The following is a 1,051,623-nucleotide window of genomic DNA, read 5'->3' on the forward strand; positions in this document are numbered from 1 at the left end:
GAGGGAGCGATTATGGGAAGTTGGTGGGGGTGAGAATCCGAGAGGCTGCGTAGGCATTGCAGGAATTGTCTATGTGGGTATTGCAACCACTGTGAGGGATCCACTGGGCCAGGAGTATTACTGGCTGTTATCCCTGCTTGAGCACTGCAAAAGATCCGAACTCCCCGAACTTTTCATTCAAAGCCCTCACTACAATTTGTGTGTGTCCGGTGATTATTTGGCAGTAAACGAGACTGATAGTCTGTTTTGCTTACTGACTGACATACAGTTGGCGCTCAAAAGCAGGATGAATGAACACTATTCCAGCTATAGAATAAGCGTAATAAATTATGGCACCAACGTGTTTCACGTGAATGGAAAAGCAAAGCTCCACGGGGGCGGGATTTTTTTTTTTTTTTTTTTGTCTATTGTACTCCCCACTGATTTCCTGGTGCTTGGAAAAATTCCAGGGACATATTATGTGCTCAATAAACACTAACTGAGCGACTGCAGGCATGAACGGCCCTCGGTGCCCACCGCGCTTGCGCTGAACGTCCAAAGCTCAGGCGAAACCAGGCGCTCTGCGCCTGCGCAGTGTGTGCCAGAGCTGCGCCCAGACCGGTTCCCGACACTGCTTTGCCGCATTAGATTTGCGCCCTACAGGCCCCCGTAGCAGCGGGGCTGCGGCGCCGTCCCGGCTTTCACCTCGGCGTTCCCACGCCGCCTCAGCCGGGGTCTCCCCGTTCCACGTCAGGGCCCGGACCTTCGAGATGGCGGCTCAGAAGATAAATGAGGGGCTGGAGCACCTCGCCAAAGCAGAGAAATAGTGAGTGGGCGTCTCAGACGGGGGCCGCTAGGTCTGTGCCCGAAGGCGGCCTGGTCCGGGAGGTGGAGGGTGGGCCCAGGAGAACGAGCCGTGAAGGCGGCGGCTTCCCGTGGGCTGCGGCCTGGGGGCTGGGGCGGGGCCTGCTGCACCTCCGGAAGCGGACTGGGTCTCCCCGCCGGAAGTCGTCCCCGCTCTCTCCTGGGGTCTGTGGGCTGGAGGCTCTGCTGCTTTTGGTCTGGGCAGCACTCCCGACTGCATGATCCGTGGCGGAGACTGCCCTGTGCACAGGGAGAAAATCGCCTTGCTGAGAACCAGCGCTCTGAAAGACTCTCGCGTTGGGAAAGGGGATATAGATGTACCCTGAAAATTCCGCGGGGGGCTTTTGTCGCGTCCTAGTATTCGGTTCCTGGGGGTTTGCGCTACCTCAGTCATTTTATGTGTCTCCCAAGCTTCTGATACCGTACGTAGTAGGCGCTCAACAGATATTCGCGGAATTGAACTGATCCTGCCCAGTCAGTCCTTTGAACACTCCCCTCCTCCTCAGTGTCATTACTACAGCGGAATTTTTTATTCGGCTGTTAGAGACCATAAAAAGTCTGTGTGGTGCTGTGTGTTAGATGCTTTACATACCTGATCTGAGATCTTTACAACTTTCGACATACAGAAGAGATGAGGCCTGGACAAGCCTTATGATGACTTGCCCAAGGCCGCACAGTTGAAAGATGGCAGCGCCAGTTTTTGAACAGGGGAAGAAATTCCAGTTCTTTTTGTTATACTGTATTACTTCTTCCAGGCAGTGTGTAAGATCCTGGAGCTCTTCTAGTGCAGGAGATTCCTACAGCAATCTTACTTTTTTTTTTTTTTTTTTTTTTTTAACTGGGAGCAAACATAAAAGTATTAGAATAGTTTGTTTAATAAGGACCATAATAAAGCTGTGTTAACTTTGCTTTGGTAGAATGCACGTGGGGGGAGAAGTTTATTCTGTCTGGTGGAATTGAGGAAGATTTCCCAGAAGTGGTATTTCGGAACAGGGCCTGGAAAATAGGAGATTTTTTTAGACAGAAGGCAAATCCTATGAGACAGAATCTATGGGTAGGACGTCGTATGTACACAGGCCTGAAAGTATGCGGGGAGAATAGTTAATGTAGAGAAGTTGCAGTGTCAGCGGATGAGCTAGAGCGAAGAAGTTGGGGTCCCATCATGAAGGGGCTGCTCCTCAGATGGTCCTGAACCTTAGCTTTCCTAGGGATCATGTAACCAGTGGGACCTGGTTAAGTTTTTTTGTGGTGAAGGAAATGCGGCGGCAAAATGGAGAATGTACAGTGGAAGGGGAAAGTGAGAACTTTGGCATATTCAGTAAGTGTATATTTGACCCAGCCACAGGGGTTATTAAGGTAACAAAAAGTAGTTCTTAACTCAGGAGCTTAGAATTCACAGGCGGGCATACAAGTCCTCAGATGAGTAAAAATAAAATACTCAATGTTAGAATGGAGGTATGCAGTTTCAGTGGGTTTACAAAGTAAGGAAGAATTAATATCCTCAAGGTGGGAGAAATGGAAGAGAAGGGCAGGCAGGAAAGGTGAATTTCCATGAGGGTTTAGTAGGCTCATGATGAGGGTTCGGATTAAAGTAACAGTACAAGGGGCATCTGGGTGGCTCAATGGGTTAAAGCCTCTGCCTTCAGCTCAGGTCATGATCCCAGGGTTCTGGGATGGAGCCTTACATCGGGCTCTCTGCTCAGCGGGGAGCCTGCTTCCCCCTCTCTCTCTGCCTGCCTCTCTATGTACTTGTGATCTCTGTCTGTCAAATAAATAAAATCTTAAAAAAAAAAAATAAAGTAACAATACAAGGGGTGCCTGGGTGCCTCAGTCTGCCTTTGACTCACATCATGATCCCCCAGGTCCTGAGATCGAGAGCATGGTGTCTCTTGGGCTCCCTGTTCAGCAGGGTGTCTGCTTCTCCCTCTGCCTGTTCCCCTGCTCGTGCTCACTCTTTTTCTCTGTTTAAATAAATAAAATCTTAAAAAAAAAATAAGGCAACAATACAAGAGACAAGATTGGATGACGTCTGTCAGATAGAATTGGTAGGCTTTAATGACTTGACTGGATATGGAGGGAAAAACTTGATTCTTAGGTTTCCAATTTAGGAGATGACGTAGAGGGGAGACCTTCAGCTAAGATAGGGGATATTGAAGTGTGGCCATGATGGGCGGGTAGGGATGGGGAAGGTGGGTATTGGGTTCAGGCTTGAGCGTGTTATGTTTGAAGTGCCTCTACACAGAGTTGTCAGTAGATGACAGGAAAAATGGGCCAGGAGCTTAGGAGAGAAGAATGGGTTTTTCTTTGTTTTGTAGTGATAATATGGTTCAATATTTCCAGATAGTTTTGTAATTTTAATCAAGCCCCTAAAGCAAATGGTGGTTTTGTGGGTTTTGGTCCTATGGAAATTGGTCTGTTGGGCTCAACAGAATTTCCTTATTGACTCTTGACCAAAATATCAAAACCACTAAGAGAGCCATTAAATTAACCAGAATGCCTTCTCTCTTTCTTATTAGAGGTGTTTAGTTGACTGGGGATGATTTGCTATATTTTAAAATCTCTAGTTCTTTCCATGTGTAGCATGTTAGACAACTGACTGTATTGTGTTTTGAGTGGGATTTAAGAAATTATGTTAATATATAGACTATAATGAACCCTTAGGGTAGGGGTGGGGGATTAGAATTTTGTTTGTGGATTAGAATTTTGTACCCAGTTTTGTGGGTTAGACTGCTATTTAAGGATTTTATTTTTCTGAGCAATAATGTTCTTGGTAAGCTTAAAAAATTGCTCACACATTTGGATCCTAGTACATATGCAAACACAGATGTTAAATATACTTTTTAAAGAAGATTTTATTTATTTATTTGACAGAGATAGAGAGCACAAGCAGGGGGAGTGAGAGAAGGGGAGGCAGGCTCCCCACTGAGCAGGGAAATCTACCCAGGGCTCTATCCCAGGACACTGGAATCATGACCTGAGCTGAAGGCAGATGCTTGACCGACTGAGCCACCCAGGCGCCCTGTTAAATACGTTTAATTGTCAAAAAAATGTTGCTTAAAAGTTAGAGCTTCTGGGCGGTTCACACATCTGTCACAAACAAAGGTGTACTTTTGAGGGCTCTTGGGGATTCTCCGTCTTTCAATTAAGGTGCTCCTTTGAAGCACCTTATGGCGTTACATGTAAGCAGGCTTTCACTAATTGCATTGAAATTTGGAATTTGAGCTGGCATTTATTTAGCAGTTCTTAGGCACACCTAAGTTTGATGGTCACTGGGTTACTTTACACTGAAAGTTTGAAATTATTTTAAAAAAGAAATAAAATATTAAAGAAAGAGCAAGTAAGATAAGGACTCAAAATTGATTGTCTTTTGCTTTGACATCTGATAAACCAGTAGTGATCCTGGAAAGCAGCTTCTATTGTTTTCATAACATTCTCATCTTTCTGGCTCTGCTTTCTGTTCACTGGTGGCTAATTCTCAACCTGGTTTGCTGACTTCCTGTGTTGTTGTCCTGAATGTTTGTACTCTGTAGTCTTGCAGGTCACTCTCCTAAGATCTCCCTGGTGGATCTTAACTAGGTCCCTGGTGTGCCATATGCCAGTGGCTCTTAAGTTAATACCTCGAGCCTCTCCTGAGCTTCTGTCTCACGAATCTGACTGCTTGCTCAATGCCGTGCTTCAGAGAGTCTCAAGCTTTAATGCACCTCAGGGTTTGTTATACCCTGATGGCTGCTGCCACCCTGGAGTTTGTGGTTCTGTAGGTCTGGGATGGGAGAAGTTTACATTTCTAGCACATTTCCTGGTAATGCTGGTCTGGGGACCATGCACTAAGAATTTCTGCTGTGCTTCGCTATTATGCAGACATTTCAAAAGGAGAAAACCACGTCTGTGATATGGAGAGGGAAAATGGTGAGCCTGTATTTCATTGTAAATGAATTTGGGTGGAGGTGGGCGGGGTGAGGACTTCAGTACAGGTGTCTTTTTAAAATCACCTACAAAGCCATTAAAGCAGGATTCTGACTTAATAAATGTGGTTGGGAACTTCAATTGAATGTGTCTTCTTTTCATTTTAGCCTGAAAACTGGTTTTTTAAAATGGAAACCAGATTATGACAGTGCCGCTTCTGAGTATGGAAAAGCAGGTAAGTGTGATGATAGCCCTGTGACTCCAGTATATAGTCTTAACATAGGCTTACGTCTTGGCATAACTACGTCTTGGCAAAATACTTACACTTCATGCTTTCTGTGAGATTTGAACAGTTAAACAAACCTGCCCAAGCCCTTGCTTTTCTCCCAGTTGTTATTTTCAGCTTGTTGAGGGCTGAGCTAGAGATCGGTGACCTGCAGCTCTCTCGTGAGAGCGGAGGTGGGGAGGGTTAGCAGTACGTAGCTGCAGGTTTTTCTCCGCTGTTTGTGTGTTATTCTTGAACTTTAGTCAGTTGCATACTATTTCCAGGAGTTTTTGCCATAGACCTCTGTTACACTTCCTATAATAGAATAAAGATTTTTCTTTGTTAACTTTTTATTTTTTAATTTAGCCTTATTCTGAGCAGATCTGCAAATTCTTTGTGTGTGTGGCACATGTTTTTTTCAAGAACCGCACTTTTGAGATATGCTGGTAAATGTTTGTGAAGTGTTAAGCTATATAAATATTTGAATAAATTTATCTGTATATAAGACAAAAATGATCTGCAATATGCAACAGAGAAGGACCTTACCAAAAATTTAGCATTTACTCATGGAATGACAGCTTTCAGCATATGCACCATTATTTGGGATACAAAGCATAATGCAGTGTTTGAAGTGCTCTGAACACATTTGCGGTTGTGTTCCAGCTCCGCTCAGATCACGTTTGTTAGCCTAACACAGAGACCACCTACATAGTGAGCTTTTAGTAGACTTTAGTTTCAGTATATTGCCAGAGAATAAAGAAATCAAGTAAATAGAAAGCTAATGAGTCTATAACACTTTAATTTAAATCCTGACTAAATTCTCTCTGTCAAATTGTGCAAATTATTTATGTCCTATTTAAAAGAAAAATTATTAAAAGTTCAAACTTCATGTGGATTCTATGGACACCTTATACAAGAACGCTTTTGTACTGGAGGGCACAACATTTTGCAAATCTCGTGAGGGAAATTTATCACAGGTTTGTTTTACACGCATCTGAGACCATGAGTTGCTTTCATACAAACATATTTCAGGTCATATTTTCCCATTAAATCATCCTTTGTTTATTTTCTTTAAGGGGTTATGCAAAATATATTTAATCATTAAAATCATTTTTTTAAAGCAAAATGTGCAAGTCCAGGGATGAAAATAGTTCAATAGTTTATTTTCAATGTTTTATTAAAGAAAATTTTAAGAGTTTGAATTTTAAAAAAATTTTTTATACAGTATTCTTTTTTACTTATTTGTAAACAACTCTTAGCAAGTTTTCCAAAATCTGGAAGAGCCTATTTTAGGGTCACTCCTTATTGTTTTGCCCTGGTAATGACATTTTTACAACAGTGAGCAGTATATTTTAGCTCTCTGGACACTGGAGATGTCATTTGCATAGAAACCCACTAAACAGCATAAAAGCTTTATGTAAAAGAAATGCATTATTAATGTTTTAGGCATTTATTTAAAGATTGTGCCAAAGGAGTTTTATTTTATAAATGTTGAATGTATTTATTGGTCTTCTGTTTCTAAATAATTTCAAAGATGGAATAGGCTGTAGATAAAGTGCTGTTTTTATGATTAAATGTGAAACTGGTGAAGTAAGGTGCTGTCTTTAGGGACAGGACCTGTTCTTTCAGAGTATTGGTTTGACTGATGCAATCCTAGTTTCTCAAAGCTTAGGTGCTGCTGTTAAAAAGACTTGGTTTTGCATGGAAGCGGCACTGATTTATTGCCAGCAGTCTGCAGTTTGACAGAACAAAACACCAGACTTTTGAAAGTACTTCTAAGTTATTGGTAATCAAAAAGTTGTAAGAAAATTCTTTAGGAAAAAGTAGCATTGTATAACACTTCACACATTTGATTAAAATAAGGGTATTTTCTATTGCTTCCTACATGATGCAGATTTTGGTAACGATTGATTGCAAGTTTTTTTAACAATGGACTAGAAAGTCTGTTTTGTGTTGTTATTGTTCTATTTCAGCTGTTGCTTTTAAAAATGCCAAACAGTTTGAGCAAGCAAAAGATGCCTGCCTGAGAGAAGCTGTTGCCCATGAGAATAACAGGGCGTATCTTTTTCAACCTTTACAAAGAAATTCAACAATTTGATGATTTGGACAGAAGCTCATTGTTTTCTTTTGTTAGAAATTTGCTACAGGGGCGCCTGGGTGGCTCAGTGGGTTAAGCCACTGCCTTCGGCTCGGGTCATGATCTCAGGGTCCTGGGATCGAGTCCCGCATCGGGCTCTCTGCTCGGCAGGAAGCCTGCTTCCCTCTCTCTCTCTCTCTGCCTGCCTCTCCGTCTACTTGTGATCTCTCTCTGTCAAATAAATAAATAAAAAATCTTTAAAAAAAAAAAAAGAAATTTGCTACATATGGACTACAGTGCTATTAAATTAGAAAATGATTAGAAAAATTTTGTATTTAGATTCTGAATGAGCATTTACAGAGACTTTTAATCATAAGGTTCACACTGTTTTGCAGAGCTGTATTTGAGAATTTATTTCTGTTGTTTCTGCATTTGCTTGATGCTGGTTTTCCTTGGGATGAAGTGAGGGAAGTACATAGGTGCTGAAGAATGAAACAGTAGTGGAGGTATTAGAAATATATAAACTGCTCAATAAATATTTTAAAAATATAGTCTTTGTTAGGTATTTGAAGAAAGATTTTTAAATATTTTTAAGCAATAAATTTTCCTGACGTATTTTAAAACTTACTAAGTAAAAAATGTCAATTTTATCTCATTTTCCAATTATGGTTATAATAACTTTGCATTACAGTGACACTTTTCAGATTAATGGGCAGTAGACATAGCTTAAAAATCTATGTGGTGTTTCGTCAGTGTTTTTGTGAATTACGTAGTTGTGGGAGACATCAACAGGTGTGAAATGCTTGGTTCATCTGATTGTAAGATTTGTCTTTTAGAACCAGCAAGGGGAGATGACAGTGTTTTTTAAATAGTAGATCTTTGGAAACTGTTGATTTGGTTTTTTTCCTTAATTTTGACTTTGTTACATCCATTCAGTCTTTTTCATGCTGCCAAGTAAGTAAATATTTTCCATGTTTTCATGTATTTAGAGATAATGTCTTAAATGTTTTTCCATAGGTCAGTAAATTTTTCCCAAGTTATAAATCCATTGATAGTAAATCATTTTGTATCAATTTAAATAAAATCATCATTTCCATTTGTTTTGGTCTTTACCTGACCCTTAGAAACTGACTAAGTCACTCCTAACTAAGTTATACAGTGTTTACATTCAATTCACCAAATATTTTTAGGACTGTTTTCTCCAATAACCTATGAAGAAACAAGTTAGTTAGAATTTTTTTTTCTCCCTCTTTCTTGATAGTTAATAATAGTACTTGCGGAGACGAACAGTCTTTCTCCTGCTTTTGTGGAGGGCATTTACTTGTTTCAAAACTTGGATATAGGTTTGCAGATAGAAAGTCCTTTAACCTTTCTGAGATTTACTCAATTTTGCATCTGCAAAATAAAAATCCCTTTAACTCAGTTGTCTGTTGTTTCCAAGGCATCATTGCTCACAAAAATGAAAAGAAAATAAAATGTGTTATTAAAAACCTAAAGCAATATGTAGTGCCCGAGCCATTTTGAATTGACATAACTTCTCATATCTGTGGTGGAAGATTTCTCCTCCCCCTTATTTCATTAACATCTCATCTGAGAAATTGTATTCTCTTTGCAGAGCTTACGAGCAAGCTGGCATGATGTTGAAGGTCAGTAATGTGCCACAACTGTTCTGTAGGTAAAATGAATTAATAACTACAAGGTGTTAAAGTAAATTTGTGTGGAGGTTGAAAACTCTCCTAGCTGTAAGGCGAGAGTTGCTAAGATTTCTTTTCCAAAGTAATGCTAATCAGACCCAAGGGTACATGGTATGTGTCTTGATAGAGAGTTTTAAAGGTGAAATTTAAGAGAATAATACATTCTTTCATAAGTTTCTAAGCTTTCTAACCTGGGGACTGTTGCTAGACAAAAAACTATGTGAGAGATTTCCCTACTTCTGAGAACTTCAGGACATTTTAATGTAGTAAAAATGTACAAGTATATGTATTTTTTACTACCCTTGGTTATAGAAAGAAGAGATATTTGCTTGTTTTATAAAAGTTGGCATTGAAGAGAAGCTTGGACCTAAGCTATTGCTATTTAATTCTGATTCTTGTTGAGTGAAATAGTTTGGCTCATGTACCTGAGCCACTTTTCATATTTCTGCCTCTTAAAAGCAGGTTGGGAATTGATATCCTGTTGTGGTAAGAAAAAACATGTTACTTTATGGCACTTAATGACATTCATTTTCCCAAGTATGCCAAGTAGCAATTGAAATCGAACATTTCCTTTCCATTTTTATGTTCACTAATGTATTAAAAGCTATTTGAATTATTTATTATAAAGCGTTGTTTTAAGAATTTGCACTTTAGTAAAACTTGTTTTTTTTTTAAATTTCTGTGACTTTTATAATCTTGCTGATATATTTTTTAAGTGGTCATTGTAGAACATGCCAAAAAATGTTAGTAATGTATTTAGTTTTTTTTCCTTCTAGTTATTTTTCTACATACATACATTTTCACATATATACACACATAGATTGAGATAATGCTCTACACACAGTTATCCTGCTCTTTACATTTAACTTTTTAAATGTTGATTTTCTATTGTCATTTAAAAAATTACTTTGATAATGTATATCAACGGCCTTAAGAATTTTCATAGCCAAGAATTCCAATTCTGTGACTCTCTTGTAAAGAAATTGATAGCAAAAATTGATGTGTAAAAATGTTTATTGCATATTGCTTAACAAAAATGTCAGTTTCTAAATTTTTAATAATAGGATATTTAAGTAAATTATGATGCTTCATTATAAGAAACTGTTACATAGCCATTGGAATAAACTTTTTCTGGATAAAATGTACAGCCAGGTGGATATTAAATAATGCACTCCAGGTTATCAGCAGCAGTTTCTCAGCAACTAGCATTTCTTTTATAGCCAAAGGAGCTAGGTATCTGCCCTGACCTTCTGTTGTCCCCATTCCCCCTGAGAACTAGGAAGCTCCCAGATGGCTCTTGTCGTCTTGGTGTACTTTGTGCTTATTATTAGGATACATTCCTTTAAGGTACAAAAATGCTGGAACACTGTAATATATAATCCTCACAGCTTCAGTTTATATTCTAACAGCTGTGCTAAGACTTGAGTCTTCATCAAAAGGTGTTATTTAGACATAATTTCCATTGCTGTAGTATCTGTTTAATTTGAGAATTTGAAGGCACTACTTTGAATGAAGGAGAAATAAACCTAGTGGATAGGGGAGAAGACAAGAGAAAATGCTTTCTGGTATGCTCTTATGTTTACATTAAATGCCTTCGGACAGTCCTCAGCAGCATTAGAGGTCCTGAGCTCCGTGGCCCAGTGTCCATTCTGTGGGTTCAAATTTCCATCAGATTGTCATACAGACCTTCATACTCATCCCCCAGTGAGGCTTAGGAAGTGACAGTATGTAGAAGGAGGCAGGGTGAAGACACTGCTTGGACCAACCTCTGGCTCTGTCATTTTGCAGCTGTTAGATTTTTTTTTTTTAATTTTTTTATTTTTTCAGCATAACAATATTCATTATTTTTGCACCACACCCAGTGCTCCATGCAATCCGTGCCCTCTACAATACCCACCACCTGGTGCCCCCAACCTCCCACCCCCCACCCCTTCAAAATTCTCAGATCGTTTTTCAGAGTCCATAGTCTCTCATGGTTCACCTCCCCTTCCAATTTCCCTCAACTCCCTTCTCCTCTCCATCTCCCCTTGTCCTCTATGCTATTTGTTATGCAACACAAATAAGTGAAACCATATGATAATTGACTCTCTCTGCTTGACTTATTTCACTCAGCATAATCTCTTCCAGTCCCGTCCATGTTGCTACAAAACTTGGGTATTCATCCTTTCTTTTTTCTTTTTTCTTCTTCTTTTTTTTCTTTTTTTTTTTTTTTTTTACAGCTTTATAAACATATATTTTTATCCCCAGGGGTACAGGTCTGCGAATCGCCAGGTTTACACACTTCACAACACTCACCATAGCACATACCCTCCCCAATATCCATAACCCCACCCCCTCTCCCAACCCCTTCCCCCCATCAACCCTCAGTTTGTTTTGTGAGATTAAGAGTCACTTATGGTTTGTCTCCCTCCCAATCCCATCTTGTTTCATTTACTCTTCTCCTACCTCCTCAACCCCCCATGTTGCATCTCCTCTCCCTCATATCAGGGAGATCATATGATAGTTGTCTTTCTCCGATTGACTTATTTCGCTAAGCATGATACCCTCTAGTTCCATCCACGTCGTCGCAAATGGCAAGATTTCATTTCTTTTGATGGCTGCATAGTATTCCATTGTGTATATATACCACATCTTCTTTATCCATTCGTCTGTAGATGGACATCTAGGTTCTTTCCATAGTTTGGCTCTTGTAGACATTGCTGCTATAAACATTCGGGTGCACGTGCCCCTTGGGATCACTACGTTTGTATCTTTAGGGTAAATACCCAGCAGTGCAATTGCAGGGTCATAGGGTAGTTCTATTTTCAACATTTTGAGGAACCTCCATGCTGTTTTCCAGAGTGGTTGCACCAGCTTGCATTCCCACCAACAGTGTAGGAGGGTTCCCCTTTCTCCGCATCCTCGCCAGCATCTGTCATTTCCTGACGTGTTAATTTTAGCCATTCTGACTGGTGTGAGGTGATATCTCATGGTGGTTTTGATTTGTATTTCCCTGATGCCGAGTGATGTGGAGCACTTTTTCATGTGTCTGTTGGCCATCTGGATGTCTTCTTTGCAGAAATGTCTGTTCATGTCCTCTGCCCATTTCTTGATCGGATTATTTGTTCTTTGGCTGTTGAGTTTGCTAAGTTCTTTATAGATTTTGGACACTAGCCCTTTATCTGATATGTCATTTGCAAATATCTTCTCCCATTCTGTCAGTTGTCTTTTGGTTTTGTTCACTGTTTCCTTTGCTGTGCAAAAGCTTTTGATCTTGATAAAATCCCAAAAGTTCATTTTTGCCCTTGCTTCCCTTGCCTTTGGTGATGTTCCTAGGAAGATGTTGCTGAGGTCGAAGAGGTTGCTGCCTGTGTTCTCCTCAAGGATTTTGATGGATTCCTTTCTCACATTGAGATTCTTCATCCATTTTGAGTCTATTTTCGTGTGTGCTGTAAGGAAATGATCCAATTTCATTTTTCTGCATGTGGCTGTCCAATTTTCCCAACACCATTTATTGAAGAGGCTGTCTTTGTTCCATTGGACATTCTTTCCCGCTTTGTCGAAGATGAGTTGACCATAGAGTTGAGGGTCCATTTCTGGGCTCTCTATTCTGTTCCATTGATCTATGTGTCTGTTTTTGTGCCAGTACCATGCTGTCTTGATGATGACAGCTTTGTAATAGAGCTTGAAGTCCGGAATTGTGATGCCACCAACTTTGGCTTTCTTTTTCAATGTTGCTTTGGCTATTCGAGGTCTTTTCTGGTTCCATATAAATTTTAGGATTATTTGTTCCATTTCTTTGAAAAAAATGGATGGTACTTTGATAGGAATTGCATTAAATGTGTAGATTGCTTTAGGTAGCATAGACATTTTCACAATATTTATTCTTCCAATCCAGGAGCATGGAACATTTTTCCATTTCTTTGTGTCTTCCTCAATTTCTTTCATGAGTACTTTATAGTTTTCTGAGTATAGATTCTTAGTCTTTGGTTAGGTTTATTCCTAGGTATCTTATAGTTTTGGGTGCAATTGTAAATGGGATGGACTCCTTAATTTCTCTTTCTTCTGTCTTGTTGTTGGTGTAGAGAAATGCAACTGATTTCTGTGCATTGATTTTATATCCTGACACTTTACTGAATTCCTGTACAAGTTCTAGCAGTTTTGGAGTGGAGTCTTTTGGGTTTTCCACATATAGTATCATATCATCTGCAAAGAGTGATAGTTTGACTTCTTTGCCGATTTGGATGCCTTTAATTTCCTTTAATTGTCTGATTGCTGAGGCTAGGACTTCTAGTACTATGTCGAATAGCAGTGGTGATAACGGACATCCCTGCCGTGTTCCTGACCTTAGCGGAAAAGCTTTCAGTTTTTCTCCATTGAGAATGATATTTGCGGTGGGTTTTTCATAGATGGCTTTGATAATATTGAGGTATGTGCCGTCTATCCCTACACTTTGAAGAGTTTTGATCAGGAAGGGATGCTGTACTTTGTCAAATGCTTTTTCAGCATCTATGGAGAGTATCATATGATTCTTGTTCTTTCTTTTATTAATGTGTTGTATCACATTGATTGATTTGCGGATGTTGAACCAACCTTGCAGCCCTGGAATAAATCCCACTTGGTCGTGGTGAATAATCCTTTTAATGTACTGTTGAATCCTATTGGCTAGTATTTTGGCGAGAATTTTTGCATCTGTGTTCATCAAGGATATTGGTCTGTAGTTCTCTTTTTTGTTGGGATCCTTGTCTGGTTTTGGGATCAAGGTGATGCTGGCCTCATAAAATGAGTTTAGAAGTTTTCCTTCTGTTTCTATTTTTTGGAACAGTTTCAGGAGAATAGGAATTAGTTCTTCTTTAAATGTTTGGTAGAATTCCCCCGGGAAGCCGTCTGGCCCTGGGCTTTTGATTGTTTGGAGATTTTTGATGACTGTTTCAATCTCCTTACTGGTTATGGGTCTGTTCAGGCTTTCTATTTCTTCCTGGTTCAGTTGTGGTAGTTTATATGTCTCTAGGAATGCATCCATTTCTTCCAGATTGTCCAATTTGTTGGCGTAGAGTTGCTCATAGTATGTTCTTATAATTGTCTGCATTTCTTTGGTGTTCGTTGTGATCTCTCCTCTTTCATTCATGATTTTATTTATTTGGGTCCTTTCTCTTTTCTTTTTTTTAGTCTGGCCAGGGGTTTATCAATCTTATTAATTCTTTCAAAGAACCAGCTCCTAGTTTCGTTGATTTGTTCTATTGTTTTTTTGGTTTCTATTTCATTGATTTCTGCTCTGATCTTTACGATTTCTCTTCTCTTGCTGGGTTTAGGGTTTCTTTCTTGTTCTTTCTCCAGCTCCTTTAGGTGTAGGGTTAGGTTGTGTACCTGAGACCTTTCTTGTTTCTTGAGAAAGGTTTGTACCGCTATATATTTTCCTCTCAAGACTGCCTTTGTTGTGTCCCACAGATTCTGAACCGTTGTGTTTTCATTATCATTTGTTTCCATAAATTTTTTCAATTCTTCTTTAATTTCCTGGTTGACCCATTCATTCTTTAGAAGGATGCTGTTTAGTCTCGATATATTTGGGTTCTTTCCAAATTTCCTCCTGTGATTGAGTTCTAGCTTCAGAGCATTGTGGTCTGAAAATATGCAGGGAATGATCCCAATCTTTTGATACCGGTTGAGACTTGATTTAGGACCAAGAATGTGATCTATTCTGGAGAATGTTCCATGTGCACTAGAGAAGAATGTGTATTCTGTTGCTTTGGGATGAAATGTTCTGAATATATCTGTGATGTCCATCTGGTCCAGTGTGTCATTTAAGGCCTTGATTTCCTTGTTGATCTTTTGCTTGGATGATCTGTCCATTTCAGTGAGGGGAGTGTTAAAATCCCCTACTATGATTGTATTCTTGTCGATGTGTTTCTTTGATTTTGTTATTAATTGGTTTATATAGTTGGCTGCTCCCACGTTAGGGGCATAGATATTTAAAATTGTTAGATCTTCTTGTTGGACAGTTCCTTTGAGTATGATATAGTGTCCTTCCTCATCTCTTATTATAGTCTTTGGCTTAAAATCTAATTGATCTGATATAAGGATTGCCACTCCTGCTTTCTTCTGATGTCCATTAGCATGGTAAATTCTTTTCCACCCCCTCATTTTAAACCTGGAGGTGTCTTCGGGTTTAAGATGAGTTTCTTGTAGGCAACATATAGATGGGTTTTGTTTTTTTATCCATTCTGATACCCTGTGTCTTTTGATTGGGGCATTTAGCCCATTAACATTCAGGGTAAGTATTGAGAGATATGAATTTAGTGCCATTGTATTGCCTGTAAGGTGACTGTTATTGTATATTGTCTCTGTTTCTTTCTGATCTACTACTTTGAGGGTCTCTCTTTGCTTAGAGGACCCCTTTCAATATTTCCTGTAGAGCTGGTTTGGTATTTGCAAATTCTTTCAGTTTTTGTTTGTCCTGGAAGCTTTTAATCTCTCCTTCTATTTTCAATGATAGCCTAGCTGGATATAGTATTCTTGGCTGCATGTTTTTCTCATTTAGTACTCTGAATATATCATGCCAGCTCTTTCTGGCCTGCCAGGTCTCTGTGGATAAGTCTGCTGCCAATCTAATATTTTTACCATTGTACGTTACAGACTTCTTTTCCCGGGCTGCTTTCAGGATCTTTTCTTTGTCACTAAGACTTGTCAATTTTACTATTAGGTGACGGGGTGTGGACCTATTCTTATTGATTTTGAGGGGGGTTCTCTGAACCTCCTGAATTTTGATGCTTGTTCCCTTTGCCATATTGGGGAAATTCTCTCCAATAATTCTCTCCAATATACCTTCTGCTCCTCTCTCTGTTTCCTCTTCTTCTGGAATCCCAATTATTCTAATGTTGTTTCGTCTTATGGTGTCACTTATCTCTCGAATTCTCCCCTCGTGGTCCAGTAGCTGTTTGTCCCTCTTTTGCTCAGCTTCTTTATTCTCTGTCATTTGGTCTTCTATATCGCTAATTCTTTCTTCTGCCTCATTTATCCTAGCAGTGAGAGCCTCCATTTTTGATTGCACCTCATTAATAGCTTTTTTTATTTCAACTTGGTTAGATTTTAGTTCTTTTATTTCTCCAGAAAGGGCTTTTATATCTCCCGAGAGGGTTGCTTTAATATCTTCCATGCCTTTTTCAAGCCCGGCTAGAACCTTGAGAATCGTCATTCTGAACTCTATATCTGACATATTACCAATGTCTGTATTGATTAGGTCCCTAGCCTTTGGTACTGCCTCTTGTTCTTTTTTTTGTTGTGAATTTTTCCGCCTTGTCATTTTGTCCAGATAAGAGTTTATGAAGGAGCAAGTAAAATACTAAAAGGGTGGCAACAACCCCAGGAAAATATGCTTTAGCCAAATCAGAAGAGATCCTGAATTGTGAGGGGGGAGAAAGGGGACAAAAAGGGGTTCAGAAAGAAAGAAAGAAAAAAAACTATTAAACTATTAAACTATTAAAACTATTAAAAAACTATTAAACTATTAAAAAAACTATTAAAAACTATTAAAAAACTATTAAAACTATTAAACTATTAAACTATTAAAAAAAAGAAAGCTGATAAAGAAAAAATATAAAAAGAGGAAAAATAAAATATATATTAGATAAACTATTTAAAAAACGTTAAAAAAAGGAAACGGTAAAAGTTAAAAAAAATTTAGCAGAAGAAGAGAAAAAGAAAAAAAAATTGAAAAAAAAAATTAAATTAACTGCAAGGCTAAAAAATCATGGGGAGAAAGCCATGAGTTCCGTGCTTTGCTTTCTTCTCCTCTGTAATTCCGCCGCTCTCCTTGGTAGGTGAACTTGGTCCTGGCTGGGTTTCCCGTTGATCTTCTGGGGGAGGGGCCTGTTGTAGTGATTCTCAAGCGTCTTTGCCCCAGGCGGAGTTGCACCGCCCTTACCCGGGGCCGCGCTGAGTAATCCGCTCGGGTTTGCTGGGTTTGCTTTCGGGAGCTTTTGTTCCCTGAGCGCTTTCCGTAGAGTTCCGGAGGATGGGAATAAAGATGGCGGCCTCCCGGTCTCCGGCCTGGAGGAGCCAAGAGCCCAGGGCCCACTCCTCAGTGCGCCCTCAGAGAACAGCGCCCAATGACTCCCGTCACCCTGGCCACCGGCCGAGTTCTGAGCTAACCGAGCCTGCGACCGGTTCATAGCAACCCCGAGCTGAGAGTCACTCGTCGGCTCTGTCTCTGTAGCCGGCTTCCCCGTTCTAATACCGGTAAGTTCTGCGACACTCAGACACCCCCGATCCTTCTGCGACCCTGCGGGAGCTGAGGCCGCGCTGACCCCGCCTGGGCTTCACCCCAGTTAAGCCTCTGGAGCGATGTCCCTCAGCGGAACAGACTTTTAAAAGTCCCGATTTTGTGCTCCGTTGCTCCGCCGCTCGCCCGGAGCCGGCCCCTCCCCCCGCAGTCTATTGTCCCGTCGCTTTGGATTCACTTTTCCGCCAGTCCTACCTTGCAGAAAGTGGTTGATTTTCTGTTTCTGGAATTGCTGTTCTTCTTCTCTTCAATCTCCCGTTGGATTTGTAGGTGTTTGCAATCTTTAGATAAGCTATTTAGCTGATCTCCCGCTACCCGAAGTAGTCTCAGCCTGCTACTTCTCCGCCATCTTGACTCCTCCCGCAGCTGTTAGATTTTATATCCTGTTTGCTCCACAGAAGTGGTAAGGTGACGAAGGCACACAGACCACAGAAAATAGGCATATTTTTATTGTCTTCTTGATGATTTTGGCATGCTACAAGAACATGGCAAAGAATATAAAATACTGTAACTTTTAAGAAGACAGCCCATCCTTTTTACTCCATAACTAAATAACAAAAAAGTTACATGTGGAAGTCAGTAAGAATGAGACCAGCCAGTTTGGTATTGTAAAGAATTTGTCAACTCAGGGACTGAATAGTCAGACTTGAAAACAACCCTTGAGCTGTCAGCGTGGAGCCTTCTTTAAGATCTAGGATGGCAATTCTAAGTAGATAATGTCTGTAAGCTTTATGTCTAGCTTTTAAATGACTTTTATTCCTTTTTTAAGAAGAGTTTTGATTTGGAGATGATGTAAGGACCACAGGATGTCGAGACCTGTGATTTCATAGTAAGACACAGAGTTGATGTGTTGGTGGCACTCGTCTTGGAAGAGGGCTGCAGGCTCAGATGAGCTCAGGGCATGGGGAGTGGCTGGTGTGCAGGAGGTGGGCCCAGGTGTGGAGGGCAGTTAGGAGTGGGGAGAAATGCGGCCACTTCCAGGAGGCATCATGCCTCCCAGGACAGCTGCTACTCAGCCCCAACCCACAAGCCTACTGATGTCTTAGCTTGTGATCTAAGCCATAGAACAGAACCTTTGTGACTAATTTCAACCTACTGAAGTAGGATGCACTTGGAAATGAGGTACAGCCCTTGAGCTGCCAGTTCAAAGCCATTGCCATGAGCTTTATATGTAGTAGGGACTCAGTAAACTCTCAAAGAATTACAGATCTTAGAAAACAAGTTAAGAGCAAGCATTTTGGGTTCTACCATTTGTATAGTTTTTTCTGAAATTCTAAAGTGATGAACTCAGTGTAGAAATTAACCAATACCTTTTTAGTTTGGCTGAAGGAGGCTTGAATGGGGAACAGTAACCATGTGAAGGCATTTCATCTTAAATATATTTGTTGTTGTATAACATTTTGAATCATCTACTTTCATGAATTAGGAATAAAATGAATTTCAGTTTGTTAATTTTACATTTAAGTTTATGCATTTACTGCTCTGTCCTGTATCCATTGCCTGAAGGAGATGCAGAAACTCCCTGAGGCCGTTCAGCTGATTGAGAAAGCCAGCATGATGTACCTAGAAAATGGCACTCCCGACACAGCAGCCATGGCGTTGGAGCGAGCCGGCAAGTGAGTGTGGACACAGCTCTCTGCATAGGAGCCCTTGGCTGTTTGTCTTAATAAAGTCCTTTGAAAAATAAGTTTTCTATTTCTCATATAAGTTCCATTTTCTTGTCTACTATAGGCTTATAGAAAATGTAGATCCAGAAAAGGCTGTACAGTTATATCAACAGACAGCTAATGTGTTTGAAGTAAGTTTGAATTTGTTTTCCTTTGTATGCTTAGAGTCTTCAGATTCATAGCATGTAGGAAAATAGAGGAATGCCGTGGCTGCTTTGTAAAAATTTTCTGTACTCATAATTGAGCTGTATTTTTTGATTAGTGAATAAAGTGGATTAACAGCTTTGGTACTTCCCCCCCCCCCCCGCCACCTTGATCAAGTGCTGTTACTTGTTTATCAAATAACTATTGGGAGGAAAAAAGATTCCTAGATTAAAGCAGCCAATAGTTTCTTCTCTTTGATTCCTTCAGAATGAGGAACGCTTACGACAGGCGGTCGAATTACTAGGAAAAGCCTCCAGACTGCTGGTACGAGGACGCAGGTGAGATTTCCATAACCGTGTTCCTGTGTGTCCAGGTAACCCTTCGATCCCCATTTGGAACTGTTAAGTGATTTGGGGAAAGGCCTGTTAATCTTTTTGGTGTGAGCCATAGGCACACCAGGCTGCCTAGCAGAAAGAGTGAGGTCTATAAGGTAGAATATTAAATATCAGAAGATTTGCTGTTTTTCTTAATCTGATGCCAAAATGTACATGCATTGTGTTTTTATTGGTTACAACCTGGTTGAGCGGCATGAGAGAGCAGTTTTTTTCATACGTTATTAGGTTAAGTTACAATGTGTTTTTCTTGAGGAGAAATATCTGTATAGGCATAGATAACAAGCTACCCTAAGTGCTCATCCATGAAAACTGACAGGTTCTCGCCAATCAAGTAGTGTTTTTTTTTTTTTTTTTTTTTTTTTTTTTTTTTTTTTTTTAAAGATTTTATTTATTTATTTGACAGAGAGAAATCACAAGTAGGCAGAGAGGCAGGCAGAGAGAGAGAGGAGGAAGCAGGCTCCCTGCTGAGCAGAAAGCCCGATGTGGGGCTCGAACCCAGGACCTGGGATCATGACCTGAGCCGAAGGCAGCGGCTTAACCCACTGAGCCACCCAGGCGCCCCAAGTAGTGTGTTTAAATAGGGTATTTGGTATTTGTTTTTTCGTCCTTTCAGCATATGACTTAAGGCATTAGTAGTTGGACCCCAGAAACCTAGAATCCTATTGGTTTTTCCTTTGTTTTTTACTTTACCTTAATTTAAGCTTAGTAAACATTTTCTGTCATTCATAAAATTCTATTTGCCAAGATGTCGTTTAGTTGTATTTAAGGTAAACACAAGAAAACTATAAGTTTGAAGATAGGTTTTTTTTTTTCATTAACATGTGTCTCTATTTCTCTAGTGACAGAAAAGATGCAAGATAATTCTGTGAAGGAACCAAAAAACAAATGACTAAAGAATCTATTGACCCCTCTCTAAGACTGAATTAAATGTTGTCTTAATGAAGACTACAGATTCTAAAATAAAGTGGCATCAGAATAAATAATAGAATTAATAACTCTTGCATGTTGGTATTTAGATGGACTACTTTTTAAGACTTTGTTATTTGTTACACTGATTTGGTTTTTTTTTTGTTGTTGTTGTTGGTCTAAATGGAATAGTACCTTTATTTTGTTTTTAAATTAGGACTTTTGTATTAAGCCATGAGTCATAATTTAATTTATACATATCAGCCTTGGGTCATTACCTTTATCTGTCTTAATTCTCTTGGCTTCCTAGAAATCCAAACAACTGGAATGCTAACTGTGGCAATTCTCAACTTAAAAATGGTGGTAGAGTAAGTTCAGGTTAGTCCCTGAAAGTGTGTCTTTCATTCTTTCTTTTTTTAAAATTTTATTTATTTATTTGAGAGAGAGACCGAGATAGCGAATGGGAGAATGAGTGAAGAAGAAAGGAAGAAGTAGGTTCTCTGCTGAACAGAGAGCCTGACATGGGGCCCAATCCCAGGACCCTGAGATTATGACCTGAGCCGAAGGCAGACGCTTAACCAACTGAGCCACCCAGGCGCCCCACTGGAAGGGTTTCTTGCAAAACCAGAGCTGTTTGTGGTGATGGTCCCAGGTGTTGCAGAAAAGCTGAACTTTAAGATAGTTCCTAGAGTCTGACCCTTTGAGCAGGGTTTCACACTTGTAGAAACAGGGAATGGTATCCTGGACTTGACTAATTCTAGGGCAGACGGACACATTCTGACATACTTTCATCTCCTTTTCTCGTCCACTCCCCTAATGGTCCTCCCCTGAGTTCCCCAGTGTCTTTTTAGGGCCTGAGGCCCCTTAACTACTGAAGGCCTAAGAAGCATAAGTTGGAGGTAGCGGCAAAAAGTAAGCCTCCCCTCTGTATAGGCAGGGACTCTGCTTCCGCTTTCCTAGGGTCTTTCTGCTTTTGCATCTGCTCCCCTTCTGTTTTCCAGACTGAGATTAACTAAAGCTGGGTTGTAGGGGGAGTAGCAAAGGGGAGGAGGGGGCCAGGATCTCCCCAGGATGGCAGCTGAGCAGTGTTTTCCAGCTACACAGTCATATTTCTCTGGAAAGCTCCACCATGGAGTGGTGGTAGCCACTGTCATTCCCAGGAGTTACTGGTTGGTTGTGATGTGTGTAATGAGAACCATTATTCTAGAACAAATACCAAGTATTCTTCACAGTTGTGGAGAGTGGTATGGAGATGCTGGAAAGGTGGACATTTGTAAATCTAGGGCAACCAGTGCATCTTTTATTTACTTTGTGAATTTATTTTTTGCTTTTTTTTTTTTTTCATTTGTAGTAAAAATGCATTGAAAAATGATAGTATTTCATGCAATGTTTTGAAAAAAAATTATGGAAATAATTCAAGTTGTATAATATAAAAATTGATATAAATTTATTCAGCAGTGTTAAGGAATCTGATATTTGAAAACTACCACTGGGTATGGATAGTATGAAAGAATTATAAGTCAGCTGTCACATGAATTTTTTTTTTTTTTGCTATTTTATTTTATTTATTTTTTTAAATAATTAAAAAAAATTTTTTATAAACATATAATGTATCATTAGCCCCAGGGGTACAGGTCTATGAATCACCAGGTTTGCACACTTCACAGCACTCACCATAGCACATACCCTCCCCAATGTCCATAACCGCACCACCCTTTCCCTACCCGCCTCCCCCCGGCCACCCTCAGTTTGTTTTATGTCACATGAATTTTTGTAGTGCAGAGTGAGAAAGACCTGGAGGATTTTTATTAATAGATAGCTGAGAAAATTTATGTGATATTTGAATATTTTGAATGTATATTATCCTTATAATCTTAATTGGAGTTGCCATTTGTCTAAAAGAAAACAGTAATTTTGTGCTTTCATAGAAATATCTAATAGGGCATAGTATGCAATTTTAAATTTTATGTTTGTTACGTTGAGATAATATCTTATATTTTTATAGTAATATTTAATGCTAACTTAACAGTTGTTTATAACTAGTATAGCAAAATTAAATAACCTATTTAATATGTTTGTGTTAGTCTCCTGCTCTCCCCCATTTTCAGAGATCCATAATTCAGAAGTGAGTCAGAGTTAATTAGGTTGCATCTGTGGGGTCTTAAATCAGTCCCGTACCAGTGCCCTTGTTCCCTCCCTGAAAAGGCCTTTCTGGTTGATCTGACTAAGCAGAGACTACATTCCTATGCCATCCAGAGAAGTTTTGTGGCAGCTGAGCTGGTTGACAACACTGTGTGGTTAGCACTAGGTGAACCGAATCCAGAGCTTTCCAGAGCTTTGTCATGATTCCCAACAAGGAGGAGAGTCTGACTTCTCTGTCATTTAACCTCCCCCCCAACCTCAGCTGACTCCCCACTTCTAAGGCTCTCAGGCTCTTACCAGTTGACTGAGACAGTCATTAGATACTAAACTCAGGGAGGCCTGAGTGTGTGTTATGTGGAGTAGGTACTAGTTTAGTATAATCACTAGGTTTCCATCTTGCTTAATTTTGTCCTGTCCATTGTCATGCCAAGGTTTATTGGGTTTATAAGCTTAGTTGGCAATATGATGTGGGCTGAAAGTTTTGTAGGTAGTTAAACATATGTTCCAGACTTTAGAGGCAGTTGGGGCCAGAGGATGAGTTTTGAGTCATGGTGAGGGAGATATGAAAGCTGGGTTGCATGAAGCCCTGTGACAATTTCCTGTCGTATGCACATGATTTTTGTGGGCTTTACATTTTATTTTTAATTACAGGAAGATAAAAACAATTTATTCTCCTTTTAGCAAAATCAAATGTATTTTATTTTGTTAGGAGTATTAAGAATTACCTCTGGGTTTCATTATAATAACTTATGAATAATTTCCTGGATACAGTTGAAAACAGTTGGCTTTATATGTCAGTTTCATGGACTTTTAGCCAAGCTTGTTGATTTTTTTTTTTATTACACGTAAATATGTAGTATTTCTCTTAGATGGCTGTTTTGCTAGCTAGCTCTTAGCACATGGAAATGCTATTTTTATGCCAAGGAAATAATTAAGTCATGTGGGAAGAATGCAGCCTTTATACTTAAATATGTGAAAAATTCAAAACATTAAGATTTCTACTAGAATGATGTCATCTGGATGTTTATGTCCTGGTGTAATGTTTATAAAATAGTCTGGGATAAGCTCATGGTCATAATTAACAAATGATACAGGTATATATAATCCCTCATATTAATTTCCTTTTCTGTATGACAAATATCCACAAATCTAGCAGCTTAAAACAATATCACCACCATCTCCCAGGTCTGCAGGTTAGAAGTCCAGGCCCGGTATAGCTGGGTCCTGTGCTCAGGGTTTTACCAGGCCGGACCCAGGCATCCAGTCCGGTATGACTGCCATCTTATTCTAGGCTCACTGGTTGTTGGCAGGATTCCTTTCCTTGCAGCCAGAGGACACATACCCATGTTTTCTTGTTAGCTATTGGCTAGGGGCAGTTCTCAGCTCTAGAGGTGCTGTAGCCTGTAGATCCTTGGCCTGTGCCCTCCGGATGGTTTATAAGATGGTAGTTTGCTGCTGCTCCGAGATTAGTGACTCTCTTGACTTTCAATCCCTGATCTTTCAAGACCTCACTGATTAGGTTAGGCCCATCCAAACATTCTCTCTGCTTCGCTTGAGGTCAGTTGAGGATTGTCCTCACAAGAATGAGTTCCATCATATTCAGAGGTTGTGCCCACATTCAAGAGTGTGTATAGGAGTGTATATGAGGAGCAAGAATCTTGGGGAACAATCTTAGAAGTCTGCTACCATGCCCAATTTGTAAACTGGCTTTGTTCCCAGAATTTAGCATGTTGATCTTTGGAAATTCAGAATGCATTTCTCCAGTGAGCCTTATTGTATGAGGTAGTAAGTTACAAGGGCACAGTCCACAAAAATTCAATTTAACTCCTTTGAGTTAAACCAAGCCATACCATGTGTGTGTACATACATGCATGTGCACGGATCTTAATTGTTCACAGAAAAGTGTAGTATAACATTTTTATATTTTAATTTGGATTACAAAAGAGCTTTCCCCCCCGCTGCATCCTAACAGTGCAGACAGCTTGCCATTTTGGCTTTTAGGGTCAGAGAGATGGATGAGGCCTGCACACTTCCTTTAGATACAGGTCAGACACCAGGAAGAGAGTCCCCAGACAGGGACAGCGATACACCTGTACGAAGAGGTGAGGAGCTGCTTAGGGTGTGCTGGGCTTGAGTGGAAGGGGAAGGGCGAGGGCCTTGGAGGATTGGGGGAACAGTGCTAGTGATCCCTTTCCTCTCCATCCTGTCACCTGAGTGGGATGGAAGAAAAAGAAAACGGGTGAGAGGCCAATGTTGGGGATAAAAGGTGGCAGGAAGGACGTTTTCTCTGGGTCACTGAGGCTGTAGTGGAGATTCTGACAGTGAAGACAGAGTGGGAGAGGGAATTCTCTAGCAGGCAGCCAGTGCTCTTGGGGGTCTGGATGGCTTTATCGGAAGGAAAGAACTCTGGGATGATTAAATCAGGGCTTTTCTAATACTTTTCACAAAAGTTTGCAGAGCGGTTTGTTGTTGAGTTGGATAGATGCTCATTAGTGGATGATCTTTACCAGACTTAAACTACTCCATTCGAAGTAACCTGTCCTTGAGTTCTTCTGCTTTTTGTCTGTTTGCTTGATGCATGAACAGGCAAATCAGGAGTTTAAAAGATAAGCCAGATGTGCAGAGCTCATGGAAACTGTGTTGTAGAGCAGTTGCTAAAAATGCCTGATACCTTCTTACTTTTGCCAGAATCTGTAATATCAAATAGAACAGTGATCTCTGTTTTAGATCATTTAGAGCTGCCTTACTTGACATTTCTTCGTTTTTTCTTTAGGTTTGATGAGGCAGCACTTTCTATTCAGAAAGAAAAAAATATTTATAAGGAGATTGAGAATTATCCAACTTGTTATAAGGTATGTTTTGAAAGTGCTTATTTTTGGCTTTATATTTGTTAATTTTTCATATTGGTGTAGCTACGTGTGTATGACTGCAGTCCATGGATATTTTAAAAAATAATTTTGGCCAAGATGGAGTAAGCCCACTATAGCCTATCTTTCCTGCTGATTACAACTAAAACTTCTGGATAAAATACAAAAACTTCTGAACTCTGAAAAATAAAAGCAGGAGGAGTGAGCACTTGGAGAAGCGGCCAGTACGGGAGTGGGTTTCCAGCGTTTTCCCTGTTTTTTCTTGTGGCTTTCCTTGAGAGAAGTCCCCAGTCATGGAGCTGGGCAGCAGAGGCTCCAGCAGCTACAATGCCCAAGGAACCCATCTATCCAAAGTTTCTAACTGGGGGAACCGGGAAAAGCAGCCTCCTTGTCTTCTCTTGTTTCTCCCCTGGCTTTGCTCTGAGGGTGAGCCCTAGTCATGGAGCAGCGGCTGTGACAGTGGTGCGGCAGATGAAACACCCCAGGAGGCCGAGTCTCTTTGGTCAGAGGAGCTAGGACAGTGAGTAAGGAGTAAGGAGAAAGACCCAGGAAGGAGGGGAAGGGAATCCCGAGTGTGGGTATGAGCAGGTGCCCACACAAGTCCTGGGGTTACCCTCCAGCTCTGCATGTGGCAGACGGACCCAGAGCAGCAGAGCATAGGCTTTGAGAGTGGCAGTAAGATTTGATCACTGCCCGGGACTCCTGGCTCCCTGGCAGTACTCTTGCTTGGAGCTGAGCCACAGCTGCCAGCAGAGGCCCTGAAGACTGGAGCGGCCGCCTGCCACGGGGGCGCAGAACCTGCATCTGAGCCTGACTGCTGGCTTACCTGCTGAAAGCGTCCACACTCTCCTGAGAATTGTAGCAGAGTCTATGCAGCAGAACGCGCACAGTGTCTGGGGTGGTATCCCAGAACACCCAGCATGGTTGAGTCAGGAAAATGGCACCATTTCCCAACAGAAGACAACCAGTGCCTACCCAGAGATGACCCAGATGTGGAAATTACCAGGTCACTACTTCAAAGCTCCTATCTTAACTATTCCATGAGATGCGAAAGTAAACAGATGAATGGATGAAAGGACTGTGTTTTTGTTTTATTTTGTTTTAAATAGAAACTAAAAATGAACTAAATGAGAAATTTGGAACTGAAAAAGCAAATGTCTGCAGTAAAATATTGGATGATGGAGATGATAAAAGGTTCAGTGAACTTAAGGACAGATGGATAAAAGTCATCTGAAAATTAAAGAAAAAAAGATGGAAAAACACCTTTTGAAGAGCTGTTTGCCAATAAGATCTTACCAGTCACATCTTTGGTCTTATTAATGCCTTTGTTGGCTTATAAATAGTATTGTTCCTCTTATCTCAAGTTTTTATTTGTTCATTCACCTTTTTCCTATTATTTCTTTAAGAATTCTGTGAAGTGTTGTGGAGTCACAGGTCCTGCTTCAGGATTTTCCTTTTCAAGATTAAACCCATATAGACAGTTAAGAGAGATTTTCTTTACAACATGTGGTGGTTGTGTGCTAAGTTGTGTTAGTCGCTGTGGTCCTCAGACTGGCAGTATCGGGACCACCTGAGAGCAGTCTCAGGCTCGCCTCGGACCCCCCCAGATTACAGTCTGCATTTAACAGGACCCAGGGTGGTTTGTGTGCTCCGTGGAATTGCTGCAGGGTGTTCTCCCTTGCTCGTGTGTCCTGTGGAAGTTCCTAAGAATTTATCAATCTCTGTAGACAAAACAGGACTCTTAAAAGTTAAATTCCAGATGTCAGGATTGACTTTACTAATAAATAGATGTCAGTTTGGACCATAATCCCCTCTTTTGTTTTAGAAAACAATTGCTCAAGTCTTAGTTCATCTCCACAGAAATGACTACGTGGCTGCTGAGAGGTGCGTCAGGGAGAGCTACAGGTAAGATGTTGGCAGCCCTGCCGGACTTCTGCTGTGTTAACATTTCTACTTCTCGGTGTAAGGTCACTGCTCAGACAGCTGTTCTTGGCTATGAAGCTAGTTTTGGTTTTTAATAAATTTCATAGTGGTGGGAGGACTCGCGTACCATTTCAGCAGGATTTTTACAAGTTGGGATCTTTCCTGTGTTTTTCTCCTGGGGATTTCATGGGAGTGAATGACTAGAATGATTTTGTTCCCTTTGCCTTCCGAGAAAAAAAAAAGAAACAAAAAAAGAGTCAAGGAATATTCTCAGATTACATGTAACAGGAAGATCATTTCTTGTTGGAGGTGTGGTCCAGTCGGGGCACTGTTGACATTTCGGGCTGTCTAACTCTTTGCTCTCGGGCCTGTCCTGTGCATTGTGGGATGTCTGGAGCATCGCAGCTGCTAGCCACTTGTTAACAAGACTGTCTCCAGCTATTGGCAAACACCTGCTGGGGGGTGGGAGGCAGAACCCCAGGGGGTGGGAGACAGGCCCTGGGGGGCAGGTGGAGCCCTGTGACCCGTGCTTGCTGTAGCATCCCAGGGTTCAGCGGGAGCGAAGACTGTGCTGCGCTGGAGCAGCTTCTCGAAGGCTATGACCAGCAAGACCAAGATCAAGTCTCCGAAGTCTGTAACTCGCCACTTTTCAAGTACATGGACAATGATGTAAGTGCCTTTTGTCCTTCCTCTTGACAGGTGGAGGCCTCTAGTGAGATGATTTTTCTCCTATGGACTTGTGAGATTTCCCCCTCTATTTTATACCTTCAACCACTGCTTACAAAGGCATGTGGCATCGGCACTGAATTTGACCGCAGGCTTAGACGCGTCAGCCAGGCGCATGTACAGCCATTTCTCTTGCCAACTAATGGTGTTGACTGTATGTGTCTATTTTTTTAAAAAATATTTTATTTATTTATTTGACAGACAGAGATCACAAGTAGGCAGAGAAACAGGCAGAGAGAGAGGAGGAAGCAGGCTCCGCTGAGCAGAGAGCCTGATGCGGGGCTCGATCCCAGGACCCTGGGATCATGACCTGAGCCGAAAGCAGAGGCTTTAACCCACTGAGCCACCCAGGCGCCCCATGTGTCTATTTTTTAACTGGGCTCCATGTCTCAGCCTCTCCTACTACCCCTTGACCTCTGTAGGTTCCTTACTTTAAGTGTATTTTAGGCTTCCCTGTCTGAAAGAGGCTCAGTGGGTAGTGGCCTTTGTAATTCCTTAGACTTGTTGGAGGCCCCCCGCTGTGACAGCTGGTTGTGTGATGCCCCTTAGTAATTAACTCTCTAGACCTCCGCTGCTGGTCCCCCTGTCCTGCCTGCCTGTCCTGCGGATTAGAGTGGTCTGCCTGTGAGAAACGGCCTCACACACTGCTGTCTGCAGAATGTGAGCTGTGACTGGCTTTCCCTTTTCAGTAGACTTCTGAGCCCCTGTTCATTTGATTTGGTATCAGATCAGCTTGAGATCTTCAGTGTTGTTTGGTTGGTTGGTTGGTTGGTTGATTTCGTTTGTTTGTTTTTCTGTAAGGATGTATGTAGAAGGAATCTGTTTTTGTTTTTGTTTTTTTTTCCAGATACAGTCTTACGTAGGCTTTTGTAAGTCTGATTATTTTTAAAGACTTTGTCCCTAGTTTAACTCTTTTCATTTACTCAGCAGATCTTTATTTTGTAGGCACTGCAAGTATTACTTAACTGTGTGTGTCCCGATTATCTCCCATTCCTAAGTGTGGCACGTAACTGAAATTTTTACCAGTTGTGTACCTGTCATGTCATGGTCACAAGCCATCTGATGGCAGTGCAGTAGTGAATTCCGTTGTGGTGGCTTTTCCATCTAAATGGTAGTATTGGTTTTCCTGAGGTAGAAAATGAAGATTTGTCTTTTACAGATAGCTGCTGTTGAAAGGGGACATGTTGAGATTTGGGTGACGGGGCTAGTGAGAACATGCTTTGTCATTGACAGTATGCTAAGCTGGGCCTGAGTTTGGTGGTTCCAGGAGGGGGAATCAAGAAGAAATCTGCAGCACCACAGGCTAAGTCAGAGGGCGCCACCGCTCCCACCGCAGAGGAAGACGAGGACGAGTATGCGGGAGGCCTGTGCTAGGATCCTGCTTTGCCACAGAAAGGAAGAGAAGAATCCTGACACGCCATCCACAGACTTGGACCTTGTCTAAGGGGATCCAGACTTCATTTCAGTCATGCTTTTGAAAATGCTAATAAAGACTCAATGTTTAGTCTTCATTTCCCTGAGTACCCATTATGAAAACACTTTTTTTTCTTTCCATAAGAGCCTTTCTAAGATACCAGCAGGAATTAACAAAAATATACTGTCACATTTTAATACAGTTGATTTTTAAATTTGCAAGCCACCAATTAATGTTCTAAACAAAAGGGACACTAGGGATAGAAATTCTTTTCTCTTGGGCTTTTGTGATTTATTGTTACAGAATTTTCTTTGTGTTTTATTTAATAATTGCTGCTAAAAGTGAAGTTTACTGAGTTAAACAAAGTAGTATTTTAAACTTTTTTGAAAAGGAAGTTTATCCCCAGTGATAGTAGATACATTTAAATTACCAAATCTCGAAATCTCTTCAGAGGTAAGATTGGGACAGGATGCTGTTTTGAACCTTACACTATTGTTTAGCCCAATAAAAGGTACGTTTGAAGTCTTATGTGTAAGCTGAAAGTTTTGAAGCTATATTCAACTCCTTTTTGAAATCCATTTTTTTCCATCTAAAAAAACATGGCGGCTGTCCCCAAATGCATTTGGTTCTTAGCTAAATGGGAACTAATGAGGACTGTTGTGCATTCTAACAAAGGGATAATGTTCCTGTCAATCTAGAATATAGATCTTTCTTCCCTCCAGAATAATTTCTGATTCATCTAGAGCTGCAACAGGACAGTAACGTGATGGCTGTGCTGTGTATACCGCAGACGCGTAGCTGGAAAGGGAAGAACTGTTTCCGAAGTGCTTCTCTTGAGGAGAGTGAGCTGCCAAAATGTCAGTCCTCGTAGGTATTCGTAGAAGGCTGTTCAAGAAGCATTCCTTTTTGCTCATGCGGCTCTGCCCCCTACAGTGGTCCCCCGGTCGCACGCCCGTCTGCCTCTGCCTGGAGCCGGCCTTCAGCCAGTGCCGGTGTGCAGTGTGCTGCTCCCTGAAGACAGCACGGCCCATCGTGAAGCCTGGTTTAGCCCCAGCTGGTTCTGAGGGAGAGGAGGGCTCAGCCAGGATGGCCTCCTCTATGGCAGGTGCGCTGGGCAAAAGTCATTATTGAAGATCTGATTTAAGACACTAACAAACTTAATGCTTTGATTCCTCACATTACTTGCATAGTTCTGCGGGGAGCAGCTCATTTTCAGTAACTGTACGGAGACGAACGTTGACCAGTCCCAGCGAGGCTGCATGTAGACGTGTGCACTGAATGGCATGCTCGTATTTCTGAGAGCCCGCCATTGCTGCTGCGCCTGTTAGATCCCGTCGGAAACTTCGGGAGTCTTGAGGTTATGCTCATGTGAGCTAAGCAACCGTCTGTCTAAACAGATTTGGCAACGCTTAAAAGGTATCTTCGACCATTTGTTTATAGATTGTTTATGGACTAAGGTGTTAAGTTTTACATATTAAAAATGAGGAGTGATTGAGTGAATTCTGTACCAGCAGGGCAGCTGACCCGGAACAACATGAAACGCTCTATTTCTTTCAAGTGCAGCCTCTTCCCGCCTCCCTGCCCACACTTAGGAACTAACGAGCAAGACTTAGGGCTATTTCTTTGACGTCAGGGTTATTCTGTGTGGTGTCCAGGAAAGAGCCCTTGTTCCATCTTCATGCATTTTATTTTTCCATGTACAGAAGTCTTGATCCTGAGAGTGTGGTCAGGAGGGGGATATGTGTGTTTACAGCAGGAAAAACTTTTCCAGAACTCATGTCATCACTTTTACCAAAGTGGAAGCCTGCATGAATATGCTCAGAATCGAATACTTGGTGTTCTGTTATATTATAATTGAAGTCAATCTAGAAATATATTTAATATATTGAATGTATTTGTACATAGGCAGAGTAATATGGTATTTGTGTATGGAGTCTGTGCTTCCTATTTTTTCCAGTTCTTTGATGAGTCAGTATTAAATGTGTTGCTATGAAAATGTAGATTATTGCTTCTATGACAAGATAATTATAAAAATAAAATCTGAAACGATAGAAGTATGATTTATAACTGTTACTCATTTTGCTTTGCTTATTTCCTTTTTTTCCAAGGACACATTCTTAATTATTCATGTGATTCCAGCTGTGTTATACAAGGATGGTGTTTGGTTCTCTGCAATGATATGCTCTGTTCTTTGGGAGTCAGTTAAGTACCTGTAGTAGTTATTTTAAACTCTGAGCTTTAAAGAGACTGATCACCCAGTTACTACAATACTGTGCTATCTGCTACTTGGTGAGATGGGAGATTTTATATATCTTTCAAGAGAATCTTTCATTAAGGGAGGAAATGGAAAGTCAAGTGCCTTGCTTCCAGGATGGACCAGTTATTGTGAAGGGAGACTCTTGAGTTCCCTTTCCCCTGCCACTCAGATCCATAATGGTCCCTCATCCGTCCCTGAGAGTGGGAGCTGTGGAGCCCTCAGTTCCCCTACAATGCACCTGGAGCAGGAATGAGATCAGTTTCAGCTTCCAGAGCATGTATGTAGGGAATGTCCCAGGGTTTGGACATAAGTTGACTATTACTAATTATTCAAGAAATGTCTAATATATTTATAATTTATATTTGTTATATTTAAGAATATAAACCTGGAGTAAGGCACATTTTGCTGTAAAGTGTAATTAGTTGGTCTTTCAGAAGCATGTAGGACCTTACTGTTCAAAGTTGAAGGAAGCCATTTTGTGTGGCGGGGTCCTGGTCCCACCTGCCAGAGGGATCCCAGCTGGCGGTGCTGGATCTTGGGCAAGCTGGTCTCCTCACTTAGCCGCAGGGGCATCATGGCACCCACTTAACAGGGGGCTTTGAGGACTAAATGAGGTCACAAGTGCAAAGCACTTAACTGAGTCATTTTCAAATAGTAGGTTCTCAGTGATGAATGAAATTATGAACTTTGGGAGGGAAAAATTCAGTTAATAGTTCCAATTTTGACAGCCAAATTTTTTTGGGATCTTACACATTTCAGATTATAGTGTAAGTCATTTTATCTAAGACCTCATTTGATTTTCTTCATGGCCCGATTATAACTGAGAACAAGGCTTTTTGTTTTTTTGAAGATTTTATTTATTTGACAGACATAACAAGTAGGCAGAGAGGCAGGCAGTCGGGTGGGTGGATGGGGCGGGGGGAGGGAAGCAGGCTCTCCGCTGAGCAGAGAGCCTGATGCGGGGCTCGATCCCAGGACCCTAAGATCACGACCTGAGCCGAAGGCAGAGGCTTAACCCACTGAGCCACCCAGGCGCCCCGAGAATAAGCCTTTGTTAGGAACTCGTGTCTGTGCCCGTTGGCGCCTCCCAGTTACACCAACTGATGGACTGCTGCTCCCAGGCTCTGCACGTCCAGCGCGCTGCCAGACCTGCCTCTCCCTGACTTTCATTTGGATCCTGCATTGCTCCATGATCTCTTGGAGGCTGACCTCTGCTTGCCTTCCAGCCACGACCAGTGGCTCTGAACCTGGTGTGGAGTGGGGTGACAGCCCGACATCTCCCTCTTTGCTCTGGAAGTTGTGCTGCCATTTGGCCCTGGGGTGGGCCCTCCGGTCATGTTGAAACACCGTGTCCACACCTCCTGGCCACAGTGGTTTGCTCCCAAAGTTGGCTTCTGACTCAAGTGGAGCAAATTCGGGTTCATTCCCTCCCAGAGAGGGTGGGATTTGCTCTCGCTATCCCAATTGCTCTCTCTTCATCCTGTTTCACTTCCTAGAACTTCTCAATGCTTGCCATTATGCTATGTATGTATGAAGTTTATGGTTTACAAATGGTGAGTAAAATGTGAACTCCATGAGAGCACGGTCTTCATCCTCTTCCTCACCTGTGAGTCGTCCAGAATAGTTTTGGGCACATAGTAAGCATTAAATAAATATTAATAGATACATAAACAGAAGCACTCAACAAACGTTACTGTTTGCTTTTATTGAAACTGGCTGGTTTCCAGTCCTGCTCTTTGTCACTCTTAATTTGTATTAGCCAGTATTTACCCAGTGCTTTTCAAACCAAACAAGTGTAATATTACTAAGTTCATGAAAACATTTTTTAATTTATGGGCCTGTTTTCTGCCTCCCTCCATGCCTAATTTAGAGGGATGGGACATACCCTGCTAGATATTCTTAGGCCAAAGCACAAAAGATTTAAAGGTAGGCTCTCAGGGGGCTCCTGGGTGGCTCAATCAGTTTAGTGTCTGCCTTCAGCCCAGATCATGATCCCAGGGTCCTGGGATCGAGCCCCGAATCGGGCTCTCTGTACAGTGGGGAGCCTGCTTCTCCCTCTCCCTCTGCCGCTCCCTCTACTCCTATGTTCTAGCTTGCTTGCTCTCTCAAATAAATAAGAATCTTAAAAATAATAAAAATAATAATGATGTGCTCAGGAACTATGTGAGCACATGGAAATCATGCCTTCCAGGTTATCTTGGGTGATTTTCAGGCTGCAACTTCTCCAGATATCAGAGCCAAATCATAAAGTTGTTTTATTGCTTGAAGCTGAGGTACAGTTTGGCTTTGATTTCCCAGGGGTGATCCACTGGAGGGATGGTGATTGGGAAAGAAATGAAAATCTGAAACAAAAGTGGTCTGAGCCGCACTGTTCAAACCTTAGGACTTGTACACAGAAACCTTGCCTTACCTCTTGAAGCCCTTCACAAGCTCTTTCGAGAACCTGGGCTTCCAAGTTCAGGATTGGGAACATCCCCCAGCTTTATGTTTTTGCACTGAAGACCTTGACCGTGAGAACAGTCAGCATTGCCGTAACTTACTGTGTGAAGCTTGCAGAGGATTTCTGTTCAAAACCAACTAGTGTTTCACCTTGAGTGTGCTTAGGTTCAATCCTGGTGCCAGTAGCTCCTTTTAACTGTAGTGTAGGCCAGTGTTACTTGGAATTTGATAGAAAAAGATTTTAATTAAGGAGGTTTTATAAATGTCCCTGGGCAGAGTGATACCTCCCCAAATCGGGTAGATAAATAATTTTAACTTCAGGGCCAAAGTCAAATGCTAAGTGAACTCAACAACTGAACTGTGATGTTTAGAGCATTGTAGAATTAGCCACATATTTTGGCACATTCCCAGATTTGGGAACTGGTTTCGTAGCCGAGTTGCACTTTCCAACACCTTCAACAGCTTCCTCGGTCTCTGAAAGTTTTCCTCTGCATGTCTTCAACCGGCCCACCCTCACCTCTACAGAAGCCTCCTAGCTCAAGGTCCACCTGCACGACTTATGTGTGCCAGACAATTTTCTGGGCTCTGAGCAAAATGAAAGTATAGGCCCTTATCTTCAAAATAAGGAAAAAAAAAATCTATTTGTTTCCTCTGTGTCTCTGGCTGCCTGTCACAGTGTTTGCATCTGCTGTTCAGTATGGGTCTGTCAGGAGCATGCCCTCCTGGGGGCTGGGAGGCCCTGCTGTGCAACGAGATAGGAGGGCCCAACCCTGACCCTGCCCCCACAAAGGTCACTGTCGCAGTCCAGGCAGCCGTGGCTGGTGGTCAGGGAGCTGGCTGTTGAGAGCCCATCCTGTGAAGGTGGGAGGTGGACCCCCACCTGAGCCGAGGCTCCAAGGCCCTGGCACGTCTCCACTGGCCCATCAGACGTTTCTTATAAAACAGACCCAAAGACAAGATTATTGAGACATTCTCGACAACCCCAGGTGTGGGCCCTGTGAACATGGACCCTGTGCGTTTTCACTGGCCACCTGCCAAAGGCCAAAGGTATCTGAACCAAACCCAGTCATGTGGCCCCTGGGAAGCGGGGGCTTCAGCCCGGGTCCATATTTCTCCCTCCTGGCCTGCAGATGAGCATGTGGGGGGCCCTTTTACCCCAGCCCAGCTGTTACTCCATCCTGGAGGAGTTCCTCAGGGGCCCTGGGGATCTTAGTTCTGGAAGGTGGATGACGATGAATCCATCCAGCCCAGACGTCCTCTGGGTCACTAGCAGAGTGGGCCAGGCCTTCTAGGCTCTTCGCTGCAGAGTAAATAAACACAGATAGCGCTCCTTACGCTAATGTTGATCCCTTCTCATGATCCAGCTTCCTTGAATGATTAAGCTAAGAGACATCCCTGGGGTGAAGCGAGGGCCAGGGAGGTTTAAGGAAACCCAGACTTTTTCAGTTGTACAGTAGCAAAGCCAATAGAAATGCCTGGGAAAGGCTGCTGAAAACAGGATTCTTGTGTTTACCAACCGATCCTCTGGTGCTTCCCTCCCCAGCTGTGATTTTAGCCTGCCTGTGTCCACGGGTTTCCTGATGTTCGTGATTTGTTTCTCCTTCGCTTTCTCAAGTGCAGGGCACACCTCTGGAAATGTTCCCCAGACCCACACAGGAGCCAGAGGCCTCGCTCCTTAGAGATGCAAGGAGAGAAGCAGGGCAGGGAGAGGGCTTGACCAGTCCATCTGGAAGGAGACCTGAGGGTACCCGATGGGGATCTTGGAGAATGGGTGGAGAAGCAGAGTGGAGGAGACCTCAGACCAAGGCCGAGAGAAGCCGCCTGCCCACGTGGGAGGCAGGAAGCCCGTGAAACAAGCCAGAGCAAGCCACAGCTTTTCCGGGATCTAGAGGCGAGCTGGAGTCGAGGCGTGAACTGTGGAAAGCCTGACGCAGGATTAGCGCTCCCATGGAACCCCGGGTCTTAGACCCTCTCCAGATCCCACCTTGGGACAGAGCTCTGAAGACACACCTCATGCTGTTTCCCACCAGAAAACATTTCTGGAAAGGAAACTTTATTTGTCGCGTATTTCTCTCCTCCCTTTTGGGGGCCTGATGATCTAAGTTTTATCAGTACATTTTCTTCGGGGCTGTTAAGAATTTTCCGGCCACCAGGTGGCGCCACAGAGCAAGCCTGGAACTCGCCTGGAGGGAGCCCTCAGGGGCAGGGTGCCTGGGTCTGGCAGAGAGCGCCCCATGCTTAACAGAGACCGACTCCAAAGTTACTAATCAGACAGACTGCAAACAAAGGATAGCATGGATGAACAGGATTCAAAGTCACCAATCAGATAAAAACGTGCAGCTATGTGTCTGTCTCTCTGAATCATGAACGTAAACTTGATCATGCTCTATACGCAATATTTATCTGTTGTTACTCTCTTAGCACCAAGTTATGGCATAAAATTAAGTAGTGGATGTGAACCAGCCTGGACTTTTCTGAAGGCTCGGTCCTGAGCTACTTCCTGCAGAGGAGTGGGTGGATGGGGGAGTGGGGAGAGGGGAGGAGTAAGGGGGTGTTAATAGCATTTGGTCAGGGCAATTCTTGGTCAGAGCAGGTAGGGACCTGCTCCCCTCAACCCAGGTCATTTAGCTTTCCTGGCTCTTGCCCTCTAAATGTTAGTTGTTGGGTGCCTGGGTGGCTCAGTGGGTTAAGCCGCTGCCTTCGGCTCAGGTCATGATCTCGGGGTCCTGGGATCGAGTCCCGCATCGGGCTCTCTGCTCAGCAGGGAGCCTGCTTTCCTCTCTCTCTCTCTCTCTGCCTGCCTCTCCGTCTACTTGTGATCTCTCTGTGTCAAATAAATAAATAAAATCTTTAAAAAAATAAATAAATAAATGTTAGTTGTGTCCCCCAAGCATTGTGATAAACCAACAATGTCCTCACACGTCTGCAGGTGCCCCACCCAGGGTTGGGCTAATGTCCCTTGTAGGGAACCAAGAGAGCTTGAGAATATGTTCTCTCTCTGACCTGCCTTCTAAACACTTACTGACATCGGACCATCAGCAATATAGCTCCAGACCCTGCTGCCCTATATAACACCCACATGGAGCTACCAAAATTCAAATAAGTTAAAATGACGTAAACGTAAAATTCATTTCTTTGGTCACACTGGTCACATCTCAGATGCTTGATAGCCCCATGTATCTAGTGACTGCCATACTAGGCACACAAAATAAAGCATTTCTGTCTTCCTGGAAAGTTTTGCTGGACCCTGCTGCCCTGGACCATTCTTTCAAAGTGCAGCTGAGCACTGTTTTAGCCCCTGTATTAGAGGAGCCAGTGCCGATGACGCGTCCACAGATCAACCCGGGTGACCTGTGACATGAAAGCTGCAGCTGCCAGACTGCCTCCCACCTGTGGAGGTACAGGCACAGGTACAGGTGCAGGTAGAGGTACAGGTGCAGGTACAGGCATAGGAACAGGTACAAGTGATAGGTGCCTGTGGTATACAGGCATAGATGCAGGTACAGGCACAAGCACAGCTGTAGGTGCGGGCACAGGTGCAGGTATAGGTACAGGCACAGGTACAGATGCAGACACAGGCACAGGTGCAGGTATAGGTTAAGGCGCAGGTGCAGGTACAGGCAAAGCTGCAGGTGCAGGCGCAGGTGCAGGCACAGGTACAGGTGCAGGCGCAGGTGGAGCAGATTCTGCAGCTCTGGAGCCAGGTCCTCTGACTGCCTTTCATTTGGCTCCTTCTCTCTGACCCCTTGAGTCTCATGTATGCATGATACAGGGGACATAGTATCCAGGGTCCCAAGACACCTGTTTTCTCTGTCAGACCTCGCTAGGCTTATTCTTTCTCCCAAGAGTCACAAAGTTGCTGAAATGCAAAGTCCTTGGCTCTTTCTCTTTCTCCTTTCAGGCTGGATTGCTGGATTAGAGGAAGGTTTCCCATGTTAGCAACCCGGACACATTTTGAAGGTTTCTGACAAAAATCCCCTCTTCCCAGCAGAGAGCATGGGGGCTGGGTTACACAGGAAGCACCCCGCGGCGCTGGCGGGGAGCAGGAAGCATGGACCCTCCTCCAGGAGCCTGCGCTTCAGAAAACGCGCCACCCAAACGCTGCCTGTGCAGATGGTCCTCTCCGCTGCTCGAGCAAGTGAGGATGATCCACGAACTATTAGAGAGAGAGAGATAGAGAGAGAGAGAGACCTTCTTCATGATAAACACCTCCTCACCCCAGAGAGGAGGGGACGGTCTCAGTAGCATCCTGGAGAAGGTACAAGCCACCCGACACTTTTCTGTCACGACCACGTGTTTCCACAGCCCTTCCAGCCTGAGGCATCTCTCAGCATGTGTCTTAGGCCATGTTCTCCTCAGATGCTCCTTGAAAAAAAACAGTTCTAAGGAAGTAGCTCAAGACTTAAGAACGTTTAAGAAAGTCAGTGTAGGGGCGCCTGGGTGGCTCAGTGGGTTAAGCCGCTGCCTTCGGCTCAGGTTATGATCTCAGGGTCCTGGGATCGAGCCCCGCATCGGGCTCTCTGCTCAGCAGGGAGCCTGCTTCCTCCTCTCTCTCTGCCTGCCTCTCTGTCTACTTGTGATCTCTCTCTCTGTCAAATAAATAAATAAAATCTTTAAAAAAAAAAAAAAAAGAGAGAGTCAGTGTAGTATTTTCTGGTACCTCTCTCCGCACTCTAGCAAATTAAAATTTTGGAGGAGTTCTGGAGAAGAAAATCGTTACGAATCGTATACCTCAGCATCTTCAGGATATATTGGACCCTGATGACCTTCTCCCCTAAGGTGACCCCTCGGAGACACAGCTGTGGGGTGCGAGGCTATCTGCAGGGGGTCGGGCCCAGCCCGAGCCCACAGATATGACTCCATGACAGACTCCTGAGCTCAGGCTTCCCTTTCAGGGTGACGAGGCTGAGTGCCAGCCTGCAGGAGAGACAGAAGCAAGTTTCACCAGAGAGAGAAAGAGTCACTGAAGAGCCTCTATCAGACCAGGCATCTATCTTCCTGCACCTGACGAGAAGGACTGCGACAGCAATGACAGGCCACTTTACGGTCATGTAGGGTTTCTTTGGTGTTTCTTTAATGTCCAACAGTCCCAAGGGGCAGGAAGGACATTTTACAATGAGGGGAAAGGGAGTCCAAAAACATCAAACAGTTTGCCCTAGATCGTTGAGCCAGTGGAGTAGACATTCAAACCCAAATCTTTGGCTTCTAAGTCGTGGCTGTTTTCTTCTTTACCAACTATTGTTTACAGGAATGCCATTTGCTCTACGTTCCCTTCTGCTCCTACGTTCTAGTTCTGCTCTCCAGATGGATGTGGTAAAGTCTGTTTCTGCTGCTGTGGTTAAAAGGATGGGCTTCAGAATTAAAGGGAAAAGAGCTGTGTGATCTCAGAAAAGTTACTAAACCCCTCTGAGCCTCAACTTTCCAATGGAGATTCCTACTTGGGATGGCTATGGTAAGGATGTGGTGAAATGGAAGAAGGTAGGACACAGTCACCCTTCAAGAAGCTTGAAAGCCCACCCGGGAGTGAGGCTAAGTCCCGTCAACAGATGGGATAGCGTGATAGCGTGGTGATTTCCCAAGAGACCCTGGGGCCACTCAGCTGGGGTCAAATTCCAGCTCCACGGGTCAGGGAACTCAACCTCTCCAGGTCTCAATTTCCTCTCTGTATGTGGGGCTCATACAAGTCCCCATTAGGACCGCAGGAGGGATATGCCTGGACCACTTGGGAGGATTCAGCTTATTTCAGTGAGAGGGAGCAGTAGGGGGAGGGGCCAATTAGGGGGAAAGATAAGGACGTGAACAGACCATTGACATTTCCAAATTGGCTGGGGAGGCAGAGCTGGGGGTACGGTTTGGCCAGTACACGACCACAGGAGCCAGAAAGTTTATGGAGAGGCAAAGATTTCTTTCAGTTTCACGTTTCAAATTTCTATTTCCCAAGGAAAACATCTGGCCCCTCAAAGGAACAGACAAGAAAGAAACAGCTGGTGTCAATCCCGGGAGGGTGGCAAGAGCGAACATCTCAGGTCTGATCCATGCTGGTCCTCTGCCCAGGAATCTTAATTTTTCCTTCTGGGCTGAGCGTGGCCTTCCCAGGGGCTGAAGTGTCCCCTTCCCTGCCTGCATGCTTGAGCCAAGCCTCTGGGTTTTAGGGTCGGCTGGGGGAGTGATTGCTTTTCCACAATGAGAAGGAGCTGTGCTTGTCTGGGGTGGCTGGGTGGAGGGGAGCTGAGCGTAGGGAACGCCCTGGGGCCCATCTCAGCAAGAAAGAAGGCTCCACTGTCCCCACCAGAAGGATGGGGGAGGATGCCAGCCCCTTGCTGTGCTCCCTGCCCCCTCACCTCTGCTCAACCCTGCTCACCCCTGCTCCCCACGCCAAAGGGCTTTTCATCTCTTTTCCCTCCAAGGAGCACCTCCTTTCCTGCATGTAATGAAGAGAGCTTTTTTCTGAGCATCCTTGAATCTAGAGCCCCAGGCCAACGACCTTTCTTCTGAGTTCGTCTTTCACACCCAGCTGCCTACTTGGTGCCTCTCATTTCCACATTTCAAACTCCCCATGTCTGTCAGAGAAACCTGGAGTTCCCACCTCCACCCATCCCCCCACCGCCTCATCTGCAAAACAGCGTCCAGTGGCGGCAGAGACCAAAGGATTTAATCTCGGTGAGACACTTTCCCACGCCCAGCCCACCAGCCAGTTCCGTGGACACCGTCTCCAGACCCCATCCACCCACCCTCCTCCTGGTCCAGGCCGGGGTGCACAGCACTAGCTAGTTCTCCTTCCTGAGAGTCGATTGTCAGCACTGATTTCTTTGCAAATTTGTCATCAGTAACTTCCCCTTGGTGGCCGGGGGCAGCCGTGGTGGGAGGAGTTCCATCACAGGGATGGACCAAGGCGAACTCATCAGGGATTTTTCTTCTCTCTTGACTTTTTCTTTTCCCCAAAAAGCTGATGTCACACACTGTCCCAGCACACCGGCAAAAACAGGTTTCTGGAAATGTTAGTGACACACCTTGTTATTCCTTAAAGCCTTTTGGTAACCTCTCCCTGCACTTGGAAGAAAATTCGGTTTCTTAATATGCTTTACAAGGGTCATCCATGTCTCTGGCCTCGTTTTGTGCCAACTGCTCTCAGAAGTCAAGTCCCTCCAGACAGGCTTTGTCAGATGAGCTGAATAAGGCATGTGTTGTGAGTTTGAATTCCACAGGCCTTGCTCCCAGGGTGCAAACACTGACACTTTCTATATTTTATAGAATGTTCTTAACGTTGCTGCCCTCTTCAGCCTGATAAAGAAAACAATCTTGAACAGCACTATCTGATTAAAAAACATAATATGAGTCACATATGTGATTTTCAGTCTTCTAATAGTCATATTAAAAACTAATAAAATAAAATAAAATAAATAGGTGAAATTAACTCAAATAAAATTATTTCTTTAGCCCAATATGTGCTCCTCCAGATCTGACTTGTCCCCACGGTCCTCAGACATGTCCTGGTTTGCTTCCACACTCCCAAGGTGCACGGTTACCCTGGCGGGGACTCAGGCGTTTGCCTTTTGTCCTCTGGTGTCCAGGGAACCTCCAGGTCTCTTCCCTGGACACGGGTCCATAGGTGCGGCCTCCAGGTCCTGACAGCTAGCCCCTCTTCAGAATAAGTGGGATTCCCAGCTCCGAGGCCCCATTCTCGTCCTCCCAGGATGCTGGAGGCTGATACCAGGCTGATACCAGGAATGGCTGTTATCATTCCTTTGTGGCAAAGCTGCAAACTCCAGGGGTCAGTACAAGCCATGCAAAGCCTGACTCGAGAGTCCACTGGTCTCTTGCATCCTCATTTATATGAGAGAGAGACAAGGACAGAGAGCGAGCACGAGCAGTGGGTAGGGGCAGACAGAAAAGCAGACTTCCTGTCGAACAGGGAGCCCGATGTGGGGCTCGATCCCAGGACCCTCGGATCCCAGGCTCATGACCTGAGCTGAAGGCAGTCGCTTAACCAACTGAGCCACCCGGGCACCCCTGCTCAAATCTTCTTATATTTATTCCTTACACAGGTTTTCTGTGTGTGTCTGCAGGTATGTACATACGCTGTGTATATACGTGTATACATCTGTATCTATAGCCATCCACATTTGTCTGAACGGCAACAGTAACAAAATTTAACCAAGTGCAGTTCTGGTTAATTAATTGACTTTACAAACACTCATACAGCCCTTCCTGTGTGCGGGGCGCTGTTCCAAGTTGTTTACAAATATTGCTGCATTTAACTTTCAGAACCATTTTATGAAGTAGAAACTATCACTGCTTCTGATTTGGAGATGGGGAAACTGAGTCATGGTACCATTTCTCTTACCCAATTCCTTCCTTACTGGGTGGTTATTGTTTTAGGAAAAAAACGACCTTGAGCCATATCCTACTTCCTCCAAAACATAAGAAGAACACTTTGTATATATAAATAATGCAGGCTAAGAGCTTCCCTCGGATATGGTTCAAGAAAACCTCATTGATTTTCCTGGGAGAGGATATGATAAGGTCTGTGGCAGAGTTTCATTATGATCACAATTTCCACTAGGAAGTAAATTATATTTCGACACAAGCAATTGGAGTAATTTAAGACTATTTCCATTTTTTCCCGTTGGATTTACGTGTTTACCCTTGCATATCACTGGGAAGGAGTTGTTTTGTTTTGTTTGTGTTTTTTAGAGAGGGAGGGATAGGTCAGGGAGGAGCAGAAGAAGAGGGAGAGAGAGAATTTCAAGAGGCTCCACACCCAGCACAGAGCCCGATGCGGGAGTTTCCGGTTCTCACAGACCTTGAGATCGTGACCTGAGGTCATGACCTGAGCCAAAATGAAGAGTTGGTTGCTTAGCTGACTGAGCCACCCAGGTGCCCTGGACTGGGAAAGAGTTTAACAATCAGCCTAACAAAGGAAAGGTAGGGAACCACGATAAATAACACTGAAGTTATCTAAAGAGTTCAGGAGACCAAAAAGTCGATTTGCTTGGGTCTAGAGGTCACCTTGGACCCGAGACTTTCAGTTTTAAAACCCTGGCTGTTGTAGGCAAATGGAATAGTTGGTCTCTGTGCTCTTGGCATCAGGCTTCTGACAGTAACAGAAACAAAGCAGCAAAATTCGATTATCCGTGGGCTTTATAATCCAGAAACCATATCCCTCAAGTCCTCCCTTGGGACCCTCCAATGAACTCGAGAATGAAGCTGTGTTAAAAATGGATTTCCTGCCTTATGCAAGATTTTCCTGGCCTTTGTGCTCCCTGTGTTAATGTAGCTGCTCTGTATTTTAGACATAACACAGTTAAAAAAAAAAAAAAAAAAAAAAAAAAAAAAAACCTCTTCTTAATTATTTTAAGCCTCTTTACATGATTGCCCTTTGATATGCGACTTTTTTTTTTCAATGTCTGTTTCATTCGATATCTGGCCTGCCTCTTCGTGAGAAGGCAGTTTTCACCAAACACAAGGGTATATACAGCCATTGTGAGAGAATTTCTTTTCATTCTCCTGATTGGAAGCTTTATAATTTGGCCAGCCCTAGAAGAAGCAGCGATTCTCATCTTTCAGGTAAGTCTCAAGAGCCCATTTTTCCACTTTAGATCTGATCACATGCATGAAAGCCTAGATGAAAAGAGGTTAATTCGTTGTTCTGTAAGTAGAGAACAGTTTGGTTGGTTGCTCACAAGGAACCAGGAAAAGTGAGCCCTTGTAATCCAGATAAAGGATCATGTCTGTCCCCCTGATCCTGTCCTCTTCTCACCAATGGCTCTGTATTTCCTCTCTATCAACCTCTCTTCGCTAGGCATCACCTCTCACAAGAAAAAAGGCAGACGCTATGCCAGTGATGGACACGGAGATCTAGGGAAGCTGGCCTCACCAGACAATGGATACCTTCAAGGACCTAGTGTGGGGAGACCATGGTTTGTGAATTTCCTCTGTTTCTGGTGTCCCACCCAAACAACTTCTTAATATGCCTTATAAGGGTTGTCCGGGTCTGTGGCCTCCCTTGGTGTCAGCTGCTTTCAGAAGTCAAGCCCTTCTGGACCTGGGTGGGTGGATATTAGGTATTACCCCACACCGACCCCTGCCCCCCTTGTCCTGACCCCACAGTGAAGCCAAGCCTTCTTGATACTAAAACAAAGTAAAGGCAATGAGTTTGGTCAAATAAGTGCCCAATTTGATGAAAATATTTAGGTTTCGGCTCAATTGGTGAAATGAATATAGCATTCAAATTGTGTTTTCATGGTGTCCGAATAATTGCTTTCAATGAGGAGAGTTCGAATACACTGGTTTGAAATAATTGATTTTCTTTCCTTTTTTTTCCTTTCCCCCACAGGTTCTTGTGTGGATTCGGTTGCCACATTGCTTGATCATGGAGATCAGCTTTAATGTCACCTTTCAAGCTAGTTCACACAAGGTAATTAGGCTCAAAAGGGATTATTTCTCCCCTGGTGAATCATGAGCAGTGAGAGCCACGATTTAGTGTCACAGGGCAGCCTGGGGTGGCGGGAAGGCAGTGGCTTCATGCGGGGCTTGGACCAGAGTGACTGTGACTGTGGCCACGCCACTGCTCTCCTGGGGTTCCTTCCCCTCTGCTGTGAAAAGAAGGGCTGCACCCAGGTGCACGCCACGCTCCTAACTGTGAAAAATCCAGGATTTATGATGAAATGATTGAATGCGCTCTTTCCTTCAGGTTGGCTTTAATTTCTTCCCTCCAGCTCACAGGTAGAAACATTCTGTGTCTTGAGCCTTGTACACACTTACCACACCTGTAAGACCTGCGGAGAGAGAGTCAGGTTGACACTGAGCCTCGTGCCAGACCTTTATGATCTTTTGGTGTCCCTGTCTTCTGCCACTTTTTTCTACAAAGCATCCAGCTTCTACTTGCCATGCCTGCCCTTCTATCCCTGAGCTCTGGGAGCCTCTGGTCATGGACACTTGAGGGCGTTGGTCTGGCCCCGCTCTTCCAGACTCCCAGTTACTTAGGACAGGGGCTACGCTCTTCATGTGAATCGTCCCTTCATTTGCTCACTCACTCGCATACCCTGAACATCTGTGTGTGTGGAGGGCTACTAGAAGGATGTCATGTGAGGTCTGACCACCCCAGGGTCCGACCTGTGAGCCGCACTTTCCACAGATGCTGCTTGGAGACGGGCCCTTGGCTCCCCGGCAGAGGTACCGAGGCTTGGTTCTGGAAGCAGCTTACATCTCAGGGCCTTTTGGGACTGGGAAAGGGGCCGAGCGAGGGGTTCATGTAAGTGTTGGTAAGATATTTCAAATATAATCGGGTAGGACAGTCCTTCACTTCTGGCCTCTCTTCCCCACCGCACGTGAGGAATGAGTGGCCAGGACAGTTCCTGGGGCTGCTGGGACAAAGCGGGTGCTCCAAACAATGGGAATTTATTCTCTCCCATTCCAGAGGCCAGAAGCCCTGGATTGAGTGGTCAGCAGTGCTGCCCTTTTCTGAAGGCTCTCGGGGAGAATTCTCTGTTGCTCCTTCCCAACTTCTGTGGCTCCTGGAGATCCCTGGTATTCTTTGGCTTGTGGCTGCCTTTTGGTTTCTGCCTCCATCCTATGGCTTTCATGTCTCTGGACCTATCTCCTCCCCTCTTCTCAAAGGTCATGCAGTTAGGGACCGCCCCCCGCCCCCAATGCAGTGTGGCCTGATCTTAACCAATAACATCTGCAAAGACCCTATTTCCAAATAAGGCCCATTCTGAGGCTCTGGTTGGACATGAATTTGGGGGGACATATTCAGCCCAGGATAGGTTCGTTCTCTAGAAACCAAGCTCTGAGCTGGGGATTTGTGTGCACGAGGTGGGTTGGGGAAGCTCTGGATGCCAACACCTTCCCGGGCACGAGGGAAGCAGGGGGAGAAGTTAGCAGAGGCAGCCATGAATGAAGAGGCAAGGAGCATGTTAACACATGGGAGAGGGATGAGGGTTTCTTGCTGACTTATCAAAACACTGACATCTTCGACAGGATTTGTCACGTACCATTACAGTGTGAACGGCAGTTACAAACTAGTTACGAGTTTACTATTTTAAAATGGCATTTATGAACATTGGAATTGTCCTGAAATCTTATAGTTAACACGTAGAGGAAACATCATAGAGGTTTCCCCAAATCTGACAAAAAATCAAGGCCACTGTAATACCAATAATGAGCTATTAACATAAAAGAAATTCCCCAAAGTTATCGACACTAGAAGACAAATTTCATTCAATCATAGAAAAGAAAAGCTGAACCATCCTCTTTATCGAAAGATGATCTTATGAAACCATCGTCACCTAGGAACAAGATCAAGGAATATGAAACCCAAGAGTCTTTAGAAAGTTAAGTATTATAAAATTACAACAGAGAGTAAGTTAATTAAAAGTATTTTCCTGCATTTTGTGATATTTATGTATTTGCCAGCTTTCAACATTTTTAGAATGCTATCTATGGTTTCTTTCTCCTTCTAAAGAGGCACTTCAAACCTAATTTTGTATTCTAATTTTTTAAAAATATTTTATTTATTTTTTTGACAGAGAGAGACAGAGTGAGAGGGGGAACACAGCGGGGGAGTGAGAAAGGGAGAAACAGGACCTTCGAGGAGCAGGGAGCCTGATGCGGGGCTCCATCCCAGGACCCTGGGGTCATGACCTGAGCTGAAGGCAGACACTTAATGACTGAGCCACACAGGAGTCCCAGTATTCCAATTTTTCTTAAGGAAGACTCTTCCAAAATATGTAAGCTCCAGGTCCCATGCAGCTCGGATCTGCCCTGGCTGCTGGGACCGGGCCGCCATCCAGCTTGGATGCAGGGCCAAAATATCAGTGTTTAGACCCTGGGAACTCAGGGTTCCTGGAACCCTAGACCATAGAGGCCCATGCTGGTGAGGTGGCACTTGAGCCCCTGGGAGTGGGGCCCAGAGCACAGCTGTAGGTGGAATGGCCCTGAGGTCACCCAAGGACTGGCCCCTCTAGGACTCAGCCCAGCACACCCTGGGAGTGTGAGGTACTGTGTGACCTCTGAGCTTGGCTGAGTTGGGGTTGCAGGTGTGAGGCTGGGGAGCACAGGGGAGGGGATTGCTTTTCTCGAGAGATTTCCCTGGAGAAAGTCTATCACATCCATCATCTCTGCAGAGCAAGACAGAGGCCCCAGAGGTGGGACAAGAAGGCACCTGCTTGTCTGCACACTCATGCCTCCCGGCTGGGACTGGACCTCTCTTTGGCTCCTTTGGGGGCTGTTTTGTTCTTACCCCTTCACCAGGAAAAGAGAAGCCAGACCCGTGACCCAGCTTCTCTGGGTTCAAACTGATGACTTTGTTGAAACCGGCTGGGCTTTGGGGAGCCAGGAGGCACACCACGTCTCTATATCTAGGAGAATGTGAGCATGGAGAGGTGGGTGTGGAGGGGAGCTTCCCCAGCTCTCCCAGGAGAACACAGACCTCCACACAGATTTCCTAGGAAGCCAGCAGGAGGGAAATTTCTGCAGGTTCAGGGAGGCGCCACAGTTCTGTCTCCAGTCCCCACTGGCCACGCTCTTGCACCAACCACTGACCTGTTTCTGCTAGACTCAGAATTAGTCCCTGCTCCTTGAAGGGGAAGCAACGTCTTCTACTGACTCTGTCTGTGGCGGGAGGTGGATTGCAGGTGCGGATGCTCAGGGTGCTGGATCAGGATGTGTGTTGCGGGTAGCACAATGCGAGCCAAGGGCACAGCTCCAGATGCCCAGAGGGCTGGGAAATGAACAATGGCCAAATATAGAGCCTGATGTCCCTGAAGCCACTTCACGCTTTACTCTGCTATTTAGGTAGCTTTTTAAATATAATATTGAGCTTTCTTATCCTCAGTTAGAGGTACAGAGACTCGCTTTGATGCTCATCTCCTTCCTGCTGGGAGTGTTTCAGGACTGCCCCTCTCTGGCGCAGGTTATCTCCTAGGGGCTGCCCCCCACTCACAGGCTGGCTGTGCAGGGACTCGGCTGGAACTAGGAGCCAGGCCTCATATATCTGCATTGCGTGGGTACCACAGTTCACCACAGCCTTTACCCGGGGAATAGCCTTGTCCCCATCTCCTCACCATCTGGGTTAGGAAGGTCGGCGGCAAGGGCAAGGGCAAGGGCCTGGAAGTGGGCGTGCAGTAGCGTTTGGCTTTGGCTTCCCTGGTGGCTGGCAGAGCAGGGTGTTGGCAAGGCAGCTCCTGGAGGCTCCCCATTCTTGCTCCTATCAGGCTGGGAGCTTTGGGGCAGGCTGTGTGCCTTCCTCCCCAACCCACCCCACTCCAGCCCCATTCCTCCCAAGAGTCCTTGTCAGATATTGTCCAGAAAGGCTTCCTTCAACTCACCCAGCAGTTCATTCCACAAACCCCCTAGAAATACTTCCCGTGTTCGGGGCAACGTGCTCTGTGAGGAGAGCCTGGAGATGAATGACACGTGGCCTTCACCTTGGGGGGTAACTGACCACCCCCAGTCCTCTCCGGCTTTGGGGTACAAATGTCCTCGTATGAACAACAATGGCCAAGCACCACGACTTCTTACAGGAGCCTGTGCCACTGCACGGCTTTTCTCCAATCAGTTCTCCCCGCCACTCTCAGAGCTCCCAGAGAAGTTCTGCTTTTCACGGTGGGAACGCAGCCTCCCAGGTGCCTCGCCATGCCCTTGCACTTCGGTACTCACGCCCTTGCACGGTCCCCTCCCACAGGGAAGCTGGGCTGGCCTGGGTGGCCACTGGGGGACCAAGGAAGCCATGCTCTCTGCCTTCTAGGGCAAGGTCAAGAACAGCTACGTGTATGGCTGGGAGCAAAGCAGAGGTGGCCTCCGCAGCACCTGCCAGCAGCCCTTTGGCGCCGGGTCTGTCTTTCTCTCCCAGGTGAAGGGTGGTGATCTGTTGTCAAGGCCCCTCGGTCTGAAAAACGTGGCTTTACACATGTGTAACTTAGCTTAAAAGAAAATGGTCATTCCTCCTCCGATTTGCCGATCTTACAATCTTTACAAAATCTCTATCGAAACTATCCGGTATATCCAGGTTGAATCTCAGGATAACACTTATTCAAATGGGGTTTAGGAATGAAGGACAGGGAGGAGTAGCTTCACAAACCCCAGCATCCGTGCAAGGGTATTTCTCTCTACCCGAGTTAGACAATATGGTAATATCCAGAAAATCTTTTTGTTTTTATTTTCCTTAGGGAGCAAATTTATGGTAAACTCAGATGCAAAAGTAAGGTGTTTTGGTTATGCATTGCTGTAAGGTATTTCTACATCCATTGGGCTATTGATGTCTGTGTGTGGATCATGTGTCCATATTATTTCTCATCTATTATCTCTTTATACTGACCCAATCCCCGTCACCACCACCAAATCTGTCTCTAACCAGACCGCACAGACGGACTCCAGGTACCTTCTCTTTTTTCCACGGTGTTTACGTGTGGCCAGGGTCATACACAAAAGAACTACTGGTCAGTAAATATTTCCTTTTGGGTTTTGTGTTATGGACCTGACATAACTTTTTGTTTATTGAAAAAAAAAATCACAGAAAGCAATCCAAAAAGTACAAGGGCAAAACCAAAACCAAATTCTTTCAACTCTTATCATTCAGAACTAGACATTTTCTTCGTGACGACCACACCAGTCCTCTCTGTACAAATAGGTAAAAGTACAAAAATAGATGCATTATTTTATAGGATGGGATCTTATTTACTATGTTAAAATAAAATTGTAGGGGCGCCTGGGTGGCTCAGTGGGTTAAAGCCTCTGCCTTCAGCTCTGGTCATGATCCCAGGGTTCTGAGATCGAGCCCCACATCGGGCTCTCTGCTCAGCGGGGAACCTGCTTCCTCCTCTCTTTCTCTCTGCCTGCCTCTCTGCCTACTTGTGATCTCTGTCTGTCAAATAAATAAATAAAATCTCTAAAAAAAAATAAAATTGTAACCGTCTTCCTGGAACTTAAAGAGAAGAAAGGGATAGGAATTTTGAAATTCAGATTAATGTTTCTTCATGAGAGAGATTCACTTCTAGAAGCTTCCTCTCAAATTTAAAGTGGACTAGATTATTTAAGCTTTTTTTTACCATTTCAACTATTTCAACATTTTCCGTTGATTCCTTGCATGGGAATATGGGGACAGGGGCACACCTGGGGCCTTGCACCAGTTTTTAAATATGTCTTGATTTTTTTTAAAAGTTATATTATTTATTTTCCATTTTTAAGGTTTAGAATATTTACATTGCATTCTTTAATGACTGTTTCCTCAGTTTTTTAGTCTTTTTTATTTAAATTGGTTCAGAGCTCACCACCCATTTTTAACCACTGCTTTCTGTTTTTATAAGAAATTGTTGTGATTTATCCCTTGCTTGGCTAAATATCATCCTTTTTCTTTCCCCAAGAAAGGCTCATGGGTTTCCTGAATTATTGACTACTTGACAACATCTGCCTTTTTTGTCTTTTTACTTTATGTGTAACCTGGCTAGGGGGAAACTCCTGGGTGACACTTTTCCAATTCAGAACCTGAAAAATACTGCTTCCCTGATTTCTGGCATTGAGTATAGGAATCTGAGCCCAACCCAATCTTTTCCCTTGTATGTAATGTGGATTTTCTGCCTGAATAAGCATGTGAATCCCTCTGTATCTTTGGAGTTCAGTAAGTAGTCTAGATTAAGTTTGGTCTTGATAGTTCTACCCCTCTATCTCTATCTATCATCTATCTCTATCTATCTATCTACAATATTTATAGTACAGGTTGTATTCTTTTATGCGTTATTATCTCAGGGATATTTAATTCTATTAAATGAATTTATTATTTTCATCAAGTAATATATGCGCAAAACTTATGAGTCAAACACACATTGCCCCACACTTCCCCAAGCCCAATCCTATTTTCTAGAGCTGACGGAATTCAAGTTTTGTTTCTTTTTATATGTCCTTCTGTATTTCTAAATAACACCCACACAATGTTTTCTTGATTTTTAGATTTCAGAAGTTAATTACTTCCTTTAGTGAAAGTTGAGATTTTTCCTCTTACCCTCTCCCCCTTTCTCAGCTAGCATAGTTGTACTGATGAATGTCCTATGATTTCATCATTTGCAGTATATAAATAATGTTTATTGCCTATCTGATATTGCCATAACTAACACAGGTTTTCCCTGAACACTGGAAGGCTTTTCTCATCTTCCTTACCCTGAGACTTTTTTCCCCAGAACCTATTCTAGTCCTTCTTCCCCTCAAGAATGCAATACAAGAATTAATGTTTTGTTCCTGCTTCATCCCCAGGGCTTAGAACCAAGCCTGCCTTGCAATTGCTACTCATTAAATCTTTGTTAAGTAAGCAAATGCTGAGAAAATTAAGTGCTGCGATGATACATTCTATTTGGTACATCTTTTGATTTCCCCCCAAATTAATAATTGCCTAGAATTAATCATTTCCTTACATTTTACTTGCTTATATTTTTATGTAATTAAAATTGATCCTTTCTAAAATTTCCAAAGAAATTGTAGCCCCCACGCCCACCCCCAACTACTGTTTATCCATCCCCAACCCCCAAGCTCCCCTGGTATCTAGACCACCAAGGCTGTGTGCCAGGGGGTCCCTTCTGTACCTAGGGTCCCTGGCTTCCTAGTCCTTTTCTTGGTTTGCTCCTTCACTGTAGTGGAGCCTGTCTTCCAGTAACTACCTCCCTCCCCAAATGGGGGCAGAGGTACTGTTTTGAACTAAACATGTTTGAACTGTTTCCCTCTAATATTTGTGTTCTGGCTGAACTACATTCTGGGTTGGAAACCCTTAGAAATTTGAAGACACCCCTCCATTATCTTCTAGTCCCCGTGTTGCTATTGAGAAGATCATTATGGTACCTTTTCCTCATTCTCTTTCTCTGAAATTAATTCGGATGTTCTCTATAACTCTGGGGTTCTGAAACGTCATGATCAAGTGCTTTGAGAGATTCTTTTCATTGATTACACGGCAAAAATCATGACCTTTATTTCTTTTATTTTGGAAAAATAATTTCTAATCATCTGTTTTCTCTTTTTAAATTCCCAGCAGTGCGGTGTTGCACCCTCTGATTTAACTCTGATTTTATTATCTTTTCTCTCTTGTCTTCCTTCTTATAATTGAGGATCTTCTCAATTTCATCTTTCAAATCTTCCATGCGTGTTTCATTTAAACTCCCATATTTTTAAATTTCCACTGAGCCCTCTCTTACCTTGTTTTCTGATGGCTGTTTTCTCCCTCCTAACATAAACTGTTCTTATGTCTAGAGTGCAAGATCATATATTACCTTTTGGAACGTGTTATCGTGCTTTTGAAATTCTGCCCCTGAGTTCCATTTGCGGGTGTTTGGCTTCTGCCCTTAGGGTTGAAGGCCCTCCTCAGTGTCTCAGAGACTCTCAGTGCCAGAGGGAAGCCCTAAGGGCCAGTGGGAGGAGCCACTTGTGGGCGGGCCTTACGGACAAAGGGGCGGTGCCGCAGGGCACTGCGTATGGGTAGGTGGTCACAAGTCTCTTCAGAGCATCCTCAGATCTTTAGGAACCGAAGGTCTCTTCTTCGGATCTATACTGTTTCCCAGAGAAGACACCTCCAGTGTTCTGTGAGCAGGTGTAAGAGGGGCCCGGCGTCCCCCAGCAGCCCGTGGACATTCATCTGGGCTTCCACGACAGCCCTTCTGCCAGACTGCCCTACCTCTGACCCTCTAGGGGTGGAGAGACTCTCATCCAGGGAGCACACAGGTGGGGGACACGGGGAGCTAACTGCTCCTCGGCCAGATTTGGACCCATTTCCGTTTCCAACCCTCACCTCACTTCTTTGGTTGCCGGCCCGTCTCTCTCGCCAGGCTTCCCAAGGGCCTGTGGGGTGGAAGGCTCCCACCTCCCAGCGGCCACCGTGAAACTGTCCTGTTAGGGCCCCGCCCCACCCGCCTTGTCTCTGCGTTCTAAACCACAGCCATCCTTGGTGTGTTTGTTTCTAATGACATCATCGTCCAAAACTCCTGTTTTTGACTTCTCTTTTTTTCCCTTGAGGGGATTGCTATGGACCCCAAAACCTCTTTTCCATCTCACAGCGTGTGTATCTGTGTGATTTCTTTAAGACTATGGAAATCTATTTCTCTAAGCCTGCCTCCTTCTTATGCAGAAACTCTCTTTTTAATGATTAGGTAGTATTTTTTTTTTAAGATTTTATTTATTTATTTGACAGAGAGAGAGATCACAAGTAGGCAGAGAAGCAGGCAGCCAGAGGGGGAAGCAGGCTCCCGCTGAGCACAGAGCCGGATGCCGGGCTCAATCCCAGGACCCTGGGATCATGACTGGAGATGAAGGCAGAGGCCTTAACCCACTGAGCCACCCAGGCGCCTCAATTTTTTTAAAGAGTATTTGAGTGTAATTGACGCACAATGTTACATTGACTTTATGTGTGTAACACAGTGATTTTATAAGTTAATGCATAATGCTCAGCCTACCACAAGTGTAGCTACCAGTGGTCACCATGCAATGCTATTATAATACCAGCAATTAAGTCCTTAGTAGGCAATCTCTAGTGAGACACATTTGTCTTCTGCCTTTCACTTTTATTAATTTCATACTCAAAAATATTTAGATCTAGAGGCACCTGGGTGGCTCAGTCTGTGACGTGTCTCTCTTCAGCTCAGGTCATGATCCCAGGGTCCTGGGATCGAGCCCCACATTGGGCTCCTTGCTCAGTGGGGTGCCTACTTCTTCCTCTCCCTCTTCTTCTCCCCCGCTTGTGCTCTCTCTCTCTCTCTCTGACAAATTAATAAAAATTTTAATAAAAAATATTTAGGTATAGACTCTATGTATGATCCTTTCTGATCACTACTCCTCTTTAAGTATTAGTCAAAACTTCCATGGGGAGGCTAGTGTCACCTTTCAAGACCTACTGTTTGCTCCTAAACAAGGCTGTGGTGTGTGAAGGAGAGAAGCTGGTGTTTCTTCCATGCTTTGAGGTGTGCAAACACCCAGCAACTGTTCTCGGACTTCTGCTGCCAGCCATCTCCTTGAACACTGCAGATGATTTATTCCATTGGCTGGGCATTACTTGGCTGTCAATATTTCCAGAGCTGTCTTGGGGATTTGACTCATCGTCCTTGAACTTTGGTGAGAAAATTGTACAAAATACCATATGTGTAAATGTCAGTGAGAGGAGACAGTGTCATGGAAGTGGATTGGCTGACCTGCCCATGGCCTGGGGCCTGGGGGCCTCACCCCCTCCTTTTTCAGGTACAGTCTGTTCCAGAGAAAGAGAACCTAGAGAATGGCTTCCAGGACAGAGCGAATGTATGAACTCTGCCAAAGGCTGCCCCAGCCGTCCTAGATGACCTTGGGGGGATTCACTCCTGGTGTGGTTTAGCCCCTGTGTGGGTCCCCTGGCTGCAGGCCAGAGTAAGCTAGCTGAGTAACTTCTAATTCAGAATAGAACTAGAAGAGAAGCAAGATTCTCCTACCTGTGAGCCAACAGAAAGGGGGCATTGTGGCAGGAAAAGATCTTTGGTGAGTCAGAATGTGCTCCTGCTGACCCAGCCAGACTCAGTAAGGCCACAGTGCTGGGGGGTGAACTCATGGTTTGATCATCTATCATTGTCTAACACACCGTCCCCAAGCTTAGAAGTGTAAGCCAGCACTTTATTATGTCTCCTGTTCTGCAGGTTGACTGGCTTCAAAGAGGCAGTCTTATTTGGGCCCTGGATTGCTGCTAGAAGGAGGGAGGTTGGAGTCAGATAAAGGCGAAGATGGCTGGCTATCAAATATGGTGCCCTCCCTCTGGGGCCAGTGGTCGATGCTGGCTGTTGGCTTGGACCTTAGCTGCCGTGGTCAGTTGGACCCCCACCACGGGGCTTCTTGTGTGGCTGGGCTTTCTGTATCATAGCAGCTGTGCTCCGGGGGCATCCCAGGCACAGACATTCCAGGGAACCCAAGTGGGAGCTGAAAGGCTTACTATGGCTTAAGATCAGAAGTCTCCACGTGCCATTTCCTACTCATTCTATTGGTCAAACCAATCGCTAGGACTGGCCCAGACTGAACAGAAGGGTAGATAGATCCCACTTTCAGATGGCGGAATGGCAAGGTCAGCTTGCAGAAGAGCATGTGGCAGCCGCAGGGTGAGGTGAGGACACAGTGAGGAAGGCTAAAGTTGGACCCATCTCCTACCTTCCACTCTAGTGGGGAGAGCACAGCCAGCTCACTCCTCACTCTCGTCTTTCATTCTGACACCTGCTGTGCAGAAATCAGCTGGGGATAGATGTGAATATGAGAGTAGCCTCTGGAAGGATTATCATCTCTTCAGTCCTCCTGGATCAATATATGACCCCATGAGTGTCTCTGCCCCATGAACTTGGCCAGGGTCACTCCTCCAGGACTGAGACAGGGGTAGGTCCTGTTCTCTGTCCTGGCTGCAGGAACACTGTTTCAATTCTGCATTGTAGCCTCGGGCCCCAGAATCCACATAGGAATCCATGGATTTTCCATGGACCCCTCCATGTGCCTCCCTGCCCTGTTTTATCCTGTTTCTCCAGCTGTATTGCCCATCGGAGAGCAGTGACCCGGGATGGCCGATTACAATGCCAAGCTTAATTGGGCCTTTTCTCCAGGGAAATCAGACAGCATGAGAATGTAGAATACGCCACAAGGAGACCCTTCCCCGCAAAGGGTACAAATGGACGACGTCTCCAGTCTTATTTTCCCAAACTCGCTTTGGAGGGTTGGCCGAAACATCTAGATATAGAAGCTTCATACTGGCTCTCTCTCCACCCAAACATGAGTTCTCTCACTTTCCTTTAGGAGCTGGATACTGTGTTCATAAAATGACACCTGCTGCCATTTCTGGGAGCATTTTCCCTGGGCAGCAGGATGTCTCCATGGACAGAGACCAGCAAGCTCATGGCTGCCAAGCCTAGAAGAGGGGGACATGGAGCTAAGCCTCTTCCTGGAGCGGGCCCCTGGAGTAGGAACCAAGGCAGAAAGTGGCTCCAGGAATGCAAGAGGCTGGCCCACGGGAGCCACACTGGAGAGAAGGGGCGAGGGCGTTGGGTGAGTGAGCAGCAGGCCTGCGCCAGGCCTCATCAAGGTGACCTTCCCAGAGGTGGCCACAGTGCCCTGGAGGAGCTCGGTGAGCAGCTCTGGGCCCCATCTCCTGGCTGAGCCTCAGAGAGAGGAGACGTCCCAGGGCACATCTAGTTGGTGCGGGCACAGTCCCCAGTGCCAGCCGTAGGAGTCACGCCCAGCAACTTCTTCACCTCAGTTTACCTCCGGAAGGGGCCAATGGGGAGGGAGAGGGAAAAGGAGAAGTGATCATGGTTTTACGACTTTGCCTTGTTTAACACAACTTTCAAAGTAAGAAGCATTGTTTCTATTTTGAGGGATGAGGGAACTGAGGCAAAGCGCGCTCAGTCCACTCAGCCGAGATGTGCTGGTGCTGTGCTAAGAAGGAGGGAGAACTCCTGTCTCCCTCACTCCTCCACAGGGTCTTAACACAGGCCCCATCTGAGGGTGGCCAGCGGGCTGAGGGCCTGGGGTCTCACCTCAGGATTAGTTTGCAGCCCCTGGGGCAGAAGAGGTGAGGAGAACTGGTTGCGGGCTACCGAGGGAAGCAGATGGTGGGGGGACGAGGGTAGGGTGGGCACCCCAAGTGGAACCCAGAGGTAACAGAGAATTCTGTGTCTCAGCACTGCAAGATGGCTCTGTGCGGTCCACCCTGTTTCAGTCTTCATTGGGTGCTGTGTCTCCTCACCAGAAAAGCGTGTGATACAAGGAACCCCGTGATTTTTCTCTTCTCTCTGACCCGAATGCTTCCCTGCCCCTCATGTCATCAGCGTCATCGTGATCCTGTGTGTCTGTGATGAGACCAGACTTATTATGTACAGTGAGACCATCCCAGATCTTCTGTTCTCCACACCTCAAGCCCCGTGAACATTTCCTCCATAGAAAACACCGAGAACTAATTTAGTTTACACCGGACAGTGGTTGGAAATCCAGGAAACCTGCTCTGTAAGTTCTGTCTCATCTGTGATCAGCACTTCAGGACTTACCTGAACATCCCTGGAAAACAAACCATGTGACCAAGGTGTAGACTTCCCTAGCATTTTATCACAGAGAATATCCTTTGGTTAATTTGGACAAACATAATTTTTTTTTTTTTAAAACTCAAGACAAAATAACTTGAGTTGTGCTATCCAGCAAATGCAGTTTGGACTAACACCAAAGCACATTGATACATTTTTCTTTTATGTCTTAAAAGCTTTTTTGATGGCAAATCCTGAGTATGGTATTAAAAAGCATGATTAATAGCTGGGAGAGTGTTGCGAATTATGTATGATCCCACAGACTCCCATAAGGGGAAGTGTATGGAGGTGACAAGGAGAGGACACCACCATCACACTCCAGAACTTTCATTCCCAAGTAGGATCAAAGTCATAGAAGTCTATGGATACCTTGCTGCGTGGTAGAGATAACAATGAGAATCCGGGGTCAGGCAGGATTAGCAGCCAGGGGGCTGTAACCATCAATCAAGCTTTATTTCTTTTCTCTCTCTCTCTGTCCTTCCTTTTTTCCTCTCTCCTTCCATTTACCCTGTTTCCATTCATCCTTTCATCCCTTTGTTCCTACTTTCCTTTTCCTTCCCTCCCTTCTCCTACCTCTCTCTTTTTCTCTCTCTCTCTCTTCCTCTCTGTCTTGGGCAACTAATACTTCGGTTTGTCCGTGGAAAACTGTCTAGTGAACTAATAAAACCAGATCAAAGAGACAGAAATACATAAAATTAATTGTACAACCTCAGACTCAAGGGGTCAAGCATTCTTTACATTTGTTTTTCATCAAAGGGGGGTCATGTGGTCCCCAAATCCTGGAAATACCACTCTACCTCTTAGAATAAAGAATATTCGGTAACTTTAAGTCAACACGCCAGCTCACTGGCATTCTCTCTGGAAATGAAGTCACGTGCATGGTTTAGCAGCAGAGAGGCTGTGCACCAAACTAATTCACTGAAGGCTCGGGTCCTTGGAGCGAGGGTGAGCCGGGCACTGTGGGAAGCCAGAAGTGCAGGGGTTCTGCACGGCCGGAAAAGACAAAGTGTGGAGTCACAAGCTGAGAGGTTTGGTCCTTATTTTGTTTTTCCTTCATGGACCTTACCCCTGCTACCTAGTTAGCATTACAGAGTTACCAGCACAACCTTCAGAGTTCACCCACACAGTCAGGGAAATGGATTCTAAACATGTGTTAAAAAAAGAGTTACGGGGAAAGTTTGATTTCTCTAGAAGGTTCTGTTTTCTTTTTGAAGTTTGCACTGAGTTGCGAGATAGTAGGTTGTCATTTGCCCATCCCTCGTCCATACTGTAAATGTTCCAAGCACTGTACGTTAGAAAAAGAGCCTAAAGTTCAAAAAGACGATAAAACAGCACGATCAGAAAAGGCCTCGTGCCTTAAGTATCATTTGGACTAAGCCTTAAGATTGAAGAAGGTGTGGGATGCCTGGGTGTCTCGGTTAAGTGTCTGCCTTCATCTCAGGTCATGATCTCAGGGCCCTGGGACTGAGCCCCACGTCGGGCTCTGCACTCAGTGGGGAGCCTGCTTCTCCCTCTGCCTCTGTACCTCCCCACCACTTGTGCTCTGTCTCTCAAATAAATAAATCAAGCCTTTAAAAAAAAAATGAAGATGTGAACAGAAAAGGCTCATGGGTAGTAAGGCAGGAAGTAAGGCAAGAAGAGGGGAAATCAAGTGGGAGAAATGGCTTGAGCTGCTGAACCCCCCGATCTCTCCCAGAAGCCTCGTGTGCATATCTGTAACCCTCATGGACCGCCACATGTTACATCTGTTTGTCTGTTCCCTGCTGCCATATTACACTGTGAGCTCATCTAACACGGCACATGGCACACAGCTCTAGAATTTCTCATGAATGGAAGCTCACAGTATGTACTCTTTCACATAAATCAACCCCCCCACACACAGAGCATAATGTTGCTAAGATTCATCTATGTTGCTATGTATATCAGTAATTCCTCATGTTTAATTGCTAAGTAGTATCCATTGTATGATTATCCCACATCTTTTTTTTTTTTTTTTTTTAAGATTTTTATCTAGTTATTTGACAGAGAGAGATCACAAGTAGGCAGAGAGGCAGGCAGGGAGGTTGGCGGGGGAGCAGTCTCCCCACTGAGCAGAGAGCCCGATGCAGGGCTCCATCCCAGGACCCTGAGACCATGTCCTGAGCTGAAGGCAGAGGCTTAACCCACTGAGCCACCCAGGCGTCCCTGATTACCCCACGTCTTTTTCAGCTGACCTTCTACTCATGATCACAAGGTCTGTTAGAGACAGTTTTCCTCTTCCTTTCTGATATTTCTGGCTTTATTTCTTTTTCTTCTCTTACTGCTTTGTTTATACCTCTGGTATGGTGTCGAATAGAAATGCAGAGAAGGCATCTTTACGTTGTTTCCAACTGTAGGTAGAAAGCGCTCAATTGTTTATAATTCAGTACTGTACATTTTTCCTAAATGTTCTTCATCACACCAAGGCAATTCCCTTTTATTACAACTTTGTCAAGAGTCTTTATCACCCTGATAAAAACCTTGACTGCATCTATTGAAGTAGTGATGTTGTTTTTCTCCTTTATTTTTTAAAATTGTTTAGATTACAACAATTGATCTTTGAATGTAATTTCAACCCTGAGATCCTGGAATAAATCTTATTTGGCTTTAATGTATTATCCTTTTAGTATATTACTTGATTCAATTTGGTAATTTTTCTTGGAAATTTTATGTCTATTTCATGAGGATATTGGTCTGCGTTTTTCTTTTCTAGAGATATTTTATTGTATTTTGTTCATAGGGTTATACTTTCCTCATAAAATAAGAAGTTTTACTTCTTTCTCCACTTTTGGAAAGAGTTTGTGTAAGATTAGTGTTATTTCTTCCTTAAATGTTTGATAAATTACCCGGTCAAAATCATCTGTGCCTGGAGCTTCTTCTGTGGAAAAAATGTTATTAAAAAAACTCACTTTCTTTAGCATACATCTGTTTTCCAAATTTTCTCTTTCATTTTGTGCCAGTTTTGCTAAGTTTTATTTTTCAAGGAATTTGTCCATTTTATCTTAATTGCCAAGGTATCTGCATATTCATTTTCTCTCATCTGGAGATTAAATAATTTCCACTAATCTTTCAAGTTCACTGGCTGCTTCATCTGTCATTTCCTTTTAAGCTGATAAATATTTTCATTTTAGGTATGCTACTTTTGAGTTCAGAACTAGGATCTCTATATTTTCTATTCCTCTGCAAAAAATTGCTATCTCTTTATTCATTAAGAGGTTGTCATTTATCGAACAGAGTTGTCATAGTGGCTTCAAAATCCTTGTCTGCTATTTTTGACATCCAGGTCATATCCAAGCGGTCTCCATTGTTTGTCTTTTCTCCTGAGAATGTGTCACACTTTCTAGTTTCTTAAGATGTCAGATGATTGTCGTTTGTGCCCTGATCATTGTGAATGCTCAGCTGTGAAGACTTTAGGTTCAGGCATCTTCCTCTGATGAGCACGTGTGATATTCTGTTTTATCAAAATTAACTTGGTTGGGGGCACCTGGGTGGCTCAGTGGTTTAAGCCTTTGCCTTTGGCTCAGGTCATGATCTCAGGGTCCTGGGATCGGGTCTGGCATCAGGCTCTCTGCTCAGCAGGGAGCCTGCTTCCCCCCCCACCCCCCCCACTGCCTGCCTCTCTGCCTACTTGTGATCTCTGTCAAATAAATAAATAAAATCTTAAAAAATAATTAATTTGGTTGGTTGCAGACATCTAATTCTGTCTCTTGAACAAAGGAATTCTCAGTTTAGTTCTTTGCTTTTTAAAAATTATTTTTCATTTTTTTAAAATTTATTTGGGAGAGAGAATGAGAGTGCATGATCAGGGGAGGGGCAAAGCGAGAAGCAGGCTCCCCACAAAGGAGGGAGCCCAGATAGGGATGTGTGGCTGGATCTCAGGACCCCAGGATCATGACCTGAGCCAAAGGCAGACACTTAACCTACTGAGCCACCCAGGTGCCCCCAGTTCTTTGCTTTTTAACTGGGCAGCTTGTCACCTCTCTGCCCAAGCTTAATTCAGAGTGGCCAGAGAATTCGATGTTCTGAATCTCTCCTTTTCAGGACCATCTCCCTTACTTCCTCTCCCCACCCCACCCCACCCCAGGACTCTGAACCCTGTCCTCCGCTTCTTCAGACCAGAAAGCCCGATGTGAAGTAGCTCAGTAGTCCCTGTGCACCTCTGCCTGTGCTCTGACGTCAGGCTAGGAGTCATTAAAACCAGAGTGCACCCATAGCCTTTCCATGCTTCCAAGAGCCAACCTGCTTTCATTTTCTTTCCATTGTCTCCAGGCTATTTTGTTTTTCTTTTCCTCTTCTTCTTTTCCTCCTCTTCCTCTTCTTTTTACTTGACTCCGTGGTTTCTAGCAGTTACCTGCAGACAGGCTTTCCTGACAGGGGCTTGGTCGGCTCTGTCAAAGATGGAGGGCAGCTCTGTATCTGAGTCCTAGGGAGGAGAGAGACCCAAGCCAACCAGCCAACAGAAAGGAATGAGAAGTCTGCTCTGTGGCTTCTGTGTCTGTTGACACTGGGTCTCAATGTAGCACGTCAGTGGTTCAGACATGACAAAGGAAGACTCCTCAGGCTGAAAGGATATCCACCCAGAAACTGTGGGCCATGTGGGCTTCGAGGGCTCCAAGCAATGCAGGCCACTCCAGCGCTTTGCAGACTGCCTCGAGGAGGAGAGGACGTGCTTGGAGGCCAAGGGAACTCACAGAGAACTGATTCACAAGGGCATGGAGCCCCTTTTATGGGGCTCCTAGAACCGCTTGAGCATGTGCCTATGGTACTACAAGGAGCTCAGGCTCCAATAGCAAGAAAAAGGAGAGACTGTTAATTATGTCATGGTAACCACTTTTCTTAAGTGTGGGAATAAGAAAACTGACTCTGTGAACAGAGTCTCTAGTACAGAACAGGTCCAATAACGAGATGGAATTCCCTTTTTTCACAGGCTCCCAGCCATGACAGCCTCTGAGAGAGCCTCTGTAGACCCATGTCTACACCCTCAATCAGGCTTTCATCATGGTGATTCCAACGTCGTTGGCCAGTCTTGTGACAGCTAGGGAAGTAGCCCATACGAGGCATGTGGCTCATTTTATTGCTATCAGGTTAAAGGGCACATGATCTGAAAGGCGACCGGAAGTGGGGGATGAAGAAAAGACGCTAACCTTACAGTGCATATTCATGCCTATTCCAGGGCACCTGAAATAAGTCCGTAATTTATGAAGCAAATAGGATGTTTCCCTTTTTCTGAGTTTGACCTGTAATGCCTCAGGGAATTAATGTTTGTCTTTGGGAGTGTGTGTGTGTGTGTGTGTGTGTGTGTTCTCAAAAGCCCGTGGAGGTACAAATGGTGATACTTGAAGGAGAAGTTATATTGAGGAGAAGGGACAAGCGGGGACCTGAGAAAGGTTGAGTTCTGCGAAACTTTCCCTCAGACCCTGTGGACGTAAGCAGTCACATGTCTGCTGTCCCAACTTTGCTCTGATTCTCCGTAGATGTCCCCGCCTGGCAGGACAGACCTCTGTACGTGGTGCTGTGGGAGAGGCGCTGGGTAGGCAGGCCACCTTCAGGCGGAGAAGCAGCGCCCCTGGGAGACAGCCTGAGAGGTACTGGAAGGGGTCAGCTCACAGCATCATGGGGCGGGCTGGGCAGGTGTGACCTACCAGGGCGACAGTGAGGAATGGGGTTCAGCTGAAGGTCAGGGTGACGTGGCCGGCCACCCACCGATTTCCCTCTGCTTTGGGACCCATTTGCTCTTCTTGTAGGGTCTTCCCACTGATTGAATGAGGCTAGCCCTCCTTATCCTAACCATTTCTAGTCTTAGCACTGAGGAAATATGGCAAATGAAATCCTTTTCCTCTGACTACCAGGCTTTCCCACCCCTCATCATCAGTTACCGTGTTCTCCTTTCTCCAGCAGCGAGAACATTCCAGTGCTTGTTTCTCCCGCCAGCTTCCCAGCCCTCTCTCCCCGCCGGGTCTCCGATCTTCATCGCCTCTTCCTTCTCACAGCACTGTGGCCCCCAGCTTGGTGTCCACCCAGCAGCCACTCCGTTCTCAGTAATGAACTTCTGAGGTGGCAGCAACAACCAGCCTGGCTTATTAGGCACCCAGACCTGTCCGTACCTGCGACACGCAAGGTGCCATGAGAAATGCAACAGAGCAAAAGGCTTGCCATGCGCTTTCCTCGACCGCCCGGAAACTGGCTTCAGTTAGGTTTTATCTTCCTTGGAGAAAACCCTAGAACGTTCAGGAAGATCCTGCACTTTCTCTGTGAGCCCCTCCTGCATCTGCTGGGCTCACCATGTGTGTAACAGTCGGTTGGTTTCACACCCAACACGCCCACCCTCTCCCAGCATGCTGGTGCTCCTTCCCCAGCTCCGTGTGTGGCCAGCTCCCGACCCCTGCTCAGGAGAGAACCCACTCCGTCATGGTGGATTTTGTTTTTTTCCTTTTAGCACCCTGCTGATTCTATTTGCAAATATTTTGTTAAGAATTTCTGTGGATTGACTGGCTCAGTTGGTTGGGTGTGTGCCTTCAGCTCGGGTCATGATCCTGGTGTCAGTCGTGTTTTATGACTCAATGTATGGTCCATCTTGGTGAACGTCCCACTGGGAAGCAGATGTTTTTTGTCATTGGGTGACGTGTTCTCTACATGTCGATTAGGTTAAGTTGGTGGGGAGTGTTGTTCAGATCTTCCATGTCCTTACAGATGGGTTTCTTCCCTTATTTATTCTGCCGGTTGCTGAGAGAGTATTGAAATACCCAATTAAAATTTATATTTATAGAATATATGTATATTTATAGAAGTATAAACTTTTTTGCCAGAATTGATCAGTGTGTGTGCCTAGCCTGGAGTTTTCTTTGTGAGAAAGTTTCTAATTATGAATTCTATTTTCTTAATTGTCACAGGGTCATTCATTCTGTTTTCTAAAAATTTTATTTTGAGTCCCTCCCTCCCTCCTTCCTCCCTCTTCCCTTCCTTCCTTCTTTCCTTCCTTCCTTCCATCCTGTGGCCTGCCTACAATAAATTCTCTTTATCTGAAAACATTTTTGTCTTCATTTTTGATGGATAGTTTTATTTCACATAAACTTGTTGTTTAACAGTTTTCTTTTTTTATCAATTTGAATAGTCATTCCAAACAGACGTTTTGTTGGACTTTATTGTTTCTACACTTGATCTTAGCCAAAAGGCCAAGAAGTGATTAGCCTCTATTGTTCCTGATACAACATCAACTGCTGACTGTATCATTGTTCCATGTGTATGTTGTCTTTTTCCTTTTTTTTTTTTTTTACTGGTTTTTTAGATGATTTTCTTTTTTCTTTTCAGCTCTAGAAATTTCATTATAATTCAGGTGTGGTTTTCTTTATGTTTATCCTAAATTCTGATTGTTGGATCTTCTTGGATCTGTAAGCTAATGGTTTTCATCACATTTGGTAAGCTTTCAGCCATTATTTCTTCAAAATGTTTGTCTGTCTCTTTCTCTATAGTTTATTCTGGAACTAGGTAGGTTGTTGGAGGTTTGTTCACAGATTTTGTTTTCTCCATCTTTTTTTCATCTTTTTTCCCTCTCTCTCCTTTGGATTCGATATTTTCTTTTCTTTTTTTTTTTTTAAGATTTTATTTATTTATTTGACAGAGAGAGACACAGAGAGAGGGAATACAAGTAGCGGGAGTGGGAGAGAGAGAAGCCGGCTTCCTGCTAAGCAGGGAACCTGACATGGGCTTTGATCCCAGGACCCAGGGATCATGACCTGAGCTGAAGGCAGATGCTTAACAACTGAGCCACCCAGGAACCCCAGCATTAGATATTTTTTACTCAATCTATCTTCAAATTCACTCATTAAAAAATTCTACCTTCACATGTCTATTGTTGACCCTTGGTAATTTAAAAACTAGCATTGATTTTGTAAGAATTGACATGTTTATGATTTTGAGATTGTACATCTATAAACATGATGAACCTCTGTTAGTCAAGTAAATTTTAAATTTTTTTTCTTAGAAACTTTATACTAGGTATTTTAAAGGTTTTCCCCCTCTGCGTGTTATGAATGTTGTCCTTTTTTATCCTGGTACATTTCGTTGTTAGTTATTTCTGCTTGATAGCAACACTGTTGATTTTTGTAGGTCAATATGTTATTCAATAGCCCTGCTAGGGTCTCCTATTAGTTTTATTGATTGTGTGTAGGCTCTCTTGGGTTCTCTAAGTAGACAATCAGGCATTTTTTTTTAACTCTCTTAACATTTTTTATTTATGATTTCTTTTATTATCTATTTTGATGAGTTTAAAAGTTTTGAATTTCATTTTCAGAATTCATGAACTATTTAGGAACTTATTATTTCTGGCCATAATCTAAGAATTATTTTTGTTTAGCTACTTAAAATGTAATTTAGAAAAAAAAATTTAACTTTGTACTGGTTTAAGAAGATGTTAGCCAAGATAGCCTAGATCATACTGCCATAATAAATACCCCCCAAATCCCTGTTTCTTAAAACAATAAAATGTTTATCTCACCTACACTATCTGACCATCAAAGTTTGGCGTAGGATCTGCTCATTGTGATGACTTAGACACTCAGGTTGATGGAATAGCCACCGTTTCAAATGTTGCCAGTTGTTACGTCAAGGTCAGGAGAGAGAGGAAGAAAGAACGCTCTGAAAGTTCTCTTGGGCAATCGAATGCTCTAGGCCAGAAGCGATCCATTTCATTTCCGCTCACAACTCACTGGCCAGAACTCATCCCACAGTCATACCCACTCACAAGAGGTTGGAGACAGGAAATGCGATCCCACTATGTGCCTCAAAGAGGGGAGACCTGCATTGGTTGAACAACACAGGATAATAACATTTGCTAGAAATTTGTTGATACTTTTTCCCCCACCTATTCAACTTCTGTAAGTGTTCCAGGGATCCTTAGAGAGCATATGTATTCTCTGTCTGTAGAGGCTGCATTCCATTAATAACAGACACATCAAACTTCTGAGCTGAGTTGTTCAAATCTTATTTTTATTCAACCTGATCTGTAAGATTCTACAAAAGCTGTATTGTAATCTCCCACTATGGCTGGGATGCTGGTTTTGTCAACTTCTCCTTGCAATTATTTTTGTATGTTTATATATTTTGTGCGTGCGTGTGTGTGTGTGTATATATGATATGTATATATGTGTATATATATACACATATGTATATATATATATGTTTATATATTTTGAAGGGGATATGATTAAGTTGAACTTATTGCTTGTCCTTTTGCTCTGTATCCTTATTTCTATCAAAACGATATAAATATAGATTGATTGAGAAGTTACATAATTTTCCTACATTTGTCCATCTTCACTTATTGACAGGACTTGGCACTAGTAGTTACTTGTAGCAGGTGTACATGATTTCATTTTCTCCCAACAACCATACCGTGTTGTTACTCCTGATTTCCTCCCGAGTCCATGGATCCCACACCAGAACCTCAAAGTCTGGGCTCTTTTCTTGGCCTGTGCTGCTCTCAGAAAACACAAGCCAACCTTTGAGGCCAAAGTAATCATCAAAGACGCATTCTCCCCAGAAGCTGTTTTGGTGGCTCTCTGTGGTGCCAATATTTGTACTAGAAAGTAGCTGTTCATGCTGCACCTTGCCGCTCTGCCAAACGAACATCGTCTTCCTGGTCTTTCATTTCCCTGTACCTCGTTGGCACCTCGCACACAGTGGAGCTCGGCAGCACCAGGGCGACGAGCGAGAAGGGAATACGAGCTGTTTAGCGGAGACGTTCTCCTAGCTTGGAAACCTTCTTCCTCCTAATTTCTTCCTGAAATACGTATTCTCTTTGCTAGAGCACATCTCCTAGGTTATTCTCATGAGGGGTCCCTTACATTAGTCCCAAGTCTGATGATTCATGTTTATACCTCCTCCTTGGGGAAGCTTTTGGCCCAGTCCTGCTTTGGAGTTTCTTTGGGGCCTGCCTGACCGCAGTGAGGGGAGGTGGCCTGGTGGCCTGATTAGGCTCCTTAGGTGACTGCTCTCTGCAAGGGTTCCTGTTCTCCATTCGGCAGACAGGCTGTGCTTTTCATTTACTGACTTACATCAGAGGGTTTTTTTTTTCCTGTCTTCAGGCATTATTGTGTTTTCTGTTTTTTTTTTTTTTTTTTTTTTTTTTTTTAATGTTTTCTCGGTCCCTTGTTCCAAGGGCAATGCAGGACAAAAGCTGCTTGGCTTGTTATGGACCGCCGCAGGCTCAGAGCAGTACTGAACCGTGTGCAATGCAGCCATCTGCAAGATTCATTAATATTTCACTGCCTTGCTTCGGTCTGGGTGCCACAAAGCAGCCTCATTCATAATTTACTGCTATTGCTGGGCCGTTCCCTAATGTGTCATTAGTGTTTTAGGATGGTCTGGCCCATGGAGCACTCTGCATATGTGTCCGCAGCCCCAGAGGTCAGGCTCTGGGCAGCTCCTCTGCACCAGGGCGGGGAGGGTAGGCTGCACAGAGCAACCCAGCTGGGCCGTCAGCTAGCCAGAGGCACCAGGAGTCCAGGAAGGCTACCCCAGAACTTTCCACAGCTCAATCCACCTCTGTTTTTGCACGAAGCCTTCCTGCATGGAGATGGAACAACATTCAAGGACGTAAAATTTTCCCAGAGAGAACTTGGCTGCAATTGAGATTGTACCAAAAATATAAAAAGATGAATGCCTTATGAAAAACATCAAGTTAGATGCAAACTAATTTTATTTAGCTGGATTTTAAGAAGCTATACTTTCACACTCAGAAGTGTATGTCCTTATGATTTTGTTTTGTTTTATACTTGCTAAAAAGCCACCGTGGTCCTTAAGTCTTGTAAATTTGATGGAATGTGCCATTGTGTAGACAGGTCAAGCTGGGACTAAGGGATAGAAGCGTCCCACCCTGGTGCTCTGGGTATTCCTCGAGGTGATGTCCTTCCCTAGGGACTCCAGCCTTTTCCACTCTCACCCCCTCATATTTTCTACTCATCAGCCTTCCATATGTCAAAAGGGACTCTCTGAGATGATCCAACCCTTGGCATAATTTTAAGGCGATATTAAGGTATTCGCTTCCCTGGTGCTGCTTGCGTGTAGGAATTTGCTCTAGCTAAGGGTTGAAAAATTTTTGTTTTCTTTTCAAAATCAACTCTGGTATAATCCAGTGGGAGGGGAATGATTTTATGTGAGGTGCAAGAGTCTTCGTAGTGTTACCGAACCCATCCCAAGTGGGAGACTTGCAGCCTCTTCTAGTTGTCTTTGAGGCTGAACTTGGGGCCACTGATTATACCTTCTGGATTATCATTTATTAATAAGGCTGACCAGACTTTTCCAATTATTGCCTACTTGGTTCCAGGTCTGGAGACTTCCCTTGTCAGCCATCATTTTTATAAGGCTGCAAAAATTCTTCACCCTTCTCAGTAAACTTGACCTAGTTTTTCCAATGGGCATTTGACTAACACCTGAGCAAGTGTGACTGATCAGGAAGCGAATGAAAGGAAATGAAACAGACCCTTACCTTCCATCTCTGGAGTTCTAGTTCTTCAGTTGCTTTAGACATTCCTTTCATGAGGGTGGTGAGGGCAAAACTTTGGGGCCAACTTGGCTGGAAGGATGGCAGAGCCCGCATTTATTGTGAATCTTCTATATGTTATCACGATATATTAGATCTAGAGTCATCTGGCCAGGATCCCCTCCAGGGCAAGATGGGAAGGGAGTGTCTTCAAACCTGGCCATTGTTGAAATCATCTAAAAGGGTTTAAATGCATAAAGATGTATAGAGCCTGGTGTCCTAAGTCAGAGACATAGGGAGTCTAGAATTTGTAGTTTTTAACAAGAGCAAGAGATGAGGAGCGCCTGGGTGCTCAGTGGGTTAAGCCTCTGCCTTCAGCTCAGGTCATGATCTCAGGGTCCTGGGATTGAGCCCCGCATCGGGCTCTCTGCTCAGCAGGGAGCCTGCTTCCCAAACCTCTCTCTCTGCCTGCCTCTCTTCCTACTTGTGATCTCTCTGTTAAATACATAAATAAAATCTTTAAAAAAAAAAGAGTCAAAAATGATTCTAATGATCAACTAGTGGATTAGATGTACTGTCCTTAAACACAGATCCATGACCAATAGTTCAGAATCAGCGGGGTACAGGTTAAAGAAGGTTATTTCTGGGCCCTAGATCTATATGATCTGATAGAGGAGTCTCATAGGCTTCAGAAATCTATAGGTTTCTAAAGCTGTCTAGTGATTCTGATCATCAGAAAGATTTGGAAACTCCTAGACTAGAGAGGATGGATGGAGAGTGGAAGCCTGCAAGCCCACAAGGGGTTGTTGGGGTAAGCAATGAGAAGGGTGAGGCCAGAGCTGCAGGACTAGAAGAGCAGAGGTTTAGGGACTGGACCAGAGAGACATCTGCTGGACTCCCTGGTCTGTGTGAGTCTTAGACTCTTTGAGGTCCTGGCAAGAGTGACTATTCTTAACAGATTTAAGGCAGGGAAGATAGAGAACTGAGATGAAAATCATGATTTTGGTTTTGATCATATTGAATTTGAGCTGCCAAGGGGTTATGAATGTAGAATCCTTCTCGGCAGTTAGGAGAAGCAGAACAGACAGCGAAGAAGTCAGACTAGACATCTAGAACTGTCTGCATGGTGGGCGGTTCCATCTGTGGGCATGGGTGACATTCATCATCTGTGACACCGACTTGGAAGAATCTTCAGAAGAAAATGGACCGGAAGGAGGCTTTTAGTACTGATTTTAAGTACTTTTTAAAGGGTGACTTCATATCTCAGAGTCCTGGGATCAGGATGCATGGGAATCTGTGGGTGCAGTTCTCTTCTTGTTGGATGATGGCCTGTCCTGTCTATGAGCCTGGATCTGGGTCCCTTATGAAGAAGAGCGTGCATAGTTCTCCTCCACTAAGAATCAGGCTCTTGACATTCCTTCTGTGACCCAGATACTCCTGGGCTGTTCTGAACTCTCGTAATGGCCTCTCAGTTCTGGAGACTGGTTGGTAGCCTCTTACCCAAGACAACAATGACGTCCATAAGCCTAGAGCCCAATACCTCTTGAGTAATGGAAAAACATCTTTTAAAAATATAACCCAACTGTATATAAGTAACTTATACAACTCTACATACACAAACACACAAAACCAACAAATAATCTGATTAAAAAATGGGCAGAGGACCTGAATATACGTTTTCCCAAAGAAGACATCCAGATGACCAACAAACACATGAAGAGATTCTCAACATCTCTAGTCATCAGGGAAATGCAAATCAAACCCACATTGAGATCTTGCCTCATATATGTCAGGACAACTAGAATAAAAAAGACAAGAAATAACAAGTGTTGTTGAGAATATGGGGAAAAAGGAACCCTGTTGATAGGAATGCAAACTGGTGCAGCCCCTGTGGCAAACAGCGTGGGGGTCCTTTAAAAAACTAGAAATAGGGGCACCTGAGTGGCTCCGTGGGTTAAAGCCTCTGCCTTCTGCTCAGGTCATGATCCCAGGGTCCTGGGATCGAGCCCCACATCGGGCTCTCTGCTCAGCAGGGAGCCTGCTTCCTCCTCTCTCTCTGCCGGCCTCTCTGTCTACTTGTGATCTCTGTCTGTCAAATAAATAAATAAAATCTTTAAAAAAAAAGTAGAAATAAAACTAGCTTATGATCCTGGAATACTAGATATTTACCCAAAGAAAGTGAAAACACTAGTTTGAAATGCAACCCAGTGTATTCACTGCAGCATTATTTACAATAGCCGAAATATGGGAAGAGCCCATGGCTTTATCTATAAATGAGTAGATAAAGAAAACATGATATACATACAATGTAATATTACTTTAAAAAAAATCGAGATCTCACCATTTGTGACAACATGGTTGGACCTAGAGAGTATTATGCTAAGTAAAATAAGTCAAAGAAAGAAAGACAAATGCCATATGATTTCACTTATATGTGAAATGTAAAAAAAGAAATAAAACAGACAAAAAGCAGAAACAAAGCCATAAATACAGAGAACAGACTGATAGATTGATGGTTGCCAGAAAGGAGGGGGTGGGGCTTGGGCAGAAAGGTGAAGGGCAGTGAGAGGTACAGGCTTCCAGTTATGGATTAAGTCACAGGAACAAAAGGCCCCGCATAGGGAATACAGTCAATGATATCATAATAGTGTTGTACAGTGACAGGTAGCTACACAGGGGGTGAGCACTCCATAAGATAGAGACTTTTGGAATCCAGAGGCCCTACGCCCGAAACCAATGTAACATTCTGTGTCAGCTGTGTGTCAGTTAAAAAATACTTAGCTCAACTGGGAAGGAGACAGACCACCTGGCAGGTACATGGGTCAGAGACCGCACCCCTGCACCAAGCCCAAGGAGATGGGGAATAGACTAGACAGCTTCTCCTCCACAACCCCCTCCTGCCCCCGGGCCTCTGCATACATGACATTACTCGCTGTTGTAATACAATGACTGAAAGCTCCTCCAGCATCCGTGCACTTGCTGGCACAAGGCTGGGCTCCAGCCACAGAGCCTGACGAACTCACTGAAATTAAGCCGCCACTCTGCCAAGCTGGCCTAGAGCACTTTTCCAGAACGAATACCTCTGGATCTTTCCAGAACTCCTGCTCCTGTATGTCAGTGCCAGTTGCCTGGCCTAGGACTCATCTACACTTTTGGCTTCTCCTTCTGCGCCATCACCTCTGTCTCCTGCTCCCTAGTGGCCCCTGGCCACACCGCTCTCCTGTGGGCCATGAGTTGGTGACAGAAACTGTGAGTGAAGGTGTCCTTTCCAAAGCAGTCTGCCAGACCCCAGTGGGGGACAGAGGGCATGGAAACAGGGGCCTGGAGCTCCTTAAATACCACTGGCAGCTTCCTTTCCTCCTACGATGTTACCTGGGGCATTTAGCTTCCGTTCTTTCCTTCCGCTAAAGGTTTTAAACTCACGTTCTGTTTTAGCTCTAAATCTTCACCTGACATCCCCCAGGATGATGAGAACTTGTTCGGAGTCCTAAACCCTAGGGTACAGGGGCGCTGCAGCCAGGGTGGGGGCGGGGGAACAGGGATGGGAGTGGGGAGGCCTGACTTGCGGGTGCTGGATGTGTGGCAGGTGCTTGGCTGAGGGCTGTGCCCCTTCCTGGGGCTGGGGAGCCGTGTCCCCCATGCGTCCCCTTATGTCCTCCTGGCTGGTGTTACTAACCCGTACTGCCTGAAAAATGAGAATTAGAAAAGTGGATTTGTGGAAATAAAGTTAAACAAAGACTTTGGAGAAAGTCTCCATGCAACCGATCAAAAGTTTTCCCTAAATCTGCCAGGTTTCCCTTACCCTAAAAGATGTTTCTTGAGGCATTGCTTTAGACCTGCAAAACAGCTCCATCCTGTGGGCGCCACTGAGTGCTAGCGACACATGTGCATATGGTGGTGGCCCTCTGTCAGCCAGCATCAGCTGCCCCAGCATTGGGTCTGCACTGGCTCCTTGGGCGGGGCTGTGCAGGGGATAACCTCATGTTCACGTAGCGGCTCCGCCTACTGCGGAGTTGACCCCTCCCATCATCTGCATAATTAACCCCCAGGAGGAAGATCCCCAGAGGCATAGGTGGCCAACTTCAGAGGTCTGAATAATTCTACGACAAGGGACAGCGGAAGCAGTTACTCTAACTTAGGATGAACACTGCTGCTTCGTGACTCAATGAAAGTGCACCCAATAACATTCCCATATACTCGCTGCCCCCACATAGGCGCATGCTCCCTCATTATCCACGCCCCCCACCCGCGTGGTGCCTTGGTTAAAATTGACACACTGTCAGTCATCCCGAATCCTTCATTGATCTTAGGGTTCCCTCTTGGTTTTTACATTCTATGGATTTGGACAAATGTTTCATGGCTTGTTTCCATCATGACAGCCTCATAAACTGTTTTCATGCGTGGAAAATCCTCTCTGCTCTACCCGTTGACCCCTCCCCACTCCACCCCACACCCACCTCACCCCAGGCAATACTGATATCTTTACTATCTCCATAATCTTGTCTTTTCCAGAGAGTCACACGGTTGGAATCATACAGTATGTAGCCTTTTTAGACTGGCTTTTTTCACTTAATAATATGCATTTAAGTTTCTTCCATTTTTTTTTTCTTTTTTCATGGCTTGGGTTTTTAAAAATTTATTTTATGTATGTATGTATGTATGTATGTATTTAAAGATTTTTATTTATTTGACAGAGAGTGAGAGAAGGAACACAAGCAGGGGGAGTGGGAGAGAGAGAAGCAGCCTTTTCCCTGAGCAGGGAGCCTGATGCAGGATTCAATCCCAGGACCCTGGGATCATGACCTGAGCTGCAGGCAGATGCTTAATGACTGAGCCACCCAGGTGCCCCACGTGTGCAATATTTAAATAATTAAACTTTTAACTGATAATTTCTGTAAGCTTGGAGCATTTCCACTTCTGATCTGGGAGACCCTGTATATAGCCTCACATTAAGTACTGTCGGACAGAAAAATAAGGATCTCTATACCTAACCCAGGAAATCAGAATAAAGAATAACACACACATAGAAAGAAAGAAAGAAACAAAAGAAAAGAAAGAAAGAAAGAAAGAAAGAAAGAAGAAAAAACAAGAAAGGCAGGAGTCAAGATTTCTAAAGTAAAAAGCACATACGCAATAGAGAAGATTACCAACCATGCCTTGAAAATATGAGTAGGATAGATGGACCAGCAAATTTGGTTAATGAAAATACGTGTGAAAACAACCACAGATATTTACTACTTAAAACAATTAAAATGTTTTTTTTTTTTAAATACCTCTTACTCCAAACAATGTAGGCTCCTGAGAACCAATCATTTGTGCACACTGACTGCTCCAAAGCACCTTTCTGCCAAATAATTTGTGTCAGGAGGCCAATGAGATGTCAGTCTGTTATCTCTAGCTGTGAAAGTAAATGTGTTCTTCCTTGTTAATACTGTGTTGAAAGGCTGTGTTTAGAGGAATTAGGGCAGGTAAAGGCAGGAGCCGCCTGGTGTCTGGTTTTTCCTCAGTCACCCTTGTTTTCCTTCCCTGCTGCCCCCAAAACTGGGCCAACAAGGACAAACCCCACTGACTTCGTGATGTGGAGCAGCCCAGATGCAGAAGGCAGAGGAGAGAAGCAAAGATCGTCTGGCAGAGCCGGAATCTGGAGCCCCTCTTGGCAACACTGATGATGCCCGGGCACCCCGGGAGGGGACTGTGCAAGTCCCCATTCGGGGGTGAAGGTGGGGACTCAGCAGCATGGACTGGAGGAGCAGGGCAGGCTGGACCTGTGAACTCTCAAAAGGAATTCATTGACACTGCCTCCCAGGACCAGGCCCCATGACGTGGGGACGTTGCTGGGAATCGAGCAGATGGAACAGCTACCCCTGGGGACAGAGGCCCATGGAGGGTTGGGTGGGGAGAGCAGCATGGGGGACCTCAGAAAGGAGGGCACATTTGTGATGCTCCAGGACTGTGGGCTCCAGAGTCCAGGAGCTAGAGAAACCATCCCCCTACCCAAAAGTTAGGGAAACTAACGTCACACACACAGAAGCCCCCGAAAAGGGCTGCACTTAAATACGATATCAAATGCTTATCAGTGAGAAAAAATAAGAGGCAGGGTCAGGTCCTTAGAGACAGAAAAAAAAAAAAAAGTTTACCAGAAAGCCATGCCCACAAAGAGGATAAAAACTATAACCCAATATTTCAAGATAAACTAGATTAAGGAAATGATATTAAAGAACAATAGAAATCAGGATTTGAAAAATAATTCTTTTAGAAAGGACAATTAAACTAGAAGGACACTCTCTTTCTCATTCTCTGACAAATAAATAAAATCTTTAAAAGAAAAAAAAAGGGGGGGGGAGAGGCGCCTGGGTGGCTCAGTTGGTTAAGCATCTGCCTTTGACTTGGGTCATGATCCCAGGGTCCTGGGATGGAGCCCCCATTGGGCTACTTGCTCAGCGGGGAGCCTGCTTCTCCCTTTCCTTCTGCCCCTCTCCATACTTATACTCTCTCTCTCTCTCATTCTCTGGCAAATAAATAAATAAAATCTATTTTAAAAAAGTAAAATAAAAACATAAACTGGAAGGACAATAAGACAGTTATGACAAGGGACAGAGTCACCTTATAGATGGGGTCACCTTATGCACAAGGTCACCCTACCGACAGGGGTAACTGACCCAGGCCGCCAGAGAGGGGAGGGCTGTGGCTGTACCGCAGGGGTGGGAGGAATATGTTGGTGCTCCGGGGTCTCTGGGGGACTCAGTGACCCACACCCAGACTGAAGAGTAAAGAGGGAAACACAGCAGCTGTGACCAGAGCTCACCTGCAGCTGTGTGCTGGGACAGCCTGTCCCTCTGCCTGAGCCTGCCTTGCTGACCACTGTAACTCCCGGGTCACTGCCCAAATGTCCTTTGTGGCTCTTCATTTCAGAGGCTATCTCCAGAGAGAGCAATCTAAGGGGCGCCTACGGGGCCAGGGCTTAGAATGTGGCTGGTACAGGAGGGTGATCCCTTCATGTTGTCACATACACGAGGCTGAGAGGGGAAGTGACCTGCTGGCCTGGAGCTTCCCCTCCCCACAGGAGCCGGCAGATCTCTTCACTCTCTGCCATGTCCCCTCTAACCTCCACATGCCTCCCTAAAGGAAGCACATCCCTTCTACATTTCTTTATTTCTAGTTTTTAAATTTCCTTTGACATTTTCCCCTCTGATGCACAGGGAAGGTTTTTCTTGAACCCTGGAAACTGTTCTCTTGAGGAACTTGGGCATTCTGGTGTACTTTGACTTTACACTTTTCTTCTCAGGAACATTGCTTCCTTCTCCTCTTTCCTAAATATGTCATAATGAGCTCTCTGGAAATTCCCTTGAGTTGATATTTTTAAAAGAAAGAATTCACAACCAGAAATATGCACAATTATTCTTGCTGTTGTTGGGGAATCAGAATGTGGTCCAAAGAGTTCCCCTAAGTAGTCGGAGCTTATTGTTACGATGACTGGAGGACTTGATTTCCTCAGGGCGGAAGTATGTTGGCTTTCACATTTGAAGAACAAATATGCACTAATTTTCTAGAAGACACTCAACAGCTCCGGATTCACTGTAACTCTTTGGAAATTAATTTGTTACCGGTTGCATCCTGCTTATATTATTCACATAGAATAATATAATCTCATTATTCACATGAGAAAGACAAATAAAACCAACAAGAAGTGAATTCTTCCCTCAGTTGCTTTTTTTAACACCTTGTTTACATAGGGTTGAAAACAGTCGTTTTTCCTACTTCATGCAAAAGAGGCAGAATGAAGAGTATTCTTGAGCTGACTTTGCAAGATGTGCTTTATTTTAAATCAGTCCTGAACCCAAACTACATAGGATCATTTTTTTTTTGACGTATTCTATTCCATTCAATGATTCCTCACAATACGGAATGAAAACTACATTTCAATCATAAATTTTCATGCTACATTGTTATTTAATGAAGAGGTTGTATTACCAATAATAATAATTTAAGAAAAGGCCATTTTTTTTATTTCCCCAAGCTCAATATACATATTTCTTCCATAATTATGAACTTAAAAAACCCGTCTCAGATGTAAAAATGTGAATTGGAATATGTAAACTCTTTGATATACCTGAAAAACAGGGAGGAAAATGTCACATACTGGAAAACACCATTGCCTTAAATCATCGAAATGGGAAAAAGCGTGTTGGGGGGGGAGGGGGAAAGGTAGAAGAGCGTTCATGACCTCAGTTAGTAAAAGTTACAAAGTCAGAGTATTCATTCCACACCCAGCTGGGCGCCATTTTTATCTTTCTACCTGGAGCCTGTGTCTGACGAGGAGCAGGAACTCTGAAGCAGAACAGCCACCCTCACGGAAGTGGGTCATGAGCCGGGCCTCAACAAAGCCGGTCCACATATTTGTTTTGCTGCTTTTTTTTTTTTTTTTCCTGAGAAGTCACTGGTGTTTAATGGAAAGATTTTTTTTATTAGTCTTCAGTTAAGATAAGGCAGTAAGAGTGTCACTAATGTTAACTTTTTGCTTAGAATGAGGCTTATCCTTCCTCTGGTATCTTCATGGGTCTCTAGCTCCCTTTCTTGTTTTCCCCTAGAAATCCATTCAGGAGTTTCAGCCTCCTATTGCTGTTGCATATTTTTGGGGTGTGCTGAGTCCCATCTGTTCTCCTCACCACAGCTTCCCCACTGGTGACAGAGCGCAGTGTCCGCCATTATAGCATCTCTTCAGGAAGGGTGCTGTCCCTGTGCAGAAAAACACGGGTGTCTTTCCTTCTCCCTTCATCTTCTCTCCTGTTTCTCTGAGAGAGGAGATCCATAAAAGACTCCTTTGCATAGTCAATCAGAACACAAGACACTGTTGACTAAAACATAAAACAAGTAGCCCTGATTTTGGAGAAATGGAATTACAAATAACTTTTTCAACAGCGCCTTCATTTGCAAGGTAGAGCTTAGACTGCAAAAGGAAGTCAGCTCCTTCTGACCACCTGTCAGAAGAGAAACCATTTCCATCCAACTAGAAATGCTTAGCTCTTATGAGAATATTGTGCTTTTTTAAAAAAATTCAAATGTTAACTTGACTTGCAGTCTGTGTCTTAAATGATCAATTTGTTTTTTCTCTAGTCCATTTGATCATGGTTTCTGGTGAACGGTACAGGAATATTAATTTGGCATAGAGATCTTCCTCTAGTTCCAGTTCCCCTGTCTCTCGAACTAAAAAAATATCTGTGCACAACTTCAGGATTCGATCCACATTTGGAAGCTCTTCAAACATGATCGAGTGAGAAATGCCACTGAAGAACTCACGGACAAACTTCCCAATCACAAGGACAACTGAAGCATATAATCCCATGATACTGAAAAAAAAAATCGAGTAGAAATTGTATTTACCAGTTAAATACAGTTAATAGAACATATCTAAAAGAAAAAAAAAAACCACAGTATTTCCCTCCAACTCCACAGAAGATATGATAAACTGATCAAAGTTTAAAGTTTTTCCCTGACAGAACTATAAAACTTGAAAAATGAAAATAAAAAAAAAAAGCCAAATTTTGGAAATAACCGATGTTAAGAGTTTCACAGATGAACTTCAGGTGGTTTTACTGCATATATTAAATAAAGAAATCACATAATACATTTGGTAGAAATGCCACTGTACTATATATAATTTTCTGCACCCAGCACTCTATTTTTATAAATACAATTCTGCATAGACAATGATTTCTTAACAGATGTTCATGTCCTATTGGAGATGTATGTGTCCTAGCATTCAAGGATCAGAACACTGTGAAATGGTAGCTTCAGACCATTCTGGACATCAAACCATATCCCAGACTGTGACGTCTGACTAAGACCATGTCTGCTAAGGTCAGAAGGCAATCTAAATGGAAAAGAGGTAACCCAATATTAATTTCTATGTTTAAACACTGAATGGCCTCAAACATAACAGGAAGGTGTAGAGCGAAGAAACTGGACATATGACTTCTAGACCTGTCCTTAAGGGTGTTACTCACATCAGGCATTTTGACTTCTTTGGGAAGTCAAAGGGCCAATAATCTATGAATTTTAATGTTCATCTATTAAGTTCAAGAATTCTGGGAAGACACAAGGCTTCCCATTCTCAACATTATATGATACAGAAGTAGACTCTTATAAATGTTAACTATGAAATAAGTTCTTACCCGTAGCCAGCCAGGAACCCCAGACTTGGGGGGCTGACTTTGTCATTGAAGACCACCAGTTCCAAGGCCTGGGCATGCTGATTGTATATTCTATTTCCAGTCAGGTTGAGAACCCACCACTCACTGTTAGATTTAGTTGTATTGTCTCTGGACAAAATGATGGTGATATTCATGAAATTATTTTCTGGAAGAAGAGTAAAATGAAATTATGTTAGCATGAGACTATTAGGATTTAGGCTCAGCAGTCCTCAGATGGCAAACCCTGGTTACTACTATCCATAGCATGGTGTATAGTGCCTGGATGAGTAGGACACAGGGACACGGTAACAATGTGAATGGGGAAAGAAAAGTGGGCCCTAGGTGTGCATGTTTTCTCCTTGTCACTAAACAGGTAGCTCCCTGCTGCTGAGTGAGCATGGCAGACACGTCACAGGAGAGAAAGATGACCCATCACCTGAGTGTCTTTGCTGAGAATTCCAGACAACTAATTAGACATTTAAAAATCCAAAATCACCAACTTTTTAGTGAATTGGCTAATTCAATCCTATTACCAGCATTTATTAAGTGTCTTCGAGAAGAAGGCCCTCTGTCAGGTGATGAGGGGTTACAAAATTGCATACAGCATGATTCCATATCTCAACAGGAGCAGGCCATGTATACAAGCGTGACTTATGGGCATGAGGCAACCACTACAGGACCTGCACCCACAAGTTCTGTTAGCATGGGGAGACTACTTCTCCTTGGTAGGATCCAGGAGGGCTTCCCAGAGGAGACGGCTTCTGAGCTGAGTTTTGCAGGGTGAGAACTTCAGTAAGTGGGGATGGTCAGGGAGAGGAAGCTATTTCAGGAGGGCTTGATGGCGTGAAGCTCAGTAAAGTTCTGAAAATCCATGATGCGTGGTTAATGATTGCTTTTGTTGGAGCACAGAGTCAATATGAAAGAATTGTGAAAGGGTGGAAGAAAGCTTGGAGTTCTTTGAGTAGGTCTTTCTAAGAAAATACCACCCCCGTCGATGATAATAGGGCCTCGGCTGAGAATTCTGGTGGTGGACTGTGAGGGTAGGGGCCGCGTCTGCATTATTTCCTGCTAAATTCCTGGATCAGAGGAATCTGGGACAGTGCCTGGTAATGAATGTCTATTTGATGGATGGATTGGATGGATGGATGAATGGATGGATGGACAGATGGATGGAATGATGGAGAGTGAGGTAGGAAGCTCTTAAAGATAAAGAAACCCTTACCCAGCCTGAATGTGAACCATTCAGAATGCTCAGGAACAAAAAGAACTTTGGTTCTGAAGTCTAGAGAGTTCTAAGAGGGGACATCTGGACTAGGTTTGAATCTAGTTTGTTCACATATCAGTTGTATAACCTCTGATGAGTAATTCACACCCTGAGCCTCAGTTTCCTCCTTCATAAATTGTTGATAACCACCAACCTATGCTAAAGATTAGACGTTACTAAGTAAAGCAGCTCATCAGAAAAGCTATTGTGTTGGCAAGACCCAAGAGCACAAGACCGTGTGGTCTGGGGAACAAGGACTTCGTTGGCTGGACCTCAAATGACCCTCAGCCAATGAGCCTATGTTTGGGGAGTACAGAGCATGTGGCTGAGAAAGGGGAAAATAAGGGTGGAGAAGGGCTGGAAATCTGGGCACAAGGTGAGGCTGACCCTGGAGGGAGGAGTCCCATCTTCCTGAAGTTGAAAGGAAGTGGGGGGATTGGTGAACATTTCAGCCCATTGCCAGGGAGAAGGAGGCAGCTGAAGGAGGGCCCTGGCAGGCTTGCGGGATCATTTGATGAGGGGGGGCAGCAGCTATGAAGGGCCCACTGAGGGACAGTAGTATTTCAGAGGGAATGGCTGATCGCTGAGCAATCTATGCCCTTGGACTAAGCATTTCTAGAACTATCTGGGCTGAAATGGAAATATCAAAGTATTCAGTGCATCTCACAATTACCATGTAATACATATGTATTATTTACTGACTGTTGAGGAAGAAGAGCATAGAGATGTGGGGACCCACCCATGCTTGTCTTCTGAACCTCTATCCTGCCTCTACTTCTGGGGGTCTCCATGGGACCTTCCAGCTGTTTGTTTACATCTCCATCTTTCCAGGTAAACATGAGCCTCAAGGAGCCTGGTGTCCAGTGCCTGACACACTGTCTGATGACCATGAGCGGCCCACGTTGGCAAAGGAGTGAACATGACTTGGATAACTGCTTTGTCCTTTTACTTTTACCACATGTACCCATCTGCTCTGATCCAGACAACTGATGAAGTCAAATAATGCTTAGTAATTAATGCTTAAGAATCCCCAAGCATCAACATGCTACCATCACTGTTTTTGGGGGTGCATACAGTCCCTAGAGGCTGACCTTGATACTTAACCACCCTTGGGCTGAATCAAATACATTTCGTGCTCCGTTTTTATTGTTCTTATCATAGAACTTTCATATTTAATATTGTGTTAGGCCGTTTTCTGCCTAAGAGATGGACATTAATAGAAACAAGTGAACAGACTGATGAATCAGTAACAGAAGCTGCTAGAACACAGATTTAAGCCAATCATGTTCTATATCAATGAAAACCATGAGGAATATAGTTCCCGGTGCCTGACTGGCTCCTTCTGGCCAGTGACTGTAGCTGGGAGTCTCCAGCTTCTGTAAGCCGCGTCTCATAGGGAAAGAAAACTGGAAAGCAGCTAGAGAAAGGCTGAAAATGCAAACTGTAGTCACTGATAAAAGAATTAAAAAGAGTTATGAAACAATTCCTTCTCATCCTTACCAGACAAAAGTTGCTTTATAGGTTTTGAGTTCGAGTCACTAGGTGCTTTCACGTAATATGGGTAGATCCTTTCTATAGTCCTGTGTGTTCAGAAAAAAAAAGGGTGGGGGGAGGGTAATGATGTTTTAGTTGTTTTATCCACATAAATTGACTTTTTGTTGCCATCTTTTACCTCAACTCAAACAAATAACAGTGAGTCTTTGTACTTCTATGCAATGTGATGTCATCACAATTTATGGGCCCCATTATAATCAGAAATTTCTGAAGCCAAACAAATTTAGTGGTTTTATTCAAAAACTTAGGTAAACTCTGTACATGAGCTTATTAATGCCTTAAAAACTACCTGCGACTGTTTCTGAAGCAAGGGGCTACCTTTCTTGCTAGGATCTATGTCTGTACTCTATGTAGATACATAATTATATCCATAATCAAGTGGACTGCATGAATCTATCTAGTGACAAGATTGAGGCTCGAGGAGACAGCTGGTGGCCTGGACCTGACCCTCCCTCTGCAGAGGATGAACTGATTAATGTGAGCAGGTCACTCTGTCCTTCTAAGCCTGTTATTTCATGGGGAAATGATGAGGGAAGATTTGACAATCTTTGAGGTTCCTTTAACTGTAGTGATTAAAAAATGCTGTCTTAGGGAAAACAGTGTGAGGACTGCATCATGGCAGCTCTGATGCTCAACACAGCACAGTGGGGCCAGGACAGACTGGAGGTCAGAACTAGACATTGGCCAGTGAATGTGATTTAGCGGTTTTGCACCCATAGCACTTCACCCCGTCCTCCTAGTTCTCGTACTAGAATCTAAACATGCCAACTTGAATTTGTTTGAAGTGGAGTATTTATATGGCAAGACAATATATTAATATAGAGATCCCCCCCAAACCCCTGCCAAATTTCCCTTTATTCCTTGTCTTCCCTGTACCCCCATCCAGTAGCCAGGCATTCAATTAGCCCAGGTCAGGAGTAAGAGTAAAAGAGGGGTTTCCCAGGGGCTCTCCTTGGCTTTTGGTGATTATGGTCAGGTAAGAGCAAGGTCTGCTACCCAGAGACAAGATCAGGGCTCCCAGGGCTAGGTGGTCAGAGAGGGAGAGGGGAAGAACACAGAGCTGTCTTAATGTAACATAATGAGATCTCCAAGTAGAGATTCACTTGGGTTACTGGAGAATGGAGAAAGTTGCATTTCTTGCATATGTGAATTTGCAAATGGAAATTTTGTACCAGACATAGCCATCTATTAAAGCTAATGAACAGGAGCAATCACTTACACGGGCGTTCTTGAACTTTCTGTGTTGTTGCCAGCGATCATTTTAGCTATATTCTTACGTGTAGTATTTTTAAGAGGAAAAGATAGCTTATCGGTTGCTATTTCTGCTTTTGCACCCAGACTCATGTTTCTGTGAAGAAAGATAAAAGGGCCCAATGTCAGTGATTAGTCAGAAGTCTGGAAGAGAGATTCAAAATTCACTTGACTATTTTATTAATCTCACCAAGTCTTCATTGGGTCCACAACTGTCAACCCCAACCTTTTCTGTCCACCTCACCTTTATGTCCAGCTTCGTAGATAACCAAGTTAGTAACCCCAGGGAGGCCACAAATACCTTTAAAACAGACGGCACATGAGGAGGCAGTCTGCTGACTAAAAGAGAAACTGTCTTGATGCTCTGATATGAATTTCTGCAACATTCTTATATTAATCCAATGAGGTTAGTCTCTATGCTGACTAATAGAATCCACGTTTTTAAAAGAACGTTCAATCAAAATCTGATCTTTAATGTTGTTAATTTTTTGGTAGCTCTTCAAAGAAAAGGCTAGAAAATAAATTTTTGGCAGTCCAGAATTTCGTGTGAGGAACTTGGGATGTAAATTCTAAAGGAGAAAATAAGATTCAGGAAGGAGTTCTTCCAATTCTGAACAGCCCCCTTTGAAATCATTTTAGATTGGAGAAGGCTTCCTAGGTACCTATCATGATTTTTTTCTTAATTTCATCCTAGAAACCAGGAATCATGGACCCAAATGCACCTATCACCTGACTTCCCAAACAAGCCGCCAGAGAATCCTGAAATCACAAGACCGTGATAATTAACAAACAAACAAACAAACACTAAGCCTTTCCAACTGGCTTATCTTGTCAAGGTGTCCCAAGTACTTCACTAACACACTGGGTTTTTGAATGCGAGAACTTTTCCTAAGACATGCTCTTAGGAATGGATAAAGAAGATGTGATATATATATCTATATATAGATATCTATATAGATATCTATATAGATAGATAGATAGATATCTATATCTATCTATATCTATCTATATATCCATATATATATATGGATATTACTCAGCCACCAAAAAGAATGAAATCCTGTCATTTGCAAAGCCATGGATAAAGCTAGAGAGTATTATGTTGAGCAAAACAAGTCAGAGAAAGACAAACATCATATGATCTCACTCATGTGTGGAATTTAAGAAACAAAGCAAATGAGCAAAGGGGGGAAAAAAGAGGGAGAAGGAGGCAAACCAAGAAACAGACTCTTAACTATAGAGAGCAAACTGTTGGTTATCAGAGGGGAGGGGGGAAGTAGGTGACGGGATTAAGGAGGGCACTTGTGATGAGCGCTGGGTATTGTATGAAAAGTGCTGAATCACTATACTGTACTTCTGAAACTAATATCACACTGTATGTTCACTGGAATTTAAATAAAAACTTAAAAAAAATGAGCGAAGTAGTGGCCTCATGCTGGCCGTTGGCTCAGGTTAGGTGGGAAGGAGTCTCTCTCAGCTCTCGCCTTCTGGGACTGCCAGGTTGCTCGCACACACTATGTGTGGAGAAAAAAATCTGTTAGGGTTTCCCCATGTTGGGGGGATGGATGCAAGTAAGAACTGGGGTTCCTGAGGCTGCCAGTTCTTAATTCCAAAGAACAAACTTCACCTTTTCAGGGAAATCTTACCACCATCCAGACTATTTCATTTTTATGAGTCCTTACCCATTTCCCTTTCATTTTGCCTCTCTCTCGTTCACTGAACTCATTGCCAGCCTCTCTTTAAAGACTGAAGTTAGCAGGAAAAAGGAAAACTATAAGGTTCTTATTTTTTGCCAAAGATTCTCAGGCAGATCATTATTTAATAAACACAAAAGTTTAGCTGTAGCATCAAATGAATGTTTCCAAAGCATGATGTCAACCAAAACCCACATCAATTGAATTTTTCTGTCCTTCTATCCTCCCACCCCTGCCCTGAGTTTAGATTGGGGGGAAAGGGGGAAATCATACATGGAAAGACAGTAACTACCTCTGAATACTCCATGAAAAAACAACAGAGAAGCTACTATTGGGGTCCATGAGTTCCTCTATCATTTTCTGCTTACTGGGAGGGCTGATGGTCCACAAAGAATTTGAGTTTCCTTCCAGTTCTGCTACTGTTATGTCTTCTTTTTCATAATTTTCCAGAAATTGCATAGCACCCTGTATGCACACAAATACACATGCATAAATATATCATAGACATGGTGATGTATAAATAAAGCAATTGCTCTTCCTTTTAACTGACTGCTGAATGAGGATTTCTTCCTATGGAAGGACAGTTTCTACAGTGGATGGGCTTGGTGCTCCGTGGTACTACTTCCCCTCCGCATGTGGAATGGGCAGCCCCAGTGACACAGAGCAATCTCAGTACAGTACAGGTACAGAATAGTTTCAATTAATCAGTAAAGACAAATCAAAGGATTTGGTGTCGTTTTTCCTCCCCACTAAGCAGGAAACTTATCAACTCTTGGGGTGTTCCCTCTCATGAGACAGTCAAATTTAATCCACCCACAACATCTTGGTCCTACCTTCACAGCTGCACATCCCTTGAGATGAGTGTGGGCAGTGTGCATTAGAGGCTGATAATTTTATAAAGGAGCTAAGCCTCCATCTGCCTAATCATTTTCTTTAAAGAGGGAAGTATTATTTGTAAAGCAAATTTTAATTATGAAAAATCAATTTCTCATATTATTCTGAGTTTACAATGGAGAGAAAAGAATATATCAACCACAACTTTGCCAACAGGACATTATCACTATTATATGCAGTAGGAAATGCAGATTTTTAAACATCACTTAAAAAATAATAGTGTATATTCTTTTTCATTTATGTCTTATCTTGAGACATGTTCATGCCATGTGTGGTCTTTGCAATGATTATTTTGTATTACAAAAGAAGTTGCCTGGAAAATATCCAGACAACACAGCGTGTAACTAAAATGAAAAGCGGTAGCCCCCCTTCTCCCATGCCAACCACCCTAGGGAAGCCAGTGCCCATCAGATCCACTGGACACATTTGCCATAATTTATTCAACAGCCTCTACTTACTGAGCCCTCAGCTGCTTCCAACTTTTGTCAATACTAAGAATACCATCACAAGCAGGTACCTGCATAGAGCTTTTCCAATATTTTGAATTACTCCCTGAAGATAAGTTTCTCAGAACAGACCTAGCCGTCAAAGGGATCAGTATCTACTGCAATTAAAAACATCTAAAAATATAAAAGAGGACCTATATCTGTTGAGCTTACATTAAAATGTCCTGAATTAAAATTATGTTTATTGACACTTCTATCCAATAATACAGATATAATGTCTCAGATTATCCAAGTGGCCAGTGGCCACTGGTAATCCTTGAAGAGTTCTTCCCACCACCGCAGGCCACAGCAGAACAGTGAATAAAGTGACAAGCCGTAAGCTCACCTAGATGAAAGGTCTTCACAGACATCTACAACACGCATTTACTTACAGTGTCCCTAGAGAAAGCTTTCATAAACTTATTAAACTTTGGCTGATCCATAACTTTCAACTGGCTTTGCTGGGCACTCATTGTGAAAATAGGCTGGAAAATAAAGAAATAGTGCTGTCAACACTCCTGAGGCTCGTCTTTGCATCCTGGGTTAAAAGAGAAATATTCATACAGTATATCATCACCCACTCTGTACCCAATGGCAACTGGCCTCAGGGATCTCTTTGTGGAAGTGATTATTCCGGTGCCTCACACCAGAACAGAACTACCCTTTCAATGTCTTCTGTGCCTTATCTCATACGCCACGCATATGCTGACCAGTTAAAATGCAGGGGGAGGGAATCTGGCCGCAAAAGCTAACTGAACATCCTGTGGCTGGTGGTCAGGAAAGACATGGGCAGGGGAGCCAGACCTGGGGGGAGGGACACAGCAGTTACCTGGTACCCTCCCAGGGTAATCGTGACCGAGACGTCCAGGGGCTGGTTGATGACCCCCGCCACAGATTTGATCAAGGACATGAAGAGAAGGGGAAACCAGACGATGCAGATGAGCAGAACGATGATCATGCCTCCCATGCCATACTTCACCACTTTCTTCTTCTTCTGCCCCCGGGGCTGTGGGTATCTCTGCAACAGAGAAGTCACACAGGGCTCAGACTTCCAGTGCTGGAAGCAGGCAGGGGAAGGATGCTTTGCTCTTCTCGCAGTACCTGACTGGGACCTGATTCTGCTTCACTCACCCTGAAGTGGGGAGAGCAACCTTGTCCCCAGTCTATGAAGTTAGTTGGTGATGTGATGAGCTGAAATGAGCTCCCAACACATTTCCACTGTGTTACCATAAGGGACCAATGGGACCTGACAGACTTTCTCCTTAAAATTGTTGTGTGTGTGAGGGGGGAGTGCCTGGGTGGCTCAGTCTGTTAAGTGTCTGCCACCGGCTTAGGTCATTAGGCCGTGATCCCAGGGTCCTGGGATTTAGCCCACATTGGGTTCCCTGCTCAGTGGGAGCCTGCTTCTCCCTCTCCTTCTGCCCCTCCCCCCGCCTGTACTCACGCTCTCTGTCTCTTTTTCTCAAATAAATAAATAAAAAAAGGAAAGTAAACTATGACTAGGACCAAGTGGCCTGCATTTGTGGGTGTTCATATGCCATCACTCTGCCTTTCGGGAAATTGTTCTGGCTTCATAAGCATATTCATATAGCCCCTGGAGCACAGTATATTCAACTCAGAGAAATCCCCAAGAAAAGTCACTGTTAAAAGAAGCTTACTTTTCTGCTTCACACTAGATAAGAGATTGTCCCTGGTAACGCTTCAGTGTCTGATGGGACAGAGTGGAAATGAGTCCCAGGTTTGCTCAGACTCCCTTGATGTTGACCTCTCCAACACATAAGTTCTCAGAAAGTTTTACCAGGTGTGATTTAAAATATTGATACTCTGAAATACCCTTTGACTTAGCATAAGATAGAAGTATATATTTAAGTAGGAGTGATACATTAAACGAGGCTTTTTATTTCTTGAAATAAAATGACAGCAATGATTGTAAACTCTTCATGGGCAGGAATGCCTAGTGTTCCAGGACAGAGCAACACCAGCGTTCACAAGGAGGACGGACAATGGGTGTCACCTCTCACTACGGTATTAAGAAGATTGTCACCTGTTGACTCAAAGACAGTGAAAGACTTGTAAGAGCCAACAAATGGGGCAGAAACAGCTGCTTCCATGCAAAGTGACCCCGTATCAACATGGGACAGTCCTGTGAGCTCTGACGGAGAGACTACCTCATAAGAACTCCCCACCCATTCATCCAGCGGAAGTAGTATCTCACTGTTTCCGGTGCCCCTGGGGTTGGGCCCTGGGTCTTGGGATGTCGTCCTTCCCCCTTGCTGTCAACACATGAACTCATCTATTTCGTGGAGAAGTCGAGCTATGTAGTGTGTTTATTCACTGCTCATCTTTCTCTAGCTTCCTGTAGGATGGCCGGTCCTCTTCCCTACTAACTTGTTCACACAGGGCTCTGATTCCATGCTTTCCAGGCCCAAGAGCCCCCCAAGCCACACCCCCCCTGCCCTGATCCCCACCCGGACCTTCTTCCTTTGGCTTTAATACTAAGAACTTTTGCTTTTCTTTTTTCTACTATTCTTTTCCTTGATACCTATAGATCCTCTCCATTCTAAAATTATCCTCTCAACTTGCCTCTCCCTTGAACTGATTCTCTCTCTGGCCTTTCTCTTGCCTGTGCTCGGTCCCTTTGAAAGGGCAGCCACAGGATGACCTATCGGCAAGTCTGTTCAGTGGCGTCCAGCCCAAACTGCCCACCTGCAGAATTGCGAGCAAAGGAAATGGTTGTTATTTTTCATCCACTGAGTTTGGGGTGCCTGGGTGGCTCAGACAATTAAGCGAGGGACTAGCTCAGGTCATGATCTCAGGGTCATGAGATCAAGCCCCATGTTGGGCTCTGTGTTTGGCGTAGGCCCTGCTTGAGTTTCTCTCTCTCTCACTCTCTGCCCTTACCTGTTCTGCATGCTCTCTCTCTCTCTCTTTAAAAAAAAAAAAAAAATATATATATATATACACACATATATATTTATTATATATAATATTTATTTAATTTATTTATTTTAAAAATATATATTTAGTTAGTTAAATTAAATATATATTAATTTATTATATATTATATATAATAAATATATAATAATAAATAAATATATATATTTTTGGGCCACTATGTTTGAGGCTGTTTGATTGCAGCAATAGACAACTGATATGGTAATTGTTGAATGAATGAATAGCTCCTGGAGCTAGAGATGAACCCGTACCTCCCAGCAGGGAGGGTCCAGGATGTGAGTTCTCCTAGTGTCACCATGTATACATGGATACCTCCTGAGGCAGCCAAGCTGTGATGGGGTAGCTTCAATTATTAGAAAGTTCTTCATATCCCACTGAAACTTACCAGAGCTTTTGCCAACTTGTCTTTTTTTTTTTAAATTTAATTTAAAATTTTTTCAGTGTTCCAAAATTCATTGTTTATGCATCATACCCAGTGCTCCATGTAATATGTACCCTCCCTAACTTGTCTTAAACGCTGTTATCTTGAGCCTTACAAATAAATTCGGACATTTCCTCTATTTCCCAGTATTTCAAATAGTTACAAATGGGTATTGTTTTTGCCTCCTTCCATTTTTTTCTACTTCAGACAGAACAAACTTCGTTCTTTCTACTCTTCTTCATTTGTCATGATTTTCCAGGTCCTTTGTCACCATGATTATTACCCTCCAAGTCCCTTTGGTAGAACATCTCTCATATCTCTCATATTCTGTCATTTTTAAAAAAGATTTTATTTCTTTATTTGACACAGAGAGAGAGCACAAGTAGGCAGAGTGGCAGGCAGAGGGAGAGGGAGAAGCAGATTCTCTGCTGAGCAGGATGCCAATGCTGGGCTCGATCCCAGGACCATGGGATCATGACCTGAGCCAAAGGCAGCCACTTAATTGACTAAGCCACCCAGGCACCCCACCATATTCTGACATTTTAACAGCTTTTCTGCTCCTTAAAAATCAGTACAAGCTCTATGATTTTAAGTTTACTGCCAGCCCTATCTCCTTCACTCCCACGAACCCCATAAACATAGGGCCCACAGGTCAGTGGGCCCCTGCCCTGTGAAGCTGAAATTCCCAGAAGCAGCAACAGAACATACTAGAAAGTATATAGACTAGAGGAAACTTTTCCAAAGAGAGTATTACGGAGAAGAGAAAAAAAGACATTTCATACCACCTCAGCTAATTATCGTTGAGCGGTCCTGTTGCTATTATTCAACAGACTCCTGTTTCAGATGTTAAACTTGTGAAAAAATCCAATAAATAAGAGTAATTCCATCCACATTTAAATCTTAATATTCAATCTAACAGAATAAGCAAATATTTGTAGTTCAATTTCCTCTGTACAAAGAAGTCCTATTGTCCTGTCGCTCATCAAAGAATGAGTCAGAGGGTGAGCCTGAGTCCAAGCCACCTGACCTCACTTTTCTCTACCGTACCACATTCCCTTCTGCTCCCCAATGAGCCATTTAAGAATTATTGGGTCACACAGCAATATATCATTTCTTCTTTTAAAAATAACTACAATATACATTTGCCAAAAGGGGAAGACATCTGGACGCTATTGCTGACTAAAGGCAACAGTGAGTCCAAAATTCCCAAGTCCAGGGGGTGGAAACCAATGGGACACTTAAAGATCCTCACTATTTCTGCCCCCCTGTCCCCCTTTATTTGGCTACAAAACTTGCAGATGTTCACATTAATCTCATAACCAGCCTGGATGGAAGGGAAACAAAAAAGGATCAGGCATTTTTCTGGCTTACTTTTTCGGACTCCCGCCAACATTTCAGGATGAATATGTGAGCATAGATATCCTCCACACAGATCCAACTGGAAAGGCTCAAGGTCGTGTCTGTCCACACCCAGTCCATCACAGCCCTCAGCTCCGTCAGAAATGGAACGAGGCGGAACCTGCCAGAAGCCACATCTTGTTAGATAGTTGTGGGGTGGCCCCCATCAGCCTCTCAACCCCAGGAGCTCTTGTAGTTCTCTGTCATCTTAGCCCTATGACTCAGAAACAATTCTCAGGGCGACCCTTATGGTAAAATGCAACTGGGAATTACAACCTCTTTCCATCATGAGTCAATGTATAAATTAGTATTGCCCATTCATTTTTCTATTTTTTTTTCTTTTTGTTGGTGGTCTTAACAAATTAGGATTCCCTTTTTATTTATTTTTTTTCTTTTTAATTTTTTTTTATTTATTCAAGAAAGAGGGTGAGAGAGAGCACAAGCGGTGGGTGGAGGGGCAGAGGGAGAGGGAGAAGCAGACTGCCCATTGAGCAGGGACTCCATCCCAGGGCTCAATCCCAGGACCCTGGGATTATGACCTGAGCTGAAGGCAGATGCTTAACTGACTGAGTCACCCAGGTGCCCCAGGATTCCCTTTTTAAATACATTTGAAGGTGTCCTCTCCAATTTTTCTCACCAAAGCTTTGTAGGGGTTTAATCTTTTTGATTAAATTTATCTCTGAATACTTCATTATTTTTGGTGATGTTGTGAATGAGATAGTTTTCTTTGTTTTTTGTTTGTTTGTTTTTGTCCCCCCCCACGATATTTTGTTTTTAGCATATGGAAACACCACTGATTTCTGGGTGTTGATTTTAAAGCCTGCAAATTTACACTGAATTTGTTGATTACTTTCAACAGGTCTCTGGTTGAGTCTTTAGGATTTTCTATATTTAAGAACATATCTTCTGCAAAGAAACTCCATAATTTTATTTTTTTAAACATTTGCTTGTTAGAATTTGTTGGTCAGAGGATTATTGAACATTGGAGTTTTGCCGCTGAATGAGCTAGGAAAAGTTAGGTAGCTGGTGCCTGAAAGATGAGGATAAATGACTGCTGCAAGAGGGAGCAGGACAAGTGTTTGGTGGCACACAGTAGAGCCCACACCTGGTGGACTTAGTCGGTGCCCAAATTTAATAAGATTCTGGTTTTGTTTCTTGTATTTAGGAATGGGCTAGCCTGGGCTCCTCTTGGGTCTGGAGGCTGTTCCTTGTTTCTTGACTAACACAGAGCTTCTCTCCAGCTGGAGAACCCAGGTGCACCTCAGGGCCTCTCCCCTAGGCCACTCAGCTCTGCCAAGTGAACACTAATCCAACACCTGGAAGAAATACCAGGCCATCCTCAGACCAACACCAAGTGACTCAGTGAGCATGCTCGACAGCTCTTCTGTGACTACGTCACCATCCCTAGGTCTGGTACAACCGAGAAGCCAGCAGTGCCATGAGCAGCCTGGCCTTTTATGCTGTGGTACAATTTCCAAGGGAACAGAGAGAAGCTACTACCAAAGAAATCTTCAACAAAGAGCCAATATGCTTCATTTGAGTAGCTAACTTACTATCAGGAACAAGCAAGCCATGTGGCATTTAGTTTGACGCTAGGTGGAATAAATGTAATTGCCTTGTCAACGGAGGCACTTATTGTAAACACAAAATCCCAATGGTATTTTGAAAGAGTCCAGATTCCAAATTTCTGTTCTATTGTGCCCAGAAATATATTAATACTTAAAGATCATATATCCCTATTTTCATCCTGAAATATTACCACAGTAATTACTCAGGATACAGCAATAGAAAATTAAGCCATGTGGCTGATTTTAGAATGATATACTGGCCAGATGTGTGTCAATTATCCACAGAAAGGTATTTAAAGAGGCATATCTGTCTTTTGCCGAACATCGTGAAGAGTTCTGGGATGCTCCATATTCCTATATCAGCATTCTGCACCTTCCTGTTTCTTCCTGAGGAAAATGAATGCCTTTTTCTTACCAGCCTCCCCTCCGTGAGTGACTGTGGCAATACAGAGTGTCCTTCCTTACCCTTGAAACAAGAAGAGGTTGACATAATTGTAGCTCTTGGTGAGGAAGTTTCCAAGGACTCGTGTTGGGTAGCCACAACGGATTTGGTAGGCAGACAACCCGAAGTAAACACATTTCACAAAGTACCAAAGCTGAGCAACCAGGTTCTGGCTGAACTTTCTAAAATGTAAAAACACAGGAAAGTGAAATAATGCTACAACATCACATCAGTTTAGTATTTAAAAAAAGAAAAGCCTAATTGACCCTCTGGCGCTTAGAGTCAATTCAGCCAATTGTAAGGAATCCTCTGTACATAGATCACTTCAAAGGCAAAAAGTAAGGTAAGAAAATCTAATAATTAAAAAAAAATATATATATATAGACGGTGCCTCCAATGTATTAGTGCATTATTCAGTTTTTTAGACCATAATTAAATTCATTTATTTTTAAGCAAATTTACTAATATTTTCTCCCAACATGGAAGAAGATGCTACCATGTTCCAAATCAAGCTCATCAAAAAATGCATTTTTTTTTTTACTACAAAGGACCCATAAATGGAAGATGTAGGAGAAAGTATTCTGAGAAGTGAATTACCTCCTCCCCTCATTTTTTTGTTTGTTTGTTTTTGTTTTTGAATGAGCTAGAGATAGGTCATGGATTAACAAAGTTTTAAAACCCAGATGTGGGTTCCAGTTGTGTTTATAAACCATAGCAACTTCTCCTCAAGACATCATGCTCAAGACATCCATGACTTTATTTGAAGATTTTCCCTACCTCTGAAAATCTATGATTCCATGATCTAACATTCTTTTCTTAATGATGTCTCCAACAAGAGAGATCGCAGTCCCTTCTCGTGGGGAATAATTGATGAAGAAACCCATAGTGCTGGACAGTTCATAAATGCTAGGATAAGTTGGAGGAAAAACTTGGTGGAACTAAATTTCACACCAGAAACAAATCTGAAACACTTTTCAAAGGATGGTGAGCCACAGGACCATTTTTAACTTTGGATTAAGGCAGAATTCTACAAGAATATTAAACATGGTCAATACATGTTTAAAAGGAAATGAAACATAAGACTTTTGACTCGGCAAGCACTAGCTAGGTATCATTTTCCCTATGTTTAAAATTAAGAGCAGCACTTAAAGTTTTTTACACCTGTAGTATATTACTCTTTATATTTTGGATTTGTCTTGTTAACTTTTAATTTTGACATGTGTTATTTTTTTTAGCTGAAAATAGCTATTTAGTTGACCAGATCTAAGAACCGTCCAGGAAAGCTTGAATCTTTGTGTCCCAGGGGTCTGGTAAGCTCCATGTAGATCTCAATACGTAGAAATCTCAAAAATATTGCTTGTAAGTGTCTCTGCTGTGAAGAAACCAGCTTTGGTATTTCAGTTCCTAATAAATTAAAAATATTTGACCATGATCTAGCACTTGACAAGTTATTAATAAACACATCAGATACTTTACAGAGACCCCATCTCAACCATCCCTTTCCTCTGCCTTTCTGGGGCTGTATCTATTGATATTGTAGTAGGAAAGAACATTCTTTTAACTCTGCAGGGAAATGCCCTTGGCTTTTACAAATAATTTGTACAATAACTGCATGAGGAGAAACTCTATATTTATCAAAATTATAATCAAAGACTTAAAACTGTATTGTCTTCTAGTCCTTATAAAAGGACCAACCCATATTGTGATGAGCACTGGGTGTTGTATGTTAAGTGCTGAATCACTAAATTGTATACCCCAAACTCATTTTACACTGTATGTTAACTAGCTGGAATTTAAATAAAAACTTAAAAACAAACAAACAAATCTTTCCCTTCCTACAACCTTAAATTAATCAAGTTGGAATAAATTATAGTTAATCTGTAGTTACTGAAGTAGTTGTGTCAGATCTAATTAAGGACATTAAGCTTGTCCCATATTGAAAGACCTATTTCTTTGGTGATCTCTCCATTTTTTATTGCTGGAGGCTGGAATCATGCCTTACTCATCTCTCCATCGCCCAGAGCACCAGCCACACAGGGCTTTGTAGACTGTAGGCACCTAATGAAAGTCCGTGCACTAAATCATATGCATATACACAAGAAATGCCATTTTTTCAGATTAATTATTCAAAACACCAGAGCTTTCTGATGCTCAATATTATAACCAGTAGCCATAATTTTTTTTCTGTATGGTTTAGAGCCATACAGAAATTCCAGTTCCAATGTGTACCTTCCCTTACTCTTTTCCTGTTTTGAAAGGATTTAGACAATATGACTATTAATGAATGTTTTCTTTTGCACAATAATGAATTAAGTTTTCAGTAACAATATCTGGAGAAAAAATGAATTATTTTCATGTTAACAAGTGATGGCAGCATACGGCTTGCAATGTCATGAATGTATGCTGTCACAGACATGCTGGCAATGAAGACTCAAGGCCCACCAATCCTAACATATCTTGAATTAAATATCCAAAAATAAAGATAGGGCAATCCTTTGCATTAGGAATGACCATTGAGGTGAGGTCATGAGATGAGACAGAAATGATCTCTGAGGCCATTCTCAAAAAATGTTTATAGCAGCTTTATCTGTAGTTGCCAAAGAAGTAAAAACAACTCGGGCACCTGGGTGACTTAGTTGGTTAAGTGAACGCCTTTGGCTCAGGTCATGATCCTGGAGTCCCAGGACTGAGTCCCATATGGGGCTCCTTGCTCCAGCAGGGAGTCTGTTTCTCCCTCTGACCCTCCTTCCTCATGTTCTCTGTCTCTCATTCCCTCTCTCTCTCTCTCTCAAATAAATAAATAAAATCTTTAAAAAAGGAAGTAAAAACAACCCAAATGTCCTTAAACTTTTCTATATTTAAACACTCTTTGGAACATTTATATGATAGAATATTACTGAACAACAAAAAATAATTAAGTACTGACACAGGCCACGCCAGGGATGAATATCAAATACACTACGCCAAGTGGAAACAGCCAGCCTTCAAGGCCATGGAATGTGTGATTCCATTCATACGACATTCTGGGAAAGGCAAAATTGTAACAGAACAGAAAATGCATGTCCCAGAAGCTAGATGTGAGGGAGAAGGGTCCTACAATGGACAAGAAGAGTTTCTGGATGATGGAACTGTTTGATAACTTTCTAAGTTTTTATTACTTTAAAAACTGAGATATTATTGTCATACAACATTATATTAGTTTTAGGTGTACAACTGCAGTCAAACTTTTAGTATTTATCATACTGCCTCAATACATGGAAGCCATTGTGTGGTCCTTCCCACAAGGGGCCAGGTCCCTGCTTTAGTCACAGGGATGTCATGCCCCTTTTCGCCTGGTCTATTGCCCTGGACATAGCAGGTGCTCAATAAATGAAAAATTGAATTGATTATGCAATTCAATATGCACAAAAGAAGTTTTCATTCATTCAGTCATTTTAACAAACATTCCAGCTCTGTTTGGTTTGGAAGGTATTATTGCTTAATCCTCAGAACCTATTGATATGTCATGTTTCATGGCAAAGAAGACTTTATACTTGAGATTGGTTAAGGTATTCAAGGTAGAGAGAGTGCTTGGGTTATCCAGGCGGGTTGAATCTAGTTAATAAGCCCTTCAAGGGAGAAATCTTTCTCAGCTGTGCTCAGAAGCAGCCAAGATGGCAGAGGAATGTTCAGAGTAATGCAACAAGAGGAGGATTCCATGCACTGAGGTTGCCTTTGAAGGCTAAGTTGGGGCCATGAGCCAAGGAAAGCATCTCCAGAAACTGGAAAAGGCAAGTAAAGGGATTCTCCCCCAGAGACTTTATTTTTTTGTTATTTTATTTTATTTTATTTTTTAAAGATGTTATTTATTTATTTGAGAGAGAGTGAGTGTGAGCGAGAGAGCAGAAACAGAGGAGAAGCAGGCTCCCAATTGAGCAGGGAGCCCGATGTGGGGCTTGATCCCAGGACCCTGGGCTCATGACCTGAGCTGAAGGTAGTCACTTAACCAGTCGAGCCATCCCGGTGACCCACCCGAGGGCCTTTAGAAAGGAATGCAGCCCTGCCAGCACCTTGATTTTAGTCTAGTGAGACCTGTTTCAGACGTCTGGCCTACACAACTTTAAGGTGATAAATTTATTTTGTTTTAAGCCCTTAGTTGGTGGTAATTTGTTACAGCATCAATAAGAAACTCATGCAAGTGGGAACGACCCAACTATTTGGGGATTTGATCCTGCTAAATGTTTCTCTAGGGCTTCGCCATTGCCATGGTCCTGGAAGCATCAGTCTTTGTTGAGGACTGTCCTATCGAGACAGGGCAAGATCAATGTTCTGGAGCTCTCTTCTGGGGGTGAAAAAATTAAATTCTTTTCATAAGTGCATAATGAATAGTAGGTTATATTATCATAACAAAACTGCTTGGAAGTAAGTATAGGATGCTCCCCATGGGAGAAGAGGTGTAGCATAACAATTGAGTCAGGAGGTCTGTGATTGGGATCTGATCTCACTACTAACTAGTTGAGTGACTTTGGGAGATCCCTCTTCTGTTTGGTTTCACCCACCTTCATCTGTAGAATTAGTAGGGTCTAGAAATATTTTAAAGGTCTCTCTCACTTTGAAATTAAGAGTTTCTAGGAAGGCTGATGGAGAATGTGTGTTGATGTTTTCAAATGTCACAGAAATAATCAACATTCATCATCTAACTACCATGGGTGTTGAATGTGGTTTATTTAGAAAATAACGTTTATTCTGTCTTAAAGACTAACAAATAAGATCCACAATGTTCTCATGAACAAATTCTAGTATTTTTACAAAAAGTTCACCTTAATCTGAATCATTTTATCAGCCAAGCTATGTTCACTCTCTCCATACACGGTGTGGCATGAAAAACTTACTGGGCTGTTGGTAGTCTTCTGGGGGAAAAAAAATCCTTTCTTTACTTAGTTCTACTTCAGACTCATGGAAAATTATCCTAATTCCATTCTCCCTTTTAAAATATTTGCATTGCCACTGAAATCAAAAGGTCAAAGCCTAGCCCACTGGGTGAGAGCAGACATGTAGCTCCAACATTGTCAGAAGAGATCTGAATTTCCTTGTTAGGAATGACAACTGAGTCAAGTTATGAAGCACATAAATGAGAGAACTTTTCATTACTTTCTAGTCACACTTTGGAAAAGCATTAGCCAGCCTGATTGGCTTGTTATTCATGAGGCTTGGCCAGGAATGACCCTTGAGTTATGATAAAAAGATCAATTTTCCTGTTAAACGTGAAGACTTTTAATGATATGTTAATTAAATTGATCATTATTATTACATTATAGGGGTGCTCCCACGTGCTCTAGTGCTGACTCTTTGCTCCCATTACCTCCCATTTATACTAGTCCCCCTTGTTTCTCTTCTATCCACTGACCCACTCATTTGCTCATGCATTAAGCACTGGTTTGGTCCCAAGTTGTGTTTCCAGTGGAGGCAGCCTGGGAAATCTAAAGAGTGAGGAAAAAGAATGGGTTGGTTATGGGTCAGAAGAGCAGCAAGCCTCCTTTGAGGTGCAGGAGAATGTGGTGCCCTCTAGTAACTAAAGAGGTTCAATATGGCTGGAGCTTAGATTTCAAGGAGACAGAGGGCAAGGCAGGAGCCAGCCATTTCCAAGGATCTCACTAGCCCTTTCCCCATCGACCATTAGTTTCCTCTTTTTATGTGCCTCTCCCACTCTGACCTCATCTCTAGTGCATCTTAACCAGCACCAATAGCTTTTTTAACAATGGCAGCATCATGGCGTCATGGAGATGAATGCTTCCCTCTCCTACCCTCTTCCTGTCAGGTGCTTTCCAAACACTGTCACGTTGCTGTTTACAACTACCCTATGTGGCAGACACTACTGTCCTCTGCCACCCACCACCCCTCTATATTTTCTTCTACTAAATGGTGTCCATTTTTTTTCATCCACTATTCATATGACATAGTCTGATATCCTCTCATCCTTTTAGGAATGCCTGTAAGACCATGTCTCAGTTCATCTCTGTCTACTAAGGTATAGAGACAATGACAATGGGAGAACCCTGGTTTACTCAGATCTCTTCTCTCATTCTGAATATCCTATTTCCATGAATACGTACGGACATGCAATAAAATGCTTTTGAGGAATCAGTTCACATTTTGGAGTCACACTGAATTTAATGCTGATGAAGACCTCTCACTTTTCCAACCCATGGTGCTGTTCTGTCATGCTTCCGTCTGTACCTGGTCATTTTGTTGTGGCCATGCCTATGGGATGATAACCTGGAATATATTTGCATTATAGTGGGTGCACGTCTCCAGCTTCCACCTTACCTCTCAGTCACACCAGGCAGGATGAAGAACATCCAGAAATGAATTCCAAACACGAGAATGACCTGAAAAATGACCTTTCCCAGTACAGTCTTCCTCAGGTATAGGGCTCGGTCCACCACCATGGTTCCAAACTGAATGAGGACCATCACCAAAAACGGCCCAGGAACCTGGTCCTCCGACAGTGAAGAGGTGATATCTGCTGCTGCTGAGTGTTTCTGGTAAGGAAACAACAGGTTCACCCATGAGTGGCATTTCACAGGACAGCATCCCTCTTACTCATTGGACATGTGGTGGCCTTTGTCCCCAACCTACCCCGAAGGCCCAAAAGCCAAAGACGATGATGACAAAGTCAACAGTGTCAGCCAGGAACATGAGCACATACACGTCGGTCACAGCACTGTAGTCTGGGTGGATGAGATCATAGAAGAACTGTCTGATGGGCACATATATTTGCAGAGTCCTGCAAAACAGAGACCCCCAGCACTTGCTTCAGGAGGGGCGGATGGGAGGAATGACCAGATACTGCCATCATTCCATTCCTCTGCATCCCTCTTTCCAAGCAGGTCACACCTCCCTCTTAAGGCTTAGCAGAGTCGGCTACAGGGGCCTCCTGCTCTAACAGAGAGCATAGACAAATTCCTTGCCAAGGAAGGCACTCTAGCCCTCTTTGCTGATGAGACCACAGGCCTCTTCTCATGCTTGAAGCATAACAGTGGTCTCAGGTCTCAAGGTGGGGGGTTTGTCACCCGATTCAATGACTCCCTCTCTGGGAGCCCCTAAGCATGCTCCCTAGTTCTCTGTGTTTTATTTCCTCTACTGGAAAACTGGGGTAAGAAGCAGACCTGAGACTCAGGGATGGGGTGAGAATTGTGTGGGGCTACATGGCAGTGCTTAGACCTGGAGTCTGACCCGAACACCAGGGACACATTAGGTAGTCCCTGCTCTTCTCCTGTTTGGGTCCTTGTTCCCAGGTGGTGCCTTGGGCTTTTGACTGCACCTTGTTCTGTCCAGCCTCTGCCTTCAATTCAAGGCCGTGTTCAGTTTGGATGGCCCACCTGGTCTTGGAGCCCACATTCAGGGCTATCCCTCCAGAACCTCCTCCATTCCTGTGGCTCATCTGCTGCCCTATGTCCCTGGCACTTGGACATGGGATGGCGAGCATTTTGTTGGAGACCAGCTGTGTGACATAGGACCTTAGTTTCCACTCTCTTGGTTGAGAGTGTTTCTCTAAGTCCCTTCCAACTTTGACATCATACCCCTATCTGTCTGGTTGGGCTTTAGCATGATGATGCTTGGGAAATCCTGAACCAGGAATCCTGAAATCATTTATTCTTCAAATAGGAAAACTGTGCTTATGAACATAATGGATATAAAAATGAATCACACTGAAAATTGATTTTTAAAAACAACACATCCCCTCACACCTGTTAGAATGGTTATCATCACAAAGATAAGAAATAACAGGTGTTGGTGAGGATGTGGAAAGAAGGGAACCCTTGTGCACTGTTGGTAAGAATGTAAATTGGGGCAGTCATGGTAGAAAACAATACGGAGGCTCCCCCTAAAATTCAAAAACAGAGCTACCATATGAGACAGCAATTCTACTTCTGGGTATGTATCTGAAGGAAACGAAAACTACTAACTCAAAAAGATGTCTGCACCCCAGGTTCAGTGCAGCATTATTTACAATAGCCGAGATAGGGAAGACGCCTAAGTGTCCATTGATGGATAAATGGAAAACAAAAATGTGTATACAGACACACACACAAACAATGGCATACATTGAAATATATATATTATACATGGAACAAGTCAGAGACTATCAGATAACATATGATCTTGCTAATATATGGAATCTAAAGAAAAATCAAAATAAAAAATCCATACTCATAAATATAGAGAACAAGTTGGTTGTTGCCAGAGTGGGGACTGGGCAAATAGGTGAAGGGGGTCAAAGCATACAACCTTCCAGTTATGAAATGAGTTAGTCCTGAGCTGTAATGTGCAGCATGGTGACAACAGTTAATTAATCCTGTACTGTACATTAATCTTAAATAGTCTCATTATAAGAAAAAAATTTTGCGACTATACGTGGTGATGAACGTTAGCTAGACAATTGTGGTGATCATTCCCCAGCATATGCATATATTGAATCATTATGTTGTACACCTGAACTTAACCTGATATTATATGTCAGTTATATCTCCATTAAGAACAATAGGATAACTGGTCATTTCCTTCTGCCTTAAGCAGATGATATCTGCGATATGAGAAGTAACTTCTCTGCCCTTTAGTCCTGGTTTATATCAAGCAATTCATACCAGCTTTCTCGCCCTAAAATAAAACACACCACGCAAGTGTGTTCAGGCACTCACTTCTTTATGGTAAATGCTTTTGCTTTGATTAAATGTTCTTGAAGCTTTTCCATATAAAGTTCCCTTTTGCTTTTCTGCTTGATGCTTAAAACACTGCTTCCTTTTTGACTGCTGTTCCTTGTGCTTGTGCTGCCTAGAAATACAAAGAAACCAAGATGTTCTGAGTTACGGGTTTGTTGACATAAGAACCACAGAAACCCCTGGGACCCCCAGGGCGGAGGGATGGCGTGAAGTAGATTTAGAGTGCGCATACACAGGTGCCTGTAAGAACAGTGACTAAGGATGGGAACCTGCAGTTTCACCTTTGCCTCCCCAGTAAAATGCATCTGTGGACTTCTACACCCAACACTCACTCTTTCTGAGGTTGTTATGGGATATTTATCCCCAGAAGAAAGAGACTGGAAGAAGGGACCCCAGGTTGTGGGGTTTCCAGATCGGGTCAGTGACCCAAGCCTTTTTCATGTCTATATTTCTCTAACTGCAAAGTGGATATCAGACGACTGCCGGTGTCTGCCTGAAAAGTATATTCCGAAGATGGATACGCAGGTGCTTGGAAAGCTTCAGACAGGAGCACTATACATACAAAAACCCATTTTCTCCAAGAGTGGCAACTATCGGGCCTGTCTATCTGCTGGTGATACTCACTAGCTTATAAGAAATGAACGAGAGTATAAATAGATAGTTTTGCTAAAAGTTCCCTTGATTAAATGTAAAAATATTTTCAAAATGAATTCTGCTTTATAGCATTCTGGCCACACCCAGCAGAATTCTCTGGATATGACTTAAAAATTAGCATGTGCCCACATGGGCAGTGTCCTAGCACTTTTGCACAACTACCTGAAGTCTTTGTCCTGGGAAGGAATCAGACATTTTGAAGAATGAAGTGACCGTCCCAGGTCACACAGCTGAGAGAGGATCTGAACTCGGGTCTGTCTGTTTTCAAAGTACTTTCTTTTCGTATCACAATATATCTCTTTGACAGGACCCAGTAAACCCCTTTACTGGAGACCCAGATCACTAGTACCAGAAGAACCAGAAAACTCAGGAGTTACTCTAGCCTAAAGATATCTTGTGACAGATACCTCTTTGGGACCTATTGGAAGAAAAGCTGGATCTGGGGGATATCTGGGAGCTGCTTCCTGATCGCTTCCTCCGGATGGCAGAAGGCTGCTCTGGGAAGGACACGTGTACTGACTCTGCCGACGCAGCCAGGTTGATGGATTTCAGAGAATCGGAGGAGGCTCTCCTGCCACGACTGAGGGAGAGCTCATCATCTGACTCTTCCTTGTCCGTGCCACTGTCGGTGATGTCGTCTTCATCCCACAAGCCATGGCACTGAGAAAGCATAAGGGACAACTCAGGGGGGCGTTCCAAGGGAGGGAGCTACATTCTTCCCTACAGTATTTCATCCCCCATGATTAGAAAGCCAGACGTGAGGTATGGTGACTGTAGTTGGTGACACTGTATTATATAACTGACATGTGCTGAGTTAGAATTTAAATGTTCTCACCAAATAAATAAATAAATAAATAGGGGCGCCTGGGTGGCTCAGTGGGTTAAAGCCTCTGCCTTCGGCTCAGGTCATGGTCCCAGGGTCCTGGGATCAAGCCCTGCATTGGGCTCTCTGCTTGGCGGGGAGCCTGCTTCCCCCTCTTTCCCTGCCTGCCTCTCTGTCTACTTGTGATCTTTGTCAAATAAATAAATAAATCTTTAAATAAATAAATACATAAATAAAGGAAAAGACCAAAGAACACAAATACATATGGGAGGTGATGGGATTCCATGGAAGGGATCCTTTCACAGTGTCTTCGTAAATCACATCACCGCAGGGTACACTTTAAATACACTATAATTTTTTTGTCATTCATACAGTAAAGTGGAGAAAAGATTAGAAAATCAATGGATTCTAAGAAAGCTTTTTATCTAGATGTTTATGATGGTCGCAGTAGAAGGGGAATGAGAGAGTGTAGATCATAAGAGCATGGCTCATTAACTGACATGGAGGTAGATAATGTTTGGCAGATGGAGTAAAGGTGAAATTAGAATCACTTGACATGTTCCTGAGTGAAAGCACTTTCTAGAACATCCTTCTCTGTGCTTACAAGTAGCATTTTAAATATCAGTGGGTGAATTTACTCCCATGGCCGCATGTTCACCAAGTATCTACACTTGAATAATGATGCTTCCCTCTGTCAACATACACAGTAAGATGTGAACCTCTGGCTCACACATGGCTGAGTCAGGAACAGTACTGCAAATGCTTTACCCAAAAAATATTGGTCCTCATATTAGATAGGGATTATGACGCACTCTGCAGAGTCTGGATTTTGCTTCAAAGAATAAGCAAAGGGGCCTGGTAGGACAGATAGGAGGAAGGACAGCAGAAGAGGCTGAGAAAAACCAGGGACCTTGCTGGTGCAAGATGCTACCTGGATAGAAAATTCCCCTTCCAATGAACTTCCTGCTTCAGTTCAAAGCCACCCAGTGAGCCCACGGTCTTCTGGGTTCCCAGACTGCCAAGGTATGCATTTATTCCCTAAGACCTTGCCCAGTCCTCCCTCTGACACAGGCTATAGAGGACAAGAGCTCCAGGCCAATTTGCCAAAATTCAGTTGGTCAAAAAATAACTTGGAAAATGATCAATTCATTAAGAGAAAAAGTCATCTAATTTACAGACTTCTTAAATCTATATAAATACATTATTTCTAAAAGTTATTCAATGGATGCTATTATAAACATAGCAAACATTCTAGATTTTCATAATGGGAATTTTCAACTTCTATTAATTTCTTTTAAATCATTTTAAAAGTTGCTTCTTCTTTTGCCAACATTTGAACATACTTAGATTCTTTTACTACTTTTGTAGTAGCATATTTGTTAGTGAACTCTTCCAATTATTTATAAAATTTCTAGAAACTCATACCAAATAGGATAGTTTTAACTGCTTTTGAAATTTCCATATGGTTGGAGTTGTTTGGTTTCCATAGCATTGCTTAATAGGTTTGCAAAGCTGTAGGGTAGTTTTGTCTTCTTATGAAAAGATTTGTCATTCCAGAAACCATTTTTCATTTCATTAGCCAAAATTTTAGCATAATAGTACTTCAAATACAGTCATCATAAATATGATATATTCTAAGAAGAAATCAGAGTAAGTATATCAATATGAAGCACCAACATTTTGCTTATTGTATGCTTTAAATATACAATTATAACTGTTAAACCATTTAAATATTAGTAAAAAGGCAGCACAAATGTCCAAAGATTTATAAAACTTTTTAATTTTTTTAATTTTTAACTTTAAAAAATTTTTTTAGAGAGAGAGTGAGCAGCAGGGGAGGGGTCCAGGGAGAGGGACAGAATCTTTAGCAGGCTCCATGTTCCACTCAGAGCCAAATACAGGACTCAATCTCACAACCTTGAGATCATGACCTGAGCTCAAATCAAGAGTTGGATGCTTAACCAACTGAGCCACTTGGGTGCTCCCACAAATTTTTAAAATGATGCACAAAAGGATATAGCAAGTTGCAAGGGAGTTCTGAAGTGACCAGATTTATACGGTCATGTCGTTTTTTTTTTTTTTTAATTGAGGTATAATTGACATACAACATAATGCCACCATGTCTTAAATGCAGAAATTTAAGCTTCAATTTCTAGAACTAAAATAATGATGTTACTATATTTGTTAATATATTCAGAACAAGAATTAGTAAACTGTATGAATTCAGATAATTTATCAGAAGAACTGGAAATTTTAGGCAAATTCAATTCTGGCTAACTGGTTTCCTTGGATAATATACCTTTGCAAACCCACCACTCTCCTGTGACCCAGGTAAGGCTCCCCCTGAGTGGAAGGTTAGAGACTAGCACATTTTGCAAGATGGTGAAGACAGAGTTAAGATCCTGACCAAGCAATATGTAGAGGAAGCCCAGTTTGAAATAGCATACTGAGTAGGACAGAAGTCAAACACACTATTACATATGTCTGTATATGTGTGTGTGTGTATTAACTTATGTCTGCTTATTCTAAAAAAGAACTAATAGGGCGCCTGGGTGGTTCAATTGTTAAGCGTCTGCCTTTGGCTCAGGGTCCTGGGATCAAACCCCAAATTGGGCTCTCTCCTCAGCAGGAAGCCTGCTTCTCCCTCTCCTTCTCCCTTGTTTGTGTTCCTTCTCTCGCTGTGTGTCTCCCTGTAAAATAACTAAACAAAATCTTTAATAAACAGGAATGAATAAAGATACTTCTTGATAAGATGAAATTGAAATATTTTATAAAAGGAGACGAGGTTAAAATAAGAGGTGGAAGTAAAGTAGTGACAATTGGCTCATTTATACATAAAATGTATATTATGCAGAAATTTCTAATTTTTAGAGTTGAGCAGTATATTTGAAAGCTTAGCTTATAGTTCACAGTGTACAAGAAGAAAGACCCACATGGTTTTTTCAGGGGGATGACAAGAGTTGCTGACTCTGAGACAGGCCATCTTGTAGATAGGTCTTCCCAGAGTAGTGTAATGAATGGCTTTCTCAATAAGCTTACAAGAAGTACAGCTCTGGGCTTCACTCAACCATTTAATGTATGGCCTCTCACTGAAGCTAATAGTTTCATGGCAAGAAGTATCAAACAAAAGCAATTCTACTAAAAGAAGTTAGGCAGAAGTTAGACTTGAGATGAGAGGCAATATGACACTTCCTAAATTGTAGCTCTCTTGTGTTCTGGCTTAAACATGGAGCAGAATTTAGTGTATTAGGCATGAAGATTTTTCACACCATCCAAGCAATTCCCACAAATATGGATTAAGTAGGATATGTTCATAATAGAAGTAGAAATATGGGGGAATTTTCTCCCAAATTTATAACAAGTTCCATTATTGAGCACATTGCGTTAGAGAAAATGTCCACTAAATGAATACAACTGTTAAAAAAAAGAAAAAGAGCATACAAGTAGATGCACTCATTGGCCCACTGGCCTCATGACCAATCCTAATGTTCAGGTTCTCCAGGAATATCACAGGTGGCTGCAATTATCAACATGTGCTGGTCAGGTGTTCATGGGCCGTACCTTCAAAATTGACCGATGGAAGAAAAGAGCCAAGAGCTGGATGAGATCATAAAGGACATAACCTTCTTTCTTTTCCACTCCTATGATATTAGGTGGGTGGTAAGGTTTATCTTTGTTCAATTCCACATTCTTGTTCCAGGGAAAGAACCCAAATTGGAAAAAATACTTGACCACAATTGCCACCTACACACACATGATGGAAATGAAAAAAAAAAAAAATTACTCCTTTTTAAAAATGGTTATATATGAAAAACAGTGATATAAAAAATTAAAATATCATTTCATAGTTTTGATGATAAGAATGAACAAAATTATGTGGAATAATAACTTTATCATTCTCACATGGACTTTAGACCCAGAGTAGTATTTTACTCTCATTAAGGCTTCTCATTGCACATACATGAAGCCCCATCAGGTTACCCATGACACCTACTCAAATGACTTTCTCTACTTTTGAAGAGTTGGCTAATTCATATTGATTTAATGAGATATTTATATAATTATTCAGTTATTAAAATGGTAATGAGGAAAAGCTTGAACAAAAAGAAGTTCATATTTTACGTATTGCTTTAATTTGTTGTCCTTCTGAGCATCTCAGGTAGTTTTGAGGCCTATTTTCACTTTCCTCTGACCTCTTTCTTCTCACCGTTTTATTGCTCTCTGGAAGTTCTCCTCAAGAAGAAATAAAAGTAAATAAAACAAAAACTTGCCAGTTATGGTGACTGGTTCAGGGTATAAATGTTGTAGCGAGGCTATTTGCAATAAAAACACATGAGAAAATTGATGTGTCTCATTTAAGCATACCTCTAACATTTGTGTCAGCAGAGGTTAATTGCAATATATGCAATTCATCAATAAAAATATTTTAAAAGTCCTCTTTTGACCTAGAGTTTAGTTTTACCTCTTCTCCTGTCTCTCTCCTTCTTACAGTCAAGCTTCTGCAAAAAGCAGAAACGGTCTTATGCTCCTTATTGTGCTGAGCAGCACCGCCATATCCAGGATGCCAGAGCAGAAATCTGAAGATCACATCGCCTTTCCCATTCTCACTCACACCCCAAACTCTTTTAGTCATTTACTAAAACTTCTCATTTACCCACTCATCTTAGCCTTATCGCCGTTGGGTAAGTTCACATCCTATGACCTCTCACCCAGATGGTTAAGACGGATTCCTAGCTGGTCTCCATACCTTCACTTTCATTTTGTGTAAAACCTTGCTAAAGACAAGCATATCTGAGTCATGCCTCTGTTCAAATATTCCCATACCAAGAGGAGAAAGTCCTGAGCATAAACTGTGTTGACATTCCTGAGATCCTGCTACTGTGCTGTTCACTCACAGCCTGCTTACCAGCCCTCACATCCAGCTGTCATTCCTGGCACATGCCAGAATATCTTATGCCTTTGTTTCTTTGCATGGGTTATTCCCAATGACTTGCACCTCCCTTTGCTTTCCATCCTTTGGTGACCTTACATTCATCCCTTAAGACTCAGGTCTAAGATGCCTTCTGCTGATAAATGGCCATGATAGCCTCCTCCCTGTACCCATTAAGCTGCATGAGGCACAGTATCCATCATTTTTTGTATACTCTAATGCAGTTTTGTGTCATATTATAGAGCAGTTATTTGTTTACAACATATTTTGCCACATTGGTCTGTGAGCCATTGAGAAACAGAAAACAACTTAAAAACAAAACAAAACAAAACTTATTGTCCTTTTCTCATGCCTAGCACAGTTCTAGGGTTTTGGCACACAGTCTAAGTTGTAGAGTGAATTAACACCAACTTAATTTTCCACTTCCTCACTCCTCGGTGTGAAGGAGAAAATGGAGAACCCAGTTTAACTTAAAAAAGAAGATTTTATTTTATGATGAAAGCTACATATAATTAGCTCTTGTTCCCTTTTCTAAGTTCTTAGTACCTGCTCTTCTTCCCCTTCTAGGTTAGAAACTCCCTCACTCAGAGGTGTTAGAGAGAACAGACCCATTCCCCAATGGGGAGTCATTTACATCCCAGATCACAAAGTGATGTAGTGGAAATAATACTTACAAGCTATTATTTTGACAAGAGTGTGATGGACAGCCTACTTAAAATAATAGACACAAATTTGGTTTTGCATCTTTTATTTTTATAAGCATTTAAATGTATTTAAATAATTATTATGGAAAAGAGATACATGATAGTTTAAACTGATGCTTTTGAGATGATTTGAACAACTTTGTTTCATTTTATTGAACTACCTATAAACCAACACAATTTCTAGAATCTAAATGTATATCCATCTTGAGTTCTTTCCTTTAAGAAGCAATCATAGCATCATCGTTAGCAAAAACTTTCCCTTATGAGCCAGGTAAGAAAATCAGTCTTCTTCTCAGACTGATTCTGAGACGTTCTCAGAACACAAAGAACTATAATAACCCAAGGCACAAAGTCTATCAAGTCTCCCATTTTATTCCCAGTTTTATTGTTGTTATGGGAATTTGTGATCTTGTATATATTTAATGGGGGAAGGACTGAAAAGCAGGTTTAGACAATTGGGAAGACTGTCTCCTGTCCCTTTACATTTGATGGAAATAAGGTATCTTACCCTTGTGTCATTCAGATTTTTAGGTAGGTGCTTATATGGCTTTGTGTTTAGGTGTGTGGACACTGGCTTTTAGGCTTAAAAATGGGAAATATACCCGTTGTACCAAATGTGCCAAATATACATTATACCAAATATACCCATTGTACCAAACTATATTCACAATGATTACTGTATTGTATAATTCAGTGTCCAGTCACTGGACATCCACCAGCACCAGGCACCACACTTAATTCTGCATAACACATTATCTCAGTGGCTAATATCACAGGATACATGAGCAGATTTCAAAAGCCTACCCCACCGTTTGCCAGCTGGGTAACTCTGGTGAATTATTTAGTCTCACTAAAGCTGTTTCCTTCTCTGTTAAGTGGAATGACAGTAGCACCTATCTTGTGTGAGGTGTGTAATGTGAAAAGATACGCAATTGCTAGCATTAAACAGCTGTGAATAATAATTGAGTGCCTATCTAAGAGCATCCATCTAGCTGAATGTCCTATTTAAACTGTCCTGGAGACAGGGCAGACCAGTCTAGAGTGAGTGCCAAAAGTGATTTCCAGGAAGGTTTTACCCCAAGCTTACCTCTGTGTAGACAATGGCCATCATCCAGAATCGTCTACTGGGTCTGGGGACAGACAGCATGGCCCAGAGGAAGATCAGAATGGGGAGCACAAGGGTGATCATGGAGGCAGAGACCATGTGGTTGAGTATGATCACAAAATAGCACACCATTTCTGAGCGCGCCACAAGAGTGTTGTACATGGCATAGAACAACAGCAAGAACCGGGGCTGGCCAACATAGAACTTCTCAGACTCTTCAAGCTCGTCATCATGGAACATCCTGTTAAAATGAACAACATACGAAATGGGTCTTCATGTCTCCAAATTACTGATTTCCACCTCGCATGATCCCTCCCGAATGACCCACCTTCCCATGTTCCCCAGATTTCCGGTGGAGTCAACCTAATAGTCTATTACAGAAAGAAATGTGTGCACAAGTGTCTACTCTGGGCCGCTTTTGCTAGTTCTATCCTTCTATGATGGAAGCATCCAGCCCTGGGTCTGTGCGCTTGATGGTCTAGGTGGACGGTTTTCCGTGAGTTTCTCTATCTCCAAGCACAGCGGACAGAGAAGCCCTCGCAGGCTCTTACTTGTTCAGCAGCAGCTCGCTGGCCGTCAGCTCATGAGTCAGGGGCGGTAAGATGCTGGACTCCAGCCTGTCTGAGCGGCTGTCGTCGGGGCTCACGGCCATGTGGCTCTGGCCTGCAGAGTCATCCCGCGAGCCGAAGGACAGGCGCTCGAAGCTGACTGCCTTGCTGTAGGACGGCGGGGCCTCCACGTCCCCGTCTTCGGTGGAGTACTGCGGCAGCTCTGCGTCCGGGGTGAGGCCGACTTCTGAGGTCTCCGACACCTCAGAGGCCTCCTCTGGCCCCATGTCCGCTGCGGCCTCCCCGGCCTGGTCGGCGTCTCCGGCCGCCGCCTCGTCGTCCTGCTCGGCCTCCACCTCTGCGATGGTCTCCGTGGTCCCCTGGCGCGAGTACAACATGGTGCACTGCGTGGGCTCGCTGTCCAGAGAGAGGGACGGCACACACCTGGTCTTAGTATCCTCCGGACTCTCAAGACACCTTCTCAGCACTCCCCAATAAAAACATTAAGAGAAAATTAAATACCCCATCTCACCACTCCCACCCCAAGGCTGCATTCCACCTGTTTTATTCCTTCAGGATATCCCAGTCTGGTCCGCAGAGCCTGCAGACTGCAGGCTCTTAAATGCAAAAGCCGACAGGGCTCACACATCATCGTTGAAAACCTGAGCGAGTCCCACGACATGACTCCTCAGTTGCTAAACCCACCTATGCACAGAGGTTGTCTGAATTGGGTCAGGACTCACAGCCATGGGTTCTGGTGTTTATTTCCAAATCAAGACAGAGTTAGCATAGCACACCTAGCATTCTATTAAAGGAGGTGCCCATGGAAACAGGAAGCCTTGCCAGCCTGGGTCTGTGGGTGTTGGTGGGGAGGTACTCTACTCTCAGTTCCACACAACAGGTCAACCCCTACCCATAAGGGGGAGGATAGGAACCATAAAACATTGGCTAAATTAAACAATGACATTCTTTATGGAAAAAAGTGGCATTCTTGTTGCCACTCCCTATTTTGTTCCTCCTCCCTATTTTCCCATCCTTTGCCTTTTTCTTACTGGTGCTTATCACATTTGACTGAAGTTTCACCATCTCTCCAGCTCCCAGCCATCCCACACTGGGTTCCTTGCCTGGTACATGCAAACACCCCTATTTTCTTCTCCCTAGTGCTGTGGACCCTTAGCCCTTCTCCCTTTGAACTGTTCACTTTGACCCAGGGTGTACTCCTGCTCTCGCCACCTCCCCCCGCCAAAGGCTTCAATTTATTTTCTTCTACCTGTTCCCCCCCGGGGGTATTCATTCTCTCTAAGCTTCCCTACATAGCTTCATCTTCTGTTTTTGGCGACCTGTCCATCTCTCTTGTACCTCTCCTTCTTTAGTCCTTAATCTCCTCACTTTCTCTGTCAAGTCCCTGCTGGAGACGTTGGAAATGAAAGAAGAGCAGCCACGCCAGGGAAATTCATGGCATGCCTGTTTTTATTGTCCACCCCAGCCCACCAAAGGGGAGAAGGGTAAAGATGTTCTGGAGTTGTGGAATCTGGCGGATGTAGAGCCATACTGTATTAGACTACGAAATTGTACTGTTATTTGAATGGCATATCATGAGCAGCTAGGGTCCACAAACACTGAGATTCTCAAATACACAGATTGTACTCATTTTTCTTATCATAGACACCAATGTAGACATGTCAATAAGTGAGTGGATGGAGGTATGGATGGGCAGATGGATGGATGGATGACTAGACCTTGGCAGAGCCCTTTGTGACATCCCGAGACCGAAGGACGTTTGTGTGAGCCCTTGGTGCCCACTCATGTGTTTAATGTTCCCAGGACCTTGGCTTTCCATATGGATGCCACATAGAAAGCTCTTAGAATGTCAAGACAAACTGGATTTGTTTTCTAGGACTTACCTTCATTAAACAGCCTCGTAGGAAGGTCATGAAATTGATCCCCCTAGACAGTTTTCAGAGCAGTAGAGCCAACCCCACATCAAGTCTAACTTCCAATTGGACTTTAACCAATTACAAACATGCTTTTTGTGGTTTTGGATCAGGTCTGGCCCGGAAGGGATTCAGCAAGTCCTGGGACCTTCAAGGCTCAATCAAGTGGGGTAGAATAGCATGGGCCTGCCAGGGGACACCTTAAACGGCCAAGGCATTCCCATCAATGCCAGGCTCCAGTATACTGCAGCACTGTATTAAGATATACAGGTGCCAACAAAAATAAGTTAACACCCCTCTGATTTACCACTATGTACAGTCAAAATTGGAATTTGTCTTGGACTGGGTTATTTTGGTGTCAGGATGAACATAATATAGCTGAAGTTTCTGTGCCTCCGTGGGCCATTCTAAAAGGCAATTCCAGAAAGAACTTTTGGACCGCATATACATAATTTCTTTTCTGAATTATTATGCTTTTATGGTAGGATCTAATGAGACAACTCAAGCCCAAAGCAATACAAGTTACTATCTATAAAGTTGATCTATTCTACTGCATCGTAATATTCTTGTCTAAAACCAATGGCAAAATATATTCTAACTTTTACAGAATTATTATTACCAATGAAAATGGACTACTGATGGCATAATTTTTTTTTTCTATTGCAGGTATCTTTCCTGACACATTTCCCCCCATGAGGACTACCTACATGAGCTCTCAATCAAGGAGGAAGCATGCTTATTTCTTTAAAAAGGAAAAGTGCAAAATACTTACAAAATGGAGGACAATGTTTATGGTAAGGATTTTTAAGAAACTCCTAACAGACAAAAACTGAAGAGCGGTTAGTTTCAGAGAATGCTGTCCTGGGACTGAGCAGTTATGTCCCAGAATGAGGGGCAGTGATGCTTTGGTGAGTCATGCAAATTCTTAGCATAAAAGTTAAAAACAAAAACAAACAAACAAAAAACAAACACACATCACAAGAACTTATATTTGCAATGACATGAAAGGGAACAAGTGAGAAAATTCTGGAACAAAGCATGCACGAGTTAAGCACCTTGATGCTAAACTGCCACTGTCAGCTGATGAGGAGGACATATCCATGCTGAACATTTTACGAAGCCTAGGTCGAGCACGCTCACTTGTTTTAGGAACAGTTTCTGGTCCATCTAAATCATCAAGGGTAGACTGCCTTGAGAACAGCATGGTTGCTTCGGTGTAGCAGCTAGCAGCGCAAACAGTCACAGAGACACAGGGTTAAAACACCAGTGGTACATCAGTTTACACACGGATCAGTCGACCAGTACACTGCCATGCAGCAAACCACACGTGACACCAACAGTGCTGACGCAGAGCACCACAGCGGGGCTCACGGAAGGGAGGTCAGGAGGGTCCCGTTTGGCCGGACGATAAGACACAGCGGTTCTTGATTGGTCAAAATGTATGGGCGGGTTGATAAGTCAGGAATGGTCCCCTCTCCGGGTGGGGCGGGGAATGGGAATAATGACAAGTCCCAACATGCCTTGCGCAGAGCAGAATTCACACTTTATAACTTTGTAACTGAGCTTTTTGCTGTTTTCATTAAAGAAGATATGTTTTATTTGGAGCTCCCCATCCTGAGTTCCTTGAAAGCATTTTGTAACCCAATTGCTGAAGCAGAAATATCTGCCCGTGTAAAATGTATACAGAACACTTCGATGTTTTAGAAATACATCTCCAACAAGGAGAGAGGGAAGCTCAGAAATAACCACACGGAACTGAATTGTCCACCCCGTTTTCTGAGTGGTATTCAGTTAAGCCAAACTAGATGCCTTGCGTGGAGAAAGAGATGCTGGTTTGATATGCAACCGGATATAAACCAACATCTGAGGGAAAAAAAAGAAAGAAAGAAAGAAAGAAAATGATACAAAGAAAATAACAGAGGAAGTCTAGCGATGGCAGGGTCATTTTGTCTGTTAACTTCTCATTTTTCCTAATGATTTTTTTTTTTCCTTCTGGATCATGTTTTAGGTCTTGGCAGATGTCACTAGGGCGAGAACCCACTGGCTAAAATCCTCATGATGACCCCATAGAGCAACAATCGGGGAGGGAATGGTGGCAGATTCAGGCCTGAGGACTGCGTGAGCTACAAGAGGAGAAGAAGCAGAGTTACCACGTAGGCATCATCTCAGTGCTGACGTAGAGTTTAACCCAAAGGGGGACACGCACCTCAAAGACCTCTGAAGAAGGCTACTGGAATAAGAATCGCCCAGCCTGAGCACCAGTGGCTGACCCAGGGGAATGGGTCTTTGTGATCCAGGATGGCTGATTTTCTGGCTGAACATCATTGTCATGGGGGCAGACTAGGCCTGCACACACCCAGGTGTGCCCAGCCAGTGACTGGGAGGCAGAACGCAAACCATGCAGGAAGTAACAACCTCCAGGCCTAGCAGGTGAGCAACCAAATGGTCTCTGATGAAGACATAGAGACTGATTTTTAAGAAAGGCCCTAACTCCTTTAGGATTTGATGTTGTCAAATCCTTGACAGAATGAGGCGATGAGGAAAAGGCAAAGCGGAAACTCAATGGCCAAGCACAGGGAGCCCTGGGCTTGGGTCCCTCCCTACACTAATGTTAACTGGCCGTTGACATTTAGATAAATTGTCCTCTCTAAGATCTCATTTTTTTTTTTTTTTTGAGAATCAGAAGAGGTTTTAATATGATGAAAATAACTGCAGATATAATTATTTATTTGATGAAGTAGTTTCAGTAGAAATTGTTGACCTCACGTTTATAGACCTATTAATATTTAACTTGTTCTCTCATTTGTAAGACAGGGGATCTGGACCTTGGAACTTCTATATTTAATTTCCTATTTTTAGAGCTGCACTCGTATGGCCTTTTAGGGATCTGTAGGCAAAAAGATACTGTGTACCCTTCCCTGTGGCCCTGCTCAGATTTTTTGCTTGGGAACCACTGTTGTAATCCTGAAGTGTGACTCATCTTGTTAATGCCGTTGTCCACTGCCGCAGCAGCTGACCCTCACACCCCACACCGTCCCACCCAGTTGGGTTATGTGTATTGTGACCAGTTTGTGGCCCAATCCAGGGCAGTTTTAAAAGAAAAACGGAAGAGGAGTTTTCTGATAACAGGCGCAGTTGACATGCCTGAAGGGACAGTTGGGGTCCCCTCACTGATCAGCCTGCACTTCGAGCCACCCCAGGGCACACAGCAGCCTCTTAGGTGACATTTTTCAAGGGATAAACACTCCCTCCGTATCTAGGAATGCTCCTTAGACTGTCATTTAATGTTTCTTGCACAATTTAAAATAATTTATTTTCGGGAAAAGTAGATGATATCTGATTTCATAAAACAACCATTAAGACAAGTGCCATTTTAGAGCCAGATTTAAAGGAAAGAGTGCTTTTTACAATAAGTCAAAGGGAATATAAAGGCATTTGTTAGGCTCTCACCCCATTTGCAGTATGCCCAAAGGTGAAGATGGGTGACAGGGATGTCAGGCGGGGTCCCCGCACAGGGGGCGGGGCCACACCGAGCATGCGCAGCCGCACTGGGGGAATGGTACTAGACCCTCGATGATGACATAGGTGTCTCCACTGGGAATCCCTTCTTGGGAAGACTCCTGCCTTTCTAGAAATCAGGTGGCTTCCAGTAGACTTTCATGTAAACAGATACTGTCTACTGATTTGATAGCTTCCTAAAGCAAAAAACTAGAAGTGGAGCTCAGCCATTAAGAAAAGGGCAAGTGTGGGGCGCCTGCGTGGCTCAGTGGGTTAAAGCCTCTGTCTTCTGCTCAGGTCATGATCCCAGGGTCCTGGGATTGAGGGCTCTGTCCTCCGCGGGGAGCCTGCTTCCTCCTCTCTTTCTCTGCCTGCCTCTCTGCCTACTTGTGATCTCTGTCAAATAAATAAATAAATAAATAAAATCTTTTTTTTTTTTAAAGGGCAAGTGTGTTAACTCATTTATTAACAACAAAACAAACCCTCTTGTGTCTCCCCTTTCTTTAGGTTGAAATAAAAAGTAAAAGATACATTAGGAACTAATTTTAAAGGTACTGGTTTTCTACTAGTAAATTGATTGATCACTTCTAAATTTGGGAGATAATTCTAATAATCTTTGTTCAAAAACAATCAATAGGTTTCAATAACTCCTACCTCATGGTTTTTGATCATGGGTACGGTTTTATAATTGTAATCTTGGGTCTGATTTAAAGGCAGTTACTTGATTTTATTTGATCAGTCTTCTTCCTTTTTTATCCCTCTTAGGTTATGACTTATAACATTAAGCTAATTTCTTAGCGGGGCATGTTGTCAGTTGTTATGCAGTTAAAAGTTACGAATACAGGAATCAATTGTGTTTATATTATGGACAACTTCTTTTCTTTTCTTTTTTTTTTTTAAGATTTGTTTTTAATGTGTTTATTTGACAGAGAGAGACACAGCAAGAGAGGAAACACAAGCAGGAGGAGTCGGAGAGGGAGAAGGAGGCTTCCCAAGGAGCAGGGAGCCCAGTGCCAGGCTTGATCCCAGGACTCTGGGATCATGACCTGAGCCGAAGGCAGGCCTTAATGATTGAGCCACCCAGCGGCCCCTGGACAATTTATTTTCAATTCACTCTCTAATATTCTCTTTGATTTGGTTCTGAGTTCGGTTCTTGAGCAGCTATTCTTAAGCCTGGTCAGGAGGCCTGTGACACCCTTGAAAATTTGTGGGAAAAACTGGTATTTATTTGCACTTTTTCCCCTTCTGGGAGATAGTATATCTCAGTATTTTTCTCATCTTACCATTCTCCACAAATTTTTTTTTTTTTCCAAAACCAGTTGTTTGGTCATGAATAGGTTATAAAGTGGGTGGATCTGGAAACTCTATGATCCCCCCTGTGGACCCTCATTCACACCTGTAACTAGGAAACAGCATCTGTCAGCATCTTGAATATTGACTACATTCAGGCGATTTTTTTTTTCATTCAGACAAATCTTGTCTTCCCCTGCCTCTGCCAACACAATTGTACATTTTTGCAAACATACTCATGTTTAAGGGAAAAGCTACCATGAAGTATCTTGGTAGAATGTGGATAAAAATGGATTTTCAGTTTTTGCATAAAAATGAATCAAAGAGAAAATAATTCTGTTTAAATTACTGATCTATATAGAGAAAATTGTTGCAACAAGAACAATTTTAAGAAAGTTGGCAGCTTCCAAATGGGAGGGTTATTTATGGTTTGAAAAAAATAAAAATAAAACATAAACCATAATGATTTTTTGTCTCAATGTAGTCTGCTCAAGGAGAATGAAGCTCCTCTTTCAAAAACGCAGATTATGGGGTATTTTCAGGAAGGCACACAAGGGGGCGATGTCTGTCAAGCAAGGGACATGACGCTAAATTTTCACTTTGTAACTTTGCTATTACTAATGGTTGTTTAAATTGCTGATTAAGAAATATGGGGGATGTGCCTGGGTGGCTCAGTGGGTTAAAGCCTCTGCCTTTGGCTCAGGTCATGATCCCAGGATGGAGCCCTGCGTTGGGCTCTCTGCTCAGCAGGGAGCCTGCTTCTGCCTGTCTCTCTGCCTGCCTCTCTGCCTATTTGTGATCTCTGTCAAATAAATAAATAAAATCTTAAAAAAAAAATGTGGGTATGTTTGGGTGGAGAGATAATGAGAAACATTTATTAGCATACCCACTGTTGTAACAATCACTTATTTTATTCTAGAAATTTAAAGCATCTTGAACAGGATCTCACTTAGCAAATAAATGTTTTGACCTTGAAAGTCTTGAGAGTTTCTGGCCTCAGTGTCTCTTCTCACTGAAATCTACAACAGCTGAAACATTTCTGTTTCTTTGGAACTGACAAATGAGCAAAGATTACTCCCAAATTATGGGAATAATGCCTTTTATTATCCCTCAAAGGACTTTAAAAGAATCGCTACCTATTTTGGGGGAGGGGCAGAGGGTAGGAAGGGATATATCTAAGCAGAATTTCATCTGTACAAAAATCATATTTAAATCAATATATGAACACATATTTTTTTCATAAATAAAAATGAGGTTTTTGGCATACATTCTATTTTAAACCCCAATTTTTTGCTCAATGCAGTGAATATCTTTCCATATCAATAAATATAGATTTGCATCAATAGGTAAATTATTGGAGAGCAAGATAACAGTCACAATTGGAGCAGCTCAAATATACCAATTCAGCAGCAGTGAAACAGCTCTTCAAGGTAAACCTTTTTTTTCACCCACCTCTCCCCATTCAGATTGCAATTTCAACTTGTGGTTATCTATTTGGGATTTGGTATCAACAAAATAGTCTCAGCTCCCTCCCCTCTCTTGTGCTGTAATATATTCGTTATTTGTGGAGGACAGATATTCCTCCAGGGCTCTGAGGCCCTGCACAGTGTCTGACGTGGGACTGGAGACATACTGCCAACCATCCAGGACCTTCTACCACAGGAGGCATTGCAGGGCGTGTCTGCCACCCTTTCCCCCGCAGGAGTCCCAACTCAGGGTTTCATGGATAATCCTACCAGTGGGTCTTTCTTCCCAGACTCGAACTACTTAGAGATGATATACCTATATGTGTCTTATCTCAACATCGAGTTCAGGGTCTGGCTTGGAATAGGTGCTTTTAAACCTGTTTGATGAAAGCAACGAATGTCCTTGGTGATAATGCTCCTGACCTATGAAGATGTACACATTGTGTGATTCATGTAGTCTAGCTAATCATCCTAGGCCTGCCGGCCTCCTCCAAAGACAGAACTTCTGCTTCAACTCAGAGGCTAGCTCTGTGCAATCCCCAGCAGCTATCTAGAATGCTGAGGCAGAGAACGGGGGAGGCTCTACCGGGACAGGCGGTAAGAAAGGTCAGTTCTCAAAGTTGGTCTGGAGTGCAGAGGAGGCCACTAGAGGCAGCACATCATGGTGGGTGAGATCCTGGGCTCTGAGCTGAACCATGGGGTTTGGGATGCTGACTCCCTTTTACAGTACCTCCTAGTTGTGTGGCTCTGGGTATGTTAGGTAACCTCTCTGTAACTGAACTTCGTGTTCTGTAAAATGGGGATGATAACATGAATCTTATAGGGTCTTGGAAGGATACAGTGAGGTAACCCATACATAGTGGGTCGTGCTGGCCAGTGGCTAGTGCAGGATCCCTATAGTGAGACAGTGCACGTGATCACAGAAGCCAGGGAGGATGGAAGTGGACAAAATCGCCTCTTAAACTTTTATTATGGATCACAAAGTAACAATTCTGAAAGGAGAAAGATCAAAGATAGCAACAGATGGAAGAAGATTCCAGTATAGAAAATACTCTTTGGGGCAGCATTTTTTTCAGAGGAATCAAAGATGGTGGCCCTTGACACAAAGAGTCATTTTGTGATCAGGAAGGCTCGTTCTTACTTGCCTCTGGCTTGGAAGTCTCTGCCCTGTGCCCATGAGTCATACTGGTATTTCTAATATGGTCTACTTTCTTTTCTTTTCTTTTCTTTTTTTTTAAAGCTCAGCATGGGGCTCAAACTCACAGCCCTGAGACGGAGACGCGTGGTGAGATCAAGAGTCAGACGCTTAAGCGACTGAGCCACCCAGGCGCCCCTCTCATAGCCTATTACTGATACCTGATTTTTTTCTGGCTCAGTCAAGGGGAGGACAGTGTTCCTTTCGCTTTTTTGCACACAGGAGGTTGCCTGAACGGGGCGGGGAATCCATGAACGTTTTTGATTAACTTTCACCTCACACATCCATTTCTCATCTTGCTGAAGCCCAGCTCTTTCACCTTGGTCAAAAGCAAACCCACTGTTTAGAACATGAAGTACCTGGAGATGCTGTCGTGGGAATCTAAGCTATCCATCCTGTGGGCTGTCTGTGCAGCAGAAGTGGCGCCAGCACGGTCGTCTATGGTGTCCAGTCCAGACTCTCTGGAAAGGTTCATGATGTGGTTCTGGTAGTACATGTGGATGCTCTCCCGCGTGGGGACGTTGCCCTGTGGAGGGGAGACATCGCCACAGTTCTTACTTGTCTGTGCAGGCCCCTGGCGCTTCTCAATACCGAGAATTCTCGGTCGACATGCCCACCTTGCGCAAAGATGAAAACAAAGCTAGTCAAGGAGGGCGTTGATGTTAACTCATTGCATTAGTGGCCCCCGATATCACTGGGGAAGGCTCACAAGAAATCCCTTCTTGGTTATGGGTGAAGATAGTCAAAAGACACAACTTCCACCTATAAAATACATAAGTCCCACGGATGTCACGGACAGCACAGTGACTGTACCATATACTTGGAAGTTTCTAAGAGGCTAGAACTTAATAGTTCCCATCACAAGAAAAAAAAAATTGAAACAATGTGTGGTGATGGATGTTAAGTAGATTAACTGTGATCATTTTGGAATATATGCAAATATCGAATCATTGTATTGTACACCTGAAACTAGTATGTTACATTGTCAATTACATCTCAATAAAAATAAGATAAAAACTAGTAAAAATCAAATCCTTTCTTATATGTAGGTAATTTAGCTAAGTGATAGTAACTTTTTCAGAAACAAACTAGTAATTTTAAATACTATCTATAAACAGTATGTGCCTATATTTTGCTGCTCTGCATATATCTTGATTTTTCCCCCCGAGAAGTTTCAGATCAATCTTCCCAGACTAAACAACATAATCCTTCCTGAGACAGCAGAGTCGGTGCACCTGCAAACTGGTGAGGGGAAGGAACAGAGTGAATAAACTGGCCATTGTCCCAGAACTGTGTGTGCACGTGCGTGTGTACATGTGTGTGCTTACAGTGTCTGGTTATTTTAATTCTGAGCGATGGAACAGATTTAAATATACAGAAAAACAGAGGGGTTATATAAAGACTGTCCAGAAGACAGACTATAGATTTTGTGTTATCCTTTTTGGAGTTCTGGACATTGACTTTTAAAAATCTTTATAATGAGGGAAGAAGCAAAAAGAATTGTACCCACAAGTGTTACCTTTTTAATTTCTCTGGTCAGCATACATCTTTCAATTCTCAGAACTGTAGATATATCAATATGTTCCCTTGAAATGGAGTTAAGCCAAGTTGTGAAACTATCCACTGTTGCCAGAAACAGAACCCAGGTAAATTTCAAAATGTTAAATATCCTCTTGATGATATTATCTAGGAAGAAGAAAAGCAACAAGGTTTCAAAGGAGCAAAATGCCCAAATCAGCCATTTTGCTGTTGTGTAACACAGCGATCTCTTACCAAGGACAGACCTGGTTTCAGACCTGCACACCTAGTACGGAGTGATGCCCATGATGCTCAGCGTGATGGGGATGGGGGTGGGAGGTGTGGAGGAGGACAGGCAGTATAGGAAGCTATGGGTGGGTCTTTCTACACATGCACTGGCAGCATCAAAACCAAACTGGGATAGAATTTTTATCCTGTGCTCAAAATATCAGTCAGAATAGGTCCATAGACAGAACACAGGTTTGATGAAGAGTAAGGTTGCATTCAAAGTTATTTCTGTTGTTGACACAGGGATAGAAGCTATCCAGGAAACCGGATCCTTTAATGTTTTTTTTTCTAGAAATTTCTTCTTTTCTTAAGGAATGACTATTTTTGGAAACAATTCTATTGATTCAGTGAGACTTTTGATGCTTGGTAGCTGCTGTTCAGTTCCATCACCTGCCACCTATTCTGTCAAGAGCTTAGTAGGGGTACCAGAAGAATACTGATACTACGAATAGCTTCAACATTCCTATTTCGTTCTACTGAGCTGGGCCCACACAGAATTCTGCACATGAGATTGATCCTGTCCAAACCAACAGATGCTGTGAGATTCCTGATGTTCTCAGGTTGTCTTCCCTCTCTGCAGCTGTGACATGGGGAGCCGGGCCAAGCTGCCTAGCATGATAAGCTCAGCTCAGATTGTCACCGTCTGTGACACCCTCTGGGTGCAGGCACACATGCCTGTCTTGTGCCCTCAGGGAATTCCACAAGGGCTCTCTGATCATTGTTAAGGTTGGAGGAGGTTCCCTGGCTGTGACCTAACTTATTTTAGGTCAGAATCAAAATCAAATAGGGAAGATGGTGTCTTAACTGTCTCTCTGACACCTCCATTCCCAGAAGCCAATGGTTTCTCAGCTGGTATCCAAGAAACCATTCAAGCCACCAAATTTTGATCCATGTGAATTTTTTAATTTGGCATTTAAGACATTTTGTCTTATTAGCGATTTCAAACATTGACTGCAGTAAAACGACTCCTTAGTGAACACCGTAATGAATTAAAAACTGCCTTAGTGTTTATCAACAAAACCCTTAAACACCACCAGCAGCACCACTAAGAAAAACAACTGGTATCCCTCACCCTTTCCTCCAACCAAAAGATGCCAGGCTGACTCTGAATTTAATTTTGTAATAGGGGAAAAAAGAAGTTATTTGTGAACTGGGTTGTCTAGGAGGAAGGCAGAATTTCTCTCAGGGAAAGGTTTGCTCTTTTCAAAAGGAGAAACATCGAAGGGAACTTTAATCTATGGACAGTGTGGCCTCAGGACAGAGTCCAGGTGGGCAAGGTAGAGACAAAGAAGAGTTGAACAGTTCTACCTACTGAAGGAACAGGAATCTTGGAGCTGCCAGCTGGTACCTGGGGAAGAAAGTGGGAATGATCTAATGAGCCGGGCCCCAGAGGCACTAGCTGGGGAGAAACCCACTGAGGCAGGAATAGTGATCACTGACTTTCCCTCTGACGTTGTTGCCTGTCTCTGCCATCACTGCCACCCCACCACCCTGCTATCCCTCAAAGCCTCTATAAAATGCCGTCACACCTAACAGTCTTCCATGAAGCGTACTTTAGGAAGTAAGGCAATGAGGTATCTTCAGCTGAGCAAAGCTCAGGAAGGGACCAGCTGCTACATGAAGCTGAATGGAGAGAGGTCGTGCAGATTCCACAGAAGAGCCATTCTGAGCCAGAGGTGGCCAGGGGCCCTCTATGGGTCTTGCCCCTCCCCCAACCCATTTTGGGTTTAATCTGAGCCAGGTGTGAATTTCCCACAATGCTTTCGATGGAATCTCCAGCTGCGTCGTGTAGACATAAAAAGAAAATCTGAGCCCTGGAGGCTGAAGGACTTGGAGCGGGGGTCACACCTATTAATAAAATTTAGCAGCATCTCCCATTTTGGACAATTTATTTATTTACTTTGTCACAATGATCACCTGCGGTGGTGAGGAGACATGTGATTATGTCACGGTTTTGCCGAGCATGGTCCTAATGGTAAGACTAAACTTGCGGTGATGGGGACACGGAAAACACATACTTTCTTAACTCACGTGATCACAAACTAACATGAGATGTGGCCATTTTAATTTTTATTTATTTCTTAGCCAGAGAGGCAATAAGGCCCACAGTGGGGAAGGGCACATACTTGGGTTCAAATCCCAATTCTACCCCTTAGTGGTTGTGTAGACTTGGAAAAGTTACCTCATCTTTCTCTGCTTCAGTTTCTTATCTGTTAAATGAGGGAGAGGGTTTTTGAGGGAACCAGTGAGGATGCGTAAAGCTCTTGGGAAAGTGCCTGGTAGAGACGTGTGAGCTAAAGTGTTAGCTACTATTACTGTAGGTAGTTTCGCAGCAAGAATCGAACTTCTGGCTCCACATATGCGTGAGTCCAATATTCTGGAAGTGGGGGTTCAGGTTTAAGAACAGGGCCAAAGACGGTTAGACAGCCTTGGGGAAGTCTCATTTTGGGCCAGCAGATGGCATCCTTGGAAGTATCTGTGTCCATAGCAAGAGTGCCTGAAAATCTTGGCCTGCTATAAGTAACGCACACAGGAGTTCTAACCCTATGACATTGAGGTAATGGCATTTTTTATGGAATTACAGAGACATTTAAGTTCATTTCATTTGAAAGCCTTTTTTTTGCCCCCCTTTTTTTTTCCTTCATGGAAAACTCTTCCTCCCAGTCACATCTATGTGAAGCCCAAATGACACCATGACTGAGGAAGGGGTTAGAAGACAGGGATTCGGTCCTTACTCTGTCACTTAGTAACTACAGAGTCCTGAGCAAGCTCACTGGGGATAGACGTTCCCTTTGTCAAGTGAGGACTTTGACCTACGCTTCTAGAGAAACTCTGATTTCCCCCACTGTACTTACCACTCATTTAAATCCTTCTTTCTATGTCCTTTAAAATTAATTGGGAATATGTTTTGTGCTTTTATTTTGGTGGCTTCCATGGGACATTTACAATTTACTCCCCAAAATCCCCTTTCACAAATATTTGGGGAAGATAATTGACAAATGGACTCTAATCCAACATTTAATCCAACAGTGTTAAGTGTCAGATCTACTCTAAGGAGTCCACTTTGAAATGTCACTAGAGATGAGATTTCAAGGGACACTTGATTATTTAGTCAAAGTCCGGAAACAGTATTTGATGAATTATTTTTAGGCAGCCTTCCATGACATATCTTCTGGGAAAGCAACATTTTCAAATTTCCCCCAGCTCACATTTGTCTTTGTTTGGTTACCTGGTCCATCAGATTTCTTTTTGACTGGTTCCTGCTCTCGGTCTTCCCACTCCACAGGACCTGCCAAGTGTGTTCAATAAACATGAGTTAGGTCCTTTTAGATTAAATGTCAAAACTACTCTTCTGGGCTAAAAGGAATTCTGTAATTAAATCTAGAATATTCTGCCTAATGTAAGAGTTCTCAGGGAAAAGTTGTAAGAACTCATAGCTCTCAGATTCTGCTTACTCCAGAGTAAGAATCACTTTTAACTGGGAATGAGTGAACTATGGTGTACTGGCTAAATCCTGCCAGCTTCCTATTGTTAAATGGCCTCTGAGTTCAGAACCAGTTTTTATATTTTTGATAGTTGAAAAAAAATCTTAAAAAACAGCAATATTCTGGCATGTGAAAATGATACGAAATTCAATTTTAATGAACAGAGCTACACCCATTTGTTTACGTGTTGTCTGTGGCTACTTCCACCCCCCATCCTGGCAGAGACTTATGGCCTGCAAAACTCAAACACTGACTATCTGGCCCATTACAGAAAGAGTATGTTGACTCCTGATACATACCATGACATTTTAATTTTGAATATCTAGAGGTAATGTTACATATTTTAGTGTGTCACTCCATAGAATGGTATTATGGGACCCCATTTTATTTTTTAGCCTCTTATTCCAGGCTAAAGATGTCAGATCTAGCAAATGGAAATATGGGACACCCAGTTAAATTTGAATTTACAAAAAACAATAATTTTTTTCTTAGTTTAAGTCCCATACAATATGTCCACATTCTACTTGGACTAAAAAATTATTTGTTGTTTTTCTAAAAACTCCAACTATCACTGGGCCCTGTGTATTTATCTGGTAGTACTAAGACCATTCATGAACTGACTTCAATGAACCTTTCCAAATTTACTTTCCACCATTCTGTTTTCCATCGCATCTTGTCTTTACCAACTAAGCTGACCTGCTCTTTAATTTTCATACACAACCTTTCTTTCTTCTGCCAGAATGTCAGGCTCTACTAAAATACTTTTTCATGAAGTACTTTATTTCTTTATACTCTTGGCTATAAGTCCTCCTTTCTCCCTCTGGTCCCACACTATTTTATCTATGCTTATTTTATAAATGGAACTCTGCAGTTTCTATATCATTAGGGATTTTTCCCCCTATACTTGTGTTCCCCATTTGTCAAGATAGAAAGGTTTGGAGTCAGGATGCCTGCATTAATTCCAGACCCATCTAGATGGCTCTGTGACCTCAGGCCAGTTCTTTCCCTCTCTGGTACTTCATTTCCTCATCTGTAATGCAGGAAGAATAAAATGTCCTGGACTGTTATAAGGATCAAATGAGTTACAGCCTACAAAGTACTTCGAGCAGCACCTGGCGTTTCGGAAGGCTGGAATCCACTTGCTTCATCTCTCTGGAAGTAATCTGGAAAGGACGAGCCCTTCCACCAAAGAAGAAGTGGCTAAATAAATATTAAAGGAATGAATAAACATCTATTTTCATCCCAGTACCTTTTAATTATTGCTGTCTTTGATCTGAGGTAAACATCTGCACATGGAATCATCTTCATGAAACAGAGTAATGAGATATTTGCAAGATGACTAAAAACACATTTTTAGAGCTCAGCAGATAATTTTGTGAGAATGCATGGCTGAGGATAGCAAATACAAGTTGGGTGGGGGGGTGGAGAAAAGGGGATAGTGAGGGGGAATTTGCAACACTAAATATTAAAACTAACTCAATACCCACTGGACTTAAAAATAGATGACACTGGCCCAGAGCTAGACAGTAGGATAATGGATCAGAGTCCAGAGCCCAGAAACAGACCAAAGAATAAATGGGAGCTGAATATCGACCAAAGTAGCATTTAAATTCACTAGAAAAAAGGAGAATAATTTAATAAACAGGGATAACATAATAGCCTATGTAAAAGTAAACAAAGTAGGTCTCTATTTCACAGAACAATAAAAATGCAAAATGTAAATAAAATTGGGAGGAAATAAGAGAAAATAATATCTGGGGGAAAGACTTTCTTAAACAACATGGAAACCCTGAAATTGCAAAAAGAAATTGAGACCTCTTTGATATCAGAAAAAATTAAAAATTGTTTAGATAACATATACCAAAAATTAAATAAAAAGATAAGTACTGGATGTGTAAAAAATACTTGTAACACATGAGAAAAGGTTAATATCCTTAATATATAGATGTTTCCTAAATCAATAAGGACAAACAACCCAATAGGATGATATTATGGAAAATGATAAAAAATGTTTAAATCTCAGATTTGGAAGTACAAACCTGAAAATAGGAAATAAAAAATGCTGTTTCATTAGTTAGGAAAATTCAAATGAAAATAAAAGCCATTTGTCATCCCTATGAAAGACAAATGATAAAAAAGAATAACATTCTGTAGGATAAGACTACAGGGAAATGGACGCTCCTGTACCTTACATGTAGGACTGTATATTTCTAAAACCTCCTGGGAAAATATATATTAAAGTAAAAAATGTCACATCCCTTTAGTCAGAAGTCCCACTTTTGATCTATTCTGTGGAAAGTCTGTGCTCTTCCTGGCTTTTTGCTATGCATTTAAATACACACACATATATGTATGTATGACTATGTGCATTTTTGTGCAATGCTATCTATGATAGCATTATTCATTATGGCAAAAATTTGGAAGCAAACTTAATGTCCATTAGTGATGGGATAGTTGAATAAATTATGCATATCCATATTGTAGACGATTCTGCAGCCATTAAAAAAGGCTGATATAGTTTTATAAATACTTAATTGGAGAAATGTTCGTGTCCCACTGCTAATGAACATACCAGAGGGATCTGTAGAGCATAAACTCATTTTCGAAAATAACAAAGGAATTGGTGCCTGCACACACCTACATCACAGACCAGTAAGAAGTGGACATGAGCACCACACACAGTGAGGACTTGGCCCTTGAGGGGATGGGTTTCCACAGCAGATTATCAAATCTACCTATTGACTCTTTGACTTGAGTCAAAGACTCTTGACTCATTGGCTGTGTCTTCATTTTGTCTTTTGAACCAATAAAGTAAAATAAAATTAAAACTACCAGGAGACAGCTGGGAGCAGAATAGTCAAAGAGGAGAAAGAGTTTGTAGTTAGAATTCCATGAGTAATTATGAGAATTCCATGAGCTTCCTGACTTTTGAAGACATTTTAATTTCACAAAAATCTGTGTCTATTTCCTTTGTAAAGGATCAAAATATAACACATAAGCCTAAAGTTCCCTAAAATCATACCACTTAATCTCAGTCTGTCCACAGAAGAGACTCCTCTCCTACTCCTCCCCCAGAAGTAACCACTGTTATTAATTGCTAAGTATTCTTCCCAATCTTTCTCTTGCATTTATACACATTATATGCGTCCATTAAAAATGCAAAACACTGTCTTGAGGAACTTTGTTGGCTCCCGTTGTTTCCCAAATGGTTTTATAATGTGCATGCCATTTGCAACATAATACTTTTTATTTAACAATATGTCAAATTCAAAGTACTGTTGATCCTTGAACAACACAGGTCTGAACGCTGCAGGTTCACTTATATGAGGGTTATTTTTCGAGGCTTATTGTTCGAATATAGTATATAATGCATATAACATACAAAATATGTATCAATTGACTATGTTATCAGTAAGGCTTCTGGTCAATAGTAGCCTATTAGTAGTTAAGTTTTTGGGGAGGCAAAAGTTATACAAGAGTTTTGATTGTGTGCAGGTCAGTGCCCAAATCCCCACATTGTTCTAGGATCAACTGTAATCCATCTAATTATTTTAACTACTGAATGGGATTCTAAGTTTTTGTTATTAAATAATATTTGATAAATATTTGTAGATACAGGTCTTGTGCACATATGCAAATATTGTTTCAAGTTAAGCCACACCTCTAGAAGTGGGACTGATCATTTAACATTGGAATATTTAACTGTACATTTAACATTTTTTTAAAAATTATTATTTTTTTAGATTTTTAAAGATTTTTATTTATTTGTCAGAGAGAGAGAGTGAGAGAGCACAAGCAGGGGGAGCAGCTGGCAGAGGGAGAGGGAGAAGCAGACTCCCCACTGAGCAGGGAGCCCAACATGGGGCTTGAACCCAGGACCCTGGGATCAGGACCTGAGCATAAGGGAAACGTTTAACCGACTGAGCCACCCAGGAGCCCCCAACATTTTTATACATATCCAAACATTGCTCTCCAAAGTGGATACACTACTCTACTACACCATTTATCGTGTTGTATGGGTTGTAACTCATACAAACACTTATTTTCTAGTTTATATATATATCACTAGCTCCAAACAGTGATATTAACAAATATTTGGGTTTTTGCCAATCTGATAGGTAAAACACACACACAAACAAGGAAAACAGGATGTCAAACTGTTGGTTTTGTTTTTTACATTAGGAGTGAAGCTGGGCTCCTTTTGTCTACTTCTGTTTCCTGATCTGTGAATTATTTTTCAAATCTATTCATCTATTGGGTTGAGCTTTTCTTTTACTGCTCTTTAGGAGTTCTTAGTATATCCAGAATACTCATCTTTAGTCTGATATATATATATATAATGAAAATATTCTTTTCTGAGTGCCCCACTTTCACTTTCACTTTGGTTTTGGTGTATAGTTGTAGCTTGGAATTTTTCCTATCTTCAGAAAAGTGTTCCCATTTTATGTTTTCACATGTAATTTTGAAGATGGCATTGGTAGTTATGTTCCTTTTTTGGCTCCTGATACTGATAGTGTGTTTTTCCTTTTCTTCTTAATACAATTTCCAAAAGTTTATCCATCTTACTAGTTTTTTTCTAAGAACTGCTTTTCACTTAATGATAGATCTTGTCCTGTTATTTCTTTTCTGTGACTCAACATCTGCTTAAAAAATTAATTTTTTCCTTCTACTTTCTTTGGATTTATTTTGCTCTCTCCCTCTTCTCATTTTATAAAATGTATATTCACTTAAATTCATGTTTTTACTTATTCCAAAGGTCTGACATGAGCAATGATGGGCAAGCAGAACTGTATGCACTCCTTAGAATATGAGAATGATGTTCCTCCAAAGCTTCTGTCCTGCTGTAGCCCAAGGCCACAGAAACAGAGAATGCTGGCTGGACCCTGCATTCACACAACACTTACCCTCCCCAGATCCTTTTCTCCTTCTTTTCTGTTCTTCTCTTGCAGACCTTTTTTTCTCTTTGAGTCTCTGTCGGAGTGCGGTTTTAGGGTCAGTGATCCAGGCTTGATAAACAAACTGAAGGGGGAAAGTTCGATTATTTTCTGGCTTTTTCATAATTTGAATGAAAAGAAAAGGGACCAACACCAAGCTTCCAGACTTTGGTCATATATATATCTATATGTAGATATATATACCCACACATATATTTCTTGGTCATACATATTTATATGTTCCTTAGTCATATATGTATGTGTGTGTGTGTGTGTGTGTGTGTGTGTGTGTGTGTGTATATATATATATATATATATATATATATTCCTGCTTTGGTCATATATATATATATATACATATATATATATATACATTTCTTTTTCTCCCAGCACAAAATAAATCTTCTCCCATTTCCCTCAGTATCCTGAGTTGACCTGAGTTCTTTCTATTATCATGAAATGAAATATCAAAACAGACATTGGAGGAAGATATTTCTTCTAGTTTCACAATCCTGAGATACTTTGGGTGACCACCATTCCTCCCAAGTCCCCATGTACCACCACCACTTGTGAGAGTTACTGATTCTTTGTATTACACATGACAGGAATAAGCTGGGCACCTTGCTAAGTGTCACCGGAGTAGTTTTCTCCCCTTGCAAATAAACTTTAAATCAAAAACAAAACTTCTTTTGCTCATTTACTTTGGGAAAATAGCTTTGCACATTTGATACTCTCCCTTGCGAAAAACAGCTATGACCAACAACTTAGGAAAGGGTTTTGTAGATTGATTAGTATTTGGAGAGGAAAAAATAATGTGATAGCAAGGTTAAAGAGTTATTCCAGAATGTTATGGAAGGAAAACTGTGGTGCTTTTGGTTGCCTTTTGTCATTTTTATTCAAGACCTGAAAATGGTTACATTAATATAACAAAACCAATAACCACCATAGAGCAACTTTCAACAGCCCTCCCACCAACAGTCTCCCAAGTCATGCAGAAGGAACTAAAAGAAAGCCTTGATACACAAAGTCAGCCATATGTAATCACGAAGCCAAGCAGACATGCTCCTCATGCACCCAAACACACCTGGGACTCAGGGAAGCTGGGTTTTCTATTACGATGGTAAAGTTAAAGGAATGTTTTGTGGGGTCACTTTGTAAATCCTGACACTTCACTGTATTCTATATTATTTTCAGATTTCTGAAATCTTTGGAAAACACAGTGTAGGCAAACCACTGGCATGATGATGTCAGTAAAAATACAAGGGGATCCAACTTTTCAATGTACAGAAATGTAAAGGTCATAGTGACTAAGGAAGAATATTTCTTTTTTCTCACTGTAGAAATCTGAATATGGGCAATTAACATGATGGAACATCTGTATTATTTCTGAAAAATAAGCCTGGAAGGCAAAAAATATTCCTATTTTATGCCAAAATGTTTTTTGAGAAAAGAGAAAATGAACTGACTCTGGAAGAAGGACCAAATGAAGGAATTTATGGTAGATGTGTACTAAGCATGCTAACCAGGAACTCCATCAAGAATATCTTTGCCAAGTGTGTAAATTACCTTGCTTATTAAACCTGCCACCTACCAAAAAAAAAAATAACTTTGAGGTTTAATACATGAATAAGCAAACTTGCTTCAGAAAAATATTGATTCTTTTATAAAAATCTGAACTGCTAAACACAAGAAATTTTCAGGTTTAAGAGCAAGATCTGATGACAAGTCCTTTAGAGAGTTATGAAAATATTGCTTTTAGATAATGCCAGAATCCCCCAAATGGAAAATTAAAAAGTAACTCAGGATCTGTGAATGTATTAAGTGTATAAGTTGGAGGAGTGCTTTTGTTCTGGAGAAAAATGGAGAGGGAGAGTGAGAAGGAGAGAGAGAAGGGGCATTTAGGACAGAATTGTAGAACTCTTGAAGAAGGGTGAGTGCCATTATTAAAAGGAAATTCCTGGTTCTACCTATGATCCCTAAATGATTAAGCCCATCAGTGCTTTCTCACTGAGATGAGAATTTACATAATTCAAACAAGGGGAAATGAGAGGGGGGAGAAAATCTTATGAGGAGTCCTATTTGTAGGTAAACTATTTTACTCTGTAGAGTGCCAGGAATATTTGACAGAAGCTCAGTCTGACTGTTTCAGGAAATGATGGTAACAAAGTAGGAGGAAAGATCCCACTTCTGAGTCAAGAAATAGCAGTTTTTTTTTACTGGAACTTCTCAGTTCTCACATTGTAACTATAACCACCATCCAAGTCCATGGGTGTACACACCACTAACCAAGTGAAAGAAAATACATGAAAATGTCCATAAATGACCTTTGGTTTCTTCAAATTGCCACTATTAGTCTATATTCTTAAGATAAGATAACTAATGTTAAATTTTATTTATTTATTTATTTATTAACTTCATCTTAAGTTTTATCTTAAGTCTGGTCATGTGATTTTATCTTAAGTTTTATCATATATTTTAGGGGGAAATGAGGTTCACTTTACTGAAAATGTACTATGCAAAAAGCATTTAATTTTTTTAAAAGGATAGAACTTTATTGAAGTGGATGGAGATTTTTCACTGAAATTGCTAAAATTTAATAAACTGTTCTTTAATTCATGTGTGACCCAGGATTTTATGTTGTCTGTAAGAAGTTTTCTTGTTTGTTTGTTTTTTAAATTATATATATATATTTATATATATACATATATATATATATACACACACACATATATATACATGTATATATATAATACCAAAGAAGTATATACACATACGTGTATATATGTGTGTATATATGTGTATATATACACATATGTGTATATATTCTTGTATATATGTATATATATGTGTATATATTCTTGTGTATATATTCTTTCCTTTTTTTTTTTTTAGAAAGGGAGTTGGTGGGGGGCAGAGGGGTAGAGGGAAAGGGGCAGAGAGAATCTTAAGCAAGCTCCATGTCCAGTGTGGAGTCCGATTTGGGGCTTGATCTCACAACCCTGAGATCATGACCTGAGCCTGAGCCAAAGTCAAGAGTCAGAGGCTTAACTGATGTATGCAGGTGCTCGTTTGTTTTTATTTTTAAAGTAAGATGGGGGATAATTTTGTTACAATTGTTCATGTAAATTCTTAAATATGAATGGAGAGACTTGCATGGTAGTCATAAAAGTGAAAAGAAAAAGAATCCCAAGGCAGTGAACACATTGAATATTAAACTAACAATCAGAATCCCAGCATTTTAAAAATGGGAGGAACCTGGAAGTTTAGAATCCCCGGCCCCACCCAAGATGGACCAGCAGCTACATCTGGGCGCTCAAGAGAAACACAGAATTGTAAATGCCATAGGCAGGACCTGCTTTCTTTACATCACCTGCATTTAAATAAGATCCCAGGTGAAATGGGAAAAGTGCTGGTCTCCCTCAATGTCCAAACATCTGTTTAACATGTGAGCATAAAGACCTAAGAGTTTAAATGCCTACCCCAGATTACGTCCACAGAACCAGCTTTCTATAAAGTACATGAATAGGAGTTCACTTTATGATTTTCGGTAAGGAGTGACTAGAGCATGGGTAGCTGGATAATTTCTGCTGTGCGTTGGCTAAATTGACCAACAGCATTCTCACATTTTATTCTGCACTCTCTGGGGTGACGTGGGAGTGAGAAGCCACACAGACCTGATGCGACAGCCCAGCCTTGGGAGGGGTTGAACTAAAGTCAGAAGAGTAAATGGAAGACGATACCCAATTTAGGCAAAATGGAGCCTTGAAAAAGAAGCCAACAAGGAGATGGAGCAAAATGGGTCATTTATTAGGCTCGTTCGTAGTTTTACCAGCTTTCTGAGAATAATAATCACACATTTTACCCATCACGACTGATGCATGCAACTAGATGTGACCTTTTTAAAAATGAGATGTGACTTAGGCAAAACTACAAGAAGGACAAAGTAGAAGTGTATCTGCATTTTCTCGTTCTATGTTTCGACAGGCTCTGGTATCAGCTGAAGAACGAGAATCAAATAATAGGAAATGGGGCTTCTCAAAACTCTACTTGGAAAGGTTTTCCTACAATTGTAAGTTCTCATACTTCCTCCATTGTATGATCTATAGAACAGGGAAAATGCAGATGTAGGGCAACAGGGAATCTGCTTGTCTAAAGTTCTACAGAGCAGAGGGTCACACACCACACGTCAGTGAAACGTCAAATACCTTTGCAGCTCTGATTAAATACTGAAGAATAGTTTTGGGAAGTTTAATGACAGACTTTGGCAAGGCTAAAATGGCCGACGCAAACTTCCCAATAGCTCTCTACAAAGAAGGACAAAGCAAGAGTGATTAGTAGAAAAACACCAATGACTAATAACTTAATACATGATGTCAGTATGAGTTCGTCTCTACAATTACATCAACTAGGTTAAAACATGCCCATCCCTGAAGCTAGAATCAAATGTGCTCTTCTCAGAGGTTAGGAATAAGGAAAAGAGTCGTTGCATGTAATCTGTAAACATGGCGAGCGTGACCATGTTCTCCCCTTTGCTGAATGAGGAGTGATGGTTATAAGAAAAATCGTTAGAGTAAAAATAAATGAGTCATTAGTATTTGACAAGCCAGCCGCACACATGCACACAGACACCGTCTTCAAGACATAAATTCAGGTAGCGATGGGCCAGTGAGAAAGCATCAGAGCAGGGTGTCTCCACAAATAATTTAGTTCTTTAATTTCATTGGGAATACAGTAGCAGATGTAACCCTCCAGTTTGAGAAGACCTGGCCAGCAAAAGAGCCATGACCTTTTCATGGACACATCATGAGGCTTGATGGATATCACCCTATATGTCTCGCAGTATAATAACTGAGAAATAACAGTCCTAACACATGACTCCTTCATAAAAGAAATATATATCAAACTTTTACCCTGCATGTAGCTCTACTGACCAGTCCTCATCTTTAACAAACATTGATTAGACATTCCCTGGATACACCATACTGGGCTGTTAAGCTATGTAACTAAGAATGATCTGGCAGTTTCTGAAAAAGAAAGGCGATTAAGCTGAAAAAAAAAAAAAAAATCAGAACTGTGCTAGCTATTTCCAGGATTTCAATCAATTCTCAAACCTTTGGCAACACAAATGAAATGGATTCTCAAGATTTGAAGTACCATTTAAGTGACCATTTGTTTCCAAAGAAAGCAAGTGCTTCATTTTTATGATCAGCTAGTTCACATATCAAAATATAAGTCCATTCAAGTGGTTCAAAGTGATGACAGACAAGTCTTCTTCACCTCATACTTGTAACAGAAAAATAAAGTTCACCCAGGAAGCTTTATTTTTTTTTTAATAGCATCAGAAGATTTTTTTGATGCAAGTGAATGAAGACCTGGTGGGAACAGTGTTCTTTGCAGTAATTATACTGACGTTGACAGCAAGCAGCATTAGAGTTTAATGAGGAATAAACAATTTCAGGTGGAAATCAAAAACATCTGGAAGCTGTGACACACATGAACACAGTGGCAGAAGTCTAGGCCTGCAATCAAGATCTGCCAGAAAGAAAAGCTCTTCAACTAGCAGAGGAGCTGGTTTTCCCAACCCCATAATTACCTGGAAAGCTGACCTCCTCGGAGGTTCTTCATCTTCCTTTTTTAATTCTTCCTCTTCCTCCTCTTCACTATCCGTTTCAAATAAGTAATAATCTCCACTCCTGACCACTAAGCAAAACAAAATATTTACTTATTTCTTGGAAGAGATATGAGGTCAAAAGGGCTTATTCATGAAATGCCCCCCCCCCCAAAATATACAAACTGTCCACAAAAGACCACAGCAAGAGATGTTGGTATAAAGGAAAAGACAAGAGATGAAGAGAACTCATTCTGGGCTAACACTACTTGGTGTTGGCGTGGTTGGGTCTACAGAGCGTGAGGCCTCATCTATACTGTGTAAGAAAACCGGCCACTACTGGGTTCATCTGATAGTTTCTTCCTTCTTCAGTGTCAATTTTACACAGATGCGTCAGATCAACTCTGCAGCAACCCGTTTTGTTACCAAGATGGCCAAAATAATGGCTAGAAAACTGTTAAAAGAGTTTCACAGTTCAGATGATTTGGCAATTTGGGTCCTTTAGACGAGGCCAAAGTGAAGTGGAAGATTTGGTGTTGCCTGAAGGGGTTGAGTGTGTGGTAGAAATGCCAGTCAGGATGGTTCAGGACCAAGAATCAGCATCACCAACTTCCACTTCACTTTCTACTGTGCAGACCTGGCTCCTCCACACGTGACACAGGGACATGACACATATGGCAAGACATTTGGAAGAGTTAAACAAACAAACAAACAACAACAACAAACACACTGCCATGAGGAGGAAATGGGCAGGTAACATGAAAAAAAGAATATAACCGCAAAAACACCACTACCACACTCTGGCTGTTTCTACACATAGCATGGGACAGACTGAGGCAGGGCAGAGAAGGGTCCGTACGGTTTAGCACTGTAAGGCTTCTGGTCAACCAGGAGGTCCGGTTACCTACTGAAGTGTGAGGAGAACCGTACTGACCATAAGACTCAAAGCACCAACAGTACGGATTGCCCTTGTCTTGCCTGATATTTTCCCTGCAAGAACATATTGCAGTGTTAAAACTTAGGAGCAGAGAAAGTGGAAATGTCCAGAGACTTAAAGAAATTTGAGAATCCAATCTTTTATTAGTTTGAGCATTATTTTAAGTTGATCAGGGAAAAGAGACCCAGCATAGACATTTCTGATGCTACAAGAGCTGTACCATCATCGCAGGAAAAAATATGAATTATTTTCAAGTTATATTCAAGTTTTCGAATGATGAGGTGTCTTTTGGATGACATCACATGATGTTTTTGGTTTTCTTTTGGATTCATATGTTGTAAGGTAATGGAAAACCTTGGCTTGTTTAAAATTAGTTGCTTGAATATCACTAAACATGGTCAAAAGGTAAATAATTTTGCCCATGATTTCAGATGTATCTGAAGCCTCCATCCGTGAAGATGCAGAGTGAATGAATTGGGCCTTATATCCTTGAACAGAAGCACTGTAATCTGTTACTTGTATTTTGAAGAAAGAACCAGGCCCAAAATACTGGGTCCAGGCCCAAGGGAATAAATGCAGTACAACATAAGGTAAGAATAAGCAAGAACAAACCAAAGTTACAGCATCACATTTGACAGTGGGGAAGACCATTAAAGTAATGCCTTCATGTAAGCTCAGACATTTGCAGGAAAGTTACTTGGATTCTATGTCACATGGTCATTTGGTAAAAACAGAGTATCACAAGATTGAGCATTTTACCCTCATTATAGGCTCTAAAATCAACAATAGCTTAAATTGTATTCAATCATACCTTCTATGACTTTTACTCATGTGGACACAGGGGAACCCAAAAAAGTGTTCATCTCAAGCAGTCCCAACACTGATTTGATCCTTTAAAAAAACTACAGGGACGCCTGGGTGGCTCAGTTGGTTGAGCAGCTGCCTTCAGCTCAGGTCATGATCCCAGCGTCCTGGGATCGAGTCCCACGTCGGGCTCCTTGCTCATCAGGGAGCCTGCTTCTCCCTCTGCCTCTGCCTGCCATTCTGTCTGCCTGTGCTCGCTCTCTCTCCCTCTCTCTCTCTGACAAATAAATAAATAAAATCTTTAAAAAAAAAAAAAGAAAGAAAAAAAAACTACAAATTTGTATGCGAGAAGTAGAATTCACACTTTAAAAAAGGCAGCAAGTGTTTACGGAAAGTCTCCTATTCTTTTATAGAATGTTACTGAAATAAAAGTAGGAAAACCACAGAAAATATTTTCTTCAGCGCTAGCTGCTAATAAGAAGTAGAGAAAATCTTGCATCTATATCGATTAGTTCAGAGTCAGCTCCTGCCTGCAGCCTGTGTCCATGAACATATCCTGGATACAGATGTTATTGCTGCTGCACTGAGTGTGGAAATGACTTTTAAAATCCTACCTCTTGTATCCCCAGAAAGCTGGACCTCGATTTCAGATATTTAACAACAGAGTGAGGCATGTCATTGTTTTAGGCAGTACTGAATTGGCACAGAGACACACTATCCTCGAATGGAAGGTATCATTGAACAGCAATAATGCGATCGTATGTATGCACATAGGAATGGAAGTGGACGGTTTGCCACCTACAGACTAGGTTGAGATCTTGACTGCTTGCCGGTAATATGAACAACATAGCGACATTATTGTATCACAGACAGACTCACATGAGGGTGTTCCAAGTACACGCATTCTCATATTCCACACCTGCATGAAATATCTATGTAAAAGCCCAGTGGCTCCAGAGATCAAAATAAGGGCTTTTAATAAAGTGCTTCTGGTTCTAAAGATAAATTTTGGAACTCATCGTGGTCTAAAAAAAATAATCCACATACTCATTCCTTTCCTTTCCTCACAAGCTTGTAAAAGGAAACACAGTTTGTTGGAAAATTTTAACACCACGTCAGAATCTGATTCCAAACTATGAATTGCACACATTCTTGCATTATTGCATCAAGAGGTGTTGTAACAAGGCACGTTTAATTTAATACCGGTCTTTAAGAACTTGCTATAATGAGGGTGAAATGAATCAGAAAACTAAAGTCAATAACCTTCACGAGAAGTTCTTTAAATTATTACCAACTTGGAAGATGATTATCAAAGACCATATCCAATTCCTTCCAAAATGCAATGTTTAGATCAAGAAAAGGAAAGACATCTATGATTGCAATGGGAATTTACCCCAGGTGAAAGAGAAAACTTTCAGTATGAGACAATTATGAAATGGATAGGTCTGTCTAAACTAGCAAAGGGCCCTTTAAAAACAGAAAGATAGGCACAGTTTACTTGTGACTTGATAGAAATAGGCTTATAGTGTACTGCTTGTGACTGGTAGTAGGACGAACATGGCCAATGAACAATACATTGAAGAGTAACACAGAATTTCCACCTGAATCTTTGTCTTTTGACGTGGCAGCAAATGAAAAAAACTCTTTAAAACTCATGGATTTTTTTTTTCCTGCCATAAGGCTAGAAATTCAATATTTGGGATTAAACTTAATGACATCCAGGTATACTGAGCAAATTTTGTACAATACTTTCCGAAATTGGCTTGCTGATTAAAAAATATTAATTTTGGGGTGAGGGAAGCCAATGCCATATCTCAGTGATATGCCAAGAAATTAGGCATGGCAAAAGATTCCAATCAATTTGACTTTCTTGTGATTCTGAAGATCCTGCTAGTAGAGTCTCTCCCACCATCATGCGATGTTGTGGGCCTTGGTGATAATCCCTGTTGGGTCACATCAGCTAGGCATAAAAGCCTGAAAATATTATAAGTAATGTGCAAAATAATTAATAATTATTCTGTAGTCTAACGAATATAAGGAAGGTGAGATCAAAATGGATCATTCTATTCTAAGACCATCCACTGACCAACAGTGAGTGAGATTTTGTACGTTAAGCAGAACAAATACAGCCACTGAGTTCCATAATTCCTCATTCCTTTTATGATCCGGAGGGAAACACAGTAATTCTCTGTGACTGTGACGCTCTGCTTTTCAAAACCTGTTGTCTGCCTTTGCTCTTAATTGGTCATGGCTGTTTGCTGGAGGCTGCTGCCATGCCACATGCTGGGTTTTGGATTGGGAGTGTAATTTGAGAGCCTTTTGAAACTGGGGAAGAGGCAGAGTGAGAAAGTGAATGCATTTTAAGTCATCCTGATCTTTATATTCGATAAATTGCTAAAAAAAGTACATGCAAATAAAATCAAAGCTCTGGGGGGTGAGGGGAGGACAGACTCATTGGTATCCAAGCCCAGTGCCTTACAAAGAGGGTCATAGACTCTTTGAATTTAATGATTATTCTCCCAGGAGGAGCCAAAAATCATTTTTAATAAGGGTTTTCAGCCATAAAATAAATACACATCAGCAGAACTCTAGACCTCAGAATCAGATAAAATGGTAGCAGTTCATCTTCCCTTTCTGAGCCCACAAATGGTGCTCGAGAGTGTGTCAGCCATATGCTGGGCTTTCTTCAGCCAGCATGGTAACCTCAGTGGGTTTCTCGGAAGATTCCATTTCTGGGGCCCAGAGACCCATTCACATCACAATTTTCCTACACTCTGACCCCCTATCAAGTCACAAGGATCAAACCATGCATGGAACACACAGGTCATGGGGACGCCTGAATTCTGGTCAAGGATATAAGGGTTAGAATCGATGAAATCGTAAGAGGATCGAGAAAACCTACTGGAAGCATGATCAACCCAAGGCCGCCACCACTGCTTTTTTTTGCCCTTGGCTTTCTGTTTGTCTGCTTCTCCTAAAATAAAATATGTCCAAATATTAATTCTTAGGAAGTGAGAAAACAAATTTTGAAAACCACGCTTTAACAACTCAATTGTCAAAATCTAGACAAGTCATAAAAGTACATCAGAGGTCAGGGAAAGGAACCATATTGAGTCTGAAATGTTTATACATATGAGCAAGTTGATTTCACAAGGCAAGTACTAAGTGTTCTATGAACATTATGCCACATTTTCACTTTCTTTTTAGTACTGCAGGGCATATAAAGAAACATAAAAAAGAAAGGATTATCTCTCAAAAAGGCATCTCACACTGAATTCCCCATTGAATTAACAGAAAAAAAGCATCACTTAAATTTTATAAGACAATTTAGTGGCAAATAATTTGTAAAAATGCCTATATTTCAATAATCAGAAATATCCTTGTGATTATTTTAAAGCATGGTTGGAAAAATATAAATTTATTGGGGATTAATAGATGTTATGCACTGGAAAATACCATGCACTATTTCTCCATTCCCTTCAAACAGAAAAGCATGCAAACATTTATAAGAAGACCTTTCAAACTTAACGATATAACAAATCTATAATCCGATATAATAAATATATATTTCATTTTCAGTTTCATTGGAACAGACAATAATTAAAGGATATCTTATCTACCATTATTCAGATGCCACATAAAATATGCATACATACTCAATATTTGTTTAGAATTTATAGAAATTAAAGACAATAACAGTAGTCTGTCTCTGAAATACCTTCCCTAAAGGAATAAATTAAGCAAATCCATGCTCATTTTCTTCAAAAAACTCATCTCAGCGAAACAAACACTAGGTGACGGGTTGATTAAAGTGGTTTTGCTGAAGAGGAGTTACTCGTAAAATCATGGAGTCATTAAATATGTCCTTAATGAAACAAATACATGTATCCCATTCACAATCGGAAGATAAAACTTGCTAAGTTCAAAAAAAATTTGATAATTCTGGCAGAATAAGAATAATGTTATGTAACGCCCTCCCCATACTCATGCTATCATTCAACGTTAAGCTACTTGAACAAGAGGGAAATGTCTTGACATACTTTCGTCATCCTCTTCAGAGAGTTTTTGGATGTCTTGGCCTTCCCCCGATTCCTGGGTCAAGCTCAGCATCCTCTCCTTACCCTTTTTGTATTTCTGTTGCCTGGCTTTGATGCGATCCATCCTGGAAAACAGAACAGCCGCAGCAATGCCAAGAACACGCCCAGGGTAATCACATGATTGATTTGTGTTTAAACTTGTATGGATGGGACTTATGAGTTTTTTTTTTTTAATCAGCAACACATATCTGCTTGGGGATGTCTGTATGTGTGTACACAGACACAACCATATTACTGGGCTCTGTGTAGATGCTCATCTCACTAAGATGATCACAATTATGCAAAGGTTTGATATGCAATACTTGATGTCCACTTATGCGTCGTACCATAGCCATTTTGAACACAGTATAGGATGAAATGTATATCCTTTATTCTCCCAGGATTTGCAATTTTAAAAAATTAGGAACTGTCTAGCTCATGCAGTTGTGAAGATCCAATGAAAAGGGGTGAAAGGGTGAGAACTGTTTTGTAAAAAGCAAGTTGCTCCGCGGATATTCATAAATATTCTCTGAGACCGCATGACTCTTCTCTATTTCAAATCTAATCTCTGATCAGTTCTGGAAAAATGGTTTAGTGTGTCTTTGATTACTGAGTCAGCACCTTTTATTTTGTCTGCTTATTTAGGAAGTCCGACTCTTCAGAAACTACAATGTTGACCGGACCCATCCTCTTGCGGTGTTCCATTTCTTAATTTAGCTTCTTAAAATTCTGCTCAGGTTTTTAAGCTAAGTGCCATTTCTGCTTCCTGTGGCTTAAACAACACTTTTAGCTTCTCTTTTGCAATGATTATTACCTTCATTCTTTTACATCCTGACTTTCTATCACCTAAGAGGATGTATTCTTAAATGGAAAAACTCAGTGAAGTAAATGAGAGTAAACAGGTCCTCCTAAAGGGTAAATAGGAACTCATTCTACATGTGGGTCCACATTTGTTGCTTGTCTAAGCCTGATGTGGATAACTAGAAGCAACAATGGCAACAGTTATACCATAACTGCTTATATAATAGTTTATATACCTCATATCTTTGATTCTGGAAATAACCATGCTATGGGATGGTGTAATTTATGCTAGAAAACATTTCTGAGTGGGAAGTGGGGGGAATAGCTGGGAAATGAGGTCAGAATGGAATGACGGGGTCTCAGCAAACCTGGGGAATTTTCCCCAAGTGTAGGGGGGTGGTGATGGAGGACAGAGTTTCTGCTTTTCTGGAGAACGTGTGTAGGTATGGAATTCTGTGGTCATCCGTTCCTAAACCCAGCCCCTAAATGAAGTGCTACCAATCCTTACAAGTTACATTTGCTGCTAGAAATTTCACTCTAAGAAAATTTGTTTCAAGGGCTTTTTAATTTCAAAAAGAAATTCTCAAATCTCCTGTTAAGTCAGTCCATTACTTGATTTATCCAGAACATGACAGTAGAAAAAAAGGTCTTGAACTGAATCCACAGAGACAGGGGCTGTATTTCTAGGACTGCTTCTAGGTTGTTGTGGATTTAAAGTCACTTAATGTCATGCATCATCAGTTTCTTCCCAGAAAGACTGTTATTATAATATCTTTAGACATCCTTCCAATGCCAAGTCTCTGTATGTATTCTCTTAATTCATAGATAGAATAAACATTTACTCCAGCTGAATGGGACCGGGAAAGTCCCTGTCTCATTCATTAGCTCATTTAATCTTTATAAAAACCCAGGCAGAACTGTGAGCCCTAACTTAAAACAGAAGTTCTCTGAAATTCAGAGAATTGGAATGACTTGCTCAGGGTTCCAGAGTAAGCAGCTGAACCAAGACTTGACATTGGTCTTGTCCAACATGGCGCCCCTTTCCACGACATTGTACCTCTCTTTCTTTTCAACTACTTCCATTTTCAGTCCAGTAAGCATAAGCTACTGCCCTGACACTGAGCACATACCCAGAAGCTCCTTAACAGGGTGGGTTTTTTAGGGCTATTGAGGCTCCCTGGGAGGTGAGAGCCAGCTGAACAGGACCAGACAAACCCCAGTCATAAGGAAAGAAGGACAGTAAAACCAAGCTTCCTTACTGCCTCTTCAGCTGATCCATTGACTTTTTCTCTTCCTCAATTCTTGCCTTTACAGCCTTGACAATTGTGGCCTGGAAAAGTTCAGCCCCTCTAGAGAAAAACAGGAAGTAGAGAACAAATTAGTGTTTCTATCCTTGTTACTTACCTTCCCCTGAAAATGATTATCAAGGGTTAGAAAACATTTCTTTCTGGGCCATTGACTAGAGTCTCCTGGCTGGGAGTGGGAGTACCAAGACCCCGTGTTGGAGCCCATTCTCAGTGGATGAAGAAGGCACAGCCTTTCCTGGGAGAGAGTGGGCTGCTCACAACCACAGGAGGTCATCAAAACAAACAAACAAACAAAAAATGGTTTGTGTTTTCTAAGACATTAAAAAGGATGCGCCTCTTCAAACCTGTCCCACAGAACCTTACATCTCAGCAAAGTATTGTTCACCTGACCTTATTATAGTTGTCCCATGAGGGCCATTGGCAAGGAGGAGTGAGTTCGGATTAGTTTTCTACTCAGTGAGCAGAAAAGGATCTGGAGTGAGCTGGGCTTCCCTAAGGAAAAAATGCAAAATTGGAGTTCAAGCTCCATCACTGAGATGTTCAGGTTCCTGCCTCTTTGCTTTTTTTCCTCCTATCCTTCCATTCCCTCCTGTTTGTTCTCACTTTTCAAGCCAATTTTAGAGTCCCCATTGATCTATCTCATCAGCCTCTCTTAATATCTTCAAGTCTGGTCCATTGTCATCTGGTCATATGCGCTTGGTGAATCCCAAGTGGATAGGAACCCAGTGGTGTGCCCACCCTGTGCTGGACTGTGGACTGTGGTCGGGGGTGCAGAAAAGGCGTGACCAACATGTTATCTGCTGACCCTTCGTAGGCTCTGGAAATTCTTCTCTGTACTATTTATTAAATAGTACTATTTTTTTTAAATATTTAATAATTTTTAAAAATATTTAAATATTTAAAATACTATTTAAAACTATTTTTAAATAGTACTAAATTTACTATTTACTAAAACTCCTTACACTTTTCTCAAATCTAGAATTTTGTCAAAGGTTTTTTTACTCCTAATAAATAACCTCGTCTCCCACTTCCTGGAGAGAAAAAAGTCATGAGGCAACAGTTTGCTCAGCCGCCTACCATCTATCCTGTGGACTCCATTTCCTGCAGTGACGGTGGGAGAGGGGATATCCTCATCTAGGCTCTGGCCCCTTCCCCCTGCAGTCTGAGGGGCTCCATCCTGCCCTTTCTTCCTCTCTTTCTGCATTCTCAGCCTTCCCACTGCTACCAAATCCTCCTCCGAAGTATGCAAACATGCTCACATCTTGCTAATCTTAGGAAAAAAAACAACACGTCCACTGCACAGTTTTCTATGTATAGCCTCCATCACTATCCCAGCACGAGTATCTCACAGCCACTGTCTCCAAGACTTTCTGTTTAACCTCAGCTCATTGGTGTTGGGCTCTGATCCCCCAACGTGTTGAGCTCACTGCGTTCAATGCTCAGTTTTCAGTCTTGTGTTTGTATGTCCTGTCTGCTTGACTTCCGCCTTGAAGCAGCCTTCCTCAGGCTCCTAAGGCACCATGCTCTTCCAGCTTTCCTTCTTCCTTGCTGGCTCAGAGTTTCTAGTCTTCTCTGCCCATCTCTTAAAAGTGGATGCTCCCCGGGGTCCTCTGCTCATTCACACTTTCTCTCCAACCTCTCACCTGCTCTAATCTACCTGTGTCATGATGACACTCAAGTCTATTTCCACCTGCAGACCTGTCATCCCGGCCGTCCACTGGACTCACCACGGGTTTAGTTTCATGAGCCCATGGACCCTACAACTCCCTGGTTGTGGTCAGTGTCCTCCGGCCTAGAACTTCTTGGTTTCTTTACATTTGGGATTGGCACCACCATTGGCTTCAACCAAAATCCTTTCCATAATACCTTCTACCCTCCTTTCCTCTCCACCCCCACCTCCTTTCCTTCCAATCAACTTTCCAGTTGTGCCAGTTTTACTCTTAAATGTCTTCCTAGTTTACCTTCTCCTGGTCTGAGCCACTGTCTTGGTCCTGGATCATTAGAGTAGTCACCTAACCTGTCCTGTGTCCTCCACAGTCCAGGCAGGGTGGGCTTCTGAAACATAGCTGTAACCGCATCACTCCCTGGCTTCTTCTTATCTGTGGGATTACTTCTAAAGTCATAAACATGGTTTATAAGGCCCCTGATAAGCAGACTGCTCCCTATCTCTCCAGCTAATTTGTCATCACTCACTATCTTCACCTTCAAATTTCTGTGTTTAGCCACACTGAACTTCTCAGGGTTTCTTCATTAAAACTTCCCCTGGTAATTTCACTTGGGCTGTGTCCCCTGGCTCCTGCCTCCCGCCTCTAATTCCTGTTCATCCCTCAGGCTGCAGCTTAGAACGGAAGGCTGCCTCGGTTCCTGCCCCTTGCAGGTGTTTATGTACCCTTGATATAATTCCCACAGCTTCCTGAAGGTCCCCTACCATCACGGTAGTTACACAGCACGGTGACTGGCTGTTGATATGTCCCTCTTCCCACCAGCTTTCTGAGGGCAGGACCAAGCAGCCACCTTCTTGTTACACAGTAGGCAGAGAGCTTATCATTGAATGAATGAAGGTCTATTCTTTGGAAATTCTGTTTATTTTTAAGACATGGCTTTTCTTTTTTTTTTTTTTAAAGGATTTTATTTATTTATTTGACAGACAGAGATCACAATCAGGCAGAGAAGCGGCGAGAAGGGGGAAGCAGGCTCCCTGCTGAGCAGGGAGCCCGAAGTGGGGCTCGATCTCAGGACCCTGAGATCATGACCTGAGCCAAAGGCAGAGGCTTAAACCACTGAGCCACCCAGGCGCCCCCAACACATGGCTTTTCTTTTGCAGGCATGAGTTGTGCTCTAAACCAAAGCTATTGGTTTCCATAATATGAGGAATATGTTTTCTAAATAACTGTGACAACTCCTAGGAAAGATGCTGGCTTACTACTATGTCCCGGATGTCGAAGGACCAAAAATGCTCAGAAGAAGGCAAAAAGACACATTTATCAGCACAAATATCAGCTGTTCTATGAGTTAATAAAATTACTATTAGGACAAGATAGCATGGACAAATCCCCAAAAAGAAAGAAAAAGAAATAAAAAAGGACAAGACACTGTGCTCTAATGAAACTGATGTCCTGCGTGTTAGAAAAACCATTATAATAGTAAATTCCTGAGTTATTTATTGTACGTAAAATGAAGTCATTGTTCATATGTATAGTGAGGGCCTAGGGTATCCCAAAACTCCTCAGATTAAATGTAGGTCCCCTACTGAAAATTCTTTCTACCGGGCTCCAAGTAAGTTAACAAAGGCCAGGAGTCACTCCTCTATTAATGGACTTCTGCAATAAACATTTTGTTTATCCTGGCAGAGGAAAAGAAGAGTCTCTAGGAACACTGGCAGTATAAACAAAAGTGTGTTAGTCTAAACTACAAATCAAAATGATAGATTTTGGGGGATATTTCATATGATACAAGCTGATGTTTATCAGACTATTTAACACCACAGATCGGATGGGATCTAGTGAGGCCAGTGTTTCTGAGACAGGCAGAGCAGGCTAGGGTACTACAACCTGATCTCAATGGGCAGTTTCTTCCCAGTCTTTCCCCCTAAACCTATAAGATCAGGGCAAAATTGAAAAAGGGGTGGATAGAGATTAAGAAGAAGATGGTAGTAAGGGAACAGAACCAGTGGCCCAGAGAAAAAAATCAGATCATTGGGGAACAAAGATTGAAAGGGTGGGAAAGATAAGAAAAGATAGATCAGGGAGTTTAGAATGAGCCTGGAGTATCACACTCTTCAACCTGAGGTCTGAAAAATAATACATAATTGTGTTTTTCTCTATTTTCTGGAGTATCTTCTAAACACAGAGTCAGAGAAGAAGAGTGTGGACTAATCTCTAGACCAACATGGCTTGTGGTTACTGCTTTGGCTGAGGCCAGAATGACCTGCTTCTAGTGCGCTGAGGGCTCTAGACGACCCATCTGTCTTTGACTTTCCATAGTGTCCCAGATCCTTGTAAGTGTAACTTGGTGCCAAAGACTTTCTTGTTTATTTTAGGTTTTAAAGGCCTTGTGCTAAACCCTTCTTGGACTGGTTTTCCTAGAAGGAACTTATTAATTTCTTAGGAGTTCTCCAGGCAAGCTCAGGCAACAGCACTGCACAATGTTACTTCCAGACAGATTTTTTAAGAGAAACCACTCGATTCCATGGCCCAACCTACCTTGAGGCCAGGATCTGGGAAGCTTTTATATCAGCTACAACATGTAGGAAATAGTAACTCATGAAAACTCTTCTCTGCAGCAGAAGGAAGGCAAAACATATGCTGTCCCAAATAATTCCTGCTTCACCACTGGGTAGTTTGCATGAGGAATCATCATCAGCTGGGGTAAAAAAGTAGGAAAAAAAATTAAAATTAACATCCATTTTCATTGTTATTTTATAATATCTGTGGTATGATCAGGCTTGGGGAATCCCATAGGCATAGGAGCAAATTCCTGATGCATGGGTGCATTTATTTATAAGCAAAGATACAGGTTTCAAATCCAATATCAACCTTGACTTATAAGAATGACCACAAATGACCTTGTGGCACAGGAGGGTCTCTTTGCCAGGGATGGTTCCTGAGTGCTTCTCTCAATGGGAGAGAGCTCTCTTTCTTCCTGAACAAGGGCCATGGAGAAATAGTGTCTGTATGTCCCAACACCAAAGGCAATGCTCCGATATAAACAAACAAACAAAAACAAAAAACAAAAATACCTCTTCTGGGAATGGTGATTCGGGCTAATCAGAAGTATAGTCTATTAGAAGAAAAGGTATCAACAGACATCTTATTCCTAAATCAGAACAAATTCCCAATTACTCTTCATTGTGGGCAAAGCATAGCCTGGATTGGAAGCCACAGTGGGGAGAATGTCATGGTCAAGTTGCCCCCATTCTGGGCACCATGGAGGACCAAGCACGGTATTGTCCCAGGTTGTGGTGCAAGAGGCAGAGGGAGGGAAATGGAACCTTCTGGAACTGCAGAGACCCTGAAGGTCCTCCCAGTTGTTTTTCTGAGTCTGAAGCTCCCCGAGCTTCCTGAGGAGAGAAGGACCTGAAAGCCAGAGGAACTCTGACAACCCAGGATTCCAGTGGCAACCACCACAGGCCTATGGCCTTCTGTAACTCTTCCTAATGTAACTCGAAGAAGTTTGGGGAGTTATACTGGGCCACACACAGTCTCCAGACCAGCCCAGAGTCTGAGAAGTTTTCAGAGGATGATCAAAGTTGTCTGGAGTAGGAGCACTTCATTATAGACAATAGATTTGTAATGAACTACAGTCCTGTTGCCTCCATCTAGAGGTTGAATTCGCTGTCACTGTTTTCTCTTTATGTGCTTTGGCCCAATTTTAAAATTAGAACAATACAACCGTCCTTCCTTCTCTGTCCTTCAACTTTCAGATTTGCTTTGCATACTTACGCATTTTATAGCCTTTGACGGTACAGGCCAGGCTGAAAGCTTGGATCAACCAGCAACTATTTTGAACCAATTGTTCAATGTATCCACATGCTCCTATCTGAAAAACAAATGAGAGTGGCAAATTGTGAAACTCTGTGCCCAGAAAAGGAGGCTGATGCTTTGTGATCCTAGTCTGTGTAAGAATTCACAAAGTCTCCGTGCCAACAGGTCTAGGAGGCACCTGTAGAACCTCAAATCTCAGTCACCTGGGATAGTGCATTTGATGCTTTGGGAGCACCATGATTTCCTGGGGGAAAATAAACCCCATGAGTAAAGGGAGATCTTTAGTGTGATGATTTCAGCACTTAGATGTACCCATCTTTTCATAGAGAAAATCATGGACTCCTGTAGGAACAAGCCAAACTCTGATATCAAATGGGTGAACAATGACCCCACCCCCAGAACTTTGATTTCCATACAGTTATTTTCTTACACAATTGGACAAATTAAACTTATGCTCTTTGCCAGGAGATCATCACAAACACTAGCTGTATGGCGTAGTTCTTAGAATAGGAAAAGAGCTTGCGTTTTGAGGCTCTTTTGGCCAATTCTCTGGCAAAGGAATATTCTTCATTGATTGGCATGTCGTTGTCTCTCCCATAACAATGATTTATGTTAAGTTCACATGCTGAGGGGGAAGAAGTTTAAACAGACAACCATTGCAAGCTAATACATAAAGGTGATGGCTGAACTATGTGTATTTCCTGGGAACATGTGAGGTAGGAGGATATACTTGGAAGTTGTTCCCAAGTTAAAAGTTATTCAGCCTGAGTTCTTGCACCCATTGGAACATGCTCTTCACATGACCATCTCTGCCCTACATGGCCATGCTTTTGTTTGGGTTCTCTATGTTAGGCATGTCCTCCTCTCTTTGTCTCTCTGAACACCCTTGAGTCTGGTTTTCAAGTCTCTGATCAGTTCAAATGGCATCACCTCCAGGAAGTCTATTCCCGGTTTATTCAGGCAAGGTATGAGGCACTCCTTTTTTTGTTTTGGTTTCCTAAAATGTTGTGATAATTAGCTTTTATGGACCACATTATAATTACTAATAAGCAGGCATGTCTTCCCCCTTAGAACATGAGTTCCTTAGGGTAAAACCTGCAGGCAATACTATATCTAGTTCTTGGAGACAAAAATAGTGCCTAGCAAGTCTACGATATAGGCTTACAGGATCAAAGAATGAATGAACGAATGGACTTTGTAGCCATACGTTTCCAGGATTGGTTATAGGAATCAGCCTTTGGCAACAGATCCCTAACCATCAGACTGGCCATTGAATGAAATGGTGTTCTGTTGTTCTCTCTGTCCAAGAACCTTCAATACTACCTTCAATATAAATAAATATTGGGGGGAGGGTAAAATTGCTGCATAAGAATCACTTTTACTATCAACTGATCTTAGACGGAATGTTAATGTCTTAGACTAAATAAATGACTCAAATACATATTCATGGTGACAGACTTGGCTCTTGAGGACCTCTAAACACAGAAATACCCGTGCCAAAAGAAAAAAAAAAATGCCTCCATGGTAGACTTGCTAGGTGAGCTCATCTTTCAGTAACCAGGAAGGTGAGAAGCAGGAAGCTATTAGCTCAGTAATGCACTCTCAGTACCCAGGAGCAGCAGGTCCAAGGATTAACTTTGACTTAGAGCCAGCGAGAGATGTATGAACTCCTTCAGCTCATGACAGGTTGTTCTTTAATTTCCTGAAACAGTCAATAACTTAGAAGGTGTCTCTAGGGTCCAAAAGATTTTACGCAATCCTGGGATGACTAGTGTGAGTTACCTGCTAGGTTATGGGGGAACATGGTGCCCCAGGACGTGGCTATTTAATAGCAGAGCAACTAAATTTTGTAGAGGAAGGACACGTGTTTTACCCTCACCCTCTACTGGCTTATACTTTCATAATTCTTTCCAGGTAAGCCAACATGATATCAGTTTGAAAGAGATTCAATGACTTATTCAGCTCATAAATGGGCCAGGTGGTAGCACAAAGTGTGAATGGTGGCAGATGATCCCTCAGAAGAGATGGGATGTTGACTTGCAAATACATTTTAGAACGTATTCCTACAATTCCCCGTCCTCCTGTCATGTGACTTTGAGATGGCGGAAGTGAGCAAACGGGACTCTGCTTAATGTGGAAGCACGAGAGTAATAATGGTTCTCTGAATCCTGACTTTGCATCATCTTACTTGGGGCTTTTAAGAGAGGAGTGTGACCGGCAAGTGGGCTTTTAATAACCACTGAGTGGGCTGTTTACTCTTGTGCTAAAACCGCAAATGTGTTATGCATTGGGAGGCACTTACTGATAGTATGTTTTTCATCGTAATCACGAACACGTTGTAGGCAATCAGCCAGTCCCAATAGCGCAGGATACTCTTGATGGGTTTCAGCAGCAGATCACCCCCAAAGAGCAGGAAATAGAAACAGGCCACCAAGTAACCCATGCAGAAGATGCTGATCCTGGTTGTCCCCGTGATGAAGATGATGGTGAGGACAAACCAGAAGAGGTAGCTGAAGATGATCACCTTGGACATGTCTAAGTACGATCTGGAAACAAAACCGAACCATCAGAGGACAACACTCATAACCAGACAGACAAAAAATTAAGGCAGGAGATTCCACAGTAAGGAGGGAAAGAGTTTGTACTGTCCATTTTGACTCAATATGGAAGCGCTTTCCAGTCATATTGTGAGCTTTGTACTCATCTTTCACTTAACACTGCCTCCTCTATAGGAAATCCGCACCCAGTTGGTAAGAGACGAATAAGTAAGTGGTGAAAACACTTATTAGTGTCTTATTTGGGCCAGATTTCCCCCACACAGCAGCATCTTCTTCCTACTACTAGAGTATTCAAAATTCCTCGCTGTCTTCTCATAGGAAGCACGAATAATGGTATGGCGGGGGAAGTCTAAGATACAGATGTCTTCCCAAGAAAGAGAATAGAATGAACTAGAAACTGACAGATAAAACAATCTGTGTTACATCGAAGGCCTTACTGGAGATGGAAATCCCTCATTGACGATGAGAACCCATTCTCACAAAGCACACACAGCCACGGTGGGACTTGGAGGCTTTAATCTAACACTCTTGTCTTTGGATGGCCCTGGGGTGAAGTCAAGATGCCTTTTTTGGGGGGAGTGATGTCTCCCTATGACCTTTGTGATGAGAGGTGAGGGAGAACTGAGGTCAGTCACTATGCAACAAGTAGCAGCTTCTGGGAGCTTCTGAGCATGGGTCACTGACAGCCAAGTGTAGTGGTACCTACAAGCCAAGACCCATCTGTGTTGGCTTAATTAGATCTTTATCTTGGAGATTTTCTTTGGTTGTTTCTCCTCACAGGTAAGGAGAGAAGCAAAGCAGAACCAACTGTGGGTCAGTTATTTGATAATGACTTGTTATTTTATAAGAGTTAATAAGCAACATCTTCATACAAATAAATTACACTGCTCAGCCTCATTACAGAAAGCTGTTCCTAAAAGGTACATTGTCGGGTAAGCAAACTTTTTTGAACTTTACTCTTTAGGGAGTAAAATATTCAATCCCTTAAAATGCTTTCATGAAATTTCCCTCTCAAATTTATTTCACCTTTCTTTGATGTCATAGTCGAAGGAGAATGAATACAATGTCAGGATTTCTCAGCATCCCAGGAACATCGCTGGTGAAAGCAGTGATTCATTTGAGATGTAATATCAGAATGCCCATAGGGCCTTATTCTTCCTCTTTTTTTTTTTAAGATTTTACTTATTTATTTGACACAGAGAGACACATCGAGAGAGGGAACACAAGCGGGGGGGTGGTAGAGGGAGAAGCAGGCTTCCTGCTGAGCAGGGAGCCCGATGCAAGGCTCGATCCCAGGACCCTGGGATCATGACCTGAGCCAAAGGCAGACGCTTGATGACTGACCCATCCAGGCACCCCCCCACCAACAGCTTTCTGATGTGTGTGTGTGTGTGTGTGTGTGTGCATGTGTGCACACTTTGGAGGCAGCAGACTCGGCCTGTTGGCATTTTGTGAGTGTGTGTGTAGAAACATGTGTGTTAGTACAACACGTGCTTTCTGTGGATTTCCCTTCCTTGCCCACAGCTGGCAATTCCTACTCCTGGCGCCCCAGCCTCAGGAATCACTTGAGCCGCTTCAGGCTCAGAAATCACAAGATCAAGCTTGAAAGTCACATGAAAAACAGCAATCAAGGGGCCCTGGAGAGGAGCCCCTGCGCACATTGAATGTGTCCTGGGGACACGGAGTGAGGTGAAGAGGCTGCCTTCGAGAGCTGTAGAAGAGTGCGAACCCACAGAGAGGGCGCGGGGGATGCCGTGCCTCCCACGGCAAAGCGGTCACTTGCTTCCCACTCACAGTCGTGCTGTGTGGCAGGTTACTGCCTGAGACGCACTTTTGTGGCAGTCCTCATTGAGACACGGAACTAAAACCTTGAAATAATTCAAGTTTTCAAAGACACCGCTCTAAAAATCAGGGGTACACAGTTTTCGAGTTTTAGGCTTTTCATAAATACACTATACAGTTGCATACTTGTCTTTCTCCAACTTTGCAAACTGATATGATAAAATAATTCATTTTGTTCTAGATTTCCTGTCGCTGTGAATTGTTCAAATTATGTCTGATTCACGGTAAAGTGTAAACATATGTTGTGAACGATTTCTTGGGGATTTTACTGTTTTGCCTTCAGATAAATACTTTTTTGGGCATCTGGGCAGCTCAGTTGGTTAAGTGTCTGCCTTTGGCTCAGGGTGTGATCCCGCAGTCCTGAAATCAAGTTCTACATGACGCTCCCTGCTCGGGGAGGAGTCTGCTTCTCCATCTGCTCTCCTGACCATGTTCTCTCTCTCAAAGAAATAAATAAAATCTTAAAGGAAAAAAAACCCTAATCTTCCTCCCTTTATGATAGGGAAAAAGATCAGCTGCACTGATATTTTCTCTTAGTATTATAGAGAAGAGATAAAAAGTGAAAGTCTTACGTTATATTATTGTTTAGTGTGGTGCCTTAACCCTAAAAGAATGTTTAGTTCTACATAGCTTATCATTTTATTTCTTGTTTTATTTTTAATTTTCATTTGTTTTTAAGATTATACTTATTTGACAGAGAGAGAAAGAGAGAGAGAGAGAGAAAGCACAAGCAGGGGGAAGGGCAGAAGCAGAGGGAGAAGCAGACTCCCCACTGGGCATGGAGCCTGATGTGGGGCTCGATCCTAGGACCCTGAGATCAGGGCCTGAGCCAAGGGCAGATGCTTACACAACTGAGCCACACAGGCACCCCTAACTTACCATTTTATCATTTTTTTATTTTTAAAAGATTTTATTATTTATCTGAGAGAGAAAGTAAGTGATGGAGAGAGAGAAGCAGATACCCCACTGAGCGGGGAGACAGACACAGGGCTTGATCCCTAGACTCTGGGACCATGACCTGAGTGGAAGGTAGGTACTTAACTGACTGAGACACCCAGGCACCCCACCTCACTTTTAAAGCAAATTGTTTTAAAGCAAATTCACTTATTGGTTTGTTCCATACATGCTGAGCTCTTAGGTCACTGAAAGGCACAGAAGGGCCTCAGCACCCAAGTTTTGGAGCTAGGTTGATTGGGTTCAAATCCTTGCTCAGCTTCCTCACCTACAAAATCGTGATAATAATAGCTCATAGGTGATCATTTGGGTAAGAGGGCTTCATCTATGTAAAGCACTTGGAACGGAGGGTGGCACACAGCAACTGTCCAATAACTGTCACTACTAACAGGACCCTAGGTGTTGGGCATGGATGGGGGACAGCCTTTGGCATGGATGGGGGACAAGCATGCGCACAAAAGTAAGGTAGAAATGAACTTTGCCCTAAGTTGCCTATATTTCATGGCAGGGTGAGGGGAAGTGGGGGGATCGAGTTCTTCAAATAACAATCCCCTGCAAACACGATATTCTGGGACTCAGAAGCTGGGGAGCAAATCTCAGGTGAGGAGAGTCACATTGGCTGGCCCAGGACTGATCTCCATGCTGCACACTGACGCGCAGCCTCTCCCAGGTAGGACTGTGGACCTGGAGGGTAGATGCTAACTTGTGAGGATCAGGGAGTCTGGAGGTGCAGGGCTGGTGAGGAGACACAAACAATCCCACCAGCCCTTCTGACCCCGATCGCAGGGGAAAGAGCTGGATTGTGATTGCTAACGGTGGAGGCGGGGGTGTAGGCCATGACTGAGGGGCAGGTGAGAAAAAGCACAAAGACTTGGGAACCCAGAGAACACAGAAGGAACACAGAGTGAGAAATTCAGTCAGGTTTCAACACAAACTCTGCTGAGGGGACAATCGGGCTGCCAAGGTCAGTTGCCACCAGACTGCAGAGGAAAGAAGAGGATGGAGAAGTTGCTGCAAGGGAAACCAGCATGCCTGAGGGGACAGCACACAAAGGGAATGATAGCAAGGGACAGGCTGTGGTTCCCAGGCTGCCACAGTGTCCACTGAATATGGAGGACCAGGAGAAGGACAGGGGAAGGGAAAAAGGGCGAGGAATGGGGATCAGGATGGACAGAGATGAGGAGGTGGAGGAACAGAAGATAAAGATGGAGGGGTCTCTGCTGGGGCACCAAGAGGCAGAATCACATTTGTGAGGGAAGAAGTGGAGGGAAATTGAGGGCAAATGTGTGGTCCATGATGAGAAAGGCAGAACCAGATCTGTAATTCAGAGTCTCAGTCGCTTGACCACCAAACCCTCTGTCTGCCAGTTTCCAAAAAATGGTGGAGAGAAAACCGGAAGTGGAGCTATGTCCCCCCAGGTGACCTGTGCACACAAAGCGGCTTTGGCCCCATGCAGCCATGCTCACCTGCAGTGGATGAAATCCGGCACCGGGTTATGCTGGCTGAAGGAGGCTGCGTCCAGGTTCATGCAGATCTCCACGTTGTCCCCTGCCATGATGCGCACTGCAGCCTTGTTCTCATCCTCGAAAATCTGCCTTTGCAAGGAGGCACACAGGAGCAGCATGAAGTCATCTGGCAGGACAGAGAGATCATGGAGTCACCTTCTTCTCTTCTGGGTTTCCATGATGCAGCAAACAGCCCCCAAAAGGGAGGAGCCGCTCCCTCCCCAGCTCCTTAGTGCATCACATTCCCAAAGTTCCCAACATACAGTTCTCCCTGGATTCCAATCTAGGGGCCAAATCCCACCTTGCCTGCCATGGAAGATGTAAGGTGTGGGGGGGCACAGACGGGGGGAGCACAAGTATTAGGTGATAATTCCTAGCCTCGTGACTTTCTTATGGGATAATGTTTATTTGCATTTATCTCCCACCAAAATTTTGAGGAAGCCAGTTGAATGTACTTCCCCATCTTTATCTTCTTCCTTGTGGTAGAGCCAGGAACTTGTGGCTTTCTTCATCCTCTCCATCCCCCATTGTATTTGTAACGGGACACTTCCCAGAGTGGGCGGGGGAGTGAAGACAAGGAGTGGAGGTGAAGATCATGGCCAGTTATGGTCAGGCAGCCTCCAATACATTAAACCTGAGTGTATGGAGGCAGCATGGTCCCTCTGGAGGTGACCTTCTTGTCTTAGGTGCAGCTGCTCTGACCTTGGGATCATCATCAGCTGCCCTTGGAAGGGCCAGGGGCTACAGCCTCATGCTCGAGCATCTGCAATATGGGTAGCACATTCCTAGCTTCCACAGTCGTAGCATTAGCTTTGGTCTGTCCGCAGTGGCAGCGTGAAAGATATACTTTGCAAAAAACGGGGCCTCCCTCCACAGTTTACCTTCTAGAAGGTGGATAAGTAGAGGTGTGTGTGTGTATGTGTGTGTGTGTTGGGGGGGCAGTTGGAGAGTGTGAGTGAGTGTGTGTGTGTTGAGAGGTAACATTATGGAAGTAGAGATGGTATTTCCAATGTTTACTTATTAATTTTGCAAATGGAATAGGGCCGGTAGAAGCCATTAAGGACTTGTGATATTAATGCATCAAGACAAGATTTTCATGATCACCAAGTACACTGGAGGAAGCAAGGGCACTAAAACAGAGCCCACAAAGAAGGAGCAGCAAAGAGGAAACCAAACCCCAGCGCTCTGCGGCCCTGTGACTCCAACACTTACAGACAAGAAACACGGGGTTGGGCCGCACGATGAAGTCTGGGAAGTACAGCCACTTTATGATGTTGTCGTTGAAGCTAGCCCCCTTGAACCTCCACGGGTAATCTGCAGGGACGGAAGTGACAAAGAGTGAAATCAATACGCTTCTTCCCTGCCCTTGTCCCAACTGTCCATGGCACAAGGGCTGATCACGAGAGCGGCCAGCTCCCGGGAGGGGCCCACGCACCTCTGCAAGGGGCCGCAGGGATGCCAATGCAGATGAAGTACTGGAAGGTGATGATGCAGGCCAGGAAGCAACAGTACTTGGGCCAGATCTCCGCAATGGCCTTTCTTCTGCGCCGGTACAAGACAGCGATCAGCCAGCAGGCGTGAATCATGGCATAGAAATCCATTCGCTGGCCGATTACATTAACTGACATTAGGAAACAGGTCTGTGTAAGGATGAAAAGAGGCAAAGAAAAAATCGGGTTTACAGGGAAGGGGAGTGGTGTCACCTGTTAGCCCTGTGTAGGTGGCTCAGAGACCTACACTGCTGAAGAGTGGGGGCGGGGGGGGTCTGTCTGTGCATGTTCACCAGGTCTTGCCTCGGTGGGGTGTCTTACAGCGTGAAGACTGAAATCTTGTATAAGTTACTTCCAAGGTCATTACTGTGAATAAGAACCTCTTCAAACTGTGGAGAGAATATAGCTACGATCTCTTCATGAAGCCTCACTATTCCAAATTCTTTCTATAAAGAGGCAGGCAGTGCTACAACCATTTCAGGTCAAACCAGTTCATTTTGGCACAAGTTAAACTCTCAGAATGCACAAAACACAGAAAAGATTTGTAATACGTTAAAGAAGACAGTGAGAATGACCAAATGAGGGACGCCTGGGTGGCTCAGTTGGTTAAGCAGCTGCCTTCGGCTCAGGTCATGATCCCAGCGTCCTGGGATCGAGTCCCACGTCGGGCTCCTTGCTCAGCAGGGAGCCTGCTTCTCCCTCTGCCTCTGCCTGCCACTCTGTCTGCTTGTGCTCGCTCTCTCTCCCTCTCTCTCTCTGACAAATAAATAAATAAAATCTTTAAAAAAAAAAAAAGAGAATGACCAAATGATATCCACGCATGTACAAGGCTACAGAGACCTACAGAGGCTAAGTTCACTGGGGCAGAGTAGGGAGCACTGGCCTTGGTCTTAGAAAACTTCCAACAAGGCCAGGTGAACCCTTCAGTAGAATGTCCTCTTGCTGGAATTGTGGGGGGGAACAGTCATCACATCACGGAGATGGACCAGTAAGCTCTAGTGGCCTACTGGCCCAAAAACAGCAACGGGGATTTTCATAGAAAAAAAGAAAACAAAAACAAAAACAAAAAACAACCCACATCAGCAAGGAAACTCACCTCCAAACCAAACTTGTAGAAGAAGTAATTTATGAAATATTTGGCACAATTAATAAGTCCATCATCTAGATGGAGTCTTGTAATGTCGTGAAAGATGGTTTTAGACACAGGGGCTGTGAGGTTGTTTCGACCTCGGTAGTATTCCTGATGGCGGTAAATTGTAACCTCAAAGGCCAGAATGGCCAGCATCAGGAGATGATTCTACAAAGCAAGAAAACACAGTCGTGAAGCCAAACGCTTTAGCTTGGTCACTTTAAGCAACCCCCATAATCAATCCTTTTTTTCTCCATTTTTGGTGTCTAAAAAAACAATGCTTATAAAACCCCACCTCTACAGAAGTATTGCATTCAATGTTCATTTTCCCTATGGCATAGTAACAAGGTGGACAAACTTGCATTGTGCCAATCAGGATAATTTCTGGGATGCTGGGATCTAGAATCTCTAGAGAGAAGGCCAGTGATGCTCATTCCTGTTTCCGGGAAAGTACACTAGCCACAGGAAGAGGCAGGGACCAGCTGCATTGGGAGGGTGATCCAACCTTCTTGCAACTCAAAGTGCAAAAGGGTACAGGGCCATCTGGGAAACCGACGAAGCTGTAGGGGAAATCTTTCAACACCTCAGAAATCTGGCTAGAGAGAGCCAGGGACGGACAAGCATGCTGCTGACCATAACGTAATCATCATAATAATGAAAATAGTTCATGTTGATGGCACCCCATGGGCCTTACACCATTCTGATTGCTCTTTTCAAATATCAGTTGGTTTTATCCTTATAACCGTTCTTGATGGTGGGTGGCATTTATATGGCTGCAATTGATGTCTGATGTATGAGGAAAAAAAATAAGAAAGCTACCCACAAAAAAATGGGATGCCTAGTACTTTGAAAAATTCCAGGTGTTGAGTATAAATGCTTTATTTCTAAGGGCTTCTGTTGGTGTGGTTGGAAGACCGCTTAGATTACCCATCAAAGTAAAACAGGAATGGTCCAAAGTATATCGCTTTCGTTACGTTTGTTTTGACTATTTGCAAAGTTTCTTTTCAAAGACAGGTTGTTAAAATCTGTATTACCTCTAATGATAACTAGCTGGAATTCAATTGAAAACTTGAAGAAAAAAATGTATTACTTTTCAACATAATATAGGTCCTTTATTGAACATTATAGAGAAACAATTTAGACAACAAACATTTCTTGTAATGCTCTACCTGTTTCTCAGGAATAATCACTGTAGACAGTTTGGTATATTTTACTCAATATTTTTCTCTGAATCTAGAAGAAAGCACGCTATGCAGGGTGTACTGAAATTTGTCCTTTCTTTTAAAAAAAAGTTAACATATTTTGGATGTCTTTCAACATCTCACATTATCAATCCACCTCAATCTTTTAGTGGTTATATAATATTCTAGTGAATATATTTGTCAGACTTTATTCAATTAATCCCAAACTCCTTGATCAATTTCTTTTCAGCACAATGGGACACTGATAGTAATGTCTAGTCATTTGTTTCTGACTCCAAATGTCACATAAAAATGCAAGGTTATGATCAGTTGTGATATCAGAGTTCTCAAGGCAAAGGAGGTCAGGTGTTAACTGTGCAGAGGCTCAGGTGAAGTACAAAGGAGGCCTTACCCTCAGGTAGACAAGCAGAGGGGAAGACTTCCTCAGGCCCACCCATTCTGTTGGGTCAATAGGAGCGCTGTAGAGCTGAGACTTGTTCAGCTGGTGGATGGGTATATTTGTCTGGTTTTCATTTGGCTGAAAAGAAGAGAATGAAGAGTTAAAAAAAACCTCTTGCCCAGATTGGAAGAGTTCAGATTTTTCTCCTCAACCTTTGCACAAATGGACACGGTGGGACTGGGAGGGAAAGCTCCACTTCAGAGGGGAAGAGGACTAGGGTCAGGACATATTCAACATGGCAGAGGTGACTGAGGGGCTGGTCAGAATGTGCTTGTGGGTAAGGGTTCCCTAATATCTGTGTCACTTCCCTAAAGACCAGTCAAGAAAATTCCCCTATCTTCAAGGCTCACCAAGGAACAGTTGACAGAAAAGTTCTCGGGCTTAATGGTTTGCAGCTGGTACAACATTTTGCAAACGATGATCACACATGTCCAGACAGTGCAGACACTTGAAGCGATACGGCGCAGCTTGGCGTATGGCAGAGCAAAAGCCCAAGAAATCAAGAATACATAGTTGAACAGAGACACCTGAAAACATAAAAATCAGAAATGGGGATAAAAATTACATAACACGATACAACAGCCATGAAATGTGGCAACTCGATTTATTCAGTTTGGCAAAGTCTGATTGAGTTCCTGGCATATACGAGGCATTGCCCTACGTGTGTGTGTGTGTGTGTGTGTGTGTGTGTGTGTGTGTGTGTGTGGTCTTATACAGTGGAAAGATACATAACCAGGTTATGTAAATATAATGTAGCAGTGGGTCAGTGATAGATGGAACAGGCTCCTGTGAGAAGACCCAGAAGGGCTCCTTGGCCCCATATGGAGCTTCCAGAACATTTTCTGGAAGGGATACTACCTGAGCTGGGCCTTGAAAGATGCAGAAAGATAGCCAGGCCAAGAAGGTGAAAAGTGTATTCCAGGTAAAGGACATATAGGTACAGGCAGGAAAACATGACAGAGCACAGAAGGGACAGGTGACCACAAACAATGGGAAATTCTGGAGTTACGTGGATGAATGGCAGCAGTAAATGAGGCTGGAGATTCAGCTGGGAGCCACACTTTATGGACCTTTTTGAAACCATGCTGTGGCCTTGGAACCCTCTGTGTGGAAAATAGAGAGTTAAAACTTCCCAGCAAAAATCTTAAGGAAGGATTTTCATTTTGTTGAAATAAGTAGAACTAAAGAATGGAGATGCATCCATGGGGGTTCAGTGAGAGGTTGGAGACCAGGTCATGGCTGCTGCCAGGAGAACCTAACCAGGGCCCAGCTAGGGCCATGGAGCAGAAATGGGAAGGAGTCACGGATTTGAGATGAGAGGTAAAACTAGATGGAGCCGTTGACCGGTTGGTTGGATGGTGGTGGTGGCTGGGGTACAGGAGGGGGTGCAAAGAATGCCTCCCAGGTTTCTGGCTTGGGAGCCAGAGCCCTGAGACAATGACAGTAACCCTATTGACACAGGATCTTGGTGGGGGTGGGGAGCAGGTATAAAGAGGGAAGTCTGTGACTACAACCTAGTTTTAGACTCTGTGTGTGTTTATCAATCGGGGGAATGTCCAATCATTTCCAGTGGTTCTTCACAGCCAACAGTTCATGGAACAATATAGAAGCAGAGCCATCTTACTCATCCATGGAAAACACTCATGGGATTCAAATAATGATTAATATAAGATCTGGATATTATTAAGATAATGTCTTAAGAGCATTTCATATTATCAGCATGAATTAATTAACATTAATAGCACACAGTCAGTTGATAAAATTCCACATGTTGCCAGGGCTATGCACTGTGGGCTATAAAAAGTATGGTCACCTGATTGGCTGGCAAAACTACACAACAAGAAAGGAGGGGTCTCCAGGATAGTATTTAATTCTGTAATTTAGAAGCCACTACTTTTCTACTTAACTACTCATCACTGTCCAGGCAAGGAACCTCTCTGGGAATGAAGCCCTGAGGTATTAGGGTAATAAGAACTGTATTTCATAATTAATTAAGGAGGAAAGAAATACCACCCTGTGAACTCTACCACACTCACAAACACAATAAATGTTACATTTGAACATAGTATTTTGATTGGCTAAATGACTCTTCCTTAGTCATTGGCCAGAGTCATGTTAACTGGGATATTAAAACACATTTCTTTTCTCTTCAATGAATTCTGTAAGCCTATTAAAGCTACTATGAAATTGTCTTGTTATTCCTTTTAGTATGTATTGAAGGCACTGGGCATAAAAATAGCACAATGAAGTCACATAGAACTCTTTATCTTTTGAGTGTTAGAGAAAGATATATTTTAAGAAGTCCTAACTAGGTCCAAGGTAGCATATCCTGTGTGGACCTCTGGCCTCAAGAAACACATGGGTAGTGCCAGGGAGAACTGTGTAGACAGCTTGTGACAATAGGGTGGAGTGACAGTGTCTGCCTGGGCTGAGACCAACTGTATGGGAGCATGGGGCTGACCAGCTGGTCCAGGGTTAGAGAAGAGTACCCAATGGGCTTTTGATCTAAACTAAGGCTGGAGGGACAAATAGTAGATATCCAGACAAAGGAATTGCAGGTGTGAGACCTTTTAACAAGGGAGAACATGGGATGGACATCCTTGGAGTAACAAGTGGCTCACCATGAGAGCAGTGTGATCAGGGTCCCTTCAGAGGGCTGCTTTGGAATCCACCTAGGCTAGGGTATCTAGGAAAGAAAGTGGTGAAGGGGTCCAGCTCTGGATTGTGAGGATCCTGTAGCTCATGCCTGTGAGGACGGGAGAGCTGTTGAAAGTTTTTGAGTCAAGGATTAACGTGATCATATCTATGCAGTGGAAAGACTCTTCTGGCTGGCTGATAGAATCCATATAGGTAGGAGAAGAGATTGGGGCAGTGTTGGGCATCTGGTAGAGTGATCTAAAAGAGAAATGATGTGGAGGTAGGAAGTTTAGTTTTAGAGATATTGAAGGTGCTTTGGGGAATTCAAGGATGAGGTCATGCCCAGCTGTCACTTGGAGATAGGAGCCTGGAGTTCAAAGACCAGATGGGATGAAGACATAGATTTACAATTCTTGCATGTAAATAGTAAATGAATCACAGGCACTCAGGAGACCACCCACAGAGTGTCTAGAATCAGAAAAGGGACTGCTGTTAGAACCTAGAGAAGAGAGGAGTTGGTAGGAAGAGAAAGAGCCCATGAATGAGGCAGAGCAGAGGGGCCAGGGAAGTGTGTTGTTTTGGAAGACCACAGAAGCTCTTCGAGGACAAGGAAATTATTGTCAACCTCAAATGTCATAGAGAATCAAGTAAAAGGAGGCCTAAATAGCGTCCCTGAGGTGGGAAAACATAGACTTGGAGAAGCACCATACTTCATCCAACATAAACATGGTTGATGGTGGACTTATCCTTTCCCTGATGGTGGGAGTCTCGTGGAATGTACTTAAAAAACTTACAAAAGGCAAATATCTGGGCCCCAGCCAATATCTGATGAATCAGAATCTCTAGGGAACTAGTTGGTCATCCATGCAGCTAACACGTGTCCAGGTGATTCTTATTATCAAGAAATTTGGGGAACTAATTTTATGCCATATGCTTTCCTCACAAAACACTTTTCCATAAATTGTCACTTTCTCTGAATATAAACTTGTAAGGTTTGAGAACACCACCTTGAGAGAGGAGCCCCTGAGAACTGTGGTCCCCGCTGTGTGTTGGCCCAGCGGGCCTCCTCCCTCAGAGCACCCGCAGCCTCAGAGACTGCTTCCACAGTACAAACCTGCATGACACGCCCCTGTCTTGCACCCACAACCCTCCTGGGGATGCCTCTAATGTGACTTTGGTTTCGTGTACCAGCCATGACCATCAGAGTGTGAGCCAAGGCAAGAAATGTGGCTTCCATGCCTTTGTGTTAACATCTAGCACAGTATAAGCATTCAATTTATTGTAATTTAAGTTTAAGTTCATGATTAAGGCTAAATGAATGATTAGTGAGACTGAAGATAATAACAAAACATCAACTGGCATGTAGGGTAAATCTCAAGCTTGCAAAGATGTTTTATTTCTTTCCTTCAGCCAGTAAACAGTTACTGAGCTGACACAGTTGACCGGGTCCCATAGTAGCTGCTCAGGATACTAGAAAAAGGTGCAATCCCTTCCTCAAAGAGTAACCCAGTCTCTCAGAGCTTTCTTGAAATTAGGAACATAGTTGCATATAAAAAAGAGGACAGTGTTTTTTATATATATATATATATATATATATATATTTATATATTCCATAAAAAATTATATATAACATATATAACATAAATTACTATATATAAATAAATATATATTATAAAAATAGAAATAAATATTATAAGTAAAAATTACTATATATAATAAATATTATAAATAAATAAAATTACTATATATTATAAATAAACATATATTATAAATAAATATATAATAAATTTATTTAAACATAAATTACCATATATTATAAATAAACATATACACACATATATACATATGTATCCACTATATATATATGTGTATATATATATATATTTAAAATCTAGGTCCTTCCAAAGTGGTGTCCCTCTGGTAAGAGATACTGATGTAAAAGAAAGGCCTCTATACTAAATTCCTTCTCATGGTCTCTTCTTCCTCAGATGCCCATGAAGATAACCTTGTAAAGGTTTAATGTTTGACCCCACAATGACCTGAGAAATGACTCTGAAAGTTCGTGAAAACAAGCAGCCTGTTGATGGCCTTAGATAAGGATGAGGATTTCACTGGGTTTGTTGACTTTGTTCTCATTTTGCCATTTACTGATAGCAATTTTTGAGAAAGGCTATCTTTTGTACCAATCAAAATTAATAAGCTATGAATGGAAACTATATGGAACAAATGGCATCAGTGACAGGCTTCTCTGGTTGAGGATGAGCCAAGCCTTCAAAGCAGAAGAGGTCCCTGAAGGTATAAATCAGCACTTCAGAGGTGCACAGTGTTGGGGCTGCTGGTCACAGGTGAACACTGCCCCTGGAATTGTGTGGCCTAGCTTACCTCCTGCCTGCATCCAATGTGAAACCCTAGACCCTTGCGTTTGTTATCAGCCGATAAGATTCAGACATATCATAGCCTGGGTTTGGCACATGGCTCCTTACAGGAATCAGTGGCCTTCTTCCCCAACTGTACCCATAAATAGAGAAAGGGTTCAAATGAAGCCTTGTGAGGAGCCAAGTTAGAACTGATGGAGCCAAAACATTCCGAAATGAGGTGCTAAGCCAGCGAGGTAGAAATTTCAAATCAAAATAGTTGATGGGAAACCATTTAGAGGTCTTTTCCAAGCTCTCTGGGAGGGTACAAATGGGTCAAGATGGCGAAGGTGACAGGAGGGAGTGTGAAGAAATTTCTTCATAGGAGGTGCTTCTGTCAGTGCTTGCCCACCACCCTCCCCACCAGACAATGGGGTAGGGAGGAAGGGATGCTATATTCTCTCCCCAAACCCCAGGCAAGAAGCTTTAAGAAGCATCAGACAGAGATGCTAATTTGTGTATTAGGGAGTCTGGACACCAATGTCCAACTTTGCCCAGAAAGCCCAGCTGGCACGAACTGGGTGACCAGGACAGGAGTTGCCTCATTGCGAGACACATACACTAACAGAGCACAGACTGTGTGAGTGCGTCCCTTAGACCTGAAGGGGGAAGAGAGAGCACCAGAGCCATCCTAAGTCCTGCTTCGGGGACGTTCCTTTGTGGGGGATGAGACTCCGACAGAAAGGGTCAGAAGGAGCAGATGCTGGGAAACCAGGGGCTAGTGGAGGCCCACGAGAGAAAGGGGAAATTTAATCAGCTCCGGGTCAGTGTGAGGCCATCCTAAGACAGCACACCGCCATTCCCACCTGAGGCTGTGGTCCAGCATGGGAGACCTTGTAATAGCCCTTAGTTCACTGGAAGGAGGGGCAGGGAGGGAGGCAGTGAAGGAGGTGTGTGTGAGAAAGAAAGAAGCTGCTAGAAGAGGTAAGAGATATCTCCACATCTCCACATGGTAAGAGAATGAGTGTTGTGTTGGCGAGGATGCAGAGAAAGGGGAGCCCTCTTGCACTGTTGGTGGGAATGTAAATGGCTGTAGCCACTGTGGAAAACAGTGTGGAGGTTCCTCACAAAGTTAAAAATAGGTCATCTACCCTAGGATCTGGCAATTGCACTGTGAGGTATTTACCCGAAGAATACAAAAACACGAATTCAGAGGGATATGTGCACCCTGATGTTTGTTGCAACGTTATTTACAATGGCCTAATTATAGAAACAGACCAAGTCCCCAGTGACTAATGAATGGATAAAGAAGATGTGGTATTGGAGTATTACTCAGCCATCAGAAAATAAAATCTTGCCACTGGCAACAATGTGGTTGGAGATAGAACATATTATACTAAGCAAAGTGAGTCAGTCAGAGAAAGACAAATACCATGCAATTTCACTCATCTGTGGAATTTAAGCAACAAAACAAATAATCAAAGGGAGGAAAAAGAGAGAGAGAGAGAGACAAAGCAAGAAACAAACTCTTAACTGTAGAGAACACGTGGGGGATGGGTGAAGTAGGTGTGGGATGTAAGGAGGGCACTTGTGGTGAGTGCATGGGTGATGGATGGAAGTGCTGAATCACGGTATTGTACACCTGAAACTAATATCACACTGTGTGTTAGCTAACTGGAATTTAAATAAAAACTTAACAAAACAGAAAAACTTCCATCTTCTTGAGAAAAAAAAAAATCAGAGTTTGGTTCTTTTCTGTGACCAGACAAGTCTAATTAATGAGGTGAGATTCTGTTCATTCTCTGAGGTAACTCTAGGACTTTCTATGGGCTGGAAATGATCAGAAAGTTTTGCGTTCAGGGACATGGAGAAAACTTTCTCTGTCGAATACATTTTAAAGGGAATGTAGAGGTCTGAAATAAAGTAATTTTTATGATGACACCCCACATGTTCTGATTGCTTGATACTGCAGTGACATTAGTAAGAACTGGCCATGAAGGGAAGCCCAGAGACCAAAGTCAGTGCACAGGAGAGACTTCATGATGTCCAAGGATCAGGCAGACACTCACCCTTTGGGGCCAGAGAGCCCTCCCGTGGGCGGGATAACAAGATGTGAAGCTAGGGTGACACGCTTTGGGCTTAGCCTTCTCACAAAGGGATTCTGGCAGACGTTAGCAGCAGTGGAAGCAGTATTTCTCTGAGGCATGAGTGCCTGATGTGTTTTAAAGTTATAGGTGAAAGAGATGGAATTAGGGAGGAAAATTCTGGAAGTCTACACAATGTATGAAACCTGGAGAAGGAAATAGTCATATGCCATCAAAGGCCTTTTTCCTAATGGTGTAACAGGATGAACAACAGGTCATGACACTTTATCTACTTGACAGTCTATGAAGAAGACATTCTTGGGACTCATTAGGATGATTTTAACAAATATAAGCCTGCCTTTTATTTAGGATTTGTAAGAAAGGGTTATCATTGAACTCCTTTCTCTTTCTGAACTCCACAGGATGGACTTCAGATAGTGGATTTTCTGTGCTCTACTCACACTAATTTTCTTCATTTAATGCTGACTCCCGTCATAAAACTGTCTTCTTTGCAACAACTTCTCATGCCATCTGAAGACGTCTGTGCATCGGATTTGGTTAACTCTGAAATGGCCTTTGCTATTTGCAGCCAAATGCCTTTTCTTGCCCTTCTTCATTGCTCTTTAATACTTTACCCTCAAACTCTTTCTGAATTGGTCAATTTACGGCTACAGTTAAAATGCTTACACATCTTTGTCTTCAAGGAATACACATAGTAGGCTTGATTTTAGTTCTAATTAATGTGTACACTGTTAACAACGGAGTGCATGTCCCTCTCTGCTATAAATCTCACAGGTGGAATAGTTTCTATTTTTTTCCACACCTGGCAGTGATCATGGAGGCATTCCAGATGGTTTGCATGAAGTCGAGAATGTTCTAGTTTAGACTGGGGAGTTCAAATTAAGGTTCATCCTTTGTTACCTACTCGTGAACCTTTTAGGTGTATGGTGGTATGGTTATAATATGATGTTATTATTTAAGTTTTTTTTAAAAATTAGAGGCAGTGGGTTCCCTACTGAATTTTTAGAAGGCAAAGACTCCTCGAATTGTCACTCAAAACTAGTCCAGGGAAATGAGAAACATGTTTCAATTATCTGCTGAATGAATTGAGAGTTAATCTCTTCACAGTCAACAGCAAAGAACTGTGGGCTGAATGATGGCTCTCCTCCTTCCAGAGGAGAAAACAGAACTGCAATATAAGGTTGAAACGTGGTGTCTTATCTCAAAATATCCAATAATAAACAAGGTGAACTCTGGCACAGATTTTATTAAATTTGGGGGCTGAGTTTACTCCTTGGTAACATAAACTGGAATATTATTGTTTTCCTCAGAGAGATTTTATGCACAGTTAGTACAGAAGGGCAGCCTGCTCTCACACAATTCAACTAAAGATTCAGTGAAAATAAGTCACCTTTCTGATATGACCAAGCCAGTCAGGAACTAAGCCAGAGCTTCTTTCTGCCCTGCTATCTTTCCCATGTCTCAGGACAACTGTCCTTTGGTTTTCTGCATGTCAAAGTGTATGTGCTATCTCTAAGCCTTGGTGTTCTAATGTAACGGGGATTTCATTTAAAATAAAATCATAGAGTTGTGAAAGGTAAATGATGATCCGCTGTGGTTTTGTTTGGCCTGAAGACAACAACAAATGTTCACTTGCCTCTTTCACAGAAACCCAGATAATGTATGATGAAACGATTTTGATGATATGCAACTCCAAAATCCACCACACGAACACCTGCAGCTTGTGGAAATATTCCAGGAATTTTAAGAAGAGCACAGTGAGACGGTCAATCACCAGATGCCATTTGTTCCTTAAATCTGCAAAATAGTAAATTCACCCAAGAACATAAAATGTTGTGGGTTTGTTTGCATTATTATTTAAAGAAGATCTTGTAACATTCAGATGGGAAGGAAAAGGTGCAAAGTAATAGTAGAGGATGCATTTAACGAATATCAAAATCTGGAGGAAAGGTGGTCTAAAGCTCCCATGTCATGATGATTTAGACATGCACTGAGACTCTGAGGGACAAGATTGCTTTCCTTAAATTCACTTAATCAGTGTGAAGAAGTATTTTTTGACCTCTTAAAGCTTAGCTATAATTCCCTAATTTCTTGGGAACATTAGGTAACTGAGTTCCCTTGAAATGACATCTTTCTTGCTTCTGTAAGTTCCAGGGGCTTAAAGAGGGAGTGGATGAAGCTCACCGGTCACCCCAGAAGAATGAGGGGCAAGAGTCTGTGTCTCTTTGCAACTGAGAGTGAACACTGAGTGTCTGAATGACCCAGTCCAAATTCCCGAAATGTGGTCAGACTCACCCTAATCAAAATTTTTCATCACATTAGTCATTCCCTTCTTCCCACCTTGTGCTAAGTAGTAATATTTTGCAGACTGGGGTCATGCTTCTATCTATAAGGGCTTTCCTGGTCCACGTGACTGGAAGTCACCATAGAACTATCTTGTGGCACCATCATGTCACCACATGTGTAGACAAAAAGCTCACCAGCCCAGACAGATAAGACCTGAGCCTCTCTTTAAGGAGCTTCTTCTTCACATGGCTGGGGTGGTTGTAGCAGTTATTGTCTTCATTTCTGAAAGTTTCAGTAAGGTCCCAGTTATTGTGAAAAATGCATATTTACAAAGTGACACAGATAATAGTTGATACAAAGATGTCAGTCATAACTGACCATAATTTAGAGTTGTAGATGGCAAGTATATGAGGGAGTGCCAGAACAAAGGGTAGTCCACAATTTCTGGGGAGATCCTCTTAGTAAAGTCCAAAACCCTCATGAAGTAGTAGAGCAAATCTTAGTCCTGGGTTCTGGGTCCCATCGAGCTTGGTTCTCCTTCATGCTGAGGAATAGCCATTGCTTAGATATGGAAAGGGCCATTCTGGGTCCCTCTCAGAATCTTTGGAGATGAGAGGGTAAAAGGGACCAAGTTTGGGGGAATTTGCCTTTGGGAGGGATCTTCATCCTTGTGCCTTTTCATTTTCTAATCCTTTAAAGCACAGAACACCAGAACAGACTAAGCGTTCTGCCTTCTCTGCTCTGTTAGATAATGCGTCCTGGTCACCACGCACGTCTAGTTCTCATCATGCCCCATTAAACATTACCTCAAGTCGATGAAGAAAAACAGAAAAAAGAGCCCAAAGAATAAAGAGGGAAAAACCTAAGCTGACAAGACAACAAAAAATCCTCTAGGAGTTGGCTTGATACGATAATTATCCCATCGCTCATTTGTTCCTCCAGTTCCCAGGTCCTGAAACATTTGGACCGAATTACAAGTATGTTCTTAATTACCAGTTCCCTGGGGAAGTTCCAGACTGGTTTCTTTGAGAATGTGTTTGAAAAGGCCCTGTCTAGAACTTTCTGAAATTCTACACAGCTGCCTGCCTCTGCTGCTGGTAGGAAACATCCCTGACTGAAGACACAGGTAGGAGCTACACCCACCCTGGGCCTGGTGGGGACACCTCTGGCAGATCAGGAGACAACAGTCATTCATCTGCTCTTTTCTCCTACCTCAGATTCACAAGGAAATGACGGGAGCAATTGGAACCACAATGTTGTAGCTATAGCAACTAAAAGACCGCACCCCAACTTTTACTTCATGGACTGGATCAAATCTCTATCCATTGGGAATGAGTCCGTTTCATTCACTGAATCTGTCTGGCAGGATTTTCTGAGCAGCTACTGGTAGGGGGCGGGTTACCTGAAGTCTCTTCCTCCTCCTCTTCCTCCTTGTCCTCTTCTTCCTCTTCCTCCTCTTCTTCCTCCTCCTCCTCACTGTCTTTCCCAAGCTCAGCCTTCTCAGCCTTATAAGGGCATCCTTCTGGTTTGTCATCCCCAGGCTCGGCCAGCTTCCTGATGTCCGGCTTCTCCAGGCTGGCGGTCAGATTCATCATGGCAAGGTCCGGAAGGCTTCCTTCGGGGTGGGCCAGTCTGTTGGCAGAGAGCAGCTGAGTCAGGGGAGGAAAGAGCGCGGGAGAGATTGGAGTTGAGGGGGCAAGTAAAAGGAGGATAAATAAAATGAAAATCGGTGTGGGTACACAGGCCTTGCAATGTGGTGTCGTTAGCATCTTGTCACTTTTTTTTTTTTTTAAGCTCTTTCTAAAAACAAACTGTAAACTCAGGTCTTGTTAGCTTTTCCAATTCGGGTTCTAGTGATTAGTCACAATTGAGAGCTATCGACACCTAAACTTGACATTTTTCCCGGAGGAGAAAATGGTCAGAGTTTAGGATGTAGAAGCATGAAATGACAATCGTGTAGAGCAAGCATTTCATGGCTTCACGGGGGACTTACTCATTTTGGTGGATTGGTAATTTTTTCTTGATGCTGCTCAAAGTAATTGAAATAGAAAGGAAAAAGAGGAGATGAGAACAGAAGAATTATAAGGAATGTCAGAGATCACACATCATGCTACATATCATCCACTATCGCATTCCTGTATGCGGATGCAGTGGTCCTAACGCCAAGAGCATTCCAAGATGGCGTCAATAGCGTGCTATGGCTATGAACCCTAGGCTTGGCCACTGAGTTGAGAGTGGGCAGGATTGCAGGTCATAAAGGTGGAGAACAGAGAGACAACAGAGGCAAATCACGTCATGCTTTTTAAGGAACGCAGCCAACCATCCCGCAAGAATCCAGTCATTCACACTCCAAAGAGGTTTTTAAAAATATATATATTCTTAAATAACATGTAATCGCAATCAACCTTTTGCACAGACTTATCCCACTCTGCCGTCATCTAAATCATAGGCAGTGGAAGCGAAATGCTTTTGGGAGTAAGAAGTCAGTATCACATTCCAGCCCGCGGGCACCGAGGTTGCCTGAGGGACTAGCCGTCTTGGGGAGAAAGGGTGTGACAGCCCGGGTGAGGCATGGGGACACAGTTTTGCCGAGCCTGGACAGCGCTAGGGGCATTCCAGCTTATTTCGTGTTAGACAATAACAAGTATCATCTTCATCCTACATTGTTAAAAAGTATATGTTTTTACTCATAGCCAATTTGAAGGAACATCTTTGGGCAGTAAGGAAATATCATGGAACCATCTACTGGAAATACTGATAATCTTCTCCATTTGTAATAATAAATTTGATTTGTAATAATGTATTTCAGCCTGGTTGTAACAGGAAGGACAATTAATAATGTTATCCTATCTGTATAATTGTGGGCTCCAAGTATATTATTTAATCTTTCTGAAATTCACTTTTTTTTCTATAAAATCAGTAAGTTTGGCTAGATAAAATTTTACACTTCCTTACAACTCACTGATTTTATATTTGAAACACACCTGTGATGCTGGGAACCTGTTGCAATGACTCAGCATTGTCCTTAGACTTTTCGAACCTTTATCATTCAAAAGGAATTCCTCTTAACAGGGTGCCAAGCAGGTAAATTATAGGGTGCAGAAACATTTTGTGAATTGAAGAAAGACACAATGTCCTGAGGATGTTCCCACGTTGGTGGAGAGAGTTATGATGACATACCCCCTTCTTATTTTCCAAAGCTAGTCAATCCACTCTCCTGTCCTCGGGGAAGTCCCCCCCCACTCCTGAAACTCCAATACCACATTTTCACACCAGCACTGCGCGTCAAATCTCAGGGGGCATACGCGCTGTTCTTGTTTTGCTGGGACTCAGCATATGAAATGGTGTTAAATGTAAAAGCAGTCAGTTGTCACACAATTGTCAATATTTATATGTTCTCTGCAGCACTGGTAGCAGATGCATTTTATAAGTGAAAAGATACTTCTCATTATGACATTTGGTGGAGGGATGACCATCTCGGAGTGCATTTTTCCCCTCTACATCAATACTGCCATGACTTTGCACTGACAAGAAAAAAACTTGCCAGGGATTAGAGTTAATCAGTGGAATGAAACTTACAGAGATGAGGCTGTTTCTGCAGCTGTCACTCTGGATATGTAACAAATAGCCCTCAAGAAAAGAGGCCCCCAGATTGTCTTGCCATAGGCGGGGCATATTGAGGGGAGATTAGGGAATGAAGTAATCAAAGAAAACCACTTGAGTAAACCTAGTGGAAGTATGTCTAGAAGATTGACTTTGGAAACTCGTAACAGTCCACAAGAGATCGGGGACTAGATAATGCTGGGGAGAGAAGAGAACATAGTATCTGCATCTGAACCAATTATCTGTGTATTTCCATCTGACATGATCCTTAGGAGGAAACAGGGCATGTAATTCCTGAATGCCTTCTGGAGCAGTCTAACGTCAGGAGCTCGTAATGGATGACAGAGAAAGAAGGGAAAACCTGTATCGGGCTGTCATTTACTTGACTCTAGGAGTCTGTTAACTGAGAAATTGCATGAGAAAATCTGTATTCATAAAATGTGTACAGATGAAAATATTTTTAATGCCTGATTGGGGTTTACAATTTTAAAAAGGACACCTACGTAAAGCCTTTCATTTCCTTCCTTTTTTTTATAGCAGTTTTTTGAAGGCAATACAAAATAATGTTAAAGCACGCTCTTTGGAATCAGAAAGACTCAGATTCAAGCCTCAACTAGACAACTACTAGCTAGATGATTTAGAAAAACTCCCTACCCTGTCTTCCAAATCTCAGTCCACTGATCTGAAAAATGGAGTAATAGCTACTACTTCACAGAATGCTGGGAAAACTAAGGTGATTTCTGTTAAGCTCTTAACACAGTGCTTAAAACACAGGGAATATTTTTAAAGTAAAGAACCATCTGCTCATGATAGATCTTCATGTACTGCTTTTGTTCATTTGTATCATGAGAAGGCAGAGTTAGAAATATACCTTTGCAAGGAACCTCACCACGCTGGACAAGGGCTCATCTTGGACTCTAACTCTGTTATCAGCACATTGTTAACAGAACTTGTGTATTACAATGGCCATTCAGAAGAAAAAGCGCCAACGTTTCTTCCTTGGGAGTCTGTCCCCCCTACTCTCAACCTTCTGTGCTCTCTGCTGACTGCCCTCCACCTGCATTTGCTGAGGCTGGGCTGCTGCACAGGTGGGGCTGTCTGCCCAATGTGGAGTTCATGGGCAGAACCAGCCCCCAGTTTGCCATAGTGAACAGCTGGACTGAATCTCTTGGAAAGCCTAAGTACCTCAATGTAGATATTCCCCCTCTCCCCTGCCCGCAGTCAACTTTAAAATGGGATCCTTGTTTTCCAAAAGGTAAGTGAGTAATCATGCTCCCTGAAATTTATAATACCTACAATACTGTTAATTGGGTGCTGATCCTCATGTTCAAGTTATGTAATCAGCACTTGAAGGAGATTTAAACTGGATTCTCAGAGAACTCCCTCCCCCACTTCCTTAAATCCCACTTTTTGTATGCCCCCCCTGGCTGTGGAGTTCATTTTCTTTTCTTTTGCATTGTCTTTATCCACACCTATAACTTCCTTGCCTTGCTTTTATGGTGCTCCAGGCTTGGAGCTGTAATCTTCTCACTGACTGACTATTTCTCCTGTTGCATTCTAACGAAGCAGGTGATGTTCTCCTCCTTGTGTCATCATTCACTCTTTCCTTCTGCACCCATGGCTTTCTTTAAACGTTCCTCAATGCATGCATCTCTCCATTTGTATCTACATAATTTTATTCTAATGATGGTTCTGGGGACTCTTCCTTTGAGGGCAGAAAGCCAGTCTTAAGGCTCCTGGGCTCCCTTGAAAAATGTAGCACTGGACTTGGTGTACAATGTGACTCACATTGTACATGTTTGGCCAATGGCTTCTAGGCACTGGATGGGCATTTTTATTTGAAACAGAAGAAACAAATTATGTTACATGGACAGTTGAAGAGGCTTAATTCTGTATTAGGAACTGACTTTGAGTCAATATATGAAACCACATATTAAGGTAGTTTCCATGAAAGAAAATGGGAAGTCCACCATTACAACAACTCCTTAGTCTAAATTCTATTCATTTTTATGACTATTCTAATTTGGAATATTTGGCAATGTAAAGTGCATCCACCCTATTCATTAGACTATTAGAGAAAAGAGGTGTCTTGCAAATTTCTGGTGTTTATAATTAGTATTTAAATAATACTTATACTGCTTAAGATTATTTTCTAGAATGCAAACACACTTTTAGAAGATGGTATTCACAGATGAGCACTTGATTAGTAAGTTTAATATCATATCTTAAATGTGCATGGTAGTAATTCCTTCTGAAAAAAATCTACTCGGCAGGTTTGGGTTGATGGCTCTAGTTTCTGCATTTAAGACAGAAATGACCATTACTCCTGTTAAAACATTCTAATTCATTCTGTTTAAGAATTCAGTTGGAACTTCCCCACAAAGATTTGTATCATCAAAATTTTAACCAGTCACCCACTGTCCTCACCATCCCCACCTCATACTTTGTTAAGTCATGTCTAAATTTTAATCAACCCAGAAGCTGAAAGTAGGCATGTCTTCCCTTTCATCCAGACCTCACATTTACAAACACATTATTCTCCTTATGAAAGAACACTGAACGTACAAGGAAGAAATTATGGGAGAAAGCTTCTTTAATAAAAGGATTGACTTACTATTTTCATCAAGACTAGGTCCTGTTCAAAATTGGACACGCTTTACACACAGCCTTTCAGAAGAGCAGTGAGGGAAGAGTTTATCGGGTAACATCCTCCCTGGGGAGTAACTCTGGCCTTTCTTAATATGAAAAGGAAAGATTCCACTGCAAAGAAGATAGTCCTAACAGTGGAATGTTTTGAGTTTTTAATGATTTTAGGTGGATTTTGATCATTCTAAGAATTCCTGAGCACATTCCCTGGCCTTGTGACTTGGGTTAATGGGGATAGGCTTTTTCTCAAGAGAGAAATTCTAGACAACCGGAACCATAACTTGTATCAGCCCCTGCTGTTGGAGCCCATCAAACCAACTTCTGCCTTCTTAGATAGGTCCCAGCCATCTCCTCATATAGCAGATGGTAAATACTTTATGGGAAGAGATAGAAAGAGACAGAGATAGAGAGAGACAAAGATGGATGGACAAGGGAAGAGAGGGAGAAGGATGGATGGAGAGGTATAAGAGTAGAGGGGAGTGAGGGGGAGAAGGAAAGGAGAAGGTGGAGAGAGATTGAGAGAGAAGCTCCTTATGTTTGAAGAGATGACATTTCAATAGTTGCTCAAGATCTCCAGCTAGTGTCTATCAGCTAAAAACCTGAGGTTGACTCCTCTCTCTCAGGATGTCAACAAAACTGGCTCCCAAAGGAACCAGCCAGTCTTCATCTCTCTTTCTTCAGTGATCTGCACAGTGATGCATTAATTTTTCACCCTTCTTTCTAGAAGTTTTGGCTCCCAGGGTTTGCTATTTGGTTGTCAGCCTTGGAATTTTACATAGGAGAAAAGCAAATGGAATAGAAAACCAACAGATCTTTCAAAGATTTAATTTGTTCATTGGCTTTATTGTAAAATACGTGTTTTTATGACCTACATCACTGGCTTTACTACAAATAAGATAAAGTTATAGGAGTGGCTATTTTAATTCACCTATTTAATAAAGTCAGGATAGCTTTAGGAAATTAGATCTCCAAAGACCTTTTTCTCTGTACTCTTAGGGAAGTTGAGAATAACTCTGCGGACAACACTATCAAAGCTTACTCTTTATTATGTGTCGTCCTTTGCATGTTTTATCTCCCCAACTGAGTGATAGGGCTCTAAGGTAGGGCCTTGACCCAGGGTCCGTCTTTGCATCTTTTATGAAATCTGGTGACCTAAAAGATCTTTCTTCAATACACTGATCTTTTAAGTCAAGGTATATTTGAAGAAACCAATGTCTTAATTTTCTTTTAACCTATTTTATTGTGACTATTATCACTTTATTCAGGAAACATCTACCAAGGGTCAACAGATGGGTGAGGCCCTGAGGTTAAGTGATACGTGGACACAGGGTAAATTATTAATACAGGGACTCCAGCCGAGGAGCTGACGCCTCTGGCAAGGGAGATAAGACAGGCAGGCAGACAGTGTCAGAAGGCAAGTGTCAGAAGGCAGCAATGATGAAGTGCTGTGGAAATTCAGAGGAAGGGCAGATTCCTCGTAGCAGGGAACGTTGGCATTTGTGGGCAGGTTTGTGGCGGAGGCGGTTCTTGAGCTGAGCTCTCAGTCATGTGTCCAAGAGAGCGACGATGAGCTCTCCGGCCAGTGTTGGACTAATTGATCAAAGAATGAAATTAACGGGGCATCCATTTGAACCAAGACCGAAGGCTGAGCACCAGCTGAAGACCCTTGGCAACCTCCGAATCCACTTGCAGCACCATTCGGGATAGACACCAAATGGTCTGGTTGGCAGACTACATCCATGAGCGTACCTGAAGACCACTGTCCCCTCTCTGATGACATCATTTTTCATTTACAAAACAGCAAAGTGTTTAACACACCACAAGACCATTAGAAAAAAAAACAAACAAGAGAGAAAACATTGACATACCCACCTATTTATTATTAGATAAACGCGCCCATTGACTTTGGCATGGCTACGAGGTGAGAGATGGAAGCCCAAGGTGGCATGGGGATGGGGAGACAGGTGGGAGAGAGAAAGAGGAGACCGTTAGAGAGGAAAGATGCAGACTGTCTTGCAACCTTTAAGGCATCAGGTGTGTGCTCATCGATACTCCCATGCACGAAGAGGAGTTAGGGCAGCAAGACTCAGGAGAAAGGAGAAGTTAGATATATTCAGGAAAAAAATGCTTGAAGGTAACAAGTCGCTCCATTCATCTCGTCCCTTCCCCCAAAACACTTGACTAAAGATTGGTAATGTTTTAATTTTCAGAGCACAGTTATCAAATAGAAGACAATCTAAAAGATGGATTCTTGCTCCTTTCCCCAAATGAAAAAAAAAGAAAGAAATCCTCCTAAGTAACCACAGGCCACATAGTATTCTCTAAGTTTTCTAAGACTGAAGTTTAAAAAAGTCATTTTGTTTCTCTGTGCACTGGAATATGTTCTAAAACAAAACATGGATAAATTGCAGGGATGGCTACTTCATTACATGATGGATATTTCATACATTATCATATATATATGTTATTATATACTGTGGTTATGTTCTAATAGTATATATCTTATCAAGATAAATGAAATAATATTCCTGAGAATACCTGCTTAGAAATAATAATAGTTTTTTCTATTATCATGTACATCCAAACATTTTCCATGGTGTCAACTTCATCACTTCTCTAAGGCTAAACACAATAAAGTCTTCCTCAGACATAACTGACATTTGCTTATACAACCTATGTGTGCACAAAAACACAGCACACACAAATGGTGGACAAAACAGGAAAACAGCAGCTGGATATTTACAGAAACCACAGTACTGGAATCAATGTTAAGGAATACAATGAATCAATTATTCCCAATTTGTGGGCCAAGTTTTGTAAAACATTTACTAAGGAGGTGGGGGCAGAGAAGGCAAAGCATGCCAGTCAATCCCAACTCTGTAAATATTCTTTCTCTTCATCATTTTGATCTCAATGTGGTAATTTATTAGGGCTCCAGGGACAAAAAAATACTGTTAGTAAGGAAAACGCCAGAATGGGAACAAGTTAGTAAAAAAGATGCGATGTGTATCCTACATTCAAAGTTAAAAATTGGGAACTTTCATATTACACTGTTGCAGGAAGTTCCAAAACATGGAACTTGAATTTGACCCGAACTTTGAACCTTTTAAGGCCTAGAAAACTGTTTTTTCAGAGACTGAAAATGAAAAAGGAGGTTCCTAACCTCTTTAGATAGCTGGTCTTTTATAGCCTCTCATCACTCTACGTTTTCTTGGAAAATTAACTGCTTAAAGCATTCTTGGGGTAAAGCCATGGCCACGAGGAAGGCAAGCGATGACCTCAAAAGGCTACAAATAATTTAGATCTTTCTTTTCTTGTCATGGTATGGAGGGTGAGGGCTGTGAGTGGAGCAGCCATGAAACAGGGAGAAATTATCTCCACGTGAGATGGTAGTCCTTTCCAGAACCTACATAATTAAATAATGTTCTACATGCTTCCAGGGAGCTCTGAGGAACAAATTCTGTTTTCACATACCCTAGGTCTCAAAAATTGTGATTCCTTTGAGCTTGTACAATCCTTGTTGAGCTGCATGGTCTTCTGCAAAACTGTGGTCCTGAAAATCTCTATTTTCCTGAAAAACTATAACCCATATCTCTATCTGATTGTGTGACATTAGATTCAAAGACATGATAATTAAAAAAAAGGCAGGAAAAAGCACCTACATCCTGGAGGAATTTTGAATGAGAAGAAAATAGAGATCCAAGGCAAGAAAGGCATTTAGAAGAAAAAAAAATTAAAGGCATCATTAGCGATCGCCAATCATGGTATTTCTCTTATAAACATACAAATATACTTTGCTGACCAACAGGTTTTTCTTGATTATCGAATAAGACTTTTTGAACAAATAGTTACTTCTCAGAGTTAAATATCAAATACTAATTTTATCCCTAGCATTGGCAAGCAATGTCAAAATTGTCATCAAAAGTACTTCCACTAATTACTGATAAATCTTACTTTCCTGTGCCAGGACTGCATTTGTAAGCTTTTAATCTTAGGGTGATTTCTCCTGCTAACAAGTTTGCCTAGAAACCATCTCTCCTAGGGGGCTCCCAGACTTCTAATAACTACCTTTTTCCCCCTAATGTTTGATTATCACTGAGAGCAGCCACAGACCCCATCAGGGCCCACACTATGGTGGGGATTTGGGAGGAGATAGGTTATCGCTGAGCTTGCTTACTGATGCGGCCAAGACAGAACAAGAAATAACAGTTGCTTGATGACTTTGGATTCTACTGGTTGGGAGCCATTCACAGATTGAAAGGCATCTGAAGCTTACTCAGCTTACCTCCAAAAAACACAATACGAATATGGGAAAGAAATCTGCTGGCTATCCATACATAGATAGAGATTATAAAATGGTTTTCACCACCAAAGACGAGTTTTGGAGTCATCTATGACTCTAGTCCCTAGTATAGCAGAAAACCAAATATCCGGTGGTTCATAAACTGTGTGTAATGAAATAAGACTTCATCTTCTTTTGCTGTACTCATTATTTCCCTTGAAAAGGAGTTCAGAGCTAAGTCAAGGGACTAAGGGGATTGTCGGCTGGCATCTACACTCCCTGCGTATAGCCCTTTGCTCCCTCAGTTGCTCAACAAGGTTTTTTCCAGGAACTGAATCATCAGCTAAATCTGAAGCAAAGAGAGAAATCAGCATGAACGTTCACCAGAAGAATGCTTGCAATTTCCCTGTGAGAGACCCGACTGTGAGATTTGTGATAAAACCATTGCGGTTGCAACACACACGGGCGGGGAGAGAGATACCTCATCTGTTGCTTGCAAGCGATTTATATATTTATAGATGAGAAGACAACGGGGAGCTGATAAAAGCAAACACTGTCTTCACTTTATTTCCTTGCACGTCATGCTGATTTCTGGTAGACTGCAGATTCTATCCTTTCAGGCTAAGTTCATTTCCAAAGCGGAAAGGAAAATTCTGCCCATCGTATTTGGTATGCTCTCAGAAAACTCATCCTCTGAATCAGCCAGATCTCCTAAATGTTCTAAAAACACATCACAGCCCAGACACAAAATATCCATCACCAACTCTAAAGCATTTGCATCCACGCAGCTATTTTAAATCTACTCAGGTGAGGATCAAGATCACTTGGTATTAACCAGTCCTGAGTCACTATGTAATGTTTTGGAAACTGCCATCAAATACGCCACATTTTTCTCTCATTTCTTATTTTCACTCACCCATGGAGAGCTCAAGGGTGAAACTCTAAGGTTAGTTATTGGTTTCCTGCAGGGGGCTCCCCCCCGCCACCCCCCCCCCCCCCCCCCCCCCCGCGCTGAAGTGGGGAGTCAAAGCTGTCTTGCCCAGAACAAAAGGCTCATGCTTCTTGCAAGCGCTCACCTGTAGATGGCGCTGTCTTCTTTGCTGGGAATGGACTTCAGGTCTGTGAGCTCCAGGAACCGATCGTGGAAGTAGTGAAGGTGTAAAATGCACACCAAAAGAAAGGAGGTGGGGATGAAGATACGAGTGAACAGCTCTGCCACGGTAAACTGTTTTAAGCCAAGATCCTCCAGCCTGTAAAACAAAACAAAACGAAACAAAACAAAAAGCGAGTGCTTTTCTCAGGCACATTGATTTTGCTGTAAATCACATCACCGTCTTTCACCGCCCTGTTATAACATTTCTTGCATCCCCCACTCCCGTGTGTTGGCTTTGATTTTTGTCTCCATCAATCCAACTGACCTGCTCTCCCAGAGGTCAGAAACAACCTCAATATTGCCAAATTCAGTGACTGCTTCTCTGTCTTTGTTTAATTCTGCCTCTAGTCCTTCTCGAAACAATTCTGGTCTTGGTGCCACCACACTGGCCTGGTTTTTCTCTTCTGTTGCTGTTTCCTCCATTTTTTTTTTAATTGGACCCCCAGATGTGACATAGACCCAGACTTCAGTGCTGAGTCTCTTCTCCAGCTTATCTCCCCCCCCCCCCCATGTTATCTCACAAGTACCACCTGGACACCATCTTTTCTATACACCATCTTAGCACCAGTGACTCAAATATGCATTTACAGCTCAGGTTTCTCCTGTGGACTCTCATGCCCAAATATCTAACAGAAGTTCTTTTTTTTTTTTTGTTTTTTCCTATAGTTATTTCATATTGAGTGTCTTCCAAACAGTGTTCTTGATTTCCCAGTTTTGCTCAGTCACGCTGTCCTGCACCCCTGCCCACCACAACTTGAGTCCTCCCTGTATAACTGTCTACCCTGTGCCACATTCTGAAATCAGAAAGTCTGTCTTTCTTTGCCTTCATAGCACATTCATCCACATTTCCTTCAGCCTCCTAGACATCTCTTGAAGTTGCCCCCTCTGTTATCTGTCTCTGCATCACCTGCTCTAGATAAAATCACCACCATTTCTCACAGGACCCCTGCTGCTGCTGGCTAACCCGCCCTGTGGTTTTTACCCTCACCCTCCGGACAGCACATTTTTTCAGCCTGTCAAGAGTTCTTTAAAGACTTAAAAATGTCACCAAGAATAAAATGCCAACGAGCCCTGCCCATCCCGGGTGTCTGGCTGCATTTTCCACCTCGGCTCTGTCCACTGTCCCCCCTTGCTCCGGGCAGCTGAAACTTCCCTGGCTTCCTCCCTTGTGCCAAACTCAGTCTTGTCTCAAGATCTTCCTGTTTGCTACTGGGTTGCTTTTCCGTATCTCACTCCCAACTCACACTTTTCTTAAGCCCTTCAGGGGGAGATTAAATGGCACCTCCTCAGGGAAGCCTGCCCTGACCACTCCGTTTACAGTTTGTACCTTCACTGTTCACTACCTCGCCCTGTTTTTGTCTCCTGCACAGACTTGCCACAATTTGTAATTAATTTATTTGCATATTAAGTAAGGTTTTTTTGTCTCCTCCACTAGAACATAAACTCTGCAGTGCTTAGGCTCTGTCTGTCCCACTTCCTGATGGGTCCCCAGGCCGAGCCAGTGTCTGGTACATGGGAGGCATTTGATAAATATTTGTTAAATAAATGTTAAAGACAGGTCAGCCTAGCTACATGGTGAGCCTTTCCTTTTAAGTTTTTCTCTTTCCCACCTCAGTATACTCATTCAGCTCCATGCCCCATTCTGGTAACTCATTCCAGAAGTTTACAGCAGCAAATCATAAAAGGACACAGCACATGCACAGATCTATTACATGCACATGAATAATGATTTCCTCATTAGTCCACTAGCACTTTTGCTATGGCCTCAAGTACTCCTTAGAATCTTCGCACCAGCTCTGTAAGTGAGGAGAGGCTGCTGCTTTTTATCATAAGCCTAGGAATCAACTGAACTGCTGAGCGGAACTTCAACTTGGGAAGTAGAAGGCATGAATGATGAAGGATGAAGCAGGTATTTCACAGGAAACAGTGGGTTAAGCCTTTGCCTTCGGCTCAGGTCATGGTCTTGGGGTCCTGGGATCGAGCTCCCCATCAGGCAGGGAGCCTGCTTCCCTTCCTCTCTCTCTGCCTGCCTCTCTGCCTACTTGTGATCTCTCTCTCTGTGTCAAATAAATAAATAAATAAAATATTTTTTTAAAAAAAGTTATTTCATTAAAATGGAGCTGAAAATGCACTTTTTGGTTATTAGTCGTTAAGTACATACTCTATGTGTCAAGCCTAGGGTTTGGCAGGGAGACCACAGAAGGACTTGTTTTCAAGGAACTTACAGACACTGATGACATCACAGTTTACTAGAACCTCCCCCAACGATGTTTGAACAAGATGAATGGAAATCTTCATGCCATCTGTCCCTTTCACAGCCCATTTTATACCAAATTGCTTACTTTTCTTTTTTCAATCCAGTCATATTTTGCCACAGGCCTGGGAAGTTCTCAAACTGATATGTGTATATAAAGATAAGCACCAGCATTGTGTAAATCACCACAGACATCCAAAAATACTTTAGGATTCGCCTCCACCATTCGTAGTGCACCTGTGAATCAGACACCGAAAAACACACAAGAAAAAAGAACTGATTAAAAAAAAAAAAACCTTACAAAAGCACCTCATTTATTCAAGCATGACAAGTGATGATGTTGACAAGTACTCAAAAATCAAATATATTTCATTTTTGGCTTTTGAGGCTCCTCAAAGAGTCAGCTGGGTCTGGATTAGAACCTTAGGACTATGAGAGTTGCTAACGAGGTCTTGGGTTAAGTCGCTCGACCCTTCTGAGCTTCCATTTCCTCCTCTGTGTACCTACTTTGAAAGCTGGAAAGAGGATGAAATCATCATAATTATAAGCTAGTCTATGGGAGGCATTCAAGGAATTATATGGTAGATGTTGTCATTGTGGTAGTTATTGCTGGGAGAAAAAACTGCCTCCATTTTGAGATTCCAGTATTTCAAAACTTCATCAATTTCGATTGAGATACTTTTGTCTCTACAGGTGAATTAGTGTAGTTGTTTCATTTGTCCTATTGGCTGCCTGCAAGAACAGTGTCCTGTTACACTTGTTTCTATCACTGAGTAACAATTTTTCTGTAAGTTAAGACTGAATTGGTGGAGATCTTCTTATATTTTAGTGGAATCTTCCATAAATTCTAATGGATAAAATACTAAAGAAGTTGATGTATTATGCACACACACACACACACACACACACACACACACACACAGGTTCCTGATCCTAAAGTCTGAAGTACAAGTGAACGGGGTATCAACCCATATTTTAGATTGCCCAGCCACTGTTCTTCACTGGCTGTTGAAGAGTCAGTGAAATTAAAAATTGAAATTGAAATTGAAATTAAAATTGAAAATTGACATTAAGTGTGGAATTAAAATTGAAATAAAAAATGAATTTAGTTACACAGGTTTTCTTTTTTTTTAATCAAGAAGTTTTGAAAAACTCATGAAGTTGTTTTTGTTTTTTTTTTTTACTTTTTAAGAATCCCAATTTTTAAAATAACATATACTCTGAAGACAGTCATTTCCCCTTCCAGGCCTCTTCATTTGCCTTTGAATTGCACTGATCACTTTAGATACTACATTCCTGGGATGACAATCATTTAGAATCTCAACAAAGGAAGCTCCCATGTATTCCTGGGCTGGCTACCAGGATTGAAAAAAGACAGAGGACGATGGTTTACCTACCTGATACAAGGCCACACAGAACAGAAACAGCACCATGTAGATGATTTTGTACATCACAATTTTACCCTCGAAGCTGACGAAGAAGAACATTCCTCCGCAGACATAGATCCAGTACTTGATGAACATGGCCACCACCAGATTGCCCAGGACCTTCATGATGTCCTGGTCATCATCTTCTTCCACTTCCTCTTCTTCCTTCCTTCTCTCTTGCTTCTCTTCCTTGGCTTCCTCTTCCTCCTTCTCTTCAGGCTCTCCTTCCATTTGTATATCTTGCTCGTCATCTTCAAAATAGAAGACCATGCAGTTACACTTAGTTGGTTCCCCACCCAGAGCCACACTTTGACTGTGTGTTGCATGGGGGGGGGCATGGAAGCCCACGTTTTCTGTGTTACTCTCTGATTTGAATGATTTCAGACGGTTGCAGTAAACAAGGAAGCATTTATACCCAATCATAATCAACTTTTGAATTTCATACAGTTTAAAAGCTATGAACACGGGAATATTTTATGCTCATCTTTTTTATAATACCTAACTTCATTTCCGGTATCCAATGACTTTGAGTACTACAGGATCTAGAAAATTAAGAACAGGGACTCCCCCTGCCCTCCACTCCATGGTTTTGCTTTCCACCATTGCAGTTACCCGAGGTCAACCACGGTCTGGAAGCAGGTGATCCTCCTCCTGACACACGGTCAGGTCAATAACAGCCTAATGTTAATGTCACCTGCCTGTGTCATTCACCTCGTCTCATCGCATGGGCATTTTCTCATCTCACAGCCTCACTAGAGGGCTGAGTACGCCACAAGAAGATATTTTGAGAGAGAGTGAGACCACATTCACGTAACTTTTATTACCAAGTATTATTATAATTCTTCTTAGTAGTAGTTGTTCATGTCTTATGGTGCTTAGTTTATAAATTAAACTTTATCATAGTCTTGTATGTTCAGGAAATGACAGAGTATCTTCAGGGTTCAGTACTATCTGCAGTGGTAGGCATCCACTGGGGGCTTGGAATGCATCCCCTATGAATAAGGAGTCCCCTGCACATGACAATAACACAGATTAAAACGACGATATCAATTTCAAATTCTGATTGTGTCAGGGCTCTGAAAGTGTGACCTTGGATAAACCATTTAACTTCTGTGAACCTGTTTCTTCTTCCCTTAAGTGGGAATCAATTTTGTGAGGATGGAATGAAGACACATTTCCAAAAGCTCTTTGTGAACTCCCGGATGTGCACAAAATCATCCCCACTGGGGCCCTGGTTTTCCATCACTCCAGGTCACGCTTAGCTTTTATCTGGTCTGAAGCACAGAGGATTTCTGATGTATGTGGGGTGTCCTCTCTCTGTCATTTGCTGAGCACAAAACTCTCTAGTCACACTAATTTACCTTTTTCTTCATTTTCCTGACTTCCGATTTTGATCTCAGATAGAAGAGCTTCCTTCTCTTGAAGAGCTTTTTGCTCAGTGAGGTGTTGCCTCAGCAGGAGCCAAAAAGTAATGGTGAAAAGTATCTGAAAGCAGAGAATTAAGAATTAAGAATTAAGAATTAAGCCACCCATTTGAAATGTAAATACAATTCAATATATACAACGTTTTCTCCACATTTCAGCAGAAACACCATAAATAAGCCTCTCCTTTGGAGACAGTTGGGCAGCCACTGGATTTCACCTGAGAGTCACTGGCTTTGAAATCCCCTTTGCTGAAGACACGAACAAGCGTGTTGAGGGCCAGGAGGACATTTGGCAGCAAGCTGGGGCCCAGGGAAGGTGTCCCGACAGCCCAAACTACTTCCATCTGGGCCGGAAGTCAGCTTTGGCAACTGATCTCCCCGGAGGGAGAAAGTCCTTGCTTTCCTGTCCCAACTGTGACATGAGCACAATTACAACAGGAAGACATATTTCTTCCATAATACTCGTTGACTTTGCGATGTTCCTTGGAATGAAGAATTCCACAGATGGGGAAAAAGAACATTTTATCCCGGAAAACAGAACTCTCTAATATCCTATTCATCTCCCAAAGCTGAAGGAAGAATTGTTTTAAGTGTCCACACTTGTATTTTATGGTTTTGTGGAGGGCTGGGGGCAGGGGGCAAGCTGATGCTTTTTGGGGAGCTCCTTCTTCAGGAGATAGAGGACCTAGTACATAGTATTTGTTTTGTACTAGCTTTACTGCAATACAATTTACATGCTATATACAATTTATCCATTTAGAGCATGTGACTCTGTGGTCTTTCATGAAGTCACAGAGTTGTGCAACCAACACTGCAGTCAGTTGTAGAATATTCTCATCACCCCGAAAGAAACCTCAGAGCAGTCACCCTATTCCTGTCCACCTAAACATACTAAACATTCTTTGGTCGGTGGTTTCTTTTGTTTGGCATAATGTTTTCAAGGCTTATTCCTGTTGTAGCACGTGGTGGCACCTCACTTCTTTTTATTATTTGATAGTATTCCATTGTACAGACAGCATTTCATTTCTCAGTTGATGGGCATTTAGGTGGTTACTTTTTTTTGAGGTTATTATGAATAACACTGCTATGAGCATTCACGGGCAGGTTTTTGTGTGGACATAGGTTTTCAGTTCTGTTGGGTATAAAACCTAGGAGTGGAATTGCTGGGTCTTATGGCAGTTCTGCGTTTAACCTTTGGAGGAACTGAGAGACTGTTTTCCAAACTGTTTTCCAAAGTGGCCGCAGCATTTTCCAAGCCCCCCAGCATGAGGTTTCAGTTTCTCCACGTCCCCAATAATACTTATTATGGTCTGCTTTCTTCTTTTTTTAAGATTTTTCATTTTATTTTTTCATTTATTTTTTCATTTGAGAGAGAGTGAGTGAGAGAAAGGGAGCAGGGGAGAAGGAGAAGCAGACTCACCACTGAACAGGGAGCCTATGCTGGGCTCGATCCCAGGACCCTGAGATCATGACCTGAACTGAAGGCAGATGCTTAACCAACTGCACCATTCATCTACCTTTTTGATCCTAACCATCCTGCTGAGTGTGAAGTGGCATCTCACTGTGGTTTGTAGTACGATTTTAATAAATATTTGCCAAAGACATGAAAAGAAATAGACAAATGAATGGGTCAGTTTTACTTGGAATAACTGCCCACTTGATGGTCCATAATTACCCACTTCTCCTTTGCCTTCAGCATAAACCGGTCCCAATCAGTCTGGGACAACATGTTTGGGGCCAATGGAAGCCAAGATCCAGAGTGCCTCCATTTCTGAAAACCTGGCATTCTACTTCTGAGAGTCACAACAAATTGAACTATGGCTGCAATTTGGGAAAGAAATATGTTTCTCTAGTGCATGTCTAAGGAGCTTAGGAATGCTCAGATGAGACCCCTTTCCTGGAAAAGGTGATCGACAAGCCCGATTTGGAAAGCGCGGTTGGTGTAGTTGATGGAGTGGGGAAGACTCACTAGCAACTGAAGGATATTACCAAGGATCTGAGTCTTACTTCCCCAGAGTGTCAGACCTCTGGGAACCTGGGACATATTCTTTCTTTCCTCTCATTTTCCATCACAGCGACCCATTCAGTACTCTGCAAAGAGTGTGTTTAATAAAGTACTTTGACAAATGTCACTGTGATATTTTATGATCTTAGGTTGTGTTGTTATCTATGATAAAGACTTGCATTTTTTTTTTTAAGCTCCTGGGTACATTAAAATATAAGTGGAGACCCTACTTTCTTCAGAATAACACTGCTTTGTTTTGTTTTTTTTTTTTATCAGATTTTTTTAAAGATTTTATTTATTTATTAGACAGACAGACAGAGATCACAAGTAGGCAGAGAGGCAGGCAGAGAGAGAGAGAGAGAGTGTGAGGAGGAAGCAGGCTCCCCGCTGAGCAGAGAGCCCAATGCGGGGCTTGATCCCAGAACCCTGAGATCATGACCTGAGCCGAAGGCAGAGGCTTTAACCCACTGAGCCACCCAGGCGCCCCGTTTTGTTTTTTTGTTTTGTTTTACAAGTAATACATTTAATTCCCTGACCTCCAAGAGCTGTTCATCTTAGATTAGACAGGAGGTTGTTCAACCAGCTAGCTGGGATACTTTTCAGATGTCTCACCAATATTCCAAGCCAGGCTGGAATGGATTTGCGTAGTCAAAAGATGAGGTTTTGAATTTCTCTTATAAAGAAAAGACTAGCTTCTCAGTTTTGGGTGTGTATTTGGGGGGAAGGTCAGGGAGGGAGAGAAGGAGTGGGTAAGAGTGTGAGACTAATGTGACTTGTCAGTGAAAATACTCTGTGGGACTGTCAGCATGGAGTGGGGGTTTGAGAAAGAAAGGAAGGAGGTTGCCATGGTCTGTGAACACAGGGGATTATGAGCTATTTATTATCATCACTATTCACCTGCTAGGAGTTTCTCCTCTACCCCAATAAACTTCACCAAAAGGTCTGTTATGAGAACCAATCCTTGGTCTACTAGTTCCCTGTTCATGCCTAATTGCCTTGGATATGGGGTATTTGGTAACCTGTAAGAAAGGAGCTTGCTCTCCGAAAAGGTGAGCTTTGTGAGATATAAATTCATGTCCTTTTCAGAGAATGATTCTTTGCCTGGAGGAGAAAGGTGTTTAAGGCTCATGGAGTAATGACACAGGACTGCTCTCACAGGTCTTAACACAATGTTATCAACACAATGGACACATGTGGTTTAAAGTCGACCACACTGTCCACAAAACAGAAAGGTTGGGGCACATAATCTGAAGTCAAGGCTATTAAAACAGGCCACAAAAGTAATGAGTACTGGGAGATCATGAACCTTGTTGCTACCTATGAAGGCCTACCATATAATCTGCAGAAGGAAAAACCAGAAGTGTCATACTCAATTTTTGCTGCTAACAGCGTTTTTGAAGACATAATTGAATAAAAAATATTGTTACTAATAATCAGTGATTATCTGTAACAACAATGCATTCAGCCTTTTTTGAAAAACGGAGATCAAAGAAAGTCCTCTAACCCTTGCACACATTTTACCCTGTATTTTCTTATTTCCCCTTGTAATTTCTACTATACTGTAATTGACATTAAAATATAGCAGACAGTATTTGTCCTCTCAGTGGAAAGCCTTGTTATTGTAAATAAAATCTGAAAGTGTGGTGTAATATTAGAGAGACCACTAAGTAATATAAATTGTTTCCTAGAGTTTTTAATCTATTCATTTTTGTAAAGCCTCAAATATTTGGAACCCATGTGAGTAAGTCTGTGCTCAGATATGCTTCTTATGATTATTGTGGATTTGTTTCAACATTTTGTTTTCTTGTTTTCCTATTAATTTACCTTGGAGGCAAGTTCTCCTGGCTCTTTCTTTTCTAAAAATCCTGGGACCTTCTTAATTTCGGGAAGTTCAAAACTCCATATATACTGTAATATCAGCAACAGATTTCCGTAGACAACCATGAAAGGAGAGCTGATCATGGCATATTTTCTTCTGTTGCGAATCATCCAAAGGGTACATGACCAAATCAACAACACAAAGGTCAACCAGCTGTGATAGGTGATGCTCCAAGCCTCGAGGGAGAAGGAAAGAGACAACACAACAATGGTGAGTACAATGTGGAGTCCCCGCTCTCTGCTGAGTTAGAAGTTGTCTAAAAGGAAAAAGTGAATAATATTCAATCCAGGGAGAAGAGGGAGTGTGAAATCATGGAGAGACATCCCAACCTGGGGCATAAGGACAAACTGAAGAGAAAGACTGATCTCGCCAAGAACATCACTGTTTTTTAACTTCCTGCAGGGAATGGAGCCGAGGGCACGGGTGTGTTCCTTTTAAATTTTTTCCCCTTTAGGTAGTAGGGTGTTGATCTTCACCCTACTTTACAGTATTGAAAGCAACTGTAAGTGCTTCATCCCTTCTTTTTCCAAACTAGCTTGAGAGTGATTTAAGTCATTTAAGAGTGGCAGGTCAATGTGGTCATAGCTGGGCTCCGAAATGGAAGTCATGGGCATCACTAGGGTAAGAACACAAGTCGGGCATCAGAGATCACTCCAGGATTATCTGAGAAGATGTGCACCATAGAAATTAGAAAATTTACGCAAGGAAGGTGTGTCATTGGCTTCTGCACACTCCAAACAATAAAACCAAGTTCATTTGAAGGTCAGCCTTGGCTTCTGTCCTGCAAGGAGTAGGATTAAAGAGCCATCAGACTCATTGGACAAATGATACATCTCCTTCCATTCACATGAAGTTTGCAAAGAATCAGAAATGTATCTCAAAGGGCAGCTACTGGAACAATACCTAAATCAGGCTCAAGACTATTATCAACTTTTGGAAATATATTTTTTCTTACCATGATCTCTGATACTAAATCTTTGTAAAAAGATGTTTAAAAGCATTTTCTAGATATATTTGAGGCTAATTGAGTCAACTGTATTCCTGAATATCATGAATTACCAAGAGTTAGTTGGACATTCCAAAATGTTTTACAAGTTTCTTTTGTTTCTGGAAAATAGAGAAGTATTAAGATAAAGGAAGTCAACATGGAACAGTTATTTCCTCTCAGCAATTTGCAAATTTGTCCTAAAGGACAGCTAGCTTTTTAAGTGGCAGATTATTTAAAATTTTTGGTTGAAACATATGATAAACACTAGCTGGAAATTAAAATTGCTCTTATTAAAATTATATTAGTGACTGATAACCACTAGCAAGGCTGAATTATTTTCATGAAAATATGATTTCTTGAAAGTATTGTTTATCAGAAGTTAGGTAACATTAAATGCTTTTGCATTTGCATTAAATAGTGTATTTAATGCATTTATCCCAATATGAAATGCAGACGAGACTGCCATTTTTGTGTGTGACCCAGAATAATCTTATCTTCAGAGATATCATAATTCTAGTAGATTGTCCCCCTCCTCCCCACAAACTACTCTTGGGAAGGTGAGGGTGATAGAGGAAGGAAATTAAGAGGGTTTTTTTTAAACCTCTTTCCTTTTTAGTGTCTAAGTCACCTATGCCTTTCAGTGTGGTGGTTCAGCCATTTCTGCATTACGATCAGTTTCCAGATTGCCTGATAGTGTAGCAAATTTGTACTTTGTAGTTTTGAATAAATACATGTATCATTCTAACAGACTTGGCTCCCCAGGACTGTCCTTTCTGTCTGTGATTAAAATTCTGTTGCAGTAGGGTGCTTCTGTGGAAGGCAGGCACTTTTAAAAACACTAATATTATGGCTCTGTTAAAACAATGAAAATGGCACCAGACAAGGGCACGTCTTTAATGAAGGATCTGCTCTGTTATGTTGTTTTTACAATAGATTTTTTCTACTAAGTAGCAAAATGTGTATTCCAAGTTTTTCTGTTTTGTTTTGTTTTGTTTTTAAGCTCTATTTCTTTACAAAGAAAGACCAAACTAGGGGTGCCTGGGTGGCTCAGTCGGTTAAGTATCTGCCTCCAGCTCCAGTTATGATATCAGGATCCCCCCTGCATTGGGCTTCCTGCTCCGTGGGGAGTCTGCTTCTCCCTCTCCCTCTGCCTTCTCTTCCCCACTGCTTGTGCACGTGTTCTCTCTCTCTCAAATAAATAAATAAAATCTTAAAAAAAAAAGATCAAACTGAACTGGCTTATTTTTAGAAAGAAGAAAAGTGTATAGATACTCTATTGAGTTCAGAGTCAGAATTGTATATTTCATTTATAATTGGTATTTTAAAATTAGAATTTTATTACAGTTTAAATTAGAGGTTGATATATCAAAAATGTCAAAAGGTACCAAGAGCACAGAATTAATATTATTTAAAGAACAGAGTTTGTAATCACTAAATGAGCCATCTTTAATTTCCAAGAGCTTTCTCTTTGCCAGCCCTCTCTCAGATGCGCAGTGGTCCTTACGAGAAGCTGACATTGACTAAACATGCAGGTACATTTGGAAGACATCTTGAGGGTGTGACTGGAGAAATTGTGTTTAGGTATTTCCCCTTTAGAGGTATAGAATATTTTCATTTTTTATCATCAAAGTTGTCATGGGATCTCACCATTGACTACTAAATATGGAATATTTTTGTCATTTTTTGGGAAGATTTTATTTATTTATTTGACAGAGAGAGAGAGCGTGCCAGAGAGCACAATGGAGGGAAATAATAGAGGGAGCAGGAGAAACAGGCTCTCTGTTGATCAGGAAGTCCAATGTAGGACTCAATCCCAGGACCCTAGGACCATGACCTGAGCTGAAGGCAGATGCCCAACCAACTGACCCACCTGCCCCAATAGGGAAGAGTTTTGTGTTAGTTAAGTGTTAGGCATCTCAAAAATAAATCAGATTTCCCATACAAGCTTGTTTTTAAGAAGGTTATAAATTAGAGGTTCTTTTATTTTCTATCTCTAGGCTAAAGGACTACTTTTTTGAAGCTGTGATGCCCGAGATGGAAGAAGTGAGTATAAACACACATCAACTGAGCGCGCACAATCAGAAAAGCTCTTGGGAACTCTGGTTGATGTTCATACTGAACATCATATGAACGTTCATATGAACTTGACTTTCATACTGGTAAAAATTTACTGCAGCTAAGATGGAGTAAAGTCTCACTCAAATTTAGGGTAAGATGTGAAGTAACTCTCACTGTCTGAAGAAAATAAAAGCAGTCTGTGTTAACTTTGGACACCTTCAATACCACACAGAAAAACTATCCAATAGATCTTGTAATTTTTAAAAAATGTATTTATTATTATTATTATTATTATTATTATTATTTTCTAGAGGGAGGAAGAGAGCAGGGGGAGGGTAGAGGGAGAGAGAATTTTAAGCAGGCTTCACACCTGGGGCAAAGCCCAATGTGGGACTTGATCTCACAACTTTGAGATCAGGACCTGAGCTGAAATCAAGAGTTGGACATTTAACTGACTGAGCCACCCAGGGGGACCGCAATAGATTCTTTTAAACTGGCAAAAAAGGGAACAGTCACATTTGACAGGCTAATTTGAGAGAAATGTACTAATATTTAAAAAGAGGCTAAATAGAACAGAACAGGATTTTGAAATCTGTAGTATGAGGGTCCCAAGAAAAATAAAAATAAACCAACCATCCCCCGCCGAGACATTAGGGAGATTAGAAACTGGTGCCAGCCACGAGAGGGCTGTGGGGGCATTTGTGGAGCATGCCCGCTGTCCCCTCTCATACATACCATCATGGCAATGAGGGCACAGATGTAACTTTGTTTCATAATAAACTGGAACACAGAGACCATGGCGTGAACTTTAACACTTCTTTTCTCCTCATGGCTCCTTTCCTCCTCAAATTCTTCCTTCTCATCCTCTTCTTCCTCTTTCTTTTCTAGATAGAGAGATAATTTATATAACTTGATGCTAATATGTAAACTCTGGATAAATGTCCCCAGCAGTGTAGCACATATATGGTTTTAATAGAGACTTTTATTTAAGATTTTAGAGATGATTTCCAACTAACAAAGCCTTTAGATTCAAACAGATTCAGTAAGTGTTGCCTGGTCAGTGTAATGGAATCCTGCACTCAGAAATCCCAGAAAGAAAATTTGAACTTAAGAGATGATGGAGGGTAGCCTGTAAGATGGTTCCCAATGATCCTACCTCATGATTGTGTATTCCTCTTCCCTTGAGTTTGGGTGGGACCTCACAAATAGGAGGGATGGTATAGAACTTCCAAGATCAAGTTTAAAAAGATCGTGACTTCTGCCTTGGCTACTTTCTCTCATTTTCCTGCTTATTCTGAGAAGCCAGCTGCCATGTTATAAACTGCCCTAAGAAGAGGTCTGGGAGGCAAGGAACTGCTTGCTAGTCTCTGGCTAGTAGTCAGCAAGAGCTTGAGGCCAGTCAATAACTATGTGGGTGTGTGTGAAAGCAGATTCTCCTCAGGTGAGCCTTCAGATGAGACCACAGCCTGAGCCAGCAGCTTATCTATACCCTCATTGGAGACCTCGAGCCAGAGAAGCTCACCTTAGTCACACCCGATCCCTGCCCCACAGAAACTGTGACAGTAAATGTTTTAAGCCACTAGTTTTTGGAATAATTTGCTTTTCAGTAATAGATAATTAATAAAAGAGTATCTGGAGTACAGATATAGTGAAGGTGCAGAAAACCAACCAGACAACCAACTGAGCAACCATTTTGCCAGCGTGAGCTCGGTAACCCATATCATGCTGAGGCAGAAAGTCATACTAAGAATGGAAATATCACATTAAAAGCAAGAAAAAGTGTGGAGGGCTGAGGAGAACAGGACCAGCAATGGAAAAGAACTGGCACAGTAGTGAAAGAAAGGTTTCTCCTCAAGATCCTCTTTCACAGGTCAGGAAAACTAATTTGATTTCAAACATGAAGTAATGAGTGACACACTTATGTGAAACATCCTTTCTGTCCTGCTCAAATTAAATGGGTTGCATGTAAGTGGGTTGCATCAGGGAGTTGCTCTACACCACAAAGAGGAAACATAAACCACTGAAAACCCAGTGAGCGTGCACAGCACTCTCCAGAAGTGAGTGTGGCATGATGTGGCAGTATTTCCTCATGCACAAGCCCACTGCCTTCCACCCCTCCAATGTTGGGACTGGGGGCTATAAGGGAAGTCCACAGATGGGAGACAGGAAGAAATGGAGTCTGAGGCATTTTTCCAGTTCCTGGTGCTACTTTTCTGGTTGTAACTCTGTCTGTGTATATAGATTCAAATAATAAAAAAAAAAAACTAACTTTCCAGCTTTTGTTTTACCTTTGGAAGTCCAGGTTATGACATGAGAATGTGTGCGTGCCCTGTCAGTAGCCAAATTCTGCTTATTTCTCTTTATGTTAAGTCACGGGTAATGAAAAGACATGTGGCCGTGACCTGAGTGTCTCAACCTTTAGAAGTTGCAAATGCTGGTTCCTGGGCCTGTCCTTTGTAATTCAGATGCCAAAGAATGGAAGAACCTGCTTTAGAGAGTACAGTATTTCCTTGAGCTATTCGGTAAGTGAAAACCTTGGTTTAAGCCCAAGTTATGAACTGAAACACATGCACGTAGAAAGCAGAAATGGGTAATTAACCCATGGAGTCCGGTGCTCCATGAAGATGGCAGGTGCCACCTGGGGGTGGATGGGCAGGGCTGCTAGCTTAGGGACCTGAACTTGGTCTGACCTTACTGAGGAAGGCTGCAGAGTGTGACTAACCCTTTGTACTGCTCAGTGGATACCAGGTCAAGGACAACTGCAGGGAGTACTATAACGACACAGAACACTATAGTAGAGTAAGTCCGACAAAGAATTATGAAAAAAAAATACATTAAGCTGACTGTATCAATAATACAGACTGGAGAGTTGCCAGTTGCTGGCCATTTACTAGGTAGGATCATGGGTCACAACTCTAGGTTTAATCCCATATAAACAGAAAACACCTGCATGTACTCTGCTTTTATTTTTCTTCCTCAGTAGCAAACTTAGTTAATTCTCCCTCTATGAATTGATGATAGGCATGGTCTCTGGCAGGACAGTGACAACAGTGGTTGAGTCAACTGTTGCCTTGCAGGAACGAGGGTCTAGCATTGCCAAATATTCACATTGTTCAAGGGATTCCAGAGACTTCCATATCTCAGTCAGAGCTGCACTTTCAAAATGTTGGTTATTTTCATTTTTTCGCTTCAGAAAATGCTGCGTAGGCCAACCAGACAAAACATGACCCAAGTCACAGACACCAATTTGTCATCTCTAGGAATGGCCTGTTTTCCTTCAACATAATAAACTGAGAGAGACGGGAGGAAAAGGTCTAGTATAAGTTTCCACCCTCCCATTCCCCCCCCCACTTTTTTTTACTAGACAAAAAGAACTCTTTCTGAAAACATTCATCCATTAACCAGCAGAATTTCTGACCATGATTATAATATCAAATTCTAGAAAAAACAAAACACACATACACACATGGGTTTAACACTATAAATGAGTTGACATATTTAAAATAATTTTTTATCCCTTTATTTTTCAAAGCTTTCAATCATACCATTATTTTGTACAGAAGGACAAACTAGCCATAGCAATATGGTGGGGTGATATACATGACTGAAGGAAAGAAGCTTCATTATGCTGAGCATGGAAGACAATACCCGTTAGAAAAAAATAGAACGGACACAAGAAACAATGAAATGCAAAGAGACGCCAGGCGCATGCATGAGAGGAGACGAAAGCAGCAGGGCTGGCTTCTTACCTGAGGTGTCTTCGGAGGGCTGCCACCGGTACTGGGGGGTGGAGTACAGCTCGGCTTTGGCAGGGCCGTTCTCTATGGGCAGACTTGGGTGGATGGTGTGGTAGTCTACAGGATTGCCGTTCACAGTCACCAGCAGGCCCTGGCAGGGGAGCGCGGGCAAAGGCACAGTTGTGTTTCCAATGTGGGCACACTGCCTCCTTGCCTTGTGCTAGCTAGACAGAACCCTACAGCAGAGAACTGATTGACAGCTGAACGAGGTCGTCATTTACCCACTTGAGCAAAATGAATCATCTACACTCCTCGGTTCACATCTATTTTCCAGAGTGGTCCCAGTAAAAATGGAATCTGATCTTCTTGTACTTCTGCTAAACCCCAGGCAAGGCACCCTCTGTTCTTAGTACCAAGGGGAAACCCTGGAAAGGGCTGGCTGAGGCTTCCTGGTCTGGATTGATCCCCTCTCCAGCCTCTGCTCTTAGGGTTTCTCCTCCCAGCCCTCCTCCAGCTGTTGGAATTCCAGACTTTTCCTAGTTCCCAGCCAAAGCACCCCTACCTTGGCCACTCCCCACCCTGTCCACAACCCAATGCAGCTCTGCAGAGGACTAATGCAGTCTTGGGTTAGCTAGAGCCCTCTCGGAAGGTCTTTGCTGAGGCTGCCATCTTGGAATTCCCATGTTGAACTTTGTAAACGCTTAGTGCGATTTCTTGTTTTTTCCCTGTCTCTTTGGCTTTAAGGTATAAGTAAGTGTGTGTGTGTGTGTGTGTGTGTGTGTGTGTGTGTCCATGAACATGCAAGACTTCCTATTCAAATTATGTAATAGGTCTATCTGCAGAGCAAAATGTTTTTAAGAACCCTCCAACCGGCTTTTAAAAAGTTTAAATACATTCTGTATGACTATAGTCGAGCTCATATTATATGAGGTAGTGTTATAACGGCAATAAACCAGATATAATTTCTACAAGAAAAATATTCAAAAACTTAGGGAAATTTTATAGATCATTAAAATATACTCAAAGGAGCCAATCCCATTTATATCACTTCTGCATCACTTATACGAGCATAAAAGATAATTCTAAGAATATACTAACATCAGATGGTTTGTAGTCATCTTGGGTCATGGATAAAAGCTGCAAAAGCAATGCAGGACAGCAGTGTTAATAGGTAAGGAAAAAGCATTGCAATGTTTATATATATCTGTAAAGTTTTACTACACATCTACCATTCCTTCAACTAGCTAGATGCTAGTATGTTAAAATTGCCATGCAAAGTACAAAGGGACAAATAATTGAACTGGATGTCGTTATGTGTTATAACTACTCTCCAGCTTCTGGTGTTGACTTTTAATTGTGATAACAAATAACCAGTCACGAACCACGTGATTACAAAGGCTGATCGTATTTTTTAACTGTCTTGTTTTACTAGAATAAGCTTCTGCCATTAGTACCCCCCCCAAGCCCCTGAGACCTCTGCAGAATTCTGAAAACATTTACTTTTCAAGAAATAGATGTTTCATACTCAGGAAAAATTGATTTGTAATGCACGCTGAGAATATTTTAATATTTACATATTATCTACCACAAACTAATTATTACATGACTGTGCTTTTATTTTTTACTTTTTTATTTATTTTTTTTATGACTATGCTTTTAAACTATATTAGCACCAGGTGGTTTGGGCCTTCCTCAAATAAGAAGCACTTTCTGGGCTAATGGTTCTCCAACTTTTTTGGATCAGTACTCATTTATAATCACAAAAAATCACTGAGAGTCCCAAGGAGTTTTTAATGATGTGGGTCCTGTCTATCAATATCTACTATACTAGAAATTAAACCGAGGCCTTGAAAAATATTTATTAGCTCCATTAAATTTTCCTCTAAATTTAACATGTTCACATAAATCGTTTTATTCAAATAGCTATATTTGAAAAAAACAGTGAAAAAATATGCTTTTGTGTATCTTTTTAATATCTGGCTTAAAAGAAGACAGCTGGATTCTCATATCTGTTTGTGCATTTAATCTGCTGTGATATGTTATTCTGGCTGAAATATATGAAGAAAATCTGGCTTCACCAAGCTTTGTAGTTGGAAAAAGAAAGAGTATGTCAATTGGCTAGCCAGGTCATTGTAGACAGTTGTTTGTTTTGATGCCATACCAAACTCAACAAGTGGTAGTGACCTCAAGATTAGCTGCTACGTGGAATCTGAAATTGTATCAATGAGAATTTCATTCTGTTACATTAAAATCCCACTGCTGTATCACATATTGGTGATTTGCCTCAGTGAGTTATACTGTCTACCAAATATTGACACATTTCATTACACAATATTTAAAAAAAAAACTCATTTGTTAATACAGTTCTATCACTGATCTCATCATGGAGGTCCTCAAGTATGGGGGCATTTTCAAGCTCTGAAGAAAGGATCCAAGTTTTCTAATATTCTAATTTTCACTCAAAATTTCAAATTTTACCACTGGCAACAAACATTGTCGGTTGTTTGCCTTGAAGTGATGGGCTCACTTCATGTACTTGCCAGGAATTCTCTGCCAAATCCTCATCTCTGAACACCCGTAACTCGTCCACTTGTGGTTCCTCCCAGGGCCTGTGGTGTGTGGTGGGCGACAGCCAGCTCAGCTCACCCTTCCTACACTTGACCAAGGGCTTTTGAGCAAGACATCATCACCCTCTCACACGTGGTACTCTGTTGGACTTCTTTGCCACACAGGGTATTAAAAATACGGTGAGTTCTGAAGTAGAGATTTAAGAAAATGGATATCCATTTTTGTTCACCAAGGACATTCATAAGTGAACCGGCCTCACCGTTTTGTTTCTTCGGAGTGCGTAGCCACCAAGGGTAGGGCTGTGGGTGTGGGGGATTCGTGCCACCACCTGGGTCTGCTTTTTGCTTTTGTATCAGCAGAATGTAAGTTGGCATAGTGAAAAGAAGGCACGTATTTTAAATATTACTTAAACAAGACTTTTGAGCTTATGGAGGGTCTCAGGAATTCCCCAGAAGTCCATAGGTCTCTCCATTTGAAAAATTCCTGGGCTATCTTCTATGGCTATCTGTCGTTTGTAAAAGAAGCAGGATAGGGGCACCTGAGTGGCTCAGTGGGTTAAGCCGCTGCCTTCGGCTCAGGTCATGATCCCAGGTCCTGGGTTCGAGCCCCGAATCGGGCTTTCTGCTCAGCAGGGAGCCTGCTTCCTCCTCTCTCTCTGCCTGCCTCTCTGCTTACTTGTGATTTCTCTCTGTCAAATAAATAAATAAAATCTTAAAAAAAAAAAAAAAGAAGCAGGATAATCTGACACATGGTGTGATGAGAGAGAAAGGCCCCTGGAAATCCTCAGACATCTTAGGGCACCGCATGGGCCGGCAAGGCCATCCACTGCCCTGAGGCAGCTCATTCATTGCTTTGCCCTCTCTCAGCACATGGCAGCCATGTTGAGAACAAGACCATTTGACTTCAAGAACCCACTGGCCACCAAGTAAGTCAGAGAATCTACTCCTCAATTCTCTAACATGCCACCAAGCAAGTGGTTTGTATCTGTCATGATGACATTGCAAATGGGCATTTTTAATGAGTCAGTATAGCCCTGAGTTGAGTTCAACATGGTCAATAATTGCTCCAAGGGTTATATGAATTACCCATCGTGACTTGCTTTTCCTTGTCAATCCATACTGTTGCCTGGGAGTAGTAAGAGATCCTTAATCATATTCACATAGACTGTTTTGTTCCCTCTAAGTGGTTGCTTGAGTTATTACTGTGGCCAGCTGGCCAATGAAATTATTTTCTGCAATGTTTTTGACACTGAGACTTTCCCTGCCTGTGCTAACAGTTGCTTTGTTATTTTTTGTTTGTTCTAAATACAAATCTATTTTTCTTTTTAAATTAAGTCTTTCTTTTAGGGATGAAGAAACTTCATAGAAAGCACTCAAATGTAAACTGGTGTTTTCATAGCACTGGGTTCCCCTCTCTGCATAGAGCTTTCTGCTACTGAGACTTCAAAATCAAACTCCTTCTGTAAACTATGAACAATCTGAGATTGCGTATGATATATGACTCATATTCAGCAATGTAACACAAAAGAAGCAAAATAAATTAGGGAATGGAAATTGCTTTCTTGTGGCTTACTTTTCTTTCGTCAGTTGGGTAATGGGTGGCATACCACAGGCTTCGCCTCCTCTCTGCTGTTATTTGGATGGGGCTACAAGCCAGGGCTCTGTCCTCTTCCTTGGTCCTGTCATCCTGCACCTAAGACACAGAATAACCCACAGGACCAGCTCTGCTTCCCAGAGCAGCTCCCTTAGTGGCCTGGGGGACCCCGAGAAAGTGTTTCCCCCATGCCTTGATAATGATCAATTTTTTAAACGAATGTATATGATAGGTGGGATTTCATCAAGACATTTTAAAGAATGACCAATGCTCCCTTGTAAATTCTCAGCACATCAATGATACATCCTGATCCCTTCTAAGCCCCATAAATAACAGAGATGAGCTCTCATGTGAACTATCCACACCTTCCCACCAGGTAATCCAAAGTCCACTCACCACGCAAATGGTTCTTAAAGGAAGGACCTTCAAAAAAGTGCTCAGTGGACTGTGTGACCCACCCATGGTTAGTCTTTAATTAAAAGGAAATTAAGTAAAGGCAGAATCATTGAGAGCTTACACACAACAGTAAGGAAGAACTCATCTAATGCACAAAACCATCACCTTGCCTTACAGGACACTGGCCTACATTGGACAATTGGTCTAGAAGAGATATAAAGAAAAAGAGAGAGTATAAGGGGCAGAATGCCCTTGAGTGCTTTTGTATGGTTTCCCAACAAAGGTGTTCCAACAAAAAGGGCATTAACACACCACCGATAGTGGAGTGCAGGAAGGGAACTTAAGGTCTTGGTGCCCAGTTTCTGGGTTCTGGTGTGCCAGGGTAGAGCACCCACAGGGAGAATCCAAATGCCTTGGGTGGGAGTTCATGCATGCCAGGTGGGAGCCCATACACTATTTAATTCTTGACAGCTGCTTCTCTCTCTCTCTCTCTCTTTCTTAAACATGCATCATAGACTTTCACCTCAGAACTCACATTTGCTGGCTGGCATTTTTCATGAAATGTGCCAGGTCATCTGGAATTATGATATAATCAGCCACCTGTCTTCCATCATTGCCTCAATGAGAAAGTGCTGTGTCCCAGCCCATTTAAAATACTGGCCACCTGAAATGTTGATGCTGGTATGAATTAGGCCCTGTTCTCCACACACCCCTCTAGACACGGCGGTCTATAAGACGGCTATTAAGTCTACTTTCCTTTGTCCCCAGAGGGCCCTCGGCTGAGGAAGCCGAATGTCTCATGGGCCTGAGGGGCTGTAACACAGCCTTCACCCATACAGAAGCATGACAACATGGGTATGTAAGCTCCTGTCATTCTGTGGTGCTGCCTGAAGTCTCACAGAGAAAGTGAAGAACACACGGAACACTTATTAACTTGGATGCCTAAAAGTTATCTCCATCCCTTGTAAGACGCTGTTGAGAAATCGTTCCCACAATATATTTTAATTCCTTTGGTATATACTTTTATTTGCACCTTTGTGCCCATCCCTTACCTTCTGTGTGTTTATGGAGGAAGTGAACACAATGACATCACTTTAAAGCATTTTATGGGCACACGCAAGTTTTGGGAGTGAGTTGGAGTAAAATGTAACACAAAATGATTGGCATTCCTTATGACCCCAGAAAGCATTTTGTTGCATGCAGCTGCTGTCAGTGGGCCCCAAGAAAGATGCCCTATGAGAACCCTGCGAACAGAAGTGCCTCTGTGGCCCCTGTTACCCGGGACTGTCTGCCCAGTGGGGAGAAGGTGTCACACAGGAGGAAGGACAGGACAGAATCCCATTTCTGCAGGAAGCACTTCAGCTGGGGAGGGATGGGGACATCCAACTCCCCTCGTTCCATTGTACTGACTCAGACCCCATTTACTTGTTTTGGGTGAGCTTTTTTTCTGGTACAATGTCCAGTTCCTCTGAGTGGAGCCCTCGCCTCTGGGCGATATTCTAGCCCCCAGCTTAGCATCTGAGGTAATTGGCTTTCAATAAATATCCTGTCTGCCTGTCGGGCTGCCTGAGTGAATGTATGAACAACAGTCTTGCGGGTATGAACACAGAAAAGGCCCAATCTAGAAGTGACAGGAGAGGACGTGTGACTTCACGCAGCCGTGCTCATTAGGAATGGCTTCTCAGGTGTGGATGCTCCCCTGGCAGGTGGTGGATGAGAGGTGTGACAACCCTCATCTACACTACTTTCCTGCCTTGTGTGCTGATGAGCTACCTGATGACTGAGCTTCTTAGAGTCAATTAGGATAAGAAATGTAAGTGGCTAATGTTTTCTCTCACGAAAAGGGAAAAGAGAGAAGCTACCCAGGCTCCCTTGCCTGGCCCTCAAAGGTGGCATACGCCTTGTTAATAATACTCCATGGGAAGAAACCAGTTCTCTGTTGTGCTTAAAGGAAACTCCCTGGTCCCCATACCTCACAATGGGGTACTTGGGAAACTCCAGGTACAGCTGGGGTGTACCTATCCCATCCACAGATGTTAGAGGTCTGAGAAGTTTCTGGAAGTCCGGGCACCAAGATAACAGTCTGGCTTGTCCCCAGAGCCCTAGCTTTGTTGTCAAATGTGGGTTTGAAGCTAATTCCTACTGCTCAGACCAATTTACCTCTCTAACCTCACTTTCCTCATCTTTAGGATGGGTATGATACCTATTCAGAGTTACATAGTGCATGAAATGGAGATAATGTAGAGGAACAGCCTCGTGTATGACCTGGCATTTAGTAAGTCCTCAATGAAGGTATCTTTGAATTTCCTCACCACTGACCATTCTTGCTGGTGATATATCAAAGGGAAACCAGGCTTTGTTCTAATAGCACATGTATTCCCATCGTGCTCTTCGCAAAAATAAAATATTAGAACCAGAACACTATAGCTGTTTAGGAATTTAGCGCTGGTAAGTCAGCAGTTAATAAGAATGGCCCAGGGTGCCTGGGAAGCTCAGTCAGTTAAGCGTCTGCCTTCGGGTCAAGTCATGATCTCGGGGTCCTGGGATCGAGCCCCACATCAGGCTCCCTGCTCGGCTGGGAGCCTGCTTCTCCCTCTCCCTCCCCCTGCTTGTGCTCCCTCTCTTGCACTATTAAATGGATAAATAAAAAAATTTTAAAAAATAGGAATGGACTGGTTCCCCTGGAATTTCCCTGTAAGATCACCAAACGTTTCGATCCTTACGAGGGGCTCCTGTAGCCAGATGCGGATGAGCGTTGCGAGCGTGTAGTACATCACCAGCAGGACGATGGGGTTGGCATGGTGATACCATGACAGGTCTGGGTTTGCTATGATCTTCCAGGTACTGGAACAGTCTGTGTGAATGACTGATTTGATACCAAACAACCTGTTTCAAAACAAAAGAAAATATTAGGAAGACGCAATAAACTACATGTCCCTAACTTAGTAAAAACATCTTGTTTTTAAGAGGCTTATGAGCTAGCCCTAGGCTATCCCAGTGTAGATATTTCATTACTTTTCTGTATATACAACTGTATCCCTAAATGACATCTGTACATATACATATAATGTATATTATATAAATATACATATATTTTATATACATATAATACACATATATACATATATATACATAATATATACGTATACAGAAAATATACATCCTTAAATCATATAAATGTGTGTTAATGTGTGTGCAAGTATATAAAATCAATAATCTTTACACTGACTCAAAAATCTATCTAATACGATCTAATCTAATATATAATGCTAATACCATTAATCAGACTAATTTATCTAATAATAACTCCTTGCATACCTATTAGAAATTTACATTTTAATTGCCAATCAACCCTATTAGATGCCTGCATTACTGAAATGCCAAGTATGTGGGGACACGTTACTAAGGTCAGCTAAATGGGCACCTATTTTGTTTTTGGCAGGATTTAGTGTTAGCTATTCAGCTAATATTGATATTCTTGGGCAAATATTGAAATTGGACACAGTTCTATGATTCAGCCATAAAAGCCAGATAGTATATACTAGAATTTCTTGAAGATATATATTTCTGTCAAATTTCATTTATGTGCAAATTCTCATTTTAAAACTTTATGATTAATTATTTATTTTGAAATATAACTTTATGAGGCTTGTTAAATTTTGAAATGATATACTTTTTATGTTATTCCTACTATAGGATCAGAAGGTCTCTGACTCTATCATGGGAAATTATATAAATATGATTCATTGGGAATTTATTTTACATGAACTTTTTCTAAGAAAGGATTTTATTAAATGAATAAAACGTTTACGTTAAGTGAGTCTCTTTCTATTGTTTGTATCTCTTAGATGTGAACTTCCTTTAATGCTTATGTTATATTCTTCATTCAGTTGTAAGATCTTCAAGAACTATACGTCCCTCACTTATAAAATCTCCCAGGGCTCTCACTGTTTTCTATCACAAGGCAAATGTCATATTGGTGAATCGTTCAACATAGATTTTAGAGTAAGCTAAATAGAAACTAAACTTTCTTCAATTTTATCAGAAAAATAGAAGTTATAGTAGAACTTGCTCTTATTACAAGGCTTTTCTTCTAAGTCTAGCAAGATTCTTTGTACTTAGCATTAGAAGGAAAAATGTCCTGCTAACAAAAAGAGTTATGTCCAGGGGCACCTGGGTGGCTGAGTGGGTTAAAGCCTCTGCCTTCGGCTCAGGTCATGATCCCAGGGTCCTGGGATCGAGCCCCGAACTGGGCGGGGGGGGGGGGGGGGTCTCTGCTCAGCAGGGAGCCGGCTTCTCCCTCTCTCTGCCTGCCTCTCTGCCTACTTGTGATCTCTGTCAAATAAATAAATAAAATCTTAAAAAAAAAAAAAGAGTTATGTCCCTCTTAGAATGGTGGGACACTCTGAAAATGGTTTTGCTGTCCTAGATTGAAATGTCAATTTCCAGTATGTAATGTGCAGAACTGAAAGCATTGAGATTTCAAATCAAACGTTAGCTGAACGTCTCTGGATTAATCAGGCATAGGTTTCAGCCCCCAACTCATTCCTCTTCTTGTCTCACACCTGGTGCATGCACTAACAATGACATCATCAATCACCAGTTTATATAAACCTGTGTCAGAAAGTCAGTAGTAATTTCTGCAGCTGTCTGTAAACTGAACCACATGCCTCCTAAAAGTCTACATGGACACTCCACAACTTACCATTAATATTATAGCTATTCCACACTGATTTTGCACACTTACATAAGAATAGTGAGAATCAGTCTCATGTTTTGTACTACGAGTATGGACTAACTAACATGGGTCAGAAGCTCTAGAATGAGGGATTGTGGTATCCTTTAAGGAACTTCTAACAGTATTAGACAAATATGGTTAAGACCTAAGAGTTCTCTGTTCTTTTTTCTTTTTTTAAAATAGGTTGGATGCTCTAGATAAAAATTTTTATATAACATGGGAGGTTTGTACTTAAAGTTTCACATCATTTCTGGCACAAAAATTCTAGGATGCTGTGTAACACCCAACTATTATTTAATTTACTCAGTGTTTTCTTGTGAACCTTCCCTATCCAGAATTGCTTCTTAATATTGACAATACAAAGAAAAGTGAAATTATCAGACCTGGCCTCCACGAAACTCACTCTCGATCTCACCACAGGGATGAGGCATGCTTGTTTGAGGAGAGCAAGATGTTACAGAACCCCTTCTATCTGGAGGTGTTTCTGTCTGGAGAGGGTAGTCAGGAGGAAGAATGTTCCATGTCAGGATAGTCAAAGAAGGGTGGGTGAGTCAATGAGAGAAAAGAGAAGTCCTATCAGATGTTGCCAGGCTGTGCGACTGGGCTGGGAAGATAAACTGGGCACAGTGAGAACAATCCTCTATTTTTGTTACTGCTGCCTCATTGGATATATATAAATTTCCTTCCATCTTGATGATTCCCATATAACTGCTCATGTATTTACAGTGGTCCTAGTTCACATTGATTGAATAAAAATGCCCATATTGTTCATTGGTCATTAAAATACTAAAAAATGACTATCTTATATCTTTCTCCATAGAAATGTCTCTTTGCCTGAGAAGCAAATAGTGACATGGCCATAGAGCTCTGCATTCCTGTTTATTGCTCATTTAGAATCAGAAAGATAAAGCTTCTCTCTTCAATGCATTTGGAATACACTTGGACCCCAGGCTGGTTCTATCAATAACAGACAAGTGTGCATTTGGTAGGTGGCTCACCATCTCTGAAAGTCCAGTTCCTTATAAAACCTAATAGAATTAGGGGTAGGCAGGGGTGTAAGCACATGAACAAAGAAAGAGCATTTTCCAGAAGATCTTAAGATCTCACAAACTCTTCTATTTTTCAGAGGATGGCTGGAGACAGCTTCCTCTGTGATGGTCAGTTTCCAGTAGAAACATATCAGACCCTTGGGGCACACACTCCTGCTTCAGTATCTGGCCTGTCCTGCTCTGCTATTTCACTCCCAACATCCCTATCCACAGAACATGTCCTCAGCTTCTCTTCCTGAACAATTGTAGCACAAAGGGTGGTCTCTAGTTTCTCTCTCCTCTACAGTGTGACCATTGTTAGAGTCACCTTCAGAAAACTCAAGTTCAGCATGCCACCTTCTTCTTCCCATTTCCTATTTCCTTTTCATTCGCTGTCTGCAGAATAACCCCAAGTCCCAGCAAATTATTTCCCAGGCCTCAAGCAGCCAGGTCTCCTCTCCTTCCTCCCAGACACCATGAACTCAAGCTATGCTGGGCTATTTGTGGTTTACCATAAAATCTCAGTCCCTTTGGCCTTGCTACTTCTTAATTGACCAGAGTGATTTCCAGATAGTTGTGACTTTTCATGGGTTGCCAAATCAATGATTGGGGTATGTGCTCCAGGAAGGCTCTGTCCTCTCCTTGGAAATGCAAAACCAAGGCAGCAAGCCAGGCAGTCTCAGACTCTCAGATATCTCTCAGGACCACTCCAGTCCCACCCCAACTGTACCCCATAACCTACACATATCAACATACTCCTTCCAAGTATGCTCAACCACTCCGAATTACTGCAGGGGACCCCGGGACATTAGCAGCCCAGGAATACATAATTATATTACCACCATAACCCATCACCTGAACCTTCATGCTCATTGATGATGGTTGTTGTTGCTGAAAGCATTAATTCTTCATTCTTTCTTTTGGTCTGGATGGCCTATAGTTAATGTAAAGCTGATCTTCTACAATTAATTTCCAACACTCTTCATTTGGCTTCTTTTTCTTGTTCCTTTCTGTTTTGGGGGGACATCCTGGACATCATCAACGTCTACCTCTTGGGATTTAGGGAATCCACCTCTGGGAAATGTAGGATTTCTAACTGGAATAAATTTGTCCTGCCCAACGCATTTACAAGAACAGTATTTGCAGTCATAATTTGTAGTTGGATTATTGTTAGTTTATGTGCTTATCTCTGCCCAACTTGATTCTAATTTCTTCGAAAAGGGATATGAGTTTTGTCATCTCACTTTGATGGACGCGCCTAGCATATAGCAAGTTTTAAGTGTAAGCTTCTGCGAATGAATTAAAAGCACTAAGGCTAAATTATACCACGAAGTTATAGCAGGTGACCGTGGCTACAGCAGGAGTAGAGACTAACGGATATCAAAGTTACTGTTTTTGAAAAAGGAAAAGAGAAAGAAGGAATGGGAAGGAACCATAGTTCACAGGAGAATTCTAGAATTTTTAGAGAACCATTGCTGCAGCCCCAGCCACACCCTCCATCATTTTAGTGCCCTCAGTCTAGGAAATAAGAACACAGGATAAGCCTAACAAAGGCATCGCAAGGACACTTTATCTAAATTCTGTCTTAGATCATATGTAACAGAATTATTTTTTTTTTTTTAAATTTTTTTTATTTTTTTCAGCATATCAGTGTTCATTATTTTTGCACCACACCCAGTGCTCCATGCAATCCGTGCCCTCTACAATACCCTCCACCTGGTGCCCCCAACCTCCCACCCCCCACCCCTTCAAAATTCTCAGATCGTTTTTCAGAGTCCATAGTCTCTCATGGTTCACCTCCCCTTCCAATTTCCCTCAACTCCCTTCTCCTCTCCATCTCCCCTTGTCCTCCATGCTATTTGTTATGCTCCACAAATAAGTGAAACCATATGATAATAGACTCTCTCTGCTTGACTTATTTCACTCAGCATAATCTCTTCCAGTCCCGTCCATGTTGCTACAAAACTTGGGGATTCATCCTTTCTTTCTTTTTTTTTTTTTTTTTACAGCTTTATAAACATATATTTTTATCCCCAGGGGTACAGGTCTGCGAATCGCCAGGTTTACACACTTCACAACACTCACCATAGCACATACCCTCCCCGATATCCATAACCCCACCCCCTCTCCCAACCCCCTCCCCCCATCAACCCTCAGTTTGTTTTGTGAGATTAAGAGTCACTTATGCTTTGTCTCCCTCCCAATCCCATCTTGTTTCATTTACTCTTCTCCTACCCCCTCGACCCCCCATGTTGCATCTCCTCTCCCTCATATCAGGGAGATCATATGATAGTTGTCTTTCTCCGATTGACTTATTTCACTAAGCATGATACCCTCTAGTTCCATCCACGTCGTCGCAAATGGCAAGATTTCATTTCTTTTGATGGCTGCATAGTATTCCATTGTGTATATATACCACATCTTCTTTATCCATTCGTCTGTAGATGGACATCTAGGTTCTTTCCATAGTTTGGCTATTGTAGACATTGCTGCTATAAACATTCGGGTGCATGTGCCCCTTCGGATCACTATGTTTGTATCTTTAGGGTAAATACCCAGCAGTGCAATTGCAGGGTCATAGGGTAGTTCTATTTTCAACATTTTGAGGAACCTCCATGCTGTTTTCCAGAGTGGTTGCACCAGCTTGCATTCCCACCAACAGTGTAGGAGGGTTCCCCTTTCTCCGCATCCTCGCCAGCATCTGTCATTTCCTGACTTGTTAATTTTAGCCATTCTGACTGGTGTGAGGTGATATCTCATGGTGGTTTTGATTTGTATTTCCCTGATGCCGAGTGATATGGAGCACTTTTTCATGTGTCTGTTGGCCATCTGGATGTCTTCTTTGCAGAAATGTCTGTTCATGTCCTCTGCCCATTTCTTGATTGGATTATTTGTTCTTTGGGTGTTGAGTTTGCTAAGTTCTTTATAGATTTTGGACACTAGCCCTTTATCTGATATGTCATTTGCAAATATCTTCTCCCATTCTGTCAGTTGTCTTTTGGTTTTGTTCACTGTTTCCTTTGCTGTGCAAAAGCTTTTGATCTTGATAAAATCCCAAAAGTTCATTTTTGCCCTTGCTTCCCTTGCCTTTGGTGATGTTCCTAGGAAGATGTTGCTGCGGCTGACGTCAAAGAGGTTGCTGCCTGTGTTCTCCTCGAGGATTTTGATGGATTCCTTTCTCACATTGAGATCCTTCATCCATTTTGAGTCTATTTTCGTGTGTGGTGTAAGGAAATGATCCAATTTCATTTTTCTGCATGTGGCTGTCCAATTTTCCCAACACCACTTATTGAAGAGGCTGTCTTTGTTCCATTGGACATTCTTTCCTGCTTTGTCGAAGATGAGTTGACCATAGAGTTGAGGGTCCATTTCTGGGCTCTCTATTCTGTTCCATTGATCTATGTGTCTGTTTTTGTGCCAGTACCATGCTGTCTTGATGATGACAGCTTTGTAATAGAGCTTGAAGTCCGGAATTGTGATGCCACCAACTTTGGCTTTCTTTTTCAATATTCCTTTGGCTATTCGAGGTCTTTTCTGGTTCCATATAAATTTTAGGATGATTTGTTCCATTTCTTTGAAAAAAATGGATGGTACTTTGATAGGAATTGCATTAAATGTGTAGATTGCTTTAGGTAGCATAGACATTTTCACAATATTTATTCTTCCAATCCAGGAGCATGGAACATTTTTCCATTTTTTTGTGTCTTCCTCAATTTCTTTCATGAGTACTTTATAGTTTTCTGAGTATAGATTCTTAGTCTCTTTGGTTAGGTTTATTCCTAGGTATCTTATAGTTTTGGGTGCAATTGTAAATGGGATGGACTCCTTAATTTCTCTTTCTTCTGTCTTGTTGTTGGTGTAGAGAAATGCAACTGATTTCTGTGCATTGATTTTATATCCTGACACTTTACTGAATTCCTGTACAAGTTCTAGCAGTTTTGGAGTGGAGTCTTTTGGGTTTTCCACATAGAGTATCATATCATCTGCGAAGAGTGATAGTTTGACTTCTTCTTTGCCGATTTGGATGCCTTTAATTTCCTTTTGTTGTCTGATTGCTGAGGCTAGGACTTCTAGTACTATGTTGAATAGCAGTGGTGATAACGGACATCCCTGCCGTGTTCCTGACCTTAGCGGAAAAGCTTTCAGTTTTTCTCCATTGAGAATGATATTTGCGGTGGGTTTTTCATAGATGGCTTTGATAATATTGAGGTATGTGCCGTCTATCCCTACACTTTGAAGAGTTTTGATCAGGAAGGGATGCTGTACTTTGTCAAATGCTTTTTCAGCATCTATGGAGAGTATCATATGGTTCTTGTTCTTTCTTTTATTAATGTGTTGTATCACATTGATTGATTTGCGGATGTTGAACCAGCCTTGCAGCCCTGGAATAAATCCCACTTGGTCGTGGTGAATAATCCTTTTAACGTACTGTTGAATCCTATTGGCTAGTATTTTGGCGAGAATTTTTGCATCTGTGTTCATCAAGGATATTGGTCTGTAGTTCTCTTTTTTGTTGGGATCCTTGTCTGGTTTTGGGATCAAGGTGATGCTGGCCTCATAAAATGAGTTTGGAAGTTTTCCTTCTGTTGCTATTTTTTGGAACAGTTTCAGGAGAATAGGAATTAGTTCTTCTTTAAATGTTTGGTAGAATTCCCCCGGGAAGCCGTCTGGCCCTGGGCTTTTGTTTGTTTGGAGATTTTTGATGACTGTTTCAATCTCCTTACTGGTTATGGGTCTGTTCAGGCTTTCTATTTCTTCCTGGTTCAGTTGTGGTAGTTTATATGTCTCTAGGAATGCATCCATTTCTTCCAGATTGTCAAATTTGTTGCCGTAGAGTTGCTCATAGTATGTTCTTATAATTGTCTGTATTTCTTTGGTGTTCGTTGTGATCTCTCCTCTTTCATTCATGATTTTATTTATTTGGGTCCTCTCTCTTTTCTTTTTGATAAGTCTGGCCAGGGGTTTATCAATCTTATTAATTCTTTCAAAGAACCAGCTCCTAGTTTCGTTGATTTGTTCTATTGTTTTTTTGGTTTCTATTTCATTGATTTCTGCTCTGATCTTTATGATTTCTCTTCTCCTGCTGGGTTTAGGGTTTCTTTCTTGTTCTTTCTCCAGCTCCTTTAGGTGTAGGGTTAGGTTGTGTACCTGAGACCTTTCTTGTTTCTTGAGAAAGGCTTGTATCGCTATATATTTTCCTCTCAGGACTGCCTTTGTTGTGTCCCACAGATTCTGAACCGTTGTGTTTTCATTATCATTTGTTTCCATAAATTTTTTCAATTCTTCTTTGATTTCCTGGTTGACCCATTCATTCTTTAGAAGGATGCTGTTTAGTCTCCATGTATTTGGGTTCTTTCCAAATTTCCTCTTGTTATTGAGTTCTAGCTTTAGAGCATTGTGGTCTGAAAATATGCAGGGAATGATCCCAATCTTTTGATACCGGTTGAGACTTGATTTAGGACCAAGAATGTGATCTATTCTGGAGAATGTTCCATGTGCACTAGAGAAGAATGTGTATTCTGTTGCTTTGGGATGAAATGTTCTGAATATATCTGTGATGTCCATCTGGTCCAGTGTGTCATTTAAGGCCTTGATTTCCTTGTTGATCTTTTGCTTGGATGATCTGTCCATTTCAGTGAGGGGAGTGTTAAAATCCCCTACTATGATTGTATTCTTGTCGATGTGTTTCTTTGATTTTGTTATTAATTGGTTTATATAGTTGGCTGCTCCCACGTTAGGGGCATAGATATTTAAAATTGTTAGATCTTCTTGTTGGACAGTTCCTTTGAGTATAATATAGTGTCCTTCCTCATCTCTTATTATAATCTTTGGCTTAAAATCTAATTGATCTGATATAAGGATTGCCACTCCTGCTTTCTTCTGATGTCCATTAGCATGGTAAATTCTTTTCCACCCCCTCACTTTAAACCTGGAGGTGTCTTCGGGTGTAAGATGAGTTTCTTGTAGGCAACATATAGATGGGTTTTGTTTTTTTATCCATTCTGATACCCTGTGTCTTTTGATTGGGGCATTTAGCCCATTAACATTCAGGGTAAGTATTGAGAGATATGAATTTAGTGCCATTGTATTGCCTGTAAGGTGACTGTTATTGTATATTGTCTCTGTTTCTTTCTGATCTACTACTTTGAGGGTCTCTCTTTGCTTAGAGGACCCCTTTCAATATTTCCTGTAGAGCTGGTTTGGTATTTGCAAATTCTTTCAGTTTTTGTTTGTCCTGGAAGCTTTTAATCTCTCCGTCTATTTTCAATGATAGCCTAGCTGGATATAGTATTCTTGGCTGCATGTTTTTCTCATTTAGTACTCTGAATATATCATGCCAGCTCTTTCTGGCCTGCCAGGTCTCTGTGGATAAGTCTGCTGCCAATCTAATATTTTTACCATTGTACGTTACAGACTTCTTTTCCCGGGCTGCTTTCAGGATCTTTTCTTTGTCACTAAGACTTGTCAATTTTACTATTAGGTGACGGGGTGTAGACCTATTCTTATTGATTTTGAGGGGGGTTCTCTGAACCTCCTGGATTTTGATGCTTGTTCCCTTTGCCATATTGGGGAAATTCTCTCCAATAATTCTCTCCAATATACCTTCTGCTCCCCTCTCTGTTTCCTCTTCTTCTGGAATCCCAATTATTCTAATGTTGTTTCGTCTTATGGTGTCACTTATCTCTCGAATTCTCCCCTCGTGGTCCAGTAGCTGTTTGTCCCTCTTTTGCTCAGCTTCTTTATTCTCTGTCATTTGGTCTTCTATATCGCTAATTCTTTCTTCTGCCTCATTTATCCTAGCAGTGAGAGCCTCCATTTTTGATTGCACCTCATTAATAGCTTTTTTTATTTCAACTTGGTTCGATTTTAGTTCTTTTATTTCTCCAGAAAGGGCTTTTATATCTCCCGAGAGGGTTGCTTTAATATCTTCCATGCCTTTTTCAAGCCCGGCTAGAACCTTGAGAATCATCATTCTGAACTCTATATCTGACATATTACCAATGTCTGTATTGATTAGGTCCCTAGCCTTTGGTATTGCCTCTTGTTCTTTTTTTTGTTGTGAATTTTTCCGCCTTGTCATTTTGTCCAGATAAGAGTTTATGAAGGAGCAAGTAAAATACTAAAAGGGTGGCAACAACCCCAGGAAAATATGCTTTAGCCAAATCAGAAGAGATCCTTGCAGAAAGTGGTTGATTTTCTGTTTCTGGAATTGCTGTTCTTCTTCTCTTCAATCTCCCATTGGATTTGTAGGTGTTTGCAATCTTTAGATAAGCTATTTAGCTGATCTCCCGCTACCCGAAGTAGTCTCGGCCTGCTACTTCTCCGCCATCTTGACTCTAACAGAATTATTTTTATTCTCTACAGGCTGCCAATAAGAATTTGGAACTTTATCTTTTGGAAGAGTCAATACATAAATGTACATAGACGAGAAGTAACTTCTTCAACTCCAGAGATTGATAATTAAGAAGCAGTAAGAGATTCGAATACTCAATAAGAACAAAATATGGAGCAGCCTGGAACATTCCTTCAAGACCCCCCCAAAAGGGTGCCTTACTCAGATTATTATGTGTAAAAATCCATTTTACCCCTTTTTATAGAAGAGGACATTGGAGCTACAAGGAGTATCCCTGATCCCAGAACATTGGTTATTCTTCACCTGCAGGCCCAAGCGGACAGCTGACTCTCTCAGCTCTGTTGGAGGCTCTGTGGGCTCACTGTCAATGCCTCTCCACCTGCCCGGGGGCACTGATTTTGCGTTTTTTTTTCCCTCTTCCTCCAAGGCACTCGTAATATCTGACAACATATGGTGACTACGAATTGGCAATGTATTTGTTTCAATTTGCACATGTTGGCAGATTTATAAAACCTCCACCTGTTTTCAGGTTTCCTCCAGACCACATCTGCTTGGTCGCTAGTAATACAGAAACCCAGCCACTTGCAAAAGAACTACGTAATACTGAAAATAACACCACATTTCAAAAAAATCTTAATTGTGGTAAAATAGACATAACATAAAATTTACCGTCTTAAATGTTGAAGTGTACAGGGCAGTGGTATATTAACTATAGTCATCGTGCTCTGCAACCAAGCTCTAGAACAATGTCACTGTGCAAAACTGAAACTCTCTACCCATTAAACAATAATTCCCAATTGCCCCCTTCCTTCAGCACATGGCACCCGCCATTTTACTTTCAGTCTCTATGGATTTGACTACCTCGGTCCCTCATACAAATGGAATCATGTAGTATTTGTTCTTTTGTATCTGGCTTATTTCACTGACCATTATGTCCTCAAGGGTCATCCATGTTGTAGTCTGGGTCAGTATTTCCTTCCTTTTTAAGATTGAAGAATATTCCATTGTGTGTATGGACCACATTTTGTTTATCCACTTCTCTGTAGATGAACATTCACCTTTAAATCATTGTAAAAAATGCTGCTAGGACCACAAGTGTACAAATGTCACTTCAAGTCCTTGCTTTCAATTCTTTTGGGCATAGTTCCAGAAGTAGGATTGTTGGATCTTTCTATTGGTAATTTTGTGAGGAACCTCCACACTGTTTTTCATTGTGGTTACACCATTTACATCCCCACCAACAGAGCAGAAGGGCTCTAGTCTTTCCCACATCATTCCCAGAACTTGTTATATGTTCTATGGTTTGAGAGCAACCATCTTAGTGGGTGTGAGGGTGGACATCACATTTTTCATTTAGCTTTTTCTTCTTCAGATCTCAGAGCTTTTTATGATATAGGGAGACGTAGTCTTCAGTTAAATAGGCATTTGCTAATGAGAATGGATAAGTATGCAGTTAGGTTGATTGTGAAGTCTGGGCAGGTTTTAAATCCTCTTATGAAACCAGGGAATATATTCTTTCCAACAACAGTAAAATGATTGCTTCAGGGCAGTAATTGTCTAGAGAAACTATCTTTTAACAATCCTCTCATTTAACCTTAGATCCTTTAATCAAAATAAATGGGGGACTGAATGGAAGGAAGAAACAGAAAGGGAAGGAGAGAGGAGGGACAGGTATTTCTCAGGGAGTTTGAGTGCAAAGGGTGGGCTGTAGGTTAGGAACCAAGCTCAGAAGGGAGGAGGTCCACTGAAGCCTGGGATAGTTCCACCAAGACAAGATATTCCCATTGTCAGACCTCCAGGATGCTTGTTTAGCCATTTCTATTCTGAGACCATTTTCCCTGGAAAGGGGTTTGGTGGCAGACCCCAAGGGTCCAAAGGTCCCAGTGCTCAAGAAGCCAAATGAGTCAGCGGTCATTATCACTGACAGTTACACACACTCACCAGAGTCAGGTGGGTACCCAGGAACAAATAGCAAATAGATTCAAAGAGGGAAAGGTGAAGTCTCCTTTCTATAAGTAAATCATGGTTCAGAGAGAAGCATAGAGCCTTTGAGACAACTGTGTTTGAAGGTATAAAGCTAGCCCTAAGTGCAGCTGCCCAGAAAAGGTCCTTGGCGACCCGACCTCTTACGCCAACGTGGGTACCCTGAAGAAGCTTGTGGAAGTAACTTCAGGGGAAATCACCAACCACTTAAAAATAACCAACTTTTCTTTCTTCTTCCAGCCCTGCCCACTCTTTCCTTACCCTGATGACCACAAATCTAGGGGTAACAAGATGTGGGTTATTTTTAAAGGTTAAAAAAAAGTGATGAAGATTTGGGTGGTACATACTTGATTAATATTTTGATTTTAAAGTTAATCCCTTGAGTTAAATGGCCTTAGCATGAACTCGCAATAAACTTGAAAATAATCAGACGCTGTAGGTCTCGATGAAACAGGAATCTAGATATGCCGCTTGAATTATCATCTCTGTGACCTTGCATATGGCATTTAGACATTTCTGAGCCTCAATTTTCTCCCTTGGAAAATGAGGCTAGTCAATATGTATATTGAAGAGATATTGTGAGAATTAGAAATGACAGAAAACTTGGAAATAATTCTCCTGCCAGTTCAACTTGGAATTGTTTATATGGGGTTTGCAAATATCCTATGTACAACAGTTTCAGATTGTAAGCACTACAGCCAGTAAACTTCTTTTCAAATAGGACAGGTATTAATTTTTTTCCTTGCATAAAAATATAGATCCAGAGTCAAGCTGGAATTATAGACCTTTTTTTGAACAGTATTACAAATAGCTAATGTTCAGATTTGGTGATATTAATGAGAAGTAAATGAAGAACAGTTTCTTGAAGAAACATTCAGGTTATACACATATATTTTTTAAAAGATTCTATTTATTTATTTGAGAGGGAGAGAGAGCAGGGGAGGGCCAGAGAGAGAAGCAGTCTCCACGCTGAGCAGGACCCTGACTTGGGGCTCCATCTCAGAACCCTGAGATCATGACCTAAGCTAAGGCAGATGCTTAACCAACTGAGCCACCCAGGTGCTCCATAAATACCCATGTATACTTCTTTCTCACACAGAGAACATACCTTTCCTGCTCTAAGGAAAACCATTTCAAAATGCTACCCAGTTATATAACTCACCAGCTGGATCCCTACATGATGCTTGGTCATTTCTTACAGTTCAAGAAATACTCCATATTGTTCCGCAAAATTGCACCAACTAGTAACATCACAACTGCAGCAAAATCTCCCATATGGAAATATAGAGTTTGGGCAACACACTACAAGCTGTAGTCATTATCAAATCCTGCTGGATGCTAGACAGGAATTGGTTGGGGTAACTTCTCGCCTAGTAGACCAGTAAGTCTCTCGTAGGCGGTTCTTGATTCTTCTCATTAGAAGGAACTTCCTTGTCCATTGTCTCTCTTGACCCACTGATATTGGCCAATATGAAACTCATCTACTCCCCAGACCCATCTCAACTGTTATGTGTGGTTCCATTTTGGTCTATTTAATGTCCATAGTCCTCATTTAAGCACAGATCACAATGTGTTTCATCATTAGTCTTCTGTTATATGTCTGTGTCCTGTGTCTTGAAATAGGTCATGAACTCCTTAAGGGCCAATATCATGCAGTTCTTGGCATCTTCTAAAACACCTACAGTAGTTTTTCAAACAGCCCATACTCAGATTTATGACAAGCGTGGCCCTAGGAGTAGCCTTCCTAATACATTTTCAAGAGTAATTCAAGATATCACTTAAAAGATTTTAGATTTCTATCATGTAATCAATGCAAAAACTATGCAGCAAATATCAGTATTACAAATGTATTTTTCAAAGAGGCAGGTATGAAGATCTTGAAATTGCCTGTTTCTTTGATCAGTTTGACACTAACCGCTTTCTCAAAGTCTAACAGCTCACTCAACAGCCCAAAGATGAATGGTTCAAGGCTGGTGGTTGAGTGAACATCACTAAGGACAAGTGCAGTCACTTTCTAAAACGTGTTTCCCAAACTACCTATGAGGACCATTCAGGAAATACCCATTCATTGGGTACAGATACATTTGTGAAATACAATAAAAAGTAACTAATAGAAAAATAATCACACACCCGAATGCCACACAAATGCCTAACTGCTATATAGATTTTTAATGCTTCCTTTTTTCAGATACATCTGTGTTTAACTTGTTGAAAATTTGTTTCAAACAATTCATGGAACAGCAATGACCTGCTACATAGAGTATCCAGAAGCCCTTGTCAGAATATTGTCAGTAGTCTACTACTAAAGGTTTGATCACCTCTAATTAACATTTTCCTCAAATGCATCTTTCAAAACAAATATTTATTTCTTACATTCCACATATTAGTGAGATCATATAATTGTTTTTCTCTGATTGACTTATTTTGCTCAGCATAAAATCCTCTAGTTCCATCCATGTCATTGCAAATAGCAATGATTTGATGGCTGTGTATCCCAGTGTGTGTGTGTGCGTGCGTGCGTGTGTGTGTGCGTGTGTGTATTTCACATCTTCTTTAAGAAACAAGGTAGTGGGGGCGCCTGGGTGACTCAGTGGGTTAAGCCTCTGCTTTAGGCTCTGGTCATGATCTCAGGGTCCTGGGATCGAGCCCCACACCAGGCTCTCTGCTCAGCAGGGAGCCTGCTTCCCCCTCTCTCTCTACTTGCCCCTCCCTACTTGTGATCTCTCTGTCAAATAAATAAATAAAATCTTTAAAAAAAAAGAAAGAAAGAAAAGAAACAAGGCAGTGGATCATAGGGGAAGGGAGGGAAAAAATGAAACAAGCTGAAACCAGAGAGGGAGACAAACCATAAGAGACACTTAATCTTGGGAAACAAACTGAGGGTTGCTGGAGGAGAGGGGTGTGGGAGAGATGGGGTGGCTGGGGGATGGACATTGGGGAGGTTATGTATTATGGTAAGTGCTGGGAATTGTGTAAGACTGATGAATCACAGACCTGTATGCTGAAACAAGCAATACATTATATGTTAATTAAAAAAATAAAATAAAAGGAAATGAAAAAAATAAACATTTAGAACTACTCTTCACAATATAATTAACATTCTTAAAACTACCAATACAGTCAGTTATGAAGATGATAATTCCCTTTTGCTGTGTGTACAGGGGGAGATTCTTTAAGATCATTGAGGAAACACTAACACATATTTTCTGTTGTGCTTTGTGTCATCAGGGTGTCTGACAGCTAGTTGGAAGAGGAGTTCCCCAATCTAGCACTGTAAAAGGAATGCTGGCACACCGAAGCTCTTCCTGATAAACCCCAGACCCTGAAAAGAATGGAAGGAACCAGGGATCTGATGGTGTTCAGTCAGCCAACAGGATCAGCTCTCCCAGGTGAAGAAAAAGTCATGGACCTGGTGCCTAACAGTTGCCAACGTCCTGTTGGATGTGACCAGCATCTCTCTCTGCAGTTTTCTATTTAGTGAGGACAGATTAGAGAAAACCAAGCTGCTCAACAACGTCTACTTCCCAAGTTTCTAAAAACAGTACAAGCTCAAAGACAGCCAAAACACAGAGGCATGATACTTTGGATTAAACTGGATTTCATAAATAAAACTTGAAAGTTAATGTCTATATCTAACCCAAATAAATCAGTGGCTCCACAGACTTTTGGAACTGGACTGGACTGAAATCTGTGTACTTCTTTTGTGTTATATAGGTCACTATTTTTAAGGAAATGGAGTATGTCTTAAATTAAGACACTTTTGAATATGATAGAACTTTTTTTTCAAGATTTGGGAAGTATTTATGATCTTTCATGACTTTGCAGCCAATGTTGGGAACATTTGTTCCATTATATGGCATTGCATGGGTAGAGGCATAAGGTGTGAGAGTGTGCACTGGTCCTCAGAAGTATCTGAGAATTTCTATTTTTATTTTTCTTTTTTTAAAATTTTTTAAAAGATTTTATTTATTTATTTGACAGACAGAGATCACAGGTAGGCAGAGAGGCAGGCAGAGAGAAAGGAAGGGAGGCAGGATCGCGGCTGAGCAGAGAGCCCGATGCGGGGCTCGATGCCAGGACCCTGAGATCATGACCTGAGCCAAAGGCAGCAGCTTTAACCCACTGAGCCACCCAGGCGCCCCGAGAATTTCTATTTTTAAGACAGAAAATGTTAGGGCACCTGGGTGGTTCAGTTGGTTAGGCATGGCTCAGGTCATGATCTCGGGGCCCTGAGATGGAGCTCTGCTTTGAGCTCCCTGCTTACTCCCTCTGACCCTGCTTGTGCTCTCTCCCCCTCTCTCTAAATAAATAAATAAAATCTTTTAAAAAAGGACAAAAAATGTTTCCATTGATTTGTCTTAGTATTTTTGTCTTTTTAATTAAAAATAATTTTAGCTTTCAGATTCTTTAATTTTGAATAAGTAATTTTCTTGTTGCATGTGTGACTTTGAATTATTCACTTTTTATAGATTTTGGAGATTTCTCCTAACAAAAACTACCTGAAGCTTCTTTCCTTATCCCCTTTATAACTATGATGCATTTTTAACTGCCCACTCAACAATGACAGTATTTAAGAGAAACCCTACATACAGCCCTGATTTTTTTTTTTTTCTTCACACCCACTATAGAAGGCACTAAAACACCATCTATTACCTAGTGTATGGAGAAATAAAAGACAGCCTGAGAGCTGTGTACTATTGTGGTGAATGTTTGAGGGAATAATATCTTCCTTGAATTCCTTTTCATTCTCTTATATGGCTTTGCTTTGATTGAAACAAAGTATCAGTGTCATTGGCAAATATCTTCTCCCATTCCCTGGGTTGCCTCTTTGTTTTGTTCACTATTTCCTTTCCTGTGCAGAAGCTTTTTATCTTGATGAAGTCCCAAAAATTTGTTTTAGCTTTTGTTTCCTTTGCCTTTGGAGACATGTCTTGAAAAAGGTTACTGTGGCCGATGTCCAAGAGATTACTGCCTATGTTCTCCTCTAGGATTTTGATAGATTCCTGCCTCACGTTGAAGTCTTTTATCCATTTTGAGTTTATCTTTGTGTATGGTGTCAGAGAATGGTCGGGTTTCATTCTTCTATACATAGCTGTCCAATTTTCCTAGCACCATTTATTGAAGAGACTGTCTTTTTTCCACTGCATTTTTTTTTCCTGCTTTGTTGAAGATTATTTGACCATAGAGTTGCAGGACCGTATCTGTTCCACTGGTCTGTATGTCTGTTTTTGTGCTAGTGCCATGCTGTCTTGGTGATCACGGCTTTGTAGTAAAGCTTGAAATCAGGCAACTACTAGGTATTTATCCCAAAGATGCAGATGCAGTGACAAGAAGGGTCATATGCACCCCAATGTTCATAGCAGCAATGGCCACAGTCACCAAACTGTGGAAAGAACCAAGATGCCCTTCAACAAATGGAAAAAGAAGATATGGGTCATATATACAATGTAATATTATGCCTCCATCAAAAAGGACAAATACCCAAATGTCCATCAACATGGATGGGACTGGAAGAGATTATGCTGAGTGAAATAAGTCAAGCAGAGAGAGTCAATTATCGCTTGGTTTCACTTGAGGAGCATAAGAAATAACATGGAGGACACCAGGAGAAGGAAAGGAAAAGTGAACTGGGGGAAATCAGAGGGGGAGACAAACCATGAGAGACTGTGGACTCTAAGAAACAAACTGAGGGTTTTGGAAGGGAGGGGGCTGGAGGGATGGGTGAGCCTGGTGGTAGGTATTAAGAAGGGCACATATTGCATGGAGCACTGGTTGCGGTGCATAATCAATCTTTGAACAATGAAAAAATAAAATAGAATTTAAAAAAAGAAACAAAGTATCAGGGGCTTCTGGGTGGCCCATTTGGTTTAGCATTTGACTCTTGTTAATGGCTTGGGTCATCATCTCAGGGTCCTAAGACAGAGCCCCGCAGGGGCCTCCTTGCTCCCCGGGGAGCCTGCTTGGGAATCTCTCTCTCTCTCCCTCTGCCCCTCCCACCACTTGGGCATGCATGATCTCTCTCAAATAAAATAAATAAATCTTAAAAAACAAGGAAAAACAAAGTATCTGGAGAAAAAGAAAAGGGAGAAAGTGAATACATTTATGTGCATTCAACAGGTACCAATATAGGCAAGATAAAGTCCATCTTTGAAGTATGAGAGGGAAGACGGGTCCTATAAAAATGTGTCCACAATGCAGGGGATTGAACTCAACCACATATAAATAAAATTCATTTAAATTTTAAAAATTGGATGTATAGACAGAACTATTAAAACACACTTATAAAAGCCCTTTGCTTAGATAAAACAGATACTAGCATTCTGACACATTTGCTGCTTCTCTTATGCTAAAGCAAAAAAAAAAAAAAAAAAAAGTCAGTGGCCTTGTCCATGATTCTCTTGCTTCTCCTCTCCTTTCTCCACCAAACACTATTTTGAGATTAGTGTATATCATTTCCATAAGCATCTACTCACTTTTACTACATATTTCTACATCCATAAATAATGCATACTATTGTTATATGAATTTGACTTTATATAAGTGGTCATAAATGGTCATATTTGTATATACTCTTAAGCACATTTTTAATAGAAGTCATCTTAATTTCTGGGTGGTATTTCATTGCATAAATAAACCAAGTGCTCTAGAAATTCAGAAATGGAATATTTTACAGGAGAAGAAAGATACAAACATCATTAATCTGTGGAGAAGTTGTGCTAAAGATAAAGGCAATAGGAAGGTGACATAAAAGCCTTCAAGATCTATTTTTAGAACATTTTATTCTTTTTTTTAAGATGATGGATTTCTTTATTTTTATTTACTTCTATTTTTTAAAGATTTTATTTATTTATTTGAGAGAGAGACGGAGATAGCAAGAGAGAGCACGAGCAGAGTGGAGAGGGAGAAGAAAGATCTCTGCTGAGCAGGAAACCCCATGCGAGGCTCAATCCCAGGACCCTGGGATCATGACTTGGGCCGCAGGCAGACATTTAACTGACTGAGCCACCCAGGCGTCCCCTGCATTTACTTCTTATGTATAGCTTCCTCTATGGTACTTGTCAAAGCTTCCATAGGGTTTATGTGTTAGATATAGACAAATCCTTGCATATGCATGCATATTTAAGAATGTTTATTGGGCATGGGCAGCTGTAGGACAAAGTTACTAAATTTCTAATTGGCCATGAGAGGGTATGTCCAAGTAAGTTATGGCATATCCATTACATTGCTGATAAAGAATATCTCTATATATTTGACATAGAAAATGTTTCAAGGTATATTTCAAAGTAAGTTTTAAATTTTGGAATAATTTGAGATTTACAGAAAACTCGCAAAGATTTCACAGAGGTTTCCCCACACCCAGTTTCCTCTATTGTTAACACCTTAAATTAGCATAGTACCTTTGTTACCACCAGTGAACCAATACTAGCACGTTTTTCTTAAAACCAAAGTCCATGCTTTTTTTCAGATTTCCTTAGTTTTTACCTAATGTCCTTTTTCTGCTCTGGAATGCCATCAAGAATGGGGCATCACAGTTGGTCATCATGTCTCCTTAAGCTCCTCCAGATTGTAACATCTTCTCAGAATTTTCTTGTTTCTGATGACCTTGACAGTTTTGGGTACTGATCGGGTATTCTGTAGACTGACCCTTAGTTGTAGTTTGTTTGTTTGCTCATGGTTAGCAAGAGTTACAGATGTGGGGGTAGGAAGACCACAGAGGTCAAGTACCATTCTCGTGACATCACACAAAGGATACATGCCTTCAACATGATTTATTATTGATGAGATTAATTCTGACCACAGAACTGAGGTAGTGTTTGCTAGGTTTTTCCACTGTGAAGTTGATCTTTACCTGTCCTTATTTTACACTTTGGAAAGAAGTTACTGTGTTCTGCCCATACTAACAGGGTGGGGAGTTATGCCCCGTCTTCCTGAGGGGTCAATATCAACAATGAATGATGTGGAATTCTTTCATAGGAGAGAACTGTCTCTTCTGCCTTCTTCATATATTAAATCATTTACTTAGATCCCTGTGGACTCATGGATCTGTGTTTTATGCATATTTGTATCCATATGCACCCATGGATATGGTTTTAATCCAATACTGCTTTATTTATTTGGTTGTTCAAATGTTCAAGCTTTGACCACTCAGTTTACTCTAGCTTTCCTTTGACACGTCTATTACTTTGTTATTTTCTGGCACTACAATGGGCTCCAGACTCATAGTCCTTGACTAAACCCTAGAATCAGCCATTTCTCCAAGGAGCCCTGGTTCCTTTCGTGGGAGAATGGTATTAGAAACCAAGCTCTGGCACTAAGTGTGCTCATTGCCACTGGGGTGTCACCACTTGCATGCCCTGTCTGCTGACAGAGCAAGGAAGTACTTGTGTGCATACTAACCCATGCACACACACATATCTGTACATATTTGTGTATGTAACCATCTGTATCTACACTAACTTACACCTGAGTTCATGCTGATGTCTTTCAATGCTGTCAAATGGTCCTAGCCTTCTGCCCTTGCTTATCTATGAACTTGCACTCAGACAGTAAGAAACCTGACCTCCAATCTGCCTTGCATTTACTTATTCATTTAATCCCAGTATACATGTACAGTGGTCTCAGGATTATTAACACAGCTCTACAGTAAACAACTTTATCAACTAGAGTATAATACTTATGGATTGTTCCTTTTGTCTCTAGTCTTACAATTCTACTCATGTTCAAAGTTACTTAAGTAAACACCTTTCTTCCTATCTTTTCAGTGAGGTTATATCATACATTTGGAACACAGATTATTTTGCCCCAGTCTGCATTCCATGCTGGGATCTTCCAATCTCCTTTTTGATTATTTTAAAATTTGCATACTTCAAGGTTCATTACATATGCTATAAAGTTCAGTGGTTTTTTTTTTTTTAAGATTATTTATTTATTTATTTATTTGACAGACAGAGATCACAAGCAGGCAGAGAGGCAGGCAGAGAGAGAGAGAGGAGGAAGCAGGCTCCCTGCGGAGCAGAGAGCCCGATGTGGGGCTCGATCCCAGGACCCTGGGATCATGACCTGAGCTGAAGGCAGAGGCTTTAACCCACTGAGCCACCCAGGCGCCCCAGTTCAGTGGGTTTTGACAATGTTTGGTGTCATGTAGCCTCCACTATAGTATCATATAGAGTAATTTTGCCACCTTAAAATGCCCCATTCTTCACCTATTCAGCCTTCTACCACCCCTCCACACAAACTATTGGAAACCATGGATATATTTTCCATCTGTACCCTTTTGCCTTTTCTAAAATGTCATATAAGTGAAATCATACGGGATGTAGCCTTTTGGAACTGACTTTTTCACTTTGCAATATGCATTTAGGTGTTACCCTTCCAGCCTTACTCTGACCTTACATATGTTCTTATGTGTATGGAAATATATTGGGAAAATATTTGGAAAGATACTTATTATTGGACTCAGCTATCTCTGGTGGAAAGGAATTGAATTTCAGATAGCAACAAAGCAGAGGAGGAAAGCTTTTGATTTAATTCTCTCACATACTATATATATATTTATATTTCTGGCTGATTTAGCCTTTTTCCTATGAGCATGGATCACTACTGTAATTTTAAAGATTATTAAAAAAAATTCCACTCTCTGCCACATTTCTTTCTTTGTTCATATCCTTGAATTCTTAGATGTTCATTTCTATAACTGATATAAAGAGTTTTGATTAAACAAATTTACAATTTATACAGAATAGATTCAGCACTCCTTTGGTTATGCATTTTGTCCATTTTAATGTTTAAAACAATATCAAACCCAGTTTTCCTTCCTTAGACAAGCATCCTTGCCTTCTTTCTTTTCTCTCTCTCTGCTCTTTTCCTGTTTTTCTTTAATACACTGAACCTTAACAGGCATTACACATTAGTGCAACGCAAGGCTTACAAAGAGTTTTCCAAAGAATTACTCTGAGAACTGCCAAGAGGTGGTTGCATCACCCATTCTGAGAAAAAGACACAAGAAACTGGCATTATCTTCCAATAATTTCAGCTACAAGTTATTCAGCACTTACAGATAAACGCAAACACAGCCTTGGACAAGACTACAGTCGTGTACCCCTCTCCTCTCATTGCCTCATAAAAACTAAACCTTCTTCCACTCAGGGAGCTAAAATTTTGAGGGATTTCTTGAAGCACATGAAATGAATAATGGCTTTAACTTCTAAATGAGTATTTTAACTATCTTTTTTCTTTAACAATGTCAAAAGGAAAAGTAGTTTCTGGTTAAAAAAAAAATCTCCTATCCAAAAGTCAAAGGACTAAGCAATTACATCACAAGGAATTGTTATTATAGAAGCAGATTTTATAAGCAAAGGACAGAATAAAGACATAAAATATGGTCTTATCCCAAGGCAAACTTAACAACGAATAAGTCTAGGAAAACTTGAAATAGTATGATGGCATTTAATTAAAATAAAATTGATCTTGTAGATAGTCCTATGTCACAGAACTTCAAACTTCAATAGTTGGAGACAGGAAGTCGAATTATTACTTGACATAAACTTTTCCCAATTTCTTAGAAGTGTGCTAATGATGGAAAAATTTCCTGAGCTTTCACAATTTGAAACTGTTGGAGTTTGAATACTCACTAACTGGGTATTGGACAATAAATTCATCAAAATGAAAAACAGAGCTGCTGCCCTGTAGGGATCTCTATTTTAATAAAATGTTTGGCAGCTCTGGTGCATTGTGGACTGCTCTTTTCTATGAAAGGAGTCATGTTTTCCTTCCATCACCTGCTAAATGAACCAGAAAAAGCTGTAAACTAAAGGTAAAACATACAGAGAGAACGGGTTCTAGGGGGATCATGGAATTATTGCAGTGTGTAAGATTTTGATGTCCAGATAGACCCCTGAATTGTAAACTGCAAACTCTGATTCTACTCACTACCCAGCACTTATACCAGTATTACCACCACACAGGTGAGAATACTGGGCCATATCTTTGGAGGAATTCCAATGTCTGCATTCTGAACATCCACAAAAGTATCAGAGCCTTATAATCCATTCCACTCCCTTAATATCTAAGGCTGAAAGTTCCATCTCATCCCCCAAAGTGCTATGTCCTCAGGGTTCCTGTGCATGCTCCCTGATTGCTTTCATGAGTTCAACGTGTGCAAAAATAAACCACACTGAGGCAGGAATTCACAGGTAAACTCATTTTTCATAAGAAGTAATGCACATTCACTTCCTGTCTGGCCATCAATGGTCATGGTTCTGTCCCGCTGTCTCCTCTCTGCTTCTGCAAATGAATCCAAGTCCTGGTCAAGAACTGTCATTCCCTACCCCCAGCAACTCCAGATCACAACCATCTTCCAGCTAGTGTTCAGATCCTTCCCTTTCATGAATAATCCTGCCTCTTGGTTCAAGCTGCTCATACCCCGACACTCAGACCCTTTCCCACAGCATGTGGTGTCCACATTGGCCTCTTTTCTCTCCTCAAGTTTTTACCTCTTACTTAACTCAAGTGTTGAGAGCTCCCTTGCATTTTTACAGTCATGTATGATTTGTACCCAGCTACCTCATATGCCTTATCTTATTTGGTGGGGACTAATTTCCTACTTGCAGGCGTATAGAAGTCATCTCAGCGATCTCTGAAATTCTCCTAAGAACCAGGGTTGAAATTTATGCTTCTTTGCATCACACAGGGGATTAACTCAATCTTTCTTTAGCTGAGATGTTTTTCCATCACCTAGAGATACTGGTAAGATATCAGGTCCTAGATCCCAACTCTGGGCATTCTGCATCTCCAGATGGTATGAAGCCCAGAGGTAAGCACTTTAAAAACTTGTCCTCTAGTCCCCAACCCCAGGAATTCTTATGCCATGAAAGTTTGAAAAGCTTTGATCAACTCAATGCCAGTCATTGTTTCATCAAAACAATGCTGAATAGATACAAATGACATTGGAAACATTCTCATTAGACCAAGAACAATTCTAATTCCTAATTTCTCATTAGCACTGAAAGGAAGTGAGAATATTTGTGAAGGAAAGGACTCCTCCTACAGGCAAACAAGGTACTGGGAGAAGCTGTGTAGGTGTTTTCTGTTTTTTTTTGAATTTCATTTCATTTTATGTTTTTCCAGAATTCATTGTTTATGCACCACACCCAGTACTCCATGCAATACGTGCCCTCCATAATACCACTACCAGGCTCATCCCACCCCTCATTCCCCCTCCAAAACCCTCAGTTTGTTTCTCAGAGTCCACAGTCTCTCATAGCTTGTCTCCCCTTCCGATTTCCCCCAGCTCACTTCTCTTCTCCATCTCCAAATGTCTTCCATGTTATTCGTTATGCTCCACACATAAGTGAAACCATATGATAATTGACTCTCTCTGCTTGACTTATTTCACTCAGCATAATCTCTTCCAGTCCCGTCTATGTTGATACAAAAGTTGGGTATTCATCCTTTCTAATGGAGGCATAATATTCCATTGTATATATAGTCCACATCTTCTGTATTCATTCATACATTGAAGGCCATCTTGGTTCTTTCCACAGTTTGGAGACTGTGGCCATTGCTGCTATGAACATTGGGGTACAGGTGGCCCTTCTTTTCACTACTTCTGTATCTTTGGGGTATATACCCAGTAGTGCAATTGCAGGGTCATAAGGTAGCTCTATTTTCAATTTCTTAAGAAATCTCCACACTGCTTTCCAAAGTGGCTGCACCAACTTGCATTCCCACCAACAGTGTAAGAGGTAGGTACCCCTTTCTCCACATCCTCTCCAGCACTTGTTATTTCCTGTCTTGCTAATTTTGGCCATTCTAACTGGTGTGAGGTGATATCTCAGTGTGGTTTTGATTTGAATCTCCCTGATGGCTAATGATGATGAACATTTTTTCATGTGTCTGTTAGCCATTTGTATGTCTACTTTGGAGAAGTGTCTGTTCATGTCTTCTGCCCATTTTTTGATGTGATTATCTGTTTTGTGTGTGTTGAGTTTGAGGAGTTCCTTCTAGATCTTGGATATCAGCCCTTTGTCTATAGTGTCATTTGTGAATATCTTCTCCCATTCTGTGGGTTGCCTCTTTATTTTGTTGAGTGTTTCCTTTCCTGTGCAGAAGCTTTTTATCTTGATGAAGTCCCAAAAGTTGATTTCTGCTTTTGTTTCCTTTGTCAAGACATATCTTGAAAGAAGTTGCTGTGGCCAATGTCGAAGAGGTTACTGCCTATGTTCTCCTCTAGGATTTTGATAGATTCCTGCCTCACGTTGAGGTCTTTTATCCATTTTGAGTTTATCTTTGTGTATGGTGTCAGAGAATGGTCGAGTTTCATTCTGTTTTTTTGCTTTTAAAAGTTTTTTTTTTTTTTTTTTTAATTACAGAGAGATAGAGGGGCACCTGGGTGGCTAAGTGGGTTAAAACCTCTGCCTTCGGCTCAGGTCATGATCCCAGGGTCCTGGAATCGAGCCCCGCATCAGGCTCTCTGCTTGTCACAGAGTCTGCTTCCCCTCCTCTCTCTCTGCCTGCCTCTCTGCCTACTTGTGATCTCTGTCTGTCAAATAAATAAAAATAAATTTAAAAAATATATGTATTAAATTATGGAGAGAGAGAGAGAGCACGAGAGGGGGGAGGGTCAGAGGGAGAAGCAGATTCCCTGCTGAGCAGGGAGACCAATGTGGGACTTGATCCCAGGACCCCGTAATAATGACCTGAGCCAAAGGCAGATGCTTAACTACCGAGCCACCCACGTGCCCATCCATGTAGGCATTCTATTGAGGCTCTTATAGGGCTACTGTGCTATTATTGTGCTAACTTTACAGACAAAGCTACTGACACATAGAAACAGCAATTTGCCCAATGCACATGGTTCCTGATAAGGGCTGAGCAACATTTGAATACAGATGAAATTGGCCCTTGAAGAGGGGAGAGTTATTTTGTCTTCTTCAGCAAGAACAGAAATGATAGGTGCTTATTAATAATATTTGTCAAATGAACAAAAGCAGGAAGGAAGGACCTGGGGGAGTTAGAACAAATAGAGTTCTGTAATCCTATCAATCAGTTCAAGGTGGTAACAGCGAGCTCACCCACCCACTGGAATGTGCTGTGAAGTACTTCTCTTTGTGGTTTCTTGTATACCTAAAGAACTTGGTAGAATGCTGATTTCCAGGCCCCCTGAAGATTCAGGATTTTCAAGTCAGGTGGGGCTTGGGGAGAAGCCTATTTCGGGGATCAATACTTCAGGTAATCCCTATGTACACCCTTGAAAGACCCTAAAAGGTGGCTCTCCAGGACCTAACGTTTCCACTGGAGGCCTGCCTCCCGTGCCCTCCACCGCCTGCAGGATCAAAGGGCTAGGAGAGGCATTTTCTTTAGATCTGGTTTGCTGGCAGGGGCAGGCAGACTTGCCTCTGAGAGAAAACTCAGCACAGAGGGACAGCTGTGGCTCTGTGCAGCCATCCCTGAAGGATGCAGTGATGGTGGGGGCGGCATTTGGTGGAAGGCTGGGGGCTCGGAGAATGCTGGTCCAGGGTAACAAGGTGATTAAAGGGTACAAGGATGAAACAGAGACCTGAGGCACTGGACTCACTTTTCCCCACTTTCTCTTCCTCTTTGCTACTTGGAACCTACCGTGGCTCCTGTAGTCTCTCTCCTCTCTTGGAGCTACCTGAGACCCTCTTAAAATACCATGGCCTGGCCCTACCTTGAACCACTTGGAATCTCTTCAGGTGGGGCTGAAGATGGCAGAACAATTCGAAAGCTCTCCTGTGGGTTTGCATTTGCGGTCAGAGCTGAGAAGAACCCATCCGGGGCTCTACAGTATAAATTGTATACAAACGACGCCAAGTCACCTCAGAGACCTCAAGAGCTGGTCTCCCTTAGGCTTAGAACAAGCTTGTCAAGCTTCTAGGTCTCTGGAGAGCTCCCTCCTTCCTTCCCCTCAACTTCAGCTGAAATATGCTTTCCTTCCTCAGTTTGGAAGCTCAAGACTCTGCTTCTAAAAATCTATCTGCAAGTCCTTGGTTTGGAGAACTCATTAGTTTACACTTTCCCTAAACCAAAGGTTATCCTTGTAAACACATCATTGACACTGGCTAATGTTCCCCCCGAATGCTTGTTTTTACCATTTTTCTATGGATCTCATTACCTTTGTGTGTGGTAGGAAAATGGGGTAAGGACTATGGGTTTCCATTCGGTTTGACTTCAAATTCTGCCTCTGCCATTCCTATCATGTGGCTTGGGGTCAATCACCCAAAAACACCTCACTTTTCTTATCTTTAAAGTGGAAATACTAGAACTTACATTACAAAGTTGGGACAGGGTAGGGGGATTCAATGCATTGATTAGAACCTGACAAGAATAAGGGTTCAATAAACCTTAACTATTGTAATTATGAACACAGCCCCACTATGTGCACTGGGTGCCTGCTTTGCCTTTTGTATGTCTTCACAGAGTTCTAGAGCTTTTCTGCCAGACAATTATGTCTACAATTTGCATTAACACCTCATTGGTTCCACGGGGGTAGATATGATCCAACCAACAAGAGGATGGAGAAGCCAAAACTCTGAGAGCTTTAGTAACTGGCAGTCCCACAGAGAGTGAGCCAAGGCCCATGGGACCCCAGGCTGGTTGGAATGCTAAAGTCCCTCACCTCATGAGGCCAAGCTGCCAAGGAAAGGGAGAGTTCCTAAATCAGTCGCTCAAGAGAGACTTCCGTTCTAACTTGAGCAAGAAGCACCCACTTTCCTTTCCTCACATTACCTCCATTTTTTCACTTTTATAAGCATATTTTCATAGGCTCTCCTAGGTTGAAGGCCATACAAATGACCTTAGTCTATTTGGTAAGGAGGTGGAAGACACAGGAGAAGAAATACACATTCCAGATTTAGAATATTGAGCTAGAAGCCACAGAAGAGTGCTCACTATATAATATAAAGCATTGTTCTAGAAGGAGAAACTTTCTAGATATCTGTTCAATATTTTTCCAGTACCTTTTTACACCATCATTGCATCAGAAATGTTACACTGGCAATACGCCTATGACAAAACTTGACTGCGCAATAAAATTCTCCACCAAGTCTGTACATTGATAACTTCACATTTCTAGTAATTCTTACTAAATCCCAGTTTTTTTTTAAAGATTTTATTTATTTATTTGACAGAGAGAGATCACAAGTAGGCAGAGAGGCAGGCAGAGAGAGAGGAAGGGAAACAGGCTCCCTGCTGAGCAGAGAGCCCGACGTGGGACTCGATCCCAGGACCCTGAGATCATGACCCGAGCCGAAGGCAGCGGCTTAACCCACTGAGCCACCCAGGTGCCCCTAAATCCCAGTTTTGACTAGTGGTATCTTAGCAAATGTGCCATTACAAAGATCCAAATAATGTTTTTATGTTAATTTTCTTTATGGAAAAGCATGCCTTTGCTCTGATAGTGTAATTAATGTCATTGCCAGAAACTGATATAAATGAACCAAAATTAGCCAGTGTCACTTACACTTCAATTTTCTGCCTATTGGAAGGTAAAATAAAACCTCTGGTTATCTAAACACTTCACGTGATTCTCTCGGTTGCTGGGTTACATTAACAAGTTCCCTCAAAATGGAATAAAATAACTCTAAGCCAGACTTAACTTCTCTCTGGAAACACTCCCCACACCTCCAAATTTAAGAGTCCTGAGTTATGGTCCTTCCCCCCCCACCCCCGACCTACGATTACTAGAATTTATAATGCCATACCTCAATAGTGAATTGATAAAGCTGTCCTATGTCAGCAAGCAAAGCAAAGTCTACTGACTCCATTGTTTTAGACCCTGGAGATCTATTTTAAATCATAAAAATTTTCGAGCTGGAAAAGATCTTAGCAATCACTGACCTTTACCCTTGCTACTCTCCTATCTCTACCTGGTGCCCTTCCCTCCCTTCTTTTCTGGTCCAGATATGACTGGCTCAAGATCACAAACCACATAGAAGAAAAGAGCTAAAACTAGAAGAGTGAGCTCTGGAAAATGACTGTCAGTCCATCGCTAATTCCTCTACTTTGTTGCTCATAACTAGATTGAGATAATGAGGAAGATGATATAACACAAATAAATCAATACCACTGAACATGGCACATAATAGCTGATCAAGAAATTCTGGCTACTGCTTCTATTATTGGCATTATGATAAAGTAAATAATGAACTTGGTTTAGGCCAGGGTCCCCGCTTTTTTATAGTATCATATTGATGTTGCTGACTAAGAAGAGTTGAAAAATGTCCTCTTTAGGGTGGAATAGAACAACAATCCTCCTCAGAATAAAATGGATCTCTTCAAAGGTGGTAATACTTGGCACAGACTGGGAAAGCATGGGCAAGATGGTAGGAGAGTGTGTAAAACACCCCATTGCATAATTAATTATGTTATTCACCAAGAAAAAAAAACTATTTTCTTTTGACCTGCTAATGCAGTCAAATAAAGGAGACATGGGCTTCTGAGAAAACTCCAGATTGTATATGGGGTTTCTGTAAAACATCCATGCACTCTCACGCACGCATAATCTCTATGCTAGCTTCTTGTATTAAACAAAGACATCCTCTTTGCACAGAAATTATTTTCCAAGCCAGGAAGAACATGAATGAGACAAGGGTGCTATGCGGTCTTGTACAGACATGAACTGGACTCAGGAATCAATGCTTCTGGTGGGCTTCATTTCAACAGTCTTCATTAACTTTCTTTTTATGCTTTTCCAAGTCTGGAATGGAGAAAGTCTGTGGATTCAGTGATTCTCAAAGAGAAAAGGAAGTCCCCACTAAGGGGGCAAAACAGAAATTCCTGAGGTCATCTTTTCCAACTGCCTGCATCCTGCCTGCTGTCATCCTCCCCCTAATCATTCTGATACATTTTTCTGCAGAATGCTCTAGCACCCTGAATTCTGGGATGGGGTGGGATGGAGAGAGGACTGCTCTTGAGAATACTAGGGCCAGCAAACAAACTCAAGAAGCAACAGCAGATGGTGGCAGAATGTCTTTCCAATCCAAAATTGCATGGTGAGATTAGCACAAATAAAGGTCCCAGATCTAACTGCTGGCAGAGGGGAAACAGGATTGGTTTTTATGTGTGATCAAAAGCCAGGACTCACTGTCAAAAAGGTGAGGGAAATCAGATGTGCACAAAAAGTGACATTTGTAGTCCCAATTCTTTCAACAAGTGTCTTCAATGTCAGACAAATGTCTTTGCTGGAACAAGATTGAATCTATCTTTAAGGGATCTTTCCAGTAAGGTTCTCTTTCTTTCTTATGGAATCTCATCCGTATGAGTATAATACTGCTTTTTACACATGAGTTTTTGCCACTCTGGCTTCCAATTCCCCCTTTCCCCCTGCATTGCATCATATGAAAAACACAGCCAATGTTTAACGATCTTTTTTCATTAGTTTCTTACTTGTGCTTTAAACACATTTCCCTGCCAAACCCATAGACACTTTTCGTGTGTGGGGGGAAAATTGAATTCTGACAGGTTTCTCACTACATTGTTTTTTTAAGCTTGGAAAAACTTTGCATTGAGTCCCCTGGGCTCTGCATCATGGCTTTGAAGTCTTTTTTGGCACACACGTGTCTTCACTGTTTGCCAATTTGCTATAATTGGCCTTTAGGTTACATGTGCAGAATGCTGCTTTGTAATAAAGGCGTTCTGTCCAAAAGACAATTTTGCACCAGGTAGAAGGTGTGCTGTCTTCAGAACCGGGATTTTTGACAGACAAGTTGAGGCCCTTTAAAAGGCCTTTCCATTTAACTATTAAGGCACTCTGCCCTTCTCTGATGTCACATGTAGGTTTCATAAGAGAACGTTTATATTCTATGAGTGTTTCAAATTTATGGTCTATTTCCCTTGCCTGAACACATTTTCACCTCTGAGAGAAATGTGAGAAATTAGTCAGGACCAGGACTCCCAGGGCTAGCTTCTCGTCCAGGCTCCTCCCTGTGCTGCTGCTTACAACGGTAAAGACCAAACCTGATAGGTAAACCATGGGACCCTCTGTGCTGGGGAGCAGAAGATAAGAAAGGAGTAGTAAAGGTAGGCATTTTGAACACACACAAATATAACTTTCCCTAAGCAGCTATAAGTAAGCATGAATTCAAAAACCTTGTTTTGAAGTCCGACATCATTAACACCCATAAAGTTGCAAAGTGAGAGGGAAGACCAACAGCCAGTAAGTGATTCTTCTGATGAGTTAAGTACCATGTTAAAAGGCTTACACCAGCCCTGATGGGTATCTGTTCTTGCTCCCATTTACACAGAGATTTGGGGCACACATGACTAAAATTTAGCAAGTGGTGAAGCTTATGAATCCAGGTCTCCTGGCTTTAAATCACATTACCCTATTTCTCAGATGCAGTAAGTGGTGGTATAAGAAGACCCTAAAAGGATCAGGAAATTCTAGGGAAAGAGCATTGGTTATAGGGAGGTTGCATTACAGGACTCACTTATTAATTCATCCTTCTATTTGCTGAATCCTGATTCTGTGTTGGGTACTATCATCAGTGGTAGAGATACCCAGATATATAAGATATAAAGAACACCACACTGTAGAAGGACTATTACTCAAATAGAGTGGAGTGCTTTTAGGAAGTTGTCCTACTCACCACATAGGAAGATGGTTGTCAAGCTTCATAGAATTGCTTTCCCTGGATGGTGGGTGGAGAGAGATGCTGGCTTACCCTGCCTCCTTTTGAACATCAAAGCAGCAAGAGGTAACTCTGAAGGGCACCAGGGTTCCTCACTGACCACATAGGAGGGGACCTTCCTTCCCAAGAGAGTAGCTGCTTATCTGCCCTTGCATTTTAATTTACAGGAAGGGCAGTAAAAAGAAACATGCAAATTAATGATCCAGGGGTTCAGATAGTGTTAGAAATGTCAGAGAAGTAAAAGGAAGAAGACTGGATAATCTACTTACAGAGGGATACTCTCACAGGGAAAATAATAAATCTTGTACAAGAAAAGTAGCTAACTGAAAACTACTCAGGGAAGAAGTGAACACATCTAGAAGAGGAAACAATCAGCAGCAGTCTAATTAAAACTCAGATTTTCTGGGGCGCCTGGGTGGCTCAGTGGTTTAAGCCTCTGCCTTCGGCTCAGGTCATGATCCTAGATCCAGCCCCGCATCAGGCTCTCTACTCAGTGGGGAGTCTGCTTCCTGCCCTGTCCCCCCTCCGCCCCCTCAGCCCCCTCAGCCCCCTCAGCCCCCGCCTGCCTCTCTGCCTACTCGTGATCTCTGTCTGTCAAATAAATAAATAAAATCTTTAAAAACAAAACAAAACAAAACAACCCTCAGATTTTCTCACTTCAGTTCCAGGTAAGATGTGTCCATAAATTCTGGGATAAATTCCTAAGCTTCTGAGGTTCATGTCATGGGAAATGACCTTAACTTTCCATGAAATATCCTTGTAACATAACCCAACAAAAGTACAAGCTGAATGGATCATTCTTGGGAATTTTCTTTTTTAGGAAAAAAACATAAGTAAACATAAAACATTTTATTTATTTATTTTTTAAGATTTTGTTTATTTATTTGACAGAGAGAGAGAGAGAGAGAGATCACAAGTAGGCAGAGAGAATGGAAGGGAAGCAGGCTCCCCGCCTAGCAGAGAGCCCGATGTGGGGCTCGATCCCAGGACCCTGGGATCATGACTTGAGCCGAAGGCAGAGGCTTTAACCCACTGAGCCACCCAGGTGCCCCAAAACATTTTAATATACAAGATGCATCATAGAAATACGTTCAAAGTAATTTTAAAGAAAGGCACAAGTCACCTTTATGAGAAAAATCCTCTTACATCAATAAATGTCTGATAAGTAAATTACTGATTTGTCCTCAGATAATTTCTTATTTAAGTCTACTATCACAGAAATCAAATTAATATATGATTTGCTCTTTCATGCCCTGCATCTTAGTGTCAGATGGGATTAAAATCTTTGTAAAAAAGTGGAATATTGGCTTAGTGGTCACATTAACCAGCTCCAAAGCCAATGAACCATTAGGATGAATGTCGGAGCTGTTTCTTTTTCACTTTGGGTAACAGTGGTCAGGAAGGTGACCACAATTTCTCATCGATATTAATTTCAGGTACGATTTCTTCCACAACTTTAAGTGAAACCAGTCCTTTCAAGAACAGATGAGAAAAATCTAGCTCAATAAAAGTAAAATATGTATAGTTTATAAACAAGCACTCAAAATGTCAGATTTTGACAATAAAAGGCCAATTTCTCATTAAAAGGTATAATGGGAGAATATTGGAATTGAATCCATTAAGTCAATTTAAAAGGTATCTACAGAAACAGATTAGATCTGCTATTGGAACCATGCTCCTATCTGTCACAGTTGCCAGATTCTTCCTGACAGCTCTTTTTGGGAGATGGACACCAGATTTTCCAGAATAGCTGGAAAAATTTAAGAAAAATAAATACGTCTCTCGTGCTCAATGAATTCTTACTGGATGTTCAGATTATTATCCAAATCCTTCCCATGAGTTATGATATGGATACCGTAGTTTCATGTGGGGTGTGAGGACAGCCTTCATGTGGCTAATGAAGAAAAGGCTCCTTCATATATTGCCAGCATCAGGGTCTAGGATGACTGCAGAGGAAGGGACAAACAACATTCTGAACTTCTGTCATTAGCACCACTAATGACACAGAAATTTGTTTCCTGTCAAGGTGAGTAACAGCGATTGGATTTACCTTCTTTACTGGAACAACCAAAAATAAATGAAACAATGATGTGATAGACAGTAGACATCAGGGAATGAAGAGTAGTAACCTCTGAGGAAAAAAAAAAATGACAGAAAACAAGATCATTTCTAAAATTACCCATGCATACTGCACTGAATTTCCAGTATGGAAATCTCTCCCGGTGCTGGCAGGAGAAGCCCTCACAGCACATGACAAGTTCTCTGAGTTGAAGAGGTGTTTGAGGAGAGTTTAGAGAGGTCACAGTAGCTAAGTTTCAGAGAACAGAGTATCTGAGAGGGAGAGACTATCTACAGAGAGAGCTCCAGAAACCAGAAAGTGACATCCTTATCACTCTGCAGAGTAAACTACACTACACTAGCAAAAGAACTACCTGGAAGAATTAGAGATAACAGTACCTAGTATTCATAGAAGGTAGAGAATAGTGCTTGTCTCACCAATCAGAGTGAAAACCCTTATAATCATGAAGCACTGGGTAGAGTATCAGAAAATCCAGAAAGAAAGCATTGGGTAGAATAGCCAGAAAATTGCCTCAATAAGGAGGAATAATTCATCCCACACTGAGCACTGCTTTCGTTCCTCCTAACAAATCTTAATAAGACTTGCTTCCCAGAATACCCCTCATGAATAATTTTGAGAATACAAAATATTCAGCACCCAACAAGGTAAAAATAACATCTGGCATCCAAGGAAAATTACCAGGCATAGAAGAATGCAAGCAATTATGACCTAATAAAAAATGGAAAAAATCAATATTGAAACTGACCTAGAATTGAGAGCGATGCTAAATCAGTAACCAAAGTCAAATATTTCATAATATACAAAAAATTAAACAATGGCATGGAAGATATAAAAAGACAAAACCCAAACTAAACTTCTATTGATAAAAAAAAACTAATGTGTAAGAAGAAAAATATAATGGATGAAATTAACAATAGATTAGATACTACAGGAAAAAATATCAGTAAACTTGAAGTAGAAAGTATACAAAATATAATACAAAAAGAAAAGAAAATGACAAAAATGTGAACAGAACATCAATGAGCTGAGGGACTATTTCAATTAGTCTAATACATGAATTATTGGAATTCTCAAAGGAGATGTGTATTTGAGTATATTAATGGCCTCCAAATTTCCAAATTTGATGAAAACTATATACAAACAGTTGCAAGATACTCAATCAACCTCAATAAAAATAGGGGCACCTGGGTGGCTCAGTGGGTTAAGCATCTGCCTTTGGCTCAGGTCATGATCGCAGGGTCCTGGGATCAAACCCATATTGGGCTCCCTCCTCAGCGGGGAGTCTGCTTCTCCCTCTCCAGCTCCCCCCTTGTTTGTGTTCCTTCTCTCACTATTTCTATCTGTCATAAATAAATAAAATTAAAAAAAAAAAAACAATAAAAATAGAGAAAAATTATACCATACAGAAAACTCAGGATTATGAGAAAATCTGAAAAGCAGCCAGAGGAAAAAGACATGTTACAGAGTAACAATTATAAGAACTGTAGATTTCTTGTTAGATATAGTGTAAGTGAAAAGATGGTGGGACAACATTTTTCAAGAACTGAAATAAAAACTTCACCCTAGGGCGCCTGGGTGACTCAGTGGTTAAAGCCTCTGCCTTCGGCTTAGGTCATGGTCTCAGGGTCCTGGGATCGAGTCCCGCATCAGGCTCTCTGCTCAGCAGGGAGCCTGCCTCCTCCTCCTGTTTCTATCTGCCTGCCTCTCTGCTTGCTTGTGATCTGTCAAATAAATTAAAAAAAAAAAAACAAAAAACTTCACCCTAGAGGTCTGCAACAAGCAAAAATATCTATCATCAAAAGACTTGCAATACCAAAAATGTGAAAGTAATTACTTTTTTAAAAGATTTTATTTATTTATTTGACTGCCAGAAATCACAAGTAGGCAGAGAGGCAGGCAGAGAGAGAGAGGAAGGAACCAGGCTCCCTGTTGAGCAGAGAGCCCGATGCGGGGCTCGATCCCAGGACCCTGAGACCAAGACCTGAGCCGAAGGCAGAAGCTTTAACCCACTGAGCCACCCAGGTGCCCCGAAAGTAATTCTTTTATGAAGAAGAAAATTAATGAGATGGAAAATTGGACATACATAAAGGAATGAAGAACATCAGAAATTATAATACATGAGTAAATATGTGTTTTTAATTAAAAATACTAAAAATATGGTTGATCCACTTAAACAAACATAACAGTGTGATATGAAGCAATTTTATATATATATATATGACATCTATGATAATATATATTTTATATTATATTTATATATTACATATATTTATATTTATATGTAATTATATATTTTTATTCTTAATGTTAAAATATTTGTAGATTTTTATATTTAATATACAATATTTTACTTAATAAATAAATTTAACATATATATATAAAGTAAAATGTATGACAATAGCACAAATTTAGGAAGAAAGAAATTATAGTTTACCATTGAACAATTCTTATGTTACACAAGAAAAGGTATTATAATATCACTTAAATTTGAATTAATTATGCTTTAAAATAGTCATTAATTTACCAAAATAAGTGCAATAAAATGAAATCATAAATTTTTATTTACACAAAAAAGAGAAAGAGAAAAAAATGTGAAAATTAAAAATAATTGAGATGATAGATCTTTCAAGTTCAAAATATTAATAGTCACAGTAAATGTAAATAATTTAAATACCTCTAATTAAAAAGCAGGGATTGGATGTCAGGAAAGTTGACTGACTAGAAAACTAGGACACTGTCTCATGATCTGGACAATGTACTGGCAGAAACTGTCTGAAGGAATTATTTTGGAACTCTAGAGTTTTCTAGAAGTCTTGACACTTCTAGAGAAATGCTTGGTGGGAAGCCATTTTTAATATGGGTCAAATTCAGTCTTCAGTGTCCTGGTAGCTATACATCTCCCATGTTCCAACCCCATCACAGGCAGCAGTGGGGATGGTGGTCTGCATTCTTGGTATCACTTGGTGGGGCCAGAGTGGGCAATAAGGATCTTGCTCTCCAAATCTCAGAGCTTGTATTTGAATTGTATATTGCTATTTATGGTCACTGAAGTACAGAGAGAAGTTAGCCACCATTGTTTCAATCTCCATTGTGTGAAACAGCTTCCAAGGGATTTAAAGGAGCCACACCTGGGCTCTTTTTGGAGGGAGGGGCAGGGGGCATTCAAGAGCAAACAGGCATAAGGAGGAATTTAGAAAGCTATCACAGAGACCCAGGGAAAGATCCAGGCTAATAAAAGACAAAAGAAGACCTTAAGTTTTCACCTCAGACTGATCCCCAGCCAAGACACTCTGCAATTTAAAACTAAACAAACCAAAACAGCAAATCCTGGTAATTATTTCCAGAGTTATCACATTATAAGATTCAAATGCCCAATTTTCAACAAAATATCACAAGGCATATAAAGAAACAGGGAAGTATTACCTATTCAAAGGAATAAAAGAAATTGAAAGAGACCATTTCTGAAGATATTGGAAGCATTGGACTTACTAGACAAAGGCTTTTTATTTTTATTTTTTAAGGATTTTTAAAAATTTATTTATATGAGAGAGAATGAGTGAAAAAGAGAGAGAGAGAGCACGAGCAGGGGAAAGAGCAGAGGGAGAGGGAGAAGCAGACTCCCTGCTGAGCAGAGAGCCCAATGTGGGACTTTATCCTGGGACTCTGGGATCATGACCCGAGCTGAAGGCACCAGTCGCCTAAATGACTCAGCCACCCAGGCACCCCCAGACAAAGGCTTTTTAAAAACTGTCTTAAAGATATCCAAAGAGCTCTTTAAAAAAAAAAAAAAGGGACACCTGGGTGGCTCAGTTGGTTAAGCAGCTGCCTTCGGCTCAGGTCATGATCCCAGCATCCTGGGATCGAGTCCCACATCGGGCTCCTTGCTCGGCAGGGAGCCTGCTTCTCCCTCTGCCTCTGCCTGCCTCTCTGTCTGCCTGTGCTCGCTCACTCTCTCTCCCTATGTCTCTGACAAATAAATAAATAAAATCTTAAAAAAAAAAAAAAAGATATCCAAAGAGCTAAACAAAGATAGGAACAAAGGCAAGAAAATGATATATGAACAAAATAATGATACTCATAAGGAGAAATTATAAAAGGAATCAAAAAGAAATTATAAAGCTAAAAAGTACAATAACTAAAATGAAAATTATACTCGAGGGGTTCAAAAGCAGACTCGAGGGGGCAGAAGATTAAGTAAACTTAAAGCTAAAACAATTGGAATTATTGAGTGAAGAATAGGAAGAAAAAAAAAATGAAGTGAAATGAATACAGCCTAAGGGACCTGTAGGAACTCATTGAAGAGGACCAACAAATGCATTGTGGGACTCACAACAGAGAAAGAGAAAGGGGCAAAGATAATATCTGAAGAGATAATGGCTGAACACTTCCCAAATGTAATGAAAGACATGAATCTTCAAGAATCTTATAAACTTTTTTTTTTAAAGATTTTATTTATTTATTTGACAGAGAGAGATCACAAGTAGGCAGAGAGGCAGGCAGAGAGGCAGGCAGAGAGAGGGGGGGGGAAGCAGGCTCCCTGCTGAGTAGAAAGCCTGACATGGGGCTCGATCCCAGGACCCTGGGATCATGACCTGAGCCGAAAGCAGAGGCTTTAACCCACTGAGCCACCCAGGCGCCCCAAGAATCTTATAAACTTGAAAAGATGCCCACTGAGACAAATTATAATCAAACTGTCAAAAGCCAAAAAAGGAATCTTGAAAGCAACAGGAGAGAAGTCATTCATCATATACATGCAATCCTTAGTAAGATTATCAGCTAATTTCTCATCAGAAACCTTAGAGTCCAGAAGGCAGTGGGTTGATATATTCAAAATGCTAAAAGAAAACAACTGTCACCTAAGAATTCTATATCTGGCAAAACTATCCTTCAAAAACGAGGGAGAAATAAAGATAAATTAAGATAAACAAAATCTGAAAAAGTTCATCACCAGTAGGCCTGACCTGTAAAAAGTGTTAAAAGGGGTCCCACAGGATGAAATGATAGGATGTTAGATAGCAACTTGGAGCCATATGAAGAAATAAAGACCTCCAGTAAAGGTAAATAAATGGACAAATTTAAAAGCTAGTGGTATTTTAACTTTGGTTTATAATGGCACTTTTAAAATAGTCTATGTGATTTAAAAGGCAAATTTGTTACAATTCTGTATGGAAAATTTATAAAAATAGACCATATTCTGGATTAGAAAACAAATCATATTCTCTGACAACAATGGAAGTAAATTAAAATAAAAAGAGAAACATCCCTGGAAAATCTCCAAGTAGTTGGAAACTACTATATAAATAGCCAACGGATCACAGAAGAAAGTCAAATGGAAATTAGAATTTTTTTTTTTTAAGATTTTATTTATTTATTTGACAGACAGAGATCACAAGTAGGCAGAGAGGCAGGCAGAGAGAGAGGAAGGGAAGCAGGCTCCCTGCTGAGCAGAGAGCCCGATGCGGGGCTCGATCCCAGGACCCTGGGATCATGACCCGAGCTGAAGGCAGCGGCTTTAACCCACTGAGCCACCCAGGCACCCCTCAAATGAAAATTAATAAGTATTTTTGAACAGAATGAAAAATAAAACATGGTAGCTACAGTTGTAGTGAGCACTGTAACATAAAAACTTGCTGAGTCACTATGTTATACACTTAAAACTAATATAAACATTATGTGTCAACTATACTCAAATACATTTTTTTTTAATACACGCCTGGTGGCTCAGTCAGGTAAGCATCTGCCTTTGGCTTAGGTCCTGATCCCAGAGTCCTGGGATCAAACCCCACATCAGGCTCCCCACTCAACAGGAAGTCTGCTTCTCTCTCTCTCTCTGCCCCTCTTGACAGCTTGTGCCCTCTCTCTCCCTCAAACAAATAAAATCTTAATTTTTAAAAAATATACCATATAAAAGTTTGTAAGATGTTGTTACAATAGTATTTAGATGGAAATTTAGATCTAAATTTAATTAAAAATTTCTGAACACCTATATTAGAAAAGAAGAAAGATATCAAATTAATAACCTCAATTTCCATCTTTGGAACAGCAATAGATATGGTAAATAAAAAGAAGAGTGTACTAAGTCCAAAGTTTAATTTAATTAAGTCAATTAAACAAAAAGGAAGTAGAATAAAGGAAACTAAACACATCTGAGTTGCAATCAATGAATAGAAAATAGAACAACAATAGGGGAAAAAAATAAGGGCTGGTACTTTGAGATAACATTGACAATTTATAACATCTAACTAGACTCACCAGGAGAAAAAAAGAGAAGGCATAAATGACTAATTTCTGGAATAAGCTAAATAATACCACTACAGATTCTACAGATGTTCAAAGGAAAATAAGTATTATTAACAACTTGATGCCAATAAAGTTGACATCTCACATGCATAGGCAAACTCCTTGAAAGACACAAAATACCAAAACTCATTCCAGAAGAAATAACCTGAACAGTTTATATCTATTAAAGAAATTACATTTGTGGTTGAAGACTTTCCTACAAAAGAAACTTCAAGCCCATATAGTTTCACCAGTGAATTCTACCAAGCACTTACAGACGAAATAATAAAAAATTCTAAACCAACTCTTCCAGATCATTGAAAAACAGAAAATAGAACCCAAATCATTCTATGAGGCAAACATTACCCCAGACCCAAACCAAACACACCCCAATAAAAGAAAATGACTGTCCATTATCTGTAATGAAACACGGATATAAAAATTCTAAACAAAGTTTTATCAATTCAAATTCAATAATACATAAAAAAATATTGCTGCTTGATCAAGTTGGATTTATCCTAAGAATACCAGGATGGTTTAATATTAAAAAAAATCAATTCACCATATTAAACTGACTAGGTAAAAATTTTTTGAAAAAGATGATTTCAACAGATATAGACAAAGCATCTGACAAAATCTAATGTGGATAGTGGATAAAAATTTCCAGAAAACTAAGAATAGATGGGGATTTTTGTCAATCTGATAAAAAGCATCTATAAAAAACCTACAATCACCATCATACTTAATGATGAAAGACTAAAAGCTTTCCTCCAAAGAGGGAGAGCAAGACAAGGCTGTCCATTCTCACCACTTCAATTCAACGTTGAACTGTTAGCACATGTGATAAAACAAGAAAAATAAATAAAAGGCATCCAGACTAAAAAGGATAAAGGTAAACTATCCTTATTCATAGACGACATGGTAGAAAACCTGATGCAATCAGTAAAAAGAATCTTGTAGAACAAACACACGTGCTTAGTAAGATGGCAGGATACCAGTTCAATACATAGAAATCAATTGCATTTTTATAAGCCAGCAATGAAAATCAGAAATAAAAATTAAAATTATGAAATACTTAAGGGAGAACTCTGACAAGAGATGTGCAAAACCTGTGAATTAAATATTAAAAAGCACTACTAAGAGAAATTTTAAAAGACAAATAAATCGAGAGTTATAACATACTCATGCATCAGAAGACAAAACATACCCAAAAGATTATGCAGATTCAATGCAATTCCAACCACAATCCAGCAGGCTTTGCTGAAGAAGTTGACAAACTGGTTTAATACTTTCTGCAGTTTGTCAGTTACCTGTGGTCAACTGTGGTGCAGAAGTCACTGATCCTCCCCCTGATGTATCACTAGAAGGTCAACCATAGCCTAACACTGCATCACCAGCCTACCTCATTCACCTCACCTCATCTCATCACATCACCTCAAGAATAAGAATGGTGGGTACAGTAAGACATTTTGAGAGAGACAGACACCACCTTCATGTAGTTTTTATTACAGTACATTGTTATAACTGTTCTATTTTATTGTTGTTGTTAATCTCTTACTGTGCCTAATTTAGAAATTAAACTTTACCTTTGGTATGTAAGTAAGGAAAAAGTTAAAAAAAAAAAATATATATATATATGGTTCCCAGTACTATCCTCAGTTTCAGGCAAACACTGAAGGTCCTTGAATGTATCGCCAGTGGGGGATGAACAAATTAATGGTACAGAATAGAGTTCATGTATACATGTAACCACAATATATGGATATTTGATTTTTAACAAAGCACAAGGCAGTTCTGTGTAGAAAGGATAGTTATTTCAATAAGTGACGACAAAACTATTTGAAATCACAGGCAAAAAAACCCCATAAAACTTCTAGAAGAAAATATAGAATTTGAGTTTGTGTATTTGGGTTTGGCAAATATTTCTTGACTACACACCGAAAGCATGATTCATAAAAGAACAATAAAGTATGCTTCACCAAAAGTAAAAACTCTACTCTTAAAAATTATAGACTGGGGAAATATTTTCCAAAACATAAATGTGATAAATAATAGATGGCTTGTATCTTGATTTTCTAAACACCTCTTAGAACTCGTTTCCAAGAAAACAAACAGTTCTGAAGTTTTTAAAAAGTGGGCATAATATTTTAATACACACTTCATCAAAAAGGCACACGAATGTAAAATCAGCTCACGAAAAGATTCTCAGGCTCTTCAGTCATTAGGAAAATGAAAATTAAATTAAACCCACAATAAATTGCCAGTACACACTTATTAAAATGCCTAAAATTAAAAAAAAAAAATCGACCACACTAAGAGTTAGTGAGAATATAGAATTGAAGCTCCCACACTATAATGTGGTTACATTTCAAAATGATCAGGCATAGGGAAAGAAGCCAGATCTACTGGGGCACCTGGGTGGCTCAGTGGGTTAAAGCCTCTGCCTTCAGCTCAGGTCATGATCTCAGGGTCCTGGGATCGAGCCCCGCATCGGGCTCTCTGCTCAACAGGGAGCCTGGTTCCTCCTCTCTCTCTGCCTGCCTCTCTGCCTACTTGTGGATCTCTTTCTGTCAAATAAATTAACAAAAAATCTTTAAAAAAAAAAAAAAGAAGCCAGATCTACTACTCACTGTCTCTGAGCCAATAGAGAAATCATAATCATAATGTATGATTCCATTTATACAAATCCTAGAATATGTACACTCATATAGTTATAAACAGCACATCAGTGGATATCTGGGGAGGGGATGGGAAGAGGATAAAAGACAGGAGAGAAAAATTACAAAGGGTATGAGGAAATGTGGGTTTGTTGGATATGTTCATTACATTATCTTGCTTGTGGCAATGGTTTCATGGGTAGGTTTATGTTAGAACTTTATCAGATTGTATGTGCTAAATACACATAATTTATACCAATAATACGTCAAGGAAACAATCAAACTCTTTCACTAATAATAAATAACTAGCAAGGCTATAAAAACCTTTGCCAATCTTCTCAGTAAAAAGTCTCCTTAGAGAAACTCTGAGGAGAAAATCAAAGCCCTCTTAGGTCATTTTTAGAGCTCCTCTCTTATACTTGAACTTGGAGTTGCTTAGAACTAAAAAGAAGACCCAACTGCAAAAATTACTGCATAAGCAACATTCGGAACATTAATAAGCCAAGCAGTTATGAGGCAATATTATTCATTATATTTATTCTCAAAATACTTCAAGAGTCAGCCGAATCAGCTTATTTATAATCAAACTAAAAAAATTAATGAAGTGTTGCTGCAATTAATGAAAACCCAGACCATGAGGAGACTCCTAATTCCAATAAACAAGATGGCCACACTTCCCAATAAAAAGCTTAATAACTAAATACCTTGTTTTGTTCCAAAATGCCCTTTCTCAAAAGAGCACTTTAGATTTAATTTTTCATAAGCTGTTATCATAACTTGAAGGAACAGTTCATCTTTCTCTTACAAGAAATTCTACCATCTTTATTTTCCTGTTAATTTTTAAAGTTGAAAGAACCTAAATGTACCATCCAGACATGGTTTATAATATGTTCATTAATACCAAATATTTGAAGCAAATTTAGAAAAAAAAATGTTAACTGCAAACTATATCTTTACCCGTCTTATATTCTGAAAGATTAAATGTAAAATGAGTCTTTTTTTTTTTTTTACCGAACAAGTGTTCACTGGAGCTTGTGGCATGCTAGGCATGGCTCCAGATACTGAGGAAACACAATGATATACTAGATGTCTGTTCTGCCCTTGAGTTGCTAGGCGAATCCTCTAACACTGCTCCATGCCCAGATGTAAAGGTTATGTGTCCAGGCCTAGCTCAGTCCACCTTCATTAAGTCCAGACCAACGGGCTGCCTCACATGGCTATGGTTATCGATGTCCTACATATGGGCTCAAACTGCAGACCCCTGGACCTCTGAGAGGGTAAGAAAGTGCAAATACTGGGTCACCCAAAAGTCATTTTGGAGCCTGGTAGTATAAAGCATTCTTCATCACTATTCTAGGAAGGCAGTAGAAACAATACTATTTACGAAGGTTGTGATGCTCAACATAGCAAATAAGGTTATAAGCTTCAGAGTCAGACAGAGTCAGGTTAAAATCCTGGCTCTGTCCCTTAATAGACCTGTGGCCTTGATATGTGACTCAACCTCTGTAAGTCTCAGTTTTGTCTTTGAAAAAAAATGTGCATAGAAATAAGAGTATGTACCTCCTAGGATTATTATCAAAATTAGATAAGAAGTGCAGAGCAGCAAACAAAGTGTCTTGTACAAAGTCATGTACCAAAAATAAAAGCTACTTCTAAGCCATGCAGCAATCACTTACAATTCTTTTGGCCAAAACCAAAATTGTTGTTTGAGCTCAAAGTTTACAAATAAAATATATAAAAAAGATTATAGCTATATATAGTTATTGAAGTTTTGATCAAAGGCTTGAATCCCTATTGTTAGACAACTTATTTATAAGTTTATCTAATAAAACCTCTTTACAGTTCTTCCTATGTGCTAGGAACCAGTTTTTACAAATACTAACTCATTTAATATTCATGGCAGAACTATGGGTAAGTATTATTGCTATTATATATACATATATACATAATTTCAATTTAGGTGTGCCTATGGAATGTGTTTTGTTTTATAGGGTGGACATCAAGAAACAGAAATAAATACTGTTAAATTTTCCCAGAGCCAGGACTGATTTTTTGTTATTAGTAATACAGTGATGGTGATGAGACTTTTATGGGAAGATAAAAAGAGTTATTAGAATAGATTCTACTAAACTAGTGGATACCATGCAAGTTGGAAATCAGCAAATAGAGAAAAACATGATTACTTACTAACTCTTACATATAATAATTTATTTAATTTGAAAAAAATCACAATCTCACCAAGGTGATGAAGTAGGTCATCCCTAACTTCACTCTCCCTCATAAGAAGAACAACTAATCACTATTCAAAACAAGACACCAGTGAGAGAATCCTAGAACACAGAGTTGAGGCTGAAGTGCTCCCTCACCATAGAGACCAAGACAGGCTACATTAGAAGGGTAAGAGAAGTAGCTACAATTGGTTGCATTGCCCTTTCTCCAGAGCAATGCAGTACTACAGTACTACAATGAGCCTCCAATTCCTCCAGGAAGGGGAAAAAAAAAAAACCAAACTGGCAGGGGCAGGGGATGGACAACGGTGCCTCCCAGTATTAGGGTCATGCCCCTACTCAGATCTCAACCCAAAGGGATTGCAGGGGAATCTGTGGGGCTTGATCACTGGGAATAGGAGTCTAATAAAGGGAGAAAAGGCTTACAACCACCAGCACACAGATCCTGGCAGGTTGAGTTCAGACCTGCCATGCCCAACTAGCAGTCCCAATCAGCAGTTTTGCTCAGTTGCAGAACCTTGTCAGGGGCATACTCTGACCAGGGAACTTGGTGGGGTACAGGTCTGCCTGATAGGAACCCTCAAAGGAAGAGCTTTGCTGTCCCTAGAGCCCAGTTTGCCCATGCCCATGTAAGGAGTGGAGTTGTTGTCACACCAACTGTGGAGTGTCTTCCAGCCTCTTCTCACCAGGAGGCCTGGCCACAGTTCATGGAAGCTGTGACGCCCAGTGGCTCTCCAGTTAAAAGCAGGAAAAGCCAACAGTTTCCCAAACAAAGCCCATGGCCCTGTTCAACCAAAGATCACAGGGTGTGGATTAACTTGAGTTAAGACAAGGAAGAGCTTCAATGGTATCAGAGCTGCATTTCTAGCTGCACCTGAGCAGAGAATTAATTTGCAGTCCTACTCATCACTAAACAGCCTTCACCCTGTCTGACCAAGGAAACTAACCAGAGAATATGGAAAGCTGGGTAGACCATTCAATGACCCTATGTACATGGTACTTGAACACAGGGCACAGACCATGGCTTCCCCCAGTGAAAGAGCAAAACTAATGGCTTTACCTAAAATGAGAATTCAGTGCATGCTGGCTTGATTTGGGTCCCCAGACAATGAGCTATAAAGGTACTAAGTCCCAGCTTGCTGCCCTGCCAGGGTAGGGAAGCTAATTCATGGCCTCTTCTACTACTAAACATAGCATGCACTCCTGACTAGTAAGCCTGACCAGAGAATCCAGGCAACTACAGAGCCTATGATACAGTCTTACTGAGGTAGGGAACCAAGTCAACAGTCCTGTTTTACTGTTGTCTGCCAGAGGCACATGCCAATCATACTGATCCTCAGAGCTTGAACAAAATGACAATAGTAAGTCTTCACCTATCAGTAATTACTTTAAACATAAACAGATAAAATATGCCAATGGAAAGACACAGAACGACTGAATACATTAAAAACAAGATCTAACAATGTGCTACATGTAGGACACTGACTTGAGCCTTAAGGGCACACTGAGAGTGAAGGGATGGAAAAAGACATTTCAAGCAAATGATAACCAAAAACCAGAATGAACAATAAAAAGGAAGGGTAGCTAAACTTATAAATCAGATAAAACAGACTTTGAAAATGGTAAAAAGAGGGATGCCTGGGTGGCTCAGTGGGTTAAACAACTGTCTTTGGCTCAGATCATGGTCCCAGGGTCTGTGAATTGAGTCCCTCATAGGGCTCCTTGCCCAACAAGGAGCCTGCTTCTCCCTCTCTCTCTGCCACTCCCTCTGCTTGTGTTCTCTCTCTCTGACAAATAAATAAATAAAATTTAAAAAAAATTTTAAAAAGAAAAAATGTCATTATATAATGATAAAGTTGTCAATCCATTAAGAAGAAGATATAATAATAGTAAATATGACCCCAACTTTAGAGCATTTACATATACATAGCAAAACTAACAGAGCTAAAAGGAGAAGTAAACACTAATACAAATATCTCACTTTGGTGAGATACCAAAGTCCCCAACTAATAGTATCTCACTCCCAATAATGGATAGATTATCCAGTCAGAGAATCAATAAGGAAACAGCATATTTGAACAACACTATAGATCAAATGGACCTAACAGGCATATACTGAATAGTGCATTCAACAAAAGCAGAATAAATATTCTTCTCAAGTGCACATGGAACATTATCTAGGACAGACCATATGTTAGGCCACAAAACAAGTCTTAGAAAATTTAAGAAGACTGAAATCATACCAAGTATCTTCTCTGACCACAATGACATAAAACTAGAAATCAACAAAAGGAAAACTGGAAAATACATGAATACATGGAAATTAAGCAACACTCTCTTGAACAAACAGTGGATGAAAGAAGAAATTAAGAAACTAAAGAGGAAATAAAAAAAGTTTCTTGAAAACAACATCCCAAAACATGTGAGTGCAGCAAAAACAGTTCTAAGAAGGAAGTTCATAGCAATAAAAGCATACTTTAAAAAGCAAGAAAAGTCCTAAACAACCAACCTAACTTGACATCAGCCTTAAAGAACAGGGGGGAGAAGAACAAATGGATCTCAAAGCTAGCAGAAGAAAGGAAATAATAAAGATCGAAACAGAAATAAGTGAAAAATTAAAAAACAATAGAAAAGATTAACCAAACTAAAAGTTGGTTCTTTGAAAAGATAAACAAAATTTACACACCTTTAGCTAGACTAAACAAGGAAAGAAGAAAAAGGGCCCAAATTGAGGTGCCTGGATGGATCAGTTGGTTAAGCAGCTGTCTTCTGCTCAGGTCACGATCCTGGTGTCTCAGGATCGAGACCCACATTGGCCTCCCTGCCTGCCTCTTCCTCTGTCTTCCCTCTCACTCTCTCATTCTGTCTTTCAAATAAATAAATAAATAAATAAACCGACCCAAATCAACAAAATTATAAATGAAAAAGAAGACATTATAATTGATAACATAGGAAATCAAAGAATCATAAGAGGCTACTATAAACAACTACACACTAACAAACGGACAACCTAGAAGAAATGGAAAAGCTGTTAGTAACTACAAATTACCAAGAGGGAATCAAGAAGAAATAAAAAATCTGAATAGACATAATAAGGAAATTCAATCAGTACAAAACTCTCTTAACAAACAAAAGTCCAGGACCAGATGGCTTCACTGGTGAATTTTACCAAATATTTGAAGAAGAATGAACACCAATCCTTCTTAAACTCTTCCAAAAAAATCAAAGAGGAGGGAATACTTTCAAATTCATTTTATAAAGCCAACATTATCCTGATAACAAAACCAGAAATGGACACTATGAGACAAGAAAACAAAACAGAAAAGGACACTACGAGAAAAGAAAACTATAGGTCATTATCTCTGATGAATACTGATTTTAAAAATTCTCAACAAAATACTAACAAACTGAATTTAGTGGCACTGAAAGATCATTTACTATGATCAAATAGGATTTCTCCCAGGGATGCAAAGATGGTTCAACATATTCAAATCATAATATACATAATCGTATCATACTCCATGATGAAAGTTTGAAAGCTTTTCCTCTTAGATTAGAAACAAGACAAGGTGCCCACTCTGACCACACCTATTTGACATAATACTGGAAGTCCTAGCTATAGCAATCAGGCAAGATAAATAAATAAAATACATCAAAATTGGTAAGGAAGAAATAAAATTGTCTCTATTTATTATATTACAGAGAAAAATATATAAATAAATTATTTATAATATTTATATATGTGTGTGTATATATATGGAATACATAGAAAACCCTAAAGACTGATTTAGTATAGAGAAATCCTAAAGACTCAATGAAAAAACTGTCAGATACAAATAATGAATTCAGTAAAGCTGCAGGACACAAATTAATATACAAAAACCAGTAATGTTTCTATACACTAATGGCTAATTTTCTGAAAGAAAAGAAAGAAAAAGAAATTGATCCCATTTATGATAGCATCAAAAATAATAAAATACTAGGAATAAATTTAACTAAGGGTGTAAGATCTCTTGTTGAAAGCTATAGGACATTGATGAAAGATATCCAAACAGAAACAAATAAGTGGAAAGATATCTTGCATTCATGGATTGGAAGAATATCGTTAAAATGTCAATACGACTGAAAGCCATCTATGATTCAATGCAATCTCTCTCAAGATACTGATAGAATTTTTTACAGAAGTAGATAAAACACTCTTAAAACGTATATGTAACCACAAAAAGGAAAAAAAAAAAAAAACCCAAACAACAAAAGAAATCCTAAGAAAGAAGAACAAAGCAGGAGGTATCATACTTCCTGATTTTAACCGATATTATAAGTCTATAGTCATCAAAACAGCATGAATGGCATAGAAATGGACAAGGGAACAGAATTGAGAGTCCTGAAATAAACCCAAGCATACAGAGTCAACTAATATTTGAAAAGGGAGCCGGGAATACTCAGCGGAGAAAAGACTGTGTCTTCAATAAATGGTGCTGGGAAAACTGGATATTCATATGTAAAAGAATGAAACTAGATGCTCATCTTACACCACTCACAAAAATTAACTCAAAATGAATTGACGAGTTAAATTTAGGACCTGAACCATGAAACTTCTAGAAGAAAACAAGAACAAAGCTCCTGGTCATGAGACTTGGTAATGATTCTTTGGCTATAACACCTAAGGCACAAGAAACAAAATAAAAGATAAATAAGTGGGACTACATCAAACTAAAAAGCTTTTGGACAACCAAATATATTATCAACAATGTGAAAAGACAACCTATGGAATGTGAAAAAATAGTTGCAAACATACATCTGATAAGGGCTTAATATCCAAAACATATAAGGAACTCCTACAACTCAAAAGCCAAAAAGCAAATAGCCCAATTTAAAAATAGGCAAAGAACCTGAGTAGACATTTCTCTAAAAAAGGTACATGAAAGGTCAACAGGCCCGTAAAAAGATGCTCAAAATCACTGGTCATTGGGGAAATGCAAATTAAAACCACAATGTGGTATCACCTAACACTTGTGAGAATGACCATCAACAAAAAAGACAAGAGATAACAAATACTGATATCAATGTGGAGAAAAGGTAAGCCTGTGTTGCTGAATTGTGAATTGGTGCAGCCACTATGGAAAACAGTATGGAGGATCCTCAAAAAATTAAAAAAATATAATCCAACAAATCCACTTCTGAGAATGTATATCCAAAGGTACAGAAAACACTAACTGGGAAAGATATCTGTACGCCATGTTCACAGCGACATTATTTATAGTAACCAAGACATGGAAACCACCTAAGTGTCCATCAATTAATGAATGGATAAAGTTGTGGGATATATACACAATGGAGTATTATTCTGCCATAAAAACAAGGAAATCCTATCATTTTCTTCTTTTTTTAATACTATCATTTTCGACAACATAGATGGACCTTGAGAGCTTTATGCTAAGTGAAATATGTCAGACAAAGACAAGTACTGTATGATCTCACTTACCTATGGAATCTAAAACCAATCAACTAACCAACAAAACCCCAAATTCATAGAGAAAAAAAAAAAGATCAGACTTGTGGTTACTGGATGTGGGGAGGTGGGGGAGGGGAACTGGAGGAAGGTGATCAAAAGATACAAACTTCCAGTTATAGGATAAATAAATACTAGGGATATAATGCAAAGCCTGATGACCACAGCTAACCATGCCATGTGATATATAGCGAAGTTGTTAAGAGAGTAAATCCTAAGAGTTCTCCTTACAAAGAGAACATTTTTTTTCACTTTTTTTCTTTTCTTCTGTCTTTTCTGTTTATCTACATGAGCAGAAGGATGTTTGCTGAACTTATTGTTGTAATCACTTTATAATCTGTATAAATCATACCATGCTGTATGCCTTAAACGTATACAGTGATGTATGTTAAATATTTCTCATTAACACAGAAAAAAAAATCATACTGTGTACTCCCTCTACACAAAAAACTACAAGGAAAAGTAGAACTAACCTTTCTTAATCGCCTTCTGATTGCCAGGCCTGGGCAGACCCTGGTACATATCATCTCATCAATATTCACCATGGCTCTCCCCATTTTAAAGACAAAGTCCAGAGAAATTAAAAACCATAAACCAAAGTCTCTCAAAAATAAGAGAGAAACCGGGTCCCTGAGAAACACTGAGTATGAACAGAAATCTCCAGTTTCTTCAAAAGTGAAAGCTACTGTCTACATGAACCACGTTAACTGTAACCATCTGGGATAAAGCTATTTTTGAATTTTTTAAATAAATAAATGTAAAACCAGCATTTTTTTCTCTAGCAAAAACTAAACATTTGCCAACACCACAAGTAAGGACCCACATGTACTGTAGCCTCCTTAGTTTCTCACTGAACTTGACATTCCCTACCTGGGGACAGGTACTACGGAGCAGCACAGTGGGACTGTCGTGGGAGCATTGAAATTACAGTGACCTCTCTGGGAAATAATTTTCCCATACATGTCCTAGCCAGTGGCCTAACTGTGACTTGGAGTTCAGGAAAAGCCTAAACAAGTTTTACTTGATTTGGGGGCACAAGATGAAATCCAAGCGTTGTGGGAGACAGAGCAGAAAACAGATTGAATGGGGGGTTCTTGAAAGCAGTGTGATCAGCAGTGTTAGAGGCTGAGAGTACCCAGGCCACCCAAACCCAAACCTTTAGCAGGGAGACACATTCACAGACGATCATTATGATCAAGGGCAGCAAGTGCATGGAAGCAAGTGTGTGTAGAGTAATTGCCCAGAAGATCATTCTTGTGTCTCACAGAAGGAAACATGGAAGTTCCAGCAGTTTCCAGAAGGTGCATGTGCTAGGTTTTGAGGAAAGAGTAGGAATGAGTGGCATGAGGATAGGACATTTCCAGTGAAGGAAACGGCACAAAGGCCAGAGTAACTTAATATTCTCAGGGAACTGCATTTAAGGTGCTAGATGGCTACGGTGTCAGATATGGGGAATTTCGTTTCAATAAGAAAACTATTTTATGTGCGTTACTATGATGTCTACAACACTAAAATCAGGTCCTTTTAAATGCACACCCCACATGGCCCAGCATTTGGTGAGTATTCTCCCATTTAATACATCACTCTTCTTGGAGACAAGCACTATTCTCATCCCTATTTTGTAGATAGGGAAACCCAAGTCCAGAGCATGAGGTAATGTGGTGCCCAGATGCTCTGTCTAGAAAGTAGCAGGGCCAGGATTTCAGTCCCAAGGTGTCAGACTCCAGAGAATGAGTTTGCAAGCATTACCACAATCTTCTCAGTATCTATCATGTTATAAGAGAGTGGAGCCCCATTTTCTTCTTGATAACAGTGTCAGCACTGGGGCAGAAAGGTCCTTCCCTCTTGCAGTATGTAGGCAGGGGAACTGCTCTGGTATATACGACCCTGAAAGAATGAGACTGCACTGTCGCGTCACCCACTGTCTAGTTCCCACAGAGAAGAGAGCAGATTTTCCATGAAAACGGAAACGAGACCCTTACTGGGAGGCGCTCTCAATAAGCAAAAGGTGAGAAATTTGATGCACAACATGTAATCAAGGCTGAAATTCTGGAAAGTGAGGTTGGGAAGTTTTAGGCCCCTAGGTTAGATAGACATTCTGTGCCAAGGCTTGTCCCCCTGGTCAGAAGCAGGCGCTGCTTTGTACACAAGGCCAGGTGTCATGGCTGGGCAGGGCACCCTGTTTCCCAGGATCCTGGGTCTCCAATGCACCCACTTATGGTCCTAAGTGACCGCAAGGTTATGGCAAATTACCCAACTGGACTCAGGGGCTCAAGGATTTACATTCTCTTGATTTTGCACCTATTCGAGGAAAGTCAAGTTCTCTTTTGGCTTCTATTTTTCACCTATTTTTAAAATTTTTTTAAGATGTTATTTATTTATTTGACAGAGAGAGAGAGAGAGAGAGAGAGAGATCTCAAGTAGGCAGAAAGGCAGACACAGAGAGAGGAGGGAGTAGGCTCCCTGCTGAGCAGAGAGCCCCATGTGGGGCTCGATCCAAGGACCTTGGGATCATGACCTGAGCTGAAGGCAGAGGCTTTAACCCACTGAGCCACCCAGGGGCCTATTTTTCACCTTTTAGATAAGCGTAGGAGAACTCAATTTGAGATATTAAAACAAGGCACTTCATCACTAAGAGTCTTTTCAAAATGAAACCCATAGTTTGGTTACCATTGTATCACCTACCAACTCTGTAATTCTATAGCTATCTGCCAGTGCCATCTTTTAACAAAGAGGTAAGGGAAAAGTGTTAACTTCTTTGGGTGAATTTACATTCCTTACCGTGAAAATGGTCTGCTTTGCATTTATTTCCCACCTCTCCTCCCCACCCCCCTCCTCTAAATGGACTGCTTTCAGATGAAACTCTTGCCAACTGGTCTCCATTAAAAACAATTTAGTCTTTCTGGGCTGTCTTTGTAACTAAACCTTAGATTATTCCAACTCAGGAAAGGCATAACATAGCAGTCTGGGGCTGGGGTGCCGAAGCACATTCTTTTCAAGAACCTGAATGATAGTACAGCTTACAAAGCAAACCGCAGCAGACTTAACAGAAAGACTGATCGCACTGTCCCATTTTTCTAAAGGACCCACTGGCTTCCCCAAATCAGAAGAAAGACATACAGCATTGAGGCCTTTATTATTCATATATATTATTGACATTTTTATGATTCGCATTAAGATAGTGTAAATATAATAAATGAGATTAGGGGCGCCTGGGTGGCTCAGTGGGTTAAAGCCTCTGTCTTCGGCTCAGGTCATGATCCCAGGGTCCTGGGATCGAGTCCCACATTGGGCTCTCTGCTCAGCGGGGAGTTTGCTTCTCCTTCTCCCTCTGCCCTTCCCCCTGCTTGTGCTCACTCTCTTTCTCTCTGTCAAATAAATAAATAATAAAAAAAATCTTAAAAAAAATAATAAATGAGATTGTATTCTTAATGTTTGTTTCTTTTTTTTAACATTTTTCATAGAAGAGTTAACTCATGATGCTGGGGTTCTAGGCTTTGCTTTTTCTCTTTTATGTTGTTTTAACACTGAAAGAAACATAAGCATTTCCTTCACTAAACGTAATGTGTTTTCTTATCATCATGATTTACTGAAATAGCACCTAAAAAAGGTAACATAGGGCAAACCGTTGTCTATTTATTTTACAGAGAATCCTCCTTTCACAGAGAATGGTCCAAAAATCTCTCATTCTTCCCTGCCCTTTCATGTTCAGGCTCCACATCTTAAAGTGAAGAAGACAGCAAATGAGGAAATTGAATTTGGAGGAACAAGTTCAATGTCCGCAGTAACTCCTGCAAATGTTCTTGAGAACGTTCAGGAGTTGGAGCGAAAGTCAGCTGAAGATCAGAAGAGACAATTTAAAGAATGACCTTACTCATCCCATTGTGCAACATACACAAAATGCCCATTAACAGTGCTCCAAGTGTCTCCATCATAATTAAGAAAACAATTGGCATTGTAGTCTCCTGTCATATCTTCCCCCCTGGCCTACATTGGAACTTTTACCTGTTTTGTCAAGATAACTCAAGATTAATAGGCTAAGAACTCACTTCTTGTCGGGATTGTTTTTCGAGGAGTTCAACTCAAAATTACTTTCGGTATCACCTTCACAAGGAAATCTAGTCAGTGGTATGCTGCCAAACTATTACAATGGGCTTTTAATTCATGCCACCAATAAGTAGAAGTTGATAGCATTCGAACTCATGTTAAAGCCTTTCAAGATGGCTGTCGTCCATGAAAACGCAGAACAAATCAGGTCCACCTGCCCTCACCCCCTCCCTTCCCTGCACACCTGCAATTTTAATGCAGAAAATCACTTTGAATCTTGCTTCATGTCTTTTAAAATATGAGGTGTTTGCTGTCTATGGAAATTCCCTTGAAAACACTAAACCTTTGGAAGAGATTCCACACTGCATTAGCAAAGCCATATTTTGTTTAGTTCATCATTTTTGTTAGGGACATTTTAGAATAGCAGTTGTCATAAGGCTCTATCCTATTAAACAGACTACGTTGGCTGGTACCTTTGCGATCTTACATACAACTATGTGGATTTGCTCTGAACTTCTATTTGGATTGATCAACCCTTAGAAAACAGTATGTGCCTTATGATTCAAAGTTTGTTTTCAAAAGGCACATATATGCCTAGGAAAAATTCTGGAAGAATACAGACTCAGAAATAAATAATATTTATTTCTGGAGGTTAGGATTACATTTTTAAAAGGTGATTCTCCTCACCTTCCATTATACTTTTCCAAATAATCATCAACAAATATGTATTAGACTAATGATAAAAAAATCAATTCAGTTTTTCTAAAAATAAAGATAATTCTGACCGGAGAGCATGTTTGAAAGCTTTTGAGAAGACAAATATGCCTTGGATTGTTTTAAGAACAGCCACATCCGAAGCTGGATATACGTGCTAGAGTCTCTGTGGTTATGAAATTTTTGACAAACGCCACGGAAGATGAGTTTTTTTTTTTTAAATCACTTTCCAGTTTGCTTTATTCTGACTCAGAATCTGGGGTTAATAACATGCATTGAAATTATGCCTTTTGAAAAACTATTACTTTAGATATGTTGATTTCCAAGCTTTCTAGGACTAAGATGCAATGTCTTCTTATAATCAAGTGAGTGGGGGGAGGATGGGAATCTACAATAAGACCATGTATTTATATTTACATTCATATTTCATTGTTTAGCTCAAACTGTTATACCCTAATAAGCAAATTAACCTTTAATGACTTATCTCTTGAGATGATAGTAATGGACCTTTTAAACTATTTAAATGGATGATCTACAAAATGTAATTATAATTACATGTAATGTGATTATTATTACATGCAATAAATTATAATTATAATTTTTTGTGATGATCAAGTGAACAGTAAATATGCTATTTATTACCCCACTAGGACTATTATTATCTACACCATAGGTAGGCAAGACTTGTTTATCACTTGCTTGGGTACAGCTTATGAGCTAACCATGGTTTTCACATTTTTTGTTTTGTTTGCTTTTATATTTTTGAGTGACTGGAAAAAATCAAAACAAAAATATTATTTGCAAAATGTGAAAATAATACGAAATTCAAATTTCAGTGTGCACAAAGTTTTACTAGAAGAGAACTGTGCTATTCTTTTAAGTCTGCCTGTGGTGGCTTTTTGCATTACAAATGCTTCTGAAAAGAACTGTGACAAAGTCTAAAATACTTATTAGTTGATCTTTTTTTTTTTTTTAAGATTATTTATTTATTTATTTATTTGACAGAGTAAGAGAGAGATCACAAGTAGGCAGAGAGGCAGGCAGAGAGAGATGGGAAAGCAGGCTTCCTGCCGAGCAGAGAGCCCAATGCAGGGCTCAATCCCAGGACCCTGGGATCATGACCCGAGCCGAAGGCAGAGGCTATAACCCACTGAGTCACCCAGGCGCCCCTATTAGTTGATCTTTGATACAAAAAGTGTTTCCAAGGTGGTTCTGAATATTGTCTGTATTTCCCATCATCAGTCTCTAGATGGCAGAAAAGATCCTTAAACGGGGGGGGGGGGGGGGTGGTGGTGGTAATCAGGTTATAGAAGATATTTACATTCCCAATTAAATCACCCCTTAAAAGTCAGCCCTTCCAACAGCACAAGACATTTTTTTCTATGCATGTTCTATAAACCAAAAATTAAACATATAAAAGAAACAAAGGATTCATTTAGTCTAGAACTACTATCTGTACTGAAATTTAGCATTTGCTCCTGCCTTAAATAAATAAATATTATATAAATCTAAACCTTTAAAGAGGCTTCTCAGGTATCACCAACACATTAAATTGTAATAAATTTAAAGTGTACAATGTGATGATTTGGTATAAGTGTACATTGTGAAATGATTACTTCAACCAAGTTAATTAACACATCAATGACCTCACATAATTACTTTTTTTTTGATGAAAATGCTTAGGATCTATTCTCTTAGCAAATTTCAAGGATGCAATATTCAATACAATACTATTAGCTATAGTGAGCCTGCTACACATTAGACCTTCATAATCTATTCACCTCATAAGTGAGTTTATATCCTTTTATTAGCCTGTCTTCCTTCTTCCTAACATGTCACACACACACACACACCCCCAACCACTTTCCTACTCTGTTTCTATGAGTTGACTCTTTAATTTAGATTCCATATATAAGTGGACAAGTCTGTCTGACTTGTTTCATTAGCATAATGCCCCCAAGTTTCATCATGTTGCCATGAAAGGCAAGATTTCCTTCCTTTTTAAGGCTGAATAATATTTCATTATGTTTATATACAAATATATGTATGTATGTACATATATACTACAGCTTTTTTTTTTTTTAAAGATTTTTTATTTATTTATTTGACAGAGAGAGAGAGAACACAAGTAGGCAGAGAGGCAGTCAGAGAGACAGGAGGAAGCAGGCTCCCTGCTGAGCAGAGAGCCCAATGCGGGACTCGATCCCAGGACCCTGAGATCATGACCTGAGCCGAAGGCAGCGGCTTAACCCACTGAGCCACCCAGGCGCCCCCATATACTACAGCTTTTTTATCATTCATCTGTCAGTGGGCACTTAGCTTGTTTCCATGTTGGGCTTCTTCAGTTGTAACTTGCCTATAAGATTCTTCTCTTTATAGACTGAATTATACTTGTTAAGCCTGTAGGTTATGCCAACTGGGTTTAGAATTAGTTGGCTTGTAAGTGTGTAGAGAACTAACTTGTTTGTTTTTAGAACTTGATTTTTTTTTTCCCCTGGCATTGTGTAGTCACAGCTACAGACCAGACAGATTTTATGAATGAATCAAGAAAAGCAAGGTGAGGGGGTCCCCACACACATTGCTGGTTCATATTTACTCTTCCATGAAAACCAAATCTGTATCATCAGGATGATATTCACTCATGTTCTTTAAACTGCAGATTTCTCATTTCTCAACAAGAGGACAAAAAGCTCCTACACCACTTCCCAGACACATCAAAGACAAGGCTGCTGGCACTCCTTTCATCCCCCTCACATTCTCTCCCATCATTTCTGTCCCCCTTCATTTTTTCTGTAACTTCCGGTTATAAACTTTTCCACGGAAAAAGAAAGTTAAAACAGGACAATGGATAACCCAATGCCAATCATACATTTTCCTATACAACAATCATGCACCTGAGAATTAACGAGTCTATACAACCAGCTAATAACCAATGAACATTGAAATTTCCCCCATTTAACCTCAGAATATCTTTCAGAGACCTGTGGTTGAACAGGAATGTAATCTAAAGTCAGGCTTCTCATCAGTTTGCTGGGTTTCCCCAGTTCTCCTTTGATCTAGGACAGTCTCTCCCCTCTCTACCTCTACAAACACTTCTTTTCATGATGTTGAGTTTTTAGGAGATTGGGTCATTTGCCTTGCAGAATTCACATTCTGGATTTCTCTGATTGTCATTATTTTTCTATCCTTTATATGTTACCGTAAATTGGGGCTTAGGTCTAAAAGTTTAACACTATGATGCTGTATACTTCATATTGAGCTATCCCACTTTGGGTAGTAAGAGTCTGATCAGCTTGTTGTGGTATTGATCACCATTACAAAGGTTTGATTTTTCCCTTTGCCACTGGCAAATAATCAGTGAGGTTGTATCTTGTCGCTCTGCAAACATCTTTTAGCCCAACAACCTTTTCAAGTAATGGTGTCAGTTTGCCATGAGAATCAATATTTCATTAAGAACTGAGAAATAGTAATTTTCTAATTTATTATTCCTTCCCTTTTCATTAGCTGGCATTATCCTATAAAGGTGGGTTTTGTCTCATCAACTGAGAATCGCCTAGGGTTCCTTCTAAAAAATCAAAGTCAATGCTGGATCCTTTACCTTTAATTCCCATTTTCCAAAGTAAGGATCCTTTACCTTTAATTCCCATCTTCCAAAGTAAGGATTTAATTTTCCAAAGTAAGTAACAGTCATCTTCAACTGAAGCAAATTAGCTCTCTCTCTCTCGAGAGAGAAATGCATGAGAGAAAAATGCATGAATTCATACATTTTTATTTTCATATTTTTACAATCAACTCAATATGATATTTGATGCTCTGTTTGGCCTGAGAGAGCATCCTTCAGCTGGATTCTTTAGCATGTTTTTTTATTCTTTGATGTAAAATGTTCTTCTGGGATCTCTTTCCACAGCTGAGACCAAACAGCAGCCTCTCCTCTCTCCATGTCCTAGCAGCACCTCCACTGAAGAAATCTTCTACTTCCTTCTAGACTTTGTCATTCAATAACTTGAAAACCCTGGATTGCTTCCTCCCACCCCCGGCCAAACCTTTGCTGAGCACATCAAATGGCACTGAGAACACCTGCAAATTCAAACAAGATCATGAAGAAAGGCTAGCTCCTCTTAAAATGTCTTCACCATTTCTCTTACCTTGCATAGTAGTCATTGGGTGGAACCGCTTCTTGAAAGAACTGGAACTGGTATAAATAAAGTCCAATCAAGTGTCCCGCAGTGAAAATAGCCAGCAGAACACAGAGACAGCTGAACAGCAATGGGTCGAACGTTCGGCACCAGGACCACCAGGTGCACAGACCCAAAAATACAAAGAAGTATACAGATGAGGTCAAAGATGGCAACATCATACCTGAGGAAGAAGAGATATCATCAAGACTCATTGCACAGAACCGGAAAAGCATTTACCATTCAGGAAATGTAACTCTTGGGAGATTTTGTACATTTCCTTTGTGTGTTTCCAGGGATGGATCAAGTTATTGAAGTATGAACCACATTTTATTTATAAAATCAGAACTTATACTATTTTTGTTGTGAAATAAATTCAGACATAAAATGATATTTGTAAATATAAGTAAAAACATAAGATCATGAAGTTCTTCCCATGATGTTTGAGCAGAGTAAATATCTATTTTTCATATAAATAGAATTTAGCATATTTGCTTGCTTGCTTCCATCTTTCTACTTTTCCCCCTAATTTTTCAGGAATACTTGTGTGTCTATTTAACTTTCCCTGATATCATTTTTTATAATAACTCACTTTTTTTTTTTTGGTTAAGTAGGAATCATAACAATATTACATCTATGGCAAAGTCTCACTAAAACTTTGCCCTACCCAACCATATTGGGATCACACTATTAGCAAAAGGGGGCACGTAAAGTGAGGTAATTCTTTGGCAGGCATTTAAAAACTTTTGCTGGGCGGGGGATGGGGCATCTTGAAATGACTCTTTGTTAAAATATTGCGATATACTTCTTGAGGAATTCTATTCTCTTTCCCACTTTTTAATTTTCCTCACATTATTTCATCTTATGAAACTTCCACGAAGAGGTATGGACTGAACTTCACAGCGGCTCTAGAGCAGCTGCCAACAGCGCGATGGAAGGAGGGAGAAGATGGAGATAACATTATTATGGAACAAGCGGTCGGCAGCCAAGATTTCAAGGAAGTGAGTGTCCGAGCTGCAAGATTACAATCTGAGGAAGAAAAATAGTATATCCTGGAGAGTTAAATTAAGATTGCTAACGGCCCAGTGTAAACAGACATGCTTTCAGAAGGTACACATGTGGCTCTGGATGGCGGGGGAGGGGGCGGACGACGACACACCAACATGGTTCATCAGAGCCCATTGCCCTTCATGGGCTGTGGGGAGAGGAAGAGTAGTGGTTTTTTGGATCTACACCTAAACATAAATCACTTAAGATATAGGAAAAGATGGCTTTATGGAGGTTGACAGAAACCAACTGAAAACACAAATGCTAGAAATGAACCAGATAAATGACTTCTCTCTGTGTGTGTGTGTGTGAGTGTGTGTGTGTGTGTGTGTGTGTGTACATGTGGCCAGTTTTCCAGCAGGTACGGTTATGAGTTTGGTATCACAAACCAGAATTGTTTCTTTCTGCATTTTCTCCTCAGCCATGTCCTTCATTATTCACCAAAGCACGACCTGTGCTTCATCCAGTGCCAGAAACGCTCACCTGAGGAACCGAGTAAAATCGTCACCACCACCTTTCCCGCGGTGGTGATCATGTTGCCAATAAACTCTTTAAGCTTGGAGGCCACTGAGGCGAGTCTGCGGAACATTTTTAACTTTGTGCTCTCTTCCACGTCACCTTCGACACCGTCCCCTTCATCCAAATCCTCTTCGTAGATCAGCGCCTCTTCCGCATCTAATTTTTCCCCTCCAGCCTAAATAAAGGAGAAACAGAAAATATTGCAGTCCAGACCTCTGCCTCCCCGCCCAGTAGATTACATAGTTTGTAATTTGTGGGTCAGTCAGTGAGGTGAACTTCACAAACCGGCAGAAAAATGCAGACAACCACTTACGTCCCCCTCCAGGTCTCTGACAGTTCCTTGTGGAAGCCTAAGTCCCTTGGATCTTTCCCGAAGAAGTAAACAAGAAACATCACCCATCATAGAACCCTGAACAGTGTGTTTTCTGAGCCACAGGAACTCATTTTTTTACAGGCAGAAGAAACAGAAACATCTCTCAAGATCTTAACTTTCATCAGTCTGAGTTTGTTTCCTCACACTTACAGTTTGCCACTAAGCTGATAGGTAGTGTGAGGAGAATATCCATGGCTTTAACCAAAATGGTGAGTCCAACTCTTGCTTATGAAACCCTTTTTCTTTCTGAAGTAATTCTGTCCACTATCCTAGTGTTTCCTGACAACGGGAGCATGAGTGGTCCTGGGTTTGGTCCTGGGTTTACTTGACTAGATACAGTCACTTCTTATTTTATCCTTTCAGAGAATGATATACTCGTTCGATCCTAAATGATTCAGCCCCTCAGTACGATCATCAGAGATTTAGGGAAGAACTCACGGGCAGAATATACACATATTTCTATGCATTATTTTAAACGGTATACAAGGTGTTTTTGACTGTTTTGTTTTTAGAGAATACACAGAAATTTTTTTTGGCTAAGAACAGTCTTTCCCTAGAAGGCTTGAATTTTTTAATTGTTAGAAATATAAGCCATCATTTTAAGACAAAAGGTTGTTTCAGATGTATGAGGTTTTGTTTGCATTTGCCGTAGGCTGGCAGTCTTCTCTTAATCCCAGTTGAAAAGACTGTACTGGCTGCAGAAACAAAAGGTTTTTTACGTCCAGTTCAGACATCTCTTTAAGGCTTAAAGAGTACAGCCCAGCCTCTCCGTTTTTCCCATTTTAAAGGTTCTTTTTTTTTTCCAGCCCAGCCTCTCCATTTTTCTATTTTAAAGGTTTTTTTTCTTGATACATTTAGTTCAGATATTTAAAGATTTTTTATTTATTTATTTGACCGAGAAAGAGACGCAGCAAGAGAGGGAACACAAGCAAGGGGAGTGGGAGAGGGGGAAGCGGGCTTCCAGCTGAGCAGGGAGCCCGATGCAGGGCTCAATCCCAGGACCCTGGGATCATAGCCTGAGCCAAAGGCAGATGCTTAACTGACTGAGCCACCCAAGAGCCCTTAGTTCAGGTATTTAAAGAATATTCACCAGTGGCAACTGAACCTCTTACTATGCCCATGCACACTAAAGGAAGCCAGCATGTGGAGGCTGGTATGAAGTTCAAGGTAGTCCTGAGCGGCCTTGAGAACTCAGAGCTCTTCTCTTTGCCTAGAAGGGTACAGGCCACTCATAACATAAGCTGTCTGTTGCTGAAGCGAAGGGTACAGAAAGCACATTTACCCTGGACACCAAATACACAGATTTAATCTCGGGCCCATTCCAGTCTATATACCCAAAACAGGTTCTACTGTATTACATCATGACACATTTTTTTCCTGAAGAAAAAGGAATGTCTCAAGCATATTCATGAAGATTTCTCTATATGGTCAGGGCCTACCATATGCTAATATCTCATAAGAGATGCAGTGATAAACATGTAGGCAAGTAGAAAACTAACAAGCTATCTCACAGTAACAAATGCTAGTCAGAGAATTAAAATAGGGTGAGGTGACTGTGAGTGGCAGGGGGGCTATTATAGATTCCAAGGTCAGGGAGAGCCTCTCTGAGGAGGTGACATTTAAGCCAAGATCTGAATGTCACAAAGTAACCAGCCACGTGAAAATCTTCATTAAGAACATTACAGATGGAGGGAAGAGAAAGGTCAAAGAGAAATGGTCAAAGAAAGGCTCCCTATGTTCAGAAAGAAGGCACATGTTCCGGACATACTTCCTCTTCCACCAATTCACCCTCCCCATTGTCAGCTGATGAGCCCACTTCCTACTTCACTGAGAGAAGGGGGGCTAACCCTTCTCTGGGTTTATGTGTCGTCCTGTTGTGCGGGGGAAATCAGCTGGCACATCAGCCTTTCAACCTAAAGCTCACCTGCACAGCAGGTACTTGGCTCCCTACCCCTGTCCTGTGACTATGGAGAAGCTGCACCCCCTGAGACACCAGAGAAAAGGATGCTCCCAGCCATCCTCCCCTCACCCCTGCATTACCTCATGCTCCCTTTCTCCCATATCTCCCCATCAACAAACAAAACATGCCTCACCATCTCCAACCCACACCTCTTCCAATCCACATTTGCCTCTCAAAGTGACTCTCCAAGAGTTGGCTAAAAACATGGCGTCACTTCCCCTAGGTCTCATTTCTGTTGAACTCACTCTAACAGGAGTTTCATCACCAATTACTCCACATAGTAAGGGCTATGACGTGGCCTATTTCACATGATGCCAAGGAAGGTGATGCCAAGGAAGACCGCAGCTAGGAGGCTATTGCTGTGGTCGAGGGGGAGACAGGAGCTCAAGGAGCTGAGAAGAGGATCGCGTCTTTGCCTTTTGTCTTAAATTCAGCAGAACTCATTAGTAAATTTGATGTGGAGGGTGGAGGGACAGAGGAGAATCAAAGACAGTTCCTGTATTTTTGTCGTTATTGAGGAGATGGGGATAAGCAAGGGTGAAGAGGGTTGGAGAATTCAGTTCTGAGATGCCCTTCGGGCTTTCTTGTTGGAGATGTTAAAAGGGCAACCAGCACAGGAATCTGGAGGGCCGGAGGGAGGTGGAGACTGGAGAGGTCTATCTAAAGTTCAGTGGTAAAGATAAGGTTTCTAAAGTCAATGGTCTGATGAGGTTATCTGGAGAGAACACAGAGCTCGCCCACCTCTCAGGTGCAGCCACACCTGGAACCAGTGATTCTCTCTAGCCCTATCTTCTTCTTTGCCCAGAAGCACTCCCTGCAGGCAACCACATGGGGAACCCAGAGTCCACAGGCTCTCTTGGCCTTGGAACATGCTTTAAACGTTCCCTTGGCCATGGGATCCCCTCCCAAGCTCTTAAAGACTCTAGGTCCCATACCAGCTCTTCCTTTCCACTTGCTCCTGATCCCCCAGGAGTTTCTGTGGGGATCCATCCAGTGAAGCTATGGCTATGGTGTCCACACTGCCATCCACATACAAACCATCCATTCATGGGTCATGTCTTGCTTAATTTCCCCCTCATGATGCAGTGACACATATAAATCCTCCCTGGGGAAGAAAGTTAGGCCAAAACCTTCAGTCACCATCCTTGAAAAGGGAGACATGGAGAGACAACAAAGCTAGAGCTGCCTGGGTCCCAGTCAGAAATGCACTCCTAACTTTCATAACAAATGGCTTCTTATTCAGCTGTAGAATTGCTACGGATGTAGATTAAATCAAATAGAGTTCTCTGGTCGAGGTTAGACAAATGCATTTCCTTGACCTCTCTTGGGCAGGACCGGGGCCCCCGTGACTTTTATAAACATACCACTGGACTTGAGGGTTTTCAGCATTTTTGTACCAGAATCCTCAGTTGGAAACGCTTAAGAAACCTGCCAAGCTGGGAGGGAGCCGGAAGTGAGCCAGGTTGGCCTCTGTGAGCCCCCACTGTCCAGGCTGGGGCCAGAACTGCCATTAGTCACGTCAGGCCTGCTTTTTAACAGGCAGGCTTTCTCCCCCTAAATGATTCTTCTGGTGAAATATAAACACTGATCCTCTGGAACAGCGTCCACTCGCTCAAATGTATTTACTAACAAGCAGCCTGGCTTGTGGGAGCCATAATCTCTCCCGGCTTTGGAATGCAACCGGACTCCGGCCCTGAAGCGAAGAAGGAGCAGCTATAAATGAAGATTTAATTCCCCCTGGTTCCAGATTGAGCTTAGAAATTAAAAAGAGAACACTCCTGGGGCGCCTGGGTGGCTCAGTGGGTTAAGCCACTGCCTTCGGCTCAGGTCATGATCTCAGGGTCCTGGGATCAAGTCCCGCATCGGGCTCTCTGCTCAGCAGGGAGCCTGCTTCCCTCTCTCTCTCTGCCTGCCTCTCTGTCTACTTGTGATCTCTCTGTGTCAAATAAATAAAAAAATAAAAAATTAAAAATTAAAAAAAAGAGAACACTCCACAGTTTAGAAAGTCAAAAATAAATAAATAAATAAATAAATAAAATAATAATAATAAATTTCATATTATTATTGCCCATGTCAACCTCTAAAACTTATTTGAGGACGTGTAAATCCTCCAACTTGCCTTTGCTAAACGTTCCCCACTTTAAATGTGCCAACATGTATTCCCATGACACCTCTGAGATCAACTGCATGCAAGGCCAAGCTTGTCTCTGAACTTGGGTCAGGGTCTGAGCTACATGTAGCCACCGCATCTCCTCCCACAGCTGCCTCCCCACACTCGGCACACAGCAGTCGTTCCCACACAATTCAGACAGGGAAGACACAGCAGTTAGTTTTGGTGAAAGGCAAATATTCATTTTTCTTGAACTCCGAACAATCTTTGAATGGGTTGGGGTATGTCCTGATGATCACCCGGGAATCTTGAAGAGGGCAGGAACCTAGCTTCACCTCAAACTTACTAAATGAGAAATTCTTGGAGCGAATCTCAGGCATCCGTATGACCAAACAGTTGCCCTACATGATTCTGAAACAGCCAATCTAGAATCCACAACACAGGCCGCCATCTGTAATGCCTGATAACTGATGGCACCCTTGACAGACCAGGCAAAATTGGAGACATTTTGTTGGAATTGTATGCTAGGCAGACTCCCTTCCCTGGAAAATGCACTGAAGTGATTTATCTGTGGAACCTCCTTCCGGTTTCAGTCAAACTTTACGTGTTAGCCCAGAACTCCTCATCAGATGAATCAATCCACTTTCTTCTTTGTGGCTAAAACTACCTATTCAAAACATTTGGAAGGAGTGTATCAAAGTCACAAACAAAGGATCTGGAGGCAAAGGGAATGTTTTTCTAAAGTGTAATGAGTTGTTTCTTCATTGTTTATTATGAAAAGTTAACAATGTATCCTTACAGAATGGGTTCTCCACAGAAGAGCCCAAGGGAGGAAAAGGCAAGCGTGGCGCCTCATGGCTCAAGGCAAACACTATAGGCACCATGTTGCCTGTGGAAGGGAGTAGAGAGAGCATCTCGTCTATGTGATGTCACCGTGTGTTATGTAAGTCTAACGGGACAGCATTGTACAGATAAACAAATATTTCATTCTATGGCCACACTTGTTGTAGGAAGATTATCTTTCTAAACTTGCAAGAGCAGTAGAGCCTCGTGCCACCATCCACATCCCCTTGCTTCTGGGACACTCTGATTCCAGAGCTCTGGGATGGGCCCTGCATTAGAACGTTCCAAAACATCCCAGGTCATATGGCCAACTTAGAAATTGCACCAATCTTTGAGAATCACCTGAACATCATTCGAAAGGGAAATGAACAATAATGGAGAGCAGCCAAATTGGACAGACTGTTATTTTAAAGGTTTATATCTTTAGGGTTTATTTTTTTAAAGAAATCACTTAATGGCATGCCATAAAACCAAGTCAGTATTAAAACACACACACACACACACACACACACACACACACACACACACACACACACAGATTCTAATACTATCTACTTAGTTTGTCTCTGGTTAGAGAGATTATTACTGACCCCGAACCATCCATTTTCTCTTATAAGAAACAGCTGAGTTGAGCACTTCTAAGTGACATACCCAGTGTTCCCTTTAGAAATAAAAAATCTAGGGAATGATAACAAGCAGCATTTTGAGGGTACAGAATCTTTCCTGTTGCTCCAAAATTTCCTGAAAGATTCAGGACCCCTGTAATGCCTTCTGATGGGCTGAGATGGAAACAAAACGCAAGTCTTTGTTATTAAAGTGCTCAAAGGCTGAGTCCAGCTCTAGCTGCTCTGGAATCCACAGCATTCCTCTCCCCATCCCCAGTCCAGCTCCTCCCTCCTCTCAGAACTTCTCCTGAGCCTGAGCTCGGCTCTGAGCACTGCGCCAGGTCCAAGGTGGGAGTCCTCCCTGGGACCCCAGAGGCTTGCTCGCTTGGTGGAAATAAACCAAGAATATATAACTGTTTATAAAGTGAGAATATGAACTCCTAATTACAGGGATCTGGAATGCCCAATTCCAGTTATTCCCAAAGCGAACATGACTGGGGCGGGGTGGGTGGTAAAAGAAAAAAAAAAGGACTAATGTCCTGGAAAGCAAAGTAAAAAATTAAAGAACACTCCCTGTTAGATATTTGTTTTTGCCCATCCTGGCACATAGTGGGTACTGAATAAATAAATAAATAAATAAATAAATAAATCCTTCTCTGTAGACACAGCAAGGAGAGATCACTCAAGACAGAAGAGTGGGTTTGCCTCGGCCCTGCCAAGTTCTCTGACAGTTTGGGGGAGAAGCAGCTCTTTGCAGATAATCCTGGTCGCAGGCTGACTCGTTGCTTTAGTTCTAAACTTTGGGTTTCTTTGTGCAAGCCTCCGTATTAATCAGTCGGTGCCTAACCAATTAACTTGATATGTATATAAGTATTACTATGTGCACAAGCTCAGGTTACTTTGCTAACTTAAGATCTGTTGCAACAGAGAACAAGACGAAGGTGATGCTTTCCCTCACTGAGCTTATAATTTAGTGAGGGAGATGGAAAGCCAATAACAGCAACCAAAAGTGGATGTAACATAATTACAGTGTGATAATTGTTACAGATATAACAAGACAGAGACTAGGGAATAATCTGGGCGGGTGGTTGGCGAAGGCCTCAGTGGGAAACAGGTCACCCAATGGTGGAGGAGAAACTAGCCATGAATGAGCAGGGAGTGGACTGAATGGCAGAAAGGAAAAGTTAGTCTTTTCTGGGCAGAGAGAGGGAGTGGGACAGAGCCCGGGATGAGGGGATAGGGTCAGGAAGTGCCATGGGCTTCAGGGTTAGGAGCCTGAATTTTGTTCTCATTTAATGAGAATCCAGTGAAGTGTTTAACCCCAGGAAGTGACATAGTTTGATTTATAATTTTACAAGGCTAATCCAGAGAAGGCAGAGAGTTCGAGAGCAGTGGAATAGGGTAAGAACAGAGTCCGGAGGTAGGGAAATCCAGCTTTAGGTTATTTCGGGGTCTGGCTGAGAGGTGGGATGAGGACTGTGGCAGGAGAGACAGAAAAAGGGGAACATGGTTAGACAAAATGTCAAGGAAGCACCCACAGACTTGTTGGTGATAATGGGCAAGGTGTTCAAGCCATTAAGGGTCTTACCAGGGCTCAGGTCCTAAGAAATGAATGAAAGGTGACTCTGCGAACCTGGGTGGGCAGTCCGCAGGAAGGCTGGGTGGAGGGAGGGGAGGGAGATCTAGCTCCTACTCTCAAACATACCACCAACACTTTGAAAGAAACATGGGGATTTAAACAACATTAAATTGGTGGCAGTTCCATCTCAGTATTTCCGGTTGAGAGAAGGATGGAAAGCATGACCCCCCTCAAAGGAGTGAGGGAGATGCAGAACCCCTGAAGCAGGAGCAGGTGAAAGAAAGGGACACATAGGTTCCCCCCCCACCCACTGTGCCTGACCAAGCTACCCTTCCTGAAGGGACTTGGGGCTCTGCATTCTCCCCAAACAAGTCTCCCTTTGGGTGTTTTGTTGTTATGTGCAATTCAATTTCAAGATCACCTGTCAAATATACCAAGGACAGAACAAAATATTCTGAGAATTTCTAAAAACACAGATCCAGACATATTGTTAAGGGTAAAAGTCTACTTTGGAGCTTTGATTTTCTTAAAAAAATAAAGCAGAGAATAGGCACGCACTGTGAAATGTTGTTAAATGAAAGAACACATGGGAGAGAAATTAAGGTGGGTTTAATTTGGAATAGTTTCATTTTCATGACGTAAAAATACTTGAGCTGCCTTCCTAATTGCTTATTCTTTCCTTTATTTTTACTACTGGGTCACATAATTCAACTCCAGGCTGGTCAAATTTCATTCAATTAACCTAGGTCTGTAATAGAACATCCCTGCCTTTCTATGTGATAAAGAGGGTATGCTCTCCAGGTGTGTTTCTCTCAGAGGAAAGGATGAGAGGGACTCCACGCTCTCACCTTGTGTCCTGGGAGATGTAGCTGAAGGACAGTGGGGGATACATTCATGGATCTAAAGTTAACTTGCCTCTGTGACATTCATCCTGAAACTCATACTGTCATACCGAGCTTTCCCAAAGCCTTCTGAAGACAACAGGCCAATGATTTCCTCCAATTAAAAAGTTTTTCTTTGGGGTTCCTGGGTGGCTTAGTGGGTTAAAGCCTTTGCCTTCGGCTCAGGTCATGATCCCAGGGTCCTGGGATTGAGTCCCGCATCGGGCTCTCTGCCCAGCGGAGGCCTGCTTCCTCCCTCTCTCTCTGCCTGCTTCTCTGCCTACTTGTGATCTCTGTCTGTTGAATAAATAAATGAGATCTTTAAAAAAAAACCCAACTTCCTCTTTATTTAAACTAATGGCATCTAAAATCACCATAATTAAAGGTTTCCTCCAAACTGTAAATGTGTTTAACCCAGAGAAGACAAACCCAGGATGCTGCATTTTGGCGGACATATGACAATATGCCCTTGCCTAGTTCCTGAGAGTGACCTTGAGATGTGGCAAGCTCAAGGCTGGGAGGGCAAGTGGGCAGTTGCCTAACTTCTTACTCTACCGAATGCTGCCGTGTTTCAGATGATCATGTCTGGGTACCAGAAGAGACAGGATCTAGAAAACTTCAAACACATGATTCTGGGCTAAATCTCAGCTGAGAAGCTGAATGCCTTATTAGAAGGGAGAGTAAAAAGAAACAAAAGGTGACAGTAAAAAGATTGATCTCTTTCATTCTTTGTTTCTTGCTCTCAAAAAAAAAAAAAAAAAAAAGAGTAGTAACTTCAAGAACCTCAGTGCTAAAACTTAAGGCACAGCCCCATTGGTGATTTTATGTGCCAGAATGCAGATGTAGTAGGAGCTTAATGGACATTAGGTATCAGAAAGGAAGATACAGGTTTTGAGGCTCAGGAAGAATTTCCAAACAATATTAGCAGGATCCAAATGTTGCATCCTCGAACTTTTAACAGAACTGAAATATTCTTTTTATGCTTCATATTTGATATGTCCGACTAAGCAGACCAAGTCATGACTAAAATTGCTATTTGAATAAACAGTTTCTCATAAATTTGGATTAATAATATATTGGAGTACCATTTGCTTCCAAAAAAATAAAGCCTGAAATCTCATTAAATCGCTAGAAAGCCTTGGTAGTACAAAACTATACAAAATAACAGCAGCGTAGTGAAATTACAAAGCGTTTCATTGCGCAGGTGACTCTTTCCTACATGATTTGATTTTCAAAACCCAACTCTTTTTTTTTTTTTTAATATTTAAGATTAGGCATCTTTCTCCCAGTTACAACTTGTAGGTCTGCTTCTGAATTGCAATGAACAGATAAACAAGATCACAGATGTGTCAGTTGAAAGAGAACCTTTTCTGGCACTTGAGGAATTGGCTTACTTAACTGAGCTCTATTCTCTGTACAATGCAAGATTCTCTGTAACAAGGCGAGATTTTTTTTTTTCTTTTTCCGGGAAACCAGCGATTTGCGATGCCTTTTAAAACAGCAAACTTGAGCCTCATTATCAAGCTGAGCAAGATTAGGAAAGACTCTGAGTCTTCTTCAAGGATTAGTTGCTAGTTTAAAACAATGCAGGGTTTAAAAAGACATTCTCGCAGGCACCAGTGGATTAATCTTGCCATTTCACCATTGGGATAAATGAAAGAAGAAACAATGCCAGCAAACACTATTCTTTCAAAGGATCCTCAAAAACCAAACATTCTATAGTGCAAATGTCAAGATTTATTACAGGGAGGAAATATGTTGGGGCCTTCCAAAACAAAATAAATTCTCCTACTTATTTTGGCCATGTGCTTCTATTCTTTTCAGACTCAAGCCAGATTGTTCACATGTAAGAAATATTTCCTTGTGGATTCATCTCAGAAGATTCACACACCAGCCTGCTCCTCCCGGGGCCACTGGGTGGGGTGGGGGGTTGGTGGGTGGCTGGAATGCATGAAGAGAATGGAAATTAAGATCTAAATGAGGCCAAAGCAAATCTAAATGGGAAGAAATTCAATCTCATCATAATGACATTTAGTATTTTTCAAAGCCTCAAATAAATAGTATTTAGAACGTCAATCATTTTAAATAATGTGATTAATAATATAGAGAGTACAGATAATTAAACGGGTTTCAAATGGGAGAGAAGTACCATAAGTCTATCTTTGAGAACAATGTGAAATCAAAAAGGAAACATATTAGAACTAATCCATGTATGGTTCTGTGTTCTCTTCTTCCCCAGATGTGTGACCCTAAGCATAACCTGAAATCCGTTAATTTGCATCAGTCAATGTAGGCTTTCCTGGTCCTATGGTAAAAAAAGTCTTTGCCCTTAGTGACAGAGGTTGTTTTCTTGAGAAGCTTTGAAATTCATTTATGGCTGTCTGTGACAAATGGCACAGAAGGGACTCTCTTACCGAGTGGGTTGGCTTCAAACTCACCACCCAACTTTACTTTCTATCATCCTAAGAGGACTCTGAATTTGAAACTGTTCTAGGACCTCTCCAACTGGAGAGAGCAAGGTGACGAGAGCTAGTAGCATCTCATTAAGCAACCCAGTGGGCAGGCACTGCACTAGACGTGTTGTACTTGACATTTCATTTAGTGCTTACAGCAACCCCATGACATAGGATTATGATTGACCTCATTTTGCAGAAGAGAGAGAATAAACAAATTTCTCAACATCACGTAGCCACTGTTAGTAGCTTCCACGTCTGCCTTCAGTGTCTACTCAACTTACAGCAAATATCTTTTATCCTCTATATGAGGATAACTGAAAAATAATCTTGCCTTTATAAATACCGGTAATGAAAAATCCTAAGACTGAAGAGCTTGTGGGTTTACTTTCACCAAACTTGGACAATTTTTGGCAATAAAGATCAAAGCCAGATGATTTTCTAAACTGTAACTCTTCTAAATTGAAGTTCAGCTATAAAACTAGAAATTAAAATTTTAAGTTTTGTTTTAAAATTGGAAAGCCAACAGTAAGAAAAGTCACTTTCATGGTTTTACCCATTTTAAGATGCTGACAAGTGCTTCGTAGTTTGTTAACATAATGTAACACAGGGTTAGTTGCTACCTTGCTATAATTGTTTTTCACACCAGGTACTTGTTAACGTGTGTCTTAAAAATAGCAGAATATTGCTATGCAATGTGACCGATGTGATTGTGTATTTTTTACCCCTAAATGATATTTGGTGGTAATATAATTTCTAGTTTGTATAGATTTGTTGAATTACATCCTCACTTTATTGTTCTGTTTTTAATAACAAAACGAGACAATTTGCTGCTTATTTGTGAGGCACATAGATCATTTCCCATAACAGAATTGTCTTCCTTGAGGCCTTTGTGATTACCATTCTCAAAGTAAGTGATTTCAATTAACTTCAGTTTGGCAGGTTCAAGTTTTTGCCAAAACTTCCGAATAAGAACATTTGGTAGTTGTGTCTCGTGTCAACTGTCCTGATGAAGTTTTTTCGTAATTTTTCTTTGTAAATTTCATCTTTCAACTACCAAATCAATTACTTTTTAAAAATCAATGTCTCTGAAACTCACATAACAAAGTACAGTCATTAGAATGGAGCACAGTTCAGAAACAGATCTAGGGACAGGGATGAACTAACTTGCTCTCATACACCGAGTGAGATCTGACATGCTCCTTGCTCCTCCTGAAACTCTTTCTACTAAAACACATAGCTAAATTTCCTCATTATTGTTATCTTTTTCCAATTCTTATGCTTTTCCGAAGGTATATATTTTTTCTCTGGAATACTTTAAAACAACTTGATCAAAATATGCTAACATAAGTCCACCCCTAAGAGTGAGGTGCACAGACCAGAAAGCTTCCCTTCAGGGAGGAATTACTTTTTTTCTTTCCAAACTACCAGGTGTTACTTCTTCTCTAAATATTTTGTTATGACTAAGGTATCTAGACCATGGGCTACAGCATTATGAACCTAGAAGGTTAACCATCTGGGATAATATTAGATGAGAGTGAAAAGAACACTGTCAGTATGATGCCTCACAAAGGGCAGCCTCCATGTTCCTTGAACTGGCTCCTCATGGCCAACGTGTGGCGGCCAATGCCTAACCCATCGCAACTACATCGGGGGCTTTGCATCGTTAACTGAAGCCAAGCACCCCAAAGTTTAAGTGCTTTGCACATTTCACTCTTATACAACTCATTAGAAGGCTCAAGGCCCTCAGCAATCAAAGAAGGAAGATAGGTGCATGAAATCAGATTTACCAATTCTTCATTTTCAAACTCCGAGTTATACTGTGCTGCTTCTTCCATCACTGGTTTCTGAACGATGTTTCTGCAGACGAGCCAGATGGTCAGACTCGCAATGAACATCCCGATATCAGGCACGAACACTCTGATCCCATTGCCAGCATCAGCTCCCTTTAGGCTATGAAGGAAAAAGAAAAAGGGAGGGGGAGGAAATTTAGTTGTTTTTCTATTCCTGTGGTGACATTATCTCCAAATAGGTCTGTATCTCCTTAATGAATTTTTTAAAAAAGCAATACTCAGTTTCTGTCTAGAAGATACGGGAAAGCGTTTCATCAACCTCAGAGTCTTACGTAATCTGCTAAGATTCAGGAAGGCACCAGGGTTTCACTGGAGTTTCAGAACAGCCCATGTGCAGTACAGAACAGGTGTGGGGAATCTAACTGAAGCAGTTAAAAACTAGACATATACTAGTAGCCAGGAGATATTTTACCTTAGAGGTAAATCAAAGCTGGAGGGAAAACAGAGAAAATGTTACAGCAATCCTTGAAGGGAAGACCTCTTCATTATTTTGAATACGTAGTTGATTTTGTTTTCCATACTGTTCCAAGAAAGGCAGACCTAGTACACTTCTTCTTTTAATCTTGGAGAATGGACTGTGAACTTCGAATTGGAAGATTTGGGTTCAAGTGTAATAAGCCTGACACTGACCCGTGGCATTCCTGGGGGGGCGTGTAGGGGGAAGCAAGGGCCCTTCCTATGGCCCTATGTTCCTCCTCCTCCATGCCAAAGAGATAACTACTCTTCACCTTCCTTATCTCATTTAAGTCAAATGCAAGTGACTCAAGGTTTATAGAGATAAAAGCTTATTTAGGTACTCTGCATGTGTGCGATCAAATACGGACTGGATTCATTTACATTGTGTATATTATGTATTTTGGCAAAAACAAAGTATAACACACAGCACAGTATAACACACACAGTATAACACACAGTATAACACACAGTATAACACAGTATAACAAAGTATAACACACAGTATAACACAACACAAAATGTTAACAATGGTTAACAATGTTGTTAACATTAACATAACCTATGTTATACTGTGTTAATGTTAATATAACATAACCTAGGTTATGTTAATAACCTAGGTTATGTTATTATGTTAACATAACAATGTTGTTAACATTAACATTATGTTAACATAACAATGTTGTTAACACAACACAAAATGTTAACAATGGTTATATCTAGGTAGGCAATGGTTATATCTAGGTAGACCCCCATTGCCTACTTAGATATAACCATTGTTAATATTTTGATAAATTAAAGCATTGTTAATAATATCTACCACTAACTGAGCAATTGCTCTGTGTTATAAGATTGGTATATATTATTTCATCCAACCAGTTACCATACAGAGTTAGGCATTATTATTTATCCTTCTTTGCATTAAAAACAAAGCAAAACAAAACAAAAACAAAAAACAAACCCAACTTCGGCTCCAAAAGGAAAAAGTATTTCCCTGAAGTCACACAGATAGAGGAGAGTGAAGTATACTCAAGCTCCATTTAGATACAAATTTTATGCTCTCCACCACTGTGTTCTCATGTATGTACCTGCCTGGCTTTCCTTTCCAAGCTTCCTCGGTGCCTTGACATGCATACTGAGAGTTTACAATGCTAAGCTCATACATCACCTATTGTTTTGAAAATAATTAGTTCATTTACTGTATCACTAATATTTTTATTACTCACTGATGATTTTTATTTTTTATTTTTTTAAAGATTTTATTTATTTATTTGACAGACAGAGAGGCAGCGAGAGAGGGAACACAAGCAAGGAGAGTGGGAGAGGGAGAAGTAGACTTCCCACAGAGCAGGGAGCCTGATGTGGGGCTCAATCTCAGGACCCTGGGATCATGACCTGAGCTGAAGGCAGACACTTAACGACTGAGACACCCAGGCACCCCTCACTGATGATTTTTAAACCTCACCAAGTTCATGATCAGACAGCACGTAACTATTCCACTGTATTGCATTTAGAATGTTTTCATTTATTTGTTACTATCATAATATGTAAAAGTTAAAACTTAATTACTTCAAGAATCTAGGAGAAAATCTTCAGACCAGTCTAATTTGCTTTTTTAAAAAATGGTCTGAAAGAGACCATGCCCCACAGAAGCTTCACGCTCAGACATGGCTCTAAACCCTTCTGAACAGAGAAACATGAAAGTGAGAAGAGATCCCTTTACCTCCTTACATGAAACAAATGTGATTGTGTCAGAGGGATTAAAAAATTACAAATTCCATTCATTTGGAGTAAGAGGAAGAGAATTCAACTAAGAAAGTTGCATCGAAACTACACTTAGAACAAAGAAATCTAATGATTGATTTTATCACCAAAGGTAGAAATTTGTTGTATACTATTGAAAGTGATCAAACAGAGCAAACAAAAATTAGCATCATTACAGGGAGAAGAAAGAGGGGATCCAGGAGACAGACCAGAACACAAAGGCCAGGCTCTGGTAGGTGCTTGCTGTGTGGGGCTAAGATCAGGAGAGCTGCTAGTCCTAATAGGTTATTAGAGCTCTTTCATGGGAAACTAATGGACTGTGGCACTGTATAAAAAGCACTAACCAAGTAGGGTTGAGGGCAAAAGAATTCTTCAAGGAAAGGTGTCAAGGACTCCAGCTGTGGCCTCAGCTGCTCCTTGCCCCACGGTACAGAGACCTAGGAAGCCCCAGCAAAGCCTATGACTTTCCCACCTGTGGACTGCATTAAGCTCCCAGTCTGCAAACAGTCTCTTTGAGGCAACAGGCTTGGCTTTGTGTTTCTTGGTCCCAAAAGACACATTTCACAGCATACATATATTACGAGAGTAAATGAATGCTGTTTGCAAAAGCAATCACGCCGCTCGCTGTGATAGAATTTAGCTACTGGATCCAGGATTGGGCTGTGATCCCGATTTGCAATGAAATCATTCAGCCACAGAGGTGCTAACCTATTAACTACTACTCTTGGCTTGCTGATTTAACAAAGCCGTGCATTCATAATGCCACGACTGCAGAAACAAAGACACTTTTGAAGAATATAATGAAGAACACGTCCAATGAACGGGTCACAGTCTAACTGGTATATCATTTGGGGATCATTTTATCAATCAAGTCTCCTTCTTCACTGTTCTACTAAAGCACATTAATCAGAACGTCAGTCCTCAGAAATGTGGTAAGTTAAACAAAACAAGGCAAAAAATGAAAAAAAAAAACAAAAGTCTTCAGTCAAATAAGTGTTAGAAAATCACAATGCATAGTACTGTGGTAAAGAACCTGTGAAGTTCTGTAGTAAAACAAGAAATCAACAAGAGTTGATTTATGCCTCTGTTCCAAAATTTATTTGACCAAAAATCATTTCTTAAAATTTTTATCTGATACCTATCACATTTTACTGAGCTAGTGTTCATGGAACCGGTCTTAGGAAATGTTGCGCTAGAGTCTGCTTAATGGTCTAGCTTTTGATTGAAATGAATGGATAATTTGGAAACTATCCTAATGTGCAGCTAAGCCCTACAAATTTGATGTTTACTAGGTCTCTAATAACTTTTGAAGTCAGAGGCATCTCATTCCATTCTCTTATCCAGTCGTCCAACTATCCATCCATTAACTCACTAAGCCATTGAAATCGTGAAGCTGGAAGGAACTACAAATAGTCCAGCTCTTCTCATCTGATAGATAGGAAACCAACAAGAGAAAGGGCTAAATGGTTGGTCCAACTGCTCACCTAGGGGCAGAGTACTTCTACTCAGTCTTCTGATGAGTATAGGCCACACTCACTGCTCCTGTCCTTACTCAGCCATCTTCTACCTACTGTAACAGGCTCCTTTGCCCACACTGCTCAGAAAATGCTCTTTCAAGGGTCACAAGTGATCTCCCTGCTACAAGGCCCAAATAGCCCATTCCAATTCTCATCCTACCCCACCTCTGAACTGCACTTGACAAGCAAGATCAGCCCTTTCTGTTCTAGAACCTATTCCTTGGTTTTCTCGCCTTTCCCTTCTAGCTATCTAGATAGCTATGGATAACTGTGGATATTCCTGGAAACTTGCATTGTTTAGTGGGATATCCCACTAAGAAGTACTGGGCTGGGGGTGCCTGGGTGGCTCACAAGGTTAAGCCTCTGCCTTTGGCTCAGGTGATGAACTCAGGGTCCTGGGATCGAGCCCCACATTAGGCTCTCTGTTTGGCGGGGAGTCTGCTTCCTCCTCTCTCTCTGCCTGCCTACTTGTGATCTCTCCCTCTCTCTCTGTCAAATAAATAAATAAAGTCTTAAAAAAAAAAGTACTGGGCTGGGTTTTACCCATCAGACTCTTCTTTTCTCCTCAAATATTGATGACTCTGCAAGGTTCTACTCTTCACTTATTTTTCTTCTAATGCTACATGGTAAACTTGGGTGATTTACCTACCCCTCCGGCTCCCCAGGCACCAACATGATGACTTACAAATCTACACAGCCAGTCCAAACCTTTCCCCTGAGATATACCAATGGATACCCACTTTCCTACTAGATATGTCCACTTCTAAAGCTTTTAAAACTAAATGTTATCTTTATTCCAAAAGCTGTTCTTCCTAACCTTGAAAAAGTGGTGCTGTCATTAATCTAGAAACCGAGAGAGAACCTGGACCCTGAAATGCTGGAGGTTCTGTTTCCATAATGTTTCTCTTGCCGCCATTTTATCCCCACATCTCAGTTCTGCTCCTGGATTACTGCAATAGCACCCTCATTATTTTGTCTCAGGTGGTCCCCTCTGCCAACAGGTCTCCATGTTACTACCAGAGTTTCATTTTTAGAAGCATAAGGTTGACCATATGAACTGTGCTGCCCACAGGAAAGGTCCATATTCCTATGTATGGTATGTGAGGCCCTTGGTGTTCCAGGCCTGGTTGCCTTAACTCTTACTATGATTTCTTTGTACCTCAAATCCCATCCACCCCAAATATGCAAATGCTTTTCCCTGTGAGCTGTTGTGCAACCTTCTCTCTTAGCCAACAATGCCCTTCCCCCACATCTCCATTGTGAAGCCCTTCCATCACCCTTCCTTGACCATTTCCTCCTTTAAAAGCCTGCCATACCTAGCACATACTTGATCATAAAATGTTTAATATTTTATGTCACTCAGTTATTTACCAGATGAGAGCTTCCTGTCTACTTCCTCTCTGTATCCAAGAACTATATATGTATGTATATATGTATGCTTTCTTTGTACGTATGTATGTGTGTGTATGTGTGTGTGTGTGTATATATATATATATAGAGAGAGAGAGAGAGAGAGAGATAGTATTTATTCTGCCAGCCCTTACTCTCTTCACACTGTCCCATATATATCTGTGTATATGTATATGTATACATATATATATACACACATATACATACATATATATAAGGGATAGTGTGAAGAGAGTAAGGGCTGGCAGAATAAATACTATGTATATATGTGTATATGTATGTGTATATATGTATGTATGCATACATGTATGTATATATATGTATATATGTATACATATGTATGTATATATACATATGTACATGTATACACATATATGTATATACACATACTCATATATATGTGTATATATACGTATACGTGTGTGCGTATATGTACATATACACATATATGTGTATATGTATACATATACGTGTATACATACCTATGTATACATACATGTGTATATATACATACATATGTATACGTGTATATATACACATGTATACATATACACACACACACACATATATATATACGGGACAGTGTGAAGAGAGTAAGGGCTGGCAGAATAAATACTATCTCTAAATATTTACACTTTACTTTGTATAACAGTGGTTTGTGCAAAGTATTGCTGAAGAATTAGATGAGCTATTTTAGTTCATTTAGATTGTTTCATTCCGGAAAAATAAAATACAAACCCAGACAGGAAGAAATGTTACTTTGTCTGGGAATAGCTAGAGATCAGGAGCTCATGATTAGTCTCAGTTACTTGAACACAAAGATGTAATTGTCAAAACTGGAAAATATAAATCATGATATATATATAAATATCATAATATATATATGACATATGTATGTGGTTTTGTTAAATACATACATTGGAGAAAACATTTGAAGAACAGGAGATATGGAGTGTAAAAGGCTCAATTTGGCAGAATTCTTTATCCATTCATTCAAAAAATATTTATTACACCATCTCCAATGTGCCAAGCACTGTCTTGGAAATTGATTGTTGGTTATAAAGTTATGTAAGGGAGATAAAGTCAAAAAGATGGGTTAAGGTTGGACCCAACTGGGATCGGATTTTTGGCAAAGAATCCCATAGCCCAAACTGCTGAAGGATTTGGAGCAAAGGAGGAACATAATCACCAAGGAAACTGAGAGACTGTGATTTGGTTATAGGAAGTGGGGCGTGGAGTCAGTGTTTTCATGGTAATGTGAGATGTAGTGCGGAGGCAATATTTCAAGCTGGAAGCCACAGTGGGATTTGTGCCTGAAAGAGAAGTCATGGCTGAAGGGGTAAACTTGAAAGTTTCCTTCCATGTAAGTTGGCTAAAGTCAATAGAATAAATTAGATTGTCCAGGGACGGTGCATTGCATAGAGTAAGTCTTTGGATAAGGTTCTTTGGTTCTTTGAACTAATTATAAGTATACACCTAGAGCACTTAACAATAAATTACATTTTATTTCAAATAAATTCTACATTTGAAATCACACTAACTAGGTTTTGTATTGAAGTCCTATTTTAATGAATTAATGAGTTCGATAGATAGATATTTCCCTATAAAATGTTACCCTAGGGTTCCAGGTATAAAATAGTTACATTTTTCATATATATATATATATTATATATATATAATATATATATATATATATATTATATATATATATATAATTTCATATTTATATATCCTATAACATTTCAATATTTTGTTTATAATATTTATATTTCATTTAAAATGTCATATATATATATACATATATATATATGAAAGCTTACGCTAAACTGCTTAAAATGTCATGTTCTCTTAAACAGGCCAATATTTTCTTTCTAAACTTGCCGTAGTTGCACTGGTCTTATTTGTTGAGCGTGATTATACTTCTTGAAGAGGCACTGAGGAAGCTGGAAATTGGGAATAACCTACATATCCTTCAAGAGGAAAATGAATAGATTAAATTAGTATACCTCCACAAAATAAAATAAATACTATAAATGAATAAAATGGTGCAAAAGTATGTGTGATGGATCTAAATATGGATGTATCATCTCATAACCATAATGTGGGACATAAAAGAAGCAGCAAAAGTACAGAATGTAGGTCACTTAGGGATTTATGCATAAAAAATGACGTGAAAATGACAAACACTTATTTCTGGGAAGGGAAGAGGGATATAATAATCTACTGTATAAATACCAAAAATATTACTAATGTTCAAGTCCTTAAATTGGTTGAAAGCTAGTTGATAGGAACAAAAATGTATCTTTAATACTTCATATTATTTTGAAAAGTTGAAATAGTCATGCTGCTTAAAATTTCTTGTGTAGAACATATCTGAAAAACATGAAGTCAATTATCTTGGCTGGAAAAGACAATGACTTTTTTATTGAGGTAAAATTGGTATAGAGCATATTAATTTTAGGTGTACAATATAATAACTGGTACTTGTACACACCACAAAGTGATCACATAATAACTCTGGTTACTATCCATCACCATACAGTTGATCCCCCTCTTTACCCTTGCTGCCCACCCCCTAACCCCCTTCCCCTCTGATAACTGCCAATCTGTTCTCTGAATCTATGAGTTTTATCTTGTTTGTTCACTTGTCTTCTTTGTTCATTTGTTCTGTTTTTTCAGATGCCATGTATAAGTGAAATCATATAGTATTTGTCTTTATCTGATTTATTTCATTTGGCACAATATCCTCAAGGTCCATCTGTTTTGTCACCAATGGCAACATTTTCTTCTTTTTATAGTCAAATAGTATACCATCTTGCATGTGTATCACATTTTCCTTATCCATTCATCTATCCATGGATAACTATGTTATTTCCATCTTTTTTTGTTATTTCCATATCTTGACTATTGTAAATAATGCTGCAATGAACATAGTGGTGCATATATCTTTTCAAATTAGTGTTCTCATTTTCTTTGGATAAAGACCCAAAAGTGGAATAGCTAGATCTAGAACACATGGTAGGTCGATCTTTAGTTTTTTAAGGAACTTCCATATTGTTTTTTATAGTGGCTGCACCAACAGTGTAAGAGGGGTTCCATTTCTCCACATCTTCTTCAACACTTGTTATTTCATGTCTTATTGATAATAGCCATTCTAACAGGTGTGAGGTGGTATCTCACTGTGGTTTTGATCAGCATCTCCCTGGTAATTAGTAATGCTGACATCTCTTCATGTGCCTGTTGGCCATCTGTAGGTCTTCCTTTGGAAAAATGTCTATTTAGATCCTATGACCATTTTTAAAAAATTGGATTGTTTGATCTTTTGCTATTGAGTTGTTTGAGTTTTTTATATATTTTGGATATCAGCCCTTATCAGACATATCATTTGAAAATATTTTTTCCTGTTCGGTGAGTTAGCTTGTCGTTTTGTTAATGTTTCCTTTGCTGTGCAGAAGATTTTTCAGTTTGATGAGATCCCACTTACTTATTTTTGCTTTTGTTACTTTTGCTTTTGGAGTCAGATCTAAAAATTCAGCACTAAGATATAAGAAGCTTGTGGCCTCTATTTTTTTCCCCTAGGAATTTGATGGTTTCAAGGGATTAATTTTATTAATGTTTGATTAATGTTCTAATGACCATGATTATATTAGGTCTGACTCATTACTCAAATACAATCACCAGCCTTCCTGGCAAGGTCCAGAGAAGTGAGGCATGTGGGTATTTCCATGGGCAAATCAGTTCATTTTTCCAAGTTTCAGTTTTTTCATCTACAAAATGATTTCTCAGGGTCTCCCTGACTCTAAAGTTTCATTTCAACTAGGAAAATCCACCATAAGGAGGCAGCGAAATTGAGATGGGACTGGGAAAGAAGAAAAATGCTGGAGTTTCAGGTATTGCTGAGAAGGAGCAACCAGGTGTAAATGCAACCACGGTCCTCTCTGGAAGTTCAAAAACAGTAATTGCATTATGCAACTCTTTTTGGGAGGTAAGTCTTTTGGTTCAGAGTTAGTAGAAAGGTCAACGTCAATGGAATTCCAATAAATGATTAAAATAGCAAATGAGCATTATTTAAATGAATGCAAACTATTAATTTGGTCTACCTAGTGCTCTGGTGGCCTCTGAAGTTGACACAGTAAAAGTCAGACTACTTTCATTTTTCTTAAGCATAAGTACTCTGACTGAGGTCCATCAGTCACTCAGATTTCATAAATCACCTTAAGAACAAAGTGAATGTATATCTAATTGTAAAACCTTAATGTGAGAGATAAAACTCTGATTTCAACTGCTTCCCACATCTCTTAAAAATATGTATGGAGGCTATCTTTTTATTGAATCTATGACTTCACATAGCAAGTCATATAAGGAAGTATTAAATAGATTTCATATAAGTGAAGAAAGATACAGATGAATAAAACTTGAAGGAAATGTATCAAGTACTGAGAATTCCTTTCAATATTCAAATCAAGGGAGTCCACTGTTGTTAATGCATTGAAGAAGCCAAGTAGCTCATTTCTATGAATTCAGAAAACTTTTCTATCACTAAAAGAGCAATTGCAATGCAATTTCTAATTATATAAAGGTATGAGCTAAGGCTGAATTTCCAGGATTTGTTTTCTACATTTAGTGGCAGGATTTTTTTCACCTTGAAGGTGAAACACTACTTGAGTATTTAAATCCACTTATTGTGAGAAGTTGCTCTTCTCCCTTTGAAACACACATACTTCATTCTTCTATAAAGTGTATTGATGTCTTTTCACTTCTGTTATGAGGCAGAAGGTCAGTTAAGAGAGTCCTAAGGTTCTTGCTTTGACAGAAGTTAAGGGAAGGGAGAAAAAAGGGTTGGAAGACAGTCACATATTTGTCCCTATGTACTCGACTGTTCAGGAGTGTGCGGGAGCTGGCTGGTTCTAGGTCTGGGTTCAGTGACAGTGTTTATTACCAGCTTGAAATTGACCACAGTGGGAATATTTACATCATGGAAGTTAGCAAATGCTGTCAATAGGTACTTTTCCTCCAAAGAGCTGGTTGGAATGGAATATTACTCAGTCATAAAAAAGAATGAAATCTTGTCATTTGCAAAATTGTGGATGGAGCTAGAAATATTATGTTGAGTGAAATAAATTAGTCAGAGAAAGACAAATGCCATATGATTTCACTCACATGTGGAATTTAAGAAAAAAAAATGATCAAAGTGGGGAGGAGAAGTAAACCAAGAAACAGACTCCTAACTAGAGAGAGCAAACTGATGGTTACCTGAGGGGAGTTAGGTGTGGTAGGATGGATTAAATAGGTGATGGGGATTAGGGAGGGCAATTAATGTGATGAGCACCAGGTGTTGTATGGAAGGGTTGAATCTTAAATTGTACACCTGAAACTAACATTATACTGTATGTTGACTAACTGGAATTCAAATAAAAACTTTTAAAAACACACTAGAACAGGGGCGCCTGGGTGGCTCAGTGGGTTAAGCCGCTGCCTTCGGCTCAGGTCATGATCCCAGAGTCCTGGGATCGAGTCCCGCATCGGGCTCGCTGCTCAGCAGGAAGCCTGCTTCCCTTCCTCTCTCTCTGCCTGCCTCTGCCTACTTGTGATCTCTCTCTGTCAAATAAATAAATAAAATCTTTAAAAAAAAAAAACACACTAGAACAAACAAAATACAAAATAAAATAAAACTCCAAAGCAGTAACAATAGAATGCACTCCTTTCACTATGTGTCTCTCTTGGGCAAAATTCTAAAAAATACCCTTAAACATCCAATCTAAAGTCCTCTACCTGATGTTTAAGGTTCCCTATCCTAAAGCTTATTTCTGGTTCCTCCTAAACTTGTGATCTTCCTCTAGGGGCCTCACCATCCTATGACAAGGACATGTTCTGCTAACGCAGTTTCTATTACTTGGAATTTCCAACCTCATCTGCCCTTGTCCCAGTCAAAATTAATGTGTGTGCTCTTTCAAACTTGTGGCTAGAAACATGACTGTAAATGATCATATATTCTATCCACTGGTCTCACTTCCTATCAACTTCTTGAAGCACTGAAAGCTCCATCCCGTGCCTCCTTTTTAGTGATTTTTTGACTATGACAAGGCTCTCACCAAGGAAAGGTCCTGGTGAAAGCATCTCAGACATGCTTTCTTACTGCTAGTCAAAAATGATAAAATATCTCAGCAAGCCAAGAACTTCCTCCAGCTGCCCCCTCTTCTGTGCTGGGGGAGTGGATATGTCCTGCCTCTTGGATTTGTCCCTTTCTTATTTTCTATGCACTCACAAGGAATAGTCTGTCCTCTATCAACAATGCTAATTCCTACAGATCACTCTTGGGAGTCTCCACATCATTTATTCCTAAGAGAAAACTCCATCATAACATTTATAAAAACAGAGTTGCACCACCTGGAGCCTATCCCAAAGTCACTTGCCTTCCAAATTACAAACAAAGCATTGGTCACACTGTCCAGCTAGTGAGATACCAGGGTATGGTAGATGTGGGTTTATAAGAACAACATGAAAAACCAGCTGAAATCTCCCTCCTTAAGCAATAATAGCAGTAAACACAAAGTGCCATCTCAGATGTGCCCTCTTGCTTGAATTGCTGTGCTGAATAGCTTGAGAAAAAATGAACTCAAATTAACTTTGTTAAAAGGAAATTAAGACATGCAATGGATTGCTGTGACCAAGTAGCCCATTTATGCTTTTCATAAACACTCAATCCAAAAAAAAAAAAAAGGCAAGAGGCTTTGTGTCACTATTGGAAGCAAACACAGAATAAAGAAAACAGCATGAACTTTGGACTTCAAGACCTTGAAGTGAACCCCATCCCTGCTAATTTAATTCAACAAATATGTTTGAGTATGTGTTAGGTCACGGGCATTTGGCCAGGTCCTAGGCCGTCCGTGCCGACAAAGATAGAGTCCCAGCCTGCAGCAAGGTCTTATACAGTAAGAAAGGCCGACAGGAGGCAAATAAATTCCTGCCGGTGGGGGAAGGCAACAGTAGGCATGTGTGCAGGTGTCAGCCAAAGAGAGAGACAATTAACTCCCTTTGTCAAGGATGCAATAGGAAAGCTCCTTCAGCTGACCAAGTCTGAGATGGGTTTTGAAAGAACTCTGAACTAGTAATGGTGTGTCTGGGAAATTACAAACAAAAGGACTTTGTTGTGATTTACAAGATGAGGATGAATGGTGGGAGACAGCCTTGAAAGGGAATGGGGTCCATGCCAGGGATGACCTTGAATGACATTTGGACATGCAAATGCAAAATGCCAGGGCATTGGAAGAGGTGTTGGTCGCTATTTATAAGCCACTTGATTTTATGTGCACATATGCAAGTTCTTTAACTTCTCAGTTTCCTACATTATAAAAGAAGAAAATATCCCTTCGCCCATAAGGGGGTGACAATTAACAGATGTTTGCTGTGCCCCAATTACCCAGCTCCCCACCAGGCAAATTTTGGACGAGTGTTAGAAGCTGCACTTGGGAGCGGTCAGAGCAGTGGGCTGGGATGAAAAAGAACCAGTGTTCATTCTTATTCAAGTGTGTGAGTTTGGAATGGGAGAAAACTCAACATCCAGTCCAAGGCAGCCACCAGAGACTAAATCCAGGATCCGAAGAGAACCTTAAACAAGACAGAATGGGTCAATACAGCAAGCAGTCTGAGGGACTGAGAAGAGGGTCATACCGCCTGCGTGCCTGCACACACAGCCTGCAAATGTGGTTAAATCAAGCAAGCAGAAGCTTAGTCTAGGTACAAGAGGGTGAGCTGATGTGCTCTGTGTATTTGTGTGAGATGAATCAGGACCAGCTATGGGGACCATGTATCTCCATCTGTGTCACCCCCTCCCTCTACACATTGAGGACTTCTCCCATAGAAGGACTGTCCTGCATTACCACCATGCATTCTTCCCCTCCAGGACACCCATGTTGACTCACTACCATCCAGTGTCAGACTCCATTCTTATTCCTCCACATCTGGGGCCAGAAGCATGCAGTGCATTTAGCTGTCATGTCTCCTCAGTTTCCTTCCATCTGGGACAACTTCTCAATCTGTCATTCTTAGTTTTTCATGCTCTGGGAGGTGAATGAGTATGGTCTTCCTTATGTAGGATGATCCTCAACCTGGCTCATGCTTCTTGCAAAGAGTACCATGGAAATGATGCTGTCCTTAGCACACCGGGTGGGGGCCTGCCATTCCAACACATCCCACCTGAATTATTGGCTGGGGGGGGCTATTGCCCTTTTATCCCCTTTGTATTTGACTGATATTTTGTGGGCAGATATTCCAAAATTACAATCATCCTGGTCCTTGTCAAACCTCCATCTACCTACCTTAGCCATCATCAACTCCTACCAGGACCCACTACCATCATGGCGGCTACCAGAGCTGGCCAGTTGGGCCTGTTGTTACTAATCAGTGTCCTACTCCAGGAAAGCACATTGCCTTATCCCCAGTAGATTAATTACTTAGCCAACTGACATCAATGTGGACCCATGAATTCTTACTTTACTGCATAGATTGTATTTTGAAACTACCATTATTTATTTTGATGCTCAGAGTGTTCCTGAGCTGAGAGAGCCTCTGGAAGGTGGCTCCTGTGATGTCCTTATGGTTTATTAAGCATTTTCCGACTTTCTGATACAGTAAGGTCTCAGGCCTATCCCCCATTTCCTCTTCCACCAGCCCCTCTACTCTCTGGGCCCCAGAGCCCTGTTTCTACTTTCGGTGGCATGTGATCTTCAGAAATGGGCTTTCAGAAGTCTGGTGCTTGGCAAACTCCTTGTTTCTGGGCCATCCCACTTGAGAGGGTGGGGAAAAGATAGCTGTGTTTATTTTAACACACACACCAGCTGCCTCATCCACCTTCCCCTTCTATAATCTCTGGCACAGCGTCACTTTCTTATACTGGGGACACTCCCTCCAGTAACTTCATGTTGCCTTCTCCCCAGGCCCTGGCTTCCCCACACACTGTTGCAACAGCCACCCCTTCAAGCCAGCCCCTCACCCTAACTGCACACTGTGCAGACATCTAAATGCTTGATTGCAAAGAGGAGGAAGGAACAATGGGGAGGCTAGGAAAGATGGAGAACCTCACGGATGTTTGATACCAGTGGGATTTAAGGAGAGACGACAAGAAGGAGAAATGTGAACACCTTTGAGTCAGTCCATACGTGCACAGGTACTGCCATTACAGCAATGCCCTGAGTTCCAAATCCAGCTTTAGGTTCCTCCTGCCTTCTTTCCGTCTCCCCTCCTCCAATCTGAGAATTGCCTCCTGAATAAAGTACCACTGAGCAATGTTGAAGGAAAACAGCAGCAAATTAATCTAAACCGCAACTTATTTAAATAGAAGTCAGAGTAGTTTGGTGAAGTCAGATGGAGAAATCTTTTTATTTTGATAATGAATTATTTTCAGGCCTCGGACCAAATGCTTGACCCCTCTGAATGATAAAATGTCATTATAATGTCTCTGCAGACTGGAGAAATTAATGATGAGCATTGACAGTACGGTTTCTGAAGACAATGGTTAAAGGTATAGAGAATAATCATTTGTGGTGGAGAGTAACCTCCTAATTGCTGGGTTGGGCTGCCTCAACTTAAGTTAACTTAGTTAGTTAACCCTGCAGGGTTCTGAATCAGAAATGTCCCAGGAGATACCTGTGTGTGAGCTAGAGGGTGCAAGTGAAGTGGGCCACTGGTTCTGTGGTCTTCTCTCCTCTGGATGCAGTGACAGATTAACAGAGAGGTGACGGTAGGTTCCCCTTGCCCTGGCTCTCCTCCATCCCACACCCAGAACTTCCTTCTGGGACCTGGCCCTGAGGCCCAGCACCCCACCTGCTTGGGTGGCTGCCCAAACAGAGCTTCCCATAGACCTTTCCAGAAGCTTTCCACCAGGTCCCACTTCAAGTCCTGGATGTGCCCACTCCTCAGCACTGGCTCACCTCCATCTCTCTCATCAGACCTCTCCTTCTCCAGCTCTGTCCACAATTTGTACAGTCTAATTCCTAGAATAAATTCTTCATTGCATCACTGAGCAGACTGGTCCCTGACAAGCCCTGACTGACACACTCCTACTATAATTCTCTAATGGGCTTGCAAAGATCTTGTGAATTACTGCAAACTGGGGAACAGGTAAGATCTACTCTGTCCAGAGGTAGGGGATGGACTCCAGGTTACTGGAGGATATGAAGCCATGGGTCTCCATTCTGCTTGATCTCAGGAGTAAGGACTATAAATCTGATCCACACACATTTCTGAGGCTCTCATTTGTCCATGTGACAGTCTGCAAATGCCATGAAGTACAAGCCTTTGTCATTGCAGTAATGTCTCACAGTAAGCAGCCAAAAGAGGAATTAACTTCTACTAAATCTGCTTCTAGCTTTCTGCATATCATGCTGGACAGGGCATGACCCTCCAGCTCAGTGGTTTTTGTTTGTTTGTTTGTTTTGTTTGTTTGTTTTTGTTTTTTTTTTCAAATGCAAGCCATGGCTAATCAGTTTATACACTGAGGTGCAACCAGCATTTTCTTTCTCATGAAGCAATAGAATAAAGTGGTGCAAAAATGGAGGAGTGTAGTGCCTGTGGCAAGAGTAGCAATTGTTTTTTTGCAACTTCATACATTTGCATGGCATTGGATCTTGACACAGCAGAAAAAGTTTGAGAACGATTCTGTAGCACATTCTATCAAACAAGTGGGGTCTTTATATAGGGGCAGAGGAAGATGATACAAAGGTAGAGAACAGATGAAAAGAACACAGATCCTCTCTCCAAATCTCTTGGAACCAAACGGTATTTCAAAATTCATACTCTTCCTGACTTCGGAGAGACACCTCTTACTCTATGATTTAATACTGGCAGAGGGTACTAGGACAGTGACCACAATGAACCATACACACCTGGGGCAACTCACATGGACTACAATGGTATCTGCTTAGCAACCAGATGAGTTGAGGTCAGGTCAGGTTTTGCCACCAACAAACTGGGCTCTGAGACATTAAGTTTTTGCTGTATTTTTGAACTGGAGATTGTGGATCTGTACTCAAGCAAATTAGAGCAAACTAGAAGTACCATGCCGTAAAACAAATCAAAATTGTTCCAGGAATAAATCTAATAATCACATGAGAAAAAAAAAAAACTCTGAATTTTTAACTGTCCAAAAGTGTACCCATAAGTAAATCTAAAAAATGAAAATATAAATTTGTAAAGCACAAATTATAGTGTGCTGATCTACACTACAAATAGAATTGCCAGAGAGTATCTCTAAATATACTTCCCCAGTGAAAATGAGATTTAGTTTTCAAAAGTTTGTTCAGTAAGCATTTTGAGTAATGCAGAATTCATTAACTGGCAGGCAGACTGGAGGCAAAATAGACAATTTAGAGACTCCCAGAGTAAAAGAAACAAAAATATATATTCACACAAAGACCTAGATGCAAATGTTTTTAATAGCTTTATTCATAATCACCAAAACTAAAAACAGCCCCAACAATGATCCACAATGATCTACACAACAGAACATGATGAGCAATAAAAGGGAATGAAGCACAGATACGTTCAACTCTGTGGATGAACCTAAAAGGCATTATACTAAGGAAAGAAGCCAGACATAGAAGGTCACGTGCTCCATGAGACCATTCATAGGACAATTTGAAAAAGACAAAACCACAGAAACAACAATCAGATCAGTAACTGAGAGGGGAGGGGGCCAACTACGAAGGAAGAGAAGGAGACCTTCTGGGACAATGGAGATGTTCCGTATCTTGAAGGTGGTGATGGGTACATGATGTATATGTCTGTGAGACTCACAGAACTACACACCTCAAGGGGGGGGTGAATTTCACTGAACGTACACTATACTTCAGTAAACCAAAGGAGAGAGAGAGAGAGAGAGAAGGAGCTGGAGTAATCCAGTATGAAATGACAAAGGCAATCTAGAATGACCTAGGTATACCAGAAAAGAGAAACCAACATCTGAGACAAAGTAAAGGAAGAAACACTACAACCAAACCTAGCAAACCCTTGATAAAAATGGCATTCTTTAAAACTGCACCTGTAAATAATATAACTGTTGAAAATAACACAGAATATGTACTAAATGGTAGACACACTGTTCTGTGACATCTCAACATTCAAAAAGAAAGATGGTCCCAAAGGTCATTGAGCGTTTCACTATGGTATTTCCACAGAAGCTGCTCATTGGCTTCTGCTCCCAGGGGATTTCCCTAATAGAAAAATTTATGGCAAGGATAAAATTAACACTGCTGGATGCAGAGGAAATGGTTTCTTTCGTGAATCCCTTTGCTTGAAATTCTGGGAAATTATGTTTTAACCATCCAAGAGCTATTACCAAATCACTGATTTATGGGATTATGGCTAGATTATTGAGAGACCTTCTCCTAAACAAAGATTCTCTATTTTTATAAATAAAAAATAAAATAAACTCTCCTCAAGTGAGCTGTGGTCATTTGTATGACTACAAATCTGAACACTGTATGTTTCTCTCCTGTTTTCAGGATATGAGTCTTCTACTCTAGCCAAGCCAGATTTTTCAGTGGTGCTGATACAGTCATGCCCACCATATCCTTGTTTCTGTCACTGTCCATCACAGACTCTCCCCTCTCTCCGTAGAAATACTAATTTTAACCCTCTTGAGTCACCAAGATGCCACCAGATTTCCACATCTCTTCCAGTCAGACCCATGGTCTCTCCACTTGGGTTCCTTGATAATTAATGCAAAAGCTGTTCATATTGACATTACCCATATTGACAACTTTGGGGCATCTGTTTGAGAATGAGTGAGCAATTCGGGGTGAGACCAGTTCTTAATGCTTCTTTCCCACCCTCTTCATGCCTACCTACCATGAGGCTGGGTATGAAGTATTTAGTTAATTAACACCTGTATTGGACTGTTTAAGAAATCGTCCTTTTTCATTGTTGATAAATTCGGTGGGACTTGTTATCCAATAACAGTTCATTGTTTAGGCTGTAATGAAGTTCTCATTTTACCATGCAATTCAACAAGCATGTCAATTAAATATTCTTTGAGTGGTTAGACACTGTGATGGCTCTAGAGCTTCCTTCTGGTACACGTAATGTTACGTTTCAGCAAATTCCACAATCCTTCTTCTTCCTTACTGAGAAGGAAATTCCTTCAGAGAGAAAAGCATTCAGCTCATGCTCCCACCTGGTTTTTCCTCTCCTTACAGCCTTCATGGACTATCATTTGCCCAGAGAGAACTTTTGTCCTCCAGGTGCTTATAAGCTCCCAGCTTTGGGCTACTCCTGGCTTGCTTGGTGGAGAATGCCAATGACCTTGTGAAGCTACTTGGACCCCACAACAGAGCCACCAACAGGACACATGGCTTGGGGGATGGTGCTGTTGGTCAAATCATGTGCAATGTCAGAGCTTGAGAGGGACTGGTGATTGTGGGGTGCCTAACTCAGAGTAGGAAACAAACCTTGGCTTACCCGTTGGAATGAGTATGCTCCCTTCGACCCACAGGTTTTATTTCAACCCAGTGCTTCTCTGCCCCAGAGGAGTGGGTTTTGGGGCTTTATTTGTTTGTTTGCTTGTTTTGGCTTTTTTTCTTCCCTAAAGGTAAGTCAGAGCAATGTGTGGATAACTCATAACCCAGACTAGCATTCCTGGGCTGGGAGACGTGGAGACCAGCAGTAACCACTCAACCACTTGGTGGATGTATTCTAGTGAAAATTAATGAGTCAAGCAGAACAACGTTCATATCTTACCATCATTTTCCTTCAAGACATTAAGTACCTTTTTTTCTGGAAAGTGCTGGTGACTACCGAACAATTGAGAGCAAAGCCTGAGCACTTGGTTTCAGATTTCTGGGGACAAGAATTCTCTGGACAATGGCCTACATCCATTAGTGTTCTAATACAAAACACGCACATTCACTGAAATTACATTCATTCCAGTATGGAATTCGATTATCTGTGTGGGTTTCTTCGTAAATATATTTCACTGGTCAGAGCAGAGTGCAGAGAAGATTGCAAACCCAAACAGTGCTCTTGATGACCAAGGAAAAACAATTTTCTCTCTGTTTATGACAAGCAGGTCAATGAAGGGCATCCGGGTAGAAGCATTCAAAGCTATCTCTGTGGCTTCTTGGACTCCTCTCATTTAATGTGGATACTTCCCTGTGCTACTGACTTGTTCATTGTTCAACATTTCCCATTTGCTCTGTGAACAACATGCTCTCAGGTATTTTCTCTTTCACAGATCATGAGATGAGGGCAGACATATACAATGTTAATGAAAAGTCCTGCTGTGGAACTTTGTCACCATCTGTTTCTGGCTCTTGTTTGAGTGTCTGCTTGTTTCTCTTCACCACCTACCGTACCATTAAGAGTGGTGGGGGCCGGGGGTCTAAGCTATTTCTGTCTCAGGTATGGCTTTCAAAACGATTTCTGCCGAAGAAAATCATTCAGCCTCTCAGGATAAGGCCAGCCACTCCTAATTCCCTGCAGCCATGACCACTCATATGCAAGAATATTCATGCTTTTTTTCCATTTCCAAGGACTTTAAATACATTTCAGGGTACGTGGATGACTTCTGAAACTGTACTCTTAGAGTCAAAGGAAAATACAGTCTGCATTGCCAAAAATTATAATTATTTTATATGATCCTTCTGAAATAAGGGCAATGACTCTTGGATGTTATACAGTGACTTAAGGATTTCTAAAGTATTCTTCCTCTTCCACCAGAAGAGAAAACTCTGCATTCTCTGCATAAAATAGTCTCCCTTTAAAGTTTTCCCTGCTATAAAATGATGTTCAGGCAGGTAGATACAATGTCTGCAAATTCTCCTTCCTTATGCATTTTTTAGATAAAGTTCTAGCTTACCAACTATCTCTGAATTCAGTGCCACAAATGTTATTTTGTATCTGCTCTGTACAAGGCTTTGTGCTGAGCACCCAGCTGTGAATAATGGTTCTCTGTTTGGCATGGATGCTATCTGAAAGGTAAAACTTTTACAGTCAGAAACTATACATAACATGTAAAATCAGGACAGGGAAGTGTCAGGAAGAGGTGAGATGACCAAGGGAAATGCCTAGATGACAAGAATTTTGATAATAAGACACAAAACAAGGAGTATTCTAGATAGAAACAGAGGCCAGAAAGTGTGTGTGTTGGGGTGGGGGGATTCAGACTCCAATCTTCAGAAAACTGAAAATGCTTGTAGAAGGAAGTAGTGAAAGACAATCTGACTGGAAATGTGGGTTGAGACCCAACTTGGGAAGGTTTGGAGTATTAAGGTTGAGGACTAAGAAATTAATTCAGTAGGTAAATGAACGATTTCACTAAAACTGTTCTAGTAAAAATAACTTAGTTTTCCTGTCTAGCAGGAAGGGGATATGGAAAAATTGGAAGAGGACAGTCAGATAAGGCAGAAGGCCATTTCACATTCCCAAGGAAGGGCAAGGGGGGGGCCTTAACCCAAGTAAGAACTATAGGTAGCGTGAGGCCAAGAGGGAATGAATTTCAGAGCCTTTTCAGAGGTCAGGGAGTGTTTCTCGAATAGGCATAAATCAGCGCAGTGCAGGAGTGAGGCAAGAAGAGGGATGCAATAAATCGAGGCCAAAAAAGGTAGGGGAGGGAGAGAACACACCGGTGACATTGACGCCATCACCATCCTGGCACGTGGATGGCACCTGATGGATTCTAAGACCTGTATCACATCTAAGAGCTTAGCGAAGCTGGGTAGAGGCTGTATCATCAGAAAGACCTAATTGCCACTTGATCGCGGGTAAATGCATCACTTCACATCTTTGAATCTTCATTTACACGTCACCCATGTAAATGAAGTGACTAAGCCATAGAAATGGTGCAACACTGTAACTGTGTGTCACTTCCCAGATTTTGTGTAATTTAGACACGTTCGTGTGCCTGCATCCATGCGTAAAGATAGGGCGGGAAGGATAGTCAAAAGGAACTGTTTTCAATTTGTTGGATAATCCATTTCTAAGGGTCCTGATGGAAAATTCATACAGTTCCTATGAGACAGGCTTAACACAAACTCCCACTTTTTTTTTTTTTTTTTTAAGATTTATTCATTTATTTGAGAAAGGGAGAGCACACTCATGAGCCGGGGGAGGAGCAGAGAAAGAGGGAGAGAGAATCCTCAAGCAGACTCCCCACTGAGTGGGGAGCCCAATGCGGGGTTCCATCCTGGGACCCTGAGATCATGACCTAAGCAGAAACCAAGAGTCCGATGTTTAGCCCACTGAGGCACCCAGGTGCTTCACAAACTGCTACCTAATGCAAGCAATAATGTCTTGGTCTCTAGCAAAAGTGTTAACTGGAAAAGACATTTCATAGTAGTCTGAGCTATGCAAGAGCTAACTTCAGATTTTAAGTAAGATGGAGAGCAAAGAAGAAATCTGAACCCCATGCCTGCTATTAGCATAATTCCCCCAAACATTCCATTTTATAGACTCAACATCCAAATTTTACCTCCATATCAAACAGCGTGAATTTCCTGCCTATTATTCATCATGCTGTCCACACCAAGACTTGAAATCTTTAAGTGATATATTATACAGTTCATTTGCTTATGTCATTAATGAAATCTAAAACGTTCCTGCTGGTACCTCTAATTTTGTATAGAACAAAGTGCCAAGGTAACCACCTGAGAATTTAGATTTTTAGTTCAAGAATGCACTATTTTCTGTAGAATCCGATCTTTATCGCTCATTAACTCGAGACTGTTTGTATTAGTCATAATAACCTGATTTAGTGAAGATCAAGATTACAAATCAGAAGATCTTTTTTTCAACCATATTTTAAAAGAGAAATTTTAATGAAGGACTACATCTTTTTTTTTTTCCCTAGAAGAATAATAGGTCTGTTCACGAAATACTTACTAAATGATGTCACTATACTTGAATTAAAAAATTCGCTTTCTAAGTTGGGAGCCCAGTCCTAGGGCAAAGCTTTCAACAGCCTAAGAAATGTAAATCACTCCCTTTTGTGATACACATACATACACACACACCTGTGTACATACGTTAGTCTGTAGTTTTTAATCTGTTTCTAGTATATAGAAGGTATTTTGGCAGATCAAAGAAAACTGCAAATTTGATCAATTGCACAAGAAATGTTTCATGAAACAGATAACATGTTATCACAGAGATGGAATGCCTAGATTTAAGATTTTCTAACTTTTCTTCCAGTTGTGTGTGACTTAAAGGCACTTTTGATGCCCTGAATGTCTGTGTCCCTTCAAAGTGCATATGTTGAAATCCTAACCCTCAATGTGATAGTATTAAAAGGTGAGCCTTCGGGAGGTCATGCGGTCATGAGTGTGGAATCCCCATGAGTGGGATAAATGCCCTAATAAAAGAGATCCCAGAGAGTTCTCCTGCTCTTTCTCTCTCCTTTTTAAATTTATTTTTTATTTTATTTTTTAAAAGATTTTGTTTATTTGACACACACACACAGAGGGAGTACAAACAGGGGGAGCAGCAGGCAGAAGGAAAAGGAGAAGCAGGTTCCCTGCTGAACAGGGAGCCTGATGTGGGGCTTGATCCCAGGACCCTAGGATTATGACCTGAGCCAAAGGCAGCCACTTAATTGACTGAGCTGCCCAGAAACCCCTCTATCTCCTTTAAAAAAAAAAAAAAAAAAGATTTAATTATTAGAGAAAGAGAAAGAGAGAGAGAGAAGGAGGGAGAGCAGGGTGGGGGGTGGGTAGAGAGAGAGAATCCCAAGCAAATTTGCTGAGCAGGGAGCCAGACTCGTGGCTCCATCCTAGGACCCTGAGATCATGACCTGAGCCAAAACCAGGAGTCGGTGGCTTAACCTACTAAGCCATCCAGGCACCACTCTCCAGCTCTTTCTGCCATGTAAGGGCAGGGTAAAAAAATGGCTGTCTATGAACCAGGAAGCATCCTTCTAGCAGACACTGAATCTGCCAGCGTCTTGATTATGGCCTTCTCAGGCCCCAGAACTGTGAGCAATTAAGGTTTGTTGCTTAAACCACTCAATCTGCCGTATTCTGTTACAGGAGCCTGAATAGACTAAAAGAGCAGAGTTAGTGTCTATCAAGAATGAATGGGACCTCTATTTACAATCTCATGATGAAATGCGGCTCTCTCATGACAGTGAGTTTAGAGAACATCTAAGACAGAATTCTGGTTATCTTACAGGTGTGCTTCGGAGCCAGTACTTTATTTAGACTAAGATAAAATCATTCCGTTGGTCTTCATCATAAAACTGCAGTTTTCTCTAATGGTACCTAAGGGGCCTGCTAGTCACCACAAACTTGCAAATCTTTGACGTACCCATTTTGATCCCAAATGGTCACATCCCCTTGGGCTAGGTTGGCGGTGTGAACATCCACAGCCTCCTTGGAAATGGAAAACAGGGGCAGGTACACTTCTGCTCCCACATTTGCACCCTGGGCATGGAGCTCTCCAACCTGCCCACAGCATGCCCTTTTCCCTAAAATCTTTTACATTGAGGGCTTCAGTCAGCCACCAGCAACCAATCTGAGAGCCCTGGATACACGGTTAGGGAAAAACAATATGCTTACTCCGTACTGTGGTTGGTTCTTTCTTTAATGATACATTTTTGAAAGGAAAGAATAAAGGGAGAGGGAGAAAATATTTATTAAATACAAAGTCTCTTAGTGCCAAGGATTTCTTTGATATACACACATTTCGCGCATCTGAGAAAACTTTCGATTCTGTGACTTAAAAGGTCAGCAAATGTCTAAGAATGATGGTGGGATGCAGGGAGACTCAACCCATCTCATTCTCTGGTGTTTTTCCAAGTTTGCCTCATTGTTTCAAGGCAAAAGGTGTCCAGGTGTTTGTTTCCAGTTGAATGGTTGGTGTTCTGAGAATAAATTCATCGTCTATTACTCACAAGCCATGTGGCCACCGGGTGGAGATACTTTAGTTTCTCTATGTGCAAACTCTCATGGTGCTAAGAGCCACTGCAGGATAGTGGGTAGCGATGATGCACACACAGTTATATCTATAGTGTTCGGCTGAATATTATTACTTACACGAATAATGATATAATTATTCTTTCTAAGTGGTGGCAAAACGAATCCATTAGTAGTAAAATTCCATTTCATTGAACTTATGAAATTTAAACACAGACCTGGATTTTGATCCATCTCCATTTAAAAAATCCTCTTTCTAGCTTTTTACTTAATTTAGTTGTGCCTTCATGTAACCATCTGCAAAAGAAGGGAGAGGTTCCCTCTGGGGACTCAGGAGTTGCAAACTGGTTGATTCTAAGACCCCAGTTTAACTCCCAATGCCCAGGGGACTGGGCGAGGAAAAGATACAGTTGCAGATTTATCACTTGAGAAGGAAATCCAGGACATCCTCAGCTAAAACGGGGCTCTTGAACTGAGAGGTTCATGTGCTGTGCTGTGCTTCTGAGGCTCTTCGAATGCCTTGAACCTGCGTGCAAAATTTGTTGTTTATGTGGGTATGGATGTTTCTGGAAGTGAGTCTCTTACTTTCACCGGATTGTCTAGCAATCCATGACATGACGCCACCTATGCCCCTCTCCAAGAAGTCATAAACCAAGGATTTCGTATTACAAATACTAATAGTGCTGTTTTGTACTCATAGAATAAATGAATACCAACGATAAAACTGGAATCCAAGCTTTCTCGTTTAGCGTCAGTTAGTGCTGGTATCTTCCTTCAGGACTTCCAAAGGCCGACCTGGAGCAGAAGTCCTGGGTGCAGGTGGCTTATTTGAGAAGCCCCCCTAGAAAGTGCGAGGATGTGACAATGAGGGATGGACAAGGAGAGCAGCCCATGGATGTGTACTGTGGGCAGGTTGATGCTGAAAGGGCTCCTATGAGTTGCCCTGTGGATTATTTAGGGCAGCCTCAGCACCTCTCCACTTACTTCTGCTGCTCCCCAACACTTTCCAGCCCTTCCATCTCAGGACCTTCCAGGCCGCCCCGCATGCAGACGGAGCAAATTTCCAAAAGGCTGGGGAAGCCCTGGGGCAGATAGCAGAGTGTTGGCGGCACCAGAAGGGGAGATGGCAACCAGAGAGTGGAGTCAGCCAAGTGGATGTGGCCCATTTCAGGATCCTTCTCTCACACAGCACACCCAATTACCCACCGAGTGGTAACTTCAAACTTTACAGCCTAAAGCACGTTCGGCATACATTGTCTCTATCCTGTTTGGTTGTCCCCACCTGGGTTCAGACATGTGCAGTCAATCCCCTGAACTCCTGCAATGCTTTTCCACTGATCTTGCTCCTTTAAGCCACCCTCTGGTCTGGACTGCACCCATGGGACCCTTCTAGAAGTGCATCTCACCGTATCTGCCCTAGGTTTCCCACTCTTCGATGGCTCCTGATACTATCAAAGATGATCCAAAGCCCTTCGCATGCCTGTTGGGTTTTTCACCCCTTCTCAAGTTCATTTCTGTATTTGTCTGTGCCCCTTGCGCTCCATCTCTAACATCTGATGGGAGGTCTCTACTAAGTTGGCGTTGCAAACCCTGCCTGGGCAGTCCCTGAAGTAAAGCTTTCACAAACCACTCTGCCCTGCCCCCCACCTAGGCAGCCAGGCTTCGGCTCAATGCTGCCCCAAGCGCACATTGCCCCTGAGGTTTCTTTCCTCCACTCTGTACCACTCATATCATTATTGTTGTACCGGGTACATAGTGGCTGCTCAAAACCATTTCAAACGACGGCACTAACCAGTAGCACATAATCACCATGTTATAGTATACATATCGGTGGTGTCTTCTATAAGACTGAGACTCTGTCCTCCCATTCCCTCACCTCAGCCCTCAACATAGGAATAATAATGTGTGTCCAGCAAATGCTTTTCAACATGAAGCATCATAAATAGTGGCATGGTGGACTGTGAAAGAACAGAAGGTAGAATCACATAAAACCGAGTTATTATCTTACCTTTGACCACCTAGCTGGGTGGTCTTGAGTAAATTACTCAGCCACTCTGGTGGACTTTGCTCACTTATTAAATGGGGGTAATCTACTCAAGTAGATTATATTACTGCTTCTAAATAGAAACTCTCCTTACCTGAAACAGTCGTATACACCACTGGTTATTCCCGTGTGACTTACAGTGTGCCTCTGTGGGAGGCGTGCACTGCTGTGCCCATGGACTTTGAACTTGGCCATGTGACCTGCCTCAGCAAGGGAAAGTGAGCAGATGTGGCACATGTCCCATCTGAGCCAACACTGAAAGAGTCCCATCTTGCCTTGGCCATCGCGACCTTCCCCAGCTACAAGAAGGGCATATGTTCAGTGAAGGTGGTTTCAGCCTAGATCCCAGAATGAGAAAGGCTCTTGGAGGAGAGCCACAGTTGCTCCACAGCTTTGGAAGCCGACATCGAATATGAACCAGAAATACACCTCTGGTCTTGTAAGTCACTGGTATTTGAGCTTGTCAGGTAGCCTAGCCTAAGTCAGGAGATACCACTCCAGAATGTTGCGAGAATGTATTAAATCAGAAAAGCCAAGCGCGTCTCAGGCCAGCGTTCCATAGGTCTTTTAAAAACTCAAATCCACGTTTATCCCTGTCATGTTCTTCTGAAAACCCAAATCTAGCCCAGAGGTGGGCACAAAGTTAGGGTTCGAAAATAATCAAATGATAAGTGAATAAGCACATCAGTTAGGCTTCATTTGAAAACCAAAATACAGACACATCTTTTTCATCTAGTCATTTCCTGCATATAAATTACCCTCACAAAACTTTTTTTATTATAATTTCAAAACAGCTTGCTAAAGCTTCCAGGAATATTTCTATGCAGTCCTGAAGGAATTAAAGACTTGCCTAGCTCATCTACATAATTTAATTGAGAAACATCTGTCATGTATGTTTCTATCATGTATGTTTCACCTTGACTGCTACAAATGTGATGGCACATTGTGGAAGCCCAGCTACGATTTCCTTTGTTCAATCCCATAGACCGTGAGATTAGAGCAATGGTGTGACTTGGATTGAATGTGTTTTCCCCTCTGCGTGCTTCTCTGAGGGGCAGTATAAAGAAATACTTGTCTTGGGGCGCCTGGGTGGCTCAGTGGGTTAAAGCCTCTGCCTTCGGCTCAGGTCATGATCCCAGGGTCCTGGGATTGAGCCCTGCATCGGGCTCTCTGCTCAGCATGGAGCCTGCATCCTCCTCTCTCTGCCTGCCTCTCTGTCTACTTGTGATCTCTGTCTGCCAAATAAATAAATAAAGTCTTAAAAAGAAAAGAAATACTTGTCTTGATCTAAATGAATAGGTATTCAAAATTATCCATTTGATCCTACAGTCCTACGACCTTCACTTAAATAAATTCAGGAAAACAGAGCAGTGACTATAGAAATTGATACCTCTGTTTCTGTCATAATTGATTCCACTTAACCATCACATTTCTTGGATACAAGTATTCATATAAAAAAAACGCATCATAAATCCACCACTGGAGTGTGGCTTTGCATTCTTTTCCAACATTTTACATAGCATCATCTGTAAAACACCATTAATTTCAATAACATAGCTAATGAGTTACACATAAAACTGGAGGAAAAAAAAGAATTTAAAAATTGGCCTTGCATTTCCTAAGGAATCTGTTCATTCTCCAAAGCCAATAGAAACTATCATTTATCAGGAAGAGCAGATTCCACAGGCCTGGGCCAACAGAGAAACGACACACTAATATTTATTTGAAAGGCCGTTTATTTATCAAACACTTATTAAGTCCCTATTATTTGCCACCTCCTGAGCTGACCCTCGAGATTATAAGACGGCCACACAGAAGTCCTGCCCTCAGAAGGATAGGTCTAATCTAAGACACAGACAAGTACATTTAAGATTATGAACATACCCAGTGGCTTTGTTCTAAAAGACAGTAGGAAATGGGAAGACAGAAGAGGAACCCTGAGATGGTGGTCAGTGGAGTTAGGGGAAGGCTCTGGGAGGACGTCAGGGCTAGGCAGGAACAACTACAGCATTCTGAAAGGCACCATAGGCAAGAATGGGGCAAAGCCAATGAAACATGGTACAAAGATGTTTCCTATGCCCTCCTATGGTTCTGTTGCCACAGAATCAGGTCCTCAACTCACAACTTCCCTTATCCAACCATTTCACTTTGCTGACCTACGTGAGTTAGGTGCAAGGTGTCTCAGTTAACATAACAGACATGGAGGGGGGTGGCGCCTGGGTGGCTCAGATCGTTAAGAGTCTGCAGTCAGCTCAGGTCTTGATCCCAGGGTCTGCAGATCAAGCCCTGCATCAGGCTCCCTGCTCAGCACGGAGCCTGCTTCTCCATCTCTCACTTCCCCTCTCTCTCACTTGCTCTCTTTCTCAAATAAGCAAAATCTTAAAAAAAAAAAAAAATGAACAAACACACACACACACAAAACAAAAAACAAGACAGACCTGGTGCCACTCTCAATCCTATTGTAGAGATCCCATGATGGGGAGCAGCAGGGGTGGAACCCAGAGCATCAGACTCAGTCCTTTGCAAAGAGAGACTCAGAATACTCCATGTTAATACAAAGGTGGGCAGATTAAGTCATCACTCCCACCGACGCACAGAATAAAGCCACGTCTTCATCCCTATGCTTTTAGCGGTGAGCCGGCCCTAATTGCAGCCTGTCCTCTCCTCCCCCAGGGCAGCTGCTGTGCAGTGAAAAAGAGATGCAGGGACCCTGGTCTCCCGCTTCCCAAGAAGCCCACTCTTGCATAATGACTCTCCACCAAACCCCAGGGCCCCGGCCCACGGAGGGCTCGGTTCTGTACTCAAGACATGTCTGATGGTCTAAGCACACAAGAGTGCCCTGGGCACCAGGATTATCGAGACAGTCCAATCCTTTCCATGCTCCTGGACTTCAAGGTCCAAAGGAAGAGAAACGTGGAAAATAGGTCCATGCAATGTGTCCATATGTCACACAATGTGAAGTATCTGACAAAATAGGTCCACATTTCATCCACTGAAATATATGGTCCTAATACACCCTCATAGAAGAATGCATGACATATGATGGAAAAGGCAGCGCACTGGGAGGAAGCCATCGGGAACAGTTTCACAAAAACAATAACGTTTACACCTAGAATGGTGGACGGAAGGATCTTGCAGGAGAGATGGAAGGAAGGAGCCTGGCGACAGACAGGCTGTGGAGGGCTGCCCAACCCCCCAGAAACAAACCATGCTTTTTGAATTATGTCTACGTTGGGGGAAAAAAAATCCTTGGAATATTTGTGTTTCATCATAGCAGACTGTCTTCAGGGTGATTTGTCTTTTAAAATATTCTTTGAAGAGGAAAGAGACTTCATTCCACAATCCAAGTAGAGCATCAGATAAAGTCACAGGCAGACCCGGGAGTAATAACGTCATCTGAGGTTCTATGCTGATTCTACAGATTCGTTAAGACTACATTCTCTGCGTTTTAAGTAAAAAGGGGTGAGAGATCAGTAAAAGATTAGTATTTTAAAATAGGCGGCAGTAAGATTTCCCAGAAGGTAGGAACTTTTATTTCTTTTGGCAACTTACTAGGCACAAGCCTATTTACTTGCTAAAATATTTTCTTCTCAGAGGAAAAGTGCAGCTTTGGAAAGAGATAAACCATTTCAGACCTTGCTCAGAGCTTACGGTGATAGATATGACTAGTGCCTTCTGCTAGTTCTACCTTTTTTTTTTAATTTAAATTCAATTAACCAACATACAGTACATCATTAGTTTTTGAGTAGTATTCATTAATTCATTAGTTGCTCATAACACCCAGCGCTCATCATGTCATGTGCCCTCCTTAAAGCCCATCACCCGCTTACCCCATCCCCCCTCACATCTGCTTTTGCAACCTTCAGTTTGCTTCCCAGAGTCAAGAGTCTCTCATGGTTTGTCTCCCTCTCTTATTTCTTCCCTTTCAGTTTTCCCTCCCTTCTCCTATGATCCTCTGCACTATTCCTTATACTCCACATATGGGTGGAGAATTATCCGTAGGAGAATTGTCTTTCTTTGACTGACTTATTTCACTTAGCGTACAGTCAGCAAAACTAAGAGGCAATCTACAGAAGGGGAGAAGATATCTGCAAATGATGTAACAGATAAAGATGTATTCCTAGCTCTTGTTCCCTTGCTGAATACATGGCAGACTGACACCTCTTCTTCCCCCTAAGTTAGCAAGCTGATTCTCTTTGGGCCATAGACTGTGAGTTCCAGTGACCAATGCCACCTCCAGGTGGAAACATTTAGGAGCTGGTGCATATGGACACTCTCCTTCCATGCTTAAGCAAACTCAGAATCATCGTGTTGAGACAGAACTGCAAAGAGGCTGAAGTCAAATAATGGCATGCCATGGAGAAGGCAAGCCACCCCCTAGATGACTCTGACTTCCTCATTAGATTTTGCATGAGTGAGAAAGGAACAGGTGTTGTATTAAGCCACCGAAAGCATGGCCCATCCCTTAGCTGAGATACTTGTTTCTGTCTTGCAGAGTATCAATGAATTCACGCCCACGTGCATCACTTTAACGGAGACCGAGTGACGGTGATTTACAATTATAAACTTAGACAATGTGCCTAAGAAGGTAAGATTTCTGGTTGAGACCAAAATGTTGGGTACAGATTATTTTTTTCTTTATATTAACAACAAAAACAAAATAACAAAAAACCCCATGTCTGCTTTTATTATGCAAATATAGATATTATATTAGCAGGAATGAGAAGGGAATATAGGAGGTCCCATCTAAGACACATGAACCTACATCCTTCTTGTGCTACCATACACTCCTGTAATGAAGTCCTAAAATAAACTCCTGATAACCCCCCACAGAGGGCCAAGGTGATTGTCTGTAAGGTAAATAGAACATACTTTCTTGAACCACATAAACTGTGAGGATGTGTACTTATTCTGAGATCATGTATATAATCCCACGAAGGGAATGGCTGAACACTGTCTCATGGCAAGTGTTCCTGCAAGGACAGCAAGTAGGACAGATCCCTGGGTCTTCCTTTCAGTTACAAAATGTACAACAAAGGGCATCTTTGCTTTCTTATTCTTGGAGAAGACTTTGAAGATTTAGCTGACTCAGTCACTTCTTTTCTTTAGATGTGGCTACTTTAATATAATCTGCTAGCAAACAGATTGATGGGCTAACTTCAAAGAACTTAATGATGAGAGGATCAATATCCCAGTACAACTGCTCTAAAGAACCAGAGAGCTTCATTTAAGACATAATTGGAATTCCCTTTAAGAGAGAGAAGAGGTTAAAACTCCAGAAGAAAAAAAGCACAGCCATATTTAACAGCACTGCCTGACATAGTCTTTGCAACTGTAAATGCACAATCACCTCAAAGATCAATATTTGTTCTATATTTTAAGATGCGGATGCAACACAGAGAACACTCACTGTGCTTCCGGGAGAAGACACAGGATAATCTGGGAAAACACAACATGACGTTTTAAGGTAATATCTAAAAATCAGGATGATCCCCCAGCTGAGATTATGGTTCAAAAATAAAGCATTGCCCTTGATAGACTCCTTAGTGATACTTCTATTTGTACATCTACTGGGAAGTATAACAATTTTACGGAGGCATTGTAACATCAACTTTATACTGTCTGGCTTTTTCAAATGAGAATATCCAATAAGGTTATGGCTTAAGACCACATGCCCAGAGGTACAGGGATAAGGAAACATAAAACAACATTAAAAAAAAGGACCTATAATCAAGATTTTAGGGTGTTCTGGTGTAAAAATCTTCATCTTTGGAACTAGGCAAAGTAGAACTGAATGTAGGTCAGTACTAATGCAGGTCAATGGCCATGACTGTATGTGTAGGTTACTTGAATTCTTTGAGTTTCTTTACCTGTGAGATGGCAACCAGAGTCTACAGTGTTTGTGTGTGTGGGGGGGGCAGGGGTCAATAAGTGATGGCCAGTTGCCTGTTTTTGTAAATAAAGTTTTATTGGAATACAGCCATACTCCTTGTCTATGAATGCTTTCTGTTACAGAGGCAAAGTTAAGAATGACAACAGAAAACTTAAAATGTTTACCATCTGTCCTTTCCGGTAACTGGTAGCCAAGCCCTCCCTGGTCTGTGAGGTTACTGTATGGACTAGAAATTATTTAACATAGTGTGTGGTACATGGTAGCTGTCTTGTTAGATCATTATTCAAGTAAGGGAAAGGTTAGGGTCATATAACCTAGGAAGAAAATGTTTCAACTGCCAAATACTGTTGATCAATGAATCCTTAATCATCTGAGAAGAAGCTCTTACCCAAAGTGCTTCACTTAGTTGACAGAAAAGATTGTAACCTATACTTTACTCTATGGAAAAATGATGCAGGACAAATGCAAAGTAAAAGGACAATAAGATACCATTTCTCACCTATCAGACTGGCAAAAATCTCAAGTCTGACAACTTACTTTGTTGGTCAGCACTGGGGAAATGCTCTCATGCATTTTTACTAGGAGTGCAAATTGTTGAAACTCTAGGGAGTGAAACTTGGCAAGATTAGCAAAATTCCAGATAATTTACTCATCAATTATCCTTGGGAATCTAATCCCTAAGATATCTGCCAAAAGCACAAGTGTGCACAGGGTTATTCATCACAACATTCTTCTGTAAGAGCAAAAGACTGAAAATAGCCTGAATGTGCCCCATGAGGTACTGGAAAAGAAGGAGTTAAAGCAAGTCATTTGTGATCCATTTTTCTCTGATTACCAAAGAGATATACTGGGGTTGAGGGAAGAAGGTGAGTGACCTGATTTCACTTCTTGTAAAAATATGAACTAGATATGGGACAAATAGAATAACTAACTAATTACTTATTTGTTTTTTGTTTGTTTGTTTGTTTGTTTTATTTTCTTGCTAGGAAGAGTCCTCATCAAGCAAGAAAACCCTGGTTTGGGACGTTAGGATAAACAAATCTTCAATCCATAGATGGATGAGTTAAGACTCTCTGGAGAATGTCACATGAGCTCTTCAAATTTCTTAGGTGTAAACCTGGAGATGTTGCAAAATCATGTTTCCTGCTATGTGAGGGATTTGGAAATCTCACTGGAAACCTCATTTCTCACTCTGGACCAAAAAGTGTGTATAGATATAGATATAGATATAGATATAGATATAGATGTATATATAGTATGATAAAGAAGAATAGGGCAAGGTTACAGGTATATGCAAGTATGAGCTTGCATATGTGCTAATAAACACCAGAGGATTAAACCAAAAGCTCATAACCATATAACTGGGGGAAGGAAGAAGGCACAGGACATAGGGGCAGGGGACGCATGTGACATTTCTCTGAAAACACTTCATATATATAAAAACATATAATTTGTATTTAGAGACACATAAATGTTATTTATTCAAAAATAAAATGAGATTTTAAAAAATACATTAAAATTGAAAAGATTCTGAAACAAAGGAACCAAATTATGTATAAAAGTTAGAATATGACCACATAGGAGAAAAAAAAAAACCCAAAAACTTAAGTAACCTAAGTTTTGAGTCTTTAGTCGTACATCTTTAATGTAATATAAAATGAAGACTGACAGCAGATTTTAAAACTTCATTTAATATTCCTGGGGCACCTGGGTGGCTAAGTCAGTGAAGCATTCAACTCTTGGTTTTGGCTCAGGTCATGATCTCATGGGTTGTGAGATCAAGCCCAGGGTCAGGCTCCATGCTCAGCAGTGGTGGGGGTGGTAAGGGGAGTTCCTGTTTGAGAGTCTCTCCCTCCCACTTGCACATGACCGGAAGTAAGCACTCTCTCTCTCAAATAAATAAATCTTTATAAAAACGAAACAAAAAAATTTTTAAACTTCATTTAATATTTTTATTATGAGTGGTAATATTAGTATTTATATTTTTGAAATATATATATATTAAAATAAATAAGTCTTGTTAAGAACCACGATTTTTAGTGAAAAAGAAAATAAATGCAAATATAGTGTCAGAGAAATTAAAAGTTCTGTAAGGCTATGTCTGATTTGGAAATAATGTAAGAATTCAGCTTATTTTTTTATTTAAAAAAGGTATTTGCAGGACACCTGGGTGGCTCAGTCAGTTAAACATATGACTTTGGATGGGGTCATGGTTCCTGGGACCTGAGACTGAGCCCTGCACTGGCTCCCCGCTCAGGAGGGAGTCTGCTTCTCCCTCTCCCTCTCATCCTCACCCCTGCTCACACTCTTGCTCTCTCAAATGAATAAATAAAAAATCTTTTAAAAAGTAAATTATAAAGTATTTTCTAGCTCAGCACAGAAACATGACAGTGCAGATATAATGGTCATCCCTAGTATTTAGATTGTGATTTCAAAATACCATTCTCTATAAAGAAAAGAGGGCTCCTTTCCAGGTCTGGAATGTTGGATGGGCTTGTACATCTAGTTGTTCTAGAAACAAGGAAACTATCAATGACTGGTGGTCCTGTGTCAAAAGGACACAAAGTCAGTGTGAAGTTGTTCCCCGTGACCGAAAGGGAACAAAGTGAACATAAGTGCAACAGGGGGCTAGAATAACAAGATAAACAATACCACAAACAGACAAATCCAGAATAGGAGACATTCTTCCAGCAACTGACCTGGTATCTTAACAAGTCAATGACATGAAGAAAAATGAAATGAAGCTGGGAGGGAACTGTTACTTGAGATGTAACAAGACAGAATCTGTAGGCTTCAGTAGCATGATGATTCAAACCAGTATCTGCATGATGACATTTTTGAGATGGTCAGGAAATGCAACATTGACTGGATACTCTATGATGCCAAGGACTTACTGTTATTTGCATTTGGTACGATAGTGGCATTATGATTCTGGAAGAAAACACCCACTTTTTTTTTTTTCAGAGATGTGTCCTCAATCTACGTAGGGATGAAATGACATGATGTCTGCAGTTTCCTTTAAAATATTTTAACCCAATAAATAAACAAAATCTTAAAAAAAAATAAAATAAAATATTTTAACCCTATCCCCCAAGAATAGATAAAGGAAGTATGACAAGGTCCTATCGAAGATGGATAATGACATTTCATTTGTTATTCTCTTCCCTTTGCTTATGTGTTTCTCATACTATGAAAAGAGAGTCAATAGAAAGTTTCTTTAGGAAAAGATTACACACAAAATGAAGAATTGATGTGATCTTTTATGCTTTATTTTAAGTCAGCCTGTGAGATCTGCCCATCTCAAGCCCAACTCCTGTAATAGTCTTCCTGTGAGACCTACAGTGATGGTGTAGACTCGGTGGGAGTTTAGGGAAGGAAATAAATCTTTTTTATTTTAAAATTTTAAAGTAGTTTATTATTTCTTTAAGCATTTGGTCAGCTTGGGATTAATACACATAAAAACAGATTTTCAATATGATAAAAAGAACGAGTCAAAATCTGCCTTTAGAGTAAAAAAAGAAATTAAAATCACTTTTCTCTATTACAATAGCTGTACCAACACGGCGAGCTCCAGATAAGACACTAAAAGCCCCTGGGAGGGATCTGTCCCACAGGCTGTCACTGAGTTCCAAGGCAGGTGGGTTAGTAACCTTACCGACCCTACCTCGACTTCGTCTGATGTTATAATGAGTCCATTTGGGACTGCTTTTAGGTAGGAGCGCCATGATCTGTTTTTAACTTAGAGCAAATAAGACCTAACAATTTTGATGACTGGGAAGATGTCAATATCAATATATTTCTTTGTTCTAAAACTGTAGAACGGGGGCACCTGGGTGGCTCAGTTGTTAAGTGGCTGCCTTCGGCTCAGGTCATGGTCCCAGGGTCCTGGGATCGAGCTCCACGTGGGGCTCCCTGCTCAGTGGGGAGCCTGCTTCTCCCTCTCCCTCTGCTGCTCCCACTCCTATTCTCTCTCTCTCTCTCTCATGCATGCCCTCTCTCTCCAATAAATAAATAAAATCTTTAGACAAATAAAATAAGACTGCAAAACTGAAATGACATGGGCAGTAATAAAGCTAGAAACTTCCTGGAGTTCTCCAGTTAGACAACTCGCCTTTTATGCTCTTTCCTACTTTAAGAGGATTTTCACATACGTTCCTCTATGGAAGGCAAGAATTTTATAATGAAAAGGGCTACTTTACAAGGAAACAGAGGCTCTGGAGACAAAATGATGACTGCCTCACGGGCACACAGTCCCTAAAGCAGTGGTGGTGAGACCGCTGATTTATCATCAGGAAATTCCTTAGAATGAAGCAGGACATGAGACCCTGAAAGTGAAGACATGCCAACAGGCTAAACCCTGCTTACCTTTCAAAGCCAATCTGCCGAAACGTCTTTTCCCACGTGGAGCCTACAAAGAGAAGGAAAGGACGTAATTAATTGATGCACACTAAGCATGCAGTTAGTTAGTTCTGTCCTGGGTTTGCAGACCCTGGCAGATACTTGGTTTTAGAGTTAAGTGAGAGGAATTTTCCCTCAGATGCATCGTTCTCCACCTTCAGTCCCCCAACAGCACCTTTGGAGAACAGTCCACATAACGTGCCATGTGACAAAGAGCTCTGTCATTTTCCTCTGGTCACTCTGCAGGCCACTAAATCATTCTCTAAATGTCTGAATGTGTCACAATAACATGGGTGAAACTCTCCTGCCAAAATTAATGCAACAGCATAGTGTGAGTTCTACTCTCTAAAACTTAACATTTAATTCCGTGGGGCCCATGGAAAGCTACATGGGCCTCTGAAGGTCCGACTCATACCAGGTTTTTATCTCATCATTGTTGAGGGACAAGGATTCACATGTCTCTCTTTCTAAAGCTAAACATTTAAATCAGAAGACTCATGAATATAAAAATGTTGTTTCCAGTGACATGACTTGAAGAACAGTATATCCAAATCCATAAAAGAACAGCTGGGTTTGAAAAAAAAAAAAAACAAGTTTTTCTATAATTTTTTCATGTACTAGTTCTTTCCTACATTATAGGCATAATAATTTTCTGAGGACTTGATGTAAAGCAAAGTGCTCATATTTGTCAAAGACCACTTTAATAAAAACTGCATTAATAAAAGTTAAGGATTGGTACTAACCCCATAATTTTACATTTTTCATCAATCCATGGCAAAATCATTTTGATTTCAGTAAATACCCACCTAGCCCTAAATCTGTGAGTTGTGTTATGCACAAAACTGCTTGATCATCACAGCATATCATCACTATCATTCTGTACAATTTCTTTCTGCAAATAGGAAATGGTAGATTCAGCCTTGGATCTCCAGAGGCAGCTAAAAATCTACCCTTCTTTTTTTCCTCCAATCACAGTTAACTAGGTTGCTGCTATGCTTCTTTCTTGAGAACTCTGCTTTACTCTAATGCTTTGCTGTCAGGTGACGACTCAATGTCTCCCAGGCCTTAGTCTTCTGGAAAGACAGGCGATTATACAGTATTCTCCCCAGGCCCTCTCTGAGGACTGAGCTAGTCCCAAGAGAGCATGAACATGGTGTTTCACTATGGGCTTTGGGCTCATATACTTGGTTATGATGAATCATTTTAAATAAGTATTATACATATTTTACATATATTATACATATTATACATATATTATACATATAAAAGGACTGCCTTTTAGATATAATTACACACACACACACGCACAAATTTAAAGCAGATTCAGGCTTATCTCCTCGGATGAAGTCACTCTTATCCAAATTAAATTCCAATATGCTTTGCTGAGTAGGAGTGAAAGTCATGGAATTTTAGTTCACCAGCCCAGGAATTTCCATGGCTCCTGGTCCAGGGGAGTAGGCCTATATGAATGTCATCTGTCCTGTGAATCTCATGCAAGACAATTCAAAATCCCTATCTCAGGAATTCTTGGAAGACAATTAGCACACCCTGGAGATACTAACAATTAAGACTCTGGCAAAACATAACATAACCTGAGTCAAAAACCACAGAAAGACAGCTGGCAACTGCCTGGCCTGAGCAGAGAAGTAGGAGAGATTAAGAGTCTCTAGCCAAGTGAGAACCAGACAGTCTGAGCTCAGACCAAGTGGGAAGGGTCTAGAAAGGCTGGAGGGGTTGGTGAGGGCATTCAGATGCTATTCTTCTTGACTTGCTTCCAGGGAGAAACAAAGCACCTTTACATTTTTTCTACATTTTCATCTCCCCACCTCCCCAATCTGCTCAGTGTATTCCTAAATGGATTTTTTAAATAATTTTTTCAGAAAACCCGCCTTTTTGATAGACTCAGTCTATTATCAAGTTAAAATAAAAATAAATCATTTTGTGATCTAGCACTACCAGGCTTTTAAACATGACATTTTAATTAAGACCTAGGTTCCCTCTTCACGTTTCTTGGAAAAGTAAAGTTACCCAAATAAGCAGAACAAGATAAGAGTTTTTGGTGTGAGACTTCCAGTACTCCTTAGAATAATATTTCCAACCAATCAACCAGGCACAACAGAGATGACAGAAAAACGACTTCCTCCTAGTAGCTAGATATTAATGTTAACTGATAATGTGAGCATCTTACATCCAAAAGGCACTCATCTTTGTTTGCTGTTGATACTCTATTAATCATCTTACTACGTTTGGTATAAGACTGAATAAATTAAAATATGGTTTCTGCCCTCAAACACCACATACCCTAGAGGTTTGGGTTTTTATGTCTTTTGTGAGCACTTAGTCATGATGAAATGAGAAACACACAATAAATGGAACAGACACATCCAGATCCTCTGGCACCACGAGTATTTTTGACAGCTCGTTATTCAGTGGTTGGGGAATTCTTTTAAAGCCATTAGCCATGTTCTACATGGTAAGGTAATATTATTCTCTTTTGCTGGAGCAGTCCAACAGGGAGAGAAAAGTAGGGAAAACAAAAGTAGCTGGCAGACTTCCTTGATTCAACACTTTTTAAATGAGATTTATAATATGGAGAAGTCTAAAACATGTTACATTCTTCAGGGGAACAGCAACAAAGAAGAGGAAAATATATAGCACAGAGAAAGGGCACGAAGCTTAGAGGGATTTTTTTTCCCTTTCCAATCATAGATGAAGTTAGAAATAATGAATTATGATTCCTCACTTCCCAAATGTCTCCAACATCCAACAACAGAACTGAAGTCTGGAATGGAGCATCATGGCGTCCAGAAGCTACAACCACACCCTAGACTCAAGGTCATTTGGTCTGCAGAGCAAGTTCCCGCATCTTCTGTCCTAGGTACCCAAGGTAAGAAAATGCCCTTTGGCACCCTGCAGCACTGACATTCCAAGGTGGGCGAGGGGGTATCGCCATGCCCTGAAGCAGAAGCACAGGACATTTCCTCCTCAAATACATCAATCAGCAGTCGCTCTTTTACAAGCAAAACTCTACCTATCTCTTCTCTTCTCTCTCTCTTCTCTCCCTCTCTCTCTCCCCCCATTTCCTATTGACCTCTGTAGATCCAAGCTCCAGTTCTTTCCAGAAGAGAAAGAAGTCATGGAAACTTTTTTGGGGAGCTACCTTCTCCCTGCCAATGAGCTGATTCTGCCGGGTCCTACTACCTCTTCTGCCCTGTCCCAGCAGGCAAGGAAATCCAGGAGATTTGGGACACCAAAGCTCTGAACTTCTTTACTCACAGCCTTGCCATCCTTTGGGGGCTGTTTTTCTTGTCTTGCCGTCCTTCTTCGTTTTCCTTTCCTTACTCTCCTTGCTATCATTTGTCTGTCACCTTGATCTGGCTGTAATATGGAATTTAAAACAATTTTTTAATTCTACAAAATTTTACGTGTCTGATTATTAGCTTTAGTAGCATGCAAGAGCCTCTAATAGAAGTTATATCATCAAACACCTTCCCATACCACTTTCCATCCAGGACCTATGACTTTCCCTAATTTCCTTGAGCACTCAGCATGCCCAGCAGGAGTTCATTTTGTACAAAGAGTCATGTATAGAATGCCACATGCCAACATGTCACTTGAAGATGAGGGCACAGAGCTGATTCATTTTTACTTCTAATTTTTTTGTAGTAGTCGTTTAAAATCACGGGACTTTACCTGTCCCCTGAAACAGACATTAGAGTCCCAGGATTTACAACCAGGTCCCTTTCAGTTTGTAATTTTCTGTTTTTCATAAACATTAAGGAGACTGCAAAAAAAATATATCTTTGTGTTGTAAATTGGTTACTTGCTTTATTATCATGTTTCCTCTGTGATTACTATTCTCATTCTTTCAATCAACTTGTTGTTCAGCTTCTAATACAAGAAGAAAGGAACTGGATTTTTCCTCCAAGTTTCATAATGCAGTGGTGAAACTGGTAGCCAAATGAGGCAGAGTTTCTTCTAATTGAAGTTTTTTTTTTTTTAAAGATTTTATTTATTCATTTGACAGAGAGAAATCACAAGTAAGCAGAGAGGCAGGCAGAGAGAGAGGAGGAAGCAGGCTCCCTGCTGAGCAGAAAGCCCGATGTGGGGCTCGAACCCAGGACCTGGGATCATGACCCGAGCCGAAGGCAGCGGCTCAACCCACTGAGCCACCCAGGCACCCCTCTTCTAATTAAAGTTTTATACCAAGTACATCTGAGATGTTGAGAGCCACTTGAACTTGGACCTGCACCTCTGTGTTTTTTCTAAATAATTAGCAGAAAAAGACTAATAATTCATAGGAGTGGTAGATTTTTGCCAGCACATTCCTATAAAAAATGGAAGTATTTTTATATACGGAAGAGGTTGCCAGGCAGTGGACCATGTGAGTTGGCCCAGAAACGGGTGATCAAACACAAATAACAGAAAATGATACTGCTTCAAAGTTTTCTAGTGGGAGCTCCATTTACTTTATTTTTAACTCTTTTTTTTTAAAGACTTTATTTATTTACTAGAGAGAGAGGGAGAGAGTGAGCAAGAGAAAGCACAAGCCCAATCTGGGGGGATGGGGAGAGGCAGCAGATGGAGAGGAAGAGGCAGGTTCCCCGCTAATCAGGGAGCCCAATGCGGGACTTGATTCCAGGACCCTGAGATCATGACCTGAGCTGAAGGCAGTTGTTTAACCAACTGAGCCACCCAGGTGCCCCTATTTCTAACTCCTACAAAGATTTTCACATCTAATCTAAGAGTTGGGTTTTAACCTTGCATCAAAGGTTGACCATAATGTGCAATTCTGGGAGAAGAACAGATCATCTCAATGGGCCAGTAGTGACATACATTTCTCAAATATTAAAATGCCCTGGTGTTGAATGGTAGCTAAAATCTATTAAACCACAGAAATGGCTGACCTAAGGAATGATATGAACCCAAGTTATGCAACCTTTCCTACCAGTGAGTATCACTGCAGCACTTTGGGTTAAATGGTGAGACCTTAAAAATTTTCTGAGTCCTAATTCCCAGATGAGATTTGTCATTAATTGGTTAAAAATAACTGTAAAAGACAGAGATAAGGGAAAAAACCTTCAGGATCCCTTACATAAAATTTTTCATATTAAATGACCTACATATATTTTTTAAATCATTTTCACCTCTACCTAGTAATGCCTACTTGTAATGCCCATCAATTCCTGCTCTGTCATTAGTAACTAGATGATACAACCCTTTATGTACACAGTAACTGTCATTCAGTTGCATATTTGGGTTTTCATTTCACTTACCCTTTGTCAGTTCTTTTCATAATAATGTCTTAGTTTTACATCATCTAGGGTCACCCATTCATCAGTAAGGGTCAGTATTCTTCATTCTCACTAACAATATAGTGGTTTATATAGAACATATGATTGACAATATGCTTTTCAAAATAAATAGCTTTATATTTTTCCTTATTTGTAAAATAATATACAGTTGACCTTGAACAATGTGGGTTAGTGGTGCTGACCCCCATGCATTTGGGGGGTCCACATAACTTTTGACTCCTCAGTAACCTAGCTACCAATAACCTACTACTGACTCGATAGTCACATTACCTCTATATCACATTAACCTCTATTTTGTATGTCATGTGTAGTCTATACTGTATATAGTCTATACTGTATACTGTATTCTTACAATGAAGTAAGCTATAGAAAAAAATGCTATTAAGAAAATCATAATGAAGAAGGGAGTCAAGATGAGGGAGAAGTAGCAGGCTGAGACTACTTCAGGTAGCGGGAGATCAGCTAAATAGCTTATCTAAAGATTGCAAACACCTACAAATCCAACGGGAGATCGAAGAGAAGAACAGCAATTCTAGAAACAGAAAATCAACCACTATCTGAAAGGTAGGACTGGCGGAGAAGTGAATCCAAAGCGACGGGAAGAGAGACCGCGGGGGGAGGGGCCGGCTCCTGGCGAGCGGCGGAGCAACGGGGCACAAAATCAGGACTTTTAAAAGTCTGTTCCGCTGAGGGACATCGCTCCAGAGGCTTAACCGGGGTGAAGCCCAGGCGGGATCAGCGCGGCCTCAGGTCCCGCAGGGTCACAGAAGGATCGGGGGTGTCTGAGTGTCGCAGAGCTTACCAGTATTAGAACGGGGAAGCCGGCTACAGAGACAGAGCCGAGGAGTGACTCTCAGCTCGGGGTTACCTTGAACCGGTCGCAGGCTCGGTCAGCTCGGAGCGCGGCCGGAGGCCAGGGTGAAGGGAGTCATTGGGCGCTGTTCTTTGAGGGCGCACTGAGGAGTGGGGCCCCGGGCTCTCTGCTCCTCCGGGCCGGAGACCGGGAGGCCGCCATCTTCATTCCCGTCTTCCAGAACTCTACAGAAAGCACACAGGGAACAAAAGCTCCCGAAAGCAAACCCAGCAAACCCGAGCAGATTACTCAGCCCAGCCCCGGGTAAGGGCGGTGCAACTCCGCCTGGGGCAAAGACGCTTGAGAATCACTACAACAGGCCCCTCCACCAGAAGATCAACGGGAAACCCAGCCAGGACCAAGTTCACCCACCAAGGAGTGCAGTTTCAATACCAAGGAGAGCGGCGGAATTCCAGAAGAGAAGAAAGCAAAGCACGGAACTCATGGCTTTCTCCCCATGATTCTTTAGCCTTGCAGTTAATTTAATTTTTTTTTCAATTTTTTTTTCTCTTCTTCTGCTAAATTTTTTTAACTTTTACCATTTTCTTTTTTAACGTTTTTAAATAGTTTATCTAATATATATATATATATATATATATATATATATATATATTTTCCTTTTTATATTTTTTATCGGCTTTCTTTTTTTAATAGTTTCTTTTTTTCTTTTCTTTCTGAACCCCTTTTTATCCCCTTTCTCCCCCCTCACAATTTGGGATCTCCTCTGATTTGGCTAAAGCATATTTTCCTGGGGTTGTTGCCACCCTTTTAGTATTTTACTTGCTCCTTCATATACTCTTATCTGGACAAAATGACAAGGCAGAAAAATTCACAACAAAAAAAAGAACAAGAGGCAGTACCAAAGGCTAGGGACCTAATCAATACAGACATTGGTAATATGTCAGATATAGAGTTCAGAATGACGATTCTCAAGGTGCTAGCCGGGCTTGAAAAAGGCATGGAAGATATTAAAGCAACCCTCTCGGGAGATATAAAAGCCCTTTCTGGAGAAATAAAAGAACTAAAATCGAACCAAGTTGAAATCAAAAAAGCTATTAATGAGGTGCAATCAAAAATGGAGGCTCTCACTGCTAGGATAAATGAGGCAGAAGAAAGAATTAGCGATATAGAAGACCAAATGACAGAGAATAAAGAAGCTGAGCAAAAGAGGGACAAACAGCTACTGGACCACGAGGGGAGAATTCGAGAGATAAGTGACACCATAAGACGAAACAACATTAGAATAATTGGGATTCCAGAAGAAGAAGAAAGAGAGAGGGGAGCAGAAGGTATATTGGAGAGAATTATTGGAGAGAATTTCCCCAATATGGCAAAGGGAACAAGCATCAAAATCCAGGAGGTTCAGAGAACCCCCCTCAAAATCAATAAGAATAGGTCCACACCCCGTCACCTAATAGTAAAATTGACAAGTCTTAGTGACAAAGAAAAGATTCTGAAAGCAGCCCGGGAAAAGAAGTCTGTAACGTACAATGGTAAAAATATTAGATTGGCAGCAGACTTATCTACAGAGACCTGGCAGGCCAGAAAGAGCTGGCATGATATATTCAGAGTACTAAATGAGAAAAACATGCAGCCAAGAATACTATATCCAGCTAGGCTATCATTGAAAATAGAAGGAGAGATTAAAAGCTTCCAGGACAAACAAAAACTGAAAGAATTTGCAAATACCAAACCAGCTCTACAGGAAATATTGAAAGGGGTCCTCTAAGCAAAGAGAGACCCTCAAAGTAGTAGATCAGAAAGAAACAGAGACAATATACAATAACAGTCACCTTACAGGCAATACAATGGCACTAAATTCATATCTCTCAATACTTACCCTGAATGTTAATGGGCTAAATGCCCCAATCAAAAGGGTATCAGAATGGATAAAAAAACAAAACCCATCTATATGTTGCCTACAAGAAACTCATCTTACACCCGAAGACACCTCCAGGTTTAAAGTGAGGGGGTGGAAAAGAATTTACCATGCTAATAGACATCAGAAGAAAGCAGGAGTGGCAATCCTTATATCAGATCAATTAGATTTTAAGCCAAAGACTATAATAAGAGATGAGGAAGGACACTATATCATACTCAAAGGAACTGTCCAACAAGAAGATCTAACAATTTTAAATATCTATGCCCCTAACGTGGGAGCAGCCAACTATATAAACCAATTAATAACAAAATCAAAGAAACACATCGACAAGAATACAATAATAGTAGGGGATTTTAACACTCCCCTCACTGAAATGGACAGATCATCCAAGCAAAAGATCAACAAGGAAATCAAGGCCTTAAATGACACACTGGACCAGATGAACATCACAGATATATTCAGAACATTTCATCCCAAAGCAACAGAATACACATTCTTCTCTAGTGCACATGGAACATTCTCCAGAATAGATCACATTCTTGGTCCTAAATCAAGTCTCAACCGGTATCAAAAGATTGGGATCATTCCCTGCATATTTTCAGACCACAATGCTCTGAAGCTAGAACTCAATCACAGGAGGAAATTTGGAAAGAACCCAAATACATCGAGACTAAACAGCATCCTTCTAAAGAATGAATGGGTCAACCAGGAAATTAAAGAAGAATTGAAAAAATTTATGGAAACAAATGATAATGAAAACACAACGGTTCAGAATCTGTGGGACACAACAAAGGCAGTCCTGAGAGGAAAATATATAGCGGTACAAGCCTTTCTCAAGAAACAAGAAAGGTCTCAGGTACACAACCTAACCCTACACCTAAAGGAGCTGGAGAAAGAAAAAGAAAGAATCCCTAAACTCAGCAGGAGAAGAGAAATCATAAAGATCAGAGCAGAAATCAATGAAATAGAAACCAAAAAAACAATAGAACAAATCAACGAAACTAGGAGCTGGTTCTTTGAAAGAATTAATAAGATTGATAAACCCCTGGCCAGACTTATCAAAAAGAATAGAGAAAGGACCCAAATGAATAAAATCATGAATGAAAGAGGAGAGATCACAACGAACACCAAAGAAATACAGACAATTATAAGAACATACTATGAGCAACTCTACGCCAACAAATTGGACAATCTGGAAGAAATGGATGCATTCCTAGAGACATATAAACTACCACAACTGAACCAGGAAGAAATGGAAAGCCTGAACAGACCCATAACCAGTAAGGAGATTGAAACGGTCATCAAAAATCTCCAAACAAACAAAAGCCCAGGGCCAGATGGCTTCCCAGGGGAATTCTACCAAACATTTAAAGAAGAACTAATTCCTATTCTCCTGAAACTGTTCCAAAAAATAGAAATAGAAGGAAAACTTCCAAACTCATTTTATGAGGCCAGCATCACCTTGATCCCAAAACCAGACAAGGATCCCATCAAAAAAGAGAACTACAGACCAATATCCTTGATGAACACAGATGCAAAAATTCTCGCCAAAATACTAGCCAATAGGATTCAACAGTATATTAAAAGGATTATTCACCACGACCAAGTGGGATTTATTCCAGGGCTGCAAGGTTGGTTCAACATCCACAAATCAATCAATGTGATACAACACATTAATAAAAGAAAGAACAAGAATCATATGATACTCTCCATAGATGCTGAAAAAGCATTTGACAAAGTACAGCATCCCTTCCTGATCAAAACTCTTCAAAGTGTAGGGATAGACGGCACATACCTCAATATTATCAAAGCCATCTATGAAAAACCCACCGCAAATATCATTCTCAATGGAGAAAAACTGAAAGCTTTTCCGCTAAGGTCAGGAACACGGCAGGGATGTCCGTTATCACCACTGCTATTCAACATAGTACTAGAAGTCCTAGCCTCAGCAATCAGACAACAAAAGGAAATTAAAGGCATCCAAATCAGCAAAGAAGAAGTCAAACTATCACTCTTTGCAGATGATATGATACTATATGTGGAAAACCCAAAAGACTCCACTCCAAAACTGCTAGAACTTGTACAGGAATTCAGTAATGTGTCGGGATATAAAATCAATGCACAGAAATCAGTTGCATTTCTCTACACCAACAACAAGACAGAAGAAAGAGAAATTAAGGAGTCCATCCCATTTACAATTGCACCCAAAACTATAAGATACCTAGGAATAAACCTAACCAAAGAGACTAAGAATCTATACTCAAAAAACTATAAAGTACTCATGAAAGAAATTGAGGAAGACACAAAGAAATGGAAAAATGTTCCATGCTCCTGGATTGGAAGAATAAATATTGTGAAAATGTCTATGCTACCCAAAGCAATCTACACATTCAATGCAATTCCTATCAAAGTACCATCCATTTTTTTCAAAGAAATGGAACAAATAATCCTAAAATTTATATGGAACCAGAAAAGACCTCGAATAGCCAAAGGAATATTGAAAAAGAAAGCCAAAGTTGGTGGCATCACAATTCCAGACTTCAAGCTCTATTACAAAGCTGTCATCATCAAGAGAGCATGGTACTGGCACAAAAAAAAGACACATGGATCAATGGAACAGAATAGAGAGCCCAGAAATAGACCCTCAACTCTATGGTCAACTCATCTTCGACAAAGCAGGAAAGAATATCCAATGGAAAAAAGACAGCCTCTTCAATAAATGGTGTTGGGAAAATTGGACATCCACATGCAGAAAAATGAAATTGGAACATTTCCTTACACCACACATGAAAAATAGACTCAAAATGGATGAAGGATCTCAATGTGAGAAAGGAATCCATCAAAATCCTTGAGGAGAACACAGGCAGCAACCTCTTCGACCTCAGCCGCAGCAACATCCTCCTAGGAACATCACCAAAGGCAAGGGAAGCAAGGGCAAAAATGAACTTTTGGGATTTTATCAAGATCAAAAGCTTCTGCACAGCAAGGAAACAGTGAACAAAACCAAAAGACAACTGACAGAATGGGAGAAGATATTTGCAAATGACATATCAGATAAAGGGCTAGTGTCCAAACTCTATAAAGAACTTAGCAAACTCAACACCCAAAGAACAAATAATCCAATCAAGAAATGGGCAGAGGACATGAACAGACATTTCTGCAAAGAAGACATCCAGATGGCCAACAGACACATGAAAAAGTGCTCCATATCACTCGGCATCAGGGAAATACAAATCAAAACCACCATGAGATATCACCTCACACCAGTCAGAATGGCTAAAATGAACAAGTCAGGAAATGACAGATGCTGGCGAGGATGCGGAGAAAGGGGGAACCCTCCTACACTGTTGGTGGGAATGCAAGCTGGTGCAACCACTCTGGAAAACAGCATGGAGGTTCCTCAAAATGTTGAAAATAGAACTACCCTATGACCCAGCAATTGCAACTGCTGGGTATTTACCCTAAAGATACAAACATAGTGATCCGATGGGGCACGTGCACCTGAATGTTTATAGCAGCAATGTCTACAATAGCCAAACTATGGAAAGAACCTAGATGTCCATCAACAGACGAATGGATAAAGAAGGTGTGGTATATATACACAATGAAATACTATGCAGCCATCAAAAGAAATGAAATCTTGCCATTTGCGATGACGTGGATGGAACTAGAGGGTATCATGCTTAGCGAAATAAGTCAATCGGAGAAAGACAACTATCATATGATCTCCCTGATATGAGGGAGAGGAGATGCAACATGGGGGGTTAAGGGGGTAGGAGAAGAATAAATGAAACAAGATGGGATTGGGAGGGAGACAAACCATAAGTGACTCTTGATCTCACAAAACAAACTGAGGGTTGATGGGGGGAGGGGGGTTGGGAGAGGGGGGTGGGGTTATGGATATTGGGGAGGGTATGTGCTATGGTGAGTGCTGTGAAGTGTGTAAATCTGGCGATTCGCAGACCTGTACCTCTGGGCATAAAAATATATGTTTATAAAAAATAAAATTAAAAAAAAAAAAAAGAAAATCATAATGAAGAGAAAATACATTTATAGTACCATGGTGTATTTATTGATGAAAATCTGTGTGTGACTAGACCCATGCAAGGCAAACCTGTGTTGTTGTCTAACGGTCAACTTTAGATCATGACAAAACATGGAAATACTTACAATCTTTTATTTTTTGCATGAACCCTACACACTATGACTCTCACATTTATACTTGTACATGGAAAAGTAGAGTTATCTTATGTTGAAACTTGCTTTAATCACTTAATAACACATAATACAACTCTTTCCATGTCAATAAATATAGGCATGTAATCATTTTATCACTCATATAGTATTCCATAATTTTTTAAAAATGCAACTCTTTATCAATATTTATATTCTATGTACATTTTTGCTATTAACCATAAGAATGTGTTGAATAACTTTTACATGTATCTTTGAACATTTGTTCCATTAGTGCTTCAAGATAAATTCCTAAAAGTAGAATTAATACATCATGATCTATGCATATATATTAATACAGTATATATTAATGTATAAGCATGTATTATGATATATGTGCATCATATTTGATAGTATTAATCAAAATTTCACCCCTAAATCTTATATAAAGACATGTCCTTGATTGAATTCAGTTTATGAATCATTTTCCCTTTCATAAAATATTTTATTTTAATTTATATTTTCATAATTAGTAAAGAAATTAAGCAAATTTCCTAGGTTTTTAAGATTTTAATGTTTTATATTATGAATTACTTGTTCATGCTCACTGCCCACTTGCCTATTAGATGTTTGTCTTTAATCCTATTGATTTATAACAACACTATATATTAGAGTTCATAATCACAAATATGATAAACCTACAGGAAGTGAATTTACTTTGTAGATTAAAATCCTGAACACTTATTTTATCTTCCTGAATAGAACTGATGAATGTCTGCATTATTAATCAATTTCTATCATTTGAGCTTTTCAGTTTTTCAGTTTGCAAGTCTGTTGCCCCAGCAGGTGGGAACAAATGTTTCATTTGTTTCTTTGTATCCAAATATCTCAACTCCAGGAGGTCTTGAATGAGCATAATACATGTTTTATGCAGTCATCTGAGTTGACTGGTCAGTCTGAAGGAAACCTACTACCAGTATTCACTCTTTGTGGAGAGGAGGGCAAGCCTATTCAGAAATATTCAGCAAGTCTGTTCACAAATCTGCCACACTTTCCTCTATAAATGGAGGGTGTTAAAACACCATGAAAGATTTTCTTTTGAAAAATTATCTTCAAAGTACTCTAAAATGAAGTGTAACTACTAAATAATTAATCCTCTCATCAAAAAATGGATTTAAAAAAATGGATTTTAAAAGATAATTGTTGAGCTTAAGATTTCTGGTTTAAGATCGGATCTGGGGCGCCTGCTTGGCTTAGTTGTTGGAGTTCGACTCTTGATCTCAGGGCTGTGAGTTTGAGCCCCACGTTGGGTGTAGAGACTATGTAAAATCTTAAAAAAAAAAAAAAGAAAAGATTGGATTTTATTGGCAGTCTGTGATGTTTCTTCTACCAACTTCTAGTCAAATAGCCATGGACACGCTGGAAGTGAGAAACACACACACACGTTCACACATACACACACAGAGTAAATCTATTTTCAAGAATCGCAAAGGAACTTTCACAAGTAGGTCAACTGAACTGAACTGTGAAACTCAGCCTGTAGTGTTCTGTGCATTTATCTCCCATGGAAACCAAACAAACCATCCAGCCCTCCAGAAGGTAAAAGTATGTTCCATTCTCTTCCCACCATACTCCCCCTGGTTCAGAAACACAGATCCATACAGAACAGGAAGTGGAAGTTGTGCCTTCTCTGCACAGAAACCTCTTCCTGAGGAGGCCAGACTGGTGTCCCTGTCATTCTCACCATCCCCCTACCCTCACCTGCCCTCCCTGCCTTCCAGATCTTTCCACATTCACTCCAACCCTCGGAAACAACTGACAACAAGGGCGTGTGTGTGTGTGTGTGTGTGTGTGTGTGCATATGTATATTTGTTTGTGTATATTTGTGTCTGAACATACATGTGTGCATGTGTGGAAAGTGATGGACAGGAGGTAAAGGAATCAACCCTTCTTGGCCCAGTATGTTTTGGAGCACACAGTCCTCATCAGGAGAATTTATAGGAATACTTAGGGTCTGAAAATCCCTGGCAATTACCTATCTTGAGAACTAGAAATAGCCTAAATATTCAATGATTATAAAATGATTATATACACTGTTTAGACACAGTGGAATAGTGTGCAATATTAAAATTAGATTTTTAACTAGAAACTGATGAGATAATGAGACTCAGAATCTCCACAGAACTTAACTGAGTTTGTACTTGATGTGATGTCCCACTCATTCCAATCAAGGTTTCCATAATGCCAAATGATTTTTGCTCCTTCTTCAGCAAGAGCATTTAGAGATCAGAGATGGAAGTTGGGGGAAATTAACAATTTTTAAAGAGCCAGTCAAGAAAGATGACCCAGTTAAAAGGGAAAAAAAGGAAGGTAAATGAACGTGAAATGAGGGACTGGAGACAGGGAATCAAATACAGTAGAGAGATCAACTTTGATAAGAAGGCTTTCAGGTATTTTAGCTTTGGGGGAAGATGGGTAATATGCATAGAAATTAACTCAGTAGAATTACAGAAAAGGTTGTGCAAAAGAAGAGTGAGAAGTACATGGAAAGTTGGGAAGTGGAGGCAGTTAGGGTAGACTTCTCTTTTTAAAAGCCAAGGCTGGGGTGCCTGGGTGGCTCAGTCAGTTAAGCATCTGCCTTCAGCTCAGGTCATGATCCCAGGGTCCTGGGATGGAGTCTCTCATTGGGATCCTTGCTCAATGGAGAATCTGCTTCTCCCCATGTCTCTGCCCCTCCCCCTGCTCATGCTCTCTCTCACTCTCTCTCTCTCTCAAATAAAAAAAAAATAATAAAATCTTGAAAAAAAAAAAAAGCCAATACTTGAGGTGGGGAGAGACAAGCTGGGGGTTGGCAGGAGCCAGGGCAAGGCCATGGAAGTCCTACTAAACTAGAGAGAGGGAAGCAGGGTGAGCAGAGAGAAAGGACAGAGTCAGATTCCTTAGCAGCCAGGATGGAGAAGATTCTGATCAGGGAGAGGACTCTGAAACCACAGGAGACAGACAAGGGAGAATGCTGTGGACCATCTCTCAGCAGACCATGCGCCGGGCACTGGCAGCTCCTATTATCCTCTTTAAAGTGGGCGGGGACGGAGGAATGTAAGCAATGGATATACAAAAACATCCTGATTGTTTGCCTACTTGGATTGTGTAGGGACTGCCTACTTGGCAGTCCCTACACAATCCATATATAGATTACATTTTTCGGGGAATGATGTTACGTAGAACACTGAAATTATACGAAGAAAGGCAACTGTTTCAGACAAAGCAGAAGCTACTTCGGGATCTGGCCGTGTTCTTCACGATGGAGAAGAACCTTTACTGCTGAAGCTTAGAATGTGGGGCTGCCTCTGAATTGGGCGCATGATATATTCTGAAATCGACTTAAAAATCGACCTCTTATGCCCATGTTTGTTTTCTCATAAAAGCTGACTACAGAAGACATTCCAGTAATGATCATTTCAGTTGCTTCAAAGCCAGATGAATGGGGGGTCTCCCGTCTCCGCACAGCCCCTTAAGTACATTTGAACGGGAGTCTCTGCACAGCCTCATAAGTGAGGCATTTGCCCAGAAAACTGCTTGAATATGACTTCGGACTTCTTAGCCTACTGCACTGCGATGATGTGCCCCATTCCCTGGCTTACTTCAGACTCTTGGATGATTGCCTGAGATTCCATTCCTGCTCATTGTTATAGGAACTTCACAATATGGCTTGAGAGAAAAATTTAATGAAACAAAGACCTATAAGAAATCAACTAATGAGCGGAAAATCACTAGAAAGCACTAATTGTTAAAATTCACAGTCTGCAATCCATTTCTGGTGGTGTTCAACTTTAGGGAATATAATGGGTCACAGCTGAAAATTCACGAGCAGCCCATGAGAAGAAAGGCCCAAATTCTAGCTGGAGACCAAGCTAGAGCATCGCCTTAAAGAGGGCACCAGGAGCCTGGCCATCTCTGTCCTTATAGGTCACCACGTCTTCATAAATTACTATTTAGTTCACGCGTACTTATTTTCTAGGTTTCAAATATAAAAGGTTACATTTCAGAGGCAAGGATGCACAGCTTTTATCCTTTCTTAAACTAGCTTGCTATTTTGTATACTTTGCCTGGATCGCACCAACGATGCTGATTTCCTCCATTTTCGGGTGTCTGTTTCTTCTCAAAACCAGAGACGGTGTATCTGAAATTTCAGCCGGGGAGTTGGCAGTAACTTAGCCCCAGCAGCAAAACGACTTTGGCCTTGACTCCCTTCTTTCCTACCTGTCACGGTCCAGTTATGATGTTGGTGTACTCACTGCAGGTCTCCAGATTAGTTGAGGTGTCTCTAACATGAGATCAGCAGCACCTTCTCACAAATCCAACGAGGACAAGTATTCAAAGCGCCTGCATGGTTCCTGGCACAAAGCAGGCGGTAGAAAGCTGGTAGCTGCTACCAATATATGGTTCTTGATTAGCGTTGAAATATACAATGCCACAGTACAGGTAATACTTGGGATCCTGAGAACTTTGATTGTACAGAATAACCAGAGCCCCATTTCCCCTTGTCCACACACACAAACACACACACACACACACATACACACACACACTCATACTTCCAGAAAGGCATGCATTACAACGTATACAAATAAGTTTGAACATCATTCCTCTCTGTAACTGGTACATCCTCACATTTTGTGGTCGGTTTCAGTTAATCTGTGTTCAGTTAATCTGCTTTTCCTTTTAGTGTGTGTCTGCCAAAACTCTCCTAAAATTATCTTGGGGGAAAGGCAATGAATGCGTATGTAGGTTAAACCCATAAATAACTTCATTCATTTAAACTTAAGTCCTTCAGAAAGAGCTTAGGAAGTGAATACAAGTATTCCAGTTGGAGTTTATGAAGTTGTCCCTGAAAGACACACATGAGAACATGAATCGTGTGGGAAGGCTCCTGTCCTTTCCTATGCTGCTGGTCCCAGGTGTATGCCCCACCCATGAGAGTGGTGGTAGAATAAAGAAATCCAAAGTGGACCTACAAGATTTCTTCAAAAACAATCCCCTAAAAATGCATGTACAGTATTCTTCTGAGAGAAAGAAGAAGAAGATAGAATTATTCCAGTTTTCTTATTTCCCAGTATTTACAGAACATTGGCAAGGATTTCCATGGAGGACTCTTTGTTTCCCAGGATGAGGATTTTCACTTTTATGTTCCTTTAGGCATCTTTTATGACATTACAGCTCCTTTGTAGGGTTTGTGGCTTTTTTTCACTAACTATGAATCCCCATTGCCAGAAGTGTGTGCAATGTTCACTTGTAAAAAATTAAATAAAGCAACGCTGGCAGACGTTTTGAGAGCTGGAAATTTTATGACAAAGAAAAGCTAATGAAGCATATTTAGTTGAAAATTGCAATGGCAGCAGCTGAATCCTTGTTTTCTCTGAACCTGGGTCTAATATAAAGTACAAAAGACCGTCATACCTATTTATTATATGGAGTGCTAGGTAGCTCCGTAGTTTTAATACAGTTGATAAAATATATACTATGCTATGTCATAAAATATTTAATGCATGTAGAGAAATCTCCTCTTGTCCTCTGTCACACATTTTAAAATGTGAATTTCAAGATTCCCTTAGTCCTAAGAACATTGCACATTTCTAAAGGATTGAGTCCTTAATTATTTCAGTTATCTTTGCTGTTAAATGTCAGATATTATCTTTGGGTTAAAATTATGGAAATAAAATGTATTCATTATTCACTAATACCCATGAAAACAGGTAAAATTAAGATATTCATTCAGTTTTTCAGTAGATTTCATTAAGCCGTAATATATGCTAAGTAGTGGTAATATAGCAGTAAAGATGAATTTTAGATTTACTGGGGTAGAAGTAATAAAAACAATCTGGTTATATACATACACATACACATATACATCCACATGCATACATACGGTAGAGAAAATACAGAAGAGAGTAGGGTTAGGGAGATAAAAGGCAACAGAATGAAGATTTATTTGAGGGAGCGAGAGAGGAAGTGTGAGTGGGTGGAAGGGACAGACGGAGAGAAAGACAACCACCAAGCAGACAGATGGAGTGTGGAGTCCAACACAGGGCTCAATCCCAGGACCCCAAGAAATCACGACCTGAATCGCAATCATGAGTTTGCTGCTCGAGGACCTGAGCCATGCAGGTATCCCCAAAGTGTTACAGATTTAAGAGGATACATCCTTAAAAGGATTTCAGGAAAAAAAGTGTTAAGTAATGCATGAAGGATTTATTTATAATGAAGTGAAACTTTTATGTTTGTAAATGATTTTGAGCCCTCTTCATGGTGAGTGATAAATTGGAATCTAAGGTTTGACTTTACGGTGGCCTTCACTCATTCTGAGTTAGCCACGTCCTCCTCAACTGGCTGCCAGCGTTACTTAGAGAAATACTCACACTGATTTGTTTTCATTCCGGATGTTAGGAAATGCCTCCCCAGGACTCCCTGTCTGATTCAGCTTGCACTCCAGGGTAGAGAACGTGTCATGGGAAATGCACAGAAAACAAGTCTCTTACAATGTTAATGTTAGCTGGAGTGAGGATGCTGAAGGTCAGGGTTTGACCTTCAGAGATATTTTTTGACCAACCACAGCCTGGGGAGGAAGGGTGTCCTGAGGGCAGCTAGCACCTGTGCCGGGCCTCTTCCTAACTCCATAGTCAGTAGCTTGGCATCACCTATGGTCAGTGTAGGTCAGGGTGTTTATGCCATGGAAATCAGGAAAAACTACAAAGCAGGGGGTTTTCCCTGAAGATCTGGTTGAACGTCAAATTCTCCAGTGCACCCTAGGTTGGGACATATTCCTGATGTCTATCTTGGCACCTGGAAAGGCTCAATTCAATCAGACAGATGGAATAGGCTTAAATAGGGGGCTTCAAAAATCTGAAAATCTTTGAAAATCTGGGCCCAATAAATCAGCTGGAGAGAAAAGCAGATTACAATGAACCCAACTAGGTAAACCCTTCAGTCATCCAGACTTCTATCTGATGCTAAGTTGTGCATTTGTTTCCTCCAGTACTCTGCTTTCAGGAAAAAAGAAATGATTGAAACAAACTGAAAGTCAGATTTCATGAAAAAGTTGGAGCCCAGGCTATTTTCTGCCCCTTGATACCCCCATCCTCTCTCCAGGACGGCCTGCAAAGATGACTCCAAGAGGCCCTTTTTGGAACAAGAAGGCAAGAGCTTCACGCAAAGGTGAGTTCTATGGGGCTGACTGTCCCCTGACTAGAAAACACAAACTGGGCCCTCTATGGAACGCGTCCTTCTTTTTCCCGAGGTCTTACTGGAAACAACTAAGTAACTATGCAGCCTGACATTTAAACACAGGCCCCTCGCCTCATAGCCCCAGTCTGCTTCTGTGTAAGAAACAATGAAAAGGTTTTGCTCGTGACTATTTTTCATTTAGTAGCCACCGGGAAGGAGGGACAGGCATGTGCTTGTCATCTGGGTCACACAGGGCAGAAGGAGGCAAGCTGCAAACTTCCTGAATGTCCTTCCTGTGCGTCCCCTGTTCTCCCCAGAGACCTGTGGCCACTTTTCCAAGTATTGTTATCAGATTTTCTCAGACGTCAGGATTTTCTTTTCTTTTCTTTTCTTTCTTTTTTTTTTTTTAAAGCAGATATCTCTTTTGAAAGCTTGAGTTCCTGACCCAAAAAAAGCATCTGTGGAGGAACTCAGCCTTCCACACAGAAACTTGAAATTGGTTAGCTGGGGCTCTCGATGGGGAGTTTCCAGGCCCCAGATAGGGGAGGTCTCCTTGGGCTCCCCCTTTCCCTGAGCTATGAGGAGAGGCTGATGGAAGACAGTTCCGGAGCAGCCAAGCCTTTGTTTCAGAATCATGCTTTTTACTGATAAATACTGTGAACACTACACTCACATTTAAGAATGTCTGACTAATTTCTTGGCAAAGAGCAGAATCCCTGAGTTTTATATTCGAACCGGTTGAAAAGCAATCAATATACATTTAAAGCATGCAGCAAATGCCAGGCATTTTAAAAGCAGATAGACAGACAGACAGATACTGTTTTTTTCAAATCTGAGGTATTTAGTAACACCTAAAATGAAGGGCAAAACTTTCTTGGACAAACGACAGAACTTTCCTGTCTGTGGTTTTCCAGTAGTCCGACTCAAATCAAGCCAGACTAACACTTGCAGACATAAGCTTTTCTGGGGGCTGATAACTATAGCAGGCTTCCTTTATTTTATTGTCTACGCTCCATGCTTTAGGTCAAATTGGAGATATTAAAGCTGCATTTTTAAGGGAGTAAAATGTTTATGACGAGGGCAGGAGACCAAAGCCTGAAGAACTTAGACGTGGATTAATGTATTTAGTCTAGGGAGAATTCAGAATTTCATAAGCATCCGCTTCCTTAATAACAATACCGTCCCTTTGCGTGGTGACACTGTGCCTAGAGCAGCCTTTCAGATGGAACTTTGCAGGGAAGCACTGCGGGCAGGCGTGCACACACGCACGCGTGCACACACACACACACACACACCAGGAGGAAAGAGGACAGTCACTCAATTTATTCTGTGCCTTCTCACTTCCCCTTTGAGGGGAAGGACCCAGGGTTTTACTTTATTTTTTTAATTCTCAGTTCTTAAACAGTGCCGGGGCACATACATGCTATAATAAAAAATGAAAAAGGGGTACCGTGAAAGACGAAAAGTGATAAGCATGGAACAAAGGATTTAACAGGTTCCTGGACTCGATGCCGTCGCGTTCCAGCCCAAAGGGACAGATCAGAGCCAGAAGATGTTTCCAGATCCAGCACTACCAGAGCCAAAAGTTCCCCTTATTTACAGTGACCTAGAAAGATCTGTGGCCACCTTCCTTAGAGCATCCATTTGTCCCCTCTTTTACCGGCCAAGACATCTCTTCCCAGGCCAAAATTCAAAGCAAAAGAACATTTAGAAACAGCCCTCTGAAGCAGTGGGGATAAAAGCTGCCCAGTAAGGCAAGTCTGGCCACAGCGTCTCAACGCTGAACATCGCAGTTTCCTATTTCGCCCGACTTTCCCAACACTTCACCTTCATCCCTGTTTAATGGTTTAATTCAGATGCATTAACGGGAAGAGAAAAAAATGATTCTTCGTTTGTCTTAGCGCTGACTCGAGAAGATTTACAGGGCTTTTCTGAGGTCTTGGCTGAGGGCAGCCTCCCAGCTGCTGCGAAGGTATCCATCAGGCACTATGTAAACACTCACAGCGTTAACCCCAGCTGCCATGTAAGTTAGAGCCACGGAAAATAGTCTTGTTTAGGGGATGAGGTAGAGCATCTGCGCTCACCGGCTGGCTGAAGTACATGGAAGCTCAATAAAAGAACGTGGAAAGGGGCATGATAGGAGCCACAAACGCTTGGAGACCTCGCGAAGGCTTGCTGGTGCCTGGTGAACCGGGACATGCCACGCCACGCGGTCTTCCCTGAACTCATTCATAAAGGGGGCGGGTTGGGGGGGGGAGGCAGAACCGCCGCGGGCGCAAAGAAGGTCTGAATGATTTTGACCGGACTCCTACACCTGTTCCTGCCTCTGCAAGTAAGACTGGAATGTTTGAGCCAAAGAAGGAAATGCTCTCATTGGTTGCTTAGTGTAAAATGTAACTGGTGCGTTCCAGAAGTTTCACCTTTGGGGGCCATTCCGCGTAAGGCACAGGTAGGTCGCGGGCGGCACACACGCTCACCTCTGCGGGGCTGGGAAGGAGAAGGTCCCTGGCAAGGTGGTGAGAGGAGACGGTCCCCACTGCTTTCTCTGACTTCGTTCGCTGCCTGCCCTTAGGACAGAGGCTGTTATTCTCACCCATCATTTTCTTTTAAAGCTCTTCCACAGTGTTTAATGGAGTTCCCCACACACTGGTAAATGGACGGAATGTCAGAGTAAACAAGTAAACAAGGAAAGATCCCTGAGGGGATCTTTAGTTTACAAAGATCTAGTGGCTTCTTAGCTGGGGGTGAAGCAGGGCACTAATATTTACCTAGCCCCCACGACCTGCACGGATGGACGGACACTGTCTGTTCCCAGTTGCTTTTTCCGGTTCTCTCTATACTTTGGAGAGAATAAGCTTGTAATTCTAAGATACCATTTCAAAAGCAAATATCTATGGAGCTATTAAATATAAGAATTTTATAATTGTTATAAAACTCAAATGTGACTTAAGGTCAGAGAAAGAGGGGTTGGATGTCCCTTTAGGTGATCTCTTATCTCCTAAAACATCGCAGTGTGATACCAGGAATGCTTCACTTGAACTTTCTCAGCCTTTTTAGTTTAAAACAGAGAACAGTTTATTTTAAATTGTGGACTTTATGCTGATTACCCTGGACTTCAATGATAAAATCAAGAACTCCATGATATAACTGTATTAAATATAAGTTGCTTGGGATTCAGGAGGGTCTAAGGTATAGATCTCAAAATGAATTATAATTATAGTTCTCTCTTCCCTATTTATCTGCCATTGAACTCTCTAAATATGTATCTATCTATAATTTTAATAGGTTCTAGAATTGAATATTTTCAAAGGATCTTTCCCTGTAGCACAAGTAATAGATAATTCGTTATATCATGAGTATCCCCAACATCCAGAAATTAACCATTGTTAATGTTGGTATATATATATATTTCTGAACTTCTTATTGATCTGTAGGGTGTGTGTGTGTGTGTGTGTGAGAAAGAGTCAGAGAAAGAAAATCACATATACTATATGTAGGTACATAATGTACTTCACATAACATCGTGTGGTAAAATGCGTCCCGTCAACACATATTCTTAAACTTCCAGGGTACACAGATGTCCCCTAATTTAATTAGCTAGTTCTTTTTGATTAGACATTTCAGCTGTTTCATTTTTTTTAAGATTTTCTTTATTTATTTGACAGAGAGAGAGAGAGAGAGACAGAGCACAAGCAGGGGAGCAGGAGAGGGAGAAGCAGGCTCCCTGTTGAGCTCCAGGACCACGACCTGAGCCGAGAGCAGCTACTTAACTGATTGAGCCACCCAGGCATCCCTCAATCTTTCTTTTTTTATTATTATTATTACTAAATTATCAACAAGGCTATCAACAAGGCTATCAACTATTATCAGCAGCACTTTTGGCTCACCTATATCTATACCTATCTATCTGTCTCTATATATCCTTAGATAAAGAAATAGCAAGATATTGGCATGTTTACATCTTTTAATACTTTCAACTAAAAATGTCCTCTGAAAATCACATTAATTTATAATTTATAAATTATAATATAAAGCATATTAAATTAATGAGAGTTGAAAAAAATTTTGGTCTATAAGAACCATTTCATACAACTCAACATACCATAAGCATAACATTTTGAGAAGAATCTTAATAACCCCACATCATAAATGTATTCAGACGTTCAGAAAATGTGAATGGAGTAACCACTGCCTGTTAATTATATCTGGCCCTGTGCATAGATCTGGGACCACACCACCCATGGTTCCTGCACATTTGCAGCTTATCCAGAGCAGAAGAGAAGCAAGAAAGACTATTAGAAGATTAAAGATTAAAGCAAGTTTTAAGAAGTTGAAAGACAGATGGGGGAGAGAATACTTTATCTTTTTATTTTTTGCTAAAGATTTTAGTTTTTCATTTGACAGAGACAGACAGCAAGAGAGGGAACACAAGCAGGGGGAGTGAGAGAGGGACAAACAGGCTTCTTGCCGAGCTGGGAGCCCGATGTGGGGCTGGATCCCAGGACCCTGGGATCAGGACCTGAGCCAAAGGCAGACACTTAACTGACTGAGCCACCCAGGTGCCCAAGAGAATACTTTAAATTGGGAGGGCTAGGGGCATTTAGGCAGAACAGACAAGGAGCAGAGGGAAAAAATTCCAGTAAGAGACAACAGGAGGGAGAAGACCCAGAACACAGTTGTCTTTTAGCACTTTGAGAACTTGGGGATGCAAGTCAGAAGGGCCAAGAAAGTTGTGATGGGGGTGGAGGGGGACAAGACTGCAGGCTGCTGGTGGGAGAGCGGAAAGGGGCCATTTGCTTTTGACATCTTTACCAGTTTTATAGGTTAAAAAAAATGTAATCTCGGGACCCTGGGTGGCTCAGTTGGTTAAGCAGCTGCCTTCGGCTCAGGTCATGATCCCAGCGTCCTGGGATCGAGTCCCACATCGGGCTCCTTGCTTGGCAGCGAGCCTGCTTCTCCCTCTGCCTCTGCCTGCCACTCTGTCTGCCTGTGCTCGCTCTCGCTTCTCTCTCTATGACAAATAAATAAATAAAATCTTAAAAAAAATGTAATCTCATGTTTCCTTTAATTGACATTTCTTTAATTCTGGTGATATGGAACTTCTTTTCACATTATCTCGGTCATTTAAAATTCTTTTTAATTGCCTGTTTTTGTCTTTTCTCTATTTTTCTTTGCTTTTTCGTTTTCCCCCATCTATTTTTCTATTGGACTAATCATTTCCTTATTAATTCCTAAGATTGTGCATAAATTTTTCATTGATTTTGCCATTTTTTTTCTCCACTTGTTATCTTTCAACATGGAATTGATGAGTGTGTGCTGTGCTCTATGCTGCAAAGGTCCCTGTCCCTATAGTTAGGAGACAGACAACATCAGACACATCATCTGTCATTTATTTGAGATGATGGGTACACCTTCTCTCTATCCATTCGACATACTTCTTGGAGAGATCTGAGAGCCCCACACATGACCACCATTTATCATGCAGACAGGTCATGAGACGATCTTTTCCTGAGTTCTAATTCAGGTGAACGGGGGCATGACATAACTATCTTTCAAAGTCTGAAAAAATGCCAGCCTATAATTAAGGTCCTTTGTGACCTCATTAGCTGTTTTACATCATCATCAAGATTCCATGAAAGGGTTTTCGTAAGGAAAATTAGTGAGTGCCCATTGAAAACTTCTCATGTTCTCTGTCCCCCAGCAGAATTAACCACTGTAATTTCTCAGGACCTGCCTAGAAGATGGCAGTATTATGACCCCTCCCTGTCAGGGGGAAAGCTTCAGCCCTTCATCGATGTGTCCCACGAAGCTGACTGAGGTCAAGACAGGCTGGGGTGAGAACTTGAAGCTCACATGACTCTCATGGTGTGTGTATTTCAGCAGAAGGTGTGGACAGAGGTTTCTGTCCTACTTCCACCCCAAATCAGGCAGAAAATCCACTTTAATTCCTGCATGGAAATTATAGAAAGCATCTGCTAATATGACTAATTGCAGTGGGTAACTTGAGTCTTATGCAAAGATTGAGAAACGAGAAGTGCTAGGAATTGTCAATATTATAAATATATTATATACTTACAGACCATATATTACTTTTGGCAAACATACAATGCCCTGATTGATGAATTTTTTTGAACTATGATAGGCCTATTGAGCACAGCAAAGAGCGTCAAAACCTAAACATCCAGGAAAATCACTTAATTTAATATCCAACTCTCCACTACTCTTGACACCTGACCCAACAGGACAATTTCACCTTCGGACTGTCTTAGGAGCCCATGCTTTAACTGCCCTCATCAGCATCCAAAGGAATAAAGCCTTTCTTCTTAAATGACTTCCTTCACCACCCTTCCTTCCTTCCTCCTTTCCTTCCTTCCCTCTTTCCTATCTTCCTTTTTATTTAATAAGCCATTTTATAGCACTTAATATGTACCAGGTATTATTGTAAGCCTTTACAAATATTAATTCCTTTCATTAAATTTTCTGATCTCCTCTGTGAGATAGAGACTCTCATTAGATCTGTTTTAGAGGTGTGGAAGCTGAGGCCAGAGAGGTTAACTAACTTGCCCTGAGTCACACAGGAACTGTGGAAGGGCCAGGATTCCAGCACAGTCCGTTTGACTCTAATGTTCTAACCACCATGTCATGGTGTTGCTGTTCTGTGGTAAATAAACAGCCATGCATGGCTCTTGCAATAAGAAAGAAAGAAAGAAAGAAAGAAAGAAAGAAAGAAAGAACGAACGAACATAAAAGGCACGCCATTTTTGTAATAACTGAAGGGAATATCATGGTAGAATTCCTAGTTTTCTTCTTGGGGACAGTGCACTGTGGGGACTCTGGAGAGCGTTCCCTAGGGTGCTACTGTGCTCGTGAGGAGTATTTACTTGGCTGGAGGAAGCCTGCATCAGTTAGCTGGCCGGCGACAGAGAGGAAGGGAAACTGGACAACTCTTAGGAACATTCTAGTGTGGTGACACCGGAGAGAAGCCATGCTGCTTGGCCCTACTCAGCAGAATTAGAAGTTGTGGATGAAAATGACAGCAAGGGTTCATTCGATGCTTTCTAAAAGGACACCATTTCTGAAATAGATTCTGTGAACTGTGATGTGCATAAAATCCCATAGCAGGGCACCCTGCAAGTCCCCCAAACCCAAGATTTCACAAGAAGGAGATTCTGCGCACATAACAGAAACCTGCTACATTATAGTCATGAACAAATTCTGGCTTCAGTCACGGCAAACTTGGTTGGAAAAGCAGTCTGATTCAATCTGATTCAAGGCCGGGACTCTTCATTCTAGGGCCAGTCAAACCCACCTCGCTGCTCACAACTTAAGAGCCTTCGCCTGTCTCCAGCACGACTGTGACCACTGCTCTGCCTGCTGCCTCGACAGAGGCAGCACCCAGCCCACAGCACCCCTCGGAGCACCAGGGATGGCCCAACAGAGAGCTCGGTAGCCCGTGTTTATCTGGAAGGAGATTCCAAGTCTCAACACTTCTCCTTTCTATCACTTTTGAGGAACAGATTTAGAGGGGTATCCTCAGGCGAGGTAATTCATTTAAAAGGATCCCCTTAAAAACCTTCTCTTCCTGGGCACCCGGTGGCTCAGTTGTTAAGCGTCTGCCTTCAGCTCAGGTCATGATCCCAGGGTCCTGGGATCGAGCCCCACATAGGGCTCCCTGCTTGGCGGGAAGCCTCCTTCTCCCTCTCCCACTCCCCCTGCTTGTGTTCCCTCTCTCGCTGTGTCTCTCTCTGTCATAAATAAATGACATAAGTAAATAAAATCTAAAAAAAAAAACAAAACTTCCCTTTCCACCCATCATCTCTAGCTGATATCCTTGAGGATGTCTTGGCTTGGAGGATATCTAGGAAGCAGATTCTAATGACTTTTCCTAGCCTCTGCTCGGAGAGGCTCCATGGGCGGACATTCAGCACTGTTTAGTTGGCACCTGTTTCCCCCCTCAACTCTCTCCTGCTAAAAACGAGGCTTGCTTTCTCCAGCACCAATGCCTCTCCTGGGGCCCTGTCTTACTTTCTGTCTGAAGAGTTTTCAGACTGGAGTCCTGAAACTGCAACATCTCAATGCCTTTTTTTTTTCTTTAAAGTAATGTAAACTTTACAGCTCATAAACCTTCATTAGATTTATAAAGGTGGAACTGACTTTGGAATGTCTCCTGGAGTCTGTGCAATTGAGATGGCTTTTCCTCCGAAGAGAGGAAAGAAAGAAAAAAGAGTCTTAGAGTCGCAGCAGGGAGGCAAACCTTAGATGCAGGGTCACTGATCTCAAGGCCCCTCACTGTCCCTTTGTTTCTGCTGATGTGCTGATTGGTGTTAACCCTCCTGGCCAGGGAAAGTTCAAGGCCTGGCAGCTATGCTGTAACAGTTTTGCCAGGATTAAAACACCCAGGGCTAGAATTAACAGTCTCTGGATGTAGGAAGGAAACATTCAGATGTCATCGCTCCAGGCCAGGCAATCAAAAACGTAACCCAACAGAATAGATCTTCGCTAGAGATAAGAAGGAAAAAACGCTGTCTACACTGAGTTCCACTTTCAGGACTGCGTAGACACAAACCTACGGCACACTCCTGTCAATACCGCCGCTGTTCTGGCTTGAATCCTGTGAGGACGTGGCTCCCTCTCCAGCTTTGCCTCATGGAGCTAAGGGCCATCCTCCCTGGGGCTCCCTCCTGGCGGACACCCCCAGCCCCTTGACAACCCTGGAGACCTGGGCAGTTTTTAAACTTGTTTAGAATGTTTGTTTGAGTTTACTCTGATTTCTCCACAATAGCAACTCCTAAACAGACAATCCAGCTTGCTGTCATCAAGAGAAATGAATATTTAGTTTAGGAAGAGTAAACTATTTGCTAGAAAATGACATATAATGACCAGGAGATGGCACGAAATTAAACACAGCTCCTGGAGGTGGCTGAATGGAGCCATGCCAGGAGCTACTATGAGAATGAATGAAAAGCCACCGCCCGTTTGCTTGGTACTTTACTGAGTTCAGTGTTCTTTCGTTACAGACACTATGAGTCTTAATGAACTCTTTTCTGATTTTGCATTTGGCATCTTAATGGAGGCCTCCTGGACCTGTGGAGATAGACTCTTCAAACTAGCTTGTGCACATGATAGTTCACGTGTTCTAAGTCTATAATGCTCATGGAGAGCTTCCTATAGGGAAGAAAGGGTCAGTGCTTATCCTGCAGTTGGACAGATTTGGGGCATTCTGGCAGATTTCCCTAAATTTCTATATGTTATCTCCCAATGTACAGAGCAAGTGCATTATAATGTTGTCTTTATGCTCCTTGGGATAGATGGAAGCGATTTAAAAATAGCCCTCTAGTAGAGTCAAAACTGGATGTCCACAAAATCAGATTTTTTTTTTTATTCCTCTCATTTTACTAGTGTTTACTAGTGTCTCCCAAACTATGGAAACTCCTTTTCAAGCACCTAACCTTCCAGTCACTTCCAGTCCCTCCTGAGCAATTTACTGAGTTCTAGATGTCTTTCTTGTCATCTTCTCTGATGCTTTCTTGAGTTATGCCCTAAATTTTCAAATATTTTACCGTGGCTGTGATTATCTAGGGAAATGGTAAATTAATTCATGTTAAAGTATTCCTTTAGGGGAAAAAAATATATAGGTTTGGCCTCCTGGGCTGCTCAGTTGGTTAAGCATCTACATTTCATCTCAGGTCATGATTCCAGGGTCCTGGGATCGAGTCCCAGATTGGGCTCCCTGCTCAGCGGAGAGGCTGTTTCTCCCTTTGCCTGCTGCTCCCCCTGGTTTGTGTGCTCTCTTATTCTTTCTCTCTCTCATAAAAATAAATAAATAAATAAAAACTTTAAAAAACTAAATAAAGTAGCTTTCTTTACTTCAATTGGCACAAAGAGTGGATTTCAGAGAGCCGGGCATAGAGAAATGAGCATTTAGTGTAGGAAGTGAGAGGTGAGAGAAATAACTCTCAATAAGAAATTATGTAGGTAAACTTCTAATAAGTCTTCTATGTGTGAGTTTACATATGTTTTGGTTTTGCACATGTTATGCTTTTACTATGCAAATAACTTAGCCATCTGAAATAGCATGTAAAGGTCTCATTTTATAGTCAATTCCACTTTATAATTCACCAAAATGGGAAGTGGGGTACCTATAGAATAACAGAAAGAGCAAACTTGGTATTGTAAGACATATGGTTAAATCTTCATCCAACCCTGACCATGGGCAATTGGCTTCAGGTTTCTTATCTGTAAGATGAAATTAGTAATAACTGCTTTATGCGGGTCTTAGCATTAAATGGAAATCATAGCGTGGAGAGTGCTTTGCAAATTGCTCAGTGCTGCAAAAATGTAAAAAACTGAATAAAAGTTAATATACGAGGCATTTAATAGGTATTAATAGCAGCAAGGTCTGACCACAGGCAAACACCTATTTTAAGCTCTGACTTGTGCCAAAAATCCAGGGCCAGACAGAGGAAGGAAAGGCCCATAAATCAGTCTCCTTAAGAAGTCCCCTTAGGAAGTCAGCAAAGATTTAAACATTTTTAGCTTTCAGTTTAATTAACATTGAACAACTCCAGAAAAATACTAAAAATTAATTATTTAGGTCTCGTATGTCATGAATAAAATATGTTATTGTCCTAACAGCAATTAAACATATTGAAAGATTCTTCATGACCAGGAAAAGAGACAATACTCAACACATTTTATAAATGAATCAGTAAGAGAATTCATTTTGTAAATGAAGATGATTTTCCAAATAGCATATTTCTAATACGTGAAAGAGATAACCAGAGTATTAGTCATATTTCAAAGGCAGGTTTACATTCTCAACATAATTTCAAGATGAAACTCTTGAAAATGTGGGAGCTTTAGTGAATATTATAGATTGTACCAAAAATTCAATCCCAAGCCCCTTTTTAGCTCATAGATGCATGTGTGTTTATGCCAGCAGAAGAGACAAGACGGACAACGAGAATCCAAAAAAGAAGAATCATCACAGGCCGTATGAGATACGTGCATGTTAGTGGATTTTCATCCACACCCCAGGGACAGTCAGTTGTCCTTGTCAGAGACACATACTCCAGGGATGGGTAGCCAGCATGTCCTACAAGAAACCACACTCTAGAGGAGCTTCTAGTGCTTTGGCCATCTCTATCTCTGATTCACACAGGTATTTGTTATTCATCAAAATAAATGTTAAAATGAGCATTTCCGGGTGAAATTGGTTGTGTTCAAGCTATGTTGATTGGTGGGCCCATGGCAAAGCCCTGGGACAGTCATGTAATATGAATCTAGTGAGCTCTTCCCCCAACTCCCAAGCACAAATGCAGTTAGGAGGACTGATGCAGTCATAGTGCTGAGTCTGCCTCTTGAGTTCACAGGATTTGTGCTGCACCAATAGCAATGAAAGGAAGGACTCATCCTGCCTGTAGAATATCCTAGTGTTTCCCTCTAGTGAACATGTCACGTGAGGTGTGCTCAGAGCTGCTTATAGCATTAGGCACTGGAACTTTGTGAAGACTATAGGACAGGCAGTATCACTGCTGTTATGCCAGCTGATAATGAAGGTTGACAACCCTAAAATATATTCAGTCTAAGATGCTAAAAGATGGACTCTGAGTACTCATAACTCAAGCAGAGTTATAGAGAAAAGACATGTGGCCCTGAATTTTCTCTAAATTGTTAAGGACTACTGCCATTTACTAAAAATAACTAATAGTTGCACAAGACTGGGGCGCCTGGGTGGCTCAGTGAGTTAAGTGGCTGCCTCCAGCTCAAGTCATGATCCTAGGGTCCTGGGATCAAGCCCCACATTGGGCTCTGGGCTCAGCCAGGAATCTGCTTCTCCCTCTTCCTCTGCCCCCAACCCCCTCTTGCTCTCACCCATGCATTCTCTCTTTCTCTCAAATAAATAAAAAATCTTAAAAAAAAAAAAAGTTGTGCATGACCAAATTTACTTGGGCCCATTTACAACTCTGACACACTGATTTGAAAAAATGAAATGTCTCAAATGGAAATATCTAAACAGAAAGGACTTCCATCTTTGGCGTGTAGCCAACTAGATACTCTCAATGAAAAATTCTCCCAACTGAAAAATAAAAAGCAAAAACTGTTGAGTACAACATTTCCAGAGACATTTAAATGCATTGCTGATCTGAGAAGAACTTAAGGAATCCTCAGAGGACAGAGAACAAGTAAAGCATAAGCCTGTGCTCCACGAGGGTCTGCCTTACCCTGCAATGCTGATACAGTCAAACAGACCGCTGTGAAATGGTTCTCAGTCCAAAGCTCCACCAATAATAGGGAATCCAAAGGGAGACATCTGGATAAAGTTGGCCCCTACGTGGTTACACCCTTAGTGTGAATTTTAAGTGGAAATAATGCAATCCAGCGGTGAATGGCAAGGTGACCTCTCATCTCTATTCAGCAGGGGGAGAAAAACATTTGCCCTGAGAATTCACACCTACAAACTACTCTACACACAGGCGTGCTGCCTGAATTCACATGACCTATGTGGTCTGAAAGATTTCTTCCTGAGAATTTATTTTAAGGTGATGCCAGGTTGATAGAGCCCCAAGGTGTCTGGTAAAAGCCAACAAATTCTCTTGGAAAGGGACACACTTTGTAAGTTTCTAAGTATCCCTCTAAGACAAGTTCCCCAGGAATCAGATATGACAAATAATAAGAGTCAAGAATCCAAATATCGGGGCACCTGGGTGGCTCAGTGGGTTAAAGCCTCTGCCTTCTGCTTAGGTCATGATCTCAGGGTCCTGGGATTGAGCCCCGCATCGGGCTCTCTGCTCAGCAGGGAGCCTGCTTCCTCCTCTCTCTCTCTCTCTGCCTGCCTCTCTGCCTACATGTGATCTCTGTCTGTCAAATAAATAAATAAAATCTTAAAAAAAAAAAAGAATCCAAATATCATGATCGAAAACCAAAAGCAACTACTGAGAGTTGAAATATTAGAATTATGAGGAAAGATACAGAATATAAAATGAGTTGGCTTCATATATTATTATCAACAAAAATTAAGATCGAAAATGTTAGTAAGGAGGAAAAGACCAAAATGACAAATGGGAAGATTTTTTTTTTTTAAGATTTTATTTACTTATTTGACAGAGAGATTGAGAGAGCACACAAGTAGGCAGAGAGGCAGGCAGAGAGAGAGGGGGAAGCAGGATCCCTGCAAAGCAGGGAGCCTGAGGTGGTGCTCCATCCTAGGACCCTGGGATCATGACCTAAGCTGCTAAACCAACTGAGCCACCCAGGTGCTCCAAGCAGGAGGACTTTTAAAAGAACCAAAAAACTAGAAAAGAAATGGAAATATAAATATTGATAACAAATAACTCAGTGGAGGAAGAAACCATCAGATTAGATTGGGCATAAGTGAGGATAGGATCAGGGATTGAAGGATTGAAAAAAAAAATCCAAAATACACAAGGACAGAGTTCTACCTAGTCAGAGTTCCAAAGGAGAGAATAAAAAGAAGAAAGAGGGGCACCTGGGTGGCTCAGTCGTTAAGTATCTGCCTTCAGCTCAGGTCATGATCCCAGGGTCCTGGGATCGAGCCCCGCATCGGGCTCCCTGCTCAGTGGGAGGCCTGCTTCTCCCTCTGCTTGCTGCTCCCCCTACTTGTGCGTGCGCTCTCTCTCTCTTTCTCACTATCAAACAAATAAATAAAATCTTTAAAAGAAAAAAGAAACAATATTCAAAGACATAATGCGTATAAATTTTCAGGTTTGACTAAAAATATCAATTCTTTTTTTTTAAATATTTTATTTATTTATTTGACAGACAGAGATCACAAATAGGCAGAGAGGTGGCAGAGAGAGAGAGAGAGGAGGAAGCAGGCTCCCCGCTGAGCAGAGAGCCTGATATGGGGCTTTATCCCATGATCTTGGGATCATGACCTGAGCTGAAGGCAGAAGCTTTAACCCACTGAGCCACCCATGTACCCCAAAAATATCAATTCTTGAGTTATACTATAAGAATCCAATGAAACACAAACAAGAATAAACAAAAGGAAATGTATATAAACATCTTGGTCAATGCAGAGATCACCAAAAGACACAGACAATATCTTAAAATCAGCCCGAGAGCAAAAGCAGATTTCCTACAAGGAAGAAACAATTAAACTAACCCAGAACTCTAATAACATCAGAGGCAATAGTGGGTAGAATAATATCTTTAAATTGATGAATGAGTTTCCACTTCCAGCCAAGATGTAGTTCCAAGAATCAGATTCATTCTCACATCAGGGATAATCAAAAACAAAATAAACAAAAAATATACCAAAGACCAGACCATGAAACAATTATTTTCAAAACACTGAATCTTAGGCAACATTATACAGTGGTCCTTGAGGAAAAGAAAACAAGCTAAGCTTCCAACCATTGTTCCCAGATTACTGCCATGAGAGTATAGCATGTAGCATGGAGGGGAGGGGAAGCCAAGTTAGTTCAGGAGACTCCCTGGGTGGTAGAGACAGAGCTGAGTGTCCAGGGAGAGCAAGGATGGCACATTTCGCAGAAGGGGGTACCAGAGGGTAGGGATCAACACAGAAAAAGGGCCCTGGATATCTGCAGTGTTCTGCTTGGGGATTCAGCCAAGTCATGGATAGTGGACATCCTTTTAAAGAATTAAAAGGAATAGTACCCACCTTTCTTAAAAGGACAACAATATTGCTGATTCCTACCAGCCAGCATTGAGTAAAATAATCAAAAGGATCCTGCCTCAGTAATGAAGAAAAATTGACCACAGATTTAAAGCTGTTCTGGTCTTGCATAACATATGTTAAAAAACAACACCCTAAAGGGTCAGAATGTTTCCAAATAACTTCACTTCATTTCATAATGGAGCTTAAGAACATTTATAGGAATTCACAAAGTGGACATTCGAACAAAATTTACCAGATATATACAGAATCAGAAAAAATATGATCCATAATTAGCAGAAAAATCAATCAAAATCCTCCCATAATTGCCACAGATGTTCAAATGAGCAGATGTTCAAATAGTAAATTAAAGCAACTGATGTAATTGTATTTTATATGTTCAAGAAGTTAAGTAGATACATAGAAGATACTTAAAATAACAAAAATTATGCTTCTGGAGATGAAAACTATAATGTCTGAGATGAAACATATATTGAAAGTGATTAACAACAGATTAGATGTTGCAAAAGGAAAAGTTTGGGCACCTGGGTGGCTCAGTTGGTTTAGTGACTGCCTTCGGCTTAGGTCATGATCCTGGAGTCCCGGGATCTATCCCTCATCAGGCTCCCTGCTCAGCAGAGGTCTGTTTCTCCCTCTGAGCTTCCCCTTCCCATGCTCGCTCTCTCTCATTCTCTCTCTCTCTCAAATATATAAGTAAAATCTTTAAAAAAAAAAGAAAGAAAAAGTTTGTGTGCACGAGTATATAACATTAGCAAGTAATCAAAATGAAACAAAGAAAAGAAAAACAATAAAAACTAAAAAACCAGGGGTGCCTAAGTAGCTCAGTCAGTTAAGTGGCAGACTCTTGGTTTTGGCTCAGGTCATGCTCTCAGGGTCCTGGGATCCAGCCAGGTGTTGGGCTCTCCGCTCATCAGGGAGTCTGCTAGAGGATTCTCCCTCTCCCTCGGCCCCTCCCCCCTCAAATAAATTTTAAAAAAATCTTTTTTATAAAATGAAAAAAGCATCATTGAACTATGAGCAACACCAAGTGGCATGGTCTATAAGTAACTGGACTAGGAAATAATTTGTCAAACATTTTCCAAATATGATGAAAACCATAAACTTATAGATCCAGGAAGCTCAATGACCTCCAGGAACAAGAGAGATGGAAAAACATTACCCTATAGCATATCATAATTTAAATGCTCAAAATCAATGAAGAAGGAAAATCTTAAAAGCAGCCAGAGACGAAAGACAGGCTATAGACAGAGAAAAAAGATATGAATCACTGCAGATTTCATTTATTATTATTTTTTAAGATTTATTTATTTCAGAGAGAGAAGGAAATAGGGGAGGAGTAGACAGAGAGACAATCCCAAGCCAACTCCCTGCTCAGTGAATAGCCTGACACTGGGCTTGATTTATGACCCCCAAGATCACGATCTGAGCAGAAATCAAGAGTCGGACACCTAACCAGCTGAGCCATCCAGCTGCCCGTGACTCAGATTTCTTATTAGAGGCAAAAAAGTGAGAAGACAGAGCCTCAACATATTTAAAGCATTGAGGGGAGAAAAAAAAAATTCTCACTTTTAATTATAGCTCCTGCAAAGATATCTCTCAGAAATGAAGGGTTGCTTAGTTAGGAACAGTGATTTCACTTCTGCTGGGCAGTGACAGAGCAGTGTGATTCCACTGCCCATTCCCTGGTATTAGTAGGTTCAGCAAGGAGCTGAGCTTACACTTGAAAGGAATGAGGTGGTATGGGGCAATACATCATTTTCACTAGGAAGGTATAAATGGGGTCAACGGAAAGTTGATATTCATCTCACATATTTCTAATAAGGCAGTGTAAATCAACATTTCACTTTTCTAGGCTGCTTTTGGCAGGGTTCTGGGGGAAGCTAAACACCCACCTGGCCCTTGTGCTGCACCTCAACAGGGGGACTACTTGTTTTTAAATATATATATATATATATATATATATATATATATATATATATATATATATATCAAATGGGATCCAGAATTGCATCTATAACATCTAACATGTCCCAGATGTGACTGAAAGTCAGTCATCCTCACCAGAACCAGAAAAATCACAACTTGAATGAGGAAAAAAAGTTAACAAAGACCAACACCAAAATGAACCAGATTTTGAAGTTACTTAGCAAGGATTTTAAGTTAGCAACCACAAATATGCTTTAATAAATAATCATAAATTATCTTGAAACAAATGAAAAATGGAAAATCTCAACAAAGAAATTATTTAAAAAGACTGAATGAAAATTAGAAAACAAAAAAATGCAAATCCAAAATAAAAAAAAAGAAACTTGCTAGATGGGCTCAGTATGAGAGTGGACATGAAAGAGTATATAATCAATATGATGGATCTGAAGAACAAAATCTATAGAATCGGCCTAATCTTAAAAACAGAGAAAATGGAATGGAAAAAAAAAAAAAGGAATCAGATCTCAGTGACTTTTGGATCAAGAACAAAAGAGCTAACATTCATATCTTGGCATCCCAGATAAAAAGGACAGAGAGTAGAAGTAAAAAAAATATTCAAAGAAATAATAGGTGAAAACTTCCAAATTTGGCAAAAGACTTAACCCTACAGATTCAAGAAGCTGAGCAAACCCCAAGTAGGTTTAAACCAAAGAAACTCTTGCCAAAACACATCTTAATTAAGCTTCTGAAAACTAAAGAGAAAGAAAACAAACAAACAAACTCTGAAAGCAGCCAGAGAGAAATCATGCCTTATCTATGGGGAAGATCAGTTCAAATTAGGACGTATATTTCATCTGAAACCATGGAGACAAGAAGGAAGTGATACAAGACTTCTCAAGTATTGAAAGAAAAGAAATGTCAATCATGAATTCTATGTCTGGTAAAACTTTCTTCCAGGAATGAAGGAGAAATAAAGACATTCTCAGATGAAGCAAACCTATGAGGATTTCTTTCTAGCAACTCTACCTTTTAAGAATAACTAAATGAGGTCCCCCCCCCCGATCACTCTCTCTCTCTCTCTCGAATAAATAAATAAATAGATAAAAAAATAAATAAATAATTTTGAATTAAAATAATCAGAGGTGTTCATAGAATCTCATGCTAACAATTACTGTAATAATATTGATGCATATACAATGAAACTATTTTTATATTCTGACCAATAGTTCTTTATTGAACTATGAGATAAAATTAATTTTGTTAAATTAGAAGACTCTTCTATAGGACATGTGTGCTTCAAAAATCCTATGATGCATATTTTTTAATTAATGCAATCTTTGAATACTAGCCAATGTCAAATATTCCTAATAAAACCTGACCTGGTTCTCAAATTGTTGCATTGATGGTGTTTTGAGATTTATACAATTTGGTTCCTTGATCAGAAATGGGTGTTGAGAGTGTATTCACTGATGGTCGGAAATGATGGGAATCAGTACGGTACAGAACAGAAAAACAGTGTTGGGGGCAGGGAGGGATGGGGGTTACATAAAGCTTTACACTTCCACAGGGGAAAAATATTTGGAAGCAGCTATAAAAGACCAGTTGATTTCTTTTTCTGAACAGTCGTATCATTCCCTCATAGTAATTCTCAAAGATATAACCATCTTTACAAATTTAACTTATAGAGAATTCAACTTCAGATTTTATTTTATAAGGTGTGTGTGCAGGCATGTGTGTTATAAAAATACAAAAGTAGCCATATAAATTAAGTGTGTGCTGTATAGAGGCATGTGGACATGCATGACCGTATACGTGAGGGTGTTCATGCTTGTTTCTAAAAGCCAGACTCTTGTAAACACGTAAGCACCTAGTATCTGCTCCAGAAAATAGATGGAACCTGTCTGTTTCAATGCCAAGGCCAAAAGCCCCCAAAAGAAGGCTAAATAATAGAACTCTGAGTATTAACACTGAGACCATCATTTATTGGTTAGTAGAAATAGTAGTTATATCTATTTTGAGATAACATTTCCCAGGAAGCAATAATGTAAGGTTTGAATTTTGTAATTGGCTTATGACTAAGAAATAGGAAGCATTTTTTTCCTCATTTCCTGCCACTTTGTAGCAGCCTAAATCAATAGCAGGATGTGAGTGAAGAGTCTGTGTGCATTTGCCCTTCACCAAAGCAAAGCAACCAGCCCTACAAGAACAAGAAAAATCGAAAAAATTATATCAATACCAACCTGAATATGCCCAAATAATTTTTTAAAAGGATATTGGACAAGATCTTTATGGGGCTAAAGATGTCCCACTTCTCAAATACACTTAGGAGCAATCATCCCAGGGCTGTATTCTCCAGCCCAGAGTTGACAGGAGGGCTCCAAGAGCCCCTATGCCCACCTTCTTAGTGCTAAGAGTTCAGGTGGCTTCAGGCAGAAGCTCTCAGGCCCCATGTAGCAACCTTGCACCAAATTCTTCTATGCCATCTGGATGGAAGATCCCAGAAAAGCATTCAATCCAGCCATGACACCAGCTATGACTGGCAGGAAAACCACCACCTTCAGATCGCTAACAAGGCCAGCTGAAGTCGATCATTTGAGAGGTATGTTGGCTTTACCCTATATATTTTAATGAGAGCTAATATTGAAAATAAATGATGAATTACAGTTTAACTCCAGGGATGAGGTTAGCACAGATCAACCTACTCTTTTCTATTACAAATTAATGGGGATGTAATGTGTATACAGTGACCTGAAGAAAGGTCAATAGATAGTCTACCAGTCATGTCATCACTTAAAAAAAAAAAAATCTGCCTACCATGTGCCAGACACCTTGCCTGAAGTTGAAGATGAGAAAAGCTAGCTTCTCTGAAGTTCACCATCTAATGGAAGAGGCAGGTACATACTTGAGCAACGAATGGAAAATGAGAACTGAATGACACACATTGTGCAAACAAACTGATGATATTTTGTCCTTTCAGCTGAAATCTCTGATTGCCACTTGAATATGGCTCCTTTCCAGCTCTTTTATTTCAAGTAGGGAGCAGGAAATGTAAGTTACTGTAAATGTGGCTTTACTATTACCATCACCCTGATGACCTCCACATCTCTGTCCCCACAGTGTCTTTTCCAAACCATAGAGCCATTGACACAATGACCTACTGGATATTTTCACTTATAAAGCACATCGATCTCAGGAAGGACTCATTGATCTCAGGATTTCGATTTCAAACACTGAACTGACTCCCATCTTCCTTCCTCCTCTCACTCTTTCCCTCCCCTCCGTCAAATCTGAGCTTCCTCATGTGGTCTTATGCTGTTTAAATGACACCTCTATCCACCGAGTGAGTCTTCCTCTTTCCTCCTTGTTGAATTAGACAATCAATCCCATTGCTTCTAAAATTCCTCTGTAATTGACTTCATTCAGATATCACTTTCACCCAACAGTCCTTAGATGGGTCCTCCTGCCTCCATTGCCCCATTTGTCATCACACACAAATCCACACCTGTACCCACACCCACCTGTACACTAAAGTTAACACTGTGACCAGGACAACCTTTCTAAAACATAAATCACTCATGTTTCTACAACTACGTAAAACCCTCAGTGGCTCCTGTCACCTACAGACTAAATTCTGAATTCTCTAAATGATGTATAAGACCTTCCAAGTTCCAGGACTCCTTTCCATGGCCCCACAGCTGGAGTTCTTCAACCTTTCCTTCGGGGACCACTTTACCTTCTAACTATCTACAGCAACTTCAACAGACACTGCTGCAGGGCTCTGTCTACACATCGACCTCGTATTTTAGATGGGCAACTCCCCAGGCCAGGGAGCTATCGCTAACTTATCTGTGAGTCCCTGAGGCTGGCACACTTTTAGGGACACGGTATGCCCATATAGTCAACAAATATTTGATGAATGAATGCATGAAGAAAACATAAGTTATAAAGTTGTTTCAAAAAAATATTTATCTAATTTGGTATTTACAATAGCTCTTGACACAAGTAATCGTAACCTTGAGAACTTACAGCCAGAACCAGAATCTGCTGCTGTGATCCACCCCCTCCTCATTAGAGCCCCAAAACAAATGATGAGGAAAAAATTCCAATTTCTTCCAATTACGGTCACTGACTATTAAAATTTTTTCTTCTTAAGGTATCATTTATATAGAATAAAATTCACTGCTTTTTGTGTATAATTTTGCAAGTTCTGATAAAGGCACATGGTCATGTAACTATCACTTCTGGCAGTTATGGAGAAGTTGTCATCAGCCCCAAATTGCCCATAACATTGGTAGTCAACCATTGCCCTGATCAAAGTATTGTAATCATATGGCATGTAGTATTCTGAAACTGGCTTCTTTCATTTAGCATAATGCATTTGAGACTCATCGATGTTATTATAGTTATCAATGCTTTGCTACTTACTATTGCTGACTAATATTCCATCAAAGGACCACAGTTTCTATCTCCACTCACCAGCTGAAAGACATTTGTGTTGTTTTGTTTCTCCAGTTTGGGGTAATTATAAATAAAACTGCTATAATCATTTGCTTAGAGATTTGTGTGTGAGCAGACATTTTCATCTCTTCCGAATAAATATCCAACAATGGGACTGCTGGGTTGAATGATAACCATATGGTTAACTGTATAATATACCACCAAACTGTTTTCAAATTGGATGTACAATTTTGCATTCTCACCAAAGATGCATTCAAATTCCAGCTGTTCCACATCATTGTCAGAACTTGGTATTGTTTCTTTTTTCTTTTACTTTGTTTTCTTTTTCTTTTCTTTCTTTTTTTCTTTTCCTTTTCTTTCTTTTTTTTCTCTTTCTTTCTTTCTTTTTTGCCAGTCTAGGCTAGGAGGTATACAATGTTAATCTCAAGTTTTAAATTTGCATTTCCCCACCCTCCTACACTGTTGGTGGGAATGCAAGCTGATGCAGCCACTCTGGAAAACAGCATGGAGGTTCCTCAAAGAGTTGAAAATAGAACTACCCTATGACCCAGCTATTGCACTACTGGGTATTTACCCTAAAGATACAAATGTAGTGATCCAAAGGAGCATGTGCACCCCAATGTTTATAGCAACAATGTCCACAATAGCCAAACTATGGAAAGAACCTAGATGTCCATCAACAGATGAATGGAAAAAGAAGATGTGTGTGTATATATATATATATACACACACACACAATGGAATACTATGCAGTCATCAAAAGAAATGAAATCTTGCCATTTGCAATGACGTGGATGGAACTAGAGGGTACTATGCTTAGTGAAATAAGTCAATCAGAGAAAGACAACTATCATTTGATCTCCCTGATATGAGGAAGTGGAGATGCAATTTAGGGAGTTGGGGGTAGGAAAAGAATAAATGAAACAAGATGGGACTGGGAGGGAGACAAACCATAAGAGACTCAATCTCACAAAACAAACTGAGGGTTGCCAGGGGGAGGGGGGCAGGTAGAGGGTGGCAGGGTTATGGACATTGGGGAGGGTATATACTATGGTGAGTGCTGTGAAGTGTGTAAACCTGGCGATTCACAGACTGGTATCCCTGGGGCTAATAATACATTATATATTAATAAATAAATAAATCAAAAAATTTTTTCATTTCCCCAATGACTAATGATAGTAAGCAAATTTGCATGTTTTTATTTGCCATCTGCATATTTTCTTTAGTGAAGTGTCTCTTCAAAATTTTCACCCATTTTTTTTAAGATTTTATTTATTTATTTGACAGACAGAGATCACAAGTAGTCAGAGAGACAGGCAGAGAGAGAGAGGAGGAAGCAGGCTCCCTGCTGAGCAAAGAGCCCAATGCGGGGCTCAATCCCAGGACCCTGAGATCATGACCTGAGCCAAAGGCAGAGGCTTTAGCCCACTGAGCCACCCAGGTGCCCCAATTTTTACCCATTTTTTAAAAAACTGAGATGCATGTTTCCTTGGTATTGAACTTCAGGAGTTCTTTGCATATTCTGGATATAAGTCTTTATCAGGTAAGTGATTTGTAAAAATTTCTTCCAATTTGTGATTTGCTTTTGTATCATAGTCACAGTGGAATTTGAGAGCAGAAGTTCAATGAGGTGATGTCCAATTTATCATTTTTTTCTTACAAATCATGCTTTTAGTTCATATTTAAGAAATTTTGGCCTTGTCTAACCCAAGATCACAAGATTTATCCTATATGTTTGTAAGAGTTTTATGGTTTTAACTTTTACATTCAAGTCTATATAACTCATTTTGAGTTAATTTTTGCATATGTTGCAAGGTAAGTATTGGTGTTGGTTTTTTTCTTTTTTGTTTTTTAAAGATATATTTATTTATTTTAGATACAGAGAGAGAGAGCACAAGCATGAGGGGCAGAGGGAGAAGGAGAGAGAATTTGAAGCAGACTCTGTCCTGAGCTTAATCTCACCACCCTGGGATCACAAGCTGAGCCAAAACCAAGAAGCTGGTCACTTAACTGACCATGCTACCCACTCAGAAACAGAGCGAACCAACAGGGCTGTGACAGGTAAGCTTTGTAAAATGCAGAGGATAGGGTAGCCCCCAGTTACCCAGGGGGATGAGATTGGTTTGTCTGAATGATTCTGTGGACTAGCAGGAAATGAAGCCGAGGTTGAGGCTGCTGGAGCTCAGTCAGGGCAACCAGTAGGGCCTTTCTAACTATATCCAGTGAGAGCAGGGAAGCTTACAGTTTGGTCGGGGGCCTTGTGAGGCTCCAAGATATCAAGGCAGCACATAAAATTTTAGACCTTATGCTACACAAGTAAATCTTGAAATCCTATAGTGTAAATATTCCAACTTTCATTTTTCTTTTTCTAAAATTATTTTGAATATTCTAGTTCCTTTGTTTTTCCATATATATGTATTAGCTGGTTGATTTCTACAAAAATACTCTGCTAGAATTCTGCCTGGAGCTGTGTTAAATCCATAGATCATTCAGGAGATACATGCCATCTTGACAACACTGAGTTTTCCAATTTATGAACACAATATATTTCTCCATCTGTTTAGATTTCATATGATTTATTTTCACAGCATGCAGATCTTGCACATATTTTGCTAGATTTATATCTAATCGGTGCTATTTTGGTGCTATTAAAATAGTACTTTAAAAAATTCTATTTCCAATTGTTGAATACTAACTAATATAGAGAAATGTAATTGACTTTTGTATATGGACCTCGCATCCGGCAACCTGGACTGTGGAATTTTCTACAGAGACAGAGTACATCTTTATCGAGGTATGAGAATCATTTATACACGTACTGCACTGAAATGATGCTGCTTAATCAGAATGCAAAAACAATCAGCAGGAAAACCATAAGTGAGTCACTTCCATGAGTCTCCATCAGGTTCTTGAACTTCTTCTTGGAGATAGGATCTGTTTTAACTTCTATTTAGCAACAGAAAGAAAGAATGGGGATTTGGTGGGCCTGCTGACCCTATCCACACACCTGTGGTGGATTCATTCAGAGCTTGGGAAGAGTGATGACTGAGGCAAAACAGCGTGCAGAGCCAGAGCCAACTGGGATCCCGTGGGTCTGTTACTTATGTTCTGGAAAGAAACCCATGTGGCAGCTTAGGAGTCAGATGTCAGATGCCGGGAACGCTGAGCCAGTTGCTCACGTTTCCTGATCAACACCTTGTCGGGCGGGTACCCTGTGTTTAGGGCAGAGAGCAATGCAAGCATCCAGCCATCTACAGAAAGAATTCACTGGGTCAACTTAGTTACTAAACACATAATAATCACAAGAAGAAGGGCCTTTGTTGTTCTGTGCTATATCCATTCACTTATTTTCAAGAATGAAGATAACTGATGGCTGTTTTCCAAATCTCCCAAAACAATCAAGTGTTCATGACACGAGTTTTTCTCTAAAGATAGCCCGTACTAGAACAGGCTGGTGAGTCATGAGAGCTAATAAACAGTTGAGGAGGGTCCCACCTCTGCAGGTTATTGTCAGATCAGATCTGGGAAATACGAAACAGCCCAGAAAGTTCTGCTTCACCCTCCCACCCATCCTCTGCACAGGCAAGCTGGCAGACAGACACATACTTTGTTTGTTTTAACTAAATAAGCAAACATGAAAGCTGTATTTAGAATTTCTAGAGATGTCTTATATCTATAAATGGATATATAAGCTTGATTATTATGAAGAATATTTAGCTCTAAGTGCCTGAAGCCATGGATATTTAGGAAAGAGGTCATCACCAGGAGCTCCAGGACCAGGGACAGCAAGCTACATCATGGTTCTCTCAGCCGGAGTGCCCCAGAAAGCAGACCCTGAGGGCCTTTTTTCAGGAGGGTAATCTCGAGGACAAGAGTGAAGAAGGGAAGTGAAGTAGGGAAATGGACATTCTAGCAACTGGCCACCACCTAGGGACACTCATAGCTCCAGTTTGCAGGACTGTCTACCAAGAGTAGACATAGTAACTGCTTCTCAGGACAATCCACCTTGGGAGACAGGGAGATAAATCTATCCTCCTCCTGTCATGCACTGATGGAAGGTTCTTTCCCTGAGATATCAAGCCCTCCCACCCTTTATGTGTGATGAGCCTCAACTCCAGCAGCCTCCCCATAATTACACCTCAGCATCACCAGGAGAACTTGTGGGCAGGAGGGTGACGTCCGAACCTGGGTGACTGGTGGCAGCCCAACTCAGAGCTGGTTGCCATGATGATGGCTATGGATGACAAAAGTGGCAGAAGACTCCAGAGACAGAGAGGCTGAGGGGATCTGAAGCAACATATAACAAGTATCCGGTACAAAGGTGAGCAGATTCCTCAGGATGCTGCTACCTTTTGCCCTCAATGTCCTCTCCTCATGATGCCCTGTGGGGGAGGCTTCCTTCACCTCACACCATGAGGGGTGCAGACATCACAAGATGCTAGCTTCTCTGCATTCTTGTGGCACTTGAGACAATCCTTCACACATTGTGACTATTCAGTGGAGAAAAGTAGGAAGGAAGAGAGAAGGGACAGGGAGAGGAATGGAAAGGAAGAGAAGAAAGGCGAAGAGAAAGGGAAAAAGTGAAAGAGGAAGTGAAGTAGAGCTGAAAGGAAGTGAGTGTGTGCCTTACCTTAAAAGCTCTGGAAGAACATGTGTCTTTATGCTGTATTTCAGGGTGCAATTGAAATACATATGTTCATACAGAAAAGATTTTCTAGAAATCAAGTCCAAATTACATTTAGACAAGGTCACCTTCATCTCCACCAACTCCAGGGTCTGGGGGCAGTAGGAGTGAGGCTGGGCTCTAGCAGGAGTGGAGGGGACACAGAAATGTCTCCTGATGTGGCCCAGAGGCCCGTGAGATGCCTGACAGAAGTTGTTAAATTCTGTCTCATGTTTCCTCTCAGTCACCTGTTATCTGGGATCCTGAGGTGGGAAGGATGTGGACACAAGGTCACTAGAACAGAAATGCTTGTATTTTCATGGTTTGTTGTTGTTTTTTTTTTTTCCCCAGCTACTTAACACTTCAGCTCTTTAAACAACTCCATAGAATGTGTGCTTTGGAAGCAAACTCATCTGAAAATAGAAGTTCTATGGATGAGGAAGTTTGTGCTGTACTTTTTCATGTTTCCCCTTTGTGTGTTTCCATGACCTCCCTATCTAAAATTTCAAGCACAGCTGACTTCGATATTTCATTCCTACTTTCCTGGATGGATTGTCTTCTCAGCAATCATTACCATCAGAATATTAGGAAGCTCGCTTACTCATATGTCTTCCACATTACACAGTGTCTTCTTCCCAAGAACAAGGGTTTCAGTTTTTGTTGTTCTTTTGAAGTGACTTTATCCCTGACATCTGGAACAGTGTCTAATGCATTGTGTTTGACTAATCAATGTTTGTTGAGTGGATAACTAGACTTGGGTGGTGCTTTCCATGACTCTGACATTCTTGGGGTGGGGAAAGGGGTGCATCCTCTCTCTGTTTATTTAAATTAAGCATCTTCCGTTATTTCCAGGAAATCAGATAGAAGGCCTTGAATGGCTTGTCCTCCCAGGAATGATGAGTCTTATCATGGCCCAGCTTCAGGATTCTCAGTTAGTCCTAAAGTCCTTGTTATAACACCTTGGTTTCACCCTAATGGAAACAAAAAGTCTACTTTTTCCAGAAGTGCCTGCATGTATTTCAGGCAGCTTATCCTTTAAAATAAGTGTTAAGGCCATAAAAATTGTAGACATATTCATATTCTAGGGAATAAATTTGGCCACTCTGACTTTAAAACATAAATAAAAATACCAACTCTATGAGAATTGTATATTATTGTATATAAAGTTTACTGGCTTCGTCACTGAAACACAATAAATTTAAAAATTACATCATTGAGCATGTTTACTGCTATGACTCAATGTCAAGGAAAATAATAATTTCAAGAGTAAAATAAATGCCAGACACTGTTGATGATAATGTCTAGCTATAATCGTAGCACAAAGATGTGGAATATATTTGAATGTTAATTATTCAGTCTTAGGAAGGAGATGACTGTTGTTGCATTTCACAAGCCTATTGATTCAAATTTTAAAATATGGACTAGTAACTCGAAAAGCTGTTTTAAGTGGAAAATGTATTTTGTTTTATCTTGTTTGCAAAGTCTTTGAGGTAAAATGGTTGCCTGCCTGCATATGAATTAACGGAAAGGGCAAGTGATTTCATAAGGATTTCATCAACGACCTCACGTTCTCTTTTGATTCTAAGCTTATGATTATGTGAAGGCAGAATTTTAAATAATGTCTTAAGTTCTAGATCACTTCATTATTTGGATTGAGGGAAATGTCACATGACCGAGTTCATTACCAATATGTCAGAACATCATATAATCTACTGTAGGCATAGCTGACATGAGATGTCTTGTAAAACATTCACCCAAATATAACAAGTAAATTCCTAAAATGTATTATGAGAATTCTGCATCTCACCTCATCAGACAACACCTGTGCATAGCAATACCTTCTGCAAGATTTCTGATCAGTTTATATGCTCCCACCACCCACCTTTCATTTCATGAGATCACAAAGTCTGCTGAGGAACAGTGACTTGTCTGAGGGCAGAAAGAATTTTAGACTTATTTAAGAGCCTCTGGTTTGAATTATTGCTCTAATGTAATAAGCATCTACATTTCTTTTAAGTAACATGTTCGTTCAAAATACCTTCAAGAAAGTCAAATAAGTGACATAAATTTTAATCTCATCATTAGAGAATATCAATAAGTCTTTATTGTATCCTAGGTACTTAGAAATAAATGTCTCCATGTCGCAAATACTGGAACAATTAAAGCTGCCATATTTCTAGTTTCAGAGAAACTTGAATTTATTTTATACATGGATACTAAGTTTTTAATATTTCTAAAAGTCAAAAAATTATCAAATTGAGGGGTGCCCTCGTGGCTCACTCAGTTGGTTGAACTTCTCCTTTGGCTCAGGTCATGATGCCAGGGTCCTGGGATTGAGCTCCGCATTGGGCTCCCTGCTCAGTGGGAAGCCTACTTCTCCCTCTCCCCTACTTGTGTTTCTCTCTCTATGTCAAATAAATAAATAAGCTTTTTAAGAAATGATCAAATTGAAGTAGATGAAACTTTTTACCACTTTTGCAATAATTGAGATCATAAAGCTCCGAGCTTGATCTTACAGAAATGCACTTTCACTTTTTATTGAAATTAGGAAATCTTTAAGTGCCAAAAGAATATAGCAGTATTAGTATGTACTTTAAATATTAACATTGGTTTTATTCAACCTAATGCTGCAGAGTTCATTTAAAATGTTTTAAATATAGCCTTAAAAGGCTTAGCTACGTGATAGTAAAAAGCAAAGCTTCTTACATGTCCAATTTCAAAGATCCCTTACAAGAAATACTGAAGCCAGACTCTACAACAGAACTAGAAATTCTCTACCCTAAAAGCTATTGTCTTTATACTATTGCTTATCTTCACTCAAACTCTAAAAAAAAGTAATTAAAAACATGAAATACAGTATTTCCCGCCCTAAAGCTGTCATCTATAAACACAGTATATCATAACACCCTTATTGACATCAAAAACCAATCAAGTAGTAATAATTACATGGCTGTGGCCACAAAAAATGAATTTTTTAACTTTACAGTAAGCATCTACTTTTATTTGATGGTTTTCATAAACCAACGGTGTGTGCATTTTTTTCTTCCTGCATTGACAGCTCTGCCCAGAGAAAGTGCCTTAAGTCTAATTTTAAAATTGTACTCTCTGTTTTCTCAAAAACATTAGTAGATGAGCCATGGACTAGATCCCGTGTTGTGATCTTTGCCATCAGCGCTCAGTGACCTTGGGAAAGTCATGTGATTACTGTGTCTCTGTTTGCTTATCCCTGAAGTGAAAAGGTTGGATGGGATAATCTATGACATTCCCATTATCCTGTAGATACAGACATATAAAAATGAGCTGTCACATACAGAATACAATTCCCAGCAGGGTAAATTCCATTTAGGACGGTGCTTCCAGGTATCCTCTTAAGCTCGAGATGAACCCAGGCAGTTCGGTACTCCTGAGTTACACTAATGGGATCTAACTCCTATTTGAGTTCAATAGAGGAGATTTCCGTGAGTGATCTGAGGCCACGCTTACCCGACTTTTAACGTAAGAGTGAATATGACCAGATGGCTCTTATATCTGAGAGGAAATAAATTGAAACAAATGACAAAGAAACAGAAAACAAGGACTTTCTCTCAAGATCCATTAATGAAAATGTCCACAACCAAACATCAGCATTGAAGAGCATTGGCTTTCCCTGAAGGACGTGTAGAAATTCAGGTGAGCCGCCTCACTGTTCAGGCTGTGTGAGAAGCCACCCTATACACACCCTGATTCTCACAACATCCACACCTTCTCATCCAAGAACCTATGACCAAAGACTATAATTAACTACATTAGCAATACAACAACTCTTTCTACTGTGGACTTACACTTATCCGTCCCAAAGTGCAACTGAATTAGAATTCTTTCCACATCCTCTGTTCAATGGAAGAGCTTCCGAAGGAGTACAAGAGAATGGCATCCCAGGCTAGGGTGCACGTGCACGCATGCGCGTGTGTGTATGTGTGAGAAAGAGAGAGAGAGAACTGGCTTTTATCTCATTTCCCCCACAAAGATAAATGCCCTTCTCATCCACTCAGAGAGAGAGTCACCCACATGATCCTGCTTCCGCTGAAGGGAACCTCCATCCAGCTGTGCACAGTAGTTTAGATCCACAACCCTTGGTCTCCTGCCCGTCTACTGTCACCTCTCCTCTGCCAGCGCACAGCTTCTCCTGGGGACTCGCTGTCCACCTACTCACTGCCCACAGCCTCCTTCTGACAACCAGCATTTCCTACAGTGCATTCTAATTTTTTTTTTCAGTGAGTGTAGAAAGGGAAGGCATGGAGCACCAGAGCTGCACCCAGGTTTTATTCACTCCTTGCTCCTCAAATTGGGAATCATGGCAGACTCCCATCCAGTCTCAGAAGTTATGATGGCAGAAGAACCAGCCTTCCATGCTTCATACAACTGTGCCACATCGCCTCTCCTTCTCCCTTTCCTCCCTCCACTGACACCCTTCCAGTACTCACTCTGAGATTCAGTATCGTCCCCACGATGTGTCCATTATCGAACCTATTTAAATGGAAGGGTCCTTTCTAGTGACCACATTCAATGAGGACATGTTAGCAAGAGAAGGGGTTACTTTGCCCTCGAAGGCATATAAGCTGGTGGCTATTTGTTGGAACAATCATGAAAGTTCCATTCTACCGAAACATGCATATACCTCCCTCATCTTGCGGACTCTAAAATATTAGACTCAGCTCTGGGGCTATAAACATGCTCATGAACATTCCTCCAATCAAATTCTGTAGGACAGCCTCAGAAAGAACCAGTTTACTGAGATTTCGGATAGCTCTTTGAATGGTAGTGTTTACTCTATAAACTAAACACACGTGTCTATACCTCTGCCTGGAGTCTAATTGAATTGCACCAAAGACATATCAAATTGAAAGTTGAGACCTTGACCAGATGCATAACATCTGGAAAAAGTCAGAGATGGTTTTCCACATTAACTGGTTATACTAGATAACAATAAGGAAAAAGTACCATTTCTTTTCTACTTTTATCTTCTGTTTCTCCCAAATAGATGTACTTACTCCTACTGACGTAATCCATGGAAGAATGACAGATAAAAACACCTATAAACGAAAGGTGAGCAGAGTCTGAAAATACGTGGTACAATATGACCTTTACCAGAAGCTATTTCTCAATTTTATGGTTTTGTAATGAGCCACACAAGAGTTGATGCCTTACTCTGAGATGAAGGTGATTGGGTATATCAATAGTTGCTAATTCAGGGTATTACCATCTGCATCTGGGGAATCTGCATTTTCTACTTGCATTTTGGTTTTTCAGGCTTATTCAAAATCTTCCCCAAATAGAATTTCAAGTTTCACAATAAAAAGAAGCATGACAAGGGGAGCAGAAAGCAGAAGAAAGAGAAGGAGCAAGAGAAGCAGACGTATTAAAGAAACAGACTCTACCAGGTACTGAAAAAGCCACCTTTCTGCCAAGCCTCAGAGAAGAGTGCCTTGTGCATGAGTAAAACTACCCCAATGGCATCAACAAAAGGACTATTTAATCAATAGTGATGGGAAACTTAATAGCTATTTTGGAAAAAAAAAATTCTCTAAGGTTTCTATGCAAAATAAACTTCAGGTGAATTAAAGAGTTGCATGTATTTTAACATGTAAAAAAACGAAAACAGTGGAGTACAATAAATATCAGCTCTGTAAATTTACAATCATTGGAGCAATAAGAAAACAATAGGAATAATGGATTACAATTCTAAAGATGAAAAAAACTCAAAGTAATGAAAATCAACTTTAAAAATCAAACTTTAAAAAATCAACTTTAGGGGTGCCTGGGTGGCTCAGTGGTAAAAGCCTCTGCCTTCAGCTCAGGTCATGATCCCGGGTCCTGGGATCAAGCCCCACATCGGGCTCTCTGCTCAGCGGGGAGCCTGCTTCCTCCTCTCTCTCTCTCTGCCTGCCTCTCTGCCTACTTGTGATCTCTGTCTGTCAAATAAATAAATAATCTTAAAAAAAAAAATCAACTTTAAAAGAAATTTAAAAATCAACTTTAAAAATCAAGCTTGTAAAATATATTTACAGAGAATAATATGAGTAGGTCTTCCACAAAAATAAATATAAATAATAAACCTATGGGAAAATGATTGTTTTTATCAACAGTTATTTCTACAAAAAACATTGGGTTATTTGACATCTAGTAGGGTGGCAAAAATGCTTTCATCAAATGCTGACAAGATTTCCACGAATTTGGTACACTCTTTTATTCTTTTTTTCTTTGTGAAGATGAAGTTCATATACATATAATTAATCATTTGAAAACAAACAATTCAGTGGCCTTTAGTACATGCATAATGTTATGCAAACATCACTTCTCTCTACTTTTAAACATTTTCATCACCCCAGAAGAATACCCCACACTCATTAGTCATTCCCCGTTGCCCCCTCCCCACGTTTAGTTTATCCATTCCCCCTTTAGGATGGATATTTGGGTTTTGTTCTGTCATCAACTATGATGAATACTGTTGCTATGAACATTCATGCATAAGTTTATCTGAACACCTGCTTTCAATTCTTTTGAGCATATACGTAGGAATGGAATTGCCGATCATAAGGTGGTTTATATTTTAGGTGTTTTGTATATAAGGTGCTTTATATTTTAGAGAACCACAAAACTCTGTTCCAAAGTGACCGCACCACTGTACATTCCATCCAGCAGTGTCTGAGAGTTTCAACTTCTCCACGTCCTCACCAATGCTTGTTACCGTCTTGTCTTTTTTTTTTTTTAAAGATTTTTTATTTATTTATTTGACAGAGAGAGATCACAAGCAGGCAGAGAGGCAGGCAGAGAGAGAGGAGGAAGCAGACTCCCTGCTTCGAGCAGAGAGCCCAACGCGGGGCTCGATCCCAAGACCCTGAGATCATGACCTGAGCCGAAGGCAGAGGCTTAACCCACTGAGCCACCCAGGCACCCCCGTATTGTCTTTTTTTAATATAGCCATCCTACTGGGAGGTGGTATCTCATTGTGGGAATGATTTCGACAATCCTAATGACTAATGTTGAGCATTTTTTATGTATTCATTTGCCACTTGTATGTCAGCATTAGACTGTGAGCAAGGTGGGGCGCCTGGGTGGCTCAGTGGGTTAAAGTCTCTGCCTTCGACTCAGGTCATGATCTCAGGGTCCTGGGATCAAACCCTGCGTTGGGCTCTCTGCTCAGAGAGGAGCCTGCTTCCCTTTCTCTCTCTCTGCCAGCCTTTCTGCCTACTTGTGATCTCTCTCTCTCTCTCTCTGTTAAATAAAATAAATAAAAAAATTTAAAAATAAATAAATAAATAAATAAAATAATAGACTGTGAGCAAGGGTTTCTCTGAGGCCTCAAGGTGTCCTAAGACTTCAAAATCTATGATACATTCTAAAAAATCTAGCTACCTACCTTTCTACCATCTGTCAATTTATTTATCTATTTATCTATCTATCCATCTATCCTTATATCTATTTATTATTTATAATGATATATATAAATATATACAGGTGGCTTCTTAAAGGTACAAACAATATGCTTCAATATAGGAATTTAAGTTATTTGACCTAATAAATCCACTCTTGGAAATTTATTCTGAGGAGATAAGCAACATATTTGCATATATAATTGCTCACCAAAAATACTGAACGGCAAAAATCAAAACCACCCAAGAAAAACGTTAGGACACTCTTCTGTATCAACATGAAGAAAAATTATGCCAGAAATGAAATATTTATAAAGACCATACAGAAATGTGGAAACATAACCCATGGCAAAAAAGATCTGATTTCCAGGTTCAGTGTCAGTCACAGGGACACAGATTTGAAGGGAATGTCTTCAACCTTTGGGTTTCTGCTTCAATAGAACTTCCTTCAGGACTCTCCTACGCCAGGCCAAAGTAGGTACGTACTATGTATGTTTCTGTCCTTCCTCGTATGACCTCAACAATAGTGCTTACCACGCTCTATTACTCTGGTTCATTTATTGTCTGCTTCTTCCTCCCACTGGCAGACTATAAAATCTGTGAGGGCAGGACCTGTGGTGTTTACTGGCTGCTGCATGATAAACACCTAACAGAAGGAATGCACACAGCAGGGATTTAATAAACAGTAATCGAATAAATTTACATGTGACAGGATCATGGCATTATGACTAACCTGAATTCCTTAAAACTAATTTTCTTTGTGGTTGTTGTGGTATCTACTTTATGGGGAATATTTTCAAAATTGACAGTGCAATATCTCATAATTATCGTTATTATAATCTAAATGTGACATGCTTCAAAATTTCTCAATTAGGAAATTCTTAATTCTGCAAAAACAAAAAGAAGGAAATCTGTGCCTGCTCTTTCCTGATTAGAGTAATGTGGTTTATATGTCATGATTGCCTTGGTTTTTCTTACCCATTGGCAGTGGGGAAAATGCAATGACCATGTGAGAGTTTTTAGAAATCAGCCATCAAATCTTACTCCATAGGATTGCTACTTTACAATAGTTTTTGGCCCTTTGAGAATGATTGCTCACTTAAAAACTAAAGATTGTTACTAAATAACCATGCGAAGTAATGAAAGAAAAGCATTTGGAACCGTAATTGTCAGTGCAATGCATGTTTGCAAAGCAAAGACTTTTTCAGAAAATAAATGATAAAGCAATAGGCAAACCTTTGTCTGTAATTGTATCATAACATTTTTATGGTAGTATCTTCAGTATTAATATTCTATAATATGACCATACTCTGCAATGGGAATCTCAAGAAATGTTTACATGTCTCTGAAAATGAATGTAAGAGAGGGATTACATTAGCAACTTCTTTGCAGATCTTCTGCAGCCTTGAAATATGTTTTTAATATGTGAAATCAAGAAGGGTTTTCTCAATCCAAACTTCTGTTTATAGGAAGAAACGGCATTCACTTAGGAATCCACATACCTAAGCCCTAAGATATACGTCAGTTTTGTAAGTCTGAAAAATAACTAGACTTGTGTCATACGATTAATATTTTCTGGAATGTCATGACTATACCTGGCCCACTTTTGCTGCTTCTACTCTGCCCTTGAAATATCCTTCCAGTATACTGTGAGTTTCTAAACATACAATTATAGCTTTATGTTGTCCGTCTATCACTTTGAGGTTAAGTTTACTCCACACAGACCTGTCTTAGTGCTTTTATGGTAAATAATTCACACTAGAAATGCTGCATCATGAAACTGAGGTTAGGGAAATTGTTATTTAAGCAAACACAATCGATCCCATATCATTTTAAATTTCCTGCCCTGTGATTTATCTTACAGCAAGGACCGGTGGGCCCAAGGTGACAGCAAGGAGCTCTTGAGGAGAATGGCACACCTATCATCGTCCGCAGGCTTCTCTTCCCTCCCTAATTATTAATGAGGCTGCCCTGCCACACCACCCCTATGCCTCACAGCTCTATTCCTCTTCCCTCCCTTGCTACTTCCAGCCTTATCTTCTCCACGTTCATCTCCGAATTCCCCAAATCCAAGTGGAAATCCAAATTTCCTTTGGCCAAGAAAATCAATATCAAGTTACTTTTTTGGTATATAATTTTTATTTATTTTTTATTTTTTTTATTTTTTTTAAAGATTTTATTTATTTATTTGACAGAGAGAGATCACGAGTAGACGGAGAGGCAGGCAGAGAGAGAGAGAGAGAGGGAAGCAGGCTTCCTGCTGAGCAGAGAGCCCGATGTGGGACTCGATCCCAGGACCCCGAGATCATGACCCGAGCCAAAGGCAGCGGCTTAACCCACTGAGCCACCCAGGCGCCCGGTATATAATTTTTAAAAAGAATCAAAGGCCCTGAAACAAATGGATTATTCTCGTATTTCCTTCTGAACTGGAAAGAGGGGGATGGCAACAACTATGAGAGTCAGATCTTCAGGATGCCTGTGGGGGACAGAGAGAGAGGGGTGCAAGTTCCTGGCAGAAAAGGGACATTGTACCTGACAGCTGCTCTTGATGGCTTAGCCGCCCAATGGGGAGCATCCCACTGAAAACTGGTTACAAAACCAGAGTCTCCCCCTTTCATCTTCGTCACACTCTCATTTCCTTTTTTGCTGCTATTAATTCATTGATTTGCTCTTGAAACACTTACTGGACAGTATACGACATAGGGGGCCACGCTCTAGGTACTTGGGCTACAAAAATAAACAAAATGAGATAGTTCCTACCCTCCATCTGATTGTATTCTAATGAGAGAATACATAAAATCAACGATTATAACTCAGTATGAGATCAATGATCGATGCTTAGAGCATTGGGGGAGCACAGGGACCCCTGACCCAGTGGGCCCGGGCCCCCTGGAGCAGACGCTCAGCACTGAAGCGTGGGTCCAGTGAAGGAATGGGACAGGTGGTGTGGGTAAGAACTCTCTCCCAGAGGACTAACAATAGCAAAGGTATGGATGCGGAATTGGAAGCTTGCAGGATTGGGTAGTGGGAGGCAGAAACAACACCCATGGGAAAGGGAGAAGTAGAGCTGGTACGGTCGTCCTTCTGCTTGGCCATAGCTCTTCCTCTGTTGTCTAGACGAACCCGCCGACCTGCACACACACAGGCCCCAGGGAGCCAGCACCATCCTCGAGACCCTGCAGGATATGGTCACGTTTCTCACCTTTTTCATCTAATTGGAACCACCTCTTCTGTTACTGCTCAGGTTCTTTATCTGCCAATGAGTAAAACAGCAAGCACCTTGCAGAACTATGCAGAATCGAGATAGGACACAGAAACTCTGCCTGACCTGTAAGGAGCAATTAAACACTGAAGCTATCACCAATACCGATTTAGAGCAAAACTTAGAACCAAAAAGATGTTATTTTTTTAAAAAGTGAAGAAGCAGCAGCAGTAGCCCCTGGGTGTGAGATGTAGTGAGGCAGAAGCAAGAGTGAAGGAAAATAAGGCTTCCTGGTGTGTTTGATCTGTGCCAAGAGCTCCACATATTTTGCCTCATTTAGGGGTAAGACGGGGATGACACATGGTAAGGAAAGAGTTCTACTCAAGCAGACTCAAAATCCCAGATCAAGGATGGGGGCACACCTGCCTTAAAGGAATTAAAAGTTGGATTGCCCAAGAAATAGATTAGATATTTTAGGTAAGAAAAGATGTGCATGGCAAATATACGATACATGACAGATCCATAATGTTAGTTGATGGGGAAAAAGGACAAGTTTCCAGAACGAGGAAAGTCACAGCCCCATGGTGTTGGGCACAATGGAGCTGCAGCGATCCCACCTGATAAGACACGGATGCGTTCTTATCCAAACGTTCACACAAGACTAACACGCTGAGCTGATAGCAGAGGGGAGGGACTCAAGATGGATCTGAAAGAAATACTTAGATGTGACATCACAGCTGCCTTCAAATATTTGAAAGACGGTTGTGTAGAGAACATCTTAGACTCTTCGATGTGTCATTTTGGAAAGAGCCTCAGGATCCAGGATCTCAGGGGTTCATGTTTCAGGGAATGAGATTTCCACACACTGAAAGGCATCCCGTATGTTCTTGTTGATTTATTGACTGATTTACATCTTCAGAAAAGAACACCTCCAGTTTTCTCAGGCTTGAAGAAGGAAGGTTAAAGCCACTCACAGACCAGAGGGTGGCCATTGTTAGCAAGGACCCGCCTGAAGTGAGGCAGGTGAGGGCAGAGGACCAGGCGGGAGTAGGAAATAAGCAAAGGGGCACCCATGCACCCATACACCCAAACACGTAGCCCTGTAGAGTTCACATGGCTTCGTGGGAGGAGATATTCTTTTTTTTTTTCTTTTTTTTTTTTTAAGATTTTATTTATTTACTTAACAGAAAGAGAGATCACAAGTAGGCAGAGAGGCAGGCAGAGAGGCAAGCTGAGAGAGGAGGAAGCAGGCTCACCGCTGAGCAGAGAGCCCGATGCGGGGCTCGATCCCAGGACCCCGAGATCATGACCGGAGACGAAGGCAGAGGCTTAACCCACTGAGCCACCCAGGTGCCCCGGGAGGAGATATTCTTAAAGGCCAATATTTACCAAGTAAAACATACCACCAACCATTAGTGCTTTACTTAGAGTGAGTATGGCAGATTAATTATCCTCTCTCCCAGCACATGCTCCTAAATCTGTGGCTCTTAATCTCAGCTATTTCTCAGAATCTAATTAATCCAATTTCTCTACAAAGTTTTCCCTGTGCACTTACGAGGGAGGCCACGTGACACACTGCAGAGAACATAGGCTATGGAGTCCAGAAGCCCTCAGTTTGAATTCTGGCTCTGCCACTGAGGGACCTCATTCATGCAAGACACTCTCCACCTCTGGTCCTCATGGCCTGATTAGTAACACGATAGTGAGTTTTTATAGACACGGGAGGAGTTAAGTGAAATAATATGAGTGAAGTGTTGGTGTACTTTACAAAAAAAAAAAGTTAACACCTCTCTTCCTAACATTTTTATCCTTCGTCTCATCTAAAATTCCATAACATAGGGGTGACTGGGTGGCTCAGTAGGTCAAGCGTCTGCCTTTGGCTAAGGACATGATCCCAGGATCCTGGGATTGAGTCCCTCATCGGGCTCCTTGCTCAGCAGGGAGCCTGCTTCTTCTTCTGCCTGCTCTGCCTGCCATTCCCCCTGCTTGTGCTCTCTCTCTCTGACAAATAAGTAAATAAAAACCGTTAAATAAATAAATAATAAAATAAAATTCCATAACATAGAAAGGGTAATAAATAATGAATAATGTATTAGTACTATTCCTCTGTACTGGAGGGCATGGGGTAGGTGACAAGCTTTGGGGCAGGGAGGGTGTAGGGAGAGGACTGTAATGTACTCTCAAGTCCAGACCCAGCACTGCAGCCACAGGGCAGGTGGGGTGGGAATTTTCAGTGGGGAAGAGGCTCTTGAAGAAGCAAAAAAAAAAAAAAAAAAAAAAGTACTGACAGAGACTGGCAGGTCACTGAAGATACACGTCATTGACAAGCCTTCCAACCAGCACAATTTTGCCCTATTACCCAGGATTTCAACCATACAGTGGAGAGTGCATATAAAGAATTAGTAGGGAATTAAGACAAAGACTGTAATAGTAATTATCTGACACCAAGTAAGTTTCATACATGTCATAACTTCAAAGTTTCATCCATGTGATTGTGGATACTTTAGAGACAAGATTCAGTTCTGAGCAGTTCCTGTTACCTTGTAGTTGTGCATGACCCTGGGCAAGAATCATGACTCCTCTAGTAAGAATGACAACAGTAATACTAGCTGATCGTTAACGTGCACTCAGTGCGGGTCAGGCACTATATTAACTCTACTGCCACAACAACGCTTTGAGATGGCAGACTGTCATATTCACAGTCAAGGACCCGGAGCCACAAACATGAGTAACTTGCCCGTGGTCATGTAAGATCCTGCATTTATTCATATACTGAATAATATAAGAAACCCTCATGAAAAGTCTTTCTCGCAATAAAATGACACATTCTATTTGAAAAACACTATGTGAACTGAACATCCCTGCATGACTGTCGCGCCAAGAATCAGGATATCAACAAGGGGCTGGCCTAAGAGATTTTTATCCCATGCAGTTTCTCTTCTGCATAGGTGCTACCTTCTGAATCTTCCCTCTTGCCTGTAGAATTCTGGCTTTTGGCAGTAGACCCTGAACGTGTTCGTTCTTCCAAGAAAGCAGACTCCATCCAATCTCGGTTGCCAGAGTTCTCTTTCAGCAACACTTCCCATCCAGAGACTACAGATCATAAGTTAGTCTTAGACTGGAGTTGCCTTCCTTGCCCACAGTGCTGAGCGCCAGGATCCATCGCAGGCTGGCACGTGCCTAAGTGTCAGGGGACGGAACAAGCAATCTGCCTCAATTACCAGGAGCGGAAGGAAATAACACCCAAGGCTAATTGCACGTGTAATAACTGTGATTGGAAGGTATATGGATGATCCAGGGGCTTTTAGACTATTTTAGTTTAGAGAAAATTAGACCAATACCCTCATCCTTGCACAAATGACCAGGGAATTAAAACTCGGTCTGGTTATTTTTCTGATTGTTGTGTTGAGGAGCAGTATGTCCTTGCAGGGAGTTGTCAGGGGAGAGAAGAAAAGAAGAAGGAGAATCAAGGCTCTTCCAGATGCCACCTCTTGGGGCCTCCAGGCTAGCTTCCATGAGAAAGCAGGAAGCAGGAAGTGACTTCAAAAATTACTCTTAAAAAAAGCACAGGGCTAGTTTCCTTTTATATATTTTGTCTCCCACTCCATAAATATTAACTCTTTCCTGCACTGTACTGTGTCAAATGTGAAAAATCAAGACTATCCATAGGGATCATTTGTATGAGGATGGACTCATCAGGGGACTTTGCAAATCTAGGGGTCTATCTCTAATTAACACCATTAATGATGAGTATGATTAATGGTGGAGTCTTCTGGCTACATGTGCCATGAGATGAGTCAGCACTAGCACTAAAAAGAGAGGCTCGCCTAAGCATCTATCTCACAATCATCAAGATGAGATGCCCATCAGGGAAATACAAATCAAAACCACAGTGAGATACCACCTCACACCAGTCAGAATGGCTAACATTAACCAGTCAGGAAACAACAGGTGTTGGCGAGGATGCAGAGAAAGGGGAACCCTCCTACACTGTTGGTGGGAATGCAAGCTGGTGCAGCCACTCTGGAAAACAGCACGGAGGTTCCTCAAAAAGTTGACAATAGAGCTACCCTATGACCCAGCAATCATACTATTGGGTATTTACCCTAAAGATACAAATGTAGTGATCTAAAGGGACACCTGCACCCCAATGTTTATAGCAGAAATGTCCACAACAGCCAAACTATGGAAAGAGCCTAGATGTCCATCAACAGATGAATGGATAAAGAAGATGTGGTATGTATATACAATGGAATATTATGCAGCCATCAAAAAATGAACTCTTGCCATTAGCAAGGACGTGGATAGAACTAGAGGGTATTATGCTGAGGAAATAAGTCAATCAGAGAAAGACAATTATCATATGATCTCTCTGATCTGAGGAATTTGAGAAACGAGACAGAGGATCATAGTAGAAGGGGGAGGGGAATGAAACCAGATGAAACCAAAGAGGGAGACAAACCATAAGAGACTCTTAATCTCAGGACACAGACTGAGGGTTGCTGGAGGGGAGGGGGAATAGAAGGGATGAGGAGGCTGGGTGATGGACATTGGGGACAGTATATGCTGTGGTGAGTGCTGTGAATTGTATAAAACTGATGAATCACAGACCTGCATCCCCGAAACAAATAATATATTATATGTTAATTAAAAAAATAAAAAAAGATGAGATGCCAAACTGCCAGGCCTGCATCTGTCTCTTGGTGTTCTTATCACACTCTACTGTTTTCTACATTGGGTCTCAGCATGGAGATCCTCCTATGTTCTAAGCACAGAAGAGCATCAGGATAAAAGTACTATGAAGGTCTATCATAACCCCTTGGTCAATGGGCTTCTAAGCCCAGTTTCCTGTGCTCCTAGTGAGGAAAATCAGAACTCTAGATGCTCCTCCCTCTAGAGGGGGAGAAAGCAGCTGATCTGGGGGATCTGCCCTCAGGGAAAAATGACTCTAACCATGAATGCTACAAATGAATGAAGCAAAGGAGATATTGTAAGGAAATAGCAGCAACTTATTTAAGTCCTGTGAAACTAGACAGATCCAAAGGCCTAGGAAGTGCAGTGGCAGAAGGAATCATAAGTGGACAACAAACAACGAGTTCCCAAATAGAAGGAAAGATGGTGGAAAGTCAGGCAGCTCAGTGCTCAGATCCCAGTTCAGACGTGTGGCAGCCTGGGTGACTCACTTGCTCTCCTGGAGGCCATTTCCTCATCTTCACGATCAATACTACCCTCACCCAGCCTCATCATCATTGGCCTCAGCCCTACCTCAGCACCCTTGGACAGGCAATGCGCTTATATAAAAGAAAGGCACCTCCTTGGGGGAAGACAGCTCACAAAAGTCATAGCCCTATAGGGGCAAGGCTTGAGCAGCAGACTGCCTCTTTGTAGGAATAAAATTATCCCCTGTGTCCAGCTTAATCCAGCCTGGAAAAGGCCACCAGCCCAGTGCTCAGAGCCTACAATGAATGGCAGCTCCCACTCACCTCCTCAGGGAAGCCCACAGGCTTCCTCAGGGAAGCCGTCCATCAGCACAGCCTGACCCACACTGACTCACAGACTGGAACCAGGTCATGGGCTGGGAGAGCCCTCCCTAAGAACATTTGAGCTCATCTGTAACAAGGAAAAAAAATGAATCCTTAATTAGAAAAGGAGCCTAATGCTCCGTGGGGTCTGACCGCCAGTAGGCGCTCTACAAAGAGCATCCATTATCACCACAAATTTTTCCTTCATAGTTTCAAACTCAGAAGTTTCTTGCAATCAGTAGTCTGCTTTAACACAGCACAGGAATCCAGAGCGGCCTTGAAATTTCACGAAAACTGCCGCACAACCACCAGCGAGTCCAACAAACCACTTCTGTGGCATCTGTAGTGACATAATTGAAACCGGGTTTACATTTATTTAAATAGTATAGTTTTGAGGGAATGAAAATATTTTAGTAAGCGGCACAACACATGTTTAAGGAAAATTTACAGAGGTACCTACCCCCTGCCCCACAGATTTCCTCACTTACCTATAAGCACCGTTTTGGAAATGAAGAGAGCGAAAGAGGGGGGCTGGGGGAGTAAAGTTTCAGGTCTGCACAATGGCACCTTTAACAAACCTGCCAGCTAGTCAGGAATGAAATAGGCTGGTTTGAAAAACTCTTTACCACTGCCAGTTAATATTCACAGGGCTCTAGGGGAACAAGAACTTTCAATGACTCAATATTTATAAATGCTACTGTTGTCCCCCAGACATGCGTCTTAGATTCCTGAGGGATCTTGGGAGCTTTTGCTATAATGAGGGTGAAGGTATTTGAGTTTTAAATGGGGAGAGGAGTAGGTAGGAAAACAAAATTATACACACATAAAGGAGCACTCGGTGGTCTTGAATTTGAACGTGACTTCAATGACTGGGAAATCTGACCTGTGTGGGTGATTATGTTTTAATTTACCAATGTCTTAAACAGAGAGAAAGCATTTTAAACTGCACAGCCCTGCTGGCGAAGACACTTTCTTTGTCTTTTTGTTTGAAATTTTGCTGCTTTGTGTCCACAGATGCCAAAAAAGGCTACCCTTCAAATTCAGGATATCAAACTAGCTGAGTTTGTGTTTACAACTCCAATGGTGTAATCGAAACTCCAAATGCTCAAGGAACAATAACATTAGTGAAATGAAGTCAACTCTAAATTAAAAGTCAGTGTTTCCATTACCCACTCTCAGAGTATTTTCTGGAGTTTATATAACTTGATCATTAAAAAAATGCTTGAGGCTGAAAACCTGTTTTGTGTCAATCTTGGACTAACCTAGTTTTGCAAAGCTCTGAAGTTTGTTTGCCCTTCCCTTTTATCCCTTTTCAAGAACGTATTACTTTTAAACACTACACATGAAACTGGACCAAAAAAATCGGTAACACCTGATGAGCCAATGCTGTTACACGCATCACTCGTTTTTCAGAAGAAATTTACGATTTCTGTAAACTCACTTTCAAGGTGCCTGTGACAGAAAGAGTTACAAATTCCTTTTTCAAACTCGGTCTTTAGCACATCCCTTCTCTGTTGGTGACCTCATCAACAATATTGTAACTGCAAATTGGAATAGTAACTTTGGTAGGAGTAAATCTCTCTCTAGAGCTTAACTTGGTAGAAATAAAGTTTACTATTATGATTTCCGTTATATTGGCCCTCTGTGGAAAAGAAAAGAGCTTTTATACAAGGACATCAAAAAAAAGGAAGGGAGGACAGTATGTGAGATCATTCTTCACTGACAGTAGACCGTAACTGTGCATGAATAAAGATATCTCGGAGAGAGACATGGAAATATCTGGGCATCTGGGAACCCAAATACTTAGGATATGAAGTTAGGAAAGGCAGAGCTAACTCCCCAAGATTGAGTTGTAAGGAATGCTTATGTCAAGAGGTCAGCTCTGTCTACGCTCAAGATGGCCTCCACATCTTCGCCACTGAAAATTACAAACTTCTGCATGGCATTAGCATAGGACCCATCCAAAGGGTCCAGGTAATCTGGATCCTTGCCTGGGAAGAAGGAGACAAATGAAAACAAACTTGTGTGTGTGTGTGTGTGTATTTGTGTGTGTGTGTGTGTGTGTGTGTGTGTGTGTGTGTGTAAGTCTGTATATCTTCCTGTTTGCATCTTATAGGGGAGGCCATACATAGAGTAAATATATCTATAAATGTGGAAAGGGGAATGTTTTAACATTTCAATTACATTTTTATTTTGACTTTTATAGAACTGTGGAAAATCATCCTTTTTAAAGTTTTATTTATTAAAGTCATCTCTACACCCTACTCAGGGCTTGAACTCCCAAGCCCAAGATCACATGCTCTTCCAACTCATCCACCAGGCACCCTAAAATTTATCATTTTGAATAAAAATTAGAAACACTTAGACTCTGGGTGAAAATAAATGACAAACTGCACTTAATCTAGACACCCTCCAGTATAGTTGTTTCCACAATATCACTCAGCATCTAAATTCATTTGTAGACACAGGCAAGATATATATTTATAAACTCAAATTTTAAAAAACTGAATGAGTTGTACTCTATCTTGTGATTAAATACTTCCAGTGATAGATAAATCATTATCCATGAAATAGCCTTTTATTCAGACAACATTTTTGGTTAAAAAATCTTTCCTTATGATTCTAGGAATGTCTTCTTAAGAAGTATCCAAAGGATTTGAGATTGAGAAGCACAAGGAAATACTGCTATAATATTTCTACTAAGTCTAAAAGGATCTGAACCCAGTCAAATGTAATAAATGTTTTTTTAATCATTAAGACATAACTAAAGTACTTATTATATAAACATTTTCTTTTATCTAGTTTTGAATAATGAAGTGACTTTCACCAAACAGCAAAGCCACATGTTAATGATGGAATATTATGCAGCCATGAAAAGGAAGGGAGTACTGAAGCACGCTACAACATGGATGAAACTTGAGAACATCATGCTCAGTGAAGGAAGCCAGATAGAGAAGGTTACATATTGTATAATTCTGTTTAGATGAAATGTCCAGAACAGGTAAATCTAACAGAGGCAGAAAGTAAGCTAGTATTTGCCTAGGGTTGGGTGGAGAGGGAATGGAGAATTACTCTTCTGTGGGCAGGGGACCAATGGAAGTGTTCTGGAATCAGAGAGTGGCAATGGTTCCACACTCTAAAAGCCACTCATTTGTATTCCTTACATCAGTGAATTTTATTGTATATGAATTATACGCCAACTTAAAAACAAGAACCATATCTTGAATCCTGGATTTTACAGCAAAACCATTTTGATACACATTATTATCCAATGGATTCTGAACTCAGTAAAACGGCCAAAATGAATACTAACTTTAGGTCTGTAAAAGGTAGCTTTCTAAAAGTTATATGCTGAAGGATACTGAATAATTTATAAATATGGATTTTACTAAAGGATCTCTCACTAGAGAGATTTATGTTAATAGTCTTTGATCCATGAAGAATTTTAATCATTTTATTTTGCAGGGAAGTGTGGGTTTACTTCCTATTATTTGTGCTTGCCTTTATGAAAGATCAGGAAATTTAAACCTCACAAATGGGTTTATTCAAAGAAAAGCTGACAATTTAAAACTTATTATAATCCATTTCAAATATGTCAGGGTTTCTTTAGATTTAACTTAAAACATGAGGGTTGTATTCCATCCACTTGAAATGCTTCTTCTTTTTTCAAATGACAATCACACATCCTAGAAAAACTGAAGGCGAATTTATCCAGTAACAGGTTAATTTTGGAAACATGGTGCTGCCTAGATAAAGAATATAGATGTTGACATTTTCAGATCATAACTTCAAAATATGATGCATATGAGACATACTATTTCTGTATGAGTAGCAGTAAAAAACTCTCAATTAAAAAAGAAACTACAGGGGCGCTTGGGTGGCTCAGTGTGTTAAGCCATTGCCTTCGGCTCAGGTCGTGATCCCAGGATCCTAGGATCGAGTCCCGCATTGGGTTCTCGGCTTTGGCAGAGATACACATTATTATCCAATGGATTCTGCTTCTTCCCCTCCCCCTCTGCCTGCCTCTCTGCCTACTTGCGCTCTCTGTCTGTCAAATGAATAAATAAAATCTTAAAAATAAATAAATAAATAAGTAAATGAAACTACATTGGGGTACCTGGGTGGTTCAGTGGGTTAAGGCTTTGTCTTCAGCTCAGGTCATGATCCTACGGTTCTGGGATCGAGCCCCGCGCCAGGCCCTCTGCTCAGCAGGGAGCGTACTTCCCCCTCTCTCTGCCTGCCTCTCTGCCTACTTATGATCTCGCTTTCTCTCTGTCAAATAAATAAATAAAATCTTAAATAAATAAACAAATAAATAAATAAAAAAGAAACTACGTGTCATTGTATTTTTTTCCCATAAAGGCACATGAAAACTTCCATTATGCTATAGAATAGGACTGAGGTCACAGTCATATAATGCTAACCAATTTTTGTACTCATATTAATCATGTTAGAAATTGTACATATCTTGCCTCAGTAGCTGTACTGTATGCTCCAGGGATTAGTATAAATCTTGTTTTTTTTTTTTTTATTAGACCAAGCCCAGTAATAATGTCTTGCCTACAAATAGGGGCCTCATATCTAATTTTTGTTGAAAATTCATTCATTAAGTTGCTTGTATTACCCAATTTTCCATGACAGTTGCTTTCTATGCGTTTACAGTACAGGATCACCGAATGACTAGAAATGATCATGAATTCTATCATGTAATTGGTGTATAGATTGTTATGAGTATTATGACACATAGCTTTATTCATCCAAAATATGAAGGGAAAAAATCACCGTAACACTCACAGTTGTAACCAGGTCCAATACGGTGTTGAGCTTCCAGGCTAGCCAACGTGATGTGGAAGATGATATGCAGCAACAGGAAGGAAAGACTGGTGAAGCACAGAGACTTTAATAGCCGGCCCGTATGTCCTAGATGGGAAGAAGCATGGAGAAATAAGGGAGTTTCAAAGGCAACAGACTTAATCTGACATCTGGAGCATTCCATCTGGATCCCATTTCTGCCTCATCTATTATAAGACACACTTGGAAGTGTATCAGGTGTAACAATACTCAATAATTAGTCCAAAGCTAAAGCTATCTTATTCTCTTTATAAAATTATACTACTAATATTGATTAAAAATTCAGGCACCTGGGTGGCTCACTCAGTTAAGTATCTGCCTTTGGCTCAGGTCATGATCCCAGGGTCCTGGGATTGAGTGCTGCATGGGGTTCCCTGCTCAGTGTGGGGAGTCTGAGTCTCCCACTGCCCCTCCCCCCAGCTCGTGCACGCACTCTCTCTCTCTCTCTCTAAAATAAACACATAAATAAATAAATATTGATTAAAAATTCAATGTAAAAGAAAAGTGCTTTCCTACTTATTAGATGACAAATTACCACAAAATGGACCCACAAATAGCCCCTGGCCCAGAAAATTTTATAATAGTTCTGCCAAAGTTGAAGGAACAAAAAACCCCTATCTTATAAAAGTAGTTGCAGAGAGTAGGGAAAGAAGGGACATTTCCTAAAATATTTTACAAAGTTAGAGTAACTTGAAGTTTAAAGTAAAATAAGGCTAGAAAATAAAAAGAGGAATTATAAGCCTGTTTTACTTATGAACAGAGACATACTTTATCAAAAAAGATATTTGCTAACCAACTGAACAAGCATAGTAAGAATATAACACATCATAATAAGCTAGATTGAAAAGAGCAGAATCAGACCTCTACATACAGAGAACAAACTAGTGGGTGTCAGGGGGGAATGGGTGGAGGGATGGGCAAAATGGGTGAAAGGGGGTGAGAGACATAGGCTTCTAGTTATGGAACAAATAAGTCATGGGAATAAAAGGTATAGCATTGGGAATTTATTAATGATATTGTCATAGCATGGTATAGCGACAGATGAATGGTAGCTACACTTGTGGTGAACATACGTAACATACAGAAAAGGTGAATCACCATGTTGTATACCTGAAACTAGTGAAACATTTTGTGTCAATTACTACCTGCTCCCCACCCGCAAAGTAACTAGGGTTTATTTATTGCATAGAAACAAATGTGATTTAACGTTAGTAAATGTAAATGTGTATGTTACATACCAGTGGGCTGATATCATAATCTTCTAAATGGATGTAGAAGAAGCATTTCATAAAATACAAATTTTATTTATGATGAAAGAAGGTAACACTCTGTAAACTAGGAATGGAAGGAAATATCCATAAAATGATGAAGGATTCAATACCGTAACTAAAGCAAGCATCCTGTCTGTGGTGGAACTTTAGATATACATTATTGTCAGAGAACGACCAAGGACACTTGCTATCCTTGCCATCACTTAATGTATCAGTGGGCGCACTGGCCAAAGTCATCAGATAAGAAAAAGAATCCAAGAATTGTAATAACTACAATGGTTTGCAGATAACATCCCCTTAAACTATTTGCAGATGATAGTATCACCAACACAGAATGTAAAAGTGAAGCCCCAGACCAACCACCAGAAAAAAAACACAATTCAGAAAGTGATTTAGACACAATATCATCTTACAAAAATCAATATAGCTCCTCTAAATTGATTAGCAATAATCAAACAGAAAACAAGACATAACTTAAGTTAGCAAACTGTACTATAAAAGGTTTTGCCAATGTATCCGTTTGACTGGGCAATGGTCCCCAGTTATTTAATCAAAACACTAATCTAGATATTGCCATGAATTTAGAGGTGTGATTGAAGTCCATAATCAACTGACTTTAAGTACTGATAGTATGCTTGACAATTTGGGCTGGTCCGATTCAATCAGTTAGAAGTCTTGAAAATAGGTCTGAATAGAGAAAGGGAGAGAGAGAGGGTGGGAGGAAGGGAGAGAGAAAGGAAACTCTTGTCACCAGAGCATAGTAGTTTCAGACTGTGCCCATGAATTTCAACTTGCCCATGACCATACTTCTAACCTTCCTGAAAGCCTACCTTATGGATTTTGGACTTGCTTAGGCAGTTCATATAATCAATAGTACAAACCAATCCCTTGTGATAAATTATATACATATAAATATATCCTACAGGTTGAAACTGACTGAAAAATATATACAAGAATAACCCTTAACAAAAAATACACAAGACCTTTATGGACAAAACTGTAAAATCCAACAGAAAAACAAACTATAAGACCTGAATAAATGAAGAGATATACCACATTCATGAATGAGATAACTTAATATGAAAAAAAATCAGTTTTTCCCAAATTTAGTTTACAAATTCAATGCAACTTCAAATAAAATGCCAGGAGAAACCTTCAGGCCACCAACAAACATATTCCAAAATATATAAGAAAAGAATTTTTAAGGAATTCAACAAATTTATTTAAAAATATATTTAAAAAAAAAAAAAACCCTAGGAATTGCCAGACCAACTTTGAAATTTTGAGAAGTAAGATAAAAAGTGGGTGAGGATGTTTGTCCTAATAGACAATCAAGGTATGCTATAAATCCGTAAGTTAAAATAAAACAAACAGAACTTAGATTTCTTACAGAAAGGGAAAAAAGTCAAATGGAATACTACATAGAGTTCAGGAAAAAAACCTAATTTGCTTACATGAATTTGATAAACTCAAAGTTGATCCCACAAGTCAAGAGGAACAGAACAGGCTAGCGTATGAAAAAATGGCTTCAATAAAATAATAATAATAATGATGATGATGATAATGATGATGATGATGATGCTAGACCCCTGCCACAAAGGTGATCTTCAGGTGAATAAAGACCTAAATGTGAAAGAGAAAATTCTAAAAAGTCAATAGATGAAAACATGAAAGAATAACTTTGTGCCTTTTCCATGGGGATTGCCTCTAAACTAAGACCCAAAACATAAGTTAGAAGGCCAAAAAAAAAAAAAAAAAAGATGAATTTGACCACATTAAAATTGAAAATCCAACAAATGCCACCATAAATAAAATTCACTGACAGAGGATTAACTGGGAAATCTAAGATTAAAGATGAGTTTACATGAAATTAATACTTCAAATAGATGAATGCTTGCATATCAACAAGAAGACTGGTCAACCTATGGAATAGAAGCAGTATGTCTAAATAAGCATCTCACAAAAGAAAACTTGAGAGGGCAATATGTTTATACAGAGGAACAAAAAGCATAGAGACATTTAATAGAGACATTATAGTTAAGACACAAATGGGTTAACATTTTACAGCCATCATATTAAATTATAAAGATTCATAATACTGGTTTTTTTGTAAGGGGAACGAATGTTTTGCTAGTCATGTGAAACTGGTAGTCCTTCTGGAGGTCAGTAGTTAAGTATGCTTAAGTCTCTGACTTGGCAATCACTCTCTGAGTTATAAACTCTAGAGAAATTTTTGCAGCAGGTCTACATGGGGACTTGAGTCATAATATTCTTTATATCCTTGTCTGGAGTAGCAGAGAATTGGAGACATTCCAATTTTCCACCACGAAAGAGATGAATATGTAAAAATGAGGTGAACAAGCCTCTTAATACATTAGGTGCATGAAAGCAGAACATATGTGGATCTTTAAAAAAAATTGGGTTAAGACATGATAAGGAAAAAAATGGGACACAGAACACAAGATCATTCAGATAAATTAGGAACACAGACCTGGAAAACCAACATATATGTTTAACACCAATGTGTTTATGTATATTTAATATATGTACAAAACACATTTGTATAGTTTCACAGGGGGAGGCAGGAAATAGGAATGAGAATGAGGGACAAACAAGCAAGAGTAAATCAACAAAATGAGAGAGACTCTGAAGGATTCTAAAATAAAACTATTCTTGTGAATTGATGAATAAACTGTTGCAACACTTCTCTGAAGAGGACTAGGTGGGTGTTGGATGGGGTGACCTACATTCTGGTTCTTGGTCTGCCTCTGGCCATGCAACTCTGTTTAGAGAGGCTGCCAGGCCTTTGAAACTCTAATACTTTATACATAATAAAATTTATTCATATGGCAAATATATACATGATAGATATGTGGTATATTTACATATTTATGTACATACAGATTTTATATTTACATAATGATAAATTCATAAGCTAAATACATACATGTAATATTGGCATATATAATTTTATATTTCAGTATACATGTGCAAATGCACATAGTGATCTTTAAGATCTAACCAGAAGTTACATTATCTCATTTTAGCCTAAAATTCTTCTTTGGAGGTTCAGAGAACCGTTTGCCACAGTGTAATGACTTGACGACTACTCTGATGTCAAAAAAGAAAATTGAGGCACTAAATGAAAATATTGAGATACCATAAATTGAATATCTTTTAAGTCTACATTCAACAAGCCCATACTGGAAAGAGGGATTTCTTAGTAGCCCAGGAGAAGATTCCATTAAATCCTGTGCAATATGTGTTTCAGGCAAAGCAAGGTCATGGGAAACCACCCATCTCCTAGCCACTCTTTTAAGCCACTGAGTTACCAGCCCCTGATCTGCTGCCATGGCAGCTGGAGCATTGGCTCCCCCCAGGCTCTGAGCTCAGGATATTTGCTTCTGTGTTTCTAATGTTGACTTGAGAGCCTCTGTGAGTGCTGCTCACATGAACCTAAGGAAGAAGAGCCCATAAAATGCCCTCAGGGAAAACATGGAACTGCCAAAAAAAAAAAAAAAAAAAAAAGAAAGAAAGAAAGAAAGAAAGAAAAAAAGGAAGCTTAAAGGCTTAAAATGTCATAAACATAAAAACATAAAATATATATACCTAAAATATATATAAAATATATATACCTAAAATGTGCATTTCATTCGAAAATGCCTTTTCTTTCAATTTTTCTAACTTTTGACATATAGAGTTTTGGCATGTAGTCAGTTATTTTAAAACATAGCTTAAGGAAGCTGAATTTTATTAGCTTTTTAGGGCAATGGAAAGTTTAAAATAAATATAAGCAGAAGGCAAGGGAATTAGTCTTCTGATTTCTTCTCAATCCTACTGTAGTTTTTATTGCTTTCATTAGGGACAACTAAGGATTAAATAAAGTATAATTATGTGATATGAACAATTGCGTTTTACTTGTCAAGTATTCCTTTACAGTAACATTTCCTGATTTTATATATTCAAATATGTATTTTATATATTTAGATATTTATATAAATATATATAAATATATGTATAAATATATATTTATATATTCAAATATGTATTTTATACACACACACACACACACACACACACACACGAATACATATAAAATTTCAGTGGCATTTAGTATATTCCCAATGTTGTGCAACCATTTTCTCTATCTACTTGACAAAACATTTTCATCACTCCAGTATCACCCACTAAACAGTTACTTTTTCAATATTCCTGCTTCTCCTCCCTGCTGAAAACCACAAGTCAGCTTCTGTCTCTGGGTATTTCCCATAAATATTATCAGACATTATGTGGCCTTTTGTGTCTGGCTTCTTTTCTCTTAGTATGATGTTTTCAAGGTTCAGCCATGTTGTAATGTGTGTTGGTACTCCATTGTTTTATGGCTGAAAATTATTCCATTGTATGTATGAACATTTATTCATTTATTCATCTGTGGACGGATATTTGGGTTGTATCTACGTTTTAACTACTGTGAATACTGCTGGTATGGACATGTATGTATAGGTATTTGTTAGAGTACTTTTTCCACTTATTTTATGTACATCGGTAAGAATTGTACATACGAGGATCATATGGTAATTACATATTTAGCTTTCTGGAAAGCAGCCAAACTATTTTCCATAGCAGGTGCACCATTTTACATTCCTACAAACCATGTACAAGAGTTCCACTTTCTCCATATCTCTGCCAGAACTTGGCATTTTCTGATTTTTTAAAATTACGTTTTATATTAATAGTCATTCTAGTGGCTGTCAAGTGGCATCACGTTGTGGTTTTGATTTCCATTTTCCTAATGACTAATGATGTTGAACATCTGTTCATGTGCTTATTGGCCATTTGCATATCTTCTTTGGAGAACACTCAATTCTATTTTATTGGTCTACCTTTCTACCCTTATAGAAATACCATATTTTCACTTCCATAGCTTTGCAGTAAGTATTAAAATCAGGAGACAGAAGTGTGAGGGCTGAAACTTTGTTCTTTTTCAATACTGTTTTGGCTATTTGGGACCCCTTGCAATTCCATATGAGTTTAAGGATTACCTTTTTTATTTAAAAAAAAAAAAGGCTATTGGAATTTTGACAGGGATTGCACTTCATCTACTGTTTGTTTTGGGTAGTAATGAGATCTTAAGGATATTAAATTTTCTAACCTATGAGCATAGGATTTTCTATTTGTTTAAATGCTCTTTAATTTTTGTCAGCATGTTTAACATTTTCAGTGCAGAAGTCTTTCACTTCATTGGTTAAACTTATTCCTAGATATTTTATTATTTGCTTTGCTAAAGTAAATGGAATGGCTTTCTTAATTTCTTCTACAGATTGTTCATTTTCCATGTACAGAAATGTAACTGATTTTTGTGTGTTGATCTTGCACCCTGCAACTTTGCTGAATTTCTTTATTAGCTCTGGTAGTATTTTTATGGATTCTTTGAAATTTTCTATATATGGGAACATGCCATCTTTGAATAAGGATAGTCTTACTTTTGCTTTTCCAATTTGGTAGTCTTTTGCCTTTTTTTTCACCTCACTTCTCTGGCCAGAACTTGCTGCACAGTGTTGACTAGCAACTGTAAAAGCAGATGTATTAATTTGCTAGGGCCGCCAGAACAGAGTACCACAACTGGGTGGCCCAAGCAACATAAATTTATTTTCTCACATTTCTGAAGACAAAACATCCAAGTTCAAGACGTTCGCAATTTCTGGTTTCTTCTGAGGCCTCTCTGTTTCACTTGCTGCCTTCAGGTGTCTGCCTTTGTGCTGTGTCCTCACATGGTCTGTTCTCTATGCACATGCATCCCTGGAATCTGTGTGTCCAACTGTCTCCTTTTTATAGCAGATAGACTGGATTAGGACTCACTCTAATGGCTTCATTTTAATGTAATCACTTCTTTAATGCAAATCTGGGTCAATTGAGATGATTATGTTTTTATTTCCCCTTTTGTCCTATTCATATGGTGCATTACATTGATTTTTTTATGTTGAACCACCCTTGCGGGATAAAATAAATTCCACTTGGTCGCAGTGTATAATCCTTTTAAAGTGCTGTTGGATTCAGTTCATGAGCATTTCACTGAAGACTTTTACATCTATATTTGTAAGGGTTATTGGATGCAATTTTTCTGTTTTTGTTTTTGTTTTTTTTTCCTTGTGTTGTCTCTGGCTTTGTTACTGGTGTCACAGAATAAGTTAGGAAGTGTTCCCTCTTATTCTATGTTACATTTTGGAAAAGTTTGAGAAGTACTGGTGTTAATTTTTCTTTAAATTTTTGGTAGAATTTACCACTGAAGCTATCTGGTACAAGACTTTTCTGTGTTGAGAGGTTTCTGATTACTGATTCAATTCTTTACTTTTATAGGTCTGTTTATATTTTCTATTTCCTTTTGTGTCAATTTTGGTAATTTGTGTGTTTCTAGAAATTTCACCATTTCAATTAGGTTATTTAATATGTTGGCATATCCTTGTTCATAGTACTCACATATAATTATTTTAATTCTATACAGTTGGTAGTATTGTCTCCACTTTCATTTCTGATTTTATCATTTGCATCTGTTCTCACTTTAGATTTGTTAATTTAGCTAAAGGTCTCTCATTTCTGTTGATCTCTTCAAAGAACCAACTTTTAGTTTTATTGATTCTCTCAACAAATTCTCTCTCAATTTATTGCACCCAATAAGTTTTGGTATATTGCATTTCTATTTTCATTTGTCTCCAAGTATTCTCTAATTTTCCTTGTAATTACCTCTTTGTCTCACTGGTGTCCAAGAATGCATTGTTTAATTTCCAGGTATCTGCAAATTTTTCGCTTTTCCTTCTGTTATTAATTTCTGGGTTTATTCCATTGTAATTTGAAAACTATATGATTCAATCTTTTAAAACTTCTGGAGTATTCTTTCACGTCTCCACATATGGTCTCTTCTGGAACATATTTCATGTAAACTTCAGAAGAATATGCATTCTCTTACTGTTCAGTGCAGTGATCTCTCTCTCTCTCTCTCTCTATATATATATATATATACACACACACACACATAGTCTTGTTGGGTTATAGTATTTTCAGGTCCTCTTTTTCCTGATTGATATTCTATCTACCTGTTCTTTCCAGTATTGAAAGTGGACTTTTGAAATATCCAATTGTTACAGTAGAATTGTCTCTTTATTCTTTACAAGACTCCCAAAGTTTAATTCCCATACTGGGGACTCTGTTGTTTGGTAAGTACATGTTTATCATTGTTGTATATTCTTGATGAATTGACCTTTTATTGATACATAATGCCTTATTTGTAACAGTTTTTTTTAAAGATTGTATTTATTTATTTGACAGACAGAGATCACAAGTAGGCAGAGAGGCAGGCAGAGAGAGAGGGAAGCAGGCTCCCCGCTGAGCAGAAAACCCGATGTGGTACTTGATCCCAGGACCCCAAGATCATGACCTTAGCTGAAGGCAGAGGCTTAACCCACTGAGCCATGCAGGTACCCCTGTAACGGTTTTTGAGTTTGAGCATATTTTGTATAATATTAATGTAATGACCTCTGCACTTTTTGGTTATAATTTGCATAGTATTTCTTTTTCCATCCTTCCACTCTCAACCAACTTTGTCTTTGAATTTTAAGTTAGTTTCCTGAAGACAGCATACAACCAAATCATGTTTTATTATCCATTTCACCATCTTTGCCTTTCATTGGAGAGTTTAATCCAATTACATAAAAATCATTACTAAGGACACGTTTCTGTCATTTTGCTATTTTTTTTCCGTATATCTATACCCTTTTTGTTCCTCACTTCCTCTATTACTTCATTCTTCCATATTTTATTAATTTTTGTAGGGTATCATTTTGACTCCCTGCACATTTTCTTTTGTGTATATTTTTTTATATATTTTCCTACTTGTTAACAGAGGGATTATTGATGTCCCAAATTTATAACAATCTAGTTTGAACTGATAACAACTTAGCTTTAATATCATACAAAATCTCTGCTTCTATATGGCTTCACCCCTTTTTATGTTGTTGTTGTCACAATTTACATTTTTATACATTGTGTACCTATTTATAGATTTATGATTACGGCTTTATGCATTTGTCTTTTAAATAATATAGGAAATTAAAAGAGAAGTAATGAAACAAAGACGCAGCAATACTGTGTTTTATATTTACCTATACTGTACATTTATTGGAGTTCTTCATGTCTTTGAATGTCTTTGAGTTATTGTCTGTTTTTTTCACCTTTCATCTCAGCCTAAGGATTCCCTTCAGCATTTCTTCTAGGACAGACCTATGAGTGACAATTTACTTTTTGTTTATCTGGGATTTTCTTGTTCTCCTTTGTTTCTAAAAAGTTTAATTTGCATGATATAAGATTCTTCGTTAACAGGTTTTTCTTCTTTTTGTTTTTCTTTCAGTACTTTAAAAGTATAAGCTTTCTGGTTTCCATGGTTTCTCAGGAGAATCTGCCCTTAATCCTACTGAAGTTTCCTTGATGGTGGTGAAACACTTCTTTCTTACCATTTTCAGAATTTTCTCTTTGCCCTTAGTTTTGACAATTTGATTATGGTGTGATTCAGTCTTAATGCTCTTGGAAGTTATTGAGATTTTCAGATGTGCAGTTTCATGTGTTTTTTCAAACTTGTCAAGTTTTTGGTCACTATTTCTTCAAATAATCTTTTTGGCCCTTTCATTCTCTCCTCTGTTTCTGGGACTCCCATTATGCATGTGTTGATATGCTTGACAGTATCCCAGAATTCTCTTAGACTGTGTTCATTTTTTTTTCATTTTTTTTCTCCATTTTTTTTCTTCATTTTTTTTTCTCCATTTTTTTTTCTTCATTTTTTTTCTCTGATCTCAGGCTGTATAATTTCAACTGGCCTGTCTTCAACTTCATTGATTCTTTATTCTGCCTGCTCAGAACTGTAATTTGAACACTCTCATTAGCTTTTCATTTCAGCTATTATACTCTTCAGGTCCAGAATTTCTGTTTGGTTACCTTTTACAATTTCCATCTCTTTATTGATTTTTCTCTATTTGATTAGAAGTTATTTTTACTTCCTTTAGCTCTTTTCTCATGGTTTCCTTTAGCTCCTTGAATATACTCAACACAAGCAACATAAAGTCTTTGTCTAGTAAGTTCAATGTCTGCTTCCTCAGGGAAAATACCTGTTGATTTTCACTATGAATAGGTCATGTTTTCTTGTTTCTTTGTATGTTCCAAGTTTTATGCTGAAAATTAGACATTTTTAATACTACCATCTGATAATTCTGGAAATCAGATTCTTCTGCCTCAGATTTTGTTTTTGTTGATTACTGTAGGCTATAGCTGCATCATACTTTTCTTTTTCCTTAAGATTTTTATTTACTTGTTTATTTACTTGAGACAGATAGCACAAGCAGGGTGGGGAGGAGGAGCAGAGGGAGAGGAAGAATCAGGCTCCCCAGTGAGCTTGAAACAGGGCTCAATCCCAGGACCCCAAGATCATGAACTGAACCAAAGGCATATGCTTAACTGATTGAGCCACTCAGGTACCCCTGTATGTTACTTTTCTAAACTTTCTTTTTTATGAAATCTTTATTTTTTTCCACATGTGGCCCATTCCTTTGTGTTGTCTTTCATTACTGTTTACATAGAAATGTTTCTGAATAGCAAGGATTATGTGTGTGTGTGTGTGTGTGTGTGTGTGTGTGTGTATGTCAGAGAGAGAGAGAGAACACGCAGCCTATTTACAACTCTTCCTTAGGATATACTTTCTGTTTGCACTGAGACTAGAGATCTTACAGAAGTGAAAACTTGGAATCTTCTCAAGCTCTTTTAGTGTATGCATCTTGCCTTAGGCATGCATATGACTTTCTATATTCCCCAGCAGACAAGGGCACTGTGGGATGCCATAATTTCACAAAGAAACTCTCTTTCTGGAACCTTCTGAAACAAACAGCTGTGAGTTGTTCATTTGCTTTATAAGGTTTCGAGAAATGCTTGCTCTTCTCTGCCTTGAGTGAGGTCTGAATTAGAAGAAACAAGTCAAGTGTCTTTCATCAACCTTTCACACAGCCCCAGACATATAAGAACACCAACATAATTCTTTGAGAATAGGTCTCCTCTCTTCCTGCTGGAACCAGGGACCAGGGTCCAAAGACTGTCCCAATTCCAAAGCTGCATTGCTGTTACTGTCCTCAAGGTGTCTAAAGTCTCCACATCCTCCCCACCCAGTTTTACCTCTCTGATTAGAGGAACTAGGGAGTGGGATCCCAAGAGCTAAAGATTAAAGGGGAGATACCAGCAAAAAGAAAACCAGAAGGGGGGAGGTTCCTCTAATTCTGTTATATATCAGTAAATGTCTGCTCTCACCCCCAACTACACATGCATGGAATGAACCCAAAAGACCTCTGGGAACTGAACTATGATATGATGAACTATTCAAGTACCAGTCTGATCCCTGTGTGGTGCATATGCAGGGCAGACTGAAACAGAAAAGCAAAGAATTTGAGAACTGAACTGACATTGAACCACCACCCACAGAAAGTGAGACAAAATTTGTGACTTGAAACCCACATGACTCACTGCAGAAACAAAGAAAAACAAATCAACAGTTCCCCCCAAAATTTTAACACAAACCAATGTCTCATAACATAATCTTCAAGGTGACCAGAATATAATCCCAAATTACTTGACATTCAAAAATCAGGAAAATCTGACCAATTCTCAAGAGAAAAGACAATAAAGCCAACTTTGAAATTACCCAAATGTTGAAATTATTACAAAATGATTTTAAAACATCAATTACAACCCCACTCCATGGAGGTAAAGGTAAACAATCTTGAATGAATGGAAAGATCAAAGTTGTTATTAGAGAAATAGAAAGTACAGGAAAACAAATGAATAAAATTTTAGAACTGAAAATATACAGTTTCTGAAATTTAAAATTCCCTCAATGAGCTCAATAGTAGAAGAGAGATAACAAAGGAATGAGTCAGTAAACTTAAAAAGATTAATAGAAATTGGGACGCCTGGGTGGCTCAGTTGGTTGGACGACTGCCTTCGGCTCAGGTCATGATCCTGGAGTCCCGGAATCGAGTCCCGCATCGGCTCCCGGCTCTGCGGGGAGTCCGCTTCTCTCTCTGACCTTCTCCTCGCTCATGCTCTCTCTCACTGTCTCTCTCTCAAATAAATAAATAAAATCTTTAAAAAAAAAAAGATTAATAGAAATTATCCAACACAAGTAACACAGAGCAAAAGACTAAAAAACTTAATAGACCCTCAGGGACCTGAGCATCTAAAGACCTATAATTTGTGCCATTTGTGTCCTTAGAGTTAACAAAAGAAAAGAGAGAGAGATTGGTATGGAAAAAAAGATGGATAATAGCTAAAAATTCCCCAAATTTTGTGCACACATAATTTACACATTCAGTAAGCTTAGCAAACCCTAAAAAGGATAAACTCAAGGAAACCACTCCCTGATACATGACAACCTAGGTAAAGAAAAACTGAAAGCAGCAAGAGAAAAATGTCATATTACATTCAGGGAGACAACTATTTGAATTACCACGTATTTTCATCACAAACCATGAAGACCAGAACACCGTAGAACAACACCTTTTGAAGTTTGAAAGAAAAGAGCTATGAACCCAGAATTCTATATCTTGTGAAGATATCCTTCAGGAAAAGAGGCAAAACACAGACATTCTCAAGTGAAAAAACAAACAAACAAAAAGCTAAAATTATCCGTCATCAGAAATTCTGTTCTAAAGAAATGCTAACACACGGGTTCTTCAGGCTGAAGGGAAACGGTACTGAAAGAAAAGTTGAAATTTCAGTCATAAAGAACAGCAACAGAAATGGATAAAAATGTATTTGTTTTCTTTCTCTCTCTCTCTCTCTCTCTCTCTCTCTCTCACACACACACACACACACACACACACACACACACTTAATTATAACCATGCTCCAATTAAGTCATGGCATTTCTAGAAATGATCCCTGGTTTTTCTGGTTTTGGAAATATTTTGTGTGTGCAGAAATAATTGAGGGTATTATGTTGCCCATGTGTTTTGAGTAGTCACTCTTATTTATACAAGAAAAATGAAAAATCCGAAGTATGTCACCTAATAAATAATCACTCATAATTAGAAACATAAGAAAATGGGGTATATATTAAAAAGGATTAAAAATACATATACTAACTTCAAGATGACTTGTAAAAGTACCCAAATTTACAAAAAAAAAGTACCCAGATTTACAAAATGAACAATTTACGGCCAGAATGTCAGGGTACCAAACTGTGTATTTATATACTATATTTCTCTAATTATTAGAAGGTGAAGGCAGAAAAAAATTGAGTTGTATCAGAAGAAATAGAAAACAAGGAGAAAACAATTTTTTTCAATAAATTTTAATTTGAGGCTTTTTAAATAGATTCTGTTTAATTGCCATATATTTCCTCAAATAAAGCTAAAAAAAAAAGAGACTTTATCACTTTATCGATTTCATCCAGGTACTGGGAATTAAACACAGGTATAAAGATAACTTAGGTATAAATCTAAAAATAAGAATAATAATTTGTTATACTTTTGAAACTAATTCAGAGGTTATTGCCTTAGACAACATTTCTAATTCTCTAGCTTTCAAGGAATTCGAAATGTGACATGCAAATGTGGAAGATTCATGGTTTTCATAATTGTGCTAGTATGTGTAAGCTAATTTTGAAATTTTCCACATAAGAAATAAGGCATTCCATAAACCTAGCCATTCTTAAAGGAGAGCTCTGAGCCTTGTGGTCATTTGCTTTCCAGTGAAAATGAAATAGCAAGAAGTTTCATTGGTATGAGTTTATAGGTAAGTTAATGAATTGAATGCAAATTCAACTTCTATATATTTCAAAGTCTTCAGAGTATGCCCCCAAGATATTTTTATTATTTATTTGCAACTTAATTAGAAAGACCCTAGTAAAAATACAATGTAGCTAATGTACACAGTATCTAGGGAAAAAATACCTTGGGAGGCAAATATTTATATTTAAAGGATTTCCCACAACTTTATGCTCCAGATAGAACAAATGAAAAGCAAGTTGATATGTAAAACTGAGGTTTTTCTTTTCAATTCAAAATGAGGTTAAATATAGATACCTATTAGCCAGAAAGAGTGTGCTGGGACTTCAAAATCAACTAAGCAGTCAAGCTTTTAGGTTGAGTACATAAACTTAAAATACTAACCATTTTAATCTATAGGAATGGTCATTTCATTAGTATCAAACTCTTACAAATGGAGAGAAGAAATACATGTCTACTACATAATTCTATTTGAAATCTTATTGGTAATCATTCCAGCACTTCTCAAATCCTTTTTTGCTAAAAAGAGCAAGAGAGTCTTTCTGGGAATACTACAACGCCAACAAAAGAATGAATGACAAGATCATTTCCTTAGAGTTCTCCCCACCTTCACAAATTGGACTAAAAATTTCCACTGCATGTCTCCAAGCGGGACTTGGAATTCCCCACCACACCCACCTCTTAATCCTCCCTTGCAAAAGATCAACTTTCTATTTCCAATTTTTTTATTAACATATTGTTGGAGCCAAAAAAAAAAATAAAGTTTTTTTTTTTTCCCCTTCTGCCTTCCCATTTGGATCCATCATTTATTATCTTGGCTTTATGTGCTATTATTTAATAACTTTTAAAGTAGTATAATTTCTGCCTAAAGATACCCCACAATGAACTGATATAATCAGAGAGAAAATGGAGCCAGAAATAAAAACAGTGTTCAAGGCACATAGAATAATGATCAATGAGGAACTAGGAAAAGGATGTGAAGCTGCCAGCATCAAAAATGTCCACTCCATCCTTCCTTCTAGATTTATCATTCATGACCAGGTCTTAGGTCTTCTATATCTTTCCTTACTACCCTGACCGAAAGGGATCTCTTTCTGAGTCCTATATTGTATAATGCCTTTATCTGACACTTGGAAATATATACCTTACCATGTAGGTTGCTGTCCTAGGCTAGGTCACCAGGAAAAGACTCAGATTGAGATTGATGTACAGGAAGTTGCCGGAGAGGGCTCTGGAAAAACTACTAATAGTGGGGTGAGGGAGGCAGGACTGAGCCAGGAGGCAGAAGGCAGGAGGCAGAAGCTGGACCAGGCCTGAAGTGGCAGTGGAGCCCTCAGAGGGTCCTTAGAGAGCTTTGGAGCTGGAATGGCCCTTCACACTGTCCAGAATTGAGGCAAGGTGGCTGAGCCTATGTATTCCACTCACTCGCATCACTGGCCAGAAATTGGATGTGGGCTGTCCCCAGAGATGGGTGTTACGTGAGCAAGGTGGCTTCCTAGAGTTAAAGACAGTGATTGCTATGAGTAGTCATGAATCAGCTCTCTAGGAACCTGGGGGTATCAGTGCCACCATCATGGAAGGGATGGTGCAACACCCCACAGGGAAACTAGGTCATCTTATTCTAGACATTCATTGTCCTCAGATACAGCATAAGCATCCTGAAGGCAAGGACCACTCCTAGCATAAGATCTCAAGCCAACAGGTCCCTCACAGCTAAAAACTTGGACAAGAAGCCGAACTGAGAGCATGAAGCAACAGAGTTTTCTCACTCCAGAAAACACCAGGACCTGGGATTTGCCGGGGAGAGTGCAATTCTCACTTTGAGGTGCCTCCTTTGCTCTAAACACATAGAGATATAGTGGACACTGGACAACATAAGTTTGAACTGGACAGGTCCACTCATTCACAGATTTTTAAAGAGTTGAGAGCAAAAGCCAGAAGGTATTTCTTTACAACTGCTTGCTCTCCAGTCTTCAAGACACCCAACTAAAGGCAATCTGCACAGGGGTCATGCCTGCTGCAGTCTGAAGTGGCCCAGGCGAGGGCAGGACCTGGCAGGGCTGCAGGTGGCTCTGTGTATTGATTGGGGGTGGTTGGGGTGAACACCAGGTGGGCAGAAGGCTGAGCTGACAGAGGAACTTGCCCAGAGGGCAGGGATGCCACAAAGGCATAAGGGAGCCCCTCCCAGCTTTGGCCCCTCCCCCACCTCCAAAGGCCAGTGTACTCACACATGGCCTTGGCTGCTGACAGCCCTCCATTGTTGGTGGTCACCTCCAGGCACATAGGGTAGCTGTCCCTGCTTGCAGAATCCCCTGGAAGCTAAGTCAATGCCCTCTGGCAGCCAAACATTGCCATGCCATCCTGGGGTGGGACCCATCACTGCCCCTGCAGTTGTCCCAGCCTGGCCTGCCTATCCTTGGATTTTTTTTTTTCAATTAATATACATAAAGCACTATAAATGTATTTTCTCTTCCTTAGAAATTTCTTATCAATATTTTCACTTCTCTAGCTTACTTTAAGAATACAGTGTATAATACTATAACATACAAAATATGTGTTAATCAACTATGTTATCAGTGAGGCTTCCTATCAATAGTAGGTTATTAGTAGTTACGTTTTGGAGAGTCAAAAGTCACAGGTGGATTTTCCATCGCATGAGGGGCAGGGGCAGGGGCAGGTAGTGCTCCTAACCCCTTCGTTGTTCAAGGGTCAACTGTAATAAGTAAATTATGGAGCTGGTGGCCAAGAAGATAAAACCAGACACCAGCTGAAGATAATCAGCTCTAAGGGGCAGAACTAGTAGAAAAATGCAAAGCTATGTGCAGGCTGCTCTTGAAGCAGGCAAAAAAAAAAAAAAAAATCAAAGTTGACTTTATGGTGAACATCTAATTACATACTTGGTATGAGCAAGGAAGCCATCATTAGGAAGCCTGATTAAAATAAGAGTTTGGGTTACAGCTCCTCAGATTTTAAAAGGATGATGGGAAGAAAATCTGCTCCTGACTACATTGTGATTCATAGTTTATAAGGAGCTGTGTGCTTGGGGAAGAGGGAGAACATGGATTGTGAACACACACCAGGGAAGCCCAAATCCCCAATGTCAGCACAGGACAGATCTCTCAGTCTCCACAAGGATCCATGGGTCCAGGTGAGAGCAGCTGGAAAGCTTTAGAAAGAAAGATGAGCATGGAGGATATGGAGGAGAGTGCTAGAATCAGAGCAAGAGAGAAGAGGAGAGGCTGAGACCAGGGAAGCCTTCTTATTCAGTATGGGTAAACAAACAGTAATTCAAAACACATGAAGAAACATGAATTCACCGAAGGTAAAATGAAAAATTATGCAACATATTAAAGTAAATCCTAAAAAGGTAACAAGAAATTATTTTTTCAAAGACAGAAGAAATGAAACAAAATAAATAACACTGAAAAACAGCAACCAAATACCTAGAAATTTAAAATATAGTCATTTAACTACTTAGATAAATCAATAGGGAAGTTACTCCCTAGATCCAGTAGAGACAAAGACAAATTTAGCGAACTGGATGACAGGACCAAGAAGCTCACCCAGAACCTAGCACAAAGTTAAAAAGAACATGTAAAATAGCAGTCAGCAGACATCGAAGACAAACAGAAACTCCACGTTGACCGTCAGGGTAGTCCACAGAAATTGTTGAAGAAGTATTTGATGAATTGCCTTCTATATATTTGTGAATTTATTTGTGAAACAAACCATTGTTTCATAACTAAGTGTGGGAGACATCTTGTTAAAAACCTCAAAGTCTTTGGATAGAACAAGACATATTGTACCCTTGTGATCATACACATTACTGAGAAGTAGAAGATACGCTAGGTTCATAATAAAGACAATGACAATTCGAAAAACATCGGAAATGACATTTTTCTTAAATTTATTAGAAACCATATTTCTAAAAAGATATAGTTAACTCTTAATGTAGTAATTAGGGCTACTGATCCCCCCATAGTCAGAAATCCACATGTAAGTTTTGACTCCCCCCAAATTTTACTATTAATAGCCTACTCTTCACCAGAAACTTTACCAACAACATTAACAGCTGATTAACATATATTTTATATCTCATATGTATTATATCCTGTATTCTTACAATAAAAGTAAGCTAGAGGAAAAAAAAGTGGTATTAAGAAAATCATAGGGTGACTGTGTGGCTTGGTGGGCTGAGCGTTTTAACTCTTGCATTTTGGCTTAAGTCATGATCTCGGGTCATAGAATGGAGTCCCAGGTCAGTACTATGCTCAGTGTTGAGTCTCCTTGAGATCCTTTCCCTCTGCCCCTCTCCCAGCTTGTACATGCCCTCTCTTGCTCGCTTGCTCGCTCTCTCTAAAAATAAATAAATCAGGGGTGCCTAGGTGGCTGAGTCAGTTAAGCATCTGCCTTCAGCTCAGGTCATGATCTCAGGGTCCTGGGATTGAGTCCCACACTGGGCTCCTTGCTTAGCAGGGAGCCTGTATCTCCCTCTCCCTGCCACTCTCCCTGCTTGTGCTCTCTCTCTCTCTCCCTTTCTAATAATAATAATAAAATCTTCTAGGGGCGCCTGGGTGGCTCAGTGGGTTAAGCCGCTGCCTTCGGCTCAGGTCATGATCCCAGGTCCTGGGTTCGAGCCCCACATCGGGCTTTCTGCTCAGCAGGGAGCCTGCTTCCTCCTCTCTCTCTGCCTGCCTCTCTGCTTACTTGTGATTTCTCTCTGTCAAATAAATAAATAAAATCTTAAAAAAAAAATCTTCTAAAAAAAAGGAAAATCAGAAAAAAGAGAAAATACTTCTACAGTACTATACCACATTAACTGGAAAAAGAACAACATATGCATAGGCCTGGGCAGTCCAAACCTGTGTTGCTCAAGGGTCAACTGTGCTGGTAAATGACCATGGAGAGTTGGCAAGAAACCAAAACTTGGGGCGCCTGGGTGGCTCAGTGGGTTAAAGCCTCTGCCTTTGGCTCAGGTCATGGTCCCAGGGTCCTGGGATCGAACCCCGCATCGGGCTCTCTGCTCAGCAGGGAGCCTGCTTTCCCCCTCTTTCTCTGTCTGCCTCTCTGCCTGCTTGTGATCTCTGTCTGTCAAATAAATAAATAAAATCTTAAAAAAAAAAAAAAAGAAACCAAAACTTTCAGGAGAATTGGAAATTCTAGGTCCTCCGGCTCTGAAAGCCAGACTGTAAATATTTTAGGCAAGGACACAATTCTGCTCTTGTAGTACAAAAGCAGTCACAGACAATACACGAACACATTAGTAAGGGTTGTATTCCAGTAAAACTTTACTTATGGAGACTGAAATTTGAATGTCCCGTAATTTTCATATGTCAGGAAATAATGTAGATTTTTTTTCAACCATTTAAATTAACTTGCAAGTCATGTAAAAACGGTGGTGGATTGAGACTGTGTTGACCTGTAGGTTGCAGTTCTCCGACTCCTGCTGTAGCAGAAAAAGTCACTTGAAGGCAAGATGTTCATAAGTAGAGAGAACCAAAAAGGACTGGGCTTTGACATTCAAGAAATGTTCCAGTAGGTGTTCCATGGATTCCGTGATGTTTGAGAAATTTTCTGGTAGGCATTCCATGGATTCCGTGATGTCTGAGGGTCCTTCCCCATTTATGGAGAAGGAACAAAATGCAGTGTGACTCATTCACACCAGGTGGTAAGCACCTGCCCTCACTGTCTGTGCTCATGTGGTTTGTTCCCCAGACAAGACCCCTTCCCTCCCCACACACACTCTCACTTTCTCTAATTTCACCATTTCCAAAAGGAAGTCGGGCCAAAAATCAGAGTCCAAGTTGTAAATATATGCCAAATTCTTGATACCAGGAGGTACCTGTTCAGTTGTGATGTTTTATTAGAAGGAAAAAAAAAGATATTCAGGCAGAAAAATATTCATATACACAGAGCCTTCTTGTATTAAGCACACTGACAAATTCCTGCTGAGGTCTCATAAGCTGAACTTTGGAAAGGAGGCCAAATTGGATAACTCAAGCACCCAAATAAAATGGCTTTCCTTGCACATTCTCATGGCCCTCCACAGGCAGGCTTGGCAGAGAACAGGCCAATACAAACATCCAACGTGGATATGAAGAATTTCCTTGAGTAGGATCAATTGATTAACCAGTCCCACTCACACAGAGGAAGGCATTTCCAAGTGCAGTGAGCACTGGGGCTTCCTCGTGGAATGGCCAACGCCTTTGCATGAAGTCAAGGGCAGAGATCCAAACACAGGAGACAGGAAGTCACTCAGCCTTCTGCAGAGCCACCCCAGTGATGAGCCTTGCCCTTGTCCTTCCAGGTCTTCCTCCTGCAGGGGAGGAGAGCACTCGGGAGGTCGAATGATGCAGTGAGATTCAAGACTACACATGCTATTTGCTAGAGCACTGAGAAAAGCTTTCATGTAAAAGTGTAACCTCTGAATTGGGGCTTTTTGCCAATTCAGTAAACAAATTACAGGACTAAAGGAAGGGGGAGAACAGTCGGTATTTTTTGGAGCTTTTACTTTTTGTGTGTTTTAAACCAATCTATGACATCGCAACTGACTTTAAACTGTTGATGGTTTCCGTGTCTTTCTGCTAAGGCCTGAGAAGTATAGGGTGTGAGTGTGGGTCTGTCCAGGGCAGAAACTCCCTGCCTGCAGTCATGTTCCTGAACATGCCCCTGCTAGCTCCCAGGGATCTACATACGACACATAGGGTGGGGAGCATTTAGCAGTGACCCCCCCGCTGAACACTGGGAGTAGGGGGCCAGCTACATTGCTCCCTGGTTCTCTCTGGATGAAAATCCTGCAAACTTCAGAGTGAAACAAAGCAAGACAGGAACTTAGATATTTACCAGACTCGGCCCCATTCCACCTCTGGTTCTGGGACTTCACAGATTTTTCCAGACTGAGTTGTTCCCCCCTTATTTATCCTCAAAGAAATGACATAGCAACTCATCTATATCAGGGAGTAGTCATTTGGGAATAAAAAGCCTTAGTCATTTTTTAGATGATTCAAACTATAAGCCAGTATGGTTTGATGTCCATACATTTCCTTTCAGTTGGAGAGGATGTGGAAGGGAAAAAAATAAATAAATAAACAAGTAATACGGGTGCCTGGGTGGCCCAGTGGGTTAAAGCCTCTGCCTTCGGCTCAGGTCATGATCTCAGGGTCCTGAGATAGAGCCCCGCATCGGGCTCTCTGCTCAACAGGGAGTCTGCTTCTCTCTCTCTCTCTCTCTGCCTGCCTCTCTGCCTACTTGTGATCTCTGTCTGTCAAATAAATAAATAAAATCTTAAAAAAAAAAAACAAAACAAGTAGTACATGAGAAAAATCTGCTCTGCTGCTCAAGCTGTCAAAACCAGAAGGGAGAATTTTAAGGAAATTCTGAACTTATGAATGGTCTCATTTCTCAGAATTTCAGTTATCTCAGTAATTCGTTATTCCAGAGAAGAAAAGGTGTCCTTCTGAAATGTGTGCTTCCCCAAATCCCCACCGCATTCACCACCATGCAGTTTGACAGAGAAGTCCTTCCCAACATCTCACTCCAGATAATTGATTTGTACATTTCCTAATGTTGACCAGACTGTAAGTTCCTTGAAGGTAGGAGCCAAATATCACACCTCTCTAGACACTCCCGAGTGTCTAGCACAGCACTTTGCACATAAGAGTCCCCATTAAATGACTCCTGAAAGGACATAATAAATGAAAATTACATAAATGAGAAAAGGCGGTCCTTGTGTACTGATCTCAATATATGTTGGCAAGAACATTTTGCATCAAGCCAACAAGAAGTCTGCATACTTCTTGTTATTTTACTAGACCGGTTTGCCAAATTCAGCACCAAGGGACCTACAAATGGTAATGAATGGGAGAAAACAATTAGGTTATTGAGTCCATTCCCCGTCAAGGCAGGCTCATTCCCTGCGGAGCATTCTTCCAGCAATTAGCTTTAGATGTTTTCTGCACAGTTATTCTGCAATTCCTTTAGGAAAACAGTGAATTCAATTCTAAAAAAAAAAAAAAAAAAAAAAAAGAAGTCTCATCTGCTACACTTCATTCTCTTAGACCCCATATAATTTTGCCTTCGTCTCTTTTTTCTTTCCCATCTCTTTAAGAAGTCTGGTTTAGTCCCACGTGTATTGTCAGGCATGAATACATGTAGAAAGGAGTCATTGCCTTCAGCTTCATGTTGATGGAGATTAGGAAGCTCGGGGGAAGGGCGCCTGGGTGGCTCAGTGGGTTAAAGCCTCTGCCTTTGGCTCAGGTCATGATCCCAGGGTCCTGGGATCGAGCCCCGCATAGGGCTCTCTCCTTAGTGGGGGAGCCTGCTTCCCTTCCTCTCCCTCTGCCTGCCTCTCTGCCTACTTGTGATCTCTGTCTGTCAAATAAATAAATAAAATCTTAAAAAAAAAAAAAAAAAAAAGGAAGCTCAGGGGATGAACGGGAGAGTGCCATTCATCAAAGGCAGGTGGAGAAATCAGTGACTGTCAGCATGCTTCTCGCTCCTCTCCTTCATCCTGCTGCCCCCCAACCCCGCTCACCCCCTGCCGTCTGCTTTTCCTTCAGTGTGAGATGCCCAGATTAGTTGGCAGGAGGCTCTTTCTGTCCGGCTCATTAAGAGAGACTTCTGTGTTGTTATCAGCCCATTTGCCCCACAGGGAACGTGCACCAGGTCCTTAGGTCTAACTGCCTTGTGACCTGCGGTGTTTATGTTGCCCATCCCTGAGCTTCCTTCTCAGGCTGTGGGAGCCAGGCAGGGCAACTGTCAGCCAGCACGGCCTTCTGTCAGTTGCTTGTGCTCACATGCACCAGAGGAATGACTCATCTGCAAAGCCGGGGTGGCCGGTGGGGGCTGGGGGGGGGTCCTCCATTAAAAGGCACCTATTATCCTCAACATCTCTCCCCAGGAAGAGCCTCACACCTTTTCGAAAATCAGCCTTTTAATTAATTTTCCGCCATTGCTACAAGGGTATGTTTTCATTTGTCTACAAAACTGGCAGGAAGATAAAGCAACTTCTCTTTTTAGATTGTACGTGCCTGTCTCCTTCCTTACGCTCAGGTCTTCAGGTTAGATGTTTAACCCTTCTCCCATCCTGCAAGCTAAGGAGACCATCTCCCCAGGTGCTGATGTTACCCTGCTATGCACACCTCACTGCCTGCAATTACTTTATTTCTTTTTTAATTCTCTCACTCTCTATCATCAAATGCAGGTTTCACAAGTCCAAGACCCTTTTTCTCCTGCTTGGTTATCACTGTATAGAAAAGTGCTTAGCAGATAGTTAACACAAAATAAATATTGGTTGAATGAATGAAAAAAAATGAATGAAATGTAACAGGTGAACACAGTAAGTCATGTGGATTTACAGCTGTTAACACAGCCATGTGGGGGACACAATGTAAAATCTTTAAACTTAGTCAGGGTCAAAGATTGAAGGATATTAGCATATGGCAGGGAAGGAAACAAGAAAACACCTGTCTCCTCACAGATAAATTCGTGAAGTTCAAAAATTTACCTACTATTAGCTTACTGGCCTTGTGTTCACATTCACACTCCTACATTGCTATGAAACAGAGCAGCCAAATCCACCTTCCCATCATTTTCAAGTTCATTCATCCTTTCTTCCTTCATTCCTTCTTTACTTCCTTCTTTCCACCATCTTTTCCTCCATCCCTTCTTCATTCCTTCCTTTCCTATTCTATCCCTCTCTCTCTCACACACATACACACACACATTCTTAAGATGCTTTCCTTTTAGTCTTATCTGTTATTTAATTCTTGAGTATATTTCTTGGTATGAAGATCCTTCCTGAATAATCTAAAGGAATTATCTTAATGTATTTTTGTTTTATTTTATTATATTACCTTTTTTTTCATTTTAACCAGGGCTTAAATCATATAGAAGAAAAAATATGTGCAGATTTTAAAAGTATCCTCAGAAACAAAATAGTAAATTGAATTCCCACATTTAGTCATAATAGACTCAATTATTAGAGAAAATGCATCTAGCTCCCATAGATTACACTTTAAAAAAAAACATAAAAGCTCTAAGTCACTTGTCTAGACTGAGTAAAGTGAAATACATGGGTATTTAGTATAAGATTCAGTGAGTTTCGGCAAATGTTTGCATCTGGGAAACCATTTGACAAGATCTAGAGTATTTACACCACCCAAAATGTCCCTCGTGCCCTTTCCAGTTAATTCTTACCCATCCTAGAAATTTAAGAATCTCAGTGCAACCTCAGCAGAGTAAGTTCAAAGAGAAATCACTGCGGGATACATCACAATCAAATTACTAAGAGTCTAAGATAAAGAGAAAATGTTTAAAAGAGCCAGAGAAAAACATTTACGTAAGGTAGAACAATCACAAGATTTATGACGGACATCATCAACAACTATGGAATCTAGAAGACACTGGAATGACAAACTTATCACACAGAAGCAGAGAGTGAAAAGTCCATCAATGAAAAATTCTGTACTTTGTGAAGCTACCCTTAAAAGCAAAGGCAAACATGAAGACACTTTAGACAAAAACCAAGAGGATTCACAACCAGAAAACCTGTGCTATCAGGAATGCTGAAAGAAGTTCTTCAGGAAAGGAAAATCATACTACCTAGGAGCTCCTATGTATGGGAAGGAATGGAGAATACAGAAGTCGTTAAGTATGTGAGTAAACAGAAAAATCTGCCCCTTGCCTACACCAGCTTATGTCACACAGAGTCTCACTGGTTCCCACTGCCTTCAGAGGCCACATCTTCCTCCTCACTTGGCAAGTACAATGTGTACTCGACAAAAGGGGCCTACATGGATCTACAGAGTACCCTATAAACCTGGGAATCCTTTTTCCAATAGTTTTTCCCTTCAGTCACTTTGTGGGCAAAGTGACTCAGTTTAGAAATGTTCCCTTAAGAAATCTTTATGCTAGATCATTTGGAAAATGACCAAACTACTTTTGCCTTTTGTGCCTATAATACACATTCCAGCCATAGCAGAGACCGTGTGCTAATCACCCAAGATGCTTTCTCTGCACTGAAAACAGGTCAACCACACCAGAGCACTGGGTCCTGTCCAACCAACAAACATCAAAGTCAACCCCCAAAACACGCCCTTGCCTTAGTTAGTTCATACTGCATGGCTAGTTTACTCTTGTGGCTGCCTTGCCTCCCAGCTATCTGCCCAGTTCACAGCTCAGTGATGACTTTCCCAGTTCCTCGATTGTTTTCCTATGCACATCTGTATTTGGCTAGCCACTGGGACCCACTTTTTATTGAGCTCACTGGCTTCTGTAAAACATCCTGGCTGTTGACACTTGGCCACTGATACCTCTGATCCTCTAGCTCTAATCATCTGGATTCCAAATCACTTTTCTGGTCCAAAATTCCATCCTTTGTATATCTCTTCCACATCCCCTCATCCATTCTAGCATTTGCTAGCTGCATACTATATGCCAGCATTGTACTGGTGGCTAGAGTCACCAGGGTGAACAACACACAGTTCCTGCAATGGAACCACTCACATTTCTGAGGGGCCAGCTAAGTGACTTAAGGGTAGAGGGTATGACAAGGGGTTCTAAAGGCTTAAGGCTCAAAGAAATGTGTCCTGTTTTTCACAAACTTAATTAAAGATCATAAGTATTTTAGAGCCTTCTCATTCTTGTTAATAATAAAACTTTCAGCTGATTAATTCAATAGGGTAATGGTCACAAAACTTTTTCATACAATGATCATTGTTTTTATTAACTTCTTATATTATCCCTTATACTGTGTTGAGGACTAAATTTGCTACACAACTAGTTAGGTGATATTGCTCAACTCCTTCACAATCTCTGTGACATACTGTCTTACTACACCAAATTGGCGGTTTCCTCAAAGCAGAAATTGGGGTTGGGTCTTCTTGAGGTTTAGTTGTCATTTAACTGGACAATATATGCCAAGGTTCTTACGAAATAATTTTTAACTAAGTGCTGAGTCCCTGAAGGGTGCAGGGATTCACAGAGGTCATTAAAGCTCCTTGGGAGTCTTTGCAAACAGAATAGCCAGACTCTGCTCTCAGAGCTTATGATTACATTGCTCTAGGACAGGTTAAATCATGGGTTTGTTGTCAAGGCCCTCCAGGTAATTCCGCAGTAAGCTGGGGCTGAGAATACTGGGCAGAAAGTGCTGGAAGAGGGAAGGTTAGGCCTGGCTGGGCAAGTGGACTGGTCGAGGTAGACTGTAGAAGTGTTTTAGAGGTCTTAATAGGTCTTAATTTTTAAAGGTTTTTAAACTTCAGTTGTATTCATACAAAGTAATATAAATAGAACATTGTAAAAATAAACGTTGTGGACTGAATTGTGTTCCCCTCAAATGCTTATGTTGAAGCCCTAATCCCCAGAACCTCAGACTGTGACTGTATTTGGAAATAGGTTGGAAATAGGTAATGTTTCCTGTAAGTTAAAATGAGGTCTGGGGTAGGGTGGCATGGGAATGACATCCTTACAAGAAGACACACACAAAGGGAAGACCATGTGAAGACACAGGAAGAAGATGGCCATCAACAAGCTAAGGAGAGAGGTCTCAGAAGAAACCAACCAGTGCTGACAACTTGGTCTTGGACTTCCAGTCTCCAGAGCTGTTATACTTTGTTATAGCAGCCCTAGCAAATGGATATCTATGGGTACTCCATGAAAAGATAAAGATTATGAAAGAACTTTCCTGAACCTTCAAGATGTTCTTAATCAATAGATCCCCCACCAAAGTGCTACATAGCTCTAATTCAATAAATATGTACCGAATACCTACTAGGTGTAGTAGACGGTACCTGTCCTTGAGTAACACATAAATCAGAGGGAAATAAAGGCCCCTAAAGAGATCAGCACTCCATGCTTTGTTTTCCAAAATTATCAAATTGAGCTATTCGAAATGCTCCCTATCTTCTCCCAAGGGTCTTTGCAAGATCATGATGCAATGATTGTAAATTGCTCTGAGAAGGATGGCACGCTGTATAAAACCCAAGAATGACAGGTACCTAATCATGCAATTCCTTGGAAGGCCAGAATCTGAGCCCCCACTCTTCACAGACATCCATATCTCGGAGGACAAAAACTCACCAATGAAACATATCTTCACTCTAAGTATGCATGAATTAAGTCACTGATTCAAAGGGTCTTTACTCACTAATCCCCATTTATCCTCGTCACTCTCTAGCTGTTTTCTTGGAAAAACTCACCAACTTGGGTTGGGTGGCTCTGAAAAAATGGAGAAAAACAAAACTACAAATGGTCATCTGTGGGTCTTTAATAACATAAGAATCTAATACATTATTATTATGCCTTCATGATAACTGCCATGAGGATGGGGCTCTTGTCTATTTTCTATGTGTTCATATGCTTAATCCAAAGACATACTTGACCCAAAGAAGAATCCCAATCAATGTTTTTTAAGAGAATAAGTATATTATAAACATCTTCCTACTGAATCAACAAGTAGCTGAAATGTTTTTAATGCACTGAATGTGTTCATTCAGTAGCTATTCATTGTACCTTTATAGTAGATAAGACACTATGCTATATAGTGTGAAGAAAGAGAAGGCACAGCCCTTGTCTACAGGTTGCTACATCCAGTCCCTCAGCCATAACATGCAAAGACCTTCCTATAAATTGCAAGGAGGAAGGACTTAGGAACTTTTAAATTTATATATATTGTCTCTTTGACATCTGAAATTTCAAATTAAATCTTTTATTTCTTTATACATTCATCTGTTTGACAAGGATTTGTTTACATATGTTCTTTGTTTCCTATAAATATACTTTTAAAAAGAATCTTCATTCAATTATATTACTGATGATTGAAAAATGGGGTTAAGGGGCGCCTGGGTGGCTCAGTGGGTTAAAGCTGCTGCCTTCGGCTCAGGTCATGATCCCAGGGTCCTGGGATCGAGCCCCACATCGGGCTCTCTGCTCAGCAGGGAGCCTGCTTCCCTTCCTTTCTCTCTGCCTGCCTCTCTGCCTACTTGTGATCTGTCTGTCAAATAAATAAATAAAATCTTTAAAAAAAAAAAGAAAAAAAAAAAAGAAAAATGGGGTTAAGGTTATAAGTCTCAATATCAAAGTAATCTCTCCTGGCAACTGGAATCTACTATACCTGACTTGGATTTTTTTCTTTTATGTAAATCAGGGTATGAGTGCATACCAATCTTTTCTCTTTTGTAAAATAATGAAACTTACAATTAAATATTTCCTCCCCATGGCTAATGAAGATCTTATTACTGCATATATTAGCACAATGTTTATATTTTGAATACGCTAAATAGTTTTACTTTAAGTCTCTTACATGTAATAGAATTAGAATTCTATTTTAGATATAATATTAAAAACTTCACAATGAGCATTCTTTTTTCTTTGCTAGCCCATTTTTTTCTTTTCTTCTTAAAGATTTTTATTTACTTATTTGACAGACGGAGATCACAAGCAGGCAGAGAGGCAGGCAGAAAGAGAGGAAGGGAAGCAGGCTCCCTGTTGAGCAGAGTGCCTGATGCAGGGCTCGAACCCAGGCCTGAGCCGAAGGCAGAGGCTTTAACCCACTGAGCAACGCAGGTGCCCGCCCATTTGTTTTCTATCACTCAACTGCTAGAACTTCTTTGGGAAGATCCAATGCCTAGATTGCCCATAGCACACTGCCTTAGAAGAAACACCCTTCAGACAGGCAGTTAGCTACTCTTTGACTAGCATTCCCAAGGGAAATTAAATCTACAAACCTTGATATGTCTATGGCCACCAAAAAAATTAAATATAAAAGTGCATATAATTGAAAACATGTATGTTATATCATCAATGGATTTCACTGCATGGTCCTTTAGCAAAAAGAAAGAAAACATTCTAGGTTGTGTTCTATTCTTGAAGGTAAAATAATTTTAAAAGTATGTAAACCTGAGTGATTATTACTTATAACTTCAGAAAATCATTTTCAGCAACCTCTTTGACTGCCTTAAGTGCTCCATTAGGCATCTAAATGTAAGCTAAAGCATCTACCTACAATGTTTAATGACCAGGTTTTTTCCTAAGTACCACACTTCCTCAAACTAAGGTACAGGAATCATCTTTATTCCCAGCACCTAGGACACATATGGTCCTTCAGTCCTTATTCCTCTCATATCTAATCTCCACAGACACTGTGAAAAACCTATTGAACTCCTCTAGATGCTAACAACCTTTAATTAGGCTTCATTTCTATTAAAAATTAAAGAGAAGCAAAAAATTGTACGAGCAATTTAAATGTCTCATTTTCATTGTACACACCAGGCTGCCAGCTTAGGTGGTAATTTAAGTTGATTTCTTTTTGCATTCCTCACTGTATCACACCATGCAAAAGAAAACATCTTTAAACCAGGAAATGGATAGCCATCCTTTTCTCTCCATTAGTCTGTAAACTAATGTAATATTTAATTTGACTTACACTGGCACTGGTTATCAATGCAGTCTTTCAAAACATTAAGTTATTCATATATTCTAAAATGTTCTGATTAAATCTTTTGCTTCTTCATTATGCATTTGAAAAGTTATTTGGCAAAATAATGGCCCTTGAGGATGCCCACACCTGAATCCCCAGAATCTGAAAATATGTTTCCTTACTTGGCAAAAAGGACTCTGCAGATATGATTGAGTTAGAGATCTTGAGATAGAGAGAGGAGCTTGAATTACCCTGGAGGGCTCAGTGTCCTCACAGAGGCCCTTATCAGGTCAAGATAAATGCAGGAAAGAGATGGCATGGTGAGAAGGACTCAACCAGCCATTGCTGGCTTTGAAGATGGAAGGGACAATGAGAAAAAAAAAAAAATCCCTGAAGCCTCTAGAAGCTGAAAATGACAAGAAAATGGGTTCTCTCCTGGGCCTCCAGGAAGCACTAGAGCCCTTAAGTTTAGTCCATTTCAAACTTTGGACCTTCAGAACCATAAGAGAATACGTTTATGTTGTTTTATGACACTAAGTTTGTGGTAACTTGTGACAGCAGCAGTGGGAAACAATAGGCTTCATCAACACTTGACCTTGATGGTACCATTTTTTATTATACGTTAGTCACTAATTCAAGATCATCCACAGACAGAAAAATCTTCATTTTTAAGCAATTTGGGAGGTTGTGAATAGAGCAGATGGGCCTGTCGCTACCCCTAACAGTTCCAGAGCTAACCACCTAATGGTGAGCAAAATGGGACGCAACATCTGAATTCATTAGGAGCATTACAGCCCAGGTGGGTGGTCTGATATGGGCCTCAATCAGAACTTAAATGATCTCTTTAAAGTGGGGATATGGGAAACCTAACACTTACATAAAACTTGTTAAAGAGACTTCTAACAGCTGGATGGTGCCCAAGACTGTACTGTTTGAATCCTCCAGTGTGTTATTCTACCTCGAATAGAGGTCATTCAAAAACACAAAGTTCCAAAGCTCTCCCAAGTTTTATAGAAGTGATACCAGAAAGCTAATGTGACTTTAAGAACATTGCAAATGAGCTAAGAAACCCAGAGGAACAAAACGTAAACGGTGGTTTATTGGGTCTCGAATAGAGACCACCCACTTGGTCCCTAATGAAACCCACAGCATCTGTTGGCATTAGCAATTTGGAGGCCCCATCACCTGCTTCCGGTGCTGGCAAAAATCCAAACGACAGACACCTGGGCCCCTTACCCATGCCTCAGAGTTACATCATCACCAAACCTCCCTGATTTCATCCAGAAATCAAAAAAAAGAATATTCTCTGGCAATGAAGATTTATCACTTGGCCTACCTGGTTCACTTGATTGTTTGACCTTGAGGGGAATAGGGCACAATTCTTACATACCTGAAGCTACAGAACAGAAAAAAACTGGCATGTATAATACTTTATTTCTGCTTTGTCCTTATGGCAGACTTGAACTCCTTATGGAAAGTTAAAACGCAGACACACACATGAAAACCGCTGAAGGTACACCGTTTCAGTCAGAACTGATGGCAGACGCATGTGTGTTCAACCTCACACGTCAGTTGTTTTTCCCTCTTTCCCGTTATTCCGGTACACCAAAACCAACAAAGACAACAGAAACTTTTATAAAGCTATGTTTATGACTCCATGTAGCAGGTGTATCAGTACTGTGAACAAGGGGGAAGGAAATGAGCCTTTGATGACTCTCCAGGGAGCTGGACTCCCACAGGAAGAGAAACAGAGGTCGAGTGGCCAAAATGGGCCAGAAAGAATGACAGTGAATTCAATCGTAAAAACTGGACAGATGTGAACAATGAAGGTACAGAAAACAGGAACAAAGAAAGAGGCACAGGCTAATAAAGGAAACAATGGAACCCACAGTGAGGATAAGGAGTATTAAACAAACAAACAGAAGCCCAGACAATTCAAGATCCAGGAGAGAAAGTGAACGCTGGAGAGCCGCCACAAGAACATGGGAGACCAAAGCACTCCACAGAAGATAAACCTAGGGAAAAAAAAAAATGGAGTGAGTTCACCAAAAACAGGCAATAAGCATTGCATAAAAACAAGGGATCTGATCAGGTGTAGAAGAAAAAGACATGTAATTTGCATATGGGTTGAGTTCTGGAAAGGGCAAAAGCAAAAGGGTGTGAAAACAGACATGTGGTACTAAAAAGTCAGTTTTAATTATAAAAACTGCATCTAGGTATAGAGTATATTTTTACTGGAGACATATTCCCTTCCAGTTTTTGTCCACGTGTATGCAGACTATTCTAAAAAGCTATTCAGCTTTTTCTTTTCAATCCTGTACATGGGAAAGATTAATTGTTTCATGCTCAAAACCTTTTGTTCTTTCCTTCCTCCCTCAGTATTGATTTTTAACGTGGACACTCTGACCTGCTGACGTTTAAGCACAGACTTGGGAGCCTAAGGGGGGGGGCAGAGCCCCCGAGAGTCGGTGGGAGCCAGAAACAACCTCGGATGGAAGACTGGGGCACACCAAGCACACCAGAAAGCGGCACTGCCACATCTAAATGACTTTCTGGGTGCCAAGAAATGGAATTTAACTTTGAGACTTTTCAAAGAACATAACTGAGGAAAGTTGCTGAAGTCATCAAGAGATGTGTTTTGCTCTCTAAGGTCAAAACGTCAAATGTCAAATGGCTGGGCTGCCTGGAAGTCAATGAGTTCCTTATCTGACTGAAGTGTTTAAATAGAAATGAAGTGACCTATTCATGGTAACATAGGAAGAGAGTTCTTCAGCATTGAGAAGAGAGTTCTTCCAGAGATAAGCTCTAATGTCCTTTACCAGTTCTAGAAACGGTGGTATTTTTAACACTCTGAGGAAGTGCAAATGACTTTTACCATAATACATTTTATGCCAAGTAGTTAATCGTTATTAAAGCAGGAATGCTTTTTATTTATATTCACTGGGTATTTATAACATAATATAATATCTATTTCAATCATTCCAGGGATGGGAAGCATGCTATAAAATTTCGTTCCTATTTATTTTCTCAGTGTTTCTGATAGTTGCATCACCTAATGATGCTGGAGTAAAAGTGAGATAGCCACAGGCTGCCCAGACAAGTGCACTTTACTCTGCCTGGAACATTCTCCCTTAGGGCCTCTGCACTGACGGACTTTTTTCATCCTCAGATTCAGACCTCTTTCTCTTAGCTCAGTCAGACTTTTGTATCAAATCAACTGCTTGGGCATTGCATTAGCTTTTTGTGGCCACCCTAGGAAGTACTACAACCTGGGCGACCTAAAACAGCAGAAATTTACTGCTTCACAGTTCTGGAGGTTGGATGTCTGTAGTCAAGTTTTCAGCCATGATCTCTCTGAAGGCTCTGGAGTAGAATTGTCCCAGGCCTCTTCCAGTTTCTGGGGTGGCCAGCATCCCTGGCATTCCTTGTCTTGCTGCTGCCTCACTGTGATCTCTGTCTCAGTCATGACGTGGTATGGTGTATGCGTGTGTGTGTGTGTGTGTGTGTGTGTGTGTGTGTGTATGTCCATGTCTGTCTCTTTTCCTGTAAGGTCACCAGTCATATTGGAGTAGGGCCAACCCTACTTCAGTATGGCCTCATCTTAACTAAGAACATATGTAATACCCTAGTTTTTAAATAAGGTCCCATACTGGGGCACCTGGGTGGCTCAGTTGGTTGAGCATCTGACTCTTGGTTTCAGTTCAGGTCATGATCTCAGGGTCATGGGATCAGGTCCTGCTTTGGGCTCTGCACTCAGTATGGAGTCTGCTGTCTCTCTCTGCCTCTGCTCCTTCCCCACCTCATGCTCTCTCTCTGTCTCTATCTCTACAATGGATAAATAAATCTTAAGAAAAAATAATAAAGTCACATACCAAGGTACTGTGGGTTAGGATTTCATCATGTCTTTTTGAGACACAATTCAACATGTAACAGTTATCTTTAACAGAATGTATCAGAAGTGAATCTCTTAATTCTACCCCCAAACACTTCCCCACCTATTTATTTCATGTCAGTAAATATCACCACAATCCATCCAGTTGATCAGTGCAAAAACTCCGGAGAAATTCTTGATTTTTCTGCTTCCCTTGATAGTTCACATCCAATCTATCAGCGACACCTGCTGACTTACCTCCCAAATGTCCACTAATTCATCCCCATCCCCATCTGCACTGACATCACCAACAGAGGGTGAGCCCAAGCCACCACCACTTCTGTCCTGGACCATGGAAAGCAACAGCCTTCTAAGAAGTCTCCCTGGGACCCCTTTCATTCCCTTGCCATGCATTTTTGATTGAGGTCTTGTAAAGTCATTGATCATCTCACATAACTTAAAGCCTTTAAGACCTCACATAGCACTAACGATGAAATGAAAACTCCTTAGCAAGGTCGACAAGATCCCCAGTGCCAAACCTCTCCATATCATTCTCATATTCATCTCACGTTATTCTCCCTTATCTGCATGGGCTTCCTTTCACATCATGAGAACAGGTGAGCCTTTTACGACCTGAGAACTTTTTGTACTTCCTGGGTGGTAAACTCATCCAGACTGTCAGCATGACTGGCTGTTTTCCCTCCCTCAAGTTTCAATCTAAGTGTCTCTTCCCCTGAGAGGCCTTCCCAGGTCACAGCAAAACATTTTTCTAGCTTTTCTCACCTTGTAGCAGTATTTGATATCAGAGCCTTTGTCACACTTCAAACTGGACAGAATGTCCTTACTTCCCTGCCCCATACACATGAATGAGCAAGAAATGCTGATTTTTGTATGTCACTGGGATATTGTGGTTGTTTGTTATGCAGCACAAGATGACTGATACGCTTTCTATCTCACCATCTTGCTTCTTTTCTTCATAGCACTAATTACAGTCTGTAATGGAATTATGTCCTTGATCACGTCTTTGTTGATTAGCTCTCACTAGAGAGTAAACCCATGAAGACAGGAGGCATCTCGGCCCGAAAGCTCTGCCTAATACAGTCACAGGAAGCGCTCTGTGTAATGAATGCAGAAACTCCCTTTGGTGCTCATTTTATTTCGTCTTCATTTGACCCGATTTGTACTCTTCTTAAAATATGCTTTCTATGAAATGAATTAGATATTTCAACTTCAATTTCCTACTTTTCAGTATTTGGGTTAAATTTGGCTTAAAACACAAAACTCATCCCATGGCAAGGAAAGACAACACAGAACAGGCCACTTTTACAAAGATTAGATGTGACTTTGAATTATATATTAGGCAATTACATAGTCTGTAATACTTGTCCTCAGTCCTTCTCTGTCTGATGGGCTCCATTAATACCTCAAAATTACCATCAGAGCTCGAAGGCTCTAATGATTTGGATGATTCAACAGTCTTCACCGAGTGACCTCCCACAATAATATTCTGCTTGGCTTAAACTGAATTGGCACTTGGGGTACAATTATTTTCCATCATGAGTTCAAGTTAAAATGCAAAAATGAGGTGTTTCCAATTTGCACATTTACATACCCATTGTTTTCCTGTCTATGCCTGGCACTGATGAATTAATGTATTTTTCTAGAAAAAACTCTCATAACTCTTGGGGCTGTGGACAAGATCATGGCAGACAGCTGGTGTCCAAACTGCCCAATAATTGTGGAGTACTGCTTTAGAAAATATTAAAATCACATCTCTAGTAGTTTTCTAACCACTAAATAGAAGTTGGGAATAAGGGACAGGAAAACTCATACTTTGTATTTCACAAAACCACCCTGTTTTTTTAAACAATTAGTGGCTCTCACTTCTATAATCCTTTCCTGAAGCCCGAGGCCTCCCAGGCAGCTTTAAGAATACTTGAAATTCATTGTTTTATAAGAAAGTTACTGACCAGCTACTGTATTCTTCTATCTTATACTGCAAGTTATTTTCTTGTTATCCTTCGAACTAAAAAAAAACAAAAGAAATAAACTAACATGAACCCTAAAGAAAAACAAAGAAGTATGGGAGGTGAACATCTGAGAAAGCAAAGGGATTAAAATTACTTCGTTACCTGAGGTGGACATACTTGCCTAGCCCAGGAACAGCAATGGGTGTGGCTCTACCACAGGAAACAGGTCGTCTGGGCGAGCCAGATAACCCCGGACCCCACTGAGGGGATCTACAGTTATCGTCCAGTTCATAAAAAAGTAAACTCCAGCCTTCTCCACCTGTCCCCGAAACACATTATCTCAACCAGCTCAAGTGTCACAACCCAACCTAAAGGCGTTGGTCACAGGGGCCAAGGAAATGGGTAATCCTTGCTTGGAAGAACTCAAGCTGGTTTTTCACAGAGCAAAACGGAAAGCGATGCTATCACTCCTTGTTTCCACCTCTCCTCCACTCTGGAAAAACACTTTCTTTTTGCCTTCAACAAAATCATCCTACAGGATGCAGTCCATGCAGTCTGGGCATTTCTGAAAAAAAATGTCTCCTTCTCTTCTCCGCACCACATAGGCTTAAGGTGCGTGCGTTGTTGATGGTGGTGCTGGGAATGTGGGCTGAGCTTCTGGGAAGACCTGAATGTTCCACCCTCAGACGGCTTTCTTCCTCCACCATGCACTCTCTCAAGGATGAGACACAGCATCATGAAAACCTCTACATGGGATACCTGGGAACTTCCTTTCCCTCAGATCTCATTATCCAGCCCACTCTAAAACTGCTGATGGAATGAACGAGAAATCTGTGTCCTTTCCATCTGTACCTTCATAACCTCATTCTACTCAGCATGTACACTTGAACACCTCCAGTGTACTAGGCATTATTTTAGAACTTGGGATTACCAACATAAGTGAGGGAAATGCCCAGCCCTGACTTGGTGCCATTCTTCTCAATCTTAACGTGGCTGTCCAGGCGCCCAATATTCTTGAAGCATCCTTTGGCCTTCCCTTCTTCTAGTTGTTCCTCAAGCACTTCAACAGAGCCTCCAAAAGATAAGGTGGGTCTTCGGGAGGGTGGCTCATGAGTAAGCCCTATGCATTCACCCTGTGTTTGCAATCTCTTACAGTTGCCAGGTTTGAATGCCTTGTAACCTGTCTCTACTGGGGCTCGGTTTGGCAAGCAGGCTGGTTGCATGAAAGAGTGGGGCAGGGGGATGCTGTTTACTGTTGGCTAGATGCTGTCAATGCTTCCAGTTCAGAGGTCACTTAAAGCATGACATTCTGTCCAAGCAAGGCTGCATGGTTCTCTTCTCAGGCCTGGCTTTTGGACAGGATGCAACAGTTAGCAGCATCTGCAAGAAAATTGCTCATTCTTGTTCTGAGGGGGAAAAAATGAACTCTTAAGAAATGACACTTGAAGCAAAGTCACTGGAGAGGAAGGCAGCATCTCACGCATATTTCTACTGTCTTCATCTGTGCAGGCTGCCATTACAAAGTACTACACACTAGTGACTTGGAAATTTGTTTTTCGCACAAATAAACATGGAGGCTGGAAGTTCAGAATGAATGTGTTGACAAGGTTGTTTCTCGTAAGGCTTCCCTCCTTGGTTTGCAGACAGCCACCTTCTTGCTGCATCCTCAGAGAGATGGGTGACATCCTCTGTGTGTGCAATGTCTCTGGTCTCTCTTCCTCCTCCATTTGAATTAGGGTCCCCCTTATGACCTCATGTGACCTAATTACTTCCAGAGAGACCACATCCCTAATACGGTCACGCGGGGACTAAGGCTTCAACATACTACAACATACAACATTCTTCAACATACAGGGAACACTATTCAGTTCATAACAACTGCATAATGCTATGACCTTACATGTGAATAGAATTCTGGACCTCAATAGTACAAGATTCTGTTTAATTACATAAAAGAAAATAGCTGTCCTTGGCTGTAAAAGAAAAGGGAAAAGGAAGGATGGGGAAAGGTAAAGAGGGAAGAAAGGGGAGAGAAAAGATTTAAGATTTAAGGATTTTTAAAGTATATTTATGGTATGAGATTTGTAACATACAGGTGGACATGGAACATGTCCACCTTGTGAAGTGGAACTCCATTCTACACCAAAGCTTTTGTACAGGTGTCATCTCTTTGGGGGTACTGACCATAGAGAGGAGGAAGGGAGTCTATGCCAAACTGCCTCCATTCACACCCCAGCTCCCACAGTTAAGAGTGAGTGGTGAGTCCTTACACTCTTGCTGCCTTCTGTCCACATCGGTGAAGTAAAGACGGTAACCAACATACTACGCTCATTTTTTGGTTAAATTAAAATATATAACCCTTAAAAATAGAGTAAAATAAAGCATATAACACTCTTGAAACAGTGTCTTTTAAATAGTAAGCCATTACATGTGTCTTATGGTTTTTGATCCTCACACATCTTATGGGAGGTTAAAAAAAAAAAAGGCAGTATTGTATTTGTTGTCTTGTAGGAAATACTCAGGGTTTGAGAGGAATGCCCAAGGGTTCACAATAAATTCCTGCTGGAGCCAGGAACACAGGTCTCAACTCTAAGGGCTCTTCCCAGTGCAGGGTGTACAGGGCGAACTTGGAGACAGTGGGCTTACGCACTAGGAATGCCAGTGATCTTATCCTATGATGCCCATTATTCAGAAGATCTTATGCCAGCAGAACTCCAGGAACTCTGCTCCTCTCTCCATCCCAGGGTGGATGTGCTTTGTGCCTTTCTGCAATCAGAAGGCTCTCAGTTTTTGACTCTGACATTTCCTAAATGTCTGGCCCTCATGAGATCATGAAGACACAGAATGAGACCCCCTTAAAGAGCTCAGAACCTCTAAGGACAACTGTCCAGAAAATGAGAATGTCCCCTAATTTACCCTCTCCCTGTGTAGTGATTGGGGAAAGGTTTAGCTGGCCCCAGTGAGTAGGGAACAATTTTCACTGAGTCAGTAAGGGCAGAAAACAGAGCTCAGATTAACCCCACAGATTTTCACCTCTGGGTTCCACTCAGAGAAGGAGGAGCACCAAGCCTTAGGGGCCACCAATCCCTGCTGGTGCCCCATTCTGAGAGCCACGCCACACAGTCGCAAGTCAGAAGTGGTGACCCTTCCAATTCTTGTCAACTGGTTGGAATGCACTGCCTTCTAAGCTTACAAGGACTTGTCTACTGTTCAGCTTGGGGGGCGGGTGGGCTCGGGATCACTCCTTCTTTATGAACATGCTTTTAAGTTGCACCAGAAGCCATTGTTAATAGCCAAGGCCACCAAAGAAGTGAGGAAGTAGTCAGTCTGGAGCTATTCTGGGTGACTGCCTTTAATTTTTCTCACATATTATGCTCGTTTAATATTTTGAAACTACGGTTGCCTTTAAAATCCATTGCACAACTAAACAAATCCAATCAAAGTGCGTCAGGATGGAAACAATGTTTCTGCTCACCTCCCTGCATCCAGCTGGGTCTCAATCTTATCCATAAAAAGAAAGTTGGCCATTCTGCCCACTTCCCTAGAACTCTTCTGTGGCTTCCTGATGCCTCAGATAGCTCCAAGCTCCTGGGCACAATCCGTAGCCTGATCTCATCCACATTTCCAACTTCTAGGATTCCTTGTCTTGAATCTACTAGCAAACAGTAAGAGCCAACTAAAGGCAAAGCACTGATGTATATGCATTTTGCTCTCAGGGCTATTGCCTGCACTCTGGGTGGATTGAGCTCTACATTCCAAACTAGCACTCAGCCTCTTAGGGCTTCTTCCTCTGCTCAGGGCTTCTTCCACTGCCCCTCACCTGCTCCACCTTGTTCATACTTCCCCTGAATTCCCAAAGACTCAAATGTCTCACTTCCATCTCCCCAACACCCTCTTCAAAGTTCCACTGCCTCTCTTATGCATCCTGTATTAAATTAATTTCTGATGTATCTGTCTCCCCAATTAACCTGTAAGTGGCTAAGAACACAGACCACATCACATTCGGCTCCAGAAGGATGTTAACATCAGCTCCAGAAAGGATGAGGGGGAAAGAGGCATGCTAAATCATACAGAGGGAAGGAGAGTGAAAGGAAAGACCCCTACCCTGGAAAGAGCCAAACAGAAGAATCTAAGGCAGCAATCGAACACTTCCAGGTTCTGGACAGGATTGGTGGTGATTAGATTTGACTCTGGGGGAGAGCATCTTACAAACCAGTCGGTGACACAAGACCAAAGTAAGTGAAATATCACAGAGCAGTCAACTGTTCAACTGCACGAGAAGAAATGTTAGCTCGACCACACGTTAATGACAGAGAGAGATTCAGACAAACTGAAGGAAGTGCCAGAATTCATGGTGGGTGGGGATGGGATCTGAAGAGCCCCCAGAGTGTAGGTAAAACCTGGAGAGATGAAAACAAATGGCATTTGAGACCAAAGCACAGAAGGAGCCAACTGTGACCCCTGACCTCTGAGCTCCTGTCTAGGTAGGACCCGGCTCTGCTGTTCATATGCCTGAGAAATGAGGGGCTGCTCCAACTGCCCAACCAAATACCACACAGACCACCAGGCCACCATGAATGATCCTGTCAAGGAGTTCTGGTAATAAGGCTCAAGAGGTTAAAAGAAATCAAACTGACAGTGAAGTGGGAAATATCATTTAAAATTTAATTTTCAAGATAATCTAAGCTTTGCATGAGAGCCAAACCTAAAAATCATCTGGAACAATCTTCAACTTCACATTTTATTTGCATGGTTTTCTTCAGAAGCTATTGACAGTACCTTAAGGGGAAAAAAAAAAAACAAACTGGAGAAAATTTAATTTAAACATCTGTCTTAGGTAATTGGTTGATGGACAAATGGAAGTTCAGTGGGGCTTAAGTTCCATTTGGGGTATTCTTTCACAATTATGCTGTACAAACAAACATAAAAATCATTAACATTAACTGAAAATAGCCATTCACTGTGACTCCAGGTCTCATAGTGATCTTGATATATCATTTAGAGTTTCAGTTCAATACAGGAGTCTCAGCTCATGACATGGTAAGTGGTTTTTCCATTTAAGAGGTTTTTAGGGTTTTTTTTTTTAAGATTTTTATTTATTTATTTGACAGAGAGAGACACAGTGAAAAAGGGAACACAAGCAGGGGGAACAGGAAAGGGAGAAGCAGGCTTCCTGAGGAGCAGGGAGCCTGATGCGGGGCTCGATCCCAGGACCCCAGGATCATGACCTGAGCCAAAGACAAATACTCAATGACTAAGCCACCTATGCTCCCCCATTTTTTTTATTTTTTTTTTTCACAGCAGAACAGAGTTAATTGTTAAGTAGACAAAAATAGTTGTACTAAAATAGAGTCTTTTTTGGTAAATTCTTCATAAACCCTGTCTTGAGAAGGACACCACAGAACCAAATTTGTTCTTCATGGTTAGTTCAGGGTAACCTGCAAGTAATGTTTACACAAGTGCTTTCACAGAATGACAAGCAGTAGGGACTTCTGTCTCTAGATCGGATGCTCAGGTTCATATTTAGGTATGGTGGCACCATGAGCTGTAAATTCGAGAAATTCTAGTTGGCTTTCTGCTTTCAGAATCAAATGCCAGGAAAGAAACTGGGCTTTGCTGCTTTGGGGCATCTCATGGAGGGAAGGAGCCTCACGTAGGTGTGACAGCACAATCATTGAGCTTTACTTTAATGTCTCCTGTGATGCCGTTTGACCAAGTAAAGCCAGACCACAAAATCTGCCATTTCAGACATTGGTGTTTCCTTGGACAGATCCTCAAATATTCTGGAAGGAGATGGAACTGACAGTCTGAGCAGGTCTGAATATGTGGCCACCCAGAATTGGCCACGCAGTTGAGATCCTTAGTCTTGGACTTTTGTGTACTTGGTACTTTATCAAAATACCCACTCGGTCATTTCCTCAGCAACTATTCATCACGTGCCCCCATGTGAAAGACCACGTTCAGTGTCACAGGAACAGAGTTGAAAAAAAAAATTAGCTAGGACGGCACAGAACATTTTACTTTGCTTCTAAAGCACCATGGACGGCAAAGCTGCACCATCAATTACTTCAGGGACAGCTAGGGGAACACCCGGCTAACTGTAAAAATTTTACTAATTTATAATAGTCTAAGATTACCAAGATATTACATTAAATTCTCACAATCACGGTTAAAAATTAACCTAGGCCTTCTTCATATGCCGTATGAAAATATATCTGAATTCGGCCCACATGGCAGAGCTGTTTGGCAGATTCCTTGCCAATTCAAACATAACACAGCCAAAAGGAAACTCTGGTTTTTCCTCCATCGGCTCTGCTCTACCTCCATTTCAGTAAATGTGCACCACTCAGCCAGTCGCTCAAACTTGAAACCAAGGACTTTTCTTTAACTCCCCCTCTCACTCCCTACCACATTCCATATCAAATCCATCTGCCAGTCTTGCTGATTTTTCCTCCGGAACAGATTGTGAATGTCTGCCCCTCACTGCTGCTGGGGCCACGCTGGTCCCGCCCCCGCCATGTTGGCCCCGCCCCATGCCAGCCCCGCCCCCTACCCCATTTCATCTCACCTTCCACTCTAGCCTCGGATGGATTGTTTTCTTTCCATTGAGCTATAATTGCCATGTAGTATCGTGTTAGTTCTAGGTGCACAACATACTGAAGTGATAGATGCATACATTGTGAAATATTTAGTGAAATATTTAGCGAAATATGTTGTTATCACCCATCACCTTGCGTGCTGCAAATAAGACCACACCACTCTCCTGCTCAAAACCCCTTGCACATTGAATAACATCTAAATTCTTGGCCAGTGCCTACACAGCGCTGCTCTTCGGTGGGAGCCCAGCTCTGGGCGTCTCTCACTCCTTTCAGAGCCAGCCACTCTGCAACAGGCCAGCAGACATGTACAGTTTTCTCTGCCCCAGGGATGCCCGCTGTGTTCCTGCCTATGCTCCATCCTTCACTTGGCTGGCTTTTCTTCCTGCATCAGAGATGTCTAGCCTGTCCCCCTAATGAAGGTGGCCCCTCCAGCATCGGTCTCCTCTCCTACAGAACCACCCACATTTTCTTCACAGCACCAAACCCAATTAGTAACTACATGGCTGTACTTTCCTTGGGAATTGTCTGTCCCCCCTCACTGGGCTGCAAGCTGTATGAATTGATCTGAACAACATTAACTAGCCTGAAAAGATTTTATGTCCTTGAAAAACGGGGGGCTTTTTATTGTCTTTAAGTAATAAAAGAAGGCAAGGTTCTGCATACACATTTTTCAATGCCAAAGCTTCTCATACTATGCTATTTCTGAAGAATTTGAAATGACCATTATCATCCAAAATTTCAGCCAAGAAACCAACCCCTTGTAGTGCTTTTCTGTTTTCACTAGTTTCAGAGATAGAATTTCGTGATCCATCACTAAATGAGTGTATAACACCCAATGCTCATTACATCACGTGCCTGTCTTAATGCCCATCGCCCAATTACCCCATGCCCCACCCACCTCCCCTACAGCAACCTTCGGTTTGTTTCCTAGAGTTAGGTATCTCTTAATTTTCATCTTATTTTATTTTTCTTTATAGTGCTTTTATGTAAACAAATTCAACTAAGACATCAAGCCCCTGAATAGATCCATGGTTAAGTCCACAGGTGTGATGGAAATGGAGACTGTAAGAAAATTTGCTCCTTCATTATGAGTCCATTTTATATTTTCAAAATTCCAAAATGAGGGGAAAAATGTATCCAGGAATCAAGAAAAATCAGCCTTGCTTTTTAGGAATTCTCACAAAATCCCCTTTAGTTTTGGGACAACCTTTCCTTTATTATCTAGAGGTATCCCTTGGTACTCCTTGAGTTCAACTCCTCACCTTGTGATGAGAAAATGGAGTCACCAAATAGGTGACTTTGTCTAAGGTCAGACAACTGTTCCATGTAATTGGGAATGCCTGGTATCAGTTAGAAAGCTCTAGCATTTATTTACCTTCATCCAGTTTTACTTCCATTTTGGTTTCCAAAAGTGAAACAAAATGTCAGCTTAGCTCGCTCTCAAGGGAAGGGTTAAGAACTCTGGTCTTCTCTGGGTCCGTGGTGAGGACCCAGGTTGTCCAGGCAGGGGTGGTTGTGTCCCCTTGTAGATTCTTGGCAAGACCTAGTCCAGGGCTGGGCATATTCAAGATGACTCATTGATTGGGACTGGAAAGTATGTCCATAAAGATGAGCATTAAAAAAAAAAGGTATTTCACTAAGTAATCACACTTTTTATTAATGTGGGTTTTGTTCTAGTTACTCTGCAAAATGCCCTGATACTTTTAGCAGGATTTCAGAGCCAATCTCAAACAGACCACTTCATGGTGATAAAATCTTGCTTTATAATTTTTTAATTGGCCCATCAGGATCTTGGCTAAGCTTACTTTTGTCTCCAAGAAAATGAATTTCACATATCATGATTTTTCAAATTATATTCTACTCTTAATTCTCAGATTTTACGTGAGAAAAAAATTTTTTGAAGACTACTAGAATTTTTTAATTGGCCTAGTCACTTCTCAAAGCAGCCAATTTTAAAATTCTTGAACTTATACTATTTTACTATTTTAATCTTCACAAAGGTGATATCAACTTGTACTATTTTTATAATTTTTCCAACAATAATATTCAAGTTACCTGAATACCAGTCTGACCCAGAAAACAACTACTCAGAACTAATGCTGGTTTTATCACTAGGGCAGGGTTCTGGGGGTCTTCAGATAAGCCAGATGTAACCTTCTAGATGCTATACCATAAGGTGATCTCCTGATCCTGGAGGGGGTGTTGAGAGCTGGGACTTTAGGGTAGTGGAGGAGGGGCTCAGAGCAATGACTATTTATTAACCGGTTGAGTATATTTTAATATTCTATAATTCATTTGGATGCATAGGTGCATGTCAGCTGAATATCAACCACACCCTTTATTTTCACCATCACATCTTCAAGATATAAGACAAAATTCTCTCTTTCACACACACACACACACACACACACACACACACACACACACATCTACAGCTGATTCTAATGATGACAATAATAATGAGAACTAACATTTCTGAGGGCCTGTTATGTGCCAGAGATACTCAATATTAATTATTTTATTTAATTTGAATAAACCTATGAAGTAAAAAAGCCTTTGTGAATGGCAGGAATTCAAAACTCCAATGAGCATGGCAGCAGAGAGCCTGAAGTTCCAACATTGATTTTCAGGTCTCCAGTATGATCTAAAGGACAGAGGACTACATTTGAAACAAACAAAGCTCAGGGGTCTTTTAACTAGGCCACAGAGATTTTTGCGAAGGAATCAATGACATTGACACCAGTACTGGCCATTCATTTCCGTGTCTGCAGACAGAAGGTAATAGCATCTGCCCATTATAGCCTTCCTTCACCTGGGAATAAAGACTCGTTGAATTTCAGCCCATACGCTCTTAGTACAAGGAGCTATTCTGGGACTGCCCTAGAGCAAGTGTAAATACTTCAGCCACTCTGGTTGGCATATGGACAAGGAAGGGGAATTTCAGCTCCTGAGAACCTTCCAGTCCAGGATAGTGCTCAACTCACAGTCCAGGAAGATAAGGAATGGGGGTACAACTAACCAGTGGCATCAGACACTCTTCTTCCAACTGACCAGATATGGACCATTAGCGAAATAATGATAGTTAATACGTGTTAAATATCTGCTCTGAATCTGACACACTGTGTCATTGAATGCTCTCTACAACACTGAGGTGGGCACTATTCTTTTTTTTTAATTGATGTATGATTGACATACAATAGCCTATTAATTTCAGGTGTACATAATAGTGGTTCAATATTTTTATGTGATAAAATTACCACCATGATAAATCTAGTTACTATCACCATACAAAATTACTACAATATTATTGACTATATTCCCTATGTACATTACATCCCCATGATTTATTTATTTTATAACTGGAGTCTGTACCTTTCAATTCTCTTCACCTAGTTCACCCACTATTAACCCCTTCTGCCTCTGTAACCAACAGTTTCTTTCCTGTATCTATAAGTCTGTTTCTGTTTTGTTTGCTCATTTGTTTTGTTTTGTCTTTTTAGATTCTACATATAAGTGAAATTACACAATATTTGTCTCTCTCTGTGTGACTTATTTCACTTAGTAAATGCCCTCTAAGTCCATCCATGTTGTCCGGAATGACAAGATTCCATTTTTTTTTTTTATAGCTGAGTAATATTTCAGTGTGTGTATGTGTGTGTATGTGTGTATGTATTTATATAAGCACACACCATAACTTCATCCATTCATCTAACAAGGGACATTTGGGTTGTTTCTGTATCTCAGCTGGCATAAATAATGCTGCAGTGAACATATAGGTGTATATATCTCTTCAAATTGGCGATTTTTTCTCCAAATAAATCCCCAGAAATGAAATTGCTAAATTGTTATGGTAGTTTTATTTTTAATTATTTGAGGAAACATCACACTGTTTTCCATAGTGGTAGCACCAATTTACATTTTCACCAACAATGTATGAGGGATTACCACCAAGAATACTGTACCCAGCAAACTTATTGTTCAGAACTGAAGGAGACATCAGGAGCATTTGGTATTTTACATAACTGATGAATCATTGAACACTACATCAAAAACTAATGATGTACTCTATGTTGGCTAATTGAATATAATAAAAGATTTAAAAAATAGAGTTTGCCAGACAAGCAAAAGATAAAGGAGTTCATCAGTACTAAAATGGCCTTACCAAAAAAAAAAAAAAATGTTAAAGGATGTTCTTTAAGCAGAAAAGAGAAGGCCATAACCAGAAATTTTAAAAAAGTATACGGAAGAAAAAAATCTCACTAGTAAAGGCAAATATTATTTAAAAGGGAGTGTAGGGGCGCCTGGGTGGCTCAGTGGGTTAAGCCGCTGCCTTCGGCTCAGGTCATGATCCCAGGTCCTGGGTTCGAGCCCCACATCGGGCTTTCTGCTTAGCGGGGAGCCTGCTTCCTCCTCTCTCTCTGCCTGCCTCTCTGCCTACTTGTGATTTCTCTCTGTCAAATAAATAAATAAAATCTTTAAAAAAAAATAAAATAAAAGGGAGTGTAAAGGGGGTGAATCAGCTACATAAAAAGTTAGTATGAAAGTTAAAAGACAAAAATAGTAAAATCAACTATAACTATAATAAGTTGTTATAAGTTAAAAGATGCATAATAAGGGATGAACATAATAGAAAGATGTAAAATACGACATCAAAAACAAATGGGGGAGGGGCAAAAATATAATGCTTTTAGAATGCAGACAAATTTAAGTGGCTTTCAGCTTAAAATAAACTTTTATGTATATATACATAGAATATATATGAACCTCATGGTAACTACAAACAAAACTTACAATAGAAACACACACAAAAAAGAAAAGGAAACCAAACATAGCACTGAAGAACACCATCAAGCCGTAAGAGGAGAAACCAAAAGATGAAGAGAGGAACAAAGAAGACCTCCAAAATCAACCAGAAAAAATTAACAAGAAAGTACATACCTCGCAACAGTTACTTTAAATATAAATGGACTAATGTTCTAATCAAAAGACAGAAGGTGGATGAGTGGATAAAAAAATAAGACCCATTTACATGCTGCCTACAAGAGACTCACTTCAGATCTAGAGAAAGTGAAGGGTCAGGAAAGATATTCCATGCGAATGTAAATGAAAAGAAAGCCGGCATGACAATACTCATATCAGACAAAATCTACTTTACAACAGAGACTATAACAAAAGATAAGGAAGGACATTACTTAATGATAAGGAGGCCAATCCAAGAGGAGGATATAAAGTTCATTAATATCTATGTGCCCAACACAGAAGCACCTAGATAAATAAGGCAAATACTAACAGACATAAAAGGAGAAATGCACAGTAATATAATAATAGTAGGGGGCTTTTATACCCCACTTCCATCAGTGGATAGATCACCCAGACAGAAGATCAATAAAGAAACACTGGCTTTAAACGACACATTAGACCAGACAGACTTGATAGATATTTACATCCAAAAAAGCAGCAGAATATAATATTCTTGTCAAGGGCACAGGGAACATGTTCTAGGATAGAGCCCAGGTTAGACCCCAAAACAGTTCTCAATAAATTCAAGGTGGGGGCGCCTGGGTGGCTCAGTGGGTTAAGCCGCTGCCTTCGGCTCAGGTCATGATCTCAGGGTCCTGGGATCGAGTCCCGCATCGGGCTCTCTGCTCAGCAGGGAGCCTGCTTCCTCCTCTCTCTCTCTGCCTGCCTCTCTGCCTGCTTGTGATCTCTCTCTCTGTCAAATAAATAAATAAAATCTTTAAAAAAAAATAAAAAAAAATTCAAGGTGGGTACTATTCTAACCTTCGTTTTACTAACGAGGAAACTAAGGCTTAGAGGCATGACATGACTTACCAAAGCCCCAAGATTACTGAGTGGCGGAGGCGGGATCTGATTCTAAGTTCATGGAATTCCTGAATCTAGACAATAGACCATTAGCGATTCTTGGGTCAACTCTGGCTAGCGATGCCCATCTCTTTCCTGCCGATCTCACGCAGATGTGGCACTGGCCCTGTGGAAGCCTTCTGTCTCATATGTGTATTCAGAGTGGAATTAATGTCAAAGTCAGCATAATGTTGACTTAGAAAACGGCTTATTTTGCCATGTCTTTTGACAGCACAACCTAGAAGATGCTGGAGGAGCACATTCTATGACAAACGTCTGACTCCTGGAAACGGTCTCTAATGCCTAAGGTCAAAATAACCGCATTTCACTGAGAAAGTCAGTCTCAAAACATAAACAATATAACAAGAGTCAGATGCAGAGAGCGCATGCCAGAAACGAAAACCTCTCTGCCCTGTGTGAACCCGCCGGGCTCAGGGATAAGCATCCCTCTCACAGCAGCCGCTTGGAGGAACTCAAAATAGGATTTAAAGCTGGCACAGGACTAGGCTTGCGATCCTTAACATAATTAAGTGCATAATCACTGACCGCGAAGAATGTGCAAAGCTGACAAGTAATGGTTTTTCCCCAGCATCCTACCAAAAATACTACCTGCAGATTTTACTAGGTTGGGTTGTAACCCACCCACTGAAAAACCCCACCTCACTTTGCACTGAATTGAAACTGAAGTGAGGGAAAAGGTCACATTTGAAATTTGACCCTGTTTTTAAAAGTCCCCAAACTTTGGAGGGGCTTATCAGTGACTTCCCTCTCACAGGGCGCTGTGCACGCACATTTCCAAGGAAACCCAGAGCTGGCCTGTGTCTTTCAGTTCTAGCTGAAGTCATCCTCACTGTCCTGCTCTCCTAAGCTGTTTGAGTCAAAAGTTTCATTTCATTTGCTTCTGGGTCAGACAGGAACAGCATTCTTTTTTTTTTTTTAATTAATTTTTATTTTTTCAGCATAACAGTATTCATTATTTTTGCACCACACCCAGTGCTCCATGCAATCCGTGCCCTCTACAATACCCACCACCTGGTGCCCCCCAACCTCCCACCCCCCACCCCTTCAAAATTCTCAGATCGTTTTTCAGAGTCCATAGTCTCTCATGGTTCACCTCCCCTTCCAATTTCCCTCAACTCCCTTCTCCTCTCCATCTCCCCTTGTCCTCCATGCTATTTGTTATGCTCCACAAATAAGTGAAACCATATGATAATTGACTCTCTCTGCTTGACTTATTTCACTCAGCATAATCTCTTCCAGTCCCGCAGGAACAGCATTCTTTTCTCTCTCAAGGAAGGGCTGGGAGAGAAGTAAGGTCTATTTATTAAATTAAAGGTGCCATCATTTTAGGATTGTCTCCACCCAGTCTTCCTGCTCTCCTGTCCACAAGCAGAGCTGACACAAACACCTAGGCTTCCACATGCTTAAAAAATCTTCCAGCTTCAAAACGAAACAAGATGGGCTCGGGAGGGAGACAAACCATAAGAGACTCTTAATCTCACAAAACAAACTGAGGGTTGCTGTGGAGAGGTGGTGTAAGGAGAGGGTGGTTGGGTTATGGACATTGGGGAGGGTATGTGCTATGGGGAGTGCTGCGAAGTGTCTAAGCCTGACAATTCACAGACCTGTATCCTTGGGGCTAATAATACATTATATGTTAATAAACTAAATAAATAAATAAGAAGAAGGGAAAAAAAAATCTTCCAGCTTCAAGTATCCGGCAGTCAGAATCCTCTTGAAATTGGGTATAGCGCATTCAGCAAATGGCTGGCTTCCTGATTGCCAAGCTGTGTTTTTTCATCAACACTAGAAATGAGTCAGGAGGTCGCTCAAGACCATCTGTATCCCGCCGAGCAAAGGCAGGAGCTGCCCAGTTTGCTGTCGCGCAGCAAGCCACTTCACTGGAGAGAAGGAATCGCGCATCACAGTGTGTAGACGCGGAGGAGAAGAGGGCTGTTGACTCCTGCTAGAGGTGGACACAGGCACCGTGCTCTGGAGAGGAAGGTTACAGGCTAACTGGCAGGAGGTAGAAACAATATCCAGGATCTCCAAGTGGATGGGAAGTCACTTTTGCCCCCTGAAAAATGTCCACAGAGGGCTAGGTAGTAAGATAATGATGAAAGGCTCAGTAGTCCACAGCGTGGGAGGATGTGCGAAACAGGGACAGCACCACCTTGTAAACAAGCTGTCTCCAAAAACATGATGCTCGGGCACTAAAGTCCATGGGTTCTCTCCTAATGAGCAGCAATAGCATCTGTACTCCAGATATCTGTTGGAGGGCAGAAATTCAAGATCTTTGCCAGTCCCTACCTATGTGCGCTCAAGAGTTGTTGTCTGCAGGATAGCCTGGAAGGCAAGGCATGGCTCCAGCAGAGCTCTGGAACACCAGGGAACTGTTGGAAACCACCTAGTGCTGGGCCCTCAGCCACACCAATGGAGCAAACAAGAGGCCCAAGTGCAAAGTCAGCAGGTCAGCCTAATGTGTCTGCAGCATGGAGAACCTTAGCCTGAAATAAACGCAATCTTCAGTTCCCTGGGGAATCTACATTTTATCTTGTGCATAAGATACACCAGGAGGTAGTCCCGCTATTTTGTTTACTCAAGTAATTGTAAGAATGAGGGTCACAGCATCTCACATCTCATCCTGAGGATGAATAAGAATTCACTCCAGGAATGCCTGGGTGGCCCGGTCATTAGGCATCTGCCTTAGGCTCCGGTCATGATCCCAGGGTCTCCCTTCTCAGTGGGAAGCCTGGTTCTCCCTTTCCCACTCACCCTGTTTGTGTTCCCTCTCTCTCTGTCAAATAAATAAATAAAATCTTAAAAAAAAAAAAGGATTTACTCTATACCACAGTTTTAGGAATTGTTATACTTCTGAGAAGCCTAATGGTTTCCGAAATAGGGTGTCTACATTCTTCACGCTTTCCCTGTTTGACTTGGCTGCTAATGTGCTTGGTGTTTCCTAATGAACCTACCTTTGCTAAAGTCTGCAGAACCTGGATTTATCTTTTTTCCTATGCTATGTATTATGCTACCCATTATGCTATATATTCTTTATAAGCCATTTTACATCCTATTTGGAATAAAGTGGAATATAAATTTAAGAACCAAATATTTATATTTGATAAATATATGTAAATATATAAACATTTTGATAGTGCTGAAGGCACTGAATTATTAAAGGTTGCTTTCACCTTTGTAACCAGTTTGGGCCTATTAGGTATATCCTATGGGATAAATTGGGAGAAAGTATCCCTAAAATCATAATAAAATGAATTACATTTATATCTTCTTGATGCTGAATTATTCTAATACTGGGTAGGGATCTGCATATCAGACCAGGTTACTCCGGGGATCACTGTTACGTCCTACCCTTGAGAACAATGAATCAAGACACTGCATTCACAAAGTAGGGAGGACAAACTTTACTCAAGTCTTGGTATTTTGTGTTTGCAGTTGGAATTTTTTTTTTTAAGATTTAATTATTTATTTGTCAGAGGGAGAGAGAGAGAGCATGAGTGAGCACAAACATGGGGAGTGGCAGGCAGAGGGAGAGATGCAGGCTCACCACTGAGCAAGGAGCCTGAAGCGGGGCTCAATGCCAGGACTCAGGGCTCATGACCTGAGCTGAAGGCAGATGCTTAACCAACTGACCCACCCAGGCATCCCTGTAACTGGAACTTTTAAAAAAATATCCCGGGCCTCTAACTCATAGAAGAGGAAAGTCTCATACAGAATCATTTTGTAACACCTATCACAGCTAACTTATATATTTATCGCAACAATCCATCATTTCAGCTTGAAAGCAGGTAGCCTAGAAAACATCTAACAAATAAAGGTGGGTTAAAAGCAGAAATGAAAACTTGTACTGATAATTTATCCATTTAAAAATAAGCTAAACTATACACCTCAACCGCCCAAACCCAAATAATCCAGTTAAAAATAGGCAGAAAACGTGAACAGACATTACTCCAAAGAAGACACCCAGATGCCCAACAGACACATGAAAAGATGCTCAACATCGCTCATCATCAGGGAAATAAATTCAAATCAAAACTACAATGAGATATGACCTTGCACCTGTCAGAATGACTAAAATCAACAACACAAGAAACAACAGATGCTGGCGAGAATGCAGAGAAAGGGGAATCCCTCCCACGTTGTTGGTGGGAATGCAAGCTGGTGCAGCCACTCTGGAAAACAGTGTGGAGAGGTTCCTCAAAAGTTAATAATAGAACTACCTTATGATCCAGGTAATTCCACTATTGTGTATTTACCCAAAGAAAATGAAAACCCTAATTTGAACAGATACATCCATCTCTAGATTTATTGTAAATTATTTACAATGGCCAAGCAGTCCAAATGTCCATCAACTGGCAAATAGATAAAGAAGAATGTGGTATAGATACACAATGGAGCACTATCAGCATAAAAAAGGAAATCTTGCCATTTGCAACAACACAGATGGAACAAGAGTATAATGCTAAGCAAGATAAAATCAGTAAGAGAAAGACAAATCCCAGATGATTTCACTCATATGTAGAACTTAAGAAACAAATCAAATGAGCAAAGGAGGAGAGGGAGAGAGAGAGAGAGAGAAGTCAAGAAACAGACTCCTAACCATAGAGAATGATGTGATGGTTACCAGAGAGGTGGGGGTGTGGGGTTGGGTGAAAAGGGATAGGAAAAAAGAAAACAGAAAAAGAAAGTGAAGCTAAACTACAGAGCAATTATTGAGCTCTCACTCTGTCTCCTATGAAAAAGGTTAGAATAAAAGGGAACTACAATCTAGTTGGAGGCACAAGTCACACTTATCAGACTATCCCCATCAACTGGAGACATGTGAGGAGCCTTCAACTGTGAGGTTCAGATGTTATGTCCTATAGGGGTTCAGAAGAGAAAGTTTGTTATAGATTGGAAGGAGAGGGGAATTTCACGCACACACAGAAGATGACATCCTTTCACCACTTCCTCAAGGACCCTCTGAGCTTCCAGCCCTGCCTTCAGAGAATACCTCCTGGTCAACAGACACAGGTGAAACCATGGCCAGGCATGCTGGCAGTCTGCCAGAGAAGGTGTCCTACCTGAAGAAAGACAAAGTAGTGGAGCCTGAAAACCTTGTTGGGATTTCTTCCAGGACCCTAATTCCCTCTGGAAGCACCTGAGAGGCTCTGGAAATAATCAGTTTCCCTTCTGATTTCTCAGGTGCGATCTGATGTGCAAAATTTTCTGACTTTTCCAACCAAGTAGGATTATTAAACATTTAAATAATTCTGGCAGACCAACTTTCTTTCCACTTTTGAGTTTCCCCAATTAAAAAAAAAAAAATCCTTCTGGTCCAAATAAGAACCTGAATGTCTCTCTACCACACACACGCATGTGTGCACATGCACCTGGACATCTAAGTCAAGTAAAACAAGCGAGAAGACAAGACGGATGGTATCACACTTGTTTTTTTGTTGGTTCAGACACTATCAAAGATCCTCAGCACACCTTAAGAGAACTTTAGCAATATTAGAGCCTGTGTAACTTTTCTCTTCCCCAGATCCCAGGTACCGGAATCACTATAAAATAACATAGCCATAAACATCATACCATCTATTCACATATAGTTCATCAGATTGTATTTGGATAAGGTAAACTCCCTGCAAGGAAAAGCCATAAGCTTTCAAGCTACCTGGCTGAGCAATATTGTTTCTTTTTTTTTTTTTTTTTAAGATTTTTTTTTTTTCTACACACAGAGAGAGAGATCACAAGTAGGCAGAGAGGCAGGCAGAGAGAGAGGGGGAAGCAGGCTCCCTGCTGAGCAGAGAGCCTGATGTGGGGCTCAATGCGAGGACCCTGGGATCATGACCTGAGCCAAAGCAGAGGCTTAAGCCATTGAGCCATCCAGGAGCCTGGCAATATTGTTTCTAAGTTGTTCTCTTCTCTCTAGTTTTTAACCCAGACTTACTCAATGACAGGAAATTACAAAGTAACCATTTATCACACCAAGTGTAAATCAGCCATTTATTTGAGAATCTCCATCCATTCCAGAAGTGTTAGGTCCAATCCAATTTCTCCTCTTCACCTGTCATTTTTCAACAAGCCTGGGGGTCTGGGAGATTGTGCTCCTTAGGCAAACTTCCTGCAAATGCCTAGGCACGTAGGCACCCAGCCTGTCCTTGCAAAGCAGCGTGGTGGTCAGCAAAGAGCACTGGGTTAGAAATCAGGAGTGTGGCTTCCTGTGTGGATTTCACCTCTCTCTTTCTTTGTGGCTTTATATAAATGGTGCAACTTCTCTATATTTCAATCTCTTCATTGGTAAAATGCAAAAGAGAGGAAAAAGAAAAGAAAAAAAAGAAAAGGAAAGGGAAAAGGAACAGGAAAAGTAAAAGAAAAGAGAAGAAAAGGAAGGAAAGGAAAAAGAAAAGGAGAGAACAGAAAAAGGAAAAATGGCTCCATGCAAATCTTGAGTGTGGCTATGAGGGACAATTAGATCAAAAATTACAAAGGGCTATGCTTCATTTTTCCAATTTTTCAGTTTTTCCATTTCTTCGAGATTGTAGCCTTGAAACCACGGTAGCTTTGACTAGAAGTAGGTGGGGAGGTGTTGAATACATCCTTAAACAAAATAAGTGACCCAGGGACACAGTTTATAGAGTGTCTAATTTACAAAATAGTCTTAACCAAACTCACACTGTCTGTAGGATCCCACGAAATTGAAGAGGAAAGGAAAGGAAGGAAATCGAGGGAAGGGGAGAAAGGAGGTATCCTAGCGCAATTGAGGGGAATGAAGCAGGAATCCCATGTGTTCGCACCATCTGATCCCCACTCTGAAAACCCAGGGGCACTGTCCCCTTGAGCAATGATTAGGTGACAGCAGCGAACTCTCTGCAGAATTTAACACCCAAACGCTGACCTGACTTCTTCAGACAAATGGAACATTCTATAGGCAGAAAGGAAAAACAGCTGTGCCAAGTTCCATAACATGCTAGAGACATCATCTTAACAGAGTTTTTCTAAAGCCAGGCTGCTCTGGGCAAAGTTTTTGTAATGCTCCGCTTTCTGGCTTTACGTTACAGAACTGTTCTCCTACAGCACTATTCTCCTTTCAAACAGGCGGGCAAATGCTCAGGCAAATTCTCCTTACTTTCTCACTCTCCCTTTTCTTCTCATCCCCTTGACTGAAATGACCCACTTAAGTTGGATCTACTTTAAATAGACACATATGTACATGCACACGCACATATACATGTACACACATGCACACAGGTACAAACACACAGAGAGACGCATGTACTCACAGACACACATGCACACACACGTACACATGCACAGACACAAAAACACATGTGTGCACATGCAAACACACATGTATACACACTTTCTTTCCCTTTCCATCACTACCCTCAGGCTTAAAAATTAGCAAAAACGAGCTTCAACACTGGATAGGTTAAGATTTCCCCCAAGGACTTTTTTTTTCCTGACGCTTTCCTATGAATAGGAAATAGCACTGTATTAACCCCCCCAATCCTCTCAGCTCCCTACAGACACATAGATGAACTCATACTTTTTAACCCAGAGCTGTATAGTTAAAAACAGCCTTTAGATAAACAGTAGCCCAGAAAAACACAGGGCATTTCACAGGTGACATGGGGACCTGCTTTCACTTTTTAGGAGAAGCCATAAAAAACAAATAGATCTGTTATGGGCCAAACGCAGTCTGAAAGAGGAATAGCATATTAATTCTGTCCAAGTAAAATCAGGACTTTTAGTAGATCTCCTCACCATCCAGGACAAGCCCACACTCTTTAGTTACATAACAGTAAATGTTAGTTATTTGTGTGATTATTCCCACTATTGATGCAATGCGACGTCATTTAACATGATTTCCAAGTAGAATCTCAGAATTAGATGGTAAACTCCTTGAGTTTCAATACACTGGATTCTCTATACTTCTCTGTATCTTCCATCCTAACTTTAAAAATCTCCAATAAATATCTCGGAGATAATGGATATGCTGATGAGAACATAATGAGAACATAACTGTCATCGTCACTATTGATAAAATAATTACATCGCATGTCTGCGATATAATGAAATTAGTTCCATAAGTGGATATTTCGCTGCTATTCTTGAATGACAGCACAGAAGGATGCAGCTGGAAATGCTTCGTAATGTGTTGGGTTCTGTCATTCTTACAGAAAATACAATCTACTGTCACCTATGTACCTACTCATAAAGGTTACTTTCTGCCTTTGTCCTTAGGGCAGTGTACTTCCCTTTCTGAAATCTCTTCTCCTGCTCTTTGGCCCCCAACCCCGTAATTAGCCTCAATTTGGAGGGAATGAATATATTTTGGTTTCATCATTAAGTCAGTTCATGAATTAGTGCTACTTTTCTTGCTAGTAAGTTTGATTTTCATGAAGCTGTGTTCTGCTCGTCACCTTTCCAAAAACATTCTGGTTTTTCCTTGCAATTTAAAGTCAAATAATACTCAGTATGCAGGATTACTGAAAATTATCTTTATTTTTTCAGAGGAAAGTATAAATGAAGCCAATTAAATGGGATTATTGGGAATTGTCCCAAAAGGCCAGGAAAACCAGCCGTTGGGGAACGGTTTTGGGCAAAGTGGCGCCCTCTGGTGGAAACAGAATCCTCTCTCTGACAGGACACTGTTGTTCAGAGCCCAGAATGTTCTGCGTCTACTTGAAAATGTCACCGTGAGGAGAGAGATTCCGCTACTGGCATTTTGACAGACCGTGGCAGGTGGGAAAACTGAAGAAAATTCTAGAACATGACTCGTCAAGTGGTTTGCACTCCACTAAACTGTTCTAATCGTTGCCTCCAAACTCTCTGGGGGTAACAAGCCAGGGGAACCCTGAACAGTGGTATGTGCCCCGAAATATGCACACTTGGGAGTTCACAGGAGCTGCTAAGGGCATGCGATTACGTGACTCACAAGTTGCCCAGATTTAATCCCAGGGCTCTGGGAATGAAGAGAACGAACAATTCAATACCAAGTTTGGGAGCTTTGGAAGGTCTGCACCCTAGAAGAGGCGAGAGCTGGGCAGCATGGCCCTGAGCTCATGAATGGACAAAGCCATGATTGCAAAGCAGAAACAGCACTAGAGAACCCATCCCATCTTCCAGACAGCCTCTCTCATTGTCTCTAAAGGTCAGTGGGGTTTTAAATTAAATAGCCGGAACCAGAGGAAATCATGATGTTAGTCATTGTTTATTTTACCATATTATCTCCCCACATCTGTGGTCGTTTTGTGTTTAGACTAAATGTGTTCATCATTTTTCTGTTATGTCAATTGAATGGGTCTTCTTAATGTGAGAAAACATGACATTTCAGCATTGCTTTAATACAACTTATAAAAATGTGACTGCTGTGCAATTTGGAAAATTAAATTAAAATTCCTGTAAGGAACTAATCCCCTTGCTACTTCCTCCATTTCTCCAGTGGAGAAACAGCTGCTCACTCAGTATCCATAGGGCTCTTTGGTGCAAAATCCATCAAAAATTACACCTGGAATTGAACTCTTAGAGCATCTGTTCACCCATTACAGCTAAGTCCCATCTGTCTTTCTATAGATAGCCATTTTATCCAAGCTCCTGGTTGGCCATTTTCTCACCATGACATCTATTTCACACTATTCATAAAGGCCGAATGTCCTCTCTGACAAAGATGTTATCCTTTAGCAGTGTTTGTGGAGAAGGCAACGCAGAGCACCCCATAACCATCTCTCTCCCCTGAGAGTTATAACACGTGTTTTCATCCAGGTCAACCGAGAAAACCTGCCTCTGACCAAACAAGGTACTAAGAAATGTAGACCCTGGGTGACCGCCCCCATCATCTGCTGTCTCCTCTGATCTCAGGAGAACTCACAGCCATCACAGCCCAGTCACACAAGGTCAGTCTCTCTCTCTCTCTCTCACACACACACACACACACACACCCACACACACATGCCTCCTGGCCGGGGCACAGACTGTGCGCACTTTGTACATGTAGTCCGCCCCCCCCCACACCACCCCGCACAGGGGCCAAGTGTCAGATGGCCAGTGTGGGAAAAGGAAGTTTGGCTGCTTCACTCACTGGACTGTGAATAAATACCACTACCACCAATGGTTCCTCAGGGGCCTGTCCGCAGAACAGTGATGATGTGGAGGGAATGCTGCCCGAAATGGATTTGTTAGAAGTCTCAAGGGGAGTGATGGAGATGAAGAGCCTGAGAGGAAGCTATCAGAGAGTCACCTGTCACCGTTGGCAGGACGGTGCGTTGGATGGAGGATCCGCCAGGATGTGATCACGCAGCTGTGAGGGGCAGGGGTAGGAATGCCAGTCATCAAACCCATGGCAGCTTAATGGTAAAATGTAGGGGCTTGAAGCTAAGAAAGTAACTCAAGGACCCTAACCAGCCTTTCAAGTTGAATTAAATTTATAGTTAAATAAGATAAGGAAAACTTTATCTTTAGAGTATTCTGCTGATAACTTTCAGTTTTAATTTTATCAGTAAGCTGGCTCTGACCCCCCAAAAAAGTTTATCAAAAAAGTGTTTTGACATATAAAGGTGTATTCTAGATATAAGTTTAATTAGCTAACTATAATCTCAGCCTGCTGAAATTTTCAATCTCTCTTGTTGTTAACATGCTAAACATCTATATAAATAAACAGTTGGAGGGGGAAATCAACATTTTGCATCAAAGTGGAAACTGTAGAGTTTAGAAATGCTTACCTGTATGATGCCCGTATTGAGCCAAGCAAATGGTGATTTGAAAAAGTAGGGACTATCTCCTTCTTTTACAAACATACACACATATACACACATATGATTATTATCAAGGTTACCAGATTTAGCAAATAAAAATGCAAGAAATCCAGTTACATGTGAATTTCAAAAAAAAATGAATAATTCAATTTTGTAGTATTAATAAGTATGTTCCATGCAACTTGGGAAAAATCATACTAAAATGTTATTCTGTGTTTATCTAAAATTCAAATGTAACAGGTCATACTGCATTTTATCTGGTAATTATAATAATTACATACACATATGTATATATAGACTATCAATAAATTGCATGTTTGGGACACCTGGGTGGCTCAGTGGGTTAAGCCGCTGTCTTCGGCTCAGGTCATGATCCCAGTTTCCTGGGATCGAGTCCTGCATCAGGCTCCTTGCTCAGCGGGGAGCCTGCCTCTCTCTCCGCCTCTGCCTGCCTCTCTGCCTGCTTGTGTTGCTTTCTCTCACTCTCTTTCTGACAAATAAATAAAATCTTTAAAAAAAAATAAAAATAAAAATAAATTGCATGTTTTTTGGACATTTTACCTCTGTGTAGGCAAGACAGAGGTTGTGAGAGAGAGCAAAACTACAGGGTATTCAAAAACCGAGAATTAAGAGACATTCATGAAATTCATGGGGAAAAGAGGTACCCATTTTCTGCCTAATCATATTTACTTCCTGAAATAAACAGAGAGCTTACTGATATGTTTTCGAATAACACCAGTTGGGGCGCCTGAGTGGTTCAGATGGTTGGGCATCTGCCTTCGGCTCAGGTCACAATTCTGGAGTCCCAGGATCGAGCCCTACACCAGGCTCCCTGTTTGGCAAGGAGTCTGCTTCTCCTTCTCCCTCTGCTCCTCCCCCTGCCGTGTTTGCTCTCTCTCACACATTCTCTCTCAAATAAATAAATAAAATTTTGAAAAATTAAATAAACAAAATAGTATCAGTTAGTAAAAATTATTTTAGCGATATGCTAGTCCTGACATTATCCAAGATTCCTGATAACATTCCTTTCACACGTTTCACAATTTGGATTCATTAGATTTGCAATTGGGATAGAAAAACTTAGGGAAAAGTTTATATATATTTATATACATAAATATACATATAAGATTTATATATACACTTATATATCTAGTGTATATATGCACATATATAGTACATATACATTAAGTATATATATATTTAGATATTTATACAAACATCTAGCAAATTAACCTGAACCTATTTCTCATTTGTAAAGTAGGAAAATAGTAATACAAATCTCTTAGGATAATGTTGGGAATGCTATAGAAATAAAAAAAGTAGAAGTCTTTGTAAAATGTAAAAACATTATTATTATTATTATTATTATTAAATTAATGGATAATTTACTTAAACATTGAAAATGTTAAAAGCCCAAGCTTCTCTCCCCTCCCTCCTACACACACCGTCTATAAGGATAACGTAAATCTAATATAGCATGGCACTTCCAGAGATAGATCTGTGTCTCAAGTTTAAAATTCCAGGCCTCTAAGAAAACAATTCAGAAAAGAGACTTAAATGAAAATCAGAGAACTCCTCACCAAAGAGGGAGTTTTAACAACTTCATAGAGGCATTCCTCAGCCACACTAACCCCCACGCTGTCATAACACAACTCACCTTAAAGAAAATTCTGACAGCAATACTTAAGAACTCACATTCTAGTGCAAAAATTTATACAATTAATTCTTGTTATTCAAGGGAGTTAAGTTCTATAATGGTGCCACGAACACTGAATTAGAGAATACTTAACCGCTATTCCTAGGGGAAACACAGGATCAGGTTCCTGAGAATCTCTGGTTACAATATTTTCATCAACCGATCAATAGAGAGCCTTGCTTTATGCGTATGCCTTTTAAAGACACATTATTTAATATACAGTGTTGATTCATTAACACTGAACTCATGGCCAACAGCACCATGACTCAAGGGCCAAACAAACCTTTCCTGATAAAGGAACTTTCTCTGTAGAGCCCCTAACATCCTTCTTGCACTTGGGAACAGGAGACAGCACTTTGACACTACCTGGGACTGGGATGGGCGGGGAATTTTAAACAGCAACACCACCAGTGAAAAGAACAAAATGTGGAAAATATGGCGCTAGATAAATGCAGAAAAGACACCTAACATTTACAGCCTGGGAGCTAAAGCCAGAAGGGAGAGCTTTTGCTCGTTCTTCCTCCACTGGAAACATGTGTGGCGGGAGACTCCAAGTGTTTGCCACTCTGCACACATCCATGAATGACCACAGAAGCTCTGGGAGTATTATTCTAACCTAACAGATACATTTTAACAGGTAGACAAATTCACAAATATACTCTTTGAATACTGAGGATTGACTATATTTAGACTCTAGATCATACTTTAAACAATTAAACATACACTTAATCTAGTATCACCAACTAGATAGTCAATCTGGATTATAGGGGCTATGTTGCTTTTGGCTTCCTGTCGTCCTACTGGTTCTATCCTATTTGCAAAAAGTAAATGCCTCATAAATATTTGTCAGATGAATCAATCAGTCAATCAATCAATCAGCAGTCCGTCTTGCCCTGGCCATTCAATATAGTTCTATCTTCCTATAATAAGTGGTCCCAGGAATAAATGTAGGGCACCTGGTCATTCAGGTTCTGTCAGGGTTTTACAAACAAAGCAATTAAAAAAAAATCAGCAAAATCCTGGACCATGAATATTTTTAGATTTCCCAGGTAACCATTCCCATACCAACTCCCTCCTTCCAACTAGCTGGTGCTCAAATAAAAAAGCCAACCCCAGCTTCCAGAAGCTGAGTCTCCTTATTCCCTGCTGCATGTGTACACACCTATAAAAAGCCTTTGTAAAAGCTTTAGCCACTCAATATTTGATGAGCAACATATGGCTGAATGATAGAACCGGTTCCTGCTATTCAAAGACAGACGCAGCCCAGTCAGCACCTTGTCATGTTTGCCGCTCACTCCAATGGACAAGTGTTTGCTAAACCCTCATTTTTTTTTTTGAAAACGTAGCCTTTGGAGCCTCTGTCCATGATCAGAGCTTTCTAATAACCCAGCTGCTGAATGAGCACGGCAAGAAAGAGGTCATCAGTCCTCACCTACTGCGCAGTTTGCAGACGAGTCCCCATGGAACAAAGAGAGAGTGCCAGGTGGTAACAGATCACGTGATCACAAGACCCTCATCCTGCAACTTTGTTGCCCATTACTCATCTCTTTGAGGACCTCGCCTTGCCATCAGCCACTTCTCTGCTCCCTTCTGTCTCTCTCTCAGGCTCTTAATAACCTGAGCACTTATTAACTCTCACTCTGTGATAAAGCAGGATGGACCACTTCAGTCATTCATTCTGCCACCTGCATGGCCAGGCTGCTCCAGGCAGGTGCAGGCAGGAACCTTACAGTCTGAGGGCACGTAATGGCGTCTCTCGAGAATGCTGAAGAAGTTAGCAGGGGACCTTGACAGGAACATTTTGAGTGAGGGAGTGCTCACCTTCAGGAAAAGGGTGCATTGCTCTAAAATGTGCCCATGGCACTCTCTTACACCATACACAGAGATAAACTCTAAATGGATGAAAGACCTCAACATGAGACAGGAATCCATCAAAATCCTAAAGGAGAACATAGGCGATAACCTCTTTGACATCAGCCACAGCAACTTCTTTCAAGATACATCTCCAGCGGTGCCTGGGTGGCTCAGTGGGTTAAAGCCTCTGCCTTTGGCTCAGGTCATGATCCCAGGGTCCTGGGATCGAACCCCACATTGGGCTCTCTGCTCGATGGGGAGCCTGCTTCCCCCCCCCGCCTGCCTCTCTTCCTACTTGTGATCTGTCTCTCTCTCTGTCAAATAAATAAATTTTTAAAATCTTAAAAAAAAAAAAAAGATATGTCTCCAAAGACGAAGGAAACAAAAGTGAAAAATGAACTTTTGGGACTTCTTCAAGATCAAAAGCTTCTGCACAGCAAAGGAAACAGTCAACAAAACAAAGAGACAACCCACAGAATGGGAGAAGATATTCACAAATGACAATACAGACAAAGGGCTGATATCCAAGATCTAGAAAGAACTTCTCAAATTCAAAACCCAAAAAAACAGATAATCATGTCAAAAATGGGCAGAAGACATGAGCAGACACTTCTCCAAAGAAGACATACAAAAGGCTAACAGACATATGAAAAAATGTTCATCATCATTAGCCATCAGGGAAATTCAAATCAAAAGCACACCGAGATACCACCTTACACCAGTTAGAATGGCAAAGATTAACAAGGCAGGAAACTACATGTGTTGGAGAGGCTGTGGAGAAAGGGGGACCCTCTTACACTGTTGGTGGGAATACAAGTTGGTGCAGCTGCTTTGGAAAAACAGTGTGGAGATTCCTCAAAAAATTAAAAATAGAGCTACCTTATGACCCTGCAATTGCACTACTGGGTATTTACCCCAAAGATACAGATGTAGTGAAAAGAAGGGCCATATGCACCCCAGTGTTCATAGCAGCAATGGCCACAATAGCAAAACTGTGGAAAGAGCAGAGATGCCCTTCAACAGATGAATGGATAAAGACGATATGGTCCATATATACAATGGAGTATTATGCCTCCATCAGAAAGGATGAATACCCAACTTTTGTATCAACATGGATGGGACTGGAGGAGATTATGCTGAGTGAAATAAGTCAAGCAGATAGAATCAATTATCATATGGTTTCACTTACTTGTGGAGCATAGGAATAACATGGAGGACATTGGGAGATAGAGAGAAGTAAGTTGGGGAAAACTGGAGGGGGAGATGAACCATGAGAGACTATGGAAACTGAGAAACAAACTGAGGGTTTTGGGGGGGTGCCTCGCAGTGGATATTAAGGAGGGCACATATTTCATGGAGCACTGGGTATTATACATAAACAATGAATCTTGAAACAGTGCAAAAAACCCCCATAATTATTAAAAAATATGCTCTGCTACTTTTTTTCTGCAGGCCACTCTTAGTTCACCCATGCCTTTGGAAGCAAGTGGTTCTGCACTAGAGTATTATTTTTTTAGGTAGCAAAACAGGGGCCAGAATTCAGTCTCCATAAGTCCTCTTGGCCAGAACCCAATGGGGAACAGGGCCTGTCTGAACCCTTGGAGCTGCCCTGTTTCCCAGCATGTATCCCCATGCCACCAGCCCTACCCCAGAGTCACCTCCTCTGTGGTGTCTCTCATGATGCCCATCCTTGCTCCCAGTGCAGGGGCGGGGGGAGATGGAGGAATCTGCAAGGTCAAATGCAAGAGCAATTTTCATTCTGCAGATGCCATTAAACCCAAAGGATGGTGATCAATGATGAAGAGGCTGATACATGAGGGTGACAATGCTTTACACCCAATGGGCAGGGATCCAGTAACAGCAATCATGGCTGGCCAGGTTCTAGACAAAGAAGAAAGAGGCTACCTTGATGATCTGAAACCACTCCAGAACACACATGTGCAATCCTCAATACATAAATACCCACAGACTCTAGGCCTTCCTCTCATCAGGTCTGGAGCTCTGGACAGGGTCTCCAGGCCAGCCCATCCGGTGTCCCTCTCCCAGCTTGACAGCTCTGGCTCCAGCCCTCTGGAAGTGGCTGCTTCTGGAGCACAACATTGGTGGCTTTCCCCACTGTTCCTTAAATGAACATAGTATTGGCAAGTGGAAATGTAGAAAATAGACTAAGGCAAAATTAATTAAAAAAAAAATAATGGAGAGAGTAAAAGTAGGAGGAAGGGAGGAAAGAGAAAGGGAGGGAGGGAGGACCAAATGGTGAGCTGTATGATTACAAGAATCAATGTTTCAGTTACTTGTGGCTCTAGAGCCAAGTTGATTGCCTGACCCACTGCAGACACTCAGTGATGCTTACTCGGTGAACAAGCAATAATTAATGCATATTTTGTATCAATATGCTCAGTGTCCTAATTCCTGCTTAATGCCAACAAAATATACTGAAAAGTGATTTACAGGACAATAATTGTCTACTTTATTGTCACAAGACAACTAGACAACATGCGTAATCTCTCTATTTTCGCTCTATATTAGTTTAATAATAAAATATAGTCAGACGAGGGAAACGTCTATGTAGGTAACTGAATTATTTATATTAGATGCTCTCCCGCATTGAATCAATTTAAACCTTGTTCATTTCAGGAATTGTTCATTAACCTCTGTGTGTTTCTCAGTTTTCTTGTCTGTAAAAATACAAAATTATTAAATCCTATCTCATAAGGGCACTGTAAGAATTAAAGGAGTTACTGTCTAGAAAGCTTGGAGTGTTGCCTGGCATGTAACTTCTTATAACTAATCATCAGCACTGTTTAAAAGTTAAATGTATGTTTTCATCCCAAAAGTTTATTTTGTATAAATTTCTGCAAACACAGGTGGGTTGCTTAAGACTCCCGAACATACCAATTAATCAGAAATTAGTCTTGTCCAGCCTTTGAAGCAAACCATGTTCAAAACTGAAATAAATTGCCTCAACATACATACTTAAGCATACCAAATCAGTTGAACATATTCAAAGGGAAAATACATTTTAAAAGTAAAAGGAGGGCACCTGGGAGGCTCAGCTGGTTAAGAGTCTGCCTTCAGCTCACGTCATGGTCACAGGATCCTGGGATGGAGCCACACCTCAGTGGGGAGTCAGCTTTTCCCTCCCCTTCTACCTCTCCCCTCTGCTTCTCCTCTCTTTCTGATAATAAATCAAATCCTTAAAAGAAAAAGAAAAAAAGTAAAAGGAGCCTCTCTCTCTCTTTTTTTTCTTCATGAGTCTGGCTTAAGGTTGATCAATTTTACTTATCTTTTCAAAGAACCAGCTTAGTTTCATTGCTCTTTTCTGTTGTTTGGTTTTTTTTGTTTGTTTTTTGTTTATTTTTTTCAGTCTCTATTTCACTTATTCCCTCTTTGAGCTTTATGATTTCCTTCCTTCTACTAACCTTGTGCTTTGTTTGTTCTTTTTTTTCTAGTTCTTTTAGGTATAAAGTTAGATTGTTTGAGATTCTTCTTGTTTCCTCAGATCTGTAATCGTTGTAAACTTCCCTCCTAGAAGTGCTTCTGTTACATCCAAAGATTCTGAACTGTTGTGCCTCTATTTTAATGTGTCCCAGAGTAGCTTTTGATTTTCCCCTTCGGTTTCTTCATTGACTGACCACTGGTTGGGTAGCATTTAGTAGCATAATGTTTAACTTCCACATGTTTGTGTTTTTTTCTGTGATGTTTTGTTGTCGATGTTGCTTGTTTTCATTTTTTCTTTTGTAACTTATCTCTGGTTTCATACTATGATCAGAAAAGATGCTTGATATGATTTCAATCTTCTTTCACTTACTGAGACTGCTTTTAGGGCTTCCCATGTGATCTGTCCTGGAGAATGGACCACTTGCAGTTGAGAAGAATGTTGTTTTGTGCTGCTTTGGCATAGAATGTTCTGTAAGTATCTATTGAATCCCTCTGGTCTAATATGTTGTTTAAAGCTGATATTTCAGATGTGAGGACGATCTGGCTGTGACATCTGTCACCCCATTGATCGCCAGGGTTGATTCAGCTGATCTGGCTGGCTAGGCAGGTGTCCCCTTCCTCCTTCCCCTTGCCATGTGTGTCCCTCCCGAAGCTGTGCACTTAGTCAAAGAGGATGACCTTCCTGGATAGAAAAGAGGACCATTCTTCAGTTAAGGGTATACGAGTAGCTGTGCTCACCTGCTGGAACCTTCAAAGAAGCTCTCAGGTCCATTTGTAGGAGAATGGAGGGTACTCAAGCTTCCAAGACTCCAGACACATCCAAATGAGGGGCTGAATGTGGCAGTCTTTCTTTAAAAATTTTAAAAATAAACAAATAAATAAAATAAAGCTGATGTTTCTTTATCAACTTTCTGTCTGGATGACCTATCCATTGATATAAATGGGATACTAAAGTCCCTTACTAATATTGTATTACTATTGATGTCTCTGTTTATGTCTGCTAATATCTGCTTGACATATTTAAGCATTCCTATGTTGGATGCATAAATATTTATAAAGGCTAGATCCTCTTCTTGGATTGACCCCTCTCTCATGATGTAATGCCCTTCTTTGTTTCTTGCTATTGTCTTTCTTTTAAAGTCTGTTTTGTCTGACATGAGTATTACTACTCTAGCTTTCTTTTCATTCCCATTTGCAAGGAATATCTTTTCCCATCCCTTCACTCTCAGTCTGTGTGTTTCTTCAGATCTGAAATGGGTCTCTTGCAGGCAGCACACTGGGCTTATCTTTTCTTCCATTCAACCACGCATGTCCTTTGATTGGAGCACTTAGTGCATTTACATTTAAAGCAATGGATAGATATGTACTTGTTGCCATTTTGTTCATCATTTTCTGGTAGTTTTCGTAGTTCTCTATTCCTTTCTTCTTTTCCTGCTCTCTTCCCCTGTGATATGGTGACTTTCTTTAGGGTTACATCTGTATTCCTTTCTCTATTCTTTGTGTATCTATTGTAGGCGTATGGTCTGTGGTTCCCATGAGGTTCATATGTAAAATCCTATGTATATAGAGTCGATTTTAACTTAAGTTAAAGTCCATATATGAAACTCAAGCTAACATCATACTCAATGGTGAGAAGCTGAAAGCTTTTCCTCTAAGATTGAGAACAAGACAAAGATGTCCACTCTTGCCACTTAATGCCGCAGGGTATTGGATGTCCTAGCCACATCAATCAAACACATTAACTTAAGTTCAAACACATTCTAAAAGCACTACATTTTTACTCCCAACTTCTATGTTTTGTTTTTGATGTCATATTTTACACCTTATTATTTTGTATATCCTTTGACTAATTATTGTATATGTAGATGATTTTACTACATTTATCTTTTAGCTTTCATACTAGCTATGTAGGTGCTTAATCCACCAACTTTACTATATGTTCATCAAGAAAAAAGAGAAAGGTCCCAAATAAATAAAGTCATAAATGAAAGAGTAGAAGTTACAACTGATACCACAGAAATACAAAGGATTTTAAGACACTACTACAAATAATTATTTACCAATAAATGGGACAAGCTGGAAGAAATGGATAAATTCATGGAAAATATAATGTCCTAAGACTGAATCAAGAAGAAATATAAAATCTGAACAGACCAAATATTAGTAATAAATTGAATCAGTAATCAAAAATCCCAACAAACAAAAGTTTAAGACCAGATGGCTTCACGGGCAAATTCTACCAAACATTTAAAGAAATGTTAATAGCTATCCTTCTAAAATTATTCCCAAAATTTCAAGAGGAAGGAATGCTCCAATCTCCTTCTACGAAGCTAGCAAATATCAAAACCAAAAAAAGACACCACAAAAAAGAGAATTATAGAACAATATCCCTGATGAACATAGACGCCAAAAAAAAAATCCTCAACAAAGTATTAGCAAACCAATTAGCAAAGCACCTTACCAAATGAACAAAATAAAAATCATATGATTGTTTAAATAGAGAAAAAGCATTTTTATGAAGTTCAACATCCACTTATGATAGATTAAAAAAATCTCCACAAAGCATATATAGAGGGAATATACCTCAAAATAATAAAGTCCATATATGAAACTCAAGCTAACATCATACTCAATGGTGAAAAGCTGAAAGCTTTTCCTCTAAAATTGAGAACAAGACAAAGATGTCCACTCTTGCCACTTTATCCAGCAGAGTATTGGATGTCCTAGCCTCAATCAGACAACAAGAAGAAATAAAAGACTTCGAAATTGAAAAGAGTAAAACTGTCACTATTTGCAGATGACACAGGACTATATGTAGAAAAAACTTAAAGACTTCACCGGAAAACCATTAGAAGTAATAAATGAATTCAGTAAAGTTATAGGATTCAAAATTAATATACAAAAATCTGTTCCATTTCTATACACAAATAATAATTATCAGAAAAAAGAAACTTTAAAAACAACCTCATTTACAATTGCATCAAGGAGAATAAAATACACAGGAATAAATTAAAGCAAGGAGATGAAACACCTTTTCTCTGAAAACTCTAAGACCCTGATGAAAGAAATTGAAGATAAATGGAAAGACGTTCATGGACTGGAAGAACCACTATTTTTTTTTTTAAAGATTTTATTTATTTATTTGACAGAGAGAGATCACAAGCAGGCAGAGAGGCAGGTAGAGAGAGAGGAGGAAGCAGGCTCCCTGCTGAGCAGAGAGCCCGATGCGGGGCTCGATCCCAGGACCCTGAGATCATGACCTGAGCCGAAGGCAGCGGCTTAACCCACTGAGCCACCCAGGCGCCCCTGGAAGAACCACTATTGTTAAAACGTCCATATTATCCAAAGCAATCTACAGATTTACTGCCATCCCTATCAAAATGTGAATTTTTCACAAAACTGTAACAAATAATCCAAAAATTTAGTACGAAACCAAAAAAAATCTCTGAATAGTCAAAGCAATCTTGAGAAAGAAGAACAAAGGCGGAGGTACCATGCTCCCTGACTTCAAACTATACTACAAAGCTATGGTAATCAAAACTGTGTGGTACTGGCATAAAAACAGACACACACATCAGTATAGAAAGCTCAGAAATAAGCCCACACTTACACAGCCAATCTTCAACAAAGGAGGCAAGAATATACACTGAGGAAAAGACTCCTCAATAAATGGTGTTGGGAAAACTGAATAGCTCCATGCAAAAGAATGAAACTGGACTAGTTTCTACACCAGACACATGCCAAAAAATCTGAAATGGGTTAAAGGTTTAAATATAAGACCAGAAGTACAAAACTTCTAGGAAAAAAAAAAACAAAACACATAGGCAATAAAGCTTCTAGGAAAAAAAAAATAGGCAATTAAAACAAAACAAAACAAACAAAAGATAAAACCCCTCCTGGACATCAGTCTTAACAATAGTTTTTTGGATCGGTCTCCTTAGTCAAGGCCAACAAAAGCTAAACTAAACAAATGGGGACTACGTAAAACTAAAAAGCTTCTACGTAGCAAAGGAAATCATCAACAAAACAAAAAGGCAACCTGCTGACTGTGAAAAGATATTTTCAAATGATATAACCAAGAGTAATATTCAAAATATATAAGGGACTAATACAACACAATATAAAAAAATCAAACAACCCAATTTAGAAACGGGCAGAGGATCTGAATAGATCTCTCTCCAAAGAGACCTGCACATGACCAACAAACACAGGAAAAGAGGCTCAATATCCTCAATCTTCAGGGAAATGCAAATCAAAACTACAATGAGATATCATTTTTGGTGTGTACATGGAGGAAAAGGAATCCTTGTGCACAGCTGGTGAGAATGTAAATTGATACAGTCGCTGTGTAAAGCAGTACAGAGGTTCCTCAAAAAATTAAAAATAGAACTACCATCTGATCCAGAAATTCCACTTCTAAATATTTATCCAAAGAAAATGAAAACACTAATTCAAAAAGAGAAATGCACTCTATTGTCACTGCAGCATTACTTAGTCAAGATTGGCAGCAAATTCAGCATTACACTGAAAGATGAATGGATTAAGAAAAAAAAAACACACACACTATAGATACATAGTGGAATATTACTCAGCCACAAAAAGCATGAAATCTTGCCATTTGTGCCAACGCAGGTGGACCTAAAGGATACTGTGCTAAGTAAAATATGTCAGATGGAGAAAAACAAATACTGCATGACTTCACTTACATATGGAATCTAAAATAGAAATGAGCAGCAGACTTAGAGAAACAGAGAAAAATCTGGTGGTTGCTGGAGGAAGGTAGGGGATAGACAAAACAGGGGAAGAGGATGTAAAAGTACAAACTTCCAGTTATCGGAAACATAAGTCATGGGGATGCAATGTAGAGCATGGGGAACATAGTTAATAATATGGTAACGACATTGTACGGTGATGGTGGTCAGATGGATGGAGGTGATCACTTCATAATGTATGTAAATGCTGAGTCACTCTGTGTTATACACCTGAAACCAATATAACAGTGATGTCAACTACAATAAAAACTGTAGGAAAGGATCTATAATTTCTAGAGCTCCTTGTCCACCTATTCAGCACATATCCCAGAACTAGGTTCCCATGAACACGACCTCCCCATATGTAGGTCTCTCAATATTATACCTAAGACCAGTGTCAAGGACTCCCGAGAATGTAAGGAACTTGCCCAAGACCATGCAGTTAATAAATGGCAGAGCTGGATTCATATCCTAGGGACAGAGAGCCTGTACTATCTACCTTACTATATCCAATTGCCCAGTACAAGTCCCGACGCGGGGGGCGGGGGTGGACACCATAAATGTTTGTCAAATGAATAAACAAAGGAATGGTAATTTAAGGATGAGGTCAACAAACTGGTATCAGTTCAGGTGAACTGTCTCACTGTAATGATAGGACAGCATCTGAACAACAGCCGAAGCCATATTACAGGTCTGGTATATCATAGTCAAATAAAGCCCAAACTGCCACACTTCTGAAAACCTATCCCTAGGCATAAGATAACATGACCCATCATTTCCTGAGCTGAGAATTACATGTATATTCCCTGAAAGTCCCTCTGTCTGACTGAGCAGGGTTTGCCAAATTCGAAACAATAGAATATTACATCTGTACCATCCCCAAAAGGACCTGTAATAAATTCATTCAAAAATCCAAGAAACAAGCATCTCATTATTTTTGTTAGCACTCCTCTTGGTGGTGAGCTGATATGCATAGTAAAACACCTAATAATTTACTCAATTAAATATATTCTTGCTTTTTGCTTTATTATGACATAATAAAACATAGTAATAATAAGTCTAATGGTATAAAGACTTAACAGTGTTTTTAACAAAAACCAGATGCAAGTAGTTTTAAATACCTGCTACTATTTCCTCTCTGACGTCTAAACACATTTTGACAAGTTAGCAGACCTCGTTGACTCTTCATGTAGGCAAACTGAACATCATTCTTCTTTTCTTGGGGTGTTGTGAATGATTCGGGCATAGTCCATCCTGGGTGAGAACCTCAAAATAAGGTCTTTTGATGATGATGGTTATTTTACACACACACACACATACACACACACTGACTTCTTATGGTTAGTACAGTACAATTTCCTCTTAAAATAAGCCGCTTGTTCAGAGCTGGATAGAAAAAAGTATCTTTTTTCTCCCCTATCATCTTAGAATAACTTGAGCGATTATTTACAAAAGTTAACTCAGCTCACTAAAAACTTCACTTGCTCACCATTGTCACCAAGGCATAGTGAAGCCTCCCCTTTACTACCCTCCCTAACTCTATCCCCCTGCCAAATGTTGAAAGAGATCCCAATGACCAGAAAAAAATGCATTCTTAGTAAGTTGTGTGTGTAAATGCAAGGAATTATACCAGGCAAATTGGTACCTTGCTCAAAATAACAAAGCAAAGTGATTTTAGGAAAAAATATATATATTTCAGGAGCTCACTCCTTTTATCACAGGGAAGAAAAATGTCTCCTCCACAAAACCATATATTGAAAAATATTGGAGGGCAAAGCTGGAAATGGTTAGCAATGTGCATTTCCGTTATTCCTCTGGCAATCTGACTGATCTGGACACAGAAGTTGGCCCACTACCTGCGCCTCACCTATTCCAGGAGGAGTTAACCATCATAACTGAAGAGACAAATTTTAAGAAAGATCTGCACAGACACCCAAGGTCCTTCCCTTTCCCCCACCACTAGGAGTTTTCTGATCTCTCATGGGGTTGCCCAATCTTGGTGAACATTTGGAAAGAAGGCCGTCGGAAGGAGAGACAGGAAGATAACTTTGTCATTAGAAATAATTACATACCTTAGACAACAATCATCTCTATTTGCCTTAGTATGTGTGTGTGTGTGATTGTGTGTGTGTATGTGTGTGTGTGTAATGTAAACATTTCACGTGTGAATTGATGAGATGATGATGCTTCTAAGCTATTCTTACCATAGGTCAACAGTAAATATTGCCCAGAGAGTGCTGTTGTCTTATAACTTGAAGAATTCCTATTCAAGTAGCCCCCAATAAGTAAATGACTGTACTTATCGAATAGTGCTAGTAAAATAAGATGCTTTTATCTGCCAGCCTGTAAAAGAACACATTAGCAAAGGTAACTTATTGGCAGGACCAAGCAAGCAGATGGAAGCAATTTCTAGCAAATAGCAAATTTCACGCTACTGCTAGATGTACGCCTCTAATATTAGAACAATTATTTATCAAAAGTATATGAAAAGATGTAAAATTTCCTGTTGGAACCAACTGAAAAAGGCTCTGGACGCTGAACATTTACAGAGTCAAAACCTAAGGATTTACAGTCAGGTTCATGAAAGGAGGCAGTCTATCCCAGCTTAAGGGGAAGGACTCCTGTGGACACATGGAAGGATTTGGTGAAGTGGGATGGTAAAGGAGAACAGGCACCTAGACTGAAGTCTCACTAATGTGGCTTGCCCACATGCCTTAATAAAGAGGAGATAGTCATAATACCAGTACCTTAGTATATGGTATTCCTAGTTTGTTAAATGGATTTATAATCTAGTTCACAATAAATGTGGGTTTTTTTCCCCACAGAAAAAAGGAACCACTTTCCTACAGAATGGAGGTTCTGCCTTTACAATAAATCATTTTTTTATCTTTTAATTAAATTACTATATAGGGAGTGCTTGGAACAGTACCTGTGACACAAAAGTTGGTTACTTTTACTATTACTAACACTTTCAGTTCAGCCACATCTCTAGATATTACATCTGATTCTCTGGTCTGGCTCAAGAAGACACTACTTAACTATCAGAGTCAAGATTCCAGAGCAAATCTAGTAATCACTGCTTCCTTCAGAATTCTTCTCATCTGGGTATCTCATTTCATAATGACCTCCTAGAGATAATATATCCTTACATCTACATGTATCCATCACAGAAAGATGTTCCACGTGTATTTGTCATTTTGGGGTATCAACAGCAGTATTCTCACTCAAAGAAACTTTAAACCTCATTTATAATGAGGCATGACCTTCAGATATTTTGTTTATACTAAATACTCTGGGTTTTATCCCTTTTTATTTTTCCTAAAATTGACATGACTAATTTCATCATCAGTTTTTCGCCCCCATTGGACTTGACACCCAATGTTGTACATATCAGACCTACCTTAAGAGGACAATGGTTTGTTACCATTGAGCCTACTCAAGGCAAACTCTTTACACAACTGCAAGGAAGTAGTGTGAGATTGGTTTAGAGAAATGACAGCATCACTGAGTAAGTATATGGTTTCCAAAGATGACCTCTTTGCAAGAGGTTATCTCATTCAATAAGATATGATATCTGTTTGGTGTTTGGGAGGCTACTCTAGTGAAGAATGCTGTTTTCTTCTCCTTTTTATCCTCCACAAATCCAAGCACAGTGCTATATAAAGGGTGGTCTTCCAATGAATAGTTGTTGAAAGAAATAACCAGTTACACTTAATAAGATATATTTTCTAAATAATATTACATGTATGTCATCAATCTGCTCCAATGAAAATTCAAATATCTCCTTTAAATATACTCAAACTGTTTCTCCAGACCGATGTACACAGAGCCTGGTAATCTATCAGCCAACAAGTACTTATTAAGTGACTAGGTTTCCCTTGTCTCTTGCAGATCTCCAGAGGACCTTGTTCTGTCCTGGGCATGAGTCAGAACAACAGAGTAGCTAGGAGGGCACAGCCCCCGACAAGACACCTGTGTGTCCTAGGGCCTGATTCTCAACCCACCTGGGATTCAGTCTCTGTCTGTAAGGATTTTTGATAATAGTTTTTAATAATAGTAGCAGCCCCCTCCAAAGGTCATTGCAAGAATTAAATTAGTTCATGCATCCGGATAATAATATGCACTTAACAGATAGAGCTATTGGCTCTCTATTAACACATTGCTTGACTTGAATGTTACTTAGCAAGGAAGTCTGGAAATCACATAATTCTTAACTAAATATTTAGAGAGCACTAGGAAAAGTCCTGAGATAAATACTGGTGATGGTCATACACATGAGATTGAGATTTCTAAATCCTGCTCACTCTGATACTCAAAGTAATGATGTTGTTCTTCATAATAATAATACTATTATTAGCCAATATATACTGAGCATTTACCATGCTCTTCTTCCGTATCTCATACGTTTTATTACTTAGAGTCCAACCAAACAAAATACAACTCTTCCACCATATTGGCTGATGTGGTCTACTCAAAAGCCATAAGATATAGGAAACCCGTGTCTGGTTAAAGAACTTAACAGCGCCTCAACTTCGAATGTTTGGGCTACCTGCAGCTAATTATTTACGAGTTCCTCTTTAATGGAGTGCAGTCTCAATCTGAATGCAAAGCATACCATTAGGTAAACAGCAGAAAAGGATTTATTTCCCTTCCTACAGTATTATATGCTTAAATAAAATGCCTATAATTTTAAGTAAGAGCATAAAACACCTCAATTTATTAAATTTCTTATGATCCTCTGATCCCAATAAAATTTAGTATAGCAAATTCCCATGGCCCATTCTACCCTACGCTTTTGTCTCTGAAGGACAGTTATACATAATAAACCATTCTACGATGTTTGCTACTATGGATACTGAAGTAAGCATAGGACTATAGTTGTTTTATAAATGTTTCTAAAATGAGGGACTCTGAGAATAAGTTCATTCATTCATTCATTCATTCATCCCATAAATATTTACTGACTGCCTATTAAACACCAGACATTGTTTCCGTGTTCTGGAAATAACAGCAGTAAACAAAACAGCAAAATCTTTCCCATCTTGAAGTTTACGTATTAGAAGAGAAGGAGACTCAATAAATAAATGTATTAAAGTGGGGCTCTGGCTCAGTTTCAGATTCAACCCTAAAAAAGCTGGGATACCAGGCTTCCCTCATTTTCCCATGAATCCCACGGCAAATTGGGGTTCCCTGCCCCATGGAAGATATGAAAGAGAATGTTGGAGAAGCTGAGAGAATTGAATATTGTAGAAAGATTTCCAAGCCTGGTGAGAGTGGCTTCCAAGAGATGCCTTGTGAGCTCAGGGGACAAGCTTCCCCAAAATATGACTTGCCTGGGAAATTCAAAGGGCAAGAAGAGAGGTGAAGGTCCTTTGAAGGAACTAATTGCACACTGACCCATGGCAGATCAAAGGTGCCTGCTCTCCATGGGATGGTGTGCACACCCGTGTGTATGTGTGCATGCGTATGCATGTGCGTGTGTGCGTGTGTGTGTTTGTGTGTGTGTGTGTGAGTCCCTTCAGCCACCAATTTCCAGTGAAAGATTCCACTGTGCGCTGTTACAGACAAGGCCTTCTGGGGACTGGGGAACAGGTGCCTCAGTCCTCAGAGGGGATTCCAAATTTCTACCTCAGCTTCCTGCACATTGTGGCTTAAAAGAGTTTCTGACAGGGGGAAGTGCCTCCAGGACATGTCCACCCAGGTCGAGTTGGAGATGGGGGGGAATCACTGTTAAGTAACTAGGAACATTTTGCCTGGTCAAAAAAACAGAATTAAGGGAAAGAGTATCCCCTCCACCACCACCCCTCACATTTGAAAAGCTATAGGTATAGTTTACTGACACTGAACACGAAAGGGTCTCATTTGATTCACATGACTAATAGGAAAAGTGCCAGTCATGGCCTGTCTGCACAGATCGGTTCCCTCACTGCCTCCTGTGGTTCTAAAAATGCACAGGTGGCTCTTGTTTCCGAGTTCTGCTCCTGACCCTCCCCGTTCTTCCCCCCATTCCTCCCTGCTCTGCTGAGACCTAGGTCCCCCAACCTTCCTCTTGACTTCTTGGCTCTTCCATCGTCTTTGGTAACCCACCCCCTCCATCACATTTCCTCTCAAAGTACCTAGAGTGGCTTGTGGTTTCTGGTTGGGTCCCAACTGATACAATCCTCCTAAGATAATTACACCTCTGAAGATCTTTAACAGAAAAATGAGAATTCTAAAATCCTAGATTGATAAAAGACCCACAAAATAATGTCGTCAAAGCCAATCCCATCACAATATGACTATAATCTAATTATGTTATCTTCTAATGACTATAACCCTCCAGCCTCTGTTAATTCCTGCTTTCTTGCTCTGGGTTGGGTACGACAGCTTGGGTATCCCTATGCAGTCAGCTTTGGTATCCTTATGCAGTCAAGCGACTTCAGGTCTACCCAAGAAAGAACCGCCTAAAACCTCCAGAGGACACAAGTAGCTGCCCCGCCCATCTGTGACTGGGAAGAGACAGCAGGCACATTGTGGAAATGGCCTCTATCTACCACTGGTCGCCGGAACATGTTCGGTGACTCCTAAAAGCTCCTCCCACTCTTGCCCCAGTGGTTCCAATGAGGGCCACGAGTAAGAGGCCACGCCACCATGCTTACTTTGATTCTTTTTTTCACTTGATACCATTTCAGCATATGACTGCTAACTGCCCCCATTTGTCCGTCCTCTAGGATGCAGTCATCTCCAGCCTTATGACAAATCTCCGCTAAGTCACAGGCATGGAGAGCATACCCATAGCACTCTGATGTTCTAGGTGCTGCGGAGGCCAATGCCATCAAAATAAGTAGACATCCTTGTCCCAAACCACAGTGGAGACACTGGGGTTTACATTCAGAACTATCCCAGGAACGAAGCCACAGGAATACCCTCCAAGCTACAACTGGGAAATTCTCCCTCCACATGCTGGGCCCTCTATGGAGACACTTAGAGGAAAAAATAATCCCACAAAAGAAAAATAAATCCAACAGACCAAAGGCAGGGCAGAGGGGCATGGAGTAACTTTTACACGTCTGCATTACACTTCCAATATGGGGTATGGGGAGCGATTCCCAATATCATTTTGTGGTCCTGGTAATGGCAATGCACACAGATGCCTTTGGCTCCAGAGGCAGTCCGAATTCACTTGTGGTTTCAGGCAGACTGTCTTCGAGCAGGTGGTGTGGAGGTTGCTGATGGTTCTTTCAGTCTGACAATGTACTTTCTTACCAATTCATGAGAAATGTGTGTGAACATGAACTTGAAGTTACGAGTATGTGTGAGCCCACATCTTCCAGAAAAGCCACATGGCAGTCACTCTTCCAGACCCATCACTGCCTGTGTCCATGCCCCGTCGCCTTCGATGTCCCAGACTGTGCACGGCCAGAAGTCCCCAGCATGAGATATCTCAAAACACAGATTTACCAATGCCCGGACTGCAAGTTCTACATGTTCAAAAAAAAAAAAAAAATGTGTGGGACACCCTGTCCTAGAGACCGCCTGCATTTCCATAAACAAACAAATAAATAAATGAGGTTCTGTTGACTATCAGTCACACTGCTTGGCACTGAAATGCAGGAAAGAGGAAAGTAATGGCAACAGAGCTTCCATAATCCTAACTGGAAAGTTGCCTGTGGATTTCCCTTTTGAGCCCTGGGCTTCCCTCTCCAGCACCAGGAGCAGCACCAGCAGGCGCATGTGGGGGGTCATTGTGCTTTGTTTGTGCACTGACCTAGTCACATTTTGTTAACTCAGGATATTGCTTTACACAGAGAAGAGCTGCTGTTTGCTTTTGATTTTATGTTTCACTCTGAGCTTCCTGACATCAGTCCCCAGTGCACCCAGCTATAAACAATGGGCCGACTATCCCATACTTCAGATATAGTCTTACACCAACTCCTACAGGGATGGAAGCACCCCAACGGAAAGCAGGGCTGGTGAGCCGGGAAGAAGGTAAAGCTGGGTGCCATCCCCTAAGTCTGAAGGGGGAAAGTCCCATTATCTGATTTCCAGATATAATAATAAGGAGACACCTTGATATAAAGCAAGAGATAATTCAATTGAATCTCCTTTTTAAAGCACTTTCTCCTGAATGTGTATGATAACTTCTTTTTTTTGAAACATGAGCTCCAAGCCATGAAATACAGCTTGCCTGTATGTTAATCATCTTGGCTCTGAAGCCCAAAACTAGTCTGTCTCAATGTCTTTGCTAATGTCGAACTGTCCGAATGAGGCTAGACTGAGTGTGGTCCCATGAACAGGGATGTTGGGGTCTGACGGGGATTTGTATACATTCACTTTTCTCCAGCTCCTCTTTACTTTTTGCATTAAGGATTTAAGTGACTTGGAAGAGCTGTTACTCAGGTTCTTCCTCAGGCAGGAAAGTCATCATCCTAACTATTTCAGATACGGAAACATAATATACGTTATAAATGCAATAGTTAAGAGGGAGGTGGGAAAGACAGGGCCGTTCTTTGCTGTTCTGGGTACGCCAAGTCTTCACTTCTTTTCCTGAAGAGTCACCACCATGAGTTGAAGACAACCAGTGGCCTTTCCCATGCCACGCGATTGGTGGGGTTAAACACAACTTCCTTTTTTCCCAGATTAGTATACATACAGCGAGCCATCACTGACTCCTAAGACACGGGACACAGTCCTTGTCTCTCATGGTATTGTTTGGAAAACTAAACTACTAAATTGATTGGGTATGGTTTAATGTTTCTACTTGTGGAAGGACTTCACATATATAAATTCACAAGCCAGACCATGCTTCCTAATGAGAGCCTTAGAAGAAACAGTCACATTCTTTTCTGTGCCTGCAGATTCTTGCAGAGCAATGGGAGATGGATCTAAAATTTTGCAGTGACATGCTTGAGAAACTATCCCTTGGACTCGGGTTACTCTCTTTTAGTACTCATTGGAGGTATATGTAAGAGATATCAGCTGATGTATAAACAAGTCATGATGGGACGTGGTCTTATCCAGCTCTCCTGCTTCGTGGCTTGGAAATGTAAGATGATGCTCTGTCTCCTTTCCATCTCCTGCCACATTCTCCCCAGCAACCCAGTATGCAAAGCGTGTGCCAAAGTTGCTCTACCCTCTGCCTTATTTTATTGAAAATGCATTGAGTTCATTTTATTTTTTTATTTATTTTTTTAAAAGATTTTATTTATTGATTTGACAGAGAGAGATCACAAGTAGACAGAGAGGCAGGCAGAGAGAGAGAGAGGGAAGCAGGCTCCCTGCCGAGCAGAGAGCCCGATGCGGGACTCGATCCCAGGACCCTGAGATCATGACCTGAGCCGAAGGCAGTGGCTTAACCCACTGAGCCACCCAGGCGCCCTTGAGTTCATTTTAACTAGCCAAAATGTTCCAGATACATCACAGTTCTGCCAGTAAAGACCTACTCGGGAACTCATATGGGAGGACAGCTGTGTAAGGGACAAAAACATGTCACCAGCAAGCTCCACCCTACTCAACTTGTAGCCGCCCAAATGCGTCCTGCCTGCTCCTGGCCGGACCAGCGTGATACACAGACCGCATCTCTCCCATCAGATAAAGACGGACCGAGCAGCCCAGCAAAATGCAGTCAGAGCACGGTAGGGATCATCACATTACCATTATGCGGTCATCCATTACAGGGCACCATCCCACGGTGGGGATCATTGCATTTCCATCTCTTACCTTGCATCGTCGCTTTTGTTGGTTCTGAGAACAAAGGGATGAGCAAGAGGTAGATGAGGTAGACAAAGGAGAGCCCATTGTACCGGAACGCGCACGCTGCAGTTGGGAAGAGAGAAGAGAAGGAGAACGTCATTAATAATGGCAGGCTGCTGGGCCCAGGGTGCACAGAACTGTGTGGGTTCCTGCATCAGGGACTGCTGGATCCAATGGCAACCCAAGTGGGTATGTCAATTAGGAAGTAAAAACTGAGCATTTATTCTGTGTTTATCATTATGTTGAACATCATGAGGAATGCAGAATTAGAATGCATGGTCCCTGCTCTTAAAATCTAGCCAAGAAGGCAACACCCATAAACTACCTGAATGAATGTAGTCCCGAAACAAGTCATCAATTGGAGAAAGCTGGAGAAGTTAAGATGGCTACAGAAATATAGAGGGCAATAGGACTGGTGAGGGTTTGGGATGTTCAGTTAAGGTTGGCCACAGAAGAGAGGAGACAGAAGAGAAAGAAAATAGAAGAATATTTGTTCAGTGCTCCGTGGCAGAGCTTTTCACAATTTATCTCATTTAATCCTCATTTTCTAAGTTAGAAATACTCAGGTTCAGAAAGACTCATTACCATTCACCTGAATCTCCCAACTAGGATTTGACCAAGTTAAAATTAACCTTGGGCCTGCCAGGCTCCCGACCCCACACTCCTTCTTCGGCATCGCTTGTCCCAGAGCTAGAACTCCAGAGATTTGCTCCAAGGGGGTGCCTTCCCTCTCCAGATTCCCATTTCCCCGTCTGTGAAGTGGACCTGATAACTGTTTTTAACTCATAGACTCATTCCGAGGAATAAATGGAATGATATATAATAATACTGTAGCTCAGCATCTTATGCACAGGAAACCCTCAAAAACACCAGCCTTTACCATAAGCATCCTCATTATTATCCAGGGAGAAGAAAGCGTGCAGTGTTCCATGCAGAAAGAAAATGAGCACATTATAGCAATAAAAAATAAATTTATTGGATGACTAAAGATGAGAAGGACTAAGAATGAGTCTGCAGGATGAGGAAATTGGTTCAGTGATGATGCAGGTGGAAAACGTTGGAAGGAACGTTGGTAGGAGAGAAAATGGAAGGCAAGAGACATGGTACCCAGACAGGGAGACCAGATCAAGAAGTTGCTAGCTCGAGAGGGGATTCGAACACTAGGATCGTGGCATAAGCCAGCCCCCAGCCCTTGCTTCTGGTGGCTTACTCCCGAAGCCAGCAGAGACACAGTAGAGGAAAGTGAGGCCTAGTGTGCTAGGGAAGGAGGGAAGCCACAAATGGTGCTTTTTCATTCCAAAGGAATCATGCACATATTTGTAGCTTTTTAACAATCATGGGTATTCCTAACCTCCTTCATGAAAGATCCAAGGCAGGAAGAAACTTTCACACTATTCATAGGGCTGATAGGAATATATATAAATGAGACAATGTACAAAAGTGAAAACACATGTTTGAATTGTCTTTGTAGATTTTTTTTCCTTCGGCTTCTTATTTCTCACCCATAGTGGAAGCTCCTTAAAAAACAATTCAAGGGGCGCCTGGGTGGCTCAGTGGGTTAAGCCGCTGCCTTCGGCTCAGGTCATGATCTCAGGATCCTGGGATCGAGTCCCGCATCGGGCTCTCTGCTCAGCAGGGAGCCTGCTTCCCTCTCTCTCTCTGCCTGCCTCTCTACCTACTTGTGATCTCTGTCTGTCAAATAAATAAATAAAATCTTTAAAAAAAAAACAATTCAAATATATCTGGGGATTCATTTAGTCGACAAATATTTATTGAGCATGTCCTACATGCTGGGACCCACAGAGGTTCTTTTCTACCTCTGGGAACTTATATTTTGGGGGGAAATGTATGGTAAACAGCAAACACGATAAAAAGTCAATCACAAGGAACCCTGGAAGACAAGCACTACGTTAACAGGAAGCCAGCAGGGAAAGGAGGAGCAGGGGGCCCTGGGGGGAGGAGGACTGGCAGCAGCATTCAGGAGAAGCACTGAAGGTTGGGAGAAATTGCTGGGAGAAAGTGAGATGTGGGCCAACGAGTGAGGTGGGTGAGCCTGCGGACAGAGCCTCCGTGGGTGCCAGAGGGGTCTTGGAGCTGAAGAAGGTCTCACCTATGTGACCTGCCCCAGAGAGCCCCACAGGGAGCCCAAGGTGCCAGGAGAGTCCCAGATGAGGACAGATCATGTGGACTTGCAAGAGATCTGAAGGCCATGGCGGTCACTATGAGGTGTCAACTGAGTGCCGGCTGTTCAAGTCTGCAAGCCCAGTTCCTGCCCCCACCTGCAGCTCCACGCCCCACCAATGCACCAATGCATACCCCGCGTTCTGCACTGCTGCCCAACTGAACTGCCAGCACCTTCCCCATGTTTTGCTGCTTCCTGCCTCTAGGTCATGCCAGCACTCCTCCCCCCGACTGCAACACCTTCCCCTCCTTCCTCCACCAGGCATATCGCTACAGGGCTCCCAAGTTTCCTTTTCTGGGTCACGGTCCATGTCCACAACCTCCCCAAACAGATGCATTTCACTCCCCGGTGCCTTTTCCAGAACACTTGTCATTCAGTGTCGCAGGCTTTGGTTAGATGCCCGTGAGCATCTCTGCTAGCGCCACGGCCCAGGGCAGGAGGTACTTGTGCCCAGGTAAGGAAGGAAGAGTGAATAAATGAATGAAATGGAATGAGAAAGGCATGAGGGCATGTGGGAAGGAAATCAGGGCATGGTCACATAAAAACATCACAGCTGACATTTCAACAACAATAAACAAAATAAACACCTAATCAAGTGGAACGTTTCTTTCTTTTTAGTCTTAGGCTGTTTCTGCAACATTGAAATTAGTATTGCGCAGCAAATTTCTGGGTATTTCTGAGTATTTCTGGGTAAAAACTAAAACAGAACTCACTTGTATGATCATAGCACTTTAAGGAGCATTGTCAGGGACCCATCTGCTGGTAATTTATCTCATTAATAGCTTACAGCAACGTGCTTGTTCTGTGTCAAGCCCCGATGGGTACACTTCATGTACGTTAACTCATACTATTACTATCCTCCTTTTACACAGACCATTATTACTCCCTTTTGACACATGAAAAAGCAGAAAGCGCAGCTAAGGAACCAGGCGGTGGTCTGTACCTGGGAGTCTAGTGCCCGACACTGCACTATCACTAGGAAGCATCATGGCCCCAGCATGAAAACATATCCTCACCTGTCCTTCCTGTCCCTAGTTAACCCTCAGGGGTTCAGTGAGCCGGAGCCTGGCCTCCACAGGATGACAAAAGCTCTTGTATGGATCTTGCTGTTTCTGTTTTATAACCTCATTCTGTAAGGTTTCACATTATGCATGGTGGAAATGTATTTACGGAGGAAATTCTCCAAGATTAACTTTGGGGGCAGGGAGGAAAGGAGCCTGCTCTTGGTTTCCCACATCACAGCCTGCAGTTATCATTATTTATAGCGAAGTCTGAAGAGCCTCAGGAGAGAACAGGGACAACCCAGGGTGACAGGCAGCCTCCAAATGGTCTCCAGTAATCGCCATCTCCTGGTTGTCACACCAGGATGTCCTCCCCTGCTCTTGAATATGGTCTGGAACTAATGACTCATTTCCGGCGAATACAAACTGTAGAAGTATCGTGATACTGCGTGGCAGCTTCTATCCTGAGTGTTTCTCTGCCTCTCCCCTTGTTCACTGTCAAGGAAGCCAGCTGCACTGTTATGAGTTGTCCCAGGGAGAGGTATATGGCAGGGGACTGTAGTCGCTAGCCAGTAGCTAGCCCTCACCAGCGAACAGCCACAAGAGTTCACTTGGAAGCAGCTCCACAGTCAGGAGCCTCACCACCCCCTTGGCGTCAGCCCTGTGGGACAGCCTGTGCTAGAGGTGCCCTGCCACCAGCCCCCCAAGCCACACCTGGCTTCCTAACTCCCAGAAACTCAGTGTGTTGCTTTAAGCAGCTAAACACTTTGGTAATTTATATGCAGCAATAGACACCCAAACTTAAAAACAAAACAAAACAAAAACAAGCCACTTATAAAAACCCAACTTCATTTATTTTTGCCTGAAATTATCCCATTTGACTGATGACAGTAGCCCAACTGCTGAATTCCCTACTTTACTTTTTATGTATAAAATTGCTACCCAAGAGCTCCCCCAAGCTGATGGGGACTTCGAATGACATTTCTAAGGGAGTTATCCCCATCAAGGGCAAAAATATGCCTTTGAACTTGTCAATAAAACATATTTGAGCTAGAAAAGCCTTAGAAGGCAAATAGCAATGGTTCCTTTATCAAGCATGATGTTGTCTTTGTTCAGGAGCACATTCATTACTCTTCCTGAGGAGCTCTCTTACTCTACTGCACAGCGTTCCCAGATACCCGACACCTCTCACTCTCAGGTCACCTGGACCTCTGCCCTCTGCCTCAAAATTTTGACTATTGACAGTACAGTTTTTTGAAATGCACACCAAGTTGTTCAAAGGAGAAAGATTCTCTGTTCTGGTAAATAACACACTGTCATTTCCACTATTCCTACCTGGTTTTAACCCCCCAGAGTCATGTGGAAACCTCTCCAAAGGGATGACAACAGTTGACAAGAATTTCCCAAACAAAAGAACTTGCCAAGCCTAGAGAGTTCACAATTACAAAATGAATCAACAAGTTATCAAGTGGAGTGCTTTATAAACATTAATATCATCATCTGAAATGTAAACAATTGACCTCGCCTCATTAACAAACTTCATTTTCTAAAGATAAAAGCTGGCAAAAACTCTCCAAGAAGGAAATGATTTGACTTTGACAATTTAGTTTACCAAAATAGAAAGCGGAAATCTCTTGCAAGTATGAAATTGTTTAGATGGTCATGTAACATTTATAAAAATACTTGATTGTAGTTTGTGTACAGATCTTCTCTGACTTACAGTGGGGTTACACCCCAGTAAAACCAAAGTACGCTGAAAATATCCCAAGTCGAAAATGCATTGAATACACCTAACCTACTGAATGAGTATCATAGCTCAGCCTAGCCTGCCTTAAATGTATGCAGGGTGCTACAGTTGAGCAAATCATCTGACACAAAGCGGATTTTATAACCATGTGTGGACTCATTCATGTAACTGACTGACTTCCATACTGAAAGTGACAAACACAATGGCTGTATGGATACAGAATGGTAAGAATGTAACCCTTCCCGCTTGCTCACTCAGGAGGGTTGGGAGCAGCTGCTGCCGCCCAGCATCATGGGAGAACACTGCACTGCAGGTTGTAAGCCCAGGAAGAGATCCAAATTCCAAATTAAAAAAAAAAAAAAAAGCTTTCTATTGAATGTATATTGCTTTTACTACCCTCATAAAGTCTAAAAATCGCTAAGTCCAATCATTGTCAAGCCAAGACTGTCTGTATAATAATTTCCCCATCATTACAATAAGATCATGGAGAAGTTTCGAACACTTTAATTTGCCTTTCCATAATAGTTGAAGGCAATAATTTTAGATTATGTTATTAAAGGTAAGTGCTCTCAGAGCTGAATTTTTAGCCAGATGTGATCTCCTATCTCCTTCATACCCTTTAGCAAGGCCAAACAACATCTCACTATTAATGGCCTGGGAGAAGATTCCTTAAATGTTTCCAATCTCCATTTCAACTAAGTACGTTCTAAATGCTCTTTAAGGCCTCCAGAAGCTTTGTTTATTTTAACAGTTGCCAGAGGAGTAGATACATAGCACTCGGAATAAGCAACTTCAATATCAAGTGACAAACAGTTCTGTCAATTCGGTGAGTCCAAAAATTTTTGTTCATTCATACTTTTAATATTTTTTCTTCTTGACTATGAAGCAATCAGTTGTTTTTAAAAGGATGTCCTCTCAGAATCCTGGTTCTTTTATTTTTTTTTTTTTAAATGACAAGAGAATCAATTGCAAATATTTATCATGATGTAAGAAAAAAAATTAAACAATGGTAGATGTTCCCTAAGGAAAACTCTCAAAGAAATGAGAGACAGGAAAAAGGCTGTTCGGTCACCTGATTCATTGCCTATTTGTGTAGAATTCTTTTCCCCATTATACACTCCTGTGGTTTACATCCGGTTAAAGTTACAAATGTCTGAGTAAGTGGTGCTTTAGAACTGACAGTCAAGACCCAGTGCCCTGAGCTCTTCCCGTTTCCTTTATGTCTGACCCCCACATGGATGAGAGGTCTTGTCCCAGTAGCTTCCTTCAGGAAGTTACAGAAGTAATTTCATCAAGAAGGATGCTAGCAGAAGGTTTCTTCCACAATAGCGCATAAAAGCCAAGACATAGTCTTGTACACTTATTTTTTCAGGCTTTTATCAGGTAACACCTGCATTATATTCTTTGTGCATGGCCTAGGAATGTTCATACATTTGTGCTACAAAAAGCTAATAGAAATAATTTTCAAAGAAGGAACTATGTTAACCCATTGGGGGAAAGTCCCTATATTTTAACATTACATGTTGACCCAGAGATGTATGAACGGTGACTTTGGTGCTGAGAGTTTGTCAGTATAACACTGACTCTGTCAGTCGTGTATTTCTCACACTTCGAGAAATAGAAGTATCCCACCACAAAAAAGAAATAATGATGATGTGACACGATGGAGGTGTTAGCTATACTGATGCGGGAAACAAAGGCAGAAGAAAAGTTATTAAAAGTTATTAAATTTAAAGTTATTAAAAGTTATTAAATTTCCTTACTACCTAGAGCCACCGACAAGTCCTTGAAAGAGGCAGAGCGAGAGTCCTCTAGGGACTCAACTGCTTCCACCATAATACTTTGCTAAGGGCAAAAGGCAATCCTAGCCTGACCACCCCTACCCCCCAACCAGGATCCTGTGAGTCTACTTTAACATATAAAAATTCCTTTGGAAACTTCATCTCAAGCCTCCAAGATCTATGATGGCAATCATTCCCAAGCATATGGCCCACGGATATACTTCTGAAGGGTCTCATGACTAAGTTTTTATTAGATGGTAATAAATGACATTTCCCAACAACAGCTAGCCCCTCAAGGTCCTCATAGCAGCTCTTTTGCCCATGGGTCCTGTCCCCGTGCTTTAATAAACCACCATTTTGCACCAAAGACATCTTAAGAATTCCTTCTTGGTGGTCAGCTCCAGACTCTACCCCACTGAATCTCACTTATATTCTAAAACTTCATCAATAATCACAGTGGTCTTCATTTTTGCAATATATATCAAAGCAACACACTATATATCTTAAACCTACACAATGTTTTATGTCAATGATATCTCAGAAAAATTGGAAAAGAAGAGAAATATGATATTGTACATTAATTTCATTAAAGAAATTGGTTAAAAGAATGTAAATTTAGAATAAAGCATCAAGGACAATAAGACTTTTATAAGGTAATGGATGGCAAGGTTTTAGAACCCAATTGTAGCAGAAAATCATAACCATTGCTAAAATCATAACCATTGCTAAAATTTCTAAGGCAATTTAAGGAAAAATCAGATGAAAGCATCTTATTCATAAAGGATAGAAGACTTTGGTCTGAGTTTTCTACTTATGCAAAATAACCAGGAGTATTATCTGTAAAATATGAGTTGAACCAGAAGTCACTAAAATCTTAGTTGTTTTTTTTTGGGGGGGGGGGGGCTATGAATTTAAACAGGTATTGCCTTTTAAATTCTTATAAAAAGGAATGATTCTGTTTTCTGTTTTAATTATTTGAATATACATCAACAAATATTACTAATCATATTAACAGTTTAAATGAGTTTTCTAGGGACGCCTGGGTGGCTCAGTTGGTTAAGTAGCTGCCTTCGGCTCAGGTCATGATCCCAGCGTCCTGGGATCGAGTCCCACATCGGGCTCCTTGCTCGGCGGGGAGCCTGCTTCTCCCTCTGCCTCTGCCTGCCATTCTGTCTGCCTGTGCTCGCTCTCTCTCCCTCTCTCTCTGACCAAAAAAAAAAAAAAAAAATCTTTAAATGAGTTTTCTAAACTCATCCTGACTGATTGTACAGTTTGCATAAGACAAATGAAAGAATATGGTGCTCTTTTCCCTCTTTTATAAATTTTTTATATGTTATTCACCATTTCATAAGTTTCCCCACAGAAATTTGTCATATTTAAACTGCAAATCCTTCTGCTTGAGCTTGACCCTGCTAATGCTAAGAAACTCCCTGGTATCCAAGAGAATAACAGCACAGATCATCTCCTGTGATTGCAAATGAGAAAACAAAGCTTTTATGCTAACAGTTCCTTAAGCTATCTGAAAAATTATATTAGGAATTAGATCTATTGCATTAGGAGTAGAAGAGCCTTGCATTTAAATCCACAGTTCCTCAGATTACCCAAATAAAACTTGCCCACATTAGGGTGGGCGGGTGAATGCTGACAGAGGTCAGACTTTGCAACTGTTGATTCACCCACTCATTTTGGTAGCTTTTTTTATCTATGGAAGAGGAGAGTCAGTGTTTGCAGACTGGGAGACCTAGAGTGAAGATGAGGCTAGTCTGCTCAGATTCATGTCACTGTGTTTACTGATTTAGAAATCATTCCTCTCCTTCGTACTCACATTTATTCTCCGGGGAGGAATGTACCTTTTAACTCAGTCTTAATTCACTTCTGTGTAACTGAACAATTTACAAAGCTAGGGGTCATTATACCTCTCCAGCAGTCTTTTACTAGCAGAATATAGACCCTCTTTTTTAAGTTTTCAAATTATTGATCACAATGAACCCTTAGCCTGTAAAAAAGATTGTGAAAATTGAAAAATTTATTTTCCTCAGTTAAAACATTATTCTTAAAGAGAGCTGATTGTCATTTATGTTTAATTTATACTCATTTTTCAGTTCCAGCTTTTGACTTTTAATTAACTCTGCCTTCATGAATTCGATCTTACTTATTTTTAAGGAATGCTACTTTTCTGTAATTTTCCCACAGGTTAACTTCTCTTCCTAAAATTTATAAATTCTACTATATGACAAATTCAGTATAGCAGGGTTTTTACATCACTGGTTCCCTGAAAAACCTCAGAGAAGTGCTTAGGACCCTAACCATAAAGCAAAGCTCCTTACTCGACTTTTGCTTACTTAGACTTGATAATCTCCAATCTTTCACAAGACCTTTACAGACTCATGGAGACTTCAGATTTAGAAACTCACTCTCCACCCGTGTGGGTGTCAGTATCTCGAAACTCTTAGGTTGAACCACTGAACTAGACAGGTCATAAATATTTAAATAGTAGCAAGTTCCTAAGAGTCAAACTGTGTTACAAATGAAAAATAAACATCACTTCCATTTCAGAAATAAGAGAATCAACCACAATGCCATCCTATCTGTAAGCAACTTGAGACAGCAGCTATGGAAAGGGGGGGGTGGGGGTGGGGAGAGGGTTGGACAGCCAGGACAGGAACACGGATGGGTACAAGTATAAATGTAGACTTTGTGTAAGCGGCAATGGCTTTTTAATAACAGGAATGATTTATTGCCTGCCGCACGTTCCTTCTTTGAAGGACTCCGTGAACTGAATTTCCCCTGTAGCTTGCAGAATATTCCCCATTATTCTTGGCAGCATCCTTCATGGTCTGACATGCACACTCGCACAAGAAGAAATCAATGCAGTTTGCTAAAGTCAAGTTTCTTCCGTCTTCAGCATACAATGCTGCTTGGTGCTATGCTTTGTTCAACAATGAATATGGCTCAAAACTGATGAAAAATGACCATTTTTATCTTGACAAATTTACTTGAACATCCTGCCTGCTTCTTCCTGGGAACGCCCTCTTCCCTGCCATCTATAGGCCTATTGTTATTGTCTTCCAAGTATTTCTGGTGCCAGAGAAGTAGTAGACACACCTTTCGTGGCATGAATTCAGCCCTTGACTGTGTCTGGGCTTTATGCTTATGACAGCACACTAATGAGGAACAGCATCTGACCACAGTGTCAGATCCTCACTCCCAGAACAATATCCAAAATAGCAATGAACTGGACTAATGCCTCAAGATTAGCCACTTCTGCCAAATCTCTTTGTTCTAACTGCAGAAACTTTGACCTTGGATTTAGTCCCTTCTTTATCACTTCAAATGCTGATTACACACAAAATTTGTCTCTGAGAATGGAGTGGGTACAAAAGAATCCTTGTGGTGAACAAACCAAAGAGATGTTTGGGCTTGCCCACCCAACCACATCCCACTCCACAGATGGCCTTGGCCTTTCCTGCTCTCTTCCTTACTACCCTTCTTTTCAGTATCTATGTTCATTCTCCTGCCTTATCAAATTAAGGTACTTTAAAAATTGTTCACAGGGTGCTCTATTTGGAGATGAGAGTAACAATTCTGGTAATGTGTTTAAACTTACTCCGGGTGTTTTCATTGGCTCACAACCTTGACCTGATAACGCGCTTGATTTTTGGTTAGTAGATAGAGAAGTCTTGGACATCCTATATTTCCAGGAATAAGATGACATTTTATTCTTCCTAATCCATCATTATGCCTTGTATTTACTAGAGGATCCATAACGGGTCAGAACTTTCCCCAGTGTCCCCCCAGGTGAGACTGGGTAGAGTGGTCTATCTCCAAAGGGCAGATGTAAATCATGAGCCACTGTGAAGCTAAGCTCCATGGTTCATATCAAAATTCTACAGAGGTCTGGTTACCTCTACAAATGTCTTGACTAAGTCACTTGGTAATATTTCATGGGGAAACAGGGAGGCTGCAGAACCCTGTCACTATTGGTCTATCTCTTGGAAAAGTTCTAGCAACAATGCACTTCCCTAAACAAACCTCTGTTCTAGCCAGAGCCCCCAATTAGCCATTCCCTAAACATGCATACCACCAGGCCCTAGGCCACCTTCGAACATGAGCTCTTTCCAATTCATTACTCTATATCCAATTTCTATCCCAAAACACAATATGGATTTAGTAAATATTTACTGAGTGAGTAAATAAATGCCTGCCTCTTTCTTTGCCAGCTTGTTAATACCTCTGCCCAATAGTGTATTCCAAATTCCTAAGGACCCTTCCACCTAGCTTAGATGTTTGTCTCCTCCCAGAGAATGGCTAATTATCCTATTAAAAAAGTAAACTTTTCCGAATAAAAAAGCATATATGTCTGGCCATAAGGGGATAATTCAATAAGGATTGTCAGTCACACCATGCAGCTCCGTGCAATAGTCACGAAGAATGATTTTTGCACGTGTGAATGAACATTAAAAGATGTTCATAATACACATGGTTAAAAAAAACAGGTTATAAAACTGTATAGAATAGGACAGGTCTAAGAGGTAGATATTAACAATATCCCCCACTCTCAGGAAACTAAGGCTCTGAAATGATATGTAACTTGTCCATGGTCAAGGTGAAATTGGGATTTAATTCCACTCAGGGATCCTTCACCCAGGACGACTCCAGCATCTGTACTCTGCCCTACTGCACTCTGCTACCCCTACTACACATTGAGAACATCTATAGGAATATATCAGACTACTACCGGAGGTCGTGTCTGAGAAAAGACATTGAAGGAGGGACAACACTGTCTTTTTATCTTACTATGTTAAAGTTCCCTGTTATGTGTGTATTTTGTATTTTAAAATAAAATCAAATCTAAGATAAAGTAATCTCTTTCATCTCTGCATACTCACAACATTTGGCTTTCTCACTCTATGCCTTGACTACATAGATCCTGGTAGAATTTTCCTGTGTAAACATGTTACTTTCTTGATTAAGCCCCTTAAAAGCAGGGCTTGGCTATCATTTTGTCTTTGGAAACCTAGTATAATACCTCACACATTATAAGCACACGATGACTGTGCAGAATGAATACAGAGATGAAAGGTTGAACTCCCACTGCCCTTAAAAACAGAAGGGTCGGAGAAGAGCTATTATAACTGACTATGGTGTAAATGTTCACCAGCTTTCACCAGGTAGATCATTCTGCAACACTCCATCTGGCTGACATAATGACATGGCTACAAAAACATCAAAAATGAATGTGATGGAAGTGTCTGTTGGGAAAAAAAAAAATGAGGGGAGGGTAATAATTTTCTCTCAGGCATCCAGGAAGAGGCAAGAATAAAGAGTTTCTTTTTTTTTTTAAAGATTTTATTTATTTATTTGAGACAGAGAGAGAGACAGAGAGAGACAGAGTGAGAGAACATGAGAGGGGAGGTCAGAGTGAAAAGCAGACTCCCCATGGAGCTGGGAGTCCAATGTGGGACTCGATTCCAGGACTCCAGGATCATGACCTGAGCTGAAGGTGGTTGCTTAACCAACTGAGCCACAAAGGCACTCAAGAAAGAAGTTTCTTAAACCTTGAACCTTTTCTGTCACAAAGAAGTGAAGCTCCAGGGAGCTTCTGTGGGAAGAAAAAGGTGTGTGAAGTTAAACTCCAAGTCTTAAGCATTATTTCTCACAAAGGGATTCAGTGAAAATCCTACTTCATCACAAGAGGCTCTATGAAATTTTAGTCAGCTCTCCAAGACGGAAAAACATTGATTAACCTCATAAAAAGGTTAATAAAGTGGGGAGAAGGGGCTTTCCACTGTCCATCTTTAGCAAACATTCCCTGAACCTCATAACCTGACTCCTAACTAGTGACAACCAGAAGAAAAAGTCAAAATATTAATCCCAGTAGAGCCGCATTAAGCAAACCCATTAATACCCCAAGCCTCAGCTTCCCTTTATGAAAAAAGAAACTCTATCAGGTATAATTTTTTTAATGTTACTAGGGGCTAGTTCAACTAGAAACATTCAAATAACCCATGGCACGAATCACAAGGAGCTGTCCCGGGACCACTTCTCTGCTAGCGAGCCTGAGTTCCCAGCTGGACAGCGCCTACAGGGGGTGATCTGAGTGAGGCTTAGAGGTCCATCTTGGGAGCTGGAGGAGAAACATGGGAGCAGGAGTGTTGAGAACAAAACATTTCCTGTCAACACAAAAGCAAACACACCCTTCAGGGCCTCCCTCGAGGTTTTCTTCCTTTTCTTTTTCAGTTAATGGGTGGGAACCTTGTAAACCTAAACTTACATGATTTGGGCTGAATCACACAACGGCCAACAAGACCCCCAACACCAGTAAGAACTAGCATAGTAAATCAACTAAACCTTCATAGTAATAAAATAAGCTGGAGGTCAAGGCCAGGGACACAGAGGTCATGAGTTCTCATTGTCTTCTAGTTGAATGTATACCATCCTAACATTGCTCTGTATTTTTAAGCTGACTAGCCCTTCTTTGGCACAAATGAATCTTGAAGAACAACTCATTCTTCTCACTTTTGTCTCACACAAAGATCAGATTGGTGGGTGTTTTCCCAGCTATCATCTGGAACCTGTTAATTTTTGCAGCAGATTGCCTAAAAATACAACCTGGAGAATAATGGAAAGCAAACTCCCACTTTTTCTTACTTATTTTCTTCAGAAATATAACCTGCAGTCCCCAAATTCCTCTTCCCAGGGCCTCTTCAGACTGCAATTAAGTGGGGGGGGGGGGTTTCAATGGAGAAAGAGCACAATTTGGTTCAGCAAATTATACCAAACCCATATACTAGTATGTAGGAACATAGAAACACACCAGACTGAATCAATCTGGAGCTTTCTATGAATCAGAGATAACACTTTCTGGCACAGAAGTCATGGTCACTAGAGCGGCCATTACTTCCTTCATTTTGCAGAACTCATTCAGGGTGAGTCCAGCAAGCCGCTCCACCTGCCAGCCCCCACCATTCACAGCCTGAGGGTCTAGCCCACACCCCTCTTTTTCCTTCCTGTTCATTCCTAACCAGCAGCTAGTATAAGGACAGTCTTCTCACTCAGGCAAATCTGAATGTGATCAGTTTACAGATGAAGACCATCAGGCAGACAGATGTATATGTTTTAACTTTATTTCATGTCTAGCTACTCTAAAAAGCTGATTTGTTATGTTTTATTACAAGATGGAGGTATTTGTATTCAATTAGTGGCAGGACCAGAGTCTCTTAGAAGGAGTATTTGTGTGGATGTTTTGTGTGATAGATTCTTGGGGTAGAATAAGAGATCCTGAGGAGTCTAGGTAAGGGCACAAATGCTCTGCTAGAGAGGATGATGCTGTCTGGGCTTCAAAAATGGAAAGTAAGTAGAGCGAGAACATTGATCATGGAGACGAAGCCAGATATGTAAGTTCTGCAGGACATGGCATGGCCTCCTTCTGGGACATGGGGAACTCATGGAAGGCTTGGTGCAAGTGTGAAAGGATTGTTCTTTGCATCCAACTTGACATGAGGTAGAACTGACACAGGCCGCAGACCCAGAAAGCCCCGAGGCAGAAGGGATTGGGGAGTTTTGCAGAAATCATCCTCAGAGTTCTCACAGGCCAAGCAACTGGGGCTCAGGGGACAGGAAAGCTCCACATGACAGCCATTGTAGATGCACTTGCTACCGAAACAACCAGTCTATGTCATCCATTTTGATTAAAAAACCAATCAGTTCAATTAGGAGAAAGAAGTAGAAAAGGGAACCCCAGTTATCGGATATCCAACAGAATTAATTTTTCTCTTTATAACACTTGGTTGACTCAATCAAATTTTAAAGAGCATTTGTCAGGTTCTAGGAAAATAACTTGCTTGTGCTGTTCAGGTTACCAAGGCTTTATCTCATTTGAGATAAAGTCTACAGTCCTGTGAAGTAGGGATTGTCATCAACCTTTTACAAAGGGCACATATCACTCAAGGACTAGGATGTAGAACCGGAACTCAAAGCGTGGATTCCAGAAGCTCTCCTTCATTTGCACTGGCCATCCATTGCCACAGAGACGCAACCACAGGGGGTTTGTCCTGCAGACTTCCTCCTTTCTCATCGCTCTCCCTGGAACACACAGGGTTTGGGTTTGGCTCCCCATGCGACTGAATTTTACTTACCCTTAGAAGCTGTAATCCTACTTTTTTGACTCTTTTATCCAATGAGAACTCAATTCTAATGATCTGAGATGGTGGAAACCCCACTCGACATGATGCTGCCAGCAAATGTGAGCTTCCCGCTTGCCACTTGCAAGAAACTAAGTCTGAGATAGAATGGAATGGAATGCAAGGTTCCCAGCAACATCTTCCTAAGATACAAATGTGATCATGTCCCTCCTTTGTCTGCAACTAGCTGTGGGAGAATGGCACTAAAAACAATTATTATTTTTTTTAGTTTGTTTTGTTTTGTTTTGTTTTTACAGAGAGAGATACAGCAAGAGAGGGACAAGCAGGGGGAATGGGAGAGGAAGAAGCAGACTCCCCACTGAGCAGGGAGCCTGATGTGGTACTCAATCCCAGGACCTAAGCCAAAGGCAGATGCTTAAGGACTGAGCCACCCAGGTGCCCCGCTAATAACAATTATTAGTCATATGCATATTGTATCATCTATTTTGTCCTTACGATAGAGACTCAACGTCATCTGGCTCTTTGCTTTGTCCGTTTCCCCCAGAATGAGGCTGCCCCATAGCATTTGCTAAGTGAATGAGTCGAGGACAGAAGGGACCCCTGCATGAAGATATTTTTTATCTTCCCAAAGCCCCACATGGCACTGTCATTTTTATTTTAAAGATGAACACAATGTGACTCTGAAAGGATGTGTGGCCCTTAGTCATGTCGGTAGCTGGAAAACAACAGGATAAGAATCAAAACCAGATCAATCCCTCCATTTCAGACTTCTGCTTCCTTCCACTGACTCCCCTCCTCAGTAGTCCACACCCTCTAAAATCTGGAGAAACCCTCTCAGCCTCAGGCCTCATCACACCACAAACTCCAGTCACCTACTTGCTTTTCCTGAAGTATTCAAAAATTTTCGTTCCTCCTTTCCTTCTGATGGGCTATCCTATTTCCCGGAAAGTCCCTCCACTTCCTTCCCCTTCAAATGCATCTGGTGATACCAGCTCTAACACTGCGTGCTGGCTGAACTTCACCCTAGCCTCCCACATGCGCACCCTGACTTAGAGGGTTCCTACACACATCTTTTACTCTTGAAACTGTTTACTGATCATTAACACTCTTAGGTTGATACATTGTGAATCTCTGCCCCTTCCTTCTTCCTGAGCCCCTCTTCCCTTCTCTATTAAAGCTGCCCTGGCCTAGATGGTAATGGGAAGCTAAATATGGAACAAAATACATCACTACGAAAATACAGGAAATTTTGAAAAATCTTACTTGAATTATAATGCTTACTGGAATACACACACATACACACACACACACACAAATACTGCTTTGAGAAGGAAGGAAGAAAGGAGAAGGGAGGGGAGGGGCCGGAGAGGGCGAGCAAGAGAGAGGAAAGGCATACTTTCCATAATGAAAATCCTAATGAGCACATGTGGTGATCGGAGCCCTGGGAATTACCCAGGACGGAGACTAGAATGATCCTCTCACACTCCCAGCATCTAGTATAACGTTCTGGCATGGAGCGAGTGACAAATAAATATGATATATTGAACAGGATGAATAGGACTTACAAGAAAATAGTACTTATTATGATATACATATTTTTGAAAATTGAGAGTATGTCAATGGTGGGAAATGTTAAAATTACAAATAGCCATAAAAATGAAATTAATGTAAAGTTGACTTTTAAAAACATATCTTGCCTCTTCTAGTGACAAGAAAATTCAATATGGAAGTGCTAATAAACAGGTTAATGAGATTGACAAGTGGGAAAAGTAAGTAAAAGGAAAACTGGTATTATTATTAAATACCCAAACACTAAGAGCAAGTTTACAAATTTGCCAGTAATTGTTCTGAAGCAATAGAGGTGAAAAACACAGCCATCTGGTGAGAATGGACCCCTGCTTATAAAGCCAAGCTCTCTTATAATTTAAAAAAAAAAATGATACAAATAAATAATTCAAGTTTTTTAACTTTATTTTTTTATTTTTATTTTTTATTTGTTTTTAAAGATTTTATTTATTTATTTGACAGAGACACAGCAAGAGAGGGAACACAAGCAGGGGCAGAGAGAGAGAGGGAGAAGCAGGCTTCCCGTTGAGCAGGGACTCCCCCCGCCAACCCCACCCATGCAGGGCTCAATCCCAGGACCCTGGGATCATAATCTGAGTGAAAGACAGACACCCAATGACTGAGCCACCCAGATGCCCCAAGTTTTTTCTTTTAAATGAGAAGAATTTTTTTTTTAAGGTGAAGAAGCTGAAAGTGTCATATGTAAGAAAAAGAGGATTTTTGAGCCCAAATTGCACCTCAATGTCCGAGGTTTTTCTTCTCATGGAACAACGTAAGTGGTGTGCGTTTTAGGATAAAAGTGAGTGCCAATCGGTGGCAGAAATTGGCCAAACCCTCAGTGTCCCTCTGGGCCCTGAGGCCTTCAGAGTGGATGCCTCAGCCCCTGACCAAACTACCTTCAGGGCAGGCAGAGACCTGTGTCTGAGCACAAGCACCTCTCCCCAAGCGATACTCTTGGTGTCCTTCGTTTGAATGTAAACCCATTTATCTGACTCTAGACAATAAGAGTGTTTTTCCTCTGCAAATAAGTAAGAACACGGTGCCTGAGCTCCAGGAGTTTACAGCCTCGATGGACAGTGACGAGAGAACAGCTTTATGCTCTGGGGCGTTCTTTGAACGCTGAAGATTTGATTCCCCACTTTGTTTCTCTATCTCTTCACATCCCCTAAACACATCGTACTCACTCTTCTGCCCTCTTTCCCCAACTTTTCACCACAAGAGCATAAAGCCCTCATGTCGGGGTTTCATTTGTGCTTCTGTCCAGCTACAGAAAGTCTTCATCGTTCTCCAAGGGGGGAGCACCCCTCCAGGGTCAGAAGCAAGGTGGCAATGGGAGGGCTCTGCATGCCACCCGGGTGTGCTGGCTCCTTCTGCCTTTCTACCTCCCACCTTCTGAGCTGGCTCAGGACCTCAACCACAATAACCTGCGGGCAGCTCCCACTGCTGCTGCCTCTTTTCTGGTTTTCTTTCTCTTTTTACTGCTTTCTGTGTTTCCTTCTTAATCACTCAAGGGTCTCATTCAGTACGTCATCTCTTCAACACTGGATGCTGGTTCAAGCACTTCCTTGGCTGTGTTCCCATGAAGCCTCGTATGGACTCCTATGTGTAGGCAACACTTGAATTTTTGCTTTCAAGTCTTTCCTACCCACCCACCTACAAAACTAGAAGCACCTAAAGGCAACAGCTATGTTCTATTCGTTCCTGTATCCCTGGGGACTTGACACAGATAAAGTCCTGAAACCAACATATGGGATCAGAATTTAAAGACAATTAGAATAATGAAGAACTCTCACTTTGATGCTCTTATAATCAGTGCTTGATTGCAGAAACCTAGATGAAATGAAGCCCTAGGACTCCACACCTTGAAATTATAAATCCGGAACATTCTCTGTGACTGTCTATTCATTGGATTTCCACATTAAGGGAGACTTCTCCAGCTCTACAGAGCAGAAATAAGAAACGTTCATGGGAGAATGTTTAAAGCTCCTGGCCAACTGAGAGAACTGTATTGCTTGGTTCTGCTATGTTCTAATTTTCTTTATTCTTCGAGCCCTAGTATAATCAATTGACTGATTGCTTTCTTTATCTCCTAGCTACTAATAAAGAAGGCCATGTCAACCAAGGTCGTAGCAGAGCACAGATAGTACACTCAAATCAGGTCACTGAAGAAAGTATAAAGAAAGGGGCTATATTGAGTGGGTAGCCTGGGTTACAAAAAGGTGCAAAGGATAGCAGAGGACCAGAGGACCATAAGGGGGGGAGGGGGGAACACTGTACCTGCACTCTCTCCTGCTGCCCTCCGATCCCTTGCCGCTAATTGGCCAAGCGCAAGGGCAGAAAAGCAACTTAATATAGTCCATGCAGGGTATCCTCCCAGTGCCCAAGGGTGGCCTGTGCCTAGCGGAGTAAATGGAAAATTTCCAACACAGTGACTGATGCCCACTGAAACCTGCAAGTGCAGAGAAACATGGGAATTAGCCCATGCCCATGGGAATTAGCGAGGTAACTATACAAGCAGCATTTAGTTTTATTTTGTTATCAAAGAAACTGCTCTCCTGATACACTGTTTACAAATCAAGACAGAAATTATTAGTCTGCTGAGTGTTAATGATGCATGCACATGTGTGTATCCTCTGCACTGACCAGCGGTCCTTACGACTGGCCACATGTCAGAATATTCTGGGCGGTCCTATTCACACTCACTGAGTCCAAATCCCCAGGAGCAGTGCCTCAACAACCATATTTTTCCAAACTATTGGTAACCACCCCTGTAAACTCTCAGAACTTAATTCATCTTAATTCATCTTGATAACCCAATGCTTAACAGGATACCGGAGGATCTCCCTAGTAAGCCTTAAAACTTGTTGTTGGATTGAACTACAAGGGAATACAATATACAATCAGGCACCTGCAATAGAAAAGACATAACTGAATTCACAAAACATTTCCTTTATCAAGAAATAAGAATCCAGGGCAGGGAAGATGGCTGAGGGCATCTGAATCATGGGCAGCCTCCATGACCTCCCAAGATGCCTTCCCATCCCAGGACTCTGGAAAAAAAAAAAAAAAATGAAGAAAGGATGTGCACACAAAGGCTAACTGCCCAAACTTAAAGTTCATTTTAAGACACAAGCTTGTAGAACTGAATTTCAAGGGAAATGATAGGGGCAGCAGGAGGGGAGAACCATTATTTTTTTGAGGAGTAGTAACACTCTCTAGCATTCTGGAACACCAACTGTAGGTAGGCTAGGTACCCTGCCAAGTCCCCAAAAACGTCATCACAGAACTTTCTAATTGGTGCATGGTTTAGTGACCTGATAGCACAAGAATGTGGACAGGTGGAGGGTACATCTACCTCCTCAAATATTCTGTCAGTCAAGGAATGCTTCAGAGGTCCTCAACAGGAGGAGGAGATGCTCCTTTCTGTGTCTGCAGGGCCTGAGGCATGAGCAGTGTTCCAAGCACAGATCCCTCCAAGCTCAGGAGCATTTCCTGTCCTTGCCCTTCCCTGCCATCTCCATGTGGGCTCTGATAAAAATCCAGGCTACTTTAAGTCCTACAAAGAGAACCTATTGATCTCATCAGCCGTGGTCTCAAATAGGATCATAAAATCATGACAAAAGATGTCAAAACTTTTCCAATGCATTTTTTTATGCTGGGAAAGAGACTTGCACCAAGAGTTCAATTTGAAATTCTGAAATGGGCATCAAGCTAATGATCAGCCAGGCAGAGCCTTTCTGAAAGGAAAAGGATAGGAAAGAAGAGCAGGGAACCTAACAGTCCTGATGTCCAGATTCTGCTGGTTTGTGCCTCTTGTTCAGCTCAGCTTGCCAAGGTTTTTCTTTTCTATTGATTCTCCATTACAGAGCATCTGTAACGGTGCCTTTTCCTGGAACAGACTGCAGATGTCCCCTCTGACCTTTGATAAACTGGCTGCCAAATCTGGCCTACCAGATTAAGTGGCAAGGAAGAAAGGGGGTGGGGGAGGAGGGAGGAGGAGATTAAAACAAAACAAAACAAAACAAAAAAACAGAGGGAAAACAGAATTTATATTTGGCTTTAAACTTGGAAATGGAAGTGAATGTACCAAATTCAACAATCTAATGGCTTGACGATATCCACCGGCTGGATTGGACCTGAAGGGATAGGGGCTCCGGGGAGGGGGGAGAAGGCAAGGGAAGTCAATTAGTTCTAGGCAAATTGCCCAACAAGCAAGGTTAAAGTATAAATACAAGGCAAAAAATAGATGTGCAACCATTTTATCTTTCCAATCAGAGTTTCACAACCACATCCCTTACTTCCTTTAAGAGTCCATGTGGGACATATTGTGCCTGTGAAAGATAGCACCATGCATTTCCACAGGGAAGACACATTTGTTAAGAAAGCCACGAACCGGGGTGCCTGGGTGGCTCAGCGGGTTAAAGCCTCTGCCTTCGGCTCAGGTCATGATCCCAGGGTCCTGGGATCGAGCCCCACATCGGGCTCTCTGCTCACCAGGAAGCCTGCTTCCTCCTCTCTCTCTCTGCCTGCCTCTCTGCCTACTTGTGATCTCTGTCTGTCAAATAAATAAATAAAATCCTTTAAAAAAAAAAAAAAGAAAAGAAAGCCACGAACCTAGGGCTGCAGGGATCCCTATGTTAGCACACATAAAATGTCACCTCTCTAGCCTCTTTAAAATTAAACAAGAAATATTCCCTAATAAACTCACAGGTAGAGTGGAGACATTATAAGAATGGTAGGTTTTGAACACTGGCATTAATAAGGGATGCTTATCTTGAAAACACCCACTTAGCAACTAACAACACATTTGGCATGAAGGTTTCTGGTTCCATTATCTCCTCTACGGTGGAAGGATAAGAAGACCACCTCTTTCGTGGATGACAGGGGAGGGGTTCAAGAAGATGTAAGCATGCCCAGGAAGGGCCACCCATCATGAGCACTATCAAAGTGTTTCTTTTGTTCATAATGCTGTTGCTGTTACTGGAATCTTCTAGCACTCAAGGTGTTGTTGGGGTAAAGAAGATTTGTTAACCGCCGATCCTTGATCCATCTCGCAGAATCAGGGAGGGATAACCAGACACCAGCTTCTGGTTCAACAGCACGGCACCAGACAGGTCTCACCTGTCTGTCTGAATCACAACTCGGTTATGTCCAGGAGAAGTCCTCCGCCCACCTCAACACCCTCCCAAAGCAGAATGTGCCGTCACCCAGTTCAGCAAAGGGTACAAAAGTGGGTTTCCACTGTTATTAGTGAAACACAGCCAGTATTCCAATAAAAGACTCTATGGAGCATGTGGCCAGTGTGGTTTTTTGATGCAGGCTTAATTTCACTGAGAGAGATGGCTAAAAAGTCAGCTATCAAGAGGTTACCTGTCTGGGGCGCCTGGGTGGCTCAGTGGGTTAAGCTGCTGCCTTCGGCTCAGGTCATGATCCCAGGTCCTGGGTTCGAGCCCCGCATCGGGCTTTCTGCTCAGCAGGAAGCCTGCTTCCTCCTCTCTCTCTGCCTGCCTCTCTGCCTACTTGTGATTTCTCTCTGTCAAATAAATAAATAAAATCTTTAAAAAAAAAAAAAAGAGGTTACCTGTCAACTTGGCTATAAAATGAGATTTGAGGATAGAGATTCAGGGGGTATATTCTGCTCCAAGATCAAAAATACATCCTTTCAAACATTACTGATAAAAGCAAAGAATTGGAAATAACAACAGGTTATAGTTCAATATAGTTAAAAATATTAAGGGAAGCCCAAATTATAGTATACTGGTCACCCATCTGAAATCATGTGAATGAGGAACATTTGCCAAGTGACTGCTAGATAATTACAGCAAATCACCAAAAATGTACAGCATATGATTACATTTTATTAAGATATCATACACAGTGATATCTAAATATTTTTTTGATAAATTCTGGGGTAAAAGAAGATTAAAAATATAGTCGTGGTAGTCATTACTCAGTAGGAGAATACAACTGATTTGTATTCTGTTATTTACAGGTTTTAGCTTATTTTTATATTTTCTGGAAGTAATATAGATTATTTCTGCAACCAGGAAAAGAAGTTATTAATTTTAAGGTAATTTAAAGAATTTTTTAATTCCCACGAAAAAACATAGACACTTTTTCTTTTTTAAATGACCAAGAATGAACTTAACTGGACAGGGCAATCTGGATTCAACTTTGGATGTTGAAGAAATTTGAACAAAAAGAGTTTTATAAAACCAGGAAAGAGATTCACATGAAATTCAGTTTTTTGCCTGTTAGGTGGAATCATTAGGGTTGGAAGTGAGAAAATTATGGTACATGGAGCTCTTCTACCTGCCTTCGCCAACCTCACAGAACCCACATACCTATCTTTTGAGCAAGCAGCAGATCTGTACAATTTCTCTTGCCTTTCCCTGCCAAAACCTCTCCTCAGGGGGGGAAAAAAAAAGGTTTAATCAAATGTGTCTAAGGTGTTGCTTAAAGCATACAGTTCTCACTTACCCTAAGGCCTGACATGCCCAAGAACTTCTAATAGTGAGTGTTTGAAACCAGTTTCAGTTTTTGGTTTCCAGAAGATTTTCAAACTAGAGGATGATTTCTGGAAACGTTCTAAATTTGGTAGTTTTGCTTACCAGTGATACATGGAAAAAATAATACGGAATTGGTTGTTAGGACGCCTAGTGGAAGCAGTATCTTTCCCCTTTCGTCTATAGGGTGCCCTGCCATTTCAAGAATGCAGTATAACCTGAATAAAGCAGGGTCACCATTTTGAGGCAATGGCCCCATCACCACGCAAGGTGGCTCTGGACCAACAGCCCCAACGGCAAACACGGCTGATGCAGTATGAATATCCTGAAAGAGTCTTAAAATTACTTCATTTTAATGTACACAATTCAAAGAACAAACACAATAACAATAACAAAATGTGTGTGTCTGTTTGTTTTTCATCTTTTTATGACTTCATGTCAATTCACCAAGAAGAAAACAAGCTTGTCCTGATGATGTAATTAGATGATTACAGTCAGCTCAGGTTTGGACCACCAGATATTCTCTGCTACAAAAGTCTCTCTTTGCAGACTCTGGGTAGATGCCAAAAACCGGATTTCTCTTTGGTATCGCATCTATTCACTCAACATCTTAAACTACCTTAAAAGACACTTTAAAATTTTTAAATCCTTAGCATTTTAGGCTAAATAAAAGGTTTTCCTACTGTAAGTACCTTGAAGGTAAATAATGCATCTTGTTTGTTCCTCCCCATACACTCAGCACCTGGCACAGAGCCTAGCGCATGCGCGGTGAACACTCAGTAAAGAAGTATCAAGGGACAGAATGTTAAATGTACAGCCGTGTAAGTCTGGCGGGTTCGATGGCTAAAGTAATTCAATGTTTCCATCTAATAATCTGATTCTTGGTTCTGTGTTCAACCTTTCACCTGCATCTAATAGTTAACCCTCCCAAACCCCCAAACTCCCAGGGAAGCCGTTTATCATTAAAATGTTATCACCAAGGGGCACCTGGGTGGCTCAGTCATTAAATGTTTGCCTTCAGCTCAGGTCGTAATCCCAGGGTCCTAGGATCTGGGATCAAGCCTGGCATCAGGCTCCCTGCTCAGCAGGAAGCCTGCTTCTCCCTCTCCCACTCCCCCTGCTTGTATTCCCTTTCTCGCTATCTCTCTCTCTGTGAAATAAATAAATAAAATCTTTTAAAAAATTAAAATTCAATTCAATTCAATGTTACCATTGAGGCCTCTATGGCAAAGTCACTTTTGTGAAGTCCCATGAAGAGAAAGTAGCTTTGACAGAGCTCAAACCCAGACCTCTAACTTCAAATAGCTGACTTTTCCACCATTTTACAGTTTCCGAGGAAGTAAAGCAACTCCATTCTCTCAAACACCTACTGCCAGAATCCAGGAGGTCAGGCAGCGTAGGTGCCTGGAGGGAGCAGCAGCATCTGCCCTGAAGCCATTAATTTCCACAGGTGCTCAGCCCCCCTGCCACTCACCCCCCCTCCGCCCCCCTTCCCCACCCCTCAAGCCTTCCTACTAACTCCTGCTGTTCTTTTGAACCTTTTAATAAAGTGAAGACATTCCTTCTCAATTTTCTGCACAGATTCTAAACAGGAAAGAAAAACAGGAGCTGAGTGAAGAGCTGATTATTCTACATAAATTATAAAATATCTTTAAACATGGCCTGGGACCATTTTCCAGTTCTCGTAAAATGTCTCTTCTATGTAAACATAGTCTGCAAATTTAGAAGCACTTAATAAAAATTTAAGGGAAGCACCTCAGGGATGGCCTGACTGAAAGCTGTCTCAGGAGCTCTGTCGGCTCGTCCTAGGAAGCTGAAAACCATCTACTGGAAAGGGGTCCAAGACGGGGTTAGCACACCACTGCCACCGAGGGGCCTCATCCTTGGGGGTAGGGAGGGGAGTCTGCTCTGGTCCCCACCTTGGGGGTAGGGAGGGGAGCCTGCTCTGGTCCCCACCCACTACCCATGCTAGCCTCTCCAGGGGGGACTTCCCACTCAAGCCAAGACTCTACTGCTTATGTTCTTCTGAATGGGAGGGAGATTCCAAAGTTTGCCACTTAACTGTTTTGCCACGTGGTTAAGTGAAAATGGCTGCTAACTGTGGAGACCTGTGGAAGAGTAGCCATTTCTCTTCCATCTGGAAAATCATGAATAAAAGCGTACACCTAATCAGGACTTGGAGTTGAAATCTAGACATTGGCCTCTTTCCCTTTTCTTCTGAGGCCCAGTGAGAAAAAAAAAAAAATAATAATAATAATAATATCCTCCTTCCTTGCCATGCAGGAGATACAAGCTACTTACGAAGAAAAAAATGCCATAACTCTGTGTTTTGGAATCATGGTGTGGTTGAACTCTGTGGCTTTCATTTGTAAATTGAGAAAATTGACACCCAGCCAGGGGAACCAACTTGTCCTAGATCAGAGCTAACCCAGAACTCAGGTCCACATCAACCTAGCACTCTTAGTAATTAATTCCATCCCGCAACTTTGCCACCCCTTCCATTTCTTTAATTAATTTAACAGTGGCCCAAGATATTTCTGGACAATACAGAACACACAACAAACTCATAGAACACTGGTGAAAATTACTGTATTCGGTCCAACCAAGAATCAAATGGGAGGGGGAAAGAAATAGGCATATCCTGTTTTGCAGTTAATAAAAGTTAGTAACCTCAACGTGAACCCCCTTTCATAGGATTCCTGGGTCCTAAATCAGGACATCAACCAATTTGGAAGATTTGATCTAAAGAGCCCTGAAATCCCCTGCAGCAGATTGGAGGAGAGACAGAAGTGAATTGGGCCCTTTTTCCTTTACTGGCCCCCATGACATCCAAAAATAATACTCTGGCCCAGCTGTTCAGTAAGGCCTTTGGTTTATTTGTAGTTAGTTGAAGTAGAAGACTATAAATTAAATTCAGATGCCATGAGGGAGAAATGTCAATCCTTCCAAATTCAATATTGAAAAGCCTTTCTTGTTTTCGTGCTGAATGAAAGACTATAGGAGTCATGAAACCTTGACCCAGTACTCCGATTCCAGGATAAAAGGCCTAGAAAAAAGTGGAGATATTCTGAAATGGTTCACATTCTCTAAACCAGCAAGCCAACTCCAGCCCCTTGTTGCAATCCCCAGGAGTACCTGGGCAGCAGCAGATCTTCTGAGAGGTGACATGTTGGCTGGGCCACCGCCAGGCCCTGAGCCTTCCTGGCCGGTGGGCTGAGGGAGGCCGCCATGGCAGAGGGACCACAGCGAGACTATCCACCAAAGAGACGCTGTGGGCCCCAGGCTTTGGGTTCCATATCCTGCTACCAAATACCATTTCATTGGCTTCTGTGATATTTGCTTGGCTTTTAATGCTGAAGCCCATCCAAAGGGGCAGCGGCCAATCTAGAAGCCTCAATTCTGAGTTCCAGACCTGCTTCTGCCCCTGGAGACGGGCAATCTGAGACACACACCTCACTGTTTCTGGGTTTCGACTGGCTCCTCCCTAAAATGAAGACGCTCTACTGCAGGCCATCTATGTGGCCATTTCCAGCTCTCTTCACAAGGATTTGAGGGAAACTGGAAGTAGACTACCTCGCAGACTTAACTTCTCCAATGGATGCTTTCTTTTCTGCATTTCATCCTCATCGCCAAACCCCACACTGCTCTTCTGTCATTCCAACAAAGTCTGTCCGGAAGCTGGGACAGAGAAAGACATTGGGAGAGAAGGAGGAACAGTGTGTCACCGCAGTAACTCGGGAAGAACAAACAAACGGGACAAGCCTTTCTCCTCCTGGGTTGCCTGCTGCCCACTGCCAGCAAAATTAGAAACGTGCTTTTCCCCACCCTCCACCCACCCTCCTACCCCAGGAGAGGAGAGCTAGCAACAGACTTTCTTTCACTCGCTTTATCTGAGAAAGATTTCACATCTAAAGACAAGAAGGTTTTTCCTCTCCGACACTGTCAGACAAAAATAGCTAATGAGTTCAGTGTGTCTCCCGGGCAGGACCTTTCTTTTGTATATGAGGCAATCCCATCCTTTCCTTGGAAGTGATTCCTGTTCCGTTTTCTGTGAACAGGTGTTGGCAAACCATATCCCGTGGGCCAAACCCTGCCCCTCCAGCTAAAAATGGTTTTTACATTTTTAAATGATGGAAGTCGAAAGGAGATTTCATGAAATGTGAAAATTATATGAAAGTCAGATTTCAGCGTTCCTAAATAAACTTGATGGCAGCACAGCCACGCTCTTCCCTTTTAATATTGTCTACAGCTGCTTTTTAGCTACGACTGCAGAATCGAGCTTTTGCAACAGAGCCTGTGTGGTGTGCAAAGCCTGAAATATGGACTGTCCAGTCCTTCACGGAAAAGGTGTGCCGATCCCAAATGGAGAAGGATCGAGTCCTGAATATGGTAAGGAGCAAGCACCGAGCTGAGAGCCGTCTGATAAAACACAGGGCTTGGGCCAGAACCAGCTTATCGTTTGAGGAGGGCAAGAAAATCTTCACCAGCAAAAGAGCCCACCTGACCCTGATGTAGTCATCTTCACTGACCTCTCCCCACTGCGGGCTCATCCCATCCCCAAAGCCCTCCAGTTCATTTTAACGTGAATATGTTCCCTCTCTTCTTGCATTAGGAACATCTTCATTTACTCCTTAGATGATTTTGTATTAAATGGTTGGAAATACTATTTTATGGCAGATGAACATTCCTAATTCAGAAATAGTTGACTCATTGGGCTGTTTTCTGAAAACATCTGTGGATTTCTATGTTTTTCCCATTATTTTAAATGGGACACGGTTGACAAAGGAAATATGTGGGGCTTTTCTTTTTCGCCTCACAGCCTTCTGTTCTATGATTTTCAAAATTAAGTTACGCTAATTATATTATAAAAATGAATGGGTAATGAAACAAATGCTCAAATGGCTTAATCCAGTAAACTTACCTCTAGGAATTTATTTTAAGGAAATAATCAGAGATACGGGCAGAGATTTATGCATTAGGATGGTAGGCTGAGCAGTAACGTAATACTTAAAACTTAGAAACAAATTTAATATCCAACAGTATGGAATAATTAAGTTAATTATGGCGCAGCTGGCGCAGGATATCATAAGCCACTATTAATAGGATTTTTCCGAAAATACTGATACATGGGAAAATCTGAAAACAAGAGACACACACACACATATGTGGAAATATATAGATGAAAGTATGATCCCCAAAGGTTAATAATAGTTACGTTTGGTGGTGAAATTAGGGGTGTCCTTTGTCCGTCCGTGTGTTGCTTTATTTTCCACTTGTCTAATTTTCTTTCTTAGAAAATAATAAATGCTCTTTATAAAGTTTTCCAACATGAAAAAGTTCAGAAAATAAAAAGAAATTTCCCCACCCCCTACGGCGAATTCCATTCCCCACAAGTCCTCATTATTAACTTTTTGTGTGTCTTCTTCCAAACTAGTTTCTTTTTTATAAAAACAAGAATATATCACAGGCTATGTTCTATGACTTGCCTTTTTCGGTAAACAATCAATTTATTATGTTAGTACATAAATAGGTATTGTATTCCTTTTCAAAAGATGCCATGGTTTCCATGGTTTCCATGATTTATGAAACCAGGCCCCTGTGACCGGACCTCAGATTTCAGTTCTGCATTCAGCCATGCTATCCACATGCCTCTGCTCCTGTGAGCCAGTATTTCTGGAAGGTTAACAACCCAATGGAAGAAAACATGGGCGTATTTTAAATTTTGATAGATTCTACCCAACTATCCTCCAAAACAAGTTGAAAAACATATAGAAGTTCCTTATTAAATGCCCCCTTAGCACTAACAATGGAGTTCACTTTTTCTCAGTCTGTAAGGTGTGGGAACTGGTTATCATTTAAATTTATCGCTTTATTATTAAAGAGTTTAATTTTATTTTTCTATGACTTCCTGGTAATTTGTACTTCCTCTTTTATGTAAGTTGTTGATAAGTATCATTTTCCATTTTCCTTGTAGGCTCTTTCTTTTTAAGTCCAGTTGACCGATTCTATCCTCTGACGTACTATGGAGATTGTTGGTTATATCCTCTACAAATGTTTACTCCTATTATAGCATCTGCCTTTATACTTTGCTTATCAAGTTTTTATCATAAAAAAACTTTTAATTATTATGTTTATATTAAGAAAATTAAGGGTGTTTTAAAATAGATCAATATAAAGCTTTCAACAGATATGGGTAAAATGGAAAGTTGAAGCATCCATATATAAGCCATTTTTTCCCTCACCTTCCTACACATTAAGCTCTATCTTGCTCTGCAGGGAAGGTTTAAAGGTTTAGACTTAGGAGAGTTTCCATAATTATTCAAAAAGAATGAGGTTTTTAATTGAATACACCCATTGCCCTAAATCCACAGTCATTTGATTGTCTTGCTAAAACAATTGATGTTTCAAATGATTGCTCCATTTGATTTTTCCTTCCATCTGAATGCTTTTTAAAAAGCAACAGAATTAATTATCATAAAAAATATTCATGTAATAGAGTCAACTGTCTCTTGAAACTAAAGTGATGATTTAGATGATCTCGCTGGCTGGAACTCAGCCAGCTTCTATCCTAAATGCCACAGACAGCAGCATTTTAAGTTCATTCTACTCATGGAAAATTTCTACTGTATCCTGTGTTTCTTGGCGTATCATGACACCCTCTTTGATTCTGTCCAGTGTCCTGCTCACCACATTCTCACTTTTGTAACACTGCGGAAGTGCCTTGGGCACCTGGGGCCATACAAAGGTGAGTAGAACGATTAACTTAACCTCAGGTGGCCAAAGCAAACTCAGAAGTTCACTCCAAGTGGGGCAGCCTTCCGGCTGGAGATGCACTTTTGGAAGGTGTTTAAAGATGGCGGCATCCCTGGGGGTCTAGGAGCACGTGAGGTCTGGGTTTGGTCCAGCCTCTTTACAAGCTTCCCAAGGTGAAGTGGCACCGCCCACCCCACATTGAGTTAGGTTCATTAGACTCAAGCCCCGTTTGGGTTCCTTCCAACTGAGCCAACAGAAGTCTTCTACTGGTTAGCTTTTTCTGATCCTCAAAACATTTCTAGAAATTCTGAAATGCCCTCCAGAGTCTGGAGACTTGACCGAGTCCATCCAGTGGCTCTAGAGCGGCTTTGTGCACCTCCCCCACATGCCCTTTGCTCGCTGGACCCCCAGGCAGGACCCTGGTAAAAGAAACCCAAGTGGTTCTTCTTCTTCTTTTTTTTTTTTTAAATTTCAAAGCCAACTTTAATACTGTGATCTTGCTGCACACAAGCAAGTGGTTATCTTAACACTGCAGGAAAATGTAGGAAAAGGTCTGTTTTCAGCCAATCTCTTCTTTGTTATACTATTTTATACAAGAGACCATGGGTTACAATATCCTTGTTATGGACAAATACCACATCTTTGTTATGGGTCCGTGAGAAAAAAAGCTGCCAAATAGCTTAACATATCAATAATTTAAAAACACATTATAGGGTTGTTGACATTTTTTAAATGAAAAAAAAAGTGATATTTTCCCTGTAAAATTCCATTTTTCACTTGTCCATTTGGCAAAAATAAATAAGATAGTGATGATATTCTCACAAAGAATTACCTGAAGTATTTAATGTAAAATTGGGTTTTGGTCACTTTCCTCTTAGGTCACTATAAAAAAAAGTGCTACACAGATATCACCCTGAGGAAACCTCCATGTAGACGCTCAGGTGGCAAAAGGCCCCTGGTATCTAGGGGCACCTGGGTGGCTCAGTTGGGTAAGCCCCTGACTCTTGATTTTAGCTCAGGTCAAGATCTCAGGTCATGATCTCAGAGTTATGAGATGGAGCCCTACATAGGGCTCCATGCTCAGCAGGCAGTCTGTTTGAGATCCTCTCCCTCTCCCTCTACCCCCACCAAAAATATTTTTTAAAACTTAAAAAAAAAAAAAAGGAAGGAAAAAGAAAGAAAGCCTCTGGTATCCAGTGCAAATGTTCTAGGATACACAAACTCTCATACTTAGCCTCCTAATTATAAGCTATCAAATGTAAAGTCATACATCAACAGGTTTTGAAAGTAAATAAAAGATAGGATGTATTTTTCAAAGAAAGCCAAATCCTTTTCAAATTCTTTGAAACCCCCTCTTAGCTTTCTTTATTTCTGCTCTGTATTTTTTCTAGACCAAAGACACAAAAGCGGAGGAGGGATTATGGTTGTCCTAGGACCTGCCTTGATCATTGTCATTTTAGAAATTCTCAGTTAAAAAAAAAAATGAAGATGTCAATTGTTACAAAGAGATAATTATAAAGGAATTTAGCTTTCTATCTTACAATATGTTACATATTCTTTATTTGGTTTAGGCTTAGCTTACATAGAGCAATGTGCTGCATAAAAACCTTTTTTTTTTTTTTTTAAAGATTTTATTTATTTATTTGACAGAGAGATCACAAGTAGGCAGAGAGGCAGGCAGAGAGAGAGGAGAGGAAGCAGGCTCCCTGCCGAGCAGAGAGCCCGATGCGGGGCTCGATCCCAGGACTCTGAGATCACGACCTAAGCCGAAGGCAGCGGCTCAACCCACTGAGCCACCCAGGCGCCCCCCCTTTTTTTTTTTTAATTCAAATTCTAAGTGGCTTAACATTAGAGGGACATGTTTACCTGTTGAATGGATTCTGAATGAATGGACCTTGTTGGTCCTGTCTCCATCACATTTCACAAAGAAAGACCTCTTTGAAATTTAAAATAAAATTGTTTTCAAAGGCATGGAACATACTTACAAAGCCTTCTAAAGTTACTGGATATTATGGGATGTACATTTAATTAAGCACCAGTTATTAAATATGAAACTTATAGAACGTATAGCCTCTATATCCAAAACCACAGAGTAGAACAATTCCATGACATCATGTAGTAGAAATCTGGTTTACTTCTACATCTCACCCTTCAGAAGCAGCACCTTTTGTAGGGACAAACATCCCTGTAGGCATCTTCCCAAACATTTCTTCCTAGCAATTGCCCCAATCCTAGTATACCTTGGCCCTGGCCAACGATGATTGGACCAGAGCACACCCCTGACCCACAGAAGACCAGTGAGAATCCTTCCCTGGGTTTTTATTTATTTGTTTTGTTTCTGTTTTTTGGTTTTTTTAGCTATACCTAGGAAAAGAGTCTCTATCCCTCTCCATTGGCAAAACTGGGAAGTACAGTGCCTTAGGGATGGATCAGCCAAGTTTCTAGCCTTGCAAAAGTGTCTGATTTGAGATAATAGAGTAGAGAGGGAATTAGAGATACCCAAAGCAAAAGGAGAATCCAAGTGGCATTGGAATTCCTGGTTCCAATTTCCCTGATGCCAACTGTATTCCTGATTTTCCTGCAGTCATACAAATATTCCAGAGTTTTCTTCTCTTTGTCTGAAGTAGTCTGAGTTCGACAGCTGTGACTTGGAAGCAAAAGGTCCTTACGGACCTGTGTGTGACAAAATTGAAACCTATGTCCTTCTTGTTCTAAACAGTAAAAGGGGATTGTGTTCAAATTGCACATATAATTACCTCACCACTCTTTGGACATCTAGAATATTCCCATTGAACTGTAAATGCAATTAAGATTCATGAAAGAAAGTAGTAAAAAAAGGTCACCATTGATGTGGTCATTCCCAAACTAGATCCACATCTAACATCTCCAAGTGGTGACTTACAGACAATGGAGGTTATACCAGCAATGGCTGTGACCTTGGCTGAGGGTCCAGTGTGACCCCAGAATCAACCAACTGGGTAAAATTCTGTAGGCCTCTCTGTCCTAATTTCTAATATGCAAATCGAAATAGGTAATATCCATGCTAACTGCCAGTTCTTTTTAGCTCCCACAATACCCTTTCCTCAAATAGCCATTGTCTGAGACCAATATCTCTGGAGATTATAAAGAAAAATCGAAGTAAAACCAGGCATTCCTGCTGGGTTTGTGACTTAGAGAAAGTCACGTAACTGCTCTATACCCAATTAACCTGTCACACAGAAAGTGCCAGTTCCTCTACTCTCTCTCCTCTCCTCCTGCAGCAGAAAGGTCTCAGGACCCACGTCAGAGGAGCTCCAGGAAGGAAAGTCTTGAGGAAAGGCAAGGCAAATGAGCTCATTGGCAAGCCAAAGTCTTAGGAATAGACTTCAGAGCACATACTATAAAAGTTCTTTTTTTAGCCTTTTGGAGTACTGGGCAAGTACTCGTGAAGTTTAATAATTATCCTACTATCATGGTCCCAAGCAAAGTTCTCAGGATAAAATGTTCCCAAGGAGCGCCTGGGTGGCTCAGTCAGTTAGGCATTTGTTTTCAGCTCAGGTCATCATCCCAAGGTCCTGGGATCAAGTCCCACATTAGGCTCCTTGCTCAGCAGGGAGCCTGCTTCTCTTTCTCCCTCTGCATGCAGCTCCCCTTGCTCTCCGCCCCCCACCCCATGTCAAATGAATAAATACACTCTTTAAAATAAATAAATAAACAAATAAATAATTTCCCCAGAGGCATCTAGCTTAACCTCCTGGTCTATTCCCTTCCACTAACCGATGCATACCATCTTTTCCATGGCTGGCTATGCCCCTTCCTGAGACTCCTCCTTACCTGCTGAGATCCCAGGTACTTTCACTCTTCAAGACTCAGCACAACACCCCAACGCAGCCCACATGCTCTTCAAGGGTGGGTGCCAGAACTGGTCATGGCCCAAGGGTTGACTGCAGCAGAGTCAGCTGTAGACCTGAGCCATTCAGCCCAACACCCCGGGGTGCATGAGGGGTCCTTCACTCACATATTTGGGCACTATTAGCTGCCATTTTTTGACTGCCTTTCTAGGATACCATTGCTCTTAATCGTGGTGCAGCCCCAGAGGGCCCACTGCAGGAGAATCACAAGACACCAGGCTTGTCTTTGTGATTTGCGTGACCAGCCATATGAGAGAGCAGTGTACTTTTTTTTTTTTTTAAGATTTATTTATTTATTTGACAGAGATCACAAGTAAGCAAAGAGGCAGGCAGAGAGAGAGAGAGGAGGAAGCAGGCTCTCCACTGAGCAGAGAGCCTGACGTGGGGCTCAATCCCAGGACCCTGGGATCATGACCTGAGCCGAAGGCAGAGGCTTTAACCCACTGAGCCACCCCAGCACCCCAAGAGCAGTGTATTTTTGAGCGAGATCTTTAAGAGCAACTGCGTGGCTGGCCACCTTGTCTCTTTCCCTTCCATAAGAGGAGCAGTGTGCTATGGGTTGTTTCATCAGCGTATCCCACAATGAAGAGGCCCCAGGACAGGGCTGCAGCCAAAATGCAGTGAACATGTAGGGCCAGCAAGAGATGCACATATTTTGTTGCAAACCACTGGGACCTTGGGGTCCTGTGTTGCTATTGCATAATTGTACCTCTTCCTTTTGGGGAACACTCTCCTCCAGCACGGTTTACATAGTTCAGAAGTGGTTGACCGTATCCTCCATCCTAGATGTGACCTGGTTTGGCCAGTGAGGTCCCTCCCCCAAATCTCTTCCTGCTTGATTCCTACTAAAATTCCAGCAGGACCATTAGCATTGTCTCAGGGACTTTGTTAGAGCTGGTGGAAAAGAGATTCTTTTCCTGGGAGTTACCAACTCTATGTCTATTAGCAGAGACCTGCCCTTTGCCTCATTTGGCAAGACACAGGTTGGAAAAGAAAAAGTGAGATCTGGACTCCAGGGCCTTGCCATGCCTAAGGGAGTACCAGTGAATTGTATGCTTTCTGTAACCAAGATTTTGCTTCTGAAACTTGCAACCAGAGGTAGGAGGGACAAGATGGCAGAGGAGTAGGAGACCCTGTTTCAATGGGTCTTCTGAATTGAGCTAAATATCTACCAGAACGCTCTGAACACTCAACCTGAGACGTAGGATTATACATTTTTGGATCTGTATGGGGGCAGAAGACACCAGTGGAGAGGTATAGAGGAGTAGGAGTGCTCGGACTGATATCGGAGGATAAACAGAAGGGAGAGGGAAGCACCAGACGTGACTCACTGGAAAGTAATACCCCAATACGAAAGTGCCCAGTGCTTGGGGACTAGCAGTAACATGGAGACTGGTTAACAGCACTGAAACTTGCAACCGAAAACTCTAGTTCTGGGCCAAAACACTACAAACCAAAATAGACTCACATCCCCTGTTTGACGGTATCCAGGTGAAAGGGAACTTGGAAATCAAACTTCTTCCTCTGGCCTGTGGACTAGACAGAAACAAATGGGGAATACACCCAATTTGTAAAATGTTTCTAAGGAGGTGTAGGAAATAGCTTGATGCAGAAACTCATTCCGGCATTTAACATCATCATCACAGCACGCTCCCATGCTCAGAACAGCCGCTTGGCAAGCATCTCTAGCTCAGTTTATCTCAATCTCCCCAGCCTCTTATCAGCTTAGGGAGCTTTAGGTGTGAAGTTTTAACAAAATGGACCCAATCATCTGCAGAGTACTTGAGTCCAATCCAAATGACCCACGGTAGTCGGAGAGCAGCCACAGAATAATATCATATAGCATCACATGTCCTGCAACGGTCCAAACTGGGGAATATTTCATTGAATGCCATTGCTTCTTGAGTTTTGACTGTAAAGCTCCCTAACTGCGTAAAAATTACATTACAAAATATAAGCAAAATTATGTTGGACAACAACCAGCAAAGCATTTAGATTGATCCTCCCTCCAGGCAAGATTCAGCTGGATGTATCAGCGGCCTAATGGACCACACAGATTTCCCGAACATCTAGTGCCTCTGCTCTAGGGTTATCTGACTGATTAGGTCATTCCAAGGGCTTCTCAAAAGGACCAAATACCTTGTTTATTTGAAAAGTTCAAGTTCAATTTTTTGGCACATGGGAGGAAAAGTCATTCATGAATAAATTCTAAAAATGTCTTTTGGTCATTGTGCCTAAAGATATCTGAAAAATGCTGCTTTAGGCCAACACTCAGATGGCAACAGTTTTTATCAATAGGCCATCCCCTCATGACCACTGAACCATGGGGCCTCTTCAGCCTTCTTCTCTTTCATGCATCAGCTATAAGGAGCCTAACACAATGTTTGTGACACAATTGTTTGTGAATGCCTTCACAAACAAGTGTGCAGAGAACGCCAGCAGCTTTCCTTGAGAGATCCCAGGAAGGACTGGCTTAGGACTGGCTTCCAGGGGGGAGTCCTTATATAAATGCTGCCCCAGGGAAGGCTGCCAGTTCTTGGGACTGGCAAGAGTTGACACAATTCTGCTGGGAAACAAACCATCACAGAGGGTGTTCTGAGCCCTGTGAAGATGGGCCACTGGGGAGAGTTCTATGAATCAGGTAAAGTTTCAGTTTGACAAACCATTTTTGGTCAACCTATGTAGGGGTTCAGAATGAGTCAACCCAAAATGTGCCACTTTGGCATGCAGTTTATTTCAAACTGAAAATAGTCAAGGCCCAAAAGACTTAGGAAGAACCTTTGACCTATCCCCTAACTGCCTAAAGGAATTTAAACAGAGGACCTGCTCCAGGAAGAGAACACCACCATAGATAACCACAGTATAATACAAACTAGATGGGGCAGATAGGGAGGAACTTAGTAAAGTCTGTTTGATAAAATTCCTCTCTAAAGCCCATTGTTTCTGAGTGGCCCAGCAAACATTTGTTTACCCAACTATTACTTTTTCATCTTCTTGCAAATTGCTTTCCTACTCTTCAGTCCCAGACCTGTACGTACACCCTTCTCCTTCGTTCAGAATAACATATATATCTCATTTTGCTTGATAATCTTTGAAATCTCATGTTTACGTGGATTCCCTGTAGGGATGAAGTTACATTTTATTTTCTCCTGTTGATTTGTTTCATGTCAATTTAATTCTTAGACCAACTAGAAGAATCTTGAAGGGTAGAATAAAATATTTCCTCCTCAACACCCATCAGGGCTTTTTTTTTTTTTTTTAAAGATTTTATTTATTTATTTGACAGAGAGAGATCACAAGCAGGCAGAGAGGCAGGCAGAGAGAGGAGGAAGCAGGCTCCCTGCTGAGCAGAGAGCCCGATGCGGGGCTCGATCCCAGGACCCTGAGATCATGACCTGAGCCGAAGGCAGCGGGCTTAACCCACTGAGCCACCCAGGCGCCCCCCCCCATCAGGGCTTTTGTCCTCCAAACTTGACTCTTCTGACTTCATACACCCTTTCTTTGGGGGGTGGGGTGGGGAGGAGTTAGGGGTGGTTAAAAATGCTACCTGAATTATTTTAAGGTAGGTCACATTTCTAAGGGGGAAGGAAGGGATGCATAAAAATAGTGTGGGTCCCCCATGGCTGTTGTGAGTCTTAAATGTATGCAAAGGGATTAGAACAGCGCATAGTCTCCTTAAAAACACTTAGTGAAGGCTTTTGCTATTATCATTAGACTTCAAAATATTGCTATAAGCTTACTTTGTTCTCAAAATGTGAGAAAACATGCCAGGAGATGTTATTAGATTATCAACCTTCAGGAACTTCTGGGTGAGAGTGGAGAGAGAAGGGAGACAATAAACAGATAAAATTTAAGTATTTGAATAAAATAACATAGGAATCTAGTGGGTAAGAAAATATGTTTTTGCTTCTCAAAGTAAAACATTCAAAAACTCAGTTGAGTCAGTTTTTTCAAAGGAAGACTAAAAATTTATGTAGAATACTATGGAGTTTACTGGACAATAGATTTCTTTCACAGACATGCTTCTCCAGGATGGCATTACAGAACATTCAAAACTGCAGAGACCCAAATTCCATTCTATTGAGTTTGAAACCTTAGCCCTCCCAAAATTTGGGGGAGGTCACTAAAAATTCCTTTGATTTCACTTTGTATTTACATAAATGAGAAGGTAATTTTTTTGTTTGGATGGAGGAGCTCAGAAGTATCATTTAATTACGCACGTGAATACTACAGCCAGCAGCAAAGAAAAACAAATCCTTTCCCTCCGAGTTTCTGCAAAAGTGAGTAAATCCAGAACACATATCCGTAGTCTGACAGTGGCTTTAAATACACAATACATGTTACAAAAATTATATCCTTTATAGTAAGTTGCTCTGCTTTAACCTACAAGCCATGTAGGTTTGGGGGAATATCAAAGTCACTGTGTTCCACAAAAACAAAGAAGTCACAAGAATTCGCATTGGCTAGTGTTGATTGTGTTATAATGTTCACAAAAATCTGAGTCACTTCCTTGTCACTGAGATTACTGATGGAAAGTTCTCATGGAAACTCCGTGCCCAGGGTATTGGTGTGCTCTGCATTTGCTTAAGAAAAAGGACAGAGCAGAATATTACACATTTGCCACCCATGTTCAGATCTGTCTCACATAAAAATCATAGTATTTTTGATTCTAAAAAAATAGCTCGTTTCTACATGTGGAATTTCAGAATTTCATAAGTGAAAAGCATCCCAGTACAAAGAGCTGAGTAGGAAAAGTCATTAAACAAAAGTGCAAGAATAACAAGTGACATTGAGATTTATAGTTCGAAACATACTTTCAAGTGTTATCCAATTTTATTCTCATAACAACCCGCTGAGGTGGGGAGGTGGGTCTTGTTAGTCCCATTTTTTTTTTCAAGATTTTATTTATTTATTTGACAGACAGAGATCACAAGTAGGCAGAGAGAGAGGAGGAAGCAGGCTCCCTGCTGAGCAGAGAGCCCCAGGACCCTTAGATCATGACCTGAGCCACTGAGCCACCCAGGTGCCCCTGTTTGTCCCTTTAAACAAACAAACAAAAAAAAATTATTTCTTTGCTTGGGGGGGCAGGGCAGAGGGAGAAGCAGACTCCCCGTTGAGCAGGAAGCCCTATGGGCCCCAGAGATCAAGACCTGAGCAGAAGGCAGGGACTTAACCCCTTAACTGATGGAGCCGCCTAGGACCCCCACTGTTTGTCCCCAGGGTGGGGGGGGTTGTTTTTTATTTTGATGCAGGTGTAGACACCAAGAGTTAACACCCACATCACAGCTGCTAAGGGAGCAGCCCAGGGATAGCAAGTCAACAACCAGCACTCTTGCCACTGTACCATACCGCCCTCCAACACGCGGGTAAGAAGATACAGAAATATCACCAGTGGGAATGTTACAGAGTCATGTGGATTTTGTCTTGCACAGGAACTCTTTGCAAGAGATTTTTGAGGAAAAGTACCCTTTCCCTGGACAGAACACAGCCCACACAGACGTGGGGTGACCAGGCAGCCTACTATGTCTCTAGCTGTCAAAGGGCCCTGCCTCCAGGGAATTAGGGAAAAGCGACATCATACCAGGGGATCAGTAATGACACTGAACAGTCTGCAGAATTCACAAACCACATCTCCATAACTTCACTGAGCCCCCAAACTCACCCCAGAGCAGCTGGAGGTTTCATTAGTGCCTTATTGTCCCCCATGATCCTTGAAGGAGGGGCAGAAGCTTCTTTGGCCAGAGGTATTGCCGGATTAAACAGCATGAGCAAATCTCTGTGAGAAAATTACTGTGCTCCCCATGTTATTTGTAATGGACTTGCTCCTTTGGCCGTTTATATGCCATGTTCGTGGGCGAAGGAGGCTCTCTTTATTTCTATATGGAACTAAACACAGCAATTGTAATGCCAAGAAGTAAAAAGTTGTATGCTTTGGTCAATTCTTAATATAGGCGAGATGATGAAATCTTAGTTTGCAGACCCTTCCTCTCTTGCAATTTTGGGGGGGGGGAGGGTAAAATTTCTAGTTAGATTTGACTTTATAGGCACCTAAAGTGGAACAAGGCAATTTTTTTTTTTTTGATCAGAAGTTGACAAGGAAGTAGATGGCTAGAATTGAAACAGAGTTCTCATTTTTAGAACTTAAGCCCTTTAACTGTGCTCCCTCCCGCTCCATGGGTACCTTTGGCAGAGGAAGGCAAGTTCAAGAGCAGTGGGGAGCTCTTCATTTTCCAGGGGCTGCAGCTGTGGCATTTCCATCCCCACTTTTCTAATAAACATACATAAAATGTCTTAATAAGTACATCTCAACTCTGTTTCTTCTGCAAAAACTTCCTTTTATTTGAGAAGAAAATAGGAAGATTACAATTCTGTGTTAAAAACGGACCCTCCACTACACGCTCGCTCCCAGGTCTTTGTGATGGGCAATGAGGACTTGAAATCCAGTGGTTTCCTACATGGTTTTAGTCCAATCATTTACCTTACTGTAATACTGTGATTTGTAATAAGAAATACAAGTTTGGTCTTTGTCCCTGGTTTTGGCGCAGAACTCCTAGAACCTTTGGAATTTTCTAAATGATAAGAGAATCAGAGTGTCTTTTGTTACTCCGAAGAAGCCCTTTCAAACTTGTCAGAATTTATGTTAATGAGGTGACTTTTGGAAAACCCCTAGGGATGGGGGCTGGTTGCCAGGGGAACCAATGTGATCTGTGGTCTGGAACTTTCAACTTCACCCTCCAACCTCTGGGGATCAGAGAGGGGTTGGAGATTGCCTTGATCACCAATGGCCAATGATTTAATCAATTATGCCTACCTAATAGAGCCTCCTGGAAAACCCAAAAGGACAGGGTTCAGAGAGCTTATGGGCTGGTGAACACAAGGTGGGACTGGGAGAGTGACTCTCCCAGAGAGCATGGGAGCTCGACCCCTTCCCCATACACTGCCCTGAGCATCTCTTCCACCTAGTTTTTCCAGAATTATAGGCTTTAAGACAAACTGGTAATCTAGTAAGTGAAACACTTCTCTGAGTTCTATGAGCCGCTCTAGCAAATTGATGGAACTTAAGGGGGGTGGTTATTGGAACCCCCATGCATAGCCGGTTGGTCAGAAGCCCAGGTAATAACCTGGGCTTGTGAGTGGCATCTAAAGCTAAGGGGAGGGACTGAGCCCTTAACCTGTGTTATCTGATGTTATCACTGGATCTGTTGTGTCAGAATTTGGTTAATTGCTTGATGATACTGGAAAAAAACACACATTGGGCCTATTAAGTGTCTGGGCCTTTCTCTGAATAAATGAGAAATCACAGAATTGTAGAGTAGTTGTTCCACTATTTCTCAGAGATACTGAGAGTTTGGAACAGGGGAGCAAAATGAATTCAGAAAGCCAGGCTTGGCCAAATCCTTAAGTCAATCAAATTGATTTAGTGCCTTGCCATCTCTTCTGAACCAGCCTGCCTCCTGACGCCTTTCTGTCCGTCCTGGGTCCTGCGCTTCCTGCCATTCCTCCCATCCAGCTGACCACAGGCAGCTCTGGCCCACACATGCATTTTCTTTGGAACACACAGTGTTGGCTAGCACAGCATTTTAAATTTGAATTATTTGCCAAAACACAAAGTCCAGGAGTGGGCTGGGTTGTCTGCCATCTAGTCTCCAGCACGGCCACCCCTTGTAAGGCCCTCTGTGCACAGGAAGGGGAGGCCAGGACTGATCTGCCCAGAAACCTCTACTCCAGAAGGTTCTGTGTTAGAGTCCGCCCAGAGAAACCCTACACAGACTCAGAAGGGAGGAGAAGTCGTGATGCTTCTCGAGTCACTCACATAGACATGCAGGCAGACAAGGCAGGGGGCAAACGTGAGGTCTCAGCAGCCTCCCAGGGGCCTGGGAAATGACCCACTTCGGTGCCACAGGCACCAAGACAGATGGCGGCAGCTTCTCCCGGCTCCTGCAGTGCTGGGGCTGCCAACCTACAGAGTTGCAGGGCGCTCTGAGATCAGCCAAGGACGCCTGGCTGCGGCGGAGCCTTCCCGGTACCTCAGACAGAGGACTGTGGGCCTGTGAGAACTTCCTCTGCTCACAACCTTCCCAAGTGGTGTAAACCTATAGCTCCCTTACTTAAAGTGACTTCTGTTTTTCTGATCAAATTTTGAACTGACCCTACGATTGCTTACAAACACCTGGGTTTCCAATTTTTTCTTTCATTGTACTGTCTGCCAGAACTTGGCTCCTGTGTCCCATTAGTTAGCGACAGTCCCCAGCAGCTTGTCCTCTTGTAAAAGTACACATCCTCAGGGAGCTAGCATCCCCCACCTCTGTGATACTGAAGCCACTCTTTGTACCACCTTTACCTGCCTGATACCTGTGGGCACCTGACCTTGACAGTCCTCATCCAGTTCTCCTGCCGCCCCTCCTTCCTATCCTGTTTTCAGGCCGCATTGAATCCCTGCTTGAACTTGAAGCTGACACAACTTCTTGAAGCAGGTACCAGTGTGCCCTTGGCCATGGTAGGTGCATGGCCAATATCCCTGAGGCTTCTGGATGGGTATGTTGTTCTTGGTGAAAAGGAATTTTTTATAAAATATTATTTTTATATCAAAACAACCATGGGTAAATTACAAGGTAGAATAAAACTGTGTCTTTTTTGATATAAAACACAATATCACCAATAAACTTTGATCTTAGGCTCACCGCTCCATGGACACTCATGAGTTCCTGGTTCTCACTGAAGAATGAGGCTCTTGTCCAGGTTTGAGGAGCGCTGGCTGAATTCTTTACACTCCTGACATTATACCGTATATACTAATAAAGAACTCTTTGTAACTGAGAGGATTAAAACTGACTAAAAGTAACTTAACTTTAAAATAAGATATGGAGGGTGATGGTGAATTCCTATGAACACCCGGATATCCCTATTTAGAATTTATCTTGTAGATCTTTATTATCTGCAGGATTAGGCTTTGACTATTCACAAACATAAAAGTGAGTTTTTAAACTCCAATTAAACAGGAGTTTTTTTTTGTTTGGGGATTTAAAAATTCCTTTATTTATTTATTTGTTTGTTTATTTATTATTTTTGGTATCAGGAAGATCACTTGAGTTCAAGATCAATTAAAACCATTGTTTGAAAGGACTGCTTTGGTCCATTAGAGATTTCCCGACCAGTCTGTCCATCTGAAGGCATAAGCGTCTTTATTGAGAGCAACTCTTCAATACTTTAATCATCCCTCATGAGGACCTCAAAAAGGTCTACAACCTTGGAATCTAAGCATCAGGACCAAAATACATACTCCCCCCGCCCCCATCATTTATTTATACGGCACCACTAAGAGTCCAGGCTCCAAATTACACACCAATTGATGAGTCCAGGGCATGTGGAAAAAGTTATGGCAGATTGGCCCTGCTACAGTTGTTAACATCCCGTAAATGTTTGATATCGGTCAGGGTCTTGCTAGGGTTGTGAAAAAGAATTACAGACTTAGTCATAAATCAGCATTTTCCAAATCAGGTAAAGGAAAAAAAAAACATAAATACATTATGAAAATTAAGCTAAGAACGCCCGCTCTTCTGTCTACTGTGAAAACACATAATGGCCCAGAATTTGCCCAGCTTTGGACCCTGCCTCTTCTTCTGTAGCTAGTACACAGATAGGATGAAGGAGACACTCCAGAGAGGTGTCTTGGCCAGTCTCAAACCCAGTCTCTGGGTCCACCACATTGATAACTACCTCCCCAGGGTTTTCTCAGTCAACTCCTACCTGGAAGAAAAAGGTCATGGTTCGTTTCCTCATTTTTGCCACAACCTCACACCCAGCAGTGTAGACACTTAAGAACTATTCACTTGAACTGGTTGATTCGTGAAATGCCAGAAATATAACCCTGGTATACATAAGGTAATAATACAGAACTTCAAGTGGGTCGTGTGTCCCTGGAAAACAACAGCTGTTAAGAAACTCCCCATCCATGAGGATACTGGGAGCCCAGTCACAATTGGGAATTCAGGGAGTACGGAACAGATTTGAGTGGTGTGTGCAAAATCAAACTTTAAAACATTATCCTTTTAAAACAAATATGCCAGGGTGCCTGGGTGGCTCCATCATTGGGCATCTGCCTTCAGCTCGGGTCAAGATCCCGGAGTCCTAGGATTGCATCCCACATCAGACTCCCTGCTTGGCAGAGAGCTGCTTCTCCCTCTCCCACTCCCCCTGCTTGTGTTCCCTCACTTGCTGTCTCTCTCTGTCAAACAAATAAATAAGATCTTTAAAAAATAATAATATGGCATACACATACACGATATAATACTTGTATATGTAAAATCCCCCTGTATTTGTTTAACTTGAGCCACTAAATCTAAGCCAATGTACACATGTACAACAAAAAATTTAAATTCTTAGTTATTTTCCCCAGCACAGTGTAAAATCACCTTTCTCTGACAGTGAGATTTGCACATTTGATATTAACAGCTTTGCTCACTTCCTGATGAGGGTGGTCCAGTACCACATGGTAATGGAACCCAGGGGTTCAAAGTTACTTTTAAATGCATATACAAATAACTATCAAAAATAATATTACTAAAATGCATTTTTTACCAAAAGAAAGAAAGGAAAAAGAATGCCCTCCCCTTTTTTATTCCAGGAAAAGTTTCCCTGCAAAGAATCTCCCTCCCCTTAATGGATAGATGAAATTTTCAAATGCCCTCCTTTCTACCAAAACAAGGCCAGACACAGATCCTCCACACTCTCATTCTTTGTCTCATAGATTATTAATAGAACTGTTTGCCCCCATTCACCAAATAGGACAAAGGACCACTTTCTTAAACACTTGACCAAACTTCAGCCACCCCCTCCCCATAAGGCCTTGGACTCACCCAAGAACAGAACACCCCACTCCTTAAGGGGCCTCCTGAGAACAGACTGACTGCAAGGATACACACTCCCCAGCAACTAAGGACTGTCCCATGATGCCACCACTCATCCCTCTTCCCCACACCTCATTTACCTGTTTACTCCCCCCTATGGAAGGGAAAGCCCTTTCTTGTTGACCTTTGAGATGCTGCCAGATCTCACAGCCAGAAAGTCCTCCCCTCTGCTGTAAGTCTTTTTTTTTTTTTTTAAAGATTTTATTTATTTATTTGTCATAGAGAGAGAAGCGAGAGTGAGCACAGGCAGACAGAGTGGCAGGCAGAGGCAGAGGGAGAAGCAGGCTCGCTGCCAAGCAAGGAGCCCGATGTGGGACTCGATCCCAGGACGCTGGGATCATGACCTGAGCCGAAGGCAGCTGCTTAACCAACTGAGCCACCCAGGCGTCCCTGCTGTAAGTCTTTTTGAATGAAACCTCTCCTTACCCAAATCTGATCTGGGTCTTCATTTCACGGAAGGAACAGCTTCAGTATCAGCAGATAAGTTATCCCCTTGCCATCATCTGTGACAGTGCACATCCTCCCAGTCACCACGTCCCAAACCACTCTGGAGATGTGATCATGAGGAAAGGTCAGAAGTAAATGGAGCCAAAGCAGTGGGTGCCCAGACTACTGGTGTGTTCCCAATCCCACCGCCCTTTCACACATAATTTTTTAGCGCTGTCCTTTTTTAATATTTATCATATCACTTCCCTGACTAGGATGAAATATTCATGTGGTTTCAATAGCTACAGCACAGCCAAGTCTATGCCAGCTCTGCTGTTGTACAATAGAGTCAACTACACTAATGTGATGGATACACTAAGTCATCAAATATCATTGTAGGCTGATCATCTACCTCAAAAAGTGTATGCCTCTTTCTGTAAGTCAGGACACTGGTCTAGTTGCATACACAGCCTTGAAAGGAGCACCTTAAAGAGTTTAGGCTAAGGGCGAGTCTATCATGGTTTCCCTGTGCACGAACTCTCAAGTTCTCTAGTTTGGCACTCAAGGTCTTCAGAAATCTCTCAAACCATGTGCAAAGTTTATCTTTGAAATGCTGGCTGTATTAAAACAGGGCTCTTTATCACCACAAGGAGGAGGCATGTGCGACTGTCTTCAGCAATAAGGCATTCTTCTAGAGCTGCCAGAGGACAGGTGATCTTCTGAGGAATCCTCTTAGCCACAGACACTGGATTCCAAGGTCAGCAGTCCTCATGGGATACCAGGAACATAGTTCAGCATCCCTCAGAATGCCTTCTGCTCTTTTGCAAGCTTCCTCTCTGCGCAGCTCGACTTCCAAAATATAGGGCATGAAATATATCAGAACAATGTTTCAAATTCGGACAAAGTGTATTGTATCTGAATAAGAGACAACACAAACCTCTTGCTTATAAATTAGGCAAATAAATCTAAATCCTGACTCATGACAACTCGATGGCTTAGATCCTTTCCCTACCCAATGGAGATCCAAGTCAGATTTTAGACCTAAAACTTTCTAACTGGACTAAAAAAATTATATCTTGCATAAAGATGTTTTAAAATTATAGTTGTGGAAGGTAAGCTTGCCAAACTTTCATATGATCTCAGGAGACTTACTTTCTAAGTATTTTCCTTTTATTAAGTGAATTATAATTAACATACAGTATTATATTAGCTGCAAGCGTATAATTAATGTTTTAAAAATTCTATACAGTACTTGGTGCTCATCAAGTTAAGTGTACTCTTAATCCCCTTTATCTGTTTCACCCGCCCAACCCTGCTTGTTTGCTTTGTTTCTTAAATTCCACACATGGGTGAAATCATCATATTTTGCTTTCTCTGACTCACTTACTTCACTTAGTCCATAATATCCTCTAGGTCCACCCATGGTGTGCATATGGCAAGATCTCATTCTTTTTCATGGCTGAATCATCTTGCATTGTGTTTCTATCCATACCACGTCTTTATCTATTCATCTATGGATACACACTTGGGTTGTTTGCATATCTTGGCTATTGTAAATAATACTGCAGTAAACATAGGGCTGCATATATCTTTTCAAATTAGTGTTTGTTTTCTTTGGGCCAATACCCAGTAGTGGAATTAGTGGATCTTAGGGTAATTCTATTCTTAATCTTTTGGGGAACCTCCCTATGGTCTTCCACAGTGGCTGCACCAGTTCACACTCCTGCCCACAGTGCATGAGAGTTCCAAACTCCCAATAAACAAAGTTTAGGACCAGATGGCTTCACAGGTGAGCTCTACCAAACATTTAAAGAAAAACTAATACCTATTCTTCTCAAACTACTACAAAAAGTAGAAGAGGATAGAAAGCTTCCAAATTCATTCTATCAGGACAGCATTACCCCCATTCCAAAATTTGATAAAGACACTACCAAAAAAGAGAACTACAGGCCAGTATCTCTGGGGAACATAGATGCAAAACTCCTCAACCAAATGCTAGCAAACAGAACCCTATAATATGTTAAAAATTTCATTCACCACCATTAACTAGAATTTATTCCACGGATGCAAGGGTAGTTCAATATTCATCCATCAAAGAATTTTCTAAGTAATTTAAGAAAAACTTAAATGTTTTCACTTTGCAAAAACTTATCCATTTGATGTAGAAAGCCATGTTCTACAGTAACAATAAAGATTCATTGTAATAAATAATGTATTATGTACAATGTCTTAAAATTTGATCTAATACAAATTATGGACTTAAGGTAATAATGGGGTGTCAATGTAGGTTCATCAATTGCAACAAATATTCCACTCTGGTGGGGGATGTTGATCATGGGGGAGGGGTGCGTGTGCACGGAGTTGGGAGTATATGGGAAATCTCTACTTTCTGCTCAGGTTGGCTGTGAAACTAAAACAGCTCTAAAAAATTAAAGTCTATTTTAAAAGAAACACATTTTTGATGTGCTATTATGAAAAATAAGTATCTGAAGAGACATCAAAATCATCTTCCCTCATCTTTCTGTGCTAATTATAGCCCAAGATTCTATGAAAAAAGAAAAATGCATTTGATTCTAACTCAGCTACATGAATCCCTCCCACAAGCTCCTTGCTCATCTAGCCTTGAAGCTGGTAACCATTTTTGAATGCCCTTACACTGATTAATCGCGCAAAGCTAACATATAAAGACTTAAGTGTTTTTCTCAAATATCATATGATGTCACTAAACAACAGAAAGAAGTCCTAGATACAGAGAACAGCTTGGTGGCTGCCACAGGCAGAAATAGGGGTGCGCGAAATGGGTAGAAGTGGGTCACCTGGGTCAGAAGGTACAAACTTCGGTTATAAACTGCGTAAGTCCCAGGGATGAAATATATAGTATGGTGTCTATAATTAACACCACTGTTGTAATTTTTTTAAGATTTTATTTATTTATTTGACTGAAAAAGAGATCACAAATAGGCAGAGAGGCAGGCAAGGTGAGGGGGGAGCAGGCTCCCTGCTGAGCAGAGAGCCTGATGCAGGGCTCGATCCCAGACCTCTGGGTTCATGACATGAGCTGAAGGCAGAAGCTTAACACACTGAGCCACCCAGGTGCCCCACCACTGTTGTATATTGGAAAGAGAATAGATATTAAAAGTTCTCATCACAAGAAAAAAAAATTATAACAATGTGTGGTGATGGATGTTAACTAGACATATCGTGATCGTTTCTTAATATATCCCAATGTTGAATCATTATGTTATACACCTGAAACTCATATATTATACATCAATTATACCACAATTTAAAAACAGCATTTTTGTCATCCTAAAGGTTTCCAGTCGAAATAGGAAAAACATGGGCATGCTTGTCTTAGCACAGTGGTTCTCAACTCACCTGGGGCACTTGACAAAACACAGACACCTGAACCTCATTCTCAGATTCGAAGTCAGTGTGTCCAGGGTATGGGCTGGGAATTTCCATTTCTAACAAATGTGAAGCTATGTTGATGATGCTGGTTTGAAAATGAGAATCACGGGGCGCCTGGGTGGCTCAGTGGGTTAAAGCCTCTGCCTTCGGCTAGGGTCATGATCCCAGAGTCCTGGGATCAAGCCCTGCATGGGACTCTCTGCTCAGCAGGGAGCCTGCTTCCTCCTCTCTCTCTCTGCCTGCCTCCCTGCCTACTTGTGATCTCTGTCTGTCAAATAAATAAATAAAATCTTAAAAAAAAAAATGAGAATCACTGTCTTTGTATATATCGGGAAACTCCAGGAGGTGGTTTTTAGTATATAAAGCAGCAAAGTTCACAATGTATATATATACACACATATATAAGAATATTTATGTATGTATTATATACATATGACTATTGGGTCCCATAGGTAAATAGCCACTCACTTAAGGGTTTGTTTACTTTTTTCCTTCAATGTCAACTAAGGCAGAGTTTTGTTTTGTTTTTCACCCCTATTTAAAAAAGGCAGATGATAGTTAAAAACAGCTGGATTATACAGTTCTCTACTGAACACAAAAAGTTTTATAGATTATCACAAATGATCACCAAGAGTAAGATAAGTCTAGTGGGCTTCAAAACCAAAAAGAAGCTCACAAACTATTTCTAAATCTGATTGAGCTAACTAATCAACAACAGAGGAGCAATTAGTTTGACTTTGACTTTGAACTCAGTAGTTTTGCCATTCACCTAAATCTAGTTATAGATAAGAGCAAACATAAAAATGCATAACTACTACGGTATTTTCTTTTCCTTTTATTCTTCGGTCTCTCCCCAAAGCTAATGTTTTGTTTAAAATCAATTATTTTCTATATGATATTCAAGGCCTTCAAAGGTTTTGGTACCTACAGACCAGGACAAGTAGGATGGATGGTTTGGTTATAAACAATTAAATGAGTACTCATGAAAACATGGAAATCAGCAGTAAATGCTCACACTTTAAGTATGTGAGATTTTTTTAAAGTCCTGTTCATTTATTACACACTTGGTAATTGACAATTAACTTGTATAAATGGTTATTAAGCTTTGAAAAGTCTATAAAGCAAATCAACATCACAAAAGAATGAAAACCCTTGTTTGAATTTATCCCTATCCATGCTCCACTTTCTAAATCTCTTTGAGGTCAAGAAAGAGAGGTTTTTGATTATTGCTCTAAGTGAAAATAATTGAGATATCCTAAATGTTCAAAATCAGGAACTGTTAAATAAGCATGATATTTAACTCATGTTAATGGTATACAGCTGTTATGTAATAACTATTAAGACTATGTAACAAAATAGAAATGCTATTATGTTGTAAGACTAAACAAGAAAAATGCAAAATTCACATACATGTAGTACCACAATTATGCACAAAATACATAAAAGTGGGTAAAACCAAAATACTTCAAGAAGCACACTATACTAAAAAAAAAAAAGTGCACTGTTTATCTGAAATTCACATTTGACTGAGAATCTTTAATTTTATTGGCAACCCTAATATGAGACGAAAATGCCTGCACTAAATTGTAAACATTCAAAATACTTTAAGTGTAATAATTTAATCAAACTAGTTTGTGTCCTAGGTTGAGGATAAGGATAAAGAAAAGAATCACAGCCTATAAAAAGAAGCTTCATTCTTCAAAATGACAAAATATGAATATATATGCACATTTTGGAGAGAAAATTTAAATATCAATAAATAGGGGTGCTTGGGTGGCTCAGCGGGTTAAAGCCTCTGCTTTGCATGGCCCAGGTCATGATCCCAGGGTCCTGGGATCGAGCCCTGTTTCGGGCTCTCTGCTCAGAGCCTGCTTCCTCCTCTCTCTCTGCCTCTCTGCCTACTTGTGATCTCTGTCTGTCAAGTAAATAAATAAAATATTTAAAATAAATAAATATCAATAAATATTTTCATTTTTCATTGGTTTGGAATAAACTTCTCAGACCTACTTTAGAAGGAAACATAAAAACAGATCCTTGAACAATGCAGAGCTTAGGACTGCTGACTCCTGCACAGCTAAAAATTTATGTATAACTTTCGACTTCCTAAAACTTAATTACTAAGAGCCTACTGTTGACTGGAAGCCTTATTGAATGACATGAACAGTTGATTAACACATATTTTGTACATCATATGTATCATATACTGAACTCTTACAAGAAAGTAACCTAGAAAAAAAATCATTATTAAGAACATTATAAAGAAAACAAAGTACATTTACAGTACTGCATTGTATTTATTGAGAAAAAGAAAAATAGCCCATGTGTAAGTGGACCAACGCAGTTTACACCTGTGTTGTTCAAGGACCCACTGGAGTTGAAAGGAAAAGTATGTTCACAATGTTTAGAGCTGGTAATAATAAGCCTGAGAAAGTATCCTATAAAAATAGAGTAGCTGAAATAATTGCTAATTTCCAAAATGTATCATAAGAAATTTTCTAAGAATAATAAAAGTGAAAAAATGAGGGTTCCATATCTTACTTGGTATTAGATTTTGGAAACTTCTGAGGCTGTGGGACTTCCAGGATGGGCAATGGATTCAAACCTCAGAGAAACTAATAGATGATGTACTTAGGAACCTTGAGAAGAGAGCTTCCAGAAGGCATGAAAATACTCTTCCATAAAGCTTGATTTGTTCCTTGGATGTGAATGAGTAAGATTTGCAAACTCCCTTTTTTATCCCATGGTACGGAGTTGAAAATCACTTTCCTTGTGGAAGAGAACTATACCTAAAGTTAAAAGAACTCTGGTTAAATCCCAGGAAGGCCTTCAAACTTCAAAGTCATCAAAATGCAAGCAAAAAACAGATGATGAGAAGCTAAAAGACTGAAAGACTCAATATGGCCAGAATTATAGGAGTCATGATTTTATTGAGCACCTAAGGGAAATAAAATTTACATTACCACCTAAGGACGCTCTCAACAATTATGCCAGTACAGATTTCACAATCTGATTTGTAAATAGCCAACTCAAAGAATTTGTCTCACTGGCTGGTGAGCTCACGTTTTAATCTTGGGAATCCTCAAAGTGAGGATTCTGAAAAGTGAGATAGGACTAGGGACAAGAAGTGCAACTTTTCTCTGTGAATAGGGAGGCACAGATCCTGCACTGAATTACAGAAGTTCAATGTAATAAAATAAGTCGTTTAGGACTTGTTCCCTACATTGACTCATCACCTACACCAGTAAGTCTTAAAATTTCCAAAGCCTAAGAATTAAGTATTTCTAGTTGAGACAGACAGAAAATTGGCCTTTGGATGTTTGTCTATGGGATCAAAATGTGGCATCAACTTGAAAGACCCAGCTAACCTTTGAAAGAAGGTTGGATGGGAAGAGTCTGTGGAATCAATGGGGTTCTTCTTTAGGTGTCGGTCTTCTCCAGGAGCATCATCGGGTCCAACAGAGGGACATGAAGTCAGTGCCCTCTGCTTCCAAAAGACTGAATTCTGCAAGGATATTCGTGCTCAAATACAGCTGTTCCAATGCCAAGGGATACAGAGGCTGCATTCAAAGACGTTCCTAAGAGCAACTTGCTGGCTTCTCTTCCATTGATTCAGAATACTAAGCTTTCCATTTATTTACTAGTTGGATGGCTAAGCGTTTACGTTGTCAGCACACATGTACCAATTTTTATATTCCCTTCAATCCCCATAAACTTCTCAACACATGCCACAGAATTCACATTTATTTTTACTGCTGCTAAGTCCACCATCTACTCATTCCACTTGTGTAAATTACTTCTTGGGGTACTGTTATCAGGACAAATGGGCACGTCTGAAGCACAGCTTATGCCAACCACCCACCATCAACAGCCAGATGCGAACCCGAGCACTCGAGTTTCGCTTTGCGTGACCTTTACCACTACACGCTCTGCCTCTCTAATCCTGGGCTTTTAAGGGGCCCTGGGTCTCAGATGTTGCCCAAGCCTCGCCCTCTTCCACACCTGTTTCCTTTCTACTTCACTGCACAATTGATTGAGATGCTGGGAGAGAGAACTCTGAGATGTGTTAGCATCATTCACTTCCAACGGGCCTAAGCGGAGGACAAACTATTCCAAATAGCATTAGAACATTAGACAAAATAGTGAGGCTCGATCGATTGCACCTAACCTTTGGATCTCATTCAAATGCCAAACAATGCCGGGACGTTTCATAATAGAAATAATGTAAAAAGAAAAAAAAAAAAAACCACCATCAGGAAGTAGAATAAGAAGTATGAGAAATGCCTCACATGCCCTTATGTCATTGTAAAATAGTTTCCTAAGGATAAATTACTGGCACAAATTGTGGGTGAGTGCCATTGTTTCACAGTGTTTTAACTTAAAGAACTAGTCCGATAAAAAACATCCATCAGATCAATTACACCAAAAAGAGCCTGAAGAACCAGACTCTGTTGAAAGAATCTGCAATTCAAGTAATATGGGTGGATGGCAGGCAGAGAAAGACCCAGGCCAAGAAACAAAAACACTAATCTGTAGACAGGTTTTCAAATCCCCATCTTGAGGGGTGCCTGGGTGGCTCAGTCGGTTAAGCCTCTCTGACTCTTGATTTCGGCTCAGGTCATGGTCTCTCGGTTTTAAGATAGAGCCCCCATGGGGCTCTGCACTCAGCAGGGAGTCTGCTGAGGATTCTCTCTCTCTTCCTCTCCCTCTTAAAAAAAAAAAAAAAAAATTATAAATCCCTGGCTTGAGAACAACTGAAGCCTAAAAAAATCTCTCTCTAGGGAAACCTGTATCCTGTCACATGTTATGTAACTGCAGTTTGCTTTGTCCAATCTCTAAAGGGATATAAATTTAGAAGAACAGAGCTAGGAGAGTTGAATGAACATTCTTACTGATTGAAAATAACACTAGGGGCACCTGGGTGGCTCAGTGGGTTAAGCCTCTGCCTTCTGCTTAGGTCATGATCTCAGGCTCCTGGGACCGAGCCCCACATCGGGCTCTCTGCTCACTGGGGAGCCTGCTTCTTCCTCTTTCTCTGCCTGACTCTGCCTACTTGTAATCTCTCTCTCAAATAAATAAATAAAATCTTAAAAAAAAAAAAAAAGGAAAGAAAGAAAGAAAAAAAGAAAACAACACTGAAAAGATTTAAAAAAAAAAAAAAGAGCTCCCTGGGTGGATGAAGAGAGAAGCAACAGAACAAACATTAACAAGTGATTACAAATAAAACCAAGTTACTCTGGCTCAAGTAAAAAAAATCATCAACTGATAACTGTTTTTGCCTAATTATGTTCTAAAAGAACTGTGTGTGTGACTTTCTCACAATTAATTGCTGAAGTTAACTTGGCCTCTATGGTTTATATGAACAATGAAATATGAAGACAGCAGGCTTGCAGAATAGGGAGAAGGCAATGGAACTTGGTTCTTGAATGTAACTCAGCGTTCGGACAGCCAACATGTACTTGAATCTGAACCCTGCCTCTTGTCGTGGCCAGCACGTGGCTGTGCCAGGATAATTAACGTAGGAGGTGACTATTTCAAACAGCTTTCTTTCAGTGGCTTAAAATATACTAAAATACTAGTCTCAGAATTTCTCAAGGTAGTTTCTCAAGTTTCAATTGTATGAACGTGAATGCAGTGGAAAAAAAAAACACAGCTTGGAACGACTCACTAGTTGATGTTCATAAAACTTCAGTGGTTTTGGTAATCAGAATGTAAGTTTAGGGGTTGGGTTTTTTTTCCCCTATCTTTTTTTTTTTTTTAAAGATTTTATTTATTTATTTGACAGAGAGAGACACAGTGAGAGAGTGAACACAAGCAGAGAGAGAGAGGGAGAAGCAGGCTTCCCGCTGAGCGGAGAGCCCGATATGGGGCTCGATCCCAGGACCCTGGGATCATGACCCGAGCCAAAGGCAGACACTTAACGACTGAGCCACCCAGGCGCCCTCCCCTATCTTAATTTGGAATGGTTATAAAATAATCAGGATAATTAGACTGCTTCCAGCAGAACCAATCACAATTGCCTAGGGCTCAATGACTCCCCACCTATGTTCTCAGGCTGCCATCATAGTGCCAATCAGCCTTCCAGACCCATCTGTAGTTAAAATGACCGCCAGCCACAGTTTCCACCTACCCAGAATAACACCAAGTCACAGTTAATAAGTCACCCAATCTTCTTTTAAGCTTTGTGTCTGTTACAAAGCACTGGCAAGATCATACCATTGGGACCCAGGTGTGGGTTCAGTGGCATCTATTTTTAATGAAAAATATTTACCACGAATTAGATTCTCCTCAGAAAGACATTTTTTGTTGCTTTACATTATTAGCTACATTTCCTTGTTTTCTTTGGTGCGTTTTTCACATTGTTAGGGAAGTTAGGCATCTGGGCATTTAAACAAGACAAATGCTTACCCACTTGCTGGTTCCCACCCAGGGAACTGGCAGAAGGAAAGCAGTGCAACACATTTTATTAAGCACATACTGTCTGTTGGGAGAACAGGGAGGGCTACCAAATAGGAAAAGAAACAGATGATCCTACCCACCATGCGTAAAAGACTGCTAAGCACCCTGTGATCCTGAACCTTAAAAATAAAAAAATTAAAAAAGAAAGTTTTGAAGAATTATCAGCAATTTATGGAAATTCTAGTTATGCAAATCAAATCTAAATCTAATGACATATCTTTGTAATCATGGGTATAGAACTTTGAGGATATTCATATTAATATAAATCAAATACCTAACTCTGCAAGGCCACATTACTATTTCTATTGATCTGTAGTTTTAGGACATATGGTTACATGTATTTTTCTAATGACAAAAATATGTAAGTTAAATCACATCTTATTTTGAACAAATCATCTCTATGAAGAACTATAAAATTACATTAAAAATACAAAATTCAGCAAAACATCATGCTGGCTCTATTTTTTCCATTAATCAATTAAGTTGATGGGAGTATTATTTCAACTTCACGTATCTAAGAAACTAGGTTTGCTCTGTAATGGCTCATGCTCTCCAACATTCTCAAGTATCTCTTGGCACATCTTTCTTTCAAATTCCAAAAGATATTATGACCTGAAAGGTCAAAGTCTTCTCTGACACCAAATGTGGCAAAGCCATGGAGACTACCCATATTACAGCATTAGATCCAGCAATGACAGAACATACTTATACGTATTCCCATGACCAAAATGTAGGCATATTCAACCTTTCATTTATCTATAGATAAGTTGTCCTTTGTGAACTCTCAATGATTCATTTCAATGATAATGTGAACTAAACATATATACTTTGTGACAAAATCATGCATTACATGAGAAGACTTCTTTCAATCTCATTTAGGACTTTTTCAGTTTTTCCAGTGCCTTTCATAGACATTATCATGATTTACCTTCTAAAAGTCACAGATTGAAGCAATTAGTCAAGGACTGTCTTGTGACCTCTTTCAGCAGATGCAAATGGCAATGAATACCATCACTAAGAGTTTTATTTCACAGGTTTTACATAAAATACTAAACGATAATTTTCCTTCCTTAAAATTCCAGCCCAAGAATAAACCACCTCACGTGGTTGGTTGGTCAGTCTTTTTATTTTAGACCTAATGTCACGGTAATTTGTAGCAATACTGCATAGAAAACAAAAAACAAACTTCTGAAATAAATTCTTCAAAATAATTATTCACCAGTGGATTTTTCTAGTAATAAAAAGTGAGGTGAAATTCATTAGTCACATTAGTAGGGAGGGAAAGCCTCAGAGTCTTGTCCTTGAAAGTAGCAAGCTTTCTACAAGACACAGCGATAAACTCTTCCTCATCCAAGAGCAGACAGCAGGGTCATTCTAATACACTGATAGTCTAATTTTATAAAATCCTTACATATTGGAGTTTTAAAGCAAACAAGGTAAGTCTTTATAACTTAATTCCTTGAAAATTAAAGGTGGCCAATACATATGAAATCTGTAGGGTTTTTTAAAAAAGTAAGCAAACAGAATATTAGTCTTTCATTGAGACACATACAATTATACTCCTCCTCCCATCCAATATTGTACAAACTTAAAGCAGGTAAAGTAGCTACTTTAATTACCAACACTTCCCAGTGAAATGAAGACTTGCTAATTCCAAGAGGGAAAAAACTGCCATAAGCTTTTTAATTTCAAAACAAGTAAAATTTCACTAAATTGGGCTACTTGGTAGAGACCATTCTGTGCTAGTACAAAGACTGACCACTGACTACTTACGAAGGAATACTTTCATTTTCAAGAACATAAGTGGATTTAATTGAGTTAACCTCTACACCAGGCAGAGATCCCACAGCCTCCTTTGCCATAAAGATAAACTAAGCAGAACACAGATAAGTATATGGTAGCTCTCTGCCTGAGAAGACAGGAGATATTTTCAGGAGATATTTGTTGGATAAATGAATAAGCAACAGCCTACAGAGGACATTTCAGGCAAACTGCTCTTGAATATGTGAAAGTTACTTAACAGGAGACCAGAGCTTTTGGCAACTTTGTATTATTCCTCCAGGATCCCTATGGCTATTATGTAAGGGCCCAAAAGGAATGAAGACAAGGAATTCATGAATTTAATTCCTAGCTCTTCCCAGCATTTGCTGTTACTCAAGTAATGATTTCTTGTGTCAGCTGTGCAAGAAAATATAGCAGTGCTCTGCCAGAGGAAAAACAATCCAAAAATGCTAGCTGAAAACATCTACAGGACATGTGCTAGTGACAGATGTCCTTGAAGAAATGTGTAGATTGTGGAACACCTTAAACCTTAGCAGTTAGAGCCAAGGGTTCCTGGTGAGGACAGTTAGACAAGAGGAAGCACCATGAGCATGACCTCATCCAACCTGTCCCTCTAGATAGCAGTCGAGACCCTTGTCAGTGCACCAGCAGAAGCCTGACTCCAGGCAGGACTAGACCCTCAGAGATGACAGTATGGTCCTTCCCCATTGGCAGAATAGAGAAAATCTAGCAGGAAACACAGGCCCTTTATCTGTTCCTCAGCATAAATGACAAACTCTATTCTAAAAGCTACATTTTATGCATTGGATTTTACGTGGTCAGATTTTCAACTTAAAAAGGTCTGTCTTGGAGCGCCTGGGTGGCTCTGTTGGTTAAGCGTCTGTCTTTGGCTCAGGTCATGATCCTGGGGTCCTGGGATCAGCCCCACCTCGGACTCCCTGCTCGGTGGGAACCCTGCTTCTCCTTCTCTCTTTGCAGCTGCCCCTGCTCGTGTGCTCTCTCTCTCAGATAAATAAATAAAATCTTAAAAAAAAAAAACCAGTCTGGCAGAAATGGGGAAAATAGATGGAAAGATCCAGATTAGGAGCATTCATGAGAGTCAGTACTTGTTAAGAATCTTTCTTTCTTTCTTTTTCTTCTTTTTTCTTTCTTTTCTTTTCTTTTCTTTTTTTTTCTTTTTCTTTTTTTTTTTTTTTTTTTTTTTTTTGTAGTCTAGACCAAAACTCCAAAAAGTGTATCAGGAGCCCAGGTCTGGGTCCAGCACCGTCTTGACATTGGACCACAAAAAAAGTTAATTTGGGGGGCTCCTGGGTGTCTTAATGTTAAGTCTTTGCCTTCAGCTCAGGTCATGATCCCAGGGTCCTGGGGTCAAGCCCCTCATCGGGCTCCCTGCTCAATGGAGAGCCTGCTTCTCCCCCTGCCTCTGCTCCTTCTGCTTGTGCACACACACTCTCTCTCTCTCTGCCAAATAAATATGTAAAATCTTCCAAAAAAAAAAAAAAAGGTAATTTTTCTGAGTTTTCATTTTCTCATGTAAAATCTATTTCCTCCTTCCATTACCTTGAATGTAAAGTCAACATAGTGTAAGGGCCTATTTAGCCAGAGCGATGCCATCCCGTTAAACAATGACTTTGTTGTTTATACAGTAAAACTTAAACTGTCCCTGCCCCCCCTGTCCCCAGGGAACTTACTTAAAACAAGTCCCAGAAACTAGTCCCAAGTAACAAAGCCCAAATACAAAGGTGGGTCGGGCCAGGTGGAGGTATCCAATCGGTGGGGGCGCATACTGTCTCCCTAGCTACCAAGGAGTATGGGCCCCGCCCTTTGGGTGCCTTTTGGGCGCCAATTCTGACCAAGGTGATAGGCTAGTTCAAATATCTACTATAGGGTAAATTGTAATTCAATTGGTCACTTAGGTGTGACCTAGCAGGACTGTGCAGCTTTCTCTGTGTTACAATCTCATTGGCCACCTGTGCGTGGCCAGGCCCAACCACATGGCCTTTGCCCTTAAAAGCTAGTCTGTAAGGCAGAAGGTTGTCGCCTCTTTGCAAGAGACGGCCCTGGCTGGTCAGTTTGATTCTTAAGGCTTGGAGCGAAATAAAGCTTTGCTTGACCTTCGCTTTGTATCAGTCTTGCTCCTTTGACCATGGACCCAACAATAGTAATACCTATTTCTCACAGCACTTGCAAGGATTAAATGGGAGAAGAATGCTTAAATAGATCCAGGAACACAAGCAGGCATACATAGGTAAGTACAGAGGTACCCTGGGTCCTCCCTCTGCCAGGCCGCCTGAGCTCTGTGGTGGCGTATGGGATAAAGACTGGAGTGAAAAAGGAAACTACAGTCCCTGTCCCTCTTGAGCTTATAATGCAAAAAGTCTATGAACGTTTTTATAAATTGCAATAAGTTAAAGTCATTGATAATTGGTCACCAGTGTTGTCATAGCCCTTGCCATGATGAAGGCACCATTTCAACAATTTTAAATTCCAACTTTTGCCATTATCTCCAGTTACACGAGGAAGGAAATAAGTCATTCCTATCACATATACAACGAGATCGCTCTGTTTACTGACACAACTCTTGTTGAGTGCTAATGGACCAGCACACTTCATTAAACTGTTGCATTGTTTCCTCCACATAGCTGCGGAAATGGAGACACACTTCATTCTGAATACAGGATTGCGCTTCAGTGAAGAGCCTGGTTTTGTGAAGCCCTGTCATAACCACACGGAAAGAAAGAAAGAAACTTCAAAGCCAGATTAAGCAGCTCCTTGCCAAAAAAAGAGACTCTAGCCCAAGACAACCTTCTAGCCCTGGATGACAATAACCTTGGATCCTCTTTGTGAGCAGGGCCAAGTTTTCCGAAGTGTTTAGAAGTTCCCTTGAACCAAAGCCCAATCCAGAGCCAGGCCCTAAGTCTCTTCAATTCTGTGAAGGCGGAGAGAGGTAAGGAAGCTACAGACCTTGCTGCTGCTTTTAACTGAGTTTATGGAATATTCTAACTCCTTTGTTGTCAATTCAACAATCTTTGCCAGAAGATTCCATCTCAAGAAACCACTTTCTTTGCTCATCCATAAGAAGCAGCTCTACATCCATCCAAGATTTATCATGAGACTGCAGAAATTCAGTCACAACTTCAGACTCTGCTTCTAATTCTTCTTTTGCTATTTCTACCACATCCATAGTTACTTCCTTCCCGGAAGTCCTGAACCCCTCAAGGTTATCCATGAGGTTTGGAATTGACTTCTTCCAAACTTTTTTTAATGTTGATAGTTTGACTTCTTCCCATGAGTCATGAATGTTCTTAAAGGTGAATTTAGAACGGCGAATCCTTTCCAGAAGGTTTTTTCATTTACTTTGCCCAGATGTAGCAGATGATTCACAAGGTATGGTAGCTATTGCCTTACAAAATGTATTTCCTAAATAAGGCGGCTCGAAAGTCAAAATTATTCCCTGATCCATGGGTTGCAGAACGGATACTGTGTTTGCAGGCATGAAAACAAGTGTAATCTTGTACATCTCCATCAGAGCTCTTGGGCAACAAGGTGCTTTGTTGATGAGCAGTAATACTGTGAAAGGAATCTTTTTTTTTTTTTTTTTACGAGCAGTAGGTCTCAATCATGGGTTTAAAATATTCAGTAAACAATGTTGTAAACAGATGTGCTGTCATCCAGGCTTTGTCATTGCACTTACAGAGCATAGGCAGAGTACATTCAGCATAATTCTTAAGGGTCCTAGGATTTTCAGAATGGTCAGTGAGCTCTGGCTCAATGTAAAGTCACCAGTCGCATTAGCAATGAACGAGAGAGTTAGCTTGTCCTTTGAAGCTTTGTAGATAGGCATTGACTTCTCCTCTCTAGCTATGAAAGTCTTAGACGGTATCTTCTTCCAGTATGAGGCTGTTCTGACTACACTGAAAGGTGTTTAGTGTCGCCGCCCTCCTGAACTGTCTCAGCGAGACCTTCTGGATCACTTGCTGCAGCTTCTACATTGTTTTTTCCTTCTCATCTTGCACTTTTATGTCAGCCTCTTTCCTTAAGCCTCACAAACCACCATCTGGCAGCTTCTAACTTTTCTCCTGAAGCTTCCTTACCTCTCTCTGCCTTCACAGAATTGAAGAGATTCAGGGCCGGGCTCTGGATTGGACTTTGGTTCAAGGGAACGTTGTTGCTGGTTGGATCTTCTATCCAGACCACTCAGACTTTCTCCATGTCAGCAATAAATCTGTTTAGCTTTTTTACCATTAGTGTGTTTACTGGAGCAGTACTTTGAATTTCTTTAAGAACTTTTCCTTTGGGGGCACCTGGGTGGCTCAGTGAGTTAAACCTCTGCCTTCAGCTCAGGTCATGATCCCAGGGATCGAGCCCCACACTGGGCTCTCTGCTCAGCAGAGAGCCTGCTTCCCCCTCTTTCTCTCTGCCTGCCTCTCTGCCTACCTGTGATCTCTGTCTGTCAAATAAATGAATAAAATCTTAAAAAAAAAAAAAAAGAACTTTTCCTTTGCATTCACAACTTGGCTAAATGTTTGGTCCAAGTGGCCTTACTTTTGACCGGTCTCAATTTTTGAAATGCTTTCCTTACTAAGCTTACTCGTTCCTAGCTTTTGATTTAAAGTGAGAGAAATGAAACTCTTCCTTTCACTTGGACACTTAGCGGCCCCTGTAGGGCTGTTAATTGGCCTAATGTGAATATTGTTGTGTCTCAGGGAATAGGGTTGTCCAAGGAGAGGGAGAGAGACAGGGAACGATCCATCACTGGAGCAGTCAGAACACACACGTTTGTTGATTAAATTCATGATCTTATGTGTGTCTGGGTCATGGCACCCCAAAACGACTACGATGGTAACATCAAAGATCATGATCCCAGATCACCTTAACAAATAGAATACTAAAGGAAAAGTTTTAAATACTGTGAGAATTACCAAAATGTGACGCAGAGACACAAAGTGAGCAAATGCTGTTGGAAAAATTGCGCTGTGAGATTTGCCAGATACAGGCTTGCCATGCACTTTACATCCATGAAGTACAATAAGGGGAAGCACAATTAAAGGAGGTCTGCCTGGAATCATAAAGAAATGCACTAACAGGAAAGGAATGGGAGAGTAATTAGCATGGTGGAGACCCTTCCAGCAGGGTGGCAGGGCAGGGCCTGAATGCTGGGGCTTCAGGTGGTGTGGAAAGATGTCCCTAAGAAGTGACAGTCACACTGAGGCCTAGTGGAAGCTTCTCCTTAGAGCAAACAGCAATGGCAAACACCTTAAAGAAAAAAAAAATCTGTATCTGAGTTTTGCAGACAATTCCAGGGTGGTCAGAGTGTGCAGGAACCACGGACTTCATAGGGTCAAGATGGGGAGTCAGTCTTGGTTTTTTAAGTGCAATGAGAAGGGGCACCTGGGTGGCTCAGTTGGTTGAGTATCAGACTCTTGGTTCCTGAGATCATGATCTCTCATGGCTGTGGGTGCCCACACTGGGCATCAGTGCTCAGCTCAGTAGGTTTGATATCCCCTGTGTCCTTCCCTCTCCTCATGCACTTGTGCATGTTCTCTCTCTCTCTCTTTCTCAAATGTTTTTAAGTAAATAAATCTTAAGTACAATGAGAAAGTGCTGGAGGTCTCAGAGTGGAGGGGTGACGTCTCTAGAACTTCAATGTAAAAGATCACTGTGACCCGTGTGTGGAGAAGGGACTGTACAGAGGTGGAAGACACAGGGAGACCCTCAGGGGGCCACCGCAGTGTTCAGTCCAGAACGGACAACAGGGATGCTCAAAGAGGTGGTCTGGCTGATTGTAACCCCCTGCTTTTTCACTCTGGCACTGCCAGGCCTGGCAGTGTTTATAGCCTGCTTATATGCAGGTCTTCTACAACAGCTGGAATATCTAGCTTCTCAGATGGTTTCCCTCCTTTTGACCACTTTGCTTTTTAAAACAAACCATGGTACAAACAAAAGTCAGCAATTATATATAAGAAAAGAACAATCCTGGGGCGCCTGGGTGGCTCAGTGGGTGGAAACCTCTGCCTCCGGCTCAGGTCATGATCCCAGGGTCCTGGGATCGAGTCCCGCATCGGGCTCTCTGCTCAGCAGGGAGCCTGCATCCTCCTATCTCTCTGCCTGCCTCTCTGCCTACTTGTGATCTCTGTCTGTCAAATAAATAAATAAAATCTTAAAAAAAAAAAGAAAGAAAAGAACACCCCATTTATCTGTCCATCAGACAGATAAATGGGACCACCAATCAGGGTTGGCTTCCTGACCATGCTTAAAAGGAAATTGGAGGTCTTCTGAAAGGTGTCCTCATCCCAGCGCTGGTCTACCAGTTAGTCCAAAGTTTCTGTAGACCTCTTCACTATGTGCTCCTTAGAGCACTGGGGCCAAGGGAAACAAGTAGGGATTCTGTGGTCAAACAGGTTTGGGAAACTGCGTGTTATACCAAATTCTTAGACATTCATCATTTGCATTAGATACTAAGTTCTGAACAGTGTTACCATAAAGAAAATTGACATTTATTTCACCCTATTTTCCCAAAAGTATCTAATTGTGAAACTCTTAGTATCTACTATAAAATACTGGATTAAGATACCGAACGTTTACGTAAAACGAAAATATTTCCTGAGAGGAATTACATCATTAAATTCAAAAAGCCCCATGGGGAAGGAAGAGCAGTAGATGATTTACTGAGTACCATTCTCTCTGAGGCACAAAGTCGCCCCTGAAATGGCTGGGATAGCATTTAACACTCTGTCTCTGTGAACAACTGAGTCACAAGCCACCAGGGCTGGGACAGACAGCTGATCTCCATATTCTGCTCCCTGAGTTTGAGACCAGACTTGGCCAGGATCATAAAGTGAGCGTGTGACAGGACGATATCTATCTAGAATCCAGCTGGTCTACCAAACCTACAGAAACACATTTTCAAGGGTGCCCTCCCCCTGCAGTTAAAATCCTAGCCTGTACCTTCAGAAACAGTCGGGGAGCCCAACAGACCTAGAATCTTTGGAATCTTTGTTCTACTTTAATATAAAGTCTGTGACTTTGGGAAAATTACTAGGACTATCTAAAACACAGTGTTTTCACCTATAAAATAAGACAATGCATACTTTGGAGAGTTTTAAGAATGAACAAGGAGCGATATAGGCAAAATACCTGGGACCTAGGATCCAGGTTTCTCCTTTAGCTCATCTGTTTCTTTTGCATTCCTCATAGTCATGTGCATAAAAGTCACTTTTTAAATTGTATTAAAAGACTGAATCAATCAATCAACTATTCTAAATCATTTTTCATATTTAAGGTACTTCAAATTTTTCACAGCAAAACATATAATAAATTCTAGATATTTTACATATTGAGGTTTATTTTTTAAAAGATTTTATTTATTTATTGGAGAGACAGAAAGAAAGAGAGAGCATGAATTGGGGGAGAGGCAGACAGAGAGCAAGAGACAGACTCCCTGTGAAGCAGGGAGCCCAATGTGGGGCTTGATCCCAGAACCCCAGGATCATGACCTGAGCCAAAGACATACACTCAACTGAATGAACCACCCAGGCACCCCACATATTGAGGCTTCAAATATGCCAGACTCTTCTAAATTTAATCTTCTGAACAACTCTGTGAGATAGGTTCTATAATTATTCCCATTTTATACATGGGAAAACTGAGGTGCAGAGAGTATAGAAGCTTACCCTATGTCACTCAGATCCCATGTTGCAGAGGTGGGATCAGACTAATCGGGGCTGGCTTCATACCAGGTGCTCAGCTACCATTGACCTGGTATTTAACTCCGAGTAGTGACTTTCTATGACAGAGTATGAAATTGACAGTAAGGTGGAAAAATTACACAATGTAGAATGTGGGAAGCACTTTAGTTTTTAAGTAGAGTCCAGGCCTGCCTTGATTTGACCCACTCTAGAATGGTTCAGATTAATAGCTGTGACTGTATCAAAATATGCAAGATTTTTGCAAAGGTGTTTGAATTCCCCAATTATGTCAATTAATTATAATAAGCAAGGCATCAGTTCTGAGTTAACAAATTATTGTTTGCCACCTTGATGAAATATATAAAGTCTGACTTCATTTATCGGCTCCTTCCTTTCTCACATAGAGAAATTGGCTAACATCTGAGAAGTGTCACATATACAAATGTTAATGCACAAAAAAAATAAAAATTGAAAAAAAATAAAAAGCAGATTCTGGAGAAAGACAAAGAAGAGAAAAACAAATACTATGAACAGATTCAGAACAATTCTGCATTTTGTGAGTCTTTCTACTGATGTTCAAGTCTTTATTTGAATTCCAGTTAGTTAACACACTGGGTTGTATGAGTTTCCGGTGGACAATATAGTGATTCAACCCTTCCAGACAGCACCCAGTGCTCATTACAGCAAGCGTGCTTCTCAGGCCCCCCTCCCCTCTGGTAACCATCTCTATAATTAGGAGTTTGTTTCTTAGTTTGCCTCTTTCTCTCATTTTTTTTCCCTTTGCTTGTTTCTTAAATTCCATGTATGAGTGAAATCGTATGGTATTTGTCTTCCTCTGACCGACTTATTTCACTTAGCATCATACTCTCTAGTTCCATCCACATCGTTACAAATGGCAAGATTTCACTCTTTTTAATGAGTAATATTCCACTGCGTGCATGCGTGTGTGTGCACATGCACGAGTGACATCTTCATCCAATCATCGGTTGATGGACACTTGGGTTGCTTCCATATCTTGGCTATTATAAATAATGCTGCAATAAATATGGAGCGCACATATCCTTTTGAGTTGGTGTTCTTGTACCTTTTGGGTAAGTACCCAGTAGTGTGGTTGTTGGAGCATAATGTAATTCTATTTTTAACTTTTTGAGGAACCTCCATACTGTTTCCCAGAGTGGCTATGTCACTTTGCATTCCCACCAACAGAGCAAGAGGGTTCCTTTTTCTCTACATCCTTGCCAACACCTGTTTTTGTGTTGTTCACTTTACCCTTCTGACAGGTGGCTTTCCACCAATTTTAATATATCACAGGAGATCTGTGAGGAGGCTTATGACCCCTTAACATCCCTTCCTGGAAATTAACAGGACACTACATTTGTAACGTACCTGCAAGCTCTGCCCTGGAATTCCCAGGAAAGTTGTATAAGATACTACTAGAAATGCAAATGTAGCTTCAAACTTTGGGTCAATTATATTAAAACTTCATAAAACTCAGTTTGACTTTATTGGGGGCTAAGCTGAAATAGCACAGCCCATTGCCCTCAGATACTAGAAATCCATATGATACATAAAGAAAATGTCTTCTTAGCAGGAGTTTTGACATTATTAAAATTCTTGGCACCCTCATGGTATTTAAAATATCCCCAGAACAGGGGCACCTGGGTGGCCCAGTCATTTAAGCATCCGACTCTTGATTTCAGCTCAAGTCCTGATCTCAGGGTCCTCATAGAGCCAGGTTGGCTCCAAGCTCAAAGCAGAGTCTGCTTGAGATTCTCTCTCTCCCTCTGCCCTTCCCCCTACACGTGCTCTCTCTTGTTCTCTCTCAAATAATCTTTAAAAAAATATATCCTCCAAACATAAGATTGCATAAGATTAAGTAATTTAACACAGAAAAATATTTATTTACTCTCCTTAATGTCTTTCACTCTTTACAAAAGTTATTAATTTTTATATTATAGATAAGCACAGAGAACCACCTTTGTGTTATGTCTTCAAAGTTTTTCTTTAAGTTGTGCAAAACATGATCATCTTTGCTATTGTTTTAAAATTTTCAATATTTGGCTCACCTAACAACTATCATAAAATTGTTCATTCTTAAATTATTCTTAAAATATGTTTAAATCAGAAAACTATAATTATTATCTCTGTCCAACTAAATAAGCCATCCTTAAAGAAATCCTTTAAAAAATACTCTTGGTTGGATTATTTGTTCTTTGGGTGTTGAGTTTGCTAAGTTCTTTATAGATTTTGGACACTAGCCCTTTATCTGATGTGTCATTTGCAAATATCTTCTCCCATTCTGTCAGTTGTCTTTTGGTTTTGTTCACTGTTTGCTTTGCTGTGCAAAAGCTTTTGATCTTGATAAAATCCCAATAGTTCATTTTTGCCCTTGCTTCCCTTGCCTTTGGTGATGTTCCTAGGAAGATGTTGCTGCGGCTGAGGTCGAAGAGGTTGCTGCCTGTGTTCTCCTCAAGGATTTTGATGGATTCCTTTCTCACCTTGAGATCCTTCATCCATTTTGAGTCTATTTTCGTGTGTGCTGTAAGGAAATGATCCAATTTCATTTTTCTGCATGTGCCTGTCCAATTTTCCCAACACCATTTATTGAAGAGGCTGTCTTTTTTCCATTGGACATTCTTTCCTGCTTTGTCGAAGATGAGTTGACCATAGAGTTGAGGGTCCATTTCTGGGCTCTCTATTCTGTTCCATTGATCTATGTGTCTGTTTTTGTGCCAGTACCATGCTGTCTTGATGATGACAGCTTTGTAATAGAGCCTGAAGTCCGGAATTGTGATGCCACCAACTTTGGCTTTCTTTCTCAATATTCCTTTGGCTATTAGAGGTCTTTTCTGGTTCCATATAAATTTTAGGATTATTTGTTCCATTTCTTTGAAAAAAATGGATGGTACTTTGATAGGAATTGCATTAAATGTGTAGATTGCTTTAGGTAGCATAGACATTTTCACAATATTTATTCTTTCAATCCAGGAGCATGGAACATTTTTCCATTTCTTTGTGTCTTCCTCAATTTCTTTCATGAGTACTTTATAGTTTTCTGAGTGAGGACATGAACAGACATTTCTGCAAAGAAGACATCCAGATGGCCAACAGACACATGAAAAAGTGCTCCATATCACTCGGCATCAGGGAAATACAAATCAAAACCACCATGAGATATCACCTCACACCAGTCAGAATGGCTAAAATGAACAAGTCAGGAAATGACAGATGCTGGCGAAGATGCGGAGAAAGGGGAACCCTCCTACACTGTTGGTGGGAATGCAAGCTGGTGCAACCACTCTGGAAAACAGCATGGAGGTTCCTCAAAATGTTGAAAATAGAACTACCCTATGACCCTGCAATTGCACTGCTGGGTATTTACCCTAAAGATACAAACGTAGTGATCCGAAGGGGCACGTGCACCCGAATGTTTATAGCAGCAATGTCTACAATAGCCAAACTATGGAAAGAACCTAGATGTCCATCTACAGACGAATGGATAAAGAAGATGTGGTATATATACACAATGGAATACTATGGAGCCATCAAAAGAAATGAAATCTTGCCATTTGCGACGACGTGGATGGAACTAGAGGTTATCATGCTTAGCGAAATAAGTCAATCGGAGAAAGACAACTATCATATGATCTCCCTGATATGAGGGAGAGGAGATGCAACATGGGGGGTTGAGGGGGTAGGAGAAGAGTAAATGAAACAAGATGGGATTGGGAGGGAGACAAACCATAAGTGACTCTTAATCTCACAAAACAAACTGAGGGTTGATGGGGGGAGGGGGTTGGGAGAGGGGGGTGGGGTTATGGATATTGGGGAGGGTATGTGCTATGGTGAGTGCTGTGAAGTGTGTAAACCTGCCGATTCGCAGACCTGTACCCCTGGGGATAAAAATATATGTTTATAAAGCTGTAAAAAAAAAAAAGAAAGAAAAAAGAAAAAAGAAAGGATGAATACCCAAGTTTTGTAGCAACATGGACGGGACTGGAAGAGATTATGCTGAGTGAAATAAGTCAAGCAGAGAGAGTCAGTTATCATATGGTTTCACTTATTTGTGGAGCATAACAAATAGCATGGAGGACAAGGGGAGATGGAGAGGAGAAGGGAGTTGAGGGAAATTGGAAGGGGAGGTGAACCATGAGAGACTATGGACTCTGAAAAACGATCTGAGAATTTTGAAGGGGTGGGGGGTGGGAGGTTGGGGGCACCAGGTGGTGGGTATTGTAGAGGGCACGGATTGCATGGAGCACTGGGTGTGGTGCAAAAATAATGAATACTGTTATTCTGAAAAAATAAAAAATTAAAAAAAAAATACTCTTGGAAGATTAATTTGTCACCTAACATCCTCGATTTGAAGCAGGCTCTAAAGGCAAAGGAAATTACCCAACTCCACTCAGATTTATGTAAAATTACCTGTTATCTCTTAAACCTCAAATTGGGAACGTGTTCACTCTATTCGAATATCCTAAGAATTACAATTAGGGAAAATTAAGATTTCCAAAAGTTAAAATAGAAGATGTTTTACACCTATTAAGTTCAGTGTCTGAAATAACAACAAGAAAAAAAATCAAGAAATGAACTCAAATATTAAATATACGGCCTTGATACCCTATAAGACTTGAAAATAAAATTTTTTTTTAAATTTATCTGAGAGAGAGAGATCACAAGCAGGCAGAGAGGCAGGCAGAGAGAGGAGGAAGCAGGCTCCCCGCTGAGCAGAGAGCCCGATGTGGGGCTCAATCCCAGGATCCTGAGATCATGACCTTTGCCGAAGGCAGTGGCTTAACCCACTGAGCCACCCAGGCGCCCCAAGACTTGAAAATAAATTTTACTGCCATAAAATAGCCAGCCTGTGACAAGCCACTGTTGGCTAACCTTCATCACTGGCTACCATCACTTAAGATGAATCCACCTCAGTTCCTACCTTTTGCAGATTTTACTAAAGAATTATAACCGAAGTGCAGGCACCGTGAGCTCCACAGAACTCACTTCACCATCACACTGGAATCAGACCTGATCTTTTCTCATCAGTCACTGAATTCCCATCCTCAGAATTGCCCTCTTTTTGGTAAGAGCTTTTTGCCTATATGACATCAGGGGCCCCTGGGGGGGCAAACACACACAGTCAATAACCCCCCTCCCCTCTTTAAAAAAGATTTTATTTATTTACTTGACGGAGAGATAGAGCGAGAGAGGGAACACAAGCAGGGGGAGTGGGAGAGGGAGAAGCAGGCTTCCCACCAAGCAGGGAGCCTGACTCAGGACTCAATCCCAGGACCCTGGGATTATGACCAGAGTTATAGGCAGATGCCCAAGGACTGAGCCACCCAGGTGCCCAATAACCCTTTCTCTTGATGCCTGACCAATCCACAAGGCTCTGAATCAGAGGAGACAAGACCATGACATTCAGGGTCCAGTGTTCAGAAGACAGGTGGATAGGCAGACCCGGGCACATGGAAGAGAGAGAAGAGAAACGAGAACATTCGGTTAGCCTTTCATTTGTCAGGGCTGTGCTAGGCGCTTGGTTTACATCCTTTCATTGACTCCTTCCCAGTATTTTTCAGAACATGGGCTGTCTGTTATTTTTCAGACTGAGAAACAGAGGCTCAGAGAAGCTATACAATTTCAACTTGTCTTCATCTTATCACTAAGAAGGATTTAAGCCAAGTGTCAATCCTTGTCTAATTAACCCCATAGTCCTGGTTCTTCCCTTGCCTATCAACCCTGCTAGAAAAATCCTGGAAGGCCATAGAGGAAGGGAGAGGGAAGAGAAGGTGAGGAAGCAGTTGTTACTGAAGGCAGGCAAGTTCAGTGGGGAGGGCACAGCTTGTCTGGGCATGGTCCGTTTTGGCCTAGGACAGCTCTACGTGGAAACCCTGTGATTCTGAGAGTCTAGAAACTTGTTGAAAACTCTGTTTGAGGGGAGACAGCCATACTTTGTGTTTATGTAGCTGCTGTCAGACCACGCTCTATGACACTCTAGAGAAAAAAATGGTGCAAGGGAAAGAAAACATGCTCGTCCTGGACTCATGAAAGGAAGACTATCAAGAAGACAAGAGCTGTGATACTCACTGAAGGGCATGTTCAGGAAGCAACTGTGATTTAATTAGTTTGACTAGAAATACACACCCAAGAATGAGTGCATCCATGACAATGGCCTTTCCTGAACACCTAATAGCTTATTGCCAGCACAGGAAACAGGAACCCTAGGAGCCCACATACCTCCTGCTGCAGGCAGTGGGGGGTAGGGGTACACAGCAATCCAGTGAGAACTGCAGCCTGGGGTCAGCCCTGAGCTCCACACACCACAGATGACCTGTAAACCTCTTAGGTGTATCCCTCCCTGTGTTGTTTATTATTTAAGGAGAAAGAAGAAAGTGGGTGACCCCCCCCCCCCCGCCAAAAAAAATCTTTTCTTATGTTTTCATTGAGAATCAAGAAGAAATGCCAATAACTGAGCCAGGAATACATGGGTGGGGAGGTCTATATGGTAATAGAGAATTTTAAGATTTTCAAAAATTGTCAAACTCCTCTTGGGCAATTGCCAAGAAAGAAACCTAGAAAGCAATAAAGTCAAAAGGGATAGAGACAGATGCATCAGCACAAAAACCAGCCATGAGTTTTCTTTGACATTGGAGTAAACAAAGGCCAATGCTATTTTAAGACAGGAAAGACTAGGCACATTATGAAACAGCCTTGGGTTACTGTAATATTTGAGTGCCTTCTGGGAAATGTATAAGGGGAGAAGGGCGAGAAAAATTGGTTGAAATCAGAATAAAGAATAATGAAAGAAACAGAGTCACCAAGGACTATTAAAATCACATTTCAAATACATTCTTTTTAATAAAATGCATTTTAAGCATATTCAAATTTATGAAAAATGATTCTAGTGTGGCATGTACCTGCAAAGATATTCTAAACAGAGTTTGAATAGCATGCTCTCTCTCTCTGGTAGACCAGCACTACATTTTTTTTTTTAACTTTAAAAAACTTTTATCCTAAAATAATTTGGGGTTGAAATAAGAGTTGCAAAATTAACTCAGAAAATTCCCATGATTACTTCAACCAGCTTCTCAACGTCCTGTATAACCTCAGCAGAATTCTCAAAATTGAAAAATTAAGTTTGGTACAATACTTTTTTTTTTTTTTTTAAACAGAGAGAGAGAGAGATCACAAGTAGGCAGAGAAGCAGGCAGAGAGAGAGGGGGAAGCAGGCTCCCTGCTGTGCAGAGAGCCTGATGTGGGGCTCGATCCCAGGACCCCGAGATCATGACCTGAGCTGAAGGTAGAGGCTTAACCCACTGAGCCAACCAGGCGCCCCTGGTACAATACTCTTAACTCAACTGTCAATTTTATTTGGATTTCACCAGATTACCATTAACATACTTCTTCCATTCCAGGGACCCAATCCAGGATGTCACAATGCATTTAGTTTCCTGTTTTCTTTGTCTTTTCCACTCTGTGAAAGTTCCCTAGACTCTCCTGTCTTTCATGACTGTGATGTTTTGGAATGGCCAGAGAGCTACATTTAAAATGTACTTTCTGGGGCTAGATCTAATATGCAAATCTGAGTATTGGAACAGATAACTGATCAGGGTCATAAGAATAAGATAATCCCTGCTTTGTTCCCTTCTAGGTAGTAACTTTGGGTGGTCACCATTATTCTAAAGATAATTCCTCAAAATATTTTGATATCCAATTTAACAATGCCTTGGGGGTTTGTGCCACATCCCTTCTGATTAAGCTCCATGATTGGAAACTGTTGCATGTCAAGGATGGTTTTAATGTTCGTACATAGCCCAAGAAGGTGTGCTTGGGGTGGGGGTGTTGAGCAATGCTGGTGGGGGGCCTAGTACAGTCCAACCGTGTGGCAATGCAACAGCGAGAGTGAGGACACTGAACGTTATTGCTAAAGAGGTTTGTGGTCATGGATGATAAATTCCAGGGATCTGGAGTTTTCTGGAAAATGTTGGCTCCCCCCAAACAAACCCCATTTTACAACTCTACATCTTCCCGTAGCCTTATAATCTGACCTTTAACTGTCTGGTTCCAGCTAGGAAGGCTTCACAGCTATCATCTATCCTGACTTCAGGACCGAAGGCCAACAAGAGTCAGGATTCCGCTGGTCGGGGTAATTCAAAAGACTTTTAAAACTGGAAGTCTCAAAAGAGTGAGAGAGGAGGAGTAGGTAGAGGCTTTGAAGTGTGGGGAGCTCATACCCCCACAGGATCCCCACAGCCAGGAGAGAGCAGTACCCCTACAGGGTACCCTCCACCCCCAGCCCGGGCTGGGACTCTTACCTACACACACCTGAGTTTTTATGCCCCCACCCCCACCCCGCCACGGCACCTTGTCCTTGTCTGTGTAACAGAATGGCCCAGCTAAAATCTCATGAGGTCTACAATGTCACTGACATGCTACATTTTGATAAATTCAATGTTTTGCTCAAAAATAAATATATTCCTGGTTCAAATGTTGTTATATAATTCCAGGTCTCTACCGTTATTTAGCTTCAATTAATAACTCCACATATTTAGGTTTTCCTTACAGGCATGTCTGACCATAAACGATGGGTGGCAAAATTCCTTTGGTTCCGCAAAGCTGTACACAGCTGATTCTCAACCAGATTTGACCACACATTTTGTTTTTCTTTATTATCATCCCCAATAATGATGCGTGTGTGATTCTGTGTTGGGAGCAGGGCTGGAGAGTCATAGAGATGTGAGGATTACAAAAACCTAAACCCTCCTCCATACCAGCTCTTGTGAAAAGCCCTCAAATACCCACCACGACCCAAAATTATTTTCCTCTCCTTTTCTAACATTTCTTTGAGATCAAGTGTGAAATGATTTACGTGTGACAGTTACGAAGGGCCCAGAACAATTCAGATGTAAAAATTCTGGTGTGTTGGTTAAAAAAGCAATGCTTTACAGTCATGTCTTCTAATATTGAAGAAAAAAAAAATGTGCATATATTTTACGGTAAGGACCATGAAAATACTTCTCAGGCTTGAGCACCTCATATTCTGAATCATGTAGTTGAGGAATAGAGAGTTTCTGTGACTTGGCAAAGTCACATAGCTCATTATGAATAAGGCCAAGACTCATTCGTGAGACTTTCAGACCAGGGCCCTTTCCAAAACACTTGCAGTGCAGACCGTCCAGCAGGGGCACGTCCTTCCATGGTGATGCCAAAGAGGAAGGCTGCTAGAGGCAGGTAGAGTCTGGGGAATGCGAAAAGAGAAAAGAAATGGCAGGAGCAGGAACCACTCAATGCTGTGCAGATCTATAAATCATTTCCATGGAGCTCTGGTTCAAAATTATCAGCTTGTTAAGGTTTGACACTCTTCCTCCTTCCTGCACCTGTGGCCAAAACTGCTAACAGAGCGTATCTGACCACAGCAGAAAACAGATCGATTTGTGTGGTTCCGGGAGAGCTGAAAAACATTTTAAAAAATCATATGCACTTCAAGGATGATGCTCCGGGCAAGCTTTACCACTATCAAATGCATTTCTCCTTCTCTAGTCGCTGCAGAGCAAGTAAAATTTATTCATCCCCATGTTGATCAAATTCATGTTTTGAAAGTCACAGGGCATGGAAGTTAGACCTGTGAATTTTATCTTCAAACACAGAAAACCCAATGGCTAGGAGATGCTTGACCTAACAGAATTTTCCCATGTCTGAGATACTCAAGAGAAAATGTTCAGCCTGTGAATTTCCTTAACTAATCAATTAGCAAATGTTTCTTCAAAATTCACTGGATGCTTTAGCCCTTGCCAGACAGCCAAAGTATAGCGACTGGACACAACTCTGCAGCCAAAAAAACCCCTCCAATTCAAAAATATATATATATTAGGGGCACCAGGGTGGCTCAATCAGTTAAACTTCTGCCTTCAGCTCTGGTCATGATCCCAGGGTCCTGGGATTGAGCCCAGCATCAGGTTCCCTGCTCAGCAGGACCCTGCATCTCCCTCTCCTCCCTGCTTGTGTGCTCTCTCGCTAACTCTGTCACTCTGTCTCTCTTTCTCAAATAAATAAATAAAATCTTCAAAAATAAATAAATAAATAAATATAAATGTGTGTGTGTGTGTGCGTGTGTGTGTGTGTTTAGTTTAAATACCTATTACGCATTAGGTAGTAAGTGAGTGCTAAGGAGATCAAGAAGGATTACACCAGGTCCCTGAACTTGCAGATACATGGAAGGGAGGAGAACAATCATACAACTAAGTACAAGACTCTGTGACAATAGGAACCAAGGGCCAGGTAAACACAGAGGGAACACTTCATTCTGCCTGGGAAGGAGAGTTGAAGAAGGGAAGATGATCTCACAGATGTCACATTGTTCCAAAGGTCACAGTAAACAATGACACAGAGCCTTCCAGCATAAATGATAGGGGAAATGGGAGGGAGTATATGGGGACCAGATAAACAGTCCTCAACTTCCAACAGGTCTCATTCCAAAGCTTCTTTGGAAGTTGACTGGAACTCCAAATCATCTGCACATTGAAACTATGTTGCTTCTAATGTGCAGATTCTCAAACCAGCCTTTGACTAATAGCAATGCCTGATTTCCGAGGCTGGAACTAATCCTCAGACTTAGGATTTATTGAGTGTTTACCATGTGTCATGCGCTGCACCAAGAATTTGGGTGGCAAAAGCACTGTCATCTAAGCCTTGCAAGTGCTTGGGGCTATAGGTCATATTACTATCAACTCATTTTTCAGATGAAACTTTTCCAAAGAACAAAGGGGTTAAACAGCTTGATTAAGGTCACATAGCTAGTAGGACAGGCCAAGATCTGTACCTAAATGACTTGACTTTAGAGCTGGGGTACTTAATCAAAACAGGTTCCCCTTGGATGTCAGAAACCAGATAATAGGGGCACCGGTGGCTCTGTGGGTTAAGCCTCTGCTTTTGGCTCAGGTCATGGTCTCAGGGTCCTGGGATCGAGCCCTGCTTCAGGCTCTCTGCTCAGTGGGGAGCCTGCGTCCCCCACCCCCCACCCCACCTGCCGCTCTGCCTACTTCTGAACTCTGTCTGTCAAATAAATAGATAAAATCTTAAAAAAAAAAAAAGTTCACCATCTTTAATTTAAAAGAAAGAACGAACGAACCACATAATACAAATAAAAGAAGGAGGGGGTAAGGATTTTTGTGTTCTGTTTTCCTTGTGCTTTAGGTATTGGAATACATCCTGGTAAGCCCCTAAATGCCCAGGGGTATTATGGCTCCTTAAAAAAAAAAAAAAAAAAAAAGATCCCTAGGATCTACACCATACCTACATCCAACAATTAACAACGATGTCTCCCCAATCAGTTAAAATTTCCACTCCATCCCAACTAGGTGAAAAAAGGAAAATAAGCTATTTGAACTAACTTATATTATCATGTGAATGACAGACAGTCATCTAATCTTTCCAAAAATATCTACACTTTAAATGAAGATACTTATTGGCCAAAATAAAGCGAGGAAAGTAAAATGGAAGTGTGGTTGGCAGGTAGAGGCTCCTACATCCAGGAGACCTCGTCTGCTATTCTGAGTTAAGAGTAGTTAGGGCTTTTCTCAGCATCAATTACATTCCAGCCTTCATTCAGCCAAATCAGGCTGCCATTCCACCCGCAATACAGTGCCTGGCCATCAGCCCAGAAAGTTTGTATTCTCATCCTGGTAGCAAGTAGATTCTTTTTTTCTAGTTGACCGATGGCCCTTTTGGCCATTTCTTAACAAGTCCTTCATTCAGGGTTCTGAGTCTATAAACTGGCTCAGGCCTGGGAGGTAACTGAGGGGCCCTGACTCTGGATTGACTCTAGGATTCCCTGACTCGGATTCAAGTCAGACTTTGGTTCATTTGAATTACAACTCCTCCGTGTATACAGATCAAGTCAGAATTTAGTACACTGCCTATCTATTTCTTCTAGGGACACCAGGTCCAACAAGCCAAAGGTCAAGTTCTCCTCAAGTCAGACTATTCTGACTACTGCTTTGACTGCACTGTCTATTACGGTAACCACACCCACCTTGGCTTGGGCAATTAAGTGGGCCATTTGGTGCCTGGGACCCAAATATCCCCATTGTATTTAAGGATCCCCAGTCAATGGTAGTAGTTTCTACTGTAATATTTGACCTACAGGGAAGAGCAACCACAGAACTCTTTGAGAATTTTGAGGGTCTTCTCACAAATTTATTTCTCAGTTGTGGAGAACCCATGTGTCCTCTGGACCAGGTGCATGAGCTGGTCTTACATGATAAATTCACTCTATCATTCCAATCTCCCTAAGCCTTTGGATCTCTTCCACTATAGTGTACCAAGACAAGACTGGCATTACAACTTCATTTAGCGTAGGTCACCTTTTTGTCCCTGTCCCAGCCAACCAATCAACCACATAAACAGAGCCCTTTCTAACCCCTAGAGAAACAACACTGAATCCAGAATTTCTTCTTAGTGGTTCCAGATCAATAAATTTGGCCAGATCTAACCTTATGTTTCTTCTTTATATTATCCTATACCCTTAAGCTCCCATTCCTGCATATGTTCCTCAAACTTCTGTCTGTTTAAATTGGAAAACTCAGTTCTTTTGGATTTTCATGAATCACACTTTGTACTTCACCTTGAAGAGCATGCTAAAACCTGAGTCTAGTTATAGGTCTGGAAACAAAGTGGAGATGGCAGACATATCAGCAGTGTCTGCAAGAGGAGAAAGAGACTAATATTTGATCTTCATTCTCTCCTTCTCTATCACTGTAACAGAGCCATCTTCCCCCATTGTTAGCTGAGCTCATTACCAGCCAAACTAAAGACATTTCCCAGATTTCCTTGCAGTGGAATTGGTAAATAATATTATTAAACTCAAGCTAATGGGATCTGAACAGAAGCGATTCATGCAACTTCAGGTTGTGTCCTTAGAAGATGAGGAAGAATTGTCCCTCTGTGTTTATTTCCTCCATCCTTCAATTTGATGTAAACATGGGAACAGACTACCTTCAACCCCAGGGAGGACTGCAACACCTGCAAGGTAGCAATGATGATTTCCCCATGTAACATCATAGAGTGTAGTTAAATATCTTCTTTCAATCACCTACATCTTGACTATCATGTGACAGATATAAAATTTATCTTATCTAAACTTCGTTAGCCTGAGTAACCTGTATTTTAAAGAAGGACTTGCAAAGAATAAAACTGCCTTTGATTGAAACTGGCTGAAAAAGTCATCTATCCACAGAGAAAAGAATCTACTTGCTCCCAGGAGAAGAATACAAATTCCGTGTGCTGATAACCAAGCACTCACTGTATGGAACAGAATGGCAAGAGTGGTTTGCCTGATTTGACTGGGGTGAGACTGGAATGTAACTGATGCTGACAAAAACCCCATGATCTCCAGAATCAATTCTGGAGAGCTTTGAGCAGGCAAAGTCACACCTGGCTCAGCACTTGGGAAGGATGGAAAGAGACCAAGAGGCCAAGATGGAGGTCTGAGGTTCTCCAACACTATAGGACATGCAGAATGTGAATCCAAGACAACCCTTCTATTGAATGAGATGAAAGATTACAGACAAACCTAGAGGAACATCTATGAACAAGATATTTTATTTGCAAAGCTCTTGCACCTGAGGGTCAATGACACCAACAGTATCATTGTAACTGTACAGGTCAAGGAGAGGAAGGAAATTCTGCACTGAGCTCATGAGAGCTGGCTGTAGGGGGAGGATAAGAAGCTTGGTGTTGATCAAACCAAGTCTAAAGCAAGGAGGAGGCAGGGAGGGAGCGAGAGAGTTCAGAGTTGGAAAAAAATACAGGAGAATCCATCTGATTTGGGGTAATAGAATAAATAACTCCTTAAGAGAGCAGTTAATGCACTAACAATGAAATTTTCAAAACAAGAAAAAAGAAATTTCCAATAGCATCAAAAACAATGAAATACTTAGGAAGAAATTTAATGATGAAATACTAAGAAGATGAAAGATATCTATGCTGAAAATGACAAGATATTGATGAAAGAAATTAAAGGTGACACAGATAAACAGAACGGTATCCCATGTTCATGGACTGGAAGAATTAATATTATTAAAATGTCAATACTGCCAAAAGCCATCTATAGATTCAATGCAATCCTTACTGATATTCCAGTAGCATTGTTTACAGAAGTAGGTAAAACACTCCTAAAGTTTATAAGAAAGCAAAAAAGACCCTGAATAGACAAAGATATCTTGAGAAAGAACAAAGCAAGAGGCATCATGCTTCTTGATTTCAAGTTATACCATAAAGATATAGTCATCAAAACGTATGGTATTTGCATAAAAACACTCAAACAGATGAATAGAACTGAATTGAGAGCTCAGATATAAACGCAAACACACACAGTCAACTAATATTTGATAAGGGAGCTAAGAATATTCAATGGAGAAAAGATGGTCTCTTTAATAAATGGTGTTGGAAAAACTGGATATTCACATGTGAAAGAATGAAACTGAACCCATATCTTATACCACTCACAGAAATTAAGTCAAAATGATTGAAGACTAAAAGACAAGACCCGAAGCCATGAAATTTCTGGAAGAAAACATAAGAACAAATCTCCACAGCATGACATTTGGTAATGAATTTTTGGATGTGGCACTTAAAGCATAAGGAACAAAACCAAATAAACAAGTGAGATTACATCAAACTAAAAAGTTTTTGCACTGAAAAACAACAACAACTACAACAACAACAAAGTGAAATAAATGACAACCTATTAATATCCAAAACATATAAAGAACTTTACAACTCAACAGCAAAAAATCAAATAGACCAATTAACAAATGGGAAAATAACCTGGATAGACATTTTTCCAAAGAAGATACACAAAAGGCCAACAGGTACATGAAAAGCGCTCAACATGACTAATCATTAGGGAAATTCAATTTAAAACTACAGTGAGATAGCATCTCACACCCATTAGAATGGCCATCATTAAAAAGACAAGATAACAAATGCTAGCAGGGATGTGAAGAAAAGAGAGCCCTTGTGCCTGTTGGTGGGATTGTAAAATGGTGTGGCCACCATGAAAAACAGCATGAAGGATCCTCAAAAAAAAAAAAAAAATTAAAAATAGAAAAACTATATTATTCAGCAACTCAGCTTCTGGGAATATATCTAATGATAATGAAAACACTAACTCAGGAAGATATTTGCACCCCACTTTTATAGCAGCTTTATTTACAGTAGCAAAGACATGGGAACAACCTAAGTGTCTATTGATGGATGAATGTATAAAGAAACATACATATACATACACACCTACACACACAATGGAGTATTATTCAGCCATTAAAAAATGAGGAAATCCTATCATTTGCAACAATATAGATGGATCTCAAGGGCATTATGCTAAGTGAAATAAGTCAGAGAAATACAAAATAAATACTGTAACATTTCACTTATATGTGGAATCTAAAAAAAAAATAAAATAAAATAAAGGCAGGGGATAGGAAACAGGGGAATTAGAGGAAGTTGGTCAAAGATACAGCCTTCCAGTTGTAAGACGTACAAGTATTAGAGATGTAATGGACAGCATGATGGCTACAGCTAACACTGCTGTGTGACATACAGCAAAGGTGTTGAGAAGAAATTCTGAGTTCCCATCATGAGAATTCTTCTCCTTCATTCTTTTCTTTTTTCTGCTCATTTTATGGTATCTATATGAGAAGATGGATGTTAGCTGAACCTACTGTGGTGATCACATATATTGTGATATATGTAAGTTAAGCCATCGTGCTGTGTGCCCTTCATTAATACAGGGATGTTTGTCAGTTATTTCTCAATAAAACTGGAAAATAAAAGTAAAATAAAAATAAGAGAGCAAAGTCTTAGCAACACCTTCACCCCCACATGACTGGTGAAATTGTAACAGAAAGCGGGAACTAACCACATAGATACAAAAGATCCATTCTTCTTTATAAAATGTATCTAAAATTTGGAATTCACATACCAAAACGTTTAAATATGTCCATCCATAATATCCTCATTGAAGGCAGAATCGTGCCTACAAGTTCAGCAAAGAAAATCATTCAAAAGTGACAATTGGAAAACTTCACCATCCTGATACGATAAAATGAAGCAAACAAAAAAAATGTATATTCTGCAGGAGACTTTAAATGTATTTTTTAAAAAAGATTTTATTTATTTATTTGACAAAGAGAGATTACAAGTAGGCAGAGAAGCAGGCAGAGAGAGAGAGAGGGGGAAGCCGGCTCCCCACTGAGCAGAGAGCCTGATGTGGGGCTCCATCCCAGGACCCTGAGATCATGACCTGAGTTGAAGGCAGAGACTTAACCCACTGAGTCACCCAGGCGCCCCTTGAAATGCATTTTTAAGGACTATTACATGTAGTTTTTCAAAAATCTACCAATAAACAGAAAAGATACAAAAAAATTTCTTATCACTCTTAAATTTTAAAAATGATTTCGCTAAACAGGCCATGCCCATTAGATAATCATTGGGGAGGTCACAATTATGAAATTGTCAAAAATGTCTAAAAGTGCTCTTTCCAAAGATCCTGAGTATGTATCCTTCTTGATCCTGCCATGTCCTGATGGGTCTGAAAGGCCAAGTGGAGGATCTGGTGAATGGGATAAGCCTCATATATGCTTATCTCTTACAGCCAAACATTTTGAAAATGTTTTCCAATACAGCTTTGTGTTTAGCCTCAATTCAATGATATACTTGTTTTATTGTGTATACCTGATTCCATGTCCTCAAAGCAAATGTTTAAATCTACAGCTCTTACAAAATTTAATTTTTTATTTTATATATGTTGTATAATCATATTCTTCTTAATCGATTGCTCTTAAATATCTAGATGTGCCTGTATTATTCTAAGTTTTCCTGAATATTTATGGGAAAAGTTATAATATTATATATTGTTACTGTGCAACTTCTTATACAATTACAGTAGCATAGGAACTAAAAGGAAAATGCCTGTGTAAAAGCAGATAAATAAGTAAAATCATATTCAATAAATACCATGAAAATGGTGGTATAGAGTCAGAAAGTCAAAAGTCAGCACTATCAGCACAGGTGGAGGGAGACCCTATTATTTAACCAGAGAATGCAACGTGCATATGTAGAATATCAAGCAAAACTGGTGTGAAAAATCCTGATAACTAAAAATTCTTCCACAATACACACATACACCCACCCACTTTCAATGGTGTAATTTGGTCGTAGGAAGGTACAGAGTTGCTCTCATGTGAATCCCACCTACTCATATCAGTATCCTTATGACCCACGTCACTACTGGTTAGTCTTAATTTCTACCAACACATTCCTCAAGCATCCCTGCTCTTCTGCTCATCTACATAAATGCAATAATAATACCTCCCACTTTGAACACTTGCAGAGTGTTGGGCATTACACAAGGTGTGCACAGCACTATTTCCCACCTGCTCAAGGAAGGAGACATTAAAAACTCCCTTTTACAGAAAGAAAAGAGAAGAAGTACAAACAACTCAATGATCACATAGTAAAGGGCAGAGCGAGGATGTGAACAGAGATGTCTGAAACTGCCAAGTCACAACCCCTTTTCCCCGAAAGTGAGGTACAAAGAAGCCTGCTTATCACTAACTATGAACAAACATATTTTTCCTGCAAAGCAACACAGCCCATGCCAAACCCAGAGGCTGAACACAGTTCCAGCTCCCACAACCCATGTAACAAAATGACCATGTCCATCTGTGTTTATAAAATATATTTTTAAAGATTTTATTATTTACTTATTTATTTGACAGACAGAGATCACAAGTAGGCAGAGAGGCAGGCAGAGAGAGAGGAGGGAAGCAGGCTCCCCGCCGAGCAGAGACCCTGATGTGGGGCTCTATCCCAGGACCCTGAGATCATGACCTGAGCCAAAGGCAGAGGCTTAATCCACTGAGCCACCCAGGTGCCCCTATAAAATATTTTATTTCAGAATTAAACTACCTATTTCTAATCCTTCCCACTATTACTTTTCTCCTTTCCAAAAATGATAAATAATATCTATGTGCATAAGAGTAAGAAGGTATAACAGAAAAGAAATAACTTTGAACACTGTTAATGCATCCTTCAACAGATGAAGCCTCCTTCCACTGAGAACTACAGCAGGGGCAAGACAAAGGGGACACCTCCGATGAGGCACCATCTATAATTCTTTGAGTGTATGTCAGTGTGATTTCGAAATAACACATACCACATAGGGAGAAATGTATTATGCTGTAGAGAAAAAAAATTATATTTAGATAGCTACACCCATACATATTTCAAAAGTAACACCGTGGTTTTGCTCTAATTTTTATCCAGTATCTCTAAAGGGAATTTTAGAAATTATTCCAGGATTTGCATAATTACACAAGTGTGATTTTTTTGTTTTGTTTTGTTTTCTCAGAACACTAGTTGGTTGGTTAATTCTCTTTGTGTGCTTTATAGTCTCCTGTTCTGCTGGGTTCTCTCCTAAGCTCTGGCCACTTCATTTAAGGGAAGCAAAAGGTAGTGATGCCACTGTGAGTCTGCTCTTCCTGGACCAATCTGTCCTGTCTAAGCCAGCTCCCCTCCCCTGCCCTGAAAATGGTTAAGTTGCCTCTTTAGCCAAGACGTTAGGAAACGCCAACCAGCACTGGAATGCATGGGTCAAGGGCATGTGAATTAAAATGTACAATTCCAGTTTTGACCCAGAAACAGACTCAAATCATAGACTTAAAGATGGGTGGGACAGTACAGTCATGTTAAAAGAAAAAGAGTATAAAAATATTTTTAAAGCACTCAACAACGATCAGATAGTATTATAATTATTAGAGATTTCATAATATAGAAGATTTTTGTCTGGCTTCCCCCCCACTATGTAGTATTTGTAAGAAAAAAGTCAGAATGGCTACTCAATAATCATAAATAATTCTGGAAATCTTTAAAGTGCCCAGTTTCTGCTGATGTGGGAAAAATCTGTCACTGGATATTCATTTGGGAGGGTAAACAACCATTTTATATTAGATCGTAGTTTTTATTTTGTGTTTCACGCTCAAGAGCCACAGAACACCTGCATTAAAGAGACCTGTTCCACTTCTCACTTCTCTGTGAACTTCTTTCTACAGGAAAAAAGAAAAACCTTACGCATCTGCTTAAACACAACGACAGTTAATCTGAACATCTATCATTAGGCAAAATGACTAGAGCAGATCTGTGCAGAAAAAATTTCAACATCAATGTTAGAGAAATGTTTTGTTTTGTTTTTAAATACACAAGCTTCTGCAAAGGCCTGGCTTTGAAGGTTGCCTTGCCCAGATATAAAAATAGATGGCTAAAATGTAAAAATCGATTGTAATGACAAACAGATCATTGCACTCTCCATAACCAGGATATTACAGAAACCTGAATATTTGTTTTAGTAGCACCGTGGGAGTAGGCAGACCTGAAAAACCCTCCAATAACCTTGAAAATAACCAGTTCTTGTTGAAAATTGAATGCCCAAAACAGGCGACACCAACCCAGTCCCTTTTTGTCCCTACAAGTACAAGGATCAGAAGGCCTCTGACAGTCGCTGGGGAGTGGGTTGCCTTTCCTAAGTAGCAGCCAACAAGTGAGGGGCTACTCGGGATCAGCCCACCGGTCTTCCCAGGAGCTCTCGCTCTAGCTCTCTTGCACGCAGGGGACAAGGTCCGAGGTCCTTGTGCTTCACATTTCCTTAGGTCGGCTTTCCACAAGGGTGGGGGAAGCAACAGGCTCCAGTCCAAGCTGGGGGCTTCCACCGCACCCCCACCCACCCACCCACATACAGGTTAGCCTTCCTTTTGTTAGCCTGGAGAATGCGTGGGAATCCAGAAGCCTAAGCAAGAAAGGAAAGGCGGCCCAGGACTCTGGAGCAAGACGAGGGGCTAGCATCTGAGTCTCTGAAACCAGCTCTCCTTCCAGGAAGGTCCGGTCCCGCGAGCTAGCCAGGGCGCGGGGTCTCACGGAGCACCGAGGAACAAGTCAGAGGATGGGAGCCAGAAGCCCAGGGCCGTGCGGGTACCCGGTCCTCAGGCAGCGTTCCCAGCTCCGCCCTGCACCCCTGGCAACCTTCGCGCTGCTCTGGAGTCTCCCGTGGGCGCCTCGGGCCTCGGCGCGCAGGACCTGGGAGTGCGGTGCGCCCCTGCCCATCTGGAGGGCAGAGCTCAGAGCAGTCCCACTGATGGACTTTGCGGTGTAGACCACCAGGGATTAGACGGAATGACACAACCCGGGCCCCCGCAACCCCGGGGGCATCCCGGGCTGCTGAGCTGGGTTCTGCCAGGGCCGAAGCTCAGGGCGAGGTGGGTGGCCAACAGCCGAAAATCCCTGCTGTCACAACACTCAGCTCAGACTGGATCGAGCTGGCAGCAGGTAACCACCTGCCCAACCCTTTCAACAGTCTTGGCGAGTTGCTACCCGGATAGGAGGCGGGGAGGAGAAAGAGGCTAGGGTGGAGGAAGGAGTGGGATGGGGAGGTGGGGAAAGGGGACACCGCGGAGAGAGGAAGAGAGTGCGTTCTGATCCCCGTGCCACTCTCCAGGCCTCCTGCCCCGTCCGCACGGACAACAGCAGATTGGCCCTCAGACTGAAAGCCCCTTGTAAACTCCTGCACTGGCTTCCACTGGGCAAACAGTAAACGTGCCAGGCACGGTGCCAGGCGCTTCAGATACTCAAGACGATTCCCCAGACCGTATGTATGGAAGGGACCAGCACAATCGCGGCGCAGTTTTCCCCATGTGGCTCTCCCAAAGCCTTTTCCGTTTTGAATTTTAAGCAAACTGGTTGAGGGAGACGTCCACGTAAACTTCGTGCACGCTGCGCTCCTCACCTCCGGGCGTGGTTGTTAAGGATCCTTGCAAAATGGTCCTGCCTCGAAACTCAAACGGCAAAGAAAGACCAGCACATGCGCCCCGGACCCCTCCGGCTGCCCGAGGACGCTGTGCCTTCTCCAGGGACTATTTTCACCCGAAAGCCTTCTCTGGCTTTCCGCGGAGGTTTCTGACAACTTAACACTCCACTGCAAAATCCTTCCAAGTAGCTGGGATTAGACCCTCAAGAAACACTCTAGAGCCTCCCTGTCGATTACTTGCACAAATAAAACACCTGGCACAGGTATGATCTTGAGTCCTGAACCTCTAGCAAACTGCAGAAAGGTGGCTTTTTTCTGCGAAGGTCATGCTTTTTTGTAAAGGCAGCTGCTGCTTGGTAAAAGGTGTTCTGTTTTCTAGCTCTGGTGGGGTAAGCGATAAGTAAGGCGCTGTCAGTCTTTCCTAGAAGTGGGATTCAGGGCACCTTCTATTACAAGAGCACCTCAGAAACTCTCACTCTAGGCAGGATGCCAGTCTTTGGACCTGACACCCAGTTGTTTTTAACGACCCGCCGGCCCTGCAGAAATAGTGAGATCGACTAAGAGTCGAAGACCCTCCCTTCAGGCCTTCCCTTAACCCTCAGCGGTCCCAGGAGTCCCAGTTTGGCTCTCTAGCCCTTTAAAGATCTGTAAGGGCGGGCGCCTAGACGGCGGAGCTGCGTCTTGGTCCTCTATGGCCCCAGCATCCAGCGCTTTTGTAGTACGGGCTTTTGCGGAATAAAAGAAAGTGAGCAACGCGAGGGTACTGTTTCCCTGCACCTTCTAACTTCTTCTCTTTTTAGAACGGCCAGAGTCCTTCCCTTCTTCCCTCACAATTGCTGGGATACGGGGTGGGGGCGAAATGGCTTCGGTACCTTCTGGGTACACCAGGTGCTTTGCGTCTGCGGACGCGGGCGCAGGGGAACTCTGGTTCGATGCTGCGCTGTACCTGGGAAGGCAGTCTACGACCGCCTTCCAGGCAGATTGGCATCCCTCGTGCGCAAGTCAATACTCTACGAAAGAAATTCCACGTGTAACTAAATTCAACACAGAGTCTTGAGCACACGCCAAACCTGGCAGTCAGAACCCTGGACCGTTCTGCGAGACCCCGGTCGTGCGCCCCGGCGCGGGAAGTGAGGGAGCTCAGCTGTGGCACTGGGCGACAAAACGCGTCTGACTCCGCTAGTACAGGAACAGAGGCGCCGTCTTCCCCAACCGCGTTCCAGAGCGCTATAGCCCTTAACTTAGGTTTGCTCGGTAGCCTGGGCTCCTCCCCAGGTGCCCCCTCTAGCCTCCCCCACGTAACCACGGCTAGCGGACCGCACTCACCTACTGCCAGGCAGATGGGGAGCAGCAGCCTGAAGATGAGCCCGCACACCACTTCCGAGGCCATCGCGTCGGTCCGGCGAGTCCAAGCACGAGGGAGAATTTCGAGGGTCCCTAAGACTGGGGCGTCAGGTCCATGTCCACCTAGGGCCTCGGGCGGCGGGCGGCTCGCAGCCGACCCAGCTTCGCCTCGCAGAGGGCCGCCGCGCTGGCCGCCCCGAGGGCGCGCTCCCCGGGGTGTGGGCCTCCCCTCACCCGGCTCTCGCTCACCCCTTGCAGGTCTCTCAGCCGCCCTTGGCCGATCTCTCCCCGACGCCTCGCCGGGCGCTCGGCCTCCCCTAACCAGGCTCTAGGTAGCCCCCTCGCCAAGCGCCCGACCCCCCCACGACTGGCCCATGAAGTGTGGAATCCCCAGTCCGGCGGCGGCGGCCTCTTCAGCAGGGAGCCGGGGCCAGTACCCTGCACGGGGCACTTCGGAGGGTCCCGGGGGGGGGGGGGGGGGGCGCGGCGCAGCGAGGAAAGGGGCCAGGAGGGGCGAGTTGTCCTTTAGCTTGGCTCCTGGAGCGTCGCTCAGGGACGGGAGGGCAGTTTTCTTCCCGGAATCCCCACCGGAGCCAACTTGCCTCTGCGGCCGGCCGCCGGCCCCCTGCCCACGCAGGCTGCGGCGCGCCGCCTTCGGCCCGGACTCCCGGAGCTGCCCGAGGTCCCGAGCCGCCCCGTGGCAGATCGTTGAGCGGCGGTGCAGCTCAGCCTCTGCACCCCCCAGATTCGTGCCGAAGAGACCCGGGTGGGAGCGGCAAGGCGCGCAGAACCATCCCCGACTGCACGGGGCTCGAGCTATCGGTCCGGGGGTGGCGCTACGAGTCCCTCCTTCACTAGGAGGAATCGTGCGAGCGTGGGCAGAAATCGAGACGAAAGCACATAGCCAGTGGGTCTGGCTCCAATTCCCTCCTCCACGGCCTCAATTATAAAATGAAAACCAAACGCCGTCCGGATGCCAGCGCGCCCCCCGCCCGCGGCGGTGCAGCCTCGCCCTGGCGGCGCAGCCCTGGCTTCCCCGCGGGCTCGCACTTCTCTGCCTTCAATGAAACTTTCGAAGCCTCACTCCGGGGACGGGCGTGCCCACGGACCAATGGGACCGCGGCTCCGGAGACGGCGCGCGGAGAGCCCGCCCCTGCGCTGAAGCTCTCGAGTCGGGCGCGGAGCACCGAGGCGGCGAGCGCGCCCCCACCCGCGGCGCCGGCGCGCAGGGAGAAGCGCGGCCTCTCCCGCCGCGTGGACTTTTAAGCGTCGGCTTGCCCCTGCTCGGCGCCTTTCCACCGCAGCTGGCTCCAGCAGACCCTCAGCCCTGCTCCGTCCGGTCATTCTGCGGGAAACAGAAGCCACACGTCCTGGCATCCCCGTCCACAGGGAGTGCCCCTGAGCTTACACAAACCCAGAGAATCGTTGGGTGCGCCAGGAAAACTGCACAGGTGTGGCACAAGAGTAGTCGGGGGCTTGAACAACTCTGTGGAACTGTCACTTGTGCCAAGTTCACGCGTACACTTGCATCGATTAAGAAAAATAGAACCCGGAATCAATCCAGACCAATGACCTCTTGTGAAGTCATTGTGAGAAGTTTCAAAGCCGAATGGGCTCTGAGAAATCCCCGGAATTACCGAGAATGGGTGTGGGCGTTCAGATATGTACCCACTTAGTACATTCTGGAGAACTTTTCTTTTCGCCTCAGATTTGTTGGTTACTTGCTATGACTCCTGGGGGAAAGAGTATACGGTTTCCCTTTTCTCCTAATAACATCCCTTTTTTTTCTTGTTCCCTGGGTGAGATCTAGAGAAATCGGTAGCCGCTGGGAGACGCCAATTTTCCGGGTCCCTCACTTCCCCCATTATCCAAGAATTGGGGAGATCTGCTCCTCCTGGAGCGCTGATGAGATCCTCAGAAACAGAAGACAGATGATTTTCTGATCCGTAGGGAGGACCAGAGTTGTTTTTTTCCACCAAGAGGACGAGAGGGAAGAATTTAACTTCATTCAGCACCAGCATTCTAGGCTTGAATTGGTTGGAGATGATGGAAAAATCTGCTGATGAAAATTATGCAAACCTTGGTTCTCTGTGTTAACCACGTCTCCCTTGAGATATAGCAAACTTGTGTTCTAAGTTCAGATGCCTTCCCAAATTTTGTGAGAATGACAAACTGAACCATTACTTTTTTAATGAAGACTGTAGGTAGCAAAATCTTGTGAAGATACCCCAAAACTTAGACCATGTGTATGCCCTGGAGCTCTGAAGAAGCCTGGATATCTAAACCACAAATGTATTCATGACCCTAAAAGTAGGGGTGGAGACAATAGAAACTTAAATTATCAGCAAATCACTGACTACTACCAAGAACTGTTTTGTGTTTTGCAGAATCTGCCTAGCATTTGGATGGATGTTCATAGATGGTGTTCCTTCCCCTCCCCCCCAACTTGTTTTGGACCTAAGAAGTCTCAGAGCCCTCCTGAATTTTAAATAGTATCATGTAACTACATGAATGTTCAGTTTTCTCTGAATATTTCCTCACATCCTTTCTAAGCTTTCCATACACCAGCCATGTAGATGCCTTCAAAACAACTAACATGGATGCTTAAGTTAGAAGACACAAGAAACCTAACAGATAGATGATCTTACCAAATGTATTACTTGCTTTCTCTGCCACATTGTGTACCAATATGGCTGTTAAGTTTTTAAAGATACTAAGACCTGGATCCCTCTTAGTCTTACCAGCACATGCACCTAAGGAGTTTTGTCTAAACTATACGTATAAAGTCTTTTCCATCTTGGCTGCATGTGACTGTCACCTGAAAAGCCCTGTATGGAATTTCAGTGCTCAGTCTCCACACCGAGAGATTCTGATTTAATCCTCCACACCCTCCCCTCCATGCCTATATTTTTGTGAAAGCTCTCATGTGATTCTCAGGTATGCAGTCTGAGTAGAAAATCACCGTCATCATTTACATATCAGAATTCAGAAGATGTGCTTTAAGTTTTCAATATGGGCATCACCAAACCAAATCCACCTTCCAGGGGGCTACATTTTCGTAATGGGGTAACAAAAAATGCATATCAGTAGCCACTGGCATTGTCTTTATAAGGGCTATTTTACCCTAAAATTCACCTAAATTGAGAAGTGGTAGGTATGTAATACCTACCTTGTTTTTAAAGACTCGCTAGTCCACTAGAATATTGATACCATTGGTCAGGACTCTAGCGTGGCTAGAGACCTTAATCCTCAATCTGAGCATGAAAGCCAGTTTGAGGTAGAAAATATTTGGGGGGAGAAAATTAACTACATAGAAAACTCATTAACACATTATTTTGATAATTGATGAGTGCCTAAAGCACATGACCCCAAGTTTAGCACAGGTGATGAATTAAGCACCAGTCACCACATGCCTCTCTGCATCTATGTGGACAATCAACGCAACAGCTCCTTTTGATCATTACAGAGTTTAGTGCCTTGGAGTCCTCTTCCAAGTTGAAGAAAGTCATAAAACCTGCATGATATGTAATGGGTATAAACAGAGAGAGACAATTTATAGAGTGCTAAGCAACGTGTCTGGTGCATAGTAATCAGTGACTATTAACTGCCATTATTACTATTATTATAACTGTTGTCATCGCTATTGCTGGAAAACAAGGACTGGTTCTGTATTTCTGAGACTGTCACACTAAGCACAGTAACCTGCTCCCATACTCAGGAAGATGCAGGGGATCTAAGTAATATGTTTAAAAACCGTGGCACAGTTGCATAATAGATCATTTCCTAAGTGTCTGAGTTTTAGCCATAAACTTTGTGCCTTGCGTTTGTTTCGTCTTGAGTTTGTGCCTTGTGTGGGTTTCATCTTACCTGTTTAGATACGATCTTTTCTGAACTTGGTTTAATGCTACACTTGGTTTAATGTTTCTGAATGTTTCATTCAGAAACACCATCTTCAACCCTGGTGCTAATTTTCTCTAGCATGCTCAGTATTCAAACACTGCCCCATATCATGTATTGCCCTATGTCATTTATTATGCCCTCAAATGCTTTGTTAGCTTCTTTTGGAAGATCTCAGGGGTGGGTATCATCTCAAATGGTCACTCCGCAAACCCTATTTCCCAGAGGAACATAAAGTTGTCAACCTGGCATTTTCTTCTCCCAGCGACACCTGCCAAAATTCCTCGGCACCATCTAGCCTTACAGAGGATGTGATGCCTGCCTCCTGCCAGCTAGAGGATGTCTTCTAGCATTGGTAACATGTTTCCCTTAGGTATGTATCCATACAACTTTTAGATGTATCCATTTCTGTGTTTTAATTTATAAGTCACAATATTTATTTAGAAGTCATTTCAGTTAGACATTAGTTAGGAGCCACATAGTTTGGGGCTCCTATACTTGAAAAAATCTGGAAGCAGAACAGAAGCTTTTGCAACTTTTTTGAGCTGTAGATTTAATGTTTACAGTGGAAGTATTTTCAAGGTCCCTGTATTCCAAAAACCTAGATCACTTCTAATAATTTGTAAGAGACATCACCGTGTTATACCTCTGCTACAGAGGTTATCCCCCCGCAACAGTCTTTCCAGAGTCATCGACAGGGAAGATGCATAAAACGTCTTATGTAGCCAGCAGACTGCTGATTTTGTGTCAAGAACCTTGTAAAATCAGCTGACATGCATAAGTGTTTTATCTTTCCAGTCAGATTTTAGGCTTTCAGTGCACAGACAAAATTTCATCCACAAAGCAAGGCATAAAGCAGGCTACACAGCCAAGCATTGTTTCTAAATGAGTTGCATTCGAAAATTATTTGCTATTTATTTGCTTCCATGACACTACACACACATGTCCAAACACACAAAATATCTATTACTGGGTAAGAAAGAGCTCATATGAAAATAATGGAGCATGTAAAATTTTACTTTTTTTTTTTTTGCAAGGTTGACACATAAAGGAAGAGATTATAAACTCATGGGGAGGGTGTTCTGCCAAAGTTGATGACTTGCCTTGGGCACACAGGTCCCCAGATGGCTGACACTAACACATGGAAACCACCATTCATTATTCACAGCCAATATCAGGAGCAGATTTTTATCTCAGGAGTTGTCTGGCTGTTTTCTGTGTATTTGCTTTTGAAGGCTTTGAAGAGGTTGCTGGTCTAAAAAGGCTTATCAAACTCTGGGGAGAATTTTTAAATGGGCACTGAAATTGGGGGGACAATTTAACAGTGAATTACAGTCATTCGAAGCAACTTAATGTGCAAAACAAAAATAATGAGATTTTCTCTTTATAGCTCCCCTGTCTGTATCCTAGTAGATATTTATTAGTTAATAAATACACACTTCAGAATGATTTCAATTCCAATTATGTGTGTTTAAACTCCATCAAGATCTCAATGGTCTTAGAAATAGTAATATTCTCAGTAAGCCTAAATAATTTTCATTCACTGATCTTTTATAGAAGTTTCAGATATGGGTATGCATTGAGTGTAAACAAGTTTTGGAATTGGCTCTAATTATTAATGTTAGCCGGTAAGGAGGACTCACAGAGCCCATTCAATGACTATTAAGTCCTCTAGGTGGAAGCTTCGTTCACTTACTCTCCTGCAGTGCCACCTTTCGGCTAAAAACATATTGAAAAAAAATACAAGTACTTAAGTCAGGAAAGCAAGCAATTAGGCACAATCCACAAAGGTCTCTTGCAGCCAAAGATACGCTGATGGGCTCAGAAATACAGCAGGAGCAGAACCAAGTGGTCGCTGCCTTTATGAAGCGAGTATCCTATCAAGACAGACATTAATCAAATAATTATAAATAATGAAGTAAACAATACACATGTGCAGAGCACTAAAGGAGCATTAGGCATTACAGGAGAGTATAAACAGTGAACCCAACTCATTCCTGGGGAGATCCAGGAGGACAGATTCCCCAAGAGTGTGGGTCTATTGCAGTTTGGAGGGTGATGGATCCTCGAGAGGGTAAGCTGCATGAGGGGCAGGGGCTTTGTCCTGTTTACTGCTGCACCCCAGCACCTACAACAGGACGTGGACCATAGCAGACACTGTCTAGATACTTGTGGAACAAATAAAGGCGTATCTAGGTGAGTGGAGGAGGAATGACAAAAGGGAGGCAGGAAGAACAGCCAGCCTCCTGGAAGCAGAGGACATAATGCGGCGAAGGAATTGCAAGCAGCTCACAGTCAATTTCCATATTTTACCAACTCTGGGTCCTCCACAGCTTACACAATGAGTTCTAATTCATGTCCTTTCTATGTTCTTTTTTAATTTGCTTGTAACAGTCACAAATGCTACTAAGCACAAGTAGAATAATGGACACAACAAGGCATGTTCAAGGAATAAGGATGGTTGCCCCCAAACCTGGGGAGCTTACCAGCGTATGTGGACCTGCCTTTGGGTTGCTACTCTGCACAGAGACTCAGCCAGAGACACTGGTAGGAAGTTTCCAGACTTGGGTCATCATTGCCGCTCTGGCTGAAATGACTGCTGGATTTTTTTCTAATTTCCCCCACTTTGGAGTTTCTGTGTGTTTAGTGTACCTTCTTTTAAATCTTCGTACAGAGAGAGCATATGTGTGTGTGTTCTCGGGGCCTGTGGCCACACTGTAGCCAAAGGGCTTCTTGAGGCCCAGAATGTATTCGTGCTGTCCGTTCACTGTTCAGTCGATGGAAGGCCCTGGCGCTTATGAGCAATACTCACCAACCTGCCAAACAAGCAAAGCAGACGTCGCTGGTGCACTTCCTGACTCTGGAAAGTCCAGACCTTTTTCTCCATGGAGCAGCATGAGACTTTTTCTGCTTGCCCAGCAATGAGATAAACATCACGGGTTTTTCCAAGATTCTTTTAGGTCCTTCATGAGCGTTTTTGCTTGTTTGTTTTGGGATGTAAGGAAATGGTCCCTCTCACTAAAATAAATAGAGGACGCCAGTGTCCTTTCTCCCAAGACCGAAACACAATATCCAGGTCAGAACCTCCCCCACCCCACCCCGTCACCCCAGGAAAGCAGAGTCTTCACGCCCACTGCTACAGAGCTAGACCCAGGGTTCACTTGCCCTCCCTTTCTAATGGGTTGGAGAAAATGCCTCTTTCTGTATCCTGTTTAAAAAGCTGAGGAAAGTAGACATTTTAAAGAGTGCTACAGAATTAAAGGTGAACATACCACGAATGGCATCAAGTGTCTTTTCCAAAATACAAGTTGCTGATGTTATACATCTCACAACAGTGGCAGCATTCATAGACACCCTAAAATAATTGGCTTCCCTCTTCCCACCCCCTCCTCCGCCCCCGAATGAATCCAGGGCAAGCTACACAGTTTGTGAATTTCAGTGCAAAATTATTTCAGTGCAAAATGTGAACTCCTTGTTCAAAGAGCAGCAGAAAAGTGCGGCTAAGGGTACTAGAAGAGAAAGTTCTTCGCTTTCTCCCACAGCCTTTCCCTCTAACTGCTGCAGCATTTTTCATTTGCCATTTAATGATGTTCTATGTGAAAAAAATTTAAATTATTTAAGCTATTAGCATGATTTTAACCACAAATCTTTTTACCATGTAATGCCAGTTTTAAATGCAAATATAAGAGCAGGGACCTCATTTGCAGAATCACTGAAGTCACATAATTCATATTTTGCAGCTTGTGTGTGCATTACTATTTTGTTCTTGGCAAAACTATTGACATGAAATGAACCCAATTGCTTTCATTTCCTTTCTTGGTACTCACACATGCTACCAGCACTCTGGACTTCCAGTTTACTGCTGGGGAGGAAAAGACTAAGAGTAAAGGGAACTGTGGGTTGTCTTCTTTTCTCTGTCCCTGTTATCACTGAGTCTAACACAGGGAAGTCACCTAAGTAAGAAAGGACAGGACAAACAGGTCATTAGTGGTTTTTACAGTGCCACTGCCATCTTTCTGCCTCTTGTTCAAACAGATGGTGTGGACTCTGGAGGCTGTCAGTGTTCTGGCAGCTTCCTCAGTTCCTCAGTTCCTCAGCTTCCTTAGGTAACACACCTGCCATGTACTCCGTAGAATCGCAGGTCCACTGAATTCTGCTCAGGGCATCAGGCTGGTCAAATGTGAACAGAACACCAAGGTATGGTGGACATGCATATCACATGTATCTCTGCTCACGTCATGCTCCGTTGTCCCCTGGATATCACTTGCAAAACACAAGTTCAAAGATAAAATTATTAAAAATTGCAAGATAGGAAAAACAGAACATTCAACCAAGCCCGGAGCCCTTTTAGCTGGTGGTGGCAGCGGGGGGTTGTGTGACTTGTCAGGTAGCACACGAGGAAATCCAGTCCTGGGCAAGTCCTACGTGTCCTTTTCCTGGCCATTCACTCAACTCCTCCTCTCCAGCTGAGTGTCCAATCGTGTTGCTTCGTCCGGACATCTAGCTCCATTCCTAGAAGAATCCCAGCCGTTCATCTGATCAAAACCTATCACAGTCTACCTGCATGTCCCTCTTCCGATCCAACTATGCAGTTCCAGGTTCTGCTCTACAACAAGCTGCCAAGATAAAAAAGTATGTTTCAAGGTTCCCTGCTAGCACGCCTGTGCCCCAGGAAATTACTTCTCTTTCATATTTTTCATTCCAAGAACTCCTGAGGCTCCTCAATATCCCTCACCATACACACCTTCACGAAGCTAGGCTTGCACTAACCTACCCATAAAGGTTTTCAATATTGTTAGACTTCAACCATTCAACAAAAAAGCATATAATAAGTATTAGCATCATGAAAATATGAAAAGAAAACAACAGACGGAGGGGGATATTCACAACATATGACAATGAGTTGTGATTGCTAGCCACAGTGTTTAAATAATTTATGAAATTTACCTAGGAGAAAATAATACACAGGAAGACATTCAACCTTGCTAAAACTAAGATTAGAAAAATTAAAAACCAAAGTGGAGCACAATTTTTCACCCATGAAATACATGATTAACTTTAAAATGTTGTAAATGATGTTGGCAAAATTATGATGAAAGGCAAACATGTGTTTCTTGTTTAATCCAATGTAAATTTGGAGACTCCTTTCATAAAGGAATGTGGGGAAATGTATCCCACATGAGTCCTATAAACTTATCCCAAGAACTAATACAAAATAAAGAAAACCTTTTCATCATAATACATTCATTAAAACATTGTTTGATGAGAGTGAAAAAGCTGGAGATAATACCTGATTATCTAGCAATAAGGAAAGAGATTAATAGAGCCCACTTATAGGTTATTTATAGAACTGTATTCAAATATTTTAATTATGAAAAAATCAGTAGCAAGATGTTTCTGATATGTTAAAAAGCCAACAAAATTCTGTCCAAACTATGATTTCATTATGTGAAATGAAGTATGCTGAATAACAGAACAAATTAATATAGTTTGATTCAGTCAATGGCAGATTGTAGTATTTTCCCCTTTTATCTTGTATTGCCATGATGTTCTATGGTATTTGTTGGGCAATCACAATTTTTTTTATTGTGATAAACTCATATATCATTTAATTTTCTCAGTAATTATACGCTGACACTGATTTATGATTTGGCATAAACAAGCCCAACTAAACATGCGAGCGTGTTGGAAAAACAAGATGAGGAAACACACTTGAACACATTTAATAACCTATAAGCTATGAAATGTAAACCAGTATGTATTATCATTACGATCACTAACATAATTTTTAGTTAATGCTGTATTTTTTTAAGCCATCAGCTTTGAGGAGAATTCTCACAGAAATAATGTGGATCAAGCATATTTCTTCCCATGAGTCCTGACTCCATTCATTTTATGCACTGGAAGAGGAAATCATGTTACATTTGGCAACTTGGTAGAAACTCAGATGCAAGGAGAGTGCCCTTTAGGGCATTTCTCTCCCCATGGAACGAGCAACATGCTTCCTTTTTTTTTTTTCTTTTTCTTTCTTTTTTTTTTTTGAAGTTATTTATTTATTAGTTAGTTATTTATTTGACAGAGAAAGACACAGTGAGAGAGGCAACACAAGTAGGGGGAGTAGGAAAGGGAGAAGTAGGCTTCCTGAGGAGCAGGGATCCCCATGTGGGGCTCAGTCCCAGGACCCTGGGATGGTGACCTGAGCCAAAGGCAGAGCTTAATGACTGAGCCACCCAGGCGCCCCGAGTAATATGTTTCTTGAGATAGTTTCTAGAACAGGTCAGCATTAGTGACTTCAGGAAGAAGTTCTGATTCAGAATGGAAAAATAGTACAACTGAGGAACAGAACGTGAGCCAGAAAGCCAGGAAGTCTGGGTGTGTGGTTGCCCTCTTGTCTTCCTTCCCAAGGAACAGAGCACAACCACACAACCTCTCTGCACTACAGTTTCGGCAGGCAGAAAAGCTAAGCAATTGTATCAATAATCCTTATTTCTCAGAGCTCTAATGTAGATCAAATGTACCCGATACTATAAAGCTTTGTATGACTACTACCACTGAGTTTGGAGACTTTATGGGGAGATGGTCTCCATGTTTTCTGGGTCACACACACACACACACACACACACACACTGACCAGAAAAGGCGGTTTTGTGCATATGCCCCAACTATGAGTAATGATATATTTATTTCATAAATTAAACATATAGGTATCATATGCATAAATGTATATTGTTATATATGATATTTACATTTATAATATGTTGATATGTATGATACTTATATTTGTATGCATGATACATATATATTTTATTTATATTTGTATCATATATATTTATATTTTATATATGCGGTATTAATATTTAGCAAATATGTACACATCTCACTATCATTACCTAATAAATCAGGGCACACAACAAATTTAGGACAAGAATCATTTATAAAACATAATTCAAACATCTCTTGACAGTGCTGAATTTTTTGTTCAATTCCTATTAGATCTGACTGCATGAAAATTGCTTTGATGGAAGCCCTGTAGTAGTGGCTTAAGCAAACAAGAATAAATTTTTCTCACATGCCCGGAGTCCCGAGATGGGTAGTCCTGGGCTCATGTAGCTGTGCTGTAACATCTCCAGCATCTCAGGCTGGTTTGACACTTCCATCCTGTCACTGTTCACCTCTGATTTTCCTCTTTGTGGTGACTCTCACGTGGGCAAGACAGTGGCTCAACCTCCAGCACCCAGCCTGCTTTCCAGGCTGGAAGAAGACAGTGACAGGGGAGTGAAACATTTACTGGCTGGTGTCCACGTGTGTTTTGAGGACAAAGCACCTCAGGTTAAGAGGCTGTGGCTTTGTCTTCCTTTCTTGCCCCTAAAATGTACCTTTTAAAATACAATACAATATACTTTTCACCTCCTCCCCAACTCACTCCCCAACTCACCTGAGTTGGATGGAGGTTTGACTTGTTCAAGGTCTCTTGGCGAGCAAGGGGCAGAGTTAGGACCAGCAGACAGATGGGCAGATGGGACCAGAGTCCTTTCCACAGCTCTGTGGTGGCTCTGGGACAATGGGCACAATGGACACCATGGGCAGGCATTCTGGGGGTGATCTAGGATGGGCCCACAGCCTCAGCATCCATGTCCTGGCATTGACGTTGGAGATCCACCAAAACACGCAGATACTGTGGTTCTTGAACACATTCAGTAAGAATTATAGAACCCACACCAGGAGGTAAAAGCGCACTGCCCCCCCAGCCCCACCCCCACCCCCAGAGCCCTTACCACCAGATGAATATATCTGCCCCAGCTGGAATTGCTACATAGTGTGATTCAACCTCATTCACTCTCTCTCCGTTTCTCATCATGGAATCAGGGAGGTTAGGGAAGCTATTTCTTATCCTTAGAAAAACAAGAGTAAGTGAGGAAGGGATCTGAGATTAAATGGATCAACATTCAAACCCCAGTTTGTGCACTTAGAAGCTGGATGACCTATAATGGGGGGCTTAAAATTCTGGACTTCTGTTTCTGTTAAAACAATGAAGATGAAGTATAGCCAGAGAGAGCCGCAAACTCACAGTCTGTACAGAAACCAAGGGTCTGGCCACTTGGGTACAGGACTGCTGGAAAGGAAGAAACAGCTTAATCATTTTCCCAGAAGCCTGAAAGTCAAGCAGATTGTAGTGACTATAATGATACCTTGCGTTTATCTGGTTCCTTTCTCTTAAGAGCTCAGAGTGCTTCTCAGACATTATCTCATTAATTTGCAAATCATTCCTGGGAGTTAGGTAGGAATAAAGCCAGAGAAAAGTTTCTAGCTTACACTTTACTAAGAGGCAATGATTGAAATATCCTCTCTTGCAAGTAGATGCACCTTCTGTGCACAGATACGCTGTTACATAAAGCATGCACAGAGAAGATCGGCAGATTCTTGCGATCTCTAAAATAGTACACATTTTGCAGAAAAGAAGGTTTTGCAATAAAAATCTTTTTTTGTGGGGGGGGGGGGCGCCTGTGTGGCTCAGTGGGTTAAAGCCTCTGCCTTCAGCTCAGGTCATGATCCCAGAGTCCTGGGATTGAGTCCCAAATAGGGCTCTCTGCTTAGCAGAGAGCCTGCTTCCTCCTCTTTCTCTGCTTACTTGTGATCTTTGTCAAATAAATAAATAAAATCTTTTTTAAAAAGTAAATAAATAAAAATCTTTTAGGAAAAATTTCTTCATAAATGAAAGGGCTTAGGGAGTTATACTCCCAGAAGTGAAATAGGAAGCCAGTGAGATTCAAAATATGGTATTTAGTGTATGTAAATGTGAGCTTTCTTCCTCAGCACATGGCAATGACTGGAATATGATTGTCCTTAAAAAAGAATCCAAAAGTATGAAGAGTGGAAATATTTTCTGGTGACCAAATGAACACTGTGCAAAAGAAAAGGACACTGATCTGATCAATGCACTGCCAATATTTGGTCCCATTAGCAAGGAAGTTCCTAGAGGGAACATTTCCCCTGACAGTTTTTCTTGGCATGAAAATAAGGAGGTAAACATGAAGTCCCTAAGCTCACTGAGTCTGGGAAGCAGATATCCAACTGGGGGGAATCAGTCCAGGCAGAGAACAAGGCCCTTGTCAAGAAGGAAGATGAACTCTGGCTGCCTTAGGTCAGGGTCTCTAGAAGCCCAGCCTGAGTGGTGCTTTTGGTGCAAGTGACTGCTTGAGGGGAGGCTGTCAGATGAGGGGTGGGAGAGCAGGTGGGCAGGGGAGGAGAGCGAAAGAAGGATGGGGACTCTAACACAGACTGGGGTCAGCCTGGTCGCAAGAAGCCCTTAGAAATGCAGACTGCATCACAGAGATGACTCTGCTTTATGAAAGGGACTGCTGTTGTACCTCTTTGTTGGTCGGTCACAGGCCATGAGGTGCCCAGGGCACGCAGGGGGGTCATAACCTCCCTAGACAGGTGGCTGCAATCCAAGCAAGGGCCATGCACTGTAAAGGGGCAGCTGTGACCACGAGTAGCCAGGAATCAGTGTGCCTGGGGAGGCAGTGAAAGGCAGGTGCCGAGGAGAGCTCCTGGGTTGGCTTTGGCTCTGCTCGATGACCAGGCAACTGAAAAAACACTCGTGGTCTCTCCCGAAACAGACACTTTGTTTCATTCTTCTCTCCCCAAACATATTCCCTTCTCTTCCAATAAACCCATATACAGGCGACCAAGAAACCAACTCATCAAACAAGACAATACAGCAGCCAGTCATGTGAAACAAGGTGTTCAGTAAAAGCTGTGAAATGCCCTCTATCCGCAAAGCACAGCGGCCCAACGACTCCTCCCCTTCTCTTCACTGCTCTAAATCCCATCCATCAACTTGCGCAACGCTTTTGGGGGTTCTGGGTTTTGTTTGTTTGCTGTTGTTGTACTCTTAGCATTTGCTTTATTTCAGACACTGTCCTTGGCGCGGGTACACAGTAGTAAAAAATGGAGTCCCTGTCCCACGTCCATTCCAGAGTAGGACCTTTTCAGGGGCCATCTCCCCCCTGGCACAGCCTGCAAGGCCCCACACAGAAAGAAAGTTGGGTCACAAAGCCAGTGTTCTCTCTTCATGGGCTTGGTGTGTTACTGAGACTCGTGTCAGGTCTTCTCTTGCCCAAGAGGACAGTTGCCAGCTAGGTCTGCTTCGCAGCTCTGCCAGATTCAGACAGATGCCAGGGGCCAGGCCATCCTCGTTGTAGTTGCAGCCAATCCTGTCCCGCAAGGTGGCCCAAATGTGGTTTGACAACTCCCCCTTACAGAGCAGTCCTGAATCCCGGCCAAGGACAACATGTATTATTTCTAATATACTTTCTGTATTAAAAAGGATTAGAAGTGGGCACTCATATTGGCTAAATGCCTCGGACATGCAGCTAGGCAGCGGTTTCGATTTCACCCCACGTGAAAACAAGTTCTTTTTCTTTTCAAGGCTCACACATCTGGTTTCTCCCCCCACAAAAAGCTCATCTTCTTTGACTTCTTATAAGGGTGTTATTCTCATTCTTCAGTTGTGGCTTCAGACCCCTCCTGAGAGAATCCTTCCCTAACCCCCCAGTCTGTAGCTTCTGTACCCTCTTCCCAAATTGTCATTATTCTCCTTCTCAGTGGGCTGTTCTTTTTCTTCATAGCAGTTTCACTACTTTAACTTTTACATGTATGTGTCTGTGTGCACATGTGTGTGGGTTTGCATCTGTTGTCATGCTAGACTGAAAGCCCACTAGGGCTGCAAACATGTTTTGTTCATCGCTCAGATCCAACCCCAAGAGAGACTGACACAGAAAACATACTATTGGAGGAGAAGGTCTGGTGCAGTGGCTGAGAGCATGGACCCAGGATTCGAATCCTGACCTTCCACTCACTAGCTCTGGGGCCTTCGAAATCTCTAGGCCCCAGTTCCCCTATCAGTAGAGTGAGGATATTGATACCACATGTGTTTCTGTGTCATTGTCCTATTTAGATGGACTACTTCACGTAAAGTGCTCAGATAAGTCCCTGGCACATGGTAAGCCCTTAACAGATATAAACCACTTTTGTTTGTAGCTTGGATGAAGAGATAGAATGTGTAGAGCACTTCAAAGTCCTGTGATTTTAATAGCTCTGTGTGCACCAAGCAACTGATTTGGAAGAATGAAAACGTTCCAACTGTCCATTGAGTATTTCTCTTGAAGCTTTGACATTCTGTTTTGTTTGCTTTTCAGTTATCCCTTTGCCATCCTTGTGAGAGATGAGAGAGCGAATGCTTCCTTTTCCTTGGTGCTGCCCCTGTTGACCTCACTGCAGGGAGTGGAGACAAAGAAGAAGCAAGCCCACAGGGCCCTGGCTGGGCAGGTGCAGTAGCAGCCCTTCCAGCACCGCACAGCCTGCTAACCGCTAAAGCAGGTGAAGGACAAGCTCGTGCATGGCTGAGCTCTCCGTGGAAGGGGACAGTCACTACCGCTCACCATAAAATGTACGACCTTATGAGAAGATGCCATAAGCACAGATGAAAAGGAAAACGATGACTGCAAATGGAAAAAAATTAAGGGAGATGAATTTATTCCTATGATCTACAGAGAAGAAATTACATCCGTGGAGACACAGAAAACTATTCCAGCCCACAAGACATTTATAATCTAGGAACACAAACTAGGCTCAAACTAAGTCACAGGAAGAAACAGCAAATGTGAGAATTTGCCCACACTAGAATCATGAATCCTATTTGCTTTCATGAAAGCTTTCCCATATAGAAGTATGAACAGTATTTAGATTCTTTTGATTTGAGAGGCAGTATATGTCGATTTTAAAAATGCTAGTGAAATTTAAACAAAGTTCCCTTGATGAAGGGGCCACTTATTCTCAATTGCTCTGATACACAAGTGCATGAGATCACATGGTGTAAGGTTATTATGAGGCCCTCACCCATACTGTGAAGTGGTACAGCGTTACTAGGAAATTGATTTGCATTAATTGTAAAGGCAGATTGCAAACTCTAAGGTCGCCACTAAAAAATGTTTTAAAAAAAAGTCTAACTTACTTTCCATCTGTATATATTTCTGGGAGAAAATATTTGCAAAAAACATATCTGATAAAGGACTATATCCAAAAAATACACAGAGAACTTCTAAAATTCAACAATAAGAAAATAAACAACTTGATTTTAAAAAACGGGCCAAAGTCCAACCCCATCAAAGAAAGCACATGAAGGGATACTCCACATCATGAGTCACCAAAGAAATCCAAATTAAAACCATGAGATGCCACTACACACCCATTCAAATGGGCAAAATGCAGAACACTGACAACACCAAATGCTGACAAGGACATGGAGCATCAGGAACTCTCATTCATTGCTGGTAGGAATACAAAACGATACAGCCACTTTGGAGACAGTTTGTTGATTTCTTACAAAACTAAACATATTCTTACCATATGATCTGGCAATCACATTCTTTGGTATTGATCCAAAAGAGTCAGCAAATTATGTCCCCACAAAAACCTGCACATGGATGCTTACAGAGGCTTATTGACATGAGCCAAAACTTGGAAGCAACCAAGGTGTCCTTCAGTAGGTGAGTGGGTAAATACACTAGGGCACATCCAGACAACAGAATATTATTTAGGGCTACAAGAAATGAGCTATCATGCCATCAAAATATACAGAGGAACCTTCTATGTATACTACTAGTATATTATATTAGTATATTAATATGTATACACTATATATATTTATATTGTATAAATTTGTATATATAGTATATATTAGTATGTATATTAATATATATATTACTATTGAAAAAAGCCAATCTGAAAAGGCTCTATACCGTGTAATTCCAGCTATATGACATTCAGGGAAAGGCAAACTATGAAGACTATAAAAAAGGCCAATGGTTACCAGGGGTAGGGCAGAGTCCCAACTGCCCCAGGAAGAAATAAAGAATTTGACTTGCTTTGCATCTAGTAAAAATATATTTTTTTAAATTAAAATCTCCAAACCAAGGAAACCTTAGTTCCAGATATTATTGGTAAATTCTATAAAACATTTAAGGAAGAAATACTCACTTTCTAAAAATAGCAGAGGAAGAAACACTTTCCCAGTTAGTTTATGAAGATAATGTTGTTCTGACACCAAAATCAAAGATATTATACGGAAAGAAAATTCCAGATCAGTATTCCAAGGAACACAGACTAAAAATTCTAACCAAAATATTAAATCCAACAATATGCAAAGAGAATACTACTTCATCACAAGATAGTGCTTATTTCAAGATTGCAGCATGGTTCAAATTTGAAAATCTGTGAGTATATATGAAGTCACCACATTAGAAATAAATAAAGAAATACACATGATTATCTCAAAAAATGCAAAAGTTAATCTACAGGTGGGGACAAGCGGCTATGGAACCTCAGTTGCATTGTTGACTTATCCCTGCCTGAAGCAAAGGGCCTTGAGATGATTCACATCAGGAAAGGTCAAAAGGCAATTTTCTGGAGAAAGGGGCAGTAATGAGGGAGCTACTGGGCAGTGGGTCTACCAGCCAATAAAGGACATCTTTGGGAAGGGGTACTGCAACATCTTCTGTATTATATATACTCTAAAGTATGGTATCTCTTCAATTTGTTTCTTGTACCTTCATCAGTACATCAAGTGGTTAATATAGCAATAATGTATGTGTATATGTATAGTTTGCATTTTATGTTGTCTGAATTCTTGGACTATATGAATATATGAAGAGAGAGAGAGGGAGAGAGTGAGAGAGGACAAATATCAAATATGAATCTTAGAAATTTTTGGATCTTGGGGCACCTGGATGGCTGCGTCAGTTAAGTGTCTGCCTTCAACTCAGGTCATGATCTCAGGGTCCTGGGATTGAGTCCCGCATCAGGCTCTCTGCTCAGTGGGACAGTCTGCTTCTCCCTCTCCCTCCCCCTACTCGTGCTCTCTCTCTCTCTCACTCACTCTGTCTCACAAATAAATGAAATCTTAAAAAAAAATTTTTTGGGATCTACGTAATGGATGTATAAGCATTTACTGTATTATCCTTTTAACGTTTTCTGTGGGTAGAAAAATTTTGAAGTGGATGAAAACTAAGTATCCCCTTTAAGTATAAAATAATTCTAGAACAATATAAAAAAAGATGCTTTTGCCTCAAACACATGGAAGGTGCTCTGTAAAGCTTTGCTGACCTTAGGATGCTTCCTTTCAATTTAGTTGTGTGCAAATGACAAACTGCTTATACAATTAGATTTTCTGAGAAAACTGTCCCAGAAATATTCAGACCTTAGCCAACTGTGAAAGCAAAATGTCTTTGAATTTGCAAAACAGTTGATGTCTTTTCGTACATACATATTTTAAAAACGATTTTAACATTTAGAGTTTCTTGTCTCATATATAATTAAAGGAAAGCTTCTTCTGACTTCCAAAACTTTAAAAAGTTAAAAAACGTAAAATTATTTGAAGAGGTTTTATGCAGTTTACGAGAACTATGCAGCAGTTTTGTGACTGCATGGTTTGGCATGCTTTGGTAATTACAGAGCTATGGTATTTAACATCATATTTTTACAGTTTTGTCACTGTATTATGCTATTCTGCAGCCAAGAGGAAAAATAGCAAACCATTTTTCATTGGATTTCCCCCCTCAAAAAGAGAAAAACACCATGACAATGAAGCCAGGGTATTAACAAAAATCTGCAAATCCAAATAAAGGAGCTCTACCTAGCTTTCAGGCATCCTGACTGGAAAAGATTCACCTAATTCTCCATCACACTTTTTCTCGGCTCATTTTCTCTGTCTCTTCTGGAGCATCTTCAGAAACAGGGACAGGGCCGGCAAAAGTGTGCTAGTGCCGTGAAAAAAAAGTCACAGAAGGCTGTATTTCTGGGAGATTCGAGACACATTAAACTCAGGAGACACAGATCAGTCAGGCACTAGCTCATTTGCTACCACAGCCCTGGTGGCAGAGACCGCTTCTACTTTTCATCCATAGAGAATCTCATGTTCCTTTCCCTCATCTCCTGCTTCTCTATTTCCTCCTCTCCTTTTCTCCCTCCTTTTCCTTCTCTCCTTCACTCCCAATGCCATGTTCAGTTCAATATGCAGCCAATATGAGCTGGGGGCAGCCTCCTGTGCCTTCTATTACATCACTGATTCTAGAAGGTCATGCCCATCCCTTCTCTGGCCCTTCTTCCACTCCTGAAGCCCCCAGACACACTCAGAAGTCACCGTGAGTGAGCAGCCTAAGTAAGAAAGAGAGGGGTAAAGAAATCTTTGGCATGGAAATGCAATTAATAATTCCCTTGGAGTGTTCTATGTCCTGTGTCACTACATTCAATGTAGTCAAAATATAAAAGTCAGTCTATGACATAGTAACCTTATCTTCAGATAATATTTTGCAAGAAAATTCATCTGTAAATTGATTGGCTAGGTTTATGGAAAGGATTAAAGTTATCTGCAAAGTAAAGGAAACTCCATCATCACCATGTTCACCCCTCTTGCTTTTAAAATCACACAGTTCATCAAATGCAAAGCAGACACTGCACTATATTCATGTTAGCAACAGGGAAGAGGCACAGGGCTTCAGAGCAACTCCCAAGTTCCAATTGTGTTCAGCTTCAAACATCTTTAAGTGCAACTGTTGGAAGAGGCTCTCTTTTCATAATATCTTACACCTGTAATAGCGCCTTATGATTTGTAACCTCGGCCCCAGACACATCCTGGCAAGCCCTCCTTGATCCAGGAGAGTTAATATTAAGTGTCTCTTGGAATGTTTGTACTTTTCAGGCTATGCCACCTGGTAAATTCCATGATATTTTGGCAGAGTCTATCCACCTCCTCCCTCCGTGAGTCTCTCCGGATTGCCAAATGAAGCGATTCCATATGACTCAGACCATCCCTGGTCCCACGTCTCCTGCAAAAACCATCAGAAGTCAGTGCAGAGTGGAGTAAAGCTCAAGAGAACCATCAGGTGATAATGCATTTTCCTTGGAACATCAGTCCTGAAATAACCTCTTCAATGGCCAGGTCAGGCAATTCCCCCTGGAAGCATCAAACATGCATTACAGCTTGAAAAAGAAAAACTGGACTTCCCCCAAGAAAGAACTAAAAAGGCACCAATTAGCGATACCACAAAGCCACAAACAAACCTACCTCCTTCATCCTGTCATGCTCTTTTAATTAAAAACATCAGTAATATGTAGCATTCAGAAAATGTTTACTGAGCACCTACTGTGGGCTGGGCAGCCTCTACTTCTCCTCTCCTTGCCTGACAGTTAATTATAGCTGTCCCCCTCCAACCCCAGCCACCATGAGCTTCATTATGTAACTTTTCACACACAACTGTGACTCCCTCTTTACTTTGCTCCCCCCCACCACTCCTCAATTCCAAACTCTTTGATGTTATTTTATTCGGAGTTGTATCTTCGAAACATAGTTGGGTGCTTAGCACACAGTAGGCACTCAAAGATTAGCCACTGAGTGAATGAATCATCAATGGAGGGCTTGTCAGGCACTCTGCTGGAATCTGAACATTAAAAATATCTTTTCTGAGATCTGGCTGTGCTATAGACAGTGTGTTTAAAAGTATGTTACATTGTTTCATTTAGTCTTAACAACAGCTCTGCAAAACAGGTGTCATGGTCATTCAGAGGGAAGAGGTCAGACAATGTGTGTCCGGCCAACAGCAGAATCAGGATTTGACCCCAATCTCTCTGATACCATAGATGTCCCTCATCCTCAAGGAGCTGACAATTTCTAGAGAGAACACGTATGACTGCAGGCTAACTGTCCTTATTGCTCTTCACTTAGATTTCTGTGAGGCTATAGGGGAGCTCATTGCTGATAGAATGTGAAGGGACAGAGAGAGGAGGGTAAGAAAGGGTTAAGCTGACGTGTGAAGGACAAATAGAGTGGGGAATCTGGAGAAAGTTCGTAACTAGGAAGGACATTAAAGAGCATGCTTGGGAAGCAAAAGTAGTGTGTCACAGTAGACCAGCTGTTCTCGGGGAAACCCTCCTGAGTCACCAGACAGAGCCGGACTCTTCTCTGGCTGGTGGAGGAGCTGATGGGGTCACAGAGAGGCCTGACTGACTCCCCTCTATAGGTCAGAAAAATGTTCCTACCAACAATGTGGAGAGGGGCCAATTCTGGGGACAGGATACGGGTTAGTTTCTAGTTAAAACTAGCAAGATGAATGAATATGTGGGGTGAAGGGCAGAGAATTCAAAAGGATTTCCATCTCAGAGAGTTGGAGGAGGAAGAGGAGAGGTTGTCTGTAGAGGATCCAAAAAGCCTGAAAAGTAGCAGAAGTGGTCTGATACAGGTTTTGAAGGATTTGCTTGCACGTGGTGTTTTCTGACTCAGCAATTCTTCTCGTGAAGGTATTGGTTCCAGGCCTGAAGGGCATTTCCCAGTCCAGATCACTCATTACTATAGAAAATTCTTGATGAAATTAGAGTGCCTGCAGTTCTGGCTTCCTGGTCCTCTGTCTATGTCATCCCTTGTCATTCCACCATAGTTTCCTGGGGCTGAATTACCCAGGAGAAGTCATCAGAGAACCTGAGTAGCAAACATGACGATTTCTCCCGGCTTAGAGCACACAGCATGCAGATCTCGCTTCAGCAAAGCTCCTGGACCTCTGCTAGGGACCTTGTCTCCAGTGGCAGGTTGGTGGCTGAACATGCCTTGATGGCAAGGTCCAAACATAAGGGATGATAGGATGCTTATGTGGGATTTTGGAAAGTGGGAAAGAGGCAAGCTCTGGCCACATTCACCCTCAGCAGAGGGAAGAAAAATACAAATTTGGTTCAATGCAGCCTTCTCTGTGCATTTAAAACCTGGTCCCCTTTCATAACCAACTTGCTGTCACTGCCTGTGGGTCTGCTTGGGCCCAAGAGGGGTGTGCAGAAAAATCTGCTCCAGTCCCCTGGAAACCCAGGGTGCTTGGCAAGCACCATTTGGAGCTCCCTTCTGGAATTAGCGACAGCATAGACACCTACAGTTAGGTACCAACGAAGTCTGGAGATGTGGCTTTGGAGTCAAGCCAACTGATGTGGGGGTGGGAATGTCTTTGGCACTGCCCTTTGGGGACTTACTGATGGTGGGGCCTAATAGACAGCAGGTACTTTTGTAAATTCAAAAAAGATGCTGTCCTTTTGTAGGAATTGGCCATTCTGATTTTTTTTTTTTTCATTTGAAAACTCATTCCTCTCCTTCTAGCTAATAGTTACAAGGAGAGAAGGGCTGCATTACCTGTTGCATAAATTCTTCATATTCTAACACCTGGGGCTTAAAGAAAAAATGGCCTAGAGAGAGGCTGGGGTGGGAGAGACAGAGAGAGAGAATGAGAATCAAGAGAGACAGACAGACAGACACACACACACACACACACACACACAGAGCCACTATAGGAACAACAAAGCCACAGGCTCTGTGAACAGTAAAAGTCAGGAAGGAATTTAGAAGGAATAAGAAGGGATTTCTGGCTTAGCCTTACAGAATAGGCAACAAAACCCAATGCTTGAACCCAGGCTGGAAACTCAACAGGACGCAAAACTGGGTGGGCACAATGATCTATGGACATGTCAAACTTGCGGTAGGTTTGGGTTTGCTTGGGGCACAGCACCTCAGAGGGCATAAGTCATTGCTACCAAGTGCTGGGGAGGGGGGTGGGGGGCTCTCAGATCCCTCCATGTGTGCACAGACCTTCTTTGCATATTTATTTATTTTTCATATTTTAAAACTGAGGTATAATTGACACATAACATTAGTTTCAAGTGTACGACATGACAATTTGATATTTGTATACTCTGAGAAATGATCACCACAATGAGTCTACTTAACATCTGTCATCATACAAAGTTACAAATTTTGTTTTTTCTTGCAATGAGAACTTTGAGGATTTATCCACTCTCTTGGCAACTTTCAAGTATGCAGTACGATATTATTGACTACAGTCACCATGTTCTACAGTACATCCCTGTGACTCACATATTTCATAACTGGAAGGTTGTTCTTCTTGACCCTCTTCACCAATTTCCCCCACTCCCAAGCACCCCCTCCAGAAATCTCCATTCTGTTCTCAGTTTCCAGAGTTTTATTGTCTGTTCATTGATTTGTTTTGTTTTTTTAGATCCACATATAAAAGAGATCATACAGCATGTGTCTTTCTCTGTCTGACTTATTTCACATAACTATTTCCCTCTAGGTCTATCCATGGTTTCACAAATGGCAAGATTTCATTCTTTTTATGGCTAATATTCCATTGTATTCTTTATCTATTCAACTATCTGTGTACCTTTATTCATCTATCAGTGGAAACTTGTAAATCAACTATTATAAATCATGGTGCAATGAACGTAGAGGGCAGGTGCCTTTACAAATTAGTGTTCTTATTTTCTTTGGATAAACACCCAGAAGTGGAATTGCTGAGTCATATGGCAGTTCTAGTTTTAATTTTTTGAGGAACCATCAAACTGTTTTCCAGAGGTTGTACCAATTTACATTCCCACCAAGAGTGCACAGGGAACCCCTTTTCTCCATGTCCATAGCAGCACTTTTATTTCTCGTCCTTTTGATAATTTGGAGCCATTCTAACAGGTGTGAAGTGGTATCTCATTGTGGTTTTGATTCACATTTCCTTGATTAGTGATGTTAACCATCTTTTCATATATCTGTTGGTCAACTGTATGGTTTCTTTGGAAAATTGTCTATTTAGGTCTTCTGCCCACTTTTTAATTGAGGTTTTTTGTTTTGTTTTGTTTTTTTGCTACTGAGTTATAGGAGTTATTTATATTTTTTAGGTATTAACTCCTATCAGATATATGATTTGGAAGTATATTCTTACACTCAGTAGGCTGCCTTTTTATTTTGGTGATGATTTCCTTTGTTGAATGAAAGTTTTTAGTTTGATGTAGTCCTGTTTATTTATTTCTGCTTTTGGAATCAGATCCAAAAAACCATCACCAAGACCAATGTCAAGGAGCTTATTGCCTATGTTTCCTTCTAAAAGTTACATGGTTTCAGGTATTGCATTTAGTCTTTAATACATTGGGGTTAATTTCTTGTGTGCCATAAGATGTAGTCTAGTCATTTTTTGACATGCAATTGTCCCATTTCCCAGCACCATTTCTGAAGAGACAGTCTTCCCCTATTGTACATTCTTGAGGTCTTTGTTATGATTAACTGACTATATAAGTGAGGGCTTGTTTCTGGGCTCTCTGTTCTATTCCACTGATCTCTGTGTCTGTTTTTATGACAATACCATACTGTCTTGATTACCATAGCTTTGTTTGAAATCAGGGAGCAGGATGGCTCTGCCTTTGTTTTCCTTTCTCAGTGTTGTTTTGTCTATTCAAGGTCTTTTCTGGTTCTATACAAATTTTAACATTGTTCTATCTCTGTGAAAAATGTCACTGGAATTTTGATAAGGTTTGTACTGAATCTGTAGATTGCTTTGGACAGTTTGAACATCTTAACGATATTTTCTAATCCATAAGCAGGGGATATCTTTTCATCTGTGTCTTCGATTTCATCAATGCCTTATAGCTTTCAGTGTATAGGTCTTTTACCTCCTTGGTTAAAGACCTAGGTATTTTACTGGTTTTGATGCAATTTTAAATTGAACAGTTTTCTTAGCTTCTCATTCTGATTGTTTGTTGTAGTATATAGAAATATAACATTTTTATATTGATTTTGTGTCCTGCAAACTTACTGAATTCATTTACTGTTCCTAACAGTTTTGAGGTGAGAGTCTTTAGGGTTTTCTATATATAGTCTCATATCATCCACAAATAGTAACAGTTTTACTTCTTTTTCGATTTGGATGCCTTTTTCTTTATTGACCAATTGCTCTGGCTAGGACTTCTAATACTATGTTGATAAAAGTGGAGAGAGTGGACATCCTTGTCTTGTTCCTGATCTTAGAGGACAATCTTTCAGGTTTTCACCATTGAGTATGATGTTAGCTGTGGGTTGGTCATAAATGGCCTTTATTATGTTAAGTTACATTCCCTGTATACCCTCTTTTTGAGAGCTTTTATCATAAAATGATGTTGAATTTGGTCAAATGTTTCTCTACATCTATTGAGTTGTTTTTATCCTTTGTTTTGTTAATGTGGTATATCACATCAATGTTGAACCATTCTTGCATTCCTGAAATAAACCCACTTGATGTGTGATCCTTTGAAAGTATTTTTGAATTTGTTTTTTGTTGAGTAATTTTGCACCCATGTTCATCAGGGATATTGGCCTATAATTTTCTTTCTTTGTGTGTGTGGTGTCTTTGTCTGGTTTTGGTATCAGAGTATTGCTGGCCTCATAAAATGAATTTAGAAGTAGTCTCTTCTCTTCAGTGTTCTGGAAGAATTTGAGGACAGGTATTTTATCTTTTTTGAACATTTGGTAGAATTTGCCAGTGAAGTAGTATGATACTGGGCTTTTTTTTTTTTTTTTTTTTTTGAGAGGTTTCCTATTTACTGATTCAATTTCATTACTGTAATTGGTCTATTCAGATTTACTATTTCTTCCTGATTCAGTTTTAGAAGAGTGTATGTTTCTAGGAATTTATTAAATTCTTCTAGGTTGTCCAACTTTTGGCATATAATTATTCATAGTAGTCTCATGATCATTTGTACTTTTGTGATATTGGTTACAACTTCTCTTTCATTTTGTATTTTATTTATTTGAGCCCTCTTTTCACCTTGTTAAATCTAGCTAAAGGTTTGTCAATTTCATTTATCTTTTCAAAGACCCAGCTCTTAGTTTCATTGATCTTTCCTAATGTTGTTTTAATCTCTATTTATTTCCATTCCAATCTTTGTTATTTCCTTCTCTCTACTAACATTAAGTTTCATTTGTTTTTATTCTTCTGGCTCCTTTAGATTTAAAGTTAGATTGTTTATTTGAGATTTTTCTTGTTTCCTGAGGTAGGCCTGTATCTCAGAACTTCCCTCTTAGTACTTCTTTTTCTGGAACCCATAGATTTTGATGTGTTGTATTTTTAATTTCCTCATTGATTTCTTAATTGGTCCATTGGTTGTTCAGTAGCATGTTGTTTAATCTTAACACGTTTGTGATTTTTTTCAGTTGTTTTTTTTTGTAAGGGATTTCTAATTTCATATTATTGAGATCAGAGAAGATGTCTGATATGATTTCAGTCATCTTAAATTTTTGAGACCTGCTTTGCGGTCTAACATACAATCTATCCTGGAGACTGCTCCATCTGCAATTGAGAAGAATGCGTATTCCACTGTTTTCAGATGGAATGTACTCTATATGTCTGTTAAGTCTATCCGGTCTAATGTATCATTTAAGGCTGATTTTTCCTTATTAATTTTCTGTCTGGATAATCTACCCATTGATGTAAGTGGGATATTCAAGTCCCTTACTATTTTTATATTGCTATCAATTTCCCACTTTAGGTCTGTTAATATTTGCTTTATATATTTAGGTGTTCCTATGTTGGGTGCATAAACATTTACATATGTTATATTGTCTTGTTGAGCTGGCCCCTTTTGCATTATGTAATGCCCTTTGTTGTCTTTTACTATTGTTTTTGATTTAAAATCCATTTTGTCTAAGTATAGCTACTCCAGTTTTTTTTTTTTTTTTTTGGTTTCCATTTGCAAGGAATAGCTCTCTCCATCTCTTCATTTTCAATCTGTGAGTGTCCTTATATGTAAAGCAAGTTTCTTGTAGGCAGCGTATAGATAGGTGCACAGACCTTCTTTGTTGCAGTTAATAGCCATAACCCTTATGCTCTCATTTCTTCTAGAGTCTTCTAAATTTGATTCAGAAAAGAAAGGAGAGCAAATGTTTTAAAGATCATTTTTGGCTCATTTTTCATCCAGACTTATTCAGTATTAGAAAAACTTTTTTTTTTTTTTTTTAAGATTTTATTCATTTGACAGAGATCACAAGTAGGCAGAGAAGCGGCAGGCGGTAGTGGGGGAGTAGACTCCCCACCACGCAGAGAGCCTGATGCGGGGCCCCATCCCAGGACCCTGGGATCACAACCCGAGCCGAAGGCAGAGGCTTTAACCCACTGAGCCACCCAGGAGCCCCTAGAAAAACTTATTTTCAAGGAACACAGGCTTTGTCAATTTCACTGAAGAATCCATATCAAAGCAAAGTAATTTAACAAGGATGTTGTTATACTTATATGCATCCATAATATAAGCTTTGCTTTAAAAGAGCCATAATATGGCACTTTTATAAATCTGAAAGTGTCATCAGAACAATATATCCAGTGGCACCTGGGTGGCTCAGTCAAACATCTGCCTTCGGCTCAGGTCATGACCCCAGGGTCCTGGGATCGAGGTCCACATAAGGCTCTCTGCTCAGTGGGAGCCGCTTCTCCCTCTCCCTGCTGCTCCTCTGCTTGTACTCTCTCTCTCTCTGCCAAATAAATAAATAAAATCTTAAAAGAACAATATATCCATTCATTTTACTAACATACAATATATTCTAATAGTAGTACCATACATACTTCTTGAGAATAATCTATCTCAGGCATCTAAGAGAAGAATGCAAATTAGCAAAATGATGTGTGTTCCGAAGGTTTAACTGTATTTCAGTTAATTTTGCTTTAAATCCGGAACAGGAAGAGGAGGGTTATAATCGTAAGAACAGATAAGCCAATTCATTCAGGATAATTTAACCCATTATACAACTAAATCACAGTACCTCCATACCCAGCCCCTATTTAAAACCATATTTCTGAAGCAAACAAACACCATATTTCTGTAGCAAATAACTTCAGGTTCCAATGTAGCATACTGGGGGGAAAAACCACCCCTACCTCTCCTCAGTTCATAACCTAGGAACTGAGAGCCTGGGTGTGAAATCTGGGCGGGGTACTGAGCTCCCTCTGCTGATGACTTCATTCCTGTGTGGGCTCCAGCCAGGAAGAACCGACACCCTGGCAGCTTCACGGGGTTAGGGGGTTATTACAGAGCTAGGGGCTGGAGAGGTGCTAAGAAGCAGAGACATCTTTCCTCCTGTTTCATTTCATTCTCCTCCTGTCAGGAGCCTGATAAATATTTAGTTGAAAGATTGATTCATAAACGAGAAGTGGATATGCTTTCCCCTCACTGCAGAAAATAATTAATTATTTGTAATTATTTATCTAATGCCTCCTTTCCCACTAGACTTCCAGCTCCAGGATGTCAAGGCTGTATTAGTTTCAACCTTTGCTGGCCATCAGCACAGACCCTTACCCATACTAGAGTACAATTGCATTAATAAAACAAATGAAAAACAAAACAAAACAAAACGAGTGAATCGATGGGTATAACTAATGACAATGGAAGCTCAGGAGGATTTGTTGATATGTATTTTCCTCTGGCATTAGAAAAATCACCCACAGGGCCTACTGTCATATTGTATGTCAAGAACAAGAGAATTTACAAAAGCTTGGAGCTTGGAGGGCTCCATAATAAGATTCTCATACATATATATAGATATCTATATCTATATATATATCTACATATCATATATATGATATGTAGATATATATCTATATATGATAGATGTATCTATATATATCTATATATCTATAGATTATATATATAAATCTATAGATATAGATATCTACATATCTATGGATCTCAAGGGACCCAGCAAAGCAGCTCTCTGTATAACACTGGGTGATACCAGGAGGACTGGAGATTCAAACATATCTAAGGTCCCAAATATCAGGAAACGTTTATATCCCAGGAATATCCACTCTCTATCAGACTGCAGTGATGTGCAGGTACTCCCTCCCTCCACCCACCTCACCGATAACCTTGAAAGGGATCCTATAAGGAACACTGCAGTTCTTGGAAGTCAGAACCTAGCAGAGGACGTTGTGTTTACTGTTCACCAAATCTCAACTTTCTATTGATGTAGCCGATTTCAATTCTGGACTTCAATCCAACTTGTTACACTAACTCATGATTTTTTTTTTTTTTTAACTCATGAATTTCTACATTGAGACAAAGGTGTTTCCAAAAGTAGAGTCTACTTTTGGAGGCCACTTGAATACAATCAAAGGGAGCAGCAAAAGGGCTAATCCTGGCTCTGGAGACTAACCAGAGCTCTGGACCCTGCAGAGGAGAGCCCCACGGACCTGGTGTGCAAAGAGCACTTCTACTCCTTTTGCCCATTTCTCAACAACTACCCTATTCCTAAACAATTCTGCAAGTGAGGGCTCTTCAATTTTTTTTTTTTTTAAGATTTTATTTATTTATTTGACAGAGAGAGATCACAAGTAGACAGAGAGGCAAGCAGAGAGAGAGAGAGAGGAGGAAGCAGGCTTCCTGCTGAGCAGAGAGCCCGATGCGGGACTCGATCCCAGGACCCTGAGATCATGACCTGAGCCGAAGGCAGCGGCTTAATCCACTGAGCCACCCAGGTGCCCTCTTCAATTTTTTTTAAGAAAGATTTTATTTATTTATTTGAGAGAGTGAACAAGTGAGAGAGCATGAGCAGTGAGAAGAGCAGAGGGAGGAGGAGGAGCAGACTCCCTGCTGAGCAGGGCACCCGAGTAGGGGGCTTGATCCTGGGACTCCGGGATCAAGACCTGAGCTGAAGGCAGATACTTAACTGACTGGGCCACCCAGGCGCCCCTAGGTCTCTTCAATTAATATTCAAGAGATGATAACCATCTTGGGAGTTTGTTTAAACAAAATTCTCTACAAACCTAAAGGTTCAGACATGCGTACTTTGGAAAAGAGCTTGGACCAATATGAAATGGTTAGGAAGCTCTGTTCTAGAGTCATCAGCTTCAAGCTCTTTCAACCACAACCCATGTGGTAAGAAATGCATTTTCCTTCCAGACCACATACGCATACAACATGACATCAGAAACAAAATTTTGCTGAACAATATTTGCCATTGTTTTTTCTTTCTTTCTTTTTTTCTTTCTTTCTTTCTTTTTTTAAGATTTTATTTAATTATTTGACAGACAGAGATCACAAGTAGGCAGAGAGGCAGGCAGAGAGAGAGGAAGGGAAGCAGGCTTCCTGCTGAGCAGAGGCAGAGGCTTTAACCCGCTGAGCCACCTAGGCGCCCCTTGCCATTGTTTTCTATCTCATTAAACCGGGGGAGGGGGTTGTGACCGATCTGTGGGCTGAGACTGAGTGAGTGTTTGCTCAGCAAACACTTTAAGAAGATACTAAAACCTGTTTCTCAGATCACTATTAAAAGTTTACTTTTCTTCTTGATTTCACCATTATGCATCATCATAAACCCTCACCATTGCTCCATCCTCTGTATCACTTAATCTCATTGAGCATTATTGAAAATTATTCAATTTTTGGTTCAATCACTGTTTAAGACAATATTGTGGTATGTGACTTCTTGCACCTGGGCAAGCACTTAGCTTTCCATTATTTTTTGATACAGCTTTATAGAAATGGCAATGATTTGTGAGTTTCAGTTCCTAGCACATGCCATATTAGTGGTCAAATGTATAAAATAGAAATGAGTAAGCTTATTTGGAAGAATATCAGTTACAAGTCCTTTAATTACTTATATTTCTAAAATCTCTGAGTCTTAGAATCTTGAAAAAGACAAAACGGGACTGTGATAAAATATATTAAATGATGAGGGGCGCCTGGGTGGCTCAGTGGGTTAAGGCCTCTGCCTTCAGCTCAGGTCATGATCCCAGGTCCTGGGATCGAGCCCCGCATCGGGCTCTCTGCTCAGCAGGGAGCCTGCTTCCTCCCCTCTCTCTCTCTGCCTGCCTCTCTGCCTACTTGTGATCTCTCTCTCTCTCTGTCAAATAAATAAAATCTTTAAAAAAAAAAAAAAAAAAATATATATATATATATATATACATTAAATGATGAAAATATTCCTCACGGTGCTCAGAAGAAATCACTGAACTTTAAAACTGAGAGGCAATTCTAGAAATTATCTGCTCTTATGTATTCATACTCATTTTGCTTCAAATTGGTTCACTAACAGAGAGCAGCACACTCATGTTCCCCTTCTTTTGGTAACTGTTCATAGAACTATATGTCTCAAACTCCTAAAGAATGGCTATAGAATTTTTGCAAGAGCAAGGATGTTTAAAAATACATTATGCAGCGGTGCCTGGGTGGCTCAGTCAGTTAAGCCTCTGCTTTCAGCTCAGGTCATGATCCCAGAGTCCTGGGATCGAGCCTGGCATAGGGCTCCCTGCTCAGTGGGGAGTCTGCTTCTCCCTTTCTCTCTGTCTTTCTCCCCTCCCCGCTCCTGCTTCTCTCTCTCTTCTCTCAAATAAATAAAACCTTTAAAAAAATACATTATGCAATGCATGGTAAAACTTTTTAGGCTCAGATCGTGTAAGCCCAAAATAAACTAGACTTAGAAAAACACTTGGGACTAGTGTCCTCATCTTTGACTCAAATATTTAATTTGGCTTCTTCCCATATTCTAGTCTCAACTAAAAAATACTGATGAAACAAATGCAAATTTTTACTAATTAACTTATTAAATTCACTTTAACCTTTCTAATTAAAAGCAATAATACTAATAATAGCCTTCTTGATACTTTCCTCATTTAGGGTTAAGCAATAACATAGTGAGCTAAAGAGAGTTCTTGATTCTAAATAGGGAGGGGTTCTGTACCTAGTATTTAACACCAACCCCAGAACTAAGCATGTGGCAGGTATTTGAAAGAATTAGTATTAATTAATTCGTTAAGAATAATTTAGTAACTTCTGAAACTTTCACAGCAGAGATTTTGGCTTTAAAATGACAAAAAAATAACTATGGACAGTAACAAGACAGTAAACCATCAATCTGGTTTTTGCTAAAAACTGCCCAAAGCTGAAACATTTCAGCCGTGCAAATTATTCACTCACTATACTGAAAACCTCCCCATAATATTCTGAATGGATCATAGACAGAACATGTTTCTATTTCAAAGTTACCAAACTGGAAGTTCTTTTGAAAGCATATAGGCAAAAATGTACTACTGTTTTCCTAAGGTAATACTTCTACAAGTGTCACATAATTGGGCAATTAATTGGTTAGTGATAAGATACAATGTATTGGGTTACTTTTGGTTGAAAATGGTGTTGCAAAAAAGACCACTTCATCAACTATGAAAATAATAAACAAGGCAAGTCCCACAATTTGCAAGTAGATGTGTGATAAGCCAGAGTGAACTGATGATACATAAACAACAGAGCTAAAAGCAGAAAATCAGTACTTCTCATTTTCAACACAATTCATGATTAAGCAGAAAGGAGATACTGACTCTGCATGCAATGTGAATAATGCTTAATAATCTGTTGAGTGTGTAAAATTTTACACATCATCAAAGAGGCAAGAAGAAAAATAAAACACCAAAATACTGAATGACTCATACATGCTTTTCAAGTGAAAAACACCTACTCATGGAAATTATGACTATTTAGAACAACAGAGTTAAAGCTAAACATTCATTCCCTGCCTATGGAAACAAAGTACAAGTTGTCTTTTATCTAACTTAATTATCACAATTATAAATTAATAGGGTCTGCCTTCCCAAAAGTCTCTACCCACTTTCTAGAGCATGACTCTCAGCGTTTGGAAAAATCATTCATTTCCATCACTCCGCTAAAAGGTTTCAAGAGCCTGAGAAGCTGGGTCATCAGTCTGGAAGGCGTACAGTCAAAGAAAAGTTAACCACAAAATGCAAACTTGCTTTTAAGTTCACAGGGCAGTTTATAAAGGTTACTCCCATACTTACTGCAAATTGAATCATATAAAAGTCAATACATAAAAATATATTGCCTTTGTTCGATAAGGATGTTTTCGCCGTCCATGCCAACCAATGTCTTTACATAGACCTCTGCAAAGTCAGCAAATCAACAAGAATTCAAACCTATGGAGCCTTTAATTCACTTTTGGGGTAAGGGTGAAAGGAATTACAACAATAATGTCACAGCCTAAATGTTTCAGTAATCTCAGACTTTTTTGTTGATTTAGCAGAAAACACAGCAAGGGAGGTGAATTATAAAAAATCCTTTAGCTAATGGTCCTTTGTGTTCTGCCTGTTTGTTTTCTTTTCTAATGAAAATCATCTCACTTATACCATATTGTAAAAGTACTATTAAAACGTTTAGTCTATCTTTTTTTTTTCAAAGATTTTATTTATCCATCTGACAGACCAGAGATCACAAGTAGGCAGAAACGCAGGCAGAGAGAGAGAGGGAAGCAGGCTCCCCACTGAGCAGAGAGCCTGATGCGGGGCTCGATCCCAGGACCCTGGGACCATGACCCGAGCCAAAGGCAGAAGCTTTAACCCACTGAGCCACCCAGGCACCCCATAATGTTTAGTCTATCTTTATGCCAGAAAAAAATATATCCTAATAGACAGTATTAATATCTTTTTTTTAATTTAAATTCAATTAGCCAACATAGACTACATCATCAGTCTCAGATGTAGAATTCATAATTCATCAGTCATGTACCACACTGTGCTCATCATGTCATGTACCCTCCTTAATGCCTATCACACAATCTTATAATTAGTTAAATTGACAGAGTTACAAGAAATCCTGGGTGTGGTGCATAAACAATGAATTTTGCAACACTGAAAAAAAAATTAAATTTAAAAAAAAGACAAAAAAAAAAGAAATCCTGAGTTCAATAGCATAAGAATTGTAAGCTTTATCAAGGGAGGAACATTTACAGTTATAAATGCAAAATGAGCACATTCAAGTATGCCAAATTGCTCTTTCTTCCAACTCACTTTCTTTTCATGCTCATCTATCATTCTGTGAAGCACCTACAATCGTGACTGTTTGCCTTTGGACCAGATACGCTGGGCTATAACTAAGCAGCACTCTGCTGATTGCTGGTCTGCTAACTGACAAGGCATGGACACAGGGAATGGCCTGAACTTTGAAGCATGTACATACGATGGCATCTTCTAAGATGGTTTTCTTTTCCAAATAACCTACAAGAATGCAGCCACATTGCAGGGACAGATACACAAGAAGGCCAGAATTAGGCCTGCTTTACTTTCAAATTTCTCTGGAACTGTTTTGCCAATAACCAAAACCGGCAAGAAACATCTTCCTTTATTCTCTCTCTAGTATCAGTCTGATTTGGAACTGTGGTTTCATTATTAGTCCAGGATGTTCTATTGTTACCTGCAGGCTACAATTGTATATAATTGTTTCCAAAATCAACTGATTTCTGATAAGCAAATCCTTAGTTTGAAAATAATACGATAGTTGAAAATTGTTAGATTCAAATCAGAAGACTGGACCCCTGAATCCTTATTAGAGGCCTAAGAAGGCTCCCCAGTGATGTCGGCATACTAATACCCAGAGCCTATGACTATGTTAGGTTACATGACAAAGGGGCAATTAGGATTGCTAATTACTGACCCTGAAGTAAGGAGATTATTCAATTAAAAAAAGGGCAGAGGACCTGAATAGACATTTTTCCAAAGAAGGCACACAGATGGCCATCAAGGTACAAGCAAAGGTGCTCATCATTGCTAATCATTAGGGAAATGCAAATCAAAACCACAGTGAGATATCATCTCACACCTGTCAGAATGTCTAGAAATAAAAAGATAAGAAATAACAAATGTTGGCCAGGATGTGGAGAAAAGGGGACGCTTGTGTACTGCTGGTGGGAGTGTAAATTGTTTCACCCATTGTGGAAAACAATATGGAGTTTCCTCAAAAAATTAAAAATAAAACTATCATCTGATCCAGTAATTCTACTACTTATTACCCAAAGAAAATGAAAACATTGATTCAAAAATATGTATGCACCCTAAGTTCACTGCAGCATTATTTAAAAGAGTCAAAATACCAAGATCCAGAAACAATCTAAGTGCTCATCAATAGATGAATAAATAAAGAAGATACAGTATCTATCTACAATGGAATGTTACTCAGCCACACTTTAATCTTTACTGAGGGCTTATTATGCATCAGATAACATGCAGTGTCCTTCCTGTATATTTGATCAATTCCCAAAAAACCTCATGAGGTACATATAAAAATTATGCCCATTTTATCTGTATGAAAAACCAAGGCTTACTGATACTCTTTTGTCCCAGGTCCTACACCTGCATAAGTGGCTGGGCTGTGATTTGAACCCTGACACCTACCTAGTGAGCCTACCTTCTCAACCACCCCATGATTCTGGTTGGCCAACTGTTCATACATTCCCCAAATATTTTATCAACCAACAAATATTTATTGAGTACTCACTATGTGACAGACATTATTTCATGTTAACAAGGTCATAGCAACAATTAAAAATAAGATAATGCTAAGCTCTCAAAGAGTCTGCAATCAGTAGCGACTGATAGTCAACAAATATTTTTTAAGTGCTCATCAAATGCCAGGTATTATCCAAGGCAGTTCACTGAATGTCAGAGCCTACAACATCTAGTACATGCATCATAGATCAGCCAGGGTGATCATCTGAGAATCAGCCCATCAAAAATCATTGTCTGATGCATCACAGCCTGTCCCATACAGACTGAAGTTTTTACTGCTTACCATATGGAGGGGCTCTGTTTTCACTAAACAACAAACAGTATCTGACAACTGCTGAAACTCATCAAAGCCTTGAAGACTTGAACCTTACCTAGAGATGAGAAGGTAAAGTGACAGAAAAAAGAGAGTTTGTACATACTAGGTACATTGAATTTAGTTAGTATTATGTTTTCAAATTATAGTAGAGATACTATGGGTAGAAGATGTCCACTTTCAGGTTGCCTGGGTGGCTTGGTCCTTAAGCGTCTGCCTTTGGCTCAGGTCACGATCTCAGGCTACTGGGATCAAGCCCCGCATCAGGCTCCCTGCTCAGCAGGAAGCCTGCTTCTCCCTCTCCCACTCCCCCTGCTTGTATTCCCTCTCTAGCTGTTTCTCTCTCTGTGTCAAATAAATAAATAAAATATTTTTAAAAAGTTAGAATATGTCTGGCTTCTAATTGGAAAGGACATTGCTTAGTGGAAGAAAAGCAATGTATACCATACCAAATGTTAAATTTGCAAAAATCACTACCTTTGCTCTCACACAGTTTTAGCAATGACGTCAGAGAATTTTGGCTTGTCGAGTTCCTGCCTTTCATCCTAGTTTGCTTGTGAAAGGCTTTCAAGCTTAGAATGTCACAATAGAGCAATATTTATTCCTATCAACTTTTATTCCAAAAATGATTTGTGGTAGCTAAATGTCAGAATTTTAAGGATTTAGTAAGTAAATCCACTACATGCATACTATTAGCAGATTCTCCAAAAGGGCTTAATCTTTGTTCCTAAAGCACCACAAATCTTCATGAGATCATCTTTTAAGAATGCATCCAGAGGGGCACCTGAGTGGCTCAGTGGGTTAAAGCCTCTGCCTTCTGTGATCTCTGTCAAATAAATAAACAAAATCTTTAAAAGAAAAAAAAAAAAGAATGCATCCAGAGTTCTTTCTCATTCTCTATAACTATAAATCACACCAGAATACCATCATGGGACTTGGTTTCTACTAAGCTTTTAAAATTTTATGAAAACCATATTTTGATAAAATGGTGTTAAAATGGTGAGGTTTGACTACGGCAAAAGGAAGAGTACATTCCTACTTAACAAATTACTAAAATAAGTGGGCAAGCATAGATAAAGTTAGGGATGAGAGAATATAATGGATATGGTTCTTTTTACCCTAAATGATGAAATCCTAATCAAAGTTCAGTTAAGAATATAAACTTTTGTATTTAAAATGAGAAAAAGTATCTTGGCTATACAGACATTTTCCCCCTACCAACAAATTTTGAGCTTCCCTCAAAAGAAAACATTAGAGATTATTCTCTGAGCTTACACTACATGTTTCCAGGAATATGTACTCTCCCTGCTAAGATAGCAGAATATCATCTTTCAAAGGATTATTCCTCTTATGAAAAGAGTTTTTGTTTTTGATTTTTTGTTCTTGCTTTTTGTTTTTGGTAGTTCCATCTCTCCCCTGGAAATTAACCTATAAAGTAGGCTATAGGTATAAATGTGTGTTACACACACACACACACACACACACACAACCTCACAATTGCTCTAGACATACAAGAAATCAAGTAGGAAGTGGGGGATAAAGGTGGCCGATTTGCCTTTGAAAAAAAGAAATGCCATCCATTATAAAGAAAGATCCAAACTTCCAGCAGAATTAAGAGGGGAAAGGGAGGGATGCCTGTGTAGCTCAGTTGGTTGAGGCACAGCCTTTTGCTCAGGTCCTGATCCCCTGGATTGAGCCCTGGGATGAGTCCTTCACTTGGGCTCCCTGCTCAGGGGGAGTCTGCTTCTCCCTCTCTCTCTCTGCCCCTCCCCCTCTAAGCCCCTCCCCCGGCTCGTACTACCTCTCTCTCACTTTCAAATAAATAAATAAAATCTTTAAAAAAGGAGGGGGGATTAATTTGTGTAGAGTATCTCAATGTACAAATCCCCTTAGTGGGTTGCTGGGTGGTATGGAGACTTAACTATTAGGTCTGAGGTTCTCTGGAACCATTGTTGCAAGACTCCAGGCTGCCAAAGCACTCTAGCTCAAGATGACTATATAGTTGGAAGGAAGAGAAGTCCAGGGAGGGGCCATCATCCTTATGACTCAAATGTAGGCTTTACCAAAAGTCCTATGATATTTAGGAAGATGGTCAGAAGATTTGTTTTCTGTGAAGCATTTACTACTAAAATGTTTGCTTTGAAAAGATAATTATAGAAGGAATTCACTGCTTACCTCATCTGTTTTGTGAAGAAAGAATATTACATTATAAGATACTTAAAGAAAATAAAGAAACAGACTTTTAGTGCTGGAACTCTGAAGTTCAATTGCAGTAATTCTAGAAGGGCAGAAGGATAAAAAAGCCCAAGAGCAGCATTGTCAGCAGTCACAAAAACTCTGCATAGAGCTAAAGAAAATGTATCGCAGGTGTTCTCAATTGTTTAATGAAGATTTCATAGCCAACTGCAGGCATCTCCAGCCTTGGCAGTACCTGGCTTATCTGAAACGTTTGTCTATAAATTTCAGTAGACTGCTGACCTAAGTGTTCTTTAAAATGTCTGTACCCATTAGGTCTGGAATGCCATGGGTAAGTGTGATTGCTGGTTTAATTTTAAGGTAAATATGATTGATTTCAAACCCCCACATTGAATATGTACATGGTAAACATTTCTACATGTAGATTGCTTTTAAACATACTTCTGTAAGTAACTGTATGTGTAATGAAGATTTTTGGTGGGTAAAAGGATATTTGGATTTTTTTAACTATAATTTTGCCTAAGTTCCTTCTATATCCCAATTTAGGTTAATAATAACTCCCTGAACACAAACGCTTCTAATAGAGATTATATTAAAGATAATCTTGTTTTAGAAAGAGTCCATCTTGGTATCAACACAAAATCATGGCAGTTGTTATTTGCAGGAACTTCCTATGTGTGGACGGGAGTTTAAGAGGCAGTTACACTGACAGACCTCAGACCCTTACTCAGTAGTGTCTTTGCTCTTTGGGTGGCCCAAACACCAGGAAGCAGTCATGCCCACAACTGGCCACAGGAACCCTCTGTATACTTTACAACAGCCCTCATCCTTCTGTAGACATCAGGCCAGAAGATGACCTTGAGTCATTTCGGTCTCCAAAGAAACCCATGCTGATATTTGGGATATCTGGTGTCAGCTACTTCCTCCTGGACTTCTCATCCCCACCTTCTCTTCCCACCCCACCCCTCTCCTATACAGAGCCTCATCTCTATCAAAGCTCCCCACCATACTTTCCCAGCTTCTGTATGGTCATGAAGCCAGCCTCCTCCACACCTTTCCAGTGTTCATTCTGGAACTGCCAATTATCAACCAGTTCCCTTACACTACGGTGATGTGAGGAAACACCCTTTCTCTTCTTTTTTTCTCTTCTCTCTTCAATTATTATGTTCAATTAGCCAACATATAGTTTTATCCACTTGCCTTGTCCACATGTGCCCACAATACAGTGAATATAGATTGTCCTTTCACATTTTCCTGCCTCATTATCCTGTGTGTTTTAGTACTTTCTCACTAGCTCTCCTTGAGCCTCTGAAAGGAAAGCAGTTATAACCAAACTTTCTTGCCATTGTCGCTTGCTAATCTCCCTCCAACCACAATCACAAGCTCTACCCTAACTCCTCCCTACATCTTAGAAGACTTAATATCCACTCTAACAACCCATCCAATAACTAACTTTACAATGACTACATATTTGCCTGCACTCAACTTCGTACATTGACTTCCTGGTTCACTGCCTTGATCTTGTTTTCACTGGAGATTCCTCAACATCTGAAATCTTAAATTGTGGTATACACCCTTCTTTTTGCTGTTTTTAACTGTTTTTATTGAGGGGTAATTGACAGATACTCAGGGTATATAATTTGGAAAGTTTTGACATCTGTATGCTTGCATAAAACCACCATCACAATAAAAGAATGAGGAATTTTATCACCCTCCAAAGTTTTCTCCTTTTTTTTTTAAAGGATTCTTCCCTTCCAATCATTCCATTTCCTGTACCTTGTCCAAGGCAAACATTGATCTATTCTTCGTCAGTATACATTAGATTGTATTTCCAAGAGTTTTGCATAAATGGAAACACAGAATATGTGTTTTTTGTCTAGCTCTCTTCAGTCAGTATGATTATTTTAAAATTCAAGCATGTGTGTATCAATAGTTCATTCCATTTTCTCATGTCGGGAGGTATCCCATTGTAAGCATACACCCTAATTTGTTTAGCGATTCATTTGATGGATTGTTTCCAGTTTTTGGCTATTACAAATAAAGCTGCTGGGAGCATTCATGCACAAGTCCCTGCATGGACATTTGAATTCATTAATCTTAAGACACAGAAGTGAAATAGCTGGTTCTATAGTAGGTGTACGTGCAATTATTTAAGAAACTTCCACCCTTTTTTCCAAAGTGACATACCACTGTTCCTTCCCATCTGCACTGTTTTGAGAGTTCCAATTGTTGCATGTCCTTGTCAACACATATTAAGGTCTTTTAGTTTCAGACATTCTAACAGATAACATAGAACATTTCATTGTGGTTTTGATTTGCATCTACCTAATAACGAATAAAATTGAGCATTTTATCACATGTGTATTTAACATCCATATGTCTTCTTTGGTGAAATATCTCTTCAAATGTTTGCCCATTCTTTATTGAACTGGGTTCTTACAATTGAGTTGTGATAGTTCTTAACATATTCTGGACAAAGGTCCTCTATCAGATATGTGATTTACAGATGTATATTCCAAACCTGTAAAATTTCTGTGTCTAAGTTCATGAAAAATTTTGTTTATAGTTTTCTTTTTTGTTGTTGTTCTGTTAAGTTTTAGTGTCAGAGTAATATACACCTCATAAGGTTATTTAGCAAAGTATTCCCTCTGCCTATGTTTTCTGAAAGAGATTATATAAAGTTGGTGCTCATTCTTTTTTATATGTTTGGTAGAACTCTTCAGTGAACCTATCTGGCCTTGGTGGTTTTCTCTTTAGAAACATTATAATTTAATTTAAATTACACACCAGTATCTGTAGTGTGATTCAAATAAACTATTTCATGTTGGTTGAGTTTTGGTGATGATTTTTGAGGAATTTGTCCATTTCTTTAAGTTATTGATTGGTGATTTCTTATCATTATTGCTGGAGATTTATCACTTTTGTTGACTCTTTTCTGGGAATCAACTCTCTGTTTTCATTGATTTTTTTTCTATTGCTTTCTTATCTTCCACTTCATTGATTTTTCTGTTGATCATTACAATTTTGTTCCTTCTACTTGCTTTGATTTTACTTTGCTGTTCTGTTTCTAGCTCATTAAGGTAGGAATTTAGATAATTGGTTTGACACCTTTCCTCAGTTTATTTATTTTTTTTTAGATTTTATTTATTTGATAGAGAGAGATCACAAGCGGGGGGAAAGGGTGAAGGGAAAAGCAGACTCTCTGCTGAGCAGGGAGCCAGATGCAGAACTCTGTCCCAGGACTCTGGGATCATGACCTAACCCAAAGGCAGACACCCACCTGACTGAGCCACCCAGGCATCACTCTTCCTCTTTTTTTTTAATGTAAGCAGTTAGTGCCATAAATTTTCCTCTTGGCATTGATTTAGCTGTGTCCTATATATTTTGATAAAGTACATTTCCATTCATCTATGCATTTTAAAATTTCCTATGAGACTTGTTCTTTGACACATGGATTATTTCAAGATGTATGTTTGATTTCCAGGTGTTTGGAAAATTTCTTTTCTTTATGTTTCTGATTTTTCAATTGATTTCATTTTGGTCAGAGAACAAACTTTGTAGAATTCCAACTCTTAAATTTGGTGATTTTTTTTTTTTTTTTAAATATCCCAGGATACAAACTATCTTGGTGAATGTTTCATGGGCACTTAAAAAAAGTTTCTTCTATTGTTGTTGAGTGGAGTATTCTTTTATACATTGCCAATTAAATCCAATTGGTTGATTATTTGGTTCTGCATGCTTGCTGATCTTCTATCTAATGCTTCTAGCAATTACTGAAGTTTCGAAGTTTTGAGGTTTCCAACTATAACTGTGGATTTGTCTTTTTCTCCTTCCAACTGTATAAATTTTTGCCTTGTGTATGTTTTAGGCTTTGTTATTTGGTGGATATCCATTTAGTATTGTTGTTTTCTAGAGGAATCATTCTTTTATCATTTTATAATGTTCCCCTTTTTATCTTACCCTGAAATCTTCTTTATCTGATATTAATAGAGCTACTACTGTTTTGGTTTTTTTTTTTTTTTCCTTTCTTTCTTTCTTTTTTTTTTTTTTAAAGGGGGACAGATTATAAGTAGCATGATATATCTTTTCCCTTACTTTTCCCTTCAACCTATCTATGTGTGTTTGAAGTGAGTTTATTGCAGACAGCATATAATTGGTTCACGGGTGTTTTTAATGCACTCTGCCAATCTCTGTGTTTCAACTGGTATATTTAGAAAACTTACATTTAGTAATTATGGCTATGTTAAGGCTTAAGTCTGACATTTTACTTTATATTTTCTGTTTCTTTGTTTCTCTTTTCCTGTGGGTCACTTGAAAATTTTCTCTGGTTCTCTTTTCCTGTGCCTTCCTGTGGGTCATTTGAAAATTTTGAAGAATTCTGAGTTTGAGAATATTGCTTTTTTTTGTATAATTTCTCAGTGGTTTCTCTGGATCTTACAATATACATATAGAACTTAGCACAGCCAACAGGTGTAGATGTTTTACAACGCTGAGTTAATTACTGAAGTCTTCCTTCTATTTACATCCTTTTGCACTCAACACTATCCAAATACAATTGTCTCAAGTATTTTCCTCTACATACATTGAGCCTAACATCAGATAATATTATCATTTCTGCTTCAACCACCAAATACAATTTAAGAAAATCACGAGGGTAATGATATTCTATTATATTTATCCCTGTTTTTCCCCAGCTGTTGTTCTTTCCTTTCTGAGGTTCTAAGCCTTCTTATGTTGTCATATTCTTTCTATATGGAGAACTTCTTCTAGCCATTCCTTAAGGGTTGGTCTACTAGTGAAAAATTCTCTTACTTTCCTTTGTGGATGTGTTTATTTTCCCTTTATACCTTCATTGTTTTGCTGGAATTAAAATTTGCATTTGACAGGACATCCAGTACCTGAAAATGTTTTGCCATCTCTTTGGGGCCTCTGTGGTTTCAGATGAATTACCAACTCTTACTCAAACTTCTGCCCCATAGGTAAGGCATCATTCCTCTCTGGCTTCTTTTAAGATGTTTTCTTGATCTCGGGGCACGTGGGTGGCTCAGTCATTAAGCGGCTGCCTTCTGCTCAGGTCATGATCCCAGGGTTCTGGGATCCAGCCCCATATCAGGCTGCCTGCTTGGTGAAGAGCCAGCTTCTCCCTCTCCCTGCTCCTCTGCCTACTTGTTCTCTCTCTCTGTCAAATAAATAAATAAAATCTTAAAAAAAAAAAAAAAGATGTTTTCTTGGTCTCTAGTTCTCAGAAGTTGTTTAATTATGATGCATGTTGGCTATTTTGGGGGGGAATAGCTTATTTTGTTTTATTCAACTTCTTGAATATATAGGTTTGTATCTTTGGGTAAATTTGAATTTTGGAAGTTTCCAGCAGTACTTATTGAATATTTTTTTTAATCTCACACTCTTTCTCTTCTCCTTCTGGGCTTCAAACCATATAATCTACAATAGATCTTTTATTATTGTCCACAACTACCTGAAAATTTTTACTTTCTTACAGTCTATTTTTTCTCTGTGGGATCTGAATAAATTATATTGATCTGTCCTCAAGTTCACTAATTCTTTCTTCTCTCATCTTCAGTCTACTTTTGAGCCCATCCAATGAGTGTGTTTTTAACTTTGGTTATTGTATTTTTCACTTCTACAACATCCATTTGTTTCTCTTTTTAATCTATTATTTCTTTGCTGATAATTTTGTATTTGCTTTTGAAGACATTTTTATGATAGCTGCTTTCAAATTGTCAGGTAATTTTAACATCTTATTATAGTATTGTGATTTTTTAAATTAATACTTTATTTTTAGAGTCCAACATTTCCTTCATTCTTGTTAAGACAAATGACTTTTTTTTATTGAATCCTGGACATTTTTACATATTACTTTAAGAAAGTCCAGATTCTATTTAATTCTTCTATTTTAGCATGCATTCTTTCAGTTTCAGTTTAGTGTGTACATTGTGACTTTTTTTGGTGGGCAGTGATTTCAATGACAATTTAGATTAAAGAATCCTTGTCATGTGATTCTAGTCAGCTTCATCTACCTGACCCCACTGGGGTACCTGCTTAATTCCAGATGGCACCATCTTCAGGGACAAAAGGCGTTTTTCTTGGCCCGTTATTAGGTAGGACACATGAAATCCAGAGGGAAATAAATTTCCAGCAGTCCAGGCTACTAGGTGCCAGCAGAGCTCATGCCTGCTCCCTGATGGTGCCACCTTCAGGGTCAGAAGAAGCCTCCCTGGAAAGTGCAGTGTCTCTAAGTAGAGTGTGGTCACTCGGCCTGCCTTCCATGTGACTTGGTTCTAGGGAGCTACCTGCTTGGTTTCTGCCAGTGCAGCTGGGAGAAAAAGAACACCTAACCGGACTCCTTTCTGCTACTGTGGGAAGTGTGCTGAGCTGCAGACATGAAGTGAATCCTCTGCAGATCTCCAGAACTCCAGCATGTCTTTAAAGGCCATGCTCAAAATTGTTGTCAATGCATTAATCAACAGAATAGTATAAACCAATTCTGGCATGTATAATGTATTTATACTCTTCTCTAGTCATTGCTTTAAAGTTAAACATAAACATATTTATGTCTTTACTTTTTCTCAGTAGTGCCTTACAGTTTTTAGTGTATTAGTCCAGCACATCTTTTGTTAGGTTTATCCCTATGTATCTCATTTTTATGTTATCCTCTGTCATTATATATATAAATATATATACACACACACATACATACAGATATATATTTGTGTGTATATGTATGTATGTATGTATTCAATTCTATGTAGTCAGATTTTTGTTAGATATTTTTGCATTTATGCTTATGAAGAATATTTATCTATAGTTTTCATTTGTTTCCATGTCTTTGCTTTTAATACCAAAGTGATTCTGACTTCATAGGATGAGTTGGAAAATATCCTCTAACTTATATTTTTTGGAAGAATTTGTCTATAATTGCTACTATTTATTCCTTAAATTCTTGGTAGAAATTGCCAATAATGACATCCAGGCATAGAGTTTTCTTTTCAACGACATTAATAAATATAGTGGAATTCAGTTTTTCAATTTTTCTTGAGCAAACCTTGTTAGGTTCTTCCTTTCAAGAAATTCTCCATTTCATCTACATTTTTGATGTTTTTGCCTTAAAGCTCTTCATATGTGTCTCATAATTTTTCAATATCTGTATAGTCTATTATGATATCACCCATCTGATTTCTGATGTTGGAATTTTTTTTCCCCACTCTCTCTTTTTGTTATCAGTCTGAACAGATGACTTAATTTCGTTAAATTGCATTTTCATTAAGTTCAAGATACAGTTTTATCTCCCCCCTCTTTTATTTCCCTCCTCTTCCATTGACTACTTGGTATGCAACTTGGTTTCCAAATATTTGGGGATTTTCCAAATATTTTTCTGTCATTGACCTTTAAATTATTTTCATTGTGGTGAAAGAACATAGTTTGTATGACTTGGATCTTTTTGAATTTTGGGGATTTGTTTCATGGCACAGAATACACTCCGTTTTGCAAGTGTTCCACATGGACTTCTGAGCACTCTACCCAATACCCTGTGAATTATGAGGTGTTCCACTCTGGCTGCTGGTAACAGGAAATAGTCCCACCTGATGCGCACTCCAGCTTAATTTCCTCTTTTCCTTTTGGGTGGGTCTCTCCCCAGCACTGGGTATTTTCCTTATTTTCATGTAGTGATTCATACGTATTCAGCTGAATGCTCAAGGGCAAAGATCCCCAGAGTTCTTTATGAAGCCCTTTCTTCCTGGTATCTCCTCTCTGTGAAGTCCTATGGTTTTGTCCTCCCAGACTCATAGTTTCCCTTCTTCACTCAGTAAGATCACCCTACTCTTCCATGTCCGCCATTCCTTGTGCTACATAGAGAGTAGCTGGATTCTCATACCCGTTTCCAGACAAACTGTTGTAATGTGTTGTTTAGGATGAATAAAATTCAGCCTCACAGAGGTATGACGTATTTGGAAATACATCATAACTACATTATTTTAGTAGTTATTCCAGATTATTATAGGTATTTTTTATTGACAGTACACCAAAATTTGACAAATGATAGTTTCTAAAGGTTTAATTGCAGTAAGTAGTCAGTAGTCATATCAATGAAATATTTTTGTTACAGCAAGAGTCTTTGGTCTATCTTTCACTTTGAGTGGATTATTTATCTATACACGATTTTGTTACATCACACAGTCACCATCTAAACAATGTTGACTCAGGGTTATGCTGACTTTAGTAATGTTGATCCATTTTATTACCCAGTATAAAACATTCACAGTTGTTATTTTCACTACAAATCTCATAAATTCTTTAAAATTGGAAAGATGTCAGCCTCACAGTGGCTACAAGTTTTCAAGAATTCTGATTTTCACTCAAAATTTCTATCATGACAACAAATACCATTTGTTGTTTTCTTTAAAGTGACAGGCTCGCTTTGTTTTTGTGAAAGCTTTGGCCGAAACCCAAGTCTGAGAAATTTTTTCTCAAGTTTATCAAGTTTGTCAGTTGTTCTTTCAGTCACAATTGCATTGTATGCAACACAAGAAATCTCATGAATGCTTCTGTACAGGCATTCCCCCTCCTGGATTGTGCAGTCCATGTACTTCCCATTTCTCTACACAAAAGATTTATAGTGCTGTATGGTGAAACATGGTAGCTACACTTGTGGTGAGTATAGTACCATGCAGAGAGAAGCTGAATCGCTAAAATGTACACCTGAAATTAATGTCACATTGTGTGTCAACTATACTCAATTTCTTTTTTCAAAGATTTTATTTATTTATATCAGAAAGAGAGAGCACAATCAGGCAGAGTGAAAGGCAGAGCAGAGAGAGGAGGCAGAACAGGCAGAGGGAGAAGCAGGCTCCCTGGAGACCAAGGAGCCCAAAGCGGGACTCAATCCCAGGACCCTGAGATCATGACCTGAGCTGAAGGCAGATGCTTAACCGACTGAGCCACCCAGGTGTCCCTCAAATTAAATTAAAAAAACAAACAAACAAAAAACTTAGGGCAGGGCCAAAATTCCATACAATTAATAACACTTAGAGTTTTACCAATGACATTCTAAAGTGAAACTGACATTCCCTTTTAACCGTGTGTGGCAGTGTACAACAACACATTTTTTCATAACTTGTGTTAAGGTGCTAACATTTCTTTTCATTTAAATACAAAAGTCGGGGCACTGGGTGGCTCAGTCGGTTAAGCCTCCAATCCTGGTTTTGGTTCGCGTCATGGTATCATGGGTCATGGGGCTGAGGCCTCCTTTGGGGTTGGAGGGGCAGGCTCAGCAGGGAGTCTGCTTAAAGATTCTCTCCCTCTGACCCTCCCCCACTCAAACACACACTCTCTCAAATAAATAAATAAATATATCTTAAAAAAATAAATACAGAAGTCAACATGGTTCAAAAGACAAATAACGGGGCGCCTGGGTGGCTCAGTGGGTTAAGCCGCTGCCTTCGGCTCAGGTCATGATCTCAGGGTCCTGGGATCAAGTCCCGCATTGGGCTCTCTGCTCAGCGAGAAGCCTGCTTCCCTCTCTCTCTCTCTGCCTTCCTCTCCGTCTACTTGTGATCTCTCTCTGTCAAATAAATAAATAAAATCTTTAAAAAAAAAAAAAAGACAAATAACATCCTAGTTTTATTATGAAAATAGTTTTAACCTCATGAATTCCTTGAAAAATACACAGAAACTCCCAAGAATCCAAATGTTGAAATCCCACTTTGAGAGTCACTGGCTCAGGAAACGTAAATATGATTACACATTATAACAATTAATTGAACCAGTTCTCTTGAGTAGACCTGACTCCCAGCTCTTTCCCTTATCCCATCTCAAATGTCTTCTCAGTCTTATGTCTGATATCTGGTAGAGTTATGAAGGGTGGTGAGGTAAAACAGATAAATTCAATTTTTCTTTGCTTCTACCACCTTTTTCATATTAACTTCCATGTCATTCTGCATTTCATTAGGTCAGAGTTATAAGAGCTAAAGCACTATTTTTTCAGAGTTAGAGACTTTATTGCCAAAAACTAGCTAAGTTATGCTCAGAGTTTTCTTTCTTTTCATCTTGAGGCAAAAGAAACAAAAAAAGTCTAAACAAAAGACATCCAGACCAGAAGGTTTGATGCTGCTACTGAATTTTAATGTGCAGACATACCGTCTTGCCAGAAATCTGACTTCCAGCCACTAACTCCTGCCAGGCCTCAAGTTCTTTTGTATTATGTCACCCATAAATTGGGGTGGGTGGACAGGAAGGGATATCTTTTAATTGGGAAAATATGTATTTTCTTTGAAATTACTTTAAGTTACAGTTACTGACTCATACATTCAATTAAAACATATTTGCATGGCTATACTTTATTTCACTATTATAAATGAGACCTAAAAGATAAATCATTTGAAGGCTAACATTTTCATTATGATTTTCTTTCCTTTTTTTTTTTTTCTCCCTTGGTACCAGCACCCTTTGTATGGACCTGCTGGAAAATCCTGGCCATCCCATCTTAGAACTCACCATGTTATCAACTGAGCCTTGGAGTTCTATCCCTTTCCAAATGATCTGCATTTGATTGAGAACAAGAATCTGGGGTCAATTAACAGAACAGGCTCAATACATAGCCACCTTCCTACTGAAAGTATTTGAGGGCTCTATAATCTTTCCTGAAATCTTTTTAATGATTATTATTTTAGCTTAAGATACTGATGACCCATTAAACATGCTTTATGTTACTTGAGAGACGTAATGTGTTACTAAAGTATTACTTTTCACATTCATGATGAGATATCCCCAAATTTTCAGCTAGTCACTGAGGAAGATCATGAAATGTGGGAGATAAAACAAAGTTTAAAGATTACAAAAGAGTAGAGCGCACAGCACGAGAAATCTGTGGCATCTTGTTCTTCAAGTTATTCAGATACTTCCTAGTGCATTGTTAACAGCAATGCTTTATGTGAGTCACCAACAACCATATTTTTTCTTAATACCTGGTTTGAGTCAACACGGAAACAATTGTGGAGAAATCATTACATATCATATATCTCTATTTTAAAAAAGAAGCAAGAAGCAACTGTCTAAGCCCATTTTAAAGGGATATGAAATAATTTTTGTAAGGAAAAAAGTTCTGCTTGCCTTAAAAATTGTATGCAAATTTGTTAAGAGCTGAAAGCTTGTAGAAAACAAGAGAATGACTTCCATGAATTATAGCTGACATATCAAAACTCATTTCCTGGAAATTGGTAGATGACACAAGCCCACTGCCAGAAGAATCTCCTAATTAGAAGGAAAACATAGTAATATTTAAAATCCTTGACTTAACCATTCTTTCTTTGTTCTCTCTGACTTCCCAATGAAAGGAACAGAGCCAATAACTTGGACTCTTATTAACAGCATCATATATAATTATTTTCCCCAGATCCTCTCAGAACTATGAGTGTAAAGAAAGACCTGCCTAAAGTCTGGAAACAAATTTTCACAAACAGTGAAGGGAAAAAACCCCAAAACTTGAGTAGACGAAACAGAAGATAGTTGCAGATACACGAAAAATAGATTCACTTTAATTTCTGTTTAAATTATGTCATCGTATAGTTAATACTTGGAGAGCTATTCTGGAAGTCCTACTGGAAGCCTGTTTGTCTGGACCATGGAGGTGGTGGTGTCACCCGGCTCTCCAAACAGTGCCAGCGGCTCGCACTCCATCTCTACCAAGGAAGAGAGAAGTAGCTTTGCACGTGCTAGCAAACGTCAGGCGGGTAACAGGAAGAGGAGCTCGCACGCTCTCTAGGTCAGTGCCACCAGTGGCAAAGAACCACACTGTTCTTGATGAAATCTATGGCGGCTTTTTCCCCCCTCCTGATGGAAATGTTCAGCAGGAAACTACCTCTGCTCCACAGCGTACCAAATGCACCACGGGGATGTTTATGTCATTAGGAAAAACATTAATCATGTTCGGAGGCTTCTTCCTATGTTTTGAACAACGATCTACTATTGAAGGATTTCATCCCCGCGGGAAAGCCAGCAACTCACCTCCTGCCTCCCCTGCCCACCAGGGCCTCCCATGGCCCAGGCTCCCAGGTCAAACTCACCAGTGAGAAACTTCAGTGCAGAAGCCAGCGCCAGAGAAGCCTCTCGAGATGGGTGTCTGATGAAAGCAGGAGCAGAGGTAGCCAGAGCTGGGGGTGCTGCGCTGGGGGAGCTTCTGTCCTGGTGGCCCCAGAAGGGTGGGGGGCCCTAGGCGCTGAGCTGCGTGCGCAGCAGTAAGGCGGGGCGGCTCAGAGGGCGCATGTGCCGCGGGGCAGTATGGGTCAGTACCCGGCTGGAAAGCCCTCCTCTCTGGGCACCGCGGCGAGCGTAGGACACGCTGACACCCTTCAACAACTTCGTTTTCAGTTTTCACCGACAGAGTGGGTTCTGGAGCTTGTATCTGGAACCGTACGGGACAGTGGTTGTGTGTCCATTTCCTTCACACTGACTGCCCTGTAATAATGAACTGTGGGCAGGGTTGAAGGTGTCGGAGTGCCGGGTGCTACTCAAGGAGCCATAGATGTATCTGTTAAAGGCTCTTCAGGAAGCTGTGAGTCCGGCTCCTGGGGGAGCAAGCCGTCGGAGCCCAGGCTTCAGAGTCAGGAAGATGCGGCCGTGACAAGGTAGGACGCTGGAATTTACACGGAGTGTATGACGGCTTGGTATGAACGTTGCTTACCCTCAGTAGGTTCTGCCTATCTGTGTATGGGTTAGCTATCCCTGGTGACTTTGTCTGATTGCTGTTGCTATTGTTATATACATATACATAGGAAATAGAACCTAAGCACGATAAATAATTTTCACAGTTCCGTAGCCAGCGTAGATTCAAATTCAAATTCAAAATTCAAAACCAAAACCGTTTTCCATTTCCAAAGTCCATCCATGTCTTTTCGATGCCACAATGCTAGATAAATAGCTGGAATTTAAGAATGGACCTTTCTATTCTTTCCTTTTTTTTTTTTTTTTTTTAAATTTCTGCATGGAACTTTTGACTTCCTCAGTAAACCAGACTGGCATGTTGCCTCCCATATCCGTAGCTGTGGCCACTGTCTCCAGCCGTTAACACGCAGTTTGAAAGTGTGTGGACAGTTATGTGGGACAGAGTCATCAGGCATTTTTTCACTGGGACGTAAGAAAAAAGTAGTTTCTGCCCATCTGGTGATTTTTGCTTACTACTGTGCTTCTCCATACTGATTAGCATAAAGCAAAGTGAACTGAAAAACAGAAACATACAGAGAAGGGTAACAGGTTGTCTTTTGTTCCTTTATTACACTTGAATTCTTTCATTTGCTCCATTTTTCCCACATAGAGTTGGCATAACAAGCTTTCTGTGGTCTTTTCTCATTGTTAATGAACAAAAACCACTAAAGTTCTCTTGAAATTAGAGTTGTTGGTTGAAAGCACGCCTTTATAATCTATACAGGTATTTATTTAAATACTATAGAGTAGGGCTTAATAATTCTTAATTCTTGTCTGAATTGAGTTTTCTAACATCTGTAGGACAGACATAAAATAATGTGTTATTGAATAACTAAATTAAATTCCAGCACTCTCATTTGTTTTATTTTATTTTATTTATTTTTTAAATTTTATTTTATTTTTTCAGTGTTCCAAGATTCATTGTTTATGCATTTTTTTTAATCCTTGGGATGATGTAGACTTTGGAGGAAGGCAGGAGTGCCCTCCTTTCCATTTCTGTTGGAATGCATACCACAGACTTCGTGGCTAAAAACAATACACTGGAAAACATGTCACAGTGTGGCTCAACTTGTTCTCTGCTCTAGGGCTCACAGGTGTCAGCAGGGCTGTGATCCCTCCTGGAAACTCTGGGGATGAACTGCTTCTGATCCATGCGGGTTGTTAGCAGTTCTGTTCTGAGCTGTGGCACTGAGCTTTCCATTTCCTTGCTCACTGTCCATCAACAGCCATTCTCGGCTTCCAGAGGCTACCATTCCTTGGCTCACGGTCCCCTTCTTTCATTTTCTAAGCCAGCAACAGCAGGCTGAGTTCTCCTCATGCTCTCTGACTTCCCTGTGCCACCTTTTCTGGTGGGCTCATCTGTCCCCCTCTTCTGCTTTTTCTTTTTTTAATTTTATTTTTTATAAACATATAATATATTTTTATCCCCAGGGGTACAGGTCTGTGAATCGCCAGGTTTACACACTTCACAGCACTCACCATAGCACATACCCTCCCCAATGTCCATAACCCCACCCCCCCTCTCCCAACCCCCCTGCCCCCATCAACCCTCAGTTTGTGTTGTGAGATTGAGAGTCACTTATGGTTTGTCTCCCAATCCCATCTTGTTTCATTTACTCTTCTCCTACCCCCTTAACCCCCCATGTTGCATCTCCTCTCCCTCATATCAGGGAGATCATATGATAGTTGTCTTTCTCCGATTGACTTATTTCGCTAAGCATGATAACCTCTGGTTCCATCCACGTCGTCGCAAATGGCAAGATTTCATTTCTTTTGATGGCTGCATAGTATTCCATTGTGTATATATACCACATCTTCTTTATCCATTCGTCTGTTGATGCACATCTAGGTTCTTTCCATAGTTTGGCTATTGTAGACATTGCTGCTATAAACATTCGGGTGCACGTGCCCCTTCGGATCACTACGTTTGTATCTTTAGGGTAAATACCCAGCAGTGCAATTGCTGGGTCATAGGGTAGTTCTATTTTCAACATTTTGAGGAACCTCCATGCTGTTTTCCAGAGTGGTTGGACCAGCTTGCATTCCCACCAACAGTGTAGGAGGGTTCCCCTTTCTCCGCATCCTCGCCAGCATCTGTCATTTCCTGACTTGTTCATTTTAGCCATTCTGACTGGTGTGAGGTGATATCTCATGGTGGTTTTGATTTGTATTTCCCTGATGCCGAGTGATATGGAGCACTTTTTCATGTGTCTGTTGGCCATCTGGATGTCTTCTTTGCAGAAATGTCTGTTCATGTCCTCTGCCCATTTCTTGATTGGATTATTTGTTCTTTGGGTGTTGAGTTTGCTAAGTTCTTTATAGATTTTGGACACTAACCCTTTATCTGATATGTCATTTGCAAATATCTTCTCCCATTCTGTCAGTTGTCTTTTGGTTTTGTTAACTGTTTCCTTTGCTGTGCAAAAGCTTTTGATCTTGATAAAATCCCAATAGTTCATTTTTGCCCTTGCTTCCCTTGACTTTGGCGATGTTCCTAGGAAGAATGTTGCTGCGGCTGAGGCCGAAGAGGTTGCCTGTAAGGTGACTGTTATTGTATATTATCTCTGTTCCTTGCTGATCTACTTTTAGGGTCTCTCTTTGCTTAGAGGACCCCTTTCAATATTTCCTGTAGAGCTGGTTTGGTGTTTGCAAATTCTTTCGGTTTTTGTTTGTCCTGGAAGCTTTTAATCTCTCCTTCTATTTTCAATGATAGCCTAGCTGGATATAGTATTCTTGGCTGCATGTTTTTCTCGTTTAGTGCTCTGAATATATCATGCCAGCTCTTTCTGGCCTGCCAGGTCTCTGTGGATAAGTCTGCTGCCAATCTAATATTTTTACCATTGTATGTTACAGACTTCTTTTCCCGGGCTGCTTTCAGGATCTTCTCTTTGTCACTAAGACTTGTAAATTTTACTATTAGGTGACGGGGTGTGGACCTATTCTTATTGATTTTGAGGGGGGTTCTCTGAACCTCCTGGATTTTGATGCTTGTTCCCTTTGCCATATTGGGGAAATTCTCTCCAATAATTCTCTCCAATATACCTTCTGCTCCCCTCTCTCTTTCTTCTTCTTCTGGAATCCCAATTATTCTAATGTTGTTTCGTCTTATGGTGTCACTTATCTCTCGAATTCTCCCCTCGTGGTCCAGTAGCTGTTTGTCCCTCTTTTGCTCAGCTTCTTTATTCTTTGTCATTTGGTCTTCTATATCGCTAATTCTTTCTTCTGCCTCATTTATCCTAGCAGTGAGAGCCTCCATTTTTTATTGCACCTCATGAATAGCTTTTTTGATTTCAACTTGGTTAGATTTTAGTTCTTTTATTTCTCCAGAAAGGGCTTTTATATCTCCCGAGAGGGTTTCTCTAATATCTTCCATGCCTTTTTCGAGCCCGGCTAGAACCTTGAGAATCGTCATTCTGAACTCTAGATCTGACATATTGCCAATGTCTGTATTGATTAGGTCCCTAGCCTTTGGTACTGCCTCTTGTTCTTTTTTTTGTTGTGAATTTTCCACCTTGTCATTTTGTCCAGATAAGAGTATATGAAGGAGCAAGTAAAATACTAAAAGGGTGGCAACAACCCCAGGAAAATATGCTTTAGCCAAATCAGAAGAGATCCCAAATCGTGAGGGGGGAGAAAGGGAATAATAAGGTTCAGAAAGGAAAAAAGAAAAAAAAAAAAAAGAAACAATTTAAAAAAAGAAAACCAATAAAGAAAAAATATAAAAAGGAAAATATATATATATATGTTAGATAAACGAGTTAAAAAACGTTAAAAAAGAAAAGGGTAAAACTTAAAAAATTTAGCAGAAGAAGAGAAAAAAAAATTGAAAAAGAAAAAAAAATTAAATTAACTGCAAGGCTAAAGAATCATGGGGAGAAAGCCATGAGTTCCGTGCTTTGCTTTCTCCTCTGGAATTCCGCTGCTCTCCTTGGTATTGAAACTGCACTCCTTGGTAGGTGAACTTGGTCCTGGCTGGGTTTCTCGTTGATCTTCTGGGGGAGGGGCCTGTTGTAGTGATTCTCAAGCATCTTTGCCCCAGGCGGAGTTGCACCGCCCTTACCCGGGGCCGGGCTGAGTAATCCACTTGGGTTTGCTTTCGGGAGCTTGTGTTCCCTGAGCGCTTTCCGTAGAGTTCCGGAGGACGGGAATGAAGATGGCGGCCTCCCAGTCTCCAGCCTGGAGGAGCCTAGAGCCCGGGACCCCACTCTTCAGTGCGCCCTCAGAGAACAGCACCCAATTACTCCCGTCACTCTGGCCTCTGGCCGTGCTCCGAGCTGACCAAGCCTGCGACCGGTTCAAGGTAACCCCGAGCTGAGAGCTCACTCCTCAGCTCTGTCTCTGTAGCCGGCTTCCCCATTCTAATACCTGTAAGCTCTGCGACCCTCAGACACCCTCGATCCTTCTGTGACCCTGTGGGACCTGAGGCCACGCTGACCCCGCGTGGGCTTCACCCCGGTTAAGCCTCTGGAGCGATGTCCCTCAGTGGAACAGACTTTTAAAAGTCCTGATTTTGTGCTCCATTGCTCTGCTGCTTGCCGGGAGCTGGCCCCTCCCCCCGCGGTCTATCTTCCCGTCGCTTTGGATTCACTTCTCCGCCAGTCCTACCTTTCAGAAAGTGGTTGATTCTCTGTTTCTAGAGTTGCTGTTCTTCTTCTCTTCGATCTCCCGTTGGATTTGTAGGTGTTTGCAATCTTTAGATAAGCTATCTAGCTGATCTCCCACCACCTGAAGTAGTCTCAGCCTGCCACTTCTCCGCCATCTTGACTCCTCCCCCCCTCTTCAGCTTTTAAGGATCATGAGATTCCACTGAGCTCCCCTGGATAGTCCAGCATGCTTCCCCCACTGTAAAGTCAAGTATTTTGTCACCTTAACTGTGAAGTCTCTTCACAGTAGTACTAGGTTAGTGTTGGATGGAATAAACCAGAAAAAGGAATCTTGGGACCATCTCTAGAATTCTGTGGGCCCCACCTGGGTGTGACTCCTATTTAACAAACAGTAATCCTTGACTAATCCATTAAATTCAATGAACCTTGATTTCTCTTTTTCTTTTTGTAAAATGGAATTAACTATGATATATTTCACAGAATTCCTATAGAGATTAAAAGAGACTGCCTATGTGAAGTGCTTGCTGCAGTGGCTTGGCAAATAGTCAGATTATCAATGCATGATAGATAGTAGTAGTTGGAGGAGGAGGAGTAGTGATCGTAAAAGTGTCTTTAGAACAGAGTAGGTGCTTAATAAATGCTGATTTTCTTTATTCCTACATATGTTGGATTTAAGCACTAAACTTTCATGTCTCAGATCTTTCAGGGGTTATTATACTTTAATGGTCCTGGAGCCTAAGTTGTCTGCTCTTTGCAGATCCTTCTACTTTTATGTATCTAACTCCATCACTGACATATGGACAGTTATAACTGTATGCTACTCGTGTGGTAGGACGTTGAAACCTATTAGGAATAAGGCAAAGAGTTTGTTTTATATCAGATATTGAATTAAACTCAAAAGATCAATTATCAAGAAGACATAATAATCTAAAGTGTTTATATACTTAATAACAAAGCTTCAAAATACAAGAAGCCATAACTCAGATCTGTAAGGAAAAACGGACAAACCTGCAATTATAGATGATGGTTTCTATCTCTCCCTTTCAATAACTGATGGAAGAAATAGGAAATCTGTAAGGATGTACATGGTTTTATCAACTATCAAACAATCTGATCTAATCAATATTTATAGGACAGTGTATTCAAAACAGCCAAGTACATATTCTTTCCAAGTGCACAAGAACATCATAACACTTACCAAGATAAACAATACTTTGAGTCATAAAACAGGTCTCAATAAGTTAAAATCAACAGATCCAAGTCATACCAAGTATGTTCTGTGATCATAATGGAATTGGATTAACAATCCATAGCAGAAAGATCTCTGGAAAATCTTCAAATATTTGGAAACTAAGTAACACACTTCTAAGTAAGGCTTGGGTCAAAGGAGAAATCAAGAGAGTAAGTAAAAAGCATTTTTAAGTGAATGAAAACAAAAATACAAGATATCAACGAATACAAGACCTGACAAATAATAAAGTGATGGTTGCCAGAGGGGAGGGTTTGGGGAAATGGACAAAATAGGCGAAAGGGGTTAAGAGGTACAAGCTTTCTGGCTATAAGATAAATAAGATACAGGGACATAAAGTCCAGAATAAGGAATACAGACAATGCTCTAATAACTATATATGGTAACAGATAGTAACTAGACTTGTGATGATCATTTTATAATGTATACAAATATTGAGGCACTATGTTATACACCTAGAGCTAATATAATATTTATGTCAACTATACATTAAAAAAAAAAGGTACCAAAATTTGTGGGATGCTGTTAAACCAGTCCATGGGGTGGGGGTGGGGGTGAAAATTTATAGTGCTGTTTTGGAAAGAACAAGGGCCTCAAATGATCTCAGATTTTACCATAGGAAATTAGGAAAAAATACAATTAAAGTCTTACTTCAGTAAGAATTAAAAAGGTGATGATAATGTGGCCAGAAGAATTTAAGATGGCCTCCAAAATTCCTTCCCATTGGTATATCAACCCTGTATAATATTCTTCTTTTGAGTATGGACAGGAATTCTGAATAAATTAGGATATCGTTTTCAGGATGCCAAAAGAATTTTGCATGTGTTATTAGGTTACTAATCTGCTGACAGTGACTTAATAAAAAAAAAAAAAGATCATCGTAGGTGGGCCTGACCTGGTCAGGTGAGCCTTTAAAAGAAGGTGCAGCATTAGAGGGATGCTCCTGCTGTCCTTAAAGAAGAAAGCAAAGACCCGTATTGCAAACTGTCTATGGAACTAAATGGTATCTGGCTGCTGAGTGACCCCAGGCCAACAAGTAGAAAGAAAATGGAGACTACAACCACAGAGAATGGAATTCTGTCAAAACATGATGATCTTGGGCCAGGACTTGAACATTAGATGAGATCACAGCCCCAGCTTACACCTCAACTGTAGCCTAGTGAAATCTTGAACAAAGGATCCAGTAAATCCATGCCCTGACTCCTGATCCACAGAATATCTTCGATGATAAAATTTGTGTTGGTTTAAGCTACTAAATTTGTGGTAATTTGTTATGCAGCAATAGAAAACTAATACAGATAAAAACCAAACAAATAAAATAGGAAACAAAAATGATGGAGAAAATTAATAAAATCAAAAGTAGATATTGTGTAGGAAGGCTTTAAAAACCCATCCACTAATCAGAAATAAAAGGAGGAGATTCCCAATATCTGGAATTAGAAGGGTGCCACCATTACAGGTTCTAGCGGAATCTAGAATATTGAAATGGAATACTACAAATACATTTATGCCCATAAACTTGAAGATTTTCTGAAATGAAAGAATTCCTTACAAGACACAATCTTCTCAATGCCTACTTAAAAGAAATAGATAACTTGAACAGCCCTCTATACATGAAGAAATTGGACTGAAAAAATTCTCACAAAGAAATCTATAGGTATAGATAGATTCGCTAGTAAGTCCACCAACTGTTTAAGAAGTCAGTGGTCCAATTCTTCATAAACACTCCAGAAAATTGAAAAGGAAGGAGTACTACCCAGCTAATTATATGAAACCAGCATTACTCTGAGACCAAAGCCAAAAAGATACATTCCATAAAAGTAAAAGTGTCCCTCAGGAACATACATGTAAACATTCTAGCAAAGTTCCAGTAAGTCAAATCCAATGTATATACGTGTATATGATATGTATATGATATAATACTATGATACACGTATATGATATGATACTATAGTAATGTATATCATATTCAAGTGGTGTTTATCACAGGAATGCAAAACTGGTCTACCATTTGAAAATTAAGCAATGTAATTGTCCATATTGATGGACTAAAAAAGAAAAGCCATATTATCCATTTAATATATACAGAAAAAGCACTGGACAAAATCTAACATCCATTCTTGGTAAAAACTCTCAGCAAACTAAAAATACAAAGGAACTGCCTTAATCTGATCAAAGGAATTTTTGAAAAATGTAGAACTATTATACCATTATCATACTTAATGTTAAAAGACTGAATTCTTTCCCCCAGAAGATGTCTACTCTCACCACTTTTATTTAACATCGTCATGGAGATTCTAGCCAGTGCAAAAGCAAGGAAAAGAAATAAAAGGCATCCAGGTTGGGACGTAGGAAGAAAAATTCATTTTATTCTCAAACAACATAATGTCTATGAAGGAAAATCTGATGAAATTTACAAAAATTATACTAGAATTAATATATGTGTTTAACAATGTGGCAGGACACAAGATCAATATATAATTTGTGTTTCTGTATATTATAAATGAACAATTGGGAATTGAATTTGATACAACTAATAAATCTGAAAAAGGATGTCCAAGACCTATGCACTTTACATTGCTAAACAGTGCTGACAGAAATTAAAGAAGGCCTAAAGAAGTGCTTGAAGGATATATACCATGTTTGTGTGTCAGAAGACTGAATTAGTATTTCTAAGAAATCAGTTCTCCCAAAATTGATGTATAAATTGAATTTAATCCCAGTCAGAATTCTGGCAAGCATTTTTGAACAAAACTGAAAAGCTGATTCCCAAATTCACATAGAATTGCACTGTACCTATGATAGCTAAAACAGTGTTAAGAACAAAATTGGGGGCGCCTGGGTGGCTCAGTGGGTTAAGCCGCTGCCTTCGGCTCAGGTCATGATCTCAGGGTCCTGGGATCGAGGCCCGCATTGGGCTCTCTGCTCAGCAGGGAGCCTGCTTCCCTCTCTCTCTCTCTCTGCCTGCCTCTCCATCTGCTTGTGATCTCTCTCTGTCAAATAAATAAATAAAATCTTTAAAAAAAAAAAAAAAAAGAACAAAATTGGAATGCCAACCCTACCTGATTTCAAGACTTATCATAAAGCTACAGTATTCAAGACAGTAAGGCATTGTTGCTTTGACAGACAATATAATCAACTGAAGTAAATAGAAACTCCAAAAATAGACCCACTTATTTATAGACAACTGATTTTTGACAAAGTTGCAAAGGCAATCAGTGGGAAAAGTCTGGTCTTTTTTTTTTTTTAAGATTTTATTTATTTACTTGACACACACACACAGAGAGAGAGAAAGAGAGATCACAAGTAGGCAGAGAGGCAGGCGGGGGGGGGGGGGGGGAAGTAGGCTCCCTGCGGAGCAGAGAGCCAGATGCCAGCCTTGATCACAGGACCCTGAGGTCATGACCTGAGTCTAAGGCAGAGGCCAAACCCATTGAGCCACCCAGGTGCCCCAGGATGGTCTTTTTAATAAATGGTGGTAGAACAAATGGATACCAACGGGCAAAAATGTGAAGTGTAGTTCATACTTCACACCATTTACCAAATGTAAATGTAAAACTTATATCTATGAAACTTGTAAAGAAAAAAAAAAAAAGAAAAGAAAAAAACTTGTGACCTTGGATTAGGCTAAGATCTCTTAGATATGACACAAAAATATAATCTATTTTAAAAGCTGGTGAATTTAACTTTATCAAAATCAAAAATAAAAAATCTAAGCCACAATTTGAAGAAAATATTTGAAGTCCCATATATGATAAAAGATTTGTATTTAGAATTGTAAATAATTTAAAAAGTCAATAATAAGGAAACAACCTGATGCAAATGAACAAAAAATTTGAACAAACTTGATCAAAGAAGATGGCAAATAAGTATTAAAAAATGGTCCACATTATTAGTCATTATGGAAATTCAAATTGAAACCACAGTAAGATAGCATCTCACACCTATTACAATAATTGTACTTGTGAATACTCAGAATATCAAGTATTAGTAAGGATGTGGAAGAGCTGGAATTCTCATAAATTGCTGGTAGAACTTTAAAATGGTACAGAGACTTTTGGGAAAAAACAAAAAACTCTGTCCATTTCTTAAATAGGCAAATCCTATACCTTTCATACAATCCAGCCATTTCAATTCTAGATATTTATTTTAGAGAAATAAGAGCATAGTTCATACAATGACTCACACATGAATATTCACAGTAGTTTTATTTTCAATAGTCAAAAAATGGAAGCAACCTCAATGTCCATTAATGGGTGAATAAATAAACATTGTGGTATCTCCATATAATGGAAAATAGCAATAAAATATTTGGATCACTGATACATACAACGACATGGATAAATCTCAGAAAGCATGCTGAGTGAATAAAGTCAGACAAAACACAACCCTATTATATGTTTCTATATAAAATTCTAGAAAATGAAAATTAACCTTGAGTGTCAGAAAACAGACCAGTGTTTGCCCCTTAAAGAGCAGAGGGGCAGGTGGGAGGATTGCAGAGGAACATGGGGAAACTTTTGCAGGTGATACATATGTCCATCCACCCAACTCAAGATGAGTGGTTTTGGCCAGGGTCTCTTGGTGATGACCTATGGTCATCTATCCTATTTCTACCTAAGTCCAGTAGTTTGCCGAGAACTCCTTTCCCATTGGTGTCTAATTCTCCTTGGCAGAATCATGGTCTTGCTGCAGAACCCATGGGGACTGCAGTTACTCTCCTAGTCAGAGACTCCCTAGGAATCTTTGTGTACCACAGATAATTCTGTGGGATCTGCTAGGTCGTATGGTCCAGGGGAGTCAGCTATTTGTATCTCAGCATGAACCTAATGCAGAACCTTCTCTCTTATGGATTCCCCTTAAAATTGACAGCCTTTCACATCATTTGGTATGTGAATTAGAGCAAAATCCCAAACTCTGCTATAGGCCGGATTTCAGATTTATGTCCAACTCACTAGCCATGTATATCTTACCACTGTACTCCAGTATATAGCAATAAACATGATGGCACCAATATAGGGAAACAATGAAATGGTTTATGAAACATCCAGATGACACACTGCAATAAAGAATGGGGAAATTAACATAACAGTGAGACAAGATTAGAAATGTGTATTGCTATAACTCTCTCTGGTGGTTCTCCTCCTAAATGGGGACTGAAAAGCACTCATTCATCAGATCAATAACCTCATACTGCATTAATCTGTTCTTACATCATTGTAGCACTGCAACTGGGATTGAGATTGGGGCTACTACTTTACTACTTGATTGTCTGCGTTTGTCCATTGTCTTTGGCCATTTCCCTCCCTTCCTTCCTCTATCCTTGCCTTCCTTCCTTCTTTGCTTGCTTCCTTCTTTCTCTCCTTCGCCTCTGTTTTTTCCTTCTTCCTTTTTTTTTTTTCTTTTTTGGTGTGTGTTTTTGTATGTGCCTTTGTTTGCAGTTGAAGTCCCTAAAGCAGCCTCTACCTATAGCTGCTATTAATTAACTATATTAGTGAATTAAAATGACACCACAAATTAAAAATGATTAAGACAATACCATATCTCACATGGAATGGGATAGATTTTCATGGTCCTTAAAGAAGAAAGGATGCAGGGGCTGTGTTCATAAATACATATATAGACATTTAATTCACCAGTCTGATACCAAGATAAAAACATTAATTTTTCTTATAGGCTGTAATCCCTTAATGCTTTGGATAAAAGGTTGTGGAAGTGTTCACACCATTATGAGAAACTCCTAACTACAATTATGCATTTTTGATGCTTTTTGTGGTGAAAATTACAATTCTGAATTCAGGTATTCACCCCCACGAAAAGGACAAATATTGATGTGGACTTTCTACTTAAAAATTAGTTACAATCAAAACTGATAAACATCAAACCTGCTTGTGTGGCATGGAGACTAGTCACAGTCCTTAATCTTAGCCTAAGATCAGAATGTTCTCAGTGTTCTATTTGCAGAAAATAAAGTCAACTAAGATGAAGATAATTGGCCCACTTTCCTTTCATGTGGTATAAGTCAAAGGACAATGTCTTTAAATAACAAAGCCTATTAAAACTAGCTTATGGAAAAAGGAGGGAATTTAGTAAAACTATAGGTTAACAGTGGTGGAACTGGCCTTACAAACCATTCACTAATACCCTAACAACCTCAGAGTGTCTCCTTCGTCTGGGATATCTTCCGTCTCCTCCCTACAGATGACAAACCCTCTCCACACAGCAGGCAGTTCACCACAAGCAACTCTAAACTCACATTCTTCTGACTTATCCAGGCCCAGAAAAAGAGAAATCTCCCTCTCCACCAGTTCCAATTAGAAACATCCCAGGAAGCTCACCATTGTCCTAGCTTAGACCCCATCCACCTCTTGACTCAAACTCCGTGGCTACCAGGCTAGGACTACCATTGGCTTGTCTCTATTACATGTGTACATGCATGGTTAGGAAGACTGGGTATGTTAAGATTGGAGGGGTCAGTGATAGGTAAATAATAACAGTCAGGGGACGCCTGGGTGGCTCAGTTGGTTGAGCAGCTGCCTTCGGCTCAGGTCATGATCGCAGCGTCCTGGGATCGAGTCCCGCATTGGGCTCCTTGCTCGGCAGGGAGCCTGCTTCTCCCTCTGCCTCTGCCTGCCATTCTGTCTGCCTGTGCTCGCTCTCTCTCCCTCTCTCTCTGACAAATAAATAAAAAAATCTTTAAAAAAATAATAATAATAATAACAGTCAGCACTACCCATACTTTTTACTGTAAGCTGACAAGAAACTTTTGAACTATACTAAAATGAAGTATTATAGATCTTTGTGTGTATGTGCATATCCCTTTCTCACCTACTCTGTGGAAAGCGCTATACAAGTTGCAAAGATCAGCATCACTCTATCTCAAAATTACTAACCTCAAGAGCTTTAATTTTTGATAAAGAAAATAAGAACAATAACAACAAAACTGGCAGTGAAGGGCTACACAGCCAAGTGCTCTAAGAAAGATATGAGAATCTATTGTAATTCATTGAATTTGGTGAAGAACCATATATTTATCCATCCACCCAACCAGACATCAGAATCACTCATAGAGCACTGAAGAATCCAGGCAACTAGGTCAACCTTCAGAGATGCTGATTTAAGGGTCTGGGATAAGGTTTGAAAATCATATTTTTTTTTAAAGATTTTATTTATTTGACAGAGAGAGATCACAAGTAGAGAAAGAGAGAGAGAGAGGAGGAAGCAGGCTCCCCACCCAGCAGAGAGCCCGATGTGGGACTCGATCCCAGGACCCCGAGATCATGACCCGAGCCAAAGGCAGAGGCTTAACCCACTGAGCCACCCAGGCAGCCCTAAACATCGTATTTTTAACAACTTCTGTGAGACAGGGGGCTAAAGCTGCAAATCCAGTTAGTGTTGAGAGCCAACATTTGGAACATTGACTGGAGAACAGTATTCACTATACCTCAGATGATTTTGATTGCCAAGGCTTCCATCTCAAAGAAATATATTGCCAGCTGTATGACACAGCTACCAACCAAACAACTAGATAAGGATCGAGGCCACCTCCACTCATGAAGTTCCCTTTCTGGAAAGACTTAGGTAACCTCAAGAGCTGACCACTTGAGTGAGTGACCTTGCTTCTTCCTTCCCATGGCCTGGTTCCCACTGTTACATTTTAAATTTGCTGATCAAAAATGAAATGAACCTGTGAAACCCAGATACCCCACTCTTGACCCCAATGAAGACAGAGCCCAGGTAGGCTCGCTCTCTCTCTCTCTCTCTCTCTCTCTACCTATGACCCCACGCATCTTTTGTGTCTTCTAGAATTAAGTAATAAACCTTGATGTTTCAGAGTTCCCTGATGGTTGTTGCTGAGGTGTGTCTTGCAGTCTTAACAAGAACTACATGAGGGCCAGTCTAGCCACAACACTGGCTCTGGTTGAGGACTTGTGTGTTGGGGCTTGCCACAAGAAGTACTGGCCCAGGTGAGTGCCTCAGGCATTCCTACCTTATAACATCATTACCAATAGGCTGAGATTGACAGGAAACATGCACTTAGTATGAAATTTGTATAATTTTGGGGGCACCTGGGTGGCTCAATGGGTTAAAGCCTCTACCTTCGACTTGGGTCATGATCCCAGGGTCCTAGGATTGAGCCCCACATCGGGCTCTCTGCTCAGCGGGGAGCCTGCCTCCCCTCCTCTCTCTCTGCCTGCCTCTCTGCCTACTTGTGATCTCTTTCAAATAAATAAATGAAATCTTAAAAAAAAATTTGTATAATTTTCAAGTAACAAATTTTGGGGAAAATGAAACAAACCTTATAAAAACTCTTGATTCCGATTCTACAATACTGCTTCAATTTAAAGTATGAACTGGCGGTAATAGTATTACTTCAAATACTCAGATTGTATTGGTTATAAAAATATGTATTTGAATTGTTTGGTCCCATCTTCCACTCTGGTGGAAGAATTCACACCATTATGAGAAACTCCTAACTATAATTATGCATTTCGGATGCTTTGTGTGGTGAAAATTACGCTTCTGAATTCAGGTGTTCACCTCGTAAAAAGGACAAACTAAGATGCACCCATGTTAGCAATGGGAAGTTATCGTCTGTTACAGCTTACAAGTTTCCTGTGCTCGTCTGGAAACAATTCCATCAAAAGAGATAATTAACAAGCAAAATGGGCCAGTCAGCTTGAATAGATCCTTAAGAGTGGGTTGTAGGTGTCTCTCTGCAATGGAATCCATAACATACAGAGCCCAGTGACTGCCCCAACCTCAGTTTTAAAAGAATATATCCACTCTTTTTTTCAGACAGAACATTTTCTGTAGGTTACTGAAACCCAGTGTAAACTTTAAATTTAACTAGTAAGTCCAGTGGCAAGTTGAACTTCAGCATTGGTTGATGTACTGGGTCAGTGATGCCATCTAGGACCCAGTTGCATTCGGCTGGGGTCAGTTATGTCAACTATGGCCTCTGCTCTGCCAACTGTGGCCTCCCATCACCAGTCTGTCCTCTTTCATGGTCATAATAACATAGCAAATTGGTTGTTCATGTTTCCTTGTTTATGGACAGCTCCAGATGGAGTTGGAACCAGGAGCCTGGCTTGTGTGAAGAAGGAACTTTCCCCAAAGCCTCCACCGAATCTCTTCTGATATCCCACTGACCAGAACTGGGTAATATGCTTATTCTCAAAGAATCATAGATGAAGAGACTAGGATTACCCATCAGACTCAATTTAGAGCCGAAGTGACTAATTCAAACCACGTTATTGGTACTCTGGGCTGGGTGAGAGAGTGGAACAGACATTGGACAGTAGCTGCAGTGCTCACTAGAACCCTGGAAAATTAGTGTTTGCTTTTGCCTCCATTTCTTCTCTTCTGAGGGGCTACAGCAGAAACCTGCGGTTGATGGCAATGAGGTAATATAAATATTTTTGTTAAGGTTGTAAAGATAGTAAAAGAAACATATGACTAAGACAAAGCCATTAAAAAAGAAAACTAACGAACCTAAAACCTTTTGTCTCCACATTCTTGTCTACTTGTATAACTGGTGAAGAAAACAAACACAGTCCCTGCTCTTGTGAAGTTCATAGTCTGGCTCAAGGAGTAATGAATGCGTTCATGTGGGGGATGGCGGGAGACATGTGCTTTCCAGGGTTCATAGGGTGAGAGAAAGAGCAGCATGAGTACAGTCCTGGTGATAGCAAGCACAGACTCTGAGAACAGAGTACAACTTAACTATAGGACATATATAAAGGAACACTGACAGAGAAGGCCAGAGAGATCTTCTGAAAGATATTGCAGCAAATCTCAGGCATCAAACCAAAGAAATTGTACTTTGTTGTTCAAATGTAGGCTATGTGAAACTGGTGGAAATTTTAGAGCAGGAAAGTAAAATGATTGAAGCTGAGTTTATAAGAAGTAATCTTTCGGTGAATAGGACTGGTGTGAAGGTCATCTAATGAGTGACTTTGAGGATGTAGATAATGAGAGCAACAATGGACAGAGGAGCAGATGTACTAGTTGTTATTATTAACAGTCTTATCAGTGGGACCTGGGGTTGCTGGAAGAAAACAAAGCTTTTAATAGGAAAGAAATAGATCTGGGCAGAAAGGTAGGAGTTCGTTTTCATTCACCAGTGGAATAATCATATGGTAATAGTCAGAAGATAACTGGTTAGAAGCCTTCCCTAGAGTTAGAGGTTCTCGCTTTGGAAAAAGGCAGTTATATGCCTGTATTCCAAACATGAGCCACTGAATTAGAATCTTTAAGAATGGACTGTGGAATCTGTTTTTAAAAGCATCATGGTTGATTCTGAGGCACAGAGCACGCTGATTATCACCAGCTAAGTGCTACTTTTCATTGACAGAGTGCTTCTGCAAGGGAGCTTCCATTTGACCAACTCCACTTACAGGTTGTATTTAGACAAAGTTTTTTCAATTTATGTCAAAAGTCCATTTAGGATATCCCATGGAACCCCTTCTCTCTACACATGAGAGCAATTAAAGGCCTATCATGTTTCTAAGGCTTCAGCACTTTTAAAAACCACAGTATTGCAATTTATTTGTTCACTCTAAGTGTTGTCCTAAACAAGTCAAGCTCAACTACATTCTTTAAATCAGTTTGAATGGAGTACATAGTACAATTTCCATTCCTAGATTTTAGAGAAGAAAAGAAATTTAAATGACCCACAGTCTCACAGTCTTTGGTAAATGGTACCAGCAATCCAGAAATTTGAGATGAATAGGTCTGCAGCACAAAGGGCCATTTCTGGAGTTTTTCATAGTTTGTACATAAGTAACAAGGCACTGCTTTTTTATTCACTGTTTCAATTAAACCAGAAAAGAGATTTTTAAGAAGAAAAACATTCTTAATGATTGTACCTACTTCACAGATTGCCAAGAGTTAATCTTACTTCAGTCCAACACAAAGAGAAAGTAGTGCACAAAAACAGAGTACTAGTGAGAATAATATGGGCAACAGACAAAATGTTTTTATCAGATAATATAAGAGATACCTACATTCAATTTTAAGATAAGGTAAGTAATCTTGGAATACATATGGCTTATGTATATAAAGAAGTCTACTTAGGGAACCCTCTTACCCTGTTGGTAGGAGCACAAACTGGTGCAGCCATTCTGGAAAATATTATGGAGCTCCTTAAAAAGTTAAAAATAGAGCTATGCTACGACCCAGCAATTGCGCTACTAGGTATTTATCCAAAGGATATAAACATAGTTATTTAAAGGGACACATGTGCCCCAATGTTTATAGCAGCAATGTCCACAATAGCCAAAATAGGAGAAATGCCCAGATGTCCATCGACAGATGAATGGATAAAGTAGTAGTGGTATATATATACAATGAAATATTACGCAGCCAAAAAGAATGAAATCTCACCATTTGCAACAATATGGATGAACTAGAGGATATCACATTAAGTGGAATAAGGCAGTCAGAAAAAGACAAATACCATATGATTTCACTCATATGTGGAATTTAAGAAACAAAAACAAATTTAAGGGGAAGGGAAGGAAAAATAAAATAAGATGAAAACAGAGAGGGAGGCAAACCATAAGAGACTCTTAATTACAGCAAACAAACTGTTGCTGGAGAAGAAAGGGGTGAGGTAAGTGGGTGATGGGCTTTAAGGAGGGCATGTGATGTGATGAGCAGTGGGTGTTATGTAAGACTGATGAATCCCTAAATTCTACTGCTGAAACTAATAATACACTCTATGTTAACTAAATTAAGTTTAAAAAAATTTTTTTAAGATTTTATTTTATTTTTTCTTATTTTACAGAGAGAAACACAGCAACAGAAGGAACACAAGCAGGGGGAGTGGGAGAGGGAGATGCAGGCTTCCTGCTGAGCAGAGAACATGGGGCTCCATCCCAGGACCCCGGGATCATGACCTGAGCTGAAGGCAGACACTTAACAACTGAGCCACCCAGGCGCCCCAAGTTTAAAAAAATTTTGAAAAGAAGTTTACTTAAGAAACAAATAATAAACAAAATAGAATATGTTCAACTTAGAAGTCAACAGTACTAAGGCAATAAGAAGATTCTGTTTGTTTTTTTTATTTACCTATCAGACTGAAATAATTAAAGACTTTGACACTTTGATGCACTTAAGGATGTGGAAAAATTGGTGGTTTTGACACATTGTTAATGAACATGTAATTTGGTACCCTTTGAATGAATTTAGCAGTTTGTTTATATATTCATTTATTTTTTATTTTTTTATTGCAGCTAACGTAAATGGCATAGTCGTTTCAAGTGTACAACATAGTAATGCAGCAGTTTTATACGTGATGCAGTGCTCACCATGACATGTGCAGTCTCCATCCATCATCATACAAAGTAAGTATCCTATTACTGATTATATTCCCTATGCTGTAGTTTTAAACCCCAGGACTTGTTTATTTTTTAACTGGAAGTTTGTATCTTTTAATCTTCTTTACCTATTTTGCCCATTCCCCCACTTCCCTCTCCTCTGGCAACCACCAGTTTGTTCTCTCTTTATGACACTGCTTTTGGTGTGTGTGTGTGTGTGTGTTTTCTATTCCACATGTAAGTGAAATCATATGGTATTTGCCTTTCTCTCTCTGACTTATTTCACTTAGCATAATACCCTCTAAATCCATCCATGTTGTTGCAAATCACAAGATTTCATTGTTGCAAATGACAAGATTTCATTCTTTTTGATGGCTGAATAACATTCAGTCCTATATATAAACACATATCTATCTCCTGAATCTGAAATTCCCCTGTCTGTATCTAATCTGGAGAAATATATACACATGCAAGAGGACATATATAAAGGATATTATTACAACATTGTTTATAGGGTGAAAAGTAAAAAACAAATCAAAATAACAAAATCAAAACAGCAATAAATTACAGGATTAATTGTGCTATATACCTATGATGGAAACCACCTAGCAGATAAATATAATGAGGTGTGTCTTTATGACCGTGGAGGTGGATACTTTGTTGTATAGAAAAGGAAAATAGGATAGAATTTACAATTTGAAAATAATGTTAAAATAATAAATTAATACAAAGTATTTTGGAGGGAGCATATCTGTTTATTAAAGCAGGAGCACACCACTGTTTATAGCTTTGAGTGATAAGGTGTGACAGGACTAAATGGTAGGTTGTGGTCTAAAGGAACTTCAGTCTGACCCACAATGCTGCAATATTGTATTGAAATAATTGGATTCATATATTACTTGGCAAACAAATTATAAATAATTCAAGAAGACAAGACTGGTTGTATGTCTGGTGCCTGTGCATATAGCTGAAAAATCATAGAATGCTCCTTTGTAAAGCCTTTCTCTTCTGCCTTTCAGGTCATTTTCTTATACCTTTTAAGTAGCTAAGCACTTTCAGATGTATCATCTCGCTTATTGCTCCTTATCTGTGAAGTAGGATAAGGAATGAGCCTCTGAGTAATTATGTAACTTTACTTTTATGTAACCCATAGCTCATAATTGACAGAGTCTAAATAAGAATTGAGGTCTTCTGAGGTCAGGTTCACTATATCACTTTTGCTTCTCTGTGATTGACAAATGTAACATAATCCCTTTCCATCTTTTGTCCTGAATTGGTCCTCCATGGATGCATGCCAAAGACCAACACACCTGGGCCTCATGAGCGTCATTAATCCCAGAGTTGTATAATATGCAACATCCTCATTAGCATACAAGCAAGCATAAGTTAACTTTTCATCTGTCACTCAGCTTGCCAAGTGAACGCAGCCAGATCCAAATACATTCCTGCTCTCTGTGCTGCGGAACTGGAACAAAGGTCACTTACCACGTCCCTTGACAGTCCTACAGCACACCCTTATAGCTCATCCTGCAATCACCAAACTGTGTCCTTCAGTCCAAGGGAAAACTATTCCACATTCACATATAAATTCATAAGAATTGTTTTCCCAAATTCATGGAACAAGCATTGGACTTCTCAAGTATCCCATTATGTTCACAATATTATACAAATACATGTTGAGGGGAGAAATCTCATCAAAATCCTTCACTGTTTTACATTTCTTTATAATATATTAGCTGCATCTCTCACCCTTTTTTGAATTATAGCTTCACAGCACTGAGCAAAATAGCAGAGTTTTTCCCAGGAAAAAGAGATAAGAGTCAAGGAATAGTGGGCAGCCTGTGTATTACTAAGTACCGAGAAGGATGCCAAAATCCCTTTGGCATCTGAGTGCTGTTTTATAGCCTCTCTGAGGAACAGAGGACAGACATCTTGGAAAGATTGGGCCTCTGGAGGGTCAGTTGGGTGACCTCTTCTCTCAACTAAATCCAATGTTGGCAGAGGCTGAAAGACAGAGAAAGACAGTGAGCCATGAAAATCATGGCTAATAACACAAGTGATTATATCCTCAAAAAATGTATCATGAGAATCTCTAATAAAAGTTTCTCCAAACAGTACATAAAAGAAAACCAGGAACATCCTTGGAAATTTTTAAAATATAAGTCACTATTGTTAAGGTAGGAAGGCAGCATGGGGAGTGTGGAAAGCAACTGTTTCCACTGGACACAAAAAAATGGGTTCAGGAACATTGTTCCCTTGCTACCCAAGTGACCTTGGAAAGCAGTGTTCTCTATTTGTTCATCTATTGTTTCAGAGAGAAAACAACTTTATAAGTTGTTGCCAGAATCAAATGAAATATATGTATACAGATTAGTTCTTATTGTTGCAAAAATCCTTTTATAGAGCCCCTATAGCCCCTATATTGGTGTATCACCAATTACGCATCTGTAAAGAAAACTTTCTAAAATTATCCACACCGGGTTTTCTTTAATTTTCCCACAAAAGTTACTGTTCTTATAACTTTATTGCCTCTCATTTTCTAAGGAGAATATATACAGTAGTGTATAGGCTCTCAAAACAGACTTCAGATCACAGCTCTGCTAGGGTGGCAGGTTGTGGTATTTGGGGAAAAATTTAACCTTTCTGCACCTCAGTTTCTTAAAAAGAAAGAATGAGATGAAAATAGAGCCCAATCCATAGTATTTCTTTTTTTTTTTTTAAAGATTTTTTTTTTTTTTTTTTATTTGACAGAGAGAGATCACAAGTAGACGGAGAGGCAGGCAGAGAGAGAGAGAGAGAGGGAAGCAGGCTTCTTGCTGAGCAGAGAGCCCGATGTGGGACTCGATCCCAGGACCCTGAGATCATGACCTGAGCCGAAGGCAGCGGCTTAACCCACTGAGCCACCCAGGCGCCCCCAATCCATAGTATTTCTATAGGCATTCAATAAACAGTATCTACAGAGTATTTAGCACAGTACTTGGCACATAGTGAGCATTCAGTAAGAGGAACGATGATGATCATCTTCTGATGAGGAGTGAGGGGCATATTTAAAACTGGCTTAGGGTATCAGGATTGCAGAAAACCCAAAGATATGCCACAGAACCATATTAGTACCAAAAATGGAACAGCAGATGCACTAGGATACTTCAGCCCCTGTAAAAACCCTAGACATGATTCAGTGAGTCATTTTACTGGTGATTGTTGGCTTTTTCTAATGTGGCAAGCACAGAAGATTCAAAGGACAAAAGCGATCATGGTCCTCGCCTTTGTGGCCCTGACAGTCTAGAGAAGAGAACGAATGTAATCACTTGGCCACACCAACTAATGTAAACTTAAAATAGTGGGAAGGGCTGAAAGAAAGTCAGGCAGGGCTTTAAGTACATATATGGTTGGGTTGAGGCTAAGCCATTGAGGGTTTCCCTGAGAGATGGTGGGAGAAGGATGAGTGGGGTCAAGGAGACAAAAGGAGGAAGTGGTTAGTTTGCCAAGCACGCAGTCCATGGAAGGCCTGTGGCAAGGGGAACAGGCATGTCTGAGGAACTGAGAAGGGCAATGTGGATGTAATGTGGAGGAGCCAGAAACATGGGGAGAGTTAAGGCTGAAGAGTAAGGAGGACCTAACCGTGTGGGCCCAGGAGGTCAGAATAAAGATTTCAAGGTTTACTCCAAGAGAAATGGAAAATCTCTGATATATGTGTAGAAGTAGGGGGTGAGGGGGGCATATGAATACTTGTAATAGGAGAGTGTTGACAATCATATTTGCATTTTAAAGACTCTCTGACTGAAGTCTAGAGAATGGACCATTTCAACACTTGTTTGAGGAACAGAAAGAAAAGCTTATAATGTGGGGTGATCACAGCCTTAGGAGAGAAGGAGAAAAAGACAGAAAAATGCCGTGTGGACTGGGTAAGGGAATGGATTGAGGAGGAAGGAGGCAGAAGGAATTAGGAATGATCCCTCAATGTTGGGCTCTAGCAACTAGATGGTAGTGTTATTCACTGAGATTGTGTTCCCTTGAGGTATCTGGTGAAAATGGATTTATGTTTTGAGTGGGGAGGCTTAGGGCATGATCATTTGGTAAAACTACTTTATCAGAGAAGAGAAGATCTAATCAGTGGGCGTGAGAGGGGAAAGCACTAAGAAATTTGAGAAGCTTGAAGAAAACTTTCAATAATTTTTGGAGAATTGGAAACAGTTATCAGGGAGACTTAACGGCCAGTAATTGGCCCTGTTTGAGACTGCAGATCATGAATTCATGGTAGTAGCAACATTCTCTGTTGTAATCTTTTAGGAAGAATTCACTGCTGACGTTCAGGTAGAAACATATCAAGAGCAGGGGTTTTAGCTAGTGGGAGTGAAGAAAAAACAGGTGGAAAGTGGAGGGTATCAGCATAACATGTATTTAAATCGATGGACTGTGGAATGTAAAGATATAGTTGAACTGCACAACAATCATCTAACTGGATTTAATTGATATTTGTAGAATTTTACCCAAAAGCAGAATACACATTCTGTTCAAGCTCACATGGAACACCAAGAAAGACCAAATTCTGGGCCATACGAAACACCTTAATGCATTTAAGAGAATAGAAATCATACAAAATATGTTTTTAGGCTCTAGCGGAATTAAACCAGCAATCAGAAACAAGAGATAGCTGGAAAATCCCAAAAGATATGGTAACTAATCAGCACACCTTTAAATAACACATGGGTCAAAAAAGAACACTAAAGTGAAAATATGTAATATTTTGAATAAATAATGTAAAATACCACTAATAAATCTTGTGGGACACATTGACAGCAATGCTTTGCGGGGGGACTTATAGTATTAGATGTATATATTAGCAAGGAAGAAATATCTAAAATGAATAATCTAAGCTTTCACCTTAGGGAACTATACAGATAAGAGCAATATAAAACTAAACCCATTAGAAGAAATAAATAATAGAAAGTAGAGCAGAAATCATGGAAATTGAAAACAAGAAAATAATACAGAAAACCAAAAAACCATAGGTTAATTATTTGAAATTATTAATAAAATTGGTAAACCTCCAGCCAGGCTAATAAGAAAAATAAACAGAGAAAATATAAATTATTGATATCATAAATGAAAGAGAAATTACTGCTGATCCCATAGACATTAAAGGGGTAATTAAGATTTATAATGAATGACTCCAAGCTCACAAATTTCATAATTTAGGTGAAATGGAACAATTCCTTAAGACACACAGCCAGCAAAACATACAAAGAGAAATAGATAATCTGAATAAGCCTCTATCTATTAAAGACATTGAATAAATAATTACCTCCTACAAAACAAAGCACCAGGCCCAGATGGTTTCACTGGTAAATTCTAACAAATATTTTAGGAAGAAATGGTACCAATTCTCTGCAGTCCCTTTGAGAAAATAGAGCCAGAAGGAACACTTCTTAACTCATTCTAGGAGATAAGTAATATCTCAAGATTGAAACCAGATGAAGACATTACAAGAAAGGAAAACTAGACAACAATGTCTCTCATGAACATAAGTGCAAAATATCTTCAACAAAATGCTAACAGCCTTATTTATAATCGAAAAACTGAAAGTAACCACAATGTCCTTTAATAGGTGAATGGTAAAACAAACTGGTATATCTATACAATGTCAGTAAAAAGAAATGAGCTATCAGGTCACAAAAACAAACAAACAAACAAACAAAAAACTGTGGAGCAACCTTAAATGCATGTTACAAAGTGAAAGAAGTTGATCTAAAAAGACTATACATCATTTGATTCCACTTTATGACTTTCTGGAAAAAGTAAAAAAGGGCAAAGAATCTGAAAAGACATTTCTCCAAGGAAGACATGAAACTGGCCAATAAGTCCATGCAAAGGTTCAACACCATTAGTCATTAGGGAAAAGCAAAGAAACCCCACAGTAGACCACCTCACAACCATTGGGATGACTGTAATAAAAAAGACAGGCAGTCACAATGGAGAAGAGAAATATGAACCTCATACTTTGCTGTTGGGAATATAAAATGGTACAGTCACTTTGGAAAACAGTTTGGCCATTTTTCAAAACAGCAAGTGTACTTTTCCTATGATCCAGCAATTTCAATTCTTTGTATACACCCAACAGAAATGAAAACATATTTTCACATGAAAATATGGACAAAAAGGCCATTGGCAGATCTATTCATAATAAAAAAATCATCAAGTGTCTATCAACCAATGAACACATAAATAAAATGTTGACTACCCACACAATGCAGTATTATTTGACAATAATAAGGAATGAAATATTGATAGATGCTGCAACATGTGTAAACCTGGAAAACATGATGCTAAGTGAAAGAAGCCAGTCACGAAACCACATATGTATGTTTGTATATTTCCATTTACAATAAATGGTCCAGAATGAGCACATCGACAGAGGCAGAAAGTAGATTGTGGTTGCCTTGTGTTGGGAGGGGGAAGGAATGGGAAATGCACTAATGGGTCTAGGGTTTTATTTTGGAGTGATGAATATAGTCTAATGCTAGCTTGTGGTAATGATTGCACAACTCTCTCTATATGCTAAAAAACTATTGAATTGTATATTTAATTGGGTAAATTGTATGTTATGTGAATTATATCTCAATAAAACTGTTAAAATGCAGCATAAATATTTTCATAACATTTTGGTTAGAGAAGAATTTTCCTTATATGCCAGGAGAGCAAGAGCTAGAAAAATTATGAGCTGTAGATTTGACTTTGTAAACATTTTAAAATTCTTTTAGGCAAACAAAATACACCACAAAGTTAAAAGAAAAAGATGGATAATATTTAACACATATGTGACCAATAAAGGTTTACTATACTTAACAAATAAAGATTTCTATAAATACAGTAATCAAAGAAAGAAACCATTGAAAATGTACAATGAAAAGCTTTTGACAAAAATAATCAACTGGAAAATAAAGATGTGGAAGAAATCAATCCTATTTTTCTATAATCAGAGAAATATAACAAAAAATAATACATAGGTATATTTCCCTATCACCTTGAGAAAGACTTAAAAAGTTTGATTATATCCAACAGTGGAAAAAATGGGGAAATGGCACTGAATACAATGGCATGTTCCATAAAGAAGACAACTTAGCAACAGGTGTCCAAATTTTAAATTACCAGAAATTTTGCTTCTTGCATTTTAAGGAAATAATTGAACAAACAAAATCTCCAAAGGTATCTATAAAATAATTTTTATTATAGCACTACTTGTAAGAGTGAAAACTCTATGCAAGATAGAAGTCCATCAAAAGGAGTTGTTTTGGCGGAGGGTTTGAAACATGGCGGACGACGTGGACCAGCAACAAACCACCAACACCGTAGAAGAGCCCCTGGATCTCATCAGGCTCAGCCTGGATGAACGAATTTATGTGAAAATGAGAAATGACAGAGAGCTTCGAGGCAGATTACATGCTTATGATCAGCATTTAAATATGATATTGGGAGATGTAGAAGAAACTGTGACTACTATAGAAATTGATGAGGAAACATATGAAGAGATATATAAATCAACAAAACGGAATATTCCGATGCTTTTTGTCCAGGGAGATGGTGTTGTACTAGTTGCCCCTCCATTAAGAGTTGGCTGAAACGAAGAATTTATCGTGTCTGGAATATAGGAGTTTTTGTATGATTGCCTCTTTAAATGTAGAAGACATTCAAAAAAGAAACCTGTGTAAATTTTGATATTAAGAAGTGACCAAGGATTCTTCCACTCCTGAAATAAGTTTATTTACAGATAACTCAAAAATTCTTAAGCTAATGGGCATTTTAATTTTTTTTCCAATGCTTTCAATAACTGTGATCGCCAAGATGCAGAACTCTTTTTTCAGGAATTAATTTGTTCTGTTGTTTTCTCAGACAATTTCTGGGTTTGTTTTTTCTTTTAAATTAAACTTGATGTTTCCTTTTTTGATACATTTTTTTTTCATGCAAAAAAAAAAAAGTTGTTTTTTTGATGCTGTATATTTGCACAGTGGAATAGTGTAAATCTCTTACTAAAAATGTCTAGGTTATACTGTTAAATCAAAGGGTGGCTTACAAAATATTATATAGAAATATCATAGAAAAAAACATGTATCAAACTATGAGCAGTAATCATCTGTGAATCTGGGATTATAATTGATTTTTACTTTCTTCTTTGTGTATTTCTAAGTTATTTTCATTTAAGAAATGAATCAATATCCATTTCTAAAAGGAAATAACAAAAATATTTCCAAATATCCAATCTTTTTTAAATGAGGTTGAAAATAAAGAAATAGGAAGATACGGCCTTGCACAACTAGAGAAAATATTCACTTCCCAGATGTCATCTGCAGACAGAGAATTAGGAGGTTTCTGATCTTAACACAGGTTGTCATTAACAATGCTTGCCATTAGGGTTCTCTGTTCAGCATGTACCCTCCTCAGTAGGATTTAAAGTGGATAGTAGCATGGGTTTCAGATGGCAAATTTTCAGCTGGGCTGCAGCAGTGCTGGAAAGCCAAATATTTAGAATAAAACATTCCCCATGTCCACGAAGCATGAAAAAAGTAACATCTTCAATCACATTGGAAGAAAATAATGGAATCTGGAATGTGAGCCCCAGTTGCCCTAGTGTTTGTCACACCATTATTCATGAAGTGTCCCTAGGGAAACAAAATTTAGGAAGAGAGTAAGAAATGGTCTGAAATCCTCATCTATAGCACAAACAATAGATTAAACAGTAAAAATGTTTCAAGTTCAATAATGGTAGCTTATTTTATACAAATCATATGAGGCAGAATTAGATATTCTTTTGATAGGAATTGACTCTTTGAATAATTTTTAATCAAAAAATTAGTGATTAGGTTGTAAGAACATAAAACATCAAGTAATCCCAGGATGTAGTAGGCATCATGAAGTTAAGTAAAATGGAACGTGGGGATGCTAAGTCCTTGACTAGAGCCCAACCCAGGAGCTCCTCCTGCTGCCAAAGCTGAAAGTAAGTGAAGCTCAGAGCTTAAGGCCATGGAAGACATAGACCCAATCCCAGCCCAAGAAGGTGTAAGGGAACCAGTCAGAACAGCCCTCCCTATGGATGACATAAGGATAGAACAGACAGGATAGCTAGGCAAACCTCATGAACGTAGGCAGCTGCTGTTGGAAGACTTCAATGGAAGATAGTTGGGCCATAGATGCACCCATGATGGAGGTGGTGATGTTCAGAAGACTGGTCAATAAGAGTATAGATGAACAAAAGACACTTGCAGCCACTGCAAAGGCAAAGGTCTTGTGTCCCAAGACCATGGAAGAACTCATATCCCAACTAACATAACTCTTCATCAAGCTGCTTCAGCACGTCCCACCTAAGGTTGTGACTGGTCTTGAATATCATTGTAGGAGCAGAGAAAGCAGAAGCATTGAGATTGGACAAGGACTCCCAACTCTGTGAGGGAAGAAGGAGACATTGGAGTGTCTTTTAAGCTCATCTACAAGAGAAAAGTAGTTATTTATGATTTACTTATTACAAAAGTAGGGATGCAGAGAATTGACTACAAAAAGCTAAAATTGTAAACATAAAAATAAAAGCCCTCAAGTGAAATGGTCCTTAAAGCAAACCCTTGGTAGCAAGATCTTGGAAGTCCTGTTGGTCCTCTTCCAGAGCTGCCGCCAGCAATGGGCCATGCATGTGGCAGGCTAACCGGAGCTCTCTGTACTTCTGGTTCTCTGCCAGCAGCACTGGGCTGACATGTATGCTCGATGAAAGGCTGGCCAACATCAGTGGTGTGCAGTCTGTCATTGAGTGCCAATGTTCTCATCTGGAGGCCATTTGCAAAAATGCATGCATATCTTTTTTTTTTTAAACTTTCTAAAAAATGTCTAATTTTAGTGCTTAGAGACATAGGTAGAACTGGGCATTTGCCTTTACAAATGCAAAGCTGTCATTTACTCTGAAATATTTCACATTGTTGCTTACCCTTCTTCTCTGTCTACCACTGAAACTACATAGCAACATATCTTAGAAAGTCTGCTTTTCTGCATGAGAGAGGGAGTGAGTTGCTCCTTTCCCAGATATACTCATTAGAATCTCTATGGGGCAAGCATCTTTTGAAAAAGCGCATTTGATTTTATGCAGTTTTGTATTTGGAAAAAAAGGTAAAGCATAGTATCATAAAACCAATGGCAGAAAATAAAAATAAAACCTTTTTGACAAGAATATGTTGGTAGGGTCAGTCAATTTGACTTCCTTTAAGATGTCATTCCCACCCTACTACCTCCATTTAATTATGCGTTCCTTGAAGACAGAAAAAAATACTTTCCACATTTGCATAGTCCTTTGAAATGCACCACGATGAAATGGGGAGCTGTAGACAGACTGCTTGAGTTCAGATCCTGACCCTCAAGACAAAACTGCATGACCTTGAGCGAGTCCCTTCCTCCATAACATGGTGACAGTACTGTTACCTTCTCGTAGGAAAATTGTGCAGATTAAATGAGTCATGTATACAATACATTTAGCACAGTACTAGCTCATAGTGAGTGCAATGTAAGTCCTGGCTTTTATGTCACATGTGATATGTGTGACAAATACATGTGTGCCTGGATAATCCTTATAATGATCTTATGATGCCATAAGGGAAGTTAGCTCCATTTTGTTAATGGGATCTCAGGAAACGTTGCCTAAACCTTGTAGGTCCTAAGAGGTGAAGCTAAAACTATGTCCCGATTCCTAGAATCATTGCTCTTCATAGGACCTACGGTATGTTTTATTTTAATTCATGTCAAGGAATTGATTGGGAAATCTTGCCAATAACTTTAGACCTCTTTAGGCTACACAGATCTAGGTATAAGTTAGGGTCACAATGACACCAATAGAACATTTCTCTGCCTAACTTTACCAATTGGAAGATTCTAACCCCCCCCCCCCCCGCCAAAATTCAATTGAGCTGGTCTGGGAACTGTGGGAGTGTATGATATGCCCTACGACACAGTTCCTCTTTGCTGTTATTGACAAGTGATATTTTTCCTCACTGACTTCATCTACCGTGGGGATGGTAGTACGTGTCTCTGCCAAAGCTGTCAACCTATAGCCTATAGGTCTCTCCCTACTTCTCATTTCCACAACCCAGGCCTAGTCAGCCTCTGTGGGAGCTGTTGAGCTGTTGAGCCAGCCTGGGGCACAGCCTTCCCCCAAGCCCCCGACATGCCTCAAACCGGGCTCAGTTGTGACCCACTCCTTACATAGAAAATTGGGGATTTTATTATTTCTTTACCAATATATTAATTCCTTATTAGTAGTAAATGTGAAAGTAGAATTTTCAAACATATAAAAGCATGACTCTCACGCAAATGTGAAATGAATACAGGTCAAATACTTTATTTAACTCACCCATTAATGAGGGGACCAGTAAGATGCCATGACCATTCAAAAAGCATTTTAGATGCGCAGGCATTTACAGAAGATAAGATTGCTGGCTTAGACACAAAACTGGCTGATGCCCACCAGGACCATAAGGAAACCAAAACATTATTCTAGAGAATTATGGAATCCTTCCAATCAAGCAGGTTTAAGGAAAGGTAAAAAATATTCTTTTCACCTCTTGTTAAGAATTCTAAGATAAATCAGTCATCTCAGTAGAGAGAAGCCAAGTTCAAGTTTTATTATCACATATTTCACAGTAAAAGTTTCACAAGGTTTTTTCCCCCATGAGTAAATCCATCAAAAATAAGCCAAGTTCATCAAAATTTTAATACATTTTATTGCATCTTTCAGACTCACTATTATAAATCCAAGCAAATAAAAATTTCCTTTCAACAAATCCTTTGCAACTTTCTACCCCCGCTCAGGTATATTTCTGAAATAACCAGACACTTACAGACACTACTCCTCTACTCTCTTTTTAGCTTGACAAATCAGAACATACCAAACAAGAATGTATCTCTGACCTTTAGTTGTATTTCTGTTACCATTGCTTATAGTAGAGTCTCACCTACTTGTATTTGTCATAACTTTTAATCAAAGTAACTAACTTCTGTTATAAGAGAAATCTGGAAAGTAGAAAATTAAGAATTATCTGTCATGTGCAAATATTTTGGCAACGAATACATCTAAAACACCATACATCCTTTTCCTTCCTTTTCAAAGTGACCAAATGAATAGTTTTATTAATGTGACATTATAGCATATGAAAATAAGAGGTAGAAGTATGTAATTTTAACTCAGTAAGGTGTCAGCATTCAATTTTATTTAGAGATCATCCAGGCATACAATTATTTAGTAATTATATTGATTTAATATTAAATCAAGTTGTTAAGTAATCTAAGGATCTTGGACTATTTAAACTGCCATACTATAAAACATAATTACTGTTGATTGACAGTGTTTGCCAAAATAACGATTTAATTTACTTGAACACAAATTTATCTTTTCCATAGTCTTAAACATGATGTAGCAGCAGTGACTGCTTTTTGATCAGGAAGCCAATATAAAAAGTTTGGATGAGTCAACATAAAACAAATATTATGAAGAATGTACCCCTGTATTATATTTAACATCAATCAGAGAAAAGACTTAAAGCTGTTTTTTACTCTCTTGAACCAAAATTATTAAACCAGACTATTTTTTTCCAAAGACTTATCTTAATTATATGAACTTGGATGTGTTGAGATATTTCTGAAGCAACAAAAGTTTATCACATTTGAAGTATTAGAAGGCCTGTTTAATTTATGTGATATTTGGGCATGTTATATTTGTGTAAGTACTTCTCTATTAACCAATCAGAACAGAGATCCTTTAGGAGACAAAATAATCTAATGTATCAATACCATCTTGTGGTAAGAAAATATTTCACACTCATGCAATGACAGTCGAAGGCCTTCCTATATTACAGACACATGGACACATAGAAATGTCATAGCTTTATTTCTACACCTTCAGCCACAGGTTAAAAGTAAATACAGAGAACAAAATCTCACCTGTTCAGATCTCAGAGTGGTGCTTTTTTGAGCAAGGACAAGACTCAATTGATATGAGCACACAAATAGATGAAGAGACACTAGCAAACTGTGTTCTTTATCATCTCTCAGCCAATAGGGACTATATCTATATCATCTATCCGGTTGATAGCATCATATGGTGAAACTATAAAACCAAATTCTCCAACATTCCTGCTACCAGTAGGAATAACTTACCAGCCATATATTAACCAGAAATAAAAACAAAACAAAATTATTAGGGAAAAAACAAAAGGAAAGTGAGTCAGTGAAGTGGAAGTTCTCTTGCTATTTGGGATTCATTCAGGAAGACAAGAAAAGATGTCTGGGTTTAAACAAGCCATGACATCCACTTCACAGACCTGGTCTAAGTTTGGGTACAGTTTACTTGGCTCAGTCAGATGAGTCTACCTGGGCTTCTTGGTGGACCTCCAAAACAGTTCAGGTTTCAAGAGAGTAAAATCATGACTTTCATGCAAATATAAAAGGAGTATATGTATCAAAGATTTTATTCCACTTACTAAATAGTGAGGTATTGTGGATGGAATATCTGCATCACCCCAAAACTCATATGCTGAAATCCAAACGCCTGATGCGATGGTATTTGGAGGTGGGGCATTTGGGAGGTGATTACATCATGAGGGTGGAGCTATCCGTAGGATTAGTGTTCTTACACAGAGACAAGCTTGAGCTCTCTCTATTACACCTTTTTTTCTCTGCCTCGGTCTTTCTCTTTCCTATGTGGGGAAACCAGGAAGCCAATCCTCCCTAGAACCTGACCATGCTAGCAGCCTCATGTCAGACTCCCAGTCTGCAGAGCTATGAGAAATAAAAGTTTTCTGTTGAAATCACCCTGTCTATGGTATTCTTGTTGTAGCAGCCTGAAATAACTAAGACATGAGAGAAACTGTAAGACACTATGACCCATGAAAAGATTATTTGAGAAGCTAGGATGTTTAAAGAAGGATAAGAATGCTTGATTGGTTAGATACAAAACTAATTTCCATGGGGCAGTAAAACCTTGGAATTATGCATTCTACTGGATAGAAGTTATTGTATATTTATTAAAAAATGTACAAGTTAAGATGAAATTGGACTAATCCCAGGACATTGAACAGGTGGGGAACAATGAGTTGTATTATGTGCGATACAGGAGAGCATCCTTGCCTGGCCCTCATGCCATATTCAACTTTTGGACAATTTTTCTGATTTATATCACAGAAATTCAAGAACTGTGGTAGAATGACTATTCAATTTAAATTTATAAAGGAAGCGTAAGAACCCAGAATTTTTAAAAGCCACATGCAAATGTTTACCATTCACAAATATAGCTACTGTGAATCTTGAAGTTTCTCTCCACTATCTCTCATCTTTCCTTCCTTGTACTCTCTTATTCCTTTCTTGGTGTAATCTCCCTTTCCCCACTCCCATCCACACTAAACACAGTTTTCAGGAAACCACAGTTGAGCAAACACACAGCAACACACACACACATAAATATTCCTCCCTGAACTCTGTACCATGTTCAAGTTACTGCTCCTTTTCTTAAATATCTTTTCCCTAGTTCACTGCTATTAACCACCTGTTAATGGCTGAAAGAGCTAATGCATCACTCCCACCAGATTGATGGGAGCTAGCATTGTAGGTAGTTGGAGCAGTTGGGTGAATGGCGCTGGCTTCTCAGTTTTCTACAAATGTAACAAAAGATTGAAAAAGATGACATTATTGTCTATGTAGAAAATCCCAAGGAATCAATAAAAATACTCTTGGAACTATTAAGTGATTATAGAAAGTTAGAAGGATGCAAGGCTCAACAACCCATCTGAATAGACTTGTAATTAGAAAGGAGATCGAATCAGTAATAATAATAAAAAAAATCTCCTGACAAAGAAAAGCCAGGATCTAATGGCTTCATTGGTGAATTTTACCAAATACTAAGGGAAGAATTAGCACTAATTCTTTAGCACTAATTCTCAAGCATTGCCTTGATACCAAAGCCAAAGACACTACAAGAAAAGAACATTTACAGACCAGTATACCTTATGAACATTGATGCAGAAATCCTCAACAAAATCCTAGCAACCTGAATTAAGAAACATATTTAAAGGATTATATGCCATGACCAAGTGACATATAAAAATCAGCTGCTTTCCTGTCTAACAGAAATGAACAGCTAGAATTTGAAGTTAAAAAGGACAATACTATTGGGGCAACTGGGTGGTACAGTCAGTTAAGTATCTCTTAGTTTCAGCTCAGGTCATGATCTCAGGGTCATGAGACTGAGCCACATGTCAGGTTCTGTGCTCAGTGTGGAGTCTGCTTGAGATCCTCTCTCCCTTTTACTTGGTCCTCCTATCCACTCTGCTTGCTCTCTCTCAAATAAATAAATAAATCTTAAAAAAACAAAAAATAAAAACACATTAACATTTACATTAGCACCAAAAAAAATGAAATTCTTAAATAAATACTAACATAATATGTATAAGATCTGTAAGAAGAAAACTACAAAACTTTGGTGAAGAAAGCAAGATTTAACTATATGATTTAACTATATGACAGCAACTGTATGACATTTCTTTCTCATTTTAAAAAAGATTTATCCACTTATTTGAGAGGGAGAGTAGGGTCACAGGGAGAAGGAGAAAGAGAATCTCTAGCAGACTTCATGCCGAGTGTGGAGCCCAATGTGTGGCTCAATCCCCTGACCCTGAGATCATAATCTGAACTGAAACTAAGAGACACTCAACAACTGAGTCATCCAGGCACCCCAAAAATGAATTTGCTGAATTGGTTCTGGAATTTCTGGAGTTGACTATCTCATATGATTAAATTTAAACACATTAATGACTGTTTCTGGAAGTAAAGAGAGAACTAATGGTCCATGGTGTGATCTGATAATAAAGACATGCAAATTACCTGCATTGAAAACTCTTAATAAACCACTTATAAAAGACAAGGAGAGGGGCGCCTGGGTGGCTCGTGGTTAAAGCCTCTGCCTTCGGCTCAGGTCATGATCTCAGGGTCCTGGGATCGAGTCCTGCATCAGGCTCTCTGCTCACCAGGGAGCCTGCCTCCTCCTCCTGTCTCTCTCTGCCTGCCCCTCTGCCTACTTGTGATCTGTCTGTCAAACAAATAAAAAAAAAAATCTTAAAAAAAAAAGACAAGGAGATGAGTGACTGTGTATATAATTTTTTTTAAATTTAAATTCCAGTTAACATGCAGTGTCATATTAGTTTCAGGTGTACAATATAGTGATTCAACAATTCCATACAATACTCATCACAACAACTACACTTTTTTTTTTTTAAAGATTTTATTTATTTATTTGACAGACAGAGATCACAAGTAGGCAGAGAGGCAAGCAGAGAGAGGAGGGAAGCAGGCTCCCCGCTGAGGAGAGAGCCTGATGTGGGGCTTGATCCCAGGACCCCTAGATCATGACCTGAGCCGAAGGCAGAGGCTTAACCCACTGAGCCACCCAGGTGCCCCACAACAAGTACACTTCTTAATCCCCATCACTTCTTTGACCCATCCCCCTACACTTCTCCCCTCTAGTAGCCATCAATTTGTTCTCTACAGTTAAGAGTCTGTTTCTTGGTTTGCCTTTCTTTTCCCCCTTTATTTTTGTTTGTCTTATTTCTTAAATTCCACATATGAGTGAAATCATATGGTGTCTTTCTCTGACAGACTCATTTCACTGAGCATAAGACTCTCTGGCTCCATCCAAGTCATTACAAATGGCATGATTTCATTTTTTATGGCTGAGTAATATTCCATAATATTTTATATATATATATATATATATATAAAATATTCCATTATATATGTATACATATATATATACAGACACACACACATATATATGTATATAGAGAAGATGTGAGATATATATCCTTTATCCACTCATTAGCTGATGGACGTTTTGGGGTCTTTCCATAATTTGGCTGTTGTTGCTAATGCTGCTATGAATGTCAAGGTGCATGTATACCTTTGAATTCATATTTTTGTATTATTTGGGTAAAAACTCAGTAGTGTGATTGCTGAATCTTAAGGTAGTTCTCTTTTTAACTTTTTGAGGAACCTCCGTACTGTTTCCAGAGTGGCTGCATCACTTTGCATTCCCACCAACAGTGGTAAAGTGTTCTTCTTTCTCCACATCCTCACCATTCTGACTGGTGTTAGGTGATATCTCCTTGTAGTTTTGATTTGTATTTCCCTTATGGTGAGTGATGGACATCTTTTCATGTGTCTGTTGGCCATCTGTATGCCTTCTTTGCAAAAATGTCTATTCATGTCTTCTACCCATTTGCTCACTGGATTTTTTTTTTAAATATTTAATTTATTTGAGAGAGAGACAGTGAGAGAGAGCATGAGCGAGGAGAAGGTCAGAGGGAGAAGCAGACTCCCATGGAGCTGGAAGCCCGATGCGGGACTCGATACCGGGACTCCGGGATCATGACCTGAGCCGAAGGCAGTCGTCCAACCAACTGAGCCACCCAGGCGTCCCAGATATGTCATTTATAAATATCTCCTCCCATTCCATAGGTTGCCTTTTAGTTTTGTTGATTGTTACCTTTGCTGTGTAGAAGCTTTTTATTTTAATTAAGTCCCAATAGTTTATCTTTGCTTCTGTTTCCCTTTCCTCCAGAGACATATCTAGTAAGAAGTTGCTATGGCAAAGAAGTTATTGCCTATGTTATCCTCTAGGATTTTGATGGATTCCTGTCTCACAGGTCTTTCATCCATTTTGAGTTTATTTTTGTGTATGGTGTAAGGAAGTGGTCCAGTTTCATTCTTCTGCATGTGTCTGTCCAATTTTCCCAACACCATTTGTTGATGAGACTTTTTTCTGTTGGATTTTCTTTCCTACTTTGTCAAAGATTAATTAACCAAATAGTTGTAGGTTCATTTCTGAGTTTTCTATTCTGTTCTATTGACTTATGTATCTGTTTTTGTGCTAGTACCATACTGTCTTGATCACTACAGCTTTGTAATATAGTTTGAAATCTGGAATTGTGATAACTTCAGCTTTGCTTTTCTTTTTCAAGATTTCTTTTGCTATTTGGGGTCTTCTGTGGTTCAATATAAATTTTAGGATTGTTTCTTATACCTCTGTTAAAAATCTTGGTATTTTGACAAGAATTTCATGAAATGTGTAGGTTGCTTTGGATAGTATAGACACTGTAACAACATTTTTTTCTTCTAATCCATGATTATGAGATGTCTTTTCATTTTTTCACAGTTTCTTTCTTTCATCAGAGCTTTATAGTTTTCAGAGTATAGATATTTCACCTCTTTGGTCAGCTTTATTCCTAGGTATCTTATTGTTTTGGGTTCAATTGTAAATGATGTTGATACCTTAATTTCTCTTTCTGCTGCTTCATTATTGTTGTATAGAAATGGAACAGATTTCTGTACGTTGATTTTCTAACCTGTGACTACTGAATTCATGTTTCAGTTCTAACAACTTTTTTGGTGGAATCTTTCAGATTTTCTATATAGAGGATCATGCCATCTGCAAATAATGAAAGCTTGACTTTTTCCTTGCTGATTGGGATGCCTTTTATTTCTTTTTGTTGTCTGATTGCTGTGGCTAGTACTTCCAGTGCGATGTTGAATAACAATGGTGAGAATGGATATCCCTGACATGTTCCTGACTAAAGAGGAAAAGCTCTCAGTTTTTCCCTATTGAGGATATTAGCTGTCGGTTTTTTGTATATGGTTTTTAGTATGTTGAGGTATGTTCCCTCTCAACCTACTATGTTGAGGACTTTTTTTTAAGGTTTTATTTATTTGACAGAGAGAGAGAGATCATAAGTAGACAGAGCAGCAGGCAGAGAGAGGAGGAAAGCAGGCTCCCTGCTGAGCAGAGAGCCCAATGCGGGGCTCAATCCCAGGACCCTGAGATCATAACCTGAGCCAAAGGCAGAGGCTTAACCCCCTGAGCCACCCAGGCACCCCGAGGATTTTTTTTAAAAAGATTTTATGTATTTATTTGACAGACAGAGATCACAAGTAGGCAGAGGCAGGCAGTAGGGAGGGGGGTAGAGCAGGCTCCCCGCCGAGCAGAGAACCCAATGTGGGCTCTATCTCAGGACCCTGGGATCATGACCTGAGCCGAAGGCAGAGGCTTTAACCCACTGAGCTACCCAGGCACCCCGGATTTTTTTTTTTTAGTCATGAATGGGTGTTTACTTTGTTAAATGCTTTTTCTGAATCTATTGAAATGATCATAAGGTTCTTATCCTTTCTTTTATTAATGTAGTATATCATTTTGTTTGATTCACAAATATTGTACCATGCTTACAACACAGGAATAAATTCCACTTGATCATGGTGAATGATTCTTTTAATGTACTGTTATATTTGATTTGCTAGTATTTTTTTGAAAATTTTTGCATCCATATTCATCAGGGAGACTGACCTATGGTTCCCTTTTTTAGTAGAGTCTTTATCTGGTTTTGGCATGGGTAATTCTGCTCTCATAGAAAGAGTTTGGAAATTTTCCTTCCTTTTGTATTTTTTGGAGTAGTTTGAGAAGAATAAGTAATAACTCTTCTTTACATATTTGGTAGAATTAGCCTATGAAGCCATCCATCTGGTCCTGGACTTTTGTTTGTTGGGAGATAATTTTTTTTTAAAGATTTCATTTATTTATTTGACAGACAGAGATCACAAGTAGGCAGAGTGGCAGGCAGAGAGAGAGGGGGAAGCAGGCTTCCTGCTGAGCAGAGGAGCCCAACTCGGGGCTCAATCCCAGGACCCTGGGATCATGACCTGAGCCAAAGGCACAGGCTTTAACCCACTGAGCCACCCAGGTGCCCCTGTTGGGAGATATTTTTATTACTGATCCAATTTCCTTGCTTATTATCTGTTCAAATTTTCTATTTTTTCCTGTTTCGGTTTTGGTAGGTTTCTGTTTTTGGGTTTTTGTTTTTTTTTAAAGATTGATTGATTGATTGATTGATTGATTATATAGAGAGATACAGTGGGGGAAGAATGAGAGAATCTCAAGCAAACTTCCCCCTAAGCATGGAGCCTGATGTGAGGGGCTTGATCCCACAGCCATGAGATCATGACCTGACCCAAAATCAAGAGTTGGCTGCTTAACCGACTGAGCCCCCCAGGCATCCCTCAGTTTTCATAGTTTATGTGTTTTTGGGAATTTATCTGTTTCTTCCAGGTTCTTTAATTTGTTGGCATATGGCTTTTAACAGTATTCTTTTAAAATACTTCTGTGGTGTTGATTGTCATTTCTCTTCTCTCATTTGTAATTTTATTTATTTGAGTTCTTTCCCATTTTGTTAAGTCTGGTAGAGGTTTATCAATTTTAATAATTTTTTCAAAGAGCCACCTTCTGGCTTCATTAATCTGTTTTGTTTTGGTTTTTTTTGTTTGTTTGTTTGTTTCTAGATCATGTATTATTATTTTTTTTATTTTTATTATTTTATTATTATTATTATTATTATTACTTCTTTCCTTCTGCTGGCTTTTGTCTTCATTTGTTGTTCTTTTTCCAGCTTCTTTAGGTATAAGGTTAGGTTGTTTATTTGAGGGTTTTTTTGTTGTTTTTTAGAGGTTTTTTTGTTTGTTTTTGTTTTTAGGTTTTTTTGTTTGATTTGGTTTTGGTTTTGGTTCTTAAGGTAGGCCTGTAAGTGTATATGATGTTTGTTTTTTAACATTTTTGGAAAACTAACAAATATAATGAGATTGGCTGGTTGCTCTTATTGTTGCTGGACAAAGTGGTGAGAGAAAATAATGAGCTCAGGTTTTGAATTCCTACCTCAAGCACTGCATAAATGACCCCAACTTCCATGTATACACTGAAGGAGTCCCTAATCTCTTGTAGCTGCAGCGCTGAGATTGCTCAAAATCAAACACAGAATCTCACAATCCCAGGATCCTGTGACTGGGTGAATTACAAGGCAAATTGAGCCCCTAGACTCACTGGGTGTGTGCTCTTAAACCAAAGTCATAAATTGGGAAGGAATGGGATCTTATAAGTTAGAATGGAGACTGGTAGAAGACCCTGATGAAGCTGGAGACATTGAGCCCTAAATTCTGATGAGTCTTCTTTGCCTTTTTATCCTAATGCAAGCAGTATCTCCAACCCCGGCACTAGGGGCCTCTCCACTACCATCTGGGGAGATTAACCCTACATTGCCTGTGGAAACTATCATGGCCTCCTCTGAGGCAGTGTCATGAAAGACCATGTTGATTCTCCTTAAGACTCACCTCACCTTTTGTTAAGAATGTTCACATCTATGTTCATGAGAAATCTTAATTTGTAGTCCTCTGGTAATTATCTGGTTTTGAAATTAAAGGTAATGCTGGCCTCAAAAAAAAAAATGGTGCTAATATCATCTTGAAAAGAAAGAAAAGACCTACTCCACCACCTCCCTTGGCTGCTAGGCTTTGACTAGATTCAGATCCAACAGGTCTCTAAAGATGAGATACAAAGTGTGGCCTATGAGGTGGCTATACTCCAAAATAACTACTTGAGTTTTCTAATTTATGCAGACAGAAGTTCAGAGCCCTTGTGTAGGAATGGATGTTAGGGTATGGGATAATGGTGGAAGGAACATAAAGATGGATCAGACTGAATTTATTGATAGGGCTCACTAAGCAGAAATTCTGTATTTAAATGTTGCATTGAGGAGTTAGGAAGGGATCTAGCAGTTTATTTAGTTGATTGGTTGAAATGTGGACCAAAATGTGCCCCACAGTGAGTGAGTTGGAAATGCCAGATCTCTCTTGGTTTAATGTAGAGGAAGGGATCCAAAGGCTTAGAGAGATTGGAATGTTATAGTGGATTTATCATATAAGACCTGCTCACTCACTCTGGGGGTCCCTAAGACACACATTTCACTACTACTGTAAGAAATAAATTTGTGAGGGGGGCCCCAGAAACCTTGAAGTACTCTATGATCACTCTTCTATGTTGATCATACCTTACAGTGGGGGCTGTGGTCACTGAATTGAAAAAACTAAATGCAATGGGAATAATTAGACCCTGGGGTGGCAGGACCAAGTGGGATGATGACTCAACCACTATGGGCAAAGAGAGTGTGGCTACTGTCATGGACAGCAGAGTCAAAGCAGCAATCAGAATATGTCTGACTCATATAGACCTATGGTGTTGACTGGTTCTCTGGCATTCTTATAAGTGAAAGAGATAGAAAACCTATTAAATTCTTACTTGATCTGTATAAGTAGAAAAGAACTAGATCAAAGAAAAAAAATCTAACATGGATTTTAACAGCAGTCCTAGCCCTTCTAACAATTCCCAGACTTTAACAAGTTTATCGGCCCAGAACCTCTTGAATGAAAAGAGGCTGGGTACTCTTGAGAAAGGACCACAGAACACTGTGAAAAATTTATATTGTTAATGTTTTTTTTCCAGCCTTCCCCAAATAAACCTACAGAGACCAATGTGGGGCTTAAACTCACAACTCTGAGATCAAGACCTGAGCTGAGATTGAGTCAGATGCTTAACCAACTGAGCCACCTAGGTGCCCCAAACCTACAGATTTTTACCAGGGCTATCTGCATTGAGGAAAAGGAAATTGACATTTGGGGGGCTACTCAACATTAATTCTAAATGACATTAATTTTAGGAGATCCCAAACATCACTGTGGTCCACCAGTCAGAGTAGGGTTTATGGAGGTCAGACGAGCAATGGGGTTTTAGCTCAGATTTCTCACAGTAGGCCTAGTAGGTCCCCAAACCTACCTTGTTATTTTCCCAGTAATAGAAAATATAATTGGAATATACTTATCAGCTGACAGAATACTCACATTAGTCCCCTGACTTGTGGAGTAAGGGCTATTATGGTGGGGAAAGCCCAGGAGAAGTCTAATAGAAGTGCCTCTAAATAATACACAAAAAGTAATACCACATTTCTGGAGGTATTGAAATGATTAGTGCCATCATCAATGACTCGAAAGATGCAGGGGTGGTGATTCTCACCACATCCCCATCCAACTTTTCTATTTGGTCTATGCAGAAGACAGATTAATCTTGGATAATGACAGTGGATTACCGTAAGCTTAACCATGTGGTGACTCCAGTCATAACTGCTGTACCATATATGGTTTCATTGTTTGAATAAATCAGTTCATCTTCTGGTACCTAGTATGAAGCTATTGATCTGACAAAGGACTTTTTCTCCACCCCTGTCATTAAGGATTTTCAGAAGCAGTTTTCTTTTAGCTGGCAAGGCCAGCAATACATCTTCATTGCCCTAATTCAGAGATATATCAACTCCCTACCCCTGTGGCATAATGTAGTTAACAAGAGGACTGTCCTTCAGAAATAAAGAAGACTTTATTTCTTAGACATTTTTAGACAAATGAGAGTTGTGAGTGTTCACCACTAGAATTTCCTTACGATGCCATAGAGAACACCTGAAATGAAAGCATGCAAACTAACATCATGAAAATACATGAAAGCATAAATCTCTCACTATAAAGGTAAGAATATAGTCTAATGCAGAATACTCTAATAGTATAATGGTATGCAAATTACTTTTAACTGTAGTATTAAAGTTAAAAGACAAAAGTATTAAAATATAGCTGTAATAGATTGTTAACAGATACAAAATATGTAAAAGATGTAAGCTGTGACATCAGTAATACAAAATGTGGGAGGAGAAGTTAAAGTGTAGTTTTTTGTAGGTCAACATTAAGTTGCTATCAGCTTTAAAATATTGTTATACTAAAAGAGGTTTTAGGTAAACCTCATGGTAGCCACAAGGAATAAAAAAAGTGGTATGTACACAAAATATAAGGAGAAAGAAATCCAACCACACCAATACAAAAAAATCATCAAGTCACAAAGGAAGACAAGAGAGGAAAAAAGAGACAAGGGATCTACAAACCACTCAGAAAACAGTTAACTAAATGGCAGTAAGTTCTTACCCATAAATAATGAACTTAAATGTAAATGGATTAAATTCATAAATCAAAAGACATATAGTATTTGAACTGATTTTTTAAAAGTATCTAAAACTATATGTTGCCTATAAGAGACTCACTGTACTTATATAGTGATAAAATAGACATTAAGTCAAAAACTATATAAAAGACAAATGTTGCTATATAATGTAAAGGGGTAATTCCATCAAAAGGGTATAATATTTGTAAATATTTATGCACCTAATATCAAAGCACCTAAATATATAAAGCAAATGTTAATAGACCCAAGGGAAGAAACAGACAGTGATACAGTATTACTAGCGGACTTCAGTATTCCACTTTCAACAATGGATAGATCATCCAGACATAAACACAATAAGGAAACATCAAACTTGAAAAACATTGTATACCAAACGGACCTAACTAACATATATGTATATAGAACATTCCATCCAACAAGAGCAGAATACCCATTCTTCTCAAGTGCTCATGAAACATTTTCCAGCATGAATCATATATTAGGCCACAAAACAACTTAAGAAGATCAAAATCATATCAAGTGTCTTTTTTTTTTACCACAACGGTATGTAACTAGAAATCAATAACAAGAGGAAAACTGGAAAATTCACAAATATGTGGAAATTCAACAATGTGCTCTTAGAACAGTAAATGGGTCAAAGAAGAAATCAAAGGGGAAATTAAGAAATATTTTGAAACAAGTAAAAATGGAAACACAACATATCACAACAGTCAGATGGGACAATCTTTATATTTCCTAGCAACCCCTAGTGCAGCTTTGGGGACTTCAAGGAGCCATGAATACTCAGACAATTATACAGTGATGAACGTAGTGCTTCCTGTGTGCCAGGTGATTATATCACTTCTACATCTATGTGATGTCATATCACCCCTTTGAGAGAAGGATGGGAAGCAGAGAGTTTGAACAGTCACTCTAATTCAGCAAGGTAGTGCTTGGCACAGCTGAACCCTGTACCAAGTGTCTCATGCTGGCTCTCACATCCATTTTCACCATGACAGCCTTGTCTTTTACTATGTAGCTATTGCCTCCCATGGAGCTTTGGGCAGAGAAGGGCCTAGAAGTTCTGAGCTGTAATTTGTCATTTCTGACCACATCACTGTGCTCTCCCACAGGCTTTGCTCCTTGGGACAGTGTGTCTTCATCATGCCTTGTTGGTCAGGAACTGTAGACTCTGCAGATTTATTCAAGTTCAATGCCAAATGCTGGGGAAAAGCCAGGAAACTATGGGGTTCTCCCAGGGTCTGAACACTAAATAGAAACTCACACAGGGAGAGACAGCAACGCAAGATGGCAGCCACCATGGGCTCAGGAGTAAAAGTACCTTGTAATTTTTGACTGTTGGAAGAACTGGAAGAAGGCCAGAAAGAAGTAGAAGATGGCACAGTTAGCTGGGGTCTAGAAGCTGACAAAGACATGACACTTACAAGATGGACAGGGATGATAATTGGGCCTCCCAGAACAATTTATGAAAACTGAATATATAGCCTTAAAATAGAATGTGGACCTAAATACCCAGAAGCACCCCCCCTTTGTAAGATTTGTAACAAAAATTAATATGAATGGAGTTAATAGTTCTAATGGAGTGTGGACCCAAGAGCCCTATCAGTGCTAGCAAAATGGCAGAATTCATATAGCATCAAAGTTGTCCTGCAAGAGTTCCAGCACCTAGTGATGTCTAAAGAAAACATGAAACTCCGTTAGCTGCCTGAAGGACAGTGTTACAGCAATTAATCAAAAAAAGAAACTACAGGCCCTCCCCCACTTCCCCATTCGATTTAAGCAGTAATTTTCCATAGTAGTACATTTTCTAGGTACGTCTTGTAGACCTCAAATCACTGGAAAGGAAGCTCCCTTTCAAAGGCAATTTATTTTAAGATATTGTAAATGATACTAATTTTTTGTCCATTTTAAATATAAAAGTTGTGCTATAACAAAAAAAAAAAAAGAAAGAAACTCACACAGACCCCCTCTGTCTTTTGTTTTCTACCCCATCCCCCATGCTCCGTTAGCACCACAAGTAGTTACTTCTGCCTTGACTTCATCTTTCATAAAATTGTAACTCTTACACTCCCACTGGTGTTTACATGTTTTACCATGATATGTATTTTTTTAAATGTGGGTCTGTTTCAGATTAATTTCATAAGTAATAAGATAATTTATAACTGTGGCTTATTAAAACCAAAAATTTTTTAAAAGGAAAAATAATCTTGGATTCTTTATTACTATAAAGTGTACTTTAGTGCTAGCCAATTTCACAATCTTATAATGGAGAAAACATAATAAATTAAAATGTTTGGGTGAATTTTAAAGGACATCAGTTACTGTGGGGCACCTGCATGATCCAGTTGGTTAAAGGTGAGACTCTTGATCTCAGCTCAGGTTTTGATGTCAGGGTCATCAGTTCAAGCCCCACATTGGGCTCCTCACTGAGCATTTCAATTACTTCTGTTCTCATTATTTAACACATGAATAATTTTATGAAAAATATATTTATGGGGTGCCTGGGTGGCTCCGGTGGTTAAGCAGCTGCCTTTGGCTCAGGTGATGATCCCAGGGTCCTGGGATCAAGCCCGAATCGGGCTTCCTGCTCAGTGGAGAGCCTGCTTCTCCCTCTCCCTCTGCTGCTCTGCCTACTTGTGCTCTCTCGCTCTCTCTGTCAAATAAATAGATAAAATCCTTAAATATACCTACCATATATTTATATAATAGTCTACTAATAAGTGGTGTTGGGAAAACTGGATATCCATCCATATGCAAAAGGATGACACTGGACCCCTGTGTTACACCACTCACAAAAACTAACTTGAAATGGGTTAAAGTAGGGGTGCCTAGGTGGCTCTGTTAGTTAAGCAAAAGACTCCTATTTCAGGTCAGGTCATGATCTCATAGTCATGTGATCAAGCCCTGTGTTGGGCTCACCTGGGCATGGAGCTTTGTTAAAATTATTTCTCTCCCTCTGCCCTTCCCAACATCTCTTGTATTTAAAAAAAAAAAAAAGGAAAAGAAAAAATATGGATTGAAGAGGTAAATATAAGACATGAAATCAAAAAACTCCTAGAAGAAAATATAAAGAAACAGCTCTTTAACATTGGTCTTGACAATGATTTCTTTGGATATGACCCCAAAAGCACAGGCAACAAAAGCAAAAATAAAAAAGTGGGACTCTTCAAACTAAAAAGCTCTTTACAGTAAAAGAAACAACCAACAAAATGAAAAGGCCGTATGCTCAAAGTTAAAGGATGAAAGTTGATTCCCCAAGCAAGTGAAAACCAAAGAAAGCAGTACAGCTGTCAGACAACATAAACTTCAAGCCAAAAATGATAATAAGAGACAAAGAAGGGTATGACATAATGATCAAAGGGTCACCGCATCAAGAAGACATAACAGTGGCAAATACACATGTTCCCAACACCCAAGCACCAAAATATATAAGCAAATACTAACAGAGCTTAAGAAAGAAATAGACAACAATGTAATAATAGTAGGGGAATTTAATACTCCACTACCAGCAATGGATAAATTTTGCTGACAGAAAATCAACAAGGAAATGGAATTGAATCATAGTTTAGAACAAATAAACTTAGCAGACATACACAAAACATTCCATCTAACAATAGCAGAATACACATGGAATACATAGGTCTGCACATGGAATCTTCTTCAGAATAGGTCATAATAGGACACAAAACAAATCTTAGCAAATTTTAAGTGACTGAAGTTATACCAGTGATCCTCTCTGACAACCAATGGTATAAAACTGGAATCAACAAGAGAAAAGTTAGAAAATCTACAAATATGTGGAAACTAACAACACAACTCTAAAAAACCAATGGGTCAAAGAAGAAATCAAAAGGGAAATAAAAGAGTATCTCCAAACAAATGAAAATAAAAATACAATGTATCAAATCTTGTGGGATACAGCAAAAGAAGTTTTGAGAGGAAAGTTTATAGCAGTAAACTCATCCTTTGAGAAATTAGGAAGATCTCAAATAAACAACTTAATTTTATACCTCAAAGAACTAGGAAAAGAAAAACAAGTTAAGCCCAAAGTTAGCAGGAGGAAGGAAATAAAGATCGGAGCAAAAATAAATGAAATAAAGACCAGAAAAATAATAGAAAGGATCAGCAAAACCAAGGGCTGGATGTCTTAAAAGATAAACAAAAGTGACAAACCATTTATTGGATAAGAACTTAATATCCCAAATATACAAAGAATTATACAACTTAATAACAAAAAACAAACATCCAATTAAGAACTAGAAGAACTACGTAGACATTTTTCCAAAGAAAAGGTCAAAATGACTAATAGGCATATGAAAAGACACTCAGTATCACTAATCATCATGGAAATGCAAATCAAAAGCACAATGAAATATCACCTCAAACCTGTTAGAATGGCTGTCCTCAGGAAGACAAGAGACAACAGGTGCTAGTGAGGATGTGGTCAAAGGGAACCCTTACACCCTGTTGGTGAGAATATATATTGGTCCAGCCACTGTGGAAAACAATATGGAAGTTGCTCAAAAAAATTAAAAATAGATCCACCAATTCTGGATATATACCCAAATGAAATGAGATCAGAATTTTGAAGATATATATGCACTCCCATGTTTTTTTGCAGCATTATTAACAATAGCCAAGATATGAAAACAACCAAAATGCTTATCAACAGATGTTTTAATTTTAAAAAGATATATATATATATATATATATATGTATATGTATAGATATATATATATATCTATACATATACACACACATACACACACAATGGAATATTATTCAACCATGATAAAGGAGGATATCCTGCCATTCATGACAACATGGATGGACTTTGAGCACATTGTGCTAAGTGAGATATTAGACAGAGAAAGACAAATTCTAAATATCACTTAGATGTGGAAACTAAAAAAGTCAAATTCATTTAAAAAAAAAATGATAGTTACCAGGGGATGGGGTTGGAGGAATAAGACTGATGTTGTTTAAGGGTAAAAACTTGTAACAAGTGGTAAATAAGCCATAGAGAGCTAATGCACAGTATGATAAATATAAACAATATTGTACTCTAATATGTCATGTGACAGATAGGGCTACAACAGCAATCATATTGCAATATAAAAATATATTAGAGCAACACATTGTACACCTTAAATTTGCATAACATATGTCAAATATATTCAGTAAAAGAATGGAAAGGCAACCTATGGAATCACTATGTTGTACACCTGGAAATAATGTAACATTGTGTGTCAACTATACTCAAAAGTTTTTTTTTTAAATAAATTTAATCAGTACACTATTAAGTGTTACTATGGGCAGCTCTTGAGTTGTCAAAAAATAATTTATGGCAGAAAATGAAATATGAATTGATGTCTAAAGAAGGTCAGTATTTATACAGTTTTCACAGGAGAGAAATATACCCCAGGGAGTAGGATATGGAAGAGCTGAGGCACAGAGGTAGTAAAAAGTAAGACAGTAAAACAGATGCCTAAAATGGAGCCAGTGAAGGCTTCTTTGTGGTGTTAGATATTTTGAAATTTCCATATCCCAATATTAGAAGAAAATCACTGTTTCTGTCTTTCCTGGGGTCCATTCGTTCAAGTATAACAAGGCTTCTTTACAGTATAAAGTTGCCAGCTGCCCAGAGTAGAATAGGCAGAGATGAGACACTTTGTGTTCAGATAGAACAAATCTGGGGAGATAATGAAATAGATAAGCTATTTCTTTCTTAAGCCTAGACCCAGGTAGCTTGAATGTAGGTTGGATAATTTTGTGTTCCTCATTTGGTCTGAATATATGGTTTAAAAAAACCATAAGGTTTATATGAGGTTTTGTGTCATGGTCAATTGTTCCTCTAAATTTATAATTTTATTCAATATTATCCAATGAAACATATGAAATTTTATCTTAGAAAACTGCATTTAAAATATTTGCATAATAAATGCATTTTGATAGAAAAGACATGTTTCTAAAAACATATATTCAGACTGAACATTAAATAAGAATGGAAATATTCAAATAAAACAGATGCATAGGGACACCTGGGTGGTTCAGGCAGTTGAGTGCTACCTTTGGCTCAGGTCATGGTCCCAGGGTGCTGGGATCAAGCCCCACATTGGGCTCCCTGCTCAGCAGGGTGTCTGCTTATTCCTTTCCCTCTGCCCTGCTGCTTGTGTTCCCTCTCTCTTTCCCTCCCACTCACTCTCTCTCTCTCGCTCACTCTCTCAAATAAATAAAAATCTTAAAAAAAATAAAGCAAATGCATAAAGGAATAGCCTGTTTTGTTTAATAAGTATGCAATAGCATTTAATTTCCCTCACAACTTACGATAAAAATTAATTAAATGGAAAATCGCTCTTGTCATGACAACTTTAGTCATAATGTTGGATAAATCAATGTTCTAAAGCAGCATTTTAAAAAATACATTCCTTAAACACCAATCCACAAAATGTCCCTCTTCAAAAAGTGAACCATCCATACATAGAGTGTAAGGACCACCACATATGTTATCCCTTCTTGAAATTACTTTGATGTTAGCATTTTAAGGCTCTCAGAAGTCCTGCAATAAATGAACCTGCTTAGTATTGCTTATCACACATTATATTGCAGAACCTAAAATTTTAAGTGTTATCTTGACATTTTTGAGCCTCACAGGGCCTCAGAGGTCTAACCAAGAGTCCCCCTATTCCCCTTCAAATATGTCTGTCCATTCACCCAGCAGGAAGGGCTCCCCACCCGGCTAGATTCCCTATCAGGTGGATCAGCTGAATTGTACCCAGTTCTCAGTCTAAGGGGTTTTAATTCTCAGCCAACCATGAAATTATTTAAACAAGCTAATCCCATTCTCTCATAGAAACCAGGGGGTACCCCGTGCCTTGTTACTACAAAGCTTGTCCCTTCTGAGCGCAGTTTTCATGTGGCCCTGCATATTGTGCAGTGTTCTCCTCTCCATGTATGAGTATATATGACTGTTAACTGCTGTCAATCTCATCTGTTCAGTGGCAAGTGCTGTGTGTTCGGCCATCTCCTATAACTTAGGGTAGGAAATCCCTTCTTCACCAACAGGGTGAGTAGGAGATCATCAGAATACATGGTTTCCCTATACTTTACAAGAACTCTCTTGTTTCTTCTATTGAAATAAGTGTCTCAGATATCCATACACCTATTTAAAGAAATGCTGTTCTGTGTTATTGAGCAAAGACTCTATGGCTAAAGAATTACTAGCATTGATTTTTCTGGACACCATTCATCAAATCAACAGTAGAAAAAAGCAAAAAGAACAAAACTTTTCATGATAAACTGTTACATGCAGTAACCATGGCTCTTGGAATACTAAGAGGTACAATATAGATTATTATATTCAGGCACCTAAGAATTATATGATTTGCCTTGAAATTTTCATTTGGGCTTAATATACTAAAAGTTTTATTGAGGCTCAGTCATAAAGAGTCAAGGGGACTTGAAAAGGAAGATGAAATATTAACTAGTCTCTGAAAACACTGAGGGGGCTTAGCCAAGGCAGAATGAAGAGCAACCCAAGCATCAGTATGTTTAAGAGCTAAGGCACAGTCATGGAAAAGGGTAACAAGTCTTCTCAGTTTCAAGCTTATTGTATTTGGAGAACCAAGAATAAAGAAGGATATTTTTATGAAGAGCAGAGTCTTTTGTTATAAAGAGTATTAAGTAAATGAAAAAATGGCAGATGTAGAACAATTTGGAAGGAATTATATCACCAATATGGAGTTAAACTTTATCCAGAAAGCAATAGAAGGAACAGAGTGTCAGAGTTCAGAAATAAAGTCCAAAAAAGAGTAACAGCTCTAATTTTTCAAGTAATTGAACACCTGACATTAAAAAAAAAGATGTAACATAACTAGTGATATTATGAGTAGAGTACACTATTCCCACAGTCTCTGTGTTCACAATTTCAGTTGTTATATTAAAATTATATGAACTCTCACATAATGGCAACTTAAAATTTCCAAATACTTGGAAATTAACAACACTCTTCTAAAAAATTCCATGGGTCAAAGAGGAAGTCTCAAGAGCAATTAGAAAATATTTAAGCTGAATGAAATAAAAATATATCAAAACTTGTGTGATACAGCTAAAGTAATGCTTACAGGGAAATTTATGCCATTTAATGCTTATATTAGTAAAGAAGAAAGATTTTAAATTACCATTTTAAGCTTCTGTATCAATAAACCAGAAGAAAAGCAGAAAAAAATATAAATGAAATAAAAAAACAGAATAAATAAATGAAACAAGGCTAATTTTTGGGAAAAGACTATTAAAATTAATATAACTGTAGACAGACTGATGAATAGAGATGGTATAAATTACCAATATGAAAAATAAAAGAAGACATATCAGTACAAACTCATAGGCATTATTTGAAAAAAAAAATTAACAACTCTATCCAAATGAATTAAACAACTCAGAAAATATAAGCCATTTTCATGAAAGTAGGAAAAATTGAAATGATGAAGTGAAACTCACCCAAGATGAAATAGATAACCTGAATAGTCCTACATCTACTAAATTTAAAATCTACTAAGTTTAAAATCTTATTAAAAAGAAAACTCTATGCAGAGATCATTTCAGGAATATGACCAAATATTTAAAGAAATAATAACACCAACTCTACACCAATCTTTTCCGTAAAAAGAAAGGAACATTTTATTCAGTTTAAACTTTGCTAGTTTCCCTTGAGATTTTCCTCTTTGACCCGTGAATTTTTTAGAAGGGTACTGTAATTTCCAACTACATGGAGCTTTTCCAGTTGTTATGTTAGAGTTCATATAATTTTAACATAACAACCAAAATGCTAAACAAAGATGCTATGAGAAGGGTGTTAACATGCATCTTTTTTAACATTGGGTGTTCATATATTTAAAAAATCAAAACTATATTATATACTTTATGAGTCTGAAAAACCTTGATGCCAAAACCATACAAAATGTTCCAAGTAAAGAAAACTACAGATTAATACCCCTCATGAATGTAGAAAATTTCTCAAAAGATATTAGCCAATCAAATACATCAATATATAGCAAGAATAATATACCATGGTCAAGTAGAGTTTTCCCCAGGAATGCAAGCCTAGTTCAATACTCAAAATCAAGCAAGAGTAACTCATCAGATTAATAATCTAAGGAGGAAAAAAAAAAACATGAAATCGTATCACATTTGGTAGAAGAGGCATTTGAGAAAATTCAACATCCATTCACAATAAAAATTCTCAGCAAATCAGTAGGAAAAGAATTTCCTTAGCTTGATAAAAGGTACTTAGAAAAACCTACATCTAACAATGCTTAATGGTGAAATACTGAATCCCCCATCCTCTCAAGGTTGGGAAGAAGGAAGGCATTTTTAATCTCACCACTTCTATTATTTAATAATATACTTAAAGTCCTTGTCAGTGCAAAAAAGCAAGAAAAAGAAAGTGTACAGATTGGTAAGTAAACAAGAAAGCTGGAATTGTTCAGAGACTATAATGAAAATATCAAGGAAACTACAAAAAAAAATCCTGAATTAATCAGTTTATCAAGACCACAGATAGGAGGTCATCTTTCAGAAATTAATTGTATTTCTATATGAGAGTAAAGAACAATTGGAGACCCACATTTTAAAAACAGTATCGTGTACAAAAATTCTCAAAAACAATTTCAGTGTACATCTAGTAATATATGTTCAGGATCTATATGTCAAAACTATACAATGTTGAACAAAATCAACAACCTAAATAAGGTAAGAGTCATACCATGGATTGGAAAACTAAAAATACTTAAGATGTCAATTCTTTTCAAATTGATATGTAGATTAGATGCCATTCCAATCAAAATCCCAACAATGGGGTTATGGATATTGGGGAGGGTATGTGCTATGGTGAGTGCTGTGAAGTGTGTAAACCTGGCGATTCGCAGACCTGTACCTCTGGGGATAAAAATATATGTTTATAAAAAATAAAATTTAAAGAAAGGGAAAAAAAAAATCCCAACAAGATTTTTTGTAAATATAAGCATATCTAAAATTTATATGTTAAAGAAAAATAATTATAATAACAAATGATTTGGGGAAAAAAACAATAAATAGAGAACTCACATTACCCATTTTAAGGCAAAACAAAACCACACAAATTAGGAATATGATATTTGAAATGTTATATATCCAGAGGTCAATAAAGTAGAATATGGAACTCAGGAACAGACCTACCCAAATACCTGCAATTGGTTTTTTCCAATGGTGCAAAAGCAACTCAATTGAGTAAGAATAGTGTTTTCAACAAACAGCATTTCAACAAATAACATTTGCATATTGGACAACAATATGCAAAAGCATGAACCTGTATCTCAACCACATGCTCTATACAAAAATAAACTCAAGATTATCTTGAGTTACAAGATACTTGAATTAAATCTCCAAATACAAAAAATTAACTCAAGATTATGGATCTAAAAGTAAAACATAGAACTAAACAACTTTTAGAAGAAACTCAGAGAAATTAAAATGAAAAATGTTTGCTCTTCACAAGACACTAAGAATGAAAGGGATACTGTACACATGAAGAAAATATTTGTAAATCAATAAATCATTTATCTAACATAGGACTTACAACCAGAATAGATAAAGAATCCTGAAAACTAAACGTAAGGGTATAGCACAATTTTAAAAAGGTCAGCTGCCTAAGTTGATATACAGATGGCAAATAAGCACATATAATGATGTTCAACATCATTAGCCATTAGGAACATGGAAAATTAATAGCACTATAAGATATTACTACAATTAGAATAGCTGAGGTTTTTTTTTCTTTTTTTTTTTTTTTTGAAGATTTTATTTGTTAGAGAGCAAGCAAACACAGGCAGACAGAGTGGCAGGCAGAGGCAGAAGGAAAAGCAGGCTCCCTGCTGAGCAAGGAGCCTGATGCGGGACTTGATCCCAGGACACCAGGATCATGACCTGAGCCAAAGGCAGCCACTTAACCAACTGAGCCACCCAGGTGTCCCTGAGTTTTTTTTGTTTGTTTTGTTTTGTTTTTTTAAATGAGAGTACCAAGTGTTGATGAGAATATGAAGCAACTGGAACTCTTGTACATTGCTGGTGGGAATGCAAAGTGGTACAGCCGCTCTGGAAAAATAGTTTGACAGTGTTTTCTAAAGTTGTACATATACTCACCAGATGATTTATCAATCCCTCTTTTTTAGTTATTTCCCCCAGAGAAATGAGCACTTAACTCTCTTAAAAACATCTATACCCAAATGCTTATGGTATCTTTACTCATAATTGTTGAAAAATGGAAAAAAATGTCCTTCAATAGATAAATGGGTAAGTAAACTGTGGGCACAAAGGAATACAACTGAGCAATAAGCAAGAACAAACTGTTAATACACAAAAGAATGTGGATGAATCTCAAAGGTATTATGTCAAGTAAAAAAAAACTGTCAAAAGTTTACATACTGTGATTCCATTTATATAACATTCAGGGAAAGACAAAATTATAGTGAAAGAGATCAGAGATTGCCATGGGTTCTAGTGGAGGGAAGGTTTGACTATAAAGAGACAGCATGAGAGAGTTTTCAGGAGTGATAAAAATATTTTGTATCCTGAATGTGATATTGGTCACAAGAATAGGCATATATATTAAAACTCAGAGTTATACATCAATAAAGAGTATTCTATGCAAATTTTTTAAATAATGGTTTTTAAAATACCAGAAATTATTGAACCCAACCAGTTGACTTGAATATCTAAATAGAGAAGAGGCATATTGGTTACAAAGAAAGGCATTGTTTTTCATGCATAGACTAATAGGAAGATAACTTGAAAGAGCAATGAAGGGAAAAAAACAGCCTTTGTCATAACACACATTACAGCCACTCATTGTATGAATTAAGACAGGGCTTGGGGGAACGAAACAAAAACAAACACACACAAAAAAAATCCCATAGTCCTGTTTTACCCACTCCAAGAGGGAATGGGCAGCAGGCAGTGTTAGTGGAGAGAAAATTTGGGAGAGAAGGGATTATAATAAATTATCAGTTCCCTGGTTCTATATCATGGTCTTAACTCTCATGAATGTGGTGTTGCTACATTCAAATGACTTGAAAGTGGGGAAATTATAATGAAAGGAATATAAACTTGTGCATTTGGTTCTAATATAATCAACTCATTTACTTGCTTGGGGGTCCTATTAATCAAGTGAATCAATAAATACTTATGGAGCACCTACGATTTACTAGATGGCAGTACAGTCACTAGGAATAGAAAGGTGAGTAAGATAACATCTCTAGTCTCCTAATCTCTGTCAGTCAGATAAAACATCTCTAGTCTCAGGAGCTTACAGGCTAATGTATAACAGGTGGTAAGTGCTGCTCTGAAGAATATGGTAAAGTCAGGGAAAGGGAGAAGGATGGGCAGGTGGTAAGGTTGCCATTTGGAGTGATCCTGGAACACCTCTCATAAAGTGATACACAAGAGCAACCTAAATGGAGCCAATAGGAGAAGCAAAGACATATCTGGTAGGAGATTTTTCAGTCTGAGGAAACAAAGAGCGAAGGTTAGAGGAAAGTTTGTGCTCAACAGGTCCTAAGAGCAACAAGGAGGCCAGGGAAGTGGGAGTGAAGAGAGTGAAAAAGAGAGGGAGAAGAAATGAAGCCAGAAAGTTAGGTAGGCATCACATCCAGTAGGATATTGAAGGCCATAGAAAGGACTGGATTTTTCTCTCTATGATATTGTTGACCATGAGGGTTTTTAGCAGAGGAGTGACATGATCTGAGTTATGTTTTGAAAGACTCATTTTGTGTGTGGACACCAATCTCCAGCAGAGTAAGAGTAGGAGAAGGGAAGCCAGTGGAGCCTACTTTCAGCAGCCTACTTAGACCACAGTGGTAGCAATCCAAGCAGTGCAAGATTTCGGGTTCTGTCATCCACTTCCAGTTTGTGGGTTTTTCCCCCACAGTTCTTGGATACCATCTGGGTATTCTATAATTACCTAAACTCTGACACTATCTACAGGGAGATAGCATTGGATCCTATGGGTGAAGGCATCAGTCCTACAAAACTCACTACTTCAGATAGCAATCACAAGCCCAGGTTGTCACGTGTGCTTCTGACTAGTTAGGTACACCTAGGAGGTTCCCATGACTTCCCCCCACCCCAGCTGTGTTCGATTAATTTGCTAGAATGGCTCACAGAACTCGGGAAACCAGTTTACTTATTAGATAACTGGTTTGTAATAAAAGCATATGACTCAGAGGCAGCCAGATGGAAGGGATACAGAGGGCAAGGTGTGGGGAAGGACATCGACCTTCTCTCCCTCTTCTAAAAGAGACAGTCTCCCTAAATCTCCATGTGTTCACCAACCCAGAAGCTCTCCAAACCCCATTCTTTTGAGTTTTTATGGGACTACATTACATAGGCATGGCTGATTAAATCATTGGCCCCTGGTGATTGATTTCAACCATCAGCTCCTCTCTCCTCTCTTCTTTCAGGAGGTCAGGGAGTGGGACTGAAAGTTCCAACTTGCTGATCGCATGGTTGGGTCCGCTGGCAACCAACCCCCATCCTGAGGTGCTTTTCAAAAATCACCCCACTAACTAACATAAAATCACCCCACTTACTAACATATAAAAGACACCTTTGTTGCTCTCATCACTTAAGAAATTCCAGCAGTTTTAGATCCTCTGTGCCAGGGATGAAGACCAAATATTTGTATTTCTTAATATAAATCACAAGATCACAGGTTAGTTACATTTGCATGTATTACAAAGTTGAATGCAAAAGAATCTCTGTGAAATTGGATATGCTGTGTATGTGTTAGTGGTGGGGCTCTAGATGGATTTCAAGGTTTGAAATCTAGCTTGAGCTACAAGGGAGCCATTTTTTTAAAAATTGTTGTTGACATACATTATTGTATTAGTTTCAGATAAAAAACGCAGTGATTTGACATTTATAGACATTATAAAGGTAGTAAGTTTAATTGCCATCTGTCACCATACAAAGTTATTATGAGATTATTAACTCTATCCCCTATGCTGTACTTTACATCTCTGTGACTTACTTATTCTATAACTGGAAGTTAGTACTTCTTAATCCCCTTCACCTCTTTTGCCCATCTTCTTCCCTGCCCTCCCCTCTGGCAACCACCAATTTGTTCTCTGTATTTGAGTGTTTCTGTCTTGTTTTGTTTGTTGTTTAGTTTTTCAGATTCCACATATATGTGAAATCATACAGATTTGTCTCTCTGTTTGACTTACTTTGCTTAGCATAATACCCTCCATGTCCAACCATGTTGTCACAAGTGTCAAGATTTTAAGCATTTTAAGCTAATATTCTGCCATATAGAGAGATCGATAGATATAACTCCCATCTTCTTTATCCATTCATCTTTTTTTTTAGATTTTTATTTATTTATTTGACAGAGAGACACAGAGAGAGGGAACACAAGCAGGGGTAGTGGGAGAAGGAGAAGCAGGCTCCCCACTGATCAGGGTGAGGCTGGGTCACTAGGACCTGGGGATCATGACCTGAGCTAAAGGCAGATGCTTAATGACTAACCCCCTCCAGGTGCCCCTATCCATTTATCTTTTGATAGACACTTAGTTTGCTTTCATATCTTGGCCATTGTAAAAAAAATGTTGAAATGAACATAGGGGTTCATTTGTCTTTTCAAATTAGGGTTTTTGTTTTCTTTAGATAAATACCCCAAAAGTTGGCATTACTGTATTGTATGGTAGTTCTATGTTTAATGTCTTGATGAATCTCCATACTATTTTCACAGTGGCTGTACCAATTTACATTCCTATCAATAGTGGGAATTATGTTCAATCTGACAGAAGCGGGAATAGAGAGAAATTTGTGCAAAAAAAAATCATGGGTTAATTTTTAGATGATCTGAAGTGATGGGAGAATAATAATTAGAGATGTGGGCCTAGCACTAAGTAGAGGGTGTGAGAATATGAAAAATTAAGACTTTTGGGTAATAATAATGATAATATCAAAAGCAAATATTTACTCTGTACCAAGCATTATTCTTAGACTTTCTACATGTATTATTTAATTTAGGTTTAACAATTCCACAGGTTAAGGACTCTTATTGTCTTTATTTCAGGGGTGAAGAAGTTGAAGGGCAGAGAGGTTAAATCCCAGCTGCCAAGATTCCAGCTGTGGCGTTTGACTCTGGAGTCCCTATTCTTACACAGGGACTGTGTCCTGGGTTATGTTAGTTGAATATAAAAGCTTATATTCAGGGGCACCTGGGTGGCTCAGTGGGTTAAAGCCTCTGCCTTCGGCTCAGGTCATGATCCCAGGGTCCTCTCTGCTCAATGGGGAGCCTGCTTCCCCCTCTCTCTCTCTGCCTCTCTGCCTACTTGTGATCTCTGTCTGTCAAGTGGATGAATAAAATCTTTAAAAAAAAAACCAACTTATATTCAAAACAACACACAAAATAATGGTAGTGCATCCTTTAAGTTCAGTCACTAAATTTGTTTTTTTAAAGCTTTCTTAACTGGGGTGCCTGGGAGGCTCAGTCAGTTAAGCATCTGCCTTTGGCTCAGATCAAACCCCACATGGAGCTCCCTGCTCCACAGGGACTCTGCTTCTCCCTCTGCTGCTCCCCCAACTCATGCTCTCTGTCTCTCTCTTTCTTTTCCTCTCTCTCAAATAAAATCTTAAAAAAAAAAAAAGCTTTCTTAATCATGTATAAACTTCTAAACTTATTTTTTAATTTTAAACCTGCTCAGGGTGGGGTCTGAAAACAACACTGTTAAATTTGGAATAAACTTAGAGCTGCTGACAACTGGCCATGCAATGTGTCAGAGCCCTGAGATGGAAGCTATCTGGTGAGGAACCAGCCCACTAAGAAATCTTCATTTTGCATTAAGTTTATTCTAATGTATTGGAAAACATTATGTCACTCCTATTGGATCTCAATAAAAATCAAACACTATTTCACTCAGCATAAATAAGTCAAGCAGAGAAAGTCAATTATCATATGGTTTCACTTACTTGTGGAACATAAGGAATAATATGGAGGACATTAGGAGGAGGAAAGGAAAAGTGAATTGGGGGAAATCAGAGGGGGAGACAAACCATGAGAGACTGTGGACTCTGAGAAACCAACTGAGGGTTTTAGAGGGGAGGGGGTGGAGGGATGAGTGAACCTGGTGGTGGGTATTAAGGAGGGCATGTTTTGCATGGAGCACTGGGTGTGGTACATAAACAATGGATCTTGGAAAACTGGAAAAATAAAATAAAATAAAATAAAAATAGAACACTATTATTGTGAAAGAAAATCCTTTTAACAGGAATGGGAGCTGAACTGGAAAGAAGAAATAAATTTCAAAAGAAAGGAAAGTACCATTCAGAGGCAAAAAAAAAAAAAAGTCCAGAGCAGGTTAGGAAGGAAAGTAGCAATCCTCTCATGCCAGGAAGAATAGGAAGTTAAGTTCCTTTATCAACTGAAAGAAACTCCTGAGAAGTAAGGACTGCCATAAATCCCCTCCCACAACACAGATAAACCTTGCTAAGCTGGCTTTTCTTTTCTGTTTGTTTCTTTCATATATTTTTCTTCCCACAGTTTGCCACCATTGAAAGCCAAGAACACTTTTCCATCAACATGTCACATGTCCACAATTTTTTAGTCTTTGTTGAAATGGCATATAAGCTCTCAGGCCTATCCACTTCTTGGGGTCTTCACTTCTTTCATCATAAGGCCCCCTCCTCATGTGCAGATTAACATCAAATAAAATTTGTATGCTTTCCTCCTGTTAATCTTTGTCAAATTGTCAGAGTCCCAGGTAACAAACCTCAGAGGTAGAGGGAAAAGTTTTTCCTCCCCTACACCTGCTAATTGTATTCAATTGAATTCATACATTTAGCTAATTCTTCAATGAGGATAAAGACACAAAATTTTAGGGAACAGAGTTTATAACAATGTTGCCATTAATAAGGTTAATTCAGTTTGTCAGAGCAGTGTGATGCATTTATTCCCCAAAGGGGCAACTTCAAACAGAGACGACCAATCCCACAAGGAAGACGCAGCCAGTGTGAGCTACTAGACATGGATGTGAGCTGGTTTCAATGTTGGTGACAGTAGAACTTCATCTCCACTCTTGGAAAATGAACTCCAACTGATGCCAGTGGGTCAACAGCAGATGTGTGTGGCAGATCAGCAATTCAGACACAAAATACTCTTTAAGAAATTGCTCTAAGAAGAGGGATATCCTGGTTTAGAAAGAGTATCTTTGAAGTTGGCCCATGAACCAAAAGGAACACATTTGTTTGGGTAAATAAATACTTGAATAAATAAAAACTCTCTCTGAGCAAAAAATAGTCAACACACAAGAAGTGGAACTTTCAGAAGCCAGTTGAAAGATCTGATAAATATCCCAGCATAATGGCTGGTGATATTCTGTTACTTTAATTTATCTCTTCTGAAGGCAGAGGATGCCAAGTTATCATCTGGTTAATGCCAGTTTCTTTTTTATCAAAGTTAAAGAGATGATGTAAAGGATTATTACAGGCTTTTTTACATCATTATCAGTCAAATGCACCTGAGTAAAGAATACTAGAAATACTTCTTCTTTCCTTCTTGATACATAATGAATTAAATGTCATTTATGCAATTAGGAAGGACTTAGGTTTTATTGAAGGGACACACTAGACAAGTGACTACCAAAAGAATTCCAAATATTTATTAAGAACACAGAAAGTCAGTCTTAAACCAACCAATCACATCTGATTCCCTCTTCCCCCAAACCTCCTCACAAAGAAGACATAGAAACCACACACATGTATTTTCCCAACCTTTTCATAGTAATTATATCAAATAAATATATCAAAAATTTAGCAGAACAGAGCTATGCTGCCGCAAGTATTAATATCTATAATACTTAAGGACTACTTAATGTTCTCCCTAAATGTTTGTATAAACACAGCTTAAAAATCCTAGGCCTCTATTTTATTCCTAGAATAACTGAGGGGGAAAAAATAGTAATTTAGAATAACATGCCTGCCACCAACCTAAACAATTAATGGCAGGAAAGAATTGTCAAAGAGTATTTCTAATCATCCTTCTGAAGAACAAACTTTCATTGGTTTGTCGCTCAACATTCCTGTTGCCATTCACCTAAACATGTTTCATAAACCTATTTTCTATATGTAGAATATAAAGGAAAATTTACTGCTAGAAAGATGGTATAAATATCTGAATATATACAAATAAAATACCTCCAACTGATTGAAAATGAAATTTTTTTCTATTTCTTATAAAAATTCAAATCAAGGGGCGCCTGGGTGGCTCAGTGGGTTAAAGCCTCTGCCTTCGGCTCAGGTCATGATCCCAGGGTCCTGGGATTGAGCCCCACATCGGGCTCTCTGCTCAGCGGGGAGCCTGCTTCCTCCTCTCTCTCTCTCTGCCTGCCTCTCTGCCTACTTGTGATCTCTGTCTGTCAAATAAATAACTAAATAATAAAAAAAAAATTCAAATCAAAACACTAATATTTAGCTTAATTTGTGAGTCATACCTCTACAGTTTTACTATGGCAATTATAACTGGAGATCCCAGGTCCATTTTGATCATCACTGTCACTTCTTCCCAGGTAGGTTCTGGCCTCCGTAAGTAAATAGTTCTACTCTGATCCCATCCTTAAAGTTGTTCAGGCAAGCCCAACCGCCTGTATTCCACAACTAATAAATCTCACAGAGTTCATGGAAACTCCATCTACAAAGCATCTCATCTCTAAAGCTGGACTGCAGATAAATTTTTTTATTTGCAATTAATTGTCTCCAGCTGTTGGAAAGCAAAGAAAGAACACTCCAACTTAAAGCATCAAATGAATATTTTTCCTGCCCTATCGGGTACAAAGTTCATTTTGCTCATGTGAGCCCCACAGAATGGGAAACGGCATTAAAAAACATTTACTGTAACACTTTCAGCTCTATGGGAGAAGAGTGAGGCTCAGATAGTGTGAGTTCTATACCCAAGGTCAAATTTTTAATAAGTGGTTGATCCAGAATGTACTCTGAGACTAGAGATTTTGTATAGTATATGTTTTTCAAACATTAACATTTTTCTACTTTCTTAAGGAGGAATCCTAAATACTATGACCTACCCTCAACTGTACATTGCAAAGAAATGTGTGTATGTGTGTTGGGTGGGCACAGGGAAAAGTAGGAGAGGGAGGAGGGAAAGAATAAAACAAGAGCAACATGAATAAAGCTAAACTCTAAGAAGCATGCTAGCCAATAGGTATGTGTTCTATCAAATTATTTACCAGAGCTACTAAAGGAGAAAACAACATGGCCACTTTGTTCTTCCTGCTCTCACTGCAACCTCCTATGGAAATGATGTCATGCAATGAATCGGAAAAAGGATGAGTAGCTGGAGGGAAAAACAAGAGAGAGAAAGAGATTGGAATCCATAAAGTGCAGCCCCTCAATTATTGAGCATTGACTGCAGGATTACATTTGGAGAGTACTGGAATGCCATCAAACTTTTAGTTGATAGAGTCAGGAATTAATAATGTAAGCATTTTGCTCACTATCATAATCATAAGGTACCAGGTAACAACTAACCTTGTCTCAGGAAACCCTTTTAGGGTACTGAGACACACCCTCTCATTAAGAATCAAGAATAAGTGGAGACACCCACCAAAACCATGGGATCACTGCAGGTCACTTTGTATACAATAAGAAGCATTGTGCCTTCCATTTATAGCCTCATCTCTTTCTTCCAGCCACTTGGCAGCAGCACAGTTGAGCCATGAGATTACTTGAAGGGATCAAAGGCAAATCCCCACACTGCTCTCCAGCACAGAACCACTGTGAAATTATGGTAAATTATGTCAGCACCTCTCCGTGTTTTTCCAAGTTCTCATCTGTTAAATGTTAACTGTAATCTGTGAAATGCAAACCCTGCATTTCCTTGTGTTTTAGAACATAGTGACGATGTGTGAGATCATGGCTACCCACATGGCATGGTGATTGTGGTGCCTCTGGTTGGGAATCTGTCATCCTGGCCAGTGGTGATAAGGCCTGTGGCTCTTGAGAGGATCCCCAGTCCTAGCCCTCCACAACTCTTGCTGGCAGAGACTGCCTGAAGGCCCATAAGTGATCACACACACACACACACACACACACACACACACACACTCACACACTCCAGACTGAGCATTGTACACATGCTGAAATAGCCTGTGTGTTACCTCTGAGACTTCACACATGCTGCTGCCTTTACTTCCCATGCTCTCCCTTCATTCAGGCCCTGGATGATTCCTCATCATCTTCTAGGATTCATGTCAGAGCCAAACTCTCCATTAGGCCTGCTCTGTTCCCTCCAGAGCTTAACTGGGGCTTTCTTAAGGCCTTTTGTAGAATCTTTATGCATAAGTCTCTAAGCCCTTAACTTTTGTATTGAAATTAGATGTTTATGTGTCTGTTGTCTTCACTACATTGTCGTATCTCAAGAATCTAGCACTTAATTGATACCCAGTGAATGAAATAATAAATGAATGGTGAGTGAGTGAGTGGATTTGATTTGGCATGGAAACAATTACTTGAGGAGAGATATTGTATAAATTTGGGATAGGCTGACTTTAATCAGAAAATTCCCAGATTTGATGCTTTGAACAGTTTTTTTTTAAATAGTATTTATTTGTTTTAGAGAAAGTTGGTGGGGGGTGCACAGGAGAGTGATAGAAAGTCTTAAGCAGACTCCTCACTGAACATGGAGCCCAAGGTGGGGCTTGATCCCATGACCCTGAGATCACCACCTGAGCCAAAACAAAGAGTTGGATGCTCAACTCACCGCACAACCATCCTTTGAACAATTTATCCACCATCTAGTAAAAACAGCAAGCTTTGGTGAAATTGACACCTACATGCTTATTAGCATGTGGAACCCACACACCCTTATACCACACACATACGTCCCATTTCCTGGGAAGCCCTGTATGGTTATCAGCAGTCTTTGCTTTTATACACATGTCCACAGACCACACAACTACTGTGAAGTATGTAACACACAGATGGACTTATAAGTAGCAAAATGAATTGGAATTACCCTCACCCCACAGCCTGGGGAGCCACTACTTTTGAGCTGAAATCTGTGGCCCTCTTCTTTCACATTGTCCACACTTTTCTTCATTCTGAAGAAATCTCTTACTCTGCTTCCTTGCTTGAGAATTTACTTTTAGTTTCAGAGCTCCTCATATGAAGTCTTAACTGAGGGTTTTTTAATTCTACTTTCTTGGCAAACCTGCTTCTTTTGCAAAATGCTTACTTATCGGGTCCAAGAAACCCTTTAGCCAAGAATCATAAATTTTCAGTATTTCTTGGGCTCTTTTTTGTTGAGATACCAGAGAATTCACTTCCCATTCTCATCATTCTTATACAGGAGGCCTTGCCCTGCTCCAGGCAATTTCAAATTATGGATTTTCTTACATGTGAGAACATTTAAGAGTCCCCACCCCCCCTTTTTTGGTTAGTGTGATCATTTGGTACAAATGGTGGCCAAATGGAATAAATACAAGCGTGACAATAACTGACGTGTTGATTTCCCCCACCTTCCCAGGAGAGTACCCACCCACTTCTGGCTGCCCCCCTCTCACCATGGTCTAAAAATAGCTGGGAGATCAAGATCACATTCTTTCACCTATGAAAGTATACCCATTAGTTAAGACTCCCATTTTTCCAATAAGACAAACTCACTTCTGACTCTATGAAGCAAAACAGCATGCTTATGATTAAGATATTAGGGTCAGAGACTGAGGAAAGGACTGTGGTTAAGCTTCAGGCTCAACTGGGACCAGACTCATCTGACGTCAGGATTTTCTCTCCTCCTCATCTCTCTACATTTTGGTGTGTCTGGATTATTCATTCTGTCCACAATCAGCCCCCTCTGCTTCTTTGGTCAGCTTAACCCTCATCTGTCCCTGACCTTTGTATCATAAATTGAAGGCACCCAAAAGAGGCTGATTTATTCTTTTCTTTTTTTCTTCTAAAATTCTTGAGGTTTTTTTTTTTTTTTTTTTTTCAATTAACCTTGAATCTCATGTCCACCTGTGGTCAAATAAATGATGGCCTCAAAGTGGGGTCACCTTACTAATAGTCATATGAACAGAGATTGAGGAGGGCAATTTTTTTTTAAAGATTTTATTTATTTATTTGACAGAGAGAAATCACAAGTAAGCAGAGAGGCAGGCAGAGAGAGAGGAGGAAGCAGGCTCCCTGCTGAGCAGAAAGCCCGATGTGGGGCTCGAACCCAGGACCTGGCATCATGACCTGAGCCGAAGGCAGCGGCTTAACCCACTGAGCCACCCAGGCGCCCCGAGGAGGGCAATTTTTAAAGGGATGCTGAATTCAGATTCCTGCTGGTCTTCATTATAGTAGTTGTTGATATATCTTGGACAAAACACTGTCTATCTCTGTGTGTCTCAGCTATAACTAAAGTATATTGTTAGTTATATTTTATCTTTCTCCCTTGACCTTGCTTATACCTAGCCTATTCTTCCCCACACACACACATACACACACACTTGACGCACAAAGAATCCATTCCCATATACAGGCTGGAGAGCATGTCTTAGGAAATTATTGATCTGGATCATGAGATAAATGTTATCAAGTGAAATTTTTTTCCTAAAAATGTGAGCAAATGAAGTTCGTTTGGGAATGTTAATCCTTGATCTCTAGGCTAGTTGAATATTTTGTTTAAAACTTCATTATGATCTCATCTTGCTTCCAAAGCTGACTTCATTATTTCTTTTGTCAAATATGCCTAAAAGCTGATAGAATAGTGTTTGTGATTTCTGGAATCTTCTCTCAATATCCTTGTTTCTTCTCTCAATATTTTCTGTCGCTGGAACAACTTCCATTAAGTCTTCTCTGTGCACAGTTTACCCAACCAGAGTTAGAGATAGGTGTGGCAGAATATTTGCTACCACAGCAGAACCACCAGTGAATAATGTTTTATGTTAAGGGTGGGCTTACGTTGGTGACATATTCCATTATTCTCAAGTAGATCATTTGTGAATATAGGAATACAACTTTTATTATAATTCAGGTCCTCTCATAAGACAATAGTTCACATGGGAAAGCATGGAGGATATTCAGGGGTTGAGGGAGTTGTGTTGGAAGCAGGGAGAAAAACAATGGTACTCAGCCAGGCAAGGGAGAGATGTAGATCTAATAATGTGATACTTACAGTAATTTTTCCTGCTGTTCTAGTTGTGGCTAAGACCCCAAAGTCTGAGATCATTACATTAGATGCCAAGTCTGATCACATGATGAGAGGCCACTAGACCACCTGCAAGTCTCTCACTTAGAGAATGCTCAATGAGTTCTTTACAGGGCTAGCCCACCACCCGCCTCCAGACAGTGCAAGATGGTAAATCACTCACCATGGAGCCTGAAGAAAGAGCAATTAAGAACCCTTTGAAGATCAACGTGACTGGACCCTCTGTTTTCCTCCCCTAATAGGCACAGGGATATGCTCCATGTGAAGGTGGAGCTTCCAGAGAGCTACAGCTTGTACCTGCTCCCTAGAATCTGAAAGACCTAGGACTTGTGTCTAGCTCAGATCACTGAACTGTGAAGGTAGCTGTCTGGATGGCTGCCTCAAGATGGCAGAGGAGGAGAGGTGGAAACTCTGTGATGGCAGAGTTAAGAGGAAAGGCAGTGCAGGTTCTGATGAGAACCCTACCATGGAGATCCAGGCTAAGATCTTGAGAGAAACTCTACCCAAGAGGACTACTTGAAAGGTGAGTTGAATTCAAAAAGGGGTGAATCACAAGAAATAAGAGTCAAACAAGGAAATCATAAGCAACCAACTGGAGAAGGAAGGTCACACCTAAGATAAGAGAACCCCATTGATGGGTTCAGTCTTCGAAAAGAATCCACAGGATACCCTAAGAAAGTAAGAGTCAGCTCTTGGAATCCATGAGACCCAAAAGGCAATTTTACCAGATAAGGAAAACAGTGCTTGTTCCTCACCTTTCTTCTCAAGTTCTTAACTAGAATTTTGTATAGTTACCAAAATAACAACCATTGAGGAAGTAGGGCCAGAAAGAGAAAACAATCAATGGTGCCCCTTCCTACAGAGGCTTCCCTGACTGAGTCTGGCTCAATGTGTGAATGAAATCAAGATCCAAGGGTTGACATTACACTGACCTGGAATTTGGTACTTGGAAAACAGAAACCATTTTGTTTTTCACCTAGTAGCAATTAGAAAATACTAAGAACTGCCTGAAATTGCATCCAGGAAATGGGTGTGAAGGGATAGTGATGAGAAAGAATAGTTTCTACTTGTCTCTTCCCCAGTTCTGTCTGTCCAGTTAATTGGTTACACTGCAGATGACTTATTCAACCCCTGCCTGCATTTTTATAGTCTCCTACAACTCTTCAAGGACGTTCTAGGAGTTGTGCTTGCACTCCTATGGCTTATCCCCTACATGCAGAAAAGGATGGAGGTGTCTCCCTAATAATTTTTTGGAAAGTAGCAAATACTAAATAATATCAGGAAGCAATTTCAGAATACCTCCATTAAGAAATTATCTCAAGTTGTCACCTATGTGACAGTGTCACAATCTGGATTTCCAGTGTCACAATCTAAATAATCTTTGAAAGATCAATTTAAAATTGACCACCAAAAAAACTTCATTCCAGATTTTCCAATGCTCTGTTTGAACCATCTTGAAGTTAAAGGGGGACTACACCCCGACCCATTCATGACTCAATAGTTTAATTAACATCACCTAAATTTGCATGATCTTTGGGGACAGTCACATCACACTACTGACGTGGAGCTAAGACCTTTAATCCTTTTTCACAAGTGACTTTACTGAACAGAGTAAGCCCCATTTGAGGGCACAAATGCTTATCTTCATATTTGGTTCTCTTAAATGCTACTTCTTTCTTGGCTCAGTACAGTCATAACTTTTGCCTCTTAATTATGACTTAATTTCTCTTTAGAATACACTAATGCCCCAGAAGAGAAGCATTTAACCCCTGTCTCAGCCTGTCCTTAATTCACCTCCAAGATAAAGGGTGATTGTCAAGTTAGTGAATAGGAAGCACACCCAAGAATGGACCTGACTATCTAGCTCAAAACTCACTAGCTGTGCAACCATGGGCAAGGTACTCAGTCTCTCTGGGTTTTTCTTCCTCATCTGAAAAAGAGGAATAGTGTGTACCTCACAGTGTTCCTGTCAAGATCAAGGAAGGTGCTACATGGGCAGCAATAAGGTACCACTTGGCCTTTTACTATGAAACTCTCTCTTCATCCAAAGGACTGGGCACCAATTTCAAGGATTTTATTTATTTATTTATTCATTCATTCATTCATTAGAGAGAAAGAGAGTGCAAGCAGGGTGAGGAACAGAGGGAGAGAATCTCAAGCAGACTCCCCACTGAGCATGGATCCCCCCCCCCCCCCCCCCCCCCCCCGCCCAACACGGGACTCAATCTCCTGACCCTGAGATCATGACCTGGGCCAAAATCAGGAGTCAAATGCTTAACCAACTGCACCACCCAAGCACTCCTAGGCACAATTTTAAAATTTAATTTCATTTGGAGAATCTGCCAATTTAAATTTGGGCCTCAGAAATTCTGGTAATGAAGTTCTTGAATTTTGTAATGACTTCCCCATTCCCTGAGGTAGCATGTTGACTTCTCAGAGGTTGGCAGGGAGCTCCAGTGTGCATATATCTCAGACTCTTCTATCTCTTTTATGACTCCTGATGGCCAGATCACCAAGACCTCACTCATGTGAAACATGAGGAGAGGGGATCTGGGATTTCCAAATTGCCATTCCCAGGAATGGCATTCCTAGGAATGCCAGGAATTCCCAGGAATTCCCTCTTGTCTTTCTGATGCCCATGGTCTTAGGTGTGGAGACTAGATGCTCGGCCCTGTTCCTGTTCTTGAGCTTTGGTGATTCCAAGAGCACTACTTCTTTTATTTTTCTTAAGTAAAGGAGTAAAAAAAAGAAAAGAAAGAAGGAAAAAGAGGGAGAATGAGGTTATTGCATTTCTCCACATCTACCAAAGCAAAACCAATGAGTCCCCTTCAAGCATTTCTCAAATGCCCCAAGGCTAATTCACAGGAACTCACAGGAAGTTTTTGCACTCTTTGCTCTTTCTGATTCAGCACTCTCACCCTCAGGGAGGACTCCTAACCTCTTCCCTGCCTCCCACAACCCCCCCAGGCAGTACCTCCATTCTTGTGGGTTTTCCACTCCTCTGGCCTGATCCTCCCACTCAGGCCTTGAAGCTGGGATGTCCATACTCTGCCCACTCAGTGAGGCTCTAGGGTCCTTGCATTGCACAAAGAGCCATATGTTCTCTGGTAACCGGAGCAAATGTCCTTTACTCCAGGTTAAGGTAGAAGCAGTTTTACCTTACATTTAACGAAAATGGTTCTTCTGTTTTTACGCACATTATCTTCCTCCCTAAAACTTACAGTGAACTCATGATTACAGACCCAAGGAAAATCATCAGATGCCATGTTTTAATGAGAATCCCTTCATTAAGATTTTGCAATGGGGTCATTATACCTGGATACAATAATAGGACCTACTTTGCTGGGTTGTAGGTGATATGGGTTAGCACTCAGGTCTTGGCACAGAGTGAGTGCTCAATAAATCTTACTATTGTTATTATTTTTTATTACTATCATAAACTCCCTTATGTTTTCTCCTAAAAAATTTCTCTTGTCCCCAGCAAGTTAACTTCTGTGGCCTGCCTCCCTGATTTTTCCGGATGTCTCTGAGTGGCTCTGGTAAATTGTCCTCCGCTTCCCTGCCCCAGCCCAGAACAAATGAGACATAAGTCCAAGATAGGGGCAAATGGAGATCCAGAATATTTTTTTTTATTACAGATAAAGGCTATGTTGGACGATGTATCTAAAGGTGAGAAAAGAATGGACTGTTCACTCCAGACTATGGGCACCATGTGCATTGATGATGACAATGACAATGACATTGATGGTGATAATGACAGTGATGGTGACCACAGAGGTTTAAGTGTGGAAGCAGCTATCTCTTGATACTACTTTATGAACCATGTTGGCACGCAGTTTAAATGCTTTTAAATATATGTTCCCTGTAGGAGATTAGAAAACCTATTTATTTATTTTTAAAAATATTTCATTTATTTATTTGACAGAGAGAGAGATCACAAGTAGGCAGAGAGCAGGCTCCCCACTGAACAGAGCCCGAGGCGGGGCTCGATCCCAGGACCCCGAGACCATGACCCGAGCTGAAGGGAGAGGCCCAACCCACTGAGCCACACAGGCGCCCCTAGAAAACCTATTTATAAGATACAGTTCTTAATATCAAGAATCTTAGAGTATAGTAGATAAGACACAGCAAGGGAATAAATCACTACCTAACAGGGTAAAAGGGGTCAAGTTCTAAAGCAGTGTAGCTAAAATGTTAAGAGAATCCAGAGGAAGGAGTAAATACTTCTTGCCCAGAGTTTTAGGATAGACTTCAGTGAGGAGCAGAACATTAGCCAAATCTTAAAGTGTGGGTAAAATTTGGAAGTTTATAGAGTGGTAAGGTGGTAAGTGGTAGATGGTAAATGGTAAGGTGCATCCCAGAGAAGGGAGGTGTTTCAACCAAATAATGGGAAAAGAAGTCCTGGGCAGAGTCCCAGGTGTGGAGTGTCCAGACTTACAGGAGCAGCACAGAGTGAGGAGTGGTGCTCTGATGGTTTCACTGTTGTTCATCTCGGGCTGTGCATGGGCTGTGAGCTCTTTCCACCATACCAGACACTGTCACCACTCTGGACAAACCAAAAGCACACCATGTGAGCCTTTTAATGGGTCCTCACTGAAAGTCTGCATGTCAAGAGTGCAATTTCATGAGGAAACAATGAACTAGAACAAGGCCCAAGACCTTTACTATCTCCTGCTGAACCACAACCAGACAATCCCACTAGAATCTCAATACTAATAAGAAAAGGGTCCAGTTTACCATGTGCCCTAGAGGGTGTTCAGGTGATATATCTAATTATAAAAAGTCCCAATTTCATAAATAATATTGTCATTATTCATTTTAGAGTCCACGGTATTATTAACTATACTGTATATAATGCACACTAAATTATATATATGTATAAAACTAGGTATAAATATTATGGTTAGCCATATTTAATCATCTTGCAGTCATAAATCATCTAAAATCCCTAGGATTTTTGAGAATGCTAAAGTAATTACTGCAAATGTCCATGCATTTATCTGAAGTCATTAAATGTTTACCTTTATCCATTTAATTTCTAAAAAACTAATGCAGATTCAAGATCTATGGTAAGTATTTGGCTATTTTTTATAGTAAAATACTCATGATGATGACTAACTCAGAAGATATGACACATTTCACCAAATCTAAGACACTTCATGGTTTCAGAGATAATAAAATGAGAAAAAAAATGTATCTTGGAATCAATAAAATGAGATCTGATATCTTCTTCATGTATGAGAAAGAAAATTTTTTTTCATGAAAAAGATCTGTATCCTGATACTGTTATTTCTAATGCAAAAAAATACTTCGAAGTCAATTATTTTCTTTAAAAATAATACTGTTGTACTTAAAGTGTCCCTTCAAGTGAACAACCAAGTAGTAGGGGTTTAAAAAAAGGCAGTAATAGAATAATTGCCAACAAAATATATAACAGGATGCAGGTAAATTGGGCTTTTTACTATTTATCAATACATCCATCTATCTTCTGGAAGTGTAGTCAAGAGTCATGTTGAAGAGATTCTCTTCATTTTGAGGAAAGCTCTACCTTAGGTGTACCCCGAGGGAACATTAGAAGTCAGTCTTTATGTTTAGATTTGTGCTGTAACATCATCTCTCTGGTGGAGCAGAGGTGTCCTTCATCTGACATGGAACTTTCTGGAGGACAGTTAGATTGGTATGCACAGGAAGGGATTGAAGCTTCCTATTAGTTGTTTACAAACCTTTGAAGTTAAGACTACCAGTCTGCATGGACCATGCAACCGTTGCTGCCCGTGTACCAGACCAGAGGCTCCCATGGCAATTTCTTCATTACTGATGGAGAAGTGAGAATATTCTTATTCTACATATTATTAATTCAGTCTTAACTCCCTGAAAATACAATCAGTGCTTCAGAGGGGAATTCAAATTGAAAACAAAAAGGGCATTTGAGTTGTTGAATGGAGTTCAAAAACACTATAGACCGGCAGGAGCAAGCTGGTCTCATGCATGCAGGTAAGTTTGGAAGCCTCTGTCTCCCCCCCACCAACTATCCGCCATGGTCATGTGTGGCAGTGATGGTGAAACTCCTGCAATAAAACAAAGAAATAGTCGGAGTCAAGATGGCGGAGAAGTAGCAGGCTGAGAAGACATCAGGAAGCAGGAGGTCAGCTAGATAGCTTATCTAACCATTGCGAACACCTACAAATCCAATGGGAAATCGAAGAGAAGAAGAGCAACAATTCTAGAAACAGAAAATCGATCACTTTCTGAAAGGTAGGACCTGCAGAGAAGTGAATCCAAAGTGACGGGAAGATAGACCGCGGGGGGAGGGGCCGGCTCCCGGCAAGCAGCGGAGCAACAGAGCACAAAATCAGGACTTTTAAAAGTCTGCTCCACTGAGGGACATCGCTCCAGAGGCTAAACCGGGGGGAAGCCCACGCGGGGTCAGCATAACCCCACGTCCCACGGGGTCACAGAAGGACTGGGGGTGTCTGAGTGTCGCAGAGTTTGCAGGTATTAGAGTGGGGAAGCCAGCTACAGTGACAAAGCCGAGGAGTGAGCTCTCAGCTCGCGGTTGCCTTGAACTGGTTGCAGGCTGGGTGAGCTCAGAGCGCGGCCAGAGGCCACAGAGACGGAAGCAACCGGGCGCTTTTCTCTAAGTGCGACCAATTGAGCCCTTTCCTTCAAGCGCGACCAGAGGCCAGGGAGACGGCGGCGGTTGGGCGCTTTTCTCTGAGGGCACACTGAGGAGCGGGACCCCAAGCTCTCGGCTCCTCCGGGCCAGAAATTGGGAGGCCGCCATCTTCATTCCCATCCTCCGGAGCTCTGTGGAAAGTGCTCAGGGAACAAAAGCACCCGAAAGCAAACCCGAGTGGATTACTTAGCCCAGCCCCTGGTAAGGGCGGTGCAATTCCACCTGGGGCAAAGACACTTGACAATCACTACAACAGGCCCCTCCCTCAGAAGATCAACAAGAAACCCAGCTAAGACCAACTTCACTCACCAAGGAGAACAGTGGAATTCCAGAGGAGGAGAAATCAAATCTTATCTGGACAAAATGACAAGGCAGAAAAACTCACCACAGAAAAAAGAACAAGAGCCAGTACCGAAGGCTGGGAACCTAAACAATACAGACATTGCTAATATGACAGATCTAGAGTTCAGAATGACCATTCTCAAGGTTCTAGCCGGGCTCGAAAAAGGCATAGAAGATGCTAGAGAAACACTCTCCGGAGAAATAAAAGCCCTTTCTGGAGAAATAAAAGAACTAAAATCTAACCAAGTTGAAATCAAAAAAGCTATTAACGAGGTGCAATAAAAAATGGAGGCTCTTACTGCTAGGATAAATGAGGCAGAAGAAAGAATAAGTGACATAGAAGACCAAATGACAGAGAATAAAGAAGCTGAGCAAAAGAGAGACAAACAAATACTGAACCATGAGGAGAGAATTCAAGAGATAAGTGACACCATAAGACGACACATTAGAATAATTGGGATTCCAGAAGAAGAAGAAAGAGGGGAGCAGAAGGTATATTGGAGAGAATTATTGTAGAGAATTTCCCTAATATGGCAAAGGGAACAAACATCAAAATCGAGGAGATGCTAAGAGCGCCCCTCAAAATCAATAAAAATAGGTCCAAACCTCGTCACCTGATAGTAAAATTTACAAGTCTTAGTGACAAAGAGAAAATCCTGAAAGCAGCCCGGGAAAAGAAGTCTGTAACATACAATGGTAAAAACATTAGATTGGCAGCGGACCTATCCACAGAGACCTGGCGGGCCAGAAAGAACTGGCACGATATATTCAGAGCACTAAACGAGAAAAACATGCAGCCAAGAATACTATATCCAGCTAGGCTATCGTTGAAAATAGAAGGAGAGATAAAAAGCTTCCTGGACAAACAAAAACTGAAATAATTTGCAAACACCAAACCAGCTCTACAGGAAATATTGAAAGGGGTCTTCTAAGCAAAGAGAGACGCTAAAAGTAGTAGATCAGAAAGAAACAGAGACAATATACAGTAACAGTCACCTTACAGGCAATACAATGGCACTAAATTCATATCTCTCAATAGTTACCCTGAATGTTAATGGGCTAAATGCCCAATCAAAAGACACAGGGTATCAGAATGGATTAAAAAAACAAAACCCATCAATATGCTGCCTACAAGAAACTCATTTTAGACCCAAAGACACCTCCAGATTTAAAGTGAGGGGGTGGAAAACAATGTACCATGCTAATGGACATCAGAAGAAAGCTGGGGTGGCAATCTTTAGATCAATTAGATTTTAAGCCAAAGACTATAATAAGAGATGAGGACACTATATCATACTCAAAGGGTCTGTCCAACAAGAACACCTAACAATTTTAAATATCTATGCCCCTAACATGGGAGCAGCCAACTATATACACCAATTAATAACAAAATCAAAGAAATACATTGACAATAATACAATAATAGTAGGGGACTTTAATACTACCCTCACTGAAATGGACAGATCATCTAAGCAAAAGATCAACAAGGAAATAAAGGCCTTAAATGACACACTGGACCAGATGGACATCACAGATATATTCAGAACATTCCATCCCAAAGCAACAGAATATACATTCTTCTCTAGTGCACATGGAACATTCTCCAGAATAGATCACATCCTGGGTCCTAAATCAGGTCTCAACCGGTATCAAAAGATTGGGATCATTCCCTGCATATTTTCAGACCATAATGCTCTGAAGCTAGAACTCAATCACAAAAGGAAATTTGGAAAGAACCCAAATACATGGAGACTAAACAGAATTCTTCTAAAAAATGAATGGGTCAACCAGGAAATTAAAGAAGAATTGAAAAAATTCATGGAAACAAATGATAATGAAAACACAATGGTTCAACATCTGTGGGACACAACAAAGGCAGTTCTGAGAGGAAAATATATAGTGGTACAAGCCTTTCTCAAGAAATAAGAAAGGTCTCAAATACATGACCTAACCCTACACTTAAAGGAGCTGGAGAAAGAACAACAAAAAAAGCCTAAACCCAGCAGGAGAAGAGAAATCATAAAGATCAGAGCAGAAATCAATGAAATAGAAACTAAAAAAAAAAAAAATAGAACAAATCAACGAAACTAGGAGCTGGTTCTTTGAAAGAATTAATAAGGTTGACAAACCCCTGGCCAGACTTATCAAAAAGAAAAGAGAAAGGACCCAAATAAATAAAATCATGAATGAAAGAGGAGAGATCACAACCAACACCAAAGAAATACAAACAATTATAAGAACATACATACTATGAGCAACTCTACACCAACAAATTTGACAATCTGGAAGAAATGGATACATTTCTAGAGACCTATAAACTACCACAACTGAACCAGGAAGAAATAGAAAGCCTGAACAGACCCATAACTAGTAAGGAGATTGAAACAGTCATCAAAAATCTCCAAACAATCAAAAGTCCAGGGCCAGACGGCTTCCCAGGGGAATTCTACCAAACATTTAAAGAAGAATTAATTTTTATTCTCCTGAAATTGTTCCAAAAAATAGAAATGGAAGGAAAACTTCCAAACTTATTTTATGAGGCCAGCATCACCTTGATCCCAAAACCAGACAAGGATCCCATCAAAAAAGAGAATTACAGACCAATATCCTTGATGAACACAGATGCAAAAATTCTCATCAAAATACTGGCCTATAGGATCCAACAGTACATTAAAAGGATTATTCACCACGACCAAGTGGGATTTATTCCATGGCTGCAAGTTTGGTTCAACATCCGCAAATTAATCAATGTGATACAATACATTAATAAAAGAAAGAACAAGAACCATATGATACTCTCAATAGATGTTGAAAAAGCATTTGACAAAGTGCAGCATTCCTTCCTGATCAAAACTCTTCAAAGTGTAGGGATAAAGGGCACATACCTCAATATTATCAAAGCCATCTATGAAAAACCCACGGCAAATATCATTCTCAATGGAGAAAAACTGAAAGCTTTTCCGCTAAGGTCAGGAACACAGCAGGGATGTCCATTATCACCACTGCTATTCAACATAGTACTGGAAGTCCTAGCCTCAGCAATCAGACAGCATAAAGAAATTAAAGGCATCCAAATTGGCAAAGAAGAAGTCAAACTATCACTCTTTGCAGATGATATGATACTATATGTGGAAAACCCAAAAGGCTCTACTCCAAAACTGCTAGAACCTGTACAGGAATTCAGTAAAATGTCAGGATATAAAGTCAATGCAGAGAAATCAGTTGCATTTCTTTACACTAACAACAAGACAGAAGAAAGAGAAATTAAGGAGTCAGTCCCATTTACAATTGCACCCAAAACCATAAGATACCTAGGAATAAACCTAACCAAAGAGGCAAAGAATCTATACTCAGAAAACTATAAAGTACTCATGAAAGAAATTGAGGAAGACACAACGAAATGGAAAAATGTTCCATGCTCCTGGTTGGAAGAATAAATATTGTGAAAATGTCTATGCTACCTAAAGCAATCTACACATTTAATGCAATCCCTATCAAAATCCCACCCATTTTTTTCAAAGAAATAGAACAAACAATCCTAAAATTTATATGGAACCAGAAAAGATCTTGAATAGCCAAAGGAATATTGAAAAAGAAAGCCAAAGTTGGTGGCACCACAATTCTGGGCTTCAAGCTCTATTACAAAGCTGTCATCATCAAGACAGCATGGTACTGGCACAAAAACAGACACATAGATCAATGGAACAGAATAGAGAGCCCAGAAATAGACCATCAACTCTATGGTCAACAAAGCAGGAAGGAATGTCCAATGGAAAAAAGACAGCCTCTTCAACAAATGGTGCTGGGAAAATTGGACAGCCACATGCAGAAAAATTAAATTGGACTATTTCCTTACACCATACACGAAAATAGACTCAAAATGGATGAAGGAACTCAATGTGAGAAAGGAATCCATCAAAATTCTTGAGGAGAACACAGGCAGCAACCTCTTCGACCTCAACTGCAGCAACTTCTTCCTAGAACATCGCCAAAGACAACAGAAGCAAACGCAAAAAACTATTGGGATTTCATCAAGATCAAAAGCTTTTGCACAGCAAAGGAAACAGTTAACAAAACCAAAAGACAACTGACCGAATGGGAGAAGATATTTGCAAATGACATATCAGTAAAGGGCTAGTGTCCAAAATCTATAAAGAACTTAGCAAACTCAACACCCAAAGAACAAATAATCCAATCAAGAAATGGGCAGAGGACATGAACAGACATTTCTGCAAAGAAGACATCCAGATGGCCAACAGACACATGAAAAAATGCTCCACATCACTTGGCATCAGGAAATGCAAATCAAAACCACAATGAGATACCACCTCACACCAGTCAGAATGGCTAAAATTAACAAGTCAAGAAATGACAGATGCTGGCGAGGATGTGGAGAGAGGGGAACCCTCCTACACTGTTGGTGGGAATGCAAGCTGGTGCAACCACTCTGGAAAACCATGTGGAGTTTCCTCAGAAAACTGAAAATAGAGCTACCCTATGACCCAGCGATTGCACTACTGGGTATATATCCTAAAGATACAAATGTGTGCTCCGAAGGGGCACATGCACCCAAATGTTTATAGCAGCAATGTCCACAATAACCAAATTATGGAAAGAACCTAGATGTCCATCAACAGATGAATGGATAAAGAAGATGTGGTATATATAAACAATGGAATACTATGCAGCCATCAAAAGAAATGAAATCTTGCCATTTGCGACAAGGTGGATGGAACTGGAGGGTATTATGCTTAGCGAAATAAGTCAATTGGAGAAAGACAACTATCATATGATCTCCCTGATAGAAGAAGTGGAGATGCAATGGGGGGGGTGGGGTTGGGGAGTAGGAAAAGAAAAAATGAAAGAAGGTGGGATTGGGAGAGAGAAAAACCATAAAAGACTCAATCTCAAAAAACAGACTGAGGGTTGCTGGGGGGAGGGGGGACGGGAGAGAGTGGTGTGGATATGGACATTGGGGAGGGTATGTGCTATGATGAGTGCTGTGAAATGTGTAAACCTGGAGATTCACAGACCTGTTCCTCTGGGGATAAAAATACATTATATGCTTATTTAAAAAAAATAAATTTAATTAAAAAAGAACCAAAAAACAAAGAAATATTTTTTAACAGAGAACAATAAGTAGAAAATCTGCTTTAGTTTCCATTTGACTTTGAAGAGAAGAGAGAGAGGATAAAATGGCAGAAATAATCCCGGTGGTGACTTTAAACAAAAGAGAATATTAATACTGTCTCTGTCAGCACTTGAGCAGATTTGCCTGAACAAGAGGAGAAGAGGTCTTGGATTGACTCTTTTCTGGGGGCGGGGGGGGGGGGCGGTGGAGAAACAGAAACAAATAAACAAACTATAATTTGAAAATTAAGCCAGTATATACAAGACAAATATTTGATACTATCACATCCTAAAGAGTCTGTCATAAACAATGTTGGTGTGTGTAGAGCCTCTTGTCCGATGGCTGCCAGAGAGATTCCTTGGTGACCCTAGGCCATCCAGAAATGTCTAAATGTTTCTTAGGAATTCTGTAATTGCAGTATTTTATAAAATAACTCTCACTTAGGGAAATGACTGCACTTTTATAGTTTGTTGTACATTCTTGGGCCACCCAGAACCAGAAAGAATTATGTTGACAAAGGTGGTCAAAGAAATACTTTTTGGGGGGAAAGAAAGGAGTATCTTCAACTCCAAACTGAGGGCCCACTACCCATGACTTTCTAGGATGCATTAAAGTTGTTTGAAAACATTGTTTTCATGTTAATATTAGCATCAATAGATGCATATCTCCTGCACAGAGTTAAAAAATACATTTTATAAAAGCGAAATTTGGCCATTTTATCAGTAACAGCCCCCCCATCAGAATCATGATCCTCCCACATGTCAGTAGATCCCTCATTGCTATCTTGACATACTAGCTGATGCCCTCAGAGAACCTGAGACAGGAGAAGAAGGGGACATGAGCAGCCTGGGACAGACATCAAGGACAGGGCAAAGATGATTACCTTGTATTCTAATAACTGTGCTTCTACATGATTTTCATTCTTTAAAAATCGATATCAACCATCTTTGTTGCACTGTACATCCCAGAATCACCTAAGAGCACAGGCCATTCAGTAAGGAATTGCCTTATGAGGACTTGACATATTGGCCCATGTTGAATTAGATATCCTTTGAAAGCACTTGGATTTTATTTCATCATGGTGTAAGTCAAATTTGTTATAAGGATTTATTCCTGTGATTAAAAATCTGCCCATTGTGTTACCAAAAAAATTGATCAAGAAGACAGTGACAAAGTTTATGATGTCTTAGCCAGAAAGATGATAGTAGCTGATGAAGTTGGAGCATTATGATTTTCTTCCAAGACACCATATCATCACAGTCTGACTGGCAACCTCTTCTACCTCCCTCCAGTAAAATGTAAAATAGAGCCAGCCCCTGGGTGTCTCAGTCAGTTAAGCGTCTGCCTCTGGCTCAAGGTGAGATCCCAGGGCCCTGAGATCAAGCCCCACAGTAGGCTCCCTGCTCAGCAGGAAGCCAGCTTCTCCCTCTCTCTGCCCTTCCCCCGACTCACGCACACACTGTCTCTCTCTCTTTTTGTTTTTTTTTTCAAGATTTTATTTATTTATTTGACAGACAGTGATCACAAGTAGGCAGAGAGGCAGACGGAGAGAGAGAGTGAGAAGCAGGCTCCCCGCTGAGCAGAGAGCCCAACACAGGGCTCGATCCCAGCACCCTGAGATGACTACCTGAGCTGAAGGTGGAGGCCCAACCCACTAAGCCACCCAGGCGCCCCCTTTCTGTCTCTCTTAAATAAATAAAATCTTTTAAAAAATAAAGTAAAATGTAAAATAATGTAAAATGTCAAGGACAAATGTTGATTCTGTATCAGAATGATATTTCTGGAACAAAATGGAATGCAATCCACAAAATCAAAGAAAGGAACCAAAAAGTGTTCACTAAATAAATTATTTGCAGTTTTCCTTTACATTAAGCCTTTATTCTTCATTTACATCCTTGACAACTGAGTGCCTCACCCCAGTGATACAATGAAAAGTGGATATTGTCTTCCCTTAGAGGGATTCATTGCACCGAGATCCCTACAAGATTTTTCTGGACATTCCTGGTTTTTGAGATATGAGAAATGGCTCAGTTGAAACCCATCAGGAGAAGAACAGTGGGCAGGGGTTGCCAGTCTTAGAGTAAAATGTACCTTCATGACTTGATGGCAGCAGAATAAATGTTTCATACAAAATGGTAAGATTTGAGTACTTATTTGCACCTATTTTTAAAATGACCAGTGAAAATAAGGTGTATGAATCTGTTGGCAGGCACAGACCACACTCTTGCCCATAGAGTCCCTCGATCTGAACCACTCTGCCAAAGCTGAGTGGTGTCATCCCCTCCTGGCTCAAAAGAAGAATGTGAAAACCTGATGCAATCACACCATGTTCAGAAAGTGGTCACATCATGTCCAGAAAGTGGCCATAGCATGTCCAGAAAGGATGCCTGGCTGGTAGCCTTTCAGTTGTCACCAACTGCGCCATCCTTAAAGGTTCTGGTTGTGAGAAATGGGAATTGGATTTAACCAATTCTGATGCTGTTATAAGAATAGGGAATGTCACAAAAGAATGTTGCAAAGCAGCATCACCAAAGGTATGATGAAAACACCATTTCAACTGAGATGTCTATTCAGAGGTAATGCAATGAGTTCTAAGATGAAGCAAATTAATCACCAAGCATGGCCCAGTTCAAGAGGGATGTGGAAGGAGGCATCCCTGCCCAAGAGTCTCCTGCTATCCTGTAGTGGTCATTGGCCAGGGTGAGTGTGGATCCACAACCACTCCTCTAAAATACCCTCAGTCCAAATGGTAAGAATAAGGAAGCTGGCACTAGACCAGTCCATGTGCTAGAGACACTTCTGGGGATAGTAGAATCAGAAGAGAAGGCAGTTGACTACATATTTGTGGTTTAAGAGCCGAGATTATATGGGAATTTTTACTTCTGATGGCCAATAAGGATACATCTTCAATCATAGGTTTTTTTTTTTAATTATAATTCTTTACATTATAAGAAGATCTTTTGGAATATTGAGCTTTTCAGTAATTCACAATGTTTTTTTTCCTAGTCTTTAAATAAAATATGTAAAGACCTTTTGAAATATTGAGATTAAAGGCATTAGAATTTTTTTTAAAGCCCTTCTTAAAACATACGTGTGGTTTGTCAATACATACCTGTCAGAGCAACTTGAACCAATGTTATGGGTATTATCGGCACACGCAAGGGTTGTCCCTAGGATCTGATCCCGGGCCCCCTTGAAACAGACACTGGAAATATCTGCCATCTTTACACATTGTTTCTCAAGCATAGAGCCAACAAGAGGAAAAGCTGAGAATTGAAAAGTGTGTCTTTAGCACCCTTCCACCTTTTCCATCAGTGCCCCATTCTCCCCCCGATGTGTGTGTGGCCTTACTCTCCACCTCCTCCCCAGGTGACACACCAAGACTTTTCCTTCTGAGCACTACACAATGTTCCATGCTGCAATTAACTCTATCTCCCTCTCCATTTGGGGAAGGTGATCTTGTTCATTGGTCTATCCTCCCTGTATATCTGGAGCATGTCCACGGTGCATTTATCCTTGGTACACGCTGCAGAGAGGCCCAGTAGATGCCCAGCAAGGTTTTATTAAAGCCTGGAGGCCGCCATGACACTGCTTTCTCTTACACCAGCACCAAATATTAAACATGGGCTCCTTGGCCACTTGCAATGCCCTACCTTAAATTGCCCCCTTCAGTTTACACACTTGCTCTACAAGTCATGCCTGCCATGCCTGGTCCTGCTCCCTCTCCATCTCTCTCTCTTGCTCTCTCCCCCTTCCCCCATGTCACTCAGATCAACATATTGACTATTTTCTTCCATCAGCATCCCTAAGCCAATATACAATATATATAACTCTAAATTCACCTTCCCTTTGAGACTTTTGGACATGAAAAAGAGCAAATGTACCACTCTGCAGTGATGCAAAGTCATAGATAGATCCATGCAAAGGACCTTTGGGAAATAAACTGAAGATTCGCTGAACTGATGCGTAAGTAAAGTGAGCTAGAATCCAGCAAGTAAAGAAAGAAACCATAACTACTAGGCATTTCAACTGCAGTTAGATGGGAACTTGATTTCTGCAAAGTAGAAAGAAAACAAGAAACAGAGCAGGATACGGTTGGAGAGAGAAAACCTCACAGAGATGAAATCTTGGGCGATGGCTCGTTTCCACCCAGAATTTACTGGCTAGTGTTCTTGAGAAAGCCTAAGCCAAATTAGAAGCAGAGCATGCACTGGGAAGAGTTTCACTGTGCTTTTTCTGTACCTGACAATATCAAAAGTCCAGTTTTCAAATGGCTGCTTCTGGTCATAGTTATCACTGCTGTGAGCCCCTTCCAAGCTTCTAACTGCCACATCTCCAGACTCTTCACATTCATTTTAATATTTCATCGCTCTCTTGAAAGAGGGAGGAGCAGTATCTGTGCATGTTCCTTTTAATCAATTTGTTATGGCAATTATTATTATTTTTTACTCCAGAGGCTGCTAAGGAGACTGCTACTCCCTCAAAAGGGAGGGTTTCAGAAGCGTGTGTTATGCAACTGTCATTCCCCTTGTGCCACGTGCGGGGTATTCCGGAGGGATTCTCCTGTGTTTGCACAAAGCCTTGAGTTTAATTTCAAGACCTGTTTTAGGATGAGGCAGTCATCATCCTCTGGTGGACACATTGTCAGGTCTGCCCACTAGTGACTGAATAATATCTTAGGAAAGAGTATAGGACCACAGGTTTCCCTCAAGAGAAAGTCCTAGATAAGACCAGTTTCCATGAACATGGCCTTGGGGCTTCCCACCATTCCCGACTAAAACCCCTACAGAGCACTGACTCTCTGTCCCTGTCTTATGAACAGCCAATGAGCTATCCGTCATGTACATCTAATGTTTTATTGAAGCTTGTGCTTCCAGATTTGGAAACACTTGTTTCAAGTAATGCAGATTAATTTCACATTGTTACATTCTTGCAATTTCATAAATCCAATACGGTAATAATATGCAAAGTAGAATCCATTGATTAACTGAAAAAATATCAGATGGCGTTATACTAAACCGAACAACCTAGCAAATATTTCTCCCTCTCTCCCTTTCTTCCTTCTTCCCTTCCTTCCCTCCTTTTGCTTTCTTTCATTTGTACTCCATTGATAAAAATAATTAATTTATTCATAAATATTAAGCATCTCTCATGTGATGGGCACTATCTGGGTACTAGAAATAAAACTGAAAGCGAAACGGATTAGGAAACAAGGAAGTAGACTGTGTCCATATCTGAGGAACAGAATTCCAGGCAGACGGAACAGCAAAGGCGAGTGTGAGCCTGACAGGGTATAAGGAGGTGAAGAGGCCCATGGCCAGTGGGGTAGAGTGGATGGGGTCTGAGAGGCCACTCTAAGGGCTTTGCCTCTCACTCCAAGTGAAATAGGAAGCTGTTGACAGTCTTGGAACAGCAAAGTAACATGACATGACTTGGGTTAACAGGGTACCATGGTCGCTATGAGGAGACAAAACCAGACAGGACTGTTCCCATCACATGTTGTAACTGTCCTCATTGTCTAAACTTGAATATACCACCTGTGTCGAAACGCATAGTCATATCCTGTGGACAATATCTGAAATGATACAAAGTCTAGTCTCACTGAAGAAAGTGGTGACTAAAAACAAAACCATGAATTCTCTATAAAAACAAAATGGCCACTTTCTGGGGTACAAAGTAAAGCAAAGTTTTGATTAGCCTTGAGGAATGCAATGTGCTGATTGTTCTCTGATTAACTGACAGGTTAATCTGATGGGAAAATAAGTGAGAAGGAAAACTATCAAATTTCCCTGCCCTATTAGGCAAAGCATATCAAAAATAGTGAGGTCACTTTGGGGACAATATCTTCATACTTCCAGTCATGGTCAGAAATACCTCAAGCTGCAGATGGCGCTGAGCTGGGGCACTGAGAAGGTAGACATGGGGGCAGGAAGGGAATTCCGGGCAGGAAAGACCCTGGAGGGAGCTGAGGGGAGAGTAGGAGACACAGCAAATAGCAAAGATGCTTGATGACCAATGTACCGCAGAGTCAATGCCTTTAACTGAGCTAAGTAAAAGGGATTCCGGACCTCATCAGCATGAAAGGAGATATACTTCCATGGAAGTATCCAGACTCAAGATCCTCAGCCAGCCTCATGGGCACAGGAATAGGGTAGACACTACTCCCTGGTGTTCTTATAGGCCCTGCCTTTTACAAATCAGTGGACATCCTGGCCTGCGCCATTTTACCTGCACTGACCCATATCCCTTATCTGTTATTACCCCTGTCTCCTGAGCTTACTCACAGAATAAACTTGTTCTCGGCAAAAGGTTTTAGACTGTTGGCCAAATCACCCACAAACATAGGTTGATCTTTCCCAGAACTCCTGTTATTTTAATAATTTAAGTCTCATCAGAGAGCACTGTCGGACCCTGAAAGCATTTGAAATGTTTTGTTTTGTTTTGTTTTGTTTTGTTTTCCCAAGTGATTGAGTTGCTTCTCTGCTCCCCACAGTCACCCAGCAGGGCAGGCTGCTGAATCCTGGGATTTAGACCCTGGAATAACATTCCTTAGCTTAGCAGCAGCTAGGGCATCCACAGAGGAACGTGGCCAATCGTCCCCTTCGCCTTTTAGAAGCAAGAGGTGTGAGCACATGAACTTGGGCTGTTGATTAGATGGACATGACTATGAATATCTCAGTGACAAGCTATAAAGGCATTCACACGTGGTTCTGGAATAAGCTAACACTTTTTTCTGTCCGTTTAAGAGATCTGGGCACTGGAGCAGGAGGGATATGCGTTAAAATAGGTGTGAATGAGCAGCAAAAGTATCAAATGTGTATTCACGGCCCCCAACTTCCAGCCCTCGTGGGGCTAGGGAGAGAGGCTGCCTCTGATGACACAACAAACAGTCTGCAATCTTTAGCTTTGGGGCCCCAGTACACACAACCAGGACCAGAATACCAAGATTATCTTTTGTCATTTTTCTTACTTTAAGGTTTTTAGCTAGAAATGGACCATTCATTCATACCTTCAACAATCACTTCCGAAACATCCATATAGAGAGAAATGCTGAGAAGTCCCAGTCAGGAGAGGCACAGGAGTCCTGAGGGCCCAGAAAGGGAAGAGGCCGGTGTGGGGAAAGTGCCCTTCCCCTGACCGACATCCTTTACTTTCCAGTAACGGAGCTGGGGGACATGAACACTGGGCTTGGCTGAGAATGAATACAGCACAATAAAAATGACATGAGGGGATATTTTGACATCTGCCCACATCTCTTCCCTTATCATGTGGATTTTCTGCTCTGAATAATGTTCTGTTTATTTCCAAAAGTTAAAGAGATTGTATTACATTCTGGCTAAATGTATCTTCATGATCTGAAAGACCGACGTGATTAACTAAGTCACAGACCTTAGGGCATAATGTTTGCTATTGTTTCTCAGATACCTTCGACAAGGCAAATGCTATGCAAGTATATCTTCATACATGTTATTTAAACATAAAAAGGCAGGAGAATGTTGTAGCTAACAGCACAGGCTCTGTGGACAAATGCCAGCTCTGTCACTTCATAGCTGTATGACCTCATCTCACTGTGCCCCACTTTCTCATTTTTAAATTGGGGACTATAATAAAACATCTACCTTGAAGGATGTCATCAGAGGTTAAATCAAGGAACATACGTAAAGCAGTGAAGAGCAGAAGACACATGAAAAATCCCAGTAAAGGGTAAGGATTGTGTACGATTGGATTTTATCATTAACAATCATCCTGTCATCAATAATCCTCACAAAAAGTATGGAGTATTATCAGCTTTTACAAATGAAGAAATGGAAGCCAGGGCTGTTACATAACATAGAGCATGAATTCATCTCCAGTCTGACTTCATGGCTTGAGTTTATATAATTACACCAGTATGCTTACCCCTCAGAGTGTCCTTCAATAATAAGTTGTATTTGTAACTATTAAGATCAACTCAGCAGGCATTTATCTAATATCTGCAATGTAGACATTTTGTACAGTTGCAAGATTATGGTCCCCAACTTACCTTGTTGGTGTTGGGATAGAAGGATAGAGTTGGAGAAAGATCATGGGCCCTGATATGTTAAAAACAAAATGAGAGGTGTATCCCAATGATATCACATTCACAATAGACCCTGAACCGAATTTGTTGAATTTAAAAGGTTGATGAAGAAATGGTTCTAATCAAATCAAATGTGACAAGTAGGATATAGGGACATAGGCAGAGAATAATTTCAGCATTTCACTTGGGTGTGCTTTGGGGAGGGTTGGGAAATGAATCAGGGGGTACCAGCAGAGAAGGTAACATTTATACTGGCCCACAAAGACTGCTACGATCTGGAAGGATGCGTAGACTGAGGTCAAGGGCATAACAAACAGAGAAAACAGTGTGAGCAAAGACCATGAGGCTGAAAAGTAATTATACTTTCAGAAAAGTTGTGTTCAGATGCTCAGAAAAGTTCAGGGTGCATGTACAGAGGAGTGAAATATAATAGGAAATGAGGAGTGAAACTAACAAGGGTTAGTTTGGCAGGATATCGAGGCAGTTGATTCTTATGGCTGTTAGGGCCAAGAAGAGAGTGACCGGCTCCTGGTGGACCCAGCAAGGGAGCTCTGCCGCCTCAGTGAGACATGGGAGGGAAGCCGGGAGGTCGGAGACAGGGAGCAAGGAGCCATTGAGAGGAGAAGCAAAGAAGCCAGCTCTAGATAGAGCTACTCCAGAGGGAATTAATCAGTAAAGAAGATATTATCAGAGTATCAGTACAATTTAGTGATTGGAAAGGGAATGAGGGGCACAGAGGATACAAAATGGCTAAGGTTTAGAGTTAAGTGGGAGAAGACGGACCCATGTCACTGAGAAAAGAGGCATTAAGAGGCAAAAATCTCTCCCTCGTTGTGAGTAGGGAGAGAAGCAGGTCCGGGAAATATCCTGAGTGCATCATGAGCCCACTGGGTTGATGTCCGCGGGGGCATCTGGATGCCAATGCCTGACAAGCAGCTGGAAAGGTGGGGGGGCCATCCAGATTCCAGCAGAGTTTTGGGGAGTTCCATATCAGAGGTGACTGTCCACGCTATGGGAGAAGGTAAACTGAGAATAGACTCTTATATATTAATGTGGAGCCAAAGAAGAAAAACCAGTAGAAGAAACTATTATGGAGACAAGAGTAGAGAAAAGCATCCCAGGGACCAGTGGAAGACTCCTGAGAACGGAGATGGAAAGTGGCCTGGGGAAGGGTGCGGGAGAGGAGGGTGGACCGATGGATGGCTAGGAAAAGGACTGAAGAGGTGCATGCACAAACAAAACATGTCAGGTATGTCAAGAAGGTTGAATTTTAAAAAAAAAAAAAAATTTAAAATTAAAAAAAATTTTTTTTAAATCCTCCCATTGTATTAACTTAAGACAAAAACTGTCAAAAAGAGCTCCAGAAGCCTGCTTTAATTGCAAACAAATGCTTTTGGGGACATGTAAATAATTTTGAATGTCATCCTGTAACTCAAACGAATAACAATACAATGTGTTTAAAATTATAGATCAGATGAACCGGTCAGATCACTCTTTTTCTTTTTACGTCTCTTTCCCCATCAACACAGATGAATTTTTGCGCTAAGTGTCTATTCACACATTAACTTAATAACAACACATGTTTTCACCAATCTCCTGGCACCCACCGTTAAAACACCAAAAGAATAATCCTTCAATTTGTTTAGCCCACTGAATTTTGAAGAGACCGAAAGAGTAAAAAAAAGTTGGCAGTTTGTCTGAAATAAGAGTGTGCTTTTAGAAAAGAGGAGGTTCCCCAGAGAACATTTTAATACTACCGAGCATTTAGTAAGAAAAACATTCAGAAATAAGCAACATCCGTGGAATCATGAAGCCTGCAAATCTGTCAGGAAGTTTCAAAGGAGAGGCAGGCTCACTCTGGCGGACGGTGCATTGTGGGAGAGGAAGATTGCCTTCCTAATCAACTTCACCATTTAAAAATGTAGACACATCATTATGAATTGCTTCTGATAGCCGAGCGTTCACAGCAGAGGGTTTGTTCTTAACTATTTTTCTAGTGCCAAGTCATGCTCAATCGCAGCATTTTAAATTATGTGCTCGTTGATGAAATTGGATGCACTGCTTTTTAGGTTTTCATCCAGCTAAGATCATGTTTGGGGAGAAGCCAACTGTAGATGCAGTTTTCTGCCTCTGAGCTGGAAACTCCAAGTTCACTAAAGTTCAGGAAGTTCAGAAAGACAGACGACAGGGGAAGGAGAGCCCTGCCCGTTTGGTGGCTCAGGACGTTCCCAGGACGCCCTCGCCACCCTCACCAGGTCAAGTTCAGGTCCACACACAGCATGGTAATGATGCATGATTTTCTCCTTTGCTCAGCTGCCCTCCGTTTCCTTTCTCATGGAAGACGCTCAACAGATATGTGGAATTTGGTTTTGTCTTCTGAAGATAGGCCATGTTTTGTTTCCAGAAATCCTATTTAAAATAGCACTCTGTCAATTATCATATGGTTTCACTTATTTGTGGAGCATAACAAATAGCATGGAGGACAAGGGGAGATGGAGAGGAGAAGGGAGTTGAGGGAAATTGGAAGGGGAGGTGAACCATGAGAGACTATGGACTCTGAAAAACGATCTGAGAATTTTGAAGGGGTGGGGGGTGGGAGGTTGGGGGCACCAGGTGGTGGGTATTGTAAAGGGCACGGATTGCATGGAGCACTGGGTGTGGTGCAAAAATAATGAATACTGTTATGCTGAAAAAAAAAAAATAAAATAAAAAATAAAAAATAAAAAAAAATTTAAAAAAAAATAAATAAAATAAAATAAAATAGCACTCTGACTTGCAAAAAAAAAAAAAAAATTCTCTTCCCCACATTTTTATCTCTCACTGCAATGTAGACATGACTCCAGGGGACTCACCGACTCCAGTTGGCCTCCAGGCGCCCAAAGAAAGAGCATTTTAATACCGCCAGTGGCCTCCCAGCAGCATCAGGGGATGCGGGCTTCAGTCCAGACTTGCTGGCTCCATGAGGGTACACCCTCTCTTCATCCTGCATTCACTGCTGGAATGCAAACCTGCAGAGTCTGAATTCAGACTTGAAAACGGAAAGGAACTTGGAAAGCAAAACATAGTATATAGAGAAGCCGAGAAACTGCGATGAAAAATCTCAAATAGGAGCTCTGAATCCAAAAGGCAAAAAGCTAACTTAAAAAATTAAGTGTTCTCCAAGGTGAGAGAATGTTTTCTGGCCCAGAAGACCTGTGCCCAAGTTGGCTGGATGGGAGGAGAGAGAATTACTCTCCCAGCACTGTGCCCTGCAGTTCAGTTCCAGGCACTGATGGCCTCTCTCGTCTGGTGGGTGGCAGATTGGTTTCTGTAAAGGGAAGGATCTCAGGCCTTGTGGGCCATGTGACAGCAACTCTTCCACCCTGCCCCTGTAAGTGGGAAAACAGCAGCAGAAACCATGTAAACAAACAAGCCTGACTGTATTCCAGAAAGTTTTCTTTGCAGAATCATGCCGACCCCATCTTGTATGTCTACCAATAAACCATTTGGTCAAGCCTTTTGTCTGGTAATCATTAATAGCGTCATCATCAAGAACACCTTGAACTGAATTCTGGAAAATCTTTCACTCGTTCAGCTTCATAAGGCCACAACATCGGCCTAAGTCCTTATCAGAAGACCAAAAATGTTTGTGATTTTTAAAATTTCCCACTGAAATTCCAACCTTGGTCAGAGATCTCTCTAGAGAATAATTTTTTTTTCCCACTAAGAAGGAACTGCAATCCTAATTAGCCAGGATCAAAGATTCAAACACAACCGTGAAAGTATCTCTGTTTTCAGACAATCTTCTAGCTCTGTCATTGCTACATCTAGCTGCTTGTTTTAGAACTCAACCAAATTTCCTCATGCACCGATCTCCAAAATATGTATTCCTGGTTTTCCTAGGATATTACAAAGGTCTGAGTTCATTTGCCAGGTGCTTCCGGGTTAGGGCAAACTTTTCTTACAGTAATTTAAAGACAAAGGAACAAATGAGTTCCAAATAGTCCCACTTGGGCTTCCAGTAAGACCCGTGGTTCTTGCTATTTTATAATTTGGGATTTATTTTTTCCTACTATGCAGCTGTTTTGGATTTTTACAGTTGATATATTTCTGCACCCTTTAAATCTTACATTAAGAACAACTTAAATATTTCTTGCTAGAAAATGAGAATTCAAAAATCAAGAACAATTTTGAAATTGAGAGTCTGACGTTCTTCAACAGCTACCTGATGGTGATCTGTTTGGCTATACGCAGTTATTCTTAGGAGCTCATATACACAAAATAAAAAGTTTCAGACTATGAAATGAGGTTCCCAGCATTTTAGAAATCACCTGGATTACTGACTCCCACTGCTTGTTTTTATGAGAAATTAAATTTATCAAGAAAAGCACAAACTTGCCTTGCCTTATTTAATCTGTATTTGAGAAGTTCCCGTTTACTTCCGTTTTAATGAATCTACTTGAATTGGCTTCTGGTTTGTATCAGATGTTGCTTTGGAATGTTTTGCAAGGAAGTTATATTTCTTGAAGAAAAACAGTCTTTGTTAAATACCGTAATATCACTAAATCAGGCAGTTTATCTCCAACAAGTAACAGACTCAGACAATTTAAACCATCCTAAGTAAAGGCCTTTCTGTAAAACTTTGAAAAACACAGAAAGGTGTTTGTAAGAATGTATCAGTGTTAAAATTTATGGTATACCTTGTAATTTGATCTTTCTTATAGTTTAAACTATAGTCTTTTTAAGGATTTGAAATATGAGAATAAGTTCTTAGAAGGTTGTTATTAAATAATTTGAGGAGATAATCCTAATGTATGTTTAATCCATCTCACATCCCTGCTTACAACACATGTGTCTAGAGTTCCCATGAGGAACCTCCCATGACAGAGGGACCAACAAAATTCCTTTGTTTTGTTGACTGATTCCTTCCTATATGAACTTCTTTCTTCTCAGGGATATTTTTCTTTTGACCATGGTGACAGAACAAAATTATATGCATGACGGAAAGTGGTGGCACAGAAGGATCCCAATAATAGAGCCACTAGGAGGTGGGCAGAGGCACTGCAGTCGGACAGTGTCTTAAGCCCGCTCCGCAGACTCTTCTTACTTAGAACCAAATTTAACTACTCCCGCCTTTGCACCTGTTTGTTCATCTGTGAAATAAAGATAAGAATATCCACCTTGAAGAGTCAGAACCACATTCATTTAAAAAGTAATTACCATTTTCTCCCAGATGCCCTGGCTCTACCGCTTCGCTGTGCCATCTTTAGCAGGTTACTTCACTTCTCTGTGCTTTTTTTCCCCCTCATCTGTAAAATGAGGCTGTTACTATAGCTCTCTCTCATTAAGAGAGAGGATTAAGAGACCTATATGCAGTTTCAGAACAATACATAGGACATGGTAAGTGCACAATAAATATTACATACTGTTCCGATAGTCATTTTTAAAGCAGTATTAATGGTGGCCAGTAAACAATTATGTATTGGGCTGACAGGCCAGCAGGGGAGAGAGCCCCCAAATACCAACAATGTTGTCTGACAGGAGCTATCACAGAGAAGAAAAGGGAAGGCGAGGGAAATATGGAGGGCCCTGTGTAAACCTGAAACACTTCCCGCACTGAAGCCCTGGGCTGAGCAGGAGGGAGGTGGCTGAGCACGGTTGGGACTCGGGACCACAGGCGGGAAGAAAGACTACAGGGAGCCTTTGAAATGCTAAGTTCAAGGACAAGGGGAGGGGAAAAGTGAAACCAGAGGGTCAGATAGAAGAAAGCCCACAGATCGCCCTGCAAACCTTGCTGGGATTTGCCATGATTTTAACCTGACAAGCCTGAAAAGAGATTTAAGTGGGAAACAGAAGAGTTTCCTTTGCGAGGCGTGGGCCTTTGAAAGACTCCATTGAAGAGGCAGGACTGGAGGCTGGCGACCTGGTAGGAGGCTGCAGCGAGAAACCGGGTCCAGAGGGGCGGGACTTGGCCCGGGTCTTAGTAATGAAGAGGGGCGTGGGGAAGAGGAGGTGTCTTTGTGAACTGTGGAGGGGCTGACTTCACATACCAGCTAAGTGTATTGGTGTTGTGGACATACTCATTTATTCAATCCTCTAAGTTAGGTTGTAATAAAATTGGGCCAGCAGTGGAGGAGTGTCCATAAAGTAGCAAAATATTTACTTGACATATGAAGAGCCTGTGAAAGATGCTGTGTGTCCTTGATGCCTTTGCTGAAATTAACTAACAAGAAGATGCTCATAGGTCCTGAGGGGGATCCTGGGGCAGAGGCTCCATTTGCAGGACCTGAGGGGCAGAAGGTCCAGGACTGCCAGCACTGCCAAGAGAAGGAAGCCTAGGAGTCCCCCAGATCTCGTGGTGTCAAGCTGACTTCCCAACTTCCCAACTGACTTGCTTCTCCTGTCCCCATGTCTTGTCTTTTCCCATATTATGTTTGTCGTGATTGTTTTATTCCATTTATCAGCGATGCGTCATTGACATAGTGTTAAATTAGGTGTACAGCATAGGGATTCAACAATTATATCCATTACTCAGTGCTCACCACGGTTAAGTGCAGTTACCATCTGTCACCTTATGAAGTTATTATTGCCGTGTCATTGACTATATTCCCCATGCTGTTTTTTCCATCTCTGTGACTTATTTATTTTATAACTGGAGGTTTGTACTTTCCTACAGTATTCTGAAGACAAGCACATCACTTAGGGTGTTTTAGGTCACACAGACCAGAACGCTTACTTCTAATGTTTTTTAAAAAGGAGAAATTGTTATTTCATGTAACAAAAAGTCTGTAGGGCAATTGTTTTTGTTTAGTGGAGTGTCTCTACAGCTTTCCCAGCAACATGGGTTCATACTTTTCTACCTTCAGCTTTCCTCCTCAAGCTGATCCCCTCGTGTTTGCAAGACAGCTTTGCCAGCTCCAAATATCCTGTCCTTGCATAGCAACATCTGAGGAGAGAGAGATAGAATGGCCAATTTTTTGGGCACTTGTTTAGAGTGGAAAAACCTTCCCCCAACACTGTGCTGCCGTTCCCCTTACTTCTCATGGACCAGAACATCATCTCATGCCGATGTCCCAAATTAGTCTGGCAGGTGAATAAGTCTTCGGAAGCCGGGGCAGAGTTGGGTCCAGGCTCTGCCACAGTGCTTGGCAGCTAACACCTGAAGGGAATCCAAGCGCTGGAATTAAGAAGGGGATAGACCAAGAGCAGGGAGTGCCACAGCAGGCCTGATAAGGTGGCTACTGGCTGAGGTTAGACCACAAGTCCTGTTTGACCCAGACTTGAGAGTTGTAAAGAAGATTTCTTTTGTGGTCTAACAGCACAACTTGAATGGTTGTACTTACACTTTCTAGATCAAAAAATGCCTTCTCTTTTCCTTGGTGGTGCTTAATCCTGGGGAGTTAATAACCACAGTTGGATCCATTGAGACCTCTGGGTCCTCTGCCCCCAAGGAAAAAATACTCATGAATTCAGACATACAGAATTTTACTTATGATTTCAGGGGGTCGTGAACTTCCTGAAGCTCACTCACAGCCCAGCTGGAGGCGTTCTGGTCAGGACCCTTCAGGGCCCACTAAGCCCTTTGCAGTCACTGAAATGGAAACAAAGCTGCTGGCTGAGACCCAGTCATTCCTGATACCCACATCCCTATAAGAGGCTTATCCATTGAGGCAACTATTCAAGTTAGACCCCTAAATTGCACAAGATAATAACTTTTTCACCTTTTTAGTGGGTACTTAAAGCATTTTCATACTCCCTCCATCAACGTTATGAATGCTCTTTCCAGAAATGTGTTAAGTGAAATGACCTCTATCTCCTGACAAAATGCCAATAGAAACAATTTAGATGTAACAAACAAGCAAAAATTCCTCAAAGCCCCTTTACTCAAGGTTCTCTAACTTCTACAGATGAATCAACTTGTGTTTACAGAAAGCTATATTGATAGGTCACACTCACCAGGCTCACAGTGTACTTCAACATGTTAGTTTTGGATTTATACCCTTGGCTTTTAATGAGCCTCATCTGGCTGGTTGACCATCTGATGACTTAAATCATTATCTGTCACCCTGAGGTGCTGGAAGCTCAGGGAACCAGTACAGGAAAATACAGGTTTCCCTGATAGTCCTACTGCAGTAAAGTCCTTTGTCTCTGACCCAGCCATCTTGTGTCTTCTGTCAGTATGCATGACACTGACTGGCTGAGTTGTTAGCTTCTGAGCAGGGAAAAATCTCAAAGTTTTCACAATTTTTGACTTGTACTCTTCATTTGGGGAGCCACATATGATCAGAGAATTTGTTGCCTGTGAAAAACTATCCTTTCAATCAACTGGTAAATGCTGGTATGAAAAGTCCATTTTCTTCTGGTAAGTGCTAAATGAATTCATAGCCCAAAATGTGGCTAACATGGACTATTATGGTGTCTAACCACTATAAATAATTATTTCTTTTAAAAGATGTAACCCAAATGCTATAGGCTCTGTCTTTTCAGAACAGGAGTTCAGTGCAGCTAGGGTCTTCAGGGAATCTACAAAATAGGGCTTGGGGGAGTCCTCCTATGGCAGCAGCTTTGGAGCACTCCTCATGTAGTTGGTTCACTGAGAATTCTCACAAACAAGGTTTACATGACTCCTCAGGTAGTTGGTTACTGAGAATTCTCACAAACAAGGCTTACATGACTCCTTGAAAGAAAGACCTAGGTCCTGGTGAAGTGCCAGGCATAGATCCAAGATGTGGGAATGATGAGGGCAGAAACTCAGAAAGGCAAAGAATATCAAATAGGACTCCAACAATGGGGAACCAGCAAACATTCCAGCTGTACAGACTTCTATAGAAGCAGAGGCTAGACAAGGTTGTGAGGTGTGTCTGATTTAAGAAAATTCTGTTCAGAGAAACTCTGTGAGGGAAGGAGGGAAGCAGGATGAGGTTGAGGGAAAGGACCAAGAAAGGTGTGGTCTTGGTTTAAGTCTATCCTTGGTCTGATCTTGCAAGGAATGGGTGGATTGCCTCCAATGAGACAAGTGTGCTGGCTTTGGTGAGGAGGACATGTAGGACACATACTTGCCCCCCTTCGGGTAATATGGCTCCCATTGGCTGAGGGGCAGTTCTCTAGAGAACCATAGCAGTGAGCTGTTGGGAACAACCAACATACCCCCAGCAGGTGGGGGGAGATTTTATATATATATATATATATATATATATATATATATATATATATATCTCCTGGTAAAGGAGACAGCCAGTGAAGGGCACCAACAAACCTACCATCTACTACAGCAATGATGATGTGTGAGGGGGTCAGCCAGTAGGGACTGGCAGGGGATAGGACAGCATGGAGTCTGTGAGGTCATACTGGAGTTACATGGTGATAGTCTTCCTGACTGTAGATGATGGTGGGTCACTGCTGTGCTTGATATTGAGAACTGGGGGACTCTCTGTACTGACAGTATCTACAAATGGTCTCTTTCAGGATTAAAGTCAATTAGTACCTTATTCTACTTTGTTATGCTTTCTGCAACTCTGGAATCCTAACTTACATGGAATTGTGGTGTTCATGTCTCCCCATGTTCATTCAAAAGGAACATGAGTCAGCTGATCTCTACAGTCCAGGAGAACATGCACCCAGATCTTTTCTTAAGACTTAGCAATGTGGTTTACCATGGAACAAAGAAGATTGACTAGTGCCCAGCATCTTTTTCCTGCTGATGGGAAAAATACAAGTTAAGAAATGAAATTACCTGGTTACAAATTCAGCAAAAGTAGGACAGCATTGGGCTGAGTTTCTTGGCCACCGGTATATCTTTAAAATTTTGTACATAATGTAGCCACCACCATGTCTCTGGAGAGACCATGTCCTCCTAGTCACCAAGTTTTTTTTTTTTTTTAACAAATTCTCAAGTGAAACTTCATTCAATTTATACACACTGGGGTTTTGGGGAGTCTAAGAGAAGTATCATTTTGCATGTCACAGGTCAGAAGTGCCATGTGAAGAGGAGTTAAGAGTCAGCACCAAACCACATGAGCACAAACTTGCTGCTTTAGTTCCAGACATCTTTAGACCAGGAAATTGCAATGAATCCCATGGGGATTGAGTTCTTTTTTGAGAAGTAATCATTCCCACTGCGCCACAAGAAGTCCCTAGTAATGGAATCTACTACTACTAAGTATGTACTAATTGCTCACTTGACATTCTGCAGATCAAGAAACTCATAGAAGATTTCAGCTTTTTCTAGAGTAGAGTAACAATGGCCAGCACTATCCCCCACCTGCCACCCAACCTGGACCATTCGAAATTGGATCCAAATAATGTCCTATCTACAAGGAATCATCTCTACAATAAATGCAGTAGCCCTGAATGGTCATTAGAAAGTATCACTGGGGCTGAAAGGCAGCGAGGGAAATCCCAGGTCATGTGTAGAGAAAAGGATAGTTCTGAGTGATTTAAATTTGGGAGATTTCAAGTTGCAGGCTTGTATATCTCCCATGGTCTTTCGAACATACCTGTTCTCTCCTTGGCTGTATAAACACTTCTTCTCCCAGAAGAAGAGGGGATTTTACCATTGGGTGAGTAAATGTTAATTTAGTTCCTTGAAAATAAAAGACAAGTTATACCCTTAAGGGGTCTATCAAAGCAATTGAATATTTTGGAAAGAAATTCCTTTTTTTTTTTTTTTACCTTATTCCTTATTTTCTTTAAAAAAATTATTATTGAAGTATAATGGACATACAATGTTATATTAGTTTCAAGTGTACAACATATTGATTTGATAATTCTATACATTCTTTAGTGCTCACAATGATAGTATAGTTATATCTGTCACCATATATTATTGACTATATTCCCTAATCTATACTTTTCATCAATGTGACTTATTTATCTTATAACTAGAAGTTTATAACTCTTTTTTTTTAAGCTTTTTCTTTCTTTCTTTCTTTTTCTTTTTTTAAGTAATCTCTACTTCCAACTGAGTCAGCCAAGTGCCTCTGGAAGTTTGTACCTCTTAATCTCCTTGATCAATTTCACCCATTACCTGACCTGCCTCCTCTCTGGCAACCACCAGTTTACTCTCTGTATTTAAGAGTCGGCTTGGTATTTTGTTTGTTTGTTTAGTTGTTTTGTTTTTTAGATTTCACATATAAGTGAAATCATATGGCATTTCTTTTTCTCTGATTTATTTCACTTAACATAATACCCTCTAGGTATATCTTTGCCACAAATAGCAAGATTTCATTACTTTTTATGGCTGAGTAATATTCGTGTGTGTGTGTGTGTGTGTGTGTGTGTGTGTGTGTGTGTGTGTGCCACTTCTTCTTTATCCATTCATCTATCAATAGACACTTGGGCTGCTTCCATATCTTGGCCATTATAAATAATATTGCTATAAACATAGGGGTACCTATAACTTTCTGAATAAGTGTTTTCATTTTCTTTGGGTAAATACCTAGTAGTGGAATTATTGAATCATATGGTATTTCTATTTTTAACTTTTTGAGGAACTTCCATACTGTTTTCCACAGTGACTGTGTCAGTTTACATTGCCACAAATAGTATGTGAAGATTCCCTTTTCCCCACATCCTTGTCAATACTTGTTACTTCTTGTGTTTTGTTAACTAGCCATTCTGACTGGTGTGAGGTGATATCTTACAGTTTTAATTTGCCTTTCTCTGCTGATTGGTGATATTGTGCATCTTCTCATTGTCTGTTGGCCATCTGTATGTCTCTTTTGGAAAAATGTCTGTTCAGGTCATCTGTCCATTTTTAAAATCATATTTTTTGGTGTTGAGCTGTATAAATTCTTCATATATTTTCAATATTTACCATTTGTTGGTTGTATTGTTTGCAAGTATCTTCTTCCATTCACTAGGCTGCCTTTTGATAGTTTCCTTTGCTAAGGAAATTTTTTATCTTGATGTAGTCACAAGAGTTTATTTTTGCTTTTTATTTCTCTTTCCTGAGGAGACAGATCTATAAATATGTTACTAAAGCCCATGTCGAAGAGATTACCACTTATGTTTTCATTTAGAAGTTTTATGGTTTCAGGTCTCACATTTAGGTCTTTAATCCATTTGAATTTATTTTTGTGTATGGTATGAGAAAGTGGTCCAGTTTCATTCTTTTGCACGTAGCTGTCCAATTTTTATAATTATTTATTGAAAAGATTTTTTCCTGATTGCATATTCTTGCCTCCATCATTATAGATAAATTAGCCACATAGACATGTGTTTATTTCTGGGCTCTCTACCTTGTTCTGTTGATCTATGTGTCTGTTTTTGTGCTAATACCATACTGTTTTGATTACTATAGCTTTGTGGTGTATGTTGAAATCTGGGATTATGATACCTCCAGGTTTGTTCTTCTTTCTCAAGATAGCTTTGGCTATTCGTGGTCTTTTGTGATTCCATACAAATTTTAAGATTATTTATTCTAGTTTTGTGAAAAATTCTATTGGCATTTTAATAGGAATTGAATCTATAGGTGGCCTTGGGTATACTACTTCTCATTTTGGCAATATTAATTCTTCCAATCCATGAGCAGGACCTATCTTTCCATTTGGTGTCGTCTTCAATTTCTTTCCTTGGTGCCTTATAGTTTTCAGAGTATAGGACTTTCAGATCCTTGGTTAAATTTATTCCTAAGTATTTTATTCTTTTTGGTGCAATTATATATGGGATTCTTTTCCTAATTTCTCTTTCTGCTACTTTGCTAGTATTGTATAGAAATGCAACAGATTTCTGTATATTAATCTTGTCTCTTGCAATTTTACTGAATTCACTTATCAGTTCAGAGAGGGTTTTTTCTTTGGTTGAGTCTTTAGGGTTTTCCATATATAGTATAAGTTATCTGCAAATAGTTAGTTTTACTTCTTCCTTACCAATTTAGATGTCTTTTGCTTCTTTTTATTGTCTGACTGCTGCAGCTAGGACTTCCAGGACTATGTTGAGTAAAAATAATAGGAGTGGACATCCTTGTCTTTTCCTGACCTTAGGAGAAAAGCTCTCAGTTTTTCCCCATTAAGGATAATGTTCATTGTGGGTTTTTCATATCTGGCCTTTATTATGCTGAGGTATGTTACCTCTAAGCCTACTTTGTTGAGAGGTTTGTTGTTGTTGTTGTTGTTGTTTTTAAATCATGAATAGATGCCAAGTGCTTTTTCTTCATCTACTAAGGTGTCCATATAGTTCTTAGCCTTTCTCTTGTTAATAAGATGCATTGCATTGCTGATTTTGTGACTGTTGAATTACCTTTGCATCCATGGAATAAATCTCACTTGGTAATGGAGAATGATCTTTTTAATGTACGGCTGTATTCAGTTTTCTAATAATTTGTTGAGGACTTTTGCATCTCTGTTCATCTGAGATATTAGCCTGTAGTTCTCTTTTTTTGTTATGTCTATCTGGTTTTGGTGTCAGGGTAATGCTGGCCTCACAGAGTAAATTTGAAAGTTTTCCTTCTTCTTCTACTTTTGGGAGTAGTTTGAGAAGAATAGGTACTAACTCTTCTTTAAATGTTTGGTAGAATTTACCTGTGAAGTGACTTTTGTTGGTTGGGAGGTTTTGATTACCAATTCAATTTTGTTACTAATAACCAGTCTGTTCACATTTTGTGTTTCTGACTCATTCAATTTTGGAGATTTTATGTTTCTAGGAATTTATCCATTTCTTCTAGGTTGTTCAATTTGTTGGCATATAATTTTTCAAAATATTTTCTTATAATCCCTTATAGTTTTGTGGAGTTGATTATTGCTTCTCTTTTGTTTCTGATTTTATTTATTTGGGTCCTCCTTTTTCTTGATGAATCTAGCTAAAGGTTTATCAATTTCGTTTATTTCCAAAGAAGCAGCTCTTGGTTTCATTGATCTGTTCTGCTTTTTAAAGTCTCTGTTTCATCTACTTCTGCTGTTCCTTCTACTAACTTTTGGCTCCTTCCTTTATTTTCTTTAAAGAAACAAACATTAATCAAATAATCAGCAAATAGAAAATGTAAATGGTGATGAGTGCTGTAAAGGAAAATGTAGGGAACCACAGATGTATTTACCTAGGTTTGGAATCCAGTCTAGGAGTGTAAGGAAAGCTTCTGTAAGGAATGGCCTGCAAACTGAAATCAGAAGGATGAATGAAAGTTAAGTGGAGCAGAGTGGAAATTCAGCAAAGTCCCTGAGGCAAAAATTAAAAAATGAAAGCAAGTGCTTGGGTGGGAAGAGGGAGGAGGAGAAAGATTGCAACAAGGGAAGAAATATAAGAAGATCACATAAGTCCCTGTATAATTTTATCATTAACAATGGGACATAGTGAGTTGTAAGCAAGAAGAATACGTAATCATATTTGCTTTCACACAAGGGGCAGTTGGGAGACTGGAACATTAGGCAGAAAGAACAAATACAAAGATGGCTGTTTGCAAAAATGAAGCCAAAAATGGTAGTATTTGGACTCAGGTGGTGGCAATGAAGATGTGGAAAAAAAAAAAAAGCAATAGCAACAAAAAACAAAACCAACAGGGGCACCTGGGTGGCTCAGTGGGTTAAAGCCTCTGTCTTTGGCTTAGGTCATGATCCCAGGGTCCTGGGATCGAGCCCCCCATCGGGCTCTCTGCTCAGCAGGGAACCTGCTTCCCCTTCTCTTTCTCTGCCTGCCTCTGCTTACTTGTGATCTCTGTCAAATAAATAAATAAAATCTTAAAACAACAGCAACAACAACAACCAGCTAGCAGATTCAAGAGCTGTGCTAAATTGAATCAATCCTCTCTCCAAGAATTATTCTTCCTTATCTGTGTAGCTATTTCTATTTTAGTATCGGTAACTCTCTTTTTCAAATTTTTTAATTTGAGTATAGCTGATGCACAATATTACATTAGTTCCAGGTGAACAACATAGTGATTCAATTTCTCTGTAGGTTATGCTATGTTCACCACAAGTGTGGCTACCATCGGTCACCACATAGTGTTATTGCATTATCATTGACTATATTCCCTATGCGATGTCTTTTATTCCTGTGACTTGTGTAGGTTCTCGTGAACTCTTAAGTTTCCTGCACCTGGGACCCTGTATCTCCCTCTCCTTGCACCCATGTTTTTTCCCAGCTTTCCTTCACCCTTCCCTCTGGCAACCATCAGTCTGTTCTCTGTAGATCTGATTTTGCTTATTTATTCATTTGTTTTGTTTTTTAGATTCCACATATGAGTGAGAGCATATGGTACTTGCCTTTTTCGGTCTCACTTATTTCACTTAGTATAATACCCTCTAGCTCCATCCATGTTGTCACAAATGGCAAGATCTCATCCTTTTTATGGCTGTGCAATATTCCATTGTGTGTGTGTGTGTGTGTGTGTGTGTGTGTGCGCGCGCGCATGTGTGTGTGTGTGTATACATATCACATCTTCTCTATCCATCTATCAGTGGACACTTAGGTTCAACAACTCTTTAAAACACTTACTGCTTATATGTTTTTCTCCCTCTACTAGACAGTAAGCCACTCAAGGGTGAGTGTCATGTCCTTGCAGTTTGTATCCTCAGCATTTGACATGGGTAGAGCTCATCACCAGTCAGTCCCTCCATAAAGGTATGTGGAATGATTGAAGACTAGTGAATCCAGATATTGGAAATGAGGGAGGGCGTGCTTCACAAAAAAATAGTAACAAGCGGAGAACTGACATGGAGCTTATAGTCAGGCAAAGATATGAGCAAAAATGGTAGATGGGGAATGATTCCATGAAGAAGAAATCTTTCAAACTAAGGAGGCAGCAGTCACTCTAATTTTTTTTTTCTGTGTTATTCTGTACTACATCCAGTGAACCTGATCATTCCAGTAATAGTCTGTAACAGTCCAGTAATAGTCCCTCTCAGTTAGTTACATCTTACAGCTACCCACTCACAATGGTGTATGTTCCCATTTGTGGACCTGGAGTAAAAATTTAGAAAAAAGTTGTCATGCCCTTTATTAACTATAAAATAAAAGATTCCTAATGTGACAGAAGTTCCCTCTCTTGTTCTCTCTGATACACTGGGGCTCCTCAAACAACACCTATGCCCCTGATACTCTGATACCACAGCTAGACTGCAGGGCTACACAGGCTGAGGGATTCAACACTCACTACCTCGTGTGGTTCTCACCCACCCCAGATGGGGCATGTCAGCAACATCTAGGCTTCAAGGGCCACAGACACCAGAGTGCTGGCGTAATGCGTGTAATTCCACTGCCAAAGGCCTCCCTGTACCCAAGGACACAGACAGAACTCAGCAAGAATTCCATTCATGTCATTAGTGCCAATGCAGCCGTCCATGTCCCTTGCCAGGGTTATCATGGACAAGGTTACAACTGTTCCAGGGTTTTCCTGATGGAAATAAGGGTTGGGTGCCACTCAGCAGGGCCTATGCAGACTTCCCCACTCATTTTCTTCCTCCACAGTTGCCTTTCTCACCCCTTCCAAACACTTTCTACCCTGATTTCTGCAACATGAAAAATCTTGAAGCTCAAGCTTTCTTGGTCCCTACTATCCAGCCATTCCTGTAGCCTTCCAGCATTGAGTCTTCTGCACATTTTTCTTCACCCCTTCCCTCCACCCCTCCACTCCCTTTCCCTATCCCTCGTCCTTCCCTTCTGCTCCCTTTATACCAGTACTAACTCAGTGACTCAAGGTACTAGAGAATTTCTATATGAGAGTGACTCTGTAGGTGGGCATCCAGAGGGTAGGAACAGCACTGGACAAGAACACTTGAAGCCATGTCTGCAGAGGAAGGCTAGGGGTCTTACTCAAAGAATTCCCTGAATAGGGGCAGCTTGGGAAGCTTGATGTTCACTCCAAATGGCACAGCTGTTTGCTGAGCAACCCCTCTTTGCAGACACTTACAGGCATTTGGAGTAGTGTTGTGGTTCATATGTGCTCTATATTCTGGTGGGATTCCTATTTGAGTATCAGGCTGAAACTTCTAATTCCTAATGTGTACACTGGTAGCCAGCTCACCTGGCTGAAAGTTGGCCTAGATTCCACTTTCCTCTTCTCTTTTGTCCTCTATTGGAGTAGAGCTGGGCCCTGACCCCAGGTGCAGCCTACTGAGAGGAGGAAGCCGATAGATTGACTGCTTCATTCATTCACTTCCTTGGCAATCATTTATTGACTTCTTCCTTAAGGGAGTAGCTAGGAATACAATACTTAATAAGGCAAAATCCCTACTTCCTCAAGAAACTCTCAACCTAAATAGTCAAGCAAAAGCATTTATTTGGGATCAAAGAATTGCAATTTGCAGTGCACCAGATTTGGGCAGCACCCCAAATCAGGGGTTTTTGAAGACAAAAAGGGAATGCTTGCATACATTGTTTACAAAGAATTTGATTGCTATTGACTGCAGAAAGGTAATCTTGGCTGAATATAATTGGTTGCTAAGGCTGTCATAAGCAAAAGTCTGTTATTATACAGGAAACACGCAGGTGTTTGCTCTGAATCCTTGGAGAATGTGTGGTTTGGCCCAATTCCAAAGTTCATGGTTCCACTAGTGAAGACGTGCATGAGGCCCACCAGCGTTTTGGCCTCTGGGCTCCATTTTAAAACCCCTGGACACAAGTGACTCCATTTCATTTAATTTTTCACAGAATCAACAGTTTGACGGGAAAGAGACCAGTAAATAGGCAATTGTGACAGCATGAAATACACAGTCTGTGATGGGGGTGGTCACGGGGTGTTGAGGCACCTGATAGGTGAGGCCAGGCTCAGCTTTGGGAATGCAGAGAGGAAGGACGAACTCTCAGAGGTCGAGTCTTCCTCCTAGTACACCTCAGTGCCCTTCTTTATCTCCTAAGCCTCCACTTCTGGCATGAAATGGTCTTGCCTTGGAAAGGGATGCTTGCAAGTTTAGACCACAATCCGCTGTTTTCTTAGGTTCAGAAATTCATAAGGGGGTTCTCCAAGAGGTGCGCATGCACCCAGGGATGCAAAATGGAGAGCTAACATTCATTTTTGTGTTTTCAAAAATATAGAAAAGGCTTGGGCTTTTTCACACTGAACGTGGACAGGCAGTTAGGTCCTCACCTAGTGTGAACATCAGCCACTGGCCAGAGGTGGCAGAGCACCTCTTTCTAGCTGGTTCAGTTTAGCTTCGTGTGATGACGCACTTCCAACTCTGTGTGCCCACAATTTAGTGATTATGTTATTTAGATTGAACTGACCCTCACAGATTGAAGACGGTTCTTGCGATATGAGCTCAAAGGAACAAAGCTAACAGAGCTAACACTCTGAAAATGAACCATGTTTGCAGGAAAAAATAATTAATTCATGTTTATGTTAGCCTTTATAAAATTCTACTTCACTTAAAATGCACAGTGTACAAAAATAGGCCTATACAGTGTTCTCAAATCTATAAGTAAGTACCTAAATTCATACTATGCTCAAAAATGTTTCATTGATAGTGATTTTTCATTAAAAATGCTTATGGACTGGGGCAGTCAATTAAACATCTGACTCTTGATCCCTGCTCAGGTTGTGATCTCATGGCTGTGAGTTCAAGCCTCACATTGGGCTCCATGTTGAGTATGGAGCCTACTTAAAAAAAAATACTTATGGACCATCGCTTTAGATTGCCAATCTCCGCCTCTAAGTAGGTAGTCCATCCGTCAGGTAGATCATTTTGTCCTCACCTAGCTAGTGTCAACTTTGTTCCACACCAGAAGTTCTGGCATATATATGGGTTCCAATAGTGAAACGTGGAAACAAAAACAATGCCATAAGTAAATTGCAAAGTACAAGCCCAGAGAAACTCTTCCTGTTTCTTGGCCGACATCCCACACAGGTATGACAACAACAGAGAGCTCCTTCCCGGATATGGCTGACCCCTGTCTTCTCTGGTGACAGGCGCGCTGCTCACCGTCTGCCTGGAGGTGCCATCAAGCTGCACAATGGCTTTATGAAGTCCTCTCTTTGATTTGGTTCCTGGTGGTTTGCTGTTTGAAGTCTTACCTTGTTCTGGATGGAAACCATGTAAAACTATCACATTCTATGTTGTTTCCATTCTCGACTATGAATTCATTGGTACCCATCCAAATCAAACCTCAGTCCTGATTTCCTCAATCTTTGGCTCATATTTATAAGCCTCTGAGAACCTCCCAGCCAACCTGGCTTGAATCTGAAGCCTCTTTTACCCACATTTTACACAGCCCTGCTTTCAAACCCAGCAAGCCTGCAACCAACTGCTCAGGAATCCCACAGCTTCCTTCCAGTCGTGTTATATGGAACTTTGGTACTGGTTGTTTAAAAAAAGAAGCAGCAAGATCATTTGGTGATGCATATTAAGTTAGCTTAATAGAACTGTAATGATCTTGGCAATCATTTTTGAGGCAGCAGTAGCTAATCATTGTGGATCTAGCTGTATGTCCAGACAGACACATGGAGAATATTAATGGAAATCTTCCCACAAACTTTCTTCCAGAACAGGCCTGCAATTTGTTGAGGGCTCTTCTTCACTTTCTGTAGAAAAGGTCACATCCCCTTTTAAACAAATATTCTAATGCTTTTTACATATCACATTTGTAAAAAATACGTACTGGCAAAAATACATACGTGTGTACAAATATATTTGTAAAAGTGAATAGATGTGCGTGAAGTCCTAAAGAGTAGCATTTACATGTGATGACATGTCGCAGTCTGCCTCACTACACTGTAGAGTTAACACCACCTGTGAAAAATATTGGCTCTGTAATGAATGCTTATATTGTAAGTACAGTAGAAATACACCATGTGTATTACACCCTATAAATGTAATACAGGAAATTAACATAAAGGCATTTGCAAAGTCAACGTTTATATAGCTCTCTCCCACGGAGGGTCCCAAGACTTGACTTCATCCCCAAACTGCTGGGCAGGGATGCTTTATAAATTGATTCTTCATCAGTGATGTATACACTCCCAGATATGTGGAGAGAAAAAGGCTTCATTTATTTTCCTTTCCTAATATTTATTATAGCACCTGGGACATATAAGCAGGAGATGCAGACCTCTGGCCAAATTCAAAGACTGGCATAGGAAAGCACATGTGCCGCTGCCCCCCCCACCCATGCTGAGCCTGATAGAAAAGGATGTCGGGCACTCCTCCCAGGCTTTTTGCACATGCGCAGGCTTCCCGTTACATGCTGGGATTAATGCCTGCAGCTGAGATCAGCCTGTACTTCAGAATTACTGTGACAGGATAAACAGAAAGGAACAATGTGTTGTTTTCGGTAAGAAGCTGTATCTTAAGGCATATACAAGAAAAACAGGGAAGAGGCCACATTAACACATACGTTACAAGCTAAAAAAGAATCCCTCTTCCCTTTGAACTGAGGTTTAGAAACTGGGGTAGGAGAGGGAACATGTCTTAATATACCCAGATTGTTTACATGAACACTGCCTCTCTCTAGGCACAACTGTCCATCTCATTTTGTGGGGTAAGAAACAGACACCGGTGTCCTTAAGGCCTTTGTCCATGTTGAAATTGAGTTTCTCATTCACAAATCAAGCAGTAGGATGAAATACGGGTTCCTAAACTGAATGAGAGATTACTGCAGGGGCTCATCACCTAGAAGGTAAACTGGAATGTCTCCCCGTTAATTCATGGCCTTACCCGACGAACTTCATTTACTTAACAGCTCCTGTCATTCATCAAATCTAAGACACCACTGATTGCCACGTGTACCCTTACTTTATGTACCTCTACGGAAAAGAATCCACTTGGTGATAACGTCAGAGCCATCAACTGAAAGACACGCACTGATTTCAGAGGTATTAAGTGTGAAAATACACGTGACTAGGAATTCAGGAAGTAGTATATTTCTGGTGTGCTTATGAGATGTCAGGTACTATAGAGATTTTTTCTGTTATGCATGGAACTTGCTGCCCCTTCAGAGATGGGACAAAACCTCATCTGTAAGACCTTCAGTTCTTCCATAGGGATGACCGCAAAGAAGCCAGGCCGCCTCTCTTCACCATTTGACTTCAGCAGGACAAGTTAACCCTTTACGCCTGCTGTGTTTGACAGCAGGTGAGCAAGTAAATAAAAGAAAATGGGAAGATAGTACAAATCTTCAAAATAGCAGGCACATGACTTCTACAGTGCTGGAAACCTTATAGAACCTAGTTTCGGTGAATCCCCATTGATTCATGTTTTGTTTGCAAATACGTTTCCTGTATTTATTCCTCGGGAATAAATAGTACGGACTAGTTCATTTTTAGAGAAACAAACATGTGCCGTTTCACAGGCAGTGGTACACTGGGGACAAAGAAAAGAGGATACGGTAGGCAGAACCCAGATGGAGAGCACACACTTTGAAGTCAGATTTTAAAAATAGACTGTTAATTGCCTACACTTCCCAGAGAGTTTTAACCTATCTTGCTGTACAGGTACAACCTGGAGGACAGTTTTGTTTTGACTGGATTTGGCTGTTATTACCCACTGAGACCCACTTCCAAAAGTGATCACGACAAAGATTTAAGACAGGCAGGTAGGCTGTGTGCCTGTGTGGCCTGACTCCAGCCCACCACTCCTTGAGGGCTCCCCACTGCGTCTTTACTTGAACCCCTGTTCTGTCTGCGTGGTGTTTGAACCCCAAGTTATTGAAAACCCATCCAAAGAAAAGGAATCGATTTGTTCTTCACCTCCTCTGTCTGTTAAGAACACTTCCTCATACATGCAGATTGGAGCCTGACTTGATTCTTTGAAATTAATTAATTGTCTTCTTCATTTTGCTTCATAAAACAAAAATGTTCCGTTGAAACGGATGCATCTGATTGCTGCCCTATCCAGTCTTAAAGAAAACAGCTCTTTTGGAAAGGTCGTCTGTAGTATTTTGAATAGTAACATGTGTAACTGTTACTGAACGTGTAACGTAAAAGAAATGTCACGTCAACGTCCTTACTGTAGTCAAAGCACTGGTTGGGGTAGCTGCTCTGGGCTATTTTAGTTTCATTTCAATTATTTAAGTTGTCGTCATCATTGTTGTTTTTAATATATTCAATGATACTGACATTTGCAGATTTGGACTTTTACTGGCTCTGTCTGTCCATAAAAATAGTTTGTTCCTTAGTTAGCCCAAGTACTTTTATTAACATTTCTGAAGATCAAGGCTGGCTACCTCATTGTATTCTTGTTCCTTCTCCTTACAATATAAATAAATAAAAATAAGTCTTATCCTTGTATAATGCTTTGCAGTTTCCAAGACACTTTACCATACACTATTATATTTGAAATTCACAAAAATCTTTGTTAAGTGACCAGCCAAAGCCTTTTATTTGTTTTTTAAGATTTTATTTATTTACTTGAGAGAGCGTGAGAATACAGAGGCGGAGGGAGAAGCAGGCTTCCCACAGAGCAGAGCCAGATCACTGTCTCAGGGCTGATCCCAGGACCCTGAGATCATGACCTGAGCTGAAGGCATATACTTAACTGACTGAGCCACCCAGGTGCCCCCCAACCAAAGCCTTTTAGGCATGAAGCTTTCATCCTTATAATCAGCCTTAGGGAGAGGAAGGGAACCTGGATTCATCAGTTTCCATTCCAGTGTTTTGTCAATTTTAACACTAAAAGATGTAGACAAAATAATCTTGAAACATAGACTTAAATAAAGATCATAGTCATGACATATTACAGAATAAGATCTTTTCTTCTCCTACCTATGTAAATAAATGAGAAAGATTCAATTCCATTCAAGTGTCTAAAAATAAAGTATTTAAACCCAAATTGGTGCTTACAGTTTGAACATGGTAGCATGAAGTTGACGTCCACATTTTCTTTACTTGGAAATCACCTAATTTCCATTAGAAGAATGGAAACTCCATTTGTAGTGAAACTCAGAAGCACCTGAAATCACAAACCATAACACAAAGAGATAACTTTACAGAATGGGCAGATGGAGCCAGTGGGGGTGTGGAGGATGCAAGTCTCAGGAAAGTTAGGCTTCAAAGATAAGGAGTCCTTTGGGCAGTTGAGCAAAACTATCAACTCCTTTTCCACAGGAACTAACACCTACAGGGTTCTAAAGGAAAGGAAGTTTGTTCTAAGAAAATTTCTATCCATCCTTATTTTATGAAAGTATGAAGTAACAGAGGTTTTGCTCTTTTGAGAACTCAGAAAATACTGTCCCCATGGATTCCTCAAGAAGAATCCAAGAAGAGTACTAGAGGCACCGAGAGATGCTAAAGGTGGTGGTTGGGAAGGGGGCAGAAATATGGCGGAAAGACCAGCTTTGTGCCTGGACTTTGTTTAATTGGTGGGCTGACTGAAGGGACTTGGGGAATTGTGTTTTCAGAACAGAATAGAAATGCTATAAACCAGAAAAAAACAGACACATTAACGCCAACAAAGAAAAGAAGGGAGATGTGGAGATAGTGTCAATTCACTGATTTTCTTATCTTTACTAATTGTGAATTAACACTATTGCGAGGCTAAAAACCAAGGAATAGAGGTATAATTCCATTTAGTAGTGTAAACGTGAATAGGAGCACTAAGGAGATGTCAAAATGTCTAAGTGGGTGGTGCAGAGAGATGGAAACAGAGATGAAGAGAAATAAGAGGAAGCACAACTTCTTTACTCATAAAGGTAAAGGGATTAAATTTACCCTTAAGACTGTCAGATTGGATCATGAAACAGATTGAAGGAATGAATACGTGCAAAACTGAACTCAATCATTGGAAAACAAAGATTAAAGAAATCGTATTAAAAATAAATAGTAAAAAATAGTAAATAGTAAAAAAATAATTTAAAAAATTAAAGAGCTTGGTTTTTGAAAAAATAGGTAACTTTTGCTTTCAAAAACCCTAGTATGTATAATTGAAAATGATGAAAAGAAAATGACCACTGACATGATTTAGTTAAAATAGTTAAAGTCAGGATAAGAAATTATTTTGCTTTATTCTGTATAAATAAATTTGAAACTTAGACAAAATATACACTTCCATAAGAAAATACAACATGCCGGGGTGCCTGGGTGGCTCAGTTGGTTATTAAGGACTTGGCTCTTGGTTTCACTCAGGTCATGATCTCGGGGTCCTGAGATTGAGCCCCGCATCGAGCTCAGTGCTCAGTGAGGAGTCTGCTTCTCCCTCTCCCTCTGCTCCTCCCAACCCTCCAACTCATACTCTCTCTCTTAAATAAACAAATAAATAAAATATTAGAAAAACAAAAAGAAAACACAATATGCCAAGGTGAACTCTAATGAATCTTATCAGACTAATTACAATACATAAAGTTTTCTAAAGTTATCCTTTAAAAAGAATAAAAAACAAAAAAAGAAAAAAACACACCAGCCCCAAATGGCTTCACAGGGCATTTCCACCATATCTATAAAAATTGGGTAGCTGTAATGCCATTATAGATCATAGAAAAGAAAAAATTTCCTAAATTATTTTTAAGAAGGAATGTAAGGTTCACCGAAACCCAGAAAAGGCCACATACACACACACAAATTATCCTAAGTAAAATAGTCACAGAATCCAGAAGTACATTAAAAATTATTATGTCATGACTAATTGGGGTTCATTTAAGGAATGATGATATCTTTTAAATCAGGAAAATTATTAATGCATTATACCATCTTAATAGCTGTAAGAAGAAAAATCATAAGATAACTCATAGATTCAGAAAATGTATGTAGTATGATGAAACAAACTTTCTTGAGGTAACCACTTCTACCAAGATAGAAGTTTTCTTTTATATGCTAAAATATCAATCTCGGGCGCCTGGGTGGCTCAGTGGGTTAAGCCGCTGCCTTCGGCTCAGGTCATGATCTCAGGGTCCTGGGATCGAGTCCCGCATCGGGCTCTCTGCTCAGCGAGAAGCCTGATTCCCTCTCTCTCTCTCTCTCTGCCTTCCTCTCCGTCTACTTGTGATCTCTCTCTGTCAAATAAATAAATAAAAAATAAATAAATAAAATAAAATATCAATCTCATCCTAAACACTGGTTTCATGCTTAATGGGGAAAATAATCCTATAAAATATATTAATGTTGGGATGCCTGGGTGGCTCAGTCAGTTAAGTGTCTGTCTTCAGCTCAGGTCATGATCCCAGGGTCCCAGGATCGAGTCCCACATCAGCTCCCTGCTCAGCGGGGAGTATGTTTCTCTCTCTCTGCCTGCCACTCTCACTACTTGTGCTCTGTATCTCTCTCTCTGACAGATAAATAAAATCTTTAAAAATTAAAAATAAAATATATTAATATCATAACTTTACACCATCCACAATTATATAACATTATTCTGGAGGGCCTACCTAATGCAACTGAATAGATAAAGAGGTTATTATATTGTTATAATAGTTAGAAGGGAAATGATAAAATATCATATATATATATTTTAAAGATGATATACTTGGAAGATCCAATATTATAATATGTATTACTACAAATGATAAAAATAATTTGATAAAGTACCTAGGTACAAAATTAACATACAGAAAACAATGGCCTTCTTGTATACAATGATCAGAAGACACAATAGCAATAAAGAACGACTTATGACAACCCCGAAAGTAAAATATGCAGGCACCAATTCATCGAGAAATATCAAGATTCACATAAAGAAAAAAGATAAATGCTTAGAAGACAAACAAAAAGAAACTTGAAAAAATGAAAAGGCAGACTATGCAACGTGCATTACTTAATCCATTAGCCAACTGTTTACGAAGTACCATATGTTGCCCTTCTGAGATCCTCCAGAGATTGGCTTTTTGGTACAACAACCGGAATGCTAAACATGGCAGTGGCTTTGCCAGTCTGGGTCTTTGATCGTGATGGAAGATCCTCCTGCTAACTCATGGAGGATGCGTATCATAAGAAATAAACCTCTGCCAGTGCTGGGTGGCTCAGTCGGTTAAGTGTCTGCCTTCGCTCGGGTCATGATCCCAAGGTCATGGGATCAAATCCCACATCCGGCTCTCTGCCCAGCAGGGAGCCTGCTTCTCGCTCTCCCTCTACTTCTCCCTCTCCCTCTGCTTCTCCCCCTGCTTATGTTCTCTCTCTCTGTCAAATAAATAAATACAATCTTAAAAAAAAAGAAGAAAGAAAGAAAGAAAGAAAGAAAGAAAGAAAGAAAGAAAGAAAGAAAGAAAGAAAGAAACCTCTGTTATTTAAACTTTTGAGATATTAGGATATTTTGTGTTTCATCCTAACCTAGCCTCTCCCGACTAACACAATGTTCCAGTACATATTTTCCAAGTGTGGGACTTTCTTATATACAGTATTTCCACCATCTTTGTTCACTGCATTTTTTAAAGTCTTATACACTTCCACCCATCTACTGGGTCCTATCCTTTCCTGTTGACGTGAGGATTTACTCCTGCACTTGACCTCTCTCTTCTTGACATTTTTCTCCTTACTGGATCATTCATTAACATACAAATATATGAAAATTTTCCAAATTTAAAAATATGTTCCCTTGACCCAATTTCCTCATACCTCTGTGTCTTAGTCTGTTCAGGTTGTGTATAACAAAGTACCACAAACTGGGTGGCTTATAAATGATAGAAATGTATTTCTTGAAATTCTGGACCCTCAAAGTCTGTGATCAGGGTGCCAACATGGTCAGGTGAGAGATCTCTTGCTGACTTTTTTTTTTTTTCTTACGAACTTCTTTTATCTTCATGTGGCCAAAGGGGTGAAGGATCTCTCTGGACTCTCTTTTATAAAAATTAATCCCAGGGATGAGGGTTCCACCTTCATGACTTAAGAGTATCTCCCAGACCCCACTTGCTAATATTATCCCCTTCGGGAATTCGGGTTTCAATATATGAATGGGGGTGGGGCACAGACATTTAATTCACAGCACACTGCCACCCTATTTCTCTGCTATTAAAAACTTGAGAAGCTACTTCTCCCCCAGTTCCCAAGCTGACCTCTTTAAATCCCGCTTTTGTCCCTACCATCCCAACACTGTTCCTACCAACCACCAATGGTGTTCATGTTACCAAAGTTAATGGTCAATAATGCACTTCAGAACCCCAGCTACGTTGAAACGTTGAACGCATTTGCGCATTCTCTCTTCCTTTCCTTAGTCCCCTTGGCCTGTTTCCTTTATTTCCCTAACCTCTCAGCATTCCTCACATACTTGGAAGCCATCAATAGATAGATCATGTTTAACAGCATGGGAATGGAGGTCACCTATGGAGTGACCATGACAAGAGGGAAAAGAAAGAAGTTTGGTAAGATTTAATAATGGGAAGTATCAGTAGGTTAGCCTAGCAAACTCTGCATAAAGACATGGACCTTTTGGGGTCTCACCTTCTCCCTTGTTCTGACTGAATTTCTTCTTTCTGAGTGTTGGCATCACAGCTCATATTGTTCTTCCCGGGACATCATTGCTTCACTCTGTGTCCATTTTCTCTCTCATTTTCTCCCAATCTGATACCTTCTCCCTAGTCTCTGAAATTTTTCTGAGGAATTTGCCTGGTTTAATAGCCATCACCCTAGTTGAGCAGAAATTTTCATGGCAGGTCACCTTAGTGGCAAGGCAGCCAGCTTAGAGACTCAGGACCTTAGATCAGCGCCTGCGATTTAGGATGGATCAGCGTCAGCCACTTCCTCAAAACACAGCCTGGGCCATGCCTTCCGCAGCAAGCTGGGGGAGGTACAGTGGACCTTGCGATGGCACTTGGTCGAAGACCCTGGGTGCTATCTGCCATATTTGGCTATATGTAGATTGTAGATTAGAAGCTTGAAAATATACAAGGGGCCACTACACCTCATGACCCGTGTGCAATTCTTTCTGTCCACCAGTCCTTTCCCTTTGCTTTAATAAAACCACCTTTTTGCACCAAGGGTGGGGGGGGGGGGGCGGTTAGAAAAAGAAAAAAGAAAAGAAAAACGAAGAAAGAATTTTAAAATTTAGATGATTGACCTGAAAAACTTTTTTATTAATTCAGAATCCCTGAGAGTCTGTTTGTCCATAATTTAAGAAACAGATTCCACCTAATTTTAGGCTGAGTGGTAATATTTGAATTATGTTCCTCATAAAATTCTATAAATCTATAATATCTATATCTATAATATCTATAATATCTATGATATCATAATATCTATAATTCATAATTCTCTATAATATCATAACAAAAACCTAACCTAATTGCTAGTCACAATTCACGTGCTTCTGTCCAGATGTGGGCCATATAATTATCTCCCCAGAAAGTGTGGAAAAGTGACCTCGCTGCTTAAGAAAGGCTCAATCTTGCTCCTATATTTAAATATGAAATTCTTTATTTTCAGCTCTGTTCCACTGACCTTATCACTATAGATACAGTAAATAAATTTTAAAAACAAAAAGCCAAAGGGATAGTTATAAAAGTAATATGAAAAATCATGAGGACTTGCTTTGTTTGAAATCTGTACCTAGAGTAAATCTATTCAGCACGGTTGCTATTGTGTCTTACTGGACTCCAGTCTGCAGCAAAGTAAGTCAGTGCCTATGTGTGTGGGTGATATTGTAGTGAAGAGCATGGGTCAGGCTCCAGTCCTGGCTCTGTTGCTGGCCAGGTTTGCTACCTTGGGAGAGCTACTTGAACTCTCCCTTTTCCCCACTATGAAATGATAAAATGTGATTAATAATAAATGCCTCTGAATTATTGTAAGAAGTAACTGAAATAATACATCAGAAAAGCTTCAAAGTAGGTCTTGCACTTAACAAAATCCTGTACATGTGTAATTTGTATTTATTTTAGAAATCTGTCTCCCAACCTATTCACTAAGGATGGCATTTCCTTTGGGCACATTTTCATTTAGTAAAATGTAATTATGACAAGACTCAGTAAATATCCCATTCTATTAACAATTATAATAACCTCTAAACCTCAAGCAATTTGTAGCATATGGAAATGTAACTATGGAAACACATTACCAATGACTCAGTTTCTTTCATAAGTGGGTACTTCTCAAATGTAATGTGTAGAGAACCACCTGGAGCTTTCACTAAAATGTAAATTCTGACTCAGTAGTCCTAGGATGAAATCTGACATTTAAATGTCTAACAACTTCCCATATGACAGTGATGTCTAGTCTCTGGACCACAGCTTGACTCCAAAAAAACTAGCTAAGAGTAGAAATTTTAAACGTTACTGTGGTGTGTATAGCTTTGAATCTGAAAATGTAAAGGTGTCAAATCAAACAAAATGTGAACAAAGCCAAATGGTATACTGAACCCAGGGGTGTTTTGCAAATCTAAATAATGGCTTTTTGAAAAAACACCGTTAGATTGTAGACTTTCACTCTTTTCGCATTTTCAGTTCATACTTACCAGCATGTGTGACCATACTTCTTGAAACTGTGAAGACACGTGACGTGGATGATGATAACAGATGAAAATACTGGAAACGAGGACTATCCTAAAAATTTGACATGCCATGACCCCAGTATCTGCTTGTCAATGGTTGATATCCTTGCACAAGTCCCCACAGTGGAAACTCCGATTTCTGAATCTATATAAAAAAAAAAAAACCTTAAATATATTTGGAAATCATATTTGCCTTATTTTCCAGAGTCCTGATAACTATGTACTGAAACACACATTTCTTTTCTTGACTTACCAAGGAGTCATTGTGATCTAAATCTAAAATGGAGACACCTCACACCATGTGAGAAACTCCCCTCACTACCACTCCTTCCAACAGGGTTGAAAAGTAGGGGGGTGAGGGGGGAAGATGGCTGGACAGGGTCTGGCAGGATTTCTCCACCAGAGGTCAGCATCAAAAACTGCTGTCTTAGGTCAAGGGTAACGTGCGAGATCAAGAATGTTCATTCAGTCTTTAAAGAGAAGATAAAACAAATCACCACCCTGGGAGTGGACAGGCACTGAGTTAAATTATCCTACATTACAAATGGATTATTACACCTTCCTTTACAAAAGCAAATGAAAGTAGTTCATATAAATACATACACATGGTAATAAAATGTAAAATAGAGGCAATGAGGAAATCACAGAGGAAAAAGCAATAAAGTGATCAAAGCAGCCCTAAAGCTAATATCGAGATCCATGCCTGGAGGCCTTTTATATAACAAGAAGTATTAAAAAAAAAAAGGTAGGGTTCTGAGTTTTTTGGCCACTGATTAAAGAGTGAAATAATAGTTATGTGACTTGAAAAGGCAAACCACAAACAGTTGGTCGAGGACCACATGCTGTGAATGAGAGCAGTCCTTCTTCATGTAGAGGACGGGAAGAAACAGAGGCAACGCCCAGCTATCAGCACAGTTAAGACAGCCCCAAGCTGCTAGTCTGTCCACCCACGCGCTCCAAAAGTGGGCACAGAGCAGCAGGACCAAAGCAGGATTCAGTAACAGCAAGTTCACAGTTGGGTCCAGCATCCAGATTGCTATTAGCCAACAATCCAGGAATAGATTTATAGTATCCAGAAAAAATGCATGATTGGACAATTCTCCTGACAATCGCCTGTAAACATTCTCCTGAAATATTTCCTTAGGTAAGAAAGAGCGGGTTCAAGTTTCCACTTCGGAGGTAGAGTATACCGTGTGGGAAACTATGTGTTCAAATACAGAGCTGTAGCACTAGCTGAGTAAGGGTGAGGTAGGACTGTGGTTCCTCTGTGAGGAGAGCAGCACCCAACACAAGACCACTTGGAGATGCAGTCCAGATGGGACCACGGGGCTGCTTCTGAAGAGCGGAATCTGTAGAAAACAGTTCTGGTCCACTATGACAAGCTGCTGAAGGGCCATCTTGTCCCTAAAGTTCTGGGTCATAAAGCATGCTGTCAAGTGGTTGTAGCAATGAAACTCTCTATTCAAATAAAATCTTAGCTGAATGCCTAGTATCCCTCAAGGCAACAAGGGTGTCTGCCCCATTGAGGCAGGGGTAGCCCACCCCTCCAGTCTTGCGTGGATGACCCACAGTGGTCCCCTGAGGCACCTCAATAGCAGGTCAGAAAAGATAACCCCACATTCTACCAACAAGTTCCAGAAAGCCTATCTGTTGAGGTTAACAAAAACAACCGGAAATCGTTAAAATCAAGAAGAGTCAAACACCTACCTTGTAATTGAAAAAAAAAAATCAATAAAGCTCTCATAGAATATTTAATACTAAGCAATAAAACTTCCTGATGCACTCACCAGGATTAAATAGTTGCAAAGTGCATGTCTGAGCAACTAAGCTTATTAACTCAAAGGCAATCAAATGTTGGTGGATGCCTAGCAAAAATTGTGTAATCTGACAGTATTGTCAACTGACTCGTACAGCCTGGTTAATGACATGGAACTCACACCTGTTCAGCTTCACCTGAAAGAATGCTGTTGTCCTCTATGAATAAGGAAGTCATTCAAAGGAGCTTTTGAAAAAAATTTCATTTTTGAAATGTTAAATGTTTAAAAGTCTAAATGTTAAGAAAGTGCACATTAAAAAAATAAGCGTAAAGATTAAAAAGTATTTCAGAATAGATTGCCACTTCACTCCACAGAAAGTGCTTTTCTTATCCTTCAAAAATGGTGTCTGTCAAACTTGACCTTCAAGGTAATATAAAGGACAGATTCTGAATAAGGGCCAGAAACTAGAGAGTTGGCACTGAGCTTCTTCAGCTAATTCCATTATAGACATATGTCCATTTTAATATATATATTAATATATATGTACATATATTTATCTCCATAAAATTAAAATTAAGGTGGGATGTAACAGTGTCAAGAATTGGACTAGACAAGCTTGAATTTCAGAAGTTCCTTGTTAGCCTGAGAAAACCTTTTGCTTTTTTTTTTAATTTGAGTATAATTGACACACACTGCTACATTAGTTTCAGATTACAACAGTGATTGACAAGTCATACACTATGCTATGTTCACAAGCATAGCTACCAATTGTCCCATTACATCCTACCACATCACTGTGGTATCACTACCATATCACTGACGGTATTCCTTATGCTATGTCTTTTATTCCCATGACTTACTCATTCCATAACTAGAAGCCTGTATCTCCCACTCCTCTTCATCCATTTTCCTACCCCCACCCCCCTCCTCTCTGGTAACCACTAGTTTGTTCTCTGTATTTATAGGTCTGGTTCTACTTTTTATTTATTTCATTTGTCTGTTTGTTTTTGGATCCCTTTATGAATGGAATCATACGGTATTTTTCTTTCTCTTCTGACTTATTTCACTTAGGCATAATAGCACCTAGGTCCATCCAAGGAAAAAATGTTTTTAAGTCTAATTAAGAAAAAAGCTGCCATCATATGACTCATACAATATCACTTTCAGGGGGAAAAAAAGGGCGATCTTTTTAAAAATTGGGTAAACTGTATATTGGATCCACCAGGTACAAACATGCTCATATAGTCATAAAATTGGTAAAATAAACAGAAATGGCCAAAAACAAATTGTACATTTCCAATTTGGCCTTAACTGTTTCAGAGGCAAGAAATTTTTTTCCAGTTTTGCTTTGTTCTGCTTTTAATTTGACTCAACCATACAATAGAAGAAAATGATTCATACAGTAACTTGAAGAGGTATAAATTATTAAGGTCAGATTATTTCTGGGAAGATACTTGGGTCAGTAGACTACATGCCTGACCTTACGGGTGAAAGCGCAAGTGAGCACACAACTGTGTGCTGTCAGATGTGGAAAGCAGAGGCTGGGGAATGTGGACACAGATGTATCAAAGAAATTTTTTTTTTTTTTAGAAAGACAAGAAAATGATTAGGATGCTATTACTCTGGTCACAAGTTTAATCTATTTATTATGAAATGCAATCCCAGCTAAAATTCCAGCATTATTTTTATAAAGTGTAAATATTAATTCTAAAGTGAATGTGTACACGTGTGTGTTTGTGTATAAAATAGGCAAACATAGTCTAAATGTGTTTGACAAAGAAGTAGACCGAAGGTAATGCTAGCTGTTAGAACACATTAAGTAATTAGAGTAATGATGAGTTCATAATTGTTACAGAAATAAACAGTCAATAAAACAGGCTGACGTCCAAAGACATGTGCATTTATATGGGAATGTGATGTATGATAACAGCATTTCACCCAATCATTGTGTAATATTATAAATCAAGTGTTCTTAATATGGCATGTCCACATGGAAAATAATAAATTGTGATCCCTAACTCACACCATATTAAAAAAAGAAAACTCTCAATGCATTGACTAGCTACTGAAAAAACCCAAACTATAAAAACACTAGCAGAAAATACTGGAAAGTGTTTGTATAATCATGTGGTGGAGGAGCTTTTCCTAAGCTATACATCCTGAAACCTTAAAGAAGATTTGCATATGTTAAAATTTAAAGGTTTTGTACAGTAAAGATAACATTCAAAAAATTAAAAGACAGGAGCACCTGGGTGGCTCAATGGGGAAAGCTTATGATTCTTTTTTTTTTTTTTTAAGATTTTATTTATTTATTTGTTAGAGAGAGAGAGGGAGCGAGCATGAGCACAGGCAGATAGAGTGGTAGGCAGAGGCAGAGGGAGAAGCAGGCTCCCCGCTGAGCAAGGAGCCCAATGTGGGACTCGATCCCAGGACGCTGGGATCATGACCTGAGCCGAAGGCAGCCGCTTAACCAACTGAGCCACCCAGGCGTCCCAAAGCTTATGATTCTTGATCTTAGGGTCGTGAGTGTGAGCTCCATGATGGGTGTAGAGATACTTAAACATAATTAAAAAATTAAAAGACAAACAAGATGCCAGAAACTTGACACTTACAAAGAAAAGGTTAATTCTTATAAGACTTCTTAAAAGTAAATTTTAAAAAGGTAAACATAATAGAAAAGTAGACAAAAAACAAGAAAACATCACTTTGTCACATCACATTAGCACCAATTTACAAAATTTGACCATAAATATTGTTTATGAAATTGTATGGACAGAAATTCTCAAATCCTATATAAAGACATTGGGTTGAAGTAGCATGCTTTAGTGTAGTTTGGTGTATCTTACCTGCCCTAAGTTAAATGTTTTGTGCATCTTTATGGAACAAAATTATCATACCCAGAGCTATAACTTACATTAATGATATCCCTAATGTGTAAAGATATACATAATTTTGGTGAAACATTGTTTATCAATGAAAAGTTGGAAGCGGCTAAATGCCACAAAGTGGACTAGACCTCCAACTCCATTCCCAGTATTATCAAGCAGGAAGAGGACAGGATTTTCAAGAAAAGCAAGCATTCCTGGTGACCCACCATCCACCTGGTGACCAGCTGTTCTGTCTCCAACTCCGGCTGGTGCTGGCCATGTTTCTGAGCCTCATTATCTGCAGTAAAGATGCCTTCCTAAAATAAATCCAGGAACCAGCTACATCTCTGGCATCCGAGGACCAGCATCGTCTGGAAGGAGTCTATGCCCTCTAGCTCCAAACCCCAAATCTCTAAAAGCAAATTCTAGCAGCCCCTGGAAATCCATACACATATACAAAAGTATGTATAAAAAATTACAGAACCAAAATAAACTAAAATCCTTTTCCTTGGTGGTACCCATTGTGTTAATCAAATCTCATCTAACATAATGTATTCACAACCCCAGGCACAGGGAAGGAATTTAAATCCAGTAGTGATTTAGAATCAAAGAATAAACACCGGGCATGTGTCTCTGGCATAAAGAGAAGCCTGGGGACAGGATGTGGCTGCGAAAGGAATATTTAACCTTTAAACCACTGGTTTCATGGAGCCTTTGGTATGAAAATATGAGGAGGTGATTTTCATCAGAGGGCCTACATGAAAGTACTTTTAAACTTAAATAGTTAGCAAAGGTACTAAAGATTTGGGGATGCTTTGATTTGTTGGTTGTTATTAGGTGGAGTAAGATCAGGCTTATAGATGACCCACAAGGTAGGAAAGTAAGGTAATAATCTAACACTCTGTTATCCTTGCCCTGCATGTGACAACTCTTGGTCATTAGCGTAACAAATAATGAAAAAGACACATGATCCCTCAAGGAATTTTTTTTATTAAGTTTCAGGACAGTAAATAAAAGAGGCTAGAGAATAAAAATAACCCTAAGGAATAAATGCCTAGGCTTATACCTGAGCATATGTCAATTTACCGGAGTCTAAAGTAGGGAAGATGGGGAAGGAACAGATTAGGGAGCAGGGCAGAGAGGTAAAAAGGAAAAGTCTGTTTGGGATGTGTTTGGTTTCAGCCGCCTGTAGGAAACTCAACAAGTGTCATGTACAAAATTGCTTATACAAATTTAGAATCTGTAACAATTTGGTGCAGAGATATAAACATATGAGTTAACAGTATCTAAATAGTACCAAAGTCATGGGAGAAAATGTGGACAAAGACAAGCACTGGAGCACTGGAGGCAAAGGTCTGGGATTTCTTGGCAACATACCCACACAGCGCACTGTGAAAGAACAGTAAGCCTGTTTTGCTTATAAACGGTTTCCTGCCATCTTCAAAACAACAGATCGATCAACTGGCACCTCAGGACCCCTCACGATAGGCAATTAAACAGAATTTAGTGGAAAGGTATTTACCAATATGTCATTAGGCTGAAAAGCAACAAGAGATGGCAAAGCATCCAAGATCATGTACACACTACCAGCCCAGCCCCGCCTGGCGTCAGCCCAGGGCACGGGGCACAGAAGCACACTGCCCCCCTCTGTCCTCCTGCAGCTACTGTGGACCAAGCCCAGTGGAAACCAGCTCACAAGACATTACTGAGACAGTCCGAGAAACCAGCTCCCAGGGACACAGGGCACGGGGAGTAGTAGCAGGGAATGGTAGATGTAGAAGGGGAAACCAAGAATATCCACCCAGCACATTTCATCAACACAATTACAACTGACTGTGCAGGTTGTTGTCTACCTAAGACATGTGTATGCCATTTGGACCTTGTCCTTCAAACTGCAAACTTTTCCGGCTGGAGTAGAATAGTCTAGTTCAGTTTTGCCTGTCACTAAATGACCTATAAGGCAGCATTTGCACCATTCCTTTAATATTTTATTGACTATCCCATTCTTTGTTTTGTAAAATGATTGGAGAAAGGAAGTACAAAGACCGATGCTACTCATAGGACACATAAGCCTTAACAGTTGTATACTGTTAAACAAAAAATAAAGTCATAACGTACTAATCTGAAGCCAATCTTAGTTTTCAAACAGAAGGGCAGTGGGAAGGAAAAGCATAAAATTAAAGAAGTTGCATAAGATGCACAAAAATTGTGCCAATAATATGTGTCTAAGTGGACAGATTTATTCAGGGATTTTAGTTATCTTTGGGCTTTCAGCAAATAGATTCCCTTTCATATATTATTTGACCTTTTTAAAGTTTTTTTCAAGAATACATTCTCTGTGAAATTCAGTAGGAATGTATCCTCTTATTTTGAGGAGGTTTGATAATTACTAACTTTTCAAAGTCCTAACTCTTGCAGGCACTTATACCCACACTGTCCAATAGAACTTTTTGGAAATGTTCTGTATTTGTGCTACCCAATGGTAGCCACAAGCTACCTATGGCAATGATCACTTGAAATGTGACTGGTGCAAATAAAGTGCCAAATTTTTAATATTATTTCATTTGTATTAATTTACATTTTAAAAGCCACCTGTGGTTGTTGGCTGCCCTACTGGGCCATGGAAGAAGCTAAGCATTTTGGGAATTTACCCTATGTATGCTTGTGTAACATATTCCACTGGAAATATGAACACACACATCTAGATAGGCAGATGAAACATAACATTAAGGTCCTAATTACTCATACTTGGAAATATCAGCACTAAAAGTCATCATCATTCAACTAATGAATCATTGAATACACATCAAAAACTAATGATGTACTATACATCATTAGTGACTAACTGAACATAATAAAAATAAATTAAAAAATTATCATTCAACGAATAATTATTGAACTCCAACTACATGCTCAGAAGTGGGATGAATGGGTACCGAGATGAATACAGTTCTTGACCCCAACACTGTCTCTTATCTGATAACTGAAGCAGGTGCTTATTTGGGGTTAGATGTGACAGAGCATTAACAAGGCATTCCATGTGTCATGCATGATGAGGAAGATGATGGGAAAACAAAATGCCAAGGAAGCCATGACAGGAGGCCCAGCCTTATCTAGGGAAGACAGGGATCTTTGGATGTGGCCCAGGGTGATCACACATCCCAGATGACCCAGACACTCCTGACTGGCATCTACTATAGGGCATAATTAGTTCTCTTGCACTTTTCCACTCTCAGATGTATCTCACTTTGGACTACAAATTACATGGTAGGCCCAGGTAGCCAATTGGAGATCTTTCTTTCCCTGGATAAAGGCAAGCTTCTTAAGGGCTTAGATAATTTTTCATGTTTCTTTATATTCCCAGGCAACCCCTAGGGCAGCTCTGGGGACTTCAAGGAGCCATAAATACTCGGACAATTATACAGTGATGAATGTAGTGTCTCCTGTGTGCCAGGTGATTCCATTATGTCATTTCCATGTCTGTGTCATGTCACATCACCCCTTTGAGAGACAAGAAATGGGAAGCAGAGAGGTTGAGCACTCATTCAAGTTCAGCCAGGTGGTGCCTGGCACAGCTGGACCCTGTCCCAAGTATCTCATGCTGCCTCTCACATTCATGTCCACCACGACAACCCTGTATTTTACTCTATAGCTACTGCCTCACATGGAGCTTTGGGCAGAGGAGGGCCTAGAAGGTTCTGAGGGGTCATTGATCTTTTCTGCCCACATCACCTGGCTCTCCCACAGGACCTGCTTCTCTGGACGGTGTTTTTTTATCCTGCCTCATGACGAGGGACAGTAGACTCCTATGGATTTATTCAAGTTCAATGCCAAATGCCTGGGAAAAGCTAGGAAATAATAAGAATCTCCAAGGGTCCAAAGACTAAAAAAAGAATCTCACACAGACCCCTCTGCCACCACCCCCAACCCCATGCTCCCTGAGCACCATGAAGAGTTATTTCCATCCTGCCCTTATCTTTCACAAAGTTGTTATAACTCTTATACTTCCATTTGTTTTTACAAGTCCTTCTGTGATATGTGGTATTTTTTTTTTCCAAAAGATTGTGTGTATGTCTGGTTTTTTTTTTTTGTTTTTTTTTTTTTTTTTTTTTTTTTTTTTACTTTAAATCTGGTTTAAATTAAGTAGCCAGATGTGCCCATATTGGGCAGTGACGTTTACAACTTTCATACCTGTCCCAAGAAATTCTTGTATGTTTTTATGGAAAGAAGCCAACAATTACGTTGATCTTGCTGGGGTACCCTGCTGAGTGCTGTCACAGGGCTTATCTCGTTTAGAACTCACCCCAGCTTTGTGACTAAAGAAAGTGAAGTTTGTTAAAACAACTCAGCTATTTAGTGACAGAGGTAGGATTTGAACCAGACCCACTTAGTTTTAAAAGCTAAGTCTCTTTGTTCACTCTTCCTGGAGCTGCAGAAGAGGGTGGTAGTTGAGAGCTCCCTACAAGTGTAGCTTTGGGGTCAGGCGGATCTTGGGTCAAGTTCCAGCTCTACCAATAACTGGCTTGTAGCCTTGGGTTAGTTACCTAACTTCCCCAAAGCACACTTTCTTCATGTCCAAAGTGGAGGCAATAATAGCAGCTGCACTGCATATTATCCCTGTTACATAATACTACAGAACATTCTAGGTGCGTTTCACGGTATTACACATGCACAACTCACTAACAATATTGTTACTTATATGAAAAAACTCCTTTCAAATCTTTTTTAAAAAGATTTTATGTATTTATTTGACATAGATCATAAGTAGGCAGAGAGGCAGGCAAAGAGAGAGAGGTGGGGAGGCAGGCTCCCTGCTGAGCAATCCCAGGACCCTGAGATCATGACCTGAGCCGAAGGCAGAGGCTTAACCCACTGAGCCACCCAGGCATCCCTCAAATCATTTTTTAATGACTTAGTCACTAACACAGAATCCCAAAGACTTCAATCCAGTCACGCTTTCTTGGACTTCTTTGAGATAATGATTAAGTTGAAAGTATAACATGATATCCGTAATTTTTAAAAACTCAGACAAAGTGGGGACTAAAGGCCTCTTATTTCATCTAGCAAATTTTTTCCAGTTTTTTTTTTTTAATATAGATGGTTTAGGGATTGTTTGGTTTTGCCTTCAGTAATAAGGACTGAAGAGAGTAAGATTTAAATAACTATCTGATACAGTGGTTAACATTTACCGGCATGCCAGCCCCTGACCAGTCCTGAGGAGCTGACCTTTGAGCGTCTGAAAGGGAGAGGTCATTGGAGCCATAGAGGTCTCCAGAGTCCACTTGAAACTACGTGGCCTCAGAGTCCTAGTGTTGCTCCCAGTTTCCAGATCTTTCCCCATGGAGCAATCCTGAAGGGAGGAAAAGAAATCATACTTTAAAAATTAGCCTTTCAATCCCTCTGCCCTGAGAGCCAAAGATGCAGGCACATAATTTTTTAAAAAATATTTGGCCCTGTGCTACTGCTCTGTCAAATATCAGATGTTACCAATATTTTATATTGATTCTATTATTTTTTCCAGAGGATTGTATCATAGTTAGCCAGGTACAGATTCATAACAATATAAATTAATCTTGTTGACTATTATATTAAATTCTGGGGAATTGCTGACTGTCCTTCAGAAAGCCAAGAATTTTTCTCAGATGCAGTTTTTCTAAACTCAAGCCAGATTTTTCACGGTTCATATGTTAGGCAGTTATGTTCATGGGGCAAGGATCAAATAGTCTACAATGCCTTCAGGTAGGTTGACATTTATAACTTTGATGCAACTGCCAGGACAATGGGACATTGACAAGAGTGAGTGACAAGGGACAAGGCACAGTCCTGTACAGTCTAAAAACTCAAATTTCTCTTGGGAGTCTTTTTCCTTTTTTTTTTTTTTTTTAAATTCAATTAGCCAACATGTAGTACATCATTAGTTTTTGATGTATTGTTCAAATAGTTGTGTATAACATCCAGTGCTCATCACATCTCTTGTGCGTTTCAAAGGATTGGCTGGCTCATGTGAGAAGTCCAGTGGGCTATAACAACCACAGAGATTTCAGAAATATTGTTAATTCAGAGAAAACCATGAAGTATAAAGTCTCTTCATTTCCCACCTATAGCATCCATGTGGAACAGGTGACAGTGGAGGGGAAGTCTTGGGTGTGACCAAGCACCATGTTTGGTGCTCTTCTATCCAATCCCTGCTTCAGCTACTGGTGACTTTTCTTAGTGGAAACTATTCGTTTCTGCATAGTGACGTCAACTCCTTAATTTAAAACCAATGTTTGTGTAGTTCTGATTCAACTACTATGGTTCCTTGCGAAGCCTGAGACCTGCAGAGTAAATGGTGTGTTGCAATGACAAAATGACTAATGGCAAAGAGAGATCTTATTACTAACACAGCAAGTAGTGACCCAAGTCATGGATGAAGTTTTGTACATTGGCCTTAAATTTAACACATTTCTATCTGATAAGTTTTTAAACTTACTGCTGAGAATGGTTCCAGTCGCTTACGAGAAAAGTCAGAAAGATAGAAATTTTTTTTTTTTTTTTAAAGTGGCGTTTAGCAAGATGGATTCTCAAGGCAGAGCACAGACTGTTAGTAATGGATCGGAACGCCATGTGGGATATCAGTTTCTCAGCACAGTCTTCTCATGGCAAAATGGGTCAAGTACTCTCAAGCTGTAGCCAAATGTAGGATGACTGTGCCAACTATAATTACTGCCAGGATTATACTGTTGGAAGGGACACTTCTGAAACTACTGCCATGTTAGCATGGCAGCTATTCCCAGTGACAGTGAAGAAGATATCATTGTGGAAAGAAACTAAAATGTCATAGAAGGAATCCAGCAACGTTATTATATTGTGAGTCCTTGTGGTGTTTTTTGTTTTGTTTTGTTTTTGCCAACTGGTTTTGGAACACATTCAGTCAATTTGGGATCTAGTACAGCACTGAGGAGATGCAATGGTTTTAGACTTGGGGAGACTTGGAGAGGGGTGAATACATTTTGTATGGGAGATGGACATGGATCCTTGGGTGCCAGTGGTTGGGTCATAGTACACAAGGTGTCCATATTCTAATCACCAGAACCTATACCTATGTGACCTCGCATGGCAAAAGGGACCCTGCAGATGGGACCAATTTAAGGATTTTGAGGTAGGAAGATGACCCTGCATGATCTAGGTGGGCCCAATGGAAGCACAAGGATCCTTAGAGAGGTAGAAGGTTTGAGTGAGAGATGAGATGTGGAGACGAGATGTAGAGAGGTCTCTGTCTCTGTCTCAGATTCTGTGTCTGACTTCTGCTTCTGTGTTTGATTTCTGCTCACGCTAGTGGGATTTCTATTAGCTGCATTACACAGCACGCCAGGAGAATGGCCTGAGGAATCGAAAGGTTCTTATTGCTCGTTTAGAACATTTTTTGTCCAGTATGTAATAGGAAGCCTGCTGATTTGGTGATTCCTCAGTATTTCATTCCTTTACAATTTCACGTGAGGAAATTTGTTCATCTGTGATCTTCGTAGTAATTTTGTAACTTTGTTCATTGTGATCTTCATAGTAATTTATTGATTTGCTACTTGGTTATAAGTATTAATCTTAAAACACTTGTGGATTTCTGACTGGATGGTCATGTCATCAGCACATAAAGACTGGTTTTCTTCTTTCTATCTGGTTTTTATTCATTTTTTAAAAAGATTTTATTTATTTATTTGACAGAGAGAAAGAGAGCAGGCACAAGCAGGGGGAGCAGCAGGCAGAGGAAGAGGGAGAAGCAGGCTCCCCACTAAGCAGAGAGCCCGACATGGGGCTCAATCCCAGGACCCTGGGATCATGACCTGAGTTAACAGCAGATGCTTAACTGACTGAGCCACCCAAGTGCCCCGAGGTTTTTATTTATTTTATAACTTTTATTTGCCTTATTGAACTCCCCGTACAATATGATCACAGAAACTCTGAGAGAGAACATCCTTCACTTTTCTTCTATTTAGTAGAGTAACTAAAAGTTATAGAAGAGATCTATAGCTAATATCATACTCCATGTAATGTCATATATCATTTTTATTTTTTTAAAGATTATTTATTTGTTTGAGACAAAGATTGAGAGACCACACAAGCAGGAGGAGGGGCAGAAGGAGTGGAAGAGAATCTCAAGCAGGCTCTGACTCTGGAGCCTGATCTGGGGCTCAGTCTCACCACCCTGAGATCATGACCTGAGCCGAAATCAAGAGTTGGCTACTTAACCAACTAAGCCACCTATTATTTTTAAATTGTAGAAAAATGCAACATTTTAAATCGTATTTTAGTAGAAATAGGAAAGTATGAAGTATATGCAGTATAACGTTAGCTGTAGATTTCCAATACATTTATTTTATCAGGTTTCAGAAGTGACCTTGTATTCCTTATTTTCAGGAAGTTTTTTAATTTGTTTTTTTTTTTCCTATCATGAATAGGTGTTGAATCTTACCAAAGAACTTTCCTACATGTAGTAAATGTTGATAGGGCTTTCCTCCTTTATGACTTTTACATGGTGAATCACAATGATTAGTTATCAGACATTAAATCAACCTTTAAGGCTTGTGACCATTTTTACGTACTACTGGATTTCATTTGCTGAAATTTTGTTAATAAGCCATACTAGTCTGGAGTGATCATTTCTTGTGATACATTTTTTGGGGGTCTGGGTATCAAAATAATACTGTTCTCAAAAAAAATTTTTAATTTGTTCACTCCTTCTCTCTTTTCTTTCAAAGAGTCTTATAGAATATATATTACTTATCCCTTCCCTACTTCCCTGCTTAGTGTTCAGGCATGAGACGTGAGGTGAAAGAATCAGCAGCTGGAAAACCGTAACACGTCCTAAACTGAAGGACAGACCTTACTTTGAGTCCACGTGGGTGCAACAATGTGTGGATTAGGCAGACAGCCGCCATCTTGGTATCACTGCTCCAGGGCAGGAGGCTCTGAGGGGGTCTGTACATATAAGATTGTCAGGATGGAGGAACAGAGCAAAATTCCTTCTTCCTGTAGAAAGCTTATTTCCAAAAGGGAAAAAAAAAAAAAAAGAATAAGAGCTGTATTGGATTAAATAAACCCCACTTGATTTTCTTCTTCTTTTTTTTTTTTAACTTTTATTTATTTGAGAGAGAGAGGGAGAACATGGGCCAGGGGTGGGAGGTGGGGGGTGAGAAGGAGCTGAGAGACAAAGGGACTCCATGTTGAGCAGGGAGTATGGCTCCATCTCAGGACCCCCCGGGATCGTGACCAGAGCTGAAGGCAGACACTAAACCGACTGAGCCACCCAGACACCCCTCCTCCTCCCACTCCCCACTTAATTTTCTTAAATCTACTAATGTTTTAAATCATTCCACCTCCCCCAAACTGGTGTGGGTAAAGGGGTAGAAAGAGGCTAGAAGTATTACACTAATCGAGCTCCCTCGATGTTTGAAACATCAGGAGTGGAGAAAAACCATTCCACCTTGATAATCAGGACTAAGTAGAACTAGCACAACTGTAGCAGAGGTCCCTGAATATAAAAGATAGCAAGGAAATCAGATGCCTTACGTTTTTGCCAAGGTACTATAAGCCCCAGCCTCACTTCCCACTCCCAGACGAAACTGTCAGAAAGGAGAGAGATGGGAGCCTGAACTGAGCCAAAACTGGGTGTTAAGCATCAACTTTAAAACCAGATGATGCTGCAAATGGGCATAGAACTGTTTTGTTATCAAAATAAATAGGAGCTAAAGTTAATTTCAATTATATAGGAAGAAAAAAACACATTATTGTATATTGCATGGTGATTTTAAACTGTAACCAATGACTTTGTAAATATCAACACAAGCACTCTTCAATTTCAGAGAAAGACACTAGGAGACAGGAAAGCCAAACAAAACCTCCCCTTTGGTATCCTGTTACATTCAACGAACCTAGTATTATAGAGGTAACCTCTTCCAATCCAGATAATGAATTATTCAACACCAAATATCTCCAAAGGAAGACAGACTAGCTTCATTAAGCGCCAGACTCACAGTAGAAATCTGATGAGTTAAGGACTTTAAAGGTGTAGCTGTATGCAACTGACATATTTTATTTGAAACTCTATTATAACATATCCTGCAGGCAGATTCCCTCTTTAAGAGTGAGGCATCCATCCACCAGCGGCTGAGAACAACCCCTCCTAATTGCATTCCTTCCTGGGAATTCTCCTGGGCCACAGGAAGTACCCCACGCAAGGTTAACCCCCCAACCCAGGGGAAGCCTGCATCAATGACTGGTCAGTGCAAGCTTACAAGGTCCAGACACTCTTTCTAATTTGGGGCAACTCTGAAGACCCATTCAACTCTAGAGCTCCCTGGAAGATTGGCTGCAGTCCCGGCTACACCTGCCTTGTGAGTCAGCTTCCCCTCTGTCTTCTCTTTGCCACAGGGACAACCCCTGAGGGCAAGCTTCAGAAGAACTTCGAGAAATCTGTCTGTTTCTGAATCTGTGTTTAGAAAACCCAGTGTAAGATTGTTAGTACCAGTCGTGGACCTAGAAAGCAGCCTCTACGAGGGGATTTGAGGATGGATTGTCATGGGCATTGAGGACACCATCTTCGGTGGTTGGTGGAATCTGCATCGCCCCTGGCATGCTACAGTGGTACCATGGTCTGGTTTTTTTCACTGGTGTTGAAATGGGATGGCATACCAATAAAAAGGGGCACCCTGGCTGATGCACTGCTTTTGCCCTGGTGAGGTGTGAGGGAAATGGTAATTATAAGGGCTATGGAACTACCTGGATATGGGAGTGCTACTGTTTCATTGAAGAGAGGCAATAACAGGGCAGGGTGATTAATGAACAATGAATGGAAAGTGTCATGTGAAAACCAGAGGGCAACCCCCCACGTTGGTAGTATTTAATGAAACCCTCATTAAGCTAAAGAACAAACAGAGTGAAGCCCCAAGCCCAAGGCTTCAGAATAAGAATAGGAGAAATTCAGACTGTGAGTTCTCAACCTCACAGTTTCCCTGCATCGGTGGTCAGAGCTCTCATAGTGAAGGGCAGGGACAGTGAAAAGTGGGCTGGGAAGATCTGGTGGGTGCAGTTAGGAATTTTGAATTCCCTGATTGCCTTGGACACAATAGGCTTATAGAAATGACATACTTCTCCTTTTTAGAAGATGACCCCCTCCTTTGATGATCATGCAGAGGTCCCAAAGCAGGCAGTTTCCTTAAGCCGATGCTCCTCCCTTTGGGATTGGCCCCTAGTTCTCTCTTGGCAAACAGGCCAATCACAATGACCGAATCCCAGAAGAAACATGGGAATGTAAGGGGTATACTAAGAAGATAGTGAGTTGAAGTGCAAGGGAATCTGGAGGACCTTGATGCTTTTCATGATTCTACCCTAAACATTTCCACATGTGATACAGGCTGTTCATAGGGAGCTTCCTGCTATTCTCATGTTAAAAATGGAACGTACCTTATATCTCATATCTAACCCACAAAAAGAACAAATAGTAAGAAATTGTAGGAAATTATGACAGATTTGAAGATAGGACAAATTTCTTTGGTATTGCTCATTTAGTAGCCAGTGGATAAAATTTACTGAAAGGAGTTTTAGAAGGCTTTGAAATGAATTTCCACAAAATAAATGTGGAAAAATGTTCCTTTATTTTATTTATTTTTTTAAAGATTTTTATTTATTTACTTGACAGACAGAGATCATTAGCAGGCAGAGAGGCAGCCGGCAGGGCGGGGGATGGGTGGGTAAGCAGACTCCCCGCTGAACAGAGAGCCCAATGCGGGGCTCCATCCCAGGACCCTGGGATCATGACCTGAGCTGAAGGCAGAGGCTTCAAACCACTGAGCCACCCAGGCGTCCCTGTTCCTTTATTTTAAAATACAACCTTGATTTGCTAAAAAGTTCATTCTTTACCCCTATGCAATAAATAAAATAATCACCTGGTTTATGCTGAACCAAAAGCTACTATACAGAATTTTAATGTACTTTCTAATATCAAAATATTTCAAACTGTGGGGTGCCTGGGTGGCTCAGTCAGTGAAGTGACTGACTCTTGCTTTTAGCTCAAGGCATGATCTTAGGGTTATGAGATGGAGCTCCCTGTAGGGCTCTGACTCCGAGTTCAGTCTGCTTAATATTCTCTCTCCCCCTCCTCTGCCCCTTCCCCCTCATCTCTGCTCTCTCTCTCTCTCTCTCTCTCTCTAAAAATAAAAAAAAAAAAAATCAAACTGTACAGCCTATTGATAATAAACACCATGAGGGCCGGTCCTACATTGCCTGATCTTGGGTCTATCATCACAAATTATTTAAACTATTTGAGATAGAAGAACTCTGTGTAGCAAACAAAAAGAAATATAAACATATTAATTGCACAATATTATTTCTATTAATCCAAGTGTATTATTTTGTTAAAAGTTAAATTTCCTATATTTTAAATGTTTGGAAATTTGGAGGAAGTCAAGATTCAAAAGTATTCTCCTACTCACTGCAAGATAGAAAATTGAAGCAATTTACCATTGTTCCTGACAGATTATATCTGTTTGAGAAAAAAGTAAATTTATTTCTAATAAACTTCTTCTATTTTTTATTTCTAATAATTTTGTTTCCCATTTTGCCAGTTCAACAATACCTTTTTTTAAGAGTCATTCTAAGAATATGCATAAATTTTCCTTAAGTGATTTCTAAACAACACCAAGGAAAATTAATTTATTTCATTAATATTATTATTCATGGACATTGAAAAAAATCTCCAAGGACAGAAATTCTCAGTACTCTAAAATTAAAACCAACTAACTGGCTATAATTAATTGAGGATATTTTTCGTTCCTATAGACTTTCTTCTGTCAACAAAGAACTATGATAACTTTAAGATGTCATTATTTCATCATAAGAGGACCTTGATTTTTCTTTACTAAAATCCTGTCTTTTATGTTCAATAAAATATTGGCTTTTTCCCTTTCTATAAGCTTGTCACATGACACGTCAGATTCCATATATGTGACTGCAGGATATCAGGAGAAGAGGTATTTGTGCAAAAAATTTAGAGCTCTCTCCAAAATTAACCCACACAATTTTCCTTAATATTCTTTCTTCAGAGCATTTCTGCTTCCAGCCAAGGGCCAGATTTCTTCTTCCACATGAAACAGCTAAAAGCCAGGATAAAATATATGAAATAATAGTTTTCTATACCAGACACCAGGCAGCACAGGACTGACCCTTGAAAGATGGGAAGCAAATGAAGGGAACCCACTATTGCATCATTTTTACCCCAGACTGTCCAGGTGGCAACACCACAACATCACCCAGCAATCTCCTTAACTTGAGGAAAGGGAGCCAGGAACCTGGGGGGAGGCCTCTGCTGAAGTTCACGTGGAGAGAGCAGGAGAGGAGAGAGGTGCACAGAGAGAGAACTCTGGGGAGTCTTCAGCTGAATTCAGATGGATCATCACACACGTGGGAGGGAAACACACACCAGGATAAAAAGCACCCAGAGGGGCAGAGGGAGCAATCCCTGTGACTCACACGCACAGGTTTTGGAGAATTTCATGTTCCCGCCAGCTATGGTAAAAATTTGATAATTCCTGGGGAGGCAGATAGAATACTCAGAAGGCTATTGTATCCACAAAGCCTAAAACTGAGACATGACAAGATCAAGTCTTTCGTAGAACAAAGCTCAGATTATAAAAATATCCAGCATCCAACAAGGTAAATTTCATAGTGTCTGGCATCCCAGGCAAATATTAAGCGACATGTAAAGAAGCAGGAAAATGCAATCCATAATGAGAACATCAGTCCATTAACATACACAGACCAAGAAATGATATAAATGGTAGATGTAATAGAAAAAAATTCAAAGGTTATATCTATATTCCATATGTTAAAGAGAGTGGAGGAAATTTGGGGCATATTAAGATACAGAAGTTATAGGGGCGCTTGATGGCTTAGTCAGTTAAGCCTCTGCCTTTGGCTGGGGTCATGATCTCAGGGTCTTGGGATGGAGTTCCCCATTTGGCTCCCTGCTCAGCAGAAAGTCTGCTTCTCCCTCTTACTCTCCCTCTGTACGCTCTCTCTCTCTTGAATAAATAAAAAAAATCTTTAAAAACAAAAAAGACACAAAAGGTATAAAATACTCCCAATTGAAATCCTAGGTTAAAAAAAAAGAAAAATACAATGCCTGAGATGAAAATCACACTGACTAGGAGAAACGGTAGATTAGACACTGCAGAAGAAAAGATTAACAGGTTTAAACACAGCAATAGGAACTATTCTAAATGATGAAACACAGAAAGAAAAATATTGAAAAATAAATAAACAGAGCATCAGTGAGCTGTGGAACAACATACATGTAACTTGAATTCCTGTAGAAGTGGCACAGAAAAAAATTTTTGAGAAAATAATGACTTAAAATTTTCCAGATTTCATGAAAACTATAAACCCACAGATCTAAGAAGGTCAATGAAATGCAAGTATAAAAAACTTGCTGAAAATTTGACCAACACACACTATAATCAAATAACTAAAACCAGTAAGTAAAACAGTTCTTGAAGTTTTTAAAAATTATATTTATATTACAACCACAGTGCACTGGAGCTAATATCTTAAAGATATTAGGTCTAAAGGCCTCATGCATTTTGTATACATGAAATAAAGTCTGGAAACATCCCTTTATAGAGGAACTAAATCTGGGGGAGGGAGAAGCTAAAATATAAACATGAACAAATCATGGCCAATTTATCACCAACTTATTAATTTTGACCTTTTTAATGAAAGAAACTATTATGGAAATCCTATAACTTCAAAAAATCTTTCTGTTAGTTTAAGGTTAAAGAGCCATTGGCAGCAATCCAAAGTAAATCTGCACCTGAATCCCATTGGCTATTTGGTGGTAATATTTTGTGGGCTGGAATTTTGTTTTTGCTTATTGGTTTGTTGATTTTAAGGGGGGAAAAAAAACCCAGAGGAGCAATGTAGATATTTATTTTACAAAAGTAGAATCCAAATGAACAAAAACTGAGGGTGACTGGCAATTTAGGGAAGAAAATCCAAGTAGTAAAAAGACAGGAATTCATAAAATGACTTAAAAGCTGAGGTCTGCCCAGATATTGGGGAATGGTTTCAGATGATACCAATTTACTCATAAGTCTGGTTAAATATTTCTGACATTATGTAGTTGAATAGGAAAAGAAATAGAATGCAGCTAATGTGAAAACCATAATAATTAACAGCTATAGTTTAATGCGACATGTGTGGCAAGTCTTTTTATACATTACAGTGTTCAATCCTTAATACAACTCTGTCATATATGAGCTATTACTTATTAATCCTATTATTACAGAAGTAGTAGCTAAGTAAAAACTGAGGTTTTGAGATATTACCATTTATAGACAGTCCCTAACTTAACAATGGTTCTACTTAGGATTTTTAGACTTTACAAGGGTATGAAAGCCATATGCATTCAGTAGAAATCATACTTTGAAACTGGCATTTTGATCTTTTGTTTTAAGTTTTTATTTGAATTCCAGTTAGTTAACCTACAGTGTGGTATTAGTTCCAGGTGCACAATAGAGTGATTCAACACTTCCATACGTCACCCGGGGTTCATGATGACAAGCGGTAACCATCCAGTAACCATCAGTTTGTTCTCAATAGTTAAGAGTCTGTTTCTTGGTTGGTCCCCCTCTCTCTTTTTTACCCCTTTCCTCGTTTGTTTTGTTTCTTAAATCCCCAGACTAGCACTATGGGGTGGATACGCTCCTGTGATACATACAGCTGGCAACCACGCCATCAGGAAGGTGAACAACAGACACACTTACAGCCATTCTGTATCCATCCTGCCATTCTGTTTCTCACCTTCAGTATAGTATTCAATCATTTCCATGATTTTTATTATAAAATAAACTTTATGTTAGATGATGTTGCCCAACTGTAGGCTAAGGTAAGCGTTTTGAGCACATTGAAGACAGACAAGTCTGAGCTATGATGTTAGTAGGTTAGGCATAGTCCATACATTTTCAACATGGAATATTTTCAACATACAATGGTTTTATCAGGAAAGGACCCCATTGTAAGTCAAGGAAGATCTGGATGCCATATTTAAGTCACACAGAATATGAAGCAACACCAAATATAAGGCCCACAACAAAGAAAGCCATGACCATCTTTTCAATGAGAAGACCTAAAAATCATGCCTGGCCCTTTTCCAACCTTCAGGTCTCATTCTTGAAAGTCTCAAATCCTTGGAGAGTCTCCCTGACAAGTCTATATTTATTGGCTCCTACCCAATATCCACAGGAATTTTTTATCAGATTTTTCCATAATTTGGAACTATTTCTGTATATGTTTGTTTATTATCTTAGTAGGTTTAAGCCTCATGAATAAAAGGGCAATGCTTTCTTCATTTATCACTCACCACCGAATCCAGTACTACTACCACTAATAAAAACAGCAGTATAATACTAAATTTAGTGCTACATATGTACTTTCATATTTACATAGTTCAGAAGGAAAATGGAGGACGGAGTGAAGGACTTTACTCTTTTGTTATTTTGATAAAAACAATAATAAAATTTAAAAAGTCAAAATATATTTACTGTGATAAAGAGAGCAAGACATTTCATTTTTCTTAAAGATTTATTTATTTTAGAGAGAGAAAACATGCATGTGGTGGGGAAGGGCAGAGGGAGAGGGAGAACTTCAAGCAGACTCTCCACTGAGTGCAGAGCCCATGCAGCAGATCCATCTCATAACCCTGAGATCATGACCTGAGCCAAAATCAAGAGCTGGATACTTAACCGACTGAGCCACCCAGACATCCCGAGAGAGCAAGACATTTTAAACTAAAACTAGTTGAATTATCCATCAAGCCTCTTAGGAGTCTTTCCTTTAGCGTCTATTTCAATAGAAATAACCACTTGCATTAGAAGTAACTATTGTTTTGGGACGCCTGGGTGGCTCAGTTGGTTAAGCAGCTGCCTTCGGCTCAGGTCGTGATCCCAGCATCCTGGGATCGAGTCCCACATCGGGCTCCTTGCTGGGCAGGGAACCTGCTTCTCCCTCTGCCTCTGCCTGCCTCTCTGTCTGCCTGTGCTCGCTCGCTCTCTCTCCCTCTGTCCCTGACAAATAAATAAATAAAATCTTTAAAAAAAAAAAAAAAGTAACTATTGTTTTGACTTCAAAAATCTAATTGGCTAAGCAAGCTTACATAAGAGAAAAGTAACTAAATACACCTCCACTTTGTGATTTCTAAGTCTGTGCAACATTTCTAAAGTAGTTAAAATTTTTGTGGCTTTTGAATATTTGGAATCATCAAGCCAACAATCTCCTCACCCTTATTTTCCTAATTCTCACATTCCAATATTCATTCTGGTCACCAACTGGCTTACGGTTTCATTTAATGAAGTGCAGAGCTCCGTAACTATTTAACGTAAAACACATGGTAATGTACACATCCAGAAGCCATTGAATAAATGCAAAATTCAGAATGCACTTTATTCCTTACACTCCGGAGCTCCAAAATGCGTACCAGTCACATCCATCTTGGACAACTGTGGACTAAAGGTTTGGAGCAAGACGTTTTTAGAAAAACACTCACAGGGGCACCTGGGTGGCTCAGTGGGTTAAGCCGCTGCCTTCCGCTCAGGTCATGATCCCAGGTCCTGGGTTCGAGCCCCACATCGGGCTTTCTGCTCAGCAGGGAGCCTGCTTCCTCCTCTCTCTCTGCCTGCCTCTCTGCCTACTTGTGATTTCTCTCTGTCAAATAAATAAATAAAATCTTAAAAAAAAAAAGAAAAAAGAAAAACAATCACAGAAGAGATTTCTTCAAGTAACAGATCTGTATAAAGAAAATGACAAAGGAAAAACAGCTTTTTTCTTTCTAATACACAATAAATTCACCCCGATTTTCAAATAAAAGAAATAATACACTCAATAAATTCCTCTGCAATTCTAATAAAAGTCATTACCGTTACTGGACTCTTAAGTGATAGCCTCTTAGCCCAAATGAATTTTATTCCTTAACATCTAACATACTTTAGATGAACTAAAATAGTGTGGGAAATGTAATTTTTTTTTTTTTATCCCCCAGCCCAGGTTTTAAACATTTGCTCTCTTGAAAATTTAGGTAATTTTTGTTTATGGGATTTTTATGGTGATTAAATCAAATAAAAGACTTTATCATGATAGTGAAACACCTTACCAAGATCCATTATGGTTATCTCATTACCTGGATCCCTTCATTTAAATTTCTGGTCACTTTGCTCTTTTGTTGGTTGCCCCATCTCAACTCATGGCCATCTGAGATGTTACCCTTCACTGTTCTCCAGGATCCCTTTGTTTTAAACATGCCCCTAAGTGTTGGGTTTGCCTTGCTCTCCACCAAATCAAGTTAACCCCTCTGGCAAAGAATCTATTGTTCTTGCCGCCTGCCCTGCCCAGTCCTCAAAGACTTCCCCTGAATAATGGATCTGGAGGGAGGTGGGAAAGGATTGGCAGCACCCCCTGGCCAAAATACTACAAACTCCCGTTGTATTTACCAAAGGTTCAGTAATTTATCCTTGGATAAATCTTCTCACCAGTTGTATGCTTATCTCCATTTTCTAGAAACCTGCAATGATGGTCTTTGACAATTTTGCTCATTTTTGTCATTACTTTTGGGAGAGAAAATTTGCCAAGATCTTCACGCCATCATACTGGAAGTTCATTGTTAACCTTTGTAGTTTTAAGAGATTTGAGGATTATTTGTTACCTAGGCTGTCCTGACTGATCTCTCTCTCTCTCTCTTTTTGCCAAGTCAGTCACAAATACTAAAAACATTCAAAATTTGATTCCCACCTCTGGTTTCATTTCCAACATGTAAACAGCTTAGAGCTACTACTCCCTTTCTCACAAGAAAAAAGCTAAGCACACTAAAACAATGACTTTTATTAGACCTATCATAAAAGTGAGGTCACAGGGCAAACCACCACCCCAACATTTGGAGATACAAGAGAACACAAAGAATCACAGCAAAGGCCAGCTTACCTAAAGCAGAAGCTTCTGTACCAATAACTGCACAGAAAAATTAAAAGGTAATTTTGATAAATTGCTGGAGGCTAAGTATGGACTAGCTTGAGAATTAAAATTCTTAAGCTTTCAAATTTCCCCAAATTGATATATAAATTTGAAACAATCCTAAACAACATCTTGGCAGGAGATATATATATATATATATATATATATATATATATACACACAAGTTTATTATAAAATTTACATTAAGGGGAAAAAAAAAAGAACCAGGGGTGCCTGCATGGCTCAGTCAGTTAAACATCTGCCTTTGGCTCAGGTCATGATCATGGGGTCCTGGAATTGAGCCCCCCACACTGGGCTCCTTGCTCAGCTTGTCTCAGGGAGTCTGCTTGTCCATTTCCATCTGCTCTTCCCCCTTCTGCTTTCTTGCTCTCTCACTCACTCTCTCAAATAAATAAATGAAATCTTTAAAAAATAAATAAATAAAACAAAAGAACCAGGATAGCAAAAATGTTTTGAAAAAAAGATCAAAGCTGAAGTACACATATTACCTCATTTCTGGTCTTAGTGTGAAGCTATTAGTAAACAAGGCAGCAGAATAGAGATTTCAGAAATACAAATACACATTATAGATAATTGGGTTTTGGCAAAGGTGCAAAGGAGAGCAATGGAGAAAGAATATTTTCAAATAGTGTTAAATAGTGTTAAAATAATTAGACGTCAGGCAGTAATTTCTCTGACATCAGCTATAGCACCATTTTTCTAGATATGTCTCTTAAGGCAAGGAAAATAAAGGCAAAAATAAACCACTGGGACTATATCAAAATAAAAATGTTTTGCATAACAAAGGAAACCAGTAACAAAACAAAAAGGCAACCTACCAAATGGGAGAAGATATTTACAAATATCCAACAAGGGATTAATATCCAAAATACATAAAGAACTTACACAACTTGACACCAAAACCCCACAAAACCCCAAACAATCCAATTAAAAAATTGGCAGAGGACCTAAATAGACATTTTTCCAAAGAAGACATACTGATGTACAATAGACACATAAAAAGATATTCAGCATCACTAATCATTAGGGAAATGCAAATCAAAGCCACAATGAGATATCCCCTCATACCTCTAAGAATGGCTAAAATAAAAAAGACAAGAACTAATAAGCCTTGACAAGGATGGGGAAAAAAAGGACTCTCACACACTGTTGGTGGGATGTAAATTTATACAGCCACTGTGAAAAAGAGTGTGCAAAGTTTTTCAAAAAATTAGAAAGGAAACTACCATATAATCCAATAATTCTAATACTGGATTTTTTAAATTTTTTTCAGTGTTCCAAAATTCATTGTTTATGCACCACACCCAGTGCTCCATGCAATATGTGCCTTCCTTAATACCCACCAACAGGCTCACTTAACCCCCCGTCCCCTCCAAAACCCTCAGTTTGTTTCTCAGAGTCCACAGTCTCTCATGGTTTGTCTCCCCCTCTGATTTCCCCCAAATCACTTCTCCTCTCCGTCTCCCAATGTCCTCCATGTTATTCCTCATGCTCCACAAGTAAGAGAAACCATATGACAATTGACTCTTTCTGCTTGACTTATTTCACTCAGCATAATCTCCTCCAGTCCAGTCTATGTTGATACAAAAGCTGGGTATTCATCCTTTCTGATGGAGGCATAATACTCCATTGTATATATGGACTATATCTTCTTTATCCATTCATCCATTGAAGGGCATCTTGGTTCTTTCCACGGTTTGGCAACTGTTGCCATTGCTGCTATGAACATTGGGGAACAGATGGCCCTTCTTTTCACTACATTAGTATCTTTGGGGTAAATACCCAGTAGTGCAATTGCAGGGTCACAGGGAAGTGCTATTTTTAATTTCTTAAGGAATCTCCACACTGTTTTCTAAAGTTGCTGCACCAACTTGCATTCCCACCAACAGTGTAAGAGGGTTCCTCTTTCACCGCATCCTCTCCAACACTTGTTGTTTACTGTCTTGTTGATTTTCGGCCATTCTGACTGGTGTAAGGTGGTATCTCAATGTGGTTTTGATTTGAATTTCCCTGATGACTAATGATGATGAACAATTTTTCCATATGTCTATTAACCATTTGTATGCTTTCCTTGAAGAAGTATCTGTTCATGTTTTCTGCTCATTTTTTAATTTTTTTTATGTGATTATCTGTTTTGTGTGTTTTGAGTTTGAGGAGTTCTTTATAGATATTGGATATCAGCCCTTTGTCTGTAGTGTCATTTGCAAATATTTTCCAAAGAGAACGAAAACACTAATCAAAATGATACATGTACCCTTCCAATTATTGCAACATTGTTTACAATAGCCAAGATATAAGAGTAACCCAATTGTCCATTGATAGGTGAATGAATAAAGATGTGGCATATGCATACAATTGACATAACAAAGGATGGGTTCTTGCCATTTGAAACAACATGGGTGAAACCTAAAGGATATTAAACTAAGTGAAATAAGTTGGAATGAAAAAGACAAATACCATATGATTTCACCTATATGTGAAATCTAAAAAACAAACCAAAAGCAGAATCAGACCTATAAATATAGAGAACCAAATGATGACCATCAGAGGGAAGGAGAGTTGGGATGGGTGAAATAAGTGAAAGGCAGTAGGAGATACAGAGTTCCAGCTACGGGATGAATAAGTCATGGAAATTAACAGTACAGCATAAGAAAAAAAGTCAATGGTATTGAAATAGTGTTACATGATGACCAATGGTGACTACACTTGGCATGAGCACAACCTAATGGATAGAGAAAAGGAATGACTGTGTTATAGGCCCAAAACTAATGTAACAGTGTGTCAACTATACTTTAAAAAAAAAACAAACAAAAACAAACAAACAAAAAAAACCTGGACATCCATATGCAAAAAAAAAAAAAAAAAAAAAGACCTCTTTCTGTATCTCACTTCTTATACAAAAATTAGCTCAAAATGGATTTATTGATCTAGATATAAAGTATCAAACTTAAAATTTAGAGGAAAATAAGAGAAACTCTTTGTGGTCTTAATTTAGGCAAAATTTCTTAGATTTTATAACTAAAAACCAACCAGAAAAAAATAAAGATGATCATTATATTTTATCAAAATTAATAATAAAACACTGTTAAAAGAGACTGAAAAAATAAAGCATAGACTAGGGGAAAAAATGTTCGTAAATCTTAAATCTGACAGAAGCACTGGATCCAGAATAAATAAATCTATAAATAGGCCTCAAACCTTGATAGGAAAATCACTTAGTTTAAAATTGGACAAACACTTCCATAGACACTTCAGATTTTATTGGAGTACATAAAAATGCAAAATCCAGTAACATATTTTCTACAAAATTCCACTTTAAAATACATAACTAGGGACGCCTGGGTGGCTCAGTTGGTTAAGCAGCTGCCTTCGGCTCGGGTCATGATCCCAGCGTCCTGGGATCGAGTCCCACATCGGGCTCCTTGCTCGGCGGGGAGCCTGCTTCTCCCTCTGCCTCTGCCTGCCATTCTGTCTGCCTGTGCTTGCTCTCTCTCCCTCTCTCTCTGATAAATAAATAAAAAATCTTAAAAAATAAAATAAAATAAAATAAAATAAAATAAAATACATAACTAGCTTAAAAGTAAAATTAAATTTTTCTGCTCATTACATGATATGAAAATTAACAAAGAAGGTATGTCTGGGAGAAAATATTCAATATATATACATTGCAAATTTACCTGACAAAGGTCTATCCAGAGTGTATTTAAAATGCCTATAGGGCTCCTGGGTTGCTCACCAACTCTTGGTTTCCACTTAGGTCATGATATCTGGGTCCTAAGATCAAACTGCACATTGGGTTCCACACTCAGTGAATCTGCTTGTCTTCTCGTTGTGCTCCTCCCCCCATTTGCACACTCTCTCAAATAAATAAACAAACAAAATCTGAAAACAATAAAATAAAATTCTAACTGTATAATATCACGTCTTTTCCCCCCATGATTAATAATTTATACACCTGTCTTCTACTTTTGCTCAGGCTTGTCAAAAGTTTGCACATTTTTTTCATTAATTTCCATTTTTATTATTATTTCTGTTCTCTTACTATTTTGGGGATTAGTCCTTTACTCTATTTCTAAAGTCTTTTTTTCCACAGATTTTATTTATTTATTTGACAGAGAGAGAGAGATCATAAGTAGGCAGAGGCAGGCAGAGAGAGAAGGGGAAGCAGACTTTCTGCTGAGCAGGGAGCCTGGATGCAGCGCTTGATCCCAGGACCCTGAGATAATGACCTGAGCCATCTGAGCCGCCCAGGCACCCCTCTATTTTTAAATTCTTGAGTTTGATTCTTAACTCAAAAATTTTAATCATTGTACACAATTATACATAATATAAAAATTATAATATTATACATATTTTGTGTATTATGTAAGGATCCTGGGTCTTTACCCGTTGGAATGGTAGTGTCTCCAGGGAAAACATATGCATCCAATACAGAGTTTTATCTCTTTAAAATGTAAACATCTAGGAAAATAATTCTTCGAATCTCTCAGATGTTCTCAGGGTTATTCAGTCTTTCTAGTGTTCCAGGTCTAGTGTTCCTAAGTCAGCCTTTTGTCTCTCTGAGAAGTAAAAGAAATGTTTATTATTCTTTGGTTGCAAGTAAATTAGTTTTACCTTTGAAGAGACCAATAGCTGCAAATGTAATACACAAAGCATGTGAAAAATAGAATATTTGAGGAGTAAAGTAAAGCCTTCTCTAGGTTCCTAGCATGTCAATTTAAGTGATTGAGGAGACAAGAACTTTTCAGGAATAAGAGAAATCCAGGGAAGACTGCTTTCGCCATGCAAACATTTTAAGGCTATAAATTTCCCTCTATTAGTTTATTTAACTGCATTTCACAAATGTTTCCTTGGAATTTACACTCTCTTGTAAATAGTTTCTAATTTCTTTTGAGACTTCTTTCCTTACTGGGCGCCTGGTTGGCTCAGTGGGTTAAAGCCTCTGCCTTTGGCTCAGGTCATGATCCCTTGGGACCCTGGGATTGAGCCCCGCATCTGGCTCTCTGCTCAGCAGGGAGCCTGCCTCCCGCACCACCTCCCCCCTTACCCCTCACCCCTGGCCTGCCTGCCTCTCTGCCTACTTATGATCTCTGTCTGTCAAATAAATAAATAAAATCTTTAAAAAACAAAAAAGAAAGACTTCCTTCCTTCCTCCCCTCCTTCCTTTCTTCTTTTTTTGTTATTTCCTTCTTTCTTTTTTCTTTCCCTCCCATTTTTTTCTTTCTTTTCTTTTCTTGTACCTTGTGCTATTATTGTGCACATTGAGTTTCCAAACATTTTGAGGCGAGGTATGGATTTCTTTGGCTCTCCATTTTTTTGTCGACTTCCAGTTGCATTGCAAATGGTCAAAGAACCTAATCAGAAGCTGGTATCTGGGGGCACCTGCGTGGCTCAGTCATTAAGCACCTGCCTTTGGCTCAGGTCATGATCCCAGGGTCTTGGGATAGAGCCCCTCATTGGGTTCCTTGCTCAGCAGGAAGCCTGCTTCTCCCTCTCCCACTCCTGTTGCTTGTGTTCCCCCTCTTGCTCAATCTGTCTCTGTAAAATAAATAAATAAAAATAAAAATCTTTTAAAAAAAAAGAAGCTGGTATCTATTCTTTAGTTGGAGTTCTTTGAATAGTCTAGTTTAATTTGTGCTGTTCTGTTCCATGTGTATTTTTCATATGCGTATGTGGTAGAATATAAATAGCATAAAATTTGCCATTTTAAACATTCTTAAGTGTATAATTCAGTGGTATTAGTAAGGTTTCATATTATCTAATTGTTAGTTGCAAGCTTCTTACATGTCTACTAAATCAATATTGTGTATTCTTTAAATCTTCTATATCCCTATTATCGTTTTGTTGCTTTTTTACCAAATATTGAAAGCGGTACAAGTTTTCTCATTGTAATTTCATAGTTTTTTACTTGTAATCTTGTACTTTGTGCACCATAGACCTTTCCATTATGTGACAAGTTCTGCAATTATGTTATCTTTCCAGCAAATTATTCATCTTGTCAATATATAGTTATCCTAGTAAACACATCAATTTTTGCCTTAAAATTAATTTCATTTTATATGCTGTTATTACCAGGATCAAGTATAGTGACCTAAGAAAATGGAACTTCCAGTAGATGGGACATGGCAAGATTTATTTTCCTTTCAGTGGATGGACCATGTGAAAATAGCTATTAACTTTGGGTGAAGAAGGAATTCTGTGGAATGAAAAACAAAGGCAAATTTTTATATGATTCAACCCTCTGTGGGATCACTGTGCTTTCCTTTCTCTGTGGTCAGTCAACTTTCCTCTGAAGATATGCGACATGCTGCTACTCCACGAGGTTCTGAGTCATCCTCTTTGAGTGATCTGGGATTTGGAAATTCACGGTACCTGATATTTCTTCTTCTCTCCTTCTTATGTGTTATTTTCAGCCTCAAAAAGTTTTATACAAAAATGCTTTCTCAGTCATTACTCCCCTAAGATAGCCCTCCTCTTTGTTTTGTTCCTTGGCCATGGAAGTTGGGAGTGGAAGCCATGATCCTTTCGATGGCACGTTCTATTTTTATAGCGGTCAGTATTCTCTGAGATTCGCCCACGCAGTATTCCCAGGAGGCATGGAAAGCCCTGCTAGTCATATTTATTTTGGTTGAATTAGAATGAAAATAAAACTAGATGGTGAGGAAATAGGCCTTGAATCATGGCGGCAAGGAGAATGAATAAAAATTGCTGTGAAACCCTATACACCCACATCTTGATTTTCACTTTTTAAATTTTTTTAAATTTTTTTATAAACATATAATGTATTTTTAGCCTTAGGGGTACAGGTCTGTGAATCGCCAGGTTTACACACTTCACAGCACTCCCCAATGTCCATAACCCCATACCCTCTCCCAATGCTCCTCCCCCCAGCAACCTTCTTGATTTTCACTTTTAAAGACTAAATTAAAAGGCTGATCTCATACCAACATTGCCCTCTTCCTGTTTTGTCAAGCACTCTTTGTCTGTTTGACACGTCAGAGGAAAACAGCAGTTTATTTCAAATAGAATGTTGGGTGGCATTCCCACTGCTCTTCATGTGAAACATAGCCTCTACCATTTTGCCCAAGAAAAAGATGCCCGCGTTCTCTCTGTTGTGGTTTGCAGAAGACTTCTATTCCCTTCACCCATTTCACTCCTCTTGTCCCTTTCATGGGACATTTTAATGTATCACTTTTATATATATATATATATATATATATATATATATATATATATATATATAAAATTTATGCTACTGAAAGCTTTCCAATTCTATAAAACATCCCAGCTTAACATCACCGGCTATTGGCGCCCTTTGGCATCTTTGGATATAATCAGATGGACATCAACCTCTGTCTTCCCGTCTGTTTCAGGGATGTTTATTCTTTTGTAAGAGGCTTCCCACTGAATATGGTATTCCTGTGTTTCCCGCATCTACCCTACAGTCTCTTAGAGTCACTTCACAAACTGAGAGATCTCTCCACTAAATTCAATAAATTTGCAGGGGAACTTTCTTTTGGATCAATTGACTGTTTTTGTTTGTTTTAATTATGGTAAAATACACATAACATAAAATGTACCATCTTAGCCATTAGCAAGTGTAAAGGTCAGCGGTACTAAGTACATTTATATTATGTTTCCATTACCACCTTCCATCCCCAGAGCTCTTCACCTTACAAAACTGAAACTCTGTCCTCATTAAACAATGACTCCCCATTTTTTCCTCCCTCTGACTTCTAGTAACCACTGTTTTACTTTCTCTCATGATGGGTTTGACTACTCTAGGTACTTCACCTAAGTGAGATCATTCAGTAGTTGTCTTTTTGTGACTGGCTTATTTCACTTAGCAAAATGGACTCAAGTTTTCATCCATGTTGTAACCTATGTTGGAATTTTCTTTCTTTTTAGGGATGAATAGTATTCCATTATATGTATAAACCACGATTTATCCATTCATCCGCCAATGAACACGTGGGTTGCTCCTGCCTTATAGCTATTAGGTCAAATGATTGCTATAAGAAACACAAACAAAACTTAAAGCAATACAGAAAAGTAAAACCAGGAAGGTAAAACCCCTCATTTCTCAATAGCGCAAAGGCAACCATTCTTATCATTTTCATGTATGACCTTTCAGTCATTTCTCTATCTTTTTACATATACATCTGTAGATACAGATATAGGTAAACAGTTTTACATATAGTTGTACTGTATACGCTGTCATTTTTAACTGAACAAGACTTCATGATCCTATTGCTATGTCAAAAATTGCCATCTACGCTATCTTTTTCATGCTTGGATTGTAGCCCATTAAATGATCATGCAGTGATTTACTCAACCCATTCCCTGTAAGCAGAAATATAATATGATCTTTTTTCACATAGTATAAATGAGACGGTGATGACAATATTAGGGCAAATTTCTTAAAGCAGGATTTGAGCTCAAAGGAAAAACATTTGGTAAAAAGATTAAAATGTTCAGTATTTTTCTTTTATCTTGAAAGTGAATTGCAGAGGAGAATAATAGTATCTATTTTAATGTGTGTCGATGAGGTTAAATAATGTTTTGATATGCTTATTGGCCATTCGTAATTTTTTCACGAGTTGTTTAGGTATGTCCTTTGCATATAATTTTTATCTTTTATTTTTTTATTTATCTCTTTTAAAGATATTATTTATTTATTTGAGAGACAGTAGGTGAGAGAGCACGAGCAGGGGGAGAAGGAGAGGGAGAGGGAGAAGCAGACTCCCCACTGAGCAGGGAGCCTGACATGAGGCTCAATCCCAGGATCCTGGGATCATGACCTGAGCCGAAGTCAGATGCTTAACCAACTGAGCCACCCAAATGCCCCTATTTTATTTTTTAAAAGAACCTCTTTGTCCTTACAACACTACCTATAGGTCAGCAATCTTGTTCAAACTGTTTTCCTCTTTTTTGCTTTTTCTTTCAGTTTCTTAAAGGTTTCTTTTGACATAAAGGAATTTTATTCTTGTGAAAGTAAACTAACTTATTCATCTTTTTTTTTTGTGGCATCTCATTTTTCTGACATTCTGAAGTTTTCATCCCTACAATCACCCTTTTGTAACTGACACACACACATATATATATACATGATCATAAAACTTAATTAGCTACATTTTCTCATATTTTATTTTTCAATTTTTAAATATAAAAGTATATATAGTTGGAATTCATTTTTACATCAGAGTGAGTTAAAGATATACTTTATTGTTATCACAAATGTAAACAGTCAGATTTCCCTGTGTCATAGATCAAATAATTTATTGCCCCTTATTGACTTAAAATGTCATGTTTTTCATATACTGCAGCTCATAGACACCTCAGTTTTATTTCTGGATTCTCTGTCCCATCAAATGGAATGACTAATATCTTACTGGTAATGCAGAGTTTTAATTATTGCACTTTTACAATACATGTAATGCATATGTGGCTTGTGACTTCTTGCTTTTTTGTTTGTTTTTGTAATTTTTAGATTTTCTTTCAGTTTTTTCAAGACTAATGTAACAATTACCAGAAATTTTCAAAAGAGTTGTTTTGGTATTGCCCTGGAATATATTAGCTTCAGATAAAGTACTTTTTAATAAAATTATCTCTTTATCCAAGAAGCAGTTACATTACTCAATTTACTCAATCTTTCCTTTATTTCTTTCAGTCAAACTTTATCATTTTATTCTACTGGTACAAAAAAAATACTTGTTAATTTTATTAGAAGTACTTCATAATTTTGAAGAGATTTCTGTTGTCAATGGTTTCTTTCTTTCTAAATATATCTTTTAATTCATTATTTCTGCTCAAATAAAAAGTACCTGCTGGTTTTAATATATTAATTATAACTAATAATCTTACTGAATAGCATATCTGAAATTATTTAGTTCACTCTTCTGAGTTTTTACAATTACACTTAAATTATTTCTATATGATGCCTATAAATTCTATTTGGTGCTGTAATTGTATGAACTAATACTTCCAGGACAGTATTTAAAACAGTGCTGAGTCGCGGCCCTGGGTAAGGGCGGTGCAACTCCCCCTGGGGCAAAGACGCTTGAGAATCACAACAACAGGCCCCTCCCCCAGAAGATCAATGGGAAACCCAGCCAGGACCAAGTTCACCTACCAAGGAGAGCAGCGGAATTCCAGAGGAGAAGAAAGCAAAGCACGGAACTCATGGCTTTCTCCCCATGATTTTTTAGCCTTGCAGTTAATTTAATTTTTTTTTTCAATTTTTTTTTCTTTTTCTCTTCTTCTGCTAAATTTTTTTTAACTTTTACCGTTTTCTTTTTTTAACGTTTTTTAAATAGTTTATCTAATATATATATTTTTTTCCTCTTTTTATATTTTTTCTTTATCGGCTTTCTTTTTTTAAATAGTTTCTTTTTTTTTTTTTCTTTCTTTCTGAACCTCTTTTTATCCCTTTTCTCCCCCCTCACAATTCGGGATCTCTTCTGATTTGGCTAAAGCATATTTTCCTGGGGTTGTTGCCACCCTTTTAGTATTTTACTTGCTCCTTCATAAACTCTTATCTGGACAAAATGACAAGGCGGAAAAATTCACAACAAAAAAAAGAACAAGAGGCAGTACCAAAGGCTAGGGACCTAATCAATACAGACATTGGTAATATGTCAGATATAGAGTTCAGAATGACGATTCTCAAGGTTCTAGCCGGGCTTGAAAAAGGCATGGAAGATATTAAAGCAACCCTCTCGGGAGATATAAAAGCCCTTTCTGGAGAAATAAAAGAACTAAAATCGAACCAAGTTGAAATCAAAAAAGCTATTAATGAGGTGCAATCAAAAATGGAGGCTCTCACTGCTAGGATAAATGAGGCAGAAGAAAAAATTAGCGATATAGAAGACCAAATGACAGAGAATAAAGAAGCTGAGCAAAAGAGGGACAAACAGCTACTGGACCACGAGGGGAGAATTCGAGAGATAAGTGACACCATAAGACGAAACAACATTAGAATCATTGGGATTCCAGAAGAAGAGGAAACAGAGAGAGGAGCAGAAGGTATATTGGAGAGAATTATTGGAGAGAATTTCCCCAATATGGCAAAGGGAACAAGCATCAAAATCCAGGAGGTTCAGAGAACCCCCCTCAAAATCAATAAGAATAGGTCCACACCCCGTCACCTAATAGTAAAATTTACAAGTCTTAGTGACAAAGAAAAGATCCTGAAGGCAGCCCGGGAAAAGAAGTCTGTAACATACAATGGTAAAAATATTAGATGGGCAGCAGACTTATCCACAGAGACCTGGCAGGCCAGAAAGAGCTGGCATGATATATTCAGAGTACTAAATGAGAAAAACATGCAGCCAAGAATACTATATCCAGCTAGGCTATCATTGAAAATAGAAGGAGAGATTAAAAGCTTCCAGGACAAACAAAAACTGAAAGAATTTGCAAATACCAAACCAGCTCTACAGGAAATATTGAAAGGGGTCCTCTAAGCAAAGAGAGACCCTCAAAGTAGTAGATCAGAAAGAAACAGAGACAATATACAATAACAGTCACCTTACAGGCAATACAATGGCACTAAATTCATATCTCTCAATACTTACCCTGAATGTTAATGGGCTAAATGCCCCAATCAAAAGACACAGGGTATCAGAATGGATAAAAAAACAAAACCCATCTATATGTTGCCTACAAGAAACTCATCTTACACCCGAAGACACCTCCAGGTTTAAAGTGAGGGGGTGGAAAAGAATTTACCATGCTAATGGACATCAGAAGAAAGCAGGAGTGGCAATCCTTATATCAGATCAATTAGATTTTAAGCCAAAGATTATAATAAGAGATGAGGAAGGACACTATATCATACTCAAAGGAACTGTCCAACAAGAAGATCTAACAATTTTAAATATCTATGCCCCTAACGTGGGAGCAGCCAACTATATAAACCAATTAATAACAAAATCAAAGAAACACATCGACAAGAATACAATCATAGTAGGGGATTTTAACACTCCCCTCACTGAAATGGACAGATCATCCAAGCAAAAGATCAACAAGGAAATCAAGGCCTTAAATGACACACTGGACCAGATGGACATCACAGATATATTCAGAACATTTCATCCCAAAGCAACAGAATACACATTCTTCTCTAGTGCACATGGAACATTCTCCAGAATAGATCACATTCTTGGTCCTAAATCAAGTCTCAACCGGTATCAAAAGATTGGGATCATTCCCTGCATATTTTCAGACCACAATGCTCTGAAGCTAGAACTCAATCACAGGAGGAAATTTGGAAAGAACCCAAATACATCGAGACTAAACAGCATCCTTCTAAAGAATGAATGGGTCAACCAGGAAATTAAAGAAGAATTGAAAAAATTATGGAAACAAAAGATAATGAAAACACAACGGTTCAGAATCTGTGGGACACAACAAAGGCAGTCTTGAGAGGAAAATATATAGCGGTACAAGCCTTTATCAAGAAACAAGAAAGGTCTCAGGTACACAACCTAACCCTACACCTAAAGGAGCTGGAGAAAGAACAAGAAAGAAACCCTAAACCCAGCAGGAGAAGAGAAATCATAAAGATCAGAGCAGAAATCAATGAAATAGAAACCAAAAAAACAATAGAACAAATCAACGAAACTAGGAGCTGGTTCTTTGAAAGAATTAATAAGATTGATAAACCCCTGGCCAGACTTATCAAAAAGAAAAGAGAAAGGACCCAAATAAACAAAATCATGAATGAAAGAGGAGAGATCACAACGAACACCAAAGAAATACAGACAATTATAAGAACATACTATGAGCAACTCTACGCCAGCAAATTTGACAATCTGGAAGAAATGGATGCATTCCTAGAGACATATAAACTACCACAACTGAACCAGGAAGAAATAGAAAGCCTGAACAGACCCATAACCAGTAAGGAGATTGAAACAGTCATCAAAAATCTCCAAACAAACAAAAGCCCAGGGCCAGACGGCTTCCCGGGGGAATTCTACCAAACATTTAAAGAAGAACTAATTCCTATTCTCCTGAAACTGTTCCAAAAAATAGAAACAGAAGGAAAACTTCCAAACTCATTTTATGAGGCCAGCATCACCTTGATCCCAAAACCAGACAAGGATCCCAACAAAAAAGAGAACTACAGACCAATATCCTTGATGAACACAGATGCAAAAATTCTCGCCAAAATACTAGCCAATAGGATTCAACAGTACATTAAAAGGATTATTCACCACGACCAAGTGGGATTTATTCCAGGGCTGCAAGGTTGGTTCAACATCTGCAAATCAATCAATGTGATACAACACATTAATAAAAGAAAGACCAAGAACCATATGATACTCTCCATAGATGCTGAAAAAGCATTTGACAAAGTACAGCATCCCTTCCTGATCAAAACTCTTCAAAGTGTAGGGATAGACGGCACATACCTCAATATTATCAAAGCCATCTATGAAAAACCCACCGCAAATATCATTCTCAATGGAGAAAAACTGAAAGCTTTTCCGCTAAGGTCAGGAACACGGCAGGGATGTCCGTTATCACCACTGCTATTCAACATAGTACTAGAAGTCCTAGCCTCAGCAATCAGACAACAAAAGGAAATTAAAGGCATCCAAATCGGCAAAGAAGAAGTCAAACTATCACTCTTTGCAGATGATATGATAGTATATGTGGAAAACCCAAAAGACTCCACTCCAAAACTGCTAGAACTTGTACAGGAATTCAGTAAAGTGTCAGGATATAAAATCAATGCACGGAAATCAGTTGCATTTCTCTACACCAACAACAAGACAGAAGAAAGAGAAATTAAGGAGTCCATCCCATTTACAATTGCACCCAAAACTATAAGATACCTAGGAATAAACCTAACCAAAGAGACTAAGAATCTATACTCAGAAAACTATAAAGTACTCATGAAAGAAATTGAGGAAGACACAAAGAAATGGAAAAATGTTCCATGCTCCTGGATTGGAAGAATAAATATTGTGAAAATGTCTATGCTACCTAAAGCAATCTACACATTCAATGCAATTCCTATCAAAGTACCATCCATTTTTTTCAAAGAAATGGAACAAATCATCCTAAAATTTATATGGAACCAGAAAAGACCTCGAATAGCCAAAGGAATATTGAAAAAGAAAGCCAAAGTTCGTGGCATCACAATTCCGGACTTCAAGCTCTATTACAAAGCTGTCCTCATCAAGACAGCATGGTACTGGCACAAAAACAGACACATAGTCAATGGAACAGAATAGAGAGCCCAGAAATGGACCCTCAACTCCTGGTCAACTCATCTTCGACAAAGCAGGAAAGAATGTCCTATGGAAAAAAGACAGCCTCTTCAATAAATGGTGTTGGGAAAATTGGACAGGCACATGCAGAAAAATGAAATTGGATCATTTCCTTACACCACACACGAAAATAGACTCAAAACGGATGAAGGATCTCAATGTGAGAAAGGAATCCATCAAAATCCTCGAGGAGAACACAGGCAGCAACCTCTTCGACGTCAGCCGCAGCAAAATCTTCCTAGGAACATCACCAAAGGCAAGGGAAGCAAGGGCAAAAATGAACTTTTGGGATTTTATCAAGATCAAAAGCTTTTGCACAGCAAAGGAAACAGTTAACAAAACCAAAAGACAACTGACAGAATGGGAGAAGATATTTGCAAATGACATATCAGATAAAGGGCTAGTGTCCAAAATCTATAAAGAACTTAGCAAACTCAACACCCAAAGAACAAATAATCCAATCAAGAAATGGCCAGAGGACATGAACAGACATTTCTGCAAAGAAGACATCCAGATGGCCAACAGACACATGAAAAAGTGCTCCATATCACTCGGCATCAGGGAAATACAAATCAAAACCACCATGAGATATCACCTCACACCAGTCAGAATGGCTAAAATTAACAAGTCAGGAAATGACAGATGCTGGCGAGGATGCGGAGAAAGGGGAACCCTCCTACACTGTTGGTGGGAATGCAAGCTGGTGCAACCACTCTGGAAAACAGCATGGAGGTTCCTCAAAATGTTGAAAATAGAACTACCCTATGACCCAGCAATTGCACTGCTGGGTATTTACCCTAAAGATACAAACGTAGTGATCCGAAGGGGCACGTGCACCCGAATGTTTATAGCAGCAATGTCTACAATAGCCAAACTATGGAAAGAACCTAGATGTGCATCAACAGACGAATGGATAAAGAAGGTGTGGTATATATACACAATGGAATACTATGCAGCCATCAAAAGAAATGAAATCTTGCCATTTGCGACAACGTGGATGGAACTAGAGGGTATCATGCTTAGCGAAATAAGTCAATCGGAGAAAGACAACTATCATATGATCTCCCTGATATGAGGGAGAGGAGATGCAACATGGGGGGTGGAGGGGGTAGGAGAAGAGTAAATGAAACAAGATGGGATTGGGAGGGAGACAAACCATAAGTGACTCTTAATCTCACAAAACAAACTGAGGGTTGATGCGGGGAAGGGGTTGGGAGAGGGGGTGGGGTTATGGATATTGGGGAGGGTATGTGCTATGGTGAGTGTTGTGAAGTGTGTAAACCTGGCGATTCGCAGACCTGTACCCCTGGGGATAAAAATATATGTTTATAAAGCTGTAAAAAAAAAAAAAGAAAAAGAAAAAAGAAAGGATGAATACCCAAGTTTTGTAGCAACATGGACGGGACTGGAAGAGATTATGCTGAGTGAAATAAGTCAAGCAGAGAGAGTCAATTATCATATGGTTTCACTTATTTGTGTTGCATAACAAATAGCATGGAGGACAAGGGGAGATGGAGAGGAGAAGGGAGTTGAGGGAAATTGGAAGGGGAGGTGAACCATGAGAGACTATGGACTCTGAAAAACGATCTGAGAATTTTGAAGGGGTGGGGGGTGGGAGGTTGGGGGCACCAGGTGGTGGGTATTGTAGAGGGCACGGATTGCATGGAGCACTGGGTGTGGTGCAAAAATAATGAATATTGTTATGCTGAAAAAATAAAAAAATTAAAAAAAAATAAAAACAGTGCTGAGAATAAAATAGTGTTATTTTCCTCACTTTAATAGGAAGGCTTCTACCATTCTGTTATGAAGCTTAAAGTTGGTTTACAGTCAGGTATATGTGTGGATGTGGATAAATATAGATATTTATCCTACTAAGCTATCCACCTACTTTACCAAAGGTGTTTAACATTTACACTAGAAATAGTTGTCAGGGTGCCTGGTGGCTCAGTTGGTTAAATATTTGACTTTGGCTCAGGTCATGATCTAGGAGTCATGGGATTAAGCCCTGTGACCAACTGGCTCCCTGCTTGGCAGAGAGTCTGCATCTCCCTCTGTGCCTGCCCCTGCTCATGCTCACACACACACTCTCTCTCTCTCTCAAATAAATAAATACAATCTTTAAAAATAAAAAAAAAAAGAAATAGTTGTCAAATTTTTGTTATGTTACCTTGGAAGCTATAGAGATAAAAACATAATGTCTCCTCTTTGGAACTATTAATACTGCGATTTATTTCAGTCATTCTTAATATTGAACCATTTTATACTTTTTGAAATTTTTACAAGTTATTTGTAAAAAGAAAACACACGATTTTATTAAAGTGGTAAGCATAGTACAATAAAGTTTTCTCTATTCTTTACTTAGATTGATCAACTGTTAATTTCTTGCTATTCTTTACCTAGATTGATCAACTACTAATTTCTTGCTGTATTTCCCTCACTCCCATACACTTATATTTACTGAACTATTTGAAAGGAAATTGCAGATCTGTTCCTCTGTATACTTCAGAATGTCTGCAGTATAAACTAGAAGATTCCATTAAACAACCACTGGTAGAGTGATAAAATTTAGTAAATTGTTAACATTGATATAATGCTATTATCTAACCCGTACTAAAGTTCTTCCAGTTGTTCCAAATGTTCTTTACAGCTCTTATTTTTCTGATCTAGGATCCAATCCAAGCTTGCACATTAAATTCAGTTGTGTCTTTAGTATGTTTTAACATGGAGAAGTTCCTCAGGATTTATTTTTCTTCTATACATTAAAATTTTGAACAACATAGGCCAACAGCTTTATAGAATACCCCTCAAATTGAGATTTTCTTGTGTCCTAGTGATTAAGTTCAGCCTCTCTGAGAGGAATGCCATGGAGCTGTTGTGTCCTGCTCCGTGCATCACAAGAGACATCTGTCCATCCATGTTTGGTCATGCAGACTTTGAAAGCACGATGGCTTCCAGGTTACATCACCATTTTCTTGTATGTAATTAATAAGTAAACTGTGGAGGTAGAAACGTATCTAAAGACTGCACAGCATCTTTTTTCTTATCTACATTTCACCCATGGGTTTTAGAATCTCTTCATGATTTTCGCCTGAATCAAATAGTATTGTGCCAGTAACAACATGGTATTTCAAACTCTGCCATTTGTTTTTATATTTATTGGTTAACATTTTATATAGGGAAGAGCTTTCCTTCTTCCTAGTTCCCTCCATCCCTCTTTCCTTTCTTCCTTCCTTTGAACACGGGCATTCTGGTATCCCCAATGGGTTATAATCCATTACTATCCTTATTACGTATTCTTTCATTGTGCTGCCAGATTCCATTTCTTAATATTTTATTTGTCATCAATATTTATAAGTGACACTAATCTAGTTCTTATTTTGTGTGCTACCTTTATCTGGATTTGGTACAGCTTTTATGTGGGCATTGTAAGAGTAATCAGAAAGCTTCAGAACAATTGAAACAATGTAAAAATTAATCCATTTTTTTTAAGTTTAGAAGAATTTCCTTATAAAGTTTTTGAGATTGAGTAGATCTTTTGGTGTCTCTCTCTCTCTTTCTGTGTCCAGTTTTGGGTTATAGTTTTATTTTATCTTATATTTGATTTTATTCAGGATAGACTTGTGTAAATACACTTTTTTAAAAAGATTTTTTTTTTTTAAATTTATTTGACAGAGAGAGACACAGTGAGAGGGGAACACAAGCAGGGGGAGTGGGGGAGGGACAGGCTTCCCGGCAAGCAGGGAGCCGGATGTGGGGCTCAATCCCAGGACTCTGGGATCATGACCCAAGCGGAAAGCAGACACTTAATGACTGAGCCACCCAGGCGCCCCATAAATACACTTTTATAACTATTTTAAGTTTTTTTTATAACTGGCTATTCCCGTTCTCATTTCCATTTTGGCATTCTTACAGTCTTTTCCGTACCCGCTCCTTGATGTACTTATCTACTGAGGTTTATCTAAATTATTGTTTATTTTTCCCTTGAAGGTATAACCCTTGATATATGAACCAATTCTCTAATTTCTACCTCTCCTTACTTGGAGTATCTTCTTAGGTAATTTTTCCTTTCTGCTCTTCTTAGGTTTGTTTTCTGGTACTTTTTAACAATCTAAGTTTTATTCTAAATTCTATTTTTCTCTGAGTATAAGTTTGGCAGTAAGTCATGGATTTTTATTTGGAGTTTCCCCATTATTGTTATTTCCTAAATAATCTGCAATTTCAGGCTTGACTTTCTCTTTGATCCTAAAGTCATTTTCCAGATGTTTTTATAAATTCAAAATGGTTGAGGTTTTATTATTTTAGTTTCATGGTGGGCACTTACTTATAATATTATCTCATAGCCAGAAATACACAATTTTGATTCTGAGTCTTATTTGCAATGTTATGTTTCTTTGTAATCTAATATATTGCTAGTTTTTATAAATGTTCCACGAACATTTGAATTGGAGTCCAGTGTCTGCTTATAAGGCATACATTTCAATGTATGTTAGATCTATTTGATAAACCTGATCTCACTCAAATATTCTCTACATGTATATACTATATATTTGATCATCAAGGACTGAGAAAAAAAGGTGTTAAACTCTCCTACTTCTGTGTTTTGTTGATTTCTTTCTGGTTCAAATTCAACTTTATATTATATCCCCTGCTTTATATGTTTTTTAAAATTTGCCCGTTGGTTCTCTATACAGTTTACTCTAAGATCAAACTTGACAAATGAAATGAAGCAGGTTCAACAGAACCTGAGAGGTAAAGCCTGTGCTTTGTGTCCTCCCACCCACCCCCACTTCCTCCCACACGTCAGCCTTCTTCTTCTGTCCACTCCAGAGCATCCCCCCCTGCTCTGGATCGGTGTCAGTAGGCTTCAGGAAGTCTTAGCCTTCTAAGAAAAACGCATTTTATGCCTACAGTAATGGATCTCATTGAAAAATTGCAGTCTCCATGACAAAGTGAGAAGTACATTTGGACGCAGAGTATCCTATGGAGGTCCTGGCGTCAGGCTGCCGCTAACACAGCCCTTCTGTGTCAAACCTACTTCACAGTGGTTCCTACACCAAGTTCCCCAAGGTCTCATCCATTTATTTAGGCTCTAAGAGAAAATGCCTTTTCTGCACACACTGTGAGAGGATATGGTAACATTTACAATATGCCCTGCACTACTGAGGCTGTCACAAACCTTATCCTCAAGCAATAACAGCTAACCTTTTCTTGATTCCAGTGATGTAGTATTTGCTTTCAAAGTCTCTCGCCTCAACCCCCAACATTGATGTCAAGAAGATTTCCAAAAATCACACAAATACTAAGCAACAGAGTAAGTATAGGAAGTTGGGTCTGCCTACCTTCCAGATCAGGACTGTTTCTCAACCTTTGGGGGCATAGGAATCACCTAGAGTGTTCATTTAGAATGTTCATTTGAACCCTCCCCAGTCCCAAAAATCTAATTCTTTAGGCCTGTGCAGGGGCCCAGAAATCTCAGTTTTTACAAAGCTGCTCATTTAAGTCTGAGGAAGCAGTTACTAGTCCACACTTTGCAAACTGCCCACCGTGCTGGTTGACGTTGGATGCTTTCACCTGCTGATAAGAACCTCAACAAAAAAGTAGATTTTAATCTCTGGTATGAAAGATTAGTAAAAATGTCTGATTTTTCTGTGTTTTCTCATGTCATTCAGTAAAATGTTGAAGAAAAATAAAAGTTTTTTTCTAAGTTATTCCTGCCTTAGGTCATTACAGTATCTCAGAAGGGATTCATTCCATCAACATAAGTTGTAATTTATGACTCATGTTTACAGGGTTTTTAAAAATCCTTCACCCCCAAATCAAAGTTATTCAATATAGTTTTCCCCTTTGTACATGTAACATCACATATAATATAAAGCATTAGAGAGGAAAAAGGAAAGACAGAACAATGAAAAAAAAAAAAAAAAGAAGATTGTGTTCTTCTGCCAGAAGGTAAATACTATTGCATCCAGACCACCCTCCCCCAATCCACCTTTTTCTTGAAGATATTTTTGTTGAACACAGAGAGTTCTTTATTCTTTTCTAAATTGTAACAGGAAGAATAACTTGGGTGACTGTTTGATCCTTACCAGTTGGGTAACTTTATTCGAGAGAAAAATATGAACCATATATTTAAACGTGAGTAGCAGCAAGTGACTGGTCAATAACCCCCTTCAAAGGGAAGACCACAAAATTGAGCCTGGTGGTTAATCCAGGCACAGCTCATTCATCATTCTGGAAAGTTCACTCAATTTCCTTCCAAAGTCCCACTTTTCATGATCACTGTAGAAGACCGTCCCAGAGCCCAGAGTTGAGAGTGGAAGGGTTCCTCGCTGTCTCTTAACTGGATGTTTGACTTCAAGTAAGTTGCCAAACACTCTCGGCCTCAATTCACGCATGTGGAAAAGAAACCACGCTGTTCACGCAGGGGATTGCTGTGAAGATTAAAATGAGATGATACATATATGTTCACTCCTCCAATCTTTCTGATGACATTCTGGCCTGTGATGAAGCAACAGCATAGCACAGGAGGTCCTGGGCTGTTACCATTCCATAACGCTTTGTAGTTTTACTTGGATATAGCTACTTCTTATTATCCCCCAACATCGTTCCACGGTTCCTCATCCTCATAAAGGACATGCTGCGTATTACTTATTATTAAACATGATTTGTCTGCTAAACTGGTTATATATATGTGACAGGTAGCTTCAACAGAAAAGGAGGGACATCTAACAACATGGGATACAAGAGTCTTAAGAGGGCACAGCCCCTGGCCCAGGGACCCTTAGACTTTCAGGTGATGTGGTAGGAGCTGAGGTGGGAAGGAGGTGACAGGAGTGTAACGCACTCTTGGTTCACAAGTCTGTTAAACACAAACCCAAAAATATAGGTCGTGTGTACCTGGCATCCATAAATGTTTTTTTGAAGAAGTTTTTCACTAAAAAATTTGAAAACCCACTGAAACTGTATGGCCTTTTCATGCAGGCCAGAAAAGTAAAAGAATTGTCCCGTTCACATGTCTTCTGGTATCAAGATGCCAGATGAGGCCCTGGGTTTTCTAAGCCCCAATCAGTGTTCTTTCAGCTCTAGCATTTGGAGGGCTATCCCATGTACAGAGACAGAGACTGGTTGTGGGATAATTCAGTAAGGGATTAAGCTCCATGTGTCACATCACAAAGACAGTTTTGACTTCTGTCCTCTTCCTACGCTCGTAATGTGGGAACCATCAAATGGTATATTTTTGAGAAATTTAAAAAAACATAATTGCTATTTTAAATTGATCCTGTGACCCAAGCTATGTTTATCTGAAATATTTTCTTTTTGATATGAAGCTGAGCATCTACTTAAGAAGTTATAAAGCATGACTTTTCAGTAACTAAGTAGGCGGAGATTTCATTTCTCTAACTGCATACATACCTGAATTTTTTGAACCCTCCTGAATGAGTCTAAGAAATGCCTTCCAAAAATCACAACTTCTATGTTAGCTTAAAATCTTGTTTGATATGAGAGACTGCCTGGGAAATTTGGGGGAGGCTTGGGGCGGGGGTCATGGTGGGAAGAGGAGCAGGAACTGAAGAGCCGTCAGGCAACACGCTCTCAAAACACACATGTTGAAATGAGCGTTCTGCACTCTAATGGATTTGGTTCCTGATGAAACTTTGGTTTCAGCCATTAATCACCACGCAGTGGGGGATAAAAACCAAGTTGTGTTGTTTTAGCTGATACTCATTACCACGTCCATCAGTCTATTGTTCCACAGCACTGCAAAGCCCCAGACTGCTGAGCAGGGAGCTGAAAGGCTCAGAGTTAATGTTTCTGACCATGAAAACCATTATCAATCCTTCTCCTTCAAATCATCACATCTGCTCTAACAGCTGAAGTAGAGGAAAAAACTACAGTCTTCGGCGAAGAAAGAGTCTGTCTAGAAACATGAGGCAGTCAGGATGGGATCAACCTATTTCTTTGGGAAGTTTCTCACCTTCTTACCAAAGAATTTGAAACTAGCTTGCAAAAGGAGCAGAATAGCTAGAATTAGGAGGGAAGGGTCACAGAAGGAGATGTTAGCAGGTACCTGAGATACAGGGTTTGCTTTTGCCCCAAAGACAGCCTTAAGCACATTGGATTAGCATGGTTCTATTTTTCCAACAACAACAACAACAAAGTTCCAATAAATGAATTTGTAAAATACATTTTTTGACACCTATACATTAGCTAAACCCGGTATTCATCACTTGGTGCCCTATATAGAGAATATGGCAAATTTGGTGCCTTGGAAAGAGGATGTTGATGAACATGATGCCGGAAGACATTTAACTAATGCTCTCCAGAGGATTGCTGAGACTCCCTTCAAATGCATAATTCTGGTATCTCCTCCATAAGAGCTGAGGACATCATTTAAGTGAACTATGACATGGTGAAGGCATTTGTGTTTTGAGTACCAGCAGAAAATAAAAGTCATAAACAGAGCAGATTGGAAGGGGGTGAGTGAGGGGTTATTTACAAAGGTGTGGGAAGAGACTACAGAAACGCCAGGTGCCCTAGAAGACTCCAGGACTAAGATAGAGGCTGAATCGGGAAGGGAGGTGGCAGTGGCCCGGACTTGGGAACAGACAGGGCTGTGATGGAAGCTGGAACCTCCGGTGGGGAGGCACAGCCTGTGGAAAGGGAGACCGGAAACACAGGCTGACAAGATTCTCCTCTGACCCTCTCATCCATCCAGGAGGCTCCTGGAGCAGGAGAAAGTGGAGGACGGTGGAGAGCAGAGAAGCAGGACAGAGGAGGACCCCAGCACAATCCAGAGGATGGAGACCACAAGGTCTGGTCCCTGCACTGTGGGAGCTGCAGACCCAGACATCTGGGTGTGAACCCCGACTCCCCCCACCTGGTGGGGACGGCTTGGGCAATTGATTAACTTCAAGGAGCCCGACCTCCTCATTTGTGGACTAGCCAGAGGATTGTAAGGACAAAACGTGCTACAATTTCTCACTCACCCCACTGAGTCTCAACACTTCAGAAGCATTAATCATGTTTTTGCTGACTTCAGATACTCCGATGGGCTGACTGGCCATCCTCTGATCAATGAGATGCAGACAGGGTGTCTATCACACGCAGAGCTGCAGGGAGAGCCACAGGGAGGTATGGCACAGACACAGAGCCAAGCAGGTTGTTGTTTGCTGCCACTGTTGGCAAGGCCAAGGATGACAGGGCTTCCCCAAGACACCGCTAGAATACATGTGCTTGTGCACACAGATGCACCATTGCCAGGCCACTGTCGGGATGGGGCAATGCCTCCTGTCCACATGCATGTGGAAGAAACGGCCATTGCGTGTCCTTGCAGGTCACTCAGTGACTAAAACCATACCACATAACATGCAAAACGATCGCTTTACCCAAAGACGATGACAGACTGCCAGTTAATTTAAGGAGAAGCCCTCTAAAATCCTTTCGGTGGCCAGGCAGCATTTAGATACATAAACCACTAACCAACACACAGAAGCCTCTTTGTCTGTTTTCCAATTTGGGATGAATGAAGCAGCATTGCAGACTCCAGAGCTAACCCCACCCCAAATCACAAAATAACTTAGAAATGCGGTAAATTCTACATCAGTCAGAAAATTTCACTGTATCGTGTTTCAAGGCTCCTAGTAACCCTGGAAGACTCCTTCTCAATGTAGTTAAACCTTGAGTTAATTTATGGAATGTCCAAGCATCAGATGAGCTTGCAGAGCAGCCCTCCCCCACTTCTCTCCCCCGCCCCCACTCCCTCCCACTCCCCACCCCCAGGCTAGTTCAAACAGTCCAGCTCTTGAATGAAAGAAAATTATTTTTTTTTCTTATTCAGAAAACTCCTTCAGCTTCGGTAAATAGATTATTTATGGACTCAGGAGCTATTTTAAGATATATCCTGTCTTGGGAGGATAAGCAAGGAAGCCCTAGCTCTCCAACAATGTATGCCATGAGACACCGAGGCTCCACACCATAAGTCTATAGCGCTAACTCAAGGAGATCACAGAGCTGCCCGCTTTGTGCTGCTCTGGGTCTGGGAGAGTGAGCAGACCCTCGGAGAGACAGGAGCATACCTCTGAGAGACACAAGCAGCTGCTATGCTGGGCATGGAATCCGGCAGGGGGAATGGAGACAAGAGAGAGACAAAGTCTCAGGTTAAGGGAGCCACCAGCTCGTTACAGAGGTTATTGGTTCCAGGATGGACGTTCTGAATCCATAACCACATGTTCCAATTATTCAAACAAACCAAACAGGCATTCTTTTAAAATATCATTGTTCTGAGACCATTTGAATTACAGTAACATTTTAAAACAGATTTTTTTCAGAAGAGTATAGATTCTTTGTGGAAAGTCTGCTCCTCTTGATTAGTTTTCTAGCATTTATCACCACTCTGGGGCAGCTTCATTTCTAAGCCATTAACTTCTTTCTTTTTGTCCAGTTAATTGAAATAAAGCAATGCTGTGGTGAGGCAATACGAGGAAATTCTTCTCATAACAAGGAAATTAAGATTTCGTTTTATAGTTATTATTACTATCATTATGGTTGATTGCAGCTTTTTAGTGAATTGCAGGACCAATGAGAAACTAGGATACTTCATTCATTCTCATCTGTGAGGGCAGGCATGCTAAAATTCTAAGACAGAGAAAGGAGGGAAGTGAGATAGCAAGGGAGGGAGGGGCTGGGATGGGTTTCATCTTCCGATAGAACCACAGAAGCCAGCTCTGGGCCCCAGTTTGCTGTGGGTAGATAAAGCTGGTAGATGACAGAGAAAAAGAAAGGACTATATCTGTACTGTCTTATAAATGAGATGAGGAATAATGACTGGCAGACGAAGACCAGTAAGATAGTTGCCAGTAGGAGGAAAGGAAGGCCAGCCTTGGGGGATGCCCAGAGGGACCCCAGCTGCTCTTAGTGTCCTGGCATACTGGCTTTCCAAGGTTGGATCAATTTTACCTTGAGGGTTCTGCACAGGTATCCTCAGTGTACCATCCAAGGCCATGGCAAGAAGTAGGGGCACACTCCCATTTGGCGATGGAGCAGGCTGTATTTCCAAAGGGCCAGGAGGCCAAGAGGCATAGTGCCAATGCCAGGGGCTAATAACACTGAGCACTCTCACTACTAAGGAGAGCAAGGAGAGGGAGCAGTCCTGGAAGAGAGGAGAGAGAAAGAGAGGTGGCCAGAGCAAGATAACTGTAGGAAATGAGTTGAACAATAGGCCAGGGAAGGGAGCTGGGCAATGAAGACTCTTGGATCTTGATGTCCTTGGCCTTCAGTGCAGTCTACACAGGTCAACCTTCCAGACCACAGAGCAGAGGCAGAAGGGTAGAGTTAAGGAGATGCGCATGAAAGGGGGATTCTGTATACTCATCCAATTGATGTTGATTGTCCCTGGTCATCTGGTCCTGTTTATTGAATTAGAAAGATGTAGGTGGGATGGGACTGCATTCTGGATGTACAACCATCCAGACAGAGGGGCTGGAGAAGTTGACTACCCAGTCGGTAGGATAACAGACATTAGGCAGTTCCCTAGGTAGATCCAATCCCGGGAACACAATTCCCCCAAAACAGATCTGTGAACACCAGTGCGGAATCTAGGAGAGCCAGGGGCAGGTGACACACTGATGCCCAAATAGGTGTTATATTTCAAGTGACCTGGCTACCAGAATCACAAGCACCAGGATCATGTTCAGAAAGAACACTTATGAGTCTGAGTTGGTAGGCCAGGTTGTAGACTGGTTTTTAGGGCACCCACATCCCAGAACAGATAAGAAACTTGATTAAAGCTAAGGCTTGAATTAATTTTGAATCTATCAATAGAGTGGCATGGCAATATATTTAAATTCTTTATTTCACTGAGTTTCAAAATAGCTGTTATCATGATGGGAAGAGATAGAAGAACCTCCTTAAAAGTAGATCTTATTCCTTATTAAACAGAATATTTATTGAACATCTCTGCACTGGGTGCCATCCCAGGTGAAGAGGATGTCCAGAGGACATGTCATGTATGTCATGGAGTTTGCTTGGTGAAGGGTCTAAAAGTAACTGAAATTTTTATACACAACTGAATGTTAATACTTCAAGAACAGATTTTATATGTTTTGTTCTGAGCAGGATCCCAGAACCAGGGCTACTTCTTGACTGACTGATTCATGATGGGCATATTCAGTAAGAACTTGACTAGCCAAGAAAGACATCATCTCCCAGTGCCCACTGGACTGTACAAACATGCACTAGCCAACCAAAAATGAGGCTGCCTGTGAAACTCAGTAAGATCCCATGATCAAGGATGAATTATGACCAATAGTGGCAAGAGGTGGGACATTTACCACAATTGATCAGACCCACCAAAGAAAAGTGCCACAAAAGGACATTTTTATCTTATGCCCCTTCCATTTAGGGGGAAGGGGGGAAAATATGGCATCACTATTTTGCTGACCTGTGTCTTCAAAATTCTACATGGATCAAATCTTTCCTTAAAGTGAGCATGTGATTGGAGGAAAATATTTCTAAAGGCTTTCATACTCTACAGGCTGTTTATTTTCTATCCCTGATGCCAACATTTATTCTCAATTAATTTTTTTCAAAATCATCACATTTAAAACTTAGCCCTAACAATTGCAAAATTCTTAGCACATTCATTCTTTCAACCAATTATTTTATTAACAGTGTTAAAGCTTCCCTAGTTGACCATGTTGTTTCAAACAGTGACAAAATTTATAACAGAGAGAGTTATTGACTTCATATGACAGAGCAATTTTTTTTTTCTAGGACTGGGCACATTAATAGAAAATGAGGAATGGCTCCTGATGGTTGTTTTGAAAAATCTGCACAGCATAAAAATTGATAACAGTTGAGTCATTCAGTGCAGGAAAAGGAAAATTAGTAAAATATTTCTCATAAAGAGCAAACTTTTGAACTTTTTGTTCAAATTTTGGTTTTTTTTTTTAAAAGATTTTATTTATTTATTTAACAGAGAGAGATCACAAGCAGGCAGAGAGGCAGGCAGAGAGACAGGAGGAAGCAGGCTCCCTGCTGAGCAGAGAGCCCGATGTGGGACTCAATCCCAGGACTCCGAGATCATGACCTGAGCTGAAGGCAGCGGCTTAACCCACTGAGCCACCCAGGCGCCCCAAATTTTGGTTTTGAATTTTTGCTTTTCTCTCACAATCTTCAGCAGTTTTGTCCACTTTTGGTACAAAATAATCAGAAAGGCCCCACTTAAAACAAAACAAAACAAAAAAAACTACTTTTTAAGAACCATGATTTTGTGTGTCCCCAGGGAAGTTGGAGGTGAAAGCCAAAAATGAAGGCAATCTTCAAATTCAGGGAAAACTCTGGTGGTCAGCCCTACTCACAATGAGAACCCTTCATAGCTCTGTGTGCTAAGAAATAAATAGAAATTCAGGCGTCACCATGGCCACTTTCCTGAAGAGCGATTGGAGTTTCTTCAGCTCACTACTATCCTTGGTGTGAAAGCAGAAAAAAAGCAGTATGAATCACACAGCTGCTGGAAAAGATTATCTATAACGTTACCAAACCTACCATTATTAAACAGGAGTGGGAGAATTGTAAACTTGCTGAAAATTCATGTCAAATGCAAGTGCGTATTAAAAATTCTGTGGGTTTGCTTTATTTTGTTTTGGGAGAAGGGACAATGATTATACCACTATGAAAATTGAACTAAATAGCTCAGTTTCTTTTTACGTTTTAAAAAATGGTAAGGGGAAGAGGTAAGGTTGCGAGCGTTCTATCTTTTAAATTGATAAAATAAATACTTGAGTTTAAGGAAATGCCTTGAAAATGAAAAATAACGCAATATATTATCCTTGATTATAAGTAGATCTTTCCTATATCCATGTAGAGATTACTCTTTGGGCAAACAATGAGCTTCTTTGTTCTACATTGGCATTGCTTTTCTCTTGGGGTCTTTGCGGGTCAACCAGGAAGATAGAAAAAGTGGAATAAGCAACGGTTTAGTAGAGACAATATGTAAATCGCCATCCGAATCCTTTCATTTCATTGTTTGCCATAGAGCCACCTGGAGCGGTGGGCGGGTTGAAATGTTTCTGATTAAAATGAAGATTCTTCAATGGCTTTCTTGACTGAATGAATGTCTACTACTTGCTTAAACAATCTGATGTAAATCTTAAATATTGCTCTATTGCAAATGAATGCTTCAATAAAACTAGGAAATTTTCTTTCAAATATTTGTTGATGGCTTTAAATCTGAAAAGAGTGTCAGAATAAAGTTTTGAACCAGTTTAATTTTGACGGTGTAGAAAAGGATGAGAAATGTAATATTTAGGAAACTCCACCATTTAATTTCCTATTTCATTTGGATCTTAGATAATATATTTGCACTAGGACATGTTATCTCATGTTAAGCAAAATCACAAGTTCTGATCCCATGGTTTCCAATGGCATATACCTCAGGGTTAAAGCAAAGGTAAAAATCTTTTTCTCTATAGGAAAATTGTTATATGTTGCCAAGGGAATAAGCAATATATAAAACAGTATATTTGGCATTCTTTCGTTTTGGTAAAGTATAACAAAATATAGCAAATATGTTAAATTGCACAGAACTTGGTAAAATTAATATGTAGGTGATGTTTACAGAAGAATCATATATACAGGCAAATATCATATGCATACATATGGATGATATGTGTATGTGTCATTTATCAGTGCATGCCAGATGTATGCAGATAGAAAGGAAGGAGGTGAAAGACTAAAGTGACATATACCAAAATGGTAATCTCTGGAAATTTTACTCTTTTGTCTTTGGGCCATTTGCAGCTTTCTAAAATTTCTGCAAGGAGCTTATTTGAGTCTTTTTTTTTTAAATGAGTGTGATAGGTGCCCTCTTTGCCTTCCAAGGTCCTGACTGCCTTTCAAGAGTCATTTTTTATCCCCTGCCGTATTTCACAGATGGCTGAAATGTATAAACTGCATCCTTGGACTCAAATGATTGGTTTGGCCAACTGGATCTCAATTTGGTTTGGCAACAAGCATTGGTAAGGAATTTTGGGAGAAGTCAGTGTGAGGTTGGACATCTATTTCCCTGGCTCTTTGTTAGTGATGTCATTGAGAATGATTCTATCCCTTGACTAACAATGACTATTTACAAACATCCTCCCTCTTTCCATGCATTTCACTAATAATCCCTTAGCCCCAAGTGTTCTTATTAGTTTTGGGGTGCTGTGCTATTCCTATATCAGGCCCACCCCTTTTAAATAATCTCTTCAATATCTCCTTATAAATAGCACAATTGCATATGTGATCTTGTTGCTACTGGCAACATAACTGAAACATGGGGATAATTCCTATGACTACATTTTCGGAGCATCACTATTAATGCTATTCTTGGGACTTCACTGAGCATGGGAATTCATTGTAGATAGAGTTCAAGATACACTCATATACCACCATATACTGCAATGGAATTACTGTGAGAGATGTCAGTGTTTGAATTAGGGTAGCTGGGATAGAGCCAACCAGTGTTCTGAATCTTTCATTTGTCATTGTGACATAAAGCCATTCTGAAAGTTTTTAGGGGCCTAGATTGTCTTCATAACCATCCTGAAACAAACTCATTTTCTCTCCTACTTCCCAATTTTAATTCATTTTCCCCATGGTCTTTCCTGATATCACCAATGCTGTTCCCATCCAGGTTTGCCATATGTGCTGGGGGCAGGGAACAGTTTCTCTCCCATGATAAGAATCAGCTGGCATAGATAGTATTTAAAAAGGATTCCAAATTTTTTTAAAAGAAATAAAACAAACTTCCACTCTGACAATGATGAAGTAACTGGAACCAAAATTAAACTCTTGCCTCAAAAGACATGTATATGAGGAAATTATCCAAGCCCTGGGAAAGAAACATTGCAAAAGGCAAATGAAATAATTCCTGCATCTCACACATGGCCAAGCATACTGTTAGCTCCCACCAGTCAGACTGTGATAAACCTTGCGAGTAATAGGGCAAAAACATAAGTACTCAGAACAATATTACCTCAGTAACGAGACAAAGAGGTCCTATGCTGATGGCTGCACTGATACTGCTTAACAAAATCAAAGGCAAGCTTTAAAAGAATTAAGCTGTTCCCAAAGAACTTAACTGTGTTCCAGAAAGTAACTTATACATATTTCAGGGAACACCAAAAATCCTAGTAATTGACAACAGACGATTACAATGTTGGGCATTCATTCAGAAATTACCAGGTGTGCAGAAGTAGGAGAAAACAATCCTTACTGAAGACAATAATCAGTCAGTAGAAATAGACTCAGGAATGAAAAAAGTCATAAAATCAGTAGATTATGACATCCAGTTGTACACTTTAAATAAGTACAGCTTAAAAAATAAATAAAGATAAGGAAGTACAGCTTATTGTGTGTCAAATTTACTACAATCCAGCTGTAAGGTTTTTTTTTTTCCAAATAATCAGTTGACATAAGTCACTTGATATTTTTCCTTCCACAAAACCTGTCACCCACTCTCCGTATGGCCACAACCAAAGAAAGAAGGAACCTGCAAATGATAATTAGAAGAATGTCCCTTCTGTCACTTCTTCCTTTAAGTTGTCTTTCCTATTTTGTTAAGTTGCTCATAGTGATCCCAAAAGATGAAACACCCAAAGTGATTTGTCTGAAAATCCGGAAGTCGAGGAGCCGGAAGTGAAGGGAAAATAAAAGCCAGAAGGAAGAATGAAGTAAGGATGCCACAGCCACAGCAGAGAGCTGATATGCCTCTGCAGACTGCCATGCCCACAGAGATTTCCACACGTCCAAATGAGGTCACTGACTGTTGCTCCCAAACACTGGAAAACAAAATATGTCCAACTTTATAGTGAGAAGACAAGTAAATGAACACAAGCAAAACAAATCCTCCATGTCATGGTACAGTTATTTGTCCAAGTGCAGTACTGGAAGTCCTAAATCTTGCTCCCTCTAAAGTTGAGTCTCCTCTTTTCCTCACTCTTCCTGTTCTCATAGGCATGTCTGTGCTGAGGACCACACAGTCAGGGGAGTTGATAATAAGTGTGAAGAGCAGAACTGAGACAGGAAAAATTAATGTCTTACTCTTTCAGATGCATTCAAACTACAAGTGCATTAACTCATTTGATTCCCACAAATTGCTTGTAAAGCAAGCAGCACCAGCATAACCATCCCAGTGTGACCAATGAGGAGAGAGTGGCACTCAGAGGCATTGATTGGAATGAGGCGCTCTTGTCATGGCCAACTCAGGTGTGAATATCCCACAGGGCTCAAAGCAAACCCACTCTGATCTGTTACCTGTGTATCTGGACCCTGAGTCGGTGGGGGTCCAGCCTTTATCTCTGAGGTCTGGTAGGGTCCTGTGGAGGACAGCTTTTCATTGTCAGGGACTGTTTGGGAATGTGGTGTTAAATACTTATTTATTAAATAAGAAAATATACATCTAGGGAAACTATCAATGCAAAGATAAGGACAAAGAATCTGGAAGGGAAGATACGAGCCAGTCTGTCGCTGTTTGTTTACTATGCATTAGAAGAAACCATCAGTATAGTCAGCATACTTTCAACTGAAGAGACACAACATTAAATGACTTCCGTGAAGCACTTTGATGAGCATGAATAATGTTTTCAGTTACCAACACGAGAGTTGAGTCTTCCATTATCATGAGTTTTTTCCTTCAGCATGAGTCCAAGCTGGAGAGAACCAGAGGCTTCCATTGGTACAATAAAAACATAAATAATTAAAAAGATTTCGGTTGCCCCTTCCTTTAACATTTCCTATCCAAAAGGGCCATAAATCACTTCAATAAAAATGACTCATTTTGTAACCCCTGTGTCTATGTTTTGGTTTATGGGCTTCCATTTGATTTGCGCATCTGACACAGCAAGAATTAAATGACTTGTTCTAAATGTCCTAGATAAGTGACCACTGCTCAGTACTGCCAGCAAGGGGAGGCCATAAAAGTAGATTGCACAGGACACCACCCACAACTTTCTCCTTCTTCCAGTGATTTCACCCTCCATGATCTAAACCAGAACATTAGCCACAATTAATTAACTCTAATTAAGGAGCCCTTTTAAGAGTAGACAGTCTGGGGAGCGCCAATAGCAACAGCTATAGCTAGCAAGTGCCTGGTGCCGAATATCCTTCCTTTTATCAAAACACTCAAACGAAGTATGCATGGTTAATTCTGTTTTCTCCATTTTGCAGACTTAAAATGATAATGAACTTGACTAAAATCTCCATAAATAACCAGGAGAAACTGACTTTCATTCACGTTCTCTCTGACTTAAAGATCTGTTCAATAAACTTTTCAAAAAAATATGACTCTGGTCAATTAGTAGAAAAGGATATGAGATGTCAATTGCTTTAACAGTTGTATCAAAACAAGATTATGACCTCATAGTAAAGCAGATGGGAAAGAATTCTATTATTTAACTTCTTAAGAGAAAGCAATTTCCCAAATTGCTTCCATGCCCACCCTTGGGGCATTGTACACCTATAAATTCAGTTCTGAAGTGTTGCTCACCCTCTGAATAGGCTCTTCTAGTTCTAATCAATCCCATCTAGATAATACATCCCAAGTGCAGGAGCATGACATAGCTAATCCACCTTTCAGGCAATTTTTCAACCTCTACGTATTGCAACAAGATGGATTTTTGATATCATAATTGGATTACAAGCAACCTGGCAATGCAAAAAATTAATAAATTTGGGAGTTGGGCATAATTGGATTCAAATCCCTGCTTTGTCACTTAACAACTGAATAATCTTAAGAACATCACTTAACCTCTCAGAGTAATCTTCCTCATGTAGAAAATGGGTTAATACCACTTTCCTTGTACATACTGATAGGAGTTTTAAATGAGAAAATGTAAGCAAGATACTTCATGATAAATTAGTAATTGTAATTTATTATTATCACAGAAAATATATACATATATAAAATCTCAATTGTCCTAAAATTAATTTTATCTCCCTCTACATATACCTGCAGACTTACTAATAAAATGCCTCTCAACATACTCTTCCACACAAGTTTCATTTGTGAGAGAACACTGCAATGTTGTCTGAGGTAAGCTGAGGAAATATTTAACAGTCAGACTATACCCAGATTTGGAAGGACAAGAAGAAAGCTAGGAACAAAATGGACAAACACTTCCTGGTGATGTAGCAACAAGGAGGTGTCCCTCAGTTTGCTTTTTCCCTTCTAACGTGGCTCTCTGTTACCCTCATGCATGTTTTTGACATGTGTATAACATCCTCCTAATCTGGAAGGGGATTCTAGAAGCAAGAGATAAAATTTGGGAGGAACACATCTAAAAATCTTGGAATCATTTTTGGCAGTTGACTTTTAACTTGAGAAAATTAAGACAGAAAAATAAGCACTAAACATTTCAAACTAAATGTCCTTATTCGAAGTCTATCTATGTAAAGTAACTTCACATCAAAGTAGTTAATTCACCATCAGAGTGGAGAGAAAAATCAAACTTAAGAGGGATACTCCAATTCTTTGTGGTATACTCCCATAGGGGAAGGAAAATATTTCGTCCTTTATGCTTCTGAGTTCTTGGCTGAGATCCCTGTAATAAAAGAGAGATTAGCAAGAGAAAAACAAACAGTTTGCTAATATGTATTCCTCATGTACACATGGGAGAGACCCAGAGAAAAATGAGTGCCTCAAAGGGTTGGCTTAGAACTCAGGTCTATATAGCATCTCTAACAAAGAATGATAAATTTGTGGAGAAATGACAGGACAAAGGAAAACAATTTTAGGCTTCTGAGGTTGGCAAACTAAAGGACCATCAACTGACGGTAAAGACTAGTTGGTAAAGTTTGTTATAAAGATTTCTCTTGTACCATTCCCAGGCTCATAGAGTCTGACATTATCTCTGGTGAGTAACTTTTGTCCTTTCTGGTAGACAAGGAAGGAGGGACACCTTTGAAATGTATGTCCTGCTTTTAGGCAAATGGGGAAAGGAACATGGAGTTTCTCTTCTATCTGCTTCTTCTCAATTGCCTTCAGCTCAAAACACTCCTTATGCCGAAGTGGCATATTCTGACACCCTTCATTCCCAGCACAGAAACCTTGACTGTTGGGCAATGGATATTTACAAATACCAAGAGAAAACACTAAGAGACAAAGCTCCATGACCTCCAGTGCCCACAGTCATAGCTCTTTCTCTATTTCCTTAAAAAGCTTAAAAAAAGAACATGTCAATTATTATTCCATTGTCTTTATATTCCAGAAAACTCAACTCACACTGCATTAAATATTAATCAGAATTTATTGGCTCATGTACTTGTATGTCCAATTATGGAGTGGAATACAGGAATTCTTAATCCAGCTGTATAGGTTTCCATCTGTTCACTAAGGTTTTCACAGTATAACAAGGCACAGAGTGGCCACAGGAACAATCTGCCCAATGGTGAGTAGTTATCTTTGATGAGGGCAATAGAATATGTTAGTAGACATAGCCAGAAGTGACACCCTGGAGATAAGGATGAGTTTTCTCCTATATGTATGAGCTGACTGGGGAGGAATTCATACATGAATGAACATCTGGTACTATTTGAAAGAGGTGGAGGAGAATGGGCACTGGGTAGGTATACAAAAAGTACACTGAAAACAGTATAAGCCATCACTATCTAGGACCTCTATGATTTTAATGGGGAAATTCAAACTAGCCCCATGAATCAAGATAGGATTCAAAACACAGCAGAAAAAAAAAAGTGATCCACAATACTTTGGAAACAAACTAACTCTTTAAAATGAGCAGACAGGGGACGCCTGGGTGGCTCAGTTGGTTAAGCAGCTGCCTTCGGCTCAGGTCATGATCCCAGCGTCCTGGGATCGAGTCCCACATCGGGCTCCTTGCTTGGCGGGGAGCCTGCTTCTCCCTCTGCCTCTGCCTGCCATTCTGTCTGCCTGTGCTCGCTCACTCTCCTCTCTCTCTGACAAATAAATAAAATCTTAAAAAAATAAAATAAAAGAAAAGAAAATGAGCAGACAGAAATAATGTATATCATAGAATTTGTGTCCATTAAGGATGGATTTGGTTACATGCAATGGAACAACTCAAAATACCAGTAAATTAGGCAAGACAAAAGGTTTTTTTCTTATGTAAAAGAATATAGAAAGATCAATATGGTGACTCCTTGAATTAAAAAAGGAAGCAAAAAATGAAGGGACCTCTAGCATCTACTGTCTGCTCTTCAGTGCTGGCTTAAGTCTTTCCTCAGCTCAAAGTTTAAAGTATCTGTTAAAGCTCTAGTCATTATTTCTGCACTGCAAGCAAGTAAGGGGAGCAAGAATGACAGGAAAACCAGAAAAGAACTTGCCACTCCCCCCCCAAAAAAAAAAAAAAAAAAGAACTTGCCACTCCCCCACCACCCACTTTTGAAAGAGACTTCTTCACAGTCCTATACAACATTCACACTTGCATCAAATTGACCAGACTCTTGTCACATGACCATATTTATGTGAGCCAAAGGCTGCCAAGAAATGTAGCTTTAGTAGGATACATTGCCTATCCTTTGGAGCCAAAGGATAAAAGCAAGAATAAATATTGGAAACTATTAATGGCATCATTTTCAGAACCATGAAAATGATCTAGAACAACCAAAATAAATTGGAAAAAAAAAAAGAACAAATTTGGAAGGCTTATATTATTTGTTTTCAAGAATTGTAAGAACAGTAAAATAATCAAAAGAGTGTGGCACTGGCATGAGAATAAACATACACAACCATGGAACAGAACAGAGTATACAAAAACAGATATAAACAAATATAGTCAATTTTTGGCAACGTTTCCAAGGGAATTCAATGGGAAAGAAAAGTCATTTGAAAGAATGTTTGTTCTAACAACTGGACACCAGTTTAGGAAAAAACTTAACCTCAACCACTGTTTTACAACGTACATAAAAATGATACAAAATGGAACACAGGATTTAAGTGTAGGAGCTAAAATTCTCAAAGTTTCTAAAAGGAAATACAAAAGAAAATCAATGTATCATGGGCTTAGGCAAGAATTTCTCAAAGAGGACACAAAACCCAAAAACAATATATGAAAAATATGATAAAACTGACCTCATTAAGATTAGAAACTTGTGCTCTTCAAATGATAGAGTTGAGAAATTGAAAAGGTAATCTGCAGAGTGAGAGCAAATCTTTACATAACACGTAGACTAAGGGCATGGGTCCAGAGTTGAATTTTGGAACACTGGAAAGAAATAAAATAAAATAAAATAAAATGGAAAAAAAAAAAAGAAAGTCTTACAACTTGATAATAAGAAACTCACTGGCTGAAAAATAAGAAACATTTACCAATAGACACAGACAAAAGACAATATATGAACAGCCATTAAAAACATACAATGTCAGGGCACCTGGGTGGCTCACTTAAGGTTAAGTAACTGCCTTGGGCTCAGGTCATGATCGTGGAGTCCTGGGATTAAGTCCCGCATGGGGCTCCAGTCCCGCATCAGGCTCCCTGCTCCACAGGAAGTCTGCTTCTCCCTCTGACCCTCTCCCTTCTCATGCTCTCTCTCTCTCTCTCAAATGAATAAATAAAATCTTTAAAAACAAAACAAAACATACAATGTTGTCCAATACCATTAGTAATCAGGGCAATGTAAATTTAAAACCATAACAAGCGATTACTATTCGGTTTCCTTAATGACTAAAATTTAAAAACTGGCAATATTAGCATCATATAAAGTTAAATATACACTTACTATATGAACCAGCTATACCGCGGTTAGGATTTACTCAAGAAAAATTAAAACATCTGTCCACACAGAAATGCACGTGAATATTTATAGCTGCTTTATTCACGATGGCTCAAAACTGGAAACAATTCAAATACTGATCAACGGGTGGGTGGATTAGCAAATTACAGCGTATCTATAGCATGGAATACTGCTTAGCAATAAAAACAAACTATTGACACACACAAAAATGTAAGTAAAAGGATTACACATAAAATAATACATACTGTGTGATTCAGGTTATATGAAATTACAAAAGAGGCGAAACTATGGAGACGGATTATAGATCAGTGGTCGCCTATGGTGGGGATAGGGGGAAATTTCCTAGTTGCCCAGGAGCACAAGGAAACTGATTTTGATGGTGGTCAGAAGACCGTATACAACTACTAAAATCTATCAAACTCCAAATGGGCAAATTGAACTGGATATAAATTCTACCTCAGTCCAGTGGGGTGAAAATGAAGAATTTGTAAACAAGTAAGTAAAGGTATGAATATCTGGAAGCCGATGCGAAGTTGGAGGCTATTAAGTCTAAAGAACCATTACTAACTTCAGTTGACAAACAGAATGTAGATATTATAATCCCCCCCCCAAAATACATGTAATGTAAATAATGTAAATTGATTATCATTTTAATAGACAGGGACAATAATTTCCATTTCATACCCTCCAAAACACACAAAAGATAATAATAAAGAAAAAGGAAAATTATTTTTCAGTATAAAATTCAAGGATGAAAGCATTGAACAAAGAAGATGATTTTCTTATTAAAGAAATGTATGGTACATAATGAAGATATGCTTGCCATAGAACTTTAAGTTACAAAAAGCTATGGCCTTAAAATAGAAAATTTATACACACACACACACACACACACACACACATATCTTTTATCAGAAATTACTGAAATTATAAAGAAAACCTGAGAAAAGCAAAATAGATTATAACATCTCAATTGGACATTGACATTATAAGTAGAAATAAACATGATAATTGACTGTTTAAACAAAAATAATAATGTACCATGGGGTTTTAATGTATGTAAAGTAAAATATGTGACAACAATAGTACCAAAGCTGGTAGGGATGAAATGGAAGTACACTATCATAAGGATGTTACACCATATGTAAAACAGTATAATATTATTTAAAAAGGGACTGCATTAGTGTGTGTTATAGGACACCTGGGTGGCTCAGTTGGTTAAGCATCTATCTGCCTTTAGCTCAGGTCATGATCCCAGGGTCCTGGGATTGAGCCCCACATCAGACTCCTTGCTCACTAGAGAGCCTGCTTCTCCCTCTCCTGCTCTGCCGGCTTGTGCTCTCTCTCTCTGTCAAATAAATAAAATCTTTTAAAAAGTGTGTGCTGTAAAAGCCTATAAACCCCAATTAAAAGGAAGAGATTTTCAAATTTGTTGAAAAAGCAAGACTCTACTTGATATTTCCTACTATAATATACATTAAATACAAGGGATTTTTTAAAGGTTTTGTTGTTTTTTTTTTTACTTAAAAATTTTTTTTTAATTTGTAGAAAAAATTACAAATTTTTAAAAGTAAAGCAATAGAAAAGGATATATCATGCTAACATGAAACCAAAAAAAAGAAATCTAGAGGGACTATATTAATATCAAAGTAGATTTCAACATACTACTGTTTCATAATGATAAAAGTATCAATTCAGGAAGAGGACATAAAAATCCTAAAGGTTTATGTACGTATGCATGACCCCAAAACTGCTGGAAATGTAAGAAGGAAAAGCATGATCCACAAATATAGTAGGAGATTTCAATGCTCATTTAACAATAATTGATGGAAAAAGCAAAAAGAAAATCAATAAGGATATAGAGAAATTAAATACTATTGACTAATTTGTTATTTTTTTAAATACTCAACACATGATCAGAATTCACATTCTTTTCAAATATACAAAGAACATTTAGCAAGATAGACTATATTCTGAAACAAATCTAGATATAAAGAATTCTTACAAATTATGTTCTCTGTCACAATAGAATTAAAATAAATAGAAATATATTGAGAAAATCAACAAATATTAAGAAATGCATAACATACCTCTAAGTGATCTATGGGTCAAAAAAGAAATAAAAAAGGAAATTTAAAAATATTAAAATAAATAAAAATGATAATAATAGCATCTAAAAATGTGTGGGTGTCACTAAAACAGTATTTAGGGGGAAATTTATAGCACTAAATGTCTATATTAAATTTTTTTTCATATCAGTGACCTAAGCTTCTACTACCTTAACGAACTAGAAAAAGAAGTGCAATTAAATTTTAAAAAGGATAAAAAATAATGCAGATTAAAGCCAAAATCAGTGAGTTAAGAAATAGGAAAAAAATAGATGAATCAAGAAACCAATAGCTGGTTCTTTGAGAAGATCAATAAAATTGATTAACCTGTAATCAGATAGATAAGGAGAAAAAGAGAGAAGGCACAAATTACCATTATTAGAAATAAGAGAACTAATATCATTACAGTTAGAACACATGCTAGAAGGATAATAAGGGGATAAAATGAACAGTTTTAGGCTTATATATTTTACTACTTAGGTCAATTATACAAATTCCTTGAAAGATAAAAACCACTAAAGCCTACTCAAAAACTAGAATAGCCCTTTTTCTAACAAAGAAATTGAAACTGTATTTTAAAATATTCCCACAAAGTAACATCAGACCAAGATGATTTCACTTGTGAAGTATACCAAACATGTAAGAAAAAATAATACTATTTATACACAATCACTTCCAGAAAATTGAAAGAAGCAAATAGTTCCAAACTCATTCTACAAAGCCAGCACTGCCTAAAACCAAACCCAGATAAAAACATTATTTTAAAAAAGTAATAAAACTACAGACAAATATGTTCATGAAAATACACGTAAAAACTCCAAACAAGATTTCAGCAAATAAAATCCAAGGACATGAAAAGGATTACACATCATGTCCAAGTAACACCAGAGATGTAAGGTAGGTTTAACACTGGAAAATTAACCATTGTAATTATTCATATTAACACATTCAGAAAGAAAAGTCATGAAATCTCATCTGAAGGCTCAGTTAGGGAAGGATCCATTTACAAGCCCTTTCACACGGTTTTTGACAGGATCCAGATTCTGAAGGGCTGTTGGACTGAAGGACTCAGTTCCTCATCAGTGACTGGCCAGAAGTCACCGCTTGTTCCTTGCCATGTGGGCCTCTCCAGCTTGCATCATCAGAGTAACATGCATGAAAAGCCAGAGAGAAAATACCGGTCAGAGAGAGTACTAGTAAAATACCAGTCATGGTCGTTTGTAACCTCGTTGAAGAAGTTATACCCCATTACTTTTGCCTACTCTGCTTATTAGAGGCCATTTGCTCAGTCAGCCCACACTCAAAATGAGATCACACCAGGACATGCGCCTGAGGAGGCAGAATCGTTGGGGACCATCTTAGTCATCTGATATAGAAATCTTCCTGGAATTAAAAAAAAAAAACACCTCAAAGCAGAACAATTAAAAAAAAAAGCAAAAAAATGGACAATTGATGAGGGAGGAGTCAAGATGGCGTAGAAGTAGCAGGCTGAGACTACTTCAGGTAGCGGGAGATCAGCTAAATAGCTTATCTAAAGATTGCAAACACCTACAAATCCAACGGGAGATTGAAGAGAAGAACAACAATGCCAGAAACAGAAAATCAACCACTTTCTGCAAGGTAGGACTGGCGGAGAAGTGAATCCAAAGCGACGGGAAGATAGACCGCGGGGGGAGGGGCCGGCTCCCGGTGAGCGGCGGAGCAACGGAGCACAAAATCAGGACTTTTAAAAGTCTGTTCCACTGAGGAACATCGCTCCAGAGGCTTAACCGGGGTGAAGCCCAGGCGGGGTGAGCGCGGCCTCAGGTCCCGCAGGGTCACAGAAGGATTGGGGGGTGTCTGAGTGTCGCAGAGCTTACCGGTATTAGAACGGGGAAGCCGGCTACAGAGACAGAGCCGAGGAGTGACTCTCAGCTCGGGGTTACCGTGAATTGGTCGCAGGCTCGGTCAGCTCGGAGCGCGGCCGGAGGCAGGGTGACGGGAGTCATTGGGCGCTGTTCTCTGAAGGCGCACTGAGGAGTGGGGCCCCGAGCTCTCGGCTCCTCCGGGCCGGACACCGGGAGGCCGCCATCTTCGTTCCCGCCCTCCGAACTCTACGGAAAGCCCTCAGGGAACAAAAGCTCCCGAAAGCAAACCCAGCAAACCCGAGCGGATTACTCAGCCCGGCCCTCGGTAAGGGCGGTGCAACTCCACCTGGGGCAAAGACGCTTGAGAATCACTACAACAGGCCCCTCCCCCAGAAGATCAGCAAGAAACCCAGCCAAGACTAAGTTCACCTATCAAGGAGTGTAGTTTCAATACCAAGGAGAGCGGCGGAATTCCAGAGGAGAAGAAAGCAAAGCACGGAACTCATGGCTTTCTCCCCATGATTCTTTAGCCTTGCAGTTAATTTAATTTTTTTTTCTTTTTCAATTTTTTTTCTCTTCTTCTGCTAATTTTTTTTAACTTTTACCGTTTTCTTTTTTTAACGTTTTTTAAATAGTTTATCTAATATATATATATATTTTTTCCTTTTTATATTTTTTATTGGCTTACTTTTTTTAATAGTTTCTTTTTTTTTTTTTTCCTTCTTCTGAACCCCTTTTTATCCCCTTTCTCCCCCCTCACGATTTGGGATCTCTTCTGATTTGGCTAAAGCATATTTTCATGGGGTTGTTACCACCCTTTTAGTATTTTACTTGCTCCTTCATATACTCTTATCTGGACAAAATGACAAGGCGAAAAAATTCACAACAAAAAAAAGAACAAGAAGCAGTACCAAAGGCTAGGGACCTAATCAATAAAGACATTGGTAATATGTCAGATATAGAGTTCAGAATGATGATTTTCAAGGTTCTAGCCGGGCTTGAAAAAGGCATGGAGGATATTAAAGCAACCATCTCGGGAGATATAAAAGCCCTTTCTGGAGAAATAAAAGAACTAAAATCTAACCAAGTTGAAATCAAAAAAGCTATTAATGAGGTGCAATCAAAAATGGAGGCTCTCACTGCTAGTATAAATGAGGCAGAAGAAAGAATTAGTGATATAGAAGACCAAATGACAGAGAATAAAGAAGCTGAGCAAAAGAGGGACAAACAGCTACTGGACCACGAGGGGAGAATTCGAGAGATAAGTGACACCATAAGACGAAACAACATTAGAATCATTGGGATTCCAGAAGAAGAGGAAACGGAGAGGGGAGCAGAAGGTATATTGGAGAGAATTATTGGAGAGAATTTCCCCAATATGGCAAAGGGAACAAGCATCAAAATTCAGGAGGTTCAGAGAACCCCCCTCAAAATCAATAAGAATAGGTCCACACCCCGTCACCTAATAGTAAAATTGACAAGTCTTAGTGACAAAGAAAAGATCCTGAAGGCAGCCCGGGAAAAGAAGTCTGTAACATACAATGGTAAAAATATTAGATGGGCAGCAGACTTATCCACAGAGACCTGGCAGGCCAGAAAGAGCTGGCATGATATATTCAGAGTACTAAATGAGAAAAACATGCAGCCAAGAATACTATATCCAGCTAGGCTATCATTGAAAATAGAAGGAGAGATTAAAAGCTTCCAGGACAAACAAAAACTGAAAGAATTTGCAAATACCAAACCAGCTCTACAGGAAATATTGAAAGGGGTCCTCTAAGCAAAGAGAGACCCTCAAAGTAGTAGATCAGAAAGAAACAGAGACAATATACAATAACAGTCACCTTACAGGCAATACAATGGCACTAAATTCATATCTCCCAATACTTACCCTGAATGTTAATGGGCTAAATGCCCCAATCAAAGACACAGGGTATCAGAATGGATAAAAAAACAAAACCCATCTATATGTTGCCTACAAGAAACTCATCTTAAACCCGAAGACACCTCCAGGTTTAAAGTGAGGGGGTGGAAAAGAATTTACCATGCTAATGGACATCAGAAGAAAGCAGGAGTGGCAATCCTTATATCAGATCAATTAGATTTTAAGCCAAAGATTATAATAAGAGATGAGGAAGGACACTATATCATACTCAAAGGAACTGTCCAACAAGAAGATCTAACAATTTTAAATATCTATGCCCCTAACATGGGAGCAGCCAACTATATAAACCAATTAATAACAAAATCAAAGAAACACATCAACAAGAATACAATAATAGTAGGGGACTTTAACACTCCCCTCACTGAAATGGACAGATCATCCAAGCAAAATATCAACAAGGAAATCAAGGCCTTAAATGACACACTGGACCAGATGGACATCACAGATATGTTCAGAACATTTCATCCCAAAGCAACAGAATACACATTCTTCTCTAGTGCACATGGAACATTCTCCAGAATAGATCACATTCTTGGTCCTAAATCAAGTCTCAATCGGTATCAAAAGATTGGGATCATTCCCTGCATATTTTCAGACCACAATGCTCTAAAGCTAGAACTCAATCACAAGAGGAAATTTGGAAAGAACCCAAATACATGGAGACTAAACAGCATCCTTCTAAAGAATGAATGGGTCAACCAGGAAATTAAAGAAGAATTGAAAAAAATTATGGAAACAAATGATAATGAAAACACAATGGTTCAGAATCTGTGGGACACAACAAAGGCAGTCCTGAGAGGAAAATATATAGCGGTACAAGCCTTTCTCAAGAAACAAGAAAGGTCTCAGGTACACAACCAAACCTGCACCTAAAGGAGCTGGAGAAAGAACAAGAAAGAAACCCTAAACCCAGAAGGAGAAGAGAAATCATAAAGATCAGAGCAGAAATCAATGAAATAGAAACCAAAAAAACAATAGAACAAATCAACGAAACTAGGAGCTGGTTCTTTGAAAGAATTAATAAGATTGATAAACCCCTGGCCAGACTTATCAAAAAGAAAAGAGAAAGGACCCAAATAAACAAAATCATGAATGAAAGAGGAGAGATCACAACGAACACCAAAGAAATACAGACAATTATAAGAACATACTATGAGCAACTCTACGCCAACAAATTTGACAATCTGGAAGTTATGGATGCATTCCTAGAGACATATAAACTACCACAACTGAACCAGGAAGAAATAGAAAGCCTGAACAGACCCATAACCAGTAAGGAGATTGAAACAGTCATCAAAAATCTCCAAACAAACAAAAGCCCAGGGCCAGACGGCTTCCCGGGGGAATTCTACCAAACATTTAAAGAAGAACTAATTCCTATTCTCCTGAAACTGTTCCAAAAAATAGAAACAGAAGGAAAACTTCCAAACTCATTTTATGAGGCCAGCATCACCTTGATCCCAAAACCAGACAAGGATCCCAACAAAAAAGAGAACTACAGACCAATATCTTTGATGAACACAGATGCAAAAATTCTCGCCAAAATACTAGCCAATAGGATTCAACAGTACATTAAAAGGATTATTCACCACGACCAAGTGGGATTTATTCCAGGGCTGCAAGGTTGGTTCAACATCCGCAAATCAATCAATGTGATACAACACATTAATAAAAGAAAGACCAAGAACCATATGATACTCTCCATAGATGCTGAAAAAGCATTTGACAAAGTACAGCATCCCTTCCTGATCAAAACTCTTCAAAGTGTAGGGATAGACGGCACATACCTCAATATTATCAAAGCCATCTATGAAAAACCCACCGCAAATATCATTCTCAATGGAGAAAAACTGAAAGCTTTTCCGCTAAGGTCAGGAACACGGCAGGGATGTCCGTTATCACCACTGCTATTCAACATAGTACTAGAAGTCCTAGCCTCAGCAATCAGACAACAAAAGGAAATTAAAGGCATCCAAATCGGCAAAGAAGAAGTCAAACTATCACTCTTCGCAGATGATATGATACTATATGTGGAAAACCCAAAAGACTCCACTCCAAAACTGCTAGAACTTGTACAGGAATTCAGTAAAGTGTCAGGATAGAAAATCAATGCACAGAAATCAGTTGCATTTCTCTACACCAACAACAAGACAGAAGAAAGAGAAATTAAGGAGTCCATCCCATTTACAATTGCACCCAAAACTATAAGATACCTAGGAATAAACCTAACCAAAGAGACTAAGAATCTATACTCAGAAAACTCTAAAGTACTCATGAAAGAAATTGAGGAAGACACAAAGAAATGGAAAAATGTTCCATGCTCCTGGATTGGAAGAATAAATATTGTGAAAATGTCTATGCTACCTAAAGCAATCTACACATTCAATGCAATTCCTATCAAAGTACCATCCATTTTTTTCAAAGAAATGGAACAAATCATCCTAAAATTTATATGGAACCAGAAAAGACCTCGAATAGCCAAAGGAATATTGAAAAAGAAAGCCAAAGTTGGTGGCACCACAATTCTGGACTTCAAGCTCTATTACAAAGCTGTCATAATCAAGACAGCATGGTACTGGCACAAAAACAGACACATAGATCAATGGAACAGAATAGAGAGCCCAGAAATAGACCCTCAACTCTATGGTCAACTCATCTTCGACAAAGCAGGAAAGAATGTCCAATGGAAAAATGACAGCCTCTTCAATAAATGGTGTAGGGAAAATTGGACAGCCACATGCAGAAAAATGAAATTGGACCATTTCCTTACACCACACATGAAAATAGACTCAAAATGGTTGAAGGACCTCAATGTGAGAAAGGAATCCATCAAAATCCTTGAGGAGAACACAGGCAGCAACCTCTTCGACCTCAGCCGCAGCAACATCTTCCTAGGAACACCACCAAAGGCAAGGGAAGCAAGGGCAAAAATGAACTTTTGGGATTTTATCAAGATCAAAAGCACCTGCCTTTTCTTTTGCACAGCAAAGGAAACAGTTAACAAAACCAAAAGACAACTGACAGAATGGGAGAAGATATTTGCAAATGACACATCAGATAAAGGGCTAGTGTCCAAAATCTATAAAGAACTTAGCAAACTCAACACCCAAAGAACAAATAATCCAATCAAGAAATGGCCAGAGGACATGAACAGACATTTCTGCAAAGAAGACATCCAGATGGCCAACAGACACATGAAAAAGTGCTCCATATCACTCGGCATCAGGGAAATACAAATCAAAACCACAGTGAGATATCACCTCACACCAGTCAGAATGGCTAAAATGAACAAGTGAGGAAATGACAGATGCTGGCGTGGATGCGGAGAAAGGGGAACCCTCCTACACTGTTGGTGGGAATGCAAGCTGGTGCAACCACTCTGGAAAACAGCATGGAGGTTCCTCAAAATGTTGAAAATAGAACTACCCTATGACCCTGCAATTGCACTGCTGGGTATTTACCCTAAAGATACAAACGTAGTGATCCGAAGGGGCACATGCACCCGAATGTTTATAGCAGCAATGTCTACAATAGCCAAACTATGGAAAGAACCTAGATGTCCATCAACAGACGAATGCATAAAGAAGGTGTGGTATATATACACAATGGAATACTATGTAGCCATCAAAAGAAATGAAATCTTGCATTTGCGACGACGTGGATGGAACTAGAGGGTATCATGCTTAGCGAAATAAGTCAATCGGAGAAAGACAACTATCATATGATCTCCCTGATATGAGGGAGAGGAGATGCAATATGGGGGGTTAAGTGGGTAAGAGAAGAATAAATGTAACAAGATGGGATTGGGAGGGAGACAAACCATAAGTGACTCTTAATCTCACAAAACAAACTGAGGGTTGATGGGAGGAGGGGGGTTGGGAGAGGGGGGGTGGGTTTATGGATATTGGGGAGGGTATTTGCTATGGTGAGTGCTGTGAAGTGTGTAAACCTGGCGATTCGCAGACCTGTACCCCTGGGGATTAAAAATATATGTTTATAAAAAATAAAATTAAAAAAAAAGGACAATTTGAACAGATATGTTATGAATGAAGATATACCAATGGCACATGAGCACACAAAAAATGTTCAACACCATAGGTTATTAGGGAAATGCAAATTAAAACCTTAATGAGGGTATCCTTGCAAACCCACCAGAACATATAAAATGGCAAGACTGAATACAAGTGTCGGAAGGGACTAGAACTGTTGGAACTCCCATACACTGCTGGTGGATATTAAAGATGGTACAATCCCTTTGGAAAATCATTTGGCAGTTTCTAAAATGTTAAAGTTGTAATTACTATAGAATTCAGCCATTCCACACAGAGATATTTCCTTAAGAGTAAAGAACACATATATTCATACAAATATGAATCTGTACTAATGTTCATTGCCACTTTATTTGTAGCCATCAAAATTTGGCAACAATCCAAATTTTCATTAGCAGATGAAAAGATAAATCAATTGTGGCATATGTTATAATGGAATACAAACTTTGCAGCATTAATTAATGAACTCAGAAAGTGAAAATCTTTATTATTTGCAAATTTTGTGATTGTTTACCTGAAATGTCCTAGAGTTCAGGAAATAATCGGAAAATAGTAGATTCAATAAAAGAAATTGCCAAATAGGTAAGTATAAAATAAGATCCAAAAATTAAAATTTTCAATGATATTAATAAATAGCTAAAAATATTATGACTAAGACTTTCCTTTTCAATGCCAATAGATTATAACATATATAAACACACACCTACCATATATTGTCTAAGGTTTATAAGAAAAAAAATAGAAATATGTACTGAAAAACCATGGAATTAAGTAAATAAATAGGTATGATTCATTTTTATAGGGGAAGACTCAAAACTGAAAGGATTCTAAACTTCCCCAAACTTAATTTATAAAGGTAATCAATCTCAGTGTAAATTTTAATGTTGTTGGTGGGGGAGGGGGAAGTAGTCTTGTAAAGTGTCAATCTGATTTTAAAATGTGTCTAAGGGGCACTTACGTGGCTCAGTCGGTGAAGCACCTGCCTTTGACTCAGGTCATGATCCCAGGGTCCTGGGTTGGAGCCCTGCCTTGGGCTCTCTGCTCCTCAGAGAGCCTGCTACTCTTCTCCCTCTGCCTGTTACTCCCCCTGCTTGTGAACTCTCTCTTCCTCTTTCTCTCTGTCAAACAAATAAATAAAATCTTTAAAGTAAGTAAGAATAAATAAAAATTTAAAATAAAATGTGTCTGAAAGAGGGTCCTGAGATCAAGCCCAGCCTCAAGATTTTCTCTTTCTCCCTCACTCTCAGCCCCTCCCTGCTCCCTCCCTCCCTCTCTTAAAAAAAAAAATGTGTCTGAAAGACAAACCATAGGAGAAGATTCTGAAAAAGTAAAACAATGTGTTGGAACTTATGCAATCAGATATTAAAATATATTTAATAATTTAAATTAAATTTAAATTAACTATTTAAACAGTGTATTTACTTCACAGGACAGAAAATAAATGGAACACAAGAGGACTCAAAGAAGTATATCAAAGTAGAGTCATTCCATTTTAAATCTACAGTGGAAAATGAATTATTCAATAAATAATGAGGAGGCTAATGATTGTCATTGGAAATAATAACGAATGGATACTTACCCTTATGATATAACCTAGATGGGTTAAATTGGACATGAAAAAAATGACTATATAAAAAAGTAAAAAAAGAAATTATAATTCAGTGTATTTATGCCCTGCAAATGTGAAGTCTTTTCTAAGCATGGCACTAAATGCAGAAACTGTAAAAGAATTAATGATATATTTAACTATATAAAAATTTTAATTTTCTGTTCTTCAAACATTTTTTATAAAAGATGAATAAAAAACTAGAGGAAATATTCCCATTTTATATGCCAAAGACCTATAGCATTTGTAATAACAAAGAGTTATTACCAAACAATAAGAAAAACATAACAGAAAACTGGATAAGACATAAAAGGCAATTTACAAATGGCCAATAAATACAAGAAAAGATAATGTATTATGTAGTAAGGAAGAAATACAAATAAACATAAGGGTTTTGCATATATAGTAAGCAACTTTAAAAATATTAACAATAGGCTTAGTTGGCTATATATATTGTAAACACATTTATGGGCCATTTTGGGCATTCTGTCTCCAAACCATTAAAAATGATAACTTTGTTCATCAGTATGCTACTATATCCTTAAGTAGTTGTCCGGGAAAAGCAGCTTATCAAAAACCATTAGAATGAGCTCAGTTTTTTTAAAAAAATGCACATGGACACGTGTTTGTGCCTGCATGTGAATGCACAGAGAAAAGTTTACAAGGGTCAGCTTTTGTTCTTATTGTGTAGTGAAAAGAAATGATTGCAGGTTGGGTAGTGATGGGGCATGGCCCTCTACTTTGGTTATGGGCCTTACTTATCAACATATCGTTGGTTGTCATTTTTGCAGCTGAACTCTCCTGAATGCAGGGACTCTGCCATCCAGTTCTCCTAACATCCAACCTGTCTCAAAAAGCCTGAGAATGTTGACATAATTATGGTTTAAAGTTTATATTTTAAATCTTCCATGTCTAAATGCCAGAGGTCAAAATGGGATCACAAATGGGACCAAAATGAGACCATGAATTTCTCATTATTACATCAGTCCCACACACGACCTGAGCCAATGGTTGTCTTCCCTTTGCAAGGAAAGGGAAGAAGTCACGGTCTGTGGGTGCTCTTATTACAGTGTTAGAGAAGAATTGCAATCACTTAAAAAAGCTAAAGAAAATGCGTATTTACTAGAGCCAAGGAATTCTTCCAAACATCTTCTCAAACAATTTATTTTACCAAATGAAGTTGCAATGCAACCTGCAGAGCCAAGCAGTGAGTGTGAACATTCTAGTTCCACTACTTCACTTTAGCTATCAAGCCACCAGACTCTTCCCTTTCCAAAATTTAAACAATGGAATAACACTGGAATAATGCTATTGCAGAATAATTTTTGAAATCATTCAAGAAACCAAAACCTAGAGGGAAAGGAAATTGTAGAAAGACTGCATTATTTATAAAGTTAAATGATTTCCTGGAATGCATCCACAATGGATGTCATTGAGCAGGGAGACCTTGAATTCTGTGATCAAGACACTCAAAATCTGCCCCAGGTACATGATCTAGCAGGTAGGTGGTTCTAACCCATGCTGATGATGTGAATTGCAAAAACGTGTAATCGTGTATATGTTAAAGTTCATACTACTTGAACCACTGTCCTTAAAACAGACATGAACTGTTACTTACAAAAACTCAATGAAATGTTTCTTTTTTTTTTAAGATTTTATTTATTTTTTATTTGACAGAGAGAGATCACAAGTAGACAGAGAGGCAGGCAGAGAGAGAGAGGGAAGCAGGCTCCCTGTCGAGCAGAGAGCCCGATGCGGGACTCGATCCCAGGACCCTGAGATCATGACCTGAGCCGAAGGCAGTGGCTTAACCCACTGAGCCACCAAGGCGCCCTCAATGAAATGTTTCTAATGGCATTGTTGCTTAATTATGTTATGCAATTGTTCAGTTTCATCTTCGTGTTTTATTATCGCTCAGTAGTTACATAGGAGTGCGATGTGCATATCTTTACCTGGTTTTCTTTCATCCTTGCAATTCTTAGGTAAACTGCTAACTTATTTACACTCCCATCTTTTTACATAACTCTTGCTAAAAAATAATAATAATCATACATTCTGTTGTCTCAAAGCCGAGTAATCCAAATGCTCTCTCTACTCTGCATTGTCACCTCTCCCTTCAGGAAACACAAATATCTTCTTCTTAGTACCCACCCAACCTCAACGTTCAAGAAAATTAATTCGTTGCCTTTGGTCTCTATCTAATACAACCCACACATACAGCTGTCTCAAGTGGGCCTCATGGGCATGGGACTGTACAGTTCATAGACACAAACTGTCCCCTTATGCATCTTCTTCCCTACTTAGCTGCTGCCTGAACCTGCTTCCCACTCAGCCAATACAGCTAAACAAACCTTGTCTCCTTCTAGATCTGCTTCTTGTTCTCCTTGTCAGATAATTCTCCTCAAGGCCCAATTTAATCTACCCTTTGTCCTGAATGAAAAACAACTCTTTAAAATGGCAGTGAATAAGAGAAGTGTCCCATATACAAGCAGGACTGGAAAAATAAGTCCTGATCCTTGAAATTAATATGTTGTGTAAGGAATTATTGATAATTATCCCATCAGCCAATGAAACAAACATCAGTGAGTCTTTTGTTGTTGTTCTCCTACAGCAGAAACTGAGTCTACAAGGAATGAGTCTGCAAACATGAATTAGTATCAATCCTGAATGAATAAAACACTTAAAGGGAAAAAACCTACCTGTTCAAAACTTGTTTTGGCAGAAGGTGAATTCACCATGTTGAAATAAAAAACAATCAACAAGCACTTATTAACTACTGAGTCAAATAAGGCATTTTAAAAATATGTTAGACTAATTAGAAATTAATGATAGTTATATTTATAAAATGTGACCTGCATAATTTCTAATTTGGGAAAATACTGCTTTTTTGTGGTCTAATATATCATTCATTCTTTAAATATATTCAATGGACAATGACAGAGTCATTCTTGGTGTGTAGGATAAAAAGTTCATATGCATGTACTAAAGTAGCTTACACAACTTAGTAAATTTTTAGTCACTTAGAAAAACTTTAGTGATTTACTAAGCTTTTTATCCTCTATTTTCTTTACTACCATTAGCCTTAGATGCTGAGCAATATTTTAAAGTCTCCCAATGCTATTTCATTTCTGTCAATTTCCCATTGAATTACTAAGATCATTTGCTTTATGTATTTTTTTAAAGAATTTATTTATTTATTTGTCAGAGAGATAGAGAGAGTACAGGCAGGCAGAGAGGCAGGCAGAGGGAGAAGCAGGCTCACTGCGGAGCAAGAAGCCCAATGCGGGACTTGATTCCAGGATGCTTGGGATCATAACCTGAGCCAAAGGCAGCCGCTTAACCGACTGAGCCACCCAGGCGCCCCTGCTCTGTGTATTTTAATGCAATTAGTTTTAGCACATTGGATTTCATAAAACTCATATTGACAAAATGAGGATTTATCATTTAATTTTATTTATGCACTTTGTACAATACTTAAGAAAATAAAGTTATAAAAATAATACAACAAATATATGAAAACCAAAAGATTGATAGAACAGTTAATTCATAGACAAGGCCACCTATCTTCCTTCCTCCCCAACTGAAACCTTTATATTACTTCTTAAGTTTAAATTTCTCATAAATTTTTATATACTCATATATTTTTTTAGCTCTGAATCCAAAAATAATATACTATTACAGTATTTCATGCAACAGAATTTTACACAGCATTGAAAACAAATGACCTTTGGTAAGATCTTTCAAGTTGTACAATTATCAAAAAATATTTAGGAAAAACAAGCAAATACACAAAAATTTATGCAGTATGAACCATTTATATCATGTTTCAAAGTAATAATTGCACATTATTGATATAAAAATCATTCATTTTCTCCCATTTTAGTCTTTCCGCCTTGAATTGTTGCTTATCTTTAAATATTTAACACTGATGTTTGGTTTATTTTGTTTCCCTGTTCATGATTTACAAGCGACCACACTTTTATGTTTTTTACACTACACATATTTCTCATATCCAATGTGAAAGAAGCAAATAATTTCACAGAGTTGGAGATTTTAACCCAGAAGTCAGCAGGCTTTTTCTCTAAAGTTACAGAGAGTAAATATTTTAGACTTTCAGCATATTCTTTGGGGGGGTGTGTTTATAAAGTTTTAGGGAAGTAAAGAATTCTTAACAGCCTTTGGACCAGCAATTGATAGAACAGACAGACAAAAGAATCATCAAAGACAGAATGGTTGAACAACACTATCAATAACCTAGAGCAAATTGATATTTATAGAACACTAAACTCAACAAAAGCAAAATACATATTCTTTACAACTATATAAACTACATTTACCAGCATGCAGCATATATTCAGTCATACAAAAAAATCTAAAATTTAAGAGATTGGAATCATGTACACATGTTCTCTGGCCACCATAGGATTAAAACTCAGTAACAATAACATATATAGGAAAATTCTAAATACTTAGAAACTAATCACTTTCAAATAATCAATGGGCCAAATAAGAAATCCCAAGAGATGTCATTCAGTCATTAAATCAAATAATCAAAAAATACAGAAGTGTCAAAATTTGTCAGATGCAAACAAAATAGTACTTCAAAGTTAAATACTGATGCTAGAAAAGAAGAACGACAATCAATGTTCTGAGTTGTCACCTTAAGAAATTAGAAAAAGAACAAATTAAACCTAATGTAATAAAGGAAATAGAAATAGAGAAAGAAGAAAGCAATGAATAAAATATGAAAAAACAAGAGAGAAAATAAATAAAATCAGTATCTTGCTCTTTAAAAAGATAAGTAAAACTGATAAGCTTCTCACAAGACTGATTTTGGGGGGAAAAGGAGAAGATAGAAGTAGACCTTGTCAGAAGTGGACGAGGAGACATCACTACAGATTGTACAAACATTACAAAGATAATTATTATGAATAACAACTTTATGTTAGTAAGTTCAAAAAATGTTTTAAATAAGTTCAAAATTTGATAAATTAGATAAAATAATTAAAAGGTACAAGTTTCCAAGTGGATATAAAAACAAATGAAAAAGCAATTAAAGTTATTAAATTCTCACAAAGAAATCTCCAGGCCCAAATACTTTCACTGGTGAATTCAATTAAATGTTTAAGGAAGAAATAAAAAAATTCTTTATAAACTCAGAAAATAGAGAATTAGAGAATACTTTCTAATTCATTTTACAAAAGGAGCATTACAAGAACACTACAAACTAATATTTTTCATGAACACAAATGCAAAAGTATCTTTAAATTTTTATAAATGAGTCAAGGATGTCTATTCCTGCCACTCCATTCAAAATAGTACTGGCAGTCCTTGCCAGAACAATTAGGCAGGAAAAAAGAAATTAAAAATATTCACATCAGGGCGCCTGGGTGGCTCAGTTGGTTAAGCGACTGCCTTCAGCTCAGGTCATGATCCTGGAGTCACAGGATCGAGTCCCGCATCAGGCTCCCAGCTCCACGGGGAGTCTGCTTCTCCCTCTGACCTTCTCCTCGCTCATGCTCTCTCTCACTGTCTCTCTCTTCTCTCAAATAAATAAATAAAATGTTTAAAAAAAATATTCACATCAGAAAGAGAAGAGTAAAATTATCTCTATTTTCAGATAACATGATCTTACATGTAGAAAAGTTTAGAGACTGAAGAAAAAACTTTTGGAGCTAATAAATGAATTTAGCTTAACTGCGGGATACAAAATTAATATACAAAAAAATCAGCTATGTTTTATATCTTAACAACAAATTATCCAAAAAAGAAATTAGCAAAATAATCCCACTTAAAATAGCATTAAAATGAATGAAATATTTAAAAATAAATTTAACCATGCTGTGTTCATGGATTGGGAGAACTAATGTTGTCAAAATGCCTAAAGTACTCTACCAATTCAATGCAATCTCCTTCCAAAAATCCCAATGGCATTTTTTATAGAAACAGAAAATATCTTAAAATTCATATGGAACTGTAAAAGACCTCAAATAGTCACACAACTTTAAGCAAGAGTAAAGCAGGAGGCATTACACTTTCTGATATCAAATGTATTACAAAGCTACAGTAAACAGAACTGCATGATGCTCGCATAAAAACAGACATATTAATCAATGCGATACAGTAGAAATCCAGAAATAAACCCACATGTACATGGCCAAGTGATCCTTAAAAAGGCTGTGAGACTACACAGTGAGGAAAGGATAGTCTCTTCAATAACTGGTGTTGGGAAAACTGGATATTCACATAAGGAAGGAAGGAAGGAAGGGAGGAAGGGAGGGAGGGAGAAAGAAAGAGAAATGAAATTGGACCCTATTTCACACCATGCAAAAATCAACTCAAAATGAATTAAAGATTTAAATGTAAGAACTGAATTTGTAGTAAATATAAGACCTTAACTTCTAGAAGAAAACATAGGGGAAGACTTCTGGATATTAGCACAAGTGCCAAAAACAAAAATAAACAAGTGGAATTACATCAAACTAAAAAGTTTCTACATAGCAACAGAAACCATCAACAAAATCAAAAGGTGACCTACATAATTGAAGAAAATATTTTCAGACCATATATCTGATAGTTAATATTCAAATATATAAAGAACTCCTACAACTCAACAGCAAAAAACCACCCAATTTAAAAATGGGCAAAAGAACTAAATAGACGTTACTCCAAAAAAGACATACAAATAGCTAATGGGTGTATGAAAAAGTGCTCAACATCAAAGATGGTCAGGGAAATGCAAAGCAAAACCACAATGAAATATCACCTCATACCTGTTAGGATATGGCTATTTTCAAAAACAAAATGAAAGAAAAGATAAAAAATGTTGGCAAGGATGTGGAGAAAAGGGAATTGTGCACTGCTTCTGGGAATGTAAATTGGTACAGCTCCAAAAATTAAAAATAGAACTATCATATGATCTAGCAATCCTACTTCTGGGTATTAGCCAAAGGAATGGAAATCAGGATCTCCAAGGCATATCTGCACTCCCACATTTATTGCAACATTATTCACAACAGCCAAGACATGGACACAAACTAAACTTCATTGAGGGATGAATGCATAAAGAAAATGTGATGTATACATGTATACATGTAATGGAGTATTACTCAGCCTTCAGAAAGAAAGAAACCCTGTTATTTGCAAGAATATAAATGAACCTAAAAGATATTATGGGAAGTGATATAAGCTAGACACAGGAAGGCAAATACCATATGATATCACTTACATTATGAATAAAATAGTCAAAATCATAGAAGCAGAGAGAAGATTGGTAATTGCCAGTTGGCAATTCCAGTTGCCAATTGGAAATGGAAAAGTATTAGCCAAAGAGTACAAAGTTGCAGTTACATGAGATGAAAAAGTCCTAGAGATCTACTGTACAGCATAGTGCCTATACGTAGCAATACCGTAGTATATATTTATAAATTGTCTGAGCTGGTAAATCTTACGTAAATGTTCTTAGTACAAAAAATAATAAGAAATAATATGGTGGGAAGAAATTTTTGGAGGTAACAGATAGATCTGTGGCATAAATTGTAGTGATAGTTTCATAGATATGTACTTGTCTTTAAAGTCATCAAGTTGTATACATTAACTATGCACAGCTTTTCGCATGTAAACAAATTTTCTCTTTAAAAAAATTATATTGGGAGGTTGGGGGCACCAGGTGGTGGGTATTGTAGAGGGCACGGATTGCATGGAGCACTGGATGTGGTGCAAAAATAATGAATACTGTTATGCTGAAAAAATAAAAAATTAAAAAAAAAATTATATTTATCCTTTTCTCTCCTTCTTGACTACCTTAGTACAATGCTCTTTTAGCATTACAATCTGCTGTCTGGATTCCTGCTGGATAGACCTTGAAAGACCTTTCTAATACACTTGGAATAAGGCCCAGTATCCTCAGCACAGCATAGAAGCCCTCTTATGAATGGCTTTCCATTCTCCAGTTTGCTTTCTTACCAGTTTTCAGATCACATTTTGCTCCTACAATTCCAAACTATAACGCTTACACAAACTTTGACAGTTCTGTGCCTTTGCGTGTAATGTTCTCTATTTGTGACTTGTCCTTCTGAACTGTGTTCACAAATCTCCTCCAGGTACTTGAAGACCCAGAGCAGACATCACCATTCCTGACCAATTTAGGCTGAGTTTAGTGCCCTTAATCTTGGTTCACACTGCCCCCATCTGTAACTATGTTTGATTAATTACCACATTTTACTGAGATGTCTCTTCCATTTTGTCCAATTCCCCAGATAAATATTCTATGCTATACTCCCCTACACCTAATGTAAATCTCACGTAAACACTAGATAAAGGTGAAGTTTTTCAAGTTCCTCCTAATTTTTAGATAAGGAGAAAGGAATTTTTATATCTTAAACTCCCACCATTTTCTCTGGCAAATGAAAGACATTCTTCAGTTTTTAACAACTCAGGAATCTTCAGTTTAAAGAATCGAGAGCACTGTAGTATGATCATCACTGCTGTGGTTAACCTGAAGAAATGCATGACCACCGTCTCTGGTATGGTTACCTGTTACAATCTGGACTAGATATGCATAACATTAGCCCATAACTGCAGTCTTTCATTCAACAATTTGGAGTCATTTGCACACTAAGTGACAATTCACCAGGATAAGCAAAGTGTGATGTTCAAGCCTTAATATGATTTTCTTCACTTTTCCAGGAGTGAATCAAGCCATGATGTTACTTTAAGTGATTGATATATTGCCAGCATGGAGTTTCAAACATCTCAGGTGAAATGTTCTAGATGTGAAAAATTCAAAGACCTGCTATATATTTCTGTGTTTAAAACATATTGTCAACTTCCAAATTGCTCGAACCTTTGATGAGACTTACCTTGTATAGTACCCAGAAGGCAACAAGTGTCCATGAATGTTTGTGACTGGGTCAGCAAGACTATTCTCAGAAGTAATTTTTATATTTCTCTGGTTGCTACAAACAGTAAAAATTTAGTGTATGATCACATTAAAGTAGGCATATCTATGGAGGAAAATGTGCATTGGGGACATTTCTGAGCTGAGAAACATTTTTCCAAATGGATGGATCTTTTCAGTACACTGGATGACTCACTCTGGAATTACTGAGACCAAATATAGATGACTACTAAGATATCTAGAATCTCCCCAGCAGGGCTTGCTCAATTAAGCCCGAGCAGTTTCCCCAGGACAAGTTCATAATGCATCTGCACATCTCAGATCTGGTCAAAACCAGATCTGCCTCAATGGGATCAATGGTCAAGAACTCTTGGCCCTTCTGATCCATGGATAATGGACGTCTAGTTATGGGGGAAGCTTTCTTTCTGTTAGAATCTTCCCTTCTTTCATCACACTTCCAATGCTCCTATTAAGTTCAGCACATAACCAAGGGTCTGAATGTTTCAGGTGCTGAATGAATGAAAAATCTAAGTGACTCCTTAACCAGGTTGTGGGTGACCTCCAGAAAGGTCAAAGAGAGGGAGAAAGGAAGTAATTCAATAAATAATTGACTCTCTAATACACAGCTGAATCCCTTGTATGCAGAATGTTATTTTTTTATGCAATCTCTTGGCCTTACTGGCATAAGTTCTCAGGCATTTACTCTGTAAAATATTTGTTTGTTCAAAGTTTTTCATCATAAACAGGAAGGCAGAGATTTTCAGACTCTTCTCTATGCTTTATTTTCTTTGTGAGTAATTACTTAAAGCTTTTGAGATTACTAGAAAGATTTTAAAAAGATGACACAGATGGTATTTGTTAGTATTTATGCTTTAAGTTTTGATTATTTAAAGCAGAGGAACAGGGAACTGAGCAGTTGGCCCAGCCATCCATACCATTCCTAAGAACAAGTTGACTAACAAGAGAACCAGGCAAACGCTACTTTTTCCTGGCAAATGCAAACAAGCAAAGAAACTCACCAAACATTAGATGCAGAACTAAAAAGGAGAAAGAAATCTGGAGGAGAAGGTGGAGGTAGCAAGAGAGTTTCTGCATATGTTATCCATTACTGGGCTGAGCCACGGCCAAATCCCCAACAGGGATGAAAAATTAAACTTTTAACCAATTAATCATGGGCTGGTTTTTGAGAAAGTCGGTCTTTTTGAGTAAAAGTGTTCTCAGAGAAACCCCTTCTCCTGGTCCCTTGAGAACAGCAGGCCTTTCCAGCCACCAAATGGCTTTCCCCTTAACCAAGCTTTAGAGCAAGTAGTAGAGAAAGACTCATGGAGGGAGCCTTTCCCTCTTTCCCTGCTAGCTGGTAGCTATATAGAAGTGTTCATCTTCCAGAAGCATTCTCCAGGCATTCTTTGTCATAAAAATAAAGCAGAGTAGAGATGTTAGAAAGAAAATTCATCTGTCCCTTTCAAAGAATGAAGGTATGATTTGACAGCAGTGCCCCCCACTCCCAGCACAGTCGCCAGGCTACTGTTGAGAGATACCAAGGGCTAATTGCTCGTTTTGAGTTTGCCCCCCACACCAGGGAGGAGGTTTTTCTTGTCAGCAAAGACCCGGAAGCTAGAGGACCTTCCCTCAGTCTCCCCATTCTGTAGGCCAGTCAGCCCGGCTTAAGGCCTCAGTTCACACTCTATCAACTTCTGCTTCGTAGCTGTTGCTTTGCCATGGGGGTGACCCCAGGCACCAAGCTTGCATATCCAGTTAGCAAACAATGCATGGAGGAAGATTGAGAAGTTGAAGAGTATTCATTTCCTAAGGTAGGTAACAAATCACCACAGTCTCCATGCTTAAAACAACAGAAATTTCCTCTCTCATAGTTCTGAAGGCCAGAAGTCCAAAATCAAGGTGTGGCCAGAGCAGTGGCCTTCCAGAGGCTCAAGGGGAGATTGTATCACTTTCCCCATCCAGCTTTTTGGAGCTGCCAGCCTTCCTTGCCTTGTGGTTACATCAACCTTACCTCTATATCCACCATTACCTTACTTCCTCCTTTTCCGCGTGCCTGGAGTCTCTCTTTATCTCTTACTTACAAGGACACATGTGATTGGCTTTGGGCCCTTGGATGATTCTGGATAATCTCCTAATGTTAAGACCTTTAATTTGAAACTTTTTCCTGTTAGGTAATGTAAGGTCCTACTTAGCCAGAGCAATTTCATCTCAGTTAAACAGTGATTTTGTTGTTTATGCAGTAAAACTTAAACTGACCCTGCACACCCCCCCCCCCCCCCGAGGAACTTACTTAGAAGCAAGTCCAGGAAACCAGTAAAATATGGTCAATCAGTCCCTGATAACAGAGCCCAAATACAAGTGCGGGTCAGGTCAGGTGGAGATAACAGAGCCCAAATGCAAGGATGAGTCAGGCCAGGTGGAGACATCCAATCACTAACTCCCTAATGAATGTGGGCCCTGCCTTTTGGGCTCATTTTCGGCACCAATTCTGACTAAGGTGATAGGCTAGTTCAAATAGCTACTATAGGGTGAATTGTAATTCAATTGGCCACCTGTGTGTGACCTAGCATGACTATGCAACTTTCTCTGTGTGTTAGAATCTCATTGGTCACCTGTGTGTGGCCAGGCTCAATCACATGGGCTTTGCTCTATAAAAGTTAGTCTGTGAGGCTGGGAGGGGTCACTCTCTCTGTAAGAGGTGGCCCTGAACGGTCGGTTTGATTCTCGCTGCTTGGCTCAAAATAAAGCTTTGCTTGACCTTTGCTTTGTATCAGTCTCGCTCCTTTGATCACAGCCCTAACGGGTAACACTTCCTGGTTGCAGAATTAAGACATGATGTTTCTGTGTGGCCATGACTCAGAAGGTAAGAAGAGCCTCCTCTATTTAATTCAATCTTCTTTTATTATATCTGATGTCTTAGTCTGCTAAGGTTGCTATAACAAAATACCACAGGCTGGGTGGTTTATACAACAAAAATTTACTTTCTCACAGTTCTGGAGGCTGGTAGTTTAAGACTGAAGGTGCCAGCCACACTGGATCCTGGTGAAGTCTATCTTCTTGGCTAACAGATGGCCATCTTCCCACTGTGTCCATGCATGGCCTCTTAATTTAGTGTGTTTGAGGAGAGAGAACAAGGTCTCTGGTGTCTCTTTTTATAAGGGTAATAACCCCATTGTGAGAACCACCTCCTCATGACCTCATTTAATCCTGAGTAGCTTCCAAAGACTCCATATTCAAATGCCATCACAGTGGGGGTTAGAGCATCAACTTGAGATTTGGAAGGACACAAACCTTCAGTCTATAGCACCTAACTATGTGTTCAGTCTTGGGCTAAAAAGGCGTACCTACAAATTCCAAGAAGGAAAAGAATCCAGAACCCCAGAATCAACCTAGAGTCTCTGAATACTGGCTCCATCAAAGATGGAACTAGCTGAGTGAAAAGCAGAACACTTTCCTTCCTGAGGGGTGAAGGTGGCATTCAGGCTCTCTGGCAATTGGGTGGAGATAGAATAAACACTTCACAGGGCAAAAGCTTATGTCATCAGATTTTTTTTCACCCTCAGACCTGCTAGTATCTCATTCTTTTTCAGCTAATGGCACAAACATAATGAAAAAGTATAAATAGGGGTGCCTGGGTGGCAGAGTGGGTTAAACTTCTGCCTCCGGCTCAGGTCATGATCTCAGGGTCCTGGTATCGAGCCCCGCACTGGGCTCTCTGCTCAGCAGTGAGCCTGCTTCCCCCTCTCTCTCTGCCTGCCTCTCTGCCTACTCGTGATCTCTCTCTGTCAAATAAATAAATAAAATCTTTTAAAAAAAAGTATAAATATATTTTAAATTACCTTGTTTTAATAACATCTAGGTCATACTAACCCTTGAGACCCAGAGGTTTCATAACCTTCACAGGATTCCAGACCATATGTTACACATTTCTCTTTGCAAATTTACATTCTGGATCTACATCTGGGCCTAATCCGAAAACATCATGTAATCATTCTGCAGTGCAATAAATTTTATGACAAGCTAAAGAATGCAAAACCATAATCTAACATTAAAGCATATATTTTTCACTGCTAAATAGTTCAGCCGCTTATCCTCAGAGATCAGTAATGCAGCCACTGAATCCAACTTCCCTTCATGTGTTCTGAACAAGGAGATTCAGAAATATCAATCCTTCTTCTTACACTTTTCTATGGTCTATGAAAAGAAGAAATCACAAATATTAACCTCAGGCAGTGCTTAGAAAGATAGGCTGCTGATCACGTATGAGAACATCTTAAATGAGAGAGAGTATGAGAGGAGGTGAGAGAGTGAGGCAGAGAGACAGAAAGGTGAATACACTGGAAAGACTTGGAACAAATGAGAAAGACCACTCTGGAGCCAGCTGGCCCTGTAGATGAACCTTTAAACTGTAAAAAGTATTTTATCCTATTTACAGAGAAATTTCCCCATAGATATTGCCCAATTCTTCTTGTGATCATTGAGACCATCTTCTGTCTTGAAGGAAATAGAAGCAATGTATAATTTAAAGATAAGCAATAAAGAACAGAGGCTAAAAATCTCTAAAGCTCTTTGTTTCCTCTGAAAGTAAAACCATACATTAAATATATCGCATTTTGCTTGAGGTAAACCCACGGTCAACCAACCTCTTTCCCTTTCATATACATGGGGTCTTTTCCTTGTTCCTAAATTGCTTGTTTATTGCTGAGTGCTATGAAAACAAACCCTTCTTTTTGGATGTGTTTCTTTCCTTCCTTCCTCCCTTCATCCTTTCTTTCCTTCCTTCCATTCTTTCAAGAGCACAGAGGACTATCGTGAGTATGAAAGATAATATAACTTATAAACCTAACATTCATAATGCTGCAACTCATAGACAAAAAGCTGGTCCTGGGGTGCCTGGGTGGCTCAGTGGATTAAAGCCTCTGCCTTCAGCTCAGGTCATGATTCCAGGGTCCTAGAATCGGGCCCCGCATCGGGCTTTCTGCTCATCAGGGAGCCTGCTTCCTCCTCTCTCTGCCTGCTTCTCTGTCTACTTGTGATCTCTGTCTGTCAAATAAATAAATAAAATCTTTAAAAAAAAAAAAAGCTGGTCCTATTAGAATACACAGAAAGAGTAGGCTGTTGTTTTGCTTTTGCTTTTGTTTTTGTTTGAAGAACCATGTGGAATCTGCTGCTGGGATTTCTGTAGCATGACCTTAAATGTTCTCTTAGGGTTTGTTGAGGAAATATTCTGAAATGCATATTTATAACAAAGCCTACATGTATGTGGCTTGATTGGCAGGAATGTATTGCACTAAGTGTAGCTTCCAACCTAAGAATAGGTTGCACTCCCATTGATCTGTCCTAATTTGATTGTTTGCCATTAAGACTCTTCCTCCAGGTAACCACATAGTGGGGAGACTACTTGGCCAGAAACCCGTTTTACCCAAACTGCCATTGAAATGGCTCCCCTAGCTGTGGCTTCAGCAGTGATGGGCAGCCAGAAAAGTGTATCTGTGCTACCTAGTGGTTCATAAATCAAGGATTTGTGAACTGAGGATATCCAAGCTCCCTCTTTGTTGACAAGCATATTCTTTAGTTGAAGAAAGCCCTGAAGTTTTCATAAATGCCATGTCTTTCAGAACAACAAGCTGGGTAAGAAAACATGATTTCTAGAAGGACCGTACCTTTCAAAAATATATATTTTTAAATGGTTTCAATTCATTGCATTTTTAATTATATTACTTAAAAATGGAAAAAGAGTTGTATTCTCAAAACAGCAACTATTAAATAACTTCATGAGCCAAATTGTATCTGAAGAATACACTGGATTTTCTAATGGTGGAAATTCAGAGATCTCTTTGTGAACAAAGTTTTTAGACATTACAGAGGGTTTGCGAATACCCATCTACCTTGGATAGAAACATTTTAAAGGCAAACGTTTACCATCGAATTAGCTGCAAATTGGCAGCAGGCCTCTGTTGTCAGCCTGCCTGTGCTGTGGTTTTATGATTACTATTGCCTGTATCATCAATGTGTATTTACTATATTCCACTCTTAAGTGAAAACACAGTTTACTGCATAAACCACAAAAGCCTCTTGGTATCCTTCTCAGTCAGGCATTAATAATGCATCCTGATGCCCTGTTCGTAAAAGCGAGTGCATTTACAAACTTCACATTAACCATTGAGGTCTCCACAGGCCTGGTGCCCTCTTACAGCCATCAGAGGTAGGAGAGTTGGAGCATCCCTGGCCTTGGCCCAACACCTGCCTCCCTGTGGGTAACAGCCCCTAGCACTTCCCAGTTTCCCCATCTGCTCCACTAGGACCCAAACTTTGGGTCTAATCAATTAACCTCTTTCAAAGAAGGGGTAATTCTTTTAAAATTTGGTTGACTGCATTACAGCCATGGAAAGTCGAGACTGACAAGTGAAACACCCTAGACATTCACCAAAAGTTAACATATTCAGAACAAATGAAATAAAGCTTTTTCCATGGAGCATCCTTTTTATTCTTTCAAGACAATCCTAATCATTTTCTCCACAATAACTGATTTTTAGTAAAGTTCTTTTGTTTTAGGCTTAGCTGAGGTAATTTTTAGGAAAAGAGAACCAGTGTCCTGTATATACCTGTAACTCTTGCTCTTGTCAAAGATGAAGACCCTACCTTGACACAGAATACACCAGAACACTTCCCTGCTTTATTCCCACCCTCATCTCTGTTCTTCCAGTTCTTGTGGCCCTTTATTCGTTATCACTTTCATCCTATACATTACCCTTTTCCTTCCTTCTTCCCTCCCTCCCTCCTCCTCCTCCTCCATCTTCTCCTTTCTTTTCTTCCTCCTCATTTTTTTTTCCCTGACCCTTCCTCCTTCTCTTCCTCTTCCTTCTCATCCTCCTCCTCCTCCTCCTTCTTCTTCTCTCTCTTTGTCTCTCTCTCCCCCTCACTCCTAATCAAGGATTTGGACTCTGACCTGCCTTGGGGTGTGACCCCAACAAATGTATCCTGCCTTTCAGCAACCTCAGCAGAGACCTGGAAATAATACTTCCCTTGCAAAATTTCTGTGAGAAGTGAAATTACATATGTAAAAGTAGTTAGCACAGCCTGGAATATAAAAAAATAGTCCTTACTTTTCAACTTTTGCTTGTCTTTCTTTCCTCTTCTGTGTCTGCTGTTTCCCTTACATTTGATTGTGCAATATGCTTGATCTGAGACATTTAATACCATTTATGATTAATATTTAACAACACAACCTCTAATAATCTTCTGATTCACATGAGAATTGCTATTTCCTACAGTAATCTAGGTATCAGTGTATGATAAGAATGTCATAGAAAAAAGTGATAGTGAAAAGAATTCACACTTCATGTTCTTACCATTCACTGCAGAAACAGCCCTGCCCTCTTCATTGTCCAGACTAGCTGTATTTAATTTAATCCCACAAATCCCTTTAAAATGTTAGATGAATAAGAAATCTGTGTTATCTTGCACATTCATTTAAAAGGACTCATAAATTGAGATATAATATGTAATCCAGTTAGCTATGAGTTTCTACCATGTTTCTTGTGACTCAAATAGTTAAACTCCACACAGGCAATGATATTAGGTTTTCATTGGAATTACCTAAATGTACTCATCATATGGGACTGATTTTTATGACCACTGAGATAACATAAGCAAAATGGGACAGACCCTTAACAGCAAAAGAAGAACCTTCTCTTTCAGTGGTCTTGTTCAGCTATCAGTAAGCATGTGTTACTCCTAGTAATTTATAGACTCTTAACATGGGGGATAAACCTGGAAGTCTTCTACCAGTTCAAAGCAGAAATTTTCCTTGACCCCTTTCCAATGTACTAGAAGGAAAACCTCTAAAAAAATAGATATTTAGTTGTCTTGTTTTGTTTCTTCAGATAATGGAATGTACATGATAAAAAGTAAATCCAAGATTATATCAATAAACTGTGAATGCATATGAAAGTGGCAAATAAGCTTCATCATGAGCAAGTTTAAGTTCTAAGAGTAAAATTCTCTGAAGGGATTATATAAGTAGTTGGTGTCTGTTTTATATAGAACATGTTTTAGACGGTGTGGAAGTTTATAAACTAGTAGAGGTTATATTAAAAAAAATTTGCCAAAAAATTTTTTTTGCAAGCTAAAGTAGAAGTGACATCAGAAAGGTACAGATAGAGTGTCTTGGGTGTGTAGAGCAGAGAAAATACACTTCCTTCTGAAAGGATAGGTTTAAAATGTTAAGAAAATTTAAAAAGCATTGAAGTCATGTCTTCCCTAGATACATTAATTTAATGAGTTGCAACATATCAAAATTCCAAGAAATGTAATGAATCACTGGAGTCTTACAGACCACACACATTATAAGTACAAAGTAAATCTTTGTTCCGTGAATCCATGAGAGAAACCTTTAAAATAAAATGGAAGGCATTCTGCTAAATGTACATCTTCACCTGAAATACAGTGGGATCCTGAGATCCTGAAAAAAATCAACCCAAATAATTACGGAGATGATCAGATTTTCATATGAGGATAAATTAAAAATACCTTTGGTCTATGTGGGTAGTTCAGTCAGTTAAGCATATGACTCTTGGTTTCAGTTCAGGTCATGATCTCAGGGTCATGAGATAGACACTACATCAGGCTCCCTGCTCATTGCAGAGTCTGCATCTTTCTCTCTCCCTTTGAACCTTCCTCTCTCTCTCTCTCTTCCTCCCTAAAATAAATAAATAAATCTTAAAAAAAAAAAAGTTTTAGAGCAGATCCCAACACAACTTTAACTCATATAGAAGAGTAAACATCTCAAGTTCATGTCACTGAATCTTCTTAAATTTTGAAAAAAATATATGAAGTGAGCACAGATTAAATCATCAGATTGGATTGAGGAAGATTGCTTTCACTAAAACATTGACAACATCAATGAAAAGTCAATGGGCCTAACTGGATCTTTCCTGAGTGTCCACTCTCTAGATCCTCAGCCCAGATACAGATATGCACTAGAATTTATTTGATTTGCATAAAGTCTTAGTTTGGGTTCTCTTGGGAGTGGACCTTGAGACAAGTGTTTGAGTACTCCTAATTTACTGGGGAGATGAAGAAAATATCACTGTGGGAGTAAGAGTTGAGACAAGGCAGTGAAGGTAGACAACAAATGGTTCTTTATCAAACCATCAAACCATTATCAAACTGAGGGCCCCGGAGGATTCTGGGAAACAGTGAATCTGGGAGCCATGTATCTCAGCCAAGGGCTGGAATCACTGGGGTAACTATCTGCCAACTCTTGTCATGGGTTGAAGACCACTCCTCGGACAGTGTTAATTTCCCAAATAATTTCTTTGCTGCCTCTGCCTGGGACAGCCAAGGCTTTGACGGCCAAAGAAAGCCTTTTGGGAAAGAAAGGTGGAGCTGGGCAATAAGTTGGACAGTGGAATGAGGTGGTGCGAGCAGGGTGGCATGTGTGGGTATGGCTGCATCTGCCACTCAGAGAATGCATGTCTTGACCTTGATAACCATCTTAAAAGCCATCTTAATTGAGGTCTCAGAGACAATGGAGAAGCCAGCTCCAGAGTATCACCCTTGGTCATGCCATCTTATGTTACAGTATTGGGAGTAAGCTGGTTCTTCCACCCTACCTGTCGACTTCCTCTTCTTCCCACACAAGGAAAGGAAACACACAAACAGATCCTACAGCCAAAACTAAAACCAATTCTGTCTCAGGGAAGCCATCACAGAAGTGAGCTCTGCCACGCAATATTTTTCTGGTAGCGATCTCCCTAACAAACTATACAGAGAAAGAAAATGGAATAGTGCTCCTGCCACACTCTGCCAAGTTTAAGCAGGCAACCAACTCAGTCTTTACTTAAGTACTTTAAGTACTTATAAAGTTTAAAGTTTATGCCAACGAGGCTGAAAACACTGCTGGTAGTTCTAAGGAGTTCTAAAATAAATTAATATATCTGAAGCCTCTAATGGCTTTCTGTTGACTGTCTAGAGATTTAAAGGGAAAAGTTCTCCACTAACATTAAGGAGCTGTCAGCAGCCTGTGTCTGACCATAATGCACACAGCCTGCTTTCCAAAGCATCAAGCCCATGACAAACACCACTGTCAGACCAGCAGCCACATTACTAAAATGTCAGTAGGAAAATGACCCTTCTATTCACATTTCTTATAATGATGGCGACAGTATCATCACTTAAAATTTACTCTTCGGCACTCTTGCAAAAACAATAAAGCCTGATTTACCTAATCTAAAGGAGTAATAGTTTCCATATAGTCTTGGGATTTCTGAAAAACATGTTATTTACAAAGCTATAACTTATTGAAATTCTCAAAGAAAATAAATTCTCCGCATTTTGCCTATGCCTACATCAGGGACCTCTGCAAGTCTGGGGTTCCAGAAACCCTGCTTGGTCCATGGAGACACACACAATTGGAAACTCTTTAAAAAGATATGATAAATAAACCAAATTGGCTTATTCTTATGTAAGTTTAGGCAGGTGTTGTAATGTCTAGATTTTTCTAGTTCATCCCTTAATTCATTCAACAAATATTGACCCACCTACTGTTGAATGCCAGACCCTGTACTAAACGTTAGGTAACCAGTGGTGAGCAAAGCTGACAGTGTCTCCTTTTTTATTACTTATGACACATATAACAGCAGAATTATGCTTAGAGAAAACAAAATAAAGAAAACTGCTAGAAAGCTGTCAGCCCTATTTGTTTGATTTTGTGACCCCATAACCTTCAGGGGTTCCTCATTGTTCTTATGATAAAAACAAAGTCCTTTACATAGTGTGGAACATGTGTAAGAATTTACTTTAGGTAATTTTTAAGAAGATATTCCACTGAAGAAATGATGCATACAGTGGAAATCTTTCTTTTTTCCATTTTTTTATTCCACACCTTTGTAAACATAGCAAACAGAGTACCCTACCTGGTTTTATAGAAGAATAGAGATTCTATTCAGATATGCAAGTCAATTCAAGTTAGAAATGCCCAGTCCTACATTAGTTCCTAGAAAAACATGGAAGTATAATGTATAGGTGAATTCAATATGATGAAAAACTTTCCAGTGTTTAAATATGATAAATACAAATGTACATTTTGGGTTTAGTTTTGAATATTTAAAAGCTGGAATAATCTAAAACTGTTTCAGAAAAAAAGTCATGTCTTCAGTATTCCTACAACCCTGTCACTGTCATCTGACAAATAATGGTTAGAATAGATTTTTATATTTATAGGCAGAAATATTATGAGATTTTTTTCAATCATGTGTTTCTCTAAGTCTTTTAGAAAGATTTTCCTTTTCCTTGAAGATACCTAGGCTTATTTACTTATAAGCCTAAACCAGACACCAGTGGATTAAAAAAAAAAAATTCTCAGTTCACTTCAGCCAATTAAGGATAATTTATTCATGGAGAACCCAGAGAAAAAAATTCATTCATCCATTCAACAAAGTATTTATTAAGTGTTTATCACGTGCCAAGTGCTGTTTCAAGCATTTCAAATTGAATGTGAGCAGAAAAGTCCCAGAGCTCATGAAGCTCTTATGTAGAGTCAGAAGGGCTAACTGTATCCCACAGTCTATGTGCAAACTGGCTAAGTGAACCAGGGTAAGACACATTGCACTTGGGGACTTCAGGTTCCTCGTGTAAAAAAGTGAAGAAGCTCTCAGCTCTAGACTTCTATTGTTTACACTAGGGACAATACCAAATAGAAAATGGCTCATGGGGGCGCCTAGGTGGCTCAGTGGGTTAAAGCCTCTGCCTTCAGCTCAGGTCATGATTCCAGGGTCCTGGGATGGAGCCCCACATGGGGCTCTCTGCTCAGCAGGGAGCCTGCTTCCTCCTCTCTCTCTGCCTGCTTCTCTGCCTACGTGTGATCTCTGTCTGTCAAGTAAATAAATAAAATCTTTAAAAAAATGGCTCATGTAGATGAAGATGATACTGGTAATAAGAAACATTTTCCCATTTAAGAAGATGAATCTTTGCAAAGCCACTCACATTCTCTTGCTAATCCCTTAATATGAAAATAAACGATCTATTGTCCCATGGATCTAATGTGGATGGATTCTAAGCTGGATTTAAAGGCATTAATCTTGGGGCACCTTGGTGGCTCAGTTGGTTAAGCACTGACTCTTGATTTCAGCTCAGGTCATGATCTCAGGGTCCAGGGATCAAACACCCCTCAGCAGGCTCTGAATTCAGCAGGGAGTCTGTTTGAGGATCTCTCTCTCCCTCTCTCTTTACCCTTCTCCCCACTCATGCTCTCATTCTCTCTCTAAGATAAATAAATCAGTTAAAAAATAAATAAACACATTAATCTTAAATTCTAAGCAACTGATTTATAGATTGAATCTGCTTTAGAAATATTTTCATGGACCAAATATGGTAAACTAAATGAAGTATAATATTTACTACATAAAATAATTCAAATCCTCAAAATATTGGAAATGTTGAAATCACATCATCAGTATCAAAGCAAGATACTATGTACTCACTAGAGTATAAGTTACAAGAGGGCTGAGATTTATATCGGTTCCAATCAGTCCCTTAGCCCCAACAACTTAAACTCTACCTACATAGAATAGATACTTCATATGTGCTTGGGGGTTTTTGTTGATTGTTGTTTTTTCTCAGGGAGATCAGCCAAGCTCAACCTAGATCAATAGAACTGGTCAGCTGACCCATAGATCCATGAGCAATAATAAATGATTATAGTTTTAAGCCACTGTGTCAGGGACATTTATTACACAGCATTATTGTGGCCATAGATGATTGATACAAGTGCTTTATGGAATCACATGGAGGGCTGAAGAAGTGGACTCTGGGCCCACATCACAAACAGATTCCTTGATGTCAAAAAGTTATACAATCAGAAGACCCCTTGCTAAGTTGACAAGATACAGTTGCAAACCTTGCTTCCAGAACCCTCTCACTTCTGCTGTGATCAGGAAGCTCACGATAGAGTTGCCAACTCAGAACCGTGTTACTGCTACTACTGTTATGATGAATAGCATCAGAACAGAAAGATGTTTCATTTTATTCCATGTTTCCCTTTTATTCCATCTAATTCAGTTATGCTGCTTCTTCTTACCAGCAGAATATAAGTTACACGTGAACTTCAGCTGCAAAGAAATCTAAGATCAGAGGGATTTTTTAAATAAAAATTAACTTTATTTTTTATTATTTATTTTTAGCCGAAATTTATTGACATGTTAGTTTTGGGTGAACAACATGATGATTCAATATTTATGTATATTATAAAGTGATCACCATGATAAGTCTAGTTAATATCCATCACCACACATAGTTACAGATGTTTTTCTTGTAATGAGAACTTTTAAGATCTGCTCTCTTGGCAACTTTCAAATATACAATGCAGTATTACTAATTACAGTTTCATACTATACTAGAGTGTTACTAACTATAGTATAAAAATTAATTGATTGAATATTTTAGAATATATTTAAAGTATTTTAAGGTATTTTTACATTTACATGTATTTGAATTAACTGCTAATTAACATGTTAATTGATAAATCCAAATTATAGAAGATAGATGGTAATTCAAAGATATGTAAAGAACTGGATGTCTAGGGGTGCCTGGGTGGTTCAGTCGTTAATGTGTCTGTCTTTGGCTCAGGTCATGATCACAGGGTCCTGGGATCAAGTCCCACATCAGGCTCCCTGCTCCACAGGGAGCCTGCTTCTCCCTCTCCCACTCCCTCTGCTGTGTTCCCTCTCTCACTGTGTCTCTCTCTGTCAAATAAATAAATAAAATCTTAAAAAAAAAAAAACTGGATGTTTAAAGGGGCTATTAGAGTATCCTTTTCTTCCAATCTAAGTAGAAAGACATCACTTAAAGGAGGCAATATTATAGAAGTTGTTTCTAAAAGGAAAGTGAAAGTTGGGGAAAATACCTCAATAGTTACAAATCATAGAGTTCGCCAAGCCTAAGCAAAAGAGACCTAGGAAAAATCACCCACATTAATAGGTTATCTTTTGATGCTCCTTGACAAAAGGGTTTGGATGGGTTTATATCTTCGTACTTACCATAATGCTTAGCAAGTTGTATGGGACTAAATGCACATATAATTAAAGGTTGGCTGCAGAACTGACTGAAGGTATAAGAAATACACATTCGATCAAACCATTACAAGGAGCAAGTCAGTATCCTCAGAATCTGAATCCTGGAGCCATCTGCAGTTACTTGATTATGCCAGTACATAAGACAAGTTGCTTTATAAATACAGATAGAGGAAGGAGAGATTTACTGCTCAGGAAAATGCAGGAGGAAATCGGAGATCTAAATCTGGGTGCTCGGTGGAAGAGGGTGAGAAGAAAACAATTGCTGGAAGGCTAAGGATTTTGGAAGGAAAGGAATGCAATGAACTCCAGACCCATCAGAATAGTAGTTAAACCTTATTTAATATTTATTATACACTTATATTATATTATTATATGATAATATTATTTCATAATATAATATTATATTATTTTTTATATGCTGGAGTTATTCTTAATGGAAGCTAAGCGAAAGATTAAAAGTAAGGTGTAGAACGAATACCCCAAAGATGAAGCAAAGTCCCCAGAGCATATCCCGAGAACACAGACCCAGTGCATACACAAAAGCCTGAACAGTGACTTCAAGAATCATGTGACACAGAGTGGAGGTTCAAGTCAATCTGCTTAAGGTCTCAAATGCCCGGGACACACAAATTCATATGCATGTGCATGGGTTTGCTTCATATTTTTATTTATAGGAAAAGTTTCTTTTTCATACTGTTGTATTGAGGTGTAGACATTCTGTTCTTCCTGACTTTCTTTGACTCACCGCCCTTGAGATATTGTCTTATGTTCATTCAGCACCCAATTTCTTACTGGCTTTCGTTTTGCATACTGTTAGACACATACCCTTCTTCAGATCACTTCTGGTACTCCTGACTTCTTGCAGGTTCTTTGCTAAGCTCTATCCTCAACTGGATTTATATCAGAGCCCAACAAACAGCAAGTAAATACAGAAACCTCAATCATCCCCTCAAAATGTGGTATGACATTATCTACAAAGACCAAAGATAAAATTTTAGAAGAAGCAAGGAACATAATATGAATAGTCATATTATAGTATTTGAAATGTGGCATTGGATTAAATAATACATCTTTGAATCTCTGAAAAAAACCCATTGAATCATAGGCCCAATATTCGCCGTCCTTATTAATAGCTTATACACACGCTTCAGCAAATATTTTATTGCACATTAGATGGGAAATGCCAAATTAGAGATTGGAAAAGGTGGAAGTTGAAGAAAAAGGGAGTTACTTGTACTATGAGTCAAATCTATGGACACATATACTAACTTTTGGTCCAAATAATGGCTATGCATGCAAAACCTAGCCAATGGATTTTATTATAAGAATCCCTCAAGTGTTTAAAATATTTACTAGGAGATCCAATCATGAGAGTCCAGGGGGCTAGCAAACCATAGGAAACTGTCTTTAAATACAACCACAAAAAAATAAAAACAAATAAGTAGGTAGATTAAAACATAAATAAATAAATAATAAATAGGGCGCCTGGGTGGCTCAGTGGGTTAAGCCGCTGCCTTCGGCTCAGGTCATGATCCCAGGGTCCTGAGATCGAGCCCCCCCGTCAGGCTCTCTGCTCAACAGGGAGCCTGCTTCCCCCTCTCTCTCTGCCTGCCTCTCTGCCTACTTGTGCTCTCTGTCAAATAAAAATAAATAAATAAATAAATAAATAATAAATAAATAAAACCACAAAATTGTAAATGATTGACAGAAATTTCTGCAGACAACTGGAGTGTTATAAGAATAAAGATGTGGTTCTCATTTGGGTGCTGAGTCGATGACTTCTAGAATAGATGTGGAAATCTGGAGCTTCTTAGGATTAGTTGGAAATTTCTGAAGGGATATATGTTCTCCACGGAGACTTCATGACAGAAAACTGAGGGAAGAAAGAAACAAAACAAACAAAAAAAGATTTAATTATAAAATTTTACATAAAGAAAAAAAATCCAGTTAGTTTCTTTCATAACTTCATGATCCAAACTACATTGTGTGTTCTTTACCTCATCTTTTTTAGCAAATATCTCTTCATTTTCTTTATTTTCTCTCTTTTTGCCAGTCCCCTGGTCCATGATGAACTTGGTTGACCCATGTGCTCTGTTGGCCTAGCTATAAAGAGGGATGTGTTTAATAACACACTTGATGATAATAAAATAATAAAGCATAGAGTTCCTACCATCTCATTTGTATGATAAAGACTCACTAGAAGTTCTTCTGCCTGCTTTTCATTCTTCCCAAGCTCCTGGATAGATGACATTTCTCAACCTTCATGTCAATATGTGACATTAGTGCCCAATGGAATGTGAAGCAGAAATGATATTCTCTACTTCCCATCCCGGCGCATTAAATCCTTTGAGCAATTAATCTCTCTACATCTTCCCCTGAATAAAAGGTATAGCATCTAACAGAAGATTCTGAGGCTTAGGAATTAGCTAAGCCACAGATAGAAGGAGGTTGGGTCCCTGCATTACAATGTGTAGAGTTCCCTATTGAATACTGGCATCAGACACTTATAAGCCCAGAAAATGGATTTCTACAGTGCTATGCCACAGTACCTGTGGGGGCTTGTTACTAAGGCATTTATCCCTCCTGAATATTATGGTTTGCTATGTCAAAAAATGTTATCAGTTTGGTAATGCAGTGCTCTTCAAACTAACTGTGGTGAAGGACTCCCTAGTCTTTTTGTTTTTGATTATTTTGTATTTTAAATTTCTAATCTAGTGTGGGTTGATAACTTGTAAAATACAATAAAAATAAGTGACTAGAAAATAAAATTTAAAAATAATAAGGATATCCAAAATAGAAATTTAGTAGAGTCAATGGGCATTGTCAAATTGCTATAAAGTTCTTAAACTTTCTTTGCTCTAATACATCCTTTCATAATCTCTTTTTAAAATTACAGTTTTTAGGGGTGCCTGGGTGGCTCAGTTGGGTAAGTGTTCAACTCTTGCTTTCAGCTCAGGTCATGTTCCCGTGGGTCCTGAGATCAAGCCCCACAGGGGGCTCCATGTTCAGCAGGGAGTCTGCTTGAGAGACTCTCCCTCTGCCCCTCCCCCCACATGTACATGCATGTTCTTTCTCTCTCTCTTTTTTTCTTTTTTAACACTCTTTTTTTTTTTTAAAGATTTTATTTATTTATTTGACAGAGAGAGATCACAAGCAGATGGAGAGGCAGGCAGAGAGAGAGAGAGAGGGAAGCAGGCTCCCTGCTGAGCAGAGAGCCCGATGCGGGCCTCGATCCCAGGACCCTGAGATCATGACCTGAGCTGAAGGCAGCGGCTTAACCCACTGAGCCACCCAGGCGCCCACTCTCTCTTTTTTTCTAGAAATAAATAAACAAATCCTTTAAAAAATAAATGAATAAAATCACAACTTTTAAAACCTAGCAATAGGAAAACAAATAATTCAATTAAGAAATGGGCAAAGATCTGAACAGGCACCTCACCAAAGAAGATATACAGGTGGCAAGTGAGTAGATGAAAAGATGTTCAATATCATTTGCAATTAGGAAAATGTGAGATGAACAACAATGAGATACCGCTACACACCTACTAATGTGGCCAAAATCCAAAACAGTGACAATATTAAAGGCTGGGAGGAGAGATAGAGCCACAGGAATTCTCTTTCATTGTTGGTAGAGAATGGTATAGTATAACCATTCTGAAAAACAGTTTGACAAATTCCTACAAAACTAAATATTGTCTTACATAACAATCTTGTCTACCCAAAAGCAGACACATGAATATTAATACTTTTATTTATCATCACCAAAAAGTGAATGCAATCAAGACATCCTTGGGGTGCCTGTGTGGCCCAGTTGGGAGCTGTCTGCCTTCAGCTCAGGTCATGATCCTAGTACCCTAGGGTAAGCCCCACATAGGGCTCCCTACTCAGTGAGGAGTCTGCTTCTCCCTCTCCTTCTGCCCCTCCCCCTGCTCATATGCACACGCAATCTCTCTCTCTGTGTCAAATAAATAAATAAAATATTTTAAGAAAAAAAGACATCCTTCAATTAGGAGAATGGATAAACAAATTGGTGTATCTGTAAGATAAAATGTTATTTTTAAATTTGCTAAAATTTAAAAATAATATTTAAAAATTTTATTTAAAAATAATAATATTTTAAATTGCTAAAATTTCAGCAAATTTAATAAATAAATGATTAAACCATATGAAGATATGGTTGAATCTTAAATGCATATTGCAAAGCAAAAGAAGCCAGTCTGAAAAGGCTACATACTATAGGTTCCACTTATATGACGCTCTGTGAAAGGAAAATCTATAGACATGGTAAACAGATTAGTGGTTGTGGGAATTTCAGGGAGGGAAGTGAGGTAGGCTAGAATGATGAAGCACAAGGGCTATTTTAAGGTGATGAAACCATCTGTAGTGATGGATATATGGCACTATGCATTTGTCAAAACCCATAAATCTTTACAGCAGAAAGAATAAACTCCACTGCACACAACTTTTTTTTAACAAATCAGTTAGCGGAGGGATCCCAGGGTGAAACACAAACTGTGACAAAAGTATCTGACTGTGTGACAAACAGATGAAACAAACTAACTGAAGGAGGTAGAGGACAAAGGTACTGACCCAACTTCGGAATTTAGTCAAGTCTGTAAGATGGAAGACAAAATAAACTGTGCATAAGCACCATACTCTGGTTGATAAAATCATTTCCCATAGAAGTATGAGTTAAAAATTCAGAAATCACTAAGCCAGTACACTAGAACTGAACGAGTAAGTAAATGTGCGGCAGAGGATGGGAGCCGTATTTCTCAGTATTGAGTGGAAGGTTGTAAGCAAGAAAGGGAGGAGACTATAATGGTCCACTTGACAATGGATACAGTTGGAGATATCAGTATGAGAACATGGTTACACATGGCTACATCTAGAAATATTTATAGATATGTATATGTGCCTGAGTTAGTACCACACATATATTCCCTTGCTGCCTGCTGAGAGGCTTGGAAGCCCTGGAGCTCCAGTGGCAATGAGCACACCAAGTAACCAGTCGTGGTTTCCAATACCAGCCTCCAATGAAAGAACCCAAGGCAAAGAGCTAATTCCAAGACTGAGGCAGGAAATATGCAAAGGGACCCAGGAGCATCTTGTAGTCAAAAAGTAAGGAAGTATTCCCCCAAAAATGCCTACTCTGATGCGGCTATTTCAGAGCAACACACTGGAACCAATTGAAAGACCATCCACTGTCCAAAGCTGGAACAATCTGAGCAGAAAAATAAAGTATAAAAAAAGAAAAAGAAAATAGCTCTGGCTTATAACCCAAGTATAAAGTAAATATCCAGGAGTCAATGCTGCTATAAATAAATGACTCGATAAATAAATAAGAGGAATAAATAAATCTCTCATACAGTAGAATTCCAAATAATTTATGTGAACACTTTGCCCTCAAGGAGTGTAACTCCCAATTTGGGCTTCCTTCCAAAACATGCATAGTGACTTCCTTCCAAAAGTACAATATGGACCTTTAATGTCACGAAGCACCAAACCAACCCATCATTGTTTGTGATGCAGTATTTGAATGAATAGGCTTTCTTAAGAGAATCTCCATGGAACTCAGTGATTCAAAATGTAAAGAAGAAAGTATCAGGATGATACAAGGCCGGCCCCAAGAGAGTTAATCTGAGGATATCATTGATGTTTTTGCCAATCAAAAGCAATTTTACGATCCTAATATGTAAAATTTTTTCAGTTCCCTTTTGCGTATTAAAGAAAAGGGGACTCTGGAATCCAACCAGAAATATAAATTTCTGTGTGAAGCTTAAATAGGAATTTTCCTTTGTATCCTCATAAACTTTGGGGAAAAGCTATATTTAGATGGTATATTCACTTGCTAAGGTTACCATCGCAAAATATCACAGACTGGGTGCCTTAAACAACACAAATTTAATTTATTTGTTTTTTCAGAGTTGTGAAGGCCAGAAACCCGAGCAGGGTAGGTTTTTGGTAGTCTCTCTTCCTGGCGTACAAATCTTATTCGCTGGGTCCTCACACGGCCTTTCCTTGGTGTGCACAGAGAAGACAAGAGCTCTCAGGCCCCTCTTCCTCTTCCACACCCTATCAGATTAAAGTCCCACCCTCATGCCTCGTTTAACCTTGATTAACTCTTTGAAGGCTTCATTTCTAAATACAGTCACACTGGGGCTAGGGTTTCAACGTATGAATTGCAGGAAGACAGAATTCAGTCCATAACAGATGGTCAATCAAATTCCACTTTTTGGGTGAACATTTGCTTTCCACATACCCATTATGTTTTCAGGGTATTAAAATTGTCTAGTAAAATTAAATATAAGGTGTGGAGTTAGCCAGTACTACATCCTGTTATTTCTTTTAGATGTTTATGGACTTCACACTTACACCTTTCTTGACTGTCATAAATAACATCATTTATGTTCATGTTGGGGAAAAAATAGACTATTACTACTTCCTTTTATTTTACCAGAGGAATCTGAAGAAGAAAATATATTATATAACTTATTCTGTAGGACCACAGACATATTGCAAAGTAAGATTAAGACTCAGTATACCAAGCCTTCCTATCTGCATAATGCTGGTTTTCTAGTTGCTTCTCATGATACTCAGCAGTTAGATATAACCCAATGAGTTTTATTTCTGTATTCTAGAGTTAGAACACAAAAGCTTCTTTAAGTTTTTCACCTATTATTTAGATAGAGTCGTTGGGGAGTTTTCATCCTTACCTTTTTTTTTTTTTTTTTTTTTAATTTAACAAAGGAGACCTGGAGGCTCAGAGGACAAACTGGACTTGTCTAGTGAGTGAGGCCACAGCAGAGAGAAATGTCAAAAATCCTCAACTTCACAGCATTTCAAGGAAATTATTGAAGACCACAAAAATGTAGGTGTTTGTAAAACACATAGGTTTCATAGACTCTTTCAGTCTGTTGAGATTACATATTCCCTCTGAGCCAACATGATCACTATGCATGGCTACAATCATCATTTGACCCAAGTAAAATTATGATTATTATGTTATCAATTGATAGGAAAACATGGTAACATCTCCAGAACATTATTACTTTGTAATCAAAACATGTCAAGAGAAGTGAGGCAATGTGGAGAAGGGTGAGCTATCCTAGAAAAAAAGAAAAGCACCTTTAAATCTCTCATCAATTTCCACTGGGTGTTTTGCTGAAAGTGGTTGTAAATTTATGACAGGTACAAATTTCAGCAGCCTGCCCAGCAGGCGTGGGCTGAACCTTTAATCAGTGGGTTAAGAGCTGAGTGTAACAATGTAGCATTTTTCTCATGTCAAAAAATTTTTATTGAATATATTTAACATTGTGTAAATTGAAGGTATACATGTCATGTTGATACATTTATATGTTGTAATATGATTGCAGTTGTAGTGATACTTATCATATTTCATAATTATAGTACAATATTGTCCACGTTCATTATACTGTGCTTTAGATCTCCAGCTTCTTTGCTGCTCATTACAAGTTTGTATCCTTAAACACCATCAATCTTATCCTCCCACACTCATCCCTTGGGAACCACCATTGTACTCTGCTTTTCATGAGTTTGACATTTATAGATTATACTTGTAAGTGCTATCACACATATACAATGGAATATTATTCAGCCAGGAAAGTAGTTTATTTTATATAAAATTGAGCTTCCCAAAGGGCAGCAGGTATGAGGGGCCCCAAATCCTCTTGACTGGCTGCGCGTAGAAGTCCTTCTTAATACACGGTTTTACGATCTGTGGTTTTAGGCACCCGCGGTCAAACGTCATCTGGAAACACATGGCCCTTTTTCTGGTGGATAGTGCAAAGGTCAACAGCAGCCTAACGCTGCGACCCATGCCCACATCACTGCCCTCATTTCACCCCATCACGCAGGCATTTTCTCATCTCACAGTAGCACGAGAAGGGTGAGTACAACACAATTTTAGAGAGAGAGAGGCCACATTCACATAACTTCTATTACAATATATTATTACTATTGTTCTGTGTTATTATTAGTTATTGTTGTTCATCTCTTACTGTGCCTAATTTATAAATTAAACTTTATCACAGGTATGTATATAGGAAATAACGGGATACATAAAGTTCGGTACTATCCATGGTTTCAGGCATTCATTGCGGGTCTTGAAACTTATCCCCCGTGGGAAGAGGGGACAACTGCATCTGCTTCATCTCTGACTTTCCATCGTCCCAGTTCATTTGGCGTCTTCTGGGCAGACTGACAGGATCACAGCGCGTCTGCTCCCACTCTGGCCCCTCAGCATTTGCTCAGGGAGCCACCTGCATGCCTGTTTATTCGACACTCTGTGTGCCTTGTTGTGACAACAGGGTATTTCAGATATTCCTTTTAGTTACCAGTGTGTTTCCTTTTTCTATGCCACTCTCTTGAGATAGACCGCGCTGGTAGAAGTGGTGTTTGTTCTCCGAGGTGTTTGTGTGTGCATGTGCGTGCTGGCTTATTTCTTGTAAAGCTCCATGGGAGGGTAAGCTACTTCTTTGCCAATGGAGAATAGAACTTTAAAAGTAGGAGGAATCTAAGACGACCTAACCGAAAAGCATCAAAGTGAGAAAACTGAGGTCCAGAGAAGTGAAGCTACTTATCCCAAATCGATAAAAGCTACTCAGAGGGCCAGAGCTCCACTCCATTTCTTTGGCGGATCACAGTTACTGCCTCCCCCCACTTTCTTCCAAATTCCCTCCTTGCCTTCTCCTCTGTGGCCATTGTGGCTTCCACAGCAGCCCTGCCTCGTTAACATCCATGTTTTCACACAGGTCCAACCTTCCACTTCCTCTCGTACTGACATGCCCCACCAGAGATCTTCTTCATATGAATCAGTACGATGACCTCATGTGCATGAAATTAATCTCCAGTGTTCCCACTGAAGCTCTTCTTCCCTTCCCCAGACCTCCACTGCCATTGGCATATGGAGGACTGAGTGGTAGACCAGGGGGACCTATGGCTATGGCTGGACCACCTCATTCCTCAGTGTGCCCAAAGTGCCCCCACATGGATTCCTCCTCCCATGTGTCCTCCCTCAGGAAATCACTCCACTATTCCAGCCATCCTCCCAAAGCAAAAACCTAGAATTAATTCTTGAATCCTCCTCTATACACATGCACACACCATTTATCTGGTGACTGGCTCTCCCCCTAAGTCCTTTGGGAATCATCCTTCTTGTCTTCATCTCCACCATCACCTCCTCCATTCAGGCTTCTCTCTAAAACATCTTGAGGAGAGAATATTTCTCTGTTTCCAGGGGGCTTCAGTGTTACTCTCCCTCCCCACTTCTGGTAACCAGAACAATAAGCCAGTTCATGAGACTGAATTAGTTCCTCATAATTCACCAAAAGAAGTACAGCAGCATGAGAATAGTCCTTGTCTAAGCACCTCCAGACACTACAGTCTTCAGGAGGAGAGATGCCCCAAGGCCGCCATGCCACCACACTAAATATTCAGAGCTATAGCAAGAGCTGATTCCCACTTCTTCTGTGAGTATGTAGCCCATCATTTTACCTTATGTGATTGTAAATCGTGATAATGAGCACATAACTGGCAATCATTCTTTTTTCTACAGTATAACATTTTGAATCTATACAAAATTCTGGAAATGTCACAAGTTGAAACTCAGTTTTTTAAAATAATATGCAGTATTTTCATCATTGTAGGTCTTTCTAGCTTCTCTTATTTAAACAGCTTTACTGAAGCTTAACAATTTAAGTGGATAGTTTGATGAGTTTTGGCAAATGAATTCGGTCATGTAACCACAATCACACTCGAGATACAGATCACTTCCAACACCTCTCACTGCCTCTTGCTTTTGTCCCGGCTTGGCTCTCTCCCCAGCCCCACTGCCACCCCAGTCTTAGGCAAACAACAACCTACTTTGGCTCACTATCTTTTTTATGAACTTATTTTTTAAAGGTTTTATTTGTTTGTTTGAGAGAAAGTGAAAGCAAGAGAAATCACAAAGGAAGAGGGAGAGGCAGACTCCCCGCAGAGCTGAGAGCCCTATGCGGGGCTCGATCTGAGGACCTTGAGCTCAAGATCTGAGCCAAAGGCAGGCACTTAGCCTAATGAGCCACATAGGTGCTCCGTTGTTCACTATAATTTTGCCTTTTTGAGAATTTCATATAGTTTTTATATAGAATTATTAGTTTTTGTTGCTGAGTATTATTCTAGTTTATGAATATACCACATTTTTTTTCTTATTTCACCATTTGACAGGCATGGGGCTGGTTCCCAGTTTGACTCTAAGAAATAATGCTGGGTGTATATTCACATGCAAATCTTAGTGTAGAGGTGGGTGAAAACCTAGAATTGTAATTGCTGAATCACATGATAAGTATATGCTTAACTTTAAAACAAACTGCAAAACTGCTTTTCCAAGTGGCTCTACTGTTTTCCCACAAGCAATGTATGAGACTGACAGCTGTTTCGCATTCTTGCCAACACTTGGTACTATAAAGCGGCACTTTATTTTTTAATTTTGGCTGTTCTGGAGAGTGTCTAATGGTTTTAATATTCATTTTCTTGACTACTAGTAATGTTGACAAACTATTCATGTGTTATTGGTCCTTTGTATAGCTTTTGGGAGAAGCCTGTTTTAAATCCTTTGCTAACTTTTCGAAAAGCTTGTGGCTTCTTATTTTTGAGTTGAAAGTTTTTAAACATATATATTCTGGACAAAATTCCTCCTTCTGCTGTATGTTGGTTAAGTATTTACTGTAGCCTGAGAAGTGCCTTTTCATTTTCTTATTTTAAAGGAAAAAATTTTTAAATTTCTATAAAGTCCAAAGGATCTTTTTATGTCTTTCATGGTTCATTTTTTATTTTTAGGACTATACTTAAGTAATTATCACCTACCCCAAGGCATTTGCATTATAGAAAACCCAAAGGTTTTCTTCTGAAAGGTTTACAGCTCTAATGTAGGTCAATGGGCCATTTAAGTTGTGAGAGATGGTATGGGTATGCTGTTGCCTTTTGGTTTGGGTTGGGTTTGGTTTGGACTTTGCCTTCACGTGACATTGAGTTGCCTTGGGACCCTTGCAAAAAATCAGTCCGCATGTATATGTGGGCATATTTCCAAACTCTATTCTGGTACATTGATCTCTATTTATTCTTTACCCCATACCACATGGGTCTTGGCTCCTGTAGGTTTATAAGAAGTATTCAAATCAGGTAGTATAAACTCTCCAACTTTGTTCTTCTTCTTAAAATGTTTTTGGCTATCCCAGGTCTTTTGTTTCCATATAAATTTTAATATCATGCCTTGGCATTTTCTACAAAAGCTTGCTGTGGTTTTGACTGCGATGGCACTGAATCTATAAATGAAGTGGGGAAAAACTGCCTTCTTAACTCATGTCTTCCAGCATATAAGCTGGTATCCTCTTCCTTTTATTTAAGGCTTTGATTTCTCTTAGTTTTCAATGAGCAAGATGTGTGGTTTTCACCCATTGTTTGTTACATTTAGTCAAAGAAATTTTACTTTCCTTTTGTAATAAAGTTGTTTGTTAAACCAAGTTATTTTTTTCCCTGATATATGTGATTGACTTCTTAACCTCAACCTTGTACTTTGTGACTTGCACCAAAATTACTTTTTTTTTTACTTTTCTTTAGATTTGCTGCCCACACAATCATGTTGCAAAGTTAATATTATTCATCCCCAATCTGAATTCCTATTACTTTTTTTTTCTTTTCTTATAAGACTTCCAGTGAGATGTCCAAAGAACACCGCGTCTTTTTCCTGATCTTACGTGCAAAGTATTCAGTCCTTCACCATTAAATATGATCTTACTTATTTTTATTGCTACCTTGCGGAGAGTTTTTATTGTTTGTGTTGAATTCTACCACATGCTTTTTTGACCCCTCTTGAGAAAAAAATCACATTTTTCTCTTTTATTCTAATGTAAAAGAGACTGTAGTATAAAAAAGAATATGGTAAAATATATTAGTTGATTTTTAGAATTAAAACAACTTAACATTACTGAGATAAAATAATATTTTTCATAATTTATTATTTTTTATATATTTTACCATTTGATTTGAACATAATTTGTTAAGGATTTTTACATAAATGCTCATGATGGATATTTATCGCTATCTTCTAGTCTTGTGATTCTTTTGGTCTGAGGGAACACTCATAAAGTGGGCTGGAAAAGGTTAAATTGCCTCAATGTTATGCAAGAGCATTTGTAGCTTTAATATTCTTTCCTCCTAAAATGTGTGATAGAATTCACCAGTTTAACCATATGAGTCTGAAGATTTCAATTTGGGAAGATTTTAAATTATGAATTCAATTTCTTTCACTTATAGAGGGTAATTCAGGTATCCATTTCTTCTTCAGTTGGTTATGGTGTGATTTTTTTGAGAAATATGACCATTTCATTGAGTTTGTTATAATATCTCCCTACTTTCTTTTTCATGTCTTAGAAATGGAATTGATGTCCCTGCCCTCTTTTACTCTTGATATTAGAAATTTCTTGTGGTTTAATGTGATCTCTTTTTCTACCTTCTTAAGAAGTAGTGTGCAGACATATTCTGCAGCCCTGCCCTCGATTTGGAAATAAGGGTTCACTGCAGGCCTCCAGGAAAATAGAAGTTGTCTCAGAAAAGATTTAGTTCACACTTGGACCCAGAAGCATCCCCATTATTTAAGGGGGACACATATTGAAGCCTTTCCTTGGAAATCTCCAAAAAAAGGAAATTTATAAGCTCCCTTTGGGGACTAACTACAATCCCAACATTCTTAAAATCAGGTTCTCAAAGGACTGTAGGGCTGCCACTTCACAAGGAATGCAAAGGTCCACCTCATCCAGGGGTCACCAAACATCTTTTATAAAGAGGCTGAGTCAATACTTGCAGTATTACAAACTATAGTCTGTCACAGCTATTCAACTCTACCCTGCTAGTTTACACACTTCATGGTTAGGCTCTGCCTTGAAAACCCAAAAGGAACAGGAAATGCATTCACATTTAATTGTGAAATACCAGTCACCCAGTTTTCTGCACCTTAATGGCCAGCTGGTCAAGACCTCTTCCTCGGGTCCTCACCTGTCTTTACCTTTACCTGTTGTAAGGGCCTATTTAGCCAGAGCGATTCCAACTGGTTAAACAATGACCTTGTTTATACAGTAAAACTTAAACTGTCCCTGTCCTGCCCTTCCCCCAGGGGAAGTTACTTAAAAACAAGTCCCAGAAACCAGTCCCAGGTAACAAAGCCCAAATACAAGGGTGGGTCGGGCCAGGTGGAGGTATTCAATCAGTGGGGGCGCATACTGTCTCCCTAGCTACCAAGGAGTATGGGCCCTGCCCTTTGGGTGCTTTTTGGGCGCCAATTCTGACCAAGGTGATAGGCTAGTTCAAATAGATACTATAGGGTAAACTGTAATTCAATTAGTCACTTATGTGTGACCTAGCAGGACTGTGTAGGTTCTCTGTGTTATAATCTCATTGGCCACGTGTGCATGGCCAGGCCCAACCACATGGCCTTTGCCCTTAAAAGCTAGTCTGTAAGGCAAGAGACGGCCCTGGCCGGTCAGTTTGATTCTCGATGCTTGCCATGAAATAAAGCTTTGCTTGACCTTCGCTTTGTATCCGTCTCGCTCCTTTGACCATGGACCCAACACTGTGTTATCCCCCAGGTGTTAGCCATCAACTGAATGTGCACCCCAAGACAGGAGGACATGATCAACTTTTTAAAAAGCCCAGGGCTTTCCTCTTGCCTGACTTCTCATTGTCAAACATCATCAACCCAGTCATGGATCCCACCAGTGTTGTTTCACATGCTAAGCTATCATTTAGTGAAGACGCATTTTCTCATTCTGCTTTTACTTTATCCCACCTTACGAGGGCCTGGTCTGGCACAGTGAACAAGGCTCCATTTGGCCCCAGTTGCAAGCAGGGAATGAGCATCCATGGAAAACAGAGCACAATCAAATCCTCTTAAGTGAGCACATAAACTATCCAACATGGTACCTGAAAAGATGGACTTTGCTTAGAAGGGTCCATTAAGCAAACTTCTGCACCTTCAGAAGAAAGAAAAATAATATGGAAATTGTGTTTGGCTCCTAATGCCTTCTTGAGAGAAAAAGATAAGTTTATTTCATAGATAAAGATCCTAAAACAGATGCCAATCAAATCAACAGCTCCAGATACCTGGGTTTAATACATAAATCTTGAGATAGCCCACCAATAAACTGCCATAGAAGGGAGAACTAAAAGTTTGGGATTTTGACAGAGAATGTTCACTTGGCCTAGAGATGGAGCCAAACAAAATGGGAAGAACCAGGTGATATACAAAGTATCTTCCACCCCTGCATGCATGGATTCAGAATGAAGATGAGTTTTCTGGTTTACTCTTCTAGAAGGGAAACTTAAGACTGAGCTCAGGGAACACAGGGCTTTTTCTTTTATCTATTACCTGATAGGAACTGGGTTATCACCAAATGAATGCGTTTGGGGGATGGGTTGCCTAGGTTTTTTTTAATTTTTTAATTTGAGGATCATTGACACACAATGTCACATTAGTTCAGCCATAAAAAAGGATGACCTCTTGCCATTTGCAACAACATAGATTGACCAAGAGGGTATTATGAATGCATTTTTTAATTATTTTCTATTTCATAGCAATTTGAACATTATTGTTGACTTGCTCAAATAAATCTTAATGAAATGCAAAGTTAATCACTTTATGGTTTATCAGATGAAGAAAGCAATAAACATTTGAATCACAAACCACATAAGGATGGTTACAAATTCTTAGATGTAATTCTTTTTTGTGCCCAGAACTCAGACTGAAATTAAAAAAAAAAAATTATTTGTCATTTCCCTATGCCAGAGTATAATTTTTTCTAAGATTTTATTTATTTATTTGACAGACAAAGATCACAAATAGGCAGAGAGGCAGGCAGAGAGAGAGGGGGGAAGAAACAGGCTCCCTGCTGAGCAGAGAGCCCTATGTGGGACTTGATCCCAGGACCCTGGGATCATGACCTGAGCCGAAGGCAGCAGCTTAACCAACTGAGCCACCCAGGTGCCCAGAGTATAATTTCTTATTCACGATTTCATTGATGGTATTGTGTTCCAAAAGTCCAAGGTTCATATAAGGATCTCAGACCTTGCAATTAACTTTATTTCATATGACATAACCAAACTCTTGCTGCTATGTGGTCATTAAAACCCAATCCTTTTGGTTCTTAAAACCAGTAACTCCTGCAAAGACACCCCTAAGGCCAGCTTATCATGTTTATTTTCAAGTTTGTTCTTGGTTTACTTTCAGGTCACACTATTTACTTAATATGCCATTTTGATATCTAATAGAACCTTCAAACATTATATACCTAAAATAGGGCTCCTGGTTTTTTTCCATTAACTCTCTTTCCCCCAGACTCCTACAACCTAGTAAATGCATCATTAGTCATCAAGTGTCTCAAGTCCTTCCAATTCTACATCCAAAAATAAATCTCAAATGTGTACACCTGCCTCTCTCTACCATCTCCCTGATATCAGCCTCTTATCTCTCACCTGGGTAATTGCAATGCCTACAACAAGGATTCTTATTCCACCCTTCTCCAACATGCCTCCATAAGTGGCCCAACTAAGCTTTTTTATTTATTTATTTTTTTTAAAGATTTTATTTATTTATTTGACAGAGAGAGATCACAAGTAGACAGAGAGGCAGGCAGAGAGAGAGAGGGAAGCAGGCTTCTTGCTGAGCAGAGAGCCCGATGCAGGACTCGATCCCAGGACCCTGAGATCATGACCTGAGCCGAAGGCAGCGGCTTAACCCACTGAGCCACCCAGGCGCCCCTATTTATTTATTTATTTGACAGAGATGACAAGCAGGCACAGAGGCAGGCGGGGGGTGAGGTGGGGAAGGAAGCAGGCTCCCTGCTGAGCAGAGAGCCCGATGTGGGGCTTGATCCCAGGACCTCGGGATCATGACCTGAGCCGAAGGCAGAGGCTTTAACCCACTGAGCCACCCAGGCACCCCCAACTAAGCTTTTTAAATAGAGATCATGGGGCACCTGGGTGACTTGGTGGGTTAGAGCCTCTGCCTTTGGCTCAATTCATGGTCTCATGGTCCTGGGATCAAGTCCCCCATCAGGCTCTCTGCTCAGCAGGGAGCCTGCATCCTCCTATCTCTCTGCCTGCCTCTCTGCTTACTTGTGATCTCTCTTTCTGTGTCAAATAAATAAATAAAATTTTAAAAAATAAATAGAGATCATATTATGTCACTTCTCTGCTCAAAACAGTATAATTTTTTTTTAAATCTCTATGCCCAATGTGGGTCTTGAATTCATGTTCCCATAATCAAGAGTTGTGTGCTTTACCAACTGAGCAAGTATAACAGTTTTATATGATTTAATGATTATATATATATGATTAAATGATTTTAGTGCAACACTCAAACTCTCATCCTGGGCCACAAGTCCCAGCATGATCAGAATCACACACATCTGTCCAATCTCCTAGTACACATCAGCCACACTGGTCTTCACACACCTTTTCATTTATTCTTCGATCCATCTGGAATATTCCTTTTTATATATTGTCTATGTCTTAGTGCAAATGTCAACATCAACATCCTGAAGAGATCTTCTCTGAAAAGTTTCTTTAACTCTTATTCCATCCTCATGGTTAACCTCTATCACAACATCCCACCTATTTCCCTCTATCAGCCACTATTATCTGAAAGGATCATTTTAAGAATTTATATACTTGCTGTTTGTTCATCTACTAGAATATAAAAATCAATGAGGACCAAGATCTTCTAGTTTTACCACTAAATTTTCAGATCTTAATACAGTGTCTGATTTTATAACAACCTAGAATTTGTTCAACCAGTGTGGCTTGATACAAGTCAGGAAAGAAAGAAGAAAAGTATGAAAGCTCAGAGAAAATCTTCTAGTCAAGGCAAAGTGATCCTGCTGAATAAAGAAAATCAGATACAACTGGAAGGGTGTCGAAGGAGGTACAATCTTGTGTTGATTTAAGCAACAGTCTGTTGCTATGCAAATTGAGTGTAGGTCTCTACAGGAGAAAGACATAGCTTCTTTGTGCCTATGAGAAATATCTTCACTCCACCAGCATCAGAAAAATGTGCCCTATAAAGCCCCCTTAGGGGAAAAAGACAGGATATTTTAGGAGAGGAATCTTTAGCTTAGAAGGGCACCAATAACAGTAACAACTAAAGCAGTTAAAATAACTATCTCATTCTCAGCAGAGAAAAGGGGTATTTAACATAAGACACAAAAAAGAAGACCAATGAACAATAAACTCTGGATGAGGCCAACGCTTACATTAAACTAAATTACTGGAAAAGTGTTCAACAAAATTGGGAGAGAGCGGGAAGAAAACGAAAAATGTAAGTACATTCTGAATGGGGATCTATTGATTTTTAAAAAACCATTTGAAAATATAAAAATCATTCTTATTTTGAAGGAGTGGGGCATGGGAGGTTGGGGGAGCCTGGTGGTGGGTATTATGGAGGGCACGTATTACATGGAGCACTGGGTGTGGTGCATAAACAATGAATTCTGTTACATTGAAAAGAAATCAAATTAAATTTTAAAAAAAAGACAGACTTTTGCCAACATAAAAAAAAAATGTCATTCTTAGCTCACAGGCCATGTGATGGAGCAGATTTCAACCTTGAGCTGTAGTCCACCAGCTCCTGAGCTAGAGCTGGGTGCAGATTATGGGCTGTAGTGCAGACTGCTCTAGTTAAGTTTTCTGCATGTCTTGAGGGCTCTGGGTAGTCTGGAGCTGGCTTGTTTTTCTCCTGAAGCTCTGGAATTCTAGCGTGTTCCAGGAAAGTGTTAATGTTTGCAATCTGTGGTCTGAGAGCATCCCAGACCATGTCTAAATGAGCCCTTGTTCTTTGATTCAGCTGCCACCCAGGCAACCATAAGAAAATTTGCCCCAGCTATTCACTTACATCCCACCGCAAAGACTGTGAGTCAGCTGGAGGATGAGAGTGCTGCCAGCTGCTGACATGATTCTAACTGGGAAGGGGTGAAGAGGTAAAGAGGATTTCCCTGGGCAGTGTTTCCCATAAGGCCATGATTAGGTGGTGGCAGGTGGAGGCAGTAGTGGGGTGGCGAGAGCCCTCTTCCAGCCTGCCTTCTGGGACCTGGAGGAGCTGGAGCCTAGGAAATGCCAGACAAAGCATGTTAAAATACAGGGATCATGGACCTGGCCACTGTGCAGACCCAGGTTTGAATCTACTCTCATGTGAACTCAGAGTAAGTCATGTCAACCCTGAACCTCCATTTCTCCATGTCACAGGTGAAAGTGATGATTCTCTCCTATGCTCCAAAGGCGTCAGATATGGTGGGAGCCCAGCTAATGACAGTCACTCAATCCTGCCACACATACATCTATTAGGTGCCTCACCCTGAACCAAACACTGGTCTTGAGAACAAGACAGCATCTCTACGCTCATTGGGTTTATATGTAGCAGAGAACACAGAGAATTAAGCAAGTATTAACAATACAAGAAGAGTGCTGTGAAGAAAGAAAACCAGACAACCCTGAGAACAGATACCAGGAGGTCCAACTGCTATCCAAAGTCAGAGAAGTTTCCAGAAGTCCTCACTATTTACTCTAAAGGCTTGAAAACTGAGAATGGTGGCAACAAAGAGGTAATGTAGCCACGGTCTCCGCAAATATTGTCAGCCCAGCACACTCGGGAGCCCGGACCCAGTTTATGCACCTTATGCAGGAAGAGTGTGCTGGTTAAAATACTAAAGTGAGGGCCAACTGGGAATGGACTCCTGGGAGATGACCCCACCTTTTCACCAAGGCAGAACAAAAAAATTGCAAGGAAAATACCTCTTCACTCTCCTATGGCAGAGAGAGGGTTAATGTTTAAGTTTGACAGACTTGATGCTTGACAAGGATCCATTTCCTTTAGGCTTCTAAAAAGTTTGCAATTCAGGAATATCGATCTCTGTAAAGTAGAATGTTGGCCTTTAGTAAGCAATAAAAGAAAAGCATAAACAATCTCTTCTCTGCCAAAGAATTTTGTTTTATTATCTAAGCACCCGGAGCCTTTGAGAAGGCTGAAGCCTGTCAGTCATCAGTGTCTCCAGTAAGGTTAGTGAAATAGTTGAGAAATAAGAAGCAAATGAAACTGCTTTGCTAATGAGTCATTGGATAATTTTGATTTTCATTAAATGATTTCTAATATTAATGATACTCACGTTCTTGACTACAGTACCCAAATCAGAAACCTCTAGAATATAATGTCTTTAAAAATAGTTAGTACCACCCTATAAACAATTCACATTGTTTATTCTCCTCTTTGCCACACTGCCCACCTCCCCTCTCAAGGAGTGCACATTCATGGGTGTGCGCTAGTCATTCAGTCACAGTTTCCTTTAGTAAACAAACTGATAATCAAAGTGCATCCCAGTAGCTTTCTAACACTTCTGATCACATTCATACTAAATCTTCAACCACCAGTTCATACTGGTTCTTCACAACCTAGGTGTAGAAACATAAGAAGTACTAACCCTGAGTGATGATGAAACCATTTGAATGTTCCTTTCACAGAACATAACAACACTTCTCTTATAAGGAATGTTAATAATAAATAAATCTTTTATAAAAAGGGAGGGAGAGATGCCTATGTGGCTCAATCAATTAAACCTCTGCCTTTAGCTCGAGTCATGATCCCAGGATCCTGGGATGGAGTCTTGCATCAGGATCCTGGGATGGAGTCTTGCATCAGGGTCCTTGTAAACCAGCAGTCTGCTTCTCCCTCTGTCCCTCCCTCTGCTTGTGCTTGCTCACTCTCTCTCTTTCTCTCACGCTGTCTCTCTGACAAGTAAATAGATGAAATCTTTTTTTTTAAGTGCTAATAACATAAGGCCATTCAATAAAATAAGTATAGAATGAATGGAGTCTCCTAATATGATCTCAGATTTACTCACCCTGATATCCTACTACAAGCCCACTTTCCATCTCTCAAGTCAGGAAAATCATAGTTCAAGGGGAGATTCAAAACTGCACCAAGAAAGAATGAATTAGAGAGGAACAGAAGGATGGCTATTTTTCTTTTATAAATACCAAAAGATTTGTAAGCCCACTTTTTATTAAAATCCTGACTTTTCCCTTCACAAAAGGAAAGTGGGCTGAATCAGCAAAATGACTCTCTAGGATTCTGAACCCATGTTCTCTGATGAATGTGTATTCTTTTTTTTTTTTAAGATTTTATTTATTTATTTGACAGACAGAGATCACAAGTAGGCAGAGAGGCAGGCAGAAAGAGAGGAAGGGAAGCAGGCTCCCTGCTGAGCAGAGAGCCCGATGCGGGGCTCAATCTCAGGACCCTGGGATCATGACCTGAGCTGAAGGCAGAGGCTTTAACCCACTGACCCACCCAGGTGCCCCATGAATGTGTATTCTTAAGGTTATCTGCAATGTTACTAAAAAAGCATTGAGCAGAGAAATGAGTGATGGTTTTCCTAGTACTAGTCCTGTCTCTACAGTGTTGCGTCAACATGGGCTAGTTACTGATTGTTTAGGTCTCATTTTTTTTAACATTTTATGACCATCATAGCAAGTATATGGAAAAAAGTCTCAATATGATATCAAAATATCCTCCTACTTACCCTTGGATGTCTCCCTGCTTGTCTTCTAAAATTTAGGTAAATATTACATCATCCTCTTTGTAGGAAGGATTTTTTTTTTCAATTAATCTTTCAGTTTGTATCAGATAAACAAACTTTACTTCTACCTTAAGAGCACTTCACAATATATGAAGTCTTTCCATGAAGCATCCCTCCCAAACCAATAAAATAGGTATTATATTACCAATGCTGTGGATTACAAAATGGTTTCCAAGAAAATAATATATTTGCTCAGTTAGTAAACAAAGTCTCAAATTTCAGTGAAATTTCTCTTGTATCATCCCACCCATACTACACTGTCTTCAATACTGAAGCTCATAATAAGACTTCAAATCAGGTAGAATGAATCTCCCAAACTTATTATTCTTTTTTTTTTAATTTTTATTTTTTATAAACATATAATATATTTTTATCCCCAGGGGTACAGGTCTGTGAATCACCAGGTTTACACACTTCACAGCACTCACCATAGCACATACCCTCCCCAATGTCCATAACCCCACCCTGCTTCTCCCAACTCCCCTCCTCCCAGCAACCCTCAGTTTGTTTTGTGAGATTAAGAGTCACTTATGGTTTGTCTCCCTCCCAATCCCATCTTGTTTCATTTACTCTTCTCCTACCCCCTTAGCCCCCATGTTGCATCTCCACTTCCTCATATCAGGGAGATCATATGATAGTTGTTTTTCTCCGATTGACTTATTTCACTAAGCATGATACCCTCTAGTTCCATCCACGTCATCACAAATGGCAAGATTTCATTTCTTTTGATGGCTGCATAGTATTCCATTGTATATATATACCACACCTTCTTTATGCATTCATCTGTTGATGGACATCTAGGTTCTTTCCATAGTTTGGCTATTGTAGACATTGCTGCTATAAACATTCGGGTGCACGTGCCCCTTCGGATCACTACGTTTGTATCTTTAGGGTAAATACCCAGCAGTGCAATTGCAGGGTCATAGGGTAGTTCTATTTTCAACATTTTGAGGAACCTCCATGCTGTTTTCCAGAGTGGTCGCACCAGCTTGCATTCCCACCAACAGTGTAGGAGGGTTCCCCTTTCTCTGCATCCTCACCAGCATCTGTCATTTCCTCACTTGTTAATTTTAGCCATTCTGACTGGTGTGAGTGATATCTCACTGTGGTTTTGATTTGTATTTCCCTGATGCCGAGTGATATGGAGCACTTTTTCATGTGTCTGTTGGCCATCTGGATGTCTTCTTTGCAGAAATGTCTGTTCATGTCCTCTGCCCATTTCTTGATTGGATTATTTGTTCTTTGGGTGTTGAGTTTGCTAAGTTCTTTATAGATTTTGGACACTAGCCCTTTATCTGATATGCCATTTGCAAATATCTTCTCGCATTCTGTCAGTTGTCTTTTGATTTTGTTAACTGTTACCTTTGCTGTGCAAAAGCTTTTCATCTTGATGAAATCCCAATAGTTCATTTTTGCCCTTGCTTCCCTTGCCTTTGGCAATGTTCCTAGGGAGATGTTGCTGCGGCTGAGGCCGAAGAGGTTGCTGCCTGTGTTCTCCTCAAGGATTTTGATGGATTCCTTTCTCACATTGAGGTCCTTCAACCATTTTGAGTCTATTTTCATGTGTGGTGTAAGGAAATGGTCCAATTTAATTTTTCTGCATGTGGCTGTCCAATTTTCCCTACACCATTTATTGAAGAGGCTGTCATTTTTCCATTGGACATTCTTTCCTGCTTTGTCGAAGATGAGTTGACCATAGAGTTGAAGGTCTATTTCTGGGCTCTCTATTCTGTTCCATTGATCTATGTGTCTGTTTTTGTGCCAGTACCATGCTGTCTTGATGATGACAGCTTTGTAATAGAGCTTGAAGTCCGGAATTGTGATGCCACCAACTTTGGCTTTCTTTTTCAATATTCCTTTGGCTATTCGAGGTCTTTTCTGGTTCCATATAAATTTTTAGGATTATTTGTTCCATTTCTTTGAAAAAAATGGATGGAACTTTGATAGGAATTGCATTAAATGTGTAGATTGCTTTAGTTAGCATAGACATTTTCACAATATTTATTCTTCCAATCCAGGAGCATGGAACGTTTTTCCATTTCTTTGGGTCTTCCTCAATTTCTTTCATGAGTACATTATAGTTCTCTGAGTATAGATTCTTAACCTCTTTGGCTAGGTTTATTCCTAGGTATCTTATAGTTTTGGGTGCAATTGTAAATGGGATTGACTCCTTAATTTCTCTTTCTTCTGTCTTGTTGTTGGTGTAGAGCAATGCAACTGATTTCTGTGCATTGATTTTCTATCCTGACACTTTACTGAATTCCTGTACAAGTTCTAGCAGTTTTGGAGTGGAGTCTTTTGGGTTTTCCACATATAGTATCATATCATCTGCGAAGAGTGATAGTTTGACTTCTTCTTTGCCGATTTGGATGCCTTTAATTTCCTTTTGTTGTCTGATTGCTGAGGTTAGGACTTCTAGTACTATGTTGAATAGCAGTGGTGATAACGGACATCCCTGCCGTGTTCCTGACCTTAGCGGAAAGGCCTTCAGTTTTTCTCCATTGACAATGATATTTGCGGTGGGTTTTTCATAGATGGCTTTGATAATATTGAGGTATGTGCCATCTATCCCTACACTTTGAAGAGTTTTGATCAGGAAGGGATGCTGTACTTTGTCAAATGCTTTTTCAGCATCTATGGAGAGTATCATATGGTTCTTGTTCTCTTTTATTAATGTGTTGTATCACATTGATTGATTTGCAGATGTTGAACCAACCTTGCAGCCCTGGAATAAATCCCACTTGGTCATGGTGATAATCCTTTTAATGTACTGTTGAATCCTATTGGCTAGTATTTTGGTGAGAATTTTCGCATCTGTGTTCATCAAGGATATTGGTCTGTAGTTCTCTTTTTTGATGGGATCCTTGTCTGGTTTTGGGATCAAGGTGATGCTGGCCTCATAAAATGAGTTTGGAAGTTTTCCTTCCATTTTTATTTTTTGGAACAGTTTCAGGAGAATAGGAATTAGTTCTTCTTTAAATGTTTGGTAGAATTCCCTCGGGAAGCTGTCTGGCCCTGGGCTTTTGTTTGTTTGGAGATTTTTGATGACTGTTTCAATCTCCTTTCTGGTTATGGGTCTGTTCAGGCTTTCTATTTCTTCCTGGTTCAGTTGTGGTAGTTTATATGTCTCTAGGAATGCATCCTTTTCTTCCAGATTGTCAAATTTGTTGGCGTAGAGTTGCTCATAGTATGTTCTTATAATTGTCTGTATTTCTTTGGTGTTCGTTGTGATCTCTCCTCTTTCATTCATGATTTTGTTTATTTGGGTCCTTTCTCTTTTCTTTTTGATAAGTCTGGCCAGGGGTTTATCAATCTTATTAATTCTTTCAAAGAACCAGCTCCTAGTTTCGTTGATTCGTTCTATTGTTTTTTTTTTATTTCTATTTCATTGATTTCTGCTCTGATCTTTATGATTTCTCTTCTCCTGCTGGGTTTAGGTTTTCTTTGCTGTTCTTTCTCCAGCTCCTTTAGCTGTAGGGTTAGGTTGTGTATTTGAGACCTTTCTTGTTTCTTGAGAAAGGCTTGTACCGCTATATATTTTCCTCTCAGGACTGCCTTTGCTGTGTCCCACAGATTTTGAACCATTGTGTTTTCATCATCATTTGTGTCCATGAATTTTTTCAATTCTTCTTTAATTTCCTGGTTGACCCATTCATTGTTTAGAAGGATGCTGTTTAGTCTCTATGTATTTGGGTTCTTTCCAAATTTCCTCTTGTGATTGAGTTCTAGCTTCAGAGCATTGTGGTCTGAAAATATGCAGGGAATGATCCCAATCTTTTGATTCTGGAGAATGTTCCATGTGCACTAGAGAAGAATGTGTATTCTGTTGCTTTGGGATGAAATGTTCTGAATATATCTGTGATGTCCATCTGGTCCAGTGTGTCATTTAAGGCCTTTGTTTCCTTGTTGATCTTTTCCTTGGATGATCTGTCTATTTCAGTGAGGAGAGTGTTAAAGTCCCCTAATATTATTGTATTATTGTTGATGTGTTTCTTTGATTTTGTTATTAATTGGTGTATATAGTTGTCTGCTCCCACATTAGGGGCATAGATAATTAAAATTGCTAGATCTTCTTGTTGGACAGATCCTTTGAGTATGATATAGTGTCCTTCCTCATCTCTTATTATAATCTTTGGCTTAAAATCTAATTGATCTGATATAAGGATTGCCACCCCAGCTTTCTTCTGATGTCCATTAGCAAGGTAAATTGTTTTCTACCCCCTCACTTTAAATCTGGAGGTGTCTTCGGGTCTAAAATGAGTTTCTTGCAGGCAACATATAGATGGGTTTTGTTTTTTTATCCATTCTGTTACCCTGTGTCTTTTGATTGGGGCATTTAGCCCATTAACATTCAGGGTAACTATTGAGAGATATGAATTTAGTGCCATTGTATTGCCTGTAAGGTGACTGTTACTGTATATTGTCTCTGTTTCTTTCTGATCTACTACTTTTAGCGTCTCTCTTTGCTTAGAAGACCCCTTTCAATATTTCCTGTAGAGCTGGTTTGGTGTTTGCAAATTATTTCAGTTTTTGTTTGTCCAGGAAGCTTTTTATCTCTCCTTCTATTTTCAATGATAGCCTAGCTGGATATAGTATTCTTGGCTGCATGTTTTTCTCATTTAGTGCTCTGAATATATCATGCCAGCTCTTTCTGGCCTGCCAGGTCTCTGTGGATAAGTCTGCTGCCAATCTAATATTTTTACCATTGTATGTTACAGACTTCTTTTCCTGGGCTGCTTTCAGGATTTTCTCCTTGTCGCTAAGACTTGTAAATTTTACTATTAGGTGACAGGGTGTGGACCTATTCTTGTTGATTTTGAGGGGGGTTCTCTGAACCTCCTGGATTTTGATGCTTGTTCCCTTTGCCATATTAGGGAAATTCTCTCCAATAATTCTCTCCAATATTGTGGGAGGCCACGGTAAGGCTTGAGACTAGAACCAAACCAGGCCCTGACTTGTGCCTCCTTTAAAGGCTGAATAGCGGAACAAAAGGCTTGTACTATGTGTTGTGCGCTTGCCTACGTGACTTCCCACACGTTTGCTAGTTAGATAGAGACGATTTGGTCAGGGTCAGAAATTCTTGGCTGGTCCTTGCTGTCCTTGCATAGGCTATAGACTACACCACTGTAAGATTGTGCTGTGCTTACATAAACTATGCCTTGAATGGCCTTGAAGTCAGTACATCTGGTGCTAGAGCGTCTGCTATTGGTACTTGGGAAATAGATAATGGGAAAGCTTGAAGGATTTTCTGTGCTTGTTGCAAACCCTTTAGTAATCATCTAAAAATAGATACTTTCTTATGATTGTTTCTGTTAGCTATATAATGCCTCACAGCCTTGAATAAAATCGGCACTATTGGACATCCTCCTTGGTGCTCCTCCTGCCCCCATCTCTTTGTCTCTTAATTTCTTTTCACCATCCTCTTACCCTCTGGACCCTGGTTGATTTATCACACCGGCTGCGACACAATATACTTTCTGTTCCCCTCTCTCTTTCTTCTTCTTCTGGAATCCCAATTATTTTAATGTTGTTTCATCTTATGGTGTCACTTATCTCTCAAATTCTGCCCTCGTGGTCCAGGAGCTGTTTGTCCCTCTTTTGCTCAGCTTCTTTACTCTCTGTCATTTGGTTTTCTATATCACTAATTCTTTCTTCTGCTTCATTTATCCTAGCAGTCAGAGCCTCCATTTTTTATTGCACCTCATTAGTAGCTTTTTTGATTTCAACTTTGTTAGATTTTAGTTCTTTTATTTCTCCAGAAAGGGCTTTTATATCTCCCCAGAGGGTTTCTCTAATATCTTCCATGCCTTTTTCGAGCCCGGCTAGAACCTTGAGAATCGTCATTCTGAACTCTAGATCTGACATATTACCAATGTCTGTATTGATTAGGCCCCTAGCCTTTGGTACTGCCTCTTGTTCTTTTTTTTTTTTTTTTGTGGTGAATTTTTCCACCTTGTCATTTTGTCCAGATAAGAGTTTATGAAGGAGCAAGTAAAATACTAAAAGGGTGGCAAAGACCCCAGGAAAATATGCTTTAACCAAATCAGAAGAGATCCCAAGGGGCGCCTGGGTGGCTCAGTGGGTTAAAGCCTCTGCCTTCAGCTCAGGTCATGATTTCAGGGTCCTGGGATCGAGCCCCGCATCGGGCTCTCTGCTCAGCAGGGAGCCTACTTCCCCTCCTCTCTCTGCCTGCCCTTTCTGCCTATTTGTGATCTCTGTCCGTCAAATAAATAAAATCTTAAAAAAAAAAAAAAGAAGAGATCCCAAATCATGGCGGGGGGAGAAAGGGGATAAAAAGAGGTTCAAAAAAAAAAAAAAAAGAAAAAGAAACAATAAAAAAAGAAAACGAATAAAGAAAAAATATAAAAAAGAAATATATATATATATATATATATATATATATATATATATTAGATAAACTAGTTTAAAAACGTTAAAAAAGAAAAGGGTAAAAGTTAAAAAAAATTAGCAGAAGAAGAAAAAAATTGAAAAAGAAAAAAAATTAAATTAACTGCAAGACTAAAGAATCATGGGGAGAAAGCCATGAGTTCCATGCTTTGCTTTCTCCTCCTCTGGAATTTCGCTGCTCTCCTTGGTATTGAACCTGCACTCCTTGGTAGGTGAACTTGATCCTGGCTGGATTTCTTTTTTTTTTTTTTTAAAGATTTTATTTATTTATTTGTCAGAGAGAGAGAGAGGGAGAGCACAAGCAGGCAGAGCAGCAGGCAGAGCGGCAGGCAGAGGCAGAGAGAGAAGCAGGCTCCCCACTGAGCAAGGAGCCCAATGTGGGACTTGATCCCAGGACCCTGGGATAATGACCTGAGCCGAAGGCAGCAGCTTAACCAACTGAGCCACCCAGGCGCCCCCTGGCTGGATTTCTTGTTGATCTTCTGGGGGAGGGGCCTGTTGTAGTGATTTTCAAGTGTCTTTGTCCCAGGTGGAATTGCACCGCCCTTACCAGGGGCCTGGCTGACTAATCAGCTCGGGTTTGCTTTCGGGAGCTTTTGTTCCCTGAGCACTTTCCATAGAGTTCCAGAGAACGGGAATGAAAATGGCAGCTTCCCAGTCTCCAGCCCAGAAGAGCCGAGAGCTCGGGGCCCCACTCTTCAGTGCGCCCTTAGAGAATAGCGCCCAATTACTCCCATCTTCCTGGCCTCCAGCCGCCCTCTGAGCTCACCGAGCCTGCAACCGGTTCAAGGTAACGCCGAGCTGAGAGCTCACTCCTCAGCTCTGTCTCTGTAGCCGGCTTCCCCATTCTAATACCTGCAAGCTCTGTGACAGTCAGACACCCCTGATCCTTCTGTGACCTTGCGGGACCTGAGGCCACGCTGACCCTGCGTGGGCTTCACCCTGGTTTAGCCTCTGGAGCGATGACCCACAGCGGAACAGACTTTTAAAAGTCCTGATTTTGTGCTCCGTTGCTCTGCTGCTTGCCGGGAGCCGGCCCCTCCCCCCGCGGTCTATCTTCCTGTCGCTTTGGATTCACTTCTCCGCCAGTCCTACCTTTCAGAAAGTGGTTGATTTTCTGTTTCTAGAATTGCTGTTCTTCTTCTCTTCGATCTCCTGTTGGATTTGTAGGTGTTTGCAGTCTTTAGATAAGCTATCTAGCTGATCTCCTGCTACCTGAAGTAGTCTCAGCCTGCTACATCTCCGCCATCTTGACTCCTCCCTCCCCAAACTTATTACTCTTTTAAAACATTATTTTACTTACTCTAATCCCTTTGCATTCCTGTATAAATTTTAAAATAATTTCATCTATCTCTTCAAAAGTCTTGCCTTAATTTTGATAAGAAATGGATTAAATCCATATATCTATTTGAAAAAGATTTGACATCTTTACTATGTTAAGTCTTCCAATTCATGAACATGAATGCCCCTTTACTTATTTATACCTCTTTTTAAATTCCTTTTATCAGTGGTTTGTGGTTTTCAGCATACAACTCCTGCATATGTTTGTTAGATTTATACCTAAGTATTTCCACTTTCTGAGAAGTCATAGATGGTACTGTATTTTTAATCTCAGTGTCTTTGTGGTCAACTACTAGTATATATAAATGTGGTTGACTTTGTATATTTATCTTTTATACTGAAAACTTGCTGAACTCATTTATTATTTCCAGGAATTTTTGATAGATTTTTTGGGATTTTCTACATAAACAATCATGTCAAATACAGAAAAGAAAGGTTTTATATCTTCCTTTTTAATATGTGTGCACTTTATTTCCTTTTCTGGTCTTATTGCTTTGGCTAGAACTTCCAAATCTGAATTGGGTAAAAATGGTGGGAGTGGACATCCTTCCTTTATTCCTCTTATAAGAAAGCATTTAGTCTCTTACTATTAAGAATAATGTCATCTATAGGTATTTTGTAGATGATTTTTTTTTTATCAAGTTGAGGAAGTTCCTATACAGTGTAGTACCAGCTTCCTAAAATGAATACGGAAGTGTTTCCTCCTTTCCCCTTTTCTGGAATATCCCTTTCATATCCCTTTCATGTGAGTATTGTAGTAGTTTGGAATTGGTTATAGAATCAGGCCATTTAATTTATTTTTGTTATTCTTTTGATGTCTGTAGGATCTACCGTGATAGTTCCTTTTTCATCGCTGATATTTGTAGATTGTGTCTTCTCTCTTTTTTTTTTCCTTTGGCAGTCTTGTTACAAGTTTGTCAATTTTATTATCTGTTAGAAGAACCGGGGTTTTGTTTTATTGATTTTTGCTATTATTTTCCTGTTTTCAATTTCATATATTTCTACTATTATCTTGATAATTTTCTTCTTTCTGTTTGCTTGCTTTTGCTCCTCTGAGACCTTTGCTGATTTTAATTGTAAGCATTCAGTGCTTTAAATTTCCTTCTCAGGACTGCATTAGCTGTGCCCTAAAAATTTTGATGTGTTATATTTTACTTTCAAGCAATCAATATGTGTATTTTTTATTTCCCTTTATACTTTATCTTTGATGTGTGGATTATCTGTGAGTGCATTGTTTAGTTTGTCAGTATTTGGAGATTTTTGTATTACTTTTCTCAGTGATTTCTGGATTGATTCCATTGTGATCAGAAGACATATTCTGCATGATGTGAATTCTTTTAAAGCTGTTGAAGTTTGTTTTATGGAACAAGATATGGTCTATATTAGTATAAGTTCCATGGATGTTTGTAAATAATATATATTCTTCTGTTCTGTTGTGGAATGTTCTATAAATGTCAATTAGATCCTGTTGGTTGATAGCACTTTTGAGTTCTTCCGTAACCTTGCTTGTTTTCTATCTAGTTGTTATAAATGTTATTGAGAGAGGGGTGCTAAAGTCTCCAAATGTAAATGTGGATTTTCCTATTTCTCCTTTCAGGTAAATCAGTTTTTGTTTTACATATTTTCAGCTCTGTTGTTTTGTGATACACATTTAGGATTGCTACCCTTTCTTGGTGGTCTGACCATTTTATAATTAGATATTGTCCTTCCTAGTCTCTGGTCATTTCCTTCACTCTAAATTTTACTTTATTTGATAATAATCTAGCCATTCCTGCTCTCTTCTGAATAACATTTATGTGATACATCTTCTCCTTAATAATATCAAGGATCTTCTGTCCCCCAATGGTTTCCACAGAGCCTGAGTGGAAAACCTGGACTTCTATCCTCATCTGGTGGGAATGAAGCAGCACTCCTTTCCTTCCTCTGTTGAAATGCTATTTGAGGAAGTTAGCTAGGTTTAAATAAAATCCAGAGTTTTGTAGAATAATACCCAAAATATCCAGGTTCCAAAATAAAATCACTCCTCATACTGAGAACAAGGAAAATCTCAACTTGAATGAAAAAATATAATGCATATCTGGTAACACTGAGGTGGCAGTGATGTCAGAGCTACCTGACAAAAGTTTTAAGCAACCATCATAAAGATATTTCAGTGAACAATTATATATTTGAATGAAAAAATAAATAATAAGAAAGTCTCAGAGAAGAAGAACCAAATGGCAATTTTAGAACTAAAAAATATATAATTACCAAATTAAAACTGAATTGATGGACTGAATAACAGAATGAATATGATGGAGAAAAAAAATCAGTGAATTTGAAGAGAGAATAGAAATTACCCAATCTGGGGCAACTGGGTGGCTCAGTTGGTTAAACATCTGCCTTCATTCAGCTCAGGTCATGATCCCAGGGTCCCAGGATGGAGCCCTGCATCAGGTTCCCTGTTCTGGGGAGAGTCTGCTTCTCTCTCTGCCCCTCCCCCTGCTCATGCTCGTTCTCTCTCTCTCCCTCTTTCTATCGCAAAAATAAATAAATAAAATCTTTTTAAAAAAAAAATTACCCAATCTGAATAATAAAGAAAAAAATAGAATGAAAAAAAAAAAAAAAGAGCCTGAGGCACCTGTATGACTACAATATCAAACCTAGTATTTGTGTCATTGCAGTCCCAGAAGGAGAGCACAAGGAAGGCAGGGCTGGAAATTTCCCAAAGTCAACAAATACATATGTCTACAGATTCTAGAACCTGAGAGAGTCCCCAACATGGCCAACTGAAAGAAATCCCACCAAAACAGAATCAAACCTCCAAAAGGTAAAGATAGAAGTTTGAAAACATTAAGAGGGAAAAGACACTATAGGGGGGAAATAATTCAAATAACAGAGGATTTCTCATCACAAACTATGGAAAGCAGAGGGAGTGGCATGACATTTTTGAAGTACTGAAGGAAAACAAATGTTCACCCAGAATTCTCTATCCCATGAAAATATCCTTCAAGATTGAAGGAGAAATTCAGATGAAGGAAAATAAAAAGAAGATGCCACCAGCATTCCTCCCTAAAAGAACAGCTAAATAAGTTCTCTAAAAAGTAACAAAAGGGTAAGAGGAGGAATCTTTGAACATCAGGAAGGAAGAAAGAACAATGGAAAAAGTAAAATACAATATAATAGGAAAATACAATATAAGTATTATAATGGGAAAATACAATATAAGTTTCTTTTCCTCTTGGGTTTTCTGAGTAATATTTGGTAGTTAAAGAAAAATTTATAACATTATCTGTTGTGTATCTAAATATATATAGAAGAACTATTTAAGACAATTATAAATTGTCTTAGTGGATGATGGTAAAGAGATGCAAAAGGAAGTACATTTTCCATTCTTAAATTGGTATACCATTAACACCAGTAGACTGTTATAAATTATGTATATACAATAGAGTATTCTAGAGCAACAGCAGGAAAACTATACAGAGACACACTTGAAAACACTATAGATAAATAAAAATAAAGGTCTAAATAAATGTTCAAATAACCTACAGGAAGGAAAGAAAAAGAACAGAAATGAAAAACTGAGATGACAAATGGGAGGTAAAAAACAAAAGGACAGACTTAAGTTCTAACATATCAATAATTACATTACATGTAATTACATTTATGTAAGTTATACACATAATTAAAAGGAATTGACAAAATGGATTTTAAAAACATGGACATCAAAGAGGCTACATGATGGAATGAACCCTAGGTATTATGTAAGACTGATGAGTCACTGACATCTACTTCTGAAACTAATAATACATTATATATTAATCAATTGAATTCAAATTAAAAAAATAGAAATTAAAAAGAAACATGGCCAAACATATGCCATCTATAAGAAATGCACTTCAAATATAATGGTGTAGGTAGGTTGAAAGTCTCATATACTCATGCCTCATTACTCCTAAATAGGGACAAAAGTCCTGAGTATCAGCTCAACTTCCCACAAGCCCTCTGCTAATACTGCCCTGGGTTTCCACTAGGCCGCCTCTGACACCACCCTCCTTTCCAGCAGATAAGGAGAAAGTACAAGCTTCCCTCATGATCTCCACTGGCCCAGGAGCTGACTGGAAGTGTTGGAAAGTCCAAACTCTCTACTCCATCTTCTTCAACAACACCCCTGTGTGAGGTTGGGGCTCTTCACTGCAGCCTGGCAAGAATGGAAGTCTAACTTCCCTCCCCAGCACTGAGGGTGGGGGTCACCCAGTTTTGTTCTGTAGTATTTGGTTGTAGTACAGCTATTATTCTCTAAAAATTTTCTTACTTACCAGGCTGTCCATTTCCTGAGTTTTTCTTTGATTAGACAGAGCGGGCTCTGGTTGGGTTTTTGTGGTCTGCGCCCATTGGTATTTCCAGGTTGCTGACTTCTTCAGCTCCAACTCTGGAATATATAAAGCAAAAAGAAAACTGAAGGGAACCACCATTATGCTACTTATTAGGTCCTCCCCCCACACCCTTAGTGAGTCCGCTTTCTTTTCTACCTTTCAGAGTCTTGCATCTGTTTTATATAAAATGTGCAGGATTTTTTTGTTGTACTTGATGAGAGATAAGGGAAACTAAATTTACTCCATCTTCCCAGAAGTAGAAGTCCCAACAATTAACTATTTAGGAAACTTATCTGCCATTATTTTTCTGAAATATTTAAGAACCTATTAGATTTGCCAATTCCTCTAATTGAAGCAAATGTTTCTGTAAGGCCATCCGTAAAGAAGACGAAGCAGCCATCCAGTATCACCCCATTGGGAGGAACAAACAAAACCAAAAGAAGGTAAACAATAGCAAAGAAAACTCTAAAGGAGCAAATCAAGATGGAGTTGATGGATAAGGGGAAATATATCTACTCTCACCATCTCAGAGTCAGTCTAGATGAAAAACGAGTCTGTGAGGTAAAGGATGGACACAAGCAAACAACAGCCACATCAGGTAAACATGTAGTGATTCAGATGCAGGATGTTAATTGCTATTCATAAGAATGAATACTGGCCGTTATCTTTTTAGTAACCATATATGGAAGCCGATAAGCCTTAACTTGTTGGAAGGAAGGGAGGGAGGAAGGAAGGAATGTTTTTCCTCTCTGCCATCTGCTGTACCAAACCTACTCATAGATAGGATTGTGCCTCAGCCAGTTATAATGTCCTAAGTGATGGACCAATGAATAAAATGGTATTTTCACCTGTTACTCACTTTCCTACTGCTTAGGACTTTAAACATGACAGTTTGTGGCATCCTTTACACTCTGCTTCACTCACTATAGTTATGCTTGGGTTCAACAGTAAGGGGCTTCTCTCCTGCAACTTCTTCCCCCCAGGAACTTGGAAAGTGGACAATGTCTGAGAGTGAAACTTTACACGAACACTTGGTAGGTTAGAGCCGAGTTATGACAATTGACCATCAAGAGATAGAATGACCCTCAGACCAGCAGTAGCTGACCAGAACCAAAAAGATAACCACCCTCTCCAAAGAAATGTGCTGAGAACAATGGGGATTGCAGTATTGTAGGCATAGAAAAAGGCAGGTGAAGTGAGGGGAAAGTTCTGACACTGTGTCTCCTGCCCTGTGCCAGGGAAGAGATGCCCAACCCCAGGTAACAGAAACCTGTTCATGGGGCAGAATACCCTGTTATGAGGAGTGAAGACATTTGACTAATCACCAGACATCTCCTTCTGCTAAAAGCCTATACCCTGTAAACAGCCTCTGATTATCATTTGGCTTCCCTGTTTATTTGTCCACAAAGAGAATATAAGCTGAGCAGCAGATCGAATATTTACTCTGCTTCACATTCTTACTATAGAGTAAGAAAATGGTATTTTGGTTTTTAATCATAAGTCAGTCATCCAGCTCAATTACTTCCGAGGACACTGTCAATCACCTTCTGAACCCAAAAGGCAAGGCCCAGAGGAGACTAAACTGCCTCCTTGCACTCTTGGGGACATCTGTCTGGTGGACAGTCAGCCTGCCTCATGTGATACCTTCTGGTCTCATTGCTTGTTTTTTTTCAAACTGCAATATACAACCTCCATCTCCCTTCAGATTCCCCAGTGCCTTATCTTTTCATTAAGGTAGAGCCCCTGATGCACCATTCTTTTAAAATACCACACCCAGTTGCCAGACTAGACTTTGGTTCAGTGTCAGAGGTTGGGTCTGAGTTCCAAACCTGCCCCATTCAAGACAGTAACTTCAGTTCCAGGCACTGGTTCATGGGTACCTGGTCCATCACCATGGTTACCTGGACCATCCTTGGCTTTGTCTTAAGAAACAGAACTTACCAAGAAGCAGCAAACATAATTGAATACTTTTAACATGTACAGTCTCTCCAAAGATTATAAATCATTATTATTGGAGACTTTGGGTCTGAGGCCTATGAAAAAAACTTCAAAGTATTCAACACTGTCTCAATATTTAAGTGCATAATGGAACTGCATATGCAAGGAATGTTTATTTTATCAATATAATTATGAGCATCACATGAAACAAGTCATAAATCATAACCTTCCTGTAAGTCTTGTCAAAGTATCAAAACAACTCAAGATAAGAATGTCTTTCTTCTAAAGCTAAATCAATGAATGCTGTTTCACCCATGAATTCAGCCTCAAAACAGGGAAACTGTGTGTGTCTTGAGCACACAGAGACACAGGTGGTCTTGCTCTATGAGTAGATAACTTAACCACATTTAAAAAATATATGATGGGGGACACCTGGGTTGGGAGGACTCCTTCCAGAGCTCAGCATTGCCCTACTTTCTTCTTCCCACTTGTAAGGGATGGGACATCCCTCAGGTCCTCAGCCACTAGCTGCAGCACCCTCAGACCTGTACAAAACCCATATAGATCTGGGGAGCCCAAGTGGTCAGCAATCGCAAAGGGCAAAGGACTCCCAACTTCTTCAGCAGCTGTGGTCATGCTACACCTGGCTGCAAGAGGAACTAAATTCATCCATACATCCTTTGAAGTATTTCATCCTACATGTTTCCGAATAGGTTCAAAGATAACGTGTGGTAATAATATGTATACATAAACAATTAGATTAAGTGAGAAATACATTCCAGCTCTCAAATGTTATTCCTTTTCCACACTCACAGATATAGCAACATGACACACCCTGAGGTATTTCCACTTGGATAGACAAAAACATTTCCCCAGTCTTTGGCTGACCATAGTAGAAAAACTGGACAACTCTCCAGGCTTTTGTTATTTTTCTTATAAACTCAAATATAATTTCCTTAAATCGGCATTTCCCAATCTGTGTTTCAGATACTATGAGGTGCTAGGAAAAGGATCTCCTAGTCAAAGAAGTTTGGAAATGTTGCATACGATGTTTAATGCTTACAGACCCACAGGAAAAATTAGTATATTAGACTCTTAAAGGTTCTGGACAGTCTAGTAGTTAAGAACCAACTGAATAGCATTTAACTGGATTTTTTAATTAGCTTATGTGTGTGCATATATATGTATGAAATATCTGTTGTCAAAAGCTTCTCTCAGGTATGATTTACATACTATCATATGTACTTGTTTATATGCCACAGTTCAGTGAGTTTTGACAAATGTACTCACCCATGTACCATCACCACAATAAAAAATATAGAATATTTCCATCACTCCAAATTTTCTGATTATTCTTTCCATAAATCTATAACCCATGCCCAATGATGAGAAAAACTTCATGCAAACCCAAACTGAGGGACATTGCACAAAATACCTGACCAACCCTCCTCAAAATGGTCAAATCAAGAAAAACAAGAAAAAAATGATAAGCTGTCCCAGATTTCAGGATAGGAGAGGAACATCACAACTAAATGTAGGGTCCTATATTGGATTCTGGAGAAATAAAAGGACATTAATAGAAAAACTATTGCAATCTGAATAAAGACTAGAGTTTAGTTAATAGTAGTATACTGACGTTGATTTCTTAGTTTTATTAAATGGACCACAGTAACAAAACATGATAACACTGAGGGAAAAAAGAAACTGGGTGAGGAATGTAAGGAACTCTCTGTACCCATCCATTATCTGACAGCTTCAGTAGGTCAGGGGTTCCAACATGGATAAGGTGATCCCCTACTTGGGGTATCATAACCTGTAATCAAGGTTCAGTCAAGTTGCATTTCTTTCTAGAACAATGATTCTTATTCTAAGTTCATATGAATGCTGGAAGAATCACAGTTCCTTGTGCTTACAGGAAAGAAGTTTTCTATTGGTTATCAGCTGGAGGACACTCTCAGCTACTAGAGGCTGCCCGCAGCTCCTTGTCAGGTAGCCCTGCCACTCATGGCAGCTCACTTCTTGAAGGCCAGCAGGAGAATCTTCCTCCAGTTTGTTAAAATGGAGTCTTATATGGATTGATGTAGTCATGAGAATGACATCCCTTCAACTATTCCGAACAATCTAACCAAACCAAGGGAATGATATCCCATCAGTATATTTTCTATTTATTAGAAGCAAGCCACAGTCCTGCTCACACTCAAAGGAGGGGATTGCACAGGAGTCACATGGGGGAGCCAAGATCAGAATTCTTTTAATCTGTGCTTTGTATAGATTCCACCATCCCTTTTAAGAGAGAATTTTGGGGACAAAGAGACCCAAAAACAAATCTAGCCCCAATCCTTAAGTTGTGACCATTTCAGGCACATAAATGATCAAAAAAAAAGTAAGGGCTAGACCCCCAAGTTCTATAAAAGGAAAACTTTTCTGTATAAACCTTTTAATTTAGCTTTTAAAAATTTTATTCTACATTAAAATATATTCATAGGGGCACCTGGGTAGCTCAGTGGGTTAAAGCCTCTGCCTTCAGCTCAGGTCATGATCCCAGGGTCCTGGGATCGAGCCCCGTATCGGGCTCTCTGCTCAGTGGGGAGCCTGCTTCCTCCTCTCTCTCTCTCTCTCTCTCTCTGCCTGCCTCTCCACCTACTTGTGATCTCTCTCTCTCTGTCAAATAAATAAAATCTTTAAAAAAAAAAAAAAATATATATATATATATATATATATTCATAGACCTTCATTAACATGATGCCTACATTTTCAGTCAGATAAACATTACCAAATACCAATTGTTAAGCATCCCCTTAGAGTTGGCACAAATTTAGAAGTTTATGAAATGCAGCATACCATCTGTAATTGGACAAACACAATAAAATAAGTTCAACAATAAACTTTTAGCAAGATTTGGAAAGGTATGAAAAAGTTTTGTGATGATCATGTTTTCATAACTTCTCACACAAATTTTGCATCCAGAACTTTTCATTTTCAATCATTTTTCTCAGCAAACAAAATATCTTTTAATTATAGAAGTAATATTTCATCTGGACAACTACAAGAAATACTAGCTCACATTTGGATCAATTAAGAGGTTTTGTCGCTTACAGTATATTTGTCACAGAACAAAAAGTAGCTGTGTCGTTCTCTAAGGGTTCTCTAAGGTGTAGCATGAAAGACAGAAAAATAGTTATGTATTTTGTTCTGTTTGGTTTTTAAATGACTATTATGGCTATTTGTCAGAAACCTTTAAATAGCCCATTCTAAAAGAAAAGTAAGACTAAATTCATTTTTTAAAAATTTTTTTATTTTAGTTTTTTTTCCATTTTTTAATATTTAATTTCTTTTCAGTGTAACAGAATTCATTGTTTATGCACCACACCCAATGTTCCATGCAATATGTACCCTCCACAATACCCACCACCAGGCTCACCTGACCCCTCACCCCCCTGCCCCTTCATAACCCTCAGATTGTTTTTCAGAGTCCATAGTCTCTCATGGTTCATCTCCCCTTCCAATTTCCCTCAATTCCCTTCTCCTCTCCATCTCCCCATGTCCTCCATGTTATTTCTTATGCTTCACAAATAAGTGAAACCAAACCTCTGCTTGACTTATTTCACTCAGCATAATCTCTTCCAGTCCCATCCATGTTGCTACAAAAGTTGCATATTCATCCTTTCTGATGGAGGCATAATACTCCATAGTGTATATGGACGACATCTTCCTTATCCATTCGTCTGTTGAAGGGCATCTTCATTGTTTCCACAGTTTGGCGACCGTGGCCATTGCTGCTATGAACATTGGGGTACAGATGGCCCTTCTTTTCACTGCATCTGTATCTTTGGGGTAAATACCCAGTAGTGCAATTGCAGGGTCATAGGGAAGCTCTATTTTTAATTTCTTAAGGAATCTCCACACTGTTTTCCAAATTGGCTGCACCAACTTGCATTCCCACCAACAGTGTAAGAGGGTTCCCCTTTCAATCTATTTTAATAACAGTAGTTTTTATTGCAATGCAAAACCTATACTACATAGTGTAGCATAAAATAACATGAAAGAATTTCTAAACAACTAAAATAACCTATTTATATGAAAAATAACATTTTAGTTCCTCTATGCTGACTGGTCTAAAATAAGGTTTACAGGCGAATTCTGAGAACTAATAAACTAGGAAACTGTAGGAAAAGTATTCTTAAAAAATGTAAATGAGGAAGAGGAGTTAAGATGGCAGACTTTTAGAGGAACCCAGGACTCGCCTCATCCCTTGAACACAGCTAGATCAACATCAATTCATTTTGAACAACTAGGGAATCAACCTGAGGATTAAGAAAACAATCTGCACAATTAGAAGGAAAGAATGTGGCTGATGTGAGGTTCCAAAATGTGCATTGAGGGAGAGAAAAGCTTGGGAGCTACAGAGGACTGGGAGTCCTTTCAGTGGAGAGAATTCAGGGAGAGAGATAAAGAGTAAGAGAAAAAGCAGCATGTAGGGCTTGTGCAAGATGCCATAGTGTGGAAATCCCCTAGGTCACAGAGGGAGAGAATGTTCCCCTTCCTGGAGCACATTTGGGAGAGGGTTTATTGCCTCTCCAAGGACAAAACATCTGCCAGGTACCGCTGAGCAACCATTCAACAGCAGAGGACAAAGGTGTGCACAGAGGGCAGATAACCTGGTCTCAGCTGTTCACTCCACTTCACCATAGACTCCAGGCACCTGTGCTTTACTGGGACATAATGGTGTTGAGCAGAGCTGTGAGGCTCTCCTCCAGGTGAAGGGAGCAGGTCAGCACCTTGCTGGGTCCTTTAAGATTTGGAGTTTTGGATCCCAACCACTGATCAGAGATAAAACACGGAACTGTGGCTCTAGGCATGCCCATGGCCTGGGTATAGACAGGTTGAGGGCAGGAATCTGATGAAAACCTCAGACATAGGAGGGGAGATTGTTTGCTTTTCTGTGAGGACCTCATGAACAACAGTGGCAGCAGGTTTCCCTCCCCAGGAAAGAGAAGGGAAGGTGAGGCCACCTTCCATGTCCCCTCCCCAACCACCACAACAGTCAGACTTCAGAGAGAAACACAGCACCTCTAGCAGATGCTGGAGTTGCTTACACCAAACCACCCCACTCCCCTGCACCCAACAGGGGCATCTTTACCAGAGCAGGTCTGACTATGAGCCAGTGCAGTGGGATTCTCCCTCAGAAGACCAAAACAGGACCCCTGCATGTGCCAAGTCTACTGATCATAGACTGCTCCAAAACATCAGCTTCAGTTTTGGTGGAAATAGAACGAGGAATTCTTTTTTTTTTTTCTTTTTTCTTTGGAATCAGGCTTATAGTTTTTTGTTCATCTGTTCATTTATTTGTTTCCTTTTCTTGTTTTTTTGAATCAGTCTTCTTTAAAAAACAAAACAAAACAAAACAAAACAAACAAACAAACAAACAAAACACACAGGCTTAGCTTAACAAGCTAATCAAAGCACACCTAGTTAAAAGTCCAAACACTCCCCACTGCAAGCAAGGAAGAACTCTGCAGAGAAATGACCTGTGGGGAAGAGCAGCCAAAACATAACAGTAGCATGCACAGCATACACCAGTGTGTGACCCCTTCTTAATATATTATCACTCTCAGGAGCAAGAAACATAAGCTTTCATAAGACACAAAAGACGGAAACCTAAACATAATGACAAGATGGAGTAATTGTCCCTAAAAGAAAGATCAAGAAGAAATCACACCCGAGATTTGCTCCAAAGAGATATAAGCAATATATCTGCATGAGAATTTAGAAAAACAGTCATAAGAATACAAGCTGGGCTTGAAAGAAGCATGGGAGACACCAGAGAAACCCTTGCTGCAGAAACAAAAGACCTAAAAACTAGTCAAGCCAAAATAAAAAATGCTATAACTGAAAGGAAAAACTGGTGGGGCATAATCACAACAAGGATGAAAGAAACAAAGAAGAAGATAGGTTATATAGAAGATAAAATTATAGAAAATAGTGAAGTTAAAAAGAAGAGGGAAAGATGGGTGCACGGTAGCTCAGCAGGTTAAGCCTCTACCTTTGGCTCAGGTCATGATCTCAGGATCCTGGGATCAAGCCCCACATTGGGCTTTCTGCTCAACAAGGAGTCTGCTTCCCCCTCTCTCTCTGCCTGCTTCTCTGCCAACTTGTGATCTGTCAAATAAATAAATAAATAAAATATAAAAAAATAAAAGAAGAAGAAGAAGAGGGAAAGAAAACTATTAGATTAGGACTATAGACTTAAGGAACTCAATAATTCCACAAAGCACAATAATATCCATATCATAGGAGTTCCAAGAAAAGAATGGGAAGGGGGAGGGAGGCTTATTTGAACAAATTATAGCCGAGAACTTTCCTAATCTGGGGAAGGAAATAGGCATTCAAGTTTAAGAGGCTCATAGAACACCCTGTAAAATTAATAAAATAGGCCAAAACCAACACATATCATAGTAAAACTTGAAAAATACAAAGACAAAGAGAGAAATCTGAAAGCAGCTAGGGACAAAAGGCCCTTAACCTACAAGTTCATAACAGATCTCTCCATAGAAACTTGGCAGGCCAGAAGAAAGTGGCATGATATAGTCAACATGCTAAATGGAAAAATATGCAGCCAAGAATATTATATCCAGCAAGGGTGTATTTCAGAATATAAGGAAAGCTAAAGAACTTCCAAGGCAAGCAAACACTAAAGGACTTCAAGAACACTAAACCAACTCTGCAAGAAATATTGAAGGGGACTCTTTGAGTGGGAAAGAGAGACTAAAAGCAACAAAGACTAGAACGGAAAAGAGACAATCTACAGGACCAGTGACTTTACAGGTAATACAATGGCACTAAATTCATATCTATCAATAATTACTCTGAGTATAAATGGACTAAATGCTCCAGTCAAAAGATACAGGGTATCAGAATGAATAAAAAAAAAAAAAAACAAGACCTATTGATAAGCTGCTTACCGGAGATACATTTTAGACCCAAAGACACTTCCAGATTGAATGTAAGGGAGTGGAAAACCATCTATCATGCTAATGGACATCAAAAGAAAGCTGGAGTAGCCATACTTATACCAGAAAAACTAGATTTTAAACCAAAGACTATAATAAGAGATGAAAAAGGGCACTATATCATAATAAAGGGGTCTATATACAAGAAGATCTAATAATTGCAAATATTTATACCCCCAACTTGGGAGCAGCCAAATATATAAATCAATTAATAACAAACTTAAAGAAACTCATTGATAATAATACAGTAATAGTAGGAGACATTAACACCCCACTCCACTCACAGCAATGGACAGCTCATCTAAGCAAAAGATCATTAAATAAACAATGGCTTTGAATGATGCATTGGACCAGATGGACTTAACAGATATATTCAGAGCATTTCATCCCATAGCAACAGAATATCCATTCTTTTTGAATGCACATGGAACATTCTCCAGAATAGATCACATACTGGGCCAGAAATCAGGCCTCAACCAATACATAAAGATTGAGATCATAGGAGGCATATTTTTCAGTCCACAATGCTCCAAAATTTGAAGTCAACCACAAGAAAAAATTTGGAAAATCACAAATACATGGAGATTAAAGGACATCCTACTAAAGAATGAATGGGTTAACCAGGAAATTAAAGAAAAATTTAAAGAATATATGGAAGCAAATAAAAATACAACAGTCTAAAACCTTTGGGATGCAGCAGAGGCAGTCACAGGAGGAAGTACATAGCAATACAGGCCTTCCTCAAGAAGCAAGAAAAGTCTCAAATACACAATCTAACCTTACACCTAAAGAAACTGGAAAAAGAACAGCAAATAAAGTGTAAAACCAGCAGAAGGAGGGAGAGAATTACAATTAGAGCAGAAATAAATGATACAGAAATTTAAAAAACAGTAGAACAGATTAACAAAACTAGGAGTTGTTTGTTTGAAAGAATTAACAAAATTGATAAAACCCAAGGCAGACTTATCAAAAAGAAAAGAGAAAGGACCCAAATAAATAAAATCATGAATGAAAGAGGAGAGATCACAATCAACACCAAAGAAATACAAACAATTATAAGAGAATAACATGAGCAATGGTATGCCAACAAATTGGGCAATCAGGAAGAAGTGGATAAATTCCTAGAAACATAAACTACCAAAACTGAAACAGAGAGAAATAGAAAATTTGAACAGACCCATAACCAGCAAAGAAATTGAAGCAGTAATCAAAAATCTCCCAACAAACAAAGTCTAGGGCCAGTTGGCTTCCCAGGGAATTCCACCAAACATTTAAAGAAGAGTTAATACCTATTCTCAAACTGTTCCAAAAAATGGAAATAGAAGGAAAACTTACAAACTCATTCTATAAAGCCAGCATTGCCTTGATTCCAAAACCAGACAAAGACCCCACTAAAAAAAGAGAATTACAGACCAATATCCCTTATGAACATGGATCCAAAAATTCTCCACAAAACACTAACAAAATCAAATCCAACAATACATTAAAAGAATCATTCACCACCATCAAGTGGGATTTATTCCTGGACTGCAGGGATGGTTCAATATCCACAAATCAATCAACATGATACACCACAGTAAGAAAAGAAATGGTAAGAACCATATGATCCTCTCAAAAGATGCAGAAAAACCACTAGACAAAGTAAAGCATCTTTTCTTGATAAAAAGAAAACCCTCAAGAAAGCAGGTATAGAAGAAACATAGCTCAACATCATAAAGGCCATACATGAAAGACTCACAGCTAATATCATCTTCAACGGGGATAAACTGAGAGATTTTCCCCTAAGGTCAGGGAAATAACAGGGATGTTCACAATCACCACTGTTGTTCAACATAGTACTGGAAGTCCTAGCCTCAGCAGCAGACAACAAAAAGAAATATAAGGCATCCAAATCAGCATGGAAGAAGTAAAACTTTAATACTTCACAGATAACATAATACTCTATGTAGCAAACCCAAGATATGCCACCAAAAAATTGCTAGAACTGATACATGGATTCAGCAAAGTAAGAGGATATAAAATCAATGTATAGAAATCTGTTGCATTTCTATACACCAATAAAGAAGCAGCAGAAAAAGAAATCAGGGAATTGATCTCATTTATAATTACACCAAGAATTATAAGCTACCTAGTAGTTAACCTCTTCGGTTAAAGAGGTAAAAGTCCTGTACACTGAAAGTTATAGAGCACTTAGGAAAGAAATGGAAGAAGACTAAAAAAAAAAATGGAAAAACATTCCATGCTCTTGGATTGGAAGAACAAATGTTATACTATACTATACTACCAAAGCAATCTATACATTCAATGCAATCCTGATCAAAATAACACCGGCATTTTTCACAGAACTAGAACAAACAAACCTAATATGTGTATGGAACCAGAAAAGTCCCTGACTAGCCAAAATAATGTTGAAAAAGAAAAGCAAAGCAGGAGTCATCACAATCCCAGACAAGCTGCGTTGCAAAGCTGTAATCAAGAGAGTATGACACTGGCACAAAAACAGAGACACATAGATCAAAGGGACAGAATAGAGAACACAGGGGGTATAGCTCAGTGGTAGAGCATTTGACTGCAGAATAGAGAACACAGAAATAGACCCACAACTATATAGCCAACTGATCTTCAATAAAACAGGAAAGAATATCCAGTGGAAAAAAGACAGTCCCCTCAACAAAGCCTGTTGGGGAGACTGGACAGCTTCTTGCAGAAGAATGAAACTGGACCACTTTCTTACACCATACACAAAAATAAATTCAAAGTGATTGAAAAACCTAAATTTAACACAGAAAAATCATCAAAATCCTAGAGGAGAAAACAGGCAGCAACCTGTTTTATATCAGCTATGGCAACTTCTTGCTAGACACATTTCCAGAGGCAGGGGAAACAAAAACAAAAATGAAGTATTGGGACCTCATCAAGATAAAAAGCCTCTGCACAGTGAAGGAAACAATCAACAGAACTGAAAGGCAACCAATGGATTGGGAGAAGATATTTGCAAATGACATACTGGATAAAGGATTAGTATCCTGAATCTATAAGAACTCATCAACACCCCAAAAATAGCTAATCCAATTAAGAAATGGACAAAAGACATGAACAGACAATTCTCCAAAGAAGACATCCAAATGGCTAAAAGACACATGAAAAAATGTTCAACATCACTCGGCATCAGGGAAATACAAATCAAAGTCACAATGAGATACCACCTCACAGCAGTCAGAATGGCTAAAATCAAAGACTCAGGAAACAACAGATGTTGGTGAGGGTGCAGAGAAAGGGGAATGCTTTTGCACTGTTGGTGGGAATGCCAACCTGTGCAACCACTCTGGAAAACAGAATGGAGTTTCTCAAAAAGTTAAAAATAGAGCTACCCTACAGCCCAACAATTGCACTAGCAGGTATTTATCCAAAGGATACAAAAGTGCTGATTCAAAGGGGTACATACACCCCAATGTTTATAGAAGCACTATCACCAATAGCCAAATTATGGAAAGAGCCTAAATTTCCATTGACAGATAAATGGATAAATAAGTCGTGACTATATATATATAGTCTACGGCCATACCACCCTGAACACGCCCAATCTCGTCTGATCTCGGAAGCTAAGCAGGGTCGGGCCTGGTTAGTACTTGGATGGGAGACTATATATATATAAAACTCAGCCATAAAAAAGAATGAAATCTTGCCATTTGCAACAATATGGATGGAACTAGAGGATATTATGCTAAGTGAAATAAGCCATTCAGAGAAAGATAAATATCATATTATCTCACTCATACATGGAATTTAAGAACAAAGTACATGAACATAGGGGAAAGGAAGGAAAAATAAAATAAGATAAAAACAGAGAGGGTGGCAAACTGTAAGAGACGCTTAACTATAGAGAACAAACAGGGTGGCTGGAGGGGAGTTGGGTAGGGGGATTAGCTAAATGGATGATGGGCACTAAGGAGGGCACTTGTTGTGATGAGCACTGGGTGTTGTGTGTTTAGTGATGAATTACTAAATTCTACTCCTGAAACCAATACTTCACTGTATGTTAACTAACTTGAATTTAAATAAATAAAGAAAATGTAAATGAACCCTGAGTGGGTAAGAGAAAAAAGTATTCTTACATACTTCTCAGAAAGCATAGAATTGAAAAACAAAACACAATGTATTAGAAGAATTTTTCCATGACACTCAATAAAGGAATGAAGAGGAATTGGGTAAACTGTGGAAATGATTCAATTTAGTCCATAAGTCATCAACACAGCTGAATACAGGAAGCAGTTAAGCAGGTTCATTGCTTCTCCTCAGTTCTTTCTGTCACCATGAAGACCATGTGGGCAAATTTGTCATGGTTGTTGGCAGGACACAAGCACTGACAGAATCGACAGAGGAGCTACATCCTGTGTTCCCAGGAACTCCACTGGGATGACAGACACCAAAGCCATCTCATCTTCAAAATCACATGAACACTGCACACAAAAAGTACATAGAGAAAAACTGCAAGTAACATCATTGTTCCCAAATCACCTATGAACTGTGATGGAAACCAAAGAAGTCTTAGAATTTTTGAGCTGTCCGGAAGGAGTCTTAGCAATTATTGAATGAAGGCACTTATATTTTGCAGCGAAACATTTAACCATATTTGAAAATAGCATTTACTTTGGGAATCATAATTTAAGTTGTATTTTCATGCACATATGTGTTATTCTAAAATAAATTTTTAATAAACTGTATTCGAATGCTAGTCCCTACCTCTAAGATACATATTGTGTCAACATGTTTAAGATTATGCAATATTTTAGTGCTTTTCTAAACCTGCAGTAGTCAAGCCCTTACTTTAAGAGATGACCTGAAATTAGACAAATGACCAGCAAGATAAAAGAATGTTACTTTAAAAGCATAAATCTCTCTGGATCCAATGATTTGTGAATGCTCCTTAGCTCCCTCAGGAAAGGAAAGAAACTGCTGACATCCTGAAGAAGAAACAGGCTAAGTACACATTACTGAGGACTTGGGCTGGCTTGTTCTTCTTTGTGCATAGTCTCCTTTAACAAAATGTAAGGTAAGAGAACACAGTCAATTCTTTTCATGCCTTCCCAAAATTCATCAAGAGAAATAGTGGAGTGCCTAGCACACTACATGCACACAAGCACACACATAACCCCATGTCTCAGAGAAGGTATCCAAATCCAAAGAAACATCTGAAATGAGGACCCTTAGGGTGCCTGGTTGGCTCATAGGTTAAATGTCCTACTCTTGGTTTCAGCTCAGGTCACATTCTCAGGGTCATGAGATGGAGCCCCATTGGGCTCCATGCTCAGCATTGAGTCTGCTTGACATTCTTTCCCTCCTCCCTCTCCCTCCCCTTTTAATAATCTCCCTACCTCCCCTTCCCTCACTCATGCTTTCTCTCTCAAATAAATACATAAATAAAATCTTTTTAAAAATAAAATAAAATATAAAGTGAGGTGAAATAAATCCAGCTCCTAGAAAATAAGAAATTTCTATGTGGCTCTACTCTTCCAAAATATGAAGCAAATATCTGTTATCTGGTTAATCATTTTCAATTAAATGCCTATAGGATTTATATGGATTTGTTTTTTAAGCATAGAAAAAAAGATTATATGATTAAAATAAATTTTCCTATACCTATCTTTTTTATTTCTATTTGGGTGACTCAAATGGGTTAACACATTTGATTCTATTTGCATCATGGGATGGAATTACCTCAAGACCTACAGCCCATAGCATCAAATGGTAACCATATGCCAGGAGAGGTAGAAGGAGAATGCCCAGGCTTTTCAGAAAAATAGCATGGCTGCTATGTATTCAGTCATGGCCTCCAGAAGATTCTAACCTTCTAAGAAAAAGTAGCTCAACTACCTGGAGGAGTTCTGTTGTCCATTCTACCTTCAACACAGATTTCATAGATCATTACACACTGCTATAGGAGAATTCTTTTTTCTAAACTAGACCTTATAAGTAGACAGTAATATGAAGACTTCAGGGTTCAGAAGGTAATCAAAATAAAAACTAAGCTCATAGCTGTACTGAATTTCTTTCTTATTATTTAAGTTGAGAATTGGCTTCGACTTCTGGAAGTCTTCCATAAATACAGTGCTTTCCCTCTTGACTTGCTACTCTTTCCAACATTAAAATTTGTGATGTACTTTATCAGGGTTTAGCCAATTTGAAGGTGGGTTCAAAGGCAGTAACGAACCAAAATCATTTTAAAATTAAAATGTAGTGCTTTTTAGGTGACTTGTAGTTTAGTTCTCAATTGTGTTATTGGTTTTTATTGAAGTTGAATATCTTTTAAGCATCTGAGAAATTAGAGCATTATTTGGCATTTTGGTAACTTCATAAACACTAAAGAGAGCACTTCAAATATCTCTAATGATGCTTTTTGGAATACATTTTTGGGAGTATTTTTTTAACCTCGGCCTCTTTGTCAGTGAACTAAATCTGACAATACCTAATACTTGACGGTGGCCATGGAGAACTCATTCTATGTGTACATTCTGTAGATCGACCAATTGGATATCACCTACTCCTTGAGGCTCACCCACAGATCTACATAATAATTACTAGTGCAACTCATAGTAACATGATCAAGAAGAGAAGAATGTCTCTATACACACATGAGTATTCCTTCATCAATCATAAACTATCAACATCATAGAGTCATAGAACTTTTGATCAATAAGAGATGCTTAACATCATCCAGCAGATCCCCAAAAGAGATTAGGACACATTTTTTTTTTTCAGAGAAAATAAATTAATTCTCCAGGTCACAAAATAGCATTATGGGAATATATAATAATGCAAAAAGATTCACTTATTTGTGGAGCATAACAAATAGCATGGAGGACAAGGGGAGTTAGAGAGGAGAAGGGAGTTGGGGGAAATTGGAAGGGGAGGTGAACCATGAGAGACTATGGACTCTGAAAAACAATCTGAGGGGTTTGAAGGGGCGGGGGGTGGGAGGTTGAGGGAACCAGGTGGTGGGTATTAGAGAGGGCACGGATTGCATGGAGCACTGGGTGTGGTGCAAAAACAATGAATACTGTTACGCTGAAAATTTTTAAAAAAGAAATATAAAATATGTAATGTATTTTATATGACACTTAGAAATATTTTATATAATAAAAATAAATTAGTCCTGATAAAAATACAATTGCCTTATAAACAATAGTTCTAAAGAGAGCATAATAACTTTTTTCTAAAACACATAGAACATTATTTTAAAATAAATGAACAGAGTTTCACAGTTAGATTTGTACAGTGTAATTGTTTAAATTGTATTTTCCAAATACACTGGCACCTAGAAAACTGATAGGAGGCCATTAATTGCCTCTGGCAGTCCAATCTGTGCTTTTACTGCAGCCCTAAAGGAAGTAGCCTTCCCTAAACCACTGACCGGACTCTCAGGATGACTTCCTCCTCAGATGGTGGAAGGACGTGTTTGGAGCCAGAATCAGCAGCGGTGGGGAGGAAACAATGAAGAGGACAAAGAGGCAATTTTGGCAGAGCTGGTATTCAGCAAATTCACAGAAAGAAGCATATGTTATCTTCTTTCCTGATCCAACATTACCCACTTTTCTCATGCTATATCAGCAACTGAACACATAACCTCTTAGTGTCCCACCTGTAATCCATTATTTAAGGAGTCTATGCATAATCCATCCCTTGTAGGTACCTTCTTGCTCACATTACTACTGCACATGTAAGCAGTACTGAGCAAGGAGTTACGGTAAGGGACAAGGAGAGAGAAAAGCTAGTCATCTTAAACAATGAGAAAGGACTTTGTGTATTTATTGGTTGACTGCCTGAGGGTGACCTTGGGCTGCAAAAAAAAAAAAAAAAAAGGAGCATTGTTTGAAAGACAACATCACATAGTCAAAGTGTGTATAAGCAAACAGACTTGGGTTCACTTGGACTTTGTGAAAATTATTTAACCTCCATGTATTTCAGTTTCTTCTTTGGTAAAATAGATACTTAATTACTCTCCTGGTTGGGATATTGTAAGGATTCCAGAAAATACTCAGAAAGACCTGGCCCTGCCCCCGAATCTAAGCAGACGTAATAAATGAATGGCAACAGCTGCAATGGCCGTGGGAAGAGTGACACTTCCTTAGAAGTTCTTCTAACTACAGAAACAGAGGTCCAGGACTTGCTTTTGAAGTCTACAAATAACTAGCTTCCCTAAGACAGGGTTTCTCCAAAGCTATTCTGTATCTATTAGCTCCCTCCTGATAGTAGATGGTTTTAGGAAGGAAAAAACATGGCGGGGGAATGCCTCTGGTCAGCTAAGTTTTGGATACTGGGGGTTAACAAAGAGTGCTATTTTCTTACCAAAGATTTCTTGGGGATTTAATATACCAGCACACATTAAAATGCTCCAACAGAGTAATATATGAAGTTCACCCCAAAAACGTATTCATCTGCAGGATTGTTTTTGAGGGAGCATCATATAGAACTAGTGATTTATGGAAAAAAATGTTGGAAACTGTTGCTGTTAAGATACAAATGATCACAAAAAAATTAATTTGACAATGTAAATGCAGAATAATACAACAAATATTAGCATGAAACACAATAGAATTCTTTAATAGTTTTATTATTAATAACATCAGCAATTCTGCAAATCTCTTTCTAGCTTTTTATTTGTATTACACAAATAACGTATATACGTATATTACATATATACGTAAAGAGTCAAACATTCATGGTCCTAAGGGAGTCATAGGTTATGCCAGTCCTTGTCTCAGAAACCATAGCTAACACACTACTGGAGCTCAGTGACGTCATTTCAGCAGTTCATCAACCCAGCCACAAAAGCAGAGATCCAACCTCCAGAGAGGCTATTTGGGTGGGCCAGAGCAGTGTTGGGTCTAGAAAGCAATGAGCAAAATTCTCCCAGTTCTGTACAGAGCTTTGTCACCTAAACTCCAAACCAATATTGTGCATATCTAAAGCTTTACAAAGTCTTATGAAAGCATATCTTTTCGTTTCTGTTCCTAACTCATGTCTCCACTGGAGGGGAAAAAAAAAATCAAAGAGACCAAATGGGGAATGAATGTTAGGTTGCCAATTATAGAAACTATTCCATCTCACAATTCAAGCCAAACCCAAGACTACCAAGTCATACGAATAAGTGCCCAGGTGAGTCACTGGCCACAAATGCATAAACTGCCAAACCCTGAATCCTACTTTATCTTGCTGGATTTGAACAGGTGGTATTCAAGAATATGAACAGAAAAAAATTAGGGGAGATATGTGTAAAGTGGGTTTCAGGGACAAAAACATCACCTTATTCTTTAAGAGATACTGAAGGAGACGTAGACCCAGCAATACCTCCACCTTAAAATTTATCCTTAGGAATCTATTTCAACATTTTTTCAAGTTTTTACTCACTGAACACAAAAATGCTAGTATTCTTTGGAAGGCTAATAAATTAAACTGTCTACATGTCCCACACTGAGCAAATACTCATCAGTGTCCACTAACCGTAGATCATGCACTATTCTAGATGCTGGTGTTACAACAATAAATAAACCAAATAGCAATCTCTGACCCCATAGAATTTGTATTCAGTTGTGATTGTGAACAACCAAAAAGTCTCTGATGTTAGCTTTGATGTTATAGCCTACTCAGAGCTGGGTTGGATTAACAGCTTGTTTAAGCATATCCAGTAGATAATAAACATCGCCCAGGGAGAACAAACCAAGACAAAGTCTTGGAAAGCACACAATCTGAAGATCCTGGGCACTGAATCCATGGTGTGTGTGTGTGTGTGTGTGTGTGTGTGTATGCATGTACCATATTTGGAATGGATATTGAAAACATTCATGCAAAAAAAAAAAAAAAAACTGAGGCAAGTATTCCAACCTCAAGATTCATCCTAGGCCTGACTCAAATAAAAATGGTATGAGAAATAAAAATAAGTTGATGCCCACAAAGTACTTTGCTAAAGCAACATTGCCATCTCTGTAGTAAGTCTGATGAGTTTCATTAACTATTTACATAGGCTTTGCTAATTGCAAAGGGCACTTGGGGAATTCTAAGATGGTGTATACTTTTAATGGGTAAATAGAAATTCTGCGTCTGACAGTACAGTTTCAAAATAAATTGAGGAGGAAAAATGGTGTAATAAATATAGCAGGCCTTTCAAAGTGTCTGCCTTGTTGAAAGGACAACATGTGAGCTCATGGTCAGGCTCCTAACTGGGTCCCAGTCACAGCTGACTAAATCAGTGAGGACACCAGACCCAAGTTTGGGAAATTAGTTTATAACCAGAGCTATACAACTTTCATTTAGCCTGTGCTGCTCTCTGTTTTATATAAAGTATCTTGCTAATTCTCAAAAAAAACTTATGAGGGATTGTTGCCCCCAACTCAATGACATGATATTGAGGACAATGGAATACTATATCCTTCTTTCCCCCTGCCCAACATGTAGACTGAAAAGCAGAGTCAGAATGCGAAAAGAGAGAAGATTTAAATAGATGCAAAGAAAGAAAGTTCTCAGGTACCTGATGGTTTTGCAAATAGCACTGAGAGGCCACATGTTGTATTTTCCAAAGACAACCAAAACAGTGTCTCCCATTCCACGTTGCCACCTACTTCCCCATTAAGACATGGAGTCTGATTCCTCCCTCTTGAGTCTGGTGGAGCTTGTGACTCACGGGTGACCAACAGAATGCAACAGCATCAGTGGCATGTGACTTCTGAAGCTAGAACACAAAAGGTGGTTCAGCTCCTGCCTTCCAGGCTGCATCACTCCTTCGGAGTCCTGAGCCACTACATGAGAAGTCTGACTACCATGTTGTTAGGAAACCCAAGTCACATGGAGAAGTCATGTAGAGGGTGTCTGGGTGGCTCAGTGGGGCACCTGGGTGGCTCAGTGGGTTAAGCCGCTGCCTTTGGCTCAGGTCATGATCCCAGGGTCCTGGGATCGAGTCCCACATTGGGCTCTCTGCTCAGCAGGGAGCCTGCTTCTCCCCTCCCCCCACCCCCTGCCTCTCTGCCTACTTGTAATCTCTGTCTGTTAAATAAATAAATAAAATCTTAAAAAAAAAAAAAGAAGTCTTGTAGATGTCCCACAACAGCCCCAGGTAAGGCTCTGTTGACAACCAGTTCCAACCATAAGGATAGCTGCAGGACTCCAAGCTCCAGATTGAGCTTGGAGCTCTCAGCTTGGAGCTCTTAGCTTGGAGTTGAGAATGCCAATACATTCTCAGCCTCTGAATCTTCCAGCTGAAACTTCTGGCATTGTGGAGTAGAGACAAGGCATCTCTATGTGGATTCCTCACCCACAAAATCCATGCACATACAAAGTGGCTGTTTTATGTCACAAGTTTTAGGATTGTTGGTTTACCAGAAACAATAAGAGAACCTGGCTTGATTCCTATGCTACAGTTCCTGGGGATTCTACTGAATCTTGTTTTAGCCTTCCTTAGGTTTCAAGGATTTCCATCACTTGCTAAAACCCATTGAAATGTGGAAGAAAACTAATATTGGGAATGGGGTTGCAGAGGAAATGTGGGACTAAGTCAAGGTGGATGGGGTGCAGCAAGAAATCTGTTGCTTTGGGATGGAGAGCTGGCAATGCATATATGATGGTAGCAGTACGTCTTGTTTCTTAGGATTCAGACCCTCTATTTCATCAGTCATTGAAGCTCTAGAGGAATTCATTGTTGAAATGCCAGAATATCAGATTGTGTGAGTGATTCCTCATGGCTTTCAGTGAAGCAAGAAGAAATGTAAACTCCAGCCTAGAGCTGCTCAGTGGAAACAATGGCAGAGAGAGAGAATAGAGAGTACCCAGAAGACTACAGGGCTCCAGATCATAAAATCCATTATTATCTAGACCAAACTGCAATGGCCAGATTTGTGTGTGTGTGTGTGTGTGTGTGTGTGTGTGCAGATTATGTACTAACTGAGAAACTGAGGCTTGCTGGCAAGTGGAATGAGAATACACAGAAAGAGCCAGAAATTCTGGTGCCTGGGTGGCTCAGTGGGTTAAGCCTCTGCCTTCGGCTCAGGTCATGATCTCAGGGTCCTGAGATTGAGCCCCGCATCGGGCTCTCTGCTTGGCAAGGAGCCTGCTTCTCCATCTCTCTCTGCCTGCCTCTCTGCCTACTTGTGATCTCTCTCTCTCTGTGTTAAATAATAAATAAAATCTTTAAAAAAACAAAAGAGCCAGAAAATTCCAGCAAATCCATCATAATGTACCTTCTCCCTCACCAAGCAAAAATGATGTCCCCCTTTGCAATGCTCGTTTGTCTGTAATGAAACATTTTGGTAATACTCCAAAGCAGATTTGTGGAGAAAGTCTCCCTGCAGCCCATGCCAGAACTCCAATCCATCATATCCCACTCATGCCCTGAGGATGTTATGAGAAAACATGGAAATAGATGGAGCCCTGGAATTCCCACAGGTATGACCCAGCCCTGGGCGTTTATTAGGGCAGGAGATTCACAAAGCATGTCTCAGCAATATTCCTGACATTAGTCTTTAGCAAATATAGTTCTCAAAAATGGAACTAGCAGACAGCTAAGGAGTTACAAGAACGGTAGTGCAAGAAAGATCCCTCAAATTAACATCCACCTGAAACCTTTAAGCACAAGTATGGACAATGTTGGTAACAGTTTGAAAATGGACTAAGGTCCCCATCCCCCTCCTCCACAGAGAAATCCTTCCCTTCCTGAAACTCTGGAAGGATAAGGAGCAAGTAAAATTCTCTCAGAGGACAGAATCTGTGGCAGTATTTTTGGCAGACCAAGGAATTCACTTTTTTACCAAAAGAATTAGTCAACAAGTGAATGTTTATGAGAGCTGTTGGTCTTTTGAGTATGAGCCTCTAGTCTCCTAAACAACATATGGCACTGTCTTGGGGGATAGTTCCCCTTTCCTCCTGGGTACATGAAAAGTTGATCAAGACAAAAATAAAGGGAAAATACCACCCAGAGATAAGGGGCTCTATGAAGAGTGGCTCCAGAACATTATCTCTAGATGAGTTATGGAATTGAATTTGGTATGTTTTCTCTTTGGGAGGGGCACTAAGTGGGTTTGTAGTTACACATGTGTTACACATGTGTCACCTAAGATGGGATCCCTTTCAACATATGGGATGGAAGATGTGCAGGACATTCAAGGAACAGATTGTGGAAGCATCTTAGGGTAAGTTCCCTAGAAGCAGAACCTGAGATAGAATTTTCATGCAAGGTGTGGGCATTAATGGAGCACTCTGGTGAGAGGCTGTGGGGGCATGAGGGGAACCTAAAGGATGTTAAAGAAGGATGTGGTTTCAGCTGAAAGTCACATTCCCTGAACTTCACTGAAATTACAGCTTTCCGTGTCCTTCCCAGCCAACGTGCCAGGCATGTGCAGGGCATGAGGGGGACCACAGGACTGGAGGCCCTTCTCATGAGAACCCTGGGGTCTGACAGGGCCACACTGGGCCCTGACTCCCCTGTCTGCACCCATTCCTGAAACCATATTCCAACCTGCAGGCAACACCTCCCATGTGAGGACCGGCAGTACTCCCAGGGACACCGGCTCTCCTCTCCAGCCACTTTAAAGGACTGGGCCCAGAGATGGGACCATTAACGGGTGATGCAGATATGACCGTGTCACAAGTCAGGAAAGAAGGAGGCAACTTAGTGAGAAAGACAGTGCATTTGGTTTATGATGAGAGACATCAGGCCATGCAATGCTTTATCTCTTGGACTCTCTTTCTCCTGACTTTTTCTGGCAGCAAATCTCTGATACCTAATTTTGGCAAAAGGCAGCACCAGAGTGGAGTTGAAGTTCCCAAGCAGGATGTGTGAGCCTATAGTGACTATAATTAGGAAGAAAATTCAAGGGGCCTCAAAAAAGAGAAGGGAATATTTATGGGGGACTTCTTTGGACTAGGTGCCCAGTGAGACACGAGATAACACAGACATTTTAAGGTTACATATTACTGTGGACATTTTATGCAGAGAAATCTAATGCTCAGAAAAGTGAAGTGACATGGTGGGGGGGCAATTTAACAGCAGAAATTCAAGTCAGACTCTCTCTTACATGTTCTGTCCTGTGCCCTAGGCTGCCCTACATCAGGGTTGCAGGGAAGGGGCCAAGGCTAATCAAAGGCAGCTTTACCTCTCAACTAGTCATGGTCATGATGACAATAACTGAAAACCAGAAGGAAACCAGAGCAGAAAGCAGAAAAATTCATCTGTGAGGACTCCAAGTAATAAAATCCTAGGATTAGGAAGGTCTCCAGCAGACACACGTCCTGACCTCCCATATGGTGGAGGACATGCCTCTTCAGATCCCTGTGGACATCCTTCAGCCTCTGCCCAAGGAAGGCCAGTTGGGATGGGAGGCAAGGAGGGAGGGGTGGCCAGGAGAGCTTGCACATCTTCAGGTCAGAAGGTCCTTTCTTAGACTGGAGCAAATCTTTCTCCCTCCATCTGTCCATTGCTTCCTGTTCTTTTGTCTGGAGTGATACAATACACACTGAGTTCTTTCTCTGCTGGTCACCAGCTCTCTTGCTAGCAGGGGTCTAGACTGAACACTCTCTTTTTCTTCAGTTAGTCCATATATAACACACCTTCTGACCTTCAGCATCCTGGTGGTCTAAGAGGTCTGTTCAAATATGTTGCAAATATCTTTAATCACACCTTACAATTATGGATAGAAAATAAACAGTATTTGGGGGGGCCCTGGGTGGCTCAGCCAGTTAAGCGTCTGCCTTCAGCTCAGGTCATGATCCCTGGGTCCTGGTATCTAGTCCCACATCAGGGAGCCTGTTTTTCCCTTGCCATGCCCCCTGCTTGTGCTCTCACTCTCTCTCTCAAATAAAACACAATTTCCATAAAAATTGACATTGGAGATTTGAGTTTTTTAATATTCAGAGTGGATGATTTGACCTGTGTGTTTAGCTTCCTAAATCAACAAACACTCCCTTTAAAACTCAATTTCTGGGGCGCCTGGGTGGTTCAGTGAGTTAAAGCCTCTGCCTTCGGCTCAATTCATGATCCCAGGGTCCTGGGATCTAGCCCTGCATCGGGCTCTCTGCTCAGCAGGGAGCCTGCTTCCTCCTCTCTCTCTGCCTGCTTCTCTGCCTACTTGTGATCTCTGTCTGTCAAATAAATAAATAAAATCTTAAAAAAAAAAACCTCAATTTCTTTCCTAATTTTTGTATCTCACACACAAACTGAATCCATGTCCCAGGCACATTTCTCATCACACTGTATTAGCAAAGTGCACAGGAAATGCTTAATCTATTTGTTTTAGTGCAAAATTGAGAGTTTTTTAAATTAAATTGAATGACCGTGTTTGTGGTTTTGTTTTCCTCTCTTTTAATTTTTTGTTGGTGTAGAATTAATTATACATCAGTGTTATAATTGTACATCAGTTTATATATAACACATAAAGTGTTTTATTAGTTTCAGACATACAATATTATGATCCAACAAATGCTTAATCTCAAATTACCTGTCACTGTCCTCCTCGATGGACACACTCATCTCAATGCCCAAGCCCTTCGATTTATGCTACTGCTTTTAAGACCCATCTCCCAGATATTTGATAAGTCAATGGAGAACTGGGCTGGTTCCAAAATCCTGCTCAAAAGTTAATCTGTAATAAAAAAAAATGTTTTGATGTAGCAATTTCTGCAGTCATTACCTGTCTGGGCTTCCCAGATGCAGCTCAAGACCATTAGGGAGAGGGAAGGAGCAGCAATTTTATGCCATGTACATGCCTCCCTTCCAGCAAAGTCTCTGGATTACCTTGTTATGAAGCTGCAAAAGAATGAAATCACCCAAATGATGATTCATCTCTTTACCTTCAGCCAATTAACTATCCTCAATCTAATGTAATAGTAATAACAACTTAACAATGGCTTTATTTTTAAATTTTTTATTTAAATTCAATTAGCTGACATATAGTACATCATTAGTTTCAGATGTAGTGTTCAATAATTTGTCAGTGGATCACATCCAGTGCTCATCACATCACATGACCTCCTTAATGCCCTAATTGGGCATTAAATGCCCTCCTTAATGCCCTCGGGGTTTTTTCCCTATGGTTAAGAGTCTCTCATAGTTTTTCTCCCTCTCTGATGACTTCTTCTTCAGTTTTTCCTCCCTTACCCTGTGATCCTCTGCTCTATTTCTTATAGTCCACATATGAGAGAAACCATGTGATAATTGTCTTTCTCTGATTGACTTATTTCACTCAGCGTAATGCCCTCCAGTTCCATTCATGTCAATGCAGATGGTGGGTATTCATCCTTTCTCATGGCTGAGTAAATTCCATTGTGTATATAAACCACATCTTCTTTATCCATTCATCTGTCAGTGGACATCTTGGCTCTTTCCACAGTTTGGCTATTGTGGACATTGCTGCTATGAACATTAAGGTGCATATACCCCTTTGTATCACTACATTTATATCTTTGGGGTAAATACCTAGTAGTGTAAAACTGGGTCAAAAGATAGCTCTGTTTTTAACTTTTTGAGGAACCTCCATACCATTTTCCAGAGTGGCTATACCAGTTTGCATTCCCACCAGTGGTGTAAGAGAGTTTCCCTTTCTCCTCATCCTTGCCAACATTTGTTGTTTCTTGACTTGTTAATTTTAGCCATTCTGACTGTTGTAAGGTGGTATGTCCTGTGGTTTTTATTTGTATTTCCTTGATGCCTAGGGATGTGTCTGTTGGCCATTCATGGGTCTTCTTTGGAGAAATGTCTGTTCATGTCTTCTGCCAATTTCTTGACTGGATTATTGATTTTTTTTAGAGGGTTCAGTTTGATAAGTTCTTTATAGATCTTGTATACTACCCCTTTATCTAATATATTATTTGCAAATATCTTCTTCAATTGTTTTAACTCTCCCTTTCTCAATGTTTTAACTCTCCCTTCTTCAGTTGTCTTAACTCTCCCTTTCTCAATCACTCATCTGTTGGAGACTATTTTGTGGAACAGTCCATAAGTTCCAATCCAATTTCATTCCTTTCAGTGGCTGTTCAATGTGCCTCCTAGGATTGCAGCTTTCAGTCTTCCCTCTGTAGGAAGTGTTGACAAAGTTTTTTATTTAAATTCAATTAGCTGACATATAGTACAAGAATTAATATTACTATAATATTTTATATTTTAGAATTAATATTAATATACTCAAGAATTAATATTAATAATTACTTGTAGATCTGAAATGGGTTAAATAGTTTTATCCCCTGACAGTGAAACTTTCAGTAGTGTAGTAAAATAAGGACAAAATAGAATTCAGATGACTCAGTTTCCACTACTGCTCTACCTAGTTCTGTGACCTCTTCCAGCTCACTTCACTTCCTGGCCTCAATTTCTTTATTTGTAGAGCAAATAAAGCATCTATGATATGCTTCCAAATCTAGCACTCTATAATTGTAGGGTAACAGCCTAGGCCTTCAATGTAATTGTTTCAAGCTCTCAGGGCTATTAAAGAAAAATAGCAAAGAATGGGAAATCTCTAAACACACTACTTCTAGGAAACTATAGTGGAAATTCTTCCTCAATAACATTTTTAAACAATCTCCGGTGTACAGGTTAGGCAAATTCTGCTTTGTGCTATTTGTATCCACAACAACAAACAGAAAGTCTTGCACATAGTAGGAGTTCAAATTCCTCATAAATGAGTAAACGATCTTTATGAGAATGGATGTTTCCATTTCTGAACATTATCCTATAAGAACTCTGCTTATCCAGAGGGAACACAAAAAATTCTGTCCAATGAATAAGCCTATGTATCAGATATTTTACCATTATCTACTTATTAATCTGCTTGACAAAAATAATATCCTTCTGGAAAATATTTCAATAGAGAAACAACTGAATATCTGACTGTGATCTAAATATTTTAAGTAAGCCAGCATGAAGTTCAAATTGTTGATTTGCTGGTTAGAGTAATCTTTTAAAATTGTTTTGGAGAGAAAGTGCTTTCAAAATGCTTCCATAAACATTGGAGGGCTATGGGGACATCTTAATCTGTTGAGTAACCAACTCTTAGTTTTGGCTCAGGTCATGTTCTCAGGATCCTGGGACTGATCTCCCGTTGGGCTCCACGCTCAGTGGGGTGTCTGCTTCCTCTCTCCCTCTGTGCACCCCCACTTTCTCTCTCTCTCTCTCTCTCTCATATAAAAAAATAAATAGATAAATAAATAAATAAATAACATTGGAGGGTTATGACCACATGGGTTGTATGCTGAATTCCAGTTCTTGTTCTTAGACTTAGTTCACAACAGTTTTGAAGGGATTTTAACATTTGACATTCCAATGGGCTCTCACAGATACAGATGTGCATGACTCTTCCATGCTGTGATCTAAGGATGCATCTGCACACCTGTTAATGCTTCACCTCCAAGTTTATCTGCTAGTACTGGCCTTGGGAACAGGTATGTATAGTACTGTGAGTGAGTTTTGCAGTCCCACACCTTCTTTTTGAGTCCCAGTTCCACTACTGGTTAGATAGATACATTTTCCCATTTGTAAATTATGTATAGCAATAGATATTATTATGAGAGCACATACAAATAAAATGCTTATCACAGTACCTGATGTATAATAAGCACTTATATGTACTTGTTAGCACAAATTATTATGATCATGGTAAAACCTATATGCTATTTTAGATTTTGGAATTATTTCTTATCTATAAAATAAGTGTAGATGATTATTGAGATCTCTGGTTTTGAAATTTTATAATTCTGTGTTCTCTATTGTAGAACCTGATGGATGTCACATTGAGTGGATTTTTGCATCTAAGATGTAATCATTTCCCCTTTACTTTCCAATGTCCAGCTGGAAAGATCATGCAGGAGTTTCACCTAAGTTAGATGGATATTCCAAAACCTATGAACCAAAAATACTATGGAGACAAATGTCTTTTACTTAAACACTGACCAAAGAAATTGTGACATATAAGTATACTTAAACACTACAGAGAAGCCAAAGATGATCTGTTTTAAATCGTGAATTCTATTGCTACTTGGAAATGCATCTCTGAAACATTACATGAAAAGCAAAATTTTAAGGAGTCTGATGAGCTACTGTACCCAAAAAGTTATCATGTCAGGTTTAATTTGTGCATCTCTCCATATCTGCTCTTTGGCCTTCTGTAGTATCAGGAGGGTCCTACAGACCCCTCCAGGTGCTTCCATCTCTGGGTAGATGTCAATAGCAATGTCTTCAGCCATACACCTGTAAGAGACAGCTAAGATTTCAGATCCCTGAGGTCTAGACCCCTGAGGGTTAAAGGCCTGGGCTACCCCACCAGTCAAACCACCCAGACCAGCTGAGGTGTCTGTTAATGGTGAAGAAATCTTTTTTTTTTTTTCAGTGTTCCAAGACTCATTGTTTATGCACCACACCCAGTGCTCCATGCAATACATGCCCTCCTTAATACCCACCACCAGGCTCACCTAACCCCCAAGCCCCCTCCCTTCCAAAACCTTCAGTTTGTTTCTCAGAGTCCACAGTCTCTCATGGTGAGGAAATCTTGAATGGCTAGTAAAGAGAGAAAATAATGAGTATTAACTAGGATCCCAGGGCAGCTGTAGCAGTGAAGACAGTAGCTTGGCTTAAAGACCCCCTTACAATCTACAAGGGACTACAACTGACCATCTTCACTTTCTGGGAAAAAGTGAGGTCATCTTGCTCCTGGTTTTTTCATTTGTAAAGAACAGAGATGTTCCAGGTTGCTTAAATCAATTCTCCAAATGTGGTGTACAAACAGCAGCGCATTTTCTTATTGGATCAGTTCTGTGGACAATAGTCTTCCTATATTAGAAACAAATATATTAAAGACTTGTCAAATCACTATGTTGTACACCTGAACCTAATGTAACACTGCACATCAACTATACTTCAGTAACAAGAAGAAAGATCTACCCTCTTAGCAATAGTGTATGGTGCATTTGAAATTTGCTAACTCTAGTCACCATTTTATATATATATATATACATGTAATAGTTTGAAATGTGAAAATTGGGTACATTTTTGAGATAACAGGAAAATGAAAGACTCTCTCACTTTCTGCCTGCAGCTTTGGCTGGGTCTTGAGACCTCCAGGTCTCCTGCTGTGGCTCTCAGACTGTCAGGTTCTCTGATTTGAACTTTTTTTTTTTTTAAAGATTTTAGTTATTTATTTGACAGAGAGATCACAAGCAGGCAGAGAGGCAGGCAGAGAGAGAGGAGGAAGCAGGCTCCCTGCTGAGCAGAGAGCCATGAGGGGCTCGATCCCAGGACTCTGAGATCATGACCTGAGCCGAAGGCAGCGGCTTAACCCACTGAGCCACCCAGGTGCCCCTCTGATTTGAACTTTTAAGGAACACTGCCTTAGGTGTTAGAGGCTTATAATCATGATGAAAGGGAAACATACCAGAAGCTACATAGCCAGGCCTCATGGGGAAATGGAAGAGGACCCCCCATTGTCTGCACACAGCATAACAAAGTCACCGTGAACACCACTCAGGAGCAGATGCCCATGGCTTCCTCGCGACTGGCTCTAGCCTTCCCACGACACAGTTTCTTTGGCTCAGCTCCTTCCCTCTCTAAGTCGTCCATTTCTGTCTCTTATTATGCTGACCCCTGGTCTTTACTTGTCTTTCTGTTTCGCATTAAAAAACACAAGATTGTGTGGGCTGGCAGCTACTCAAACCTAGAGCCTTGTAATAGATGACCCCTTCTGTTCAAACACCTTATAAACCAGAACTACACCCAATGCTAAGTTAATGTTCAACTTTTGCCCATCAGTTTTAGAGCAGCATACCTGGATTTTGTGGGTGTGTGTCTTTGTCTTGAGAGAAGACACTTAGCTTGCATCAGATTCTCAAAGATACCCGTGATGTGCAGAAAGGTAATCAGTGCTGCTCTAAATATTTTTTTTTTCTGTATGTAATTTTTTTTTGTATTTTTTCTGTATGTATTTCTAGGCTATGTATTAAATATATTTCAGTGGATCAATTTTTTTTAATTGAGGTGTAATTGACATGTAACATTATATAAGTTTCAGGTATACAACATAATGATTTTATATTTATCATGATATTTATTATGAAATAATATTTATTATGAAATAATCACCGTAATAAGTCTGGTTAATATCTGTCACCATACATATTTACAAATTTTTTTCTTGTGATGAGAACTTTTAAGATTTACTCTCAGTAATTTTCAAATATGCAATACAGTGTTGTTAACTGTAGTCACATACTGTACCTTACAGCCCCAGGACATATTTATTATAACTGGGATATAATAACTGGAAGTTTGTACCTTTTGACTCCTTTCATCTATTTCACCTGCCCCCAATTCCTGACCTCTGGCAACCACCAGTTTGTTCTCTATGTCCATGAGTTTGTTTTATTTGTTTGTTTGTTCTTCATTTTTAGATTCTACAGAGTGATGTCATATAATATTTGTCTTTCTCAATTTGACTTATTTCACTTAGCATAACACCCTCAATGTCCATCCATATAGTGGCAAATGGTGGGATTTCCTTCTTTCTATGGTTGGATAATATTCCTGTGTGTGTGTGTGTGTGTGTGTGTGTGTGTGTGTGTGTGTGACATCTTTTTTATCCATTCATCCACTGATGGACACTTACATTGTGTCCATGTGTGGCTATTGTAAATAATGTTGCAGTAAACATGGGGGTGCATATATCTTTTTGAATTAGTGTTTTTGCTTTCTACCCAGAAGTAGAATTGCTGGATCATATGGTATTTCTTCTTTTAATTTTTTGAGAAGCCTCCCTACTGTTTTCCATAGGGCTGGAACAAATTTACATACCCACTATGGTGCACAACGGCTCCCTCTTCTCCACATCTTCACCAATACTTGTTATATCTTATTTTGCTGATAATAGCCATTCTATCAGGTGTGGGGCAATAGCTCCTGTTGTTTTGATTTGCATTTCCCTTATGATTAGTGATGCTGAGATTCTTTTCATTTATCTGTTCACCATCTGAATGTCTTCTCTGAAAAAATATATATTCATACGATTGTCCATTTTTTAATCAGATTGTTTGTTGTTTTTTTTTTTCATTTCTTTTCAGTGTTCCAGAATTCATTGTTTATGCACCACACCCAGTGTTCTATGCAATTCATGCCCTCCATAATACCCACCACCAGGCTCACCCAATCCCTAACCCCTCTCCTCTCCAAAACCCTCAGTTCATTTCTCAGAGTCCATGGTCTCTCATGGTTCGTCTCCCCCTCTGATTTCCCCCAACTCACTTCTCTCCATCTCCCAATGTCCTCTGTGTTATTCCTTATGCTCCACAAGTAAGTGAAACCATATGATAATTGACTCTCTCTGCTTGACTTATTTCACTCAGCACAATCTCTTCCAGTCCTGTCCATGTTGATACAAAACTTGAGTATTCATCCTTTCTAATGGAGGCATAATACCCCATTGTATATATGGACCATATCTTCTTTATCCATTCATCCGTTGAAGGGCATCTTGGTTCTTTCCACAGTTTGGCGACTGTCGCCATTGCTGCTATGAACATTGGGGAACAGGTGGCCCTTCTTTTCACTACCTCTGTATCTTTGGGGTAAATACCCAGTCATGCAATTGCAGGGTCATAGGGTAGCTCTATTTTTACTTTCTTAAGGAATCTCCACACTGTTTTCCAAAGTGGCTGCACCACCTTGGATTCCCACCTCCTACAACATCCTCTCCAACACATGTTGTTTACTGTCTTGTTAATTTTGGCTATCCTAACTGGTGTAAGGTGGTATCTCAATGTGGTTTTGATTCGAATCTCCCTGATTGCTAATGATGATGAACATTTTTTTCATGTGTCTGGTTAGCCAATTGATGTCGTCTTTGGAGAAATATCTGTTCATATCTTCTGCCCATTTTTTGACATGATGATCTGTTTTGTGTGTTTTGAGTTTTAGGAGTTCTTTATAGGTCTTGGATATCAGCCCTTTATGTGTAGTGTCATTTGCAAATATCTTCTTACATTCCATGGGTTGCCTCTTTGTTTTGCTGACTGTTTCCTTTGCTGTGCAGAAGCTTTTTATCTTGATGAAGTCCCAAAAATTCACTTTCGCTTTTGTTTCCTTTGCCTTTGGAGACATATCTTGAAAGAAGTTGCTGTGGCCCATGTCGAAGAGGTTACTTCCTATGTTTTTCTCTAGGATTTTGATAGATTCCTGCCTCATGTTGAGGTCTTTTATCCATTTTGAGTTTATCTTAGTGTATGGTGTAAGAGAATGGTCGAGTTTCATTCTTCTATACATAGCTGCCAACTTTTCCCAGCACCTTTTATTGAAGAGACTGTCTTTTTTCCACTGGATATTTTTTCCTGCTTTGTTGAAGATTATTTGACCATAGAGTTGAGAGTCCTTATCTGGACTCTCTACTCTGTTCCACTGGTCTATGTGTCTGTTTTTGTGCCAGTACCATGCTGTCTTGGTCATCACAGCTTTGTAGTAAAGCTTGAAATCAGGCAACATGATGCTCCCAGTTTTTTCTTTTTCAACATTTCCTTAGTAATTCGAGGTCTCTTCTGGTTCCATACAAATTTTAGGATTGTTTGTTCCAGCTCTTTGAAAAATGCCAGTGAAATTTTGATTGGGATGGCATTGAAAGTATAAATTGCTCTAGGCAGTATAGACATTTTAACAATGTTTATTCTTCTGACCCATGAGCATGGAATGGTCTTCCATGTTTTTGTGTCTTCTTCAATTTCTTTCATGAGTGTTCTGTAGTTCCTTGAGTACAGATCCTTTACCTCTTTTGTTAGGTTTATTCCCAGGAATCTTGTGGTTCTTGAAACTATAGTAAATGGAATCAACTCTCTAATTTCCCTTTCTATATTTTCATTGTTAGTGTATAAAAAAGCAACTGATTTCTGTACATTGATTTTGTATCCTGCCACATTACTGAATTGCTGTATGAGTTCTAGTAGTTTGGGAGTGGAGTCTTTAGGTTTTCCATATAAAGTATCATGTCATCTGCAAAAAGAGAGAGTTTGACTTCTTCATTGCCAATTTGAATACTTTTTATTTCTTTTTGTTGTCTAATTGCTGTTGCTAGGACTTCTAGTACTATGTTGAACAAGAGTGGTGAGAGTGGGCATCCTTGTCACGTTCCTGATCTCAAAGGGAAGGCTGTTAGCTTTTCCCCCATTGAGGATGATATTCGCTGTGGGTTTTTCATTGATATATTTTATGAAGTTGAAGAATGTTCCCTCTATCCCTATACTTTGAATTGTTTTAATCAGGAATGGGTGCTGTATCTGTCAAATGCTTTTTCTTTTTATTTTTAACTTTTATTTATTTATTTTTTTTAAAAGATTTTATTTATTTATTTGACAGAGAGATCACAAGCAGGCAGAGAGGCAGGCAGAGAGAGAGGAGGAAGCAGGCTCCCTGCTGAGCAGAGAGCCGATGAGGGGCTCGATCCCAGGACTCTGAGATCATGACCTGAGCCGAAGGCAGCGGCTTAACCCACTGAGCCACCCAGGCGCCCCAACTTTTATTTATTTTTTTAATTTATTTTCAACGTTCCAGAGTTCATTGTGTATGCACCACACCCAATGCTCCATGCAATACGTGCCTTCCACAATACCCACCACCATGCTCACCCAACCTCCTACCTCCCTCCCCTCCAAAACCCTCAGTTAGTTTCTCAGAGTCCACAGTCTCTCATGGTTCATTTCCTCCTCCAATTTCCCCCAATTCAAATACTTTTTCTCCATCAATTGAGAGGATCATGTGGTTCTTCTCTCTTCTCTTATTGATTTGTTTTATCACATCGATTGATTTGTGAATGGTGAACCACCTTTGCATCCCATGGAAAAATCCCACCTGGTCATGGTGGATAATCTTCTTACTGTACTTTGCATCCTACTAGCTAGGATCTCGTTGAGAATCTCAGCATCCATATTCATCAGAGATATTCATCTGAATTTCTCCTTTTTGGTGGGGTCTTTGCCTGGCTTGGAAATCAGGGTAATGCTGGCTTCATAAAAAGAGTTTAGAAGTTTTCCTTATGTTTCTATTTTTTGAAATAGCTTCAGGAGAATAGGTATTATTTCTTCTTTGAACATTTGGTAGAATTCTCCAGGGAATCTGTCAGGTCCTGGGCTCTCATTTTTTGGGAGGCTTTTGATCACTGCTTCAATCTCTTTACTAGATATTGATCTATTCAGGTTGTCAATTTCTTCATGATTCAGTTTTGGAAGTTTATAGATTTCCAAGAATGCATCCATTTTGCCTAGGTTGCTTAACTTATTGGCATATAACTATTGATAATAATTTCTGATGATTGTTTCTATTTCCTTGGTGTTAGTCATGATCTCTCCCTTTTCATTCATAATTTTGTTAATTTGGGTCCTCTCTCTTTTCTTTCAGATTAGTTTGGCCAATGGTTTATTGATCTTATTGATTCTTTCAAAAAAAAAGAGCTTCTGTTTTCATGATGTGCTCTACTGTATCTCTAGTTTCTATCTCATTGATCTCTGCTCTAATCTTGATTATTTCCCTTCTTTTGTGTGGGGTTGGCTTAATTGTTGTTGGTTCTTCAGTTCTTTAAGGTATAAAGAGAGCCAGTGTATTCTGGATTTTTCAAATTTTTTTGAGGGAGGCTTGGATGGCTATATATTTCCCCCTTAGGACCGCCTTTGCTGTATCCCATAGGTTTGGGACTGAAGTGTCTTCATTCCCATTGGTTTCCATGAATTTGATTTCCTGATTGATCCAAACATTCTTAAGAAAGGTGGTCTTTAGCTTTCAAGTGTTTGAATTCCTCCCAAACTTTTTCTTGTGGTTGAGTTCCAGTTTCAAAGCATTGAGAATATGGTCTGAGAATATGCAGGAAATAATCTCAGTCTTTTGGTACTGCTTGAGCCCTGATTTGTGACCCAGTATGTGATCTATTCTGGAGAAAGTTCCATGTACACTTGAGAAGAATGAGTATTCTATTGTCTTAGGGTGGAATGTTCTGTATATATTTATGTTTTTTTTGTTTATTTTTACTATCACATTGAATGAGCTCTTTTTATATCTTGGATATAATCCCCTTCTCAGATACATGATTTGTAAATATTTTCTTCCATACAATAGGTTGTCTTTTCATATTTTGATAATTTCCTTTGCTGTGCAGAAGTTTTAGTTGGTGGATCAACTTTAAACAGTTTTCATTGTTTCCCAAGATTTCAATATAAATTTTATAAAAAGTCAAATATTCCATTCAAATTAAATTTAATATTTTTTCCATCATATCTACAGTCAGTTTAAACCACCATGTATTTTTTATTATTATTCCACTGACACTATATAATACAAAGTGACTAAAACTGCCTTTCTAATTATTTCTCCCACTGAGGCATAATTCTTAAAGTTCCCAGCCTTCCAGAATTCAGGGAGCTTTCAGTACACAAGAGTATCTTTCTCTTTGTTGCAAAATTAGTTCCTTCTAGTACTTTTTAAAAAATTGAGTCCAAAATGCAACAATGGCAGGACTAAGTGGTTTTGATAGACTCACCAAAAGTCATAAACATTAATAACTTTCTGTTGAAGACAATTCCATCAATGCATTATTTCCAAACATCTTCTAAATACCCAGTGATCCCTCTAGTGGATCTCTTATGAGACATAAAAACTACTGGCATAGAGGATAATTGAGTTTTACTTCTATCGTGAACATTATCTAATGTTCCTTAGAGGTTTTATGAAACCAAGGAATCATCTGTTCCCAGTTGTGTTTATTCCTGAAAATCTGGGCCTTGGTGTTACAGAGAGACCATGATTACTCATGACCTCAAGAGTAAACATGCTCTCACCCACCAGAGAGGGAGAACAAAGCTCACTTGCACATGCAAGGAAAATTAAAAGGCAAGCAGAAAGGCAAAATCTTTTGATTTTAGAAAAATGTATAAAGAATTTTCTCATCCAGTGATGAAGATATTACAGCAAATGCCTAACTAGCTTAATTGAGTGACAAAATTAGATGTTCACCTTGATGAACTTAATTGTTGCAATTTTAAAACTACAAATGACTTCGTGGGGAGAAAACAACTTGAAAGCAGCCCAGTTTTCAAGTGAAAAACTGAAACACAGAGAAGCTGAGTAAATTACTCCCCAATATAGTGTAGAGCCAGCAGCACAATGGAACTTCTGCTCATTGCCCTTCTGTCCCCATGGGAGAGAACCCCCACTGGTACTTAAGGGGCTCTAGCAATTATTTCATAACCTGAAGCCTCTGATATTCAGGAGTTGACACTCAGACAGTAAGTGGACTTGATAAAGGTGAGTTAGTTACAGTCAGATAAAAAAGGTTCAAAGATTAGCACATCTTTAGATAACTCTTTTTCTCCCCACTTAGACGTATGACCTTGCTTCCCAACACTAGGGTTTGTCCAAAATGCTTTGAATCTCTCCACAAATATTCACATGGCATACCTCTTTATGGAAACTGCCAGGCCACAGGTCAGTATTTATTTCTGATTTAAACTTACACTGAGTGCTCAGAAGCTATTGTTATATCTTGTATTGGGCAAAAAGTGTCCGTGCACTTAGATTTTACTTTAATTTCTGAAGTTAATCTTCCTGAGGTTACCAAGAATCTCCATGATGTTAAATCCAGTGGAATCTGATCAGTCCTTATTTTATTTGACCATCTGTAGCACTTGGCACTTTTGAGTATTATTCTCTCCTTCTTGAAACACCACCTTCTTTTGGTTTCCAGGAAAACTATATTGTCTTGGTTTTCCTCTTACATTTTCCTCTCAATCTTCTTTGCGGGCTCATCCTCCTCCACCCAGTCATTAAATGCTGCACTTTCTCAAAGTTCATTTACAGTTCATTCATTTCACACTCTCTCAGTCCCCATGGCTATACAATGACTCCTTAATTCCTAAGTCCAATTTCAATGGCTTTTCTGAGATTCAAATCAATATGATCAATTGCCTTCAGCTGTCTCTGTTATAATATCAAAACTATTCAAAGTTAATATTATATACATATAAATTCATAATCTTTCCAGAAAAAAAAAAACCTCATCTTATTCCAGTGGTTCCAAAATGAGTGAATAAAACCACCATCTAACTATCTGGAGAAGCTCAAAATCTGGGAGCCAACATGCAGCCTTCTCTCTCACGTTCCATAGGTGATGATCTCCAACACAAAGAGGGGGTTCTCATTCCCGGGTCTCAGCCTCCACCCCCACTACCACCCTCAACCCTACTAGCTGCCTGTGCTACCACCTTCCAGCTTGTCTCCACACATGTAGCCTGCCTTCCTACATTTTTTCTTCACATGGTGGGTAGAAAGTTCTTTGTCAAATGCAAATCTGCCTTATATCACCTTACCTGACTTCAGCCCCTTTTCAAAGTTGACCAGGCTTTTCCTGATCTGCCCCTACCAAAACCATTAGCTTCACTTCTACCATGTTCCCAAAGGTGTCCAAGCTATACCCCAAGGTGTATGCCCAAAGGACAACAGCATCCCCAGGATGCCCAAGCACTAACTGCCCCACCAAGTGCCACACCCCCAGGTTGTCCATCTACATTCAATTCTCCAAACATACTATTCTTTTCCCCATCCCTGCCACCAGCACTACCACCAAGCCTCAGAATATATTTTCCCTCTACCTACAATGCATTACCCATCCTTTGACAAGTTAAATCCTTTTTCTCCTTTGGGTCTCAGCTGGAACAAATTCTAACAAGAAAGTCTCTCCTGAACCACCTTCTAGGTCAGGTTCATGCACTCTTCATTTATGGCTCCCCTTGCCCTTCTTTGGCAGTATCTACCAAAGCTGTTCTTTTATTTTTTTTTTTTTTTCAAAGCTGTTCTTTTATATTCGTCCTGAGACCTTGAGCTCCAGAGAAGTAGGAACCATGCGTGGTCTTACTGTTTTCTGTACTGAATCCACAATGCCTAGCCCAAGACCTGGCACATAGCAGGTGCTTCATAAATATTTGTTGAATAAATATCGATCAGTGTTTTTACTCTTTTCTGGCAGACTTCCATGACCTGAACTGGATTATTCAGGAATGGGTAGTTTGTTCTTGAGTTATCAGTCTAGCAGATTCTCTTACCCCTTCCTCCTCTTTCAACCAGACTGACTTCACCAATGTCCCAAAATATTTCCATCTCTTCTGGCACAGACAACTTGTCCTCCAAATATGGACAAGAGGGACTGCTTATTCCACCTACATATTGGTCATACTAGAAACATTTTTCTAGGAAGATACTGAAACGCCCAACAAAAGTCAGTTTGTGGATTCAATCAATTCACATCATCCTAATGCCTCATGAGAATAAATTAGTGAGAGTGAGCTGCACAGACAACTAACCTAAAAAATGTAGGTCACAGCTGTGCCCCAGGGCAGTCATAACCCAAAGTTACCCTCTCTCAGCCTCATATGAGTCACCCGTGGTACTGGAAAGAACAGTCTTGACAGGGATTCAAATTCTTCAGCCAAATAACTAATAAAAGGAAAAAAGGTCATATTGTCATATTTAGCCTCAGCAACAGGCAATAAATTTGTAAGTGTATTTTTGAATTAAGTTTCTGCTCTTAAATTTTAAAAGATACTTAGTCACCTTTAAAAAAAGGTTTTAATTATAAAACCCAATAATTTTCTTTATCATCTTAAAAGGGAAAAGTCAGGACACCAGTCACCTGGCAAGTTATCTTTGCTAGGACAAAAAGGAGAGACCCACAAGCAACATGTATTTTCCAAAGGGGAGTAGGTCACTAGTCAAAGTTGCTCATACAGACAAAGGTGTGAATCATTTATTTTTGGTTATGCAGATGCTTGTGTTTGGGCTGGATGACCTTTAAACACTTGACCTCAAGAACAGAATATCTCATCTTTATCAGGTTAAAAATTTTTTTAAAGAGAAACTTTTTTTTTTTTTTTAAGGAAAACAGAAATTTCCAGATTGGAAAGGATCCAGATCTTTTAACCACAGTGAAATCACTCAGCCCAGGAGCTAGCTCAGAAAGCATGCCATCCAGTTTCTTCTCTGTCTGACTGACTGACTTTGCATAATGCCCTTATGTAAAGTAATGCATAATGCAACTATGATTGTTGCAGATGGTAACATTTCCTTCTTTTATGGCTGAATATTATTCCATTGAGTATATATACCACATTTTCTTCATCCATTCATACATCGATGGACACTCAGGTTGTTTCTGTGTCTTGGCTGTTGTGAATAATGCTGCAATGAACAGGAAACTCTGAGTACCTGCAACAAATGGGTGAAACTTGAGAGCATTGGGTTGAATGAAATAAGTCTGACAGAGAAAAATAAATACTATATTAATCTTCAAAAAGTCAAACTCATAAATACAGAGAGTAGAGTGGTTGTTGTCAGGGACTGGGGTAAAGGTGCTGAGGTGGGAGGAGATGTTGGCCAAAGGTATATACTTTCGGCTAGGCAAGATGAATAAGATCTGGGAATCTAATGTACAGAATGCTTACTATAGTTAACAATATCTTGCTGCATACTCGAAACTTGCTAAAAGAGTAGATTCTAAATGTTCTCACTACAAAAAAAAAAAAAACAAAAAACCAGTGGCAACTGTGGAGGTGATGAGTGGGTTAACTAACTTCACTGTGGTCATCATTTCACAATATTTACCTATTTCAAGTCATCATGTGGTACACATCAAATTTATAAAATTGTATTTGCCTATTACCTCTATAAAGCTATGAAAAAAGAAAGCATGCTATATAATAATATAAAATAATAATTGCCTTCATTATCACTATTCCCACACATTCCCATGTTTAAAGTTTGTCTGTAAATGCAAACAACAAATTTAGAAACTTGCATTAACACAGGTAAGTCTTCATAGTCTAAAAAAATAGTGCTGCTGGTCTTCCCTTCATCTCAGGATTTAATATTATAGACTTTACTTCTTAAATAACTTTATATCCACTTTACAGATGAGGAAACTGACATGCAGAGAATTTGTTTATTTAGTGGTTTCCAAAGCCTAATGGACATGAAAGTTAAATGGTGCTCAGGAACACGGACTGGAAAGTTGGTTTGCAAGTGTCCTGTCCTCACTCCGTCACCCACTGCATGACCATGGCCAAGTTCAATGTTCCAAACCTCAGCTGTCTCAGCTGCCTCAGCTAGAAAGTGGGGATGACAACACATGTTACATTCTAAGCTCAGATAATGAATGCAAACCACTTAAAACAATATCTGCCACATAATACATTTTCAAAAAGATTTGGCTATGTTTAAAAGTCACCTGGACAGCTTGTTAAAAAATTAAGTTATGTGGGATCCTCCTCCAGAGACCCCAATTCACTAGGTCCAGGTGAGAACCCAGGAATCTGCACTTTCCCAAGTACAGCAGGTGATTTAGACAACACTGTTAGTGTGGCCAGACACATGTAATTCCAAGGTCCCTGTGGCCTCACTGGGAAGAAATTCCTCAGTGCTTCCCCATTTTTGATGGGTATTGCAATTATTTTCTGAAGCTACCTTGTGTTGCTTCAATCTAGCACCTTCCTAAGTATTGCCTCTCACCTATACTGACTTAAAAGAATTTCACTTTTCTGTCTTATAGAAGCTTTCCTAAGTCATAATATTTTTCCTGATGCTGATCTTAACTTTCAGTGTCTCATGGACCCCTTCAGGATGGGTCATCAGGACCTTCATTCATGTGTATTAAGGACTTGACCCTTGTCCTCCCTAGACTACAGCCCCATCTCCCATGCAACCAGAGAGGTTTCAAGCACCCTGGGGAGCAACTGTTAGCCCCCTAGGTCAAACAGCTAGCTTATGACATTTGTTGATGTCATTATAAAGAGATGACTGAGCTGTCTCCTGAAACATGAGGATCTTATACCAAGACTATATTTTGTATAATACATACCCAGTGTTTTATGGAAAAAAGAAGTATACAACTTTATTTTCACCATATTGTTTTTGGGAAATGGACCTCAGAAACCAAAGGCAAAGACTCAACATTCCAATTCCACATAGTCTTCCAAGATCTGGGCAGTGAAATTACATTTGGTCAGGTTTTAGTTGCCCTCAAGAATGATGAAATCAGTGTAATATGGACATTCTAAGAATCAAACAAAAGCTACCAAGCAAACAAACAGTTTTTTCCAGTATTTAACTATGCAGTTTTTTTTTAATAACTACAAGATTCGACAACAGAAGAAGAAAACAAGAGCTTTTATCCATATTGTCAGTCAGATACTCATTTTGAATGAGCCTCTTTGAAGCCCTCAGTGGCTCAATTTGGAGACAAAGAAACATCTGGAAGATGTCAGAAAAGAAACCAACTCTCTAACGTCCTACAAGTGTGACAACTGAAAAATCAAAATGTATTAATCCTTTCTCTAATTTCAATTCTGCTTACATATTGGAGACCAACACTCTTTTCTATCAATAAAACATAGTTTAAAGTGTTCACAGTCTCCGGCTCAAACTAAAGCATGCTCAAGTACTTTGTGTTACTAAAATAGCATTGTGGGGTTTATCTTCTCTATCTCTTCAGCAAATCCAGTCATTCTAGTCTACTCTCTATTCTTCACAAAGGGTCCATTAGCTTCCTTACCCATTCTGCCTGACAGTTGAGGAAATCATCAACCTTTACTACACCATTTCCTAAAGAAAGGATATGAAGTCATTAAAAAATCATGAATACGAAAGTTAGGAAGATATAAACAAGGGTACACAAGGTAATGTGAAGTGAGAAATAATGGAATAGGAATAGTTATTAATTAAAACAATGTTAAAAATGTTTTTTAACAATGTTAAAAACCATGTAGTTGCACAATTACTATCATGAGAGACCATAATTTGTTCTGCTAAGCCATTTGCCAGAGTATGATTTTGAGAAAAACCAAACAAAACAAAGCAAAAAAAACTATGCATAACCTTCAGTCCATTTTTAGAAATCTATCCAATGGAAACAAAATACCACTATGCACCATAAATCAGAAATGCTTATTACAGTATTGTGATGGCAAGTTAAAAAGAAAAATCTGAAATGTATATACAATGAAAAGTATTAAAGGGAAACCTCACAAAAGTGGACCAGGGAAGCTAGAAGAGGGGGATGGAAGAGGGATACCTATACTTCATGTCAGTTCCAGACTCTAACAGAGGAATCATCAACAGGGAAGAATCATCAATTTCAGACCCCAAAACTGGGGAAAGATGGAAAGGACACTGCATCTCCTACAAGAAATCAGCTACCCCTGCAACTCAGCCAATGAGAAACCACCATCACCCTGAACTCTTGCTTCTCTCCAGTGGACTTTCATTCAAACATGCCCTCCCAACTTCCTCCTTCTTTTCCATAAAATAATGTTCTGCTTTGTTTGTTGGACTAGCTTCTGGTCTTTGCTGTAGCTTGATTGTCCTGAATTGCAATTCTTTGCTATTCTCAAATAAACCTATTTTTTGCTAGTAAAAACAACAGACTACTTTATTATTATTAAAATAACAGAATACTTTATATTCTATTCTTGTAAAAAACATATATATATTCCATTCTTGTAAAAACAATTAAAAATTACCTCTGAGCTAGAAGGGAAGTCTAGAAGAACACAACCATGACTGTTACCTTGATGTGGGTGGAGGGAGGAGGGGTTGTCTGGCTGATCTTATAAACTGTTTCTCTCCTTCTAGGCATGTGTTAGTCTTGTAGTTTTTTAAAGGGAATTTAATTTTAAAATTGCATAAAGAAGATACTTGCAGAAATATGGAAATACATAAATGATGTATAAAGTGAAGGGATTTTTAATTTTGGAGATATTTAGTTAAACATTTAATGTTTCCTTAAAACATCCAGTTCTACCCATTTAATAATATATTTGGGATTCTTACATTAAAAATGAATATTTGAGATGTACATTTTGAAAGAAACATACTTTTTAGACTACAATTTCTTTCTGTATAGTTCTAGTAAATAACTATCCAGTGGCTTTCCAGGGGAGTAAGATGTGGTGCAACGCCCTTTTGGAGAGCATTTGCCAGAAGGAAGCACAACATGTCAGCCCAAGCCCGGAATGTGGTATCAGGACACCTGGTTACTTTACTGGCTTTACAACTTAGTAGTGGGCACAAAGAATCTTTGAGCCACATTTCTTATTCTTACTGTCGTAGCAACAGAATAATAATATAATATATCCCTATATTGTCGTACTCCTGTAGTAAGAGGTAATGTTGCTGAGAACCTACTGGGGTCAGATAGAGGCATGTTGCTAAGCCTATTGCATAGATTTGTCTTACCTCTCACAAAAACAGCACGAAGGAGAACTTATCGTCAGTATTTTACAGAGAAAAACACTGAAGTTAGAAAGCGGGCAAGTGCCATCCTCAATATCTAGGCAAACATATGTTCTCGGGACATTCTTTTCACACCTTTTTAAAGACAATTTGAAATATCTAACTTTGGTCAAATCCTTCCGAGATACTGCAAACCTACTGCTCCCCCTTGATCTTCCTTAAACACGTCTACTACAGATGAGAGAATGTTGCCTCAGGAAAAGGAAGTGGACACCCTCCTCCAGCCAAAGCAGGGCTCTGGTTTGGGGGCTGGATCTCCCCAGGTTCTGATGTCACCCCTCTGGTGTCTGTCCCCATGACTAGTCCACTAGCCGAAAGCAATCATTCCAAAACAGTAGTGCTTGTCTCCCTCGCCTTGTATTAACAAGAGGTCTAGGTTGTCCAGTACCCCTCCCATCCCTCCCTCCCACCCCCCCACCTCCACACACACACCCCCCCCCCCGGGAGGAGACTCATTCATCTCCGTTTGTCCCCAGTGCCTGGCAGTGCTTGGTACACAGTTTGTATTCAGTTGAAACTGAATAAAAACACACTGGAAATCAGACTTGATTATTTTATAGGACAAAGCTACTCCATGTCTTCCTGGGACTGGTACCCTTCAAATGGTAGAGTTCTTTTTTTTAAATTAAGATTTTGACTTTCAGGCTGCCTGGGTGGTTCAGTTATTAAGCATCTGCCTTCAGCTCAGGTCATGATCCCAGGATCCTGGGATCGAGCCCCACATCCGGCTCCCTGCTTCTCCCTCTCCCACTCCCCCTGCTTACGTTCCCTCTCTCACTGTGTCTCTCTCTGTCAAATAAATAAATAAAATCTTTTTTAAAAAAGATTTTTATTTTCTACAGAAAGTACTTTTTATATAACTGTGGAATCATTTTTAAATGATTAAAATATTTTGATAGAATATATGCATCAGCCCCAGTGGTTCTACCAGTAGAGAAACGGTTATATTCAGCAATGCATTCACAATATATTATTATGTACAAAATTGGAAAAGAACTAAGTTAATCTATAGGTACCAACATAGCAAGGTCTTTATATTATCTGAAGAGAGCAAAATATAGAGATATAAGTAAGGTATTATCTCACTTTCTAATTAAGGTAAATGAATTATGTATTTGGATGGGTAAAAAGAAATTTGCAGAGGACTTGCACAATTCAATTACCTTTTAAAACACCTACCCTCAGACACATACATAGATCTGATCACGTCAATAAAAATAAAAGGAGAAAGAGAGACTTCCTGCTCTTATCCAAAAGGGATTCTTGTCAAAGACTATGAGTCTAGCCTGGAACCTGTCTTAAGTGAGCGGAGAAAAAGGGAGAAAAAAGAAGCCTTGAAGAAGGGCGTTTTGAAGTTAGCATGGAGCACGGGGAGGGAGGCATGAACAAGCCTTTCGCAGAGAGAACAGAGCATGGAAGAGGAGCCCGGTCCTGGGAAGACTTCTCCAGGAGAAAAAAAAGTCCGATGAGCAGGCTCTGGAGACAAGGATGGGCTGCCTTCTGGAAGGACCCCCCTACTGTCTCTGCAACTCTTTGCTCCCATGGTGGACTTGTACACAGCAATGGAAGCGTGGCCAGCAGACACTCACAGGCATCCAGGAGGCGCTGGAGGCTGAAGGACCAGCGCAGCAAGGGGAGGTGGGGTGGAGCTTCCGCAGGTGCAGCTTGCGGGAAGTACCCGGTGTAAGGGAAGCTACCAAGGCAGCGTGGGACCAGATGGCGCAGATCCTGTGAATTTCGGGATCTGAGATTTCCCCCAGTAAATAAAGGGCAACTCATGAGCAAAATTATTTCGCAATGCTTAGCCATTTTTAGTTGAATGAATCACTAATCTAATCTAATCCAATAATTAATCTAATCTAATTATAACTTGCTACCAAAGATGCTGGCAAAGCAGTCAACAAATAACTTCAAGATGTGGTTATTTCCTCTTTGTACTACACTGCTGATGCAACGTCTTCCATTCCATCCAGGGGGGGTGTTAGCTTAGCGCTAACAACTCCACCAACCTCAGACAGGCATTCAAAGAATGATGGCTGTAAGGGCACGGAATTTACAGGCACGCTTGATGACTGGCTCTTCCGGGGTCACAGCTAGCTCTCCAGCTACCCACAGACAGCCTGAACTCAAAACTTTCTGCAGACGTGTCTTTTAAAAGTTTTACTGGCATTATTGCTTTTTTACTTCTGGTAATTGCTTTAAAAGAACAAAGCTCTTTGTTTAAGGGGGGCCCAGGGATCTCATAATTGCCACGAGGCACATGAGAGGTTCCTAGACTTTCTAAACAGTTTCTCTTTTAACATTAAATATTAAGTTCCTAATGTTTGGCCAAAATGTAGATGTTCCCTAGAGGAGGAGAGGGGAGGCAATCAGGAAGATCATGGAGACTGGAAAGTGAAACCTCCTAGTTGCTTGCCTGAGAATCACAGTACAAAAAAGCACAGCTCAGGCAGGCAGGGGGCTGAGCTGTGCCTACATATCCTACAACCTTGAGCTGGAGACACAGTGTGTCCCTATCTCCCACCAGTGTCTGAGGCTCGCTGACACTATTCCTACATCACAGTAAATTTGATACACTTGTCCACCTGCTAGGAATCATGTTGAATCAATTCTTGAAGTAATATTTCCTAAATCTTCAAGGATATCAACCGATCCCATACTAATACCTCCCCAACCCTTATTTTCCCTTCAGTGACTGATATCTCTTTTATCCCCCCAGAATTTTCCATCTGTAACGAACAGTAATTTCAGCAACACTAAGTACAGGACTTTAGAAGGCGAGGGACATTTTAGAATGAAGCCCTTTAGCACAAGGATACAGACTATTTATTCAATTGATTATAATCAGGAGCTGTTAGATGAACCCATCTGCCTGAACGGATGATCCCGGCATGCAAAAGAGAAGATTAGGAGAAAACTTCAACTTGCCGGTTCCAGGCCTAAAATCAATTTTCACAATAATGTCTTATTTGCACAGAAAGTCTATGCTGTGATTTAAAAAAAATCATCTTGCTTACAATTTTAGGATATAGACCTGAAATCTACAAACAGTAGGAATTTCTGCCTCTAGGTTAACTGGAAACAATGCATGGCAGTCCAGGAACTGAGCCTCCAAGATCTTTAGGAACAAGAGAAGAAAAACAACAGCAACAATAAAACCTAGCTATTCGATCTGGCTGTCACTTTATACTAACTAGTTCTGCACTAGTTAAATGAATATACTTTACGCAGCTAAACGGTTTACACAGAGTATTTAATTTTCATGTATGAATTAGGTATTCTTAGCAACAATAAAAGATGGGAAAACTGGGAAAAGTCATTACCCTGGCCTCTCTATTTCTCAGAGCTACACAGGGGAGGCAGAGCCTGTGAGCCAGGGCTATTCGGAGCCCTTCTCTAAAGAACCTAAAACGCACAGCAGAAGTCTCAGCAGTGGCAACGGCAGCCATCGGACACCCCATAACCCCTACTAAGCGCGCACCTGCCAGGCTCTGCAGTTAGGGGACAGAAATCTGCATTTTTTTAAAGATTTTATTTATTTGACAGAGAGAGGGGGAACCCAAGCAGGAGGAGCAGCAAAGGGAGAAGCAGGTTTCCCACCAAGCAGAGAGCCCGATGTGGGGCTCGATTCCAGGACCCTGGAATCATGACCCGAGCCAAAGGCAGACGCTCAACAATTGAGCCACCCCGGAACCCCAGAAATCCGCATTTTCAATCTGCACAGCACCCCTGACATCAGGACAGATCTTCCTTGGCTTACATCTGAATAAACTCATCATAAATTGAAAGCCTCCTAAGTAGAAAATGCGTTTAATACACTTTAACCTACCGAACAGCTTAGCTTAGCATCACCTAACTCAAATATTTTCACAACACTCACATAAGCCTACAGTCAGGCAAAAACATCTACCCTCAAGTCTATGTTATAATAAAGTTCTGGATATCACACGCAACTGATTGAACACTGCCTTCAGAGTGACGAACAGAATGGCTGCGTGTCCCTTGTGCAGCCTCATGACCATGAGGTCATGAGAGCCATGGCTCCCTGCCACCACCCAGCCTCAGGACAGGTGCATACTGTATATCAAACTCAAAATTTGAAGTTTGGTTGCTGCTGAATGATACCATTTTCACACAATCATAAAGTCACAAAATTTTAAGTTAAAACCTCGCCCATTGGGAACTGTCTGTACTCCCGTGGTGCCGTTTACAAAGGAGGAAATGGAAGCCTGCATTACTTTGAAGGAGTCAATAGGAAAGACTTTGTTACCCCACTCTCTTTCATCCCGTCTATTCATGCCAGAAACAGTTTGAAGGGAAACACCTTACTCCACAATTCAAGGCAGAACTGAGTAGAGCAAAGTCGTATATTGCTAGAAACTCTCCCACACAAGCTTTTCTTGATGTGCTGTGCCTAAGGGTGGAAGGTGGCATCTCCACAGAAGAAAGGGGACAGAGAAAGGGACAGCAACACCAAACGATGATATCACAGCGAGGTCCAGGGCCGGCTGTGTCGACCTCCAGTTTTCCTGGGTAATCACTAGCTTCCCCTGGGAGGGATTCAGTCTGACAGGGTGGGGAAAGCATTCACTTAGAGTGATCAGAATGAGACCCATCCAAATGTGCGGCAGTGAGGAAGACGGGGACAGAGAGGCAGCATCAACGTTCCCAGTGGAAAATTAGCATCACTCTAAATATTTGCAGTTACTAGAGTAGAAAAAGAGTTACAAGAGCACTTACTTTGAGATTTTACTCGTCTTTTTAAAAATTTTATTTATTTATTTATTATTTATCTTCTTTTTTATTTTATTTATCTATTTGTCAGAGAGAGGGAAAGCACAAGCAGGAGGACATCAGGCAGAGGAAGAAGCAGGATCCCTGCTGAGAAGGGATTCCCAGCACGGGACTCGATCCCAGGATCCTGGGATCATGACCTGAACTTGAAGGCAGACATTCAACCAACTGAGCCACCCAGGCGTCCCACATTTTACTCTTCTTTTAAAAAACACTTTAAATCTGGCATAAGTTAAGGGGTGTCATTTTTAAACCTAAAGCAGTTTTTATAATAGAACTTTGGCTCTACAAATAACCAGCTATAGCGTGCTATTCAGAACTAGTGTCAGTCAGCTTATATCAGGACACACAGACATGACAGCTATGGGGCACCAACACCAGGTGCTGTGTGTTTCCATCAGGGGGCACCTGGCTCCCACCTGTGTTCTTAGTCTCTCATCCAATTTACAAGAAGTTCAAGACTGCTTCAAATCACCAGGTTTTAGGTGGTAGTGTTCAGCAGGTGAGAGGGGACATCTCACCCATAAAATGGAAGATTTTGGATAAAGCATTCTTAGTAATCTCTTTATTCTGCTCCTTGTTTTAAAAGTTGTAAAATTGAACCCAACTTAACCCAAAGGGACTAAAACTCAACCCAAATGTTAAGTGATTAAGTGATACCCACACCAGGTGTTGTTCTCTCCACTGCACCAAAGAGTCCCTTTCCCCTCAATCACAAAGGGCTGATCCAAGTCTGAGGGGACAGTGAAAGTTTATCCTCACACAAATGCTCTAGTGATGGAGAGACCTAATCATGGCCTCAGTAATGGAACATGTATTTATAGTAAGAGAATCTGTACTGTTTGTGTGGCACTATGGCTTAAACAAAGAAAAGAGTATTTTTTCAAATTATTAACATAATGTCTTATTTGCTTCAGGGGTACAAGTCTGTGAATCGTCAGTCTTACACAATTCACAGCCCTCACCATAGCACATACACTCCCCAATGTCCATCCCCTAACCCCCCCATCCTTCCCCCTTCCCCCCCTCAGCAACCCTCAGTTTGTTTCCTGAGATTAAGAGTCTCTTATGGTTTGTCTCCCTCCCCCATCCCATCTTGTTTCATTTGTTTCCCTCCCTGCCTCCCACAAACCCCACCGCCCTGCCTCTCAAATTCCTCATATTTGAGAGATCATATGATAATTATCTTTCTCTGACTTATTTCACTTAGCATAATATCCTCTAGTTCCATAGGAAAACCATTTATTTCTACTTTACCTTGCGATATAGTAAATGAACTTTTGGCAGCTGATTCTACCTCACCTTGCTAATGTCAATTTTATTTATTTATTTATTTATTTATTTATTTATTTATTTATTTGACAGAGACAGAGGAGTCACAAGTAGGCAGAGAGGCAGGCAGAGAGAGGAGGAAGCATGCCCCCCGCTGAGCAGAGAGCCTGAACCGAAGGCAGAAGCTTTAACCCCCTGAGCCACCCAGGCACCCCTAATGTTAATTTTAAAATGAGATTGCATTCCTGAACATGTACCCAGGGCTAACTCCATGAATGTCTGTGTGTGAGACTACCCTCCTGGCCAATACCACTGAAAACACTTCCCCCTCCCCACACCCTAAGGCACCTTCCTCTGTCTTTCCTTTCTCTGGGTTTCTCTCTGTCTGTGGTTCTCTTCTAAAACACTCCTGTGAGGCTAAATACATTAAGTAACTCAAAGCAAGACTATAGTTATTTTTTCAGATATTTTCCTCCTGACTAGAAGAACCTGGGTAACCTGAGACTGGTAGAAGCCAGACGGGATCGCCTCATCAGAAAAGGAAAAAGTGGGATGGGAAATCACTTTACAGTTTTTCCTGGAACTGGCCCTGGGACGCTCTCAACAGGTTGAAATGGACCCCATGCTCTCTGGCTGCAGTCAAGGAAGACAACTGTGTCTACGTGCTCCCCATGGAAAATTCTCAGCCAGAAAAACTGAAAGTTGATAATATTGAATACCGTAATAAACTTTGTTAATTATGGCACAGTTACACTCGAGGAAAGTAAAGTAGTGACATGGGTGTGGTCATTCTTAATTGGTGAAAAACATTTTTTCATTCCGTGTTGACTCCAACAAGACTGAGTGACCTGTAAGATAATAAATGACTTTCAGATTTTTCTCCAGTTTTATTGAGATGTGATTGACACGTAACATTGCGTAAGTACAAGGTTTACAATGTGTTTATTCAATACACTTACATATTGCAATATGGTTACCACCAAAGTGCTCATTATGTTCCGTAATTACCATTTCTTTTTTGTAGTGAGAGAACATTTAAGACCTACTCTCTTGGCAACTTGTAAGTATGTAAGACAGTTTTTGTTAGCTACAATCACAACGCTGTGCATTAGATTCCCAGAACTAAGCCATCTTTACAATGGAAGTTTATACTCTTTGACCAACATCTTCTCCTAATCAGACAAAATTTCAATTTTGGAATTTTGGAATTTCAAATTTAGAAATAGGAGCTGTAGAGGTTTATCCAAAGCGAGCAGAGAACAACTTTTGGACACTATAGCAATAATCTGTGAGCCTGAGAAGAGCAGTGTTTGATCTGACCCAGATGGCCCAAAACAGAAAAGAGGTGGAAAGTATGGATGGTCACAGCACCCGAATGTCTGTGTGGGGGTGGGCAAATCAATTAATTCCAACGTCCTCCTCTGTGACTTTCATGATAATATGATATGCCCAACCTCACTTTCAGATTTGTTATGAAAACTCTAAAACTTCACTTACTTCATTTCCATTGGGAAAAGTCCCAAATGCTGATGCAGATGTGTGCCCTACCATCTGGGACTGAAAAGGAGGCAGTGCTAATTTATTCACCAAAAGAATGAAGATTCTTTCTGCCTGAGATACTTCTGGCCACGTCTCCAACTGACCTATTCATTCTTCAGGCTCCTGTATGCCCTTCTCCAGAAAGCCTTCTCTGAAGCCCCATTTGCGTTGCCTGTTTTCCTTCTGTGCTTCCATATCATACAGGTGATGCTGTAGAGGAATTGCTGGTGTGTGTGTGTCTATTTCCTCCACTGGACTGTGTGCTCCGGAAGAGCAACACCTTCCCTTCTGCAGCCTCTGTGTGCCCAACATATCCTCTGGGACATCCCTGGTCCAAACTAATGCTGTCTTCCCCAAATTTTGCAATACTCTCTTAAAGGAACACTCCACTTGTTTCCCTGCTTCCTCTAATCCACCATCCACACTGTCATCACAGTGATCTTAAAATTAAAACCTGATCATAGCTGCTAGGTTTAAAAATCCTTCAGTGACTTTTCATTGCCTTTGTGACATAGGAACACTGAGCATATATTTTAAAGTCCTGGATAATTTCAGATCCCCTATAAAAATAAGATCCCTTATTTTTATACTATACTGACTTCAGGTACTTCTTTTTTTTTTTTTTAAGATTTTATTTATTTATTTGATAGGCAGAGATCACAAGTAGGCAGAGAGGCAGGCAGAGAGAGAAGAGAGGAGGAAGCAGGCTCCCTGCTGAGCCGAGAGCCCGATGTGGGGCTTGATCCCAGGATCCTGGGATCCTGACTTGAGCCAAAGGCAGAGGCTTTAACCCACTGAGCCACCCAGGCGCCCCCTTCAGGTACTTCTAAAAAACATAACCTGTTTCAAATGTTCCTTCTTCCAAGAGATCACTCCAATTCACCCCTTAAGCTGAGGTGAGGACCTTCCCTCCAGAAAGCCTTCTCTGCACTTGAACTTACACCTTCCACCAGCTAGATCAGATTCCCTGATGTATGTTCTCATAGCACGTGATAACTTTCTCTGCAGCACTCTTCACAGCTCTAGTTAAGTAATTAATTGTGAGCCTGCTCCATGAGAATGAGAACCCTACGAAGGCAGAGCAGTATTTTCATTGTCTTTTCACTGTTGGAGTTCCAGTAGCCAGTTAGTACTCAAAGGTTATTTGACAAATGGGTAAATAAATAAAATGTCTGGGAAACAGTGGAAATTCTGTAAGTAATTCACAGATGGATGGATGGATGGATGGATGGAAGATTGAAATGGTCACCTCACCCATCTCCTCATTTCCACGCTCATCCAAACTCCAGATTCGAGTCTCTATGTAACAGTCAGAGTAACTGTTTTAAATCATGATGTCAGATAGCATGTCTTATCATGTCATTCTTCTGCTCAAATTCTCTAAACCCATCCTCAAAAACACCTGAAGTCCTCAAAGGCCTACCAAATTATACACAATCTAACCCCCCCACTACTCTTCTGAATTCATCCTCTATTTTTCTCCTTTTGTTCATTCCACTGCAACCCTTCTGGCTTCCTGAATGTTCTTCAAGTATGCCTGAACACAGTCCTGCCCCAGGGACTGTCACTCGCTATTTCTCCTGCCTGCAACATGTGTTTTCTCAAAAGTGACCTTATAAAAGCCTCCAAATACTAACAATAAAGATCTCTGAAGACGCATAATATGTGGAACTTCCCATGAAAAGATAGAGTAATAAGAACCAAACTTACCCTCCTTCTGGAAACAGCAACAACAGAAATAAATCAAGCAACATTTTTAAGATATTGAGCATCAGACAACAGATGCTGAAATAGTTTTTATAATGGTATTCCATATGTTCAAGAATTAGGGGGTAGATTAAACATGTTAAGTAGAGACGTAGAAGATATATTAAAAAGGAAGAGGAAGAGGAGGGGAAAGGGAAAAGACAGAGAAAGAGGAAAGAGGAGGAGGAGACCTAAGTCAAAAAAACATAAAGAAAAGTACCCAAGGCACATCATAATAAAAATCTTAGAAATACCCATAGAATGAAAGGATACAGTATAGATAAAGGAACAAAGAAATGAAAGTCCACTTGTTCTTGGAAACAAGAAAAGCCAGAAGACAGTGGACTGAGATTTTTTAAATACTGGAAGGCAGAAATTTCAATATAAAATTCTAAAATCAGGGAAAATATGTTCCAAAACCAAAAGGCAACATAAAAACTTTTCAGATGCGCAAAGGCTGAAGAATTCATCCCTGCACTCATCTGCATTATATGAAATGATTTTGTTTATTTATTTACACAGAAAATGAAAGATGAAATCAAGACCAACACAAAGAAATGAAGAGCACCAGAAATTGTAAGCATATAGCTAAACTTAAAAGACTTTTTCTTATTTAAATATCCTAAAAGATTATTATTTAAAAGCAAAAATAACATTCTATTATGAAACTTATAACATATGTAAAAGTGAAATATATGAAAACAGTAACATAAAACCAGATGAGAAAAATATAAATACACTGTTAAAAAGTTCTTATGTGGGGCGCCTGGGTGGCTCAGTGGGTTAAGCCTCTGCCTTTGGCTCAGGTCATGATCCCAGGGTCCTGGGATCAAGCCCCGCTTCAGGCTCTCTGCTTCGCAGGGAGCCTGCCTCCACCTCTCTCTCTCTGCCTGCCTCTCTGCCTACTTGTGATCTCTGTCTGTCAAATAAATAAATAAAATCTGGGGCGCCTGGGTGGCTCAGTGGGTTAAAGCCTCTGCCTTCGGCTCAGGTCATGATCTCAGGATCCTGGGATCGAGCCCCGCATCGGCCTCTCTGCTCTGCAAGGAGCCTGCTTCCCTCTCTCTCTGTCTGCCTCTCTGCCTACTTGTGATCTCTCTGTCAAATAAATAAATAAAATCTTAAAAAAAAAAAAAGAAAGTTCTTATATGACACATGAGAAATTATATTCTCATTTGAGGGACAATGATAAGTTAAAGATGTAGAGTATAATCTTAAAGCAAAAACTAAAATAACCCAAGATGAAAATATATAAACAAATCAACAAAATACATGAAATGGAACTATAAAATATGCTCAATTCAGGTCAAGACAGAAAACAGAAAGAAAAAGAAACAAAGAACAGATAGGACTTTTTTTTTAAATAACAAGATATTATGAGTGTAAAATCAGCAATATTAATAACTGCAGTAAATGTAAATGATATAAATCCTAATTAAAAGACAGGACATTTTCATGTTGGATTTTAAAAATTAAACCTTATCTATAGGATGACTATAAGAAACCCACTGTAGGACAGAAATATATTAACAGGGAAAGAATGAAAAAGATATATCATGCTAGCATTTATCAAAAAAAAAAAAAAACAGCAGTAGCTATATTAAGCTATATTAATATCAGGCAAAGCAGGATTTTGGAACAAAAAATATTACCAAAGATAAAGATGGTTATTTCATTATGATGGAAGGGTCAAATCTTCAATAAGACATAATAATCTTAAATGTTGATTCAAATAAGAATGGAGTTTTAAAACACAAGAAGCAAAAATTGAGATTTTTGATAATTTGAGATAATTTACAGGAGAGAGAGAAAATTTCACAATTATAGTCTGAGATTTGATCACATTTTCTCAATAGGTAATTTTAAAAGTAAGCAAAAGAGCAATAAAGAATATAGAAGACTATCAACCAACTCAACCTAATTGACATTTATAGAACATTCCACCCAATAAGATAGCAAAAACCACATTCTTTTCAAGTAAACACAGAATATTTACCAGGATAGACCATATCATTCTGAACCATAAGGAAAATGTCTTAATTAATTTAAAAGCTTTCAGGTCATACAAAATATATTCCCTGATCACAATATAAGCCAGAAATTAATAATAGAAAGATGTCCAGAAAAAAATCTCCAAATAGTTAGAAACTAAATAGCACACATGTAAATCAATCATGGACCAAAAAAATCAAAAATAAATTAGGAAATATTTTAAACTAAAAGAAATTGAAACCCCTACAAATCAAAATTTAAGGAATACAGTTAACACAGTTTATAGATGAAAATTTGTAGCACTGAACACATATATTAGAAAAGAAAAAAGATTTCAATTAATTAGCACACTTTCCAGATTAAGAAATTTTTAAAGAGAAAATTAAATGCAAAATAATCAGAATGAAGGAAATAATAAAGATCAGAGTTACAAATCATTGAAATAGTAAACAGTGAAATAAGAGATGCAATCAATACAACAAAAGCTGGTTCTCTAAGAAGATCAATAAAATTGACAAACCTCTAGGACTATCGATCTGAGAAATAAAGAAAAACAAAACAAATGACCAATACTGAGAATGCCAGGACTTCAGATTCTACAGATTTCACAAGAACAAAAACAAACATGATGAACAACTTTATGTTGATGAATTTGATAACTCACATGAAGTGGCCAAATCTGTTGAGAAACAAAAGTCCCCAAATTCTCTGAAGAATAAATAGATAACCTGGATAGCCCTTTACCTTCTTGACAAAACCTTCCCATACAGACTACTAAACATTTAAAGAAGTAATACCAATGAACATAAACTTTTCCAAGAAATGGAGGAGGAGGGACTACTTCCCAACTCATTCTTTTTTTTTTTTTAAGATTTTTTTTTTTTTTAATTTGAGAGAGGGTGAGAGAGAGGGCAGAGCAGGGGTAGGGGTAGAAGGAGAGGAAGCAGACTCCCCACTGAGCAGGAAGCCCGATGTGGGGCTCGATCCCAGGACCCTGGGATCATGATCCACACCAAAGGCAGACGCTTAACTGACTGAGCCACCCAGGTTCCCCTCAACTCATTCTTTTTATTCCCCCCAACTCATTCTATGAAGCCAGCATTACTCCAATATCAAAACCAGACAAAGACTTTAAAATAAAACTACAGAACAATATTCCTCATGAATAATGATACAAGAATTATAAACAAAATTTCAACAAATCACATCGAACAGTATATAAGAGGGATAGAATCTATCCCAGGAATTTGAGCAAGTCGTTCTAACATTCAAAATTAATGACTGTAATTCACCACATTAACAGACTGAAATAGAAAAATCATACAATTATGCCAACAGATACAGAAAAGGCATTTGAAAAAAATACCAACTCTATTATTGATAAGTTTTATCAAAAAAGAAGTAGAGGGGAAACTTCTTAACCTGATAAAGAGCATGTATAAAAATTTACAGCTTAGGGCAATAAAGGGAGACAAACCATAAGATCTCGAAGAACAAACTGAGGGTTGCTGGGAGGTGGGGGATAGGGAGAGGGTGATTGGATTATGGACATTGGGGAGGGTATGTGATATGGTGAGCGCTGTGAAATGTGTAAGCCTGACGATTCACAGACCTGTACCCCTGGGGCGAATAATGCATTATATGTTAATAAAAATAATTAATAAAAATTAAAAAAAAATACTCTGCCTCACACTATAATGATGGATACATATCATTATACATTTGTCCAAACCCATAGAATATACAAACCAAGATTAAGCCATAATGTAAACTATGGACTTTTGGTGATTGTTCATGCAGTTTCATCAGTTTTAATAAACATACCACTCTGGTGGAGGGTGCTGGTTATCCAGGAGTTCGTACATATGTGGGGCAGGGGATATATGGGAAATCTCTATACCTCCCTCTTAATTTTGCTGTGAACCTTAAATGGCTCTTAAAAAATAGTCTTTAAAAGAAAACCTACAACAAACACATCCTTAAATATGATATTTAATGGTAAAAGACTTTATGGTTGTCCACTAAGATCAGAAAAAGCAAGAATGTCTACTCTCATCACTTCTGTTCAACTTCGTACTGGAATTTCTGACCTGTGAGGCCAGACAAAGATATCTTGTTGTTCATGTAGACTGAAAGGTAAAAGAAATTCTTTATTCACAGACAACATGATTGTCTGTGTAGAAATCCTATGTAATTAAAAAAAATAACTATGAGAACTGACAGGGGAGCTTAGCAACATTGTTGAATATAAGATGTACAGAACCAGTTGTATATCTATGTGTTAGCAATAAGCAATTAGAAATTTGATTTTAAAAACTAACACCATTTATCGGGCGCCTGGGTGGCTCAGTGGGTTGGGCCGCTGCCTTTAGCTCAGGTCATGATCTCAGGGTCCTGGGATTGAGTCCCTCGTCAGGCTCTCTGCTCAGCAGGGAGCCTGCTTCCCTCTCTCTCTCTCTCTGCCTGCCTCTCTGTCTACTGTGATCTCTCTCTGTCAAATAAATAAATAAAATCTTTAAAAAAGTAAATAAATAAATAATAAATAAAAACTAACACCATTTATAACAGCATCAGAAAACATAAAATGCTTAGGAATAAGTCTGACAAAAGATGTGAAAGATCTTTATGCTGAATGCTAGAACAGCGTAGATGTTGCTAAGAGGAAATTAAAGACCCAAATAAACAAAGACATATACCGTCTTCACAGATCAGAAGACTCAGTATTGTTAAGGCAACAGTTCTCTGCAGACTGATCTGTAAATTCCACACAATCCAAATCACAGTTCCAATAGGCATTTCTTAGAAATTGGTAAGCTGATTCAAAAATTCTATGGCAACACCAAGAACACAGAATAGCCAATTACAAAGAAGACTCTGAACAAAACTAAATTTAGAGGACTTGCATTATCTGATATCAAGATGTTATAAAGCTATAATGATCAAGATAATCTTACATTGGTGTCTTGATGGGCATATAGACTAAATGGAACAGAATAAAGAGTCCCAAAATAAGCCTGTTCATGTCAGTTTATTTTGCACAAAGTTACAAAGTGAAATCAATGGACAAAGAATTTAAAAATGATGTTTTCAATAAACCATGATGGAACAACTGGACATTATTGTGAATTTTTTGAAATCACAACAATTAACACAAAATGGTTCATAAATTTAAATGTAAAACATAAAACTCTAACATTTCCATATGAAAACCGAAAATAAAACCCTGGTGATTTGGGACTAGACAAAGATTTCTTAGTTCCCACACCAAATCCCTACAAGAAAAGAATGATTAACTGACCTTCAACAAAGTTAATGAACTTCTGCTCTTCAGAAGATGCTGTTAAGAGGATGAAAAGGAAATACTTGCAAATTATATATCTGACAAATGAGCTATGCTCAGAATAATGAAAAAACTCCCAAAAGTCTGTAAGAAAAAAAAAAGTTTTTTTAAATGACAAAAGATTTTAACAGAAAATTGACCAAAGAAATAGTACAGAAAAGATGATCGAAAACATGAAAAGATGATCGACATCAATATTAATTTAATTAATTAACTAAAACCTCAACAAGACAGCAAAACACACCTTTTAGAATGTCTAAAATTGAAGACTGACAATAACAAGAGTGGATGGGGATTTGAAGCAATTGGGATGCACATGGTCTGCTGGGAGAATGTTGCAGTCATTTTAGAAAAGAATTTGGTGTTTCATAAAAGCTAAACTTGCACCTACCATATCACACAGCCATTTCATTCTTAAGTATTTATCTGATGGAAATGAAGCGTATCTCCACACAAAAATATGTACATGAATGTTCATAGCAATTTTATTTATAATAGCCAAGACTGCAACTTACACATCCATCAAAAGGCCAATGAGTAAAGGATAGAATAGTACTCAGCAATTAAAAGGAATAAATCTCAGTACACTCAACAAGATAAATCTCAAAATAAGCTGAGTGAAAAAAGCCATCCCCCCCCCACTCCAAAAAAGTCCATGTCCCATGATTCCATTTATATCGATGTCTAGAAAATTCCAGCTGATGTAGAGTGACAAGAAGCACAACAACAATTGCTCGTGGGGTGGCAGGGAGAGGCAAGAGGGATGGGTTACAAAGGACAAGAGGAAATTCTTAGGAGTGATGGATGATCATTAGCTTGATTGTGGTGACTGCTTCTTTTTTTTTTTCTTTTTAAGATTTTATTTATTTATTTGTCAGAGAAAGAGACTGCACACAAGCAGGGGGAGCCACAGGCAGAGGGAGAAGCAGGCTCCCTATTGAGCAAGGAGCCCAGTGTGGGACTCAATCCCAGCACCCCGGGATCATGATCTGAACCAAAGGCAGACACTTAACCAACAGAAGCCACCTAGACGTCCCATGGTGATTGCTTCTTGAGCGTGTACTGTATATGCCAAAACCCCTCAAATGTCCATTTTAAGTATGGAAATAAAGTCAGTGAGGTCTTCTCTGATCTGACCCTCTCACTTAAAATTGTAATATGATCGCCAAACCCCACCTCTCTCCTGCTTAATTTTTCTCTGTAGACTTCATCGCTTTCCAGTATAATCCATAATTTACTTACTTATTCTGTGTATTCTCCGTCTCTCCCCACCCAACCCACTAAAGTGTGGGCTTCCTGAGGGCAGAGGTCATTCTCTGGTTTCTTTAGTGATGTGTCCCTCCCAACTAGAAGAGAACTTGAGTGAATGAGTGAATTAGTGATTGAGTGAATGAATGGCTTGTCTCTCTGCCCTCCCTTGACCTCCCCCAATTCTTTTTTAACATAGAATGAATCCTTATGTCTAAAAACTATGAGAAGACAGGAAGAATCGGGGAGCATAATATTCTGTTCACGGCTCTCCATTAATTGTGCTAGTCATTCAGCCTTTCTGGGTTTCCGTTTCCTCACCTATGAAAAGAGAAATTTTAACTAGATGATCTCTAACATCTAAAATGTTTGCTATTTGTAATGTACTTCTCTCAAAAAAAAACCCTACAGGTCCACTGAAATCGGGACGACTCAGTAAGTTATAATATATACATGTACTGTAATACTATGTGGCAACTTTTATAAGTGGGTTAGATTTACATGAACTGATCTGAAAAAATATTCATGTCAGAGATTAAATAAAAAGAGATGCTGTGAAACAATACATACAGGTCAAACAATACATACAGTATGGTCCAATATGGTAAAAACAACAACAACAAAAAAAAAATGTAAAATTAGATGTGTGCAGACACGTGTACTGGGATAGAGAGGCACAGGGAACAGTCCCATGTCATGGGTGTTAAACCATTAGGTGTGGTTCCTCTGGGGGTCAGCAGGAGGAAAAGGGAAAGTTTCACTTCTTAATCCTTATACTTCAAAACAAGAAAAGTGAAGCATTATAAATATTCTACTTTTGGGGGCGCCTGGGTGGCTCAGTGGGTCAAAGCCTCTGCCTTTGGCTCAGGTCATGATCCCAGGGTTCTGGGATCGAGCCTCACATCGGGCTTTCTGCTCAGTGGGGGCCTTCTTCCCCCTCTCTCTGCCTGCCTCTCTGCCTACTTGTGATCTCTGTCTGTCAAATAAATAAATAAAAAGTCTTTTTAAAAAATTCTACTTTTTTTTGCATTTGGGGTTTTTTCTAAGTTTTCCCTTTCCATAAAACTCATTCTTATAGTTCCCCATCTCAAATCTCCACTTCTATTATGACCTCTCTAGACCATGGGATGCAAAGTTCTTGTCACTCATTTTCTTAGCCTCTATATTTGCCTTGCAGCTAACAGAGGAGAGGACTGGTGGAATCACCCGGAAGCCTTAGGCTATCACAGCGGGTCTGAAGCCAGGCTTTGGTTGCAGAGACATTCCAAATGTACACTGGGGCAAGTCCCTGGCAATGCAGTTTTCCTTTATAGGTTTTTCCCTACCAAGAAAGGGACCAAGCTTGTAAAACTTAATATACCCAAACCTTCCAGGGGCTGGCATAGAAACACTTTCTCCTAACACGTTGTTAAAAGCAGAGCGCCCTTGTGATGGTTAGTGCATTCCAGACAGCAGTTCGGGCTGATTTCATTCCACAAAGGAAGAACAGGTTTTGGAAACAACCAAGTCCAAGTGTTTAAGGCTGTTGCATTTGGTTTCACTTAGATAATTCTTGGCATGATGCGTCCTCCCTTTCTAGTTGACTGTTTTGTCTAAAGAAAATGAGAAGACAATATATCACACTCATATAATTCCAGACAGGTCCGCCATGAAAAATGTAGGGCAACAATACCCCTTTCATTTCATTGGCTTGTTCTAAACCAAGTTATGTGACTACACCAGCAGCTCCTGCGTTCTGAGGTCACCTGCCTCCTGTCCTGTTTATGGGTCTTCAGGTTTCACCTGTTCCCAGCTGCAGCTGCTGCCAGGTGGGAAACAGTGTGCAGGTAGAAAGACACGAATCCAGAGGTCTTGCTTTATAGGTCAAGTTCAAGTGTGTGCCGAGCTCACTGGTGAGTTGCATGTAGCATGTTCCCTAAAGTGTGCTTACTCTGCAGGAAAGATAAGTTCCCTCATCCTGCAGGATAGACAAGATGAAGCGGGGTGGGGAGGGGAGAGAAAGTCCCTGGAAATGAGAACAAGAAAGATCCAGATCTGTAATCTGGAAGGCAAGGATATTCCATTTTTTATGACCCACTGGTGGCTATCAATGTTCATCCAAGATCTACCCCAGACTGGATAGCAACGCTGTTGTTAGAGCAAGATAATCCAATTTTCAGACATTAAGGGCAGCTGAGAGATAGAACATTAATTCCACCTGAATCCGACCTCTGAATGCACTATGAGCAGGGACATTTCGAGTATTAGATCTTTGTTACATACATAGGGCTTGTTAAGAAATGAAACTTTACCGAGGGACCAAAGCAAATGGTTTCATTAAGGGAATCCCCATCCCCTTTAATTATAGACCCTCTCCAAAATTTCATACCACTGATGTTGATTTGAGGTACCTTACATATCAGAATATAATTTGGACACAAACTGCTTGAAATCTACATTTCTAAGCAAGAAAATAAATCAGTAATAGTTCTCCAATCTTCTACAGACCACACTTACCTTGATATCTCTGGATGGCTCCTTTTTGTAATGCATGAGATCTCTTATTAGAAAATTAGAATAATCTTTCAAGATGTTAAAAAAAGTGATATTATGATATTAATTGTATCTACAAGGTTAGCTTGCCTGTGCCTTTTATAGTGCTTAAGATGATCATATTATAAAAAGCACTAGCTCTAAAAGATGAGAAAGACTATAGGGATTTTGATAATAAGACATCTGATTTTTTACACCTGGGAAAAGTTTGTTGCACTGTTTTCATCATGGGACCAGCACACACTTATTGAACTCTTACTATGTACTTAGAGGGTACAAATGAGTTGTTATTGCCCTTAAGGAACAGTTCTGAAACAACTTCATTGTATCTGTTGTTCTACGTTTCCTCTAAAACATTTTGTGAACCCAAACACTGAAGAGCAAATAAAAAGGTATGCTTATAACCTCTGCCTTTCCAGATGTGTTCTTCATTTTCTTTCATTCTTTTTTCCCCACATCTCATCCACCAGGCACCTTCTATCTGTCATGATCACCTAATTTATATCCTTAATCTTTTCTTCATTCTAACACTCCAATTTCCACATCAATGGGGCTTTTTCTGCTGCAAAATATTGTATTACTGTTTTTGTGAGTTTGTTTTGGGGTTTTTTTTTGTTTTTTTTTGTGTTTTTTTTGTCTTTAGAAGTTGGAAAGCGGCATGGAAAAATAGTTCCTTCTTTATAGGAAAGTGATTACACATCCTTCAGCACCCACTGAGAAGATAACAGAGTTCCCCTTACCTAAGGAAGGGCTTACCTCAGTGAAGACAGCAAATTAATTTATTCAAAATGTAGTAGTGATTTATTACTTGGCTGAAATGTCTTCCAGGGACTAAAAAGGCTCTCTAAAGAAAAATGACATCAAGAAAACTGTCTCAAGACACAGAACTTTCCAAAGAACAACCGAAGGACTTCTAAGGGATGTTTTGGGCTTTGGTCTGCCTCAGAGTTACCCAACAACGTGGAGGAAACCACCGATGCCTCATCGATGTGTTCAGTTAACTCTAACTCAACATGGGCAATGGGTTATAGAGGAATTGTAAATGTTTCTGCCCCCTGAGGAAGAAATGGTGAGAGAAGCCACAGTACCTAGCCCTGGAGGGCTGTGGTGGCGGATAAGGTCTGAGCACAGCAGAGACAGGCCAGTACCAAAGACACCCATGGCCCAGCGACCAAGGCCTGAATTCTAACCTCCCTTAAACCTGTGGGACTCCAGGTGGCACATTAAACCCCAACCAGGTTGCTGAGACCTCTTCTTTCTCTAAAATCATATCACTTGAGTTATGTTAGAGTCTGCTTTTAGTATATGTTTCAGTGACTATGAAAATACCCATATCTCTTGCAATGGGTGCTAAGGCCAATGCTGCAGTTTTATAAGCAAGCTGAGAAAATCGTAACAGAAAGAGTAAAACAAAATCATGGCTTCAGGCTCCACCTTAGAATGACAGTAACTAGATGTCCATAAAACTATAAAACTTAGCCCTGGGGGTGCCTGGGTGGCTCATCGGTTAAGCATCTGCCTTCGGCTCAGGTCATGATCCTAGGGTCCTGGGATCGAGCCCCAAAACAGGCTCCCTGCTCAGCTCCCTGCTTCTCCTTCTCCCTCTGTCCCTCTTTCCGCTTATGCTCTCTCTCAAATAAATAAATAAAACCTTAAAAATAAGAAAAAAAAAACAACTTAGCTCTGGCCTTTACTGTTGTGGGAGATCATCAGAATGACTCACTGGGAGATGTGAACAATCCCCAAAGCAGCCCAGAGGCTGCTTCCCTAAAAGTTCTCGCGGTCGGAAAGGGAAAGCGATGGACACAGCCATGCGTTGGAGGAAGAATCCAGTGAAATTAGCTCTTGGCACTGTGCTAAGCACTGGAGGAAGGAGAAGGCCAAAGGGGCCGCCCGGAGGGAACTTCGGCTCTGCCAGAGGGAAAGAAGATGACACAAAGGGAACAACTAAGTGCTAAACTGACTAGCACAGTCTGGAGAGACCTTAGTAAGGGACGGGATGAGCGGGGCCCTGAAGGATGTGCCAGACTAAAACATCGAATACGTGGGGAGGAAACTGGTGGCATTGAGGCTCGAGAGGTGATGGGTAGGAGAAAGCCATCTTAATGTCACCCAAGGATACTGGAGACCCATGACCATTAATGGTTACTGGGAAAAGGTGGAGCTGAGCATGGAAGGCTCTGGAAACTACCCATGAGCCATCATACGTTTTGGGGTCAATCCACATGTGCTGATGTGGAACAATCTTCAAGAGGGAGGAGTGAATGAAGAGCACAAAATGCAAAACATTGACTGGGTACCACATACCACTTCTTTAACAAGGAACAGGGGCCTGTGTGTTTGCATATGCAGAGGAATTTCTGGAAAACCCCAAACAAACTATTAATTGTGGTTGCCTCAGAGGAGCGGTGCCAGGTGTCTGGGGTGGGGACAGGAGACTTATTTTTCACCTGTTTGTAGGAATGGGACGGAGGCGGAGAAAGGGAGGGAAGAGGTTGGAGGTGAGGCCTCAGCAAAGGAGTTTGGACAAGGCAGTACAGCAGGCTACTAACTTTCCTCCTCCACGCCATCACCAATGTTGAAGATCAACCAATCAAGTAGCAGGTTAGAGCCAGAAGCTCTAGAAATGGATGAAAGAAATTGGATGAGAGAAGCATAAGAGAGCAAAATTTGGGTCAAATGAGTAGGAGGATTGAAAAGAAACAAGTTCTCTTATTTCACTATAGAAGAAAGGACCACTGTCTTCCATTAGTGGTCACTCACAGATACTGCAATTTATCAAAAACAAAAAAAAAGGGGGAAAGAGAAATATCGAAATCAAAAGAAATTTTATTTTTGCTGCTTTCTCAGTTTCCTAGGACACATTATTTATAATTCAATGGAAGGAAAAATAAAGGGTATGAAAATCACATCTACAGGGCAGATTTTCTTTCTTAGAAGAAAATATATGCACATACAAGTTATCATCCAGGACTGGAAGCAGCAATTACATTCTCAAACACAACCCTCCACACATCTGAACAGCCCTGGAAGGATTCATTTAATGACCACATGTAGAACGATTCAGCAGGCCACCAAGTGCAGCTCTGTCTTGTCAATCCCACGGCGAATGCTAACATGCCCTTGGGTTTTGGTCAAGGCTGATTTCACTGGGGCATGGGAGTCACAGCAAAGACATCACAACAGGGAATCTTACCATGTGGCCACACATGAGCATTCAAGAAGGCAAACCCTCATTGGTTTCCAAGATTTGGCTCACTGTTCTAAAGACGGCCACATTCAAATTTAACCGTGAAGTATATCCTAGGGTAACCAGGGCTACTAACGTGGTATTACAGGAGAGTCCCCAACCCACGGCTGAGCCGTGACTTCCTGGCTGGGTGCCAGTGATTCTCTTCAAAGCTGGAGGCCAGCTGAGAGGAAAAGTGGCCTGTTGGGCCACTTGATTAAGTGTTAGTTGGAGAATTTTCCACTGAGCATACATTTTGCAGTGCAGCAAAGAAAGGAGGAAAAAAACCCAAACAATGTCTCTCTTGCAAATAGTCTATGGGGAAAATGCCTGTTATGTGAAGAAGCCCACTGCCCAGAGGCCCACGAAAATAGACAAAATGTTAGTCTACAAATGTACGTGAGGAGTGGGTTCCTAATCCCCTCCAGATGGTGGCTTTCTTCCCCTGCTGCTGTGAGAGAGCTGCCTGCCTAAGACAGTCCTGCTATCTATTAGGACTTCGGAGATTTCCAGGGACAACAGTTAGCCCTAATAAGGATTTGAGAAGGTTAGGCAGGTATCAGTTCTCTTATTCCTGGGTCTTGGTCCTTATTGTTAGAAGAGCGTTTTATAGGCCATTTTTCTATGGAGCTAATAGGGGTGGGATGGTTTAGAGTAAGAGTAGCCAATTGCAGCCCACAGGGCACACCCGGTATTTGCATAAATACCCTTTTCATTGGGAACACAGACACTCTGGTTCATTTATATATTGTCCATGGCTGCTTTCCCAATACGATATGCAAGTTGAATTGTGACAGGACCATATGGCCTGCCAAACTTGCGATAGTTTCTCTGTCCCCTTCCAGAAAAAGTCTGCCAGCCTCTCGTTTAGAGGCTGGTAGCAGGACTGGTACATTTCCACTTCACCAAATCCATCACCCCTGTTACAATCTCTACCTTAGCTTTCATACAATGGAGGTGGCTCTCCATCTAGAGAGCAAAAAAGTCCAGGAACAGAATATTGGGGGGAAAAGTCTAAATCGTGCTCCAGTCACTTAGAAGGTGGCTGGTTCCCTCTGAGCCGCCCACCACATGGACAGGACTGTACTTTGCTGTTGGAGACCAGCTCAAAGGCCATGGTTTAATGTAAAATGAGACTCCAGCAAAGATGTTTTAGGCTTTTGGTTCTATAAACATGGGGGGCCCTAGGGGGACACATATAAACATGTGGCCAGGCTCACAGGAGTGGATACCGTAGAGCTGGAATGAGAAAGACAAAAGAAATGAGTTCTTAGGGCGCCTGGGTGGCTCAGAGGGTTAAGCCTCTGCCTTCAGCTCAGGTCATGATCTCAGGGTCTTGGGATCGAGCCCCACATCAGGCTCTCTGCTCAGCAGGGAGCCTGCTTCCTCCTCTCTCTCTGCCTGTCTCTCTGCCTACTTGTGATCTCTGTCTGTCAAATAAATAAATAAAATCTTTAAAAAAAAAAAAAAAGAAATGAGCTCTTATTTTATTTTACCCATGTAAGAGTGAGGGGGTCAGATTCATCAATGGACAATGCTGGTTGTACCTGGGTGGGAGGCTAGAGTCAGTCATTTGAAATGAGAAGTTTGGAGGAGAACAAGCCACTCTTCAGGCTATCCCAGAGACTGTGTCGTGGCTAGCACTGAAGAGCTTTTACGGGCAGTGAGCTGACTTGGTCTTGGTTTGGGCTCAGCCTGGAGCACTGGCTCAGGGAAGAATTTTCTCAAGACCTAAAGAGTGTGACCACCTCCCAGGGAAGGGACACAGAAGACAGGAGGATGTTCCTCTAATTCCTGTTCCACTCTACCGGCCCCTGACATGACTTCTTCCAATATTTCAGTATTAAAGGGGGCTCCTGCATTACTGTAACTTCACATGGTGAGCACACTGAGATCTGGCAACTTTAGGTTTAATTCCTTCAGCAAGATATAAATCTCCTAATTAATTATCAATCCAATCATCAAAGCCTAACAGAGAGGTCGGTTTAGCTCACACTCTCATAAAGAAGCTTAACTTTTCCAATGTCAATTTTGAGATCAGTCCTAGGCATCTGACAGCATCCTTCTCCTGCACTTAATAGCTACAGATGAAGGGCGCCTGGGTGGCTCAGTCGGCAGGCAGCTAAGCATCTGTCTTTGGCTTGGGTCATGATCCCAGAGTCCCGGGATGGAGCTCCACTTCTGGTTCCCAGCTTAGGGGGGAATCTGCTTCTCCCTCATCCTCTCTCCCTCCCCTTCCTGCTGTGCTTTCTCACTGGCACTCTCTCAAATAAATAAATATCTTTAAAATAAAAAATAGCTACAGATGAATACCTAATTTCCTACCAAAAATCAAAATAGGAACAAAGAGTAACATAAAATTTACAATGCTTTTTTTCTTTTTAATAAGAGAGTGTGTTTAATATTTAAAATGTTCACAATTAAGTGGGTTTGTTTTGTTTTTTTTGTCTGTTTGTTTGTTTTCTTGAACTGGTCATGCTGATCCACCAGACAGGAATGTATAGCAGCAGGTGTTAAGAACCTTTAATAAATTACTCATCTTAGAACTGAAGCTACAGTCACCCTATGTCAGAAAATACCTTGTGAAAAGGAGAAAGAAAGAGAGGAAGAAAGGAAGGAAGAAAGGAAGAAAGGGAGGGAGGGAGGGAGTGAGGAGGGAAGGGAGGAAGGAAGAAAATACCTTTTGCTTTCTGTCTTATATGTACTTTCACCGGACATAGAAGATTCAAAAAGAATGTCTTGCTTCTTGATAAGCAGAAAACTGTAAAACTTTTCAGAGAGAGAAATTCTTTCTACTTATAAGTTTTTTTTTACATAAATGATTAAACAAGACATACATAATATAAAATACCTACAGAGGGAAAAAGTACTAAAATATTTAAGTGTTTAATTCTGAGTTAATATATTCCTTAGCAATTCTTATGGGCCAGATCCCTTCACAAACACCCTCACTTAATCACCACAGAACGCTCGTGAAAAAGGCACCATGAGCCCGTTTTACAGATGAGAAAACCAAATATTATTAAATTTGCCCAGGGTCATCTACGTACTAAGTAGACTTCCCATTAAATCACACTATTCCAAAAAGATTCTGTAAAATCCAAACATGAAGAAAACCCAGAAATGTAATGTTTAAAAACCAACAGAATATTGAGATATAATTTGTCTTCATTTTCCCAATTAATACTTCCCAATTCATAACTGTAAGGATTGCAAGCACCAACACAAACGATCAAATAACGGAACTCTGCCACTGTTAAAAACTATTATTGTTAATACCTGAGAGAACACTAGGTGAAAGTATACAGAAAAACTTTAAGCTGACTATTTCAATCATTTCCCGGGTCTGTTTTGCTTTGCCCCTGGATTCTAGTCTGTTCTATTGCAAGAGACTGGGGGCTTCTTGTTCCCGCTGCTGGCTGATGAGCGCCCTCTAGGGGCATATTATGAAAGCTCATCTGTCCTTAATATTTGGGGCAAATTCTACACCCCATTAGTGTGAAAGCTTTGAATCACTCTCCTCCAAAACTGCGCTACCGAAAAAGGCGCACACACTATCACTGAGAAAATTTGTAAATGAGGAGATCAGAGGAAGTACAAATCCACAGACAAGTCGTGGGAAAAAAAAAAAAAAACACACAGACAATTCTGCATTCCTAGTAGACATGGAACTGGGCAAGTAATCTGGTCATTGGCCAAATGAATAGTCTAAATAACACTTATTTTGAAGATTATTAAAGTGTCACTGCTTATGGAAATAATAAAACCAAATATCAAGGGGTCTAAGATCACATCACATCTTAGTAGCTACACAGTATGTTTTCATAAGCAGAAAATGCCTTTCATTTTAGCAAATACCTTGTTTCCTTCCTACCATTTCTGAAACTACTTTACCATGAAACAGCCCTACAAGTGTTTTTTTTCCATTTCATAAAGTAAATTCAATTTCTAGACATAAAAATACCTTTAGATCTCCCTTTCAGATTCCTGTACTCAGTTCATCGTTAAAGTTATTTATTTAAAGTTTAAACCTATGTTTAAATACTCACATAATTTTTTATTAAACAAACAGAGCTTTTAAAAACACCTGGCAGCAATGCATTTTTTTGCTGAAAAAAATGATTATTTTCAAACCATTCAAAAATTCTAAAACCCCTATTTATTCTATTTATTTAAAACGGTTGGCAATTTGCCTCCTCAAATTCCACAGGATAAGAGAGAAAAAAGAAAAAGGATGGGAGAAAACATTTTAAACCATACAATTTTCAGGAAATAAAAACACATGTTAGAGGAAAAGCTGTCTTTATCTTCCTGTCTATCTACATACCTTTCCCCTCAGAACTGGAAGTCAAAAATCATGTCCTACTTATCTGTTGCTAATAACTATAAGATGCCATTGGAAGACCTCAGCAGAAAGCTAATGTAATTGGGAAAATCTTAAGTTCAATAGTTCCCTACTGCTCTGTAGCCGCTCTGGGTAATCCTCTCTTCTTCCTGTTGTCTATACGCTAAATATGATGTTTCCCACCTTTCACACCATTTAACACTTCTTCTCGCATAATTCTTTAGTCACAAATATTGCAATGTGGTATTTTATATATGTATATTCCAATTAATAGTCCTCTAACACCTATTAATTATCATAAATTATTTTCTTCTTGTTATTATTATTTCTCTTTAAATGATTTTCTTTAAAAACAATCAGTCAAAAGACATCCCTTGAGGTAAGGTCAGTATGGGCCCGCCTGGCTGCCTACCGCTCTATTTCCGATCATCACACTGGTCCTCCACTCCTTTTCTGATGGACGTTTTATGGTTGCTGAAATTTCTAGCAATCACTATACACATGACTCGACAAGTGTTGATTGAGAACATCAGCTCTGTTTTTCTTCATTAAGTAAATGAGCAGAATCCTAAGCAAGGAGTGTGGCATTCTCATATTTTTATCCCCTGACAGGAAAATAATTAGAGCCATTTTTCCTTCATTTTCCTGAGCTACCTTTCCAAATATATAAATTGAAGTGGTGCCGTCTAGTGGCATGCATGTGTGTATAATTGTGTGCCTGTATTTGCAATTTTAATCAAGAAGATTTCTGGAAAAGAACCCGATGACAGACTTAAACAGTGCCCTTCCCTTCCTTCAACTCCACAAGTAACAGAAAGTTGCACAGAAATGGTTTCCTTACACACTGTGCTTCAGTACCAGCAACCGAGACAAAGAACACCAGACACACAGTGATATGTGTATTTTATTCTGATTCTGGCTTTTCATTCCAAGAAGCATGGATCACGCTCACTGCCTGCCCTCACCCCCCCACACACAAATATCCAGCACCCCAACCCCTGAGGACTGTGAGCGGGAGAATTCCCACCTCTGGGTCCAGTCACTTAGGAATTTCTTATCCCAAGAAACTCAATAGAGCAATTGTCCGTGATATTCCTTACCAGGTTCCCAGGCCTGTGCTCAGATAGACCACACACAGGAGGCCCAGTCACAGGCCTCTTCCCTCCTCACTTTTCAGATGTACCCCATGTGGGGCCATCACTCCCAAATTCCTATCTCTAGGTCAGAGCTGCACACAGAGCTCCACTCCTGATGTCTGTCCCTCAGGTGTCTCAAAAACACCTCCAACTCCATGAGTCTCCACAGGCTCGCTTGTGTCTCTACACCAGTGAATGGCACCAACCTTCCAGAAGGTTGTTTCCACTAGAAACCCCCTTTCCCCCACCTGACAGTCTGCTCATCAATGGCATGTTCTCCTGCTGTCTTCACTAGCAGACCTTTGCATTTAGGGTGAAGTCTTCACGTGACCAGTCAGGCTTTGTGTGATTCGCTCCCTTCTTGCTTCCAACCCACACGCCCTGTCACTGCCTCCTGCCCTCTTTTCCTTCCCCTCTAAGTCCTTCCTCTCACCACTCCATTTCTCTTGTCAGCTGCTACTCATCCATCAGACCCCAGAGCAAGAATTATTTCCTATAAATTCCCTTCTCTCGAACCCCTCAGACTCTTACAGCCCCTGGCTACTTCTCCATGGGCTGGTCACAGCTGGCAGATGCAAACCAAGAAACCGATCTCGCCAACTGTTCAGTTGCTATGCTTCCCCTTCATTTGCCTGGAGGTCCCATGAGGAGGAACCAAGTCCGTCTTGCTCACCATTGTAGGCTGATCATCTAGCACAAAGTCTATACATAACTGCTGTGTGATGGATATTTGTTCAAAAAAAATGTTTTTGTATGAGTAAAGTGCTTTGCTAATGAGTGCAGAATAAGGAGATGGTGTTCTTTTTTTTTTAAGATTTATTTTATTATTTGACAGAGATCACAAGTAGGTGAAGAGGCAGGCAGAGAGAGGAGGAAACAGGCTCCCTGCTGAGCAGAGTCCGATGTGGGGCTCAATCCCAGGACCCTGGGATCATGACCTGAGCCGAAGGCAGAGGCTTAACCCACTGAGCCACCCAGGCACCCCAGGAGATGGTGTTCTTGACATCTATTATAACTATCATACATCCAACACAAACACCAAAGATAAAAATTTATTTAATTTTCAAAAGAAAGTATTGATTCCTCACTAAATGCCAAGCATTATGTGCGTTCTGCTACATGCTAAGCAAGGACTATTTTTTTAAATTGACATATAATGTATTATTTGCTTCAGGGGTACAGGTCAGTGAATCATCAGTCTTACACAATTCACAGTACTCACCATAGCACATACCCTCCCAATGTCCACCCTATCCCTACCCCCCTGGCCAGCATCCCTCAGTTTGTTTCCTGAGATTAAGAGTTCTTATAGTTTTTCTCCCTCCCCTTATTTCATTTGTCCCTCCCTCCCTACCACGAACCCCCGCTCTACCTCTCAAATTCCTCATATCAGAGAGATCATATGATAATTATTCCCTGATTGACTTATTTCGCCTAGCATAATACCCTCTAGTTTCACCCACGTTGTTGCAAATGGCAAGATTTCGGGGGTTTTGATGGTTGCATTGTATTCCATTGTATATATATACCACATCTTCTTTATTCATTCATCTTTTGATGGACATCTAGGTTCTTTCCATAGTTTGGCTATTGTGGACACTAAGCAAGGACTATCTTACGGAATAAGGTCAAGATAGACTAACCTTTGGGGGCGCCAATCTGGATGCCCAGCAAGAACACTGTACAAATTTACCTGTGTTATCACAGATGAACAAAACAGCTCTTTGGGATAAGAGCCCTCTCCATTCACCGAGTGAGGAAAAGGAAGCTCGGAAAGTTCATGGGCTGCTGAAGTTCATGCAGGCAGTGAAGTGGCAAAGCCCACGTGTCGCCCTTGATGAGATCATCTGACGACTACCAGCATTCACTCCAATGCAACCGTTGGCCCAAACAGTGGCAAATTATAGAAACTTGCATCTCAGACTGCTAACCAGACTCCCTAGAAGACTGATTTGGATGATCCAAAATACTTTCAACAAGTATCTACTATGGGAAGAGGACAAAAGTCCTTCATAAACCCCAGCAAAGCAATTTAAACAGACCCATCACCTCGCCCCAGAAGCCTCGATAGTCTCAACTGAGACCCTGGTGGGGCTGCCCACCACAGCCTTGTGTGTTGCCATGCCCTAAGAGTTATAACAACCCTGAGCTTATAAATGTTTCTAAGAAATTTGCTTCCTGTGCTCAATCAATACATTTTTATAACTTTTTTCAACCTATCCAAAAATCTAAAAGAAAGTTATAATTTTTTATGTTTTCTAGACTGCTAACTTGGCAATTTAGTCTCAGTATGAGACCAGGTACAAAGAGGCCAATTCAAAGAATGTATTTATTTATCTGAAGCTGAAACACCTTTGGAATGTTCAGGTTTCGGTATTCCGCATAGGGCTGAACATTTCTTTATATTTAAATGTTCTTATAAAAAACAATCTGCTTTAAAACCCAGGATGATTTTTTAAAATGCCCTGTGAACTTCAACGATATTTTTAAACCAATTTTTTAAATAAATCAAGTGAAATAAATGACAGGATTCGGGAGAAAATAGCATTTTCAAGAGATTTCTTTTAAAAGTCAAGATTGTCTTATCGAAAATGATAGGAAGATTTGGCCACAGTTCTCTGTTAAAGATGTGGGGCTAGTCAGGGAGGCGTCCCTCATGTGTCTCTGCAACCCAACTAAGAGAAATGGATCCTTCTCTGCACCCAAGTTCAAAGCCCCATCATTAAATTGCATTTGTCATTATATCAATAGCCCTCAATTGACAGCTTTTCTAACTCGCCTATCATGGGGCATGTGCCCAAATCTCTGTCATTGTTTTTGGTACTTGACCTACTGGGACTTTCTCCAAATATCATCTCTGACAAGGGAGCAAATAAACCTGTTCTTCCAACATATGACCTTGAATTTTCTGTCCCTACTTGCATTTGCTGTGGCTATTTGCCTCCTAGTTGAAGCAGAAACCTCCTATTGCTTCAGTCCTTGCTGCTGGAGATCTCTCTGGAGTTACTCTACTTCCCTACCTCTGTGAGAGCCCAAGCAGTTTCCAACTTATGACAAACGAGCTTATACCAAAAATTCATTTTCAATGGGTTATTTAGAACTTTAACCATATTATCCCATAGAAACACAAATAGAAAGTGTTGCTTTTTCGAGTTAGCCTTCAAATGATCATTTTGTCATGACATACCTGAGGTGATGAACTATAACAGAGAAGATGTCCACCCCAGGTGCTCCTTTCAGGAAGGACTTGTTATCACTCCTAACCTTCACTTAAATGAGGGGTTCCAAAAGGAGTGAACCCAGCTGAGACTTGAGAGAGGAATTTGGCCAAGCCAATCAAGCCCCTGAGTCCTGATTCCCTGTTATTTCAACCATGTACTCACTCAAAAATTCCCATTCAATAAATCCTTAGCACTGACCATGTGGTCATAATATTGCCATTGCCTGACCTCTGGTCACTGTTGGTAATAGGCCTGCTTCAGAGCTGTGATCTCAGACTTCCCAGATTGTGGTCTGTGCATTGTCCCAGGTGACTGCCTATTCTTGTCACGAGTGCATGTCCCACTAACCCCACTGAGGGAAGTTCAGGAGATCCCATTGGACACCAGCCAGCTTTCCCTTCAGGCCTGAGGCAATCTTTCTTCTGCTTCCAGGATGTTGTTGGTTTCTTGCTGGACCATATCCAGGTCCTCTCCAGCAATTGTCTTTGGCTAAAGGGAGCTGCCTTACCCAAGGTCATGACTCCTTGCTGGGGATAGCTTGCTTAAAGGGGCACAAAGTCCCAGGGCTCTTCATCACCCAATCTGAAACATGGCAGTTCCAGAGCTCCCTAAAGGGTTGGCTGAGGACAGTTCAACTTCTTTTTTTTACCTGAATCTGCTTCCCTCATCCCTCATAGGTATTGTTCCAGAGAGCCCTGACCATCCTTCCAAAAAATAAGATAAAATCCTGCATATGAATATCTGCCTCAGAGTCCTTTCCCTGGAGAGCTCAAATTAAGGCATTTAGAGATCTGGAGCCAGGACTAATCCTAGTAGGTCACTGGCACTCACTCATCTACTGTCTGGGTGACCCTGAGCCCCGCCCCCCGCCCCCGGTCATGGGCGGAACCCTGCTGACCCCATGCAGTTGTAGCTGAGCACCTGCCAGAGGTTCCACTGGAGGTGATGTGGGCTGGAACCCCAGTGAAAGGAAGTCCAGTGCAGGTGTTAATTCACACAAATTGTAGAGGTTCCAGGGAAATCAGTTCTGATGGTCTATAGAAAGAGACAGCTCTTTTAGGAAACAGCAACATACTGCAGAAAGACAATAAAGACTGCTTTAATTGGCCTTCTATCTAAAGTAAAATCCAAAATGTCCTGGGCCACAATAGCAACACAGACTTTCCTGTCCTCTAGCCAGAGGACAGGACAGGTAAAAGAACAGATGCAGAGCTTCATTTAACATAAGCAAAGACTGAATGCTCACACCCTCAGGCTCTAAAATATGAAAGTCAGGGCCCTAAATGGAAAAGGGGATCCTGAGATTGAGATGGGATCATCTGGGAAAACTTTGAGTCTTCATGTTTCCCTGAGCCCGTGGGCCCTGCACAATTGATTGCTTCTCCCTATTGATGACTATGCTCCCAATTGCTTAAAATTGACACAGGGGTTTCTGGCTTATAAGACAAAATGTACCACCCATAAAATTTATCCCCAGATAGCATCCCAACCAACAGGTCAGTAAGAAAGGATCAAGCACAGGTCAGAGTGCTACCTTGTTCTGCTGAGGAAGTATGGTAGGTTAATGATGGCAGCAAATCTTGGCTATTCTTCCCATTAAAAAATGATGCCTCATCTCTTCTCCTTGAATCTGAGCTGCCCTGAGTGACTTGCTTGATCAATAGAATGTAGAAAAACAGACACCATCATAGAGTTCTGAGACTAGGTCAGAAGAAGCCTTGTCATTTCTGCTCTCTTGTAATACACTGCCTGGGATACATGGGAGAAGTCTGCCTCCCAGTGATGTCATGTTGGGGAGGCCATTGGAGGCCTGCAGCCATCACTGTCAAGACATCAGATACATGAGTGACGCTATCTGAGACCCTCAAGACTAACCCAATATCTATCTACATACTTCTGAAACCTATAGAATGAAAGAGACACATGGCTGGGCCCTATCTGTATTCCTAACCCAGAAAATGTGAGATATAATAAATAGTTGTTGTCTTAAACCACTGAGTTCAAGGACTGTGAACTGAGGTTGTGGGAAGACATGGACAACTTGTATGGGTAAGACCCAGGAGAGCACATGTGGGACTGGATACTGAGGGTGCTGGATCAGGAGTGGTAGAACACGAAGTTGGGCATGAGAGAGTTCATTACGATGAGAAAACTTTCCTATTACACAGAATTAAATATACAGCAAGGAACTTGGTAGGGTGGTTCTTAGAAGCATCAGTGACAATGGCCCCACTAAATGAAGTCAAAATATCAGATCTGCTGCAGCAGAGAGTAAAGAACCCACCAGAAGCCCTGTTGAGGTGGACACAGTGGGGTAGCTATTGCACATATGGCCACAAACCACCACCACCAGAGAGGTCCCGGAGGACACACTGTCACCAAAGATAAGCAGTGTGCTGCTGAGAGGAACACTAGCCTCACTGAGAAGCTCTGTGATGGCTGAAGGCCAGGGTGATCTCAGGAGATGCTGTTGTAGAACTCACAGTAATGGAGATGACAGGATCCAAACATAACAGAAACCAGGTGTCAGCACTTAACCAACAGAAGCTAGGTAGAGGCAATTACCAAAATGAAGAGCAAGATTGGAACGGCAGCCAAGAGGCCTTGCCTGTAAAGAACTATCAAGATAGTTAACAGAACATAGCGTTCTTAGGGGAAGATAGACAGGCATCCAACATAAGTATTATTCGAAATATGCAATTTTTTGAAATCATGGATGAATGATTAGGGCACCTATGTGCCCTAATAAAAAGTCACATTCCCTTGTCCAGCTTCCAAACTTGAGCCCATTTTCCTACCAGGACATCTTTCTTTGAAGGAGAGGCTGTGTCCTTGTGAGGAAGAATACCTAGAATGCCCCAGCCTGTGTGTGTATATGATAATGATCCCTCCAGCTCTACCCCTAAGTGGGCCATGGCTCTTTACCCAGATAATTGTGCACCAGGGAAAAGAGAATACCCACACACTTCAAGAACCATTAGACACAAGTTCTGAATTGACTAGGAGCCCAAAACATCATCATGTTTATCCCTATTAGAATGGAATATATGAACCCAGGTGATAGTGTCCTGGCCCAAGACCAACTCAAAACAGGTCTACTAGGTCCTTAATCATTTCACTGAGCCCCAGATGTGATTAGAATGAACATACTTTATAGTGTAAGTGGTGAACATGCCACCTACATTAGTTTTTTGGCCTATGATAAGTGTAAAAAGCAAAGTAGAAGCCACTAAACCCACTGCATGTGTGCACATACACCCCACAAAAACACTGCCACACAGTGAATCAAAGCTGTCATATCGCAGAGGGAATAGCAGTTATCAGTGCTACCCTCAGCACCCTAAAATTACAAGGATGGTGATCCTCATGATGTCTCAGTTTTCTTCACCAGTCTGTCCTCTACAAAATCTAAGTCAATCCTGATCCTCTACAAAAACTAAGTCGATCCAAATGCATTCTTCTTCCATCCTGCAGAAATGAGGATCAGAAGCAACTGCCTTCACAGGAGGTGGATGAAATACACACGTGCGGTGTTGCCAAATTCCCAGCATTTAGGAGCATCTGGTACATGATAGACAGTCTGTATCTTCTGAATGAATGCGTGAGTGAGTGACTGAGTGACTAAATGAATGAAAAGGAAAGGGGAAGAGCAAGAGGCAGGGACAAAGAGAAGCAGAGAGCACATGTACATCAGGATGGGCTTGGAGAAATGGCAAAAGACTCTTGAATGATACAAAGTAGATTTCGCCGCTTCAGGAAGAACTGGAACATGAATTTCCACTGCCCATGAACCCTTTATAGCACTGCATTTAACAAACCACCATGTGGTTCCCCCTTCCAGTCAGATCCAGCCACTGATTGCTGTCACTCATTCAGTCTTTCAACAAACATTTGTTCATGACATATAAGTTGGGGCCATTTAATGGGAAGGATCAAAAAGACTCGGTAGCTGTGTGCCCTCAGCCAAGTTACTTAACATCTCTGAGTCTTGGTTTCCTCGATGTGAGGTGGGAAAATAAAGAGGGTTCTGGGCCTCATGCCACTTGGGGAGGAGAGTTTTTCCCCACACCACCCTCACCGTGGAAGACTTTTCTTCAACACCAGTTGATGTCCTAAACTCCAACTCAATTCTGATACTGTCTACCTGGAGATAGTATCAGATCCCACGGGTGAAGGGTTCAGTCCCACCAGACCACCCACCACTTCAGATACCAATCACAGTCCAAGTTGTTATTACACTTCCGACCAACTGGCTATAAATCAGAGGTGCCCATGTCCCCCTACCTGGGTTTGATTAATTCACTGGAGCAGCTCACAGGACTCAAGAAACCTGTTTACTCACTAGATGACTGATTAATTACAATTAAAAATTTTAATTTAAGAAATTACAGGATAAGAATCACCAGCCACATGAAGAAATAAATAGTCTGAGGTCTCAAACAAAGGAGCTTCTGTCCTCATGGAGTTCGGGGCCCAATATGGTGGTATATGGGCACATTCTTGTTCCCCAGACTGGGGGCTCTCCAAACTCCCTCTTTTGGGGTTTTAACAGAGGTTTCATTTGGGGGGCATGATTGATGAAATCATTGGCCATTGGTGATGGATTCACCTCTAGTTCCCCTCTACGGGAACAGATTCACCCTCTACGTTCCCCAGAAATCAGAAACTGGAAGTTCCAATCCTCTATCAGGGTTAGTTCCCCTGGTAACCAATTCCCATCCTTAGGTGCTTTCCAAGAGTCACCTCATTAACACAAACCCATTTGAGGTAGAAAAGATCTTTTTACTAATAACAAGACACCCATTCCTCCTTTACTCTGTGAAGTGATTTTAGGAACTGAGGACCAGAAACCAAACACTGCAACAAAAGATGCTCCCATTGCTCTTATTATTCAGGGAACCCCAAAGGCAGGGGAGCTGTAGGTCAGGAACCATGGACAAAGACCAGACATATATGAGAAATACATTTCAGTCATCTGAATGATGACTTACTTGTCCAAGTGATTCTTAAAAACCTAAGGAAAATATTTAAGTCTATAGAGTAAACATTCCAGCTATCTATTGCTGCATAAAAAGTGAAAGGGAACAGAATACATGACCCCAAAATCTGCCCACTTTGGCCTGTGGATTATTTCAAGCTGAAGATAATCACAGTCCAACAGACTCAGGAAGAGCCGTTTATCTTCCCCTTAAGTGCCTAAAAGAATTTAGATAGAGGACCTGTACCAGGAGAGAGCTGATATCAAAGATAACTTTTTATCAGAAAGATTCTTCTGTGTGAAATGACAAATATTTGTTTCACATATGTTTGCTCTTCTCATCTGCCTGTGAATTGACTTTCTCTTTTCTGAAGCCCCAGACCCCTTTTCCTCACTACTTCACCTGTCTAGAAGCTGACACCAGCTGTCCCCAAAGACCCTCCATGCAGCTACTTGGCTTCTGCCCAGAATGGTAGCTGAGTTCCAAAAGCAAGCAACCCAAAAGAGAACAAGGCAAAAGCCTATTCAGCTTTTCTTTCCTAGCTTCAGGATCTCACAGCATCTACTCTCCCATGCTCAAGTAGCTGAGACTGTCACAAATGATCACTGAGACTCATGGAAAGCAGCCACGGACTCCACCTTTTGATGTGGGAATAGCCAGGTTCTAGTAGTGCAAGTAGGAAGGGAAGTAAGTCTGCAACTCTTTTTGGAAAATACTATCTACCACATCTAGATTTCATTGAGTCCATGCAACATATTTTCTACTATTGAATTTTGCCAATGCCTTGTATATGTAGGGGCCCAGGACAGGCCACCCCAAAGTCTGTCACTTTCGCATATTATTTTTAATTAAAATTTACTACTTTTTTAAGATTTTATTTATTTATTTGACAGACAGAGATCACAAGTAGGCAGAGAGGCAGCCAGAGAGAGAGGAGGAAGCAGGCTCCCCACCGAGCAGAGAGCCCGATGCAGGGCTTGATCCCAGGACCCTGGAATCACAACTTGAACCAAAGGCAGAGGCCCAACCCACTGAGCCACCCAGGTGCCCCAGAATTAAAATTTACTTAAAAAAAAAAAGACACTCTAATTGCCCTGCTATGTCTAACAAAAACAAGAAATAAATCTCCCATGTGAAAGATACCCTCCTGACACCAGGAGGTAAACAGACATCCTCAGCACTGAGGAGGTTATAGAAAGAAACTTGTACTTTTACTAATTTACTACTACCCCAGCCCAAATTCTGTTTAGAATTTCTTACTAATTAAAGCTCTGGAACATAAATTTTCATTGTCTTGTCAACACCTCACAGATTTACTGTCTGTTTGTCTAAAAAGCATAAGAATTTATTGCCTTGGTAATTTTCTTTGGATCTCAATTTCATTATATATGGATCTCCATATGCACATAATTAAACTTTGGGGTTTTTCTCCTGTTAGTCTGTCTCATGTCAACTTAATTCTTAGACTGGCTAGAAGAATATTGAAGGATTAAGGAAAATGATTCTGCCCCAACATGCCCATTCATTTAAAAAAAAAAATGTACTGAGTTCCTTTACTGGGTGATGGATATCTAAACACTAATATGACATGATTAGACATGTGAAAACTGTCACTGCCTCTGCTTAAAGTAAATATCACTTCCTAACTTAATGATAACTGATTGAGAATAATTTAGAGCAGTTGTTAAGAGACTTTGTATCCAGACCACCTTGGTGCAAATCCTGCCATTTATGGTTGTCAACAATGCAGGCAAGTTATTGAATACTCTCTGGGTCCTGGGGTTTTTGTTTTTGTTGTTGTTGTTGTTTTCCTTGTCTGCAATGTAGGACTAATAATAGTATCTGCCTTGCAGAAATGTTGTAAGAAGTAAATGTATTCACTCACATAATTGGTTAAGTAGTGCCTGATACCTAGTAAGCACTCGCTAAACATTAGTTATCATAATTATTATTAATTAACATTAAAATGGATTTCAAATGTCTATGACATAATACTGATAGATGATGTTGTCACCAGCTAGACTTCAAGACCTGAGCTTTACTGACCACCTGCTTGTACTCACTAACCTTTGTCTTTGGTTTTTCCTTAAGCTCTTCTCTTTGGCTTACCTCTTAGCTTGTCAAATTAAACCCAAAACCACGCGCAGTTGATGGCAACTGCCCTGGCAAGACCTCCCTCCAGCCCAGACCACCCAGACCAGTTTGAGAGTAACCCCCCACTCACCCCTATACAGATGAACCATGGAGTGACCTCTAGAATGATGGACAGTTACCTTTACCTCATTATAATACTAAACTCTCTGCCCAGGGAGGAGCCTCAGCCTCATTTACATAGCATACAATGTACATATAGGCATGTTTCCTTAAGGAGTGTGCATAGCCTTATGCCCCCTGTACATACAATGACAAGCTTCCCTATCTATTTATCCTGACCCTATATAAAAGGAACTCATTCACCCTTTCTTAGGCAGTAATGGTTTTGGAAGTTATTCCCTGTGATCTCCTTATTTGTTGCAAATAAAGTTTTGTTTGTCTGTCAACTCCATCTGGTGTATCTGTGACCTAACAAGGAGCAAACTCACGTAGGTTCAGTTACAATGTGGATTCGTGTACAATCTCTGGACATAACATACTTCATTTTAAAGTTCCATTTGTCTTTCCAACAAATGAACTCTTGAACTGGGGCAGAAACGGCATTTGTTTTGTAAGCAGTTGTTCATAAAATTTCATCAGACCAACTGATACTCAGATCATATGATAACAGCAAAATTAATTAATTCATCCCAGGGACAGTTTCATTTGATAATACAGATAAAATAATCAGATAGTGATCAGAAGCAGCTTAACTTGTCAACACCAAATTAGTAGGGTTTTTTTTTTTTTCCCTCTTCTCTTCTTTATCTAAGTCATGTAATTGCCCTTCCTTCTTTCTCAGAAAAACCCCTTGCTTTCCTTACTTGAGCAGGACATTTTTCTGGTTACTCCAGAATCTGCGCTTCCCCAAATTGCAATTCTGAGACTCCAAATAAAGGTCTTAGTTCTTTTTCAGTTTCATCTCCTTTTCTCCCTTGACAGTAAAAAATAAGAGAATTGGAAAATAAATAATGCATATAGTATCATCATAACAAAGACAGAATAACCTTATGTGTGAAAGAAATTTTATGTTGGAAAAAAATGAAGCAAAATATTTAAAAAGTTTTGCTGGAGTGGGAAATTTTTTCCTTCTCTTGTCTATATTGCAAAGATTTTAATTTATTAATAAATTAATTTATAATTTTTAGATGTGTTTTAAGAAAACAGAAACTATACTTGCTGACCTAGACCTAAAATAATAAAGTTATTTCCCATTAAAGGGAAAATCAGATTTTTTAAAGTATACATTCTCTGTACTTCCAGTTCCCCTTAAAGCTGATCATATTGATCCACACTGTACTTTGCTCTAGTCAATACAGTGTATCTAGTGTTGCAGCGTATAGAGAAAGGAAAGAAAAGTGGCTTGAAACTTAATGACATGTAACAGGCTGAATTCCTAATGCAAACTTGGTCAATCTCTGATGCCCAAAAGACCATCTGCCTCCCTTTAATGTCTTGGATAACCATCTATATGTTTCAGATTTATCACTCTGGCCCTAATGCATTTGCCAAACACATGAATATTTAAATATCTAAAAATGGTCACATCAACAGAAAATGTGACAGATTTATAGCTGGGGCTTTTTCCTTTGGTTACCCACTGCCATACACTGGTGCTGGAGACTTTTGGGAATTCAAATTAATTTCACGTGGAAGGATGACGACCCCAAATGAAAGAACTTTCTTAGTAAAAACAGCCCACCCTTGTGGAGGTTTACTGTGTCCTAGGCCCCAGGTTCTTTATCTGACATATCTCATTTCATCCTCATAACACCTCTTTGAGACATGAAATATTATTACCCTGTGATATAGTGGTTAAATATATATTTGTTCTTCAACCCAGTTTCCACCACAGATCTCCTAAAACTTTTGGAATTTCCTAAGTGATAAGAGAGCCAGAAAGACGGGGCACCTCAGTGGCTCAGTCACTCAGGTCACGATCCCAAGGTCCTGGGATCATCCTGGGATTGAACCCTGCATTGGACTCCCTGCTCTGCGGGGAGCCTGCTTCTTCCTCTCCTTCTACCTGCCACTCCCCCTGCTTGTGCTCTCCTTCTCTGTCAAATAAATAAATAAAATCTTTTAAAAAGAGAGAGAGCCATAAAGATGTCTTTTGTTATTCACGACAAGCCCTTTTCAATCACACCTCAGTTTATATTAATGAGGTAACTTTTGGAAACCCATAAGGATGGGGACTGGTTGCCAGGGGAAACAATGATATGATTTGAGGTCTGGAACTTCCAGTCCCACCCCTCAGTCTTTGGGGAGGAGAGAGGGCTGCAGATTGACTTAATTACCAATGGTCAGTGATTTAATCAACCATGCCTCTGCAATGGAGCCTCCATAAAACCCCACAAGGACAGAGTTTGGAGCACTTCTGGGCTGGTGAAGACAAGGAGACGCAGGGAGAGTGATGTCCCAGAGAACACCAGTCCTTCCCCATAATCTGTCCTGTGTATCGCTTACATATGGCTGTTCCTGAGTTACAGCTTTTTAAATAAACCAGTAGTCTAGTAAGTAAAATGTTTCTGAGTTCTGTGAGTCACTCTACGAAATAAATGGAACTCAAGGAGGAGTCACTGGGTCACCCATCTATAGCTAGTTGGCCAGAAGTCCTGGTGAACAACTTGGACTTTCAACTGCCATCTGGAGTCAGGGAGGATTGTCTTGTAGGACCATGTCCTTAACCTGTGGGATCTGATGTTGTCTTCAGATAGACCACTGGTGTCCAAGAACTGCTTTCCTAGTGGTAAAACACCCCAGACATTGGAATTTCTGTAAGCATCAGTAAGCCCCATTTTAGAGGGAAGTTCAAAAAACTTAAATGACTTGCTGAGGTCACACAGGCAGGAAGCAGCAGAGCCAGACTCAAGCACCTTTCTTCCCAGTGTCAAACCTGAACCTCCTGCAGAGGGGGAGAACTCTGGGTTCTCCATGCTTGGTCCCAGGGGGGTAACAGGCAGAGTCTGAACAATAAGACTGTGAATCCTGAGAGTGTCTCCACATAGATCCTCAGCAGCCCTCTGTCAGGGTGAAAGGTCCCACTTCCTGGGACCTTCCCCAAAAAAAGCCCCTGTGCTTTTTTTCCTTTCCTTATAATAGAATATTGACATCATCCTTACATGGCATGGGGGTTAGGGTGTGCAATTAAAGACTAGGGGAGATATTCCTAACTAGTATGCAAATAACTGACTCCTAACCACCAAGCCCAATGGTAGGGTAACAGCGCGAGAAATATCCAGACAAAGGTGCTTCAGAATCCATCTCAGCCAAAGAAATTCAGCCCTGTAAGTCAGATTGCAGGGTCTAAAATGGTCAAAGGTGGGCCTGTGAGAAGTGAGAGAAAATGCAAATGAGCAACATTCAGAATAAGAAAGAATAAATGAGCAAATAGGCAGAGATGCTTTTTGAATAGTATGTACAACTTTATGCTAAATAACTTTGTTAGTATTAAGGACTTTTCTAGCCCAAACTTAGTAAATACTACGTTAGCTAAAATATAAAAAATCTATGATAGGTATAGTTTAGCTTTTCTTTTTCCAAGCTTGAAAAGATGGAAGAATAGGTTGTTCAAGAGCTAAAATTGAAAAACAGATCCATTCGGTTTTCTTCTTTTCAGGAACTGTCTGCTGATGCTGAGAGAACCGTTTTCCATGAAACCGCCACATTCTCTTAGAACAACATAATGTTGGAGCCAAAATTTACCTTAGGAGGCAACTCTGCCAAAAGCCTTATTTTCCAAATGAGGAAAGTTGGATGCACTTTTCCAAATTCACTTAGCTAATTAGTGAAGAGCCTCTCAGACAGAATAAATTCAGTGTATTGGCAAATAAGTCTTTCCCTCCAGTGCTTCCCTGAGAACTCCACTACAATGATCCCATTGTTCCTTTGGTAAGTATTAACTTGATTGTTTTAAGGGATGACATTCATCCAAGAGATCCACCGATTAAGCCCCTAGAGGTCAGAACATCACAAAACGTGGCTCACACATCCTGCCTCAGGTGACTCTGGCACATCAGAATCTGGATCTGATTAAATCCCTGAGCCTCACACAGCCCGCCTGTGTGACCACGTTACCAACACCAAAGACCTTGAGCTGGTCCTCAGTATACACATGATTATGCAAGGTAATATATATTCAAGTCCGATGTTTTGGGGTCCTCTCCCTAAAGGGAGCTCCCAAAGACAAGAAGGAAGAAACCCCAAACTTTAAGATCTTTTACCCAAAGAAATCCAATCCATCAAGTCAAAGTGGTAGGTCTAAGATGGCTTCTTTCATGAGAAATGAGAGAAAATATTCATATGCAACATTCAGAATGAGAAAGAACAAATGATTACATAGGCAGAGAATGTTATTTAAAGTTGTTTTTTTTTTTAGTTTCCTCCCCTATAACTCTTCATCTTTATCTTCTTCCCAAACATGATATTTGTTATATAAACTCGCTCACTGCTTCCACATAAATGCAAGTACGACATTTTCCTAACCATATTGCCTTTATTGCTTCACCATAGTCTGGATCCATCCACAAAATAGTCAGCCTCGGCTTCAATCACCCTTGCTTGGTATCCTTTCCATCTCCCATCCTTGTCACCTGGCATTTGCAGGACTTGTGACCTGACCTCACTCTACCTCCCCCAAAGCACACATATGTCCTCAATGACATCCATTGCAAGGAAATATGTGAACATGTCACTTGTCCAAAGGTCCAAAAGACCTTTGGAAAGTCAATGTCCCCTCCCTTCTGTACCATCTCCTTCCAGGCTGATAACTTTCTCAAGACACAAAGTCTCAGCCCAAAAGGAACAGCTCAGAACATTTCATCCTAAAGCAGAGGAATACAAATTCTTTTCAAGTGTACATGGGACATTCTCTAGAAGCGATCAGATACTATGTCACAAATCAGGCCTCAACCAGTACAAAAATCTTGAGATCATACCTTGCATATTTTCTGACCGCAATGCTATGAAACCTGAGGTTAACCACAGGAAAAATTTTGGAAAGACCACAAATACATGCAGTTTAAAGACCGTACTAAGGGAAGAATGGGTCAACCAGGAAATTAAAGAAGAATTTTTTTAAAAAATGCATGGAAACAAATGACAATGAAAGAACAATCCAAAACCTTTGGGATGTAGCAAAAGTGGTCAAAAGGGAGAAGTGTATAGCAATACAATCTTACCTCAAGAAGCAAGAAAAATCTCAAATACATAACCTAACTTTATACCTAACAGAGCTGGAAAAACAACAAAACAACAACAACAACAAATGAAGCCTACGGCCAGTAGAAGGAGGGAAATAACAAAAATTAAAGCAGAGATAAATGATACAGAAACAAACAAAAAACAGTAGAAGAGATCACTGAAACCAGGAGCTGGTTCCTTGAAAGAATTAATAAAACTGATAAAACCCTAGGCAGACTTACCAAAAAAAAAGAGAAAGGACCCAAATAAATAAAATCACAAATGGGAGGGGAGCCATTACAACCACCACCACAGAAATACAAACAATTTTAAGAGAATATGATGAAAAAGTATATGCCAACACATTGGGCAATCTGGAGGAAATGGAGAAATTCCTAGAAACATGTAAACTACCAAAACTGAAAATGTAAGAAATAGAAGACTTGAACAGACTGATAACCAGCAAAGAAATTGAATCAATAATCAAAAAAATCTCTCAAGAAACAGAAGTCCAGGGCCAGATGGCTTCCCAGCAGAATTCTGCCAAACATTTAAAGAAGAGTTAATACCAACTCTTCTCAAACTGTTCCCAAAAAGTAGAAATGAAAAGAAAACTTCCAAATTCATTCTATAAGGCCAGCATTACCTTGATTCCAAAACCAGATGAAGACCCCACTAAAAAAGAGAATTACAGACCAATATCCCTGATGAACATGAGTACAAAAATCCTCAACAAAATACTAGCAAAATCAAATCCAACTGTACATTAAAAGAATCATACACCACTCAAGTGGGATTTATTCCTGGGCCTTAAGGGTCGTTCAGGGTTCACTAATCAATCAATGTGATATAGCACATTAGCAAAAGAAAGGATAAGAACCATATGATCCTCTGAATAGATACAGGAAAAAGTGTGGGCATTTCAAGAAAGCAAGACAGGGATTTGAAGATGGAGAGGGTCTATGGAAATTTTTTAACTACACTGCAGAAATAACTGTTCTAGCTGGCTCCCGGTCCTAGCCAGAGTTGCTCTCACACATAAATACATTTAAGATTTGTCTCCACTGGGGTTCCTCTCTTCCTCCCTTTCCCATCAGACCCCCTGAGAACTCTCCCTCACTGACATCAGTTTCCTCAAGCTGACCTCACAGGCAGCTATGAGTATCCTGACAGCAGTATTTGGAGGCTGAGATCATCTATAGCACTAGAGTTTTTCAGGTTTTGAAGACCCCTTCAGAGTAGCTCTACCAAGGTAGTTGAGCCCTTTATCAACATGTGGTTTCATCACTGTTACTATTGAGTAAAACAGTACCTGTGAGTCTTTCAGTTTAGGAAAGAGCAAAGCAGTAGCTTCTACACAGAATGCAGTTTTGTTTGGGGATAAATTAAAAACACATGCAAAACTTTCTTGCCAATTAGACTTAGATTTTGATGTGTAGATTATACCCAAGGGTATCTGAAATCAGGGAGTGCCACGTTCAAAGCGAATAGGGAGAGGCATTTCAAACGTTCTTTCCTGACATTTTTGTCAAATACAACACCACAGTGAGTTAGGGTCAAAGCCAGGCTGGACGATCTATTATGCAGTTCTACCTTTTTGCAAGTCTCTAACTGACCTGGGCTTCAATTTATTCATTCAAAAAAGAAACAGTAACCCAAGCTCAGTTCACTGCAATAGCATAAGGAGGTGTTAACAATCAATGATAGGGTCCACTGAAATCATATGCACAGTATGGAAAGCTTTATTTTTCAACATATTGAGAGATTATAGAACCAATGAAATAATCAAGCCTCAAATTAAGTGTTTTCATTTGCATTTCCCCCACACTCCTCACCATCATGCCTAACAATCACAGACTCACAGACTTCAAAATTGGAAGGTACCTGAGTGGTCATCGCAGTACAATGGACTCATCAGTTCTCTGTTTTCTTGTCTTCTCCTCACATTCTTAAACACCAGCATTTTTGATGACACGCTCAGAAGGCTCAAACAACTCACAACACCATCAAACAAATCAGCAGCAATTTGGGTAATATCTCCCTTCAGCATTACACCTCCATCTGAGTAGAACTCAACTCTGTTTCATCCCTGCTTGTCCTGACTGTAACACACAAGCTTTTTTTGCTATGAGCTGGAAATAATACCACTTGCCAGTGGAAAGTGGAAAGTTGTCCCCACTCATGGTCTTCTGCACAATCAGCTCAGCTCAAAGTACACCAGACAGATATGACTCAAGGGTATCTTTCTGACTGGCACCATGAAATCCACTTATGCACTATCTAGACTGGATAGTAATCCTATGAAAGGTCTGGATACACCAGAGAGCTGTGATACAGAAGTTGCAAAACACCATTCCGCCCTAATAAAAAAGACAAGATGAGAACAGAGAACATGACTGTGTTATTAAGAAATCTGAATTGTAGAACTGGGTTCTTCTACATGACTTTGGAAAGTCAATCCTCGGTTTTCTCACTATCAATAGGATGCTCCAAAGACCTGTGGTCTTCAGAGTCTTCTACTGTAAAGTTCCATGGTTTTTCAACAAGTCCCATAGGGTTCCCTGAATGGTGTTCCTCACACCCTAAAGACAGATAGTTCTTGAAAGGAGGGCAATTTCCTATGTATATTGGATGACTTTTTTTTCCTGCTACCTACTAAACACTCAATTCTGTCTTCAAAATTTGCTTAAGCCACTGGCATAGAAAAGGCTATGCTGTCTATAGAATTAAAGATTGGGTATCAGCCATAATATCAATTTCTTGACATTCAGAAAGGTTGGTTAAAGGCCAAATAATGCATCTTTTGTTATAAATGCATCATCATATAATAATGATTTGTGTGTATATAAACTTCCCTTCCCTATACTCTTCATCCTTCCTATAGACATAAAGTAACACTTTCATCAAATGCAGAGAAAATATGTCCTTAAATACATATCCATAATGCCATAAAATATTTTACAAATGATACTATCTGGTGTAACATATAAAAAGAGAACAAAAAAATAAAAGGAGAAAAAATAAGTTTAACCATATTTAATGATTATATAGCAATTATAAGAGAAAGTAATAAAATTTTAAAGAACTCAAATTAGCTTCCATAACCAAAAATACTCATTCTGCTGAAAGTGAATTAGCATTTTCTTATCAATGAGATAGACTTTCTTTTTTTCCATTCATTCAGAATTATAAATTGTATGAATTTACAATTTATTATTTTTTCTAAATTCTTTAAAAATAATTTTATTTCTTTTCATTCAATATTAATGCTCATCTTGGGACAAATGGCTTGGTTTCAATAGCCTTCAAGCCTCCATAACACAAAATGGCACACAAGACCATACCTATGACCTACCAGATGGCTTCAGGGCCTCTGAAAGACTCCCCAAAGTTACAAGCAATTCCTCCATAAAAAAATAATACCTGATCTAGGGGCGCCTGGGTGGCTCAGAGGGTTAAAGCCTCTGCCTTCGGCTCAGGTCGTGATCCCAGGGTTCTGGGATCGAGCCCTGCATCGGGCTCTCTGCCCAGCGGGGAGCCTGCTTCCCCCTCTCTCTCTGCCTGCCTCTTTGCCAACTTGTGATCTCTCCCTGTCAAATAAATAAATAAAATCTTTTTAAAAAAAATAATACCTGATATAACATAAAACCACCCAATGAAATTTCACCCAAGGTTTGACTCTCTGGACTTCCAGAAATGGTGTATCAGAACTCCCTGAGACATTTCAACAACACTCATTAAATACCTCACAGTAGAATTAGCCTTTCCAACAATGTATTCACTGCCAGTACAATACACGGCAAGAAGCCCAGCTGGGAATCAGTGGGTTATTTGAGGGTGATCTCTAATCTGAGTCTGAGAGTCTCTAGGGATTCCTACATCAAAGTTGCAAGAGTTCCTAAAATTTTGGATTTCATTTTACCCTGTTCATTTTCGGTTAAACTTTACTAGTCAGCTTTGTAAAAGGCTAAAAGTTGCACCCCACTCAAAAGATATCCATACCCTGATCTCTAGAAACTTAAGTGGTAAAACACACACACACACACACACACACCCCGTTACAGATGTTTTGCCAATGTGACTAAGTTATGGATCTTGAGATGGGGAGATTATCCTTGATGACCTGAGTGGGTTCTCGGCACCATCACAAGTGTTCTGATAGAGGAGCAGAGGGAATTTTGATACAAACAGAGGAGGAGGAGGCCATGTGAGGGTGAATGCAGGGATTGGAGGGGTATTGCTACAAGCCAAGGAATACTCGTGGCCACCGGAAACTAGAAAACGCCAGGAAGGATTCTCCCTTAGAGCCTCCAGAGAAAGTGTGGCCTTGCCCAGTAATATTGATCTTGGACTTCCAGTCTCCAGAATTATTAAAACCGTTGTTTTAGGCTACCAACATTGTGGTAATTTATGACAACAGCCATAGGAACTTAATACAATCTCCAACTGGACTTTCCATCGTTTTGCACTGACCGTGACCTCAGAAACAAACTTTGGTATTAAACACCCCTAAGAGATCTTCTACAGACAGTAACTATGCTCATTGTGCCAAGGACTACTCTCAAAATAGTTCTGCCGGAGAGAAACATCCATTTCTGCTGACGTTAAGAAGCAATTCAGCTTGTTAAATATAGGAAAATGCAATTTTAGATTCTGGTTTCGGCAACTAGAGCTGCTTTATATGCAAATAAAATTAGCATTCCCACCCTCACTAGCCAAAACCAATAAATAAATTCTGCTTTCAATCTACTGAATGGTTATAATTATACTATTTATTATTTGTCTGCAGACCAAACCCCAAAATCAGGTCTAAGGGGGTAGTTTTCAGGACAGATAAATACGTTATCTAAAATGTGATCAATTTCAGAGAATTTACTAAAAACAAACTCCTTAGAAATGGCTCTTTCCCCCTGTAACATGTCAAACCTTTACAGCCGTTGAGATGTATGTAATTTCTGATAAATGTAGTGCCACACACTTTATGTAGGATTATAATACTTGTTACTGTGCTAAATTGAGACTTCGGTGTATTACAGTTCGTTCACATAAAATTCCCAGTGTAGACCCTTCAGCTGTGTTCGTTACCTTCGTTACCAAGCTACCTCCTGGCCATATGGCCATGCTTTCTGCCAATTGTCTCAGCAGCTGGACTGACTCTCTACCCTCCTGTTGCGCCGGGACCATCTGTGTGTGGACCATAGTGTGATGGACAGCTTCCCACTTGTCCAGACATGGGGCTGATGAAATCTGGGCTTTCAAATACCAACATTCACAGAGAACTCCTGTTGTTTACATGGCCGGCATCTCCCAACTCTAAAGTGACATTTCAAAATAACAAAAGCATTCTTCCTCTGCATCAGCAAATGTAACAAAAAGACCCCATTTTGTTATGAAGTGCGAATGAAGAGTAACTCCTGGGCTGGGTTAAGCCATTCAGGAATGAGGTCATGGGAGGATACTAAGCTCATGTGGGTCATTAAACAAGCCAGGAGCCCCTCCTTTGGCAGACTCCAGCTGCACCATCCCCAAGCTCCCACCTGAACCGTCTGCATCTGTGACCGAGAGGGGTCAGCTTGGATACTGGGAACAAAGCCAGCCCTGGATCACCTCTTACTCAACACAGCCAGGAAGCATGGTGTAAGATTTGGGATGATCAAGGTTAAAGTGAGCTGAGTATTAAGGTAATCGTCAAACCCAAAAATGTGGGTCTCATCTCAGGAACTAGCTGGCCAAGTTACCTTTTAATTTTTGGTGCTTCGGTTCTTCTGCTATAAAATTTAAATAGGAGTTGAATGGTGAGTAGTCTATGTCTACGTGTGTCTGGTGTGGAACACAGGTTCACATCCACCTCTATAATAAACTGACTGAGGCAGAATTTCCTAATGTATGCTCCAGAGAAGCCCTGTCCTGTGTAATGTCCCCTGGAAAAGGACAGCAGAGTTCCATCAGCTGGAGACTCATTGCATATTGAGTCCCCTGCATAGAGAAAGTAACAATACACATTAACATATTCAAGATTCTGAGAAGTCTAGGTGGCAGATACCACTATTTGCCTTCCCCAAACCCCTTCTCCTCTCTTTCTATTACCAGCAGGTAATTAATTAATCCAATTAATGGAAGGGATGGAAACCCTACAATTTAGCCTTCCTAAATGGAAACCATGCAATCAGCTAAAATGTACCCTGCCAGCCTCCTTCACAGCTAAGAATGGAAATCTGACATAGTTCTGGCCAAGGAGATATATAGGGAGATCCCTCGTGAGAAGACTCAGATTGTTAATATCATTTTTGTCCCTTAACCTTTCATTTCTTTCTTGCTGAAATGAAAATATGATGGCTGGTGCTTCAGTAGCCATATTGTAAACATGAGGACAAAGGGCAGCAAAAGGGAAAGCTACAAAAAACTTGGATCCCTAATGATACTGTGAAACTTTGTATCAATTAAGCTAGCCACCTTCAGATTGGTATTACATGAGAAAAAAAAATAAATCCCTACTTTGGTTTAAGCCTCTGTGCTCTTGGGTTTCTTGATACCAGCAGCCAAATAAAACTTGCAACTGATTCATCATTTTGAAACCAGCATGCACAAACTTTTGGAATGTGCATTGAGAAATGCTTTGTGTGCATGTCTGTTGATCTTTAAACATCTTCATGGCACTCTTCTGTTTGCCTGGAGGACTGCACTCTCAATATTGTTTAAAAAAATTTAGCGTAGGGGCGTCTGGGTGGCTCAGTGGGTTAAAGCCTCGGCCTTCAGCTCGGGTCATGATCCCAGGTCCTGGAATCGAGCCCCGAATCAGGCTCTCTCCTCGGTGGGGAGCCTGCTTCCGCCTCTCTCTGACTGCCTCTCTGCCTACTTGTGATCTCTGCCAAATAAATAAATAAAATCTTAAAAAAAAATTTAGTCTATCTCTTATAACTACAGGTTTTAACTGAATTCAGACACCAGCAGAAGTCATAGCACACACTCCCTTCTACAATTCCAACAATGTTTAGTTTCTCATAAAGTATGGCAATGCTAGCTAAAATCTCTCAGAACCCAAAGTTCAAGGGGAAATAGGACCCATCATCCTATTAAATTAATTGTTAAATATATAATACAAAGGGAATTCAGCATCTAAGATTAGAGCACTTAGTCCAATTATGTGAAAACAAGAACAATAATTCTTACTCAAAAGGATATAAACATGGATACTGAATATAAAGGCGAGTTGCTCATGTTGGAAATCCTCAAAGGAGGAGCACCTAGAGTTTACTATTCTGCCCTAGGATGCAGTTGGTTCAACAGAAGAACATCTAGTCTTGAATTGGAGATCTCCTTTGGGGAAGTTCAGCCATTCAAATCAGATTTTTGCCAGATCCTAACCATAACTAGAGTAAGTCCTGGAAAAAAATATTAGTCTATGAATATGTGAAAAATGGTAGGAACTTTTCATAATTCTGATCTGGGAAGGGAGCCTGGGTAGCCCAGTTGGTTGGGCATCAGACACTTGGTTTTGGCTCGGGTCGTGGTCTTAGAGTCATGAGATTGAGCCCCGCACTGGGCTCTGCCCTCAGTGCGGAGCCTGCTTGAGCTTCTCTCTCCCTCGCCGTTTGCCCCTCCCACTCATGTGCTCTTTCTCTCTCTAAAATGAATGAGGTGGGGGCGCCTGGGTGGCTCAGTGGGTTAAGCCGCTGCCTTCAGCTCAGGTCATGATCTCCGGGTCCCGGGATCGAACCCCGCATTGGGCTCTCTGCTCAGCAGGGAGCCTGCTTCCTCCTCTCTCTCTGCCCGCCTCTCTGCCTGCTTGTGATCTCTCTCTGTCAGATAAATAAATAAAATCTTTAAAAAAATAAAATAAAAAATAAAATAAAATAAAATAAAATGAATGAGGTGAATCTTTAAAAAATAATAATAGTAATAATAATTCTGATCCTTGGGACAGGCTTAGTAATGAAGATGTGCGTGAGTGTTCTTCTTTTCCTAGTGACCCTGCACTTCTTCGCCTCTACTGCAGGGATGGGGTGTGACAGGCCACACCCCAGGAGCTGGGCAGAGACTCCCCCAAAGTCAAAGACAGCTCCAAGTGTCAATTCAGCAGTGTGGGTTCTCAGACAGCGGACAGAGTTTAGGGGCAGGCCTCACATCCATGTTTTTGTAGCTGGGACCAGAGAGGTGTCCCTGTGTGGGTGTACCCTCTTGTAGGTGGAGGGTTGGGGCTCTAGCCCACAGCAGGAGACTGCAAGCCCAGCTCTAGAAGATACTGCAATCCCATCCCCTTCCCCCATGTGTTAACGGAGAGGACTCTGAGGAACCACAAGCTGAGAGGCCACTGAGAAAAGAGACCTGAGTCCTTCTGATGGATGAAAGGTTGCCCACCAGCCAGAAACACAGCACACTGTACTTCAACTGAGAAAAAACAAATGGGAATAGAATTTATTTCTCACTCCTTCAAACCCCAGGAAATTCTCTGGGACACTTGCTCTCATGCAATCCAGGATGCTTCTGTTCTGTCGTAGCAGCAAAAAAAGAGAGCATGGGGAAAACAATTCTCAGCTTCAGCCCCAAAGTACACTGGTCACATCCCTCCCAACACATTGGTCAGAACTAATAGTATGGCCGAAGCTAACTCCAGGGCACTGGGAAATGGAGTACTCCCATGGAAAATTTGGAGAGTCTTACTGTTTCTGTCACAGGAGTAGGAACAAAAAATTCAGAGCCTGGGGGTGGAAAGGAACATGGCAGTCTGGGGAGATTGAACAATATGAAAAAGACTTGAGTGTTGAGGACCAAGGGCCAGGGCACTGGAGAGAGCAGCTGAGACAGGTGGGGTCCAAGTGGAGCAGGTCTGTGAGAATGACTCTCCTACTCTTAAAGCCCTCAGACCAAGGAGGTTCGGGGCACAGGACATAGATTTGCACTTTTAAAGAACCATCTCCAGCCATGACCAGTTAGGACACTGGTTTTTTTTTTTTTTTTTTTTTTTGGGTCACTGGACTAGTGTGATGGCCCTGGGGTGGAGAGAACTTGGTGACGGTATGTGGAGAAGAGGGGTTCACACCTGTCAAGGTGGAAGGTTGGGAGGATGAACTATGTCATAGATGGATTTTACACCCTTTACAGAGATGGGAAGCACCAGACCAGGGTGGGATGCCAATGTCAAGTTCTGCATTACAAAGTCGCTGCCTAGTTCCGGAGTATGGCTTATGCAGACAGTACACTAGTGTTCTGGGGAAAATAACCAGATGTGCAGAATAGCCTTTGCTCAGACATCTGTGCCATTCAAGGCATACCGGAAGGAATTGGATTGTACAGCCTATCTTTGTAAGGAGAAAGAGCTGAGCTATTTTTCCCTCCTCCTCCCTTCCAGCCGGGAGCGGTTTCTCTGCACACTGCTCAGCACACCTCTTTGTGCTGAAACTCACTAAACTATCCCACATCCCAAATCCATGGCAGAGCAAGACAGTAGGTGTAACTCCCCAGAAATATAAGACGGTAGTCCTTATACCTTACTGCATATCATGGGGACATGAACAATCAGTCATGATTATGCCCCAGTCCCAAAGATTCTGATTAATTGGTCTGCGGTGTTTTCAGGACATTGGAATTTTTTAGGCTCTCCTTATTATGTGTGGCCAAGGAGAGCCCCTAAGCTAGGGAAAGGAAGTGGAGGGCATAATCCATACCACTCTCCTTCTGCTCAACAAAGGCTTTTGGTTTGGAAGGTCCGGGGTTGGTGGGGGGGGGGGCTGTTTGTTTGTTTTTTTTTAATTAGGATATACCTGACATATAACATTACATAGGCTCAAGGTGTAATGTGTTGATTTAATACATTTAAATTTAATTGATTTTAATTTAATTGATTTTAATTTAATCAATTTAATTGATTTAATGTGTTGATTTAAATTTAATACATTTAAATCAACACATTACACCTTGAGCCTATGTAATGTTATATTTCAGGTATGTCCTAATTATATAAAATATGTAAATTATTAATTTTATTTATGTATTATATTATATTTATATTTATATTTATATTATTTACTTATTATAAATTATTATTTATTATTATATTTCTATATTATATTATATTATTTATTATAAATTATTAATACAAATATATAAAAATATAATACAATTGGGTGCCTGGGTGGCTCAGTCGGTTAAGCGTCTGCCTTCAGCTCAGGTCGTGATCCCGGGATCCTGGCATCGAGTCCTGCATCAGGCTCCCTGCTCAGCGAGAAGCCTGCTTCTCCCTCTCTCACTCCTGCTTGTGTTCCCTTTCTTGCTCTCTGTCAAATGAATAAATAAAATCTTTAAAATATATATAATACACATGCCATCATAGTGTTAGCTCAACAAAGGCTTTTTGAGTCACTCACTTGATGGTTTGAGTCCCATAGTCCTAAATGCTTATTATAATACCTGGCACACAGTAGACCCTTCACCTGAAACTTGGAATCGAATAGCACCACTAAGCCCTTTCATAGGATGTCTTATCTATAATGAGCAGTTATCTCAGATGTCTGTGCCATTCAGACATCCTCATCCAGGCATTCCTGAGGAGAGATGTTCAAATTTGCATCGCTCATGCTTATTGTACACAAACATCCCACTGAATTAGAACATGATAACTCTTGAGGTGCCTGTGTGGCTCAGTCAATTAAGCGTCTGCCTTCGGCTCAGGTCACGATCCCAGGGTCCTGGGATAGAGCCCAGCATCCAGCTCCCTGCTCAGTGGGGAGTCTGTTTCTCCCTCTGCCCCTCCTCCCCCCAGCTCACACGCACGCATCTTCACATCCTCTCTCCCGTGCATGTGCATGCAAAAATAAATAAATAAAACCTTAAAAAAAGAAGAAGAAGAAGAAGAACATGATAACCCTTAACGTGCTGCCAGCAAATGCATCTTGCAATCCTACTCAGTCTAGACTAAATCAGCCTTTCTATGTTTTTATCTCATTCAGTTCTTGTTAGAACTAATAATCATCAAAGTTTCTGGTCAAACATTCCTACCAGTGGATTTCCAGGAGAACTTTGAACTGCACAGGTAGTTGCTGGCAGACAGCCAGCAACCTTGCTAACAAATGTTCAGAGTTCCTAAGGAACTATATAGCTCTGATTCTGTAGCCAGGTGACAGTGTCTCCAGCCTATGAATTAATGATAATCACATAATTGTGCTGTGGGAAATGGAGCAATCAACCCCCCCCCCACAGAGTGTGGGAGCCAATAGGGGGAGGGAGATTTGGATATTTGGTGGTTATGAAGAGCTGTTAAATATGTGTTTTATAATCTGGGGACATGTTTTATAAATAGGTCATTTGTATGTTATTTGCCTGATATAGTACAGGTAGACACCCAGTTGTACTGTTAAGTGGCTCAAAAGGACTCACACTGAGAGGCTGTGATGAAAATATGGGCTGTACAGACACATTTGGTTCCCTCCCTGGTTTATGTAAGAGCCAGACCCTTGAGAACCACCTCACTCCACCCACTACTTCATCCCCAAGTATTAGCACAGAATAGATCCTCAACACATGCATCAATTAAACACCTACCAGATGGTATTTGAATTCCAAACTAGGGAAGGGCTTGATTTCTTATTAATGAATCATTAACACTTGCTTGTTTCTTCTGACTTTGATTGACCCAAATAACAACCACGACAATATTTATAATTCCATTTAATGACGGCTTACCATCTGCCAGGAAATCCTGCCATGATTGCCAAACGTTACTGGTATAACCCCCCGCACAACCCTGTGAGGCTTAGATATTATTAGTATTCCCATTTTACAAGGGGAATATGGCCAGCCTACTTTGAATGAGCAGTGTTTTTAAAACATTTAGATTAAGGCGAGTTTACATAGAAGTCCAAATTTCTGATTTTTCTTTAAGAATTTGATGGTGTGAATGTTTATAGCAGCAATGTCCACAATAGCCAACCAATGAAAGAGCCTAGATGTCCAACAACAGATGATGGATAAAGAAGATGTGGTGCATATATACAATGGAATACTATGCAGCCATCAAAAAGACCTGAAATCTTGCCATTTGCAATGACATGAATATGCTAAGTGAAAGAAGTCAATCAGAGAACAATTATCATATGATCTCTCTAATATGAGGAATTTGAGAGGCAAGGTGGGGATCATGGGGGGAAAGGAAGGAAAAATGAAATAAGATGAAACCAGAGAGGGAGACAAACCATAAGAGACTCTTCATCTCAGGAAACAAACTGAGGGTTGCTGGAGGGCAGGTGGGTGGGAAGGATCGGGTGGCTGGGGGATGGACACTGGGGAGGGTATGTGCTATGGTGAGAGCTATGAATTGTATAAGATTGATGAATCACAGACCTGGACCCCTGAAACAAATAATATATTATATGTTAATTAAAAAAAAAAAGAATTTGATGGTGTGGTAACAAAGGATCTGCATTGCCCCTTGGCAAGAGTCATTGCAGCCCGAGGTACACTCTGCATGCACCCTGCCTGGTCTCTTTGCCTTCTTTCCATTACCTGCCTGGCCTTTAAAGAATTTGCCCTTCTAGGCTCAGCTTAGAGAGTCCATGGAGTCAGAGAAGCCATGGCAGGGATGGACTCGAGCCTATGTGGCTTCAGAACCTGCATTCCGGGTCCCCAGAGTGCTGTAGAAGACAGTGTGCCCCAAGCCCTATCCCTGCCCTTGTCATGCCCAGATGGCTCATTTCTCACTGCTCCCTGATACCCTGACAGGAAGGCATGCCAGCTAGCAGCTCTCCGACCCCCGCCCCTGCTGTCTGGCCACACATGCTGGTGATCCAGGCACCTGTGTGTGACTGTTCCACGGGCTCAGATGAAGTGAGACACACAGAAGGACTGTTCATGCGACTCCGTGAACTTGGGCCAGTTGAAAGCCAAGCAGAAAACCCTTAGAAGGAAAGAGGTTAAGAATGTGGATAAATAAAGAAACAAAGTAAAAACAAACAAATAAAATTCACCCAGTAGAGTTGAAAGGCCTAACCTCAATTTTTCTTTTTTTATTTTACTTTTTTATTATTACGTTCAATTAGCCAGCATATGGTACATCAGTAGTTTTTGATGTAGTGTTTCAACGATTCATAAGTTTTGTGTAACACCAGTGCTCACCACCACACAAGCCCTCCTTAATACCCATCACCTGTTTACCCCAGCCCCCAAACCCCTCCCTTCTGTAGCCTTCTGTTTGGCTCCCAGAGTCCAGAGTCTCTCATGGTTTGTCTCCCTCTCTGATTTCTCCCATTCAGTATTCCCTCCCTTCCCCTGTGGTCCTCCGTGTTATTCCTTATGTTCCACATATGAGTGAAACCATATGATAATTGTCTTCCTCTGCTTGACTTATTTCACTCAGCATAATTCTCTCCAGTTCCATCCGTGTTGATGCAAATGGTAGGTATTCATCCTTTCTGATGGCTGAGTAATATTCCATTGTATATATAAACCATATCTTCTTTATCCATTCATCAGTTGAAGAGCATCTTGGCTCCTTCCACAGTTTGGCTGTTGTGGACTTTGCTGCTATGAACATTGGGGTACATATGGCCCTTCTTTTCATTACATCTGTATCTTTGGGGTAAATACCCAGTAGTGCATTTGCTGGGTTGTAGGGTAGCTCTATTTTTAACATCTTGAGGAAACTCCATAGTGTTTTCCGGAGTGACTGTACCAGCTTGCATTCCTACCAACAGTGTAAGAGGGTTCCCCTTTCTCCGCATCCTCACCAACATGTGTTGTTTCCTGCCTTGTTAATTTTTGCCCTTCTAGCTGGCATAAGGTGGTATCTCATTGTGGTTTTGATTTGTATTTCCCTGATGGCTAGTGATGTTGAATATTTTTTCATATGTCTCAAAACTCAATTTTCTAAGGCCACCTTCAAGTATAAGTTATCAGCTCAAACCTACTAGAGTGACCCACCATGGTGTGGGCAAGGGACCAGGGCACACCTGCCATAAAATCCAGTCCATTTCATGGTCTCCAAGGACCCTGGCCTTCATGCTTTTGCTACAGAATTTAGTGCCATGAGCTTAACAAATGGGCTCCTGGATTTTAAAATAATATCTTTTTAAAAACTTAGACTATGGTTCAGAGTTGCCTCAGAGAAACTCAGAGAAATCCCGGTCTCACTCCTTCCTACTTCTTACCCCTGGTAACAGCTAATGTTTGTGAGTAGTACCAGAAAAGAAAGCTCCAAAACCAGGGTTTTGGCGAATGACACGTCTTAGTTCACAAACCATAGTTCAAAGGAGGAAAAAAAAAAAAGGGTTATGAACAGACCAAGGGCACATTAATGTGTGTGAACATACACACTAAACAACAACATTCATGATATAATTTGAAGTGTTCAGAAAGGCCCCTGTACCCATAATATCTTATCATCTAGCCACCTAGAGGGTAGAGCACTTAGCCCTGACCTGAGTTAGAAGATACACTTCTAATCAAGTCCTGGCGTTATGAGAGAAATAGCAAATCACCCAGTCAATGTATTAGTGGGGACCCATTCCATTGGTTAGTCTAGTCTACCTCCTGGCTCCTACCAGAGATCAGAGCCTGGAAGAAACAAAAGCAAAGAGTTAGGAAAGGTTGTGGGAACACTCAGGCCCCCAGGACCCACTCTGGGTGCAGGGCTATGGTGAGCCTTTACCCCAGGTGGGACAGAGTGGGCAGACCAGCTGTGAGAGCTCTGGGGAGGCCAGAGTAGAGCCATCAAGGACAGCTCTCTCCTTGGCTTGGGAAACGTGCCCATGCTGTGTGCCACGGATAACCGAGAACAATCCCATGCTCCTGCCATGGATTGAAAAAGAGCCAGAGGACCATTCCTAGAACACACATTCGAGAATCCCATATGGCAGGCTCACTGGCTATCATAGAACACTGTCCCCACCACAACCCCACACTCCACCAGAGAGACAGGGACTGAATCAGGAGAAAGGGGAGGAGACAAACAGAAGGACATCTTCACTGTATAGCCAGGAAGATGTCCTCCCAGCCCTTAAGGTGAAATTGGACCAAGTGGTGGAAGATAATTACTATCAAGAAAGAGAGAGAGAGAAGAAAGAGGAAGAAAGAAGAAAGAAGAAAGAAAGAAAGAAAGAAAGAAAGAAGAAAGAAAAGGGAGGAAGGAAGAAATCTTTGTGTAGGGGTCACTTACCAACAAGAATTTATTTGAGAATTCTCTTTTCTGATCAAACTGGGGGAATAAGTTTTCTTAGAGTATCCTGGTTTGGATGAGTGATATCTTCTATGAGAAATACGATTCCGGGGCTGCCTGTCCCATCCCTGTTCAACCACAGAAACCTGCTCAGTGTTGCATCCTTGGGTACCTTCATATAAACTAGTTCTCATTTCTGCCTTGTTTCCCTGGGGCTGTACTTCATAAGTAGAATGCCCATCCTGGAACGGCAAAACCCAGGTTGCCCACTAAGGCTCAACTCCCTCCAGAAATAAATCCCTGCGGCCAAGGTCACATAATAAATGGCTTTTCCACAATTGGTTACTTGTTAACGGGCCTATAAAATATCAAGAAAAACACAGGATTTTCACTTAATTAGACTCATTTATAAGTAGACAACTCAAATAATGTACAAAATATCCTAACATGTATATATGATGTGAAACAAATTGCCCAGAAATACCTTTACATTTCTTGATTTTTGAAGACTTAAACTGTTACTTTGTATTCATTCAGACCAGGCAAAGAACAAAACAATTCTCAACAAGTAACTTATAGATGTCTAAGTTGCCAACTTGTTGTTACAAAATGATGCTGTGGAAAGGACATCAGTAACCACAAAAAAACAGACACCATCAGGATAAAGCACTCTTCCTTTCAGGCGCTATGAATGCTGCAAAGCTCCTAACGTCCCTTTGTTAGCCAACAGCGCCCTCTGATGCTACAAGGAGAAATAATATTTCTGTTGTTAAAAGAATATTTGGATGTTATGCTTTGTTATGGCTTTGACCTTTTCTAAGCAATTGCACAGGAAGCAGGACAAAGAAGAGGTAAAGGGGAGGGACCTCTGGGAAGAGGCCCTGATGGGGATGGGCGACGGGTAGGCTAATGTTAGCAGGTGGCTCAGGGCATGTCGTGGGGATAAATCATGAAGTGTCTCAAAATCCCTGCAGTTTACAGAAAATAAGAGATCACTGACTCCACTGAGCAGGGAAGTGTTGTGAGGGGAAGTTATTTAGGAGTCCGTCTTGATTCTGTGATTTTGCAGCTTTCTGACCTGCGAAAAAGATTGAGCTCCGTCCACAGAGCAGAAGCAATGACGCTGGAGATGCTCCTTATCAAATCCTCCTCCCAGCAGTCCTGTGTGACCTTGGGCATGGCACCTCCTCCCAGCTTGGTTCCTGCCTTTGTCAAGTTCATAGAGGAGCACCCCCTCAGGGCTACTGATGGATGAAGGAGATGGTCCCTGCTCTTCTGTCCACTTGCAAGAAGCAGCCTGTGTGGCAGCTGCAGGGGGCCATGGGAAAGGTTAAGGATCAGCATGGGAGCAGCCAGCTGCGTGCAAGGGGAGGCTGGGTTACAATGGGCGCGTGCCCCTCCCAGCATCACTAGACCTGTCCCAGCTCTTCAGGGCTTGGGAAACATTTGTTGAGGCCAGGAGTGGTTTGCAGAATGGAGCCATCATGGAGCAGGCTGCAAACTCCCCTGTTCACAAAGGGATTTGAAGGTTGCTTCCTCCACAGTAACTTCCGGCCACCTGTGGCCAGTGGATGTTGTCGCAGGGGTCTTGCAGTCAGTCCTTTGTTCCCACCTTGGACTTCATTCTTCTCACATCGTTACAGATTCCTGTGTTTACAGATCTTTCATTCCAGAGCTGAGTGGTCCAATGCAGCAGCCACTGACCACATGTGGCTCTTGGGCATTGCACTATAGCTAATCTGAACTGAGATGCACCATTAACATCAGCCACGCACTCAATTGCAAAGATGGTGTTTTTTAATATAAAATATTTCATTAATAATTTGTATATTGAGTACATATTTACATGATAATTGGGATATCTGCTTAGGTTACATAAAATATATTACTAAAATAAATTCTACTAATTTCCTTAAATATTTTAATGTCACCACTAAAACATTAAAATTACCTTGGAGGCTTACATTATACTTCTCTTGGGCAGTGCCCCTCTAGATTTTGAGTATCCTGAAGGCAGGGATTGTCTCCCTCATTCTTGATTCCCTAGAGCTCCTACCCTTCAAACAAAGACTTTGTCCTAGTCCTCTTTACCATCTCAGTGATCCATCAGTAATAGAATCTGAGTAGTCCCCCCCCCATAGCCTGTCACAGCTAACCCCATCTCTGCTGTCCCCTAAATTCAAGGCTTGCTGCTTCCTGCCTTATCTCAGAAATCTTTGCTAACATATGACCTATCAATGATCTGTAGAAACACAGAATCACAGATTTGGAGAATGAATGTAATATTTTCCCCTTCAATATCGTATTCTCTTTATACTTCATTCTATCAGTGAGATTGCAAGTCCTTCCATCCCTCTGTAGTTACTCAGTTCTATTACTGTCTAGATGAAACAAGATATGCAATGAAAAATCTCAATTTACTACAGACAGCCATGCTTATAGTTTAGCTTAGATTATAGCTCAGATTTAAAGTACAAGCCTTAAAAGTAGACTGACTGGGGTGCCTGGGTGGCTCAGTGGGTTAAAGCCTCTGCCTTGGGCTCAGGGCATGATCCCAGGGTAGTGGGTTAAAGCCTCTGCCTTCAGCTCAGGTCAGGATCCCAGCGTACTGGGATCAGCCTAGCATCGGGCTCAGCAGGGAGCCTGCTTCCCTCTCTCTGTCTCTCCCTATCTGCCTACGTGTGATCTCTGTCAAATAAATAAATAAAATCTTAAAAAAAAAAAAAAAGTAGACCAACAGTTTCATAGTCTCTTGCATATGAGTTCAGTTTTTCTGGAAGGCTTGGGGGCGGGGGTATTTAATGATAATGTTTCCAGATGACAATTATTTAGTCTAAAAAATAAAGCCAAAGTAAAATTCCTGGGAACCCAAGTATTGGGCAATTATGAAATAGAAACCCATGACTCTTATTCTAAATATGCTCCACTTTCTCTTTTTTCTCTACTTGAATTTACTCAGGCTGGTTGCAAAACTTCCATCACCTGGAAGTCTTCCTAATGTTTATTGCAGAATACGAGTTCTCTGGGATCCCACTATAAAAACAGAATCTCAAACCATCCCTTATCTAACTCCTGCCGAAAGCCCAAATTAAAGAAAACCCACAGTGAGTTTGAAGGCTATATTTGAAGGCTGTAGAATCTATCCCCTCCCCCAAAAATTCCATACATTCCAGTTTGAATTGTCAGAACCCTGGATCTCTAAATACACACATGAATCTTTTTAACTTAGGTTCCCATAGTAGTATTACCTTCAAGAGGTATATTTTTATACCACGCCCTTGACATTTATAAAAGATCATTTCAAGGAGGGGGAAAAAAGCACAAGAAATTCGAAGCTGCATTGCTGTTAAATGTTAGGGTTATGGTTTGCTACATATGTGGTCTCAGTGTCCCCTGTAAATCCCAAGAGAGGAATTCTTCTAAATTTCAGTTTGAAGGAAAACTCATCATGACCGGCATTTTCCTTTCAAATAAGAAATACTATGTAAATCACTGTTTCCAAACTGAATAGTTAAAAATCTGCTCACAAAGAAAACCCTGGGTTCAAAGAGAGGAGATTTATCAAACGTGTAAGAAACAAAACCTTTCAGGTAATAGAAAGAGAAAATTCCCTAACTAGCTTCTGAGACTAAAATAAATACTCAAGACAAAGGCAGGACAAGGAGACAATCTGGCCATCTCAACAGAGTTGAGGAAAATAATGAAGTTTAAAAAGTTCATAATTTAAAAAATAAACTCTTAGAAAGCTAAAATTGGAGAGAAACTTTGTCATCCTGATAAAGAGAATACTTATTGGAATACCTGATAAAGAGAAGCTAAAATTGGAGAGAAACTTTGTCATCCTGATAAAGAGAATATTTTTTGAAATAGCAAAAAACATTGCTTTAAAATCTGGAGGAAGACAGGAGTTTCTTTCTTTGTTACCAGCCAATATTTTACTGGTAAACCTAGCCAATTAAATAAGACAAGAAAAAAAGTAAGAGGTATAAATATTAGAAAGTTAATGAGAAACTGATTATTTTTAGTTCATGTAATTTTTGTGAAAATCCAAGACAATCAACTAAAAAGCTCTTGGGACCAATAAGATAATTTAGGATCATTACTAGATAATAAGATAAAAATGTAAAAGGTGATAGTTTTCATATATGCCAAGAACTAAAGAATTGTAATGGGTTAAAAGATCCATTTTTAATAGCACCAAAAAACTTTAAAAATATCTAAGACTAAATAAGAAATGTACAAGATTCCCGGGGTGGTTCAGTCGGTTAAGTGTCTGCCTTTGGCTTAGGTCATGATCCTAGGATCCTATGATCTTGCCCCATGCTTGGTTCCCTGAACAACAGAGAATCTTCTCTCTCCCCTGCCCCACTCGTTCTCTCCCTTTCTCTCCTTCTCTCTCTCAATCATTCTCCCTCTCAAATAAATAAATAAATAAAATCTTTTAAAAAATAAGAAATGTACAAAACTACATGAAGGAAACTATACAGTTTCTTGAAGTTCTCTTAAACAGCCTGAGTAAATGGAGAAATGTACCATGTTCCTAGAAAGGTACTGTATTGTAAAAAATGTTCATCCTATCAAAATAATTGCCCAATAAATATTAGTTTTAATGAAATTCCAAAAACAATTCACTTTTATGGAACTTGATAAATTTATTCTAAAAATCATCTGGAAGAGAAAAACTGCATGCAAATTTTTAAAAATTTAAAAGCAATGAAGATACCTAGTAGAACTCAAACATGATATAAACCATTAAATCCATGATAATTGTATGTATATGTTTGCATTTAAAAAGACAAGTAGACCCATGGAATAAAAAAGAGAATTCTGAAAGAGATATATTTATATGTCACAATTTATAATATGATAAGGTGGCCTTTCAACTGAGTGGGGAAGAAATAGGATAGAATTAGGACCATTATCTCTCTCTCTCTCTGGGAAAAAAATAAAACTAAATTCCTGATATCTGCACTCCCATGTTCACCGTATTATTATGCACAATAGCCAAGATATGCAAGCAACTCAAGTACCCATCAGATGAATGAATAAAGAAAATGTGGTATGTGCATATACTGGATTATTACTCAGCGTTTAAAAAGAAGAAAATCCTGCCATTTGAAACGAAATGAATATATCTGGAAGATATTACATGAAGTGAACTATGTCAGTTATAGAAGGACAAATACTGTAGACTCCACTTGTTTGAGGCATCTAAAATAGTCAAACTCACAGAAGCAGAAAGATAATAGTGGTTGCCAAAGGCTGGGGGATGGAGGAAATAAGGAGTTATTCAGTGAGTATAGTTTTAGCTATGCTAGACTAATAAATTGTAAAGGTCTATCGTACAGCAGAATGCCTATAGTTAACAATATGGTATTATCACTTAAAATTTGCTAAGAATGAGGATCTCACGTGTTTTTTTGTTTTGTTTTGTTTTAAGATTTTTTTAATTTATTTGATACAGAAAGATAAAGAGAGAGTGCACAAGGGGGGAAAGGCAAAGGGAGAGGGAGAAAGAGGTTCCCTGCCGAGCAGGGAGCCACACGTGGGGCTTGATCCCAAAACCCCAGGGATCATGACCCAAGCCAAAGTCAGACACTTAATTGACTGAGCCACCCAGGTACCCCTCCCACAAAAAAAAAAAAAAAATAGAAAGTACAGGAAACCTTTGGAAGGTATTATATATATCTATTACTGTGTCCGTGGTGATAGTAATGGTGTATCATGGGTCTTTCATATGTCTGAACTCATCAAATTGTGCACATTAAATATGCAGAATTCTTTCAACATCAGTTATGCCTAAATAGAACTGTTTTGACAAAAATCTCAATTCTTTCCTCCTACCATCCTCAAAAGTAAATTCAAGATGGAATTACGGGCTCAATATAATAATTTTATATTATATATGTGAATATTACTTAAGCAACAAAAAAAATCCATTTTGAAATTGAGATTTAACTACATTAATATTTTTTTAATTCTGTATTAAAAACTCTATTAGGGACGCCTGGGTGGCTCAGTTGGTTAAGCGGCTGCCTTCAGCTCAGGTCATGATCCCAGAGTCCTGGGATCGAGTCCCGCATCGGGTTCCTTGCTCGCCAGGGAGCCTGCTTCTCCCTCTGTCTCTGCCTGCCACTCTATCTGCTTGTGCTCACTCTCTCTCTCTCTCTCTCTCTCTGACAAATAAATAAATAAAATCTTTAAAAAAAAACTCTATTAAAAAGTTTAAGGACAGAAAATATCTGCGACACATATAACAATTGAAGGGCTATAATGTATAAATAAGGAGTTCCTAAAAACCAACTAGGAAAACACAAATGACCCAATGGAAAAGTTATTACAGGCCATGAATAGACTATTCACACAGGATGGGGTTCTGCGCTCAGCAGGAAGTCTGCTTGAGGATTCTCTCCCTCTGCCCCTTCCCCCACATGAGCTTTCTTGCTCTGGTGCTCTCTCTCTCTCTCTCTCTCTAAAATAAATGAATAAATCTTTTTAAAAAATTAACAGCATCCACTGGTGTAGTGGGTAAAGAGAAATGGACACTCTCATTTCTTGTTGATAGGACCATAAATTTGTATAGCCTATTGGAAGAAGGAACTTTAAGAACATCTATCAGAAATTTAAACACACATACTCTTAGAAGCATCATCCCAATCTCTATCAATTTACATATCCAAAATCAACATATATAGAGAGAACTATGCACAAAGATATTTGAAATATAATACTTAAGAACAATTGGAATATCTATCAAAAGGATAACACTTAAAAAAATTCAAGTGCACATAGGTTATGGAATGCAATGTTGGCTATACAGCTGATCTAAACATACTGAGATAAAAAATTTTCTAAAATACACAGTTAAGTGAACAAAATCAAAGAATTTGTACTATGACATCCCATTCATTGGTTTGAATCACAGAGAATCAGAGAGAGAAGCAGATCATTATAATATTACAAACTTTCAGAAAAAGGGAGCTATAAAATCTGGTTTTCCAGGGGTGCCTGGGTGGCTCAGTGGGTTAAGCCGCTGCCTTCGGCTCAGGTCATGATCTCAGAGTCCTGGGATCAAGCCCCGCATCGGGCTCTCTGCTCAGCAGGGAGCCTGCTTCCTCCTCTCTCTGCCTGCCTCTCTGCCTGCTTGTGATCTCTCTGTCAAATAAATAAATAAAATCTTTAAAAAAAAAATCTGGTTTTCCAGTAAATTCAAATAAGCCCCCATAGTTAGTGTATTGAAAAATGGGTTAGGAAGTACAGTCTTCTTTAGGACTTTTTAAGAAGCGTAGTCTTTTATTTGTTTTTAGTTTTGTTTTGTTTTATAACAGAAAATGCACTAACTCTTATTCAGTAAGTAAATGTTTTGCTTATTATACTTGCTTCTACTTCTATAGCAGAGTTCCATGATAAAATAAAAGTAGCATTATCCATGTGTGAGCAAGCAATGTACATCCCCCATTTCATTCTCTCCTCCCCACCTTTATGTCACACACACACACACACACGCACACACACACACACACACACACACTTCCACACTTCACCTGGAAACTACTCTATATTTTCCTTCTCTATACAGTAAACTTTTAGAAAGTAGTAACTTTTCCATTTAAAACATTATTATTTGGATGCAACTAACAAGCAGATCCTCCCACAATGACACTCTGAAAGAAATACAAAAACAGTGTTATAGGGTAACAAGAAAATGAACAAAAGCAGGCAGGTTTTTTAAAAGATTTTATTTATTTATTTGTCAGAGACAGAGAGAGCACAAGCAGGGGGAGCAGAAGGCAGAGGGAGAGGCAGGCTCCCCCCTGACAAGAAGCCCGATTCAGGACTCTATCCCAAGACTTTGGTATCACAACCTGAACCGAAGGCAGACGCTTAACCAACTGAACCACCCAGGTGTCCCAAAAGCAGACAGATTTTGAGGGAAAGTAGAAACTCAGAAGAAGTGGCTAACATAGGGTGAGTTTCCCATTTTTGTGGTTTTGCTCTGTGGGCAGTTGTAGTTGTGGAGATATGGAATATGATAAAAAGTCTTATAAAAAGCTTACCATGTTTCTGGAATTAGGGACAGGAGAAGGAGCCCAGAGAAGTGAGAGTGAGAGAGAAATTGCTAAAAAAGAAGACAGGCAAAGAAGTATTACCCCTAATTCTGTGTCTAGACTCTGCTCAAGTTTCTGCCTGGCCCTTGAATCACAGTATACCGAGAGTAACCCAAACTGAGACCTGAGCTGCCACTCACTGCAGCCAAGACCAAGACTACAGTTTGAGTCTAAGCTGAGCCCAGACATCAACACCCTTTGGAGCAATATAACAGAATCCAGAGTCTCTATAATATAAGGATCACAAAGTCTAGAACACATTCCAAAATGACCCAAAATACAGAAGAATATGTATTTAGAGTTAGTAGAGTATGACCAACCTATTATCATATAAATAAATGAATGAAAAAAGAACCACACCAAGATGAGAGATGATTTGGAATTATCAGAAAATGGCTTAAAACTGCTACTATAACTATGCTTAGGGAGGAAAAAAAATAAGCATCTAATAATGAATGAATATCAGCAGAAATAAGAACTATAAAAAAGAAACTAACAAAAAATTTAGTACAGAAATATATAACACAGGAATTTTTAAAATAATTGGATTGGCTTAATATTAGAATGGAAAAAATAGAGGAAAAAATATCAGTGGACTTGAAGATACATCAGTAGAACTTTTTCAATCTGAAAAAAAAAGAGGAAAATTTTGTAAAGAAAGGATGAAAGAGTCTTAGGGACATGTGAAATCACTGGAATCATAGAAGGATATGAGAGAGAGAATGGATAGAAAAAGGAGTTTAGGATATAATGACTGAACACTTCCTAAATTTGGTAGAATATACAAATTTACAGATTCAGAATCTCAGGAAACTCCAAACACATAAAAATGAATAAAATAGGGGCACCTGGGTGGCTCAGTGGTTAAAGCCTCTGCCTTCAGCTCAGGTCATGATCTCAGGGTCTTGGGATCGAGCCCCAAATTAGGTTCCCTGCTCAGCAGGGAGCCTGCTTCTCCCTCTCTCTCTCTGCCTGCCTCTCTGCCTACCTATGATCTTTGTCTGTCAAATAAATAAATAAATTTTTTAAAGGAACAAAACAGGGTCTAGACATACAGAAAATCTTGAAAGCAGCCAGAAAATAAAATAAATGACATATTAAATATATGGGAGCAATTCCTACAGACCATCATCCCATATGAACACTGATGCAAAAATCCTCCACAAAATACTAGGAAATCAAATTCAGCAACATATTAACAAGATGACACATCATTACCAAGTAGGATTTATTACTCGATTATGAGATTGTTTGCATATGTGAAGATTGATCAGTGTAATATGCCACATCAACAGAATGAAGGGGAGAAAACATGTAATCCTCTCAATCAAAGCAGAAAATGCATTTGACAAAATTGAATCCTCTTATGATAAAAAAAACACTCATAACCTAGGAATAGAAGATAATTACACTAACATAATAAGACCCATCTTTGAAAAAAAAAAAAAACGCAGTGCATATCACACTTAATAGTGAAGGATTGCAAGCTTTTCACCTAAGATCAGGAATAGGACAAGGATATCCACTTTCACCACTTTTATTCAATACAGTCCTGGGAGTCCTAGTCAGAGCCAATAGACATTAGAAAAGAAATAAAGGGCATGCAAATTATAAACGAAGAAGTAAAATTGTCTCTATTCACAGATGATATTATCTTCTGCATAAAAAGTCCTAAAGATTTCACAAAGATCTCTTCGAACTAATAAACACATAATAAACATGGCAACATACAAAGTCAACACACAAACTCAGGTACGCTTCTATACACTAACAAAGAACAATCTGAAAAGGAAATTAAGAAAATAATTCAATTTAAAATAGCATAAAAAGTAAAATACTTAGGAATTGACTTAATCAAGCAGGTGAGAAACTTGTACAATAAAAACTGTAAAATGTTTCTGAAAGAAAATAAAGACATAAATAAACAGAACAATTTCCCAGGTTTATGGAGTAGAAGACAACATTGTTAAGATGTCAGTACTACCCAAAGTGATCTATATATTTAATGTAATTTCAATCAAAATCCCAATGAGGGGAACTTTTTTGCAGAAATAGAAAAACCTATCCTAAAATACATATGGAATTTCAAGAGCCCCAAACAATTCTAAAAAATAACAAAGCAGGGGACGCCTGGGTGGCTCAGTTGGTTAAGCAGCTGCCTTCGGCTCAGGTCATGATCCCAGCGTCCTGGGATCGAGTCCCACATTAGGCTCCTTGCTTGGTGGGGAGCCTACTTCTCCCTCTGCCTCTGCCTGCCATTCTGTCTGCCTGTGCTTGCTCTCTCTCCCTCTCTCTCTGACAAATAAATAAAAAATCTTTAAAAAAAAAAATAACAAAGCAGGAGGACTTATTTCCTGATTTTGAAACTAATTATAAAGCAATAATAATCAAAACAGTGTGGTGCTGGCATATTTTAGACAAACAGATCAATGAAAGAGAGTAAAGAATCCAGAAATAAACCTTCAAATATATGGTCAAATGATATCCAACAAGGGTGCCAAGACTATTCAATGGGGAAAATACTTTTCAGTGAATGGTGCTGGGGAAACTGGCTATTCACATGCGAAAGAATAAAGTTGGACTATTAACACAAAGAAAAATTAACTCAAAATTAATCCATAGCCCTAAATGGAAGATCTAAAACTATAAAACTCTCTAAAAAAAAATAGGATCTGGCAATGATTTCTTGGAGATGACACAAAAAGTACAAGCAACCAGAAAAAAAAAAAATAGACAAGTTAGATTTCATGAAAATTATAATTTTTTGTGCATATCCTATGACCCTGCAATTGTACTACTGGGTATTTACCCCAAAGATACAGATGTAGTGAAAACAAGGGCCATGTGTACCCCAAGGTTCATAGAAGCAATGTCCACAATAGCCAACAGATGAATGGATAAAAAAGATGTGGTCCATATGTACAATGGAATATTATGCCTCCATCAGAATGGATGAAAACCCAACTTTTGTATCAACGTGGAGTGAACTGGAAGAGATTGTGCTGAGTGAAATACGTCAAGCAGAGAGAGTCAATTATCATATGGTTTCACTTACTTGTGGAGCATAAGAAATAACATGGAGGACATTAGAAGAAGGAAAGAAAAAGTGAATTGGGAGAAATTTGAGGGGGAGATGAACCATGAGAGACTGTGGACTCTGAAAAACAAACTAGGGGTTTTGGAGGGGAGGGGGGTAGGGGAATGGGTGAGCCTGGTGATGGGTATTAAGGAGGGCATGTATTGCATGGAGCACTGGGTGTGGTGCAATAACAATGAATCTTAGATCATTGAAAAAATAAAATAAAATTTAAAAATTTTTTTGTGTATCAAAAGGCGCTGCTGACAGAGTAAAAAGGCAACTCACAGAACAGGGGAAAATATTTGCAAATCACATATCTGATAAAGTATTTCAAAACAAAACTCAACATCACTCAAAAACAAAAAATGGGCACTCAGTCAGTTAAGCATCTGCCTTCTGTTCAGGTCATGATCCCAGGGTCCTGGGATTGAGCCCCATGCCTGGCTCCCTGATCAGTGGGGAGTTTGCTCTTCCCTCTCCCTCTGTCCCCTGTTCATGCTCTCTCACTGTCTTGCTCTCTCTCCCTAATAAATAAATAAAATCTTTTTTAAAAAATGGTTATGATACAAGTTTTATGTGTATTTTACCACAATAAAAAATGGGGGGAGGGGAATTAGGTAACAATAATTTAACTGACCATAATCTTCCCATCAGAAACCATGGGAGGCCAACAGACAGTGAAACATCTGTAAAGTTAATAAAGGGGGGGGCTGTCAACCCAGAAAAATACCCTTCAAGAATAAAATCAAAGAAAGCATAAGGAAATTTGTAACCTCTCAGATGCATTACAAGAAAGGCTAAAGAAAGTTCTTTGAGGCAAAGGGAACTGTATATAACAAGTATAGCATTAAGGGAATAGAATAGTGTATGAACCTGTAGAGCACCAAATTATTTGTTTTCTTGTGCAATGATACAATATTAACTCTAAGACTGTAAATAAGGCTGCATATTGTAATTCCTACAACAAGCATTTTTTGAAAATGTAATTCAAAAAGATATATCTGAAAACAAACAGAGTCAATTCATCAGGAAGATAACAATTATAAATGTCAATATGCCTTAAGATACATGAAGCAAAAATTAACCGATTAAAAGAGACAATTCCACAACTCTAATAAGGAATTTCAAAACTTTCTCTAAGCAATTCATAGAAAAAGGACATGAAAGGTAGATAAAGATGGAGAACCCAAGAAACATTGCCAACTACCTTAACCTAATTTATATTTCAGGACATTAAGCCCCAAAACTTTAAGTACAAATTGTATGTTTACCAAAGAGAACATATAGTGGGTCATAAAACAAGTTTCAATAAATTTAGAAGTTCTGAACTTATACAAAGTATATTATCTAACCACAATAGAACTAAATTAGAAATCAATAGAAACAAGATATCTAGGAAAGCCCCCAATACTTGGAAATTAAACAACACACTTCTAAATTATCAATGTGCTAAAAAAGAAACTGTTAAGTTTTAAATATTTCAAAATGAATGATAATGAAACACAGCATATGACAATGTGTATGATTGTCTACAGCAAAAACTTTCTCTATGTCTACAGCATTCTTAGAGGAAAGTGGATAGCTTTAAATACTAATATTAGAAAAGAAGAAATGACTAAAATCGATAATCTGAGGTTCCACTTCAAGAAGCTATAAAAAGAAGAACAAAGTGCCCCCAAGGAAATAAAAGGAATGAAATATTAAAGATAATAGCAGAAGTTAACAAAATAGAATGAGTTTTTGGTTTTGTCAATTATCTCCATTGTTTATCTTCTATGTAAGAATCAATAAAATGTTAAACTCCTGGCTATATTCATCAAGAAAAAAGGGAGAGAACACAAAAAAAGTTATTATCATTGCAGATCCTACATATATTAAAGGAATGATAAAGAGAATATTGAACAACTTAATGTCAAAAAAAAAATGCTGACCTACCATAGTTAGAATGAACAAATTCTTTGAAAAATACAGCCTGACAGAAACACAAAATTGTCAGTTGTTGTACTTACAACATCCCCATAAGGACTAAATGTGTTATCTAAAACCTTCTCACCATGAAAACTCAAGCTCCAGATAGTTTAATCAGTGAATTCTGTCAAATTTTCAAAAAACAAAAATGATACATGAACTTATCCAGATGGTGGAGAAGGAAACACTTCCAACTGTGTTTTATTACCAGTATATCACTAACTTAAAAAAAAAAACAGATATTTCAGGAAAAAAATTCTAGACTAACATATCTCATAAACAGACAACAAATTTTCTTAACAAAATGTTAGCAAAGCAACCAAACAAATTATAAAAAAAAGAATACTAATGACCACGTGGGGCTTTTCCCAGAAAAGCAAGGGAGGTTTGACTCTTTAAAATTGATCAAGGTAATTTACAATTTTAACAGAATAAAGAAAAGGTAAGATTCTCTAAGGAACAGTAAAGACATTTGCCAAAATTCAACATTCATTTATGATATTCGCCAAACTGAGAATAAAAGGGAACCTCTCTGATTTGATTAAGGACATCTAAAAAAGAAATCTACCACTGACCTAGTTGATGGTGACATTTAGAACACTTTCGCCTAAGGTTGAGAACGAGTCAAGAATTTCCACTCTCACCATTCATCTATTCAGTGTTGTCCTATAGGTCCCAGCCAGTTTCAACTGACAAAAGGAAAATAAAAAGTATGAAGCTTAGAAATAAGGAAGTGAGCTTGGAGAAAAAAAAAAGAAGAAGCAGCAGCAGCAGCAAGATTATTCCTCTTCAGGGTCACCATGATTTTTTTTACATAGAAAAATTCTGAGAAATCTATAAAACAACTAATAAGTGAATTAAGGAAGGTTTCGGACTATAAGGTTTATAGACAAAAACCAACTGTGTTTTCATAGAACAGCAGCAGAGAATTGGAAATGAAATTTTTAAATATATATCTGTAGGAAAACATAATCTCTAAGAAATGGAAGCAGGGATGGATTTAACAAAAATGATGTAAGATGCCTTCACTGAAAAAGACCTAAATAAACCGAGGGCTATATGGTGTTCATGAGACAGAAGAATCAATATTTTTACGATGCTTGTTCTTCCTTAATTGTGGGGTTGGCAAGTCTGAAATCCGCATGGCAGACCAGCGGGCGGGAGCCCCAAGCAAGAGTTGATGCTGCAGCCTAAAGCCAAAACCAGTTTTCTCTGAGAATTTCCTCTTCTTTGGGGTGTTGGAGGGGACCAGTCATTTTCTTTTAAGACCTTCAACTGATTGCATGAAACCCACCCCCATTATGGAGAGTAATCTACTTTACTCAAAGTCTACTTATTTAAATGTCCATCTCACATAAAAAATAGGCTCACACTGGGGTGCCTGGGTGGCTCAGTGGGTTAAGCCGCTGCCTTCGGCTCAGGTCATGATCCCAGGTCCTGGGTTCGAGCCCCACATAGGGCTTTCTGCTCAGCGGGGAGCCTGCTTCCTCCTCTCTCTCTGCCTGCCTCTCTGCTTACTTGTGATTTCTCTCTGTCAAATAAATAAATAAAATCTTTAAAAAAAAAAAATGGGCTCATAGAAACACCCATACAGGTGTTTGGCACATACCTGGGTATCTGGCCTAGCCAAATTGGCACAAAATTAACAGTCATACATACCTTTATTAGAAATGGATCATAAATCTAAGCCTAAAAGCAAAAATTAGAAACAGGAGAAAAATCTCTGTGACCTGCTGATAGACAAAGGTTTCTTAAGAAATTTTTAAAAACACACAAAAAACATAAAAGAAAAAGCAAAGGTTAATGGGAAGTTATCAAAATTTAAAACTTCTGGTCTTTGAAAAACACCATCAAGAAAACTAGAAAGCAAGCCACAGAATGAGAGAAAACATTCACAATCCAGATATCTGACAATGGCCTTGTATCCAGAACACATAAAGAACCCTTGTAATTCAATAAAAAGAATTCAAACAACTCAGGTGTGAACAAAAGAATCAGTCATTTAACCAAAAAATGATATATGAATGACCGGTAAGCACATGAACGATTCTCCACGTAATTTGTCATCAAGGGGAATGAAAATTCAGTTCACAATGAAATATTACTACAAACCCATTAAAATAGCAAAAGTCAAAAAGACTGGCCATAGTAAGTGCTGGGGAGAATGCAGAACAATTGGACACTCGTAGCAGAAAAATAAGTGGGTACCTTGGAAAAATGTTGGGCAGTTTCTTTAAAACCTAGACATAGGGGCACATAGGTGGCTCAGTCGGTTAAGCATCTGCCTTTGACTCAGGTCATGATCCCAGGTGGGATCGAGCCCCACATCAGGTTCCCTGCTCAGCCGGAAGCCTGCTTCTCCCTCTGCCTGCTGCTCCCCCCACTTGTGCTTGTTCTCCCGCTCTCTGACAAATATATACAATCTTTAAAAAGAAAAACAACTAAACATATACCTACCATACTCTATTGAACATATACCTGCATGTTTGCCAAACAGAACTGATAATACATGAAACAAGTACTTGTACACTAATCTTCATAATGGCATTATTTGTGATAGCCCATGAGTGGAAACAACCCAAACGCTCATCAGCTGGTAGCTGAGCCAACAAGCTGTGGCAAAAATATCCAAACAGTGGGCTCCTACACAGGAGGAGGAAAATGCAGTGCCACCGTATGGGTGAATCTCAAAATCGTTACCCTGAGTGAAAGAAGCCAGACATGGAAAAGTACGGGTTATGTGATGTCATTTACAGAAAATTCTAGAAAGTGCAAACTAACGGGTTGTGCCAGAAACTAGATCAGGGACTGCCTGGGGCCGAAGATATAGAGATGGCAGACTACAGATGGGCATCATTTGCAGTGACTGAAAGGTTCTCTTTGTGTTAGGGGTAGTGGTTTCACGGGTATGAACAAGTTTCGGAATTCATCAAATGGCACACTGCTCAACACCCCTCAGTGAAATCACAGCCATATGGGCAGTGACGTGGTAATGGCTGAATAATGCGACGAGGGTGGTCACACTTGTGAGCCAAGCAAAGTGTATAAACTGGTCACACTCTTAAGGTGTACACCTGAAACTAACATGGTGTGTCAAATATACGTAAACAAATAAATGAATGAGTAAATAAAATGCAAGTTAACCATCAGTAAATAAAAGCATAGACGTGTATGAGATTTTCCTTCTCTGTTTCTTTCTTCCACCCGCCCCCCCTTGGCAATCAGGGAGGGGAACAGGGAGTATCCATTTATCAATGCACTTGTGATGCATAACAAACCACCCCAAAAAATGACAGACTTAAGACAACTAGGGTTTTTTTTTTAAATATATTTTATGGTTGTCTTTTCATGTTCAAAGTAGGATTTTTGTCAAAAGATAACAGACTATAAAGGCAGGTATTTAGATACTAAAAAGAATATCCATCAACTCGTTAACTGTTTTCCCTAAGAGCAGATGATCTTCAATGGAGTAGTTCTGTGGTCTTTTCTCCCCTCTTATTTTATTTGGAAATGTTCTAATTTTTGGAAAAATTGAAAGCTTTGCAGAGGATACACCTGCATGCTTGCTACTTAGATTCTACAGCTGACATTGTTACTAGATTAAAACAACAGGTTCTTGGGCTCACAGTCCTACTGGAACGATGGTCTGGCCAGGGCTGACCCACTGCTCTTGCTCATTGTCCGCAGTGGAAGTGTAGGTGGGGGCTGGCTGGGCTTGGGCCTCTCTCCTGTGTCTGGCTGGTGGTGGGAGTGCCCAGGATGAGTGGACCCTTGTCTATCACCATCCAGCAGGATAGCCAGAGCTCTTTACATAACAACTGTTCCCAAAGCAGCAAGACTACGAGACCTTCGAGGCCTGGTTTCTAACTTGTATAACGTATAACTACTATAACATTACCTCCACTGGATGCAACATCGGCAACAAAGCCAACCCCAAATTGGTTGGGAGGGAGCGATGTGGGGACAAGCGGGGTAAACTATCTCTTGATGGGTCATCACTCTCAACCAAGAGGTGGATAATGGACTAATTCTCTAAAATGTTTGGGGTCCCCAGCCTCACCCGTCTCTTCAGGCTGTGTCCTCAGCCAGCGAATGGAGTCCTAAATCACAGACAGGCCCTGTCCCCCACCGGGGTAAGGGCTCTCGGGCATCCATGATAGTAAGTACCCGTTAGGTACTGGGCATTCTGCTTGGTGTTTTGCACCCATTCCTCCTAAACCCTTTAAACAATAACAGGAGATGTTCCCATTTTACAAATGTAACTCACAAAAGTTAACGCATATGATTTAAGCTCGAAAGGTTTTTCCAGCGCGCAAAGGTAAATAACAAGAGACCCAAGTAGGACAGGGACACAGAACTCAAACCTGGTTCTGTCAGACTCCTGCGCCTTTTGTCTCTGACACTACCCATGCTGTTCAACAGCTCCTAGAAATAGTAAACATTTTCATTTTTTAGGGCAAAACTAACAAAGGAAAATATCTAATTTTCCCCCATAGAATCAAAGAAGTTTCAGAACGTCCCTCCAACACAAACACACACACACACCCACACACACACACGCGCGCGCACACACACACACACACACACCTTGGAGCACCTGGTAATATTTTTTAAATCTCTGTAGCAATTATTATCTGGAAAGGACAGTTTACAGTGATGAGTCACTGCTCCATCTCCCAGGGTTTAATAATAGCAAAACCTGCTGGAAGTTAAAAAGGGATCGGGAGGACAGAGAAGGTGGATGGACGGGTTGCTGGGGGGATTTCGACCAGATGGCAAGGCCATGCGCCTGAAAAACGTTTGTCTTCTTGTCCTCTTACTTCAGTGTACTTTTATGTCCTAAGCCATCTAGCAGGAATTAATACCCAAAGGCCAATTTCTGCTTTTAGGATCAGAATGAAAGATAAGGAAGTTCTTTATGGTGTCCTTTGGAGGATGTGGTTATTAGGTTTATGAACAGATGAAAAATAATGAAATGTCAGGAACCGTCCCTGTAGACTGGCCTGGGGGAACAGCCTACACGTGAAGAGAGGCAGGGAAGAAGTTTAAAGGACTATTTAGCGCCCCTGGCCCGCCAGCAGGCCACAAGCCTGGGAGCGCTTCAATTATCCATGATCAGCCATCTGCTGATTCTTGGAATTTCCTGAGGCTCCACAGTGTTCCATGCTAAGATTTTACTATCTCATAACATTATAGACAAGAATCTTGGAGTGACAGGCCCGGATATGACATTGCAGTTGTTTGTGTAAAGATACTCCCCAAATATCTTCTGCTAGCCCCAGGATTTCCTCCTGTAGATAATATGCTACAGTGTTACAGGTTTCTGACAGCAGAAGTGAACCCAAATGAAAACCATTCACATGCTTAAAAAAAAAAAAAAGCCTTTCTCTCCTATCATATACTGAATTTTAAAATTTGGTTTTCAGAATGAGAAAAATGAATCTGATTTTGAAAATAGTATGTCTTGATTCAGAATGGAGGTAAAAAAAGAAAATCATTTGCCATTCAGAATCAGGTCTCCAAAAAAACCCAGAAGACAACAGAAAAGTAGATACATTGTTGGCTAGTCCAGCCTTAGCTAATTTAATTCTCACAACAACTTTATGAGGCAGGGGTGATTGTACTTACTATTCAGATGAGGATTTAAGTAGTTTGTTCTCTTGAAGGTCATGCAGACAGTGAGGGGAAAAGCCAGAATTCAAACTCAGGACAGCATGACTCCAAAACTGAGCTATTTTCACCTCCGAAAAAGAGATAAAAGTAATATCAACTCCAGGAACGTAGGGAGTATCCAACACAGACTCTGAAGCTACTTTGGGGAAAATTTAGGAGGCAGGGTTAAGGGGAAGCCCACCTTGGAATTGCTGCATTTCCATCGCTAATTTAGCCCAATTTCTGGCCCAAGATAAAACTTTCCCAGGCCCTGCCAGAGTGGCCAGGATCTTCAGCAGGGAATTTCCACAAGCTGTAATATAGGTAAGAAACATCTCTCCATGTCAGTCCTGACCGATCTCTGTTGAGTATTTTATTTTCCATTGCAGTGATTCTCAAAGAGGGGGCCCCACACCAGCAGCATCAGCATCACCTGCGAGATTGTTAAAAATGGAAATTCTCAGGCCTATCCCCCAGACTTATGGAATCAGAAGCTATAGGGGTGAGGCAGGGAGATTAGTGCTCTAATAAGCATTCCTGATGATTATGTTTAGTCCTGAAGTTTGAGAACTATACCCAGTGCATAGCCCCCTGTGATTCTCTCAACAGATAATGGTTGTTTTTGCTTCAGCACAATTTGAGTGCTGTAAGTGTCAGGAGTCATAAGTAGCTGCCTCAGGAGCAGTGTGGACAGAGGCCTCTCAAGTGTCTGGGCAGGAGGCCCTCACCAGTCACAGTGACTCAGGCTTTGTACTGTGCCTCAGCTCTAATCCCACTTTCCTGAGCTCCCTCCCTCAGTGAGCTTATTTTGATTCCGGACATTTAGATCCTTTTAGGGAATTGTTTTCAACCTCCTAAATGTTAATTTGATTGAGATTGTGTTTGTATCCCTTGGTGAAATTATGCCATTTTTTTCTTCTAATTTCCCTGCCTACCTGCGTGCACCAAAGATGGCGTCTGTTTACAACAGAGGCTCAAAGTGAGAGGCAGACATAGGTACAAGTTGGCCTGAGGACTCAGGAGCCTCTGGAGACTGATGCCCTTCCAAAGATAAACTCAAGTCCCCCAACCAAATGTCAGTGATGTGCTTCCATTCTATGTCATGATGGAGGCATTGGCTCTGGGAGAGACCGGTTCACCACAAGTACACCTTCCTTGAGTAGCTGGCAGTCAGGTTAGTGACAGGGGAAAGCCAGACCCTTCAGGGAGGGGCCTGAGGCCCAGGTGATATGGGCAGCATCTCATCTCTGGCCTGCCCATAACTTGTTCATCATGAGTAGGTGTTTTCCACTATTCTTTTTCTTCAAGTTTTTGTTTAAATTCCAGTTAGTAAACATATAGTGTATTGTTTTTAAGGTATAGAATTTAGTGATTCAGCACTTCCACACGACACCTAGCACTCATCATGACAAGTGCCCTCCTTAATCCCCATCACCTATTTAACTCATTCCCCAAGCCCTCTCCCCTCTGGGGATAATTACTTTGTTCTCTATAGTTAAGAGTCTGTTTCTTGATTTGCCTATCTTTTCCCCCCACGTTCATTTGTTTCTTAAGTTATTCCACATATGAGTGGAATCATATGGTATTTGTCTCTGACTTATTCAGCATAATTCTGGCTACATCCATGTCATGGCAAATAGCAAGATTTCACTGTTTTTTATGGCAGAGTAATATTCCACTATTTTATATATATATATATATATATATATATATATATATATATATATGTATATATACACACACATACATACATACATATGTGTGTGTGTGTGTGTGTGTGTGTAAAATCTCCTGTCTTCTTTATCCATTCACCAATCAATGGACATATGGACTCTTTCCATAAGTTGGCTATTACTGATAATGCTGCTGTAAACATCAGAGTGCATGTATCCTTTCGAATCTGTTTTTGTATCCTTTGGGTAAATACCTAATAGTGCCATTGCTGGATTATAGGGTAGTTCTATTTTAAACTTATGAGGAACTTGCATACTATTCTTCAGAGTGGCTGCACCAGTTTCCTTGCCCCTGTTCAGACACATTTCCCATTAACATCCAAATTCTCATGTTTATCTTTATGAACAACACAGTGTCACCAAGGATATGTTGGGATTTCAGTAACTACTTGAGAAAAATTTTGAAAATCATGTAAGAGACACTTTATAACAGAAGTGGAATGGACTCTCTTAACATCCAATAGTTACCGTGCTTTCATTGACAGGAAGAAGCTTCAAGAACAAATTTGGAGTCATAAACTATCTTTTTTAAAATTTTAATTCCAGTAGAGCTGGCATAGAGTGTAATATTAGTTTCAGGTGGACAATATAGTGAATCAACACTTCCATACAATACCCGGTGCTCATCATGGCAAGCACCTTCCTTAAGTTCCGTCACCTACTTTACCCATCCCCCCGTGGTAACCATCAGTTTGTTCTCTATACTTTAGAGTCTATTTCTTGGTTTGTCTCTTTCTCTTTTTTCTCCTTTGCTCATTTATTTTGTTTCTTAAATTCCACATAGGAGTGAAATCATATGGTATTTGTCTTTCCCTGACTTGTTTCTCTTAGCATAATACTCTCTTAACTTCATCCATGTCCTTGCAAAGGACAAGATTTCGTTCTTTTGATGGCTGAGTAATATTCCATTATAGATATATATGTACACCACCTTTTCTTTATCCCTCATCCATTAATGGACACTTGTGCAGCTTCCATAACTTGACTGCTGTAGATAATGCTGCTATAAACATAGTGGTGCTCATGTATCCCCTTAAATCAAAAACGATCTTTGCAGCACCTGGGTAGCTCCAACTCTTGATCTCAGCTCAGGTCTTGATCTTGGGATTGTGAGTTCAAGCTTCACATTGGGCTCCATACTGGGCATGGAGCTTACTTTAAAAAAACAAAAACTACCTGTTTCTTTAAAGGATTCCTTGATTAGATCAGGCACTAACCTTGTTCATTTTGTCTGCCCAAACCCATTTCTCTCCTCTGTACCTTCCTCCTATCTTAGGCTCTGTCTCCCCTTTCTAATTCAGTTCTATCTCAACATCTCTTAAGTCTCTTGAGTCACTTTGATTGTCCCTTAAAGCCAAACAACTTGACAGGGAGCCCATACAAGTAGACTTTAACCCATGGGGCTAGGTCAAAATTAAGAGGCATCATCTAGGACTTTTCTAAGTGTAAAAAAGGTAAAACAAAAAATGTACTGAGAAATCCAGAATAGTCCTAGAGTTAAAATCCTGATTGCCAAATACATCAAGTAGTCTCATGCTGGCAGGCCGCCCAGAGGTGAAATTCTGGATGGGAAAGTTTCACTGTGATTATGCTGTCAAAGTGATCAAGGACAGTGGTTCCATGGAATGGCTAATCAGTTCAATAAGGTTGTCAAAATAGACTGGCTTCCTTATGGGTAACATATGATTATAAACCTGTAAAGATTGACTAAGGTCTTTATTCTTGTAAGCAGGGAACTGATGAAGCCACTGAACAATTAAAAAACAGATTGTTCCACTTATTTCTAAAGCACTGAGCACAGATTCCAATGCCAAAGTGACCACTTCTCAGACTTGGCTGTCTGTAAAGGAGACAAATTAAAACTTGAAATTGGAGATTTAATTAAACAAGTTAGAATGGTAAATAACTCCTTTGTTTCAACTCTGGCATCTGAAAGAATATTTTGAAAGGGTAAGAGATAATCAACTGATGGATGGATAAAGGAGAAGTGATTTTATATACATACAGTGGAATGTTACCATCAAAAAGAATGAAATCTTGCCATTTACAACAATGTGGATGGAACTAGAGTGTATTATGTTAAGCAAAATAAATCCATCAGTGAAAGACAAATACTTTATGATTTCACTCATATGTGGAATTTAAGAAACAAAACAGATGAACATGGGGCAAAGGGGAAAAGAGAGAGAGAGAGAAGCAAACCATAAGAGACTCAACTATAGAGAACAAACAGGGTTGATGGAGGAAGGTGAGTGGAGGATGGGCTAAGTGGATGGATGATGGGTTTTGAGGAGGGTACTTGTTGTGATGAGTTCTAGGTGTTATATGTAAGTGATGAATCACTAAATTCTACACCTAAAACCAATTTTACCATTTATGTATAATGGAATACTACTCAGCCATCAAAAGGAATGAAATTTTGCCATTTGCAGCAATGTGGATGGAACTAGAGGGTATTATGCTAAGTGAAATAAGTCAGTCGGAGAAAGACAAATATCACATGATTTCACTCATGTGAAATCATATGTGGAATTTAAGAAACAAAACAGAGGAACATAGGGGAAGGGAAGGAAAAATAAGGTGAAAACAGAGAGGGAGACAAACCCTAAGAGACTCTTAACTCTAGGAAACAAACTGAGGGTTTTGCTGGAGGGGAGATGGGTGGAGGGATAGGGTAACTGGGTAATGGTCATTAAGGAGGGAACTTGATGTAATGAGCCCTGGGTGTTATAAGCAACTGATGAATCACTAAATTCTACCCCTGAACTAATAATACACTATATGCTAACTAACTTGAATTTAAATAAATTCTTTTTAAAAAGAGGAAAAAATTAAGTAAATACAATGGTCCTCAGGTTAAGGAACTCCTAATACCTTCATGGTCCCAAAGGGGATGTTATTATAAAAGTAGACGCATACACAAAAGAGCATAATTTAGATGGTTTTTTTTTTAATGCTGTAGCTAATCAATTTGTCACATGAGCAGCCCTTACTACAGTCAAGGTCTTCTGAAACTATTCAAGGACAAATTCCTGTACAAATTCAAAGAGGCTATCCTATGATGTCAAAATGTGGCTCCAGAATCAGATAAAAAGATGCTGGTAATAATCTGGCTACATGTTGCATGAGGATATAATCTTCCCCACTCTTACATCAGCCCTTCCAGGGATGCCAGGGAACTTCCAACAGAATAAAATTCACTTAATTCTGGTGGAGAAACTTTACTAAATTGCCAAGCAAGTACACGGTGCATATGTCATCTGTCACCAACATCACCTCTGAGAAGTATAAAAGTAAGATATGGCTACGAGACCAGTCCTCAAGTCCCCCTTAGACATCTCCGAACAGATTTCATACAGTTATCATCATCCTACCTAGAAAAGTCAAATCCCATAGGTGTCCAGTATTAGAGGAACCCATGTCAGTGAAACTGTCATTATGAAAATGAAAAATCTTACCACTCACTCAAAAACTCCATTTTGTCCATTTTTTTTAGTCTTCAGGAGATATCTACAGGAAAAAAAAATTTTTTTAATTAGCAAAACTCTCAGAAACCTTTGAGCTTCCAAAGTTGTTGCTTTGGTCATGACCTTAATAACCATGGACAAATCCCACCTGAAGCTCGTTGACTCTCCCTTCATGAGTTGATGGCTGGCAGCCCTATACATCAGCAATATCATCCAGATCTTATATTCCATCCGGTTATAAACTCACATGGCTAAATATTTAAAGGAACTAGGGCATACTTTCTCTTACCATCTTACTGGTGACTTTTCCTCAGCATCTTCCTAACCAATCCCTACATGGCTAAATACCCAGACACTGGTCTTCTAGAGAAGAAATCAGTGTGGGGGATAGTTCTTGGATCCAGATGAAAATGACTTTTTTGAGTCCTGCTTACCAACAGCACCCTAGTTTAATGACAAGGTATTGATCCTTAGGTGTGTGTCTCCCAATTAAATAGAAGCCAACCTTTCTTAGACAACTGGAAAGAGATCCCAGCAGAAGCCTCCAGATTTTTAAGAACCCTCCAGATGCATATCATCTTTTGAATGCAACTGCTGAACCAAAACCCCTGGATACAGCAGACATAGTGACTTGAAATACACTGCTTCCACCTAAAAATATCAAAACAGGATCTCAAATGCCTACAACCTTTGATTGACATGCACTTGATTGCATGCTTTCTTATTGCCCTACCTATTGTCTTTCCTCTGCAGTTTTAAGGGCCTGACTTTCTAATAGGTATGTGTTATTTAACAGTAGGACATAGAATGCCTCTATCCTTAACACTGTCATATGCACCACTAGTCACTCCTTAAAGTGAGTACCATACTTTGCTACAACTCACTTGTGATTTATCTAAAACATACCACTGAACCATCTATTGGTCACTTTCACTGGGGCAGTAAGCCACTTTCTTTTGGTTAGTACCAATATGCTTTTGAGTGCCACATGACACTCTATTGTTCATTAAAAGTAATCAATTTCCTCAATAGACTCAACCACTACATGATACTCTATATGGCAAATACCACAACAGACCAGACAGCTGAAAGCCTAAGACCCTCTTATCACATCATAGGTTTTTACTTTTTATAGGAGCTATCTTCTATAACCAAATTTTCATAGAAATGGAACTTAGTAAGGAAGTAAGAACTGGATTACAAATTGAAGATGCTTCATTTTTATAAACCTTATAAAGAAGATCTAGAACTTAAACACAAGATCATTCCCTTCTACTACAAATACACCTACTGATCTTCTTTAGTTTTCATCACCTGATGACTCATCATGCTCAAATCAGAATTGCATGGCATACCAGACAATCTCTTGGAAGTATTTAGGTCAAAATTACTTCACTAGGTGTTCCGCAATAACTAGTATAAGATTTTCAGCACAAAAACCTCTTACTTAATACTATAAGTTAAATAAGGACTTACTTTTCCGGGAAATTAATACCTACATATAAGAAAGTCCCTCATGTCACTCAAGGTCCATTTTGGCCTATCATCTTTCTTTCTCAGGAAAAAAAAAAAAAAAAACAAGCTCTTTAGTCCATTTATGAAGAAGAAAAATCAATCCTCAAGTTTGTGAACTTACCTATTCGGACCACTTTTTCCTTTCCTCATAATTCCTCATTTCAAGTTTCAAAGTCCACCCAAAAGGTGGAGACATTCTGCACATTACAATTCCAGAACTACAGAAGAATTTGACAATGCCTTTAGGGCTATAGCTCTTCCACCAAAATATTTCACAAGATAGACAAAGTGGTTCAAAAACGAGCAGCCCTAGTCAAATGCAGCCTTCAAGGCAGAATGTGTGCCATTTAATGGGAATAATAATGCTCACAAACTTTTCCAAACTCTTTCTTGTTCTATAAATACCTGAAAAACACACAAAGAGATTATAACATTAAGTAATCTGTCTGATATCCCTAGGTCTGCTACTACAGGTTCTACAGATTGAGGATAGGATATGTTCTCTGGTTTAATTTGGCTATTCATGACTCCTAGAGTCAAAGTGGACTACATCTTCTGATCATAATCCTCTTCTTAGTATTTATATTTTTGCAACATTCAAATGTGTGGTTCCCCGTGTCTAAACTGCTGTTATTCAGTTACTGTCTCACCAATGACTGTTCAACAGAAAAAAAACTTTACAAAGTGTGTTGAAAGTCAAGTGACCTCCAACATAGCCACTGATACTGTGATCAGCAGTGTACACGTAGAATGATCACCCTGAGAATATAGTCTATCTTATAAAATCTATTGGCTCAAGTATAGCAGAAGGCAGGACTGAGGAATGAAATTTCAAAAACCACAACATGCAAATTACACAAATTGTAAAGAAACCATAACTCACAAAACAGAGAAACTATACAGGAATCACATTTAAAACACAAACGCTTTAATCCAAAGGGGCATGTGCACCCGAATGTTTATAGCAGCAATGTCCACAATAGCCAAACTATGGAAAGAGCCTAGATATCCATTAACAGATGAATGGATAGAAGATGTGAAATATATATAATGGAATACTATGCAGCCATCAAAAATGAAATCTTGCCATTTGCAATGACATGGATGTAACTAGAGGGTATTATGCTAAGCACAAAAAGTCAATCAGAGAAAGACAATTATCATATGATCTCACTGATATGAGGAATTTGAGAAAGAAGACAGAGGATCATAGGGGAAGGTAGGGAAAAAATGAGACAAGACAAAACCAGAGAGGAAGGGGTGCCTGGGTGGCTCAGTGGGTTAAAGCTTCTGCCTTCAGCTCAGGTCATGATCTCAGAGTCCTGAAATCAAGCCCCGCATCAGGCTCTCTGCTCGACAGGGAGCCATCTTCCTCACCCCCCTCAACTGCCTGCCTCTTTGCCTACTTGTGATCTCTGTCAAATAAATAAAATCTTAAAAAAAAAAGAGAGAGAGAGAGAGAAAAACAAACCATAAGAGATTCTCATTCTCAGGAAACAAACTGAGGGTTGCTGGAGGGTGGCGGATGGAAGGGATGGGGTGGCTGGGGGATGGACATTGGGGAGGATATATGCTATGTTGAGTGCTGTGAATTGTGTAAGACTGATGAATCACAGACCTGTACCCCTAAATCAAATAATACACTATGTTAATATAAAAAAAACACAAATCCTTTAAGCTCTATGTGCATTAGCGATAGTTGCCTCCCAGCTATATGCTAGAAAAATAAAACCACAGTTTCAACAATAACCTTGTTCCACATACCCACCGAATAAGCTATTCCCTGGTTTCTAACTTTCTAACCAATCACTGTCAAGCCCTACTTACTACCTCCTACCTAAAACTACCTTATGTCAAACTCCTCTCCAGAAAACCCAAGTGCTCAAGCTACTAAATTCATTTAGTGAAGGCTTTCTCCCTTGACAAGTTTCTAATGAATTCCTCTTGTTTTCTAGCCACAACTAATTTCCCCAACCACTTTTATGGGACCTTTGACTGAAACCACCTGGACGAACTTATATAAAGACCCATTTTCCCATGTCTAGGAGATGATGGACAGCAACTCCATGAAGTCCACCTGTGTGTTCTTGCCAAGACAAGAGTGTCTGGCACCTGACACAACATCTGTTAAATGGATAAAATAAGCCACCAATATTAAGTAAAGAGGTTTTACTGAGGTTAACATGCATATTTGCAGTTGCCTATTTAATCTCAAGAAATTACTGAAAAGCGGGGCGCCTGGGTGGCTCAGTGGGTTAAGCCGCTGCCTTCGGCTCAGGTCATGATCCCAGGTCCTGGGTTCGAGCCCCACATCGGGCTTTCTGTTCAGCGGGGAGCCTGCTTCCTCCTCTCTCTCTGCCTTCCTCTCTGCCTACTTGTGATTTCTCTCTGTCAAATAAATAAATAAAATCTCTAAAAAAAAAAAAAAGAAATTACTGAAAAGCAAAAGCTTCAAGTGCATGAAAATATGCCCAATTTATACTGAATGAAAGCCATACTGAATGAAAATATTTGGAGCAGAGCCACTGAATATGTTTGTGCCAGAAGTTCAATGAGTTGGGAGTTCAAGAACATTCTTCAGATTTTTAAATAAAGGGCTAATATTACTCCTCCAACTGAGAACCCTACTAATCAAAGACCTCTATGGGGCAAGATGGATAGAGGCCAGGCTCTGGAAGGCCCTTTTTCTGCTTCATCATACTCAGGGCCCATCTCATTGTCCTCTGGAGGAAACCTGGCCTCCTCATCAGTTCCCAGGGCAAGCCAAGACACAATGGAGAAACAAACTACTATGATCTGCCGAAGATGCTATAAGACAGACACCAGCAGGCCAGAAGTGAGGGGAAAGTCAAAAGATAGAGCAAAGACAGACGTTCAGTGTACATACAGATGAATAATGCAAACTGACCTCTCATTACCAGCAGAGTGATAGCTCGGAGAAGTCTCAGTCAGGGCCCTGATCACCACTGCATTATTGTCTGAAAGAATTTTGTCTACACCATTGAAACCACTCTTATTTGCTATCAAAAAGTTGAGAATGAAGCAAACAATGAAAAGAATGTGGGAAAGAATATTTTAGAGAGACAGCCCATATGGAAGCTTTAGTGGAGGAAGGGTGAGATTAATGGAAAAACTTAAAAAAACGATGCCTGAATTAGACAGTTGCCCAAGATGAGGAGGCAGTAAGTTACTACCCTAATAAGAACACATTTCTAAATTAATCTTACCTATTCATTTCTTTTGCAAGCAAATGCCTTTTCTTATATTACTCAAACCCTGTCTTTATTTTCTGTTCTCTTGTCTCCTTTCCTACACTTTCTTCAATGGAACTCACATTTACTTGCTTGATGATAAAGCTGGGGTTTGTAGGTCCATCTTTCAGGCAGTCTTTCCTCAGTGTTTTCCAGTTACATCAGTCCATCCCTTATTCCTTCTTGGTTTCTCTGATTTGGGGGGTTTGGTCTTTTAACTAAAAAGACACCTGACTACATCAGTGAGAAAGGTCTTCAAGGATGGTAGAAAGCCTTCTTTCCTTCTCCCCAAGTCCACTAGAAAGTAGTTTAAAAGCAACCATTGAGGGATGCTCTAAAGATCAAAAGGCCAACAAGCATCTGGTAGGTGATCTACAGGTCTGTGGTGGCCTGCCTATTCTTGGGTTGCACACCACCTGCCATTTTAGCAAGAATGTTTTCACCTAATTAACCTGCACTCATGAGCTCTCAGAATTCAAATTCTCAGAATTTGAGAAGTTTACTCAAAACATGGAAGAACTGAATTAATCAGCAAGGAAAACTAGTACCCTCAGTGAATGAGGGGCAAGGTGTCAGGGGTCATAACATCCTTAGGATTCCATTGCATCATTTATTGTAAGTTTGTGCTACGAAGTCTGTAAGTCAATTCTATGGAATGATGTAATGCAGGAAACTGACTCCTTCACTCTTGTTGGGTTGGGGAATATATGGAAGATTCTGAAGCCTAGTCAAGGGATTCAATTTTACTTTAGTCGTATGACTAAACAAGGAAAACTTGACAGATCTGCTGATCTATATTCTCACATCAAGGATCTTTTAGAATTATAGCTCCCACCCCAGTGGTTCACCAGCTGCTGCATTCTTACTGATGTAACAAAACATTTGAACACACTAAAATTTATCCTTTGGGAGAAAAAAAATTTTTTTTAATTCCTGATTTCCTAAAAAAAAGTGCACTTGGACAGCCTCAAGCTCGATTTTCATACTGGAATAGGGACAATCTATCCAAAAACTGTGGCCCTGAAGTCACTGAATAGAAGGTGAAAATACACCTGCCTTACAGGTATTTGGAAGATTTCATTTGCCAGATGGAGGTTTCCAGGCCATGGGCTTCCAGAAAAGCCATCACTCATACTTAATTCAGAGGGAAGGACTTTGCAGTTTAAACCAAAACATTATACCATCCTTTCAATTTGACATAAATTTCAATTTAGGTGCCCTTCCATCATCAACCAGTCCCCTTTACAAAAGGTCAAGAGCAGAAGTTTCCTCTGTGATTCTTAACCGAGAACTTTTTCTCAGCCTTTTATATATCATCTGTGATTCACCAACAGATGTGTAGGTATGGCAGCCTCTTCAAATCCCAAGGCCATGTATCAAAAATTATGTTATGAACCATGCATATGACTGATAAGAAATAAGCCTTCCCCTCATTTTCTAAGTCCTTAACAACAGGAGGCTGATATATTCTAAAGACATTAGTTGCCATCTAAAAGAAGTGCAGTAAACCAATGACAATATGAGTTCTGGAATCTGACATTGCAGGTTGATCTCTTGGTCCTTTGACTTACTGTGTATATTTGGGTTAAACATTTTACTACTCTATAAACTCTGATTCCTTCAAGCAGATATGTTGCATTTCTTCATTGGTAGCATTGTTTCATTTTGCATTGTCTGCCATTATCAGTATTGAAAGCTCCATAATCTATTTCTAAAATATTTTTATTGACAGGAGACCCATTGTACAGACACAGAATATTCTGACTTCTGGAAAAGAATGACATAACTTTAATAAAGATAAGAAGAGCATAAAATTCAAAAGTTTTCCTCTTCACTCTAATTTTTATTTTATATTAAGCTTGAATATGAATATTAGTTACCTTGCAGAATTAGAGATTTTTATCCCATACATATTGAGCTCTGGAGCTTGGTAGCCTGGTTCCCTCAAGGCTCTTCTGCTTACTAGCTTTGTGACATTGAGTGTTTTGCTTAACCTCTCTAAGCTTTATTTTCTCATAAGTGAAATCAGCATAAGAATAGTTCTATTCCCTTCTCCTCTCCATCTCCCCTTGTCCTCCATGTTGAGGGAAATTGGAAGGGAAGGTGAACCATGAGAGACTATGGACTCTGAAAAACAATCTGAGGGTTTTGAAGGGGCAGGGGGTGGGAGGCTGGGGGAACCAGGTGGTGGTTATTAGAGAGGGCACGGATTGCATGGAGCACTGGGTGTGGTGCAAAAACAATGAATACTGTTACGCTGAAAAGAAATTTAAAAAAAACAACAACAGATGAATGGAAAAAAAAAATAGTTCCACTCCATAAGGTTTTGATGGGTTTTAAATTGGATAGTAATGGTTTAGCCCAACATCTAGCACATAGTAAGTTTTCAATAAATTTTAACATCTAGAATAAGAGAGAAAAAGTAGCATCATTTTGTGGAAAATTATCACCAAAATCTAGGATTTTTCAAAAAAATTGTTCAGGGATACAAATCAGAAAGATGTTAGGAAGAATAAAGAAAAAGGTAACTTTGCTTAAATATATCATATTGAAAATTTGGTTATTTCTCTGCTTTCATTAAAATAACACTTAAAATGGCTTTTAAAAAACAAAACACAAGAATGGAGAGAATGAGAGAGGATGACACCTGATAAAGATAAAATAAAATGTTGAATGGATAAAGAAAATGTGATACACACACACACACAAACACAATGGAATACTATTTATCCACAAAAAAGAAGGAAATCCTGCCTTTTGCAACAACATGGATGGATCTTGAGGACATTAGATTAAGTAAGTAAGTCAAAGAGATTAACACAAATACTGTATGATCTCATTTATATATGTGGAAACCAAACCAACACAAACCAAAAACAAAACACTGAACACATAGAATAAAGAACAGTTTTGCTATTACCAGACACATGGGGTGAAGGAGTCAAAAGGTACAAACTTCTAACTATAAAATAAATAAGTCCTGGGGATGTAATATACAGCATGGTGACTAAAGTCAACAATACTCTATTGTATATTTGAAAATTGCTAAGAGAGTAAATCTTAAAAGTTCTCATCACAAGAAAAAAATATTTGTAACCAAATGAGATGATGGATGTTAACTAGACTTATTGTGGTATATCCAGACTTATGGTAGTGAGCATTTAACAATATACAATACATTTAACAATATATATATATATATATATATATATATATATATATATATAAAGACCCATTTTCCCATGTCTAGGAGATGATGGACAGCAACTCCATGAAGTCCACCTGTGTGTTCTTGCCAAGACAAGAGTGTCTGGCACCTGACACAACATCTGTTAAATGGATAAAATAAGCCACCAATATTAAGTAAAGAGGTTTTACTGAGGTTAACATGCATATTTGCAGTTGCCTATTTAATCTCAAGAAATTACTGAAAAGCGGGGCACCTGGGTGGCTCAGTGGGTTAAAGCCTCTGCCTTCTGCTCAGGTCATGATCCCAGGGTCCTAGGATCGAGCCCCACATCACGCTTTCTGCTCAACAGGGAGCCTGCTTCCTCCTCTCTCTCTCTGCCTTCCTCTCTGCCTACTTGTGATTTCTGCCTGTCAAATAAATAAATAAAATCTTTTAAAAAAATTTAACAATACTCTATTGTATATTTGAAAATTGCTAAGAGAGTAAATCTTAAAAGTTCTCATCACAAGAAAAAAATATTTGTAACTAAATGAGATGATGGATGTTAACTAGATTTATCGTGGTGTATCTAAACTTATGGTGGTGAACATTTAACAATATACACAAATATCAAATCTCTACACCAAAACTAATATAATGTGTCATTTATATTTAAATATATATGTGGTTGAAATATGGAAAGCAAATGGACGGTTGCAAGTGATTTAGCAAAATAAAGCTGAAACCGACCTATCTAGAGAAGGAAAACCAGAAAAAAGCAAGTAAAATCACATCCCAGAAAGTCTTGGAAATTAAAGGCAACAGGCATCTTTGAAGATATAAAGGAGGAGTAGGCTGAAAACAACAAAAGTAGTTGAAGATATGTACAGAGGGCTGTTCATTCACCAAATGTACTTCCTCCAGAAGATGAGAGATTTACTCTCTGAAGAAAAATGAAGCACAGTGACTCTGGACCTCAGAACATCAGGTACAGAAGAAGGCACGGGCAAGGCAAACTGCTATAAGCCAATAAAAAATTAGAAGCTTTCAGTACAAATTGAGTCCTACAGGCTGCTACTCCTGCTCAACTCAAAAGGCTGGGGGCCATCTTACAACCCACAGTCAGAGGACTGTAAATTCCTCTAGATTCTCAGGGAATCTAAAAGTCACAAAAGACTAACAGATACTGGTGCTTCAAGTCTCTCAATGAAATAGTTTGGTCTCCAATCAACAATCACACATGAATTCCACTAACAAACCACACACATGCAGCTTCCAATCAGCTTTTTTACTCTCATGCTCTTTAATATGAACGCACAGATGTGTATTAAGAAACAATTTTATCAGTCCCTATTTACTCAGTTATGCTGTAGTAACAAACACAAAAAATCAAAATGGTTTACAAAAATAAATAAATAAATAAATAAATAAGGACTTCCTGTTTCTGGTCCAGCATATAAAGAGTGCAGATATTCTCACTCTGATCATTGGAACAACTGAAACAAAGGGGAAAAAGCTGAACAAACTGAAAATTAACAACTTTTCTGGCTCCATCAGAGAATTGAGGTCACAGACAAACACTATTCAAACAAGCAGGCAGGTGCAGAAAATCAAACCCTATCAGGAACAGAAGCTCAAGAGGAAAAGCCCAGTGGGGCAGGAAAATCTAATGTGCAGCTGCCTAATTTATTAACTGCTCAGTCTGGACAAGCTGAAGAGTTAAAACCTCCAGAGGGGGCCAGGCTCAGAGGGGGCCCCATACTCTAATAAATTTTACTTCTATCAGCCAAACCAGGTTCTCATGGCAGAGGTCAGATTAAATCTAGTCATGCTTCCCTCAAGGAGAAAGGAAAAGTAGCCATTTTGAAGTACACACTCAAGAGACACTATTTTATCAGAGCCTGACTAACTGGGGAGCCTCACTGTCCAGGGGAAAGGTAAATACCCAATTTCAATTTCTTCTAACCTTGCCTTGACTACTGGGGAAAGGGAAAATTGAGAAGCACTTTTACAGGTCACAACCCAGCAACACATGGTCATTAAATGACTGAGACCCAGTCATAGGATTATAGACTGCTTCTTTTCCCCCTTCACCCAACATACACACTTTGCCAACACATCAGTAAGGCTCTTATATAATTACAGAGGATTAAACTAAAAGCACTGCATGTCTCAGACCATATTTAAAAAGAAGTATCTAAGGGAAACCCAAAGACAAAAGAAGAGATAAGAATAAAAACATCAGAATAAATCTTATCCTCTGACACCTACAGCTACAGCAAACAGTAAACATAGCTGAAATTCTAGCCAGACAGATAAACATAAAACCTCGCACTGAAGACCTATTTACCCCAGCTCCTTTTACCCAATACATGAGGTCTGACTTTCAACAAAAAGAAAAATTTTAAGGCATACTAGAAGATAAAAAAACAAAATTTGTAGATACAGACCATAAGAGCCAAGCTCATGCATGGTAAAGATTTTGGAACTATCATATCAAGAATTTAAAACTCTGAATGATATCATGAGAACTCTAATTTTAAAAGTAGAAAACATGCCAGGACAGGTAGATAATATAAGTGAAGAGATAGAAACTCCATGAAAGAATAAAACGAAAAGGCTAGAAACAAAAACATTGAAATAGAAATGAAGAATGCCTTTGATGGGCTCATCAGTAGTTTGGACAAAGCAAGGAAAGAATCAGTAAGCTTGAAGAAATGTCAATAAAAGCTTCCAAAACTGAAGTGCAAAAGAAAAAGTATGAAGAAGACATTGTTACATCGTCCCATCATTCTTGGATATTCTGTAAGATACACATTGTAGGAATGCAAGAAGGAGAAAGAAGAGAAAAAAAGAACCAAAGAATTTAAAGTAAAAATGACTGAGAATTTTCCAAAATTAATGACAGACACCAAACCACAAATCCAGGAAGCTTAGAGAGCCCTAAGCAGGATAAAATATCTGTCCCCAACAGAAAAAAAAAAAAAAATTAGGCATATCATATTAAATTGCAGAAACTCAAGCACAGAGGAAATCTTAAAAGAACCCAGAGGGGAAAAACCACTAACTATGGAAGAACAAGGATAAGAATATATAATGGACTTCTCTTCAGAAACCACAGAAGCAAGAAGAGTGGAGTAAAATATTTAAAGTGCTGAAAAGAAAACCCACCAACCTTGAATTTTTTAAATCCAAATTCCATTCAAAAGTTAAGGAAAAATACTTTCTCAGACAAGCAGAAGTTGAGGAATTTATTGCCAGTAGATCTTCCTTGCAGGAAATATTAATGAAGTTCTTCACTTAGAACTAAATGAAAATACAATTTGTGAAAATTGGTCGTATGTAGCAAAAGCAGTAGAGGGCAAGTTGTAGCATTGAATGCATATCTTAGAGAAGAAGAAAAACCTAAAATCAATAATCTACACTCCACCTCAGAAAAATAAGAGCAAATTAAACCAAAGTAAACAAAAAAAGAAAAAAAATCTTCGACAAAACATTAGCAGTAGAACAACCAGCCACAAGCACACAAAAAAGGAAGGAGAGAGTGACACCCTGTCAATGCCCATTTGGAGACCATGACTGGATGCTGAAAACAGCCAAGAGGTTAAAAATACCCCATTAAGCATATGTAGGCAAAAAATTCCTAACATTTACCAACCATTCAAGAAAGCATAAGACAGAAATAAGGCCAAAAATACTACTTTTTTCATATGCTAAAAAGGAAACAGAATCAGAAACAAGGGATCCTGAGAAGTTCCCAATCCAAGTAATACCTTGTGCATAGTGAGTCCAGAAAACTAGAACTAACTCCTGCATCATCAGAGGAGCCTTAAAAAATGGCCAACCTCGTAAAGACCAAATCTTACACTTATGAGTACACCAATAGTGATGATTAAAAATATAAGTTGTGAAAAGAGAAAAAAATTAGCAAATCATCCAACAATGTATAAAAGGAATTATACACCATGACCCACTGGTATGTACTCCACTTTGAGTGGTGAAAGTGCACAGCAATAAATAAATAATAATAATAATAAATAACCCATGCAAAAACACATGACCACAAAACTTCAGAATCTTAGGGGGAAAATTCTAAAAGCGTTCTTAAGGGAAAAGTGATCAAAAATAAGTATTTACCCAACTTCTGAGCAAAAACATTTGGAAGAAAATGCAGCAATGAAAAAATCTGAGGAAAGCATTTTCCCAAATTACATTTTTTATCTATCTTCAAGCTATCAATTCTAAGAAAGGAAGAATACATTTCAGACATAAAAGTTTTCAAATATTTTACCTATTATTCTTATATTCTCATGAAACCACTAGAGAAGGTTTGTTTTACAAAACTGAGGAAGGAAGGCAAGAATACCAGAACAAGGAATCTGACACTGGAAAAAGTTAATCAAAATTCTGAAGATAATGGTGAAAAATGGCTAGCTGGCCTAAAGAGATATAGGCCTATACTAGAAAAGAAAGATAAAGGGCTCCAGAAGAGGTGACATAAAGAGAAAAAATATATGCCTGAAAGAGTATCAAATGTATTTTTCCTCAATTGAAAGGAATTTTATAATCCTGTATCAATGTTTAGAGGAAGAATTTATAACACATACATTAAAAAAGCAAAGGAATATGAGGTAATTAACCCTAGGAAAATAAATAGTACATGAAATAATATTGCATGAGAAGTAACAGTGCCACTAATGGTTTAATAACATGTATCCTACTAACCTTCCAGTTAATAACATAGACTCCATATTATTTTTCCAAAATAACTACTTGGTGGGAATAAAGAGTGAGCATAAACAAACAAAAAAGAAGAGGTTATTTTATTGTTTTCTTTAATGCCTTCTTTCTTCTAAAAGAAGTGAGCCACATAAAATGAGATCTGTATTTAAGTGGTTTATCACCTGAGAGCACACTCCAATCTCTGCAGCACAAAACTTAAACTCAAGCAGAAAACCACAGTATTGTCAGCTTGAAGTGTCAGTGAGTGAAGATTAATATTGCTATATTAGTGAGAAATTGAGGAAGTATACACCAGGAGAATGGGAGCCAAAGAGGGGAAAGACTCCACATAGTCATATAAACTCTCTTAATTTCTTGTTGAGCCAACATGAACAGAACATGCACAGAAGAGAATACTAGAGCCTTGCAAAAGCAATATCTAAGGAGTTGCGAAAAGCTGAGGAGAGATTTCAGCTACTGTTCACCACAAATTAGTCAATATTTGGAGACTGAATCTCATCAACAGAATCCTCAGAAGGGCAATGTCTTAGAAAAGGAAACTATGTCCCATGATTATGATTTTCCCTAAGACTAAGAGCAAAACTGAATCAGATACAATCTAAGGTGACGTACAATCAAAATCTACAACTTTTAAGGTGAACTGCCAATAATTGAAATGCATGAGAGAAAAAAATAACATTCTTCAGGTTCTAAAATCCAGAATCTTCATCTTGTAACCCACAATGTCCAGTATACAATCAAATGAAGATGAAAAAACATGACCCATAGTCAATAGAAAAATCATCAAATCAAAACAGATCCTGAGATGATACAGGTGTTGAAATTAACAGACAAGAACTTCAAAGCAATTATAATAAAAATGTCCAAGGGCAATTAGAAAAGATGGTCATAATGAGTAAACAAAGGGAAAATATAAATCGAGAAATGGAAATTTTTAAATGAACTTTCCAGAACAGGAAGGTACAATATCTGACATGAAAAATTAACTAGATGAGCTTATCAGCAAATTACAGAAGGCAGAAGAAAGAGTCATTAAACTTGAAGATAGAATAATAGAAAATATCTACTCTAAAGGGAAAACTTGGAGGGGGGGAAACGTGGAAAAAAAATTAACAGAACCTCAGTAACTTGTGGAATAACATCAAGAGGACTAGTATATGTGTAAGTTGAGTCCCAAAAGGAGAGCAGGAAATAGGGTTTTTTAGAAATGTTTTGAAGAGAGCACCTGGGTGGCTCAGATGGTTAAGTGTCTGCCTTCAGCTCAGGTCATGATCCCAGGGTCCTGCTATCAAGCCCTGCATTGGTCTCTCTGCTCAGTGGGGAGTCTACTTCTCCCTCTGCTTCTTTCTTCTGCTTGTGCACTCTCTCTTTCTGATAAATAAATAAAATCATTTTTAAAATGTTTTGAAGAAATAGTGGCTAGAATTTTCCCAAATTTGAAGAAAAATATTAACTGAAAATACAATAAACTTAATGAATCCACCCCCACCCCAAAAATACAAGGAAACCCACACCTATGCAAACTGTGGTCAAATTGCAGGTAAACAAAGATAAAGAGAAAATCTTAAAGGAATCCAGGGAATAAGAGACCTTATATACAGGAGGAAATTATATAAATCACAATATCCATTAGGAAAAAAAATTAAATGGATCAACAATGTAAGGTACACTGGGAAAAAAATTAAAACTCTCAATTCAGAATTATATATCCAAGAAAAATACCCCTCAAAAATCAAGAAAAAGGATTTACTTTTCTGCCCAAGAGGGAAGGACAAGAGCCAATTACTTTCCATCCTGAAACAGCTAAAAATCCAGCCATTTATAAAATAATAACTATTACACAGTGGAAGTCAGAAAGTGCTGTACAGGGATTCAAAAAAGGGTGGAAATAGGGGCACCCGGGTGGCTTGTTGGGTTAAAGCCTCTTCCTTCAGCTCAGGTCATGATTCCAGGGTCTTGGGATCGAGCCCCGCATCGGGCTCTCTGCTTAGCAGGAAGCCTGCTTCCTCCTCCCTCTCTGCCTGCTTGTGATCTCTATCAAATAAATAAATAAAATCTTTAAAAAAAATTCTCTCTCTCCCTTTCCCCTGCTCTCTCTTTAAAAAAAAAAAAAGGGTGGAAATAAAAATGGTGAGCCCTACAGTTGCTGAGCTTACTACCTTGAGAGAGTTTCTAGGCAACACCTAAAAAAGGGGGAATCAAGGCACAGACGATGATCTCCCTGAGTTGAAAAGCGAGGAGTTGGAAGAGGCTAGCTAAGTTCATGGGGAAGATTATCAGAGATGAGGATGCTTCACTAAGGGCAACCTCTGGAGATCTGAAGAGAGCTTCTGTAAGTCTTCATCACAGTACTAACCAACACCTGTGTATGAAGAAACTACCCAAAGCTTATAAAAGACCACCATAATGTAAGTAGAGGGAAAAAAACCTCACACGGGTTTGGAAGAATCTCACATGGGGCTTGGAAGTATATTTTACAACTGTCAGAGTGTAAAATATCATAATTGATAGGACAATGACAAGACTGATGGGACACTCAGAAGGCTATTACTTCAATATTGCTTCATTGTATCTAATAAAGCTAAAATACAACCTTGAAATAAGCAAACAGTTTCCAAATAACTATGTCCCAAAGTAAAGCTCAAGAATATACATAGGAGAAAAATACAAAAGTTTCCAGGATTAAGAGTAACTATTTAAAGATATGAATTTAGTGTCTTTGTATATTACCTGTAAAGCGACTGTTTCTATATATTGTCTCTGTTCCTTTGGGGTCTATGATACTTTTGGATTCTCTCTTTGCTTAGAGAATCCCTATGAATATTTCTTGTGAGGCTGGTTTGGTGATCACAAATTCTTTTAGTTTCTGTTGGAAGCTTTTCATCACTCCTTCTGTTTTGCATGACATCCTCCTGGATAAAGTATTTTTGGCTGCATATTTTTTTTCTCATTTAGCACCCTGAATATATCATGCCAGTCCTTTCTAACCTGCCAAGTCTCTGTGGATAGGTCTGCTGCCAGTCTAATGTTTCTACTCTTGTAGGTTCTGGACCTCTTGTGCCAAGCTGCTTTCAGGGTTTTCTCTTTGTCTCTGAGATTTGTAAGTTTCACTACTATATGATGGGGTGTTGACCTATTTTCACTGATTTTAGGGGGTTCTCTGTGTCTCCTAGACTTGGATGCCTGTTTCCTTCCCCAGTCTAGGGAAGTTCTCCACTATAATTTGCTCCAATATACCTTCTGCCCCTCTCTCTTCCTCTTCTTCTGGGATCCCATTTATTCTAATATTGTTTCATTTTATGATGTTACTTATCTCTCAAATTCTCCCCTCATAATCCAGTAGTTGTTTATCTCTTCTTTTCTCAGCTTTTTTATTCTCCATTATTTAGTCCTCTATATCACTAATTCTCTCTTCTGCTCCATTTATTCTAGCAGGTAGAGCTTCCATTTTTTATTGCATCTCACTAGTAGCCTTTTTTATTTTGACTTGGTTAGATTTTAGTTCTTTTATTTCTCCATAAAGGGATTCTCTAGTGTCTTCTATGCTTTTTTCAAGCCCAGCTACCATCTTTATAATCATTATTCTGAGCTCTAGTTCTGACATCTTATTTATGTCCATACTGATTAGATCCCTGGCAGTCAGTACTGCCTCTTGTTCTCTTTTTCCAAGTGAGTTTTCTCTCTTATCATTCTGTCCATAGAAGAATCTATGAACAAGAGAACAAAATACTAAAATGGCAACAACAACCACAGAGAAATAGACCCTAAACAAATCAGAAGAGACCCAAAACAGAAAAAAAAATTTATGAGAATATGAGATAGGTGAACAAAATAGAGCAATATACTGGATCCTGTGTATTTCAGTCTCTTTGTTAGAAAAGTAGATCTCAGAATTTTATAGAAATAAAAATTCACATATGTACAAAAATAAAATTAAATACAAAGAAAGGATAGAACATAACTAAAACTGAAAATTAAAAGAAAAATAACAAAAAAGGGAGGGATATAAACAGACAGGTGAACAGAACAGAGCAATACACTATCTTCTGAGTGAATTTTTCTCAGTTTGTTAGAAGCTACATCTAAAAGTTGTAAAGAAAGAAAAACTTCTATATATGTAAAAATAAAATTAAATACAATGAAAGGATAGAATATAACTATAAAAATGAACATTAAAAAATATTTTTTGAAAAGAGTTGATAAGAAATTGGCTGAAAAGGAAAGAGGAAAATTTTTTTTTCTAAATTCAAATTGAAAGACTAAAGAATCATGGGGGAAAGGCCATGAATTCTATTTCCTGTATTCCCCCAAAGGAAACAGTTAACAAAACCGAAAGACAACCAACAGAATGAGAGAAGATATTTGCAAATGACATATCAGATAAAGGGCTAGTATCCAAAATCTATAAAGAACTTATTAAATTCAACACTGAAAAAACAAGTAATCCAATCAAGAAATGGGCAGAAGATATGAACAGACATTTCTCCAAAGAAGACATACAAATGACCAATAAATACAGGAAAAAATGTTCAACATCACTTGGCATCAGGGAAATGCAAATCAAAACCACAATAAGAAATCACCTCAAACCAGTCAGAAAGGCTAAAATTAACAAGTCAAGATTTGACAGATGTGGGTGAGGATGCAGAGAAATGGAAACCCTCTTACACTGTTGGTAGGAATACAATCTGGTGCAGCCACTCTGGAAAACAGTATGGAGGTTCCTCAAAAACTTGAAAATAGAGCTCCCCTTCAACCCAGCAATTGCACTACTAGGTATTTACCCACAAAGCTACAAATACAGTGATCTGAAGGGGCACCTACACCCCAATGTTTATAGCAGAAATGTCCACAATAACCAAACTATGTATGGAAAGAGCCCAGATGTCCATTGACAGATGAATGGATAAAAAAGATGTGGTATATATATATAATGGAATACTATTCAGCCACCAAAAAATTAAATCTTGCCATTTGTAATGACGCAGATAGAACTAAAGGGTATTGTGTTAAGCGAAATAAGTCAATCAGAGAAACACAACTATTATATGATCTCACTGACATGCAGAATTTAAGAAAATAACAATTGATCATAGAGGAAGAGAGGAAAAGATAAAAAAGAGATGAAACCAGAGAGGGAGACATACCATAAGAGACTTTTAATCAAAGGAAACAAACTGGGGGTTGCTGGAGGGGAAGGAGGTAGAGGGATGGGGTTACTAGGTGATAGACATCAAGGAGGACATGTAATGTAATGAGAACTGGGTCTTATATTAGACTGATAAATTACTGACCTCTACATCTGAAACCAATAATACATTATGTGTTAATTAACTGAGCTTAATTTTTTTTTAAATAGGGGGGAAATAACAAAACATTTGTTGAAGCAAAAAAAAAAAAAAAGGTTTCCAGCAATCAACAAGATAAATCTCACTATGTCTGGCACTCAACCAAAATATATCAGACATGTAAATAAGCAGGAAATTGTGGTTCATGAGGAGGAAATCAATAGAAACAGACCCACAAATGACACAGAATATAGGATAAATGGGCAAAAAATCTTTAAAAGATTCATGACAACTATATTCCATTAGATGAAGAAGTAAAGGGGAAATCAAGCATATTAAGATATAGAAGATATAAGAAAGGCCAAATCAAAATGTTAGTGATGAAAACTTCAATGTCTGAGATGAAAATTATACTGGATGGAATTAAAAGTAAATTTGACACTGCAAATGAAAGATTTATAAACTTGAATGCCTGGCAGTAGAAATAATGCAAAATGAAACACAAAGGGGGGGAAAAAACAGAACAGCAGTGATGTTATTATTCCAAATATTGTGATAGTTATAAACCCACAAATCTAAGAATCTCAAAAATATCCAAACAGAAGAAAAGTGAAGAAAAGCACACCAAGGCACATCATAATTTCATTCACGCTCATAACCAAATGAAAAATCTAAAAAGAGCCAGAACAAAAATTACATACAAAGAAATAAAAATCAGAATAAATGTAAGTGTCTCATGACAAGTAATATAAACAGAGGAGATTGGAGAAATATCATTAAAGGAAAAAAGGCCAACCTAGAATCTATTCCAATTGAAAATATATTGCAGGTATTAACAAAATGATATCAGATACAAATCCAAGTCTATACAGAGAAATTAAGAGCACTAGGAATAGTAAATATAAGAAATGGAACAGACTATTAACTTCTTTTTAAGATCTCCTTAAAAATAATTGACTCATAAAAAAACAAAATAATTGACTCATTAAAGTAATAATAAAAACAGTGCATAGTGAGGTTTCATAATATATATAGAAGTAAAATGTGACAATAGCACAAAGCATGAGAGTGGAAAAATGAAATTATAATATTATAAGATTCTTATACTATATGTGAATGACATATTGTTTTAAAGATTTTGATAAGGATATATACTACAAATCCTAAAGCAACCATTAAAATAACAAAGCAATGTTATAGCTAATATGCAAAGAGAGGAGATAAAATGGAATTATAAAATAAATATAAAAATTTGTCTAAAAGAAGGCAGTTGATAACACAAATACAAAGATGATATAAATAGCAAGACAATATATTTAAATTTAATCATAATAATATTCACATATTAATATGTAAGGTATACTGAAATGTAAACTGTTTATACAAAAGAAAAGGCAGAGGATGTCAAGTGGGATTTAAACATAACAAGACACAAGTGCATGAGGCTTACCAAAGAACCACTTTGAATTTATAGACAATTAAATTGAAATGAAAGAATGAAAAAAGATATGTCATGCTCCTACAGATTATAAGAAAGGTGAAGTAGTTATACTAATTTCAGACAGGACAGATTTTAGAGGAAACACTATTATCAAGGATAAAGAGGAATACTTCATAATAATGAATCAATTCATCGAGAAGCCGTACAAATCCCAAAGGTTTATGTACCTAATAACAGAGGTTCAAAACAGCGCAGCAAAACTTGTTAAAAATAAGATTAAATACGGAAATCCATGATTATAGTCAGAGTTTTCAACAACCCTCAGTAATTGAAAAAACAAGGAGACAAAAAGTAAGTAAAGATATAGAAGAGTTGAATAACACTATGTACCAACATAAGACTTAACTGACATTTAAAAGATAATCCACCAAAAAGAGCAGAATAAATTTTTCATTCAAATGCATACAGAACATGTGCTAAGATGGACAATAGTCAAGACTATAATAAATAAGTCTACATAATTTTAAAAGTACCCAAGTCATACAAAATGCATTCTCTGACTACCATGGAAGCAAATTAAAAATCAATTAACATGAGGGTCTCTAAGTGCTGAGAAAAAGACTGCCAAATAAGAATTCTATATCCAGGGCGCCTGGGTGGCTCAGTGGGTTAAGCTGCTGCCTTTGGCTCAGGTTATGATCTCAGGGTCCTGGGATCGATTCCTGAATGGGGCTCTCTGCTGAGCAGAGAGCCTGCTTCCCTCTCTCTCTCTGCCTGCCTCTCTGTCTATTTGTGATCTCTCTCTGTCAAATAAATAAATAAAATCTTTAAAAAAAAAAAGAATTCTATATCCAGCAAAGCTCTTATTCAAAAGTAAAGAAAAAATTAAAACATTCTTCTATAAACAAAAACCTGGGAGAGTTATTCATTACTAGCAATCTGTCCAACAATACTAAAGCAAATACTTCAGACTGAAAAAAAAAAAAAAAAGACATTGGATAGCAACACAAAAAGCACGCAAAGAAATAAAGAGCACAGTAAAGGTAAATATAACATTTTAGAATAGTATAAATGTAATTATTAAATGCAGCTCCTTTTCTTCCTGTTTGATTTCAAAAAGACAGTTGCAAAAACCAGTAATTATAAATTTATGTTAATGAACACACAATGTTTAGCGATGTAATTTGTGACAATAATAGGATAAAGGAGGGAGGAACAGAGCTATATAAAAGCAGTTTTTGCATACTATTGAAATTCAGTTGGTATTAATCTAAACTGTATTGTTATAAATTAAGATACTAACAGTACCCTCCCAGGGCAATCAATAAGAAAATTACAAAAAAAATGTATTTTAAAAGAAATTTAAAATGATAAAAATAATAAATAAATAATAATAATAAATAATAAAAATTTAAAATTTAAAAGATACAGTGGGAAATTTCTATTTGATACAAAAGAAGGCAATAGTGGAAGAACTGAGGGAAAAAGTATATAGAAAATAAGTAGCAAAATGGTCACATAAATCCTACTTTAGTACTTATTGCATTAAGTATAAATGTATTAAACTCTCCAATTAAAAGGTAGAGATTGGTAGGATGGGTATCTTTTTATTTTTTTTTAAAGATTTATTTATTTGACAGAGAGAGATCACAAGTAGACAGAGAGGCAGGCAGAGAGAGAGAGAGAGGGAAGCAGGCTCCCTGCTGAGCAGAGAGCCCAATGCGGGACTCGATCCCAGGACCCTGAGATCGTGACCTGAGCCGAAGGCAGCGGCTTAACCCACTGAGCCACCCAGGCACCCCGGATGGGTATCTTTTTAAATGATCCAACTATATGCTGTCTATAAGAGATTCACTTTAAATCAAAAGGCATGGGGAAAGTAGAAGAATGGGTAAAGATATCCCATGCAAATATCAACCAAAGGACAGCTGGAGTGGCTAAATTAATATCAAGGAAAAATGGACTAAGTAAAAAAAAAAAAAATGTTACCAGAAAACAAAGGAAGATGTTTTATGATAAAGGGTCAATTCACTAGGAAGATATGATGATTATAAACATATATGCAGCTAACAGCAGATCCCAAAATATATATTTAGGCAAAACTGACAGAATAGAGGGAGAAATTGATGATTCAACAATAGTTGGGAGACTTCCATATTCCACTTTCAGTAACAGGTAGAACAACTAGGCAGAAGGTTAGTAAAGAAATAAAAGACATGAAAAACACAACCAACCAACCAAACTTAACAGACATCTACAAAGCATTCCAGCCATCAACAGCAAAATAAGCATTCTTCTCAAGTTCACATGGAACATTCTGAAGAATAAACTATATGCCAGGTTATCTACAAATCTCCAAAATTCTTTAAAAATCAAAATCACAAAAAAATTTTTTAAAAATCAAAATCATGCAGAGTATATTCTCTGACAACAGTATAATGAAATAAAAAATCAATGATAGAAGGAAATTGGGGACTTCATAGATATGTGGAAATTAAGCACTCTAGTCAATGAGTCCAAAAAAATTACAAAAGAAATTAGAAAATGTTTGATATGAATGAAAGGAAAACACAACATACCAAAACTTGTGGGATGCAATAAAAGTAGGGCTCAGAGAAAAATGTATAATTGTAAATGCCTATAGTAAAAAAGAAGAAAGGACCCAAATCAATACCTTGACCTGTCACCTTGAAAGTAGAAAAAGAAACTAAAAGCCAAACTAAACCCAAGCAAAAAGAAGGAAGAAAATATTTAATAAACCTAGAGGAGAAATAAATGAAATGGAAAATAGAAAAACAACAGAGAAAAATCTATGGAATCTAAAGTAGTTTCTTTGAAATGATCAACAAATTAACAAATTTATAGCTAGAATGAATGGGAAGAAAAAAAAAAAAAAACCTCAAATTACTAAACCCTGGGCACCTGGGTGGCTCAGTGGTTTAAAGCCTCTGCCTTCAGCTCAGGTCATAATCCCAGGGTCCTGAGATCAAGCCCTGCATTGGGCTTTCTTCTCAGCAAGGAGTCTGCTTCTCCCCCACCCCCTGCCTGCCTCTCTGCCTACTTGTGATCTCTGTCAAGTAAGTTAAAAAAAAAAAAAAGTTACTAAACCCAACAACAAAAGAGGAGACATTACTATAGTCCTTAGAGAAATAAAGAGGATTATAAGTGAATGCTAACAAATTGCATGACCTAAATAATGCCAGTATCATCCTGAAAAAAGACCTGATAAAACTTTCATAAGTAAAAACTACAGGGGTGCCTGGGTGGTGCAATTGATTAGGTGGCCAACTCTTGATTTGAGTTCAGGTCATGATATCAGGGTCATGGGATCAAGCTACTGGTCAGGCTGTGTGCTCAGCATGCACTGTGCTTGGGACTCTCCATCCCTCTCCATCTTCCCCTCTCTCCTCTCTCTAAAATAAGTAAATAAATCTTAAAAAAAAAAGATAAAGAAAAAAACTATAGACAAATGTTCCTTATGAATACAGATATAAAAATCCTCAGCTAAATATTATCAAACCAAATCCAGCCACATATAGAAAAGATTATACACCATGAACAAGTGGTATTTATCCCAGGAATGTAAAGTTGGTTCAACACACAAAAATCAATGTCATACACCATACTAACATAAGCAAAAAACTCCTGATCACCTCATTAGATACAGAAAAGCCATTCGAAAAAATCCAAAACACCCTTTTATGATTAGAACAGTCAACAAACTAGGATGAAAAAGGAACTTCTTCAACCTGATAAAAGTCATTAACTAAAAATTCACAACTAATGTCATATTTGGCAGTGAAAGACTGAGGGCCTTCCCCCTAAAATCAGAAACAAGTCTAAGAAGCCCATTCTTACCACTTCTACTGAATATTGTACTTGAAGTTCTAGCTCAACAAAGCAAGAAAATTACTAACAATGACATTTGTGACAGAATAAAATACAGTGAAATTTAACAAAAGAAGTATAAGACAAGTACACTGAAAACTATAAAACACTGTTGAATAAGTAAAAGATCTAAAGAACTGGAAAGACATCTATATTAATAGATTGCAAGACTGAATATTGTTTGGAAGGCAATCTCTCCCAAGTGAATTTATGGATTCAAAATCCCAGCAGACTTTTTGGACAACCTGATTCTAAAATCTGCATAGAACTTCAAAGGACCCAACACAGACAAAACAATCTTGAAAATTAATGACAAAATTGGAAAATTCACACTTCTGAGTTCAACCCTAATTACATAGCCATAGGAACCAAGACAGTGTGGTACTGGCATAAGGATAAACATATAAATCAATGGAAAGGAATCCAGAGTCCAGAAATAAAGTCTTATATTTATAGTCAATTGATTTTTGACAAAGACATCTAGAAAATCCAATGAAAAAGAAATAAACTTCAACAAACTCTACTGAGAAAATTACATACCCACATACACACTAAAAAAAATTATTTGAGCCCCTGCTTCACACAATGCACAGAAAATTAACATAAAACTGACACATAACCAAGAAAAAAAATTCCACCTAAATGTAACTATCGGGACGCCTGGGTGGCTCAGTTGGTTAAGCAGCTGCCTTCGGCTCAGGTCATGATCCCAGCGTCCTGGGATCGAGTCCCACATTGGGCTCCTTGCTCAGCAGGGGGCCTGCTTCTCCCTCTGCCTCTGCCTGCCACTCTGTCTGCCTGTGCTCGCTCTCTCTCCCTCTCTCTCTCTGACAAATAAATAAAATCTTTAAAAAAATTTAAAAAATAAATGTAACTATCAAAAGTTTAAAACCCTCCAAAGAAAACACAAAAGTAAAGCTTTGTGAAACTGGGTTAAACAAAGCCTTATTGGATACAACATCCAAAGCATAAGTGACAGAAGAAAAAAGATAAATTGGATTTCATCAAAACTTTAAAACCATTGTGCATAAAAGGACACCTTCAAGAAACTGAAAAGATAACTCAGAAAATAAGGGGAGCAATGTAGGTCTAATAAGGTACTTGTGTGCAGAATACATAAAGAATTTATACAACTTGGTAACAAAAAGACAAATAAATCCCCCCCAAAAAAGACAAATAACCCGGTTTGAAAATGGCAAAAGATCTGAATAGACATTTCATTTCCCCAAAAAGGATATGGTCAAATAAGGCAATTAGTCAATAAGCACATGACAGGATGCTCAAGGTCATTAGCAATCAGGGAAATACAAATCAAAACCATAATGTGATACCATTGTCACATCCACTCAGATGGTTCTGATCAAAATAATAGAGGAAAACACAAGTGCTATCAAGAATGTGGAGAAATCGGAAAACTTGTACATTGAAGGGTGGGAATGTAAAGTGGTACCAGCACTGCAGCAAATGGTTTGGCAATTCCTCAAAATGCCAGAGTTATGGGGCACCTGGGTGGCTCAGTCATTAAGCATCTGCCTTTGGCTCAGGGAGCCCCGCCTTGGGCTTCATGCTCAACTGGCAGGATGCCTGCTTCTCCTTTTCCCACTCCCTCTGCTTATGTTCCCTGTCTTGCTGTGTCTCTGTCAAATAAATAAATAAAAGCTTTTTTAAAAAAATGCCAGAGTTACTATATGACTCAGCAATTACATTCTTTTTTTTTTTTTAAGATTTTATTTATTTGCCGGAGAGAGAGAGAGAAAGAGCAAGAGCAAGTGAGTACACACAAGCAGGCAGAGAGGCAGGCAGAGGCAGTGAGAGAAGCAGGTTCCCTGCCGAGCAAGGAGCCCGATGCGGGACTCGATCCCATTACCCTGGGATCATGACCTGAGCCGAAGGCAGCGGCCCAACCCACTGAGCCACCCAGGCATCCCAGCAATTCCATTCTTAAGTGTAGACCCAAGGAAAAAAAAAATCTCTCTACATGACAACTTGTATACAAATAGCAGCATTATTCACAATAGCCAGAACCAGAAACAACCCAAATGTCCACCATCTGATGGAAAAGAAAAACTTGATAAATAAATCCTTAACCAAGTCAGGGTTAATATATCCAGTGCTGGTGTATAAACAGCATGTACCTCTGTTATGATGTAACATTGTATTCTTTCCAAAAATCCACAACAGCGTTTTAATCATGAGAGAGACCTAGACTGGGGAACCATGTTCAGGGTACCCAGCCAATACTCCTCAAGATTCCCGATGTCATGAGCAACTGCCAAAGTCCAGAGGAGACTGGGGAGATCTGACAACTAAATGTGGTACCATGGATTGGATCCTAGAACAGAAAAAGGACATTAATAGAAAAATGAGATCTGAATAAAACTTGGAGGTAATAGAACTAAGATCAGCTTCTTCCTTTTGGAAAATGTATCACAGTAATGGAAGGTGTTAACAATGGGGAAAACTAGGTGGAGGATATACTGAAACTGTGCTATCATTGCAAATTCTATGTTTAAGTCTAAAATGATCTCAGAGAAAGGGTTAAACACACACACACACAAGGGAACTAGAATGGTATCCAACTTCTCAAAAACAACACAGGCAGCTAGAACTCCATGCTGCTTTCAAAATTCTGTTGGAAAGTGACTTCTTAGAATTATCAACTCCAGAATATGAATGAATTCAGCTATGTAGAATCTCAATTCACTTTCCATGTACCCTTCTTTGAGAGGACTACTAGAGGATATGCATCAGAACAATGAAAAAGTAAACCAAGAAAGAGGACACTAGTGCACAATCATTACTTTGACAATTGTGAATAACAGGATTAGATTGTCAGAAAGCACAGTAGAAGACACCATTTTAGTAAGTCAAACAGAATTTTCTCACCTCAATACTCACAAGGAAGACAGAGAAGACCATCTACAAGCAGAAATTATTTTTTTTTAATTTTATTTTTTATAAACATATATTTTTATCCCCAGGGGTACAGGTCTGCGAATCACCAGGTTTACACACTTCACAGCACTCACCATAGCACATACCCTCCCCAATATCCATAACCCCACCCCCCTCTCCCAACCCCCCTCCCCCATCAACCCTCAGTTTGTTTTGTGAGATTAAGAGTCACTTATGGTTTGTCTCCCTCCCAATCCCATCTTGTTACATTTATTCTTCTCCTACCCCTTTAGCCCCCCATGTTGCATCTCCTCTCCCTCATATCAGGGAGATCACATGATAGTTGTCTTTCTCCGATTGACTTATTTCGCTAAGCATGATACCCTCTAGTTCCGTCCACAGTCATCGCAAATGGCAAGATTTCATTTCTTTTGATGGCTGCATAGTATTCCATTGTGTATATATACCACATCTTCTTTATCCATTCGTCTGTTGATGGACATCTAGGTTCTTTCCATAGTTTGGCTATTGTAGACATTGCTGCTATAAACATTCGGGTGCACGTGCCCCTTCGGATCACTACGTTTGTATCTTTAGGGTAAATACCCAGCAGTGCAATTGCTAGGTCATAGGGTAGTTCTATTTTCAACATTTTGAGGAACCTCCATGCTGTTTTCCAGAGTGGTTGCACCAGCTTGCATTCCCACCAACAGTGTAGGAGGGTTCCCCTTTCTCCGCATCCTCGCCAGCATCTGTCAAGAAATTATTTTTTTAAAAAAACATTAGGAACAGATGAAGAGAGGAGGGTTAAAGTTTTCAGATCACATGACCAGGGCATAAAGAATTATGGTGAAACCTTCTGAGGACACGTCACTTCAGACTTTCTGGATTGCACCCTCCTGGCCCACCTGAGTCAGTGACCCAGCTATCCCTATAACACTCACTAACAAGCTAGGTTTCTGGGCTTTGTTTCATATCTCAAGTACTTCAACAGTCAGCTGTATTCCTTCATTAATAGCACATTATTCTTTTTGTTTGTACTTTAATGTCTTTGTTATCATAAGGACATATATCTTTATTTACATAAAATGTATTGTATTGTTGCATTGCATCTCATTTTTTCCTTCTTTTTCCTCTAAGTTATAGTATTTTAAGATACACCTATATTACTTTTATCTCTAAATTGTTGTGTCTAATGCAAATACCACACATGACCTGTCCATTTTGTTAGAACAGACACCGAAGTATCCTTCAACTCCCTGCTCCCACAAAAATGCTGCAATAAACATTCTCAAGGATGACTTCTTATAGATCTGTGCAGAAATTACCCTGGGATAAATACCAGGAGCAGTTGAATCAAGTCAGAGAGTACATGAGTACTTGACACCAGTACTGGCAGATTGCTTTCTAAAATGACTACATCAGGGGTGCCTGGGTGGCTCAGTGGGTTAAAGACTCTGCCTTCAGCTCAGGTCATGATCTCGGGGTCCTGGGATCAAGCCCCGCATCAGGCTCTCTGTTCAGCAGGGAGCCTGCTTCCCCCCACTTCCTGCCTCTCTGCCTACTTGTGATCTCTGTCAAATAAATAAATAAAATCTTTAAAAAAAATAAAATGACTACATCAATCAACAGTCCATCTAGCAGCCTGCAAGGACTCCTCTGTCTACATATTCTCACCAATTCTTAGCATTTGCACAGTTCCTTAGCTTTTGCCAATCTAATGGATGAATAGTGATTTCCCCTTAATCTGAATTTCTCTTATAACCATTGATTTTGTGCATCTATTTATAGAGAGAAAAATAGATCAGTGATTGCCTAAGACTGAGGATGAAAGTAAGGATTAACCACAAATCTGCACAATCTTATAAATGTATGAAAGTCACCAAATTCACAATAGGTCAATATTATGGTATGTAAAATATGCCTCAATAAAGTTGTTTTTAAAGATTAGCAATAACATAAAGGATGCCTGCTATCACCACATCCATTTACTGGGAGTACTAGCCAAAATAATAAAGCCAGGAAAATAAATTAAAATGAAATAAATCTAAAATGAACTAGAAATGAAGGAACAAAATCATTTCTGAGTGAGAAGATTATCTACATATAATATCAAAAGTCTACAAAGTAATTATTACAATAGCTTTTATCTGCAAGTGAGCAGATTAAAACTCAATTAAAAATTACTATGTGAAAGAAACAATTAGAAAACAATTAGTTTTATATTAGCAACCAAAAGGGTAAGGTAATTACAAATAAATCTAATAAAAATATGCAATTACTTTATGGGGACAATTTTAAAGCTTTATTGAAAGACATTACACATTGATACACATACACATATCAGTAACACTGGGGGTATCTAAATAATATTGGTAGATTATATCAACGTCAATATCCCAGTTGTAAGATTATACTGTAACTTTGCAAAGTGTTAACTTTGGCAAAAAGTAGGAAAATCTACAACCGCATATGAATCAACAACTATTTCAATAAAATTCAACAAAAGATATACACTAGATGGGAATAACAGCAGATAAAGCACTACAGAAAATAAGTTTAGTGAATCTGAATATGCCAACAACTAGAAACTACCCAAAATGGAACACAGAAATAAAAAAGAGGACCAGTTAACTGTAGGTCAAATTTAAGGAACATAACTGTAGTCCCCAGATAAGAGCAGAAATTAGTCAGGACAGAAAACAGTACGTTAAGAACTAGTGGCTATAAATATTCCAAATTCAATGAAAACTATTAGCCCCCAGTTCCAACAAGCTCCATGAACCCTCACTTCCCCATGCACCATAGCATATCACAATCAAATTGTTTAAAATCAACAGTAAAGATAAAATACTAAAAGCAGCCAGACCAAAAAGTGTACAGGAGAATACAATTTTGAATGACAGAAGACTCCTCAACAGAAATATGTAAGCCAGAATGTAGCAGAGCAACATCCTTAAAACATGATAGGGACAAAATTGTTAACCCAGAATTCCACTCTAAGGAAAAGTCTTTCAAAAGCAAAGGCAAAATTAATATATTTTCATACACTTAAAAACTAAAACAACTTACCGTCACTAGAACATTATAGGAAAAAGTCCTCAGGCAGAAGGGAAATGATACCAGATGGAAACTTGAATCTACACAGAGAATGAAGACCACGTTACCTTATAAAAAATGTGAGCAAATATGATGTCATTTCTTAGGTTTTTAAATTTCCTTGAATAATTGACTGTTCAAAGGAAAAAATAATAACGCATTGTGGAGCTTACAACATACCTGAAAGTAAAATGTATACGCTAGGACAAAGACTAGGAGAGGGGAATTGAAGAGATACAACTGTAAGATCATTGTCTTAATCTGCTTGGGCTGCCATAACAAAATATTACATACCAGGTGGCTTAAACAAAACTGTTATTTATTTTCTCACAGTTTTGGAGACTGGAAGTCTGATATCAGGGTGCCAGAGTGGTTGAGTTCTGGTGAGGCTCTTTCTGGCTTACAGATGGCCGCCCTCTCACTATGTGCTCATATGGCTTTCCTTGGTGTGTGTACTTGTGTGTGCACGTCCTTGTGTGTGCATGTAGAGAGCTCCTGGTGCCTCTTCTTATAAGGGCACTAATGTCATCATCTAACCCTGGTTACCTCCCATTACACTGGGGAACAGGGCTTCAACATATGAATGGGGGGGTGCTCAAATATTCCATACATAATAACTGTTTTTATATTATTTGAAGGTAGACTATTTTAAAGATGTATACTTTAAACCCTAAAGCAAACATTATACAGAGTATTATTAAGACAATACTGGAAATAAAACAGAATCGCAAAAAAATTACTCAGGTAAACCAAAAGAAGGCAAGAAAGGAGGAGAAAGGAGATGATGAATAGATGGGACAAACAAAAAAAATCAAAAACAAGGTATAAAAGATTTAAACTCAATCAACTCATTCATCACATTAAGTGTAGATGGATCTCAACACCCCAATTAAATTCACATATTGTCAGAATGGGGGAGGGGAGCATGATCTAACTATGTGCTATTTACAAGAAACTCAATTTAAATATAAAACATAAATAGGTTAAAAGTGAAAGGATAAAAAATATATACTACTCTGCTTATGTTAATAAAAAGAAAGCCGGAATGGCTATATTACTATTAGACAAGTAGATTTTGTATCAGAGAATATTACCAAGGATAAAGAGCTATGTTTCATCATGACAAATGTATCCATTCATCTGAAGGACATGTTAATTCTAAATACAATAACCGTCTCCAAATTCATGGAGCGAGAACTTTATAAAACTGAAGAGAGAAAAATAGACAAATCCACTATTATAGTTGGAGACTTATCATTCCATTCTCGGTAACTGAAAGAAAAAGTGAGAAAAAAATAAGAATATAAAGACTTAAACAACACTCTCCTCAACTTGAACTAATTGATATTTGTAGAACAATCCATCAAACAACTATAGAAATAAGAGGAAACTAAATCAGAAGAATCAAGGGCAGATTATATCCAAACATAATAAGAAAACCAGGAATAAAGGCAAAAGTGGAAATCAATGAAAAGACAACATATTATTGGCATGAAGACAAAAAAAGATCGATTAGACATAATGGAGACTATAGAAAAAGAAATGTCTTTTTTTCAAGAGTGTAGGGAAGATTTACCAAGAAGAGTCATATTTTGGGCCATGTAATAGTGTCAATTTTGAAGAAATCAAATCAAGCAAAGAATGATTTCTAACCACAGTGAAATTCACTTGAAAATCTGTAATAGAAAGGTATGTGGAAAATCCCCAAATACTAGAAAAAATAAACACACTGTATATAATGCATGGATCAAAGAAGAAATCAAAAGGAAATTTTTAAAGTATTCTGAGCTGCATGAAAGTAAAAATGCAACATGTGAAAAAATTTTGTAATTTAGCTAAAGAGGGGCTCAGTGGGAAATGAACAGCACTAAATGGCTCTATTAGGAAAAAAAAATAAGGATATCAAGTCAATGGGCTAAGCATCCATCAGAAGAAACAAGAGAAAATTAAATCCAAATAATCAAGGGGTCCTGGGATCAAGCCCCACATCCGGCTCGCTACTCAGCAGGGAGCCAGCTTCCCCCTCTCTCTCTTCCTGCCTCTCTGCCTACTTGTGATCTCTCTGTCAAATAAATAAATAAAATCTCATATATATATACAACAAAGGACGTGTATCTAGAATACAGATCTTACAGATCAAAGACAAATAGCTTAATTTTCTAAATTGCCAAAATATTTCAACAGACACTTTCCCAAAGAAAATATATGTGTAATGTAACAGCACATGAGAACACTCTCAACATCATTAGTCACTGAGGAAATACAAACTCCAATGAGATACCATGACATACCCACCAGAATGGCAAAAATTAAGACTGAGTACATTAAACGATAGTAAGAATTTGGATCAGTTGTAACTAACTCTCTTATACTGCTTGTGGGAAAGAAAAATGACACAAACAGTCTGGAAAACAGTTGGGCAGTTTCTTAAAAGGTTATGCATAACATCTACGCTATGACCCATCTACCCTACTCCCAAGCACTAAACCAAGAAAAAAATCAGTGTGTATCCAGATAAAGACTAGGACATGAATAGCAGCTTTATTTGTAATGCCAAAGTCTGGAAAATCACAAAATGTCCATTACCAGGGGAATCAGTAAATGATGGTATATTCATAGGATGGAGTGCTACTTGGTGATTTTAAAAAAATGAACTATTGATACATGCAATGGGGGATGAACCTTGAAATAATTATACTGAGTGAAAGAAGGAAGACAAAAACAGAGTCCTACTGTACAGTCCCATTTATAGAAAATTCTGGACAATGCAAAGTAATCTATGGTGACACAAACCAGTTTAGTGGTTACCGAGAATGGATTACAAAGAAATGTGAAGAAACTCTTGGTGGTCACAAATATGTTCCTTATTCTGATTGTGGCAATGGTATCGTGGTATGTTAAAATTTGTAAAATTATACACTTAAGGTAGGTGCCATTTATTTCATGTAATCACACCTCAGTAAAACTAGGGAAAATGGGCAAAAAAAGATTATAGGTCCTCTTAAGTAGGTGTACCATGACCATAACCTATTTCCTTGATCATGTCAGATCACACTCAGAAGAAATGTGTGTTTCCTGTAAGAGTGGGTTAGCATGGGGCACCTGGGTGGCTCAGTGGGTTAAGCCGCTGCCATGATGAGGTCATGATCTCAGAGTCCTAGGATCGAGCCCCGCATCGGGCTCTCTGCTCAGCAGGGAGCCTGCTTCCTCCTCTCTCTGCCTGCCTCTCTGCCTGCTTGTGATCTCTCTGTCAAATAAATAAATAAAATCTTTAAAAAAAAAAAAAGAGTGGGTTAGCATAAGTACAGCCATCTTAGCTTGGGCAGCCATCTCAGGCCCAAGGGCTGAACTTTCCCCTACTTTAGTTCCAGGGACCCCCACCCTGCTTTAGTTCCAAGAAAGTACCCCACGCTGCAATACCCCAGCAGCAGCTAATCAGCTTAAACCACCAGGGCGGCTAGGCAGTTGCTCCACGGGGACCAGATGTTAAAAAGAGCTTATCTGGGGCTCCTGGGTGGCTCAGTGGGTTAAAGCCCCTGCCAGGTCATGATCCTGGGGTCCTGGGATCGAGCCCCGCATCGGGCTCTCTACTCAGCAGGGAGCCTGCTTCCTCCTCTCTCTGTCTCTGCCTGCCTCTCTGCCTACTTGTCTGTCAAATAAGTAAATAAAATCTTTAAAAAAAAAAAAAAAAAAAAAAAGAGCTTATCTTACTAAACCACCAGGGGGGGCGCAAGCCAAAATTATGTATGGTCTCTGAAGTGATGGAAAATTACTGTGAGTTGGGATGTTCTAAAAAAATGCTATATAAACCCTTGGCTTTGAGTGCTCAGGGTCCTTGTAGAAACCCTTTGCGTCCGGCAGATACTCGGACCCCAGCTAGCTGGAAATTAACCTCGCTGTGTGATTTGCATTATCGAGAGTGTTCTCTAATTGAGGGTTGGTCGACCCGTACCCTAACATTTGGAGGTCCCACCGAGATCTTAAGACCCCTCCTCAGGGAGACAGATGACCCCCGATACCGAGGTTTACAGAGAAGGCATGGCAGGAGGTTTGGCCACCGCCTAGAGGGGAGGACTGAAACAGGTCTCTGCCCGGTCCCAACTGAGAATTCTCATGGGAAGGAAGGAGCGGGTTGCGACCCTGGAGGCTCCATTAATGGAAGTTGCGGGAGACGTCCCCGACAAGAGGGTGCCAGAAGAGTGGACACCATTTGGATGGCTAGGTAAGGATCCTGAGTGTTGTGTGAATGGGACAGCGCCTATGGATGTGGTGTGGCTGACCGGCCGGTGGGTGTTAGAAAACTCGGTTCGAATTTGTGTGTTTGTTGGCTTTAGGTTAGAGTCACCCGTTATTTCAGGAGGAGTGAGAGTCCCCCTAGGCGGTCACCAGGGTGTTCGTGGTCCCCCAAGGCAGCCAGGGGGTTCGAGTCCCCTAGGCGGTAAGGTGACTTGTTTTTATTGTCAGTTGTGCTGTTTGTTAAATGCATGGGAATTTTGTCTGTTGCGCTGTTTGTTAAGTGTATGGGGCTTTGTCTTAGTGTGGACTGAGGCTGTGTGTGTTCTTGTCACTGGTTGTCTTTGTCTTGTCTTTTTGTTGCCTGTTGTGTCGCTCGTCCCTAGGGGACTGAGAAAATCCCCACTGACCAGTGTCTCTAGGGGGCCGAGAATGGTGGTAAGACCCAGAAACTTGATGCCCTCTCTCTGTTCCTGTTCTTATATAAAGCGGTCTCTCTTGGGCACGGGACGGCCACCTAAGTCACCAGGATGGCTGCCAATCTTAAGACTCCCATGTGAGGCTTCCTCCTGACTGATCTAATGTGATCCCCTCCATATCCCTGGTCTAGCCACTTCTGGCCGCGGGACCTCCATTGGGAGCCGGCTGAAACCAGTATCTGACTGAATTAAAATGCAACCGGGGACCCTTTCCTAGGGAAGTTGGTTGTGAGGACCACATGTGTTGGAATGTCGCATAGACCATGATGGATTTCAGTCTTTACTGTTTCTTGTCAGTGTCTTCTACTAACTACTTAAAGCTATACCTTCATTGCTCATACCTAAGCCTTCACTGCTCTATACCAGGACCCCGATCTAAGGGCCTTTTGCAGAATAAGCCTTCTAATAAACCCAGGTTGCTGGGTCATCCCTAGCAAAGGGGACTCTGACTTTATCTCTCATATGTCCCTCCTAATAGATGTGGGGGCTTCTCCTTCATTCATTTCCTGTGTTAATGGCTATAACTAGAGCCAACTGGGGTTGGTCTAACTCGAGACAGAGACTTTAAGGAATATTTCCAAGCAGCTGCCGAAACTCCCTTTGTTTCGGGGAAGTTCCTTGCCCGCTCTGACCCGACATGGACTGCCTACCCCCACCCCCTTGCTGGCCGGAAAGCATGGCATCTGCTCCTCTGTTGGAGTTGATAAGCTCTAAAACCGAGAATCCTTTCTCTGCCTTCTGGCGGCACCTTGTTTCTTCTCATGTTCCTGCACCAACGTGCGTGCAGCCTGCATGACCAGCCTCTAGACCATGCACCACGGCTCCTTCTCTCTTCACTGTCAAGGAGCAGGAAGAGCAGCCCCTGGACCTAACACCCCCCACTCCAGATCCTACATTCAAAGCAGAGTGGGCCCAGGTGGAACATAAATCAGTATTTGAAATAAGTTTGTTGAGTTAATTAGGATAAACATGTCTTTTGAGTTAACAGTAGTAAATGTGAAACTTCAGAATTTTTACTTCAGGTCAAATAAGCTCATGTTATTTGTTAAAATCTGTTGAAATATGTTAGCAAAGAGATGACTAAACTGATGGTTAATCGTCTGTCTCAAAGTTTTATTGGGTAATTGTTAAAGTAGCTTTCAAAATCTTTGCTAACCTGAGACTTTAAACCAAATGGGATAAAATGCTAGAGCACTAGTTGCTAGAACTAGGTTTGTGCTTTTGAAATCTGTTGGTAAACATGTTTTGTGCTTAACTGATAAATTTGCCATCTAAAGAATTCTGTTGTAACAGTTCACAATTGGTTTATATTTAATCTTCAGTAGAGGTTAAGGTATTTCTAAGAGTACAAAATTCTGCTAAGTGTAATTAAGACTGATGGAAATAAGGGAAACAACTCTGTAGAAAAGTAGGAAATATGTAAAAAGGAGAGAAAAATACCAGATTCCTGATCCTGTTTGAATAAGCAAGAAAAACAGGCCAGGGGGACTCTGAGCTAGATCCATTCCTAAAGAATGGAAGGGGAGACCCGCTGGGGGGAGGTGTCCAACCTGTTTGAATCTGAAGAGTGCCTGACTGTGTGAATGTGTCTGTATGGCTCTACCACTTCTGCTACAGAGTCTAAGTGGGCTGCACCCTGAGTCTCGCGGGGCGTCATATGGCATAACGGTCATCTACTCCATAACGGTCATCTACTCCAGGAGTAGCCTGGTCCAGGGTTTATACGGACAGACCTTAGCTAAGACGTTCCTAAGTTCCCACGAGGGACGCGAGCAGGACAGCATCTGAAGGATCCCCCTCCCTTTGTCTGCGACATCATTCACAATGGGAAGGAAACCCAGAAAACTCTCAAGACTGCACGCTTAAGAAAAAAAAGACACGGGTATAGAAAAGCTGGTTTTCTCTGTTTGAAAGAGCAACGTTTTCTTCGGTTAATTGAAATGTAAATGGTTTTCTCTTTGCCTGCCCAGAGTTGTAAATGAGATCTCTGTGGCTCATAAGGCTTCCGTGATATGCTAAGTTACTCAGGGAGTACTGCTAAACCAATGATAAACCTTGGGTTAGATTTGGGTAAATGCTGTAGCTACTCTAGAGGTTCTATACATTTATTAGAGTTTAATGTTTTGATAAGGGTCATCACTTGATATTTAACCATATCTATTCTTTTTTTTTAAGAATATTTTATTTATTTGACAGACAGAGATTACAAGTAGGCAGAGAGGCAGGCAGAGAGAGAGGAGGAAGCAGGTTCCCCGCTAAGCAGAGAGCCCGCTGCGGGGCTCGATCCCAGGACCCTGAAACCATGACCTGAGCCGAAGGCAGAGGCTGTAACCCACTGAGGCACCCAGGCGCCCCTAACCGTATCTATTCTGAGTTTTTGTCATTTGTAATGGTTTCAGTTCTCTTGTAAAATGAATTCCACCTTAAAGGAAATTCACATGGGAAGATTTTCAGGACAGATACAGGTCTTTGATATCTTAAAATCCTGGGAACTGAAATGGGTAAAAATTTACAGAAGGGCTACATTCGGACTAAACCAAATTTAGTAACATGGGGCTAAATGAACTAAAAGATTATAGTGTTATGGCTCTTGTTTTAAACATCGCTGGTTCTCTAAACTTTTTCTTAAATTATCTGTAACTTACAGAGCTGTAAAAGTATTCATTTGTAAATGAATCAAGGCGTTCACCTTTTCTATCTGAACCCTCTAAAACCAAAAGGTCTCAATAAGAATTCTTTCTTCCAAGGCAATCAGTCATTTGCATAAGTTCAATAAGAATCTGTTCTCCTTGTAACAGGACAGCATTGGAAACATGGGTTATTTTACCAAGGCTTTGACTGGAATGTCATATTTGAAAAGACTCAGATATGACCAGACAGCTTAAAGGAACTAAGGTTGACTTTATGAAACCTGGAGCCGTAAAGCCCCTTGGAACTGTTGGCCTGATACCTCGCTTACAGAGTTCCCAGCAGCCTCACCAGGTGAGTAAAGAATGTCACTCCCTGGTAGCTGCAGAGCCTCATGATACTTTGAGGACCTCAGGAACTGACAGGTATTGCCGGCATGTCTGATGGCAAGTATGTGGCTTGGCTTCTGGCCTGGAGAGGCTACTAAAAGTTCAACCTAGAGATTCCTTATAAGAAGTTCCAGCGAAGCAGATTTTAAAAGACTATATGATTATTATTCACTGTTCTTGCTGAGCTTATGTAAATAATTAGGCCAAGTTTGTTAAAACCGGACTTGTTTTTCAAATGAATTAGTCCTGATTTGGCTATCTCTGGAAATGAGGGTTATTTTAGAGAGAAAAATTATGTTTTAATAACACACCTTTATGGGTGTTAAATTCTAAATTTGATTGTTTTTAAATGTTTACCTAAGCTAGACAACTTGAGGTAAACTTCAGAGAAGTTGCACGATAGCTCATTTAAACGATCTTGCTTTTCCCAGTCAGCCAGCCCCAGCATTGGCCTTCCCAGATGTTACCAAGCCCTTCTAACTTGTATGTGGGTGAAGAGGCAGGGATGGCCAAAGGAGTTTTGACTCAGACTCTGGGGCCTTGCAAAGGCCAGTAGCCTATCTTAGCAAGAAACTAGATCCAGTAGTGGCTGGGTTCCCCCCTGCCTCCGTATAATTCCTGCCATGGCCTTCCTGGTCAAGGATGCAAGTAAATTGACTTTGGGTCAAAAATCTCATCTTGACCACCACTCACGCTATCGAGGGCCTTCTCCGGATTCCACCAGATGGGTGGACGACAAACGCCAGAGTGACGGGCTATCAGGTCCTCCTCCTCAATGATGACTGACCAGTCTGTACTCCAGTCACTGCAGGCATTAGAGTCTGTCTAGCCCACACAGGGATCTTAACTGCCCACACTGAGATGGAGACGGAGCTGGAACCCCATCCTTACCAACCCGGGGACTTGGTTTGGATGCGCTGCCGCCAAGTGGGAAACTTGGAGCCTCGCTGGAAGGGACCCTACGTCGCGATCCTGAGCACTCCCACTGCTCTCAGTGTCGGTTGACGGCATTGGGCCTTGGGTCCACCACTCTCACGTGTGCCGGGCTACCCTGCCAGAACAGAGACAAGCCAGAGAGTGGACCGTGCAGCAGCACCCTGATAACCCCCTGAAACTGAGGGTCTCTTGACCTCAGGAGCATACCAAATCTTCTGCCCAGCCCAATGATGAAATGGCTATTGATCCTGACGCTGTTCGACAGCTGGAGAGAGACCCACGTGGGAACCAACCCTCATCGACCTTACAAGCAGACGTGGATCCTAACAGATGGACAGACTGGAGGACTATGTGCTGCACTAGGAGAAGAATGCTGTTTTTATGCTGACCATTCAGGGGTAGTAAAGGAATCCATGGCCAAGGTAAGAGAAGGATTAGCTAAGAGAAAAAGAGAAAGAGAGGCACAGGAAAACTGGTTTGAGGCTTGGTTTGTTAAGTCTCCCTGGCTCTCCACCCTAGTTTCTACCTTAGTTGGGCCATTTATTCTACTTGTACTCATTTTAACTTTTGGCCCCTGCATTCTAAACAAACTTACTAATTTTGTAAAGAACCGTGTTAATACCGTCCAACTCCTGGTCTTAAGACAACAATATGAAAAGTTGCCCACTCCTGAGGGCCCCCACGATGGCCCTACAAATGAGCAAGATTCCTCATTATGAACAACTAAAAGGGGGGAATGTAAGAGTGGGTTAGCATAAGTACAGCCATCTTAGCTTGGGCAGCCATCTCAGGCCCAAGGGCTGAACTTTCCCCTACTTTAGTTCCAGGGACCCCCACCCTGCTTTAGTTCCAAGAAAGTACCCCACCCTGTAATACCCCAGCAGCAGCTAATCAGCTTAAACCACCAGGGCAGCTAGGCGGTTGCTCCGTTAAAAAGAGCTTATCTTACTAAACCACCAGGGGGGCGCAAGCCAAAAGTATGTATGGTCTCTGAAGTGATGGAAAATTACTGTGAGTTGGATGTTCTAAAAAAATGCTATATAAACCTTTGGCTTTGAGTGCTCGGGGTCCTTGTAGAAACCCGCTGCGTCGGGCAGATACTTGGACCCCAGCTAGCTGGAAATTAACCTCACTGTGTGATTTGCATTATCGAGAGTGTTCTCTGTCTAATTGAGGGGTGATCGACTCCGTACCCTAACGTTTCCTTCAGGGAACACGTTCCTTGTTCCAATCCATTCTCCATGTTTTTCAATAAAATTGCTATCCACCTTCAGAAGTGACAAAAGCCAAAAATAGAGACTATCCTACATGTACACTTGAAGGATCTCTTTGATGGAAGACAGGAACTTCCTTTGTCTTGGCCCTGAAATCCATCCTGTGTCTGGCAAGGACCTGCTGCTCCAGATACTCTGAGCCTGCAGATCCTCTCTGGTGGAAAGGATTGAGGCAAGCTGTGGATCTGGTGAAAAGAGATTTGACTTCCACACCTGGAGAGGAAGTGGATCCTCACAAGAGCTGAAACATGGAACCTACTAGAGACAGTAGGAAAACTTTCTGCTGAAAACACTGATCAGTCCAGAGAGCTGTACAGGGTTAGTAAGCAAAACTGCCCACTGTTCCATCCTCCTTCTACTCTGCTGCCTTCAACCTCACCCGGCATCAGCATTGCCTCCTACCAACAGTCAGAGAGCTGTGGACCCATCAGTACAAAGAGGAGAAGACAGGGGTAGGTGGGGATCCCCTTGGAGAAGTTCTCGCTGTTATTTCCTTGTTCTAAATGGAATGCAAGATTCCTCCCAGGGGACATTATGGCCCTCTCCCTGGAGCCTATTCCACAGTGATCAACTGTCCTCCTTTTATGAAGTCTGGAGATGGAAAATCCCAATAGCTCTAAGCAAAATTACATTCTCCCAACTCATCAAGCCCGCACTTGTCCACACAAAGTGTTTCTTGGCCACGTGACTGCTCAGGAAGAGGCACAAGGCCGCATCTGTGATCAGTAGGCAGGTGGGCAAGTTTGGCAGGGTCTCCTAGGAAGAAAACCATTTCTGCTCATTCCTGCAACATACACTACATGGGTGCCCATAGTGTATCGAGAAGGTGAAATATAGGAAACACATCTTTGGCCAGATGGGGCCTAATCCCTGGCCTCAATCCCTGGGCTCTCTGACATGTCCAAGGTGAACTATATGTTGCTGCCTCTGGGGGTGCAGGGCAGAGAATTTGAGGCTCAGAAACATGGCAATGGCAAGCACACAGGCACCCTACGGGAGGCCCAGAAAGCAGGCAAGACAGACCGGAACAGCCCTTTCTGTCTTTAAGTACAACACTAAGTCACTGAATTTGCCTATCAGTCATCTGACTCAATAAAACATTTAAAGTCTGGGAGGTCGGGGGGACGGGTGGGAATGAGAAACAACCCCAGAGAAAAGTAGACAGAAGACAGGAATTGACACTCAAAAAAGAAACAGCAATGATTCAAAACCCAGACTACAAAAGGATCATCCTCATTACTAATTAAGAAAACAGAAATTCAAGGAAACCTAACACACCATTTAACATCCATCAGACCAAAAACTAATAATCGTAAAGTTAATGATACCCAAGTGTTGAGCAAAGGGAACTCTTTCAAATGGTAATCAGAATATACATTCTTATTTCCACTTGGAAAAACAGTCTGACATTACCTTGTAAAGTTGAACAGGTGTATATTCTGAGACCCAGGAACTGCTCTGCGAGCTCGTACCTAGAGCAATTCTTACACAGAAAGAAAACAGAACTGGGAAGAACAAAACGGCCATTGTCAGGAGAGAGACGAAATACAATAAGGTATGGTCACACGGTAGAACACTACGCAGCAGTGAAAATGCTACACGTTTCCCCATGAACGAACCTCAGAAATAAAACAGCAAACAAAAGAGGCAAACCCTAAAAAACATTGAAAATGAAATATGTTGGGTAGAGACACCACCGCCAAGCACAGGGTTAGCCAGTACTCCCTGGCATAGCCGTGCTGAGCACCCATGGCCTCATCTCAGCCTCCCGTGCCCACATCACACCGGTTGTTAAATATTTTGAACGTTGCCCCTCCAAACATCTGTGAAGAAAGCAGAGGTCACATAGCCACAAAACCCAATTCCTTCCCATTTGGGGAAAGGAACAAGATGTGGGGAACAAAGGCTTGAAAGTTAAAGTTATTGGTAATGTTCTCTTTCTCAGGCTTGTCTGAGAGTACCTATTTCTCATTTTATTATTCTTTTATTCTAGGCACGTGTGTGTGTGTGTGTGTGTGTGTTTGTGCACACACGTGTGCTCTTTTGTTTGGGGGTGGTTTTTTTCTCCACGTGAATACATGTATGTGTTTCTGTACATTCTTCTGTTCACATATCTCAGGGGATAGCCAGCCTCCAAGATGGCTCTGCACCGCCCCCCGCCCCAGTCTTGCTCTCTGGCATCCCCTCCCCGCTGTGTGTTCCCTCCCACAGTAAGTACAGCCAGCTCTCACTGCAGAAATGACACTGTGTGGTTTCCACATGGTGGTCACAAAAAGTAAAATCTCACCCATTCTGAGAGAAACCAGAGGTCACGTTGTGAGGACATCAAACAGTCTGAGATCCGCACAGAAAGGAACCGAGGCCTCCCGCCTACCACCAGCAACAACTGGGCAGCCATGTGAGTGAAAAACATCTTGTGACTGGATCCTGCTGGTCCTGGGAAAGCCTTCAAATGACAAATGTCAGCTCCAGCTGACATTTTAACTGCCACTCCCTGAGAGGAGACATCCTGAGGCAGGACACCATCGGCTGGGTCGTCCCCCAATTCCCAACCCACAGAAAATGGGTAGAGATAATAAATGGTCACCGTGTCCAAAACATCTAAGTGTTGGGGTGGTTTGTTATGCAGCAGTGGGTAACTAATAGATCGGGGACCATGGCAGGGAAGGGCTACCAAAACAGAAACTGACAATGAGAGAGAAGCTGTGCGCTTGGCAGTGGGCAACACCCCACAGGACTTTGAAGAGGGTTAATGAGAGCCTAGAGGACTTGGAACATACTGTCAGCAAAAGCTGGTGACATTTGAGGAGGCTGCCTGTGAGGGCTTCAAGGAAGCAGAGGAGACTGTTCTTGGAAACCAGAGGATGTATAGCGGCGGAAAGTTGATGATCAACACCATCATCTACAGAACGTGGAGCGTATAAACGTGCCTTGTGAGCTGAGTGACAGAACTGGATTCTGAAGGTGCACTGATTTTCTTCTCACTGCTCATACTAAAATGCAACAGGGCAGAGATAAGGCAGAGGAAGGACCATTAAATAGGAAGGATCCAGGAATGGTTGCATTTGAAACCCCCGCTCCCTGACATCTCCCCAAATGGAAAGGATGCTAAAATTAAGAAATGGGCTTCTGGGCAAAGAACAAATCCAGGGCCCTCTCAAGAAAATGGGGTCTAAAGATGAAGCTGGGAGTGGAACTGAAAAATCCTTCATTAGGACCTCAAAGAACAGCTCAGCCCCACACTGTCTGGGACTTCTAAGGACTTTGAAGGTGTTGCCTTTCCGACTCTCAGTCAGTAGCAGCCTAAGGTAGAGATAAAGTCTTATCTGGAAGAGATTTGTGGGTGTGGTTTTCATCCAAAGAAATAAACCCACTATGGCAGGAGACTCCCTAAAAACTTTAAGAGGATCGCTGTGGCAGAAACACCACCAGCTTGGGCTGAAAGGGCAGAGACAGTTCAAAATGAAAAGTAGACTTTGGACCTCAAACATCTACAGACAGGAAGACTGGGAAACTACTTGGTTGCAAGCATAGGCTGCCTCTCGTGGGAAAGGAAGGATGATTCAGGTAGAAGTGAGAGCCAGACGGCAAAGCCAAAAGACAAAGAGACTCATTCCAAGGCAGGAATTGGATTGAGTCCTTTTAAAGTAATTTTTTAAATGTATCCCAATGGATTTCAGAATTGCTATGGGCCAGTGACTCCTACGTGGCCCCCCTTCTCCCTGCTTTTTGGGTAGGAATCTCTACAGCAGCTTTCCTGTGCCCACTGCCCCACCATTGAACACTGGGTGTGTAAGAGGCAAACAATTTGTCTCTTTACCTCACAGATCTTCAGACTGTGAGGAACTGGCCCTGAGTAGCCCCACAGTTGGGCCTAATTTAAATAATGAGATCCTGGGGTTTGGGGTTTTGGTTTTTTGGTTTTTGCTTTTTTGTTTGGTTTTGTTTTGAAGACATAATTTAATGGGACGAGACCCTTAGTAAGGGACCTTGAGGAGAGAGGAGTACATTTTGCATGTGGGAAGGGAGTCATTGGAGGCCAGGGGGTGAACTGCAGTGGCCAGTCTCCAAGATGGCCCCCAACACTCCTCACCTCCCGGTATTCATGCCCTAGCATCCTCCCATCTCATAGCAAGCAGGGCCTGTGTGTGTAACCAACGGAAATCACAGCATATGACTTCCAAGACTAGGTCATCAAAGACATTTGGGATTTCCCTTGAGCGCTCCTGGATCACTCACTCTGGGGGAAGCCAATGACCATGCCATGAAAACATCCAAGCACCCCTAGCAGTGTGGGGTCCACATAGCAAGCAACTAAGGGCTCCAGCCAACAGCCAACCCTCCCTTGCTGGTCATTAAAGTGAGGCATCTTGAAATTGTTGTTTTAAGCATTTAAGTTTTGGGGTGACTTGTTATGCAGTCATGCAGCCATAGATAACTAATAGACCTTGGAACCTAGTAATAGGACACTACTCTAACCAAAACCTAAAATGGAGGAGAAGCCATGGATTTAGCAGTGGGCAGAAGCTGTGCCCTTGACCCCCTGCACAAAGCTTCCTGACAACTACAGGGCTGGACCAGGCCTTGACTATAACTTCGTGAGCAATTTCAAGCTAAACCACTCCCAAATCCCTGACTGCCCCCCACTGCAGTCAGTGTCAGAGGATACACACATGGCCATTGTCTAAAGCCACTGAGCATTGGTATTTTGTTTTTATGCAGCAGTAGATAATACATTTCATAGTAAATATTTTACAAAAGAAATTTACTGAAACGCAAGGGAGACGTGGACCACAGTCAGGAATCGGTAACAGAGGGGGGGCCAGTAATGTGGAGACCTCGGACTCTTGTACACAAATGAGATCATACTATACTTTCTATTCTGTAGTCTGTGATGCACCTGAAACTTCTATAATTTTCTGGAGAAGAAGAAAATGGTATGTCCGTTGGATGTATTTTAAGAAAGATATTTTTAAAGCAATGGCTACTGAAAATTAAATTCTGGGTGGTTTTTCAAACAGAGACACTCATTCCAGTGAAAGAAAAAAGAAGTGTGCAGTGGGCTTCCCCCCACATCAGAAAACAAAATGGAAATGTGATTTTTGTTCATCACTTTATAATGAACCATAATTAATAAAATGAATTTATGAATAATTGCATTTCATTAATAATAAATACCAGCTTCGTAAAAATCGACCCAAGTGCCTAGCACAGACATAGTTTCAGCTCCTTGTGCTTTTATCCTGGTTTCTACCCAACTTCATATAATTTTCAGGGGTTAAAATCAAACACACAAGGTGTGTCCTTTGCTCGCTTGACGTCACATCTTATGGGGTTTTTGTGTTGACCCACAGACTTTGTTTCTCATTATGAGTGGATATTTTCAAATATTTTAAAGCCAACTCCAAGTTTCTTGTAAAATTTATAAATTTCTCACTTGATACCCAAGCGTGCAAAGAAAACATGGGCTCTTTACCCTCTCTAACTACTTGGATATTCTCATGACCCCACACCTCCCTGAGAATAGGGACAAGTAGCTATTTGTCTGCTTAACAATTTATGCCACCACAGTCCCTGCCCAATTAAATGAGCTCTTTTGGATGACTTCTGGGGGTGAATGAGATGTCCTACATTCTCCCACTTCCATGACCCTATCCAAGAAGGCATCAGGACGTAGACGGGTGCTGGTGCCCTTATATACTCCCACTTCACAGTGTGAAGTTTCTGTGGAACCCATACAAATCAAAGCATATGCTGTCTAGGACTCGATCCTTCGGGATTTCCCTTGAGCTCTCCTGGATCACTCATTTTGGGGGGAAAGTCAATGACCGTGCCATGAAAACATGCAAGCATCCCTAGCAGGGGGGTGGAGACCTTGCCATCCTTCTGCTGACATCCTCCTTGGACTGGACGCTGGGTGTCCATCAGTTGATTTCACTCAGCAAGGTGGTCCGGTCCTGCCCCTTGTATCCAGCTGGAAAATGAGGCTTTTCCTTCAGCATGGGCATTTCTCCCAAAAGGACTGTCCATCTGCTCTGACTGTTACACTCCAACTAAGCCCTTGCTGGTGCTATGGGCCCCTCGGGGTCCCCTTGTCACAATTACAGTACTTGTCCCCACCCCATCCCTTCTCCAGTCATGTTCATCTACAGGGTCCTATCAACACCCCCGCCTTGGCAGTCATCCAGAAGATTCAGGCTGCATTCCCCTGAAGATGGGCATGCATGTCTGGGCACCAGCCCCCCCTTATGCCACACAGGAGCTGTTGGGGGTTCAGACATGCCAAATGGTGCTTTTCTCTGTTCCTACACTGCTCCATCCAACCTAATAAAGTTTCCCATGACCACCGCCACAACCACCACTGCTCCACCTACAGTTCTGAACTGGAAGCAGGACCAAGTTCCCTCCCCTTTTGCTTTTTATAGCCAACCTATCCCTCTCTGCTTTTGTTTCCCCTCCCACCCCACCTCCTTCCCATCCCACCCCACCACCACCCTGCTCTGTTTCCATCTCCTCTTAACAGGAGAGTGGGTGGAACAAAGCAAAAAAGTTATCTAGGACAGAACCCAAAAGGAAAAACAAGGGTGGCAGGACCCCACACACTAGAAATACACAGCCAAAGAGGGAGGAGGAAAACCAGAAGCATCCAGTGTAACAGTAGTCGAGGGAAGAGAGAGGCTCACGGAGGGAGGGCAGAACCCTCTAGCCACGAGAAGACAGGAAATGCCCAAGTGACATGGAGGTCAGTGGTGACAGTTTCAGGGGAGTGGAGAGGAGGGAGGAAGCCAGACTGGGTGGGCCAAGGGGTGAGTGGGGGGGAAGGAGAGGGAGATAGTGAATGTAGACACTGCTTTCAAGAAATTTGGCCATGAAAGGGAGGAGACAGAAGATAGAGTGGGGATGAGGCATCCTGGGAGAGGCTCCTTTTTTGTTTTGTGTTTTGTTTTTGGACAGGGCAGGCATGAATAAGTTAAATACTGACGGGAACTGTGAGAGAGAGGCGGGCAGGGCAGGGGAGCTCTTTACCAAGAGCTTCCTCACAGAGGAAGACTTTACCAGTCTTCCTCTGTGAAGCAGGAGGGAGACAAAATCATCCACTAGGAGTTTGGTGAAGGAAGCTTTGAAAGAGCTCTTGTGCTCAATGGAAGGGAAAGTGGTGTATGAATGTACACAGGAACTGCCACGGAGTAGATGCCCATGTGACCTCAGCAAACATGACTCAACAGGGGCAGCAACCCAGAGGGAAGCGCACGCCCTCGCACACGTGTGTGTGTGTGTGTGTGTGTGCATGTGCACGCGTGCGTCAAGTGCTCAGATCCAGTCACAGAGATGGCCAGCCAGCCATCGTGTCAGACCACTTCACGCCACCAGCCACTCCGGGCCACACGCGTGCTTTACCACAGTGACCACTGGTGGCTCAAGTAAACGTGCCACCTGGATTATACATTCCTGAGAAGCAGAGATGGTGCCGCCTACGATAGACACAAAGCTGGAAGAGTCCTTAGAAATCATCTAGTCAAACTACCCTATTTTTTCACAACTTAACACCCAGTTTGGGGAAGGAGCCAGGAATCCAAGGCTGTCTTCCGCCAGCTAAGCCCAGCACCTTTTCCCCAGCACAGGTCACCCCTGTCTCTCTCAGTGCACACAGCCCCCGCTTTGGCTTCTAAGGAAAGTGTGGCTTTTCAAAAGGGCAGCTTTACCCCAGTGCCTGGTTTTGGTAAAATCTTAAAGCAGAAATACCATTTGATTTCTAAAGCAACACAACCTCCCCCTGGTGATGCTAAGCGATTTCCCAAAAATGTACAGCTTCGGAGAGGGGCCCCAAGGGACATTAACAGTCTATGTCTTCGGATTTCCAAGGGGCTAAGTTTCTTGATTCGGGAAAAGCTGTTTCTTCTTCGTTAATGCGACACAGAGCAGGTTAAACCGAGGCTTTCTGTGGTTCCCAGTGTCACCAGCAGAGGACAGTCTACACCACCATGTATGACCTTGCCTAGGGCCCGTTATTTTAGGGCTGAAATTTGCGGGGTATCCGTCGCCTTTCACTCTCCGAATGGCTCACACTTCTTGGATCACCTCTAATTAATCCAACAGTAGAGAGGTTGTGGAGAGGAAAAGAAGGAGAATGGGAGAGCTACATCTGGACAACGGGACAATTATGAGAATGCGGCTATTTGTCTACTAAAAGCAGAGAAGAAAACAGAATTTGCTGATCATCACAGCAAAAGGGAACAGGCCCCGCTCTAGAAATTCACAAGTTCAAAGTCTATTCTTTACAACTGAGCAACTCTTCTGAAAACTTGAGAAGGTAAGTACATCAAGAAAGTACAGAGTATGAAACACTGGGGATACAAGCACGTGGGAGGCACCGTCCCCATCTTCCAGGAGCTGACGGTGTCGAGGAAGAAGAAGGCACCAAGTCCAGAGTGCTCTGTGGACAGCTCGAGGGGTTTCAGCCTCGCCTCACTCGCATAGCTAGAGTGGAAGGTTCCTGCCGGGTTAGCCTGGCCCAGGCTGGGAGATGTCGGAATTCAAGAGTGCACGTGAGGCAGTGATCCCGTTTATGAAAAGCTGTTATCCTTCTAACCCATAATCTTAACTCCGGGGCACAAAGTTGATTCTCCTCCTGAAGGAACTCACCGGAAGTCCCACAGCACTAAACCACAGCTTCCAGACCAACACTACTGCCTCCCACAAGGGATGCGGGGGCCATTATTGGGGCATCTCAGCCAGACACAAATCAAAATCAGGCCGTTCGCCAAGATAGTGGTTTGCAACAGATCTTATTCCAGGCTTTTAAATCCTTTGGATCTCTGCCATTCCCAGAAGGGAATAGCATCCCTTAAAGAGCTTCTCATAAAAATTGTCTCTGAGTGGCAAGACTTCATTCCTTTTTATGGCTGAGTAATATTCCATTGTATATACATTGGCCCCATCACCTTTGAATTTAAGGAACAAAACAAATGAACGTGGTGGGGAGGGGGAAAAGAAAGAGACAAACCAAGAAACAGACTCCGAACTACAGACAACAAATGGACGGTTACTGGAGAGGAGGTAGGTAGCAGACGGGTAAAATAAGGGATGGGGATTAAGGAGTGCCCTCCTTATGGTGAGCACTGGGCATATTGTATGGAATGTTGAATCACTAAATTTCACACCTAAAACTAATATTACCCTGTATGTTAACTAACTGATTTAAATAAAAATTTGGAGGGGGAAAAAGAAGTCTGATTTGTCCAGGTTATAGAGCCCATGTGGCAAACTCGAGCCTCCAAATGTGGCCCCCAGAGTAGGACCATCATTTCTACAACAAAGGAGCATAAACAAGAGATAAGGGCAGGGGCCACCTCTGATCTGCGTGCACTTGGGGCCTCCCTGTGCCACTGAAATGACCCCCGTGTCCCAGTGCACAAATTGCCCGGGCAAGAACAAAATGTACTGTGTTTGAAAATGTGTAGGTTTCGTCGCTTCAGCTATGTGGTCAAAAGCATTCCCAGAAAGTGATTTTTTTTTAAGCCAAATACCAGATCTCTAGACAGTACCCAGCCAATATCAGGGAGCTGGTTAGCTCTGCTGGTTCATCTTCGTATGATGGAACTCAGTACCTTCAAATGTTACTTCAGACTTGAAACTTTTCTCACTGCCATGTAGCCGGTGAACTTATCTCAAATGGTTCAAAGAAAATAGGAAGCCACAGGTCAGGAATTCTATCCTATCCTGCCACGGTCTTATCGGAACCTGGGGGCAGCCCCTTGGCATTCACACGGCCTTCTTTCCATCAAACCAAGGGCAAAACTTCATGGTCTCCTCCCCGCCCTACCTTCTCAGGCACTGGACTTCACTTTGGCCTCTTTCCCATATAACCTCAGCTTCTCCTTGCAAGTTTTCTTGCTGGCAGCCTCCGGATCTTCTCTGGTCTCCCCCCCCCCCCACCGCAGTGAGCTTTCCCTGGTGGCCTCTGCGGCCTGCCCGCACCTCAGCTCTCCCCATCCCAGCCTCGCTCCAAGTCATCCACACTCACTGTTTGCTTTTCTTCAGCTCCCACTACCTCCCCAGCTCCTCGGATCATAAAACTTTCCCTTTCCTCCCAGTCAGCAATGTCTTCGCCCTTGGATAAACCTGCTGCCTCTCGGTCTGGATCTTTTGGACCTTTCAGAAACCTTGGACACAGTTAACCATTCTGTTCCTATTTGAAACACTCTTCCCTCGGCTCGCCATCTGACCACTCTATTTGTTTCCCTTCAGATTCTCTGGCCACTTTTTTCTATATTTGCTTTGAGAGCTCTTCCTTCTCCTCCAAATCTTTAAAGAATAGAGTTAACCAAGACTCTGTCCTGGGCTTCTTTCTGTCTAGGAGTTCTCCCTCAAAGGTCTACCCCTGGATTCACAGAGATTCATAAAGCCCCAATCCCTAACTCCAGGCCAGATCTTTGCTCCAGCTGGCCGCCCTCCACACCCACTCCCTGCTTCCCACCTCCAAGGGAAGGTTTCACAGGGCCCCAGCCTCTATAAATCCAAAAGGAATGGCTGGGTCTCTTCCTCCCTCTCCCCATCCTGCTCCCCTCATAAAATGACACCTCCGTGCTGAAACCCTTCATTCTAAAACCCAGAGCTCATCCTTGACTCTTCCCTGTACCTCTCCACTTGCATTCAATGGGTTGTTGACCTACCAATCCTGTCTCCTGAGAATATCCCCAACCCATCTACCTTTCTCCATCTCCACCCCTCCCCTCCATCCCACCCAAAGCACCTGTCACTTTCACTGTAGGACACTCCCAAAAATGTCTTCAAGATTTTCCCCTCTGCACATGCTGCCACACAGCAGGTGGTAGCGAGCACACAGCTTCAACTTAGATGACTGAAGTTGTGGTCCTTAGCGTGGTGTCAGGCTGAAGCAACCAGCTCCACCCCGGTGCAGTCTCACCTCCTCCCAGTCCTCCCTTAGATGCCAGGACAGATGACATGGGGATGTGGGGGCGTTTAGCATCATCTCGGCACCAAATTCCTCCCAGCCAGGAGTCTCCTTCCATAGGATGCCCCGCCTTGGCCCTGACACTCTTCTTTCCTCCACCTGCCCGCCTCCTCCCTTCTCCCGCCTCCTCATGCTTCCCCTGCTCTGCCCAGCCCAGCCTGGCCAGTTCTGCTCACACTTTAGAATCTCAACTTTGACAGGACTCCCACCCACAGGGACATTTTCCTGATTGCCACCAGCCCCCAAGGAGGTTATATACCCTTCTATGTATTTCTCCACACCACCACAACTGGTCATTAAAGAAGTTATTTAATTATTGCTAAGTGGATATCCACTCTTCTCAACTATAGACTCCAGGAAGAGCAGAAACCTGTGCCTGGCTTTGCACACTCCCACCTCCCTAGGGCCCAGGCAGTGCTGGCATTAGCAGACACTCAATAAATATTTGTTGAATGAATGAATGAACCCTCAACTCAGACGATCACGTAGATGAGAGTTGTAGCAGAGCCCCCCACCATCAGGCACCTTTTCAGGGCTTTGAGGCCTCGTGAGTCCTGTTATTCTGCTCTTCATGACTTCTACAGGATGATGGCCATGCATCCCAGTTGGCCCAGTTGGCCAGACCAGCCCCAGTTTATGCCTGTTGTTCAGGCATAAACTTAGTGTGTCCCCTCTTCACTCTCAAAGGGGTCCTGCTTTGAACCTTAAAAATGGTGCTGCCCACATGCCTTTCATCCCCAACCCTCAGGAGGTCCCTGGTGGACCACCAGGTGTCCACACCCCCACATGCATGGGTGGAGACTGGCGTGTAAGGGAGCTGGACCCCCAGCATGAGACCAAACCCAATACGTGGATTCTTCCCCTTTCTCAGTGCTGAGGGGACAATCTCAGGGCGCCACTGGCATGGCCCCTTAGAGGCACTGTCCCATGGACTGGGACACCAGTCGTGAGTAACAGCAGCAAGTTCCCTGCTAGGGACTCCCCCGCCTCCCTCCTCTTTATCCCCACCCCCTCCTCCATCCTTCTTCCTCCAACTTTGATTTCTAGAGAACCTCGAGGCTAAAACTAGGACTTACTTCCATGGGGCACCCTCCGCAAAGGGAAGAATTAAATCTGGAGCGTGGGAAAGAGCATGAGAAGATGCACCTGGGCTCAGTGAAACACCTTCCAGCACCAAGGACACACTTGTCCCTCTCGCACTCGTCCCTCTTTAGAGGTCGTGACCTCTCTGTCCTCAAAATGTGTGGGAGCAGAGGCTATACACTCTTAAGCATAAAACCATGGTGCGGGGGGGGGGGGGGGGGGGGGGTGCTGTCCTGCACTCCACGGGCCTGGGCAGACTTCTAACTGACTTCCTACCAAGGGTCCTGCGGGGTCCTAGAGGGGGAAAGGTGATCTCGTGCACTATTGTGGTTAGAGAAAGTAATTGACATGTGGCTAAACCTATTTGGTTTACAAACCTTCTCCAGAGAGCCGTTTTCCACAAAAATTCTGGCTCGCCGGGGGTCCAAATAAAGGTACCACGGCCAAAAGATCAAGGCTTAAAAATGATGAGAAACACAGATAACTCCCCAACATTCCGAACTGGCATAAACATGCCTAAGCCATCAAAACAAATTTTGATCCCATTGGCTGACACGCAGTAACACTCTTAAACTCCCCCCACCACCACCAACTTAGCCATCCTAAAGTCGTCCATTTTATTTTTAAGTTCATTTGCTTAAAGCTCCGAACTTTCGAAGATAAAGTTCACATTAACCTCCCCTATTAGTAGCACGCTAGGGCGGGGTGGGGGGTTGTTTTCAAACGTGGGGTAACTTCCCCTCTGGGACGCTTTGGTAAGCGCAGTGCAGACCCGAACAAAAATGTCACGTCCTGGTTTCAGTACCTTGGACACCTCGAGGAAGGGAAGCCAGTCCGGGGCACGCCCTAGGCAGTGACCAAAGCTGGCCCCGCCAGTACAGGCAAGCTCACTCCTCCACCTAGTAAGTCTACAAAAAGATGCCCAGCGGTTCTGGCAACTTGGGGCTGGCTGCAGTGGGGCAGGTGAGGAACCCGAGTTTGGCGGGGGGGGGGGGGGGGGGGGGGGGGGGGGGGTGGGCGGCAGCCCTGTGTTTACAGAAACCATCCAGGCTCTGACCACAACTGGAAGAAGGGCCAGCACATTCCTGCCAAGGGGACCAAGAAGTTAGGCCAGGGGTGGGGGAAGGGGGGTTCAGGACCCTGGGCACACAAGCTCCAGGGCCAGTGGGGGGCCTGTGGTGCTCCACGGGGAGGGGGAGGCAGGACCCCATTCAAACGAGCTGCAATGACTTGACAAGGAAAAAGAAAGGGGGGAAACGGGCACACAGGGCCCCCAGCACCCTGGATAGAAGGCCCACAAGGACCGTTTTCAGAGCCCCCAGCCGTGGCCCGAGACCGCGGTCACTCGCTGGGCGCTGGCTCAGATTTGCCCCAGAGCGGAGGGAAGAGAAATGTGTGGGTGGGAACCAGCAGAGACACCAGCGGGAGCAGCTGGGGAAGGCGTAAGGGCACTACCCCCCAAACCCAGGAGCTTTGGGCACATGCCCGACTCATTTTTTATTCACATACACATTTGTCACTCAAAAGGGGTACATCCTAAATCCATCTAGAAAGCTCCCACTCCCACACCCCTATGAAGCACACAATTCATGCTTTCCGGGGGTGGGGGGGCGGTTATCAGCCCACGCTCTCACTGAAAACAATTTCGTGAATCAGCTTTTCGAATCAGTCTTTCCTTTTCCTCTGTGCAGTGCATGTTGAAATTGTATCCAACAAGGCCTGAAATTAAACTCTTTTGCAAAATTATAACTTCTGCCCATTCATTGTCCTCCTCACCTCCGTCACCAGATTGCTTTTCAAGGCCAGTTCTCCCAAATGAACGCCAGGTGGCGTTAGGAGCAGTCTCGTGAGCAACCCGCAAGGAACAGCAGGGCAGGACCCAGGCTTCTCTTCTGCTCTGCAGCTCTGGCGCCCTCCTCTTGTCTATACCCCCTATCCCACTTCTCAGTGACATCTCTATGCCTCTCACCTTTGCACCCGTTCTCTGTCCTGGAGAGAACGATGCCTCTTATCGATTAGGATTAAGCGACCAATATTAGCAAATATTCAAAGAGCCAAGGGGAAGCCACTTGCCGCTGGGAGACGGAGCTAGCCTCAAAGGACACCGGTCAGAATTTAGAGGGGAGAGGAAGCCGTAGGTAGCCTCTGACCTCATGCCCATATTTACAAGTGTGAGAGCTGAGGGTGTCTAGGGGACTCGCTCTCTCGGGGAACACGTGAAAGTACTTGCCCAAGGACGCGTGGCTGGCTGGTTAGTGGTAGCAGTGGAACTAGAATCCAAATCAAAGCTTGTCCCATGTCACACGACAGCGTGTGAGAGCAAATTCACAACGACACATGGAAACTTGTTACTCCAGATGCCTTCCTCTCCAATCGCTGTCCCCTAAATGATAGTCAACCACACTCGACAACCTAGGAATCAGCCCTCAGCTGGCACTTCCTATGTGCCAGGCACTTTGGAGAAAGAGTCAAAGGAAGGGCAAGTTGTTCCAGTGCTCAGGAGCTTACAATCTAGTTGGAGAAACAAAACATTTGTCCAGCATGGTTTACAGAGTGACCACATGCCAGGCATGGCCTCAGGCACCACGGGAGTGAACTCAACTGAGCATCCCACCCAATGGGGAAGACAGGGCCAAGAGCAGACAAGTAAGAGGAGTCGAAGTGGAGATGATGAAGGGTGGTGTGGTGGACAGTGTCTGTACCACTCTCAAAGACGGGGACGGGGGGAGGAGCGGAGCTGAACACCATCTCTCCTCTGAGGTGCATCTCATGCCACAAGGGGAATGGCCTGAGCAAAGAGCTTTCCCAAGCAGAGGGACAAGGTTGGCATGTCCCACATACAGGACGAAGGCCAAAGGAGCAGGTAACCCAGGAGAAGAAGAGTCTGAATTGAGCTCAAAGAGTCAGGCACAAACCAGACCATGCAGAGCTCTTAAGCCCAGGTTGGGAATTGGGCTTGGTTTAGGGGATCAGCGTCCTCCTCAGACCCTCCAGGCACAAAGCCCACCGCATAGAAATCAGCAGATACACCGCGACCATGACTCATGCCACGCCCAGGGGAGGAGCTGCATGGAGTGACGACAGTAACTGGCTGGTGAGAGGGCCAAGATTCCTGCCACAGGGAGCAGACCCAAAAGGCTCAGAAGTCAAGGGCACTTGCCTGTCTGACCTCTGAAATGTACAACACACGTTTATTTCAGGTCTTGGCGGCCAACGGCCGCTTTTTATGATTTCCCAAGTCACTTTTGCATGCAGGACCTAAATACACAAGTAGGATAATTATTTTCACTTTTTGTTAGAAGTGGTACAGGACATGGGAGAGCTTGCTCCTTTGGGAAGAAGAGGGTCGGCCTTCCAGAACGTGAGGAGGGCAAATGCAAAAGCACTCAGCGGAGGGGCCAAGTTCAACGCCGGGGGTGCAGTGGGCAGAGCCAGAGCAGAACGCACTACCTGGAGTTCACAGCCAGGTTTCCACTGAACTACCCGCCAGTAAGGGGGTGAGGAGTGCATGTCCCGATATCCTCTGGCCACTGCCAAGGGGCGAGGGCTGACTGAGACAGGATGGAATCAGCGGGGCTCTCCGGGAGGCGGGGTGGGGATTCAGAGTGCATGTATAGTCAAGGAGTCTGAGCGCAGCTGGCTCACAAGTAGGTAGTTCATCGTGCCCTAAACCACCTCAATATCACACTACTCCATTCACGTGGGTCCCACGCACAACGAGTACACTTTGCATAGCCACTGGGACTCTTTTTTAAAAAGCAGCACCTTGCCCTCACCGTCTCCTTTACTGTTCACAGCAACCCTGTGGGGTACACAGACCCCGCCTTTACTTCTGGTTTACAGACAGAGGAAGGGGGCAGCCCCGGCAGCACAGCCCGCAGGGCAGAACCGGGCCCAGGGCGGGCTTGGGCAGCTAAAGTACATTTTAACCGTCCTCAGCAAAGTGAAAGGCAGGCAGAATTGCAGTCGTTGAGAAACGAGACAAAACTTTGAAGCTGGGGGTAAAGAAGTCTCTAAAGAAAATGCTGGGGTTGCCAAAGGGTTTCAGACACCAAGACATTGGTGGCGGCGTGGACATTGAACTCCCTCCCTTCAACACCCCCCGCCCCAGCTCCACCTCTTCCCCAGCTTCCTCCCTGGCAACAGCCTGGACCTTCCTTATTCTTTCAAACCCTGAAAATCTAGAACAGCTGTAAGGTGCACTAAAGTGATTCCTTACATCTACAGAGCCCTCTCCAAGGCCTGCACCCCACAGAAGGACCTGGAAACCCCACCCCAACTCCTGCCACCCCCTTCAAAGCGGCCACGGGAAACCTAAGCCTCCGAACACCTGTGGAGACTCCCAGACAAGTCCCTACTTCATGGATGCCCAAGCTCTCCGTCCCCTGTGGTCCACCATGCCTCCCAAACCCCACCAACCGAAGTCATGAAACTTCACATTTTCTCCAAGTTTCCCCAAAAGAGCCAACTTGCACAAAAGCATTGGTGAGCAATATGGAGTCTACAAATTATTCAGCTGTGTACATGGAATATGGGTGTCTGTCCCAATCCTGACAGAAATCTAAGAGTCCAGAATAGGCGTGACCTACGTTCTAGGTCCCTTCCCATCCCCTCGGCACCCAAGCCTGATGGGCTCCAGAGTCTCCCCTTCCCACCCCTAATGCAGAGCCTTCCAGCCTACCCATTCCCTCAGCTCAGGGCCGCACGCACAAACCCCACCGTCCATGCAAGACACACCAGGGTTTCCTCCACAAAAGGTAGTTAGTTGTGGTCTTACATTAAAAACAAGCCTTTTTTTTATTACCCTATTTTTTACTTCTGGTTATAAACAGAAATACAGGGTTAGGCTTTATTTTTGCTCAAAATGCAAGTCTCCCCATTGGGGTCCATGCCTAGAGGACACTCAAAAGCTAGCAGTCAGATCATCCCTTTGCAAGTAATAAATGTCCCTTCCCCTCACTACAAGGAGCTAAACCCTTCCAATGCCAAACCTAAGGGGTCTGCTGAAGAGAACAGGCAGTTGGGGGTTTAGGAAATTTTTCTGTTGTTTCTCCTGACAAGAAGGCAAGCTAAGGAGATTTTAAGAAATCAGACAGGAAAGAAAAGGGAGTAGGCTTGAAGGGACTTTGAAGAAAACATTCGGAGAGAAGAAGACCTAGAAGAAAGAGGCGCGATGGGGATTTAAGAAAGAGCAAGACAAAGAAAGGGTGCCAAACGGGATGGAGTCCCTTCATATCTCCTCAGAACCTCAGGAAGAGCCAGATTGTTCATCATCGCAGAATGGATGTTTGTCCTTCAGAAGCAAGAACATACCAGGTCTGACCTGAGGGTGGGCAGCAGGCGCAGAGGGAGGCGACGGAGGGTGAGGCCTTGGGCTTCCCTGACAGGAACTGTCCCTGAGTGAGAGGACTGAGCCAGCACACGGGGGGTGGGGGGGGGCGTTTCCCGGGGGGTTGGTCGCTAGTACCCATTAACCAATGGACCCAAGCCTGAGCGAGGATACAGCAGCACCCACTAAATACCCCATCTGGGCCTCAGCCAAATCATGACCTATAAAATTATTTCAACCTTCTTCCTGAACAGCAAAATTAAACCATTAGACCCGAATAAGTGAGAAGTGAATTCCCAAGATATACTGTGAATCCCTTCTCTCCTAAAAAGTTATGAATAACCTTCTAGGGCTTCCAACCCAGCAACCTCCCCCCCACACACAAAAAGAAAAACCCTCAAAACCTTACTAAGAACAAGAAAAAAGGAACTTCTCATCTCCATTCATATGAGCTTTCCTTTCCTCCATATGGGTTTTCTTTCTTTTATGCCCCTCTCTGGCCCTATCTCCACCAACCAGCTTTTCTCTCTGACAAATGAGAATAAAGCAAAACTGACCCCAAAAAATAAGTGAAGAGGACCCTCCCGTCTCCGGGTGGCAGGGAGCAAGGAGGTCACGTATCGCATCGCCTGGCCGGTTCTTGGATCCTTCCTGAACCAAGCATGCCTGGCCTGGATGTCCACAGCGAAAGACAGCTTTCTTCCCCCTCCAACTTCAGAACATTTTGTCTCCCGCCCCCACCCCCCGCCCCCGCCTCAGCCTATCTGAAAAGACTGAGATCTTTTAAAGGACTTTGATAGCATGAGTAAATGTAGAAAATCAACAAAGAAAAGTTAAGTTTATAAAGTGTAGATTTCCCTCCCTGTCGTAGCTAACTATTGCTTCTTTCCTGGGTGTTCCACCAAAACGTTCCGTGTTTAAAACCTTTGATGACTTGCTCTGGGTTTACCCTCCCTTCTTCCTGTGAAGACCCCAGCAGCAAGAGTCACAAGTTTCAGTAATCACGGGGCCAGCCGAGGGGCACAAAGGAGACCAACCTAACCCCATCAGCAGCGTCCCATGGCGGCCATCACCACACAAAGGCCCCTTTCTGTCCTGTGCACATACATGCCCAAGGCTGCCCAGTCTTCTGGATTTTTCTAGGGAAGCCAGAAACATCAATCTTTGTGTGGCATGCCCCAATGTTTAAACATCTTTCCCCGATTTGAACTTTCTTTAAAGATTGTGTGAGCCAACCAAATCATCTGTGTGGGTCGGAGCGGATGAATGAAGTACGGATTTACAATCTGAAGCCCCCCCACATTCCCTGTGGCTTAGGTTGTTTAGGTACCCACACTTTCCCACGCCAAGGGGGATAGTGACTTTCCTACAGTAGGAATCATGGGAGTTCATTTGCACAGAAATACAGGGATCTATCCTGTCTCTCTCTTTTAAGAAACATTAAAGGATTTTCCCGAAATTGGCTGTGGATCTGAATATCATTCAGGCTAATATTTCAAGTAATGTTTTCCTTAGGAAGTTAAGAATTTCCCCCTTTGTTTTTTAGAAGGATGGGGAGCAAGTTGGGCAAAAGGGTAGACAGGCTTTATTTCTAGATTACAGTTCCCAAAATACAGACACCTTGACCACAAAATTCCTCTCCCTGTAAGATGAAGGATGAAAGGTAAGATTTTTAAAACTGTCCTTTTCAGTTCAGTTCAAGGAATATTGACTCTGCTCTTACTAGCACAGGCCCCAAGAGTCTGTGCCCCAGGAGTGGAACCCCATCCCACAGAAGATCATAGAGTCACACCTCTGACTTACCGAACCCCCACCCCACCACCTCATGTCAGACTGGTACTGTGGGATCCTTTAGAGTCCCTTACCAAGATGAACTGTTGTTTGCTTCTAGAAAACAGGTTTTTAAACAGTCACTCAAAGTGGAGAAGTTAACTGAGGTTTCTGGAAAACACATCTCTTCTTAGAAGTGGTGTACCCACCTCAGCGAGACCCCAGCAATGAGTGAGGGGGTCAAATGCCAGAGATGTGTGACTTCTTGGCCTGCCACATTCTAGATCTTGTTGAGTCCCTATCTTTACACACCAGGTCCCCCAGACGAGAAGTCTTTGAGGGTCCCCAGTCATCCCCAGGGGCTCTCTCTATCCCACGGGGGCTACTCTGTGCCTTGCGCAGAATCATCATGTGGTAACTTATTCAGGCAGCAAAAAGAGGGAGAGATATCTTGACTGAACCTAGATGTGGGCTTTATAAAATGGACAAAACATTTAAAACACAAGTTCATTCCCTCACACAGACATGTGAGAGGGTACAATTTATAGATTCACATTGTCACATATAGGACCTTTCTCCATGTTGTAACTGTTTGCTCTTATGAAAGCACTCTCCAAAACATAATCTCATTTGATCCCCACAAAATCCTCTTTAAGGTCAAAGACTGATGGGATCACCCTCTTCCTACCGGTTGGGAAAAACATGAAATGCTGAAGCCTCGGTTATGCAACTGTGAGAACAGAGACCTCAGTTTAAACCCCAGGGTCTCTGACTTCACCGGGCAGTCTTCAGGACACAAAATGGCACCAAGCCTGTTCTTAGACATTTATGAGAAAATACCTTGACCCCAGTTGCAAAGAATGTTCTGTCACATGGTTTGTGGCATCTCGGCAAACGCTTTGGGAGCTGAGAGAACAAAGCCATCACCTGAAGGAACTCATGGGAAAATAACAGAAGGATGTTAAGCACTGATGCCTGAAACCTTGAGCATCTCGGCCTCCCTCAGTAGACATCAGAGCAACTATAACCTCCAGTAATGTAGTCTCTCCAAGAGCATCCCCCATTCCTGAGGACAGCAGGTGGGAGGGGGCGAAGTGGGGTTTGGGAATTATTCCTTCCATAACTAGGGATGTAACCACTTTGCCCAACCCCCATTTGGGACCCCGCCCCATTTCCCATTTATACTCCTTGTGCCCTTTGGAGCCATTGAGCCCTCCCACCTCCCCCCAGCCCTGGAGTGGATGCGTGCCCCACCCCTCACCCCCATGTTATGGTTATTCTAAATGGCCGTAATTGTTACTATTAATAGAATGGCTAAGAGAAATGTTGTGTCGGTAAATTAGGTGAGCATGGTTACGAAAATCATGCCTCAATCTTGGCCGTGCAAAGAAAAAGAGGAAAAGTTTACCCTCTTGTGACATACTTTAATCTCACCAGAAGAAGGAAGGAACAGAGGCAGAACCTGGAGTCAGTTGTTCAATGGGAACGAGAGATATTATGTGAGGATGCTTTTCAGCATACATGAAAAGGGGATCTGTGGGCCGAGCAAGCTTGGGAACCTCTTGGACATCATATCTGCCAGTGTGTCCTATCAGTAACAGGACAAGTACCCTGCAGGCACAACGATAACTCTCTGAACCGTCCCTGGAAAAGAAACCCCCAGAGGTCAAGAGAGGACAGAACTCCCCTACCCAACAGCTTCCACGCAAACAGGAGCTTTATAGTGGTTTGCCGCCTTTTGTGCTTGCTCTGCAGACCCTTCCACCAACAGAGTATCAAGTCACCACACCAAAGAGGGTAAGATCAGGTCAAAAGAGATCGCGAGCTAGGATTTCAGGGAAGCAAAATTAAACCACAGATGAGTAGAGTTGAAAGGGAGTCCAAGGACCATCTATTCCAACTCCCTTATTCTACAGAAAAGGAGGTCCTGTGTGTCATGTCTGAGTGAATTGGGCAAGTAAGTACTCCAATACCACACACTTCATGATGAAATTGGGTTGTAGCCTGTCAGACTAAAGAATTAAATTTAAAATACCATATTCTTCCTATTTCCTGCGGCCCTTTTGTGATTGTTTTAATTAACCATAGGCCATTCTGCACACAGATCCTCTCCCTGAAATCTTTGGAGGCTGCATTTTAGCTGCCCTCTGGTTGGACCTCAAGGCTAAGTTCCCTGCTCATCAACTTTATAGGTGCAGAAATTCAATTTTAAGGTTAGCAAGGGCTAACTTCATGTCTTATCTGCATTATGTTCCTATAAGTACCTGAGGTTACACTTATTTAAGGTCCTGGTATGTCTTATTGTCACCCCAGGGTCTCAAGGGTCATGGATCCCTGTCCAGAACTTTTTCCACTGCATGAAGAGTTACCTTGGGGAGCAGTTTATATGACCCAGAAACAAACCCCTAATGTTGAAATGAGAACCTAATATAACCCTTTCATCTCTATGAGGCAAGCAAGTACCAGAGAAGTTATGTTCTTGGTCCAAAGTCAGACAGCTAGTGAATCATGAAACTCAGTCTGGGACATGTGTCCTGACTCACAGACCAGGGCACTTTCCTCATGGATCCCACTTCCCCCTCTCTTCCAAATTCTGTTCACTCTATGCTATTCTGCACAAGCGTTGTGCCCCCAACACTGTAAAGCACATTTTCTACAACGAAAATGTTCCCCTTTCATTGCTTTCTTTGATGGGAAGCGGAAAATCAACCCTGTGAGCAGATTTGGTTGGATTCAACATGACAGAAATTAGCCAACGGGTTGAAGTAACATTCAAAATAACTCAAAAGGATGTACTGTTACGTCCATGTTGATTTTTATTATTATTACAAAATATGAACATTTTGTGGACTAAGGATATTCTCCCCACCACACTTTAAAAGATTAACTCATTCAACTAACATTTATTAGAGCCCCAGGCATGACTCAAGGCCCCAAAGATACAAGAGTGGTCAAAACAGTTAAAAATCACAGCCTTCAGGAAACCACAAGTTCTTACATTCTAGTAGAAAACCATGAACATGCTTTCAAAGGCACAGTGGACAGTACAAAATTCATAGCCTTTGCCTTTTAAAAACTTAAAGTACTTGAGGGAAGACAGACAAGGCACACAATCACAGAAACCGTTATCAATACATGATGGAGTGACAAAAGTGAATGGTTTTGAAACTAATCCTGAAAATAATTCAGGAAGAAGACAGCAAATTTTGGCAGCAAAAGACTTGTCACAAGAAGGTGGGGAGCGGGGGGGAGGGGCTCGATTTGGAAAAGGCACAGCCAGAAGACATGATGGAGAAGAGCTAGCTCGTTCAGAGGATGGGAAAGATGCTGCTGGGCCCCACTGGGAAGAAGAAACGCCTGCACACCTTGAAACCCTGACTGAGAGGCTACAGATTCAGACAGTAAAAATCAAAGCTGTCAAAACTTGTAAGCACATGACTCACACACCAGTGGAGCCTTCCTCCTGGCAGAGGGAAACCAGAGAAGCCATGTGTTCTCTCATCAGACAGGCACCCTGCACTCTGTGTGCTAAAGTGCCCAGTGCCAGATGCGGGGTGCTGGGCGAGAAACCCACCACGACAGCCACTGCCTCCGGGTAGACTGACGCTGAGCACCTACGTTGTGCCCTGTGTGAGAAGGTCTGTGAGGGAATGAACAGGACACAGAGACCGAGACTCCCAGGAGAGCAGGGAGGAAACCCTGTGAGGAAGCGTAGGTTTTGCTTTACCCAGATAAAGGGGGAGGAGCCCGAGAGAGAGGTAGGAAAATTTCCAGGATGAGGCAGGAGGCCGTGAAGTCTGAGGAGGAGCAAAGGGGTGGCTCCATCAACGGATGATGGCCCCAGACTGCAATAACGTACCAAGGCTGGGGACAAGACCCCATAAGCCAAAGAGAGCATTACAGAGATTTGATAAGGAATCCCAGGACTGCTCTTCATTGTTTTTTGCTTAATTTTTTTGTGTTTTTTTTTAATTAAGTTTTAAAATTGTTTTAAGGAGAGTAGATTGGAGTCGGAAACAACCAAGGAAGGCAGTAGCTATGCCCCCATTGGGAAATGCCAAGAACATGGCAATGTGAGAATTGGGGAACAGTGGATTTGAATCCCACCCCCCTTTGCTGGATTGCACTCTTGGCCAGCCTTCTAGGGAGTAGAGGTCAATGCTATAGTCCAACACACCCAACAGATGCTGCTGCCCAAGCCAAAAATCTCTCTCAAACTGGCCCTTTCACTCCACTGACCGGTGGTGTGCTCTAGGCACAGAGGGCTAGCCTGACCATGAAAGGGGAAAGAAGAGGGGAAGTCTTGTCCTCTGAGGTCTTCACCCCAACCTTCCCCTGCTCTTTGCCCCACTAGGGCAGATTTCCTTCCAAGCTTGCAGCTGTGACAGAAGCGCTCTGGGTCCCCAGAGTCCTGCTCCTTCTCAGACCCCTGCAACCCCAACGCCCAAAGACACAGCGGGAAGTCAACACTCCCCGTGTGGGTGACAGTCCCTGTGCCAACGCGTCCAGCAGGTGGCCCACCCACAGCAGCTGCTCGGCACAGACTGCTGTGTAGAACCTGACTCTTCCAACTGCCTTTGGGGTTCCAACGGCTGCCCCGCCCATCAACTGATTTCCAGCAACTGCCACTGCCTCAGAACCTTCTCTGGGCCCCCTCCCCCCTCCCCCCACGGGACCAGCCTCTCATCTCCACTGCCTTTGCTTGGCTTCTTAGCCTGCTCTGGGCTCCCCCCCAGAACTAGTTCTATTCCTGTGAGATTCCCAGTAGTGCCAAGCATGGGTGACTGTCTCCCTCAGAGCCTCAAGCTTTTTGAAGATGCACCTAAATACTCTGTCAAAGACTCAGGATCACACACAACTATTTCTTTTTAAAAAAAGAAAAGAAAAGAAAAGAATAGAAAAAAAGAGAAAATATATATATATAGTGCTGTGGAGCGTTGTTTTGGCTGGGTTGACCCGCCCTATAAGATTTGTCTGAAGTCTAGTCCTGGGTTTGCCATTCCCTTCTGCCTCAATGCCAAGGTTGTGACATCTGGACTCCCATGTCCAGAAATCTGTCATTTTCAAATTTTTCTGCTGGGCAGCCATGCTTTGCTCTGGAGGCCCATGTTCTCCCAAGCCAGCCGCACCTCTGGCCCATCTCTGTGTCATTTACCCTCCACCCTCACCTGGGTACGACCTTCTCTTCCCCACACAACCAAATTTCTTGAAAGTGTTCCTCAGTTTGCTCCCCTTTTTTCACGCCCCTCCTGACCACTCTGCTTTCTGGCTTCCCTTACCATGTGGCCAACAGTGTCATCTGTCAAAGACGCCAGTGAGCTGCTCATTATCAAAAATGATGGATACGTTTTGTCCTTATCCTGGGACATCCTGGGGCCACGTATTCCATCGAGCACTCTGTTTTAAAACTCTGTTTGAGCTCTTCATATTGCCAAGCTCAAGAAGACACAGTTGAGCTTCAGAAGATGAATTTAGGCCCCTTTAAGGAGTTCTGAGTCTGGTGGAAAACATAGACTATTTGGAGGGAATACACAAGGGGAGCACCAGGCCTGACCTAGAAAAGTCTTGGGAAGCTGTTCCAAAATGGGGAGGAAGTCCCCAAATAGAGAAGATGAGAGAGGCAAGAATGAGGGCTTTCACTGCCGATGGTCTGTCTCCTGGACCCCCAAGCCAAAGTCACAGCTGGGCCTCCAACAGGTCCTGGGAATGACCTTTGAGAAGCCCTCAGCAGTCTCTGGTCTTACCTGTGGTCCTCTCTGAGCATCTGTTATGTTCTTTTCTCTTTGCATACTGGCTTCTTCTTGATATTTTCTTGGTACTAATTCTTGACTTTGTTTTCCGTACATCTGAAGTTAAGGCTCCATCCAACCCAATTAGGCATGGCAGAAGGAAGGAGTCACACAGTAAGGATGTGCCAGTCAGAGCCCCCCAGGTGGAGGGGGCACCACACCCACAAGCAAGGCAGACAGGAAGCCAAGCCCACCCATCAGAGGTGGATGGTAGACCAGAGCTACCACTGAGCAGGTTTTGAATTGAGTCTTCTTGCTAACATGATAAACTATCTCTTAAAGAATAGAATTAAGCTCCCACTTGTGGCATCTCCTCCCGCTCTTGCGTGTTCTTTGCCACTAGTTATCCTGGGAACCACTCTACTAAAAGTGAACTGGATATCTGTTTTGTTCCTGGGGTCCAGTTCTTCCTGATCTCCTCCTGGGATTCTGATTTGATTCCTAAGACTGTGTAGTCACTCAGGCAGTAGTGCTATGGAGCCCTCGACTGGAAACCTTCCCAATGTCTTTCCAACCCTGCTTTCGTACAGCTGCCTGCTGTAAGCTAAACGTGCCGCCACTAGGAAGAACGACTCTTAACGTGGATCAGAGCCATCCTGGCTTCCACAGAGAGCACTGCCATGAATTTTCCTCTCCCATGCCCACATTGCGGGATACTCTGCTCTTGACAGCTGCCAGAATTCTGCCAAAGTATGCCATACCCTGCACACCTACCATGATGCCGACTGCCCAGGCTTGTCCTGGAGTCCCCCCTGTGCCAACCTTTACAGGAGGATATATTTCCTGTATCCCTAGGGAGTGGGTCTCTGCCTTTCTCCTTCTCCCCTCTGCGCCAACGTGGTCCCTTCCTACAAGCAAAAACCTACATGAACTACTGTAACTCCCCCTAACCCAGCACACACACACACAAGTGCTCTGGGTAAACCTGAATCTTTAAACATGCCTACATGTCCACGTGTTGTAATTGGTAGTGATCTTCACCCAACGCATTAATGTGGGTAACTGTGGGGACACACAGAAGTGGGGACAGGGGATAAAGCAGGAAAAATAAAATGAGATAGGGACCTTCTACAGACCAGTGATGATAATGGGCCAAGAAGCAAGGAGTATGAATAAATCAGTCGCATCTTCTGGATGCTACCCAGGAAGAGGTGCTCTGCTGCCCTGTATCCTCAGGACACAAAACTGTCCCCAGCTTCTACGTCTGCAACCTTTTTCAGAAGATAACCTTTGGGCTACTGGAATGGCTTCAACTAGATGTGCTGATTGGTGGAAGTAATTGGGAGTTTGGGGTCCCTTGAGCAGCCTGTGGTCAGTGGCTGATCACCAAGGTGTGGGAGAGCCCCCCCCTCACATGCCTCGAGGCAGGATCAAGACTGTAGTATAACATAGGCTTCACGGCTTCCCTTGGGATCAGGCCAAAGCTGAAACATCACCTGAAATCCAACCTGGCTTGGCTCCTTCCTAATTATATTCCCTACTCTCTAACTATCTTCTCCTGGAAGGACCACCTTAGCAAATCACTTGCATCCAAATCTCTTTCTCAGGGTCTGCCCCTGGGGCCCCCACCTAAGACAATTCTCAGCATGAAAAAAATGATAAATATATTACTATCACAAGCATGCAGAGAATAACAGGTATTTTCCTACAACCCAACCAAATTTCTGTTTGGAGACCTCACTCAGATTGAGTAAATTTCTGAGTCATTTACTGGTTTGTTCCCAGTGGTATACTGATAAACCAGAATGTCCAGGGAAGAGAAAAAGGAAAAGTCCTGATTTCTAGCATTTGCTATTTCCCATGATATAAATACTCCCACCATAGCCAATTTCAAACTCCCAATATGATGTCACTGAATGGGGCTGGAAAAAGGTGGCACAAAGTGTTCTCATAAAGCCAGGAGAGCCAGCCTCATACCACTGTCCAATCAGCAACCCCCCTATTGGGGTTTTGTCCATGTTACTGTGAACAAATGTGATGCTGTGACTTCGGGTGTGGTGACTACCTACTCCCGGGTCCCCTCAAAGACTTTTCTCATGCATGGTTGCTTCTTTCCTCAGATATGCTGACTCTAACTTTCCTGACATACAAGGCTGTCTGTGGCCCTGTTTCCAAACTGCAGCATCGCCTCATAATTATCTCCCTCTGGGTTTTGCTGAAGTCCCTGAGGTACAGCCAGGAAGCGGGTCACTTCTCCTTACTCTTCTGTCTCTCTGTCCCCACATGTGGAGAATCTACTCTGGGGTTGGGAAGTGAGATGGGGTGGGAGCAAGGGCACCCCACTTTCTTTCCAAATGCTTCTCAATGCTTTGCCCCATCTCTTCTTTCTTTTTGATACTGTGTTTCAAATAACTTTAGCTCACTCATTCACTGAGCCAGACACAGAGGATACAGAAAATTTGAAAAATTGGCTTCCTCCTCCCATGGAGCCTACGTTTAGCTCCTGCCTCTTACACCTAGCCGTTCACTCATGTTAGCTTCTAGCTGCCTGGGAATGCTGTCAAGGTAGAGGAAAGGGCAGTTGCAAAGGCCCTGGGGCAGGAATGAACTTGAGAAAGAAAGCCAGAGACAGTTGTGCATGTTACGGGGTATTAGTAGAAGAAGACTCAGAGAAGTAGGCAGAAACCAGATCATGCAGAGCACATAAGTCAGGGTAAGGAAGTGGGAATTTTATTCCCAATGCAAAAGGAAATCCCTGGAGGCTTTTAAGAAACAGAATGACATAATTGGACTTAACGTTTTTTTAAAGATTACTGCAGCCACTTTGTTGTAGAAGTCGGGAAATCACTTAGGTTAGGCTCCTGAAAAAAACCAGCTAAAAGAAGGCAATCATTGGACCCAGGGTGCAGTCAACAAAGACAGAAATATTCAAGTATTCGAGGTACCTATGAAGGTAGAAGTGGCAGGACTTGATCACAGATGTGGAGCATGAAGTAGAGGAACAGGCGGGGCCTCCTAAGTTTCTATCTTGAGCAATGGATGGTCTGTGGTCCCCTTATCTGAGTTGGGGAAGACAGAAAAAGGAATCCATGTGGTGGAAAGAGAATGAGTTCCATTTTGTACATGTTAAAATAAGATGACCATTAGACATGCATGTGGAATTTTCAATTAGTTTGTAAGCATTGGAACCTGGAACTCAGGAAGAGTAGGTACGAGCTAGAGGTGAAAAACTGGGGTCACTAACATGGAGGAAAGGTTCAAACCATGGGCTGGATTTTAACCATGACCTGGGAAGAGAGAAGTGGCTGAGTCTGAGCACTCACACCACTTAGAAACTAAGTAATAAAAAAGTGGGAATAGAAAAGGAGAGCGAAATGGAGCAGCTAGAGAAGAACAGTAGGAGAGAGTGGTCACAAAAGATGAGACCAATTCCAAGAACTGTATCAAATGTAGCTGAGCTCGATGTTGACAAGGAAGTTCCAGATGGCTGTAGCAGCAAACAGGTCCCTGCTGACTCGGACCAGAGCTGGTTTCAGTACACCACGTGGCACAGGTGCTCAAAAGAGTGGGGTCAAAAAGTGAAGTGGACCTGAATTCCTACTGGGAATGATTGACTAGAAAGTAAGAAATATGTGGTGCAAGAAAGAAAAGCAGTAATTGCAGATAGCAGATGCTAGAGGAAGTGAGAAAGAATGACACCCCTAGCAGATCTAGAGGGACAGCCTTCCATAGAAGCAAAGACCCCTCCCAAGAGGAAGACAGAAATCAGAGGTATCGGTGAAAATGATTTTCCATCTCTGGCCATGAAAAGACAAGCCTTCTGTGCTTTTTCTTCTAGTTTCTTGGTGAGATGAAGCAAGATCTCAGACTTCATCATCCTTACACAAAGAAGGACTATTAAGGACTATCTTAACAGTAGAAAAGTACTTCTCCCCTCCCTACTTCCCTACCACCATGGGCGCCTAATTCAAGACCTCACACAGAGCCCACAGAGCCCTCAGCCATAAATGTTTATTGAAGACACTGCATCTGTGTTAATCCAAAGAATATATAGCTGTAGTAGGGTCTATGATCACCATTTCATAAATCTGAATATCATTTACACCTAAATTATTATACTATTTCTGGAGGAACCAAACTGTTCCTATAACCGTGATTTTGCTATCGAGACAAAAGCTATCCCTTGACTGAGTTTTCCACATCACAAGGTTCAGTGTCCAAAAAAAGAGCAGACTGGATCTGACCGATAGTGCCTGATGAGAAAGTCTTTTTTCAAGAATGGAGCCACAGGAAGGCTTCCTTTAATATCAAAGCATTCTGTGTGCATGTTGTGATCCCAAGGTGCACAGAGAATTGGATACTTGTTCATTTTTATCTATATTTCGGAACCTGATCCAAGAGTGCTTAAACCTCCTCTATCTCTTTAAACCCCACTAGACTGAAATCAAACTAAAAGAAAAAAGTAGGGGCGCCTGGGTCTCTCAGGCATTAAGCGTCTGCCTTCAGCTGGGGGTCATGATCCCAGGGTCCTGGGATGGAGCCCGCATCAGGCTCCCTGCTCAGCGTGGGAAACCTGCTTCCCCCTCTCCCACTTGTGTGTCTTGTGCTTGCCTCTCTCACTGCATGTGTGTCTCTGTCGAGTAAATAAATAAAATCTTTAAATAAATATATAAATATATAAATAAATATAAAGAAAGAAAGAAAAAGAAAAAGATGGTAGGAGTGAAGACAAAATTTTGGAAGCCAGAACAGACAGATCAATTGTAGATGACGTAGCAGCCTGAAGAAAGCTGTATCTTCAGGCAACAGTGGGCAAATGAGAAAAGCCCTGATTTATGCCAAAGACGCGGGAACATAACAGACATGAACATAAATCTAGAAATGAGGGTAATCTTAGTGCTAAAAAAGTTTTTAAGAGCAGTTAAGCCCTTACATCCCCTCCCACACTCTATCTCCATGTAGCTGAAGGACCACCCCTCACCAGTCCCCACAGAGGCCCCTGCCTTGCTCTTTGCAGAGTATAAATCAGGATGCCTGAACTGGGCGTGGCTGAAGAAGGGATTGTGGAACTGAAAATAAGGAGATTAAGTGAACGTTGACTTGCTGAATGATGAGATTCCCCACTCAGCTGTTGCCATGCAAGGGGGCCAAGCTCAAGCTTAGACACTTTGGGCAAAAACATGGAGGAAACTTCTGGAAAATCTAATCATCCAGAAGAAAAGATCCAAAGATACTTGATTAGGAATCCCCCTCCCCTGCCAGGAAACTTTTCCAGCCACACCCCCCGTCCAGGGAAGACCAGACCGTTGAACAGTATTGTTCGTGTGCACAGAGCTCCCAGTACACTTTGAAGGTCAGACGATGTCTGGACGGTTTGAAGTAAAATGTAGAGAATGAAAGACACTAAAATAAACATGTAAAAAGAAACTTGGAAGAAATGATTCAAGAATAAGAAAATTTAAAAATATACTCATGCATATGCTCTCAGAGGCAAAGAAAGACATGTCTCCAGTAAACAGAGGTGGAATGGTTTTATATTTTATATGTATCTAAAGGACAACCAAAGGAAAAAGTTGTTGGAAATGAAGAGTTTGATAGTAGACTTTAAAAATCAATCAACATCAAGGGCACTTGGGTGGCTCAGTCAGTTAAGTGTCCCCCTTTGGCTCAGGTCATGAACTCAGGGGCCTGGAATGGAGTCCTGCATTGGGGCTTCAGTGCTCAGCGGAAATCTGTTTCTCCCTCTCCCTCTGCCCCTCCCCCCAATTTGTGCGCTCTTTCTCTCTCTCAAATAATCTTATTTAAAAAATCAATAAAACTTCATTAATTTGACTCAATATCATTGTTATTAGGGAAATGCAAATCAAGACCACAATGAGATACCACTTACACACACACTAGGAGGGTTATAACCAAATGACAAAATATCAAGTGTGGGTGAGAATGTGGAGGCATTGGGACTTTCTTATATTACTGGTAAGCATGCAAAAATGGTACAGCCACTGCAGTTCCTCAAAAAGTTAAACAAAGTCACCATATGACCCAGCAATTCCCAAGACGAATGAAAACATGTGTCTGCACAAAATGTGTACAGAAATAGTCATAGCAGTGTTATTCATAATAGCCAAAAAGTGAAAATAATCCAAGCGCCCATAACAGATGGATGGATAAGTAAAATATGGAATACAACAGAAAGAATGAAGTAATGATACATGGATGAACTTTGAAAACATTATGAAGTAAAAGATACTGATGTAAGGGCCACATATAAAATGATTCTAGTCATATGAAATGTCCAGAATAGGCAAATCCATAAAGACAAAAAGATTAGTTGTTGTTGCCAGAAGCTGGGAGGAGAGAGGAAGAGCAAGAAACTTCTAATGGATACAGAGTTTCTTCTGGGGACGGTGAAAATGTTTGGGAATTAGAAAGACTCAACAGTTTTACAATCTTGTGAATATACTAGGAAAAAAAACCACTGAATTGTATAATTTAAAAAGGTAAATTTTATGACTATGAGTTATATCTCTATGTATTGTGATTTTTTTTAAAAGCAATGAATGTTTGGGATACAAAGTCAAGAAAAATCACATAAGAAGTAAAACAAAAAGACAAATAATTGGAAAATAAGAGAAGAAAAATAAAATCATGAAGTCTAATATCTGAACGATCAGGTGTCTTAGAAAGACCAGAGAAAAGAAAGGAATAAAAAAATCAAGTAATAAATTTTCTCAAGATTGAAACATCAAGTGTCTGCATTGAAGGAATCCAATAGGTAATACCTTAAAAAATGAAAGAAAGGAACAACTTAACACATAGATGCAATTAGACCCACAGCATCAAGACTCACGTTGTGAAATTTCAGAACCCTGAAAGCAAGAAGAGAGCCCATAAACTTCCAGAGGGGAAAAATAAAACCAGGTTCCATATGAAGGATTAAGAATCAGAACAGCAATGAAATTTTTGAAAGCAACACTGGAAACTAAAAATCAGCTTCATGCCTAAAACATTGTAAGAGAAAAATATTTTGAACACAGAATTCTATATCCAGCCAAACTAGCAAGTAACATGGTGAGGGAGGCATTTTTAGATATGCAAGTTCTCTGCAAGTTTACTTACAATGCACCTTTCTAAAAAAAAAAAAAAAATGTTTTCTACAAAATAGAGTAAAACAAGAAAGAGAAATTCATAGCAGCCAGAAAGTAGAGAATCCTATATACAAGGGAGCAATCATGCTCCTTGGTACTTTTACCCAAAGGATCTGAAAACTTACATCCACACAAATACCTATGGCAGCTTTATTTATAATGGCCAAAATTTGGAAGTAAGTAGGTGAATGATAAATGAACTGTGGGACATCCAGACAATGGAATATTAATATTATTCAGTGCTAAAAAAAGAAAATTAGCTATCAAGTCATGAAAAGACATGGAAGAAACTTAAATGTGTATTGTTAAGTGAAAAAGCCAATCTGAAAAGACTACACACTGTATGACTTCATCCATATAACATTTTGATAAACACAAAACTGCCGTCAATAAAAGGATAGTGGTTGCCAGCAATGGGAAAGAAGAAATGAATAGGCAAAGCACAGAGAATGTTAAGGACAGTGAAACTATTTTGTATGATATTTGATGGTGGGGACATGTGTTATGTATCTGCCAAAGTGCACAGAAAGCACCCCACCAAAATGAGCCATATGGGTCAAATTAGGTGCGCCATTTGTAACAAATGCACCAATCTAGTTAAGATATCAGTAATGGGGGAGGCTATGCACCTGTACTTTCTGCTCAATTTTGCTTTGAACCAGAAACTGTTCTAAAAAAAAAAAAAAAACAGTCTTTAAAAGAAAAGTTAAGGGGCATCCAGGTGGCTCAATGGGTTAAGCCTCTGCCTTCTGCTCAGGTCATGATCTCAGAGTCCTGGGATCGGCCCTCTATGGGGCTTTCTGCTCAGCGGGGAGCCTGCTTCCCCCCCCCCCCACTCTCTGCCTGCCTCTCTTCCTGCTTGTGATCTCTGTCTGTCAAATAAATAAATAAATATATATATATATAAAAATATATATATTTATATATATATATAAATAAATACATAAATAAATACAAAAGTTAAAAGTTAATTCATGTCAACCAGTAATACTGCTTCTAACAACATTTCCTACGGAAAAAAATCAGAATGATTAGAAAAAGTAATGTACGTCTAAATGATGAAATGTTGCATAACAATTGAATTTTTGTTTTCAAATGGACTGTAATAAAATGGAGGGAGGCGAAGACCAAAAGAAAAGAGGTGAAAACAATACCTAGGGTGAGGAATTTCCTAGCAAAGGGAGAGAGCCCAGCAATTCCCATGTCCCAGGCTGAAAGAGAGAACAACCAGTCCAGATAGAAGCAGACAATGCAATTGATAATACTGTTTGAATGTGTTGAGAGGTGATTCCTACCATGGTAGGAAGAGGAGGGAGGAATATAGATTTGGATTAGTGATGAGAATGTAGAAAACCAAGTAGACAGAGGATTATTCACTCTAGAGGAAATATAACCCCCTACAGAAATGGAAAAGTGATTCTGATCAGTTATGTAGTTCAGCTGTAAAGAGAATTTACCAGGGTGCCTGGGTGCCTGGGTGGCTCAGTTGATTAGGCCTCTGCCATCAGCTCAGGTGAATCAGCTCAGGTCATGATCTGGAAGTCCTAGGATCGAGCCCAGCATCGGGCTCCCTGCTCAGGAGCCTGCTTCTCCCTCTCCCTCTGTGCTTCCCCTTGTCTTCTCTCTCTCACACTCTCTCTCTCTCAAATAAATGAATGAAATCTTTAAAAAATATATTTTAAAAAATAACAGGAATTTACCTGATCATAATGATTGTAAATGTTAAATACGGCCTAAACTTAAAGAAAACAGTATAAGCAGTGCCTGGGTGGCTCAGTCACTTAAGTGTCTGCCTTTGGCTCAGGTCATGATCTTGGAGTCCCCAGATCAAAACCTGCATCAGGCTCCCTTATCTCATGCTCACTCTCTCTCTCTCTCTCTCTCACTCTGTCTCTTTCTCTCAAATAAAATCTTTTTTTAAAAAGATGAATAAAACACTATGGCATTTTTGGGAGGGCATGAAGAGTGATGAAAATATCTTTACACCCCCCATGTTTGTTGCAGCATTATTTACAATAGCCAAGACATGGAAGCAGCCTAAGTGTTCATGGATGGATGAATGGATCGAGAAAATATATATACAATGGAATATAATTCCACCATAAAATAAAAGGAAATCCTACCATTTGCAACAATATGGGTGGACCTCAAGGGCGTTATGCCGAATGAAATAAGTCAGACAGAGAAAGATACCGCATGACCATACTTATATGTGGAATCTAAAAAAAAAAAAAAAAAATGCAACTCATAGCTACAGGGAACAGATTGGTGCTTGCCAGAGGTGGGAGTTGGGAGGTTGGAAAAAATGGGTGGAAGGTTGAGAGTACAAAAGTCCTAGAAAAGTAATTTACAGTACAGTGACTGTAGTTAATAGTACTGCCTTGCATACTTGAAAGTTGCTAAGAGAGTCAATCTTTAAAGTTCTCATTACAAGGAAAAAATTTGTAACTGTGTATATTGACAGATATTAACCAGACATGCTGTGGTGATGATTTTTTTTTAATTTTTTATTTTTTCAGCATAACAGTATTCATTATTTTTGCACCACACCCAGTGCTCCATGCAATCCGTGCCCTCTACAATACCACCACCTGGTGCCCCCAACCTCCCACCCCCCACCCCTTAACAAAATTCTCAGATCGTTTTTCAGAGTCCATAGTCTCTCATGGTTCACCTCCCCTTCCAATTTCCCTCAAATAAGTGAAACCATATGATAATTGACTCTTTCTGCTTGACTTATTTCACTCAGCATAATCTCTTCCAGTCCCGTCCATGTTGCTACAAACTTGGGTATTCATCCTTTCTTTTTTTTTTTTTTTTTTTTTTTTTTTTTTACAGCTTTATAAACATATATTTTTATCCCCAGGGGTACAGGTCTGCGAATCGCCAGGTTTACACACTTCACAACACTCACCATAGCACATACCCTCCCCAATATCCATAACCCCCCCCCCCCTCCCAACCCCCTCCCCCCATCAACCCTCAGTTTGTTTTGTGAGATTAAGAGTCACTTATGGTTTGTCTCCCTCCCAATCCCATCTTGTTTCATTTACTCTTCTCCTACCCCCTCAACCCCCCATGTTGCATCTCCTCTCCCTCATATCAGGGAGATCATATGATAGTTGTCTTTCTCCGATTGACTTATTTCGCTAAGCATGATACCCTCTAGTTCCATCTGTGGTGATGATTTTGCAACACACATACTAATTTCAAATCATTGTTTCACACATAATGAATGTCCCATGTCAGTTACACCTCAATTTCTTAAAAGTCAATGTGAGGGGAAGAGGCAGCAAGCGGGGAATGTTAACATTTATGTTAATGTTTCCCTGATGAAACTGAACAGTCAAGCAGTAGCAGTGGAAACACGTAAATTACAAGAGTAAGATAAATATTAAAAAAAAAAAAAAACTAAGAAAGTTGAAATTGGCTGCCTCCTCAGAGCCAGACACAGGTGGGAAAAATTGGCAAAAGAAAGCCACTTTTCATAAATGAGAGAACAATTTGCCTTTAAAGTATGTGTATCCGACTTTGATAAAAATAAAACTAAACAAAAAGAAGTTTCTGAGAGACGATGTGTCACACACAGATGGCAACTGTAGCTGGTAAGCAACAAATGCTTCCTCAGAGCTCACTACGCGCCAGGCGTTGCTGGAGATGCAGGAAGCAATCAGACACTTCCACACACACACACTCTTCCAAAACACACATACATATGCACATTGTCCAGTATGTTCACAGCGTGGGTGACGAGCCAGTTGTTCATTTGGTCCTGGTTTTCTACTGCCTGACAATAGGAACGTGGTCTAAGATTCAAGATGTCTAGCTCGGTTTAAGAAAGCTAAGAGATGTGAAGCTTGTGTGGCATTTCAGGTTTCATTAGCTTGCAAAAATGTTTCCTGTCTGTTTCACTGGTGAATGATTATTTTCATCATACCCAGGATATTCGTAGCTTACTGTTTATGTGGGTACATACAAAGACTGGTAATCATCAAATAGCTCCTTTTCGAGTGCTGTGTTGGAAGTAGAGTCTTCATGCACAATTCAACCTGATATCCATGGGTCAGGCCAATGAAATTGCAGGAAAACATCTAATTTTAGATTGCATCATTATAACGTCTTATCCATCGTTAAAGGAAAGTATGGTAGATATGTTTCTCCCTTTATTTCCTGATTTCCTTCTTTTTGGAGCTCTAGGGTTTGGTTGTTTTCAGTTTGCTAAGTGTTGCTTTCTCAACAGAGTCTAAATATAAGGAATATCAAGAATATTCTAAGTCCATTTCCATGATGTTAGTGATTTCACTTCTTTTTTTTTAAAGATTTTTATTTATTTATTTGACAAAGAGCTAGAGAAAGGGCACAAGCAGAACAGCAGGCATAGGGAGAGGGAGAAGCAGGCTCTCTGCCGAGCAGGGAGCCCAATATGGGGCTTGATCCCAGGACCTTAGAATCATGACCCAAGCCAAAGGCAGACGCTTAACCAACTGAGCCACACAGGCACCCCGTGATTTCACTTCTTTACACCTCACTTTATCCATTCATTCCCCAACCATGGAAGATTGTTGAACTATTAGGGGTGCTAGTTTAGAACAAAGGTTGGGGACCATCCTCGTGACGTCGGTTTGACCAGGGCTGTGAGCCACAGGCTAGTCTCTGCTCAGAGACCAGCAACCAGAACCCCATGCCATTCCAGTTCCCCACCGGAAACCCATTCCAACAGCCCAGGAAGGTCCCACCCCAGGCCTCCCAGCGTGCCTTGTGAGGAGCTCCCCAAGTAGCACAGCTGGGCAAATATCCTCTAAATCAGTGTTTTCCAATAGTTTTGTTCACCCAGTCAGTGAATTTCAGCTCAAAACCTTAACAAGTGTATGTTACCGGTCATTCTACTATATCATGATTGTTACGAAACCTACAAGATGATACAAAAAGAATCTAGATATAAATACAAGTTTATCAAGATGTCTTTTTATTTTCTATTGGAATTCCAGCAAACCACTGTGCACAGCCCATGGGTGTATTAACCCACTATAGACATACCTTGTTTATTGTCCTTCATTTTATGGTGATTTGCAGTTACTATTTTTGGGGGGGTTGTTTGTTTGTTTTGTTTGTTTGTTTGTTCTACAAACTGAAGGTTTGTGGCAACCCTGTGTCAAGCAAGTCTACCAGCACTGTTTTTCCAACAGCATCTGCTGACTTCGTGTCTCTGTGTCATGTTGTGGTAATTCAAGATTTCAAACTTTTCCATTATTATTATATTTGTTACGGTGATCTGTGATCAGTGATTACCACTTGCTAAAAGCTCAGGTGATGGTTACCGTTTTTTAGCAAAAAAAAAATTGTAATTAATGTATATACATTATCCTTTTAGACAGAATGCTAATAATTTATAGACCTAGTGTGCACTTGATAGACTGACTACAATATAGTGTAAATGTCAATTTTATATGCACTGGTGAAGCAAAGCATTTCTTTAACTCAAATTTTTGCCGTATTTGCTTTGTTGTCGTGGTCTGGAAGCGACCTACAGCATCACCAAGGTGCTGTACTCTGTACTCTGAATCTCTCAGCTGCCTGGAATCTGGTTAGGAGAAGCAAATACATCCCTTCTGGGTCTTGGGGTCCTTTTCTGCACTTGCAGAGATACAGAATAACAAAATGCCCAGACCAGGTTTGGATTGAACTAGATCTCATCTATCTGCACAAATTGCAAGAAAGATGTCAATAGAATGATGGTGTTCATTGGGGGGGAAAATGGAAAAGAGAACAAAGAAAAAAACTTACCCATAATTCAACAGAGACAACATTGCTTACACTTTAGAAAGCAGGTCTTCAGTGACTTTCCATGCATTAAGATGCTTCTTTTCCACAATGTGCTGTTGTAGAAGTTCCTTTTTTTCATTTTTGATGAGTATTTTTTATGTCCTTAAATTTGTCAACATTTTTCATTATCGTAATGTCACATAATATATTTAATTTTTATTAGTTCATGATTTTTAAACATTTTATTAGCGAAATTTCAAACATACACAAAGTAAACAGAAGGGTGTAATGAACCCAAATAGTGTTAATCACCCAGATTCAACAATTACAAACATTCTGCCATTCTTATATCATCTGGAACTCGACCCACTTCCCACACTCCACCAGATTTTAGGTTTTTTTAAGTAATATAATATAACATATAATGAATAATGATATAACATATAATGTACCCCCAAATCTTAGTTGTACAATTTTGAAAAATGGATATAACCCACACCCCATCCTATCAAACCTTCTTTATATCGCTGAAAATTCATTCAATGCTATCCACCAGAGAACCATTGTTATTTTTTTCAATTTGAATTTATGTCCCAGAACTTCAAGCAAGCAGAATATGTACTTTTGTGTCAGTTTTTTTCACTCTGCAAAATGCCAGTGAGATTAATCCATGTTGCAAAATTCATTAGTAGTTTGTTTCTTTCTATTTAGGAGTAATATTCTATTGTATGAATATACTACAATTTGTTTAGTCATTGTCCTGACAATGGGTATTTGTGTTGTTTCCAGTTTGGGGCTGTTGTCAAAAAGCCTGCTAGGTTTTCTTCTACAAGTCTTTCTGTGGTCACATCTTTAAACTGCTCTTGGATAAATACCTAGGAGTGGAATTACTGGCTTAAAGGACAAGTAAATGTATACGTTTATAAAATAAAAGTGCAACACTGTTTTTTTTTTTCAAAGATTTTATTTATTTGTTTGACAGACAGAGATCACAAGTAGGCAGAGAGGCAGGCAGAGAGCGAGAAGGAAGCAGGCTCCCCGCTGAGTGAGAGCCCGATGTGGGGTTCGATCCCAGGACCCCGGGACCATGACCCGAGCTGACAGCAGAGGCTTTTAACCCACTGAGCCACCCAGGCACCCCAAAACAGTTTTTTCTAAAGTGATAGGACCATTATATTTTCCCACTAGAGAAACTTTAGTGTTCTGGTTTCTCCACACCTTCACCAACACTTGGTGTTGAGTGTCTTTTCAATTTTAGCCATTTTAGTTGATACAATATAAATTTGATTTTGCTGAGGACTAAAGATGTTGATCGTTTTTTCATTTGCTTATTGGCCAATCATATCTTCCTTCATAGAGCATTCAGGTATTTCACATTTTTGAGGTATCTTATTTTTGCTGGTTTGTCAAAGCTCATGGTCAAGACATGTATTCCAAATACTTTCAGTCTACTCACGTTAATGGTATCTCTTGGTTAAGCAGTTTTTAATTTTATGAAGTCGTTTTTCTTCTATGGTTAATTTCTTTGTATCCTACACAAGAAGTCTTTCTATCCCCAAGTCACAAAGTTATCCACTTACGTCTTCTTCTGAAAGCTTTATAATTTTAGATTTCATAGTTAAGACTCTGTTCAATGCCCATTTCTTTTGTGTGTATGATGTGAGGTAGGGGATAGGGCCCATTGATGTGAACATCCAGTTGTTCAACTGCAATTTGTTGAAAAACCTTCCTCTTGTTAAATAACTTTGGCACCTTTGTTGAAACCCAATAGACCGTGTTAGTATGGGTCTATTTCTGCTCTAAGCATTCTATTTCACTGACGAATTTGCCTATACTTGTGTCACACACTATCTTTTTTTTAATTTCTTTTTTTTTATTAAATTTTTTAATTTTTTATAAACATATAATGTATTTTTATCCCCCGGGGTACAGGTCTGTGAATCGCCAGATTTACGCACTTCACAGCACTCACCATAGCACATACCCTGCCCAATGTCCATAACCCCTCCCCCCAGCAACCCTCAGTTTGTTTTGTGAGATTAAGAGTCACTTACGGTTTGTCTCCCTCCCAATCCCATCTTGTTTCATTTATTCTTTTCCTACCCTCCAAACCCCCCACGTTGCATCTCCACTTCCTCATATCAGGGAGATCATATGATAGCTGTCTTTCTCTGATTGACGTATTTCACTAAGCATAATACCCCCTACTTCCATTCACGTCGTCACAAATTGCAAGATTTCATTTCTTTTGATGGCTGCATAGTATTCCATTGTGTATAAATACCACATCTTCTTTATCCATTCATCTGTTGATGGACATCTAGGTTCTTTCCAAAGTTTGGCTATTGTGGACTTTGCTGCTATAAACATTCTATCCCACACTATCTTGATTACTCTCCTTTTGCAGTGAGTTTTGAAGAAAGGTGGTATAAGTCCTCCAGCTTTGGTTCTCTTTACCAAGATTCCTATAGATATCCTAGGTCATTTGCATCTCCATATCAATTTTTTATAATCCGCTTCTCAACACCTATGAAAATGGCTTCTGGGTTATAATTGATATTGCGTTGAACCTATAGATTAATTTGAGGGAAAGAACAATACTGAGTCTTTCATGTTTATACCTCTCCATGTATATAGGTCCTTAATTTCTCTCAACAATGTTTTGTAGCTCTCAGTGTAGAGGTTTTTCACATATTTTATCAAATTTATTCCCATTCTGTAGTTGGGGCTGAACTGTAGGTGGAATTCTAAAAATTCCGTGTTCCAGTTGCAGTGGCAGTGGTGGTGTTTTTGTTAGTATATAGTAAAGTAATTTATTTTTGTATACTGACCTGGTATCCTGGTATCCTGAGACCTGGCTAAACTCACATGTTATTTCTAGAATGCTTTTAAGATTATTCCTGTGTGTGTGTGTGTGTGTGTGTGTGTGTGTGTGTGTGTGTGTATTTTTTTTAAAGATTTTGTTCATCAGAGAGAGTACACACAAACAAGGGTAGAGGCAGGCAGAGGGAGAAGCAGGCTTCCCGGTGAGCAAAGACTCCCCACCCCATGCAGGATTGATCCCAGGACCCTGGGACCGTGACCTGAGCTGAAGGCAGATGTTCAACTGATTGAGCCACCCAGGAACCCCTAGTATTTTGAATATTCCCAGTTTTGTCATTTGGAAATCCAGAGAATGTGTTATATCAACCTTGCATCATGGGGATAAATCCCACTTGATTGTGACATATTATTTTCATACATGGCTGGCTAATATTTCTAAAGCTTTTTTGCATCTACATTCATGAGCCATATTGGCCTAAAATATCGTGGTCCTATATTGTATTGGTCAAGTCTTTGTATTGACGTTGTGCTGGCTTCAAATAAGACACTGAGTTTTAAAATGCTTTCTTCCTCTTTATTCTGAGTTTAATATTGGTATTATTATTTTCCTTCAGTGTTTTATAGAATTCGCCAGTAAAGTACTCAATACTTGGAGTTTTCTTTGTGAGGACATATTCAATAACAATTTCCATTTATTTGCTAGGTACGCCACTATTCAGTTTTTTTTTCTTCTTATATTAGTTTCATTAAATTGTATTTTCAAAGAATTTGTCCATTCCACCTAAATCGCTGAATGTGTTGATATAAATTTGTCCATAACACTCTCATATGTCATTTTGATGAATAAAGTTACTGCGGTGTTCCCTCTTTTATGCCTGATATTGATAATTTGCCTTTTCTCTACTTCTTGCTAGGAATTTATTAATTCTATTGAACTTTTCAAAGAACCATGGATCATTCAGAAGTCGATTGCTTAATTTCCAAATGTGTGGAGATTTTCTGGATACCTTATTGTCCTGCTGACTAAATTCCATCATGGCCAGAAAGTATGCTCTCTAAGACTTAGTGTTTTACAATTTGCTGGTATATTTTTTGGCCCCGTTCTGGTCTATGTCAGTGAAACATTTCACTAAAATTTGGGAGGAGCATTTTGCAATTATTAGCTATAGTGTTTGTATTTGTTATGTCTTCCTGATGCATTGACCCTTTTGTCATGATGAAGTAGTGTTCTTTGCTTTCAGCAAATCTCCTTATAATGAATTCTATGTTGCCTGATATTCATGTAGCCATTCCAGGTTTCTCATGACTAATATCTCCATATGTATGAGCAAAGCAGCATGTCTCAAAAATTCATGCCTTCCCCCCCACCAAAAAACCCAGAATGTGACCTTATTTGGAAATAAAGTCTTTGCAGATTATAATTAAGGTAAGGATAGAGATGGGATCATATTAGCCCTAAATCCAACAAGACTGTGTTTATAAGAGACAGAAGAGGACACACAGAGACATAAGGAAGAAGGCAAGTGATCACAAGGGCAGAGATTGCTGTGAAGCAGCCACAGTCAGTGGGCACTGGGAGCCACCAGAAGCTGGAGGAGGTCAGGATGGATTTTCCCCCACAGCTTGCAGAGAGAACGTGGCCCTCCCAACACCTTCATTTTGACTGCTGACCTTCAGGACTGTGAAAGAATGAGAATCTGTTGTTTTAAACTTCTTAGCTTGTGGCAATCTATTACTGCAACACTAGGAAACCAAGACACCATCATATACCTTTTTCCTTCTTTTTACTATCAGCCTACACCTGTCAGTATTTTAAGTATGTTCCTTATAAAAAAGTAGAAAGTAGGGGTGCTTAGGTGGCTCAGTGGGTTAAGCCTCTGCCTTCGGCTCAGGTCATGATCTCAGGGTCCTGGGATCGAGCCCCACATCAGGCTCTCTGCTCAGTGGGGAGCCTGCTTCCCCCCTCTCTCTCTGCCTGCCTCTCTGCCTACTTGTGATCTCTCTCTGTGTCAAATAAATGATAAAATCTTAAATAAAAAAAAAGAAAGTTGTCTTTTATCCACTCTGACATTCTTTGTTTGGTTCAGTTGTTTGTTTCCCTCTGTTTCTTCTTTTTTCGGGGCTACTTAAATATGTTGTGGTATTTCAGTTTTCATCCCCAATTAGCTCTTCAGGCATCCCACTTTTCACTCTTTTTTAGTGGCTACATCGTCCAAAATGGTAGCCACTAGCCACATGCGACCATGGACGTTATTTTTATAAATTATGAAAGTATCATTGACATACAACATTACATTGGTTTCAGGTGTGCGACATAGCGATTTGACAATTCTATACATTACTCAGAGCTCACCATGGTAGGTGCAGTCCCCACCTGTCACACCATACAGTGTTATTACAATATTATTGACTATATTCCCCATGCTGTACCTTTTATCCCCAGGACTTACTCATTTTATAACCAGAAGTTAGTACCTCTTAATCCCCTTCACCTAGTTTGCTCATCATCTCACCCACCTCCCCTCTGGCAACCACCAGTTTTCTGTAGCTAAGAGTTTGGGGTTTTTTGAGCAATTAAAATTAAGATTTAATTCTCCAGTGACAATATCCACATTCCAAGTGTGCAGTAAGTACATGTAAGTAGTGGCTACTTTAGAGAATAATGAAGATATAGAACATTTTCGTCCCTGAAGTATACCTTGGCAAGATATAAAATTCTGGGTTGGTAATATTTTTTCCGTATTTCAGCACTTCAGCAATACTGTTTTGCTGCCTTGTGGCATCTGCTGTTCCTGAGGAAAAGCCAGCATTTTTCATAGGCTGCTTCCTATACATCATTTCCCTGGTTTCTTCAGCTACATCTACATTTCTCTCTTCATATTTGAAGTTCAGCGCTTTTATCATACACGCTTGTGTGCATTCTTCTTTATATTAATCCTGCCTCTGGTTCACTGGGTTTCTTGGATTTTAAGTTAATGATGTCTCATCAAATATCAGAAGTTTGGGGCCACTACTTCTTCAAATGTTGTTTCTATCCCAATTTCTTCCTCACCTATTTCTAGGACTCTTAATTGCTCTTTGTTTAGACCACTTAATATTGATCAACAGGCCTCAGAGAAGCTGTTCATTTTTCTTCAGTTTTTTCCTCTCTGTTCTTCACGTTGGATCATTTCTCTGGATCTAATTTTAATTTCATCAATTTGTCCTTTTTCTGTCTTCCCCCTGCTGGTAAGCACATCCAGTGATTTTTTTTTTTTTTAATTTCAGTTATTGTACTTCTGGGTTTAAGAATTTCCATTTGTTTCTCTTCTATAATTTCAGTTTCTCCAGATTATCCATTGGTTCATTCTTTATGTGCATATCTTCCTTTAACTCTTTGAATATGTTTGTGATCACTACTTTAAAGTCCCTGTCTGTTAATTGTTACATCTGGTTCATCTGGACATCAATTATTGCCTTCTTTTTTTTCTTAAGTACAAGTCACATTTTTCTGTGTGTTTGTCTAATACTTTTTAATTGGACTCTGGGAATTATAAATGATATCTTGTAGAGACTTTATTTTCTGTTATATCTCTCTAATGAATGATTTTTGTTTTGCTTTGTTTTTTCTCTAAACTAGTTAACATAGCTGAACTCAAAATCTTGTCTGTCCTTGGCGCTGGGATGGCTCAGCGGGTCGAGCCTCTGTCTTTGGCTTGGGTCATAATCTCAGGGTCCTGGGATCGAGGCCTATATCGGGCTCTCTGCTCAGCAGGGAGCCTGCTTCCTCCTCTCTCTCTGCCTCTCTGCCTACTTGTGATCACTCTCTGTGTCAAATAAATAAAATCTTTTAAAAAATAAAATTTTTTAAAAAAAATCTGTCTGTCCTGAAGAAAGAAGATGAAATCTTTGCTCTGTCCCTTTATATTTTTTAGGTGTTTTTGTCAGGCTCCCAGGGTCTCCTCCTGCATTGTTGATAGTAGTCAACCAAAGACATGAGTGGATTTTATACACAGATTTGTGGGGCTCACATTTCTAAAGTTTCCTCCCTCCTAGAATTTCACTACTAATTTTCTGGGCTGTTTCCCTACCTCCAAATTCTATTCTCTGAGATCTCAAGCCATTAAGTGGGCCCAGCTTCACTGGCATGTTATCTGCAAAGTCACAGAGGACTTCATGGCTGATTTAATACTCCGTTATCATTGCCTTGAAATTCTTAAATTTTCAACAAGGGGTATGGGATTTTTATTTTGCACTGGGCCCCCCAAATCATGTAGCCATTCGTGCCTGTAATATTGTGGCTTTCTGCTGCCCACTAATGGTGAACTGGGAAGTGTCCTCAAGCAAAAAGCCTTAAAATCACAAAGCTTACCCATGGTACTTATATTTCAAGGGTAGACTTGCTCCCTTACTCCCCAGTACATTAAAATAGGAGATATAAGTATCATATCTCTTAACTGATCAGTACAACTGAGCTACTACTCTGCCAATCTATGGCAACTACGGTTTTGAACTTGAGGCAGTTTTGCCTAAGGGCATACTTGGCATACCCGGAGATATTTTGTTGTTGTTGTTGTCACTACTGAGGGAGAGTACTACTGGAACCTACTGGGTTGAGGCCAAGGATGCTGCTAAACATCCTATAATACACATGACAGCTCCCCGCCTCAACAAATTATCTAGCCACAAAAGTCAATAGTGCCAAGGTTGAGAAAACCTGCATTATAGGAAATGAGCCCTCTTTCATTTTTAATGGATACATTATTATTGTATTCTTGAGAATGTATCATTGTTTAATCATTCCTTTATAACTACACATCACACTACTCAAATATAGCTCCAACTGGGGAGAAAGAAGCCAAATTGGCCTTAACTCATTTCTACAATTTTATTCAAGTTTCCAATTAAACAGTGTGAAAATTTGCAAAAATGTGCAATAATAATATGCTACTTTCATCAACTGAACATGATTTCCATACAAAGACCTAAGACATAAACTTTTCAATGTATTTACTTCTGATTGTTCTTAGTTCAAAGGAAAATGAATTTAGACTGAAATAATCCTATTGGATTACACCTTATATGCTATAATTTTATGTTTAGAGTTCCCTCATGACTTCTGTTTTCAGATTTGTAATCATTCTTTGACATTAGAAATTGCTTACTTGTGTGACCTAATTATGCATGAATTAAAAATCAACCTTGGATTGAAGAGAAAGCATTAAACTTAACTAAAGTGATATGTAAATATTTTATTCTAATTTATCCTATGCAGAGAACACATAATCCAATTTTTTACAACTGGTATGTAATTAAAAGTGCTGAAAGAAATTGAAATGTGGCCAAAATGGGTCCCCAACAGTTCTTTCTTAGGATTCTTTTAACAGGATTTTAAGAAATTATTTTCAGTTTATGATATCGGGTACCAACAGAAAATGTTGTCTTCTATCTCTCTAAGTAAATCCTTAAATCTGAGTAAATTCCCTCTAGATACAAATTAATTCATGTACTTTTAAAATCTGTACTAGGGGCACCTGGGCATCTCACTCAGTTAAGCATCCAACTCTTGGTTTTGCTTAAGTCATGATCTCAGGGTTGTGATATCGAGCCCCGAGTGCTCTCTATGCTCCACGTGGAGTCTGCTTGAGCGATTCTCTCTTTCTCTCCCTCTCACCCTCCCTCTCTGTCCCTCCTTCCTCTCTCTCTCTCTCTAAAATACATTTTTAAAAGTCTATATTTGTTTCTGTTTTCACCTGGCTTCAATACATAAAATTTTATCCATCTCTTGTGATACTAGTTGATAAAGTTTAGTAAGTTATAACAGGAAAAGAATTGGCATATATTCTTCTCGGTTCAAATATCTCTTCCTCTAAATGGCCTTCCCTGTATCACACATGAACTTCTTCCCCAACCGTTGTTTTTACTGAAGTATAATTAACATACAGTGTCCTATAAGTTTCAGGTGTACAATATAATGACTTAATTCTTTACAGTACTCATTGCTCATCATGATAAGTATGCTCTTTAATTTCCATTACTTATTTTACCCATTTCCCCCCAGCCACCTCTTCTCTGGCAACCACCTGTTTGTTCTCTGTATTTAAGAGTCTGGGTTTTGCTTGTCTCTTTTCTTTGCTCGTTTGTTTCTTAAATTCCACATATGAGTGAAATCATATGATATTTGTCTTTCCCTGATTTATTTCACTTGGCATAATACCCTCTAGGTCCATCCTTGTTGCAACTGGCAAGATCTCACTCTTTTTCGTGGCTGACTAATATTTCAGTGTGTATATATGTATATATGATACTATATATAATATATGTGTAATATATATTACTAATATAATTTTATAGTTGTATTATTGAATTTTTGTGTATTTATATTTATATTACACTGTTTAATTTTCTGTACATAAAAGTAAAAATTCTCTTTCAAATATATATATGGAAACAGCTTCTTTATCCATTCATTTATCGATGGACACTTGGTTTGCTTCTATATCTTGTCTATTATAAATAATACTGGTATAAACATAGGGATCCATGGGTTCCTTTGAATCAGTGTTTTCCTTTTCTTTGCCTCCTTTCCCAATTTTAAATTGGGCCTTCCCTTTCCCTTCTTCTTTCCCTTCACAGCATTTGCATAATTTGAAATATATCATAAATCTATTAACTTATACATATATGATTAACCATATTTTTACCTCATTAGTGTATACACACCAT

General features: G+C 40.3%; 3 protein-coding genes, 1 long non-coding RNA gene and 1 pseudogene across 5 annotated transcripts; 4 read left to right on the plus strand and 1 right to left on the minus strand.

The window, feature by feature from the left end:
- The first annotated feature begins 597 nt into the window (after positions 1 to 597).
- NAPG (NSF attachment protein gamma) lies at positions 598 to 31,296 on the plus strand. Its single transcript, XM_047697464.1, has 12 exons — positions 598 to 805; positions 4,914 to 4,981; positions 6,985 to 7,069; positions 8,025 to 8,042; positions 8,704 to 8,734; positions 18,546 to 18,655; positions 18,771 to 18,837; positions 19,118 to 19,188; positions 25,067 to 25,145; positions 26,986 to 27,065; positions 27,623 to 27,752; positions 29,043 to 31,296. Exons 1-12 carry the CDS (start codon positions 750 to 752, stop codon positions 29,181 to 29,183), a joined length of 936 nt encoding a protein of 311 aa, XP_047553420.1. The 5' UTR covers positions 598 to 749; the 3' UTR covers positions 29,184 to 31,296.
- A 39,867-nt stretch (positions 31,297 to 71,163) lies between these two features.
- Positions 71,164 to 80,828, plus strand: LOC125082333 (uncharacterized). The gene is made up of 3 exons (XR_007121950.1): positions 71,164 to 71,271; positions 79,274 to 79,428; positions 80,744 to 80,828. It is a non-coding gene; the product is annotated as an uncharacterized LOC125082333 (long non-coding RNA).
- PIEZO2 (piezo type mechanosensitive ion channel component 2) lies at positions 76,261 to 547,871 on the minus strand. 2 transcript variants are annotated; one of them, XM_047697822.1, is made up of 55 exons: positions 546,821 to 547,871; positions 460,368 to 460,463; positions 380,307 to 380,432; positions 314,191 to 314,233; positions 277,783 to 277,945; positions 265,153 to 265,363; positions 263,593 to 263,806; positions 203,902 to 204,064; positions 200,762 to 200,881; positions 197,720 to 197,758; positions 196,634 to 196,772; positions 193,620 to 193,768; positions 189,784 to 190,014; positions 185,892 to 186,015; positions 184,501 to 184,781; positions 183,192 to 183,340; positions 180,773 to 180,946; positions 177,287 to 177,328; positions 171,159 to 171,191; positions 170,568 to 170,797; positions 168,516 to 168,676; positions 160,134 to 160,310; positions 159,736 to 159,861; positions 158,110 to 158,310; positions 156,959 to 157,163; positions 156,736 to 156,837; positions 155,485 to 155,650; positions 150,967 to 151,210; positions 148,623 to 148,719; positions 147,384 to 147,543; positions 143,134 to 143,223; positions 141,038 to 141,159; positions 139,900 to 139,971; positions 135,242 to 135,348; positions 133,854 to 133,952; positions 129,619 to 129,733; positions 124,459 to 124,518; positions 120,943 to 121,109; positions 119,783 to 119,949; positions 110,044 to 110,457; positions 109,475 to 109,733; positions 106,315 to 106,497; positions 102,338 to 102,590; positions 101,256 to 101,388; positions 99,193 to 99,340; positions 98,881 to 99,095; positions 92,598 to 92,756; positions 90,538 to 90,685; positions 86,620 to 86,808; positions 86,183 to 86,275; positions 84,704 to 84,876; positions 82,686 to 82,814; positions 81,413 to 81,492; positions 78,631 to 78,814; positions 76,261 to 77,805 (listed from the first exon to the last, which is right to left on the minus strand). In XM_047697822.1, the coding sequence occupies exons 1-55, from the start codon at positions 546,882 to 546,884 to the stop codon at positions 77,553 to 77,555; spliced, it is 8,442 nt and encodes a 2,813-aa protein (XP_047553778.1). In that variant the 5' UTR covers positions 546,885 to 547,871; the 3' UTR covers positions 76,261 to 77,552. The 2 variants fall into 2 exon arrangements, with proteins under 2 accessions (XP_047553778.1, XP_047553777.1); XM_047697821.1 differs by lacking the exons at positions 133,854 to 133,952; positions 171,159 to 171,191; positions 177,287 to 177,328.
- A 74,741-nt stretch (positions 547,872 to 622,612) lies between these two features.
- LOC125082200 (U6 snRNA-associated Sm-like protein LSm3) lies at positions 622,613 to 623,265 on the plus strand. The gene has a single exon (XM_047697551.1). It carries the CDS (start codon positions 622,623 to 622,625, stop codon positions 622,929 to 622,931), a length of 309 nt encoding a protein of 102 aa, XP_047553507.1. The 5' UTR covers positions 622,613 to 622,622; the 3' UTR covers positions 622,932 to 623,265.
- A 17,275-nt stretch (positions 623,266 to 640,540) lies between these two features.
- Positions 640,541 to 640,984, plus strand: LOC125082201 (ubiquitin-conjugating enzyme E2 variant 1-like; annotated as a pseudogene).
- Positions 640,985 to 1,051,623: the final 410,639 nt, after the last annotated feature.

Source organism: Lutra lutra, chromosome 12 (assembly GCF_902655055.1).
Source record: "Lutra lutra chromosome 12, mLutLut1.2, whole genome shotgun sequence".
NCBI classification, from domain to species: Eukaryota; Metazoa; Chordata; class Mammalia; order Carnivora; family Mustelidae; genus Lutra; species Lutra lutra.

Excerpts from the sequence above, each read along its gene's own strand:
- NAPG (XM_047697464.1), top strand. The coding sequence starts at position 750 with ATGGCGGCTCAGAAGATAAATGAGGGGCTGGAGCACCTCGCCAAAGCA. Across the intron at positions 8,735-18,545 it reads AAGCTGGCATGATGTTGAAG|GAGATGCAGAAACTCCCTGA; the intron begins GTCAGTAATGTG and ends CATTGCCTGAAG. Across the intron at positions 27,066-27,622 it reads TGCGTCAGGGAGAGCTACAG|CATCCCAGGGTTCAGCGGGA; the intron begins GTAAGATGTTGG and ends TGCTTGCTGTAG.
- PIEZO2 (XM_047697822.1), bottom strand. The coding sequence starts at position 546,884 with ATGGCCTCGGAAGTGGTGTGCGGGCTCATCTTCAGGCTGCTGCTCCCC. Across the intron at positions 196,773-197,719 it reads ATGACTACAAACCATCTGAT|GGCCTGCTGGTGACTGTGAA; the intron begins GTTAGTATATTC and ends CTCCCCTGCCAG. Across the intron at positions 86,809-90,537 it reads GTTGGCGGGAGTCCGAAAAA|AGATACCCACAGCCCCGGGG; the intron begins GTAAGCCAGAAA and ends TCTCTGTTGCAG.
- LOC125082200 (XM_047697551.1), top strand. The coding sequence starts at position 622,623 with ATGGCGGACGACGTGGACCAGCAACAAACCACCAACACCGTAGAAGAG.